This window comes from Zootoca vivipara, chromosome 5 (assembly GCF_963506605.1).
Source record: "Zootoca vivipara chromosome 5, rZooViv1.1, whole genome shotgun sequence".
Taxonomy (NCBI): Eukaryota; Metazoa; Chordata; class Lepidosauria; order Squamata; family Lacertidae; genus Zootoca; species Zootoca vivipara.
The window spans coordinates 67314211-68467643 of record NC_083280.1 but is presented as its reverse complement, the minus strand read 5'-3'; the positions used below and the strand labels follow the sequence as shown (position 1 = coordinate 68467643).

The 1153433-nt window shown below is 41.3% G+C and overlaps 1 protein-coding gene across 9 annotated transcripts; it reads left to right on the top strand.

Annotated features, from left to right (window-relative positions):
* The first annotated feature begins 501917 nt into the window (after positions 1 to 501917).
* On the top strand, positions 501918 to 1110030 carry PCDH15 (protocadherin related 15). 9 transcript variants are annotated; one of them, XM_035137542.2, is made up of 40 exons: positions 501918 to 502053; positions 658098 to 658176; positions 679880 to 680016; positions 703755 to 703788; positions 714293 to 714357; positions 801642 to 801760; positions 833752 to 833817; positions 856125 to 856285; positions 859609 to 859764; positions 877549 to 877668; positions 882069 to 882179; positions 887283 to 887453; positions 907792 to 907900; positions 919362 to 919474; positions 929346 to 929552; positions 937427 to 937561; positions 939102 to 939251; positions 954944 to 955137; positions 957878 to 958010; positions 960644 to 960723; positions 966641 to 966734; positions 971108 to 971236; positions 982208 to 982513; positions 984825 to 985049; positions 999058 to 999174; positions 1012201 to 1012341; positions 1014748 to 1014860; positions 1025198 to 1025307; positions 1025418 to 1025558; positions 1040609 to 1040736; positions 1056368 to 1056583; positions 1060095 to 1060183; positions 1069976 to 1070152; positions 1076152 to 1076370; positions 1080764 to 1080874; positions 1095950 to 1095971; positions 1097734 to 1097772; positions 1100965 to 1101038; positions 1103528 to 1103639; positions 1108644 to 1110030. In XM_035137542.2, exons 6-40 carry the CDS (start codon positions 801670 to 801672, stop codon positions 1109193 to 1109195), a joined length of 5112 nt encoding a protein of 1703 aa, XP_034993433.1. In that variant the 5' UTR covers positions 501918 to 502053; positions 658098 to 658176; positions 679880 to 680016; positions 703755 to 703788; positions 714293 to 714357; positions 801642 to 801669; the 3' UTR covers positions 1109196 to 1110030. The 9 variants fall into 9 exon arrangements, with proteins under 9 accessions (XP_034993433.1, XP_034993423.1, XP_034993437.1 ...); XM_035137532.2 differs by having other exon boundaries at positions 1103504 to 1103639; XM_035137546.2 differs by lacking the exon at positions 1108644 to 1110030 and adding an exon at positions 1105254 to 1106598 and having other exon boundaries at positions 1103504 to 1103639.
* The last annotated feature ends 43403 nt before the right edge of the window (positions 1110031 to 1153433 follow it).

The window sequence follows — 1153433 nt, the reverse complement described above, 5'->3', positions numbered from 1 at the left end:
ATTATCCCATGAGCGATGATCTCAGGGGTAATTTACTTAAGGCTAAGTCCCGTTGTGTGACTACTACTTTCTAGGAATGGATTACTAGGGGCAGACTTACCACCGGAGAGCGAGCATATCAATCATTAGCTTGTGTTAATGAGCATCTCTGCTAGTTGCTGTGCTCTTATTGACTACAACTGCTACAGGAAAGTCATTTATCAGGACAGGAAACATACCCTTTCAGAAAATAATGTATGCAGGCTTGTTGTATGTTTTGCCACGGTGAGAAACCAAAGTGTAATTATTGGTACGAGATCTATCACATCCCGTAATTAAGTTCTGGAGAACTGTTTTCCCATTAATATACAGCTATGAATGAGGACCTTCATTACTTAGGGAAACTGCAGGTCAGATTAATCACTAATCATAAGTGCACTGGAAATGAATTTGACAATGCAGCCTGTTCATTTTTGTGATATAATTTATCGTTTTAAATTCAACAAAAATTAGCCATTGCTATTCTGTTTCTCCCACAAAAAGAATTAAACTTTTCCAGAAGATCACTAAAAAACACTCACAAAACAAATGAAATATCTGTGTTGGCAAGTGGCTCTCAAAGGGTTGCCAAGAAGCAATGTGGCCCTTGGGCCAGAAAAGGTTTATGGCCCCGGTCTACCCAGGCTGCTGGTGGTTCTCTATGGTTTTTGGCAATACCTTTTTCTAGCCCTACCTAGACATGCCAAGGGTTGAACAGAAGACCTTCTGCATGGAAAACCTATACTCTGCCATTGAGTTACATCCCTTGCCTAACTCAAGCATGATACAGGTAGGTAGCTGTGTCGGTCTGACGTAGTAAAAAAATAATAATAATAAAATTCCATCTAGTAGCACCTTAGAGACCAACTAAGTTTGTCATTGGTATGAGCTTTCGTGTGCATGCACACTGAAGCTCATACCAATGACAAACTTAGTTGGTCTCTAAGGTGCTACTGGAAGGATTTTTTAAATTATATTTTGTTTCAAGCATGATAGAGGATATAGGTTTTTTTTTGGGGGGGGGTTCAAAATTTTATTGCAACAAATTCCACCCCCTTCAAATATTATGATGAGCTGGTAGGAAAGCCTTGTCTCTCCAAGAGAAGATTTCAAGTGCCCCCCAAGTCCCACTATTTAAGCAGGATGGTCATGGTTTTCCTACTGCTGCCATGCTTTATGTTTTGCTCCTGGGGCACCTCAATTTCTCCCTGCCAGAAAATGGGGCCACGGAAACAGCCACTGGTGCATCTGGTTTAAGTATGATGGTACAGGTAACAGGCAGTTCTGTAGCAGCCATACCGTTTAAAGGATATACTTTTTCTTCAGATTTTCATTCTGGCAATACGCCCATAGCTAGATGAAGATGAAAGTATCTAAAAATACATATCAGTGGCTATACAAATGCAGCAGTGGTTTTCATATATAGTAAAGCTATATATGAGATGACCTTTGAAGAAAGCAATTCTGATTGCTGAGGACTTTTTGTCATGGGTACTGAAAGAAGCAAAGCAGCGACCCAAACTGCATGATGATCGGTCACTGAAGACAATGGAAGAGGAAGTTGAATCAATATGAAATGGGAATGACCTGCTCATTTGTTAGCAGGAAGAGGTGGGAAGGAATTTACATTCTTAATCAGTATGTGGGGAGGTAAGGGCAGCAAGGAGCTCTCTGAAAATTAATGACTTTTTTTTTTAAAGCAACAATTGCTCAGTTAGCAGTGCAATAACAAAACTGGCTGGAAACTTCCTTATCTTGAAGGTTTGGTTTGCGACAGTGTGCTGAAAATAGCAACGAGGGCAACAAGGAAAAGTGCAGCTTTTACAAAAGAGAGGAATGAAAACAAGGGATCAATGAGTACTTTGTGGAGCTTAACACAGGAGCACTTCATTAAGGTTAGCTAAGCAATCCAGATTGAAAGCAGATAGCTTTGGCCTATGGCTAGGAAGGCAGGCGGGCATAGAAATTTAAGTACACTCTGCTTTCTGCATGATAATTATTTTTTGTACCTTACTCTGGGGATATGGGCAATGGTTAATTCTCCCCTTCAGTTCTTCGTACTATGGAAAACGTTCCTTTCTTCACTTGATTAGCAAAGCAGCAGCAGCAGCAGGCACTAAATGTCACCTAAACTGAAACTTCAAAGTGAATTTGAAGATTCCTGCTTGGGGAGAAATGGAAAGGGGAGGTTTTATACTTTTAATAAAACTAAGGGGTTCCACACATCTCTTACCTAGGGATGTTGCATGTGATTTGGAGGTTCACAACCCATTTTAGCAACTCCCTGTCTCTTGGCATCAGGCAAGTACTCTTTGTAAAAAATGCTTGCTAAAACCATTTTTGTTTAGGCAAGCCTACCAAGACATTTTTTTAAAATCCGCCATTTAGCCCATCATTGATTTTAATTTTTAAAACGTTTGTAATGCTTGTTTTAAACGGCTTTTTATTGGTAATTTTCTTGTTTTAATCTTTTTGGGAAAGCTCCCATGAGATTTTATTGTAACCAAGCAGTATATAAATATGAAATAATTTTTTAAAAAATAAACCCCGGGAGCATGGTGTTGCTGCAAACTTATGGTTCTGATTGAGACTGGCAGTATTACTGCAATAGGGCCTCAAGTCCATGGAGATATTCATTTTAAGTGGCAGTCAACTAAGAGCAAGCTTTTTCATTTCCTAGCTTCAATCCAATTGTTGGGTGATGATGTGACAAAGGACACCACAATTTATCATCTGATCATAGTTACAAGTGATGATGACATTTTGTCAATTCAAATTATTAAACGATAAGGGATGTTATCACTATGATTAATGTAATGTCCCTCTTATGATGCATTAAACCTCCCAGACATCTGTGTAAAATTGTAGGCTTTCCATAGCAACTGTTGATGTGCTCGTCATTATGATGGCATGTGTTCATTTTATCCAGAGATATAGTCATATCTATAAGAGAAATGTATGACCCGGAAACTGCAATTAATCCAGAATGCGGCAGCTAGACTGGTGACTGGGAGCGGCCGCCGGGACATCATAACACCCATCCTGAGAGATCTACATTGGCTCCCAGTACATTTCCGAGCACAATTCAAAGTGTTGATGCTGACCTTTAAAGCCCTAAATGGCCTTGGTCCTGTATACCTGAAGGAGCGTCTCCACCCCCATTGTTCAGCCCGGACACTGAGGTCCAGCGCCGAGGGCCTTCTGGCAGTTCCCTCACTGTGAGAAGCAAAGCTACAGGGAACCAGGCAGAGGGCCTTCTCGGTAGTGGCACCCGCCCTGTGAAACGCCCTCCCATCAGAGGTCAGAGAGATAAACAACTACCTGACATTTAGAAAATACCTAAAGGCAGCCCTGTTTAGGGAAGTTTTTAATCTGTGATATTTTAATGTATTTTAATGTGTGTTGGAAGCCACCCAGAGTGGCGGGGGGACCCGGCCAGATGGGCGGGGTATAAATAATAAATTATTATTATTATGCAAGTATTTATTTTTTGAAAATAGACCATTTCCCCTTGTTTAACCCCAGAGTGATTTCTATACAGTAAGCAAAGCAATTCCAATAAAATATGTGAGATTCCATTAACATCAAAGATAACAACAATCTATACAATTGTTATGTACTGAGCTGAATCCTAGAACAATAGGATTCAGAATCAGCGGGAGCTACCCAATCCAACTCCAGGTGGAAGTGAATCCGCAACCTGATTGGCCTGCTGGAGCAGCCAATCAGGCGGCTGGCAGAAGTGAATCTGCTACCTGATTGGCCTGTAGGAGCAGCCAATCAGGCTGCAGGCAGAAGTCAATCCACAATATAATTGGCCCACAGGTGTAGCCCTGAAGTAGCCAATCACGCAAGGCCCATTGTGTAAATAATGTATATAAGCAGATGGTTTTGGGAAAAGAGCCATTCGTCTTCTCTTCTTCTCCTTGATGAATATGAGCTGAATAAAGAGCATGAAATTCACTCTCGACTCCGAGTATATTTCAACAATACAATACAAATACAGAGTAAAGGTAAAGGTAAAGGGCCCCCTGACCATCAGGTCCAGTTGTGTCCGACTCTGGGGTTGCGGCACTCATCTCGCTCTATAGGCCGAGGGAGCCGGCGTTTGTCCACAGATAGCTTCCAGGTCATGTGGCCAGCATGACAAAGCTGCTTCTGGTGAATCAGAGCAGCAGCGCACGGAAACACTGTTTACCTTCCCGCCAGAGTGGTCCCTATTTATCTACTTGCACTTTGATGTGCTTTCGAACTGCTAGGTGGGCAGGAGCTGTGACCAAGCAATGGGAGCTCACCCCGTTGCAGGGATTCGAACCGCCGACCTTCTGATCAGCAAGCCCTAGGCTCTGTGGTTTAACCCACAGCGCCACCTGGGTCCCACAAATACAGAGTAGGAATGCCTAATAGTGATCTAACATGGCTCTCATGGGCCAATGGCACCACTGCAGATGAAGACACCATTGAGATGGGGCAAAGCCTGCTTCCATCCCTGACACCAAGGTAGCCAATGACTGGAGTCCACTGGAGTCTATTACAGAAATGAAGGATGCCTTTCACTTCTATGGGAGATCATTGCATTTGATGGTTGGGTTTCTTAAAATGTAAGGTATTCATCTATTTAGATCAATAAATTAGCATAGCTGTTCACAACAACAACAACAACAACAACGAATGAAAGGAGAGAAAAACAATACAGGCAGTTTTGGCCTTACAGTGATCACTTAATTGATCTGATATCACTTTAGCCAGCATTTTAATAAAATTCATATTGGGGTGGGGAAACTGTGAACTTCAACACCTGAATGAAATCCAGCTCCCAGTATTCCTTCCATTGGGCACTGCCAGAGCTGATGGGAGTTGAAGTCCAACAACATCTGGAAGGCTACAGGTTCCCCATTTCTGCTTTAGATATTCAGTTTTAACCTAGGAAATAAAACATATGGTTGGATATTTTCCTGATATTTCTTATTTTAAAAATGATCAAACATGGACCATTTCTCTATACATTTATCATTTTGAGGATGATATTGATATTGTTGAGAAATAGGTCCATTTTGTAAGCAATGCTATATCCCATACATTGTAACTCATTCTGCAATGTTTATATTGAATTTATTGATTTCCAATGTTGAGCAATGGACATTCTAGCTGCAATTAGGTTGACAATAAGCTGTAGGTTTAGTCATTAGATGTCTTCTTATTTACTGTGCACATTTTCCTATCATCATCATCACTATTTATATTAAAAAAAATTATACCACCCTTCATCTGAAGATCACAGGACATCTTATAATATAAAAACACAAAAAATACATACCACAATATCAAACAAATACAATAACCCCCCTGTCACAGTTAAAAGGCCATAGATTGTTTAATTAGCCAAAGGCTAATTTAAGCCAAAGATCCTGATCTGTAGCTCAGTCTACAGTGATGATAGATAACCTGTGCTAAAAGGTTATCATTTTCACCTGCTGCCCTGTCTGGTCTCACAGGCTCAAAGCATAGGCACTGTTTATGGGCACAAATGGCAACAGGGTAAAGAAAAGGAGCAAGCATGTGGCTGCTGGAACAGCATTGAACCATACTCTAAAAGATCACTGCAGTAAATTTACACAGTGCAATATGGCATATGTCTTCTTAGAAGAACTCAAGTAAAATTCAAGAGCACTCACTCCCAAGTGTGCACAGACCTGTAGCTTCAGACGTTTTCAACACATTATCAAAATAAAATTAGCTACACATCCAATGAAACTGAAAGGGTTATTGAGTGGAAGGGGAGAGCCGCAGTGAGTTAAAGAACATATATGTATGCAGCCCCAGAAGTCCCATCCAGGCACAAGAAGAAGATAGGCTGAGATTTTCCAGAAGTTCAAAGATCTTGAAAGAAACACTAAGCAGGGGGTGGGGGAAAACTCAAAAACAAATTACTACTACTACTATTACTACTACTACTATGTTATTTATACCCCACCCATATGGCTGGGTTTCCCCAGCCACTCTGGGCAGCTTCCAACAAAATATTAAAATACAATAGTCCTTCAGATATTAAAAGCTTCCCTGAACAGGGTTGCCTTCAGATGTCTTCTAAAATGGACATCTGGTGGGAGGGTGTTCCACAGGGCGGGCGCCACTACCAAGAAGGTCCTCTGCCTGGTTCCCTGTAACTTCACTTCTTGCAGTGAGGGAACCGCCAGACGGAACTCAGCGCTGGACCTCAGTGTCCAGGCAGAATGATAGGGGTGGAGATGCTCCTTCAGGTATACTGGACCGAGGCTGTTTAGGCCTTTAAAAGTCAGCACCAACACTTTCAATTGTGCTCAGAAACATACTGGGAACCAATGTAGGTCTTTCAAGACCGATGTTATGTGGTCTCGGCAGCCGCTCCCAGTCACCAGTCTAGCTGCCACTCTGGATTAGTTGTAGTTTCCGGGTCACCTTCAAAGGTAGCCCCATGTAGAGCCTATTATAGTAGTCCAAGCGGGAGATAACTAGAGCATGCACCACTCTGGCGAGACAGTCTGTGGGCAGGTAGGGTCTCAGCCTGCGTACCAGATGGAGCTGATAAACAGCTGCCCTGGACACAGAATTGACCTGTGCCCCCATGGATAGATGTGAGTCCAAAATGACTCCCAGGCTGCGCACCTGGTCCTTCAGGGGCACAGTTACCTCATTCAGGACCAGGGAGTCCTCTACACCTGCCTGCTTCCTGTCCCCCCAAAACAGTACTTCTGTTTTGTCAGGATTCAACCTCAATCTGTTAGCCGCCATCTATCCTCCAACCGCTTCCAGACACTCACACAGGACCTTCACCGCTTTCACTGGTTCTGATTTGAAAGAGAGGTAGAGCTGGGTATCATCCGCATACTGATGAACACCCAGCCCAAACCCCCTGATGATCTCTCCCAGCGGCTGCATGTAGATGTTAAAGAGCATGGGGGAGAGGACAGAACCCTGAGGCACCCCACAAGTGAGAGCCCAGGGGTCTGAACACTCACCCCCCCCCCACTTTCTGAACATGGCCCAGGAGGAAGAAGAGGAACCACTGTATGACAGTGCCCCCAGCTCCCAACCCCTCTAGACGGTCCAGAAGGATGTTATGGTTGATGGTGTCAAAAGTCGCTGAGAGATCCAGCAGAACTAGGAAACAACTCTCACTTTTGTCCCTAGTCCGCCAGAGATCATCGACCAGTGCGACCAAAGCAGTTTCAGTCCCATGATGAGGCCTGAAGGGATCCAAACGGTCTGCTTCTTCCAGATGTGCCTAGAGTTGTTCTGCAACCACCCGCTCAATCACCTTGCCCAAGAATGGAAGATTTGAGGACTGAACATCTTTAGTGGACATGGAATGCTGACTGTTGGAGGGGGAAATAGAAATAGAAAACTAGGATGAGAAGAAATCATAGAATCATAGAACTGTAGAGTGGGAAGGGACCACAAGGCTCATTCTGCAATGCAGGAATCATTTGCCTGACTGAGCTATCTGGAATGGAGTTTCCTGTAACAGGACATGGCTGGTTAGCACTCTGCACAGGAATAGTCCACACTGCAACATTTTGTTTCATGTTCCAGTATACCCATAAAAAATTCAGTTGAATAAAGAAGGAAGCATGGTATCTTACTAAGAACAGTCCTACTGCAAGCAAAGGGTCTTGACTTCTGTAAACTGTGTTGATTTCAATGGGGATTAGTTGTGACTATTTTTAGCTGGATGGAGGCCAGTTCCATTGATAGGAAAACAACACAGTCCCTTGATCTCTGTAAAACAGCTGGCAGGTTGAAGGAGCACTAATACGTACAAAAGGTTCTGTTGACTTGCTGTTATTTAGAAAATGCACCTGTATTCACTTCTGCATTTCTCCTTTTCAAAGAAGCTAATCCTCACCGAACACATAACACATTTGCGGAATAAACAATGGCATGGCTCATGAAAATCCAGACACAAAGAAGTTTTGTTTATGCAACAGGGAAAATAAGCTTCAACAAGGATACCTTTCTCCCGGCTCTGTATGGTGTTTTATAGAGGGGTCTTGTTGTGGGTCCAGCAGCAGTGAAGCTGCGGGCACTGGGGCCAGGCAGGGTGAAGTTGCCATGGACACAGTCCAACCATTTTTTAGGATAAAACAGGCCACAACTTTGCACCGGTTTTTGCGCAGGCATTGGGTGCGCATCCAGTATCAACTATCCCACAGCTTGTGACCTGCTGTAGATGCTGCAGCTGCCCTGTGGACCCCAATTCCTCCCCAGTGAGGTTGATGGCACCGAAAAGTGCCTTTGTTTCAACTCTTGGCACCGAAAAGTGCCTTTGGTTTAGCACTACAGCAAAAGGGGGAGGGAGGAGGGGCAAATCCAGACCCCCAGTACTTGGATGCACCACCACTTCGGTGGTCATCAGACTTCCACTGTCACGTCTTATGAACATTTCAGCCACCTGCAATGCCCAGCACACCACTGCTGCCACCACTGCTAATCTCCAGCTGCTTCAGAGGCTCTACACACCTCCGCCACCATCTCTGTTGCCATCATGCTCCTTGGATGATTCAAGGCCCAAGACTCCATCTTCCATCTTCGCCATATCAGAGGCCTCTTCTGGGTTGCCTTCATTCTACCAAATCCAGGCATAAGCAAACTTGGTCCTCCAGATGTTTTGGGACTACAACTCCCATCATCCCTGACCACTGGTCCTGTTAGCTAGGGGTGATGGGAGTTGTAGTCCCAAAACATCTGGAGTTTGCCTATGCCTGACCAAATCTAACACTGACTGCTGGCTTATTTAGGCCACACACACACCCCAGCTCACCCACAAATGGCTGAAAATATGGGTGAGCCTTGGCAGCCTAGCACAGCTGGTGCAAGGGGGGGGGGTGGTGTTGATGCCCTCCTCTGGCCTGCGCCAAAACCAGACGTCTGCCCGTCATGTTTGTGCCGGGCCGCAATTGCTGCTTCTCCGCAGCAGCCAGTAAGCAGTCCCTCTTTTATGGTCATAAATGGGAAGCTCCTTGCCAATGCTTCTGTGCTTTGTACATTTCATTCATTTGCCGTGTTCTTTGGAATGCGTTCCCATGGCTCTTACAAATGTCAAGGAGAGTTTAGGATAAAGTTCAGGCAATTTAGGAGGGATTATGCTCACAGATCAGAAGTTGCTCTTTTTTTGTTGAGAGTTGCAAAATGGCTCAGCCACTTGTGAGCACAATTGAAAATAACCCTAAGTTTATCCAGTCTAAGATGTGGCTGGTTAGTGGAAACTATTACATGAAGAGTCTTCCTCGCTTCATAGGAAGTGGTTCTCTACTGAGTCACACCATTGCTCCATTGACCTCAGTATTGCCTACATGGACTGCCAACAACTCTCCGGGATTTTAGAGAGGAATCTCTCCAAGCCTTACCTGGTGATGTTGGGATAGAACCCGAGACCTTTTGCTTGCAAAGCAAATGTTCTGTCACTGAGCAACACAACCCACCCCCTGCAGTGGCCTATGATTGCACCTCTTTGCTCATTTTATCCCAGCTGTACATCCTCTGTGAGATCAGACCCCAACCTTATTTCATTTCATAAGATTGATATACCACTTGATTGTAATAAAAACTCAAAGTGGTTTACAAAAAGAATAAAAGAATTAAATTATCAGGAGGAAAAACAGTCAGTCTCGACAACTATTTAAAACATTCAAAAATAATTGAAATAAATGATAAACTAAAGACCAATTTAAAACATGTATCAATAGTATATACGTTCCAATTGGCTTGCCTAAACAAATATGCTGTTAACAGGTGCAAAAAAGGATACATTGAAGGCCTGATGTCAATAAGCTGAGAGTTCCAAAGTTTGTGTGCTGCTACACTAAAAGATCATCTCTTACAAATGCAGAATCAGTATTACACAGCACCTGTAATAGTGCCACTCCTGCAGATTGAAGGGGTCACATTGGGTAAGGCAATATCGCAAGTAAACTGACCCCAGGCTATTAAAGGTATTATAAACTAATAGTAACATCTTGAACTTGTAGCAGATTGGCAATTGGTGCAGGTGTCTGAGCAGAAGTGTTATGTGCTAATAGGGTCTCACTCCACCAGCAACAGCAGCTTCTGGATCAAGAGGAAGGGAAGCTCCACATATAGCATAGACTCACAGAACCATAAAATCATAGACTTGTGGAGTTGGAAGAGACCCTGAGGATCATCAAGTCCCACCCCCTACAATGCAGAAATATGCAACTGTCCCATATGGGGATCGAACGTGCAACCTTGGTGTTATCAACACCATGCTCTATCCAACTAAGCTAATCTATCATTGAAGTAACCAGTGCATGAACTACTATGGCCCAGCTTTTCTGGTCCAGCTTTTTCCTGGCCCGCCCCTCTTCAAAGGTGATCCATCAAAGCGATCAAGGCCAATTCAGTTCCACGGCCAGATCTGAAATGAAATCATTCATGTCATCTAAGAATGCTTGCAGCAATTTCCCCTAATATAAGGCATTTCTGTACATTCGTTCCACTAATATAAGCAGTACTGTGCACTCCCTCCTAATATGCAGCTTTATTGCACAAGATTTTGGACTGGAGAACTATGTCAAAGGATCTGGAGTTGTGCAGATTTCAAAGGTTAGCCCAATTTGCTTAATATATTGGTTTGGGAAATACAAATTAGGTAAGTTTGTATTAAAATGTGACTCAAACACATCCCTTTCCCAGCCTTAATAGAAATTGGCTGTAAAGCAAGATGAGCGCTGCAACCCCAGAGCCGTCTGCGACTGGACTTAACTGTCAGGGGTCCTTTACCTTTTTAAGCTCCACATGTTTAAAAACTGCATTAATTGAGTCAGTCCAACCTAGTAATTCCTCCCCAGTCTGCATCGCTTTCTGCCCACATTCTAATACAGAGGGTAGCCAGCATGAATGAAGGCGGCTGCGTTCAGAAATGCTGCCTTAATTGAAATGCATAGTGAAGACTCTTTGTAGTTGGAGCACACACAGGGCAGGGTGGATACAGCCATTGGGTTTCTTTTCCATTGCTAGAATACACCCCCACCAAAAAAAAAATAATTATTGAAAGCTGTAAGTTTTAATTTTTCAATTAGAAAAAGCATTCTCACTTCAATCAATATCTGTCAGGATTGGCCATTAAGAGAATCTTATGTCTTGCTTGGGGCGGTGGTGGGATGCTCTTACAGATCAGGTCAGAAGATGAGCATTAACACCCTGCCTAAATGCGCTGCCTGGTTTTTAATCTGCAGGCTTCTTCTTTTCAGAGGCACAGCTGCTGATTTACAGTGCTTGAACCCTTCAAGCAAAAGCTGGAATCATGGCAGTCCATCACAGCATTGTAGCCCTGTGCCCTTGACCGCCCTCGGGTGTGCCTCCCCCTTTGCAGTTCAGAAGAGAGGGAAAGTGGGGGCCCACGTTGATTTAATGGCCCTTGAATTACTTAACGACAAAATCGAAAGTGAAGGTAAGATCATTGCTTTAGTACTTGAGGGAAAGACCCACCAAACTTTGCAATTTAAGCAGGTGGGGATAAATTTTGGCCCTCCAGATGCTGCTGAAATGCAGCTCTGCACAGGGCCGGCCCTACAACAAGTCTGGGTGGCGCAGGGCCACCAGGGGGGGCGCCACGCTGCTGCGCCTGCAGCAGCCGCGCAATGAGCGCTGGGAAACGGGACGGGGGAGCGCCGGAGGGATCTTCGCACCACTGCGCCAGGGCGCCAGATATGCTTAAGACGGCCCTGGCTCTGCAACTGCAGGCGTTGGGCATGCTTGCTGGGGTGATGGCAGTTGCAGTTCAGCAACATCTGAAAGGCCAAACATTCCCCACCCCAGTTGATGGAACCAATGGGGAGGCTTTATAACAGGAAGGTCTATCCTATCAGTCAAGCCAGCAGCTCACAAGCCCCTCTCTCCCTGAAGCCAGACTTCTGAAGCTGATATTCTGAAGTTTGGTGGGAGTCATAAAACCTGAAATGAATAAAGATAGAGCAGAAAGATGCTGTCCAGGACTGAAGAGCTCTTGGCAAAGTATCCTCCACCCCAAATTCCCTGCTATACCAATTCATCAAGTTATGGGCTTACCTGGCAGCCACAGTGGGCAGCTATAAGGCACTCATTAACATTTCCTGGGGTCCCCTAGAGTGCATGATCTCCCACAATTTAAACAGTAGAACACATATAGGATTGCACTATAAATGAATTAACTGTTGGTGGAACACCAAAGGAAACCGTACTTAAATTTGTTTGCAGACAATCCATAGCTGAGGAAAGTGGTGTAGTTCACTGTAATTCTAGTTGACATTCCAAAGCCACAGTCCTTGGACATTAAGCCCATTGAAATTACTTCTGAATAAACATGGTTTAGATCGGTCTGTGAAAAGACCCATGTAAATTAGCCTGAAATCAAAAGAGCAATAACCTAAGGCAGCAATCTAACATTTACTGAGGTGAATGGTAAAACTTTCATTGATTGTAATGGAGCTGTTTTGCACACCAAGAACGGATATTGATTGCTTCAAAGCCCGTGAACCCTTTGTTAATTTTCAAAATGCCTGGAATTGTGTTCTTAGGTCTGAAATCATAGGTACCCACTGAAGAAACCATGACCCAATTCCATGATTGCTACTTATTACTCCAGACACTGTATGTTTCCTTCTATATCCCCAACGGAAGCAGAATATAAGGCAGCCTTAGCTCCTTCATGGCTTCTCCTGCTTATTTTCCCAGTTCTCATATTGTCCAGTCCTCTGTCACATCTACTGGTCTACAGTCAGTTGTCCAAATAGGAAAGGGTCATGACTCGGTGGTACAGTAACTGTTTTGCCTGCAGAAGGTCCCAGGTTCAATCTCTGACATCTCCAAAGCTTTATATAATAATCATAGTAATAATTTATACACTAAAAGCAAGACCTTAGACTTAAAATAGAATGTATTCTGTAAATCCCAGGATCATTTGGGAGAGCCATGACAGTTAACCTGCAAATCCCAGGGTTTTTGGGGAGAGCCATGTCACTTAAGCTGATAAAAAGAGAAATAAGTTTGTAATGCAGGTACGTCCTCAGTGTCTGGCTTTGGGCTTTTGTTGGGATCTTTGGAAATGTGCAGCTCTGTCTATCCAGTTCTGTTTTCCCTTGCTCTTACATGCTCTGCTGTGATAATTCAAGGCAAACTTGCTTAGTGTATGAGATATGACCAGAACTGTATTTGCGAATGCAGAGAAATATACTAATGAGTTATGGCATTCTCCCCCCGCCCCCCGGTGACTTTTTTTCCATGACCTTGTCCTGTAGTTTGCTTTGTGACCAATTTATTAGGCAAGCCAGGAAAATAGAACAAAATTTAATTCAAGCAGCAATGTTGGGTCGGCTCTCTGTGCTGATAGCAGAAATGGCCTGTTTTATGTTATTGTTGCAAGAATTTCTTGAGCTGTTTTCAGCATCTCATAGATTATTTGCCGAGAAGCATCTGGGTAATTTTCCATCTGCTATAAATGGCTCTGCAAAGATCCAGCAGCCCAGGTCCTCCAGTTTCCTTAATTTATTTCCGTTTTGTGTCTGTGAATCTGTGTATGCAATTCAGTTGTCTGGATCTGCTTAATTTGCTCCCTCCTTAGGAAAATAATATCTGACTGAACATTTCCCTTTCAGGGTCATACATTAGATTAAGGAGTTGTATCTGGTGGAAATAAAACAGGATGCAAACTTAGGGTTCAACTAGAAGCTTCCCATTTTCAGGTCCCTTGAATGCACTGGGGTACCAAATGCAATAGATTTGTTAAGCAGTATTGATGTGATTAGTGCTCAGCTGAGAGATCACTGGGAGCCATGTGCTCTTGAGCTTTCTAAAGGAAGAGTGGGGTATCATGATAACAATTATAGAATTTCTTTGGACAGTCAAGGTTCTGCCATAGCTATTTTGGAAGAGGAAAATATCTCGGGCAACAATGTTTAGCTACCACCTGAAATTTGACACCTGCAAATGTCTGGCTACCCCTAGGCAAATTTTGCTATAAAGACCTCTTGTAAAGAATGGGATGCACAAATCCATGACACACTCTCTCTCTCTCTCTCTCTCTCTCTCTCTCTCTCTCTCTCTCTCTCTCTCTCTCTCACACACACACACACACACACACACACACACACACAATGGAAAAGGGAGGGAGGGAGGGAGGGAGGCATGGAGGGAGAGAGGGAGAGAGGGAGAGAGGGAGAGAGAGAGAGAGAGAGAGAGAGAGAGAGAGACTGTGTGGAATTCAATCTCACACCCTTCCAGTAGTTTTATCTGTACAAGATTTGCAGCTTGCCAGATGAAACAATTCCCCCTCCCTCCCCGCCTCTTCCCTGTGCTGTTCTGAGGTTTTCCTGACCGCCCCCACCCGAGCCTTTTTCAGGGGCTGCAGAGGGCATGCAGTGTAAGAGAGAGGAAAAGGTCCCATTGCCTTGCACAGGGTTTCTGCTGATGGGAAATGAATTCTGCCCACGGCATGTGCTTACATACACCTGTATATTTACTTATTTATTGGTACCATGGCCACTGGCTGAAATGAATGAGAGCCAAATCAAACATTTCGGTGTCAGCTGCTGCATTCAAGGATGACACAACTTTTCACATAAGGAAAAGCAAACTGGTTGGATGTCTCATTCTATAGGGACTGTTCCATGCATGCATTTTAAGGGCAGCTCATGAACCTATTTGAATATCCCATTGGGACATGGCCCCGTGCTTTAGATGTCCTCCTGACAGTATTAATTAGCTGCTCAAAGCCTTCCATGGGCACAACTTCACAGAAATGAATGGCGCTTGTACCAAAGTGTGCCAGCTGGAGATTCATGATGTTCCATTGCTTTCATTGTCAGATTAGTAGAGAGAAGCTTAAAATATATATTTTTTCCTGGTTACAAGTTTGACAAAGGCTGTGACCTTAAACACCCCGACTTGGAAGAAAGTTCCTTTAAGATTAAAAAGACTTAGAAACAAAAAAAAAAGCATCGATAATGAGTGTCTTCCTTTATAAATAAAAATGTAACAGAAAAGGATGGTGGCTCCAAAACTGGCTGGAAGGTGAACAGGTGAGCAGTGTGTGGGAGGAGGAAGATGCAGGAGGTTACCGTGGGGGTGGTTTGTGTGCAAGGGGGGGGGTTACACAAAGGGAGGTGGGAGAACCTATGGGCATGGGCTGAAGGTGAAAAGTGGGGCTGCAGAATAAAAGAGAGAAGTGAGTTGGGAGGGTGAAAACCAGGCTTAGTAGTCCTATGAGGTGGGAAGGGGAAACTCTAGGGCAGGCACGTCCAACAGGTAGATTGTGATCTACCAGTAGATCACTGGATGTCTGTGGTAGATCACTGCTAGATCACTGGCACCCCTAAAAAAAAGCTCACCCAAAATCTACCTCCTCCCTAAAAAAAGCTGAACTATGACCTGAAGCCCTAAACAAAAATGGGCCTCCCTCCCTCCTAAAAGAAGCTCAACAAGTTTGACCTAAACCCCCCAAAACAGGGCTTCCCTTCCTAAAAAAAATTCAACAGCTTTGACCTGAACCCCCCAAAAGGGGGTAGATCACTCCCAGTTTTTAACTCTGTGAGTAGATCAGAGTCTCTTGGGAGTTGACCACCCCTGCTCTAGGGTGTCAGTGTGGGAGAATGACTGAGGGTGGAGGTTGGCAAAGAGGCTGAGCAGGAACACAGCCCCTCATCATACTTTCTTTTTCTGTGACCTCCCAGCCAAGGCCTGGAAGCAAATATTCCATCTTTGCTCAGAAAGCCCTGGGTATGTGAAACTGACAAGCACACCCCTGACTCCGCTCTCCAGCATCCACCAAGGTGCTCATGCCAAGTCTTTTCATACTTCTGCTGAATAGGTTTCTGTTTATTCTTCCTTGTGTTATTTTTCACACCAGTGTATCATAATATGGAATATAAAACAGGAGGGAATCAATAAAACTCTTCCCCCCCCTTCAATGCCTCTCCACAAGGAAAAGTAGCATTTCATAAAGTGATGCTTCGTTTGATGGAACCTGGAAAGACTAAGGCATGCATTCTACTGTGAAAAAAGGGGAAACACATTGGTTAAAACAACCTAAATCCAGATGGGTGGGGTATAAATAATAAATTATTATTATTATTATTATTATTATTATTATTATTATTATTATTATCTAAATGACATTACCTTAGGGATTTTGATGTAGGATGCAGAAAATCTTACTCTTCTTGTATCTTTTAAACATATCAAAGTGCCATTGCCTCTTGGGCATGATTCATATAGGATATTAATGATATTGACAATAATCTGTTATTGAAATAAGCCAGCTATTTCAAAATGACCACACACACACACATTTTTAAATCACATATTCCTCTTCTTGGCTTTAAGACAGTGTGTAAGGCTCTCTGGTGTCCCAGAGAATAGGTCTGAATAAACACCCACACATTTGATTGATTAGGTGGCAGGTGGCAGGAGCAAGGAGGCTTATAGTGCAAGGATCACAATTTTCAGGGAAGGCAGCAATTATGATGATGATAATAATAATAATAATAATAATAATAATAATAATAATAATAATAATAAATTATTTATACCCCGCCCATCTGGCTGGGTTTCCCCAGCCACTCTGGGCGGCTTCCAACAGAAACATTAAAATACACTAATGAGCAAGGATAGGGACCACAAAATAGGAAGGGTATTTTCAGGGGTAAACCAAGGCCTCTCTGCAGGGGAGGGAAAGTGTCCTCTTTTCCTAAGACAGAAGGGGTAATGAAGAGATGCATGTGTGTTGCTGTTTCCACAACCAGACCACATACATATCTGCACAGCGTCATTTTCGGATGGGATGGAAGACCATACATTGTTACATATTGTGGTCACTTGATATTCATTCGGAATGACAAGCTTGATGAAAGGTCAACAGGTTTACGGGTGGAGGGGAGAAATAGCAACAATGCAGTTTCATTTTTCTTCCTCTGCAAACAAACTTGCGTCGCCGTGGTCTTTTTTTTTTTATAAATCCGACACAGCAAGAACTGTTGTTAAAAGTTTCCTATTGCTCCAGAGCCAGATTTCCAGCAAAGTAAGCACAGGTTGTAAGCAACAGGGCTATTTTATTTGGCAACTGTGTAAAGGTTATTAAAAAGTAGAGAGTAAATTTTTAAAAAGTTGATCTCTTTAGTCCTGGCTTAGGAGCATTAACAGCACCCCTATAGCTAATCTTTGGTCACGCGATTAGTCTATAACAACAGAAGCTGTGAATCTTCTGCACTGCTGTTCACCTGGTTTACCTTTCTCCTCAAGTAGCTGGGCTGCCACGTCCTTTTCTGCAGGGGTGCTTGACTAGGCCAATAGTCATTTCTTTATCTATATAAACATTTCTCTCCTGACCTTCTAAGTACACCGTTCACTATTCAGCACAGCTTTTGACAACTTGAAATTGCTATGTCATATTAAAACAATACATCCAATTAAAATACAATGGATTGGAACCATGCAATCCTAACCACATCTACTCAGAAGTTTAAAAGGTAAAGGTAAAGGACCCCTGACAGTTAAGTTCAGTCATGAACAACTCTGGGGTCATGCCTTTACTGGCCGAGAGAGCCAACATTTGTCTGCAGACAGTTTTTCCGGTTCATGTGGCCAGCAAGACTAAGCCGTTTCAGGCGAAACCAGAGCAGCGCACAGAAACGCTGTTTACCTTCCTGCCGGAGTGGTACCTATTTATCTACTTGCACTTTGACGTACTTCCGAACTGCTAGGTTGGCAGGAGCTGGGACTGATCAATGGGAGCTCACCCCGTTGCAGGGATTCAAACTGCTGACCTTCCGATCGGCAAGCCCTAGGCTCTGTGGTTTAGACCACAGCGCCACCCACATCCCTACTCAGACATTAGCCCTGTTGAATTCACCAGGGCTTATGCCCAGGTAAGTAGGGTAAATACTATTGACTTTCATGGATCCAACGTTTGCCTTTTGTAGGAAGACACCTACAATATCTGACCAAGAATTCTGCTTCTTGTGATTTTCAGCAGCCAACGTAACCTGCCCTACACTGAATCTTTGTCTGACTGTAGCCTTGTTCATTTGCAGGCCTGTACAATGGACATGTTATCCCTTGAAATCTTGAAGCTTAAGATCTTAAATATTAGGCTCTGTCACTTGTCTTTTTGGTGCCTATTGAAGGCCCTGCTCTTTCAACAGGTTGTAAAAAAAGTTATAACCCTAGCGTACATTTCACAGAGACCCTTTTCTGTGTCCCATGTATTATGCTTCTATAAAGATGGGTATACCCTATGCAACCTTATGTGGCAGTTTTGAGCTTAGAAAGTTTTTTGGGGAAAACAGCAATTACATCAAGTAATTTGAAGGAAAAGAAGGCCATGGAGAAGAAACAGAAACATTTGGCTCTTCTCTCCCTTACATGCCGTATATCACTGAAGCCAAAATGTTCATTTGGGACACTCTAGTTAAAAACGTCAAAATCTGATCTGATGTCAGCAAGTCACTTGACAGCAGATGTTATAACTAATTTAAAGGCATCTACCTAAATGAGGGTGCAGTAAGGTTGCATCAATTTTTCATGCTAATGCACTTCAATGCCTTTAAATAGGCTTCACTCCCATTCATCTCCTGATATATGTGTGGGATGGGTAAAGGCTAAACAAAACTAGTAGTTAATATAAAAGTTAAAGAAGATACCACTAAAAAGACACAAATAGAAATAAACTCAGTAGACAAATCATTTGACATTTGAAAGGAGTGTTCATGCTCCCCGTTTTCAAGTTCCAATTTTCTGGTTCCCAGCACAGAGGGTTCAGTCTTATTGAATTTGCTTAGAGGTGGACAGATCTATCAATGTTGGTTTCTTCTCGGTTTCTCAGTTTCCCAGTCTTAAATTTCATTCTCCAAATTTCCACATCAGTTTGAGAAACAAGTCCTCATGAAAATTCAGCAACATTTTCTGCATATTTTTTGTGCATATTACATACACATCCTTGTGTGTACTTTCCCCTAATAGACACAATTTTACCATGCATAACGCAAAACAAATTTACCTAGCATAATGCAGTTTTATATTTTCACTGATGTATGCATTTTTATGCACACTTTAGTACAGTAGCTCCTCGGCTTACATTACCCTCAGGTAATGTAAACTTTGGGTTGCGAAAGAGGCAAACCGGAAGTGTTTCGCCGTGCGCACGTGTGCAGAAGTGGTCCCTCCGGTTGCGGAAACCTTGGGATCTGACCAGAGCTCCAGAAAGGATCCTATCTGCAACCGGAGGCACCACTGTATGTGCATTTTTTTTTATACATTACATGGTTGGAGAAAGGCATTGCCAAATTCAGATAAGTGCACATTAGAGATGATGGCTGTTTTTTATTGGTTCCTGTATTGTTTCAGAAAGTGCAAATTCCCTTTAAATGGGAACTGAATCAAATTTCTCCCCGACCCATACATTTCCAGGGTTACACTCCTTTTGCAAGTAGACTACTCATGTGATCAGTTACTTGTGAAAGTGATGGTTGATTTGATTGCTAGAACCAATGCCGGCCTAGAAGATAAGTGTGTCATATTTGTGCCTGGCGATTTGACCACCATGAAGTCATATGTATCCAGTGGTATTTTTCCTCTTCCCTTCCCTACTGGTGCCTTTAACATATATTTATGGGTAACATCGGAAGCTGCCTTATACCAAAACGGATAGAATCATAGAACTGTAGAATTTGAAGGGACCATGAGAGTCACCTAGTCCAAACTCCTGCAATACAGGAATCTTTTGCCCAATGTGGGGTTCAAACTCACAATCTTGAACCCTTGGTCCATCTTGCTTAGTATTATGTACACTGACTGACAGAGGCTCTCCAGGATTCCTGACCGGGTTCTTTCCTAGCCCTGCCTAAAGTTGCGAGGAAACGAAGCTGGGACCTTTTGCATGCAAAGGATGTGTCTGATCACTGAGCTATGGCTTCCCCCTCATCAAAGTACAGTGGTACCTCTGGTTAAGAACTTAATTCGTTCCGGAGGTCCGTTCTTAACCTGAAACTGTTCTTAACCTGAAGCACCACTTTAGCTAATGGGGCCTCCTGCTGCCGCCGCGCCGCCGGAGCACGATTTCTGTTCTCATCCTGAAGCAAAGTTCTTAACCTGAGGTACTATTTCTGGGTTAGCGGAGTCTGTAACCTGAAGTGTTTGTAACCCGAGATACCACTGTATTGTCACATGTAGACCTCAGACATCTATGGGGTTTTTTTTAGTAACAAACATCCCCTTAATCAAAAAATGTGCTTGTTAATGTGCTAGTTGTGCCTGTTTTATCACAGCCTGCACGGACATAAACTATATGTTACTGTTCCTCGAACGCTGCTTAGAGCAAAAAGGCCACTCAGCATGACAAGTTTCATACATCAAATGGCAAAGGAATGACAAATCTACTTCATGTTGAAATTAAATGTCACATAGGATTGGATCCAAAGGTTCTCTTCTTCATGCAGAATGTGCTTTCCACTCATGCATGAGCTGTTTCACACCTCTGACATCAGAGCGTGCAGGAGAAAATTAAAACTTTGCCCAAAGATGTTTCTCTGCAGAAGCATAGCAATTGCTGCAGAACTCGCCTATTATATCCCTGTGCAAGCTCTTTCCCCCACATTCTGGAATGTCAGCACCCAGTAAATGGGTTGAAATATTAACTGTGAACTCCAGCATCCTGTCCTCACCGTGGCCATCTAAATGCCTGTGGTAGCCAAACACGAGACCACTTGCCCCTCCTGCAGTTTCCAGCAACTGGTATTCATAAGAATTATTTCTTCTGACCATGAAGGCAGAATATAGCCATTGAAACATGTATCCTCCATGATATGCCTAGTCCTTTTCTGAAGCCATCGAAGTTGGTGGCCATCACTGCCTCTTGTGGAAGTGAGTTCCATAGTTTAACTATGCACTGGGTGAAGAAGTCCTTTCTTTTGTCTTCCAACATTCAGCTTCATTGAATGTCCATGAATTCTAGTATTACAAGAGAGGGAGGAAAACTTTTTATATATCCATTTCCTCCATGCCTTGCATAATTTTTCAACCATGTCTTCTCTTTCTCACCTTTTCCCTGAACTAAAAAAGTCCCAGATACTGTGAACTTTCCTCGTACGGGACTAGCTGAATCCCCTTGAGCCATTTGGTTGCCCCTTTCTGGATGTTTCTCAATGCTACAAGATGCTTTTTGAGGTCAGGTGTCAGGGACTGGACTGAAGAGGAGAATGGTGGAACCTCTCCCCACACCCCCTCATTCTCCTGTAGCTTCCAGAGAAGAGGAAGGCAGTCTTGAATTACAGGAGGGCTTTGAGGAAGATAACGGCTCAGAGACAGGCAAACAGCAGAGTTATGAGGTGTTAGGAGAAGGAGGAGGAGAGGCAGAGCAGCTAGCTGACCCATCACTGGACAGAATAACTGACCCCCCCTTCTCCCCAAACGTGGTGTTTGTTAAGGCTGCAAAAATAAAGGGCACAGAGGCAGTTGTCCACAGGTGGATGCCATAGAGGTGGGTTTTGTTGTTAGAAGGGAAGGGCAGAGGAGCTCAGTGTGAGCAATGCCATCATTGAGGAATGATCGTACTTCTTTGTCTTCCACCGTGATGACTGAATAAATCATAAGCAAGAACTTTCTTGTTTCCTCCCTGATTCTTGGTGCCATCGGGAGAGGAAAAGAATTCCGCAAACCTGACATCAGGTGACCAGAACTGTACATAGTATTCCAAATGCTGTTGCACCATCATTTGTACAGCACCATTATGATGTCAGCAGTTTTATATCCAAGGATTAGTGTTAGACCCATATTTGAATTTGACTTCAAGACCCCCATGCTTAAGGACATTTCAGTATTTTGCTAGGGAAACTCAGCATGCTTCTTAATAATAATAATAATAATAATAATAATAATAATAATAATAATAATTCATGGGGATGTTTACAGTGTTAATTATATATGGAATGTTTGAGGCATCTGTTACCAAACCAATATCAGGAGGTTGTTAAGAATGGCTGATGAAGCAAATGTAAGGCTAAGGAGAAGCCAGACCTTGAATGAGAACTGGCTGGCTTATACCTTCTTCCATGCTGCAAATAGATGCTTATCACGGCATGAGAAACTTTAATGAGGAAGCCAAGAGGCCTGACCTTGGACTCCACCATGATTATCAAGATTCTGCAAAGTCTTTGGGTTTTATTAGCTGCATTATTGTCCTTTGATTCTGATTAGAGTAAAAGTTCGTCACAGCCTAGACGAAAGGTAGCACCTATTATTCTTTGCCTGAGAGATGCTCACTGTGACGCATATGGTTGAAGTCCTGAGACAAGGCAGGTTTAATTCTCTTTCATCGCAGCTGGATTTCATGCTGATTAGCTATAAGATTTGCATGTATCATTTTTTCTTTTTTAAAAAATCAAGCATATCTTCTGTGGTTGAGGTATTTCCATGAAAAGCAGGACTTCAGTCAAATCTTCACTGGGTAGAACAAATCTCAGGGAAAAGGTTTGAACAAATCTCAGGGAAAAGGTTTGATTGGTATGAGCTTTCGTGTGCATGCACACTTCTTCAGATACACTGAAACAGAAGTCACCAGATCCCCACATATAGTGAGAGGGTGGGGAGGGTCTGGACTGTTTATGGCTGCATTTGGTATTACAGGAAGAATTTGGAACTGTTTACGATTGGTCCCACAGGAAAAGCAAGGGGTGAGATGGTTAAAGATAGCTTTATCATGTACAATGAGATAAGAATCCAATGTCTTTATTTAGAGGAGGTTTCTCCATCATTTTTAGTTTGGTGATAAATTGCAGTTCAGCAACTTCTCTTTCCAGTCTATTTCTGAAATTCTTTTGTAATAAGACAGCTACTTTGAGATCTTGTATAGAATGTCCTGGGAGATTGAAGTGTTCTCCTACTGGTTTTTCTGTCTTCCGGTCCCTGATGTCAGATTTATGTCCATTTATCCTTTGGCGTAGGGTTTGGCCTGTTTTTCCAATATAGAGAGCTGAAGGGCACTGTTGGCATTTGATGGCATACACAATGTTAGAAGATGAGCAATTAAATAGTCCTGAGATGGTATGTTGGATGTTGTTGGGGCCAGTAATGGTGTTGTCTGAGTGTATGTGGCAGCAAAGTTGGCATCTGGGTTTATTGCTGGTACTATATATATATATATATATATATATATATATATATATATATATATATTCAAGACTGTAGAGGCTTGTTCATAAACTAAGCTGTTCTTGATCCAAGGGATTTGAACTAGGGATAGTATTTGAACTAGGGATAGAATCATCTGATAAATAAAACATTGATCTAATGTAAGTGGATCTCTCCAACCCCCTTTATCCCTGTCTTGCTCACAATTATACATGTTATTGTACATATAATTATACATGTTATTCTACATATAATACTATATTAGAAATGCGCACACATTCCTGTACTTATAAAATTATTCAACAACCCTGAAATAAATATTTGTGACCTCAGCTTGAAGCTGTCTGGATGAATAAATGGGTTTTGACTTTTGAATTCAGCAGAGCACTATTGTCTATGGTAAATAGATCATCCAGATTTGAATTTGTTTAACTCTTCTATTTTATCTTTTTTCCCAGAGCAGATTTTTGTTTCTGTGGTCTTCTTTGCAGAGATCACCTCATTTTCATGTCTGTCTTTGTTATTGCATTAGTGCTTGGGATGCCAATATAAAATGTGCTGCAGTTTTAATGCCATGAATCAATTGCCTTGAAACACATATTTAAATTTCTCTGTCCTTTGCAACAGATCACAACGGAATATGTATGACCAAATCAGAATTAGCAGGGAATCATTCCAGACTCTGTGAATTGCCATACCAGTGCAAAACAATTCATGCTTGTTTCCTTCAAATACCTCAAATAAGATGTTTCTTTTTTCTTTTTGTCAATGCATTTTGTTTTAGCTTAAGCTCATGCATCTTTTTAGAATTTACAATTCAGTCCACTGTGTTTTAATTGTTTAAACAATTCTTTTGCAAAAACACCCTTATCTTGAAACCACTTGGCTCAAGCAACTCACATGAAATAGGACTAATTGCAACATGACCAGATGGTTTTCTTTATGCAAGATAATATTGGACACTAGCTGAAGAAAGAAATCCGCTAAATGTTTTGCAGATGGATCACTGCAGCCAATGAATAGGGTCACATATGCAATGGAAAGCTAATTGGGGGGAACAACCATGTGCGACTATGCAGCAAACAACTTTAATTAATAGCAGTCATGGAGCCCAAGCACTGTGAGTGGAAGGAAAATATATATGAGTGCTGCTGGTCCATGAACTCTTACACAAGTGATGGAAGAAGACTGTGCGTGCCACAATGTTTCAGTATTAGAAACACAAGGTTGTATCCAGACCATCAGGGGAATTATTACCACTCTGATTTGTGGCACAGAGTTTGGATTCACCAAAGTCTGAATTGCATGCAAAGTTTTGTCCATCAAGGTGGAACGTGTTGAGCAGTTTTCTTTTCTGGATGGATCCAAAGTCCTTAGTGCCCAAATAACCCATTTTATGGTTTTCCATTGCTGGAATCACCACTGGTGGTAGCTCAAGGCTTCTGCTGCAGTAGAGTCCCCTTCACCAGCAGTGCTTCTCAAGGAAGAGTTATGTTTCAGTGGTGGAGCATTTGCTTTGCATGCAGAAGACCCCAGCTTCAATATCAAGCTAAGGCTAGGAGAGGCGCCTGCCTGAAATTCTGGAGAGTCGCTGCCAGTCCGAATGTAGACAGCACTGGGCTAGATTGACCAATGGTCTGACTCACTATGAGACAGCTCCCAATGTGCTAAACTCTGCCCTCTGTGACTATGCTCCATCTCAATCTTCCATCCATCAACATTGGGAGTTAGGACTTCCCTCTCAGTTGCATCAGGTCCCATTGAATGCAATTGGCCATATTTATCATGGCCTTAATTCCCATTGATTTCAGTTTTGGCCCATGGAAGAAGCAGGTTAATCCTACCCTTTCCCTGACCCTTCCACATGTTCCTTAAACCAGATAAAAAAACACCTTTCCAAGAACCCCTTCCATTTGCTTCAAATCACCAACCCCACAAGCATCATATGCAACCTAAAGCATCTTATCTCTGAACTCAAGCCAACTCTGAATGCTTTTCAGTGGAGACTGGTCCATTACTGAACACCAACCAGCCCTCACCTGCCTGCCTTCTTACTTCCAACCAATCCAGGGGATGAAACTCATTGTCAGCTTCCTTCTCATGAATGCCAGTGTTGACCTTGTAGCAGACAGAAGGATGGAGACAAAACTGGAATAAGTTGGCTCTGCCTGACATTGACTCTGGCTTTGCCAGTTTTTTTTATAATTAAAATTTATCAAGACTTTCCATAATGTAATAAAAAAACAAACTAATCTAAACCAATAATAATAAACGAACTCTACTAGTTTTGGATGTTTTGCTGTGCTTGATGTTTTAATTTGTTGAAAGTCACCCAGAGTGGATGGGGCAACCCAGTCAGGTGGGGAGCATATAAATACATCATCATCATCATCATCATCATCATCATCATCATTACCTACTGTTGGGCTCCCTGCCTTTTGCCCCACCACTTTCGATGACCACCAGTTTCTGTGACTTAGGATTAAGTCTTCTGGTGTCCTTTGTCCTACGGTTTCATTTGTTTGTCTCGGAAGTTTAAACTTTTTTGGGGATGGTAGTAGTGGATCGGTAATGGCTAGTTATTATAAAATAGGAGTGGAATTGGTATTCACAAGCCAGTGCAGATGCAGGCATGTTAATTTTTTTAGTAATTAAAGCAAAACAGATGGTTTGTTTGCGGCATTTTATAATATTGCTCATTTTTATTTTGATTCATTAATGGTGGCCATAAAATGCTACAATGAAGCGCAGAAATCAAAAAGGCAAACACGGAAAGTCAATGATAAACAGTGCTTATATTACCCAACCCCATAAAAATTAACTAGTAAACATAGAAAACATAACTGTCAAATTATTTATAGAGCTTCCCTTTGCATAAATATTTTGGAACATTGGCGGTATATAACAGGTGCAGCTGTCAATAAGCCTCTGTGAATCAAGGCACTTAGAGATAAAAGGAAATCACTCAAGCTCAGAATGGTTAGCGGTAGAAAAATTGCGAAGGAAAGAAAGTGAGGGGCGAGCTCCTGAATGCATTTTCATTCCGGGTTGTGGTGTTTTGATCTCCTTTAAAGAGATGTGCTCTTTGCGCCCCCATTAAATAAATTACAAGATTACTTATCAACTTTATCTGCAATCCAGTTAAACTGAAGTTCAAGCATCTAAGATAGTGGAGTCCCATGGACTTCAGTGAACAACTAAGTCTCATCATCATATGGAGCCCAAGCACCTTGTAGTAGTCAAATATTGACCAAGTGAACCACTGTCAAAAACATCTTTCCCCAACCTACCTTACAGATGTTTTGGACTCCTATCAGCCTCAGTTAGCAGGTGGTCCAAAACATATGGAGAACACCAGGTTGGCTTAGTTAATTAATTAAATTTGTATACCACTTTTCATCCATATTTGTCAGGGCAGCTCACAATATCAAAATAAAAAAATTAAAAAACACAAAATATATAATAAAAACAAGAATGAAAACAAACAACCCCCCCTCCCACAACACAATTAAAAGGTTATTGGATATTAACCAGCTCAAGGCCTGGTTGAAGAGGAATGTTTTCACCTGGCACCAGTCAAACCACCCTAGGGAGAGCATACCACAAATGGGAGCCACTGCAGAAAAGGCCCATTCTCATGTTGCCACCCTCTAGACCTCTTGTGGGGGAGGCACACGAAGAAGGGCTTCAGGTGATGATCTCAGGGTCTAGGTAATTTCATATGGAGAGAGTCAGTCTTTGAGGTATTGCGGTCCTGAGTTGTTTAAGGCTTTGTAGTTATCTTAATAAATGTAACATTTATTAAGGTATCTTGTTATTAATAATAAGGTATCTTAATAAATGTGAACGTTTCTAGAGGCAAATGGAGAAGAGTCAATATATCCTAGTAGGGCTGCATTGTTTAATTGACTACATTAATTGGCAGTGGAATCGTATATAGCAGGGTGTGGGTGTGTGATCTATACAGTGGTACCTTGGTTCTCTTAATTTAAGAAATTAAAAGACGCCTGATTCTTGGGAGGAAAGCAATGACAAACCTAGACAGCATCTTAAAAGGCAGAGACATCACCTTGCCGACAAAGCTCCGTATAGTTAAAACTATGTTTTTCCCAGTAGTGGTGTATGGAAGTGAGAGGTGGACCATGAAGAAGGCTAATTGCATCAAGAATTGATGCTTTTGAATTATGGTGCTGGAGGAGACTCTTGAGAGTCCCATGGACTGCAAGAAGATCAAACTTATCCATTCTGAAGGAAACCAGCCCTGAGTGCTCACTGGAAGGACAAATCCTGAAGCTGAGGCTCCAATACTTTGGCCACCTCATGAGAAGAGAAGACTCCCTGGAAAAGACCCTGGTGTTGGGAAAGATGGAGGGCACAAGGAGAAGGGGACGACAGAGGATGAGATGGTTGGACAGTGTTCTCGAAGCTATGAACATGAGTTTGACCAAACTGTGGGAGGCAGTGCAAGACAGGAGTGCCTGGTGTGCTCTGGTCCATGGGGTCACGAAGAGTCGGACACAACTAAATGACTAAACAACAACACCTTGGTTCTCAAACTGAATCCATTCCGCAAGTCTGTTCCAAAACCAAAGCATTTCAAAACCAAGGCATACTTTCCCATAGAAAGTAATGTAAAATAGATTAATATATTCCAGACTTTTAAAAACAACCCCTAAGACAGCAATTTTACATGAATTTTACTATCTAACGAGACCATTGATCCATAAAATGAAAGCTGTAAACAATGTACTGCAGTCACACAACCAATTAATCAGTAGCTGAAGTGGGTTCCACACAGTCACAAAAACAAAACAAAAAGCCGTGAAAACAAAAATGCAAAATAAATAGCAAAAACAGACAGTCCTCAACGTAACACTCAAAATTTAAGTGTGGCACTCAAGATGGAAGTGTGGCACTCAAATCGGAAGCGTAACACTAAAAATGGAGCACATTTGGCTTCCAAAAAGGTTTGCAAACCGGAACACTTACATTGGGTTCCAAGTTGTTTGAGTATCAAGGCATTTGAGAACCAAGGTACCACTGGGCATGTAATTTAGCTGCAGACAGCTCATGGGGCTGTCCCATTCATCTGGCAATTTGATTTGAATTGCTACAGCATATTGGGAAAAGAATAAGACTTTTTGCAGTTAAAAAAGGCGATGGGAAAATGCAATGAAAAGTGTGGGGTGAATGACTAACAGGAAGATGTGTTAAAACCCTCCAAGAAAATATGTATAATTTGGAACAATTGATATGATATGATTGGTTTGTAAGTGAAAATTTAATAAAAATTGATTTTAAAAAACCCCTCCAAACAAATCAGGATGGATCTCCTTGTGATATATCCACCCCACAACAGATCAGGAGGAATGTTCAACGAAGACCAAATATAATCTCATTTGTACAAGAAAATAAGGAGGAATGCTGAGTAAATAGGTCACCTGGAGGATCCCTAAAATGGCTGGACTTGTTGACTCCTGTTGACTCTGCTCTGGGAAGCAGAGTGAAGTCTTGAAATATAATATATCTCCTCCACAACTTCTTTTTTCCCTGAGTTCAACTCGAGTGTATTCTGGGACAATTTGCATAGCTATATCTCAATGATGCTTCAGGACCTAGTCTATGCTATTTTATTACCACAGTTATGCAAAAAAAAGGGGGGGAGTATGATTTATTGAGCACTTCATCTGTAATTGTTATGGTGTAAATAGAGGGTTTATAATTGATTAGCTTTATCTTTGTGAGTTAAGGAATGATGCCATAACACACAAGGAGCTGTATCCTTTAACAAGGGAAGATGAATGCCTTGTATAAACTATACTATGTGATCTTCATACAACAGCAGAATTTAAAATGTTAAAAAAAGTGCTAGTCAAAATGCTGACGATGTATAATGTTCTGTGGCGAACTGAAGCAACAGGCTTAGGCTACAAATGCATTTATGTCTGCTCTTTGCTTCAAGGATAAATGCGCTATCCAGTGCTAAGAAAATGATCTGTTTTAACAAATGTTTTCCTAGATTTTTCATTCATACAGGACCTTTACCATCACTGATACTGTGAGGTCTAAGCAGCAAGCATTTCTTTGCATTTATTGATCAGTAGGTGATGGGGGAGTGGGATGCAGGTGGCGCTGTGGTCTAAACCACTGAGCCTAGGGTTTGTCGATCAGAAGGTCGGCGGTTCGAATCCCCACGACAGGGTGAGCTCCCGTTGCTCGGTCCCAGCTCCTGCCCACCTAGCAGTTCGAAAGCATGTCAAAGTGAAAGTAGATAAACAGGTACTGCTCCGGTGGGAATGTAAACGGCATTTCCGTGCGCTACTCAGGTTTTGCCAGAAGCATGACCCAGAAGCTGTACACCGGCTCCCTCGGCCAGTAAAGCGAGATGAGAGCCGCAACCTCAGAGTCATCTGCGACTGGATCTAATAGTAAGGGGTCCCTTTACCTTTTCTTAGGTGATGGGGGGGGAAAAATAATTCTCAATTTCTAAACCAAAATGTGAACTGAAACACAGCTGTCCTTTGAAATTTGCATTTCTTTGAGTTTTGTGGTGTAGTTCTCTAGCAAAAAAGCAGCATAAGCTTGGGGAAAAGTTCATGCAAATATGCATATATTTATGGAAATAACATACAAAATGTATTATGATATGGAAAACTGCTTGTAAAATGGATATATTAAGCAAAAGTGCACGCAAAATGGAGTATGTAAAAATAAATGTACACTAATTTTGGTACAGACTTTTAAAATAAAAAATCACCAGCTTATGCAGAAATTATGTGATCTGGATTTAAGACTGAAGTACTACGGGAAATCAAAATGGACAGATTTGTGCATCCCTGTTTGTGAACTTCAAATCCTTGGTGAGCAGCCGACTTCCTCTGAATACAAAGCCAGGCTCTGATGGATTGGGTGGACAAGACCAAGAGTGGGTCCAATGGTCAAGAAGATGATTTCTGCATGTGCTGTATAGGGAGGTGAGGGGCAGGTGGGGCTTGTCAGCCAGGGAAGGTAGCCCATCTAGGAGAGAGGAAATGTTAAAACGTGTGTGTGTGTGTGTGTGTGTGTAGGGCCAGTGAGAGGAGGGAGAGGGAGAGAAAGTTCTATTGCCCAAGCTTGCACAATGACTTAACTTCTTTTCAATCCATTGTATTTGCTTTCTTCTCCTAATACTGGATCTTTCTCTAGACTGAAATCAGATGCAACCTTAAATTAAACCAAGTTAATGGTCCTTCAACAAAAGTACTCTTCTCTTTTCTCTCAGGAAGCTCATGCTTAATTAACGCTTTCTAAACACGTTTTCCTAAGCCTTGAATTAATGCTGCAAATGGCTATTCCGTTCATTTTTGTGTTTCCCATTTCTCCCTGCTTTTGCTTATTTTCTTCCTGATGTACTCTTGACCTTAAGATGCGTTTGGGATTGCACCATCTCAACAACTCTGCTACCTCATTCTGCTGCACCTGTAAATCTAGTTTGACTGGTGAGTCCTACAGGAACAGAAATGTGTATCAGTGCAATCTTGTTTAGGTCTACAATTATAAGGTTAAGATAATAAGAATTGGGGAGTTAAAGTTCTCCCCTATTATTGTTATGTGTATATTTGTTTAAGCATGTTTATGAAAGAGCTGGGGGAAACCAATCCTCAGAGCTCCTCCATTCCTGTCCCTTCAGTGGCAGGGGGGGAAGAGGGGGGAGGAGGGAGGGGGGAGGTCAAACCCAACTTACAATGGACCCCCTTTGATTCTCAAAGCGCACGGGTTTCACTGGTGGCAGAGGTGGACCAGTGGGTGGAGGGAAAACGAAGGGACAGTGTTGTATTGTATGTTTGTGTAGTTGTGTAGTTTGTTTAGTTTTGCTTGAAAATTAATAAAAATTATTATAAAAAAAAAGAAATGTGTATCAGTGCAATCTTGTTTAGGTCTACTGAGCTCAATGGGATTACTCCCAGGCTTGTGTGCATGGGATTGCAGCTTTAGTCAATAATCCTGTCCTGAATATTCACTATCTACCAAATGGTGAAATGTATTGTGGTTTGTTGGAGGAATGGCCTTTCTGACATTGTTAGACTTCAGCTCCCAAGAGCCCTCCTCATGTTCAGGAATGATGGGAGTTGTGGCTCTCTAGATATTGTTGGACTACAAGTTCAAGGAGGGTTTTTATAGGGTTATATCCTTTGCTCTGCAAACGGAAGGCAATCTCACACCATAGATTTCCCCCTTCCCTTCTGTAGCCCCTTTTGGAATAGTAGAGTCTGGGTCACACTGAGCAGAGATAAACATCTGAAATTGGGCAAAAGAATTTGGTGCAAGATTCCCCCACCCAATGTTGGATGATTCTACATAACACAACTATAAGGCTTGGTAGCTCTACCTGACCCTCTGGGATCTGCAAGGGGAACGAGGGGAAGGAAAAGGTCTGCTGTGTGAGCTGCTTTCCAGTTGCACAACAGTGAGTGCCACCTGCAGTCTTCTACGCTAATGTTTATGCAGCTGTTAATGAAGTAAAGCAATATTAACAGCTTCTGAGTATTAAGCTCCAGCGCTACCATTTGCTTAAATGCATCAGTTGAGCAACTGTCCCCCAGAAGTTTGTGTTTGTCCATGCTGCAAAGCAACAATGAGCATTATGCCTTGGTGCATGATTAATAGAAGACAACAGAACATTATTTTATTTAGCCATGAAAAATGGTATTCCAGGTGTTGCCGTCTATTAATAGCAGACCACAGTGGAGATTAATAATACATAGTAGCAGAAGGAGAAGGAAATTCAGAGTCGTTGCAGGACAACAGGAAATGGTAAATTAAGAGTATTTATTTAGCCAGGGATGTGATCTGGTTCTATATCTTGGATTTAACTTACAAGGCAACTTTGCAAAATGGAACTAAGAATGTACATCACCCAGATGCCTTGGATCCCCAGTCATAACAACATGTCAGAGAGTTTTACATCTCTGTAGCCAAAACTATTATTTTTCTGTCAAGCATGGCTTCTTGCCACAAACAGGGGCTGGAAAATACAGACCACGGAGATGAAGTGTTTTGTTTTTAAGATGAATTTCAGGCGCAGGCCCTGAGTATTTACAGCCCTTTGCTTTGTGCCTACAAACTTCCTTTTGCTGCTGTGCTACATTAGCAAGCTTGCATTGTTTTGGAGGCTGTTTGTCATGAGAAGTTCAGCTCTCCTCCATCTTTTCCACGCAGGCACATACACCCTTGGCTTGTTCGTTGTTAAGCTTATGGTTTTTAAATATATTTTTCTACTTATGACAGCATGACCTTAACTTTAACTAAATGGAATGTTTTCGTCCATAGTAATAAGTGCCAACATTAATAAAAACACAATTCTGAATGGGAACTTAATTAACCTAGACAGACAGACCTGCATTTTATGGGAATATTAATTTTTCAGTTGGTGTTTTGTTTCAGGGATATCCTTAGTATTTTAGTGGAAATGACTGGAAATGTTTGAGTTGTTAATTTAATTTAATTTAATTTTGAAAAAACTGTTATTTTTTTCTATTATTTTAAAAGTTTCTGTTCTAATTTTCAAAATGTCCAACCTGCATTATCATTCAAGCATGAACTCCAGGGCAATGTACAATATATATATATTTGATATATATATATATATATATATATATATATATATATATATATATATATATATCAAACTAGTTGGCTTCTGTCTGTCTCAGGAAACAATGGATGCTGCTGCCTTTGAAACTCATCGAAGAGCTGGACTGTCAGGTCTGCAGGCAGGCACTGAAGATCCGATAAGAATTAATGAGTCTCTGGCAGATTAATAACCATTTATTTGCAATAACACATGGAGAGCGGCATGGTGCCAACCCCTCTCAAGGAACCAGTTGTTCACTCTGAGTCTCCTCCCCCCCTGCAACAGGAAGTGTGCCAATTCTCTGTGCTCCCTCCCCTGTGCTTCCATTGCTCCTTAACCCTTTCATACCTCCTAGTCCAAGAAGAGGGGGGCACACACACACCCCCGCTCTAAAAAAAAGAGCCCTCCAAACGCCTCCCCCTCCTGGTTGCTCAGCAACTATCTCAGACCTGTCTATTTTCTCCTCCAACTGAGAGTCTCCTGAATTTACTGCTTTCCCTGGTGGGACCGTGGAAGGAAGGAGGGGCAACTAGCTTCTTCCTCCTCTGACAAAGGCTGTTCTGTCTGTGCCTGCCTTCCCCCTTCTGCAGAGTCAGGGTAGCCTTCTGCATCCGATTCAGCCAAGCCCCTGACATGGACAGGGTAGGATGGGCCTATTACATTCTGCTCGCCTTTTCTGCCCTGCATGATCTCTAGCTGAACATAGCAAGCTGCCTTAGATGACCCACATCAGAGTATTGGATCTAATTCAGTATTGTCGACACTGACTGGCAACAGGTCTTTAGAATTCCTGAAAGGAGTCTTTTCCAGCCCATCTGAAGCTGCCAGAGGTTGAACCTGCAACACATGTGCCTTACCACTGAGTTACAGCTTTATACTCTCCTCTCAAAACAGGGCCTAATATTGTTGTCATCCAATAACATATTGACCTTTTGGTCAGCGTCTGATAGCTACCTGGCCAGACTCTGCAGATTTTGTAGAGTTTCCTGCTTCAGCCAGAAACTGGAGGTAGACATATATCAATCAATCAATCAATTAATTAATTAAAAAAGAATGTGTGCCATCTCCACAATGCTGCCCCCCGGTCTCTCCTGTACCAACCCACTTCAATCTCATCTGGCGGCAGAGATACTGTTTCCTTAGGCCTGGTTAAAAACAAAGCCTGCATTAAGACAAAGACTGAAGTTATTCAGAGTGCAATGAGCAAGAAAAAGATGAGTGCTGAATTATACGAAGTACTGTAAGCACAATCTCTCGCCACCCCCCCCCCCCCCGGCTGACTTTGAGAATTAGAAGGACTACTTCAGTTGTTGTTCGTATTGTTGGAGGGTTTTTTTTTGGCATATAAAAGGTGAAAGCTCTCCTTGAGTGTGGAGAAACATCGAAAGTGATGTGGAAGAGCAGACTGCTATTTCCTGAATCTTAAAGGCAGAACTTTAATTTCAGAGGCTGAATACAAGCCCTCTGGCTTTGAACAGAGCAATAACTGAAACTGCAGAGCAGCCATCCTACCTGGGCTACAGAACCGTTAAAGCACCGGGGAGATAAAGTATCTTCCCCTTGGAGCAACTGAAACCCCAATGCACATGGGGGGTGAAAAGCTTTCTGCTACTCCCCACCCCTCCTCTCAAACTGAAGTACTTAAGCAGCAATAAGAACATCTTGCATGAAAGCCAGAGTCAGTTTATGGAATTTCCCCTCTTTTGATCTGAAATTACAACCAAAGAAGGCCGCTTCCTTCAGCAGCTCCTTTCCGCTTATCACCAGTGAACTTGCATTACTGAGCAAGTGCTTCTCTTGCCTTCCCCCATCCCCTAAGCTCTGTGTCAGGTTTTTCCTTTCTTCCTCAAGAATAGCATGAAGCTATAGCATGGGAGTAGGGAACCTATCCCAACATGAGAGCCACATTCCTTTCTGGGCAAGCTTCCAGGGGCCACATGCCATCATTAGGTGGGGAATCCAAGGCCAAAGTGGGTAGAGCAATGAAGATGGATGTTTATCTTTGTACAGTAGGAATTTCTTCACACACTCTCACACCCTTCTCTGTCAGCCATCCAGGGAAGGAAGAGGCACCTCAGGGTTCAAGGACACATTCCAGTCAAGGAGAGGGTGAAGCAAGACCAATAGGGTGTGTGGCTTGGGATGGGATGTGGTCTGGGGAGAGGGGCGGAAAGAGAGTGCCAAATTTTGACTTCTGGGCCTGAGGTTATGCACTCCTGCTATAGCAAAACAGGCACTGAAATGCGACTCAAAATAAGGTTTGGCATTCTTAGAACATAAGAGCTTTTTTGGATGAGGCCAATGGCCCATCTAGTCCAACAGTCTCACAGTGGCCAACCTGATGCATTGAAAATTGTGAGAAAGCAAATCTGGCCACGGAGTGAACACTCAAAAGGGAGCTGTCACCCCAAAGGATCTCTGAAGAATGTACCCGTATTTCCATGTTAGCCTCACATGTAAAGTGTGGATTTGCCCATATTTTAAAACCAGTGTTGTTGCTGTTTAAAAATTGGATGCTATCATTTACCAATTGTTTTGGCACATGCTGATTCTACTAGTGTCAAGTTTGAGCAGGAAATAAGAGTAATTTCTGAGATGCTTTCCTGGGAATACGAGCTCCGCAGTAACTGCAGGCGTGATTGTGGTTCCATATCCGCCTACCTACCCCTGAACAGATTCACTTAGGATTCATGAAACTTCACCTTATCTTCTCCTCCTGGGAAGCCTAAGCAATACCCACGAACTGCTTCTTCCATCTGTGTCCTTGGAAAACAGAAAAGGGCTCCTCAAACATCATGCTTTCCTTAGTTACTTGTCAGAGGTGAGGCAGTTTAAAACAGAAGATTACATCATTGCAATGGTTTCAGGATTTTCTACCTATGTTGAAACAAACATAAAATGTGGCACAGAATACTTTTGTGATAATCGCACTCTCAGTGAGAGCTGATTCTCTATTCATTCTTCGTCATACTGATGCTTTCACTGTATTCTGTGAACATTCCTTTATACAGAGATGCTGAGATCTGAAGAGACTTTTGAGTCCTCCCTTTCTATCTACTGAATATTGAGGACCAACACAACATTTGATGTGACATGAGGAGCTATAGCTGGGCAGAAAGTCATGCTTGCTAACCAAGAGTATGCACAAAGTGCTTTGTGGATGCTTATGGACTTCTTTGAATCCAAACCATTAGTTCCTTCCTGAAGAGGCCTCAGATGTTGGTTTGAACTTGGGCCTAATTGAAAATAGGAAGCCACTTTATAATGAGTCAGTCCATTGACCCTACCCAGTTCAATATTTGTCATGGACTGGCTAGATGCAGCGGAGTGGTGGGAGACACAAGGCGGGGAACTCCCCAGGGAACCCCCAAGGGAAAATGCTCAGAGCCAGTGGATTGGTGGTGGGATGCCAATGAGTGGTCAGAGGGAGAAGGAATAGACTGGGTGGAGGAGGTGTTAGGAGCAGAAGAAGCAACAGGGCTTAGCAAGCAGGAAGAGGCTGGGGTGGAGAGCAGTGCAAACTCAGAGCCTGGTGAGGAGGAGGATCGAGAGGCTGAGTGGAAGAAGGCAGGAACTCTCCCCCCCCCTTCTGTGACTAGCTGTCCTCCCCCGGATCTCCCAAAACACATAGAGAGATGGAGAGGGTGGAGCAATGAGAGGCAAGCAGGTGAAGCCTTAGGCTGCCGGGGAAGTAACGTGTGTGTGTGTATGCGTGTGTGTGTGTGTGTGTGTGTGTGTGTGTGTGTGTGTGTAGCCTCAGAGAGCGAAGGAAAGGTGGGGGCCTCCAGTCCTCACAATTGGTTCATTGGGGCATGACCTCCTGGAAAGAGTTGCTGATTAATTGTTTAATTGCTGACCTGTCCCTGACTCCAGCTCTGGAAATATTGTCTACACTGGCTGGCAGTGGCTGTACAGGTGTCCAGGTAGGAAACTCACCCAGCCCTACCTGGAGAGGCCAGGGATTGGAGTTGGGATCTTCTGCAAGCAAAGCAGATACTCCACCCCTGAGCTACGGTCCTTCACAGTGCTAAGCTCATTGCAGGGCACAAATGGGATCTGTTCTACTAATTGCAGAACAGGAAGTGTGGTTTCTATCAGAATCATAGCTGAGGTAAGAATCAGTTTGAATAGGACATGTCTCCAGCCATATCTAGAATTCATTATTATGCACTGTGGTGTAGCTAAGCCCTGCCACAGATATAAAGAAGTGGAAAAATAAGATCAAAGCCCTCTTCTGCCATGTTCGCTGCTGTGATGGGATGCAATGCCTTAAACTATGATTCCATCAAACTTCTGCCGGTTGATTTGTGGCTGTGTTCCCTGAAAATTTGTCCTTTGCAAGCATTTTTCCCCTCTCTCTTTTTTGGAATACAATAAATAAAAAAAGAGATAAGAACAAAGAGCCACAAGCCACTTTTCAAGTGATATGACAAAAGAAATGAAAGGCATACAAGCAGCATCTGGTGTGAACTGTTTTCAAAGTAAAACATTATTAACAAAGTTTCCCTCCCCTCACATAACTTCAATGATACAATTTGTTCATTGCTCCAGGAATGGTGCGTTCCCAGCAGAGTCTGGGTTAGAAATACAGTGTTACAAATAATGTGCAAAACCTGATTAAAATAACAAAAGGAAAGTAGCAAGAGCATGAAGCTTTTGGAAAGAAGGTCAGAGAATTCTCAAAGTGATCTCCATTATTATGGTCCAATACATAAGCAATGGAACTTGTTTGAGACTTTAAAAAAACACCTCACCAAAATGGCATTTTTGGCCAGGAGGGTGGTAGTTGTCTGCATCAAAAAGAATAACCAACATTATGTGCAATGTCCCTCAAATTCTTCTTGTAGGGTTCTTTAATAGGGTTCAATCACCTAATTAAGAGACCATAGTCAAACTACAAACTTTCTGATGGTATTAGGGGGAATTCTTTGTTCCCCAACATCCCAGAAACCATAGTTCTCAGCTACCCTGTAAGTACTATGTGTGAGTACATATGCAGCAGCATTCATGGCTTCGGTTTTTCCTCTGCCCTTTCTAAGGAATATTTTAATTCAGTGGAAAAGAAAGCACTGCTGTGTCTCAGGTAAGTGAAAGGATATGGAAAAGGTCCCACTGGTCCTATTGATGCCTATAATAGCAACTGAAGCTCCCAGGCTCTGGCACACACGCAGCTCAGGGGTAGAGCATCTGCCTTGTATGCAGAAGGTCCCAAGTTCAATCCTTCCCATCACCAGGTTCGACTGGGAGAGACTCCCGACTTGGATCCCTGGAGAACCTCTGCCAGTCAGTGTAAACAATACTGAGGTAGATGGTCTGCCACAGCATAAAGTAGCTTTTTTGCTGCTCCTACCTGTTCGGCATGGGACCCAGGTGGTGCTGTGGGTTAAACCACTGAGCCTAGGGCTTGCTGATCAGAAGGTCGGCGGTTCAAATCCCTGTGATGGGGTGAGCTCCCGTTGCTTGGTCCCAGCTCCTGCCAACCTAGCAGTTCGAAAGCATGTCAAAATGCAAGTAGATAAATAGGAACCGCTAGAGCGGGAAGGTAAACGGCGTTTCCATGTGCTGCTCTGGTTTGCCAGAAGCGGCTTTGTCATGCTGGCCACATGACCTGGAAGCTATACGCCGGCTCCCTCGGCTAATAATGCGAGATGAGCGCGCAACCCCAGAGTCTGTCACGACTGGACCTAATGGTCAGGGGTCCCTTTACCTTTACCTTACCTGTTCGGCATCAAAGGAATCGGTGTAGATCCATTTTTTATTGAAATGAGACCCAGTGTAGCCTAACCCAGTATGGTCGGAAATGGATCAGCATGTGGCAGTCAACCCAAACCTGGTTTGAAAATCCAATCCCTGTGGAATTTGCCGCCACCTCTGATTCACGTTTAAGCCCCAAAGGGTTGAGCATAAGATCATGCTGCGAGTTATCCAGCACCAGAAGACCTGGGCTGTGGTCCAAAATGTCAAGAAGGCAACACACAGTGTAACGGCATCATTAACTTCTGACGCACGGTGTTGTTGATTGATGAGTGATCAGCCAGACTCTAAACTCTATTACTGTATATGCTCTTTCCGATGCTTGTTGTCCTCCATGTCCTGTGGACTGTCACGAAACATGCAATTTATGAAACTAAGAGGATGTGATAATGATTTTGGAATCCCCATTAAATTGCAAATCTCTGAGCCTCCAGGATTCTGCCAATACACATTTGAGGCAGCGTCCTTCAAAAGGCTGAGGAGGATTGACTTGTAGATCGGAGCTATTTTCTAAAACCCAGGCAAAAGACTTCTGACAAGCCCTTTGAGTAAAATGCTACTCTAAACCATTGCCTTACATTGTAAAGCCGTCCTCTTTGAATGGTCCCCTACAACCCTCTAATCCTCCTATTTATTGCACCTGTATAAGGTTGACAGGGTTACTTCCTAAGGGGGATAAGCCATTTTTCCTGCATTGAATGCTATCAGTCTTTATGAATGGAATCTAGCAGCATGCTATTTGATTCAGAGCCATGAACCTTGCTTGGCTGGAGGAAGAAAATGTTGCTAAAGCCCAGGGCATTCATAAAAGATATGTGGTGTAGACTACACTTGCAAGCATCCTAGCCTTTTCTCTCTCACCTAGAATAAATGCCTTTGTGGATATGGGAAATGCAACTGATAACATATTTGGCCAGCTGCTAGACCCTGCAGGACCTGTTGGGATGCTTGGTGGTTGGAGACACTGTAGGCAGATGCAACATCTGTGGAAAGGTTAGCTCTAGAAATGCTGAATCAGGATCGAGATATGTCTTATGATTTGCATGATATGCAAATGCAGCTGACCAGATGGCCGATGCGGAAACCATATTAACCACTCTGAACCTCAGTCTTTTTAAAAAAATTGTTTTATTTTTTTCATGCTTATTTCCATGCTTATTACATACATACATACATACATACATACATACATACATACATACATACATACAAAAAAATACCGAAAAGGGGCACAACTTAAGAGAGGAGGGAAAAGGAAAGAAAATAAAATTTACACCATCTTTTAATAGGATAAAAATTATGACATAAATTTGTGATGGCAATTTCATGTTACAATAAAAATAAAAACCTCATTATCTTTTATACCCGCACCTCCCATTTATTCCTTAATTCTTTTTACATGAATTTACTGCCATATCAAAATACTATTTTTTATATTAATATTTCCACAATTTATAAATGTTTATATTTATATAAGCAATTAATAAAAACTGCTGGGATCACTCAAAAGCTGCCACTCACCACCTGGCCCAGGGCGGGACCAAGGCCTATAAGAACTGCTGCTGCTGCTACCGGCCAGGAGGACTCCCCTGCTCAGCTCCTGATGGCCCCAGTCCTGCCACTCACCACCTGGCCCAGGGCGGGGCCTGATGGGCTTTATAAAGGACTGTTGCCACCGCTGCTGCTGGGCAGAGAGGGCTCCATTTTGTTTTGTTTTGTTTTTGTTTAAATTCTTGTTATTTTTTACCTATGTTATTTTAAACTGTATTAAGGATGTATTCTTAGTTTTAGATTTTGATTTATGTGGAAATTGTTTTCCACTCGGTTGTGTATTTTTTGATGTGGTTTATGTATTGTTTGTGATTTTTGTAATTGTGCTATTGCTGTATTGTTTTGATATTCGATTGGAAGCCGCCCAGAGTGGCTGGGGAGACTCAGCCAGATGGGCAGGGTACAAATAAATTATTATTATTATTATTATTATTATTATTATTATTATTATTATTACAGATTTTAACATGGTATAATTTTGTTTAAGATATGTTATCCCATTTTGATACAAATTCAATTCTCGGTTTATTTTTTTATTTTTTCAGATAGACTATCTAATTCAGCATATTCAGTCAATTTTTATATCCACTCTTGTCTAGAAGGAATTATGTCGCTCTTCCACCTTGTAGCTATTTTTTTTTAAAGGAATATCTGAATCAGTAATGCCCAACAGATATGCCTCTGGTTTCCTAATGAATGAAATTCTTAACATTGTTTTCTAGTTCAAAGTGGATTTTCTCCCAGAATTTCTTTATTTTGCTACATTGCCACCATATATGCTACAGTGAGCCTGTTTGGTCTCCACATCTCCAACAATTACTTTTGGCTCCTTTGTACATTTTGGCTAATTTCCATGGAGTTAAATACCACCAGTGTTGCATTTTTAACACGTTTTCCTTTATGGCACGGCACAAAGTAAATTTCCAACTATTCTTCCACAGGTTTTCCCATTGGGACATTGTTATAGCATACCCAAAGACTTGAGACCACTTTATCATAGCTGATGTAACTTCCTCCTCCCCGACTTCCCAGTCGAGGAGGAGGCGGTAAGCTTTAGAAAGGGTTTTACTTTTTGAATTCATTACGTCGGATTCAAATCTTGAGGTTTCCTTGGCGAACCCTTTTTGTTTAATTTAAATCTTTCGAATATTTGATAATATTGGAACCAATCTGTAATGATATTTCTTAATTCCTCAAAACTCTTAAGTTTCCATTGGTTCTCTTCTTCTTTTAAAAGTGTTTTGTAGGTAGGCCAATTTTCCAACATATTCCCCCCCCCCCACTCTGAACCTCAGTCCTGAATGAGTATTCTATTGTAGGTTTTCTCCCTTTTTAGGGATACTTCCTCCATATGGCAGACAAGACTTCAGTTTTTTTCTGTCACGAAGATACAGTGAGGGGAGTTTGGTGCACGCTGAATTTCTTCTGCTCATCAGCCAGCTAATGAAAGGGACATCCCCTCTGCCCATAAAGAAGATGGCAACCCGACCTGCTGGTGACCAAAACACAAGGGCTATTCCACTTCTCTCTGCTCCACCTGTCTTGCTCAACACTGTCTCACTTCCTCTTGCTTCTCCTTTTCAATGCAGGCAAAATGTGGAGGAAAACTGCCCTACTTGCAAGAAGAGTTGGTAAAGTAAGTTGCCCTGGGAACTTACTAAGGGCTGGATTCAAGTAACTAGTTGCAGTAGCAGGAGCCTGTGGGACTTCCCCCCTTCCCTCCCCCAATTGTCTTGGGTGTGTGTGTCATGAGGGAAGGGGAGATGTTTGCCATGACAAAGCAATCAAATTAGTGTGGGGTTGAATTCCTCCATACATAAGAATGGGTTGGATATAGATATTGCTTGTGGAACCTTGATAGCACTAAGATTTGATGACTCTTGAGATGCTACCCAGTTGTTCAAAAGTAGTTTGTGGCATGTCATGGCAGTTGGCTTAACAAAAACATCATCATCATCATCATCAACAACAACAACAACCATCCCACCAGGTATGCCTAAAGTAGCAATTGGAAAATCTGTCTTTTTCCCATTAGTCTTTTCAGTTCACCCTATTTCTACATCTGTTTGCCATTTTTAAAAGAACGGTTTTAAGAGGATTTGCATGCATTTCACACACATTTCTCCTAATAGTTATATGCAATTTGCTTGTTACACGCATTTTTGGTCAGAGAAGGACATCACAAAGTTCAGAGAAGTGCAAATTGAGAAGGGCTGGCAACATTTCAGTTCATGGAACGGACCTAGAAGCATGAATTGGGTCAGTTTGCATTACAATGTAAACTTCTCCTCATCCTTAGAACTTTGGTTATCGTTTAAGTAGATCTTTGGGAACTTTACCTAATTTCAAACCGCAACCTTCAAACTGCTCACATCAATCTGATGGCAATGATTTTATGGTTCCTGGCCAGGATTCCTGGTGTGCGTTTCTTGTCTGGTGGAAGTTCTTGTCAGATTAGAATATGTGACCCTGGTTCAATTGTTGCCATCTCACCCAGAGTAACCAAGAGCTCCCCACTTGAGGCTGAGTTATCAATGGTTCAAGTTACCACATCCATGAACCCAAGCTGGATCTGCACCTCTTAGAATCAAAGGCAAGCGTCAGAGCACTGATCTCTGCTAATGGAGTGACTCTGCTCCCCCCCATACATTCTCCTTCAAAACAGCCAGCAAAGTATACTTCACAATAAAAAGAAGCCAGTTGGCTACTGTCTCTACATTTGTATTTTTAAAAGTTCCACAGGCAGCATAACTTTTTCACGATGGGCGAGGTAGAGCTCTTCACGGGCAGGTAGGCGGGTGGGATCAAAGAGAGATGCAACAGATACCATTAAAAGAAATCCATGGGCACAGAAACATAAAAGTTCGGTATTACATGATAATAAATGAAGCAAAGAAAGGAAGCCTTTGAAAATCAAAGTGGAACTGTCTTCATGTCATCACATAAAAGAGCTTGTACACTTTCCCTTTAGATTCTCCCCCTCCTGCCCCCACTGAAGAGCAGCATCGCACAGACAAGTTTACTGATTTTCAAATGCGGTTTGAAGTTCAGCTGCTGAAAGTCGGCATTGCTTTATAAGGTGGCCTCTTTGCCCTTCTCACTGGCCCTGAGGCAAGAGAGATGTTCTCCACGGGGTGTTGCTCTACACTGAAATGGCATTCCGGTATTGTGTACTCTTTTGACCACCCCGGGGCATCCTTGAATCCCAGTCAACAAGAGGCCTCCACATGGAGCAAAGATAGGAGGCTAGATTGCGGCACAAATCTAGTCATCCACTGAAGTGTGTGAGGTTATTTCTTTTAATAATAATAATAATAATAATAATAATAATAATAATAATAATAATAATAATAAATTAAAACAAGCATGTAAACAATGCAATAGATGGTTGCTGGACCCATTGGGGAATCAGAACTCTTGTTCTAAGAGTTAACAAGAGTTTGATATTTGCTATGCCTGCTTGGAAATGGTGGCATTCTTATCTTGTCACGACACAGCGTTTGATAAGAACCCATTAAATCTAAAGTGGTCTGAATTCAGGGCCTGTTTTCTTCCTAGGAATCAACCTCCACAAACACTTCAGTCTCTGGCCTAAGGCTCGGCTTCAGATCTGTTGAGGCCACCACAATCCTAAGCATAGGATCCTAGTGCATGCATGTCTAATTGAAAGCTCTTTCGATAGAATAGAATAAAAATAAAATAAATAAATGACAGTTTAAAGTGGTATCACAATGTTTTAATATAGGGTGTGAACGTGACTCTCCATTTTCTGGCCACACACACCCTTAATAACTAAGAAAGTAATGTCAGACTTTGAAAACCATATTTAACTAAGGGTACCTGAGAAAAAATGTTCACCTTAAATGTCACGTTCCTTTCTGAGAATGGGGACAAGGGGGGGGGGAGTATAAATTAGTCAATGTGCCTCAGTTTTCAACAACTTTTACTTTAAAGAATATTTATGTGGGTTGTGTTTTTTGTTTTGTTTTTTTAAATGCCAGACTGAAGAATTAGATAATTTCATTTCCTTTGAATTACTTTTTCGGGATTGCCAAGTTAGCTTGCCTGCAGACTTTATCACAGCTTGTTAGCAAAGTTCATAAACTCAGTCAGCATTTGAAGTATATATCTAAATGACCTCAGTGCTGCAAATTTAATGGAAAATCATTTATTCCCCACTCTTCTTTTTAAAAATCACCATGTATTTTAGTGGCCATAAAAGAATAAACAGTGCACAAATTGGTCTGGAACTACAGAAAATTCTTCATAAAACATGGTCTACGTTACCTTCTGGCTGTGCTGGAACTGCCAATATGCATTTCTCCAGGAAAAGGAAGATAATTTTCTGAAATTGTTTTTTTTTATGGAGAGAAACAATAAAGGTTACTATTATGCTAATTATACTTCATGTTCAGGCTCAGCTGAATGTGCAGCCCTATTCATTTGCTTAAATTGTATGATTTTAAATATGATCCTGTCCTCCAATTTTTAAAAAAGATGGAATAAAACAGTCCAGTTTTATGTAAAGTCAAATGCCTTTATCAAGGAAGGGTTTATACACTGTGGAAAGAACCTTTGACAGATGCATCTCAGCCGTATGACAGAATTGCGTGCCTGATTGTAACAGCCAGCATGGCACTAATATAGCTGTATTTTTAAAGCTGAAATCCTGTGGCTCTGGGAGGGGGATCGGGGTCCTAGCTTGATTCTAGCTTGCCTTTGATTCTAGCTTCATTGAATGGGTTTTTCCCAACTCTTCCTTACCCATGAAGCTCCCATCCCCCCGCCCCAATTCTTTCCTAAGTGTTGAGTGCTACACGACAAAAGTGGGACTGGGAAATAAATGTCCCCCATCTCTACACCCAGGGCAAAGGGACCCCTGACCATTAGGTCCAGTCATAACCGTCTCTGGGGGTTGCGGCACTCATCTCGCGTTATTGGTCGAGGGAGCCGGTGTACAGCTTCCAGGTCATGTGGCCAGCATGACAAAGCCGCTTCTGGCAAACCAGAGCAGTGCACGGAAACACCGTTTACCTTCCCGTTTGGAGCGGTACCTATTTATCTACTTGCAGTTTGACGTGCTTTTGAACTGCTAGGTTGGCAGGAGCTGGGACCGAGCAACGGGAGCTCACCCCATCGCAGGGATTCAAACCGCCGACCTTCTGATCGGCAAGCCCTAGGCTCTGTGGTTTAACTTACAGCACCACCCGCGTCCCCAGGGAGTAGGTCTCAATTTCTCACTTTTCCCAACCTTAAATTCAGTTCTCCATATTTCCATACCACTTTGTAATTGTTGCTTTTTAAGAAAAGAAGTGCTTGTGAAATTTCATCAGCACTATAGCATGAATTTTCCCTAATATGCACATTTTTGTATGCAATTTTCTCTCATATACACTTTTTTGAAAAGCAATTTCCTGTAAGATGGTGTGTGTTAAGAAGGATGTTGACTGGTTAGAACATACACAGAGGAGGGGGACCAAGGTGATCAAGGGTTTGGAAACCAAGCCTTATGAGGAACGGTTGAAGGAGCTGGGTATGTTTAGCCTCGAAAAGAGGAGACTGAAAGGAGACATGATAGCCATCTCCAAATATCTTAAGGGCTGTCACATGGTAGATGGAGCATGCTTGTTTTCTCCTGCTCTGGAGGGTAGGACTCGAACCAATGGCTTCAAGTTACAAGAAAGGAGATTCCGACTAAACATTCGGAAAAACTTTCTGACAGTAAGAGCTGTTCAGCAGTGGAACAGACTCCCACTAGAGGTGGTGGGCTCTCCTTTCTTCGACGTTTGTAAACTTAGGTTGGATGGCCACCTGTCATGCATGCTTTAGCCGAGATTCCTGCATTGCAGGGGGTTGGACTGGATGTTATTACATTTCAAATCCATATAGAACTGTATTCCATTTGCAAGATTTTATGTCTTTCATTCTCAGCTTTCAACCCCTTCCCCTGTATATCAGTGTTTCATCTCACAAAAACATGTATTTATTCCATATTGATTGTACTTTTATATTCTGTTCTAAATATTCAGCCTTCTACTTCTCTGCTTCCAAGAAATTTAATACCTTGTACTTGCTGTATTTTAGTGTTTGGATTAGATTATATTCAATTTAATCCAGGTACTTGAATTTTGGATTACTGGTAGATTATATTCAATCTAATCCAAGTACTTGAATTTTGCTCCATTGCATGCACGATATTGTAAGCTATTATCGAGGAAATAATCGCTTCTGTGTTTACTTGTGCTACCAAAAACTAGTTAATAATCTTGCAAGCATTTTAACATTTTAGGATACTGTGAATATTAATAGCCTAAAACTAAAGTCTGCTTTCTGCTCTGAGATTTTGCTATAACTCTTCACGCAGAGAAACTGCATCATCAAACTTTAAAGGACAAAAGCCCATAAAACAATCTGTTAAAAGACAAGGAGCTGAGGCAGGAAAACCAGCTCTTTCACTTCATTATAAAAACCAGATCAAATGGTTATTTGAATTGACACTTGCCATGCAATCTACAAAGAGCTGCGTTCCTTTTAACTCCTGACTTGTCACACTGCATAGGGCATGTCATGTCCAATTCGAATTTCAAGCCATATAGTCTTTCACACACACTGCTTTCTTGTTCTGTCTCTTATTGACTTTCATATACTTTTTACAGACAACGGGAGGAAAAGTAAAACTCTGCTCTGCTTGTCCTTTGCTTATTTGTTTGCTTGCACATTTAGAGAGTATTTGCTTTGTGAAATGAGGAATGAAAGGGATCACTGCAAAATTATTCATTTCCAGCAGTTGATTACTGCGTATATATATCCCGTTTAGCAGACCAGAACATTGTGGAAAAGGAGATCTGGTGAAATGTTTGCCCACAAAACATTTTTGCTCTTTTAACAGAAGGACACACAAGAGGAGAAAATGTTTCTGAGTATTTCTGTACAGTGGTACCTTGGTTTATGAACACAGTTGGTTCCGGAAGTCTGTTCATAAACTGAAGCGTTCATAAACTGAAGCGAACTTTCCCATTGAAAGTAATGGAAAGTAGATTAATCTGTTCCAGATGGGTCCGCGGAGTACTCAACCTGAAATGTACTTAACCCGAAGCATGGGTGTAATTGGTTCCAGAAGTCTGTTCATAAACTGAAGCGTTCATAAACTGAAGCGAACTTTCCCATTGAAGGGAGAGGTTCCACTGTATGTGTGTTTTGTCATAAATGTATTCTCCAGTATTCAAAATAATATGGGTTATATCCAGTGAAGTCTGCCTGGTTGTGCAGCAGAAATCCACTTCCTCAATAAGACTTCAAGTTTCTCTTCTTCCCTTGGCAACCCCAAACTCTGTTGCAGAGAGACCCTAAACCCTTCAGAACAGATTTTGCGATTATACCTCGTCCCCTGCAAACAAAGTTTGCTACATAAGCAGTATGTAAATGTGCACATTTGTGGTGCCTTTGCACTCTAAGAGTGAAGCTCCTACTGCTAGATAGTGCCACCTTTAATATGGAGTGTCTCTTGAGACTGCAGAGGGTGGCCATTTCTTGTTTTCTGTCTTTGGTGTACATGTTGCAGGGGGGAAATTATTGCAGTCATGCAGGGACCAAACTTTTTTCAAAGCTCTGGCACAATTGTTGCCCCATGACAGTTACGTATTCCCAGGTTCCAGAGTGACTCCACTAGTCCAGATTGCCCATTGGTTCTCCTGTATCTGGAATAACTAGGTCAGGCTGGGACATTTTCTGGGCAACATACTATGATAGGCTCTGCCTTCTGGCTCATATTTCTGGAATTACAGATGACCAACATTCTCCCAGGACCAACATTCAACGTCAACAGAGGCTGTTTATAGTGCGAACAAATCAAATTTACATACATAATCTCTCGCATATGTAACCTGAAGTCATTGTTGTTATTACAGGTTGTGTGTGTCTTTAACAAAAACAACATGTTTATTTTTCTTGATAGGCTAGCTACATTTGAATTTCTCTCTCTCTCCCAAGTTTCATTTTGTGAGCTGTTCCTCAGCTCTGGCACCAGGGAGTCTTGTGGAATATTAATAACGAGAAGTGTATTCATGGCATAAGCTTTTCGAGGACTTGAGTCCACTTCATCAGCTAGTGTTTAAGGCCCCACAAAACTCTCAGGTTTGTGCAGCACAAACAACAATCCGGGCTAGCCTTCTGGAAGTTGTCTGACTATAAATTTGCTGCAAAAGCACATTTCTCCTTTCTGACTCTTCTGGATTTAATGTTGATAATTAACCTGAATGTTTTAATGGCTGCATTGTTTATCAAAGGAGAGATGTGCTTTTGTAGCAGGGCAGGGAATAAGAGAGGCTGAGTCAGCAGCCTCACAGGGGAAGCCTAAGCACTGGCAGCCTCCCAGCCACTGGCTGGAATTGCTGAATCAGGAGCCCTGATCTATTTGTCCCTTGAAGTCAGAGCAGCAAGAGAGCTACTGACCTTGTGCTGACCTTTCATCATCAACTTTCACAACAGAATTTCAAATCTAGAGATGGCAAGTATGAAGGTCATTCAGCTTGATGTCCACATAATCTGAGAAAAGTGGTTGTTGTGTTTTTGCAACGACCTCACACTGTGATACTCAACTAAGTGCTGTCATCTGAGTAGAGAATTTTAAATGAATTAATCATGTGTGTTTTAACTGATTGTATGTAATCAATTGCAGTGTTGTCTGAGCAATTGTACGCATCCAAATTCTGTAATCTAATTGAGCCCAGGGCCTGCTGATTAGAAGGTCGGCAGTTCGAATCCCCGTGACGGGGTGAGCTCCCGTTGCTCGGTCCCAGTTCCTGCCAACCTAGCAGTTCAAAAGCACATCAAAGTGCAAGTAGATAAATAGGTATAGCTCCAGCGGGAAGGTAAGCGGCATTTCTGTGTGCTGCTCTGGTTCGTCAGAAGCAGCTTTGTCATGCTGGTCACATGACCTGGAAGCTGTATGCCGGCTCCCTTGGCCAATAATGTGAGATGAACACCGCAACCCCAGAGTCGGTCACGACTGGACCTAATGGTCAGGGGTCCCTTTACCTAATATCAGATGCTACTACGGTAGCAACAATTACTACAAACTGAGCTTGACAATGGCTATGAATAACTATGACAGTTTGCTTTTCTGTAAGTTGCTTTAGAAACACACACACAAAAAAACTTCAGGCAAAGTTGAGGCATCTTTAATATCCACAAATGACTGAACCTTGACTGTATTTTTTAAATAAACAAATTACAAGATGCAATTACTCAGCATGAACAAATATAATATACTACTACAGCTAATTAGCCAAGTTTTAGGGTTTTAAAAATATATTGCAGAGAAATTATATTGTTCTAAAAAATATATTCTTTGATATACTTTAAACCATTTTCTGAAGCAGATAAGAGGCTTGAGAGACTTTCGTCCCATCCAGCTTTTAACAGTAAAAACTTTCATGGATGTGCAGTAAAAATGACATTAGACCAGAACGAAAGAAAAAAGTAATAATTCATTCAAATAAGATGAGATTTTATAGGATGATTATTGCAACGATGTGGCCAATCTCACTTTTGAGATTGGAAAGGAACAGATGAAATTTTAATGTTGTATTGTGCTGACTGTGGGAAATGTTTGTGCCTCGTTCCCATTTATATTTATAATGCCTTAAATTATGGTGGCAATTCTGTGTTGATAAGAAAATGCTTCAGCCACAAAATTATGCCCCCACCATCATATCAAAAGGAAATGAAAGTTAAATGGCAAAAAGCACTGCATTTCATAAAATGTAAAATAATTGTCAATAGAAACTACCTACCATTCAGCATGCCTAAAACTCATTGCCTTCAATGAGCTGTTGACCTATTGATGTGAATGGGAAGTATCATTTGGTTTTTCTTTCTGAAATGGTACCTTCCCATACGAACTCTCATACTATGGGATTTTGATATGGCATTAAAAAAAATGTATTATTAGCTTTATTTTCATGCTGTTTGGATTGATCGTTGTTAGTTGTCCTGAAGTCTTTTGGAGGAAAGGTGGAATAAAACTACTTCACATAGAATAAGTTGTTTGCTCAGCACTAGGGAAGTCTTAGAATTCCAACAGAAACAGGAACAGGAGTGGAAATTGCCAGTGTCTGCTTATTTGCCCCATGTCCAGAGTTGAAATCAATCCAGTAACTAAAATCGGTATCTCCTATCGCTCTTGCTTTTAGTCTGCTGCCTGTCTGGTTACCCAACTGTTCCTTTCAGTTCAGCTTGCACATTTGTTAATTAACAGATGCTACAAAGTCACAGCTATCTAAGGAAACTCACTACTCTGCAAATGACTGGCATGGAATTTTGCACCCATGGAAACATGAAAGGAGCTGCCACTGTCTATAGGCTTTTGTATAAGGCAATGGCTTCGGTCTGATCCATGGTTCCTTGTGCACGAGGAGCAGACTGCATGTACAGTATTGCATGGATATTGCTGTGGGCAAGGATCTTCCTATCAAAGAGATCAAAAAGCAATGTCAGCTTTGAGAGCCAGTGTGGTGTAGTGCAGTGTTTCTCAACCTTTTTTGGGTCACGGCACACTTGTTCCATGAAAAAAATCACGAGGCACACCACCATTAAAAAAGTTAAAAAATTTAACTCTGTGCCTATATTGACTATATATAAAGTAATTCTCTTTATATATAGGCCATTTGTTAATGCCCTTTGTTGACTTTAAGCCTGGGTGGCTCTTTTTAATTTTTTTCCCTTGCCACACAGTACAAACATTCTCAGGCGTTAGGGGGGAACATAGGGGGGAGGAGACTCCGGCATTAGGGTCGTTGCTGCCATTGCTCAAGTGCCCGAAACGCCCTTCATGCCCAAAGGCCTCAGGGCCACTTACAGCGCTGCTAAAAGGCAGAATGAAAAGCCCTCGCAGGGGCCCCGACTCCGCGACCCAAGAGGGAACGAGGGTGCCACGCGGGGCTCACAGGAGACCCCTCCCCTCGAGAGGAAAGAGGCGCGTCCTGGGTTTTTCTCTCCCCCTGCCAGACCTTCCTCCCTCCCTCCCCTCAGAGGCACCACTTTTCGGGCGCAGCGCAGGCCCGTTCCTCCCTGCGCACACCAACCGCCGCCGGAGGGCCATGGCCAACGTCGCCTCCGCGCCCGCTCGGCCTGATCCCGGGCCGCCTCTCCTGCCCGCCTCGCGCCTCGCTTACTGCATGGTCCCTTCCAACTCTGGCGGCGGTTGGGGTGCGCAGGGAGGAACGGGCCTGCTCTCTGCCTTCTCGTGCTCTAGCCTGGCCGGCCAAGGAGCGCTGTGCTGCGCTCGCCACTCGCGGGACTAGACTGGAAGCGAGTGCGAACGTCGGAGCGCGCCCTCCCAGATTTTGCGCCCGGTGCAGCGGCCCCTCGCCCCGTGCCGTGACCCGGCCGGCTTCCTTTCCGGCGGGTGAGTGGTATGTAATGGCGGCCGCCAGGCACGTGACAAGGCAACAAATCACCCTTCTCGTCGCCGCACGTTGCGGCACACCAGCCAGCGTCGTCGTCGTCGTCGTCGTCGTCGTCGTCGTCGTCGTCGTCTTCTTCTTCTTCTTCTTCTTCTTCTTCTTCTTCTTCTTCTTCTTCTTCTTCTTCTTCTTCTTCTTCTTCTTCTTCTTCTTCTTCTTCTTCTTCTTCTTCTTCTTCTTCTTCTTCTTCTTCTTCTTCTTCTTCTTCTTCTTCTTCTTCTTCTTCTTCTTCTTCTTCTTCTTCTTCTTCTATACTGCTGTTGTCTGCAGTGGGAGAGAGGGAAGTAGATTCAGTTTCTTCTTGCTGCTGGTATTTGGTCCTGTTAAAACTGATGATGCTGACGTCTCTTTGGTTGGTGGGCTCCCACTTCTGTCCTAGCAAGGGAAAATATACCCATAGTCCTGGATATAGCATTTAAGAGATACTTCGGAGTATCTATGTCCAGTTCAAATTGATTGTTTCTTTCTGCCTGTAATATAAAAAGCAAGGGCATTAATTTCAATCTTGTTCCTTTTTCTCCATCACGATTTTATAGATTCAAGAACAGAAGGCAGAACATTTGTTCTTTCAATATGCTTCCACCATACTGATTTTTTCTTAAAAAGAAAATTAAACCATAGGAATAATTCATTAATGCTACCCATCGTTTTCATTCCAGCAGCAGGAAATATTTGCAGTCTCTGAGTACAAAAACCTGGCGCAGAACATAGCAGCTTAGCCATACGTTGTGTTTTGAAGTTAGGAGAGATTTTGATCGATTTGTCTGAAGTTATTTTCTTTTGCTCTCCAGCTCTGTCAAGAACTTTTGCAGTACATAACAAATGTTGTCAGTGTTGAATTGGGTTAGTTTTGTCATATATCCTTGGGCTGTTAGAGCTATTTGCATAAAATGTGATAAGTACTCAAAATAGAAAGCCAAAGCAAACTACTTTAAAAACACCACATGCTGTGTGCAAATTTTTCTTCCCTGCAGGACCCTCATCTTTTAAGGAGTTTCTTTTTTTGGGGGGGGGAGGTGGGAGAAGGAAACTTTATTGTTTCTTCTGGAAAGAACTCTTTTCTCTCTCCTTTGCACCAGCTTTATAAAACAAAACAGAAACCCACCTCTGTTATCCAGAAGCCATGTGGCCAAGAGTTATCCTGACAACTTTTAAGAAACACCAGAGAATGTATTACATTTTACATTTATATCCTACCAATTCTCCAAGGGGTCAGGAAAGGACATATGGGACACTCACATAAAAAGCAAGCAAGCAAGCAAGCAAGCAAACAAACAGAGATCCCGTGCGGTAGTGTTGGACTAGGACTATGGAGACCAAGGATGGATCTACACACAGGAAAAAGTGCTATAAATAAGTCAGAAATTAAATCATTATAACAAAAAGGGGGGAACCTATGCAAAAATGCTATAGAAAAGTTTTGTGCTTTCTGGTGCCATCTGGGGTTGCATGTTAATAATGCATTCAAATAACTGTATTTTGACTAATGTAGCTGAGTCCCAGGCCAGGGCTCAAATCTTCACTGAGTCACAAAACTCACTGGGTGACCTCGGATCAGGTACAGTGGTACCTTGGTTTACGAACTTAATCCGTTCCGCAAGTCTGTTCTTAAACCAAAGCTGTTCTTAAACCAAGGCATGCTTTCCCAATGAGGCCTCCTGCCGCTGGCGCCCTTCCACTGTTTGGCTTCCATTCTTAGACCGAGGTAAAGTTCGCAAACTGGGACACTACTTCCGGTTTTGCGGAACTCGTAAACCGAATCGTTCGTAAACAGGACTGTTCTTAAAATGAGGTACTGCTGTACTGTCTCTGAAGCTAACCTACCACACACTGTTCTTTTGAGTATAAAACACAGAGGGGTGGGTGTGGGTGTGGGTGTGGGTGCATTTAGGGCACAATTTGAATTAAGGTGTTGTGTTGCATTTAGGCTGTGGGTGATGTGCAGTGCAGTAATTGCTATGTGTGCCTCTTTCAATGCCACTGCTTCCTGTTACTTAGTTGTTCAAAATCCAGAACAAATTAAAATGCACTTAGCAACTCCATTGGATTCAGATTCAAAATAAGGATATCGTAAGATTTAAGTAAGCCCATGCTAAAGCAACTAAATTAGGCACCCCCAAACTCGGCCCTCCAGCTGTTTTGGGTCTGCAATTCCCATCATCCCTGACTACTGGTCCTGTTAGCTAGGGATGATGGGAGTTGTAGTCCAAAAACAGCTGGAGGGCTGAGTTTGCCTATGCCTGAACTAAATCTTCCATTCTAGGATCCCTTTGCACTGTGCGGCTACTGAGATGCACTCCCTAATAAATACAATAAACATTTGTTATTTTTTCTTGTAAATCTTTTGTCAGGCATATAACTAAGTGTGGAAAATGGCCTGACACATGTGCTCTAGGAATGCATGCCAAAAAAAGGGGCACATGTTTCAACCATTTCCACTCGTTTGGGATTTAAAGAAGCATAATACTTTGGCCACCTCATGAGAAGAGAAGACTCCCTGGAAAAGACCCTAATGTTGGGAAAGATGGAGGGGACAAGGAGAAGGGGACGACAGAGGATGAGATGGTTGGACAGTGTTCTCGAAGCTACGAACATGAGTTTGACCAAACTGCGGGAGGCAGTGGAAGATAGGAGTGCCTGGCGTGCTCTGGTCCATGGGGTCATGAAGAGTCAGACACGACTAAACGACTAAACAACAACAAGTTCTTGGAATTATATATTCCTCTTTGCACATAATTCGAGTGGCATCGGGGAGGCAGCTGTGCAGCAGCAACTGAGAAGCAACAGCCATGCCAAAAGTCTGCAGATTCTTCTGGGATCATTACTGTACATATAAAGCACACATTGGTAATGCCTGTTCCTACCTACGTAGTGGAATCCTATGTTGGCTGATGGTACGTGTAAAGGTGCGGAATCCAGTCCACATTTATGTTTTACCCCCAACTCACCAGGGTTATTTCCAGTTCAAGTTTTACACAGCGTTCTAGAGCAGTGGTTCCCAAATGTTTTCTCCACCAACCACTTGAAAATTGCTGATTTTTCTGTCTCTTGAGGACTTTATCACATACTGTGCTGGATGATTTCTAATTGCATTTTTATTGTTGCTTTTATTTCTTGCATATTGTATATTGCTTTTTTTGTTTCTTGCATATTGTATTTTATTGAATTACAATTTGAATTCAATCACAAGCAAGAAGATTCCACCTAAACATTAGGAAGAACTTCCTGACAGTAAGAGCTGTTTGACAGTGGAATTTGCTGCCAAGGAGTGTGGTGGAGTCTCCTTCTTTGGAGGTCTTTAAGCAGAGGCTTGACAGGCATATGTTAGGAATGCTTTGATGGTGTTTCCTGCTTGGCAGGGGGTTGGATTGGATGGCCCTTGTGGTCTCTTCCAACTCTGTGATTCTATGACACACTTGGGACCACCTGAATGAAACTCATGAATCACATTTTGGGAACTCTTGCTCAAGAGACCAGACCCTGAGGATGTAGATTTCTGGTGGACGTTTCTCATGCCTAATGTTTGTTTGTTCTGAGTAAAGTATCTTTTGGTCATCATCTTTCATGCTAAGGGTACATCTTGCACTAATATAGGGAAATTCCAGGGCACATTGCCTCCTAACTTAATCATAGCTTTGTTAGCAATCTTTTACAGTATTTTTTAGTGGGATATCCTATTTTTTATTTTTAAATAGCAACAGCAACATTGTTTTGATATTCTGCTGACATTAGCTTGTGAGGGAATTTGTTCGATATCCAGGGACACCTATTTTCTCACACTGATCATTTGACACCTGAAAGGAAGGTAATCAACATTTGAAGCTGTAAGTGGTGTAATTGTTAATATATTTTCTGACCTTGGCAATGATTGCTTGCACTTCAAAGTAGACAAATTAGGTATTAATTTGAAAGGTTATTTGTGCATCAAACTTCACAGAGTCTTGATGACATGAATTTAGTGTTAAAAGAAATGGAAAGGTTACAACCAATTAGAGCCATACAAGCTGACCTGAACTTCAAATCATCTCATTATTCATTTTGTGTGAGATTAATTTATCCGGTTCGGTATGGGCTGAGCCAGTTTGGATGATTCAAGATGTGTAACACAGTTCTTGGTGATCCACATAAGAGAATTACCATCAAAACTACAGCAAATAGAGGGCTGAAGTAAAGGGTTGTTGAAGGCTTGTTGAAGGCTGCACTATAGTTCCCAGGAGTATAGTTCAGTTCCGCTGAAACCTCTTACACAGAAAGGACTGTGATGACAATTATTAGGGTACTTATTTAAATATTTTGCAAATCAGTTTCATTTGTTAAGACACTAAGATGAAAGAGGGAAAATGAGGTACTTATTTAGAGCATTTGTATTCTGCTCTTCAGCCACAATGGTTCCCCAAAGAGCTTTTATTAAATAAATTAAAATGAGGCAGCCCCTGCCTTACGATCTAAAAACAAAACACACAAGGAAAAAGGACTTGGGGGGGGAGGAATAAAGCAAAGCCAGGCACCAATTCTTAAAATATTAGCTCTAAGTTGGCTTAGAAACAGTTCAGGGGCAGGAGGAGCCTGGAGGAGATGGACTTTTAGAAAAGCTGAGGGAATTAAGAGTAGGGTGACTACATACTGAGAGGATATGTGGATAGAATACAGACTTGTATAAGATTTGCAGATGCTGATTCACATGCATAGCTGCAAATTTAGAAAGAGCGATGAATTAAATGGAACTACAAGACAACCATAGTAGTGAAGACTGTGACCAGGGACCAGGGCTGCATATACCATACATTTAAAACACATTTCACACACATGAGTTCCTCCAGTAGTTTGTAAAGGGTGCTGCCAATTATAGCCCACTGATGGGTACACTCCCAGGAGTCTTTGGGGAAAGTCATGTGCTTTAAATGTGTGGTATGGGGGCAGCCTAGGCGGTCAGTGTGCCTGATCAGTCCGCTGTCCAGACTGGCAACTTCATCTTCCTGTCTTTAAACTGGCCTTGTATTCCATCTTTAAACTGGCCTTGGACAGGACAACCAGTTCAAACAGAGGACTCGTTCTAATACAGAACAGCTTTTCAGTCAGAGGACTGTACTCTGTAAGGCAGGAGAGAAGGGCACCCTTAATTAAAGGGTAGCCAGTTTGGTGCACCTATCCAAAAGGTGCTGTCCATTTAACGTGGTTATTAAGGAAGGACTTGGCACAGTTGGAAAGCATGTATTTCCCAAGCAAAAGGCTCTATAATGTGCCAAGTGGCCTTGGTGAACTGGGCAGTATAAAATACATTTAGTAAGCACAAAATATGTCTCTGCTAGAAGCTGTGAACCATGGCAAGCCCTCTACGAAGCACCTGTAAGTTGCCTCCATTCTATGGCTCCCAGCTGGATCACAACGTAGAAAAGACAGTGATACCATTCAAAAAACATCAAGGCCTACTCTAATCTCCTTTCCTCTGACCTCGTCAAAGTGGAGACCATGTGCAGAAAATAGTGAGAACTAAGAATCTCACAGCAGGCATTATGTATAAAAGCACTCAGAGTTTTGGCATCACCTGCTCACGGCTACTTGAAGAAGGCGGCAGAGGGCTGAGAGACATTTCAGATCCTGTGGATGAGCTCAGGCAGGAGAGAGAGAAGAAGGAAGCAAGGGAGAGAGGGTGGGAGAGAGAGGGGCTCATACTGAGATTATGGACTGACACGATAAAAAATAGAAATTCTCTTTAGACTGGCTCAGAATGTTTCACTCACAAACTTTCAGTTTCTGTGCAGCATTTGCTACCTGCTCAAGTAATTGTGCTGGCTTTTAGCTTCGCCAGCCATCATCCACAATGGGTGAAGTTGGATACCTAATAACATGATACTGAAACAAATCCTGCTCCCCCCCAACCAATTTTTAGGGGAAATGATCTATTATGTAGAGAAAGAAGCTGAGATAAACAACAGACTAGTCAAGGGTTCTCCCTGCCACCTAGCCAACAGCTGAGATTTCCCCCCTCTTTTTTCTTGGCCTGCAGAATTCTGAGGCAGACCTGGAATGGTCTTGCTTCATATGTTTTAACTCTGAAATTGCCTTGTATTGCATACCCTCCAACATTTCTCCGATGATAATAGGGACATTTGAAGGGTCTGCTATTGGTGTACCACAGTATTTTGTGCTTTAGAACAATGCAACATGAACTTTATAGTCAGTTGTTTGGATCACTGTCCATCTCATGCTGATTTTATTCTTTTCAAGGCACAGTTGTGGCACAACACACACACACACACACACACACACACACACACACACTCCATCTCAAGAACTCTTTTCAATTGCTACTATTTTGCATGGTGCTGTGGCTTCTGAAAAGTCAGACTTCCTGTCCCACCCCCCACCCCCCAAGAAACGTGCTTGTCAAAATGGTGACTATACTGGACAAAACAGGAAAAAGTTAATTCAAATTACATCCTGTAGCACTGATGAAAGAGGAACATTAGAGATTTTGCGGAGGCTTTTTGTATTTTTATTGTTCTTGTTTTAAATGCTACTTTCATGTTTCATATGAGTGGACTCTGCAGTGAGATAAAAACATATTCCAATTACTTGTAATAGGAAACTGAAATTACGTTCCTTAAAGAGAAAATCCTTTCAATGTAAAAAATGCAGAAGAATGAAAAACAGTTCATTATTCAATACTACAGAAACATTATACAATGTAAAATAAAAAAAATCCTTCAGTAGCACCTTAAAGACCAACTAAGTTTTTATTTTGGTATGAGCTTTCGTGTGCATGCACACTTCTTCAGATACACTGAAATAGGAGTCCCCAGGCGCTTATGTGGAGAAGGGATGGGGAGGGGGTGGGGTGGGGAGGGGGTATCTCTCAGAAGGGTGGTGGAAGTGGGTGATTGACTGACTGATAGCTGTTGATGACGATCCAGACCAACACGGCTACCTACCTGTAACCAGAATTATACAATGTTATATCTTGATTTTCTTAACAGTAATTGACTGTATCCCATTGTCCTTCTAAAACCATCTTGCCAAATGGAAGACCACAAAACCAGTGAAGGATAATATGAAGGATGGAGTACCCTTTGTTTAGCCCATGTGTAGGAAACCTGTTGCTTGCCCAAAGTCACTGGATTCCAACTGCCATCAACACAAGTCAACATAGCCAATGGGCACCCGTAGTCCAAAGATATCTGGGTAGCCACAGGCTCTTCACCCATGATTGAGCCATTCTAGTCGCGCCAGCAGAAATGTACTTCTTCTCATGATCAAAGGGCTTTTCTAATTGGCATGACACCTCAATTTCTCATGTTGAGCACCAGCTCAATCCACCTTCTGCCTCTGTATTTTGGCTGTACAGTTCTTGGGTGTCTAGCAGTGAGGAGGGATGTTTCCAAAATTCTCTTCCTCTGAACTTCTCCCAGAATATTGGAGTGCTAAATTACTTGATTATATTTCCAAAGTAGAACCAATGCATTAAGAATCCTCCAATATTCAGTTTACATTACATTTTATTCCAAATTTTGCACAGACTGCTGTTTGCTGCAGCTTTCAATTCCATCTGCTTATTTGTGCCTCTCCTCTCTTTACATTACTGATGCACACTGGAAAAAGCATCCTTAATGTGATCGTGTTTGAAGTGCATTAATAAAATGTTGCAAAAAAAGCTGTATACAGTGGTACCTCGGTTTACAAACACAATTGGTTCCGGAAGTCTGTACTTAACCTGAAGCGTACTTAACCTGAAGCGACCTTTCCCATTGAAAGTAATGGAAACTGGATTAATCCTTTCCAGACAAGTTGGCATAGTACTTAAACTGAAAATACTCAAGGCCACAACTTTATTGATTACGGATGTAGAGAGGTATTGGCTTAGGCATTGGATCTACCCGTCTATATCCGACTCCAGCCCACTCTGCTGGCAGTCAGTGAAGGGTTAACCACCGTTGGGTGAGCCCTGCGATGCAGATCAACTAGCATCTCACCCTGGGGCCACCGCTAGGGGTCGTGCCTTAGGCCCTCACCTACCACGGCTTCGGACATGGCCATGCCCCGGACTCCTTAAGGGAGTACCCTTCAGCATTTTGGGGGGAGGTGATGGCAGCAACCTCCCCCCCCACCTGTAACCTTCCATAGATAATCCAATGCCTACCGCCAAAACCAAAGTTGTGATGAGTTGCTATGAGGTAGGTGAAAACCACCAGGCCAGAGCCAATTTGCCAAGTGGGAAAATTCCTACCAGGCCCCTCAACGGTGACCAACAGATGTCCATAACAATGTCAAGAGAGCCTTGCCTAAGGGGAGGGAGGGCGGGAAAACGTCGTGGCTGGTGGTCATAAAAAGAGAGGCTGTTTCCCAGCCATGGGCTTGTTTAAATCTGCAAGCCGCACCCCCCTGGAACGTCCTGATTGGACATGCCAAGCGAGCGCCATGTCCGGAAGTCAGCTGATGGGCTGGGGGGGGGGGAATGGCATCCATTCCCCCATCACGAGGAGTGTACGAGGTGCCCACAATCTCCCCTCCTCCTACGGCGGAAGGGACTTTCTGGAGAAATAATTGATAACTGTGGATGCACATGCAGTCTCCAATTATATCCCTGAGGTGTGGGAACTAACAGATCGACAACAAAAATAGATTCTATGAGCTCTAATGGTGGCTAAGAAACATACTGTATATGATAAGGCTGGAAGGACAAATATCCACCACCTAAAGCTCAGTGATCTGAAGATCTCACTATCCATTCTGCATTTGAACATGGCTTACGGTCATCAATCTGAATCAGTCTGCTTGTTGGGCTGACTGCCCATATCCATTCAAAGGTACTATTTTGGCAGCAGGTGAAGTTAAATAAATCATAAGCATACATTTCAATTGGGATTGATGGCGTTTTCTTATAGCTAACGTCAGCTGGGTTTGTTAAAAAAATCTCCCCCTTTCTTTATGTTATAAAATAATATATATATAAAGAAACTAGAAACAAAACTACATTTGTATGAGTTTATCTGAGGACTACTTTACACAGTCACAGCTGCTGCCCACTGGACTTGATAGGGCTACTAGGAGGTACCGGGAGCGTGGCCAAATTGTCCTGGTTTTCTTGCCATCTTCCTCCCTTGCAGACATACTGTGGACACTTAACTATTGTAGTTGTACAAACATAGTTAGCAACTAACTACACTGAAAAGTGTCTTCCTTTGGTTCAGAAGGGGTCCCTTGCTGTCACAATTCCAGATGTTAATCTGTGCCACCATAAGTGTACCTTACTCAGAAGCAAGCCCCACTGAATTACAGTCATATCTCGGTTTAAGTACGCTTCGGTTTGAGTACTTTCAGTTTAAGTACTCTGCGGACCCGTCTGGAACAGATTAATCCACTTTCCATTACTTTCAATGGGAAAGTTCGCTTCAGGTTAAGAACGCTTCAGTTTAAGTACAGACTTCCAGAACCAATTGTGTACTTAAACCGAGGTACCACTGCACATGGAGATTGCTCCCTTATAAGTAGGTGCAGGAATTAAGCCTGAACTGATTAGTCTTAAAGGTGGAACACAAGACAGTTAATGAGGGACCCCATAAATTTCCAGAACCCGAGAGAAACAATTATTCCCCTTCTCTGTCTTCTTTACTTGTACATCTTTTTTCCAGAATGAGGAATAAGATGGAAGGCTATTAAGTGAACTGGGTGACTGACTCTGTGACCTTGGGCCAGTCATTGCCTCTCAGGCTAACCTACCTCATAGGGTTATTTTGAGGATAACATGGGGGAAATGAGACTCATTAATGCCACCTTGAGCTCCTTGAAGGATAGGTGGAATGGTTATGAACAGTGCCAGTTTGGGCAAAAGCAATGTTTGATTTGTCTTTGGTCAGGTACTGTATAATAGGTGAAGGGGAACCAGAAATGAAAGGCTTGTATGCAGCTCTACCCAGAATTTTTCTACTTTCTTTCATGCTCCCCTGAAGGTACATTAACTGGTTGTGGGTGTGTTAAAATCCAGCAATATATTTTCTTTATTATCTTCTTTCTTATTAACATATCAATTCTAAATATGTTTATATCTGTATCCAAAGCTTCTCAGTATATATATTAATAGCTCTTATTTTCCTTCAGTGGCCTTGACACTCCTCTGCTTGAAAACTCACGTTGCTGATTCAGGGATATTGTGATTACAGCATTTAGAAGTTTGTGCAATTGGACAGCATTATAAATAAGAAAATGAAGGGAAACAATATGCTAGGAAGCCTATTTTGCTTCAGGCTAAGTGACACTATTTAAAAGGTGAAATGTAAGGGCCGTATTGTATAAATATTCTTAAATATTCTTTAACATTCTTTTTTTAAAAAAAAAACTTCTTGCAGAAAAACTCCTGTTGAACTGAGTCAGCTTTATAATAAGAAGGACAATGAGAAAATGTGCCCTAGCCAAGGAGAAATGTTTAATAGCCATTTGTCCTCATCTCGGAATATTTGCTGACTTGGTCAGTTCATACATGAGAGCAATGGTGAGTTCTGAGAGAGCGCTGTTTTAAGCAAAATATCTTGCCTCCTTTTTGTCGATTACATCTGGAAGTAACCATGCTCACCTTTCAGGGTATATTGCTCAATATGCTCTGTCAGCATATAAAGAGAACATTTCACACTATGTTGTGACACCCACCCAACACCCTGCACTTGCCGAGTGTTGGAATCGATATAGAACTGAGTTGTGCTAAGCAGGGATCAAGCCCAGGTCCAGATATTGCAAAGAGATTCACCTAGGAAAACTGAGACCAAATTGTAAATGATACTCGCAAGTGTTTATGCAAACTTATTTTGCAGTATCAACAAGGGCTGTTTAGATTTTATAAGATCTTGTGAAATTTGCAAGAGCCAACTGTTCTGAACAGCCCAAGTAATCTCCAAAGGGAGTGAGGGTCTTTCAGTTTTGGCTCCCTATTTGTGGCATGCTCTCCTCAATGAGGTCTGCCTGACGCCATTACTAATATCTTGTAACCTTTCCCCAAGGCATTTGAAGGCCTATTATGATGTTTGTTTTTGGCTGTTATTCAACTGATGTGTTGCAGCCAAAGCTTTTGTAGCTGCTTTATTGCAGGTTGTTTGTGAATTCTTGGCATAGCTGTCAAGTTTTCCCTTTTCTTGCGAGGAAGCCTATTCAGCATAAGGGAGTTTCCCTTAGAAAAAGGGAGACTTGACAGCTATGATTCTTGGATTCTTTATGAGCTTTAAAAACAAAAACAAAGTTACAATGTGTTCTTTTATATTCATGCTTTATGCTCTTTAAAATGTTATGGGAGACCTCTCTTGTGTAGCAAGTGACTATTAGTGCAAGAAATAATAATAATATGAGTGATGGAGAGCTCGTACAGGAAAGTCTAGGCCTTGTCATTTTAAAGACAGAGGTGTTCGCTTCCTTCTGTGACATGTGCTCTTAAGAATGATAAGTTTCACAGTTCCTTCCTCCTGCCATTTCCTGTGCACAGGCAGGAGAGTTGACGGGGCATTAGCAGCCAGCTAGCAGGAGAAGAGAAATAGAAGCACCCCAATAACTTGGTCATTGCAATGCCAAAGATAGTGGGAGTCATTGCTACTGATGGCCCCCAAACATAGGTGAGTTCGATCTCCAGAGTGCATAGAAGAACCGAGATACAGGATGGTGTCCGAGGGCTTTTGCCACACAGATAGAATTGCTATACCTCTGTGTCATTCATCCATGCCTAGGTATAAATACAAATCAAGGGAAGGGCTGTAGATCAGTGGTAAAAGATCTAACTCAAATTCTGGAAAGCTACTCAAAGTCAAATAGACATAAGTCAACTTCCTAAGATTCTATGATCTGGGAATGTAATGAGTTTAACAATGGTACGTAGATAAAGAGCAGCAATCCTCTCTTATAATTTTTTATTCCAAAGCAAAACAGAAATGCGGGGGGGGGAGATGTCTTACAAGTTTGTATGAGTTTACACATGCACACATCATGTGTCTGTGGAGAAGTTACCAGCGTTCAGGTTTGTCGATAGAACTTTCCTCATCACAAGGGCTTTCAACAGAGCTGGTTCCCAGAACGAGCTGCCTGCCATCTTACATTGAATCATTAAGTGATGGACATGGAATGCGTGCCAGAAGCCACCAAGGCAGGAAGAGGGATACCTCGGCTCTGTGCCCAGCCCTCTCATGTGGTGGGCCCCCCAGAACTACAGGAAAATGGTTCTGCCCACTGAGCCTGATCCTCAACAGGCAGTACTCTTCTAGCTAATCCTGAGCAGAGTTGGGGGTGTGGGTGACGCAACACCAGCTTTGGAAGACACATGTAATTCATCATTTCTTCCCCCATTAGCAGCACTTTTCAGAAAGAAATGTCAACAACTGAAGCTTTTGCTTTTAGGGATATCTTTGCTTTCCCTTCCCTTCCCCATCCCAATTATTAGTTCAGCTTCTCAATTCAGGAAAGCCCCAGAAGTTGGTATCTGTAATGCCTCCATATGGTACAACACTTTGGATCAAGTGGAGATTATATTCTAAACTGGCTCTTACAGCCTGAGATCTAAATTGCAGATCGCAAGGCAATTCTACAGTTGATTTACCTGTCACAGGTTCTTGGATTCTGAGTTGCACCGACCCAGGCACCTTAATACTCTGCCATCCATACCACAATGTTAGAGATCAGTTCCCATTCATTTTTGATACGGACTATTTGAAGTAAATCATATAAAAAAGGACACTTTGCCTGGAAGTAAATGTGTGTGAAAACCTCTATAACTTTCTAATCTTAGTGATAGCCTTCAGCATATTCTCTCCCCCCACCCTCCTCCTTCTTCATGGAACACTTCCCATTTCTGTATACTGTGATATCTTCTGCGTTTGGCAATATTACTCAGTTTCTTGCTCAGCTGCACATGCATTTTTTCTCTCTAAAAACCCATTACCCTCTTTTCCCCCAACAATGGCCTAATTATGAACTGGACTCTCTCTATATATACACATCTATATCTACACACACACACACACACACACACACACACACACACACCCAAACAAACAGTCATAAAATGTATTTGTAGCATGATGTGAAATTCTGCCAGGTTCCTGGCAGAATTACAAAGATGGAAGTGTGTTATTTTAAAACATTTCTAACTCATAATTTCCATATTGCTCAACACAGCCTACTAAAAACAACAGTGGTGTCTGGAAGCCCCTGACCAGGTGGGACAGCCTGTGGCCAATAAGGTCACATGGGTGGGACCAGGGAGGTCATTTGGGTGGTAACAAATTGTTCTAGTTTTCTTCCCATCCTCCCTTGCAAAGGCTTAGACACAAAAGGATTGCTGTTGTATAAGTACTTCGTGCCTAACTAAACTGAAAAGTGTATTTGGTTTAGAAGGGAGCCCTGCTGTCAAAATTTCTAGTGTAGGTTAATACCGCAATAACTACATTACTCAGAAGTATGGCAAGTCCCACTAAATTCCATAGTGATTGCTCCGAGATAGGACTTAAACCTGAATTGATTATTCTTCAAGGTGCAACACAAAACTGTTAACAAGCCCCACCCCCAACTTTCAGCCCTATGGAAAAAAAATATTCCCCCACCCCAAATTATTTACTTCAATGCCTTCTTTCTAGAATTTCTAGAATTTAGTGGGATTTTAATGGACTAGGGTGTAGGAGAACAGGGTGAAAATCACTCATCTATGAACAGGGCCAGCCAAAAACATTTTGGTACCTCAGATGAACCACAAAAGGTGTCTCCCCTTTTCCTGGTCAGGGAAGAAGGGGTAAGTGAAGATGTACATCACGCTCTATATTTCCAGATAGTCTTCTTTGCATACAGATGGTATTCCCACATTTTCTCAAGCAACCCTTGCCATCACTGTATCAGTGCAAGTCACACCATTCACTGCAAACTGTCGTCAGATTGATATTATTTATGGTCCAAGAGACTCCCGATAGTCACACTTCTGTGTCTTATTTAGTTTTTCTGCTTATTTATCTTATGACAAAAATGATGTTTTCAACTTCCACAGGTGCCAAGAACTTCCTTCATTGCTGTTAAAGATAATGACTTTAAAGACCTGCTTTCTCTGACCAAGATTTGTTGGCTTTCAGAAAGCCACTTAGGATACCGGGCCTTTTTATACTGAACACTAATATTTGATTGTTGCCTAAGACTTGGAAGCACTGGATGACGACAAGCTTTAAATTGAAGCGCCATAAGTCTGCAGTGGCGTGATAAGAAGCTCAACAGCTGAGAACCTTGCTAAGGTTCGTAAAACTGAAACACTGGAGAATAACAAATCCGTTCGTTCCCACTTACAACACTTCATTTCTGAGCAAAGGCTATACCATACTTATAGGATTACAGAAAGGCTCTAGATGCCATTTAAATTCCATGAAGATATTTCTTGCTGACCAAAAGTAGCATTTTAAAATGACTTTTGGGGGTTTGTGAATTGAATATATGTAGCACCCTGCCTAGGCATTTTGTGTGTGTATGTGCGGCAAACAACCAGTTCTCCCGATGATTAAATCAAGTGATATGTTTTCCTGCTCACTGCCATTTGAATGACAAGCCCACCTTTATGTAAAAATTTTGTCTGAGGTGTAGATTATTACCAGCAAATAGATGCGTTTGATCTTTTCTCTGATTCAACTGATGAGGGACTGTGACAGAAGTGTCTAATGCTTGCTTTTCAAGTGTGACACGTTTTCGCATGTGATAATAAAAGTTATATTTATATCACTCACATCTTTTTGTTCCAGAGAGAGCCTATTTCTCTCAAGCATAATATCCTCATAGGAAGGGGGTGGTTAGACAATTTGTACTTGATCTAAAAATACAAATGTAGCTATCAGGATAGAAGTGGTGAAAATGTATAATCGTAGCAAGATGCCCAGTAACTTACTTGTGCAATAATAATATTCAGTTTTCATATCACAGTTAAGTGTGCTGAAAGGGCTTCATATTCATTACATCCCTGTAAGGTGGGCCAGCAGTATTATTCTGATATTGCAAGTGTGGCTGAGAGTCTACTGGTGAGCTCATTATAGAGTCTACTGAGAGTCTACTGGTGAGCTCATTATAGAGCAAAATTTGAATGGGGACTTCCTGGTCCATAACTTAGAAACAATGCTAAAAGCAAGACAATGTCAAGTATCACCAGCTTATAAAAAGTCATAACACATCTGCTGCTGTCACTGCCACAGAGTTTCCTCTGAAATGAAATGAAGCTTGTTTGATACATCACATTTTTTTTTAAAAAAAAATCACCATTGCTTTAGCTGTTATCAAAGCTCTTTCATTATGCTCTTGCCTAGTTTTTAACACCAGATTGTGTTGTCACAGATGCCATGAATTCCTGAACGAAGCCCCAAAAGGGGTCCTCAGACCCCTTGGTCCCTAGGAACCATAAACCTGAGAATCTTCAACACCACCACCACTGAATGAATGAATGAATGAATCTTTATTTGCGTCAGCCATCGGCCATAGCATTAAAACAACAATAAGATATACAAAGAATAGAAATAAAAAGTCAATTATATAAAATACATTTTAGGGCTTTGAATCAATAGTCAAATAGTGGATCTTATTCTAATTGCCCCAGCTAAAAACATTGCAGCCTTTGCTGTCACCTGCTCATCTTGATCTGCCAAGAGAAAGGACACTGTGTAGTGGTTGGGCGACCCAGAATGGACAATAAAAGAGGCGTGATAACCTCATTCTTCAAGCCTTCATAAATAGTGCAACCCTGAAGGGCATGCGCCACCAATTCGGTACTGCCAACTCCACAGGGACATAAGTGTTTTTCATGTGGAATCTGTTGGAATCGTCCCTCAAGTACAGGCAAGGGCAATACATTCAATCTGGCAAGAGCAAAAGTGCACCTATATTTTAGAATTGCCAGGTTATGCAGATAGGGTGCCAGAGAGTAGACACTCAAGAGATTGCTCAGTTACAAGATGTTTTGACAGTGAAGTGGGTGGTATACCAATGCCTATTCTGTCTCAAGATCTAACACAATCTACATGCACTAAAAAGGGAAGCACCTTACCTTTTTTGAAGATGGACTGGGACTTGCCAAACGAAAGAACGGCTTGTAGTAACATGGAAACAAGCTTTTCCACTGGTGCCACCCATGCTGTGGAATGTTCTCCTTGCTCAAAGGTGAAGAGCCCTATTGGTATGGACATTCCATCGGTTCTTGAAGGGACTCTTGCTGAGACAAGCACTCCCCCCCCCCTGATTTGAGCCTCCTGTTTTTACTGTTGTTTCAGCTGTTATGTTGTTTTAACGGGCTTGTTTAATTATGGATGTCCTAATGTTTTGATGAAATTGTTTTCCTATGTACTTTAATTATGGGTAGCTATATTTTTTATATTTGATCTACTTTTTATTTTGCTTTTCGTTTTTACTTGTTTGTTATTTCTTCTCAAAAAGTAAAGTGGCATATAAACAACAACAACAACCACCACCCTGGGCTCACTAAAATATAATCACTTTTGATGTGTTCAGGTTCTGTTTGTGGGCTTGCCACAAGCATCTTGTTGGGCGCTGTGAGAATGAGATACTGGACTAGATGGGTTATTGGCCTCATCTTCTTACATTAATGGGGTAATTCACTTGAGTATATTTTTCACTTCACTTATTTTTAGATAACAGTACAGAGTTGTGACGCTCAGTGTTTGAACACTGATTTTCTCTTACTGGGGAATCCAGATGGTTAGGTACAGTTTGCCATATTACTGAGAAGGCTTCCATTCCCAAAAAGCAACCAAACTGCATGTGCTGTATAGCTCTGCTATTTTAATCCACAGTGTACTTCTAGGGCATGTAGAGTAGCTGAAACAAATGAGACAATTAAGTTGATCTGTTCCCAACAGCACATGCACTACCTATTTGTGTGTCGTATCACACAAATACATAATTCTAGGTGAGAGTTGGAAGGATAAGTTTAGCGAAGGATTAAAATGTGTTGAAATGATTGGTAGATGCAAGCATGCTGATCAGAAGACGTGGCACAGCACTGGAATTATTAAACAACCTTCGGTATATAAGAGGATAACGTGCTTACATTGCATTGGGAGTTGGATATCTGCTTGCAGAGATTAAGGCGGGGTGGGGTGGGGTGGGGTGAGAAACAGAAAGATGCTACTTCTTTATATACAAGAAGAATTTCAGTTTATTTTCTAACAATATGTCCCTTCTGTCGCATGGACAGGTGACTCACATAGACAGTGCCACCAGATCTGGTCTCACCTTGGCATGATACCTGAATGATCAGTCACACGCATTATATGCAGGACAACTCCCCATGTTGTTTTCCAGGGACTGGTTCTGAGAGGCAGCATGCCTCCAGGGGTATATCCTAGAAGTAGCAGAGATTCATCATGACTAGTAATCATACATCTTGCCCTCTGATACATTACATCAATTTAGTACAGTATAATGCTGTCCCATTTTAAATCAACATTAGGAAATTGTCAGGTCAATAAACTATTACCTTTATTAGCACCAACCATCGCTGCAGCAGTGTCACAGGCAAGCTGCAAGGATTAAAGGATATTTGTTTATTTATTTTAATGTATTGGTACTCTGCCATTCCTCCAGATTGGAACACCTGGCAACTTAATTCACAACATACAAACCAAAGAGTAATATAGAACACAGAATAGAAGCAACACAAAGCCTAAGCTCCAACCAGCATCAACACCATCAGGTTCCAAAGGCATGCACAAAACAAAAAGGTATTTATTCATCTGTCACTATTTATAGCTAATGCTGAAGATTGCCCTATCTAAATCAGGAGAGGATTCCGTAATAAGGTGCGACCCCCAAGAATTCCCTGTCTGGTGTCATTGTCTTGTCCTCCACACTGGTCAACAGGAACATGAGCAGGGATTCTCCAGGAAGATCTTAAGGGCTGGAGGGATAGTTATCAGGAAATGTATTCTGTTAAATTAGGACTGCCCAGTAAAGCAGTAGTCCAATAGTTTCCTACTGACTCATCACACTGCAGCCAAATTTAAAGTAGGCGATTTGAAAGGGGACACTGAAGTATCTAACGTTGTAAAGGCGACTCTCAACTTACCCTGGGGTTACATTCCGAGGATAGTGCGTGAAGTCGGCTCCACTTCTGAGTGGGGAGAGGTTGCAGGCAGAGCACGTGGTCACCCACTCCTCTCCTGGAGGTGGGACGGCTTCCCGCATCACCAGGAGCATCCCAGCCGTATCATACCTCTGGCCGACCAATCCATTTGGGTAGGGGGTGTTCTGTAAACAATAAAGTTGTGGCCTAAATTTGCCCAATAACCATTAACGTAATATACTGTGTCCTAGTGTCAATATTCTTCTGAGGAGGTGGCGGCCTCGGGGTCTTGACACACAGGACAAAATGGCGTACAATCAAAACACATTGGATTCAATGGCGATTGGGATTGCCAAGGTCTTTTTTCCCTGATGCCCACCCACTTTCCGCCTCCTCTTTGTTTAATTTGTTCATTTACTTTGGCCAAGCATGTAAACTGAATGTTAAATGTCCATAAATTGCCAGTTATCTGTACCAAAAAATTATTTTGTAGAAGTAAATCTGAATGATTTCAGTGGAACTCATGGTTGCAGCTTGAGTTTGTTAGACTGCATCTAACTTTAAGCAAGTAGCTTCCCTTTTGTGCATGGGAGTGCAAATTGGAATCCACAAGCATGCTATCAAGTAATCTGCAATAAAAGTGGACCGAACTGAAAGAAAATGCAGCAGTTCAAAGACATTGCAGAAGACTGGGATAGCAAATGGAGGCAGGTGGTTTTCTAGCTCAGTTCCAGTTTCACTACTCTGATCTCTCATGCAGGCTCTGATAGAAGAGGCAAAAATTCTACTGAAAGGCTGCAGAGTGCCAGGGAAGCATAAGCTTTAAAAACAGGATAGATTTCTAATAGAGCTTCTAAAATTAAACATAGACTATTCTGTTCATGCACAAAGTCATTTAGGTGACAAGTGGAAACACAGAAAGGGCGAAACACAGAAAATATTCCATGTTCATAAATAATTGAAACACCTGAAGGCAAAATCGTCTTGTTTGCGGTAGATGACATCTAATGAAAGCAGAAGGAATTAAAAACAGAAGAGGATGGAATGGGTGAAAAGAAGACAGAATACCCTGAATAATGTGACCTAGATGCATTTCATTTTTACCTGGTCAGTTGGTTAGTATTTCTACACATTATTTTTGTAATTTACAGGATGCATGCAAAGCACGGCAGCAACCTTTATCAGAATTGCTGCAGAGAAGCTGCCACATATATTCAGATAGAACCACTTTGTCAAAGCACTAAAAGCCAGTTTGCATGTTTGCAAAAGTGGGCAAAGTGGAGGTCTGATCAGACTGCACATCATGCTTTAAGCATCTCTGTTCTGCACCTTACATAGGTCACAGTCATATCAGACATATAAAGCTCTTTGGTGCCACTTTAAATAGTCATGTCTTCCCCAAATAAATAAATAAATAAATAAATAAATAAATAATAATTTATTTATACCCCGCCCATCTGGCTGGGTTCCCCCAGCCACTCTGGGCAGCTTCCACAGAAAAATAAAATAAAATAATTAAAAGCCTCCCTAAACCGGGCTGCCTTCAGATGTCTTCTAAAAATCTGGTACTGTAGCTGTTTTTCTCTTTGACATCTGATCGGAGGGCATTCCCTCGCCGCCACCGAGAAGGCCCTCTGCCTGGTTCCCTGCAACTTCTTCTTGCAACGAGGGAACTGCCAGAAGGCCCTCGGTACTGGACCTCAGTGTCCGGGCAGAACGATGGGGGTGGAGATGCTCCTTCAGGTATACTGGACCGAGGCCATTTAGGGCTTTAAAGGTCAGCACGAACACTTTGAATTGTGCTCCGAAACGTACTGGGAGTCAATGTAGAACTTTCAAGACCAGTGTTATGTGGTCTTGGCGGCCGCTCCCAGTCACCAGTCTAGCTGCCGCATTCTGGATTAGTTGTACTTTCTAGGTCACCTTCAAAGGTGTAGAGCGCATTGCAGTAGTCCAAGTGGGAGATAACCAGAGCATGCACCACTCTGGCGAGACAGTCTGCAGGCAAGTAGGGTCTCAGCCTGCGTACCAGATGGAGCTGATAGACAGCTGCCCTGGACACAGAATTGACCTGCGCCTCCATGGACAGCTGTGAGTCCAGAATGACTCCCAGGCTGCGCACCTGGTCCTTCAGGGGCACAGTTACCCCATTCAGGACCAGGGAGTCCTCCACACCTGCCTGCCTCCTGTCCCCCACAAACAGTACTTCTGTCTTGTCAGGATTCAACTTCAATCTGTTAACCACCATCCATCCTCCAACCACCTCCAGGCACTCACACAGGACCTTCACCGCCTTCACTGGTTCTGATTTGAAAGAGAGGTAGAGCTGGGTATCATCCGGATACTGATGAACACCCAGCCCAAACCCCCTGATGATCTCTCCCAGAGGCTGCATGTAGATGTTAAAAAGCATGGGGGAGAGGACAGAGCCCTGAGGCACCCCACAAGTGAGAGCCCAGGGGTCCGAACCTGGAACCTGGAATTATGGAAGCTGTAGTTCATTAAGGGCACTCGTAGTTTGCCTGGAGCTATTCTCCTCCAGGCAAACTACAATTCCCAAAGTTCTCTGGAAGAGGGATTGGTCATTAAACTACTGTGAGAGGAATAGGCGTTTCCCAACAGGTTTGCAAACCAGGCCATTGAGAGACATCACCCAATAGGGATTTGAAAGTGGATCTCTGTGGTTTAAGCACAGCACTTTAACCTGCTATGCTACACCTACTGCACTTATTCTTTGTTATATGGTAGTGGTTTTCTCAAAAATCAGTTCCAGAGTGTCCTGGCACCCAGTTTGGGAATTACTGCTGTAAGCAATTGCCACAATTGGCCCAATAACGTATTGCCAATGCACTCTTATGATTTAAGCAGTGCATGACTCTTCAGGGGAATTATTTCAGTTTACCCCGGCCAAAAATCTGGTTCAATCTGTATTTCTTTAGGTTGTAATTTCCTTCTGAGAAAGGGTGAGTCACTTAGATTGCAAAATCAATCTGTTCTCCATTTTACAATTGAGAATTAACTGCCTGCAGGGGTGCTGGTGAATGTTGTTCTGTTCCTCGCCACCTTTGGCAATTTCAGACTTCATGAGCCTTAGTAATGTGGACTAGTAAAAAAGAAAGAAAGAAAAGCATGGGACATTAACCTCTAATAATATGCTTAAATGCTTAGTTGCAAAGGGTAAATAATGCTGCCATGATAATTATACTATTATGATGGGGTCAGGTAGGGGAGAACTCAGCCTTTCATCTCTTTATTTCTTCATCTGAAAGCTGTATTTCCTTCTGTTCTTTTCCAAATGAAATAGCAGAAAGTAGCATTTTTGAACTTTTAATGTAGATAAGAATATGCTTGGGATGAAAGATAATGTTGTGGAATGTCTGGGAGGCTTTAGAGTGTCAATAACCATGACATATAATTAAAATAATTGAAAATGCCTTGTGTGTGTTCTGACGGAAAAGCAGTAAAAGATCTTTCAGAACCAAGGTCCCATTGCTGCATCCCGGAAAACACTCAAGATATTTTAAAATCAATCTGTTTTATTTGTAAACCTTCTCATGGTCTAAATCACCATAAAGCCAATCCTGTATCAGTACCTTTGGCGGTTCCTTTTGGGAGGAACTATCTAGGACAGTTTTCTGTGTGATCCTAGTTGTTCTGCCAAACACAATTGAAAGGCCATGCTCTATGAATGGTTAGAGTGTGGCTGGCTGGCACATATTCGCAAGGGGTCACTCTTGTCTTCTAAACGAAATCCTGTACTAAATTGAATTCTTTCCAAATGCATCTGCGTTTGCATCTTCTCAAATGGCGATCTTGATCTGATTTGAATTTAACTGGAAAGAGTAGAGTTGGCCCATTAGTTGGGATGACAAATCATCCAAGTTTTAATCACAGGATGCATTTTGCTATGTTATTAAATTGGAGGAGCTGACAATCCTAGCCAGCTACCTGGGAGTAAGTGCCACTTGATTCAGTGGGACTTACTTATGAGTAAACATGATTAGGCTTGCAGCCGAAATATGTGGAATTGTTGTCTCCAAAAAGAGGCTGCCCCTGTGTTGCGCACATACAAATATTGTCACCTGCCCTCCTCTTTCAGCTGATTTTGATGAAATAAGAAGTGCTGGATGGATGCTATCCTATACACACTTACCCGAGAGTAAGCTCTGTTTAACTCAATGGGACTGCCTACTGGCCTCTGTGGGAAGCAAGTTGTCAGACCAGATAGGCCTTTGGATTTGATCTACCAGGCCTCTTCTGCCTATCACACTACTCAGGACTTTATGAACTTCAGCCAGAGTTTGATTTGCTGTTCCGCTTGTCTGACACTTCTGTCTTAAAAATGGACTTGAAGAATACTGTGACCCCCTCTTTTTAATATCACATTTGTCATCCTTTCCTTAGCCAAATGCTAAGACTGGAGGGATGTCATCAATGTTTTCCCATGCTCCTAGATGCTTATGTATTCAGATGCAGAGAAGTGATTATAAGACGCCCATACCCCATCAGTTATGAAGGGTACACATATTTTCAAAGCACAGTTTCCCCTTTAAAGTACTCGTAAGTAGGAATGGTGCCCTGGTTTGCTAGTATTTTGAAGGTTTAATGACCATGACAGAAAATGTAATTTGGGTATGTGAGGTCCCAGATTTGGCAGCCAGCTTGATAAAAAAGATATCAAGTAGAATTTTGGGAAATAACTCTGCTGGATACCCTAGACAAGCAATCGGAGTGAACTGTACTAAGCTAGATCGGGGTGGGAAACCTGTGGTCCTCCATATGTTGTTGAAGTACAACCCACCTCATCTTTGATCACTGGTTGTGTTGGCTAGGGTTGATAAGAGTTGGAGTTCAACAACATCTGGAAGGTCTGAGGCTTCCCAAATTGTCAAAAGCTGTGTCTATACCATACATTTAAAGCACATTGTCACAGAATCCTGGGATCTGTTGTTTATCCTTCCCAAAACTGCAATTTCCAATATTTTAACAAACTACAGTCTCGGAATTCTTTGGAGGGTTTTTTTTTATAAAAAAAAATATGTGGTGTACACATAGCAGTCTGAAAAACCACGATTTATACAAATGGGTGCCGTCCGTATTTGATTTAATCTATAAGCACTGTGTATATGTATCTTAGTACAAGCTGTCATACGATGTGTCTACAGAACAGTTTGGGGGAATTGAGGTGGGTTTCCTAATTTGGCATATCTGTTTTTTAAAATATCATACTGTGAAATGCCCCAACTCATCTAAAAATATCTTGCAGCCTTTCGCAAGTTTACTGACATCGATATCAGCAGCTCAATATTATGAATAACATAGCTAATTGTGCTCTGATACGTGCTTAGATACGTACCAAAAAACAAGTCGAAAACAAAACTCATAATTGTGTATTTCTCGAGGCAAGAAACTAAATGCCAGTGAGATGGAGAGAGGAGATAAGGCAGAGGGTGGTTTAAACATTTGTGTTGGGGTTTTCTTTGTGTGTGTGTGTTTTTTGTATCGGTGTTTTCATTTTTCAATTACAAACATTAACTCAATACATAGCTCAGCCAGGAGGCAAAGATAATAATACAACTGATATAATACTTGCTGGAGGACCTGCAGAAGTGCTGTAAAATACCAAGTTCGTCATCTGCAACCAAAATGTAACAACTAAAGATTAAAATCATTAGAACGCTTTCCCAAGTAACTTGTAAACGGTTACATTGAAAAACATGGATTTTCTGGTTTCTGAGAGTGCATTAGCTGTTGTTCTGCCTTATTCACTTTGTCTGTGGCAAATTCTGTCTTCATATATGTAGTGGCAGTTGCTACAGACATGAATTTGCAAGGTGTGGAGGACCTTTATTCATTTACATTTCTTCCTAGGCTGACCTGCCCCACAATAGTACCGGCCTGAAGAAAGGGTTGTGATCTTGGAAAAGTCCCAAGGGCTATAGAGAGAGGCCTGGGACGTGAGATTCACCATCCCTGTTGTAGACCAACTCTGAAGTGCCATTGTAATTCTGAACAGAGGTGCAAACAAGAGAGCAGGGATAACGGGTGGGAAAAGCACCATTGCCTTAGGAAAGAAGAAGATCTGTTCTATTATTCTTTAATAATAATAATAATAATAATAATAATAATTTATTTATACCCCGCCCATCTGGCTGGGTTTCCCCAGCCACTCTGGGCGGCTTACAATAGAAAAATGAAATAAAATAATTAAACATTAAAAGCCTCCCTAAACAGGGCTGCCTTCAGATGTCTTCTAAAAATCTGGTAGCTGTTTTTTTCTTTGACATCTGATGGGAGGGCGTTCCACAGGGCAGGTGCCACCACCGAGAAGGCCCTCTGCCTGATTCCCTGCAACTTGGCTTCTCACAACGAGGGAACCGTCAGAAGGCCCTCGGTACTGGACCTCAGTGTCCGGGCAGAATGATGGGGGTGGAGACGCTCCTTCAGGTATACTGGACCGAGGCCATTTCTTAGTCACTTTATCTTGCCCAACACAACCCAAAGTGACTTACAACTATTACTGGGCGTTCCTTTGAGTTATGCCACAAGCTTTGCATCATAAATCCAATCCTTTTCTACTTGTGGTGGCAAAGCCCTGGATTATTATGCAAGGACAATGCATTTCATCTGGCTTTTTCAGCCCTATAACTGGAATCATTAGTTTTTGACCCCGCACATCATGGCTCCAGGGCTGCTGCATGCCTACCCGGTGCAGGCTTATGGCTATGACAACCTACAGATGTTTGAGACAAGATTCCCTTTGGACTACTACAGCATCCCATTCCACAGCCAGACCTGCTTATTGGAAGAGGGACTTCGTTAGTCAGATTAGCTAAAGAGAACTTTACTGCAAATATTTATCTCAGTTTCATAACTAACACGCATACAGACTCTCTTATCGGTCTGCATTTTATTCCCTGATAGTATAGTGACCAGGATCTTTCACTTTTACTGGTAAATAAAATATATTGGGGCAAGAACTATAGCTGAATGACAGAGCACTTGCTTTGAATGCAGAAAATCCTTATAATTTCCATTTGAAATGATCAGGTATCGGGGGTCTTATCTGCCTGAAATCTTTCAGCGTTTGCTTCTAGTCAGAACATAGAGTACTATACTTGATGCCCCAGTAATCTGACATAAGATGCAGCTTCAGAAGTATTTTAGCTGCTTCTGTACTGTCAGTCTATAAAACACCCATTTTCAGTGTACTATCTGCTGTGCAATTTAGATTATCATTATCATCATTATTATTACTACTACTACAAAATTTTAGGCTCTGGCCCAACAGCATAGTTTCATGTGAAAATTCACTACCTCTATGAATGTGGTACATAACATTCCCAGCCCAACAAATAAAACAGAAATTGGAAGGAGGGAGAAAAGAAGAAAGGCTATCTGAAGCAATTTTACAAGTGAATTCAATGTTGACACATTTCCTTTCAAAGGAATATTATGATGGATTCCAGATAAAGCGGCAAAAGTGAAAAACAACAACAAGGCATTTGGATGAATTTGCTTTTTTTGCCCAGATATAAACCTCCCAATGACAGTTGGGGTCTAGAAATCAGAAAGCAGATGACAGTCCGTGAATGAACTAGTGGGGAAACCTGAATGTTTGCCAAAACTGTAGCTGTTTGGCATCAAACTCAGCTGGCGTGACATATGAAGGCTTCGCACACTGAGATTGCCTATTTAATGGGCTGAGATATAATAGGTTGGGCCAGAATTCCTAGTGTCTCCTTTGATGGTGAAGCAGTTAACATCTTAAAGTATAAAGTAAGCATTCCCCGTCCCCCACGACATATCAAGCTTTCCTTGAGCTGCTTCTAGCATTTTGCCCGAAGACGAGCTTGAAGATAGAGTGGTGTTAATGTTCCATCTGGATTGGTGTAACAGCCTTGATGAGTGGGTAGAGATGGGAATTCTCTTTTCAAGGGAATAGATGAGTTGGATACAAGAAAGTTGCTGTAAGGTATGTCAAAAGGCCTGCATATGCCTAAAATGGGACCTTTTGATTTTCCTTTTTCCATTTCGAAACCCCAGGTCATCCTTCCTACATCAGAAACTGCTTTTGAATGTCCCCTCAGTAGCAAAGAGTTTACCATCTGGCATGAGAGGATGCTGTCTGGCAAATATAGCATTAGTTTTACAGTTTAGGGTCTGTATTCCAGAATCCTGCATTACAAATCTACACACACAAGAACAAAAATGTGCAATAGCAATAAGAAAACTAATACAGCAGATTTATCATGAAAAGCACACACACCAGTTAAACACATATAGACTGATAGCGGTAGTACCCTGATATTCTGCTACACCATGCAATAAAGAAGGAAACATTTGTTATTCAACCAGGAGTTGGGTTTGTGAAAAAACCTTGTTGAATTTTTGCTGCTCCTACTTGTTTTAAATTAACATTGATTTTCATTTGTTTAACCTTGTTTCCCATAGGCTGCAAAAAAACTCCATATTTTTTTGTGTGTACAAATTGTTAGCTATAGACTAGGTAAATCTTTCAAAAGTTGGCCAGTTTTGCATTGGAGCAAGAAATGTTCCAGAATTATCTCTTCTGTATGGCAATAAGGTACTGTGAAGCACCTCTTTGTGCGCCATTTCATTGTATAAAAGTACAATAAATAAGGCTAGTTTATACATACAGTGCAAGCTGGAGCTCTCAGGCAATATAACTAGTTAGATCCATTTTCACAATAAAGCCACAGTATGTATATAGAACAGGGTTTATAGTATTTCGGCTAGGCTGAGATTGGGGCTGTTTGCTGAATTGTAAAGCACCTTTAGCAACATCTATGATATTTTACAGAGCTCCACAGTTGGCCTACAATAGGGATTAATCTTCCCACTACAAGAAGGAAGACACTTATAAGATTATATAATTTGTAAGCAATGCTGCCTGAAAACCATAGAGGTTGCAGCAACATGACCAGAACTGCAAAAATCAGATATGCTTCTAGATGAGAGAAGATGGCAGTTAAAAGTTAGTAATGAGATTCTGGAGCCAATCCGTATGGCTTTGAAGTTGTATTGTCAACATTTTCCTGGTGGCTGTGTGAAGAGCTACATGCTAAGTAAGGGCACAATTCAGCTGGTGAATAAGCTTTTCCCATTACTGCATCTGCATGCCAGAAAAATGTGTATCTGTTGCATTTATGTGTCTCGTAGCCAGTGGTGCTGTCAGGGCAAGACTTGGGGAAAGACATCCAGGGCTCCAGTCAGCAGAATGATCAGGGAAGCCCCCCAATGCAGCAGAGGTGGCTTACCACATTTAGAAGATCTAAAGAGCAAGCAAGCCTGCATAAGACCATCAAGTGTATAGAGTTTAAAATTGCTTAAGTGCACCAATGCTTGTACTGCCACAAGCTGCCTCCACTGTTGTGGAGCATCTGACTACCATATGTTTCACTTCACTGAAGTACACATTGTTGTTGTTGTTTAGTTGTTTAGTCGTGTCCGACTCTTCGTGTCCCCATGGACCAGAGCATGCCAGGCACTCCTGTCTTGCACTGCCTCCTGCAGTTTGGTCAAACTCATGTTCGTAGCTTCGAGAACACTGTCCAACCATCTCGTCCTCTGTCGTCCCCTTCTCCTTGTGCCCTCAATCTTTCCCAACATCAGGGTCTTTTCCAAGGATTATTCTCTTCTCATGAGGTGGCCAAAGTATTGGAGCCTCAGCTTCATGATCTGTCCTTCCAGTGAGCACTCAGGGCTGATTTCCTTAAGAATGGATAGGTTTGATCTTCTTGCAGTCCATGGGACTCTCAAGAGTCTCCTCCAGCACCATAATTCAAAAGCATCAATTCTTCGGCGATCAGCCTTCTTTATGGTCCAGCTCTCACTTCCATACATCACTACTGGGAAAACCATAGCTTTAACTATACAAAGTACACATAGAACCATCCTACTTTGGATCCACTCTTATATTCATGCCCTGCCCTGCCTCCCACCTGTGGGTGGTGTTCATTGGGACTGGCAGGGTGGCTAACACTAGGTGAAGGCAGAGTCAGTAAGAGGCAGAGACAACTAATTCTACTTTGATCTCCATCCTCTCCTTTCTGAGTTCTACAAGGGCAACACTGAGATGAAGGAAGAATAAGCTGGCCGGCGGGAATTAAGGTTGCAGGCAGATGGGAGCTGGCTGAGGGCAGGCTGAGGCTCGAGGGGTAGCACCCCATTTGCCCCAGTGGACCAGCCACTGCTACCTTTTACAGTACTGGAAGTATTCTAAAGTTGTTTGGATGCCCAGAATGTCAATACCCAAAATTCACCACAGGATCACTGCTGCCACCACTTCAGCATTGCCACCTCCACATAATGGATCAGCCACCATTTTGAAAAAATGCTGTTAGTTTATTTTTTAGTTTAAAAATGCTCATTGCTTGTAGGAGGATATTGGACAATGAAGGCAAATAATCTTGCACAACACAGGCAAAGATGACATTAACATCCATGAAGAAATCACATCCCCTAGTCTGTAGGACTTGAACTGATGAATTCAAGTTACAAAAAAACAACAACATTCTGATTAAACATCAGGAAGAGCTTTCTTCTGGTAAGAGCTGTTTGACAGCAGAACGGGCTCCCTTGAGAGGTTCTGGACTCTCCTTCATTAGAGGTTTTAAAGCAGAGGTTAGATGCCCATCTGTCATGGATGCTTCAGTTGAGTTTCCTGCATTGCAGAGCATTGGACTAGATGAGCTGCCGGGATCCTTTCCAACTCTACAACACTATGATTCTATGATTCAAATAAACTTGGCTTGTTTCCTCTATTATAGGTGACACAGATAACCTCTTAGCATATATTGTTATGGTACTTCAGTAAATATTGTCAAAACCAGCAATTGCTCCATCATGCATTTAAAATTATGTCTTTACAATATTTTAAATGAGACATTTATAAGGATATAAAGAATTGCTGATCATCAAAGACTGAAATAAGCAAAATGATGAGAGGCAATAAAGGTAAAGGGACCCCTGACCATTAGGTCCAGTCGTGACCGACTCTGGGGTTGCGCGCTCATCTCGCATTATTGGCTGAGGGAGCCGGCGTATAGCTTCCAGGTCATGTGGCCAGCATGACATAGCCGCTTCTGGCAAACTAGAGCAGCACATGGAAACGCCGTTTACCTTCCCGTCGGAGCGGTCCCTATTTATCTACTTGCATTTTGACGTGCTTTCTTGGCAGGAGCTGGGACCAAGCAACGGGAGCTCACCCCGTCACAGGGATTCGAACCGCCGACCTTCTGATCAGCAAGCCCTAGGCTCAGTGGTTTAACCCACAGCGCCACCTGGGTCCCCCAAGAGGCAGTAACATGATTGCTTAAAAAATAATCATGCTCCTATTGGAAGCGACTTTATTATAACTGATGCACTCAGTTAAACATCCTGTGGAAATGGAGACCACACCCAAACAAAGATGCCACACTCTAAAGAACCACAAAACTACCTCCACACAGCCATGAGAAAGTTTTGAGTTTGTGTTTCTTCAGTCACCGATATTACAGGCCACATAATATTGCAAAGTCCTTGGGTGTTCTTTAATTTGTTGTTTGGATCCCAGCCATAGTTTTAAAAGCAAGAACAAAAGTCTGATGCAATGTGGGTGACACACCACAGTCACTTTTGCTGAGATATTTACGAATCACATTTCTCTAAAAGAGTGAGACCCAAGCTGCTTAAGGAATACTGGTTTATCAGTGATTTGTTACTATGTTGGTTGTTGTTGTTGGGGGGGGGGAGAGAGAAGTGAACACCTAGAGTGTGTACGAGCTTCGGTGCTCTAACAAGCATGAGTGCATGTTCAGCCACATTATAACAAATGCATCTATTTGGTTCTTGTCTCATTTCCTTTGTTCCTGATGAAGGCTGATAGATCTTGTGGAGTGTTAACATCTATAATGAGCTTGTCTAATATGATAATAATAGCTTCAGAGGAACCAGTAGTGAGATCATTAGCAGCTCATTGTTTGTGGGGAATGTTAATGCGACTGTTGTATGTCTCTTGTTGGGGGAAAATATGACAATCAGCAGTTTTTGACGTCCCCAACTTTAACAACTGTAACTTGACTGTCTTATTTAATTCATATTCGCATAATGTTTAGACTGGTGAATCTTCTATTGCTGTTCCACTGCTGCAGCTCATTCTAAATGGGGATCCTTTTGCTCGTGGGCCTAATGGGTTCCTTTAAGAAAGGATTCCAGAAAAAAGTTTTTCAGTGGCAAGACTGCATAGCAGCATAGTTTGGGTTATATTTCTTCCAAGGTGCATCACTTTGTAATTATCAACGCTAAATTTAATTCCTCCATTTGTTGCCAGTGAACCAAGTGCTGTGACGTCCTTCTATAAATCTTTGCGATCTGCTTTAGGCTCAGCAATTTTCAATATTTTTTAACAGCTGCAAAAGTTGCTACTGTACTATTTGCAGCCTTTCAGAGACAAAAAAAAATGCTTAAAGAGAGAACAGGACACAAAAAATATATAACATGTCTCCAAAAGATATTTAGATTGCCTCCCTCAATGGTAAATGCTAGGAAGAGAAGTGATCCCTACAAAATGTTTTTTGCCAGGAATACGTCAATATAGATAAGGGATGGAGGACTGCTTTAGGTTTCATCAGAGGAAGCAAAGAAACTGGAGGAGGAAAGGTTAATCCAGGCATTACCCTGCTTTTTGGCACTTTCATGGCTGAATTTCAAACCAACAACAACATTTTAAAGAAGTATTTTAAGGCTATTTGTTAATTTGCCCTTCAGTTAGTGACCAACTTAATTTTATCACCATAGATGAAACAGCTTTTTCTGTGTGTGTGTGTGTGTGTGTGTGTGTGTGTGTGTGTACACGCAGACACAGACACACAAATGTATTTGCACCTTCGGCGCACTATGTAGTGCATAAGGCCATTTTGTTATTTATAAGAGATATAGGGGGACGGTGGTCCTTCAGTAATGATGTGAGTTATAGTGGGTCACAGGTTCCTCTGTCCTGATTTATAACAATAGCCATTCAGTGTGTAGGATCAGTAAGCAGTTCAGAGATATAGGTGGAGTTTGGGGAGACAGCCCCCAGCTGTCCCCAGTGCTGTCGTGGATGAGAGATATTGTCAAAGGCTGATTTCAGGTGCATTGCTAGGGACAAACTAAATGTGTTGTCTGTTGAGGTTAGACCAGGCACCCCCAAACTGTGGCCCTCCAGATGTTTTGGCCTACAACTCCCATGATCCCTAGCTAACAGCACCAGTGGTCAGGGATGATGGGAATTGTAGTCCAAAACATCTGGAGGGCTGAAGTTTGGGGATGCCTGGGTTAGACCATTAAGGCACATGGGGGCACTGCCCAAAAAACCCTCAATTTATCCAACCCCATCTGATTTCTTATTTTCAATCACTCCAGAGGGTGCTTTCTCCTTCTTGGTCTAAGTTTTGCCATAGTACAACTCATCAGGGATGAAGATGGTGACTAAAGTAGAATTAATTGGCTTACTCTGTCATTGGCTCCATCTGTACTGTTGGCCTCTGTGATTTCTACTCTACCAGACTAAATAGGCAACAGACACCACTGTGTGCTGTTAAAGGTTTTCTACTGTGGTTTTGTTTGTATTACCTGTCTTCAAATGCTGAAGTACCAATTCTGATAATGTTTACATACCAGAGTCGATAGTTGAGCATACCTATGTTTTGAACTCCTTCAGGCCTTTGGTCCATGGCTGATTTTACAAGGCTTACTGATATCATATCTATGTTTGATTTTAGATTTGCTGGGTATCTCCTATGTTTGGACCTTAGTCATGCCCATGTCCACAGTGTGGACTCTCTTAGCTATATTTTGTAGATCTAGGACTTGTGACAGGGCCTTCTTGATGGTGGCACCCTGTTGTGGAATATCCACTCCCTCCCACCACAAGGTGACACTAGCACTGAGTAATTTCCCATCCACACCACCTGAAAACATTCCCCTTTCTCCAGGCCATTGGTGATAGAGGATAATGTATGGAGCCACCATGTTTGCCTTGGGAAGGAACAGGATACTGCCATTTACACAAGGCCTTAAAAGAGCCATGTCACTTCAGATCTCCTGTGTTTTTGCTGAATTAGTCCTTGTTTTCGAGAATTAAATTTGTAGAGGATCATTGGAAGTTGCCTTATACCAAGTCAGACTACTGCTCTGTTGATTGTAAAAAAAATAACTGGCAGTGGCTCTTTAGGGTTTCAGACGGTTGGCATTTCCAGCCCTACCTGGAAATGCTGGGGATTGAACTTGAGACCTTCTGCGTGCAAATCAGATGCTCTGCCAGTGATCTATGCTCCTTTTCCCGAAGAAATGTATTTCTTCAGCCAAAGTACCTGTAGCTTCCAGAGTATCTCGTTCCAAAGTCATCTGGGTGAGGTCAGGTCAGCCAAACTAAGCAGCAATAAATCTAAAGCCTATTTCACCAATACTGTATTGCCAGGAAATAGGGATGGTATGAATTCTAGTTTCAAATAGTACTTCTTGTTTTTCTTGGGGTCTACTCTGAACGAAGGCCAGAGGCTCATAGTACCTTCTTCTGCAACAGGGCATAAAGAGGCATCTGGCAGTGAATGTAAATCCACAGCCCATGTAACTGCTAAAAATAAGTGTAAGCTAAAATATAGTAATTTTTCCATCAGTTACAAAGCAGGGCCATATTTCATAAACCTATCAAAGTTCTGCCCTCATCTCTCCACTGGAACCATTTCCATTTTGCTTCTAAGGCCAGGGTCACAACTCTCTTCCAGTATCAAATACAGCTACTATATAAGACTCCTGGATTACTTCTGAACCTTTGCAGCAAAATGACAGGATTTCACCTCAGTGCTGTCAAAATCGGCCAGGGAGCTTCCTGGAGCTTCCAGGTTTGAAAACTGGTGACCCATGTGGCCAGCCACTCAAGGCTACAGAATATGTATTTTATTGCTTTCAAAAAGAAATGAAGTTATTGGGTAGATTCCAATGGAATCTGGAGCACCTGAAGACAATCAGTCAGGTTGTGTATTCACAGCAGGGACCAAAGACCGCTGGGAGGACTGCAGGAAAAAGCACCATGGTACACCTGGATGCCTGGACACATCAGCACAACTGGATGCCTTCATTTGCCCCAGCTGCAACAAACCATGTCTTCTCTGTATTGGTCTACACAGCCATAACAAGTGCTGGAACTGTCCAACAGTTTGACTTTAAAGGCACACTCTTCCATTGCGTCCCAAGACAGATGGATGCCAACCAACCAATGTGGTGGGACTTAAAGGTCTTGAGTGTGGGTTGGGCCTCTGGAGTTCATGGGACTATTTAGGTTTGGGCTAAAAGGCATCTAGAGTTCAGGAACACAGAACTGCAGAGATGGTAAAACTGAAGGGATTTGCCTTTGTATCAAACTTATTTTATGTTAGCTTTTAATAAGCTGTGACAGGGCTTTGGGAAGAAAGCATGACTAATAAAGGGGAAGGTAGAACACAAAGCTTGAAATAAATTGTATGCATCTATGGTTCCCACTGGGCTCCTCGTTATGTGGGTTGCGAATTATCTTGAAGGGGGAAAAATAGATGATTCAGTGTAGATCTGATTGCTTTACTGTCAGCCATAGAATGGTTATTGGCAGGAAAACCGAAGACGGCTAGGAAAGCATTAATAAACCTGACATCCATAAACAACATCTGAAAATGCTAATGAAGATATTACACCCTTGACTGAAATATAGACAGATTGAGCTGTTCAGGCCTTTCCTATATGCTCATTTGTGCATGCTTTGCTTTTAGCTTGAATATTTTCCCTATTAGTTCTAACAGATGAATAATGCGTGGAATCCTGTGAATGTTGTAACATCAGCAGCATGTATATTTTAATCAGTTCGGCGATCAGGTTAAAGGAAAGCATGCATGCTTCTATTATGTTTATATTTTTGATGCATTTTGGCAACCAACACCTGCTTTTATTCTGCAGAATTAGAAAACTACTTTTATAACCTTTTTGTGGAGATGAATAAGAGAACACTTTAAGAATAAAGAGATATGACTTTGTGGCTTTCTCCCCCAAACCTAACTGTGGAGCTTGGGGCATTTTTAGCAGCGATGGAAGGAGGGGAGGGTCACAGCGTATAGGGAATAATTTTCTTTTTACCCCACCGATGCCAACAAGCCATCTTTCAAGCCTAGTTGGAGTTCAGGGGACATTTTTAGTGGTGGGTAACTGCACTTGGGAAGAATTAACCATTTCCTCTCCAACCACACCCTTGAAAATGGCAGCCTGTGTTGCAGTCAGCCTCAAAAAAAGTCTTATATTGGCTTCAAAAAGAAGGGTGCCCCCCCCCAAGGTAAAATTGCAGTGTATTGGGGATGAGTCAGGGGGAGGTGGTGATGATGCTGCATTGACCAAATTGGGGGTGGGGCCTCCAAGAACTGCATCCAATCATATAGCCACTACCTCATGCCTTCTCTCTCCTAAAACTTGTGATGTCATCTCACATAGTATTTCCCACCCCACCCTCCATGGGGCAGCCAGTGGACTGATACTGGCATGTGGAAACACATAGCAAAACACCACACCATCATGTAACTGCTTTTAAGTTTCCAGAGACGTATGGAGAAAATGTGCCTTGAGAACGGCCACACGTCTGTGTACTTTGGGCCTCTGCCTAGGGAAATCACTCGCCTTTCCTTGCGCATCTGAGGGATTTGCTGCCTGCCTAAAGATCTGACAGCTGTCCTTCTGCTTTAACTATCAGTCATTTCTCAAGCCATGTGGGTCTGGACCTCTGCTATCTCTCAGTTACAGGAGGCCTCTATTATCTCTCACTTGAATATGGCATTTGGCAGTAGGGCGCAGAGACCATGAATTTGGGTAGTAAAGGCCGGGATAGAGTTTGGACTGTAATTACTTGACTATCAGTAAGAAGATGCCTTTGTATGAGTGGATGGGGCCTACACGGTTCATGTCAGTGACCTGGTGCCATCATTCTACATTCAGCTTGTAGATTAGTATCAGCTCAGACACCTTCAGAGTCTACCATGCACTCTTTCTTCCATATAGCATGAATTCTGGCTTTAAAGCCTTCCGCTAAGAGTTCGTCGCACTTTGCATGGCTTGGGTTTCCAGACTTGGACCACAGGGCAGTTCTGGCCTCGGGAATCTTTTCTGCATCTCTTGGTAGCACAGAAAAAAACACCACGTCGTTAAGTATAATACATATTGTTAGAAATGTGCATAGAATGATGGATTTTATTGCTCTGCCAATCCAGCCATGTTATAGCGGCAGTGTTTAATGTATTATTGATGTTCCGACCCATTATTTTTAATCCCACTGTAGACGGCGCACATGCAAAAGTGGGATGGTTGCAGAGCTTGAGCTTATTACCTAATTGATATAATCTCTAAGAAGTCAATCTTGTCAGAGTGCCTACATGGCTAGGGTGGGTGCCCTTTGTTTCACATTGATCATTAAATATACATAAGACACTTGGTTCTCTACATGGGAGATAATGGAGGGAGTTTTAATTAGTTCTCAGCTCCATTCCCTGAGCTGTATTTTGTGCTTTTCCTCAGACCACCTCACAGTGGTAGCCATGGTAGCAGACATGTTAAGTCTTGGGGCATTTTTCAATTGGCTAGGTGATATTGCCGTTACAGCTTTAGGGGAGAAATTAATTACCAAGGCAGCATCACACTTTAATAAAACAAAGATGGGACAATGTGCCTAATTAAGTCTCTATCCGACTACTGTACAATGGCTTGCATTTTTCTGAAGAATATCTGAAGAAGTGTGCATGCACACGAAAGCTCATACCAAAATAAAAACTTAGTTGGTCTTTAAGGTGCTACTGAAGGAATTTTTTTATTTTGCATTTTTATTATTATTGAAAAATCTCAATCATTTCTTACTTATAAGTGGCAAAATATTTGCCTGATCTGGTTTCCACGTTAGGAAGGCTAAGTTGCTTGATCCTCAATGTCGTAGGAGTAATGGGCCCCTCCTTTACTTGCCTAAATAAAGAACAGGATAAATTGGCTGCGCAGCTTGAATTAGATTCCAGTAAGAAATCTGGTTGGTTTGCAGCTGATTTGCACATTCATTGCACTACTTTCTATCTGGCCCTGGTTAAAACATGAATGTACTGTACATAAGTTGATTACTGTGTACTTGGTGACAGGGTTGTTGAGTTTGTGACTTGACACTCTTAGATGGCCTTGAGCTTGAGACCTGTCTGTTATGGCACATTTGGACAGTTAAGTCATCTTGATAATAATCAGCTGCTGGACATGCATGTGTGAACCAGCTCTCAACAACTGATGGCTGGAAAACTTTGCACTGGCAAGAAGCACATCGAAAGGAAGATTCTAAAATTCAGTGATTAAAAACCTGCCATTTCAAGACCACGATTCACAAAGAAGACAACAAGCGGCTAGGAACAATAGCACCTCATTTACTGAAGTCACAAGACAATGCCACACAGATAGCTTATATTTCCAATTAACTCATGTCCTTTATAAGAAGTCCTGGGAAGGTTGAATTCAAACCACTTTAAAAGGAAAATAAAGAGCCGGCCAGTGATCAAACACTGCATGGCAATAAGAGAAGCCATGAGGAAGGGAAGAAAAAACTTCACATGGTTACATCAGCATCATGGAATCACTGAATTGTAGAGCTGGAAGGGACCATAATGGTCATCTAGTCCAACAACATGCCACGCAGGAATCACAGCTAAAGGAAAATCAAGACCTTTTTGTTTCATTTTCCAACCAGACACTGGAAACCTTGCCACTCTCTGTATGTGTTTCATTTCTCCCAATTTAACAAAAGGGAAAGCTTTCTTGTACCAGCTAAATGATCACAGGCAAATAACCTGAAGGCTCACAAAGAAACACCCTCATTAAAACTAAACCAGCCTGGGTCCCATTGTCTCCCACATAGGAGACTGCCTGAGAACTCTGCCTACGCAGCCTTGCATTCTGACATGGACGAAAGGCAGCATATAAATGTAGCAAATAAATAAACTAATTTAGGGTATCATTGCTTCCCCCCTCCTCTTCCAGCTGCAAATACTGTTCCTTTTAAAAAAATGTTATGGTTAACAAGAAACCTTCCATCTGCATAACAAGTGACATAGAAGAAGAATGCTTTGTTTCTTGACAGGTTTGCAATGGCTTTTTTAGGGGATTCCAGGACTGGTCTTTGGTGCATAGCCCCGAAGGGCATAAATGAAGAAACTGATTCTAATTGGTCAAGTGGGAGAGTTGCTGTATGTATACCTGAGTCAGACTTCATCCTGTATTGAACTAGCTGCACAAGCAAGAAAACATCAAAGTGGAAGCTAGCCCTTTAAATTTATTCTTGAATTTTATCATAAAGGAGTGACCTGAAAGAGCTTGGACAGAGATTCTAAGCTGTGCGGCTTATGAAGCCAGGGGAAGGCTCCAGAGGCCATGACAAATATGTTCATCTCTGATCTACTGCTGCTCTCCTGGGCTGAAATACAATACAAAATATTAATTAATCCTAAGAGATGAAGTTTGCCATGCTCATTAAAAACATGCACATCAGGCAATATTGTGCCAGAATTAAGCACGTCTTAGACCAGTTCATTTCAACGGGAGAATTAACGAGTTTGGGCAGATATGCAAGTGCCACTTTGAGAGTCATATTTGGTTGTGTGCTTTTGTAACATGACAGTCAGTGAAGCTAATACAGAGATGGGGGAAATGGTTCTCCATGAAAATGAGGTTCAGTGGATTCCAATTTTTTGATGAGGAAGGTCATCTACATTTCATCCCATTCCAGATTTGAGTCACTAAAGTTTTACCTTAGCATACCCCTCACCCCCACCTCCCCTGTGATAATTTTCTTTGACACCACAGGGGTGTTTTTGTTTATTTTTGGGGGGTGGGGGAAGGAAAATGTGCAGGACATGCAACACAAAATGGATTTTTCTGTGGAGAAAGAAAAAAAGTCAGAGTTCTGCACTTGATTTCCAGCTTACTCTGCTGAGAAGCTATATTGTACACAATTTATTTGATCGGCTCAGGCATTCACTTGGAAAAATCATTATCTTTATTTTTGGTTTACCTTGCAGGAGGATTCCTAACCACTGGAACAATTGTCACCTGCATCACAATTGTTCCAATTGGAAAGAGGTTAGTAACAGAGAAAAGAAGTAAGAAACCTTGTGTTTTGTTTTCACTTTGGAGAGGGACATCCATGTAACATTTCCAACCCTGATTTTGAAATAATGATAATAATAATAATTTATTATTTATACCCTGTCCATCTGACTGGGTTTCCCCAGCCACTCTGTGGGGCTTCCAACCAAATATTAAAAACAATACAGCATCAAACATTAAAAACGTCCCTAAACAGGGCCGCCTTCAGGTGTCTTTTAAAAGTAAGATACAGTCATACCTCGGTTTAAGTACGCCTCGGTTTGAGTATTTTCAGTTTAAGTACTCCGTGGACCCGTCTGGAACGGATTAATCCACTTTCTATTACTTTCAATGGGAAAGTTCACTTTAGGTTAAGTATGCTTCAGTTTAAGTACTCCGTGGACGTCTGGATTGGATTAATCTACTTTCCATTCCTTTCAATGGGAAAGTTCATTGCAGGTTAAGTACGCTTCAGGTTAAGTACAGACTTCCGGAACCAATTGTGTTTGTAAACCAAGGTACCATTGTAGTTGCTTATTGCCTTGACATCTGCTGGGAGGGCGTTCCACAGGGCAGGAGTCACTACTGAGAAGGCCCTCTGCCTGGTTCCCTGTAACCTCACTTCTCTCAATGAGGGAACCACCAGAAGGCCCTTAGTGCTGGACCTCAGTGTCTGGGTTGAACGATGGGGGTGGAAACGCTCCTTCAGATATACTGGACCGAGGCCATTTAGGGCTTTAAAGTTCAGCACCAACACTTGAATTGTGCTCGGAAATGCACTTGGAGGTATGTACACACCAGCTGCATACCTCCAACAAGAATGCATTAACAGAGGGTAGGATAGGATGTTGTAATAATTCCCCATGCTGAGAGGGTCTCTCCCTTCCAGCAATCTAGTACTTTGAGTGTAATCCTATGTATGTCTTCTCTGAAGTAAGTCCTATGAAGTTCAGTGAGGCTTACTTCCAGGTAAACATGACTAAGACTTCAGCCTTCATTGTTCATCAGCCAACATTGCTGTTGTTTCTTCATTGGAGTTCCATATTTGCTAACCGAAAAGTGGTGGGGGGTGGAGAGCTGATTATAAATAATCACATTGACATGGGCTGTATACACTGTGAATTTGAACAGGCTGTTCAGATAACGTCTCCTCATTCACATCCTGGCATTCTGGTAGAAGACATCAATACTCCCGGCCTAAAAAAATGGCGCCTGGAGCTACACTAGAGTTGTCCTCCAGTGCATCACTTCTTGAAGAAAGTTTAAACACGTTACTGGTCTAAATTGACCAATGGCCTGAAAGGCAGCTTCCAATATAACTCTTTTTTTCCTCTAAGCAGTTTGAGTTGTTTACATGAGTGGTACCCCAGTGGTCTCCTATTCATGTAGCATACTGGCCTGGTCTGCTTAGTTTCAGTGGTAGAACTGTTCTATTTGCCCTTGTAGTTTTCTCTGGGTTATGCACAGCATGGAGTCTCAGAAATCTCGTCTTCTCTAGTAGCAGGTGGGTAGATTATTGTTCAAGTCAACAAATGGGCCATATGTTGTTGTTTAGTCGTTTAGTCATGTCCGACTCTTCGTGACCCCATGGACCATAGCACGCCAGGCACTCCTGCCTTCCACTGCCTCCCGCAGTTTGGTCAAACTCATGTTCGTAGCTTCGAGAACACTGTCCAACCATCTTGTCCTATGTCGTCCCCTTCTCCTAGTGCCCTCCATCTTTCCCAACATCAAGGTCTTTTCCAAGGATTCTTCTCTTCTCATGAGGTGGCCAAAGTATTGGAGCCTCAGCTTCACGATCTGTCCTTCCAGGGAGCACTCCTTCCAGTGGGCCACATAACGTATGTTTTTTTGCGGAAAATAGCCCACCTGACACATTGCTTCATCTTAGTCTGTGCCGCTAGACTTAATATCTGTTTTATGAAGAACTTCTCATGTCCCTTGAAATTTCATATACTGCTGCCTATAAATCATAATAAAATGTTAAGCAATTAAAATATAATTAAAATCTACTGAAACGGTTTTGATGGAAAGTGTGAGGCTTTTTGTATTGTAACAAAAGGCAATGGCTAGTAAAACATTGGGCTGAGAAGATAAATATCTGTATCCCCTGACAGAACCATATTCTCATTATGTTTCCATCATTAATCATATGTGAAGAAATCTTTTCTGAGTTAATAAAATTGTTCAGGAGATACTTTGTCTGGAAATTGTAATAAATGTTTTGCAATGGTAGAGCTAATTTCATATGATATTCAGGCATTATGATAAACATCTTTTTAAAGCGTATTGCTAATTGCACAGCCTAAAACGTGTACAGTATGGTCCAAAGTGTATTTACTTAGAAGTAAATACTTAGAAGTTTTGCGTGTTCAGATCCAGAGACCTCCCCCCTAATAAATTCACACTTGACTCAAATTTTAGTTTGGTGGTTTTTGGCAGAATTTAGGCCACAACTTTATTGATTACAGAAAGTGAGTGGTTGCATAGGCTCTGTTTCGACTAGCTCACTGCACCCTTGCAGGTAGCGCTGACCCAGGGCACCAGCATAGGTCAGCCAAGGGTGAACACCTGGATAGGCAGAAAACCGGGAACAGGCTATGTCTGCCACCCAGATGCCCCCTTGGACTCAGGCACAGCACAACCCCCTCACAGGGGTTGACCAAACCATTGAATCCCTGGATTCGTTTAATGGAATACCCTTTACATAGGGATGGCGAGAGCGTTCTCCCATCCCTATCACCTGAACCAGTGCCTATCCACAACCTTACAAGTTGTGACGATTTGCTACGTGGCAGGCAAAACTCAAATGGCAACAGCCAATCAGCCAAGTGGGGAAAATTCCTGCCATGCCCCTGTCCCAACGACAGATGACACACAACAGCATAGCAAGGTCAAGTGCAAAAAAGCCCTAAAAGTAGGGAGAGGTGGGCGGGTGTTCGGATGCATGCACCGAAAGAGGAAGCTCTGGGTCACGTGCAAGCTCTGGGTCACGTCCATTTGGACTTCTCCCCATTAGCCATATTGAACCCAACATCGATGGACCTACCAATCGGGTGTTGTGGCTGACCAATCTTACCCACCCACAACACAGGAGGTTGGTCTTCAGGTCTCACCACAACACATGCCCTCTTTGAGGAAGGACACGATTTGCGTGTTCAGACCCAGAGACCTCCCCCTAAATAAATTCACACTTGACTCAAATTTTAGTTTGGTTTTTGGCAGCTGCGACCAAAATATTTTGAGTCCAGGAAGAGCTGCTTTCAACTCTTCCATATCCACCTGCATGTGGGTCCGCAGGCTTAAACCGGGAGCTTCCGGCAAATCATTCTCGCCCAGCTGCACCACCATCGCCACAGGCGTGCCTTCTGCGTGCCTGCCTCCTTCGCCCGCACCATTGGGAGAAGCTCCTCCCAATGCATTCCTCGTCTGGACACCCAGGAGACGCTCACGTGGTCGGGAAGTTCGAGCCTGCGTCTGAATCCAGACTCCGCTGCCCTCCTGCTGGCCCACTGGCCCAGTGGACAATGCTGTGCCCAACTATCCAGATGGGCAGGGTAGGCGGACTTAGGAATGAACAAAACAACATTAGCAACTGCACCTCAGCACCACATCTGAACATAACCCTTGTATGCTTCAGATTTCCAGTGGCCCAGATCCTTAATCCTGTCTACGGACAGACCCCAATGTGCTGTGGTAGTAGCTGCCCCAAAAGGAAGGAATTATCCCCCGGTTCTTCCTCTACTGGCACTGCATCTGTGGCCCCGATCCCTGGGCCCATGTGTATGTACTGGAATGGATAAATGAGGGAAATAACTCTGGATAAAGTGATGGGAAGGCCATGAAGACTGCTCAAAAGAAGGCAAGGATTTTTTAAAAGTGTTCTTGTAAGGGTGACTCCCTACAGGGAGCCATAGCTGCCAAGTTATCCCTTTTTAAAAGGGATTTTCCCTTATGCTGAATAGGCTTCCTCGCGAGAAAAGGGAAAACTTGGCAGCTATGCAGGGAGCCAGCCCCCATCATCCTGACATCCACCTTGTCAAGTACAGAGAGCACCAGTGGTTCTGAAGCAGCCAGAGGGGGAGGGGGAGACTTGGAGGAGGAGAGAAATCAGAGGGAGGAATAATGGGAAAGCTCGGGGGCGGAGGGATGCAGGCAGATGCTCAGGGATGTTGCAGAGCCACGGCACCGACCACTGAGGGAGGAAGCTGAAAGGGCATCACTCCTTCCAGCGCCAGAAGTAAGGAGAGCGCCGCAATGCAGGTCAAGGGGGCGGCGTTTTGGGGTACCCAGACTACTTTGCTGGCGTAGGAACAGACGTACGGCGTTGCCGGATTCTGATTCGGGATGAGAGGTCATGTTTTAAGCTGTCTCTACACTGTAAATAAATAGCACAATGAACATCTTTGAAGACAAACTGGACTCAGGCGGAGTTACTCTAGAGTAGCCACGACGACCCTCTGACAGTTCTGAACAAATTCATATCACAAACCACTTGTGCAACTCCATTTTAATTTTAAAATCCTTTTGCCTTTCAGGGATGCTTGATATAGAGCTAATCCTCTTGCTCGAGAAATACAAGTCCAAGTACACTTAGGCATACAGAACCAGTTCCATTAATTTTTGGATGCTGGCCTTTTTTGTGGATTAATCAATTTCCTGGATTATTCAACAACAACAACATCTTCTTCTGATAAAGGTTAGTATAGTATAGTATAGCACTTATTTCTGTGTAAGATGTGAGTCTTTCACAACTGCATCATCGTTCCTGTGTTCTAGTACCTGTGTCAACAGGTACAGTTTCCCCATCTCTTGGCTTACATGCCTGGAAAGAGCTGACACTATTAAATCACTCTCTGCACTGTAACTTTAAAGGCACACGGCAACCCTAGGGCCATTGGAAGGAGAGCATTTATAGGTTTTTAAAGGCTTGTCCGAGCAGAATGATAATAAGGAGGCTCAGTATTAGAGGTCAAATCTGGATCTAGTTCAGACAAGGGATTCCGGACCAATTTCCACAAAACATTACTGTAAGGGAAATTATCCAGACCCTCTGCAAAAAGAAAGGAGAGAAGAAGCGAGCGCTGTTTGGAGAGGTATGGATTTTGAAGGATGGTTGTGTGTTGTTGCACGTACAGTTTCATAAAGTGCAAACTAGGTTGCGTCACCTTCAAATGTGAACTGAACTGTCTTTCTCCTCCATTCTTACCCCATGCACACTGTTAACATACCCAGCATTTCATGCCTCTGTGGACTGCAGGACATGATGAGTAGTTGTGAGCTTGGCAGCTTTCATGAGAAATTATCCAGCATTAATGATGTGTTGATTGAGGACCTGCTGATAAGCTTCTGCGGACTCCCTTAATTCAGTGAAACACAATTTAAATATAAATGCCCTGGAAGAAGAGAGAGAGAGAGAGATCAGGCCAGGTTTTGAGTAGTAAAATGATCAATCAACGTATATTTTGATGTATGAGACGGACAGTATAATCTTATACATATTTATTTGGAAGTAAGCCACACTGTATTCAGTGTGGTTTACTCCCAGGTAGGGATGGGGAAGAAATTGCTTAAGCTCACGTTGAATCTGGTACAGTATTCTCTAGATACTGTTGGAAAACAACTTCCACCAGTCCCAGCCAGTGGTGGAGCTCAATGCTCTGGCACCGGGGACGGAAAGCAGGCGGGGGTGTGGATGGCGTGTGTCCTGGGGGACGTGGTGTGCATCCCCGGGGCATAGCGCGCCGCCCACAAGGGCGTGGCATGCAGCCTGGGGGCGTGGCACCCGGAGCAGGGCAGCAGCCGCGATGGCACCTCACCAGGATTGTGGTGCCAGGGGCAGTGTGCTCCCCCTGCCCCCTCTTCCTCTGCCAGTGGTCCCAGCAAGCATAATCAAGAGCCATAGAAAGTGCTTTTCTTTTAGAAAAAAAGGTGCCGGTACTATGTATCCTTGATTACCCCCAGAAAAAAAGCACTGGTCATAAATGATGAGCACTGTAGTCCAACAGGATCTGGAATATGGTGCTATAGTGTATGAGAGCTTCTTATATATTTCTTCCTTAATGTATAATCATTTTTGCAAAAGATTGATGTGATAGTGCTGTATTTTGCCGTCCCCCCCCCCAATATCCAGATAGATTTAAGTTGTTCTCCATTAACACTTGAGTATTCTTGTGTGTGCAGAATGGTAGATCATCTTGGATTTCTGTGATGGAAGTGATTGTGGGTTTGGAAGAGCACAATTGGATCTCTCCTATCACGTCCTCTTGAAGTACAAAGAGGTATTACATTCCTGTAAAGTATATGCTTGTAATACTTGTAAAGTGAAATTACCTGTAGAGAATTAATCTCTTGAACTGCAGACCTTCCGTGATAGCTTTCCACAGTTTTAACATTTTATTACGGTTGTAATCCTTGTATGCTGCTAATGTATCTGTTCATTTCTTAATCTTCCCACAACACTAATAAAGATATTACGATTTCTAATGTCCCATAAGGACAAAAAAAATGTCCTAACCCATCTGACATTCTAAGCTGATTTTTATACTTCAAAGGAACATGAAACTCAGAGCTCTGGAAGGTCATGTACATGCTGAAATGATACATGAATACATGGGACTTAAATATCAGCTCATATCACTGTTCCTCTTTGTAGCATAGATTTTTGGGGTGCATGAGGGCAGGAAAGGGGAAAAGTTCCATGGTGAACACAAATCCTTGTATTAATGCAACGAACAAATGAATGGAACCCACTTCTTCTGGGGAACATGTGGCGTGTGCATTACAAACCAGAGGCAAGGAGTATTATTTAAGTAATAACGAACAATATGGGCTGGTGGGTTTTAGGATGACTTTCCTACAAATAAACATTTATTGTATTTCAGACTTCATAGGAAAAGCAACAGAAGAATCATTTGGAGAACAATGCAATTCCTTTCATGGATTTAAGGAGAAACAACAATACTTCTGGCACAAAATTCTCAATAAATTTTGTTAGACATTATGAAATTAGTGTGGATGGAATAAGTCTTCTGTTGCCAAGGTGATAAGAGTAGACCTGAATAAAAATATCTTGTTTGGTATGCTTTTGCTAATACATTCTTAAGTATACTACTTGTTACTAGATGTTGCTAATGCTTTTCTGACTATTCTCTCTCCCCCCCCCCCAATATGTACCTTGAAGGCAGTATCCAAGCTTTGCTTACTTGCTTTAGTGTCTTCAGCCTAACTGGATCTAAAATACTGAGTTGATAATCTGGGTTTATTGTCCAGGAATGGACACTTCCTTCCCAGGAACTATCCTCAGTTATGATATTATGACAAAGATAGGAGGAGGCAGTAATAAAGCCATTTCTCAAGAAACCCTCCCTGATTCAGAAAATCTTAGGGACTTACCAGTCAGTTGTCAATCTACCCTCCTTAAGCAAGGTTTTGGAGTGGGTGGTCACGGACCAGATTCAGGCCCTGTTGGAGAAAAGTGATTTTTCTAGATTCATTTCAATTGAGGTTTAAGCCTGGTTTTTGCACAGAAACTGCTTTGGTTGCCCTGCATGATGGTCTCTGTCAGGTGAGAGGCAGTGGAAAGGTGTCCCTGTTAATTCTCCTCAAACTCTCAGTGGCTTTCATACCATCAATCATAGTGTCCTTCTGGAACAGCTGTTTGAGTTAGGGATGGGTGGCACCGATTTGTTGTGGTTCCAGACCTACTTTGATGGTCCTTTCCAGAGGGTGATGGTTGGGATGTGCTCTTTGACCACATGGAGCCATCAATGTGGAACCCCACTCAGGGTTCAATTTTATCCTCCATGCTGTTTAATATTTACATGAAACCACTGAGCGGGGTCATTGGGAGTTTTGGAGTATGTTGTCAACAATATGCTGATGGCACACAGCTCTCGTTCTCCTTTACACCTGAAGGGTGTGGGAGTGGATCTGCTGGACCGATGTCTTGCCTTAGTAATGGACTGAATGAGAGCCAACAAACTGAAACTGAATCCAGATAAGTCCAAGGCACTGTTAGTGGATGGTTTCCTAGACCAGATGGATAGAGATACATTCCCTCTGAAGGAGCAGGTATGTAGCTGAGGGGTAATTCTGGATCCACTGCTGTTGCTTGAGGCTCAGGTGGCCTCGTGGGACTGAGTGCCTTCCATCAGCTTGGGCTGGTGGCCCAGCTATACCCTCATCTGAACAAGGATAAGCTAACTTCTGTTGTCTATGCTCTGGTAACCTCTGGGTTAGAATACTGAAACGTGTTGTGTGTGGAGCTGCCTCTGAAAGCAGTTCAGAAACTTCAGCTGGTGCAGAATTCAGTGGCTGGGATGCTCACCGGAGCAAGATGATTTGAGCATATAATGCCAATCAGGGTCTGACTGCACTGGTTGCCAATTAGACACACAGCTCTACTTCTTTATATCAGCAGGGGTGGCAACAGATGTGCTGGACCATTGTCTTGCCTTAGTAATGGACTGAACAAGTAATGGATTGGTTGCCAATTACTGCCTATGGAGTTAGGTCGGCGACAGCAGCTTTCAGACAATTAATGTAAACTATCCATAAGTAAGACTGTGCATAGAAGTGAGTTCTGTAGGACTTCAGCTTGTTAATTGCTGAGAAATCAAAGCAAGAATAGGAAAGAAGCAGTTGATAAAGCAAAAGGAAGGGAACATAGAGGGATCATTTGGAAACACTGGCTGGAAAAATAATGCAGGTGGAAGACAGTTAATTCTTAAGAAAATCAATTTTATTTCATTTTGTTTTCCTTTAGAGATAATTGTAAGAGCAACTTAGGTTCAGGATCTCTCTATTACATGACCTAATAAAACAACAGATCGAATAATATTAATGGAAGTTCAATATAATTATGCAGCAGAACAAGCAATTTAATTTTTAATAAAAAACATTAAGAGGTTCACTAGCAACAGAACAGAGGTTCTCTTATCTTTAATCTCTAATTAATATTAATTTGAGGGTGAAGTTTCAATCCAACCATTATCAAATAAGAATGTGCACATTCTTGAGACTTTTCATCTTCATTTCATCAGTAGCTTATCACTACAGGTGTATTAAAAACATGAAACGTTTCTTTCAGCTTGTCTTTTTCATAACCTCCTCGCTAATAAATAATCTCTGGAAGAGGTTCAGTATCTGATCAGAACCATCAGATACTGTGCACTGAGAGGTGCATTAAGCCACAAAGTTAGACATTGTGTGTGCGTATTGAATGAGAAAAACACATTAAACAAAAAAACACATTTTAGCTTCAAGCTTAGCTGCCAAGTATCCCGTTTTTCGCGGGAAACCCCCGGATTTTAATCCGTTTCCCGCTGTTCTCCCAAATGGAGAAAAATCCCGGAAATCCCCTGGATTTCCTACCTGCCAGGGAGCCTCCATTTTGGGTGCTGCTTTGCCCATGTGCAGGCAGCAGAAATAGTGCAGAGTGGCACCGGAAGTCACTTCTACGCATGCCCGGTGGCCATCTTGGTGGTGGCTGCATGGCGGCGGCCATCTTGGTGGTGGCTGCATGGCGGCGGCCACCAAGATGCCTGCCGGGCATGTGTAGAAGCGACTTCTGGTGCCGCTCTGCCTTATTTCTGGTGCCCACACATGGTCAGAGTGACCCCAGAAGTTGCTTCTACGCAACTCCCGGTGCCGCGTTGCCGCTGATCCCGCATTTTTCAGTGTGAGACTTGGCAGGTATGGCTTGAAGTACTGTACTGAAAACAGTGGAATATTTGGATTATGTGCTTGTCAATGATTATGCCAATCACTGGATTGGCTTACCCACATGCATGTTAATCAATTGATTTCTCATTGGATGAGGTTGCCTAGAAATTTGGGATCCAGTAGCATCCATATACTGATGGCACCTAGCTCTACCACTGCTGTGGATTAGATTCCAGGAAGGCTGTGGAGGTCCAAAACCAGTGTCTGACACCAGCAATGATGGAAGTGGGCTGTCCTAATGAACCTTAATCCAATCAAGATGTTTGATGGCAAAGGTAGTCTAGGAAAAGGTATACCCCCTGCTTTGGATGACACTCCACTTTCTGTTTTTTAATTTTTTTATTTTAAACAGGTTTGCTGCTTGGGAAATTTCCTGGAGCTGGTGCTTTTGTCCATCTTAGGTTGATATAGCAGCTTCCCTGGGAGAGGAAGAGCTAGGCAACATCACACAACCCATTGGTTACATCCATTAGAGTACTGCATTGTGCTTTTTGTGGAGCTGCCTTTGAAGAATGTTCAAAAACATCTTCTAAGCTGAACCCAAATGTAGCTTCTAGAGGGCAGAAAATTGCAAACTTTCAAATCATGCATCTCTAGAATCATAGAATTGTAGAGTTGGAAGAGACCACAAGGATCATCTAGTCTAGCACCCAGCAATGAAGGAATCTTTCACCCAATGTGGGGCTCAAACCCACCACTCTGAGATTAAGAGTCTCATGCTCTAGCTCAGGCATCCCCAAACTGCGGCCCTCCAGATGTTTTGGCCTACAACTCCCATGATCCCTAGCTAACAGGACCAGTGGTCGGGGAAGATGGGAATTGTAGTCCAAAGCATCTGGAGGGCCGAAGTTTGGGGGTGCCTGCTCTAGCTTGTCTTCGTTGGCTTCCAGTGTTTTCCTCATCTGAGATTCAGTGCTTTACAGAAGTAATTTCTCTTAAAAATAAAATTCCTGAGATTTTTTATTTTCTTGCACCCAACTCTCCTCCCGAAAAAGAAGGCAATTTTCTGAAGTTTTCTCTGAATGTTCTCCACCATTTTTGTGGCGGTTGCTATTTACCCTACACAGAATGATACTAGACCTTGTGCCATTTATAAAATGGTGGACAGGCTGCCACAGAATTGCCCCTGTTGCCCAGATTAAAAATAAATAAAATGCACTGTAATATGTAAACAGGATGAAGTGGATTTATGAGGAACACAAGTTAAAGTGACACAGACTGGAAACATGGCACAAAGTAGAAATCCAACCCTCCTTCCAACAAGCAGAAATCCCAATATGATGACCCTAGAAAAACTTCATTCATCAAATCTGAAGTAAATAAAGTAATTGAAGAATCAAAAGTTCTGTAAAGGCAAAGGTTAAAAGGATGCCCTGAGAACTGATAATTTTGTGGAAGCTCTGGCTCTTAACTCATAATCAACACCTGCCCTTTTTCATGTCTTGCAATTAAGCTTTTGTTTGAAACTAAAATGCAACAATGTGTTGCCATAGGAACCACTGGTTCCATCTTAAAGGCCTTTGTTTTCCTCGGACCCTTTGCCCTGTCTGAACTAATGTGGTGGCTTACACATGAACACCTCTTGAATAATTTCACTTTGACAATAACTGATCCTATGAACTATAGAGAATCACAGGAAATAATTTTACAATATTGATGTGTTACTGGTCTCAAAATCCGTAAAAAAACAGAAAATAGATAGTTGCTGAATGAGGTAATGCAGAAAATTGAATGAGAATTGAGTTTCTACGAGTGCATTTACAATAATGGGGGGGGGGGGGGGAATAGAGAATTTAAATCCACTAAACCTTTTCTTTTAGAGCAGCCATAAAAATGAGAAGGCACCCAATCTGATTTGGGGCCCAATCCAGTGCTTCGGAGTGACCCTGATCTTATATTGGATGACCTGGGACTGAACTGACCCAGTTCTAGCCCTGGAACCTATTTTGGGGCTGCTTCAGTATTTGAGGTTAAATCTGAATTAAACATCCAGCTGGGAGAGGGGAAAGATGGAACATGCATCTCCTCCTCCCCTTTTCCTTGCCACCAATCTACCAGCACCCCTTTTGACAGTTTCACAGAGCTCCAAGTGGACCTAATCTGACCCAGGATGATCTGAGACTGCCTCAATCTGCTTCAACTAAGAGTTCACCCAGATTTCCTTTAGTGCCACACTTCTAGCCACAAGTCCAGGTTTAAAGCTCTGTATTAGAGCTGTTGTTCCCCCCCACCCCACCCCATGCGCTTTGTCCAGGAAAACCCACGTTTTACTACTGAATCAGAGCACTTGGGTTTTCCTGTGCCTGGAAAGTGCAGTGTAAAAGGAAGTCTGGATGAGCCCTAAACCTCCGGGGCAAACCAACTCAGCCTGATGCGTTTCAGGATTTCAGATTTGGGTGGAGGCCAATGCACAACGCTCCTTCCAACAAGTTAGTATGAATCTCAACTGAGAAACTGATTGAAATTAATAAAGTAATGCATACGGATCACAAAAGAAGTTATAATACAAGCTAGAGAATGACCGCTCCACACATCAATGGGGGGCGTTTTTTGCGTGGACGCGCGCAGCCCCCTAATCCCTGAGGGCGCTCCCTGGAAGTCTGGCACCGCCTTCCCAGGTAGGATGCCAGGGGTCTCCGCCTACCCAAGCCTGGCATCCAGTCCTGCCTGGGGAGGTGTTGCCAGGGGATGGCCAGGTAAGGGGAGGGACAAACCGGCTCGGACAATAGCATTTGAATCTTACCTCCAAGCACCAGTTGGTTCCAGAACTTCTCCCACCCTCCACACCCTTCATTCATGTTCTTTTGCAGGTTAACCTTTTCTCTACAGGTTCTCAGGTGCTGCTACGTCAAGGCCGCTGTTGAAGGGTCGGAAAGGAATTTCCCTGCATTGGCAGGTTTCGCCTTTCCCGTAGCAATACGTCACAACTTGGCGGTGTCAGGCCTTGGGAGGAATTCTTTGGCGATTTTCCTAGAGGAGGGGCGTGAGGCGGAGACCTCACCCCCTTGCGGTGACAAGATCGGGGTATTGGGGGAAGCCTTGACCATGCCAATAGGTGTCATCACTTCCCCCTACCAGCAGTGGCGAACAGCGAGCGGGCTCTCTCTGTTTGAACATATGTTCTCCAGAGCCAGCCCCAATCCCCATACATGTGGATGTCCCCGAAGTCTCCCAGAACCCCGGCTGGTGACTGGGAAGGATAACGCCCAATGCCTGAAGCCAAGGTCTTCCTACATTTGAATTTGAATAAAGTTGTGGCTAATTTGAATCCCATAGTACGTTGTCTTGTGTATTTATTCCGCTCGGGGGGGGGGGTTGCCTGTGGGTTTGGGGGACTCCACCTGTCCACACAAAATGAAGCTAAGGGTTTCTTGCCACACCAATATTATTAACTGGATGCATAGTCTAAAGAAAATCAGCACTGAAAATGGGAAAGCAAAATGTCCATTTAAACTTACAGGCTCGATAAATTGGAAGCCAGCATTTGAACAAAGAAAACAGCATCTTATCATTGGCAATCTGGTAAGTCAAAAAGAAATAGACAAATTTAAAGTTAGTTCAGCTGAGTTGCCAATAGCAGCATTTATTTATTTAGATTTCAGTCCTAATGATCAATGCATGTGTGTGAGAAAGCACAATCTATGCATATTGATTGACTGAATAGGTAATAGCAGTTAAACACATATGAAGAAATTAGAGACAAAGTGGATGATTAGGAACTTTATTGGTGCAAGTATCTGGAGCAAGGCAATTACAGAAGCAATCTTTTCTGTCAAAGACATTCACGAAAATATCAGCTAATAAAAAGTATGTGGTGTTTAAAATCTGCAATTTGCTATGAAACTGAATAGGTGGAAAATGTCATAATTAGCTGGGTGCAAGATTTGGGTCATCCTATAAATGTCAGGGTTGGGTAAAATATATTCCTGTATGGTAATAATTTCTTGTTGTATATTAATGTAAGCAGAAATGGATACAAAACATGTCCAGGTGCTATATCAAATCTGCAAAAAAATTGTTTTAAAAAGTGGCATTTGTTATTTTTATTCTAAAAATACTGGCAGGCTATTAGTTTAACAATTTACAGAATTACTGGTATATTTTAAATCTAGAACTCTCAGGAGTCGCCACATGACAGAATCATGCCACATGACAGAAGCGGTTTAGTCATGCCACGTGACCTGGACAGCTGTCTGTGGACAAACACCTCAGCCTGAAGCAAGATGAGTGTTGCCTTTGACTGGACTTAACTGAACAGGGGTTATTTGCCTTTACGTTTACTGGACTGCAACGCCCATTATCCATGGCCATTGGCCATGCTTGCTAGAGCTGATGGGAGTTGTAGTTCAGCAGCATCTGGGGGAGCCAAAGATTCCACACACATGTTCTGCATGGTTGCAGCTTAGTCACACTTCTTCCTGTCATTCCCAATACAGCACAACACAACAATATTGAAGCAATGTTGAAGGCAGCCGACGGATCAGCTGGTGGGTCCTGAGATGCCCCTCCCTAGATGAGTTTTTATTCTAGAAGAGACAAATCAGACAATGAAGACAATGAAGAAAAAAGCTACAGCACCTCAGCAAATGTGGAATCTGTTGTTAATTCCATACAGTGTATGAAAACAAATGTATATTGTTTATAATTTGCAAAGCATTTGCAAAGTATAAACGATAGGTCTGCCACACTGCACAAAACAGAAGTTTGTATTCATATTTTTAAAATGTTTCATCTCTATACTTCCCTTTCTGCTAGTTATAAGAAAATCCTCAAACAGAGAAATCTTAGAGGGTTGGGGAGGGAACCGACCACTTCTGAAACCTATTTACAGTACAACATTATGGAAATGGGGCACTGAAGTGCAAGTTTTTCAGGAGCAAACATGGCTCTTAAATTGAATACTGAAAATTGGATATTTTTTTGTGATTAATGTATGCCTAGGAAAAGTAAGAAAGGGCAAGTATAAGAAAAAAGCTGTTTGTACAAATCTGCATGCAAGAGAAAGACATTTGATTGTACAAACAAGAAAGAATGGAAGGAGGAATGTTAATATGCAATGAATACATTTAGAAAACAATAACTACTACTGTACTCATGAAGCCCAAGGCTTGAGTGCAACAATTCCTACTACGAGTGGAACCCCCATTCATTGAATAGAGGCTATGAACCAGAGGGTTCTAAATCTAAATCTTCTAAATCTTCTCTGATTTAGAATTTGAAGACTCTCAGCATGCTCTTTGTCATGCTAAGAGTAATGTGTAGCCCAGCTCACAAAGGAACTCTGAAACTCCATGGAGATGATCCTGGTCGACGCACTTCTGTCTGCAAGTCATACACTACATTTCACCTGTGAATTAACAAGGTGTTCATTTCTTAACTCTTTAAAATATTTATATTCTTGCCCTGGTATTAGAATAGTAAAATTTACAAGTCAGCTACAAAAGAAAAGAGAGATGTGGAGGGAGGGAGGAAGAGAGAAAGAAGATAATTGTGTGTACCTTTTCCCTGGCAGTAAAACAATGAGCAGTACTGAAAACTTTACCCCTGACTGTTGTAATAAATAATGCACAGCGGCCCTATCTGTTCAGAAAACTGCCAGGAAAGACTCCATAGCAATAAAGATAAATCTAATAAGTCCTAATTAAATTGCACAATTTAATGAGGATGAGAATAAGGGATTCTTAAAAGTCACTTCCCTATATGTCAGAAAGCATTCTAATCAAAATAAAGATGGAGAAAATGGCGAGTCAGCATAATAGAAGCTATAAGCTGATGATCAAGATAATGTTTAAATGAGGCAGATACAAAATATTAACTTGCTAAATATGGAATTAAGCAAAACATACTGGGGTGGATAGTTACTTAGCAGATCTCTTTGCATTTCCACCCCATTAAATACTGTTATAGTTGCTTAAAAGAAGGATAGGAAAAGAGAGGTATCATTAGCAATTCCCCCAGTTAGCCACTTTTACTGCTTCTGTGGCAGGAAAAAGTAGCATGTCAATTTAAACACAAGTAAATAAACAAAATGTAACCACAACAGCCTGACCTGTTACAAAAAGAACATGCAGTCCTTTTTCTCCCTCTATCCATTTGAGTCAGTTCACACCTTCAGCTGCTGGTCATCAAGTGTTTCACATGCTGTCCATGCATGTGTGAATCACCTCCAAGTGAAGGGGGTTGGAAAAATACCTTAGGGGCAGTGCTTCCCCCCTAAAAATAATAATGTTTAGGGGTACTCTCATTTTCCTACACATATTGAAATACTGCCCCTCAATAAGGCCAAACTTAGATTCACAAAATATTTAGGGGTATGCGTCCCCCTGCGTCCCCTCAAGAGGGGGGGGGAAGCACTGCTTAGGGGAGAAGGTGTTTTGCTGTGTGAAGCAGCGTTGAGGAACTTCAGGTCAGGGGGTGAGATGGGGTCCTCTAAGCCCCTCTTCTTTCTGGCTCTCCCCAGACCACATGCCTCATTCAGGTGCTTTTGTCTGACTTACATGTGTCCTTGACTGTGGGAATGCCTTTTGCTTTTTTTTGGTGTGTGTGTGTGCATCTGACTTTTGCACGACTGGAACGGAGTCTTCTGCACAGTGGTCAATTGCTCCACTCACTTGTGCCTCTGCCCTTGCTTACTACTGGCATGTGAACCCCTAGAAAACTGGCCACAAACGAAGGGGTCCCTTGGATTGGAAAATGATCCCTGGTATAAAGTACAGTGGTACCTCTACTTACGAATTTAATGCGTTCCGAACACACATTTGCAAGTCGAATAAATTTGTAAGTCGAATCCCATAGGAATCCATTCGGGGAAAAAATTCGTAAGTCGAAGCAACCCTATCTAAAAATTCAAAAGTAGAAAAAAATCCTATCTAAACAGCATCCAAGATGGCGGACAGAGCTCTGTTCGTAAGTAGAAACATTCGTAAGTAGAGTTATTCGTAAGTAGAGGTACCACTGTAATGTTACTTTCTAAGCTCAAATCTCCAAGACTTCAGCAGCAGCAGCAGCAGCAGCAGCAGCAGCAGCAGCAGCAGCAGCAGCAGCAGCAGCGCTGTTGGCACTAACTGGGACTTAGAAAAGACCTTGGAAGGAAGTTCAAAAACACTCAGGACGGTATTGATCTCCCTACCCGCATTGCTAATAATTGTTTGCTTAGTGTTTCTGAAGCTTCTGAAAACTGAGACATGCACACATACCCTTTTGTTGCTGCCCCAGTTAAAACTGGAGGGATCCTTGACACTTTCATCTGAAAAGCTTTACTTTTACAATACATGAGCATAAAATGGAGCTTCTGTCTCAGGAGTCCCCTGCTTGTATTTCTTGCAGGAGTTACTTGATCAGGTTGTACCTCCTGCTGTCAAAGTAGTGAGTCATGTAGAAGGCATCTGAGGCCTTCTAACATCTCTTACTGTTTTTACTTTGGCTGTGACTAGAGTTGTCCAGTCACAAGAGATTCAGATGCTATTTGTTATATTTCTATCCTGCAAGGAGCCCAAAGTAGCAGACGAGGTCCTGTAACACAGGTAACTCCAGATTCGCGAGGATCTTTAATCACTGAATGCATTTATTTCTCAGAGTCGACATGAGCAGTTTTTCCTCACGCATAGTTCTGGCATCCTGTTGTTAGTTCCTTTAAACTTTGAATCTGTGTTAGGTCCTTCTGAATTCAATATAAAGTACAAGCAAACCTGGCCTGTAGTTTCTTAAGCAACCAGCCAGAAAATCACTTAGAGCGCTCCCAGCAACATTGAATTACTGTTTAAGGAGAGCAAATGAGATCGGAGCCCTGATCTCTCATCAGCTCCCCTCATGTGACATCATCATTCTGGGATTGGCTTAATCATTGCTATTTCAATAATACTCCCGTGTTCAGCAATTGAGACTCTTCTTTTCATTTGAGCCTTGGGTTTATTTAGAAATTGTTCTATTTAAATAGCAGTTCAGGGCTATTGGCAAGGCTGCACCCTGAGGAAAGCGGCTTTGGCTGAAACACATCAGCTCTGCTGATGAATGAAATGGGCTTGCTGAAGCAGTGAAATAAATGAGGCCGAAATAAAAGTGCATTGAATTTTGCACACACCCTGGAAACGTGCTAATATTAGCAGTAGGAAAGGGAGATGCTTGTATAGAGTTATAAAGTCCCGCAGTGGCAAGTGCCCTAGTATAGCAGTCACTGGGAATACCACTGATACTAGCAGAAATGGAACAACACAGAGCAAGATAAATGGCAGGCATTATTTATAACTCACCCTTCCTCCAAGGCAGTGAAGGCAGAAGTGTGCAGCGTAACATTCTGTTTACTCAGATGTAAGTCACATTGAGTTCAATTGAGATTACCCTATGGGGTTGTAGCCATGCAGTGCAGGCCAATACATGTTAACTCAGAAGAAAGTTCCATTATGCGTAATGGGTTGTATCCAAAGTAGCACTATGGACATTGCATCAATGCCAGGATTTCTCCTTGTGCAATGGAACATTCTCCCCCCCCCCCTGCACCCAGCTAAGAGCCATTTAAATATGATGGAATAAGTTGTAGCTCAATTACCCGCTCTAGTACCATGCTCAACTTCAGTTTTGTTGTCCATTCTCTTTTCTCCCATTAACTGGAAACCTGAACTCTTATCCGATGCCACTTTTGAAGAGTAATTCAGAATGACACATTTCCATGGCTACATTATTGACATTACTCCAATTGCTTACGGGTCCCTTGGTTATGTGCTGTGCAACCGAGTGAAACATTGTTATCACCACCACTAATGATGTTGTGGTTTTATTCAGTCTAGTAATGCTGCATTGAATAGACATCTCTGTTGAAATGAAATATTAGTTAATGTGCTCACTGCAGAAACCAGGGCCAAAGAGGGCATTTAGGTAGACACTACCTAACTCAATAGTTATATGCATTTAAAGCAAAAAGTCCCATGCTCAATCTTGGGATCTTCAGGAAGGGCTGAGAAAGGTACCATCTGAAATCTGGATAGACATTGCCAGATTAGGCTCTTGAGCTTAATTTTGCTCAGCTCTTGGCTGAATTACATGAGTGGGGCAAGGAGGAAAAAAATGGGGTTGACAGAAAGAGGAGAAGAGGAGGAGTACGAGGAGGAGGAGGAGTAGTTTGGATTTGATATCCCGCTTTATCACTACCCGAAGGAGTCTCAAAGCGGCTAACAATCTCCTTTCCCTTCCTCCCCCACAACAGACACCCTGTGAGGTGGGTGGGGCTGAGAGACTTCAGAGAAGTGTGACTAGGCCAAGGTCACCCAGCAGCTGCATGTGGAGGAGCGGAGACGCAAACCCGGTTCCCCAGATTACAAGACTGCCACTCTTAACCACTACACCACACTGGGGAATGAGTGTGACAGACAGTAATGAGAGAAAGAAAGGGGGAACTACTGCTGTTGTCTCTGGCCCTATCCACAGGCCTCACCTACTACCAGATTGTGGCTTCTAACAGATTACCTACAAGGGAACACAGCCCCTGAGAACCGCCCCCCCAAAAAAACTGTTGTCAATGCTTGTTGTAAACCAGGTGTGAGGAATATTTGGGCCTCCAGGTGCTGCTGAACAATAGTCCCCATCATTCCAGGCCATTGGCCATGCTTGCCTAGGGAGCTGGTAATAGCAACATCTGGAGGGCCAAAGATTCTCCACACCTGTCATAGACAATACTGGGCTAGATGAACTAAAGGTCTAACTTTGCATAAGAAGACTCACTATGTTCCCATGCCATGTAAATAAAATATAATTCAAGAAACTGAAGATTTCAAACATATTTATCTTTAGTGCTTTTGGTGATGGCTCCTCACCCTGGCACTGTACACTAGGACCCCCCCCCAATAAAATGTCTGGCTAAAAGTCTGCCAGTTCAGTGGATAGAATCGTTAGTTCAATGGCTTATCTCCCATCAAACCAGCTCCTCTAGATCAGTGTTTCCCAACCTTGTGCCTCCAGCTGTTTTCGGACTACAATTCCCATCATTCCTGACCACTGGTCTTGCTAGCTAGGGATGATGGGAACTGTAGTCTCAAAACATCTGGAGGCACAAGGTTGGGAAACACTGCTCTAGATGACTTACTCCACTTTGCTGCTGTTGCCTAGTAGCAGGGCAAGCTCAATGCATTTCGCTGCCTGAGGCGAAGGTCAAGACGGCGCTATACAGAAGTTGGATTGGTGGTCGAATCTTACTCCAATATTGGTGAAAGGAAAGTATCTTCCACTGCACTGGAAGGCAGCCAGCTAGTGCAGAGGGTACAGGGCAGGCCAGCCGCATGGCACTCGCAACTCTGTCCCCTCCCCATCTCTCAGCATCTGTCGTCTGAGGCAGATGCCCCCCTCTGCCTCACCCTAGGGCCAGCCCTGCCTAGAGTTCACACCCTGTTTAATTTAGCCATTCTTCAAGTTGGTGAGTTTTGAGGTTCTGAATGATGTGCAAGATGATTTGAGGAGGAAGAAGTAGGATCAGTGAGACAGAATGACAAAAATAGTAAAAGCTGAAGAATTAGCTGACATATGATGTTTGATGTATTATACCAATAATGAATACACTATGTAGCGATGCCATAGGCAGCAGCCTACAATTTCACAGTCAGATACCAAAAGCGCAGAAACAGAAACATGACATTTATTTGGGGCTCTTTCAGCAGCTACAGCTGGAAAGGCTGAATCACGCTTGCTGATATGTAAATAAACTTCCTTTGATCATTGGGCTTTCCTGTTCTTTTTTCCTGCCATTACCCCCTACTGCTCCATTTCTACTGGTGGGTAATTGCCAATTTTGATGCAACCCCCATGGCTAGTATCTGTCATGCAAGTACTTTATTTACTGTACTTGAAATGCCTTTTGCTTATATATGTATATATGTATATAAATCAACATCTAGAAGAACTTGCAAAGCCAAATAATATTTGATGTGGTTTGAACAAGATTTGACTTGAAAGAAAATCACCCAGTCTGAAACTCTTGCTTCAGGAGCCTATCCTGTTAATGCAAAACCTTCTTGGTCAAAACTTTACTTACTGTTACTGGTGTATCAGTTAACAATATAACCCTACATCAAGGATGGGGAAATTGTGGTCCTCCAAATGTTGTCGGTCAGCTGCCTTTTTAGCACCATGTTGGGGGAAGGTAAATCACACAGGCACATAATAAGCACATGAGCTTGCAATAAACTGAGTTCAAAAAGTAAGCAGAAGTTCATTTTCAGGGGCAAGAGAGTTTGCGTCAAAATGATTTTTGCATTGGAAATTGGGTATACTTGCATCGCAGGCCCAATATTTGCAAATCCTCACCATTCAGAAGAGAGACCATTAAAAAGAAAAGAAAAATAGTGGCAAAGAGAAGAGAAAACAATACAGCCTGCAAAGCAAATCTTTGCTCAGCCCCGGTATGAAGGATACCTCATGGAAAAGAGTATGGCTAATAAATTTAGTGCAACAGTGTGTTTTTGTCAGTGTACCTTTTAATTGATTTTATCCTTCATGTTGTTGCACTCAAGAGGTGAAGAAAGGCTATAAAGCTAGCTGCTGAAATGTATCAAACTATTTATACTGTATATAAAAGGGGCATTAGCATTAATATTTATTTTGCATCAGGTCTTCTCTTCCTCCTGTACTGTCACCAAACAGCTTCCATTTGTTACTTCCGTTAATTAATTTCAGTTGCAAAAGTGTCTTAGAAGTGTGACAGCTGGATTGTGGATGCTGAATTTTCTACTTTTCCTTTTCCTTTCCTGTCTCCCCACTGTGTTCATTACCTACGATTGCTGCTGTGGCAGGAATTCACTTTGCTTTTCTTGTACCTGGAGTCTGACTGAGTCACTTAAAGGTTAGCTGAGATACCACTCAGTGGCAGATAGTAAAAGAAGGCCTATGCAAACTGAGAGAATCAATAAACCAGCCCTCACAAACCAGAATCATTATTTGGCAAAACGCAAGCAAACAAAAAACCACCCACAGACCTTTAATATGTTTCTTCAGAAAATTCATTTTATTTTGGGGGGCTCTGTGAAGTCAAGGTCCATACTCTGAGCCCTTGCAGTAAGATTGTTCAGGTCACCAAAGTCTCCATCGCAATGTGCAGTGACATTCAGATGTGCGAGACAACAAAGGTCTAAAAGCAATTAAAGGGGACAAAGGAATGGGATTGCCACTTACAATTGCATTTGGATGATTATCTGAGCAAAGCTCCCTTTCCTTCTTTCCAAATATCCCACTGACACATCATGGATTCCCCCTCCCTTTTTTACCTCAGGTAGTGCTGTGTATTAAAATGACTGAGAAAGCAACCTTATATGTTTTTATTTTCCTTCCCAGTAATGAAAAGAAGGAATAATCTGTTCTTGATGAAAAAGATAGTGCTCATTCCCTTGCTTATTGAATTTGGGGCAATCTCATGGTATGCTTGAAGTAGATTCTGAAGCCTGTGATGCTCAAGCCAATATAACTTTAAAATATTGACTAACAGTGTGGTCTTAACCATGTCTACTCAGAAGTAGGGATGGATGATTCTGTCAGTTTCAGTTCCCTCAATTTCTCATTTTTGCAACCCGAAATTCAGTCCTTCAGTTTGCATATTTACTTTTAATTTGTTAACATTTTAGCATGAGATTCTCTTAATAAAGGCACTTCTGTATACAGTTGTGACACATTTGCAAGAATGTATACAGTTGTGACACATTTGCAAGAAATTTTAGCCAGTGTAAGACATTTTTACATGTTCTTTTCAATTGTGTGCATTCCCCTAATACTTGGTTGGAAAAATGTAGTGCAAAATTCAGAGAATCCTCATGTTTCAGTTGACGTTTGTTTGAGAAGTGAGAACTAGGTAATTTCTCATTAAAATGCTGACTGAATCTCTCTTCAGAAATAAGTTCTACTTAACTCAATGTGGCTTCCTCTTAGGTAAGTGGAGTTATGATTGCAGTCATAGTTAGGAAGACCATTCCCACTGTTTCCTCATTGTACACCAGTCCCCATTTCAATACTCATCAGAGTTCTATTGAACTGACTAGATGTGTCTTTTGATGTATGTTACCCTTTATCTGTCATTTACAGTTGTTATGTGTAACTTGTTGGACATATCTGCAGTTGGGTGAGAGTACCAATGCTTGATGAATTCGATATTCATGGATTCAGATACAAACTGACCTAAACTTCACCTTCCAATCCAGTGTGAGGATCTTTGTTCTTCCACCAGTTTTCATACTTCCCAAATGATCTGATGCAGTTGTCCGCTGCAAAAATGTATCAAAATGCATTCATAAAACTCTATTTTATTACAAGGTTTTAGTTTCTTTTCTTCTCAAATGCAGATCATTGAGACTCATGGATGGTGCAGTCATGCAGGCGATCACATTAGCATTGCTTGTTTACATCTATTAATGCACAAACACTTTGGTAATGGAACCCCTGAGTGGCGACTTTGGGGTTGCGGCATTCATCTTGCTTTCAGGCCGAGGGAACCGGCGTTTGTCCACAGACAACTTTCCGGGTCATGTGGTCAGCATGAGTAAACTGCTTCTGGCCCACAACGGAACACTGACAGAAACCAGAGTGCATGGAAATGCCTTTTACCTTTCCGCTGCAGCGGTACCTATTTATCTACTTGCACTGGTGCTTTCAAACTGCTAGGTTGGCAGGAGCTGGGACAGGGCAACGGGAGCTCACCCTTTCATGTGGATTCAAACCTCCGACCTTCCAATCAGCAACCCCAGAAGCTCAGTGGTTTAGACCACAGTGCAACTCGCATAAACAAAGAGCTTGTCAGACTGCACACACGCACACACGTACAACCTTCAGAAAAGAGGTGAATTCCCATTGTTAATTTATATTTATATTAAGGATTGTGTTCAATGCCATCATTCAGCTGCCAATAAGACTGCCATCTGTGGAAACCATTTCCAGCAACTTCCCCTCTTCTCTCGAGCCTCCTCTGAAGTCTGCTTCAGAGGGCTGAGCACCCCAAAAAAATGGGGGTGGGGAGGTGGCTGCAGTGGGTAGAGACACTGAAAACAATTCCCTTCCTGTTCCACTCATGGAAGCTTTACCAACAGGGAATGACACCACTGAATGTAACCCTACAACTTCATTTAATAAAAGGTGTATACGATTTGATTGGAGGGAAAAAGAGCATTGTTTATTCTGCTCTTCCTTCAAGGAACGCATGACAGTGTACAGTCCATTGTATCCTTACAGCAACCCTGTGACTTAAGTCAGGCAGAGATATAGTGACTAGTCCAAATGAACGTCACATGGGTTGGACTTCAGTTATAGTCCAGCATAGCCCACACTAAACCACACTGGTTGGCTTTTCATCAGTTCAACTTTCAAAACAAAGGCTGATAACCAAGAACTACAAAATCCAGAGAGATATTTTGATGCAGTGAATTTTGTAGACATCTTTGGGTACAGATAGACCTTTTTCAATGTCAACTATACACATGTGTGGCATTCTAGTCACATAAGTGCATCTCCTTCCTTTTACAAAACAGGACAATATATGTAATGAAACCTAAGTAGACATCAGCTCTTGTTGTCTTCAGTTGGGATGTTAATACTACTCACAAACCTTGTTGCTTTGGATTTTTCTTTCTTCTACGAATGGCTCTGACTTAGAAAAGCGAGTCCAAATGCAAAAAGGCAGGATGGATCCCTTCCTGGAGTGCTCTTGGGAGAGAAAGAAGGACAGCGATATTAATGCAGTGTTCTGTGCCTGTCTAACCAAATTTTGTGCTTAGTTACATGCCTGCCACTGAAATAAAAATCTAGCTCAGAGGATCGAAATAGGTTGGAATGGTTCCCAATACGTTTTTTAAAAAGCCCCAAATTATTTCTCTCTGCCTTGGCAAGGAATGTTGGAAGACTAACTTGAATTCAAAAGGGTTAGCAATATGACTGAAGTGTCTGAACAATCCTTGAATTAACTGATCCCACAGGTTCAGAATACCCTTTGCCAAGCATTATGCTCTGGGCTTTTATCTTTGGAATAGAAATGGGGAAGCTGTGGTCTCCAGATGTTGTTGGATGTCAACACCCATCAGCCCCAGCCAATGATCAGGGGTGATGGGCCTGGAGTCTGCCAACATCTAGAGGGCCACAGCTTATTTGCCAGCAAAAGTTGGAGCTAAACTGCAAGAAGTAGCTCATGGTAGGCAATTGATGCCATTACCCATTTACAACTCTTTAAGGACACTTCCATATGGCCGTTTAGGACCAGACTGGCATTATTACAGGTGTATACAGCAACTTGACACAGTGATAGTGCATTAGTGGGGGATATATTCTGCTTTGATTTGTTCTACAATACCTCCCCAATGCTACCACAGCATGATGTCTGGAGGGGCTATAGAGTAACAAAACTGCAGACAAAATAAACCAGAGCATTTGAAGTTTTAAAAATTGTGGATTTCAGCAGGCAATGCAGTGTAACTCCCCCCAAAATTCTTGCAGGCCTGAACAGTATTGGAGGCAGGATTGCTTGTGACTGTGATAGTATTAGGAGCACAAATAATCATGAATCCACAATTTAAAAAGATTATGGAGTGTTCTGCAGTGCTATGAGATGCATTCCTCATCAAAATGCCATTTGATATTCCTCTCCCTGTTGAATCTGAATTTACCATTTTTATTTTATTTTACTTGTTGTGTTTTCTGTGGAAATTGTAAACCCTGGTTCAGTGGGAATGTGGATGCTGCACAAAACTTGCAACAATGAAAAACACTGAGTCCAGTACCAGAAAAGACAACAATTACTTTTCTCACTCCCCCACCCCTACCGAACTATCCTTCTGAGATTTAAATCCATCAGTTTCAATTGATATATATATATAAAACCACCATCTCCATCAGAGTAATTTCTTTTTTTTTTTTTTTAAATTTTAAAAAAACTTTATTTCTTATTTTTTTAAAAAAATTACATACATACAAACCATATAGTCAACCAAATCAACACAAAAAAGTAAACACAAATATAGCTGCAAATAATATATACACCAGATTATACACCAAAACTCTGAAGAACAGAACCACAACAAAAAAGAAGAAAAGAAGAAGAGGAAGAAAAGAGAAAAAGAGGAAAGGAAGCAAGAAAGAAAGAAAAGAAAAGAAAAAAAAAGAAGAGGGGGGAAAAAAGATGGATATATGTATATATACATATAAGAATTTTTTTAAAAAAAAAAGAAAAAAAAGAAAAGGGAAAAAAAATTAAAAATTAAAAAAGCTTCCGATTGTTGATATACCGTTTCTCACCATTTTCAATTTTCCCTGTCTTCCTCTTCTTTATTTTCCCACCCTTTGTGGGTAATTATTCTCCCATTACTTCCCCTATTTTCTCTTTGAGCAATCCTTAAATTAAATTAGACAAACTACCAATTCACAATTCAAACCCTCTTTCTTTAGGTGATCTTCCACTGGTTTCCATTCCTTTTGTACTCTCTGCTTTGCTACATTCCTTACGGCCGCTGTCATTTTATCCAAATTCATGTATTCTATCACTTTAATTAACCAATCCTGGATTGAAGGTACCTCTTCCCCTTTCCATTTTTGTGCTATTGTTATCCTTGCTGCAGCTCCTGCATACAATATTACATTCCTCTTCTCTTTAGGGATGTTCTCTGGTAACATGCTCAACAAAAATAGTTCCGGTTTCTTTTCAAATGTTATTTTTAAAATACTTTTTAATTTCTCATAGATCCCATTCCAAAATTCTTGTATTTTTTTGCAATGCCACCAGCAATGCATGAATGTACCTATCTTTTCTTGGCATTTCCAACATTTGTTGGATCCTGTCTTATATATTTTATGTAGTTTTTCTGGGGTTAAATGCCATCTGTAAGTCATTTTTTGCATATTTTCCTTTATTGCCGTACAGGCTGTAAATCTCATGCTTTCATTCCAGAGTCCCTCCCATTGTGTACAATATATAGTTCTGCCAATGTCTTGCGCCCATTTCACCATTACGTTCTTAACTACCTCATCCTTTAGATTCCATTCTAACAAAAATTGGTATAATTTAGTAATTTGTTTATCACCATTTTCAATCACTAATTCTTGTAGTTTTGATTTCCCCTCTTGGAATCCCACTTTCTTATGACATTGGAAGAGACTCTGGACCTGGTTGTAATGAAGCCAGCTTGTACATTCCTTTTTAATCTCCTCGTGTGATTCCAATACATAATTTCCCTCTTCTTTTCTAACTATCTCTTGGTATGTTTTCCACTTCCCTTCTTTTCTCCCTCTATTAATGGCTGTCATCTCAAATGGAGAGGCCCACCAGGGTGTTTTTGGTTCTAAGATTTTTCTATTATCCTCCCAAACTCTCAGTAATGACCTTTTTATAATGTGATCTGTAAACTCTTTATAGTTTCTCTCTCTCTCCTTCACCAGGTAGGTGTGCCAGCTCAACACATTCTTAAAACCTTCTAACTCCAATAAATCTTTATCTTCCTGTATGATCCATTCTTTTATCCAACATAGGCTTGTTGCTGCATAATAGGTTTTGAGATCTGGCACTCCCCAGCCTCCTCTTTCTTTGGCATCGGTTAGGAGCCGGTATTGTATCCTCGGTTTTTTGTTTCCCCAGATAAATTTGCTTAATTCCTTCCTCCATTGTTCAAAAATTTCAATTTTCCCAATTATAGGCAGCATTTGGAAGAGGAAAAGTAATTTCGGTAAGATTACCATTTTTATGGAGGCTATTCTTCCTGACATTGATAAATTTAGATTCCTCCATTTTTCTAAATCTTTTTTAACTTGCTTCCAAACCTTCCCATAATTTTCTTCATATAAATTTACATTATTAGATGTTAGATTTATACCCAGATATTTTACTTTTTCAACTATTCCCCATTTTAATATCTTTTTCATATCCTCTAATTCTTTTCCTTTTATATTTTTGGTAATTATTTTTGTCTTTTCTTTGTTGATTTTTAATCCTGCAATTTCTCCATATTTTTCCAGTTTTTCCTCTAAGAGCGGGATTGAATTTGCCGGATCTTCCAATATGATCACAATGTCATCAGCGAACGCTCTGATTTTAAATATGCTATTTTTAACTGTTAACCCTTTTATATTATTATCTTCTTTTATGTCTTTGATAAGACACTCTATCGCCAATACAAAAAGTAAGGGCGATAGTGGGCATCCTTGTCGGGTCCCTTTACTAATTTTTAGATCTTCCAATATCTCCCCGTTAATTATTAATTTCGCTGACTGTTCATTGTAAATTGTTCTAATTCCGTTTAGAAAATTCCCCTCGATGCCAATTTTCTTCAATACCCTTTCCATAAACACCCAAGTTAAGTTGTCAAAAGCCTTTTCGGCGTCCAAAAAGATGAACGCCGCTTTTTGGCTTGGGTGCCAATCTAGGTATTCTATCGCATTTAATATAATCCTCATATTACTTGCCATTCTTCTCTTAGGCAGAAACCCCTGTTGTTCTTTATCAATCAATCTGCTTAATATTTTTTTAAGACGTTCTGCCAAGATAGATGCAAATATTTTATAATCTAAATTTAATAATGAAATCGGCCTAAAATTTCCTACACTTTCATCTTTCTCTTCTCCCTTTGGAATTAATGTAATAAACGCCTGCTGCCAGGATTTGGGAAAGATCCCTTTTTCCAAAATTTCATTCACAAGTTTTTTATATATTTCTTTTAGTTCATTTTTGAATATCTTATAGTGCTGTGTCGACAGCCCATCTGTCCCTGGGGATTTTCCTTGTTTTAATTTCCCAATTGCTTCCATTATCTCCTGATCAGTTATTGGTTTATTTAACATTATTCTTTCTTCTTCTTTTATTTGCTCCATATTCCTCTTTTCAAAATATTGCTCTAATTTCTTTTTATTTATTTCTTCTTTCTTATATAATTTTCTATAATAATTGTTGAAGCAATTGTGTATATCCTCTCTCTTTGTCCAATACTTTCCCCCTTCCTTCACCGCCGTAATTATCCTCTTGCTTTGTTCCTTTCTTAATTTCCACGCTAATAATTTTCCTACTTTCCCTCCCATTTCGAATGTCTTTTGTTTTGCCCACTTTATTTTCCTCTCTATTTCATTCCCCACCAACATCGACAATTCACTCTGTAGTATCTTGATTTGCAATGCTATTTTATTATCTTTAGGATTTTTAGCCAATTCCTTTTCCTTTCCTTTTATTGCCTCTTCTATTTTACCTACTTTTTCTCTTCTTTCTTTGTTGATTTTACTTTTCTGTTGGATGTAGATGCCTCTAATAAAAGCTTTACTGGCCTCCCAAATTGTTGTGATTTCCATTTCTCCTGTATTGTTTATTTTAAAGAATTCTTCCAGCAATTTCTTAACTTTTTCTATAAAGATCTCATCATTTAATATATTCTCATCTAATCTCCACCTCCCTGGTTTCCTCTCTTTATCTCTTAATCTAATCATCATTGGATTGTGATCCGTTATAGATTTCGTTAATATTTCACATTTTGACACTTTTGCTAATAATTTCGCTGAGAGCCAGATCATATCTATCCTTCCCGCGGATTTATTTGAGCCTGAGTAATATGTAAATTTCTTCTCTTTATCATTATATACCCTCCAACTATCTTTTAATTCAAAATTTTCGACCAGATATTTAAATGTTTTTGGTAATTCTCCTTTATTTCTTCTTCCCTTATCTGTTCTATCTTTATTTGCATCTACCACCCCGTTAAAATCTCCTACTAAAATTATTTCTTCTCTTTCAATATTTTTTCCCATTTGGTCTCCTAATTTTTGAAAAAAGTTCATCTTACATCCGTTCGGCGCGTAGATATTTACTATGATCACATTACCTCCTGGTATTTCCAGCCTTACACCCACTACCCGACCTTCTCCATCTTGAAATAACTTTTCAGCCTTAATACTTTTTTTTACGTACGTTACTACGCCTCTTTTCTTTCTTTTATCTGATGAGACGTAATCTTCTCCTAATCTTTTATTTCTCAAAATTCTTTCATGTTTTTTTGAAACATGAGCTTCCTGGAGACAGATTATGTCCCACGCTCCCTTCTTTAATATGTGTTCTATCTTATTTCTTTTCACCTTGTTATTCAAGCCATTCACATTCCATGAAACGATATTTAAATTCATCCTTTAATAGCTTAATACCAAATCAATAAAAATACACTTAATTCTTAGAAATAGCTAGGAAACAAGAGGGTTAAACTTGCAGCTTTTGTGATATTTGTTTATCTCACACCCCTCTTTCCAGAGGTGATGGTTTCTATAATAGAAAATTTTTCGAGCAAAACAGAGAGAAGATCCCACCACCTAGATATAAAGAGAGGGGAATGAAGGGGGAGGGGAAAAAAAAAAGAAAAAAAAGAAAAAAAAGAAAATTTAGAGCAGTTAGTTTTTATCATATACGTAACCTTTTCAGTCTCTCTTCCTCCCTGCTTTCCCGTTTACTTCTCTTCTTGGTTGTTATCCTCCTCCTCCTCCCCTGTTATCTCCTTCCTAAGCCTCCTTCCAAACCTTTCACCCTCCTCAACTGATTTAATTATTTTTCTTCTTTCTTTGTAAAAGAAGGACAGGCCCCGTGGGTACTCCCAAGTATACCAAATACCTTTCTTTCTCAGGACATCAGTCAGTTCTTTATAATTCTGCCTTTTCATTCTAAATCTTTTGGGAATTTCCTTGTAAATTGCCACTGTTCTTCCCTCTATCACCAATTCCTCTTTCTTCTTTTTCTGCAGAATTCTATCCTTTAACAAATGCGAATTAAGGAAGAGCATGCAATCTCCCAACATGTTCTTTTTCTTATCTATTTTAACTCTATACACCTTGTCTACATCCATCCACAGTTCTTCCTCTTTCACCTTTAACCAACCCGCCAGCTCCCTCACCACCTTCTCTTCAATCTGTTCATTTTGTGACTCCGGAACGCCTCTTAGGCGGAGAGTCAGGGCATTCTGCTTCATTTCTAGTAAGGCTAGCTGATCTTCCAGTTCCTCACACTTTTTCTTCCATTCCTCTTTGCTGTCTTCTCTTGTGTTCTGTATTCTCCTCAGCTCTTTATTTTCCATAACTACTTTCTTGATCGCTTCCTCCTGTTTATTAACTTTTGTATTGATTTCTTTTATTGCCTGATCCAATTCCTTATTTTTTATGCTCAAGTCTTTTATCTGCCCTGATATCTCCGTGATGACTTTGGAGTTCTGCTCTATTTTTGTTTCTACTGAGTCCAACTTGTCGCTTAAAGATTTATTTGCTTTCTCAACTGAGTCTAGTTTTTCACCTAGAGTCTTATTCATTTCGAAAATCAGTTCCTTAATATCCATTAATGGGTCGTTCTCTTGGGATGATGATTCTCTTCTCTTGTTGTTTGATGCCATCACTTGATTCTGTCCTTTTTTCATTTTACCCTCTTTTCACTCTTCTCTTCTCTTCTCTTTCTAGCGATGTCCTTCTATTCTTTCACACTTGGGAGTTCCCTTGTGGCCTTTCACGATCTTATCAGTCCCATCACTCTGATCTGCTCTTTAAAACCAGTGAAGAGGTACTTGTTGTTTCCCTTCTGGCCTCTAGATGTCACTCGCGGTCTCTTCTTCTTTCCTCTTGCGTTCCCTCCTCTCTCCCCTTTCGTCGTTCTCACTTCCTTAGAGAAGGGGGAAGTCTGTCCGTTTGTAAGATTCCACTTAGAACAATTCCGCCATTTTCAGCCTTTTCTTATTAACGTTTTTTATTCTTACCCCCTTCTCCAATTTCCTTTAAAAGTGGTTTCACCCCTTAGCGCCAAGTTGTTATTTTCCTTCCCTTTCCCTCTTCGTTAATCTCCCCTCTGCTTTTCGCCCGCGTCCTCCACTTTCCGTGCCGGATCGGGTTACTTCTAAATGTTACTTAGTATCTTTCTCTTTGGCGCTTTTAAGGAGCTTGTCCTCCTCCCCTTTCTTCTCCCCTGATCGCTCAAAGTAACTTTGTAACAGGTTTTCTTACGGTATATTCTTGCAATCCTCCAGCGCTCCTTTTCAACTCTGCTCTGCCTGTTTGTTTCACCTCTTAGTCCGTTTGCTCTTTGTTCGCTGTTTCCAGCTTTCTCTGCTTTTTATCTCCGCCGGAGAGTCTTTGGTGCTGTCTGGCTGAGATTCGGCGTCTGCCCGATAAGTAACTAGCCCAGTTCTGCGCCTGGCTCCTCTCCGTCCCTCTCACTCTGTGTTCGGTGCCGGAACGGAGTTCCGCCTTTTGGCGCCGCTTTTTTTTCTTCTGGCGGTATCTCCGTGTTACCGCTGTTTCTAGTGGGGTTTTAAGACGCTTGCCCCCCTAGTTTTATTTACTTTCGGGCTTCTGAGTCTCCGTTGTAGCGGAGCTCTTCAGAATGGCGTCTCGAGCTCAGCGCACCAAGACCGGAAGTCCATCAGAGTAATTTCTTGGGACTCAAAGTTTTTTCTTTCTCAATAAGTTATACTGCAACATTTCTCAATTTGCAAACCAGAGATAATTTATTATGTGTGCACGCACGCACACACACACACACACACACACACACACACTTTTCATTATCAAAAAGATAAATGGTTTTATTTCTTATTTTGCACAATGGTAAGCAGAAATGATTTAGACTGGTGAGAAAAATGATGTCTGGAGGAGATTTAAACAAAATAACTTACAGTGCAATCCTTTACATGCCTTTTCCAAAGTCCCATTTAGTTCAGTCAGGCTTGATCCCAGGTAACAGGGTATGGGATTGCAGGCTTAAGAGTGTTAAGAAAGGATCACAATCATTAAAAGGTTAACAGTTTGCCAGCAACACATCACCGGAACAATCGATCAAATTTCTACAAACTAGCATTAATGTGCTATCCAGAAGTGCTAAAGAGCATGTTAACCTTGGGAAGTGAACACTTCTAATAGAAAAAAATGTATGCGGTGATGTGATGGTTTTATGAATTGCAAGGAATATTCTCAGGAAAGCATCTTTTATGATGTTCAGTTAAATTATTCACTATGGGTAACTGTTATTTTGCATTGCATAAACCAACCACTCAGGCATGAGATTGAAATCATGTTTGCAATAATTAAAAATATGTACATGGATTTGTGCTCGAGTATCCAAGATTAAACTGTACATTATAAGGACATAGTTATTTACCTGTTCTAGTAAGCTATGCCTAGGAGATAAGTAGATGCTTCCTACCACTCTGTATGCTTGTAACTTCCTTGTTTGCTTATGAAAATTGTGGGAAACACACAGTTCAATGGCACCTGCTTTGCATGCCAAGTCCTGGTTTCCATTGCTGGCACTGCCCATTAAAGGGAGCTCCTCTACATAAGAAATACCTCTGCTTGGAACCTTTGAGAGCTACTGCCTGGATAAATGAATACACTGTTTCTGACTCTGTAGAGGAAGTTGCATATATTCACATATTTTTCTTTCATTCATTGCTTGATTATGTATGAAAATGTACACGGATCCGATAAATTTTCCTAAACCTCAACTTTCTGAAATTCTAAATTACTATAGTTCCACTTAAGGCTGTGTATAGTCCCCCACCCCATCCCGATCTGGGCTCTTGAACAGGGGCCACACAACCCAAGACAACACGACCCATTCCTGAAAAAAATTGGGAGTTGGGCTAATCTTTAATAAGGGTTTTTAAACATACGGATGAGAGGAGGCAGGGGAAGGAGGGACACCATCTACTTCCCTGCCTCTCAAATGAAAACAAGGAAGTTCAATCCTGCAAGGGAAGCAGCATCCTGCAGCCCAGAGAGGATTCAGTCCTGTGGAAGCAGAACTTCTCAAGAGCTTTCCCTCTTGCAAAGCAGCATTGGACCCCCTGCTCTTGATCAGGAGGAAGAACGAAAGGAGCATCCTATAGCCTGCAGGATTTAATTCTCCACTGAGCAGCTGTTGGACAGAGGGTGCTGCATCCTCCAACTCACAGAACATAAAGCTCTGCTCAACAGCTGGTGATAGCCATCTCTTCCCCCCACATCACTACTTGCACTACAAATCTACTTAGATCCAGAGTAGACAACATGCTCCCTTCCAGGTGTTTGGAATTCCAAATCCTATCATCTCCAACCAGCATGGCCAATGGCTAGGAATGATGGGAGTTGTAGTGCAAACATCTGGAGGACTACCCCTAACCTAGATGGCACTTTGTTTAGAATAGAAACACAGGATTATCAAATAATAATGAAACCGCAATCGGTTTGTTATATATCACAACTATGGCAAATAGCCTAATCCATGTAGATGGTGCACTTGCAGGCAGGGATGGGTAAGGAATTTCATCGGGCAAATTCCTTCTTGAAATGGATCTGATCCACATCTCAAGGACCAACGTGCAGATCAGAACACAGTTTCCCACCAGATTCCACACACCAGTGAATTTTGTGGTGGAGTTCTTGACTTAAAGAAAGAGAGCAGAAGTAAAATGCATATGAAATTGGTATTTTAAGATTGGATGCATTTAGAAATGAGTACTTAGAGAGAAAATTTGCATATGTATTTAAATTAAAATTGTGTGAATTAAACAAAAATGCAGATTAATGTGGAAATTGTACAGAAAAGACTTAATGAATACATCTGCCCATCCCTATGGGTAGCACGCAAGGACAATTTTGAAAGACTAGTTGGTATCAATTAGGCAATTCCAGAGAAAGTAATTTGAAAACCTCAGCCTAACTCTCTAGTTTTACTCCCATCTGGGGACATATACCCCAATTACTTCCTTGACACGCTGGATTTTATCCTTACGTCCATACTTTAATTATACAGATGGAAGCTTGATGAAGTAGAACAGCGATGTGCCAAAGGTCACTGCAGGAGAAGCCGAACAGAAGTTCCCCAAATGACAAAGTGAAATTCTCTTCACGCTGTAACATTATTCACTGATTAATTATCGATCTCTTTTAAGTCACCTCTAGAACTTTAAAGTCTCAATCAAGATCCTTATGTTGCATCTTGAGCACATTCATTCCTCTCCCTTCCTCTGACTTTGCAAGAGTGATGCAAAGAACCTTTCTGTTGCCTCCATACTCAGCATCTCAAACGGAATAATGAAACAATCCTACGGAGGTTGTAAGGGAAGCGAGATTCCCTAGAGGAGAAACTGCCAATTTCTAAGCCCTGCCAGGGTGGAAAGTGTAGCCTAATCCCACCATTCTCCCACAGATGGGCGTTTCCTAATTTTCCTCCGATTGACTGTAGTGTTGGGGTGGTAAAAGGTAAAGGGAAATTCACTTTGCCAGCTCCAGAGCTGCTGAAGGCATTTTTTTTTCTGCCAAGTTTAGGTGCTTGTATGTATGGGCGATAAATTCAATTCAATTTGCATTCAAGCTTTCTGAAACAACGTGCAAGCTGAGACACAAGCCATCCTTCAAAATTTACACTTTCACAACGATGTTCTGCAGCCAGGAAGTGTTTACAAAAATACTTATAGTAGGGTGAAGTGTACATACAGATGCATGAATTGGTGGGAATACAAAGAAAGAAAGAAAAGAAAGTACCATATTGCAGAAAAGGGCTTTGCAAAAGTGTGTATATTGCATGCAAAATGTGTCTACATTTGAAGACATCTACACTGAAATATTGATGAGGACATTTAAAAGAATAAGGATAACCACAAGCAGATGTGGAAATGTGGGAAACTTAGTTTGAAACTGGAAAAATGAGAAAGTGAGAGAAACCAAAATGGACTGAGTCACCCATTCCCAGATAATGGTCAGGGGATTGAAAGGACTTTGTATAAATTCTGATCGGCCCTGGCATGCCCCTTTTCAGCTGTACTGTCCTCAGAACGCTGATGGAGGAGGAGAAACATGGGTGGGGTCACTTTCTGCCGCCACAATTTTAAAAAAGTATCTGGCTGTGTAGCTTCTCCTCCTGACCATGGACTACCTCTCTTATGCCCTCTCCCAGGGAACTAAGGATTGGTTTGGTTTTCTTTCAACTGGTTTGATAAAACGGCTTGTATATTTCTGCATGATCTCTTTGAAACCATCTGTGAAGGAGCATAATGTTGTCTTCGTTTGCGCATGAATGTAAATTAGAAGTAAAAGCCTCTCAATTTTTATTTCATTGAACTTGACTGAGTACGGCACTTACATTTTCTGAATGGCCCCTTGCTGCTGCTTTTAAAAATGTCTGTCGGTTCGTTGTACAGCATCGTAATTTCTGTTGCATGGGGAGCATTTTACGACGGCTGCGGTGTTCACAGTGGTACAAGCATGGCTTCTGGCAATGCACATCCTACCCAAGTCACCATTAGGAGGATTCTAAAGATAAGGAGGGAAGAGGAAAGAGAAAAAAACATTGCACACAAACATTTTAGCTTCACAGCTGGGGTATATCAGTTCTAAACTATTTAAAAAAACCAGATACACAGAGGGAGTGAGGGAGGGAGGGAGGGAGGGAGGGAGAAAGAGAGAGAGAGAGAGAGAGAGAGAGAGAGAGAGAGAGAGAGAGAGAGAGAGAGTATATCTGTTTTTAAGTCATCACATTATGTACCAACTAAATCCCTTTCCTAATAACAAAACCCAGCAAAACAAATTGGTGAAAAAATAAGTTTGATCACCCTTGGTAATTTAATAAACCTTTGCGCAATTGATTTTAAACAGGACTCCCCGCTGACCAAGTTCTGTCTAAAAAAAATCAATGCTGAGATATAGTGTTTTGTTATTAAGACCACAGAGATCTCTTAAACTGTTGTTTGTAGGTTTTGAGTGTTGACTTCATAGAACGGCTTAATAGTATTTTTGAGGCTTAGTATTTAATACTGAAAATTATAGCATTCACATCAATCATTTACCTGATTCCCTTGCAGCCATCTTTAAATTATAGTTTGCTTTGATGGGCGCTGTGACTTCAGGAACACCATGGTGAATTCCATATATTTTGACAACTTGAAACTGTGCTGACTAAAAAGCTAACCACCATTTCAAAAGTGCAGTTTCATTTTCACTGCTGTACACTATCATAAATGGGTGATACAGTAGTCAACTAGGTTGGTGTCTTCATTATACATCTTTAGGTGCCAGGCAAAAACGTTCCTCTTCAATCTTGGGCTGATTAACATTCCATATCATTTTACATGTGTTTATGGGGGTGGTGGTTATCGGTATTTTGTATTTTTATCCTGTATTTTTATGCTTTGAATCGCCCTGAGATCTTCAGAAGAAGGGTGGTATAAAACTGTAATACATAAAATAATAATAATAATGTCACAGAATGAATTCTTATTTACGTTCTTGATTCACACACACATAGCCATAAGAAAAGCCTGTCTTCCCAGTCCCCTGCCCCCCGGTGGCTCCTTGTTGTGGAGACTTATTAGGCGTCCAATGACAGTGATGGCTCTAGGAGTAGTTCCAGATTACATACCTTTTTCTTCAGAGGAAGTGTAAACCCACCCAGAGCAACTAAACTGCCAAATCTTCATCTGGGAGCCACTCACCAACAAAGCCTGTGATTAAATCTCATATTATTGACTCCCACCTTTCTTTCATCAAGACAACATAACCAGGTGATCTTCCATTCAGATACTGGTCAGACTCAGACCTTCGTTTCAGCATGGTTACTTCTTCCTGAAAGCAAAGTCTGGATCAGTTTCACCCATATGAACTAAACAAAGCTGAGCCTCCTATGTCAACATTCAAATTTGGTAATAAAACCACTGGTAATAAAAGAGACAAACATGAATGAAATGGCAGAAGGTCCTGAGCACTCAGGGGCAGATGGGGCTCATCAACCTGGGAAGGTAGCCCATCTAGGAGAAGGAAAACTCTGATCCTAAATCCTTGTGGTATTGTGGGATATCTTCAGGAGAAGAAAAGGTGAGTCCTCCTCCTCCTCCTCCTCCTCCTCCTCCTCCTCCTCCTCCTCCTCCTCCTCCTTCTCCTCCTCCTCCTCTTCCTCCTGTGATCACTCATAGCCAAGTAAGATTGTCTTTCATAAATATGGTCTTAACAGTGAGTCTGTAAGTGACTGTGGAGGCCAATTCTGGATCCACACGTCCTTCCACAGTGGGGACATAGGTTTCTGGGCAGGAGTTGATCATGGTGAGGGTTTGCCAAATGTGCCTTTCTCTTAGCACATTTCTACCTTTTGTCCTGAGTTCGAGTGTCTTCAAGTCCATGACACCTTTGGTAAAGGCTGTTCTCCAACTGGAGAGCTCGCAGGCCAGTGTTTCCCAATTGTTGGTGTTTATACTACATTTTCTTTAGATTTGCCTTGAGAGAGTCTTTAAACCTCTTTTGTTAACCACCAGCATTACACTTTCCATTGTTAAGTTTGGATAGAGTAGTTGCTTTGATAGACAATACTCAGGCATTTGCACAATATGACCAGTCCAATTAAGTTGATGTTGAAGAATCATTACTTCAACACTGGTGATCTTTGCTTCTTCCAGTATACTGGCAATAGTTCGCCTGTCTTCCCAAGTGATGTGTAAAATTTTCCGGAGACACCGTTGATGGAATCTTTCGAGGAGTTGGAGATGGCGTTTATAAGTGGTCCATGTTTCACAAGCATATAGTAAGGTTGGTAGTACAATAGCTTTGTAAACAAGCATTTTGGTTTCCCTGCGAATGCCCTCAAACACTCTGCACTTCAATCGGGAGAAAGCTGCACTCACAGAGCAAGAGTGGAGTCCCCAAAATGGCTAAATGGCACCTAGTACACCTGCTTCTGGCAACTCCTGCAGCCAAGCTGGTGCCAGACATATTGCTCTGATTTCCTTAGGACCACATCAGCGAGGCTGAGAGTGGGGTCTTGTTGTCTGGCAACCCAGAACATCCATGCATACTGCCAAGGCTTGCACCCCAGAGAGATTACTTCAGCACTGTTAACACAGACTTCACCCCCAGAGTCACACTCCATTGTCTCTTGAGACAGATGGATGTCAACAACTAAGCACATGATCTTCCAGTATGCTTCATGTTCATGTTACACGCCTCTTTACCCAGTTGTGGGAGCAATGGCATTTTCCACTGGAAAAAAATAGAGCAGGCCTATACATAAAGCCAAAGGCAGTGTATGTGTGGCTGGTGTCGTATGGAGCATTCAGCTCGGTGGGTCACAAGTTATGCAGGCTGACACGGAGAAAACAAGTAGGTGGATGCATACAATATTATCATATCAGCTTATCTTAGATGCCACTCCACATAATGGTATGATACACACTGTGCTCCTCTGGGTTAGTCACCTGTAGGCAAAAGAAATGATGACAGCAAATTGCTGCCAGCTCTTTTGAACCACATTGTAGTGTTCAGTTTATGATGTGATGTGCCCTTCTTGGAACCAAAGCCCGCAGAGTTCACACAGCTCTAGTTATGGCTTTAGGCAGAAATCATGCTAGCAGATCAAAGAGGGGCAATGTGGTAATGTACCTTCAATGGCTATGATTTTGAGCTACAGATAATACTCTATCTATCTTGAATCCCAATCTCATCCTGTGCATCATGAATCTGTGTTTGCTCTTCTTCTTTTTTAAGTTTGTGTTGCATAACTACGGAGGATTGAATAATGTGCCGTTCAGAGGTATTTGTCAGTCTTTAACATCTTGTTCATGGTTCAGGTTCTCCTTTCCCCACACGAAGTAAATACAATTTTTTGGGGGGGGGGAGGAGGAACAAATGTATCTGCTGGGTTTGATAAATAGTTCATCTTATGCTTGATGTATGCAGCTTGCCTGACTACGCCGCATTTGATTTCGGTGACTGATTCCCCACTAGCAGTCTCATTTGCCACATTTCCCTTTGCTCTTTATAAAACTAACTTTACAATAGTCTTCATTAATATGTTTTTGAAGATCTTTTTCTCAGCGGGGGGATAATTCTCCTCCCATTTTCCTTCTAATGCAAAAATATATCATGCTTTCTTATAAATAATATACTTTCCCCTTGATGTTTTGTCAACTGCTTGCATGCAGTCATTTTAAAACCTCATCTAGAGAACTGCCTGAGATACCGATAACTGCTCATAGTCAAGTACAGTCATACCTCGGTTTAAGTACACTTCGGTTTTAGTACTTTCAGTTTAAGTACTCCGTGGACCCGTCTGGAACGGATTAATCCACTTTCCATTACTTTCAATGGGAAAGTTCGCTTCAGGTTACGGACGCTTCAGGTTAAGTACAGACTTCCAGAACCAATTGTGCTTAAACCGAGGTACCACTGTAATGTCATGTACTTATACCACTGACAACACCTTTCTTCTTTGGTCTTTCATAGATGTCAGAGAGACATTCGCTTTTCTTGAGTTTACAACCATAGTCACCTTATTTGAAGAATGGGGAATTGTTTTGCTTCCCTTCTGGAGTGAGGGGTTTCCAAAGCTGCCTGCAGTAAGAAAAAAAGACCAAAGTTCTCAATGGATATGTGAGGTTATTTCCCTTTGGTATAGAACCCCAAGGCAACTTTCTCATGTCAAAAGGAGAGGCTGCCATGTAAGGTAAGGAAAAGGTAAAGGACCCCTGGACAGAGAAGTCCAGTCAAAGGTGACTATGGGGTTGCAGCACTCATCTCACTTTCAGGCCAAGGGAGTTGGTGTTTGTCCACAGACAGCTTTCTGGGTCACATGGCCAGCATGACTAAACTGCTTCTGGTGCAATGGAACACCGTGACGGAAACCAGAGAGCACGGAAACACCGTTTACCTTCCCACCTCAGCAGTACCTATTTATCTACTTGCACTGGTGTTTTTGAACTGCTAGGTTGGCAGGAGCTGGGACAGAACAACAGGAGCTCACCCCATCGTGCGCAGGGATTCGAACTGCCAAGCTTCCGACTGGCAAGTAAGAGGCTCAGTTAGGGACACTTGAGGAATTCAGTCTTTGTGAAATCATATATGAAATGACCTGTTCTCCTCAGTACAAATATAACAAAGCAACCGGTGATGCATGTTTTGAATGGACCTGCACGTTTAAATACTTATTTGGAGAGGATTTGTAGCTTAATGCAGAACCACGATCAGCAGTGAATGCCGTGGTGGGGCTGCACCATTCACCTGATGTGCATCTGGCCGAATCACTACAGCATCCTGGGGTGCAGAGGGAAAGGGGCATGACACACCTTGCAAATGGAGCCATAAAAGACCACAGGAGGACAGGACAGGACATGTCACACCTCCTTTTAACTATGTATGGAAAATAAGGAGGTCTGCCCTTATGTGCTCATGGCAGCTGCCACCTTTCCCCCCACCCTATGATGGCTGTAGCCATGGGTACATGGGGGCACCCATCAGTTCCCCCCCAGCAGTATTCAGGGGTTCTGCAAGTGACTATATACAGGCATACAATGTGTGCAAAATGAATGTGTACATTCTCTCTTAATCTCATTCAAAGCTACAGTTCACCTTGGAAAAATCTCACATCCACAAAAAGTGTACTATGCTATGGCTGAGATCGAAAGAGTGACTTGAAGCTAGCTCAAGGGCTTGTGATCACCCTGTGATGTTTCCCACTTTCTTTCCTTTGAATTAAAGACCCCCCATGATGCATCACAAATGGTTTTTCGAGACTGTCCTTAGTTTCAAAAGCTGTTTGCCAGCACAGGTGTCTGGTATTTGAAGGAAAACTGACAGCCCTCTCGGCTTACAGAATGCAGAATGCTTGGGACCTTTCATTCTCTAATTATTATTAGTGGAAATGAAACAAAATGTTGCAGTATAGCTTTGCCCCTAACAGATCTGAGTGCTCCTGTTCAGGATTCCAGCCAGCCTCCTCCTCCTCCACAACACTATAGGTCATAAAGAACTGAAGCAGAATACCTCCCAGACCCTCCAAGTGTCTCTATTTTCCAGGGACGTCCCTGGTTTAGGGAAGCCATCCCGGTTTCTGATTTGATCCTGGGATGCCCACTTTCCCTTAGGATGTCCTTATTTTCATTGGAGAAATGTTGAAAGGTATGGAGTTACCTGACCCCTAAACCGACTGAAGGTAATCTGGTATAGGGATTTTTTTTTAATGTTTAATGTTTTATTATGTTATTTATATATGTTGGAAGCTGCCTAGAGTGGCTGGGGCAACCCAGTAAGATGTGTGGGGTATAAGCAGTAAAATTATCACTATGGAATGGGACATCCCTATTTTTATCGGAGAAATGTTGGAGGGTATGACCTCCCCTTCAGAGATATTGTTTTCTAATTGATATGCAGCTACTGAGCATGTTCAGTCGTCACTGAGTTGTGCTCCCCCCCCTTGAGTTTTGCCTCTTTTGGTCTCAATAATAATAATAATAATAATAATAATAATAATAATAATAATTTTTGTTTCTGTCTGCATATCTCATATTTCACCCAAACGTGCTGATACCACCCTCTTGTTTCTCAGCAGCCCTGTTTTGACTCCATGCCTGTTGGCAACCACCCACTTCAGTTTGGAATGAGTTACAGGTAGGCAGCCGTGTTGGTCTGACGTAGTCGAAACAAAATAAAAAAATTCCTTCCAGCAGCACCTTAGAGACCAACTAAGTTTGTCATTGGTATGAGCTTTCGTGTGTATCTGAAGAAGTGTACATGCACACGAAAGCTCATACCAATGACAAACTTAGTTGGTCTCTAAGGTGCTGCTGGAAGGAATTTTTTAGTTTGGAGTGATATATTGCAAAGTCATAATTCCATTGCCCTCCAAGTAAAATAGCTATGCATTGCCCTGATTTTGGGACAAAACAGCAACAGTTGCACAAACGCTGCATCTGTAACTATTCAGCATTTGTGCAACTGTAGAGATGCACCCCAACAACTTCCACTTGCAACAAATTTCAGCAGTCTTATCATAACATTCATTCATTCATTCATTCATTGGTGCTTCTCTCAAAATATGCCAGATGCTTGCAATAATATATATATCCAAATTTCACTTTACATAAAATGGGATGGCAACTTGGCATTTCTCTCTCCTGTCCTCCTGTCTGTTTATTACTGGTGCTACTGGGAGCTCCAAGCCTCTGCCCTGATTTCTGTGTTGTTGCAACACATCCAGAGCCGGATTTACATATAAGCTAAACAAGCTATAGCTTAGGGCCCCACTCTCTTGGGAGCCCCCCAAAATATACTTCTTCTTAATTGTATTTCAGTTCAACAATTACTTTGATAAAATGCATATTTTGTTATGCGCAAATGGCTTTAGATACCTGTTAGGTCCATCAATTACCATATAGCATATATTCAACACAAAAAAACAGCGACAATTTGTTGTTGACATAGGACCGCTGGACATATAAAGGGCCCCATTACCTCCAGTAGCTTAGGTAAAGGTAAAGGGACCCCTGACCATTAGGTCCAGTCGTGACCGACTCTGGGGTTGCGCACTCATCTCGCATTATTGGCCGAGGGAGCCGGCATACAGCTTCCAGGTCATGTGGCCAGCATGACAGAGCCACTTCTGGCAAACCAGAGCAGCACATGGAAATGCTGTTTACCTCCCCGCTGTAGCGGTTCCTATTTATCTACTTGCATTAGGGCTTAGGGCCTCATCAAACATAAATCTAGCCCTGAACACATCCCCTTTGAGCCAGTGCTGTGGGAGCAACACACACTGGGTTCCCTGTGCCTCACCTCTCCCTCTCAGTAAGCAGCAGGAATAACTGACAGGAGGAAACCAGGTGTTCAGTGCCTCTCCCCCCCCCTCACCTGTGCCACTCCACCAACCACTGCTGGTAGGCTCTTTTGCTTGTTAATAGTTTTTTTAAAAGTTAGAAAAGTTGGGAGCCATGTTGACACTTCTGCTCATGGTGAGCCTCCCAGAAACATCTGCAGAATTAGGGCTTCCTGAAAAAAAGCAGCTGCCTGAATTTAATTTGTTAGGGCCAAAAGCTGTAATTTCTGTATTGCTGGGAGTTGGGCTAGCAATAGAACTCTTCAATTCTATGAAATGTAGCATGAAAGTAATAAATGCACAAGTCGGGGAATCCACCCTGCTCCCCGCTGAGCACCCATTCCCACACCCAAGTAGTTCTAATCCAGTCGCTAAAAGAAACCCATGTACGCATGGAAGTGATCTAATTGTTCCGCCAAATCAATCGGACTGCATAGCTTTGCCTCTCTTTCATCATGTTATGTTTGTCATCACACACTTTGTTTCAAGCTGTCAACAGCTATGGAAAAAACTGCATCTCCTTCCCACCAGCCTCCCCATCGATGAACAGAGCATTATTGTTTCCAGCAAGTATTACCATGGACTAGCACATGCACTGAGTTCTTCCGTCATCAGTATAGCAGCTACAACTGAAATATAATGGTATTCATGATTTTGCATAAACCCTAGGAGGCAATAACTTTGCCATGTGACACCTGTCACCAGCGTACACACAGCACTAGTGTGGATCAATCTTTCCGTACCTCAGAGTCTTCACATTTATTTGCAAACTGTATAACATGGGCTAAACAAGGATTTCTCAGAAAGGGTTGGATATCATTCTTCTTTCCTACCTTTTTTTTTTAATTCGGCAGCATTACATTTCACTGCTGGTGACATTAAGATTTTACGTGAATGAGGCCTAATTCATTATGGAACCACTTTTTACAACCTCATTGAAATGCAGATTTCTTGCAATAAAATAAACAATGCTGTGGGGAAATGTACATGTTTGAAATTGCATAATGTATAAAAGGAGGCTGTGCCAAGTAGTTGACTCTTGCCAGGATCCAAAGAGCTCCAGGTATGCATGCCTAGTGCCTAACCAAGCACTTTCTTAGGTACACTGATGTTTCCACGGCCTTCTTTCTCCATTCCAGCCTCTGTAAGGATGCTTGGTATTTTATTTATTTATATTTTTAAACATTTAGATATCACGTTTGCAAGTGATGTTCTTTCCAAGATGGCTTTCATCTTGAAATTCAAAATACAATACCAAAATTAGATGTCTAAAATCCACACCCTACCCCTTCATAAAAGCTCACAGCTAGCAGCTGGGGCTTGGAATACACATGCACCTCCAAGTTTAACTTTGTATCTGTGGATTATTATTATTATTATTATTATTATTATTATTATTATTATTAAAAACCTGGATCTGTTTTTGAGTCACTCTCATTTTTTTGAGTTCTGAGCCATACAGCATAAAGCAAAACTCATGGTTCTGCATTCATTATAGTGGCCATTCAAAAATAACTATAACTGTTCCATTTTGACCAAAGTGGACGAAATTTATCGGCACAGGAGCTTCTCCAGAGTGGATTATGTATGCCAAATTGCCGACAAATAGATCCAAGGGCTTTTCGTGGGAGAATAAAAGGGATTCATTTTCTTCCATAATGTCTTATGGGCCAGGGGAAGCAGGGTTTTGTCAATTTCTTACCATAAAATAATTAAAAGGTAGTTGAGTAGGGAAAGGACTCACATGTATCCCCCTCCCCCTTTTAATGCAGCTTCATATAGGCCTTTCTTTCTGGTGATTGTTTGTGTCCTCCAGGAGGCCTTCACAAGCTTCCAGTTATTTCACAGAATAAGGTCTATCTTGAAGATTTCCTGCTGATCTCTGAAGAGTTCTGGTTTGTAGTTGTTTTATTTTTGTTTTGTTCTCTTTGTGTGTATTTTAAAAAGACATTTAAATGAATGTTTTAACTTTTTTTAAAAAAAGAATATCCTCTGCTTAACGACAACAACAACAACAACAACAGGCAACATTTCGGACAATCTCACCTCTTGCAAAGCCCATAGACCTAGAGACCACAGGATACATAGGAAAATGTAGAACTACACAAGGCAGAAAAGCACAATTGCAGAGTAACATGAGGCTTCAGAATATTCATTACTCATGAGTGATGAGCCAAGACATTAAATCAGAGGCTATTGCTGATCTGTTTGAGTTTAAGGTTATATGATAAGGAAGAAATTTGACAGCATTAGGTTCTTTCCATTAGGATCTCCTTGAATTTGGTCAAGCAAGCTTCTTCTCTACTGGGACAGCTCAGAGCATTATTGTGTAGGAAGGTTTTTTTTTTGTTTTTAAAGAAAAAGCCTTACTCTTTAGAATCTCACATTCTGGTTAACACAAGCAGCCCAGAATTTGCTTAACTACTGAGCTGTGAGAGCTTATCTAAATGAAGCATGTGCAATAGTACTTGCCACAGAAACACTGCCAAAAATAGGCCCCCTACTGTAAGGACATACCTCTTGTCATGAAGTCTAATCTGCCTCTGACTCCGCAGAAGACAAAGAGGAAAGATGTGAATTTGTAAAGATTCAGCAGGATTCTGAGGAACTGCCTTTTTAGTCAGTTTATCTGAATTTCTCTCCTTTCACTCTCATTCTTTGGAAGTTGGTAAATCCTCTCTGTTTCCACATGATGAATTTGGTTGGGCATAGGAGCCAACTCCTAGGGGCTGAGGGGGCTTCACCTCCCTCAATAAAATATTTGAGGGGGGCCCAAGTCCCGCCCCCAGGTTGGCGGGCATTGCCATTCAAATGGTGTGTGTGCACTTCATCATGTGATCAATTATGTGGGATTACCTGGGCCCCCCAATATTTTATTCAGGTAGGCACCGCTGTGGTTGGGCATGGATTTTGTTCTTCATGGGGTTATTTTCAGACCAAGGAACCCTGAGGGTACATTCTAACACTGAATACCAATTTAGATGTCTTTAAAAACAAACAAGCATTAACAAAAGAAGCAGCGAGTTAAGGAAAGTAGCTATATGATTGTCAGAGTCTCCTTTATCTAGAATATTAGCAGCTCTGGTAGAGGCAACCAGCAGTCTGGGAGCTCCATTTTATCGTCTGTTGTGCAAATAGAGAGAGCTGCCTCCATTATGTTCACTTCTTTCAAATTGTTTTCGCCTTCCAGCAGAAATGCCTTGCGCTCTGGCCCCCTGAGCACACCCCCTCCCCTCAGCGTGGGTGGGATTGCATCCCGCGTCCTGCTGGGGGAATGTCCTGGCCATGCCACTGCCAGAGCCACCAATCTGGTGGCTCTTGGGGGGCGTGGCTAGGAAGATTTAAACTTCGGTGGGAGGCTAGCTCAGACCCTTTTGCCTTGTGTCGCAATTCTCCCACCCTCCTTCCCTTCCTTTAGGCTGACCCATTGGCCTTGCTTTGGACTTCGTTTGGTCGCCTGTTTCGAAATGGGGGCCAGGTAGGAATTTTTCCATTTGGCAGATTGGATTGACCACTTGGTTTTCACCTACCTCTCAGCAATCGTCACAACTTTGTAAGGTTACGCATTGGCATAGCGGTGTGTGGGGGAGGGGAGGTACGGCCATCACCTGTGCTCCATGCTTTAGGGTATTCTGCTAAAGGAATCAATGGGTCTGGGTCCTGTCTGAAGCCTGCAGAGGGGCTAGGGCCATACCACGACCTGGGGAACCCTGAGGTGCTTGAGTCGGTTCACGGCAGCCGGGCTACCTCTTCAGTAGTTTACCCTAGCCAGACTTCCAGCAAAGTGGGCAGGAAGTCAGTTATAGTCTCGCTAGCCAGTGCCTAAGCCAATACCATTCACATTCTGTAATCAATAAAGTTGTGGCCTAAATCTTGCCCACCAACATTAATTTTAATCTCTGTGTCCTTGTGTCTTTATTTCTCGGGAGTGGGCTTGGGGGGCCTCGAAGCACAAGTGGGCTACAACAGTTCGTATATTAATGTTAAAGCTATCCACACAGTTCCATTGAATCCTTTACCTTTGCAGGTCTTTAAGATGATTTTTCTTGAAATAGAAACATTCTGATTTGCAGATTAGTATGTTTGCTTTGTACTACCAGTGGCTGCCTCAACTTTCCATTTCCCACCCTTTCTGTAAGAGTTCTCCCTGATGGCTAACCTTATTTCCAGCATGTTGCAAAGCATCTTATGGTACAGTTGTGTGTTAGAGCCCTCAATGCTTCCTTCAGCTGTCCGTAATGGCCCAGTAATTTCCCCTTTCAAGATGGTATGAAAGATACAAGTAGTGATGCGGATCTTAATCGGAGCTGCATTTGCAGTTGGCTTATTTGCACAACAGCATGCAATGGGTTTGTTGCTCCCTTTTCTGTTGTTTGTCTAACAATTTCAAACCTGCTTCCTGTCCAGATATGTGGTTATCTGTGGATATGTAGTTTTTGTACTGATATGGAAACTCTCAGATATTAGTGGCATCACTTGTCATTGCTTTAGTTGGTTTGCTCTGTGTTGCTTTGGGTTCTGCCACTCTTCCCAGTATGACCAACTGGTATGCACAAATTAGATGTCCCAGCGTTGTTCCAGTCTGTGTGTGACAGAAGGCAGCCTTACACTGCATTTGCTTTTCTTCTCCTTTTGTATTAGATCATGAAATTTTTTAAATGCAGCTTTTAATTGAAACATTACAGCACTGCAGATAGTGTCACTATACAATGCAGTTAATAACTTCCTCCAGGCAGTTCTGGGCACAGTCATTACCTGACCTGGAATTCAAAGTGGGGGGAAAGTGACATTATTGGACAGGTGTGACGATATCTCCCTTCCGAGAACCTACTTTTACATTTTAGTATGGAGCAGAGCTAGCCTTAATATTTCATTGCTCACCACTGGGGAGGACTGTGCTGCATTCTTAACATCATTTGCTGGACACAGCTTGGCACAAATTGGATTTTAAGGAATGGCTGATGTCCATGAAATATTGAACAGAATTTAAGGGAACAAATATATATGGGCCCTCTCTCCTGAAATTCATGGCTTGATAGACTGATGACTACGCATCAAGTTATAGATGCTAAGGGGTGATCCCAGGGCCACCCCTAAGTAGGGTGGCATTGTTGCTGAAGGCAACAAAAGTTAGAGGGGGTTGGGTGGGCAAGGGGCAGCTGCAAGTTCCTAGAGAGGATATACCTGTGTGCACCATACATACTGCCCTGAGTCAGTGTTGATGTGTGATTCAACTGCTTGCTTGGTCCGTTTCGGTCCCTGAAATGGTGGGAGGGACCGAAAGTGGGACCAGCTGGCGATCAGGCCCATATGTGAGAAAGCACGTGGGTTGGCAGACTGGGAGAAGCAACCTAGCACTCCTGCCAGTGCTCTCACAGCATTCAGACCTTGCCATTGCCTCGCCCGTCCTCTTCTCACTAAGCAGCAGCAGCAGCAACACTGCCAGGAGGTCCATGTGACCACTAAGCGGCTACTCTTGGTGCTGACCTACAGCTGCCACCCTGAACCCAGTCTCCTGTTGTATTGAGAGCTGGAAGAATCAACAGGAGGTCCATGATGGGCAGTAACAGGAACTGACCACACTGAGGGAGCCTCCAGCTAGACTAGTAGCAGGCTAGTCCTAGGAATGATGCCCATTCAACACTGCTTGGCCACGCTACACCTTATTTTAAACAAGCTGATCTGAAATCAACTTGAAAAGCTTCTCCACCTGCAAAAAACTGGTGGTTTAATTCTCAGGAGATATTGAGGTATTTTTACACCACCATACTTGGCATCCAGGCAGTACTAGCCTCTTGTCAGCCTCTTCACAGTCCCCCATTCGCCCTTCTTCTTCTTCTTCTTCTTCTTCTTCTTCTTCTTCTTCAGCCATAGTGACATTGTCACAGAGCACCAACCAGATTTGCCTTTGCAGTGACCATGCTGAGGGCAAACATAGCTAATTCAGAGCGACAGCAGCATTCATGATTAGGCATGTTCCTCACTCTGAATCACCTTAGTTTGTCCTCAGTGAGGTCACCACACCCCCAAATTACAGCTAGAAGGAAAAGAGTAATTTAATAAAATAAAAAAATGGAAATGAAAAAGCAGCTGAATAGTGTGAAAAAGATAAGCTTTGAGATGTCTTTTGAAGAAACATGACTGGTTTCCCAAAAGCTCATTTTTGTGTCAGAAAGGTTCAATGGAAATCTTTTTAAGCATTTCTGTTTAAAATGAGGATTTCATTTATTTCAGTAGGAAAGTATAATGTCCAGGGTTGGCATGAGTCATTTATGGATATGGTGCAGCAAAGAGAAAAAGGGAAATTGGGCTCCTAGCCTAGCTGAATGAATCCACCCTCAAACATGCTATTTCCCTAAGCTGATATCCAAGGGTGACTAAAAAGAATCATGGAGTGATTACTCTATTACAGGGGAGAAAGTCAATTTTATTGGATATGTGTACTGCTCAGCCCACTGTGCTTAGAAATTCAAGCACAGAAAGACAGCCTCTGAAGACAAGTCCTCTGAGACGATCATCAGAGAGCTGACAAAGCAATTTTATTTTCAGATAAACTACAAGTGATGTGAAATGAGTAAAGATGTATCATCTGTGGGGTGATGACTGATGAAGACAGACACATTTAAATATACCATTCTCAGTGGGAAAAGGGAAGTTGGGTGTGTGTGACTTCGGTGAAGCGTGTGCCGGGAATTTCGTCCATTCAGAATTTCAATGGGAGTGTTGGTAGTGCTTAATTTCTAGAGAAAGCGATGATAGGGCTCACATTTATCTGGAAACAATCATTCGGTGATCTGAAAGCCCTTCCCTAATATTTGATGAGTGGGGAAACTGTAGTTACTAAGTGATAGCGGAGTTGTACTCTCTGTGTGGTCATAGACAAATACATCCATTCAAAGCTTCTGTGTTCTGAGATTGAGTCTTGACACGGGGAAAAAAAAAAAGTCAGGACCAAGCTCCAGTGATCCCTGACATAAACCTAGTCCCAAGTGAGAAGCGAGTGATTAAATTGGTTTCAATACTGGATTGTTAATATCACCAACAACACTGGTCCATGTCTAATTGGAAAACATATTGCATCAATTTGCATACTTGATACACATAAGTTGTTTTTAGTCATTAGGAGGAATCTTGCATAACATGTATATATTTACAATCTATGAAATTTAGGAAGCGAAAACTCATTTTGCTAGGCAACATTATACTGGTGTTTTGTCAGCTATTACCCTGTGTGAGAAAGTTGTTCATCATGTGAGTAATATGGGAATGGTTGTGTGTGTGGTATGATCATAAGAGGGGTTTTTTTTTGTGTGTGTATGTTGCAGGAAGGGCCATAGTTTAATGGCAGGGCATCTGCTTTGCATGCAGAAGGTTCCAGATTCAATCCCCACCAACTCCAGGTGGGACTGTGAGAGGTGCCCTACCTGAACCCCTGAAGAGCCACCGCCAGTCAGTGTAGACAATACTGAGGTAAAGGACACAATGGTCTGACTTGGTAGGAGGCAGCTTCATATGTTCCTGCTGTGAATGGGGGAGTTTAGGGGCAGCAGAATGGACACAATGAAAGTATTGCACAAGGCATTCCCTGGGCGAGGCAACAGACAAAATAGTGCCTACTCACACCACTCTGCTCACAGAATGACTGGAGTTAAATTTCACTCTGGTGAAATTATGAGGAAAATGTATTCTCTTATTATTTGGCTGCACTACTAGTATCCTGACCTAGAACATTTACACCAGAAAAGGCGCCACAACTCTGAAATAATGCCATGTTTCCTAAGGCTACCCTGATGTAACTGTTGCCTCTCCCCAGTCTCAAACCCACAGGCACTGCCATTCAAATAGCAAGCACCAAACTGAATGGATGTCTATTGTAATGATATGAGCCATGGAGTCCCAGTCCAGCGTAGGTCCACTGTGAATGCAACTCAGTGGTAGAACACACACTTTGCATGTAAAGATCCCAAGTTCAGCCCCTGACCACTCCTGGTGGTGCTGGGAAAACTGTCTTATCTTGGAGACCTTGGTGTAGCTAATACTAAATTAGACAGATCAGTGATTGTGATCCAGTGTAAGACTCCGCTGCCCCTAACTTTACTCTGATTACTTTTGGTGAGACTCAGCCATGATTAACTTTAGCTGGATCAGAATCCTTTAAAACTGACCAGTCCAAAGCATGAAAATACTTATAGATGAGTAAAATAAAGAGGTTGCCCCTATGTATAGGTTTCCTGGATATTCCAGGAAATTATATACAACAGTAAAATAAGTGCTGAATGTCAGGGACTGGACTGAGGAGAAATGGTGGGAGCCAACCCCTCCCCCTCCCCGCATCTTCCCGATAAGAGGAGGACAGTATAGATTTAGAATAGTGGTTTGCAGAAGGGCATAGTTCAGACACTGCCAAGACAAAAAGCTGGGACCAAGACAAAAAGCTGGGAAATATTGGAAGAGCAGCAGCAGGAAGGAGAAGTACTGGGGGAGAGACAGATAACAGACTCAGTGTCTCTTGAAAGCATTCCTGATCCCCCCTCTCCCGAAACCAGGCAGACCGTGAGAGTAGCAGAACAGAAATCTGAGAGGCAGAAACAGTGGCGTAGCAAGGGGGGCGATGGGGGCAGTCCGACCCAGGTGCCACCCGGGGGCAGTCCGACCCAGGTGCCACCCTGGAGGGGGGTGACACTCGGCGCCCCTCCACTGGGGAACAATTTTTTTAAATTTTCTGTTGCATGAGATTTTTCAACTGTTCTTATATGTTCTTTCAATGCTGATTCCATATCTGAAGTTGGTTTTGTTCTGTAAGCTCTAGGTTCCCCCCCCCCCAATTCATGTTTTTCACTTTTCACCAGAGCCAGAGCCAGAGCCGTGTGGGTGGGTGGGTGGGGTTTGACAAATAAAAATCTGCACTGGGTACCACCTGGGCTTGCTACACTTCTGGGCAGAAAGCACTGACCAGCCCGCAGGGGTAACGTAGATTAGGAGGGACCAAAGGGGTGGGACTTTACTTGGAGCAACGCCATTATCTAAGAGAGACAGTGTTCCTTTGTCTCTCTGTGGGAATTCTGATTAAGTTATGTGGTAAGAACTCTTTTTGGTTATCTGCTTTTTGACTGCCACGGGGGGGGGGGGATTGTAATTCCCTGTACCCAGAGTGAAGACACTCTGCTACATGGATGGCTATTCTCCATATACTTTGGGAAGAAGAAGAAAAAATGAGTTCCATTTTGATTAATGGGATTTGCATTTGCATTTTATATATTTGAAAAGCATTTGCATTTATTTGTTATTGTTATTTACATGAGGATTATATTTAAATGCTTCCTTTGAATTTGGAAGCTGCTCTTGAAGCTCATTGATGAAAAATACTCTAATACACTCCCAGAAGGGTCTCTTTTTTGCAAGCTTTTTATTTATTTATTTACCATCACCCTCTCAACTGAAGGGCGCTCTTTATATGTAGAGGAGTTTAAAAGTTAAAACAATAGGGCACCTCTGTTGAGGGCTAAATATGAAAACGCTCAATAAAAGATATGTATCTTGCTAATGATGGATTTTGTACTATGGAAGGAAGGAAGAGTTTAAAAATTGTTAACAAATATGATGAAAAATGACTTTAAAAAAAATTAAGGGGAAGAGGAATACCAGCTTCCAATAATGCTCCTCATAAAGAAAACAGTGACAGGTTTTTAATGTGATAGACATCCTTTTCTGCTGCCTGGTAATAATGACTTCTAGGAACAATGCTTCATGCTTTCATCTCTGGAAGCTAGTTCCATTATTAATGGCCTGAGCTTCACATTTAACCTTTTTTAAGCTATGGAAACTGCAGTAAGAATATATATTTCCATAGTTGTTTGGAGTGTTGTTATTTGGAGGCCTAGAAAAGTGATACATGGTCTCTTATATGAAAGCTGGCATTTGTGGCTCTAATTAATGGTCTACTCTTATCTCTATGTCATTTTAAATGCCAGTCATATTCAGGTATTTTTGGATGCCCTTTCTCCCTAAATATTTAGACAAATATTGTCAGCTAATAATATCTACACAGGGACAGCGAGGTAAAATATTGAGACACTGAGTAATAGAGAACGGGGAGGAATTCAATTCAGTTTGCATTTAAAAGCAAATCTATTTGCACTTACTAAAAAAATATATATGTTAGTCCTTCTCACTCTGGGGAATGGACACAGTTTGGCATAGAAAGGTAGCTTGAAGATAATGATGGCTGGTTATGACAAGAGTAAAACACCATGAAAATATAGACAGGGCCGGTCCTATGATATTGCATTGGGCAGAATGTGCCTCAGGTGGTGGATCACAAGGTGTGGTTCATTTCACCTCCATCCGTCACCCATGGGCCTGCTTGCCACTATATTTCACTTCCACCTGCATGCATTTTTATACACATTACTGGGCTGCAGAGCTGCGTTGCAAAATTCAGAGAAGTGAAAATTTTGAAGGATTGCATGTTTCATTTGGGCATCTTGTATTGAAAAGTGCAAGTTAGCTCAGTATGTTTTTAAATGCTAGCTGAATCCCCAGCCAACACCATGGTGTGATTCCATATACCCAGTTGAATGTTATCACCGAAATATTTTTTCTGATATTAGAAATGCTATGAGTTCCAGTTTCACTGCAAATTGCATAGGGAATTGGAACTAATGCGGCAAATTTGCATGCATCTTGACCTCAGCGCAAATCCAAAAGAAAATTTAAAAGTGACATTGAATAGCTCTAAAATAAAGAATAACTATGGGAATAACTCTACTATTTCCTCTTCATAACATTCTTTGCCAAAGGAGGCCTTCCTTGCTGGCTAATCCCAGCCCTGCCTCTTCCCTCCATCGCCGCAGGCCAAGTTCATCTTCACTCCAACACAACCACCCCCCTATGCAGCATCCACTAAGGAGACAGCTGGCATTCTTATCAATACGTTTTTCACTGAAGGGTGACTCAAAGCAAGTGGTATGAAAGAAGTTTCTGCTACAAGAGGGGAAAATGTAAGTAGAACCACTGGTAGGGAAGATTCATGTCATTTGAATGTCAGTGAATGGATACAGCAGTAGGCAGGCAGAGATTTTTCTTTTTAATCATTAAGATGCCATGAGCATTCGAGGGAAAGCAATATAGCAAAAGACAGCAGCAGGTTAGAGAAGTAGCTTATTGCTTCAATACAGTTTCTAAAAGTGAGGGGTATCGGGGGAGTTGGCTATGGCTGCATGGGAGTAAAAAGAGGCTCTCTTCACAGAACCTCCTTTTTATTACAATTGTTTTTCTTATTACATCCATGCATGACCATTTAGAAACTTTGGGATTTGGGGACTCAGACCCTCCTTCCATTTGGATGGGTGTTTCTAGACAAAGTCAGAGGACGTATATAATAGATGCCACATAGATCTGGAAATGTATTGATTGTTTTAGTACTGTTTAGTTTTTGAATTTTTTAAAATATATTTTGAATTTTTTAAATATAATGTTCAAAGTTACTTCACATATTCCAAAATACCATTGACACAAAAATCAAGGACTGAAACTAAACATTTCTGAGCCCTTGCTCAAAAAATATTAAGGTCTATTTGGTGAGAAAAATGGAAACTCTTATATTTCATACTGTTTTAGGTTTCATAGCTGACAAAAGTGCCTCTTGCTGTTGTTGAAAATATATCAATCTGTTATGTTAGATTCTCTATTCACAGAAAATTAAGAAAATATACCCCTGGGATTAAAAACAAAATGCTAAAGTGAGGGATTTTTGTTGAAAATGTAAGGAATGATGATTAGTTAGAGTGATGATTAGTTAAAACAAAAAAATCCATTAAATACAGTGAAAGTATTTCTCTAGGCAAGTGTGATGATGCAGTTTTGGTGTCTTGTGCATTGCTATGGCAACAGAAAAATGGAAGAAAGAGGGGAACTGCCACCGGATCTGTTGCAGCTGCAATTTTCATCTGAAAGGATAGGTGGTGGTGGTGCAGAATATTCACAACATATTTTTTGTCTGACAGGAACAACTCTCTTTACAGCAAAATACCATAAAGGTGTCTCAGAATATTGTAAAATTAGCTCACCTTTTAGCCTGTCTGTCACAAGAGAAGCACAAAGACATAATTTCACCCTGTCATTCGCGTATCAAAGCGTTGGCTTTTCTGTTCATCTTCTTGACTTCTTCAGCATCTCATCTACCCCAATTATTATACTCAGCACAAACTTCCTGCTAATCAGTACTTGTGAAAAACAATAGGGAGGAGGATAAGAAGGCTTTCACCCTGGAAACTGAAGAGGAAGACGACACAAGTAGATATTATAAATTGAAAAGGAGGCATTTCAAACTATTTAAATCAGTGCATCCATGTGTCTGAAAGTACATTCAAGACACTTCAGAGTGCCAGGAGAGGGACTTTGAAAGAAGCCAGATTTAAATGGCTATTGTAAGAGACAAAAGAGTTGAAAGACTGAACACCACAGTCCTAAAGATAAACATAGGTGATGTGGAGCACTGATAAGTGGGTACCAGCATCCCAACAACAGAATCATTGTGTGAGGCAAAAGAGAGAAGGCTAGCCCATCTTCAGGTCTGGTCAGTACAAAAGTCATATTGGATGCATATGTTTCATAGGCATCCTTGCAGGAGAACTTTGATCTTCACAACCTGGCCCCAGGCTGAAATTAAATGGTGCAGTAATCATGTGACAAGCGCCAATGCAGCAACCATCTTGTTACCTCCTTCTCTCTCTCTCCCCGCAACACCTAATAACAATTGACTTTACATTATTTGTTGTTAGTTTTCCATCTCTGTTCCACTTTATTGGCTGCTTTTTGGAGGCCTGGACAGGCTATCAATGTAATGATTGCACGCAGATGATGTCATGCCACATTGTGGAAGGGAGGAGGGGGAAGTGCTAGGCTGTTCCATCCATACAATCTTTACAGCATCTAATTTCAACCTTTTCTGTTGTGGAAGCCAAGCTCAACTCATCTGCTAGAGTTTCAACCACTATCTTTAATCTGCTCATTGTGCCAGTCAGCCAAAAAAGGGGGGGGGCTGTTGGTTTTTGCCTTCTGAAACGGCAATAAATGAAAATGTACCACGGAACCATTAAACTCACAAAACATACAATCAATCAAACATCATCAGAGGATAGTGAAGAGTCCCAATTTACCTCAGAAAAGCTATTTGATTTATGATGCACTATTCGTTGCAATCCACTTAGAGTGTCTATTAGAAAAGCAGGGCACCACCATTCATTCATTCATTCATTCTACTTTTTATGATTTCCATTTATAGGCTAACTGGTTATCTGAAGAGTGGTTCCCATTCAGAACTGTATTGCTGTGTACCGGTAACTAGCCAGGTCTACATTCCCATTCATGTAAAATCCACAGTGTACAACCAGAGCACAAAAAGAAGAGCAATGGGAGCTGAAATCCTATAATCATTTACCTGGGAGTAATCCCAGTGAGACTTTTTTCCATGTAAATATGCATAGGATTTTGAAGTAAAATACATAGGATTTTGAAGTAAAACACTAAGAAACAATGAAGTAAGCATTTCAGCAATGTAACCTTAACTCTGTGCTAAACTTTATCCACTGTGAGCTCAGAAATAATCAAAACTTTATGCAGCATAAAAGGAACCTGAAATAAATAGGCCAATGCCACAAATCTGTAATGATTAAAGCAAAGCTACATTGTTCAAATTTGGTTTACGTTGGTTCTTTTTCCATGAGAGTTAGCACATTCTTCTGAATATTTCACCATTTTCCTCCCTTCAGAATCTGTAAAAATAATCATTGATTTTAAAGGTGTCTGTCCTGCTCAATTTTTATCTTCCATCCTGTTTCTAGTAGGAACTGAACTGAATCTAACTATAAAAGACAGTCAATTTTCTTTGCAGTAATCTTTAATATTTTTCATCAGCGCCTTGCTCCCCAGACAAGGTGCTAGTTTTGCAATCCGAACCCACTCATCAGTGAACAGCTAATGAGATTAAAGTGTTGACTTTCAAAAGTAATCACAAATAATAGAATGTATCATACCACCAATAAAGCTGATATTAAGATGGACTGCAATCTGAAGTATCATTGTGCTAATGCACAAAATATTTGCTCCCCAGCCAATAAAATGGTTTGGAAATGCTTCCTAAGATTCAGAATAAACCTCTCCACTGAAACAGATACTATGGGTTGTAGCCCATATTAATTCTATTCAGATAGACCTACTATCAAAATAAGAACAGGACTACTATAGGTCATTAATGTCAATGTGTTAGTTTTGCGTAGCTCAATACAATGCTATGTACGGTGTAAGTAGAGAAATAATTACAAATGATATATCATAAATTAAATAAATATTAAAATTTGAGAAGTTGTTCAATCTAGATAGGCATTTTTTAAAAAATACAAGGCCTCACGTTTATATAAAGATGCACTGGTATTCACTGGGTATCAGCCTCAGGAGTGGGTATTGAAATTGTTCACCATTATCTAAAATTTTAACCCATCCCAACATTTGAATTGGAAATACTTGGTGTTTATTAATGGATTTTCCATGGAACAAAATTAGTTTTCTCTTAATAAGACAAAAGGAGCAGAAATGTCAATTACTATGGCTTCATTTTCACTATTATTTTCCAATTACTTGAAGAAGCCTATTCATAGCTTAGAATGGTAAGAAGTGCAGAAGCCTTTCTTTGCAAACATTTAGAAGAATGCCCAGGGCACTATGTGTAAAGCTTCACTAGCTGTTCCTAAAATTTGAATCCCGTAAAATGTAGCAGCGCTAAACAATTTATGAAGCACAAATTGCAGTGGTTATTGGCTTTTTCTCATTATGTTTTCAGTTGCTGTATGTTACTGGAAGTAAAATATTGATGCTTCCCTTTAAGCCTTAAATACCTTTTCCTGAATGATGGGGCTGTAGACTGCAATCAAAAATGCCATGGTGGTCAAAAATGACTTGTGGCTCAACTTGAACATCCTGAACACCTGCTTACCCTTTAACATGCCATAAGTAAGAGAATGATGTTATTTTGGTGGGCTCATCCCCAACTCACACTGAAGCATTAGCAGTGCAATCTTATACTCAAAAAGACATTTCAATGAGTTCAATAAGGCTTTCGCCAAAGAAAGTTAGGCTTGCAGCCTCAGTGATCTGACTTTTTCCAGGCCCTGCTGCATACACTCCAACATGTCCCAGTGGAAGACCAAGACTTCTGGGGCCATGCTCCTGTGCAAGTCATGTGACCTGTGTGAGTGTATGTTACATAGAAGGTGTGGGGGATATTTAGCCCTCCAGTTGTTGCTGAATTACAAATCCCATCACCCCAACCATCATGGCCAATACGGTGGTACCTCGCAAGATGAATGCCCTGCAAGACGAACTTTTCACAAGACGAATGCGTCTTGCGATCTGATGGTGACTCGCAAGACGAATTTGTTTTGTGAAAAATTCGTCTTGTGAATCGCGGTTTCCCATAGGAATGCACTGAAATTTAATTAATGCGTTCCTATGGGCAAAAAAAAAAAAAGAAATTTCAATGCATTCCTATGGGAAACCACGATTCGCAAGATGATTTTTTCGCAAAATGAATCGACTCGCGGAACGAATTAAATTCGTCTTGCGAGGCACCACTGTAGTTTGATGAGAGTTGCAATCCAACAACATCTAGAGCAGGCATCCCCAAACTGCGGTCCTCCAGATGTTTTGGCCTACAACTCCCATGATCCCTAGCTAACAGGACCAGTGGTCGGGGAAGATGGGAATTGTAGTCCAAAACATCTGGAGGGCCGAAGTTTGGGGATGCCTGATCTAGAGGTTCTCCTCTCCTCATGTGGAGAGGAACAGTGGCCCAGAATCAAGGCAACTGAGGGAAGGGAGAAACGAAGTTGTGCTGGTTCTTGACAGAACATCTCTACCCCCTGATATCTATACTATATATACAAGAAGGAAAGGGAATGGTGAGCTGGAACAGGAATTTGACCCCTGTGCCCATCAGTCTTCTTTTCATATCACCAAGGCCCTTCTAAACACTCAGCAACAGTTTGCATTTGTGTGTGAAAGAAGGGAAGGGAGCTGACTAAAACCAGAAGCTTCCTCAGAAATGAGCTTCACCACATCAATAAATGACGAGCACAAGTCTGCTCTGCTGCTTTGAACTAGCTTTTTGAATGAGGGCATTTTGTTGCAAAGGTTCATGGTGGTTTCAGGATGAACGTTTGTGTTGAGGACTCAGGGTGGGCATGCCATATTTGAAAGCAGCTTTTGGTTTGGAGGTACCAAGGCTCTTGGGCTACAATAGAGGATAATGTACAGTAGTACTTAAAATGCCTAATATGTGCTTTATTAGCTCTTTGTACAGTTATGCTTGCCACTGCCTGCAGACTGGAAAATGGAATGGGAGTATGTACTTCAGAAAATTTTGAAAGCTCAAATTTTGGCTAGTAGGTTTCTTTATTAGGGATGGTATCAGAATCTGCATTGCTCAGACGAGCTCACTTGAATGGTCTTCCCCAAGTAGCACCCACATTTCTAGAGGAGTAGATGCTCCCATTCACAGAATCACCTATTATGGCCAAGATACAAGCTGTAGTGAGGCATTTTAATTTTTTTCCCTCCATGCAAGTAGCATTGTCTGGAGAGATAGTGGGACTTGCCTCTCTGTTGTGTCCATTGCCAGCTTCTCTCCCACCCCTGCACTGTCCATGGGGAAAATCTGCTAATCCTGTGATCAGGATTGCACCTCACAGGGTTCTTCCTTGTGGCAATTAAATGAGGGGGAGAACCATGTACACCAAGATAGTCAGTGCGGCCTAGTGGTTACCGTGTCAGGCTAGGACCTGGGAGACCAGGGTTCTAATCTCCGCTTGGCCATGAAGCTCTCTGGGTGACCTTGGGCTGATCACTGTCTCTCAGTCTGACCCACCTTACAGGATTTAATGAGGAGGAGGACAACCATGTAAGTCACCTTAAGCTCCTTAGAGAAAAAGGTGAGCTATACTGTAAATGCAGTAAATAAATTATAATAATTGGTTACTGGGGTGAACACAGCTGTGCCCCCAAATTCAAGCAGGTGAGATGGATATTTAGTTGATATGGCACTAATCATTTCCTTATTCACTCTTCCTGTCACTACCCTACTCTCTTCAGAGCCAGACTCACACCACAGTTTACTTCCTGGGTTGCACCTTCAATACTAACTAGGTGAAATGCTGCAGACCACATAACACCAGTCCTGAAAGACCTACATTGGCTCCCAGTACATTTCTGAGCACAATTCAAAGTGTTGGTGCTGACCTTTAAAGCCCTAAACAGCCTCGGTCCAGCATACCTGAAGGAGCGTCTCCACCCCCATCGTTCTGCCCGGACACTGAGGTCCAGTGCTGAGGGCCTTCTGGCGGTTCCCTCGCTGCGAGAAGCCAAGTTACAGGGAACCAGGCAGAGGACCTTCTCGGTAGTGGCACCCACCCTGTGGAATGCCCTCCCACCAGAGGTCAAAAAGAACAACTACCAGACCTTTAGAAGGCATCTCAAGGCAGTCCTGTTTAGGGAAGCTTTTAATGTTTGGTGGATTTCTGTATTTTAATATTTTGTTGGAAGCCACCCAGAGTGGCTGGGGGAACCCGGCCAGATGGGTGGGGTATAAATAATAAATCATTATTATAATAATAAGCATTTCTGGCCCCTGATCCAGCAGGTATGTAAGCTTGGTGCTGTTTTGGCTACCCTTGACTGACACTGGGTTTATCCATAACAATTCAAAACCAGCGTATTCAGAATCAGATCCAGAGGGTTGAGCTCCATGGCGCTTCCAAGCTACTGTTTTTCACAAGCTGCCCCTATAACATTTGAAAAAGATTTTAATCTTGCTTATTGCCTTTTCTCTTGTTTTAACAATGTTGTGGCTGCCAGTTTGTGTGCATGCGTGTGTTTGGTATTTGCATTTTAATTGCTTTATTCTTTTCATAAACTGCCCTGGGAATATGACTGTATAAAAATACTTCAGCTAAATCGATAAATAATAAACTCTTCCCTCAAAATGGGGAGGGGGGAATTATAGTCTTCAAGAGCAGCCTACGACAGAACAGGAGGCTTGTGTGTATCTTTAGACTGCGGCTTTAATCTTTTTAAAACTGGCATCTTTCCTATGACTTCATTTACTACATAAATCTGCAGCTGTTGCACTGGTTGTTCAGGCTCCCCCCCCCCTGCCCTCCTTCGTCTAATCCTTGCTTTATTATACTAACCTTGTGCTCTTTTTCTTTACTGGGATATTGAACTCTTCATTCATTGACTCATGTCTATTTTCAATTACAGCCTTGCTGTGATATGACTCGAAAATAAAGGCACGTAGGGTCTGAATCCATAAGGTCTTGGAAATGCAACTTCTATCACAGACTGACTTTTCTAAATATGGCACTCGCAGGATGGGAATTTTCCCAAGGAGATAATCTGAAGCATGTGAGCTGACTGCCTTTGTGCTGCCTTCTCTTTTGAGTCCTGATTGAATATAGTGACACTTGCATTCTGACATTCAGAAGAAAAGGCTGTGCAATTCTATAAAGGGTATGGTTTGTGCATGCTCGTGTCATTTATTTCTGGGCTCATAATTCTTAATCGTGATTGCACATCTTCCTTCTCAGTAAACCAATTGGCAAGAGTCTTGCCTTTACACTCCCCCCCCCCCGAAAAAGCCAGCCCACCAGAAGATTGAGGGATCTAATTTAACATTCCTCCTCTCTGCCATAGGGTCATTTGATGGCATTGGGTGCATTACTCCAGTACTCTGGACAGGAGTGAAATAATAGTCTAGTAGTACTTTAAAGGCTAACAAATGTATTACTACCTAAACTTGCATAGATTGCCAACAATGAGCATCTGACTGTAGCCCAGGAAAACCTACACCAGATTTTCCTCCTGTTCCTGCTATGTCTCCAAGGTTCTAAAACAGTTCCATTTGTTGCACTAAAACCCACTTTACAAAGTTGTTGTAAGGATGGAAGATTATAAAACACAGTGGAATATTTAAAATGCTATTATAAAAAGTTGGATGGTTCAAATAAGAACTCAATATGCATAGCATGGGAGCATGGGCTGCATCCTGCCTGCACATCCCACCCAGCTAAGTCTGTTACAGCAGGCGACCAATAATAATAATAATAATATATTATTTCTACCCCGCCCATCTGGCTGGGTTTCCCCAGCCACTCTGGGCAGCTTCCAACAGAAAAAATAAAATAATCGATTAAACATTAAAAGCCTCCCTAAACAGGGCTGCCTTCAGATGTCTTCTAAAAATCTGGTAGCTGTTTTTCTCTTTGACATCTGATGCGAGGGCGTTCCACAGGGCGGGTGCCACTACCAAGAAGGCCCTCTGCCTGGTTCCCTGCAACTTGGCTTCTCGCAACGAGGGAACCGCCAGAAGGCCCTCGGTACTGGACCTCCGTGTCCGAGCAGAACGATGGAGATGAAGACGCTCCTTCAGGTATACTGGACCGAGGCCATTTGAGGTCAGTACCAACACTTTGTATTGTGTTCAGAAACGTACTGGGAGCCAATGTAGATCTTTCAAGACTGGCGTTATGTGGTCTTGGCGGCCACTCCCAGTCACCAGTCTAGCTGCCGCATCCTGGATTAGTTGTAGTTTCCGGGTCACCTTCAAAGGTAGCCCCACGTAGAGTGAATTGCAGTAGTCCAAGTGGGAGATAACTAGAGCATGCACTACTCTGGCAAGAGAGTCCGCAGGCAGGTAGGGTCTCAGCCTGCGTACCAGATGGAGCTGATAGACAGCTGCCCTGGACACAGAATTGACCTGTGCCTCCAAAATGACTCCCAGGCTGTGCACCTGGCCCTTGAGGGGCACAGTCACCCCTTTCAGGACCAGGGAGTCCTCTACACCAGCCCACCCCCTGTCCCCCAGGAACAGTACTTCTGTCTTGTCAGGATTCACCCTCAATCTGTTAGCCACCATCCATCCTCCAACTGCCTCCAGACACTCACACAGGACCTTCACCACCTTCACTGGTTCTGATTTGAAAGAGAGGTAGAGCTGGGTATCATCCGTATACTGATGAACACCCAGCCCAAACCCCCTGATGATCTCTCCCAGCGGCTGCATGTAATGTTAAAGAGCATGTTAAAGACCACACATTAGATGTGCTGAGGGACCATTTGAAAAGTCTGTTTGTAGGCCTGAATATGCTGGTTGTGTCCCAGATTCTATTTTCTTTTATTTTAGTGTGCTTCCCCTCCCCATCGTGATTCCATGACCTCATAGATCACACCCCAGGACCTCCTAGCAGCTCCACCAGGTCAAATGAGTACCAACCACCTTTGGAAGTAAATGTGTTCCGGTTTACAACTGGGCAGCATAATCCTATGCAAATTTACTCACGATGTTCAATGGGACCTTGTAAGTGTGTTCCCCTGTAAGTGTGTTTAGTAAGGCAGTCGTACAATGCAATCCTATGGGCATCTACTATGAAGTAAGTCCCCTTTGCGTTCAGTGAGACTTACTTTCAGGAAAGGCTATTTTGAATTGCAGGCTCTGTCTAGCTAATTTTCAGTGCTGAACTTTTGATCCTCTTTGAAAATGAGTATTTCTGGAAGAGGCCAAATTTAGCTGTATCATTGGATGTCTTCCTGCATCAAGTGTGTGAAGATATATAGCACCATGACTTTACAGACCAACAGATTAGGAGCTTCTACTCAAATGTTAATTACTTTTATAGATGGACAACCATTAAGGAAGACCAGCTCTTTGATATCAAAGGACTAACTTTGAATATATGTGTGGCTGACCACTCACAAAAACTAAACCACTTTCACACACTTGAGCCTCAATATATTGGAACATCTTCAGTGCCTTTGATGTGGTAGATTAAATGAGCTCCCTCAAGTACTGTATCATTTCAAAATGAGTTTAATTTTAAGTTGTATTTTAAAATGCAGGATCAGCACCCCTAGCCTACGGCACTGAAGCTACAGACCTTTTTCTACCTCTCTTGTGTCACACATTTCATAAATGTTCAAAGTAATTTTTTCTTATTATTAAGTGAAAAATGTCGCCCCAAATCTTGCTATGTTGGGAGGACCAATACATAAGAAATGTGGGGTGACGATGGACTTATTAGACATCCTAGAAAACATATTTTCAGCCCTAGGGCAGCAATCTTCCAGGACCAGCATGCCAGTTGGTGTGTTTGTTTTTGTACAGAGGCAAAAGTGGGCATCACAACAGGCATGTCTCTTAATTTTTGTACAATTGGCAACATTCTAGCCATTCAAAAGTGAGAGCTTTCACAAGCATCTGGGCATGCCAGAGTCATCTTCACATTGCTGGATAACAGATTTGTTTAGTTTAAAAGACTGGAGCAAATTACTCATTTGTTTTTATTTCAAGGTATATTTCATAACTTATTTTCAGACATGATCTTGAATGTAATGACTCTTGAAAATGTCTGACTATGAAAAAGAAGGTTATCGAAAAATGATGTACATATGCACAAAGCCAATTTAAAAAAATGGGGGGGGGGAGAGCCTGGGGGACTAGCCTACTCTCTTAAATGTTCCCTTGGCACCTCCTTCCCAAAACCCGGGAAGCTTCTGGCCAGCTTAGGGAGTGAGGCATGATACTCATGTGTGTGACGACACCACGTACGTTGGCCCCGCCCCCACCAAACACCCTCACAAGCTGGTGCCTCTGACCCTAACTGTTCCCCTACACAAAATTTCACTGCACACCACTGGAGGAGAGTGATTCCCCCCCCCCACACCTTTCAGCCCAAATGGTACAGTGTATGAAACGTTTCCTACATGATTCTGCTGAATGTGTAGATGGACCATAAAGAAGGCTGATCGCCGAAGAATTGATGCTTTTGAATTATGGTGCTGGAGGAGACTCTTGAGAGTCCCATGGACTGCAAGAAGATCAAACCTATCCATTCTAAAGGGAATCAGCCCCGAGTGCTCACTAGAAGGACAGATCGTGAAGCTGAGGCTCCAATACTTTGGCCACCTCATGAGAAGAGAAGACTCCCTGGAAAAGACCCTGATGTTGGGAAAGATGGAGGGCACAAGGAGAAGGGGACAACAGAGGATGAGATGGTTGGACAGTGTTCTCGAAGCTACAAACATGAGTTTGACTAAACTGCGGGAGGCAGTGGAAGACAGGAGTGCCTGGCGTGCTATGGTCCATGGAGTCACGAAGAGTCGGACATGACTAAACGACTAAACAACAATATATATACGTAGCTGGACTTTAGGAAGAAAACACTGTATTGCCAATCTCATAACAACCAGTTGATGAATTGGCCTTGACTCTGTGACAACACTGCACATCAAGGGTAGAAGTATAACAGGAATCTGAGAAGAAGCACGCACAGGAACTATTGATGCAAGTAATAAAAGACATGCCCCCTTCTCTTGCCCTGATCCCTCAGTATAGTCTTCTTGTACATTTTGGTCTGCTGTGTATAGGAGCTGTCAGATGGAAATCCTTCAGTCCTAAGACCTTTGTGTTGGCAGCAATAAATATAAGTGATGCCGATGCTGTGGCTGCAGGTAAATTATGGAAGCAGACAGGTGACAGCTTGTTCGGATGAGTCATTTGTCCTCATTCATCCTGCATCATCTGACGGCAAGGTGTATACAGAATGTCAATATGATTTGGCATTTGGGAATGGAAACATTTCCAGGAAGGGAACAGCAATCCTGTGCTCACATATACCAGGTCCAGAAACACGTTGCTTCTATGCTGAGGCAGCAGCTGCCAAATCCAATGCCAACTTATTGGTGGAGAGGGGAGAGGAAAGAAACATGCAACCAGAAATGGCAGGAAAATAACAGATACAGCATCCCTCTGTTACTTACCAATCAGGGACTGTGCTGCTAGCAATGTCCACTTGTCATTCACAGAGTTAGCCAATAAGCTCACAACGATGGGGACATGCCTGAGAAACACACCACTGAATGATAATAAATAATAATAATAATAATAATAATAATAATAATAATAATAATAATAATATTTATACCCCGCCCATCTGGCCGGGCTTCCCCAGCCATTCTGGGCGGCTTCCAACAGAAAAATAAAACACAATAATCTATTAAACATTAAAAGCCTCCCTGAACAAAGCTGCCTTCAGATGTCTTCTAAAAGTCTGGTAGTTGTTTTCCTCTTTGACATATGTTGGGAGGGCGTTCCACAGGGCAGGCGCCACCACCGAGAAGGCCCTCTGCCTAGTTCCCTGCAACTTGGCTTCTCACAACGAGGGAACCGCCAGAAGGCCCTCGGTGCTGGACCTCAGTGTCCGGGCAGAATGATGGAGGTGGAGACACTCCTTCAGGTATACTGGACTGAGGCCATTTAGGGCTTTAAAGGTCAGCACCAACACTTTGAATTGTGCTCGAAAATGTACTGGGAGCCAATGTAGATCTTCCAACACCGGTGTTATGTGCACAACGAAGTGTCAAATCAATACAACTCCCACTCCAGCAGCCCCAGTGCTGCAGCCAGCAATTCCCAGGCACCCTTCCAGACATGGGTTCAAATCTCTTTCTCCTCACCACCACTGACTTGGAACTCCACACAAACAAAGGGGAGGGAGATCAGGACACACATCCCCGTGTCCTGGCAGAGGACCAGCAGGAAGCACTCAAAGCCTTCTTGGGACAGAGGTTCAAGACCCTTTTGTCAAAGAGAGGGGCTATGGCGCACACTGATAGCATCCTCCAGTGGCTCACTCTATAGGGAAGCAGGAGTTTGAGCCCCATCAAGACAAAAGGAAGAAAATGCATGCCACCGCCTTTTGCATGCTGGAAAACATATATACCAGGGCAAAAAACTACAGCTGTCATCAGCCCAGCCAACATTATGATCAGGAATTATGGGAGTTTGCCCAGTGACATCTGAAAGGCTGGGCACCACACTGGCTACTCCTTAATTGAGTCACTCCCATGAAGCTATTATCTAAGCACCTATCAAAGTATGTAGTGCTTCAGGACATAAACAGAGAGATAGGTCCCTGTCTCAAAGAAGCTTAACCATGGGGAGAAAACAGAGGGAGAGAAGATCCCAAGACTGCTGAATTTCTTTTCCCCCATGTCCAGATTGCTCTAAGATGTAGGCCTAGCAAAGACCCTTAAAAGGAATCTTAACCTCAGCCCTCATCCAGTTAATGATCTTGCCAGCTATTAAGCGGGACTAACTCTTCAAAATCTTCATCTGCCTGATGCTGCAGAAGGAGGGCAGGGGAGAGTGAAAGCCGAATAAGAAAAGGATTTAGTCCATTTCCCTTTCACCACCTGTAAAAATATCAAAATCCCAGGCCCACCCACCTCCACACCTGGCGTTCTGCAGCCGATATTATATTGCACAGATGACTTTCCTTAATCTCAGCTCATTAGACACTGCATGATGCATCTCTTCAGCATCCCATCGAACATCTCTCTTGCAGTCCCCAATTTGTCAGCAATCCCATAATAAAAGAGACCACAATGGAAATCTCTCTGAAAAACCCAGCTAAGCCTTTCCTCTGTGGTGCTGCCATCTGTGAACTTGAATGGGAAAAATTGGCTTTCCAGTAACTTCGTTGTTTCCCACTGAATCTGTCTATGCAGTAAGATGGTATTAGAATTCTCTGTGGATGATGGGTGGAAGGAAGTTCAGTACAGTGTAATTTAACAAAACCTTTCTGAGCTCTGGCTGCCAACTATAAGGTTAATAATGTTTTTCCTGTGCTTTTCTACTTGCATGCAAACTGACTGTCATCTTTGTATGGAATCTGCTACAATGATCCTGGATTTCTGTATGTGGGACTCATCTTGTTTTGCATTCAGTTACTGTGTGTGTGTGTGTGTGTGTGTCTTCTGAATGCCATCCATTTTCCCATACACAATATTAAGGTCATCCTCATCCAGCAGTCTCGGAACAATGTGTTTGAAAAAGCAGTTCTATTCAAAGAGCTACTTGGGTGGAAATTTTTATAGTGGGCATGTTTGCAAGTCCTAGCCATAAACAGAGATTGAAATATAGCATCTAGGAGCAGCTCCCCTTTTCACCTATTCGTGTTAAAACAAAAACAAACAAACAAAAGCCACCAATGTGATTTGTGCTATATAGTAGCCTACCCAATCACATTTTTTAGTTGTCACAAATTCTCCCCTGCGTTTCCTAGCTGTGTTATTAATACATTCTCTACTTTCTACAAAAAAGTTGTTCTTGCATACACCTTCAAGACTTAACTAATTTATTATGGTTTCACAGACCAGAGTCTACTTCATCAGATACGTAAAGGTGACAGGTACATAATGGGTGTAAGAGCAGACATGATCACATCCGAAATGGACCATGAGTAGAATCCGTCAAACAGAGAGGAATGAGACCTGTGCTGGTGAAGAAAATGGATGGATAACCAACACCTGGAGGGAAGAGTAGGATAGCACCATGAATTCCTTATGCTCACATTGTAGCCATCTGCACAGGGGTATGATGAAAACAAAGCCTAGCTGTGCTTGCTGCAACCAAACATCTGTTAGTCAAGCAATGACATGGTTTTGACAGGGAGTAAACATAAGTGCTTACCTTTCTGTGTTTGGAGGACCTGGCTTCACTGAGTTCTTTTCTTCTCAAGTTCATTGAAGTGATGTGAAGCAAAGGCTGTACCAGGGGGAGCAACTGAATGACCCTAGGAAACCGCAGTTTGGTGCCCATGAGACCATAGGTCACAAACAATATAAGATGAAGTTCTAAATGTCCTTATAGTAAAGAAAGTTAAGAATGCTAGATGCATGTTTTAAAGATTGTGAATTGCTGTGGACTGGGACTTCTGCTCAGAAAGTTGGGACACATGTTAAGGGTGTCTCATTTGGAAAGGCTTGGAGTCCAGTTGGTATTTATTTATGACATCTGTATGCCTCCCCATAACACAAAGTTCTCTGGGCAGCTTACAACATATAAGAAAAAAAAATGTAAACACAAATAAGACACCAAACTATAAAATCAAAGATAACATAAATACAACATAAACCAAGTCCAGTTGCACCTCCAAAGTTAAAATCCGGACATCATCGTTTATTTAAAATAACTGAGTGAACAGAGAGGTCTAAAGACCTCTGGCACCAACCCAACAAAGATGGCACCAAGGAAACATTTTTGGGTTTGCTGTTCTAGGGAGCATCGTCACTGAAAAGGCCCTCTTCTTTGTGGTTAATTGGTGAGATCACTTGGTTACAGATCCAAAAACTACCATGACTTTTCTTATGGCATCCTTCAGAAGAAGAGGCAGCTCTTTCTGTTAAATTAAATAAATAAAAAACTAAGCCAAATCATTTTTTTTTTAAAAAAAGTCCATCCACTTAAAATCCACTAATGAGAAGATCATATGTAGCCCCTGGGTGAGGGAGTTCTAAAGATGTGGGGCCACTGAAAATGCCCTTCATCTGGTGCCCTCCAATCTGGTGGTTTTTGATGGCAGATGAGGACGTAGGGATCCAGGATCTGGGCAGATTGATATGGGTGCAGATAATCCTTCCAATAACCTCCTCACAAACCATTGAGGGCTTTAAAGGCAAAAAAAATGGCACTTTAAATTGACTCCAGAAAGAAATAGCTAAGGCCCACAAAGAGTAGTTTGGATGAAAAAGCTTACAGATTTTTTTTTATTAAAAAAAATGTCACGTTTTTTTTAATTATAAAGATAAGTGATATTTAAAGAGAGGTTACTCTATAAAAGAGAGATGGTTCCAGTTAGCCCCCCATCAATTAAAAATAAATGTTAGATTAATTAAGGACATTTCTCAAACCTATCACACTGGAATTGAAACAACAACCTGCATTAAAATTATGCTTTCTCCGCCTGCTTAGTTAATATAAAGGCACTCCTCAGACATCCTCTGTGAAAATGAAGGCTACAAAAAACATAATTCCTGGAATTCAGACAGAGTTGTAAGATTAAAACAACTCTGGCTCAAATCCATTCTCTTACCACAGCTGAAATCAATATTGCAGGACAAATAGTTCCTGCTATTAATAAAACGTTGGGCCACTTTTCAAACAATGCCACACAGCCCAACCTTATTCATATATTCTCAGGCATAAGCCCTTCTACACTCATTGAGGATTGCTCCCAGTTGACTATGAACAGGATTGCTGGCTTCATTAATATTCTCAAGAATTCTGCAAAAGAGACTAGGCCAATGATGGGCAGTGAATCACCCCACATTTCTTCCAGCCAACCATGCTAAACATGCAAGTTGCAGGGAGGCAAGGCATATATAGAAGGCCCCGGCCATCTCAGGTTCTATCTGTGCTTCTGACTGACTGGATTTCAGAGGGAATCCAGAAGTTCCTTCTGGGTGAGGTTTTTCTGGTGGTTTTTCTTTTTCCTCTTGGTTTTAATGTATCAGTGTGAGGGGTTTTTTTTTTTGTCCATTTGTTTGATTGGTTGTAGGTTGCTTTGGGTTGCCCTGAGCAACATAAAGCAATGAACAAATTCAATATTGTTGACCTCTGATCTGTCTCAGGAGACAATGGAGGAGTGTGCTTTGGGACAATGGAGAAGTCAAATTGTTGGAAGGTTACAGCGCCTGCTGTGGCTGTAGGGACTGATATGAGAGAGACATGTTTAGTTGCAAATTCAATATATAAATTAACAACAACAACTATGTGCATTTACCTGCAAGGTGATGGCTGTCAATGGATGGGGGGGGCAGAACTCAGAAGCTAAAGTGAATTTAGAAGGAAGTTCTAGTTTGCAAAGTTTATTAGAAATTGGACTGTGGAATCTGCTGACAATATGCAATTTACCTCTCTTTTTTTTGTTACCCTGGGACTCTATTATAAATCCTGTTCTCCTCAGGTCACTATATAAACAATTTCAGTAACTTAGTGGGTGGGTGGGAGCCTGAAAAGCTGACAAGCCTCACTATCACAAGGATAGTTATATAATCAAATGTCTCAGGAGAGTTTTGTGTACAAAATGTAATAACGTCATACTGCTTTATATAAACTGAGGGCAGAAGTCAAGGAAGCAGAGAACAAAGTCATTACCACTCTTTCATTGTGGGACTCATAATTCAATTACCCTTATTCCCACCTTGTACTCCAAAAGATAGCAATTTCTTTAGATGAAACTGGTAAATGGAAAGTCTGGTGTAGTCTTCTATATATTAGCAAGTACTCCTTTTTCACCTTTCATTCCACATTGCCTTTCCACTTTTTTTGGTCTTCTTTCTTTGTTATCCAGTTTTTAAAAATGTACATAACAAATAACCCCCCCCCCCCCGAAACATTCCCATGCATATACAGTGGAGTCAAACATTAAGTAGGTTTATAAAGAGTTTAGAATTGATTGCATCAGTTATATGTTTTTTGTACTCTCTGTTGCCTTTCCACTTTTCAAACAATGAAAAATGACACTCTTGAAAGTTTCAGAACATGAGTGAATTATTAGGGTTCTTAATTTTGATGAGTTTTAGATCCTGTTCCTCAGTTTTGCAGCAATTGCAGTGTAGAGCTTTGGGTCGTAGTGGTGTCCAGGGATAGACAAATCTGTCAATTTTGCTTTTTCTTGGGTTCTCATTTTTCCAATTCTACACATTTTCACATTAATTTGATTTTTTTTTAAAAAAAGAATCATTTATGGAAATTCTCCAGCATTTTTGTTTGAATTTTTCCTGGCCTACATATTTTTGCATTTTGGTGTCACAAGTATCCTAGCATGAAGAAGCAGGGATGTGCTAGTGAGCCACCACTAACACCTCTGTCTTCCTCTCAATGATTCCCCCTGTCATCTGCAGTCCCCCACTCATAAATCTGCTCTAGAAAGTTGAGGGGCATTCCAGAGCTTAATTTAGAGGGGTGAGGGAATCCCTGAAAACTGCTTCCTTCCTCAAAGGAAGACTTATTGCCAACTGAGCGACACCGTTGGATACAGCTCAATATCTTTTGCTAAAGATCAAGATGTAGGTGGGGAAGGGAAACCACTGCATGTCCTAACAGCCCCGTTCTGCAGAGGATATTACGACCCCTCCTGCTTGGCTCATTTCACAAATATTAAAAAGATGCAATTCAGATGCAACACCTCTGACAGGGCAGTAACTGTTTCACTGTATTATTTTGGGATAACTTCTATGTTTTGGTTTTAACATCTTACGTAAAGCACTTTGGGATCATGTATCTTAAGTAGCATAAAAATGTAATTAACAGACAAGCACCTCACAATCTCCAAACAGCGGCCAGCTTTTTCACCCCAAAATGGCTTGTGGAACATGATGGAGAATGCAGAACTTAGCCAAATAACAACACCACTTTGTTCTGCTTAGAAAGGCTCCATGTCAACAGTCTATCACTTGAACTTTAGCAACATCCCTACTAAGTATGACTTATTGTCCTCACCAGTGCTTTTTTTCTAGAAAAATAGGCACTGATACTCCCCGTGAAGTTGTTACAGTAAGTGCTACACTTTTTAACAACAAAAAAGAGGTGCTAGTACGACATACCCTTAAGTACCGCCTGAAAAAAGCACTGGTCCTCACCCTGGTTAAGTTTCTGTAGATATGGATAAATCTTGGTTCAGCTTGCCTTCAGAAGGTGTGTCTAGAACAGGGGTGGTTATCTCTTGCTCTCCAAAAACCACTGGATTATCCTCTTGGACCATTGGCCATGCAAGCTGGTGTTGATGGGTGCTGAAGTCTAAAAGCATCTGGGGGGACCACAGGTTAGGCAGCTCAGGTATAAAGAGATATAGCTGCAGGATCTGCTTTTCATCTTGCTGTGTAGCAAGGTTAAAGAGGGAGGGATACTGGCTCATTGGATTGACAAGAGTTTTTACTGATTAAAAAGTAAGTGTTTGTTTATTAGCAGATTGCATATTTATTAATAAAGTTCCTGCCCCCGCTTCAGAAATGAACTCATTAGATAGCTTTGACAAGCCATTATCTCATTGGCTCTGTGCCTCTTGTCTACAATATGTGGGTAATAATCTACTTCATCAAGTTGTGAGGGTCACTGAGCTAATGCTGATGGACATCCAAATAGCACTATATGATTGCTAATTATTATTTGTTAACTGCATCTGCAGTTCCCATCCATTTTACTCCAGAGTAGTACTAGTAAAGACAGCAGGATAGCAGAGGATTGGACTAGATGGCCCCCAGGGTCCCTTCCAATTCTATGATTCTATGGCATTCCAAAATAAGAGTGACAATGTGCCAGAAGATCAATTTTATCTACACATATATGGAAATCAAAATTGGCTTCTTTAACTGTAGGAGATTTGATATGAATCATTAAATGTAACTGGCTCAAAATCTTTTATACTTTGCACTTAAGGGAAAAAACACACCTAAGGATTACTTTCTCATTCCCATTTCTAGGCTCTCTTTCAAATATCACCCTACTGGAATAATATTTGCAATTCCACCAAGTTGGAGACGGAATTATTAGAGCCAAAGACAAAAAAATCTCTCCAGAATGTATAATTTATTGCTGCAGTGGCACACAAAAGATGAACAGACAAAAAAGGTGATGATAGACTGGGCAAAGGATGTGGGACATAATATTATGATGGAGGATTGGGAAAGGTTATGGAAGAACATGAAATTTACTGCATGTACTGTTTTAAGAGAAAATATGATGAAAATGATGTATAGATGGTATTTAACACCAGTAAAACTTACTAAGATTTATCACAATCAAGACAATAAGTGTTGGAAATGTAAAAAGGTGGAAGGAACATTCTATCACATGTGGTGGACTTGCGCATTAGTTAAAGAATTCTGGGGAAAAGATTTATAATGAACTGAAAAAAGTGTTGAAAAACACTTTTATTAAGAAACCAGAATCGTTTCTATTGGGCATAGTAGGAAAAGAACTGCCTATGAAAGATGTAAATTTGTTCTTATATGCCACAACTGCAGCCAGGATACTATTAGCAAATTATTGGAAGACACAGAAGATACAGTGGAAGAATGGCAAATAAAGATGTTTGACTATATGGAACTTGCTGATCTGACCGGAAGACTACGCGACCGGGGAGAGGAGAAGGTGGAAGAGGAATGGAAGAAATTTAGAGTTTATTATAAAAAATATTGTAGAATTGATGTATGAGTAGAATTATAAGCGATTGTGAAGTTGCAGGTTAAGAAAATAAGTAAGATACAATGGAAAAAAGGCTAGAATATGATAATGAGTTGTAAAATTTGAGGAATAGAATTTGCCAAGAATGCTATGCAATAAACCGCTAGAAGGGGGACTCGAGGAAATCCCCTACTAAAATGAGAAGAAAATGGAACTTATATGTTGTTGCAGTTTTTAAATTTTTCTTTCTATTTTTTCCATTTTTGTCTTTTTTAATATGGATGTTATAACAATGTATAATTATATGGATGTTATTTTTATTTTTATAAAATTTAATAAAAATTATTATTATTATTATTATTATTATTATTATTATTATTATTATTTTAAAAAGAATAATATTTGCAATTCCAAGATCTCTCTCTTTCTGATTGGTACAAGTAAGATCTCCCTGTATGCAAATGTTCAATTTTTCTTTTAGAAAAGATAGTGACTCTTTCAAGCTCTAATGTTCAGATAAGCTCAGTATTAAAATGGACTCTATTAGTCACATGTATTTAAGGAGAAATAAATGAATGCTCTGCTATATATATATATATATATATATATATATATATATATATATATTTCCCCAGTTTCCTCCACAAGTTCTCTTTCTAGCCTTCCATTGCTATACAGACTAGGCTTCTTCATTTCTTGAAGGCACTCTTATTTACTGAAGTATTTACTAAAGGTAAAAGGTAGAGGACCCCTGGGTGGTTAAGTCCAGTCAAAAGGCGACTATGGGGTTGCAGTGCTCATCTCACTTTCAGGCCAAGGGAGATGGCGTTTGTCCACAGACAGCTTTCTGGTTCATGTGGCCATCATGACTAAATCGCTTGTGGTGCAATAGAATTTACTACCCCACTCTTCTTTCTATGGTTTTAGCCATAGAAAGAGAGATGGCTTATCAGGAAGGAGAGGAGCAAGGTCAGTACAGTGCACATTCTCCAGGGGTACCAATTTGGCATTCCTATCAGTATGTTTACAGTATGTCCGCCTTGCTCCCCTTCCCTCTCCTGATAAGCCACAGCGATGCTAGTGAGGAGAGATGGTCAGGTAAGTGCTGTTACGCCAGTGACAGTTACTGCCAAAGTGGATACTTTCATACACCTCTGTCATGTCCCCATTATTTGCCTGTTTTCTAAACTAAGAGCTCATCCACACTTCCACTTGTTCCATACCTAGGAAGCATAGGTCCAGGCAGTTTTCCCCTTGTCCCATTCCTTCCCTAAGGAAAACTTGCTGTTTAGTTTTAAATTGGGGCAAATGTAAATGGCCATTAGCTCCGAATGAGTGCTAGAGATCAGGTTTCCCTGGGAGAATGCGAAAAGTCAAGCAGAAGTCTGGATGAGCCCGAAGAAGATCCAAATTGTTGATCCAGACACTGCAAAACCTGCAGAACTATCACGTTCAGCAAACAGATGGACTAAAATAGGTGACAAGAATGGGGGGGTGGGGGGGTTACACAGCTCTGTACTCCTTTGGCGCAGGCTGCTTGGAATATTTTGGGGACTTAGTGTCAAACTTGTGGGACCGTGGGATCATGGATGATGGTAACTTTATAGACACCATCATAACACCAGCATAAATAGGGTAACATTTGCCTTTAGAAAAGAAGCATATCAGTCGTCAAGAACCCTGGATTAAGGATAGCACCCATGGCTTGGAACTGTTTTGAAATGGATACTTCATTATCCCCTGGACCTTAAAGGTGTTTTTATATGGGCTCCTGTTCTTTTATGATGGTCGGGAAGTGGGACAAAGGACAGTGAGCTTTTCTGAAATGGAATTAGGTTGTCTTGTGGAAAGGGGATAGTGTCATATTGAACCAGTCAAACTCAGCTGCCACAGGTTTTTCCTCCACCCTCCCAGTCTCCTGCCTCCCAAGTCTGCCAGTCTAGTGCTTCTCCACCATGCCACACTACCGCTGATGCTTGTTGCCCATATCTGCCTGATAGGTGCTTGTCTACCATATTATTCCCCCCCCCAATTTTTTTTTGCCTGAGAGCTTTTTTTAATTGCTCATAAAATGGGGGTCCTTCTCCCTCCCCATCTGAAATCTGGCAGCTCTGATTATTTGGAAGAGTAGCAGAATGCTAGAACAATTTATGCCAATAAGATGGAAGATACCAAAGTTGCAGGCAGCAGAAGAGCTGTTGGGTCTTTAGCACAGAAATTAGGAGGCAACGAAAATGAATGAGAATAACGAAAATGTGACACCCCCACCCCCTGCTTTTTATGACACTAAAATGATCCTAACGCAGGAATAATAGGACAAATGAAGGTTTTAACAATGACAATGACTCGAGTAACAAAGCCATGTTTTCTCCCATTGCACACCCCTAATTCTGAGGCTGAGTCTTATTTGATATGCTAATCTTGAGTGAATAAATAAGGAGTCCCTTGGAGCTTGCTTCACAATTGCTATTCAGAATGCAGATTTCCACTTCTGTGCTGAAATGTCATTCTTCTAGCTAGAAGTCCTTTAGGAAAGTAATAACTCTCCCAATAAAAGGAGAAAAAAAGATTGGCAATTGAAGATAATAGAACGATAAAGCACGCAAGGTTATGAGAAATAAAGTCTTTAAACTCAGATATGCAAAATGAGATGGCATCTGCCTCTGACAGCTTACACTGTCTTAACTGACACTGCTCCCCCCCCCCCGCCTTGCCATGAATCTTCTCCATCCAGTTCTTATTTCTGGTTTGAGCAAAAAGATTCAAAGGGAAACTCCAGCATGACGTTGCTGAGCAACTCATTAGCAAATGTGGTGCTGCTGCATTTGGTCTTAATGAGAATAGCATTTGCACACAAAAAAAAGCAATAGGTGACTTAAGGTGTCAAGGTTATTTACCTTACAGTGCAGATTTACCACTAATGACTGGTTTATTTCTAGGTACCACTGGCAACTAAATGGATGTTGAAATCATCTCTGTTTTGCCGGTCTCATTCTGTCACTTGTGGTTTCATTGCCTTTAGAGATCCACTGTGCACAGGTAGTTTGTTTTCTCATATGCACCCTTGTCAATCACCTAAAACACATAAGCATCTGATGAAGCAGGTTTGAGCCAGCATGGTGTGAGATTGAGTGTAATGTAATGTTAGAGTTGTTAGCATCACTCTGTCTCAAAAGGCAATGGAGTGCACCTCTGCAGGTGAAGTCAAACTTCTGAAGAATCACAGTACATTTTGCGGCTGCAGAGAGCCGTAACTTTGTAACTGTTGGCTCCTGGGTTGTTTTTGCTGTATTAGCAGCACTGAAATGACATCTCCGGGCACAAGCCTGGGGAGTGTGTATGGAGGTCCTAGGCTGCCCAGATGACAAGACCCCCATCTTGGCCCCACTGATGTGGTTCAAAGGAAAGCAGAGCAATGCATTTGGCACCAACTTGGCTGGAGGAGTTGCCAGAAGGAGGCGTACAAAGCGCCATACAACTGTCTTAGAGACTCCACTCCACATTTGTTTACTCCTTAGCCTTTTCTTTCTTCTCTCACGTAGTTTAGCCACCAGTTGAAGTTGTTCCCAGGGGGTGGCCACTATCACATGTTGACAGCTTCTAGGAGCCACCGGCGAGAGCTGACTGCAGGGTGGGAACCAAAGGTGGACAAACTACCCCAGAAGAAGCACAACATGTCCTCTACCAAAGGTACTATCCCTCCCCCAACACCCCCTACACCCTAATGGTTAGAGCGATGGACTAGGAACTAGAAGACCCAAGTTCAAATCCCCACTCAGCCATAAAGCTCACCAGCTGACCCTGGGCAAGTCATTCTCTCTCAGTTTAAACTACACCACCTTGAGTGCCTAACAATAACAATAACAATAACAAAAGCAATAACATTAATTTATTATTTATTATTTATACCCTGCCCATCTGGCTGGGCTTCCCCAGCCACTCTTGACAGCTTCCAACAAATATTAAAATACAGTATTCCATCAAACATTAAAGGCTTCCCTAAACAGGGCTGCCTTCAGATGTCTTCTAAAAGTCTCGTAGTTGTTGTTCTCTTTGACATCTGGTGAGAGGGCATTCCACAGGGCCGGCCCTCTGCTGGTTCCCTGTACCTTGGCTTTATGCAGTGAGGGAACTGCCAGAAGGCCCTCGGAGCTGGACCTCAGTGTCCGGGCTGGACGATGGGGGTGGAGACGCTCCTTCAGATATACTGGGCCGAGGCCGTTTAGGGCTTTAAAGGTCAGCACCAACACTTTGAATTGTGCTCGGAAACATACTGGGAGCCAATGTAGGTCTTTCAGGACCGGTGTTATATGGTCTTGGCAGCCACTCCCAGGCACCAGTCTAGCTGCCGCATTCTGGATTAGTTGTAGTTTCCGGGTCACCTTCAAAGGTAGCCCCACACAGAGCGCATTGCAGTAGTCCAAGCGAGAGATAACCAGAGCATGCACCACTCTGGTGAGGCAGTCTGCAGGCAGGTAGGGTCTCAGCCTGTGTACCAGCCTGCGCCTTGGTGGAAAGGGAGGATTTAAATGTAATAAAAAATCATTTATGTATTAACACTTGTGCTATACCCCCAAAAGAAAAGCCAGAGGATTTTTGTTTTTGTTTCTGTCTTACTGTGTCATTGTAAATGATTGATACGTGACATTTTTTGTTCCTGTCTATCAGACCTTGTGGCCCCTTAGGCCATGATTATCCTGTCACAGATGAAAACATCCTTAGATTTTAAAACTCAGTTTAAATGAGCGGCATTAAAATGCTGCTCATCCAGATTTGTAAAGGCTGCCCAGGGGAGTGTTCCCCTGAGGTCTTGGGCAGGAGAAATCAGATGTGTCTGCCTGGTTTCAGATGTTGTCAGCTTCCTCACTTTAGGAATGCATGGGAAGTTGGAAGCCAAAGGGGTTCTGATTCCCATTAGGATCCTCATTTGCAAGACCTTTGATATCTTTGAGTGTCAGATAGAAATTGCAAACTTTTTTTTTTAAAAAAAGGAGAGAAAAGCCTTCTCCCATCCTACCATGTGGAAAGGTAAACTAAGTGTGCCTTCCTTTTACATAAGAGAGAAAAATGCATATGCTGGTACTTTCTCTGTTGCTGACTTTTACTTGCCAGCAAACAAAGTAGCTCACTCTTCATTACTGAATGTCACCAAGTTTATCCAGTGTGACGAACCCAGTATAATTTCTGGATTACATGAGCATTCACCGAACAGAAGAGTTCTTATTAACTGAAGCCAGCTACTGCTGAGGAATGCAACATAGTTACTAGGCACAGAAGGGTGTCATCCTTAGCTGCAACTACCGTGTTTCTCCGAAAATAAGCCATACCCCGAAAATAAGCCATACCCCGAAAATAAGCCATACTCCGAAAATAAGCCATAGTGATAGGCATACTTAATAATAAAAAAGTCATCCCCTGAAAATAAGCCACCAGGTGTTTTTTTGAGGAAAAATAAATATAAAACGGTGTCTTATTTTTGGAGAAACACGATAACAATCAGAATGAGATTTTTATTATTAATCCAAAAAGAAAAGAGGGTGGTGTTTGCACATTGATCTATCCTCTACCAAGCATTTATTTTCACACCACGGCCTGTCCTGTGGCAAATTGTCCTCTTTGTTGGAAAATTGAAGGGTTCATTGCTGTAAAAAATAATCCTTTAAATCAGGATCCACATGTATATCTACCTGGGAGTGAGCCTACGAATCACAGTGGAACTTATTTCTAAGGAAGCATGCATAGCATTGCACTGTTAAGCAGTTGAAATTATTTCTTTTTCATGGGATGCATGACTGACAGGGCAATTTCTAGCTGAAAAGGAGCCTACTTTCCCATTACGTTTTGGGCATGTTCAAGGAGCACGTACACAGTCTTTGGCATTTCTCTTTTGACAGTTGCGTTGAATGTGAGCAAAAACTATTTAGAGTGCGGACTCACTGTGCCTTCTGAATCGGTGCTATGCTGCCTTCAGTGATGCTCCCCAGCAGCCAAGCATGATTAGCTACATGGCATAAGGACATTTGTGCTTCCTGAATAGTCTTGGGTTGCCCATTGGCACTGTCTCATTAAGGAACATGGGAAGAAGACTTATTTCAGTCCATATTATTTGTCCACCTTGTGCAGGGGTAGTCAGTGTGGTGGCCCCTAGATGCTGTTGGACTACAACTTCTGTCAGCCCATGCCAGTATAGTGAAATGTTAGGGGTGGTAGGAGTTGGAGTCTAACAACCTCTGGAGGGCATTGCTTTGGCTGCCTCTGGCCAAGCCCATCTTTGCCAACTTCAGTGCTTTTTTTTCTGGGGGGACGCAGGAGCACGCATACCCCTAAACATTTTGTGAATCTAATGGGAGAAGAAACTATTTTTTAAAAAAAGAAATAGTTTCTTCTCTAGCACGGTGAATCATCAGTTCCATTGAATAGCATGGTGAATGGTCAGTTCTATTGCTACCCCTGATGATGGCCTCATTTCCTGTCATGGTGTTTCCTGAGTCTCAGACGGAAGCGAGCATTTAATGTGTGAAGTTACTGTGAGCTGTCAGCTGTGTAATATGACGTAATGCATGTTCTTTGTACTTTTGTCCATTTACTGTATTTATTTTCCCCAATCTGAACTATAAAACGGTGATTTTCTTAAGTCTAATTGAGAGTGCCCCTAAACATTTTTTTAAGGGGAAAAAGCACTGGCCAACTTGACTAGCAGCAGCTTTCTAGGGCCTATTGCATCATGTCCTACCTGTTTCCCATTAAAAAGAAAAACAAAGCAAAATAGCTGACCCATTAGGACCAATGGGACACGGGTGCACCAACCTCAGCCACCACTCAATCTTCTTGCTTATAGCCAGTCCGAGGGGTAGCCCAGCCCTGCCTGCTGGCTTCCTCCTTCTCTGTAGTCTCAGTGTTGCCCTTGTAGAACTCACTAGGGAGGAAAATGGGGGCAAAAATGTCAGTCATTATCTCTGTCTCCACCTTCTGTTGGGGCTCCTTGCCTTCCACCCCAACGGGCACCAGCTGCCACAGCAAAACAGGAGTTGTCAGGAATTAAACCGGGGACTTCTATGGGCAAGGCAGCTGCTCTGCTAATGGGCTCTGGTTGCCCCAAAGGAAGAAGACGTCCTTGCAGTCATTAAAAGATTGGTGCAGCAGAGAGAGGAAACAATAGCAGCAAACAGAAATGGATAATGGCAAACATTCTCACAAGGAAAGTGGTCCTGTCTCCCGTGCACTATTTTCCACATGAAAATTGAAACAAGAGAGCACTTGGCACAGCCCTAGTAATTTTCCAAGGCTGCCAATTGTTGAGTGAGTGAATCCATTGATTTCTGATTAGAGAGCCCTTCGTATAGAAATCTGTGGGAGACTAACCCAACTCCCCGGGATGCTGGAATGTCTATGAAGGCACTTTTTGGGGAGAATAATCACACATTAAATATAAAAGGAACTTTGGCTTCTGCGTTATAATTAATACATAAATCAAAACACTGCTCTTCCTACCTTGGTGCTCAGCAACCAGCAGCAGTTAATAACTTATACATAGATGTAAATTAATAGCACTGTTCAAATTAAATTATATCTCTTTCATTTTTAATATGCAATGTCACGTAATGGAAAAAGATCACATCACATTTTGTACAACATAAACGGTAGATATGTCAGGGCTGAGCTGGCTATAAAATAACATGAAACTAAGTAGTCTCATTAAATGTAGCAGTAGGGAACCGATTTAGAGAAAACCTGCAACTTCCAAGCTGATACTTCAAAAACACACCATGTGTAAAGGGTAAGAACTCGCATGCTTGAGGCACATCACAAAGCTTGAGGTTGCTCCTATTATGATGAAACAAACACATACTTTATTTGTTAGGCATTACATCTACAGGTACAAAGGTATGTGGACATTGCCAAATTAAGAGAAGTGCAGGGTGGCTGGGATTTGGTTTGCATATGGTTTTGGAAAGCATGAATCAGGCAGGCTGGCCTTTAAACACACCAAGTGCTTTGGCTTTTATTGACTGTTTCTGGAGTCTGTTCTTGTGTGGGTGGAGGCGGGTATTCTGTGTTCCAGGTGATTTTGGATGAACACTTCTTTTATATTTGTATTTGTGCTGTATATTTGTATTGTGTTTGTGGATGCTATTATTATTATTATTATTATTATTATTATTATTATTATTATTATTTGCTTTACTCTCTTGTAAATGGCTTTGAGACACCTTTCGGTTGTGTGAAGCAATCCCTAAATTTAATAAACTAAACTGAAAAGAATCAGTATTGATCCTTCACACTTACAAACCTGAAAATAGCCCCCTTGACTGAGAGCTCCCCAAGCACTGCATTGCAAATATGGAGTTCCTGCATAAATGGACTTCCCTCTTCACTGTAATGGAGGATGTAGTGCGACTCACTCAAAGAAAACTGGGAAACCCCTGTAAGGTAGAAGATGCTCATTAGAGAAGCCACAGTGCTCCCGAAACTGAAATAAATTACGTTCACAGTAAGCCATGCTGCACTTTCACGAAGCCCCAAACTGACAAATACAACTGACATGAGTCACACAATACCTAGACCTCTAATTAGTAGCCAGGCTTGCTTCAAGTCTCTTTTAAAAACAACAACACACAATTGTTTGGGGGAGAGAAGCTCTTCCCCATACCCCATTCCCTCAGCTTAGAAAACACCACTCCACCGGTGGTAGCCCTATTAATTAAAGCTTGACAGGGCAATTGGGCTTTGTAAATGTGAACATTGGTAATTTTGTGCAAAACTTTCTGGGAATACAAGCTGGGATTTTTGATCTGGGTATATGGCATCCCCTTTGTCAAAGAGAAAGCTGACCTGCTCTGATTAGGGTAAGAGGAGACTTTCCCTGTTTTCCCTTCCTTTGTTCCATGTTTTGTCGTGCTGATTTTACAACCCAGGTGACAGGCTGAAAAATTCAAAGCCCACTTTTCTGAATGATGTGATGGATTCATAGGGGCAAAAGTTAGTTGATGCCATATTTGCCTAACGCTCTCTGACAAGTTTGTCACTTTCATTCCAGCTGTTTTCTTTGGTTGCAATCCAAAATGCTCTTAGGCAAACTTAGTTGACTACGTTCAGGGGGACTTTAACCTCATGGAGCACATTCCAGATCGCATTGTTTGCACATGGATCTTCTCCAATTACAAATCTTTTCTAACAAGGCATAATAAATGTCCTTCGCTAGAGAGTCATTTTCTATGTGTTGGCCACACGGAGTGCTACATCGCACTGCCAAATCGGAATCCCTTAACAGATAAGAGAGATTGAAGAAATGTTCAAATACTTTGCCAGAGTTAATAGAATGGCATGTCCAGATTTTTTTTATTTTTAATGTGTCTAAAACAGAAGCTTTTAAGGCTCAACCCTGATTGGAAGTGACTTCCTTTGTTCTGTAAGCCTTTGTTCCTTGTGCAATTATAAATCTTGTGGCTTGATTACAGCTGCTCCTGGTCATCCTATTTTTTGGAAAGAAAAAAAATCCAAGAGCTTCCGTGCACACTCTAAGACCTGTAGCGGTCTCTTTCACAAGTTGCTAAGTAAAGTACCACTAGTTTGGGCAACATAGGAGAAGTTTTGAGCGCGGCCAGTTAAATCTTAAGCAAGAATGTGAAGCTATGTTGCATGCTCACAGAGAGATGACTGCTCTGACTGCTTCCTGTAATGATAGGTGCTAGTCTGGACTTTTTACATGGTTTAGTTTTATGAATCGTGGCATCAGTAAAGCTGGCATAACATAAAAGGTATCCCCTCATGAACTATCTGTGATTCTGGGACACCTGCTATCTCATATGTGAGCTAAAAGAAAAAGCGAACATCCTCACCCTAATGGCTACAGAAAAGATCAGGGCACAAGTCCTGTGAGCAGAAACTGGATTTCAAACAGAGAAGACAATGCCTTTTTTTAAGGATAAATTCAGGATAAAGATAAGATGTAGTCTTCCACAAATTAGGAGTGAGTCCTTCTTATTGCAAACATAACTCACAGGAACGCAAACTAGGAAGAACAAACGTACATTGTGTCATGTTGTTCACTCACTAAGCAAGCCCCCCGTTACATAGAAGTTAAATTCAAAGTATAAAAACTGGAGCTCACAGCTGCTATGGGAGCACAGCAGTTCCACTGTGCCTGGTAAGCCACTTCTGGTTGCTTCCAAAGCTTTCCTCGATGTCAAAATTCTGTTGGTCCTGGCCTAACCATTCAGCTAACCAGAGAAGCAATGGGACTTTGTATTAGCAAGTGCCTTGCCATTTGGCACAAATGGAATATTTTCTGCGGCTTTATTTTTCCTTTTTATCTTTGTTTCTTTTTTCCTGGTGTCCCCCCCCCCCAAGCATCATTGGATTGATAGCAGGAAGACTGGAGGGTTGCTTTCTTATTCTTCCAGAAATATCAAACAATAGCTATTGATATTGGTTTGTTTTTGGCTTTTTCCTGCTGTATTTTGTGTTCTCATTTTGAATTTCTATGCTGTAAGCTGCCCTATGATCTTTGGCTGAGGGGCAGTATACAAATTAATTATATTATATTATATTATATTAATTATATTATGAATCAATCTTCCCCCATGGATGTTCTGCTTAATAATGGAAGACAACAAAAATAATTAGAGTTTAAGATGATTGAAAAATGCTTTGCCTAGGGGGGAAATGCTGACAATATTTTTTTTTCTGCCTCTGATGTAATCAAGACCATCAGAGTCCAAGATCTTTGTCATAATATATTTATACTTGTGGAGAGGCCTGCTCTTGGTTGGAGGGGAGGTTGTAGCCTCTGCCTGCCCCTTCATGGATAAGGGTATCCTGTTAAAAGGATCCAGGAGGAGTGGCTTCTGTCCGATGCCCAGACAGGGGCTAGGGCCATAACACTCCTCTAATGGGGACCACTTTGGGGGCACCCCAATTTGACGTAGGTCATAGGGCACTCTCCCCACTGGCTTCACCCTTGGAAACATTCCCAGCAGACAGGCAGGATAGAATGACAAGCACCATTGCTTACCACAATGCCTATGGCCAAACCTCACATCTGTAGCCAATAAAGTTGTGGCCTTATTTGATCCCAAAACTAATATGCTGTGCGTTGTATAATTTTCACTTGAGGGGGACAGGGTGGTCACGGGGCCTCGATACGCAAACAAGCATGCGTAATCTATGCATGCTTATCCTTTCCTGGATGATCATCTTCCCAAGAGCCATTTTGAGGCACAAATATTTAAAACAGCTGGCTTAACATTCTGGACTCTAAGCCATTATTCACGATGCACCATGATATAAAACAATGTTGAGGAAGAAAAGAGCAACATAATGTGTCTTGTTTATATCTCATTAGAAAATAGCTCATTAATCCTAAAGGCCACTATGTTGTGTTCATTTATTACATGTTGTTTACTACAATATGCATTCCCCCCCATTATGACCTTATGAAGGAATCAACTTTGGCAGGACGGTTCCAAGTATTTTGTTCATTTCAATAAGGGTGTACATAATTCCTCCTTTAACTGTATACTGCCTTTCCAGTCAATAAGTTATCCAAGCAATATGGTATCCAAAGTAGTAGGATTCCACTCCTTGTTTTCATATACAAGAAAAAAAATATACTGGAATGAATGCTTATGGAAAGGACTTTTTTTTTTAATAGAGGGGCAGCTCTGATCCCGAAAAGATATGCCTGCAGATGGAAAGGAGAAATAAAGCTGTGTGACATCAGCATACTGCTGATAACACACTTGAAAACTCTGGATGTCTCCACTCAGTAGTGTCATATACTCTGGAAGCTGCCCAGATGGGTGGGGTAATAATAATAGATAGATAGATAGATAGATAGATAGATAGATAGATAGATGATAGATAGATAGATAGATAGATAGATAGATAGATAGATGGATAGATAGATAGATTATTTATAGATGATAGATAGATAGATAGATAGATAGATAGATAGATAGATAGATAGATATTATAGATAGCAAATAATATGGGGATAGAATTGAGCACTAAGGGGCCCCACATTGAAGGTTCCATGGTGCTGAAAAACTCCAAGCATTACCTAATGAAGATGACCATCCAAGCAGGAAAGGAACATCTGCAAAGCAGTACTGCTCAACCCCTCAGATAGCCTCACCAGAAGGATTTCAGTGTTATTGAAAGATACCAAGAGGTCAAGGGGGATTAATAGGCATAGCTGCCTAGTTATCCCTTTTTTTTAAGGGAAATTCCATTATGCTGAATAGGCTTCCTCGCGAGAAAAGGGAAAACTTGGCAGCTATGTTAATAGGGCCACATTGCATCTGTCATCATATAAGGCAAGGGTGTCAAGCACAAGGCCCGGGGGCCTAATCCGGCCCGCCAGACCTCGTCATGTGGCCCATGTAGCCGCCGCTGACAATAACCGCTGACAGTAGTTCTGGAGCCTGCAATTGGCCGAGGGCCAAAACCGGGGGCGGGGCTGCAGGCGGAGGCCGGGGCGCTGGAGCCGCGCTGACGGCCTTGGCCAGGGAATTTCAATTTCGAATGAGGCTGAGGGAGGCGGTGGCACAGCGGCCAGATGGGGAAGTGAGATGCAGGAGGAGGAGGAGGAAGCCCGCCGAGGAGGTAGGAAAGCCCTACAGGCGCCGCCGGCAAAGTTGGTGCCGGGACGGAGCAGCGCTGGATTTTTTTTGGCGGGCTTTGCTGTTGTCTCTGAGAGCGATTGAGGCGGCACTGGGGAGCCGCCGCCCACCGCTTCCCTTCCTCTCCTCGGCTGCATCAGGGAGGTGGGCGAGTGAGCGGGCGAAAGGGACGCGGAGTGAGCCTGAGGGGGAAGTAGGCAAAGCGCAACAGCCGCTCTCTTGATGGAGCCGGGTTTCTCTTCCCTCTTCCCCCGTTTTCTCCTCATAGACACTCGGGAGGGTGCCTGGCTTTTGCTCTGCCCCCCAACCCCGAGCCGCCCTTTGGCTTCTCAGTTCCGGCGGAGCTGCTCCCCGGGGGGCGGCCGGGAGGGAGGCGGCGACGATAGCACGGGTTCCTGCTCTTCCCGCTCTGCCGCCGCCTCCTCTCAAACCCTCGTGATGTAGGGCTCCAGATGGAGTCGCCTCGCGGTTTGAGTAGGTGGGAGGGGAATTTTTTTTGGGGGGGAGGTTTTCAAGCCTCCTCTGCCTGCAGTCCCAATAGGGAGAGGCGGCGGCGAAGACGACAACAGCGCGGGTGGGGGGAAGAGCAGCTCTGAGGCGAAGATGCACATCCGCTGGGGCTGCCGCCGCCTTCCTCCTCGGGAAATCCGCTGCCCTACCTCAGCGCGAGGGGAAGGGACTCTGGCGCTGAGGAGGGAGGATGCAAAAGCAAAGCAGGGAGTTGGCGCTGCTCCGCATGTTCCTGCTCCTCTCCAAAGCATGGGGTGGGTTGCAGCGTGTAGCATCCTGCCTAGCGGGGTTTGGGTGTGCGCAGGGCGGGAGAGGGAAGCCCTCTTTCCATCTGCAGGTTTTTAATCCCAGCAGTGGCTTTCTCCTTCCTGCCGAAGGTTTAGTTGAGTCCCCCCCCCCCGGAAGCCGTCAATCCCCACCTTTTGTTCAAATTTCCCTCGTTTACATCCCCTCCCACACACGCGCCACGACGCAGGAATGTGATCCGCGTGGGGGCGGGAATGAGCTTACATTATTACAAAAAACAGTAATAATTGAATGCAGTGACAATAATTTATGATAATAAAGAGTGGACACATAGTCCTACAGACACAACCGGCCCTTTGAGGGTGACCAAACTGCTGATGCGGCCCCCGATGAATTTGAGTTTGACACCCCTGATATAAGGCAACTAGCAGCATCATATAAGGCAACTTTAGCATATGTGCCACCGGGGTGCAAAGATCCCCCCAGGGCCCCCGGATTTAGTTTAGCCCCCGATTAACTTTGATTATGCTTATGTCAGCCTTATCTCTTGTTTATGAAAGAAGGGAGGGAAAAAGAAACAAACTTTTTTATTGACTCATTTATTTACAACACACTTATACTTAGGTATACACCACCACCACACTTAAACTTATAAATATTGTTTAGGCACCTACTTAGGAGAAACATCAGTCGTGTCAAAGGTGCCGCTGACCCCACTGCCGCATAGCAGCTCAATACAATACGTAACATAATATTTTGATGTAAAAGTTAATTCCGCTTGCACGGTGCCATTGAGAAGGACAAGCACCGTCGTTGAGTCTGACGAGCGCCGCCGTTGTGAATGACAAGCACCGCCGTTGGCACAGCCCATCGTGGGTAAATGAGCGCATAAAGTAGAAAGTCCTTTAGTGAATCAGTAGGTATACATTTTGGTAACACCTAGGTATATATGTATTTTGTTTTTCTAGCTTGATCAAAATTATTTATTAATTCATAACAGGTAGATAGTTAAGAGCTTAGGCAGCTTCATCGGGAGCACCTGGTGCCCCCCAGAATTTACCTTGCACCGCCGGGTAAAGACGGTCCTGGCAACTAGGTCAGTTTTTGGGCCAAAGCCAGGCTGAAACCTCTATTGAAATCCATCTAGAAAATCAATCTTAGGTTCTCAAATGACAAGGATCATAAATCAAATCTACATTGGCACATGGATTTTTTTTTTAAGTCTTCATGAAAATTTGGAATGTTTTTAGTGTGTTCTCCTAATATACACATTTTGTATGCAAATTTGTCCATTTTTTTCATTTTTGAAAACAATTTCCCCAAATACAACACATTTTTTTGTTTAATTCATGATTATATGCATTTTTACACATTTTGTTTGGTTGGAAAACTGCATCACAAAATTTGGACAACTGCAAATCTGGAAAAGTTTGGTTTCTCTCTCTGTGTGTGGGGGCAGTGAGAATTAATTAAGTTTGCATTAAAATGTGAATTAAATCAACTTAGTCTCCCATTCGTAAGACATGCACGCACACATGTAAACACACAAATGTAGCCAGATCCCTGCTAAACACTCTGCCTGCCCCAATTTCAGCCTAACTTTGTAAACAGCGATTGTGTCACGTCTATGTTTACTGAAATAATTTATATGTCTCTCGAACCAATTGAATAAATGAGATGGTACAGTGTGTAAAATTGAAGCAATCAATTAAGTTTGGCCCACAATCTGCATAACTAATGCAAAACTTCTTCACCTAATTAATTTTTCTCATCCCTAGTTACTCTACCTTATTTGTCTTTAAAATAAAATTGTTTGCTATCATTAATCACACAGAGAATGAAGGTCATACCTGCTGTTTTTTTTTTTTTTTAAGTCCAGGATAGCACATAAAGCAGCCATGGAGAGATGTGACAGGTTGTGTGGAAGTTTTATGGCACACACAGGGATGGAATCCCAAAGTGAACTTTTACTTAAGGATGCAGTTTACATTTGAGTCTCACTGTGGCCAGCAGCCACCTGATGTCTATAGAAGTTACTAGTGGCAATTATAGAAGTCAGTTGCGATTGCAGCCGGGGAACAAGGGCGACTCTCTCCAAACAGAGGAAATGCCAATACAGTGGAAGATTCCAACTCCCGGGACACACTTGCAGCCTTGATAAAAACAGATGAAAACTCAAGAAGAGCCCTGCTTAATCAGTCCTAGGGGTTACCTAGGTAATCAGGGGATACCTAGTTTAGCATCTTGTTTCCCAAAGCGGCCAATGAGATGTCTCCAAGAAGCCTATAAACAGGGAGCAAAGGCAACAGCCCTCTCTTTATACCTTAATGCAGAGATTTGGTCTGCTAATGGGGAGGGGTGGGGTTAGAGCAGACATCCCCAAACTTTGGTCCTCCAGATGTTTTGGACTACAATTCCCATCATCCCTGACCACTGGGCCTGTTAGCTAGGGATCATGGGAGTTGTAGGCCAAAACATCTGGAGGGCCGCAGTTTGGGGATGCCTGGGTTAGAGAGACAGAGAGACAGACAGACAGACAGACAGACAGACAGACAGACAGACAGACAGTGTTTGCTGCTCAGCATGCCACATGCTCCTGCTCTATGGGGCCTTCATAGGGGTGGCAATTTGACATTTGGGGAAGGTTCCTGATTAACGCCATCAATGTGGGGGCTACTTTAGGATACTGTTAATTGGCCTGTTGGTAAGCTTCATGCTCACTTCGTTTGCTTTTGATAGTGTGTAAAATGAATTTATTTGATGAATCCTGAGTGTTATGTTGTAGTGAGATTTACACACACACACACACACACACACACACAATCGCAAACACACACACACACATTTATTTATTTATTTTTAACAATTATTGTACCTCTCTATTGGACTGTTGGTTTCTGTAGACCTCTTTGAGCACAAATGTGTCTGTGGATAATTTGGCATATAAATAAACTGACAATGGCTACAAAGCTAATGATACAGAGTGAAGAAATTCCTCGCCTTGCAATCCCACGACCTCCTGCTGATCAATTTATTTTCATGACCTTGAAGTTCTTAATGAAAAAGGAGAATATATATCTGCTTAATAAAAAATCAACATTTTATACAAGTCTCTATATTAATGTTTCCTCGCTTCTAAATGAAACATTCCCAAAGATTTCAGACAGCCAGACTAAGGGATGGTGTTCTGATACCTTGATAACTTTGGGGACTCTTTCCTAATCTTTTTCTAGATGGTGGGGTCACCAAGGCAGACTTTGGGGCAGAGGTTCCAGGCCCTGTTCAGCCTGCCCCACGCATAGTGGGACTAGGCTGTCACATGTGAAGCAAGGGAGGTAATACATATTACCATCTGAAGGGAGGAGTCCCCTTAAGACCATTAAGCTATATGTTTAAAATTACATAACTGACTGTTGTCCCATGTTTAGAAATACCCCTTTTGAGAGTGGACAGCCAGGAGCATACACAGCATTCCAAACGTGATTGCAACATAGATTTGTATAAAGATTTCACAATACAAAACATTTTAATTCTGATCCCCAGTCATTCCCAACATGCCAGGGAAACTCCATGCCAGGGAGCTCAGCACCTATAATGTGCATTGCCAAAAAAGGATATAGAAACAAATAGAACAGTTACCTGGCAAATTAAAGGGTGAGTGTGCTGTGTAAAAGTAAAAAAGGTAAAGGACACCTGGACGGTTAAGTCCAGTCAAAGGCGACTTCGGGGTTGCGGCACTCATGTCGCTTTCAGGCTGAGGGAACCAGCGTTTGTCCACAGACAGCTTTCTGGGTCATGTGGTCAGCATGACTAAACTGCTTCTGGTGCAATGGAACGATGTGATGGAAACCAGAGCGCACGGAAACACCGTTTACCTTCCCGCCACAGTGGTACGTATTTATCTACTTGCACTGGTGTGCTCCCTAGTGATGGGGTATATCTGTGCACGGTAGGGTTGTGTCTTTATGATTGTGTTTGTAGGTTAAGGGATTGTGATTTTGTCTGCCTCCCCCACTTTGGTTCTGGCTCAGGTAAGTACTTTGGGTTTTCCATTCTTCTCAAAGAATGTTACTTGCACCGAAGAGAATTAGTTCTGTGTATATACAGCAGATCTCCCACATGCACCATGAGGCAGATGCCTCCCATGAGACAAATGTGTTAAAATATAAGAGACTTCTCTAGCAGGCATGCCTGAGTGAATAGGAACAGATTTACAGACAGTACATTGCAAAGTAGGCATGGAGCCACATGAGCAAAATGATCATCAGAAGAGTTTATCTATGTGAGAGGGTAGTTTTGTCACTCCCCTGCCTTCCTGAGTTTTTGGTGTTGCTCATATGGCTGCATTCACTAGAGTAAACTAGAACCAGGTAAATGGTGCTGCCTAGATTCACCTTAAATATGCATTGTTGGGATTTGGGTGAAGTGATCATTGATCAAATGACAATGGAAAAATGAATGAAATGGTAAATACATAAGGAGGATTTGATTGTTTTAAGAGTGGAAATATTGAATGAATGAATGAATGAATGAATAATTTATTACAGTCAGAGACCAGCTTTTAGAACACATTTGAGGGAACGCTCCCAAAGGACAAAACATACATATAAAACTTTATACAATGATAAAAAAATAATGTTTTAAAATACAGTGAACGTAAAGGTACTAAAACTTTAAAATAAGCTGCCACAGAGATCTGGCCCTGGGTCACTCGGGGAGCCGGGTTTACGGACTTTCTGAAGAACTAGTTTGGCTCAGGAGAAGGTCTATGTCTGCAGATCTGAACACAGAATCTGGCGACCATCCAGGTTGTCTTCTGATCTTTGCCTAACAGGAGCAGGATGTATATTTGCTTCTCTGTGAGGTCAGCTAGCCTAACCAGCGTGGAATCAAGGATCTCCTTACGGCCCTCTTCAAAGAAGGGACATCTAAAAAATAGATGCTCTGGGCTTCCTATTTCCCCCAATGAACAGGCACAGAGTCTTTGGGCGTATGGAACTTTTTTGTAGGATCCTTCCAGGACCGGCGAGGGCAGGGCAGAGCTTCTGGTGAGTGTGAAAGCCCTTCTTACGTTTTTGGCTAAGAGAAAGGAGAGGTAAGCTGCCGGAACGGCTATGTATCTCTCTGGTTCTCCTATATTATAGTCGAGGCATCTTGAGCAGTCCTGTTGTCATTCAATATCTGTGATTCTTTGTTTGACCATGGCTTTTGCTTGGCCCAACCCCAGTCTTAAGAGGGCTTGGGGAGCAAAACCTATTTTCTGGAGGGTGTTCAGGACTGCTGTCAGCCAGCCTGACTGGAACTGGTTGCAGAGGCTCAACGGAGCTAATCCTCGTAATCCTGGTAAATACATAAGGAGGATTTGATTGTTTTAAAAGTGGAAATATTAAAATACTGTAGCCTTAACATAAAATACAGAGAAACCACTTTTAGGCTGCAATCCTATGACTGCTTACCTGGGAGTAAGCCCCATTAAATACAGTTGGTTTTCTTCTGAGTCACTGTGTACAGGATTTCACAAGACTGTTTCTTTTACAAGCAACACTGCAAGCTTTTTGTAGTGAGGATAATTAAAGATAATCTATGCATCACTCCTGCATTGCAGCAAAACAGAAATTTTGAAGATGGTGATAATGCCAAGACATATTCTGAAGCAAAACAATTAGATAATAACGCCTGTAAGGGGGGTCTAAATACTAAGCATTCTCTGAATTTACGGACTTTAGCAAACAGTGAGGTGCTGTGCCACGCTCATCCCAAACAACTGAGTGCTGTGGCACTTGAAAAGGCACCTTTATTGCAGCATGATCCTTTATAGACTAGAGCCAATTTAAGTAGCTTTGTGATCACCTCGGAGTGCCCCCAAACAGATACAGTTAATCATTAAAAGTCACATTCTGTTCAGTTGTTTTGTTTCAGTATGTTACAGGTCTGATCCTAACTGGTATTGACTCCACAGTGGCTCTGCCTCATTTTTTAGAGCCTGCAGGCTAAAAGTTTACATTAAAGACATATATTCCTCTGTGCAGCAAATACTGCAGATCCAAAGTCAACTGGCTTATGGAGCATCACTCTTGCAGCCAAGTTGGGTTTTCCAGGCCTTTGTCCAGAGGTGGCTTCTATCTCTTGTTTCGCACTGAAGTAGTGGCAACTAACCCCTCCTGCCAGTTGCCCTGCTTCTCAACCAGTCCTTTGTATGGCTTGCCCATTCTCTTAGGTGGCAAACTACAGCCCTGGATGCTACAAGAAGAAAGGGATGGGCATATGAGCCTGGATTTGTGGGTGGGAAGTCAAATGACTACTTAACCTCTTAGTTCTGTGAAGCATTTAAAGAGATCAGTACTAATTCAGAGGGAAGACCCAAAACCGTATGTACGGGGTTGGGTACCTCAGACCTGGGGACCAAATATGTCTTTCTCTTTGGCCATTATATCTCTCCCCCATGCCTCACCACACTGTGTCCCTCCTTTGCACTCTGAATGCTTTTGCCTTGATTGAATGTGTTTGCCTCGATGGATTGAACTCTGACGATGCCTCTTGTATGTATGGATAGAGGCTAGAGAGGTGTGTGTGTGTGCGTGCGCAAGCAGTGGCGGAGCTTCATGCTCCGGCACCGGGGGCGGGGCTTGCACCCGTTCTGGGGGCGGGACATGCATTCCAGGGCTGTGGCGTGCCTCCCGGAAGGGCGTGGCGCGGGTTCCGGGGGTGGGGCGCCCCTCCCAGAGGGGTGTGACACACGTTCTGGGGGCGGGGCACACTTTTGAGGGTGGGACGGGCACCCGCGATGGTGCCCCTTGGAGCCCGCCGCTTGGGGCGGCCCACCCCTACTGCCCCTATTTTCCTACCCCCCTGGAAACAAGCCTCCTATACAAATCTAATGCATAGCCAGGGCTCCACCTACTTTTGCCTCTGCATCTCACTTGCATATGGCCCCCAGAATGCTACACTGAAGGGAATTTGGCCCTCGGCCTGAAGAGGGATCCCCAGTCCTGATATAAACAAAACAGGAGCTAAAACCGCAAGAAGGAAGGATTCAAACTATCATTACAACCATAAAATTGTTTCTAAACTAGTTTTTCTACAGAAGTAAGAAGATTTATTAGGCTGCCAGATAGCCATTTTAGATGTGATGTTGTGGTGGTGAGGAAAAGGAAGTCTGAAATAAATCTTGTGTTATCCCCACAAGCGCACGGACACCTTGCTGTGAGAGATGCACAGATATAATTTCATATCTGTTCCAGGGAACAGGAAGCACAAATTAACTGCATGTCCTGTTCCCCCACATCACCATCATCATCACCACCACCACCGGTGAAATGGCCCTGAGTTTGTTTTACTCTTGGTATTAAATGTATTCCTTGTCCTGTCTGATAGTAGAACATTTCTACAGGCACCTCTGCGATCCCCCAGCTGGTTCTTCAGCCCTCTGCTTCTTGCTTTCCAATATCCACTGACTTGCACTACATACAGTTTAAGAGCAGAAAATGGCCCCAAGGCAGCTTTGTGCTATCTGAGGAATCGTGTTAGCTTCTGCGGAATATCAACTTTCTTTCTTTCTAAAGTAAGTTTATCACCTCTCTCTTCTAAACACTTGGGCTGTAAACTTCATAGAATGAACATTTCATAAGTCTGTTTCTCCCCCCTGTAGTCACAGTCTGTTCTTTTGTACAATGTTTTATAGTTTGTAAACACACACACACCTCCAACCCAATAGCTTGACATATCCCTTCAGCTGCTGTGATACAGTATAGGCACAGAGTTGTGAGATTGCCGAGCCGATGTCACATGCTAGATGGAGGCAAAACCATTCATTTCTGTCCTTGAATCATTTAACACTTCCATTTTCTAGGGTCTCCCACTACTTCGTAGTTAAATGTAGGTAGAGGTCAGCAAGCACACACTGCAACTTTCTTGGGTTGTGATTCTATGCTTTTGTTTTCTATACTTCCAGTAAGAAACTGGAGGTGTCAAAGTATTAGGGGAATACTGTATTAAAAGAAAAATAAGGCTGAGCTCCTCAGTAATGACATAGATAAGATTGCACAGTTGGGCAGCAATTCTAGAGACAAGGTATGTCTATGGCCCTCCAGATTTTGCTTAACTACAACTCGCATCAGGCTAGACCAGGGGTAGTCAACCTTTTTATACCTACCGCCCACTAATGCATCTTTCTTGATGGTAAAATTTCAACCAGTGCTTGATGGAAGGAGGATTCAGCTTGTGCCATAGAACCCCCTACCGCCCACCTAGAATCCTGAAATGCCCAGTAGTGGGTGGTAGGGACCAGGTTGACAACTCCTGGGCTAGACATTGTGCATGTTCACTGGGGCTGTTGGGAGTTGGAGCCAACCATACTTGGAGATTCACGGGTTTCCCATCTCTGTTAACCATGCATAGCTTGTAATAAGCTCCACTGAGCTCAGTGGGGCTTGCATTTGAGAAATGTACTTATATGACATGTACTGTTATTTTTTTATTTTATTTTATGCCTTATTACAGTTTTATCCCACTATTCCTCCAAGGTGTTCAAGGGGCCGCATAGCTTCCCCCTCTCTATTTTATCCTCACAACAACCCTGTGAGGTAGATTGGGCCAAGAGACAGTGAATGGGCAAGGGTCACCAAGTGAGCTTCATGACTAAGTCAGGATTGGACCCCAGGTTTCCCAGGTCCTAGTCCAACACTCTAACCACTACACTGTTAGTAGCCTTGACCATTCTGAGATAGCTCCCAGAATGGTTCTGTTGTTGCATAAGTATGAATATTATTGCAACTTTTACATCACTTTGTGGTTTTTAAATATTACATGTGAAAAACAGAGTTGTTCCTTTTAAATTTTTGAGACCTGATGCTCCTAATCAACAGGTCAGATAAATTAGGATGACTAAAGTTAACTAGAATTACCATTTGCACTTTATGGTGGGAAATCTTGAAAGTGTGCGTGGACTGGAAACTGATAAAACACAATATTAAAAGAACTAAAAATAAAGATAAAACCAGGCAGACATTTGAAATCTTTCACAGCAGTATTTTTTTATGAAAGGGGAAATAAAGTAGGTAGATTAGCTTTCAGGCGGATAATAAAACAAGAAAACAGATGGCTGGAATGAGAAAGGATAAAGCAGGGGTTATGGTATAGCTCATTAACCACAGTTTGTAATTTGTTTGCAAATTTTTATGAGAATCCCTGTAACAAATAAAAGTCTGAATTAGGAAAAAAAATAGCGAAAATTTAAGGACACTAGAACCAGTCCTATTAGAACAAATATAATACCCAAGGGGGTCAGAAAATATTTTAGATTTTCAGAACCAGAGCATGTGTTTACACATTTCTTGCAGGTTCCATAAGTAGTTGAGGTGGTTGCATTAGACTTGTCAAACCTAACAGCCTAATTGTGATTGATGCTCACAGTCCCTGTAAAGAACTGCACTAGTGCGTCAAGAAACAGCAGCCCCTCTCCAATCTGGTGGAAAATAACAACATTCATGGAATCTGATACATCACCTCAGCAGCAGCATAGCTGCACATAGAATAAAAGTAGGCATGTTGGCCTATAAGGGAAAAAAATTAAGTCCATATTACAGCAATACCATCACTTAGGCCAACCTAATGGATTAAATTGCTGGGAATCGCAAAGGGGGGAAGCTTAGTCAAACAATGGAATGCCTTCTGTTCACATGAGTATCTTGAGAATAGTGGGATACATGCTGCTGTATATTAAAACCAAGCCATGCTTCCAAGGAAGATGAAGCCTTTTTTGTGCCTTCTGCAAGGCTAAATGAAAAGCTTGGCATCAGCTTTTTTGTTTTATTTACGCAGACATTGACAATGGAGCCAATACCGCTTTGTTGATCAGTTCCCACATTGGCTGTGCCAAGCTGCTATGTGCACATTAATTTCCATGTGCTGGAGTGCTGTGTATTTTCTAGGAAATTGGCCCTGTCCTTGGTAACTACTATCATTAGTCACAAAATGACCAGTCAGCTAAGAGTGTTGTTCTCCGTGCAAGGCCATTGCCCCTATCCTGGAAATCAAATTGGGAGGTGATAAGCTTATCATGAGCTGGCTATTGATGGATATTTGATACATGGGCATTCGTTACGAGAGAGAGAGAGAGAGGGGGGGGGAAGTCTATTCCTTTTCATTTTATAATGTTAACTTTAAGGTGGAACTAGACCTTCAACAGACTTGTGTGTTTCTTTACCCTGTTTAAAAAAGAAAATGGGATTGCCAAGATTGCATGGGGCAGAGAAAACTGGGCTACTTAAGGTCTTACCTCTGCACACTTTCACGGCGCAAAATTAATGACCCAAATCTCCTTTCCTCTCTATGTACAGTTTAAAGGTAAAGGGACCCCTGACCATTAGGTCCAGTCGTGACCGACTCTGGGGTTGCGCGCTCATCTCGCATTATTGGCCGAGGGAGCCGGCGTATAGCTTCCAGGTCATGTGGCCAGCATGACAAAGCCACTTCTGGCAAACCAGAGCAGCACACGGAAACGCTGTTTACCTTCCCGCTGTAGCGGTTCTTATTTATCTACTTGCAATTGACATGCTTTCGAACTGCTAGGTTGGCAGGAGCTGGGACTAAGCAATGGGAGCTCACCCCGTCACAGGGATTCGAACCACCGACCTTCTGATCAGCAAGCCCTAGGCTCAGTGGTTTAACCCACAGCACCACCTGGGTCCCTTCAGGTTTACCTGTGTACATTTCCTTTAAGGCAGTTCTTTCAATCAGCTTGCAATCCTGCATAGTCACTTACCTTTAAGTTAGCCCCACTGTGCATGATGGGGCTGACTTCTACGGACAGGATTCCACTGCAAAGCAGTTTTCCTGGGCATCCAGCTGAGCAGGCAGACATGTCACCTTGTCACATTCTTCCTCACTACGGCGAGATGCATTCTATTTCTATTTTGATCCTAGCAATTGTTTCCAAATTAGCATTTTGTCCTCTTTTCGGGTGATGCACTTCCTCTTAGTTGCCCTAGTCTTTCCTTACCCCACACCTACAAGTAAAGTATGTAACTGTCCATATTCATTTTGGTTGGTTCAGAAATATCCAGACACTTGAATGAATTTAGGTATCTGTCAGCTACATAAAGAGAGTTGGGATTCTTTTTTTACATGCATAAATTACTGTAGCAAATTTCTTACCGTAAATGTAATTGACTTGCTGAATATCATTCCAGTACTGGATCTGGGACTTCTTTGCGCTTTCATTTCTTTTAAAGATAGTCTCATAAATTAACTGGGGAGGGGGGAATAATGAAATTTATCAACATTTCATATTAAGTATTACCAGAAATAGATAAAGGCAATAACAAGATGGAGCAATTGGGGAGCATAAGGGAAATGACAACTCGACATCTGGATTGGCTCTCAGTCTATTTTAAAACTCCATTATAACTCATCCATTGACATCAGAACTATCTACCCATCTGTCTTCTGTTCATAATGGGTTTTTCAAAACTAGATGGGACTAGAATTAAGGCTGACCCAAAATCCTTCCACAAGTTTCCAGAACATATTCTTCCCTTGTGAAAAAAGCAGGGAGGTCAATTTATTTCTGCTTTCTCAAGGTGGGAGAAAATTATCCATGCATTTGTATGGATTGCAACCTACCTTCCTGAGGATTCCTAGGAAGTGTGGGCACATCTGGAAGCTGTGGGGAGAGCCTGCTGGATTTCCCAGAATGCCTTGGGGGTGGTGCAATGCAAAATGAATTGATATTGCTCCCAAGGCATTCCAGGAAGTACAGGTGGCTGGAAGCTGTGGCAGGAGCCGTTCTCCCAAAAAGTTATGGAGGAATTCCTCCACCCCAAAAAACCAAATCCAAAACTGTTTCAGGAGGGCTTCAGTTTGCCCTTCCTCCAAATAATAAGATACTCAAAAAATAAAAATAAAAATGGCACGATTCTAACTTGAATACTCTCGATGATACATCATCAGTTGCTCTTGTTCATACAATGGGCAATCTCTAGCCACTGGCTTCTATAATGAAGTACATTTAGTGATGAAATATTTTCTAATCAATGATTTCTCCTTCTATTCTGTTCATATTAAGGTGGAGTCTGTACAGTGAGAATTAAAACAACTGAAAGTGCCCAGATAATTGGCCATTAGCAACAATCTAAGTCCTCAGTTTACTTAATGACACTTACAGCAACTAGGAAAAATTGCACACATAGTAAAGCTACTGCAGTTTGTACTTTCCTTATCTTGATACAGTGGTACCTCGGTTTACAAACACAATTGGTTCTGGAAGTCTGTGCTTAACCTGAAGCGTACTTAACCTGAAGCAAACTTTCCCATTGAAAGTAATGGTAAGTGGATTAATCTGTTCCAGATGGGTCCGCGGAATACTCAGCCTGAAGTGTACTTAACCCGAGGTATGAGTGTAATTGGTTCCGGAAGTCCATACTTAACCTGAAGCGTACTTAACCCGGAGTGAACTTTCCCATTGAAAGTAATGGAAAGTGGATTAATCCGTTCCAGACAGGTCCGCATACTTAAACTGAAAATACTCAAGCTGAGGCATACTTAAACCGAGGTAGTAAAAGAACTCTATTGCAAGCTTACAGGATCCAGAAATGAAATGAGAAATTCCTAGGAACATTGACGTTACCAAAGCATATTGCAGTTCTGGAGAGAAGCCTGTACCAGATGCTTCAAAGAACAACAAAATGCTCCTAGACAATTGCACAATGATATATCAGGGGAAATCCCTCCTGCTCTCCAACGACTTGTACACATCTAACAAGCATTTTGTGTTGTAAAATGCATGTGTTTTATCTAACAGAGTTTCAGCTTCTTATACTGTGATTCAGTAAGACTTCTCCCTCCCCTTCAGCAGCACTTAATTTTCCCTGGGAATTGAGGTACATGTAGCTGTGCTTGGATTTAGAATCTTAGTAAGATTGTTTAGATGCTCGGTACGATTATTTATCTTAGAATTCAATGTGAGCATTACTTCTGGGGAGAAAGCATTGATCAGTCAATTGGTACAATCACTTAATTCATTTAGAATGGTTTAAATGTGGATTTTTTTCATTGGCTTTTAAACAACACCATCCAGGGAAGTAGCACTCAGTGTTGATGACAATCATTTAAACCAGGAGGCGGCATTTTTAGAGATTCTCAGCTTTCTTGGAAGCTTAACAGTTCACAAAGGGGAATCTTCTCTGGAAGGCAATTTGGCCCAGTTCAAACATAATGATCCAGGTTTCATAAAACCATAGTTTATAAAGCTGGGAATGAATGCTAGACTCACAGAATTGTAGAGTTGGAAGGGACCATAAGGGTAATCCATTCCAATCCCCTGCAATGCAGGAATCTCAACTAAAGCACCAATGACAGATGGCTATTCAACCTCTGCTTAAAAACCCCCAAGGAAGGAGAGGCCACCACCTTCTGAGAGACTCTGTTCCACTGTCAAACAGCTTTTACCATCAGATATCCCCCCTTCCTGATATTTAGTCAGAATCTCCTTTCTTGTAACTTGAATCCATTGGTTTGGTTCCTACCCTCTGGAGTAGAAGAAACAAGCTTGCTTTATCCTCCATGTGACAGCACAGCCCTATAGATATTTGAAGATAGCTATCATATCTCCTCAGATCATATCATCTCCTTCTTTTTTCCAAGCTAAACATACCCAACTCCCTCAACTGATCCTCATAAGGCTTGGTTTCCAGGCCCTCTATCATCCTGGTTGCTCTCCTCTGCACACATTGCAACTTGTCAATATCCTTCTTAAATTGTGGCACACCACCCCAGGTGTGGTCTAACCAAGGTAGAATAGAGCAGTACTATTACTTCACTTTATTGGGATGCTATACTTCTGTTGATACAGCCTAAAACAGGCATAGGCAAACTCGGCCCTCCAGATATTTCGGGACTGCAACTCCCATCATCCCTAGCTAACAGGACCAGTGGTCAGGGATGATGGGAATTGTAGTCTCAAAACATCTGGAGGGCTGAGTTTGCCTATGCCTGGCTTAAATAGCATTAGTCTCCCCCCCCCGCTGCTGCTGCTGCATTACACTCACGTTAAGCTAAGACCCCTATCCTTTTCACATGTACTACAGTGGTACCTTGGGTTACAAACACCTTGGGTTACAGATGCTTCAGGTTACAGACTCCACTAACCCGGAAGTAGTACCTCGGGTTAAGAACTTTACCTCAGGATGATAACAGAAATCACATGGTAGCAGCCAGAGGCCCCATTAGCTAAAGTGGTACCTCAGGTTAGGAACGGTTTCAGGTTAAGAATAGACCTCCAGAACGAATTAAGTTCATAACCAGAGGTACCACTGTACTGGCAAGCCACGTGTTCCCCATCTTATATTTGTGCAGCAAGTTCTTCCTGCCTTGGTCTAGAACCTGACGTTTGCGTGTGGAGACCCTGTAACCTAGGCCTAGAAATAAATTCAGACATGACTCAGATTTTTGGTTTGGTTTTTGGCAGAATTTAGGCCACAACTTTATTGATTACAAATCAAGTGAGTGGTTGCATAGGCTCTGGTTCCAAAGCTATCTAGGGTAGCGCTGACTCAGGACACACCTTGAGTCAGCCGGCAGCCAGATACACACCTGGGACAGGGGTCCTGACTGACGCCTGCCAGCCAGGCCCTGATTCCCCCATGTGTGCCAAGAACTCTGGAAGAGGGCACACCCCGCTTGGGGGAAGACCAACCAGTAGTCCAATGGATTCCTTTAAGAGAAATACGCGTGGATAGGGTGGTAAGGGCTCATTCCACCCCTATCAACATGAACCAGAGCCTATCTGCCAACCTTAGAAGTTGTGACGAATTGCTACGTGGCAGGCGAAACACAAGTGGCAACAGCCAATCAGCCAAGTGGGGAAAATTCCTGCCGTGCCCCTGTCCCAATGACAGGTGACACACGACAGCACAGCAAGGTCAAGCGCAAGCCCTAAATTAGGGAGAGGTGCTCAATGCCGGAAAAGGAAGCTCTCTACGGAACAAGCACGGGTTATATAGGGGTCCATCTGACTCCTTTGATTGACATGCCCTCACCCAATTGCACCTCAACAGATGCACCACCAATAGGGTATTGTGTCTGCTCGATTGTCCCCGCCCCAACACCTAGACCTGGTTGTTGGGCCCAGCGCAACGCGTGCCCTCTCTTGCAGGGAGGTCCCAATTGAGATTAATTCTACATTCAAGTCATGAGTTTCACCCCACCAGGCCCCAGTAATGCCTATTAGGTTGTATTTGCTTTCCTGTTTTAAGAGCTCAAATCCTGTTACATGCAGCCTCCTTTGCTCTTCACTCATCATGTACTGTTTTTGGGTTGCTGTTGCTTTTTAATCCTGGTTAAAGAAAACCATGCAATTTCAGTTTGAAACTTGAATCCCTTACAGTGGAATCCTAGGCATGTCAACTTTGAAGGAAGCCCCATTGAAGTCAATGGGATTTATGCCCAGGTAGGCATGCTTAGGATTTTCTAGTCTTAAGGAAAGAAGGAAAGATTGGCATATAGGTATGGGAGATTAAATGCTTGGAGTACATTAATAGGCATTTCTTCCAAGCAGCACCTGTTCTGTTAATGGGCTCCCGCAGAAGCACTATTCAGATTCTTCCTATTGACATGATTGTGAGAGACTACCTTGAGAAGCTCAGCTAATGTTCGCCTAATCATGTGAAGCTATATTTTTAGTTACTGGATAGCTTGCATTGTTGACAAGTTTCATTAGGAGTACAACTCTGATAATGCAACAGCAAAATCACCATTCAGTATTATTGCCTCTTGTTATACAATGTATTTAAAATTGCTACTAACTGGAGAGTTCCATAAACATTTCTCCTTTGAAATAGAAAGATAATATGTTGAAAATGTTCTGTTGCAGTGGCAGGTATCAGCTGATGAGCCTCTCACTTAACGTGGTTTTATACAACAGACAAAGTCTCCCCCCCCCAAATAATGAGATGGATTTCTCTCTCTACAATTGCAAACTTGTGACAGTTTTTCCCACTGGGGTTGTGGATAGATCTAGAATATTAGCAAGCTGAGTGCTGAGCAAATGTCTGTCCCTTTCTATTTAGTGGGTTTTATTTATTTTTATTTAAAGCATTGCTATGCCTCCCTTTATCCAATGCATTCTGGGGTAGCAATCATGCATAAATAATTTTATTTATTTATTTCAACAGTGCTGCTTAATCACAAGACTAAAGATGTTTTTAAAATATAGAATCAGAATTCAGTTTAAAAGCCTGCTGGAATATTAACACAGCGGTACCTCGGTTTACGAACTTAATCTGTTCCGGAAGTCCGATCTTAAACCAAAACTGTTCTTAAACCGAGGTGCACTTTCCCTAATGAGGCCTCCCGCCGCTGGTGCCATTCCACCATTCGGATTAAATTCTTAGACGAAGGTAAAGTTCTCAAACTGGGGCACTACTTCCAGTTTTGCGGAGTTTGTAAACCAAATCGTTCTTAAAGCGGACTGTTCTTAAACCGAGGTACCACTGTAAAGGTATTCAGTAAGTGCTGGGACCCAGGTAGCGCTGTGGTTAAACCACTGAGCCTAGGGCTTGCTGATCAGAAGGTCGGCGGTTTGAATCCCTGTGACGGGATGAGCTCCCGTTGCTTGGTCCCAGCTCCTGCCAACCTAGCAGTTCAAAAGTACTGTAGATAAATAGGAACCGCTCCAGCAGGAAGGTAAACAGTGTTTCCATGTGCTGCTCTGGTTTGCCAGAAGCGGCTTTGTCATGCTGGCCACATGACCTGGAAGCTATACGCCGGCTCCCTCGGCCAATAATGCGAGATGAGTGTGCAACCCCAGAGTCGTTCATGACTGGACCTAATGGTCAGGGGTCCCCTTTACCTTTACCCTTTAAGTGCTGGTAGTTCAACAGAGAAGGGGCTGTATGACCTCAGGCAGAAAAGAGTTCCATAAAACTGAGCCCACAATATTAGAGCCATGTATCCAAGCCATGAAATGCAGTATGTTTGGATACAAGATTGGATAAAATTGGAAAAAGACGAAGAGTTAGAAGTAGAAGGACACGAAAATAGATTTGGCTGGCACTCATATTTATGGTAGGGGAGGGGGGAAATACACAAAGGCTTTTCAAACCATATAATAAGAAAGTCATTAATAAGAGTGTGGGGAAAATATAAAGACCTGTTAGAGTGGGAAACATCATGGTGGCTGTGACCCACTGAAGCATTTTCACTTAAGTCGACCAAAAAAGTAAGCTGGTTGACATACAGAGAGTTGTTAACAGAAGAAGGAGGTAAACTCAAACTAAAAGAGTATGATGAGCTGAAAGACTATTTACAAAGTTGGTTACACCATAGGCAATTAAATGAATTTTTTAAGGAAGATAATGGTTCAGTTATACAATCTCTAGATTTCAAAAAGAGTGGGAAACCAAAGATGAAGAGATTAAATCAGTTGTGATTAAATGGGCTCAGGATGTGGGACACAACATCCAATTTGAAAGTTGGGAAAAATTATGGAAAGTTGATATAAAATTCACAGATTGCATACTATTAAGAGAGAATTACATGAAAATGATGTATAGATTGTATATTACACCAGTGAAAATCACAAAGATGTTTAGGAAAGAAAATAATAGATGTTGGAGATGTAAGGAAAAGGAAGGAACATTTTATCATATGTGGTGGGAATGCAAATGCATTAAAACAGGGGTGTCAAACTCAAATTCATCGGGGGCCGCATCAGCAGTTTGGTCACCCTCAAAGGGCCGGTTGTGTCTGTAGGACTATGTGTCCACTCTTTATTATCATAAATTATTGTCACTGCATTCAATTATTACTGTTTTTTGTAATAATGTAAGCTCATTCCCGCCCCCACGCGGATCACATTCCTGCGTCGTGGCGCGTGTGTGGGAGGGGATGTAAACGAGGGAAATTTGAACAAAAGGTGGGGATTGACGGCTTCCGGGGGGGGGGGGACTCAACTAAACCTTCGGCAGGAAGGAGAAAGCCACTGCTGGGATTAAAAACCTGCAGATGGAAAGAGGGCTTCCCTCTCCCGCCCTGCGCACACCCAAACCCCGCTAGGCAGGATGCTACACGCTGCAACCCACCCCATGCTTTGGAGAGGAGCAGGAACATGCGGAGCAGCGCCAACTCCCTGCTTTGCTTTTGCATCCTCCCTCCTCAGCGCCAGAGTCCCTTCCCCTCGCGCTGAGGTAGGGCAGCGGATTTCCCGAGGAGGAAGGCGGCGGCAGCCCCAGCGGATGTGCATCTTCGCCTCAGAGCTGCTCTTCCCCCCACCCGCGCTGTTGTCGTCTTCGCCGCCGCCTCTCCCTATTGGGACTGCAGGCAGAGGAGGCTTGAAAACCTCCCCCCCCAAAAAAAATTCCCCTCCCACCTACTCAAACCGCGAGGCGACTCCATCTGGAGCCCTACATCACGAGGGTTTGAGAGGAGGCGGCGGCAGAGCGGGAAGAGCAGGAACTCGTGCTATCGTCGCCGCCTCCCTCCCGGCCGCCCCCCGGGGAGCAGCTCCGCCGGAACTGAGAAGCCAAAGGGCGGCTCGGGGTTGGGGGGCAGAGCAAAAGCCAGGCACCCTCCCGAGTGTCTATGAGGAGAAAACGGGGGAAGAGGGAAGAGAAACCCGGCTCCATCAAGAGAGCGGCTGTTGCGCTTTGCCTACTTCCCCCTCAGGCTCACTCCGCGTCCCTTTCGCCCGCTCACTCGCCCACCTCCCTGATGCAGCCGAGGAGAGGAAGGGAAGCGGTGGGCGGCGGCTCCCCAGTGCCGCCTCAATCGCTCTCAGAGACAACAGCAAAGCCCGCCAAAAAAAATCCAGCGCTGCTCCGTCCCGGCACCAACTTTGCCGGCGGCGCCTGTAGGGCTTTCCTACCTCCTCGGCGGGCTTCCTCCTCCTCCTCCTGCATCTCACTTCCCCATCTGGCCGCTGTGCCACCGCCTCCCTCAGCCTCATTCGAAATTGAAATTCCCTGGCCAAGGCCGTCAGCGCGGCTCCAGCGCCCCGGCCTCCGCCTGCAGCCCCGCCCCCGGTTTTGGCCCTCGGCCAATTGCAGGCTCCAGAACTACTGTCAGCGGTTATTGTCAGCGGCGGCTACATGGGCCACATGACGAGGTCTGGCGGGCCGGATTAGGCCCCCGGGCCTTGTGCTTGACACCCTTGCATTAAAAATATAGAGGTACCTCAGGTTAATAACTTAATTTGTTCCGGAGGTCTGTTCTTAACCTGAAACTGTTCTTAACCCGAGGTACCACTTTAGCTAATGGGGCCTCCCGCTGCCGCCGCACCGCCAGCGCACAATTTCTGTTCTCATCCTGAAGCAAAGTTCTTAACCCGAGGTACTATTTCCGGGTTAGCGGAGTCTGTAACCTGAATCGTCTAAAACCTGAAGCGTCTGTAACCCGAGGTATCACTGTATTGGGAAATGATATACATTGAATTGGGGGAAAAATTGAAATGAATTTTGTTAAATACCCTGAAGCCTTTTTGTTAGGTATCTCAAATCAAGAGCTACCAAAAGAAAAATGGACATTATTTATGTATGCTACAACAGCGGCAAGAATCTTGATTGCACAATATTGGAAGACAGAAGAAATACCACCAAAGGAACAATGGCAAGAAAAGCTGATGAACTATGCAGAATTGGCTAAGCTAACAGACAAACTACCAGAGAAGGGCAAAAAGGACTTCAAAGGAGTCTGGGAACCATTCACAGCTTATTTGCAGAAACAAAAGAATGGATTCATTGGCAGGATTTGAATAAACTTTCACAATTTCATTTGCGTAACAGGTATTTCAGAGAAATGATAAGGGATTTTATTTTTGTGTAGGAAAAGCAGGATGTGATAAATAAAACTAAATAACTCAGCAAAGGGGGAGTTGAGGGAAGTCCAGAGGAGGGGAGGGAGAATCATTGTAAATAACATGATGAATGAGATTTGTATCATTATTTGTTATAACATTCAATAAATATTAAAGGGGGGGGACAGATGGGAAGATGGTGTCTAATGAAATGCAGTATGTTTAAGGAGGCATGTAGGAAAACCCAAGCCAGGAGAGACAGGAGTTAAGCAGGTAATAGCAAAAAGTGCATTGCGGACTTTTAGGGGATATTTACTGATACCTTTTCCATTATCATAGGAGCTATTGGAAGGCACATTGGAACCCACAAGCTCTCTATTGGCAACCCCTGAGTTAAAGTAAGTCCTCCTTTAGTCACAAATCGCAAACAATATCTGCTGTTTTAGTAGATTAATAGCAGCAGAAAACTGCCCCCCTCCAATTGCAATATCTCTTCTATAGTCCTTTCTCTTTTCTGCGTTTGCTTCTTCTATGAAGTCCCCTAATTAGCCCAGAGTCTGCATCTTGAAGATACATTAAAGCTCAAAGATAGACCTTCCTCTAATTTTGCATTGTTCTTTAAACATCCCTTGATAAATCATTGCCCATCAGAGCTGTCTGTTTTAATTGCACTAATTGATTGCACCTGTAATATGTCCCTTCTCAGTCTGCACTCAGATGATGTTGTTGATTTTTATAGTAGTGAAGTATTTCAAAAGGAAGGGCAGAAAATGGGAATGGTAGTTTAGCAACATCTGGAGGGCCAAAGGTTTCCAAAACTTGGCTGATGCTGTCAAAACACTACCAACCATGCATAAAAGCAGAGTATCAGCATGCTTGGGAAACACCAAGGTTTGTGGAAGTGCAAAACATTGGGTGGGAGGGGAATCTAACACAGGAAAGACCTCCAAAATATCCCAGTGGCTACTGAACATATTCAGTGGCCATGGAATGATGGCTAAAGATGGGGGCAAGAGGAAGCTAGATTGCAGGTGGAATGGAAAAGAATATCATGGAGGGAGGCATGGCTGGTTGAAACACTGTACCATAGCACTCCATATTCCAATATTTTGTTGCAGGTAATGCTTTCTTTTCTACCTTGCTTGTTTCTGAAGTTCAAGGATATTTATTTTCATCATTACTTGGCTTTTTTGTAGCCTTTTAGTACTGACAAAGTGGAGGTCATTTGAATCTTTTAAAATAATTTTCCAGAAAGCCAATCATTACTCCTTTCATGCCCAACAGTGAATCTAGAAGTTGTTTAGCAGCAAATAATACCTGTGCCCTTTGCAATACGTTCCTTGAGTCTTTAAATACTTCCACCCCCACACAGTGCATATTAATATGTGGAGATACGCTTTCCTCTCCATAACTATATACTGCAAGGTGATGTATACGGGGAATCTTGGAATGGAGTGCTTTACAAAGTACATTTTCTTTCAACAGAATTTGTTTTGAATAATACTTTTCTCCACTCTGCCATCTGTTTTCCATTTGTCAGGTCTCATTGGAAGCAAGCTATTCTCACAGCTTTGCTTACAGCTGTTTTGCACAGACATATTTATCAGAGTTTTTTTTTATTAGGTTTCAAAAAAGAAATGTTTGTACAAGATGGGATTAGCTGTCATATTTTAAAATGTGTTATAATAAAAAGTAATCCATTAAACAAAATATCCCCAAACCTTTTGCTTGGAATCTGATTCCCCACTGTGATCATAAAAATGGAATTATTTACTGGCACATTGGCATTTTTTATCGTGCCTTATCTGTTCATAATTATTTAAGTACCCACTGATTTTTATCAAATTAAGCAATTGCAGAATTTTTGCAATGTAGTGCTTTGCATATTTACTTAGCAGGAAGTTTCATCATCATCATCATCATCATCATCATATTTAGGGCTTTTTTTCAGCTGGAACTCGCCAGAACTGAGTTCAAGCATCTCTCGGGTGGGTGCCATTGCCATTATAAGAGAACAAGGGAGGCATTCATAGTGAGTTCTGGCACCTCTTTTTCTAGCAAAATTGCACTGATTCATATTTATTTATACCTTGCCTTTTCCCCTGAGAGGTCCTAATATGACCACAGTGGCTCACTCCATATTGGAGAAATTAAATTCAGATTGGATTCAAAGGAGAATTCACCAAATTCACACTTTCTGAAACCAAAGGCAAACCAAAACACAGCCAGTTTTCCAAGCAGTCCTCCAGCCAAGTAAACTGTACAAAACTGCATATACCTGTACAAAGTGTATATAAAAATGCACATATTATTGAAAACAATGTAGAAAAACACCTTGGTTTCAGTTTTCTTGCTTTGCAAAAAGAAGTATTTGTTTGTCTGTCTGTCCTGCCCTTCCTCTCAAAGGAGAGTAGGGCATCAAGGGCCAATGTAGTAAAAACATATTCAAAATATTTTAAAGCAAAAACATCTTAAAAAATTAAGAACATTATTATTACTACTACTAGTAGTACTACTATTACAAAAAGGTTCTCCCTGCCCACTTGGAAATCATCAGGGATGTGCAGCTAGTCTACTTTTATTAGGGTGATCACTGTTTTTGCAATATTCGATTAATTTACAAATATACAAAAAGAACATAAGCAAGCAGCACAGGCTGTCCTAGCAAACGGCAACCCTGACACCTTGCATCAGAAATGCAAACAGAGGTGCCCTTGCATCCCCAAATACTTTCACCCAGATCAGCCCCTCCCACCTCCCCCTCCCACCTCACTGTCTGTCCCAACAATCCCTAGTTTGTTCATTTTTCACACACACCAGCCCTTAGGCTGCTGGTGGAGTGCTGGTTGGTTGGTTTGTAGCACTCGGGTGGCTTACAGTCCTTTGTCAAATCCCAGACTTTCACGATGTCTTGCCTGAGGGCAAAAGCAAAGTGATCAGTAGGCGCAGTAATCAGACAGCAGTGCCACAACACATAGGGATAGAATCGGCCTGCTACACAGATTGGTATTTTTCCAGATTAAAGCTCAGTGTGTCCTCTAGATCTACAAATGTTTCAGAATTAACATACATTCACGTCGTTCAAAATTAATGCTAGGTAAGATGAAGTGAAAACTAGTTTGGAGCCGTTTCCCATACTTCCTGCATACCTGTGAACCTATTGGATGAATACACACATTGCATCATGCCAGTCATTACCTGTACATATGTGGTCTCATCTGTAGACCCATTTACTAGTATATTTAGTAGATCTTATGCAATGATGAGCAGGGATAGATACTACTCACATGGCGTGCTGTCCAATGCCTTACTGATACAAGGCAAGATTCATCCTCCTATGTGTGCAGCTCGTAGGAGAATGAGGCTGCAATCCTATGCACATTTACTTGGGAACATGTGTCCCATAGAATGTAAGGGGGCTTAGTACTCTTAGCACAATCCCGTGCATGTCTACTCAGTAGCAAGAACTATTAAATTTCATGAGACTTGTGCTTGCAACATGATGCTAGTAAACCACATAGTTGAAGGGAATAAGGTAAAGAACCTGTTACAGTGGTACCTTTGGTTAAGAACTTAATTCGTTCCGGAGGTCTGTTCTTAACCTGAAACTGTTCTTAACCTGAGGCACCACTTTAGCTCCCACTGCCGCTGTGCCGCCTCCGTGCGGTTTCTGTTCTCATCCTGAAGCAAAGTTCTTAACCCAAGGTACTATTTCTGGGTTAGCAGAGTTTGTAACCTGAAGCGTCTGTAACCTGAAGCACCTGTAACCCAAGGTACCACTGTATTTCCATTTTACTTTAGCCTGGAATTTTCCTTTTGCAAAAGGAACAATGGGAAAATGGTTGCACGCACGCACACACACTCCAGCCCAGTGCCTCTAATGGCCTCTAAAGTTGTGCTGCTGGGTGTTGTTCAATTGAAAAACAATTAAAAATGAAATAAAATTTGCAATTTTATTGCAAATCTGCCTGGTGCCTCTAAGATACATTTGGCAAGGCACACTGGAAACCATGTAAAATTCCAGTTGCTTCCGAGTGGCTACAACAACTTTGGGACATAGTTTCTCCAGAAAAACTGTGGCGATTTCAATAGCCTTAGTGGTATTTGTAGTGAAATGATTGGGCTTCCTGGCTTATTAGAATTAGAAATGCAAATATTATTCATTTCTTTAGCATTATAAATAAAAATGCAATGACAAAATGAAGCTTGCACAAGAAGGAAGCTTGAATTCCTTCGACCATCTTACCATATACACACCCCAGTGCCTTGGTGTGGGAGAGGAGCTTAGTTCACATTTTAATGCAAACCTTGTTGTTGTTGTTTAGTCGTTTAGTCGTTTAGTCATGTCCGACTCTTCGTGACCCCACGGACCATAGCACGCCAGGCACTCCTGTCTTGCACTGCCTCCCGCAGTTTGGTCAAACTCATGTTCGTAGCTTCGAGAACACTGTCCAACCATCTTGTCCTCTGTCGTCCCCTTCTCCTAGTGCCCTCAATCTTTCCCAACATCAGGGTCTTTTCCAAGGATTCTTCTCTTCTCATGAGGTGGCCAAAGTATTGGAGCCTCAGCTTCATGATCTGTCCTTCCAGAGATCACTCAGGGCTGATTTCCTTAAGAATGGATAGGTTTGATCTTCTTGCAGTCCATGGGACTCTCAAGAGTCTCCTCCAGCACCATAATTCAAAAGCATCAATTCTTTGGCGATCAGCCTTCTTGATGGTCCAGCTCTCACTTCCATACATCACTACTGGGAAAACCATAGCTTTAACTATACGGACCTTTGTCGGCAAGGTGATGTCTCTGCTTTTTAAGATGCTGTCTAGGTTTGTCATTGCTTTTCTCCCAAGAAGCAGGCGTCTTTTAATTTCATGACTGCTGTCACCATCTGCAGTGATCAAGGAGCCCAAGAAAGTAAAATCTCTCACTGCCTCCATTTCTTCCCCTTCTATTTGCCAGGAGGTGATGGGACCAGTGGCCATGATCTTGGTTTTTTTGATGTTGAGCTTCAGACCATATTTTGCGCTCTCCTCTTTCACCCTCATTAAAAGGTTCTTTAATTCCTCTTCGCTTTCTGCCATCAAGGTTGTGTCATCTGAATTACTCAAGGTAGCATCCATTGTATGTTCACATATGTGAGTTATAACAAGCTTGAAAATGTTCTTTTCAGTTCTTAACAAAAACAAGGCCCGGCTCTATCATTAGGTAGAGTGATACGATTCTTCAGGCAATATATGTTGAAATGTTGAGGGAGTGGGCAGTAGCCTATTGCCATTCCTTCAAAGAAGTCTCTTAGCCATTCCTTTCCGTTGGAAGTACAGAGTTGTGTGCACCACACTGTCTGTTCTGCACCCCCTGTGCTAGCTTGTGGTGCAGGGCTCCTTCCCCAGTATTTAAGAGCCAACCTCCAGTCTTGTCAGCTACTATGTGTGGAATGGAGGGAGACCGCCATCTTGTCCTCTGCCTGATGCAGCAAACTGATTTGGTTCAGCGCAGCCCTGACAATTACTTCCGGTCAATGTCACTTCGTTTGTGCCTCTCGTGCAGTATTCCCCATAACCTGGGACTTTCTAAATTTATCCTTTTCCGGAGGAGGTGATTTCCCGGCAAGCCTGCCTTTCTCTCTGGCTTTAATGAGCAGTCTCTAACCTTCCTATACTTACCAGCTGGATTCATTTTCTTTCAGCCCCTAGGTAAACTGAAATATGTCTCTGTGTTGCCCAGCCACACACAGCTGTTTCCAATTAAATGTTTAAAGCCACTCAGACAATTAGGGGGAAAGAGGGCCTCTAAAGCAGATGCAGAAATATAGCATTTTATGGACCCATTCGCCCTGATGAGTCCTATTACCCAGTCAAACCTATATTTTAATAACTATCATTACATTTCTACTCAAAAATGATGAAACCAAGGGGGGGATGAATAATTTCTATAAATTTAAATTATTTGGGCACTATCCAGTGAAAGTTAGGCACAGGAAATCCTACTGTTCTTAATGACAGAAATTTGCACACATCCTTAACTTTCTAATTGACATCAATGGGACTTAAATTTGGTTGGATAGTGCCCCAAATGTTTTTAGTTTGAAGTAGGCCTTTGGGCATCCTGTTGCCACTTGCCGCCAAATTCAGTTATGGCTCTGTTTTCAGAAGACCTGCTTGGTCATCGGTGGGGAAGACACAGGGTGGCATTCAACTAAGTTTTATGACATTGCTATCATGTTTCATGGCAAGGGACACCTATCTGTCTGTCTATGATTCCTCTTTGTTTCTGAGTAGGGGAAGTGGGAGATAGATCTAGCCTAGTGGCAGCTGACTGCTGTTCCCTACTGTGGACTCCGCTCATAGTTTCTGCCAAAGCTGTTAAGTTAGTCATCGTCTTGGAGATCCATCATTGTGGTCCTTTAGGTGTGTGTGTGTGTGTGTAGGCAGTTCTTCGTGATCAGGGCAACATACAGGATTATATTAATATAAAACACAGTTTAGTGATCTCATGTGAAGATTGGAAGGTTGTGTTCTGGTTGTTTATTATTATTATTATTATTATTATTATTATTATTATTATTATTATTATTTATATACCACCCTATACCCAGAGTTCTCAGGGCAGTTCACAGAATAATTGATCATGGCTTCTGCATCTGCAATGTTTTAAGAATCCTGCAAACTGGGATTAACCATGTGGCTAACCTCAGTTTGGCCCTGTGCTTGGATTCTTTCCCCCATTGACAGAGCATTTTATTATGTAAGCCACTACTTGCAGACTGAAATGGTACAATCACCTCAATGGTAACTGGTCTCAGCCAGTTTTCTTTTCTTGCTGATAAAAAAAATATTTTTCAGTCCAATCAAGACACCTTTCTTCCCCAAATGATCCAAGTCCCCATGTCCTCTGGAACTGTTCATAAAACGTAAGGATGATGAGCTTTACTCATCACTGGGAAGCCAGGGAGCTGTCCCCCTAAGAGTGCTGAAAACTAGTCAGCATATTATGTTTTAAGTTCTTGGCCCCTCTGCTTTTCTACGAGATCCTATGCATTCTGGGTGGTTCTTGTTTCAAAAGAATAATCCAAATTACCCATACCAGTGCAAATCCACTGTTAATCTTCTATAGGAGTCAATGCTGGGAAAATCTCTGAAGAACTTGCAATACAAGAGTGAAGATAATAGATCTCTCAGTGGAAACTAAATCCCTCTGATTTAACCCTTGGCTCTTTTGTGCTTTCTCTAATCTACCCCTAATTTTATATAAACCCTGCTATTAGATATAGGATGGAAGATGCAGGCTCTCCCCCCCACCCCACCTTCAGATCACTGCATGAGGCTGTCAAACTGAAACAGCAGGAGATATTAGCTATGGATCTTCACCATTGCATATACTTTGTTCTCAAACTGAAAAGCTTTAAAAAGGCAAGTCCATGCTGCTTTGGAGTAAGTGCACTTTAAAAATTTAACATGGATTTTAAAGTCATTTCTAATCTTTGGGGGTGATTTTTGGGAAGTATCACTGTGTGACCCAGAGAATTAGAACTGTACGCTGCGTGGTCTCCAGGAGCCCCTGATATAAATGTGAGTTAAAGTGACTTATTTCCCAGGATTTGTTGCAAGCCAAGGAGCTGTCCCCCTAACAGTGCTGAAAACTTAGAAATTAGTCAGTATATTATGTTTTAAGTCCTTGGCCCCTCTGCTTTTCTGTGAGATCCTATGCATTCTGGGTGGTTCTTGTTTCAAAAGAATAGTCCAAATTATCCATACAGTTGCACTGGTAAAGCATTGTGTAAGTTAATGAAATTGCTTTCCTGGTAGCAAAAGAAACTTTAGGATCTGAAAACCTATCCCAAGTTCCTCATGTGTAAATACTATTAAAGTAAATAGGACTAATTTATGCATAACTGATGGCAGGATTTCACCTTTTATCTACATTAAGTAGATACATTGGTGTGTGTGTGTGTGTGTGTGTGTGTGTGTGTGTGTGTGTGTGTTTTAACAAGGGAGAATTGCAGTGTTGGAAAAGAGTTTAGAGAGTCATGTGCAGAAGCAATATTTTAGTCAGTCATGGCTGGTGCATGAAGCTAGGTCAAAACTGATCTTAAGACCTTTGCCTTGTACAACTGATATCAATATTGGCAGCTAACAAAGTTATTTCTTTAAATGGCTATAATTCAAAACTGGTGCTTAAATGCTTGCTTGACTTCACAGCACAGGAAATAAACAGTTGTGCATTTCATAGGCATCCCAAATCATTGTTGTTACGACAGCTATTGATGTAGTTTGTTTATTTGCAAATCCCACTTATTGCCAACCCCTCTGGGCTCTTGAATTGCCTTATATTCCAGTTCAGCTGCACTTTATTTTACAACTCCCATCATCCTTCACTATTGGCCACACTGATTGAGTCTGATGGGTGTTGGACTCCAGCAACAACTGGAGGGTTCCACGTTGCCTACTTTTGATCTAGCGATTTACCTCCAAAGTGATTTGCCAGCAGCTACCTGGACATGAATTCTGCACTCAGCCATCCCTTTGTACATCTGCCAAGGGGGTAATGCCCAATTTGCACACTGCATGAACAATTGGGCTAGATGATCCAAAGCACTGATTATATAATCTTACTATCAATTTGTGCACATATAAAACCACACAGGGAATTATAATGTGAATAAAGTGAAAGTGTTGCTACCATTTCTGTGACTTTGGCTCCACCTTTTCCAGCTGCCGTGATTATAAATTTGAGGGGAATCATAAATTTGAGGGGAATCAGCATAGTTCAGAGCTAGAGATATGCAAAAGGTCCCAACTGTGACCCCCAACTGTGATCCCCATCATTTTCAAGTAGGCTTGGAAAAGAGTTCCATCTGAAACTCTGGAAAATATCAGTCAAGTGGTTTGGATCGGAAGGTAAGTCAGCTTAAGGAAATTCATGGTTTCCCATCTCAGCCTTCTCCCTGTTCACCACCCAAAGCCCCTCTGGTGGGTGGGTGCCCTTTCTGAAAAAAAAGTGCTGTGAGAGGCAGGAGTAGAATCACCTGAAAGGTAAGTCAACTAGAGGAAGGTTATGGAAGAAATGTACCCTCCCTCCTGCAGCCACACACAACCCATCTCACATTGGTCAGGGGGGTCCAGTGGACCTCCAGAGAGGCTTTGCAGGGGTGCAGAGGGCTTCAGGGGAAAGAGGGACCAAGGAAGACCCTTCCATGAATATCCTCAAGTTAACTTAAATTTGGATTCAAGCTAGTGTAGACAATGCTGAGTGAGATGGACCAATGGTCCATAGGCAAATGCCTATATTTGTAGAAGGCTGAAGCAAGACCAGATACTTCTAAAGATACCAGCTGGGATGGGGGGGTATAATTTAGCCTTTGCCAGCCTGCTGCCCTCCAAATATTTTGGACTACGACTCCCATCAGCTCTGCTGGTTGGGTCTGATGAGAGTTGTAGACTAAGCATCTGGAGTGGACCACGTTGGCAAAGCCTGGTGTAATAATTCCTTAAGAAAATTCTAAGTGATGTGATGTGTGTGGAGACTGAACCAACTTTTTATGCTGCTTTTCTATCAAGCTTATAATAAAATTCAGTTTAATGGAGGTTTTTTTTTGGGGGGGGTAGTTAATGCCTGATTATATTCTCATTGGGAAATGACTAGAACAATTGGAGCTGGGAGTGTTATTAAAACACAATGGCTTTTCTTTCTGTCTCTTTTGCCCCCACCCCATCATGTTTTCACAATTCAGTTACTCTTAAACGATCTTCTACTGACTTTCTAAATAATTAAAGTTCTTTAGCTGTCACTTTCCGCCACATAATGTGTTTTAAACTGGGTTGCTATGGCTCCTTTGTTGCCTCTTAGTATCTTGAGAGCTGTTTCTTCCCTATTTTGCCTCAATATCTGCAACCAATGACTTATCAAAAGCAATTTGTATACTACTAAGGAGTTCTGAGGTTGTCTGTGGATGTGTTGTTAGGTCACTTGCCATTGTCATAGAGAAATTACTAAGGATGCAAATTAAAGCAGGCTTGCCATCTTAGCAGAAAATGTGACATAAATGGTGAAAGGGAGCCAAAGTGGATAGAAATGGACAAAAGGCTATGCTGCTGTGTTCTCTCATTTCTTCCCCAGGTAAATAATTATTCCTGTCTTGTCCCTATTTTGCATTATTAAAATGTTGCTAGTGTGAATTCTATTTCTCTCCCCTTCAGGATTTTGCTTCCTCTTAAGGATCATGAGTTGTTTACAATGCAATGTATCCTACACATATCTTTTCAGAAGCAAAGCCAAATGAATTCAGTGTGAGAGACTCCCAGGTAGGTAGGTACAGGATTGCAGGTTCAGTCTGGGGAGTTTTGACCCACCCCATTTACTGAAAGAATAAATTATGGGAGTAATTGGGCTACCTCGGTCCTGTATACCTGAAGGAGCATCTCCACCCCCATCATTCAGCCCGGACACTGAGATCCAGCACCGAGGGCCTTCTGGTGGTTCCCTCATTGCGAGAAGTGAGGTTATAGGGAACCAGACAGAGGGCCTTCTCGGTAGTGGCACCCGCTCTGTGGAACGCCCTCCCAGCAGATGTCAAGGCAATAAGCAACTATTTTACTTTTAGAAGACAACTGAAGGCGGCCCTGTTTAGGGACATTTTAAATGTTTGATGCTGTAATGTTTTTAATAATCGGTTGGAAGCTGCCCAGAGTGGCTGGGGAAGCTCAGCCAGATGGGCGGGGTATAAATAATAAATTATTATTATTATTATTATTATTATTATTATTATTATTATTTTATACTGCCCTTCATCCGTAAATAGAAAATTATAATATTAAAAAACACAAAATACATAATAAAAGTAAGAACAAAAACAAACCAAAAAATCTCCTCCCACAACACATAGGAAAGGGTATTGGATGTCAATCACCCAAAGGCCTGGTTGAAGAGGAACATCTTCTCCTGGCGCCTAAAAGTGATACTTCGCAGAATAGAAATTCTTCCTCACTGTCCACATGGTTGGCCGGAGTGAGAAAAAGATCACTGTGCATAACAATGGTTTTGTCCCTTCAGGACCAATCAGGGATTCTATCCAAATTAAGGCGTTTCATGTGGATACATCATTTATATCTTGCCTTTCACTATGTGTCTCAAAGTGGCTTACAGACAAAGCAAAACATACAATAACAAAAAAATAAAAATAAACTTAGATTAAAACTTCAAAAATAGAAACATTAGAATGGCATTCATAGTGCAAAGGCCTCCTGAAATAAAACTATTTTAACCTGGTGTAAAATTAGCAGTGGCATTGCCTGCCTGATTTCTAAAGGCAGGGAGTTCCATAGATGTGAGCACGCTATACTGAAAGCATGGCTCTGAATCACACATAAACAAGATGAATTTTAACAAGGAGAAATGTAAGGTACTACACTTGGGCAGAAAAAATGAAAGGCACAAATACAGGATGGGTGACACCTGGCTTGAGAGCAGTACATGTGAAAAGGATCTAGGAGTCTTGGTAGACCACCAACTTGACCTGAGTCAGCAGTGTGATGCAGCAGCTAAAAAAGCCAATGCAATTCTGGGCTGCATCAATAGGAGTATAGCATCCAGATCTAGGGAACTAATAGTACCACTGTATTCTGCTCTGGTCAGACCTCACCTGGAGTACTGTGTCCAGTTCTGGGCACCACAGTTCAAGAAGGATACTGACAAGCTGGAATGTGTCCAGAAGAGGGCAACCAAAATGGTCAAAGCCCTGGAAACGATGCCTTATGAGGAATGGCTTAGGGAGCTGGGTATGTTTAGCCTGGAGAAGAGAAGGTTAAGGGGTGATATGATAGCCATGTTCAAATATATGAAAGGATGTCATATGGAGGAGGGAGAAAGATTGTTTTCTGCTGCTCTAGAGAAGCGGGCACGGAGCAATGGATTCAAACTTCAAGAAAGAAGATTCCACCTAAACATTAGGAAGAACTTTCTGACAGTAAGAGCTGTTCGGCAGTGGAATTTGCTACCAAGGAGTGTGGTGGAGTCTCCTTCTTTGGAGGTCTTTAAGCAGAGGCTTGACAGCCATATGTCAAGAATGCTTTGATGGTGTTTCCTGCTTGGCAGGGGGTTGGACTGGATGGCCCTAGTGGTCTCTTCCAACTCTGTGATTCTATGATTCTATAGGGAATGGTTTGCAACATAAGGGGTAAGGCTGTTGGACAGCAGCCTTCTGCAATTTCACCAAGCATCTCTTAACTGGAGATGGTTGGATTGAACCCTGGACTTTGTGCCTTCAGGACAAGTTGTCTTCCACGAGCTAATACCAAATACTCCTGTTGCTGATATGTATCTCATTGTATGGTTTGGTGTTTTTAAGAAGCTGAGATCAGTGACAGTGAAGGATAGGAAGGGCTAAAAGTTGAATGAATGAATGAATTAATTAATTATTGTGAACCAACAGGGCAAGGCTCTCACCTTCATCCCCTAATAGTTCTCCCCCCATAACACCCCCCTCAAGAGGTAGTTGGTTGGCTAAAGGTGGAAACATAAAGTTGAACTAGAAAAAGAAAAAAATCACATCATAATTAAATGATTTTAAATATCTATTACAACAATGTCGAAAACACCAACAATAAAAATATTCTTATATAATTTGCTGCTGAATGTACACTAATATCAGGAAATAGGAAATAGGGATATGGGGACTCGGGAACTCGCTTCATCTTTCGATGTACTGGCATTGCATGTTCAGGATACATCCCTGCCAAATCTGACATGTTGTTCTGAATCATGGGTTTGAACCATATGCATGTTGTTAGCGACAATTAGCTTAACTGTGCGTCATGTTTCCTATTGTAAAGCACAGACATCTACCCTTCCCACAGTTTTAATGCTGATCTGAATAATTGTTTGTATTATTATCTGCAATTATCTCAATTGTGCATCCAGCGCCATGGTTTTTTTTTTAATTGCTCCAACAATTATAATCTAAAACTTGTCCCCGTTTAGAACACTTATCAAATATAAACAATGCTTTTTTGCATCCAGCAGAATAGGAAAATCACACATATTCAAACCATCCCAACCATGGAGTGAACTTCACATGCTCACTCAGCCAGGGGGAAGTGACACAGAATGCTACTTTCCCATTTTGAATTTTCCGGGGTCTAGTAAAAGGGATAAATTTTTCATTTTTCTTAGGCTGCTTTGTGCTACCTGCCATGTCAAGAAGAGGCTCTCTATTGAAACTGATCACCACTCACGGGCACTGGGCCTTAAACCCCGGATGGGGAATTGGAAGATTCCAACTTCCATCACCCCCAACGAAGATGGCCAAATGCCATGGTATCTTGTGTGTCATGTGCTGTTTTAAGTAGACACACATACAGACAGACAGAATATCCTTCCTTACTCAGTATAGCAGAAGGTGAATAGCCGGTGAAAACAGCAACAACTTTCTCTCCACTGATTGAATGCAACAAAATCCCCATAAGAATTAACCAATCATATTAACCCCCTTGATTTGCACATCTCACCTATTTACTACAGGAACATTCCTTCACATTAGATCTTATTGGCTTTTTAAAAAACAAAACAAAACAAAAACCCCACTATATTTTGCACACTAACAGAGAACACAGGTATCTGTGCACCTATTTAGTGCTATGTCACCGAAACAACTAATTTGCTCCAAGCTGAGAAGGGAGGTCTGAAGGGGAACTCTGAGTGTGTTTGTGTGACTGCACTGGTCACGAAAGATGGTAAGTGCATGCTTAGAATAGTCCTTCCATCTTTTCGTCTCAATGTTAGAGGGTTTGAAGTAAGGCTGGCACAAGTGTGGATGTTGAGGGTGGGTTTTCATAGGACTCCTATGTTTATGCCTGCCTATGAACATCAGAGTAACTTTCTGCCACTGTTAGTTACAGTACCATAACTGTTGACAAGTTTGCCACAGTGATAAGTACTTCTGTTTGAGCTGAAGAGTCACAACCCATGTGCTAAATACTTCATGCAAATGTAGTTTGTTTTCTCATAGCGTATAGCTTGAACCTTGCACACAACATGATGAGTTGTAAATTGGTTTGGAGCTCTTGTCATAGTTGAAAGTTCGCTGAAAGCATCAGCTCAGTGTTCAGAGTGAACACTGTTTGAAGGTGTTTGAAAATAAATGCACAATTATAATGGAATGATATGGTCACATATTGTATATAGTTTTGGAAGCCCCATCTCAAAAAAAAGAAAAAGAAAAAAAGGTGTAGTATACGGGTTGGGGTAGAAAAGAGCAACTAAAATTACCAAGCTGTTTCCTTTGATGAAAGGCAAAAAGAGATTGGTATCTTTCACCTCAGAAAAAAGGCAGTTACAGGTCTATAAAATTATGAATAGTGTAAAGTGAGTGAAAGGATCCTTCCCCACTGCTCCACTCTTTAGCAATGCTAGATCTTGAGGTAATTTGGTGAAACTGATTGGCAGTAGCTTCAGGACTGAGAAGAAAATGTACGGCATCACACAATGTACATGAAACAGGTGGAACCGCTATAACAGATGGCTTCTAGTTAAGTGGCTTTGAAAAAGAATTAGAACTGGGCTCCATCAATGTGTCTACTAAGAGTTAATAGCCAGAGCAGCTAAATGTTCAGTGGTCATATGCCTCTCTCAGGCATCTGAATGTTGGTATAGATAGCCTCTGATCTGATCTATCAGGGTTATTCTTGCATTCTCCATTTAATACTGTATGCTGTCTGCATCCTCCAGAATGAAGACATAGGCCATAGTAAATATGTTAAAATATAGGTCACAACTATATTATATTCCATATTTGATTTGTGAGGTGTGACTTCCTAGCCTTCATTTTGGTAACAGTTGCTCCTACTTAAGTAGACTAAGTATGTTAGAAAAAGAAGAATAAGTGTGAAATAGATTTACGGGCCTAATTAGTTGATTGCCAGGACTTGCATAGTGATAACAACCCATGTGGGTTGGGAAGATAAGGATCATGCCCATTGGACAGATCCAGTTGCCCGTCCCTGAGTTTAAGCACTTGTGCCTTATTTGCACAGTGAAAAAGCCATGGCTGAGTTAAACTAAAATATTTAATCTATGCAAAGTGACATAGCTAGATAAGCCCTACTCCACTGCCAATTTAGGAATGGAAGCAAAGGATTTGTAGGGGCACAATCATTGAGCACACTGACACACACACACCCCAACAGCATGCATACATACACAAAGTGTGTTGGAGAGTGCCAGTATATCTAAATGGCTCAGCTTATGAGCTTTCCGATGGCATGTGATTGGCTCTTTGGGGATGCTCAGAGCTGGACTAGATTGACTTTTCGTTTGATGCAGCAAGATAAATCTTCAGTTATTTAAAGTTCATTCCAGAATTCCTTCTGTCAAACAGGGTGTTTTTTTTTTAAAAAAAAAACTTAAACTTGCCCTTATAGGAAGCCCTATAAACCCAAAGCCACATTTGAGAATCCCCTCATCTGCAGCCCAGATCCTTGGAACAGAGTGTTTTGGTCTTGTTTTGAAATGACCAGCATTGCCTCAATTATAGTTCAAACACACGTTCTGGTCAGAATTCAACTAAGTCATGCTCAGAGTAGGCCCACTGAGATCAATGAACATGACTAACTTAAGTCCATTGACTTCAATGAGTTGACTCTGCATATTACTTAGTTGAATGCAACCCTCTATGGTTGGCGTTTATGTTCTTTAATAAACATCTGCATTCTGAATCTTTTCTTGTTTTCTTGATAGAAAATGTCCTTATCAGTGCCTAGCACATGGCAGCAAATAAGCAATGAACACCCTTAATTAAAGCACTGTCACTGCCAATGTTTTATGACATTCTGGGTCATCTTTATGTCTCCTGTTATTGAAATGGCAAGTGTTTAAAATCTCGTTTCCTTCATACTATCTTTAGAAAGCCAGTTTAACTTACTATGCTGAATGCCTATGACTGCTGAGAAAATAACCTTTCCAAAGGAATTAATATTGTCTAATCGTTTTATTGAAATTTCTCTTGAAATTTTTTAGCATTTAGCCTTCAATTTAGAATTATTGCAAACAAGGGGGGGAAATAAAGACCTAATTTATAAATAATGAAATAAACATACACAGCAAGACTAGTCTCACATAGTCACAGCTACAACAGATTTTGCCACACCTAATGAAAATGAAGGTCATTTTTTGAGGATGCTGATATAATGGGAATGATGTCAGTGCAATCGGTGCAATCTCAATGCAATCCTAAGAAGGTTGAGTTAAGTTCCGTAAGTTAAGTTCCATTTAGCCCCATAAGTATGTGTGCCCAGAATTGCAACCTTAGTGATGTGTGAGCTCAGTAAAGTATTTTCTTAGATTTCTTGGGGATTTCTTAGAAAAAGCTCATGTCTTTTCCTTAAGAAAACAAAATTAAGCTTTTTTTGGGGGGTTGTCCCCCCCCCACCATTCTGTTCCCAAATAAATATATCTTTGTGAAAGGAGGAAGAACAGGCTGCTGAGAAAGTTCACTGGAGACAAAGAGCTTCCTATAGATTCCGTCTTTAAGGCACTGATTCTCCCGAACATGCACTGAAATATTGTTTCCTACCAGTCTGTGTGGGACTTGTATTTGCCAGTGGCTTCTCACCTAGTTAATTGAACCAGGAAACAAGTACCGGTATTTATTATTATTTATTGAATTCATATCCTTCAAACCCGCCCCCCAGAACTGTACTAAGCACTACAGCAGAAATTTATTTTTCTCAACTTGATCAAGAAACAGCACCTCTTCTGTTTCCAGAAATATTTCCAATAAGCAGTTTCCATTCATTACAAGGGTGCCTGAGGAATGCAGTGACTGGCAGGGAGAGCGGATTGGCAGCATTAGCTGAGCCCAGCTGCAAAGGTGGGGTGGAGCTTGGGCTCCATTCAAAATGGACCCCAAGCCCCACCCCATTTTGACTCCCCCTTGCAACACACAATTTGCAAGGGGGAAATTTTTTTAAAAAAAATGAGTAACAAAGTAAACTATACACTGGTTCTTCTGGATAGGCGTTATCCTTAAAATTACAGTGGTACCTCTAGTTATGAACTTAATTTGTTCTGGAGGTCCGTTCTTAACCTGAAACTGTTCTTAACCAGAGGTGTGCTTTCGCTAATGGGGCCTCTTGCTGCCGCTGTGCCGCTAGCACACAATTTCTGTTCTCATCCTGGGGCAAAGTTCTCAACTCGAGGTAACTCTTCCAGGTTAGCAGAGTTTGTAACCTGAAGAGTTTGTAACCCGAGGTACCGCTGTATCTTAATCATTAGCATTTGAAGCTTTGCAGAAATTACATTAATCTCATTTTCCTACTAATTTCGATTGTGCTCCAGTGTTCTGTTAAAATGTTTCAAGTTTTAACGGTGTACAAGCACAGTTAAAAACTGCAACATGGTGTTTCAGAGAGCTTGCAGTAATGGCTGATTATCTTTTAGCCTCAATGTATATGAATAATAAACAGTATTCCCACACAGCATCAAAGGTGACAGAACCTCAGCAGGTATCAGAAAATTGAGTGCTAGTGGACTCTTGTTGACTAAGCTTCAGATAATTAGAGCTGTGTGATATTCAGCTATACCCACATGACTCACATTCTTTCTTCCTTCCTGAAGCAGGCAAAAACCCAACAACCTTTTTGGAGTGCATGATTCTCATTTGAGCAATCCATCAGTAATGATCCAAATACTGAGTGGTTGAAAACATCATTGTTGTGCAATGTTCATGAAGCAACTTGAGGCAATTGTATTGGGTGGCAGACACAGGGGAGTGGCAAACTGACCCCTCTCTGGCCCACTGTTTGCTTGCCTTATTGTCTACCCAGTCTAGTGCTGACCACCCACCCAGTGAAGTTCTCTACTGTGTCCACCACTTCATTCCTGCTTCACTATAGGAAGGATCAAGGGGGTCCTTATTCAGAATGTGGTATTCTGAGTGAGGAGGCTAGGTCACTGCCTGTGGTTACTGCCACAGTGGCTATAAATGTTGTTTAAACTTAAATAAAATATTTAAAGTACCTAATAACTTTATACTCCCCACCCCCCAAGTTTAAAGAGCCTTTCTAGCTGTCATGGTAAACCACAGGGCCTTGGTTTTTGTTTTTTTTACAAAGAAACCCTTTTGCCCTTCCAAGAACAAGGCAGGAAGGAGGAGGTGGCGGCAGAGGAGAGCTGGCACCGCTAATGTGGTGGCAGAAGACAAAAAGTGGGCAATGAGGTAGAGCCAGAGGAGGACGAAGAGGATGTGTAGAGTTGGTGGTGATTCAGGTGGTGCCATCTCCTGTGCTGGCGCTGATGCTAACTCCCTCCCAGTTTAAGAAGTTCACCATTACAAAATGCCAGTATTTTGGGGACATGGATTGGAATTAGTTGGTTGGCAATTAGCAAGCACTCCCTTCCTGCATCTCTGCTGCAAAACATGGAGTGAGGGTGTGCAATGCTCAGCACAGAAAAGCTTCTGTTTTCTCTGGCAAGACTTGTTGCATTATGCAGTAGGGGAGCATATTTTTGCAGTTGGGAGGTGCAAGAGAGTGGAGGCTTAACAGCCTACTTGTTGTTTACCCACTACAAACTGATGGGCCCATTGCATTGCTTTGCATCTGGCATTTTGCAGGAGTTCCAATTGTATGAAGTTGTTGGTTGGACATATAATTCATGCCTGCTTCAGACATTTTATATCGGGCAGGTCACAATTGGATTTAACATCCTCAAAGGATGTCTGAAAAATTATCCAAATTAGCATTCATTCACAAACAAAGGGCGGCATTCTAGTACCCTGAAGTTGGCCTTGAAACTAGCTTCCCATCTTACATGTGCCACAACTCATGGTGAATTAATGAGTGAATTTGGCTCTTCAAAAAATGAATGTTTTATTCGTAATTTGAAACATAGTGTACATTTTTTCTGACCTTCCTGCTAGCAAATATCATATTTGACCATTAGCTAGTATAGATAGTTGGCATGGCCAACTCCTTAGTTATTCAAAGTACCAATCTCTCAACAAAAGAATGGGACTTTGCAAAAATTCCCTCCTTAATAAGAGAAGCTGGTTTGATCATGTTTTTCCATGGACCAGCTAAATCCTACTTTTGCATTAAGCACAAGACAAAGGGGATAAATATTTGGACTACATGTTGGACAGTGAGTATACCCCAACTGTTTCAGATCAATAAAGTACTTCTTTTTTTAAAAAAACAAACAAACAACACCATCCTTTTCATTAATAGAATCATGAGGATCTGTACATAATTCTGTACAGAATCTCATTGAGGGCCATCAAACAAACTCTGTTCTTCAGAGGAAACACTTCCCATCACCCTTTGAGCTGTTGTTTACATGGATATTTATGCATATCCAAGATAAGATGTGAGTAATGAACTCCTGCTTTCACTGGAGATGTGAGTGTTTTCAGTTTGAAGTATAAATGTGACTATTAACTCTGGCCTTGAGTTTATTTCCCTGGTCTTCTTTGTGTTTCCAGGCTCCTTGGCTGTTTGAGCCATGTGCCCGCTTGCTCGCTGATCCATTCCTTATGCCCTCAGGTAGTCTTGCACTTGGCTTCCATAATAACAATCGGTCGGAACCATTTCCTTCTCTCGATGTAAGAAGTAACAAATGAATCTGGGCACTCCATGTCTGCCGCCCGCCCGCCCCACTACTGCAAGCTGAGGAAATAAGTAGCTCATGCAGTAAATTTGAAAATATTTGCAATGTTCAGTTAGCATAGTTTCAGAGAAAGCATTTATGCTTGGAGAGCTTTTATGGAAACAAATAATCCTCGGCAGTCTTTGCTGCTGTTTGACTTGGATAAAAGTCCATGTTCTGTTTCTTTTGGTTTTTAAAATATTTTCTAATATGTACATAGGATTTTAAAAGCCTTTCCTTGTCAGTCTTATGGTATCTTTCAAGTTTAATCTATAGGTTATCTCCCATTTTGATGCATTCTCTTCTAGCCACTTTTGGGTAAAAAGTAGTCTACCTAAAATGTTGGTGGGCCTTCATGTCAAATTTATTGTTTACCTCAGAATACAGTCTCTACATAGGCTGAAAACGTGACACCTATAGGTAGTAAGTACAGCCTCCTTTCTTAGCATTTTTCTCTGTACGGTCAATATTACCCATATTGACTTCCAGGAATTCTCTTCTTCCCTCCTCCGTCCCAATTGTTCTTTATTTATCATCTCTGATTCATTAGGTACATCAAATCCACCTTCTCCTCCCTCCCTCCCTCTCTCTCTGATTCTTTGATGCTCGCATTCTCAGCAGGTACCCATCTGAATGGTTTTCAGACCAGTAGTTTGTATCATTATCTTGCGCAGAATGGGATTTTAGCTGTGTACAAGAATAGATGTTCTCCCTCAGCTGCCAGGTTTAAGCTAGTGAGGCATAAGGCTCAGCACTTCCTCCTGAGCTCAGCCAGTAGGCCTAACAGACAGCACAGCAACAGCTTTGAATGCATAACCCCAAAGGGCCTTGCCCTCTGCATTCCCTTTCAAGTGCAGCAATCTTTTGTAACACAAATTATAAGGTCACACCAGCTTTACCTCTAATGTTGTCATTTCAGGCTAGCTTTGCTGGGATTTATTTCTTCTTCTTCAGCGCCGTACGCTTGTTCCAGCCTAGAAGTGGTTAACAAATAAGCCATTTGTACCTGAAGCAGAAAAACAGGCACAATGCCAGGCATTCATTTGACTTTGGAGGCATATTTTTCTCTTGCAAGCGGTGCAACAGTTTCAAAGGCAGCTCAGAACCCTTCTAGGTGGAAAGCAGGGGGTCAGCTAGTTCAGCGCCATGCAATAACATGGCTGATGACTGGCCAACAGCATGCAGTGCAGGCTGTGATGTCAGTGGGCATAGTGGCCAATCAGGAGCTGTGTCTTTGCATCAGGCTGACCTAGCAACCCCTGCATCCTTGCTTCCACTTCAGAATACCTACCAGAAAATGTTGTGATTCTTCCTCAGTTGATGCTCAGGGGTGGCAGCCTCACAGTTCTCAGTTCACCACCTCACTGCCCACTGGCAAGCAGTCAGTGCTAATCACTTACAAGCAAATGAGAAGAGGCGACATGTTAGAACGGTATAAAATGAAGCATGGCATGGAGAAAGTGCAGAGAGGAAAGTTTTGTAACTCTAAAACTCATGGACCTCCAGTGAAGCTGAATGTTGGAGAATTTAGGACAGACAGAAGAAAGTACTCCTTCATGAAGTGCATAGTTCGGCTATGGGATTCCCTCCTACATGAGACAGTGCTGGCCATCAACTGGGGTGGTTTTGAAAGAGGATTAGACAAATTCATGGAGCTAAATGCTACTAGTCACAGTGACAAAGCTCTGTCTCCCTGACCAGAGGGAATATGTGTCTGCATATCAATTGATGGAAACCATAAGAGGGGATAGTGCTCTTGTGCTTGGGTCTTGCTTGCAGATTTCCCATGTAGTTGCCCATTGTGCAAATAGGATGCAGGACTGAATGGACCAAATATATTTGCGCAGTGCTGTTTTTCTAGAAAAAGAGGAGCCGGAACTCACCATGAACACCTCCTTTGTTCTCTTATAATGGCAATGGTGACCACCTGAGAGGTGCCAGAGTTCCGGAGAGCTCCGGCTGGGGGGGAAAAAGCCCCGTATTTCCACTGGAAAATACAGAATGAGAATAAATTGAGGGAAAATCCTGTTTACCTTTAATCCTAACATTTATTTCTGTTCCTTATTTGTCCGTTCCTTATTTATGCTCTTTTTAAACAGTGGTTTATGCTGTGAATCATTTTAATTACTTCTTTTTGGTCATTTTACTATTTTAAATTATATTTGTATGTTACCTCGGAAGCTATTTCTTAGCAGAAACATGGCACAGAAGTATTTCAAATAAATAAATGCCTTGCATTTTTTTAAAAAAAAGAAAAGAGACTTCCTACACATTTTTAAAAAATAGCATGCCAGGAAGAACATTTTGCTGAAACATTCTCTATGGCATGGCAAGTTTCCTAGCAGTCGGAACCATTCACTGTGGGCAAAAATTCAATTATAAAGTTCCCTACCCAAAGTCTAAAATGGTCTGAACTCTGTCTCATGAATTGTCTTCAATGAAGCCAATGTATAACTGGAATGAGTTTTGTTCATGCAATGGCACTTCCCCTCCCTCTCATCCCCCCAGGCCCTGCTCAAATCTGCTTTTTGGGGGGGAGGGAGTCCCCCCAAGTCTCCAGAGTAGATTGGGGTTGTGTGGGGTGCGTAGGGAGAAGGAGTAGGGAAAGTCGATTTGCATGAATTGGAAGTTGTTTCACTCACATAGTGAATTCATTGGAATCCGCTCCATGTGATTTAACTGGATGTGTAAATTGGCTTCTGGTCTCAATTTGTGTATTTAACTACACCATGCTGACTCAATTCCCAGCTCAATTTCAGGATCAAGTGAAATGTCTATGGAACATGGAATGAATATATCATACCATCCTCCTCCTCCTCCTCCTCCTCCTCCTCCTCCTCCTCCTCCTCCTCCTCCTCCTCCTCCTTCTTCTGGCACTTCTCCACTCTGTAATGAATTGGCAATAATGTGTAGTAGGTTTCGAAGATGCGAAGGTTAATGTAGTTCACATGTTGGGAGAAAACATCTGAAGCATATTTTCCTCCTGGCAAACTGCGGGATCATTTAGGGGATAGTTCGTATTTGAGGCCGTGGACTTTCAGAATCATGCTCCTTAAGCTCTGTCCTCTGCGAGAGACAGGATAGGCAGCTAAAGCTGTCGGGGCTTTCTCAGCTGCTCACTGAAAAGCTCCAGAGCTTGACAAACATATTCTTCAACTAATTTATTGAACACCTTGGGACATAGATATGTACTTTATTGGCTTGGCAGAAATGTATTCCTGAACTCTTTGATTAGGTACAAAATTGCAGGTTGGTTTCTAAAATAAACAGGATGCTGGAAGGTTGAGGACAGTTGTTTTTTTTCTGTGCACGGTGGAATTCTTCATTAGTCAGGAACTTGGATGGTGTAGCTATAGCTGGCCACTTGCTGTGTTAATGAGAAGGTTTGGATATTGTATATATTCCTGTGTGCAACTGCTCTCTTTCCAACTTCCTCTTCGAAACAGAACAATGAGTCTGCTTAACTTTTGAGAAATCAAAAGGCATTAATAAAGGCAGTTTATTGAAGTATAGTGCATAGCTGCCAAGTTATCCCTTTTTTACAGGGATTTTCCCTTATGCTGAATAGGCTTCCTCGCAAGAAAAGGGAAAACTTGGCAGCTATGGTATAGTGATACACTGCCCCCCTCAACCCCAACCCCCCAAACTGGCTATTTTGAAAGGGAATTCTGTAGATGGAAGACAGGCAGAAGGGATCTGCTACCTGAACTTGGGGTCATTTGCAATAGATTGGCAAGGTATCTGACTCAAGGTAACAGCTTGCGATTGGTAAATAAACTGCAAAGACACACACACACACACACACACACACACACACACACCTTGGGTGGCCTTGTGCTAATTACTAATATCTCAGTTTGAACTTCCCACACCTGTAAACTATGAGTATTAATTGGTTGCCTCTGGTTGCCCCTACACCTTTGTGTGGATCAGTGATCACATAGCATTTAACTCTGTACACAGATTGTCAAATATTTGACGTAATGCCCAAAATAGCTTTGCATAAATCAGGGGCATTGCTAGGTACATAAAGGCTTGGAGGACAGGCTCATGACACAGATATGAGAAAACTTGCATATGCTAATTTATATGTACAGATGCAGACTTGGGACTCTGAACAAATTAAGGTGGTGGGTAGCTAGAACCTCACTGGCAACTGTGATTTGCAGCATGTTCAGCAGTCATGTAAGCAAAGTACTAATTTATTTTTTAATTAAAATGGGGGGAATGGGAGGAGGCTTGGACTACCCCCTAACAATGTCCTAGTGTACATTTTTGGTTGTGTCATTGTGGTTTTTAATAAACAACTTCAACAGTTGTTAGAAGCAGAACTGAAGGATACTGGTTGAATGTCATTAAAAAAGCATGTCATGTGTGAGAATGCCTCTTCTTCTTCTTCTTCTTCTTCTTCTTCTTCTTCTTCTTCTTCTTCTTCTTCTTCTTCTTCTTCTTCTTCTTCTTCTTCTCCTTCTTCTTCTTCTTCTTCTCCTCCTCCTAATTCTCCTTCTCCTTCTCCTTCTCCTTCTATTATTATTATTATTATTATTATTATTATTATTACACTTTTGCAAGCAGTTCCTCCTAATGTAAGTACAAATTTCAAAAGATGGCTTCGTTTCAGTTCACATATTGTTTGGGGAAGGGCAAATTAGGTAGGTTTGTGAACTAAACTGAATTCATCTCTCATCCCTAATAACAATACTATCTATGGCCTACCTGTACATGTCATAGTGAGATGGCATAACCCTGGAGGGTGGATTGTTGTCTTGAGAGGCAATGGCGTGTTAGAACAACTAGAGACAATGGAGTGTTATGACAGTGTTAGAAAAGCCATGCATATTATTCCACTCATGGGAAATAGTTCTGCCTTATCATGGGACAGGGAAAAGAAGGAACTTCTGTTGCAGCAAGAAATATTAGTTTCAGGACAAGATACATTTTAGAGCAATCTTTCTTTGGGGAAACATTTTGCATAGCTGTTTCTTTCAAGTGCCTGAACTTATTTAGTAAGTCCTATGGCTCTCCTTCTTCCCCCCACCAGTTGTGCTTTCCCTTGCTTTGAGGTATTTTTCTTGCTCATCGTGGGAGAAGAAAAAGAGGTGACAGGGTTGCGGTTGTGGCTTGAAGCCACCTGTCAGTGGATGAGAAGTACTTAATGATAAACAATCAGCACAAGGGATTTAGATCACAGCCACAGCATCTGAGTGCCTCCTGTTACAAATGTTCCCTTCCCATCTAGTTTGGCAAAGCCTTCTGGTGATTCCTGCCAGCAGAGTGTCTTTGAGTGGAATGTAACAAAATATTTCTTTCAGCCCAAGGACAGCACCAATGCCGTGGAGTGCAATTCAAAGCAAATATGTAAAATGCAACCCAAACCCTGCAGGAAATAACCAAATAGACAAAATAAATCCCAAGAAAGAACAAAGATTCTCTCCACCCCACCCCTGCGTGGTACACAGGGTTACTTAGTTTGCTTCTTCAAGTGGGTATTTGAAGCAGTGGGCCTTATCCAATTTCCTACATTTGGCACAACAGGTAAGAAATAAACATCGAGGGCTATTAACACCATAGGCAATTTCCATTAGGATAGATGGGGAATTAGCCATATAACTCTCATTAATTTGAAAATGGAGTTGCACTGATGATCTTCGTGTATTTAGCACAGGTGTTTATGTAATTGTCTTCTGCTCAAAGACAAAATTAGGCTGCTACATGCAGGAGGGGTGAATGGGAGAAGCCAGCAGTAAGGGCACTCCGCGCAAACTTTAGGAAGTTCATCTCAGGTTTGCTAGTAACAAAACAAATACCAAGGTTTTAGGCGGGGCTGATTTCTTTCAGCTGTGAAAGATAAGCTAAAGCGGACCTTAAGCTTAGGCTTTTCATGAATATTATAGTCCTGTTCAAAAGACTCGGGGCACAACACAAATTCCCTTTGCAATGGGGTGCTTGAATTGGGCAAAGGTGGTCCTTCAGCTTCTGCCAGCCTCTACTTACACAGGGATATCAGCAACACTCCACTTGGAGCTCCCATTTCCACTGACCAAGCGTGTGGGTAGAAATGGGGAGACCTGCCAGTCACAGCTAATGAAAAGTTTTGGAACAGGGTGTTCTGTGGGCGGGGAGGGGCTGAGCTGGCTATGGGTCCTTTTGGTTTTGATTCAGTCCCACTTCCATTACATTATCAGCACCAGGCCCCAATGTCTACCTTGACTGGCATGTGCAGCAAGGCTGTGGATGTAGCTGTACCCCTTCCACTTCATTAAACCCTACAAGGCAGTAGCCAGAATTTGGACTGTGGCCATATCCACTTTCAGCAACACGTAGTGTCAGAAGGCTCAGCCTCCACAAGTTCAGAGAAGCCTGCATACGTACATCATATTAATGTGTGTTGGCTCCATCCATGCATGTGTGGGATCTCCAAGGCCCAGAACACATAAAGAGAGCCTCACCAGTCACCATGCAATTCATATTAGGCTCTGCATTCAGATTCAATTAACCAAGTGGAAGCAGAAGAACAAGCACATAGGTCATGTGTAAGTTCACTGACTGTAAAAATATCTTCTGAGCAGGGCTTTCGCTATTACATTTAATGGTGTAATTTTCACTTAGGTCATCAGAAAAAAAATGTTTCCTCTTAGAAAATGCTCCTTTGTATGCAATTTGTAATTTTTATTTTGTTAACATTTTAAATAGAAGATATTTACTAATATAAACATACAAAATATGTAAAATGCCCATTCTTTAAGAACGTTGTCTTAAATACAGATGAGTATAATATACAGCTACACAAATAAACTTATGTATAGAGAAGTAATTCCAATAGGATGCTTCCCTTATAACAAGGGAGATTATTCATTTCAAATGAGCAACCCTGAACTATATTTCTCTGTTGCAATACTTTTTAAGGGGCCCCCTTTCTTGCTGAAACCTGCTAATTCAGTGCCTCCCTTGTTTCACCACAAAATCCAGGTTATTTTAATGTTGCCAAATCCTGAAGTTTCACAGACTTTTGCCTAAGTGAAGGAATTGTCTTTTGCTTCCAATATTTAGGATATTTTGTTTTTAGGCAACCATACATTTTAGATAGGTTGAAAAACATTTTTTTTTATTGAGGGCTATTCTAATTTGCAATCTTTCATTGACTCATTCAGCAATTAAATTCCAATAATACTTAGCTTTAAGGCAAACTGTACATAGTTTTCTAAAGAAGATGGGGTGTGAAGGGGAGAGAATTAAGCCTGAACTGATTATCTGTTTTTGCATATTTCAATGCCAGAAAATCAGCTTTGGGACCTGTAATGTTTTGCCTCTAAATCTACTCCGATGAAGCTCTGTTGAGCTATTTCTTTTCATTGCTTACTGAAGTTTGGTGTTATTGGACTCCCATCAGCCACAACCAACAAGGCTAGCATTCAGGGATGATAGGGCCTGGAGTCAAACAACATCCGGAGGGCCACAGTCTCCCCACTCATGGGCTAGAGGCACAGTGTTAAATGCTTCCACTTATCTGAAGAATGAGAAGTCATGAGGCATAACCAAATGAATACTTGAGACTTAAATACATATTTGTAATATTTTATCTACACATATGGAGGCAGATTTTATTGGAATCAAGCAAATGTCTTTAAAAAGGCAGCAAACCTGCTGATCTTATATCAGATTCCAGAGTGTTACTGTTTTGGTCTCCCAAGCTCCAGCCTAGCTTTCCTTAAGTTCAACCCTCTGCCAGCTAAATCTAGATTGCACCATAGGCTGCACACTTGGCCCTTTTGATATACAGTGGTACCTTGGGTTAAGAACTTGATTCATTCTGGAGGTCCGTTCTTAACCTGAAACTGTTCTTAACCTGAGGTACCACTCTAGCTAATGGGGCCTCCCACTTCCACCGTGCCGCCATGCTATTTCTGTTCTCATCCTGAAGCAAAGTTCTTAACCCGAGGTAATATTTCTGGGTTAGCGGAGTCTGTAACCTGAAGCGTCGGTAACCCGAGGTACCACTGTAATGCTACACCGTGATTTGGCATTGTGTGAATGAGCTTGCACAACCTTTGGGCTCCCTCTTTTCCCCTGCTCTCTTCATGTCTGGCACAGCTGTAAGAAGGAAGCATCCACTCCCACTTTTTCACTAGGCCTAAACTTAAGTTAACTCTGGTAAGTTCTTTAGTTCAGCTGTTTTGTTGTCCTGGTTTGTTCGCTATCCATAGTTTAAAATAGTCACAGTTTACTGATTTTTAAATGGTAGTGCTTCTTTGTAACATTGATCGCATTCCTAATTAAAAGCTAAAAATAGATTTGTGTGTTAAGGGTATGCATTGGCCGTGTGTACTTTCCAAGTTAATGTTTTCGTACACATATAATGAATACAGAGAAGTATGGAAAATTATGCCTTCTTACTTCCCTACTTACTGGATACCCATTCATAGTATTCAAGTATTCTCATGACAAGTGTTATTTCAAGGAGTTGAAGGCAGCCTTACAGAGCTATTCTTGCCCATTGTGTGCAAACTCCTCTCATTATCATCTCAGAACTAAGAGCCCTGGCAGTTCTTTGCAGTGCTTCATAAAGCTACTTCACCAGAGATGGTAGAGAAGAATGTGTACATCACAGGCGACAATGCCTCTATCACCAACTTTAAAAGGTAAAGGGACCCCTGACCATTAGGTCCAGTCGTGACCGACTCTGGGGTTGCACGCTCATCTCGCATTATTGGCCGAGGGAGCCGGCGTATAGCTTCCAGGTCATGTGGCCAGCATGACAAAGCCGCTTCTGGCAAACCAGAGCAGCACATGGAAACGCCGTTTACCTTCCCGCTGTAGCGGTTCCTATTTATCTACTTGCATTTTGACGTGCTTTCGAACTGCTAGGTTGGCAGGAGCTGGGACCAAGCAACGGGAGCTCACCCCGTCACAGGGATTCGAACCGCCGACCTTCTGGTCAGCAAGCCCTAGGCTCAGTGGTTTAACCCACAGAGCCACCTGGGTCACCAACTTTACATTTCTTTAAAATGGTGTTCGGCACAAGTAAAAAAAGCTTTTAGTGAAATACTGGCATGCACACATATGCACACAAACAGTTGTGGTGCTTTCTAACGGAGATTTGGGGTCTGGATGTAAAATATTGTGTAGTATTACTATTTTTCCTGGAAGATCTTCTCCCATGCTAGTTGAAGCAAATGGTGTAGTTATCTACCTCCTTACTAAAGAGGCACCCCTTCCCCCAAAGTACCCAAATCTATTGATCCATGAATACTTTTTACGTACTAATTATACAAGATAATTTCTTGGCTGGTGCATAGATTAACCATGTTAAATTCATCTACAGTTTATGTTCAGCACAGATAAATTGCAATAAAAGCCAGTGCATGTGGGACCTCTATACACTATTCGGATAAATTAGAAACAAAATTGTTCATATCCACCTACAGAGATTTGCGTTTATAGTTTATAGTTTATATCCAAGCTGAACTGAGCAAATGGAAGTTTGCTAGCACACGATGCTATTGGCTGCCTGAGATATGCAAAATGAAACGTAAAATATAAAAATTCAAACCTACCCCATTTTATTTTGTTGTCAAAACAGAGGAAACTGACCGGCATGTCATTAAATTGCAAAACAACTGCGTAGCACATTGCCCACAGCTTTAAATCTGCTCAACAGAAGTAATGGCCAAATAAAAACCTTTATACTGCCTTGCGCCATACAGGGCATTTGGCATTACTCGGTAATAAAGTTCTGGAAAAGTAGCGTAAACTGCCTAATAGGTGACAGCTGGTAACACCCATTGGGATTAAGAGAACAGCCATAATTGAAACAGATCTAACAGGCAACGGAAATGAAGGCATGCCTTATATAGCCCTCTCATAACAATAGATTGCTACTGATAAGGTGGTTTCTGGTCCAAGTGAGTTTCTAGAGTCAAAAAAGTGGGCAGCACTCAAAACCCATTAAGTCCAACCTCCTGTCTCGGTGTGGGGCCATATATGTATTAGCCCCTCCATGATCTGCCCCCTGCAGTCAGTGATGCTGTGGCGGTCAGGATTGAGCCAGCTCCAAGTGAAGGTTTGCAGCAAACTGCAGAAAGCAGCCTCTCTGTTCTGAGCTGCTCTAGTCTTAGACAGAGGAAAGCTGGCAGCTGCATAGTTTGGCTCTTCCTGACCTTGAAGTACAAGCTGATAAGATAGTAGCGGAGTGCAGGCTAGAATGCAGTCTAAGCTCACTGGAAGCACAAACGGGCAGGAAAGAGTTAAGAGACAGCCTCTCTGAGAATGGGGAAGAGGTGGGAGCTGACCCCCTCAGTCTGAGGCATCGGTGAATGGGAGGGCTTAAGGATAGGAAGGAAACCCAACGACGTAAGGTTCAAATGTTCAATTGCTTCTGGTTACACTGGAAGCAGGCTTCAGAAAAGTTATGTTGACTAATGGAGCTGGAGTCTGTGTTAGGGCCGTCAGGAGCTAATTGTTTGTTTTTGCAATAAATTCAGCTTTTTAATTAGCTACGCTTACTGTGTTATCAAGCTGGGAACCTGGACTCCTGATAGTGGCCCACAAAGCAGATGCAGAGAGCAGGGCACCTTCTGTAAGAAAACTTCAAGAGTTTCAAGTGATTAAGGTAAAAACAAGCCACCAGTTGCAGACAAAAGTAATGCAGAATAAATTATCCATTGGTATCAATTAAAACGTAGCAGCTGCTCAGAGCCATAATAGGGCCACATCAATTGCCACAATTGGGAAATTTCTTAGTTTCCCTCACTTTCAGGGTTTGACTATGTACATGCTGAAATCTGAAATGAACTCCCCATCCTCAGCTCATTTTGGACAATAGTATAACCAACTGATTTATTGTACAATTTATTTATTATACATAATGGGTGCAGGTGTATTCAAACAGGTTTAAATACAATGGAATATAATTGTTATTGTTAAAAAGCAGTGCTTCTACAGAATTCTTGACTGAAGACAAACAAAATATTCCTAAACGGAGAGCAAAAGAGAGCAGCCCAACTTTAGCATTGCCTCCTCGGGAGGGTCTCTATTTTCATTCTTCACGCATTCTTTCCCCCTTTTCCTTGTGGACTTGTTTATCATTCTAGATCATAAATTTGTGGGGGGTGAGGTTAAGTACATTCTATGTTTTAGTTTCCTGAGGGGTTTTTTTTTTTTTTGGTGCTTAAGAAATAATCAATATTGTTATTTATGCCCTTAAATTGCAGGCTCTTAATATATTTTCCTGCACTTGCTGCATTTGTACTAACAGAGAATTCACATTAATCTTTTAACAAAGACCTCAGTTAAGACCCATTTGGGATTGCAGTACCTTCTGCCTAATAGCAACCTGTGCAAGTCAGATCCATCTGTGGGGATTACCAGACCGATGCACTTGGGAAATATTCTAAAAATGCCTTCATTGTGCACACAGTTTTGATCACAAATCTTAAGAGTTGTGCATTTTTTTAAAAAAGAATTTGGTTTTACAGAAATGTTTGAGAGGGTCAAACATTTGGACTGAATTGGACTGAACATGCAATTTGAACTAGGCTCTCTGAGATTCCCCAAATGAGTCTGCAGACAGAGGGCTGTACTTTTATCCAAAGATGTCTCTCCAATCCATCAGCGTGTAGGAGATTGTTTTTGACAATTTCCCTTCTCTCTGAAGCCCCCCCCCCCCAAATGCCTACTTCTCATGTTGTTATGAAGGGTTCCAAAACCATCTGAAGCAGATTTGTGGTGGTGTGAAGTAAAATGGATGAAAATCGGCCTCCTTCCCTTTCTTCTGATTAAAGCCTCTGGCGATCAAAGTGCTCTGGAATCAATGGAGGGGCACCACTGTATATTTGATCATTGTTTAGGACTGACCAGGTCAGTCTTCCTTTTCTTTTTTTAGGAAGACCTGCCTTAGATCCAGGACAAAACGCCATTGAAATCCTGGAAAACCCAGGCGTATGGGAGCCCTAGAGGTAGTGAAAGATCAGGAGCAATAGCTGTTTCCTCCATTTTCATTTGTTTGCCTGGGAGTTTTGATTCTCACTCCGATCGACCTTGACGGTTCTGCTTAATGCTTAATTTCTGAGCAAGAGCTTTGCTTGTCTCCTGGTTTTGCCCCATTGTCCTGTCCTTTGCTCATTGATTCTCCATCTCGCTTTCCCCATTGCTATTTGCCTTCTCCTCCCCCTGTTCTGACTTTATAAATTCTGCTGCCTGTTGTAAACCTCTTTTATTCATCTGCGAGTGACATGCCAGTGGAAAATCCACCCACGTGGGCTGTTTTACCCATCTCCTTCTCCCTTTACCTTGAATGGGAGTTTCTCTACTAAACCAGAAACTGAATATTGCAAAATGTATCTGTACACTTGTTGGATTAGAATAGTTTTGACTGCCGCATAGGTTTTATTCAGTAGCAACCACTGCTAAGCACTTTCCGCTGCTTTGCCGTGACATATCCTCTATTTTCATAATGTGGCGGCCAAACTGAGCCTATGAAATCGAGTGAGGATACATCAACAAATATAAAATGACATTTTCCCAGACATATTGAATTTTCTGTGTTTCGGCTCTCCACTTGTTTGTATTCTCCACTGAGGGTTCACATTTCTTGTGAATGTTTTGTTTTTTACTTCAGCAGATGCCCCCTGGAAATGTTTAATCTAAAAAGAGCAAGCGGGTGTCCCATTTAATTTCCCTTTAATTAAAAATTATGTAAAATTAGTTTGGCCTACAGAATCCTTTGTGCCTAAGGAATGCTTTAATGATTTGCCCCAATAGTGAAGCTAACATGGACTATGGGAATGTTTTCGCTTTAGAGCCCCTAGCCACTGTAATTACAGTTAACACCACTTAATAACCTCACAGTGCAATCATCTACATCACTACATAGCAGAAAGTTCTATGGGGGCTTTTCCCCAGCTAAGCGGATATAAAATAGCTCTGTGTGTGTTTATGTGTAATATTGTTATCATATATCTCATGAACACTCATTCTGCCTCTTATCTTGTCAGGCAGTTCTACAACTACTGAAGTGTACCTGGAAAAGTGATAAGCCTTGGCAATCACAAAACTGTTTGATTGCAAGGGGCTTTCAAAGGGCCCTGCACCCTGTACTGAAGTCCTGACATCTGGGGCTTCAAAGCACAGCATCACCTGCCATGACTATGTCAGGTTGAGATTCCTGCATTGTAGGGGATTGAATTTTATTACCCTTGGGGGTCTCTTCCAACTCTACAATTCCATTATTCTATTACTATTGCACCAAGTGATTGACAGGTGAGCGGCACCACTAACCTATCACATTTGGTCTACCAGGGGTGGAAAAGATAAAGATTTGGCCCTCCAGTCAGAAAATGTTCCCCACCCATGATTAAACATTTTGTAGCTGACTTGATTACATGAACTAATTTGCATAGATTTTGGTAAAATGGGGTAGAAACACTTTCTGAAATCCCCTTCCCCTCAGTACGTTGTTCCTCATTGTGAATTGCATTCCATATCTGATAGGTTTTTTCTTTAAAAAGAAAAAAGAAAATAAACTTGCTCTGAATCTCTTCACTGGCTTTGTAAAGTTCTACCGCCTTGTATTTCTTGTTGCTGAGGGCTGATTCAGACATGCATAATCATCATTCAGATAGTTCATCTTCAAGTGATGATTTGCATGCAAATTTGCTGCAGCTTCTACTTTTCTGACACCACACAATGCTTTGCAATGGAAATATTTCACACATTCGGGGCTGGTCTGCAAAGTACATTGTTTGCACCCTGGTCACTTAGTTGTGAGAATGACTGTCCACTTCTCCTTCTGTTATGTCTAGTAACAGTCACCATGTGATGAGTCTCCATCATGTGGACATTTTCTGCCACTGGAATTTTCCAACACTAGATACCCAAGGGATACCTAAGGGAAGGAGTGGAGCTGGTGAGAAACATCTCCTTGCAATAGCAAAATGTTATATATTTAGTGATAGAGCAAAGGTCACAATAAGGGGAAAAAAACCAGGCCTATTTAAAGGAACCCAGATGTCAAACAAATCAGGTAGGCAGCCATGGACTGCTACAGCTGAAATATGATAGCCCTGGCTGCCAGGGGTACGGGGCATCTAGAAGCTAGGAGAGTCAGGGATCAGGTGGTAAACCCCATGTTTCTTTAATTAGGAAACATCCTAATTAAGCATGAGCCCTGCCCCTTGAACTAATTCAAGACTGGTTCCAGGGCAGAGGGAGTAGTCCTTAGGTTGGCTAAGAGTGGTTCAACCTGATTGGGGACTTCTGGATTGGAGCCACAAGGCAGCCCTAACCACAATTCACCATAATGATGTGGTCTGAGAATGGAAAAATGGAACATGCCACCCAGCTGTTGGCAATGTATCATGATGTGACAAGCGAAACATCCATGTTTGAACAGGGGTAGTCAACACAGTGTCCTCCAGATGTTATGTACTAGAACTCCCATCCACCCCAGCCAGCATGACCAATGACAGGGGACAGTGAGAGTTACAGTCCATAACATCTGAAGTGTATTTTGTTGGCTATGCCTCCCTTTTTGTAGAATATGTAGATTGGTCTATAGTTTATATCCCTTAAACGGCAAGATGCAGTTTAATGTTTTTTTTTTCTAGAAAGGGGAGATGCAACCAAAGTTCAGAAGGGAATGCTCATAATAACAAACTCAAGGTCTTGTCTCCTGCGGTGTTTTTGTTTTGTTTTGTTTTGTTTTTTGTATGTAATAAGCATGGAAATAAGCATGAATTTCTTTTTTTTAAAAAAGGTCTTGTCTCCTGATCATTATGAAGCAAGCTATCATCGTTGCAAGAGATCTTCTGTTAAGTGTTTTGCCTTTTGACGCTGGATTGGGCTTTCCCTACCATTGGACTTAAATGTCTGGGGAAACAGTTGAAATTTTCAACTCTTGTTCATGATCAACAGAGAAAGCATAGCCAATGAAAAGAAAGTAATCCATTCTTGACCAGAGGCTGCCCTTCTGATTGTGTCCTCATGTTTCATTGCCCTCAACTCATCTGATGTAATTTATATTACAATACAGATAGTTTGAAATTAGATGATGTGAAGGTTTCAAAGGTGGTGACAAGTTTGTTATGCCATTCTGAATACTGCAACAAGTCCTTTAAAACCTGCATTCAGAGCCAATGTAGTGCTTGCTACAATGAATAGCAAGTGGATTATTTCCATTGTTGGTTTTTCCTACTCTCAATTTACCTTTATTATGGAGTTCTTCTCTTCAGTAGGATACTGACCCAGGTCAAATCCTGATAGGTGCATGCCCTCTGTGCATTTAGACAGCCTACAATATATATATATATATATATATATATATATATATATATATATATATAGTTGTTGTTGTTTAGTCGTTTAGTCGTGTCCGACTCTTCGTGACCCCATGGACCAGAGCACGCCAGGCACTCCTGTCTATATATATATATATACTTTCCATATGTAATAATTTTGTCCTGCAGCCACTAACTGCTATTTTACTGATATGGAAATAAGCAACTTCCTATTAAACAAAGAATATTAACTCTTCTGTTAGATGTTTTTGATATAGGACAGTCTTCTAATATAAAATCAGGGACAGTGATGTCTCATGGCAATCAGCCTCTCATAAATATGTATAATATTTAGCATTTTGGGGGAGGAAGGTTGCGAGTTGATTCCAACAGGAAACATCCAAGAGTCACCTGTATACTTTGTGCCTTTAAGTTCACACAGCTTTGTCTATTTTACACTTAGCAGACTCTCAGTTGTATAATTTGCATAATGATAGTTTATTCAGAAAACAAATACCAAAAGCATAATGCCACTAAGTATTGAAGGCACTTCCTGAAAACATCTGGCCCTACAATTACAAGTACAACTAATGAGAGATCCAACATCACTGCAGGAAAATTATTGATGTATAATTATGAGAAGGCACTCATGGTACCAGATGGCATTACTTAGAAGGTGTTCTCTTAGTGGCATGGAGCTACAGACAGAAGCCATTAAATGTGATTAAATGCATATAGGTGTCAGCAAGCTTTGCAGAGTGGCATGGGTCTTTTGGCTGGTGGCTTTACTTAACAGGGTCCCTTGCATTTGTGATAGAAGCTAGCAAGTCAAAGGCACAATGGACAAGGTGCAGTAGAAGTCCAGGCAATAAGGTGGTGGTGTTTTTCTGCCAACGGGAATTGAGATGGTTTTGAGGTCAAGGACATTTAGGAAGTACATATGAAGTACATCCATGTGCAGATTCCACCCAGCTCTGTCTTTCTGATTCATTTGCATTGGGAGAGGTTGCTGAGGTGTAAGATCAATGCTTAGCAGCGGTGATAGGCTGGATGTGGGCCAATAAATTGAAGATGAATTCTGAAATGACAGAGGTATTATGTGCCCTGAGTTCTCAAGTCCAGGAAATGGGGTGGCATCCTGTCCTGGATGGGGTGAATACACTCCCCTGAGGATGTCCGTAGCTTGGAGGTGCTCCTTGATGTAAAACTGTCACTGGAGAGTCATGGCCATGGTGACTAGGACTCCCTTTTTCTAGCTCCAGCCAGTTCACCAACTAAAGTTCATCTAAAGTTCTGATCTGGCCACAGTGATCCATGCGACGATCACCTCCAGGCTTGACTATTGTAACTCGCTCTACGCAGGGTTGCCCTTAAAGCTTACCCAGAAACTCCAGCGGGTGCAGAATGCCGCGGCGAGGCTCCTTACAGGGTCCCGGCCGCGGGATCACATTCATCCAGTGCTTTTCCAGCTGCACTGGCTCCCGGTGGAGTACAGGATCAGGTTTAAGGTGCTGGTTTTGACCTTTAAAGCCCTATGCGACTTGGGACCCTCGTACCTACAGGACCGCCTCTCCTGGTATGCCCCACGGAGGACCTTAAGGTCCACAAATAATAATATTCTGGAGATCCCGAGTCATAAGATGGCTAGATTGGCCTCTACTAGAGCCAGGGCCTTTTCAGTACTGGCCCCAACCTGGTGGAACGCTCTTTCCCAGGAGACCAGGGCCCTGCGGGATTTGTCATCTTTCTGCAGGGCCTGCAAGACAGAGCTGTTCCACCTGGCCTTTGGGTTAGACTCAGCCTGATCCCTGTGTTTTCCTCCCTCATGGCTTGGATTTATGGCCTACTTGAAATGAGGCTGCATTTTAAATTTTAATACTGTATTTTAATCTGTATTTTAATTAATTGTTTTTATGTTTTATTGTAATTATGTTGGTGTCAGCCGCCCTGAGCCCGTTTTTTGACTGGGGAGGGCGGGGTATAAATAAAAATTTATTATTATTATTATTATTATTATTATTATTATTATTATTATTATATACCTGGAATGTATTTCTAAGGAAGGTGCCTACAGTCAGGTGATCTTGTGAGCACACCATTCTGAAGCGGTACAGTTTAGAAAGAGGACTGTCTCCTCAATGAGAATTTGTCAAGATTGTCATAATCAACTGTACCACAGCTTCTCCCAGGAATGCAATGTGAAAATAAGAAGTAGGAGAACAGTACTGGGAGAAAAATGTGGACTGGGCGCGCACCATACCTTTAAACGGTGCTTTTTCTGGGGGTACGCAGGGGTACGCATACCCCTAAACAATTTTTGGATCTCAGTTTGGCCTCATTGAGGGGCAGTATTTAAATATGAGTAGGAAAATGAGAGTACCCCTAAACATTTTTTAGAAAAATCACTGTGTTTTAGACACATTCAAAGCACACACACACACACACAGAGAGAGAGAGAGAGAGAGAGAGAGAGAGAATCTTGAGATCTGTGGTTTGCTAAGGGTGCTGGGAATTGTAGTTCTGTGAGGCATAAGTTACAGTTCTTGGTGGGTGTGCTTTGTAGGTGCTTTAAACAGCTGTGGTTGATAACTGGGCCATTCACATTGATGGTGCCTGTACTTCTTGGCTTGTTGTTTAGATCCCCAAAGAACATAAGAAGACCCTGCTGCATCAGGATCAGGCCAATGGACCATCCAGTCCAATATCCTGTTCTCACAGTGGCTACATAGATGCCCGTGGGAGACCAACATCCAGGACCCCCAAGCACAAGAGCATTCTCCTCTCCTGTTTCCTCCCCAGCAACTGGTAGCACTTCTGAAGAATCAGCCCGGAGATTAGCATAATCTCTCTGTGTTAGACACTCTGCCCAACATCCCAGAAACTCTGTCACAAAGCCTGTAAAGTCAAACTACATTAATGATGCTTCAGGAAGTTGATTTTTGTGAATTCCGATGTGAAGCTACTTGAGCTGCACCTCCCAGAGCAATGTACAGATCAGTTCTCCACTGACGCCTGCACTTTCAAAATGTTCCAGTGCTGTTCTCAGCTGGAAAATGTATCAGAATCTATTTGAACAGGCATATTTTGAGAGAACATATATTTAAGGTGGTATCCAATTAGTATCGCTCCACCAGTGGTAGGTATCTGTCAGTAGGACAGGGTGGGAGGTGTTTCTCATTGACTGCTTTCCTTCCTCTGCTTCTCAACCCCAAAACTCTGATCTTGAGGATACCCATATCCTGCGAAGCAGATTTCAGAGGGCAGGGCTGCAAGGGGAGATGAAATTGCTGGAAGCAGCCTCCTTCCTTGTTCCACTGATGCATCCTTTCCACCAACAGAGGGACACTAATGGGCTCTATGTATACATACATGTTTTTTGAGAGAAAATAAATGTGTGTTTTCAGAGAAAACCATTTAACAAAGACATATTTAGATGTGAATTTTAATTATGTCTTTTAAAATAATGATTTAAGATTAATGTGGAGGTGGAACAGAACAGGCTTAAGAGTGAACACATGCAAAAGTGAGTTAGACTCCAAATGGGGTGAGTTTTGCATCTCCAAGCTGCAACACAGCCAACACATAAGCTATGAACTACAGTTGCAGCTGCATCTTAGAATTTGTTCAGTTGAAATGGACTGCCTTGATCTGTTCCATGAATGAAGCAAATATAAGTTCTACCAGAGTCACCAGTGCACTTCTTTTCTAGGTGCACCTGAAACAGTAATTCTTCACATATCCCTTTAGATAGACTTTTAAATATCCTGTGGTTCCAGCAGCTTTGTATATGAACAGCAGCCCCCAGGGATAAGCTCTGTCAGTTCAGAGGCTGGACTGATCAAGAGACTGATACAACATGCATTAGTTTCTGGGTGGGCTTGACCTGTGGAACAAAAAACGACAGCTTGAATTCGCCACGGCATCAAACACTGCCCCATGTTTAGAACATTTGGACGTATAATTTATCATATTGATTATGGCTGTTCTAATGTAGAAGAGCGTAAATAACTGAAAAGTCAAGAGAGGAGTGTTGAGCAATTTCTCATGTGTTTCACAGAGCGGCGACAGCTGAATTTGGAATGAAGTGTTGGCAGCTTATTATACTGATAGATATGGAGATAACCTCTGTTGGTGGCTCAGAAAAAGGAGCTTTAGACATGCATCCTTTTCTGCATCATGGGAAAATCCCTTGGAGGATATGTACAATAGTACACCCCCACAACAGGGTGAGCTCCCGTTGTTCAGTTCAGGTTCCTGCCCACCTAGCAATTCGATAGCACGTCAAAGTGCAAGTAGATAAATAGGTACCGCCACAATAGGTAAACGGTGTTTCCGTGTGCTGCTCTGGTTCTCCAGAAGCGGCTTAGTCATGCTGGTCACATGACCTGGAAGCTGTACACTGGCTCCCTTGGCCAATAACGCGAGATGAGTGCCGCAACCCCAGAGTCGGTCACGACTGGACCTAACAATCAGGGGTACCTTTACCTTTACAGTCCCTTCTGGTGAGGCAGAAACGTGAACTATATGAACTGTATTGCAGCAGAATACGACTGTCTCGTGTCACTTCAGAGCTGTTAATTTGGGCTTTTTCAGTTTCTTCCTTTGCTATTCTTGAATCTAGCTCTCCACTTTTCTTCAGCAATTTGCATTCTACAAAAAAATTTCCTCAGGAAAATTCATCAGCATTTTATTTCTCTTAATAAATGTATCTTTGCTTGCAGTTTTGACAAATATACTTGGGGATTTTTTTTGCAAGCCATTTTCTCTAATACAATGCATGTTCCTTTCACTAGTATATGCACTTGTATGTTTACATTACCTAAATACTTGTATCTTGTACACATTACCTAGCTGGAGAATGACACTAGAGAATCTGTTTTCTGTGTTGGATAAATAATTTTATTCTCCCGCTCAATGTTACTAGATGCCAGAATTGCAATATGAACAGCTCACCAACTTGTTGCTGTTTGCTTTATCTGCTCCTTTTAAAAATGCAGTTGAATGAATCTTTCCCTTCTGATTTGGAAGACATGGTGCGATTGTTAAAAATTCTGAGCCCATCAAAGTTTTAAAATCCCACAATTAAAATGAAAAGGTTCAAATCCAAAGTAAAATATGTAAGCTTGGGTGCATATTGCTGTGTGCGTGTGTCCCTTCATGTTAAAGTGGCAAAATCCATTATACGTACTTGGGTTTTTAGAGCTTAAAGGTCTTAATATAGACTACAGAAGAAAGAGCTTAGTGAAAATCCTCTCTAAGTTTATGAGCATAGCGAGAACGTAATTAAAGTTAACCATGAGAATAAAAGGTAGGAGAAACCAGTACAGGAATACTGTACAATCTACCAGTGAATTATCTTGAGATAAATCCAAATGAAGATTGGCTTTTAACATTCTTTTATGTAAATGAGCTGCATCTGCATCATATTATTAAACATCACCAAACTTCCTTCCAAAACTTCAATTGTTTTTAATGTTAACCCCATAAAATATTTAAATGGTGAGCAACTTCCAGCATGAGTTGCCCCCCAAGTTTGAACCCGCGGTGCTCATCAGTAATGCCTCAGTAATTCCAACCAGTTTTATCATACACAATCTGATACTCTTTAAAGAAACATCAGAAGCTGCCTTATATTGAGCCAGACCCTTAGTCAGTCCCGGTAAAGGTAAAGGAACCCTGGACAGTTAAGTCCTGTCAAAGGCGACTATGGGGGGCACTCATCTCGCTTTCAGGCCGAGGGAGCCGGCGTTTGTCCACAAACAGCTTTCCTGTGGCCAGCATAACTAAACTGCTTCTGGTGCAATGGAACACCATGACAGAAGGCAGAACTCCGTTTACCTTCCCACCGGAGCAGTACCTATTTATCTGCTTGCAGTGGCATGCTTTCGATCTTCTAGGTTGGCAGGAGCTGGGACGGAGCAACAGGAGCTCACTCCGTCGTGGAGATTCGGAACCACCGACCTTCTGATCTGCAAGGTCAAGAGGCTCAGTGGTTTAGACCACAACGCCACCCTAGCTCAATGTTGGCCACACTGACTGGAAGAAACTCTCCAGGATTTCTTCCTTTATTTATCTGTCTTTCTAGGGGAGCCAGGCCACAGGAGTCGTGAAGACACCTGCAAGTAATGTCTAGTTTGGACCCAAGAAGCTAACCTTAGGCTTATAGATAGGACAACCATCTCTATTACAATCAAGTCAAATGACAACTATTATTTGCCACACTCCCACCTTAAGACTCCTCTTTTACACTATATTTTATAGTTCATTACATTTGGTTATATAGCTAGGTTTAGTAATATGCTCATTTATTGGTGGCATTAAGACCCATGTTCAACAACTAACCCCCCCCCCATTTTAAAATAATTTGAGAGAACCACAAACTCCATATGCTAATAGCAGCCAAAGGAAGGATTTTCCTTGCTGGAGTTGCCTTGTAAAGTTTGCAAGTGATATTAGCACTGCTCCTGAGTTCCTTTGATGCTAAAAATGACTAGGTAATTTACTTTTCCTGTTGTCAACTCTGAAGAAATTAGATTAGGCATTCCCGGAATGAATGATGTACATTTAAGACTTGCACAGCCAAGTCTTGGTGGCGTATAATATGCTATGCCCAATATCTTTCTTAAAAAGCTTCCCAAACCTCAAGATTTCACATTGCACATCTGCACTCAGTAATGTAGTGAAGCTAAAGACCATGCATAATGTATCAATCTCATGGGGCTAGATGAGCAATGATATCTATTTGAACAAGTGTATGTACTGCAGAAGCATCCTTCAACACATTGGCTGGGTATGAGGAGATCTGAAAGTTATTGTGGGGGAATGTCTCATTGCCTGGAGGCTAATATTTATCTGGATTGAAAAAAGAAGAGGAATGCTCCAGTGTTCTATCAGAGGAATAGAATATTAGAAGGAAGCAACAGTGTGTCGGCACAGTGGAGAATTCAGCCACCAGAAGCAAACCGAATGGGGAGGCAGTGTTGTTGTTTTAAGAAGCTGAAGCTGTCTGATACTTTTCTTTGTGTCTAATGCAATTCTAAAATAAAACCCAGAGTTAATATGAAACCCAGAGTTAATATGAAACCCAGAGTTAGTACCGGTATGTGGCAGAAGAGGCTTAGACTCTGATGGGGGGCGGGATAAGAAAAGGCATTCATTACATTACATTTCATTACATTACATTAGAAACAAAACAACATCTAAGCAGATGTCATTATCATTACCATCATTGCCATTTCATTCATTTATTAATCACATCCTACAAAGTACCTCAAAGTGATTTCACAACAGAGTACAATCATACAGTGGGTTTGCTTGCTTGCTTGCTTGTTTTTGTGGTTAAAAATTAGGTAGCAAAAAGGGAGTGAGGTGACAGTACACACACACACACACACACACATGCATAGAATTGTAGAGTTGGAAGGGACCACGTGGGTCATCTAGTCCAACCTCCTGAAATGCAGGAATCGTTTTGCCCAAAATGGGGCTCGAATCCACAACCCTGAGATTAAGGGTCTCATGCTCTGCCAACTGAGCTATTCCTTATAAGTAATCTCATGAGCTATGTACATTGGTACACATCGACTTCAGTGGAATTTGCATTAAAATACTGTATCCATTTACCTGGAAGCATGTTCTGTTTCACTCAATGGAACTAACTTCTTTGAGTAGACATGTCTAGGGATTGCATTCTCAGGCTCCCTGTGTTCAGGACTGTAGTCTTTGCAACTCTTTTGCAATTGCATTGATTGGTCTAGAGCAGGCATGTCCAGCTTTCAAGAGACTGAGATCTACTCCCACTATAAAAAAAAAACTGGCAGTGATCTACCACAGTTGTTGAGCTTTTTTTTAGGAAGCCAAAGTTTTGTGTTGGGGGGGGGTTCATGAAATCTACCACAATCTACCATGGACACACACACACACACACACACACACACACACACACTGCGATCTACCAGTAGATCACGATCTACCTGTTGGACATCCCTGGTCTAGAGAAGGTAGTTACTCATGATCCCACTTTTAGTACTGTTTGTGCCTGCAAAGGTTTTGAGGTGACAGTCGTGCTTGGTTTTCCATTGGTGCATGCCCCATTGTTTCCTGCTGAAATCTTGTGATTTTTCATATCACAGATGTTCTGGATGGGTATCACACTTGCTATCCCTTATTTATTATATGAGAAATATGGAGCTTGAGATACTTAACCTGCTACATGTCCTCGCCTGCTGCTTTTACCATGAACAACAAAGGTGATGCTGTTGCTTTACCAGCTTAATTTATCATGTATTCTTCACTTTGTCTAAAAATCACAAGGGGGTTGTTTCTGTGCCAGCTTGGACTTTGCCTTTCCCTGTCTCAGGGACAATATTTGGCAAGGCTCAGTCTGAAACATCTGGACCATTCAGCTGACCAGAATTTATCCTTCTTTGGGGTATATTGAAAAGATCATTATATATGCATGCACTCTTAATTTTGTCAATGTTCATGTTGCAACAAAGCTATCCTTTGGCTTTCCAGCACCTACTAAAGACTTATTATTCTTCCAACAGGCATTTTAACTGGATTATATTTTTCTTATAGTTTTAACTGATTTTCATCTTTATTTCATTTATTTACTGTACACAGGTGTGATTAAGTTGTATCTAAGTTCTCAAAATAAATACAATAAAATTCACACGTTAAATTTTTGCAATGCACTTTGTGCATCAAAATGTACCCAAAATATGTCTAAAAATACATATAGAAATGTGTACTTTCTGAGAAAATGGTTGATAGCCAATGTAAGTCATTATCAGGGTACACTTTCAGCAGATGTTCTCTGAGTATTATTTGGCTGTATATCACTCAATATAGGTTTTTTTAAATGTATTTAAAGGCATATGTAAATATTTTGTGGCAGTTTTTTTTTAAAAAAAAGAACACATGCAAAACCAACATGGACCAGAAATAAACAGATCCTTACATCTCTACGCAGATTCTTTTAATGTGTTGGAGGCAGCATTGCACCAGCAACTGGAGTCACTATGAGGTTTTTCCAATGCTAGTACTACTCAAAGTAGACCTGTTGAGGTTAATATACACAACTAAATTAAGTTCATTAATTTCAGTGGGTTTACTTTGCACAGAGTTCAGCTGGATTCAACTTTAATGGGAATTTACACTTTTTTTCTTCTAGAAGGAATATGGAAAACATTAGTTCATTTGGCAACTTCTCTGGGTTAAAGTTGTTCTTTATGTGCCAAATTAGCAGACCTTAAAATACTGTCATTTAAAAAATGATTGAATGTGTCATTCAGATAATGTATTATTCAGCTTTTCCTCCCCACACAATATATATATATATATATATATATATATATATATATATATATATATATATATACACAATACACACACACACACACACACACACACACTTTATAAAGTTGAACATGTTTAAAGAAGGATTTTGGTTTTGTTTGTGATTCTGCCAGGCTAGACCATCTGCCACTCTTCTCAGCTATCTCTCCATAGGGATAAGCAGATTTTAAAAGGTTTGTCCATTTCCAAACAAATTGATAGGGCTGGGTGGTGCAAATACATTCTAACACCATTAACATATTACATTTTTCTTCTTTAATGTGTAAGAGATCAGTGGAGATTGGATATGCATCCACCTTAAAATTGTTTATTTACCTAAAAATCCTGCTTTTTGACAAGCTCCGGAGAATACTAGGAGAATTGCCTAGAAGTATAGTATAGTCCCTGAGCCTAGACCAGGCTTCCTCAACCTCGGCCCTCCAGATGTTTTTGGCCTACAGCTCCCATGATCCCTAGCTAGCAGGACCAGTGGTCAGGGATGATGGGAATTGTAGTCTCAAAACATCTGGAGGGCCGAGGTTGAGGAAGTCTGGCCTAGACTAACTAGTCAAGAGAGGGTGGACATTAAGAAGCAATACTTATGGTAGTCTTCCTCGGATACTCCTTCAGATGCCTGATTGGCCTCGGTCCAGTATACCTGAAGGAGCGTCTCCACCCCCATCGTTCTGCCCGGACACTGAGGTCCAGTGCCGAGGGCCTTCTGGCGGTTCCCTCATTGTGAGAAGCCAAGTTACAGGGAACCAGGCAGAGGGCCTTCTCAGTAGTGGCACCCACTCTGTGGAACGCCCTCCCATCAGAGGTCAAAGAGAAAAACAGCTACCAGATTTTTAGAAGACATCTGAAGGAAGCCCTGTTTAGGGAGGCTTTTAATGTTTTTTAAAATTATTATTATTTGAAATAATTTTTATTGATTTTAACAAAGTAAAGAAAAAATGAAAAGAAATAGAAATAATTTAAAGTAAAAACAGAACAAAAAACATTTAAATCTAATACATTGACTCGTAAGATCATAAATGCCATCATACTTTCAATTACATAACAATGGTTAAATCAGTGGTTAAACCACTGAGCCTAGGGCTTGCTGATCAGAAGGTTGGCGGTTCGAATCCCTGTGGCGGGGTGAGCTCCCGTTGCTTGGTCCCAGCTCCTGCCAACCTAGCAGTTTGAAAGCACGTCAAAATGCAAGTAGATAAATAGGAACCGCTACAGCGGGAAGGTAAACGGCCTTTCCATGTGCTGCTCTGGTTTGCCAGAAGTGGCTTTGTCATGCTGGCCACATGACCTGGAAGCTATACACCGGCTCCCTCGGCCAATAATGCGAGATGAGCGTGCAACCCCAGAGTCGGTCACGACTGGACCTAAAGGTCAGGGGTCGCTTTACCTTTACCTTTATATTGCTTACTCGTCAATTCTTAACACCTTCGACTTCCTCCCTCCCCTCTCCGTTTCTTATTATAACTAAATCAGCACTTCTAATTCTTGATACCATTCTTTCTTATATTACACATTGTATACCATTATTCTAGTTCCAATTTCATTTCTAAATTCCATTATTTCCACCTATCTTTAGATCTAGAAAACATATTAACTAATTTTTCATATAATCTTACCCCCTTCTCCTCATAACCAATTGCTTCTACAGCCTCCTTAAACTTCTGCCTCCTTTATTTAAATATTTTTTAACTTTATAATTCTTCTCCAAATAAATTTTGAATTTCTTTCAATCTTCTTCCACCGATTCCTCACTCCGATCCCGGATTCTCCCAGTCAATTCAGACAGTTCCATGAATTCTATCAGCTTCATCTGCCAGTCGTCCACCATTGGTATATCTTCTGATTTCCAATTCCTTGCTAACACAATTCTAGCTGCTGTTGTGGCATACAGAAAAAAAAGTAATATCTTTCTTGGACAATTCCTTTCTTGTAATACCAAGTAATAAAGCTTCTGGGTTTTTAGCAAATGTGTTTTTAAACACTTTCTTCAACTCATTATAAATCTTGTCCCAGAAGCTCTTTCCTCGGGGGCAAGTCCACCACATATGGTAAAAGGTTCCTTCCGCTTCTTTGCATTTCCAACATTTATTATCTTTTTTATGATGAATCTTAGCCAATTTCACTGGGGTATGGTACCACCTATACATCATCTTTAACATATTCTCTTTTAACACATTACATGCAGTAAACTTCATATTACACTTCCATAACCTTTCCCAATCTTCCATCATAATGTTATGTCCTATATCTTTTGCCCACTCAATCATAACCGATTTTGTTTGCTCATCTTTCGTATGCCACTCTAACAATAAATAATACATCCTTGAAAGATTTTTAACTTTAGGCTCTAACAATTCTGTTTCCAATCTAGATTTATCCCTCTGAAAACCAATTTTCTTATCCATTTTGTACATTTCATTCATTTGATAATATTGTAAACAATCACTCAATTGACCTTTTAACTGATCATATGACTTTAATTTCACCTGATCATCTTCTTCCAATAATATATCTTTATATGTCAGCCACTTGGCCTCCATATTTAACTTTTTATTTACTTTAGCCTCTAATGGTGAGATCCACCTGGGTGTTTTCCTTTCTAGAAGATCCTTATATCTGGCTCAAACATTCAGCAATGATTTCCTTATAATGTGGCACTTAAAACCTTTATGTATCTTAACCTTATCATACCATAAATAAGCATGCCACCCAAATGCATTGTCAAAACCTTCTAAGTCCAAAACATCAGTATTATCAAGCATAAACCATTCTTTCATCCAACAAAATGCTGCAGCTTCAAAATAGAGTTTTAAATCTGGCAGAGAAAAGCCTCCTCTTTCTTTAATGTCCATTAGTATCTTATATTTAATTCGAGGTTTCTTCCCCTGCCAGATAAACCTTGATAACACTTTTTGCCAATCTTTAAAACATCCTTGTTTCTCCACAATAGGTAATGCTTGAAATAAAAATAACATTTTTGGCAATACATTCATTTTTACCACTGAAATGCGGCCTAGCAATGACAATTTCAAATTTGTCCATATATCTAAATCTCTTTTAATTTCATTCCATAATTTTTCATAATTGTTTTTAAATAAATCTATATTTTTACCAGTCATATTGACACCCAAATATTTCACCTTTTTAACAAACATTAGCCCAGTGGCCTCTTGTAATCTATTTGTTTCTTCTAATGACAAATTTTTACTTACTGTAACACCTTGGTTTTCACTTTATTCAATTTAAACCCTGCCAGCTGTCCAAACTCCTGTATAACTTCTAACGCTTTAGGTATACTAGTTGCAAGATCTTGAACTGTCAAAACTAAATCATCCGCAAAGGCTTTAAGTTTATATTGTTTCTTACCCACTTTTATCCCTGTGATCTCTTCTTATTTTTTTTTTTTTTCAGCAAAACTTCCAGGACTGTTATAAATAACAGAGGGGAAAGTGGGCACCCTTGTCTGGTTCCTTTTTCTATTCTAATATCGTCTGATACCACACCAGTCACTAAAATCTTAGCTTTTTGCTCTGTATATATAGCCTTCAAACCATTAACAAACCCTTTCCCCACCGCCATCTGCTCTAAATTTCTTATCATAAAACTCCAAGAAATATTATCAAATGCTTTTTCGGCATCTATAAAAATCAAGGCCACACTTGTATTCTTCTTAACTTCTAACATTTCTAAAATATCTACAATATTTCTAATATCATCTTTCAATTGTCTATTGGGTAAAAACCCAACCTGATTTTTATGAATTTGATCTTTTAAAACTCTTTTTAATCTTGATGCCAAAATACTAGCAAAAATTTTGTAATCCACATTCAAAAGGGAGATTGGGCGATAATTCTTCATCTGTGTTCTATCTGTATCCGGTTTTGGTATCAGAGTTACATAAGCTTTTTTCCAGGTTTCGGATGCCTTGCCCCCTCCAAGAATCTTGTAGTGTTTTGCTGGCAATCCATCTGGTCCTGGTGCTTTGCCCAATGTCATTTGTCTTATTGAATCTTCCACTTCTTGCTTGGTTACTTTGTAATTAAGTAGGGATCTCTTATCAATTGGAATTTTTTGCAGTCCATATTTTTCAAGAAAATATTCAATTTTATCCTGTTGTTCTTTGTCTTTCTTATATAATTGCTTATAATATTTTTGAAAACACTTCTTCCTTATTTCTATTGGGTTCTCCACAATTTTATCCTCCATCTTGATGTTAATGATAGTATTCTGCTTTTGTCTTTTCTTCAATTGCCATGCCAGTAGTTTCCCACATTTATTTGCAGACTCGAAGCTTCTTTGCTTTAACATTTTTATTTTCCATTCAATCTCCAAATTTATTAATTCAGTTTATTAATTCAGTCAATTGTACTTGTAGCGGCTTGATTTCTTTTTGTATCTGTTTATCCTTAGGTTTTTCTCTCAATTTCTTTTCTTTATTCTTCAATTTTAACTTTTAATGTTTAATCGATTATTTTATTTTTCTGTTGGAAGCTGCCCAGAGTGGATGGGGAAACCCAGCCAGATGGGAGGGGTATAAATAATAAATTATTGTTATTGTTATTGTTGTTGTTGTTCCTATTATTATTATTATTATTATTATCCTGGGAAAAGATACAAAGACATAGGTGCATATATCAGAATAGAATGAATTGTGCCTCTAAGTAAAAAATAAAATTGAGTCATGGGTACCAAGGTCTGGGAAATACAGGCTGAGAATATTTTAATCATCGTTAAAACAACTAGGACACTGTACGTGCCAAATAAATATTAAAGAGCAAAAGAGAGCCTAGTCTGACTATTAGATGCTGCAAAATCACTCAGAGTTATCCAACCTTTACCTGACAGCACATAAGCCTCATGGCTTAGTACGTTTATGGAACTGGGTTGATTAATGCATTAATGCAGGGATGTCATAGAACATTTAGGAAACTTCTCCTCCCCCTCTGTAAACTGTGAGTATCAATGTTTTCAGACTCACTATGGTGCCTGAAAATATAATAATGAAACAAAAATTGTTCAACACTCAGAGGCCGTGAAAGTTGGAAACACATATTGTACAAAGTGACATAATTTTCAATATTTTTTCAATCTTCAGAAAGTAATTTTATTAGGATTAAAGAACAGAATTGCTCGCTGATGAATGCTAAGTACCATCTTTTCCTCCTCTTTTTCTCCCTGCTTTTTCCTTATAATCTCCCCATGCAGTCTGAACTATCAATTCAAACGGCACTTTAAAAGACATTACAACCCAGATGTAAACACAGAAATAAATTAGTTGTGGGGCTGTGCTTTGGTTAGTCATTTATTCACAAAGTTGTACCTAGAGTGATTGACGGGCAAGGTATGCATTATAAATTTATCTGGAGGAGACTTAGGGGGAAAGTGCCCATTTTCTGTGACCTCAAAACTCATTTGCAACTGTAAATCCTTAATTTATAATTTCTTCTGAAGCAAATGAAAATCCATCTGTTTTTCCCTTCTGCCTGCCAACACTGATGGGCAGTTCAGGTGTTACCTGGTGCGACTTTGAGCAGATGCAGCAGGTGCAAAGCTTCATTCCTGCCAGAGTTTACCATAGTTTCATCTGGGAATGTATGATCAATAGAAGGCTGATCCCTGGAATTAAAGAATGTATGGTTTTTAATAGCCTCCGGATAAAAGATAATGCCATTCCCACATATTTAGTGAAGAAATTCCAGGCATACCATCCAAACAGTCTCTCCTTGGAAAATAAGGCTCAGCCCTCTGCAATATCCCTGTAGTACCTCTATCCCTTTGGGAAAGTCGGAGGTCAGAGGAATTACCATGGCAAAGCTATAGTTAACATGTTAGACGTGGCAGCCCAAAATATTTGGAGGAGTGAGAAAGGACAGAGCAGGTTGGGGAGGCAAGCTCTGAGTTGCATGAAGAAAATAATACAAAAAATAAAGAAGAACACTCCTTCGTTGGTTAATGAACTCCTGGTTCTCAAACGGTATTCACAGTATGTGAACATTCTTTACAACCAGCCTTTTTCTCCTCTGAAACAGAATGACGTGGCTTAAGGCACAGAATGGATATAGCAGGGAGTTATCAGATATGCAGCAAACACTGCAGTTCCTTTATGCTCCTGCACATGACATGTATTAGCTGAAAACCACTTGCAGCAGTCCAGATCAGAAGATCACTCGGGAATAATGAAGCAGGAGCAGTATTGCAAGCTTCAGTGCTGTATCCAATTAAGATGAATGCAATAGGATTTACTTCTGAGTAGACATCAAAGGGGTTTGCACAGGCTCTAGAGATGGACAAATTTGTCAGTTTGGTTGCTCTTGATTTCTCATTTTTCCAGCCGTAAGTGCATTTCTCCACATTTCTGCAGCAGTTTGCATTTAAAAAAGAGAGACTTCATGAAAATTCATCAGTATTTTCGTGCAAATATTTCCTAATATTCACATACTTGTGTGCAATTTTAATTAATGTGTACATTTTTGCAAGCAAGCATCCTTAACATGAAGTATTGTGCATATTATTTCCACAAATGGATGCATTTTTATGCACGCTTTCCTCCAATATACCATTTTCTGTAAACATTGTTTGATTGGGAAACTGCATAACAACATTCAGATATGTGCAAATTTCCAAAGAGAGTGGTGAAATCAGTGAACTCAAATTACTTAGAATCCTAGAATTGTAGAGTTACTTGAGTAAATGGATTTCAGTGGGTCTACGCCGAGTATGTCTTAGCTGGCTATCACCTTTCATCAATTAATCTGCCATTCTAATCGCACCTACCAGAGGTTGTAAGCTCCATTGAATACAATATCACACACATCTGAGCACACATGACTGGGCTTGTGTTGTGAGACACCCATAATACGTTCTGTGGCAGGTGTCATTGAGATTGGGATTGGGGTTGGGAGATTGAAGGATTGGGGTTGGGATGCCGCCATATGCAATGGTTGAGTCAGCATTTTTTGATACTATAAAACCCAGCAGTTATATAGACATCTCCATCGTTAAGCAAAACAAACAGGTTCCTTGTGGTAGAGAAGAGCAAGTTTAAGTCTGCCCTGTCTGAAAGTGACTTATCCCCCTCCCCACTGTCTGACCAACATTTAAAATCTCCAGAGAATCCCCTGGCATCCTGAATGCCTTTACTGCCATGTGCTGCCAGGCTACCTTTGTATTAGCACTGCTTGACTGAGGGGATGCAGCTTCAAATGTTTTTAGAGTGTCTGTCATGTTGAGAGGAAGGGTGTAGCAGAAGTGGATGCTAAACCCTTCAAAGACTTCTCATTTCCAAGTACCACATGCAGAGCCTTTGTCCTTCAAGGATGAAAACGGCACCCCTGGGGACCGAAAAGCTGCTAGCGTGTGAGAAAAGAAAAAGTGTGCAACCAAGGTGAGAGGATACCAGAAAGATGACGATATATGAAAAGAGAAAGGGAAACAAGTCACATTTAGAAGAAGGGAAAATGCCACAGGTTGGCGGGAAGGTATGTGGAAATGTTCTCTGTCTTCAAATGCTGAAAAGTAAAGAGGCTATTCGAGTTGTGCTTCTGAGCAGAATATATCCCAAGATGAGATTAGTTCAGCTTGCCTGGTTCCTCATGGTTTTCTCACCCCCACTCCACTTCAGAACGAAGGGGATTTGTTGAACAGGAAGGTCCTCCTTATGGTTGAACATGGTTTCAACCCTGTTGATTTGAACTGTCCACTTCCCTCAGGGAGCAGAGACTGTCATTCAAATACAGCCTTTTATCCCTTTAAGGCAAGGCAGTAGTACCAGGCAACCTTCATTGTTAACATAGGGAACATGCGAGAAATGTCTCATCTCTCACACATGCTGTAAGGTTGTCTTCCTACCCATGTCTTCTCAGAAGTAAGTCCTGCTAAATTCAGTGTGACTTACACTCATGTAGGGATGGAGGGTTGTTATTAGGTTGTTCTTGTTTTTATTTAGATTATGTATTCTGTGTTTTTATATTGTGATTTTATCATGTGAACTGCCCTGAGACCTGCAGGTATAGGGCGGTATACAAATTTAATTAATTTAATAATAATAATAATAATAGGCAAATCTGTAATGAATTCCTCCCCAATGCCTACTCCCAGGTAAGTGGGTTAGGATTGCAGTTTAGCATGCTTTTAGTGATATTGTCCAATTGAACCAGCCAGGTGTATTTCTAAGCTAGGGCTTTGATAACTGTAAAAGTTCCCTCACGCACATAGGAAAGGATGGCTGTGCTTTGCTCATTTATTTATTAAAAGAGAACTCTTTGAGTTGAGGACACTGCTGCTTTTTAGCTGATAAGTTTGGACCTATGGGAGATGGGGTGTTTGTAAGCTGCCCTCCAGCATGAGCAAAGGGAGCAAACTCTGCTGGAATAAAATAGGTATCAAACATTGAAATTTAGCCCAGGAGACTCACAGGTGCGACATACACAGGCACCTTCCTCAATATATTGGGGTAACTTCAAAGACAAATTCTCTGGTGGCTAAAGTGTGGCTTGTATTGTCAAAATCCCTGTGAAATATGATTAGATTATCCACCAAGTACTTCAGCCTGAACTTTGTTCCTTCTTTGAGAAAGCCCTTTGGCAACAGAAGGAACCTCTGTTTCGAGGGAAAATGTAAACATTTACGAGCTTTTTGTTAAAAAAAAGAATGCTAAATAGAAATTGTTAACTGCCTGGAGAGAATCACAACACATTAAGGCGTGCCTGTAGCCTGTGCATGTATATGTGCCTGAAGATATATTTACAGGAACAATAACAACATCCTCCATTTCCTTGGTCGCACTCATGTGAATTGTGTTTTTCTAATTTGTTCCTGCTACCACAGAGATGGCATGAGCTATACATCAGAGAGGGGTGGACTATTTGCAGATGGTTTACCCCAATACATCATCCCAGCGATGGCATGTTGATAATACAGGACGTGATCTCTCACATCAGCAGAGCACTCTGGCACTAAAGAGATGCCACCTTTAATTATTTATTGCCCCTGTTTATCATCCCTGTGTGTCGTCACCTGATTTGTGCAAACACGCTTGGACACAAAGCAATGCACAGTACTTTGTACAGAACAGCTATGTGGACCTGCATGCTCATTATATATCTGGTGGCATGACACTCCACAGCTCCACAGTCCAATCTCTCTTCTGGTGGTGAGCATGCAGGCTGTTAGGGATTAATGAGGATATATTGCCCTTACTCCGTACTTACTCCATACTGGGGGTGCTGGCCTTTGACCTTCCAGGTGTTGCTGAACTACAACTCCCTTCATCCCTGATGGTCAGGGACTCTGAGCCTTGGCTGTACTGCCTGGGACTGATGAGAGATAGAGTTCAACAGCATCTGGAGGGCTGCAGGTTGAACATCCCTGCTTTATAGAATATAGCTGTGGCTGTTAATACTATGGTCTATAGCTGTCATTTCCAACTTCCAAGAGACTGAGATCTACTCCCACTAAAAATAATCTGGCAGTGATCTAACCATTGGATTGACCAGAGTTGTTGACCTTTTTGGGGGGAGGATGAGCCAAGGTTGTTCAGCTTTCTTTTGTTTTTCAGGATACTGCAATAAACCATGATCGACCACAGACACCCCGCGATCAACCAGTTGGACATGCCTGGTCTATAGGAATACATTCTTCCTTTGTATCGTCTCTTAGGCACTTGGGACAGGTTGGGATTTTTACCACCCACATCAGTGTCTATCCATTTTCCCTGCTGAGCTGATGAAGATAGACTCACGTTTGCTGTTGATGACTCTCAGGATTATTGCCCAAGGCTAGTTATGATGTCCTTATTCAATGGCTCAGGACTGTAATAGACTGCATGAGGACCAATAAACCCCAACAAGATGAAGGTACTGTAAACTGGTGGTTCTTTTGCCTAGCTGAATGGTGTCCAGTCTATTATGGAAGGGTTGTGTTTGCTTTAAGGGTTCATAGTGTGGGTGGGCAATGGTTTTGGAGCTAGCATTGTCACTGGTACCAACTCAGAGCACCGTTTACCATTTATACATATGCCCCTACCAGGACAGAGATAGTCTACCTACCATTATCCAGACTCTTACAACCTCCCATCTAGATTGCTGCAGTGCATTCTATATAGGGCTGCCTTTGAAAATGCTCCAGACACTTTGTTGTTGTTGTTTAGTGGTTTAGTCGTGTCCGACTCTTCGTGACCCCATGGACCAGACCACACCAGGCACTCCTGTCTTCTACTGCCTCCCGCAGTTTGGTCAGACTCATGTTCGTAGCTTCGAGAACACTGTGCAACCATCTCATCCTCTGTCATCCCCTTCTCCTTGTGCCCTCCATCTTTCCCAACATCAGGGTCTTTTCCAGGGAGTCTTCTCTTCTCATGAGGTGGCCAAAGTATTGGGGCCTCAGCTTCAGGATCTGTCCTTCCAGTGAGCACTCGGGGCTGATTTCCTTCAGAATGGATAGGTTTGATCTTCTTGCAGTCCACGAGACTCTCAAGAGTCTCCTCCAGCACCATAATTCAAAAGCATCAATTCTTCGGCGATCAGCCTTCTTTATGGTCTAGCTCTCACTTCCATACATCACTACTGGGAAAACCATAGCTTTAACTATACGGACCTTTGTCGGCAAGGTGACGTCTCTGCTTTTTAAGATGCTGTCTAGACACTTTATCTCAGGCATCCCCAAACTGCGGCCCTCCAGATGTTTTGGCGTACAACTCCCATGATCCCTAGCTAACAGGACCAGTGATCGGGGAAGATGGGAATTGTAGTCCAAAACATCTGGAGGGCCAAAGTTTGGGGGTGTCTGCTTTATCTGATCCCAAAATAGAGCACCAAGACTGCTAACTCAATTGGCCAATATGACAATATTACAACATAACTTTGCCATCTGTACTACCTGCCAGCCCATGTATTTAAAATCCTAAATTTCTTTCACGTGTATGGGTTATTTTATATTTGTGATTTTAGAATGTTTATTGTACACTGCCTAGAAGACTTACACTATTAAGTAATATAGAAATGCAAGGAATATACACACACAGTTACTAATATGCAACTAAAATATGGCTATAGCCTTCTGTCTCTAAATATCTAGATGTGATGGTCTCTGCACATACAAGGTATACAGAGTCAGATCATTTGTTCATCTAGGCTAGTACTAGGCAATTGGCAGAAAGGCAGAGGCCTTACCTAGCCTTGGTAACTGAGCAAGATATCACGGAATGACCCTACTTTGTACCTCTAATGCTATATATTTCAGAGAATACATCCCTGGCCAATGCTATTCAGTATCTCTGAACATTAATATTATTTATTTAGGTTGTGAAACATCCCCCTCATTATATGCAAGCAGCACAGAACACAGTGCTGCACTGGAGGTCTCTGTTCAAACAGTGATCTACTCTAGCGTCTTTGATAAAGTGACAAATTGTGATCTATTTGCATTTGTATTTCTCTCTGAATTTATTTCCATTTCAGTCTTCATAAATCTGAACAATGCCTTCTAAAGTCTTGTTTCTCAGCAGGCATGATTGACACTTATTTAGTGCAGACTTCTAAAACAAGCATGACTCAGAGCCCCTGGGCGCATAGCGCATGGAGACATTGTTCTTTGCACAGTTGAAATACAGAAGGAGGAGGATGGTGCAGAATAAACAAAGCCATTTCTCAATTTGTTTGGGTTAAGCCTAATGGATTGGTTTAAAGTACATTCAAATGCAGTGAGGCACAGTCAAAAGAAAAGAAAAACCCACCAGAAGCCAATTAGAGCTGTTTCATGCCATCACTGGAAATGTGCTACCAGAAGTAAATTCTAGTTAAAGAGCTGCCACCCACATTTTCACTAAAGTGATACTCAGTGCCAAATTTGAGGTTCTCCCTTTGAGGAAAGCTCCAAGAATTTTAATAAGACTGGTGGAAATCCTGGCTATAAGTACGATATTTTGGCCCATGCAGAATTCAAAACCAAGGTGGAGGTTCTCTTTTGCTTCTTCAATGCTGTCTAACAAATGAGATTAGTACATGCAGAAACCCAGAAGTGAACTCAAGAAGCAGCAAACTGCATGTGTGTGACATTGCAGTTAAGTGCAACCCTCATGTCTTCAGAATTTCAAGGGCGAAATGAGGTTTTTGCTTTTCTAATAACACTAGCATATTTTCTGGGGAAGGAGGTCATCAGATAGGGTCATCATCCACACAACCCTATTTGTAGACATAAATGTAGACCCACTGAATCAGGGATGGATAGACCCATTGATTCAGGTCCATCCCATTTCCAGGCTGATTTCTCCGAGAAAGGTCCATAGACCTGCTATCTAATCCTCACAGTCTATGTCCCTATCTGAGCCATTAGTTGTGAGATATTCTCCAAGCTGTAAACTAAAACCCTCACCCCTTCCCAATGTAGCAGTAGCAATGGCTCTGTATCAATTGCATATCTAAAAGATTCCGTAGGCAGGAATATTCACACTTCTCATTATTTTATTCCCCTTTCAAAAGTAATATCCCTAGAAAGAGTTTTCCCCAGGCCTGGCGTCCACCAAATGTTTTTGACTACCACCCCAGCATCTCTCACAATTGGCCATGCTGACCGGGACTGATGGATAGAATAGTTCAAAACATGCAAGTCCCCTACAGTGGACAAATTCAAAGAGTCCAAAAGACTTGCAAAACAAACAAATACAAAATAAAACAGCTTGGATGTCACCATGGGAGTTAGCAGTAGTTCTGCTTGTCATTTTTAAAACTCTTAACTCTCAACCCCCCCCCCCCCAAGCAGAGTAATCTGGTTGCCTGTGTGAGCCAAACTAGAGTTGTGCAGCAAGAGAAACAAACTCACAAAGTAGGCAACCATCCTTAAAAACACACACCAGAAAAGCAAACTAAACCAAGCTCAGCCCACGAAATCAAACACAACCAGCTCTACGTCCAGACTTACACGTGAAAATTATTGTGCCCCACCAAATTGAGGACAATGGGTCACATGACAAGTAGTTCCAACAAGTCAAAGCTCTTCCAGTTGCAGCAAGCAGGTTCTTTGAAATAGTAAAGTTCCCCAAAAGCCAGCTACCTTAGGACATTGAATAGATTAACTGGAAAATGGATATGAATTGTGTAATGCAGTTCTGGTGAGATATTATACATATTTATACCATAACAGAATGCACTCTCCTGGCTGATTTGAAGATGATGTGACCTCCATTCTGTTTTGTTGTGTTCCCTTTTAAACATTTCTCTACTGAGATTTTTTCAGCGCTCATGACACTGAATTGCTTGCCAGGTGTGGATAATTACTGGCACCCTGAGGAGATGAGGGAGCACCAGCTGTTCAGTGTTAAGAGCTCCAGCATCTTCTTGGAGAACAGTGGCTGAGCCCTCTAATAGTTTCCAGTGTTTACTCATCTTTCAGTTTCTTAAGACAGAGAGCCAACAATTGATTAACTCAGTTGCTGATACTGTTGTAGAGACACCAGGCAATGTTTGCTTGACTAAGTAATGTACAACAGCAAGAGCAAAAACACTTCCTAGTCTGTCTTTGACCTTGTAATTTCCATTCGATGGCTGCAGTGACACAGCAGTTTGTTCCATTTCCCTGATGTTTCCCCTAACTGTTAATTTCTGCATTGTATTTGACACACAATGTAAAAGACACTAATGGACTATAGTGCATGTTTAGCACCCCTTTCCCTGTTATTTGATTCCAGAAAAAAATCCATTTGCAGCCCCCATAACCTGGAAAATTGTGGTACTAAAGTGACAAAATATGGGGCAGTATTCTGGCCAGAGACACCATCTTCAGAAGCACATTGAGGGGGCCCAACAAAACATCCTGATGTTGCTCCATGTTGAGCTCCAACAATAAGGGGGTGGCTCCCTCAAAAATTGAAACTTACAGATTCATCCATCCTTACTCTCTACTCATAATAGAGCAGGCATCCCCAAACTGTGGCCCTCCAGATGTTTTGGCCTACAACTCCCATGATCCCTAGCTAACAGGACCAGTGGTCAGGGAAGATGGGAGTTGTAGTCCAACACATCTGGAGGGCCGAAGTCTGGGGATGCCTGTAATAGAGTCTCCAACTCTTACCCCGAAAGCCCTTTCATTGTTCTAGAAATTATTACAGCGTCATAGTGCACAAGGCAGATTTAGGCCATCGTGATTGGTTCCGCTGCACTGGGCACCTCGAGGATGCCAAGGTGTCACAACTATGACATAGTGAATTGAGCAGAATGGAAGGCAAGAGGGAAGGGGCAATGAATTTTGGCCTTGCACAAGGTGCTGCTGAAATTTGAAATACCGAAGTCCACCCCAGTTGTGCATGTGTGGGGGATGTAAGAGCAATGCACAGCCACCTGGGACTTGCTTCTACCATGGAACTAGGGTCCTACCCTATTCTACATAGTGGGTGGCACAATGTACCCCACCCCATGTTAATCAATTAAATTTATGCAGCATCAACCCTCAGTCCCTATGGATTTGTACATCTAATTGCTTGCTGGTCCATTAGGGTAAATGGTCCAGTAGGGTCCCCCACCCACCTTGATTCCTCCAAGCGACCTGCTTTCTTACTTCTGACCAGTCCACGGGGTGGCCCTGGCTTTCAGCTTCCTTCTTCTTAAGCTCAGCTTTGTCACTAGAGAACTCAGCAGGCAGGAGGACGAGGACCGAAAGCAGAACCAAATGGTTCCACTTGTCATTGGCTGAAGCTCCATCTATTGTTGGTCTGCCCACCTGGTGCCTTAATGAACACTAAACACCACTCATTTCTTATATTTGGGCACAGGGCTGAACAGAAGCGTATTTAGAGGAGCACAACCAGTTCAGTTGCACTGGATGCGGAACCTCAGGGCACTGCAGGGGGCATCACAACTATGAAGTAGACTAGAAGGTGAGATGTGGTAGGGCATGTAATTTAAGGACGGAAAATCTTCTTTTGCGAATTTGTTCAATGAGGGGTTCTAAAAATATGTTATTGCACATGAGGAATCCAAATCTGCAATTATTTTTATGATTGGTTGATTATTAGCTTGGCAAATTGAGATTTGTTTGAAATACACTTTTTAAAAAGCCAAAAATTCGCATTTTGAAGCGAAGTTAGTTTTTAATCATTTTATACAAGCGAAAATATAAAGAAATTTTGTTTCCAGCTGTAACAACATATTACTTTATCTTATAACATCCTATTATAGTAAAAAAGAAAGAAAGAATAAAATTAATTAGAATTAATAACAAGTTTCGTCAAGTCCTGTTTTGATTCATTTCTTGACGAAAGCCGATGACCTGCTTCTTGGCCTCTGATGTAGCCCTCCCATTTTTCCTGTGTATACACTTTTCCTGCAGCCTCCATGACTTGTTTCACACATCTTTCAATCCCTTGACCATAACAAGGCCACAGGGTGATGAATGTTGGCATCACACAGAGAGTCACTGAAATTTGAGACCCCAAGGTCTGCCACTGACTTCAGCCCTTAAGCCAACACACATGCAAAGACCTCAATGGCTACACTCGATTCATAGCCATTACTTCCTCTCTTTAAATAAAGAATGGAATGTCCGAAAGCAGGGTGGGGTGTCTAATGCATTTCGCATTTTCACAATCCAACAGCTGCCCAGCTATTTGAGTTCATCTTCACCTGCCCCCAGAGTTAAATAGCTTTTGTTAAATTATTAGCTCTACAAAGTAACAAAGCCCCAGGTGTATTTATGCTAGAGGTAAGGTGTTAAAGCTGATTTTTTTAAAAAAAATCACATTGCCCATGTGGCGTTCCTCTCCCCAGAACTTTATAGAACAAATACAGCATTTGTCACAATTCATTTGTAATATCTTTATTGCATTGTACAGGGGTTTGTTTCCCCCCTTCAAATACCTATTACTGTCACTCCATGGCTGTTGATGGTTCCGTTTTACATCTTGCTGCTTGGTTAATGGTGATGATTGGAGAACATTTGCAGCCCTTTATATTTCATTGCATTGTTAATCGATTCTGCTCAGATGGTTAACAGCTCTGTCACAGTAAAATGATGATATTCCTGAAATCCGATCTGGGACTAAATAGGATTGATCACAGACATGACAAAATGTAAATGCCTATTTGCATTCTGTAACAGGGGTGCTGGGCTTGACCACAATGAATGGAACTAAGGCTTCCTTTAAAAACTTTCCTATTTTTAGGCAGAGTACCTCAAATTAACCTCTTCTAAACATGGACATGCCAGCTGTCCTAAAACCATTCTGGTACAGGCTGGGATAGGCAGCTTTTGTTTTCTTTGTTAAATATACAACAAGCAAAAGATCAAGTGGCTAAGTTTTGTTGTTGTCGTTGTTGTTTTTGCAGCATTGTGCTGTGGGGAGAAGCATCCTTTGTTGAGTTTCTGTTTGTGGTAAAAACTTTGGCTCATCTAGCTATTTTCCTGACCATCTCTAGATGACGATTTAGGCTGTAGTCCTTTACATGGAAGTGATTCTAAACAGGCATACACAGGATTTCACAGTTCAAAGAGGCTGTAATCCTAGGCGTCTGCTCACAAAATCTCTGTATAAAAATAGAAGAAGTAGGAGCAGCCCAGGTTTTACAGAGACTGGCAGCTGTAGCTGTGTAAAGACCTGCTTCTGCTTTCAGTGTTCACTGCAAGTATGTGTGGATGTGGAAAACATTAGATATGGTGTCATATTTTCTCTCTCAAAGCTATTGTCCTTTTATTTGTTATTCAGAGGGAGGTTGCCTGTTATTTTAGAAAAGTTGGCCTTTTTATTCTTTACAGTGGGAATTTCTGCAGCTTTATTCTTACCAAGGAGCCTAAAGAAACCTCCTTATATTTCCTGCTTGGCAGGGGGTTGGACTCGATGGCCCTTGTGGTCTCTTCCAACTCTATGATTCTATCCCCAGTGGAGCACATAGATTGTGGGCTTCAAGGTATCTTTATAAGCAAGTCTCTCCCCCCCCCCTTTATATTTTTGGGGCACTTTCCTACTCACAACATATGGTTAAAAGCCCTCTTCCCCTCAAGCCTACTTCAGATGCTTTGAAGAAGGTGGAATTGGATTTGACTTAAGCAGCTAATGCTGTGTTTAATAAGCAGTGACAGTCAATTGACCCTGAGCCAGGAATTGTGAGAGAGCTTATTATTTTGGTAATTTTCCAATAATGCAGGAGGAACATTAGGCGTGACTTGCTGATCAGTATTTCCAATGAGAACCTTTCAGTGGTGTAGTGCTATAATTTTTCTTTTTATCCTAACAGAGTGTGAGGAGTGGATTAATCTCCTCCACCAAGGTCTTCACTTAGTGAGCAGGTATGTGGCCACAATTTCTTCTGGGTGAAGCAACAAGATGATTGTGAAAATCTGGCTTCTTGCCTCTTAATAATGATCCTGTGCAAGATGTGCTAATTGTTTTGAGATTAATTCTGGTCACCCAGATATGGAAACATTTTAATTTAAAAAACACATTGTGGAAGAGATGCTCTGTTGGGGGATGCATAAGGTGCTTGGGGAGAAATTACTTATTTAAGAGTTGGTTGGGGACTAGGAGAACCGGCTGATTATAGTGACTGTAGCTGAAATCCTATCCTCACTACTTGGGTTAAGTTTCATTGTACTTAATGGAACTTACATCTTGAATAGGATTGTGTTATAAATCAGGAATGGGGAACCTGTGGCCCTCCAGATGTTGTTGGGTTCCAACTCTCATCAGCTCCAGCTAGCCTGGTCAGTGGTTAAGGATGAAGGATGCTGAAGGACAGCCATGACTGTAAGGCCACAGGTCACGTCCCCCTCCATGGTAAGCCCTAAATACACCTACTCATGAGGAGGGATAGACAAAGCTGTTAATCACTCAGTTTTGCATTTTGCCTTCAGTTTGTCACATTTCTGCTGCAATATGTGGATTTTTGAATAAAAGCACCTTACGAAAATTCACCAGCATTTTAGCATTTAGTGCTGCAAAAAGAACCAGGGAAAGTTTACTGAATGGCTGGGTCAATAGTTTGATCCCATTTATTTCCAGGATAGATGAATCTGCCCATTTCTGACCTGCATCACGTCTACTCATCTTCACCAACATGTGTGTTCTGCACCATTTATGAAGTAGTAGTAGCAGCAGCAGCTGTTGCTTGTTGTTGTTTTAAAGAAAAACCTACCCCCCCAAATCACAATCATATACAATCTTTAAATAAGTATTTGAAACATATTTCTATCCCACCTTTCATTACCAAACAGGAATCCGACTCTGAGAGCCCCTTACAGTCATAAAACATTCAGACTTGGTAAAAACCAAACAAAATAAGCATCCAGAAGAACAATAAAACTTTTCAAAGGACAAGATGGGGAGCCTGTGCATCACCCATCACCCCTGGTCTTTGGAGGTAACTACACAGAATACTCTTTAGAACAATACACCAATCAGATCAGGTGGTATTACCTGGCCTGTTCACTGGTCTGAGCAACCTGAAAACCTGTTCTTGCTCACCTCAGATCACTTTTGTTTCCCTCCCTCTCAACTCCGATTCATTACCTTCCACTGCAGAGAAGCCATGTTTTGTAGTTGTCCATGCTTCACATCCTCCTCTGTAAGTCTTCATTTGTATCTGACATCTAGTTTCCATAGAATCACAAGGAGAGGGTGTACATGTGGAAACAAACAGCTGCACAATGCCACTAAGACTGTTTCCAAGATCATGTGACTTCATCATCCTGCTCCCCAATGTTTAAGACGCAGACGTCTACACAGATGGAACCCTGCACAATCAGGGGTATAGCTCCAAAGGAAGCCTTTACTCATATAGGCCTATGTGCACAGACTTCTGCCTCTCAGGTGTTCAAGCTTATTGTGTGGATGTCGGGAACATTAGTAGGAGCGCAAGTCCACTGACTACGCATGGGCCCCCATTCATGTGACGAATGCATGAAGAAGGCTGATATCTCAGTTCCATAGCAAGCCTTCATTCTGAGATACCTTAAGACGATGTGCAGCTATGGCCATCTGCTCAGAATCACCCCAACCATATTCAAGAAGAAGAAGAGGAGGAGTTTGGATTTGATATCCCACATTATCACTACCCGAAGGAGTCCTCAAAGCGGCTAACATTCTGCTTTCCCTTCCTCCCCCACAACAAACACTCTGTGAGGTGAGTGAGGGAGAGAGTTCAGAGAAGTGTGACTAGCCCAAGGTCACCCAGCAGCTGCATTTGGAGGAGCGGAGACATGAACCTGGTTCCCCAGTCTACCGCTCTTAACCACTACACCACACTGGCTCTCGGTGTGTTTTTCAAGAGTTGCTACAGTATTATGTAGACGAATGTACAGGATCACATACTGAACATAGTTCACTCTATACAGGCAGTTCAGTTCAGGTGCTGCTTATCACTATTGCCTGTAGAGGGAAACCAAACCCTATGGTCAATTTCTCTGGAAAAAATACTTTGCTAATGTGGTTTAAAATATTTAGACAGGTTAAGCCCATGCTAGGTATTAGTATACAATGATAGATCCCAAGGGCTTGTGGAGATTAAAGGTTTGTTTCATGTAGAAGAGTTAGAATACTAATGCAACACAATGAAAACACACTCAGCTCTCCAAAGGATTACAGAGACTTTCAAAAGATTTCAATCTGCAATGGGTTCCTAATTATTATTATAATGACTTTCTAGAAATATATCTTTCAAGTTCAGTGAGCTCCCCCCCCCCTTTAAAGCAAATATCTTTTGTTCAGAAAAATAAGATAAAGTGTCAAGAACTGTATCTTAAGATAATAATTTTAATTAACCTATGACTGATCTCATGGCCTGTAATTCACCTGAGGCACAATAGGGGTGGCATTAGCTACATTAGTGATTGTTGTAAAAGCAGTTTTGTGCGTTGGTAAGCAGGCAGGGGGCGGGTATCACTTTGCTTGCGATGGAAAGATTGTAAGCAAAGGGGGGACTTTTAGTTACCCCACTCCACATTGCTGTGCTTGTTTTTGCTCCTCTTCAGTAGAGGACACCTGAAGTTTAACTATGGTGCACCCCTACTGATTATGCTAATTGCAACCAAAAAGTGACATTTGAGGAAACACAAATGTCCCTTGAAACTCACCAAAAAGTGACATTTGAGGAAACACAAAACCCATTTTGCTTTCACTTAAAATCCAATATAATGTAACTATACCCAAAGAAAGAGATTTCAGTACAGTCTAGTGAAAACAGAAATAAACAACACTCTCACTTTTTAGCATCTTTGATGCAGAGGAACCCTCATGCATGGCACTTGGAGAGCTTATGCATGATCATAAAGTAAGCCTTGTTTCTTTTCTTTTAGTTCTTTCTTTAAAGTCATTTTGGTTATAGGTCTGGGCAGGCTGGGACTTTAGAAGTATCCCTGAATTACTTGAACCCCAGATATTTATAATCTGAAGGAGAAATTCCTAAACCCTCACCCCATGTGACAGGGGGAAAATGTAATTAGTTGCTCTGAGGTACATTTTCTTATTTTGCTGTCCCTTCATAGCAGATACATCTTAGAACACTCTTGTATGTTTCTGCAGCATTGGACAATTAATTATCTGCTTATTATGCTGCCTGGCAAACTTTTGTTTGGCCACAAATGAAATCTGAGTATGTAAAGATCATGAGATGGTTTGTACCTTTGTTCATCCTTCTGATGTAAATTTAAAAACAAATAATTGTACATTTGCTTTCTTAGAATCTTCCTAAAGTCTGAGATAGATTTTAAGTATGTATTGGATGTGGGTGGCGGGTGGCGTTAAACCACAGAGCCTACTGTAGTGCAGAAGGCTTGCTGATCAGAAGGTCGGCGGTTCAAATCCCCGCAGTGGGGTGAACTCCCGTTGCTCGGTCCCAGCTCCTGCCCACCTAGCAGTTCGAAAGCACATCAAAGTGCAAGTAGATAAATAGGGACCGCTACAGTGGGAAGATAAACAATGTTTCCGTGTGCTGCTCTGGTTCACCAGAAGCGGCTTTGTAATGCTGGCCACATGACCTGGAAGCTGTACGCCAGCTCCCTCGGCCAATAACGCGAGATGAGCACCACAACCCCAGTTGGTCATGACAGGACCTAATGGTCAGGGATCCCTTTACCTTTACATTTCTATTTATATTGTTTTGGGGAGCATTGGATTTATTGTTACTGCTTCTTTGCCTGCTTTTATATATACTGGGTGCTCTTTTGGAAAATGCTGAGCGTTCCAAATGTTTTCCCAGCGTGGTTGGTGGAAGTTGTCTAGGAACATCTGGAGGGAAGCAGGTTGGAGGGAAGCCTGTCCAACTACTTCTGTCCCTTGAAACTCACTTCTTTGCACCAAGAAGCCATATTCTGAATTCGTATATGAAGTGGAACCTGAAGCATAGAATTTGTTTCATAGATCACGGAGAAAGGTTGTGCATGTGCAGTTCAGCTTCATGTATCCTCTAAATCAAGTATGTGTAATAATCAGGGTGGTTTTTTTGTAGCCGGAATTCTCCAGAATTAATTCCGGCACCTTTCAGGTGGGTTCCAGAACCTCTTTTTCTAGAACAATAGCACTGGTAATAATAGCAGCAGGGACACAGGTGGCCCTGTGGGTTAAACCACAGAGCCTAGAGCTGGCCGATCAGAAGGTCAGCGGTTCGAATCCCTGCAACGGGGTGAGCTCCCGTTGCTCGGTCCCGTTGCTCGGTCCCAGCTCCTGCCAACCTAGCAGTTTGAAAGCACGTCAAACTGGTGGGCGGTCGCAGCGTGCAGCACAGCTTCTGTGCAACTTCGCCACGCAGCGCCCTCCTGCAGGCCCGGCACCCTGGCGCCCCGCGCCACTAAGACTACCCCTAGGGCCAGGCTTGATTCTGCATATGATTTGTTTCTGAAGAAGTGTGCATGCACACGAAAGCTCATACCAAAATATAAACTTAGTTGGTCTTTAAGGTGCTACTGAAGGAATTTTTTTATTATGATTTGTTTGTAAGTGGTTATCCATTCTGCAGAGATCCAGACTTATTGATTCTGATGCTTTGTTCACAGGTATGGAAATCATTAAAAAAACAAAAATGCACAGTAAAAGCTCTAGCACAAACTTATGGCCTTGCCATAAGTAAACGCTTTTCAATTTGAAACATGCTTTTTTGGAAAGACTCTAATGTACTTTATTAATTTGCATGTCATTAACAGCCTTGTTTTTCCGTTTGGAAATTAGTGCTGCTTATTCAGAATTACAATATGTCATTATTGCTATATTTTAAGCACACACAGTGAGCTTCTCTAACAACTTCCAGCAGAACAGGCCATAATATCCGGTAAGTGGCAACTGCCGCGAATGCAAAGAATGCACAAGTGTTAATGGCTTGTTAATGTCAAGGCTAAAACATATCAGGAGCAATTATGATGCAAATTTTTATGTGCAGCTGAAACCCATTTTGCGCATCTTTTAAAAGACAAGCTCGTCATTTGATCTCTTAGCGTATCTCTTCACAACCTGCTCAGACAAATCAGTGATTTCAAATACACTTTTGTAACACTACTATTAATGATTCAGCAGTAGCTGGTGCTTTATGCAGATGTAGTTAAGCAAAATACTGAACACTTGGCTGATAATGCTTAGTCCTAGAAACTCACAACCCACAAAAGGGAAGGAATTAGGAGTGCCATCATCCTGAATACTTCAATGTGTACACTTTGATTTTAATGACACTTTCCTTGTGCTTTTGAAATATTTCCCCCTGCCTTGTGCTTTGAGCTCTTAGCTCTGCCTGTGCTGTGAAGAGTTTACAACTTATTAACTCCTGTTATCGACATTTTAAGTATTCTTAAGGTATACGAAACTTCCTGTTCTGCAGCTCTCAGACAAATGTGTGAATTGGAAGCCCCGTTCCATGCCCAATAAACACGGGGCGACTTTGTCCGGCGGCGCTGTAGCGCATAGATTGCCGCAAAATACTGGGCAAGGTTTTGCCCAGCATCTTCTCTGTGTGATGGGCTCATGGGAAAACGCTGTCCCATGAGCCCTTGCTGAGGAGGGGAGAGAAAAACTTATATAGTAGAGCTCATAGCCATTTTGCTTTGAGAGTTTCCCACCTACGCACCCACCCTCCCTCAGGTTAGAGCCTTCACTGAGCAATTTTTGGGGTGCTGGTTGACAGGGCTGGAAAGGAATTTTTCTCTCTGAGAAAATCCCAACCTGATTGGCATTTGGTTGGGATTTTTTCGCCTTTCCCTCAGTGAAAGTATGGTTTTCCTTTGTTCGGGGGAAGAACATTGCTTATATGAAGGTGGAAATGGCATTGGGCAGCATCAACATAGTATAAGGGGCCCCCATAAGGGGCCTGATGGGAGGACTGGCCACGGCAAACCCAAACGGGGGTTCGATATCTGCCCAGTTGGAATCTGCACCCTGGTCTCCCAGTGAGACTTGGCTTGCACCACAGCACGGTTCGAAACTGGCCAACTCCTGCTGTTCAGGTTTGGAGCGATCCAATCCCAGCGAATCCATTCCATCAACATGAGGCTTTTGGAATGCTGAACTGATTTTAAGACCCAATGCCATGCCAATCCTTGCCCCGCCTGCTGCTGTCAATAAATATTTGGCCTGATTTTATCCCGTCGCCATTGTACAGTCTGGTTATTTTGCTGCTATAATGGGTCACATAATTGCCTGCCTGGGCAGCTTCCAAGATTTTGCGCTTTGATTTAAGTTATTTACCTAACAGGATTTATATACCATTTACAGGCACGGTAACTCCCCATCAGTTTGACTTCAGCCCCAAAGGCACAGTCTTCCATTGTTTCCCAAGAAAGACTGTTGCCAACCAATGTATATGGATTAAATAAAATAATATGCTGTAAAATTATTTTAAAAAAATAAGTGTGAAGAAGTCAGGCAAAAACACAAACCAATAACCCCCTCCCATCAATGTCCCCCCTTTTGTTCTTGTTTTTATTATGTATATTGTGTTTTTATCTTGTATTTCTTTGTTGTGAACTGCCCTGAGATTTACAGATGAAGGGAAGGGTGATATATAAATTTAATAAATAATAATAGTAATGATAAATAATAAAGTTACATATTAAAACAAACAAACAAACAAGAACATTTCTAGCAGTACAGAGATGGTGCCTGTCTAAAATCAATGGTCAGGGAGTTCCAAAGTGTATGTTCCTTGCAAGGGCAGAAAGAACGATATGTGGGGGGGGGCATTGTGTATAAAAGTGTCAGTTCTGCAGATTGAAGAGGTCGAATGGGCATGTATGTCATAAAGTGGCATATGTTTCAGCACAGCTCCTGGCAGCTTAAAACATGTCAAAGCACACATTAAAATGTTTATATTTTTTAAAAACAAGTGCATTCAGATACATATGGCAAAGCAGCCCCATGGGACTAGAAGAGGAAGAAGCTGTCATGGTAGACTCTGCCTCATCTTGAGCCCTGTTGGGGGTAAGGTGGTGTGTGGCTCATCAGGTGAGCAGGAGTTGGGTCACTACTGTGTATCAAGCGAGCTAAAATAGTCTTTACAAAGCCTAAGATGACAGACAGAAAATAAAATCCAAAACAAAGCCGGTGTGTGTGTGTGTGTGTGTGTGTGTGTGTGTGTGTGTGTGTGTGTAAGCAAGCTTCTTGTAAGATCCCACCTCATTTGCAAACATGTATGAGTAAAGGGGAAATGCCTTTGTCATTTTGATGACATTTTATGTTACTCTAATGCTTCTTCTTTTTTTAAAGGTGCACAATTAATTGAGGATGATGCTTTAGTCAATGCAGCTAATAAACTGATCAAATGCTGCAGGCAGCCCTAGAAACAATATGCCCAATTTACTATCCTGTTCTTTCTCATTCCTTGCCACCTATAAAAGCCCATGGTTGAGAGAGGGAAGTTTTACGCTGCTTCTGTGAGACTCTCAGGCCCCACCTGTGGCATATCTCTTAGGGGTTCCAAAGTTGCAGGACAATTGTGTTCTGCTTGCCCTGGCAACCTCAACTTGGTGTGTCCACCTCAGGGCTTCACAAGATCTCAGAGAAAGAGGAGACTCTGTTGTTGTCCCTAGCAGTTTTGTCCAGGGCTAATAAACCCTCAGAGACTTCTGCACAGGAAGAGGCCTTATTTTCAAGGAGCTGAAGTGTGGAAGAATGGTTACATCCTGGCAGGTCTCATTTCCCTGTTTCAGACTCACCAAGCTCACCCCCAGGACGAGAGGCTAAATGGAAATGCAGAAGCTGGCAGACATCCTGAAGAAAACACTCCCTGAGCCCCAGTCATGAGGAATCTTCTCTATTCTGCAAGTGTGCTCAAATTCAACCACAACATGTGGCTAGTAAGTATTATTAATGTATTATTGATGATTAGATCATAATACAAAATTTACAAATCATAAACATCCACATATAATGTATGTATGTATCTATGTAAAGTCCATAAACAAGAAATAGCAAACATAATAAATTGCTATCAGGGAACACCATGACAAAGGCAGGATGCCTTTCAATAGATAGTGTCCAACAATGTTGTAGTGGTGGGTGCTCTATTCTGCAAGTGGTCTGGGCTGAGGGCCTGGACGATAAGCCAGAGAGAGATGGAGCAGCAACACTAACTTTGAAGCTCCTCAACTGAAGCCTGCCCAGTGCCAAAACAACATCTAATCTAACAGTGCTCCCTGCTGGATGGCTTCCCCGCTATCCCACGCTCCTGGTTTTTACTTGGGAGATAGCTCCTGGTAAGGCCCGGTTATGTTGAGCTGCATGGCAGCAACACAGCGATGAGACACAGACACTTGAGGAGATGCACTCACATTAGCAACGTGATGTGTGACTTGGCGTATCCATAGATACTGCTGCAGCCCCCTAGCAGTGAATCCAGCAATTGTGTCAGCATATTTTGCAACCACTGTGATCACTGGAATTGCCTCCAGGTAGCTGTGGTTGTATCCATGGATACATTGAGTTGCACATTATTTTTCTCCATGGGAATGTGTCCTAGGGATAGCCATGAGTGTCATATGGAGAAGATATTTAGCCCCAAGATACTGACAGTAGCTGTGAAAGTATGTTATTAAAGGATGGCTGGATGAATAAATCACTCAAATAAATGAATGTGGGGGAATGCCTTCTTTTGTCCAGTCACAGGGCATCTGTGCTCTGCTTTACTCATTCATCTAAAGTGTATGTCAAGTTTGTTTGTTTTTTGTTTTTACAATAATCTTATTCTCTTCTGTATTAGCATTTTTTTCTTTTTTAAAACTTAAAGGCCTCACCATTTTAATGAAAAGACTCCCAGCAGAATTCTCTCATGCCTTAAATTCATTGTTTTGCAAAGATTTTACCATGCAGTTGACAAGCCAATTAAACCCAATAAATTTCCAAAGTCTTCCACGGTTGCTGAAATCCATGATGTTTTTTTTCTTATCCTGCAGAGCTTCAGAATTGTATTGCAGATCATGCTCCCTGGCAGTTATGAGTCGGCATTCTATTGTATTGTCATTTCAGAATCACCACTTTATTCTCCTGCACATCATTTCTTCAATTCCCTACATACTTCAATAGGCTGACTCACTTCCAGTTGTCACTTACGTGACGTCTCGACTGGCATTTCACTAAGCCCCTAATAAACTCTCCAGATTCCTGCTGCTGCCAAAGCCACATTCTCCCTTTGCAGTAAGACTCTGCTTGGACAGTTATTAAATTTGCTCCTTTGTGTTATTTTATACTCCTCCTCTAGCTTTTTGCTCTTGGCTGTTCTTCAAGAATTGGCTAGCAAAATATTCTTGATGATGTTTCTTAAAAGGTAAAGGTAAAGGACCCCTGACAGTTAAGTCCAGTCGCGAATGACTCTGGGGTTGCGGTGCTCATCTCGCTTTACTGGCCAAGGGAGTCGACATTTGTAAAAGTAGATCTAGGAACGTCGCTTTGATAAGCCTGGTAATTCATGTTGTTCGTGGCTTTGAGATTTTAATACTGCACTCACATTCTAACATTTATTTTAACAGTTGTATCATCAGCTGCCTGGAGAGCTACTAGTTATGCAGCAGCACATAACTGTAGGAAATGAATAAAACAAAATGGTGTGGCTTGACAATGGAGGGCAGCACAGTGCAAGAACACGGCAGGAGAACTAGATTGGCTCTGCTGATACATTGCACCACACTGCCACCTAGCCCCTCTATCTCTCGGTAGGCAATAGTGATCTACTTGCCTGGAAGCTAGCATAGTGGCTTCACCCTAGACAGTGACCCACTTATGGGCCAACAGCCAAAGATGTTGGGAGTTGTGGTCCAATCAACATCTGGAAGATGCCACGTTGCAACAGGCTGACACAGGGGTAGCCAATCTGCAGTTTTCTGAGTAAAACTCCATTATATTCCAAGATCTGAGATGCGGCAAAAAATAAAGCTATAATCAAACTAGTTGGGGAAGCTGGGGTTAATTCTGCCCCCTGCCCGAGAGAGGGGAGGATAGAATGCTGTGCCGGGTTATGACTGCTCCTATTTTACATATTTGTTAAGGAAAGCTGTTTCCCACACAGTTTACTCATCTCAAGCAATCACGGTGCTCAGAAAGACTTACAGGAAGCTAAAAACCACTACAAAAAAGTAGTATAGTTTATTGTATGTACTGTAGAATAAAATAACAGACAACTGCAGCAGATGAAAAAAAAACTTTTAGGAACATGGACCAGTTCACTAAAACCCCCCAAAAAACAAACAAAAGGCCTCATCAGTCCAGAGGTCAAATGCCTCCTGAAACAAAAATGTCTTAGCCAGGCGACAGACAGGCCATTACAGAGGGGAACAAATGAACTTCTCTTGGCAGGGAGCACAAGCCACAGAGAAGATTTTTCTCCCCTGCATCCCAATGAATTGTGCCTCTTCTACTGCTGAGATGTGACGAAGATCCTCCAGTCCAAATCTTAAAAGAGCTGACAGGCATCTATGGAGGGAGATGGTCCTTTACGTTCAACTGAACCTGTGCCTTCTGCATTCATTTGTTTCTGTATGGACCTGCCCCATTCCTCTCATGCATGTTGAAGTCCCTCCACAAAATAGCATTGAATGTCTTCAGTGCAGTCATTCAAGAGCAGCATCAGCACCTGAATCCCAATTCTCAGGCGCCTGCCCTGAGCCTGCCTATTCTGACTTGGCACAGGGATGGGGACCTTCAGGACTGGGGACTAAATAAAGCATTCCAGGCCTCTTTGTCTGGCCTTTGGGGACTCTACGTAGGCCACACCCTGGACAGGTGCATTGCCTGCATGGAATGTCTTTCAGTTGTGACAGTGACACTCACTTGCCAGGAGAAAGGGTGGAGAGATGGGCTCTTGTGCAGAAACCTTTCACTTTGTGTGACCAGAATGTAACCTACTGTACAGATGCAAGTGGCACACCTGTTGCTCCACCCACGTTTCTTGCTGCTCCTAGCTATCGCTGGCATGTGGACCCTACAAGGCTCTCCATGAGGGATTGTGGCCTTCAGCCTGAGAAAATTCCCTACTTCAACTCAGGTGTATTGTGGGAAAGTAAGATAGTGGCTAGACTGAGCTGCCCGTTGCCCCTATGCTGCTGCTATTGTTCCCTGTCACTGCCAGGTGTGATGAAGGCTGGCATTAAACCTATCTATACCTAAAGAATGGTCAATCCTGGGTTGGTTTAAGACAGGCATGGCCAAACTTGGCCCTCCAGATGTTTTGGGACTACAACTCCCATCATCCCTAGCTAACAGGACCAGTGGTCAGGGATGATGGGAATTGGAGTCCCAAAACATCTGGAGGGACAAGTTTAGCCTTGCCTAGCTTAAGACCTCTTCCCTCTCCTCCTTTCTATTTTTGAGCATTCTTTTTCTAGGTAACATTACAAAAAGTTTGCTTGCCCTTCTGCCACGTATTAGCTCTTCTGATTTAAGAAGTTTGCTTTAAACAATTCAAGCCCCTTTCAACAATTTCGCAGGTTAAAGTAAGTGAATCTAAGAGTATCCGATTAATTACTTTGAGTGTAAGTTAATCTTTAAGAACAGTTTATGCAAATTGTTTCTACAACTTTCATTATATAACGGCAGATCGTTGAAGCAAAAGTCATTTTATTCACAAGTTACATTTACATAAGCGTCCAATCCCTTGGCTGTTAATGCTTGGCTTGCAATCAATATGTTGAAATTCTTTCTACATGTAATCCATTAATTTTTAACTTCACCACCTCAGGCTACCATTGCCGTGAGGTGCCATTGCTACTTTGCCTATAATTGCAAAAACTTTTCTTTTCTTTTCTTGGTGGTAAATCCTAAAGCTGCAGCATGCCTAGATCTGCTACAGCAAACTTCCGATAATGAAATAGAGTGAAATATTAATGATTTTTTTTATTCATCCCCACTGCATCAAATGAAAACATAATAAATTTTAATTGTTCAATAAACAATCCTGTTAAGCACATAAAAACCACAAAACAAACAATACCTTTTGGCATATTTGCTAAATTTTTGCATCTGGATATCATCTCATGTATTAATTACACATCTCACTATGAAATGTGTGATCGTTATTACCAGTACTGCTATTAATTGTTAACTATACTTCCAGGGCTCGCTTGATGCTGCATGATTTCATTCTTCCATTTCTAATCAGGTTTGTCCTGTAGCACAGTTTTGATTTTGACACAGCAATCCATGCAGCTTCTCCTGACCTGCCTGTTCCTCTTTTCTTTCGTTGCTAAGCTACATCTCTGGTCCCCAAATGAGTCATAACTCACCAGAGGAACATAAGAGTCAAGGGTGGTTTAAGAGATGACATCAGTCAACACTGGAGTGCAGCCAGGGCAGCATGAAAGGCTAACCAGATACATAAGAGTAAAATAAGGCAGGCACCTAATAGTTTTGCACAGCACTGGATTTTATTCATTGACTACAGGACCGGCGCAGGAAGGGGTAAGGGGCAACCAAGTGGCACACTGTCCCATGGCCCAAATTCTCGGAGGCACTCAATGGCCACCCTCTTCTCCATTACCACAACCAACTGCTTTGGGCAGACAAACAAGTGTTGCTGCTGCAGTGGCAAAGCCCAGCAATTCAGAAGGAAGTGATACAGCTGTCTGGTTGACTGCTTAGGTGCACTTAGGATAAGGGCCTCTTCACCCTTCTCTGTGATGGAGCAGTGGTGAGGTGACTGTTCTCTCTTCACTGAAGCAATAAAAGGGGAGCTTCACAGTTCAGCTGAGAAAATCTGGTGGAATCTGCTCTTCTCTCCCCCACTCCATGGTGGGTTCAACTTCTCCCATCCTAAGACAGTCCCCCCCCCCCCTCTCTCACACACTATATAATGATGCTAATTGGAAGAAAGTGTGATTCCTGGCTGTTCTCTCAAAGGATGAACCAACATTTTAGATTTTAAAAATCCAAAATGTTCCTGTTATAAAAATACTTTCTGTCTCATCCAAAGTTGTGCACCTAACCTTTATATGGTGATTTAGCCTTTTCAGACACAATCCAGTTTTGTCTCTTCTCATCTTTCTCTCCCCCACCCCAGAACTTTATTCTGGGTTTTTTTTATTAAAAAAACTATTTAGTACTGTTCCAGTTATAAAAATACTTGCTGTCTCATCGAAAGTGGTTCACCTAACCTTTATATGATGATTTAGCCTTTTCAGACACAATCCAGTTTTGTCTCTTCCCATCTTCCCCCCTGCCAGCGCTACCCGAGAATCGTAAAATGTTCACTGGAGCGTACCTTTCTTTTCTGTTCAGTCAATGAATGAACTTTACAAATTCCACAAAGACCCTTCTAATGATACCAAGTGCTTGGAAAACTGCAGTACGTGGTTTCTGTTGTTGCTCTCGCAATCAACACAATGTGCGGTGTCACTGCGCAAATCTCTGGAACTGAAAAGAATGCAACATTTTACATGGCCTTTTCCTTTTCCCATGACCTTTAAAGGATTTACTGTCCTTTAACCTTATGAAAGTGTGAGGATACCAGGCAGTTAAAATGCTTGTGTTGCCGTATATGTTTAAAGGGCTTATGTCTTCTTCTTTTTCAGCATTTGAGACGGATAAAGTGCTTAGGCTGCCTTCAGGCATTTGATTTTAACAAATAGAGGCTTCGGTCTTGAAAGGAAGCTCAACATCGCCACAGGGGGCTGCCTGTTTACAGTTTATTACAGGATCACAGGGTAGGAATTGAAATGCAAAGCCCATGTTAATGCAGTATTAAAAAATGAAACCATAAGGAACTGCCAACAATTTCATTCAGGAAACGCAAAAGAAAAAAGGTATTGTAGCTACCGTCCTAATTTTGTAAGATTGCCCATTGCTAAGACATTGGGAAGATTTTATATTCACCGTTAAAACATCTAAAAATGTGAATCCATAATTGAATGCCGTGCAGAAAATGGAGCTTGCTGTAGAAAGTGAACTTCAGTTGTACTTTAAGTCATCCCAGAGGACTCAGCAGTTAGTTTTGCTTCCTCGTATATTCTTTTCTTACTAAGGGTTCTGAGAATTAAGCATAGATGGGGTTAAGGGATGAAGAGTTAGAAGTATAGGGCCTGCTTCAACTATTGAGTTCTGAAGAAGAAGGAGAAGTGCCTGGCACTCACTAAAGAGATCTCATTTCCTCCCTGGCAGTTTTCTTATAAGGAAAGCTTAGGGAGAAATGTTTCCATCCCCCCCCCCCCCCGACACTGTCTGCAGCATTTCTTCAACGCCTGAACCTCCAGGGGCCCAAAGCCCTTTGGAGGTTTCCACATTAATTTGGAGTGCAAATGTTGAATTTATCCAAAACAACTTTGGGGTTATTGATGTAGAATCCATGAAAATATTTGCTTTTCCCTGGCCATAAATAATTGAAAAACATATTAGTTGTCCTTCATTGACCCTCATGATGACTGTCCAGACACGCTGAGGGGCATGCCTTTAAAGCTTCAGAGCCTGCAATTACATATAGCTGTTTTTAAATCTAGCTGGGAGGGAATGAATTCACTTTTCAATGGACAACCTAGAGCCTCTTTCTGAAAGTACATGTACATCCTAGTCCAATGCATGTTTATCATCTCTCTATCTATCTATATCTATCTATCTTTCTATCTAATCTATCTATCTATCTAATCTATCTATCTATCTATCTATCTATCTATCTATCTATCTATTTACTGCTATTCATTACAACCCCAAAGCAGTTTACAATCATACATATATACAATGCAATCATTTAAAAATTAAAATCAGAGCCTATCTACTAACTATTACAGAATGATATGTGTAAGCTTGGCAGTATAGAAAAGTTTTCAACAGACATTTAAAGGATTTTTAAAAAAGGTACCACTTGAATTTCTATTGGCACAACATTCTGCACTACTGAGCTGATGGCTTGGTTTCTTGTTTCTGTCCAAGGGGCCTTGCCAAGTTGGAGGATGACCAGTGATTTTCCTGCAGATGATCTCAGTGACGGAGCTAGGATATACAGGTTCAGGTGGACCACTGAGAAAGTAAATCCTGTTAGATTCAATACGAGTCATTCTCAGATAGGTCTGATTAGGACTGAAGTGTTTGGTACTTGTGTCCAGGTGACTGCAGATCCAGCTTGCCAATGCCGGCACTGGATTACAGTAACTGAGGGCATTCATTTGTAACCAGGAGTCCTAGCTGGACATTTGAACTAGCATACTTGACTCTCATTGTTCCTCTGTGATCTGTGCATATGGTTCCACAAACCTGACAAAAGCATCCAGAGACAAACTGAAGCAAAGGAAAAAGGAATGAACTTTGTTGAACAATGCTGAATGGGCTGGTGGAAAATCATTCTGCACTAACAAAATGAGTCCAGGTTACAGGTAGGTAGCCGTGTTGGTCTGGATCGAAGTAAAATAAAAAAATTCCTTCAGTAGCACCTTAAAGACCAACTAAGTTTTTATTTTGGTATGAGCTTTCGTGTGCATGCACGAAAGCTCATACCAAAATAAAAACTTAGTTGGTCTTTAAGGTGCTACTGAAGGAATTTTTTTATTTTACTTCGATCCAGACCAACACGGCTACCTACCTGTAACCAGAACTATGGAAGGCACCACATTGAGCCGCATGAAATGGAAGTCCATCAACCTCACCAAGAAACTTAGGTATCTGAAGAAGTGTGCATGCACACGAAAGCTCATACCAAAATAAAAACTTAGTTGGTCTTTAAGGTGCTACTGAAGGAATTTTTTTATTTTAAAATGAGTCCAGATTTGGGTCTATCAAAGAGCAACTAATGAGCCCAACACAAGCTATCTATACCAAGAATTTGAAAAGAATACAAAGGCCTGCTGCTGAAGTGTCGCCAGGAGTTTTGTTTTTTACAGACACCGTGTTTTGCAGACAGATGTGCAAACAGTTTAGATTACATTAACATGGTGCTCTGCTAGGTTTCTGCATTTGATTTATGACATTCAGGCCTTTGGGCTAGATTGGAGTTGCTCTGTGCATTCGCAGGGCCCAAAGTAATCTTAAAACAGATTGCCCTCTGGGAAATGTAAAGGATCCAGTAAGAAGGAATCCCAGAAAATCTGTGGGAAGGTTCAGGTCACATGCTATTCTTACAGCTGATTCAGCAACACATCGCAAAGCATCACAATGAAGAAGAGAATCAATACACAAAGCTTTGAATATAACATATGGAAATGTAGTTAAGCACCGTAAATAAATCAATAATGCAACTAATCTGAATACAGTGATTGTTTCAGACAGAGTCATTGATATAGCTGATCACATGCTGCTGTGTGTATAAGTTAATGGGGCAAATGGTTGAATAGCGTGCCTTATGTTGGTTGGGATTTGGCATTGTGCTGCCTTGTAATGCCCTCTGGATTTATATTGATACTATGTTTACAGATATGGATAGTGTGTTTATGTATTTGTGGGTTGTTTGTTCTGCATGCCGATCATTTCACATTGTTTTTATTGCACTTATTGTGTTTCTGTATTTATGCATTTTTATGTATCACAGGCTGCTTTGAGATCTCCAGATAGTAAGTAACCTGTAAATGAAATCTATAAAGTTCAATGGGGCTTACTTTCAGGTAAATGGGTAAAGGACTGCAGACTTAGTACGGATTAAGAATTTAAGAACATAAAGCCAGTGCTGGATGGATCAGGCCAAGGGCTCTTCTAGTCTAGCATCCTGTTCTCACAGTGGCTGTGGGAAGCCTGAAAAAGGGACTTTTTCGCACATCATCATTCTCCCTACTTGTGATTCCCAGCAACTGGCATTATGAGGGATAATGCCTCTGATTCATCTGGATGTGTTCGGAAAGGGTTGTTGTTGTTTAGTCGTTTAGTCGTGTCCGACTCTTTGTGACCCCATGGACCAGAGCACGCCAGGCACTCCTGTCTTCCACTGCCTCCCGCAGTTTGGTCAGACTCATGTTCGTAGCTTCGAGAACACTGTCCAACCATCTCATCCTCTGTTGTCCCCTTCTTCTTGTGCCCTCAATCTTTCCCAACATCAGGGTCTTTTCCAGGGAGTCTTCTCTTCTCATGAGGTGGCCAAAGTAATGGAGCCTCAGCTTCAGGATCTGTCCTTCCAGTGAGCACTCGGGGCTGATTTCCTACAGAATGGATAGGTTTGATCTTCTTGCAGTCCATGGGACTCTCAAGAGTCTCTTCCAGCACCATAATTCAAAAGCATCAATTCTTCGGCGATCAGCCTTCTTTATGATCCAGCTCTCACTTCCATACATCACTACTGGGAAAACCATAGCATTAAAAATGTGTTTCTCAACCAGTGTGCCTCCAGGTGTTTTGGGACTACAACTCCCATCATCCCTAGCTAGCAAGACCAGTGGTCAGGAATGATGGGAGTTGTAGTCCCAAAACACCTGGAGGCACACTGGTTGAGAAACACTGAACTATACGGACCTTTGTCGGCAAGGTGATGTCTCTGCTTTCTAAGATGCTGTCTAGGTTTGTCATTTGTCATTGGAAAGGGTGGAATGTAGTAAAGAAACTCTTCCCTCCAAATGGTTGGAAACAATTGTTTTCCCTCTTTGCATGGATGACTACTGTTTCACATTTTACAGAATGGTTACATGTGACCATTGTTACTGTTGTTTTGTGGTTTGTATTCTGTTTCCTGGCTTTTGCTATGTGCTACAGCTTTTGTTTTTCAAATGTCAGTAAACCGTTGGGTGCATTGCCAGTGATACAAAACAAGGACATGGTTTTAGAGTGTATGAGCCTTTCCCCCTCCCCAGTTCCTTACTGTTTTTTGTGGCTGCAGCCACCTGGCCTGGAGGTTCTATTCCCAGTGCTGTGTTGTTGATGCTGTGTTGTTGACGCTGGAATCAAGTAAAGAAGTGGAGGAGGAGGAGGAGGAGGAGGAGGAGGAGGAGGAGGAGGAGGAAGAGGAGTAGTAGTTTGGATTTGATATCCTGCTTTATCACTACCCAAAGCGGCTAACAATCTCCTTTCTCTTCCTCCCCCACAACAAACACTCTGTGAGGTGAGTAAGGCTGAGAGACTTCAGAGAAGTGTGACTAGCCCAAGGTCACCCAGCAGCTGCATGTGGAGGAGCGGAGACGCGAACCCGGTTCCCCAGATTATGAGTCTACCGCTCTTAACCACTACACCACACTGGCTCTCTGGAACACATGGAATCCTGCATTTCCTCCTCTAGGCTTACATGGGCCCTGTGTTAACAGAAAGGTGATCCTGACAATATGGTGGAATGTGTCCCGTCCCTTGGTTGACTGAAAATACAAAGATTCTTCTGCATTATAAGCTGATAATTGAGAATTAACTTATTTGGCTAAGAAGATAAACAAATGAAAAATCTCAGCAATCACATTCATGGATCCAGGAGAGAGAAAAGTGTTAAAATATTCAAATCAGTGTTCACGGAAACCATTTTTGAAACTGTATGTTGCTTTGTTTGCATTCCCTCAAGTAGATGCTTATTGCGCAAATTACATTTTCCTCTCCCCGCTATGTTTGTACCAAATAACAATTCAGCATCTTCCTACTGTGAAAAATCAGGTTGATTTAATACAAAACAATAGCATGTCTTTGTACATTAAGGCCTGTGGTTTCATTTCTGAAGATATAATTATCAGGCACCTTTTTTGGACATACTGTTGCTTGTGGGGGGGGGACCCTCTTTCAAGTAGGCATTTGTCAAATCAAACAGTTACCACTGACAAAACAAGACTCAGTCCTTTAGGTGCAGAATCCAGGATTTGTCTTTCATTAACACATTCATAGTACATTTGTTACTTTGTTGAGCAAATCAATTGCATGACATGGAAATTTGATCCTGTGGGTCTCTATCAACTCCAGCAGCCTAAGGAAGAGGTTACACAATATTTAAAGACAGTGCAAGTAAAACTGCATTATAAACTCATTAGCACAAAAAGTCAATCGCCCCACAACATGTGCAATTCATTGAAAAGTACACAAAGCACTCCACACTCAAAGTAGCAGCAGAAAAATTAGGCAGAGAGCACCATTGCGGTCCATCAAAAACCTAGGGGGAAAGGTAGGCTTTTACCTAACACTGAAAAGTTAATCGCAAAAAATCTGTTTCCCAGTTCCAGAATTCCAGAAATCATTTTGTCCTCGATATGGCACTTAGTAACACCAGTTATGTTAAGGCTAGGTCTTTACACTATCAAGGCTTATTGTTTACCAAGGTGCTGCTGATGGTGCTGCTGCTGATTTAAAGTTTTTGGACTTTTCCTGAATGTTCACTGTGATCAACTAAACATAATACAAAATCCCAAGGTAATAGTAGAGGAGGTGGCACCTTTCATATGCTGTTGGACTACATCTCTTATCATCAGCTATGCACAAGATTTTGGTCCCACTGCTCATTCATTTAAAAAGCAACAACCCAGCTGGAATGTAAACATAGTTAGGCAGTTCCAAGGGTGGTGGTGCTGGCATTTCAAAATTCAACATTTGAATTCAATTGTTTGACATATTGGTCAGAGTTATGTTGTAGCCTCAATCCTGTTGGCCAAGTTAGACTGAGGCCAAGAGTGATTTCCCAATGGGAGCTCTGATGTGATGAAAGAAATCCACAATGAAGAGATTACTTCCAAGATACTAAAAATGCTGTGTGATATCCAACTTTACTCATACCCATTGAAATCAATGGACTTTGGTAAATTGTCTGATTTCAAATGGAGCTATTCTGATGTGACTTTGTTGAACATCATTACTTACTTTTGAGGAATTGTTAGTATTAGGCTAAATAAAAACATATGCTTAGTAGCTTTTTGTTTATTAGATTAAGAAGGTTATAATTCTTCCCATTCAATTTACCCAATAGCAGTTCTGGTGTATTTCTAAAAGTCTAAAAATAATAATTGCTGAATGTATCCCCCCCCACCCCCCGGTCATTTTTCCTGTTTCATTTACACTATTCTGTATTTGCCCAAATATCTTACAATTACGAGTTGGTTCATGTACAGAAAGTAACTAATGGCCTGTTCCTACCACTAAAATATACTGCCACTTATGTGGCCACACAATTAAAATAAAAGCTATAGCTCAGGCTTAAAATCTATGCAAATCTTTATGAACCTATTAAAGGAGAGCTACATCATGGGACAAGCCAGTAGACTTAATAGGGAACAGTTTTTGGATGATAAAGCAGTTCAACATCCTTTAAAAATTACACTGGGTCCTTAAAGGGGAAGGGAAAGAGACGCTTCCACTAGTGTGGCGTATGATAATAGGGAGAAGCATGGGGGTTTGTTGTTGTTCTGTTTTTCATTTATTTTAAAAATGCATAGACTACTTAATCAGCAAAATAGCTAAGTGGTGTACTTATTAAAATAATTATCAATAAAACACAGAATAAATCAGCAACTTATTAGAAATAAATACGCACAAAATAAATTGAAACATCAATTCAGCAAAACGTTTAAAATTTATCAATATAGCACAGATACAATCAGCAAAATGTTTTAAATGAATATACAGAATCTGTTGAGGCCTGCTGAAATAAATAAAAAAGATTTGTGTGTGAGAGAGTTCTCAGAAACAAGTGCTATTTTCAGCAAACATGTTATGTTTATTCCACTTTTTCAGGCTGTATCTCTATTTGCATATAATTTAATAGAACTCTTGTTAAAATACACACACAGCCCATGAATGGATAAGGGATTTCTTTGCACAGAGGAGGATAAACTCGTGAAGGAGCCGTCCTTCTCCAGCCAAGAACTACCATTTTGATAAATGGACAACATTAATTCAATGTTTGCCCTTTATTTGTACTAGCACATTGCAACTTCCAGAATTAATTGTGGCCTCTCCACCAAGTAGCAGCGACCAGACCATTACTGCAGTTCCTTGGACTACAAGGAGTGGAGGAAGGAGTCACACAAACAGCTCTTACCACCTGCTTTGGTGTTTTTGAGCATTGCCATCACAAGATAGCAAGAGGCCATGGTGAAGCAGTGGTGGTAATGGTCTGTGAGAGCAGCTTTTAGCTGGGATATGATATTGACCTCTGTGAATTCCCCAAACAAGCTGAGCAGAAGTTAAGCTACTCAGGGGCAAGCAACAAGCTAAGTGTTACCCTGAAGAAGATAGCTGAGGAAAAATTTGCATTATGATATATTCCGCATCGGATGTCTTGTTTGTTTACAATGCTTGCAAAAATTGATGTTACAAAATCAACAGAGGGAAAGCGTGCCAAACTGCCTGTAAATAATTCAAGCAGCTGGCAGAGTGCAGTTACATGGGGACTGTGAGCACTTAACATTTTGTTCCATTTTCTGTCATCTGCTTTAATATGGTTGTAGAGTCTCGCCGCCTTTTAAAATATGGATCTCCCAGGGTTGCCAATTCATATTCTTCTTTATCACACATTTTATTTATCCTACAGTGAGGGAAGAGCTGGAGGGTCATTTCAAAGCAGGTTCTCATGTAGGACAAATAACGGTAGGGGTGTGGGTGTAGAATTGTGCAGCCAAACTTTATCCATGTTTTCAGTGGGAACTAGCATCCACAGGCTTTCTGCCAATTTGGCTTGCAGGCCTAAAGGCACATATGGGATAAAAAGAAAGAAAGGCACATGAGGTCATTATCCAAGAAGTCCACAAGGGACCAATGTGTCCTGTAGAACATCTGGCTGCTCTTGGCTATTTCCATCATATGGGTTGGGCAGAGGCGATATGAGCTCAGTGACAAATTGTTTTAGCTGGTTTCACTTGGCTTCTTCTCAGGTGGCTTCAGGATGCTCATCAAATCGTCCAGACAGTTCCAGTTCTGGAAACAGGACATCTGACTCAAGTTGTGCTCCAAGCAACACTTCCATTAATGAAAGGAAGCCAAAACTTGAAGTTGTGCCCATAAATCAATGGCTGAATTTGCTGCCGTTGCTTCTGCTGCTGCTCAGGATAATTTACCGAATTGATAGATAAAGTGATCAGGTGTGTTGTGCTACCCCATTCATTTTACAACATTTCATTTCTCTTGCTGAAGTTTTCAAAGTCCAGGTTCTGTGCCATGGTAGCTTAGGCATCCCAAAGCAGTTGAGGACAAGTGATTGTGCCCAAACTCAAGCAGATTCATTAGATGAAACATTGGGATAAGGGTTATATTTCTTAATATAACCAACTTAGAGGATCTGCAAACCTAACTAACCAAATTGACCAAATTCAAAAATCATGGGTAGGTAAGGATTTTGACTAATCCTGCTAGGGAGGAACCCCTCCAGACCCCTGGGCATATGATACAGTTTTGTTTTAATCAGAACAGCAGAGGACTCAAAATAGTGAAGTAGAAAGAAAACAGAGCAACTCAGAAACAGAATCTTAAAAGGCACACAGATGCAAGTATAAGGCAAATACTGTGTGCCATGCACACCCCTATATGTACACAAACATGCACACATATCTATATCTAGTATATATCTTATCAATGTAATCTATTTCACATGTAACTTGATCTATTTCTCCACATTAATGATATTGATGATATGATTCATGGCATCAAAGGAAGACTTAAGAAAATAACACTTCCTTTAAAAAGCAACATTTGCTTACAATCACTTTGCTCCTTTACAGCTTTAATGTTTAATTATAAACCCTTAAACACAGAATCTTCATTTTTATGTGTATTTCCATTAGTAGACTCAAAATCAGAAAGACTCACGAAGGTCAAATTCCAAAAATGCAGTAGACACACACATCAAGAAGTTTTATCCAGCCACAGTTTCTTGGGGCAAGTTCCCACATTTTAGAATTAGTTTGCCCTTAACACTTGTACATTTTAATTGAGAGAACCACTGGTGTAAAAGCAGCAAATGTGAAAGGGCTGAAGTTTAGTGTTGGAGCACATGCTTTGTATGCAGAAGTTCCAAGGCACCTCCAGCAAGAGCTGGGGAAGATTCCTGTCTGAGATCCCCTACCAGTCAGTGTGTCCCAGGCATGGAGAATCAGTTGTCCTCCAATGTCAGACACCAGATCCCATCAGCCTCATCCAACATGTCCACAGATCAGATTCCTCATCCTTCATGTAGGAACTTGCTGAGAAAGATGGGCCAAAAGTTTAATTCATTATACAGCAGTTTCATATGCTCAACTGCAGTATAAAGTGTGACAAAGCTATTAGGACAACCCCACATTTCATGCAATAATCGTGTTTGGTGTCAGTACTGGTACACCAGGAAATACTGGTCTAACAATGGCATACCTGCGACAGCCAAGTAGCTAAATTACCACGGCAGTGGCAGGATAACGGCATTTCCATGTGCTCTGGCTTCTGTCATAGTGTTCCGTTGCGCCAGAAGCAGTTTAGTCATGCTGGCCACATGACCCGGAAAGTTGTCTGTGGACAAACGCCGTCTCCCTCGGCCTGAAAGTGAGATGAGCGCCGCAACCCCATAATCGTCTTTGACTGGACTTAACCGTCCAGGGGTCCTTTACATATTTTTTTTTACATTACACCTGCAGCAGCCACAATTGTCACAGAGTGGAGCCACTCTGAGTTGAGAACATAACATCTTGAGTTACGTTCAGTGTGCGTAAGAGAGTTTCCAACCTGAGATCAAACTCCCTTGATGTGCTAAGGGCTTGTTGACAACACATTATCTACCTGACGTGATGGAAACATTTGCCTTGTAAATGAACCTGTCTGCCATGTAAGCTTAGCTTTAAGCTACTTTAATGCACTGAACCTTTCATTTCCTCCCCACCTTATTTCTGCCTGAAGAAAAGACCAAGAGCTTTGCATTCTATTTCATCAGCTGGCAGTTCCAGTCTTCCAAGGTAGTTATTATTATAAGCTTACTAATGACAAAATGAGGGATTTGCAAACATATTGACAGATCTGTGGAAAACAGAAGCGGTGGCAAGCAGCACCATGTGGTGGAGATAGCACAGGTGAATGTTTACCAGATAGATATTCATATGGCAGGGACTTGCAAAAGGGCCTTCTATTTATTGCTGCTGTTGCATTTCATTCATACCCATTTCAAGTTTTTTGGTTTTTTTTGTAGAAAGACAGCTTATAGAGACAAGAATGTTATCTTCATCGTGGAGATGCAGAGCCATCTAGCAACACATTTTTCATCATTGCAAGAGCTCTGTGAACGGTTGAGGCTTTTCACAAAACATTTCTTTCTTGGGAAGGGAAACACAATTTCCACATGGAGGATCCACAAATATACCCAAGCTTTAATTTCTCTTCCTCTTGCACCTCTCTTCTCCCATAAATCTCTTCAGATGTTTTTTGTCATCTTGTCCTTTTCCTTCTGAAACCTTGACATAAGTTTGGGGGGGGGGCAAAGTCTGCAACAATCAAAGCAGGATGTTTATAGATTCCATGTTTTCTTTATAGTACAAATCAATCATATTGATATGTTTGCATATACAGCTTCCACCTTGAAGAAATTAATCCACATACCCTACAATAAGAAGCAACAACATGCAAATGTGCAATGCGATTCATATTTTCATGAGAAAATTGTTACCATGGCAAATGCTTTGTGTGTGAAATGCTGCAAATTCAACAGAGATGCCCAGAGAAGCATAATGTTGTTGACTGTCTGATTCTCAAATACAGGGGTTCCTATTGAATTTATTACTATAGCTTTCAGGATGAAATGTAAATGACATTTAAATTCTGAAAAGAATTATTATGCAAGCAGTCACTTCAAAAAAAAGAATAAGTTTCCCATCATTCTAGGCTTAGGCTGAAAAAAGTGAGATTTTTGTCATGTTAAAATGAGCGATTTTATGGTGTGTAAATATTAAAAAGTAATAAGATTGGTTTTAATTCTGAGGGTTTTGGTTGTTGATTTGTTTAAATGAGGCCTATTCATTCTTTCCCACTCAGCTTTTCCAGTTCATGTCACAACTTAGGCCCATCTCCATATCTGACCTTACAAGTATACAGATTGTCATACTTAAAGTAGACCCATTGAAATTAAGTTAATCGTGTCCACTTATTTCAATGGGTCTACATGAGTATGAATCATATTAGATATACCGTAACCCAGAGACTCTGGCATGACACTCTTCATCTCAGGGGTGTGGATTTGAGCCTCATGTTGCATGAAAGATTCCTGCATTGCAGAGAGTTAGGCTAGGTGACCCTCATAAGGTAAAGGCCCATTAGGTCCAGTCGTGACCGACTCTGGGGTTGCGCGTTCATCTCGCATTATTGACTGAGGGAGCCGGTGTATAGCTTCCAGGTCATGTGGCCAGCATGACAAAGCCGCTTCTGGCAAACCAGAGCAGCACATGGAAACGCCGTTTACCTTCCCGCTGTAGCGGTTCCTATTTATCTACTTGCATTTTGACGTGCTTTCGAACTGCTAGGTTGGCAGGAGCTGGGACCAAGCAACGGGAGCTCACCCTGTCACAGGGATTCGAACCGCCGACCTTCTGATCGGCAAGCCCTAGGCTCAGTGGTTTAACCCACAGAGCCACCTGGGTCCCAGGTGACCCTCATAGTCCCTTCCAACTCTACAGTTCTATTATTCTCTGATTTTATGTGTTTCCATGCAATTCTATATAGATGATCATGCATGGTGATGAATGCAAATGTGTATCTTCTCCAAACACTTGCCCCTAAATCCACTTGAATAGCTTTGCTGTACCTAATCTTAGAAGTGAAAAGTCCACGGACTGATTGCTTCCTTGCACTTCAATGCTATGAACTCACACAATTCAGACCAAACTTGATTAAAAATCCACACACTTACTTTGCATAATCATGGCTTTTTTGGACTTCACCAGCCAAAACCTCTGGGAATGGGAAATTGCTGATCCTCCAAGATACATTGAAGTTGCATCTTGTCTTTTAACTAGGAGAGAGAAAGCAGAGGAAGAAACTACAAACAAAGATCAAAAGGTTGATATCAGCATTTTTTTAATGACCTAGTTCCTATACCATAGCCAGTAGTTTTATATGAGGAATGATCAGCTGAAAGAGTTCCACTGGAAACAAAAATGGTTTCCATCATTTAATTCTGCCTGAAGCATTATGGATACAAGTGTTGGATACTGAGTTGCACAACAGGAGTTGTGTAAACTGGTGTATAGTCCTTTGGCCTAGTCATTTGTTCATAAATGTAGTTTGGGGGTATATTTTTAAAAATGAAGTTACCTGTAGATATTTTCTTCATTTTCTAAAACTTTACATTGACCAGGGTGTGTGTGTGTGTGTGTGTGTGTGTGTGTGTGTGAACAAATTTCAGATTTTAATCCAATATGTGTTATTATTTTTGCCTTCAGATCTGATTTGAATTATTTTTTTAAAAAATACAGTGGTACCTCTGGTTACAAACTTAATTCATTCTGGAGGTCCGTTCTTAACCTGAAACCATTCTTAACCTGAGGTACCACTTGAGCTAATGGGGCCTCTTGCTGCCGCCGCGCCTCCAGCGCACGATTTCTGTTCTCTTCCTGAGGTAAAGTTCTTAATCTGAGGTACTACGTCCGGGTTAGTGGAGTCTGTAACCTGAAGAGTTTGTAACCCAATTGTTAAAAAACAAAAGAACTCCATCAGATTAAGTCCACACCCCTTTTAATCCTTTGTGGATGTGGGGTGGGTTACACTATTAAAATTCACTGATTGTAAACAAAGGATTGTCCCCCCCACCCCCGATCTTCTGTTTGCAATCAGATTGTGACAGACCCATTCTTGCTTATGCACATTTTGTTTTGCAGCATGTGTACAAACATAAATGAGTTGCTACGTGAGGTATGTTTAATTGGATCTGTAGCAGTCATTACGCAGAAAAGTGTCTGGGAGAATGTGTGATGCAAAAGGGTTAAACTATCACAAGAATGTAGATATGAGAAGAGAATGAGAAAACAGAACATCTGTTGATTACAGAACATCAATTGATGTAAAGCATGAAAACATTTTCCTCATTTCTTTGTGGATAAATATTAGGCAAATTTACAAAAAGTTTAGTGGCTTCAGTAAACTTTCCAGATTTATTTCTGGCCAATATTGGAAAGTAGCGGATGGTAACATTCAAATCAGAATTGTGCTTTTGGCCAATTTCCATCAAAGAGCTAATACAATTCATTTTACAGATAATCTCATAATCTTATAGTAAATGTGTGGGGTTTTTTAACACCAAGTGCTCTCAGATACTCACTCAAGTGAGCTGCAGCCCAGCACGGCAAAGTGCAAAGAGGGTGTCAGGTAGACATCTAATGTATTGGACTGTGTATATACCATACCGTTAAATCATTTTTAAAGCACATTGCTGCCCCCAAGGAATCATGAGAACTGCCATTTATTAAATGTGCTGGGAACTGGCGCTCTGTGATGGGTAAACTACAGTTCCCAGGATTCTTTGGGGGTGGGGAGTGATGTGCTCAGAATGTATTTGGTGTGTAGAGCCTTACTCTATTTTATCCTATTGGTCATAGTTGACATAGATTTTTTCCCCCCGAAGGAATAGCTAGAAAGACAGTATGATTCTCCATATTTTCAGAGTCTTTTTTTGGTCTTCAGAGAAGCGAGGATTTCACTGAAGGGCTAAGTCTTTGAGCTAGGAGTTTCTGACAGCCAATATCTGAGCAGTGAATTAGAGTGATGCATGGCAAAACAGCATTATCATAGCTGCATTTTCAAAAATAGCAAGTCACTTAGCATTCCATCTAGGTGGATGGCTTTGGGTTCTCCCTCCCCCAACTGCAGCTTTCTATATCACCCAGGCTGTCTTCTTGACATTATCTGGGAGCATCAGATTACAAACAAGGTCTTTATTTTTCTGAAGGTATCATTGGCTGACATCTGTCTGAAAGGCAAATTAGGCACAGGCTTGTGACAGAGGGAGACTCATTAATTGTAGCAGCCATTTTAGCCATGATTCATGACTTTAATGAGGGAGTGATAGTGGCTGCTCTAGAAAAGTTTATGGAGGGGTTGTGTCCCCCTTCATCTTCCTATCAATAGGGGCTTTCCTCCCCACATTCATTAACTTCAGTTAACACATACATAATGGGGAGAAAATGCAGGAGGGCTCCTAGAGACAAATGTTATTTTTAGAGCTTAGCACTAAAGGGGGAGAATCAAACTGAAGAGCAAATCAGTCTACATTATGCAAAGCTTTGAACTATTCATTTTAGAGCCAGCAGCCTTCTCCTCCATTACAATAATTCAACATGTAAACAAATCTAGCACACTTTTAAAAATCTTTTTTTAACCCAATATCTTTTTTACATATGGTGCACTAAGTAGCTGTTAATTAATCTTGAACGTTATTGGCAAGTAGTTTACATTCGTTTTCAACCAACTTGTATTATTATTATTAACCCAACAAGAAGAAGAGCTTGAATGTCCAAATTTGCATTTTATACCATACCATCATTTAGGATCCTGTTCATTATGTCTGAAGCAAGGCAACTGATGAAAGTGTGTGGAAAGGGGAATATACATGTGAGGGGCTAGCCAGCTTCTGTTTTATTTCTGTTTTGATCAAGAAATGGTGGCATGCAATAAACACAAGTTGCCTAATGTGTACACCAGGCATCCCCAAACTTTGGCCATCCAGATGTTTTGGACTACAATTCCCATCTTCCCTGACCACTGGTCCTGTTAGCTAGGGATCATGGGAGTTGTAGGCCAAAACATCTGGAGGGCCGCAGTTTGGGGATGCCTGGTGTACACATTAAATGGTAACCCCTCTGCCTGTTCACCAAAGTACAACATTGTTGATTCCTCCAATGTTAGTTGACTAGATTGATTACTAAACCAGACCAACCTGTCAAACATCAATGCATAAAAATTTCTTCACAGCTGACCTAGTTGTCTTTTTCAATAAATGCTAAATGTTCTGTATAGCAGACAAGATTCCACATTCTCCCCACCTCAAAAAGTTAAGGAAGACAGTTAATGGGTTAATTCCATTCGTGAGGAAAGAGCTGCCTCATTCCTGAGCTGCATCTGTCTGAATCTGGTGACTTCCTCCATCAGGTTACTGGGGAGATTACTAGGTATGCAACTTTGTGTTATAAAAGGGCTCAGATTACATGGGCCATGAGTTGTGATCAGGAAGGAGTGGATTGTTGCCAGACTGTGGCGTTATCAGAACACTTTGAGAGGAGCTCATCTGAAAAGAAGAATTGGAGAACGGAGAGAACTCTAAGCAGCTGCAGCGCTCTGTGTGAATTGACTTAGAAGTTGTGTGTGGCCTTTGTTCAGCAAGGTCTTGGAATACAGAAACCCCCTCTGGGACCAGAGGGAGAAAAGCCTTTGTGTGACCAGTATATGGTGTGTAGATATAGTGTTTGTCTTGTGTGTGCTAAGTAAAACAACTCTGCTAGAAACAACAACTGTTTCTTATTGAATGGCTGGGGGGACTTGGCCAGATGGGCGGGGTACAAATAAAAAAATAATATTCTTGTTGGTGAGCTTAACTGCTTTCCTAAAGCTTCCACGTTGCACACATAGAGATGAAGATTTATAGGTTGAGGATAAACACAAACCCCAACAAATAATAACAATTTTAAGGCTACAATCCTATACATGCTTGCTTGAGAGTATGTCCAATTGAACTCTGTGGAGCTTACTTCTGATTGGACATGTATCAGATTGCTCTATAAGAGCCCAATTCTAACCAAACCCATTTACCTCCAATAAAGTATCCTTAGAAATACAGTCTGTTCTTATTTACTGGTTCCTGTTAACAGGTCTCCTATTTCTTAAGATCAAAATATGAATATAATGAAAAATTCCAAGTGACAGCACATTTCCAAATACATTTATATATTAACTTATTGCCAAAGATGTGATGCCAGCGTATGATAACTGGAGCTGTCGTTATTTGCTAATCCTCCCAAACAACCTTCATATTTTATAGGCTTTAAAAGGCCTTTATTGCAGTCGTACAATTTAAAAATAATAATAATCGGCAATGTTTGTTTCCTGGACCATTGGTTTTGTTTCCTGGACTGTTGACTGTTGGTTTAGTTCATGGTATATAATAGAGTCTGCACGCAAACTGGTACAGTGCTTATTTTCCCTCAGTATTTTCTAGACATGTCTGTGTTTACATTTATCATTACCCCCTTTCTGTATTGCTAAGGCTTTAAGTGGCTTTGTAGCAGTTTCCCTGGCATCATTTTCTTTTCATATAACTGTCATGTCCATCATTTGTTATCTCTGTGAAAAACCTCTGCACTCCTCGAGGAAAGGGAATGGACAGTAGCTAAAGAGGGACTCGAAGGACAATGTGAACCATTTGCCCTGTCAGAAATTTTGAGTCTTGAGCATAAGCTATTCATTGTCACTTCCATATCTACTCCTCCCTAATCTTTCTGTCTTAGAAATCCTCTTGCTCTCTCCATAATTTGTAAGCATCACCAGTCCCAAATGCCCTGCGGCAAACTCTTTGCCCTCACCCATTTCTTAAGTTTGAAGAGTGTGCCCCCAAGAAGCAGGCAAGAGTTGAGCTAACAAGTGCAACTTCTCAACATGCCATTGTCCTTCCTAATCAACTGTATTACATGTATAGCCTAGATTTGACAGAATCATTTAACTTCCTGGGAGCTGGCCTGATTCCATGCGGATGTCCTGCTGCTCTCCCTCAAGCGAGAATCAATATGAGAAAGACACATTAATAATGAAAAATATTATTGGCATAGTGTTGTTTTGAGAAACTAACCTCCGGGCTGAACTCAGGTCATATATTAGTTAGAATATGCAAGCAATGTCTGAAACTCAAAGGGGCAGGAGGAAGAAATTGGGATTGTTGACGGTTTCTTTCAGACATGGAGGTCATCCTGCACACATGTCACAAGTTAATTGAAATTTCTTGCTGAAGCGACGAATGCTCGCTTCTGTATGGTTGCATGCATGAGTTTCAGTCAGGAAAGAAAGACTGCACAATTTTGGTGTAATGAAAGGTTCTGGTGAGGTAGAAGAGTCCAGATATTGGCTCCCTGGAGATAAAACCCTATTAAGAGGAGCCTTAGCAGACCGTGGTGCCTTTGACTCCCCCTTCAGCTATTGCCCTTAAGTCCTGCTTTGTGAATCAAATGAGCAAACCGGGCAAGGAAAATTCACTTCATCTGCCTCTCTCACTCACTCACCCTTCAGTACTCATGTATTCTTTCCTGCAATATATTCTCTTTTAAAAATTTTGTTGGACAACAGAACAAAAATAAAAATAAAACATTGAACAACAAAACTGTATTGAACAACAGAAACAGACAATACGTACAAAGAGAAAAAACAAACAATAACTGCCAGATAATACAAGCTCAGCACAAGGCGTTATCTCTTGCACTGTACAAGCTGTCTTTTCATACCCCATTTGTAATTTTATAATTGCATTCATTGCACTCACTCTTAATTCTTGATTTTCCTTTTGACCTCATTATCAAAAGCTCCAACATATATTCTGACTGTTAATCATTGCTGCTATCCTAATTGGATTGCTTCTCTAGAGTTTTCTAGCTGCTACACCAGTGTTTTATTCCCTCCACCCTTTCACCTGCCTCCACCCTGCCCCAACCTGCAGATATGCAATGGATGGAATTAAACCATCATTGTAGACCCAATCAGATCATTGACAAGTACCAAGTTAGGGTCATTCATTCCAATAGGTCTACTCTGAGTAAAACTTAGTTAACTACCACCCTAAATGTAGCAGCCTTCATTCCTTTTAGAATTATCCTTCCTTTCTTCTGATCAATTTTTATGATCCCCTCCCCCCGTTCTTCCCTATAAACTATTATAGATCATATTTAAGGGGACAACCATACTATGTCCCAGGAAACACTATTACAGTACATGATATCCTAGCAGCATATTCAGGGACATCCTTCTCGTTCCCCATCTTTAGGATGGGTTTCACACACACACACACACACACACACACACACACACACACACACAAGTTTGGAAAACACCAAACATTCCACAGGAGGGATGTTTGGATGAGCCCTAGTTCTAATATTGTCCAAATATCCTAGCCATCATGTCCATTGCTTTGCATGTCCTCATATTTTCCTTTCTCTTTTCCCAATACTGTCAACCTCATCTATCCCAGAGTGCAGTCAAACTTTATCTACAGTGGTACCTCTACTTACGAATTTAATGCATTCCGAACTCATATTCGTAAGTCGAAAAAATTTGTAAGTCAAATCCCATAGGAATGCATTGGGAGAAAAAATTGTAAGTCAAAGCAACCCTATCTAAAAATTCGTAAGTAGAAAAAATCTTATCTAAACCACATCCAAGATGGCGGACGGAGCTCCATTCGTAAGTAGAAACATTCATAAGTAGAGTTATTCGTAAGTAGAGGTACCACTGTATTGCATGTTTTATTCTTGTAAGCTGCTTTGAGACCTACATGGTAAAAAAACAAAACAAAGTTATATTAAAGCAAAAAAGAAAAAGAAAAAGAAAAACAGAAAAACAAAATAGCAAGCAAGGATAAGGAATAACCGTTCTGGGAGGTATGGTTTGACATTTCCTATTCATATTCTGCAGTACTTTCTCAGTTCTTCTCTCCCCACTTCTCCACTCTCCCTCTGCTGCTTTCCTTGTGTCAAAACCAAATATGGTTTTTAATAGACATTTGGGGATTAAAGCTTGAAACTTCAGAAACATCTTTTCCTACATGTTGCCATAGCTGTCAAGTTCTCCCTTTTTTTAATGGAAATTCCCTTATGCTGAATAGGCTTCCTCGTGAGAAAAGGGAAAACTTGACAGCTATGCACGTCACCCCACTGGGACAGTGTTCCAGGTAACCAGGATGTTGTACCCCAGGCATCCCCAAACTGCGGCCCCCCAGATGTTTTGGCCTACAATTCCCATGATCCCTAGCTAACAGGACCAGTGGTTGGTGAAGATGGGAATTGTAGTCCAAAACATCTGGAGGGCCAAAGTTTGTTGGTGCCTGTTCTACCCAGAGCTTCAGAACTTAACATTTGACTGTAAGGGTAGTTTTATGTAGTGTAAAGAAGAGGATTAAGACATGGTTTCGAATAACCACTGTGCATGTCTCTGGCTACAGACATTCTTTTAGGGTAGTACCCTCATGCTTGGGTCACCTCAGGAAACCATTTTGTCACATTTCTCCACTTCATGAGTGGTGAAGTCCTTTCCTTCAAGTTGACAGACCAGGCTACGTTGACTCTATGTTGATTGCTGAAGCTTATTGGATGTGTGGATTCATTCTGATTTATTTCATTGGTTGGACATAAGTAGGGCCTAACAAATCCAGCATTCTGTTCTTACATGACTAACCAGATAAATACCTCTAGGAAGCTAGGAAGCAAGATCTGCACCATCTTGCTTGGGATTCTTAGCAACTTTAGTATTCAGATGTTGCCTCAGAAGTAATACAACCATCAGTGAAATTTAGTAGCATTTAACTCTCAATAGTATTGGTTTTTTTTAATGTGAGTAAAGCTTTTGTCCTGAAAATGAGTGCAAATGTCGGTAAATGGCTTTAAGCTTGTATTATATTTCTGTAATTGGTCTCAGTTTAAATGCTTGTTTTCTCCCAGAAACGTGTTCATTGTTCTCATAATGATGTGGTCATCTCCATTTTATTCAATATAAGCAGGCTATTCCCCAGCCCCATCTTCCCACTGATTGTAAATCCACTGGTAAAGACAGCTAATTCCCAGGAGAAGGGAAAGCCCTGGTGGTAGCAATGAAATGCTTATCATGTTCATTACTACCTGTGGTTTCACTGCTTAGACAAGAAAATATATCTAATCCTAAAGGGATCTGGTTAAATTCCCATCCAGCTGCCACATCTGAAAGCGTGAAAATGCCTTTGCTGGCGGAAAAAAAATAACAGCAGGAAGACTAAGAATTCATCTTCCTAGACATACAGAAATATTGCCAGTTTTCTGATTGGTCAAATGGGTTTTCTATTTATGGAGAGTAAATTATATTATTTCTTGATTAAACATTGCATTTATTCTCCATTTATTCCCTCTTTGTAAGGCCTGAAGACTGCAGTGAGTCCAGAAGCTGGGATTTCAGAGAAGTTGGGCAGGAAACCGTACAGATCAGGAAGTCTGTTAATAACATTTGGCCTGATGGGTCAAGTGGCATTCTGGGAAGTGTGGTGGGACTGCTCTGTTTTAACGCTGTGATGTGAGTTAGGCAGAGAAGTATAGGTTGCCTGCAGTTATTCCAACTAGGCATGGTTCAAATGCTTTCATATTGCTTTGTGATTTTTTTTATCATACTTAACTGGCAAAGTTCTACATTAGACTATCTGTTCCAGGGGTGTGGAACCTGTAGCCCTTCAGGTGTTACTGGTCTCTGGCTTCCACCATCCCTGTCCATTGGCCATGCTTGCTGGGACTGATGGGAATCTGAATCTAACAACATCCGGAGGGCCACAAGTTCCCTACTGTCATGTGCTGCCTGGAGGGCAAACTCTGTGGTGACCATAGCTGCCAAGTTTTCCCTTTTCTCGCGAGGAAGCCTATTCAGCATAAGGGAAAATCCCTTAAAAAAAGGGATAACTTGGCAGCTATGGTGGTGACCCCTAAGTTGTAGAATTGCCTTTTCAAAGAAGTGAGTCTAGACACTTCATTGTACTACAGCTTTTAGTGAACGCTGAAGACACACTTATTTTTTTGACACAGTTTCATGACCCACCTTATTTCTCTAATTTTAAGTTGTATAATAATAATAATAATAATAATAATAATAATAATAATAATAATAATTTATTTATACCCCGCCCATCTGGCTGGGTTTCCCCAGCCACTCTGGGCGGCTTACAACAGAAAGTTGAAATAAAACAATCTATTAAACATTAAAAGCCTCCCTAAACAGGCTTCTAAAAATCTGGTAGCTGTTTTTTTCTTTGACATCTGATGGGAGGGCGTTCCACAGGGCAGGTGCCACCACCGAGAAGGCCCTCTGCCTGGTTCCCTGCAACTTGGCTTCTTGCAACAAGGGAACCGCCAGAAGGCCCTTCGTTCTGGACCTCAGTGTCCAGGCAGAATGATGGGGGTGGAGACGCTCCTTCAGGTATTTAAACTGTTTTAAAATAGGTTTTAAACTGTTTTTAATATTGTGCTTTAATTTTGTAACTGGGCCTTGGACCCTGAGGTAAATATACCTTGGGGTAATCTGCAAGGATTCCTACTTGAACAAAAATATTGTGGGGACCCAGGTAAGCCCCCCCCAATGCATAATTGATCACATGACACAGTGCACACACAGTATTTGAATGGGAATGCCCATCAACTTTGTGGGGGCCCGACCCCCTCAAATACTTATTGTGGGGGTCAAAGCCCCCATGGCCCCTAGGAGTTGGCTCCTATGGTAAATAGTAAGAATAGTAGTAAGAATAACAGTGATGTTGGTGGTCAATCATCCTGTAATAAATAAACTAGCACACACAAGACTTTTTCTTTTTGTTATGGAAATACCAATAAGACATGAAAAATGATCAGGTTTTTCTTTGAACTAAGCTGGGGGAATCAATTTCATGTTCCTCCTTCTTGAATGTGCCACACTGAGCTTCTCGGTTGTTTGCATGAGGAAAGGGAGGAATTGATTTGATTTTGAAGAAACCTTGACATTCCTTTCATACTGAGATGAATGTCTAAGGGACTCATCTTGCCTCACAAAACTTACCCAGCTAGGTGCATATAGAATGTTACAGTTCAAGTGCAAATTGAGAAGCATTTTGTGGATTTTATGGAAACAGGAACTGCATCATTGCTAGTGACCATTGTAATGGAAAAGCTGCCTTGCTGCTTGAGTGAGACTTTCGTGTGTTTAATTTTCTCTGATTTTCAAAGGTGATCATATTGTTAATTCCAACGCAATATAGAAAGTCACATTGAATCTTAGACAGGAAAGCATTCTGCCCAGTTTAAGAAATCATATTTGGTACCACTTCAATTTCTGGAGGGAAGCTAGAAGGTGACATCAAGATTGCAGGATATCACAAAATGGGAGAGGGCGATTGTGGAATACTCTCCCTCTGGAGTGCCATTCTGCAATTTGACTGCATTCCACACAGAGAGAATGTATGATAAGGGGAATGTAAATTGAACATTTAATATGCATCAGAACTGACCATTGTGCATATTCAACAGGCCTCATGGAGAATGTGCAAATAATCCTTCAATGTAGAGAAATCTGAACACATTTCCCAGTCAATATACATAACCTCAAACAGGCCTTGGGGAATGTGTATACATCAACTGAATTTTGTATATTTTCCAGCCATTATACTATGCATAATCTCCAACAGTCTTTCAGGAATGTGTGTGAATTTTGGTTGAATTTTGTACATTCTCTGGCTATTACAGTTCCCAACAGATCTTGGGGAATGTGCATATCCTGACAGCATTTTGTACGTACAACCTTTGCACATATGCACATTCCCTGGTCAGTATGCACGGTATCTATGAAATATATTCCCTTTTTAAAAAAATACTGTTCCGAAGTGTGCAATCTCCACTACCTAGATTGGTATTGGTGCTTAGCATACGTTTCCAAGCAGCAGGAAGTTGGGGTGCTTCAGATAAAGGCTATGCAGTCCCCTTTTCACCAGTCTTAGTCATTGCCTGTGCTGAGCAGCACAGAGGGGATTGCAGGGAAAAGACCATTGTAAACCTTTACTCTTTCTCCCACAGTTATGATGGAAATTGGCCCTCATGGTGCTATGATGCTTATGGAAAGGCTAAATAACAGCATGGAGTCAGCCATCATGGGAACTGCAGGGGAGGTTTAACCAGCTGGAAATGTGTTGCGCAGCAGGGAAAGGAGAACTGATAGATAAAGAGTGAAATGTACCTCTGATGGTACCCACCACCATTCCTGGTGCAGTCAATAGCCAGCTGGAGCCTGAAAGAGGAAAACAACAATACTCACTTTAGGCCACCAAGAGCCAAACAAAGCCAAACTTTGTTTCTGGAATGAACTTCAGGCTGAGGGGCGTGTGTTAGTTACACATTTGAATGTTTCACAACAACAACAACAACAAGGAAAAATTCCCCCAGCCCACATAAACAGGATGTATTCAGGCAGAAAGCTAGGCTCTCCCAAGATTTTATTTTTCTGTGTTTTGCTTTTTCCCCAGGAGGGTACATTCAGACACTCAAGCTTCTCACTTATATTCCAGATATCCCCTTGATTCTGCTGATTTGTAAAACTGGTCCTCAGCACTACTGAGTGGTGGTAGAGAAGTCATTGAAGTGGGACAACAGGCCTTCAACAAATTCGTATATATCCAGAAAGGGGATATTTGGCTAAGAATTTCATTGAAAATTGAGGTTGGATGTCTCCCAGGCCCCAACCTCAGCCAGCTTGGTTTATCAGCCCTTGCATGGAGGCAGTCATCCAAACGTATACAAAGAAAGATATCCATTGTGAGAGAATAGCCACAGGGAAACAGGTGTGGGCTTTCATTCCAAGGTGATTGACTTGCCTTTTTATGTTTAAGACAAGTTTCAGCTGCTTTATCTTTTAACAGCCTTGCCTGCCTCATACACAACAGCAGATTCCCTATTTTGTTTTCATCACACTCTCTGACAACAGACAAGTTTCTTTAGGGTCACTAGATAAAAGCTTCCAATCTCCCGCTGTTTCTTGGAAATAGAAGTGCCTCCCCCATACCTGATCATTGAAGCAGCTCTGCAGGAGCAACTCTGGGCAAAATATACCAGGCCTCTCTTTCAGTTTACCACTGTAACCTTGAGGAGACAACTTAACAATGAAGTACTCAAATAAGGGCTGAGTCCTACAGCCTCCACTGATAGGTTAACTGCTGGACACATGTGGCAGGAGCTGATGCAGTTGTGTGCCTGTCAGTGCCATTGATGGTGAATGGAGATGGCTGCACAGATTGCCCTTCTGTTTCTGTCAACAACTGCAAGGGCTTAGAAAGCTATTCATGACTGTCAAAGCGAAGAATTTGGATACAATATTTCTTGCAATGTAGAACACATTCCTCTTATGCTGTGATAACTGTGTGCACTTTTGTTGAAAGTGTTTCACGTATATAATCTCAGTAACCCTTCAAAACAATCTATTCAACATGTGGATGAGTGTTACTGCATAGCAGGGTTGGGGGATGAGGAGGTCGAAAAGACTCAGAAGATGCAGATTGATATAAAATATGCATGTGCTGATTTATAGGTATTGATGCAAATTTAGGGGGAAACGACTATAATTTAAATAAAAATACAATACAGCTCTGCATAGTGTGGAAGACAGTGATGTTTTCTAGATACTGTAATAATAGTTTTATTTATTATATAAAACAAGGGCCTTGAAGTTGCCCACCAACAGTTAGCACCTGGATGGAAGACAGACCAGGCACACAGATTATGAAGCCCAGTTTTCAAATTGCACCAGAGGGAGTTCACTCCTAAATAATTTTAGGAGGCTGTTGTGGTGCTAAGTTAAGATGGGCACCAACACAGATATTGTCACATTACATTGCACATGTTTTCGTTCCACAAATCTGCACCAGTTTCCATGTAGGAAAAAGGTAATGACCATTGGCTTGGAGTGCAAGGCTAGTCTAAGGACATCTCCATCATTCCTGCATTTGCTTACACATGGAAATATTCAGGATTGCTTCAGCTGACACATTTCACTTGCATCTCGGATAATAATTGGAGAAAAACCTATTGACAAGCTGGGCAAGTTCTCAGATCCAAACAAGAACAAATTGGGTTGAACTTGACTGGTTACCAGTCAAAAAATGGAATATTTCCAAACTTGGTTGAATTTTGCTACCAAACATGCACACACACACACACACACACACACACACACACTTGTGCCTGCACAAGTTGAACACGAACAGGTTGATGGAAAATTAATTGTATGATTTTACCTTATGAAAGGCATTAATTGCAAGCAAGATGTTCAAACAACATTGGCCAAACATCTGCAATTTTTTTTATCTAGTTTAAAAATACACAGAACAATAACTTGGTAAAATCCTGTCACTTAAAGTTTCCCCGTCAAACTTAGGAATTTGCATTAGATCAATGAATCTTTGAAAAAAGAGATATGCCATCTGGTACATTTGCTAAAAAGAGAGGATAATTAAAACTCATCATTACCAAATGTGACATGGGCCCCTAAACTCCTTTTTTTCATACAAATTTGCAAAACAGATGAGGAAAAACGTTGAGTCTTTTGATACATAGGTGCTGCTGCATGCAACTTCAAAGCAAGTTTGTCTGACAAGAAGGTGTTTGGGAAAAAATCATACACAGAAAATGGCTCTAAGTTTATTCTCCTTGTAGAATAAACCAAAGGCTCATTATCTTACAAACTCTTGTACATACAATGTTCCAATCTGAAATATGGTAATTAGATCAAAACCATTTTGAAAAGGACTAGCACCAATTAGTTTTATTACTGGTATCAGAGAATCAGAACATAGCCCTATTCTCTCTGACAGCTCAGTAGAGTTGTCTGGGGATGCATAATAGGGAAAGCTCTTCCACAAAGGATTTTCAGCATCCAACTATTATGACCATACCTGCAGTTTATATTTAACTTGGTATCATACTAGTTTAAATAGCTAAAAGTACAAAATTGCCCAGCTTTACTTTGTTGTGGTCCCCTTCAGGACAGACATGTGCATCTGTCACCGACTCTGATATAGTCCATGAGATGGAGAAAGCCAATAATAATAATAATAATAATAATAATAATAATAATAATAATAATAGGACTGCAGCATATGCTGCTAAATTCAGATCTAAGTAGCCCAATCTGCAGCACAGAAAACCCAAATTTTTGAAATAAGTTGTAAAGGTATTATATATTAATATGCTTCAACTAGAAATGTATTCATTTCTTGAATGTATTTATTCAAGAAATATATTTAGTTAAGAAAAGCAATGGGGGATGTAGTAGAACAATCAAAGTTTCAGCTAAGCAACATGATAAACACAGAAATGTACTACATATTTATTTTGGCTTCAAAGGCTTGATGTGGGTAACAGCAGATACAGGCCTGGAGATCTGCTTCCATTGAGTGCAAACAATGCTCAGCGAGATGAAGCAGTGGTCTGATTCGGTAGATGGCAGCTTTCCATATTTCTTCTTCTCTCACTTTCTCATTAAATCCAGTTCTCCACATTTCTGCAGCAATTTGTGATCTTTTAAAAAAATCCTCATGAAAACACTCCAGCATTTTAGTGTGCATTTTTGCACGATATACACAGTTTTGCAAGCAATTTATATTTTTATGCTATTTTCACTATTGTATTTGTTTTTTGCACAGTTCCCCCCCCCCCCCGTACATGCAATTTTGGAAAACTGAATGGCAAAATTCAGATAAATGTGAATTGCAAAGGATGGATATGTTTCATTTCTTACACTGTTTCAGAAAGTGGAAATTTGATAGATTTGCTTTTAAATGCGAACTGAATCGAATTTATCTTCCATTCCTACTTGCAGGTACAATACAGGTAGTCCCTTGTTCCTGAAAAGCTTGATGTCTATTTTCTAATTGGATAATTTCTAGTGGAAAACTGGGTCAATCAATTCAGATTGCAGATGGAGGTTTACACCTGTGGGGCCAGTCCAACCATTAGGCAAAGTGATGCAGCCAGTTGAGACAAGTGACTCCAAGGGACAGGGAACAGCAGTGATGCGGAGTAGAGGAACAAAGCTGTATGTTCATTGTGGTCTGCCCTCTCCTAAACTAGCCTGATGACCTCAGGTACAACAGAGTATGCTTTCCCATCCTCAGTGTTTAAGTAAGATTCCAGCCTGGTTGGCTTTTGTACATGGAAAGGAAAGAGGGACCATGTTGCCCTTTGCTTGGACAGCAACATGTCTTTGAACAGCCTTGCTCCTTGCAAATAGAAAGAAAACATGCCAGGGAGAAGGGTGGTATTATAACTTTTCCCTGACCTCTAGCTTTCTGTGCAAGCACTTTGTGTGTGGAATGAGAAATATAATTTACCATAGATTTCCCTCACAAGGTGGAAGAAATCTACTCTCACCGGGTGAAGATGCATTCAAACATATTATTCAGCTCATGAAATTAACATAGTGGGAAAATTGCTTCCATACATCATCTTGAAAATCAGTCCATAGCAAGCATATGTATGTGTTTGTGTGTGTGTGGAAGTGAGAAGAGTTATTCTATTTTTATTTTATTTTATTTTATTTTAAAAAACCAGCCAATCATATTGATTCACTATTTCAAAAAGTATTCAACTGCACAATTTAGAACACATTACTTTACTTCCATGCACCAGATGCAGAGAATTCTGGTGCCAAATAAGGTGTCATTTTCTTAAAGAAATATAGAAAATTAATAGGGAGAACTGTTCTAAATACTGTCTAAAGAACATTAATTTGACACAATGGAGAAGAAAACAAAACACAAATCCCCCCCCCCCCGAGCAGATGGCATTTAAGAAGTGGGTATAGGGTCAGGAAGAGTATTTAAAAATGTGTGCAATGTTGGGAAGCTAATATATTGTTCATCCCAAGTATATCTCCCTAATTTTTAATCTATTGACTTTTATGTGAAATACAGTACTATTGAAGGAAATCAGTCCCACTTCCCAAGCCTCCCCACCAAAAGAGCTAATGGGCAGGATTTAAATGGTGGGGATTTAAATCTTCCCCAAACCCTTTCTGTTTTGTGTGAAGTCTTGCCTGAAGAAGGGTTCTGGAGCACTCAAAAGCTTGCCACTCTTTTGTGTCATTTTGGTTGGTCCGTACAAAGTTATTGCCCAATTGCAAATTTGCCCCCTCCCCCTTTATGGACCAACACAGCTATCTTTGTTTTGTAACATCCTAATATTGCTTCAGATATCCCAGACAATTTTCTTTCTCCATTTCTCAGCTTAATTGTTAGTTTAGTTACTAAAAGCTTACTTAAGGGGAAAAAACCTTTCAGTACTTTTCAAAGATATTTAGGTTTTGATGTGTCTTTGAGGGAGAGAATTCTGTAGGAGCATCTCCTGAAAATGCTACATGTCATTTAGAGTGGTCGCACATTATTGGTAAGAGGCATTCTCTGGCAATTTTCACGGGTACAATAGTTCAGAGAGAAGGAAATGAACTCTTGTCAACCAACAGTCAGAGGTGAAACTGTCTGACTATCAATTTACTGTGGAGTATAGGAAAGGCACAACAAAAGGCTTGTGGGATTGTGAAGTTGACTTGTACTGAAACATGCTATTGGCCCATTTAGCCTAGTACTGTCTCCTCTGAGTGACAACAATTTTCTACATTCTCTCACAGAGTTCTTTACCAGCTCTGCTTACCCAATTCAGGGATGGGAAATCTCAGGCCAGTGGGGAGACTGTATACTCCTCAACCATCCCATTTTAAGCGGGACATCCCAGAATTACAGAAGCCATCCTGGCTTCTGATTGGATCCTGAAATCTCTCTCTCTCTCTCTCTCTCTCTCTCTCTCTCTCTCTCTCTCTCTCTCTCTCTCTCTCTCTCTCTCTTTGTTCCTGCATTCTGACACATGTCAGCTGGCTCGCACCAGAGCACCAGACACACTTTTTTTGATCTTGTGAATCAACTGGGTCACACGAGAGCTCGGGACCAAAAATTAGCATCCTGGTTTTGATCCATGGGATGTTGGAGGGTATGAGAATGAAGGGCTCTAGGTCTCTCTGCCAGGCCCTCAAGATTTTCCCCAGGTCACAATCCCTCCCCATGTCACTCCCTTTATAGAACTTCTTCACACCCTACTTGAGTATTTTTGCCTTGAACTGTAAGAGTGCCTCTTGACTGCCTGGCCAGAGGACAGAGTGGTGGTGGTGGTGGTGGTGGTGGGTCTGTAGAAATTAGCCAGCTAGACAAAGATAAAGCTTATAATATACATTGCCCCCACCAACTTCTTTCTCTGGCCTCTCCTATTCGCAGTATTAGTATTCCACAACAGGAATACAGGTAATTGGCTGAGAAAGGTTCCCTAGCCTTGTTTTAACTGGGTGTGTCAGGAACTGAAATACACACTTTCTTCATGCAAAGCCTATGTCCTAATGGTTCACCACCACCTGTATTTTTAAAGCTCTATTGAATGTAGAATATCATGACATAACAGCTGAATTGCTCAGCTGTACCAAGTACATATTGAGACATTTCTTGCCAATTCCCTAATTTTTATTTGAATTACTCTGTGCAATTATCTGAGCAATTGTCTAATTTTTCTTTGAATTGCATCTGAACTTTCCTCTATTGGTGACATCATTTAACTAGATTATCTGGATTTCTAAAATGCAATTTCTCTTTATGAATCTGTGATTACATATTTGATTATTTTCCATTGTTCATTTAAACTTCAACATCAGCAGTAGAAGGATTCTGTGATGCATTCCCATTCTCCTTCAAAGGTATTCTTCCACTGAGTTTTGCCTTAATTCTGACTGACTCATTTTCCTGTACTCAGGCTACTGATACTTTGTCTGGATAAGAGTAGGAGTTAATTGTACTTTGTGTTACCAAAGTCACTTAAATATATCAAATGAAGTCCAGTGAGAAAAAGTTCTAATAACTGAAGAAAAACAGTGTATCATTTGAAGGGAATGGAACACAGAACTTATGTCATTCATAGTTCAATATATGACAGGGAGACACTTATCCAAACATACAAAGGAAAGTTCTCACAAAACAATAGAGCCAATCAGAGCACATGTGCAGCTCATACCACTTTTCCTGGTTGCCAAGCAACACCTCCCCCTGCCCCGCTCTTGGCTTCTTGTCTTTAACACTAACAGAATTAACCCTTAACTTAAAAACGGAATGATCCTTGCTTGTTGCAATTCCAGCACTTTGTACTCTAGACTTACTCCAAGGAATTCGGTACAGTCACTTGTAGACTGCAGAATCATCCTAAACATGCTTACTCAAGAGTGGAACTCTCTAATTCAGTGGGACTAGCTCCCTAATAAGTGTTGCAACCTTACCCTTACAACAACTACAGGAGTTGGTTCAAACAGAATAATTTGTCTATGACTGAGCTTCATGGGAATTTGAACCAGGGTTTCCAACATATAAACTTAAAATCACCACTATCCAATAATCAGAGCCCTAACCTGAGACTGGGGAAGAAACTTTGACTGTGGCTGTTTGGCCTCAGTCCAAAGCTCTTACCATCCCCATAGTCTTATTCTTGAAATGTATTGATAAAATGAAGAGTAAGAGGTGCAGGAGGTTGAAAAATCACCCAGATTAAATATGAGCCTTTGTTTATTACTGCCCCAGTTCTCAGAATTTTATGGAACTTCAGGATCCCTAACCTGTATGAGAGTTAAGAAATGACATAATGACAACTAGAATTGTTGAGGACCAGAATTAAATATGTGATTATCCAAGTCTGCATCATAAATGCTAATATGTCCCTTGAAAGCAGTGTTGACAGCAAGACACATTCAGAGTATTCTGTAGCCTATGATACTTCCCAATGTAGCACAGAGGTCTTCTACCTGCCCTGACTCCAATTACACATTTCAGAAGCAATAAAGGATGTCTCTGTGTTTCTAGGCAACCATCCACCAGGTTCTCCACATTTCCTCCTGTCCCTTTCATGTGGCAAGCTTCATGGTCACATAAAGCCAATTGTAATGTTACAACAGCAATGGTAGAATCAGCAGGAGTTCAAGGAAATAGCTTGGGCTTTGACGCAACCAAATTTCAAGTTCACCAAGGCATGTGACATTCCTAAGAGCTATGGAGAGAACACGTGGAAATGGGGAACAAAGACCTCCTCGTCCTCCCTCATTTATGTCTCTGCAGAGAATATAAAACCTGAAAAATAAATGTGGAGAAGGCTGAAATAAAACACTATATGTTTCCTTTAGGGACAAACATGGATGGTAATATGTCCAATCATTGTAAAATGCATTATATAGCTTCTGCAGCATGCAGAAGCAGCTATGTAAATATGCTCCCCTTGATCTGGATTCAGGGGCAAGAGTAAAGATTGTTGCCCCTTGTTTTGCAGCATGTTTATAATAGGTACTAATACCAGGATCTGAAGCTGGAGCTTTTGGGACACTTGGCCAGTTGTATATTTGGCTTTCTTTGATGAACATGTAGCTGGATAATTGAACAGTGATCCTTCAGCATAAGAATACTTCCTGCCCCCAAGCCCAGCAAGTGAGGTTGTTGGAGCAATTCCAGCCATTCCTGGATAGAGTAAAAACTGCACAGTAATGTGTATGTGATGCTGATTGGTGGGGACAGAGCTAGCAGGACTGAATAAGCCTGAGTTGCTGGCCGGTTCTTGTCTCAGCCCGACTGCTCCTGAAGGACAATGAGTGGCGGTATAACTAAATAAATCAGCCTCACAAGTGCAGAACAGTGCAGTGAGGCACCTTTACAAGGAAGAGAGATTCCTGAATGGACTGTGAGACCCAGGAGTGGGGAAAGGATCCATTTTGAGGCCCACCTGGAACACACATCCTAAGTCATAGGGCTTGGGTGGGGAAAGTGAATTGGAATGACCTCCGTTGTCAATGGTCTCTTTTCTGGAGCTGGCCAGGTCAAGAACTGACAATAGTTTATTTCCCTCCAGCTGTTCCCAACAAGAAGGAAGCTGTTCAACTACCCTGTTCTAATTTCTGCCTTGCCAGTGAGAGTCTGGTCAGGCGTTGGATGTGACAGACCAACTTCCTTCAGTTCTCTTCTCTCACCACACCTTATAATATCAGCATCTCTTAAACACTGCTTGTTTGGGCCATTACATCTATAAAGCTGGAGTCCAGTTGAAGCACTATAGAGGGATATTACTACTACTACTACTACTACTACTACAGAACAGAATCAGAAGAATTCATTTTTGTCTTTCCTGAATCCAGGTGTGCTCCTACACTCCTACTCAATCCTTGCCATGTTCTTCAGAAGGCCAAGGCGGTTGCTTTATTTTTCAAGCAGTGTGTGCAATACTTGAAATGCGAACATCATTCTAAGCTGTTCTGATAGATTCTTGGCAAGCAGATGTGTGGGGAGAAAAAGATCAAAACAGAATTCATAATGTGTTAAATTAACAGCATTGTTTGCTCCATTGTTTAGCACTGGTGGGGAACTTGGGAGGCCCTGGGATGAACACCACAAGTCAATCATGCAGATTAGCTCCCCCCCCTACCACCCTCTCCTCTCCTTGTAGCAGACTTTCCCAATTTGCTGCTTTCCAGATGATTTGGACTATATCTCCCATCAGACCTAGCAAGCAGAGGTGGCAATGCCTGAGACTGGTGGGAATTATAGTCCAAAACATTTGGAGGGTACCAAGTAAGAGAAAGTTGCCACATGGAATGATTTTTCATTCTGGGTCCTAGCTTTGCTGAATGCAGTTACACATATGAGGGCTCTCTCTCTCTCTCTCTCTCTCTCTCTCTCTCTCTCTCTCTCTCTCTCTCTCTCTCTCTCTCTATATATATATATATATATATATATATATATATATATATATACAAATGTTATATATATAGTGTGATATATATATATATATATATATATATATATATATATATATATATATAAACACTATATATATAACATTTGTTATGATAACATTCAAAATGTCATGGGACTCCATTTCCCATCACCCCCAACAAGCATGGCCATTGGCCAATGGTTGGGGATGATGTGAGGAAAAGCTAAAGGACATCACATTCCCTATCCCTGCCATACGATATGAACAAACCTTCCAAAATAACACTCATATGCCTGTAGTTCAGTCACTTGGAGACCTCTTTGTACAAATGCAATACAAATAAATGGTGTGGGGTTTATAAATATATAGAGAATTATTTCTAAATTTGTATCTGTACATATCAGTCAGGATATGCCATTTAAAAAACAAAACAAAAACCAGCCGTTTTGATTATGCATTTTCTCTCTTTGGGGGATGTGTGTGCATAAGTAGCCACCCTACAAAGCCTCCATTTCCTCGCTTACTAACTTTGCTTACTAGCTGAACCGAACTATAAAGAAGAGATGAGCAGGGCCTGACTTAATGATACAGATGAGGCAAGAAACAGAGGTGAGTTTTCCAAGGATTTTGAGAGGGAAAGCAAAGTAGAGCAAAGCAAGTTGGGAAGGGATTTGCACATGTATCCCCTTGATATTTGCCACTAGCAGCTCATGGCTGCTTAGGGACCTCAATCTAAAATATTTGGACTCGATTGATTGAAAGATCTACCCAACTATAAACCCCTCAAGTTTCAACTAGATATTTATATGTATGGGAAGATGTTGACTTTGGATGCTTTATTCCCCAAATGTCTTTTCGTTGCTGCTGCTGAAAGAGATTCAGTTGCTAGATGGAAACAAAATAAAATAGACCTCATGGAGTTTCTGTTGAGGAAAAGTTACTAGAAGATTTTAGCCTCCTGCTGCTTCTAAGGAGTCATAGCTTCCTTCCCATATGTGGCCACTGATTGAGGATGCTCTTGCAGAATGCAGAACTTTAAAAGCAGCTTATGGTCTTTGAAAGGAGCTTTCTTTAGGCTCATTACATATCCTTTAAATCAGGCATGTCAAACCTGCGGCCCTCCAGATGTTTTGGCCTACAACTCCCATGATCCCTAGCTAGCAGGACCAGTGGTTGGGGAAGATGGGAATTGTAGTCCAAAACATCTGGAGGGCTGCAGGTTTGACATGCCTGCTTTAAATGAATGCATAACCAGTGAATGTGGCAAAGAAGCACACGGATAAGGTTACGTCGACTTAAGAAACAAAACTCCTGGACTTTCCTTATGTTCTTGTTTCTTGCTTCCCTTCCTGTTGCAAGCCACCAGATCACTTCAGTGGCGCTTTGCTGAATAGCTACTTTCATCTGTAATTTAGCTCAAAGTAAAATTACCTGTGAATATGTTCCCCCATTGAAATCAATGCAGCACAAGCAGCAGCACAATCCAATTTGTTCAAACTGAGATGTAAACCCCACTGAACTCAATGGGATTTACTCCCAGATAAGTGTGTGTATAGGATTGCACTCTGTGTTTAGCCATAGTCACTATCAAAGGAGAATATATACCACCAAGAGCAGGTATATCTTTAATAAGGACAGTAGTTAAGTTTGTGTCAAGCAGCCCTTTTACTCAGAGATGAATTAATTAAATGTCTTAGAGGCCTATCCTGAATCATATTCTAGAGCCTCAATTCCTTCCTGTCTATAAACCGCTTTTTCTTCTCTGCCACTTCTCTTTTCCTAAGATGCATTACTCATCGCATCTTCCTCCATCATGCAAGGCCAAAGCACCTTTCACACTTCCATCTCCCTCATTCCATTTTATCTTTGAGATACTCTGCTGCCATCAGCATTTAATTCACCAATGTATCCATTAAATTAGACACCAAATTTCTCATCCCCGGGGCTTACTCTGTATTTTAAAATGCATCACAGTAATACCAGTTAAAATTCCTAATAAAGAAATTAAATCTAATTACTGATTAAATTGTGTCCTATCTGCTTTAACCTAGCCAAATAAAAAATAATAATGGTATTGCAGTGTTTCCGAAAACATACCAGCTCAAAGGCTAGTTTTTGGATCAACTGACCAGTTAAAATAATGCAATCTGGTCATTTATCAAGGGCACTTGGTTAATCTTGAATGTTACCAGTAAATGTCAGAATCCTTAGAATTGAGAGAAATAGCAAAATCCACTGCCAGTCATTTACTATATTATCTCTCTTGCTATGACTAGTTGCTAATGCAAACAAAGTGTGTGTGTGTGTGTGTGTGTGTGTGTGTGTGTGTGAGAGAGAGAGAGAGAGAGAGAGAGAGAGAGAGAGAGAGAGAGAATGCATGTATTATATCTCTGTGTACATACTTCTCAGCATTCTTAAGCCAGAGAAGACAGTAAGTTAGTCACAAGACAGCTGTGAGATTTTTTTAGGTAACAAGGTTCTTGTTGCTTTCAGTGAGAGCTTCCCCCTCAAGAAACATCAAGAAACCTGCAAAGCTTTCCTTTGCATAAACTCATCCAAGTTCACCTGGAATGGTTCCCTCCTGCAAAGCATGTGAGGGTTTTATATATATATATATGGAAAGGAAGAGAAAAATAGTATTTTCTCTACAGTGTGAAAATGCAGAGGAAAATCTTCATAAACCGAAATACTGAAATCCTCCACTATCCTGTATTTCCAGTCTATATCCCTTCCAAATATAGAACACATAATCAAGCACCTCAGTGTTTTCTCACATGTGTGTCTAAATTTCCTATCTTAAACACACCAACTATTTTTTTAAAAATAAAAAATAGATAGAAGGAGCCATAAATTTAATTCAGTGTTGAGAGTCAGAGGGAGTCTGAATGCGATGGCTTGCTGTGTAGGGTAGACCACTCATTTTTTCAACAATTCAGTATCCTGCCATCAGAAGGGGCCTTTTTTTAAAAAACAAAAAACAAATCTCATATTTTTGTCCATGTGTACCAGTATGTCTTACTCTTCAAATGAACAGCATCTTCCCTGTCAAGAAAGAGTGCACTTACAACATGGGTATTTTAGAGTTTGATGCCACTTCTGTGGACCAGTAGGGGGAGATCACAGTCTGCTGTTACATTTAATTGCTCCCAACTCTGGTGGGCTAATTTTCTATCACTGGTGGTAGCATGGTGGCTATAAAATCTAAATATACACTTAATATATCTCTTAACCAATCTACAGTTTGTCTCAGTGCCAGAATTATTGTATTAAAGATCACTTAAAATGGATTTATCTATCTCGCTTGGAAGGAAGGTTATATGTTGTCCAACCCAATTTTCTCACTTGGCACAGATCGTTTTTGGCTATGCTGCTCTCAGGGAATAAGAGATACATTGACTATCCCCTTCTGTTGAAGAAAAATGTGCACCAGCTTTGTAGAACTAGAGCAAACCTTTGGCATATTCAGGCTATAAAACCCATACGGTTCCAAGCCATCCACAAACAGTATTTCTCTACATCACAAGGAAAAGTGTGATATGTAGGCCTGTGACATCAAGACCTCCTGGGCAGCATGACTTCACAAGTATACAGGTTCTCAGTATTAAGAAGGATATGTTCTCATTGGTAAAGTGCACAGACATCTCAGGGTTTTTGTGGGCCCTGGACAACAGGTTTATCAGCAAACCCACTTTGATACCATCCTTTTAGCAACTACCCCTTCTTCCCTAAACCATGGGTAGGCAAACTAAGGCTCAGGGGCCTGGGCCGGCCCAATCGCCTTCTAAATCCAGCCCGCGGACGGTCTGGGAATCAGTGTGCTTTTACATGAGTAGAATGTGTCCTTTTATCTAAGATGAATCTCTGGGTTATTTGTGGGGTATAAGAATTCCTTCATTATTATTTTTTCCCCAAAATATAGTCCAGCTACCCCCCCCCCAAGGTCTGAGGGACAGTGAACCGGCCCCCTGCTGAAAAAGTTTGCTGGCCCCTGTAGTCTAAACACACCACATCCTTCTTTGATTCTACCATTTGACAACTCCTCTTTATAGAACCACAGTCCTTCCCTCTTTAGCCCCGCCCATTTGGCCTTTCTCCCCTTCGGAAACAAATCTTGTATGACCCTGCTATAAAAATTAAAATGATACAAACTTTTGAACTTCACTGGTTTACAATTCTTTCATAAAAGCAACAACCCCAAAACTTAGATATCATTTACATATAAGCAGAAAACATAACATCAATAACACACAGCCAGAATACAGTGGTGCCTCAGGTTAAGAACTTAATTTGTTCTAGAGGTCCGTTCTTAACCTGAAACTGTTCTTAACCTGAGGTGCCACTTTAGCTAATGGGGCCTCCCACTTCCACCGCACCGCCATGCGATTTCTGTTCTCATCCTGAAGCAAAGTTCTTAACCCGAGGTACTATTTCTGGGTTAGCAGAGTCTGTAACCTGAAGCGTCTGTAACCTGAAGCATCTGTAACCTGAGGTACAACTGACAACTGTAAAAAAAAATTCTCTCTCTCTCTCTCTCTCTCTCTCTCTCTCTCTCTCTCTCTCTCTCACACACACACACACACACACACACACAAATACAGTTAGAACTCTGCAATTCTATGCTCACTTTTGTAGGAGTATGCACAACTGAACACAACAGTATTTGCTTCTAAGTAAAAATGCATAAGGTTACATTGTCAGGATTCCATAACAACATTTCTCCAATGAAAATAGGGACGTACCATTCCATAACAATAATTTTACTGTTTATGTTGTTGTTTAGTCGTTTAGTCGTGTCCGACTCTTCGTGACCCCATGGACCATAGCACGCCAGGCACTCCTGCCTTGCACTGCCTCCCGCAGTTTGGTCAAACTCATGTTCGTAGCTTCGAGAACACTGTCCAACCCCACAGATTTTACTAGGTTGCCCCAGCCATGCTGGGCAGCTTCCAACATATATAAAAACATAATAAAACATTAAACATTTTTTTAAAAAAAACCCTTCCTTATACAGGATTGCCTCCAGACAGCTCAGGAGTCGAATAACTCGACACACGCCAATATTTTTCCAATGAAAATAGGGACATCCTAAGGAAAAGCGGGACATTGCAGGATCAAATCAGAAATCGAGATGGCTTCTCTAAATCAGGAACATCCCTGGAAAATAAGGACACTTGAGGGATCTGGGATTCAGCCAGGCCTTCTTTCTGACATGCTATACTTCTAAGTGTGGGAAAGTTGCTCCTTTTTATTTGTATTGGAACTTCAAGGCAATGTTGGAGTAGAGACTTTTGGAAAGCAGGTTGGTAATAATAAAGGTGTTTTCTGTGAGCCCCAAACAACACCCCACCTCTTGGTAACTTTAAACTGTCTACAAAGCTGGGTTGATGTGATCAAAAGTCATCAAACTTTCACAAAAATGAAAGATCACAGCAGCTGGATAATTTTCATGAGAAAAGACATATGAGCATAATCTTCATCTTATTGCCACTCCAAAACTTTCAAATTATAGCTATTTTTTAAATGTTCCACTGGAGCCAGACTTTAAATTTTATTCTTACTATTGTATGATGAAGGAATCAATACAACCATGGAAGAACAAACTATATTTCATTCAGCTTTCTACATCATTAAAACAACTGGTAGTTATAATGTCTTGTTCAATAAATTGTAATGATGTGGTGGACGATGGTTTTTGAGATAATAGTGGCTTACCTGGAAGTGAGTGCCACAGAACAAAGTGGGACATCCTTCTGAATAAATAGGCATAGGATTCTGCTACATGTTTAATTTTTTGTGCCATTCATTTTAATCATCATCGTCATCATTATCATCATCATCAAATTAGAGTCACAAGGATAGAGTGGGTAAACACTCTTATTAGTCAGCAAACAGGAAAAGGTAGTTCATACTGATTAAGTATAACATGATTTCTCAATGTATGCAACCCCTGTATGCTAAGCTTCTTAAAATACAACACTTTACTACAACGTAAAGCTACAACAGTGACCATGATATTGCTGATCAGGTGTCAAAAGGAGGTCAAAGGCTAAGAAAGGCCACATTCACGCCACACATTTAAAGCAGTATCATACCATTTTCAACAGCCATAGCTTCACCCGGAGAATTCTGGGAGCTGTGGTCTGTTAAGGGTGCTCAGAGCTGTTAACAGACTCCTATTTCCCTTGCCAGAGCTATCATTCTCAGAGCAGTTCAACAATCAATCCTTCTTCACATGAAACTTTGGGAATTGCAGCTATGCGGGAGAAAGGGGGGGGCTCTTCTAACAGCTCTCAACACCCTTAAGAAACTGCAGCCTTGCCAGGACTGTTTGAAATGGTGTCATAGTGCTTTAAACAAATTGTGTGAATGCGGCTTGAGAGATAAAACATTGAGAGCAGAAAAGCAACACAGGCCTTCGTTGTTGTTTTTCACCAGATGTTTGCAACTTAGCGACAGAGAGAGGGAACTGGGTGTTTTTTTTATTACTGCTATTTAAAGTGGTCTCTGTTGCCTTTTCAAGCGCAAGAAGTGTTGTGGCAGTGGAATACAAAGAGCTTCTTCGACACCCAAAAGTTATGGCTTACCAAATATTAATATTCCCTTAACTGCTCCTATGGCTTGCCATCTTCAGAGTTTTCAGGAATAAGCCAGGGAAAAGCAATGGGGAAACACATGGTTGTTTTGTTGCATTGGGACACAATGCTAAAAGTATGCACAGCTGGCCCACTGGCTTGAACAGACATAGCTGCAGCAGTCGAAAACTTCCATGAGGTTCAGAGCTAACAGCTGGAAGTGCATAAAAATGGATAACTGAACTTAAGGTGGGGATGGGGTGAGAAACTAACAACAACAACAACAACAACACATATTGCACCTGGCTTTTACCATAAGGTCCCAGAGGAAGTTAAAACAATGAAGTACAATACTAAATTTGTTTAAAACAATTTTTGGTCAGAAGAATAGGATTAGTCCTAAAATGTCTGTCTGTCTGTCTGTCTGTCTGTCTGTCTGTCTGTCTGTCTCTCTCTCTCTCTCTCTCTCTCTCTCTCTCTCTCTGTGTGTGTGTGTGTGTGTGTGTGTGTGTGTGTGTGTGTAACACACATACATATATCAGATAAGGGTAAAGAGGTGCATCTTCAATTTCAACTTTGTGTAGCTTCTACCTCTTTTGGAGGGGAAATTCCACAGCTTAAGGACTGTCACAGAGAATGCCCTCTCTCCAAGGTCACCATCCCCTGAACATCCAAAGGCAGTAAATCTAACAACTGAGGCCCACCCCACCACAGATTTTAAAACCCAAGAGGGTCTTTAGGAAACGAAGTAGTGTTCCAGACATTTTGGGTGGAAGTATTTTACAGAAGGGATGCAGGTTGCGCTGTGGGTTAAACTACAGAGCCCCTGGGCTTGCCGATCAGCAGGTCGGTGGTTTGAATCCCTGCGACGGCGTGAGCTCCCATTGCTTGGTCCCTGCTCCTGCCAACCTAGCAGTTCAAAAGCACATCAAAGTGCAAGTAGATAAAAAGGTACTGCTCCAGCGGAAAGATAAATGGCATTTCTGTGTGCTGCTCTGGTTCGCCAGAGGCGGCTTTGTCATGCTGGCCACATGACCTGGAAGCTGTATGCCAACTCCCTTGGCCAATAATGCGAGATGAGTGCTGCAACCCCAGAGTCAGTCACCACTGGACCTAATGGTCAGGGGTCTCTTTACCATTTACCTTTATTTTACAGTTTGGACAGAACTGACAGATCCATTCCTAGATTGCGTTAGAGAAATGCACAGGGAAGAGAAAGCTCAAGTGCCTCAAATTTCCTGCTTCTGCAAATCTCCACAACATCTAAATATGGAACTTCAATTAGGACTGAATAATTATCCATATGTTTCAGATGAAGAACTGAGAGAATAATGCCTAAGGCTGCCTACTAGGTTTATGGACAGAGTGGCATTTGAAACATGGTCTTTCTTGGCTCATAGCTCACAGCCTTAGCCACTCCTCAAGTTCTTTGTCAAATAACGAAAGAGGGGAAATGGTGAGGTTTTGCAGAAGAGGTCTGATATTTCTGGTCCTTCTCTGTGTGTTTTTCAACCTCAGTGAATAGTGTGAAGGTGTGAAAATGGTGAGAGAACTTTGGTTTACATCCAACAAAATCATTGCAGCTGTGGCACTCCTTTTGCTCATGCAATGGAACTTCCTCTGTGCTCCACCCCTCCATGCCACAAAATGTTCTGGAACATTTGAGAAACCACCACCCACCACAAACCCAAGCAGATTTAGGAGGCTGCGGAAATTGGGGAAGTTGCATTGTGTGAGTGGAAGTCATTCCGCAAGCACAATGACTTTATTGGATGGGACACATATTTTTAAAAAAAGTTGAAAGAGCTTACACTAGGAGGGGAGTGGGTACAAAACAATAAAATAAAAGTCAATAGAAAAATATAAGGCATTACACATAGGCAAGCACAAGCAAGAACTAGACGAGATAGTGTTTTTTAAAGAATCTATTGCAAAAGGATAAATAGCTTTAGTGCCAATATTTTTGTGTGAGGCAAACACGGGGAAACTGCAAGTTCTACTTCTAAGCTAATAAAGACAGGATTTTGCTAGTCTCAGAGGCAGCTAGGCAGGAGATTGCAAACAAATACAGAAAGAAAGAAGCCTGCCAGAGTCAGACTTAAGACATCTGTCTTTTAAAATGCTGTTGTTAAAGCATTTAACTACAGTTCATTTTATGTGCTAGCTGAGCATAACTGTCGAAAACTCTGGTTCTCTCCGCCTGCTGCTTTCCCTTTCAAAAGGCCAGGAGAATGTTTGAAACACTAACTCTTCAAAGCAACCTTGGTAGCTACTGTTACAGCAAAATCCTGCTTATTCTGTTGATTTGTAACAAACAATGAAAAGTACAGGGCAGGATTTGCCTAACAAACCCTGGCAGTGGAAGTCCTGCACAAGGGCTTCTGCTTGTGCGCAACACAGCTTTCCCCCCTTTTTCCTCTGCACCCTGAAATTGGTTCAGGGGGAATCAAGAGAACTTCAAGAACAGTGTGCATGGGAGGCCAGGAGGGGGGAGGTAGTTCAAGCTGATAGGACTCTACATTCACCCAAATGTTGAATCAAAGGTCCAAACATACATCCAACTATCTCTGTGTGTGTGTGTGTGTGTGTGTGTGTGTGTGTGTGTGTAGGGGGACAGTTCTGGGAATTACAGCACAGAGGAAGGAGAGCTTTATTCCTTCTCTTCCCAACCATGCAAGAGGTTTAAAGTGGGAGCAGGGAGGGAGGGGGCACTCCCATTGGAATCAGCAGGGGCCCTTTTGAAATCTTCTGCAGACTGTTTGAAAATTTCATGTATTAAGTGACCTGTAAGTAAGTCACATAAATAATAAACACACTCTTTTAGCTGTGCACAAGAAGGGGGTAATTTCCATGGGGAACCTGGAGAGAGAAGGGATACATCTCCCCTTTCTGTGTGCTGGGATCCTAATAAAGATCTGCCCCCCACTCTGCGCTGCACCTGAAATCAAAGAAAGCTTGCAATAAGCATAACTTGGTTATGTTTTGTTCTTCAGATTCCACAGACAAATAGGCCTTGGTTTAATCTAGCAAGGCAGTTCTTGTGCTCTTATGAAAAGCTATGGTGTGATGGCTGCTGGCCCCATGATTACATAGCTGCCAAGTTATCCCTTTTTTTAAGGGATTTTCCCTTATGCTGAATAGGCTTCCTCGCGAGAAAAGGGAAAACTTGGCAGCTATGATGATTAGGTAAAGTGAATCCCTTGCATTAGGCCACACCTGCCATCCCAGCTTCATCTGTGAGCCCTAGTTATTCACCATCTCCTGAGAAAATCTCTGTTTTTCTCTTGCTGCTGGAGATGTCTGGCAAGAGAAATCATGGGAGCTTTTGCATATAAAAGAAATGCTTCTTGCCTAAGGGCTTCTCAGTCTCATTGGATTGGGTAGAGAGAGTGCCGGAGCTCTGTGTTTGAACAGGCTATTGGACTAGCATAAAGCCTGTCATTTAATGGTATATGGTTGGCTATGAAATGCTAATGGTCAGCCACCCTGAGACTATGAATACGCATTCGAACTTTCCAAGGTTATTTGCACTGATCAACCATTGGAGAAGAAAAAGCAGAGCAAAGGCTGCTTGCTGCTGCTGGTAGCTCTCTTTCTCTTTCTCCTCCTCTCTTTTGCCACAGTCACACCATACACTGAAACTACTACAATACCATTTTAAGCACTCCTGGCATCCCACAAAGGATTCTGGGAGCTGTAGAGTTAGGAAACCTTTATCCCCCCCCACGGAGCTACAGTTTCCAGAGCTCCCTGTGAAAAGGTATTGACTGTTAAACCACTCTGAGAATGGTAACTCTGTGAAGTTGCCTCCCTGTCCCCCCCCGCCCCTACCCCCTGCCAGCTGTGGTATTCAAGAAAGATTTAAAAACCCACTTTATTCCAATGTCTTTTGGTGAAGTTTTTTTTTTACTAGACATGTCATTATTTGGTTATTGTTTCATAATGATGGCTTTGGAAATGGCTTTCTACCTGTACATTTATAAATGTCATTGGGTTGGGGTTCTTTCTTTCTTTCCTTTTGAATTTGCACAGTTTTTATTATAATGCTGCATTGTTGTATTTATGTTGTTTGCTTCTAAATATTTGAAAAAGACAAAGAAATATTTCGAGGTGAAACACATAGGGCAAAGCTCATTCAGATCTTATTGAACCTAACTGATGTGTCTCTTGATGAGGTCAGAAGTGCACATCTCTGCCTTGAAGCACTAATCCTTTTTAACAGGCAAGACCAAAACTGGATATGGGCTAGAGACATTAACTTTGTTTACTTTAACCTTTTCTTATCTTATTTCATAATTTTGAACTTGTGGTTCATCATAAATCAGTGAGCCCTGAAACTTTATACTCCTTGATAAGAATGCTATGTCGAACCTCGCTGGTTTCTTAGTAGGATCTGTTATCATGGATTGCAATGGAGAAGTGAGTACAATACTGTTATGCATTTGTGAAGTGGGGAGTCGATCCCCCTAAATATGTCATGGGTTTGTGCCAGATCATCCCCATAACTCTTGGATTTAGTAAAAGTTAGAATTATGCAAAGTTTAAACTTTGCCAAACACAGAAACCCCTAGACTTAGTTGTGCTAATGAGCCAAGTCAGCCCGGCAGAACTAACTGACTGGGCCATTGGCAGGAGACAAAGGCTGTCTTTTGAATCCAATGCGGTCCTTAAGCGGGAAGCCAGACCCTCATAGGATGTGAATGCTCTACAATCCCTGCATCTAAGTTGTATATGTGTGTAAATAAAAGCAGATATCATAAAGACAGCACAGTCTCTTTTGAGCCCCATTTTCCCAAAAGGCAACGTGTGCCTGTGGCCCCTGGAATCTTGAACTACTCATGGAGATTGGGGTGGCACAAACCACTACATCAGTAGAAGGTAATGTGCTCCTGTTATTTGCTACCTTGCTAATCTGCTCTGGAGGAACAGCCAGCACTTCCCCCTGCCTCGATGGCTCCAAAACTCAGAGCCTTCTCCCACAACCAGTTCTATGATTAAGCAGGAATGGCTCACCCAGTGGTGTGCTGCCGCCGCCATGGAATCTTGACAGTAGAGTGCCTGCCACTTACAGAGAGAGAGAGAGAGAGAGAGAGAGAGAGAGAGAGAGAGAGAGAGAGAGAGAGAGAAGGGATGGGGTGGGACAAGGTGGCAGTGAGGTCGAGGCTGCATGGATGCACCTTCAGAGCCAATTTGGCACTCCCATCGGCTCTCTCCTCACTCCTCCCCACTCTCTCCCAGTAAGCAACAGTGAAGTTGCAACCAAGGGGCTATTGCTATGACTGCACTGCTCTTGGCAAGCCAATATAATGAGTATGAGGCATACACCTCAGGTGGTAGATGCTGGGGGTGGGGGTGATGAGCAGCAGCAGGAAGTTGGAAGGATAGAGTTGTGTGGAACACACAGCCAGCCATTGGGTGTCGTAAGCCAGCCTGTTGCCTTCAAATGCAGTAGAAGTCGCTGTCCCTCTTCCAGTGCTGAAAAACAATTGAGTCTGGTTAGTTCCTATAGATCAGGAATGTCCAACAGGTCGATCACGTTCGACTGGTCAATCCCCGGGAGGTTCCAGTCGATCGTGGTCGATCGCTGGCTCCTTTTCCTTTGCGGTGGCATAATAGCATCCGTCCCCGTCCCCACGCCCCGTCCTCCATTTTTGCATGAATTGCTGAGACTGAGTTTTCGTTGTGAAGCAGAAACTTTCCCATTTCCTCAATTTTGACATTTTCCTCTCCATAGCAGGACATTCCTCCCTAAAAAAGCTCCACAACTTTGGCCCGAACCCCCCCCCCCATGGGGGTAAATCACTGCTAGTTTTTTATCCTGGGAGTAAATTGCAGTCTCTTGGGAGTTAGATGTCCCTGCTATAGATAATGTGGAATGGAGGGGGCACTACTTTAACCTGCACCAATGTCTTGGATATGATGCGGGAAGAATCTGTTTCCCACAAGGGTTTATGGAACATAGGAACCTGCCTTATCCTGAATCAGTTCATTGATCCATCTTGCCCAGTATTGTTGATTTTGACTTGCTGTGGATCTCCAGAGTTTCAGACAGAGATCTTTCCCTGCCCAATCTGCAGATGCTGGCAACTGAACTTGGGATCTTTTTTATGTCAGGCAGACGCTCTACCCTGAGCTGATCTCCATCCCATTCTTAGACTCTGTCAGGGACTGGATGTCTGGATATTTACCACTTCAATAAGTTGGCGGGGGGAAGCAAAACCTCAATATAAGCACTAATGCTGACAGATCTAAGAACTGGAAAGCAGAGTTGTGGGGAAGTGTGGCATGCAAAGAAAGTGATTTGCACAATTTAAGAGAAATGGCCAGTAGCACAGCTAAGATTGCCAAGCACAGATGGCTTGCCTGAGACACACCACACACTCAGTGTGCAAGTTGTATCAGCATTTAACACTGAGAACTGCCCCCTTCTCCCAGATAGAAAAGGTCATTGACTACATTGCATATATTAGTTCATTACAAATTTGAAAATGTTAATTGTCCCACTCATTAAGGAAAAGTGTAAGGATAGAAATCCAAATGTCAATGAAAAAGCATCCGGGCCCATTCTAAATCTAGTGGAAATTCTCAATTCTATGAAAACTCTCTGACTCTCTCTTTTCCCCACTCCAGGACACATTTCACTTTCCAACTTCCCCCAAGCTTTTGTTCTTGGACAAATGTTGGAAACACAATGGAGAGTGTACAAAAGGTTATAGCACTCACCAATCAACCAGATACTGTCCATTTAGCTGGACACCCACAGAAGCCATTTTCCCTTTCATTCCTTTCAGATGTCATAAAAAAAATATCCACAATACCCCATTTGCCACTAAAGTGCACTTTACTGTTGTTTTGAATTAGCCACGTTAGCAGCAAAGTAGGGAGTGAGGAGAGAGAGATTGAAAAGTGATGTTCAGAAGCAGCACCTCTGGATAATTGGCCAAGGCACTTAAGGGACACTTGTGAAATTGGAGTCCTAAAGAGCTTGTTAAACTACTTTCTACCAATAAGTCAGAGCAATGTCAGAATATTCATTGCCATTGTGTCACCCTGTTGTTTTCATCCAGCAAACTAAATAGCCCCACAGCTTTGCCCGGGCTTTATTTGCCAAGGTACATGGGGAGCATCACATTTCAGGCAACTGGTCCTGTAAAGGACAAGTTCCTTTGCTTAGATGGAGTGGGTACCCCAGTCCTGAATTCACATGTACCTTGTATACGTGCAAGACTAAATGTATCAGGCTTCCTCCACTACAGCCAACTGAGCACTTTGCAGGATCTTTTCCATGTATCAGAAGCTGAGGACAGATTCTTTGTGGCTCAATAATTTGAGTGCATATCACCCTGACTAGAGTGTTATCTTGTCTCCCTAGCTTTGCTCATGGAAGAGATCAGAGACAGCCAGCTCTACAGTACTACAGTCCCTCCATGGATTAGCTTCAGACTGACCCAGGAAACTGTTCATACTTCCTATAGAGACCCAGCTGTAAGTCATAAGCAGGACTTATTTTCATCCAGAACTCACTGGAACTCAGTTCCAGTACCTCTCAGGTGGGAGCCATTGTCATTATAAGAGAACAAAGGAGGTGTTCATGGTGAGTTCTGGCACCTCTTCTTCTAGATAAATAGAGAAGAAGAAGAAGAAGAAGAAGAAGAAGAAGAAGAAGAAGAAGAAGAAGAAGAAGAAAAAGAAGAAGAAGAAGAAGCAGCAGCTATAAGTGTGGACTCAATAAGGGTGCAATCAAAATAGCTCAGTCAGTAGAGCATGAGAGACATAATCTCAGGGTCATGGGTTTGAGTCCCATGCTGGGCAAAAGATTCTTGCATTGCAGGGGATTGCACTAGATGACCCTCATGGACCCTTCCAACTCTACATTCTATGCTTCTATGAAAACACACACACACCCTAAATCAATGATTCAATTAGGCCATCCCTAGACTTAACAGTTTTTGTAACGGGGTGATCTCTCTAGATCAGGCATCCCCAAACTCCCCCCCCATATGTTTTGGGACTACGATTCCCATCATTCCTGACCACTGGTCCTGTTAGCTAGGGATGATGGGAGTTGTAGTCCCAAAACAGCTGGAGGGTGGGGTTTGGAGATGCCTGCTCTAGATGGTGCATATTGCTTCAAAATGTGCAAGTCTGAACTGCTGTACTGCTGCACTTGTGAGCCCTCTTGCCTCTTCTGCTGAGTTGGGGCCCTGAATTTCTTTTCCCAAAGTCCTGCCTGATGGTACCATTCCATTATGATGCTGATGCGAACACACTCTTTAAATATTTCAAACTGTGAATGATTTTTAACAAAAAAGGATTTTTGCTTGTCCAAATCAAACCTATGAAATATAAATTTCTATCTATCTATCTATCTATCTATCTATCTATCTATCTATCTATCTAAGAATCTACTTCCTTCTGTTTGTATAAGAGGAGAGATGCTTTCGAGAGGCAGCTCATCCCGAATGTCATTACAATACATACTGCCTTGCTGCAATGCATCAAAAACTGAGAAACATCTGTAACAAAAATTGCTACTTTTGGACAGCAGGATGAAGAACATCTGGGGGGTTGTTTATTCTTTGAATCTGTGTTCATGAAACATGAAAGAAGAGGTTGATTAACAAAACAGAATTTCAGATGAAGTAATTAACACCTTCCTTTGCAAAGTCTAAATAAGAATAGCGGGGGAGGGGGGAGCTCCTCAAGGACTACAATATGAAGAACAGGAAAATAAGTTAAGGGAGTACAATGAGTACAAGTACCAACTGCAATCCTCATCAAATAAATGTTTGATCAATTTCAGGATCAAAGCTTATGTTAGGGCCTCATTAAAATAAAAGAAAATAATAATATTGTCCTATTTTTTTATAAAAAAAATGATTGACATGCTTAAGAATCCAGCCTTTTTGTTGTTGTTTAATGTCATTTTACCTCGGGGAAGGATTTTTACCTCTGAGAACAAATTGATGTACCTTTTCCCTTTAATGCTGCTGTATTTATTTGCTGCATATAAACTATTTTAGCGAAGTGCTATGTCAATGAAAAATGTGTCTACGTGATCACAAACTAGGTTCAGAAGCTAGACCCTGCGTTTGCTTTGGAATATCCTGCAGTATACGAACTCTGCACCTGGTTCTGCTGTACCAGGTTCTGAATGCTTATTACAAATGCTTTGGAGGGGGGGGGGAGAAAAACTGCATTGATTTCAGTGGATATAGGACCCTCAAAAATATATGCTGTCTAACTGTACTTATTTGGCATGGCACATTAGTGTCCCTTGCGTGAGACTAGTGGCACAGCAAAAGTGACATAGAGTTGCCATTATCAGCACCTGCTGCCCTCCAGATATTTTGGATTACAACTCATTATTATTATTATTATTATTATTATTATTATTATTATTATTATTTATCACTTATACCCCACCCATCTGAGCAGTTTCCAACAGAATGTAAGAAACAAAATAAACCATCAGACATAAAAATTCCCTAAACTGCCTTCAGATGTCTTATAAAAGTAAGAAGGTTCTTGGATGGAGGCTGAACAATGAGGGTGGAGACACTCCTTCAGGTATACACTTCAGGTATACAGGACCGAAGCCATTTAGGGCTATAAAGGTCAGCACCACTAGTCACTGATCATGCAAGACATCTGGGGGACACCATGATAGGAAAGCCTGGTTTACATTATTTCCTAATTCATTCGCTTAAATATTTATATGCCACCTATCTTTGGTCCAATGCAAAGCAGCTCACAAGCACAAGCAATATATAAAAAACACAACATTGGAAGAAATGTTCGTGAAAGCCTGCCTACTCATAAAATCAAAACGAACAGCAGAAGCTGGTAGTAGCTTTAACATGAAGAAAAACAACTCAGACAGCTGGCATCAATGTGACACGCTATCCATTAACAGTCCTGGGGAATAAAAAGGCTTACACTTGTCACCTAAATGAAGCAAATACTGACACCTCCCTACTTATCAGAGATGTGATCACAGGTGGCTCTTTCTCAAGCTGTTGCAATCAGTGATAACTCAAATTGCGGTGGCTGCATCAACAGCCCCTGTGTTGCAGTGCCATTTCCTCACAAACAGTCCCTTTCCAGAACTGTAGCAAATCGGAACTCAGCCGAAGTCTGCGCCATCAGAATTCTTAACCTTACCTGTCTTTTTGACAGCCTCTCACAGCTTAAGGGCCCATACATTATGTGCATATTGATGGCCTAGTTCCTATTATTAAAATACTCTGTGCAGAAAGCCCCTATGGACACAGCCACAGAGAGGAAGCAACATCTGTTTTGGCATGATCAGAATTATGATCAGCATCCCCCCCCCCACTTCCACACATGCAAACCACTGCTAGGAAGCTCCAGTGGTCAACATGTTTGCACTGATTTGCATGTTACTTCCCCCATGTGGCTGTGTTCATAGACACCCTGTGTGCAGAGTTGCAGAGCTTCTTAACTGGTTCAGTCTCTCTTAGGTACCTAATTCTGCACACACTAAAAGTCATTTTTTCACCTTTATACATTATACTTTTACAGACCCTCCAAATGTCCCTATTTTCCAGGGACGTCCCTGATTTAGAGAAGCCGTCCCAGTTTCTGATTTGATCCTGTATATTTGAACTTGTATACCAGTTTATAGGGAAGGGAAGTTGATGCAATTTTCCATGCTGCTAAAGAGAACAATGATGGAACCTGCTTGATGAAAAGTCAGTCCTTGAACATAAAAATTTGAGATCAGGTTCTCACCTTACTCTGTTGGAAGATGGAAGGAAGGAAGCCAAGATCCATGTTTGGGGCAAGTACTGTTCAGTGAGACAACACCAGCAGGGATTTAAACTCACAAAATATGCTGTAAAGTGTGTAAATATAGGCTGTTAGACAGTTAAAATATGCCCTCCAAGTAAGGTCCAAAATGTGCCCTTTGAAAGTTTCTTTCCAAAGTTTCACTTTCCCCCTAGCATAGAAAAAGACCACATGTTGGGTAAGTTAAAAAAATTGTTTACTTACATACTTTCAACAGGTCAGGTTTGTGAGCTTCAGAATTAAGCACGGCTTAGTTACAAAGTGGTGAAAGTTCCTAGAATATTAGTATAGGAACTCAAGAGAGGCTGGTGAAAGCCATGTGGTCTGAGCTGGAGCCTGAGATTCTCAGGTGAAGAAGAACAAGGTCTTGGTTACCTAGTTCTTCCCAAAGTGAGAGGAAGTGGACTAAAATAAGCCTGGCAAGACAGATTACTCTATGGCAGGCACCCCCAACTGCGGCCCTCCAGATGTTTTGGCCTACAACTCCCATGATCCCTAGCTAACAAGACCAGTGGTCGGGGAAGATGGGAATTGTAGTCCAAAACATCTGGAGGGCCAAAGTTTGGGGATGCCTGCTCTATGGTAATATCTTTGGTAATCATGTATTAATTAGACTTAAGCATGTTGGTTATATGAGGCTGCTTATCCCATATATGCTACTTTACAAGTTGGAACTGTGTTCTCCTCTCTCCACCTTAGTTACACATAGCGCTTGCATCAGCTTTCCTGCTATCAACTGCCAATCGAGCAGCCGCAATACTCTCTATTGAGACATGTGGGGATAAATAAATGAATGGAGATCATTCCAACTCCAGCATGATTAACACAGCATAGCTTGGTTTTTCTGTGTCTAAGGGAATGAGTCATGTTTTTAAGACAGGGATGGCAAACTACTAAATATCTGAAATCCATTCTCTTCTCCAGGCAAAGTATATTTTACCAAACAATCTGACCCCCCTCAGAATAAAGAGATGAGGCACTTGGCATTGGAGTAACTAGGCCACAGCCTTAGTCATGGCTGGAGTTTCTGAGGTAAAACATCACTGGATTATGAGGAGAATCCAAAGGAAAGATGCAAGAAGACTAGTGTAATTTCTCAAATGTGGCAGGTAGAAAGGAACCCTAATTTTAATACTTTGTCTGCCCTTTTCTAAGCGTTAACTCTCCACATTCATGTGCCCTGAATTCTCGCACTCTACAAATAGCCTGGCATTCAACACATTCGAGTCATTTTTTTGTTGCTTAAATCGGCTCTTTGTTACATCTCTCTAATACTGAATAATGCAGCAGTCTCATGAGAAGAGCTCAGTGCACAGGTAGTTTTCTTGAAAACGCTGTACTTCCTAGTTTTGAAATACACAATACCTCTGTTACCATAGTTATTTCATGCTGACTGTCTCTCAGTCAAGTTGCTCCAGGTACATGACATTGCAGGAGTTCATCCTGGAAATGAAATCATTAGGTGTTCCGGTTTCTCTCCCCAACTATCCATAGGCCATCCATTTTCATCACTGTTTTTTTTTACTGAGAACTGATTGATTCACACTGTGCCATACTCTGTTCTTGTTAAAATCCTTGGAACAAGAGCGACACCCAAGCAGGCACTCTCACACACAAACATCCATCTGTGCTTTGTATAGTGGGAGAGAGACAATAGTCAGGTAGATCATTTTTGAATTGTAACCATCCATATATTCTTTTTGCTGGCCATTCCTATCTTTCTTCCCTATGCTGCCGAGATTACAAAAGGAAGAATAAAAATGACCATTCTGTGAAATTATAGAACATTGAAAAGATTAAAGTAGCGCAGTTTACTGTTATCTTTCAAAGAATATAGGAGGCTATAAAATCCTGCAACTTCATTCTGGCAAGAAAGATTGGAACAAGGACAGAAAAATAGCACAGCATAAATCCAATCTCGCAGCTATGATTGTAACAAGAGCGAGATATGGACGGGACAAATGTAATCCACTTTTGTGGCAGTTTGGAGATTGTAATCGTATGGTTAACATCTATAAAATTTTGGGTGGGATTTGTTTTTACCAAGTCCATACACAGGGCATAAACATGGAGGTGTGGAATAGAGGGGCTTATACTGCATGATTGAAGGCAACAGTGCAAGAGCACTGAATTCGTTTTCAGGTGTCTATGCCTTGTTTTTGCAGCAGTGGAGTCTGATAGGTGAGTCGGAAATTCTAGGTAGTCTCAGGCACCACTGTTTCAGCCTCCTATCTGCAAAATGGGGATAATGACATTCAATTGATATGCCTTCCATTTATTTATAATACTTACATGCTACCCTTAATCCAAATAGATTGCAGCACACTTTGCAAAGCTTTTATAAAATATAAAAACAAGAAGTAAATAAGTCACAAGTATAAGATGAGCCAGCAAAAAAGAAAAGAACGGTTCAACAAAACAAGTACATAAAGAGATCTGGAGCACAGGCAGGCTGATATTTTCTACCAGGACTGTCATAGGCAGTATGCCTCAGAATACCAGTTGCAAAGTGCTGTTACACCCCTGTCCAGCTTGCAGGCTTGCCACAAGCATCTTGTTAGCCACTGTGAAGCATATCTGGGTCCCAAGCCATTTTGGGCTTTGATGGTAAACACTAGTCCTTTGAATTGGCATACTGATGCTTAGTATTGTTGTCTGCCAGTACCTGTGTCCCCCCCATTCCCTTTCTCATTCTTTGTTCTTATATTAATTGTACAAAGTCTTGCAAGTTCAACAGTCCTAAATCTGGAGAACACCACATTGGCTACCCGTAGTCTACTGCAATAGTCAATTATATGCATGCCCACCAATTCTTGGTTAAAGACTCTTAATACCGCTGGTCATGAAGGAGGATAGGAGGAGGAGAAGATTCCAAACAGTTGATCAATGTTCTGTAATTGGAGCTACATATGTACAGCCCTACGTGGTAGATCAGGTTAGAGAACTTCCCTCTAAGAAGATGTTTGCATGCAAAATTCCTTATCACTTATCATCAAGGAAAACATGTATGGGATTTGCTTCCATGCATCTACAGTATTGCCTCCGGTTGGATAAAAATGAACAGATCTTCTGCCCAAGCATTTTGATAACCTGTTGAGATTTAGGCTGGTCATGTGCATAGCTGCCAAGTTCTCCCTTTTTTTAAGGGAAATTCCCTTATGCTGAATAGGCTTCCTCGCAAGAAATGGGAAAACTTGGCAGCTATGGTCATGTGTCCTACCTTACAGAGGGCAGTCCTTTATTTGAGGGCCATTAGAGGGAAGTTCTCTATCTGAACGTCTCCATTATTCAAAGTGCTGTTTGGTCCAAGTCTGGTTTAATGATAAATAACCATAAGAAGTGAGAGCAAAGGCTTTGAAGGCACCTGTCAACAGTAAGCACCTGCATAGCAGGCTGAGCAGGCACACATCACCTGATCACAAGCTTCTCTATTGTGGTCAGACGTGTGCTCATGCAACTTTCATGCAGAGCTGTGTGCAAGATTATTCACTGCCTTCCCTCTAGTACAAGAGTTTTGTTTAGGCTCAGCATTCCCTCAGAGCCCCCGAAACCTCTGTCTTTCATTGAGGGGTACCGTAGGTACAAGACTCTTCTCGTCATAGGGCACCCACATGTAGCAAGTGCTGTGTTTGTCTGTCCCGTTCTCATTACAGAACCCTTCTCAGAATTCTGCCTTGTATTTATGATGTTAACTTCACACCTCTTATTGGTAACTTTCCCACCTATATTGTCATCAGTTCTCTATTCGAAGTTAATTTATGGGTCTGGTATTCTACAGCATCCCCCTGCCTTTTGCCTTCAAAGTCAGTTGCTCTCAGTCCTAGGTTGAGCCTAGGTTTCTCCTTCCTTCCCCCCCAGCCTCACCCTTCCCTTATATATTGGCAGGTGATTACAGGGCATGTGCACATAATCTGTCCGTTTCTTCTTCTTTTCTTTTTGAAATGCCTCAACAGCCACACTCAATAGCCATTAAAGCCACAATCCAGAAAATGAACATGAATGAGAACTTTTTGAGATTTACTTCTGGGAGATTATGTAAAGGAGACAATATTAAAATAGGCTATTCACTCAGTCAGTCTTTGCTGAATCGGTCCTATTAAAATGGAATAATATGTAAGTAAAGCTTACAGGATTTTAACATATAACTTTATTAAAATAATACTATCTTTTGGGAAAAAAATGTATGTAGACAATAATCCAGGAAAATATTTATACTGTTGCAATACAAAAATAGTTTCTTTCTCTCATTTATAATTTGTTTTCAGAAATAAAACTATATTAGGTTAGATTCAGAATATAATAAAGGATACTTTGCCTTATGCTTAGCTGTGTATAATTATATTAGCAACTTCACTCTGTATGCTTGATTCAACAGTTTTCAAGAGCTTGTTAACCTTTCTGATTAGATTTGTGCTATCAATTATACTTAACAAGGAACTTTTTATCCCTCCTTTTTATTTTCCTTTCATTAACTCTATAATTTATTTTAGGTGCACTTGTAATGTTATGACCCTGGGCATGTATATAACACCCTGGAGGGATTTCAACATGGCTTGTTTTGTTCTTGAAAAGAAAGCATTTTGGTTCTTCTATCACAACAATGAATTTCATGGACAATGCTACCATTTGTGATGTTCACGTTTAAATAATTCCTTTGTTTTTAAAATTACAATACATTGGATAGTATCCAGCTAAGTCATACTCAGAACAGACCCATGGAAACGAACAAATTTCAAGGGGTCTACTCTCAGCATACTGGGACGTGGGTGGCGCTGTGGGTTAAACCACAGAGGCTAGGGCTTGCCGATCAGAAGGTTGGTGGTTTGAATCCCCGCAATGGGGTGAGCTCCCGTTGCTCAGTTCCTGCTCCTGCCAACCTAGCAGTTCAAAAGCACGTCAAAGTTCAAGTAGATAAATAGGTACCGCTCTGGCGGGAAGATAAACAGCATTTCCCAAGTGGCTTAGTCATGCTGGCCACATGACCTGGAAGCTGTACGCCGACTCCCTCAGCCAGTAAAGCGAGATGAGCACCACAACCCCAGAGTCGTCCGCGACTGGACCTAACTGTCAGGGGTCCCTTTACCTTTGCCTTACTCTCAGCATAACTATCACCCATTGTTATAATGGGTAAGTGTGTGTGGAAGGAAGGCTTTTTAAATTGCAAAGTTTGCTGAGAAAGGGCTTTGATCACCTCTCTGCGCGATCCCTGTAGGTGACCATCATTACAGTTTATTTTTTGAAAACAAAAAGCAAATCAGCAATTGTTGTTGTTTAGTCATTTAGCCGTGTCTGACTCTTTGTGACCCCCATGGACCAGAGCACGCCAGGCACTCCTGTCTGCAATCAGCAATAAGTTTGTGGGGTTTTTTTTTTGACCAAGAGCAGGTTTTGCATGAACTACAATGGTGCTGAAGTGCAGCAATGTTAACAAAACTTCTGCAGAGCTTTTTCAAGTGTTCACGTGAAATGATTTGTTGTAAATCTTATAACAGCCCGTTAAGGTAAGTCAGTGACATTATCCCCCATATTGTAGGGGGAGGGCAGTGATGAGAGATCATGGCATGCCTAAAGCCTGGGTACATCTCAATCACTGTTCGCTGTGCCTTTTACTGTAACAGTGCTTGCAATATGATATCTCAGTAAACAGCAATACAACTGTATCATTTTAATTTCACACGCATGTGTGAATTTTACATCTTAGGTCTGATCTTAACTGAACTCCCTGCAGCTATAAGCTAATAAACTGGAACAAAGCTTGTTTTCAAATATTCCTGGAGTAAGAAATCCAGATATGCACTACATAATCTGTAGCACAAAAAGAGCTGCATTATCCAGTATGAGTACAAACAGATTTCCTCTGCCATTGTTAGATAGCCAGTCAAAGGAGAGATTGGAAGAAGATTTCTATGCTGCCGGCAGGCTGCTCTTTAGCAACAGCTGCTGCTTAGAAATTTGTGCAAAGAACTGCCCCACAGCAACTCTGAGCAAACTGACAGAGGTACTCAGAGCAATTCTGAGTAAATGTGGTACACAGGGTGGTTTAAAAGGCTGATGGTTGTATTACTTCTGAGGCAACATCTGAATACTAAAGTTGCTAAGAATCCCAAGCAAGATGGTGCAGATCTTGCTTCCCAGCTTCCTACAGGCATCTATCTGGTAAGTCATGTAAGAACAGAATGCTGGATTTGTTAGGCCCTACTTATGTCCAACCAATGAAATAAATCAGAATGAATCCGCACATCCAATAAGCTTCAGCAATCAACATAGAGTCAACGTAGCCTGGTCTGTCAACCAAGGTAACTTGAAGGAAAGGACTTCACCACTCCCAAAGTGGAGAAATGTGACAAAATGATTTCCTGAGGTGACCCAAGCATGAGGGTATGGCCTATCCCAGGCATCCCCAAACTGCGGCCCTCCAGATGTTTTGGCCTACAACTCCCATGATCCCTAGCTAACAGGACCAGTGATCAGGGATGATGGGAATTGTAGTCCAAAACATCTGGAGGGCCAAAGTTTGGGGATGCCTGTTCTAGTGCTTGTGAAAAGTGTTAGGGACAGGACAAGCATTAACTGTGCACGATGTGCTATAATAATACTTTGCAAAGATTCCCCCGTCCCCCTAATCCAACAAAACTTCTACTATGGATAAAGTCTCACGTATGCAGTAGCTCTGATACAAAATTATAGGATAGACACATAGTTCTGATTAGAGCTAGGTATGGCAAGGCAGATGCCATCTAGGGATCGTCCGCTGGGTTTGGATTACTTCTGGACTCCCTTGCTCACCTCCCCCAGCCATAGTTCATTGACCCCAATTCAAGGCCCAGACCACCAATATTTGCTGATAAATGAGATCATCAACCCACATCAGTGCACCCAGCAAGGAATGGGACTGCTAAGTTTTACTGCTAAGCTCCTGATCAAAAATGATTACGAGTTTTGAACCTGACGGCAGATCCTCACCTGTGCTCCATCCTGGTATACTGGATGCCTGACTGACACCACCACAATGGGGCATAAATTCACAGAGTCTCCTCCTGTCAGCAGCAGCGGTTTGCATCAGCTTCTCCATTCTGGCCGCCTCAAGGAAGGACTTTGGGGAAGAAGTCTTTGCCTGCTTGGTGGATGAGCTACTGTTTAACAATCCCCATGATTTCTCCCCTTTATTTTTCTTAGACATGCACATTGCTATTGGATATAGGATTTGAGAATGAGTGAATATGAAAAAATAGATGAAAAAAAAGCCCAGATATCTCCCAAGTTCAGTCCTTTGTCCAACCTAAGTTCAGATCAAATATCTTTTAAAACAAGTCTTCAGATCATGGAGTCTTTCCCTCCCCCAAGTCTTCTGCTTGCCTCCAGAATTATTGACTTTATGTTAGGAACTATGACTCATTTCTCCCTTATCTGCTCCTTCTCTGGCCAAGGCCAACTGCTCTCATGGAAGCGGATCATGAAAATGAATAGTGGGATCCAAATGAAGGACATAAAGGTAAAGGTAAAGGGACCCCTGACCATTAGGTCCAGTCGTGACCGACTCTGGGGTTGCGCGCTCATCTCGCATTATTGGCCGAGGGAGCCGGCGTATAGCTTCCGGTCATGTGGCCAGCATGACAAAGCTGCTTCTGGCAAACCAGAGCAGCACATGGAAACGCCGTTTACCTTCCCGCTGTAGCGGTTCCTATTTATCTACTTGCATTTTGACATGCTTTCGAACTGCTAGGTTGGCAGGAGCTGGGACCAAGCAATGGGAGCTCACCCCGTCACAGGGATTCGAACCGCCGACCTTCTGATCAGCAAGCCCTAGGCTCAGTGATTTAACCACAGCGCCACCTGGGTCCCATTTAGATAAATGTGCAAATTAGATAAAAGCTTTTAAAATGGGCTTTAACCGTTGCAAAATTAAACTACTATTATTCACTTCTAGCACTATCCCACCATAAACCTTTAAACCCTTTGCCTAAGCCTGGAATGAAATCTGCATTTTGTGATGAAGAGGCCCCAATGCAAAAATCAACGGCTTAGCCATTGATTATGTTCTTTTCTGAGCTGAAGTTCGTTTCCCAGCATCTATTTCTAGAAAAGTCATGGATCTTTCCTTTTGCCAGTCAGCTATCTTGATATTCCAGTAAACCTCTTCAGACATTCTGATTTATCTCCTGAATATATTATTTTTTGTTAATTAAGTGCCAGCTCCTCTAGGAAATCATGCCCCCTTTGCAGTACATGCTCTTTTCACGAGCAATTATTTTGGACAGAAATATATTAAAAAGAATCAAAAGAACACTGGTATTAATAATAACAAAATTAGATTTGTGTGTGTGTGTATCTCCTAAGGATGGCACAGATGCAAATCAGTTCACATTTAAAGATGAACCAAACTACCAATTTTGGAACAATATGCTATGTAAAGCACAAGCACTCTTCCGAATTCACACTTTTTGCAGTGCTGTTTTCCAACCAAGTAAATACACAACAGTGCATATACTAGGGTAAAGTGTGCTAATAAAGACTCATATTAGTGAAAATAACATTAAAATGCATTATATTTGCTTTGCAAACATGTGTATATTGTGCTAAGTTGCATACAAAAATGTCTATATTAAAAGGGATTTTAATGATTAGGGTTTTTTCTTTTGTTTTTAAGGGCAAATGTGGAGAACTGAACATAAGACTGGAAGAACAAGAAATGGAGACAATCCAAAAATGACCTTTTTACCCATTCCTCATATCTTTACAGTAGCATAATCAATGGGGTTTTCCTGCCCCCTCATCCTCATTTCAGTCCTTTGAGTCTCCCAAAAATACCTTTCTTGAGATCAGGATAGTAAGGCTATGTGCACATTATTGGCTTAAAATGCAGTTTGTTCCTCTCCAGTGTGGTGTAGTGGTTAAGAGCAGTAGACTTGTAATCTGGGGAACCGGGTTCGCGTCTCCGCTCCTCCACATGCAGCTGCTGGGTGACCTTGGGCTAGTCACACTTCTCTGAAGTCTCTCAGCCTTACTCACCTCACAGAGTGTTTGTTGTGGGGGAGGAAGGGAAAGGAGAATGTAAGCCACTTTGAGACTCCTTCGGGTAGTGATAAAGCGGGATATCAAATCCAAACTCCTCCTCCTCCTCTTCTTCTCCTCCTCCTCCTCCTCCTCCTCCTCCTCCTCCTCCTCCTCCTCCTCCTCCTCTGTGTTTCAGTTCAGTCATTCATTTTATTTGAAGGCAACTTTTCCACATACAAAAATCATGCTCAAAGTTGCTCCCAACAAAGAAACAGGAATGCAGTTCAAACACTACAAAGGCAATTTCATAATAACATAGCCAAATATAAATACAAAAAACCCACATTTCATTACTAAAAATATATCAAGATTGCTTAAGCAACATGCAGCATCCAATTGCAAAAATAACAAGGGAGCTTCACAGTTGTACTTTAGTCCTCGAAACTCCCCTCCCATGATGGTGATCACCTGAAGGGGGGAAGTCTTCACAACAAAAGCCCTCATTTTAAACACAAATGCCCCCTTTGGTCCTAAACCATAGCCAACAATCCCTTTTCCCCTCATAAACCTGCCTCAGCTGTCGAATTCTCTGAACCAGCTTCCCCCACAACAGGACTCCAAAAGGAGTTTTTCTCACTTAAGGCAAAGGTACCCCAAAATTCCCCTGTCAACCATGCAAGATTCAGAATGACCTCAAACACCACATCAGTAGAGTCAATCATACCACAATGCACAATCCCACAACACTCACATCATCTACATAACAGTAATATAATACTGCCTCCCAATATACAAATTTAAAATCCAATCCCATATAATTTTGCCACAATACTGAACCAAGCAATTATAAGCTTCAGTGGCATAACTAATATGGTGTCTGATAGCAATGCTTAAACAGCGTGGTTTGAATTTTCAGCTGGGCTGTCAAAAAGGGATGAGTGGTTTCCTGGCAAACAGAAATATCACAACCCCCATATAGTTGGATATCTTACCCTCTTTCATTAAAAATGAAACAAATAAATAATAGTGGCTAGAACTGGGGGGGGGGGTACTTATCATTTGAATCATTCACTTTTACTCAGTCTAAACTAACCATACATGACAGTGGCCACAAAATGAATAAGGAAAAAAGGCTGGTGACATTCCATGAGCAACCTCCTTTATTATTAATGGTTGTGATTGTAGGATTTATCAAGAGATAATTGACCTTGTCAGTGTTAAGTCATTTCTGTTTTGCTTCAGGATGCTCTGACTCCTAAGATGATCAATTATTTCCCAGCTAAGCCAAAAAGACAGGCTTTTGGCTCAGTCACAGAATGCTAAACACAAATAATCAAAACTCTGTGTGTGTCTCAGGTGGAAAGTCATTTTGAATAGCAAGTTGACTCTGGCAATGTAACTTCTGGATCTTTGACATAATCTTTTGTGTCACAGTAGCCGGCAACAGCAGCTTCAAAATAGCTGTGTTGTAAGCAACCTCAACAGCTCTTAAATTCTTAGTTGGTGTGGGGGAAGAGGGATTGTTCTTTAGGATTTGGAATCTCACTGCAAAACATTGCCAGGCTTTCTCAGAATGCCTTCTGCTTCTTTTGAATTTTCTCAGCTATTTCTTCTAAGCATTTCTTCTTGAAATTTCAACAAAAGTGAACTTTGTCAGCAACTCCAGCCCTGAGGTTTCAGCAACTTTGTTGAAATAATGAAAGGAAAAGATAGGTTGACCAACCATAATGAAGCCTACAAGCTCCACTTCTCTCTCTCTCTCTCTCTCTCTCTCTCTCTCTCTCTCTCTCTCTCTCTCTCTCTCTCTCTCTCTCTCTCTCACACACACACACACACACACACACACCGACTGGGAAGTCTTTCAGGTAACTTGGTCCTAAGTTGTTCAGGGCTCTATATGTTCGCAACAGTACCTTGAACATGGCCCAGTAGCTGGTCGACAGCCAATCCAGTTCCCCCAGGACAGGTGTAATATATGCTCCACTCAACAACCTGGCTGCAGCATTCTGCACCAGCTGCAGTTTATGGACCAATCCCAAGGGATGCCTCACAGGGAACACATTGCAGTAGTCCAGCTGCAAGGTTACCATTGCATTAATCGCAGTGCCCAAGCAATGGGGGAGGGAGGTAAGCCCAGGTTCCTATGAAATATAAATGCAATTAACAACTTACTCTCCAGTCCTGAATTCCAAACCCAACATCCAGTTCTGCTGAGGGGCAATGACAGCAGAGCTTGACCAGCAATCTGCATTAATATTTTCTGTGGGTCCTGGTATGGATGGCTATGCTTTGGATTTTCTTTTTCTTTTACTGCAATCCATATTAAACAAGCAGGTTTATATCCATGCATCCATTACCAGATCAGAAATTGCATAGGCTAAGCAAAAGTGTGTTCTGCATGCGGCTTTAATGGCTGATTCATTGCACCAGACACTCAGAGATGCACAGTTCCAAAACTGAACTGTGTTTCCTTTCGCTTCACTACGAGAAGAATCTGGAGTTTTCTAGCCTCCAAGCATGTGATCAGTGTTGGCAATGCTGACAGTGCCATCTGTTGGATGGCTAGACAGTTATAGATGCATGTACTCAGCAGTGCATAGGAAGCACATTGCCACTTACATGTATCTCAGGATTTGGGTCTCTACATTCTCATTGCTGAAAACCAAGCACTGCTCTGACAGCAAACATATACCACATAAAATACGCCTTAAATTATGCACAGATGCCAGATCCAGCTAGGACGAGTGTAGGCTGGAGAGAGAGAGAGAGAGAGGATAATATCCAGGTTTACAGATGTATAAAATGTACTAGGGATTAAAATGCTCATCATGTGTTCCTGCAACCAGTGTTGTTTTAAGCACTGGGTGTTGTTGTTGTTGTTGTTGTTGTTGATGTTGTTTTTAAAAAAATCACTTTTGGACACTGCTATGAAAGAACTACCATCTTTTCAGTGATCGGAATGCAAACATGTGCCCTCCCTCCCCTCCATGTGACAGAGCATGGATTTTTCATTTTGACTGAGCTCTAGCAGATATGCAGAAGTTTCAGAGCTGGGTGGGAGAATTATATCAAGTGACAAATGCCAGTGTCAAAAAAAAATCTAACAAGCTGAGCCATGAAATAGACATTGATTGAATCTTTATCCTCTTTTTCCTAATATAAAAACGTAACATAAACACAGATTACAATTCCGAATCCTTTACAGATTAGAGCAATTTGGGTGGTATGTTCTGCAATATCCAACATCCTGAATGTGAAATCAGAGGAGCTGGTGAGATTTACATTCTAAAGACACCATCAACTTGAGGGAACCTGATTTCAAATATGCATGAGCCAGTGACAAGAGACCATGATAAAAATATTGTTTTCCCAGTTAGGATAGTGATAATCGATGACACAGACCATGAAAGCTGTAAGGAAGAGAGAGAACATGCACAAAGTACTTTTCCTTGGCTCTTCCCTTCTTTTAATCTGTAAAATGTCGACGTGCAGAACTTAACCTATTTAAAATGAAAATTTATACGACCCATGTTAGAATAATAGGTAGGATTTGTATAGTGTTTAAAGTAATTCACATACTATATTTTTTTATAATCTTCACAACAGAACTGTAAGATAGGTCAGTGTTATGATTACCATCGTGTTGGACATGCAGAGATGCTGCTGAGGGAGAGTGTTTTGCCCCTCTTGAGCTCATAAACTGATATCCTGGTTTGTTTCTGATTCATAGGTTGCTCTCTTAGCTGCTACAGCACACCAGCTCTCAGCATATCTATCCTGAATTAACCTGGATTTCTGTGCTACTTAACGCTGTGATATTTTGCCAGAAGGACATAAGGGTGTTAAAACTCTAATTAATGTTCTCTGCTATTGCTCTCCCTAATGAAGCTTCCCTCTTAACTAAAATATGTAATATATCATGATAGTTGCATATTCTGTGTTTGTTTAGGAGTATCAAAGCACAAATCAGTTCACTGCTGGATTAGAAGAAGGATCCACACGGATTTAATTTCAGACAAGAGGAAGAAAAACTAGGCAGGTATAATGAGGGGCAGAGATCAGAGATGCTAATAGTTTCCCAGGGGAAAATTACGAGTTGGCAACTTCCCAGTTAAGTAGGCTTATGTATCAGTGGTTGAGTGTGCCCATGCAGGCCATTCATAGGATTCTGCAGGACCAGGAATAAATTTAAGAAGCCTTATTGTGGCAGTTGAATCTTTTTTGAGCAACAAGGGCTTCCAGGTGTGCTTCTGTATCCTTGATAGTGGTGTGGTCCCAACTACTAGTTCGCTCCTCACTCCTGTCCCCTGGTTTGTATTTAAGTTATTTCCAGAGCAAAATGTACCAAATAGTACAAACCCCCCCCCCCGGCTTCATCATGAAGCCAACTAGAAAAAGTGGTGTTTCCTGTCTTCTCTTTCAGAACCATAAGAAAATAGTGTCTTTCTCTAATCCATTGTTTTCCGTTCCATTCTGTGATCATCACATACAGCACTGTTTCTCTTCCACCACAGTTCGTCTTCTGGCAAAACTGATGTTATTTGTCCCACTGTAGGCTGTGGCAAAATTATGTAACTTAACATAATTTACACAATTAATTAAATAAATTACATTGCCATAGCAATTCCACCTGATTCATTACAGTACAAAGAAAACACGGTGGTGGTAGTGGGGACATACCGGTAAGCAATCATGTATCATTGCGGACTGAAAACAACAGCAGCAGCAAATACTGATCAAGTTCACTAGATTGGTTTACATGGGATGAATAAGCAAAGAGGGACAATTTCCACTCCCATTTCCATTTTTGTCTGGATTCTCTGACATCCCTACCTGCCAGCTATGGGGACTTCCACTCATTCCATGATTGACAGTTGTATCCTCACACCTACCCTGCATCTGCACCAAAACACCACCCTCAACTTCAGAGCATCTGGAAAGGGCAGGAAAACTGAAGACGACAACTTGAGTCAGCCCCATGCTAGACATTGAATAAATTCAGATTCAGCCCAGCTTGCATTCTGGGTTATCCCCTCCATCCCACACAACTCTTATCTGAATGTAGAGGTGGACATAAATTCAATAGCTCTCCATTGTGTTTTCAGGAGTCCATTCAATAACTGTGTTTTAAACATGCAGAGATTGATGCTCTGTTGACTGCAACCTATGGTGTGTGGTGACACAAACATGTATGGGCTCTGTACTCAAGGATGACTGTTCAACAAACGAGCTTTAGGTCATGATCAGTGAATGCATTGTTTAGCCCAAAGCTTAACAAAAAGTTCCCTACAAGCCTTTCAGTGCTTTGTGGCCCTTCTGACAGCTGATCCTCTTGGTCCTCACATTTTGCCACCACATGACATAATTTCTCCTGCAACCCAGCCTGCCATGATGTAACTGATTAAAGGGAATCGGACTTCCCTAACAAGCAGTGAAGAATCTTCACATTTTAGAGTTATTTCTGCAATGACTAATTGCTAGGTTTTGCCAAAAGAAGGAAAAGAAAACATGTATACCTAGCATTTATTAGTAGCAGGTTAAGAGTTAGCTGTGACCACAATGCATCAGCTTCCAAGGGCAGCGCTTCCTCCACCACCCAGTAAACACATGACATTTTGCCAGGGTTTCTGTGCAGAGGAAAGGGTTAACCTCCCCTTTCCGCATGCCACAATTGTGCCCCATTGAGACCCACTTTTTCACCATGTGAACCACCCTGTTCACTGAGATCTACCTCAGAGGCCTTTAGTGAAGCTAGATCTTTTTTCTAGGCTTTGGAACTTCCTCCCAACATCACTTGAACCATTTTATTTCAAAAAATGGTATTTGGAGGCTTCTGAGATATTGCTTTCAGATCTTGAGATTTTCTAAACTGGTCTGGATCCTGTGATGTGTATTTATTTATTCATTTAATGTCTTAAACATTTTTGCTACCTGACTGTGAACACGATGAGGTGTTTCAATCTGAGATGGTAGGATTGGGAGGGCTTACACAAAGGAATCCATGGGAAGGTTAGTACCATAAAAGAAATCATCACAAACTCTACAGTGAATAATTCTGAAGAAAACATGTACACACAAGGGTGCTAGGAAGGTGGATTAATTCAAATATAGCATGCAGTAAGGTGCTGAATAACATGATTGAATACAACGGCCATTCCTTAAAAGGAAAGGCCTCCTTTTAAAATAAAAATAAAAAGCTCTGCTAAATACACGTGCACAAGTTGTTTTTCTATTTTATCTTTATTTTGAAAGCAAGCCAAGTCAGAAAGCACCACATTTCTCAAAGATTCAGGTTTCAGGCAGTCTTAATTTTTGCATTTTCCAGAGTAGTAGAGCATGTCATAAAGGTGAGCCAGTAGGATTTTGAGTGGCGCACCTCAATTCTGGTTTCTGCTGGCTTCACCAATCTGCCGACTGCCAACTTCAGAGATGCCCATATGCCTTGATGCCTCAGCAAGATAGTTTATCAGGGCGTCAGAGAGAAGCACAAGCAAACTGATATAAGAGATGGCATGGCAGAGGAACAGTAGAAACGAAACATTCAACGTGGAAAGCAAATATTAAATAAGGGTGTTTTATTCTTTGTTCATTTAATGAATTTGTACCCCTCTCTTCTGACGTGGGTGGCACTGTAGGTTAAACCACAGAGCCTAGGGCTTTCCGATCAGAAGGTCGGCGGTTCGAATCCCTGCGACAGGGTGAGTTCCCGTTGCTTGGTCCCTGCTTCTGCCAACCTAGCAGTTCGAAAGCATGTCAACGTGTAAGTAGATAAATAGGTATTGCTACAGCGGGAAGGTAAACGGCGTTTCCGTGTGCTGCTCTGGTTCACCAGAAGCGGCTTTGTCATGCTGGCCACATGACCTGGAAGCTGTATGCCGGCTCCCTTGGCCAATAATGCAAGATGAGCGCCGCAACCCCAGAGTCAGTCATGACTGGACCTAATGATCAGGGGTCCCTTTACCCTTTACCTTCTGGCAAAAATAAATCCCAGAGCAGCTTACAGAGTAGACTGGGGTGAGGGGAAGGAGCAACTACCTGGCTTCAGGGTTACAATCTAAAAAGACAAGACACATCAGGGAAATGGATTGGGGGGCAGGAGGGGAATCAACAACCCCAGGTGCAATTTCTTAGTTACAAGTTCTTACAATTTCCTTCTTGTGGGCTTCCTAGAGGCAACTGATTTGCCACTGTGGTAAACGGGACTAGATTGGCCTTTGGTGTGATCCAGTAATAAGGCTTTCCTTACAAATGTATGTACGTTTGGAGAAATTTGCACTGATGCTAATGAATTTCCACAAACATGTTGAAATGGAGAAAAGACATTGTAGACTTTCTGGATCTTCTGTGGAACCTGTTGCCCCGCCACTGTGAAAACAAACTAGAAGTAATCTATTTCTTTGAAGGTGAAAAGGTAGTCAAGACTAAAAAAATATGCAAGAACTTACTGCCTGGGAGTGTGATGCTGTGCGGGGTGAAGAAGCCGTTTCACAAAGACAATATGTAAATTGGCACTAGGCTGGTGCTCAGCAGCCAGGTATTTTGAATCACTGTGAGTTTGTACTCAGTTTGTTATTTCATACATTAGCCTTATTTATTTGCTATTGTGTTTGTTATATGATTACAAGGATTGTAATGTCTGCTAAGATTTTTCAGGTATTATTATTTGGAGCTGCTTTGAGCTCAGTGTTGTCCGAAAAGCAGAGTACTATTACATGAGAATATATATAAAAATGAGAGAAACCAATGTATAGTGCAGATGTGGCCTTGGTTATGGTAAATGCTGTTTCAGAGTCCTCTTTCCCATTTTAATGTTGTTGTTGTTGATGATGAATATATTGTAAAACAACAACAATGGTCTGCTGGTCAAAAATTACAATTTCTGTTTAATTTTTCACTTAGAACTTCCTCCTTGACAAACCTGCTTCTTAATTTGCAAGTTTCCCCACCTAAAATAATAAGCTTTGTACTGTGTGTTTTCTTCTCTATAATTGATTCATTGTCCATAGTTACATCAATATAAAGAACAAGGGTGGCATTTACTCAAGTTCAGGTTTGCTTTTTGAAAGTAGTGGTGGCACTGAGAATCTTATCTCATAGAGAAACATCCTCCAGCATTCATGTACAGTGTACAGAGGTCACGGCTAAGTATGGAGAGAATTAGATGCTGAACTACTTAATTGAGGTGCTACACAGAAGGTCAACTTACCGTATTTTTACAGGTAGCAATTACTCCTTTTCTTTACAACGCAAGGAAACTGTAATTGCCAATTCCTTTCGTAGATGCGTGGTAACGAAAGCTGAAATCCTACAAATTCTGCCGGTTTGTAAGTTTCCTTGAACCCAGTGGGACTTACTTCTGAGTAGACATACATAGGATTGTCCTGTGAAACAGCTTTCTTTTCAAGCACATGCTTAGAATTAAACTGTGGTTTCAAATTTCATAAAATAAACTGGCCTTCTTGCTTCAGTCCAGAGTTCAGTAGATCGACTTCATGAGCTGACTTCCTTTAATAATAACTAGCTGGCCAAGCCACGCGTTGCTGTGGCTCATCCCTGTGATTCCCCCCACCCTGACCTGATCCATGACCTATCCCATCCCCTCCTGCCCCCAATCCACACCCAGGCGAGTCCCCACCTCCATTCGGCCTAGTCCATAAAGGTGAGCCGTGCTTGGTTCCCTGAGGAGCGGCTCGGTCTCGGGGCGGTTTGCTCTCTGTTGGAGGCGTGGTCTCCGGGGCGTGAGGGATTGTGGGAGTATGTTTGTCCATTGTTCATTGAATGTCCACTGGAGGGTGCAATTTTTTGACCACAAATCCAGGTTTTTACCTGTGTTAGGTGTGTCAGCTGGCCAGTGTAAGTGCACGATTACCTGCTCTCATGTGACTCTGAGGTTGTGGCCAAATTTCAGGACGATCGGGTAAGTGCTTGTGGGAGAAAAGTGGGGAATAACACACATGCACCTTCACCATCCCTAGCTAGCAGGACCAGTGGTCAGGGATGATGGGTGTTGTAGTCTCAAAACATCTGTAGGGCCAAATTGGCCTATGCCTGCACTAGTTCATACTTGAGACTTAACAGTAAAGTGTGTTTTTTTCTATAAAAAAATGTTTACGGGTACTCTCATTTTGATTCAATAAAATCATCATTTTATAGTTCAAATTGGGGAAAATAAATACAGTAAATAGACAAAAGTATAAAGATTCACTAAATGTTTAGGGGTATGCATACCCCTGTGTAACCCCCCCCCCCCCCCGAAAAAGCACTGCTTAACATACCTTAAAATGTTCAGCAAACTTTCACAAGGGCTGGAAACTTATAAAATAAAATAGATTATCATCCTTATATATACTGATATGCAGGACCTTATGTCCTCCTTAGCACTTCTTTTTCATTATCTTATCTACCTCCAGAGAAAGGAGCACATACATTAGCCTTTAATATTCTCCTCCACAATGCATGTGTAAGAAGCGTCATTCATGCTGTCACATTCAGTGGCCCAGCGTAAAGATTTTTCAATGACCTGACACTAATGTATCAGCCTGCAGTTGCCCACAGTAAAGAGAAGTCGTGTTTACCCTAGAGCATATTTCCAAAGGTTTGACTCGGTGAATGTATTTAAATCTGTAATAGGAACAGAATGTCCTCCAGTGAGCTCCCTTGTCTTTCTTGGCATTGTGTGTGTGTGTGTGTGTGCGCGCGCGCGCACAACACAAATGATGGCTGTCTACAAAATATTTCTTTTCTTCTTGAAAGTAGACTCCCCTAGGATGTGAAAATAGTGACAAAGCACAGCTATGACTTTAGGATGCTTCTTATTGTATGTATAATAATCAGCCTAAACCAGGCATCCCCAAACTCGGCCCTCCAGATATTTTGGGACTACAACTCCCATCATCCCTAGCTAACAGACCAGTGGTCAAGGATGATGGGAATTGTAATCCCAAAACATCTGGAGGGCTGAGTTTGGGGATGCCTGGCCTAAACAAATAACTTTAAAATACTCCTTTTAAATTACATATGATGTTTACATTTTACGGGGGTTTTATATGATCCACCCTGTTATCAGATGGTGATAGACAGCTATTGCCTCGGGACCAGATGGTCAAGAGCAGATTTCACCAAATGTATTTGCCAAAACAAGTGTTCATTCCCCCAGGGCGGGGAGGGGGTTCAAGTTCAGAGCTGCATTTTAACATAGACGATCCCCAGCATGCTGGGCACTTATTTTGTGTGTGTGTGTGTGTGACAAATGTTTTGTCTGATCTGTTGGGTTGCTAGAGCAAACAAAAGAACTGTATATGTGATAAATTAATCCATTTCAACCAGTAAATAACAGATTTTCCTTTTACTATTTAAAAAAGGAAACTGTCTAAAGAATCTTTTTCAAAAACCTATCCCTAGGGGAATTATAGAAGAATAGAATAAGCAATGAACAATATCTTCCGCCTCTCTCTGGCCACAGATGCATAAACAGCAATTTACAGGTATTCCATCATTTCTCCCTTCTACATACTCTGTGGGTATAAGTTTGGGAGTTTGGGATCTCAGGCAGTTAATGCTTTCTTCATCATACCAACAGATAATTCAAAAACATAATCTGGAAGACCATGGTAAGATTTAACATGATAATGAAATGATGAAAACAACATAGTTTGAAGATGTCATCTAATTAACAAAAGGCTTATTCCTGAATTTTGTTTTCAATGCACTGTTCTGAATCTATGCAAGTAGCAACCTCAAGGATGTCAGGCTTCTATTCATACCGAACTATGAGAGTTTCACATTTCTTCACCCAGCTTTGTACAGGTCTATTAGAAATTTGCTCCAATAGTATTTTTGGAGCAACCTTGTACCTGGCAGATGCTGTAATTCAAGCAAGTACAAAAGCAAGACAGTATGGACTCTGAACAATATTGAAGAAAACCCAACCTCAAATGTCAATATGGCATGAGTGCCATGTGGTAGGCCCAAGAACATAGGAGCCAACTCCCAGACTGAAAAATCCAGGATCGGCGCGGCGCAGCACCGAAAGTCGCGCTGTGGCCATTTTGGAACTGGGCAGAGCAGCACCGGAAGTTGCTTCTACGCATGCTCTGCCCATTTCCAAAATGGCTGCAGCGCCAGAATTCGCTTCTGGGCATGTCCAGAGACTCCAGACATGCACAGAAGGAGCCTCCCCGGGCCGGTAAGAATCCAGGGGATTTACGGGTTTTTTAAAAATCTGGGCTGCCAGTGGGAAACAGCTGGAAAAATGGGGGTTTCCCAGGAATTCGGGAGACTTGGCAGCTATGCTCAAGAATGATCTCAGAAAGTTTCCAATTTGGCAACATTTGCCCAGCCCAGCACTTCTGCACCACATACCACTTGATGGGTTTATTTTCCAAAAAAAGATACTAAATGCAGAGGGAACTAAATTATGCCCTTAGTTAACTTACAGTTCCACATCTTACAGATTCCAAATATTTTTTAACTGAAATCCCACATACTTAAAATCATTAACTTGTTCTATATCAGTACAGTGGTACCTCTGGTTAAGAACTCAATTTGTTCCGGAGGTCCGTTCTTAACCTGAAACTGTTCTTAACCTGAAGCACCACTTTAGCTAATGGGGCCTCCTGCTGCTGCTGCGCCCCCAGAGCACGATTTCTGTTCTCATCCTGAAGCAAAGTTCTTAACCCAAGGTACTATTTCTGTGTTAGCGGAGTCTGTAACCTGAAGCGTTTGTAACCTGAAGCGTTTGTAACCCGAGGTACCATTGTATTATTTATTTGTGCATTTATGTGGCCTGGCAAACTGAGTTTTGGCATAGTTCAAAGTAAGAAGTTCCTTTTTACAAAGTGATCCAAGGTCTCTAAGAATATGCTTCATACCTATAACAGTACAGGATACAAGGACCATGTCATCTGTATGAATCAGTGCTCACATGTCTCTCTTTATTCACCCACATGCAGGCATGCTACCATTGTCCCTTCAGTGTCAGAATTAAGACACGACAGTAAATGACTTGAATGATAGGACCTTACCTTCCAAGTCCCGGACTGCAGAATCCGGGACCGGCAGCCGTGTGACACTGGAAGTTGCGTCGACGTAACTTCCGGTGTTGCTTTGGCCTTCTATGGGCACCAAAAATGCCCGCCGCCGGCTTCGAAAGTCGCTTGTACGCATGTCAGGAAGTGTGTTGACGCAACTTCCGGTGTCGCTCCGCCCATCTATGGGCACCAAAAATGGCCGCCGCCGACACTGGAAGTTGCGTCTATGCACTTCCGGACATGCGTAGATGCATGGAAGTCGCGTCTATGCACTTCCAGACATGCGTAGATGCCACTTTTGAAGCCGGCGGCCATTTTTGTGCCCATAGAAGGGCAAATCAGAAAGAAAAAAAATGGTCGCCGGCAGGAGAAAATAACGGAGAAAAACGGGAGACGAAGTGATACGGGGGACCACCGGGAAAAGGTAAGTAAAATCGGGGTTTTCCCGGAGAAAACGGGGTACTTGGCAGCTATGGATGGGACACAACTTTATTAATAATTTACATATGGTATGCAACATTCTGAACTAACTTAGGTCAACCTCTCCAAGCAGATCTGTTAACCTGAGAACATATACACCTGATAACAAGGTGAGAGCTGAAAGTATCTCATTCCTGTGTGTGGCTTGTTTTTTTATTGGAAGGAAAACCCTCAGGACAAATGAAACCAGTTCGTCAGCCCAACCCATGTCACAGTGCAAGATGAGAGGAGAGAAAAGTCACATATCAGCAGAGAATTTAGGAATTGGTACTAAAAAAAAAGCCCTTACTGTTTCGGCCAGAATAAGAATAGCAGGTTTACAGAGTGATCCTATGTATGTCACCTCAGAAGGAAGTCCCACTGAGTTCAAGGGGGCTTGCCCCACACACGTTTGTATGCAATTGAAGCCTAAGAATAGCAAAATATCTGCAGCTGGCTGGGCTGAAATTCTTTGGAGAGGAGGTGAGGCGCATTGACTGAGGCTTTGCCTTTTAAGGGATGCACATGTTGTTGAGATTTGGAAACCGTATCTTATAGACTGGGAAGAAAAGAGATTACAAAGACTTTAATGGCCTTAAAAAAAAAGTTGGGTAAACACCATATGCAATTACTCTGTAGGGAAATGCAGCTTAATTAAAATAGAAAGTAATTCTATTAGCATATACACCTGCTGCTCATATGGTTCATTTCTTCCAAAAATAACTGAATTACTGAATAGAAATTGTTCTGTAGTTCACCTACTTAGAACGGCTGCTTCAGCATTTTGTCCTCTCCTCCCAGAGGTGATTCATTGTTCGCTTAAAAAATAGTTATACAACATGCAGATAGAGATCTGTTGGGACTTGGCCATCAACTGAAAGAGCACAGTTTATCTTTACTGTTTAAGACCAAAGCCCCAAATCCACAGCTTCATTGGTGGAAAAAAGCAATGCATACAAATTGCACTTTATATTCAGCACTGAAGCTAAACCACTAGACTCATAGGCTCTTCCATCAGCAGATTCACAATGTGTGTGGTGCGGGAAGGGTCTGGGATCACAGCATCCTGGGAGTAGTTATCGAAAGGAACCTCTCTAAAGGTTATTAAAAGCCTTTTAAGAGACTGAGCTAAATTAATGGCTGACTACCCATAAACACTCTCAGCTCTTTGCCTACAGGGATTGGCATATACTTCTAAGACTTTCCTATTGAATGCTACACCATGGATTCTCATGGAGGACTGGTCCACAGCAGCCTCTCCAACCTGCTGCTCTCCAGATGTCTGGGGCTACAACTGCCATCAGTCCTAACTAGCATGGCCAGGGTTCAACATTAATGGGAGATGTAGTCTAGCAACATCTGGAAGCACCAGTTTGAGGAAGGCTACAATTCATGTTTCCAGATCTATGTAAAAAGAACATGCTTCCACAGGGTGCCTCTTCTTGCTTTGTTTCAATGTGTTGTTTGGGCTGCTCTTCCCACCAAGGTAAGGAATTTCAACATCAAGTGAAAGTTACCTCTGATAATATCTAGTGCAGATATGATATGTGATTGAGAGGATCCACATGGCACAATGTGATAGATTACAGCTTGTTTATCTGTTGATGGATGGTGTTTATTACATGCCCTTCACTTGTTGGTTCCAAAGCAGGTCACAAAAGCCAACTCATAACTTTGGTTATTTATGTTTTAATGTTTTAATGGGAATCTTGATGTGTGTTTTAGTTACTGTGCATTTTAACAATGTGTAATTAGTTTTTATATTGCATAAGCTACTTAAAATCCTATTTTGGCATTTAGAGGTTAAAACATCATCATCATCATAGTTTGAAGCACCCGACTCATCAATCCAGTAGAAGGAAGTGTCATCACTTCTATCTAAACATCATCTTCCAAAGGCCTACGAAAAAGGTCACGTCTCGACCTGCTGACAAAGGGCACACAATGTTAGGGAGAAGATCATAGCAAAGGTCCACTCACTTACCCCCACCACCCTGGAAAACACTGGATGGTGACACAATGATCAGGACCAACCTGGAAGGAAGCAGCCCTTCAGATATTTGGAGCCCAAATCCCTCAGGACTTTATACATCAGCGAAAGCACCTTAAATTGGGCCTGGGTGAAATTAGCAACCGGTGCAGATTGACCCCACCAGGTGGGAACAGTGGAAGTCCATGGAAGTGGCCTCCTGCATAGACAGCAGATAAACGAATTCTAAATTACATCAAAACTATAAGGATTGCTTTGCCTCTTGCAAAGTGAACTCAGTATTTATGCTGTGCAGTAATCAATTTCTAAAGATTGATGTCCTAAAGAAAAGTGGCACATTCCAGGATCAAATCAGAAACCAGGACAGCGTCTGTAAATCTGGTACTGTCACTGGAAAATAGGGACCCTCTGGAGAGTCAAACTACAATAAACATAGAACTTGTTACAGGTAGGCAGCTGCATTGGTCTGATGCAGTCGAAACAAAAAATAAAAAAAATTCCTTCCAGTAGCACCTTAGAGACCAACTAAGTTTGTCATAGGTTTCAGTGTATCTGAAGAAGTGTGTATGGACATGAAAGCTCATACCTATGACAAACTTAGTTGGTCTCTAAGGTGCTACTGGAAGGATTTTTCTTTCTTTTTTTACAATAAACATATATCATCTACTGGGTTGCATCTGTGTGGCAATCTGAAGTTTCTTTTTCTTTTTCTGAGGAGTGGCCTAAATATTGTTTAAATAATTATGTATATAAATGAGGGCTAGAAAACAGGATGCTACACTTCCATGCAGTCACAAAATACTTTCAGCTTCACACATAACTAGCACACAAAGCATCAAATTACGGTTAATCAAACCAAGACAGCTACATAGATACTGTGTGCAGCCAAGGCATTGTATTCCAACAGCCTTTGCCAACCATGCTGGCTGGAGATGATGGGAATTGTAGTCCAAAAACGTCTGGAGGTTACCCAAGGCTATATATTGCAGGAATACATAACAAGACTGCATTTGAAAACCGGAATATGGACACTGGGGAAGAAGAAGAAGAAGAAGAAGAAGAAGAAGAAGAAGAAGAAGAAGAAGAAGAAGAGGGGAAGGAGGAGGTGTTTGGATTTGATATCCCACTTTAATCACTACCCTAAGGAGTCTCAAAGCGGCTAACATTCTCCTTTCCCTTCCTCCCCCACAACAAACACTCTGTGAGGTGAGTGGGGCTGAGAGACTTCAGAGAAGTGTGACTAGCCCAAGGTCACCCAGCAGCTGCATGTGGAGGAGTGGAGACACGAACCTGGTTCCCCAGATTATGAGTCTACCGCTCTTAACCACTTCACCACACTGGTTGGTGTACTATAAAGAAGCTGTTGAGTCTGCCCTTTCTTCCTACGGATTGTAATTTAGGCCACATCTGGTGGCCTGATTAGTGGCACAGCATTGAAAGCACCCGGGATGTATCTACACTGTGCTCTCACATTATTGATGAGTCTCATCACAAACTCGGAGGCCTCCTGTTGTTCAGCAAGAGTGAAGAACAGATGTACGTAAGTGTCTCTTTCCCTTGCTAACATCTCATTGTCGAAGCCGCCACGTGTAGATAATGCTGGCATTAAACACATTGGCATGCTGCCCACTGCTGCCAACAAATCTGAACATGTCTGGATTGCAGTCATTGTGGCATCTGTGCAATTGCTAAGTAGCCCAGATCGCTGTTTTTGCAGTCGTGGGGGAGGGGCAGAGGAATCGAGTATTTAAAATGTTGAATACTGTACATATCTTTTTTTTCCTTTTCATAATACAATAGGGAGATTCTTTTTACATATTCCCTAGAATCATACAATTCCCACAAGCAAGGTCCTTGTCATCAGGTGAAAATGCTTGGTTTGTCATGGGTGACCTCCAAACAGCAGACAGAATGTTATGGTGCTTTATACTGTGTAATAACAAATAATATCACAAATATATTTTTCCCCTCATCCTCGAACCCCACATTCTAAAACTCCATTCATCCATCAGTTAGGTATATCACTACCTGGTTGCACTGAGATCTTTCACACAGTGCCATCACAGCCACTGCTTGTTCCAGCAGTGAGTTCAACTTAGAATGTAAAAAGCACAGGGATTGTAATGTGATTTCTTCATATTCCACAGGAGGCTCCGCGTATTTGTGTGTCTGTGTTGAAGATCATATATTATATTAAGTATCCTGACAAGATACTTGCATGCCTGTAAAGGTGCGCTGTGCCTTTTGGTTGTAATTTGGGAAGCGGCTCTGGCTTTTACAAGCATGCAAACCTAACCTGCAGATCTACAACATGCTTTTGTAAACTGGGCTGAGACTTTTTTTGCGGTACTTTACCATTTACAAAGCAATCAAAAAGTAATCACAACTCTCTTCCACCCCCATAAAGAATTATGAGCAACATGTGCTGGATGCAGAAATAAGGGGTATGAGAGAGGGACTGGGGAGAAATTCACAAAGAATATAGGAGCCAAATGTAGCTATCTTTGAAAATTGCACTTCTCTCGATTCTGTGATGCAACATTCCAACCTCTCCAAACAAAAAAAGGGGGAAAAACTGCATAGAAAAATGTTTATATTAGGTGAAAGTGTGCATATATGAGTGAAAATAATGTAAAAATGCATTCATGGTGATAAATTTCTTGCAAAAATACATGTACATAATAATAATAATAATAATAATAATAATAATAATAATAATAATAATAATTTATTATTTATACCCCGCCCATCTGGCCGGGTTCCCCCAGCCACTCTGGGCGGCTTCCAACAAAACAGAAATTCTAAAATACAAAAATCCATCAAACATTAAAATACAGAAATCCATCAAACATTAAAAGCTTCCCTAAACAGGGCTGCCTTGAGATGCCTTCTAAAGGTCTGGTAATTGTTGTTCTCTTTGACCTCTAGTGGGAGGGCATTCCACAGGGTGGGTGCCACTACCGAGAAGGCCCTCTGCCTGGTTCCCTGTAACTTGGCTTCTCGTAGTGAGGGAACCGCCAGAAGGCCCTCGGAGCTGGACCTCAGTGTCCGGGCAGTACGATGGGGGTGGAGACGCTCCTTCAGGTATACCGGACCGAGGCCGTTTAGGGTTTTAAAGGTCAACACCAACACTTTGAATTGTGCTCGGAAACGTACTGGGAGCCAATGTAGGTCTTTCAGGACCGGTGTTATGTGGTCTCGGCGGCCGCTCCCAGTCACCAGTCTAGCTGCCGCATTCTGGATTAGTTGTAGTTTCCGGGTCACCTTCAAAGGTAGCCCCACGTAGAGCGCATTGCAGTAGTCCAAGCGAGAGATAACTAGAGCATGCACCACTCTGGAGAGACAGTCAGCGGGCAGGTAGGGACTCAGCCTGCGTACCAGATGGAGCTGATAAACAGCTGCCTTGGACACAGAGTTGACCTGTGCCTCCATGGACAGCTGTGTGTCTAAAATGACTCCCAGGCTGCGCACCTGGTCTTTCAGGGGCACAGTTACCCCATTCAGGACCAGGGAGTCCTCCACACCCACCCGCCTCCTGTCCCCCACAAACAGTACTTCTGTCTTGTCAGGATTCAATCTCAATCTGTTAGCCGCCATCCATCCTCCAACCGCCTCCAAGCACTCACACAGGACCTTCACCGCCTTCACTGGTTCTGATTTAAAAGAGAGGTAGAGCTGGGTATCATCAGCATACTGATGGACACCCAGCCCAAACCCCCTGATGATCTCTCCCAGCGGCTGCATATAGATGTTAAAAAGCATGGGGGAGAGGACAGAACCCTGAGGCACCCCACAAGTGAGAGCCCAGGGGTCTGAACACTCATCCCCCACCACCACTTTCTGAACACGGCCCAGGAGGAAGGAGCGGAACCACTGCATGACAGTGCCCCCAGCTCCCAAGCCCTCTAGACGGTCCAGAAGGATGTTATGGTCGATGGTGTCAAAAGCCGCTGAGAGATCCAGCAGAACAAGGAAACAGCTGTTACCTTTGTCCCTAGCCCGCCGGAGATCATCGACCAGTGCGACCAAGGCAGTTTCAGTCCCATGATGAGGCCTGAATCCTGACTGGAAGGGATCCAAATGGTCCGCTTCTTCCAGGCGTGCCTGAAGTTGTTCGGCAACCACTCGCTCAATCACCTTGCCCAAGAATGGAAGATTTGAGACTGGGCGATAGTTGGCCATATTGGCCGGATCTAAAGATGGTTCTTTAAGAAGCGGTTTAATAACCGCCTCTTTCAGCGGGTCTGGGAAGGCTCCTTCATGGAGAGAAGCATTTACCAACCCGCGAAGCCCATCGCCCAGCCCTTCCCGGCTAGCTTTTATAAGCCAGGATGGGCAAGGATCAAGGAGACAGGTGGTTGGTTTCACTCGTCGAAGCAGCCTGTCCACATCCTCGGAGGTAACAGATTGAAATTGATCCCACAAAACTTGACTAGACAGGACTCTAGCACTCCCCCGCCCCGGCCCTGCTCCCACGGTGGAGTCTACCTCTTCCCGAATCTGAGCGACTTTATCTGCAAAAAACTTTGCAAAATCATTGCAGGAGATCATGTGGCCCGTACTGGGCCCGGATGGAGCAGGTGGTTCCGCCAAATTGCGAACCACCTGGAAGAGTCTCCTGCTGCTGTTTTCTGCAGATGCGATGGAGACGGCGAAGAAGGTCCTCTTCGCCGTCGCCATTGCCACTTGGTAGGCTCGAAGTTGAGCTCTAGCCCGTGTCCGGTCTGATTCAAAATGAGTTTTCCGCCACCGGCGCTCTAGCCGTCTCAATGACTGTTTCATCGCCCTCAGCGCCGGGGAGAACCACGGGGCTGTCCGGGCTCCATGCAATCTGAGAGGGCGCTTCGGAGCCAGACAGTCAATAGCGCTGGTTAACTCCGCATTCCAGCGGGCCACCAGGGAATCAGCTGAAAGGCCATCGACATGGGATAAAACATCCCCTACCACTCTCTGGAAGCCAATTGGATCCATTAAGTAGCGGGGGCGGACCATCCGAATCGGTCCCACCTCCCTGCAGAGGGGAAGGGTTGCGGAGAAGTCCAGTTGCACCAGAAAGTGATCTGACCATGGCACTTCTTTTGTTTCGCTTTTACTTAATGTCAGATCACCAACATCCATAGAGGTAAACACCAAGTCCAAGGCATGTCCGCGGCTATGAGTTGGGCCAGACTTATTCAGGGACAGCCCCATGGTGGCCATGCTTTCCACGAAGTCCCGAGCGGCTCCTTGTAAGGTCGTGTCGGCATGGATGTTAAAATCCCCTAAGACAACCAAGCTAGGTGTCTCCAGGAGCACATCCGACACGACCTGAAGCAGCTCGGGCAGGGAATCCTTGGTGCAGCGGGGAGGTCGGTACACCAAAAGGAATCCTGTACTGCCCCTATTGCCCAACTTCCAGAACATGCACTCAGAAAACTCCGTCTTACCAATAGGACGCCTGGTGCAAACTAATGACTTCCTAAAAATCACTGCAACCCCCCCTCCCCGCCCAGATGGCCTGGGTTGCTGTGCATAAGAGAAACCTGGTGGACAAGCAGCACCAAGAACGGGCCCATCGGCTTCATCCAACCAGGTCTCTGTCACACATGCCAGGTCAAATCCTCCATCCACAATCAGGTCGTGAATGGCAGTGGTCTTATTCATCATCGACCTGGCATTGCACAGCAGCACCTTCAGGTCATGTGGGTATCCCTTGCTGATTCCAATATCCGTCCGGTCAGGACCAGACCCGGAGGCAGGGATAGTCCTCAGACAACGACTAAGTCTGCCTCCTCGGTAATGACATGGTCTGGTCTTAGCGTAACTCCTCCTCCTACCCGTGACCACTGAGATCGGTTGTCCCAGTGCATCACCCCCTGTGGAATCTGCCCCAGCCATTTTGCTTGCTGGGACCCCCTCCTGGGCAGCCCTGATCCCTCCCCTTAAAAACAAAATAAAACCTCTGTAAAAAACAGCAAAGAACAGAACAAAAGAAAAACACAATAAAACACTAAAACCAAAACAATAAAAATTACAAATACACTAAAATTTAACAGATTCCCACACCCAACTAAAAATCCCTCCCTAAAACCTATGTAAATCAAAAAATACAGTAAAACAATACAAAGACAGAAAATTACAAACTAAAATTGACCCCTCCCCTTAAAATCAAATTTAAAACCAAAACAGAAAACACTAATACCGTACAATAAAACAATACAAAGACAGAAAATTACAAACTAAAATTAGCCCCTCCCCTTAAAATCGAATTTAAAACCAATACAGAAAACAAACTAACAAACTAAACGATAAACAAAAACCAAAAACAATAAAAGTTACAAACACATCAGAATTACAAGAAAAGCAGCAGCGGCACTGTTCCAGGCCTCCTAGGAGCCTTAAAGCTGTGGTAGAGTATGGGTCCCACCCCCGGGCCCCAGGTGGAAGTGGGCTTCAGGGGGAGCAGTCCTCCCAAACACTCCCTGGCAGAGCAGCAGCAGCAGCAGCAATGTTCCAGGCCTCCCAGGAGCCTTAAAAGCTGTGGTGGAGTGGGGGACCCGCCCCAAGCCCCAGGTGGAAGTGGGCCTCAGGGGGAGCAGTCCTTCCAGTACTCACAGCAGCACTGATGTTCCAGGCCTCCCAGGAGCCTCAAAAGCTGTGGAGGAGTGGGGGACCTGCCCCAAGCCCCAGGTGGAAGTGGGCTTCAGGGGGAGCAGTCCTCCCAAACACTCCCTGGCAGAGCAGCAGCAGCAGCAATGTTCCAGGCCTCCCAGGAGCCTTAAAAGCTGTGGTGGAGTGGGGGACCCGCCCCAAGCCCCAGGTGGAAGTGGGCCTCAGGGGGAGCAGTCCTTCCAGTACTCACAGCAGCACTGATGTTCCAGGCCTCCCAGGAGCCTCAAAAGCTGTGGAGGAGTGGGGGACCTGCCCCAAGCCCCAGGTGGAAGTGGGCCTCAGGGGGAGCAGTCCTTCCAGTACTCACAGCAGCACTGATGTTCCAGGCCTCCCAGGAGCCTCAAAAGCTGTGGAGGAGTGGGGGACCTGCCCCAAGCCCCAGGTGGAAGTGGGCTTCAGGGGGAGCAGTCCTCCCAAACACTCCCTGGCAGAGCAGCAGCAGCAGTGGAACCTCGGTTTATGAACACCTCGGTTTATGAATTTTCGGTTTACGAACGCTGCGGACCCATTTGGAACGGATTAATTCGCTTTCCATTACTTTCAATGGGAAAGTTCGCTTCAGTTTATGAACACTTCAGTTTATGAACAGACTTCCGGAACCAATTACACCCATGCTTCGGGTTAAGTACGCTTCAGGTTGAGTACTCCGCGGACCCGTCTGGAACGGATTAATTCACTTTCCATTACTTTCAATGGGAAAGTTCGCTTCAGTTTATGAACGCTTCAGTTTATGAACAGACTTCCGGAACCAATTGTGTTCATAAACCGAGGTACCACTGTATAATGCAAACGTGTATACAAAAAGTGGCATTATTTGGACAAATGCCCCCCCGCCCAACACAAGTTTTAGTGTGGACTTTTTGTGTATTTATCTACTAGATATTAGAGACTGATGTAGAAATGGTGTGAACTGAACTTAAAAATAATAAACTAATATGGACATATTCAGACAATCTAGGAGAACTATCTTCACCAAAACCAGGATGTGTACGATTCAGTACAAACAGTTCTAAGGAGCTCTGTACTGGGGTGCCATTTGAATGGTGGTTCCTTCAGCTCCTCAGGTGATTATTTATCAACCACGTGATTATTTATCCTGATATTTTTGACCAGTGTGACAAACATTTAAAATGCCCGTCTTCTGCATGTTCCCTCAGAAGTAAATCACATGGTAAGTATGCATACAATTAAAGGTAAAGGTAAAGGAACCCCTGACCGTTAGGTCCAGTCACGGATGACTCTGGGGTTGCGCGCTCATCTCACTCTATAGGCCAAGGGAGCCGGTGTTTGTCCGCAAACACGTTCTGGGTCATGTGGCCAGCATGACTAAGCCGCTTCTGGCGAACCAGAGCAGCACGCGGAAACGCCTTTTACCTTCCTGCCGGAGAGGTACCTATTTATCTACTTGCACTTGACATGCTTTCGAACTGCTAGGTGGGCAGGAGCTGGGACTGAACAATGGGAGCTCACCCTGTCGCAGGGAATCGAACTGCCGACCTTCTGATCGACAAGCCCTAGGCTTTGTGGTTTTAGACCACAGTGCCACCCATGTCCCTTATGCATACAATTAGAGGCTTATTATATACTAGATATGGATGACAAGCACACCAGTAAGAAGAACAAATGTTCTTAATATGTCCTTTGTTTGTTTGTTTACTATTTATTCTTGAGCTGGCCTTTAAATCTTACCAATAATTTTCCACACTCCTGAAATCTGTATTAGCATAATAGCACTCTGTGGTGGCTGCAGGGCAGAAGGTGTGGTTTTTATATATCCTTTGTTTCAGGGCTATACTTAAGGTTACTAATACTTTTTAAGAGATTATTTTACTTGGAAATGACAAATAACAGGTATAGAACAAATAATACAGCCTTAAGGAAACAGCAAAAAATAGTGTCAGATAATTTTCATATAACCTAGATGTGCACAAGCCGTGTCCTATTGAACACCTTCTAGAACATTCTTCTGTTTTGCATAACTGTTAGTTATACAGTTTGTATAACCAACAAGCAAGCCACAAATTGCTTATGTGAGAAAGAACATAGGCCAGTGTTTTTCTTTTTCATTCCCACCTCTTGTACATGCAAAGGTTAATTATATCTTTAGTTGTAATGCAGTTGTTTTGCACAAAGGCAGTCCTGCACAAAACAGCTGTTAAAATAAAAATAAAGGTACTGTGAACATCCCTTCAGCAATAACTGGTGGAAAAGGGAATGCTACAACTTTTCCTTTGAGCTGTTGGAAACAAAAGGTCCCTTAGCTGTGCTCAGGCGATGATGAGATGGAAGTGGAGCAATGGATGGCACCCAGGAAAACATCACACACACACCCCCCAAAAAAACACCTGCTACTGCAAAAAAAAAAAACACCACTTCGAGAACACTGTCCAACCATCTCGTCCTCTGTCATGTTATATTACAGTATTTCTTTTTGCTGCATTAACCATGGCTCAAAGACATCTGGATTAAACTGTGGCAGGTAATTGTTTCCTATTGTCCTGGCATTCTGGAACAGAGAAGCAGGCAGAAAAGGTCCCTAAGCATCATTGACAGAGGGGTGGCAATATGAGAATAGACTATATTGCCATCCCTCGTAGCACTCCCAAGTGAGAACTACAAGACCAGAAAAGTTTATCTTGGTGGGACAGGCAGACCCGTTTGAAATATGTGTTGCCCATCCAAGTCCCATTGAAATAAATGAAACTTGCACCAGCGGAGTGCTTGACAATATCATCTGCCGGAATCTTTGTCTCTTTCACAGATTACAGGCACCTGTCTATCGATATTCCTTCTCATATGCTGTTATGTGTACTCTTGGCAATATAAATGATGCACGGAGCTCAGACTAGTGAGACAGATTACCACCCTGAGCTGGATAGCTCCAGTCTGAATGCTTCTGGAAAGCAGGAGAGCATCCCAGCGAGTCTTTGCTTCCAAAAATGCTCATCCAGATTTTTTAATACTTTTTGTTGCTGTTGCCAGACATGAAGCAGGTGGTACATTATAATCCTTTATGTACAGAACAGAATACACACACACACACACACACACACACACACACACACCCCACATAGAAATACTTGCTGTATTTTTAGTGTACAATGGTGGCAAACTGCTCTTACTGTATTTGGATTTAATTCCTGGTGGCACAAAAAGAAAGAAGTGAATTCCACTCTAGCTTTGGCATTCTGACAGCTGGGAGATACTATGCCAGCATGTCCCCTTGTGGTTTCCCATGTAGAAAGAAGTTTTGCATTGAAGAAGAGGGATGGCATTGGTTGCATTCAACAATGGCAACAAAGCTCACCTGGAAGAATTGTTTTAGCAGCAGAGGCAATTTTTGTTTTATTTATTTTGCCAAAGGAATAAACGAGTGGGAGTTTTGTTAGTTTGTTGTAATTTATTTTTATCGGCTAGGCATTATTTTGTACTATTTTTAGTACAAAGGGTTCTTGCACTAGCCGACAGGGGAATTTTAATGTTGCACAACAGAGGAATCCAATGCAAGAGGGTTTTTAAAAGTTTTTTTAAATTATTTATTAAATTTATGTACTGCACTTCATCAAAGGATCACAGGGCAGCTTACAATAGAAAAGCACAAAAACACATACCATAGTAACACACGAAAACGGTGACCCACCCACCGAATTAATATTTGGGAATTGTGCAACGTATGGTGCTACAATGATATTCCAGCTGAACTATTTAAAATTAGTGATGATATTCCAGTGATGATATTCCAGCTGAACTATTGATGATATTCCAGCTGAACTATTTAAAATTGAACTGAACTAGTGATGATATTCCAGCTGAACTATTTAAAATTTTAAAAGATGATGCTGTTAAGGTGCTACACCCAATATGCCAGCAAGTTTGGAAAACTCAGCAATGGCCAGAGGATTGGAGAAGATCAGTCTACATCCCAATTCCAAAGAAGGGCAGTGCCAAAGAATGCTCCAACTACCGCACAATTGCGCTCATTTCACACGCTAGCAAGGTTATGCTTAAAATTCTACAAGGCAGGCTTAGGCAGTATGTGGACCGAGAACTCCCAGAAGTGCAAGCTGGATTTCGAAAGGGCAGAGGAACCAGAGACCAAATAGCAAACATGCGCTGGATTATGGAGAAAGCTAGAGAGTTCCAGAAAAACGTCTACTTCTGCTTCATTGACTATGCAAAAGCCTTTGACTGTGTCGACCACAGCAAACTATGGCAAGTTCTTAAAGAAATGGGAGTGCCTGATCACCTCATCTGTCTCCTGAGAAATCTCTATGTGGGACAAGAAGCTACAGTTAGAACTGGATATGGAACAACTGATTGGTTCAAAATTGGGAAAGGATTACGACAAGGTTGTATATTGTCTCCCTGCTTATTTAACTTATATGCAGAATTCATCATGCGAAAGGCTGGACTAGATGAATCCCAAGCAGGAATTAAGATTGCCGGAAGAAATATCAACAACCTCAGATATGCAGATGACACAACCTTGATGGCAGAAAGTGAGGAGGAATTAAAGAACCTTTTAATGAGGGTGAAAGAGGAGAGCGCAAAATATGGTCTGAAGCTCAACATCAAAAAAACCAATATCATGGCCACTGGTCCCATCACCTCCTGGCAAATAGAAGGGGAAGAAATGGAGGCAGTGAGAGATTTTACTTTCTTGGGCTCCTTGATCACTGCAGATGGTGACAGCAGTCACGAAATTAAAAGACGCCTGCTTCTTGGGAGAAAAGCAATGACAAACCTAGACAGCATCTTAAAAAGCAGAGACATCACCTTGCCGACAAAGGTCCGTATAGTTAAAGCTATGGTTTTCCCAGTAGTGATGTATGGAAGTGAGAGCTGGACCATAAAGAAGGCTGATTGCCGAAGAATTGATGCTTTTGAATTATGGTGCTGGAGGAGACTCTTGAGAGTCCCATGGACTGCTAGAAGATCAAACCTATCAATTCTTAAGGAAATCAGCCCTGAGTGCTCCCTGGAAGGACAGATCGTGAAGCTGAGGCTCCAATACTTTGGCCACCTCATGAGAAGAGAAGAATCCTTGGAAAAGACCCTGATGTTGGGAAAGATTGAGGGCACTAGGAGAAGGGGACGACAGAGGACAAGATGGTTGGACAGTGTTCTCGAAGCTACGAACATAAGTTTGACCAAACTACGGGAGGCAGTGCAAGACAGGAGTGCCTGGCGTGCTATGGTCCATGGGGTCACGAAGAGTCAGACACGACTAAACGACTAAACAACAACAACATGGTGCTACAAAGTTACCAGCAAACTACATATGCATTCTCTTGCTTAACACATTCTGCTGAAGCAAAACATTTCACCAGCAGAACAATTAAATGATGTTAGCTTAGTGCTATATTGGATACAACCTTGTAATTATTATTATTATTATTATTATTATTATTATTATTATTATTATTATTATCATCATCATCATCATCTTCTACTATTGGAAGAGATGAGACAGCTCATTCATTTATATGTTAGGTTCTTTGTACAACTAGCCTTTAATTGGTGGATGGTCTCAGGCAACAGGGTCCCAATTCCCACCATGTTTCTTGGTGCTGTTGCCATATCATGTATGATTGCCCAAACTCAACTAAGGGATGCTTGAGGAATGTAGTCTTTGCAAATCCTGATATAAACTGGCCTTTCAGACTAATATGTGGACCAGAGCCTACCGATCCGTAGGATTTCACACTTCCCAAATGTTGTGGCACAGTTCTTGGTTCAAAGAAACATACCGAAGATGGAAATTTTGAGAAGAAATATATTTTGAAACCACGTATGAAGACGATGTATTTAAATATGAATTTAAATGCAACGTTTCATGTAGATTTTAAATTGCAGTTTGATGCAGAAAGAGGATGGAATAGATTTAAGTGTAGGCACATGAAAATGGCATGGAATGAGCACAAATAGACTCATTTGTCCGTTCCTACCAAGCTGTGGTTATGCCTTCAGGCTTATGCTTTTCTTCTGGGCTTATAGACTAGTCTAGGCATCCCCAAACTTCGGCCCTCCAGATGTTTTGGACTACAATTCCCATCATTCCTGACCACTGGTCCTGTTAGCTAGGGATCATGGGAGTTGTAGGCCAAAACATCTGGAGGGCCGCAGTTTGGGGATGCCTGGACTAGTCATAGCAAACCTGTGACTGGACTACATCACCCATCATGCCCTGCCATTGGTTATGCTGGTTGAGGCTGATGGGAGCTGGAAACCAACAACACCTCAAAGGGCACAGGTCTCCCACTCCTGCTGTAGTCCATTTTCTTACAAGAATCCTCCTCACAAGAACTCCAAGTGTAGCAGGCAAACACCCACAAAAACTAAAACCAGATTTCTTGCTTCCTTCATACTCTTTCATGGAATATATATTTTAAAAGCAATCATTTCACAGAATAATAAGCAATTACTCTGTCATACCCTGATTATAATTTGTTATGATGTCCAGAGGTCACATAAAATTGTTTAAGAGGCTGGGTTTAGTCCTGACAACAGGCCGCCACCACTTAGCTGTCTACAATATAAGTGAAATTAACCTCATTGCCTCAGTGCAATAGTACTTAGAAATGAAAAAAATGAAATGTGAGGTCGCCAAAATGGCACTTTAAATTATATCCTGTTATGGTCACCTCTGTGCACTGGGCCATATATCTGCAATTACTCTGTCTGTAGGTAAAAACACACACTCCCTCCTTGACACCAAAAGCTTACTGTTGTTGAAACTTTAGGGATTTGGTGCTGATTTGTAATCAAGGGAACAAATTAGCAGCTACACACAATGAGGGGAAAGCGTAGGGATTGGGGAGAGATGAAATACATCTTGCTTTAGCACACAATACAAAGTAGAAGGGTTATTGTCCTCTCTTTTTTGATCAGCTGTTTATTATCGTTGGGCTATTGCAGGTGGAAAAAATAGCTGCAAAATGCTAATTTGTATTTAAAGAAGTCAAACATCCTAAAGGCTTGATTTTTAGTAGCTTCGTGAAGCTGCATTACTGGCTGTCACTAACCAGTGTGCTGACAGGATGTTTCTCTGTCAGGCAACCACAACAGGGGGCCATCAAATGTGGCCTTCAGGTCATGCCTGAGTTTTGTGTCTTGGCCCACAGTTTATGCTTTGCTATTTTCCGGTCAACACACAGTTGTCTCAACGAAGTTACATTATCAACTCAAACTATCCTTAATTGGTCATGACAGTCTAAATAGTGTGAGTTCTGCTACTGGTGTGTTATCCCATGCACCCAAGCATTTCCTATGGTCTCTTCAATTTAAAAGGAACCCCTCCCAATAATAAAATATTTTGCAATTTTAATGTTTTTTTATTGTGCAAATTGGTGCATGCACAAATTCTCTTTCTCTGTGTATCGTCGTCATCATCATCATCATCATCATCACACAAAAGCAAACAATGCCTGTCTCCGCTAAACATCTGATCAAGGCCTGATCCCATCAAACCTTCAGCTTGTACTGCAAAGAGTCTGATCAGACTGTGGCCCTGGGCTTACTGGCTCTAAAGTAATTTTAAAGTTTTAAAGTTATAGAATGTGAGGAAACTTTTTCAGCCTGACAGCCACATTGTGTTCTGAGCAACCCTCTGTGGACCATATGTTAGTAGAGCCAGAAGTAAAAGTTGCTAGAACAATTAATGTAAAATTTACTTTTGCCCAACAGGCTACCTTTATTGCACCCTCTCTATCCTTCATTCAGGGAAGCAAGAGGTTTTATCAGTGTTCAAGGGCATACTCCAGCCCAGCAAAAACTCTCAAGGAGGATGGGAAACAAGATGTGACTCTGGGGGAACTTGAAGGTGGGCAGGTTTGGCTCCCAGGCTTGAGGTTTCCCACCCCTGTTTTAAATGCTGCGATATATATTTAACGATAAAATAGTTTATTTTATTCATCCTTCTTTATGTGACATACTATTATTCTAATGTATGATGGATCAAATTCCTTAGCCATGGTTTCAAAAAAGAACACAAAAACACCCCACTAAATGTTGATGTTCATTAGAAGATTACCTTGTAAATTTCTTTCTTGGAAGCACCTGCACGTTCTGAAATGCAATTTTGCATATGCTAACAAAGGGCTTAACGGTGCAGATGCTGCAGCTGTAACAGCGAACCAAATGTCATTGATCTACCTTTCTGGTAGCACCATAGGTTATGCATAACCCTCGGTGTCTGCTAATAGACGTCCATTTTTGACAGCACAAACCTTAAAAGCAGATGTTATCATACAAGCTGCCAACTTCCTGCATTATGCGAAGCACAGCCTGACATAATATAAATAACATTGTGTGATGACCCTATGATAAAAATAACATTTGTAAAGGAAGAGGCAAGCATTCAGCCCCTGAATTTTAGCAGCAACAAAATGTTGCAACGCCCTTAGCTTTCTTCCTGGCAGAATATAATACAGACCACAGTGGATCCTTTCCGTGTGGCAAATTAAATGCAGCATGGTATAAATTATTTACATTTAAATCAGATTTTAAATATTAAACGTAACAAGACTCATAATATTTTCTCTGGAGAGCTAACAGTTTTCAGAGCTTGACAGAGACAAATAGTCCCAAACAACTGCCAATCTAAAATTCTTGCATTTAAGCTGATTTTAATACTGAGTTCAGGACCAGTTTAGCTTCCATTCAGGTAATCTTAGGGCTTTTCTTATTCACCACCATCATCGTTGTGAAATAGACCTTTCAAGCCCTGCTTCAAAGGAAATAGCCCAATCATCCACAATCCATACATTAAAGGAGGAAGTCATATTCTTCCTCTGCTTTTAAGCAATCTGCCTTTAAATCTAGAAGCATCTCCAACTACGTATGTTCCTTCCAGATGAGAATGTAAAAAGCAGTTATTTTCATTCTGAACTGTCTTTATCACAATCAGGACTGTTTCTGACCTGCTGCAGCTCAGTTTTCATCAAATACTGGGTTTGGGGTTTTTTGTCTCACTGTCAGCTATTTAATGTAGGTTACATAACTTCAGTGATTATTTACATAACTCACATAACTTAGACCAGGCATCCCCAAACTTCGGCCCTCCAGATGTTTTGGACTACAATTCCCATCATCCCTGACCACTGGTCCTCTTAGCTAGGGGGTCATGGGAGTTGTAGGCCAAAACATCTGGAGGGCCGAAGTTTGGGGATGCCTGACTTAGACTCATTTCAAGGCAAAACAAATGCTATAACACTATTTTAAGGAGTCATCAGTTACATGTAATTTGTGGACTTAAAATAACAAAAATTGATAGTATTCAATTGACTGGTTTCCATTCCTGAGTGCAGACAACCATGTGAAGTGCAGCAATTTTACAGATTCCCTCTATTTTTCCAGGGAAGCGTATCCTCAACCAGAACAGGTTGCCTTCCCACCTCTTGGACCTGAGACCTCAGAATGCACAACACCACTGTGTTTTCAATATCAGCTTCAGCTTCAATTTATTGATCAATATGCAGCCCATTACCACCTGCCACCTCTCCTGATTCAGAAGGAAGAGAGAGATGGAGTTAGGTCATGTCTGCACTCCATATCTCCTTACGACAGTTCCTAGAAATTTCCGATGGATGCTTAATAGCAAGGGGTATCAGATGGAAACCTGCAAGATGCCACAGGACAAGTATCTAACCCTGAAGACTACACATCACAACTACTTTCCTCAGATGGCCCCAAAGGCCATTGAAATATCCCCAACCTCCACCTTCCTGAGTCACTGAGGATACCATGGTCAACACTATCGAAAGCCATGAAGAGTTCAATCAGAATGAACAGGTTGACACTTACTCCATCTCTGTTCCTAAAAAAAAGAAGTCGTATAACCGGTTTTATTGCCATCAGCAGGCCTGAAGACTGTCATGAAGGATGATGGGGAGGAGGAAGAGGATCCCAACAAGGGGTGTAGCCAGGACTGGGACACACCAGGGCAAGCAGGGGATGGGGAAGGAAGTACTCACAGGGTGACGGAGGTTGGTGAGGGGATGGAGATCAACACACAGGAACCAGAGCATCAGGACCCATCAGCAGAATCAGAGGGGCCCCTGCCCCCACAAACAAGGTGAGCTCTGCTGCATAGGGAGCAGTGGGAGAGGGATTTTAGGAGGCTGAGGCAGGCAAGGGCCCACAGCCTAGCTCATTAGCTGGCCAGGTGGGTCTTGCTAGCTCTGGCAGCAGGTGAGAGATTTCTCAGTAGGAGTAGGCTTGGAACAGGTGAGGGTCATCAAGCCTCGTCAATCCCAGATACAAAGTGCAAAGGGAAGCAGAGCTGAGGCGCTGTGTCTGCTCCACTGCCCATGTTGCAGGACTTTGGCTTAGATGCTCTTAGACTTCAACAGGACTGTTCTTCAGCCTTGACTCTGACTGCTGGGCTTCAGACTTGTCTATTTGGATTAACCCTGGACTACGTTTCCTGTCCTTTGGCCTTTGGACTTTGTTTGTGTGGCTTAACCCTGGACTTCAGACTTTGGATTTGGCATACTGACTCGCTGCAAGGTAGGCCAGAGGTTCAGGAGAAAGCCTGACCGAAGTCGCATGTTGGTCTCTATCCTTTCAAATCACTTTCCCATACTACATGGGGAAGCTGCGACCCTCTTGGTGTGTTGTTGCACTGCAACTCCCATCAGCCCCAGCCAGCACAGCTTATCACTAGGGCTGACCAGAGATGTACTTCAAAGACATCTGGAGGCCAGGGGTTCCCCATGCCTTTCTTATACAGTCTGCTGGAGAAGATACCACCTTTTGTTTGCATAGGTTGTAATATGAAGCGGAAACTGATGTTAGAGGGACAAAAGTCTATCCACCTGCAGTAGACCTTCCTACCTCATGGTTTAGCTCTGGAGGGTGGAGTGTTAAGCTTAGCCATAGTTTTCCCACCAGCCTGCCTTCACAACTCTGGAAACTGATGCTGATAGAGGCCATGCCCATCTTGGTACTCCTCTCAACCATTCTTGCTGCGTCCTGACTTGCACATTGACATGGAACCTGACATTTATCTGTACAGTACGTGGTTCTGGGATGGATGGACTATTTGATCAAGAAAATATAGTATCCCTTTTATTCCCTAGCAGCAAGAAACTGAACCATATATTTTTAACAATCTGAGCCATAATCCCTTTCCCTCAGCAATGTTTTTTTGTATATAAATATTTAATAATTGCAATGTATATTACTCTAAACATTACACCACTGGAAGGGTAAGCTTGCAATACCAAAACATCTTATTTGCCTGTAACAAGCCATTTATTTATCTTGGCTTTGCTGTTTTGCTTTTCTCCAACTCTCTTCTCAGTCTTAGGCAAAATCTTGTGATTACTGTTTGACAGTGAGAAATATCAGGAGCTCCAACTGAGCAGCTCTTGGTTTTTTCCCAGGCAGATAGAAAATCCCTGCATTATGCAAAATGTCTGCGGCAGGTAAGCTTACAATTACACAAGAATTCATGAGGTAAACTCTAGCCTTCCCAAGAGAAACTAATAGCTTTCCCAAGAACCACCAGCAGCAGTAGAAACTATCCTATTAAAGGGTCACTTCACTTGCTGAGTTCAATCCAGAAAAAGTTCGTTGTGCATTAAGTCACACCAAGGAAAACCTCAGCAATGGGAATGGGAGAAATCCTAACCCACACACACAGCCCAGCTGGGTTTACCACAGCCCTACTGGGAGTGGGGGTGGGGCTAGATGGAGAGACAGGCGGATGGCTGCACCACCAGCCTCGAGCTCGTTCAGCGGGCCTGGTACTATCACACAGTGGCAGCAGGACCAGAGCAGGATCCATTGGGTTGCAGGCCAGCTCTCTCTTTCATATACACTACCCAGAAAGCCCCACTTGTTTTCTGTCGGCCTCGATCAGGGATCTCACCAATGATACAATAGTAGAGGCCAGCTGGATTGGTCAGATTGGTCTCTGCCAACCAGCTCAGCACAAAAGGGGGTTGTATTGCTCTACCCAGCAGTACATTCAGTTTAGAGCAGGCATCCCCAAACTTGACCCTCCAGATGTTTTGGACTACAATTCCCACCATCCTTGACCACTGGTCCTGTTAGCTAGGGATCATGGGAGTTGTAGGCCAAAACATCTGGAGGGCCGCAGTTTGGGGATGCCTGGTTTAGATGGTTTAGAGAATCAGGTTTTTTATTGTTTGTAGCCAGTGGCAATTGCGGTGATTTGATTTAGTTTGTGGCCATTGCAGTTGTTGGGTAGCAGTCTAGAAATGTAAAATGTGAATGTGACAAACATGTTTGTGGATCTGTTTCTAAGCTCGCCTGTTGGGGAACTGCGATTGGCCACAGCAGCCCCTTGTGCTATGTGATGGCATGCAGCACCAGAGGCGGTAGACATGATTCATCACATGATGCAGGGCAGCATTTCTGCTCAGTGGTACAGCTGTACCCTGCTATATGCATATAAAGTTGCCCTCATCTCCTTTATCCAGGGAAGGCTTCCGACTCCTCTTAAAAATATGTGAGCCTCCCACAAGGAGGAACATCTAAAAGTAAATTATTAGAAAACCAAAGTTATGGGTTTTGGCAAGAGGACATAGATCAAGTCCACAGTTTCTAATATTCAAAGACCCATTTAAATAAATGTCTGTGTGGGAAAGGGCACAAATTAGCAATAAAACGTGCTAGTTTTCAGTTAGTCCAGGTTGTTCCAACTTTCTCTAAGGGCAGGGGAGAAAGCTACAAAACTTTAATATTCTGATCTGTGTTGGCAAGCTTGTGTGGAGTTTGGATGATGTTAACACTTTGGAGATAATGCCACATCAGTTGCTTAAGGTTCTTCTGGGACTTCCAAATGGTTTGCCAGCATGGGCATCTGGAGACAGCAGCAACCAGAAAGTAATGCCACTCCAGGTCTGTGGCACCACCTCGCCTTGTATCTGCAAGGTCACAGGTTGCCCAGCTCTGCTCTAACCTTCTTTTTATCTACTGTTAGTTCTGCTTCCCTAAATGTTGCTCTTTGCTATGCCTTCATGTGTTGCCTTTAAAACACTGAAAGGTGTAAGGAGGATAGTATCACATAAAACAAATGAGCAGAATTGTGTCTGCCCATTTTGCCTCATTTCATGGGTTCTGCAAAGGCCAGAGCTCTAATTAAAAAGGAAAAAATAAAAACTCTATGGATAAAAGATCTGAGCTTATTATGGTTTATCTGGGGAACACAACTGCCTCCCCCACCCCCATAGGCATCTATATATGCTGGCAGCTGCATTGTTATAGACAACAGTAGAAGTGGACCTTTCTTCCACCACGGCATAAAGAGTTCATTCTGCATTGGTCTAGGCCACAAACAAATGGGGCAAACTACTACCTCCTTCTTGTTTGTTTTGTAGCACAATTTTTTTTTAATAAAAACTAACAAATAAGCAAGGAAAAGTACATATAGGATCTCCATTTTCAAGTCAGAGTGTTTTTCACAGTTTGCTTCCCTTTGGTATGAGACGTTATTGTTATAGACGTTGGCGGGGGGAGAGGAGAGGGGAGAGAGATGATGATCTTTTCTTTGTGCAGATATTTTTTGTGTCAGTTTCATGTGGGTGGGTCCTTTATTTATATGGGTTTTTATTTATTTATTTTGATTGGCAATGTGAGAGACTGGAGAGTCCAGAGCTTGATTGGTTACAGTATGGTTTGTTTATATGTAGGGAGAGGGGCAGATTGTTGGGTCAGATTAGCCATATTGATTCATATGCTGTTGGGAGGCGTGGTGAAGTCTACGGTAATCCTTTTGGATATCAGTACTGCCGGAAATCTCCGAAATATCAAAACAGGTAGTAGAAGCAACTCCAGAACTAGCCCTATTAAATATCTTTTAGGGCAGCAATGGAGCAATGCCAAAGAATTTATAAATCACTTACCGTTAATCTTAGCAGCTATTAATATCATAACTAGACACTGGAAGGATTTATCAGGAGTGTACATAGACCACTAGTACCAATATGTATGGGAAACAGCCCTACTAGAAAAATTAACAAAGCTAAACTAGCACAGGGACAAATAGCTAGTGAAACAGGTTTTTGCCATGAAGAACCCAGCTCAACTGTGTAAAAGCCTGGTGCTAAAATAGTCTATCTGCAAATGTGTCAGACTCCAGGATAGCAAAAGGGTGTACAGTACTCTGAAAGAGAGTATATGGTAGACCCCATAAATGGAATGATAGAAATCATTCAACATATTGCTGCGTCTTGTGCTGGCACTGCTTTATCAAGATGGAGCATGTACAACAAAGGTTCTTTCAGGAATTTATTTACACCTTGCCTATTGAGGAAAGCTTCTTATGCTTGATGAAATGAATCTGCTAGAGCCAGCTGTTGAAAGGAATAGACCGCTGTGCAAATGTTTCATTTGCCATAGCCTTTGAAGTGTAATTTGTTACAGTTTTTAATAAAAAATAATTTTTGCAAATGCCAGCGTTAGCCATACAAATGATAAATGGGAAGCTGTTTTCTTTCCCCTATATAGAAACCTTTTAGAAATTTTGTTAGGTCTGTGCCCTTGTTCTCTGCATTCCAATTAATAAAAAGAGAAATGTCTCTTATTACGCTCCATGCCCCATCCTTTAGGACTTGGGGCGTTCTAATTCCCTAGGAAAAGTATGAGAAATATTGTTTCAGATGGTATCAGGTGCACTAGCAAATGAGACACTTTAGATTCAACCTGGCTAGCGTTTCCAGCACTCATATATACACTTGCTGCAAGTCAAAGGTACTCAGCCATGTCTTTTATTAGGAATGTGGTGAATTTATCAGCAGTCAGCACACTATTCTTCACAGGGTTCCCCCCGCCCTCCCCCAGTAATAAGTACAGCAGTTAGGGAAGGAAAAGCACAATGAAAGCCCAACCAGATAGAAAGGCACTATTAGATAATGCTCCACAATTGTACCTAGGCGTGCAGACTGTTCAGTCTGTGGAATTGTACAAATATAATAACCAAGGACCTTTATCATTATATAACTGTCATAAATATAAAATACACCCGGGAAATTGATGCCGGTCACTCAAGGGCCAATCAAATGATTGGACTGAGGTTATAAATCAATTGTACTGTCTCATAGCTACAAACACATGGATGGTACAAACAGATGCTGTTAAGAACCATCTCGCCCTATTCTGCCCATCCTCTGCAGTCTGTTGGAAAGAAGCCTCTGTGTTTCCTACTTCCTGCTCATGTCTAGATAGTGGAAACCATCTGGGTTCTCTGAAATGTAATCAAGCTTGTGGAATTCTGTGTCCCATGTAATTTGCCTTAGTTTCCACAGCTGATTGCATACTTTTTGTTTGCCTTGCCTTATTTTTGGTATCTTCCAGTTATACTAGTTTTGCTCCATTGTGCTTTCATTTTATTAATATTTGATAATGAGATGGTGTTGTTATTAGTACAGCCCTGATTCTGCTGCAAGTGGTAAGGCGAGTAAACCACTGTAATTATTATTACTATTAATATTGACGGATAATGACCCCCCCAAAAAATATCTTAAATCCAAACTGAGTCACTCTTTGAATTTATCTGATCTGCGGATGTAAGCGAGTTGGATTCATAAGTGAGTGCCTCCCTCCAGTTTATTGAGAGGCTAGAAAACCCGGGAGGTGGGGGGAGATAGGCATATATAAAAAGAGAACTCACAGTGGAACCATCAGCCACGGTGATTGCTGGGAGTTGCCATCCCTCCTGGCCTTGCAATTAATAGGACATATGTGCATATCAGGAACCTGAATGCTAGTTCAGCCAGCCTTAGAAAAGCCCAGCTAGAGCCAAAACCCCATGTAGTTCAGTATGCTCTTTGCACAGTGACTAACCAGATGCCTTTGGGAAGCCTGCAAGCAAGACCTGAGGGTAACTACTCAAATGTAATACCAAGCAACTGGTTAGCAGAAGAATACAGTCTCTGGTGGTGGAGACTGAACACAGGCATCATTGCTAGTAGCTACTTACACTTTCTCTTCCATGACTTTGTCTCATCCTTCTTTAAATCCATTCAAGTTTGTGCCCATCATGACACCTTGGGGGAACTGTTTTATCCATTTCCCAATGCTTTTTTTTTTAAGTAAACACTAGAAATATTTGAGTTAATACTATACAATGGGAGTAGGTCCCATTAACTTCATTGAGGCTTACTTCTGAGTACATATGCTTAGGATTGTGCTGCAGGGGTGTCGCAGCAATAAAAAAAAAAAGGCCAAAATATGAAGAGATGCAAGCATAATGTAAAGGCAATCGATAGGATGAATTATACGGGAGCTGGGCAGAATGGCACTCTAGTTAGAATGCAGTTCCTGAAGTACTATAAAACATGTATCACTCTAAGATCATTGGACATGTTCCAGCCAAAGTTATTCCCTTTAAAGTGCCATTGACTTCAAATTGGAGAGTTTTACACATTAGTTTAAGGAAACTGCTTAACTTTGGCCATGCCATGCCAATTATTTAGAAAAGTTGTGATGTTTCAGAACTCATTAATATCCGTTCTTAAGCCTCTTCAACGAGGCATACCACTGAGTTCAGTGGATCCTCAGTTTGCAGAGGGACTCCGTCTTAGTAATTTAATATCATTTGCATTTAAAGGAAATCAAAAGAAAATGGCAAATGTCATAAAAGTCTGATCCGATCAAAAATGACCCAGACACTAAAATAGCCCAGTGAAATGGATCTATATTGCCCACATGGGTTTTGTTTTGTTTTGTTTTAATGACATCCTTTATTTGGTGTTTAAGTTTACGGTACTTTGCAATGCCTAGCACAGTACAAGGATACAGACACAATCACAGCTATTCTGTGTATCTCCCTCCACCCTAGTGTCTAAGATGCAGTGGACATAACGGGACCTTATCTGTAATGGAACTCCCTAACAGCATAAGAAATGTCATGCTGGATTAGTCCAAAGGCCTATCTAATCTAGTATTGTCTTCTCATAGAGGCCAGTCAAATGTCTATGGCAGGCATCCCCAAACTTCGGCCCTCCAGATGTTTTGGACTACAATTCCCATCATCCCTGACCACTGGTCCTGTTAGCTAGGGATCATGGGAGTTGTAGGCCAAAACATCTGGAGGGCCGCAGTTTGGGGGTGCCTGGTCTATGGGAAGTCTACATTCAGGACCTGAGTGCTACAGCACTCAATGGCCTCCTAAGGCCGACTTCATAGAATCATAGAATTGTAGAGTTGGGAGGGAGCCCAAGGGTCATCTAGCCCAACCCCATGCAATGCAGTAATTTCAGCTACAGCTCTATTATTGCTCTCTTTACTTCCCAATGCTCCAGCACTGTTCAGGAAAGAGCTGTTGCTCAGTGGCAGAGCATCTGCCGTGCATTCAGAAGATCCCAGTTTCAATCCCCAGCATCTCCAAGTAGAACAGGGACTGTCCCCTGTCTAAAACCACTAAGAGCCTCTACCAGCCAGTGTAAACAAAACTGAGCTAGATGAATCAGTGCTCTGGTTCAGAATAATGCAGCTGCCTATATTCTTCAACTTATGGCAGGCAGCAAAATCTTGATTACTTCAGAAGACTTTTGATGAAAACACTGGCTGAGTGATTTATTGTTGCCCATGCAACTCTGTTCTGCAATTCATTTGTTTTACTTTGTTGTTGTTGTTGTTGTTGTTGTTGTTGTTGTTTTGCAGCTGCTTTTTGAGGGTTTAAAGTAGGATATGTCCATGTATATAAAACTGAATATTAAAACCTTGTGATTTCAGCTCCTAATTAGGTTTGTCGTTTATAATTTACTTTTGTTATTTACAATGTCCACCAATCCATGCCTTGGTCCTGCATTTGCTTTGTTGACATTGATATTGTCTGTGTTGTAGATTTTGTTTCCTTCTCATTTTAAGTATAGGCATACTTCCTTTTACTGATACTACTGTCCACATTTATGCTCTGTTGTTTGTCCAGTGGTGGGAATTGTTTTCAAAAATTATTTACAAATGAAAAGCAATGTTGACTAAAAACACTGTAGCAGACATTTTTAGTGACTTAGAGGTTGCATGCCAGTGGGATGACTAAAGCTGCCCCCCCCTCTCTCTTATCTATAAGCTTGGGAGGGGAATTAAAATCAGTTCAAATTTAAAAGTAAACTTACTTAATTCACAGTTTCTGAAACTGAAACAAATTTTGCAATGCAGTTCTCCAGCCAGGTAGTGTGTTCAAAAATGCACATACTGGGGCAAAGTGTGCACGTCAATGAATATATTAGTGGAATTAGCATACAAAAATCTTTATATTAGAGGTAATTATTTTGCAAAATATGTATACGGGGGGAATTGCATGCAAAAATGTGTACAGTAGGAGAAATTTTAACAAAGATGCCGATGAACACACCAACACACCCTGATCAAGAAATGTGAATAATGCAAGATTGGGAAAATGAACAAATGAAAGAAGCCAAAATGGGCATACTTGCCCATCCTGTTCGTGTGTAATTTAAATGGGGAGGGTGACACATGAGAGTATACCTCCCTGTGTGACACCTTCCATATCACAATCACCCATGTGTGGCCAATTTTGCCACCCTTACGTCATCTTTTGTGTTTAAGGTGGATATATAATATTAATTCAGATTCATGTATGACATGTACTTCCAGTTCATTCAGAAATGTGCACACGATTCCATGGACTGGAAATAGATATGAGAAGCTGATTACATGAATAAAGAATTTGCTTGGTGTGACCCTAGATACAGCCATGTCCTACAAATTATTCACTTGAGTACAATGACACATTTTTCATCCACCACATTTACATTAATCACAGCTGTTAAATGCTGCTGGTATCGAGGGATACAGCACATCAGATGTTGCTTCCTCCACATCGGTTCAACCTTGGAGATGGCTGGGCCTCTCAGCATGGAGCAATTTGTAAATGTCTAAGCTAGCTGCATGTTTCCAAACAGTTACAGTGTGTGTGTGTGTGTGTGTGTGTGTGTGTGTGTGTGTTCTTTGGTTAGTGGAGATGGATTGCTAAATCAGAACTCCAGCAAGCACACAGGAATTTCTTGAATTAAGACATAAACAGCCACAGTTTTGAAATACAGATAAATGCACCCATCTCATTCTTTGAATAATTTCCCTCAAGGTTACCAGCTAGCACTCTGCAATTTTCATGATTCTGGTTTGCAAGCTGTTCATGTGGATGATTTATTTGTGGGTTGTGGTTTGTTGGTTTTTTAAAGTTTAATCTTTGAGACTTGCCCCCCAGGAACTAGGAGTTGAATAAACACAGACACAGAGAATATTAGAGCAAATATATATATATCCAAATCTGTGAAGTTCCCTGTGGTCTGTTTGATCTAAAGTTTGGTTACAATCTCAATAGTTAGGATTTCCCTTGTGAAAGAACCAGAAACCTCACTACACCATAACCCAGGGCCTGTTGTATTAAGGGTTGGCTAGACAATAGGATGGAGAGATAAAAATAAATGAGATGTAAAGTCATCTTGGAGATGTCTAACAGAAACACCTAACTTAGAAGTACTTGAAAGTAAATCACTAGAAATTATATTACTAGATAGTAAGAATGGTCTTATTCAATGGATTAAGGTCCATCTACCCCAGCTTTCTATTTGACTGTCAGGCCAGTGTGGAACCTTTGGTACTCCAGATGTTGTTGAACCACTTGCATCAGCCCCAGCAAGCATGGCCAATGACCAGAGATGATGGGAGTTGTAGTTCAGCAACATTTGGAGAGCCAAAGGTTCCCCCCCCTACTCTTGGACCAAACATATTAGGCATGAAAGTGCCATTCAATGTTACTTACTCAAGGGATTAAGGAGGGATGTCTTCTTCTGTAGCACACAGATTGGTTGACCTGCTTGAGAAATCTGGAGCTGTTTCCATTGTGATCATCTTCCCACAATCTACAGAAAGTGTACCTTAAAATGTGAGCAGCAGATGAATGGATTGTCTTCCCTTTTTGATAGATGATGGGGCCTTTCCATTATTTCTAGATCTCTGCCCATGGGAAACACAAGGGAACATATTTCTTAGTATAGGTGTATAGGACTGGAATATTCCTCCCTCTGTTTCACGCATAATGTACGGGTGAAGCTGGGTTTTCAACTGAGTGCATTCTCAAAAAGGAACTGGAGCCAAAAGCTGTTGTAATGCTATGCCAAAGACTTAGCTCCAAAGGCTGCTTCCTAGCAAATACTGTATATTCCTGCATATAAGACTACTTTTTAACCCAGGAAAATCTTCTCAAAAGTCGGGGGTCGTCTTATATGCCAGGTCGTATTTCTTATACAGTGAGTATATGCCAAACTCTATATTTTAACTGGAGAAGTTGGGGGTTGTCTTATACGCCCAGTCGTCTTATACGCCGGAATATATGGTATGTTATATGTATTTAAACTGACATCCTAGAAGGCCTCTCAAGAAACATCTGAGTTTAGGCCTGTGTGTGTCCTTAAGTTGATCTTGATATGGTTCACCTCAAAAGTTTATGGTTTCAAATTTCAAATTACCCAAAGTGACTGTGTGGTCCATGAAGCGCTGCCTGCAAAAGCTTTAATATGCATTCACTGTTTGTAAATTGAAAACCCTTGAAGTTGATCTTTTCGCCATCAAATGTAGGGAATGAAGCATTCAGTGAAACAATGGCAATTTTAAAATGTGCAACCCTTTGAAGGTTTAAACCTGATAATATTTACATAAATAGCTATGCAAATACAACACTGCAGAGATTGCAGCTCTTACATTATTCAGATTATCAGCTCTCAAAAGGCATTATCTCTGCAAATCCCTGCAATCAGAAAGAATACAAATGACATCCCAAGCAAAGTGCCTGAGAGTGGTCAGGGGATCGCGGCATAGGATTGTAATGTTTACAAGATTTTTCCCACAAACATTAAGATATTATCCCAAGTACTGGGTTGCTAATGAAAACAGTGGACCCATGTCTACTTTCTCCATTGTCTTCCATACTGTGCAGTATTGTCATGTGTGACATATCAAGGCCTTGTTGTGCATTTTTTCCATCTCTGCCACCTATATATGAGGCCAGCGAAACACAAAGTGGGTGGTGTAATATCCTGCTTGCTTGGAATATGTCTCTCTATACATTCAATATTACTTTTCCATGTTCATGAAATAAGCCCTTCCAGAGCATGAATAGTTTGTGGGAGGGGCAGAGATTTAGGTTGAATGTGCCAGAGAAATTATTTCCTACCATGACCCTGGTTCTGTTATTCTCCTTTGGAGGACAGGCTGCTGCCTCTCTGGTAGAGCTGACCCAGAAATGAGCTCATTCATGAAAATACAAAGAGGTGTGGCATGTGTAACTTCAGATTCTTTATTCAAGGCAGCAGAGTACCCTTGTAAGATATTTGGGAAGCCACAGAGGTGTGAACAGAGGTTTTCCAGGAATTGAGCTTAATCAAGAAAATATAGCAAAAGGGCAACCTAGCAATTAGCTACTTAAGACTGGCCCAGAAATGAGAGGGTGAAGGGTTAGGATTGCCAAGGAAGCTGTAAGGTGATTGCTTTGGCTTCTAGGGGGAAAGGCAAAGGCTGACAAAATAGATATAGGGTGATAGCTTTCTTTCATTATGGTCTGTCCTGGGGTAAAAACAACAACAACTTGGGGATGGGGCTAAATGTAGTCCTCCAAGCTTCTCTGTCTGATCCCCTGGTCTTTCTTCAGATGACAACCTCTCCGCAGCCACACCCAAACTCCCCAGGCTATGCTTTGCATCTTCCTTGAGTGTTTTTGCCTGGCTGGAATGTGTCCTTAAAATCTCACAATGTATCTCACCTGCCTGGATGTTTATCACAGAGAATGTATAAGCAAGTGCATGCCACATTTGTTGCTCTACCCACTTTCACCTCTGGCCCCACCCACTGCTGACACATGGGCCACATTCAGAAAGGAAGGTGTATGTGGAATGTGGCTTTAAAAAAATAAATGCTCATCACCCCTGCTCAGCCCGATACACAACCCCCCCCCCACCACCTAAGGACAAAAAAGTATTTCCTCTGGTTGCAGAAAGGCTGTATGGGGCAGCATCCAGTGGAAGTGCAAATGTGGAGCACTCGGAGCAAGGATTTCACACTAAGCCAGACTGTTTTTCTTGAATCGCTTGGCATCCTGCAGCTCAAAGATGCAAGGATGAGTACCCAGCCAGGAACTCCGAAAGCAGAATGTCTTCTGGCATCACATTCAGAGCAACAGACTAACTCTACCCAAGGATCCAAAGCCATTTATAAATTTGGCTGAAAAAGAACACACACAAAAGTAGAGTGATACAAAGTATGGGATGCAAAGGATAAGATACCCCCCCCCCCACACACCTTTCTGCATACAAAACCCAATCAGATTGGCATTCAACTCTTACTTCAGCACTGACAAAAGGACAGCATCCTCCAATACATTGAAGGTAAGCAGGGAAGTGCAGGGGAAACAGTGGAGTGTTTGCTTCCACCCCACATTCACTGCCTGATACAGCTGCCTCACTCTCCCTATTGGTAGCGCTGACCTGAAAAAGAGAGAGAGAAAATTAATGAGAAGCACTTGAAAGTCCTATAGAAATGTTGCAGATGATGTATAAACACATGAAATGGACTGGATGGAAAGAGAGCAGAGGTGAGGAACAGCCATGAATTCTCCAAAACAAGCATATTTTGAATAAATCAGCCATGGCCCTAGTAGTCTTGGAGACATAAAGCTTTAGCACTGGTGTATCAATGCTGTTGTATGTGATAAACTAGATTAAGACAAACATCCTTTATGATGAACAGTGAGTCATTGGCCCAGTGGTCCATTGCTCTCAAGTGGGGAGAACTATATTGAGCTTTGAGCCTCAGCAATTTAATGTAATGGAAATACTTGCTCAGCCTCTTGCGATCGTAGCTCCCTTGGCATTTTAAGACTCGTAACTACTTCATTTGTGCACTCCAACACTGTTTGCAAAGCTGAGGTTTGGATAGTTCGGCCTTAAATTCTTCAGTTAGTAAAACCCACAGAGGACTGCAGAAGGCACTAGTTGAATTTTAAAATTTTGGCAGCTGCAATTCAACTGGCATCAATTTAACGGTCATGCAGATTGGCAAGAACAATCTAAATCTCTCATGTGCCGCAGGGCTTTGAACTTGAATGATACTTTAAGGGGGAAAATGTTCAACCAAGCTTAGGAGTAACTCAAAGCACAGAACAGGTTGGGGTTTTTTTGTTTGTTTGTTTTAAAAGCAAATCAGCTGTGTGTTTTTTTGTGTTAGAGAAAATGCAAGATCAAAGCACAGATGTTGTGCCAAATGCACTGCAGAACCCATATGATATTTGTAATGCTTGCTCATGACTGGTCACCTTGCTATAAGAAAAGGGTGGTATTAGAAGCTGTATTGCAGTTTACATATAAATTGAGCAGGTCGGTGGAACCTGTGGCCCTCCAAATATTCTTGCATGATGACTCCCATCATCCCTGACAATTGACCATGCCGTCTGGGGATGATGAGAGTGGAACTCCAACCATATCTGGAATGCCCAGGTCACCTATCCCTAACAAGGTAGGGAGCTACAACAAATTGAGAATTCCAAAGAAAAGTTCAGTATCAAGAAAGGCATTTGTAAGCAGAACACTCTTGAACTGCCATTTTATGTGTCATCTCAAAAGGCTAAGTTTTCTCGGGGAAGGTGAGCTGGTAAAGATCTATCAGACTAGGGTCCTAAAATGTACAAGGAGCCTCTATGAATAAATACGATTCAAATCTCTGCTCTCAAATTTGTGTTGAGCTGTAAACTGGATTAAAATGATGCACCAGAAGGGGAAGGGCTTGCCAGCACACCTCTGATTCCTCTAACTTGTTTGCTTTCATGTGAATATTGTGTGCACCCAAATAGGTAGTATACTTCTGAATTTGGATTCTGGGAATCGCGAGCAAGGAGGGTGCTTTTGCCCTTGGGTCCTGCATGCGGACTTTCCATATGTATTTGGTTGGCTACTGCAAGAACAAGATGCTGGACAAGATGGGCCTTGGGCTGGTTACATTAGGACTCATTATAAAGACATGAAAACCACGCTTCCAGGACTACCCTATTCTTTTTTGAGTCTTTGTAATTAAAGGCTATGAGTGCCTTGGAATCCAACTGGATGAGTCACACGAGTTCTTCACCAACCTCTTTGTACTTCATGAGTTTTTCTGCCAGACACGTCTGCCTTGAGGATGGCCTCCTGCTGTTAACCTCTAAATTTCCATTTCTGCTTCCTCTCTTAATAAAATTTTGTTGATGGAAATTGTGTGATTTCATCTCTGGATTGTATTAGGACAATTCAGTACCGTGACTAAACAAACTGAAGTTTCTCATGCTGTACTTCTTTGTATTTCAGTAAGCATGCTAGTAAAAGGGACCCAGGTGGCGCTGTGGGTTAAACCACAGAGCCTAGGGCTTGCTGATCAGAAGGTCGGCGGTTCGAATCCCTGCAACGGGGTGAGCTCCCGTTGCTCGGTCCCAGCTCCTGCCCACCTAGCAGTTCGAAAGCACATCAAAGTGCAAGTAGATAAATAGGGACCGCTCCGGTGGGAAGGTAAACGGCGTTTCTGTGCGCTGCTCTGGTTCGCCAGAAGCAGCTTTGTCATGCTGGCCACATGACCCGGAAGCTGTCTGCGGACAAACGCCAGCTCCCTCGGCTTATAGAGTGAGATGAGCGCTGCAACCCCAGAGTTGGACACGACTGGACCTGATGGTCAGGGGCCACTTTACCTTTACCTTAAGCATGCTAGTAAATGGCCCTCTCTGCTAGGGAGATACCTACCTGCCCACTTGAAGAACAGTTCCAGGGTCCCAAAGGGAAATGTTTCCCTAGCACACAAGCTAAATCTCACCTTCACCAGTAATTTATTCCTTGTCTGTGCAGATGTGTATAGAGACACATGTCCTAAGCAATTGTGATGACACACACGATAGGATCTAAAAAATGATTTCTACTTATATTGGGTCTGGCTATTCAACTTGAACTTAACGTACATTTATATAAAAATACAGGAGTGAAATTTAATTAAATATTGTAGCTTTGATTGCTCTTTGAAACATGTTTCTCATGAGGTTCTCTACATTTCTGATATGTAATACAATTTATTAATATATTTCATTGTGTTTCATTAGGGTCTAAATTGTATGAAGCCATAACTATTATGCAAATGCACATTTTAAAACTTTGTTCTCTTTGTATGATTTTCCCTTGGAAAGGATGTATTATCTTTATAGTGGCAATAAATTCAGCAAACCATTACATACTACATTACGTACTACAAAGAAATATGTCCTTTTGTTTAACTAAATGTCAGTTTCTTACTAGAAATCTTTTAAAGAGGAGACTGAGCAATATATAAAGAAATGGCAACATGGAAAAGGGATAGTTGGAGTTCTAATGTTGTAATGTTCTGAGAAAGTAAATTAAGCATCATATTTTCAGTTCATAAAAGAATTCTATGCACCTTAGCTATTCAAGTACATTGAGCATTAATGGACCATTAATTTGCTCTAAAGAGTTTCCATCAAAACATATGGAGTAAATTTTCATTCACCTTAACTTCCAGCATCCATACCTCTTGGTATACTCCATATTTCAAACTCCTTGCTTTTTTAAAACAATATTGCTTGTGTCTGCCCTATGGGATTGGATTGGGAACAGATGTTGAATGGCTTTAAAAGAGCCTGTATAAAAACAAATGTATGAGGAGTACGGATTAATAGATCTATTAGATAAAAAGACAGAGATGTCTGATTACTGTTTATAGAATCATGGAGTTGGAAGAGACCACAAGGGCCATCCAGTCCAACCCCTGCTGAGCAGGAAACACCATCAATGCCTGTCAAGCCTCTGCTTAAAGAGGCAGTTTAGAGACTGACGATTCTCTTTCTGAAAGTATAGGTCTGCTTTCCATGCTTTAATGTATTTATCTGTACTTTCCAGCTACTTCACTTGGACTGTGTATCTTATGAGTAAGAATTGGGAAGAAATTTCATTCATTTCTCATTGAAAGGTGAACTTACCTAATTTGCTGTTCCTCCAAACTATAGGTGTCCTTCAAAATCCACACATCTCTGAATCAATGTGTACAAAAAAATGTATACATGAAGGGTTGTTTTTTTAAAAACAAACAAACAAACAAACCAAACTAATATGGTGAACTTAAGATTGGGGAAATGAGAAACTGAGTGAAACCCAATCCATCCCTGTTTATGAGGAGTATTGTGACTCTGAGCCCTATTTTACACTCAATTTCACAAATATTTTTAGCTTGCAGCAGCACTAACAATCCTTAATCATCTAGGTCACATTTACCTGACAAGTTCAGCAAGAGATTCATTACAAAATGCATCAGTTTTGATTGTCTGGCTTTCAGAAGCTGTAGGCTATGTCACCTTCTATGTTGAGCTAACTTTTTGCAGCATCAGTAAAGAGTCAAATCAGCTCTTCCACATGCTTGCATATTGTGCATTCATTGTGAGCTTTCAGAGTTCAGAATTTGCTAATTTTTCTATAGCCCAATTCTTTCCAACACATGCAACAATTTTCATGTTAGAATAAGTCTCAAACCAGCAGCTCTCTGTGGTTCAGTTGCATAAGGATGGTGGTGTGTGTGCACCCTGGGCTTTCCCACACAATCGGCAGCCTTATACCCACCTAGTCCAGCATCCTGTTTGCATTGTGGTCCACCAGATCCTGTGGGAAACCCACAAACAGCACTAAAGCTCAAGAGCATTCTTCCCTCCTGTGGTTTCCAGGAACTCATATTCAGAAGTATTACTGTTTCCAGATGTAGAGGTTTCCAGATGCCTCTGGCCCAACCACCAATGACTTGTGGGTTCCAGAAAGTTGCTCAGAAGAAAATGTGGCCCTCAGGTTCAAAAATGTTGTCCAATCTTGCATTAGAATATGTGCTATAATGAGAGCTCTTCCCCCAGCCTTTACAGTGGTACCTCTACTTACAAATAACTCTACTTACGAATGTTTCTACTTACGAATGGAGCTCCGTCCACCATCTTGGATGCAGTTTAGATAGGATTTTTTTCTACTTACGAATTTTTAGATTGGGTTGCTTCGACTTACGAATTTTTTTCTCCCAATGCATTCCTATGGGATTCTACTTACAAATTTTTTCGACTTACGAATGTGCATTCAGAACGCATTAAATTCTTAAGTAGAGGTACCACTGTATTTATTTTGCGTATTGTATTTTCGATGCAAATCTACTCCAGACTTTATTAAGGACACAGGAAATGTAGATTTCCCACACCCATAAGATTGAATGGTAATGTGGTCATTTAAAGACTTTGGACAAGCGTTTCCATCACAGTTGGGCAGGATGAGATGGCTCGGCGTACTTAAGAAGCCACATGTGAGTGACAGAATGCCATTAAAATAAAATGATATATTTTTCACTACCACCATTTCCGATCAAGAGCTCTATATTCTGTTTATGGATTCGTATAAAAGGATGATGAAAGAAATGTGGAAAAATCACTTGGCATCTGCCATAGATGCTGTGCTGTTTCGGCCCACTAAGCGTTAGGAGCATTTAACAATCTGGTGACTGCAGTATACCTGTACTCTGAGGTGCAGCAATCTGTCAAATTGTGCAGGAAATTTTAGGGGGGGGGGTGACACAGCTGTGTTTGGGATCCATGCCACAATTGCCGTCAACATCGAGACAACATAAGGTTAAAGCCTCATTTCCTATAGATAAAATTGTCAATCACAATTTGTTTCTGTGCTCAACTTTGTACTCCACAGCTCTGCTTTAGAAAGAGAAAAAGAGCACAGCTTTATTTACATCCGGGGAACCATACCAATAGCTCATTTACTCATTTACACATAGATATAATCTGATCACAGTCACTCCGAGGAAGAACATTTATGTCCACAGCTTGTTGGGAAATGTGGGCATGGTCCTGTCAGTACCTAGAACCGTTGCTTTTGCTTTCTTTTCATTTCCATGACAAATTGGTCATTATCCTCTCAGTTGTGGGGATGCCTGGCAGTCTGCCTGAGCCATCCTTTCTACACCATGGCAGAATTCAGGCAGAGCATTAGTAGCCCATGTGTTTAATGTTGAATATTTGCCTAAGTATTTGGCATAAATAGCTGTGCAGCTCCTGTAATGTGATTCCGTCCACAGCTGCCTAGGCAAAGCTGATCTCCCTTATTCTCCCTTGACTTTCTAACATCATTCATAGGGAGCTGTTCCAATAGTAATATTTAACATTTCCATTCATAAAGGATGCTTACATGGTCGAATATTCTTTTCTTACCAAGGATATCCTTGCTCCTCATCTAACAAGATTGCCTTAATTTTAGCCTTGTAAATGTGTACTGTCAGAATGCATTTCATCTCCCTGGGATGCTGCTGCTAGCTCCGTTTCTATCTTCTCCTGCACCTGCATAAATCCTCCTCCTCCTTTGATCTGTGCCCTCCTAAGTAAAAATTGCTCAGAGGCCAGCTCGCAAAATCTGGTGTCAGATTAAATGTTAAGGTCACAGCATTCTATTTGAAAGCCATTTGTGTTGATTTTATTGTTCTGTTGCTCAGTTTTAAGACACCGCATGACCTTTCCTCCTGTCGCCTTGGCTTCTATCTGTGTGAGCCCCATATCCATGCCATCCCATTTGATAAAAATGATACCTGCTGTTAGGATGCCATTCCTTTCAGCTCCCTTTATTTATTTATTTTAAAAAATGAAATTGCTCTCTTTAATATATCTGTATTTCCCAATGGTTGTTGTATTATATTCTCCCAGTGGATTCACATGGATTGATCACAATTATCACTTTAGAACAGGGCAGGGAACCTCTTCCAGCCCAAAGTTGAATTCCATCGTTGACAGCATGCTAGGCTGGGTTGCATCATATACAAAAGTATAGTAGGTGGCATTCTAGCTGTGCTATATATAAAAATATGCACATGAATGAGCACACACACAAACCCAGGCATAGGCAAACTCGGCCCGCCAGATGTTTTGGGATTACAATTCCTATCATTCCTGACCACTGGTCCTGTTAGCTAGGGATGATGGGAGTTGTAGTCCCAAAACATCTGGAGGGCAGAGTTTGCCTATCACAAACCCAACAACAACAGGGAGGAATTCATCTTACTGCTAAGATGATCATTCTATCAGGGAATGCAAGATGGAACCATTTCCCATCTCCTCCCATGTTGCCATTCTACATCTCCAACACATGCAGTCCTTCCTGCCACAGAAGAAAGAGGTCTTTCAAGTTTAGAATTCATCACCCTATAGGCACATGGGGCATGAACTGGAGCGAGACGTGTATGTGAAAGTGTGATGCGCACAGCTAGTAGGGCATGGCAGGGAAGCTCATACAATGGTCAGCAAGGCGCAGACACCAAATTCAAATTCACATTGTCATGCACGCATGCTTCTAGAGCGGCTAGAAAGCTGCTCTTTCCAAAGCCACCCTAAAGCCTTCACACATGGCTACTTTTCCAGTGAAAAATACTTATCCCAGGAAATGAGAAAATAACGAGGAAAGAAATCTAAACTGACAAATGTTCAGCTCAGATCTAATTTATTCTAATTTATATTCTATGGTGGGAGTTAACAGCATTTTTTTAAAAAAAACCAGCACATAAAAATATACCATACAAAGCAGATGCAAACTAAGTCATGGTTGCTTATCTCAACTAACAATTTTCTCAGAAATGCATTGATTCTTGTTCTATTACTTCCATCGCTTTATCTGTTCTTCCTTCCATATATGCATGTGGACTTGGGAGGCATACATGTAAAGTACTGGGAGCTTTAGCCAGGAACTCTGTCAGTGTGACCCAGGCACCTTATATTCTGTGCCACAGGACTAGTTTGCTGAAGAGAGGCAGTTGCTGACCTAGTCTCTGCTCTGTCTAAGCATCAGAGCAGACCAGAGGTTGGTACTGTATCTACCAGATTGACCGAGGGAAGGACCCAAAGCATCAATAGTGCTCCTCCCAGCAGAGGTGGATTTAAGGGAGCATGACTGGTTTGCCCACACTGGGCGCCAAACCGAGAGGATGCCACAGAGGGCACTGCAACAATGACAAAGATGAGAGGCGGGGGGGGGGGCACTCAATGTTGGCATCACATAAGGCACCACTGAAACTTGAGAGCCCAGAGTCCGATACTGCACCCAGTCCTATGAGACCTATGGCTCTGACCCAGCTTTGCAGTCTGAGCTGATTTCAGACTCTCTGTCCCTTCCCAACTCAACAACTTGCCAAGAAGGTACTTGCTGGCCAACAGATTGCTGAACCAGGCGATCTCAGAAAGAGCCACAGCAGCCAGAACTGGGTTTCTCATAGTCCCTAGGTACACAGGGGTCTGGGGGAAGGAGCCAGTACTGGTATTGCAAGCCATCAAAAATGGTCCTATTCTGTTAGGGATGGGCAAATCTGTCAATTTTGATTTCTTTCCATTTCTCATTTGTTCCTTCAATTCACCACATTTCTGCATCCCCCCCCCTTAGAGGTCTGATGAAAAATTGGCAACATTTTAGTGTGTAGCTCTAATATACACATGTTGGTATGCAATTATATTTAATTTACTTTTTAAAAAAACAACTCTCCCTAATATAATGTAGTTCCCTATGACATTTTCACCAATATATGCAATTGTGTGCACATTTTTGCTGTGCAAAATTTGGAAAAGTGTGAATTTCAAAGGATAGGTATAAGTTTCTTATTACTAATAATAATTAGTTTGCTTATTGTTTCAGGAAGTGTGAATCAGGTCGGTTTACAGTAAAATGTGAACTAAACTGAACTTCTGTCACATCATATCCTATCATATCTCATAGTAAATATTCTGATAATAACAAAGGATTTATTTCTGCAGTGTGGCCATTATTTTATTGCTCAGTACAATCCACCATCAAACTAATTAAGTCCCCCACCCTCTTGTTGGCTTTCTGTGAGTACTTATCATAATAAGTTGCCTAAACTTCACTTCTTATTTTCTATTAATGCATATATTTAGAAGGACCAAAAATAAAATAAAGGTCAATGACTGATGTCAGATTCTGGAATAAAAATAATACTGCACCACCCATTATCATGGGAACTATTGAGGACTTTGTAATTCATGGAGCAAAATCAAAGGCAAATTAATCAGACCCATTCATAATGAAGTAGTAATTAGAGCTTGAGACATTTCATACTGATACAATGAATAAAGAAAGAACAAGATGCATTCTTTTCTGTGTTCAGAACAGTGCTTGTTTAAGGGTGCCAGAACTCTGGCAGCAAGACCCAGGGGGTAGAGATGGGTGAGCAGCAGACTTCTTTTCTGCAAAACCAGCTTGGCACCCTGAGCAGGCACTTTTAAGCCCTTGGAAAAACCCTGAGAGATTTCCAAGCATTGAAAGTACCCACTCAAAAGTGCCTGATTCCCTATGCTGACTTCTTAGTTGACGCTCACTTCTGTGAGAATAAATGCAACAAAAAGCAGAGGGCTTCTTCAAAGAGGGAGTATTTAACCTTCTGTAAAAGATGTTTCCTGCATCATTTTTGACTGGGCTTAATCCCCATGATCCCCAGCAGAAAACAACAACTGGAGGTGCTGTTATGCAGGCAGCATCTTCACAACTTTCAAGAGGGGAGGTCCAGGAGGTCTCTCCTGTCACCAAGGGAGCCTTCAAGAAGTGGCTCACCAGGGTGGGACTATGATATTAGCTTCTTGGCATATGGGTCCCTGTTGCTTACTGAAAAGGAGACTGGGAGGGGTGAAGCCATGGGAGGTCATCATGGTGCAAACGCGTCAAAGGAGCCAATCTGGCCCTCCTGCCAGTGCATTTGCACTGCACCAACTTCCCTGCCTTGTGGGGAGCGGTTAATGTCCCAGTAACAATATACTGTGATTGATCAGAACTGAGATGTCTGCTGAAGGTGGAATTTGTTTACCTAGATTATGCCCAATAACATTTGAACAATGGTGCTCACCTAGTCAGATGTCCCCACTTTAAACGTTTGCCCCATCCCTGATGCCGTTCTATCTCTCTCTCCTGAAAAATGGGAGAGCTCATCAGAAGTAAACAGTATAGTCATCATCATAGGTAGATAGTATTGCAGCTACCAATTCATTATGGAATCAGGTACAAAAGAGCTTTTGCCTTACCCTACCAAGCTGTTGATTCTGTCTTGGCTTCTAAGTGTGAGTTTTAAGATAGTTCCTGATGGCCACTCAGCTTGCTGCTGCACTTCTAGCCTTACAGTTTGTAACATAAACACTTGGTTTTTATGTATATAGGTCAGTCTCCAACTAGCTTAAGGGTATCCTGGATTTTTAAAAAATAAAAATAAAAAACAGACGCCTTGGCTTTAAAAATGGAATCTAACACTTTCACAATACTCATGCTCAAATTAATTTCCTCCCCCCACCACCCCTGCCTCCATCTTCCAGCCTATTAGAGCTGCTGAGGAAAATCAGTATTAACTGCATTTAAAATGTTGACAATTAAATCACTTCTCATTCATAAAAAGCACATCTTAACCCAGAAACATTTTTTTTTTACAGTCTTTCCCTATCATACCAATATAACTCATTATGCATTTCATCTTTCCCAGAGAGGATAAAACATTCTTATGGGCAGTATTGTTTATATTGCGAAATAAAAATTTCAAATATATCTTTTATCAAAGGTAGTGTCAGCAATGAGAAAAATATCTCTCTCACTCACACACGAAGACTTATTTTGAATCTATGGTGTTTGTTTTAATGGAGTCTTTTGCTGCGGCTCTCTGGTTTTATGTATACTTCAGGGCCTGTTTTCTGTAGAGAGGATTTACCATTTTCTCAGACAGCAGATGTGACGTACTTTAAGGCTGATCTATTCAGTCCTAGGAATTGTATGATGCAGCCTTACTGGGGCAGCACCACTTAGAATAAAACTGGGAAATTATGTGTTTGAACATTTCCCTTTGTAAACATCTTATAGCTTGTGAAGAAGGCTATGAACAAACCCTTTTCCCAGATACTATTTTCTTTCATGTTGTAAGTTTTCTAGAGAGGGGAGCACTCAGATATTTGTTGTTGTTTAGTCGTGTCCGACTCTTCGTGACCCCATGGACCAGAGCACGCCAGGCACGCCTGTCTTCCACTGCCTCCCACAGTTTGGTCAAACTCAGGTTGGTAGCTTCGAGAACACTGTCCAACCATCTCATCCTCCGTTGTTCCCTTCTCCTTGTGCCCTCAATCTTTCCCAACATCAGGGTCTTTTCCAGGGAGTCTTCTCTTCTCATGAGGTGGCCAAAGTATTGGAGCCTCAGCTTCAGGATCTGTCCTTCCAGTGAGCACTCAGGGCCAATTTCCTACAGAATTGATAGGTTTGATCTTCTTGCAGTCCATGGGACTCTCAAGAGTCTCCTCCAGCACCATAATTCAAAAGCATCAATTCTTCGGCGATCAGCCTTCTTTATGGTCCAGCTCTCACTTCCATACATCACTACTGGGAAAACCTATACGGACCTTTGTAGGCAAGGTGATGTCTCTGCTTTTTAAGATGCTGTCTAGGTTTGTCATTGCTTTTCTCCCAAAGAAGCAGACGTCTTTTAATTTTGTGACTGCTGTCACCATCTGCAATGATCATGGAACCCAAGAAAGTAAAATCTCTCACTGCCTCCATTTCTTCCCCTTCTATTTGCCAGGATGTGATGGGGCCAGTGGCCATGATCTTAGTTTTTTTGGTGTTGCTGTCTGAAAGTACTATGTGGTTGCATTAAATGCATTAATTCATCTCTATTGTGAATATATGACAATAATTACTTTTACAGGGCATATATGATCCCAAATAGAAGCTGCAATCAGCAACACAGAAAGGGCAGCTAGTGTAGGGGTACTTAGGCCTTTCTCTCCCAGCCATTTCCCCCTATCAAAATCCTCTGTCCAATTAAATTTTCTCCCTGCAAGGGAAAAGATACAGGGACATGATTCTCTCAGCCCAGAAATCAAGAAACATGCAAACAGCTGTGATCTCATAGGGTGCATAACAGGAGCACTCTGAAGAATGCTCTGTAGCCACAGCTTTGGACTTGAGACAGAGAGACCGAATAGTAACATGACAACACATCTTGCTTTTTCCTGAAATATGCGGGTGAATCTGTTGTTGCATTGAATCTGTTGGCAGGGTGAATGTGGCTACCAGATCAAGGCTCACAAGATTCATAATATCACCCCTATTTAAAATGAGTTGCTTACTATGGAAATATTCATGGAAATATTTTCATAATGTCACTCTTTTGAAGATAAATATTATAGTTAAAAGGTGATGCTTTCAATTCAACTTTACTGCAATTATAAGGGCTAAAATAGATGTTACACCAAGCAAGATCCAGCCTGCTGGGCTTTTTATGAAATGAAGCCATGGAAAGCTCTTCACAGAGTTGTAGAATGACAGAGGCTGCTTGATCCTTTCCCTTCTGGTTATTTTCCTACTCCCCATATCTTTTTTTCATATTTTCTACCCTGTTCTTCCATCAGACATAGTCTTCTGTGATTCAGGTACAATCCTAAATCAATGGCTTACGCGTGCATAAGTATTCACACAATCACCAGGTTTGTCCCTCTTGCTTTTGAGCCAACAAGGCCATAACATTGCATCTAATAATGCTTGCTTTGGAGTGCCAAGTGCCAAGCATCTAAATGGCTTTTTAAGCAAATTTGCATCACATTTTATATTATTATTAAGGGAAGATAACTGGATTTACCCTTTCCATTTATCTATCCTCCCATTCTTGGGTTTTAATTTTTTTATTTATTTACAACAGAGGGAACAGAAATGGAAATGCATTGTGAAACTTTCAAAAGAGAAGACATTTGTATGCGGTATGCCTAATACAATTTCACGTAATGACCTTCACAAAGAAAAGGAAACTGACGGGAGCCAGTAAACATGGAAATTCAGTGTTGCAGAAGCTCTTTGATCAGTAGAATAAACTGACTTCCTCCCCCCCCCCTTTAAGCTCCCCAGAATAATTTTAGGAATATACTATAAATAGGGTGTTGCATAGCATAATGGCAAAGTTTGTAATTTGTTGACACTTCCTTGGTGTTAAGGTCTTGGCAATATGAGGACTTGCCATGGAATCACATGACCTGGACAGCTCCTTAAGCAGGCATAGGCAAACTCGGCCCTCCAGCCGTTTTGGGACTACAACTCCCATCATCCCTAGCTAACAGGACCAGTGGTCAGGAATGATAGGCATTGTAATCCCAAAACATCTGGAGGGGCGAGTTTGCCTATGCATGTCCTTAAGCCTTTAGTTTCAGTTCCAGCAGAAGGTCTTAGGGGCTCCTGTGACTAAAGGTCTTTCTCTTAAACTATTCCTCATTTCTCCAGAGTTGCCTGCATGTCCATAGGGGATAATTTGCCAATTGTCTCCTGTAAAGTATGCCACCCTCCTCCCAACTAAGAGGTTGTCCGCCCATCACAAAAAAGGATAATGATACAATCCCTTCTCGCTGTTACGAAGAAAATAAGATCACGTTTGACTGTAGCCACGACATGATGTTTGAGTTTCATCAGAACAAATATTATGGTGGATTATTATATTTGACCTTTTAACTTCTCATTCAACTTCCTCCTCTTTTGTAACCAATGAAAATTCAAAGCTGACAAATTACTGCTCAGTTTTAATAAAAAGTGACTTAAATGCCTATCACCCCTTCTATGCTGGCTTTCAAGGGGGAAATATATAATTTGTGTGCACTGCCATGAATTTAGAATGTAGAAGTGTGAATGTTCAGAAAGCAAATATTTAAGTGCTTGTGCAAGTGAGCTGTTTCCAGTGGAAAAAGTGAGACAAATTTAGCTGCTCCGGTACATGACCCTCTAATTAATTATACTTTCCTTATACAAGGATCTGTTTCCCAGAATTCAGGTGAGGTTTCGAGCTGAATATTTGATTTTAATTCCAAGGGTGTGCATACAGCAGAGTGAAGGATTGCTCTTCCTTCAGAAGGACTAATATCCTGGGGAATATATAGCCTGTGCAATGGAGAGGTGAAAAATGACTCTTTCCTTTCTTAGAAGAATTCAATAGCTAGAATTCAGTGGTGGGTTCTGCTGCCCAAGGAGACACTTTCAGCTTATGCTTATTGAGCAGCAGCTGAACCTCACTGAAACCCAGGGTCAAAGGTCAAATCCCCCTTTTTTTTAAGTGTTGCCAGGATTCTCCTGGAACCTTTGTCCATTTATTTGGGGTCCAATATTGCTGCCATGGTACCTCCTGCATCACTTTCCTGGGTCCTATTTCTCATCTCTGTTGATGAAAGAAGCTGTTTCGTTCGGCCTTTCAGCAGATGGTGAAGAAGAAGCCAAGGACCAGAAAAAATGGGATGGAGGATGCAATTGTGGTCAACTGTCCCATTCTATATGCATTGTGGAAGGTAAAGATGAGGTCTCTGGGTTGCAACCTGACAATTTGTTGGTATATGAATATCAGGTTTTTACTGAGATAGGGAGATTCAATGTTGAGGAATTCTTTTTGTAAAACTACATTTTAAAAACGCCATCCATTCTTATTAGGACCAAAATAGCAGCTGAGGAGCGAACCATGCCAATCTGTATACATGCATGTTTAATTTCTATTTGTGAATCTGAGTATAGCAGGAGATAGATGAAGCCTCCCTCCTCTAGAAAAGAGTATTTACAACCTGCTAAATTAGAGTAGTCCTGCTGCCTTTATCTTTAAGGAATCACACTAAAGGAATTTCTCTGTCTGTAATTGCTATGCCTCTTGCAATTATTCCATGGATTTGCATGAATTATGAAACCCCTGTTAGCAGAAACTTCCCATCATTGGTTTTCACATCCCCTGCCTCTTTGCAATATTGAATAGTACTGCACCCTGGGTTCAATAAAAATCCTTTGTCAATTGTGATACTTTTCACTATTAAACGGTGGCTGTTGTTCCAGGAAGTTCTTTGTTCTCACTTCCTAATGGCTACCAAAAGGGCATTTGTGGCTACAGCTGTATCCCTGCAGAGATAGCCATCCAAAGAAATACGTGCTCAGTAATATAGGATTCAGTGAACAGGTGTGCCTAGTTTTCAAAGTGTTTTCAAAAATATTTTGGTTGAAGATGAAGGCCAGATTATAAATTTATAAAATAGGTTTAATCCCCCCTAGTTTCTTGACTGTAGGTTCTGTATAACCTAATGAAGCTATTTGCCACTTATTTCTTTTAAGGAATTCTTCTAAAACATCTTAGAATTAGGCCTATTGGTCAAATGGTATCCTTTCAATGCACCTCATGGGTGAACTGGGCATTGAATCTGGGTATCTCATGCACAAACTCTAACCCTAATCACTCTACCACGCTACGCCTCCACCGCTATTGGCATAACCTTTCTTTACCTCTTTTTTCCCTTATGGTTAAGCTACATTATTAATTGTTGTGTTGTAAAGTTCATAAAGTCGGTTCCCTTCTTGCTGCATTCGCGTCCTGTTTAGCTTGCTTGGAAAAAGTCTCAGTAAATGGTCAATTAATGATCCATCGCTTTCCTGAAAGAATGGATTGAAGGATGCTCAATATTGCAATCTCTGTAGACTAACTATTGCTGCTGCATTATACACTCCATCAGAACCTTGTCTTCAATCCCTTGGTCTTAAACCATGGAAATGGGCAGAAAAGTACTATATATTCACATATTTTGAATTGTCTCAGACTTGAAATTGAGGTCCGTAGATGGCAGGGGGGGGAGCCTTGTTTTGGGAGATGATGATGATATTATTATTATTATTATTATTATTATTATTATTATTATTATTACCATTATTACCCCGCCCCTTTGACTGGGTTTCCCCAGACACTCTGGGCAGCTCCCAACAGAATATTAAAAACATGATAAAACATCAAACATTAAAAACTTCCCTAAATAGGATTGCCTTCAGGTGTCTTCTAAAAGTCAGATAGTTGTTTATTTCCTTGACATCTGATGGGAGGGCATTCCACGCCCGGTAGAGGGTGCCACTACCGAGAAGGCCCTATTCTCAAGGTACATCATGTGGAGAACTAGACTGGGCAAATGGCCAGAGTTCAGTGGGTGGGTAGAGTCAATGGAGGCTGGGCCATTAGGGCAAGTGTGCCACTGTCAGGCTATTTTTGGTCCACCCCTACAACCAAGGGGTGGTACTGCCAGTCAATTTATTTCCCCCTAGTCTCAGCATTGCCTTGTAGACCTCAACAGGGAGGAGGGTGGGCATAAAACTATAATTAATTGTCTGTGTCTATTATTGGTTCTGTCTCTGCCTATCTGGCTCTGCTTATTGCCTGGTTCCCTGCCTTGTATCTATCCTTCTGCACATGATTGCATGCAGAACGTCCCTCTTGCAATCTAGAAAATGCTTCATTATGAGACATCTCACATTTAGAATGTCATATACCAAGCAAGCCTGTCTTTCTTGTTAAAAACTAAGAGTTGATCCAAGGGCAACAGGACCCTTAGTTGCAGAGAGTGCCAATTAGCAGCCTTAAATACCATGCTGGTCTGCCCCCTCTCCTTGGACCCTCAGACCCTCATGGCTCCAGACCCCCTTTGAGAGGAAGAGATTGCCTTGAGCCTCTTCCTGTGGAAGGAGGGCTTTTGAGGCAAATCAGCCCCTGCCGAAAGCAGGGATGTAATTTTTTAGAACAAGCATTTTTCTTTTTCAAAATTAAGTGCAGACTTATTTGAAATAAAATCAATAAGAAGAGGTGAACAATAGATTTTTAAGTGAGTTAAATAAAGTAAAGATACAACCTTTGAAGACAATGCATAAGAGTGATTGGAAGGGGAAAGCATGCAGCATTGTGGCTGTGCTGGTATTTTTTCAACTCTCTAAAGAGCTGCTGCTATTCTTACACTTGGTTTTTTCCTATGTCTAGAAACTCTAACACTGCGGCTGAACAGTCCAGTGTTAATGTAGAGCAGCCTTCTCCAACATGGTACTTTCCAGATGTTTCAGAGTATGACTCCCATTATTCCTGACCATTGCCCATGCTGCCTAGGACTGATGGGAGTTGCAGTCCAAAACATCAGGGCATCAGGTTGGGGAAAGGCGATGTACAGGATAGCTGACTTATAGCCCAAAAGCTTTGCTTTAACTCACAGCTGGGAATCTCTGCTTTCATTTCAAGCCGGCAAGCTTACAGCAAGAACTACGTTGGCCACAAACCTATGTACACTTTCTTGGGAGTAAGTCACATTAAACGCAGTGGGGCTATGCGTAGACATGCATAGGATTGCACTACTAACGTACATTGTTTTTAAAATGAGGCTCCATTAATTCATTTGAGTCTGCCTGGGATTACCTGGTTGTTTGAGACACTTGCCACAGGGCCTAGCCAGAAACTCTGATTGTGTCTAACAATACATGTAAGCTTGCAGTTCATCATACATCCATTCAGACAACAAGTTCTCTCTGTGTAAAGTCACACTCTTTTGATAGAAAAATGCAGCTCCATATTTCTAAATTCCTTTTTATTTCACACAATACTTTTTCATAATTGTCTTTATACACATTTCTATTCCTTGTTGTTAACAATATCCCTAAATATTTTACTTTTTTATGGATTTCTATCTCAGTGCTTTGCACCAATTCCTTTTTCTCCTCTTCTTTTAGATTTTTAACTAATAATTTGGTTTTGTTTCTATTTAATTTAAATCCTGCCACTTCCCCAAATTCTTGAATTTTTTCCATTTCTCTAGGGAGAGTTTTTTTGGCTCTTCTACTGTAATTAGTAAATCATCAGCAAAGACTTTTAATTTAAATTCATTTTCCCTAGTTTTTATTCCCATAATATTTTTATCTGCTCTTATATTTCTTACAGGTACTTCCAGGACCAAGATGAACAGGAATGGTGATAACGGACATCCTTGTCTAGTTCCTTTTTGTATTTTACATTCTTTCGTTATCACCTGATTTACAATTAGCTTCGCATTTTATTCTGAATATATTGCTTGTATTCCTTTAAAAAATTATATCCACAATTGATTTCTTCAAGCAATTTCTTCATGAAATCCCAGGCAGGAAAGGTTGTCAAAAGCTTTTTCAGCGTCTATAAACATCATTGCTGCTTTTTTTTTCCTTTCATTTTTTACTTCCAGGTATTCTATCACATTCAGAATATTTCTTATATTCCAATCGATCTCCAGCTGTTCCAGGTTCTCTTTTCTTTCTGGGGATTTCTCTCCCAGTGCAAATAGAGAGTTCTCCTGCTTAGCCTCGGTTGGTGCCTCCAAGTTCCAGGGTTTAGAGTTTTAGAGCCTGTATATCCAGTCTCTTCATGTAAAAGTCTTTTGACCTTCTACTCTGCCAAATATCAGTCCGTCAAATTGTATCTCCACCAGCTGTCCACTTATATCCAAAAGTCTCTTAAAACTTCCAATTGCTAGAAAGTCTCCATTAGCTGCTGTTATACTCCTCTCCCATTCACAAAAAGCTCCTTGCAGAGCCTGTCCACAGAAATTGGAAGCTGACTTCCTTTTTGGCTTCTGTTTTTGCCAAATCAATAAACTTACACCTAATTTCTTCTTTAGATTTTTTTTTTTTTTTTTTTTTGCTTTACCTCTGATCGGAAGATCCACTGCTTTCGGCGACGTTATGTGGCTTTGGCTGTAGGGTGTGATGGAGCCGTGAGTAGACTCAAGCCCCTTCCCCTCCCCCTTTGCAGCAATTGCGAAGGGGGGATTGGGTTGGAGTGAGTTCTCCACGCTCTGCTGGACCCCAGGAGTACCCAATAATCCATGGGGTGTTCTTTGGGGAGGGGTGCCAGCCCTGGCTTTCACTCCCGGTGCCCTATCAGCCAGGGCCGTGTCGTCTTTAGTCAGATGACACAGAGCGCACCCCCATTGCACTCCGCAGCAGACCAGAAGTCTGAATTGGCTGAAGTTTCTAACATTATTACAGGGGAATGATCAGTAATGGAATTAAAACATAAGGGGTAGTACAGGCACCCCCAAACTTCGGCTCTCCAGATGTTTTAGACTACAATTCCCATCATCCCTGACCACTGGTGCTGTTAGCTAGGGATCATGGGAGTTGTAGGCCAAAACATCTGGAGGGCCGCAGTTTGGGGATGCCTGGGGTAGTATTTGACTTTGTTTTACTGAGAGAAGACCTAATGATGATCCTGATTTAGTCATGTCCACTAATTTCAATGGGTCTACTCTGCATAAAGCTTTGTTGGATACCACCTCATGATTAGTGTGAGAGACTAATCACCAGAAGCAGGTCAGTAATAACTTACACTGTGTCAGTGAAGTCAACTTTTTATTCAAAAAACAAACAACAAACAGCTCAGGTAGATTTTGCCCCAATGAGGCAGTTGTTAGGACTGAAGGTCTCTGCCTTCCCACAGTTGCCTCAGCTTCCTCCTCCCCCAAGTCCTTCCCAAGCAACCTTAGACTACATTGTCTTGTCTTTCTTTGCTCTGCATTCTTCTGGTCCTGGGAGACCGGGGCGGAGGGGAGCTGGTCACAACAAGAGAGGGAGAACACCACCACCCGGCTTCTTCAGCTGCCTGCCTGAGCTCTGCCTCTTGGATACCTCCTCTCCAGTCTCTGAGTCTGGACTGCCCTCTGCCAAATGCCTCTTCCTGCTCACTAAACCCTGTTACCTCTTCAGCTTCTGACACCGCCTCCTCCCAGTCTGCTCCCTCTGACCACATCATCATCCCATGACCAATCCCCTGGCTGTGAGCGTTCTTTGCATGGGGGTCCCCCAGCTGGTGCCTCACACTGCTCCTTTGCACCCAGCCAGTGCATGACAACCAGCAGTAAAGAGACCTGTAAAAAGAAGGTCACGTTCATAATATGCCTGGTTTCCAAGACTAGACATATCATTTTGTTACCAGGACTAAATCACAATCTCCTCAACATTTGAAAGATAGGCATCTTCTCTTCACAATGAATATGTCTGTACATCAATGAGTACCATAGTACATGTTGAGAAATTTTTCTCGAGCTGTTCACATCTGAAGCTCTTTTGCAATTTCAGCACAAGGAATTTGTACCATTCTGCTCTGTAGCTTGGAACCTGCTGCATCCAGTTAAAACACTATGGAAATGCTGTTTGCAGAACAGGAATGTTAGTCTGGAAAAAAGGCTTACTGGCAGCAGATAGCCCATTTAAAAATAAAGAAACAGTTTCACACAACAGGGAAGACAAGATGTTCTCTCTAGTATAGCGTGGGAAACGGTGGAAGAGAGAGTGCATACATTAGTGGGAATCTATGAAATTAAATAAGACACTGAAGTAATGGTGTCAACAGTCAGGTCAGCTGTGGCGCATAATTTCTGAAAGACGGTGCTTGGGGATGAAAGGTCTTCCCACAATAGTATTACAAAACATACTTCAGTGCATGCATTTGTCTACAAGAACTGCAAGTCAAGAGACAACCAAGGCTTTACTGCTGTGTGATAGTTAACTTACACAATATATACAGACATGGGGCTCTTTTAAGTACCACACAAAGTAAGAGATGCTTATATCCATCAAAATATATAAACTCTCTCCAAGAAACTGATACGGCCTATGTCGAGATAGAGGTTAAAAGTGTTGCTTTTCATGCTTTCCCAGCTCATTTACAAGAGAAGGTTAAAAGGAACGGAGAGAGTTGTCAATGCAACGAACCACCTTATCAGGGAAAATGTGTGTAGCTAAAGACTGAATTATCGGAGTAAAAGATCTGGCCATTGTGACACATACCTTTGTTACCTCTTGGTTAGATTACCATAACATGCTCTACATGGGGCTCCGTTTGAAAAATGTTACAAAACCACAGCTGATTCACAATGCTTCAGCAGGGCTGCAGAGCAGGGCTAGGTCTTCGGACAATCCGCAACTCCCTTATTACAACGACTCAGCTACATTAGTAAAAATAAAACTTTATAAATGTGTTATAACACTGTTACACCAGATGGCGCTGTAGAGCTGAATTGGAACTCTGTGAAATTTTTCATTGCAAGCTTTAAAACGGGGGTTTTTCAGGGCATTTTCAGAGTGTTTTTATAACTGTGTAGAAGCTGCCCAGCTTCACTGACTTCCCCTGCTGGGCACAAATCGAAGTGGTGGTTATCACCTTTAAAGCCCTAGATAGCTTGGGACTAGGTTATTTGAAGGATCATTTTCTCTGCTATAAACCTGCTTGGGCATTGAGGTATTTGGGCAATCAGCTTCAATATCACAAATATATCAGAGGTACATCACAGATACTTCTCTGGCTGCACCCAGGCTCTGGAAATTCCTTCCTAGGGAGGCCCCTCTTGATCCAACTTCGATGCTCTTCCACTAGCATCGGAAAATGTTTTTCTGCTGTGGCTGATAGTTTTGTTGGTTTTAGGTTAGCCATATTTATCCATTCATGTCTTTATCTGCTCATCTGACATGTTCTGATGTGCTATGCAGAAAGGTGGGCCATAACTTTAAACGAACATCATTTACAGTTTCAGTTCCATGCAGTTAGTGGGATGTAAACCCCACTGAACAAAGTAGGACTTGCTTCAAAATAAGCACACATTGGGTTGGGCTCCACAGCTCACAGAGAATAGATGATAGATTGAACAAAAGTGTATTATCAAGTAAGACGGGAAAGCTCTGTAGACCAAACAGACTGGAAAAAGCAGCTGACACTGAAAAGTGTTGTCCATTACATTTTTAGTGCTGTAACTTAGAGGACACTTTCGTATTTTTACAAAAAGGCTGTGTCCTACACCAAGGATTTTATAATCTCCCAAAGGAAGGATGCCCTTGCCTGCTGAGGTTAGGTGAGTGTCTAACAAAGAAGGAACTTTTCCCGTGGTTGTACTGTAACTCCTTCTTGGGGGAGATCTGCCTGGCATCTTCTTTCCTAACTTCTAGACCCAAGGATTTTAGAGCAGAATTGCCTGGGTTTTGTTCCTCACTATGGTTGACAGCTTGCCATAGTGCATCAGCAGCTGGACTTATTTAGTAGCATATTTTATCTGAAATATTTATTTGAAACTAGTTGACCCTCCCACACGTTGCTGTGAGTTAACCCTGTGGCTACCCCCACCCTGTGACGATCCATGATGCGTTGCTGTGCCTGACTCAGGGTCATAGTTGTCAAGTTCTCCCCTTTTTAAAGGGAAATTCCCTTATGCTGAATAGGCTTCCTCATGAGAAAAGGGAAACCTTGACAGCTATGCTCAGGGTCAATGTTTCCCAGGAAAGGGGGAGGATGTGTCCGTTTTCCCCTGGACTATGTGCCCCCCCCATGGTTGTGTCTCATCCCTGTGTTTACTCCCATCCTGTAGCGACCCCTGAGGTATCCCGTCCCCCCTCCCCACACCCAATGGCTCCCCCCACCCTACATCAGCCCATGACCTATTCGGGCCCCTCCTCCCCCACCCCCCACCCAGGGCTCCATTCGGGATAGTATTTAAAGGGCTGTAGAGCTGAGGCCTAGTCTGTAAAGTGGAGCCGAGGCCAAGTCTTTAGGCTGTAAAGTAGAGTCGAGGCCTAGTCTGTGAAGTAGAGTCGAGGCCTAGTCTGTAGGCTGTAAATTGGTGTTGAGGCGCAGTCTGTGGGCTGTAAAGTAGAGCCAAGGACTAGTGTGTAAAGTAGAGCAGAGCCCTAGTTTGTAGGCTTTAAAGTAGAGGCGAGACCTAGTCTGTCAGCCTTGGCTTGGGCTAGTATTTAAATGCGAGCTGAGGCCTCCGCCCTGTATCTTCATTCCTTGGCCTGACTCTGTGGGTTGTCTGGTAATGACCGCCTTGGTGGTTTCAGTTGCTCGGTTGATGATGTCATTATTTGGTGCTGCCCTTCAGAGCTTTTGCTGGTGACAGTGCATGATCTGCCTTTCTATTGGGTGCTGCTGGAGTCTTCAGAGCTTCTGCTGGTGATTTATCATTTGCGTGCCACTTTTTTGTGTTTAATAGGTATTTTAGGTGTGAAAGGTGTGGTTTTTTTTTGGGGGGGGGGGAATTCACGCCAGATCCCTCCCTGATGGGTAAGGTATGCTTTGCCCTAATTTGATGCAATTCAGTTCAGCCATTACGGTGCAAGGGTGTTACGGTGCAAGGGTGTTAGTCTCTCTCTCTCTCTCTCTCTCTCTCTCTCTCTATATATATATATATATATTCGGTCTCCTTTTATATATCTTTTTATTATGTTTTATTAGAATCATGGGGGACATGTAGGTCATCATCTGCTTGATGTGGGATAGATAGATGTCCAATGTCTGCTTGAAGACCTGTGTTGTCCACCATCCCTTTAGGCAACTAGGTCCAGTCTTGTTATAAACAGACATTGTGTTCATAAGGGCTGAGAAGCCTGTGGTCCTGGATGTACTGTTAGGCTCTGACACCCATCAGTCTCAACCAGAATTGCCAATAGTCAGGAATTATAGAATTATAGTCCAGAAACATCCAGCCTTAGTATACATAGTGTTCCCTCGCTTACTATTCAGAAAACCTGCTGTGCATGAAGCAAACCATCAAATTCAATATTCCATATCTGTGATCGTCATATTTCCCGCTTGTTACCTAACCATACTCAAATTCATAAGCATTCCTAAATGCAACCACAGTGGTGCCTTGGTTTAAGTACACAATTGGTTCCGGAAGTCTGTACTTAACCTGAAGTGAACTTTCCCATTGAAAGTAATGGAAAGTGGATTAATCTGTTCCAGACGGGTCCACAGAGTACTTAAACTAAAAGTACTCAAACCGAAGCGTACTTAAACCGAGGTATGACTGTAGTTTCAGACAGCGATATTTGACATTTGGTCATTTCATTGCTTGAGGGCACGATGACCAAACACCTTGAAGATCCTCTGGATGTTTTCATTAGTGCCACTTGTAGCAAGTGCATTGGCACCAAGGCTTGCTGCTTTTGTTGGTTGCCTGTTTCATTTTCTTTGCCGTTTGTGAATAATGCTGATTCAGGAGAGAATTCAGAAGAAAGAAAATTAAACATTCACTGCTCAAGCCAGTGCATATGTTATATTTGCATTTGGAACATAGCTGCCAAGTTATCCCTTTTTTAAAGGGATTTTCCCTTATGCTGAATAGGCTTCCTCGCGAGAAAAGGGAAAACTTGGCAGCTATGATTTGGAACCCACCGGCAGCAGAGTAGATGTAAACTTCTGAATCCTGACAACAGTCCATTAGCACAAGTGAAGAAGGTTAAGGCCAATCTCAGTGGAGGTGCCATAGGCCCACAATGCTATCAAAAAACCTCATACCCCAGCCTGAAGAGACATCTGCTGTGAGATGTGTGAATCAGGGGTTTAACAGCATAATGTCAATGTGCGAGCTGAGTGCATTTTCCCTTCTGGGCACTCTAAAGTGGGTGAACTGGCCACAGTTTCCTGAATATATTTACAAAGCTCCAACCCCTTAGCCTCAAAGAATGCCTCTAGGCACTCCCCACAAAAAAGCACAGAAAGTGGAGATAAGTGACATGTGTGTCTGCTCCTCTTGTTTGCGCAAAGTGAGATTCACAGATCTCACCCTGCCGGGGTCCTCTGTAGCTTGCAGTTTTTGCCATGGGTAAGAAGCATGAACCTCATTCTGAACATTTAGAGCACAACTGGAAGAGCAAGTCAACAGGTGAATTGCTGCTGACTCTGCCACAACTGTAGAAGCAAAGACTAATAGTGATTATGCACTCTGCATGATTCCTGGGAATTCCTCTAAGAGGGTGCCGGGAAAGGAGGGAGGAGATGACCAGGTAGGAATGTTTGTCTTCTGTTATTAGATGCCTATTCTGGACATAAAAATTAATCCTGTTACAGCAGATCAGCCCCTTTGAGGAGGACATGTTCATGCTGACTGTTCTCTCCAGTGAAAACAGATGGCTCCTTCACAAATAGATTTTTTTGTTTTATTTAAGTCAATTGCTGTATAATTTGTGTAGCTTATTAGCATTTTCCCACACACAGTGGGAATTCTCCCCGCCTAGAATTTGCTACACAACGAGTACAATTCATTGTTCCTCATTTGTTACACATTGTCCTCAGCTATTTCCTCAGTGTTTCATTTACACCACATGGGTATCAAATTAGCCGAGCTCCAAATATATATATGGCACAATGCATCCCCAGTGCAACATGCTGAAGTCACATTGATTTCTCTTGAGAGATTTAAGTGCTGTAATGGTCTCCCATTGAAATCAATGTAGGCATAAACATGCTTAAGCTTTGCTGGAACCTGTTCGGAATGGTCTATGTCATCTAAAAGGTGACACTTTCTCATAAAGAGCATCCACTGGCATTGTAACTTTAGAAACAAACAAACAAACAAAAATTCCTTCCAGTAGCACCTTAGAGACCAACTAAGTGTGTCATAGGTATGAGCTTTCGTGTGCATGCACACTTCTTTTTGTTTCTTTCTTTGTTTGTTTGTTTTGACTACCTCAGACCAACACGGCTACCTACCTGTAACTTTAGAAAGTTATAGGTATTGGTTATTCGTACTTATTGATTGTTTTTTTGTTTTGTTTTTTTAAAAAGGAAAACAAAACAACATCCTTCCCCCCCCCAACAATTTTCTGAGTCTGCTTCATTTTGTATATTTTAGTTATTAATTTAGAAACTGGGCTCTGACACATTTTACAACTAATGCCAAGAACAATAATCTGTCGCTTTATTACAAAAAGCACAACAAGAAAACTTAAGCAAAATGTAAGGATTTAGGAGTTTCACTGATTTCAAAGGCAACTTCCATTGAGGTCAATGAGGTTTTAAATTGCTGGATTTCAGCTGGATCCAGGAGTTTTTGCTTCATTTTTCTTGTTCCAAGTTTGGTACAAGCTGATAAGCATCCAGATTTCTCTCTCTCTCTTTTTAATGGGAGGGGATTCAGAATATTACACCAATGCTCCTCAAACTCTGGGCCCAATTTCTAGCTAACTATGCCAGGCATAGGCAACCTTGGCTCTCCAGATGTTTTGGAACTACAACTCCCATGATCCCTAGCTAACAGGGCCAGTGGTCAGGGATCATGGGAGTTGTAGTTCCAAAACATCTGGAGAGCCAAGGTTGCCTATGCCTGAACTATGCCCTCTGAGTTCCTCCCACAAGCATCACCAACTATTTCTTTTTGGTGGGGATAACAGATGGAAACATATGATAACTCTTATGTGCAGTGATATCCCCACATTGCAATTTACCTACAAAGACACACAGCCCTCAGCCTCTCTCCTGTTCTCCCACAACCCCAGCTAAGGATTGAACTACAAACAGCATTTAATGTGGACATGTGTTTCACATTGTTGTTTCTTAACTGACTGTGGAAAAAGTAAGGGGAATGGGGAACACTATGCGTGGGGAAACTGCTTTCCCCCCCATGCACCATAGTCCTGCCAACAATCACTCCGTCTATGAAATGGCTTTTGATCCCAGGAGGGACACTCAAGGAGGGGGAAAGAGCACCATTCAACTAAAGGCATAATTACCTGCTGGCTGTAGATTACGATCCTGATCATGTTCAACCCTTCCCCTCTGGCTGCTATGGAAGGGACAAAAACTGTTCTTCTTATAATCTCACACCATTTAACATGGCAGACTTGATGCAACATGTATGTACGACCAGAAGCAACAGCCGTGTGTGTGTGTGTGTGTGTGTGTGTGTGTGTGTGTGTGTATACACAAATATCTGCCAGTGTTTAAGGGTGTGCACATGATAACTGCAGGAAGCATAGCTGTACCCACAGCATACACAAATGCCATGCAAAGTGTGGAGCTGCACTTATTCATTGCTGAAGTGATGCATTTTGCAGCAATTTATTGAATCTGCGGCAAGACCTGTGCGACTAGGAGCAGCGGCAAGTGGGATGTAATTGATTCTCTAAACTCTTGACTCTCACAGCTGATCCATCAGAGTCAAGAATTACAGTAAGATTAAGTGTTTGGTGGGAGAACAAGACTCCATCCTGAGATAACCAAAGCTCATTAAATATTATAGCAAACAGATGTGGAGTCGTTGATTTCACAGAGAGTTAAGAAAAGAGATAATCATTTTTATGTTCTTGAGTATTCCTCAGGAGTGTTTTGCCTCTCATAATTTAGGAAACTATCTGGTGTGGTTTGCTGATTTCCTTCCATTCCTGCTCCTTTTATCGCTCTGACAACTTAAATGAAACTAACTAGGTCAAATCTAGCCTCATCTCTTTTAGCCTCACTTTTCCAGCATTTAATTGGCCAGCAAGTATTATTTTCAGTGTGTTGGGGAAAGTAGAATCTACTGTCTGCAGAAGATTCTGCTTCTCTCCACTTCACACAGCTTTAAAAGCATAGAAGTTGATGCGCTTTTAACTGTCAACATTTGCTTTTCACGCAGTCCATAATGTGTTCTGCTACCACCCCAATTCTTGGCATAGGGCCTCTGAAACTGTTATTTTAAGAATCTCTCCGTGGACTTGGAATTAAATAATTGAGACATGAGGCTGAGTTACTCAATGGACTCAATGTTCAAAGAGCATAAAATCTGGCTTTGCAAAATTATCTAGCTTAACCTAGAAAAGAAGATGCAAGATTCGTCAGTTTTACTTAGCACTTTTTAGTGTGCATGCCACATTTTCGTTCAGATTTATTTTTAGTCACTGGAAGAAATATAAACCAGCAAGGGCAAAAATATGCTCAGAAACCCAACTCCTTATGAAAATTTTGTCAAACATAACACATTAACAACATAGGTCAGAGGTCAGCAACCTCCGGCCCATGGGCCGGATACAGCCCATGGAGGCCATTTATCTGGCCCATGGGCCGTCCGTGAACCGAGCCACCCACTCAGCGAGTCCCCCACGCACTGCGCTAAACCAGGGGACTCGCCAAGCAGCGCCAGAAATGGTGCCTGCGCCAACACTGGAAATCACGTCTGTGCATGCCGAGACGCCGAAAATCGCTTCTGCAACAGGACAGTGTGGCAGTGTGGTGCCAGAAATCGCTTCTGTGCATGTCTGCCCCATGTCCGGTTCACAGACGATAGTCCGTGGGAATGCTCCAGCCCACGGCCGGAAAACGTTGTCGACGCCTGACATAGGTGAATACACATCAGTTCTGGTTTCGTCTTGACTCTCTAGCATAACATCACAATTACATTTAGAACATAGAATTGGGATAGATTAGATCCAAACAACATGTTACATTAGTCACACTTATTTTAGAAGCTTTGTCAAAGCTGGCTTCTTTTGTTTTGAAGGAAAAGAAGCTGCATGGGCCTTCCAACTGGAATGTGCTTCAGTCTGGATCAGGGCCCTGAGCCTGCTTCCCACTGAGAAGCACTCCTGGTCCTGCCCACAGCTATTATTTGCCCCCTGCAAGAGCTGCTTACTGCAAATAGCAACAACTCTGCCAATCAAATTCCAAACATCCTTTTTTCTCATGCACACCTATTATTATTAAAGTTTGAAAGAAAATATAATAAGGTTAATATCCAATATCTTTTCATCAAAGATGCTTTTTAAAAAACTAATCTAAATAAAAACAGAAACCAAAAGGGCAGGGGGAAAAATAGAGTAGAGAGAAAGGAAGAAAAAAAGAGAGAACTTCTGATTCTTCATCTGTCCGCTATATATAGAAAATTATTCAAAACACGCCCTGGTATTATTATCAAAGGACACCATATAGGTTTTTTTAAAAGAAATGCATAAAGACATTTTGAATATTACTTTTCCCCAGTGTGTGATTTCTTTACAGAATAACTTACTAGGATTTCTCAATCTCGGTGGCTTTCAAAAGCTCCAAGCTCCACACATGTATTATTTCCTAGCAATGCAATAGCGTGGCTACAGGAGTCATGCTGAGATTGCTCTGATTCTGAACAGTTCACATTGCTTGAAGCTAGGAAAGAAGACTTTGGCTCTGCCTTTTTCACACTTCCCATGAGTTTCTTAACTGGCTCTTTATGCCTGATTCCTGGCCAGACAGAAAGGGCTGGAGCTTTAGCTACGATCACAGAGGCAATGTTGCCTTTGTTCCTTCTAACAAAGTATTTTCAGGTCCTTATAGGAGCCTTTGTTTCTCGCTTGTTATTTTAAGCACTGGGGCTATCTCCCTTTCTGTATTCAAAAGGAGAAAAATACAATTGACATAATGTCAGTGAAGGTACTGTGTATGCACATTTAGAGTGTGACAGCTCATCTATTCAAACTCAAATTAGATTTCTCCTCTGATTGTTTCAGTAAAGGCAAAATGTAAAGCAATTCTGCTGGTTAAAATGGAAAGTGCTATTTTTAAAAGGTCAGATTAACTTTATTTTAGTGTTTGGAGCAGCCAAAAGCATTTCTTATTCCACGCACAGTAAAATCATATTCAAAAGTCCTTTTTAAGGGGAATAGTTCATAAGTGAATTATGGTTAGAAAAGGGTAATTTACAACTTCAGGAAATCTTGTTTAGAGGTCAGCGTTTCGAAAGAGTGATTGTGTGAACTTACTATGTTGTCATGAGGTTTATGCCATGAATATTTAAATGCAGAACTCAAAAAATGTTAGAAAAATTGAGTTCTGGGTTCTGACTGTATTGTGCTTACACAAGCAATGGCGTAAATAGAAACATGACATTATTTTCCTTCTTGATACTATAGAATTGGGTTCAAAGATTCTGATACTGAATAGGTAAAAACAGAAACTTGATAGGGGCTAGGGATGGGAGGGAAAGTTGATTCAGTTTGCATTTAAACAGGAATTTGCCAAAATCACACTTTTAAAAAACAATATGTGAACTAAAATATAGCCTTATGAAAAAAAATCGTACTTCTCTGAATTTTGCAATGCAGTTCTCCAGCTAAATATTGTGTACAGAAGCATGTGTACTTGGGTAAATACATGCATAAAATACATAGTAAACTTAATGTACAAATTGCATTATATTACAGAAAATTGCTTACAAAATATGCATCTTAGTGAAAATTGCATACAAAAATATGTTTATTAGCAGGCCCGTCTTACCCATAAAGGCTAGTGGTGTGGGGCGCCGGGGCGCCAAGTTCTAGAGGGCAGCAGGCGAGAGTCCGGGGAACACCGAACAAGAGCACTGAGTGAACAAGGGCACGTGCACCGCTCCCGGCGAGTGGCAGCTCAGTTTTTACCCTTTTAGCCTGCAGGTGCCGAATTCTGCAGGGCACCAGAAGGCTAAAAGGGGAAAAGCCGTGGCCACTGTGGCACAAAGCGGCCAGCTGAGCCAGGAGGCGCTGCATCCAGCCTCTACCTCTTCCCCACTGGAGGAGCCGCCCCCAGCTGGTGCCTGCCTCCTCCAGCCCTAAGAAAAGGTTGACAACTCTGGGAAAGGGGGGGGGTGCCGGAGGGATCTTTGCACCACGGCACCGGATATGCTTAAGACAGCCCTGTTTATTAGGAGAAATTCATACTGTACTGCTGATGAATTTCTAGAGAATTGAAAAATAAGAAATTTGTAGAACCAAAATGAAGAGATTTGTCCATCCCAAGTTGAAAATGACTACTTAGCACCATTTGTGCAGCATTAGTAAGGTTTCTGAATACCTCTCATGATGTGGTGATATTTTGGAAGAAGCAGGATTTGAGGTGGCCTAAGTTGGAGGAGTCACTGAAATTATTTTACTGGTTGAGGGGGTATGGAGAAGTGGTATTGCTTTAAAATAAACAAAGAAACCTGTATATCATTTGGTTTGGCAATTATGTGGTTAATTTGCTTCCTGGAGCCAACCTTGTCTGGCAGGTAAACACTTCAGGAGATGAAGGTAAAATATGGATTCAGGGCGGTCTGGTCAGCAGAGTGGATTAAGGCAAAAGTGAACCATTTGTTGTCTGGTATGTTTATGGATTGAAGGGTAGTTCAGGGAGATAGATAGGGAGCTGCTTGCAGGAGATCAGAAGGACACACAGGAAGATCAGAAGAACTCAAGCTTGGTGCAGGAGGAAGGGAAGCGGGCTGCTAACTGACATAATATCCTAAGAACTCTTAACTGAGAGAATCTTGCTTAGCAGAATTTCACCAAGTAAGAAACAGTTTAGACAGGAAGAACTGAATGTGTTTAACTTGCATTTTCCCATTAGTTTTTGCTCTTGGGGATTGATTGATTGGTGGGCAGGTAACAATTTAGATGTTAAACCCATTTTCCAAGGAATAATCTCTCCCTCCCTCTCTCTCTCTCTCTCCCTCTCTCTCTCTCTCTCTCTCTCTCTCTCTCTCTCTCTCTCATAAACTTTTAAATTAGGTTCATAAAGCCTGTAGTCTCTTTTCTGGTGGTTTTGCCCATCTTGTGCTTAAGAGCCAAACTTCAATGAGGTCTTGAGGAGAGCTAGAGGAGATCTTAGGTTGTTTGGAGGAGCCAGCCAGGGAGAATAAAAAATAAAGAGGTCAAGGGGAAGAGAAGCACAAATGAGAGTGGGCAACCATAGCAAGGAGAAAGAAGGGGATTCAATTGTGTTAATTGCACTTAGGATAGGGTGCAAAATGGAAGAATGAAGAAGATAAGATATTCTAGTTTACTTAAAGCTCTGGTTTTCCTGATTAAGGAGGAACCCCACCCAGGAAGAGATGGAAGGTGAGCTCAGAACATTTTATACCTACTTGAAAGTCTGACAGTTACTAGAACAGCTCTCTGACTTTTAATGTGCCGTTGAAAAGCAAATGCAAAAAAGCATTGGGAATACAAATGTCAAAATGTCAATGAAAATTTTGTTCTCTATCAGTTCCCTTGCCCTGAGAACAAGGGAAGTTTATATCAAAGCATTCTGTGTTAGGAAAATCTTCCACGAAGGCCTTTCATTAAGAGATCTGATGAAGTGTGCATGCACACGAAAGCTCATACCAAAATAAAAACTTAGTTGGTCTTTAAGGTGCTACTGAAGGAATTTTTTTATTAAGATATCTGTTATGGAAGATAGGTTTGAAGCCTTTGCAAAATTTCTCGTAGTTGTCATATCCTCACAGAACACAAGGTTCCCCACAGAGTGTGATTCAGCCCCAATGGGGATTGCCCTGGAAAATGTGGCTTTGTTGCTTCTGAAGCTACACAGATCCTTCAGTGTTATCAACCTATCACATCATTTATGATGTTTTCTGCTGAGATTAATCAAAATAACTAGTGGGGAGTCTCACTCTGTTTGCAAGAGTTTGTGTTGAAACTGTCTCGATCTGTAGTAGTTCGCGGGAAGAAGGGAGAATGGCAAGTAATATCTTAGTGGATGATTACTCACAGAAGAAAAAACTAATTATAAGAAATGCTGAGTGGCTGAACTCTTAACTGCATCACACAATCAGGCCACCATCCTTCACTAGGGGCTTGTCTCCAAAAGAATTCAGTGGGACACCTTTCCAAGTAAATATATATGAGATCAGAATGTAAAAATTCCAAAATCACCATCATCATTAGCATGTGTGCACATATGACTTGTTTGATGTATCTTCTATTTATACAACTTGGTTTAAATAGCTTCTCTCTCTCTCTCTCTCTCTCTCTCTCTCTCTCTCTCTCTGTGTGTGTGTGTGTGTGTGTGTGTGTGTGTGTGTGTTTAACACTATTATTTTCCTATGTTTTCAACTTCTCTTTTTAATCTGTAAGCCACTTTGAAGGGGGAAAGGGGGGCATAAATAAAAATATAATAAAAATAATTATGATTCTGACTATTATCTTCTGAGGAAGCATAATTTGGAGAGTATATACTTCTGATGAAATACTATTTCACTTATTAGATACTCTAGTTTTAGATATATTAATTTTAAAGTGCTAATCACACTATTTGTCTGGAAGCAGTAAGGAATATTATTTGAGAAGATTAATCAACCACACAGAGTACTTGTTGGTTAGCAAAATACGTCTAGACAGCATATTGTTCAGCATGGGGACTTAGGTTTTGCTTTAGGGTATGGGTAGCCCAGTTCCCATGATCAGCAGGAGCTTCAGGGAAAACCACAAACAACTTACATCCCATTACCACAGCTGCAGAGTACAAGCACCCCAGAGGAATGTTCTCATTGCCAGGATGTCCTCACCTCTCATGAATGAATGAGGATAGCCCTCCAGCGGTAAAAGTAAAGGGACCCCTGACCATTAGGTCCAGTCGTGACCAACTCTGGGGTTGCAGCGTTATTGGCCGAGGGAGGCAGCGTAAAGCTTCCAGGTCATGTGGCCAGCATGACAAAGCCGCTTCTGGCAAACTAGAGCAGCACATAGAAACGCTGTTTACCTTCCTGCTGTAACGGTACCCATTTATCTACTTGCATTTTGACGTGCTTTTGAACTGCTAGGTTGGCAGGAGCTGGGACTGAGCAACGGGAGCTCACCCCGTCTCAGGGATTCGAACCACCGACCTTCTGATCGGCAAGCCCTAGGCTCTGTGGTTTAACCCACAGCACCACCCGCATCCCCGCCCTCCAGAGGTATTGGACACCAATTCACATCATTCCCAGCCAGGGCAGCCAGTAGTCAGGGATGTTGGGAGCAATAGCCTAAAATATCTGGAGAGCACCAGAAGGAAGCTGAGCTACCATATCTCATGGTTCAAGAGGCCTTGCTTCAGAAAAGCACAGCTGAATATCTGCCCCAACTCAGTCTCACAACTCCAGGATGCTGCCATCTATTTACAATATTCATTTATTTTACTAATATCACCTTTTACCCTTCCTTGTTCAAAAAATTATATAGTCCTGTGCAAAAATTACATAAATAGAAGTCATGTGAGATGAGAACTTGGATGGCTCTACCTCCTCTGTTGCCCAATCCCATTGTGCACTGCATGTTGGAGGGCAAAGGTCTACAGTGACACATGGGGGGGCACTTTCCCGTACCCATAGTGGCTCACCACACAATTTAGAACTCTGTGGAGGGTCCTGAATTTTGGGCACCTCCACAAGTACAGCAGGACTACTATAGACATTTCTCCTCCAAAATGTGGCCAGTCTAACAGACTAACTAACATGTCCTTGCCTGCAAGCATAATGCATGAGGAGGAGGAGAACTGCCTAGAGCTTTTTCCACACAGCACAAAGTTAAAATGTGGAATTTGCTCTCAGAAGAAGTAGTGATAACGCTGTCAGGTGCTATGAACTCTGGTGGCTGTGTGTTCTCCCTCCACTGTTGGAGGCAGCATGCTTCTGAATAGCAACCACTGGAAACTGCAGGAAAGGCAAGTGTTGCTTGTACTCAGGTCCTGCTTGCAGAGTTTGCCACAGGCAGCTTGTTGGCATTGCAAGAACAGCATGCTGGACCAGAAGGGACACTGGCAGTGTCGGAGGAACCCTCTCTGGCACCCGGGGCAGTGCAGCCCGTACGGACTGCGCATGTGTGGCATCCCGCGAAGCCCACAGGGACTGCAGGCGCCCTCGGCTGCTCTACAGCTGGGGGGGGGAGGCAGGGGCCATCTTGTCACCCCTCTCAGAGTGGCACCCGGGGCGACCCACCCTCTCCACCCCCCTTCCTACACCTCTGGCCACTGGCCTGAACCAGCAAGCTCACTTTATGTTCTTACATGCTCCTGAAAGCTGCATAAGATGGCACTCAAGGAAGTCAGAATGACAAGTCTACTTTTCCCTGCAGGAAATGCAGGTGGTGGCTACTGACTGTTCTGTTATCAGCATGAGGATTTGAAGTGGGAAGGTAAGAGGAGGGTTATATTTAGAATTAATGTTTTCTTTCTTCTCCCCATTGTTTCTTTTAAAGGCAAAAGTAGGAAATGGCTGACTAGACTATTTAAAAGTTCATATATATATATATATATATATATATATATATATATACACATACATACAGAAGAGTGTGTTTTTAAAAAACTAGGTATGTCTTAAGTAAAGTTCTTTTTTCAAATATTGATAAAACAGCTTCTCTCAGCACAGCTTTTCAGTCAGTTGACAGGCCTCTGCCAGGCGCCTGAGATTTCCAGAATATCCATAATGAGATAACAGAAAAGGAAGAAATATCTACAAACTAGGTCTTCTTAGAACAGGCAGCCACTTGTATTGGCAAACTGACAGGCAACTCTATTCAGTTTACCATTCAAGTTTCTGTTTTTTTTTTAAACTCCTGCTATTTTCTTTTCAATGTGAAATCTCTGGTATTTTCAGGGTATGTAACAGGGTTGTGTGTTTCCATTTGCACTAGGCCCGAATAGTTCTTAAAAGGAGCCATATAAACTTCACACGCCAAGATTAAATCCTGAAATACCCAAATTGGGCTATATATTTTTTGTTTTTTGTTTTTTTTAAAAAAAACCTTTCCCCTTTTTTGTAGTTTTTTACATCTTTAAATAAAAACAAAAAAATAAAATAAATAAATCATGGCATACCAAATATTTTGAATACCCGGAACTGGGTTGGGCACTTTTTCTCAATAAGCTGCTCAATCTGTTATTTCAGCTGTAGCCATACTATAGGGCCTCGTTCCAATCTTCAGTCCTCCAGCTGTTGGACTCCATCAGGGGGTTGTGGTCACACAATATCTAAAAGGCCACAGGTTTGCTCCCCCTGTGTTACAGCTATCAAACACATTCTATTTCTGTATGCCATGGAATGAGGTTTCTCATAACATGAGACTGATGGCAACATTCTTTCTGTGGTAGACACACTGAAAATGGTGCTTGATCCATGTATTGCGATTCTTGGTCATATTATGCTCCTTACTCTCATACTTGTAGAACTCTTCTTCCCCTAGTCCTAAGAGAGTAAGTTTAATAAGTAGTATAGTGGCCCTCCTAGCTTCCCATATCAGGAACTACCTGAGTACACACTATAACTTTAAAGCACATTTCAGCCTCAAATAATTCTGGACACTCTGGTTTCCCCCTCATGGAGCACAATTCCCAGCAGTCCTTAACAAACTACAGTGCCCAGAATTCTTTGATGGTGGCAGGGTGTGTGTGCTTTGAATGTGCGTTACGAGTACACAGCCACATGTGTTTTTCACTTCAGTTCTGCATTTTTCAAGTACAGTGGAACCTCATTTTACACCTACCTCTGTTTATTAACACCTCCTTTTACGAACGCCGCGGACCCGGAAGTGTTTACAGATGCACAGATCGCTTCTGCGCAGCTCGCACATGCGCAGAAGTGCTCTATCGGTGCTTCGTGCATGGGCAGAAGCATGCCTTCGGGGAGCGAATGCCTCCGTTTACGAATGCCTCCGTGGAACGGATTGCGTTTGTAAACCGAGGTTCCACTGTAGCAGCCTTGATTCTATAAATATAAATGATATATAAATGGTTGAAATGAAATATTGAAATAAAATATCAGAGAGCTGATTCTGATAAACTGCACAGGTGTACTTTTCCTTGGGGAAGTGGAAGCCAGAGAGAAGTTTTTTTTAAAAAACACCATACCTGAGGTGTGAACTAAAAGACAAGTACTATTCTCAGTATGCAGAAGACCATACAGTTATAGTGTGTGCATGGGTGGATGGATGGAGAGATGGAGAGATACAGATACAGAGCAAAGCATCATTTGGAAAACAATTACACAGCTGAAAGCAAAAAATAAAAAATGTTAGTTTTAGAACACTTAAATCCAATCCGTTCACCTTCACTATATCTCAACGTTTAAAAGGACTGTATCATTCTTTTTATAACAGCCTTTTATTTTTTTGTGAAAGTAAGGCCCAAATTACTTTGTGAGTATTGATCTTATAGTACATAGAAGGGAGCATTTAATTTGATATTTAATTTGTTTCTTCATTGTAACCAACACAGTCTACTTCCATTGGATGATTGATTTAAACACTCAGGCTAAGAGGCTGTGTTCCATAATACTACTTATTTTATTGTAAAGAAAACGTGTCTTTAGCTGTGTATTGTCGTAGTATAACATGTCTCTTTCGATGTATTTAGGAACAGCTTTGCACACACACAAAAGTGCAGAGAAACATGCTTAAAAACAGACTTGTGCTCTAATGACACGACCCAAGGCATGCTTCATTAAAAGTAATTCCCATTGGTTTCAGTGACCTTACTTCTCGCAAAGTGTGCATAGAATTGCAGTCTAGCAGTACATTCATTCTATACACGTTGACTCAGAAGGATGTTTCACTGCATTCAGTGGAATTAACTCTCTACCACAACCCCAGAGTCATTCGCAACTGGACCTAACGGTCAGGGGTCCCTTTACCTTTAAGAATGTTTAAGGTTACAGCCTAGGTGTGGGGAAAGTCTTTTTATTAATCAGAAGCCAGTGCACGACAAGTGGTTGTCGGCTGACGAGAGCATTCAGCAGCAAGAAAGTTTGAAAAGGGCGACAGGCAGGGCTGTCTTAAGCATATGCAGCGCTGGGGTGCAAAGATCTGCCCAGCGTAACCCCCCCCCCCCAGATTGCCCAGTCCCAGGTGTGCAGGAAGGCAGAGCCAGCTGGACGCCTCAGCATCTTGCTGGCTCAGCCACCTCCGAACTCACGGCACAGAGCAGGCCACAGCAGAAGAGTCTGCCACAGTGCTCCGATTGATGGGTGGGCTCTTCCCCAAACTCAACTTTCAGGCCCCGAACTCTCGGCCTGGCGCCCCTGAGAGCCTGGTGTCCGTGTGCCCCGCACACCTAGTGCCTATGGGTAAGACGGCCCTGGGGACTGGCATGGTTCTGAGGAAGAGAACTGGCATTCACAAGTACCCAAAACTGCCCCCCTTTCACCTAAAATGTTAGATGGCATGTGTATAATTTGTGTTGCTGTCCAGGTCTACAACGCTATTTTCAAATCTTAGAAATCTGAAACATTTTTATTTTCTTGGGGTGTAGAAAGTAGGAAGAACAGGCTGTACTATGGTAGAAGAAGAAGAAGAGTTTGGATTTGATATCCCGCTTCATCACTACCCGAAGGAGTCTCAAAGCGGCTAACAATCTCCTTTCCCCCACAACAGACACCCTGTGAGGTGGGTGGGGCTGAGAGACTTCAGAGAAGTGTGACTAGCCCAAGGTCACCCAGCAGCTGCATGTGGAGGAGCGGAGACACGAACCCGCTTCCCCAGATTATGAGTCTGCCACTCTTAACCACTACACCACACTGGCAGGTGTAGTATGAAGAAGCTGTTGAGTCTGCCGTTTCTGGTAGATCCCATCAGGAAAGAATCTGGAATTTTGCTGAACACATATCTCATTAATTTGGAAGTTTAAGACCTGGGCAACATCCTCATTCTCCTTGCCTGGTTCAAATCTAGGTCTGGTGTTCCACATGGTTCAGGACTATCATTGATCTGCATTGCTGTGCTATGCTTCAGAGGCGTAGGTGCTCTGAGGCCTGTTACCACCACTGCTTCCACACAAGGAAGATAGTAAAGCAAATCCTTTCCTCCTCTATTTGATCTGGGGTAAGCAGTGATCAGGGCCAGTGCAGCCATTAGATGGGGTGAGGCCTCTGCCTCGGGCGGCGGAAGCCCCTAAGGGGGCACCTCTGTGGGTTCCTCGCCTGCCCTGAGGCACCAGCATCGGTGCCAATTTCAGGTGAGCTCTTGCTGAAATTGCTCAGAATCCTTGGAGAGCATTTGGGATATCACCTGAAATCAGCACTGATGCCGGCAGTGGAGGCAGTGGGACAGGTGGTGCAGATGGTGGCAGTAGTGGCAGGACAAGGCAGCATTTCCCGTTTTGCCTCAAGCGGCAAAATAGGATGTGTCGCCCCTTGGTGGTGATAGCAACAGGAGCACTGTGTCTTACCAAGCCTGGTGAAGTCCTGCTTGTCAATAAGTCGCATTGCTGTACTAAACCCAAGCTTAGCAAGAAACATCTGTTGACACCATAGCCACTCTGAGGTAGGGCTGCCATACATCCAGAGTTTCCCGGATATTACCAGGATTTCAAAGGTGGAAGCAACATCTGGAGGGGATTTCCAAAAGGTGGTGCTCAACAACTAGCAGGGTATGGCAGCCCTACTCTGAGGAGAGGAATAGTCATAGGTGCCAACTTCCAGACTGAAAAATCCAGGATCGGCAGCTGCCTGGAACCGGAAGTCATGCTGCGGACATTTTGGGACTGGTCAGAGCGACACCGGAAGTTGCTTCTGTGCATGCTCTGCCCATTTCCAAAATGGCCGCAGCGCCAGAAATCGCTTCTGCGCGTGTTCAGAGACTCCAGACATGCGCAGAAGGAGCCTCCCCGGGCCAGTAAGAATCCGGGGGATTTACGGGTTTTTTAAAATTCGGGATGCCAGCGGGAAATGGCTGGAAAAACGGGGGTTTCCCGGGGAATACGGGAGACTTGGCAGCTATGGGAATAGTGCAGCAGGAGTGATAGCACAACAGCTCTTGTTAGGTAGAGGCCCACACCTGGAATGCAGATGCAGTTTGACTATTATCACTATTAGCTATGTGTGCCAGACCTCAGTGCAAGTATATAGTAAAGAGCAATTGTGAAATAGGACCCTCTGAAAAATTCCGTAAATAAGACAGGGCAAGTGCAAACAAAAGTATTGCCCAGTATTGTGTGTATATTACTGAGCAGTTCTTTAAAAAAGAAAAGAAAAAGACCCACAGCATATTCAAGTGAGCTCTTTCCAGTCCCCAAATCTAGGTTCTTCTAGAACCCACTAAAACTAGCTGAGATGGCAAATGCAAATTTTGGTTTCCTTTGCTCTTCCTGCAGCATCACTAGTGCTGGGGAGTAGGCCTGTATTTTGGAAAAAAAGAACAGCTTGCTGGTAGGAAGCTGGCTTGGCACCAGAAGACTCTCTTCCTGATTCTTTTCTCTCAGAAAATATTATTGAAAGGGGAGAAATCAATGAGAGTGTTAAGGAAAAATAAAGTGTTGTTTTCTCAAGCTTAAAGCAAAAAAATATATATCAATCTTTCTTATATTTTTCCCAGTTTCCCCTGTAAAACAGTTACTGCCATTTGCTGTGGGCTCTATTAAATTGGGGAAAGACCCTCTACTATGGTATTTTTCTCTGTTCTGCCCCAATTTTTGCCTTCTGCAGACAGTAGGGTTGCCATGTTTCAAAAGGTAACATCCCTGAGTTGTTGAGCTTTCTTTAGGTACACCCCAAAATTGTTGAGCTTTCTTATTGAAACCTCCCCCCAAAATAGTGATTTTAAGCTTTTGGAGCTGTTTCCGCTGCTTTTTCCAGCGCGCTGACATACACCCAACACCATTTTTTCACCCGAAAACCAGGACACCTAGAGGCCTACGTTAGGTCTCTAAAAGTTAAAGCTGCAATCCTAGATCTATTTACATGGGGGTTAACTTCTGAGTAGGCATTATTAGACTGCACTTTAAATATTTGGTTTCAGAGCAGTCCACATAGATATACATGCAGACACATGCCATTGCTCTGCTGCTTTTCTAACCACCCCAGCACAATTCACTGTTTTGACTAATCCTGTCCCAGCAGTTAATGAATATGTATGGCAGAAGCAGGGAGATGATCAGAGTTGCACCCTCCCCGCCCCCAGCTTCCATGCACACTCAGCAGCCTTAAACACATGGAGGTCAGTGATAGGGCCAGCAGGAGTTATCTACATGTTCTTAAGGGACTAGATGAATGAATAGGGCTGTGGGAAATAGGATAGCTCTGCCAATGTGATATATACTACACCACCCCAAAAATCCCTAGCATGCAGCAGCAGCCGAATGCGTGGACACAGAATTGCATGCAAGATCTTTGCACACTGCAGAAGAGTGGCACTGAACTGAGGAGCCCCAGAAGGCACCATAAATTTATAAAGGGGGGATTCAAAAGATTGGAACTGTCACTTTAACAAACAGGGGGAACCCTCGAGGAAACAAAGAGCAACTGCTGCAGGGAAACAGAGTAAAAACCCAATCTTTTGGATGAGATTTCCAGGGTAATCCTATTCATGTTTACTCAGAAGCAGGTTTAACAAGGCTCAGTTTCACAAGGCATCCAAGATATATGCAGCTTTGAACTTCGGTGCCTACCACTGTCACTTGCCCTCCCAATTTGGTACTGATGCAAGCAACAACAATCTTGACTATCACTTCCTGTGCTGCTAATCTAGATCCTTGCATATTTTAACTGGGGAATTTATCTGGCCCATCCTGGAGATAATCCAAGTATAGGTGGCCAGCCTCTCTTGATTTGGAAGGCTACCTTGTTCTTTACACTAGTCTGTGGCCTAGCTGGGGGTCAGCTTTGTAGTACGTTTGGCACCATTGGAGATCAGAAAGAGATTCAATATTTGCACTCAGGCATGCCATGACATATGGTGGACTGGGCAGGAAACTACAAAGCACATCTGCCTGGTGAGCACTTCCCTTTGGTGCCATTGAGGAGGAATAGAGCCAAGAGCCATAGCAATTGGACATTAGCCCAGGTTTATCTGACACCATGGACTGCACCTGACATTCAGATGATAGATAGCTTAGAGAAGAGGCTTGCTTCTCTTGCCTGAGGAATACTCTCAGACCAAAATGATAACATTATTCAGAAATACTTTCCCCTGTGCCAGGTTGTTCTTTACAGGATCTGCCAGTGTGAGGCCCATATCATCAACCTATAAATCTGATTTATTTGTTTATTATGAGCCACTTTGAGAACAATTATGGTTGAGAAGAGGTATATAAATTTTGTCATAAATATAAATATGCACATTGACATTTACATTCACTCACAGAGAGCTTCCCTGGATCCCACCCCTCCTCCTGCCGAAATTACACTGGAAACAAGTCATTCTGTCATAGTCAGTGTAATAGTTTGTGGAGTATGCTTGGTTGTGGTGAGTGTGTGGTGTCCGTGACAGTTTGCCCAGTTAGCAAACATGCCCATGCACTAAAAAAAACCACGTTAGAGGGTGCCTGATTTGCATACTAGTTTCAAGTCGAAAACACAGGTGCAGCATTCTAGGATGGGATATATGTTTCTTAAATCATGGACAATCCAGGAGAAGAAAAATGTGCATAGGGACATCTGGCTAATGATCTTCCAGTTGCTTATCCTTAGGAGTTTAATTCTTTCCCTGCCCCCACCCAATGCAGATAATCTTGATAAAGAATTCATTCCTTACGGGAATGAACTATTCTTTATTTTTATTTAGTTTATTTGGCAAGCATTCACAGAAACAGCTCTGTCTTCTGTTGCGTGTGTTGTTCCATCTCTTCAGTGATATTCATTGAAATCTCATTTCAACAGACCCACCAGTGTTCTGTAAAGTGATGGTGGGTGGGTGTTGTAAAGAACCAAGTCCTTAAAAAAGCAAAAAAGGAAAGCACAACTTTCTCTGTGGCTAGCAAAATGGTACATACAGAGTTTAAATCAAGCAATTTATTGTTCTCTTCCTAACACCAGCCACATTTTTAACAATGACAACAATTTCCTGGATGGCCAGGAGGGAATGATCAAAGGTTCAGCAGCTCTTTTAAAAGTATCAAACCCACAGTTGCTGAAGCAGTTGCACACCCAGCCCCCAATTTGGGTTACCAGCATGGACCAATGCCAGGAATGAACCATGGAGAAAGCAGCGGGTGGCCTTAAGTAAGTCACTCTTTCTCAAACTGACCTACCTAAAAATGAGATAAAATGGGAAGCACAGCCCTATTGGACTCTAAGCTGTTGCCTGTTCTTTCCAAACCACTTAATTGAAAGGGGAAAACTGCAGCTCAGCAATGACTTAGAAGTGATGGTGCCCTTTGAAAAGTGTTTCCTTTTGTTTAGTTTCCAATCTGAGTCCTGTGCAACACACAAGCCTGGAGTTGGCACCACATGGTGAATCTCAGTTGGTTTCTAATAAAGGTAAAAAGCTTCAAAAGCAATCACTCAGTTCTTATCTATCTTTCCCCACAAACCATTTTGAACTTCTGCAATGTACAGCTATGGACCTTAACCTTTCCCAGGGACCAATCTGTTATATAGTCTTGAACACACCTAATGATACTTGGAATATTTCATCAGATTACTCACATGCTATTTTCCCCTGCACAATTTATCATGTTTACTATGAAATGTGTATTGTGCCAGATACACCATTACACAATCTCTCTGGTGTAATATACACACTATTCCAGTCAACATCACTCATGAAAAGGGGTTTTGTTTTATTTTTTATTTTTTCCCTCTGGTAGCTCTTAACAGCTTTAGGAACAGAGAAACTTAAAGCAGCTTCTCAGCAGGGATGTCTATATGAATGAAGAAGAAAAAAATCTCCAGGGAAATGAAGGTGGAAGTTTCATTGACTGAATAATGTAATACTAGGCAAAACACCAGAAAATATGCTGCACAAATTGGAAACTACCCCAGGTAATCAAATGATAAGAGGAAAGCCTGCATCCCAGCATTCATTCTGGTTTATAAGATATATTCCCTGCCCCCTGCACAAGATGATGGCATTTAAAATCCAGCTTAAAAATAGAACTTCCAGAGCAATTATGTCATTAGTTTAATGAAATTACTGTAGCGATTTCTCACTGTTGAGCAACCACAAGCAGAGCAGGTTAGCATTGTAAAGTCCTGATTAGTCTGTTTTTTCATCTTTGGAGAGAACTCCATTGATTTCCATGGGCAACTCTCACTTCCATCCCTGGTGGCCTTTAAAAATAGCTTCTCAGCATGAACCGCAGAAGTGACCTAACCAGAAAGTAAGATGGCTGAACTGTTTTACACGTTTTTAGATGTCCTCAATGCTTTTAAACACCTGTAGAGGTTTTTACTTGTTTCTCAAATGTTAAAAATCAGCTTTGTTTTTCATAGTGTGGCTTTGCTTTTAATAGTTTTGTCATCACTTTAGTGCTTGCCACTCTGAGATAGAAATTTAATAAACATATAAAATAAAATTATATCCTGCTGCTCCAGTCCCTCTATTCTATTCCCCCCCCCACCCAATTGTCAGAATACTGTCTCAGTATTCCATTTCTCCCTCCCACCGAGTTAACAAAGACTCCACCCTGTGGTTTAACACCACTGAGATGATGATGCCATTTTGTGTGTTCCCCGTTAGTGTGCCCCCCCAAAGGTTTTTTATTGTTTCCATTTGTGCATACCTTGGAGTTAGCTCCCGGTCTAGCAATACATGCCTCTTGTTTAGTTTTGGCTTCACAAAATTGTATGGCTATATAGATTATGGTGGGGATGAATCTAAAACAGCACTTCTTAAAGTGTAGGGCACAGCATTGCACCAGATGAGCTGTTCCATCCCTGGCCACCTTTATGTCCCTCGCTTCGCAGTGTCTTAACACATGCTGGCTGGTTTCTCCTCACTTTTCATGGCATTGGGGGGGGGTGGAGAGAAAACAATGAGACTGAGCTTTAAGGGGAGGAACAAACATAGGAAGTTGCCTTATATCAAATCAGATCACTGGTCCATCTAGCTCAGTAATCTCGATACTGAGTTGTGGTGTTTGTTCAGGATTTCAGGCAGGGGCCATTTCAAGTTCTACCTAGAGATGCTGGGGGTTGAATCTGGGACCTTTCTGCTTGCAATACAGCCACCCTGCCACTCAGCCACCCTGTTTCCTGCCATTTTATACTTGTATTCATCTCACCTAGACAGCATCTTAAAAAGCAGAGACATCACCTTCCCAACAAAGGTCCATATAGTTAAAGCTATGGTTTTCCCAGTAGTGATGTATGGAAGTGAGAGCTGGACCATAAAGAAGGCTGATCGCTGAAGAATTGATGCTTTTGAATTATGGTGCTGGAGGAGACTCTTGAGAGTCCCGTGGACTGCAAGAAGATCAAACCTATCCATTCTGAAGGAAATCAGCCCTGAGTGCTCCCTGGAAGGACAGATCGTGAAGCTCAGGCTCCAATACTTTGGCCATCTCATGAGAAGAGAAGAATCCTTGGAAAAGACCCTGATGTTGGGAAAGATTGAGGGCACTAGGAGAAGGGGACGACAGAGGACGAGATGGTTGGACAATGTTCTCGAAGCTACGAACATGAGTTTGACCAAACTGCGGGAGGCAGTGCAAGACAGGAGTGCCTGGCGTGCTCTGGTCCATGGGGTCACAAAGAGTCGGACACGATTAAACGAGTAAACAACAACATTCATCTCACACAACTTGTTTGTGGCTGTCTTTGCCGGTCCTGGTGCCATCGCAACTTTGTGACTGGTTCTACCCCTGTGCCACCGCCATTTTTGTGACCCGCTCTGCCCCTTGCCTCTGTTGTCAGTCATTTTTAGCCCTGTCAGTAAGGCTGCTTGAGAACCTCTGGTCTAAAAGCTTACCACAAAGCAATTCTGCACAGCAGGGATTGATGTAGGTCTGCCACTGGTTTCTTGACAGAGGGTCTTATCATGGAAAAGCTGCACAACAGGCAAATAATTCAACATTTGTTTAAAATAAGGACTTGTTACATTTCTGTGAACCATCTGGATTTTTTTGGAGCAGGCCATCTTTGTCAGGAAAAATGTTGGCAATGCTAACCATAAAGAAGAGAGTCATAGTCTCGTGCAACATCTCTTAAATGCACTTCAAAGTGTAATATATATTATGGTCTGCATGCCTTGTTTGAGTTAATTCAAAGTTGACCCAAGAGAACTTATGTTCCCCTCAGGCAGTAGGGAGAAACACACACACACACACACACACACACACACACACAAAATCATGTACCCCTCATAAAAATTCACATTATATAAACTCATACTTTTATTTAACTTGTTTTCCTCTGGTTTTTGCTCATCTGAGATTAATTTTCCCACATACCCAGGGGCTATACAGTTTTGGGTTGTTGTTTTGAAAGCCTTCAGATAATCTTTTCTTTCCCCCTCAAAGTATTCTGAACTGCATGCTTCTCTCCAGGCCTTCTCGCCATTACTTGGTGATTTGAGGACAGGTTTTTGTATAAACAGTGGGGCTGGTTGGTGTCCAGTGATTCCATTTCTAAGTTTTCACTGCGAAGTAGATGTAGACATAAGCAGGTAAACATCCAATTCCTTACTTATATTGCCATTTATATTGCCATTTACCGTCTCCTCATGACTGAATGTTGCCTTACACAAATGGAACTGGATAAATCTTTATTTCAAAGAGCCAGTGTGGTGTAGTGGTTAAGAGCAGTGGACTCGTAATCTGGGGAACCGGGTTCGCGTCTCCGCTCCTCCACATGCAGCTGCTGGGTGACCTTGGGCTAGTCACACTTCTCTGAAGTCTCTCAGCCCCACTCAGCTCACAGAGTGTTTGTTGTGGGGGAGGAAGGGAAAGGAGAATGTAAGCCACTTTGAGACTCCTTAGGGTAGTGATAAAGTGGGATATCAAATCCAAACTCTTCTTCTTCAAACTGAATGACCTGTTCTCATCAGGGTGACCCATTTGTATCTGTATCACCACTAATATTGGCTAGCATTGGTAAGTTGTCAGACATCATGTCTGGCTCAGCCCAAGCCAAACAGAATACAATTAAACAAAGCAACAACTGTGATTGAGGATAAAATTGCATAGAAATCCCTGTGTACTTTTCTTGTACAGATTTCTAATTGTATGGAATCTGTTCAGATACATATCAATTGAAAGAAAGGTATTTAAATTAACAAATCCCAGGTCCTCAAATACCACAGACAAATTTTTGTACCCTAGGGCAACGCTCATAGACATACATGTATTATTTAAGAGTGGCCCTGATTTGTGAAACAGACTAACCAATTGGGCCAGTTAATCTTCTAGGTGTTCTATCTTGGACAATGGAGTCCTACATCCACACCTACATTTAAAACACTATTATACAACTTTTGACAGTCATGGAGAATCCTGGGAATTGCAGTTTGTTAAGAGTGCTGGGAATCATAGTTCTGTGGGGAACCTTAACAAACTACTGTATGGTTTCCAGGACCCTTTAGTGAAAGCCATGGCTACTGAAGTGGTATAAGAGTGCTTTAAATGTATGATGTGGATGTGCCCTCAGAATTCATCATCTGGTTAGAGTATTTGAATAACATTTTTTGTAGAGATGGTGTGGGGAAGGACTATTGTTGGATTATTCATATTAAATCAGTCAATTAATCAGTCATTCAAGTGCTTGTTGAAATGTGAGTGTGGAGGTGAATCCAGGAATGTTACAGAATTTTAATTACATTACAAACTACCATAGTCAGACCAGTTGAGTTTCAGTGTTCAGAAAGGAAGGGAGGGAGGGAGGAAAAGGATCCTGGACTGCACCATCACTCCTTCTAATAGTGAACTCAGACAATGAGTGCCAATGGCTGTGTTGGCAATGCAGGTCCATTGGAAAGTAATGAAGAGGACGAGGAACTTGAAGAATTGCAAAATAGCAGCAAACATTTAAAAACAATCCTAAGTGGGGTGACCTTTCAGAATGATCATGCACAGTATCTATGGGATATTGACTATCAACAGGGAAATGGAGAATAGGGAGTTGGCTGGTCTTCTTGGAGGAACAGTTGATTAGAACCCTGTATAGGAGGCAGGGCATATTGCAACATTGTGCTGCAGGTCCCACTTGCTCAGTGATACAAGAGCAAATGGAAACTCTTAGCCGCACTTACGTCACCAGAAAGCTTTCACCATTCCTTTAGCTACACTGAAGAAGATCCCGCTACAGCCCCATAGCTCACACTATGCTGCTTAAGTGAATTGCAAATATTGTAGTGAGACTCTATCTTTCCATATGTCTGTTGAAGGTTCATAGCACTACACAAAGACAAAGAAGATAAACGGGCTCTGAATGAATGCACACCTAGAGTTTCATCAAAAATCAGTTAATTACTATGCATTATGAGAATGGAGATAAAGAGGTGTAAATTAAATTGAAATAAAGAAGTCTCGCTTGAGATCTCGCCTAATACGCAAAGCTTGCAGAACCTCTGGCCTACTTTTCCAGTTCTTTTTCAACTAGCCATCTTAATACTCTGTGCTTTGGTTGCTAGCGTGTATCTGTGTTTATAATACTGGAATTATTTTTCCGCAATATTGGTTTGAGTGGCACCAAGACTGTTCTGGCAACTCTTATCTCAACGTTTTCATAGCACAGTACATTATATATATATGTATGTGTGTGTATATATATGTGCAGATGTGTGACACCTAAATGTGAAAAGTACTTTCCAAGAGATAGGAAAATATATATTGCGACTTTAAGGATTTCAGAAATCATTTGATCATTTGATCATAATAATTGGAGGCCAGATTAACCCTGCACTGACCAGAAAGCAAAGAAAGTATCCGTTTCCTGTGCAACCAGAAGTTCTTGGCATTACTTTTGAACGTTAGCAAATCACAGGCTGGGCTATATGGCACAGGGGCAAGGACAATAATATAGGCTATTTCCACCCCTCTGAGGTCAGAAAAGGCCAGGATTCACCAGTCCCCTTCCTTTCACATCCAAAACATCTCTCCACCTAGGACCAAGGAACTGTCAATGACACAGGGGTAGGCACAATTTTTACTCTGGCATCTCAGGAGAAAAAGATGGAGTGAAAGAGTCCAATCCTTTCAATATAAGCAAATTGACTGCCAGCTGTATTGGGGGGGGGAGAGTAGCCCACAGTTCCAGCCATGGCTTCCCTTTTTTCTCTGCCCAATTGGTCATCACCCCCACACAGCCAGACTGCTCACTGTAACTCACAAAGTGCATCTTTTGCTAGATGCAAAAGAGGATGGGGCCTCCTACACCTTTAATAACTTTTGCAAAATAGAGAATGTCCAAGATGTAGCTTGCCGTGCAACTTTTCAAGGTGCAGAGCCCTGACTTCCTTTGCATCTGACCATCCTGCATCTCACATGCCTTTAAAAGCCCATCTGCAAAAGCCCATATTTAACATAAAATATAGCCTATTTCCTACGGAACTTACCAGTGCTGGCAGGTGGCTAAATTTCTCTTAATATTTTATTTAGCAGTTCAAACTTTTTCAACACATGCTCTTTAAATAGGTGGAGGTAAGGACTCCGCTGCATATACAAAAATGCTTTAATTCCACTGTGTTTTCTATAAGCAGGCCAACTGGTCTGAGGCTTGTATATCATCAACCACCTGGTATGAACCATGTATCTGATTTCTTTAATTGCACTGAAATCATTTATACCAACTAATGCCACATTATAGCAGTGTAATTTAATTTGGAGCTGTTCATTATCCTTCTATTACCTTTCAGAATTGGGCCTCTTCCAGAGAGTGACCCAGGAGTAGCTGTTTACACATTTCCTGGGGTGATAAATATGCACCTCCACACAGTGCAATGCCAGCTTTTTTGAAGAAGAGACCTCTGGCATAATTATATTTCTTGGCTACTGCCTGTGTTGGGTTCAAAATAATAATTGTTTCTTCTTGGGCTTTTCAACCCTAGATCCTAACTTCTGCTTTAATCTTAATTAATAACACAGCACTGATTATGTTATGTTCTTCCAACAGGAAGAATATTTAAGTGGAAGCCCATCCAAATTTGTAAAGTACAAATACTACAAGCAAAAAGCAAAAGGAAAGTCAAGGTGATTTATAAACACTTCCCTGTGACAGTAATTTTTTTTAAAAAAAACCAACAACAAACAAACAGCACAGTCCTTTAGTTTTGCAAAACGGCATGCTCCCCCCCCACAAACAATCTTTTGTTTGTTCTTGCAAAAATCCATTCTGTCATTGCCCTAGAACTATTTATTGCAAGGTTTTGCAATTAATCAACAGTAGGCATTGTAAAAAAATAAATAAAAGTATTTATAGCTGAAATTATAAATGTCAAGCATTCTGTTATGCAAACTTTGTCTAGGCTTCTTTCCCAGGAACATTAAAGTGATTAGGGTAAAGGATGTTTATTAAAAACTCAGCAGGTTGTCTTTGCCTTTTAATGTTATTTATAGAAGTCATTAGGTCATGTATGATGCCAGGAGGTGCAGACAACATAATTAGGAACAAGGAATGGCCACAATCCAGTGAACATCCAGCACTTCAAAGTCAATAGGAGAACATTAAGCACATACAAAAATTTTCTACTGAAAGCAGCGTGTGTGACTTAAAACTGCATCACTTTGGCAAGATCATGCCCACTTCCTATAGAATCCATCTTGGTAGTCCTCAACCTTTTATTACTTTATTTATAACATTTTTAGCCCACCTCATATAATGCAGTTTTATGGGGAGCTTATGGTAATATATCTGTAGAGTGGGAATTATGCTTCTGCTTGGCTCCTTTTCAACCTGCCTCTGTTGAATGAGCAACTTACTGGAAAATTCCACTTGTTCATTTATGCACAGTACCTTGTTATTAAGGCAGAAGGGTGGGGCAATTTTGGTCATTTTGGCAACCCTAGGCTTTTAATTTTCGAACACACATCAGTATTTCTACCTATCACCACTGCCTCTCATGAGAAGATGCAAATGAGGGGACATATCCTGCACATCTAATAATTTTGCAGAAGTACAGTTGGTTGTGCAGGCTTGAGATAAGCTTAAATTCCTGGGAGTCTCTGTTCGACACACAGCCCATGAAGAAAAAGAGCTCCATCCTCCTTTATTAGTAGATCACCGTCTGCCTTGGTTCAGCCATGACTTGGTACTACAGTGGTACCTTGGTTTAAGAACAGCTTAGTTTATGAACAACTTGGATTAGGAATGCTGCAAACCCAAAAGTAGGTGTTTTGGTTTGTGAACTTTGCCTTGGAAGAAGAACATGTTCCACTTCCTGTTGAGATGCTTTTTTTTTTAAAAAAAGTATCTATTTATTACATTTATTTTGCATCTGATGAACTAGAATTTGCCTATCAGAGATCACCCCACCGCAAATTCTAAGATACCATACCTGCTAGAGCAGGCATCCCCAACCTGTGGCCCTCTAGATGTTTTGGCCTACAACTCCCATGACCCCTAGCTAACAGGACCAATGGTCAGGGATGATGGGAATTGTAGTCTAAAACATCTGGAGGGCCGAAGGTTGGGGATGCCTGTGCTAGAGCCTTACTTGCCTACCCTTTTGGAATATGTCTCATTTGAAAAGGGGATAAGATAGTTGGGTGCTAGGCACTCTTGAGATAGAGTGCCTAAAGTTGTCCAGGTAGTTTGAAAATGTGGAACTATAATTTACAGATTTCTTTACAGTTAGTTAGCTCCTACAATCTGTTCTCAGTTTCCAGGAAGTTGCCTAGACTTCACCCTTCCTAGCCTTTCTACCGTATTCTAGTCAACTGACGCACGCAGTTGGTTGCCGCTGTTGGAAGCAGGATAGAGACCAAGGGTGAGCTCTCTCAATATGTTTATGGTAACTGGGGGTGATGGAAGCTGATGCTCTATCATTAAATGACTCAGCAGTCCTTACAAGTGCCTTAGCAGGATGTGGCAAAAATAATAATAAACTGCAAAAAAGCAGTACCCTACCGAAAGCACTCGGCATGCACTAACAATTTCAGTCATTGAGATCTGAATGCCATTTATGTTACTCTTTCACCATAATCTGTGATAGCCACTCAAGCATATGCAATCATATCCTGTGCTGCCAAAAAATTAGATAACTCCTCCCAAGTGCCCACTATTATCTAAATTGCTCCAGAGTGCTCTAGGAGGAATCTGTATTCACAGAAGGGGGCAACTGAAGTGTTGATAAGCACTCTGTAGGATGAATGTTTTCACACCTTCTGCTGTGTGAAGCTGCACCAACAAGAGTAACATTTTTACCAGGTTCAGTTTCTGGTTCTTGGAGGCTGTACTTTAGACCTATGCACACACCAACGTAGCAATAAGACCCACAGAACTCAGTGGTCATAGGACAGGACTGCACAGAAGGAAAATCGTTTCTGTCTGTCTCAAACTGGTCAAATTATTTTCACTGCACTTTTTGCATGTTTTTTTAGAAGGTGCAACATCCACATTGCCCGGTAGGAATACAGGGCATTACAAGACAAGATCTATGACATTTCTTGTGAAAAGAGGTTTTGCACATTTTTATAAGGCAAATGATGCAGTGACTTGAATGTGTGCCAGGAGGAAAAGCCACTTTTAAAAGCTAGTGAAAAGCGATGTTAACAAATGCATTTGGGTGGCCTATTCAACTTTTGGTTTTTCAAGAGTCTCAGGTTCTTGAGTCTTTATACAAGGTTTCTTCTAAGGGAAGTGATATCATGTCTTCTTACAACATTCACATTATATGGGTTAAAAGGTAACCATGCTACAGAGATTCCTTGCTACTTTGAAACCATCAAAAACAACTACTGTATTTGATTGCCAGAAGACTATCTACTGTACCGGTACATGTGATTTACTTTGTTTCAGCTGAAGATCACAGTACAGTAGTTTATTCACACACAAATAATAATAATAATTTTATTATTATTTGTACCCCAGCCACACTCTGGGTGGCTTCCAACATATATAAAAACATAATAAAGCATTATACATTAAAAAGGTTCCCTAAATAATAATAGTAATTTTATTATTATAGCATATTTAACTCTGTGGGTGGTATTTAACCAACTCAAGAATTTTTATTGATTGAAAAAGTAATGAGTACTGTAGCTTCCTGAAAATAAATCTTGAAAGCTTCTCTGATTACATGCTTCCTACTTCAATTGCTTTTATCTCTGAAGCTAAGAATACTGTAAGTTAAATATGCTGAAACTTATTGACCAACCAAGTCCCCAAAAAAGCTATCAATTAGGTGACCTGTTTCATTTACGTAATGCTAATCTCTGGTTACATTTCAAATATGACTTATTCTGACAATGCCCGTAAGGATTCTAACATGCTGAAAATCAATCAATATTCACAGGATTAACAATGCAATGAACCATAATGGGCAATTTAAAATTGGCCATAACTTTTTTCCTTATCACATTCAGGTAAAGTAACCCCTTCATGGTGGCTTAAATCTGCCAACGTTCAGGCAGAGCCATATATAGGTTTTTTGTCTTCAGAACCTTTAATGTAATGCAACTATGGCTGCTATATTTCCTGCCAGAACTGTATACAAACTGCAGGCCTAGTCACTCTTTCAGAGGGGAGGAAGCCTGCAAAATTTCAGAATGATAGTTGCAGTGATTCTACCTTAAGGACAGACTTTACTATTTGGGGTTTGGGAAAATAGGAATAATGTTCCCTCCCCTAGTTTTTTGTGGTTCAGAAATGGAAAAGGGGCCCCTGAGTAATAAACAAATAGGTTGGGTGGCTATCACGCTAGGCGATTTTAACTTTGTTATAAAAACTGGGGAAATCACAGCTTTTCCTGCTGCCCCCCACACTTTGTGGAAGTCTCTTCCATGAAGGAGAGAGAAAGAGAGCTATGATTTTTAATTGTTTGTCAAGGGCAGGAGATCAATTACAAAAGAAGCAGGCCACCCCCAATAGTCTATCTCCACCTTTTTCAGGCTTTCACAGCCAAAACCTGGGGAATGTGAAGAACAGCTCTATTTATTTATGTCAGCATCACTGCCACACATCATTCTGATTGAAGTGGCCTCTAAAAATAATTCACTGTGTTTAAGAGTAATCACTGTGATTGGAGTGGCCCCAGGAAATAATTCCCCTGTTCACCATCCCACCACCTCCCCTTTTGAGCTGAGGGTGTTTCTCTCAGTCAACTAAGTTTTGTTTCTCAGAAAATGAAAGGGGAAGAAGGATTAAACATTTTGGAAAAAGTGAAGCCACAGAGTGGCTCAGGTGCAAAGGAGGTCCTTGATATACAACAGGGTGCTTTGTTTAGCAGTGAGTCGGGAACATGAGTTTATGAATTACTCCAATTCACCTTGTTATTTGGAGTATACATAGTGCTGATGCATACCCATAGCCTATAAACCACCACAAATATCTAGGAATTCCTGCCAATGCACTCTTCATTTGCTATTTGCATGAAAGGGCATCATGCAATTATTGGAGATCTGGGCCACACTCCTGCCCCTTGCATCAAGCATGTTGTCTGCCTTTGCTTCTAGCTAGCTACACAATTCTAGTTCTCCCTCCTAATTATATGAGGGACACAGCACACATTTTAAAGGCAAATTTGCATATTTCCATAGCAAGTTTACCTTTAATAAAACAGCTAATTAATTCAATTTTTCAGTTATCACTAATGACAATAGACTGACATGAATTGTTGGTTTAGACAAGGTTGCAAAAAATTAACTACAAGAATCTTGGTTAGTCGTGTATCCACGGGTTACAGTGAGAAGTTAATAAGTGCAGAGATATATAATTAATTCTTACTTTTTAATCATCATAAAATGTTTAAAAATGTGAAATATTACCTAGTCTAAAGCCTTCCTAATGAGACTTTGCAATCAACAGTGGATTAACAGAATGCTTTGATGGTGTTTCCTGCTTGGCAGGGGGTTGGACTGGATGGCCCTTGTGGCCTCTTCCAACTCTGATTCTATGATTCTATGAACAGTGGCCTGATGTATGAGATCTTCCATAACTCGTGTTATCTCTCTTGAATCCCTAGTTAAAACTTCTCAGCTTAGTACAGCAAGGAAGAAGGACATCTGTTGGAGAGCTTTGAGAGAAGTTTAGACTGATGGCATCAGTTGAATCCAAAACTGAATCCTAACCTTCACAGGGATGCAGAGAAGTTAGGTTAACACAGAGACCCTATAAGTCAGGCAACCCCAAACTTCGGCCCTCCAGGTGTTTTAGACTACAATTCCCATCACCCCTGACCACTGGTCCTCTTAACTAGGGATCATGGGAGTCGTAGACCAAAACATCTGGAGGGCCGCAGTTTGGGGATGCCTGCTATAAGTCAAGGCTGTTCAGATTTTTCTTTTCATGAAATTTATGGGACTCTTACTTTCTTCACATGTGTTTTCGCCCCATTATTATTAAAGGAACTCACACTGAGCCTCTCACATTTTATTTATTGATCCTGATGTCTAATGCATAAAGTAAGTCACCTCTGGGCACACGCTGCCTTTTTCATCAATTAAAAATGCCACGTGTGTTGCCCAAAGCTGCCAAACCATCTCTGCTGAGAGCACCCACTCTATTATTCTATGAAGACAGAGATTTCCATCTCTTTAGAATTAGGCCATCCATATTATAATTTCAATTCATCTAAATTTGTTTTTAGGTTTCCAAGCCACATTTTTCTGATAGTTTAATTCTTTTACCTTGCCATCATCATCAGGTGCAGTTTATGCAGGGAAATATCTCTGAACTATGAAAAAAACATTTAGGAACCAATTTACATGGTCTCCCCCACATTGTTTGTTCTATATGTAGAAGAGTGTGTCTAAAACTAGTGTCACACTACATGTTTGTACAATTAGTTGTTAAATGTGCCTGTTTTTGCACTAAGGAGTATTTGTAGTAGTAGCAGCAGCAGCAGCAGCAGCAGCAGCAACAACAACAACAACACATGCCCAATTTATAGGTCACCCACTCCTGTAATACATGGCCCAATGGCCCATTCATAGCAGAAGGTATGATAATGATTCAGAAAGCAATTTATTCAAGTCACTTTTAAAACACATTTCTGCAGGACAGCTAGATTAGCCAAAAATAGCTAATTGTGCTAGCCAATTAGGTTGGATTTGTCTGATATTCTTACTTTTTCTTTGTATATTTGGGGAGTATGTGTGTTTATCATAACAGAATAGGTGGAACAGAAACTGAAATACCTTTATTTTAAAAATATATGAATTCATTCTGATCATTCGGTGATCCTTGCCACATCTCTGATGCCTAAGGGCACCTGGACTAATTCTTGCCTTCTTCTGTTGCTGAGCTTTCCCTGTCATTCTGCTGGAATGAAGCTTGGCTTCTTAACTCACAAGAAAGAGCCCCTGTCATACTTCCTGGGTAGGAGCAGCACAAAAATCCTGTCCATCGTGCTGCTCATGGCCACCAACATAGGGCAGACCACCCGCCTCCATCCCTACCCCTACAAATGCATAGAGGGACCATTGACCCAGCAGGAGATGAAATCCACCTTGTGCCATTTTCTTTTCTCTCTGGCTCTCTCTCTATTTTTCCTGCTGCTTGGCTCGCCCTGCCTGTTCACTTTGACAGTATGCAATCACCAGTTGAAGCACAGCAGGGGCTAAACTCCACTGAATGAATCACTCAGGGATCAGAGGCTTTCAGCAGCAGCACCATCCTACTTTGAGATCTCTCTCTCTCTCTCTCTTCATCACTTCCTGAGTTTTTAGTGGGAAATGATAGGGTGGAGAAGCTGAGACTGTTGGTATGTCAGGAGAAAGAACAGCAAAAGAGGGTGAGAGGGACAGAGCAGACGACCCAGTTGCTGAGGTCAACTTTCTACAAAGAGCACTGATTGGCCGTTGTCACGCAGTTCAGGTTTTAATTACTGCAACAAACCTTGTTTGGGGCTGCTCAGAAACTGCAGCTTGTGCAGAATGCTGCAGCAAAAGTACTGGTCCAAGCTTGCATTTTGAGGGCTTTCAACCAGCCAGTTTTCAACTGTGTAAGGTTGAAATCACACAAGTTGATTGTGTGCAAGATGCAATCCTACTGTTCAACACTTCCCTATTGTGCCTCTGACTGCCTCCATGCTGCACACACTTCTCTTTGTGAGATGTTAAATCAGAGATGTGTGCATCCCAGTATACCTGTAATTTCCTTGTTTCTTGGCATTATTTTCCTACCGGGGCTGCCCCTTCTGTAAAATCCTGCTCCTGTTGTATCCAAGATTCCTGGAGCTTTTGTCTTGACTAATGGTATCAATGGAAACATTTGCCATTTTTCTAAGACTTTTACTTCTAGCCTCTGTTGCAGCAGCAGCTTATGCAGTCCCGACAGCCCTTTCTAGACTAAGATCACAGTCTTCCAGGAGCCTTTTTAAAAGTCTACCATGAACCATCTCTAACACCCAGCACTATCTGATCTCTAATTAATTACCCCAGAGGTGCATGTCTGATTTGCCAGTTTAAGGTCAGTAAGGAATTCTTCTGCTGATTTCACTTCACTCTGAGGTGAAACTAATAACTTTCATGTCATTGCTCTTGGGCATGCAATACTCTTCAAATAACTGCTGTTCTTGTATGGCATGGAAGATGTCTACTGCCTCATGCTATATGCAAAGAGGACCTTTTGAGGATCTTCTTTTTCATCCATTCCTGTCAAAGATGAAGTCTTGTTTAAACCTTTTCCAAGATTCTGCTGCATTGCCACTGAATTTCGAATCCCTTGAGGCCTTGAGCTATTCCATCTTTTAGTCTTGATTTTCTGCCCCTTACTTTTGTTGTTGACCCCTCTCCTGGTACCATGTGATGTTCTCTGTTTGATGTTGAGCAGATCAAAGGAACAGAACAAGAAATGGTTTTATTAAAGAGCTAGGTATAGCAAGTCTTCTCTTCTTCAACTACTTTCCAGCTCTACCTCCAGTTTGGGAATAACCTCCTAATCTAGTTATGGTAGGTGCCCTTAAAGCTGTAGTCACATTTATCCTAGCACACCCTTTTTGAGTAGAAAAATGGCATGTAAATTTTAATATGAATATAAATAAAAAGTGGGTACAAGAATAGACTCACATACATATCTTCCTGATCAAAGGAAACAAAAACCATGAATGGTGGCTGAATAAAATGACAGATAGAATAAAGCCTAGTAACCTTAGGCTTGTTCACACATTACACTAAAGACTGATTAAAGCCCATTCTGCACATGTACAAGTGTTTGTCTGAAAGAACATACACTTGTTGATTTGTTCAGCTCAACTGTTGTGTACATAGGTATACAGACTGCATGCCTGTTGAACATTGCAGCTCAACTACTTGTATTTATTAATTAAATTTGCATACTGCCCTCCATCCGAAGATCACAGGGTGGCTTACAAAATACATAACAAAAAATGTGCAAACCAGTAACTCACAAACTCATTTAAAAGGCCATAGTGTTATATCTTTATTAAATTTGTTTACAGACTGTACACTCATTGAAAGTAACATGTGAACACGCTTCTTGTTGGATTAGTTAGAATCTTCTTTAATGAGTGGGACAAGATATATGAAACTCCTTGATTTCTGACTACCATGGTGAGGTTGAACCTCTAATTGTTAATATTAGGTGAATGGAGGGAAGCTTGGGGAAGCTTCACCATCACAAACCTGTACATGCTTAAGTCCCATTGAGTACAATGGAATTTACTTCTGAGTAAAAACCCATAGGATTGTGCTGCAAGGTTGTTTCTTTAAGCATGCGGCTGCTTTGTAACTGAGTCTGACACACCACTGCACAGATTTGCATTTTATGTGTATTTTATCCAAACGCTTGTACCGAAACATGTCGTAAGCCATTTTGCAGTCTTTTCCGATGGATTCTGAGAATGCATTTTTTTCATATTCCTGCTGTTATGAATAAGCTTTCAACACCATGGTCTGAACATGTCACTAGGTCTACAGAATGAGTGTGGATTAAATTAGGTAGCGTTGCACTTGCATGTCTCTTCACTTTTGATATTGTGATAAAGTACGATGATCAAGCTGAGAGATCGTATTGGCCCAGAGGGAAAAAGCGAGTGCGTTGGTTTTCATTTCGTAAATAATTTGTATTTGGAAGGCTCTGTTTGTTTGTACATCAATATGTTAATGTTGGCTAAATTATCATTTTTATGATATTTCCTCTGCCAATTAGTCTTAAGGAGGGGAGCTTAATTGTGTAAAAGTTATATAATTATTCACGTATGGGTTATGGTTGCCATATATTAGGAAAAGTGATTTGTATATATTAACTGGAACGTTATCTAAATAGAGAAAATACTGTTGCTTTTTTTTGGAAATATCATTGTTTATGCTTCAAGTTCTATTGTGCCGGCCTGCATCAGCACCTGGGAAGCTGCATCAGGCAGCTGAATCTAGCCTCTATATTAATTTCCCACAGTGTTGAAGGGGTAGAGAACCTTTCAAAACGTCAGTGCTGAACATATTGGGGGTGGCAGGGAGAGAAAGAAGTCATCGCCACTAATCCTGACCTCCACAGCTACTATGCATTCGCAGAATTGTTGGGCTCTGTTGAGGCTACCTGCTGAATGTGCAAATATTCAAGTGGGGACAACGGGCCCAATCCACCGGTCCCTCGACACACTCCAAAGCCTAGGCATTGGAGTGCAGGGAACATGTGTCCAAACTATTTCCACCTACTTTAGAAAAGCAGATCAGTATTCACTAAACCCAAGTCCCTTCCTCAGGCAAGCTGCATCACTTCCCATAGATATAAGAGCGGTAATGACTGAGGGGCTACTTAGCTCAGTGGGTTAGTGCACACAACTTAACCCTTCCTCAAAAGGATTAATTCCTGCTAAGTGATGCCATATGTATCTAAGGCTGTCTGCCAGGGTTTTTCCAGAAACTTCATGAATATTGTAGAAGCGCCTTTAACCTCTGTGATTAAAGGCCAAAACAGGGAGGGGTGGGTACCGAGTTATAGCAAAGGCAGTGCAAATGGAGGCTGAAAAGAGCATGGATCCAGTACTGCATGCTAATCTTCCCAAGAGAGAAGCTTCTTGTTCCTCCATCATTTTCTTCAAGTTTCTTCTCAAATGTTTAACATTATTTAATTAGTGTTTTTCTTCCCCTTTCCACTGGGTCATGCTAATATCAAGAACGTGTTATAACATCGCTTTTGTGTTTTGTACAGTACTACTATATTTTCTCAGCTTTATTAGGTTACTCCTATTTCATCTTCAATCTTGCACATGTTAATTAACTCTCAGCCCAGTCTCAAGCTGAAGTGTAAGGATATACTTCAAATCCTGTAGCTAGGAAATGCTTGAATCAGTAGGTTAATCAACTAACACTTTAGCTGCTCAATTGGCGGGGCCAATTCTTTTTTCTTTCTGTATAAAGTTGTTATTGTACTCCATCAGATCTTAACCTATTACAGTATTTGTAGGAATGGATTCCAAATATCATTGAATTTGTCCATGGCAAGTCTGCCTCTATATGCAAGTTGTTCATATGTTGCGAGTTTGTATAAGTCTTCAATCCAATCGTAGAAGGGAGTCACATTTTTATTTTTCCAATTCATCAGTATCAGTCTTTTTGCCGTGGTAAGGGCACGAAGAGTCCACTCATATTGTCCTTTGGAAGGTTCCATGAACTGGGCATATAATTCAAAAGGATAAGTTCCTCCATACAGTTATGTTGGTCATTTCAGTTACCTTCTGGCAAAAATCTTTCAATATGGGACAATGGAAAAACATATGTTTTAGATAATAATAATAATAATAATAATAACAATAATAATAATAATAATAATAATAATTTATTATTTATACCCCGCCCATCTGGCTGGGTTTCCCCAGCCATTCTGGGCGGCTTCCAACAGAAAAATAAAACACAGTAATCTATTAAACATTAAAAGCCTCCCTGAACAGGGCTGCCTTCAGATGTCTTCTAAAAGTCTGGTAGTTGTTTTCCTCTTTGACATCTGTTGGGAGGGTGTTCCACAGGGCAGGCGCCACCACCGAGAAGGCCCTCTGCCTAGTTCCCTGCAACTTGGCTTCTCGCAACGAGGGAACCGCCAGAAGGCCCTGGGTGCTTGACCTCAGAATGATGGAGGTGGAGACACTCCTTCAGGTATACTGGACTGAGAAGCATTATCCCTATTGCATCTCCAACAGTTAGATACCTTAGAAAGCCCTTTTTAAACAAATGCAATGGGGGCCAGTTTATATTCTATATATAATATCTTTAGTTTATATTCTAAACATTATTTTTTGTTGTATGAGCCTAAAATTAAGGTCCAGAGACACCCTTGCTATAGCAATTAAAACAGCTTCCCACTCTGTGGTCAAAACGGAGATATCCAATTCTTTATTCCAATCCTCCTTCAGTACCTGTATATAAAATTGGTTTGCTAGTAACAAAGATTTATATATGCTGATGGCCGGGTTTTTTGTTGCATAAGAATTAATCAACTGCTTCAATATCTCTGGGGTCTCTACGGCTATAAAAGCTACTGGTCCGTAGATGGTGGTTAGCAAGTGTTCTATCTGGAGATATTACCACCGAGCATTTGTAGGTAATCTGTAGTTGTCTCTTAAAATGGAATATGTATAAAATTCATCCTCTTCATTTATCAGCTGTTCTAATGTTAATATACTCAAAATGGCAATTCTAATAAGTTAGTTCAGTTAGGTAACTTACTTGCTTCTTTCTTCAGGGTGCATAGAAGTACTGTGCAATTTTTGTGTTGGTAGTTTCAACAGTCATGATTCGAGGCAAAGAATCATAGAAGGGCCTCTATGTTGACTGAATAAGATTAATATAATCATAATCATTTTTTATTATACCCCACCCATCTGGCTGAATTTCCCCAGCCACTCTGGGCGGCTTCCAACAAAGCATTAAAATACAATACTTCATCAGATAGTAGAAGCTTCCCTAAACAGGGCTCCCTTCAGATGTCTTTTAAAAGTAGGATAGTTGCTTATTTCCTTGACATCTGATGGGAGGGCGTTCCACAGGGCAGGTGCCACTACCAAGAAGGCCCTCTGCCTGGTTCCCTGTAACCTCACTTCTCGCAGTGAGGGAACTCCCAGAAGGCCCTCGGAGCTGGACCTCAGTGTCCGGGCTGAACGATGGGGTGGAGACGCTCCTTCAGGTATATGAAAACCTTCTTATGGATCAAAACATGACATATAAATTAGGGGTTAGGAATGAATGCCTACCGCCGAAGGAGAGCAGCTGTTGCAGTCTGGCACGGCTGCAGGAGTGGTGTGGTCTTTGGTGCAGTGGGGGGAGGGGATCACTTCCTCCTCCACTGGCCACACAGCTGCTGAGGCTCACCTGCAGTTGCAGCTAATTGTGGGCGAACTAGGGAGCACGGTTTAGCAAGTAGACCAGAAAAGAAACGCCTTCCCTCTGGTCTGCTCCCTGGCTATAAAAGTGACCCGCCCTGGGTGACATCTGTAATCAAGAAAGTTGTGGCCTGTTTATATCCCAAGTGGTTGTCCTGTGTTTACTGCAACTTCACCATGCCTTGGCCCACTACCCATGGCTTCACTGCTTCTGCATCTGCAAACTCCCACTCCCATAATCTCTCACCATTGGCCATGTTTACTGGGTTGGTGCTGTTGGTTGGTGCAGCATGTGGCAATCCAAAGGTTCCCCACGCCTGATAGTGAACTTTAGCCAGCTGACTTTGCTGTCTGAGATGAAGCAGCAAATGTTCATCACTGTAAGTCAAAATGTATACTTAAGGACCAGTCAAATTGTTTTGGCATAGAATCATAGAGTTGAAAGAGACCACAAGGGCCATCCAGTCCAACCCCCTGCCAAGCAGGAAAAACCATCAAATCATTCTTGACATATGCCTGTCAAGCCTCTGCTTAAAGACCTCCAAAGAAGGAGACTCCACCACTCTCCTTGGCAGCAAATTCCACTGCCGAACAGCTCTTACTGTCAGGAAGTTCTTTTTAATGTTTAGGTGGAATCTTCTTTCTTGTAGTTTGACTCCATTGCTCCGTGTCCGCTTCTCTGGAGCAGCAGAAAACAACCTTTCTGCACATAAGGCGAAAATCCCACAAGCGTCTCCCTCCGTCCCTGTCAGTAAAACTACAATAATAATACATTAAATAACGAACAATTTGCCACCCTTTTATTACACCCCATATCAGTTGCCTTAGGCAGCCAAATCACTCTGACTAACGCTAGAGGAGGCTCTGTAAAAGGTTTTAATAATCTCCCTTTATCACCTACAGATAACACCAAGTTTGTTGTACTTTTGCAGGGGAGTGGACTTTACAAAACTCTTCCTTTTGAAGCAATTGCACAAGGAGGAGGAGAACAGAGTGAGAGCTGGTTAAGACATATAAAATATTATAAATCCAGCGAATGGCAAAGTAACTTTGCTAACCCATAACCTCATTTCCTTTCTGTTGGGCATAAAAATAAGGAAGAGTTCTCATCTCATTTTCGGTTGTCTGAAAGTGAAACAAATTCTCTGTTTCTCCCCCCCTCCACCTCCCCTCCAGTCAGATTTAGCTCTGCATTTCTATAATATATTTCCATGGTAGTCCCTGAGGTTTATTTTATTAAATAGAATTTCCCCAATGTTTGACCTTGAATTCAGGACTTGCATTTTCAAAATAGCATTGGTCTGGTAATCCTATCCCATACAAAATGCAGTCTAAATAAATCCAGAATCTCTCTGAATAACAAAGTAAAGGAAGAAATGCACACTGCAGGAGGCATAACTTAAGAACCAAAATACACTTTAGACATTTTGCATGCATAACACGATGTAGTGTCCAAATCAAGCTGCTAGCTGTCAAATTATTATTAATCCATTATACACAGACAGCATGTTTGATTCTATGTGAAAAAGAAAGGAAAGGAAAGTCTCCATCCCAAGGAGTTTACAAGTTAAGTCTGTCAATGGAAGTCTATTTAGGGTTCTGTGCTGCCATACCACTTAGCCTAGGGGAACACTGCTTACATGCCTCCTAAGGGCAAGGAGGATATTGCATTTATATCAATGCAAGTTGAATTTTCAAGAAAATATTGGTATGTATCCTAACCTGCTTATAGGAGTGCTCCTGTTTATGATTCTTCAAGCAAGACATTCTACTGCTCTCCCCGCTCACAGTTTTCTGTTTTTCTTTTCCAATTGACACCTATTATTTCATTGCTACTGAACATGTTCAGTCCTCATTGGGCTATATTTTCAGGGGATTACTATTACTATTATTGCTGTTGCTATTATTCCTTCTGCATTCCTTGAGGTTCCCCTCCACATACTGGTAAATCCCCATTGTGTCTCAGTGTGTCTGTCCTGCTGGCACTCACAACCTTATAGAGGGAAGAGGTTAAAGATTGATTGACTAGAGAGAGACCCCAGGACTAGTTAAATCATCTCTGTGGAGTACTCTTCCCAATGGAACTATGGCCCTGTTAAAGATATCCAAGCTATTTTTCTGAGAGGTATTATTCCATCATTAGACTCACCGCTTGTGAGTTGTTTGGAGGCTTCAAGCAGTGAAAGCACGGGATTATTGCAAGCATCCTTTGGATGTGCCAAATTACCTTTACTCTGGACTTTCACATGGAACATTAGATGAAGCTGCTGTCCAAATAGCTTTTGAAGTAGCTACTCACTACTTACACCTCGCCTGTATACATAGAGGTGGATGAAAAGAGGTTGGTGGTTCTGAACGTGGCCAGCAACAGCAGAGAGATGTTTTGTACCAGGGTGAAAATAAAAGACCTTAGGTGGAGAGGAGGGATTAATGGTGCCCTGAAAAGTAGGGATGATTGAGAAATTTGATACCTGTGTATTCTGACGCAAGCAAAAAGATATACAACTCCTACCCTGATGTGCAGATTAAAATGTATTATCATTTGGATTTTGTACTTCTCTGAATTTTATGATACAGTTCTCAGCATTGAATATATATAAAATGCATTGAATACATATTTTAGGATCAAACACATTATTTAATATTGGGTTATTAATTTTATTTTTTTACCCATCCTTCACCAGAAGATACCGTAGATCCCAAGACAAACTGCAACAATATAAAAATACAATATTAAAATCTCTCAAAAGCACAGAGAGGGAGGGACACTGCAGTCCTTCTCTCTCTCCCTACCCTATTTATATGTATTTAAATGTGAATTCTCATGCATTTTTTAAATTTAAAAAAATATCAGATTTTTGTGGACATAGGACAGAAAGGACATATGAATGAGTACATGTAGACATGCATCAGAAATAGATGGGTTAGTTAATCCATAGTTTTAATCTTGGTGATTGGTTCCCCTCACCCCCACATTTATAAACCATAACAGAGCAATCCTTACTACAGGAAGCCAGCATAACTTGCACTGGCATAATGTAGGTTGGTGTAATTTATTTTCTGTTCCAGACCCCATTTAGGCGCCTCTCGGCGGGGCTTTCAATGGCTGAGTCAGCAGGTGAATATAGGCCTGAGTTCCTTAAAACTCAGGCCCTAGGTCAGATGATCAAGCTAACAGGTTTTAGAATAGATGTAAGTTTCTCCTTGTCCCATCCTACCCCACCACTGCCTCAGAACAAAAAAAAATTTTTTAAGATAGCTTAAGGTCTTCCAGGCTGAGCCAAAACAAATTCAGTCTGACAGATCGTGGGTTGGATTGTGCTGCAAGTCTTTCCTTAAAATTTACTCCCTCTTGTGAATGGCTGACCTTCTGGAAATGTCTGGAAGCAAGAAACAATATCCTTAGTCAGGGATTCCAGAGGAGAGAAGATTTTGTCTAGAGACTGCTGCAACTCTGGTTATGACTTTTTGACCTCCATGAAGCCAGCTACACAAGTTCTCTCCTTGGTATTAAATAGCAGCCTGTTTTTAAATTCAAATGACAGAGTTACATATCAGACCTACCTTCCCTTCATGCACTTAATGGCATTGTACAAATTTATAACATCAGGGGAAAGAATGGTATGCACACTTTTTGTGAACATATTTGTTTATAGTTAATTTTTCATTAGTGTACGTGTGTGTGTGTGTGTAAGTGTACATACATCATCAGAGAGGCAAGAGTTGAAATGAAAAATCCACCCTAAAGTTCTCCTGCACATGGGCCACTGAAATAGGTTTAAAGTAGGTAGTGTGTACACAGGTCTCCATAGTGGAAGAATTTTGATACAGATAAACCTCAAGCATCAATCAAAACTTTCTATCTTACATACACAGGCCGCATTGGCCTCTTGTTCTCCCTCCCAGGATGATGCAGAACCCAGCCAGTTGAAGTGAGAAAAGCTCCATCCATCTGTCTCTATGGCCACAGGGCACCTCTTTGGACAAGTACATAGCAGTACTTAACTGGCCAGCTAAGGTGATTATCTTCCAATGAAAGTGGTCTGACAGATCTCCTCATACATACTCCAACTTCACATACAATGGGTCTGAAGGGGACCCATTGGAATCATCCAGATTGACTCCCAAAGCTATAGTAAATCAGGTCATTTGAGGTCATCCGACAAGCCTAATAGTTTTGTCTGCTTTTGGTAGATTACATCCATTCTAGACTGGAGCTCTTTCTTAGTGCTCTACCTAAGAAAGTCCTCTTTCTTAGGTAGGTCCACCAGAATTTAAAAAAAAACAAGGGAACTTGCATTTTAACAGCCATTATCTGTGATCCCAGTTGGTTGGCAAGATGTCGCCAGAGTGAATTTAACCTTAGGGGCTCTCTTCATACACTGCCAATTTTATATTACAGTGATATTATAATTTTATATTTACTATGGCTATTGTGCTGCTGATGTACCAAAACTTTTTATTTTTCTGTTAACTGCTTTGAGTGCAGTCCTTTTGTGGTATATAAATAAACTGACTATGACTAAGTAAAGGTGCCAAGCAGAAAGCTACCAATCCTTGGTTATCTGAATGAAATACATTTTACATTCCAAGGACTAAGAGCATCATAGGGCAGGTGTTCTCAAACCGAGGTCTGTGAGCTTGACTCAGCTGGTGTGTCTTCGAAGACCAGTGGGAGTAGTGGCTGTGAATTTTCCACCATTCTAGCCCACCATGGAGGGGAGCTCAGGGAAGAAAGGAGTGGAGAGGATAAGGAGTCAGAAAGACGTACACAGAGAGGCACTTTCATTGCATTAAACATTTGTATTGATTTCTAATTGTTACTGCTCCTTTTGCTTCATAGATATGGTACCTATGGAATTCAAATTGCAATACCATAAAATACATACAAGGTGTAAGAAATAAAAGATGCAATAAAGATACAATTTAAAAGCATACAGTATCTAGCACAGCACATTTCAATTGCTACAACAGACAGAAAAATCATTAAGTCGTCCACAAAGACCTTCAGCAAGTTTCAAGTGGTTGGGGGAAGGGGATGTAGGAACCATTGGCATATAGAGCATTTTTTGTTGGTTGTGTCCTCACAGGATATATGTTTTCTTTTGTGTGTGTTTGTGTATAGGCAGGGGGGTTACACACAGAGAAGAAGATGTACAGGGAGAAAGAGTATTTAGAGCAATGTCTTAATCACAGCAATACCTGGAATTGACTTCTGGACATTTGAAATCCCAATATAATAAAAATGTATTCCAAAGGTCATGTCCTGTGGGCATTTAAATTAATCTGTTTTCTTCAATTTCTATCTTAAACATTAATGGCCATTGCATTTTTGTTTCGATGATGTCATCATTATACAGTAGCTAGCAAGTGTCCCATGCACTTCCCGTTCAGTATCTCAGCTCCCTTACAGTTTAAGCCAGAATGGTCATCCCCATATTGCAGATGGGAAACTGAGGCTGTGAAGAATCTTGCTAGGGAATTCAAAGCACCCATGCTTAGCCTGTGTTCTGTCCTAGCTCTACATATCCATCTTGCAAAAGCATGTTGTAGCTTGGTATGTGAAGAATATGGGGCCTGTGTTCCTTTTAAGATCAAATATAATATTATGATACTAGTATTCCTTAATAAGCTGTCCAAATATGAGCCCAGAAATTAATCTCAAGAGAGCAAAACAAAAGAAACAACCCTGGCTTCTGCTTCCATGTCAAAGTAGTTACTGCTGTGTGCTTTGCAGTTCTTTAATTCCCACAAAAGATGACAAAACTACAGACTTGTTAACATGTAACATTCTGGAGGTGACAGCAGCTCCCGACCCCCTCAAACAGAATCACAGCTTGCCCTAGGCTTAGGAATGGCAGAAAATCCAACCTGTCTTGCCGTAATGGACTCTTGGGACTGGCTAGAGAGCTATGAAGTTTCTCATTTTGGAGGAGAAATCTGTTATATAATATCACTTTCATTACATCTGGCCAATGGTGCTAAGTTCTGACTGAGTTGTTTATATCTAAGGGCTACTCACAAGACAAAGCTGAGATGTGGACTCAGTGGCTCGGCAGAGCGCTGAAGCTCTTTTATTTTACAATGTGGTCACATGCCCTCTTCCTTGAAGCCTATCCCATAAGAACTTTCAAGACTGGTGAGCATTGGGTGAAGCGCAAGTTCAGTTTTGAGTCCAACACAGGCCAAAACAGTTGTGCAACTGCTCAAGCATATATGCTATAAAAACATACACAAATTTTGCCCTCTGACATTGGTCAGTTGGTTTCCTAATTTTCTCTCTCTGCTAGAGCTTATACTACAGTTGTCAGTTTTTAGGGTTTCATAAACAGCATCAGAAGTTCAGTACTCTTGCCAGGGTCCAAAGGAATAAATAACATCTCAGCATGCGGAGACAGAATCATGGCAAAAACTATTGTTTCCTTTACTTGAGAGTGTTTCTTATGTGCTCAACTCTTAGCATGTTTAGCATGCTCCAGAATTTAAGTACTGTAGAAAACCTACTTCTTCCACTGATCTGCCACACTCCGAGCCTTAGAAAACCTGGCAAATGAATGCTTGAACAGGCTATGAGTATATATCCCAAATGTCTGTTGATCATAGGGCTGCTTTTGTTGTGTGAATGGGCTATACATGTGTGAATACAGTGGATTTCTATTGGAACCCACTTGAAAATAATATTTCAATGTTGGCAACAGCAGTTACCTTTCCACAAGGGCCAACATTGATGCCAAAATCCAGCATCGCCTGAGCTCTGCGAGTGCGCCTTTCTCCCGATTGAAGTGCAGTGTTTGAGGACCAGGACATTCGCAGGGAAACCAAAATGCTTATTTACAAAGCTATTGTACTACCAACCTTACTATATGCTTGTGAAACATGGACCACTTATAAACGCCAACTCCTCAAAAGATTCCATCAACGGTGTCTCACTTGGGAAGACAGGTGAACTAATATCAATGTACTTGAAGAAGCAAAGGTTACCAGTGTTGAAGCAATGATTCTTCAACATCAACTTCATTGGACTGTTCATGTCGTGAGGATGCCTGATGATCGTCTTCCAAAGCAACTACTCTATTCCGAACTTAAAAATGGAAAGCGTAATGCTGGTGGTCAACAAAAGAGGTTTAAAGACTGTCTCAAGGCAAATCTTTAAAAACACTGACAACTGGGAAACACTGGCCTGCGAGCACTCCCGTTAGAGAACAGCCTTTACCAAAGGTGTCATGGACTTTGAAGACACTCGAACTCAGAACACAAGGGAGAAACGTGCTAAGAGGAAGGCACGCTTGGCAAATCAACACCGTGATCAACTCCCACCTGGAAACCAATGTCCCCACTGTGGAAGGACGTGTGGATCCAGAATTGGCCTCCACAGTCACTTACGGACCCATTGTTAAAACCGTGTTCATGGAAGACAATCTTACTCGGCTACGAGTGATAGAAGAAGAAGAAGAGCTACATTTAGCAGTTTCAAAACGATCACACCATATGATCCACATTATCTTTGTAGGTACTGAAAGCTGGCAATGTACATGTCTCTCTACACAGGACTGCTGCTACCAACACATGGCACCAGCCTCTTCCTTTCACATACAACTGAATTTCTCACTTGACCATTAGTATTGGCTAGCACTGGTACTTAAAAAAAAACAACCCACCTTAAAATAAAACTCATTATCCATCAATTTATGATAAAAGGCATTTGAAAAATTATGTATGCAGTAAATGGGGTCCAGGATTTTGTTGTACATACCTGACTTTGAAGATAACCAGAGGAGTGTTTTTGAGTGCTTTCTTTCATTCTATAAATCATCTCTCAAATCGTCTGCACTCTGAAGCCTTCCTAGGTGCTTATTTCCTGAAACCCCCACAGTGTCCCCAACTGACTTTTCCAGTGAGGATGGGAAGATGGCAGGCCTACCTACTGCAACTTGACAACTATTTATTGGCTTTTTTAGAGTAAAAAAGGGCTATACTTCTTTTAAAAAACCAGTATAATTTTTTTCTTAAGATATAAATAAGAACTTATCTTTGAAACAGAATTAGTAACTGCAACTGATCTCATACTCGTACGTTTCCGAGCACAGTTCAAAGTGTTGGTGCTGATCTTTAAAGCCCTAAATGGCCTTGGTCCAGTATACCTGAAGGAGTGTCTCCACCCCCATCATTCTGCCCAGACACTGAAATCCAGTACCGAGGGCTTTCTGACGGTTCCCTCGTTGCAAGAAGCCAAGTTGCAGAGAACCAGGCAGAGGGCCTTCTCGGTGGTGACGCCTGCCCTGTGGAACGCCCTCCCATCAGATGTCAAAGAGAAAAACAGCTACCAGATTTTTAGAAGACATCTGAATGCAGCCCTGTTTAGGGAGGCTTTTAATGTTTGATAGATTATTTTATTTCATTTTTCTGTTGTAAGCTGCCCAGAGTGGCTGAGGAAACCCAGCCAGATGGGCGGGGTATAAATAATAAATTATTATTATTATTATTATTATTATTATTATTATTATTATTATTATTATTATTATTATTATTATCATCCATTCAGTAGCCTGACTCTCTAGCTTCCCATGTTTCAATTAAAAGTTCAGGCAAGGATATCATGACGCAACTACTTCATAAGGCTTTCTCAGGACAGAAAGTGCAGGCATCTGAGGAGACTACAGAACACTGGAGAAAAGGTTAATGAGGGGGTGAAACCATACACAACACCCACAGCCACCTCACAATGATAAAGTATGTGTTAACAATCTCCACCCACCAACATTATAAAGAAATTCTTAAGTACTCTGAAAAAGAAACAGAAAAAAAAAGGAAGCCCCTTTCACAGGGAAAGTAAACATTTAAGATGGGAGGAGAGTTTTTGGCACAGCACTTAACAGCACACATTTTTGAATAACCGATGAGAAAAGGTGATATTTCTATCACTTTTGTTGCAACTGACTCACCACCATTTCATGGCAAGTCTTACATTGTGGCACTCAGGAGGAGCAATCTGATCCATCCAATGGGCATCATTGTCATGCCAGAGCTTGATCTAGCTTGTGTCCTAAGAGCCAATCAGTGGGCTTGGCAGTCTCCAAGGGGGTGGGCTTCCCCGTAGCAAGAGCGTAGGCTTGATTCAAGTTAGGTTTTAGAACAGACACAACATCTTGGTTGGACAAGATCCATGGCTTGTGAGAGGACTTTCATAAGAGTGGTGGCAGTTGAAGGCTTCAGACCTAGCTTGGGGGTGCAGGACCAGTCACTATGATCCTAGGTTTCAGGCTGGAACCACAGAAGGAGCTGGGATCCATTCCTGGTTGCCCAACATGTGGACTGGAGCAGGGCACCAGAAAACAGACAGGCTTCCCCATCACTGGATCCTTGCACTATGCCAGTGGCTTCACTGCTCCCAGAGGACATGCTTGGTTGTGCTGAGACACCATGTTGAGAGAGTGGCTATTAGATACGGTACATACCACTTGCAGAAAGCCTGTCTTTCTGCAATGGACTTGGCGTCAGAAGCACTTGCACTAACTGCGGCTGGTTCCTGTGCTGTAAAACTGAAAATAAAGTACCAATGTGAGAGTCTAGTGAAAGCTCATTGTTCCTGCTGGGGCATGTGGGGGGTTTCCACTTTGTCAAGGATGACCTCCAGGAATTAATTTAAAGGTCTAATGCTTCACAGTTAACTCACTGCCAGGGATGGAGTTGGGGACTGACTCATTATTCAGATGAAGAAGGGGTTTAAGTAGAATAATTCTGAAATAAAATATCCTCATAAGCCCCAAACTGTGATGCTCTCATTATTAAGAATTTTGGAGGGGGCGGGGGTCTACAGTCAACAAATTGGATTAAGGCTATGTAGTCCTTGCTTGCATAGGTGAGGCAAATGGGGGGGGAAATCAAAGCAGCAGACTATAAATTTCTGGAGTGATAGTAATAAGAGTTCTTCAGACATCAGAGGGATCCTGGAAGAGTGCACTTAAAGAGGAATTAAGCACTTCAGGAAGTGAGCAGATACATAAGCATTTTTTAAGAGGAAGCATTCCCCCCCCCCCGCCCTCCAAGACTTGCTGCTCTCATGTCACATAGAAGCCCCGTATAAGTGGGCTGCACTCTGTCTAGAATAAACTTTTGAATTTTCCATAGGTGTGTGTTACAGTAGGTTTCGGAGTTTATTATGGGAGAAATCTAGAGTTCCTCTGAATCTGACAAGAGACTCTTCAGTGAGAAGATCGGTGCTAAAGGACATGCTTTCCTAATCTGAAAGACAGACGAGTAGGCCTGCACTGTGTAACCAGGGGTGAATGTTGAATGTGTTGTGTGCAGCACATCCTTGGTACACACAGAGATTTGTTAAGGCAGGTCAGGCCTATGTGACATGGTGTATCATAGAATATGAACCCAGCAGACACTTTAGCTTGGGAAAGTGAGTCGTCAAATTGGAAAAATCTGCAAAACATTGATCTCATATGTGTGGTTGGATGGCACCTCCTTCTGGCAAGTGCTGCACCAAGCTGGACCAAACTCTGCTTTCCTTTGGACCATGTTAACAAGGCTGGGGGAAATGGCTTGCAGTCTGGGCAACCCAGTATCTTCATATAAACATCCCAGGCTTGCACCCCAGCAAGGTCATTTTGGTGCTACTAGCCTAGTGGTTTGACTTCACCCCAGAGGGGCACTCAATTGACAGATGCAACAATACAGTATTCTATGCCTAAGAATATCATATTCTCACAGTTGACGCCACATTAGTGACTTGGTGGGAATATATAAGATTTTCCTTTTAAAGTGTTCCTGCATTGGAATTTTGGCCCACCATGCTGTTGTTGTTGTGTCTCTCTGTACAGAAAGATCACCCAGTTTAAGATCAGAAAATGAGGTTGGCTTAATGTACTGCCAGCTAGACCCTAAGTCAGGGTGGTCCAATGTGCGGCCCTCGAATGTCCTTGTTGAAGTTTTGAAAAACATCTAGCAGGGGTTCAAATATTTAAAAGGAGCGCTAGAAGACTTGCACTCTGCTGTGGTCCTAACATTCCCCCTTCCACACGACCAACCACCCCACCTCACCTTGCGATAGGAGGGTGCCCTTAGGGAAGTGATGCTGACTGTCCTTCCTAGGTGTAAATATACCATAACTTGACATCATTTCTTGACTGTTTTTGCTCATTCACTGCTTGTGCTGTAAATGTCACGCCTGAGCAGTTGTAGCTTTTTAAAGAGAAAATTAACACATATCAAGTCCCATCAAGCTCTCCAAACATTCATTCTGATAATGTCTTATCAAAATAATCATAATTAGAATAGGAATTTTGTTACAGAACCCCCTTAAACTCCTGCTGTGCTTCAGCGCTTGCTATTTCTGCACTATTACAAATGCAAGAAAGAATATGAAGACACACACACACACATACAACCTGATGAAGGAGTTCACAGCATTAACATTCTAAGAAGGCTTTGCTTCTCCCATAGCCACAGCCTTGGATCACATCAGAGATCAGGCATGGTTCTGCTTCCTACATAGCTGCCCAGCCTGCTTCTTTTCATCTCTCTTCCATCTCCCTTAATGCCACTCTCAACTCTGGCCTTTTATTTTTGCCTTTCCAACAGACAGTTGAGGGAGGAAGGCCACCCATTTGCCCTTTGGCACAAAGCCGCTCCTTTTGTTACCTTAACAACCCATATTTAGTGGCCCATTACCAGCCTGGCTATTCCAAGCATTTGAATGGGAACATACAGCCTCTCTTCCCACCCACCCCCAAACTCATAACAATATCATGGTTGCTGCTGCTATTGTTGTTGTTGTCATTCCTTTGCAATACAATATACTTTTGATTAATAGACCATGGTGTGGCAAACTGTATAGAAAGTCAAAATGAAAAATCAGAATTTGGAAGATCGGAGCTATTACAAATCTGCACAGTGAATGACTTGGAACTATTTTCTGAATTGGCAATGAGATTGCATTATCATTCCCTCTCCAGTGTGTTACAATCAAGAAGAAAACATTCTTGTTTCACCAGCCCAGTCCTCAGAATTTGTTCATGTGAGAAGACGATTCTTCCTTTCTGACCACTTGGAAGCACCTCTTATGGAAATGTTCACTTATTTTGTGGTTTTAGTTATATTTTAAAGTTATGTAGTTTATTTATTAGTGTTGCCGTTCACTACTCTGTGCTCCAGATTGGATAATAGACAGGATATAAAATTATGAGAGAGAGAGAGAGAGATTAAATTGCTCTTTCCTTCCCTCAGAAAGTAGTGTGTGCATAGTGTTATGAATTGGGGGGAGGGGTAAGCTGTATGCCTGAGACCTTTCCAATTCCTGGATCCAAGACAGATTCAATTCCTGGAATAGCCAGGCTAGCATGCTGGTGAGGTAATGTCCCTATAAATGTGGGCCATTATGGTAACCAAGGAAGTGGCTCTGTGCCAGATGCCAAGTGGGTGGGCCCCTTTCCCTCAACTCACTGACAAAGACAAAGGCCAGAGTTGAGAGTTGAGCTTGTGAGGTAGAAGCAAGGATGAAAGCTGGGCAGCTGGGAGACAGAACTGTGTCAGTTTTCTGCTGGAATCCAAGGCTGTGGCTATGGGAGAAGCAAGATGATCTTGGAGTGCTGATGCTGTGAGTTGCTCCATTGTAGGCTCAGGTTGTATATACAGTATGTGTATATAAACCATATATCCTAGAGACACCATAGTCTCCGCTGCCCCTCATAACAAGGAAACACAAATCCTGGGTAAGTGCCTGGATCCCCTGGAATCTGACCCTGCTTAGAGATTGGGATGACATGCAACTCTCTCTCTCTCTCTATAGCACTTCTGCTGAGAGTATAGTTCCCTTTTAACTAGCCTTTCAACAAAGGAGTTTAGGGCAGGGTGCAGGACTTAGGAAATACAGTCTCTCTCTCTCTCTCTCTCTCTCTCTCTCTCTCTCTCTCTCTCTCTCTCTCTCTCTCTGTGTGTGTGTGTGTGTGTGTGTGTCATGCCCAACACATTTTGATGAAGACTTTCCTTAGGGGCAGAAAAATTCCATTTCATCACTTTGCATCGCTATTGTGTCCTCTTTTTTTTACTTGTTCAAAGAGTTACTCCCTTCATTGTTAAAATTGTATACAACTTTGCAAACTGCTGGCAACTGATGTCGAACAAGTGAGGGCAATCCTCATTCCTGCCAGTACTGTGGTGGCCGATGTTCTATTCTGTTCCTTCTGTGAATATAGCAGAAATTGTGGTGGTATCATTCTTTAAAACAAGGAAAGTGACATAACATTGTTTAGAACTAAGAGCTACATTGCCGGATATTGGTGTGATTGACGTAGAAAAGCTTTGCCACTCATGAATTAGATCCAATACTTATTAATACTTCATTGTAATTAAGACAGCAGACTGCAGCCGCTAATATAACTGAAGCAAAAGACTAAGAGCATTTCGATCTTCTAAAGTAGCATTACAACTGACATTGTGGATTTTCAAGATTTATACAGTGGATGAAAAAGTCACATACATGAGAATGCACATTTGAATTAAAAATGTTCTGTTCTGCTATCTACAATCTAGAGGCGTGTCGACACTATGAACCTGAATCAGTTTAACTTTTAAATATCCTGGGAATTTTAGTTCAGTGAGGGCACAGAGAATGATTCCTATGGCCACAGTGAGTTTTTCCTCACGGAGATATGCAGGGGGGAAATGGGTTTAAATGTTCTTCCAATCCCCTTAACAGTGCCTTTTTTTCTGATTCTGATCAAAGATATCAGCTTGACCTCAGAATCTTTTTTCTGCATGCACCAGGATAAATAAGCCACTGTCTTAGTCTAAATAGGGATTCCTCCACCTCCCTAACAGTCAAATTTCAATATCGGACGCATGATTACATTCAATAACATGCTTAACAGTGAAACAAGAAGCATTGCTTTAACAGCTATGCTCAAAAGGCACTGCTGTTTTGAAGTTTGATCTTGGATACATCCAATCCAACTGTACTATGTGCATCTAGCTTCTCATCCCCTCTCTCCTAATACTGAAATGTGCAAATGGCAACCCTCCAATCTTTCTGTCCATACACAGGTTGGAAAACTGTGAGGTGTCTTGTTTTGCATGTGGCTCTAATAAAATGTTCACATGTTGATGATATGTCTATCATCTGATAAAAATAAGTTAATAAAATGATTGATGTACTTGTTTAGGAATTAATTGTTGATGTGGCTGTAATAGGGATATTGGAGAATTCCAACAAAAACAGCTACGGGATTGGATATAGCTACTGTTTGCATATTCATCCCATGTCCAGAATTGAAATCAATCCAGCAAATACAATTGATTATTTGCTGCTGCTGCTGCTGCTGTTGTTGTCACTTAAAAAAATGATACATATTATCCACCTCACTCCCATTTGCATTGCAATGCATAGAATAATGGAATGACAATGCAATTTCCATAATTTAAGAAATGTACGTAATTGATCACAAAAATTACATACGTTACATGGTTTCTCTACAGTGGATAGCAAAACAAATAGGTTTTTTTGGTGGAAGATTAACTGCAGCTGAACAGAAACACTGCTGCGTTCAATAAATACAGGGTACAATGGGAAATTAAACAGGAATCACCTTTTAATTCCTTAGAATGTTTCATAGAACAGCTGCATGAAACAATCATTCCAATCAGTGGCATGTATAATCCATGGGCATTTCTACCTTGGCTTCACATATGCTTTTGATTGCTACTGATGTTACTGTTCTGCCATTGGGCATAATTATGTGGAAAAACCTGAATCTACTTAAAACCACTTAAATAATCAGAGCTGCACAATGCATTTGTGCCTTGACTTATTAAACAGACTCTCTTACTTGCTTATTGCAATTCTTCAAAAGCTCTATATTGAAAATTCCTCTCAGAAAAGCACTTTGTTCTCATGAAGCATCACAAGTGGACAGAGACTGAATTAATCAGTTACAGAATGCATATATTTATTTTAGGTAAATAACCATTATTAATGTTACACATTTGCTCTTATCCATGATTTATTTTCTTATGTTGCAGGCTCCCTTTGGCTCAGAATAGCTAGATATGACGGCCACAGTACTATTATTATTATTTATTTCTGACACTTTTCTGACTTAGTACAGGATTAATGAATGCAGTACAGGTAAATTGAACACAGACAGGATAATGCATATATTGTAATTTAGTAAAGAAAATCTGTGCAGTTAGTGGGAAGAGATATATACTGCATACTGTCAGTATAGATTGCCCAAATGTGAAATAGCAACAAGCTACATGATGATTTTTTATTTATTTTAAAGAAAGCATTTCAGTTTGTAACAGATGTCAAGCTTCTAGGGCCACACTTCGTATTCCTTAGCCATTCTGGAAACCATTTTTTCCTAATCATAGGATTTATTTTTCCCCTTTAAGATTAGCAATGCCTCACTCTTGCAGAAACACATGATGATGATGATAGTTTATAACTCTTCTTTTTTCCACTGGACTCAGAGTGGATAAAGGCACCTAAAAACATTGCGAAGACAAAACAAAATTTGCTGCTCAAACTCTATTCCTCTTTCCTAATGACAGGCATTTCATATTCTGAAATATTGCTTATTATTTCATTTGAAATCTTGGAAACAAGGAACTCATCCATATGGTGACCTAAAATATTAATAGTGAAGAAGATCTGTAAGCCTGCCAATTCTCTCTCTGAGTATCAATTTTCCTCTTGACATGTGAAGGCTGCAGGTCTTCTGTAGCTGTCTAATATTGCTACAAAAACTTTCTGTCTTACATATCAATAAATTAGTATTTCCTCTATCTTTTTGGACAAACCACAAGTCATGTGACCTACATGAGACCACAGAATCCCAAAAGAAGAGTTTTTTTGGGGGGGTGATCTTGACACAAAATTGTGCAAGATCACAGCACCCAAAATGGCCTACGTGCTCTTATTTTTTGGGGGGGGGGGAATGGGATGTCCCAGTTTTTCCAGGACACTTGCATGGTATGTTATCCTAATCCTAATCAGGAAATTAATTTGCTATGATTATTTGGATGAGGGTCTGTCTTCTTTCTCATGGTTTGCCTTTGACTTAAATAGCAGAATATATTTGCTAGTTGCTTCTCCAGTCAACTTGCTCTTTGACCTGACCCAGCCACATGTGCTTTGTATGTTCTTACCTTGTGCCTCTAGACGAGACTATCTTGAAATGAAATGTTAATGAATCCCATTGTGCATCACCATGTGGTTTAGGCCCTGCGTTCTAGGAGTCATCTTGACACTTTTCTCACCACACTGGGTGCAGAAATAGCCATACAAAGGACAGCGGATAAATTATGGTGGTTTGGAGCCTTTGCGCGATTTCAGGTGCTGCCTGCTTCTGAAAATGCATTCTTGACACTTTCAACTTTCAGTGACAGGTTTATCAAAATGATGTTATGGGAGATTAGAGAGAATCCATTTTGTGGGTAGTAAATTAATGAAAAAGACTCTCTGGTAGCCTTTTCTTTTTGTATTTAGCAGTACAAAAGCATTGCATGCCTTTAATAAATGCTTTCCTTAACAGATGTTCTTAGTACCACAATAGCTTGCTTAAATATTCTCTGTCATCAAGCAAATAACTTTTGTATAGATGTCTTCCATTAACAGCTGCATTAGCATATCAAACACTTACTTTCTGGAATTTGTTGTAAATGAGTCTACACTAAACAACTCATTAGTTACACAGAAGCTTAATTGTGCTGGGTATTTAAAAGAAAAAAGAAATAGAAAGGAAGTATAAGTTTACAATCTTTCATGAGTGGGTGGGGCAAACGGACACTAAGAGCATCTAATTAGACTGTGAGTATGAGGAGAGAGATTGTGTAATTTTATACAAATATACAGTCTCATCTTGTCATGGAAATTTTGGAGAACACACTGGTCAGGAAGCTAGAAAAGAACTTTATTGTGCCAGTTAAGAGAAGATCAGAGCAGCAACATCAAACTCCCATCTCTTTTGGCTTTACACGCTATCCCTGAAATGTGATCCCCTCTTAAACTGAGAGCTACCTATATAATATTATCCACAGATGCCACAGTCTAGCAAGAGAGATCTGTGTATGGGTGAAAGGCTCCAGACATGTTGCTGACATGGATGGAGAAGTTCATCTTGATACAAATCACACACCCATTGTTCATCCAGACCCAGCTGGTTAGATACAACTTTTGAAGCAGGTAGGGCTGTGTTTCCACAGCTTTGTTGTTGTTGGCACCTGTCTGTTTCAAGAGACAACGGAGTGCACCTCTAGGGGTGAATTCAAACCACTGCATTAGCAGCACTGAAGTGAACTCCCCACCTCAGGGTGCAAACCTGGGCAGTGTGTGTACTGTATGGGGGTCCTGGGCTGCCCAGATGACAACCCCCCCCCCTGGCTCAGTGATATGGTTGAAAGAAAAGCAGGGCAATATGCTGGGCACCAGTTTGGCTGCAGGAGTTGCTGGAAGGAGGCATACAATTTGCCATCCAACCATATTAGAGACTCCACTCCAGATTTATGTAGGGCTTACTTAGCTTTTCTTCTCCCAAATATATTTTGCAAGGCAGGAGAGATTTAGGACCAGAGTTCTCCTAGATAGGCTACCTTCCCAGGTTGACAAGCCCCATCTGACCCTTGCTTCCCTCTGCAAAGTGTTCTTGTTGTTCTTTCTGAAGTACAAGTTCTTAAATGAATTGTTTTTCCTGAATGAGAGTGGAAGGGGAGGATGTTTTCCCCATTCACATTTTCCACTGCTGCCACTGCGTGTTCAGTTCTCACTGCCACTGCTGCCTGTCATATGTTCTTTCCATTCCTTCCTCAATAGACAAGAAGCATTTCTTCTAACCCTCACTTCTGATGGTGTATGTCCTGATGTCAAGTCAGAGTGGGGGCATGAGTGGAAATAAATGCTTTCCACCCTTACATTCAGCCTCTGGATGGATCCCATTGGAGCAGGGGTAGAAGAAGGGAGGGACATTTTCAGTCTGCTGATGAATGAAAGACAGTTGGGGTGGGAGGGGGAACAGTGTTCAGCATTAGTGGAAAGAGTGAATGATGCTGGAACAATCTTCACCTCTGTTCATCCTTTCACCCTCCCCCCATAAAACACTAAAATAGCTCCCCAGCTTCACAGTCTGCATAATAGGTGGCAAACCTGGGGAGGGGGATTGCGGTGGACTGTCACCTAAGGTCTATATTATATAACTTTGTTTTCAGGGGGGGGAGTATTAAGGATGTTTAGCACTACACAATGCACTGATCTTCTCATTCTTCTGCTAGAGAACCATGTCCACCTTGAAGTGTTTAAAATTTATAGCAAACAGAGCATTGATCTGCAAAAGCCAATTACAGTTCCTGAATTAGCAAAAGCGCACATATCAAAGGAGTGCATATTCTGTTTAGTGACTTTCCATTGTTTATCTGTGGACCTTGCTCTTACTTCCGTTACAGGCTGTTAGTACCAAACATTCATTACAGTCGCAGAGCCCTTTGGCGGCTAATTCCTAGCTCAGTCGAAAGGCACTAAGTTCACATCAGTTCTGCTTCTGTATACCTCAGTGAAGCAGAGAATGAACTCAAAATTAATTGCTACCCGAGCCATCAAATTTTATGATATCTGTACTTGAACACAGAGGTTAGACTGCTTCAGGCTCCAAAGCTCTATTTTAGGCCATTACAGAAATTGAGATTGTATACACATATAATTTTAAAAATGGCTCTATGAAAGGTTTATTTCTTTATAAACATATGATTCTTATACATCACAAAGGACTTAAGGTAACTGGGTGCTTCATAAGCAGAAAGCAATTGAAGTGATCCCCGGACCACATTTTTTAAGAATTCTAAATTAAAACATTGTGCAAGCCCATTCAAAGACTTCTGATTTCTGCCTTTTTTTGCCCCTTCCATATCTAGGAGTCAGAAGTCTTTGAATGCACTCACATCACAGCATTTTAATTTAGAATTCCAATAAATTCATTTAGGATTTGGGCCAGGGATCTCCACGAATTCTTTCATTCTATTAAGAATCCAGTTCTTAATTTGCAGCATGTTTGGGCTGCATTTAGGCTCTGAGAAGATGAGGGAATCCTTCGTTGCAGTTTGAGAGCAGTTTCAATATAAGACCGCATCATAGGGAAAATAATTCTTTGCCTTTAGGAATAAATCTTGGAAACTGCTTTCTGCAAGTTTCATTAATTTCTCTGCTTGGGATGCAGGGGAAAGCATGTATTTAGGCTGCTTGCCTCTTCCATTTGACTCATTCGCCTTGTGTCAAATTTGTATTGACTTTTTCTGTATTGACTGTTTCGCGGTGGTGGTGGTGGGAAGCTAACACAATCCAAATTGCTGCATCGTTATCATCAGAGAAGAGACCTGAACTGAAATGTTATTAGCAAGGTAACCAATCCTGTCTGGGTAAAATGCCCCCTTTGACACCTATCCAATAATAAACATTGTCTAATAGCTGCAGTTGCAAGAGATATAGACCCTGTGTACACAGAAGAAAAGGTGCAGCAGAATGTCATTCTACATGGTGCAGAAAACAGTTTCATAAGAAATAACCCATAGATCCGAATATCTCAAAGCAATTTCACAATAATAAAAGCAAAAATAAAAATGATTCAAAACAATTTCTTTCATACAAACAGTTAAAAATCTGGAGCAGGAACAATTCCAGAAGATGGCTGACCCGCCTCTGCTTGAAGACCTCCAAAAAAGGAGAGACCATCACTTCCTCAGGAAATTGGCTTTGTTATCAAACTGCTCACACTGTCAAAACATTTCACCTAATGCTCAACTGAAATGATGCCTTCTTGTAACTTAAACCCATCTGTTCTAGTCCCGTCCACTGTGGCAGCTGGCCATAAAGGTGCTTCCAGATGTAGGTCGAGCGCTCTTCAGGTGTGCAAGGCATCTACATGACTTTGCTGTCATATTCCCCAACCAATTTAATCTAGATGGGACACTGAGGATCATCTCGTCCAGCCCCCTGCAATGCAGGAATATGCAGCTGTCCCATATGGGGATCGAACGTGCAAACTTGGCGATATCGGCACCAGACTCCAACCAACTGAGCTATCGAGGAGGAAGAGTGCTATCACGTCCCATCCCAACCCCCTTCTCTAAACATACCCTGTTCTTTCAACCTTTCCTCATGGAACTGAGACCTGCGGATATACCGTAGGGAGGTATATAAATTTATATAAATATATCATTTCTAATTATTATTATTATTATTATTATTATTATTATTATTATTATTTCCTCAGCACTGGCCACCTTTATCATCCCCTATACACACACACACACACACACACACACACACACACACACACACACACACACACACACCAGGCTGTATTTCCTAAGTCCTGCACCCTGCCCTAAACTCCTTGGTTGAAAGGCTAGTTAAAAGGGAACTATACTCTCAGCAGAAGTGCTATATATCTTCAGATCTACCGATATATGTGTGAAGAGCTGCATTTTAAAAAGCAGCATTTGCCCTAATCAGCTTTGGCCAGCAAGAGGGGGGGGGCTGCATTTCTTCTTTTCTCCATACAACTGTTTGGTCTCCAATTGACAGGGAAGAAGCATGCATTATCTTTTTTCCTTTTGAACACAAACTGCAAGTGCTCGTTTCCCGGGATCAGTTCTTAAAAGACTATTTGCATTTTTAGAATCAACTGAAAATATTCTGGTCCTAGATAATGCTTCATTTGATCTATACATATTACAGAATTAGTTTGGATTCGGGGGGCAGATATTCTGAATTGTACATTTTCGAGGGGAAACTGCACTAAAAATTCACCAGTAGCAGCAGAGAGAGAAAAGAGAAGTCAGCGCTCTGTGCAATGGCTTTTCTCCTGTCATAATCCTTTGAAAAGCTCAACAATAATTAGTAGTTTGTCCAATTGCAGCTGCCTTGGAACCTTCTCTTGGTTTGTCAGATCTGTTATTTGGGCACCATCCAAACTGCTGGGTTGTGGGGATTGCTTGACAGACGAATTTTTCCCCCTGCCAAAGAATAGCATGCAAGCCAAGTCTTGAAACAAAAACAAAAGGGGAAAAAAAACCCGACACCCAACAGTTGACAAGAAAATAATCATTGTGTGCAGATATTGTGATTGCAAAGACTTGTCACTCTGGATAACCTATTCTGGTTAAGGAAGCCTTAGGAGAGGTACAACAAGGGCAAAACCTTTGGAATTCAAATAATAACACTATGGGGTTGTTGTCATTTTTGCTTGAGGCTTCTGAAATTTCTCATATAAATTCTACATCCTGTGTTTAGCACAATTTGGAAAGTTTGTGCAGCTGCCGCATGCCACTTAAGCAGTCTAATGTTACACAGCGAAGTTCAGAGATGGTTAGGCAGGACCAGAATGCAATGCAATTCCTTGAGTACATGGTTGCATCCTTAAATCCCACTGATTACACAGGGGCTTATGTTTCATTTTGCCATTTTGTTGCTAAAGGAATTGTATGGAGAGTGATCTTGTTAGACTGTCCTTATTCGTAATTTCCTGTCTGTTGGGAATAGGTTAATTACCTGTTTATCGTACATACCTCCAGCTAGTGAACACTGCGAGAAGCGAAGTTATACAGGGTACCAGGCAGAGGGCCTTCTGGGTGGTGGCGCCCGCCCTGTGGAACCCACTCCCATCAGATGTCAAGGAAATAAACAACTATCTGACTTTTAGAAGACATCTGAAGGCAGCCCTGTTTAGGCAAGTTTTTAATGTTTGAGGTTCTATCGTGTTTTTAATAATCCACTGGAAGCCGCCCAGCCAGATGGCAGGGTATAAATTATTATTATTATTATTATTATTATTATTATTATTATTATTATTATTATTATTATTACTGACCCACTAACAAGCAGAGGAGGGCAGGGAAAAACCAAGCGCAACCCAGTCCCAAGGCCAGTTTGTGATAAAGATTAACATTCTTACTCGGTCCTGAAGCTCCTCTGCAGAATGGAGGCTATGATTTTCGGCTTCTGGTCCTAGCTATCATAGCCTACTTTCTCTCTGACCAGGCAGCAATGTAATGTCCTCATTACAAGCATGACCTATGAAAATGCAAACCAGCAAAAATAAGGTGGAGGCATTACCTTGCAGGACCAGAGGGGTGTCATATTAACAATGCAATTCTATGCATGTCTATTCAGAAGGAAATCTGATTGAATAAGGTGTGCATAGTAACAACAACAGTTTTGTTAATGTGTGGTTCTTTTAATTACAAAAACATGTCAGTCATGCGCAAGGCCACAAAGCGTATTGAAAAATGTCTATTAGCAGAAATGCCAGATTGTAAAAGAAAGAAAGACATGCTTGAAATAGGTATTATTGCTGTGGGTTAAACCACAGAGTCTAGGGCTTGCTGATCAGAAGGTCGGTGGTTCGAATCCCTGCGACAGGGTGAGCTCCCATTGCTCGGTCCCAGCTCCTGCCAACCTAGCAGTTCGAAAGCATGTCAAAGTGCAAGTAGATAAATAGGGACTGCTCCGGCGGGAAGGTAAACGGCATTTCCGTGTGCTGCTCTGGTTTGCCAGAAGCGGCTTTGTCATGCTGGCCACATGACCCGGAAGCTGTCTGCGGACAAACGCTGGCTCCCTCAGCCTATAGAGCAAGATGAGCAACACAACCCCAGAGTTGGACATGACTGGACCTGATGGTCAGGGGCCCCTTTACCTTTACCTATATTAGTACTAATATTATTTATATTAGCATTAATTAATCTGCTTCCACGTGTATGTCTCAAGGCAATATGCAATCAGCTAAAAACACAGTTTAGAACAACACAGAAAACAGCAGATATATTGGAAGAACAATACTATGTGGATACCCATGGCAGTGACCCATCAGAACACGAATGCCTTCCATTGTTTCCAGTTTGTGGGCACCTGCCATCACTTAGTAGGAATGCTATGCTGAAAGCCCAGCTCTGAGTTACTGTGGAGCAGGATGTTGAGATTTTTGGAACTTGCTAGAGAAACTGTCCCATAGACTGCAGTGACCTACTGGTTATATAAGGGATAAAGCAGTTGCTCGAGTAAGGTATGGCTGAGTTTTAAATCTCCTCCAAGAAACATAGCTGCAGAATTCAAGCCAGCTGTGATTAAGAGTTTAAGAATGCAAACTGCTGTGAGTGTGAAAAACAGCTGTGACTAAATGTCAAAAGATCTTAGTCTAATCCTGATGTGAAGACAGCCCATCTATCCATTTTGGCTTTCCCGTAATCATGGGAAAACTCATCTCCAGTGGTTACCAGCTGAACAGCCAAATGATAAAATATAGTCTGCATAATTAGCTGACATACATCATCAACTGAGTGGCAATGATAAAACATGTTTCGTTTTAAAGTGATCCTTATGTCAGCCACACAGTTTGAGTACCATGTAGATATGGCAAAATTATTATTTTAAAAATGGTGCAAATTGGCAATAAATGTACCTTTTAAATTTAATTCATACCATTTTTTTATTTTGTTTAATAAAATATTGTTTTAGGAAAATCAAAATCCTTGGTATGTTTAATTCCATGTGGTTAGTTTGCACATAGTGACTGGGTTAATGTGCCCATTTCATTTTTTTAAATGCTGTATGCAATCTTATTTATTTTCAATAATGAGCACTCTTGCTGAGTTTCGTAGACCTCCAAACATGAGGGATGGTGTTAGAGAAACATAAATATCCTCCGTGCCATTTCCTGCCATGCTGTGCATTCCTAACAGCCACTCTTTCTCTCAGTACTTTTCAGAAATAAGTTAAATGTGGGAAAGATTTATATTCACCACAGCTGACATCTGGAAAGTACAATTTGGGAATATCTAGTCAAATATGATATGTTGCTATTGACATTATACTAGCACTCCAAAGTTCTAATTAGGGCTAAGCTCCAAAAAAGCTTATTCTTGCCTGGAAGCTTTCGTTTTAACAATAGGTGAAATCCAACTGAGGTGGTCCCAATTGGGCAGCAGACTTCCACTTCTGCAAATGGGACTTGCCCTTCCTTCTCTCTATTCATACGCCCAAAATCTTCTATAGAGGGTTGCGAGACCCTCAAGAGCAGATTGAGGGGCATGGGGAAGGGGAGAGACTGCTGGAGGAAGGGGAATCCTGCAACAACTGCAGGCAGGATGTTAGCTCTTGCCAAAATAAATATATATACTTTGAATAAAATGATGGGGTTTTTTAAAAGAGTGTGCCATTATTTCATATAGTACACAGTTGGGGAGAGGGGGGAAACTAATGGATGTTTTGTCATTTTCTTTTCAAAAAAGTAAAGCAAACCTCCTTGAAATTTTTGCTAGCCTTTGTGTGCCATTCAGGAGGAAACTGGAAATGTTTCCTTTTGTTACACCATCCAAGTGGAACCATTAGATTACAATCCAAAAATTCTAAGACAATGTTGTTTTCTCTTTATTGACTTTTCCTGAACGAATTCACTTGCCTGCCACTTACAATTCTTTCTTTTTTCAGCATCTGTAGGCTTATTATTAAAACATTTCTGTCATGGTACACCCCCTCTCCCACAAATATATTGTTTCTAGCTATTTCTGTTTTGGGACATTTACCCCTCCACCCATGAAATATATTGTTTCCAGCTATTTTAATATTATCTGCTTCAACTGGACAGTCTAAGGCACACCCCCAGCTCACTGAGGCTGCAAATGGGAAAGCCAAGTCCATTACTAGGAGGGTGAGGCCTTCCAAATGCAAAGTATCTGAAAAGGTCAGAATAATTCTATGCATCACTGTAATTCAGCAAGCACTGGGGACATTAGTATTCTACCACCTTACACCAAGGTAAAATTCAAAGGGAGTTAGAATGCAGTGCTACTTTCTCAAACTTTAAAATAGAATAAAGAATATGGGGGGGGAGCAGTAATTTTATCTTATCTATAGCTAGCAGAAGAACACGGGAATTTGAGCTTTACTTGACAGAGTATTATGTCAGTAAGTAAATGTATTTGTTTGATGTATTGGGCATAAAGTAAAGATCAGAGTCAAATGACCAACACTGAACAAAAGCACGGGGGGGGGGGGAATACAAATTGGGTCCTCCCTAACAAGGGGGCATGTGTTGCGGTGGGACCTGGCAACACCCTGTTGTGGGTGGGAACATTGGAGCGGCCACAACACCCTGTTGGTGGTCCCTCAATCTTGGGAGCAATTGGGCATGAGGAACGCCAGTCAAAGCAACCGAGGGACCACTATTTAAGCTGATGCATGTGTCCCTGAGCTTCCTCTTTTGGGCTCAGTGCATCGGAACACCCGCCCACCTCTCCCTATATTTAGGGCTTGTGCTTGACCTTGCTATGCCATCATGTGTTGTCTGTCTTTGGGACAGGGGCACAGTAGGAAATTTCCCCACTTGGCTGGTTGGCTGGTGCCACTTGGGTTTCGCCTGCCGCATAGCAAATTGTCACAACTTGTTAGGTTGTGGATAGGCTCTGGTTCAGGTGGATAGTGGTGGCAGGATGCCTAGCCATCCCTATGCATTGGTTATTCCTTTAAGAAGGCATCCACAGACTCATGGTTGGTCTTCCCTGTGCGGGGTTGTGTCCGGAGCCTGAGTCCAGGGCTCATCTGGGTGGAGGCCTAGCAGACCCCCCTGCTTGCCACTGTCCCAGGTGTTCACCCAAGGCTGACTTATGGTTGGTGTCCAGAGTCAACGCTGCCTGCAAGGGTGCAGGGAGCTAGTCGAACCAGAGCCTATGCAACCACTCACTTGATTGTAATCAATAAAGTTGTGGCCTAAATTCTGCCAAAAACCAAACCAAAAATCTGAGTCATGTCTGAATTTATTTCGTGGGGGTGGTTAAAAGGTCTACACACGCAATTACAATTCCAGGGCAAGATGTGTCGTCACATGAGATGCACCACCTTTGGGCAGAGGGATCTCCATAAGGCAAAACGACACCCTGTTTTACCTTCTCCTACCTTGGCAAGTGCAGAGGTAGCATGTGGAATCGTAGGGCATCATAGGGAATATGAGGTGTCTGCATGCCTCACGTAAGTCCTTCCCCCCACCATCTTCCTGCATTAAGTTACATGAATTCCAGAATGGACAAACGGAAACCAGGCATAAATCTTTTTCTTGTAATCATGTACAAGATGATGTACACTGAAGTGTGGAGAGAGAGAGAAATATGCCCACATTGACCCCTCTGTAGATCCTTCCACACAGAGCCACTGCAACCTCATATGGGGAAAGATTATGCCGTCCTGTTTAAAAGTACTGAAAGTAAAACAAACTAATACAACCATTTTGATTTGAAAATATTAGCTGTTGCTATAGCTGCCAGGTCAGGAGCATTCCAGACCCTGAAATTCCAGGCTTCCCCTTGGGGAGTGGGGGCCAGGAATGGCATTAAGCAAGACACATTAAGCATTAGCCACAGCCTCCGAGAGCATGCCATTCAAATGAAAAACACAAACATCTTAGATCATCCCATTCAGGAATAAATAAATAAAATTGATAATAACTAAAGACAGATTGAGGTGACAGGACCAGTGCCCAGGCCAGGCATCGGCAAACTCTGGCCCTCCATATGTTTGGGACTACAATTCCCATCATCCCTAGCTTACAGGACCAGTGGTCAGGGATGATGGGAATTGAAGTCCCAAACGTCTTGAGGGCCGGAATTTGCCTATGCCTGGCCTACATCAATGGGAAAGTATTAATGTGAAAACGTAACCACCACCACTGAAAATTCTTTCACCGTTGGATATATATGGCCTACTTCCACTAAGGAAGGGACTTAGGAAAGAGCCTTGATCAAAGATCTTAAGATTGTTAGGGAAAGACTTCAGAGGTGAGGATGAAAAACAATGGAAAGGAAAAACAAATTATTCCTTATAATATAGGAATGATAATTTAATACAAGAGTTCAAGCATTGCTCACAAAGCTTTTCCTTAACAAATTAGAGGCACCGCAGTAGACTTTGGAAAGTACCTCTTTCAGTTGGCTGCTGCTATAATTATCAGCAGGGCAGGGCACTTATGCTCAAAAGATAAGACTCTAGCGAGGAGGGTTTGAAAAGCAAGGCTGTTTATTGGTCCCATTCAATTCCAATTTCTACATTAATAGTACTGTAGAACAATTAAGTGATCCAGTTTTATTCCATCCTGAAGCATAAAACATCTGTTCTTTTAGAGAGGAGGTTGATCTTTTTGGTTGCCAGAGAGGGGCATGCTAGCCTAGGTTTGAAACTTTAGGCATTTGTTTAATTGACTACTATGCTTGAAAAATCATATCTTGAATGTAAAGTTAATAGATGCCTGAGTGACATAGACTATTCTGAAGTTATCCCTACAGGAAGGGACTAATTTAGTTATCCTGACTATTAAGGTTCTGTGGAGACTGTCTTAAAGCAGCAAAGTATGGCCCAAGGACTAGAGGTTCTTGACCTCTGATCTACACTGACTGGCAGTAGCTCTCCAAATTTTCAGAGAAGGGTATTTCCTTGTCTTACCTGAAGATGCCAGGGATTGAACCTGGGACCTTCTGAATACCACTGAGTTACACCTATTTCCATTCTAATTTTTCACATCCCTTGAGATCTTACCAAACCAATTTCTTAAAACTTTGGTTTGTCTCCTGTATTGTACACCAGTTGGAATATATGAAGTACATGTTCCTTCATTGAAGGAAAGAATTAAAAATGTTAATTCTTTATGGTGACAACTGCAAAATCATCTGGGGAATCAATATAATGTACCTTTTTTTCCCCCAGAACAGCTACTCATGACTGGGCCTTGTAGTCCAAGAAGTTAATGCTGCAGTGTAATTTATCACCAGGTCTTGCTAGATCAATAGACAAGAGCCAGAGCAAAAAAAGAGAATCAAAGATAAGATCTTTAAATTTGCTGCCATTTAGATCTGGCAAAAATTCAAAATACAGGTTTCTTGTGATGGTACTATCATTACAAGATTGATCATTTCCCCACAATGGTATTAATTTGAACTCACTCATGCATCCATCCTTAAGAAAATCTTTCACCAGATTAAGTTTCCAAACTCTGCCCTCAGCATTCTTAAATTGGATATATAGGAACATAGCCAATGAGTTTATTTGTATCTGTAGCGAAAATGATGTAGTAGAGCTTGCTCACCGTCCATTTCATTGCCCACTGTACCGATAACAGAGAGGAAGAAGTGTTTGATTTCACTACCAAATTAGAAGAGTCAGACAACAGTCTCGTTGTTTCTCAAGCACAGAGGGGCTAGGCAAAATGCAGATTTTGTGTATCATAGCTGCCAGTTGCCATGAGACTGCAGAGCTGAAGGACAGAACACTCTGGTCCTTGCCATCAACCACGGGACCTAGGGCTACTGGGAAGCTCCTCTCAGTGTTGCCTAGAATGAACCTGATGGCAAGGGGGTATGGGCGGATCAAGGCATGTGGAAGCCCAAAGCAGTGCTAAGCTTTAGAGGCCCCTGTAGCATTACCAAAATACGTGTCTTTTTCTAGCAGAAAAGACAGTGAAAATAGAAAAGCTAAAGTTTCACATAGGGGAAGATGAAACTAAAATCCACCAATCTAACCGAAGCATGTACCTTGCAGTAAGCCTATTTGTTTATTGTTAACCAATTATGTAAAACTTGTAATTTGTTTTGTTGTTGCTGCTGTTGTTCAGGGCCCCCTCACAATCTGAGGCCCCAAACTGTAGCTTACTTAGCTCGTGCATGAATTCAGCACTGCAAGGGGGAGACCAATCTGGCTCCAGTCATTGTCTAAAGAAGGAGCAGCTGAAGGGCAAGTTATTCCCCACCTTGCTAGAAAGAACACTCTGTTCCAGTTGCCAGAAGCAAGGGAACGTGATTCTCTGGCTCATTCCATCAGCGAAAGCAAGGAACAAGAGCTACCAACTGACATTCAAGCAAGAACACCAGCAAGAGAAGATCAGCAAGGACCAATTGGAATATAAATGCTTATTGTTCAGCACTTTGTTTTGGCTTTAAAGAGCTGATCTCCCTTCTCTCTCTCTTCCTTCCACTCTCATTCCCTTCTTTTGTGTTTTCCTGCCTTTTTAGTTGTAAGCTCAATGGCATAGATGATGATTGTGAGAAGTAACTGTCTGTAAAGCAAGATAAAATTACAGTAAACAACCAATTACCAGGTAAAGGGACCCCTGACCATTAGGTCCAGTCGTGACCGACTCTGGGGTTGCAGCGCTCATCTCATGTTATTGGCCGAGGGAGCCAGCGTACAGCTTCCAGGTCATGTGGCCAGCATGACAAAGCCGCTTCTGGCGAACCAGAGCAGCGCACGGAAATGCCGTTTACCTTCCCGCTGTAGTGGTACCTATTTATCTACTTGCACTTTGATGTGCTTTTGAACTGCTAGGTTGGCAGGAGCTGGGACTGAGCAACAGGAGCTCACCCCGCTGCGGGGATTTGAACCGCTGACCTTCTGGTCGGCAAGCCCTAGGTTCTGTGGTTTAACCCACAGCGCCACCTGCGTCCCGCACCTGGTCTTCTATGACTTACTTATTTTGCACTATCTGTTCATGGAAGGAAACATGTATGTCATTTGCAGGAGGGTGCCTAAGGCAGCTGAGAATCTTAGAACCAAAATGGCAGGAGAGATGGTTGTTTCCTGCTTTGGTGATAAACGCAAATAACTGGTAGTTTAAAAAGTATTTTACTTCTGTGCATAAGGATCGCATCCCAGAATGAATTGTGATGCAATAAAACACTTGACTGGGAAAACATCTTTGTATCCGTTTTCAACAGATCAGAGAGCTGTAAGTGACATGAGTGCTTAGAACAGATTCTTTGGTCTTGACAGCAACAAGAGTTCCCAGTGGATAGTAAGCAGTGTATTTAAGTTGGATGATTTAAATTGTTTATTTTTAATATATTGTATGAGAGGCTTGGGAAAGAGGAATTAGGAAGACGCCTGGCAGATGTAAAGAAGAAAAAAGATGACTGCCTTCTCTTATATCTGCTTCAATATTTTAATCTGAGAAGCTAATTCCTGTAAACCAGAGTCAGAAATGGCTAGTTATGGTATGTAACTGTTTGTGGCATGCATAGTAGGTTTCTGAAGCATTTGCACAGGCGGGTCTCTTCTGTGGCATGCCAAATTTCTTTGACAAGACAGGTCTCGGCTCACACGTTTTGTCTACTGAGATTGGAAAGGTATTTTCATAGCACTCATGCAATTCTAAGTGCAAGGGTCTTCTGCTACCATTTTCTGAACATTGCTGTAACGTTATTATTGTATCATTCCCCAGAGCTGAAGCATATAGTAGTCTATTTTTGAAAGAGCAGCCAGTGGAATCCCCCTGCAACAAAGCTATCCCTCCCCCTTCAAGTAAGGACTATAGGTAAAGGTAAAGGGACCCCTGACCATTAGGTCCAGTCGTGACCGACTCTGGGGTTGCGCGCTCATCTCGCATTATTGGCCGAGGGAGCCGGCGTTTGTCCGCAGACAGCTTCCAGGTCATGTGGCCAGCATGACAAAGCCGCTTCTGGCAAACCAGAGCAGCACATGGAAACGCCGTTTACCTTCCCGCTGTAGCGGTTCCTATTTATCTACTTGCATTTTGACATGCTTTCGAACTGCTAGGTTGGCAGGAGCTGGGACCAAGCAACGGGAGCTCACCCCGTCACAGGGATTCGAACCGCCGACCTTTTGATCAGCAAGCCCTAGGCTGAGTGGTTTAACCACAGCGCCACCTGGGTCCCCTATAGCTCACTGGCAAAGCATCGACTCTACATGCAGACGGTTACTCTGGCATCTCCATAGGGATAGGACAGGGAATGCCAGTTTCTGGGAATCACAAATGGGAAGATTGCTATTGCTAAGGTTCTGTTTTTAGGCTTGCCACAGGTGCCTTGTTGGCCACTGTGAGAACAGGATGCTGGACTGGATAGGCCATTAGCCTGATCCAGCAGATACTTTCTTTTGTTCCTCCCTCTACAACCTTGGAGCTGCTGTCAGTAAGTGCAGACAATACTGAGCTAGATGGACCAATGGTCTACCTTGGTATAAGGCACTTTCCTTTGTTTTGGAATACAATTACCTCACTCCTTCCCTGTTACTTGCAGACAAGTATAGTGCTGTTCTTTATGGGACTCTGAAGAGTTATCTCACAAAGGTGCAAATAGGGTTGGTTCATGCTTCTAGGTTAGACTCATGGAGGGCTATACTTTAATTTTGCCATTAAAACTTTTCTATCTCTACTCATTGAAACAATACAGGAACTCTCAGTTGATTGTACGGGACTGATAGCATGAAATATATTACTGACTGTGGGTTGTTTTAATTAAAGATTTAGTATGGTGGTAGCTCACAATTTTCACAATATAGGACATAACTAGTATGAATGAAATTTTATTTTTGTCTTGTCTTGTTAACATGAAAATGCTATTTTAGAAAATGCAGACCCTCCAAGTGTCTCTATTTTCCAGGGATTTCCCTGATTTAGAGAAGCTGTCCTGGTTTCTGATTTGATCCCAGAATGCCCCACCTTTCCTTAGGATGTCCTCTATTTTCATTAGGGAAATGTTGGGGGGTATGGAGTTAACCAACCCCCAAGCTATCTGAAGGCAATCCTGTATAGGGATTTTAAAAAAAAATGTTTACTGCTTTATTATGTTATTATATATGTTGGAAGCTGCCCAGAGTGGCTGGGGCAACCCAGTAAGATGTGTGAGGTATAAATAGTAAAATTATCATTATGGAATGGGACATCCCTATTTTCATCGGAGAAATGTTGGAGGGTATGAAAATGTTATTAAAGTTCTTTCTTTTTTAGATAATTGAAAAATAAATGCTTTCATTTAATGGCAACAAAATGCTCCTTTCACTAGAATTCCTCAATATTTCCATAGTAATAGAGAATGTTTAAACAATTTAATTCTTAGCTGACTCACTGCACTGATACATGATGAGGAGCAGTTAAGGTGGCTTATCCAAAGGAACAGAGTTAACCGGATTTGTCCTACAAATTGCATCGTGTTTTTAGTTCAAAGAGACAAGTCACATATATTTACTTCGATAATGTTTCTAGGAAGGTTTAAACAACATTAACTTCATAGGAAATCTATAAAAGTCAGTCATTTGTTTTTATTTATTTATTGCATGGGCCTCCCAGGTCATCTTCCATCCAAGCTGTGAGCCAGGTAAAAACCTGCTTAGCTTTAACAAGGTCATAACATTACATCCTCAAAGATGCTGGGTTCATCTGGCTATTTTCTGGAGCCAAAGCAAACAAAACATAGCTGATGTTTTGGACAGAATGGATTCCGTCTATGGCAATGCCCTGTGAGACCTGCATTTCCCCAGTCTGAAAAGGCTTATCAAGGAAGCTGGCATGTGAAGCCACATTCATACTGACAGCAACTGTGTTGGTAACTTGTACAGGAGAGGGAACATTTGCCTGTACATGAGTGGGAAGTGAAGGGTGGATTTACATATCCCTTACTTGAGGGGACCGGATGTTAACCAGGTGTGTAAGCTTTCAATCAGTAGCATAGATATGATAAAAGCAGTTCTCAGAACCTAAGCATTCTTGTGATAATGCATTTAAAAGGAACAAGTCTCACCCACCGCACATAAAGGATAAGCACACCAAATGCCACTGACATATCTAATTACCCTCCCAATTAAAATCCATAAGCCTGGGTGAAAAGGAATGTTTTTGCCTGGTGCCTAAAATTAGACAGTGGTGACACCAAAACATGTAAAAACCCCAAAATTCGGCCCTCCAGCTGTTTTGGGACTACAACTCCCATCATCCCTAGCTAACAGGACCAAGTGGTCAGGGATGATGGGAATTGTAGTCCAAAAACAATTGGAGGGCCGAGTTTGGGGGTGCTTGATGTAAAAGCTCCATTCTTTTCCCCCTTACCCAGCAAAATTTCACACCAATGCTTTCTTTACAGTGTTTCTTTAGGAATGGTACGTAAGGTTCTAAATTTATCACATTGATACTGATTACCTTGTTCCTGCCTTTGATTTCTAAGGAGTGAAATGTGTGAAAAACTGGATTAGCCAGGTTATCCTCCCTCCTTTCTTTGAAAATTGGTTCATTTTGCCTCTTCATCTGCAACTGCATCAAGATGAAAAGTTCATTTCCTTAAATGGGACATAGTCTCAGAACACAAAATTTTGAGATCATTCAGTCAATAGACATGTTCCCATTCACAATTTTCTTCTTGTGTGCTGAAGCAATTTATTTTCCTTTCATAATTTTTAGCTGTTTCATACATTATGCGGCACTGCAGATGGGCATGGCTTGAAAAGACTTCATTATTTTATGCAAATACAATTGTCATAATGGCTTGACACTAAACAACATACAAAAGAAAAGTTAAAACTCTAACGATTTGTGCTCTTTGAGACATTCTTTTATCAGTGACATTTGTTGTATTGGAGATGATCTTAGAAGCAGGGGTGGAAGCTACCTTATTATTCAAGCAAAGTACTCTAGGAAGGAACAGTCTAAACAAAACACTTGAAGGAAGTTCACCGGCAATCATTAAAATGTGTTTCTGCATTAATGCAAATAAAAGACATTATTATTAAAAGAAGTTTTATCATGGTCTCCAGACAAAGGCTTACAGAGCAGCTTACAGATCATTAAAAGGGAGGGAAGGAGACAATTTCCAAGTTCAAGCTTAAAGCCGAAAAAGACATGACACAAAAGACAAATGGATTGAGAGGGAAGAGGAAAAAAGCAAACTCAGGTATAAGTCTTTAGTTCCCTTGTTCTTATACTTCATCACTGTGTATCTTGGATTTTGGTTTTGGGTTTTTTGGATAGTGGCATTTTTTTCTATCATAAGTTCTATGCCTATTAAGTTCTATGCACATTTGTCAGAGAAAGCAGCAGCAAAGGGGTTAAAAATGAAAAAAAAAGCAGATCGGATATGAATGCTGATTCTCACTCAGACACAGGAGAAGGTGAACTGGGAGTAGGAAATACTGGGCTTTTTTCTGGCAGTGTTTTTTTTTTACATGATGTGTGTGCCTGTGTGAACATAATATTTTTACTACTGTGTCTGCATTGTTCCAAACATTTATGTAGAAAAACATATTTACTTTGCTAACTCCCCACTGCAATCTCATTAACAACACACACACAAACACCACATAAAAAGCTTCTAATTGTCTTCTGGGGCGTTTCCTCTTGTGCCACTTCAAACCTGCCGTTTCTGCTAAAGGGGGAAAAATTGAGCTGGGATCAGCATTTATGATGGAAATTGGACCAAACGGCTGTATGTTGTCTCTCTGGCCCAGCTCTGCCTGAAGCTACTGTTCTTCACATCCACTGTTCACTAATTGCATAACACCTGGGCCTTGTTAATAATATTAAGAAGTTGATTCTATAGACTCTTCACAGAGATTACAGAGTATAGGACTCCGCATTACCATTGCTAACATCGTCTCAGGAGTCAACGGAATAGCACACCATCGGGGATAAAGTCAAACCACTGGAGAGTTGCCTGCTGTGGCTGTAGAGGCCAATAGGGGAGAGACATGTGTTATTGCAGGTAGGGCAGTTGAAGGCATCCAGTTTTGATGCTACAGGTGCATCATGGTGTTTCTTCTCTCAGTGCTCTTCCCAGCGGTCATTTCTCCCGTGGTCACTGCCATGGATACAAGACCTGACTGTCTGTCTCCAGGCACTGCGATAGTCTGCAAGAGATCTTGCCATCCTTCATGTCACATTTGCAGACATCTTCATGACGCTGAGTTGGTTTGCCAACAGGCCTAGTGCCTAAAGCCAGTTCCCTATAGAGCACGTCCTTGGAGATCCTGCCATCTTCCATTCTGTGGACATGGATAAACCAGTGTAGATGCCAAAATTATCCCTGTGCCATGAAAAGAGGGTGTTGCAGTTGTTTGGCACAGCTGCGATAAACTTTTTTTAAAAAAGGTGGGGAGAAGAGGACAAGCTTCTGAAACACAAGTCCCTTGAGCCTGACATACATGATTATTTTTCTCCTGCCCTTGAAAACTATTCTTTTTCTTCCCCTCCAGCTCCCAAATGTTTCCCAAAAAAGTTTCGAATTGGGGTTTTCAGCACAGCACTAAGTCATACCTTCCAAAATAAAAGTGACAGTTCTCCCAGAAAAGGGGACTGCTTTTAAAATTCTCAGAGACTTCCTTCCAAAGCAGCAAATTCTGTGGGTCAATACACTTCCAAACAGTAGTTACTGTAGTTGTTCGGCTCTCCTGCTTATACATTTTAACAAGATTAGCAGTGGAAGCAAATTCTTTTGAAAGAGATGAAAGATAGCAGATAGACAAAGTATCTGGGAGAAGTCACCTACCATATGAAATCGGTGTTCACACAGCTTTTACTAGCTGATCAAAGGCTTGATTTCCATTATGACCTACAGCTCATCTCAGCCTCAAGGGTATTTCAGACTTCATCTGCCTTTAAGGCAAAACCCAAAACGTCAGAGATTTGGTGGCCTGATTCGTACCTGCCAGCAGATACATGTTTAGCAGAGAGCTGCTCTACATTTTCCCCACTTGAGCACTGCAGACAAATGCTTTGAAATCCCTGAAAAGTGCAACATTTTCATTGTCAAATATTTATGAAGAGATTAAGGTTTACATGTACGTTTCTTATTAACATAACATCCAGTTTCTTTCAGCTAACCAGAAGCTGCTGTTCTTGTACATTTACACTCTAGCAGTCCAAATGTTGTTCTTAGATCCGTTTCACTCTCAGACACCATCAAGTGTAGAAAGTCGAAGTCAGGTTCGAAGGTCTTCTCCATTCTTTCCTGGGATCTAAATCTTGCCGAATATGGATTTGCTAATCACAATACATGTGTTTCAGTTCTCGGATCTCAGCGCTCTTAAACCCTCATAAAACACAGCAAAGCTATCATAAAACAAAAGATTTCAAATGCTTTCAGACTACAAGTTGTTTTATATCTGAGATGCTGGGGGGGGGGGGTCATTTTTGCCCTCGTACACAATAGCCTTAACTCTTAAACATAACCCTGTTTTCCTCTGTCAATTAAATTTCAATTTGTGAGTGTTTTGGAGTGGGTAGCCACAGCCGTTGTCATGCAAGCTCAAGTGTTTGGTTGCTACTCTTTTTGTTTGGGGCTTGCAACTGTTGTTGTGGGAATTAGAAATGGGACAAAGGATAATTCTGGCAAAAAGGTGGAGCTTTTGGCATGCAAGAGGCAGATGCAGCCCCCAGAACATGTTGTGTTGTTGTTGTTTTTTTAAAAAATCACACTCAAAGAGCTTTATTTTTCTCCTCCCCTCAAAAAAAGGTTTTGTCACCCCTAGCCCCCCCCATCTGTCATTTCCAAAAATATTTTTTAAAAGAAATCTTTTCTTTTTTTCTTTTTTGAAAGATCACTTCAGGGAGTACCCCACAATGATCCCATATTGCTGAAAGTCTTTTAGCTGTCCCCCAAGCAACATCCCATTTTTTCTCTTATTTAAATTAACAGTCTGCTCCTGTATGGGATTTTGTGCCCTCACTCCACACAAGACAGAAGAGGCCTTATATATATATCATATTTTAAAAATGAAATTACAGGGCCCACTTTTTGCACTTTGGCCACACACCAGCCAATAAATTCTTGGTTCAAAAAATGTTATCCATCCCAGTTTATGGATGGATTAAGCCATATTCTACACATACATCTGAAAGTAGGGTTTTTTAGGGGGGTTGGTGGTTGATGGAGATAGCTTACTATTAAGTGTTTTGATATGAGGACACAATATTCTGATCAAAGAGAAAAAGAATATTTCCAATGTTTGGGTAACTCAGCTGGTCATTAGAAACATTCACTGATTGGTCTCTTGGGAAACAAGGTGGGTCTAGCTGTTGATTTTTGATCCACTAAGCATAGGAACTTGAGTAATAGTCAATCAACTTTTACTCTGAATAGACCCACTGAAATTAATAGATCTAAATTAGTCATGGTCATAAATTTCAATGTGTCTGCTCCAAGTAAAAGTTAGTTGAATACAACCTATGGATGTAGAATCCAACTTGACAAGAACTATCAATACCAAATTTCAAAGCATGAAATGATCAGCAAGGACTTGATTGCTGAGGCCGCTGAATGTTTGTTTCTCAAGGATGGGATAACTGGGCTGGAAATGAGGTTCAGTTGTATATTGTATGTGGTTGTGAGACCCTACAAGTTAGATTGGGCTGCAAGGAAAATGAATCAAGCCATCAGCAGGGTTATTGTTAATCAGCTAGGAACAGGAAGAGCTTCTATGAAGTGCTATCTAGAGCAGCTTTCCAAACTGTGTGTCACGACATGCTAGTGTGTAGGAGTGTCATGCAAACATTCCCTGTGCTCCTCCTGGGGCTGGAAATGGGTTAGTTTAACCTCTGGTTTGCTAGTAAAACTGAATTACTGTGTCATGAAATGATGCATGTCTAAAAAGTGTGTCACTGAAAAGAAAAGTTTAGAAAGCTTCTATCTATGAAGCACTATTTGTTTAGGTGTAAATATATTTCTTTATGCAAGGAATATGGTAGCTGGGATGTGGTTAGGAAGAATTCAGTCAAGCTATAGCAGAAGGACCGATGTGGGCATGAAAAAAAAAACACCTAGTTGTTAAATATATTGGAATCTCAAATAGGCAAGGCACCTCACACTTCCAAGATGCCTTTATCAGGTTTACTTTCAAAATTTGCTAAATTATACCAGTAAAACATTGCAGCTGACTGGCCATGCTAATCTTCCTAATCATCTCAGTATGAAAGCCTACAACCAGCCTCATCCACACAGGCATTAAGAACTAGCATCTTCTGCTGTGTTCCTTTAATGAAGTCCTGGCCTGTTTTAATCCCAGCTATTAGGGACTGTCTCTAATAGAGTTCCTTTTCTTTGAGAAGGTTACATTTACACTTCTAAGAACATGAGAGGAGCCCTGCTAGATCAAACCTAAGGCCTATTTAATCCAGCTTTCTGTTCCCACTGTGGCCAACCAGAAGCCTATGCAAAACTTGCAAGCAAGTTACAGCCCTCTCTCACTCATGCCTCTAGGAACTGGAATTCAGAGGCTTGCTGCCTGTGATATTGGAGTTCTGTTTTTAATAATGGTATTGGCTTTTGTAGACAGACAAGAGCTTGAAAATTCAGATGTATATCTTCACTTACCAGTATGCAACATCATTGGGGGGGGGGGTAAAAAGGCCCTTTTGACAATATTTTGATAACTGCCTGTCAAGTTAAGGGTCTTTGGAGAGAAAGGACTCAGAAAAGCAACAGAGAGCAAGCTGTGTTTTCAAATAAAAGATGCAAGCACTTTGCAGCCTTATCTGTGGGAGGCCTGGAAAGACCTCAGGGTTGTTATACAAAAGTGTGGTTGTTTTGTTTTCATTTATTTATATGCCGCCCTTTTGGGGTTATTCCCCCAAACATAATAATATAATAAAAACCACAATAAATGCAGTTTGAAAACAATCCTAAATTAGCAAAGGTGGTAGCAGTCATAGCTAGAAAGGTCATGCAAAGACTAACAAAACCATGAAAGAAGATCTATATTTTGCAACATAGCTCTTTAGCAGAAGAGTTAAAGGAGAGCTGAATTTTGCAACATAGTTCTTTATTTAAAATCTGCATTACAGAGGTCATGCACATCTCTGAGGAGAGAAAGTTCCCCTGTCAGGCTGCTCAGTGAATAGCTATATCATAAAGGGCTGCTTGTCTCTTTTGACTTCATACTTAGTATTTTATTAAACTTAGCAGAACTAATGCCGTAACCATAATCATAACTCAGTCCTAGGGCAGGATACTGATGGAGACAGGGAAGAGGAGAGAGAGAACTATGAAAAGACTCCAATCTCGGGAGAAAATTCCACATCTTAACTTAAATGAATACAATGGTCTCGGAGCAATTATGCATAAGATGAAGTTGTGGGACAAAAAGGTATTTATTTGTCCACTACCAAGCTAAGTATTGAGTCAGAGATAACTAAGTTCCATGGTCTACCGCAAAACATATTTTTTTAAGTGTAAGCCTGAACAATATGCTAAAATCCCTCTGGGGATTTTAAAGTATTTGACAGGAATGTTCAAATTGCCCCCTTATTTCCAGGGAAGGAGAAGTAACTCTCCTGAATACCCATTACTGGGAACTGTAGGAGAGGGGGGAGTGTTCTTTTGCTTGGGTCCTGCTTGTGGTTGGCCACTGCGAGAACAGGTTGTTGGATTAGATGGGCGATTAACTTGCTTCAGCAACGCTCTTCTTATGTAGCTGGAAGGACCTCCCACACCAGCGTGAAAATAAATTATTACTCAAGTCTTTCGTTTATTAGTGAAAATACACAACTCTAAAGACTAGGAAATGACATGAAATCCAACGAGCTACTTTAGGCACACTTAATGGCCTGGATGTGATATATATTACTTTTTTTATTATTTCAGTGGCCTTGCTATAAGACACATGAAGAAGTGAGATGCTTTGCTTTGTTCTGTCGTGTGTGGGGGCGGGGGGAGACCTCTTTGACCCTGTGGAACTGGCTGCACAGTTTTTTGGAACCCAGTCAATGTTCTAGACTGGAAATCGACCAGCTCAATTATATTAGCCCTAACATTTTTACCACCTGCACCTTTTTAAAAAAAGGCATTTAAAATGTTAAGCTCCATAGCTGCCAAGTTATCCCTTTTTTAAAGGGATTTCCCCTTATGCTGAATAGGCTTCCTCGCGAGAAAAGGGAAAACTTGGCAGCTATGTTAAGCTCATGACAATTAAAATTAGATACAGCAATAAAAAAGACCCAAAGAACATAAACACATGCCTCCTTGTGGTTTAAATCAAACTGGATTGTGCCTTCCATTTTGCAAACACATAACTGCAGCCCCCATTTTGACAGAAAACATTGCCACATATGCACACACGACTATGGAGCTTGGTTTTCTGCATAGCATTTTAAAGGGAGCTAGAATGTAACAATCAGCTGTTTGAGGTTAAGGGTTTATTAAGGCACTCTTCATACCATGCAAAAGAAAGATGTGTTTCTCATTGTTAGGGTTATGCATATGCAGCCCTAGATGCTGCAATTGTGCATTGTTGGATCAGGGCTGTGTGTGTGTGTGTGTGTGTGTGTGTGTGTGTGTGTGTGTGTGTTGGGAGGACAATCAACATACAGCTGGACAGGAAACAGCAAACACATATTTGGTATAAGGAAAAGTGCAGGGCTGGTCTCAGGGAAATTCTATCCAGGCATTTCACATTTTTTAAATCAAGGCATGGTAAAGGTTTACCAGAAATTCCATTCCTATGGGCAGGGGGCAGTTTCCAAGCTGTAAAAAATAGAGACATCCCATACTTCAATATAACATCTCTATTATTAATTTTAATCCCATTGTGGGTTACTATATAAAGCATCTCAAAGTCAGATGCTTGCTGCCTGCTAGATTCAGAACTTGGATTCAGCTCAAGCTGTCAGGCTTCTAGTGATCATGAGAGTGTGTGTGATGGAGAGAGGCTGCCAAATTCTTATGTGTGCGCCCCCCCCCCCATTAGCTGTGCATCTTCCAATTTTTTTATACCCCACTCCTAAGCAAATTGATCTGGACCTTTTTATTTATTTTATATTATAAAAACAGCATTGAAATCAGTAGAATTACTTCCAGGTAAACCTGTGTGGGATGTTCATAAGGCTAGAACAAAAAATAAAAATAAAAAGGTCCTTTCAGTGATGTGCTAGATATGCATGCCAAAAGCTTCATTAAAAAAAACAACAACAACAATCCTATACAGGTCTGCTCAGTAATAAGCTCCATTTTGTACCTATTCCCCAAATAAATGGGTTTAGGGTTGCAGCATCATTTATTCACATTGGGTGGTATTCAGCTAGGTTTTCTAAAGATTAGACTCACTGAAATTAATGGATTTATAATAAAAAAATAACATTTGGAGAAAAAGTGAATTCTTAAGTTTTATAGTAGTGCCACATCCACAGCTAAGGAAAAGTTCCTAAATTTGGCAAAATGTTTAATTGATATTTTTGCACGACTAGTTAAACTGGGTCCCCTCATTACCAACTTCAAATAAGTACTGCAAAAATAAACATTCCATCTCTTTCCAACTCTTCAATATCTCAGAATGTATTCAATATATTGACTCTGGATAAATTGCATTCCCAAAGCATACTTCACATCATATCAACTTTTTGCAAAAAAAAAGAAAGAAAAGAAAAAGAAAAGGGAGAGAAAAGATAGTTAAAACATCTGTGCTACTTGAAACCAGAAAGCCTGGCATGCATTTGGATTGCCATTATGAGAGGCACGCCACTTTCCCCAAGGTCTTCCTTTATAGTCAAGTTCAGCTCAGCTCCATGTGAGCCAAATGATTTCATTTGGGCTTTCAGCACCCAGTTCAACTATCCTCACATCCAAATAAGAAAAAAAATGAGAGGAACAGTGTAGTGTACATAAGGCTTTTATATGATTACTGTTGCTAAGGAAACTCTAGTCCCTTGTCATCCATGTGGTAAATGCAGCTATCATTTTAGCATGAAAAAAGACGGAGAAGCAGTGTTACTGGTGACAACTATAACAATGTTGAAAAATATATTTGAGCAGATCATTAAACTCATCAGCAGATGAGCTCTCTTTTTACTTTGGATCATACACAGTCTCGGCTTACTCTGAAAAGTGTTTCTCTAGAACCATTAAAAACCCAATTAAAATGTTTCAAGAAGGCATGTGTGGCACTTTATACAGGAATGTATGGTACCACCTAGGGACAGATGTAGGGAATAACATATTTGAAGGGGAAACCTTGGCTAGACCAGAGGTTACATCTGAATAGAAAAGCATAGGATTGTGCTGGTAATGTATAGGCCTATCACCTTCATCAACCAACCACCTGTCTCCTTGATCCATGCCCATCCTGGCTTATAAAAGCTAGCCGGGAAGGGCTGGGTGATGGGGCTTCGCGGGTTGGTGAATGCTTCTCTCTGTGAGGGAGCCTTCCCAGACCTGCTGAAAGAAACGGTTATTAAACCACTTCTTAAAAAACCATCTTTAGATGCAGCCAATATGGCCAACTATCGCCCAGTCTCAAATCTTCCATTCTTGTGCAAGGTGATTGAGCGAGTGGTTGCTGAACAACTCCAGACACGCCTGGAAGAAACGGACCATTTGGATCCCTTCCAGTTGGGATTCAGGCCTCATGATGGGACTGAAACTGTCTTGGTCGCACTGGTTGATGATCTTCGGCGGGCTAGGGACAAAGGTGAGAGCTGTTTCCTAGTTCTGCTGGATCTCTCAGCGGCTTTCGACACCATCGACCATAACATCCTTCTGGACCGTCTAGAGAGGTTGGGAGCTGGGGGCACCGTCATACAGTGGTTCCGCTCCTTCCTCCTGGGCCACGTTCAGAAAGTGGTGGTGGGGGATGAGTGTTCGGACCTCTGGGCTCTCACTTGTGGGGTGCCTCAGGGTTCTGTCCTCTCCCCCATGCTTTTTAACATCTACATGCAGCCGCTGGGAGAGATCATCAGGGAGTTTGGGCTGGGTGTTCATCAGTATGCAGATGATAGCCAGCTCTACCTCTCTTTCAAATCAGAACCAGTGAAGGCGGTGAAGGTCCTGTGTGAGTGCCTGGAGGCAGTTGGAGGATGGATGGCAGCTAACAGATTGAGGTTGAATCCTGACAAGACAGAAGTACTGTTTGTGGGGGACAGGAGGCGGGCAGGTGTGGAGGACTCCCTGGTCCTGAATGGGGTAACTGTGCCCCTGAAGGACCAGGTGCGCAGCCTGGGAGTCATTCTGGACTCACAGCTGTCCATGGAGGCACAGGTCAATTCTGTGTCCAGGGCAGCTGTCTATCAGCTACATCTGGTACGCAGGCTGAGACCCTACCTGCCTGCAGACTGTCTCGCCAGAGTGGTGCATGCTCTGGTTATCTCCCGCTTGGACTACTGCAATGCGCTCTACATGGGGCTAACTTTGAAGGTGACCCGGAAACTACAACTAATCCAGAATGCGGCAGCTAGACTGGAGACTGGGAGCGGCCGCCGAGACCACATAACACTGGTCTTGAAAGATCTACATTGGCTCCCAGTACGTTTCCGAGCACAGTTCAAAGTGTTGGTACTGATCTTTAAAGCCCTAAATGGCCTCGGTCCAGTATACCTGAAGGAGCGTCTCCACCTCCATCGTTCTGCACGGACACTGAGGTCCAGTACCGAGGGCCTTCTGACGGTTCCCTCATTGCGAGAAGCCAAGTTGCAGGGAACCAGGCAGAGGGCCTTCTCGGTGGTGGCGCCTGCCCTGTGGAACGCCCTCCCGTCAGATGTCAAAGAGAAAAACAGCTACCAGATTTTTAGAAGACATCTGAAGGCAGCCCTGTTTAGGGAGGCTTTTAATGTTTAATTATTTTATTTCATTTTTCTGTTGTAAGCCACCCAGAGTGGCTGGGGAAACCCAGCCAAATGGGTGGGGTATAAATAATAAATTATTATTATTATTATTATTATTATTATTATTATTATTATATTATTATTATTATTATTATTCATATCCTATTCTCCTTTCAAAAAGCTCAAGAAACATGCATTGACTATAATACCATGAAGCTTGAAGTGGAATGTGATTCAAAATTTGGTCTAGGTTAATTTTTTGTGCTTTTGAATATATATAAATATGCCCTAAGAAGGGTCTTTCAAATATTTGCCTTATTTGGGGTGTTACAGTTCTCAAATACGTACATTCAGGTTTCAGTAGATATCTTTGAATGCAATGAAGAGGTTGTTGTTTTTTGGTAGGTTCTTTCCCATTTCCCCGTGTGAGATAAAAGACCTACATTAAGAATTCTCGAACAATATACTGTTCCTGTATCTATAGACAGTAAAAACTTTGAAAGAAGCGGATGATTGTTTCTGTAGTGATACCCTGGATCTTTTTATAGATGGTTTTATCTGCCTCTTTGGAAACACAGTGAAAACTAATTTTGAAAGGCATTATCTTCTAGTTCAAAAGTCTAAGAGTTATGACATTATGTTTTCTGGTGGTAGAAGCTAAGCCCTTGGCTCTTAACCTTCTTTTAAAATATAGCCCATGCATTATTTATTCATTGCTATTTCTGTTTTCCTGATGGTAACTTCAAAAAATTCTTTTTTTCTGCCTTATATAGATGTTCCATATGGACTGATCAGACGCTAAAGAAATAACACAATGCCATTTTTTTAAAAAAATCTAAGATTAAATTGCCCCTTTAGCATGCAGTGTGTTGAACTGTTTGCATCCATAATGGGTTAATTTTTCTTTCTCAGTCAATGCATTGTTTTGGCTCCAACTACCTCTTGAAGCTCTCTTTTCAGAGATACCTGTGTCTATCACTTGGGACTGACATCACTCTCATGGATTGACATTTCAGTGCTTTTTCCTTTCAGTAGTGTTCTGCTAGCATTTGTCTTGAGAGAACCTAAAATATGCCATGGGCTACTTACTACATCACGTAGTAAGAAAATAGCAGCCTCCTGGGTCATACCACTGAGACACCTAGCCTACCATCCTGTTTCTCACACTGACCAACCCTCCAGCGTTTTCTGGCAGGATGTGCAAAGCAATGCTGTGTCTGACCTAACAGAATGAGAGGAAATTAGAAGACAAATTAGAGCCCTTCTGTAGCCTGTCTTATAGCTAGTTCATGTTGGAAATAAAATATGAAATATGTGTTTGCTGCTTCTTTCTACAACCCATTGAATATCTTCATCAATTAGTTGCAAGACAAAGAATTGTGATGTGACACAAGAATCTGAATGATACAATAATTTATGTTAGGGCTTTGGACAGTTACTCTATTTCAGGCATCCCCAAACTTTGGCCCTCCAGATGCTTTGGACTACAATTACCATCATCCCTGACCACTGGTCCTGTTAGCTAGGGATCATGGGAGTTGTAGGCCAAAACATCTGGAGGGCCACAGTTTGGGGATGCCTGCTCTATTTACTGGAGAACTTGGAGGAGGTGGACTCAGATCTCACCTATTCTGTAAGTGCACTCCCTCTGCACATGCCCTCTTGTGAGATGGCCAAGATGAGATGGATTTTGCTCTAATTTCACTTGCTGCGTGGCCATTCAAGAGAGACGAAAGAATAAATAAAGTCAAGGCACTAAATGAGCATTGATTTGACAGTATACACTGTCTGTTTTTCAGTGGAGGTCACATATGACAATTTGGTTATTATTGTATATTCTATAGGCAACAAATTAAACTTTGTAAAGTTTTAAAACACTTTCATATCTATGCTCTAAAAGTACGTGTTCATTTAGTACTTTGACTTTGTTTTTTGTCATTTGCTGAGTGCAGCTTAATCTGCAATAAATGTATTAGTTGAAGCTGCCACAAGATTCTTGGTTTTTTTCTAGTTATTTAGCTGGTTGCTTCTTTAGTCTATAGAATTATGAATTAAAAAATTCCCTTTCTGAAATCTCTCTGGATTAACTACATGGTTCTTAGGTTCCTTTCAGCATGGACCTTTATTATTTATTAAAGGTTGCCGAGATGAACACCAGCACAAAGTTTAAGCTAGCAACAGTTGAGGGATAAGTTGTTAAAGAATAATTATAAATAATTTATTGCAGATCAAAATAGAAACACAATTTGCTAAACTGCACATCCTTCAGTTCTAGAGAGGTTAGTGAGTGGAATTCATCTAAAGCAGAGAGATGCTAACATTACCAGTACAGAAACACACACACTTAAATAGTTTTGAAACCAGTACCAGAGCTAATGTGACTTTTCAAAAGTCTCCCATGGTGAGATAGGTGTAAATATAACAATGGAATGTTCCTGAATGCACTTAAAATTGAACTCCTGCTAGTGACCTGCCATTCTTGATTTGTCAAAGGGAAAAGAGGGGAGTGGAAAGATATATTTTTCTGTGTCAATCTGCTCTGAAAGTTCTTATAGTTGAAACAGCTGCTAAATATGTACTGTCATCTTAAAAGACACCTTCACATCAAAGCCCAGTGAAGCCACACTACATGGCATACAGACTGGCCTGGAGTTCTCAAGATTGAAGAAAACCTGATAAATGTTCCAGAAATGATAGGCACATCCACCACTCTAAAACGCACAACCTTAACAAAAGGAATTGGAATTTTACGGGGCACAATCTGCCATGGCCTTTTTCTGTGTGAGGACTTTTTAAAGGAATTGAGAAAGTGTCAGGTGGGTTGTTTACCACCCTAGATCTTAGTAACTGTCAGCTGTAAAATCCTCGAGCCTTGCTGGCAGTTTTCTCCACCTTACCCTCAACCTTTCAGAACATCTAATAGTATGTATGAAAATCTTCATTCTCCTCAAAGCAGCAAGGAAGGAATAGGTGGTTTATGCCTTTAGAAGGCTTCTACAGAGGGTAATTTGAGGGACAGCTAGTGCTTATGGCAAGATGCTCAGTAATATCATGGCAGATGAGGAGTTCCAAGAACCGTATTGACATATGGTAATAACAAGATTGTGGGATTAAGCCCCAAGACGTCAAAGGGCCATAGCTCATCGGCAGGGTGTAAGCTTTGTAGAAGTTACAAAGTTCTATCCCAGACATCTCAGATAACAGAACTGGGGAAACACTTCTGCTGATAACCTTGGAGAGATACTGCGAGTTAGAACAGACAGTGCCAAGCAAGACACGGAATAAGCCTGCTTCATAATTCTGACAAAGAACAAACCTGCTTCATATGCTTATCATAGGACCATACTCCTCAAAGCATCAACACAGCCTTTTATCAAGAATTAGCCTGCCATCCTAAGGTTCAACGACCTTAATCTATGCCCTGCCAGGCTCTGACCAGAAGTTTGGAAGGGAGTGTTCTTGCATTCCTCTGGTCTTTTGGAGTGGGGAATCCCTTGTTGAAAATAAGGGGGAAGTGATACAAGGAAGAGGTCTGCACCAGATTTGGAACTAACATAAACTTCTCCCAGGTTTAGGGGCATGTAAGAGATGAAGAAAGCATGGATCCTTCAGATCCAAGCCCTCACCCATTCCATCCCAGCATGACACCAACATTTCTCCTTTTTGCCCAACCAGGGCCAGATCTCTCTCAGATGCTTTTGTAGTGCAGAGAAGGCATCCAACATCTGGTCCTTCTGTCAAGAGTGCTCTCTTTGAGCTTGGAGGGGAAAATCTGATTAATCCCATGGCCCTTGGGATACCTTTCCCAGGACTTTTTTTCCAGTTAGCATATTATTTTTCCAAAAACAAAACTTTCTATACATGTAAAGGTAAAGGTAAAGGGACCCCTGACCATTAGGTCCAGTCGTGACCGACTCTGGGGTTGCGGCTCTCATCTTGCATTGTTGGCCAAGGGAGCCAGCGTATAGCTTCCAGGTCATGTGGCCAACATGACAAAGCCACTTCTGGCGAACCAGAGCAGCACACGGAAATGCCGTTTACCTTCCCGCCGGAGTGGTACCTATTTATCTACTTGCACTTTGATGTGCTTTTGAACTGCTAGGTTGGCATGTAGTTGCTTTAAATAAACTTTGTGTTGGTCCTTGCGCGCGCGCGCACACACACACACACACACAGGGAGAGGGAGAGGGAGAGGGAGGGAGGGAGAGAGAGAGAGAGAGAGAGAGAGAGAGAGAGAGAGAGAGAACTGGGCTTTTATTTATTTTGTTTAAGTGTTGTGTTTTCCCACAGCTAATATGTAACACATGCCATGGTAAAGCTGCAATCCACAAACTACCTTGTAATTATTTGTAACAAACATGCTTATTAGGGAAATAAAACTGCATGTCAAATACTATGGTGACTGTTTTAAATACTGGAGATGTGGGGGAAAATATCCACTTAAAATATATCATAGTTAGGAAGAAATGCTGCTATATTATGCTAAGTTAAGTCACGTATCCAAATCAGATAAAAACTAGCTTGAATATATAATTGGCAAGTGCTAGAGAGAACATGAATTAAAGTACAGCAATCTAAATTCCCATCTAAAATGATAACAGTTTGTGATTAATATCTTGTTTCCTTAAGGTCAAACAGAGAATAAATATCTGTTCTATGGATAAAACATGTACCACTTACAAAAGAAGTCTAAATCCATAGTTCTCTTTAATCTGATTTATTAGGTAAAGCTGAGCTCTTTAATGAACTTTTAAAACAGTAATTTAACAAAGTGCTTATGGACGAGGTTAAAGTGGCATGTTGTTTTATGAATACAAGCTTCCCATATTTGGATTTTACTGATGTTTACTTAAACAGATCTTTCAGTTTTTAAAATATATTTTTCAAAAATCACCCAGCTCAAAGGTCTAAACAAACAGTGCAGCATTTAGCACATCAGAGTATTTGGTCTCAGAAAATGAAAGAAATATAAGGGATGGGATCTAAAAGCTATCCAAGTGGAAAGCAACCCACAAAACCAATATCCCATTTACATCCCTCTGTTCCCTCAAAAAGTGACTCTGATGTGTCAGGATGCCCGACTGAACAGCATGAGCTATGGCTTGAGAGGTTTTGGTGAGAGGGGGACTCACCCAAAATCAGGCAGAGCGACTTTGCACCAGTAGAACCCCAGATTCATTTCAGCTCCACATCAAATCCCCCACCACACAATCATCATATCACCGCAACCCCATTAAGAACACTCACATACACAACCTAGTGAGTGGTGGCCATTTCATATTTTCACCTAGCAAGTCTTTCTCAAAAATTTAGGAGAATTGCCATGGCCTAACAATGATAGCAAAACAGATGCCAGACTTTTGTCCCTCAAAACATTTTGATTCAATCCTGTTACTTTGCCTCTACTCATGGCTTGCCTAAGGATATCTAGCAGGGAGGAGGAGTGTTGCAGAATAACTGCCCCCCCCAAGCACTAGTTTGCTGCTACTTACCAATAAGTTGTAGAGGTGAGGCAGTGGAGGTGCTTGAGTTGGAGCACTGTATTGGCTCTGCCAGCGCACCTGCACCATCCTGACCTTGCTGCTGCCTTGCCCTGCCCTGCCCCATCCCAGTATGCAACAGTGGCAGTGACCTCTCCTTGATGGTCACTCCTGCTATCTAGTGAGCTTGTGGCTGACAACTGAGGACTTTCCTGCATATACCTGTTGCTACAACTGCAAGGATAAAGAACCCCAGGACCTCCAGGTGTTGTTAGACTACAGATCCCATCAACTTAGTATTGCCAATGGTTAGGGATAATTAGAAATTTAGTCCAACAACAACTGGAAGGCCACTTGTTTCCCGTCCCTCTAACCATACTCTCCATAAAAAAGTTCAGACATGTTCTTTGAAAGATAACATCTTTATTTCACATAACAGCAGCTTTCGTTTTGCTACATCTGTTTTTTCTTTCTTTTTTAATCTTAGAAGACCTCTTTAAAATCCAAATGGAAGTGGAGAATGGAACAGGCCTTACTTAAATGTTATGTGCAACTAATTTCTAAATGGGTTTGTGCCCATGAGCTTAAAAGCTTTACAGTCTGTAACTAAATCAACACTGCTGATTCACAATCTAGATGTTGATAACACATTTTTTCCTAATGTGGATTGCTAGCAACATGTGACTCTACCAATCTGTTAGAGATTCTTGTAACATACAAAAGCTTATGGGATTTTCAAAGCAATCAGTCAGTCCAATATCAGGTGTTGTTTCTTCTGTGCTTAACATGAATCCATAAAACATCCTTCTCACTCTATGGGTTTCAGTGTTTGGGAAGTGATGTAGCTTCTCTGCCTGCTCTGCAAAAGTCTCCTGAACTCTGACATTTTGGCTGTATTCTCATAAAACATTCTCAAAGCCATGATTGACCTGCAGCTGCAAATGCGAAAAACAATATTCTGTAAAAGCTGCTGCCCTGGCACATTTTTGCGGCCATCTCTTAAAATCAGGCACCAATAAATGTAGGCTGGAGTTTACAGGCTCATTAAGGAGTCAGCAATTGAGCGAGTGCTTTTATACCAACCTATATTTTTATGCCTGAAGCCATGGTATAATTGTGAAGGTTTCCTTTTGGCTACAAGAAATTTTCATGAGAACACATCCCTTAGAATTCACCAGGGGTCATCAAACACCAGGCAAAAGTACTCTCAGAATACTGCAGCCTACTCTTATTAACATAGGATTGCCAAAATGTGACCTTTATTTCATTGTACTCATTCATTAGCATGGCATTTGACACCATTACATTATTGTACAGAGCTTATATTCAAATATTTGTATTGGTTTTTTTTTCTTGTCAGCAGTATTTCTAGTGTGTCTACTCAGAGTTTTGTTTTTTACAAAAAAAAAAATGTTCAGGTGAACTATAGGTTTTTTGGGTGGGTACAAATAGACCTCTTCTATGCTTTAATTAACAACTGTAGTAAGTGCCCTAAATGGCTTCTGTGTACAATTAACTGAGTTTGGAAGGAGAATATAGAATGCCTGTCTTCAAATCATGGTATGTTCCCCTTGGTTTTCTACTATCCATGGTGCTGAAGCTTTAATTATGAAAACTCCCAATTACTCTGTATTACAGAATATTAATGGAAGACACAGAATACAATTTGATATTGTGAAATACAGCAGCATATAGGAATTAGCTTTGTTATTTTCAGAATAATAACAGTATTTTGTGAAGTTTTTGTGTATTTTCAGAATAATAAAATGCATTTTATAAAAGTCAAACGAGATTCCACCTCTAATAGAAGCAAGTCTACAGTAACTACATTCTTCATCCAAGTTCCAAATAACTTTTTTAGCAATGAAATTATATATTATTATTTTACACATAGGTGATACAGCAGTTAGGAACTAGAGCTATTTCATTATGATGTTTCGGTTTCAATGGCTTTCACTACCATTGACCATGGTATCCTTCTGGAGCAGCTGTACTCTTGTAACCTCTAGGTTAGATTACTGCAACACATTATACATAGGACTGCCTCTGAAGACAGTTTGGAAACTTCAGCTAGCGCAGAAATCAGTGGCCAGGTTGCTCACTGGGGCGAAACAGTTTAACTGTTACATTGCATTGATTCTGATCTGACTGCACTGGCTTCCAATTAGTTTCGAGGCCCAATTCAAAATGCTGGTTTTGATCTATAAGCCTTAAACAGCTCAGGACCATAATACTTCAAGAACTGGCTCCCTACGTTTGAACCCACTCAGACCCTGAGATCATCCTCTGAGGCCCTTCTTTGTGTGCTTCCTCCACAAGAGGTTTGGAGTGTGTCAACATGAGAACGGGTCTTTTCTGCAGTGGCTCCCTGTTTGCGAAATGATTCTTCAACATCAACATTGATGGACTGGTCATGTTGTGCGGATGCCTGGTGATCGTCTTCCAAAGCAACTACTCTATTCCAAACTTAAAAATGGAAAGCGTAATGTTGGTGGTCAATAATAGAGGTTTAAAGACTGTCTCAAGGCAAATCTTTAAAAATGTAGTATAAACACTGACAACTGGGAAACACTGGCCTGTGAGTACTCCAGTTGGAGAACAGCCTTTACCAAAGGTGTCATGGGCTTTGAAGAAACTCAATCTCAGGACGCAAGGGAGAAACGTGCTAAGAGGAAGGCATGCTTGGCAAATCCACACAGTGATCAACTCCCGCCTGGAAACCAATGTCCCCACTGTGGAAGGACGTGTGGATCCAGAATTGGCCTCCACAGTCATTTACGGACCCATTGTTAAAACCATGTTTATGGAAGACAATCTTACTCAGCTACAAGTGATCGCCAAAGAAGAAGAAAGTTGTTTTTATTATGTATTTTGTAATTTCATGTTGTGAACCACCCTGAGATCTATGGGTGTAGGGCAGTATATCAACAACAACAACAACAACAACAACAACAACAAATCCAGTCTTCTTCTTCTTCTTATTATTATTATTATTATTACGCCCCTTATCATTTCATTGAAATCCATTGGAACATTTTATGTGAACTTGTGTTTGAGTCTCACATTGATGTGTGGGGTGGGGGTTTGACACAGATTAGCTGAGCAGGTGTGACAGCTCAGAATGTTCAGTGGCTCAGAGAACATTGCAGTTTGCATTCAAGCTTCTGTGAGGGAAGGAAAAGTTGCCAGCTGGCTGAGATTAAATGTTGATACACACAGGGATTGGTGGAAGACTAGCAAGTAGTGTAAGGCAGATGGGAAAATAATGGAGGACACCAGAGGATGAAAGCTGAAGGAAAGGTGAGGGTATGCAGTGCTCTAAGAAAGAAGAATCTGAAGGAAAGATCAGTAGATCTTGGGGGTGGGAGGAAAAATGAGACAGGCAAAGTTACAATCAGAGAAATTTAGAGTGCTTAAGCTGAGAGGGCTATAGATGGGGAAGTAGAAGCAAAATAAAAAAAGTCCAGGGAAAAGTTAAAGGCAGTGGAAGGAATCAAGTTGTGGCCTGTTTATACCAAAGAGATGTTACCCAAAGGGGGTCTGGAAATATGTCAGTCCTCTTTAGCCAAATGAAGACAGCAACGTCATGGAAAGAGTTCACATTTATTGCAGACTGTACCATGGCAACAGATATAGTTCTGAAGAAAGTTTATAAATTCACTATTCTTCTATCTCGTGCAAAATGTTGTGTTTTTGGTTGTCTGTTACATGAAGCAGTCAGTTTGGAGCTTCTAGTCTCTTCAAGGCCACTTCGCCTTTCTGGTATGTGAAGCTGATAAACAAGGCCCTGCTTTGTTAGCAAAAAAGACAGGTTGAGGTACATGAAAAATCTCTGCTTAGCTAGTTATATACTTTTATGCAGGACAATGGCACAGATAGATTGTGGTTGTGACTGAGAACATGTTTATGCAGGCTCAACACTTAGCAGGCTGTATGCTCAGAAATGCCTGCCTGCTGTGTTGTCCCCAGTGGCTCTCAGGTCATGAGATTCACCTAGGTCCCAGGTAATGACACTCAGGTATCAGATATGGGAAGGGAAAAGGCAGTTTGCAAACACACAGGGAAATAAGGAGGCAAGACACAAGGTTGGGTGAACTGGGCCACATTTATTTTAACACCAGAACATCTGCTTCGCCCTGTCCTGGGACCCCACAACTCTGGGAGAGTGTTACAGGTTGTCCCCAAAGGAGCTGAAGGCAAGTCTTGGGACTATACCCTTCACCCTTAAAGGGACCTAAAAGTGCTGATGACTCTCTGCACTTACCCACCACTGTAGCCAGTTAACCTACTTAACAGCTATCCATGCTAATTACATCCACCACCAAATCAGTAGAGTAGGTGAAATGACCTTGCAACCCCCCCCCAAAAAAAAAACCGAAAAACAAACTGCCTACCTGGCCCCAAGCAGTGACCAGCAAAGTCTGCAATGAAAAACAGGTAGGGGGGTGGATAATGAATGAAGAGGCAGCAAGAGGGGCAGACCAGACTTAAATAGGCCACAAAGGCTCCACATTCCCTTGTTAGTGTGGCGTGTGTTCACATGCTGAAGCCAAGCCTCTGTGTTCCCTTCATTGTCAAGAAAGCTGTACACCACCACTGCTGCTTTTAGGGCATAGTTAGAGGAACTGGGCATCTCTCATTCTTAATAGTACAGTGGTACCTCGGTTTTCAAACAGCTTAGTTCCCAAACAACTTGGAAATCGAACGCTGCAGTGTTTGCGAACTTTACTTCAGAAGCCGAACGTGCTCCTGAGCTTCCATTTGTACTGTTGTGCTGCTTATTTGCGTCCCCCCGCCCCCTTCGTAATTCAAGCCCTCTGTTTCTGATTGCAGTGTTCTGAGGTGATATTTGGTGCTTTTGTTTTTGCTTTTAAAAAATGCATTTTTGTTTGTGTGGCTTTTTCATTTTTGTGACTGTGGCTTGCTCTTCTTTTTATGGGACTCTGACTTGTGACTGGAACCCAGTTCAGCTACTGATTAATTGATTGTGTGACTGTGGAAATGAATAAAAGCCCCCCATCCAAACAATGACTATCATCAGTGCAGGTAAGGGAAAAAAATAATTTTAATTTTTATCATCTACAATATTGTATTATTTATTTTATAGTACAGTTCATTGATTATTGCTTTCCTTTTATGGCTCAATAGCCTTGTTAGATAGTAAAATTCATGTTAAATTGCTGTTTTAGGGGTTGTTTTTAAAAGCCTGGAACGGATTAATCCGTTTTGCATTACTTTCTATGGGAAAATGCGCCTTGGTTTTGGAACACTTTGGTTTTGGAATAGACTTCTAGATCGGATTAAGTTTGGGAGCCAAGGTACCACTGTATTGCAATAATCCTCTTTAAATCATGTGAAATTCCATTTCTGCAAGTTGCAAACTGTTTTCTGTATTATTATTTAATTCTTTACAAGATGAGATCCCATTCACATGGGATCCTGCAGTGCCGGTCCTTAAAATATATGTGGCTTTGACCTTGAAATTACACATCCATTTTCAAAGGTTTCTGCTTCCAGCCATTTATTTGTCAATTATTTTAATGTTCTCAGGTTTCTGTAACACTTCTGAGAGCTTCCTTCCCATAGAACAGGGGTTCCCAGACTACGGCCCACGGGCCAGATGCGGCCCAATTGGCCTCCCAATCCGGCCCGCGACGAACCCCGCTGCCCGCTGCTGCCGCCCGCTCTTGCAGCACGCTGTGTGGCGGCGCGCTTCCGGCCCAAAGGCGGGTAAGTCTGGGGACCCCTGCCATAGAAGGTAAGCCCAGTATTGAAATATTTCCAGTGCAGGCTTTCACTTTAGTTTTTTTGTTATACACTATAAATCACCATTATGGAAAGTGCATGCGATCATTTTCCCACAGGTAAGGGGTGGGGTTTGTTGGAATGCAAGCAATAGGTGTGAGTTTGGTGTGAGTTTGGTTTGTTGTAGGGCAGTTGGGGGGTGGGGGCGAAACAAAATTTTGTGCAGAAGGTTTTGGGATAACCTAGCAGGCTATTGTGTGGTATACTGCAAAGTGATCTTTTATGCATGGTCTTTGAAGCTGAAAACACAGGCTTTCATTGAGCAATGTTGCTGCATTGCCACAGTCTGTTCAATGTGTGTCAACCAAAAGAATGGGGTTTTTATTGATACTACACCTTTGCTAAGCATGCTCACAATACAATAATTTACTATTGCCATGTGCACTTTGGTTGTCATTGTTGTTGCTGTATTCATGCCAGGACACCTGTACTTGAATAAATGCATAAAAGATATTCCAATAGGCAATATGATAGTATCGCCCTTTACATATCTGGTGTGTACATATAAAAACAAGTTTTCTAACAGAAGACATGTCATGAAGTGCTCTGGTTATCTGATGATATTGTAATTAGTTCCACCATTTAATAATAAAATACTAAACAGAGCTTTAAGACATTAACTAAATAAATTGCAGCATTTCAAAAACCAAAAGTAATGATTTACCCTAAATTTTATGACATAAGACAGTAATTTAAATATTTCAGTGCATTCAAATGTTCAATTAATAATGCTCTTAAGCTTTATTTTGCAGTTCTACTTGCTGAGCTGATTTAATATCACCAAACAATCTGTTGCAGGAGGAAATTAATATTTGAGCAATTAAACCATTACCTTTCAAATAGCAATGAGTGCTAAAATAATAATAATTCTATGTTAGTGGTGAGGTTTTCTGAATTCTTAATACATGAAGAGCTATGATAAGTCATTCTAATGGTTCACAGAAACTCAACAAACTCCAGTTTTGGGTGTTTTTTTTTTAGAATGAGGTCTACTTGGGATAGTCTTCAAACATAGCTGAGTCACAGCCACATGAGAGCCATTTTGTGTGTGTGATGTGATCCCACATACCAAGCAGTGTATTGGACAACTAGCACTGTCCTTTAAAGCAGGTAACACCAAGTGCAAGAACAGTCTTCTTTTCTGTGATTTCCGGCAACTGGTATTCAGATGCATACAGCCTCTGACCACAGAGAAAGAGTATCAAGGCCAGTAATTACCAATAGCCTTTACCAACCCAGCCACATCACAGATTGCAATAAGAAAGCCGTCTGCTTAATTGATTTTGAAGTTTACAAACACAATTTTTCAAGAAACCCATGATCATGGTTTATGATTTATTAAGTTCCCATATCACCCTTCATCCAAAGATCACAGGGCAGTTTACAAAATCAAAATACAAAAATACATACAATAATAACAAGCAAAACCAATATCCCACCCCCCACCTCAGGTTAAAAGGCCATAGATTGTTTAATGAGCCAAATACCTGAAAGAAGAAGAATGTTTCTGCTTGGTGCCTGAAGATATGTAACAAAGGTGCCAAGCAAGCCTCCCTATTGAACTATGTGCAAAAGGTTCATACAACTCATTACTGGACCACCAGCTATCTAGGTCCATCTTAACCCACTGATTTTTTCTTTATCCTCTTGCAGTGTCTCACATCCATCATTGGATTCACACCTCTTCAGCTTCTCTCCATCACTCTCCCTTGTTTACTCCTTACGTCCACATAAGCCCTACTGTTAGTTTTAGATTGTCTACCCATCACATAGGGGGTCGTCCCCTTGGTCTTTTAAAAATAAAGCATACTAACATTGCTTTGTTTCATTGCCCTGAATCCCCTCTTGCCACATGTCCTGCATGTGTCCATTTTAACTTCATGGCCCTATCCACTGCATCCATAACTTTCAATCTCTGTCATATTCAGTTATTAGTTTTTCTATATCTTAATGATATTCCCAACATTGTGCATTCCATGACTTCTTGTTATTCTTAAGCTGCTCGTGTTTTTCTGTGTCATGTTTATTTTTCATTATAAAGTTGAGCTTTCCAAAGGCTGCCCATAGTTGTTTTATTCTCTTCTCCATTTCCGCTCTTTGATTTTCTATTCCTAGCATGTTTTTTTATCATAAATATTTGTCTACTTGTTGTATTGCTTTATTTTCTAATTGTATTTTATTCTTTTCTTTAAAAACTACCTTTGTCTTGGCTAGATTCATCTTCAGTCCTACCAACATTTCTTGTAGTTCTTACTGACTTTTGACTTTTGCTATATCATCTGCATTTCATTGATGATCTAGATATCTTCTATTGACATTGATTCCTTTTTCTGACCATTCCAGCTTTTTATACACATCTTCCAAGGTGAGTATAAATAGCTTAGGTGATAAGCAATCTCCTTGTTGTATGCCTCTTTTTAAGGGTTTTGGAATTGTCTTTACATGGAGATTCGTGGCTGTTGCCCCATCTGCCATTCTTGCAGTAGATGGTTGTATCAGCTGTCAATTCTACAGTTTTGTAACGCTCATTGTACAGCCCAAGTTTCAATACTGTCCAAGGTTTCTTTCATAATTGAGTAATCCAATGTATATAGGAATTTTATGTTCATTACATTTTTCTATCAGTATTGTCATAGGTAATAGATCTCCTGTGGAATATCCTTTTCTAAACCCTGCCTGTTCACTAGCTTGATATTCTATCCAGTTTCTTAGTTAAGCACTTAGTAATTATTTTGGTTAGGAGTTTGTACAAATGCAACAAGAGGTTTATCGGTCATTAATTCTCAAGTTTTTTCTTATCCCCTTCTTTGAATAATAGTACCATCCATTGGTTTACTGACTGCAAATTCAGGTGTTTGGGGTGGAGTGTAGGGTAGGATGAATACTTGGGGAAAGATGGTCAGAGCTGCCTCTGTGTCATTGGTAAGGTTGAAGGGCAATTCCAACAAGCCCTTGTTGTGAGGACTCTCTAAGTTCAAGTCAACAGTGTGGTGGAGGAGATGTGATCTTCTGACCTAAATCGTTAGCTACTCTGATCTGGATCAGTCTGTGCAGGGGGCAGGGGGTGCTGACTGCCCTGCTGTTGATCCCAAGAGAGCAAGAACCTGAGCAGACATAAATTATGGAGTGACAGAATCTGTTCCTTTTTTCAAAGTAAAAAATTATAACATAAGAGGAATCAGATCAAAGGCCCACCTAGCCCAGCATCCTACTCTCATAGGTGCCTATGGGAAGCTGTGCTAGCAAGGAATGAGTGTACTGGTCTCACTTCTTAGACTGTGTTGTTATGCCTTTAAAATATTGTTCCAAAAGTAGTTACAATGACACTTGAAAAGAACAGGCAGAGATCCAAAGAGATGTTCTAAAAGTGGTCAAGGGCTTGTACATGCCTTGTGGGACTTTAGAACTCCCCCCCCCCTTTAACTACAGATCCCCTGTGCCCATTCACAAACTGCTTCTGAAACTCATCCCATTTTCAAAAACAGACCACCATATGGCATATAGCACCACTGTTTGGGAAACAAACCCCAAGCCTGCTGGGTTTTGGATCTTGGCCACAATGTCTATTAGATTTTGATGAGTGCTACATAGGTTCATTTTTATTTGTAGGACAGGGTTGTCAACTTTAATCAGCTCCTGATTTATTAAAAGTTGAGCAGTAGTTTGATCTGCAGGTTCTAACAGGTGAAATTGTTTATCTCTATAACATGAATAAGCTTAATTTTCTGATTTCTGTAGATCAAAGTGTTGCTAACACCAGAGCACACTTCTTTTTTCTGGTCAGTTGTCAACACGATTTGTAAATATTCATCTTAAGCTTTACCAAAACATTCAAACTATAGAAGCACCTTGAATCTCATAGGAAATAATTACAGCAGGATATATACAATGTTATTGATGTATTCAATATGTTTTCCCCCACTGCTGCATAATATATTCTACAGCACAGGATTTCTTCATGTTTCCCAAATAAAAAAACCAAAACCCACCAATTTATTTCAAATAAATCACAGAGCATGTGCAGAGTAATTTCAGTGTATTGGTTTCTATCAATTAAACTTAATGCTTAAATCTAGTACAGTATAGATTGTGTTAAGAATTCTCATTACTGCACTGAATCTGATAGAAATTAAACAATTCGCTCATTACCTTGACAGTGGCTTATGATATAATTACTGCATTAAGGAGAAAATTGTGAATAATTCAACAAAGAAAGAGCAGGTAATTTATTTGCTAGGAAAACTTTTTATGCTTCTTGTCTTGTGAGCTTGGCCCCCAAGGAACATCTGCTTAACTCAATTCATGTCTGCAGCAATTGGGAGAATAGCATTTAGTCATGCAGATAAAGCGGCTACCAAGAGCGGAAGAAGAGACCTATCAGAATTGGCAACTGTTTTGTAAATACACTTTCATACACCACAATCACAATGATCCTGGCCCAAACACCCAATCTATGCACTACCCATGTATAAGATGATGCCAACTTTTTAGCATAACTTTAAAGGGATAAAACATAGTCTTATACATGGAAAAGTATGGTAGTGTTTTTGGGTGTTTTTTTTAAAGCCAAGATTATGGGCAGCTCCTCTGGAGTTCAATGGCACTATCTCCAAGCTAAGTAGGATTTTTGTTGCCGACAAGCCTGCTATTTCAGTGTAATATATTTTAGCATATTAATGCATAGGTAAGCATGCATTTGATAAGCAAGTTACTTAATTGAATATTACATATATATAGCAGTAACACTTCTAAGTACCAGTTGGGCTCTACCTTTTGCTATTTAAAATCCTGGATCTTTAAGAAAAGTACATTAGGACCAGAAATCTATTTGCGGGGGGAACCTCCCCGGGTAATTGTAGGTGTGCAAATGCTCGACCAGTTGGATTCCACCCTATTTTGCAGCTGCTAGTGAGGGGGGGGGGGAGGACTGCCAGAAAAAAGACTGTACCTAAAATACAATATTATATACCAGGTACTGAAGGAATGTATGAAAATATACATGCACACTTTTGACTTTCAACATTGAAGCAAACAGCTGAGATAACTTAGCACAGCAGAGAGGCAGAAACCACCCAGGATAGTGATTTTAATGAAAGCAGCAACAAAAAGTCTTATCAAGGTGTTAAAAGTGCAGGTTGGTTTTTGTTGGCTGGTTTGTTTGGCTAAAGGTGAAGGCTAATACATAAAACTGAGGTATCACTTTCTCCATGTGGTCTTTTGAAAAGCTTCATTCTGTTAATGGCTTTTATAAGTGGGAATTAGAGCTGGAAGCAGACTCTCCGGTTTCAGCTGCAGTACAACAAAGATCCAAACAGAGAAGGGGGCACAATCTCCCTGCATTTGACAACATAGATTTTATTTCATATAGCTGGCAGCTGCAAACCAAAAGGAACTAGGCAAGGACTGTAAAATCCTCTATCCCACCTTCCATTCTCTCCTTTCCAAATTTGTAATTGGGTGTGGAATAGTGAACTACTGGATATTACAGTAGTAGAATATGTTGTGAAAGGGCAATTAATGTAAAAGACAAGTGGCTATAGGAATTGGGCAAGTTCCTGCATTTTGTTATTGAGCACATTCTTTGTGATTATGTACAAGTTGAATGGATATGTGGAGGCAGCTCCTGTGTGATCAGGTACATATAAAGTGTTGAAGAAGAAACAGAGTTTTTTAAAACAACAACAACAACAACAACAACAACAAAGAAACCAAGAGAACTTGATAGACATATACTTAACACTGCAGATGTTGTTCCTTTGCCTTCAGCTGCAGCCTGAAACATAACAATTTAGGAGGCTGGAATTTCCCTTTCCCCTATCTTTATTTATTTAAAAGCCTGCCCTTCACCACTGCGTTATAAAGTGCAATATACAAATGTGACACTAGATGGCAACAGTGAGCTATGCAAAATTCAATGTATTTTTCAAAACTTTTTTTTTTTAAAAAGGGTTTTCATAGTGTTTTTAATGTGTGTGTGTAGATTCCACCCTAGTTAACAATGAAGTATAAATTGAATAACTAATGCTACTCATTGTAGGGGACATACCCAAATATTTATGTTACCTGTTCCAGAAATATTAAGGCTATACCCTCTGCTCTTTCATTTGGAAGTAACTCTGACTGGATGTAGGAGAACTTAATTCTGAATAAATATATTTATTGTCAGGTTGTATAGATAAAATGGGTATTGGAGCCATAGCTTCCAAGGCTGATTAGTAACTCATCCAAGTAAATCTCAGGACTGGTTCAGAAGCTGGCAACCAGAAACAATGATACAATCCTGCAAACCTACATGAGAGTAAAGCTGCTGCCTGTTGGCCTTTCAAATGTGTGTGAGGGGTTATTGCTTTTTATTATTAGGTTATACATGTTGTGTTTTTGTTGTTGTAAACTACCCTGTGATCTTCAGATAAAGGATGGTTCAAAAATTTAATAAATAATATTAACTTGGTGATAAAGATTTTCATATGCCTATGTTTACTTTTTATGCAAATATGCATAGGAACAAGATACACAGAAAGTAAGTTACAACCATCTAGAAATAATATGAAGGCAAGGAGAAAATATGCATGTCTAACAGCCACTACGCCATCTCCAGGATCACTTTGTAATTGTTGGACAAACTACTGCCATGAAGAAGACTTACCCACAGAATTATTTATGAAGGCAACTCCTAACAGAAACTTAGCCAAGAGAGAAGACTCATGCAGACAAACTGGAGGTAAGCCAGACATCATCAGTTGTTCAGTTTCATTATCTACATAATATGCACTTCTACACTCCTGCTTGACCTCTTAGTGTTCTGCTGAACAATTTTGTATTCTGTTGCTTTTTGGAATGTAACAGCTTACTGCTGCTTTGGAATAAATGTAGATATATTTTAGTTTTACTGTATGTGACCATGTTGATTAATAGTGGAACATGGGGATTCAATATGATACTTTCTGGATGCAAAACAGGTGCCTTTCCATTCTGCTGTAGGTCTTTCCTCGGTATTGCTGTATTGTTTGTTTGTTTGTTTTTTAAGGAAGTATTGTATATAAAATAAATAAACAAACTGCAGCTGGCTGAAACTTAGTCTCTAATTCCCAAGATAACCTAACAGGATATGATGTTAGAAATACATTCATGAGAAAGACAGATTGATGTGTAAAAATAAAATAATCAAAGGTGGTTGTTTTGTTGTTGTTTAGTCGTTTAGTCGTGTCCAACTCTTCGTGACCCCATGGACCATAGCACGCCAGGCACTCCTGTCTGGTGGTAGTGCATGCCAATACAAATGGAAAAAATGAACCCAGAAAGACAAGTATGGGGGCGGGGGGGGGGGTTAGAGAGAAAGAGAGAGAAGTGTCCTTGGGGGAGAACAAATCTAATCAAGGGAGATGGTGAAAGAATTCAAAAACAGGGAACAAAGTGATCCATCACACTGACATGCAGGGAAGCTGACTTTAAGTGACTCAAAGAAATATATTTAAAAATAAAGCTAATGTTTGTAAGCAATTCCATTGGGCATGCATTTTAATAGCATTCCTTCAAAACAGAGTCTTTTGAGATTGGCATGTACCCAGGATATGCTATCCTTTCCAATGCCAAGCTTGGATTCTAGTGGTAAGTGACAGCAACCCAGATGGTAGTAAGTCATGCAAACTTTTCACAGTAAATCTATTTCTAATGTCTGGCCAGTGGCTATGATAGATGGTGGGGTTTTTTTTTTGCTAAGTGCTTTCCCATCAGAAACTCCACCTTGTATTTTACAATAAAACAAGGGCAGGGGTAGGGGACCTGCCCCCCTCCAGATGTTGTGGCTACAACTCCCATCATCTCTGACAATAGGCCATGCTGTTGGGAATTGGAAGGATCACAGGTTGCCCACCCCTGGACAAATGTGACCATGTGCAAAGAAGAACAGAGTTCCTATATATGTATATGTTGTGTCAAGGGGAAATGTTGGCAGGTACCTCACACCTCCTTCTATTAAAAAAAATTCTATAAAAATGTGTCCCTATCCTCCTTTGCATGTGGTTAGCCTAAATACAGCTGTATAAAACAGGTGAAGAAGAGGTGGGATGGAAGGGCTAGACCTGATATTCATTTTATTTCATAAAAAAGTATACACCACTTGACTGTACAAAAACAAACCCAGGGTGGTTTAAAAGCCTCAAAGCAGTTTTGGAGCAAATGGGCATGGGTTTAGTGCAATTCCATGTTTATTCATTGATGCTATTTCACTCTATAACAGACATTTTCTGGGTAAGCAGATAGGTTAGCAGGTTAAGAACTCTACCCTTTTTGTGTAAAATGTTTACTGTACTTCTCCAGTATCTTCAGTTTAGCAGGTGAACTTTTCCCCGGAACCTGGCATAGAGAGATGATTCTTCCAGGTTAATTCTGTGCTCCAGGTACATGCATTGCAACCTTTTTTCATAGACACTATTGAAGACACACATTGGTGCCATAATGGCAAACATGAGATGAAGTTCTCCAATCCAAGATTTTCAATATAAGCCCAGGGTGCTTGAAAGGTACTGCTAACCAATACACTATGTGTATTATATAATGCATCTAAAGCTAAAATGTGTGGGACAACTTGCAATGTGACAAACTTAGGTTTAATCCTACTGGCTGCTTAACCTGTATAGCAAATTGTACTATCTATCTATCTATATGTAAAACTTCTGAGTACCAGTTGTCAAAAACCACAGGAGGGAAAAGTGCTCTTGTGCTTGAATCCTGCTTGTGGGTTTCCCACAGGTCTTTGGTTGGCCATTGTGGTAGCAGAATGCCAGACCAGATTGGCCATGGCCTGATCCAGCAGGCTCTTATTATGTCACTATGTTCCAAATAATCTAAATTTGAAGTGAGGTAGAAAGGTAACAGTCAGAGTAAAGGAAAGGGTAGCAGAAGGAGATGTTCAAAATGCAGAAAGGGAATCTAGAGATGTAATCCTTTCTCAGTTCTGGGCAAGCATCCACTAATAGGATGGAGACTAAATTGAAAGTGGTGTGATAGTGTTCTTTAGCAAGGACATTCATCCCACTGTCATATCTGGACATGCGGGCTTTTTACAAATTGGAAGGGCTTAAAGCAAAACAAAACAAAACAAGAGACAACTGTGGACAAAAATAAATGAACATCATCCTTCACAACCTAGTGTTCTTCAGCTATTTTGGATTACAACTCCCATCAGTCCCAACCAGTATGGCTAAAGGTCAAGGATGATGGGTGTTGCAGCCCAAAACATCTGGAAGGCACCAGGTTGGGGAAGACAGATGCACAACATGGGAAATGATGGGTCTATCATGCTACCTCCAGATCTTAAACTATATGTAGTCCCTATAAGTACCTGTCTGCCTAGCTGGGACAATTCCTTTCACAAGCAAGGACCTGAAGGGTGCTATGACCCTTCTGACAGTTTGGCTGTGAAATATCTTTGGTATTTTAGCTTTTCAGTCTCCTGCCCTTTGGGCTTTCCATTTGGAAGGATGAAAAAGTGAGGAGTACTGGAAAGAAGTATCAGTTCGTTGTCCACTCCATGTGAAGCCAGAGTTTCCAAGATGGAGGAAAGGCGAAGCCTGGGCCCAACCACTTCACCCCAGAGCACTCTTCTCTGGACTACTCATCTTCCTCTAGAAACTGCGGGTGATGCTGCAAACTCTGAAACACTCTTGGAATGACTGGCATCATTCCAGGAGCAGCACCCTTCCTATAGCACCTGCCAGTAGGTTCACTTCCCTGAGCAGCCATTCTTTGGAAACTTCCTGATTTCTGGCTGGGGTCCATTGCATGGAGCCATCGCCTGGGACGAGAATCTCCGAAGAGGATATCATATGAGCCGATGACAGCTCTCCCCCCCCCCCCCCCGCTGTTCTTGGCATGAGGTTGGTGGACTCGCGAGCCAGTTTTTTTTTTTAAGTGCATCAACAGCCGACCCCGAACAAGAGCCCCATACCAAGCGATCCCTCCGAGGCACCCCTGCGCCCTTGCATCAGAGCACGTGGGCGAGGCGTACGCGTGCGAGAGAAACTGAAAAGGAGCCCGCCTTGCTGCTCGAGGCCACACTGCCGCTTTGCCAAGGCTTCGCCTCTCCTTCCGAGGCAGCGCCGGCGACGTCCGTCTCACTCCGGGGAGCGTGAAACAGCCGAGGAGGAGGACGGCGTGTCCAAACCCCTCTTGACAGCGCGCCATGAATCTTCTCCGAGCTTCCCTGCCCACCTGATCTGAAGCCGAACGGCCATCCCTCACTCCCGAGGAACGGCGCGGACGTCGTCTTGCCGCCTTCCTCCTCTTCCTCCTCCGCCTGCGCCAGCGAGAGGGAACGAGCCCTGAGCTCCGCCGCCGCCCGCTCGGCTAAGAAGGGCTGCTGCAACCTGCTGCCTCCTCGCGGCTTCCTCGAGTTCTCCCTCCCTCAGCGCTCTTCTCTTTTCTCTGCTGCTGCTGCTGTTGCTGCAGGAGGAGAGCGAAAACTGGCCGGTCTCCCTGACCCCCTAGATTTACCGTGTCGAGGCGACACCGCGCTTCCCCCCGGATTTGGCAGGCGCCTCCTTCTTCGCTTGTCCTTGCTCCTCGCTCAGCGAAGCTCCCTTTGCCCTGGATGGTGGGAGTGGACACCTTTCCCCTCGCGGAGAGGCTCCGCCAAGAAGCGCCTCTTCGCGCGGAGCACTCACGGCGCGTGCTCAGTCTCTCCCCCGACATCCCGCCCTCTCTGCCTTAAACGTAACGTTCGCCGCCCCCCTTTTTTTAACCTCAAAGTTTTTTATTATTATTATCTCCCGCTACTCTTCTTCCACCACCTCGCTCTCCCTTCTCAAGACTCCTGTTTCCGGGCAGAAGAAGAGCGAGCCTGCAGCCCGGGCGAAGCGTCGTCGTCGTCGCCGCCCTCTTCTTATGGGACTGGAGAGATGCCCGCGGACTGACTGAGGGAAGGAAGGAGCGCGGGGGGCAAAGCGGCTTCCCTCAGCCCAGGTGGCACCCAAGCGAGGCGGGCCGGCGAGCGGGCGGAGGGAGGGAGGGAGGGAGAAGCGCGAGGACGGAGGGCGTCGCGGAAGAAGACGTCGCTTCGCCTCGCCTTGGCAGCGAGAGGAGCAGCTTCTGCGGGGAAGAGCCGCCGGCCGCCCGCGCGGGCAGGGAATTATCCGCCGGCTGTGCTGAGGTGGCTTCTTCTGCTAAGGTAAGAACAACCAGGTGGAGGCAGAAGGCGTCCGCGTCTCATTGAAGAGCTCTTTTTGGGCTGCTCGTCCAATTTCTCTCTCGCTCCTCGCCTTGCTGCAGTGTCCGTTGGCGATGCCGGAAAGTTGCCGTCGGTGGGCTTCGGTGAGGATGGGCTGGGGGGGATTTGTATCCAAGTTGCGTTTCCCTCTCGCTTTCCTCGCGTGCCGAAGAAGCCGAGCCAGGCCCTGCGCTGCCAAGGCAACTGTTGTCACTGAGCCGAGAAGGGGGGGACCTGAAGGTCATCCAGCCCAACCCCTTGACGAAGCCACGCAGGCAGAAATCGCCCCGTGTCGTGCAAGAAAATAACGACGGCATTCTTCTGGATGGATAGTGTGTGACGTGAGGCGCAGGGTGCCAGATATGGGTGCGAAAGGGTTGGGAGCTGAAATGCTCTCCCTCCCCCTCCCCCCATTTCAAGCTGTTGCAATAGCACCTTCTGCTAGTAAAAGTTTTTCCTTCCTTTCTGCATGTAGCACGGCTGCGTGTCTCGTTCCGCGAGAAGATGGGAGCTTTGCCCGTGGTGAGATCTATTTGCCCACCATGTCTTCCATTCCTCATTTAACCTTTTAACATGTAAGATCTGAGATAGCTCACTCGGTAGGGCGTGAGACTCTTAATCTCAGGGTGGTGGGCTGGAGAGATTCCTGCATTGCAGGGGGTTGGGCTAGATGATCCTAGTGGTCCCCCTCCAGCTCAGTAATTCTATGATTCCATGATTCCTTAGTGGAGGAAGGAGCAAAAGGCTCTGGAGTGTAATGAAAGGCAAATCTCACTCCCCCCTCCCCAGTTTATTCTGAGGCAGTCGTCCTCAAATAAAAACCCTGAAAGTTACTCAAGATGCTTACTAGGCATCTTCAGTGGAGTGGAGTAAGTTCTGAGTAAAGAAGCAAAGAGCCACGATGAAATTAGAGAAAGGCGTGACTTTCCCTATTTCTGGGGTTGATGGGCACTGAGAGTTGAGGGAGAGCGAGCACCGTTCTCGCGCTGTTCTTCCTGAATCTGTGACGAAACACCATTTCTGCTAAAGCAAATACTACCGTAGGGGAGAGGATCATTGCCCTGTGTGGTGATCGTCGCCTGTTTCCCAAGCAAAAAGTTGCGCCGGGTAGGATGTGAAGGCGAAGGGAGCTGCTGCTGCTGCGCCTGTGTGCTTTGCTTATCTGCATATGGTAATAACTGGTCAGAGAGAGAGAAATGAACCCGTTAGTATTCTGTTCTTGTAAGACTTGGCGCGGGAGAGATAGGCTGCTGTTACATTTCATTTCCGATCTCGTTGGTGGGAGTGGAATAATGCTGACTGCCTTCTCTGCTGTCTCGCACGTGCCGTCTTCCCCCTCAGATTCGGTGTAAAGGCAGAGAGACAGAAAGAAAGAAAGAGGAGGCGAGCACCCCACCCCGTTTTGGCTCCGCTCCTGTTTGCCTATGGACCAGTAAGCAGTGAGTGGAAGCAAGCCTTTCTCGGGGTTGGGAGGCAGCATGTATTCTGCCAGAACTACAGCAGCACCAGCAGCCTGCTTGTTCTGTAGCTGGAAGTCCCGGCAGATGACCCCACACTCTCCAGGATATTTGCAGAACGTACACTGTTTACTCAACCCCCCCCCCCCCATCCCTGTTACAATTGTGTGGTTTTGGCACTACAGGTGATGTTTCTAGCCGGCGAGATCCATCATTTAGATTTTCCCAGAGCAGCAGAGCTTTTTTTGTCCTGGTGGATGTTTAATAGCAAAACCGATGGAGAGAGCACAGCACTTTAAAGATGGGGTGGATCAGCACATAATATATCAGTAAAGCAATTTTGCTCTGAAATGGGAGATGGTTCCTCAGCTGGGTCAGAAGTTTAATGAGATCTGTTGCCTTAACTATAGCAAAGAGTTTCATATTTATGCAGCCCAACCATGTGCATGTTTACTCAGAAGTAAGTCCCAATGAAATCTATGGGACTAGAACCCAAATAAGTGTGCCTAAGGCTACTGCTAGTGTTTGAATGGTGGAGATTCATTATTTGTTTCATTTTGTAACATTTCCACTCCACTCTTCTACTAGGAAGCTCAGTGTGATGTTGCTAACGAGCAAAGTTTATTGATTTTTAAAGTGCAAAACTCAGGCCAGGAACTCAAATAGATGTTGATTTATTAAAAATGTCATTTAATAATTGGAGGTATATGAAGAAATCCATTCCTTATTATTCTGCTGAGGTGCTCATTTCCACTTAGAATAAAAACATAATCTGACAGTTTTTATTCTGCATTTTGATATTTCCATGGAGGATATGCCATGTTGAATAACAACTTTGACAAAAACATGGCCAGTCTGATGGGACAGATGATTAATTTTTCTTTTAAGTCAGACAAGAAGTTGTAGCAAAATTATGATGTTATAAAAAATCTAGTATCAAATTTTGTATTGGTTAATCAAGCAACTTGATTAAGATATTTAGTTAACTAAGCCTCTTCTGCCAACAACTGTACTCAAAGAGGAAAATGCTGTGAGAATGGTTCTCTTCAATTTGCATACTGTGTAGCTCTTCTAGCTGCAGTAATGGCTTGCAGTATATTGGAAAGAAGAATCACTGGCAACAGCAGAGTAAAATATGATGGAATGGCAAGTCTCCCAACAATGCTTGGTTGGTGTTCACAATGTCAGGGTCTGTGATTTGTGCATGTAATTCCACATGTTGAATGCAGTTTTAAAACTTTCTTTATATTTTCAACTTCTAGATAACATTCTCCACAATGTGAGATTCAACAATAGAAACAAACAAACAAACAAACAAACAAAAATGAATGGGGGAGAATGTGGTTTAAAAGATTGCATGGTGTATTACCGGTATATAAATAGGGAAAGTGGACTTTTGTTAGCAGATATTATCACTTTTATATTGTGTTTGTGTTGGAAGCCCCACTTATGCCACCCTCTGGAAGACATGGTGACTAACTCCCAATTTATTTGAATAAAGTACCTAACCTTGCAAGTACTTAAAATTTTGAAATGGCATGATATCTGAAGTGGTTCCTGCAAATGTGATTTATTTATTTTTTGCATAGCATAAATTACTTCTCTCTCTTTGCTTAGGGTTATGCCATTGTCAGTAAGGTTTTCCGTTCTACTTTAATGTACTTTCAAGTGGCACATCTTTCCTAGTAGCAACAGTATTCAAGGAGGGTGGGGAGTCTCTTGACAGTGCAAATCATTATATGTGCTATGAGATTCAAGAGCATGTTTGGAGCTGTTTGTAGTATATGAGTACATACACGAAATGCATTTGCTTTCTTTAATAGAAATACCTCCTCAGAGCTTTTTATCTTCTCATGCTCTTACTTTCCCTTTCCCAACATTGTTAACTGCTATAAAAAGAAATGGAGTTGTGTCACTTAAAGCATTATTGATATGGAAAGTTAACAGGTACACCATGGCAGCACAACACAATCTAGTGCTCCACTTGTCTCTTTTGCTGATAGCGCTGCTTTAGTTCTGTTCTACTGCCTGTGTGGATCAAGGGAAAGCATCTTGCTAGTTTCTCTGAGTGTAGTAGGAAGGATGCCTGTCTGTGGAGAGAGAAGGGATGTGTGCTAACAGTGGTGCCTATTGGTTTTCAGCAGCAGTAGATGGCCTTGTTTCTTCCCTGCCTGTGCTCCCACTGAGTGTTTGCTTGCCATATTATTCTCCTTAAGTTGTTTATTTTCAGGACTGTCTTGATGGAAGATGTCATGGTTACAGAAATACTATACGCTTCCAAGGGAGATGGTTGTTTTTGAATCTGTCTTCATTCCATGTTTGATCTTGCGCTCTAGCTGTGTCCCTGCACAGAAATGAGAACTGAACCAACAATGCTAATGACTGACCAAAGGTACTTGTACCTGTGCTTCTCATTCTTTACGCCAATGCTTGACTGCACTGAGTATGTACTTACAAGTTAGCTCCTTGTTGAAGCCTTTGTCACCCTACTGAAATGGCAGTAAGTTTATGGGCTGCCAGGTTAGAAGCATTTATTGGATGAAGAAATGGCTAGTGGTAACTCTGGGGTATGAGCTTCTCCTTCTCTAGACTTTCATTGATGGTCCCTTAGTCCATTGTGCCAGAGCAGTGAGCACAATATAACAAGGTTATGAAAGACTACACTGATAATGCCAAGGTTGCAGGTTCGATCCCTGTATGCGACAGGTGCATATTCCTGCTTTGCATGGGTTTGGACTAGATGATCCTCAGGGTCCCTTCCAACCCTGAAATTCTATGGGTCTTTGCAGGATCATAGTCTATTTAGGCTGAGAGACTTAGTCTGAATTTTTTTTGATAATGGCATGTATGTGCTTATTCCGCACTTTTTTCATGCAGATAAATTTGCTTGCCAGGTGTTAAGGGCACCTGGACCTCTAGCCAGCAGGGTGTTTCATCATATGCAGGCCCTTTTGCTTAAGTTCTCTTTTACATTGAAATACATGTCTGCCAAAGAACTTGGAGTGAGCAGCATATTATCTAATTTTCCCTGGGATACGACATCTCTCCAAAGCATTTTCCACATGCCAGATGACTTGGGGAACTGCAGTAGGTTGGCAGGCAACAACAAATTAAGGGGTGGCTAATGCAGCACTTTGGGAGAGCTAAAACAGCACTTAGAACGTGGCAGTTGAAACATCTGAATGAAGACTTGTTGGGGTGGGGCAAATGAACACTCTTGCTCGCTGGTGCCTCTTGTTATTGCCACCAGAGGTTGAGAAAGAAGATCAGCTACAGCCCAGTAAGGAGCTCCTAGTTCATGAGGGACATACATCTGTGTGCATATTTCCAGTCTGGGATTTATTTCCTCTGGGATCCACCATGGTCCAGTGATCCAGCAGTTCAAACAATTGAAAACAGCGGAAACCGGTATACATTTTTGCTCTTCCCAAGTAACTCCCGTCTGTTTTATTGTATTATATAACTATTATAAGGCTGCCTTGAGAACTTGTGTTAGTAGCCAGTGTTTAAATACCCTTGTTGACAAACAAACAAGTGGATCCCTACATTCACATTTCTGTTTTGGGTGTCTTGATAAGCTTGCCTACTTCTTAAATGCTTATTATTCAAAGACTTGTAATCAAAATTTCCTAATCATATGCTCAAAAGCCAATTTAAAACCATTCCTCAAAGGTGTACATAACTTGCTAGCATTGCAGTTTTATATGTGATATGTTAATATGCCGGGGGGGGGGGGAGGAGAGAGAGAGCCCTGAATGGTACAGACAGTGACACAGTTGAGTTTAGAGAAATTTCTTTCTGTATTTCAGATAAGGGTAAATGAATAATGTAGTGCATTTTCCTTGTCACATTGTAGTCTGTGCTGTTGCATTGGTGTGTAGCAGCTGCTGGGTGTCATTGGAAGCACATGCTGGCACAACTAGTAAAATAGGTCTAAAAGACTACAATCTTCTAATCCAAGTACCCTGTTGAATGTTAATATGTATTCATGAACTCTTTACTATAGTAGCAATAAGTTGGTGGCGATATAATTAAAAGTTTGTCAAACTGGAACAGGAATGTGATGTGCAGGTTTGTTTGAAGCTGTTTATCGCAGACTGACCATTCATATATTTTAATGATGCGTTAAAATTCTTCTCCTTACTTGGCAGTAAGCCAATATGATGGACAAATCTATAATATGCTTTGGCAATGGCATGAGAACTAGTCCTGCAAAACCATAAAATCCAACACATAGAATGATGTGAATCAGCCCTAATTGAAACTTGGGAAAGCATATAAAATGCTTTCTCAGCAAGAAAATAGGTGGGCTCTCTACTGATACTGCATCAATCATGTTGCTATATTGATATATTGATCTTTAAAAGAAAAACAACAACACACTGAGCAGTTTATTGTTTGTGAGGAAGCTCATGGTTATAGATGAAGGAAGGTGACTATCAAGCTTGGAATGTTGAAGCTTGGAATGAAGAGGATTTCTCAAACTTCCCTTCACCATCAGTATGACACACACCTGGAATTTAGAGGCAGGGCTTCCTACTGAGAAGGTACAGTCTTAACATGAAGGCATTGCCTCTATTTTATTCAGAGCCAGGCTATATGGTAGAATTACTGTCACCTTGAAAAAGCTGTTGAGCATTCTGGTGGCTGTACTGACTGAGTTGTGGTCCAGAGGGCACTAAGTTGAGGGATGCTGCTGCAAGCAGAAGCTACTACAGAACATGTTCCATAGCTCCTATGGAAAATTAGCTAGAGAGAGAAAAGCAGAGATAAACAACAGGTGCAGAAAGGCAGTTTGTTCCCTTCATGCATGATCCCCTTCAGTTTCCTCTGGCACTAGGGGCTATAATTGTCAACACAGAGAGCCATGTTGCATTTGCATCTTGGATGTAATGTAACTTGGTCTCCGGAGAGCATTGATGATGGGCGAGCAGTGTTGGAATAATAGAGTCTTTCCCTAACATAATATGAAGATGCACAGATCTTTTACTGTAACTTTATAGTTGGCTAGCTTTTTCTCAAGCAACAAAGGTATGGTTTGTATTTGGTAAAGCATGAAAGCATTTCAGAATGCAGTGACTCAAGAAGGAATAAAGAAGGAATAAGGGCCTTTCAAAGATCAGGTCATATCTCACCTATCTTTAGATATCCAAAAGGAAGGCCATCAAAATTCACAAATAAAAACATTCAGTAAAAAGGGATGTTATACATAAATCATACTCTCCCCTCATTAGTTGTGGTGTATCTGTGTCAAGAGAGGGTAATTTTTTTTATTAACAGACAAAAATTAATTGCATAGCATAAGTTTTTATTTTTTAATAAAAGCCCTGAACTCATCAGATGTTTCATTACTGAGTTTTAATGGGAAAGAAAGTCCATAATGAGTTTGTTATTTCTCTGAACACTGAGACCTTTAGAAATAAGACACTATGGCTTGAAGCATTACAGTGTGAAATTTACACATCTTCTAGCCATAAGGCATTTTTTTTTAAAAGTGATGCTCAAAAACTGTAGCTTTTGCATTTTCCACATCTATAATTTAGATTGCTGTTGTCTAGAATACACATCTGGTTTGAGAGTGTCTATCTTCCTCTTTCTATTATGCATTGGCATGCACGTATAACAGGTGTCAGATCCCAGAGTAAAGGGAATTTTTAGTGCTACTTGAAAATGACCCAAGTCATTGGAAACATCTTGCATGCATGTACACACTCAGTCACCTGAGTTAAATGCAAGTATTCATTCTATTTGCCTCAAGCAGATAACATTTCAGTATCTCTTGCTGCCACCTCAGAAAATGCTTTCAGATTAACATGTTTTGGGGGTTGGTGGGAAGTCTATTCTACTGCAGTAGTTTGAACTGCAGGTACTACACAGACAATACAGTGCTGCAGTGGCACATGATCCAATTGGATGGATAGGAAATAGTCTGAGAAAACTCAGAAAACTTCAGAAGTTGCTGCCCACTTGCACTTGGTTGCCAGTACCATTCGACTCTGAGGGCAGATGAGTGCATTTAGTGAATGTTCTCCAAGTGATTCCATAGGAGACGCCTGGGAGACACAGCACTAGTTGAGCTCTTAAACTTGTGACAAAAGCCCCAACATTCTATATTTTATGGGAATTAAAGTCAGATGTACCAGAATCTTATAAATATACTGTAACAAACCCTTCTTCTGGGCACCGCTTGTGTTCATATTCCATTTTATCTCTCTGCAGTTGGGAAGCATGTTGTAGCAGAAGATACATGTTTAAGAAAAGAACCACCTACTAATAATAAAGCCAACAAATAAATGTAATTGAATATATCTGACTCAGGTTTATTTACTGACACTTCTAAAAATGTGAATAAACATACTATGCTAGGCATCAAACCTAAGTACAGGAAAATTATATTATGACAGCTTAAGTGTCATCTGCCTGACAAGGAGAAGCAAAATGCTTTACTGTGTTCATTGTGCACAAGGAGAGAAAAGCACAGTGTTTATAAACTAAAATTTTAAAAATCAAATACAGTATTTTTTCTAGAAGAGTTTGCAGTTGTGTTGAAGACGGTGTGTTCTAAAAGTAATACACCATGGATTTGCAAATGTAGACGTCTGTCTGTCTGTCTTTCTTTCTCTTTCTCTAACACCCATGCACACCAACCTGAGTACATTAAATGCATGGTGATTAGTACTCTTCTTGCCTTGCTCCCCCACAAATTCATCACAATAGTGATATGTTACGATTTATTGATGCACACATGGGTTTCATCGTATCTAAAATGTGTGAGCTTTAGCTTTCAAGATCAAATAGTAAAGGTTGCAAGTGAAAAAAAAGTTTGTATGTTAGCATTTACACATACTTTTGTAACATGTAGGTTTTGTGATAACAAAACCATTACAGTGGCATGATTTTTGCAAGAAAAGATACGTGGATGACCCAAGGCTGCATAAATTAGCAAAGCTTCATTATTCTACATCAATATATGAATAGAAAAGTTGCACAGGTTAGTAATTTACTTGGGAGGGATATTTTTCATTGTGTATGGGCAAATCTGAGTTCCCCGCTAACATTGCAATCATCAGCTCCCTGACAACTATCTATATATGATGCATGTTGCTGCATCCTAGCTGAAGTTAAGCAGATCAGTGCCTGAATAGAATACAACCTGGAAACAATATATCTTTCAGTATATCATTCTTCTACAGTTGATAAAGTGATACAAATGAGCAAATAAACAGATGCTACTGTGTGGCTTTCTAAAATATTTAAACATTTATTTCCCTTTTTTGGTACAGTATACTGTTTTGCTCTATTGTGACACCATAGCAGTAGCAATTAAATGTGGAGCATTTTAAACTAGAACAAGAAGTTATACAACAGCTCAAACTCAATAGCCTGTGCAAATGCATTATGACTTCCGTACAGATCAAAATTGGTATGGCAAACTTCTTGTGCATCAATAAACAAGAATTGTGTTCAGTCCACTTCTATAGAAGCTTAATTTTCTTTTCTTTCAGTATAGGTGCTTTGAGGGAAAGAGGTAGAAGCAAGAATGGAATCATAGAATTGTAGAGCTGGGATTTAAGAAACCACTTCTAGTTCTAAGCACTACCAAGTATCCTTGGGGCCCCATTCTTTTCCCCCAAGTTGTTTAACATCTACATAAAATGTACATCTACATAAAATGGGAGGGATGTTCTTGGATTTGGAGTACAATTCCACCAGTATGTAAAAAAAAAACACCCCACATTGTATTTATTTTCTGTCGTATTTTGGGAAAGCTGTTGAAGTTCTAACCCTGTGCTTGAGGTTAGTAATGGATTAACATTTAATCTTGACAAGACAGGAGTCCATGTTGGATGTAATAGCACATCCATTCATCATTCAGGTTGGCAGTCTGGGTGTGCTTCCTGTGGCAAGGAACTGTTTTGTCCAGCTTAGGTGGGTATGCCAGCTGTTTCCATTCCTAAAGAAGTCAGATTTGGCTGTTGTGTCACATGCCTTTAGTTACATTATGATTAGACTACTGCAGTGCTCTCAACACTTTTCAAAAATATCTGGAAGTTCCAGCTTGCCCAGGATTCTGTCAGTGGTCAGATAGATGACTGGTGCTGATGATCAGGTGTATATAACTCTTATATCAACAGCTTTACTGGTTTCAGATTCATTTTCAGGACCAATTCATAGTTCTTGCTATGATCTTTAAAGCCCTAAATGGTTTGGGGTGAGGTTTCCTTAAGAACCATCCTGTCTGCTCACCTGAGATACCACCCACCGCATTCCTCCAACATCCAAGTTGTTTTGGCTTGGAATATACGAGGGCCTTCTCTGTTTCTGTGTCTTGGATTTATAATCCCATATCTAGGGAGGAATGTGTCATCCCTCTTTGATACTCTTCTGCTGCTGTTCAAGAAATCTGAACAGCTGGTCTTCAGTTTTTATTCTCCCTGGCATATTATTCTGAATCAAGTTTATTTAGCATTTTAATCTTTGCTGGTATTTTTTTTAATCTCACGTTGATGTTGTAAGATATATTGATTATTTATAATATGAACACATACTAAAATACACCCAGGAATGTGATTTATGTTGCTGCAAGATTATGATTAAATGTTTCCAGTAGAAAACTTGCATACAGAAAGCTTTGCGCTTGTCTCTAAAACTGCTATACTGGAATTGCAGAAAAACATTGAGAGAAGCGCAAAGGACTAGGTTCTTTCTAGATTTTAATTCCCTACTGCTACCTCTCAGTGAGGAGCCCAGTTGCTTTGGTCTAATGAGGACTAAAACCTAATTCTCTGTGCTATAATATTTAATTATTTATTGCCTTAATGTTGCTTTCATTACACTGCCGTTAACCTCTTGTTTCAACTGGTGTGTTTACTGCCAATGCATCAAAATGGACTAAATAAGAGATACTGGAAACGTAATTGGGTATCCTCTTAGGAGCTATTATTCAAGATCATGTACTTCCCCCTTGGTTTCCCTCTTGTATATCAAATCTTGGTCCCATGCGTCTTCAGAGAGCTGCTACACTCATCCCGACAACAAGCATATTTGAGGCAAGTTCCTTACCCCACAACTCAAAGATGTACAAGCTCGTCCCATGTCATACAGAGATTGAGAATTAATTATGTTATTAATCTTGCACACATGTATTATAACACACACACACACACACACACACACACACACACACACACTGCAGTAGGAAAAAATAGATGGTTTTAAGCACTGATTAACAATATGAATTTCAAAATATGTATATATCTATGTAAGTGAAAGAGTGACTGTCTACCCCCTTGTGCTCAGACTGAGTATTTGATAGCCCCCCCACCTTTTATTGCTTCTACCAAATGTGTATTTGCACTTGATACTCTCTATGTTGCATTTTAGAGACCCAGGTGGCACTGTGGGTTAAATCACAGAGTCTAGGGCTTGCTGATCAGAAGGTCGGCGGTTCGAATCCCTGCAACGGGGTGAGCTCCCGTTGCTCGGTCCCAGCTCCTGCCAACCTAGCAGTTCGAAAGCACGTCAAAATGCAAGTAGATAAATAGGAACCACTACAGCGGGAAGGTAAACGGCGTTTCTGTGTGCTGCTCTGGTTCGCCAGAAGCAGCTTTGTCATGCTGGCCACATGACCCGGAAGCTGTCTGAGGACAACCGCCGGCTCCCTCGGCCTATAGAGCGAGATGAGCGCCGCAACCCCAGAGTTGGACACAACTGGACCTGATGGTCAGGGGCCCCTTTACCTTTATGTTGCATTTTATATTTATGCAGGTAGAATTCCCTATGTGAAGAGTCCTCTTGGGCCAGCTAGTTTCATTTAGGAGTTTGTAGTATTGCCATTCAGTTGTTAAACTCCAGATGATGTTGGACTACAACATTGTGCATTTGTCAGGGTTGATGGTAATTGTAGTCCAAAAATATCTGGAGGGCACTAGATTGATAAAGGCCATGATATATTATCAATAGACTTTATTGGCTGCTTTGAATGTATCATTGTTGCCTAACATGCATATATATTCTGTGCTTATTGTATTCTAATAATATATACATTGCTTTGCATATATATTATTCTTAATTAAAAAGTCAAAGAGGGAGTGATATTCTGAAGGCAGAAGTACCAGAAAAGAATTCAGATCAGAAAAATGCAGCACAGTGACAAAGAAATTAAGCACAGTTTCAAGAAGTCAAATATCTTGTTAGGTCTGGCTGATAATCAATAAGCACTTTCAGAAATGGTGCTGTAGACTGCTCTCTTTCAAGAAATTTGCTGTCTTAAAAATAAATTACTCTCACAGAGTGGAAATTAATTTTATACCGACTCTTCAAGGTATACAAAGTAGAAGTCAAATTTGCCTTTTTAACTTTCTCATTAACTGCAATGGGGCTTGCTTGGGGGGATTGGCCCTTAGAGAGCATCCATGGCTGACCGTAGATTACAGAAGCTGCCACTGTAATTGATCTGTGCTTAGGTTACGTTTGATAAGTGCTTGCTTCTGAAGTGCTCAATCAGGTAACTAGAGACTTAAAAAACACACAACTTTTTAGAACAGGAACGTCAGCAAATAGTGCAGGCTACTTTTTGGTAACCTGCTGTTCTTCTGCTGAAATATGTCTGGTTCCAGTAGCATTAACAGTCTTTCCCTTGGATGTATTAATTGCTTTTCTATTATGCGTAGTCTTGCTGATTTCACAGGGCTGTAATATAGAAGCATTATTACCTAAATGAGGTGGAAACTTGAAGACTTGATGCTTACTGGATTTCAGGACTGTCATAGACTCACATGAATCCAGAAATGATTAGGAGGCCCCCTCATCTACAGATACTGGCATTCCCTTGTCACTCAGGTCTCATCCTATTAGTGACCAGAGGACATGGGGTTGCCTGGCACATAAAATGCATTCAACAGGGGACCTCAGCAATTCAGAACTTATTGCCTGTGCTTATAACTACAAACCAAGGTGTGCCCCAACCATGTGATATTATCTTCATTTCCTTGAGTTTGGTGTCCTATGAGGAGGAGTTGTTGTTGTTGTTTAGTCGTTCAGTCGTGTCCGACTCTTTGTGACCCCATGGACCAGAGCACACCAGGCACTCCTGTCTTCCACTGCCTCCCGCAGTTTGGTCAGACTCATGTTTGGTCAGCCTCATGTTGGTACGTTTCCGAGCACAATTCAAAGTGTTGGTACTGACCTTTAAAGCCCTAAACGGCCTCAGTCCAGTATACCTGAAGGAGCGTCTCCACCTCCATCGCTCGGCCCGGACACTGAGGTCCAGTGCCGAGGGCCTTCTAGCGGTTCCCTCGCTGCGAGAAGAACACAGGGAACCAGGCGGAGGGCCTTCTCGGTAGTGGCACCTGCCCTGTGGAATGCCCTCCCACCAGATGTCAAAAAGAAAAACAACTACTAGACTTTTAGAGGACATCTGAAGGCAGCCCTGTTTAGGGAAGCTTTTAATCTTTAAGAAATTAGTGTATTTTAATATTTCTGTTGGAAGCCGCCCAGAGTGGCTGGGGAAACCCAGCCAGATGGGCCGGGTATAAATAAATTATTATTATTATTATTATTATTATTATTATTATTATTATTTATTAGTGGCTTCGAGAACACTGTCCAACTATCTCGTCCTCTGTCGTCCCCTTCTCCTTGTGCCCTCCATCTTTCCCAACATCAGGCTCTTTTCCAGGGAGTCTTCTCTTCTCATGAGGTGGCCAAAGTATTGGAGCCTCAGCTTCAGGATCTGTCTTTCCAGTGAGTACTCAGGGCTGATTTCCTTCAGAATGGATAGGTTTGATCTTCTTGCAGTCCATGGGACTCTCAAGAGTCTCCTCCAGCACCATAATTCAAAAGCATCAATTCTTTGGCGATCAGCCTTCTTTATGGTCCAGCTCTCACTTCCATACATCACAAATGGGAAAACCATAGCTTTAACTATACGGACCTTTGTCGGCAAGGTGATGCCTCTGCTTTTTAAGATGCTGTCTAGGTTTGTCATTGCTTTTCTCCTAAAGAAGCAGACGTCTTTTAATTTTGTCACTGCTTTCACCATCTGCAGTGATCATGGAGCCCAAGAAAGTAAAAACTCTTACTGCCTCCATTTCTTCTCCTTCTATTTGCCAGGAGGTGGTGTGACCAGTGGCCATGATCTTAGTTTTTTTGATGTTGAGCTTCAGACCATATTTTGTGCTCTCCTCTTTCACCCTCATTAAAATGTTCTTTAATTCCTCCTCACTTTCTGCCATCAAGGTTGTGTCATCAGCATACCTGAGGTTGTTGATATTTCTTCTGGCAATCTAATTCCAGTTTGGGATTCATCTAGTCCAGCCTTTCGCATGATGAATTCTGCATATAAGTTAAATAAGCAGGGAGACAATATACAACCTTGTTGTACTCCTTTCCCAATTTTGAACCACTCAGTTGTTCCATATCCAGTTCTAACTGTAGCTTCTTGTCCCACATAGAGATTTCTCAGGAGACAGATGAGGTGATCAGGCACTCCCATTTCTTTAAGAGCTTGCCATAGTTTGCTGTGGTCAACACAGTCAAAGGTTTTTGCATAGTCAATGAAGCAGAAGTAGATGTTTATCTGGAACTCTCTAGCTTTCTCCATAATCCAGCACATGTTTGCAATTTGGTCTCTGGTTCTTCTGCCCCTTCGAAATCCAGCTTGCACTTCTGGGAGTTCTTGGTCCACATACTGCTTAAGCCTGCCTTGTAGAATTTTAAGCATAACCTTGCTAGCATGTGAAATGAGCACAATTGTTGGAGCATTCTTTGGCACTGCCCTACTTTGGGATTGGGATGTAGACTGATCTTCTCCAATCCTCTGGCCACTGCTGAGTTCTCCAAACTTGCTGGCATATTGAGTGTAGCACCTTAACACCTATGAGTTACTACCTATGAGTTACCGTTCATTAATTTTAATTTTTAAAAGATTTTGTATTAAATTGTATCATATTCTTGTGAGAACAAGATGCTGGACAAGAAAGATGTTCCTTTCCCTTATATTCTGAGTTTCAGGGTAGATGTGTGGTAGCTGAGATTTTTTTTCCTCCTCAGAGCACTTCTCTGCAACAATGGAAAAGCCTTCCATTGTGGGAATGCTACATGCTTTCACCCCTATGTGAGCCCACCCCACATATGATCCCCAGTACATTTTTTCAATGAGTAATGAAACATTTTACATGGAGACAAGTGCATGCTGTTCTAAGTGTACACCTAAGCTGTACACTCAAGAAACACTCTCACAAATATTCTACAAGAAATGTTGGTTTATTACAAGGAAAGAGGAAACAATGCAACCTTAATGGCTTCGCCCCAACGCAACTCGGAGGCTATCTTTTGCCTATGCCCCAGCTCAGTCTCTTTACAATTGACTAAAGGCTTCAATTTATCCATGATGCTATTGTAACAAGTGGGTGTAAAAAGAGGTTTCTGTAGTTGCAGCTTCCATAAACAGCTGGCAGGGCAGAATGTTTTCCCACTGCTTTGTCCCCTGTCCCCCTGTCCCCCATTCCCCACTCAGTTACCAGCAGCAACTTGTTGGGAAGTCAAGTAAGCAATGTCACTTCACTCCACTCTGCTGGCCACTACTGGCTGCTGCTTTTTAGGATCTGTCATCTGTTGGAGAGAAGTGGGTTGAAATGTGGAAGAGAATATGTAAATAAATAAAAAGTTTTTTAAACTCTTCTGCTAATGAGAATATGCTGCAGTTCAACACATCATGGACAGTTATTTTCCCAGTACCATTCTCAGATTTTTCAGTCCTCGCTTTCACAAAGGCCCAGGTTGTGCTTAGAACTTTGCAGCATTGGAAATGAATATATTTTGAATTGTTTGGGGATTGTGTGAAACATCCTTAGTAATGTGGCTGAGGTTACTTTGTGCCATTATTCAATATCCTTAGAACACAGAAAAGAGAATATTTGTCACAAGAATTATGGAGGTTAATAAAATAAACAAGGGTATTAATTATGTAGTCATGCATTGAAGATTTGTGCTACAAATCTACATAAAATCGGATATGAGAAAGGGAGACATGAGTTAAAAATACACTTGATTTTCTGTCTCCAGAGTTATTGCAATGGAAATCATGTACTGCAAGGCTGCTTTAGTGCTGCTGACATGATCTTCATTTGGATAGATTTGTCTCCCATTTAAGTGTTTTTCTCATGGGAAATGGTGATCTAAAATGTCAAGAGTTTGTTTGAGCAGTATGTTTTTATAGTGTGTTGAGTACCGGTATGTCTTCTGCATATATTCCAGAGGTATCAGGCAATCCATATTGAGGTTAGTAACAAGACAGGCTGTTTCCTTAGAATATTACTGCTATCAGGGAAGTATGTTAATTGTCCTAATTTGTAATTATCTTCCTTAAAATATATAAGCTCCATCTGGTACGCAGGCTGAGACCCTACCTGCCCGCGGACTGTCTTGCCAGAGTGGTGCATGCTCTGGTTATCTCCCGCTTGGACTACTGCAATGCGCTCTACGTGGGGCTACCTTTGAAGGTGACCCGGAAACTGCAATTAATCCAGAATGCGGCAGCTAGACTAGTGACTGGGAGTGGCCGCCGGGACCACATAACACCGGTCCTGAGACACTGGCTCCCAGTACGTTTCCGAGCACAATTCAAAGTGTTGGTACTGACCTTTAAAGCCCTAAACGGCCTCGGTCCTGTATACCTGAAGGAGCGTCTCCACCCCCACCATTCAGCCCGGACACTGAGATCCAGCACCGATGGCCTTCTGGCGGTTCCCTCATTGCGAGAAGTGAAGTTACAGGGAACCAGACAGAGGGCCTTCTCGGTAGTGGCACCCGTCCTGTGGAACGCCCTCCCAGCAGATGTCAAGGCAATAAGTAACTATTTTACTTTTAGAAGACAACTGAAAGTGGCCCTGTTTAGGGAAGTTTTTAATGTTTAATGCTGTACTGTTTTAATATTCGGTTGGAAGCCGCCCAGAGTGGCTGGGGAAACCCAGCCAGATGGGCGGGGTATAAATAATAAATTATTATTATATATTATTATTATAATGTTTCCACTGAACTGAATTGTAGTTTGATTAAGAAAATATTATAATGGTGTTGTAGTTCTGGTTTAATAAAGTTGGTTAAAATTGAAGGCAGATTGTATAAAAGTCTGCAAGTAAAAGTTGTGAATGATAGCCTGCAGATACACAAATGGCCTTTGCACAGGTTCATGTTGGTAAGGTTCATGTTAGTTAGGTAAATATTAATGTTTTACAGTTTGAAAGCCTAGCCCAAAGCACCTTTAATTTCCAACCTCAGTTTAGACCAGCTCAGACCTGTAAATATGCATTTACCTGATCACCTGTGGTGACTAAATAAATATTCCATGCAACTGGGCACAGAATCTTAGTAAACTTGTCTCTTTCGGGGCACTGCTAATGTGACACATCTAATGAACACTGGTACGTGTTGGCTTTCAGCCATTTATGTTGAGTTTTTGGTTGTAAAACTGTAGCTTTTTGTTTTAAAGGCTTTCAGGCATAGGCAGATCAAAAGTTCACAGGAAGGTTAAAAGTACAAGGGGATGTTTTGTCCAGGACATCGTGTGCAGAACAGACAAACATACATCCTGGGAACTAGCAATTGAAGGGAAATGGAAACTTAACCAACTCTCCTTTCCACCTGACTGGCTTAAAAGTTGGGAGGAGAAGTGAAAATATTGAATATGAGTCCAGCTAGAAAATGGGTTAGGTCATTAGAAATTTGTGAGGTCAAGAAACATGAAGAGCTGTGTGTAGAATTGCCTCCCCTTATATGTGGATAATCAGCTTCCATTTACCACTGCTGATTCACCAAGTGTATGTGGGTGTTCCTGTTTAACTTCCATTCCCACCATCATACTAATAATTCAAAATATTCTAACTGATGGGATCATATATCTATACGATGTTGTTTACCAACACTTTAAATGCTATCCTAGTTGCTGTGGTAATTTAGATGTGATATAGAGCCAGTCTCAAACAGTTTATAAATTTATTAAATATAAAGCTTTGTTTATATGCAATGTACTCGTCTTATTTTTATGATGTATCTTGCTGTATATATGTGTGTGTGTATACATATACATGTGTGTGTGTGAGTGTGTGTGTATACTGTAACTGTAATTAAAGGTTCTCCCCCAAGACACACCAAACTAATACATATTGCATTATGTAACTGTTCTTGTGATTCTGAAAACTCTATATTTATTGCATGCAAAAAAGGGTACAATTTAAAGTTGAGTTGAAAGCATTCCCTCAAATAGCCACATGTAATATATTGAGCCAAAGGCATCTTTGCAGAAATATTATGGAAAACTGCAGCACATTTTTGTAGGAAAACAGTTCTACAGGGCTCACTCCTATGCAGTCCCAAGATGCTGGTTTTCTTGTTCCCACCACTATTTGTTTTAAGCTGCTTTTATTAAAATGTGCGAATATGTGTAGGGAGACAGTCCAAAAGCATTTTACAAAATCTTAAGAACCTTGGAATGCTAGTTTGCCTAATTGGACTGAAATGTAATGAGAATTCATTGGGGAATTTTGGTTAATTCCATGACAGGAATACCTCTTGATACTTCGTAGTTTTTAATTAGGGCAACAGGGGATTTCAAAAATAATGTTTTGAACTTCACATACAGGGTAAAAATATTGTGTGTCAAATGTAAAATAATTCTGAAAGCAAGATACTTCATTGAGTTTATTGTTTCTGTTCATTGATGTTTTACTCTTTAAAAAAAGAGTGCCAGTTAATATTATATGCAGGGTTACAATAAGTAAGTCAATAAGAAAACAGATTTGGATACATCTGTTTCCCTACATTTTTAACGTCTTACTAAAGCCAATTTACAAAACAGTACAGTATTGCTGTTTTTCATTTGTAATGTTACAAAGTATCCATTTGTTTATGGAAGTTTCCTAGGCAATTATATTTTCAAATAGAGTAAAAGGGTTCTGAAATGTTACCTGTTCCAAAAGCAGAGCTGTTTGGAAAATCTCTTATCCTTGGCAGCAAAGAATTCACATAAATTAAACAGTTTTTTAGTTATTTTTTTTTTGAAAATTGCAACTTGTTAGAACTTGCACAGAGAGCAGAACAAAAGGGTTTTTATAACTTTAAGGCAAAATGTCTATTCATTTTTAAAAAACAAAACTTCTAACACACAGGAACATGATCTGATTGTACCAACTTTTTAAACTTGACCTAGTTTGTGGGAGCAACTCTCAGAGTGTGTCAGGGTGTGGAGACTCTTCCCCTTCCTGCATTTTGTAACATTTCCAGATATAACTATCCGGCTCACTGTTGGGAAGCCTATTAACTAGTGCAGGCATAGGCAAACTCGGCTCTCCAGATGTTTTGGGACTACAGCTCCCATGATCCCTAGCTAACAGGACCAGTAGTCAGGGATGATGGGAACTGTAGTCCCAAAACATCTGGAAGGCCGAGTTTGCCTATGCCTGAACTAGTGTAATTGTTGATTGTTTCGTTGGGTGAAGGCTAGCAAAAAACAATTGATGTGTGCTTGTACTGTAGGGTGGATACCTGCCAGCTACTTAAAATCAAAATCAAAAAGACTTGCATTCCTTTTCCTGACCTAGCTTTAAAGCCTCTGTTACTACTTTTTGACCTCTTGTGAAAGCAGCAGGGTGGATTGATTTAGATCTCATTTCCCTCTTGTATTTCTTAAACAGTGGTGCAAATTGGAACATGAACCATGTCACTTCCAGCAAAACAGAGTATTATTTACATGGTAGGGAACCTGCAGCCCGCCTGGTGTTTTTGGCCTTCAACTCCCATCAGGTACCAGCATGGACATTGGTCAGGATTTATGAGAGTTGTAGTCCAGGGATGTGGGTGGCGCTGTGGGTTAAACCACAGAGCCTAGGGCTTGCCAATCAGAAGGTCAGTGGTTCGAATCCCCGCGACAGGGTGAGCTCCCGTTGTTCGGTCCCAGCTCCTGCCAAACTAGCAGTTCGAAAGCATGTCAAAGTGCAAGTAGATAAATAGGTACCGCTACAGCGGGAAGGTAAACGGCGTTTCCGTGTGCTGCTCTGGTTTGCCAGAAGCAGCTTTGTCATGCTGGCCACATGACCTGGAAGCTGTACGCCGGCTCCCTTGGCCAATAACGAGATGAGCGCCACAACCCCAGAGTCAGTCATGATTGGACCTAATGGTCAGGGGTCCCTTTACCTTTACCTTTTAGTCCATTATACGTGGAAGGACTGCAGGTTCACCATCCGTGATGTACACACACAAACATGCACACAACCCTTTAAAACACATTCAGAACACATTCTTTCTCTTAAAGAAGTCTCTGGCACTGCAGTTCACCCCTCACAGAATTATAATTCCCAGGAACTCTTAACAAACTACAGAGCCCAGAATTCTTTGAGAGAAAGAATGTGTTTTGAATGTGCTTTAAAGCTATAGTGCATACAACAACCTTTGTTTCATTCTTGCAGCAGCCTGGACACTGAGGTCCAGCGCTGAGGGCCTTCTGGTGGTTCCCTCACAGTGAGGTTACAGGGAACCAGGCAGAGGGCCTTCTCGGTAGTGGCACCCACCCTGTGTTACGCCCTCCCATCAGATGTTAAGGAAATAAACAGCTGTCTGACTTTTAGAAGACATTTAAAGGCAGCCCTGTTTAGGGTAGTTTTCAATGTTTGATGTTTTATCATGTTTTTAATATTCTGTTGGGAGCCACTCAGAGTAGCTGGGGAATCCCAGCAAGATGGACAGGGTAATAATAATAATAATAATAATAATAATAATAATAATAATAATAATAAATAATTGTCTTGAATCTGCATTTCTTTCCCTTTTATTTAACCTACAAGGGGAACGTATTTAAAATATTTCCAAATAGGTTCTTTATTAGGACTAAGCACCCATAACAATTTGTTAGGTCAACATCTCAATTGGTTTCTAGTTAGAAGACTCCTATTGTCTTCTATGCAGCTTACTCCCTGTCAAGTGGGTGTAGGATTTCAGCCCAGAAAAGGGAACATTGGAATAGGCATAATGGACAACTGTTGCATTTTCTTCTTCCTAGGGTTGCTTCTTCATGCTTCACACTTTCCCTGAACCAGTCCTACCCACACAAAAACAGCAAACAAATGTGGAAAGTCTGTGGTTTAAAGTTTTTTTTAATCCTTTTTAAAACCAAAATATCTGGGTGCATTGTTTTTGTAAGAAATAATCATTTTTTATCTATTCTGAAAAGTGGGTACCAAAAAAAGCAAGCAAAACAGATGTCTGACTATTAGTCTTAGTTCAAGTTTGATTTTGATTGATGGAGCAGAAGCATTTAAGGGGTTTCATATTGCTTTAAAGAGTGGATTGGATAGGAATCATACAGTACTGGTTACAGGTAGGTAGTCGTGTTGGTCTGCCATAGTTGAAACAAAATTAAAAAATTCATTCCAGTAGCCCCTTAGAGACCAACTAAGTTTGTCATTGGTATGAGCTTTCATGTGCATTCCTGGAAGGAATCTTTTTACAGTATTTTGTTTTGAATACAGTACTGGTTGTTGTTTAGTCGTTTAGTCGTGTCCGACTCTTTGTGACCCCATGGTCACAGTACTGGTTAACTGTTGTTTATTCAACTGTTAAGTAGCAAATTGAAAAGTTTAAACCAAGGGGGTTTAAAATTCTGCTTGTGAGACCTTAGAAAAGCGCTGTCTATCACCTTGTGTGTGTTTCTTTTTTAATTTGCAGGCCAGCTGTGAAACTTACAGAAATTGCAGTGTAGCTGAGCAAAAAAAAAAAAAACAACAACAACAACACATTGTGCAATATACCTTAAGTTACACATACAGTCTCTGTTTTCACCAATGTGGGTGCCTTATAGATGTATGATTGGTGATAGTTCTGAGTTCTGAGCAGACTAGTGACTGTTGCAGTACCATTGAATTCCCTGGGTATGATATATTTTTGTTTGTTTCTGCCATTGTTGCTAGGTACAGATTTGACATTAGTCTATGTATACTGCTTTGAATTAGACTTGACTATTATGCATTCACTTGATGTTTTACTTTCTGCCATTAAATGGATGGATTTATAAAGGTAAAGTTAGAATGAAATAGTATTTTCTTCTTCAAGACCTTAGCATTAGAGAGCGGGCAATCCCAGTGAAAGACAATCTGTTTCTCAGTCGAGGCACCTATCTCCCCTCCCTCCCTCTTTTTATGCCTTTTTGTAATTCAGCTCTGGTTTTGCTGCTTTGCTATGCTCAAGGAGGAAAAAAACAGAGACAAGAGGAAATGTGCATCGGTCAGGAACCGAAATTAGGTTTGGTAGAATGGATGAGGATAAAAGAGGTTTCAAATCTACAGTTAGAGGGCAGAATGTAAAAAAACTACCAGTTGTGATAACAGGCAGGTTGCACGTCTATAAATCTTAATAGTCTTATTTTATTATTAGTTGTAGCTATAAATTATTTATACAACTATTTTTTCTGATTAAGAAATCAAGATGATATTTTAAAATATTAGTCTACCTAAGCAACTTAAGGTAGCAAGAAGGAATAAAATCCTAAAATCATATAGCCATAGCAACAATTTATATTTATTGCTCTTTAATAAATATTGAGTTTTCAATCAATTATGATACTCATTTTTAAAGTGAATATCTTGTTTAAATACATTTTTTGGGGGGAAAGATGCATGATTCCCAGAGTTCACTTAATACAAACAATAGTTTACAACAGGCATAGGCAACCTTGGCTCTCCAGATGTTTTGGAACTACAACTCCCATGATCCCTGACCACTGGCCCTGTTAGCTAGGGACCATGGGAGTTGTAGTTCCAAAACATCTGGAGAGCCAAGGTTGCCTATGCCTGGCTTACAATGTAAAGAACTTTCACTTCTATTCCATCCCCTTCTTTTTCCTTTATTTAGTGTCAAATCCAACCCCCCCTTCTTTTTTGACCTCTACTGCGTAACAATTAAAGTGTACTGGAAACCCTAAAATAAACCTGAATGTAGAATGTGATTAATCAAGTAAATTCAACAGAGCAGTCTTGTCAGCTGCTGTAGGATCATGTATTTTCAGACTCCCTCTTTTGGATATGATCAGAAACAAAGCTCTATTAGATTTCTCATGTCCACATGTCACCTTCCTGTGCAAAAAGTACCATATCTACATAGGGTGCATTGTATCTTATTTTGCAGGAACCTCTAGTAGAAGACATGCCATGATCTCCCAGATTTAGTTTTTAAGTGTGCGAGGAACATTACATAGTTTCTAAAAAAAAAGAGGTGCTGGGACTAAAGATTCCCAGTAACATTTTTCTGGTCAGAATATCCCATTTTGCCAATCAAACATGTGTAGGAGCAGCTTCTAATTACAAAGTAGTGAGGAAGATGCACTCTGTGCGTGCTTCTCTAATTTAATAAATGACTCGCATTTAGGGGTGCATTGGTGTGGAAAACCAATCTGAGCCCTGATGAGCCTTTGTTCATATTGATGAGTGGGAAGAAGCAAGCAGAAAGGACTCAAAAGTGTAAACATCTGGGTTACCCTTGCCAGGGGAACTAGGCAAGGGTTAGAGTTGGCTTGGGTTAGAACTCCTTGACCACTGTAATTATATGTGGAGAGAGCAACTAGGAATGCAAAAATGCCAATTCTTCTTTTTATGTGTATTAGGTCTGGGTAACCTTTGGTCTTCCAGATGTTACTGAACTATAACTCCCATCAGCCCCAGCAAGCACAGCCAATGGCTAGGAAGGATGAGAGCTGTAGTTCACCAGCATATGGTGGGCGGAAGGATCCCCACACCAGGTAGACATGCATTGTTTTGCATCAAATAATAATGTAAGGTTTATTGATTGGCCTATTTCAACTGTGAAAGTATGAGGTATGCTGGGAAACCACAATTCAATGCTGACAATTCAAGATATGAAAGGAGGAAAATCAATTTATATTTTTTCCATTTCCTGAGCACCGCTAAGTGCAGACATATAGGTGTTCATGTGTTTTGGTGTGTTTGGACTTTCATAATATTTGAATGAGATCTGCAGCATTGGCATGCGACCGCTGAAGTAAATTGCAGGCGTTCACTGTTACATGCTCACTTAGTGGGTTTCTATTTAATCGGGGGATAGTAATTGAAATGGTAGGGGAATAAAGCACCCACTATCTTAAGGGTAGTGTACTTCGTTTTTTCTATCCTTTGTACATGTTGTGAATTCTAACTGAACGTTTATTGATTTCTGTTTTGTTTAGGGTACTTGCTGCAATGAAAATAACTTCTGTCGGTATAGCTAACTGTTCTGCAGGATTCTGAATGTTGGAAGAATTGTGTTTTCTTCACATTCTGTAAGTTTGGTGCTTCACCCCCTTCTTCTTTGAACAGTAATGTACAATCACCTTTCACAATAGGAATCAAAACAATCTACAAACATCACAATCATCATCATTAGTTGAAAGTCTCGACACTTTCAACTGAAATAATAATAATAAGGAAGTTTGCAGGTTATTTTGATTCCTGTTGTGCAAGGTGATTGTGCATTACTGTTCAATTTGTTTAAAGCTGTTTTTTTATAACTGTTCCATTACACAGGCTCAAAGTGCCCTGCTTATTTGTCACTATAGCTTCAAATGAATTGGACTGCTTTTGACTGCTTATAAAGTGACTATGAGAAAATTTAATAGGGTGGATGATTGAATTCTGAAATACGTGAATTAGGTTATAATAATCTACAACACTTAGTCTAGATTAGTTACAGAGAATCTTGTCGAAATGACTGGGGAAAAATGTGCAGTAGCTCTGTGAGATAGTCAATTTTAAAGAGTCTTAATAAAACAACACCAAACAGGTTTTTAATGCTATTTTTCTAATTCAAAATATTTTGCGGTTTAACATTCCATTTCAGATTTTACATCTCAATATGTTGTTTCTCTTGTATCCATTCTTCCGCAGATTTTTTTGAGGTGCGTTTTTTGCTTACATTTCAATCTTTGGGGCTACTTTTATTCCAGTCTCTATGGTATTTATGTTTATGGCAACATCAATTGTTTGCATGATGATCAGAGCCAGGGGTGAGGAAAAACACAGTTGATGATTGCTCCAAAGTGTTTACAAATCTAAAATTCAAAATGGGAGGAGGGAGGCAATGGATGACGATGAAGCCAGTGTAGGTTTTAAGTAGTGTGACACATCATTTGAATGTTGAGAGTGACAAGCAATTTTGCTTGAAGAATTGTAGGCAGAGCTGAGAGGATTGAAGCCAGGGAGGGGAAGGCTGTAATAGTCCAAGTGGGGCATGACCAAACTATGAGAGGAAAGGGCATATTTTTACAGTGTTTTACTAGAAGACACAACAGTGTCTTAGTTACGAGCTGATTATGTGGTGTAAAAGAGAGAGAGAAAACTAATTCAAAGCCAGGGTTTCTTACCTGATCCTAGCGGGGATAGTGACCTGTCAATGGATATGAAGAGAGTACAAGTGAGCGGAAGACTTGGAGTGAAATGTAAGAAGTTCCATTTTGAACAAGAGAACATTGGAAATGGCAATGACAATGACACTTCTTAACAGTAGTATCTGATAGGGCGGCAGTTGGAGACCAGTGCTTGCACAAGGAGAAACAGAGCTTCATGCTATCAGCATATAGGTGGTTCTGAAAATGATTGGATTTTATGTCACCTAGGACCAGCATAGAGTGAGTATGGCAGAGGACCGGGTACAGATTCCTTGGGACACCTCAACAAAGAAAAGGAAAGTAGGGGAAGAGCTTCCCATTGGAAAATGTTAAATTAGTTATTTCAACAGCGAAAGTCCCAAAAGATTGTATCACGCAGTAGATATACCCAGTTGATCACTGAGCTCTGCAAGTGAGGGCATTCTGCAGAGACTACCTTATCAGAAGGTCCATTCTGTACAATATAGGAAACGGGCCTTTAGTGTTGTGGCACCTACCCTTTGAAATTCCTTCCCCTTATATATTAGGCAGGTGCCATCTTACTTGTCTTTTCAGGACGTACTGAAGACTTTCCTCTTCCAACAAGCCTTTTGGAATTGTAATGGCATTTTAAAAATAGTTTTTTTTTTTTAAAGATACTTAAAATATATTTTATTGTTTTATCACTTGACATCAGCTGCTCTGGGCTCCTTTAGGAGGGTAGGTGTGGTATAGCATAAATAGATAAATAATAAGCAGTGGCAAGTCACAAGATATTGATGATGGCGCTAAGTACAATCACTCTGAGGGAAATTTATCTTGTTTACTTGCATGGACACTGTTCAGGTCCTATATCAGTAATGTAAAATACACCAATATCATCAGTGGAATTTTAAACCTTTTGGAGATGATCCTCAAGTCACACAGGATGCCTTCATGTGAGAATTAAAATACCTGTGGTTTACTCAATGTCATCTTTACTGGAAAGGATATTTGCTTTAGGTGTATCTTCTTCTTCTTCTTCTTCTTCTTCTTCTTCTTCTTCTTCTTCTTCTTCTTCTTCTTCTTCTTCTTCTTCTTCTTCTTCTTCTTCCTTCTCTCTCTCTCTCTCTCTCTCTTTTGTATCTCTGGTTCAAAAAGAGCATTGAAGATTAATTCCTTCTGCTACTTCATAAGAATATATTAAGAGTATTATTGATAGCATCTTTGATTTATAAAGCATAGTGAGAAGGCTCATCTTATACACATGGAGAGAAGATACAAATTAATAAATAGATGGCATACACACATATATCAGCATGTAATGGCACTTCGGATTAATTTCAGCCTGAATTAATATTTCAGATTTATCTCCAGTTCTTTGATGGCATTGCCTAAGTTTATTGGACACTAACATGCTGCATTCATTGGTAACAAAAATAAGAGGCATGTATCACTTATTTAATGTAATGTATTTAACATGGCACAGAATGGGGGATCTATTCTTCCTATGGTAGTATCCCAGGCAATAGGGGTGCTGGGAAATGTCATATATCTAGAGTACCCCTAGTACTAAGGAGTGAGATTTCAAAGAGGAGGAGGACTTTTTCTTCTAGAGTAGCAGTAGATATTACAGAAGATATATGGACCTTGTCCCAATTATTTTGTGTTCCACCCAGTGGTGTTGGATATTCATGGAAACGCTGTGGAGTGTTTCAGATACAGAGTTTCCAAGTTCCTTATACTCCACACCAGGCTTCCTCAAACTCAGCCCTCCAGATGTTTTTGGCCTACAGCTCTCATGATCCCTACCTAGCAGGACCAGTGGTCAGGGATGATGGGAATTGTAGTCTCAAAACATCTGGAGGGGCGAGTTTGAGGAAGCCTGCTCCACACCATGCACTCTTCCCACATTTTTATGTTCTCTTTTTATTACTTATTCCCAGCTAAATCGGGGGCATCCTACTAGTGTAGCTCAACATAATGCGAAATAATGTGTTGTACATAGAATACCTGCATGTACATTTCAGCATACGTGAAGGGTTTTGGGGGGGAAATAGATTTTATTTTATGGTTTAGATTGCTTAAAATAAAACATAGGGGGGACACCAAAATCTTTTCAGTGCTTAGACCTCTAAATGTCTTAATCTGGCCCTTTGTGAAATGGATATGATGGAACAAATGGCACATCAACTGAGTGATAAACACATTGAGTAATGCATATACATGTAGTATTTTGCTAATGGTCAATTGACTAACTTTTGTAACTACTCTTTGGTTTACTTTTTTAGTTCATGTCTTCATTTGCCTGAGACTGGCTGTTTTTGGAAGCCAAACCTATCACAACCTATAGTACTTGAACACTAGATTTTATTTCTCTTGTAGGCTCTGTCAATTTCTACTGGTGCTGAGTTGTTCTATTTCATGAAGTGCACTGCTTGGCTTTCAGCTTAATTCTGTGACTTGCAATGCAGGAATTATTGTTTTTCAATGTACAAACAAAACCGCAAAGCATTCTAAATAGCCTGCTGCTGCTCAGACTTTATAGTAGACATTTGCTTGTGGTTTAGAGATGGGCTGTAAAAAGTGGACGGGATGTGCAGGTTTTTGTCCAATGGGATCCTGATGCTTGGATTTCTGGTGCCAGTTTTGATTGTTTTTGGTATATCGTCTTTAAAACTTGTGGCTTGTTAGTTGCCACAGATTGACTTTTACAGAAATGGTGTGGAATACACTGTTTAAAATAACAGCTTTTTTTCCAGAAAAAAATACCCCCAAATCTAAGACATAGAAATCTGTTCAAAACTTCTCCAAGTCACACTTGTTCTTTTTTTCCGACATGCTTGATGGTTAGTTGACATTTGTGTTTTTTCCTCTCCCTATTGTTTGGCTTATTTTCAACAACTACTTCTCAGTTATACAGTCAAACACACCAAGCCTTGGGTCCCAACTAACTGGGAATTCCCATTTGTACCATTGCTTGGAAGCACACAGAGGGTGGGAGCCCAGTCTTGTACAGCACACAGTTTGTGGCTTTCTGGGCCCAGGTGCTGTTCAGCTCTGCTGGGGTCAGATTTTATACTGTGAGCCAAGCAGTTGCAGTTGGGACTAGAGAATAAACTCAAGAAAGAAATTTCTACAGTGGTTCCTCGGTTTACAACCACAATTGGTTCCGGAAGTCTGTACTTAACCTGAAGCGTAATTAACCTGAAGCAAACTTTCCCTTTGAAAGTAATGGAAAGTGGATTAACCCGTTCCAGACGGTCCGCGGAGTACTTAACCTGAAGCGTACTTAACCTGAAGTGAACTTTCCCATTGAAAGTAATGGAAAGTGGATTAATCCGTTCCAGACGGGTCCGTGGAGTACTCAACCTGAAGCGTACTTAACCCGAAGTATGAGTGTAATTGGTTCTGGAAGTCTGTACTTAAACTGAAGCGTACTTAACCTGAAGTGAACTTTCCCATTGAAAGTAATGGAAAGTGAATTAATCCGTTACAGATGGGTCAGCGATGTTTGTAAACCGAGGTGGTTGTAAACCGAGGTATGACTGTACTTCTAGTCTGCACCTGGATTGTTGGAAGCTGGAGTCAAGAGTAGGTCAGCAATAAAAATATATATACTGATGTCAGTGAAGTTAACTCTTTATTCAAAGAAACAAAAACAGTGCAGGCCTAGTGATCACAGCAACTCTTTCCAATAGTTCTTGCCCCAGTGAGGCAGTTGTGAGGACTCCTTGGATTCTTCAGCAGCATTCCTCATCTTTGTCTCCTGCCGACTGCTCTCTGCCCCAGCCTTTTCCTGCTCACTAAACTCTGTTGCCTCTTCAGCTTCTGACACTTCCTCCCAGTCTGCTGCTTCTTCTTCCTCTGACGACTCATCGCTATCCCATCACCAATCCCCAGGCTCTGAGCCTTCTTCCCTTGGGGTTCCCCAGCAGGGTGTTTTCCACCACTCCTATGTGTCTAAGCCAGTACTGTGAATGGGAGGACCTACCTGTGGCTTCAGCACTGCTGCTACTGACTTCATCACACACCCTCCCTTGTTTATTGTGTGGTAACATTGCCATGGACAAAGGATACTGTGTTTCTCCAAAAGTAAGACACCGTCTTATATTTATTTTTCCTCAAAAAAAACCCACTATGGCTTATTTTCAGGGGATGTTTTATATTTTTCCTCCTCCTCCTGCCGCGGCCGGTATTGTTGCTGTGCCTATCACTATGTCTTATTTTTGGGGTATGGCTTATATTCCTTGAAAGCTTAAAAATCCTGCTATGGCTTATTTTATGGGTATGTCTTAAAATATGAGAAACAGGGTAGCTGCTGGTTGACAGGGCTGTGGAATTCACTCCCCTGGAAGTCAGATTACTACAATGCTTGCGAGTTTCTGTTGCCTCATCAAAACATATCTGTTCTTCCATGCCTTTGGATGAGCTGGTTTTGCTTTAGTTTTAGCGGGTAGGCTTTGCTGTCATTTATTGCTCTTTTTTTTTAGCTGAGAATGTTTAACTTTGTTTTATTATATTAGTATTTTATTTATGACATGCATACTGTATTTGTATTTAGATATTATTTGGGGAAATGCCCTGGAATTGCAAAAAAGATCCTAGTAGGCTATTTTCCCCACTCAACCCAGCCTCACCCAAAAAACCCCATATAGCTGAAGTTTCACACTTTGGTTTGTGTGTCCATTCTGGTCTCAATAATTAAAAATTGCGAAAGAGGCCAACAGGCTTAGTCTTCCCTTACATATTACTGTCCATATTATTGAATGGGAATTGCTTTAAAAATAAGTAGTATACTGTAGGAAGGATCAAAGAAGTGTTTTCGCTTTGTGCTTATAAAGAGATTACTTCTGACAAGCTAAATGACACATTCTCATCTTCCTATGCTGCTGAGTAAAATCTAAAGATATCCTCAAGTGTGCTGGAGAGTTCTTTTAAAGTGAAAAAATAAAGAATTGCAATTTTGCCTACCCCTGAATCCTTGTTTCCCTGTAAAAGGTAATGTTACTGTCAGCTTGTTAGACTCCCTGGATTCCAGACAAATGTGCTCCACAGTTTGTGTATGTCAGCATGTTGTCAGCCAGCAGCTGTGAATTGGATTTACACAGCCTCGCTTGCATATCACCTTTCAGTGTGAATTCATGCAAGAATAGACATTTAAAAGTCCTTCTTTCATTGCAACGTTATGGCTTTCCTTTGTCAGGAGAGCCAGCTTGCTTAGAGTTTGGCAGGTATCACAATGCTTTTGTGTGCTTTGTTTTGTTGGTGTTGTGAAGCAAGATGCTGCTGATAAAGCACACTAACAAGATCAGAAGAAATTTTCAGATGTTACTGTTAACTTTAATAAACACTTTCCCCCTCCAGCTGTGATTTCTGTACTGTAGATAACTCTCTGATCAAATTAATCTATCAACTTCACGAATAGCTTGGAGAAAGGGACTGAGGAACTTTGTGTGGTTCACGTAAACCTTACATGATGCCTAACACGTTTGAAACAAATATGCAAACACATTCTTAAAGAACATTGTCTATATAGGTCCACATCAAGCATTTCCAATAATGAGTAGTTTAAGAGTTTGTAACATTATGCACAGCATGGGAAAAGTGGATAAATAAACATTTTGCTCCCTCTCTCATAACACTAGTACTAGTGGATGCCCAATGAAGCTGAATGCTGAAGGATTTAGATGAAAGAAAGTACTTCTTCATGCAGTGCCCAGTCAAACTATGGAACTTGCGCCCGCAGGAGGCCATGGTGACCATCAACCTAAATGGCTTTAAAAGAGGATTGGACAAATTCATGGCAGAGAGGGCTGTCAATAGCTATTGGTGGCTACTAGCCATGATAGCTACACTCTGCCTTCTGAATACCAGTTGCTGGAAACCAAAGGATGGGAGAGGGCTCTTGTACGTGAATCCTACTTGTGGGTTTTCCACAGGCATCTGGTTGGCCACTGTGAGAATAGGGTGCTGGACTAGTTATGCTATTGGCCTCATCCAGCAGGATCTTCTCTTATTCTGTACTCCCCCCCTTAAAAACAACACAGATTGATGAAAAAGGCAAAAGTTTTTCTGTTTCATTTTCTCCCCAAGATATTCACATCCTCTCCCAAATTGCTCTCTTTTCTTTGTTTTCAGAACATGAAGTGTACAGAGGGAGAGTACTAGCATGAATGAATTGTTTGTTACACTCTCAGACCAATAGTAGTGGCAATTTTCAACTTCCAGTGGTACTGGTTAGAAAAGTGAAAAACAGCAGCTTTCGAAAAATGGATAAACCAGAGTAGCTAAAGCATGTGTTTATTTTACAAGATTGTTTAAACTCAGCAGAGCAGGTATCCAGTTGTTTTGTTTAGCATCATTCTCCATGAACAAAGCAAAGTTACATTTGTCTCAGGTGTTGGAATCATTCAGCAGCCTCCTTTGACATGGCAATAGTCCTTTCTCCCCAAAAGGTGGGGGCAGCAGACACAATGATTATTTTGGTTATTCATATGTAGCTGTACTTACTGGGTTTTTTTTTAAAGAGGTCATCCACACTTCCACTTGTCCTGTGCCTAAAAAGCATGGGTCGGAGTGGTTTTCCATTTGCAGCACTGCTTTTCCCAGGAAGACCTGCTCTTTACTGGAGCAAACATCAATCCAAACCCCAACTGGTGTTTGCTCTGATTCAGTGGTAAATATCGGGTTTCCCCAGGGAGAAGCAGCAAGACAAGCTGAAGTGTGGATGAACCTGAAGTCTGTAAAATGACTACAGTTTTCAAGAAAATTGTGGTTAACAGTTACAGTAGTTTAAATGCAGAAACAAAGTATCAGATTTCACAGTGACACACACTACAGACTTTCTCTTGGATTTTGGTTGGGGAGAAGTAAATAATGAGAGCAACTTTGCTTCTTCCTGGTCTAACAAATGGAGGAGTGTGGTATGTGGTAGCATCCTGCTCATTAGTGGCAAGCCATAGATTCCACCCTCCCTAACTATGGCTTACTGTGATGTGCTAACCAGGTTGCTATATGATACAGTGATATCATGTCAAATGTTGCATCTTTAGCTATTTTTAATATTTAATATGGTCAATTGGATTATTTTATTTTATTTTTTAAAAAGCCACCTACAGGCTTTTGTCAAGTATAAAATCCTATTTCTTATGCACCACATAAATGTATCATTGGCTGTTTGATCTGAAACTACTTACATTCTAATCCTGAATTCATTATGTAGAGCAATGTTTTGTTAGTAAATGGGTGTTACTTCCTAGCCTCCATATGAACATGGTGTCAGTGCCTTAATAACTGAGCTATTTTTATTCTGTAATAATCAGTCGTTGATAATGAAGAGCCAAGCAGTTCTCACATTTGAATAATTAACTTTTAATGAAATTATGTGATAAGCTTTTAAAATAAAACTGTTGGTCTTAGACTTTGATAGAGAATTAATCAGCTGACAAAATAAATCCCTCAATTAATTTTTTTTTAAATGCTGGCCATTAGTTAGCCTGAAACATTACCTAATTTGTACTACTGATAAAGTAGTGTTGTTACACCATTTCCTTGTTCTTGCTTAGGCAGCCTTAGTCTTGCTCATCTCTTTGGTAGGGAAGTAGAATATTGTGAAGAAACTAAATAGCTAACAAAAGATGAATCCAAATTGCAATTACATATCAGCATACCATTTTCTTCCCTATCAGTCTAAGAATGGCATATCTATGGTGCAAATTTAAATCTGTTTGGTACTGCATTAAGAAGTTTAATTCATTTTCTTATCAAGTTCTGAGCCAATTTCGTGCCAAAGCACAAATTTAGAGTTTAACCTCAGTGGTGCCTGGAGTTCTCTTGATAAGAGTACTGATTTCAGTGTTTGGCTCTTAACTAGTGAGTGTGAGATAAAGCCGCCTTACCCAGTGAGCCTTAGGTTAATTAGCATCTCAAAGTTCAGCTCATAGGATAGAACATACAGTAGTGCGCACACTAGCATGGGTATCAAAGTGACTTAAATGGTTTTGTCTTATAGTAGCTTCTGGGTAGCAGCAGATAGCTCAACCCAACCTGTATGGTATTTTGTTTATAATAAGCTATCAATGGTTTGGGTCCAGATTTTAAAACATTGATTAACTGGTTTGAGCTGTGGAAAGGCAGCTTAGAATACCCATTAAAACAGATTCAAAATCAACTATTCACCTTCTTCCAGGCCAATGTTGCTTCCAGGCACTGATTCAGAAGTTAAATGGCCTCCTTGGTATGAGAAGATGGAACAGAGAGATAGAGCTGAGTATACAGTTATACCTCAGGTTGCGAACGTGATCTGTGTGGGAGGCACGTTCGCAACCTGTAGTGCTGTGTCTACGCACGCGCGTGACATCATTTTGTGCTTCTGTGCATGCAGCGTTCGCAACCCAAGGTATGACTGTATTCCACATGCAATACTTATGATACTTCAACACAAACCTCTGGGTTATTTCTGCCAGTGGTTTAATGAATATATTAAGAAGAACAGAACCCTTTTGAAACACATAGGCCAGGCATAGGCAAATTCGGCCCTCCAGATGTTTTGGGACTACAAGACCCATCATCCCTGACCACTGGTCCTGTTATCTAGGGATGATGGGAATTGTTGTCCCAAAACATCTGGAGGGCCGAGTTTGCCTGTACCTGACATAGGCCATTCACCAAGATGCTCAGAACATTTTGAGACCAATTATCAAGGAAATGGAGCCATTGCCATTCCATGCCACTTAAGCTCAGTCCACACAAGAATCCCATATGTACTTGATATGATATTCTTATATTCTTCCTTGAGCTGCATTGTAGAAGATGTTAAAAGAGATCAAGATGCAGACATAACTTTTTTTAAGCAACTTTGGGACTGCCTCAAACCCTACAGAAGTTACCTGAGTTCTGTTTGTGTTTCATCTTTTTTCCATAATTTGATAATGGCTCTTGCCAGTACCATCACATAAACACATTTTACAGATGATCTATGACTGTTTGCTATGAAGTTTATCTTAGCTAAATGATTGCTGGCATATACTGACGACTAATCCTTTTAAATTTTGGTAGCTTCCTGAACCCATCTCAGCTTAATTAGGTAGCTTGACTCAACTGTGCTTCAAAAACATCTATGATAACTTCAATAACATTGAAGTGCTTGTTCAAAATATGTCTTGTAATGAATGTTCTGTTATGTATCTAAGTATACAAGAGAAGCAATTTGTTGCCTTGATTTCCTTCACTGCGCATGTTATGAGCATTTGCTTTGTTTTTAGTTAGGGCAAGGTTTAAGTGAGGAGTTCTATTTGAATCAATTTCAGATATTGCAGATTATCATAAACACTTGAAGTTGCCTTAGTATATTAACAATGATAAATACCTCACAAAAATACAGCTACAGACCATCTTGGTAACTCTAATTGCCACAGCCCAGTTTAATGTCTTCGTTTATTTACACATAACTGTGATTGGGTAGGAGGATTCTTAGTATGACTTATATAAGATTTAAAGCAAATGTAAAAGCTGTTGTCTGCATCATATATGATGGTTATATTTGGCAGTTCCTTCATGTTGATACATGAGGCTCCGGGAGCTTAATGACTTTGTTATATGTTGATAGTGGATCTGCACACAGGAAAAAAGCACCATAAATAAGTCAGAAATTAAAACGTTATAACAAAAGAAAAAAAGCACTATGGAAAATTGCTTAGATTTTTTAAAAAACTCTCTGGTATTGTATTGCATGTTTATAACACATTCAAAATGATGTTTCCTTACTAACGTTACTGAGTCCATGTTCTGGCATAGCTGCCAAGTCTCCCGTTTTTCGTGGGAAACCCCTGTATTTTAAACCGTTTCCCACTGGCAGCCCGGATTGGGAAAAAACCCGTAAATCCCCCGGATTTCTTACCTGCCAGGGAGGCTCCATTTTGGGTCCTGGCGCCGCCCGATTTCCGGTGCCCAGACATGGGTAGCGTGGCACTGGAAGTCGCTTCTACGCATGCGTAGAAGGGACTTTCGGTGCCGCTCCGCCCATGCCTGGGCACCAAAAATTGAGTAGAGCGGCACTGGAAGTCGCTTCTACGCATGTCCGGACATGTGTAGAAGCGACTTCCGCTGCCGCGCTGCTGCTGATCCCGCATTTTTCAGCGGGAGACTTGACAGCTATGTGGTCTGGATTACCATCTAAGCACCTTTACTGAGTGTTAAACTTACCTTAAAGTTAGGCTTGGTTTCCAGTGGCTTCTTAAAAAAAAGAAACATAGATATTTTCAGTATCAGTTACACATACTCCTAAGGGAGGGGGGGAGTCAAATTCAGTTAATTCATTTAAGATTCTAGAATTGTTTATTTCTTTGACATCTGATGGGAGGGTGTTCCACAGGGCAGGTGCCACTACCGAGAAGGCCCTCTGCCTGGTTTCCTGTAACCTTACTTCTCACAGTGAGGGAACTGTGAGACCCTCACAGTTCATTAGACCCTCGGAGCTGGACCTCAGTGTCCGGGCAGAATGATGGGGGAGGAGACCCTCCTTCAGGTATACTGGACCGATATTGCCATTACCACTGAAAAGGCTTTATGTGGGATAGACTTTAGACCTTTTGGGGAAATGCCTAGAATCTGAAGTATTGGGGTTTGAGGAATAGTTTGCTTAGTCAATAATGTTACTTTTTGAAAAGATGTTGCTTTCGTAGAGGCATTTTGAGATAACAACCATGAAATATATGCCCAATGCAACATTTATTTGAGGCTGTATTGAAAACCTTTTCTGACTTGACTAGAGTTAAGTGCCAGTACAAAAGAACTATAAGTTAGAATCCATCATTTTCTCATGGAATTAGGGGAAAAAACACCCACTTATCCCAAAGGAACTTATCCATTAACATTCCTAACTCCACTTATTTCATTACACTTTGTTTCATTTATGAATCTCCTTCTGTGAAACATCTTGAAGTGATTAACAACAAAAACAGAAATCCAGTACAGATAAGGTTCCCTACTAAAAGGGCTAGCTGAAAAAGAAATGTCTTTGGAAGGTTCTGAAATGATAATGGAAATTGTGCTTTTGGCAGTTCCGGGGGTATGTGCCTTCACACTAAAGACTTGATTCCTACATCATATGGAATGGACCTCCTCATGAGATTGCATCTACAGGAGATCCTCTGTTGAACAGCTCAGTGATTTGTTGGCTATACAGTGGGTAAGGTTATCTTTTAGGGGTCATCTAAGAGAAACCGGGGGGGGGGCATTAGACCCCAGGTCTGAGGCTTCCTGTTTGTGCAGTAGATGTATAAAATTATTTTCTTGGGTGGCTGAACTTTACAAAACACAAGAAATCTATACCCACCTCAGTTCAGGAATGTTCTGGAATTCTATGAATGGCCTATGTATATGATAGAAACTTGTTCACATATGCTACATATAACATATATAACCAGTCACGTACTTTCATTGTCCAAAGTAAAGTATTGATCACCTTATCTGGTTATTGTGATGTGAAACTTGCAACTATCTTGCCAAAATAACTGAGCAAATGTATCATTTGAAGCCTTTCTATAAAGTAATTTGTTCCATACTATTAATTGGAATAGAAAGGCATGCCATGTGCAGAAAAACAGATTGTGATTTTCCAATGCTAGTTTGAGTGGCAGGTTTTACTCTTCTCATTCTGCAAGCAATGCAAACCCAGGTTTCAGAAAACTGGTTCAAGAGAGGGTAAAAAATTAATATTACCCTTGACTGGATTTTAGTGTGTCAAACCTTTGTTATGCATATGATTTATAGTATGTGGATTTACACAGAATGCAAGAGGAAAAAAATATGTTGCCTATCTACTACTTTCATATTAATAAGTTTCTAGTAAGATATTTGAGAAGGACAATGTGACATTTTCATTCAGAAATCTGAATAAATTACTTCCTTTTTTATTTCCTTTGTAGGCACTGTCCAGTGCCATAAATGGATATTTTTCAAGGTAGTTTTATTGATGTTTCATTATGTGGCTTGCATAATCCTCTGGAAAGGGTTCTGATTTATTTTAATATTTTTATTGAAGAAAAAGAACTTAAACAATACAAATTACCAATCACATAACCAATTACCATTCCCCCCTTTACCCCTCCCCCCACCCTCTCCCACCCTCTAAGGACTTCCCTCAGCTCCCCTCTCTGGTTTGTTTGTACATATTATTTTCTGCATGTTATAAAATTGTACATATCGTTCCCTTATCTATCATATGTTCTAGTAATGAATTGTGGATGTTTATTCAAAACATGCCAAGGAGTCCAAATCCTTTTGTTGTCTTTTTAAATCATTTGTAAAAAGTTCCCATTCTTCTTTAAAGTCACGGTTGTCCTTCTCATGTAGTTCATATGCCAACTTTGCAAACTCTGTATAGCTCATCAGTTTTTCTTGCCACTGTTCTTTCGATGGGATTTCCTCAGTCTTCCATCTTTGTGCTAACAAGACTCTTTCCGCTGTTGTAGCATACATGAATAAGTTCTTTATTTTCCTTGGCAGGTCTTGTCCTAGAATCCCTAACAAAAATTCTTCTGGGTGTTTTTTTTACAAATGTCATTTTAAACATCTTTTTTCAATTCATTATATATCATCTCCCTTTAAAAAAAAACCTTCTCTATATTCCCACCACATATGATACAAAGTACCTTCTTTTTCTCTACATTTCCACCAAGGTGTTTTTTGATCTATTAGATTCTTATACCTTTCCCACACTCTCATTAATGATTTCCTAATTATATGGTTATAAAATCCTTTATGTACTTTCCCTTTCCCATACCATAAGTATGCATGCCATCCATATCTATTGTCATTTCCTTCCAAATCTAATGCTTCTTCCTTTTCCAGTTTTATCCAGTCCCTAATCCAAACCAAACATGTAGCCTCGTAATATAATTTAAGGTCTGGGAGGGCAAAGCATCCTCTTTCTTTTGTGTCTGTAAGTATCTTATGTTTAAGCCTTGGCCTTTTGCCCCCCCCCCCCGGACAAATTTAAAAAGAAAGAGCACATTCATTTTTATTACAGCAATTTTTCCTAATAGGGAAAGGTTCATTGTACTCCAAAATTTCTAGGTTCCTTTTTATCTCACACCATATTTTTTTCATAATTATCTTTATACACATTTATATTTCTTGATGTTAACCATATCCCTAAATATTTTACTTTTTATGAATTTTTATCTCAATACTTTGCACCATTTTTTTCTCTTCTTCTTTTAGATTTTTAACTAATAATTTAGTTTTATTTCTATTTAATTTAAATCCTGCCACTTCCCCAAATTCTTGAATTTTCTCTATCACCTTAGGGAGAGAGTTTTTTGGATCTTCTACCATAATTACTAAATCATCAGCAAAGGCTTTCAATTTAAATTCATTCTTCCCAGTTTTTATCCTTATAATCTCTTTTTCTGCTCTTATATATAAATCAAATAAATAAATGAAAGTTAGAAACAATTCCCACTCTAAACCCAGTAATAAAATTCGCAAATACAGGGGGGGGGGACAAAGACCCAAAATAATCATTCTAAGGACTTTTTGAGAATGGGCACATACAGTAAACTAATTCTCTAAGTTTGTTCAGAAACTTGTATGCAAAACAGAATATATTAGAACTTGTCAGGATAACTGCTTTGGAAAGCATTCATTTTTAAAAGTACTGGTATGTATGTGGGTAGGGTGAGTGGTGGCAAATTAAACTAGTTGTTCTTCTGGTTGTTCATTTTTCTTTAATCTGTTGAAGGGTCCTTTTTAAAAGAAGCATTCAGGATTCTTTACCATATGAAAGTATTAATAAATATGCAGCATATAAAAATAAAAGAATGCTAACTTGCAATAATTTCCCAGAGGCATATTCTGGAATCCATGCAAACATTTAATGAATATAATAAAGATTTAGCATCCTTCTGCATACTTCAGCATCTTTAAAGCTACATAAAGCCAATACTAATCCAATCTACTTCATCATCTCCATCCTAGAAATGTGATATTCCCTGAGTCAAAGTCTTGAAATAGTAATTTGTCCTGTGACATCTGAAGTATGAAATAAGAAATCCTGAACAAGATAGACCACAGAACCATGTGGAGGATTTTAGAGCTGCATGCATAGTCATTGGCATATTTGCATATAATCTTTTTCACATTCACCAGCTAATTACTGAATTTGTGCACTGACATACAGATAATGGTTCCAATTCACACAGATCCAGCCCAGCCTGGCTCAATGTCTCACTGTCAATCTCTGGAGCTCCATGGCTCTGTGGGTGCTCTCTTACCTGCCCTCTCAGAGCATGTGAGCAGGAACAAGAATTTGGGCAGAGAGGGTAAATCACTTGGGCAATGGTGAGGAATGAGGAAGAGGCAGAACAAGTCATTATGTGGATCAGGGGTGCATCCCTCTGAAGATGTCTTGCCCAGCTTCCCCCCTCCCCCATGAAACCACCACTAAATGATGGTATTGCATGCTCAGGAACAGATGACTCCTCACACTCTTGCAGCTCAGTTGTAAGAATGCCATTTTAACAGTCAGAAAACACAGGATAATCCATGCCTCCAGTGAGCAATTCAGTTACTGTATAATTTTGCTAAATAGGATAAAGCATTTAATTTTTTAAGAAAATTCAGTGTCAGTAACTGCAGCTTCTAATAAAATTGTTATTATCTATAGCTTTACTGCAACAAAGGCTGGGATATGCAGCTAAATCCCAGTTCAGTGTAATACAGATTAATGGGTTAGATTTGAGGGTGACATTTTATAAAGCAAAGAAATCAAGGGACAATTCTAGTTCATAAAATAGTCTTCTATGCTCTTCTATGAAGGCCTAATCCTATGGGCATTTGTGTGTGTGTGTGTGTGTGTGTGTGTGTGTGTGTGTGTGTGTGTGTGAATGCAGTTGCTCCAAGTAGATATTTTGTAATTTAAATAGTCATGAAGGTTATTTCAATAAGGTTGACAAGCCACTAATTAGTAATATTAAACAAATAACTGTAGGGTTTTTTTTAAAAAAGTATCATATTTCACTATTGATCATAGTCCATAGCATTTGTCATTTTAAACTCATTTACAATAGTGCAGAGATAAATACCACATAATAACCTTTTTTAAATCACACATATTTAATGTATGGCCTTTCAGTAATGTCAAGAGATGGCAGCTTATAGTTTCCTGCATTATGTGGAAACCCTAGAGGTGACTGATATTACTTAGAGCAATGGGCAAATTCAGGACACAGCTACATTAGTAAACAAGCAATGATTTGAATGCACTATAAACATGCAACTCCAGAGGGCACCAGAGAGCAGGAAAATTTTCAGCCCATATGATTAAGACATCATGCTTTTCCTTCCACAGCTACTACTGACATGGGCTCCATCTTTTTCATTTTATACAGTCCCATTTGTAGAGCCCCTGGAAGTACCAGGAGGGTGGGCGTCGAATGATGGCAGGGAACAATATCTAAGAACTACTAGATATGACAAAAGGAGATAACATAGTACCCCCTGCCTGATGATACCTCTCCACAGTTTTTAAACAGATCAATTGCTCTATTCCAAGTTCCCATCTTCTTTGTTCCCAAACCCAGAGGGTCCACCCCATGCATCTCACACAATGACCGAGACATCAGAGTACATACCTTCAGTGGCGCTTCAGCTACAGTGCTCCTTGCAACACACATGTTTTTGTAGCATGGGTGACCCATGCAGAAAGTCTATCTATTCTTATCAATTGATGGTGACTTCAAGCCTGCTGGGATCTGCTACAGGGCTTAAAGTAAGCACTGATCAGCTAAGCCAATGGCCTTCCAGTACAAATCCTGCTCTACATTTACTGTGCAAACTATAATGATGATCATTTTGCTAGAGTAATAAAAGTGAGCAGGCTTATCTGGAATACTGTGCATTGTGTTGGGAAGACAAATATTATCCACGAGGCTTGAAGGTGCATGGATACAAAAAAAGGAACCTTTAGTTTTTGTGTCAGTGAAGACAATAGTGGAAAGTGGCAATAGATCCCATTCTGTTACAGAGCATAATGATTTGCCAGGTTCCTGAAGTTTTCCCTTGTCACTAATGGAACAAAAAATGCTGAACCTGTTGAAAGGAATAATTCTCATACCATCTCTGGAACATCTGAGCTGTGTGGGATAAAAAGATGAGAAGGGATGACTGCCTGCTAACCTGAGCATCTTCTGTTGCCTATGAAAACTGTTGCCAGCACAAACACGAACAAAGCATTTTGGCTGGCAATGCACATGGAGACTGATTTTATTTTTCTGCCAGATGCCAGTGACTGAGACAGTGTGAACGATGCTTTGATTCCCACAGTGAATAGTAGGATGTATTTGCGGTTGGCAAGTACAAATCTGAGGGAAATCTGCCCAAAAGAGAAAGCAATTGCACTTGGAACCATGAATTTTGTAAAAGAAAACATGAAGGAAAGAAAAAAAATTAGGTGACAGTCATGCGAAGTTTGTAGACAGTTGATGCTTAATTTTGCCCAACCCTTTATCCTAAAAAGCACTGCAAATGCATGCTATATTTAGGACAAGCCTAAATTCCTTCAACAGGATGGCGCTGAAAATGCCCATTGGGTAGTACCGGTATATAATCCCCTCCAGTTCACCACCTCAAATTGATACTTAGTCAGCGGTGACCCATCTGCATGAAAAATTCCCCCGGCCAGAACCCCTAAGTGCCACATATGCTCTTAATCAGGGGTAGGCAACCTCAGGCCCGTGAGCCGGATACGGCCCAATCACCATTTCAATACGGCCCACGGACGGTCTGGGGATCAGCATGTTTTTACATGAGTAGAATGTGTCCTTTTATTTAAAATGCATCTCTGGGTTATTTGTGGGGCATAGGAATTCATTCACCCCCCCCAAAAAAATATATAGTCCGGCCCACCACATAGTCTGAGGGGACGGTGGACCGGCCCACGGCTGAAAAAGGTTGCTGTCCCCTGCTCTTAATGAAGGAACTGGGCATATTTCAGAAGAAACCCTTCACCTAACCACCTTTCCTTTCCTTCTCTGATCTGTATTGGACCAACAAAATAGTAATAACCACCCTTCTTCCATAAAAGAAAGGTCCTCCTTGCTCCTCCATCTTCAAGCAGAAGTGGCTTTTTCACCCACTTTCGCTTCCTCTGCAAATGTGCTTTTGCCTGGACCGCTTTGGTTGCAGGATGGTAGGAGGAATATTTTGCTCAGAGACCTCTCAAACCTGGAACTAGCTCTTGCCATTAAATGGCTTGACTCTGTACATCTTCATATTATACAATTTGCTTTTAATTTGGTTATTTTAACATGCATTATCTCTTGCTGAAGTCTAAGTATTTAAGAAATACTGAAATGAGCAGCTATTTAGTAACAACAACAACAACAACAGCAACAACAACAATAATATCCCTTATGATTTTGGCAGTATGTATATTGTGTTATAATTTCACTAATTTAAATAGTAATGATGAAATCATGTTTCATTAGCTTGAGGTTTTACCTCCCTCTACTGGTTAATATCAGTAGCTCTAGACAGTGTTAGGTAAAATAAATAAAGATGGCATATGCATAAAAAGGAGATATCTAGGTATGCAGTTACTTTTAGACAATCTCAGTTCACCCACCCACACAATCACAATTCAATTAAATTCATAAACTTTATTGCGCTAGCCAAAGGCCATGGCATCGTTCACAGAGGGAACAAAAGGAAAAACAACAATAACCATAAAGACATTTTTTAAAAAAATGTTTAGCACTACCGGTGCAATAAACCACATCAAGTCTCCTAGAGATTATTAGTTGCATAAAATAGAATAGCAGGGAAATCTCAGGTAAAATATGCCATCTTAAATGTCTGAATCCCCTTTGCAGTTGACCGGTATTTTATCTAGCTCGTTTCTTCTGATCTTCTTAGCTCCAACACATATAATGCTACTTTATAAGTTACAAAGTCATCAGTATCGCTCAGCAGCCATTTCAACCTTTCCACCCTGTTAGAGTGTATTCCATTCGTAAGCAGGGGTTTTATAAATCGGTTTCTTGGATCTATGTATAGCGGGCATTGCAATAAATAATGGTACGGATCCTCTACACAGGGTTGTCCACATATACAAAGTCTCTCCTCGTACTGTACTTTGCCTTACCGACCATCCAACACCATCGAGGGCATCGACTGGAATCACAATTCTGTAAAAGCGATTCTTAGTATGGCAAGTGGGAGCTTTGTCAGATATCTAGCTCAGGTCACACACACACAAAGATGGGATGGAAGGAGGAACCTCTTAATCTATTCAGAAAGTGCCCTTTAACATTCACAATTGGTCCATAGGATACCAATTGTGAAAGATAAGAGAAAAAGTATACATTTGCATGTACATGGCATAAGTATGTGCTGTTGAATTGTACCACCAGGCACTGCCAGCTACCAAAATATTCAATACTCAGAACTGTGCATTTAGATGCTTTTAAAACTACATAAATAAAACCATCTCATTCCTGATCTTACATTGATTTTAGTTCAAAGAAAAGTGTAAAGAGATAAAAATCACTTTATATTGACCAGTCACCTTGTCAAGCTTGTATTTACACCCACAACAGCTACACATCCTTCAAGCTGAAATTACCATACAATTATCATCTGTCCTGAGGCCAATCACAATTGCCTCAAGGCTTAAGTATGTTGCACATTTTGTCTAGCAGCTGAACTGATCTTCATGCAGCCTTTCAAAATTGCACAGTTCTCACTGCGACAGCAGATATCCTAGCACAGATATTTGTATGCAGGCAAAGCAATACAGATCAGCTCACGTTCTTTACAAGTGCTTTAAATTGGCACTAATCTATGGTAAAAGCCTAATGCATATAAGCCAAGGACTCGCTGTTATGCTTCAGAAAATACAGTTGTACCTCTTTTTAGCAATATCTCTCCCCATATAGAGTAAATATTGTTGGCTAAAAGCATACTCTGGACATTTAGCTTGAAAGTACAATTTCTTATGTTTTAGCTGGAAGTGATTACATTTCAAGTGAATGAAAAATTCTTAACTGGAGTCCTACAGAAAGGAATTGGAAAGACGGAATGTGAAATAACTTGGCTACTGTCGCTTTCTCTTATTTACAGGTATTTATATCAGACACAGGGTAGTAATTAGCCTTAGATTGAAATCCTAGGCATGTCTACTCAGAAGTAAGGCCTTTGGCTTACTCCCAAGTAACTGGGTATTAGATTATAGCCTTATGTTTTAAAAGTAAATTGTTACTTGGGGGACAGATATTTGTTTCAAAATTTTTGTTGGCATTTTAACATCCCTTCTGCCTCATAATTGCCATATACTTAATTCTTCACTGATGAGAAAACCCACCTGCTTACTGTCGATGGCAATTAAAAAAAATTGGAACAATTGGAGGGGAAAATAATTTTTAGAAGCCACTGATGAGCAGAAATAATGTCAAAGCCTTTTACAATTTAAATCAGGCTTCCTCAACCTCAGCCCTCCAGATGTTTTGGGACTACAGTTCCCATCATCCCTGACCACTGGTCCTGCTAGCTGGACATCTGGAGGGCCGAGGTTGAGGAAGCCTGAATTAAATAGTCCTTTCTAAAAACTCAAGAGTAGGTGCAAAAATCAAACAATACAAGGCAATAGCAACAAAAAATCAAATGAACACCACATTTCACTAAGACTTCAAGATAATTTAACTATGTTCTAGTTTAAGTCTGGGAAATCTGTGGCCCCTCAGATGCTATTGGGGTCCAGCTCTTATCAGGCCCATCTAGCTAATGGTCCATGTGTTGCGATTTGTGTAGTCCAGAAACTTCTGGAGGGTAACAGGTTTCCTACCCCTACTATAGTATGTCTAAAGGTCTGCAGGTATGATTTAGTTGGTTATTTCAAAGCATCACTGGTGATCTTAGGGAATTTTAAAATTTCTAGACTTCATAGTTTTTTGCATCACATTTATTACTTATTTCAGAATGTGGTAAGCACCAGCAGTGCAAATCACTTCAGCCTTCCATGCAAGTGTACCTCCTGACTATGTGTATCACCTCTCTCAGCAAATTATCTCCTGAGTTTTTCTTTCCCTACAAGTTACGTCCCTCTGGATGGCTTTTCATCACCTGCTTTCTCCTCCTCCATTCCATTTGCCCTGTTCTCCTTTTCCCAAGCCCAGCTTTTTAAAAATTATTTGTTGGCATCGATCTCTGTTGGGAGACGATGGAGGAGTGTGCCTTTGGGGATGAGGTCAAATAGTTGGAACGTTGCAGCACCTGCTGTGGCTGTAGAGACTGATGTGGGAGAGATATGTTTTGTTGCAGCTAGGGCAGATGAAGGTGCTGCTGCAGATGCACTGTGGCGTTTCTTCTCTCTGTGCTCCTCTCTGTGCTATGGGTACATGACATGACTGTATCCAGGCAATGCAGTCATCCGTAGATGCCAGGGTCGTTAACAGCATAAAAATACAAGATAAAAAACATAATAAAAACAAACCAAACCAATAACCCCCCTGCCCACAAACAAATGTTTTCAGAATGATTTCATCATCATGAGCCCCGCCCCCCGTTTGCTCCATAAAATGCAAGCAATAGTAAATAGATTATTCACATTGAAATGATGTGGATCATGCACAAGCTTCTGAGAAAAGAGGAAGCTTTCAACCACTTCTCAACTGAAAGTTGGATTGACAATTGGAGTCAGTGACTCATGCGTGCGCTTCAAATTCTTACCAATCAGTGCACAATTAACCTGGGGCCAGAGCTCGAATTAAAGGACACCTGGATTCCTTCCAAGAAATCATGACCCATTTCTTCCATACTATTCTTAAGAGGGGCTCATCACTCTCCCCCTCTCCATAATTCACAAACCCTCTGTGTCTACCTCTCTGGCAGAAAGAGCTTTCCAGAGAGTGGTATGTCATTCTATAGGAAGCAGATACTAGGTTTCTTTGATGAGTATTTAGTGCAAAGCAGCAGTAATATATGTTACAAATTCTACTCTGCCGCAACCAGGCAGCATTAATTTTATGAAATCTGGTGGTTTCAATCTTACAGCCTTTAGTTCTGTCCACAGGTATTGTTGCTATGTAACTTTCCCTGGAATTATTTGGGACTCTGGAGAACTAGAATTCTGTATCCATTTACAGTTGAATAATAACTCCTGTCTATATATTATCTTTTAACTTTACAACTGGAATGGGAGACCAGGAGCTGCAAGCTTGAAAAGTGTATTGCCCAAATCTTGTTTACTTCTGAGAGAGAAGGAACCATAGAAGCAACTTCTGAAACTTCTGATCAGATTAAAATTATGCCACTGTTCACACTAGCTGGATAAAAATAGATGCAACCTGTTTTTTATATATATTATTATTATTTCGTTATTGCACTTATATTGGATCTGGAGTTTCAATGTGTCAGCCCCTGAGCCTTTTCAAACCTCAGAAAAAGATTTATGTGACATTTCTTTCCACCTGCTGTGCACAACTACTTGGTTTTTAATCTGATTGCTTAAAAAAGAAAAGAAAAGAAAAATTTCCTCCCTGCCTTTAAAGGGGAACGAGAACTTTCACTGCAGTTTTTATTCCGATATAATACCTGACATAACAATGATAACAACTTCATTCAGTTTAAATATCTTTGAAGAGGGTCAAAGATACTCTTGGTGAAATGTAATACTTGCCAACCTTCTTAAGAGCAGGTTCTAAACCGGAAAGAAATACAGGGCTGAATATTCCTCCTCCAACTTTTGCACTATATATAAAGGTAAAGGGACCCCTGACCATTAGGTCCAGTCGTGACCGACTCTGGGGTTGCGCGCTCATCCCGCATTATTGGCTGAGGGAGCCGGCGTATAGCTTCCAGGTCATGTGGCCAGCATGACAAAGCCGCTTCTGGCAAACCAGAGCAGCACATGGAAACGCCGTTTACCTTCCCGCTGTGTTGTTGTTTAGTCGTTTAGTCGTGTCCGACTCTTCGTGACCCCATGGACCATAGCACGCCAGGCACTCCTGTCTTGCACTGCCTCCCGCAGTTTGGTCAATCTCATGTTCGTAGCTTCGAGAACACTGTCCAACCATCTCGTCCTCTGTCGTCCCCTTCTCCTAGTGCCCTCAATCTTTCCCAACATCAGGGTCTTTTCCAAGGATTCTTCTCTTCTCATGAGGTGGCCAAAGTATTGGAGCCTCAGCTTCACGATCTGTCCTTCCAGGGAGCACTCAGGGCTGATTTCCTTAAGAATGGATAGGTTTGATCTTCTTGCAGTCCATGGGACTCTCAAGAGTCTCCTCCAGCACCATAATTCAAAAGCATCAATTCTTCAGCGATCAGCCTTCTTTATGGTCCAGCTCTCACTTCCATACATCACTACTGGGAAAACCATAGCTTTAACTATACGGACCTTTGTTGGCAAGGTGATGTCTCTGCTTTTTAAGATGCTGTCTAGGTTTGTCATTGCTTTTCTCCCAAGAAACAGGCGTCTTTTAATTTCGTGACTGCTGTCACCATCTGCAGTGATCAAGGAGCCCAAGAAAGTAAAATCTCTCACTGCCTCCATTTCTTCCCCTTCTATTTGCCAGGAGGTGATGGGACCAGTGGCCATGATCTTGTTTTTTTTATGTTGAGCTTCAGACCATATTTTGCGCTCTCCTCTTTCACCCTCATTAAAAGGTTCTTTAATTCCTCCTCGCTTTCTGCCATCAAGGTTGTGTCATCTGCATATCTGAGGTTGTTGATATTTCTTCCGGCAATCTTAATTCCAGCTTGGGATTCATCTAGTCCAGCCTTTCACATGATGAATTCTGCATATAAGTTAAATAAGCAGGGAGACAATATACAACCTTGTCGTACTCCTTTCCCAATTTTGAACCAATCAGTTGTTCCATATCCAGTTCTAACTGTAGCTTCTTGTCCCACATAGAGATTTCTCAGGAGACAGATGAGGTGATCAGGCACTCCCATTTCTTTAAGAACTTGCCAAAGTTTGCTGTGGTCGACACAGTCAAAGGCTTTTGCATAGTCAATGAAGCAGAAGTAGACGTTTCTCTGGAACTCTCTAGCTTTCTAGCTGTAGCTAGATCCTATTTATCTACTTGCATTTATACGTGCTTTCGAACTGCTAGGTTGGCAGGATATATAATCTCACACAAAATATTATTCCACTCACTTTTCTCAATAGGGATGCCTACACTGCCTCAGCGTGTTCGACTCTCTATAGTGGACTGAATAGCCAACAATGAACTGAATCTCAATTCATATAAATATGAATTCTATTAGTTAGCCACTCTTCAGTATAGATGATGAGCTGCATCCTGTTCTAGTGAATTCCCCCCTCCCCCCACCAATATTTGTTATTTGGTGTCAGTATAATACAAAAAGTAGGGTAGTATTAAGGTTGCCTCTTATAACTTCTGCTTGTGAACCATGACATGACTCTATTGGTTTCCTTGTTTCCCCTGAAATCCATGGCTCTTATTTGTGTTGATAAAATGCCCCTGCTGTGAACAAAGCTGGTGATAGCATTTCATGATCTTTTGTCTCTACAGCAGCTTCCTGCACTTCAAACACTGAAAACAAACAGTAGAATTATTGCTACCTAGTGTCCCATGGTTTTGTTTATGACAACCTGTTGTTCCTTGTGAATAGAACCTACAATATTACCACAGGATCTCTTTGCGGTGGTTGGGGGTAGTTCAATATTTTCTTGCACTGTGTATTTTAAGTTTTTTAAAAACAACATCTAGAGCTCTTGCCCAAAATAAATAGTTGGGTACTAGCTACAAATTGATCTCTTCTATATCTATCTGTATATATTTAAAAAGCAGAACAATTGCCTGGGAAGGATTCTTTAAACCCACATCTTTGATCAATTCATACTTTTGGTGTTTACAGCTTTGCTGGCTAAGAGAATAACTTTATAAGGCCATGGAATGTGATTAATTACTGTGTACACACACACACACACACACACACACACACACACACACACACGAGGCTGAAATAGAAAATGCTGCCAAGTAAAAATAGGTATCAAAAGCTACAATCCTGACCCCCGTGTTTGGGAGTAAGCCCCATTGAATTCAATAGGACTATTGAGTAGACATTCACACTTCCACTTGTACCATGCCTAGAAAGCACAATTTTCCACTTGACCCGATCTTTCCTTCACTCCTTTCCCAGGGAAAACACATTCTTTAGGTTTAAATTGGAACAAATAGTAATCCACAGAAAACTTGAATGTGCTCCAATTGAGCGATAAAAAATGTTTTTGTTTTTTTTCTGGGGGAAAGCAGCAGTAAAAGAGGAAGTGTGGGTAAGCCCATGATTAGTGTATCCTTAATGTATCATTATGTATCATTTTGGGGACCCAGGTGGCACTGTGGTTAAACCACTGAGCCTAGGGCTTGCTGATCAGAAGGTTGGCGGTTCGAATCCCTGTGATGGGGTGAGCTCCCTTTGCTTGGTCCCAGCTCCTGCCAACCTAGCAGTTCGAAAGCACGTCAAAAATGCAAGTAGATAAATAGGGACCGCTACAGCGGGAAGGTAAACGGCATTTCCATGTGCTGCTCTGGTTCACCAGAAGCGGCTTTGTCATGCTGGCCACATGACCTGGAAGCTATACGCCGGCTCCCTTGGCCAATAATGCGAGATGAGCGCGCAACCCCAGAGTCGGTCATGACTGGACCTAATGGTCAAGGGTCCCTTTACCTTTAATGTATCATTTAGGGACTCTGTTGGCACTGTGGGTTAAACCTAGGGCTTGCCGATCAGAAGATCAAATCCCTGCGATGGGGTGAGCTCCCATTGCTCGGTCCCAGCTCCTGCCAAACTTGCAGTTCGAAAGCACGTCAAAGTGCAAGTAGATAAATAGTTACCGCTCCGGTGGGAAGGTAAACACCGTTTCTGTGCACTGCTCTGGTTCGCCAGAAGCGGCTTAGTCATGCTGGCCACATGACCCGGAAGCTGTACGCCGGCTCCCTCGGCCAGTAAAGTGAGATGAGCGCCGCAACCCCAGAGTCATCCGCGACTGGACCTAACAGTCAGGGGTCCCTTTACCTTTTTTATGTATCATTTAGTGTCTCCTTTAAATATGCAACCTGGGTAGAAGACCTATTGCTGTGTGGCCCTTGCCCTGGGGTTGAAGCACACAAGCACTTGTCATACATCACTACTTTGAGAGTTATAGTTGCAACTAGGCTCTATGGTGTACTGAGCTGAGAGAATCATGCCCTCACAGCTGCTCAGATAACTGAAAAAGAGTGGGGTGTGTATTAATGTTGGTAATGATGAAAAGCTGCTACCATTTATAGCATTTATATTATCTCCCTTTTCTTCCAAGTAATTTAACACAAGATATTATCTGATTTTTATCTCTCTTCTGTCCCTAGAGGGATTGCACTGTTGACTGATGGTGACATTTACCCCCTTTAACATATCAAGATCCTTAGTTATTGAGTGCAAGAGACTGCCTGTGTAGGAAAAAAACCAAACTTGTTGATACGAGAAATAGTTTTTTGTGCTTGATACTGCTGCATTCAACTTAGTTCCTCTTTTCTTCTGCATCACCTGTTCCTTTCAGGGGCAGGCAGATCTGTCAATTTTGATTTCTCATATATTTCTAAACTTAAATTCATTTCTCCACATTTCTACATCCGTTTGAATTTTTTTTTTTTTTAAGTTTCCCTGTTTCAGCCCAGGTATGTGTACTGAGACTCTTGACTCCTGATCAAAACGGTGAAGCAAAAACAGCAAGCTTGTATCCTCTGTAACAATTGGGATCTTCTCTGTCATGTGGAAGGTTTCAGTGGTTGTAACGCGGGTGAGAATATAAACTCAGCTCAACTCTCATTGTGCAGTGACCAAGTTTGCCAATTGGTGGTATGTGGAAAAGAACTAAATATACTGCAAGGACAACATTTCCCAGTGTTTAGTCCACTGACTCCCCCTCCCCACCTGCTTTCTGTGCAATCATTTTTTCACAAGCAGTTGACTACCAGGAAAGCACTTGCTGAATCTGACCCGTCTCTCCCATATGCTACTTCCACTTTTGGAAGGGAAGGGAATCTGGACCCTTGAGCCTACGAGAAAGAGGGGCATGCTTCTTTTGCTGAACTATTTTGGACTTTCCTTTCCATTTTGCCCTCCATGTGTTACAAATAAAAAAACATTATAGATGAGAGGGCAAGCGGTGATACGACCTTTTAGTAAAGGCTCCATGTTTCCTATAAAATCTAGCTCTGTCATTTGGGTCTAAAAAGTTGGGTGAAGTGACCTTAGGAATTGATTTTAAATATCAAAATTCTATTATGTGAAATCAGATCTGTTTTTCTTCTTTTTGTAAGTGAACAAGTGTGAGTAATTTAAAAACCAATCTGCTCAGTACAGTACATGCTGTTTAATAGTCTTTCCTTCTTGTCAGCTGTTTTTGTATTAATGATTCACATCTGTTCTTCGTAAATTAGTTATTATGTGAATGCCTCAGTGTCTGCCTTGGTTATTTTAACAGAGTAAAATGCATAGATTAAAGTGATGGGGCAGATTTATTAAAATTTTAACAGACCAAACTGGTGTGTCTTATGAAAATCAAGTAATGGTATTGGCACCTTAATTCCTGTAGGCTAAAAAATAACCTCTAAGTTAGATTACCGGAATGCATTATATCTGGCACTGCCTTTGAGGACAGTTTGGAAACTGCAGTTGATGTAGCAGTGGCAATATGATCAGAACACATCCAATTTTGGCACCGTTGCGTTGGCTACTGATTAGGGTTGCTATACGTCCAGACATTACCAGGATGTCAGGGGGAAACTTCCAAAAGGCAGCGTCTTATCCTGGATCTTAGGCAAGTCAATTGAAAAATTGTTGGCTTTTTAGCATTTTTGTAAAAAGTGCTCAACTACTTTGGTTTATACTTTTTGAAATATGGCAACCCTACTACTGGGACCACATCAATGTGCTGGTTTTGACCTATAAAGCCTTAATGTGGCTTAAGACACAATTCCTCAAGGGCCGTCTCTTTCACATGAAGCAACCTGGACACCAGCTGAGGCCCTTCTCTGCATCTCTAAGGGAGATGAGGAAGGTGGTGACACAAGAACTGGCCTTCACAGTGGTGGCTCCCCATTTGTGGAATTCTCTCCATAAGCAGTGGTGGACTTTGGGCTCTCAAATTTCAGTGGCACCCTGTGCGATGACAAAATTCAGCTACCCCCTCCTTTTGCGCTCTATTTTACAGCATTATTGTGGCACCCCCTGCAGCCCAGGGCCCAGTGCGGCCACCCTGGTCTTGCTGCCCCCAAACCACCTGTGCCTTAGGAAGCCACAGCTGATGCCATCACTATGTGTTTTGGGGACCAGTTAAAAACATTTCTGTTCAGCCAGGCCTTTGGAGTTTAGCTGTCGGCGTATTTTTGGTGATGTGGGGTCCAGTTGGACTTGCTGCTTTATGTGTATTATTGTATTTTAGGTTGTTTTCTTAGCCTTGTTTTTATATCTGTTTTTAGTGTTCATAAGTTGCTTTGAGTTCTTTCTTTTCTTTTCTTTTTTTGCTAGGGTGGTTAGCGAATAATAATAATAATAATAACTGAATAGTAAATAAAGAGAAGCGCCATGTATAATATTGTTCTGAATTATTTTTCATAAAGGGCATATGTTCTGTAACTGGAAAAAGACAATTTTCTTGCTCTGATGCTCAATCCTTAGATACCTTTTGTCTAGGTCTGATGATTTATGAAGAATACTAGGGCCAAGCTAAAGCCTCTCTATGGGTAATTTCCTTAAATGTCTCCTTATTGCTACTACAGTTCTTCTTCATTTTGATCCACATAGGATTGAGTTTTCTCATTAGCTGTTTTTAGCTATTTCCATTTCTGAGTCTTCCATCATGCCATACTGCCGAGTCTTTCCCAGGCTAACTTCAATATATCATTGCACAATTGCCTTCATGAAAACAACCCATGCATACTCTTGGTGTGTGTGTGTGTGTGTGTGGCCTTAATTATGTCCCATGAAATAGAATAGTGTTTTGTTTTGTTTTTTAAAAAAAGTTTTATGCTTATATTCTAACAAGCAACACGATCAGTGTTTTTCTGTTCTGGGTTTTCTTTTAACCTGACCTGACATTAGGATTTGAAAAATCCAGTTGCTGTTTCTCATTTTCCTTTGAGACCAATCCCCGGGATCCCATTTGAAGCATAGTGATGTTTTCCACAAGAATAGCAGATATTTTAAACCCACTGGATGTCTTGTGGGTTTTTTTTAGTAATTTTTTTTTGCAAATGGAGACTTCAGCAACATGCTGTCAGTTATTTGCATGTTGAGACCCCAAGACCACCCCCTCGTTGATGAATAAGACACAAGGACACAGATATTAGGTTAATGTTATTGGGCAAATTTAGGCCACAACTTTATTGGTTACAGAATGTGAGTGGTATTGGCTTAGGCATTGGAATTGACCTGACTATATCTGGCTCCTGCCCATCACGCAGGGAGTCCAGTAGAAGAAGAAGAAGAGTTTGGATTTGATATCCCGCTTTACTACCTGAAGGAGTCTCAAAGCGGCTAACATTCTCCTTTCCCTTCCTCCCCCACAACAAACACTCTGTGAGGTGAGTGGGGCTGAGAGACTTCAGAGAAGTGTGACTAGCCCAAGATCACCCAGCAGCTGCATGTGGAGGAGCGGAGATGCGAACCCGGTTCACCAGATTACGAGTCTACTGCTCTTAACCACTACACCACACTGGCTCTCCAGTAAGGGTCAACCACCAGTAGGGGGAGCTCGGTCGATGCAAACCAACTTGAGTTCCCTGCCCCAGGAGAGGAGTGGGTGGCCACGTGGTCCACCGCAATTCTTCCCCATTGGGAAGTGGAGCGGATTTCTTTATAGAAACTGTACAAAGCCTGATGTTTGTTTGTTTTCTTTTACTGTTTTTGATAAACTAAGATTATTTATGGCACTTTGGTATTTGTACTTTAATACGATTGCACTCTGCACCAGTGTAGGGGTTCCCCAAACAATGTGTGTATTTTCAGCAGCCAAGTAATGTATATAAGCCAATTATCTGCCATACCATTTATAGAAATATTTTTGAGTTTATTCACAGTATAAGATCTTTGGAGACAGAGAAACATTTAAGTGTCATCTGGTAGTTACTAAAGTTGGAGGGGGAGATGGTGTTTCTTAGTGTGTTTTCTGGTGAGGTCAGGGAAGGTATACAGAGGTTACACATTAACCAATGTTCCTGCTTCATACCAATCAAGTTCTTTTTTATAAAAGTATGACTGCTAAATCACATACCAATCTCTAACAGAAACAATACAGAAGGAAAGGAGGATATTGATGAAGGAGGAAAACAAGGAACTGCATCAGGTGCCTATTCCTACATAAGTTGCATAATGGTTATAACGGCCAAGTGGGTTGTACAGACAGGGTGAGAGTCTTAGGGGGAAAGAAGCCCGGCGGTACTTGGTCTAATCTGTGCCAATGCTGTATCAGCTTTCAACATTGTCCCATCATTAAAAAAGTATGTAATATGGGAAAGGAAAATGTAAAGGTGCAGATGGCGCTGTGGGTTAAACCACAGAGTCTAGGGCTTGCTGATCAGAAGGTCGGCGGTTCGAATCCCTGCAGCGGGGTGAACTCCCGTTGCTCGGTCCCAGCTCCTGCCCACCTAGCAGTTCGAAAGCACATCAAAGTGCAAGTAGATAAATAGGGACCGCTCCGGCGGGAAGGTAAACGGTGTTTCCGTGTGCTGCTCTGGTTCGCCAGAAGTGGCTTTGTCATGCTGGCCACATGACCCGGAAGCTGTCTGCGGACAAATGCCGGCTCCCTCGGCCTATAGAGCGAGATGAGCGCCGCAACCCCAGAGTCGGACACGACTGGACCTGATGGTCAGGGGCCCCTTTACCTTTTAAACAACCATTAATATCAAGTATATGGAATTGTTTGAGTTATAGTTATGTGGTTCAGTAGAAGCCTTGGAGTTACATGTGTGTTGGGGAAATGTTTCATTTTGAAAACAGGTGTTCATATATTGGCACAATGTACACATGTAGGCTAGAAAGTGCGGAGCGGGTATGTTGTCAAGAAAGAGAAGGATAAGTGATGTTGTCGACATTAGTTTCAAGCTGCTGTGTCAAGCTTAACGGTCAGATGGGATGTTCTTGCAAGGCTCAGCTGATTTTGGTATCTCAACCATGTCCAGCTTAGTTGTTTCCCTTTTCTCTTTTTGGCAGCCCCACTCTATTTTGCTAATGCTTGTGTTACAAACATAGAATACAGTATTGGGAGCAAAGTCAGGGAAAATATTTTAAATCCTTGTCTTGATTTTTCGCTTTCATTTTTCGAAGCCAATTATTATTGACCAATATAGAAGGGCATTCCTTAATGCCCTTATATATATATACATCTTTGCATTTTGCCGTTGCTGGTAGCAGGAGAGGTTACCAGATGGTCCGTGCCCTTTAAAAATTGGGGAATTGTGACATGAGTATACTTTGCCAATATTGTTCTTAACCCTCTATAAACCCAGGGCCGGCTCCAGGTAGAGTCCCGGTGGCGCGGGGCACCAGGGCCCCGGGCCGGTAGGCAGGGCACTCGGAAGCCATGCTGCGCACTGCGAGGGCGGGGGCGCTGGAGCGATCTCCGCCCCTCAGCATCAGGGCGCCCGACCTGCTCGAGACTGCCCTGTATGAACCATTTGTGATTGGCAATAAGGAGAAGAACAATGTTCCTACATAATGGAGACATATTTATTTAAATCTACAGATGGTACTAACTTGGCTTTCCATGCCAAAATTGCCCTCTGGTCACCAGCTCATTTGTGAGCACCCTGACTAATAAAAAGCTATGTGCAAGTCCCCATGATTCTCCAAAGGCAGGCCCTAACCTTGTAGTTGCTCCAGTTTTGCTGGGTGAACCCAGCCCAGGTGACGCTGTTTTCAACTGCCTCCTCTTCTTTGGGTAGACCCTGCCCTAATGCCCCAGGTTATGCACCGTAGGACAGGCACTTCCTTTCATCCAGTATGGATGGTAACATTTCCACCTCCCACACAATTCTACCTGCCATATAATTGCAGCAAGTTATCTGTGCAGAGCATAGGTGACCACTTTATCCTACTAAGACTGATACAACACACCCAGGTCCCTCCCAAACTAATCTGGATGATACAAAAGATATCATTCCTGGACCTCAAAGAGCAACCCATTGTATCCTTGAGTGACCCTAAATAGAAGGGATTGGTGAGTTGCACTGTCCATCTGGCCGAACAGAACTGAAGCCAATCATTGTGTTCAGGACATTATATAGGGCCCTCCAAAACCTCACCACCAAATTCCGTGAGATCTAGAAATCCCGGATCTCACCCGATTTTGGCCCAGTGGGCTCTCACAATGTTGCAGAGCCCTCCAACCATTTTGAGGGACCTTTTGGGTGCATCATCTATGGGCAGCACATAACCCTATTATATGAAATCAAGGCTTGAAAGCTGCAGACTTAAGAACCTTGCCTGGTGTGACAAATCGAAGCACTTCTTTTATAATGTTTATTCCTACCCGGCGGACAAAGAGTTAACCCACCTCCAGCCTGACTGGCATAGAACTCTGATGGGGGCGGGACTGTGCCCGGTTTGAAAGGAGGGAGTGTCGGTTTGGTCAGTTAGGAGGGAGAGGGAGGAAGGTGTGGTGTGGTGTTATGTGGTGGCTTGTATGAAGACAGTGAAGAGGCTAGGAAAACTTAAAGTTAAATGTTTGACTGAGTTTATTTTGCACAACTGGAACAAAGCTAATTAATAAATGACACGTTAAAGAATCACCTATGTTTTTAACACAATAAAACTTCATCTCTGTTTTGCCAAAAAGGTCCGTCTTTATTTTTCCAGCGAGGTACCAGGACTCACAGCCGTGGTGACTCAAGAGAGGGCAAAACTCACCTCAGGCAGGGAGGTGGCGGTTTGTGTCCTGAAGTTACACGGAGGAGGCTTAGAAGGGTAACCTGAGGTGCCAAGGAGTTGCCAGAGTGCATAGGGCAAACTTTTACAGTGGGGAAATCCAACTGAGGGAGACCCTTTACTGGAGGCAAGAGGTTATTCCGTGGGAAAGCCTAGGGTTCTTTAAGGTACCAGGTCACGCAGGCTGGAAGGCTCTCCTTACTTAGATACCCATTAGTAAAAGGGGTTTATTTTTGAGGAGGCAGGAGAAGAGGGTGGGTGTTTTCCCCTCTGGATTCCTGTGTCGCAGTGATAGTAAGAGAGAGTGGGACACGGGTCGTCACATTTTTGGTGGCAGCGTCGTGATCGAAATTCAAAGCTCACGCGCCTAGTTTGGTTTGAGTCTGTCAGGATTTTCCTGTGAGGAAAATGACTCACGTAAGAAAACCCAGAGAGGCAAAAGGAGATGAAAGAACGGAAGGGGCTGAGGGAAGCCCAGGTTCTGAGGTAGAACTGATGAAACTACGAATTGAGATGGCCCGAATTGAAGCTGAGAGGGAAAAGATAGCATCTGAAAGTGAGAGAGAAAAAGCTAGAATTGAAGCTGAGGAGAGAATGCAGTCCGAGAGGTTAAGGGTTCAATTAGAACAGGACAGAATGAAGCTTGAAGAGATACGTTTGCGATCAGAATTAACTAGTAGCCCAGTTAATAATGATAGTATCGCAATTTATTTAAAAAGGTTCCCCAAATTTGGAAAAGACGATAATGTCGAATCGTTTCTATTTACCTTCGAACGCGTTTGTGTGGAATTTCAAATACCTGAGGAGAACTGGATGCTTTATTTAAGACCTCAAATTTGTGGGATACTAAGTGAAATTTATGCTGACCTGAGGGAAGAAGAGCTGTCAAGTTACCAAGTATTTAAGCAAAGGGTCAGGGTTCGATGTGGGCTCACGGCTGAACAAAGCAGAAAGGCTTTTCGTGAAGCAAAAAAGGAACATAAAGAGACTTATGCCCAACTAGCTAGCCGCTTAGATAAATTACTTGACAGATGGATTCAAGGGAGTGGAGTGAAGGACTTTGATGAGTTAAAACAATTAATTTGTTTAGAACAATTTTTTAAGCAAATCCCTAGCAATTTACGTTGGTTCTTGAGGGATAAAAAACTGAAAACTGTGGCAGAGGTTGCTGAGGTCTTAGATGAACTACAAGGAGATTTCAATGAAATAGCATTCCCAAAACACTCACAGAAGGGTAATCCATGGAGAAACAGAGAAAATAAAGACAGGCAAGAAAATTTTCCTGTCAGGGAATCAGTTTCTGACAAGACAGGGTCTAAGAAAATCACTTGTTTTTTCTGTAATCGTGAGGGCCATGTACGTGCCAGGTGCCCCCTGCTGGTTAAATCGCAAACTACACCTACTGCAGCTAAACAAATAAAACTGGTAATGCAGTCACAGGAAAATAGCTCGCCTCAGACAGAAGGCTCAGAGAAAGCAGACAGTCCAGCTGAGACTACTTCTAAGGTCTTGCAGGTCTGGAGGCCTGAGCAGGAGTGCAACCAAGATTACATGGAGCCAATTGAATTAAATGGTCAGTCTTTTTTAGGTTTGAGGGACACAGGAGCAGAAGTCTCACTTGTCAAATCACAATTTGTTCCAAAGGAGCAGTACCTCAAGGGTCAGTCCTATAGTTTAAAAGGCATATGGGGCCCACATTTTGAAGTACCATTAGCTGAAGTTGATATTACCTACAAAGGATTTTGTGGCAAATGGAGAGTAGGAATCCTAAATGAATTGGAGGTGCCCTTTTTAATAGGGAATGACCTAGCTAGTCAGAAGCTCCGTATTCAAGTGATAACTAGGTCACAGTCTCAAGTCACTGAGAGTAATCCTCCTGCAGTTATAGAGTCACCCATAGAGCCTGGTGAGGATGAAGGGCTGATTAGCGTGCCAGTGGTCCAGGAGCACGGTGCCCAATTCTTGAGTGATCAAAAAGAGGATGAAACTATAAAAGAGCTGTGGGGTAAAGCACAAAGTCCTACTGCAGAAGTAACTGTGGAGAACCCCTGCTTATTTACCACCATTGAGGGAAGACTGTATAGAATTTCTAGGAGGAGGAAAACTGCTGCTGTTTGGGAAAGGAAGAAACAGTTAGTGTTGCCGAGAACTTACCGGTTGCAAGTGCTACAAATGGCACACGACGCACCCTCAGCAGCGCATCTAGGCATTAGGAAGACTAGTGATAGAATCCAAGCAAGATTTTACTGGCCTGGGATGGGCAAAGACATCAAAGAGTATTGCAAGTCCTGTGTGATCTGCCAAAAAGCAGGCAAAAGAGCGGACAAAACGCGAGGCTTGTTACAGTCTATTCCTGTAATTACCGAGCCCTTTTCCAGAGTAGGAGTGGACATCCTCGGGCCTATCTCCAGAGTTACAAAAAGGGGGAATAAATTTATTTTATGCCTCGTGGATTATGCTACGCGCTATCCAGAAGCAATACCTCTAAAGGACATTGACTCAAAGACTGTAGCAAAAGCCCTCATGTCGGTATTCTTAAGGCTGGGATTCCCCAAAGAAATTATAACAGATTTAGGGACATCCTTCACGTCCAAGACCATGGAAGAGCTTTTAACTCTTTGTGGAATTAAGCATGTTAAAACTACGGCTTATCATCCGCAGTCGAATGGCTTGACGGAGAAATTTAACTCAACCCTGAGCCGGATGCTAAAAACCTATTCCATCAATCATCCTAACGACTGGGATGAGAGGCTGCAACACTTCCTATTTGGTTATCGCGAAGTGCCGCAGGAGAGCACAGGGTTCAGTCCTTTTGAACTCCTATTTGGACGACAGCCACGAGGACCCCTAGACTTGATGAAAGCAGCGTGGTCAGGGGAGGAGCAGATCGACAGCCCTGATGTTGTGACGTATCTACAGGAGCTGCAGAGCGACCTTCAAGAGCTACGGGAGCAAGCTGCTCACAACTTGCAGCAGGCACAGCGTCGACAGAAGCAGTGGTATGATGCACACGCAAGAGACAGATCTTTCCAGCCTGGTGACAGTGTGCTCGTGTTAAGAACAAGACGTCGAAAGAAGTTGGAGATGTCGTGGGACGGTCCCTTCAAAGTGGTCGAGAGGATATCAGCGGTGAACTATTTGGTAGAGTTAGATGGGGAAGGGAACCGATGTATAAACTTTCATGTAAATTTACTTAAGCCTTATTTTGACAGAAATAAGTTGGTGTTACAAGTAAAGGGGAAGATGTCACAAGGAATTCATTTAACTGGGTGGGGAGAGCTGAGTAAGGGCACAACTCTAGCAGAGGTGTCATTCGATGAAGGTCTGACCCCAGAGCAAAAGGAGCAGTTAAAAATAGTCCTTGCTCAGTTTGCTCAGATCTTCTCAAACATCCCAGGGAGGACCAGCCTAGCAACTCATATAATAGACACAGGGTAAGCACATAGGTGGGAAGGAAAACATCATAGCGGACGCTTTATCCAGGTATTTTTGAGAGGTATAGAATGGTGCAAATGATTATATGAAACGGTGATAACCCTAGCAAAACATTTGTGCTAAGGCGTTATAATCTAACACATGCCACACAAGGTCTATCTGTGTACAAGTTTATGAGATGTTAATTTAGTTGACTTTGTAATATGAATGTTATAGAATGCATTGAAGTATTTTGGACCCCAAGCCCATTGCTTTGGCATTGCTCTAGTTAATTAAGAGCAAGCCGACGCAATGTCTTTGTGGTGGGGGGAGATATGTGACAAATCGAAGCACTTCTTTTATAATGTTTATTCCTACCCGGCGGACAAAGAGTTAACCCACCTCCAGCCTGACTGGCATAGAACTCTGATGGGGGCGGGACTGTGCCCGGTTTGAAAGGAGGGAGTGTCGGTTTGGTCAGTTAGGAGGGAGAGGGAGGAAGGTGTGGTGTGGTGTTATGTGGTGGCTTGTATGAAGACAGTGAAGAGGCTAGGAAAACTTAAAGTTAAATGTTTGACTGAGTTTATTTTGCACAACTGGAACAAAGCTAATTAATAAATGACACGTTAAAGAATCACCTATGTTTTTAACACAATAAAACTTCATCTCTGTTTTGCCAAAAAGGTCCGTCTTTATTTTTCCAGCGAGGTACCAGGACTCACAGCCGTGGTGACTCAAGAGAGGGCAAAACTCACCTCAGGCAGGGAGGTGGCGGTTTGTGTCCTGAAGTTACACGGAGGAGGCTTAGAAGGGTAACCTGAGGTGCCAAGGAGTTGCCAGAGTGCATAGGGCAAACTTTTACAGTGGGGAAATCCAACTGAGGGAGACCCTTTACTGGAGGCAAGAGGTTATTCCGTGGGAAAGCCTAGGGTTCTTTAAGGTACCAGGTCACGCAGGCTGGAAGGCTCTCCTTACTTAGATACCCATTAGTAAAAGGGGTTTATTTTTGAGGAGGCAGGAGAAGAGGGTGGGTGTTTTCCCCTCTGGATTCCTGTGTCGCAGTGATAGTAAGAGAGAGTGGGACACGGGTCGTCACACCTGGCTTGTGTAAAAGCCAGGCTTTTGTCCCACAGTTGTAAATGTAACTTCATCTCCAAACAAGTAACACTAGGTTTTTGCTTGACTTGCTTAATGTTCTGAATTGTTATGCAAGCTGCTGTGACTATAATTATATGTTTGCAGTGTTGCTCTGCAGCTTGGGTGCTGTGGTACTGGTGTATTTATTCATTATAATAATTATTTATTATAATTATGCATGCATATATGTGCAAATGTGAGGAGGGCATTTCTTTTGTATGTTGTGATGATTATTCAGGTTTGAGAAACAGAGGCAATTTTAAGAGGCAAATAACCCCCAAGTTGCAGTTGTTTAAACAGTATTTTCCTCATAACTGTGTTCACTTGCTACACTGAGATTTGCCATCTTGACAAGGCTGCTTTTGGAAGAAATCATAGAAGGAAAATACACAAATGCTGCTCATTTTACACATGCAAATCTGAGGGGAAAAAATGGCAAAATGCTAAGTTACAGATCCCAAACATTTACAACTGTTCTTTCAGTTACTAGGAGTTTTCAGTTTGTTCTATAGCCTGGTCGTGACAATTATTTTTGCTGATTTATAATAGACGCTTCAGGTTTAAGTTGTATATACAGTGGTACCTCGGTTTATGAACACAATTGGTTCCAGAAGTCTGTTCATAAACTGAAGCGTTCATAAACTGAAGTGAACTTTCCCATTGAAAGTAATGGAAAGTGGATTAATCCGTTCCAGACGGTCCGCGGAGTAACCGTTCATAAACTGAAGCGAACTTTTCCATTGAAAGTAATGGAAAGTGGATTAATCCGTTCCAGACGGGTCCGCGAAGTACTTAAACTGAAGCGTTCATAAACTGAAACATGGGTGTAATTGGTTCCGGAAGTCTGTTCATAAACTGAAGCGTTCATAAACTGAAGTGAACTTTCCCATTAAAAGTAATGGAAAGTGAATTAATCCGTTCCAGATGGGTCCGCGGCGTTCATAAACCGAAAATTCATAAACCGAGGTGTTCATAAACCGAGGTTCCACTGTATTGAATTCCTAGTCAGCTACTGTGTCAGGTTGCCTATTGGAACCTCTAGATATCAAAATCCTGGCATCTATACAATGCTACATCTTTGATTGTTGTGACAACTGTCTGGGACTGGGTGAGGCAAGGCTTCCTGGTGTGTGTACACATGTACTGGTGGCTGCTTCTTACAGGACCTGGTTCCACGTGTTTCAGTGTGTTCCGCTGATGAAGGCTGGTGTGGTAAGGCAGCTACAACTTATAAAACAGCTATCAGGGTGCTTTCCTTATTCACCCTAACAACAATGCTTCTGTCAAGAGGTTTATCAACCTGTCCATGCTCTGCCAGAATAGCACTGCTATCTGTCGTACATTCTTAAAGTGGAAATGGTTCAATAGCTGAACCTGCTGCCTCTTTGGGATGACTTTTCACTGCTCAGGTAATTGGATTCACTTAGAAACATTTTGATGTTCAGCTTATATGTTCTTCTGATCAATTTTAGACCATAATCGGAGGGACACATCTTTCGACAGCACTAATAATTCCCGGTGCTCAGTTTTTCTAGCTAGTTTTTAAAATTATCATTATATCTTAAGAGTGGAGTTCTAATGTACAAGCACATTGCAGATATACTTGAAACATACTGGGTGTGCCAGCTATTAGTGGGGTTGCTTATTGGTTAATCTTAAATTTGTTTACATAGGCACTATACTTATTTCTTTAATCATGTTTTAGGACTGTGCTATCCTGTATGACATCCAAGCAATTCAGTATGTCTGGCTGTGCACACTTTGAGTGTACTCTATAAGAAACATTATTATTATTATTATTATTATTATTATTATTATTATTATTATTCCTATTTTTATTATGCCTATCTAAACATGTGTAAGTTGCACATCCTTTGCTTTTCCTTGGGGTTGTTGGTATAAAGTTGGAAACACCTGAATAAAAACCACAGTCAAAGTAAAGCTTACAAACATCAGAAAAGCATGGATCCAAGATATATGAGTCCTCACACATTGTTTTTAAACAGGATGACCATAAAAATCAACCAACATATCACGTAACATGTCTGTGGGCATAAATGTTAACTGCCCTGTAGTTTTCAGGGGGTTCTCCCTGAATTTTTTTGAGAATGTGTGTCTTGGATCCATGTTTCTGCACTATGGCAGCACTGAAAAGTACCAGATGGTGATGGTGTCAGTAAATATGTGTGAAGTGGTGGGAGACTTAGAGATGTCATGGGCACTGGAAGAGCTTTCAAGGGTAGTGTTGCACTTATAAAGTTCTGAACTCTGGGAGAAGTTTTCAGTATAGTTTCAGTATAGTTCTTTAGCCTTGCTGGTCAAACACACACACACCCCCCATGGTTTACACAATTTTAAATGTGGAAGTTTTCAGACATCTGTTTTGTCTCATAATTTGAGAGCAGCAGTGATTTTGATGAATTATTTGCATCTTGTTGCCCTCATTTTTTCCTTTTTCTTGTTAGAGGACCACTTGGAAAGGCAGTCCAGCAACTCATCTGTGTTAGGAGATAAAGTCAATGATTACTCTTTTTCATTTATTTAATAGATAATACTTTCTTCCTTGTATAGCCTCTCTTTTTTACACTATGATGTAACTGTAATAGTTATTCTTGTTCACCCTTGCCTTTCTTGGTCATATTTATGGAATGGTGCCAGAGTACTTGGAGGAAAGTTATTTCAATGGCAATGTAGCTAGGAGTTAGTTTGTAAAACATTTTTATAGTTTTAAAAGCTTTTTTTAAAATAGCTTTAGACTTTCCTTTTTGCCACTGCTATATCTGTAAGATCTCTGAAGGATGTGTGTAATCACAGTCCATTTTGTTTCCACTTATCTCTCATTTGCAATACAGCTTTTCCAACACTTAACTATGTGGACCATCCTAGGTAATGCGAATGTTCTGATTACACTGTTTTATACACATGTACTTTCTTTCAAATATTTATCACCATGTACTTGTTAACAGAAAGCCTGGGAATGTGCTTCACAAGAATGGCATTTTTTAAAAAACAAACAAACGATGAATTGCATGCATTTAGGGGTGTAATACACACACACACACACACACACACACACAAACACCCCAAAAGGCAAATGCAATACATACAAATAAATGAATAAATAAATAAAGCCACAAAGTAGCACAGGACTTAGTTGTATCTGGATGGAGTCAGAAAATTCTTGCAACTGTCTTGTTTAAGACACCCAATTTTTGGACACAAACACACACACACACAGAGAGAAGACCATCCAATATTTTGTAGTGTGGTGTAATTACCACATCTGAGTGATGTATGAAAATTGTGTGATGTGCCAAGGAAGACTGTGGATGTCTATTGGAGGTGGATCTCCTAAATGAACCAAAACCTCCAGATTCCCAACTTTGAGAGGGGGGGGATTGGTCTACTGCAATTGTAGAATCTGAAATAGGAGGCAAAATGTGCAGGTACCTATTCTTTTCTTTGTGTGAGAGAAACTAGCCTGCTCCACTATTTCAGTGTTCTATTTTCCCCTCTCTCCCGCCCCCCCTCCCAAGCTCCATGTAAAGAATCTTGCAGACAACTATGGTTATAGTACTGGCCCAAATTAGGCGTCTTCCTGACTTGAAGCAAACACCAGCTGATATGCTGCTTAAAACCTTGCATTAGTAGAGCAATCTCGTCTTATGCATTGAGGTTTCCTTTATGCTATTGCTTTTTGGCTGAAATTGATTCTTCTTTTCACAGGCACTATCCTTTGTTGGTTTGCTCTAAATGTGTTTGCTGCTGTCAAGTGACAGGAGATATGCTATGAAGAAGGGACTCTAAGAAGCAAGCAGAAGTCTTTTTAGTAGTTCACATATATGAAGGTGATGAAATAAAGAATTAGCAACCCAGGATATAATGTCTTTTCCTCATAGGAAACTATTGTACAAAGAAGGAAATATCGCTGTCACCACCTAAGAGTAAAACGTGAGTTTTTGGGGTTTTAGTTGCCTTTTAAGCATCAATTAATTGCATTTTTATATGTATGAAATATCTATGGGGGTTTCTACTTGCTGAAATTTTAATGAATGTGTGAATCTTCTTTACCTTCCTACTTTTGCCAAATCTATTTCTCTTTCTCTCTTTCTCTTTTGGTACAATAACATAAGGTTATTTGTAATGCTCTACAATTGGGGTTCACAATTCTTGGCTGGTCTGGCTGCAGGAATGGGGGTTGGCAGGGCAGCCCAAGACTTTTTGCACTTTAGGCAAACCACAAAATGGTGCAGGCCTCCCCACCAGGGAAGAAGCGGTGTGTGGAAAACTACACCAAGAACACGATTGGGAAGACAAAAGCAGTGCCTCCTAATGGCCAAGAGGCCACTGTAGAGGCAGCATTGGGGGCGGGCAGATCAGGTCTCCAAGGAATGCATCAGAGCTGATGCTTCCGACTCTGCAGTGGGCGCTGCATTCCATAGAAGCCAGGTTTGCTGCCTCTGTGTATCCTGCTGCCTGAGGAAGTTGCTTCAGCTTGCCTCATGGATGGGCCAGCCCTTGGGGTTGTGGTATTTGCTGATTTAGCCACTCAATAGCTAAGGTGTTCTGGGTACTTCTCAATGCAGTGGCTATGTGTATCTGCTTGGACAATCCCTTCCCACCTTTGTGGTTCCAAACTTGGGTGAAAGGCTAACGTCTTGTCACTTTTGGCAAAGAGGATGCTAGGATGCCTGTCTTAAAACTCATGTAACTCCCATGTGCATATCTGTAGAGTTGCAAACTGAAGCACTCATTGGTGTGTGAAAAATAGACACTGTACATCAAACCCTTATAGAAATGATAATAATTTCATATTGGTTTGCACGTTCAGCTGCAAATTTTTGAGCACTGGATGATCAGCTTTTGGGACAATGGGCTGAAACAAGGGTGGGCAGAATTCCCTTCTGGATAATCTGGGGTTACATTGTCAGTGGTGGTGGTGGGTGCAAAATTAGGCAGAGAAGTCATGTGACTCTTAAAAAGGTAAAGGTAGCCCTGACCATTAGGTCCAGTCACGAATGACTCTGGGGTTGCGGCGCTCATCTCGCTTTACTGGCCGAGGGAGCCGGGGTTTGTCTGCAGACAGCTTCCGGGTCAGGTGGCCAGCATGACTAAGCCGCTTCTGACGAACCAGAGCAGAGCACAGAAAATGCCGTTTACCTTCCCGTCAAAGTGGTATCTATTTATCTACTTGAACTTTGATGTGCTTTCAAACTGCTAGGTGGGTAGGAGCTGGGACCGAACAACGGGAGCTCACCCTGTCACAGGGATTTGAACCGCTGACTTTCTGATCGGCAAGCCCTAGGCTCTGTGGTTTAGATTATAGCGCCACCCATGTCCCGTCATGTGACTCTTACCATTGTACAAAAGGCTACATTCCAGCCATGCAAAAGTCAGACTGGTATGCAAGAGGCTTGGTCACAGCTCCTTGAGCAAAGCGAAATGCAAAAGCATTCTGGGAGGGCGTGGAGCAGAGCCAGTCAGGGGTTTGTCATCTGGAGGCAGTCCGGAGAGATGGATAGAGAGTCCTGAGGTTCTCCACCTCAGACAAGCAGCAAATGATGAGGAGCATCCATCTCAAATATGTTTCCAGTGCTTGTTAAATGATAACATGGAAATAATGAGCTTTGAGGTGTATTGCTGTGATAATATATGCCCTGGTGCAAGGCAAATGAGAGTAGATTTGTTTCCAGCTCCATTCAGCTACAAACAGCTTTATTCCTCAGTACCTAGAAATTTGCTCAATTGTAATCAAATGTAAGACAGGGCATGTGGAATACTTCCAGGAAAGCAGGAGAAATATGCAGAATCTGAAGAATAAATAATTGAGGTATGAATATTGTTTACTAGCTTCTAGCTTTAAGAATAATAGTAAAAAGAGTGGAGCATATAAAAAGCACAGATTGGAGAGAAATGAGTGGTCCAACACAGGATCTCTGCCAAAAGGAATTCTTAATTATATTTCTTCCTCACTTCTCATCCACACAATACTTTCTTACTCTTCGAAACACTATATGTGTATTAATGGATTAATTGCAGAGAGCAAACTTGGGTGAAATCTACACACATATAAAAACCGTTCTGAAAATGCTTTTTAAAAAATACATTGAATTTTCCATAAGGTTCACCATCTCCATCTAGTGTCACATTGTAAAGGTAAAGGTAAAGGGACCCCTGACCATTAGGTCCAGTCGTGACCAACTCTGGGGTTGCGCGCTCATCTCGCGTTATTGGCCGAGGGAGCCGGCGTATAGCTTCCAAGTCATGTGGCCAGCATGACAAAGCCGCTTCTGGCAAACCAGAGCAGCACATGGAAAAGCCGTTTACCTTCCCGCTGTAGCGGTTCCTATTTATCTACTTGCATTTTGACGTGCTTTCGAACTGCTAGGTTGGCAGGAGCTGGGACCAAGCAACGGGAGCTCACCCCGTCACAGGGATTCGAACCGCCGACCTTCTGATCAGCAAGCCCTAGGCTCAGTGGTTTAACCACAGTGCCACCTGGGTCCCTGTGTCACATTGTATATTGCACTTAAAACACACTTAAAATATTTTATTTGCTGAATCCTAGCTTCCTGTGGATTAAATACGGTATGAACTAGCAGATAGTCATAAAAGCTTTCCAAAATCTGAGAGTTTGATATAGATGTATGAATTTTAATTTGGTAAAAGAATTAAATTAAGTAATTTGTCCCCTTGGTTTTCTCAGTAGTACCTAGTATTGAACTTTTAATGCTACCATGAAACTTATTATTTTTAACACAGCAGATTGCCATATTGACATGAATTTTCCTTTTCATTCTGACCTCATGTACATTCTGACCTGTCTGCTTTTTCACCATCTTTGGCAAGAGCTAATATGTAATGGAGAGCATAAAAATAATTCAGATTGGCAATTTCTTGTCACAGAATGAATTGATAAAATTAATTTTAAGAAAGCCATTTTTGGAATATATTTCTTATTCTAGTTAGTTTTTGCAGTTGCGTCTTCTCTCTGTCATAGAAAGAAGCATGAGGAGATTAGAGAATGGGCAAAGCGCTTTTTTAATGTGCTGCATACTTTAATAATTCTAGCTTTAATAAAGTCATAGCAAACTGAATGCTGACTTTAACGACAATGGTATGGTAGCACTCTATCGCTGCTCCCCTTGCCCTTGGTATTTACAATGAGTAGTTTGATCATGAATTTGATTAGTATTATTCAGCTACAGACTGTTGAGAAAACGTAAGTATGCTTATGATAGTATTCAACACAGGCATGTCTCTGCTATATCAGCCCACGGTTCTGTGAACAACAGATCTGAAATTATGAAGCCCAATTAGTTCTAATCACTAGTATGTAGACAAGAAGTTCATCACTGCCCTTGGTGTTGTGAATTGATGGGTTTGTGGCATGCTTTCAAATTAAGGATGAAAAATAATAATAGAGAATGAGTCACCTCTCTGAAGTGAGTACAAAGGGACGTTTCTCATCTCTAGATACTACTTTTACTTTAGTGTTTTCAAATGAATGTTGGTTTCATTTGGAGTCTAGAGAAAAAGACAAAAACCTCACAACTGAATTTTAACTGAATTGTTTCTTTTATATTTGTGTTGATATTATTTGTTGTTAGCCGCCCTGAGCCCGGTCTTGACTGGGAAGGGCGGGGTATAAATAAAAGTTATTATTATTATTATTAACCACAAACTATTAAGTCATTGAGAGTAAAACTTATGGCCCTAAAAAACAGAAGCCTCTTAAAGCCTAAACTGAGGAAGGATGGGGTGAGGAAGCTGGATGGGGAAAAGTCTGGTTTTGGCACATGGCAAAGGCTTTCAAAAGGCTTTTGCTCCCCCCTCCCCCCCGATCTTGCAAAGCCTCATGAGAGCAGGCGAGGTATTGCAAGATTCAAGGGAAGATAGGGTCTCCCTCCTTGTTGTAGCGCCTCAACACAAATTGGTACCTGGTATGCAGGAGTGCACAGAACCATGAGTTGTTGGGATGTTTCTGCCTTCAATCTGTTAAAACATAGATTTGCTTTTAGTATTATTGGATAGAGCACTTTTGATAGTTGATTAAAAGGAATTACTTGCCATTTATGTGAGTGGCAGGACTATCTTGGCTGACCATTCAATATAATGTGGGCCTTCCCTGGCAGACTGTCATTGGACAACTATTATTTTTAGGTTGTGACAAATATAAGAAGCGACAACTGTGGTGTACATGCAAACAGAAGAAATGTAATAAAGTTGAATCTTACATATTTCTATTATATGAATATTTCAGATGTTTCATAAGATCATGTGACTTATTAAGGTCATTCTTCATTGGATAGGAATATATATATGTTGTATTTTCTATGGGCATATTAGCACTCACGAACTAGTAATTATGAAATAAAAGTAGTTATTTTTATTTTTGTTTAGAGATTCATATCCATGTTGGTAGTAGCACCAGAAAGGACTAGAGTAATCTTATAAAACAATATTAGATCCAAGAAGAATTTGGGGGGTTATTTATTTATTTGTTCCCCAACACCTGCCTGATGAAGGGATCTGGGCAACTTGGAAGAATGTCACAATTTTCTCTTTTTTTAATTGGTCCTAAATAGGGCATATCTATTTGGATAGGAAACAGAGTTTGAATTGTTTTTTATTTTATTTTAAATCCTATTCTTCTCATAAGAAAAGGAATAACAATGTCTTCTCACAACGATCATTTTATATTATTTATTGGTAAAATCAGTTTATCTGGAAATTGAATAATACTTCCTTGCTGTCTGTTATTTCCTCTCTCTGCTGAGAAGTAAGCTGTTATACCTTTCCTCTATGGAAGTTTACTGTATGTGGGACAAGATGTCAGGCATAATTAGACAACATGACATTGTGCAGCCCAGTAGAGAATATCCATCTTTCAGAAACTTCAGAACTGGTCTTCTCTTTTAGACAGCTCAACATTATCACTTGTTCTCCAGACCACAGCTGACAGACTTTGCTCATATCAAAGAAAGTTCAGCCCTCATTGGCTCGTTGTCTTTGTGCTACAAGAACGAGAGTTTTATATCACATGAGAGACATCATTTTGGCTTCTGTGAATTTTTCTCTCCCACCCACTTGTTTTTAATATATCTTTTTATTGTAAGCATATGAATGAGTCAATCTGATAGCAATCTCATCTCGTCCAAGTAAATTTATCATAATCAAAAGGGAATATTTTAAATCTTTATGTGGTTATTTTAATAATGAATTTAATTGCCACATTGCATATAAATTTTTGAATTTAGAACACTCTAAATTAATCTCTATTGCATAAATCATCAAATGTAATTTTTAATTGTTACAGTAATGCTCTTGCATTAATTTTTTTCCCTTGCATTGAAAACATTATGTGGTTCTCCTAGCACTGAGAAATAAGGATGGTGTTCAGTATGCCGGTTGTGATAACTTTTTCTTTCTTGTGACAATCACTGTTATGCGGATTGTAAGTAGGTTTCCTCCTTCACAGGAAACACAGTAATCAAAGAAGGAAAGATGGGGAATGTAAAAGCATCAGGAGCAGGGTTTTTTTTCCCCCAGCCGGAACTCACTGAAACTCAGTTCTGGCTCCTCTTTTTTCTAGAAAAACAGTATAAAAATCAGTGAAAACAAACAGTAAATAAAAACACACATAACACAAATACTTTCTTTCCCCCACTTTCTAATTATTTCCTCTTACTGCAGTGATGGCTCTCCAAGTATTGTTCAACTCCCAACTCCAATCAGCCCCAGCCAACATGGTCAGTGACTGGGGATGATGGGGGTTGTAGTGCAGCAACAGCTCTTTCCTTTTAGCAGTTAACCATGGCTTTATATTATGTGTGCAGTGGCACAGACACTGGTGAATTAAAACCAGGGTTCCTTTTCAATCAGAAATATTATAATGGAGGGATTGGAGGGGGGGGGGAGTCAATATGGCATGCATTATTTCACAGAGGTGTCACATGAGGTTAAGAGTCAAGCATTAGCTCAGGCATCCCCAAACTGCGGCCCTCCAGATGTTTTGGCCTACAACTCCCATGATCCCTAGCTAACAGGACCAGTGGTTGGGGAAGATGGGAATTGTAGTCCAAAACATCTGGAGGGCCGAAGTTTGGGGATGCCTGCATTAGCTTGATTACACAGCACACATTCTGATGTTTGAGGGGGGGGGAAGGGTTGGGTGTTATTTTTAAAGTCTCAGTGCGAATCTCACGCTTCTACTTCTATGGAACCCATCGGTGTTACTTTATACGCAAGATGCCTGCATTGTGCCGCCGTTATTTTTAACATTTTTGTCTGAAGAGATTTAACAGGTACCAGAGTGTGGGACTGACTGAGAAATAAGCAAACAAATAACTTTTAATTTAATTTAATTTAATTTTTTTGTCAAATGCATTCATAATCCATCTTTTAGGATAAAACTTTCCAAGGTGGCTTTGAACACTATATGGATAATATATAATACATACTAGACTGTAAACCAGCAATGAACATTAAAACACTCTTATCAGTAATTAATTGTGCTCAGTTGCTATTGTAAGACACCCATGCAGGTAAGTGGTGATTAAGCTGTTTTGAAACCACAAACAAAGGGTGATATAGAGAGAACCACACAGGACGTGCTGTTGCTTACCTTCAAGTTATGTTCTGCCTCTTCTGTTACTTATATCTCTTATACAAGAAGGTGCTATTAGTGCTGTCATGTGGATCGTACTGGAGAGGATATCTTACCTGTTTTTCCCTCTGCTGATAGTCTTGCATACACCCATTACTGAGAAAATCATGTTGTAATTCAAACAGCAAACAAATCTTAAATTTGTTCTCTATTTTGTTTTTTCCTTGGCATTGTTGTTATCCACCATTATCCATCAACATACCTACTTTTCTGTTATGTCAGTTATACTTCTTATACAAGGAAGTGCCATTAGCTCTGCTGCATGCATCATCTGGTATACAATGTGTCTCAGTCTTTCCGACTCTCTGTATTGCACGAGCCTATTACCAAGGAAGGTAAGATATACTTCAAAGGAGCAAAGTAGTCTTAGCAATGTCAGGGAAAATGAGATACACAGCTTATTTTATTATCTGTCATCAAGAGGGCTGCAAGATATCTCCGTACACCATAACCATAGCGTTGTCCCCCCTCTCGGAAACAAAACAAAACCGTAGTTTAGTACACATATCACTCAGTTGTGGGAATTCATTTACAATTCCTTTGCATTGATTCTTGCCTTAGTATTGACATTGGACTCTTAAGTTTATGGTGTTATTCTCTGTGGGCCACATATAACTCTGACGGCTCAAACACACACAGAGAGAGATATAGCTAGGGTTGGCTGGAAGCTATTCAGTGTCTGTTGTATATTCTTACATATGTGTGTGTGTGTGTGTCTGTTTAGTAACTTTTGGTTTGAGTTCTTTGATTTCCTTCTTCTGTAGACATGTCCGCAAAGACGGAATGAACTGTTTTATAAAGACTTGAAAAGCGTATTACTGTACCAGCTATTATTTGCCTTTCCATGCATTACTTCTGTCTAGAACCAGACAGAAAGCATTCATTATCAGGAAGAGAAACCCAAAAAGTAGAAAATTAAACCTTTAAAGGAAGGGGTTGTAGCTTAAGCTCAAATGTAAGTTATGCTGAGAAGCAAAATGATGCACGTGTGTGTGTGTGTGTTTGTGTTTAGTGTGTTCACATACACTTGCCTATCTTTCCCGAGCTATTGCCAGAGTTCAAACTCATACATTTCAGATACCTACATTGCTATGTAGTACATTAAATCCTCAAGATTATTCTCACTCACTCTTCCTTTCTCCTACAAAGCAATATTCATTCAGTGGGTTAAATTTGTGATTTGTAGTTACTGAAAACCCTAGTTAATGAAAAGTGTTCACAACATCGGGGTTTGGAGTGCTGAGGATAATGTGTCCCCTGGAAGGCAGCTTTTTAAAGCCTTTCAGTAAAAATTAAAATATGGCCAATGGTACAGTATGGGGAAGCGAACACCACGACATATTGGCCAAGCTGTTTGAATGGGAAACTATAAGGGAATGGGAAAACCTGAACATGTGGGGCAGTCATCTATGTTAAGCGTGTATTTGCATCAGTTACATGTACAAAGGCTGTACAAAGGATCGTATTGACCGACCTTTCCTTGCTTGGTTGCCTTTAAGCTGTGGTAGAAACAAACTGCTATAGAATGCAGCTAGGTTTCAGGTGAAGGGAGCAAGTTTCCCTTCCCCCCAAAACACACAAAACCATGCACTTTTTTGTTATGTTCAGAGAGTAAAGGTAAAGAGACCCCTGACTGTTAGGTCCAGTCACAGACAACTCTGGGGTTGCGGTGCTCATCTCGCTTTACTGGCTGAGGGAGCCGGTGTACAGTCATGTGGCCAGCATGACTAAGCTGCTTCTTACTTCTAGCGAACCAGAGCAGCGCATGGAATTGCCGTTTATCTTCCCGCCAGAGCGGTACCTATTTATCTACTTGCACTTTTTTTTGGCGTGCTTTCAAACTGCTAGGTGGGCAGGAGCAGGGACCGAGCAACGGGAACTCACCCTGTCATGGGGATTCGAACCTCCGACCTTCTGATCGGCAAGCCCTAGGCTCTGTGGTTTAACCCACAGCACCACCCGCCTCCCTGTTCAGAGAGTACAGCCCATTATTGCATTATATGTGGACCGGACAAACTTATAGCATGTATTAAACACCATTCACCATTTAGATCAGTATTCTTCCTGGCTGGGACTCTAAATTGGCCAACCACCCTGCGATAGGTTACCTTGTCTCAGGTGACCTTGCCCCTTTCCTGTGGGAAATTCCTATCAGAGTCTCTTTCAGGTCATGGAGGGTTGGAGCAAGCTCACCCCTGCTAATGGCAGAAGTGCTACTTGACATATCCACACCCCAGTAAATTTCCCTGATAGAAACTTTGACATAGGCAATGTGAAGTTTTCATTTTTCCATGCTCTGCTTAGTAGGTTCCTTTGCATGCTCTCTTCAGCTGATTTGGTTTCATTATCCTGTTCTTAGGTAATCAAATTTTTATATCCATTCTGATGATTGTATCTTCTGAAGTGATTTTCCAGATTTTCTCATCAGGATGAAGTAGTGTCTGTCCTGCCTTATGACAGCCTTTGCAGCTTGTCAAGTGTTCTACAAGGCATGCTAGTGGAGATGTGCATATGTACTGGTGATGGTATGCATGACTATGCAAGCCAGTAGTTGAAGTCAAACCATTGCATTGGGTTGTTATGCATCTTGCACCATGTGATAAAAAACTAAATTAATCAAATCTGTTGCAAATCTTACTTTTTTTTAAAAAAAGGATCCACAGTGATTAGGGCACAGGTGATAGACAGCTTTTAATCCCTCTCTGAAACTGTAGTTGGAGGAAAGCTGGAAAGTTAAGCCATCTGATGATAACTTTAAGTGCTGATGTCAGGGGATTGTTGCAGCTACTCTCGAGTAAAGACGCTCCAGTCTTCCCTGTCTTTAAGAGTGTTATTGTGCATACTATTTACAGTGCAGAGATAGCAGAAAACATGACCACCTAGTCAGAATCTGGCAATGGCTTCCGTCTGCTTCGGGGCCAGCATAAAAGCCTGGGCACCCCAAAACACCACCCCTTAGCCATACGTGTGGGCGCACGCTTCCATTTGGGCGTCGGAAGGTGAGGTCTCCCCTCTTGCTGGCTGGGGCGGCGCCTGGGCTCCGGCATCTCGCTGAGCCCCTCATCCGCTGTCCCTCGACCAGAGCGTTGCCAAGGCTCTGACGCATCTCTGAGCCCTTCCTGCCTGCTCTGTTCCCCAGAGCGTAGCCAGGGCTTGGGCGCCTCACTGAGCCCTCCCTCCATTCCACTCCATTCCTCATTCCCTCCTCCTGACTCGCTGCTCATGCTATCGCTGGGCAAAGTGTTGGTCAGGATGACGGGGGGGGGGGGAAGGCTCCCCGTAGGGAGTCCCCCTGACAGCTGAATTATTGTATTATTTGTTACAAAGCATTAATTACTGTAGTATGTTTGTAGATCCAATGGCCAAGATCTGAAGCACTATTAAAGGCCCAACAAAGCTATTACTTTATTTTATTTTTGTTTATTTGAAGAGGTGGCACAATTCCAGATCACAATCCATTTTTGAAACTTGCCAAAGAGTGTTTTGACATATGGCATATGTCTATAGTAAATTGAAGTTGTGCAGTTCATTGGATCCTAATGAATGGATTAATTGCTGCAGCATGTTCTCTGTATATTCAATTGGAAGTTCCATTGTTATTTTGTAGGGAGGGCTTTCTTGTAATCTGCTTTATTGTAATTTGAATCCATTGGTTTGTCTCCGGGGCATCAGAAAACAGGCTTGCTCTGCCTTCTGTGTGACAATGCTTCAGATATTTGAAGATAGCTATCATACCACCTTTCAGTCTTCTCTTTGCCAGGCTAAAATACCCAATTCCCAGCTTATATTATATTAGTAATATTTGTTCATGTTTGTGATTCTTATGATAATCTTGTAATATTATGTGTTTCTGATGTGGAGTTTTCTTTTTGCAGTGTTCTTCTTAACATTAGTGTTATAGACCATGAGGTGATAATGAAAAACCTATAGTCATCAATTATATTGGGATAATTTTTTGTAAAGAAAGTAAGTTCCATAAGCTTGGATCTGAATATCTACAGGTACTTGAATGATCAGGACGCGGGTGGCGCTGTGGGTTAAACCACAGAGCCTAGGGCTTGCCGATCAGAAGGTCGGCGGTTCGAATCCCTGCGATGGGGTGAGCTCCCGTTGCTCGGTCCCAGCTCCTGCCAACCTAGCAGTTCGAAAGCACGTCAAAGTGCAAGAAGATAAATAGGTACCGCTACAGCGGGAAGGTAAATGGTGTTTCCGTGCACTGCTCTGGTTCGGCAGAAGCAGCTTAGTCATGCTGGCCACATGACCTGGAAGCTATACGCCGGCTCCCTCGGCCAATAATGTGAGATGAGCACTGCAACCCCAGAGTCGGTCATGACTGGACCTAATGGTCAGGGGTCCCTTTACCTTTTCCTTTTACTTGAATGATCAGAAGCACTTTTACTTGTGCACAGGATAGTCTAGCACCAATTTGCTTCTTGACTACTTTCCCTCATGCTACCTGAAAAGCACAGGAGATGCAGCCTGTGGAGAATTGGTGATGATCGCCCTGCAGAAGGGCTGTCTCTTCTATGGGGTTTGTTAATAGGTGAATAACTTACTGATAATGTTGATTCACACTTCTCTCCACCTCCCCACCCCACCCCCAAAATGCTGCAAGTAGGTCTCCTAAAGCAAATAATTTGTGGGAGCTTGTGGAAATAAAACACGTTCTGAATAATAATTTCAAAATACTGTACACAAGCATCAACATGATGCATTTCCTGCCTCAAAGCTCCACCCGCAAGAGCTCCTACATTTGTAATAACATCTCTAAAGGAGCTTGAAATGTAAGTTGCCTAGCGACAGATTTCAGAAAAGAACAGTTTGTAGTTCTGTTTGTAAGGAAAAACAGTAAACAAGTCTTCAATATGAGACATCATATTTTATTTCTCCTAAAGCTGTCCTGCTTCAGCTGGATCAATAGCCATTATTTTCAAGGCCCTAGCATCCAGCCCTCCTGGTTTTAAAATTTAAAATTTGTTATTGTTTCTTGCATTCTATGTAGGTGCATTGGTAGGTGACTCGTCCCAAATTAGACCATTGAGCATTTAGCTCAGTATTCACTACCCTTTCTGGTAGTGATTCTCTAAAGGTTTAGACTTCCAGTCATGCCTAGAGAAGCTGGGATTGAACCGGAGGTCTTAAGCATCCAAAACATGTGCTCTGTCACTGAGCTGTGGCTCTCTGGTTATGCCAGCTGAAGCTCAAGTCCAGAGTGCAGATATCAGGAAGGAATACCAAAGATTTACAATATTACCATTCATATTTTATAGGGTTGCCATAAGTTTTTTTAAAAAAATAGGGTTTTCTCAAAGTTGTTGTTCAGCTATTTTTAAGGAAATTTGCTAAAATCTACTCTTTTCACATAGGTTGCCATTACCCCAGACATTTCAGCAATTTCCACCAGGACACTGTTTGCAACAGCCCAATCTCAGCTATGTCCAGGAAATTCCGGACGTATGGCAACCCTAATATACTTTATCTTACGGCGATTCCAAAATTTGCCTTAGTTTATCACATAAGGCAAACACAGAAATGGGCATAGTTTATTCTTTCAGGTATAGTAACGACATGAAGGCAATACTCAATTTAATTAGATACAAGATGCTTAACGAGTCTGAGATTCTTACCTATGTGGATCATTTCATGTTTCAGCCCTAGTAATAGATAAAGAAGTTAAAAGAGTCACCGTGGTGACAACCTCTCTGTTAACCAATTGCATGATAAATCTCTAGAATGGCTATGTAGCTTTACAGGTACAGACAATTCCTCATTTATGTAGGGATTGTGTTTGGAGGCACCATGCGCAGCAGCCCGCCCCACCCCCTTCCATAGCCAAAAATGGGGTGACACCAGTAGTTGCATGGCACTCAAACATGTGTAAACGGGGAGTCGCATGTACATAACGGACTCAACAAATGTTGAAGTCATTTGCAGGCAGATGAGATGAAGGAGCTGTCATCTGTGAGGTTCAGTGGTAAATGTAACGTTCGGTCTGGCTAAGGCCCGCCCAGTGACAAGTCTATTATGGGGTTGCAGAGCAACTATTCACAGAGAAATTGGATGTTGAGCTATACAGACACTTCAGAAAAGCTGAGAGTTACCATTCAGAACATTGTATGCAGCCTATAAAAGCTCTCAGATTTAACTAGCTCTAATGGCTTTAATGATGAACAGCCTTTTTTCAACAAGCCATGATGTTGGCCAAAAAGATCAAGTGAAGATGTACTCAGATGAAGCTGTTGCTGCTGCTTAAATGTACTCTAATGAACATCTTATGAGGTGGAAGCTCATCAGTAAACCAGACCTGGAGACTACTATGACATCTGTGACCTTACCCAATTATGATTTTAATGCTGCAAGTTAATCTCAATGGAATTTATATGTAAAGGCTAATATAGGGAGAAATAATTACAGTTCTTAAGCTGTGGCTATTAAAGTGAACAACTGTAAAGAATGCACCCCAGATAGCAGGGCATTTATGTTTTAACCTGCTTTTGAAGTTTATAGTATTTTGTAAATTCTTTTTTTAAAAAAAATTCTTTATATATCTATAAAGCAGAGAGATAAAATTATGGCACATTATTTCCATTCAGTAATTTTCACATGAATTGCTGCACAGGGTATGGGAGATCTGTTAAGCTATTTTCCAGTGCGGAATAAAACAAAAAGAAATGATTGCACTCAGTGGCGGACCTTCATGCTCCAGCACCAAGGGGGCAGAGAGCAGGTGGGGACTGGGCTGGCGTGTGTCCCGGGGGCGTGGCACCCATTCTGGGGGCATGATGCGCCGGCTGCGGGGGCGTGGCACCCAGTGCGGGCGGGGGAGCAGCTACGATGGCACCCCACTGGAATCGCGCTGCTGGGGGCGGTGCACTCCCCCCCCCTCTGCCAGTGACTGCACTTAGGTCCTGTCCTACCCTACCCTACCCGGTATCTTATTTATTATAAGAAACATTAGATAGCAATCCCAGTCAGGATAGAGACAATGACAATTGGCGGTGGCTGGGGTAGAGGGAGATTTTAGCTTTTTATCTCTAAGCTGTGATCCCATTGAAATCCATTCTGCAAAGCATCCACTTGTGTTGACAGAGGGATATCTGGACCATAGTGGGGGGGGGAGGAGTTTACCTCCTTCACCACAGTCCCATTTCTGCCCCAAGTCCACAATGCTTTTTTTTTAAAAAAAAGTGAAGAACCAAACTACAAATTTAACATGATGTGTAGCTTGACCTTAGTTGCTTCAGCTAAGTGCTATATTGCAAAACTCTGATAAAATATCAATTTGCTTCACCTTATAGTAAGAGTACTATGCTTTGAAAATCAACCTAATGCTGTAAAATCTGCTGTTGCGTTCCTTTACAAAGCGTTTGCATAAAGTATCAGTACATAATTTTAATGGCTTCAAGCTGTAAGTTGAAATACATATTTTCCCTATAATCACCACTCCCCACATCAAATGGGGGGCATACTTTGCACCGACGCGTGCAGCTCCCCTTATCCTACACGGTTCCTAGCAGTATTGCCTGGCATGCCCCCCCCCCCCGGCTGGATACCTGGAGGTTCCCGCCCAACCTCGGAAAGTCAACCAATTCCAGTGGGGGAGGCGATGCCAGGGGAGTTGGCCAGGTAGGGGGTGGGACTTCCCTACCCACAGAATAGAGGGTGGAACTTACCTGGGGGCACTTGCTTCAGTTTTTTGTGTTCATGTGAAAAGATGTGGGGGTGGGATTCTATACAGCATAGTGCTGTGAAGTGCAAAAACAGATATGGTGGCGGCAGCAGGGGAATTAGCCTTGGCATCTCTTGGTACATCACTTTCTTCTTTGAATCTTCACCAAGAATGCTTAAAGTCACCAAGCACCTTTGACAATTAAAAGAGCAAATTAAGAAACTGTGTAAAAGCCAAAAATCTAACTACATCTCTATTCTGTCCCCAGACCTCTCTAGAAAATGATCTTTGAGTACTAAGTACCTAATCAAAACACTCTGAATGCAAGATGCCACCATGTACAGAATATTCTCAGACTGAGCTTTGATAGTTAGTGAACTGAGCATATCTCATCTAAATATTTGATTCAGGCAGTGAAATTGCATCCATGGTCACTTTTTAAATTGTTGTAATCATTAGCTTAGTTTCATTGTGCTTGTGGGCTTGATTCCATCATTCTGTTTCACAGCTGCACTGCATTACTCCGGTGTGTTATTTCCATCTCAGCAACGGCGCTTTTTGGGTGGTGTCCTTGAGGAGCTACTTGATTTCCACGGAGGATAAGTTGTGGTGTGTGCTGAATAAATATCCCAGATTAAATTTGGAATGTTTGTGATTTTGTTCCACATCTGAGCCATATTGTGCTATTTTGGGAGTTAGTGCACTGTTTAGATTCCCTATGGCAATGTGCTTGGTTGGGATTCAAATGACCATGCATCGGACACCACAGGTGCACGGTGGCTTTTCCTGCTGACTTACTGCTGCAGTCTCCATCACCCTCCCCACAAAGAAACCCCAGACCCACTTCTGAAGGTAAGAGTACTCTTTAGCGTGGTGTGGAATGCAGCTGGGGGTTCCATAAAGTGCCTTCTACTTGTAGACTGGGCTGTTTTGATCCTGGCCAATAATCTTTTAAGGTACTTTTTGCTTTGTTTTAATAGCTACCATTTCTAAAGCTTGTTCAACAATCAGACATTTTACTTATTGAAGTTTAGTTTTAAATACATTTTTCTCAACCAAAGCAGTAACTGAAATGTGTTTGGGAAATCTCTTGCTTCAAAAATCGGAACAGCATGAGAACTAATATATCAGTGGATTTAAAATTATTTTAAAGGCATATTTCACTAATAATCTGGCCATCAACTATGTTGAATCATGCCTAGTACACAGTTAAGGATGTTGATCAGTTTGTAGTATGTAACTGATATATTTCTGCAGAACTGTGGTATTACAGACCTACTTTTCTTGTCTGCCGAATTTTTTAATATGAATTTGAAAGTAGTCTTGAATCCTTGACTCTGTTGGGCATCGCACTATAAAATTCTGCATGGATATGCTCTTTTTTAGCTGAAGCATAAAATTCAGAAGTACAGTTGTTTTCCCCCCAAAACTAAAGTTTAAGGTCTCTTTCTGCAAGAGTTTGATCAAGTACTGGCATAATAGTTTGAGACATTTTATGATGGGCTAGAATCTAATTTTAGATCTTTTGTGTATAACAATTTCAGTCCCTGTCTTGTGTGCTTCAAGGCTCATTCTGGCTAAACTAGCTGAGAAAAAACTGCAAAAATCCAGTTATTGTAGGGTATTTTCTAGTCTATATAAAACAACAATACTGCAGGAATAGCCCTCTGCACTGTGAAACTAATCTTGCTTCATTATTCAGCATAAAGTGCAGGACCAGGGGCATAAGCCAGAGGGGCAATGCCCCAAATATTTTCTGCACTTTGCTAGATGTCTGATGGATGCCTCCTGCTGCTCTCACCCATCAACTGCTGTCTAGCCTGCTGCTGAACCCGTGAGAGTGGCAAGTGATGCACTGTCATAGTCAGCTGCTGGGTAGAGCCAGGCAAAGTTCTTAAAGCCACTTATCAGCTGTGCAGTGACTGGGAAGGCAGGAAGCTTGGAGCCACCTGCCAGCCCAGCATGTTGTACTAATGTCTATTCTATGGGCAGCCATTTCTTCTTCTACATCATCCATGCCCCTTGAAACAGAAGTTTGTTTTCAAGGGGTGGAGCATTTGATGTTTCAATTTGCAGCATGCATTAGCTTGTGTCACCTATAAAGAAGAAAGTGGCCACCACTTGCCAGTCACCTTGTTTCATAGTAAGGATGTGCAGTGGCATACATTTCATTTGCCAGTATGATTCTGGGGTGCATATTTCTCTGTATCTCATTCAGTGTCCCTGCATTAGTTAGGTGTGTGTATTGTTGTGAGTTTGGGGGATTGACTCCCTTCCAATTCTTGGGGTCCTTTAACCAATAAGGGTTGAAAGTTGATAAGAGTCTCTTACTGAACTATGCATGGCTTTCACTGGGCACCTTCATTAGCATAACCAAAGAAGTTGCCCTGTGCCATAGAGCAAATGGATGGGCTCTTTCCAGGCTCTCTCCATCTCTTCCACACTGCCCAGTCCTTCTTCCAAACATCCCCTCCCTCCTGATTTCCAGCCCCAAAACCTATGTCTTCCCCCATTCCCTTTCGCCCCTCCCCCTTCCCAATCTTCCTCTACTTAACCTTCTTCCTTGTCCCCTTTCCCTCTACCTCCTCTATTACACTCTCAGCCCTCCCATTTCCTGCCCAGCACTTTGACACTCCTCCCAAACAGAATTAAGCACCATTTTTAAAATGTAATTTATGACGTGTGGTTGATGGGTGTAATTACTGTAACTGAATAGCAGCTGATTCAGTTTTGGAGCAAAATCCTGGTGGGAATTTAATTGAGGGTTGTTTCCTGAGACAATACTGGCTTCCTTTTAGATTAGTGTCCTTTCCATTTTTTGAAACTCCATTTTTGTGCAGAATTTGCTATTGTTGTGCATTTTTCACACCTCTTCACAGCTATAGTAAATTAATTCTAACGGAAGTGGAACTATTGGTCTTGGGTTACCCAAGGGTGGGAGGCAAATTCATTGACAAATTTTATTTGGGATAAATTAGATGGAGAAAATTAGATGGCTAGCCTTGCCATGTGCAAAATGGGTGTGATTTTTAAAGTAACTATTAATGCTCCTGGGAAGTACTGTGCATGAGAAGACTCTAAGCCAGCATACTTTGTGGTATGTCCCAAGGAACTGTAGATTAGAACAATGTGCATTGGAGCTAAAAACTGCATCTTAATTGATTCCAGAAGAGTAGCTTTGTGTTTAGTCTACTGCAAGGAGAACAACAAATAGTCCTGTAACAATGAACTTCAAAACATTTATTGTAACGCGAGCTTTTGTAGGAAATGCAATATTTGCAAGTTGACCTGGTTCATCTAGGACACATGGCCCTGTTATACCTCAACAATATTTCTGTTGAGAGTTATGTTCCCTCAGGGCTAAAAAGGCACAGGGTACTTGATGGAATTGGGTGAAGCCCTTCAACATTTCTCCATTGAAAACAGGGATGTCCTATTTCATCATCATCATCAACAACATCAACATTGTTATTATTAATACTCCACCCATCTGACTGGGTTGCCCCAGCCACTCTAGGCAGCTTCCAACATATATAAAAACACAATAAAACATTACAATTTTTTTTTTTAAAAAAAGTTGCCTTGAGATGTCTTCTAAAGGTTGCATAGTTACTACTCTCCTTGGCTCAGGGGATTGCATAACTCCATACCCTCCAACATTTCTCCGATGAAGATAGGAATGTCCTACCATACCCTCCAACATTTCTCTGATGAAAATAGGGACATCCTACAGAAAAGTGGGGTCAAATCAGAAACCGGAATGTTTTCTGTAAATCCAGAACTGTTGCTGGAAAATAGGGACACTTGGAGGATCTGAGCTTACTGTATGGTAAACAGAATCAAAGACCATCCTAATTCAGTTCTTAGCTGGCTACCTAGGTTTAAGCAGGTCTGCTAAAAAAAAAGCTGCACTAGGTTTATTTGGTTTATTTATATGCTGCTTTTCCAGACAAAGACTGTACAAAGTGGCTTACAAACAATAAAAACTACAAGTATAAGGAAATAAATATTGTTAAAAACAAAAATAAAACAGAATCATAAAATTAAAAACAAAACTGAAATGCCAATAGCATAATAGAATTCCAGCTTCCATTCACCAAAATGGACAAAAAATTACTCTGGGGAACGGCATTAAAAACTAGTAAGATACTTGGGCCTTTGGAAAAGCTTGGAGTGGACACATCAAGAGGGTTGAGATCTCAGTGTGCAGGCAAGATTGTATGAGTTCAGGCAGTCTAGATTTGATGGAGTTAGTCTAATAAGTATTATTGTGGGCAATAGTATGCAGAAGTTTATTTATTCTTAGTACAATAGACCAATACAGGTGCTATTCTGGAAAGCAAGAGGAAGTAATTCCTTTCTGACTTTAAGTGTGCTGTATACACATAGGAGAAGCCTACCAATTTGTTCTGTGTTGCGCTGTGGAGAAAAATACCCAGGATAAACTTGCTGTTTTTTAAAAAATTATTTTTTATCAAGTAAAGTGTTGTCACTTCTGCTTGTTTTGAAACTGCATAGAAAGAGGGAGGGGAAGCACCTTCAAAAGCAAGACAGAAAATAAGGAGGAATGAACAGAAAGAAATCCTGACAGGATTGGAAAATCGGGTAGCTTCAGCAAGCATTGCTGTGAGTGCACAGAATAAGGTTGGAGATCATAAGATGGTACACACCTGCAGACTTTTGCTTGTGGCACATTTTTAATCTGGATTGTGTTGCCAGTACCTTCTGACCACTGGGTTATGTCCTCTCAGTTTCTGGACCCCGCCCCCCACCCAGCCAGTAGCAGTTTTGCAGCAGAGCCCCTATTCTTATCTGTTAAAATGTTGGGCAACATGTTATTCTAATATATTCATAATATTTTGTATGCATTGGGTCGTGTCCCCCCCCTTCACTCCAACAAAGGCTTTAGCTTTTTGTTTGTCTTCTATCTATTGTGATCACTGGGGGAAATAAGAGTTTTCATTTTGTATTGGGGTTAATGAAGGGTGTTGTGATGAAATATGCATTCTTTTGTACTTCGGTTTATTTACATTTGTTCTGTGGTCATTACACTATTTATGATCATCTTCATTATAGACTTCCTTCCTCCAGGTTTTTGTGAAATGGCTTGATAGGGAAGAACATTGTTAGCATCCCTTTAGTCATTTCCCCCCTGCTTTGCTTGCTTTTGGAATATCTAATGCAGTATGAAAAACATACTTATAGGGAAGATAAATGAGTTAAAGGAAGAGGAGGTGAGATAGCCAAAGGTTCATAATAAATTCATTTATCATACATCTGTCATCTCTGTGTAATGGCATAGCCAAAGGATGTCAATGTTCTGTTCTCTTTGGGGGCAACTCTGTTTTCCAGATAGTTTGAATGCCAGAACGGTGTGTTGCCACACGCAAAATTTGCCTCCTCACAAGTTGTCAGTCATAATCTTACAATAAAAGCTTCACATTTATGGAACATGTTTCTTCAGGCATAGCCTTAAACCCACATACAAAATAAATAGCAGAGATCATAGAATCATAGAGTTGGAAAAGACCACAAGGGCCATCCAGTCCAACGCCCTGCCAAGCAGGAAACACCATCAAAGCATTCCTGAGATATGGCTGTCAAGCCTCTGCTTAAAGACCTCCAAAGAAGGAGACTCCACCACACTCCTTGGCAGCAAATTCCACTGCCGAACAGCTCTTACTGTCAGGAAGTTCTTCCTAATGTTTAGATGGAATTTTCTTTCTTGTAGTTTGAATCCATTGCTCCATGTCCGCTTCTCTGGAGCAGCAGAAAACAAACTTTCTCCCTCCTCTATATGACATCCTTTTATATATTTGAACATGGCTATCATATCACCCCTTAACCTTCTCTTCTCCAGGCTAAACATACCCAGCTCCTTAAGCCGTTCCTCATAAGGCATCGTTTCCAGGCCTTTGACCATTTTGGTTGCCCTCTTCTGGACACGTTCCAGCTTGTCAGTATCCTTCTTGAACTGTGGTGCCCAGATGTAACATTCAATATCTGGAATATATATGAAAACATGTATTATTAATTTATTTCAAGTATTTATAACGCTGGCAGGTAGTAGTGACAGAGCTTTTTCAGTGGTGGCTCCACATCATCATATGTACAGATCCATCCTAGGGCAGGGCATTAAGAATAAGGACCCAGATTATGAACTGTGTTGTTGGAAATGGGGAATCAGCCAGTGGATTTGTTATGCGCTGTGCCAAGTATTGGTATGGCTGGACTACTCACACGTGAAAACACTTAATCTTACCTTTGTATAAATGAACAGCTGTGGGCAAGCCCCGAATGAGAGGTCAACATTTTTGAACATTTGCCAGGGTCCACTGCTAACTGAAAGCACCTAAACCAGGTGTGAACAAATCAGTGCTTCTCTTCTCACATTTTCTGTGAGGCTATGAACTGCAGAGTGCTTTCTCGCAAAGCAAAGTTCCATAGTCATGAATAAGAATAAGAATGTGGCTAAACACAAAAGGGTCAATCACCATCACCTTTTGTAAGTTGAGACATAAAATAAGCTATTTTATAAACACACTGTAAGAGACTTTCCTATTCTCTATGATTGGAGTATAGTTTTGAACATCTTCTTTGTGCTTCTTTCTATAAGTGAACTCATTTTCAAGGACTCCTGCAGCCCTATTAGATGTTTAGAACAGATGATCCACAAGTTGAAAAGCGATAGGGAAGTCCCTGATACAAGTAACTGAATTGACCAAAACTCAATAGGCAGCCTTCGCCAAGCCACTATTATTTAATTTTGACCACTGCGGGCAACTGCACACATGAACACACGGTAGTAATAGTGCTAATCCACTTTACAGGTCTATTTTAATGTTCCTGAACACATAGATGTGAAGAAATTTAATAACATTTTTAATGTGCCATTTGAAACTCTACGTTTTTCTTTTTCATTTACTAATGCAGTTCTCTAAAGTGTGTTTATTTGAATAATCCAGTGAATACTCATCCATAACTTTGCACATCAAAACATATTGCCTTGTCAACAGATATATAATTATAACATAAAATAATAATAATAATAATAATAATAATAATAATATAACAAAACAACAACAACAACAACAACAACAACGCCTTTGAGCTAGGGGTCTACAGTAGTGTTTTCGGGGTGGAGGGGCGATTAGTATCTTGAAAACTGCTAAATTGTATGAAGAAGAAGAGGAGGAGGAGCAGCAGCAGGAGGAGAAGGAGGAGGAGTTGTTGTTTGGATTTGATATCCTGCTTTATCACTACTCTAAGGAGTCTCAAAGTGGCTAACATTCTCTTTTCCCTTCCTCCCCCACAACAAACACTCTGTGAGGTGATTGAGGGAGAGAGTTCAGAGAAGTGTGACTAGCCCAAGGTCACCCAGCAGCTGCATGTGGAGGAGCGGGGAAGCGAACCCGGTTCACCAGATTACGAGTTCACCGCTCTTAACCACTACACCACGCTGGCATGATACTGTTTGCTGCCATTGTTTTCTGATGCTGTTGCTTCAGCCATTTCCCCCCTTATAATTACTGCCACCTCTTTTTCTTATGAAAGGGTTATGTTGAGTGATCCCAGCCAAGTGAACTAGGATACATATCACAACACTATGTCACTAAGCAGGTCTGGTCACATGACAGTATCACATGACAGTACTTAAAGTTCCTCAAGGCAATTCAGAATGAGGGCAATGGTTTCTGGAGTAGTTAACCCTTTTACAGCAACCTTAAGAGTGGGGGGGGGGAAACAACAAGAGAAGTGTTTTTCAACAGCATTGAAATTGCTCACTAATGCCACCCCAGATTTAGCTCAGCTCTGCTTTAACATTGCTTTAAATTCTTTGCTGCTGAAACATCAGGTGTTGTCTGAAGATGGTTTATCCCCTTATATTTCAGTATATACAGCTTGGAAAGCTTTGTTGGGGGGGGGAAGTTTGCCATCTCACATTGCTTTTTGAATTATGTCTCATAAAAGCCATTACTGCCAGAGATAAAATGAAAGGAATATGTTGGGGAGGTGGGGTGTGTGTGTGGGGGGGGGCAGCCTGCAGCATACCAGAGGCATGAGGAAGATGACTGAACACCTATTATTAAGTGTCTCCACCCGAGACAGGCATTACAAACGTTGTTAAAATAGGGTTGCAATATTTCAAAAACTGAAATTCCAGACAGAAAGTTACCACATTTCAAAACATTCTCTTGGTCCAGGATATTTTATTATAGCTTCATCACTACCCTCCACCCAATTTTTTGTTCATATCAATGCTTTCTAACCCAAATGGAATGGCAGGAAGAGGCTAAACGATAAGGCTCTTTAATCAGCACCTTATGCCTGTATTATACCTCAAATAGTGATTGAGAACAACATACTGATCTAAGCTGCTAAAATTGGGAAATTAATTTCAATGAAATAACTGAAACAACCCAGCCATATAAAAGTTTTGCGAGTTTATCTTTAATACGGAAAAACAGCAACATTGTTTTATTGACTTTGGAAGCACAAAGTGAATGTACTAGTTGTGAACACAGATTTCTCTATCTGAAGATCCTGGTAAAGTAGGTCTTTTTTTGTATACAACTCCATTGAGTCTCATAAAATCCTATGCTTTGTTTCTTTTCCCATCTCATCAGCTGTAACCCTGAAAGAGGTTGTAATAGACTATAAAGTTATTCTTTCTCCAGAGGCATGGGTAAAATAATCCTGTATGACAAAACTAAATGCATGTTTATAGTATGTTTAATGAAACAGAGTTGCCTTAAGTAGAACTTTGGGCCTAAATCATAAATGCACGCTTATTTTCTTATAAATATAAAGCTAGCCATGCAGAGCACTGCTGAGAAAATTCACCTTGCAGTGATTTCTCTCTCTTTTTGCTACTTTTAACTCTATGTATTAAAGGAATTTATTAGGTGCTTCAGAGGGATATCTCAAGGCAATATTTTTGTTTACATGGCAGAAACTGGGAACAAATAGAAATAAACTTTGTACAAGTCTAGGAAATATGGCTATTACCCAAAGGGGACAAATGTCAAGGCAGGTAGTTGTTTATACTTGTTCAAAATTGTAAACATGCTTGGCTAACACTTACCGTAAGTTGGTATGACCTAAAATAACAAATGCATACTTGATGTAGAGCAGGCGTAGCAGGGTGGGCGGCACTGCAACTAGGCCCACAACAACATTTTAATATTGGCCAAAGGCTTTGAGGAACTGTATCCTATTAGGAGAAGCTCAAAGGCTTCCCTTCAGAGATCACTTGCAGGCTGAAATTTGTAAGAAACCAGAGTTTGAAAAAGTTCTTGCTGCAAAAGTATCAAAAGCCACTTAGCAAACAAAGATGTAAAGTGTGCTGGCTCATAAAGTTGAGACGTGTGCATGTGTTCATGCCATCAGGTGACACTTTCATGCAGTTTCACTGCCCACTGTTGGAGACAGTATGCCTCTGAATGCCAGTTGCTCAGAGAGCTGTTGCACTCTGAGGCCTTGCTTTTGGGCTTCCCATAGACATCTGGTTGGCTACTGTGAGAACAGGAAGCTGGAACTGATGGGCAATTGGCCTGATCCAGCAGGTTCTTCTTACGTTTTTACGTATCATGGACGGTGTAGATCAGGCTTCCTCACCCTCAGCCCTCCAGATGTTTTGAGACTACAATTCCCAGCATCCCTGACCACTGGTCCTGCTAGCTGGGGATCATGGGAGTTGTAGGCCTGGTGTAGATTTACTACCATGTGTATGAACTAAGTAATAATACTTAGAAAACAAATCACATCGCTTTTTGAAGTTTCATAATAATATCCACAATATCCATTGGCCCACTCCATCTTAGGAACACTACCCCAAACTTGGATTGGAAACCATATCTGCAAAAAAGAAGTGTGCAACAGAATGCTGCATGCACGGTTCCCTCAATTGCATACTTTGTAAAAAAAAAAATAATAATAATAATATTTTAGTGATCTGTCTTCCAGGAAGGAAAATGGTGGGTTGAACTACCCCTTTCCCAGCGTGGCAGCTAATTGGTGGGGTTTTAGATATTAAGTAACACACACACACTATGCACACTCCATTGGACTGCACTGTAATTTGTCTTGAATGTGGCATTATCTTTTTAAAATAAAAACCAGCCACAGCATCCCACAGAAAATAATAAAACCATTTCAATTTTCTCTAGCAGATGCAATGAATTCAGAAACAGAGGTGCACATTGAAATCTTGCCTTTTTTATCTACTTCTTAATTTAACACACTCAAATGATCTTAAAGAGACTTGCTTCTAAAATTGAATGCATTATAGCATCCATCCCTACCTTAATTAAGGTTAGGGTGAGCTGGTTTCATAATACCTTGGTTGCAACTCTTTTATTTTTCACTAGTGGAGTAGTTAATAGAGCTATTCAGGGTCCATAGCCTTACAGACATAACAGAGTAATATCTCTGAGAAATTCTAGAATCTTGGTGCAGTGTGAGCAAGCTTACACACAGGAACACCTCATAAAAACCATGTACTTAATTGTAAGTTCAAATATATACTGTGACTTTATACATTCAGAAAAGCTGTCTTAAAAAAATAATTGCAGTCTTTTTAAAATGAAGAAAGATTAAAAAACTTTAGGATTAAAATAAAACAGGGGTTCATTTTTTCATTTTCAGGCAGCAGGCAAAAAAACCCTATGATTTCTTTCTATATAATGGATTTTCTGTGTAAAACTCTGTTATGCAGATGATATGCTGCCAAATTTTCATAAAGCAAAGATAATTGGGTTTGGATGGGTAGTTTCAAGATTAATTTAATTCCTTTGTAGTAGGATGTGAGGACTGTGTGGCCAGCACGATGACATGAGATGTAAAGGCTTAGTTTTGCTCCCCAAATAAAGGAAACTCGTTTTGATAACTTCTTCATCTATTAATCCAAAATGGAAATAGGTAGTTTATAACTAAATTATTATAAAGTTTAAGTGAAGAATTGCCATTGACTTCCTTTATGTTTTATATTTAATACTGGTGCTTTTAAAAACAGGATTTGCTTTAGCAGGAAATTTGGCACATTCAGCATGTTTGTCTACTGATTGCTCTGCTAATAAATGCAAATTCCTTTAATCAAACTATATTTAGCTAAAAAAATTCCATGTATTTTTAAAGAGGTGTAAATTATTTTTAACAACTTTTTAAACAACTCAGATCATTATAAATATGAACCTATACAGTGGTACCTCTGGTTAAGAACTTAATTCATTCCGGAGGTCCGTTCTTAACCTGAAATTGTTCTTAACCTGAGGTACCACTTTAGCTACTGGGGCCTCCCACTGCCGCCGCGGCGCCGGAGCACAATTTCTGTTCTCATCCTGAGGCAAAGTTCTTAACCCAAGTACTATTTCTGGGTTAGTGGGGTTTGTAACGTGAAACGTTTGTAACCTGAACCATTTGTAACCCGAGGTACCACTGTATATAGGAAACATTTCACTTCTATATCAACAAAATATTGTTATGAAATATACTAACATCAGTACACTTAAACTATTTAAAATAAACAAACAAACCACCCCCTGTTTGGAATGTAGAAGAAACGAGATGTATCTCATGACCTTGCAAGCAGAAATGTGTTGGAGGAAGGTAGGAGTTTGCTCTCAAGGAAGGTGAATCTTACAGAACACTAATAGACAATTCACAGGAGAGTCTCTCACCCCATGGGCCATCCCCATTGTGTAAGATACAATTAAGCTTCTTACAGTATAAGAAACAGCAAAGGTCTCTGAGTGGGTGGAAGTGTTTCAAGCACCTCTCTTTGAAAGCAGGAAAATGTAAAGTTCCAGTTAAAGTCACCTAGAGAATAGCCTTGTTCAGAGAATGAGTCCCAGCAAGTCATGGGCTCTCAAGTGCCATGGGAAGAAGAATTCTGAAAGCTTTCACTTTTTAGATGAATCACAAGCTTCTTGTGTTGTCCAAACCAAGAAAGCTCTGGTTAATTTGCAGTGCAGTGTGTTGAAACACGTCAGTTTCAAATAGGGACATTGGAGAATTCTGCCAAAAACGGAAATAGGAGCAGGTTTCATTCTGCCCCATGCCAGAATGAAAATCAATCCAGCAAATACTATCAGTGTTGTTTTCAGCCTGCAAATGATATGTAAGGTGAGGGTAAAGGAGCCCTGGATGGTTAAGTCCAGTCAAAGGCGACTATGGGGTGTGGCACTCCTCTCACTTTTCTGGCCAAGGGAGCCGGCATTTGTCCACTGAAAGCTTTCCGGGTCATGTGGCCAGCATGACTAAACCACTTCTGGTGCAACGGGACACCGTGATGAGTACCAGAGCGCATGGAAATGCCATTTACCTTCCCATCACAGCAGTACCTATTATCTACTTGCTCTGGTATGCTTTCAAACTGCTAGGCAGAAGCTGGGACACAGCAACGGGAGCTCACCCCATCGCAAGGATTCGAACCTCCAACCTTCCAGTTGGCAAGCCCAAGAGACTCAGTGGTTTAGACCACAGTGCCACCCACTGTGATATATAACAATGAACAACTGGTGTTGATGATGCTTTGAGCAGAAATCAAGAGCAGACCATCAGTGTTCATGTTCTAATAATGAACATCATAATTTGTAGTTATATGATGGACATCAGACAACATATAGCAGACAGTTTGTTCTTACAAAGTGACAATCATGCAGTTCTAAAGCTGCGACCAGATGGCAGCTTCTTCTTGCTGTAGTCTTAAATTAGAAGCAAGGGAGAAGGTTTACCTCAAGGAGATGCCCCAACTACTGATGATATTTTGTGCTGCAGTCATTTTCCAGGATTGCATCATCAAGAAGCAAATGGGCACAATCCATGTATGGTATGTGAGTGTATTCAGTTTTATTGACACCCACAAAACTCTTAAAATATTTTGCAGATAATAATATCTACAACGGTAAAAAGGTAAAGGACCCCTGGACAGTTAAGTCCAGTCAAAGGTGACTAAGGGGTTGCGGCGCTTATCTCGCTTTCAGGCCGAGGTAGCCAGTGTTTGTCCGCAGACAGCTTTCCGGGTCATGTGGCCAGCATGACTAAACTGCTTTTGGCACAATGGAACACCGTGACAGAAACCAGAGCGCAAAAAAACACTGATTACCTTCCCTTCTACTTATCTACTTGCACTGCCGTGCTTTCGAACTGCTAGGGTGGCGAGAGCTAGGACAGAGCAACTGGAGCTCACCCTGTTGCGGGGATTCGAACCGCTGACCTTCCGATTAGCAAGCGCAAGAGGCTCAGTAGCTTGGACTACTGCAATGACTACTCAGTAGCTTGGACTACTGCAATGCGCTCTGCGTGGGGCTACCTTTGAAGGTGACCCGGAAACTACAACTAATCCAGAATGCGGCACCTAGACTGGTGACTGGGAGCGGCCGCCGAGACCATGTAACACCGGTCTTGAAAGATCTACATTGGCTCCCAGTACGTTTCCAAGCACAGTTCAAAGTGTTGGTGCTGACCTTTAAAGTCCTAAACGGCCTCAGTCCAGTATACCTGAAGGAGTGTCTCCACCCCCATCGTTCTGCCCGGACACTGAGGTCCAGTACTGAGGTCAAGCCAAGTTGCAGGGAACCAGGCAGAGGGCCTTCTTGGTAGTGGCGCCCGCCCTGTGGAATGCCCTCCCATCAGATGTCAAAGAGAAAAACAGCTACCAGATGGGTATAAATAATAAAATATTATTATTATTATTATTATTATTATTATTATTATTATTAGTCATACCATATTAGCAGAACTTGAATGATACTTGTAAGTAAAAACATGTAACAAATATCTTTTTTGACTTGATGGAAATGATATAAAAGAATATAAAACTGTGCGGAAAAAATAACAACAGTACAAAGAGTATAATGAGAATGATTGGAAGTTTTCCATCCAAAATTTCTATTTAAGTGTTATTTAAGAAGATAATGTTTATTTTTGTACATAGCTTTTTCCTCCCCCCCTCTCTTTTCTTCACTCTTTTATTTCTTTTTCTTTCTTCTTCTTCTTTGGTTCTTTCTTTACTTTCCCTTATCTCTATTGTAATGATTTTGTATATTCTTGCATATGTTTGTATTTTAAATCAATAAAGAACATTTTCAAAAAGAATTACAGTAACTAATGAAGAAAATGTGATTCATCATCTCCATCCTTTATTTAATGGCATCTCATGATGTATTTGCTAGCAAAATCACCCAAGAGGTCATCTAGAATGATAACCAAAAATCCAGATGCTGATCATCTGCTCATTGCAGCTGCTAGTGTGTGATATAGTTTGTGGGCACAGCAATTTTCTATGAATACTTAAAATCTAGGAGGAAAGCAGTGAAGGCAGTTTCATTAACCATGACTATGGAGTGAAAATCTGATGCCAAACTTGCTGTCAAAATGATGTAAATGAGCCAATTTATTTTTCATTACCTAACTACAGTACTGTGGCCAAAGAAAAAGGAGAGATTTGGAGTTAAAGTATAATGAGGAAGAAGGGAATGATGTTTTTGTTTAGTTTCTTACCATGCAGTAAGTGTTGGTTGATGTATAATCTATAATTTCAAAATATGTGGTTTTCAGCTACTAGATTGGGTTCTTGGACAAAGTACTACAATGCTCTTGCTAATTATAAAAACAGCAACAGGTGTTCTCTTTTTTTGTGAGGCACTAGTGAGTCCCCCCATTAATATGAGACTTCAACATGTAATGCAAATTATATATTTCACTGTTGTGCTTTAAGGTTAGTTGAAGCAGCTCAAATGCTGTTGTCCCTTTGCCAACATACAGATTATTGTTTCAGCTGAACTGTCGCAAATCATACTTAACTGCAGTACTCACTAAATACAAATTAAGTACTAGTGGGTGGAGGGCAGTAGAAAAGCTGCCATTAGTCACAGCGCATATTTTGAAACATTATGCCTAGTGTAATCATTCACTTTTCTCCTCAAAGTGTGCCTTGAATTGCTACACAATTTGGAAATCAGAGATGGAGCAAGGCATTCTGGGGCCTGAGGCAGAAAGCCAAATTGCCCCCTCATGTTGTTTCTCTGTGTCACAAACGCATGAATACAGCACATACTGTATAATTGATAAAATGCTGCTCTTTCAAGGTACCCTAGACGTCCTCATTTTTCTGTCGGCAGGGACAGGGCTGATGGAAATTACTAAGTGGATGTCATAGGACGTACACCGGGCAGAGCAACAAATGGTTCATTCGTCTCTGGGAAACAATCGGAAGACATCACCCAGGGCAAAGAGGCAAAATCTTGCTATCTTAATTAAACTTTTGGCAGTTGCTGGACTGCTTTGCCAGGCTACCCAAAAAGATAGCTTCAGGCAATTGTGGGAAGCACTAGTGTGCTAAAGCTCAGGCATATAAAGGTACAAATATTCTGGAAAACAGTACCCCATTTTTTTATTGTACAAAATGTAATTTAAGCTGATGTAAAAATGTGGCAAATTGCAGAGCAGCTCTAGTTTTAATACAGCAAATTACTTTTGGCATGCAATGCTTTTGTGGTTTATTTTGAGTTCCCATAATGCTGCAGCTATTTTTGGTGCATATTGTTTGTCCAGAATTTGTTAACAACAAATGTCAAGAGAAGAGTATCCGTTGCAGGAGGTGGGACAATATAAAACACTTCTGAATAGTTTTCCTTAAATAATTGATGGTTTGTTTCTATCTATTTTGATAAAATTGACCTGGATATATGAAATAATCAGGAATTTTTAAAATGTTGAATGTGCTATAAAGAGTGCAAGTCCCTTCCCTCTGTAAAACAAACGAGCAAACAAACAAAAAAACCAACCAATACAAAGAAAACAACTGCAGTTTTCTTGGTACGTATTAAAAGTTGTTTTTCCTGTTTCAGAAACTTTAATCACCTACTAATAGCAAATATGTGATTGAATGTCTAGCAATTAGAATCCGAAAAAGGGCCATAAAAATAATGTACTGGTTTCTACATATTCGCAGGAGTGTGTGTGTATACACAAATAGACTGACATGTGCCTGTAAACCTCCAAGATCTGTGGAATGTTGATGTCAATTTAGCACCATGGAGACATAAAATTGTCACCACATTGGATATGGAATTTCTAAGCTCACATTAAACACGGGAACGCCTGTCATTACTGCTATTTTTGCTTACCAAGTCATGGCTACACTAAGATTCCTCCATGCTAAGTATGGATACTACACACCATGACTCCTGAAGAGGAGCATTCTTCAAGCATCTCAGCTCTTCTGACCATAATTGAGGCAGCACACTGTCTCTCAAGCAGCCCCCCGCCCACCTTGGTTCCTTAACGCAGGATGAAGACTGTATGTGGGATAAAAGGATGGAAAGGGCTCCAGATGATGGGAAGAGCATCTTTTCTCACTGTTGCAAGCTGGATTGAAATGGATCCCGATGATCTGCTCCCTTCAAGTGTGCCAGAAATTAGACCACCAGCACTCTCTCAAGCACCTTGCTCAAAAGGAGGGTATTGGTGCCTTGCCAATAGTTCATCACTTCATCCTCTTGAGAAAGAGATGCACTTTCCTTAAGTGCCAGTAGCAACTCCTCCCCCTCAACAATGCAGCCACCCGATCCATGACTCAATGTGGTATAGGGTGCAGGGAACTGCTGGGAGTGGGGAGAGAGAGGTTGTGAAGCTTTCTTTCCAAAATCTTTCTTAAATTATTTCGGTCTGTTTCAATGCAGCTGTAGTGTTATGCTGGCTTTGGCAGACTATGTTACTTAACTCTTCCACATTAGATATTCAGGGAAGGTATGTGTATCTTTTGAAGTACCACCCTGAGCATAGGGAACATGGAGACGAAGGGACAGCCCTTGGCAAGTCTGTGTGCAATGCTCTCCAGCCTAGAGCAAGCTGCCCACATGCACCTTTAACATGAATTAGCATACTAGGAAGTACTGGGCACAATCCAGTGTGCATTAAAATGAATCTTGCTGCCCATGCTGGCAGCCAGTGATCAGCTTTTAATTGAGTGGGAGATGCCATGCCATTTCCCCTGTGGTTGCCACATAATTGGGAGTCTGTGTAACTAGGTCCAAATGCTTCAGGTGCTGAATAGTTCTTAAAATGAGCCCTATCATATTTGTGTGTGTGCCTTTTATTTTGAATTACATTTATTCCTTTGCTGCTGTGCTTAAAGTTTAAACTCTTCTATAATCCAGGATGTTTGTTGGAGGACTGACAATTTCTTTTCTTTTTAAACTGTGTCAAACTATTGAGCTCTTCCCTTCCTTTCTCATCCTTCTGCCAATTACTGGAGAAATTATGCATTAAGTTAACAAAAGAAGAAGAAGAAGAAGAAGAAGAAGAAGAAGAAGAAGAAGAAGAAGAAGAAGAAGAAGAAGAAGAAGAAGAAGAAGAAGAAGAAGAAATTAAGACAGTAGAATTGGACAGAAAATCCATCAGAATATATGCAGCATACCAAATTAGGGTCTGAAATAGTTTTGGGTTTTTTTTAAAAAAAAATTGGGAAATATTGTTGCAATTTTCTCTGTAAAATCTCTATGTAGTGCTTTAGTCAGTGTAGCTATATTCTACTGTTGTGAGTTTTCAAGGGAGATATATGTGCAAGGAACTGGGAGCAATGCTTGTGGACACGTTTGTGGACGTGTATACATAGATGTATGTAGAACTGCATGTACAACTAGGTTCTGCTCATACAATTCTCTCTGATGTTTCACCCTACAACCCAGGCTGCATTCACAAGCCCATTCCGCCAAAAAGCAAAACAGCCCTGCCGTTGTCTGCTTGGTTCTAGAACCAAGGGCCTGAAGGAATAGTTCTGAATCATGCATTTACTTTTTATGAAGACACTCCCATCCCTACTAGGACATTTTAGACATATTCTAAGTATAAAGTACTTGCTTTCAAGAAAGCGTGATTTCTGTAGTTTTCCTGTCATCTGTGTCTTTGCAAACAGATAGCATGGATGTACTTTGGTCTTGAGAAGTGCCAGAATTACTGTAAGATTCATTTGAGCACCTGTCCACTTATTTCCCCAGGTGCCTTTGCCATTAAAAATGCCATTTTTTTTAATCAATAGGTACTAAATATATTAGTTGTGAATAACCTTTTTTTTAAAAAAAAAAAAACCCTGAAAGATCCATCCTCCATTATCATTTGGGACTTCAATTTATGGCATTATTAGTCTAAACTTGAATTAAATTTCCTCATCTACTTCTGGAAAAAAAATTAGTGCAGGTCAGAGCAATTCCCTTGAAAGACACACTGTGATTAAGCACCCATATTTTAACAAGTTTCCTAGTTAGCTTGATGCTTTACATCTAAAAATTCACAAAATATATGCTTTTGAAATCATTAACACTAAACTCTAAATATTTTAAACAAGACATAACACTTTGCTCTAGTAATTACAATGTGCTTCATGAAGAAATATATAGTCAAATTGATGATGACAATCTACCACATTTCAACTTCCTTCAATAACTGCATTGAAAAATTCCCTGTGTTCAGGTAGCAGTATTAAAGGGATCCTAAGAGACATTTGATTGATGTTTCAGGGTCAAGCAATAATAAGCAGGGATGTTGCCCAGTTTTGTGAGTACCTGCTTTAGAATATGGATTTCTGTAACTTTCAATATAAACTGCTGTTTTCCCCAGAAGTCACTGTGCTGCTCAGAAAGTAAAACTTAAGTGTTGCAAAGGTGCAGAGTGTACATTGACTCCTGGACACTAAGTGCAGTTCAGACAGAGCTAATTAAATGCAGATTTGCATCTGACAATATGGAGGGTCTTGAGAGAAAGAGTGTCTCTTGGTCACACCATAATCAGAAATAGTTAATAAAATATACACTAGAGATAATGCATAAGGAACCTTGTAGGGGGAACTATACACAATGTGTAGCCCTTGTAGTGCCACCCAGACGTTGTTGGATTCTAGCTCCCATCAGCCCCAGCCAGAATGGCCAGTAGTCAGAGATGTTGGGTGCTGTAGTATCTGGAAAATACCACATTGGCTATCCTTGCATAGGTTGTTTTTAGGTTGGAACATTTCCAAACGTTTAGGCAAGCAAGTGAAGAAACCAAACAGTTTCTTTGTCACAAGGTATTATTGCTTCTTGGTTGTTCTCACAGTTCCCTGGAGTCTTTTAAAGTTCCCTTTGTAGCTCAGCTCTCTCTGAGCTGTAATTAGCGTCCATGTCTTGAACAACAACAACAACAACAGCAAAAAGTATATTAAAGTTTAAGGCACTATGCTACACTGAAACCAGGCATTAGAATTGGTGCAGAACACTGCATGTGGTGGGGATTATTATTCAACAAAAGGTGTAAGAACGTAAGAAAAAAGCCTGCTGGATCAGTCCAGTGACTGATCTAGTCCAGCATCCTGTTCTCACAATCAGATGCCAGTGGAAAATCCACATGCAGGATCAGAGCACAAGAGCACTCACCCCTGTGGTTTTCATCTGCTTACCGCTTCCAGCTGTTGCCACTCCTCTATCAATTAACCCTCTTTTAATTCTCTTTAAATCATTAGCTATCACTGCCTCCTGTGGGAGCAAGTTCACAAGTACTTTCTTTTATCTATCCTGAATGGCTGCTTACCCTTTTCCGGGTTGGTGGTGGTGATGCCTTGTGAGACTGCCGCCATCCCCAGGAGCCCAGGTCTCATGAGGTCAGCTGGCTGCTAAAATCCATCCTGGCTGGCCACATTGGAAGGTGGGATTGTCCACCAAAAGCACCAGCCAATCAAGAGTGCCCCTAGCAGGCAGAGCCTTGCTGGCAGACCTTGAGCCAGAGGTTTCCAACCCACCCACCCCCATTATGCTATATTTTCTCCATGGCTCCAAATGCCCCAACTGCAACAATGTCTCTCCTGCATCAGTCTCTACAGCCACAGCAGGTGCTGCAACCTTCCAGGAGTTTGACCTCACCCCCAAAGGTGTACTCATCCATTGTCTCCCAAGACAGACAGATGCCGACACACAAAGCCATTGAGAAGAGTCATTGGGTATTTGGAGTAAAGTGTATTTAATATGCTGATGACACACAGCTTTGTAACATCTGAATCAGGAGTGTTTCTTGAGCAGTGTCTGGGTGAGGGCCAATAAATTGAATTTAAACCCTGGCAAGATGGAGGCCCTGTGGGTGAGTGGTTCCTGTGCACATGAGATAAACCATTTACCTTTTCTGGATGGGGTTGTACTCCCTCTGAAGGAAGAGGTACATGATCCATGGATCCTCATAGATCCAGGTTTGTCACTTTGTCAGTGGCTAGGAGTGCCTTTTGCCTGCTTGCATTGGTGTGACCATTCCTGTACCGAAACAGCTTGGCCACTGTGGTCCTGGCATTGATTACTGCAATGGACTCTATGTGGGTTTCCCTTGGGCTTAACCTAGAAACTTCAGCTAGTGTAGGTTGCAGCAGCTAGATTGTGGACAGAGGGATTTCAGTGGCATCATGTAATACTTCTGCTGAGGAAGCTACACTGGCCATGCATATGCTACTGGAAGCAATTCAAAGTTTTCCTTTTAGCATTAAAAGTCCTAAGCAACTTTGGAACAGGTTGCCCAAGGAACTGCCTTGCCAAATATACCCCTACCCAGCAACTGCGTTCCTCAGATGGGTACCGCATTCCACAGAGGTGCATTTAGTTTGCAGTAGAAACCAAGATTTCAGTGTTGCTGAAATCAGTTGGCACTGAAATTAGATAGGAGCCTAGCATCTTGATGTTTAGAGTGCTAATGAAGACATTGTTGTGGCTTTCCCTGAGGTATGTATGACCCAGGCATTTCATACATTATTAAACGCACAATTGTTTCCAGAATTTGAATTTTATCTTGCTGCTAACCTCTTCAATAGCTTTGTTGTGGAGCACTTTATAAATCTGTAAAATAAACAGACATAACAAACAGCAGTGGGAAACAGACTTGTGTGTTGACAGGTTGGAAGAATTTATTCCAGCCAATAGCAACAAAACCTCTGGCATCCATAGCAAGCCAAACAGGTTTATTAGGACAGAAAAGAACAGTTGGTTAGGATAATGGTATACAGCAAAGTAGCACAACAAATTAAATATAATTGCAGTTTCTTGCCAAACTGTATTTTAAGGATCTGGTGATTACTTGCGAGTATTCCTAATTCCTTATTGTGTTACTATTAATTTTAAAAGACTAAATTATTGTTTCTTCTGCCTTTCATAAACTGGTTTCTAGCCTAACTGGACTGGTGGGACAGCTTACCAGCCAGGAAAAAATCTAATCTAGTCATCTGAGAAATAGATTAATTCCTGGTTTATTGATTAGTGGACATAATTTGAGAGCCTAAATGACAACAGAAACCACACAGCATATATATCAATGTATATCATCATTATATTTCTACCAGTAACACAGGGACATACGTGGGTGACCTCTTTCAGATTCTCTTGCATTCAGTCTTTAAAAAGAGGTAAAGGTAAAGGGATCCCTGACCATTAGGTCCAGTCGTGACCGATTCTGTGGTTGCGGCGCTCATCTCGCGTTATTGGCTGAGGGAGTCGGTGTACAGCTTCCAGGTCATGTGGCCAGCATGACAAAGCTGCTTCTGGTGTACCAGAGCAGCGCACAGATGCTTTCGAACTGCTAGGTTGGCAGGAGCTGGGACCGAGCAGCGGGAGCTCACTCTGTCGCAGGGATTCAAACCGCCGACCTTCTGATCAGCAAGCCCTAGGCTCTGTGGTTTAACCTACAGTGCCACCTGGGCCCCTCTTTCGCTCTTAAAAAAGAGGAGCTAATGGTTAATTTTGATGAAACTGTTCTCATGAATAAGTGAAAATAATCAAAGAGTAAAGGTTGTAGGATAGGCTACAGTAGAGTAACTATAGATTGTTATGTACAAGATTGAACTGGAGTAGATTGTGATGATACTGGGGCATTCTGGGGCCAGGGGAAGCAAGTTTTTAAAACTATTAAAAACCTAAAAGGTAAAGGGACCCCTGACCATTAGGTCCAGTCGTGACCGACTCTGGGGTTGCGCGCTCATCTCACATTATTGGCCGAGGGAGCCAGCGTATAGCTTCCAGGTCATGTGGCCAGCATGACAAAGCCGCTTCTGGCAAACCAGAGCAGCACATGGAAACGCTGTTTACCTTCCCGCTGTAACGGTTCCTATTTATCTACTTGCATTTTGACATGCTTTCGAACTGCTAGGTTGGCAGGAGCTGGGACCAAGCAACGGAAGCTCACCCCGTCACAGGGATTCGAACCACCGACCTTCTGATCAGCAAGCCCTAGGCTCAGTGGTTTAACCACAGCGCCACCTGGGTCCCTATTAAAAACCTAGAGCCAACTAAAAACCTAACATTTGTTCCTCCATGTTATGATGTCCACATCAACACAGCAGTTTTCTATAAATTTTTACTGTTTAGAAGTACTGCCTTGATAGAAACAGCAAAGCAGATTGATCAGTAATCTTTCCTCTGTGTTGGTTGCAATTTTTCCTGATACTCTCCCCCTGCAACAAGATACAGTAAGGGACAAATGTCATGTGAATGGAATGGATAAAGCAACCTTGTTTGGTAACATACATTTCACCAAACCATTAAGTAAGAAACTGGTTCATTCTTCTGGTATACTGTTTATCTTAAGACTCAACAATACAATCTGTGTATGAATTGTAAGTGACTCACAGGAATCAGCTGTAAAATCAGCATGGAAACCGAATCGTGAACTCTGCCCAAAGGTCTTTGGAATAAAAAGGTCAATTTTAGCTAGCCTCTTAAATGATAAGATCAGACAGGCTTAGTGGATTTCTATAATTTTTATTATTAAAGTTGCTTCAAGTATTTCAGTGTGTCTAAAGTAGCCTATATTTTAGCCTATCTTGTCTTTGACAGTGGCTTCAGTTTAACATAGCAAAAATAACCCTGTGAGTTTGTTCTGAACATTTCCCTCTCTTAGTCAATCTGTCTTCTCCACTACTGCATAAAAATAGTCAAGTACTTAGAATATTTGCTCCAGAGTCATAGAAAACACCATCTATGTGTGTACGGTAGCCACATTTCAACCTAGAAATTTGCTTTCCTTCTAAAACCGCAAAGACAGTGGGAGATGAAGCAGTTCCAGCTTTGCCTGCCTTTTCCTTCTCCAGTCCTTTTGACTGTCCCATTCCCTGGCTGTTTTTCAAGGCACCTGGGGATATATGGGACATAATGAACAGAGAAATCATTGCTTTCCACTTCTGCAGTTTTCAAAGGGAAGGGTGGATGATAGGTAACGGAATGGTAGAGCTGGAAAGGACCACAAGAGTCACCCAGTCCCAACCCTCTGCAATGCAAGAATTTTTGGCCCAATGTGGGGTTCAAACCCACAACTCTAAGATTAAGAGTCTCATGCTCTACCACAGCTATTCATGCAGGTTACAATCTGCTAATGCTGTGTGAAGCCATGTTTATTCTTACTGGAAGCTGAAGAAGACTTTTGACTCTCTCTCTTTCTCTCTCTTTTACAAATAGCAGCCATCTTTATTTTTCATTTTTTTAATGCTATGTAATCATAACACTGTAGTGATCAAAAAGAATACTTGTTTCTCTCTCCTAAATGTGGAGTTTTGTGTAGTTCGTGTATTGTGAAGTCAAGTTTCTGTAAAATTAGAGGAAATTCAGATAATTCTAAAACATATAAAGAGAATGCTTTTATCTTTTCATTTCAGCAATAAATATAACGTGGAAAATTTTATTCAACATAGGAGACATATTAACTGAAGGTTGTTCAGTCATAATCAGGAAATTAAAAGATCCCTTGTAAAGATTTGACATCCCCTTTCACTTGTTCTTATTTTTATAAAGAGAAACTGATACATGAAGGATGAGGGGGGAAACGTAATATCAAATATGAATCTTATCTCAGCAACAGCTATTTACGTATCCAAATTGTGCTTGAATAAAGTTTTGTGGCTTGTAGTAATTTTGTTGCTATGATATTTCTTTTTGAAGTCCACACTGAGTAATACAACTGAATAAAATTTAAATTATTTCTTTCTAAAGTTTTCTGCTCTGCACACTTTTGCTTGGGTGTGTGTTTGTGTAAATGAACAATGAAACAACATGGTAAATTATGTTTCAAATGGGGCTAAAGAGTTGGAAGTAAATTACAAGCTCAGTTGGTTAGACCATGGTGCTGATAACGCCAAGGTTGCAGGTTCAATCCCTGCATGGGAGAGCTGCATATTCCTGCATTGCAGGGGGTTGGACTAGATGATCCTCAGGGTCCCTTCCAACTCTACAATTCTATGGTTCTATGTAACTTAGAAGTAGAAAGAATTTTACAAATTTTAAATAACATTTAAAGAGACAAATACAAAATAGATGAGTGTACTTTAAAAATAATAATGAAACGTAATTTTTAATTGCAATAGAAAAAGAAGCCAGCCAAATATTTAAAGAAACAAATAGCTGCATGGGAGACATGAAACGGCAAAAAGAGTGTGTTTGCTGAACGAAGAGACCCATAAAGAGAGGAGGGGGATCTTGATGCAATAAAGATTTCAGATAACTTTAGAGACCTGGATAGATAGTGCAGAGCAGTATAGTTGGAAGTTGAGTGGGTGCCCAAAGTTAAAAAACTCTGAGATATGTTTATGTGGCTGTCACATATTGGCCCAATGTCTAAAGCGGTTCTTGATGGGAGAAAAGTTGCAGCTGATCATGCTCAAGGTCTGTGTGCTTTGGCAATGGTCCAAGATAGATGTCAGACTAAAGAGTTGTGTACCAGACACCAACAAACAAACAACCTGTTGTTGTTCATCTTACTTGTGTAGCATTGTTTTGTTGTTGTTTAGTCGTCTTAGTCATGTTCGACTCTCCATAACCCCATGAATCAGAGCATGCCTCGGAAACTCTCACTTTCTTCTCAAAGTTTCTCCTGTTTTATGTCCATAGAGTTTTCTTGGCAAAATACTGTAGTGGTTTGACAGTTCCTTCTCCAGGTGGATCACATTTAGTCTAAACTCTTGGCTAGGACCTGTCCGTCTTGGGTGGCCCTGCACGGCATAGCTCATAACTTCTTGGAGTTATTCAAGCCCCTTCGCCACAACAAGGCAGTGATCCATGAAGGGGTTGTGTAGCATACATACCTTATAAAAACAACATATCCAGAAGAGGAAATCTAACACTACCTTCTGTAAATATTCCAGAAGTGTTATACAGAATTTCATACTGTGCAAGTCTTTGAAGAATTGGGAGTGGGATGTAGAACACAGTTTAAACAATTGCATCTGTGATGGCTGTGCCTGCATGAAGTGGTACTTTGAAAATGCCTGCTCTTGAATAATGCTCAATGCGATTTGATGAAGCTATCATTATGTGCCTTCATAGGGAATGTTCAGCAGCCAGCTTCTACAATGACTTATGAGAAGAACTTGTTCAAACAAAATTCATCTACCCCCTCTCTTTTCACACAGTGTCAAATTACATGAAATAATACTTCTGAATATAAATATTAATGTACAATTGCTACTACAGAATTATTATATCTTCAAATCTATGTGCCCGTGATGATATTCTGATTGATTGTTTGCTTATGCTTTGTTTAATACATGCGCTTAGGCACATCCTAAGGAAAAATGGGGCACCTTGTGGGACTTTGTACATATATTTGCAGTGATTTAGTGCTCCTGCTTTTTTATCATGTCCCTGTGGTTTACATCCTTCTTGTTTCTTCCACCCACAGTCCTTTGGTTCCGGAGCAGACAGGCCCAGTCCTATCTCTAGCTCCTAAATGAGTTTTCTTTAGCTTTCTTTTGTAGATCGCCAAACTTAGTCCTGTGCCTTTGTATCTGTAGTGTGGCTGACAGCTCATCCCAAGGTGCTAAGGCTTTTGCTGCTGTCTGCCTCTCTCCCTCTCTTGTCAGTTTAAAACTGGGTTTTTTTTAAAGCACATTCCTTACAGGGAGAAAAAAAATGTCCCATTTCTACATTCTTCAGTTCATCTTCATGTTGATTACAGTAAGCTGCTGTTTCCCCTCTCTTCCAGGACCTCTGAGAACTCTCTGTTCAGCTTTGTCTTCTGCAAGAGTTTGCTCTGCATTCTGCTGTCTGTGGAGCAAGAACAGTCTTTGATCCTGTCTCTAGGATTGAACAGGACAGTGGCATTCTATGCAGGGGTTAACTAGGGAGTTTCTTATGTATTTAGTGTTCATTTATGCTATTAAGGTTGTTTTTTCATGTGTGCTCAGGAAAAACTGCAGCTGCTATTCTTTGTAGCTCTTATGCTGTTTGTCATGGAAATAGGACAACAGAGTAGAAACTTTGGTTCATGAACCGTGGGGTATTGTGGGAAAAGAGTAATTCCATGTTTTAGGAATGCAAGCTGGTCACTTTAAAACGACCTCTCCTCTCTGCCCCCTTCATCCTGTCTGGAAAAGGGTGATTTATTTGCGAGGCTGTAAAAAAGGCCAGAGCTGTTATCCGATTACCACTGATTTACACACAAAGGGAGAGACCTGGGGTAACTAAGGAGGATGTGGAATGGGTTATAAAAGATCTCCACCTTGGGTGCCTGGGTACATGTCCATTGGACAGGAGGGAAAATAGGAGTTCCCCTCCAGGGGCGGCTCACCCATTGGCCCTAGTGGCGCAGGGCGCCAGGGCGCCGGGGTGCTGAGGGGCGCGCCAGCAAGTGGGGGAGCTGCGCAGCGGCCTCCCTTTCCCTCCTCCTGGATGCCCGCCAGCCACGCCGCTCGGGGGAGAGAGGTAAACGAGTGGAGCAGGGGCACTAGGACCCTGTTCCGCTCTGCAGTGCTGGGGTCATCCCTCACCCCGGTGCTGTGTTTCATTGGTAGAGGTGACGCCACATGGCAGCAGCTCTACCAATGAAACGCAGCATAGAGGCTATGGCGGGGCGGTCCCTGGTGTTGTTGTTGTTGTTTTTATAGAGTGGGGCGGGCGCCCGAGGGATCCCTGCACCAGGGCGCCCGATGAGCTTAAGACGCTACTGTTCCCCTCAATCATGTCAAGGCCTGGCCTTGGAGTCAAAACACAGACATCTGTGTATAGACTCTGAGTTATGGTTCACCCATAATATTATTGGTGACATTAAATTAGAGCAATAATGGGATTTTTTGATTCTCGGACCCCCCCCCCCTCCCCGTGATAACAATTAGTATAAGAATAGCTGCCTTGCTAATGGAACTTCGCACTTTGCAATCAGCAACTTGCCAAGGACACAACTCATCATGTTATCTGCCAAGGGAAAGGGCCTGCGGGCACCTGGCCATTTGAAACCAACTTCTGACTTCTTGTGATCCCTGCTGTGCTTCTGAAATGTTAATGGTTCGTATGTACCTAGATAGAAATACTAAATACCTTCTTTATTTTTATGTTTGTAACTTGTTAAAGAAATGTGCACTGTTTTAAGCTGTCTTGTTTTATTTTAAAATAAATTCTGGAAGAGCAATTTTGCCTTTCTGTTTTCTGGGCTTTGCTGATGGGGGGGAGGGATAAACCCAGTTCCTAAGCCACTTTGTCACCTACCCTTTTGATTGATCTTCTGTTGGTGTCACAGTAAAGTGAGCCAGAGTTTGGTAACTGAATAAACCCTGTTGTTTGAATTTCTATCTGTGCCATGGTAGAGTGAGCCAGAGTTTTGCAATTGAAAAACCTTACCTGTTGAATTTCTGCCTGTGGTATGATAAAGTACGCAGTGCTAAGTGCACCTGGTAAAGGTGGGAGTGGATGTCCTTGGCTCCCACCCTAGGGTCTCTTAGGGCATAAGGACGTGGTGGCAGAACTACCTTCTTGATTTGTGTGTTTTGTATGCGGATCTGCATTCCCATCCCCCTCACACAGTTCCTGTCTGGATAGAGAGGGACAAGGTGCGAGGGACACTGTTAATCATACATTGTGGGTTATGTGTCCTTTTCTGCATGCTGAGTATCCTCACAGAGCAAAGCCACCATAGCTTTAATCTATTGCTAAAACGTCTTGCGATTCTTCAAAGACTGAAGGCCTTTCCAGTTTGGACCTATTTGTATAGAGCCAACCTTGATTCAGCAAATGCTTTCAATACAGTGCAGCTCCTATAATGCATAACATTTTGTTATGGGAGATTGCTATACACAGCAGCAATGTGATGCCAGTTGACTGGATTTCCTGCGTAATAAGGCATGATAGACATGGGGAAACAGGTTTGCTAATAAAGTCTTTTTAAAAAAACACACCAAAAACCAAAAAGCCAGGATTGAAAAGACAACAAAGATAAAATCCCCTGAGTGGGAAATAATACTTGTTTATCATCTTCCCAGGGGTAACTGTTCATTACAGGCTAATGGGATTAAATGTCACAAGTACTGCTGCATTTGTCATCTGCCGCATAAGATGTTCTTTGGCATATTTGACAGAGACATAGCAGGTTTTAGGGCGCCCTAGCACTGGTGGGCTTCTATTGCTGCCATAAAGAGACTTTCAGGAGCAGAAGCATAAACAGATGAGGACATATTTCCTAAGCTCACCATAGTGATTTCAGTTCGTGTGGCTTTTATCGACACCAGCCAACAATGGCTAGAGCAGATGGTGCTATTTCGGTTTCTATAGTCCTTTTAAGTTGGATGGTTATGTTTCAAATTGTCTTGGACATTTGGTAAATGAAAAGGTGAGGTAAAATGATTGGTACAGCTCCCCCCCCCCCAGTTTAAATGTATAGTGGGATTATATGTATATATGTGTCACATTTTGAATGATATAATAATAATAATAATAATAATAATAATAATAATAATAATACAATATGGTTTTTCCTGTCGGCTTCATATTGTCAGTGTTAGCTGCTTTCACCCAGACCTTGGTAGGACTGTCAAAGTATGTGGCTTCAGATAAAGCACAGGGCAAGCTATTTTGGCAAAACATGGACATATTGGTAGTGGTCCAAGAATAATAATAATAATAAAGAACTGGACAAGCCAGGAAGCAGATGGTGTAAGGAGGCAAGCAGGGCAGCCTAGTAGACAGGGCCAGCTCTACGGCCAGGCTGGGTGGCGCAGGGCGCCACGGTGCCGGCCCGCCAGAGGGGTGCCACATAGCCGTGCCCGCCCGCCCACCCGCCCGTCGCGCTGGAAAACGGGGCGGCGCGGGGCGGCGGAGGGATCCGTCACACCACGACGCCAAGGCGCCAAAGGTGCTTAAGATGGCCCTGCTAGTAGATGAAGATAAATCAATAATGAACAGCAGCAGACTGAAAATTCTTTTAATTCTAAGTGTGCCTCTTTTGCAATGGATTCCATTTGTTGGATCTCAGGGTTCTGGTTCCTTCCCCTGATCTACTCTGATTTAGAAGACATCGGAAGGCAGCCCTATTTAGGGAAGTTTCTAATGTTTGATGTTTTATCATGTTTTTAATATTCTGTTGGGAGCTGCCCAGAGTGGCTGGGGAAATCCAGCCAGATGAGCAGGGTATAAATAATAAATTGTGGTGGTGGTGACTCTTCAGGATATCAGAGAGTGTTCTTTCCCATTACCCCTAGAGATGCTGTGTACTTAAGCTTCATGCAAACGATGTGCTCTACCATTAAACAATGGACAGGTAAGCTTGCCATGACATCATCAAAGCAAATCAGCTACTTTAGCTCAGGCCCAGTTCCAATGGGGACATGTTGCCTTTATACTGACTGCCCATTGCCAAATGTACCTTAAAGGTAAAGGTAAAGGAACCCCTGACCATTAGGTCCAGTCGTGACCAACTCTGGCGGCGCTCATCTTGCGTTATTGGCCGAGGAAGCCAGCGTACAGCTTCCGGGTCATGTGGCCAGCATGACAAAGCCGCTTCTGGCGAACCAGAGCAGCGCACGGAAACACTGTTTACCTTCCCGCTGTAGCGGTACCTATTTATCTACTTGCACTTTGATGTGCTTTCGAACTGCTAGGTTGGTAGGAGCTGGGACCGAGCAACGGGAGCTCACCCGTCACGGGGATTTGAACCGCCGACCTTCCGATCGGCAAGCCCTAGGCTCTGTGGTTTAACCCACAGCACCACCCATATCCCAAAAGCTTGTACCTTAGCAAGAGGGAATTATTTGGGGAGATTGATAATCACTTTAGGATTCAGCACTGAGGCTTTTCAACTCCTGTGGTCATGTGCAATACTGTTCATTGGGGGAGAGAAACATGGCATTTCATTGGTTAAATGCAACCCTTTGTATGTAAGTGAAAGGAAAATAGGTCTCCTGGTGGAATTATACAGTGGTTTTTTCAGGGGGTTCTCAATGGTATGCAGTACCAACACCTCTTTTTTGTTGTTGTTGTCACTTCATGGTGAGTACCAGCACCTACCATATTTTTCTAGAAGAATTAAAAGGCACAGTTTATACATACAGTATGTTTCAATGTATTCCTGAAATTGCCATCCATCTGAAACATCAAACACTCATTTGTTTTATTGGGTTATAACAAACATTAAATGTGCTTTCTGTTTGCATACTAAACTATATTTCAAATGTCTTATTTGTGTGGAATTTGCAAGTTTGCTATTGGTAATATAAGCAAATGATACAATCCAGGATTGTGTTTGGAGTTCTCCCACCTGCTGGTTTACGAACATGGAGGCTGTTGCATGAAGTGTATATGGTGTGAATTGTTAGCTATAAATCACCTCAGTACTCCTTGTGAATTGCTCCAGTGAATGAATGTAAGTTTTACCCTTCCAGGCTGACTATAATTAATCTCAAATATGGGTTTGTTCTGAAAGAAAATTAAACGCATCCACACTCCACTTGAAGCAAGGACCTTGATATAGTGTTAATCAATAACAGTGCCTCTTCCATGACGATGGGGGCGTAATTCACCAGATGATAGCTACAGTAGAAATAGCTTGTCACTTTAGTGACTGACAAAGAGAAGTCGATAAATAGGGTAAGTTTCACTGGTTGGAAGAATGGCTCTTGTGAAGAATCCCCAGTTTATGCTCCCTTTTAAGTTTTACAAATAATTATTTATTTTGAGGTTACTTACAAAAAATGGGTAGTGTCTTGCATGGACACTAGATCCTAACGTGGTGGCTAAATTTTAAGAGAAGCCATGTCTTCAACTGAATAATTATTGCTGAGGGGGCAATAATAATTGGGCACAGCCACAAGCCAAGATGTAGGGAATTTTTCACTGGCTGCATTGCCTGAGAAGCTTTGGGTGGGAGAGCTCTGTCTTTCAACACCACACAGTTGCTTACTAACGTTTCACTGTACTTGGTGTGTGTGTGTGTGTGTGTGTGTGTGTGTGTGTGCAGAGTGAGAAGCTGAAGAGAAAGTAGCTAAGTACAAGATCAGGAAATGGAGGATAAATAAGCCTGTATCTCAGCTTGGGAGAAAGTGACTAAGAAGCATAATAAAGTATGTCATAAAGCTCACCCTTTGATTTGAGTGTGTGTGTGTGTGTGTGTGTGTGTGTGTGAAGTCACATGTGGATGTGGGTGATTTGGCACCTGGACTCCCAGTTGCCTATCCAAGTGCCTTTATATGGAACCTGCAGTTCAGGGTATGTCATGCATGACAGAAGAAAAATAAGAGAGTGAAATAATGTAGTATTGGGTTTTTAAAAATAGATGTCAATCTCCCAGAGATGAAAAATGCCAACAGTGTTCCTCCTCTCATACATTTACAACTATCCATGGTTCTTCTCTCCAGGTAAGATTTATTATTCTTCATTGATTGCCTCATTCTGTTGAAGGACATTTCTGGCAATAAAGTAGTAGATCTGCTGCACCTATCATGATGTGTCAAAAGATCTGTCAGGTTGATGACTTTTTGAACTTTGCTGTTTCAGAAAACCTTTCTGACCATTACAAGCAGAATTCAACATTTTCAAGATGAAAATCAATCTTTATAACATGAAGTTTCAGAATCCAGTCTTTTATAGTGATTTCAAAAAACACACATATAGAGTGAAATTTGGGAAGGGATGTGAAATGAAAACCTTATGACTATTTTCTTGTGTTTTTAATTTTAGAAAATTATAGTATACAAATAGTATTCTTATCCCTGTATTGTCTGAAAAAACTAGTACATTTTTATACTGTACTATCTCCAGCATAATTTTAGAGTTGCATTTCTGCGCCTCCTTTTCAGCATACTTTTAAGACAAATAGCACTGTGTTAATGTTTAAGATGGGAAGTCTGAAGGACTGAGTTCTCCTGTTTTCAACCTGACCTTATGCTGTGCTTGTCATGGAAGTCTTTGTCAATGGAGATACCAGTGTGGGTTACTAAGTAAAGGTAAAAAGGTAAAGGGACCCCTGACCATTAGGTCCAGTCGTGATCCCGACTCTGGGGTTACGACGCTCATCTCGCGTTATTAGCCGAGGGAGCCAACGTACAGCTTCCAGGTCATGTGGCCAGCATGACAAAGCTGCTTCTGGAGAACCAGAGCAGCACATGGAAACGCTGTTTACCTTCCTGCTGTAGCAGTACCTATTTATCTACTTGCACTTTGACGTGCTTTCGAACTGCTAGGTTGGCAGGAGCTGGGACCGAGCAACAGGAGCTCACCCCGTCACAGGGATTTGAACCGCTGACCTTCTGATCAGCAAGCCCTAGGCTCAGTGGTTTAACCTACAGCGCCACCTGGGTCCCGGGTTACTAAGTGCCTAAGATCAAGTCCACATCTGAAGGAAAATACGTATTTCAGAACTTAATGAACTTAAGGAAAGGTATCAGAGACTGCATTTGTACTGAAGGTACAAAAGATCTGAATGAAGCCTAAAATAAATATCCAGATAGAGCTTTGTTTCTTAACTTCAATGTCAAGTTGTGAACAATGATGACCCTTAGTAAGCATTAACTCTAATGGCAAATTCTACATATTCTTTAAAAGATTTTTTTTAAAAAAAGCATTTTCACAGTGTTAGTTTATATTTGTGTAGATTCCACCTATATTGATAAAGCCCCACATAGCCTGAGCCCAAAATTGTATAGGGTGTGTGTTATTTTATAGTAATGTTGCTCCCATGCTGATACAGATTCCATTTCACCCAATAGCAAATCAGCAACCAGTATACAGTGGGACCACGACTTACGAGCTATTCAACATCTGACATTTTCAAGCGGAAAAAGTGGCCGTGTGCTTACGATTTTTCCGACATCTGAACGGAAAACCTGTTCGCGGCTAGATGCAGTTTCCTCGACTTAAGAATTTTTCCGTTTCCAATGCATTCCTATGGGGAACCACTTTTCCTATGGGAAACTCGACTTACGAAGTTTTTGATCTACGAGTGTGCATTCGGAACGCATTAAATTCATAAGTCGAGGTCCCACTGTAGGTCTTTGAGCACAGGTGTTGGATTTCGGCTGTAGTTCTAAGCTGTTTGGAAAAGGCTGATCTCGAGTATACCAATGGGCTTACCCACACTGGAATAAAACGTTAGTATCATTCTGTGGGTGTCAGTTAAACCTATCTTCTGTGGTTCTTAAAAAAGAAGGAGGAGATAAAATTACTTTGAAGTGCAGTCTCCGTGTATGCCACAACCTCGGCAAGGACTTTATTAGCCCAAAAATGGAAATTATAGGAGATACCGACGATTGAGGAGTGGCAGACGAAAATGATTGACTATGTAGAATTAGCAAAGTTGACCTGCGGGATCCATAACCAGGGAGAGACAAAGTTCCAAAAGGAATGGAGTAAATTTGTGGACTATATGGAGAAGAACTGTAGAAGTTTAAAGACACTTGCAGGACTGAAATAAATCCTAAGAATTGGTTTTAATTAGATGGACTAAGAGGAACTGTGAGATAAGAGTGGGAAAGAAAACCGAAGGATGGGGGGAAGGAAGTCAAAGCTCGGCAGAGCAAAATGAACTGAAATAGGTGAATAGATGATAAAATGCAAAAAAAAAAATTGTTTATCTTTGTTGTTGTTATTTGTTTTTGTTGTTGTGTGTTGTTGTTTATTTGAAAATTTAATAAAAATTATATTTTTTGAAGTGTTGCCTCCAGTCTATCTTTTGGAGTTGAAGGGAAGATGTTTTGATGAAGTAAAGAATTTAGGAACTCTTCCGCCCGCCAAACATTCGTTGTATTGTTTTAACGTGTGATAGAGAAAAGTAAGTAAAGAGCAGTCTATTTGCACATTTGTTGTTTACACTTGTCTCAGCATGTAGTGGCATTACTAATGTTCGCAATACAAAGAAACCATCTGAAGCTGCAAGAACAAAGGTCTTAACAGAGAAACGGTTCCACGTAAAGATCAGCATTTTCTGCATGATGGGACAAACAAAATTAAGACGAAGGATAATATTCTTTTGCCTCAGAAAATATGGTGTTCAAATAGAACTCATTTTATAATTCCACTCCAGTTTTCAAGCACATCTTTTAAAAACAAATATTTGTTTTGGAATGTCACAGAGGCACTGCTTAATGGGCTGAACACAATATGTGTTAATGGAGTGTACCTTGAAATGGATTTCTTGATTGAGGTGTCTTGAGAATGGAAGGAGATAGGCTGCATTTGCTGCGGCATGCTTTATTTTATTGTGGCAAAGGAAGTTGTCGGTCCCACTTAAATGGAAATGTAGGGCTTTTAGCAAAGGGTAGGGACAGGACAGTTCTTTGTTTTGTTCAAATCTTTATGATGGCACAATTAGTTTATGGCTGATTTCTTTCAAATTTCATAAATGGAAAGCTGCTACATTTCGTTCCATTCTCCCAGGTCAGAACTGCAGCATATATATTTGGCACACTGGCAAATGGTAGCTGTCATGAATCCCATGAGTGTATCTCTCTTTCCCATTTTCTTCTGAACTCCAAGCACTGGGAAAGGTGGAAGGAAAAACAAAGAGAGATGATTTCCAGTTTTTGATGTACTAAAAATGATAGAGAGGAACTTTCTTCTTCCCCTGTCACTGTTGCCACAGAAGAGTCCTTTCCCTTGCTCCTGTTGCAATAGCAGCAAATAGGTGGGAGCGAGAGTGAGAGGTTTTCCAAGCTGAAGGCAAAGTTTGCCTTGGGAGTGGGGGAGAAACTCAATTCAGTTCACATTTAAAGGCGAACCTACATAATTTGCACTTTCAGAAACCTCTTGTCAACAAAAACACAACCATCAATAAAAAATACAATGCTTTTCCAAATTTTGCAATTCATATACACCATATTAATAAACATAACATACCAAAATGCATTACATTATTATTCAGTAAAAAAAAATTGGGGGGGGGAAATATGTATGGTATTAATCGCTCACACATCTAACTGTGGGCGCCATTTGTGGACTGGCGCGCCGCAACCCCGTTGCCCCTTGAGACACGCCGGATTGGCTAGAGCTGGCCAGCCTTCCTGGCACCACGGACCGTTGGGGAACACGTATTCAAACATGCAAATCTGTGGCGTCGCTTTGGGCAGGGCCAGCTGAGCGGACCGAGAAGGAGTAGAAAACATTCACACTAAAATGCTGATGAATTATCCAAATCACCTCCTTCTTAGGAGGAGTGGCCATAGAAGGTATGGGACATTGCATTGTCAGAACACTTGACATATAAATAGAGATTCCTTAATGGTTCATTGAAAATGGACCCTTTTTACTTGATATGGTATAATTTTCTCTCCTATGCTAACTCAACTGAATAGCCCACCAAACCCCTTGATCTACAGACAAGTATGTGGAGAGGTTTTATTGAGAACTGAATCGACCCATATTTTTACTCTCACATGCAACAATTGAATGTGGCACTATATTTTCAGTCATAGCTGCCAAGTCTCCCGTTTTTTGTGGGAAACCCCCGGATTTTAATCCGTTTCCTGCTGTTATCCCGAATAGAAAAAAAAAATCCCGGAAATCCCCAGGATTTCCTACCTGCCAGGGAGGCTCCATTTCGGGTGCCGCTCTGCCCATGTCGGGACACAGGAAATCGGACAGAGCGGCACCGGAAGTCACTTCTATGCATGGCATGTGTAGAAGCGACTTCCGGTGCCGCTCTGCCCATGCCTAGGCAGTGGAAATCGGGCAGCGCTGGCACTGGAAGTTGCTTCTACGCATGTCCAGACATGCATAGAAGCGACTTCCGGTGCCGCACCGCTGCTGATCCCGCATTTTTCAGCGGGAGACTTGGCAGCTATGTTTTCAGTAGTTTGCTGGGGGTTTTTAACCCCTCCTCTGTATCTGTTTTACTTTTCTACTTTTACATCTATTATTATTATTATTATTATTATTATTATTATTATTATTATTATTTAAAAAACTGTCACTGTGGCAAACGCTGTGTTAAGAGAGAGAAGGGAATAATCCGCTATCCGCTTTCACGACAATGGGGCTTCTAATAATTCAGACGACTGCAGTGACAGTTTTAATCTCTTATTATTTTGTCTGTGAGTTTGTTTGATGCCAATAAAGGTTTTACTTACTACTTATTTTATTACAGAAACAAAAATACATCTATTTTTATTCACCATATCCATCATTTTTATTGTATTCTGTATGTGTTTATGCCAATAAGCTTTTAATTAATTTTAAAAAGGAATTATCCTAAGAACTTTTTTTAAAAAAGAAAGAAACTGGTGTGAAGAACTGAACCTAAGACTCGAAAAATGAGAATCTGTGAAATCCAAACTGACAGATTTACCTATCCCTCGCTTGCTCCATATTTAAGGTGAAAATGTCAAGTGGCCAAGGCTTATTCTCTTTAGAACCAAGGAATTATGAGCTTTGGCAAGATGACTCAGAATTCATTATTGCTGTTATACTAAAAACCAAGCATGCCCTAGGGCATAAAACCATCCAGGGTGGGGACCCGCATACATATATCCCCATCAAGAGGCAAGTGAAACTATCAGCTTTTGCTTTACAGCAGCCCTTGATTTATGACTTGCAGAATTAAAGTCGCTACAGTGCCCACTCTAAATGGAAGCACAGCTAATAACCCTAAGGATAATTGCATACTTTTGTAACAGTCAAAAATACTGCTTTGAAAGAATGAGCGGTAACATGTAGGCTAAAAGAAACACCACAATCTCGAAAAGCACAAGGAAAATTGCAAAAAATGTTCTTGGTGACTGCATTTTCAATGAAGGAAATAATCCATTTCATTACTATGTATTATGCCTATTGAAATAAAAGAATAAAGACACCTGCAAGCAAATGCAACTCTTTTTACTACCCCCCCCCCAAGGGCAAGGGAAATTGGGGAATGGTCAACTAAATAATGTTAATGGGAGGAAAGTTTTCCACTAGCTTCACCCTCCAAAGCCTCTATAGAAGGTTAAGGATCGTCCTGCATCTTGAACAATGTGGGGTGGCACACAGGTGACTGCTGAGTGTCATGGTGGGAATCACCCCAAATTGGGCATGGATCCTAAGCTGTTATCTTAAGAAAGTTCCAGGCCATGTGGCCCGCATGACAAAGCCGCTTCTGGCAAAACCAGAGCACCGCACGGAAGCGCTGTTTACCTTTCCGCTGGAGCGGTACCTATTTATCTACTTGCACTTTGACATGCTTTCGAACTGCTAGGTTGGCAGGAGCTGGGACCGAGCAATGGGAGCTCATTCTGTCGCAAGGATTCGAACCGCCGACCTTCTGATTGGCAAGCCCTAGGCTCTGTGGTTTAACCCGCAGCGCCACCTGCATCCCCCAGGTTAAGGGGTAGTTCTAAATGAATCAGTTGGGTTTATGTATATTAGTGCTATACAGGCTTTTTACTTCCGTATAGAGCATATGCTTGGGGTTGCTCTTCCTTTCACAATGAAAAGCACATTCTCCTGGTGTTTGTACATACTACCTAAACATCTTCAGGGAGCAGTCTTCATGCATACAGTTATACAGTGGTATCTTGATTTACGGATTTAATCCATTTCGGAAGTCCATTCTTAAACCAAGGCGTGCTTTTCCATAGCAGCAGGGGTTAGGGACCCAATTTACAAATGGAACACACTCAACAGGAAGCGGAACATGTTCTGCTTCCAAGGCAAAGTTCACAAACCAAAACACCTACTTCTGGGTTTGCAATTTTCTTAATCCAAGTTGTTCATAAACTAAGCGGTTCTTAAACCAGGGTTTTTGTTTAACCGTCTTAGTCGTGTTTGACTCTCCATAAACCAGAGCATGCCTTGGAAACTCTCACTTTCTTCTCAAAGCTTCTCCTTTTTTACGTCTATGGAGTTTTCTTGGCAAAATACTGGAGTGGTTTGCCAGTTCCTTTTCCAGGTGGCTCACATTTAGTCTAAACTCTCAGCAATGACCTGTCCATCTTGGGTGGCCCTGCACGGCATAGCTCATAACTTCTTGGAGTTATTCAAGCCCCTTTACCACGACAAGGCAGTGATCCATGAAGGGGTAAACCAAGGTACCACTGTACATAAAAAGGCTTCCACAAGACTTGGAAGCCTGCAAGATTGGGGGACCCATGGAAGTCTTTGATACAGCTGTATGTCTGAAGGACCCTTCCAACAGATGTGTGCATGAATGCTAGTAGAGGGGACTTAGATTGTGTGGGGTTACTAAGCATGATTTTGCTCTCATATGGCTCTGCCCAGGAACTAAAGTGCTCAGTTAGTGCTCTAGCTATTTATGAATGATTGTTTCAATCTGTGGAGATATTCTAACTGGTTTCTCTAAGGCAGATAATTCATATAATGTTTAGTTTATCTTTGTGTCTGTATCTGTGTTCAGGGCCGTCTTACGCATGGGTGCTAGGGGTGCAGGGCACCTGGGTGTCGGGCTCTCATGGGCACCAGGCCAAGAGTCTGGGGCCAAGATTTGGAGTCCGAAAATTGGGAAGAGCTGACAGCCGCTGCCGAGCAGAGCAGAGCCAATTGGAGTGCTGCAGCTCTTCCCTGAGGGCGAGCGAGGCGCTGAAGCAGCCGGCCGGCTCTGCCCTCCTGCGCTCCTGGGATTGGTGGGCCGTCGAGAGGCCTGCCCAGCACACACTGCTCACATGAGCCTTGGGGCTCTGCTGCCCCCCCCCCCCAGTACCTGGCTCTGACCTTCCTCTACTGCCGCCGCCACCGCCTCAGGTTCATCTGTCGCTGTTGAGGCGGCCGGCCAGGCCAGCTCTGCCATGCGCACCTCACCGGCCCTCCCTAAAAAAGGGTCAACAACTTTGGGGTCCCTCCATAAGAAAAGGTTGACAACTCTGGGCAACCTGGGGGAATCTTTGCACCCCGGCACCGCATATGCTTAAGATGGCCCTGTCTGTGTTTTTTTGTTATATATACATTTCTTGTTATTGGTAGTGAGGGCCAAACTGCGGCCCTCCAGATGTTTTGGCCTACAACTCCCATGATCCCTACCTACCAGGACCAGTGGTCGGGGAAGATGGGAATTGTAGTCCAAAACATCTGGAGGGCCGAAGTTTGGGGGTGCCTGGTCTTGACTATCTGTAATAAAACCATCTGTTTTTTTTAAATTTGTGCTTCTAAGTTGACCTGCTTTTAGCTATTTTACTGATAAGGCTACACCCACATTCCTTCTGCAAAGTCTTTCTTCATTTTCCCCATGTAGGGTTTTGGATTTCCATCTTTCAGTTATTTCTTTTATCCGTGCTGAGACTGGTTGGCATAATTCTTCACTGATCCGCCTTGATCACTGCTTGGAGAACTGGATGGTCCATTGTTCTGAAGTAGTTTCAGCATTCTGCTAGCAGATTTTTGCAGAGTTCACATATGCATGTGTATTGTCTACTTCCTTCAGAGCTTTAGGTGTATAGCCCTTCTAATATGGCATTTGGATGATGCATTCTGAACTTCATCATGATTGTGCAGGTTAATCCATCAAGCACATTGAAACCAGCATCAGACCCCTTAATTAAATCCACTGAGTAAGACAGATCCAGGACTGCCTAGGTGTAAAATGCATTAATTTTATTCTTGGCTGTAAGCTCAGCTTTCAGTACTGTAAGGAGTCTCTCGCTGTGTATACTTGGCATTTTATTCTAAAATCAGTGGAGACTGAGTACTTGTTCTTTTCTCAGTTGTCCATGCAGGGGGTGAGATTCACCTAAGGAGTCATGTCAGCTGAGCTCCATGCAAGAATTTCCACTTCCACAATGGGGCTTTCCTCACCTCTCCCCACCAGACACACATGGTTGACTTTAATGAGCAGAGGCATATATAGGACCCCTTGCACTCACAGCAAGCAGTTGTATCAGCATCCCCTCCTAGGAAAAAAAGCACTTTACCACATGTCTTTGGTCCAAAGTGCAGGAAGAATGATAAATGTTTTGGATACTGAAGAATACTGGTAGGTTTTGGGTGTACTTTAAAAAATGTTTCTACAGTACTAGCAATACTGAATTTTATCCCTTCCATCTGCTTTCTTATTTCGTGCCTTTTGATTGACGTACTGACGTCTCCTGATATATCTTTTATTACAATTTCATTGATACTATTACTTCTAGTGGCTATGATAGAAAGCTTTGCAGTATTTTCATTAAGCCTTTAGACCAGATCTCTCTTTAGTAGGGTTTTATTTCTTCTTCTTCTTCTGTGGATTTTTTGGTTGTATATTTGCTTCTTTCTTCACATTTACCGGTATACAAGTTATCACCTTTATGTTAGCAAACTTGTATTCATCACCATGACAATACTAAGGGATTACAGCAATCATAAATGATTTTCTGGAATATTCAGAAATGTTGGGGACTGGGGGACAGGATGTTGTTGACACATTTGAGTAAAACTCTCCATGGTTTCACTTTTATTTGCTGGATTTCCATTCCAGAGTGGCCAGTCACATTTGTAGGGAATCATATTCACAATTGATGCCATAACAGACACACAAGAGGTCCAAACAGTAATCTCCCAAAGCTATCTTCTGGTACCAACCCTCTATATAGGAGTGAAACTATGATTGTGCTCCTGACACACAGTTTGAATCAACTTTATCAAAGGCTATAGATACAAACACTGCAAACTTTATGTTATGCCAAAATGTAGTCCCATCTTCTTCTTTCTAAGAAAACAAATAGTTTTATTCGTTTCCCCCCAGTATTCCCAACTGTTATATTTCCAGTGGTGCACTTTTTCTGCTCTGCCTTTTGTAGCTACTTTCTTAATGATTGCAAAAATTTCAGTCTATTAAAATCTCATAGCATTTACCTAACAATGATAAAAATGCATAGATATATATTTAAAACATTGCTGCAAGCTTGATGGCAGCATCTATTCCACTTTCACATCCATGTGATACACAAAACCATCTGCTGGGATTGTCCAGGTCAATATTTACTTTTTTAGAAGGTGACTTGTAGTCCAGGAAATCTTTTGTGCAGCCATGCAATCCTTCACATTATTGCCAGCAGAGTTAAAAAGTGTAAAAATGTCAATGTTACACTTCATTTGAGGCTTCTGAAACTAGATTTATTTATTTATTAACAGTATTTGTATACTCCACACTAACTGATGTTCTCTGAAATTCTAAATGCTGGTTTTTGTACTCCCAACCCAGTGGGTGTCACTAAATTATTAAATGTAATTTAGTATGAGGAAAAGCAAATAGCTGTTTTACAGTCTGGGTCTTTAATGTGTAATTCATATTTTTAAATTCCTACTTTTAATCAGGTGCTCACTTAAGAAAAAATATCTCTGAAATTTGGAAAGTCTGTACACTTGCAGTCAACTGAGCAATCTGCAAATCTTTACATATATGTTCATCTTGCAATTTGAATTTTGATTAGTTCCATGATTAGTTTCATGACTTCAATCAACTTCATGCACATTAAAATGAAAATTGTACCTTACCGGACTATTAAGTCTTTTGCGTAACATTTTGTTTATATAAATGCTGAGTTCTCTTTTAATACCACATAATCAAAATTCAGTTTTTAAATCTGTTACGAATTCACTGTGTGTAAGTTTTCATTAATTCATGATGGCGAGAAAACCCTAAATTACTCTCATAGAAACTGTTTAAAGGACAAAATTATATTTGAATATTTTTTCATGCATCTGATTAAGGTTATGATTCTAATTTTGTAATATTATAAGGTTAAAGAAAAACTTTTACAGGTCATTGCTTCTCTGGCATTGTTATCATGGAATGCAAAAACCTATTTCCTCATGCGGTGCTGAAATAGATAGTGTTTATAATATTTCTAATGAAATAAAATGGTTAGCCAATTTAATCCTTGGTTTCCCTCCCTCGCCACCCCCAACACCATTGATTGAAAATGCTATTACTCCATTATGGAAATCTAGCTCAGCATCCTCAAAATAGCATTTCAGTGTGTGGATAAACTTGTAAATTATTCATACTCTTTCTTTAGGCCAGATTCCATGGCCTTTAATTGATTAAAATGTACTCTGCCTTCAAATAAATAAATAAGAAATACCCAATGCTATTCAAATTTCACAAAACAATTTGCATTTGTGTGACTTATTGATTCATCATTTTATAAATTGCAAGCATCATTGATTCTACCCTTGGGCTTAATGGAGAGCAATGTGAAAGGGAAATAGCTCCTCTCTACAACTTTGTTCAGCATTTGAGGTATCTGGTCTCATACCACAAGATTTTTTAACTTCCTGTTCTTGGATCACCATTGGTTTGTTTGTTGTTGTTTTTTGCTGGAATGTACTTTAATTGACCAGGCATATAGTGCTAGCAATGATACAGAGACAATCAAAGGCAGGTCACATACCTTACATGAACATGAGAAAAATTTACACCTAACTCACACCAGAGCATTGGGGAATTTGTGGGAACTGTAGCATCATCACCAGTAAAATCAATGGGAGTTTAGAATACGCACAGCTACCTGATGTTAAAATATGGAGTTTATTCCCATACAAATTAATTGGAAGGGAGGAAAGTCTGTTACCTGCAGTATGAACCCTGGTTATATTATTTATAATTTAATTGTATGTTCTTAAAACAGCAGTAGACTAGATTTAATCTTCAACCGATTTTGTAAGGACATTTCAGGAGGTTTATTAATGCCAACAGTAAACTAATGCATTTTGTTTGATCCAGTCCCTAATTAGGTTTTGTTTCTACCTGAGCAGTTCAGATTATATTTTTAAGCTAAGTGTCAAACAGAATGGCACTTAATTTTATTTTGTAATGCTATGTTTACATTCAGTTACTTCTATACAATACGATTCAAACACAGTTATTCTTTCAAAAAAGAAATAACAAAATGTTTTGCCCTTATATATAATTTCCAAATGAGTGCAATTGAGCAAACATCCCAGTAAGAATCTACTTTCCATTCAATTACTTAAAACAAGAAAGAAAGAAAGAAAGAAAGAAAGAAAGAAAGAAAGAAAGAAAGAAAGTTATTCTAGTCTTAGACAGAGTTACTACAGAACATTTTTACTCTACTTTTCACAGCATGGACAACTGAGACTAGACTATCCTGGTTCAGTAATGGCTATAGCTAGCCTAAACAGGGCAAACACCACCTGAGTTGTAAGGAAGCAGTCTGAGGATTCACTTTTAACCTTTTTTTAACACAGTGCAGACTTGCATACGAAGAAGAAGAAGAAGAAGAAGAAGAAGAAGAAGAAGAAGAAGAAGAAGAAGAAGAAGAAGAAGAGGAGGAGGAGTTTGGATTTGATATCCCGCTTTATCACTACCTGAAGGAGTCTCAAAGCGGATAACAATCTCCTTTCTCCTCCTCCCCCACAACAGACACCCTGTGAGGTGGGTGGGGCTGAGAGACTTCAGAGAAGTGTGACTAGCCCAAGGTCACCCAGCAGCTGCATGTGGAGGAGCGGAGACGCGAACCCGGTTCCCCAGATTACGTGTCTACTGCTTTTAACCACTACACCACACTGGCTCCAACTTCATCATTGCCCTGAATACTGACTGGCAAGTTGCAGTATATGAAATTAATCCCGTTCTATACCTAACAGCAAGCTTTTTTAGCCTCCATTAAAATGCAGATCTCAAAAACCATACTTAATAATAATAGCAAAGAGGCACTTATCAATACATACTTGTAAAATCATAGACAGTGTGAACGTAATAGTACAAGACATTTTCAGAACGTAGAAATACAAACCTATAATGTTAGAATGGATCTATCATGAAAGGTTTGGCTCTGCAATAATTTAATTTAAAGCGAGTATTGGTTTATTAACTTGTGCCTAAAAACCAAGGACAAAATAGTAAATATTCCCTAAGTAATAATGAGAGTTCCGTAGCTTTAACATTTTTTTTTTTTTGACATACTTTTTATTAATTTTACAAAATACAAAAAAACAAAAAAACGGTACATACTTACACCCCTTTTCCACCTCCTTCCTACCCACCCACATGGGTCCTCCCCTGCCACAGAAGTATCCCATGTTTGTGAACAGTCAGAAATGGTCCATTTTATGCTTGGATTTCTGTCCTCCTCCCCCTCCCCTGACCCCAAAGCCCCCCCCTGCCACCAGGGAGCTCCAGCAAACCAGGGCAGTACGCAGGAGGACATCCATCCAACCATCTATTGTTATACCAAAAAAAGAGAAAAATAGAAATAGGAAAAAAAGGGGAAAAAGAAAGGGCGAAGAAAAAAAAGAAAAAGAAAAAAACAATACAAAACAGAAAAATTTTTCTTGCATTCATAGTTGAAAAACCATATTTTATGGGCTTCCCCTCCCCCCCTTCCCCGGTTTTCATCCCTTTTTTATCATCTGCAACAGTTTCTTACTTTATAAAAATACACCTTTGTATCTTATACAACTTATAAATCAATTGTTAACCTTTTCATCTAATATTCAAATCACTGAAAATTCAAACTCCCATTTTCTCTTCCCGTGCCTAATTTTTTTTTTTCTCCCTCTATAAGCCTCCATATTTTCACATTTTCCAAAATCCATTCACTTTTAAAACTATAACTATTCTCAATTTAACCTTACATCCCCGATTACCGGCTCCACCCCCCCCAATCCAGCAAATTCCAAAATCAGCAGACCAGTTATAAACCTGTTAATCCATCCTTATAATCACAACATCACTTTCCCTTCACCCCACCCCCTGTTTACAGTCTCTTGCCATCCAGGTCACCATACAGGACCCCTGAATTTCTTCTCTTCTCTGCATATTTTTTCCTTCTTCCCTGTGGGCGTTCTGGAGTTCCAATAATACCAATCGTGCCCCCCTCAAAGGCAGGGCACTCCATCCAACTTTTTGTAGAGTAGAGTCATCATTTTTTTCATGGTGTGTTTCATTTTGTGTTGAATCATCACAGTCCTCATCTTCATCTTTTCCTTCCCCATCATTGTCATTCTCACATTGCTCTTTTTCAGTGTCAAAAGCTTCATCTCCTAGAAAATCATATTCCGCCATCACCTCCTGAAATTTCTGCTGTAACTCCTGTCGTCGTGTCTCCTCTTGACATAACTCTATTCTTGTTTCCCACATTAAGGTCAAAACAGACCGCTGGAACTCAGGGGAACACTTTTTTGTTGACATATTTCAGTCCTGCCAAGGTCAAAACTTATCACGTGGGGTGGAATATGATCACAGTTTATTTTCTCGACTCCATTTTAACAAGCTGGCTGCATTCTTCAAGTCTTGTTAACAATAAAGTTCGAACTCACATTTCACAAGCACTTAAGCCAAAAAAGAAATTCCACAAAGTCCAGAAATACAAAGTGAAGTAAAAATTGACTTATAAATCCTGATCAACTCACTGAATTGCCTAGGCTGCCGGCTCCCGAGGGAAAGAAAGGTTTTTCTTAGGCTTTACCTCATTGCTGCAGGGCAGTCATAAACCACAGTCTCTCTCCCCTTTTCACCCTGCATCAAAGGGGATATTCTCTTTGATGCCTTTGAGGGATCCTTTTGAATTACAAATCTTCTGTTTATGGCTTCGGGTTTCTATTTACTGTCTCTTTGTTGCCGTGGGGGGGGGTGGCTTCCTCTTTTCTCCCCTCTCTCCCAGACCAAATTGTTTTATAATCCAAATCGTGAGGTTACTTACAGTCTTTTCCAATCGTTTTATTTTCGGAAGAATCCAGCGCTCTCCGCCTTCGGCTTGAAGCTTCTCCCTGCTAGAATAACGTTGCCGCTCAAAATGGCCCCCGCGACTTCTACCCTCCTCGCTCCGGAGCTCTTATTAGAGCTAACCGAAGAGTTGGGGAGTCCGGATTGGGTCTGTGCCGAGCAAATTGCCCTCGGGACGCCCTTCCCGAGGTTCTAAGGGGCGCAGCGTTGCTCTCGCTGCCCTCCCCACTCCTAGCAGAGACGGGCCGTCTCGGAGACGAGACGAAACCCCGCCGATCGACGCTGGCGCTGAACCCGGAAGCCCGCTTTAACATTTTGAAGGTTGTACCCCAGCATGTTATCAATCAAGACCTCTGCTAAAAAGCCAGCACTTTTCACAGAAAGGGTGAAGCGTGTGTGAAAAAGCAGCAAATAGAGAAAATTTACTGTTCCTACTCTTCTTAGAGTGGTGGAGAGATCAAGATAGCAACAGTGGCATGGGTCAAGTAAAACAGCATATACCAGAGTCATCTTACCAAACTGCCACAATTTTGTCAACTTTTCTCGTCTCCAAGTAATCATTATCTTGAGGCTTCCAGTTCTTTTACTCTTGGATGAAGGGAGAGGAAATAAGTAGCAAGGAGAGGAGATATCTTCTATTAATATAACCAAATGCCTAAAAAGTGTGGCAGTACAAAGACAGGGTGAAAGGTCAGTGTGTGCCGGCAGGATCAAAGAGTGCAGTGGAACTGGAAACTCAGCATCTGAAAGGGATCCCTCCCACTGCCATCTCTATCTCAGCTGTGCCATCTCCATCCTTGGTTCTTGTTAATCCTTCCACCCAGCACAAGCACATCTCTTTTTTGAAAAGTTATGACAGAAAAAAAGATTTGTGCATGGACTTTTCTTGTTATAGTTTTTGTCAATAATGGGGAATTGGTGTACTCCTTGCAAACCTGATGGCATTCTAGAACTACTAAAACACAAGTTGGCTTCAGTTTATTGTACATTGTACCACAAAGCAGAATGCACCCTAAATATCTATCATCTGAACACATTTTGCCCTCCAAAGTAAACTCATTTTAATGCCCCTACACTGAATGACCTTTTTTGTAGCATAAATGAAGTCATAAAAGTAATGTGACCTTTTGGAAGTTATTAGATTATAATGAAGCACTTGCGTTATAGAAATGTCTCTGGGCTGCTGCTTCATTTTGCAATAAAAATATGGTATAGAAGTAATATAATCTGCATTCCTAGTGCACTTCAATTTGTTGCGGTTTTTTTACAGCATTGTTTATTTTATTAGACAATAAACAGCCCATTTTCTGTTGTGAGGTTAAAAACTTTGGGTGCGATTTTATGGATATATTCATTTAGTCATTTACCATTAGAGGTCAATTTGGCAACAGTTCCAACTCTATAAAAAACTCTTGTGTTTTTTTTTTTGTTTTTTTTTTACAAATCAGCGCATTCATTTTTGAGGGCAGAAATCGGGAAGAAGCTTAGTTGTTTGTGCACAAGTTGAAGATAAGATCAGTTATATATGCATAGTAAGTGGTCATTTGTACAGACAATTCTTTATAGATGGTCTTCTAAATAGTTGCTCATCTGTGACAAGTAAGAATTGCTTCCATGTTACCAAATAAATAAACTTTTTATGGAGAAAGCTAGATTCCTCCCCAAACACACACATTACTCATTTAAGGCCATCAGTATGGAACTGACATAAATACTGTACTAGTGAGCAATTAGACTGAGCTTTGTGTATGGGGTGTTTAAATCTATTTGCACAGATTTAGACACATACAACAGAAGAGGTGACATACATGGTGCAGATTAAAAATATAAGAACACAACAAAAGTCTGCTGGAACTGACCAGTGTCCCATATAGTCCAGTACCTTGCTCTTGTAGTGGGCAACCAGATGTCAGTGGGAAACCTGCAAGCAGGATTTGAACAAAAGAGACTCTCACCTCCTGTGATTTCCAGGAACTGGTATTCAGAAACATTACTGCTTCCGACCTCCTTTGACATTCTAAAAAAAAGTAACACTATGAAAGCCTCTGCAGCCAGATTCTGATGGCTGGTCCAGAAGCTCCTATTAGAGTTAAGATTAGGAGAACACTGAGGAGGAAGTGTTTACCATTGGGAGTTCTGTTGCCATGAAGGAGCCCTTTTAACTGGCCAGGAGGCAGACCTCAGGAAGTGGGACCTCCAGTGGTTACCCAGCAGTTGTTCCAAGACCTCAGCAGCTATCTATGGTATTAAACCCACACCTGGGTTTTCCTCCAAGGTGCCTTGACTGGGAAACTAGGAACTTCTATACTTCCCTTGCTTGAGCCATCTCTTCTCCTCACTGGCAAGAATTCGCATGGAACATGACATAATCCCTGCGCTTCTTCTAAATATTGGGAGGAAAGCATGAAGGATGAGTTAAGTTTTGCACTGGATCTGGGGGTCGCTTCAGCAGTTCCTTCACATGCTATCTGGGGTCTTTGGCTATTGTCTGATCTTTCCATGTGGCAAAGTCTTCCCTAGCCACTACTAAAGTGGAACAATGACTTCACTGACTTTCTGGAGAAATTATTGGATTATGAAATAGAGCTCATTTGGTCAGTTTTCTCCCCCCCCCTCCAAACTTAACTTTAATTTTCATGTATTGATTGCTTTCAGTTTTGTTAATAGTTAGCAATGCTAAAACTTAAAAAAAATGTTAAATAAAACTTATTCAATGAAAAATAAAAATGGAAAAAGCCCCATGTGGATTGTTAGTTAATAGTAACACTTTTAAGTGTTTTTCCATCTTACGCAAATGTTTCTGAGCTGAAGACAAAATGATGTTTTTGTTTGTTATTGTTGCAATATCAGAACCACTAAGGAAAATAAAAACTCGTGAGGAATGTAAATATTTCACCCTTTCTAAATGACACTGCATTATAGATACATAATTGTCAAACATAATCAAATATCTTCATGGTGTAGTTTTAGAAGCTGATTATGCGCCCACACACACACACATACACACTGTATATTATATAGACAAGTCAGAAAAACTAGGACAGAATTTTATCTCAGCTGAGACAAGGAAGAAAAAAGGGACACTTAAATCATCGTTGTCAATTATTTGAAAAGTGAGATGAAGCAGATTGGGTAATGGAAAATGTCTTAAGACATAAGAGACATTCAATCTCTAGTGGCTAATTTCTTATAAACTGTGATTTTTATAAGGTGATTTTCCAAAGTATGAGTATCTTTGAGAAAACTGAATGTTAATCATTTTAGCTTTGAATTCTACTGTGCTCTCACTCACAGGGTTTCAAGACATCCATATTAAAGTGCTTGACATTCAGCAAAGCTTTTCGACGCAAAGGTCTAAACTGTGTTTGTGTTCAGTGTTGCAAGAGCTTGCTGAATTAAAGAATGCAGAAGTTAAAAGAATTCATTCTTTCACCTTCATTGGCAGGGAGTCCTTCTTCTAAATTCAAGATAGGAAAGGATGTTGGGCTGAAATCTATCTTGCCCCCCAGTTTCCCAAAAATACTATTGCTCTGAAACCCAGCACACTGTTTTTTGTGACTTTCTTAGAGGTGGGAGAGAATGTTGTTGCAATTTTTTTAGAGGAGTTTGCCACTTATGTTAGTGGGTTACACCAAGAAGTGTGGCAGTGTGAAGTTGTTCAAAGAGCAACATTTCACTTTTACTGGCAACACTATCCAGAATGCCTTGGGGCCAATGTGATATATAGCATAGCATGGCTTTGCTCCCATTCCATTCCAAGAAGTGTGAATGATAGGAAGTGTTGGGGAGAGTCTTGCACCATGGTGTACAATGTGAGGTTTTTCTTTTTAAAAAAACAACAACCTTATAATGCATGTGAAAACCCTCTTCTGTTTTTATTTTTGGATAATTTTATTTCCTTCCCTCAAAATCTTCTAGGAGGGTTTTGTTTTGCTGACTTCAGGCAGGAGTTCTTTTGGCAGACACCATCTCTGTGTTACAAAGATGTCTGCAAATGTGACGTGAAGGTTGGCAACATCAGCCCCTCCATGTGAAAATCCCTTGCTGATGGCCGCAGTGCATGGAGGCAGGCAGTCAGGTCATACATGCATAGCAGTAACCAGAGGAGGAAAGACCTCAGCTTGGAGGAGCTCAGACAGAATAAATGCCACCGTGCATATGCATCAGCACAACATGATGCCTTCATCAGCCCCAGCTGCAACAAAACATGTCTCTCCTGTATTGGTCTCCACAGCCACAGCAGGTGCTGTAACCTTCCAACAGTTTGATTTCACCCCCCAAATGCTCATTCCTCCATTGTTTCCTGAAACAGATGGATGCCAACAACATTTGTGTTGCACCCACCCAATGAATAGCTGAAATAATGGGGGGGGGCATAGTTGGAGTCATGATTACCATTTAATGTAAGTTATGTGACCTTCCTGCCCAAATCAGTATTTCTTTCATCACCACATATTAAATTCCATGGCTGAGAGCTGCTCACAAGCCATGCTGCGATGACCGCATTTCAGCTAGCTGTGGGAGTCCTTCCAACCTCTTTAACCAGACATACCTGTCCCAGGAGACACCACCTAACCTGCTTGATGGGTTCCAAACACTAGGGAGGAAGAGCAAAAACGTAATCAGAACTCTAGAGTCTGTGGCACAATCAGTTTTGAGTTAAATGACTGTAAAAGTTCACATATTCTTTAATGCTTGAGAGAGCTGCTTAGATGTTATTATTAAAACACAAAGCAGTTTCCTCAAGAGGTCAGGCTTGTCAGCCCTTGCTGTTTACTCACATGACTAGCAATGGCTAGCGAGTAAATAAATGTCTCATGAGTCAAGCCCTTAATCACTGGAGAAACTGAAAGAGCAGATTATTTATTCACTGAAGTGCTTTCATTTTAATGGAGTATTAGAGTTATTTGTGGATTTGTTTGTCCTAAATTACTAGATGCCAATTTTAGATGGGGGGGGGGTGAAGGTTATTTTTGGTGGTTTTGCAATGAATCTAGGCAGTGGTGTTTTGGTAGAAAATATTGTGCCAGTTCTCATATCTTTATAAAATTGCCATGTGTGGTAGTACAAAATGGCTGCCATGGCCAGCAAAGAATACACACACACACACACACACACACACACACACACACACAGAGAGAGAGAGAGAGAGAGAGAGAGAGAGAGAGAGAGAGAGAGAGAGATGGCTTTTCTTGTGCTGGATGGCTTTTCTTGTGCTGGATGAGCAGCACTTCCAACCACAATAGCTCTATTCACTATATGCCACACATATAGTCCCACTACACCCAATTGAGAACTCCAGTCTGTGGCTGTTGGGAATTGTAGTTCAAAACATATGTAGGATCATGCCCGGCTCTAGGGGTAGTCTCGGGGGTGCCAGGGCGCTGGGCCGGCAGGAGGGCGCTGCGCGGCAAAGCCACATGGAAGCCGTGCTGCGTGCTGCGCCCGCCCACTAGGGCGGGGGTGCCGGAGCGATCTCCATGCCAGGGTGCCAGGGCGCCCGACCGGCTTGAGACGGCCCTGTGTTGGATACCAAGTTGGGGAAGGGGGATATAGAGAAACAAGAAGATAACCATTTGAATCTGTTCTCTGAACCAAAAGTTAGAGAGAGAGAGAGAGAGAGAGAGAGAGAATACATATATCCATGTGTGTGTGTGTGTGTGTGTGTGCACGCACGCACGCACGCACGCACGCACAGATGCAAAGCCCTGTGCCCTGCTACTTTTCTGTTTCAATTGTTAAGAACAGCCGAGTAAAAACAAAATGAGAGAACAATTTAGCATACTACAGAATTGCTAGCCTCAGTTTAGAAGAAATTATTTTCTTGAAGCGATATGAGTTAAACCAGACATCCCCAAACTTTGGCCCTCCAGATGTTTTGGACTACAATTCCCATCATCCCTGACCATTGGTCCTGTTAGCTAGGGATCATGGGAGTTGTAGGCCAAAACATCTGGAGGGCCGCAGTTTGGGGATGCCTGAGTTAAACTATAGTACAAAGTTCTCATTCTTATCTAATGGGATTTTGCACTGTTGCTTCTCTAATATAACTTTTCACCTATGCATCTTAGTACAAAATATAGAAGTCCGTGTTTTAAGCAGCATATTTAGAAGCAAGGGGGTGGAAATTAATCAATTGTTATATAGCACACAAATGTTACATAAGAATATACAATATCAGGAATAGCTTTCACTTTTTGTAGGATTCAAAAGTGTTTCAAGAATCTTCCAGCCTAATGTGAAAATTTGAACCTCAGCTTTAATGATAGCTCTCATGATTAGGAGACACTTGCTAGAGCTGTGATAAGGATATTCCCAAATTAAAGAGGTTATTTGAAAATTGTGGTGTCACTGTGATGAGACAGTCTCTCTGTGTAGCTATATGAGCTACATCTTTATCTGTTTTAAGGACTGAAGACAACACCACAAGTCTGTATTTCTCCTATCCTGATACTTTCTGTATTGCAGCAGAGCACATCTACCTCCCAAAGATAAATATTTTCTGTTATATTTTCTTTTTATTTCTCCTGATGATTTGTGAATGCAAGGCATGTGTCCTGAAATGCTGGTTTGGTCTGTTTAAGATGTCACAATATCTCAGCACAGTTAGTGGTAGCTTTTAGAACTGCTCCATATGCATCTGTACTGAATATTCTCCAGTTTTGAATTTGGGATAGACACTCTTATTTTGGTGAGGTAGATCTTTCTTTCTTTCTTTCTTTCTTTCTTTCTTTCTTTCTTTCTTTCTTTCTTTCTTTCTTTTCTTTTCTTTTCTTTTCTTTTCTTTTCTTTTCTTTTCATTTCTTTCTTTCTTTCTTTCTTTCTTTCTTTCTTTCTTTCTTTCTTTCTTTCTTTCTTTCCTGCCCACCTTTTAAAAGAGAGCTTGGTTTTATTCTCTCCCTGCCCCAGCCACTGCCTTTCACCTGCTCCTCCCATACCTGCCCACCTCACCTGCTGCTTCCACCCTCCTGCATGGATAAAATGCCTTGTGTGGTCTTTGGGGCGAAGTAGTGATCTCTTTATACCTGCCTGGTGTTTCTAAAAGAAGATGAAGAGGTTCCTCTTAGTGGCAAAGCGGAGCACAGCCCTGCCAAGATTCTGAACCTCCCCAAACCTCCCAAGCTATGATCCAGTCTTTGCCCTGAAACCCACAATAATATCAATTTCCAGTGACTAGGAGGCTTCTGTCTAGCTCTATGTTGTACTTAAATCACAACATATTTAACTATCTGTGCCCAAAATACATGGAACATGGGCCAAGTAGTCTGATAATATTCCACCGTGTAAGAGGTTGGGGAGTTGCACATTTGTTGAAAATACCCTCTTCCTTATTTATTCAGCCCTGGTAACTAATGAACCATGCAGCCCTGCTTCCTTGTTAATGTTCTGCATCCTCCTTCTACTGCAGTTTAAAATTATGAATGATAATATAATAAAGTCAATACCCATAGTTTTTTTCTTTACTCAGGGTGATAATTGATCAATTTCTCAGGTAGGCTCTATGCAATTGAAGTTTTGATTTTCTGTAGTTTCTGTAAGTGATTACAGACTCAGATAGTAAAAACTGGGCTTGTGGCCAGATTTTTAAAAGTTCTCATTAAGTGTTAACTGCTTCCTGTTTGTTTATGTCTGAGAAGTACAAAGAGGGAATTTACCTTTGTACTTTCAGTAGAAGCTTTTGGTTGAAAAGAGCAGTGGCTTCCTTCTCTTTTTTCAACAGCCATGTGAAATTTCATTTTGAATTTCTGTTTATAGACATTTATCAAGTGTTGACTATACAAATACATATCACGGAAATTTTTTATTTTTTTATTTTTTGTTACATAATTACACCTGCTTAGACAAAAGAGAGTATTGTGAAATTTGTGGGTTACTGTTGTACAAGGACACTGGAAATAGATTCACCCCCCCTGTATTTTTATTCATTTTACACATTTAGTATGCAATGTTTTGATTCCAGAATGGTTTACAACAAATTAAAGAAGAAAAACAATGCAATAGTACTAAGACCAGAGCAGAGAATGATCACAGCATTAAAACTGCCAATATTATAATGTCATTGTGGGCTTAGTCGCAGTGCTGCCCGCTCTGAGTCAGTGTCTATGTGTAATATATGATTAATTAACTCAGGCAGACATCGATCTGGATTTAAAATGGCCACAACTTTATTCATTACAGATGTAGGTGAAATTTTGGCTCAGGCATATCCATTCCAGCCTCCAGCTGGAGGACTGGAATCGCTGCGGGAATTTGCCAGGATTATGACCTCCCCAAAACATCAGCCCACTGAGTTGGCTGTCGTAAGGCTGACTGCACTGAGGCAGGACAGTGCCATCAGCTTTTATGCCTCACTGGCTGCAAGGGCATGCATGCAGCCAATGCCCTTTTAGCCTGTGAGGCACACCCTGCAGGGGTGACTACTGATTGGCCCATTTGAGATGCAGCAGGTGGCAGGAACTCGAGCCAGATGTCCAGGCAGCCAGGGGGAATTCCACCAACGGCTGCTTGGCCATGTGCACTTTGTTCTCACTTCCCGGGATGGCAGCCAAGCATGAGAGGCTACAACAGGTGCCCACCCAGGAAGGGGAAAGTGTCCATTATACAACTCTATGGTGTGACCACACCTAGAATATTGTGCACAGTTCTGGTCTTAAAAACAGGCATTGTAGAGTTGGGAAAGGTTCGGAAAAGGGCAACTAAAATAATCAAGGGGATGGAGGCTTTTTAGTTAGAAAAGGTGGCCTGATAAAAGTGTATACATTTATGCATAGCATGGAGAAAGTGCATAGAGAAAGGTTTTCTCTCACACATTAACAGTAAAACTTGTGGACAGCCAATGAAGTTGGATGTTGTGGGATTAAGGACAAACAAAAGAAAGCATTTCTTCACATGGCATAGTTCCACCAAAGGCATTGATGGCTGCCAACTTGGATGGCTTTAAAAGAGGATTACACAGATTCACTGAGGTAAAAGCTATTAATGGCTACTCACCATGACGGCTGTTGCTCTTCTTTCATGGTCTTTGGCTGTATTCTTCAGGATGCTGGTGGCTGGAAGCTGCAGGGCGGGCAAATGCTTGGGCTCTGCATGCAGGCTTCCCATATTCATATGCTTGGCCAGTGTGACAAACAGATGTTGGATTAGATGGGCCATTGGCCTGACATAGCATGCTTTTACTAGGAACATTGTTTGCATTACTTTTCATAGATATGACGTTTTGCGGTGTGTGCATAATCAGGTGTCTTCAGTAATGGAGGTTCAAATAATGAGTTATGAAGATGATATAGGAAGTAGATACTGCTGTTCCATTGTTGATAGTAATCCACTAGGTCATCAAAATAAGTGCATTAGTAAAATCCACCACTCTGTGAGTTGAATCAATGAAACAGCATGAACATTCTGTTCCGGTTAAGCATGAGTTATAAATCATTTTCCATTATGTATGTGGAAATAACCTAGAATAACTGTTGGGTTACATGATCAACATGTTCATATGGCATATCGGGTGTGACGATTTAATGTTCAAATGCACTACTCAGTTTTTTAATGAAACAACTACAAAAATAGAGAGAAGGTTCTAGCCTAACTTACTTCTGATATACAAAGAAATTATATATTTCCATGTTTATTTCATAGGGGAGCATTCAAATATTCAATACTACTTGTACCAAATTACCAAACGCATCCAGAAATTCAGCAATGTTGCTAAAAGTGGAACTCATTTAGCAATTATTAGCAAAAGATGAAGTCTCTTGCTATGAGGCACTGCTTTCCATAAAAAAAAAAAAATCAAAAAGCATCAGACAACTCCACTGGGATGCTTACACATTTCTCTTTAAAGAACCCGACATTTTAAAAATAAGAAATATTTTTTTGTCTTTCTGTTGCTATTTTTTTATTAGTACTATTGGGTCCTTTCAACACTTTGAGAGAAATGAAACAAAATACAATTGAATGGCAATTTTTAACAGATTTCCTAAGAGACCCACACAATAAGCGTACTGGCTGTAGTCAAATTATTTGTAATTAGGTTACCCTAGGGAAGGAGACAATTGTAGCTTTCTTACAGCTCCCTGAGCAACTTGAAAAGATATTGAAACATTTAATGGTTTATTAGTCATAAAGAAAGGAAACTTGTTTTACTTTTGACTATTGAGTGTTTTTTTCTATAAAGGTTATTAAAGTTGTCTTAATCCATTATGGCAAAAAGAAGCAAGGACGAAATCCAGTTGGAACACTAGAATAAGAATGGCTTTATGAATGACTGAATTGCAGGCGCTGATCTTTCACATTTTTCAATAATGCTGTCTCTGGACACTACTGTCATTAAGCCTGCTATAAAAGGAGCTGGTAAACAAGTTGTGCTTGTTAACTTCGAGTTGATGAGATTTCTATTGCCAAGTGCCCCAGACTCATGCCCATTAAAAAGTGCAAGAGGTGTGTCTTTGACCACATGCCCTTTTCTACCCTGAATATAGCCACTACTTAGATATCCGCAAGCAGCTTGGGTTAATTAGAAGTGCTAACTACAAAAGCCATCAGATTGAGAACTGACCTCTGTCCCTCTCTGCTTCTCTCCTTTTCATTTTATCTTTACATTGTGTTTTTCTTATTTCTCTGTTTCTATTTCTCCAGGCTTTCTCCTTTACTTCCTGTTAATTTTTCCACTCAGCTTTACTTCCTATTAATTTTTTCCACTCAGTAAGTCCAGTTGAACTCAGTGGGACTTGTATCTGAGTAGACACCCACAGAATTCTGTTGTCAGTCAACCAAACACATTGGACAAGAAATTGGGAGAGAGATGTAATAAAAAAAAAAGGTGGCTGTATTACGAAAGCTTAGGCACGCAGCTACTTTCAAAAGAAATCATTAAAAATATGTTACTGATTTATATGAAAATTTACAAATGTTGAGCTACAGTTTAAAATTCAGTGTTGAAAAAGAAGTGCCAAATTCTGTGCATCATGATGTTGACAAATCGACATAATAATTTCTACTCTCCTGTAATAATGGAAAACATACATCAAAGTGATTTGTATTTCAGTGCCAGGTAGTAGGTGTCTTGTATTTATTTATTTATGTAGAGTTGTCTGTGGTTGTTGTTACTTTTTTTTCAAACAGCTTGATTTACATCAAGATACTAAAAGAATACAGTGCAGATGTTGAATATAATGTGCTTCTGGGACTCATCAGAAGGCACTTTACTGCCTTTGTTATGTGAGACCCACCTCTTTTGTGGAATTCATTCTGTTCTGTCCATTTTGAATGATTTTACCTGTTTTGAAATTCGATGGTTTCATAATTGTATATCATTGTAACCCACACTTATGAATGAATGAATACTGCATTTTGAAGGTTCCAGTCTTCAATGACAGCCCCTTACAGCTGTCTTGCCATGATTCAGATGTGTACAGCAAGGATCCTGTCTGCTTGAGTGAGACAGCACCAGTAATGGGGACACTGGACTCGGCCCTCAGTAGGAAGCTTGAACCTGACAGCCAGCCCGCAGATCACATAACTACTGAACTGGGGGACTCCTTGAGCCAGGACTTCCCCACCAGGGATTTCACATTTCCAAGTTCCTTCTCATCAATGCAGGCAGTGCACCAGGTGGGTGTGTAGAAGGAGAAGTGACAGAGAGCTTGCCGTCAGGATGATGTTCTGATATCAATCTTTCTCAAACTTGGGTCTCTAGCTGTTGTTGGACTACAACTCTCACCATCCCTGACTAATGGTCCTGCTTGCTAGGGAAGATGGGAGCTGTAGTCCAACAACAACTGGAGATGCAAGTTTGAGAAACACTGCCTTCTCCTTTAAGGCTCTTGGCTCCTCAGCTGGTGAGCATGTGTAGTCAGAATCAGGAGGTATAGTGGAGCTGAACAAGTGATCAACATCAGCTGACCTCTCCAGGGTCTTGAAAGCTCTGCATCTGACTGCTCTTGCTTATTAATTATTTTCTGGCCTTTCTGACTCTGGCATTTTGTGCTTTAATGCACTGCATCTTGGATCTGTATCACACATTGGAGCTTACCAGTTCCTGCTTGACTCATCTGCTGAAGAGTGCTAGCTTTACCATCTGTATGTTCCAGTATCTTGGAACATAGCAGCTTGGGCTTGTTTGGAAGAAAACATGACTCACTTGAAGTTTTGTGCAGGCAATAAATGTAAGTATGACAAAGTGCATCTATGGCATTCCATCAGTAAAACAATAGCAACACATATGTATATTTCTGGATTAAGATTCTTTGCATTGATAGTTATTTTGATAGTTTTTTTTTTCTTAGAAGCAGGACTTTTGCAGTTTTTTCATCTTTGCTTTCTGTAATATAGTCCCTTTTCTCACGAGGAAGCCTATTCAGCATAATGGAAAATCCCTTAAAAAAAGGGATAACTTGGCAGCTATGACCCCTATGAGGAATGCATGGCTCTGATTTGCTTAGGATGGGTGATCATAGTGATTTTTATGACTGGCAAAGGAGATGAGATGGAAAGAAGTGTCTTAGTCACTGGAAATGTATCAATATGGCTATGGGTTACAGGACAAAGACTGGACCATGGCTTTCGAGGTTTTAAGGACACGTGTCAGAATCTTGGCAGGGCTATGCCGCACTTTCTCCATAAGAGGAGTCTCCCTTGCCACACTATAGTTCAACTGTGTGTTGTATGAAGAAGTCTGTCTTTTTGTCTGTCCTGAATGTTTCAACATTCAGCTTCTTTGGATGGCCCTCACTTCTAGCGCTTTGAGAAGGGGAGATAATCTACTCACTTACATTTTCAACTTGTACCAGCCAGTGTTAGCTGAATTTGGAAAAGAAAAGTGAAGACAAGTTGCCTTGAATTTTCTCACTGCATAGCACAGTAGCTAGCAGCCTAATCTTTTCATCTGTCAAGTGTAAAGCAACAAATTGGAGATAAGCTTTATACAGAACAGAAAAAAACATGGCTAAGTTTATACAAATATTTGACAAGTCATTTTGCACTCTCTCTATAGGGTTATATTCTGGAAATCTTTTAAATTGGTAAGAATCAGAAAATTGTTTACTGGTGCTGATATTTTGTGGCTGTCAGAATTTGGAAAGCATGAGCCCAATAAAATATAATAAAAAAGCCCCAAGAAAATATATTATGAAAGCATGCCAGGCATTCCTTAGCTTCTTCTCTTGTATCTTCTTTGAGCCTTTTGGGGCACTGTGCTTGTGCTGTTCTTCAGGAATAGAATTAATTTCAGTATTGGCAGAGATTATTCAATTTTCGAGTGTAATTTTATTCTAACTTAAATTTGTGGGCAACAGTTTAAGCATACTTCAGTGCTTCCTAAATTCAGTTTCATATCATTGGTCTGGACAAACAGGGCATTTTCATTTTGAGATTTCAGGAATCTTGTAATCAGGAGGCAAATGAGTTTATGTAGTAAACAAGTGTATAGTATTTTAGTGTGTATGCCTATCAAAACCTTAAGACCTTCTTCTGGTGCCTGGGTATGAGTGTCCCTGCCAAATGAAGTGATGTGGGTGGATACTAGGGAGAGGGTGTTCTTGGAAGTGCAACATTCGCTTCTCCAGAGGGAATAGCTTCTGTGGAGAAGCTCATTTGGCACCTTCTCTGATTTCTGGATTTTTAAAAAATGCTGTTATTGACCCCACCTGAAGAGTTTTTTAAATTCACCTAGGCTTTTTCATTATAATTTAATTATGCTATTTTCTCTCTCTACACCAAATATATTTTGGGTTTTGTGGGTGGGTGGGTGTGGGTGTGTTGTATTGTTCTTTGTGTATTTTAATTACATTTTGTAGAAATGTTTATTGGTTTGTAAACCACCCAGGGAATAATTATCTGTTGGTAGCTATATAAATATGTTATTGTGGTCAGTTACCTGTGTCCCTGTTTGGATATTAGTTCCCCCCACCACTTTAGGATTCTCCCCGCAAATTACTAGGAGCTAGCCTGTGATTCATGTGCTCTCTCCCCCCCCCCCAATATTTCTCTCTTTAAAAAAAGGTAAAAAGGTAAAGGACCCCTGACAGTTAAGTCCGGTCACGAACGACTCTGGGGTTGTGGCGCTCATCTTGCTTTAATGGCTGAGGGAGCCAACGTTTGCCTGCAGACAGTTTTTCTGGGTCGTGTGGCCAGCATGACTAAGCCGCTTCTGGCGAAACCAGAGCAGTGCACAGAAACACTTTTTACCTTCCTGCCGTAGTGGTACCTATTTATCTGCTTGCACTTTGACGTGCTTTTGAACTGCTAGGTTGGCAGGAGCTGGGACCAAGCAATAGGAACTCACCCCATTGTGGGGATTCGAACTGCCAACTTTCCAATCGGCAAGCCCTAGGCTCAGTGGTTTAGACCACAGCACCACCTGCGTCAAATCATAGCTCAACAATTCACCTCTGTGTTAGCCTGGAGAGCAAAGGAAGGTGTATGTGAGCTGGTGCAACCCCTCCCCCCAAATGCTACTGATCTCTGCTTGGTACTAATCCTGAAGTAGGAAGAACAGAAGGAGAAGCAGTAGCAATAAGAAGCCATTAACATTTTGTCACAGTGAACTTTCCTGTTACTAAAACAAAATGAAGATTCTCAGTTTATAAAAGAGAGAGAGAACGCATGTCACAAAGGAAGAGGCAAAAGGGGAGGATATAAATAGATTGGCAGAAGGTATTCTATGTTGCACTGTAATTAGAATAATAAAATCGTAGAGTTTGAAGGGACCACGAGGGTAATCTGGTCCAACTCCCTGCAATGCATGGATCTTTTGCCCAAAATGGGCAACATCTGTAAATCTGCCACCTGATATAATCAAGGAATATGCAAGATGGATGTGCAAGAAGTATATGATTAGAGAGAGAACATATGCCATTGTAGAACCTGCAAATTGCACAGCAAAATAGGATTGATGGAGTATAATTATTATGCCGTCCTGTTTACAATACCATCACCGAATGACTAGGATCACGAAGCAACTGTCCTCAGTCTCAGATGCCTTAATTTGCCCTCAATTACACTGATCATAGCAAAACATGGTAACATAGCACCATGATATCATCTTATTCACTATGTGATTTTATTGAGGGCAATTAAAGCAAAGCATTGACCTTACTCTATATGGCCAAGGGCTCTTGATTCTTTTTAAAGCAATAAGTGAAAAAGGAGTATTGCTTTTTACTGTGAATGCCTTTTCACTTTGGCTGTAGCATTGGGGTATATTTGACCTAGTTTTCTGTGTGTGGTTTTAACATGTTGCAGACTATAAAACATAAAGCACCTGCTGTGACAAGCACTTCCAAACCTATTGCAGTAGAGTTGAAGGTTTGTCAGGTTTCAAGTGCCAATGGGGGAAACTTGTGTCATGTACTGTAGGTATAGTACCACTGATCGTCATTTCAAGGTATTTAGAACATGGTTTGAAATGCCAGAATTGGGTCTAGGTAAAAGGGATTCATTGATTCTTTGAGTTACAGTTGCCAACATGCATGATTATAATTGCTTGATTATAACTTTATTTGAGGGCCATTACTATTAGGTATGCCAGTTTGGAAGGGCAGTTTATTCACACTGCAATACATTATCCCATTATAGCCTGCTTCTTTGGTGGATAACGGGTTGCCGTTATCAAGCTGAACAGGGTAATTTGCTTCCAAACTTTCTTAACAGTGTATATACCTTACCAGAAGTAGCTCCCGTTAAGTTCAATGAGACTTACTGTCTGGTAAGAAAGTATAAGATTGCCACTTAAGTGTTCAGAAACTGCAGTTCTCCATAACAGAATGCCAGGGAGCAGTCCTTTTTCTGAGAGGAAAGCAATAATTTGGCCTTTGGAGTTAAAGTCCTGCCGTAAATGGGGGAGGGGGAGTGATGTCTCATAGTTGAAAGCAAAATGAACTCTTAGGTGTGGAGAACAATGCACAGGACCAAAGAACAGGAGAGACTGTGTGCTATAGGCACAAAGCAGAGATGGAGTCGGGAGACAAGGGCCAGTTGGCCAAGAGTCGGGTGGTACAGAATCGGACGGCAGAGAGATGCAAAGCAAGAGGTTGAGAAACAATGGGTGGTATGGGGAAGGAAATGATAAAAGAAGGGACCAAGGAGAAAGAGGCTGTTTATTTTATTTCTATTTCACTTAGCAAAATGTGTATATTGCTTATGTGTAAACAAAACCCATAACAAATAATATAAAGCGTACAAAAAATTGTCAATAGAATGAATGTTAAAAGCAAGTTTTTTCCTGTAAGTATTCCATAAGAATAAAGCAAACGGTTGCAATTATAATATTCTAAGCTAAAATTACAGATTAAAATATGCATCAGCTTTACATGGCTGGGTAGGCTTTCCTAAACAGAAAATATTTATGCATCTTCCAAAAATAATACAGCAAAGCTGCCTTCCTAATGAGAAGGGAGTTCCAGAGTGAAAGTCTTACAAGTGAGAAATGAACATTATGTGGCACTTGTATAAGGGCCAATATCACAGACCAAAGTCGTTGAATGAGTATACAGTCATACCTTGGTTTAAGTACTCTTCGGTTTGTGTACTTTCAGTTTAAGTACTCCGCGGACCCATCTGGAATGGATTAATCCACTTTCCATTACTTTCAATGGGGAAGTTCGCTTCAGGTTAAGTACGCTTCAGGTTAAGTACAGACTTCCGGAACCAATTGTGTACTTAAACTGAGGTACCACTGTATATGGTCCTTCCATTGCTAAGGAGAGCAGAGACTGTAAGACTGTGTGATGGGGATGCAAGGAGGTATAGGTTTGTCAAGTTTATGCCCCCAAAGGGGTTTTGTGCCTTTAAGAGTCTAATAAAAGGAAGAGCTATTCCAGGTGCCAGCAAGGAGACCCACTAATCCTAAATTGGTAGTAAAGACCAATATATGCAGCCAGGGCATATATTGACCTGAAGTAGCCAGGGAATATTTGGCTGCAAGCTTCTAGTTCATATTCTAAAGCTATAAAAGATGCATATTTAAAGCTAACCCACTTAGCATCATGAATCTGTTGCACTTGGACACCCAGGGGGATGAAAATCCTGTGGCTTAAATCTTCCAATTGATGTTGGCTCTTCTTTTCACATTATGCATTGCTTATGTTTGGGGTTTGCACAGAAAGAGCTTCCCAGCAGCAAATGCTGAGAATAACAATAGAATTATTAAATATCAATATGTTGCTCTTCCTCTGCAGGACAGTATTGAAACCACACATTGAGAAGGAGGAAGTAACTGGATGAAGTCAAAATCCTTTGATACTTAAAAAAAAAAATCCATAGATGCTGAGCGAGTTTCTGTCCACTGACTGTTCAGAGTGGACATGATCATTATCAGATATTGCTCTTAACAAATAACAAGCACTGAGCCTGCAGAATGAAGTTTTAACTTTAATGAAATCTGGCATCTCATTCTAGAGCATATAGAATCAGCAAAAAAAGTGTTAATTAAGAATAGATGTGAATAACCTAGTGCCCTCCAAATGTTGATCTACAACACCCATCAGCCCCAACCAGCAGGACCAACAGTGAGAGGGTGATGGGAGCTGTAGTCCATAACATCTGGAGGATGACAGATTCCCCATCCCTAATTTAGAAGGGATGCATACATGGGAAGTATGCATGGAATCCTGTATACATGAAAAGGTCCTGCTAGGTTATCGTCTCTGCCTGTTTCATTTCCTACCTTATTGTAAAAATGTAAATGTGAAAATCTCTGGAGTTTTGTTCCCCCCTCCCCAATCATAGCTGCCAAGTTTTCCCTTTTCTCGCGAGGAAGCCTATTCAGCATAAGGGAAAATCCCTTTAAAAAAGGGATAACTTGGCAGCTATGTCCCCAATGGATTTTTAACTATAATAGATAAACACAAGCAAAAATACAACCACAAGTACAAAAAAGAAATAAATAATAAAAATGGCAGTTTTAAGTAAAATGATTATATTTTTCAGTGTAACTTATTAGTACTACTACTATATTAGTATCCTGCCTTCTTCTCAGACTAGAACTCAATGGAGTTCATGCAGATTCAACATGAAGCATACAATACGGAAGGCTAAAAGCATATAATATTTTTAAAAGTAATTAAGCTTTGCCAGACATTTCTTCCCAAGCAAGCAAGCAAGCAAGCGAAACAAAAACCTTCTTGCCCCTTGAACCATGAGAGGCGAGAGGGTATAACTAGTGGTGGTGACATGCTCACTAGGGCTTTGTTTCCAGTAACAGCCTGAAAGCAAGTCTTTTCACTATCTAGTAAATCCTCCTCATCCATAAAGGTAAAGCGACCCCTGACCATTAGGTCCATTTGTGACCGACTCTGGGGTTGCAGCGCTCATCTCACGTTATTGGCCGAGGGAGCCGGCGTACAGCTTCCAGGTCATGTGGCCAGCATGACAAAGCCACTTCTGGCGAACCAGAGCAGCACACGGAAACGCCATTTACCTGCCCCAAAGCCCCCCCCCTGCCACCAGAGAGCTCCAGGAAATCAGGGCAGTACGCAGGAAGGCATCCATCCAACCATCTATTCTCATACCAAAAAGAATAAAAAAGAAAAAGAAAAAAAAGAAAAAAAGGAAAAACAAAACAAAACAAAAACAATCTTTTTTCCACTCATAATTAATAAACCATATTTTGTGGGCTTCCCCGACCTCCCCCCTTCCCCGGTTTTCGTCCCGGGGGAGGAGGACAGAAACCCAACCATAAAATGGACCACCTCTGACTGCTCACCTGCGTGGGATGCTTCTGTGGCAGGGGAGGACCCATGGAGGGGGGTGTGAAGAAGGTGGAAAAGGTGTTCATGTATGTACCATTTTTTGTAATTTGTAAAATCAATAAAAATTATGTTAAAAAAAAATAAAAAAATAAACGCCATTTACCTTCCCACTGTAGCAGTACCTATTTATCTACTTGCACTTTGACATGCTTTCAAACTGCTAGGTTGGCAGGAGCTGGGACCAAGCAACGGGAGCTCACTCCGTCGCGGGGACTCCAACCACTGACCTTCTGATCAGCAAGCCCTAGGCTCTGTGGTTTAACCCACAGCATCACTTCCTATTGTTCTAAAACTATATAAGGGGGACGGGGACACAAAAGAAGTGGACCAGGAGGAAGGCGCTCTGATGGGATGTGGAAATGGGGGGAGTTTTGGGAAATATTGGTGACCACATAAAATGAGGTTGTAGCCCATGGACTGCAGGATGCCCACCTGTGCATTTTAAGTTCGTTCCAGAACCAGGGTAGTGACAGATCATCTTAGTGTACAATATGCCTAGCTGTATGGTGCCTCCCTGAAGCAGTTTCAAGTTGCCTCCATATGGTTAAGTATCATGAAAATATCCCTTGGTGTCCCTTAGCAAGATTTCTAGTCTCAGTTTCTTCGAAAGGCTGAACACTACATACATTCTTTGTCTGTGTTGCTGCTGCTGTTCCTGCCGCTGCTGGTACTGTTTAGTAGTATATTTTGCCTGCACGTATCTGGAGTGAAGATTCACAAGGCATGTATTTTGTGTAAAGTCCACAACTTTAATAAAGAAGGTTTAGGATCTGCATAAAGTCATAACAAATGACTGTGACTTTGGAATTTGCACAGATAATTCTATATGCATTTACAATTTATAAATAGCATGTCACACTTATGCAGCGCTGCAAATGTATGCAACCCAAATGTGTTCTGTGGTGCAAAATGCTATAGTTTGCTAGTTTACACACTGTATTAGGTGAGAGAATTTAACAGGAGATGCTGCAGTGAAAATGTAGTGTCCCCTAGTGGACAAGCACTGCATCTGTACTGTAGTAATCCTGTTCTCTTGCAACATTTCTGTGTCAAAATTAGTGCCCCATCTGTAAGCGAAACTGATTTCAGAATAACTATGTTCTGTAATTAAAAATACGTATATCTAAAAAAAAATGCATTCCAGTATTAGATCTTGACATTTTGCTTTATGAAAACTAAAGCCATTTATATACATAAATAGCAGAAATAAAATAGTTTTTTTTCTTTTGAATATGAAGTCTAACTTCAAGTATGTATGTTATTTAATCGTTTAAGCTCTGCAAAGCTTGAACTATGCAGAATAATAAAGGCTTAACTTCACAAGATTAGATTCTTTAGCAAACATAAGCCACAGAACATTGCTCTAAATTGTGTTAACTTCCATCTTTCTCATTGAACTGAAAACCCACTGCAGTGTGATTTTTTTATCCACAGAGGGCCAACTTAATGAACTGAAGAATGCATATGGTTAAAAAAAGAGAAAAAGAATCACGAGTGTTTCCAGACAGGAGTTTATTGTGGATTCAGTGCTGTTAATGCACACATTTCTTTCTTTTTTTGCAGCATCCATAATGTTGTCATCACCATGTCAGCCTGGACCTTTTTCCATTTCCCCTTTAATCTGAATTTCCCCTTATTAAGGAAAATTGAATAAGTACAAAGAACTTGTTCTACATCTCCCTGAATTGCTCTAAATGTGCATCTAAGCCTCGGCTCTCATTTTTCTGAGGCAGGATTCCTCAAACTCTGCCCTCCAGATGTTTTTGGCCTTCAACTCCCATGATTCCTAGCTAGCAGGACCAGTGATCAGGGATGATGGGAATTGTAGTCTCAAAACACCCGAAGGGCTGAGTTTGGGGGTGCCTGGTCTGAGGCTTCATTTGTCTGTTTAAGAACTATATATCCTTGGTAAGGATTCTGCTGAGCACAGAATATATTAATAGCTGCTACAACCCCTTGAAGAGCTCCTTAAGACATCAAACTGGGCTATTTGTAAAAGTGGTGTTTTCTTTCTGCTTTGCTAGAATCATTTTTTCTGTGAATAAGATGACAATCCTTTTTTAAAAAAACAACTGAAGAGAAATACTACATCCCAACACCATGTGGGACACCCTCATGGCTGCATCTAAAATATGGCTTTTAGAGCATTTGACCTTTCTTAATCTCAGGGTAATACTTCACATTACTGAAGACATGCTGTGCCTACCAGAAATGCCCTCCTTGTCAAGGTCTCCAAACTCTCATTCAGTAGCAGTGACAGATTCACAGAACATTATCCTATTGTGCACACCTCACCAGTGGTAGCTAGTGATCTGAAGCTTAGGACGAAGGAGGCACATGATGGTACCCTGTCACAGAGTTAAATGGTTCACTACACCATGGAGATAAAAGGGAGAATCAACAGAGAAGTGCTTTTTTGATGACCGCTGTCTCTTGCGGTGGGCAATGCCTGCTTCAGTAGATTTCAGACTCTTGTTTGTGCAATGTCACCAACAAGATGATTCAGTTTGCTCATTGGCTTTACTTGTTGCTTACGATCCCTTTTATGTTCCATTCATAGTTAGATTATAATAATACTTGAAATGGGGGGTGGAATCAGGAGAAGGATACCAAAGTAATGTGCAGCAGTAATTGGAATATTAGTTTGTAAGTAACCTCAGGAAATCATGTGGAATCTGAATTAAGTGTGCTGTTGAGCAGGATAATCCTTTCTTAATCAGCACTCAAGAGGAATACATAGTTTCTAAACCTGTAAAATAAATTCCAGCGAGAACTTTTATTTTATTTTAAAAAAAACATGATTCTGGCTGAAGGCAGCCTATGGGATGAAATGAGTTATGGTGAATACTAAATCAAAGTAACATAAGGAAAATGTTAGGTGTCTTTCTCACCCCTGTCCATTGCCCATGCAAACTTGGGGTGCCATCCAGTGATGGTCACCCATTTATGCAATGGCACATTAGGTTTATCTTCCTCCTCCTCCAGCCTCTGTATGCACCCAAAATTTGTTCTGGCAGGGTTGGATTACCAGACTGGTAGCAAAAGAAGCAGGAAGTCGTGGGAAGAGGAAATGGTGCAGATAAAAAGGCTGTGTCCTCAGGAAACCACTATGGTAGTGGTGGAAACATTCACCCCTTAGAAGACAGCCTTGCCTTATTGGTATTCTGCAAGGAAATATTTTACCACCACCAGGTTTTTTTTTTGCAGAACAGACTCTACATGGTGCCCTTGCAGCCATAATTGGGATTTTAAAAGAAGGGAAAGGGGGTTGGGGTTGGAAGCCATTTGGGGGCAATAGAATGGCTCACTCAGATCTGGCTGAAGAAGATGAATCCTTTGAATTCATGCCAAAAACACAAAGCTACAAAACCAATCTTAGGTTTTTGAAATCTCCATTGGTCCTGGCCAATCTCAGCAACAAGAAAACAATACAGAAAATTAGAGTGATATGAGTAGAAAATGCATACTTGTACATGTAAATAGCTTTGCCTTGCTGTGATAGCGGACTGTAATGTCCCTTTTTATTTCTGCACTGTGTTAAAAAATATATTTGTATGTGTTCAGAATTCTGCGCGGTGGGCCTCTGCTTGCAGATTTGATCTGCTGCTCTTTATTCACCTTCAGGCATGCCTCAAGGGTTCTTGTGCCATATGTATGTATTAAAACAATCACACTTTAATGGCTGACAAAATCTGGGTTGTTGAAATGTTGTCAGGTCATGTTTTAAACCCAAGCCCTTTCAAGGTCTCCCGGGGAAATAGGCATCATTTGCTCTCCCTCTCTCTCGTTCTTTCTCTCTCTCTTTAAACTGCTTTGGCTTCCCTCCCAGCCACTGTCAGTGGAAGAACCAACCAAATCAGCTTCATGCCTGCATGCTTCAGTAAAGTCAGATTAATGTTCTACTTGGTACCATGGTCAAACCAACTGACCTTTGCCAGCTTGTTTGCATCAAGGTGAATTATTAATTACAAAGCTCGTTGAGGGACTTTCTATATGAACCCTTTGCTGTTGTTTGAGACAATCTATTCAGGGGGATAAATAGGCTGGCATGAAAATATTGAAATGAAGGGATGGCATGGAAATAGGTATCGTCATCATTTTCTATTTCAAACAGATGCAAAACTTAAGTTGTCACAACTGTAATATTTTTGTGGGTTGCTTGCCCTTCCATTCACTTCAACTTCCGGCCATTGCTGTGGCATTTTCATGTTTGTGTGTCTATCTTAGCAAGTCCTCAAGGCTCTCAGTTTCTACCATTCTGTAACAGACTATAAACTGTTCTGCAGTAGTTTGCTGCTGAAACTCATTGGCACAGTTTAGCAATTTTAGATTCTGCACTATCTTTAGATAGTAGTGGACATTATTTGCCGTACTTGGAAATGTGGAAAGTCAGCCATACTACCTTGGTGGTCTTTGTACTCACTCTGCTGAGTGGGACTGGACAGAAGTCCAGTCCCATAGTGTTGCCCTGACAGCATCATTGCTAAAACTGTGAGAGATTTGCATTCAAGCCTAAGAATGCTAGTTAGTATATGAAGGGGTTAAGGGCAACAGAGTTCTAATTAGTAGAGTAGGGTCAGTGAGGTCATGTTCTCTCTTCTGATAGGAGGGAGGAAGTAACATTTGTTTCCTGTTCCTCTCTTTCTCTCTCTTTCTATGTTTCTCATGCTACACGCAAAGGAGCTGGGCATGCCTCAATTTAGCTCCCAATCTCAGACATTTGTCTGAGATTGCCTTTGCTGAACTTCAGCTAAGTTTTTTACTTGCATTATCTTATTGCTGTTGCCATAAAGAAAATGCAGGATCATGAACTCAATTAAGTAAGTAAATCATTTTTTAAACTTACTTCAGAGTGTGGTCTGCTTCACTGCATGAGGCGTTGAAGGGGGGATGGGTTCAGCTGCTCCATGCAGCTGAATGGAAATAAAAGAAGGTTTAATACCCTATTCCTATGCTTCATTAATCTGCCTCATGATGAGACTCAATGATCTTCTACTGGGGCTCTTTGTGTGCTAGCCACATGACTTTTTTTATTAAAAACAAAAAACAAACAGGTATCAGCCATTTTTTTCTTTGTTCATTAACCCACACACGTAGGTCGGTGGAGGATTAAATATAATTAATATATATTCCTACTAATTCACATCAAAAACTATAACTGGCTATTGTACCACTATATGCATTTTTTAAGTTACCTAGAAGACAATGTGTCAGTTTTCTTCTGTCGTTCCTATGAATCTGAAAAGAAAGGGACTCCTAAGCAGTATGAGTTATTATCCCCTCTTGCAGAAAAAAGACCCTTTTGAAAGAAAGGGAGGATCTGTTTCTGTTTCAATATTAAGAAAAATTATGGCAGAAACCTATATGCTCACTTGCTTCTCATATGGGGTTATGGCATATCCACAACATCTTATGTCCATGCACAAATACTGTGGGTTTGCTGCTGGAGAAGGACTAACCACTCAGTTTAATGATTAGATAGAAGGTTCTGCCTCCCCTATATTGTTTATTAATAATTTTATATTATTTCACAAATGAATGAATGGCAAAATATGGAAGAAAGTAAATGGGTGCATTTGAGGACAAAAGTTCATTATCCGCCCATTTTTCTCCCCTCTCTTCTCCGCCAGCTGCATAATGTCTATGAAAACAGGGTCTCATACCAAATGCAAATGAACTATGAAAAAGACTAGGAATTGAAGGTGGGGATCAGCATTTACTGTCACAAAGTCTAATCAGAATCTACCTTCCTGTTATCTGAACCCAATGGTTTTGGTCCTACCCTCTGAAGAAGCAAAAAACAAAAACAAAAAACAAAAAAACCCAAGCTTGTTCCATCTTCCATGTGATAGCCTTTTAGATATTTGAAGATGACTATCACACCACCTTTCAGTCTTTTCTTTTCCAGGCTAAACATACTCAACTCCCTCAATTGTTCCTTGTAAACCTGGTTTCCAGACATCTTGGTCACCCTAATATGAACACCTTCCAGCTTTTCAATATCCTTCATAAACTGTGGCACCCAGAACTGGACCAAGTGGTCTGACCAAGGCAGAACAGAGTGGTAATATTATTTCCCTTGATTGGGAAACTATACTTTTGTTAATGCAGCCTAGAACGCCATTAGCCTTTTTTTGCTGCTGCATCACATCGTTGACTCATGTTCAGCTTGGTCTACTAACATCCCCTAGATTTTACATAACTTTTTCTATGGCCAACTACTGGTATAAGTGAAGTGAAAAATGTGTCACTTCAATCATTGCAATAGAAATTAAGGGGAATTCTGTCATGGAATAATCATGTGCTCAGCCTAATATCAGTTTTATGGAGCTGAACTATAAGCAATAAAGAATGTTCATCAAAAGGAAAGGAGAATGGTTGCAGTCCTGCACCTACTGACTTGGGGCTATGTCCCATTGAATTCAGTGAAACTTGCTTCTGAATAGATATGTGTAGGATTGTACTGTTAATTGCCTTAGGAGTGACAACTGTTGAGAAGTATTAAATATATTCAAAGAAGACAAGTTGACAAGTTAAGGCTATCCCTTGCCTATTCAATTCCTGAATGCATTTTTCAACCTTTGTGAAGTGAGCCATCTTTTAGCAAAATTATTTTTTCATCTGCTATATAAAATAGCAAAGACTTCTAATGCAAAGTGGGAAAGGTGATAGCTGTAGAATTACTGAAAAAAATCTTCCATTTTAAGCATTTGAAAATGACTACATTTTTTATTGTCAGGTAGAGGCCTTGATATGGAAAGGGATTTCAGTGAATTAAGTACTGTAGAGGTTTTTAATCTGTTACAGTGAAATGTCACTTTTGCATAGCATGTACAGTGGATGCTTGGGTTGCGAATGTGATCCGTGCGGGAGGCACGTTCGCAATCGCAGCATTTGCAACCCACAGCGCTGTGTCTGCGCACGCGTGGGTCACAATTTGGTGTTTTTGCGCATGCGCGAGCGCCGAAACCTGGAAGTAACCCATTCGGGTACTTCTGGGTTTGCGCGGTGTGCAACCAAAAAGATACAACCTGAAGCGTCTGTAACCTGAGGTATGACTGTATCCTGCCTTTTATTATTATTATTATTATTATTACAGTAATACCTCGGGTTACGAACGCGATCCGTTCCGGATCGCAGTTCGTAACCCGAATAGTTCGCAAACCGAACGCGATGGGCGCCACCATTTTGCGCATGCGCAAAGCGCGCGATTGCGCGCGCGCGGCGAAAACACTTCCGGGTTTGCGCAGTTCGTAACCCGAACTGTTCGCAAACCGAGGTGGTCGTAACCCGAGGTACGACTGTATTATTATTATTTAAAAATTCCTTTCGTACTATATCATGATCACCTATACAAGTTCCAATCTGAAGAAACTTGGATTAATAGGATAGTTTGTATGAGGGGCTCATTTGTTTTGCTGTAGATAGTAATCAATAATGAGAACCCTGGAGTATTTCTGGAATCATTTTATTGTAAGTGAAGCTGTGTTGAAAAATAATTAATGTAGTTACAAAGTAATTTTGTTACTTTGGAATGCCCTGTTAAACTGGCCTTGCAACCAATTGCTTACTAAGTCATGTTATTAACTCGTATAATTCCAGTTAAAACTGAGTTTTGTTGCATTTTGATTTTCTAAAGGATAAAAAAGAAAATCTTCTTCATAAAAATTATATTTACAAGTGGAGAATTGTATTTGTATATTATATTGTAAAAATTCCCTTCCCTCTTCCCTCACCCAACCTCCTATGTTTCCCCATGCAACGATCTGTCTATATCACATATGCATACTCTCAGATATACCGTCTCTGCCTGATTTCCAGTGACCACACATGAGAAGAGCGGCACCCAAAATGTAGGCTCCTTGGCAGGTAGGAAATCCGTGGGATTTCCAGGATTTTTCTCCATTCGGGAGAACAGCGGGAAACGGTTTTAAATCCAGGGATTTCCCGCAAAAAATGGGATACTTGGCAGCTAAGTCTGGGTCCTAAAGTGCCTCTTGAGATCCCCCTCAATGACGGGTGACCCAGTGCCCCACTAGCCGAGCCCCTCCAGGAGAGGCTCAAAGCCAAATCTGAACAAGGTGGGGCCAGGGCATGGCGGGGAAAAGGGGCGGTGGTGGGAGAGGGCGAGTAGCTGAGTGGATCTGGGAGGCGGCATGGCCAAAACACGAAGGGGAGGAGAAAATCCAAGAAAGGGGATTCCCGTGAAAGAGCAGAGAGAAGGAAAGGGCAATCGTGGAGGGGACTCTTCCAGGCGGCTGTTTAACTTGAGCGTGCAGTGTTTCATTATCCAGTACAGTACAGTACTGTTTGCACACTTCACTTCTGCTGCTGTTTCCAGTGGTTTCCAATTTTCACCCTTTAAAATAATCGAACAAGAAAGCCACGCAAAGCTGCCGGCAGCAAAGCTGGGGAGGGGGAGGCAGGGCGCTGGAGGAGGCTTAAGACAACCCTGGCCTTGAGTCCCGTCCTTCAACTATTTCTCCCACAGATTGGGGGGGGGAGTATGCATTCAGCCATCTCGGCTTGTCTGCTTATCATTTCTGCAAAAAGCCTTCCACGGCATCTTGTGTGGATGAAGGCACCGCAGACACAAAAGTGAGGCAACAGGTCTGGCGCCTTGCGAGGCGCAGCTGCTTGAACGAAGTGTGTGTGTGTGCGCGTCCCCAACGCAGTGCATGGCTCCGGCTTTCCTGCTGGGAAAGGGGGGGGCAGGGCGCCGGCGGGATCTCTGAACCACGGCGCTGGATAGGCTTAAGACAGCCCTGACAGGAGAGGGCTTGGCTGGCTCCAGAAAAAAATACTTTGGATGTTTTTTGGGCAAGTATTTGGGTGATGGCAGCTAACAATTGCAGATAGCCTTTCTGTTCTGTCTCTCTGAGTTTGGCGTAGTAGGTGTCCACAAAACCTGCTTTCTACAGTCATACATCCGAACGCTTCGACTTCTGAAGGTTTTGACTTACAAAGTCGGCAACCCCCTGGAAGTCCTTTCGCCGCATGTGCCCATTCTGCGCCTGCGCAGAGCGGCACTTCGACATCCGAAATCCTCAACTTACGAAGATGGCTGAGGAACGGATCGTCTTCGTAAGTCGAGGTACCACTGTATGTCTCTTCAAGGCTTAATGTAGGACAGATAAACCTTTGGAGTGATTCACTGACCACTACTGCTGATGATGCTTCGTTGTACAGTATTCTGACTGTGCTGTGAGTTCCCTGCTCACTTTAATCCTCTAACTTGAACAGCTGTGGATTTTTTCATTTTTATTTTAGATTTGTGGTGTTATTGTTGTTTTTTAATGGAGATGAAATCTGCAACACTGCTTTTTGCCTCAAGGCACTTCCTTGAAACTTACATAGCTGTATACCTGTAGCGATTTGTCTATTTGTCCACCTAAGGGCCTTAAAAATATTTCCTTTTCTATTATTCCTCTGTTCTTTTGCCCAACTATGGAAAAGTCCATGGGAAAGACTAATTCTGTTTTGCTGGAGTTGGTACACCCTCTCTTTAACTTGGTTAGAGTGCATCCAGATTTTTCAGCAAGTGCCTTTTCCTTCTTCTGCATGAATGATGCACAAGTACACCCTACTACTAACAAACCTCTGTGAAGAAACCAACCTTGGAGACCGTATGCCCATACATAAAGTTAACCTTTTAATGTCATGCAGGGTGGGGTACAGAAGCAAAAACTACATAGACAGAAGTGAGTTAAAATGTTTCAGTTCACAGGATTTGACCCGGCATAGAGCAAAGATCTAGACACCAGACAGCTAAGTTGTATTGCCACCCAGCCTGCATGTGGGAAGAACATTACAGGCAGATTGAGGAGCCCCTCGTACTGGGGTGGGGACATGGAGTTTACGAATCACATTTCGCTAGTGATATAGACAGACAGACAGACAGACAGGAATAGCTAATGGGGTGATTCACAGAGAGGTTTTTCAAGAGGATATTGCTCAGTAATTGCCCATTCTGAGTCAATAAGAACAAATGTCATGGGCTGAACCTGTAGGTAATAACCTTTCATTTTAAGTTGCCAAGGACATCTGTTGATCTTTATTTGTGAATCAACATAATAGAATGAATCTTGGGCATTGGAAAAAACACTGCTTGTTAATACATCACTAAATTCCACAATGAACTGATTTCAGAGATGCAGCTCCTCAGGGTTATGTTGTTGTGTTGTGTTGTGTTGTGATGTGGTGTTATAATTTCATTCTTAGTAATTAATTATGTCCTACTTTTCAAATATTTTTTTTCCCAGAGCATGTGGAAAGTGGTACATTTTACAGACCCATTTCCTTCTCTTTTTTCATTAATCTTCATCAGGTCTTAATATATTAACTGACATTAAGGCTGGATGAATGCAGCATTTTCTTATAGGATTGTGGAGACTGAGCCTGTATTTTTGTCCCTAAAAAGCACTTCTTGAGAAAGTGGTTTCATTCTGAAAATAAACACTCATTGCAGATATAACCTTAGTATTTGTGAGCTGCTTGGGTCTTCATTGGATAAATTTATTCAATAGCTGGTGGCACTGAATTTTAAGGAGAGCTCCTTAGAAGCACAAGTGCTCTTACCACACAAAAAGGAAAGTGTATTTGGCACTTTTCACAGCTGATTAGCAGATTCTGTAGCAGACCTTGTTGCATGGTCTGAACAGCAGGTACACATAATCACTCACATTTCTCTTTTTTTGTGGGGACATTTGACTTTAGGTTCTTATATTGCTGAAATTATTGTCTGTAAAACTAAAAAAAAATGGTTTCAAGCAAATAATATTTTAGATACTGTGACCTGGTGTTTGGGTCTACTAAACACTGAGCACACGTGCAGAATCTTGATTTACTTCTGGGGGAAATGATGAATGATTTGTGAAACATAGGGTATGAGCTCCATGTGTCTGTGGATTGTGGCAACATCACTGCTTGCAATATATAATGAAACAGGTCCTTTTATATTGGTTAATAAAGAGCTCTTCCTTGAGAGGCAACCACGCACGGGCATGTTGCCACCCACTCAATAAGGTAGTATGTGCAATTGGGCTATACACTGGCTAATGTGCGTGGACCCTAATAGACAAAATATGAATGACATTTGTAAAACACCAGGGTATTTAGGGCATATATCAAGTATTCCTATTTTACAAGTGCAAGAATCTGGACTTTACAGGGATTTGTACAATATTCATGTAAATATTAACATTAAATATTAAATATTACTATAGTTTTATAAATAGCTTGGGGAGGGAAATAAATCCACTTTTGGTTAGTCACTGAGGAATACTTAGCTGCTTCACATTTATCTTGGTGATCTTTTTTATTATATATTTTTTAAAGAACTAGAATAAAATACTGTTCCTACAGCTTCTTGGTTCAGGGTCTTACTTGAATAAAAAACCCAGAAAGGCTCCTTTCAAAATTTTATTGTAATGACTTTAAATACTGGACACACAGACACATATGTTGTGGATAAAAGCACCAAATTGTAACAGTAAAGTGAAATAAAGATATTAAATAACTCATCCATAAGAGAGAAGTGCTGTTGCTTTTGCGCCAGTCTTCAGTATGTAGACTTGGATTAAAAGGCGACCCTCTTTTTATTACAGTTGGCAGGTGCCACAAAAATGATATACAATCAAATAAATTATCATGAAGACTGTTTTGTTTTAAATGCATGCAGTAGCAAACACAGAACACCATTTTGCTATCGTGGTTTTTTTAATTTAAAAAATGATTATTTTTTTATCCACAGGTTTGCGACAATGGCAGACAAACTACAGAATGCCATATTGCAGTGAAGCTCAACCCAACATCATGACTCCAGAGTCTTGGTGAGAAAATGCTTCAGAAACTTGATCTTTTTGTTTATTTAACATCAGTGAACTTGTGTCAATTTTTCACAAAGAATTAAATGAATATGTTTTTATTTATATTCATAATCCTTGCACTTTGTTGTTGTTTAGTTGTTTATACCCCAAACCAGTGTTTGTGGCTGGAGACAGGATCGTTTATTTGGTCCATGAAGATTTCTCAGCAGATATCTAATTATTCTTTAAAATGTAAAAGTGCCAGAGCTTCGCTTGACAAAATTATGTTATCAGGAACAATGAACATTAGTCCATTGACGGATAAATCCTGGTATCAAAATATGACATATTTATTTCAGAAATTTGACAACCTATGCAATTATTTTTCCCCCAAGGGGATATAGCTTTAGCCAAGAAAGATTTTAAATGGTGTAGAAATGATGTGTTTATGCAGGAAAATTTTGCATCTCTTTATACCTCTGGTATAAATATAAACCAGACCCAGGGGATTGCTTATTTAAAATTAGTACACTTTGTTTGATGAAGGAACTCACTCTTGCTTGGTTGCAATTAATGCCTTCTACATTTCTTCATATTAGCAAAGATACCATACAATCTAAGTTTCTACCACTGGTGAATAGGTCAGAAAATAGGTTTCCTGCAAGGATATTAATACAAGCATCCCCACACTTACATATTTTTGGATACAGTATTTTTTGTATGGCTTGAAGAGAGAGCGGCAGAGAGGGTTTTTGCTTCCACTTTACACAATGTTTACAGGGTGCTCCCCACTTTATGCATTTAGGGGCCTGGAACATAACCCTCCATAAGTGGGAGCCCCTGTATACTGGAGCACAAGCCAAGACACAAGCCAAAATTTACATTGCAAATGTGAAATATCACAGAATGGATTGTCTCTATTACCTCCATTTTATTTTTGTATATTGAATTATGGTCAGCAGTTACCTACAAAACTACAGCTAGAAACCAGTATGATGGAAATTTAAATCTAGGTAAATCACTGGTAGAACTAATTATTACATTTGAAGGGTCATCTACCAGGTTTTAATTGTTTGTTTTTATTTATGCTTCATTTATTTATTTAAGCTTTGTTTTTCATGCTATTTGCTGCATTGTGTCTATCCGTCTGTTTTATTGTTTTATATTGGGATTGTTTTGGTTTTATGCAATGCATAAGAATTATTTATTATTTTTCTTCCTCTTTTTTTTTAAAAAAAAGACGATTATGCATTGTAGCCCTAGCTTATATTTTAAAAACGAGCTTTTTAGTTACACATAAGATCTGTTTTGTACATTTTTTGGAAGAAAAATGTCACAAGTTAGAGAAAGGAATGTTTTGTTTGTTGTTAAGAAGGCTGCCGGAGGGCAATCTGGCAGTCCTATAGGCACAACTGACAAGTGTGCTCAGTTGCTGGGAATTTGCACGTGAAGTTTTCTTATTTGCCTAAATTACATTTTAGAGGGCAATTTATTACGTCTAGACCACTTGAATGCCTATTGATAAGTTCTGCATAATATTACACACTTGAGAGCCTTGCTCTAATGGTAAAATGCGGGTCTTTGTCATAAGTTACTGTATTTCCTGCTGTTACACTTAGCATAAGTCAAAGCTTTACTAAAGGATGAGGGTGGGGTGGCTGTTAGATTATCTTGCTTTTAATGGCAGCTGACTATCATTTGAAACAACAACTCTATCCTTCATAGCTGATCTGTGCTAGATGTTTTACCCACCAAGTTGGCAAGTAATGGTTATAGTTTTTTTCTCTATCTAGAGACCATTTCCACCAGTTCATCCCACACTCATTTCATTGCACCCTGAGGTGGCCAAAAAGCCACAGCAAGCCCTGGTTGGAGTATTTTTGAATTTTGCTGAATTTCTTAGGGGGCAAATTAAATGGATTAACTGTGACAGGACGCAGAAGGCTTAGCCCCTACCTTAATGGTGTCCCTAAATACATACAGTATTTGGCTTTTCCCCACACAAGTGAATAATTGCCATTCATTCCTATAGGGGACATAGTGTTGCAGTTGGGGACATAGAGAGTAATTTAGTCCAACCCTCTACGATGCAGGAATCTTTTGCACAACGTAGGGCTTGAACCCAGGACCCAGAGACTAAGAGTCTCACACTGCACTGAGCTATCCGCAATGCATATCCAGTGCTTCCCTCTGTGTGTGTGTTCATTCATTTGTGTGCTTGTGCACATGCACGCACACGTGCACACAGACAAACATGGCACATCAAAGCAGGTTGAATTAAGCACAATTGCAACAAACATTTCAGGGAGGGGAAGGAGTGTTTATTTCTACCTCTCTAGGGGCCATTATTTGCTTCGGAGGAATGTTGGGTTAATGATAGGTTTGGCTCCTTCCTAAACTGATGATGGATGGCAGGAGAAATAGGTAAACACAATGGACCAAGGTTTTGCCCAGTTATCTTCTCGGTGTGATGGACTCATGGGAAAAAGCTGTCCCATGAGCCTTTGCTGCAAAGAGTAGGGGGAAGCCTATATAAGGCTGCTTTCCCTGGAGCTCACAGCCATTTTGCTTTGAGAGTTTATCAGGTTAGAGCCTTCACTGAGCAATTTTGGGTCGCTGGGTGACAGGGCCAGCAAGGATTTTTTCCTCTCTCAACCTGATTGGCACTTGGTTGGGTTTTTTCCACCTTTCCCTCAGTAAAATTATGGTTTTCCTTTGTTTGGTGGAAGAACATCGTATGAGGGTGGAAATGGCAGGATCAACATAGTATACTATTAGGATAGGGAGCCGCTATAAGGGGCCTGAGGAGAGGATTGATGACCATGGCAAACCCAAGCATGGGTTTGGTTGGAATCTGCACCCTGGTCCCCCAGTGTGACCTTGCTTGCTTGGCTTGCATCACAGTCGACACTGGCCAACTCCTGCTGTTCAGGTGTGGAGAGATCCAATCCAAGCGAATCCATTCCATCAACATGGGGCTTGTGGAAAGCTGAACTGATTTTGAGACCCAATGCCATGCCAATCCTTGCCCCGCCTGTTGCTGTCAATAAAGATTTGGCCAGATTTTATCCCATCACTGTTGTACAGTCTGGTTATTTTGCTGTTCTCATGGTCACATAATGTGCTTGCCTGGGCAAGTGAATTCTTATTATAGCTGTATACTTAGTGATACTAAATGAGTGACCTTCAAATATTAACACCAAAATAAATCTGTTTCATAAATATCTGTAACAATGAACAGTTGCCACTCTTTTCAAAAGCAGATAGTAGCATCCCAGCATTTTGTTACATGGGTTTACTTCGTCAGGAGTCAACATAGCTCTGTTGAACTTTTAACACCTTAAAGTCAGGAAGAGTGTTCTTAATACTGGCAGTTTGTTTGATCAATGCCATGATATATAATGGGAGTTCTGTTTTTGTCACTTTAACAGAAAAATGTTTTAGGAGCTCCATCACTGGGTGCCAATTTAACACCAGGTTTCAGCAGTGCTCTAAAAGTGCCAATGTAATTTATAAGGTGACCTGCCTGTGTGGAAAGCAGTACTTAGACAAAGCTTCAAGCAGTTTGAGAAAATGTTTTAATCTTGCGCTTGTTCAACTGGAACAAAAGAAGTTTGAATGCCTGCCTGTTCCTGCACTGTATCTAACAACCTGGTCCTGTAGATTGGCTTTAGCTGAAATGATGCAAATAGTAGCTTGCTCTGTTGCAGCTGAAGTGCAATCCCATGTACGGAATATCCGGATATTTTCTGATATTATCTGATATTTTCTTGATTAAAGGTGAGCAGATTCACACTGCCTTCTGTGGCTCCTATGGGTCACAGAAGACCTACAGATAGAGCGGAATGAGGTGATGGTGATGATGATGGAAAGGGAAAAGGAGACAGAAGGAACTCCCAAAAGAACTAAAACAGTCATGGTTGCTTGTGAAACAGAATCAGAAAAAGCACATGATTTTACATTAGCAGTGCTTCTGAGGTTAGATTCTAGCAGCAAGCCAAGCTGTCGGTTGTACTTCAGCAGGTTTTCAAACGAAATAATATTCTTGTGCCCCCAAGGAAGATTTCATCTGCACTTTATTGGGCAATTGACATGTTTATTAGCATTCCTTATTCCTGGCACTGTTTGTGTGACTAGTCTCTGTTTTTTGTTACTGCACTGGTTGTGGTGCTTGCCTCTTCTTTCTCCTGCTTCAACAAACCATAGTTTGCTAGGCTGGGGATGTTATATCTGAAACCCCTATTGATTCCCCCACCTCCGCCCAGTGTTAGAGTCATGATACCGTTAGTATTTAGTTGCTTGGTCCCAGCTCCTGCCAACCTAGCAGTTCGAAAGCACGTCAAAATGCAAGTAGATAAATAGGAACCGCTACAGCGGGAAGGTAAACGGCGTTTCCATGTGCTGCTCTGGTTTGTCAGAAGCGGCTTTGTCATGCTGGCCACATGATCTGGAAGCTATACGCCGGCTCCCTCGGCCAATAATGTGAGATGAGCGCGCAACCCCAGAGTCGGTCACGACTGGACCTAATGGTCAGGGGTCCCTTTACATTTACTTTACCTTTAGTATTAACAAAGACATTACAATGGTACCTCCGGTTGTGGATGGGATCCATTCCAGAGCTCCAGTTGGATCCCGAGGTTTCCGCAACCGGAGGGACTGCTTCTGCACATGCGCGTGGTGCGGTAGAGCACTTCTACGCATGCACACATGGCGAAACATTTCCAGGGTTGCCGCTTTCGCAACCCGAAGTTTACATTACCAGGGGGTAACGTAAGCCGAGGTGCTACTGTAGTTTCAATCTGCCTTGTTACTGATTTTAAAGAAATAAGTACTTCCATACAGCTTAAGTTAAATTTCACACTTGAAAATTTCGACACAGAAGCACAAATGTTAAGCCAACAAATTGCTCATAAAATCAGTAGTGAATCTTCCCAAACAGGGTTTTATTAACATCAGGCAATAAAATTAGTACCAGCAGTAGGGATTTGGGAGAATTCTGGTGAAAATGGGAGCAGAAATTGCTGGTATTCACAGCTTCACTGGATGTCAGAAAAATCCAGTGCATATGATTGGCATTAATTATGTAAATTATGTAACCTACATAATTATGTAACTTACATAATTTTGGCACTGTGCACAGTGAGACAAATAAAGCTTTGAGGATGAACTGCTATGGAATGGAAACCATGCTGCGTGAAACAAATATAGGATGGAATGGGAAGCAGTGTTTTCTTACATCCCTAATCAGCATTCCTGGGACTGACACATCCATCGGATCTAGGGATGTGTTGCACAACCAGAAAAGTACATCCACTTGCACAACATACCCCACTGAATTCATCTGTTTTTCCTGCCCTGCTGTAGTACCCTGTAGCCATAACCCATGCTTGTTCCAAAGGATCTGTTGATCCTTAATTATAATCTCAGATAAGCATGACCTGTAAAGTCTATCTCTGTGGCACAGGGCTATAGATTCCACAGGCAGTAACAACACTCTCCGACATGCTGCAGAGGAAAATCGGGATTCATGTCTTTTGATGCCATGCTCCCATGGAAACTAGGTGACTCACAAGAGAGTACAGCCACCCAAAATTGGATGTATTTTGAGGTCGCACTCTTGTGGGAGCCAGAACAGCATATCCTGGGATCCAATCAGAAACCAGGTTGGCTTCTGTAATTCTGGGGTGTCCTACTCAATTTGGGGCAGTTGATGGGTATGCAGTAAGTGGCTGTGGCACACTTGACCAGGGAAGGAAGTGTTCATGGGCATGACAGTGGCAGGGTCATTCCCATTGGGAATGGAGACTCAAAGTTCCATAATGAAAAATGATTGAGGCAATTTCTGCTGGGAGAGGTTTGGACTTGTGGTCCCATGACTTTCTTACAGGGATGGATTATCAGATAGGGGGTCTTCATGGCCTTCCCTGCCACCACAGGTTAGTGGCAGATTCCTCTGCAAGGGAAGGAGGCAGCAGAATAGACACTATGGCGGGAGTTTATCGAGACTGTTCAGTGGACCCACAGAGTGTTGAACAGAGTAGCCTGTAAAAGCAAACCTAAAGTTTCTTGCAGCATTCCTAAAACTTGCATCAATTGGCCATAGTGCTAATTTTCATTGTAAAAGTCCACCTCCTTGCTTTCTCTTCTGCATTAACATTCAAATAAATGATGCAAGAGAGGTTCAAAAGACAATTTAAAGCTCACTATGAAAATATCATTATTAAGTAGTTTCTGCCTAGTCAATTAAATACACATCTGTTAATGTGAATATGGTCTGGGACACAATTGTCAGGATCAGCTTCTGGAAGGTTTTGCTCAAGCGTGCCTTGAAATTAAACAGCCGTCAGTTTACAGATCTGCACATTTTTCAAGTTATTTGAAAGAAAGTAGTGTGAGAATCAATTTTTGCTGTGCTCACTCTCTCGAAGAATTTCCTCCTTCATTTTTCAGTACATTTCACAGGTACAAATATATATGCTTCCCTAAATTGCTTCCTTACATTGGTTCAGGCAGTACACCCAGTAAGGTATCTTTGAAAACACAGAACACCTCCCCTCCCACCCCAAATTATGGAATTCAGGAGTGGTTCTACATTTCAGCCTTGCAAAAGTAACTCTTCAACATCCTAAAATGATATATTTCCATGGGATGGAGTAGTCTACCCAGTTTATTGTGTACGGTGACAGCATTGTAACCATATATTTGAAACTGCTGTGCGGTTTCGATTTTTCAAGGAAACAAATATCAGTCCTCTGACATGTTTTCATTGGAAAGCTGAGTCAGTTACTTCTTAAGATTTGCCCTATCTGTCTTACTACTGATAATGTTGTATCATGTTACATTGAGTTTACTCAAGATATTACACACAGACAAAAAAAAATCAAACAGGAGAAACAGGTTGTCCTTGAAAGATGATTTCTAACTGTTTAAGAACTCTCATTTGAAAAGCCTGAAAAGTTGTATCATCCAGTTAAGGATAAGGTACAGGCCCTTTGCTTCTTCCTTAAGATGTTTTATAGAATATTGTAACTGTACACGATTCAAACTTTATTGCTAAGCTAAGCATTAGCAACACACCAGAAATAAATAGCAATGAAATAATGTGATTTGAAAAACCTAGGTTTTCTAGGTATTTGGTGGTTTTGCTTTTTAAAGAAGCAACCATGGTTCGTTTTTGGTTTTGACAGCTGATAGTCTTAACTGTTGCTGTTTCAGCCACTTTGGCAAATGTTGCATTAATACCTGGCAACATGGATATTACCTGTTTCCTGGCACTGAAGCTCAAAAGTTGACATCTTAGCTGTGTGGCAAGCACATGTTTTGCATATCTAGTCCCAAATGTTCACATTATACTGCTTGATCTTATTATTTATGCAAAAGATGTATATAAGTTATTCATTACTTGAATAGATACAAGTGGGACCTGCAGCATGAAAAGTTCAAGTTCAGCGATTGAGCCACCCATTCCCTTTCCTAGGATAGTCTATTTTATTTCTTCTTTCCCGCCTCCAGCTTTCAACACCTCCCCTGCAAAAGAAAACAGTCAGTCATCCATGCTGGACCTTAGCCTCATCTTCTGAAGATTTTTAGATTTCTGCAAACTTGGTGTTTCCCTCAGACTTTCCTAATACCTCCATCTTGTCTTTGTAGATGGTGCTGTTTTGACTACACAATAGTACACACTTGGATAATAAGTTCACTTTTCATATATATGTGGGAGAACTTAATATAGTCAGAAAAATAGCTTGATTCGCTATTTTAGCCCCAAATAGAATTATTTCACTCCACATTCTCCTGTGGGCCCCGAGAATCCTCTAATGGTGGTTGGCTTTGAATGTGGAGCTGGAGTTGGAAGTGGGAGGATTCAAAAGGGGAAAAATTGGTGCAGGCATATTGCACCAGTGGCTATGGGGCTCTCACGCTACAGTTCTCCATCCCACTTCCCAGGTTGACCCTCAGGTCCTATCTATTAATACTGATGTTGGCTTGGAATGACCTTCAAGCACATTCAACACATTTGCATAAACTTAATTTAACATATATATTTTTTGATGTGGGGGATGCTTGTCGTTTCAATGAACAAGTAAGTTTAGATACTTGTCACCATTTTCACCTGCCCATCTTCTAGCAAGCTCTGGCTGCCGAGCACTTGTTTCCCTGTTCTCTTCCTTTCACAGAGATAATGACTTCTACACTTCTGCTCCTTTCCACCACCTCTTCTCTTGTTCATCAGCCTGTTTGCTTTCAGGATAAGCAATTAGGCAGTAGCAACAGGAATGGTTATAGACTCACTCCAGGGAAGGCCCAATAAGAGCTCCTTGTCCAAGCCCATTCTCCCCAAACAGTGAATCAGTCTGAAAATAAGCAAACCTGCAATCTATTGTGTAGCCTACTTCATTTCAAGACATAGATAGCCTCTTGTTTTCTAATCAGACATGGCTGATGTTATTTTTTTCACCCTTTTCTTTTAGGATTTAGTTTACATCAATGAGATTTCCATTTGATCTTAATTTTTTTCTTCTGTGCCAGAAGCTAATCAGTTAATATTTTATTGTGACTCAGTCCACTCAGAATAAATTTAGCTGTCCTTTGCTGCACTTCTAAGAATTGTTGTAACATTGTTTTGATCTTTGCAGTTTTATCCAGTAGACAATTTCATTATTTAACTGATCACATTCTCATCTGAAAGAAGACATCAGCAGTTCAGATGGTTTGGGAAATCTTGAGTACTATGCATCTTAAATATGGAATAGGTATTTTTTTAAAGTTTTTTTAGTTTTTCCTCTACTTTCTCTAGGAAAAAAAAATAGTTTACTTTCCAGATGCCTGTGAGCAGCAGTAACACAGACTCTTATTAGTTTTGAAGAAAAGATTAAAATTAGACCAAGCTAAGATGTCAGCTGTTTGGCTTCCCTGTTACTTTATGCCAAGAGGTGGGCATTTCAATGACTAGGGAATATTTTTTTGAAGGGGTGAATTTATCTTTTTTGTTTCCCCAAATGTCCCAGAATTATGTTGTGTTCTAATATGAGAAATGGTCATTTCCCACCTACATGGCTTGCCTAAAACATCCTGGAGGGCAAATAGGGAGGACTGATGGGACAGATTAGGCCACTGGCCAGACCGTTCCCACCAATTCTTTGGAGCAATACAACACCTGGGGCACTCTGGGAAGAAAAGGGTGGCTGTCAGCCACTGGCATCAAAGAGTTCTGCCACCCTGACAGTTAAAGAGGCAGCAAGGGCAACAGAGAGGGAGAGAGAAGCAGTTTCCTGGCACCTATCAGGAAGTCCTCTTGACTTTGTCTCAGTTTTGCCCCATGTTCTAGTTTTGTCTTCTTCAACTAGGACATGTCTGAAACCCTTCAGAGCATCTGTCAGTCATGATACACAGTATTGAGCTAAGTGGACCAATGGCTTGCCTCAGTATAAGGTAACTTCATAGTGATTCACATTACACAAAGTTCATCGCAAAGGTGGCTTTTTCTTTTTCTTTAGCCTCTTGGAATTGAAATTATATTGTTCTGACAAATCCATCCAAGCCACTCTGAGCCCCTATCTATCAGAGAGTCTTGGCTATTTAAAACTGCACAACTGTCTATTTATGTTTTGATTGTGTTAATAAAACCGATAGCTCTAGTAGCATTAATATACAATGAAAACATTTAAAAATCCAAGAAAATTATTTCAGCCTCAAGGATCAGGACAATTTATGTCGAACTTGTCAGGCTACTGGAGCAAACTAAATGAGTCATCAGGAAATAATTTAGATTTGTTTCATATAGCACTGAAATATTTTTATGAACATTTAATCATGTATTCCAAGAGGCAGCTGCAAAGGACTTTCCTTTATAATAATTAATTGAGGGTGGTGTAACACACATATCCAAATGATCTGTTGTGTATTCATTCTGGACTAGGTAGGGTAAGTTGATATATCTTCCAATAGATCAGAGGAGGGAAACTTCTGACCCAAGGGACATATTAGACCCGTGAGGGATCCTAATTTGACACTCAAGGCCATTCCCTCCAGAACATGCTCACTAGCCCCTCACATGATATTATATGTGAAAACAGATGTGGGGCAGTTAAATTAATAGCTAGAAAGCAACAATAAAGAGCATTAACAGTGCACTCCCAATTGCATTTCCTCCAATGTGACATGATCCAAATCCAAGACACCATTTTCCAGGTTCGAAATCCTATGCAAGATCACAGACCTGGGGAAAGTGGTTTTTCAGACATGGCACCCAAAAACTTGGAGCCCCAAAAGCACTTTTGGGGGATGAGATCTTGGCACAAAACTTCGTGAGAACAAATAGTCACCATGCTTTCACGGGAAAAAAACCAACAGGATATCCTCCTTCTTCTTTTCAAAGCAGCTGACAGGTATGCAATTGCTCCTTCTCAAGTGAGGCTTGCTGTCGGTGCTGCTAAACTGATCGACAGCAAGCATTGATGATAACAAGCCTTGCAAAGGAATGGCTGCCCTACAGAGTTCCCAATTTAGAACAGTGCAGCCAATTCCTTCCCGATGAAGGGCTTGCTGTAAGTTCAAATCAGCAGCCCAGTGTTTACAACAGGCCACATGAGGAAATGTTTGGGCCAGCATAGGTAACAGCATTTGCATTTCTTTTCAAAATGAAATATGATATATACATTCTTTTCATTCAATCATAATAAAAAAATGCCACCTCATTACATGGGGTGGGCAGATGGCAGCACCTAAGCTATTACACAATAACCTTGTTGTTCATCTCCCAGGAGTCCCAGTACTAGAATAGGAAGGCACAATCATGTTTTCCACAATATTGAATACAGCCATCTGATTCGCAATATCGCAGGCAGCTGCCACTGCATTTAGTTAGTTGGTCACCTGGGGAGCAGTTGTTGGAATCTGGATATTGGCCTATGTGGACCCTTCATTTGATCTTGTATTCATATGAGCCTTGAAGCTAAAACCTATTTTCAGAAAATAAACCGTCATATGACATTTGATCAAAACATTGATCAAAGATTGGTGTGTGTGTGTGTGTGTGTGTGTGTGTGTGTCACTTTATCATTGTCAGGTTTGAATAAACTATTTCTGTTCTTTTAAGAAAATAGTAAACTAAGATTACAATCTTTTGAATACAAAAGGTTTGATCCAGTCAAGCTTAGGTACGTTCAAGGCTTATTGAATTCAATAGGTTAGTGTGCCCTAAAGTTGTTCCCAGTAAAGATAATTCTAAAATTATATTTGAAATGGCATTTGAAATTGCTTAACTTTGGGTGCATTTTGCGGAAAGGATCCAGCTATTGGTTGAGACTATCCAAATAAAGACTGATAGGAAACCATGCATCATGTGTGGTCTTAACAATCATGCTCATTTAGGAGCTACTAATGATATATGTTTTTATGTACATGTTTAAAATATTAAAATGTAAAGGACAATATATTATGTGGGCAAATAAAGTAGTTTGTTAACACAACTGGATTTATCAATACTAGATTCTGCAACAGGAAAGAAATTATTTCTCAGTTAAAATGATATATAGCCACCTGCCACCTTTCAGAGGATTTACTCTTTGGTTATGAACAAAACTGTTTTATGTGACTGGGAAAGTCCTATTGCTAAATATATTTTCTCTCTTTGCAAACGAGTAGTTAAGAAAATAGTATCAGTCTGAGTCTAAAGTTTTAAAGCCTGTTAATCGATATATGTGGCAAACTGGAGATCCAAGAAAAGCCCTGGGCCTAAATAAATCCATCCTATATTGTGGGAGATTATATTTTAGTGTACACGCATATACTGTGTCCTGGAATATCCAGACTGACCAAGAAAAAAACACGCTTTGGATGGGTTAGTCAGTCACATCTTGATTTATTGGGCAACAAAATTGGCCATAAAACTACCTTTTACAGTGCTCAGGAGACCAAAGCATATAGATGTCATATTGAGTAATAACATCAGGATAATACCAAGGTCTTCAGTTGGTTTGGAGTTTTCCTATGGATAAAACCAGATACAAGACACTTAATACCAAAAAAAAGGACATATTCTTCAACTATTAAACCACCTTGAAAGATTAATGATCTTCCAAAAAAAGGCCCCAGTTACATGATACAGGGGATTTGAGAGCAACCAAAATACCATTTATTTTCTCTGTTCCAATGCAGCAGTGTGTGTATTCATTTAATCATGCAAATATTGTCAGGAAACTTAATTCAGGAGTATTTCTATCATGCCCCTGTTTGTATGATGGATGATACCTAACAATTCCCAAGAAGGAAATCCTATTGTTAACTCTCACGTGTGCCGGAAACCCTGGGCTGCCCATCTGACAACTGCAGAGAGGGCTACAAGTTTCAGAAGAAGCGAGATTCTTAAACTGGTTGTAAACCATGAGCTACTTTCACCTACCTTGCACTACCCTCCTGATCTAGGCCTAATTCACATGCCATGGCAAACCAGAGTATGGTTTACCAGCATCCTGGATGACAGCTGTCAGGTTTGGCTCAGCATGTCCTCCAAACACAGGATCAAAGTTAAGGTCTCTTCTCAACCATGATCTGTAGCCATGGGATAAAGCTTCACTAGCAACCCTGGTTCAGGTAGAAAACCCTATCCTAGGTTCAGGCATGCTGAGCCAAAACATTAGCTTAGTGTTGCGGCTTGGTCCTGCCCCCTTCATGATCTGTCGCTGGGGTGGGAGACCTAGCCATCATAGTGTGCCCTGTGGAGTCACACACTGGCCAGGACTCACAATTGTCACCTGCCTGCACATTGGCCAGTCGCAGGCAGGCTACTGTGCAGTGCCAAAGCTTTCACATTTCGAATCAACACAGTTGTGGCCTAATTGACTATTTGTCCTGTCTGATTATTTCATTGTAATGAAGTCACAGGGCCATGACATGCAATGGGATGTTCTACGGCAGTGGTCCTCAACCTTGGGCCTCCAGATGTTTTTGGCCTACAACTCCCATGATCCCTAGCTAGCAGGACCAGTGGTCAGGGATGATGGGAATTTTAGTCTCAAAACATCTGGAGGCCCAAGGTTGAGGACCATTGTTCTACGGTATATATGAAGGGTTGCATGCATAGCCTGCTTGATATGGCTTTCTCTTGAGAATGGGAGTTTTGTTAATAGCGCCAAAAGCCGTGCTAGCAGAATCAGTAAGTAAAATCCTCCTTCAGATAAATAAATATAATACTGAATCAGGTATTATTCCTGGTTACCACTAGCAAAAACAATCCATCCTATTTAATTGACTTTGCACTGTTGTATAAATAATATACCACAACAGTTTTAGGAAAGCTTTGGGGCATTTTGTGGTGCTTTCTGTTGATGATGTGTATAGCTGTAAATCGAGGTACTCTTCCGAAGCCAGAAACTCATTTGCAAATATTTAGTGTTTATTTTTCTACTGCTTAGTTGAATAGTAATTACTTGCAACTTGTATAATAGAAACATTTAATTTGTATGCTCTGACTTATGGCACATCCTTATTAAGGTGAGAGACAGCTTGGAGGATAACATCTTGTGACTTGGCTCTTATATTTCATATTCAATTGACAGTTCTTCCCACGTTTACGTGTCTGCAATAAATAAATCATAACAATTTTTTCCTCAGTGGAATCTTGGTGCAAAGTCAATCATCCAAAGAGAAGTGGAAAAACAAGTGCATCATCCACAGAGACCACCATCAATGGAAGCGCTAATAGAATTGCATGGCTTTTGATAGAATTCCAGCCTGATATTGACAGGTGATCCCGTACATGGGGGCATATATAGCTCCAGGCTTCTGTTATCATTATGTAAAGTTCTTGTTCTTTACACTCTTTGTGCTATTTCCTTGGAGACATGGTTTCAGATACAAAGTATTTTGTCAGAGTCTTATAATTATGAATTGAGCAGACTGCATCTCCCAGCTGTTGCAACTAACAGCAGCATTTAATTTGACAGTGAAGTCGGGGGTATTTTCTCCGTCTTGATTCTCAGCCAGCATTCATTATTAATTAGCATGAAATTTGAGAAGCATGGTCTTAACACACTCCTGCAACCGGTACAGTTTTAAGGGTACAGTGTAGGTGTGACACTGACTTGTTTGAGTAGTTTAAGTACTGTACTTCATCATTCTGTGTCCCTGAAAGGTCACTTGCACAGGGTTCTCTGGTCCAATGTTCTGCAGATCCTCCTGTTCCACTGCAGCCCTGTGCACCACATCCCACATTGTTTAAACCCTCTGATTTTTATTTTTATTTTGGGGGAAGGGGTGTAGGAGGTTAAGTGGATGGAGTTTAGCAATTGCCAAGAACTGATAGAACAATATATATCCCCAAAAACTTTAATATATTTATATTCCTTAGTAATACAAATGGATGATGCAAAATTTCTTATTTCAAGACTTTTATTAGTGACTAGCTGACCCATGCGTTGCTGTGGTGTTTTTTTTGGGGGGGGGGTTGTATTGATGTCATTTGTGGTTTGAATGGTAATGGTTGCATAACTTTGTTTTTGGTTAGTGTTTTGATGCAATATGCTTTTCTGGATGTATGAACTTTGTCCTTGGATTTGTTGTTTTAATTATTTTTGTTTTCTTATGATGGTTTGCTGTGCCTGACTCAGGGTCCTTGTTTCCCAGGAAAAGGGTAGGATGTGTCCATTCCCCCCTGGACTATGTGTTTTTTCCTCACCCCCCTTCCTTTGTTGTGTCTCATCCCTGTGATTACTCCCATCCTGTATCGACCCATGAGGTATCCTGTCCCCCCTCCCCCCACCCTGTGGCTCCCCCCACCCTATGTCAGCCCATGACCTATTTTAAGAAAGTTCAGGTGATTGGTAATATTGCTGCATTTCCTGCACATGGGTGTCATTGAGCTTATCCTCATTTCAACCAAAATCAGATTTGTTAACGTTTTCAGCAGTTACTAGGGGTTTGAATTGGCTCTGTGTGTGAGTTGGATAAAGAGGCAAACTGGGGTGATTTGGGGGTCTGCCATCACTAATGTTGAAGCATGATGTCAGTAACACACACCTAAGACAGGGACCTCCATAAAGCCTTGCGTTACTTTGCTTCTATGCTCTTCTGTGCCTTATAGCTCAACCTTACATTTTCAAATATACCGGTATATGTGTGTTTTCCTGTGCTCTAGGTCCAAAGACTTTGCAAGTGAGGCTGTTCAAAATGTCACCTGCAGAGCATTGAAGAAATATGGATGATTCTTTGTTAAGCAATGGATTACTTTTTTAAAAAAGTTTAAAGCTTCAATTGGCTTTTTAAAAATCCCATTTTTCTGCTTTAACCAAAGCAACAACAATCAGAGCACTTCAGAACTCTACAGGCAGCCATTCTAGACAGCTTCACATTGTACACTTGGTTGGATACCTTTAAGGAAGCCTGTAAATGTGTAAATGCCTAGGTCTGTAAGGGCTAGCAGAGGAAACAAACAGCTACCAAAAGGAAACTCCACATCTTACTTAATATTTGCTTTGTTTACAGATATGCAGACAGGAAGAAGGTACTGAACTCTCAAAGTACATATTTTGTAGCCTTTAACCTTTCTGTTTTTGGACTGTTTGACTCTCCCGAAAAAACAGACAAAGAAACATTGTAGAGCACCAATCTAATATGTTCCCTTGGCAGGCAATTGCCTTTCATTAAGTAGCCACAACTGTTAAGCGATCTACAGATCTCCTGATCTCTAGATCCAATTGTGTGCCACAGGCAAAACCACAATGATACACCTACAGTAATAAGATGGTTAAACTTTCAACAGTATTATCGGCCACAGGCTGTCTTCTCTTATGTTAAGATTTAATTAAATATGTCTGTAATATGAATGAAACTGAAATTGGAAACCAGGAAAAGTGTAGTTTCTTATTACTTGTTCCTTTTCACCCTGCACTTCGCTTTCCTGGTGTTGCCTGGCAGGGTATCATATTTACACTCACTTTCCCCTTCTGAATGGGATTTATTCTCCTTACCTTTGTATAAGGCATCTCATAAATACACAGAACTGTTAAATCTACCTCTTTTTATTATTAAGAGAATGTTGTTTAGAGGGCAGAGCACAATGACCAGTTGGGTATGTAAGAAGTAAGACAATTTTTTAGGCGTCCTGACCCAAGCTGTATAAGGTTTCAGGAACCAGTACCAGCATCTTGACCTTAGCTTAGCTAACTGGAGGCCAGTGCAAGTCTTACCTTTTCTGCACAGACAAAAGTTGGTTTATGCTAGTGGGAACAGAGGAGTAATGAAAAACCTCATAAAGTGAGGTTAAAACAGAGCAAATGGATCTGCACAAGTATATGTGACTGGTAGCTTCAACATCAGCTTCCTCGGGCAAGCACACTGAAATATTTGAATCACTGAAGAAAGGCGAGAGAACAAAATTTAACACAATTATTCCTGTCCATCTTGCCTCCCTGTCCTCCATTATCACTTATCCGATTTCATTGGTTTTGTAATCTAATCCTGGTTCCTGTGCAAAAGAGAGAAAAGGAGAGTGGAAATCGTAAAGAGACTCCCAACTCCTCTGTTGCACCAAGTATAATTTCCCCCCTTATATTGCCCTGTTTGCAACTTGAGAATTCATAAAAGCAGAGTGACTCAACTGAAGAAGAAAGGATTGCAAGAAAATCTAGGAACAGTGTAAAGATACATTAATGCAATAAAATACATTAAGGGCCACCATCTTTGTCATTCTTTGTTCTCATCACAGACATTTTATTCATTTCTGGCTCCCTAGCAGTTTGTCATTTTCATAAGTTATCCATTTAAGCATCATTAAGTGATTATTAGAGATGTCACTGAATTTTGCAATTACTTGGCTTAGAACCCAAACCCCAATAATTCATAATGTTAAGCTTTAAAAAGGAGGCAAACATTAAAGGCACCAAAATTCTTCTCCAGATTAAATTTGGCTCCAAGTTAAAGAATTCTTCCTTTTCTCTCATGCACACACTTAACTCACTGATAAATTGTTAGAAGTGCCTCCTTCCCATCTTTCTCAGGTTTTCTGGCACTTGGCCCAGTAGTGCAGCTATAGTCTAGTAACTAGAGGAGAAAGACATCTCCCTTCCATGCTGTCACCAGAAAAGCAGCAACTGATATGTAAGGGTGCTTGGGAGCTCATGAAGGTTGGAAATTCACAGGGAGCTGCAGGTGCAAGATCACATCTCCATTTTGAATGAGTGACATGCTTCAAAACATCAACTTCAGAAAGCAGAAACAAAGAAATATCTGAAATTAATAAATATTTTGTAACATTAATTGCCCAACACAAAAGGCATCGTAAAAATAAAAAGCCCACAAACGGCAAGCCAGCAAGAAATTCATTTTAACTATAAGACATTTGGAATAGAAGAAGGCCAGAACTGACGAGACCAGCTGCACCTCTTTTGGAAGGGAATTCCATTTAAGGAATTTGGTTTGGATTGTAACTGGGTTCAGTAATTATCAAGCTGTATCCTGACTAAGGAAAATTTTGGATTTACAGAATCTAGTTCAACTCTCTCTCTCTCTCTCTCTCTCTCTCTCTCTCTCTCTCTCTCTCTCTCTCTCTCTCTCTCTCTCTCATCAGTATACCTTATCATACTTGTATGATAATTTGAAATTCATCAGTAGAGTTTTGTTCTTGCACAGTTCCTCTGAGATCCTGTTAACTGGGATCCACTTTGCCAAGTACATACTTGGTATGTTGCTTTGAGAAAATTTGCTTTAAGACATCGCTTCTTTCTGTAGAAATGAAAGTTGAAAATACCATCTGACCATTTGTGTATTTCATTCTAGACGCTAATAACTTTTTTGACAGAAGTTGAAGAGACAATGTGGAATCCTTATGGAATAACTCATTCACTGAATTTCTAAAGATAGCTGTGGCAAGTCCAACTTGTCAGGACTGGCATATTCAGACACTTACAGAGGCATTCCTAAAGGCTTGTGAAGAAATACCCAGTTCACTTAAGCCTGCCGCCTGTGAGAGGAACAACAGCTACCTGCGCGTCTCAGGGACATATAGATAATCACATTAAAGGCATGCTAAGGGAGACTAACAGAGTTTTGTACCATCCCCTTCATGGATGATTAATGATCCTGGCTATTGCAGGATGTGAGCAGGCATGGGATAAAATGAGGTGTTCTGTTGATGTTTTCTTGGTTTAGCCACAGGTTCCATTTTTTATTATTTTTTAGAGGAGGAGGGAGATTGAGCCCTATTTCTATGAGAGCGAAGAGAACTCTCTTTGGCTCTTATTTTGCATATGTGAGGGACATATGTGAGCCCAGAAGAGGGAAGAGTAGTGCCCAGTTTAACTAGAAATGAGAGGAGGCGGTCTCATTTGGTTCCATCCACTTGTACCTTTGTTTCTGATAAGTCTTTAGAGTTTATCATATCAAAAGCTCAGTTGGTTAGAGCATGGCACTGATAACATCAAGGGTTGCAGGTTTGATCTCTGTATGGGACTGCTGCATATTCCTGCACTGTAGGGGGTTGGACCAGACAATCCTCAGGGTCCCTTCTATAGGACCTGTTGTGGACTTTGAGCTCTCAAATTTCAGTGGTGCTAAAATTTGGCACACACTCCTACGTCTCTCTCGCTACATTCTACAGCAGTGATGGGCAACCTTTTGAGCTTGGTGTGTCAAAATTCGCCAAAAAACCGAGCATAACTCGGGTGGTGTGTCACTTCGAGAAAAAAACCATAATTTCGCGATATTTATAGTTTAAATAACAAAAATGTATAAGTGTAATTTATAACTGTATTTCATAAACCAAAAACTAATTATTTAACCAAACCAAACCAAAAAACCCTTATTTATCACAAAGTGCCCAGAGTTGTTGAGCTTTTTGGGGGGAGCTGCTGACCAAAGTTTTGGAGGTTTTTTTGGGGGGTGCAAAAGTTGCTTTGTTTTTTGGGGGGGGATGCCCCAAAGCTGCTGCGCTTTTTTGGGGGGGGGGAGAGAACAGAAATAAATGACGAATAATACCTTCACTGGAACTAACACGCAGCACCGACATAGTCTGCCAAAGCGCCAAAAAACCCCAGCATGGAACGGGTTAAATAACGAACGCTGTTACACCCAATCATCATCTGCCAAAGCGCCAGAAAAACAGCACAGAAAGGGTTTAAAACCAATCTCTGGCTACCAGCAACAACAACAACAAAAAAGGATCCGTGTTTTAACAGCGGAGACAAGCTGTAGCGTGAGGAGGAGCGGGAGAACAAATGGGAGGGGGGGGGACAACAACAACAGCGCAAATGGGCCGATGGGGCGCGTGCCAGCAGTGAGGGCTCTGCGTGTCACGTCTGACACATGTGTCATAGGTTCGCCATCACTGTTCTACAGCATTGTCATGGTGCAGCTGCACCAGCTGGCAACCTTAAAACCTTCTATGTTAGGACATCCATTTATAGAATACTTTATATAGAGGGAGCACTGCATCTGCATAGGTATTTCAAAATAAAGTTTGTAGCACCTACTTTTGTTCTTGCCAATTATAACCACAGGGTATTATGTTTAAAATGGATAAGTTATCTCCTAATTGCACATTATTACCAACATCTTATCCTAAATCATGATAATCTACATCATTAACATTGTTAAATAATAACCCCATTAATGGTCTTAATTGCATCCAGTTGTTGGTGATGATGCCTTTATGTTTAAGTATGAATACTTTTAGATATAAGATACTCATTAGCATTGATTAAACAATGCTGATGCAAATAACTGCCAGAACTATATAAGCCCCAAAGCAGCATTTGTTGTTTTCAAACAGTGTTTAGCAAGACCTAACTAAAATGTTAATGAAAGAAGATTACATATTAAGGGGAAGGGGGAAAACTTGTATGAATGGGTTGTTTTTTCCTTATCATTTCCCAGCATATGGTTTACCTTCTGTACTGGAGAGGTGGTTAAGTTATAAATGGAAGTAAAATGGGTCTGGTGGGCTACTGTTGGACTTGGAAGGTAGTAGTTCTGGGACCCAAATTAATAGAGATGATACAGGAGTTGTACTGGACCATAAAGACATTAATAAATATACATTTTAATTGTCACATCAATTAACATTGTAATTACAAGCCAAATGTCCATATAATTTAGTTTCCCAGCTGGGCATCACATCCTTTTGGTGACATGCTAGCATTGCAAGAGGAATCATTATATTTAGCTGTGATCGTCAACATCTTTGCACATTTCCTGTATGTTGAGAATGCCATATAATTTTGTAAAGATTTGGAGTGGGGACATTTCTCTACAAAATGCGAGGGAAGGTTTCTAAAAGAGACCTTTCCAAATGTTAGCGGAAGAGAAAAGTGTTTTTTTGTTTAGATTCCAAAAGACAACCAACCATCTGACTCAGCCTGGGACTCGAGGCCCAGCAAAATATAGGAAAACATATAGGACTGGCTTGTGACTGCTTTCCTGCCTTTGGAGCAGGAACAACACTGTGATGGCCAGCAAACTCAGGTTGGTGAGCTGCTTGTGTGAAGAGACCAAAGAAAACTGCACCAGGAACACTCATTCTGTATTTTCTGATGGTATATATGAGTCATCATTTGATGCTGTAGTCACTGAATGAGCATACATGTGAAAACCTTTAGTGTGGAATAGTCTAGTATTAAAAGTGTGCAGTTTTTAACTTCAATTAAATGTTTCAGTGAAAGATGCTCTGAAATGTGTGTATGAGAGAGGGAGAAGGAAGGAATAAATCAATGCTAGTGTAAAAAATTACCCCCACCTTTCCTCAAAACAATATTTTTCTTTAATCCAAGCATAGCTATTCTCTGCCTCCATAGTCAGAGGCAGTAATGCTTCTGAATACCAGTTACTCATAACCACAGGTCCTCCTTGTGGAGTTCCCACAAAAATATGGTTGACCACAGAGAGAACAGGATGCTGGACCACGTGCGCCATTAGCTTGATCCAGCAAAGTCTTCTTATGTTCTCAGATTTTTTTTATATCTGCATTTTTCCAATAACTATTTTTTAAGAAACCATATAGCATATTTTTCTTTCAATCCATGTTTTTCACAAGCAGGGCTTTTTTTTCAGCCATAACTCTCCCTAACTCAGTTCTGGCACCTTTCAGTGGGCGCCATCACCATTATAAGAGAACAAGGGAGGCATTCATGGCGAGTTCCGGCACCTCTTTTTTCTATAAAAATAGCACTGTTCATGAGATTTCTGCATTGCAAGAGGTTGAACTATATGGCCCTCAGGGTTCCTGCAACTCTACAGTTTTATGATTCCGTGATAATATTCTGTTCCTCCGTGCGTCCACATGTGCCAGTGATTGCATGCTTACAGGAGAAGCACATGTTTTTTTCTTGAATCAAGAGGACAGCTAGAATGAGAGAGTGGGAAATCCCTCTGGACTTTAGATGTATCTTTTTTTATTTTCCATTTACAGTAGTTCTCTGTAGTGATATTATTTGTTGCTATCTGTATCTGTATGTTCTTCAGCTGTCACCAAACTTATTTCCCCTTCAATTTGCAGTTGTACCCAATCCATGTACTTATCAACTATCTTTTAAAGTCCCTTAAACGATGTTCTTGAAATTTTTAGTTTGTATACCGGGTAGCTTGCAATTTGTTGCCCAAAGGTCTTCTGTTGTTGGAATAGTGAACTTCATGTAGGGCAAGCTCACTACTTTTTCAGACAACACTTTGTGTTATTGTTCCATTACTTTATTCCATCAACCAGTTTCTCTACGAATAATGTGTTTTATCATTCCAGGAACTGTGCCTTCAGAGGAGTAAGCAGCTTTTGGGCCTCTTCGACAGAAATGGACCTAAGGCTTATTCACAAGCTCACCAAGTTATCTTCTTATATTGACAACTGCACCAACATTGAAAAATGGGCGTGAACTAAGGGTAATTTTAATTGTCATTTTTCAATGCCTTAGTTGTAAGGCTGCATGTTATTTCCAAAGTGAACTAATGCAATGACACATGTCACAAATGCAAAAAATAATAATATTTATATGGCCCATAGCTGCCAAGTTTTCCCTTTTCTCGCGAGGAAGCCTATTCAGCATAAGGGAAAATCCCTTAAAAAAGGGATAACTTGGCAGCTATGATATGGCCTTGATGGCCAAGAGTGCCTCTTTCCCAGTATGGTTGGTTCAAATCACCAACTGGGATTGGCCCCAAATGCAACCACCTGATTACTGAGTGGGATTCCATTTAGATTGTACACAACTTTTTCATTTCATTTCACTTTTAATTTGTATACTGCCTTTCTATAATACTATACACAAGGCAGTTTACAGCAACAAAATATACAACAAAGAACACACACCATATCATAATCTGATCCAAGAACTTCAAAATGGAATGACATATCAAATAAAGTAATACTGTGTTTAGTAATCTATTAGAATATAAGAGTACAATACAATTAACACTCAAATAATAATTAAACAAATTCACTCTTCACAATTACAATAAATAATTACTAAACTATGATCCATAAAGATAACTGCAAGTCACAGTGCAAATCACAATGAATAAAATACCACAATACATACAAAAACCTTTAAAAGGATCGAATTGAGAAACAAAGACACACAACTTATATCATTTTTTTAAAATGGAAATCCCTGAACTCCACTTCTCCCTTCTAAATGAACAACAACAAAAAGCACTCCCCACCACCCTGGTGAAGTTTATTCTATTTTCTCATGTCCAGAAATAATTTCATGGAGAATAAGACTATCTGTACCTACTGTTCAATCTCCAATGCCAGAAGTACTGTGCCTCTGAAGAACATTTGCTGTGAATCACAAGTGGGGATTTTACTGTGGCCTTCATGTTCTGGTTGCAGACATGGGGCTGGCCTCTGTGAGAACAGGATGCTAGACTAGATGAGCATATGGTTTGATCCAGCAAAGCCCTTTTTATGATTTTGCAATAATATACAAATACGTTATCTTAAATGTTGTTGTTTGTGGAGGAGAGATGCATGATTCTACATATTCTTTCTTAGAAAGTTGTGAACATAAGATTCTGTTATCTTTCATTCCCCTTTGTGTCCCACCCATTTTTTCTCTAGTCTAAACTTTACAAGAACATTTTCACTTGTCTTCATATATTACTTTAATGATACTTCCCTCTTGATTGCAGAATTTATCAGTGACAAAACATTGCTATTTATTGGCTGACAAATAGTTTTGTATATTTATGCAGACATAGTAAGGCAGTATCTAATAACAGCAAACATCTATACATGTAGTGCTTATCAAAGATGTGATTTAGGATATTGATTGGATGGAAATTTCATTTCCCTGTAATGATTTTGATTTATTAGTTAAATGCATCAGTTTTTTCCTAGCTCTAAAACATTTGCTATTTAAAGAGAAATTGCTCTTTAAGGTTTTGTAAAGCTCTCAAATGGGTTGTGTCCACTGAGTCCAATGGAACAATGAATTTTTTATAGTTACTACTTACTGCCTTAGTGGCTGGCAGGTAATTACATATCATCAAGGAGGAGGTTGCTCAAGGTTCATGTATCCTATAATTCTTCACTATCTTTCCCATGCAGACATTTGCCCTAGAGGATATCAAAAATTTTATGGTGTTTCCTCTGTAAAGATTCAACCACTGCAAGTGAGTTATGTGCTCATTTCTGCAAAGCAGAATGAACAACACTAATGTGATTTTAGACGGCAGATTCATTTTCAGAATGATGATGATGTGTCCTTATCTTTTAGAAGTTCCTTCTGTGCAAATCTGAGGCAGATGAGAAATCATTCAAATTGCATTTCAGAATTTAACTTTGAAACAAATGTCATCTGCATTATATCTGCTTTTTAAAGAAGACTGTAATGGGCATCTCTTACTACAGCTTACCGGTAGTTGTTCCACAGATCCATGGCAAGTGGTGCAGAGTATAGCTTGGGGTGTAGAGATGGCCTCCTTGTAGACCCCACCTAGCTTCAAGGCATGCAGAAATTTAACTTGGCTGAATCAACCTGCATTGCCATTGATGTTCAGGCTGTCTTTGCAACAACCCCAGGGAAACTTATAACTGAGGTTAGTGGAGCCATATTTATGAAGCAAGGGCAAGGTCTTAGATACAGCAAAACTTTTCATCTAGCAGGTCTGGAAAAGGGTACAAGGACAATAATTGAGAAGCTGGATTTGTTTTTCTCATCTGCAGGGGTCCTTCCTTACCCAAATTTTTAGAAAGCTATGAAAATAAGAAACAATAGCCTCCTAGAAGGGTTCATATTAAGAATGGTAGTCACTGTTGGCTCAGCTTGATTTGAAATGTCCTCAATTCTGTCACTGGGAAAGCCACAATATTGTGCAGTTGGCAGGAGCTGACCTGCTCATGTGCTTCCAGTAGGCACCTGTGAGCAGAACACTGGATTAAATGAACCTTTGATCTGATCCTTTTTAATGTTTTCATGTTCTAATCTCCTTGCAGGGGCAGTATTTACCTAGTTCTTGTTGATGAGATAGATGATAGATAGATAGATAGATAGATAGATAGATAGATAGATAGATAGATACTGTAGGTAGGTAGGTAGGTAGGTAGGTAGGTAGGTAGGTAGGTAGAGGAGTCTAGGGCAGCAAACAATAAGTGATGAAACAAGAAAAACGTATTTTCTTCAAAAAAATAATAAAAATTCCAATACACATGCAGATTAAAAAGCTTGTTGAGAGAGGAAGATCTTCAGTAGGTATGAAGTGACAACAGGGACAGTCTTAGTGAGTTCAAACAATTAGGAATACTGTTTGGGTAAGCACAACTGAGACAGTGATTGTCCAACTGGGTGTAAGAGTATTCATATCATTATTTTATGATGATATTTTATTATCATTGTGTGAGTAAAGTTTGCCCAATTTAGACAGAGAAGAGAAGACTCCCTGGAAAAGACCCTCATGTTGGGAAAGATGGAGGGCACAAGGAGAAGGGAATGACAGAGGACGAGATGGTTGGACAGTGTTCTCGAAGCTACCAACATAAGTCTGACCAAAATGCAGGAGGCAGTGGAAGACAGGAGTGCCTGGTGTGCTCTGGTCCATGGGGTCACAAAGAGTTGGACACGACTAATCAACTAAACAACAACAACAACAACAACAACAACAACAACATCAACAAGACTCTCCCAAACATACGAAGGAAGTATTGATAACTGTATCTAGGCTTCTCCACCCTCATCCCTCAGAGCACATGTTGTTCTTTGACAGAATTGTTGATTAGGAAATGCTTACAATACATTGGAATTTAATTACCCATAATTTGATTGACTGGTCTGATGGAAAGTAATTCTGGACACTGGAGACGTGTGACCTCCCAGCTTGCTCCAACTTTCTTTTGCCTTGCTTAGAAGTTGTGGAACTGGGCTTCTCCTGTTGTGCCTCTGGCCCTTTCAAACTCCATCCCGGGCAAATCAGATTGTTCCAATCCTTATACTTCTTTCCATATAACATGACAATTTCATCTGCTGAGGCATTTTATCAGCATGTGATGACTGTGCTAGTCTTTGTGTATATAAACTGATGCATTAAAAAATAAATTGTGAAGACTTTTTGGAAAGCTTTATTTCATTTCATTTTAGGTGTCATCTCAAGGCACCATTTCAAACACTTGGTTAATTAGAAGAGTGACAAAAACAGCATGTAAAGTAATAAAATTAATTAACATTACTCCCCATATTCTTGTGTGAATTTTGACTCCCTATTGCCATAAACTGAGATAAAGCAGAGGTGCCATAGCAGTTCATGTTCCAAAACCACATTCCATTTTACAAAGTTCCCATTGACTTCACTGACTGTGTCATACAGAAAAGATAGATGCTTTTTCCTAAATATATTGCGGGTGTACGATGAGGTCATCAGATTTGACCTCACAATGCCTTTTAAGTTGTAAAAGTTAGCAGAAAAATACATAATTCAGGCATCTACAACTGTCTTATGGTGTTCTACTACATTATTTATATAAAGATCTAATGCCCATTAATCTTTATCGTGCACAATGACTGTACATCTATCTCCTTAGTGCAAAGTTGTGTTCAGCACTTCCACAGTGAAGTAATCGGTTTAGAATGTATATTTACAGGCTGAATATGCCAATTAAGAAGCAGGAAACTTAACATTTATATGCTTTTACATCTCATTCTTCTTGAAGGGCATTCTGATTTAAGCTAATGAAGATAAAGTACTTCCCTCTCTCATCTTCTTCACAATCAGTTTTGTTTGTTAAAGCAGAAATTGGAAGTTAGAAAAAGTGTAAAGGATTAAAGTTTATTGCTTTAGCTTCAATGAGAATGTTATCAGAGCATAAAACAGGCAGATAATATTGTCTTTCCCCCACAGTTTCAATAAAGCAAATTCAGTGTTGTAAGTTAAGAGTTTTTTAACTTCAGAAGATCCTTATTTCACAGAGTTGACCAAAATTAGAGTACCATGTTGACCGATTACAGAAAAAAAAATTACAGGGTTAGTAAAATAATCAGGTCAAATAAGTGTTTCCAGTGCAGGTTTTGAGATTTCAAATTACACAGTAATATCCTATGACTGGATAGTCAAGAATAGTTTTTTAAAGGAAAAAATGTGGGGGTTTTGTGGGGTTTCTTTTGCAGAAGCATAGTACTATGTCACATTTGTCTCTGCAGATTGCTTCAATCGTATGGGAGTGGAGAAAGCAATTGCAAACTTAATTAGGTTCAATCTTTGCTGTATGAAAGTCTATTGAAATACTTAGAGACATGCTAGAACAAAGCAGCAATGGGCTTTATTCCATCTTAACAGATAATGCCTGTGATTTCCAAGAATTTGACCCAGTGCAGACAGAGAACTGGATCCCTAAAACTGAGGTTTATAAAATGGGCTCCAGTTTCCAGAATACCCTTCCCTCCTCATCAGTCCTCCCCCCTCTGCAGAAATTCCCCCTTCCCTTCCTTTCTTAGCCTTAACCATGGTGTCTCATTGTGCTTGGACCAATCCTAATAATGATTAAGGCTAAATAGAATTTCCATCTGAATCAAGGACTGTAAGCCCACACCAAACCCTGGCCTTATTTCCTGACTAAATGGAGGCAATTCTTACTAAGCCCTATCCATCGTTAGCCTTGGTGCACATACACTGGACAATGGCTAATGCACACAAGGCAATGATGGAATTTGCACAAGATTGGATAAGAGAGGGGAGAAGGATCTTTGCTTTATTGAGACAATTTAAAATGACTGGTTTGCAGGGAACCAGGATTATGTTTGCATGGGACACATACTTCCAGTCCCGGCAGTCTTCAGCATCATTGCTCCACTCCAGATACATAATCCGAGACCTGCTCTGTGAGAGGTATCTGAAAAGCTTTGAGCCTTCATTAATTTCATTGTCATTTAAAGATAAGAGTTAGTGATGGGCATGTTCTCAGAAGCTCCTCTTGGATTAATCTGGAAATTACCCAAGATCTTCGCGTCAAAATAATTAAAAAATCAGGTTGGAGAAGCCAAGCAAGCAGCAACAATTGGAGGAGTGCCTTGGCTCCCACTGTATTTGGCAAGAGCTGGGATGTTCCTGTGCACCAGTTCCCCATGGCATGGGGGAAAGCCAATTGGCAACACTTGGAGGAGTACTGGAGCATGGCGGCAGGCGAGGCCAGAAGGCAACAATTCCCCTTTGGACAGGGGTGAAAAAAATGGAACGGGCCTTGCCTGCCTTTTCATAAGTCGGCCTGAGTGGTTGGAGGTCTAACATTAAAATCACTTTGCTTTATATCATTGATATGTCAAAATGATCATGTTTAGTTTGATCAACAACCATTCAGTGTTGTGTTAAATTCTCGGAAAGAACCATATCTCAAACTGTCTCTTGCCAGCCCATGAAAGATAGACCATTGGGGTCTTTCTGTGGTCGGCAATCTCTAAACATGCAGTAGTGAACAGCATGGCAGTTAATCCTTTATGTCTAAATGGAGAGTCTGGATTGGCATCTAGTGAAAGAAGGGCCAGAGCAGGTTCAACAGTTTATCAATAACATTAGAAACTATCAAAAATGCTTTGCCCAAGTCCAGTAAGCTCCCACCATAAATGTATGAGGTCCCCTCCTATTGCCACCAGCATTGGGATAAAGTTGCAGGGGTGGCATAAGAGAGATTGACTGGATTCCAGTGCCAATGAAACATTACCTTCATAGATGTTTCACCCATAATTTAACCAGACGTCTTCATCTGTTTTTATGCCTAGTCATTTCCCCATGCCTGGTGCAAGCCACTTGCATTTCCTACCTTGTAGTCCAAAATCAATTTACACTGATTCTGACCAGTGGCTCTTCAGGATTTCTGAAAGTGGACATTCCTGGTGGGACATTCCTTGCCCTAACTGCAGATGCTGGGGCTTGAACCTGGGACATTCTTCATGCAAAGCAGATGCTATGGTATTGAGCTACAGCTTGGGGTTGTTGGTTTTCCTTGCTGAGGACCAATAAGGGATAAGCTCATCTCCTACCTACACCTTGAATTCAGCCCTCGAATGGGGCTAAAGATGCTTCCATAGGGAGAGAAAAAATGCAAGGGTTCAATCTAAGGAAACTTTTCTTCTATGCAGTGTAAGAATGCTCTGTCCCTCCATTTCATTGCATAGGAAAAATAGGCAATTGATCACCCACTATGATTTTAATATGAGCTGGAAAATAATGCAGGTGTCTCTTCGGAAGCAGGCTTTAATGAGTTCCCAAAGTTCTCTTCCAAATGTGGCTCAGGAGAACTTCTCGGTAAGAATATTTGGGGCCTAAGGATATTTTCTGCATAGTCTGTTTTTTTTAGGCTGGCCTGACATTACAGCAAACCATTTACCTCAAAAGCATTTGCAGAGGGCAAGGTGCCATACTTGGTTTTAAAATTGCACTTTAGTTTGTTCCAGCCAAGCTAAGTACACCTTCACCATAACATTATGGGCAAGATGTGCATTTCAAGTAGGGAAACAAGTATATTGTAGATTATTATTTTTTTCCATGTAATGGCCATTTATTTTTTCCATTATTCTTTCCACAACTGTCCTACCTCTTATATCCAATGGCAGTCAGAATCTGAAAAATACCAAGATGAATATATGATGACACAAGAAATATGCATTATTCCAGGAGCGAATTTATGGCAGTGCCAGTTCACCTCACAGGCACCAAACAGAGGGGAGAAGAGGGGAGTGGTGAGATTGGTTCCCTCACACAGTAGGAGGACTGAGAGGCAGGACTACCCCTATCCCATGTCCCTCTTTTATGCATGGCAACAGTAAGGCAGGTAGTGAGACTGGAAGCCAATGGTGAATGGTTTATGTTAGGAGTCAACAGCTCTCTCTCTTTTTTGGAGAAAAGAGGGGGAAATTTCTAAGTTTTGAATTTTTGTTTCTGCTTGAGAAAGATGGCTAGAAAATTTCAAAAAGCTCCCTCCGACTTTCTTTGTGAGATTTTTTTTCCTGGGAGGGAAAATCAAGCTGGGGAAATGGAGAGGATAGGGTAGGATAGGAGAGGGCATGGGGAGAAGAAGGGAGTACCAGCCTCCTGCTGCACCATCTGGGGGAGGGGTATAAAATTTTGGCCTCACACAGGATGCCATCTCACCAAATTCCACCCCTGCTTATTATTCCTGCGACTAAATATAAATAATGTTGACCAGATCATAGCTCTCAGATTCTTAAGGAAGAATTTGTTCTATACAGAATTTGTTGGTTTTGTGCAATTTAAAAGATTAAGAAGTAAAAACGTATTGTTACAGCAAAATGTTCTCCCTAAGGGTCATATAGCAGATTATTTCTGAGTACCAACACTATAGATTTCAGCTACAAAAGCCATCAAAACACAACTGTAAAAACCTGCCCGAAGGGCAGCTTTCTATAGTTACCACAGGGGGAAAAGAATTGCTTTACATAGATCAATTTAGTGTCTTCTAAACACTGTATGTTGAATGTTGGGTCTCTTCTGATTACAGTTACAGAGTCTAGAGTATAATTGTGCCTGAGGTCTAGTCATCATTGAGATGGTAGTCCATTTTTTTGGCCTCCTGAGAATGCTGGTGGATACCCATGTGATTGAATGCTAGTCTGTACAAAAATTACCTCTAGAATTCTCCCTCACATTTGGTTTTCTGTCTGCAGGGATTTAGATGAACCAATTGGCTGTCTCCATTTAAGGCAGCTTCCTGTATTGGTTCTAATTAGTAGATCTGGCAAGAGTAAGAAGAAGAAGAAGAAATTGACTTGGGATAGATGGGATCGGGTCATATGACAATTGGAAAAAACTTTGCGGTGCTATATCATAGGATCAGGCTTTACTAATACAGATTATATCAGCTGGCACAGCAGGATCTTTCATTTTGTTTCTTTGTCTGTTTGAACATCTGGCAGACTCAAGTTCTTGCAACCAGCAATTTATACATAGTTTGTTCAAAATAGGTTAAATACATAATACATTTACAGATTTTTTTTTCTTCTTCAGAGACTCTAGAATTTCATGAAATATAGTAACATTATTTCGCTGGCACATTGTGGCTGTGACATATTTGAGAAATTCCTCATAATAATTCATCAGGAAGTGGTGAAAAATTACTGAGATCCTGAAGAAACAAAGTTGCATGTTCAGACCCAGAGACCTCCCCCCTAAATAAATTCACACTTGACTCAAATTTTAGTTTGGTTTTTGGCAGAATTTAGGCCACCCCTTTATTGATTACAGAAAGTGAGTGGTTGCATAGGCTCTGGTTCGACTAGCTCCCTGCCATGCAGGTAGTGCTGACCCAGGGCACCAGAATAGGTCAGCCAAGAGTGAACACCTGGATAGGTGAAAAGTCGGGAACAGACTATGTCCGCCACCCAGATGTCCCCCTGGACTCAGGCATGGGCACAACCCCCTCTCAGGGGGTGACCAAACCAGTTGAGTCCCTGGATTCCTTTAACGGAATGCCCTTCACATAGGGATGGCGAGTGCGTTCTCCCATCCCTATCACCTGAACCAGTGCCTATCCACAACCTTACAAGTTGTGACGATTTGCTACATGGCAGGCAAAACCCAAATGGCAACAGCCAATCAGCCAAGTGGGGAAAATTCCTGCCGTGGCCCTGTCCCAATGTCAGATGACACACGACAGCATAGCAAGGTCAAGCGCAAAAGCCCTAAAAGTAGGACGAGGTGGGCGGGTGTTCCGAATGCACACGCCGAAAGAGGAAGCTCTGGGTCATGTGCATGGGTATATATAGGTCCCTCGATCCATTTAGACTGTGCCCCCATTGGCCAGATTGAAGCCAACATCAAGGGACCTACCAATTGGGTGTTGAGGTTGACCAATCTTACCCACCCACAACACAGGAGGTCAGTCTCCAGGTCTCAACAAAACACGTGCCCTCTTTTAGGGAGGACACGATTAAAGAAACTAAGTCAGCATGCTTGCTTGAGAATATGTCCCAATGCACAAACATCCATTGGATTTGGCTGTACAAATGTTATGCCAGAGCAAGCCTTATTTAAATCATTTATTTAAAGCAAGACTGGACAGTTTGGAGTCAATGAAAATGGTATTGTTGAATAACTAGAAAACATAATATGGTTATAATTAAAATAGTCTTTCAAAGAAAGTTTGTGAAAACGCTAGCTGATGATTGCCTTTTTGTGCATATTATCTACAACAAGTATGCAGGGAAATAGAAGGGTGTTACAATCAAGGACAGACATAAGACCAATCAGCAAAACCTGTTCCATTTCAAACAGTGGAATAAAGAATTAGAGATGCGGAACAAATCTGACAGTACAGGATGATATATGAGATAATGCTCCGTGGAAAACTTAATTTGTTTTATCTCTCTGTATCCTTTCTGACTTTTTTTTGCATAATGTAAATATTGTAAAAAATAATAATGAAATTTTAGTCTTACTAATGAGTTTTTTCCTGACCACTTCACAGGTAGATTATCCAGAGTGATGAGCAGCACATGAAATACAGAGCTATAACAATATATTCCAAGATCAAATAACTTTTGGCTTAAGAAAAGGCCCTTAGAAACACATTCATACACCAAAGAGCATGAAATTTGTACATTAAGGACCCTGTCTTAACTTCTAGGCTATATAATATGCATAGATATTATATAGCTTCATATATTATGATCATTCACAACTTAGATTCCATGTATTAGGAAACATTTTGCCATCCTCTTCCAATCCCTGTGTGTTCCTGTTAAATAGTGAGCTATAATGCAGTGAAATCAAGCATGTCTCTGTCTCTCTAGTTGCTGCCTGCTTCTAGCCCAGCTCTCTCACATAACTCTGGCTCTTGCCCTTCTCACTACCAGCCATGTGATGAAGGGGGCCTGCCCATTTGCCCTCTGGCACAGAGAAACCTTCTTTAATATACTAATGACTATACTTGTGCTGGTACTTAGGTGGCAAGTAGGCCCTTCCCTGGCTAATTCAACAATGGGATCCTCCATTAGATTTTAACACTTGCTGTTTCCAGGGAATTAGAAGGAACCTCAGGCATCATACAGACTGACCCCCCGTTCCCAAACTCAGAACAATATATTCTTTTTCTTCCAGATGGATGACTGTAAAAGTAGTGCCATCTTCTCCTTAATATCCTACCTACTCTTTTAAAATTAACAGGTGAGGCTTTTCTCTGCATCCTGACAGTGGTGAAGGTGTGACTGGCTGGAATGCAGAATCACATCTTCTCTGTGGCCATGGCTAAATTTAAAACTCTCTGCCTCGTGCTTTCAACTGCCTAGTCAATACAAGTTCTGGCAAGCATATGGCACGCAGCGCTGGTGCATCTTTAGCAGACTGACCTCTTGTTTTAGGTTGTTTTTATATATTGCTCCTGCCTCTAGCAATTAATGGTTTGCTGTCTTGCTAATGTTTTCTGAATGGATTTCTGTAGTTGTCTTTTGCGTTGTTTGCTGCCCTGAGAATCGTGAGAAGGGCAGGATATAAATCTGCTGAAATATATTGATAAACAACCATTGCATTTCCTAGGCAGGCTTGAGGGGTTAGTAGAAATGGGAATTCCATCCCCTGAATCTAATACTATAAACACATTTACTGGTTTAAAGCAGAGCAAGGTTGTTCTTCTTCTCAATTCAGATAAAAGCTGATTTGGGATAAATGTATCAAAATGCAGTATTTTGTAAGATAGGCAGGATAGGTCCAGGATAGATGTGAGTTGTGGCTAATGTGGGTGGATCATTTCCCAAGTCAGTGGTGGGAGTTCACTGGATGCAGAGTGAACAGGAATCTGCACACAGCCCAAGACACTGTCAGTCAACTTAAGTTTTGCCTCCTGTCCTGCTAATGAAAAGCGCCACTCTGTTTTGAATTATTCAGCTGAGAGAGCGATAGATTTGTCGGCTTTTAGTATACCAGATAAGCTGGTTTGGATCTTGAAGTCATCTTCTGATGCCCTTCTCCATATGTCTACATCAAATGAGGTATGGTGAGTAGTTGTAAGAAAGAAGAACTTGTGGAAAGTCTCCCTAGAGAATGACAGATGACACACGACAGCATAACAAGGTCATGCGTGCAAGCCCTTAATATAGGGAGAGGTGGGCGGGTGTTCCAATGCACTGGCTCAGGGAAACGTGCATGGGCTTAAATAGAGGTCTCTCGATAGACTTTAGCTGGCATCCCATTGGTATGATTGCCCCCAGCATTGAGGGATCTCCAATAGGGTGTTGTGGCCATCCAAACGTTCCCACCTACAACACAGGGTTTGGCTGCCAGGCCACACTGCAACACATGCTCTCTTGTTAGTGGGCCCGATTAAGCAAAAGTTGGAGACCTTGGCATTGCTCAGAGGTTTCAATATTAAACCCTTTGGGTAGTTTTCATATCCTTTGGATATTCATAGAATCATAGAGTTGGAAGAGACCACAAGGGCCATCCAGTCCAACCCCCTGCCAAGCAGGAAACATTCTTGTACTATTCTTGTACTCTTAAAATCCATGACAATTAGGTGCTGCTCTGAGCTCTGTTAAATTGGTTTTATTTTCTGCTACTAGTTTTCTGCTGTATTAGTTTTGATGGCTTTATAGCCTTGTTTTAATTTTTATTGGGTTGGTATTTGAACTTTTATGAAACACATTCTGATAGGTTTCACAACTTTTTCCTTGAGTAGCTCCATTACATAAGCCCCCCCCCCCTTGAATGGCCATGAAGTTGCATTACTGATCTGATTTCATTCTACCATGTAATTGTTTTACTGAGTTATGTTCTGGGGTTACTTTAGAGTTCAGTTACTAAATTAAATCCATTTAGTTATTAATTACCATTATAATAGAATAGAATTAATATCAAAATAAATGTTTTAAACTGTTACTACAATGAAGAACTACAAAATTTAATGGAGTAATATTAAGTCACAGAATAATGAGAACCAGCACTAATGGGAATGATTACAAATGTGAAGAACAATTATGTCTAAACTAATCACAGAAGCTGGAATATATGATATTCTTTTGCAGAGTTTCTTTTGCAGAGTCTTGAATACTCAAAATTCCCATAAATTACATAATTGATTATGATTCCCCCACCCCATTTGCATTTTGTTTCCTTTGCAATGAAGTGAATGTGGTAGAACAACATAATGACAATGTAATTTATGTAATTAATTATGTAAGTTACGTAAATTATGTAATTTAGCTACAGAAAGATAAATAGTGTAGTTGTTGGCAGAAGAGAGACTTGCTGCATGTAACAAACACAGGGTGAAATGCAAAAAATGCTTTCTTACATCCCTAAAAGTAACATATATAATTCTAAAACTATCAGCTCTGTTGTTGTAAGATCAATTATCTATGTAACAAAAATATAAAATAACATTTTCTCTCTTTTAGGAGGTGGCATACTTTTAAGTGAAATACACAAAACTCAATTTAAATACATCCCAAAATCCTGTGAACAAAAATGCAGTATGGACACTTTCAGAATGTGCTACTGTTAAGCAGAGTGACACAACTGTGATTGGATGCGTATTGAACCTAGAAAGTAGGAGAGTCTCTAAGGTAATAGATCTTTAGGCACATGCAAAACTAGGGAACCCGTCAAAATTCACCCATACAGCCAAGACTGAATATTGCACAGGCACAGACAGAATGAATTATGCCAGGGGTTGAGCAGCAGTTAGGTGTAAATAATGGCTTTTCAGACTGGAGATTAGCTGATTCAGCCCTTGGCAATAGCCGGGAAGCTGCAGTATAGTTTTTATTTATCATGTTCCTTAGTGGATAATAAATTGGCATGGAGGTGAGAATTGTTTTGGTGATTATTGTGATCAAATAATTATCTAATACTTTTGGACCTTTGGTCACGAAGCTTATCTTCCTCACCCATCATTCCATTGTAGTTTTTACACTCAGCTATTGTGTTATGTAAAAATATATCCATGTAATATTGCTACTAGGGAAACTTTATTATTATTATTTATTCATAAGGTTTATAGATGGATAAACATTAGAAAATATCATTGCAATATACAACAATAAAAATGAAATTATAAAGACAGATGAAAACTGTTTCCAAAAGAAATATACTTCTGCCCATGAATCAACTCATCCTTTAGGGAAAGCCTGTATGTTTGTTTGTTTGTTTGTTTGTTTGTATCTAATGAAATGTGTTTTATGTTGGAGCCTGGAACTTCAGTGGATAGTGTGATCCCCAAGGCAGGTGCCATGAAATGCTCAAAGAACACATGTCACAAAGCTAGACAAGAAGTTCATTATATAACACAAGAAACTTCTGGCTCCACCCAAATACAATGAGATCCATTGCCACCTAGTGACTAAACCAGATGTCACTGTCTCTGCAGTAGAGTTCCAATCAGCCACATTGATGGATTAAAAACCTTTGATTAACTAATAAGTTGGGTTTTTGTTGAGCATTCACCAAATGTATTATTTTTATTTATTCATTTCTTACAATTCATATCTCGCCTTTTACTTCACGAGCTAAATCAACCCAGCTTCGAGCTTTTGTAACAATGCATAAAACATATCCACGAGTAGAATAGAATAAAATAAAAAGTCACAGTATATGGGTCAGGAAGGAACAGCACCAAAATAAGAAAGCCAAGAAAGCAATCAGCTAAAAACCTTATGAAATAGCTTTGTTTTGGCCAGATGCCTTCACTGAAACATCAGCATCCAACTGGACTTTAATTCTGAATAGAGAGATGTGAGACAAAAAAAGGGGGGCCTAATCCACAGCTCAAACCTTATCTGAATATTTTGGCAGTGGACTGTTCTTCCTGTGAAACAAAGAGGAAGACATAGTGCACAAGTTCCAGGATATCTCTGGTGTACACTCACTTCCTCAATTGGAGCATAAATGTTGGATTCAGGTATGGGGAGTGGGCCACGCCTCTGGTACAAATTAACGCAAGAGCCATAAATTACACACACCGTCTTAAAAAACATGTTTCCATTCTTTTGCATCCTTTAAAACTATGTGGGGAGGCTATTGTTTTGTTTGTGAGTATGTTTCTTGTGTTTTTATATAGCTAACTGCCCTGTGATGCCCAGATGAGGGGCGGTATAGAAATTTAAATAATAATAATAATACAAGAAAGACTGCTTCTAAAAACAAAAGAAAGTGTGCAATTTTCTCTAGAATTGTTTTTTTACCCAAATGCATTTTTGAAACATTTAATCAAATTTTAAATTGATAAATAAAACTCATATGATTACTCACCAAACATTATTTAACTGGATTACAGCTCAAACAAAATGAAATAGTAAAAGGGCTTTGTTTTAGGATTTTGGAACTTATTTTTGGCCACAGTTTTATGGTTACAGAAATATATTTCAGTGGAGAGGGAGAAAGAACATTTGGTTTATTCTTAATCCTTCCTTTGAGCATGTATTATCTGCTGCTGTTCAGAAACTTTACAGCATAGGGAAAGAAATGGTTAATTTCCTGTCCTAAAGCAAAATACAGTGTCAGTTCATTCAAAATAGTTGTTTCTGTTTTTAAAGCAGAAAATTAGTATGTCAATTTAACAAGCTGCAATCAGTTTTAACCTAGCAAAATCAAAGGCACAATCAAGAAAATTTACGCACTAATCTAGGGCAAAACACTTTTGGCTGGGAAGTCATTGTTTACTTCAGTAGAAAATAATGTATAAATAAATATTTTGATGACTTAGACATTTTCAAAACTATCAAAAATCTAGAATATTTGTTAATGTTGAAATAGCTGTATTTGCTTGGCTGAATATATCCAGACATCTATATCTACAAACACTTAAGTAAAGGTTTAGAAGAATGCTAAACTCATATATGGTGTGTATAATTTCAGATTAGTCTATAAAATCCAAATGTAGAAATATATCCAATAAGCAGTAAATTTTAATGTGCTTTGACAGTTCCTATTTTGTAATTTAATATTGATTGGTCATTAAATGAATGCTTAGACAAAAAAATTAATAGGCATGTAAGATATTAATGTACTTGTCAGCTACCATGGTTAATTCAATATTTCTTCAGTGATATATACATCATCTAGAGTCATAATGAGACATCAGTTTTGTTAGAGGTTTTTGGTCAGTTGCTACTTAACAGTTTTACAGTATAACAGCTGAGACATTTGCTGCATTAAATGTATTATGCATTGCTATCTAACAAAGCTCCTTTTTACTGACATGGTGAGGTAGATTGGGTGGAAGAATCCCCCTGTCCAGATCTGATCGACCACCAGCTGCAGAGTGATACCCATGTCACTCCAGTAGTGTAGAGCTCTCTAGTGTACAGCGGTTGGAAGATGAATGGTGGCTAATGGATTGAGGTTGAATCCTGACAAGACAGAAGTACTGTTCGTGGGGGATAGGGGGCTGGTGTGGAGGACTCCCTGGTCCTGAATGGGGTAACTGTGCCCCTGAAGGACCAGGAGCGCAACCTGGGAGTCATTTTGGACTCACAGCTGTCCATGGAGGCACAGGTCAATTCTGTGTCCAAGGCAGCTGTCTACCAGCTCCATCTGGTACGCAGGCTGAGACCCTACCTGCCTGCGGACTGTCTCACCAGAGTAGTGCATGCTCTAGTTATCTCCCGCTTGGACTACTGCAATGCTCTCTACGTGGGGCTACCTTTGAAGGTGACCCAGAAACTACAATTAATCCAGAATGCGGCAGCTAGACTGGTGACTGGGAGCGGCCACCGAGACCATATAACACCAGTCCTGAAAGACCTACATTGGCTCCCAGTACGTTTCTGAGCACAATTCAGAGTGTTGGTGCTGACCTTTAAAGCCCTAAATGGCCCCAGTCCTGTATACCTGAAAGAACGTCTCCACCCCCATCATTCTGCCCAGACACTGAGGTCCAGCGCTGAAGGCCTTCTCGGTAGTGGCACCCGCCCTGTGGAATGCCCTCCCATCAGAGGTCAAAGAGATAAACAACTACCTGACATTTAGAAAACATCTGAAGGCAGCCCTGTTTAGGGAAGTTTTTAATCTATGACATTTTATTGTATTTTAATCTTTGCTGGAAGCCGCCCAGAGTGGCTGGGGAGACCCGGTCGGATGGGCGGGGTACAAGTAATAAATTATTATTATTATTATTATTATTATTATTATTATTATTATTATTATTATTATTATATTCCACCTGCTGAAAATCTAGGTGGTGGTGCCATGAATGAGATCACCATCACTAGGAGCCAGCAGAAATTGACTTTTCTAGGGCTGATTGTATCAGGGTTAGTAGCGCAGATGACTGCATTGGACTCCAAAAGAAACTGATCACTGTTCCAGTTTCAGTCTTGCACAGCAATCTGCCTGCCTCCATCTTCCATTTCAGTTGCCATGCACTCCATTAAACCCCACTGGGTTTGCAGGTGGGGGGAGAGTAGGATTGCTCCCTAAAATTCCTACCCTTTGATAATGCCCTACTCTCTTTTTCACATGACATAATACGATACTCTATAATAATCTGATATATGTAACTTGACCAGTTATTCACTCATTTAGATGTTTTCTGCTTGACCTGCAAGGCAAAGTCCTTGGATAAAACTTGAATCAAGGGAGCGCAACGAGAGCAGAGGTGGACTTTGGGCTCTCAAATTTTGGCAGTACCCTGTGTGACGCTAAAAGTCAGCATCCCCTGTCTCTCGCACTCTCTTCTACAGCATTGTTGTGGCACCCAGTGTAGCCAAACCAGTCACACTTCTCTAAAGCCACCTCTGACACAGGGTTCAGCTTGCAGCTTGCATCTACTAAGAGAGCAAAATGCTCTATCATGGGAAGAACAATCTGCAACCATCACCCATGCTTGCTATTCTAAACGTAATCAAAATCTTCCACTTTGGTGGGCTTGTGGGTTGGGGCTCTGTGACTAAACTCTGCATCGTGTACTTTCAGACATTAAGAGCCTCCACTGTGCCCTGCTGCCCAGGCTTGATAAAGCTCCTTAGAAATGAAGAATGTGCAGCAAGCTACATGGTTTTACAAGTTTTACATGCACAAATATTCAGTTTAAAAAGTTTAAACCTAGCCACACTTAAAAAACCACAGGCTTTTCACAGGCTTTCCCATCGTTCAAAACAAAAGCATCTCAGAGGCATTGATGTTAAATTTCTTTAATAAAAGCAGGTTACATGCTGTCTTCAAAATTAAAACAAAGGCAAAAATACTGCCACATTTTTCCACTTTCTTTGGTCTCTTTTATATTTCCTTGTCTTTGTCTCCTGAAACATGGTATGCTTCACTTATGTGAATACATTTTATAGCTGGAGAGAGACCTTATATTACAGGGTTGTCAGTTCAAATTCTGACAACTATATCAGGGGCAACAAATATAAGCATGCATGACTTTAGGGAAGAGAGTTTTCCCACACTTTCCTTTTTCCATAGGGTGCCTTTCATTATAATGAAACTAATATTTTTATTACATCTCCTGTCTCTAGTATTGATGATACTGGAGTTAAACCTAAAAGGACTCTGAAGATGAATAGCTTGCTCCTGTGATATTGCACTCTACAACTGGAGCACATGGCATAGAGCTTCAGTCTTCCAAACTCTATAGATCAATGCTTAAAAATAGGAAAGCAATGCACACTAGAGACTTTGAGACTAGAGTGGAGAGGGCTCCCAGTATGAGGTTACCAGATTTTTTCCAATTAATTTGGGGAGACTTTAATTAATTAATTAATTAATTAAACACTACACAATTGGGATGTTGATGCTGCAGCTATGGCGGTGGCAGAGGGGCAGCTACCGCCTTGACCTCAACCGCCACGTTTCCCCTTCCTTCAAGGCTTCTATCTACTTTCTCCATTAGCCCGGGCAGCTCCTGTTGTTGGTTCTTTGGTGGTGGTGGTGGTGGTAGGGAAGTGGTGTGCAGTGGGTCAGGCATGGAAGGCGGAGAAGGAGGGCCGAGAGCAGCAGCAGCAGTGAGGCTCGGGCAGTGCAGTGCCTCCTTTCCCATCAGAGCAGGCCCAATCCCATTCCTAGTTGCATGCAAGCAGGAGGGGGTGGGGATCCCTCAGCTGGGAAGCGAGGCTTCACACTGCCTTTTGGAGCAGCCCCCTCCCAATTCCTACTTGTGTGCAAGCAGGAGGGGGCAGGGATCTCTCAGGCAGCACAATGCCTCCCTTCCCGTCGGAGCAGCCCCAATCCCATTCTTATGTGCAAGCAGGAGGTGGCGGGGATCCCTCAGCTGGGAAGGGAGGCTTCCCGTTGCCTAGCTGAGAAATCCCTGCCCCCTCCTGTGAAGCCTTTCACAGCTGAGAGATCCCTGCCCCGCTCCTGCTTGCACGCAAGTAGGAGTTGGGAGGCTGCTCCAATAGGCAGCATGAAGCCTCCCTTCACAGCTTAGTTGCTGTGGGGTCAGGGAAGGTGGAGGCAGCCCGGAAGCTGCATCTTAGAGCCCCTGCACCACCATCATATGGGGACTTCAGAGCAGCTCCTGAAGCCAGCCAGAGCCAACTGCTCTGGGCTGCTGAGACTGCTGCTGCTGTGTTTCCTGGGGACATTAGATGAAATCCAGGGACATTCCAGGGATGGAATTTGTCCGGGGACTTATTCATAAATATGGGATCTGTCCCCGGGAAACAGGGACATCTGGTAGCCCTATCCCAGTAGCCAGTTGGAGAGCTATTTAAACCTGCTATAGCTTACTCTCCGTTCCCATGGATCCTTGCCCTGTGCCTAGCATGAAAGCCATATTCATAAGAGTCCTTCTGGATAGGAACAAAGGCCCATTTAGGCCAGCAATTGTGCTCCCTCTGAAACTGGAGGTGGTACACAGCCACCCCTTTCCTCTGAACGGAGCATCATATTACAATTGGGATAATTACCCAGTTATCTCTAATAGTACTGCCCTACGGATTGTTTAGTATTAGATTAAGCAACAACTTTTGCCTAATTTAGGGATATAATACAATTGGACCCTTTCACTCACAAAGGGCTATTCATCCAACTGGAGAGTAGGAGATGATTTTTTTTTACTGATGTCACCTCCCACTCCATTTTGTAGGGAGTCTCAAGTCTCTGGTGCTGATATTCAGGGTGTGCTGGGGAGACAGAGAACTGGCAAAAATGGCATCCTCTTCTCTGATCTGCTGGATCAGAAGCCCTCCTGTGAGGACAAGGGCACCAATTGCATGTCAACCAATATTTATAACGTATCTTGTGCTTTTCAAGGTATTAAGTGTTTGGCAGCTTTAGGTGTCCTGGAAGAAAGAGGATACTGCGGATTATCATTGCTAACTGGTTAAATTTCAAGACCCACACCATCAGAAATGCACGCTCAGAAATTGACATTTACTTCAATTGTCTTGTTTTGACAATGCTGAAATTTGCTTAATTAGATTGACTTCACTTAATTCATTTAGCTAGTTTTCTGGAGTCAATGCAGCCTAAACAAATTAAGCAAAGTCTAATTAAACTATCTGAACCTAGATTCTTTTTTGTTCAATGTCTTCGGTATGTTTGTTGTTTTTGTTTGCTTCTGTTTTGTATTTTGCTGATTGCAGCATGTTGTCGCACATGGCAGCAACGAGAACCTGGCAACGTACCAAATATAAGAATATGCACAAATTGTTTGAGAAATCAAAACATACTGACTAGAAATAGCATATATTCAATGCAAACTGTCAAAATAATGAGAACATGTTCAAGAACAATTTGCCAAAATTAAGAAGTACTCCTTCATGTGTCTAGTGAAAAATTCATAATTTTTGGGTTTGGGCATTCTGGTTTGGGGAAATATAATGTTTGTTTACTTATTCATATTCCACTGGCAGTAAATATGGCCTGCTCTGAAATAGAAATTTTCCTCTCGTCTCTGGGTGTGTTTTCCTCCATAGTTTGCTGAGAACAAGCTGGAACCTTAGTTTTGTTTGTGTAACAAGTCCTAGCTGCTCGGCTGAGTTGTTGTTCTGTGTTTCACCAACAAATACAACTGTTGAAGTTATTCTGACTCCTGCTGCTTCCTGGTATTAGAGCAGGCTTTCCCCACACAGTGAGTACTCTTTCCAAACCCATGGTTTACCGCACCACCCTTCCCTAAAGGAGCTCAGTGCAGTGTGCAAAGTTCTCTCTGCACCCTATTTTATATTCACAGAAAAACCCCTGAGGTAAATTATGCTGAGTTTCACAGCAGAGTGGGGATTTTGACCTGGGCTAAACATACCAAGTATTAAGGACTCTTGCTTGCTATGTTAAGAATGAAGATACATTTTATATATTTTTATTTTCTACTGTGGTATAAAATATCTGGGAGAAAAATGTAAGTGAAATATTCAGTAAAACCAAAGCTAGGATGAAGTCTTATATAGTCCATATTAGTAAAACTGAATTAACAACTGCTTCCAAAAGAGTGTTATATGCAGCTGTTCTGGTGTGTGTGTGTGTGTGTGTGTGTGTGTGTGTGTGTGTGTGTGTGTGTACCCTTCAATATATATCAGCATTTAAGAAAAAGAAATTCATTTTTCCTTGGTGCCTGTAATGGCTGAGTTGTTTGCTTGGGATTTTTGATCTTTCAAACTGATTACCAGAAATGTCAACATCCTTCAGGAATGAAAACAGTTATTTCCCACAATTCAGTTTCTGGGAGCTGGTCTACCATTTGGGAAGAGTCATGCAAGTAATCATACATTAATAAGCCTGATCACTTTGTTAGTCTATTTTGTTCTATATCTGTGTTTTGTTCATTTTTTTGTTTGTTTGTTTTTTAAAAAAACACAGCTTATTTTGTTGGTGTGGGCTTGTTGCATCATTCTAGGTGAACAATCTGACAATGGGGGGCATAGGTTAAACCTATTCACAATGTCCTCCAGCTTACTCATTTCATGATGTCAATAAGATATTGTATTTACTAATTTTAAGTAATTCTAAATCACCCTTAATTCAGGCTTGTGAACCACCCTGTAATCTAAAAAATTCAAAAATTAAGTACAGTGCCTGCAAATATAGCTCATTTGAAAATGAATTTATACCTGAGCACAAAACCCCACTGAATACAGTGAAATTTATTCCATTTCAAACACCCACAGGGTTGGGCTGTAAACAGAAAATCTGGAGTCTCCTGAGTGTCAAAGTTGACACTGCCATAAAAAGTAGTTTTAGTTGAAATGGCTGGTTAACCAATTATCACTAAGTGATTCTGGAGAGCAGTTTCTTTTTTTTTCCAATCGATGTGAAAGAATCTATATGATATTGTACCTGTAGCTTAATGACAGTAATGTTTGACTGAATGGATTGCATAATGCAATAAATGACTCCAGTGACTCCAATTAAAAGCCACGACTGTGACGGCCTTGTCATTTTGTTGGCAAGATAGGAGTAACAAATCAATTCATACCCACCTCAGATGATCATCAGAATTATTCCATTAATTTCATTGAGCAAGCACTGAAAAGAATTGTGCAAATTCAGTCCAATCAGGACAGAACATTTTCAAAATAAAGTCTCTGTTTCAATAACCTTCAAACTTCCCAGACCTGGGAAGCACTAGGGAACCGAAACAAGCACTAGGGACCCATTTCTTACATTATTTTAATCAAATGTTTGTATGGTGGTAGTTGAAGCCCACGCTAGATCAGACCATGACCCATTAGTGGGTTGTGACCCACCAGGTGAAGACCAATGAGCTACCTCCTAAACAGCAAGAGGGGTACTTAGGTGGTATCTTGACATAATCGAATATCTCTATTAAGTGTTGTTCACTCTCATGTGACACCAAAACAAGAGGCAGAAACTTGGACTGTCTCTCAGCTTCTACACAGTCAGAATTAAGTGTGTCTGGAACTCTGTATGGTAGCATATATATGCACATAGACTTCCTGTGCGCTAAACACAATTCTTAATTGTGTGTACATTTGTTCTGTTCAGATCTTCTGCAAATGTGTGGCAGGAGAGCTGCATTCAATGAGCACATGTTGCAAGTGGGAATGTCTTTAGTCTTTAAGAGTCATTTGAAAATGCTGCAGTGGTTCTATCCTTACAGCATGACAAGACTTTGCCAATTATGTAAATACTGTTAATTTGTTTGGAGTGATTGTAATGTTTCTAATCATATTCTGTGGTAGTGTAAGAAGACCCCTGCTGGATCAGGCCAAAGGCCCATCTAGTACAATGACACCTCTACTTACGTTCAGCTCCGGTTATGTGCAGCAAACCCGGAAGTATTTTCCAGGTTTTGCCGCGCACGCATGCGCAGATGCGCGCTACACACTGCACACATACGCAGAAGCACTAAACTGCGCCACACGCATGCGCAGAAGCGGCACCTCCAAATACGCACACCTCAGGATCCGACTGGAGCTCCGGAACGGATCCTGTGGCAACCGGAGGTACCACTGTATAGCATTTGTTCGGTCAAGGATTGTCTTACCACATTTTGAAGTTAGTGATCATATAAAAGGCCACCCTTCTCATACGGTCCAGAGTCTAAAATACCCAACGTAAACACTCTGGCCTTTGCGATGTCCTGGTTGAAGGATGAAAACAGCTATTGCAGAGTACACATTAAGCAGAACTCTTGCATCACTTCAGACACAATACTTTTCAGCGGAGATATTTCATACATGTGCATGCAAATGTGAATTGGACTTGAATGCTATCAGGAATTAGCTGTATTATTGGCATACTCCAGGGTGTTTTTTGTAATGGGATGAAGGAAGAGACAAATTCAATCTGGATGTAAATTCTCTTTTTTAATACGACTAAACAATATTGAAGAAATGCAAATGTATGAACTGCAGATGTGAATACATTTTGTCCTAAGAGATTTGTAAGGAAGTAAAAGCCCCGAAGGCCTGAAACTGCTTCTGAGTTTTATGCATGTTGTGTATTATCTTTTTGTCTGATACATTAATCTTGCATTAGTTGTCTGGATCCTTAATTGACAAATGCTTGCTTAGAATATGCAGACTGTCTGAAGGAATGCCTCAAGCATCATCTCCATATTATTTATCTTATTAAAGCATCCACTATGTGGGTCTAAAATATCTTCCAAGACATTTTATTTATTTATTTTGCAACCAATTCTGCCCCTGGGAGACAGAGTAAAACTTTACTGTAATAAACTGTAAACAGCGGTAGTAATAAGCAGATTTATATATATATATTAGCTAGTACATAAAAATGTAAACAAAAGACTTTAAAACACATGTATTTCTTGTTTTCAGGCCATCGGAGCTCTGGTGAAGAAATGCAAATAAGGTACTGTTTATTTTCTTTTAATATAGAAATGCTATAAGCAAATTTAAATTTTACAATATGCTTTCCCAATTCCCCAAATTTACAGTAATCATGTTAGGGTTTTTTTAATGGCACAGTATAAAAATAAATATTGCATGCTCATTGTACCTCATTTTCTTGGCAGATTCCTGCACTGTCCCTAATGGTCTGTTTTCTATACATGTTTGATCTTTATATGTCACCTTTTTATTTAAGTGGCATGTATGTAGATTTGAGGGATTTGTAAGGATTGTGGTACAAATGAATGCTGAATATGAATCTTTAGATGAGTGATAAAACCTACATTATTTAAACACACAGCTTTTCGGTGCGGTGGAGTGCAGGGAAGTTCAGGTCCTGAAAGGTTTTTTAAAAAATTCAGTGAGTGAAGTGGATATGGACACCTCAAGGGGAACTTCAGTTCAGTGTTCTTAATTCTACCTGTTTGGTTACTTTGGCTGTGTCTACACTCAGCCAAACCATGACTTAGTATGAATGTTACAGGTAGGTAGCCGTGTTGGTCTGATGCAAACTTAGTTGGTCTCTAAGGTGCTACTGGAAGGATTTTTTTTATTTTGTTTTAGTATGAATGTGTGTACCCCCAGGGAGGAGATCCCAGCTTTTTTTGCTCCTCTCTGTTCCCACAGGCAGATCTAAGGGAGCTTGACCAGTTCGGTCGTACTGGACACAGAGCCTTGGGGGTGCTGCAACTATGATTTAGAATGGAGCACGAGAAGCAGTGGGGGCAAATTTTGCCATTGCACAGGGCGCCACTGAATTTTGAGACCCCAAGGTCTGCCACTGCAGCTCCTCTTACTGTGGAACAGTAGCTGAGCCATTAGTGGTTAAACTCTCTCTTCCTTAATCATGAGCTATACCCAAAGTTTGGCTTAGCTGCCACACTGCATTGAGAAAAATGAGTGCTAGCTCTTCAGGGAGCCAACACATTTAAGTGTTCCCAATAAGCTATAGTTTGTGTTACTGTGTAAAGCAGCCACCAAAGGCTGTTTTTCAATGGGAATGGATTTTGCAGCTATCTGAAATGACAAAAGTTGTATGAATAAAGCACCTGCAATGGTAAATAAGTGGTCTAAGCACAGAATAACTCCTACTTGCTCCAGTTAATAAGGTTTAAGCCTCTCTAGTCACCCTGTGAGTAGGCTAGGCTAAGAGAAAGTGACTGGCCCAAGGCTATCCAGAGCATTGGCTAAGAATGCATTTTTGTGAAAGAGTATTTTTCTATAATACTAGTTTAGTTAGTTAGTTAGTTTTACTGCCCTTCATCCAAAGATATCAGAGTGGTTCACAGCATAAAAATACAAGATAAAACACAAAATACATAATAAAACAAGAACAAACAAAACCAATAATCCCCTCTCCCATAATTTATGTTGATGAGCAAGAAAGCAAATATGTGAGAGAACTTAGACATTTTGCACCACACAAATGTCAGTGTTAGACACAGTTTACACTAAAGAAAAGCAGTGCCTTTTACTAGCCTTGTCAGATTTGTCACTGCAGCCTACGCTTTGACAATTCCAAGGCTGGATTATTGCAGTGTGAGACTGCCTTTGGGCCTGGTTTGGAAACTCCAGCCGATGCAGAATGTGGCAGCCAGACTGCTGATCGCCGGCAATATTTGACACCATTGTTAAAACATCTGTACAGTACTGGCTTTCCATTTACTACTGAGCCGTGTTCAAGATTCTATTTTAATTTACAAAGCCCTGAAGAAGTTAGGTACAGGGTGTCTTAGGTTCCCTAAAGCCTTGTATCCCAGCTTGATCACTGAGATTGTCTGCAGGAGTGCTGTTAGTCATTTTCTGAGTTGGTTAGGCTCATTTATCTGCAACAAGACAACAAGCCTTTAGTGATATTGGCATGTCTTGTGGAATTCTTTGCCAATAAAGAATCAGCAGGTGCCTCCTGTTTCAACTTTTAAACACCCGCTGAAAATGTTTCCAATCCATCAGATTTATACAAGCAATTAAGAATACACCAAATTAAGAATACATGTTTTTAACTGAGCTCTGATTTTAAATACTGTGTTTGTATGGGGTTTTTTTGTATGGACTCAGGTGGCGCTGTGGGTTAAACCACAGAGCTTAGGGCTTGCCGATCAGAAGGTCGGCAGTTTGAATCCCCGCAACGGGGTGAGCTCCCGTTGTTCAGTCCCTGCTCCTGCCAACCTAGCAGTTCGAAAGCACGTCAATGTGCAAGTAGATAAATAGGTACTGCTACACCAGGAAGGTAAACAGCGTTTCCGTGTGCTGCTCTGGTTCGCCAGAAGCGGCTTTGTCATGCTGGCCACATGACCTGGAAGCTGTATGCCGGCTCCCTCGGCCAATAAAGCGAAATGAGCGCAACCCCAGAGTCGGTCACAACTGGACCTAATGGTCAGGGGTCCCTTTACCTTTATGGGATTTTTAATCATATGGCTTTATGTACAACTGTTCTAAACCACTCTTTCCTTTGGATGAAGTGATTGCTAGATACTTTGTAATATTTGAGTTTATTTACGAACATACAAATTGGCCACAGATTGAAGCAGACAGCTTAACTAAGACAGTCAAACTTTTCATACTAAGTGGGCCGCAAGAATACTTTGACATGGAACCTGCAGGCCACATACTTGTGGGGGGGGGGGGGAAGAAGGCAAAAATTTGATGCTCCTTACCCCCTGTCCTTGTGCTGCCTTCCATAGCTAGCCAAGTGAAGCACCAGGCTTTGGGAAGGAGGCATGAAGCTCTGGCAGGGTTCTAGAGTCATCCCACCTCCTTCCCTAAGCTGGGAAAGCGCCAACTAGGCTTTCGGAATGAGGCCTCTAGGACCCTGTCAGAGCCCTCACGCTTCCTTCCCAAAGCCCAGTGCCACATTTGGGGACGGCAGCACAAAGGCTGCTGTGGGTGATCAAATGTTGCTGAGGGCCGCCAAAAAGGCATCAAGGGCCGCATGTGGCCCTCGGGTTGTGTGCTGAAGTGCCCTGGCTTAAACACACCAACAGCAAAATCCACTACCCCAGATCTGATTTCCAGCTGCAAAAATACAAGGTGTATGTCCTTCTTCCAACAGAAGAATGACACAGTTAAGATTGTGCTGTCTTGCCTTTTGCCCAATCAGTCAGTTATATTATCCTTTCCCCATTCAGTCAGAAAGCTTGTGCTTTCTGGGCAATGGTAACATTAGGATTCTCTGAGCCTCTCTCTTGTTGTAAAGGCTGCATAAAGGAATCACACTGTTTGCTTCCTCCCTTAAGATGGGATCACTGCTCATACCATGGCAAGGGGGGCAGTGTATATGCTACAAGTGGTCTCTGTACAGAGTGATGGATGTACTCAGCATGGTTATTTAATTTCTCAAGTATGCCTGCCCCATTATTTGGAAATCACTGTTTGGAATGGGCTTGGATGTAGGAAATCTAAGCTCACTTCTCCACTTCACTAGAAAGCATATTGGATGGCCTTGTGCTAGTCACTATCCCTTAGCCTAACCAGCTCACAGAATGGGACTTAAGATGTAACTCTGACTTCACTGAAGGATGAATGGACTTTGAATGCAAGATATAAAAAAAGGTTGAAGGAAGAGATAAAAAGAGGCAGCTAAAGCCAATACCAAATGCTGTGTCCTTTAAAGATTAGCACTTTTAAACAACACTTTCTAAAAATCAATTTAACAACAACACAGACAATGCATTATTCAAACCCATAAACAAACACACTTATAAGTCCATTGCATTTGGCAGGGAAGCCTTTATGTAAACTTTACTAAATGGGAATTAAAGTAATCCAGTCTGTGGGGTATTTAAAAGTTTAGTGCCATAGCTTCAGAAAAACCCTTTGGTTCTCATACCTCTTTAAGAAATGACTTGTTCTATTCTGCTTTAATTTGAACAATTGTTTCCTTCCCCATTTTTAATTTTATTCTCACTGTAGAATGCAGAGGATGCCAAAGACTTATCTCTCCTTCATAAATGGCCATAGCTCAAACTATTAGTGCAGGAGAAAAGTGTGAAATTATTTTAAAAATCCACTTTAAGACAAAAAAAATTAATCCCATAAGCTGTTCAATCAAGTATTAATGAAATATTTCCATTATTTCCAAATGAATTCATTTTAACCAGAGGTTCTTGGCAATCTCTTGCCTTGCTCTGTTGGTTTAATGCCAACATTGCTGACATAGGGATGCCAGAAAGAAGGCAGAAAAACCAGATGTGATGCTGACATAATGCACCCTTCCCTGACATAGAATAATAGAATTGTAGAGTGGGAAGAGACCATGAGGGTCATCTAGTCCCTTGCAGTACAGGAATCTTTTTGCTCAATGTGGGGCTCGAACCCCTGACCCTGTGATTAAGAGTCTCATGCTCTATCAACTGAGCTATCAGTCCTAGATGTTGTCTGCTCAACATATGAAATGTACCAATATTCACATACTTCACTATTATTTCACCGGAAGGATCTAATTTGCAAACACCTTTATTGACTGCTCCCATATGTAAAAAATACTGTGTTTGCTTAAATACCAACAAGCATACAAAACACTTGTGCATCAAGGGCTAGGCTAGGCTAGATCCCACTGAGGTAAAGAAAGAGGTGAAACAACACAGCCTATCAAACAACCTATCAGAAGAACAATTTATTTTGCAATCACTTTTTTTAAATAAAATAAAAAAATATACCGTATGTACTAATAGAAAACTCAAATGCTATATAGTAAAAGGGAGGTACCAGCATGTACCACAAAAAAATATCCAATGTGGACTTTACATTCTCAGTAGTCACAAAATGAAGGATTCCTTAGATAAATTGAACCTGCACAGATTGTGCATTGCTTATATTACCAATCTTCATGAACCCTCTGTCTGCCATTACTTTCTGCCATTGTTTTCACTCATCCTTAGATTACTTCTAGATTCTTTTGACTTCATAGAAAGAGTGGTTTGTTCCTACACGTTACATTGCTTTGATGCCGACTTTTAATTTAGCAGACTTCAAATTTCATTTAGGAAAATGTAGAAGAGGCAGTGACACACTGCTTTGCAAACGTGTTAGGAGGATATAATGTTTTAGAACGATCAGAGCAATGTTTATTTAGAGACCTCTTTGCTCTCTTAAACAGGTTGTTTAAGGAATGTTACTGTGCATTTGTATGTGTTACTCCAGGGACAAGGAAGATATAATAGGTGTTAAGATGAAGCTGATATGCTGTATTAAAAAACACACACAGAGAGAAATCAGCTCACATCTGGGCAGTGTGAAATTATTTGCTGCTTTGGCTTTCTTTTACAGAGTCATAGAATTGTAGAGTTAGAAGGGACTGTCAGAATGGACACTTCCCATCAGAAAGTTCTTAATGATATTTAGTTGGAATCTCCTTTCATGTAACTTGAATCCATTGATTCTGGTCTTAGCCTCAGGAGCAGGAGAAAGCAAGCTTGCTCCATTTTCCATGTGACAGCCTTTTAGATATTCAAAGATGGCTATCAAATCTCCTTTCAATTTTCTCTTTACCATTTCCCTCAACCATTCCTCATACATCCTGGTTTCCAAAACCTTGATCATCTTGTTTGTCTTCCTGTGCACACATTCCAGCTTGTTAATATCCTTCTTAAATTGTGGTGCCCAGAAGTGGGCACAGTACTCCAGGTCTGAACTGACCAAGGTAGAATAAAGTATTTCTTCCCTTGAGCTGAACACCACCTCTATTGATGCAGCCTAGAATAGCATTAGCTTTGTTGTTGTTGTTGTTGTTGTTGTTGTTGTTGTTGTTGTTGTTGTTGTTGTTGTTGTTAAACTGCTGCACCACACTGTTGACTCATGTGAAGCTTGTGGTCTATTAAGACTCCTAGATCCTTTTCACATCTACCATTGGCAAGTGTTTTTCTTTACCTCTATCACATTTTTAGTCCAAATAGCATTTTTATATTAACATCAATCAGGCTAATGTGCAGTCGTACCTTGGATCCTAAACGCCTTGATACTCAGACATTTGGCTCCAGAATGCTGCAAACACGGAAGTAAGTGTTTCCGAACATTCTTTAGAACCTGAACGTCCAATGGGGGTTCCGTGGCTTCCAATTGGCTGCAGGAGCTTCCTGCAGCCAATCAGAAGTCACACTTTGGTTTCTGAATGTTTTGGAAGTCGAACGGACTTCCGGAATGGATTCCAAGGTATGACTGTACATCCATTAATATCATCTCAGGATAGACAAAACTGATGCAACTGTATACAACCAAGAGCATTCCTGTATTGGGGCAAGGAATGGGAAAATATTGTTCTGGGAACTATTGTGGAGCTTGTTTAGGGGAGAAATAATGGTGTAGAAGGCAGTCCTATTATTTGAGTCCTTTCATCAAATCATGTTTTCCAAATGCCAACCTTCCTTAAAATGGCATATTATCCAGATAATTATATTGATTCTGGGAACAGAATGAACAACTGAGATCATTACATGCTCTGAGGTTTTGCGGATTTACATCAAGGAAGAATAATGTCAGAATAGGAATTTGTTTTGATCATTTTGTTTTAAAGTGAGAATAATTAAAAAGCAAGTCATGCTCTAATTCCCTTGTCTTAAATTGCACTCTCTGAAATTGTTTAATTTTTTTTATATGAGCATAGCTGCTCCTTGTCTATTCTTGATCACCGTTGTTAATGAGAATAAAAGATCAAGAGCATGAACTGTGTATTGCTTCACGTGAGCATTTTCTCAAACAAGCTGGCTTAAATATGTTTGAGTGTTCTCATTAGCTTCCTGATAATGATGGTAGCCTTATGGATACTTCCAGAGTGCTGGTGATTGCACATCATTTTTTAAAACTCTATGTTGATCTTGTGACTTTCACCCAGCATGGGGAAAACAAAATAAAAATTCAACTGCTGGAGCCGTTCTTCCTGCTGTGATTATTTTAGGAGGAAGAACTGAATCTACATTGAACTTTACATTTTCATGGCTCTAATATTACTTCATCTGAATGCTGCAACCTCAACCTCTTTGAGTATGTTGGCTATTCAAGTGGTTCAATGTGCTATTTGAATATAAACAAACTTGATGATAATGATGATGGGAAGCACTTACAATTTATTTCAGTGGGGTTTGCTTCCAACTTAAAAAATAAATAACCGTGTAATATATGGAGAATAGCTCCAGTTTCAAAATGTAGCATGCAAGGTGTTCACATTAACCATCACCTAGCACCTTTGCCGATGCCTTAGGTTTTGTTCTGTGTGGAATGCCATGTGACAACAGGGAATATTTGACAATGAAGAATTTCACATTATACAAATCAGTTTAATAATACTGCTTTCTGGGATTTCATACCAGAGTACTTCCCAGCCCTACCTGGAGATTCCAGGGATTGAACCTAAGATCCTTTGACCCAGGAGGCCTCGGGGCAGAACATTATACAGTTGGGGTGCCATGATAATGAATGCCATATGTCCCACCCACTTTATCACTAAGGTGGAGAAGGAACTCTGATGAAGATTTTTATTAATGCATGAAAAGATTCATAATGGAACAGGTGGTAGAGTAGCATCCTTTAGCGACTGGGTAGATCACCACAAACTTCTGCTCCAGTTTCTCTTTTTGATATAGCCCCAGAATCCTTTGCTTTCATAACTCTGCAGGCAACAAAGATGCATTTAACATGCAACGAGTGCAAGGTGGGGAAGAGCTCTTCACACTCTGCACAATTAGCCTGTAAAAATTATTTTCACAGAGTAGCATCTTATGTGCCAGGTCCCTGGGACTGGATTCCTTTTTGTTCAGGGGGTGAGAATAAGGACTCTGAATAAGAAAGGACATTGCATGTAGCTCCACACCCAGAAGTGTGTCCCCAAGAGAAGCCCAATAGTTACTAGGGTACCTCAGCCCCAAATATGTTGCATTGTCATCTTATGACTTGGAATGCAACAAGGGGCTCCCTTGCTGCGTTGGAGTAAAAGATTGCTGGAGCAGCTACACTTTATAAGTAATTGGAGACACCTTTTAATAATAAAGGCAGACCTTACAACTGAGCGAGAACTACTGATTCCAAATGAGGCTCACTCTAAAGCTGACTGTTGCTGAAGCGGTATTAGGGCATTTTCCTGCTGAGCCCTACATGAGGACTTGCCTCATAAGGACCAGCCCTGAGGCCAGATTGGTGGGGTGGTGAATTGTGCCCCCTCGCCACCTGATCACTGCTGCCTCCAGTGGATATTTGCCCTGATGCCATTTGCCACTTGTGTTCAACCCCTGGCTACTTACCTACACAATACTGCAGGCTGCCCTAGCTACAAGGATGCTGGCTCCCTATGGAACATAGTGAACAAAACCTGTGTTATCCAGGTACACATGAAAGGATTGGTGTTGTCATCTTAGGAGTTGCCCTGGGCATCTGGTTAGTCATAGTTAGATTAAAAAACAGGTTGAGCTCCATGTACTATTGGTCTAATGTGGCATGACATTACTCATGTTCCCTTTAAGACATTTAAAAAGCCTAAGGGTTTAGGATTAAAAAAGTGGATTCCCCCCCCCACTGCCACCCACCTTGAAAATTTTGAAACTCCTCACAGTTTCAGAATATAATTGTTGTGGTGTCTTGGAAGCTGTTGTATGATAAATACAAGACCTTGTGGAGTTAGATAGTTGTTTTTTAAGATCTAGGCCATGGTAGATAAAATCATTTGTTAGCACTTTGCAGCCTCCCTATATAATTTGCATTCATTATGGTCCCTAAAGAATTGCAGATCCTCAAAAAAGGATACCATTCAAAAGTAATGTGTTGATGTTTACATAGGCCATGTATATAACATTTCACAAAGTAACATAAATACAGAAGACAGCCTCCCCCTCCCTGCAAGAGATGGAAGCCTGCAATATAATAATGATGGGGGGGCATTTATGTGCAAATGCAGTTAGATGCCCTCAGGCTTTGTTTTGTTGGGGGGGGGGGGTATTTCAGATTTCCAAAGAGGAAAATAATTTATATGTCATTGAGTGTCTTCAATAATTTCCATACAGATGCTTCTTTTAAAATTGGTTTCTGCGTCCATAAGAGTATGGAACATATGATATTGATGTGGTGCAAGAAAAGATTGGGCAGAAATCAAATTAGAACTGATACACATACCATTGGGAAATATGCAATCAATAAGGCTTTGCACGTAAAACTATGATGTAATATTTTATTTGCATCTGCACTCAAAATGAATGAAAGTTTCTTTTTATGTTCTATTCTGTCTTAAAGAATAAAAAAGAACTTTTTTGCACTAGTTCCAGGATGATTTGCCTCAGAGTATGTGAAATGACTCCCAAAGAAGAAAAATTAAAGCAGCACACACACATTTGTTTTCTTCATTTTATAATAAATTTTGTGTTTTTTTCCAGTGAAAAATAATGGGTGATATTCTTTGTAATCAAATTATCCTTTCTCTGAAATACAGCCCAATTCTATTTATGCCTACTCAGAAAAAGATAACAGTAATGTTCTCTTGAGTGAGCCTTGACAGGAACTTTGAGGACTCATTAAAGCCTACCGCAAAAAAGAAAGACAGACAAGTTTCAAATGCCCTCTCATTTTTCTCCAACATAGACTGAAACCTTATCTAGAGAGGAATCCAGAGTTTTGCACCTGTAGAATTTCCCCTATAACCTATACAAGTTTAATGTAGTCCAGTAGCTCTATTAGTCTGCCCTCAGTAGGGATAGTCAAAGCCACCCTGTAGGTCTTCATGGGGGAAGATGACCTCCTTCCCACTCTAGGCTTTTGGCTTTAAAGCATCTTTTTCAAAGGGATGAAGCCTCAGATTGGTTGGGGAATGTTATCTAAACTTTTCCAATTCTTTTTTGGGGGGAAGAACTCAAGTTATTTCCAGGTCAAGATGAGGGTTCCTTTTGAAGCTTAACCATCTGTACTCAGAAGTGATGCTCCTTTAATTTAATAGGTTTATTTATTCCTCAGTAATTGATGGTGGTGTTGGGGAAGATTGAGGGCACAAGAAGGGGATGACAGGACGAGATGGTTGGACAGTGTTCTTGAAGCTACCAACATGAGTCTGACCAAACTGCGGGAGGTAGTGGAAGACAGAAGTGTCTGGAGTGGGGTCTATGGGGTCATGAAGAGTTGGACACAAGTAAATGACTAAACAACAACAACAACAACAACAACAACAACAACAGTGCATAGTATTGCAGCCTTAATCTACCCAAAAGGGACATGTTGTTGCTCATATGGAAGCCTTCATTTACTTAGTCTACAGCATGTATTGTTATTAGATAATGAACTTTTCTTATTACTGCAAGTAGAAAGTATGTTCCTAAGTAATACTGTAACCAGTTCAGACTAGGATTTAATGATTAGCAAAGATCCTATATAGGCTACACATTAACTTGGAGGGGGGTGGAATGCAGCTTAATCCTTTGCAGAAATATTTCACTATCTGTTGAAGGGAATAATTTTTGTTTAGTTTCATTTATCTCTTTTTGCTTTTGTTCCTCCAGAATGCATCCAATTGCAATGAAACAACATACTCTTCTGGGAAATGAAGTGACCCTAAAGAGTTCAGGTACATTTCTTTTCTTAACAAAACCACATAATTCAGAAACAAAACCAATGTTTGCTACATAAAACATAATCTGAAATGCAGGTATCATACAATTTGTTTGTTTGTTTATTTTTAAATATTTATATTTTGTTGAAAATTTTCAGTATCGAAATGCAGTGAAGGGAATGAAAAGGAAATCCAAAAACAAAATCAATGCTTAAAACTATAATACAATATATATTATTATAATACAATATATGTATATTGGGTACATAGTAATACAGATATTTTGATGAGAGTACTCTGATTTCTCTTCATATTGTATACATCTTTCACATTTTATGATTTACTTATTTTTTTAAAAGAAAACTGGAGAAATAAAAAGCCAGTTTGAATATTTGAATAAAATGAAATATTTCACATGCTAGAGCTGGAATCCTGTGCACACTCCCAGTGGTGTGAACGCAGTGAGACTTGTGAGCAAACATTCACAATATTGCATTGCATTAATCAAGAGCAGTATCCATCCTATAGAAGCAGTAAAAATGTGTGTGTACCTATAAGTAAGTTCATGATGTAATTGATTGCGTGCCCAGGCACCATGAGCCCACCACCCCACACTGTGTATGAGATTGAATGACCGCTTGTGACAAAATCCCTTTGTGTTCAAATTAGGCCACAACTTTATTGATTAGAGATCTAAGGGGTTTGGCTTAGGCATTGGATATAACCCGTATCAGCCCTTCTCCTGCTGGTTGATTCACTGAAAGGTTGGGCCAGTGGTGGCACATCAAATAGGTACCACCCCACCAAGATCACCTTTTGGAGAAGTGCTATGGCCCTAGTCCCCATGTGTGTGTTTCCTCCAGGATCTCTTTAACAGAATGCCCTTGTGAACTTGAGGAATGTTTCCAAAATAATAAAACATGTAAAGATGAAGCTTATTACCACTATTTGTCTGGCAAAAAGCAGACATGGATCCCTAGCATTAACACTATGGTGTAGTGCAGGCTTCCTCAACCTCGGCCCTCCAGATGTTTTGAGACTACAATTCCCATCATCCCTGACCACTGGTCCTGCTAGCTAGGGATCATGGGAGTTGTAAGCTAAAAACATCTGGAGGGCCGAGGCTGAGAAAGCCTGGTGTAGTGGTTAAGAGTGGTGGACTCATAATCTGGTGAACCGGGTTCACTTCCTGCTCCTCCACATGCAGCTGCTGGGTGACCTTGGGCTAGTCACACTTTTCTGAAGTCTCTCAGCCCCACTCACCTCACAGAGTGTTTGTTGTGGGGGAGGACGGGAAAGGAGAATGTTAGCCACTTTGAGACTCCTTAGGGATATCAAATCCAAACTCTTCTTCTTCTTCTTATATGGAAATGTGAGGAATCTTTAATTTAAAAATGAAGCTATCAACAAACACTCTTGGTCTGAAGAACGGTTATTCACTCTTGGTCAGTGCAGTACCTGAGGTTCATTTTGCTAATGCCAGTTTGGTGAATGCATACTTGCTCACTGTATCTTTTATTCAGGATTTTCTGTTATATCTCAGTGTCCTTTCTGATATCCACAGCATGGAGTTAGTCTTGTGTGACTATTTCTGAAATAGTGAAATGGCTATTTCTAGTATTAAATTAGGGGCTAACCATACATTACTGTAAACGTGTCGCTTAAAGCAACAGCCGTTTTTTTAAAAAAAAAATTATTAAAAAGAAGTTTAGGAAGCAACTGGGTTTTGTTTTCAAATTTCAATTTTCCATACAGAAAAGCTCCCCCCTCCCCTTTTTCAGGATTGCAGTGGAAAGGGTTAAATCCCCTCTTCCTGCCCCTCTTCAGGAGACCTGAACTTGGTTGACTCTAATCACACATTTAAAGTATGGTTAAGTTACACCCTTAGGGGATTTTTGGCATGTGACACTTAAAACATCACATGGAAGCATGCTTGTATTTGTTTAATTCATAGCCAATGTAGGGCTGATATTTAAATTACAGTTTAAATATCCTATGGATGTTTTAAACAACACATGTTGCTGCTAAATAAAATAAAATAGCCTTTTCCTGTTCTCAGACAAATCTGCCAGTCCATCTTCCTTCCTTTCACTAAGCTTTTAGTTTTCCCTCCCCCCGAAAAAAATGCATACGAGGAATATCTCATTCTAACTTAAATGTTCAAATAAGCTGTAATAAGCTTATTCATTATTAGCACTGACAACCTTCAGCTGGTTTCAAACAGGATAAAATACTATTTAAATGCAGCCCGTCAATCACCAACATCATTTTGCATAAGGTTTGCTGACAGGTCCCTGTGTTATAGTTCAGATTTAGTCGGGAGGAAACAGGTTGAAGGAAAGCAAAGCTAAAGATACTATGATGAGTAATCTGCTGTAGTTTCATATATATAGTAGTCTTAATTTCCTTTGGGACAAGGACAAAAGGGGCTATAGGGTGAATAAGCAAAATAATAAAACATGTTAACATGAGAAATGCAGGCTAGCTTTGGGATGTGAGGTTGTTCACTGTGTATCAAAACTGCACTGTGATTTGTGTGCCATGGCTGGCTTCTTGGTGTTCTGTTTTCTTTTATTCACTGCCCTCTAGAGGTACTAACAATATAACGACGACTCCCGTTTCCTGTTTGCTATTATTTAACAGGTAGATCTTTGCTCTATGTACCTCCCCCCCCACACACACACACACAAAATGAACTTTTCAGTCATTTTAATCCCTCTCCCTCCTTTCAAATAAATTCACAATTCCCGGATAAAATGGATATCATCCATTTTAAACAGCAGTGTGCACTAAAGTGCTTATTCCTATAACTGTGTGTTCATAAGCAATTTATGTGCTGGCTTTGCTGAAAAAGGTCCATTACTCATCACACTTGAGGGATGTAAAAATGTTGGAGTTATCAGCTTCTCTCAGCCCCACTCCCCACTCCCCCTTGCCATTTAAACCCAGCTATTATGTCCACATACCATTGTGATTTGACTCATTTGCAGAGTGTAGAAAAAGAGGTCAAACTCTCAGTGTCGTCTTTCTAGAGAGAACTGAGTAGGAAGCAGCATGCAGTTTCCCCCCACTCTTTTTCTTTAATTTCCTTCTGTGCTTCAGTTACCAGCAACTCTCAGCTTCATCTAACTCTGCCAGATAATGCTGTAGAACTATCAGCCTCTCAGCTTCTCTGCTGCTCCTTTCTCTGACCCCAGACCTGGAAAATAGTAGTATCAAAGGATGGGGGTTCACCCCCTGAATTCTGGCTCTGGTTTCCAGCACTTGCTGAAAGCATGTGTATGTGGAGCCTTCCAGCTTTCCTTACCTGACACAACCTGAAAAAAAAGCTTCTCTGATTGCATTTCCCCGGAAATAAGCAGCCTGGTGTTGAAACTACAATCTATGCTCTGCTTACTGATTAGGGGATTCCAGTGTTTTCCCCCTCACCTACATGTGCAGCATGAAGTGTGTATTATCCTTCGATGAGATAGCAATTTAAAATAAATAAATAAATAAAGAAGAAGAATTCAATAAGCCTTTTCTTTGTCAGAAGGTGTGCCATATTTTCTAGTCAAACCTAAACGGTGCAAACAATTCTGCTTGAACAGTAAATTTCTCAGTGGTAATCACGTAATGTTTCATATCAGTATATTTTATCTACAGCATACTCCTTGAAATGTTGCTTTATAGCTTTCGACATCATTTTTCGTTTTGGCCATGGCTGTTAACACAAGATGGTTCATTGCATGCTGCTGCTGCTGCTACCCAAGCAGTGTAAAAATCTGGGCAATCGTCACAGAATGGGTTTCTATCATAGGTATGGACATTGGGGCTTTGTGTTATCTTTGCAACTATCTGTTAATTTAGCACAGCCCAAGCTGATCTTATGGGGCCAGAGGAGAGATTGTAGTACCAGTAAACGGTGTTTCCTTGCGCTCTGGCTTCTGTCATGGTGTCCTGTTGCGCCAGAAGCGGTTTAGTCATGCTGGCCACATGACCCAGAAAGCTGTCCGTGGACAAACGCCTGAAAGCGAGATGAGTACCTCAACCCCATAGTTGCCTTTGACTGGACTTAACCATCCGGGGTCCTTTACCTTTTTTTTTTTACCTGTAGTACCAGACTCACAGCTATCAAAGTTCAGTCCCTTCAGAACCTAAACTGTTTTCTGTCACCCAGCTCCAAACTCTGGTTGCTCAGCAATCCTTTAGCATATTCAGAGCCTGTTTAGTATTTCAGAGATTAAACTTCATCACTTTAAGACTGTGGCAGGGTGGAAGGGGGGGTAGTTTTTAACATGTTGGTACTTCACATAGTATTAATACTTGTGAAAAGTCTGACATCAGATTGCCAAGTAGGTGTGGTGGACTGGTGAAATGCAGAGGAATGGTAGGAGGCACCAGCTGGGAAACCCCCATAGGAACCCCCAGGGGGAGAAGGCTCGGAGCCAGGGGATTGGTAGTGGGACAACAATGAGTGACCAGAAGGAGAAGACAGGGGGGAGGAGGTGTCAGAATCTGGAGGGGCAACAGAGTTTAGTGAGCAGGAAGAGTCTATGGCAGAGTGCAGAGTTGCAAGCAGCTCACCTCCCCCTCTTGGTCTCTGAGAAGAATAAAAAGAGCAGAACAGAGATTAGTTTTGCACTGACGCACATTAGTTGTTCCCAGAAGCAGTTTGAGACTACGTAGGAAAAAATAAAATTGGATTCAAAACTGAGCCCAAAATTAATGGGTGGCAATATGGGGGGGGGGGGTGCAATATTGCTAATTATTCTCTGGGAAAAGACTGAAATTCTGAGATATTATAAATGAACTCAGAAAGAAAGAGAAAAGCTTCAAACATTTGTCAGTAAATTATTTTCTGTGAAATTTCAACTTAGCCCTATTTTGTTGTCAAGTTATTTGGGTATGATCCTTATTTGACATCTGAATACTGTTTCTAGGAAATGACCACCCACTATGTTTGTAGGAAAAGTGATAATCCCCAAGAAATGATAAGGCTTTAGATACTTAAATACCAATGAACTGGTATCTCCTGGGTCAATTGATTCTTTCTTGTCAAGAACAAAAGTGAATAGTACTGAAATAGACATACTACTCAAGATCAGTTAGAGAACCCCTTCTCTACAGGAACAGATGTTACACACACATAAGTAGAAATTATCGGTAAATTGTTGGCCCTTATGGGAGAGATCAGCAAATCCACTTGCATGTCTTTCCTAGCAGCCATACTGACCTTGTGGCCCTCAGGACTGGGAAGGGAAGGGAAATACCAGCTATGGCTTATTGCCACCCACTTTTTCTGTTGTGTATGTATTTTGCTCTGTTGCTAGTGTGGTAGTCTTTGTTCCCTTCTCTGGAATTGAACACATTCAATGAAGAGCAGGCTATAAATACTTCTTCTACTACTGTTGTTGTTGCTACTACTACTGTACTACTTATTATTTCTATTTCTAAAATGGAATAAGCCTTTGATTTTCAGAACAAGTCACATGTGAAAATTACTATTTGTAATTTGTTGCTGTGTTAGTTCTGTGAAGGAGATGGTGTGTAATGATCAGTTCATGCAGAAAATTTTGAGGAGCTCAGTATTTTGCACCTGTAAAACACAAAATAACAGGTGAAAGCAAAGGTTCCCCAGACACTTTTACTGGAAAACATTTCCTCTGGTGACTCTGGGGGCAGTCTGCAAGGTCATCCAGTTTTTATGTTGTTGTTTTCAGCTCTGTTTCAGTAGATTTTATTTCTTCATTCTGGGGAGAAAGATATTTCACAGAATGCTTTGCACCTAATGATAATCTGTGCAGGCAAATCTATATAACATATCATCCGCTTTTATTACTGAGCTCTGCATGCTTTCCCAGGATATGTCAAAGAAAGTTTAGGTCAAGAGGTATCATTTTAAAAACTGCCAAATCCATTAAACATTGCTGTGCATTTTTATCTGTTGAGTGAGACTGCTTAGTGACTTCAAATACTTACATGGCTTTTGCAATATTGTTTTGATATACCATTTTGGAAAGGGGGGGAAAATCAAGCAATTGTCATGGGCACTCTTTTTGCTTTATTGGTTTAAACACAGCCCACCTGGCTCACTTTTAATGCAAACAAACTAAGTAATGTAGTAATGTTCTGTGGTGAAAATATGTACCATGAGGGGTAGCTACCACCTTTTTTCCACCGTTTTCATGACAACTGAAGCTAATATCTAAATGTTTAAGGGCAAGGTGAAGAAATCCATTGGTTGGAAGATGCAAGAGGTCTTCAACTGAGTATTCGGAATCTGTCTAACCAAGAAGCTTTTTTCTCTGAAACAATTGTGTGGATACAATTTCCAAAGGCCTCTCCAACTGTTCACATGTCCAGAACCAGTAGGCATTCATCCAACATGGGATTGTTCTCAATGTGGAGACATCATTTAGATATCATGAATAGTTGATGTTGGTGAAGATACTCTTGGTGAATTTGTCTAGTAACCCCTTTAAAGCCATCTGTGCTAGTAGCTAGGGCAGGCATCCCCAAACTGCGGCCCTCCAGATGTTTTGGCCTACAACTCCCATGATCCCTAGCTAACAGGACCAGTGGTTGGAGAAGATGGGGATTGTAGTCCAAAACATCTGGAGGGCCGAAGTTTGGGGATGCCTGAGCTAGGGGTTTATTTGGGCATCCTGGCTTCCATAAGGTTTGCAGAGTGTAATAAAATACTTAGAAATCAATGCCCATTTTTGTTGTTGCTAGGGTCAGGAACTTAAATCCACTTACAATGTGCCATAGACTGCTATGGCAGTAAAGTCTGGCTGCATGGCCATCCCCAAGACCATTATACTGGACCCTACTAGCTGCTGTGATTCCTAAAGACCCATCAGACTTCCCAGTAATCAAAGTCATAATGCTTATGTTTGACTAGGCAGTCTACACCAAATTAAAGAGATACTTCAAATTACTGTGCAGGGGGGGCTGAATGTGTAAAGGGCTCATTAAAAATATTTCTTTTCCCATTGGAAATAATCTTTACAGAAAATTTGCAGTTGCAAGGACAGTGCTGGAGTGGAAGGCAGTGAAGATGGAGGTTACACAATGAAATGGGGACAGAAAATACGCAGAGATTATAAGACTAAAGTTACTGGCTGATAAATATTTACTCAGATTAATAACATGTAAATTTAAAAGGAGGCATTTAAAGAGAACAAGAGCATAGCAGCCGTGACATGCACATTTTTATTGTTTGAATTTTTTATCACCTGCGGTTTCATGAAAATATATCAAGGTGGTATGCAACATAAGCATCAATAGAAACATCAGCAAATACTGATTGGTTAAAAAAAGGGGGGAATGTCTTAAAGGCCTGTCTCAATGGTTCAGTTTTCAGAAGATGTCTGAATGAAGGCATAGGTGGTTCCTGCCAAACCTTTACTGGTAAGGGTCAATTGAACTTGATTGGTGTGTGGGACCACCACTCATCACAGGACCTCAATGATGAAGGTGGAGGAAAACGAACCAGGCAGTCCCTAGGTCCAAGTTGTTTTTGACTTTGTGAAACAGCACAAACTTGTCCCAGTAGCAGGCATGCAACCAGTGAAGCTTTATCAACAATGGGGTAACATGTTGCCAGTAACTTGGTGCTATGAGGTATCTGGCTGCTGCATTCTGCAATAGATGCAGCCAGTTATAGCTTTTACTAAACTAGTGCACCAGAAGGTTTGCAGTAGAATTTTTATAAAAGCGAAATGAATAAACGAGACCCTCACACATAAGTGCACCCTTTTCCTCTATCCTCTGGCACTGCCACAAGGAGGAAATTCTCAACTTTTACTTCCATTTTCTTCCCAAAGGTAACTTTAAACAGCTTTGAGATCAAAACTCTGTCTCTCCTCCATCGCAGCCTCCATTGCAGCCTGAGGCTGTGTGCTCCTGGAAAGTTTCGTGTAAATCCTTACTCCCACAAAGCCCAGGAGCAAAGACTAAAGGCAGCTTCCTTTCTAAATCGAGATTTGTAACCAAATACCTTTGTCGCCTGATCTAAGGTTAAACACACGTGTGTTAGCTAGCAGAAAACAACAATAGTTACTTATCAACCCACCGAGTTCAGCGACCACTTTAGGACTGCCATATTTTGAAGAGCAAAAAATAGGACGCATTTGCCGACTTTTACTTTTAACTATGGATCACTATTTTGCATACCCATGAAAAAGAGGACATGTTCTGGAAAAAAGAGACATATGGCAGCTCTACTCTGGTGGAATTACTCCATGCTAAAGCCTGCAGTATTACACATTTCAGCATTCCCCATTTCAGTGTCAATTAAACAATTATACCTAACAAGCTGGAATAGCTAGACTTCTAAGTAAGATGTGGGGAGTCTGTCTTGCTTACAATGGAGGCTTGACCCTCACTCCCCTGCCAGAGACTGTCTTTAGGCTGCTCTCCTAAATCCCAATGGGTGGGGTCAAAGAGAAAATACCTACATTCTAGGTTTTACCCAGCCATCTTCCTCCAAAGTAAAGCATAGGTATCCTGGATTTAAGCCTGTCAATACTAATAACATAGAAGCCAGGCTTCCAAGCCTGTCTTAAGCATATGCAGCACTGGGGTGCAAAGATCCACCCAACGCCCCCCCCCCCAGGTTTCCCAGTCCCAGGTGTGCAGAAGGGTGGAGCTGGCCGCCCGCCTCAGCATCTCACTGGTTTGGTTGCCCCCGGACTCACGACGCAGAGCCACTTGCAGCAGAAGAGCCTGCCATGGTGCTCCGGCCGACGGGCAGGCTCTTCCCAGGATTCAACTCTCAGGCCCCGGACTCTTGACCTGGCGCCTCTGAGAGCCTCGCATCCGGGTGCCCCACACCCCTAGCGCATGTGGGTAAGACAGCCCTGCAGGCTTCCCAGAAGAGGAGGCCTACTGAAGAACTGTGCTTACTGGTGAAGATTATCTGGGAGGAATCTTTCCTGTAACTCAGCTGAGCTGAAAAAAAGCCACACTTGCTGCAGACCAGGTATAAGTCAGTGACTTCTTCAACCCTTTACTCAGACATGGGCCCATGGAAGATATGAAACACCCCTCTTTTGATGTGCTCCTTCCCCTGGGCATTCCAGGTGGTCACTACAGAAACTTCGTAACTAACAACTGGTGCCAGGTGCACTTTGATGCAGCTCCAGCATGCTGCCACTGCTGGTTTTTAAGCCGGGTTCACATGGCATTAGCCACAATCCGCCTGTATCCTGTAGAGAAATATTCCTCTTCAATGCTCTTTTTCTCAAGCCAGCTTCCGTGCTAAGCTATGGTTCCATTGTGGTGTGAACAATTCCGGTGGCTTTTGCTCATGCATATAGATGGCACATGTGCACACAGATGAGAGCTTAACTGAATCAGAGTTTTGATGCAGGGAAAGAAATTATTGGATGAAGACATCCCTGCCCCTGCTTTGATGTGAACAGAAGGGGAAGAAAGTGCCTTTGAAAGATAGTTGGGGGAAACAACCTCGCAACTTTTCAAGCTGCCAATCTGGACATAACTGAAAAGGATTTCAGCTTCAGTTTGTATGAACACTTTCCAAAAGTGATATTTAATCTATTTGTGGTGTTGTGGTGTGGTAATGAACTATTGAATTGGTATTGGACAGCAAATAAGTTTTTTTGTAACAGTTGTTAGTTTCACGCGTAGCTTTTTATTGTTTTTTATTTCTTTACTCAAGATTAAATTCAGAGGAAATGTGGCAAGAATTCATCTCCCAAGTAGAAAGATTGACAACCAGTGCATCCTTGGATATACTGTCAGATCTATTTGCTCTGCGGTCGGAGTGGAATAATAAAAATGCAAGGGATTCAGCATTCATTTAAAATCTAATTCAGACATATGTAGAAATGTAATTTTTCTAGTGTTAACAGACTTATTTTTGTGGTTTGCAGCATTTTTAAATGACAAAATTATTCACTTCACTGATCTGGGTTTCCTCTTTCTTTGAAATCCCTGCAACAGTAAATCAGGTAGATTAACTAGGGATAAAGCACAAAGAACATCATTCCAATATATAGGTGCATACAATGTTTGAAGAAGCCTGAAAAGATGCTCAGAAATCTTTAATCAACCTCAGAAAGTTTACTGTAGCAACAACGAAAAACAAAACAATGCTTTTCCTTCCTTTAGTGCTCAGTAATTGTGTGATAAAATAGACTTGAAAATGATTGAAATGTTACTGGCGGAATTAGCATTTTAAAAATGCTTTACTGTGTTCTTGTGGATATGCTCAATGAGGAAGCAACTGCAAAAGAATCAATAAGCAAAGTAATAAAACACACACCTGCTAATTCTCAATTATCAATATGACTTCTGTATACAGACAGGGATCTTTCCATTCATTAAAGGTTTCTGGTGCCTTCCATTTCTAAGGCCAACACATTAAAAAGCATTGCTGCATCATTGCAAAAGGAATTCCCACCTTCATTTGTCCCCATTCATGGTTTACCTAAAGCAAGAACCAAGTACTAACCACCACCACCACCGGTTGGGTGGCATTCAGTAGATCCATTGAAATTAATGAATGTTACTCAGGTCCATTAATTTCAGTGGTTCTACTCTGAATACTGGGTTGAATAGCAACTCATGTCTCTTGTTTTCCTTCCCTCTAACATGTGTGATGCTGTGCTGGTTTTGGAATTTCTCACTGTTTAAGGAAGAGGGGAGCACACAACAACACTACACATTTATAACCCACAGACTCTAAGCACCTAGCACTTACCAAGGAAACTCACAGCAGCATATATTAGATTACGAAGCAGTTTCATTCCCATCCATTTTGTAGCTCAGCCCAGACCTTCTTAGCTACAGACTGCCATCAGACACTGCCTTCTCTGGATCTAATCTCATTCTTTTAGTCTTCACAAAACACAAATCAAATATTCTCACCGCATTGTGGGCTGTGGAAACATCAGTCCAATGTATTTCAGTTCTGTCCTCTCCAGTTTTTGCCCTCGCGAACATTTGCAGGGGACCTGAAAAGGGGAAGCTAGTATCAGTGGCAGAGATGAAGGGTGATTATCAATCCCATGTGAAGTAAAAGCAGACTTTTTGCCAGGGAGGGGCAGAAGGCACGGTCTGTTTTATTAGCAAAGCCATGCTAAATGTGCAGATTGTGAAAGCATGTACCTTGTTATTGGCTCACTAAGTATGTTATCTGCTTCTCTTTCCCACTGCCTGTTTTCAAGCACCTCTGACCCTGGCACTGCCAGGCCCCATCAAAAATAATGAAGCCTGACAAATGCAGCTTTAAATCTTATGGCTTTTCTCCTCCAGCATAATATGCTGCTCCTGCTCACCTGTTGTTGTCATTATTAGGCATCTGATACAAACTAAGTAAAAGTGGTGGTTAGATTTGATTTATAAAATGGAGAAAAAATCAGTTTAATTACCAGTATATTAATTTGTAATATGGCATTGAGGCTTCTCCCCCCTCCCCCCAAAGAACACAACCCAACACATTAACTGGCTGGGGATGGAGTTGTGCCCTTATCTAGAAGAAATGACAGACATAATACAAAAAAGAAAAAGAGCAGAGATGTGAATACACTTTCTTTTTTATGCTATGCTTGCCATCAATGGGAATGTCAAATATTTATCCAGCTATATGCATGACTGGTGCCAGAAATATTGATGCTAACTCACAATTCATTTACCGGTTATTTATGTGATGCTGCTTGTTTGTTTGAATTGTTTTTCAAGCTCTAAACAAGAGATTCCTTAGTAGATGCTCTCTGGGAGCTGGATATGTATTTTAAGGCAGTATCAAGGTTCACACTATTCAAAATGTGTTTTTTTATATCCTAAAGAAAAAATAATTGGCAAATTGCTAAGTGAACTACCTACTCTTGTCCTACTGAGAAAGGACTCCGGAGTAGAATCAAACACTCATTACATCTGAAAGATCTCCTTTTGCATCTGAATGTGAGACAACAGGACACTTTCTGTTCAGTCTTACTGTGTCTGAAAAAGAAACTATCTGCTTATCATAGAATTAAAGGTGTTGAGATAAGCAAATGTTGTGTGCTAAGGGAAATAAATGAAGTTTTATTTGGGTCACTATAGATTAAAGTAAGGTGAACATTTGCTTTAAGCTCTTTCTAAGTTTACGGGACTATTTAAGACCTGGCGGAATAAGATTATCCACTGTTCAGGTAAGCATTCATCACACCCCATAATCCTTTTAATTAGTGCCTTAAACTTTCAGACCTCTAAACAAAATGCAGCTGTTCTTTTTCCTATGTTTAAGCTTTGTTTGTTTTAAAAGCCTTATTTTTACAACTAAACAACCAGGGATACTGCAGTAATCCACCAGTTCTCATTTCTGACATTGGTATTGTAGATCCACTGAGTGGGCAAGTATCTGTTTAGTTTTCATTAAGGGAATAAAAACAATTATTTGGAAGTTTTCTGGATGCTTAAACTGATGTCCACACTCCTCAGAGAAACCAGTTATTTGTGCCTGGATGCTTTGCACAAATAGGCAGATTTGTGCGCAAAGGACACTAAGAGCAGCTATCACTGATGCTGAGAATCTGTAGTATGATTAGAAAAGTTACCATATTTCACCATGGAAATGGATTCCGCCTCAAGTTTGTCAGTTTCTTTGGTGTTGTTTGCAGCTTTTGCAACATTTCTTGATAGTACAGTGGTACCTCGGTTTACAAACACGATTGGTTCCGGAAGTCTGTACTTAACCTGAAGCGTACTTAACCTGAATCGAACTTTCCCATTGAAAGTAATGGAAAGTGGATTAATCTGTTCCAGACGGGTCCGCGAAGTACTTAAACTGAAAATACTCAAACGAGGCGTACTTAAACCGAGGTATGACTGTACATAGTGTGTTCTGTGTTGCATCTTGCATTTCTTTGGAGAGTTGTACAAGAAGGGGGCAGAGAGCACAGTGAGCACCAACATTGTTCCTCCCTCACCTCTCCACCAGGACTATATATATATTTCTTCAGAGAAGAACTTAATTAAATAGAGGTTCCAAGCTTTGGAGTGGAGGCAGTTTGTCCATTTCACCGTTTCTTGAAGCCTTTCACGGGGGCTTGAGTAAATACGGTACACCAATAACAATGGGCTTTCCGGGACATGGATGAAGAGACATAAAAAATAATAATTGAGAAAATGCATTTCCTTTGTTTTGGAGGGGAAATAAATGCATGTGTAAAACTTGTTCGGAAACCTCAAAATTTTGTTGTGTTTCCTGGAATATCTGACACTTAGTGGAATTTCAAGCATCACACCATAAGTTCAGCTGGGAGACCAGCTCCTTTAGACTTGTCCTTCCTCAGATCTGTTTTCATCACAAATGATCTTTGTACCTTTAAGAACTGGTGTCTGTTTGCTTCCCACCTACCCCTATCCTTTTGATTTTATGTTAAAGGTGGGTTGTTGTTGTTTTTTAGATTGTAGGTATAAGGGCCTCCACCCTTGGAGTCTTCTAAGCTGAAGAGGGAGTAGAATGTTTTAAATGAATAAATGAGTTTCTGTAAAGATCTGATACTATGGCTGGAATGACAAAGGCAGCCTGCTGCACAGTGACCTTGAAGGGGAGACACCACAAGGAATTACCCCTCCCATGCCTCGCTTCTAATACACCATTGGGAGAAGGACTGAAAATCCTTAACCCATATGAAAGTGGCCGATTGATGATATCAGAATCCTCAGTGAGAGGCAGGGAAGAGCTCACTGAATGAAAAACTGGGAGAGGAAAGGCAAGCTCCCAGGTGAGAGCTAGGAGGCTCTGTCATTTTGTGTGTGTGGCTTGGATTAAAAGCTACTTTCAGTAGAGAGAAGATTCAGTAATGGTGCAACTGGGTTGTTGTTTTTTGTATTTGAGGACCCTGGTGCTGATTTTTCTCCTCCCTTATTTCCTATGCTGTTGCTCTTACAATAATATGTGTTTTCTGAGAACCTGTATTCAATTATATCTTTCTTATTATTATAATTGTGTTTCTATAACTGTTTCCCCCCCATAAGCAGTTATGGAAGTTTTTTCCTTAATGCAATAAGATAAAAGAAACAAATCTAAATAAAACCAAAATCAGAAAAAGGGAGCTCTTAACTCTTGTCACCCTCAGAAAGTGTGGACCCTCCGAGCTCTCACATGGGAGATTTCCTTTCTTCTCCCAGCCTCTCACCTTAGGAGATCTTCCATTCCCTGCTTCTCACTCGACATAGTGCTTATATATAACTTGTTTTTATTTTTATATTGTATAGATATTATGTCATTTATTGACATTTGTGTTCTGGGTCGCAAACTGCCCTGTGGTTTTTTGATGAATGGTGGCATATATTTTTTTTAAAAAAAAAGTATCAATAATAATAATAAAATAATTATAATTAATAAAATAAAACAAGTTTTACACACAACAGCTCTCAATTAGAAAATCTAGACATGGATTTACACACTTCATATCACTGGCTTTACAGACATTTTAATGGATAGTGACCATTGCACAAGTTTGGCAATTCACTTGCATTTAAATTAGCATGTGGAATCGAGATCATGAAGAAAAATTCTGTGTCACACAAATAACAACAACAAAAAGTGAAGAGGCAATTGAACTCCTTCCTAAAATGATTGGAAGGTTGGTTGGGCCAGTTAAGAACTAAGAGAAGAATAGATATTCAGCTCTTGCCCATGTTAGGAAATGCATCATTGATATCAGTTTCACCATTGTGTCAATAAGAGTTCTGCTATGAAAATAAACACCAGTGACTTCTGCATATGATGAAATACATTTGCAAGAGTTTATCCATTGCATCCCTTTTAGTAGTCTACGAAAACATTCCCAAGAGATTACCATTCATTTCTTACTGCACTTAAATGTGGTACTGAGTCATATTGTTGGAAATGGAAAAGTCATTTGCTCACATGAACATCTTTTTTCATGGGCTCTCTAGATCTGGAAGCCTTCAGAAATGTTTGGATGGGTTATTCATAAGCCTCCCCTGTTTCCTCAGTGGGAGTCTTCCTTCCGCTATATCACAGAGCCTGTTAACCACCCCTTTTTTTCTGTGGGGTGAAATGAAATGAAGTAGAGAATACCTTAGAGCAGAACTCCAAAAACTGATGGTAGCATCAGGGGTCCGTCCAAGACGGATCACAAATTTAATGAAAAGCTTAATAAAACATGTGAACAGAAAAGACAGTAGGAAAAAGTTTGTCAGCATAGTCTATACATATTAAGTGGCCTATAACATTGAAATAAACTGTAGGAAGGAAGGCAGACCTGAAAGATGCTTAAGTTAGGTTTCAAGGGACTTCAGCAAGTTACATCAAGTGAACAAAAATGATGAGAAGGACAAAACTAAAAAGGGCTGTGTTGATTGTAATGGAAATTAGATATTACAAGTTTGATTTGGAATTTATGAATATTAACACAGAAGAAAATAAGAGATAGATGAGAGTTATTAAATAGTAGTTAAATGGAAAGAGTTAAAAAAAATATCCACAGTATCATTATGGGTATACCTTGAGGAAGAGGCATAGCTCAGTGGGACAACATATGCCCCCAAGTCTGTCCCTGGAATCTTGAGGTGGGACTGGGGAAAACTCCTGTAAGAAACCCTAGAGAGTCATTGGCAGTGGACAATTCTGAACTAGATGGACCAAAGGGCTGGCTTAGGATAAGGCACCTTTCTATGGAAAGATAAATTATACCCCTAGAACTTGAGGTGGTTATCAGGGCCGTCTTAAGCATATCTGGCGCCCTGGCACCTTGGTGCGAAGATCCCTCCGGCGCCCGCCCCCCCCCCCCCCGTATCCCAGCGCGGCTGTCTGGCAGGCGCAGTGCGGCTGTCACAGGTGCAGCAGCGTGGCAACCCCCTGGCAACCCGGCGCCTTGCGCCACCCAGCCTTGCCTTAGAGCCGGCCCTGGTGGTTATCTTTATAAACTGAACTATGGAACCATAAGTCATATCAGTACATAATGAGTACTTGGTGATGTGACACATGCAAATATAGGCTGAGCAGAATATCACACAGCTTGATAGAGTCAGGTTCGACCTGTGTTTATTCTAGGAAAATGGGTTCAGCAGTAAAATATTCTGTAAACATTCAGAATAAAACTGTATCATCACCCCACGCATCATCAACATGCAATTTTTGGTGCTCTATTGTGAAAAATGATCATATTGGACTGGACTAAGGCTGGGCCTACCCAAATTGTGAGCCAGCAAGAGAAATGCAACCCACCAGCAATCTCCAGGCTAGGCTAGATGCCAATGTAAAATTACCCTTCGTATAGGTATCAACTGTACTTTCTTCTTTCCTTCATATCACAAAGACAGCACTGAAAGTTGTCAAATGCTTTAGTGGGAGATGAATGTTCCTGCTGTGGGTGTGAGTGTGTTATGTAGCCTAGCTTTTGCCTCCACATCAACCTGCTGGTTCACCACTGTCATCTTTGGAGTTCTCCTCCAGGTGCCTTTGCCGTCTGAACTGTAGTAGATGGCAATCAGAGAGAGAAGGGCTTTTCGCTGTTTTTAGCTATTCTTATTTTTTTTATCTGTAAGCCACCTTGAGTAAGGGAATAAGTTGGGTATAAATAAATACATAACGTAAAGGGTGTTTCCTCTGCTTCTTTTCCCAGGGTTTTAGTCTGAATCCAGTGTTGATGTTGTATAGGCACCAGGTGTATTTACTATCTGGTCTAAACCACTGAGTCTCTTGGGCTTGCTAACTGGAAGGTCGGCGGTTCGAATCCCCGCAATAGGGTTAGCTCCCATTGCTCTGTCCCAGCTCCTGCCAACCTACCGGTAGCAGTTTGAAAGCACACCAGTGTGAATAGATACATAGGTACTGCTGTGGCAGTAAGCTAAAAGGTGTTTCCGTGCACTCTGGTTTCCATCATGGTGTTACGTTGCACCAGAAGCAGCGCATGACCCGGAAAGCTGTCTGTGGACAAACACCAGCTCCCTCGGCCTGAAAGCAAGATGAGCACCGTAACCCCATAGTCTCCTTTGGACTTTACCGTCCAGGATTTCTTTAGCTCTTACCTTTACTATCTGGTGGGTTTTCACTTTGTGTTGCAATCCTTTTTAGCATTAAAAGTTGTTTTTTATTAACTGTAGTTCCTCTATGGTATGTTAAGATCTGGTTGTAAATGTTGTGGATCTTTTTAAAAAAATAATGAAGAAATAAGTTTTAAACAAACATATGCTCAAAAAGAATTCTTACAGAACATAGATTGGGATAAATAGCAAAAGTGCTGAGTGATATCATGAAGACTGCATGGAGTGAGCAGTATTTTTGGCATGCTGATCAGTAGTTCAACATATGCTCTGGCATATCGCAAACATGTGGTGAGGGTTTAACTCTCTGTCTTGTAGCCTAATCCAGATTTCATAGGTTTAAGCTCAAATGCAGTAAAGTGCAAGCTCCTGGCATGCATACTACACATTCACATGACACTTTACAGTAAAAAGAAAAATAATAATTCTGCAATGGTTTCAGCATCCAAGATTGGGTGCTTCATTGCACCATTCTCAGCTCTTCATCTAAATCTATCCAAAATCAAACCACTTCGATTTTGCCTTGTTTTGATATCTATTTGAAGCCAAATGGGTGCCTTTTTATTTCCTCTGGTGTTTTTAATTTGTTGCTAGTTTTAGTCTAATTGATCTTTGTTACATGTTCTGTGTTATTGTTTTGTTGCATGGAACTATGAATCTCTTTTTAAAGTATTTTGTAAATCGCTCTGAGAATTCCATTACAATAACTGGAAATGCAATTAAATGAGCAATTAGATATTATAGGTATTCTACAGTCATGCAATTTTTGAAATAAGTGGAAACAATTCTTTCAGTGGGCTTTTGTTTCATATGAGCCCCAAAGATGGGGGAGGTTAGAAATTGAAATAAATGAACATTACTCATCTAAAGCATATCAGATCAATTTGAACCGTCAAGCATAAAACTTAGTGGTAAGTGAAAATCATTTCCTCCTACACCACCCTTAAGTAATAATGCACCCATTTTGCCACAATAAACACAGCAGTTGGCATTCAGCACCAAATGCTTATGTTTGAAAATAAATGGTAATAGTCTGGCCTGCAGGTCTGATGGCAACAGATTGATTTGATTGTTAGACTTATTCATTAATATATGCTGCACTAGTGTTTGTCACACAATCCGTGTACCTTAAAGTCTGATGCCAATTATTTTCACTGCCAAGTTGTCAGTTGGCAGCCTGCTTTTACTTGTGCAATTTTCCCTGAAGACTATGAAACCAAATGATGCACAACGAACGGAAGACATGTTTTATTTAGAATGATTATTTCAGGTGTTTCTCTCTGAAAATGATTCTCCGTGAAGCTGTACTGTGGGCATGACAGTTGCATATATGTGAATGGAAGTTGGTTCTCTTGTTTCGTTCTGATAAAATGTTCTGTTCTCGAGTCAGTTGGTGTATTTGTCACATAACATTTCTCCCCAGAATGCTGTTGTTCTAGAGAGGATCTTTTCCCTTTCTCCAGAAATTGCCTGCCACTGATCAGGCCTTGCAATGGAAAACAATCGCAACTCCATTGATCACTTGTTTTCGCATTAATATTTATTTAATTTGAATTTCCTCTCTTCAACGTTCAAGTCTACTTCCAATAAAGAAAAAAATAAAGGACGATTTCATCCCCACCCTAACAAAATCATAGAGAGTAATCAGATATAAATGTTGCACCCCCAGCAGCTGTAGACTTTACATCTTCCCTGTAGAGCAGTGTTTCTCAACCACTGTTCCGTGGCACACTAGTGTGCCGCGAGACGCTGGCTGGTGTGCCGCGACGTGCGGCGACGAGAAGGGCGATTTGCATTGTCACATGCCTGGCGGCCGCCAATACTCGCGACTGACCCACCGGGAAGCAATATTTCTCCTCCTCTTTCCCAAAGCTCAGTACAAACGAGCCTGGCGGCCGCCAATACACAACGCTGACCCGCCGGAAAGCAATATTTGGCAAGTGTTTCTTACAGTCATAATTATAATATAGGGCGGCACAGAGTTAAATTTTTTAACTTTTTAAATGGTGGTGTGCCTCGTGATTTTTTTCACGGAACAAGTGTGCCATGGCCCAAAAAAGGTTGAGAAACACTGCTGTAGAGCAATACAGGTTTGAATTCATTTGAGGAGACTGTTTGATAACTTTGAAGCAGTTCTGGGAACACCCTGCACTTTGCCGCTGATGTCCACCTCTTACATAGTGTAGACACATAAAGCAGGTCCTGTTGTTGTTAATATTATTACCGTCGTACCTTGGAATTTGAACAGAATTCATTCCGGAAGTCCATTCAACTTCCAAAACGTTCATAAATCAAAGTGTGACTTCAGATTGGCTGCGGAAGCACACACACACACACACACACACACACCCCGGACGATCAGCTTCCAAAAATAGTTCTCAAACTGGAACAGTCACTTCCGGGTTTGTGGCATTCGGGAGCCAAAACGTTTGAGAACTAAGCTGTTCTAAAACCAAGGTACGACTGTATTTATTAAATTTGTATATCGTCCTCCTCCCATAGATCTCAGAGCAGTTCACAATGTAAAATTCAATATAAAAACACAAAATGCATGATAAAAATGGGAACAAAAACACACACACGAATAAACCTCCCAATCCCCTCCCATAAACACATTTAAATGGGGTATAAGATATTAATCAGCCAAAGGACAGACAGACAGCTTACAGCAAAAGTAATAAAAGGTCTTTCCAGCAACATTTCCTTCTTGCATTATTCCAACACAGATTAGGTTCTAGCCAAGGAATAGAGACCAAGGCAAACTTGCTACAAACACCAGCGTATTTAAACTTTATATTGTGTTGTGTCACTCTCTGACTCACTCACAAATTTGCTGACTCACTCTTAACCAACTGCCAGTGTAAGACAAGCACACCTATGTTAAACCTTTCTTGTCCTTTTTGTCTGCATGCCTAAACCCACATGCAGTCCTCTTATTTTCCCCATATTGTTGTTGCCCTAAATTCATTGTCTCATTGGATACAGAGAGTGTAAGCACTTGCAATAACAATGCCAAGTCTTATAATTTATTGAATTGAACAGCATGCATTTGTTTATGGAGAGAAAGAACCAAGTTTTCTGCCAATAATAAAATGGTGTTATGTTGAAACTATAGCCCTCTGCTGAACTATAGGAATTGTTTATGTAAAAGTTCCTGATCTCCATATAATTAATTATTTTATTGATTTCTATGGTTCTCCTTAATTTACTTCAGAGAGGATACTAACTGTATTACCCTAATCAACATCAGCAAGAAATCAAAAGTTAAGAGCAGTTTCATTTGTGATCATGTTACAGGAGGAGAATTGAACCAAATGAATTTATTTCAAAAGCTGCTTTTTTCATGGGAGCAGTCATAAAATTCAAACTAATTTGTATTTTTTGTATGCAGTATATTCTTTTAAAAAAAAACTTACAAAGGAATAAAAAGAATTGATGAAATTAATATAGCACACTATATTAGGACTTATATAAGCCACAGTATATAACATGGTACAATGAATATATTTTTATTCTGAGTCATTTGTAATGGAACATAAATACTGAAATACTAATCAAATTTGTTCTGTAACTTGTGTGAATAACTAAAAGAATGAATTTGTAGTTTCTGTTGACTATGTCTGGACCAATTTCATAAGCTGATGGCACAAATGAAAAAGACAAATATCACTCCTGTCATACTGCATGAGCTGTATACTTCACAGCACAGCACAGCACAATTTAACCTATTCTTTTGGCAAATAACCTGACCAAAAGGTTTACTTTTCACACTGCAAAAACTGAAACTCCTGAATGTCACCGGCAAAGGACAGGAAGCTTCATAAATAGGAGCAAATAGAAAGAATGGCTGGTTTCAAGAGAGTTCCTCTGTGCAAAAAAACTCACTCCCATCCCTCATACATATCAATATTCATTTCCCTCTCTCTCATCTCTTTTTCAGAGAATTGCTGGAAAAAATCCCTTGCAAAGAAAGGTGACTTTCCCCTCTTTAATATACCCTGCTACTAACATTCACCCAAGCAGGTTGTTATCTTCCATAGCAAAATATAAAGTGCAAACCAGCCCTATATCAGTGTTTTGTCGACAACTGTAGGCAGCAGTGTGCATGGAAATCTCCATTAACATGTATGGGAAAAGGAGAAAACATAGTTATAGGTAAAGCATAGAAATTATCAAGTAGGGAAATCACTCTTCCCTACAAATTCAATCTGTTCTGCAACTATTGATAATACCAAAGTAATGTCTCCTTTCTTTCTGGTCATCCTAGTCAGAGTGCACTAAAGCAAACCAATAGTCATGTCCATGTAGATTTGTAACTCTCTTCTAGTTACCAACCTATCTGAACATGCAGTTAGCTGACACCATTGATGATTATCTAGTCTAATTTCACGTTTTCCAAAGTGACAGACAGATGCTTCCAGGGAGCCCACCATCAGAATGTGAAAACATCAGTGCTCTCCAACTGTAGCTATACGACAGTGGTGATTAATATGGTGCACTCCAGATGTTGTTTGATGTAAGTTCTGGAAGACCTGCTGGGTTTTAATTTTTTTGGTGTCTTTATTTTAGAACTTCTTGTGATTTATATGGAAATTGTTCAGTTTGGTTGTGTATTTTTTTAATGCTTTATTGATTGTTTATGACTACTTTTGTTATGTTGTAGTTGTGTATTCTTTCCATGTTGTAAGCCGCCTTGAGCATGGCTTGAGCTATGGAAAGGTGGCATCCAAAAAAATTATGCATCAACCCCAACCGGTATGGCCTATAACCAGGGCTGATGGAAGCTCAAGTCCAGAACAACTGGAAGACATAAGAGTTGTGGAAAGCTGCTCTAACATATGTGGTTGAAAGTGCTGCTCCCTATTAGTGCCCCAGTTGTGGAATGCCTACCCTTGTGAGGAACATCTGATGCCAAATTTATTTTTTATTTCAGTGCCAGACTAAGACCTGGTTGCTCTCTCAGGCATTTATTACGTAGCTGAATATTTCATTCTGAGAGAACAATTCACTCTATTGTTGTAAGGGGTTTGTGTGTGTATGCACGCACGCACGCACACGTTTTCATCTCTTCTGATTGCTAATGAAATCATTGTTACTAATTGATTTTTTGTGTACTGTGCCCTGAGTTCAATATGATATAGATAGATAGATAGATAGATAGATGACAGACAGACAGACAGACAGACAGACAGACAGACAGACAGACAGACAGATAGATACTGTATATTCCTGTGTTTAAGACTACTTTTTAACCTAGGAAAATCTTCTCAAAAGTCGGGGGTCGTCTTATACGTTGGGTCATATTTCTTATACAGCGAGTATATCCCAAATTCTATATTTTAACTGGAAAAGTTGGGGGTCATCTTATATGCCCAGTCGTCTTATATGCCGGAATATATGGTAGATAGATAGATAGATAGATAGATAGACAGATGAGTACCCAGCACATTTTGGGGGGTCATATGCATGATCTCTTGCTATGTCTGACTTTATTGCATATTGGCTTTGGTAGATTTATTTTTCCATCATCATCATTGTACTTCATAGAAAAGAAACTGTCATATCCTCAAAGGGGAGAGAAAAGCCCAACAAGAAACCTATTTTCCAATAGGAGGAAGTCAATGTTCATTCTTTCTACATCACCATTGAATCTTTGATTTGTGTACACAGTCGTCCATAAAATAGCATTATAGAAGGAAATGCGATGGGTTCCAAGAAGTGAATAGCAAAGCTATATGCAAAGGTAATCAGCAGTAAGTAATATATTTTTTGCCATCAAAACACCAGTCACAGAAGCTTCTGCTTATGCAAGCAGGATCTTATCTCTGTGATGGCAATGGTGATTGCCTTCCCAAAGGAAGGTGCAAGTTATTACAGAATGAAAGTTAACATATTTTATGGATAGTAAGCATTGCAAGATGAGTTCAATTGAGCAGTTACCCTTCAGACTTAGGAAAACAAAGATTATTAAAACATTTCAGTGTTAAATTGTGATTCCAAAATGAAGTTATTAGAGAGCAAATGGGCTGTATTTGTGGCATGTGGATTTTGATTAAAATTCTTAAACTATATTAATTAAATACTGGGATGTCATAACAGAAAAGCCTTGCCTTGGCAGAAAAGACACTGGGCCCCAATGCAGCAAAACTAGTCATTACAGGATTAAAAATAGCTCTTGACGTTGGTAAAATCAAATCAGTTTTCTGTTATAGTACCAAACCAGCATGATGTAAATGAAAAATCAATTGAAAACATTAAATCTTTTTTTTTCTTCAAATTTTACTCGCATTGTATTTACTTTATTTTTTAAAGCCCCAGTCAGCTATTTGTGATTTGTAGAAATAAGACATCCAATTCAATAATTTAAGGATTTCCTTAAATCTAACATCAATTTTGATCTAATTTCTACATGACAGACTCTGCACAATAAGACATGTGTGACAGACTCAACTTCCCTAGTCTCACAAGGATTGAAAGGGTTACCATTGAATACAGAAGATAAAACCTTGAACCTCTGTAATAACATTAAAGCATTTTTATAAAGGCTTGCCCAAACTTTCCTTTTGCCCTGCATCTTCTAGGCACAGGTTTGCACTTTTCCGGTCTGTGTCCGAGTGCTTCCCACCCCCACTCAACCGCCACTTTCTCCAGGAATATCTGATCTTTATCATCATATGACAATTTAGATTTGCAGGAGATTTTCATTTGTTCTGATTCAGTTGTAAAGAGTGGGTTTTCGTGGGGAAAGCGGCAGAGCAAAAGAAAAAAGAAAAACTGCTCAAACAGGAAGCTTTAAAATATAGACCTGTGGCTTGAAATATGAAGCAAAGGTAATCACTGATGAATCCTAACAAGAAATATCTCAATCTCAAACCTTTATTGGCATATAGACAAAATTCTGAAAGGTTCAGTACAATAAAATCACTCAGCAAAATATGCAGCAAGGAATATTTCATTTTCATTTCTTAATTGGTATTCATATCTATAAAGATATTTCTTCCTAAAGACTGCATGCTTTAAAGTCTACATCCATAACTCTCTGAACCTTTTTTTCTGTTTAGACCTCATCATTAGGACCGGGGGTGGGGAGGCAGATCTAGTATCTAAACAATTTCATCCATGCAAAAACATAAAATATTTTTTTACATAGGTGACCCTGTGACCTGAAAACAATATAGCCAAATCCAAAAGTTCAAGGCACTCAGACAGAATCTTTCTATAAATTACTTTGTTACTTTTGTGAAAACAAATAATAATATTTAGAACTACTGTATAATGAATAGAGTGACCAAGGTCACTACAAAATGAATAAAAGCAAAGGTTTTTCATATCCTTTACACACTACTCTCGTGGTTAAAATTGAATCACAAAACTGTCGCCCTTGTCTGCCTGCATTTCAGCTTGGCTATAAAAATTCCAGATTGAAAATAGAAGTCTGCTATCAATGACCAATGTCTCCAGCCCTGCCCATAACATATTCATTTCAAAAAACCCTTTGGATTTGAGTGTTTTCTGCAAGATGGGACAAGTGGAAACCATGATCTATGGCTGATTGGCCTGATCTAATGCCAATTTGTTCATCTTCCAGAATTTTTACATCATCCATTCCAAAACTTGATTCCATAAAAGCCTAGCATAAATTTTGCCAGTTACAAAAATAAAGTTATTCATTCATTCATTACAGAAATAAGACTAATTGAACATAACAGGATATGCTGACCCATTGGATCAGATTGATCACTGAAAATCTTGTTACTGTCAATATCATGGCACCAAAGGAATTGGCATCTCCATAGTGAGTTCTACACAGAGACACATATGCAGACACACCTTATTTATTGTTTAAATGTGGGGTTGGGTACTCGTGGACATCCAGATATTGTTGGCTTTTAACTCCAGTAAGCCCCAGTGGCTAATGGTAAGGGATTATGGGAACTGTAGTCCAGCATTGTAATGTCAAAGGTTTTCCATCATTGCTTCAGAATGACTCCCAGTATAAGTTGGATAGAAGTTGGTGCCATTGTATCTTAAGTTTCTGTGTCATTGATTTAAGTTGTAGGTAGACACAATCTTTATTAGTTGTCCTTCATATACAGCTTGTGTATGTGTATCAGACATAACATCTAGACTCGTTGTAAAGTAAGGTAGAGTTAGAAGGTACCAAACTGCAAATTTGAAACACATTAGAGAAATAGTCCCGCTCTATTCTGCCTTGGCTAGTCCACACCTGGAATACTGTGTCCAGTTCTGGGCACCACAATTTAAGAAGGATATTGACAAGCTGGAATGTGTTCAGGTGAGTGAGACCAAGATGATAAAGGGTGTGGAAGCCATGTCTTATGAGGAATGGTGAAGGGAGTTGGGTATGTTTAGCATGGTAAAGAGAAGACTGAGAGGAGATGCCCCTCAGAATCCCTTTCAACTCTGCAATTCTGAAAACAAGTGTTCTACCACTGAACTAGAGTCCCTCCCCTAACTTCTGAATGCCTGGCAGTATTTTTCTGGCATGCCAGGGGTGTTCATGGCCCCCTAAATCCACCTTGTATCCATAGCTGTCCTTTTTGAAAAATGTCCTCAGTCTACTTTACTTTGTGATTCGGGTAACAAGCTGTGCTCTATAAAACTAAGCTCTGTTTTCCCCTTTCACTCTTAAGGGAAATCTAAAATCTAAAAAATGCTGTAACCTTTTCCCCTTAAAGCAGAAGCTGGTGAAATTTGCAGGTACGTGAGAGCTATAATGCACAGGAAAAAATGGAAAGTAGAGAATATAAGACAGACAGTGAAACATAAGCCTTTGTGTATGTCTTCATCTGATTTGTGGCACTTAGTTGACATCTCAACTCCTGACAACAAGGGATTTGTTCCCAGTACAAAGCAATTGAAAACTTCTAGTTAAAAATAGCCATGTCTTATGAGAGCTCTTATCACACAAACAGCTTCTCCAGATAGATGTTTTGTAATAAAATATTATTAATTACTGCATCAGAGAAATATTTCCTTTGCATCTTGTTAATAAATTACTATCCAATTTGAACTGATAGAGGATGTGGAAATATCTTAAATAAACCTCAATAATTCCCAATCTATAAGTTTCATATCACATTTTTGTAGAGTACTATAAGTTAAGTATACATCATGTAAATTGCATATTGCTCAGCTGATGTTTTGGGGAGCCTGCTTTTTCAGGTTCCTATTGTTATTCATTTTGATGTGCAATATCAGCGGCCTTGATTTCATTGCATTTTGCTGATTTTGTTTATCTGTAGATTAATAAGACTAAAGACATCAGCTCATTGTACATTTCATCAACTGAGGGCTTCATTGGCAAGAGTGTCTAATAAACATTTGACTCCAGATTCCACACCCTCCCAGTCACTGCTTTCCTGATGATAGACATTCCACTTCAGCAGGCATTTTTTTATGTCCATGGCATTAACTTATTAATACTTATAAACATTTTAATTTATGTAGTGGACAACTTTCAGCCAAAGATGTTAAAGTAGTTTTACTAAAGCAGAATTTTAGCTATCTTCCACAACTCAGTGAAGAGAGAAACTGAGACCTATTGAGACTCAAATAGATCAGCTGTTTATAGGTGTAATTAAATGAGAGTTTATTTTCCCTACATTCATTCTTCAATTCGTCAAGGGCAGTTTGAAGAATTGGCCTATTTATTATTTTTATACCATCTAGGATCTTAGAGTGGCATACATTATCCCATTTTATTAGAGTGGCATACATTATCCCAATCGGTTGCAAGAAGTGACTAGCCCAAGGTCACACAGTGAGCTTCTTAGTGGATGAGTGCAGATATGTATGTGTTCAAAGCACAATATGCACGGTACCTTACTGTCTCCCTCCTGTATATCTAAGTTTTGATTAAAAAGGTTGGCAGAAAATGTCCCTAAGAATGACTCATTAGTCTTGCCTAAATTCCCTTTCCTTCCCTCAGAATTGCTTAGGTCGGACATGACTAAACGACTAAACAACAACAACAAAATCTCCCATGTAGGAATGTCCAAATTCACCATGAATAGTCAACTTTTATGAAAATTCAGTAGCAACTCTAGTTCCAGATTATAGCAGCTTTGCCCAGTGCACAGTGGGTTTGTTCATGTAGTGTTGACAATAGTCAGCTGCCACACACAGAATAGTCCTGCACTGGTATCTTTGTGGGTCCTATTAGGAATGCATGAGATTTTGCTCATCTTATATTTTCACTTCTCCCCAAACTTCCAGGATATTTTCCTTATCCAGGAGTCTTCAAATGCACTTTGAAGCAGATGACTCTTACAGGATATGTTTTATTTCAGTCCAATGGCCTATTTGTCCTAAGCATTATATATGCCTCTCTTTTTACCTCCAACAGTTCGTTTCAGTGCATTTGTGCACCTCAAGAGAGAGGTAAAAGGAATGTAGGATAAAAGAGTATCTGATTAACATACACTCTTCAGGGAAATATTGGACCATCCTAACACAGCTCTCATGCCTAACTTATCTGTATGACATAAAAGGCAGCGTAATGGAGGGGACTCCTTCCTCTCTCTGCTTCTTTTTTTTTAATGAATCATTTTTGTTTTAATTTTAGTACCCACCGGACTTGAATTGACATGCAAAAAATGAAATTGGGGGAACTTAAAAGTCTTCAAAGAGGGTTTTTGTGTATATTTTTGGTTTCCATTAACTTTCAGTCTATCTTCCTACATTGTTTCTCCTGAGGCATGACAGCTTCTTGACTCTTTACCAAACTTTTATGTAACATTGCATTGCCATAGAAATGTTTTTTCCAGTGTTTTGTTATCTTTTTTTAAAAAAAGAAAAAGTGTTTAGTTTATCAAGAGAATAAGCAAAATTATTAAGCAAAATACAAGAAAATTCACAACTTATGCTTATTTAACATATGCGCTTTCATGTTTAGGCACGCTGCCCCCCCAATAAATAAATAAAAATTATGCAGAAATGACAGACACGCGGAGGGGGGGATAAGGAAATGGTGTGAAAATAGCATGCATGGGAGAAAATGGGGAAAAGGCAGTTCGAGAGAGTGATTGGAAAAGGCCAAAGGGATTTGGAGAGCCAACAGATGGGGGTTGGACTGCAGAGGAGGTGGTTGACAGAGCTTCAGACTGCAGAATGACCCCAGAATTCAGGACCTCAGCAGCAGCAGCAGCTGAGAAACCAAAAAAGTGGAGGGTAATTACCACGCTGGAAGTTGACTGTACTTCTTGAAATGTGGCATGTCTATGTGTGCTGTGGCATACAGATTTGGCTGGAACAAGTCCAACATCTGTGTCATCAAGGTGTTTGAGAAGGAGAACTGTGGGGCTGTGGCAAATGTGACCAGCCAGGAGTGGGATAAGGCTTTGCTGGAGACAGAGAAGGCAATGAACTTGTGTCAAGGAGACATGAACTGGTATCTGAAGAAGTGTGCATGCACACGAAAGCTCATACCAATGACAAACTTAGTTGGTCTCTAAGGTGCTACTGGAAGGAATTTTTTTTATTTTGTTTTGACTACGGCAGACCAACACGGCTACCTACCTGTAACTATGAACTGGAAGTGTGTTCCTGTGGGTGGCAGCATCTTGAACCAAAAGGCTCTGAGCCTCTATGACCACTTCAGGCCTTCAAACACAGATGAGGAGCAGCCTGCCAAGGAATTTAAAACCAGCACAGCTTGGCGTAACAGCTTTATGACCTGCTTTAACCTGAAGAACGTCTGGACAACAGGGGAGGCTGTATCTGCCGACAAAGAGACTGCAAATAATGTATCCTGTGCAACTAAAGTGTCTGCTGGATGACAAGGCATATCTTCCTGAACAAATCTCCAGTGCAGACGAGACATGGTTTTTCTGGAAGAAAATGCCTAAGCAGGCTTAAATTGACACAGATGAAAATCAAGCCCCTGGCTTCAAAGCTGCAAAGGACTGAGTGACTGTGCTGCTCTGCGGCAATGTGGCTTTACAAGATTTTGCTTATATGTGTGATGACCAGGATCACAACCCCTGTGTAAGTGAGCTGCATGCACACAGTCAAGATTTATTTATTTTAAGCACATTTCACATAAAACATTAAGGAATATATCTATCACCCAATGCACAAGGCGTCACATTTACAAGCTGTGTAACCACAACCCCTCACCCCAACAAAATATTTTTATCATTGTTTGCGTTGTCATATTTGTTTGTCTTGTCAGTGAACATGGTACAGGGAATAAAAAAGTTTTTTGTGTTTTTTTTTAATAAGAGTGTTGCTTAAGGCGCTTGGAGTGGGAATTCAAGCCTCTTTGCTGACTTGCAAGCTAAGGTGTGAGTGAGCAGAATAATGCAGTGTGCCTTTTTTAACCTCATGGTAATCTTCTTCAGTCACATGCAGATTTAAACCCTTCAGGGATAGGAAGATTTGTACTGCTTCAAGCACAGATATTTTCCTGATGGGGGAAAAATGCTAAAAGTCATTTGCAGTTGTGAAGTGAGGTCTTTTTTTTTAGCTGCCCCATATGATAAAACTGTAATTACAATATTTTCAAAGGTACAAATTCTCAGGCCCGGAAGACTGCTCCCCCACAAACAAAAAAAGCCAAAGAACAATCATTGCATGGGCACAAATTTACAAATATGGTATACCCCCCACCCAAAAAAGAGGAAACACATCAAAGAAGAGGACACCAGATTTGTATAAAACATGCCCATGCTAACATATGCATAGATGGAAAGTTAGAAATTATCACAGTAATTTAAATAGCAATTTAATACATCTCACCATGGAGGGGAAGTTTTGCCTTCTGTCAGGTGCTAACTGCTGATGGACAGATTCAAGGCCCTGATCTTCCTTCTTATGACCGTTTATCTGTCCTATCCTCTGTAAATTAGGACTTATGCCCACCATAAATTTATGCCAAGCACCCAGATAAAAAAGTCTGGAAAGTATCCCCAAAAACTGTTCAGTCATTTTAGGCCTCCTTTGCCAAATATTTGACTCAAACTGCATTATGTGATTGGCTGTGTACTCTCCGGTAAAATGATAGAACATTAAAATAAGGTTTCTACCATGCCATAGCCTGAAAGTGATTTCCAAGGAATTTAAGGCATCTTTTTGATTTTTCATATTTTGAATGTTAATGGACGTTAATCTAGAAGCGTACCCAGGAATGGGAGCCACTCGGCCATCCACAAAGCTGCTATCCGCCACTATTAAAATCTATAGCAGTTTTATCATCAACATATAGTGGAGATGATATGTTCTATACATGTAGTGTCTAAGACTACATGCTTAGGCTTTTGTGGGATGTTAGTGATAGTGTCCAGCTGCGTGCATTTAAAGAGGTGGGCGTGACTCCGTAGTTTTCACTTCCGTAATTTTTACAGATGTGCTATGATTCTTAACTGCTCTTTTAATTGACTTGGAATTGATTGCTTTTTAATTGCATTGTGCCCAGCTCTAAAATAATATGATAAGCGGTGGGTCAAAATAGGCTTATTAATTAAGTAATGTGCAGGCTTGTAGCTGCATGAGATCCATACTTGGTAACACAGATTGTTTCAACGCCCAGATTCTGTCTTTTATGTAATACATAATCCTAAACGCTGAAAGCTTCGAGGAGTGTTCGCTTTATCTAATTATGATGATGATAATAATAATAATAATAATAATAATAATAATAATAATAATAATAGAAATGCTTTGCTTAGGCAATGATAGAATGAAACGTACATAATTGCCCAACCCGGTGAGATATACAGTTACTCCAACATCATCTGGTTTTGCTTTGCTTTCTAATTGTATTAAATAGCACAGCGAGTGCTTCTTGAAGCTGTTGGGCTTTAGGACCCAGCACTGCTTAGAGAGTTCCTCTTTTAATCTTGTGTGATTTGCCTTTGAAGAGGGAAGTGGCTAAGAGACAGTGGGCTTTAAGTTCTTCTTACCATACCTATGTGTGAACAACAGGACTATCAAATTCATGCCTTCTTTATCCAGAGTGGAGTTCATGTGAGGATCCACTCAGTGCCAATGCTTCAGCCAAGACTGCCATTGTTTCACCTGTGGAAATTAATCCAGGTTAGAAATAACTTCAGTTGAGTTTTCTTTTATATGTTTGAGATCTCAGCTTATTGTTTTTTCTTCTTCTCATATTAGTCCAGCAAAAGTAGAATGAATTAAAACTTTATTTGACTTTTGGATTAATTTTACTCCTGGCTGTAATAATTTCAATAGTACTTTTTCTGCTCTGTATATAATTTGCCATATTAAACTTGAGGATAGTATTGACGTCGGCTTCTCAGAAGTTCATTTCTAATGGTTCAAAACCTTCCAAGAAAATAAAAATCATTATAGTTCAGTAGTGTATTATGCAAACCTCTGGAATATATTTGAAAGTCAAACTGTTAATTTATGAATAATAATCAGGCATCTAAAATAGTGGGTAAACATAAGGATTATTTTAAAAACAGTTTAAGCATATTATCCATTTCTCCGCTTTCTACCCATTGCTTCCTTTTACCTATAAATACTCAATAGGGTCTTTCTTCATAAGAGTTTTTTTAAAAGAGGCTCAGGATTCAAGGGTCTTGAAACAGCATATGCATGTAGGCTTTTGCAATTTGACCTCAAGTTCAAATTCAGATTAAGGATGAGAGGAATAAAAGCTTACTTTTAAAAATGTGCTTTCATTCCAGGTGGATGTTTACTATGGTATAACTACCATAAACTCAGTTGCTGTTGGTGTTCATAATAATAATAATATTAATATGGCAACAGCAGTGTGTGACATTTTACAGAATACAAGAGGGCAGGTCCCTGCCCCAAGAAGCTTACAATCTAAAATTCAACACAGAAGAAGCAACAAAGGAAGAGAAAAAGTGGAGGCAAGAATCTCTGATTGTTTCTGGGGGTTGTGCCAAAAACTTAATAAAAGCAGGTGAGTTTTGAGGAGGGATCCAAAAGAAGTAAAAATGGATAGAATTTCAACACACGTTCTGGAAGGTAGTTCCAAACATGCATGGCAACAAGCGTGAAAATGAAGGGTCATTTAAGGAAGCAGTAGATCTTTGGAAGATGGTGGAACTGGAGGAGTAAAGGTCATAGAAGGGGATGTGTCAGGAGATAAGCTGGGCAGGGAAGTAAAGGGCTTTGAAGGTAAGGCCAAGGAAAGCTCCTGGATCCAGAATTCAGAGCAGATTGACAGGAGCAGTGAATGATGTTGGTATCCGATGGTTCATCCAGATTTCCCTTTGTGCCACACTTTACAGGCACAGGTCTGTATGCAAGCATTTATGTTTCTGTTTTGTCCCTCTGCTTTCCCCAGGAAAACCTGCAGAATTGTAACTTGGTTCTTGGGTTTTCTGCAGACTGCTGTTTGTTCCCATTCAGCAGTAAACATTGGGTTTTCCTGGGGAAAGTGGTGGGACAAAAAAGAAAAAGAAAAGCCCTGCTCAGACATGGGCCTGAAAAGCGTGGGAAGCGTGGTGCAACAGGAAGTCTGGATGAGCCCATAAAGGGTCCAGTCTGAGACAATGGAAGGAAACAGAAGAGGCAATGCCAATAGCCTAGGACGGTGATAGTTTCCGGTAAAGGAGGAGACATGTCAGCATCTTGCTTGAGATTGTGTGTTCTCCTGGCCTTTAAAACTTCTTGCATACATTGTTGCCTTTCCGTTTCCGAACTTGCCCAGAACTGAACTGATCTAGCCTTGTCTCTTGTCCAGCTTTTGCAACGCCTTCTACTCAGAACAGATCCTGAAAAGGCGCTGGGCCAGATTCCAGAAGTGCACTATAATCAAATAGCGCAGGGTGCAACAGCTTTCAATTTTCCATATCTAAAGCAGCTCCAAGAGACTCACAGAATCTCTTGGAGTAAAGATAGCAAACATACTGTATGTCTGTGTAAACGTATGTCCCTTAATACTGCATCTCTGTAAATATTGAGTGGTGATCTGAGATCAGTCCATTATTTCCCCATATTTCCATTCCTACTATAGATCAGTTTCCTATACCACTCATAGGCTTTACTGCCTAGCATAATTAAATGTCTTGTAGTAGGGCTAGGGTACAGTATCATAGTGATCATGATCAGTGGTGTCTTTATCACATACTGAAATAAGCATTGTAATGGGAATTATACTTATTATTATTATTTTATAGAAATGAACCCATCAGCTCAGGAGCACCAAAAATGTTGCTGACACTTTAGTAGCCCAAACTAGAGCCAGGGCCAGATAAACTGGAACAGAAACAACCCACCAATAGCAGCACCAATTACAGAAAACTAATGATTTGGCATTTGACCAAACTGCTGTTTACTGTTAGTATAAGACATAAGGTTTAGATTATATGGAATGCCTCCATGCATGTTTCCACAGGCAGTAGCTTATTCCAAAAACAGACCAGGAAGTCTCTGGCCAGAGTTTCTCACTCAAATGATCCCAGCAGAAATGAATTGGGTTGAACGTAAACAGCTTTTATAACCTTCTTCACAGCTGTATGTAAAATGTAGATGATTGTTCATATCAATTTAGAGCACTATAACTTTATAAGGCATGGAAGCGATGTGTTCTATGAAAAGCAATTTGTCCATACCAATGCAATTAGTTGTCCTTGTATTTCAGCAACAAAGGTGTATTCTAATAAAATGCTAGTATTCAAAGCACCAGTTTAACAAAACAGTGTTTTTCTCCTGTAGGTATACTAAAACCCTTAAAAGCACTGAAAGGGGGGGTATTTATGTTGGGGAAACCAACCTGTGCTGGCAAGATGCTAACATGAAATTGCAAATGCAACAGAAACTTCCATTTGTTTAATAGTCAATTACTACTGTCCCTGGATTTGTGAATATGGGATTTAGATTAAGACCTCATGGTGAACAGATGGACTGATTGCAGGGCTCTGAACAATATGTCCTACTGCTTCCCCGCTCCTTGTGTTCTGAGTTATAATCAAGTTTCCTTACACCCTGCCACTCAGCAACAATAACAGTGGAAGTAATGCCAGCAGAGTCCCTTCAGATATGCATCTTTTCTGAAATACCCTTATGTAGATAGAGCTTATTTTTCCAATCTCCCACCCCATGCTGTTCTTAAAATCATACCACATGGAGCTGATTGTAACAGGGATTTTGTGGTTCCTGGTATCTGTATACCCACTGGAATGTTGTAGCCTTTTTGCGAATCCCCAGAGATTACCGTAATAATTGTGTCAGCATTTTCTAACACATCCCACTTTCGGAGATTTATAACTGCATCTCAGGCTCAATGCACCTTAACTCCATGAACATAATATGAACTTCTAACCAATTTAAACCAACCTAAAATAAAACTCAGCACAAACTAAACCCTAAATAAGTAGCAACAGCAATTAAATGTTCACAGTACTGCAGGAAAAGGCAGGAAAGGCAGGAAACAGTATTTAACAATACTCCATGGAAAAGTATCTCCCCCCCCCCAATACATTTCTATCCCCAGCAGTGCTTATATCAACATGGGGGGATTATTCATGGGTGTAATTATTCAGATCTGGTGGTTGTCAGTTTTTAAAGCAAGAACAAATGGGATTTCAATTAACAGGTGAATTTATAGAAGTAGGAGGCTGTTGTTGTTAGGAGGAATTCAGCATTGCACAAAGGCATCAGTAGCCCATTTAACTCACCCCTGGCTTGGAGGCCACTTTCCAACTCTCATCCATCTTCCCAATATGGGAGTAGCTGGCAGCCAGCCAGTGTGAGACACCTTCTCTCTCCTGACTAGCAATTATTCCAACTTCCCAGGTAGAATGATCCCCCCCTCCTCTCCTGTATCCTGTTCTGAAGGTTCTCCCAAGTTCCCTAAGCTCCCCAAGTGGGGAGCGCACAGTGGGGGGGGGAGTCCCATTGTGCAAGTGGAAGACATGCTGGCATGACGTAATAATTGAATCCTGCCCATGATGATGATGATGATTGCTGTTAGTATATTGAGGGACACAGACTCCATAGTTGCACTAAATATATTTTGAAAACTTCCAACTCCCTACATCATCCTTTGGTAAAGGCGTTGTTAGATCAGCCACAGATGACTCAGTCACAACTTTACAGAGAAAAATAGCTCGCCGTGAGAATGGTGGTTTTGGTAACCTTGCTTTTTCTCTAATATTTCTCCAACCTTCCTTTGTGCTTTTAACTCCAGACAGTGTTTTTTAAACAATAAGGGGGGATTAAAGGTAAAGGTAAAGGGACCCCTGACCATTAGGTCCAGTCGTGACCGACTCTGGGGTTGCGCGCTCATCTCGCATTATTGGCCAAGGGAACCGGCGTATAGCTTCCAGGTCATGTGGCCAGCATGACAAAGCCGCTTCTGGCAAACCAGAGCAGCACATGGAAACGCCGTTTACCTTCCCGCTGTAGCGGTTCCTATTTATCTACTTGCATTTTGACGTGCTTTCGAACTGCTAGGTTGGCAGGAGCTGGGACCAAGCAACGGGAGCTCACCCCATCACAGGGATTCGAACCGTGACCTTCTGATCAGCAAGCCCTAGGCTCAGTGGTTTAACCACAGCGCCACCTGGGTCCCTAGAGACTCTTTAATATAGCCCTATCTGACAACTTTATTGTAGCAATTTTATAAACTCTTTGCAGATACCAGTTTTAGATTTAGGACTGACATATACAATTTATGATTCTGTGAGCCTGTTCAGAAAAAAAATGATTTAAAACTAATATACAAAGTGGCCTTAAGTTTGGAAAAAAATTATATGATTTGATACATGTTTGGGGAGTAAACATCAAACACCTAAACAGAATAGCTACAAAGTTCACAAAAGTAAATTCACTTGCATTCGCAAATATATTTAGAACTGTGGCTATAAATATGGGGCTTATGTAGATACTCATCAGAAGCAGGTCTAGCAGAAGAGTAAGTCAACCGTGCTTTTGCAAGCCTGGTCTCTTGTAACATGCAAATTGACTTAAGATGGCAGGGGTGAATGCTTCTGTTGTGCCACCAATTTTGCTCTACAGTACAACCACTTTTTGTTATCTACTCTAATGTCCTTCATCATATGTCAGGGGTCTGCAACCTTTAAGACAAAAAGAGCCACTTGGACCCGTTTCCAAAGAAAAAAAATAAACTGGGAGCCGCAAAACAGGGACGTAATTAGAAATCAGAGGGCCCCATAGCAAAATTTGCTATGCCCAATAATAAATGCCCCCAAATGCCATAGAAAATTATTCAGGGCCCCAGTGTACCATAAATCCTAATCAGTGCCTGATGTAAATAATAATTAATAATGAGGGCCCAATGTCATCCTCGTCATTATAAAAATAACTTTGAGTTTGGGCTGCCTTGATTACTGGGAATGGGCACCAGCAACCACTGCCTTATGAGTTTGGGCTGCCTTGATTACTGGGAATGGGCAAAACTCTGACTCCCTTATTAGGACACCTGTATGGTTTCATGTGTGTTGCTCCCATCAAGTGAACTTATAAAATTTCCTCATATTGAATCAACCCATTGATTAATACATCTACCTCTATCTCCTGACCAGTCCGGCAGGAGGCCACAGGCAGGCCGCAGGCAGGAGCAGCAGCAGCAAACACGCGCTCCGAGCCCGCAAGCCTTTTCTGCTGCTGGGCGGAAAGAAGCGCGCCCGTTTAAAAAAATAAATAACTCCGCCCCCGTGAGCCTATTGGCTGCAGAAATGCGGCAGGGAGGGGCTGATGCAGGGAGGGGGCCGACCACGCTCCCCGGGCTGCTAACGTCACCTTGTGTCCTTTTTGCACAGCGCACGCGCACAGCGGAGTTGTGGACTCCGGCGGGCGCCATGCGGGGCGCAGGCGCACAGCGCGCCGCCGCAGCAGTGTGCTCTGGCGGCGGTGGGCACCGCGCGAGTGTCTGGCGGGCGTGGCGGGCGCCGCCGCATGGCTCGGACGCCTCCTCCCCTCGTATCCGCTCCGGAGCCGCAGCAAAGGTGTAAAAGAGCCACATGCGGCTCCAGAGCCGCAGGTTGCAGACCCCTGTCATATGTGATGTTCTCCTTTAGGATTCTGTCACAGGTTTGTTTCATTACATTGTTTGTGGGAGACTTAAACAAATAACGGGCCAACCCAGTTTGTATTCTCTCCACTATGAACAGATTGTTGTTGGAGCCAGTGTGCTTCCAGACACTCAATATTTTGTGGGATAAATTCAAGTGCATACCAGAAATTTAGGCAACCCAAGTGGTGGGGTGGGGAACTTACAGCTCATGGGCCAATCTTGAGCCAAAATACCATTAAGAAAAATTAAACTTGCCAAATGGAAGGAGGTGACATCAACTGATAGGCACAGTGTCAGAGTTTGGTTCTGCTTTAGCTGCATTATCTCATCAGCTGATGACCAGGGGTTAAATCCTGCTCAGTTTGGCTGTTCCCTGCTGAGAACAGGGACATGTAGCCAAAGCTCAGTGCTTTGTCTTAATATCCTGCTGCAAACAGCCCCATGCTGCTCTTGAAACCTGCCATTTTGGATGTTAAAAGAGCAACTTGGTGCTGCTCACAAAAGGGTTTTAAAACAGCCATGCACTGCTTTTTAAGCCCTTGAAAGCAGTCCAGTGATGCACTTTGAAGTCCTGACACCAGGTCTGCTAGCCAGAAAAAGCTACCTTAGTTTGAAAAATACTAAATACAAATATGTATTATAACAAATCCACTTAAAACAACAACATACCTTTAGCAGTTAGGAAAGGGATGGGCAAATGCACTGAAAAGTGTGGGATGAAGGAATGATTGGGGAGTCTATCCTTTGTATAAGCAAGTCAGAATGAATTATTAATTCCAGTGCTTTATTAAAGAAAGGTGTAAACTTACAACACAGCCTTCAGAGCCCTGCTGCCTTCATAGTCTTGGGACTGATACTGAAGCAGCAAGCAGTTGTCATAACTTGTCCGAACCCAGTAAAGCAAATAGCAATTACTTATATGGATGCTGGCATCAGTAGCCCATTTCATTCACCCCTGGCTTGGAGGCCACTTTCCAGCTCTCATCCATCACCCCAATAAGGAAGTAGCTGACAGCCAACCAGTGTGAGACACCTTCTCTCTCCTGACTAGCTGAGCCTCCCAAGCCCACAGATAAACATAGCATCGAAACAAGCCAATTAATATATATCAAAGCAGGTGAATAAACATTCTTGCAGTAGTTAAGTTATATTGACTGCCAAGATACAGGCCTTCCGGAACATTTTCACCATTTGGTTCTACACAATTATGTTAAGATGTTAAGATGTGCACTAAGACTTGTATGTTAAGATGTGCACTAAGACTTGTGGGGTTCCAAATTATACAGTATATCATTCCTATCTACTTTTCCAATAAAATAAGACACTGCTATATGTGGGGAGAAGAGACGGTGGAAGAAGACTGGAAGAAATTTAAGATTTATCTAGAGAAATATAAAATTAAAAATGGACAATAAGGGAAGTGGATACTCAAAGATGCTGAAGAAGCATTAAGCGTTTGTGAGAAGGAAATAAGTCTTAAATGTAAAATAATTATTGAAAACATTTATTATAGCTATATTAGAAGAAGAAATAGATTAAGAATTAGAGAGTGTCGCAATAGACAGGAATAGAAACGTGGAAGGGGGGGGGAAGGAGGAAGTCGGCAGGGTAAGATATATATTGGATTAAATGTTAAAGAATTGTTTTTCTGTTTTTTCTTGGTTTTTGCTCTTTAATTTTGTCTTCTTTTCTTTAAGCTGTTTGTATTTTTGTATTTTTTGTATTTTGTTCTTTTTCTATTTGTTACAAAATCAATAAAAAATATTTATTAAAAAAAATAAGACACTGCTATATGCTCCAAGGACTAGAGGCAGATCACAGTTGTTTCAGAGAGTTGAAGGAGGATGTTATAGAAAGTCCCTTCCGTCGTAGAAGGAGGGGAGATTGTGGGCAGCCACGAGTCCGTGCACGTGCTAGGAGAATAGCTTTATTGTGCTGAAAATGAATGTGAGGGCATGGCAGAAACGTAGGATCACTGTGAGGTGGTGTTAGTATTGTATCTGTATGTTTTAAGTCAGTTGTCCAAACTTAGCTTCAATAATGATCTGACAAAGTGGCATTAGGCAAATTGCTGTTTGAAACCAAGGTGCTCCTAAGATTCCATTAATATCAAAGATACAGTAACATAGATCAGCATGAGGTGACTGCAGAATAGGAGAGAGAAGAAGGCATGGAAATGGGGGTGATCTGTGCGCAAGGTAGAGTTGAGAAAAGTAAGGAGGAAGGTGGAGGCGGAAAGGGAGTGAAGGTGAAAATGGACATGGCCAAGGGGAAATTGGGAATGGGGTTGAAGATTAAAGCAGAGGCATGAAAAGGTCTAAATAATGGGAGAGGAGAGTGGCTCCATAACTGGGCAGAAGGTGAAAGGGGTGCTGCTTGGTTGTGAAATAAGCAAAAATCTGCTCTTATTCCCTTATTGGGTTCTCCATCGGTCGGAGAATGTAACAGAGGCCAACCAGAGAATTTTGAGAAGCAAAGCCTTTATTTTTGCTGTTGCAACAGGGTCCTTCCCCTCATGCAGGAGAGCAAGGAAGAAACCCAGAACAAAAGAGAACCTCCACTTTTATCAGTTTTCCCATCACCAAGAAACACCCCCAAAATACATCATTCCTACATCACAGCTACGTAATCAATACCTCACAAAAAGGGAGGGTTCAAGGTAGAAATCCGAGCACCTTTGACACCTCTCCTAGTCCTCTCACCCCTCCCAGGTGTGAATTCCTAAACACAAAGAGGAATTAACAGTTTCCTAAAAGTTGATCACTATATTTTGTTCGGAGGAGTCTTCCATTGTGAAAGAGATGGCTAGCAGTCTGGCACCATTGATGGGGAAATGTCCAGTTGGCAGAGCCTCTGGCTTACAGGATTATGGCTCCCAAGTTGATAGTCATGTGGAAATGTGTGTGTGATTCTGGTCAGAGAGAGTCAAAATGGTGTCAGTCAGGCCTGTCTTCCTGTGCTGCTTCAGACATGTGCCTGTACATTCATGTACATGTTTAGGAAAAGGGACCCAGGTGGTGCTGTGGTTAAACCACTGAGCCTAGGGCTTGCTGATCAGAAGGTCGGCGGTTCGAATCCCTGTGACAGGGTGAGTTCTCTCAAATAGGCATAGGGAAGCAATTAGGGAATGTGTAATCTAGTCTGGCCATTGTACAATCTTTTAACCACACAATGCTGAAGAGTATTACAGGAAGGCTCCTTAAATTGAAAGTGGATGTGCATTCTGGATGCATATATATAAAATGCATTGATGAAAATTACTAATTAAGATTTTTAGGCAAAAATATTTTCACTGCTAGTTTAGAAAAAGCAAAAAGGGCAATATCTTTTACTCCTCTTTATTTGTTTACCTAATAGATTAAACATAAAGTGGACTTAAGTATCCACTCCTCTAGTGCTGAGAGGCTTTAAACAGATTATTCCTTTCTGGTCAAATGATACATTGTAAATGAACGTAAGCTGCTGTACTCCTTTGTTACTAATGAAGTGGGAAAAGCAAACAAAGAGCCCCTGGCAAATGTTGATTGGACACACAGTACATTCAAGGAGCTAGCCCTGATTATCAGTGGGATATCAATTTGTCTTAGGGCTGCAGCACCTGCTACTAATTGCTGGTGAGAGCTCAGTGGTCACTGTATAGTTTACCCCACTCAGCTCCCTCCCTCTCTCTCTCTCTCTCCCTCTCCCTCTCCCTCTCTCTCTCTCTCTCTCTCTCTCTCTCTGTGTGTGTGTGTGTGTCTGTCTGTCTGTCTGTCTCTCCAGTAGCTGCTGAGAGCAGGACAGCTAATTGCTATTGCTTTAATGCCAGTGAATCAGTGTGCTGAGCTAATAGCTGCAGATAGAGGGCACACAAATTCCTGCTTGGAGTGTATGGCTAGTTACTTGTGATGACTAAAGCGGCTGGAGTGCATAGCAGAACGTGGAAAATGTTTTTTTGTGGCTTTCTGATATGAGAAGGTTTTTTTCGTCTTCCAAAAAATGTTCGCTGTTGTTCAGGCTATGATTGGGATGGCTGTTTCTCATGCAAAGAGATTGCTGCGATTCTGCACTTCACCTTGTTTACCTTGAAAAGAGAAAAAGGAAAACTCATTCACTGTAAACAGGCTTAGCAGGAAAAAAACTTAATGCATAACCCAGCGTTGGCTAAGCATGAAACTTTCAGCTATTCAGTAAGTTGTTTTCCCCCACTTTAAACTGGCATTGATGGTAAACTACCTGAAGATTGGAGATTCTCTAAAAGAGCAAAGTAATGTATCTAGCTTATGAATCATCTGCTTTGAGGTTTATAGCTGTAAGCCGGCAGTAATGAAGTGGTACTACTAACCATTTATTTTAGATGTTCAGTAGCTTCTCTCACCCTAGAAACTGTCTTCTGCATATTAACTTCTGTAGCATGCCTGCTTTTACTTGTTGTGTTTTGCTTCTTAAAATTCTTGTCTGTTCACAATTGCAGTGTAAGCCAGTATATGCTTGCAATTCTCTAGTGTGGTGTTGAAAGCAAGTTACCTTAATTATGGATTTGACTGTTCTGTGTTTTGTTTTTTTGTCTGATGAAAATAGTTGAGAGGGCTGTTATCCAGAAAGAAGGGGCTGCATTTTACTTGTTGTCTAATGAGGCACCATTTGATCCATATATTAAGTTAATTGGAAAGCTGTTCAGAGAAAATATATGAGGTTGGTTTATTCATTGCAACAATAAGCCCTTTGCATGAATACAAAATAGCTGAAGTAGTAACTTATTTGCAGAGTTAGTATGTTTTACTTGTGGAACATCAGCATACAATTTCCTAAACATGTGCACAGTTTTACTTTATATACACACAAAAACGTGTCCAGCTATGGTGTGAAATTCAGTGTGCTTAACAGATATCCACATTATTCTGACAATCACTGTTGCTATTTTTGTTTGTTATTATTAAAAGATATAACACTCGACTAATTGTTTCATTCTTATAAGATCTTGCAAGTTTAAGTCTGTGCCCATACTTTTCTGATTCTCACAGACAGCTAATTGTTAGAGCTGGTAGGCGAATTTGGCAGGAGGTGAAGTTGATGCTTCTTCTGATAACAAAAGAACAATTAATTTACACACTAGGATGCATTTTCAACATTAACTGTGCTGTGGCTAGCTTAACTGTTATAGGGGAAAACCCCAACTGTCTATATTACTTTTAGTTACTCAGGTCCTATTATGGGATCTCTCTCCCTTATGTTTGAAAGGGTTGTCTAATAGCTGATAAAATGTTATTTGATGCTTCTATCCGGTTGTGGTGTTACTCTTGTTTCAGCAATATAATCTACCTAGGTTGGAGTCAGAGCCCTATGAAATAAGAGTGCAGTTTAGACAGCATACTGTTAGGCTTAAAGACAAAGCACCTCTCTTTTTGCTGATGCAGTGATGTGCTTAGGCTGGAATGTTAGTTTCAATCACTTTGCCTCACCAGTTATCCTTGAATGGTAAGCGTGCAGGCTGTGGCAAACTCTGGAATTTCCTCTGTGCTTTATAGTTATATACTTGTCTTAAATCACTGGTTGGAATAATTGCATTGTCATCTCATGTCATCTTAGCTCAGGTGCAATAGCTTTGCCAGGGGAGCAGTCGCCTGTAAAAATAGTGGCACTGAAGTTCTTAATAATCTTTGAAAAGTGTTTTTTATATTGGATTATTGATTTACCCATGTGTATCTCTGGTATGTTTGTTGAAAATATTAGGTAGTGTTCAGTGCTGAATTAGTAGTCAGGATAAAGCAATAAATTTGTGAACTATACAATAAAGGATATCTTGATCTGTCAGTTAGAAGTGTTAGAGCCAAGTGCCAACAGGTGAGCAGATCCTACAATGTGAGAAGAGTTTAGGAGCAAACTCAGATGGATAGCCATGTTAGTTTGCTGCAGCAAAAGTTACAAAGATTCCTGTGGTAGCTTAGAAACAATTTAATTGTGAAACAAATGTATCCATAGTTTAGGAAGGAATATGTGTGAGTACTTAAAGTTTAGTATGTTACCAGTAGTCCAATGCATTTATGATTTCACACTTTCTGCAGTATCATAATACAGATTCAAGCTATCCTAGACCTAATTTGCCCACCTGTGCCTAAAGAGGCAGTTGCGGTTGCAGAATTAGCAGTTTTTATTCACAATTAACTAATCGTGGATAAATGCTACCTCTTGATTCTGTAACCCAAATCACCAATAGATTAGAATCACCTTACAATATTTAAAGACACATTCTCAAGATCCTATAACAAAGGCTAGTGTATACACTTTAACCTAGCTCTCACTCCTTCCACTTCTATAACAAAACAGATTCAAACTCAGCGAAACATTATTTTTCTAATCATTTCACTGCACATTTATATCCTCAACATATTACACTAAACTTTGATCCAGTTTAAATTTAAGTGTTTAATGCATTATTACATTTGTATCCCACTTTTCAACCAATGGTTTTTGCAACTAAAACTTCATTATAATTATTTAAAAACCTATAACTAAAAGTTATCACAATCTGCTCCAATTATCCTTCTGCTTCCCAAATCTGTCTTTCTTGTGTCCTATACTCCAGTTTCACTACCAAGATACTGTGAGAAAATTATTTTCCATGAATGCTCTTTGCTTTCTAACCCTTGTGAAGGGATCTTGTGATTTCAAGTAGAAAAAGGAGAGCAACACTGGAATTGAGGTCTCCACCATGCAAGATGAGACCTCACATCCTGTATTGCTAAAATAAGATATTCACACTTCACTGAATTATTTCTGCCAATGCTGTATCAATGCATAACAATGAAGGGGTGGTGAAGAATGCATTTGCTTTGGTGCATTCTTGTGTTCGTTTTGTGCTAGTTTCTTCTTGCCATCCAAATTCTGATCAAAAGTCAGGATACATTATGCCTCCCTGTGGAAATCAAGTTCACTATACAGAAGTTAGGTTGCATTTTTAAGTAATCCCCTTGTATCATCCTGTTCAAATGGTAGGAACTTCCATGACTCTTCTGTTCCTCCAGGGGCAAATATAAGTTCAGAGATTAGCCAAGGACGAGAAACTTATGTACTATGAACTAGTTCAAGGCATACCCCCCAGGGCTTGCTTTTTTTAAAAAAAAAATAAGGCAGGCTGTGTGGGGAGGGGACTTTCTATACTTCCTTTCCATTGTTAGGATTTAAATACCACAAAATTTTAAGGGCAACTATCCAAAGCATATAAAAAATGGAAATGCTTTGGGGCATTAAAAAAATTGGAAATGCTTTTCCATAATTATTAACCCAGTGTATATACTGTGATTAGTTTCCCAAGCAATCTCTACATGTATGGTGTGAAGGTCTGAAGAGAACAGCTGCTCCTAACTTGCTTGTTGAAATTTCAGCATGTGGCAATTGATGAAAATCAGGATGCTCATCTGATTTGGACTGCGAGAAATAAAATGGCTATGTTGTACTCAGGTACTGCAAAAAGGGAATTCAGGGTGTGACATTAGGGCAGGCATCCCCAAACTTCAGCCCTCCAGATGTTTTGGACTACAATTCCCATCATCCCTGACCACTGGTCCTGTTAGCTAGGGATCATGGGAGTTGTAGGCCAAAACATCTGGAGGGCCGCAGTTTGGGGATGCCTGCATTAGAGGCCACAACTGAAATTTCACCATACATGTTACAAATTGTCAACAAAAATGGCAGCATGCTAGCAAGCTTTCATATTTGCTAGTGACTGCAGATGTATAATGGATTGTTTTTACTTATGGAATTTTCTGCAGCAATTATATGTTCTTTTTTTTCAAAGTGTAGGCTGACATTTTGATAAGGTGAGGTTGTGTGGACACTATATATTTTTTAAAAATCTTCAATGCATGAGCAATGCTAGTTCCACAATAAAATCCAGACTTTGAGAATCCTAAAAATAGATTTTCACTGTGATGTGAATTCTGCTACACAATGATCCTTTGAGCTGAAAATTTCAGGAAGTTTGCAGTAATTCCCCTCTGAGGAGTCGATTCATGTGTTAAATGTTGCTAACCTTTTTATACATTTATCTTCTCAATGAGTGGATCTACTTGCAAGTGTTGTGTAATATCAGACAAAGGAACCTATCTACTGTACTTCTGTGTGCCCAGAGTGCTCCTTACTGAGAAATCTTTTTTGAGGAAGTTGAATTGTAAGATTCTTACACTGCTCAGCTAAGTAGCACAACTTAATGTGCAACAGAGTAGTGAAGTTAATATATGAACTGGCTCTTTAAAAGTTACAAAAACTCCACTGTGAATTGGTTTATTGTGTTTAGCAAGCTGTAGAAATTCTTCATGTGTCAAAATTCTATAAAACTAAACTTTAATCTTAAAATAACTTGATGTATGAACATTTGCTTTTAAAAGACCTCATTATCTAATAATATTATCTAGAGAAAACTAATGCCTTGGTGTCTACAGGCAGTATCATTTATCGATTTCCATCTGTTCATAGTTATTCAAGTATATGATTGTTCCAGCGGGTTTTAAATTAACATAAATCATTTAGCCAGTGCTGTAACAACTTTACTAGCTTGGCTGATCTAATTATTTTATTATCCATTTGCATTGTGGTTGTGTTTAGTAACTTCAGAAATAAATTGTTCCCTATTTGAAGTTTACTCCAGTTCGTAACTTGTATATTGTTAATCTTGGCTACTGATTGCACAAGATAATGGTCTTTTTAATTATCTTAACCTTCTGTGGGCAAATGATCCCTTGGCCACAATCCAGAGCCCTGTTCGGTGTTCACATAATGCTCAGCACAAGCACAGACTGCCCTCCTCACCAGATTCCCTGACTTTGAAATGAATGGAGCACCCTTTGCTAGTACAGAGGTCCAAGAAGTTTGACCTGCTGAAGTTGCATTTAGCGGTAGAGCCAGTGCCAGGTTAAGGAGAGCTGCTTTCAAATCCCTACTCTATAATGAAGCTCACTAGCTGATCTTGCACTAGTCACTGTCTGTCAACCTAGCTCTACATCACATAGTTGTTTTAAGAGCAGGGAAGAACTATGTATGGCACTCTCAGCTCCTTGGTGGAAGGCCAGGATTGAAAAGACTACACAAATAAATAAGATAGTGTGAATGTAAGCAGTCCACAATGAATGGCATACTTGCATTTATAAGAGGGCTTTAGCCTGTGATGCTTAGGAGGGCTTCAAGCAGCTTCATTGTGAGTTATTTGTATGTGTTTGGTGGTTAGTGGAAGATTATTATTATTATTATTACGCATGGCACATTGAATGGTGCTTTTGAGCATTTGCGGGTGGCACTGTGGTCTAAACCACAGAGCCTAGGGCTTGCTGATCTTAAGGTCGGCAGTTCAAATCATCGCGCACGACGGGGTGAGCTCCGTTACTCGGTCTCAGCTCCTGCCCACCTAGCAGTTCAAAAGCACATCAAAGTGCAAGTGGATAAATGGGTACTGCTCTGGCAGGAAGGTAAACAACGTTTCTGTGTGCTGCTCTAAGTTCGCCAGAAGCGGCTTAGTCATGCTGCCCACATGACTCGGAAAAACTGTCTGTGGATAAATGCCGGCTCCCTCGGCCAGTAAAGTGAGATGAGCGCCGCAACTCCAGAGTCATTCACAACTGGACTTAACTGTCAGGGGTCCTTTATAGTGACAACCCAAAACCCAAATTCTGTCTGGATGTTGCCATCCAGTGTTGAAAAGGGCAGCATGCACAGACCTTTTATATGGCTACCCACAATTAAAGAAGTTGTATGACTTGACCTCAGTAGTATATAAACCCTTTGTTGTATACTCTGTTTGTTATTGAAACTGCATTTACCTGAGTTCCATTTTCTTCACTAACACCAATGTATCATGTAGGAAACATAATCATTCAGCAAATATAGTAAGAAAAGCCACCTAGAGATAAATTCAATGGGAAACGCACTGCAATGGTCTTTTGCTGATGACTGCAGTTCATTTGAACATTATGGCTTCCATGTTCTTCCTTCATGGGATGAAAAATACATCCTATAAGTTGCCACTCTAGTACATTCTAAAATTAATTTGCTTCTTGTCTTCTGAACGAATCCTTCTGGCAGTCTTTTGAGTTGTTGAAAGGATTATCTTTTAAGTTAAGGTGGTGAGTAGGGTTAGGCAGAATAGTGTTTGCTCAGGATGAAAGAAACATACTCAGAATTGAACTGTCAATTAGAAGTGACTTCCCACTGGATATGAATGTTCCATTGCTGAGAGATGTGTGATTTCTATTATTTAGAAGTTTCTTTCATTTCTGTATTCAGTGAAAGGAAAGCTTGAGCATGGCCAGTAGAATTAATAACAGCTTCCTGTGTAAAGGAAGACAGCCATGTACTTAATGAAGTGCATCATTCTAATAGCAAGTCCTCCTAATGAATGCTTTCCCTGTTGTTTTAGAAAGGAGCCAGAGTGACACTTCTCTGATTCTGGATCACTGACTCCGTATGGAAGCACAATTTGTTTGTCTGAGAAGAATCTCCTTTAATTTTATTTTAACATTCAGGATGCAAGTCTATTACTTACTTTACATTTCACATTTGCTGTTCTAGTGTGGGGTGTTACATTTTTAGCCATATAATTATTTGCTATTACAGTCAAAACTTGATGAGATCATATCAACTAAGAGCTCAATGGAAGAAAAACATAACCCTCACTAAAGATGCCTGGAATAATGATAAAAGCATCAAGATCTGATACATTTGTTTTTCATTGGTTTATTTCCTGTGTATTTTTTTAACAAAAAACATTTATGATAACAACTGATATAAGTATGTTAATGGCTACAGAATAATATCTCCTTGAAATACGAACAGATGAGTTTCAAATTAAGTGCAAAATGATATGCACTCACATAGTCCACATGTTGTACTCTGAAGTGGCTGAAATTGCCAGGAAAAGAAATCTTGGGGTTGGTAGTAGAAAAGGTAAATCCACTCTTAGGAAAGGTTTTGTAAATAATACATGGGTAAATTAACTGCAATATTATTTTATGACTTTAAAAAATTCAAGCTTTTTCATAAGATAACAAAATCTAATCTAAATAAAACACAAAAACAGAGAAAGAAAAAATACAGATTCCTCTCTCAAAGGTAGCTCTTAACTCTTGTCTCACATAGAAGGTGGTGGACCCTCCCAGCTCTCACCTGGGACCTTTCCTTTCTTCTCCCTGTCTCTCACCCTGGGAGGTCTTTCCTTCCCTGTGTCTCACTCAAGGTCCTTCCACCCACTATCAACCACCTTCATGTGTTTGTAATCCTTGGACCCCAAAATGGACCAGAGCAGAGGACTCAAAGGAAGACAACAGATATATAGAAAAAAAGCAGAATATCCGTCTGTTAGTTACATAGAGAAATAATTCTAAACATTTACTGTAGAATGACATTCCAGATGATCTACTTTCCGTTAGGCAATATTTCACCAATCTTGCAACCCGAATGTTTCAGATTAATTCATTTTTCTTTTCAGTCCAAAAGGGGTTCTCTAATTATCGTTATTAGCTCAACCTTTTCACCCTCCTATTCTGGCAATCATTTATCTATATTATTCTCCGAAGTCTCTGCATCCTCTTTGATTCCACTTTCCGTTTCTCCATTTCATCAATCTTAGATCTAATCAGTTTTATTTGCTCATCAAACATTTGCCGAAGGGTGCCAACAGTCACTGGAATGCCCAGCAATATACTTGTCTTTTTAAATGCTCTTTATCTTATTCACAATTCAGTCTCATTTTATCTCCCATCTCCACCTTAAGATCTTCTCATCATTCTCTTTTCAAATCACATTCCTTTCCCATGGAGGAAAAATGAAGTGGCAAAGTTACTTTTGATTTCCAAGCAACGCTTTCATTGAGAAAATAAATGAAGAAAATCTAAATTATTAGCACTCAGAACTCCCATCAGGGCTCTTACATGGCTTTTGGGCAAAATGTTGATGCTTCTGCTCATGTGTCATTCACCCACATCAGCTTCTCAGTCTTCTGATGTAGAAAATGGCTTTCTCAGAGCATCAGAGGTTAATTCTCTGTTCACTCTTATCTCTAGAGTGATTTCGATAGCCAATATCAGGCATAGGCAAACTCGGCCCTCCAAGTGTTTGGGGATTACAACTCCCATCAACCCTAGCTAACAGGACCGGTGGTCAGGGATGGTGGGAGTTGTGGTCGCAAAACATCTGCAGGGCTGAGTTTGCCTATGCCTGGCCAAGATTTCTGCCTGGGTGTCATCAGTCTCCACATCATTATCTCCATCAGCAGCCTGATGACAAAAGACATTCAGTCCACCATATTCCTCCCCTGAAAGCCTGTGATTTTATTTTAAGACTTAAAGGGTGGGATGTGCTGGGTTTTTACAGTGTTCTTTGTTCTTGAGTTTGTGATGTTAAATAACCCCCACATATTTTGTCTCATGAAGATTGTAAAAAAGGGGAACAAAGTGTAAGTCACATGGTGTTGATCAGATGAAATTACACAAATCAGTCCTGTATTGAATTTGAATGCTCACTTATATTTACATTTACTTAGTGACCTATTGTTTTAGCTTTTAGTAGACTTTGCTAATAACACATTTATTTATTTTTAGTATCTTTTGAAGTTGAAGAAGTGCTGAAGATTATAATCCCCTTTGGGGCTTTTATTCAGACAGTCAGCTAGCTGTTGCACTTACTAAGATTATTCTTAGTGGCCTTCTAAGTTAAACACTTTTATTCACTTACTAATTGGATGAATGGCATCTAATCAAAGAGACAAAACCATCTAAAGGCTGAAAAAGAAGCATAGTAGCTTCAGCTTACCCATTGGTTAGGGCCTGTTAAGTTTATACTGGGAAATACACTCAGAAATCGATACCTACACTGATTTCCACATATTGAACTAGAAGGAAATGGGCATCCATTTCCCGCCTTACACATTCTGGTCCTACATTTCCCTATACAAAGAAGCCAATGTATAGCAAACATAAGTCTGGGAATCCCTGCCACCATTTCACCACTGTAAAGTGATGAATGATGGAGAGAGGCAGTTTGGAGGAGAGAAGAGGCAAGGTATGATATGCTTAACCCTTTCTGCACCACTATATTACTGAAAGGCTACTGATAGTCATACACACAGGCACACACACACCATATGTCATAGACATTAATCTATTGGGTTTTAATTGGATTTTCTCCCTAAAGTCTGATCTCATCATCTTCACAACGGGGAGGTTGTACTTTTCGCATTTATAAAAACCTACTCCACTGTGACTTGTATGGCTTACTTGTGGCAAGATTATTTTAAAAATGATTGTGCTCAGTAGTCACTTGCTTTAAGCCAAGCTTCTCCTTATTAGTGGCAGTTTTTGTCCTTCCCTCGCAAGTTTTAAAGTCCACTGTGAGCATTTAAACAGCTCACTTGATGTCATTCTATGAGAGGTGGTGCTCTTCAAATGGATTTGCGATTCTTCTGTACATGTACATGGTATATGGAGGGAAATGTGAGGACAACAATCCCCTGCATGGCATACCATCACTGCCACTCTGGTCATCTGCCAACCTGCCGGCTGCTACTGGTGTCTGATTAGCTGGAAGGAAGCCAGGCAGCACTTTTGAGCTGCCGCTGTGGGTGAGACTGGCACTGCGTGGAGGTGTTGTTCCTAGCGCTGTTTGGACAGGGTGAGACAGGCAGGCAGACAAACCCTCGAAGTATTTTAATTTAAACACATACCCACATCCTACGTACATAGTCATGCATATTCACTGCTCCTTCCCACTTCTACTCCTTTTCTCCGTAGGGAGAAGGGAGGGCATTCTTCAACGTTCTCTCTCCTTCCTCCACCAGCCTTTTCATCAGGGGTCTCTGTTGCCTTCTTCACCAACCTCTCCAGGTGCCTCTGTCCCATATCTTCCATATGACAGAAGAACAGGGCTGAGAGTATGGTCTTTATTCACTTTCCCTTTTCATGGGAGAAACACATAGTGGGCTTTAGTTGCATCTCATTTCAGCTACTGTAACATGCTCTACAAAAGGCTGCATTTTGTACATCAAAAGTTTGTACAGCACATGGACGTGCTTTCTCATAGCTATACCCTGGTTAGCAGTCTGGCTGCAGAATTCTGAGCCAGTGAAGTTTCCATACCCCCTTTGAGGAGCATCATGGCCCTGGTTATGGCCTATAAAGCCCTAAACATCTTGGGGCCGGACTACCTAAAATATAGCCGCCTTCCATACAAGTCTGCCTGGGCTTTTATGTCTGTGGGAGAGGGTCTTTGTTGTGTCCAACAAACATCAAAGGAACATTTGATGGGATCTGGAGATCTGGAACTCCTTGCCAGGGGAAGCTTGATTTGCCCCTTTTCTGGTGACCTTTTGTTGACAACAGAACACCTGCCCTGTATGCAGAATGTTCCATGTTCAATCCCTGGCATCTCCAGGCAGGGCTGGGAGAGATTCCCACCTGATGCCTTGGAGACCCACTCTGAGTCAATGTAGACAGTACTGAGCCTGATGGACCTACGGTGTGTTTAGGTAGAAGACAACTTCCTATGTTACTGAGACAGGTGTTTGGCCTTCCAGGTGACTTGTTTTATTGCCACAGTGAGTGTAGTAATCTATTTTAATTGACCGGTATTTTATTGGATGTGTCTTATGTGCTTTATTTTTATGATGTTGGTTATTGTTTTGTATTGATCACTGTTAGCTGCCTTGGACAACATCCAGTGGAAAGGTGGTGTTAAAATAAAATAAAATAAAATAAAATAAAATAAATAGAACTATATATTAAATTCAATGAAATAAAAGGCTGTAACTCAGTGTTTACTTGATTTACATGACTGTTGACATATTTTTTGGTGCTTGAGGCAGAAGAGAAAATGGTGTCCACCACCACTCCAGTCAAAGTGCCCTGTACACAAAACTGGCCAACTGCAGACAGAAACTCCCACGAGCGCTTCTCCCTGGGAGTAGAAATACAATCAATGTAAATAAGATAGCAATCTGTTGTCGTTTCATGAAGCTGCCTAAATCCCAGGTCTTGAAATTCTATATGGAATGAATAATACCGCAATGTAAATAGCATTTTCCTTGTGTTAATTAAGTCTCTTAATACATTAAGTTTATGTATAGCATGAGTCACTGGCACATTATGTTGCAATTAATATATTCTCTCCTGCCCTTAAACACACATATGAAAGCTAAACAGGCCACAGTGATCAGGAAAAAAAGATATTTGGAAGATTGTGCAACTGTTCAATTTATAAGGGGTTAGTCAAAACACAGCTCACTCGAGGACAGCCTCAGATGGGCTTCTTCCTTGGTTGGTAGGCCCACCTGTTAGGAAGAAGCAAAAGGGCAACAGTGATTTTCCAAGCATTGGGAAAATACAGTACTGTACCTGGATTTTTTTGGGGGAGTCTCGCCCCCCCCATCTTGGGAATGTTAACTAATCTGTCTCTTTTCTTTCTAATTTGTAAGCCCTTGTGTCAAAAAAACCTTTCACTGATGGTCAGAGATGTGTGTGGAGAAATGACTAGTAAGGATAAGTTGCTGCCTCTGTTCATTTACAACATTTTAACCATTTTCTGTATGAATGTGGTTGAAACTCCTGTCCTCCCTTTCAATGATACATTGAATGCATCCATTCTTCTTTATCCTCTTTGACTTGATGCGGCTATTAGAGTTAGGCTGACCGATTCTACTGAGGTTCAAAGGTCTGGCTCAATCTTGCTTTTCAAGCAGTAGAAGTGGGGAAGCTTAGATTAGATCAAGGTTAGCATGGCTGAGTGACACTTGGATTTTAAAGAAAAAACTTTTGACTGTTACAGAAAGCTTAAAAACCAAAGACTGTTTCAGATATTCCTGGGAAAAAAAGTAATTTATTTTGAGTTTGTGGCATTTCAAAGATCACAGATTTGTTATTCATTGGCACATCCAGCTGAAGCTACACAAGAGGAGCAAGAAAAGAGCTCTTTGATCTCATAGTACTCTGAGTTTATTTGGCTTGCTTGTTTTTATAGTTTATTGGGCAGAACTGCCTCTTCTTTTTCGCCCTGAAGAACCATGGTTTCTTCTCCAAATCTGTCTTGAATCAATTGCTCATTAATTACAGAACTCAGTATTTTTAGGAGGACAGAATAATTATTGTGTTTCATTGTGAAAGAACACAAAAGATAATATAATGCACTTTCATCATGGTTCCTAGGTGAGAAGGCAGGTACATTTCCATTTTCAGGACATTTCCACTCTCGGTTCCAATAACAACCATCATGATAAATTAAGGCTGGTTTAGAAGACCACCCATGAAAGTGCCCTGTGGTTAGGTTCCATACAGATGTTTACCCACCAGGCTTCCTGGCTGCTTGCCACCCCCCCCTGTAATTTCCCTGCAGCGCTCTAGAATTTCCGGATGTTCTGGGGCATTGTGAAAAAAATCAAAATGATGAGTGACTTCTTAGCTGCTGCCACCATAATCCCACAGCCAAGAGACCAAGCGGGTGGGAGAGCCAAACAGCAGCACTGGTGGGCCCTGCCTGAACGTGTGGTCTTTGGCAGCTGGATGAGGGTGCTGGATGCTGCTGCCAGCCCTCTAAGAAACTTTGGTGACTGAATAGAATAGATTATGGAGATGTTTGAGAAGAGACTCTGCTCTTCATGATATTGGACAAATATATTTATCCCATCTGCTGTCTGCAGCTACTCCTACACTCAAGCTTCTGACTGTGGTTCTACTTTTGAGAAATCACAAACAAGCTTCTGAATTCACAGCTGGACACAATCCAGTGGGCAAAGAGCTACCCAGCAGTCCAGATCTCTGGAAGGAGCTTAATTGGATTAGGACATGGAAATATTTGATCAGAATTGTCGTCTCTTTGGAAATCTGTTTCTCTGCCTGTCCCTTTCTCCGTCTCTGCCTTGCACTGTGGTTACAACCTTGTTTCTATCCCTCTTATTGTGGTGCATTTAGAATTGTTTTTGAGCAGGCAATAGGAAGTCAACAAGCTGTAATCCATCATAAGAAGTTAACATTAATTGAGATAAATATAAGAATGTATTTGCTTTTGAGTCACTGGAGTTGTAGAATGGTATATGATGAGTGGTTATACAGTTGTTCCCTGTGTGTGTTTGTTGATCTAATGAGAATATTAAGACACTCACTTTGTCAACCTGAACTTTGAAGGTGAGACTTTGTTTATGTGTGTTGTGTACACTCCCAGTTTGTTCAGGATGAATTTGTGAGACGAGGAAAGACATTTTCCAGAAGTGCCGTCATGTTTCTCTCTTGTAGGAAGCACAACAAAGAGCCTTTGCAGCATGCTGAAGGCACCAGCTTTTGTGGACCACAATCCACTGCATAAAAGGCATGAATTCTAATCCTAAATGACAAGCATGTGCACTCAGGGGGGATGTAGAGGAGTGAGGTCAGAGGGAAATGAAATGCAAACTGAGCAGAAAGTGACAATTACCTGAAACCAATTAACAAGGCAGTGACCAACTGACAAGACAGTTATTTAAAGGGTAAACAAAACCTAGTTTCTGTTTTATCTACAGGTAATTGAAATACATGAACATAAAATTTGTCCACAAGCATTTGTGCACATGCTTAATTCTTTGAATGGGGAAGTTGCCTGTTTCTGAGTCCCCAGAGGGTAGGAAGATATGCAAATGTTGGCACTTGCACTGGGGTTGTGACAAGGAATTTCCAAACAGACCCTATGGAAGTTCTTGCACCAGTCAGATTAAAACCAAGAGCTAATACTACAGCTGGCTACTGCACTCCTTCCTGGCTAGTTCCATGTGCTGGTGCTGGTTTTCCCCTCCTCCCAAAGTCAATTCATCGTGCTAGTAATGACCTTTGTAGTACTATGTGTTTTGCAGCCAGATTATCTGACTGTCTACAGTACACCCATGTAAACCCACCCAGCCTTTGAGATTGGCACTGGAGGGTAGATCACTGGTCTGCCAGTGACAGTTGTTAGATTAATAATAATAATAATAATAATAATAATAATAATAATAATAATTTTATTATTTGTACCTCACCCATCCGGCTGGGTTTCCCCAGCCACTCTGGGCGGCTTCCAACAAAAATTTAAAATACATTAAGGATATTGTCTGTGGTGACCCTCATTTTTGGAATACCTTCCCTGGGAAAATATGTGTGTATGTTGGTCTTCCTTTGTTGGCCTAAAGTCAATAATGCCTTAGGTAATGTCAATAATTTGTTTCGGCTCTGTATAAGTAACTTTTAATCTGCTGCAATTTTTCATGTTTTATTCTAGGTTTTTTAATTCATATACAGTGGTACCTCGGTTTATGAAGACAATTGGTTCCGGAAGTCTGTTCATAAACTGAAGCGTTCATAAACTGAAGTGAACTTTCCCATTGAAAGTAATGGAAAGTGGATTAATCTATTCCAGATGGGTCCGCAGAATACTTAAACTGAAGCATTCATAAACTGAAGCGAACTTTCCCATTGAAAGTAATGGAAAGTGGATTAATCCGTTCCAGACGGGTCCGTGGAGTACTCAACCTGAAGCGTACTTAACTGAAGCATGGGTGTAATTGGTTCCAGAAGTCTGTTCATAAACTGAAGCGTTCATAAACTGAAGCGAACTTTCCCATTGAAAGTAATGGAAAGTGAATTAATCCGTTCCAGATGGGTCCGCGGCGTCCGTAAACAGAGGTGTTCATAAACCAAGGTTCCACTGTATATGGAAATTTATGTGTTAAATGGTTCATCACTAGAAAAAAAAATCAAAATTGTTATAACACTGGCTGTGTTTGGACGCCATACTAAACTATGGTTTAGTGAGGCATAAACAAACCTAGTCCCCCTCCCTGATTTACAAGCTCCCCTCCCTCCCTCCCCTTCTCCAGTTTAAGCACAATGGTTTGATTTGCCAGTTTGCCATATTATCCAAACTGTGGTAAATATTCACTATGACCAACCAACTTCAAACTGTAGCAAGCTCATTTAAACTAACTATACCTCATTTAAACTAACTACATCCTGAGCTGGCAGAGGTAGTGCTGAGAGAGAAAGGACTCTGTGTACAACTTGGAGTGAATTCAGAAGAAAAAGCTATCAAACCTTTGGTGCTTTTCATGGAAGAAGCATAAATGTAAGGGCTATTTCTTAAAATCAGGTTGGAAAACAATGGCAAATACAACAGGAAATGGGGGTGGAAGAATGGAACTGGATACAAATTACAGTGGTACCTCAGTTTAAGTACACAATTGGTTCCGGAAGTCTGTACTTAACCTGAAGCGTACTTAACCTGAAGCAAACTTTCCCATTGAAAGTAATGGAAAGTGGATTAATCCGTTCCAGACGGTCCGCAGAGTACTTAAACTGAAAGTACTCAAACCGAAGCATACTTAAACCGAGGTATGACTGTAATAAATACATAACAAGAAAAGAACTATGAAATATTATTTTAATATATGGTCACAGCAGAGATTCTCTTGTATGGACAAAGATGGAAAGATTCATTATTTTTTAATATGGAGGAAAGTTTGTTGAAGTTGTTGGAGAGAAAGTTGATTCATTTGATTAGAGAAAAACCATTGCTGACATTTTTTAATAACAATAATTAGAGAATCCCTTTTGGACTTTTTGTGGAAAAAGGAAAAAAAAGGATTAATCTGAGACATTTGAGTGGAGAGATTGGGAAAATATTGCCTCACAGAAAATAGAGCAGATGGATGTCATTCTAGAGTGAGTGTTTGGAATAATTTCTTTATGTAACTGTGAGGTGGAAATCAGAAGTCCTTTGAATTTTCTTTCTTTCTTTCTTTCTTTCTTTCTTTCTTTCTTTCTTTCTTTCTTTCTTTCTTTCTTTCTTTTGTGTCTGCTCTTGGCTGGTTTTGGGGTCCAAGGATTACACGCATGTAGGTAGTGGTTGGTTGATTGAAGAACCCTGAGTGAGAGGCAGGGAAAGAAAGACCTCCCAAGGTGAGAGACTGGGAGAAGAAAGGAGAGCTTCCATTTGAGAGCTGGGAGGGTCAACCTGGGGAAGTAATTATAAAAACTGAACCATGAAAGGTGGTTTAATACAGCCCAGATATTTACACATAAATGTTGAGGTTTACCAAGTGGTGCCGAACTCTATGCTATGGAGAATCAAACAGTTAAGATGTAATATTCCTTCCTGAAGAGCACAAAGCTGAATATAATAAATTGGCAGATGCTTTTTCAGACCTTTTCATGGGTGGGTAGGGGAATTTCTTATGTGTGGGCTGCATTTTAAACGACAAAGTTAAGGACCTGCAGATTCCATGGACAACTTTATCATGTCTTTAGACACACTAGCAAAGTCTTGCAAGTATGTTATCCTCAAAGATGACCTTCTCAGGGTCTGTCTTGTAGTAGGTCTTTATTATGATAAGCTGTCACAGAGATTACAAGTGCTTCAGAAAGCTATTACACACACTTGTCATTCTGAGTTGGTCAAGCATCAGCACAGTGAAGCTATAAGAGTTCTCAAGTATACTTGGAGATAACTGATTTATATGCTATATGCATATTGCAGAGAGAAGACGACAGAAAGCAAATGACAGCCTGTATATAATAAAGAGCAAGTGGTCTTAACAACATTACTTTCAACAGAGTAAATTTAAAATCCGTTTAGGAGATATCCTAAAAATACAGGATATTAACAGGCTGCCTGCCTTGCCAGAGAAACAGTGTGCCAAAAATATAAAAAATTGATTGAGGAGTGGCAGACGAAAATGATTGACTACGCAGAGTTAGCAAAGTTGACCTGCGGGATCCTCAACCAGGGAGAGACAAAGTTCCAAAGGGAATGGAGTAAATTCATTGACTATATAGAGAAGAACTGTAGAAGTTTAAAGACACTTGCAGCACTGAAATAAATCCTATGAACTGATTTAAAATGTGGGTAAAAAGGAACTGCGAGATAAGAGTGAGAAATAAAGCCGAATGACGGGAGGGAGGGAAGTCACAGCTCGGCAGAGTGAAATAAACTGAGACGGGTGAATATAAGATGAATTGTATTAAAAAATTGTTTTTGTTTTGTTTGTTTATTTGGAAAAAGTTAATTAAAAATATTTTAAATAAAATATATTTAAAAAATGAACATCAAGGCTGAGTCCTAGGAAGTTGTCAGAATATGACTCGGGAAACAGCAGTGGTCACTAGAGGGTCAAGATATAAAGAACAAATTAGAATTGATGAACGAGTGCAACCTGGAACTAAAGTTTTGAACCTGGACTCAGTTTTCCCGACAATTTCCCATGAATAAATATGAAAAGAAATTGCACTCAAAAATTATAAAAGCGGAGTGATAATTATGGTGAAATTCTCATAGGCCAGGTGGATGGATTTAGTTGTGTACACCTTATTTTGAGGCAGCTGAGGAATGTTTGGGAATGCCCTTCCTTTCATTCTGCATTTCATCTGAGCAGTGGTGAACTCTGCAGTCTTGTTGGGTGCCGACATTTCAATTAAAGCCTTGGAGGAGGGAGTCATAAGCAGTGGCGAACGGTGCCGCTTGGCTGCCCAGGGCAGCACCCCCTGGGGTGGGGTGGGGTGTTGCTCCGCAGGGCACGCATGTGTCGTGACACATGCGTCGTGATGTCACGACACACGACGTGCACGCCAGGATGAAATGCACATGTCCGCACATGCACAGTCCGTCCGGGTTGGCGCTGCTGAGCGTGCTACAGAGCGGTTCGCTGGCACTGGCGCTGCCCGGCAGCAACCTGCTCCATAGCGCACACTGCTTCTTCCTGCTCGGGTGGAGCGGAGGAGGTGAGGGGTGGGCCAGAGGCCAGGAGCGCTGCCCCCGCCAGAGTGGAGCTAGTGTAGAGCTAGGGGCGACCCACCCCCTATGCCCCTCCCTTGCTATGTGCCTGGTCATAAGGAAATAGAAAATACCAGAGTAACTAGGAGGGCTAATCCCTAGTGCAGGCAAAGTTCAGCCAGCCTAAACCTGAAGGCTTTATAGCTGTTACTACCCAGAGGAGGTTTATGGCCATCTTGGCTGAGTGGGGCCAGCCCAGGGCCTAATAATACTTTATTGCTCAGGAAGGTGCTCCAAAAGACACTTCTAACGTGCTACCATATGGGGCAGCTGACTACAGATCTGAGGAATGTTACCTGTAGTCCCAGTGGCTCCTGGCAGTAGATTACTTATAAGTTGGTGGAGAAGTTGAATTGGTAGAACAAGCCATAGCATCCTCCTTACCTAATCAACAGATGCTCAATTACTTTTTTTTAAAAAAAGCAGTCTGGGAACAGCAGCTACAGCTGTTTTGATTGCTTTGTTACCTTTTATCAGTTTCTCTCTCCAGATATGCACTGCAAGTGACATAGAAGTCAGATTCCTCGAGTGAAAAGGCTGTGCAGCCAGGTGACCATGCTCTCAAGATTTTGCAACCTTTTAAAGCATTGTGCCCATCAAATTGTTGAATCTGTAGTTGTGGGCGAAAGGGAGGCCAGTTGGTGGTATGGTTTTTTTTTCACTGTGCTGTTGTCTTGTGAGGGCAATAGTGTTTTTATGAGGTATGTTTTTCTTTACATTGCAATGTAGTTGAAGCAAAATTCCAAGTATGGTTGATACTTGGCCAATAAATTATTCTATTCTATTCAAAAATTACTTTCAGCTTCTCACAAGCAATCTCGCACAGTCCTTGAGTATGGGTAAAATCCAACAGAACTGCTGTCAGTGGATTGTTGCAGCATTGGATACTGTTGCTGCTAATTTGACACTAAAACTTCTTGACAAACAATAATTTTGCTGGAGAGAGAAACTGATAAAAGGTAACCAAGCAATCAAGACAAGCAAGCATTCCAGATGCCAAAGTACAAAGAACTGTTTAAGCTTGTGCAGAACCCACTTGCTCGAATGCAGCAAGAACATCTATGTCATATTCCTCTACAGACACCTCCACTTTTGCAGGAAGGATTCAAGTGCATACCATAACTTTAGGTTTTTGCAGTTAAAGTACTCTTGTTGCCCTGCCACACCAAATCCACAAGACGTGTTGCAGTTAATAAAGAGATGGGGAAATGCATTGAAAGTGTGGGATGGAGGGATGACTAACAGAAAAACAGGTAAAGGTAAAGGTAAAGGGACCCCTGACCATTAGGTCCAGTCGTGACCGACTCTGGGGTTGCGGCGCTCATCTCGCATTATTGGCCGAGGGAGGCGGCGTACAGCTTCCAGGTCATGTGGCCAGCATGACAAAGCCGCTTCTGGCGAACCAGAGCAGTGCATGGAAATGCCATTTACCTTCCTGCTGTAGCAGTACCTATTTATCTACTTGCACTTTGACGTGCTTTCGAACTGCTAGGTTGGCAGGAGCTGGGACTGAGCAACAGGAGCTCACCCTGTCGCAGGGATTCGAACTGCTGACCTTCTGATCGGCAAGCTCTAGGCTCTGTGGTTTAACCCACAGCGCCACCTGCATCCCGCATAAAAACACGTAAACACCATTTAAGCAAATCAGGATGAAAGCAGGAGAAGTGCTTGTTGTTTTGTAACCCCTCTGTAAACAAATCAGAACACATGCTCAATAAAAATAGGATGTAATCTAGCATCCCTGGAAACTTTCTGCAAGCAAACCAGGATGAATGCTCAATAAACAGGTGGTCTGGAGATGTCCTTCTTTATCATACTACATTGGGACATGCTTCAATTTATCCAGAGATATTTGATTGGATACCATCATCCAAGGGGGGAAACATTTCTTTTTGCCACACAGAATAATCTCCCCTCTCCTCCTGTGTAATGTAAGGAGAAGAGGGAAAGTCTTATTTCACAAGCAGAAGTCATGCTCAGGGCTTCAGCTCACAGAGTTCATTTGTTGAATCGTTCCCATTATGTTTATTATATCCCACCTTTCCGCTAATGAGTGTGATAGGGCTAACGATCAGGGAGAGCACAGATGGGTCTGATGGAGGGGAATTCTGTTCCAGATTGGATTATATATTTAGAGTTGGAGAGGAATTTGGGTCCATAATCATTGCTTCTTATCTGAGATGAGCATTATAAGCCCTGGGACTTCAACTTCCTACCTTGGAAATATGAGTCTCGTTGACATCACTACTTAATAGAGCCAGACCTGTCTCAGCTCAGTTAATAATACCATAAGTAAAGCAAGAATGGAATGCTCTTCTGTGCCAGCTCTGAAATACTAGCTCTCAGCCTTTTGCTCTGGAACTACAGCAGATTAAGCTGTTAGATGTAAGTATAGTTTGACAATAATAAGTTCATACCCCTCCTCACTCTCCGTTTCAGGTTGTTTTGCTTCCCTGCCTTTCTCTCTTAAGACCTCTGTCCTGGTTTGCTTCTAGCTTGCAATCAGAAAATTGGTCTTCGTTTTGATATCTGGAGTTCAGAGCAAAAAATTGGCAGGATCTTTTTGAATATAGACTTTGAAGCTTCCCCTTTTGATCAAGTAATACTTGGTTTGTGTTGATTTTTAGCAGGTCCGTTATAGAAATATTGCTGTAAATGATGCAAGGAGAAGTAAGCCTAAGAAGAAAGAAAGAAGGAAAAATAGTAATGAAGAGGGACAGGAAATAAAATGGTCTGACAGCCATGTGTGCACAAACACATACACACAGAGAATACACACACAGAGAGATGCCTCAGGGCATATAGGAAGAAGAAAAGATGAGGAAGGAAACCAGCGGGAGACTAGAAAATTATAGAGAAGAAAACATAAAAGAAAACACAGTCAAGGTTCTGTAAGGATAAATGTGACACACAGACAAAATATTTTATTTGGAAACTTCTACAGATCTACGGATGCCAGAAGTAGCATGGTTGCTGTATTAAAGATATGCAAAGACTTTTGATCTTTGAAATCTTCTGATATAAAATCAGAAGTTATAGAAATTATTTATATGACTTAGTTATGTGAATACAGAAGGAATACTTGGCATTTATTATTGTTCACTCCCTCCCCCCTCTCTTTCTCTTTTATTTCCAAGTGCTTCTACAACAACCCTGTGAAGCAGTCCAGTATTCTCCTCCTCCTCCATACATTGTTGGGAAGGGGCTGAGTGTATCCAGGAATTCTCATCACACAGCTTTACTCTCTTAGTCAACAACCCCAGCTCTTCATAATCTTGTTCCTTCTAGAGCTCTCTGCTATAAATAAATGCCTTATCCAATGATACGGGAAATCAGAAGCTGAGCAAAGGTGTGGGCTACATCCTTTCCAAGGGTGGCCACATGCATTGCCTCAAAAGAGAAAACATATCACCAAAAAGGAGAGCAAAACTGGAAATAGATTTACATAAAATTTGCATGTGCTGATGTATAGATGCAAAATTTAAAACAATTACTATAATTTAAATAGAAATACAGTGGTACCTCGGTTTACAAACACAATTGGTTCCAGAATTCTGTACTTAACCTGAAGCGTACTTAACCTGAAGCAAACTTTCCCATTGAAAGTAATGGAAGGTGGATTAATCTGTTCCAGACGGGTTCACGGAGTACTCAACCTGAAGCGTACTTAACCCGAGGTATGAGTGTAATTGGTTCTGGAAGTCCGTACTCAACCTGAAGCGTACTTAACCTGAAGCAAACTTTCCCATTGAAAGTAATGGAAAGTGGATTAATCCGTTCCAGACAGGTCCACGGAGTACTTAAACTGAAAATACTCAAACCGAGGCGTACTTAAACCGAGGTATGACTGTACAACAAATCTCAGCATAGTGGGGAAGGCCATGGCCAAGTGACCTGAGTATGCTATCCATCTGCTAATTGATAATGGGCAATTTCAGTGTTTTTCCCTCCTTAGGGTTCTTTATTTTTAAAGTGTACTTAGACCAGATACTCTTTCAAACAGAGTATTGTCTATGTTAGCTAGAACACGTGACTGCCTCATATTGGTGCTTTGTAGCTATAATTCACTGGGGTCCTATATGCTTCTAAGCTGACTTTAGAAAGCATTTCCATTGGAATCACTCAACTATTATTTTTGTTTCACACTTTAAAATCTCTCATTATTTCTAGTGTTTTACAGTTACTGGGGTAATCTTGATACATCCCAAGAAGCTTTCCACTTTCTCATTCATTTCTACAAGCAGAATTCATGGCGAATTGAAGATAACAGGGCCAATGAATGGGAATAATATCCACTGTGTTGCAATAGAGGCCTAACACAAGAATTATTCACAGGCAATTTTGTTAGTACACCCATTAGTTTGATTAAAAAGAACAAAATAATTCTGGTTAGTCATGTAGGCTTGACTCTTCTCTCTTGGGCTACATAATATGGCTATTGAGCCAACTTATATAGTGTACTTATTTTTTCATCTTGCTTATGATGCATTGGGGTATCACACTTTACAGTGGCCCTGTTGATACTTCCTCATTATGGATTCCACTATCCCCCTTCACTAATCATGTTAATGAAGTAAACACCTTCCAGGAAAAGAAATCAATATAATTCAATGAAGAAATTATTTAGATTTCCTGTTACTTAGGCCTCCATTTGTCTTTTATATTATTGCTTTGAATCACTTGACGCCTAAGAAAATACACTTGGCTCTTTAGCTGAGAGTTTCTTATTGCCTATGCCAGTATACTTAATAAAACTCAGTGTTTTTTATTGATCAAAAGTGTAAATAGGTTATTCTTTGTTGAAAAGAGATGGCCGGTGTGACTGCACTGCAAACCTATTAACTTGCTGCACATTTGTGAGTTTTTGTTTTGTTTTTGCTCAGTTGGTTAGAGCATGGTGCTGATAATGCCAAGGTTGCTCGTTCGATCCCCATATGGGACAGCTGAATATTCCTGCATTGCAGGGGGTTGTACTAGATGATCCTCAGGGTCCCTTCCAACTCTATAACTTTGACACAGCCTGTGGAATGCCCTCCCTCCAGATGTCAAAGAAATAAACAACTATATGACTTTTAGAAGACATCTCAAGGCATCCCTGTTTAGGGAAGCTTTTAATATTTGATCAATTATTGTATTTTAATATTTTGCTAGAAGCCGGGGTATAAATAAATTATTATTATTATTATTATTATTATTATTGATTCTTTGACTCTCTTGCTCTTCAGAAAGGAAGCAGCTCAGTTTGGACAGAGGGTAAGATTTTGGGCTGAGGAGATCAGGGTTCATGCTTGACCATGAAGCTCAATGAGTGTCTCTCAGTCTAACACTCTAGTGCTATTGCGAAGATAAAATGAAATCTCCCTATGTACTCTACGCCAACCTAGAACTAAGTTATATCAAACCACAATAAGCAGTTTCAAGATGTTCGAGCAGATGTTGCCCCTGTTCCACAGAGGGGAAAGATTATATTCACTACATCCCTCTCACTTATTCTCAGTTTCATCTACTTTCTCTAACCACAAACAGCTGAAATAGTGGCACTTTTTTGTTCTTGATATGGTGACTCTTTCTTTGAATGCTCTGAGACTTATATGTTACATTGCAGGCAACCATCTATTGAAAAATAAAATCCAGGCTGGGTTGAACCAGCTGGGTGGTGAGTAATGATTCTGCCATGTGCCAGAACATTTTAATGTTAGCCAACACACCATGGCTTTACCATCTTGGCTTAATATCTAAACATACCTTATGTTGCTCTGTGTGCTGCTGCCCCTGAGCTACTGGGTGGAGTATATTGTAGGATAGTGGGCTCTGTACTAACCCTGTCCAGTTAACTGGCCACAGTACTATACTAGGCTCACAGTTATCTCAACATTTCTCACGCACGCACGCACACACGCATACACACGCACACACACACACACACAAACACCATGTACACACTGCTTAAAATCCCTGTTAGTGAATACTGGGTTGCCCAGGGGTACATTTGAAACTGCATTTCTAAATGCAGCCCTTTGTTTCCATCTATAGTGAATTGCAATCTGAATTTGAGCATCAAATCATTATTCTTTAAGCTGCATAGCTTATGTTTCTTGGTTATATCACAATGTGATGTAATTTGGAGTGTGATGTATTATAAAAGGCTTTTTTTTGCTTTTGCAAGTTCACAATTGTCTATGTACACTACTAATTTGGATATAATGCGATTTTTGTTGTTGTTTAAAAAGTGTGTTCCAATCACATCCTTGTATGAGTTTGTAAACATAAGTTCTTGAAAGCTAAACTTTCTGTTTGTGTATTTCCCACCCACTCCTGGCATTGGTCCAAAAGCCTAATTAGTTTGTGTGAGGAATTACATAATTGGCCCGCAGGCATCTTTAAATACTTTGTTACTTCATTTAGTGATTTCTCAGCATCAGAGGGATAGATTAGGACACCCACTTAATATGTAGCATTAAACTATTGCAGAATAACTACCTGAATCTTATATCTGGGACCTCACCAAAGATTCAGGTTGCTGTTGTTGTAAAAAGCAATAAGAGAGTTATGAATGAATGTATTCATTATGATGGTATTGGGACAATGATTGAACACACATTAAAAAACATATATCTAGTAAAAATTATATATATATATATATATATATATATATATATATATATATATATATATTTCATGTCCAAGAAAAGGTTAACAGAGTTATGTAGCACACTATATACCACTGTTACACAAAATTAATTATTCCTAGCCTTTTCTCTTAACGTGACTTTTCATTTTAGGAAATATGCAATGAAGGCTAAGGCTAGGAAAGAAAAGGATGGAGGCTTTGGGGTCTGATGGGACCAGAAAATGAACTATTTATATATTTTCTTGGAACAACTCAGTTCATTGCTGGGTCATTCCAACACACATCCAGGGAATTTCATCAAAGAATGCTTTGATGGTGTTTCCTGCTTGTCAGGGGGTTGGACTGGATGGCCCTTGTGGTCTCTTCCAACTCTATGATTCTATGATTTATAGATTGATCTGATATGTGATAGTGGATTTTCTGCCATTTAGGAGTGCCTGTTGGTTTCCACTGGACTCTGTTTTCTGTTGGCTCTGCTTATATATTTGTTTATAAGGTAGATATTACAAAGGCACCTTGAGCCACTGGAGCTCTCTCATCTAAAGGAAGCAAAAGACAGTGCGGCTGCCACATGAACATTTCAACACTTGGGGGAAATTCCCAAGCGGTTCAATATGATCTTGAAAGAGAAAATTTATTATGAAATTGTTTTCCTGGAAATTTCATTCTAGCTCCAAATGAGGCAGGATACTTTGATTTTGATTTGCCGTGTGTTTGTTTATAGGCTGCTCAATGGCAAAATAAGCAGTTTACTAGTAAAAAAGGAAACACACAAGCATTAAAATACAAATGCCCACAATTAAAATGCACAATAAAGCAATCCCATTAAACTATAAAGGTCCATAATAAAACAATCCCATTAATTAAAACTGAGTTGGGTGAAGAGGCCAATGACATGCCTGCAGAACCAGGTGCCTCTTCAGAGTTAATTGACATATCAGGGTACCTCAAAAATAAGTAAGCCCTTTGTTGAATATTAGTGAAGTAATAAGCTGTCATTTAGTTTTCCTTGCAAAGTAATACATTTTATCAATCAATAAAATAGCCCCACTTTCCCATTAAACTAACTACAAAAGTGGTTTAGGCATTTATTATTGTGACCAAGTTGGACAGTTACACAGTATTAATAAGAAATAATGTGTTCATTAGTTCATTATCCTGCCAACCTAGCAGTTCGAAAGCACGTCAAAATGCAAGTAGATAAATAGGAACCGCTACAGCGGGAAGGTAAACGGCGTTTCCGTGTGCTGCTCTGGTTTGCCAGAAGCGGCTTTGTCATGCTGGCCACATGACTTGGAAGCTATACGCCGGCTCCCTCGGCCAATAATGCGAGATGAGCGCGCAACCCCAGAGTCGGTCACGACTGGACCTAATGGTCAGGGGTCCCTTTACCTTTACCTTTTTATTCTTTGTGTTCAGAGGCTGACGTTGCGATATTCCCTTTCTTTATGCTACCATATAGTACGGATGTTTTCCTACAACATCAAACAGTTACATATGCCTGATGATGAAAGTGTTGAGTGGCAATTAAAGCAGAAACCTGTAAGTTTGAATTTATCAGTTCTTGCATTGACTCTTGATGTTTTGCCACCAGATCTTTGGCAAATCATTTTCTGGTTTCCTTTTTTAGAAAAATGTACACATAATTAGCTGTCTGATGAAGAAACAGGTGGTGTTATGAAAATGAACCACCTTGATAGGAGGAATTTATATTAGTCAAAGATACTGATCTCTTGAAATGAAATAGGCCATAAAATAACAAAGAACAAATAAGGTTGGCACTATGCTTTCTATAGTATTTTTGAAGTTTTCAGTGCCCAAAACAAATCAGTTTCTTGATATGAAAACAAATTTGAACAAGTGTCTATTCAGCATAGCTGTTTGGGTGGGGAGAAAGAAAAGAGAGGTGGGGAACCAGATGGCAGTAACAAATGAAGAGAGTAGTTTGCAGTAAACAGGTGTGAACATCTGCTGAGATCTTTTAATGTTTATCTCTGTTAGTCTTGAAGACTGAAAATCTGAATTAAAAGCATTTTAAAATATTTTTGTCAGCTATCATCTACCTCTGATCACCCCAACATCTGTTTTCCTTTAAAGGATGTGCTTGCCTACTGTTCCATGTGGCTGACAGGCAGCAGAACAAAACAAATAGCTCCTTGGGTGGAACCTTCACATCTTCCTCTACCCCATTCCTAAAACTCATCTATTCCTAAAACTCATCTATTGCCAGAGCAACTGCCCAGTGTTTGCTTCATGAGGCCTAGAGGTCAGGAAAGTAAAGAAGAGACAGATGGACTCTCGCACTTCTTTCCCCTGATTTTCCAAAACGCTTCCATCAGAAAAAACCCTTCTGCCCTCCCCACTCCCCCATTTTCAAAAAATACACCCTTCCATGGCTAGCAAAGGCAAGCAGGGCACAACACTTCTTAATTTCTCCCCCACCCCCACATTTTCAAAAAAATATTCCATGGGCAGCCAAAGTACAGGACCATGAAAGTCATCCAAAAATCCAAAGGGGTGGCAACTATCCTGCCTCTCCACTCCATCTTTGTCCCACAGCAACTGCCCTGGCCAATACTTGCCTCCAGAAGGGGAGGAGGTAACACCATAGCCAATTGGAGTTGAAAGTGGGTGAGCCCTTCCAACTAAAGCAAATGACCTGCACTACAGAGCCAGAAGCAGCATTATACCAGTTTATTTGCTTGTGTTCGGGTTGCAACCCCCAGTTTAAAAGGTTGCCTGCACATTATGTTTTATAACTTTCTTCTTTTACAAAATGAAAGCCATGGGCCTCTGCTAGCATGGGCCGTGGTGCAGTTACTCCAGCTGCACCATTATGAATTTGTTCCTGTTATGACCCTAGGCCTGGCATAGGCAAACTCCAGCCCTCCAGATGTTTTGGAACTACAATTCCCATCATCCCTAGCTAACGGGACCAGTGGTCAGGGATTATGGGAATTGTAGTCCCAAAACATCTGGAGGGCCAGAGTTTGCCTAGGCCTGCCCTAGTCCTAGGGATTCCTATTCCTGGTGCTAAAATAACTATCTTATTAATCACAGGTGTGACTTCACTCAATGGCCAAAAAGACTGACAGGTGGGAGGAACCAGACTGGCTCATTTAGCAGAAAATGCTTAAAAGGGTACCTGCATACGATGCTTCATAACTTTCTTTCTAGAAGCACTAGAGAGTTTCTTTTAAAAGAAAAAAAGAAAAAGAAGTAACAGAGTCTGGTGCCCCTGTTTAGATTTACAAATGAAGGTGACTCCCAACTTAGTGGACCAGCTTCCATTGACTTTCACTGGGGATTAGGAGTAATGAAGAGTGGGAACAATACAACAAACTAAAATACTAAAATTCAACAATGGCAACTCATTCTTTGTAGACCTATTTCAAATATATCCTCTCAGTTAACAAAGTATATTATTAACCTGGGATCCCTTGGCCACAGGAGGTCATAATTCTGCACACACTACACATACACCCCCCCCCTTGAATCCAGGCAGAGTCATGTCTCTCAGAGCTTTCTACTTGTCCTTTTCTGTGAGGTGAAGTAGGTTAGGCTGAGAAATGGTGACTGGACTGAGATCATGCAGAGAGCTTCATGGGTGAGTGAGGATTTGAATCTGGATATTCCCAGGGGTAGTCTGACATGCTAACTCAATCTTCACCAAGCTGGTATCCTCCAAACATTTTGGACTACAACTCCTATCAGTCTCAGTCTGTATGGCCAGTAGCTGGAGATGATGGGAATTGTATTCCAAAACCTTTGAAGGATACCAGGAAGGTGATGGCAGCTCTAACCCCCTACGCTGCTCGGACCGATTTTAAGGTGATTTCTTAGCATACAGCATTAAAATACTGAAAAGCTTACAACAGTTTATACTGTTTTTAAGGGCTTTTATCAATGAATTCAACTTTGCTCCTAAATAAAAATCAGACTGGCAAAGGGCTGTTTGGGGATTTACTCGAGCTTTGCCATTTTTATTATTCTAACTTATTAGTTTTGGGGCTGGTTGAAGACACTTTTGTACCTGAGGCAAAAAAATCCAAATTATATTCCCACCCCCACCCCAGCAATAAAGGCATTAAATAATTGACATTTTAAAAACAAAAACTTCATTTCTAACCAAGCCAGAAATCTGCAACCTGAGGTGGCGCCTCATGTAGAGACATCTCTGTATGTTTATTGATTGCCTAAGAAATATATCATCTTGGACAGTATTTGCATATTTTCTCAAGTCTTGAGGCTGTCATATATGACAGACTATAGCTGTGCAACCATTTGTTTCCCTGCTGCCTTCATTAAAAATAAATGTTTTCTTTGTTCAAGTTTACAATGAATATAACATGTCAGTTCTGATCTGGGCAGGTGGGGTGTGGGGAGCTCATCTTATGAGCATGGCTAATCGGGACCTTTTGCATTGCTCTTTGGTGATCACTTACTGTGGTATTATTGCAGTCTTAAAAGTGCCCAGGGCAGAAAGAGCTTTGGAGCTACCATGCTAAGTAAACTGCCTCATTTCTTCTCCTTTTTATTGCTATCTTTTGATTCAAAGGATTTGCTTAATTCATTTATTCATACAGATATTTTTTATGCCGCGTACTACCTTACTCTTGAGGCAGTGTACAATAATTTAAATAGCAACAATATTAAAATCACCACACAGAATAAAATACTGCACTGCTGATAACTCGGGTACAGTTTAAGTAAGAAAAAAAAAATAACCTGGAATTTAGCACCAGCAAAGTCCTGGAACATAGTAGGCATCAATATGTGAGCTTGCCTAAGCTGAGAAGGGAGATGTTGTTCCACAATATGGGTGCCATCTCATAGAGAGCTCTCCCTCTGGTTGCCACCAACTGAGCTTCCAGATATTGCAATGCAACCAAGGGGTCATCATCAGTTGATTATAACCATCATTCAGAGCAGTAAGGGAAAAGTTGCTACTTTGAGCACCCTGGTCCCAAATTGTTTATGGCTTTATAGGTGAATTCCAAAAATGTTAAACCTAGACCTTTAAGAATGGTAGAATACACATACAATAGGACCACCCTATAAAGTGGTCCAGCTGCTGCGTTTTGCACTTCCTTCAGATTCTGGACCAACCACACATAGAGCACATCAAACGCATTGGGTGGTATTCAGCTCTGTTTTTTACTCAAAGTAGTCCCATTAAAATGAATGAACCTAATTTGGCATGTACTCTAGTTTCAGTGAGTCTGCTCTAAATAAAACCTAGTTGAACGCTGCTCAACACAGTAGCCCAGTCTTGAAGTTGCAATGTATAAGGCACAGTAGCATGGCTATTTTTGTTCAGAATAGGGCACAGTTGATTTACTCACCAAAGCTGGTAAAAGGCACTCTTAGTCACTGCAGCTGTTTGACCTTCTTCGGACAATGGTTGCTTACCCAGTCTCTGGGTGGGAGTGGTTGTGGCCTCTTGCAGAAGGGCTCAGCTCCACAGAGTAAAAGGCTTCTATTGTGAGCTGGTCTGTTGGGGAATTTTGCAGCTGGCTGCAAAGGAGGGCAGGACAGCCTGCCATTCACAAGCTTCAAATTAGCCAATCGTTGGCCAGAGGGGGTTGTGCTTTGGTTACCCCAGTTAGGCATTTGGTGGAATCCTTTAGTCTAGTATACACATGCAGTGATGTATTGGGGGATAATGAAGAAGTGCAGGTCCAGATTTGTTTTTACATATCATGCCAGGATAATTGATGGGCTCTCCTTGTTCTGGCAAGTTCCTTTGAGATAGATTAGCATAGAGGAAATAAGAAAATGTGGAAAAAAACAGTGGTACCTCAGGTTACAAATGCTTCAGGTTACAAACCCCACTAACCCAGAAATAGTACCTCAGGTTAAGAACTTTGCTTCAGGGTGAGAACAGAAATCGTGCTCTGGCGGCCCGGTGACAGCAGGAGGCCCCATTAGCTAAAGTGGTGCTTCAGGTTAAGAACAGTTTCAAGTTAAGAACGAACCTCCAGAACGAATTAAGTTCTTAACTAGAGGTACCACTGTAATAAAGCAAGGGCTAAATACTACTTTCCTTTTCTTTGGTAGTGTTCCCATTTCACACTGGCTGTTTGAACAGTAGCACTTCATCACAGTCTACTTTGCATTTCTAATAAAAAGTTAAATGTTTCCTTTTAGCTGACTGAACATGCTTGTTTTAGCAAACATCCATGTGTGCTGAATGCAGATGCAGACATGTTTAGCTTGGTTAAAAGGGTGAGGGTGCATCTAAGCAAGAAGCATTGTAAAAGGCTTTCCCTATGAATTTTTCAGGACCTGTGCCTCCCTCCCTCTCTTTTCTCTGGGGGTGTGGGTGGCAGTGCAGACTTTTGTCACCTATTACAAAATTTGTTGATCTGGCGCTGGAGGGCAACGCAGGAGGCAATAGAAATTGGTCAATTTGGAAATCTAGGTTGTGGAGGTGGAATTGCTCAAGAGCATATTTTGATTCAATTATTTATAAAGCAACTCATGTACATAACATGCTGGACTAGGTTAATTTTCTGAAGTGAAAATATGTTTGTGCAGTTTTCAAAAAGCTCTGCATTTTACAGAAATAACTAGTGGACTGTTCTGAGATATTGTGCAATAAGCATTTGGAATTCAAACTATCCACAATAAAATCTGCATGAAAAGAACTGTTATTCTATACACAAACCATTAAAGTGTGTTCATTTGTTTTCCACATGTAATGTTAGTTTTATACAGTATATTCAAATCAATTGGAATTGCACACTTTTCCAGGAGCTATATGCCGCATTTAATCTCATCTCACCACAGAAAATGTTATCATGTGCTGCTCTTGGAAAAACTAGGCTCACTTGGTAGTCAGGCCCAATAGCAGCTATTGATGACAGTCATTGCTATCATAGGCCTTGACCATTTGTATCGCTAAACATAATGTTTTTTAGGAAATGGGCAGGCCAAGGTGATGTTTGGTCTTGTCTATTATGTTGCCTCAGGCTCATGTTTGAACCAGAAAGGAACGTTGAAATATTTACATTGAATGCAAGGTGTTTATTTTTGCTTTCCTTACTCTTCTCGACTAGAATAAATTCATTTATTTATTTCAGCACATGAAAGTGGGAGGGGGGATGTGGTCCTAGGCAAACTAGATTGGGCATAGGAAAAACCTTAATGTTGGCATTTGTTGGTGGCCCTTGGCCCCTCTCCTGATCAACTCTGTTTGGTGCCTGGTGTGACCTAATCAAGGTGCAATCTAAAAATGTGCAATTTTGGTTATTAGTAAAGGTGACAATGAGTACAGAAGAGATATCCCAGAAAGCATCTGGTTGTTCACTATGAACAGCATTGTGCTGAGATAGAGGGACCTTTGGTTTGTCCAAATGGGCTCTTCTATAGGAGCCAGTTCCTAGGGGCCGAGGGATCTTCTGCACACACACACACACACACACACACACCAATATTTTTTGGTCTGAAGGGTGGAAACATGAGAATGAGCCTTCTCTGCAGTGGCTCCCCATCTGTGGAATGCTCTCCCCAGGGAGGTTTGCCTGCTGCCTTCATTATATACCTTTAGGCACCAGGTAATAATGTTCCTTTTTAACCAGGCCTTTGTTTTGTTTTGATTGACATCCTATGCCCTTTTAAAATGTGGGGTATTTTTTGGTGTGTGTGTGTGGGGGGGGAGTTATTGGGATGTTGTTTTTATTTTGATATGTTTTTATTTTATTCTGTGAACTGCCCTGAGACCTCCAGATATAGGGCGGTACAGTGGAACCTCGGTTTATGAACACCTCGGTTTACGAATTTTCGGTTTATGAACGCCGCAGACCCATCTGGAACAGATTAATTCACTTTCCATTACTTTCAATGGGAAAATTCGCTTCAGTTTATGAACGCTTCAGTTTATGAACAGACTTCCGGAACCAATTGTGTTCATAAACCGAGGTACCACTGTATATAAATTCAATAAATTGTTATTGTTGTTATTGTTAGAGGGGCCGGGCCCCCCCCCCCAAAGTTGAATGACATTGCCATTCAAATAATGTATGTGTGTTGCATCATGTGACCGATTATGCAGGGTGGGGCTTACCTGCCCCCCCCCATATTTTTTCAAGTTGGCACCCCATTGGGGCTCTTCATATGTTCTTGCCTGACTCGTGTGTGTAGCTGGGGTTTATTTTTCAAGATCTGCTGCGTCACATGAGTTGCCGTAGACTTCTGGACATTAGTACAAGGAACAGGAAATGTATGGTTCAGGATCGTAAATATCGTATTGGTGCACCTGTTATCTTAAACCTCTCCTTAACATGGTTTCAGATTCACACAGTTGAGAGGAATGGGGAAAGGGAGAAAAATATAGGTGTGGAAAAGCTGGTATGCAGAATTAAGTTTTTAAGTAAATGTTTTTCCTTAATGCTGGTATATTAGAACGCTGGTATATCACTCTGTGTCTTCTACAACTACCACTTGGGAAATTCCTCCCCCCCCCCTGTCTTGAACCGCAAACAGCTTTTTTCAGCTTGCATTAAAGTCCAAGCTCTTCAGACTTGCCTTAAGTTGCTGAAAATTGACAACGTTAATCAATAATTATTAATTAATTGTACCAGTGATGAGCAAGGCGTGCACTCCCTCAGTTCTCTATGAAACCGTAGAAGCAAATCACAACATTTTTGTGAAGGACACAAAACCTAGCGTTGTTTTAATGCCTAGGCTTTTATGTAATAGAGGATGCTGGGCTCCATCAGACTTCTTGCTTTATGCCCAGCAGCAAGTTGGGTAATGAAGCACTAATAACATTGTAATGTATCATTGAAGAGCCACACAACTGTGGACAGAGAGGAATTCCTCCCCTACCACTTTTACACATTCATAAAGTGAAATCATACTTTTTGTTATTAAATTAAACCAGATCATTAAGCCTCTAATTAAGGTATCAATTGCACCATCATTTTCTTGCCCACATTTATTGATTTTCCCTCCTGTGAAATTCCAGGCTCCAATGGTTATGCTGGATATTACCAATGTAACAGATGTTTAATTTTCGCTTTAAAAAAACCAGCCTCCAGTATTGAGGGTGTAAAATGTAGTGGCCCAAGCAATTGACCAGAAATTGAAATTCCAAGGCAGAAACCATTAGCAGCAACTAAGGATTTGGTTAAACTGTGTTGCAGCCATGGTACAATGTTTCAGTAGCACTGTAGTTTTCTCTTTATGTGCCATATGTCTTGCTTTGCAAATGTGGCTCTGTTTAAAATGCAGTTGCGAAGAACACCTGGGGGGTGGGATGTGTTTCTGTCATATGTTCATACACAGAAATCTAGATGAGTGAAAGAACGATATAATTCAAGGACCACATGTTGTCCTAGGAATACTTTTCATAGCCTTCAGCTGGAATACCAGGAATTAGGTGCAGGAGAATCCAAACCATTCATGAAAAATGACCACATAATGTAAATTGCATACAGCCAAAGTATACACATTAGCTCAGCTCTGGTTAATGATATATTAACAGGGTGCTCCACTGTACTAAATGAATTGCTACTTCTGCATGGATAATTACGAACAAATTAATGATTCTTCTTCAGACGTATCAGAAATAGTTCTCACAAGAACCCTAAAAATGCTCCCATGTGGTCAGAAGCCTCTGGCTAGTTATACCAGCTATTGGCGCTTGTAATTAAAAGTGTTACAGTTGACCAGAGAGACACTCATTACACCTTCCTCGCTGTGATGATGCTCGTCTGCTGTCTCCCTCACCTTCTGGTGGCATGGAGATTTTTATATCATCAAAAGGCATAAAAAAGAGCACTGCTTCTACTGGTGCTGTAAGAAAAACCCTCTGGGCGCGAGGTGCATGTGGGAGGTTTTCTCTTTTCTAGGCATTCTGTACGAACTAGCCGGACCACAATCCCCTCTGTTCTTCTTGACTTCTTGATTTGTTGTTTCCTCTGTAATTGTTAGAGTTAATTACACTAATTACACTTTTCAGGAGTTAGGAAGCTCCTGAATTAAGCCGCTTAGTCTCCCATGTGCTCTGTTCAACCAGCACCTAAGGCTGCTTCATGTGCTGAGCTTCATAATGCATGGCTGTAAATCAAGTTGATGTAGGACAGGCATCCCCAAACTGCGGCCCTCCAGATGTTTTGGCCTACAACTCCCATGATCCCTAGCCAACAGGAACAGTGGTCAGGGAAGATGGGAATTGTAGTCCAAAACATCTGGAGGGCCAAAGTTTGGGGATGCCTGATGCAGGAGAATTCTCTGCTGCTGAATCCAAATTATCTCCCCCTTTTACTGGTAGAAGGTTTTTGAACCAGGGGGGATGCCGTCAGTGGAATGGAGAGAGGGGCTTTTTTTTTTTTTGCTTATTCTTCTCCCCCTGCAGTTTCCTCCACCCATATGTCCACAGTCTTCTGAAATGTCCCCCAACCCTCTGGAGCAGAGGGTTTTTTGTGGGGGGGGGATGATGTTGTTCTACAGTAAAGTTTATGAATTTCCAAAATAATAATTAATAATTAATAAGCCTTCCGGTTTCCACTGACAGAAGCCTCTGCTGGATCACAGTCTTTCTTCATCTGAGGAATGCCACTGGATACAACTCACTGCATCTGAAATAATTTAAGCGGTTTTTGTTACTTAGTTTGTGATAGTTGTGTGTAGATGATTTCAGGACCACCAGGTTTTCCATTTGGATCATGTGGGGCCTGTATGGGTTTGAAGGACTAGGTGAGTGAGTACATTCAAAGTAAGGGTACTTGATGTTCTGCAAGTGCAACTTACTGGCCTGTTTTAAAAGGCACATGTCTGTATCCTTAGGCTACAGTGTTATGTGTATTTCGGAGTCACCATCAATACACAGTGGGTTTTCCTTCTGATTGAACATGTTTAGGAATGGGCCATTTATTCTGGTGCAGAACTGACCCATTTCGGCTCTTAAAAGAGATGCAGGAGTATTGTGTGGTGATACCCCGACACCTCCCCGAGAAATAAAAACACTAGACACATTGCATAAGGTTAATGGGCATAGAAGGCCACAACTTTATTGATTACGGATGTAGAGGGGTATTGGCCTAGGCATTGGATCTAACCGACTGTATCCGACTCCAGCCCGCTCTGCTGGCAGTCTGTGAAAGGTTAACAACCGTTGGGTGAGTCCTGCGATGCACATCAACTAGGAACTCATCCTGGGGCCACCGCTAGGGGTGTGCCCTCTGGCCCTCACATACCACGGCTTCGGATTAGGGGAAAGATAGAGAATTCCTGTTAGAGCATGACTTGTGGATCACATGTGACATGTTCAACCGTTTACCTACCTGATGGAAACAAAGATCACTTAACTCCACATCAAGGTTAAGATATTTTACAGGTGACTTAAAAGAAGCTGTGGTATTCATATCATGACTGCTATTGATTGATATCCTGTTTGACTAAAGCATTGAGCATGAGGAGGTGGTGATTCTTCTTGAGATAAACTTTTCATCATATGCTGGTAAGGTAACATAAACAGTCATCCTAATGGTTCCTAGTGAATCCATTTATGGACAAGCATAATGTGGTGCATTGGTAGCTGAGGCAGCTGTGAATATGTTGTTTTTCTGATAGACGGTGGAAATGTATCCAAGTCTGTCTAACAAGAAAACACATATAGAGACACATTTGCATGATAGCATAGAGCACTTTTGTTTTCACTCGAAAGGAACTGTCCATTCTTATTTCCATCTTTATACATGACCTGGCAACTTACAGATGTTAGTAGCTTTGATGTTCTCCAAATCATATTTCAGAGTGTAAAAGCTCAATGAAATGGCTGTGTTACATGCAATGTTCAGAATGCCTTAAAACATCCTTATGCTATTTGTAGTTAATTTAGGCGAAGAAGAAGAAGTATATGTTATTGCATATGTATCACACCTGGAAGAAATGCAGGCACACAATCTTATGCATGTTTACTCAGAAATAAGTTCAGTGGGGCTTCTTCCCAGGAATTTATGCATAGGATTGCAGCCTTAAGCATAGTTTTGAAACTAATATAAGTCATAAATAATTCTAGTTCATACTTTATGTTCTCCAAGTTCCTGTTACTGGCAAAAGCTTCTCCAACATATTAAACATATCAATTCTAAATGCATATGGGATTTATTGCGACTGCTTTTTTTCATCTCTGTTTTTTTTTAATATGCTATTTTTTAATTCTTAAGACCTCATGTAACTTTTAAAATGTGCTCCATAATGTGGGTTTTCATTTAGGCTTGCAATTTAAATAAATAAATATAGAGAAGCAATAGAATTCCAAAGTGTGCCCTACCTTAGCAAATCACAACGTGGGTGTTCTTGACAAGTTTGTCTGGATCTTTATCAGCAAACACACACACACACACACACACACACACACACACACACACAAATATAATTTGCTTATGTCCTATCAAAGCTGCTGGCAAAAGATATCATATGCTGGTTTTTTAATGGTGTTTGTTCCCCTAAAATAGATTAAACCTGGAGTGGTGTTAGCACAATGGCAACAGGAAATTAATGAAACTCCTAATCTGCTTTATGCACCTTAAATATCCCCTTCCCGTTCATCATAACTATATAAGGTGCTTGCTGTGGGCATACTGCTGCCTTGTTTCCCCTGCAGCATAGAATGGATTGCACAGTAACAAATTGGGAGATTAGGTTTTTATATATATAAAGACTTTTGCTGTTTCTTGATAAGAACTGTGTGCAAGAAAATCCTTCCAAGACATGCATCTTATCAACACTGATCTCATTAGCTTGGAAGCAAACTTGATTCCTGTCATCTAGGATTCTGCTTCTCCCCGCCCCATGGAGGCAAGCATGTTTATTGAATTAGTAACTGCAACAGGCTGCTCTATAGGCTTCGGTGGTGGGATCAGCAAAAATAGAGCTTAAAACAAGACACTTTTATTGAACTCACCACCTTCCCTTTCTACACACGTATCGATATCAAGAGAATAAAAATACTGACTTCATAAATCGGCATACAGTACTGTAGTATGAACAGGTTTTTTTGAGATTATTTACAAGCAGCAACAAGGTCTAATGTATCTTTCCTTTTAAATGGGGCACTTGTCTATTGGTTAGTTAGTACTAGCCCAAACTGAAGCTAGTTTAGTAGTCAGAACACCTGGCAACAATTGCATTTGCATGGAGAAATGTTTTGTTTTCAGTTTGGGGAAGTAAGCTGTAGGCCAAGACCCTCCTAATGCCCAAGCCCCCCCCCCCTCTAATTCCTGGATCAAGCACAAATTCAATTGCTGGAATAGCCACTAAGCATAGGCTGAACTTGATAATGGCCCACTAAGCATGGGCTGAAGGTGAGAAGGGGCATGGCTCTGGGCTGGAGAACACCCCTCAGCAGTTGGTTAGAAAGAAAGAAAGCCTAGAATAGAGAGTTGAGTGATGTGAGCCAGAAGCTTCAGTCTGGAAAGGCAGAGAGAGTGCCATGTTTGATTTCTGTTTTAATCCAGTGCTGCAGCTATGGGGGAAGGAATACCCTTTTTGGTGTGTTAATGCTGTGAACCCCTCTATCACAGGCTCAGGTTGTATGTAAGTGTAAACAAACCATATACAGTGGTACCTCGGGTTACAAACGCTTTGGGTTACACACACTTTGGGTTACAAACTCTTCAAAATATAGTCCGCTGTCCACCCCCAGGTCTGAGGGACAGTGGACTGGCCCCCTGCTGAAAAAGTTTGCTGACCCCTGATCCATAGCTGCCAAGTTATCCCTTTTTAAAAGGGATTTTCCCTTATGCTGAATAGGCTTCCTCGCGAGAAAAGGGAAAACTTGGCAGCTATGCCCTGATCCATGGTGTCACCCACTACCTTTCCCCCCAGTTTACTTGCATACAAAGGATGGGAGGAGAGTAAGCATTTAGGTGGGTTTCCATAGACCAGATTATGCTGCAGCTCCTCTCTGAAAGCTTATCCTAAAGTCTGTTTAGCAATTTGGGGGAAGCATTCCTACTAAGATGTTGTCAGCGATTAGGTTTTGGTCTGGAGGCTAGGGCAGAATTGAGACTGGTGCTACTCAAGCCCTAAAGGCATCCATGCCTTTGAGAGATGGATGGTAGTAGACAAAGAGAGACTTACAGGATGTTGCTCCTTTTAGAAAGAGAACTGTATGAGAGCAATTCTTTTTTATATAATAGGAACAAAACCACCCTGAAGAATAAGGACAGGTGGGAACTTCATCAGTTTAGTACAGTATGTGTCCTCAGGATAGGGTGACATTGTGCTCCATATGGATGAGAGAAACTACACAGTGTGAAGCCTGAACTACTCCCCTAGAGGAAGATATACTTCACTGCCTTCAGAAGACTTGTGCCTGCAAGGCAGCTCTTTCCCAGTGCTTGTGTCTCAGGCCTTGCTTCTCTGTAATTTCCCATTATCCTTTGATAATAGAACTAGCTTTTTTCTAGCTACGTTACTCTGCCAATTGCATGGATGTAACCCAAAGAGTCACCCCGATTCTCACATTTAGCACTGCTGTAACTTTCAATTAAAATGTGCGCTATTAAGCTCTTAAGGTTCATTAAGGAGAAACTGAATTAAATTTTACATCTTATTGACACTACTGCTGCTATCACCTTGAATTGAAAGGACTAGCAAAATGGCAGCCTTCTGTTCATTTTGCCTGCAAAATGGAAAATTACAATGAGTATGCTGAACTTGGCAATTAATATAGAAGATTTTGATTTATCATCCAGTACATTATCTTGAGGAAATGAGGTCAGATATTGTAGGCCTCCACTTCTATCCACTTATAACTTATGAAAATGAATTTTAAGGCTGCAAGTCTTTCTCCAACTTTCTTGTGAGTAAACCCCATTAAACACAATAAAACTTAACGGTAATCCTATACATGTCTCCTCAGAAGTAAGTCCAGTGGGGCTTACTCCTAGGTAAGTTGATAGGGGATTGCACCCACAAGTTTGAATAGACATCTATAGGATTGAGCAGTTAAGATGGTTTTACAGAATGATAGAGGGTGATCATAGCCAAATAAATGTGGGGGGTGGACGGACACTGAAGCTACTTTTATAAAAACTATTCAAATTATCTCTCTTTTAGGTAAAGAGTAAAGGGACCCTGACCATTAGGTCCAGTCGCGGATAACTCTGGGGTCACTCTATAGGCTGAGGGAGCATGTGGCCAGCATGACAAAGCCACTTCTGGCGAACCAGAGCAGCGCACAGAAACGTCGTTTACCTTCCCACCGGAGTGGTACCTATTTATCTACTTGCACTTTGATGTGCTTTCAACCTGCTAGGTTGGCAGATCTCCTTTTTAGTATACCTCATTTGTATGGTACTAAAGATTACCAAGTGGGAGTATTAATAGAGCTAATATGGAGTCATTAGTATCTTGTAGGGCAGATGATTCTTGTCAGCCTGGGAAGTTAGCCTGGGAGAAAGAAAACTCTGATCCTAAGCTTCTGCTGCCTTGTGACTATACTCATTTACGAGAAAGCCTTTGGGAGTAAACCCACTGCCTTGTGGGCCATCTTCAGGAGATGCTTATTACACTTTACATCCATGTAGCACTAAACCATGGTTTAGTTTTACAAATGAACACAGCCATTGTAATCAAAAGGCAGTGTTTAACAGCACTGTTGCAAATGGGCTTAGCTTGATACATTCAGGATAAAGCCCTGAATTGTTACTGCAGAGCATCGTTCTCAAACCATAAAGTGAACCACCCTAGAAAGGTGCCCTCGATTACTTGAAGAAGCTACAATATTTTCCTTACCAATTCCAGCGTGTGTCTTGCTTGATTTAAGAGATAAAGTGAAATCCCATTCCTTTCCAATCAGTACAATATAGAAGAAAATGCATCTTACAGTTTGGGTTCACTTTCAGTGTGGAAAGGAAAGCAGATAACTATTCAGTCTGCAATGCCAAATACACTTACTAGGGGACTTGCTTCTAAGTAAATGTGCACAGGATTGTGTGCCAATCACTTGCTAAAAGTAAGATTTTCTGTACAAACAAGTATGTATTTGGGAAGCACTTTTTGAGTGGAAGAATTAGCTGCATGTGGAAATTGCATGTATCTGGTTTTATTTGTTAATGTGTGAGAGGAAAAGTTGAATTTCATATAGAAGAATACACCCGGTTTAATTGTTCACTTGCCCACATTCAAGGGTATTTGGAAGTTTAAATCTCATCAGTTGTTCACATAGCTAACTTCTGAGAAAGTTTACTGTTTGCAGTTGGGTGTGTTAGTTTTGAGAGTGTTAATGGAAGGAAGGGAAAGAACAGCACCAGAATGCAATCTGATCCTTCTGTTAGCCTAAAATGGCATATCTTCTTTTACAGCTGACCTTTGTTATCATATCATTATAGGGCTAGAAGGTACACCAAGGGTTATCTAGTCCATCCCCTTGCAGTGCAGGAATCACAGCTAAATACGGTAATCGCAGGCAAATGGCAACCCAACATCTGTTTAAAAACCTCCAGTGAAGGAGAGTTCACCACCTTCCAAGGGAGTCCTTTGCATTGCCAAACAGCTCTTGCTGTGAGCTGTCATCTTTAAGTTGGTTCTGAAATTATTTCCCATTCCTTTGTGTGTGCAAAATGGGTGGAGTAGAAATTGGAGTTCTTTTTATTTGTTAAAACTTTATATCTAAAGAGTTGAATAATTTCTCATTACAAAGATTTATGTTAACTTTTACATTCCAGCTGATGAAGAATCATCGAAACAGGGCCTTGTCCTGATGTTGATGTTCACTGGAAGTTATCCTGAATAAAACTTTGTGAAGTTTTTTTGAAATTATCCTTTCTGGCCCGAGTTCTTGTAATTTTTCGTTTACTTCCAAAATGGGTGGAGGGCTTGATTACAAAGATCCAGCTCCAGGATCAATAAATCTTGGCTACAAGTCAAACCAATAATTTACTTGCATGGATAATCATTTGTCTAGTTCTCACTAAGGTGGCAAAACATAGGCTGCGACATTTCAAAAATCAGGTAGAAATTAACACATGACTGAATACTTCCACAGGTTAGAACAAAAATTTAAAAACTGAAGAACTTTTCAAATAGGAAACTAGTATGTCACCAAGACTACAAGGCTAGAACATTCACCTGACATCTAGTTTTCTATATGCAGGGAGCTGCTGCATTTGTATGGAGTAGGATGTGATAATGTAATTTAGTCTCTGCAGCTTGTCTTCAGGTGTAGTCTGAAGTGAGAAAGTCCATGCATAAGTTCTCACCTTAGTGAGAACTTGTAATAATTACAGCTGCAATAATGAAAAATGCATCTGGGGAACTGTGGTTATATCTATGGATCCTCTAATACACACACATATTCTTAAACACCATGTAGAAATTTGAATGTGATCAGCAGCACATAGTATAAATATATTGATGTAGAATTCTGAAACCATTTCAAATTCTTTGTATTCCTTAAAAATGAAATTTCAAAATAAAACAGGAGAGGAAAACAAATCACTACATTTATTGTATTATGCAAAAAAAAAGTGTTCTCATAATGGATTAGAGAGAATAAGTATATAACAGTTGGGAAGTGAAATGGGGAGGTTCCTATTTGAAAACATATTACCAAGGAGAAGGTGAAACCAACAGAAAAGCCCTATTTTTAATTAGCAACATCTTGCATTGTCCTAATTGCCCTGCTATATGTCTTCTCTTGGGCGACAAGTTTTTATCAGCCCTTGAATAACTGCTTTCAGCTTTTAAAACATTTGGGAATATGTACAACAGGTGATCATTTTTAGAATGTGAGCTGAGTGTGAGGATGTTTTGTTTTATTCATGGACTCAAAAGTAATCAGAATGCATCATAGAACACAGATCCAAACATACTTAAGCATATTTATGATTCATCGCTACTTTCAATTAAAATGCCATGAATTAATTGTTCTAAAAATCATGTCTTTTACAAGCCTTGTGGGGGGTGAAATCAACCATTCCAAATTAATTTTATCAACTCAACAAAGCACAATTGACTTTTAAAACTTTACTTAAATATAGACCCTTGTTCAAAATAAACAATTCAGACTAAGGCTGGAATCCTATACCCACTGCTTTGGATTATACCCCATTAACCTTAATGGGACTTACTTCTGAGTAAACATGCATAGGATTGCATTGTTAATCTCTAAAAATAGGGTATGCATGTGTATGTAAAATGATTTGCTACTGCATTTTAAATGGCATAAGCCTTGAGTCATACCTTCCGAGAAAGTATATGGTATAGTCATTACTATATATTACATTTATCAGTTGTTTTCTATGAAAGAAAACATCTCAAAACAATTTAACAAGTACAGGCAGGCTGGTTTCAACCCTTCCTTCTTGATGAGATATGGTTCGGTCTTGAAGAGGACTAAACCATGCCCTTTGAATCTACTCCTAAATGGCCAACCTTTCCTAGCAAAATTCATTCATTCATTCATTTACTTACATCGATAATGAGAGTTCTCTGGGTGGCTCACAAAGCAAAACACCGTTCCCAACTATTCCTATGGAATTAGGATTTCTCTGGTTCAGATCAGGTTCAGATCCTTTTTGTAATGCTGACAGCAACAAATACGCAGGCACACATTCTGAAAATCACTTCAACAAACTACTGTGATCCTTTGGGGAATCAATTTATTCCTAGGCTTGTGAAATTGTTGACCCATTTCTAGAGGCATCAGAGGGAATATGGGATATTGCATACTGTCTCATCTGCTGAACCTGTTCGCAACATAGCCAATTAATCTCCCTTCTGCTGAAATAAATAAATTAAAATGCCTTATTGTTAGAAGTAGCTGTTTCTCTACCCAGCCCCAAGCATATTTGGCCTTTAATGCTGTAGTTTATCTGAGAACATGACAGGATGGTCAAACTGTGTCTCAAGGTCAAGAAACCGAGAATAGGAAGAGAAATAAATGAAGCATGCATGCCAAGGGGAAACACACTTGGACTCAAGGAGAGGAAGGTGGCAATAATGCAGTCCGTGGTGTCCAAAACATAGATTCCCCAGCACATAGCTGCCAAGTTATCCATTTTTTTAAGGGAAATTCCCTTATGCTGAATAGGCTTCCTCGTGAGAAAAGGGAAAACTTGGCAGCTATGCCCCAGCATCTTCACCTGGGCTGAAGGATGGAAAGGTGAATTGAAAGTGGAATTGTGAAAGCAGCGAGAAGACACTTACAGATAGAGGGAAACTAAATTGTGAGTAGATATGTAAGGAGGGTGGAGATTGGTGTTTTGGGGGTGCATAGGACTGGTCTGCATATTTGGCAGCAGACATGGATCTGGGAACCCCAGCTGCTACTTCACTGCAAAGTGGTGGAAATGATGGGAAGATTCGTTTGAGATAATCTGTGTCTGTGCACACGTGTTTAACACGTCACCTACAACTCCCCCCACCATCAGATTTTCTCCATTTGATGTAGCACATTACTTTCATTGAGAACTGAGCACCCTAAATCCCTTCTGGGAGTACTCCCCAACCCTCTGGTGCAGGTTTGGGAAATGTGAGGATCACCCAGTCTTGGGGGAGGGGGGGAGTGGAGATGGGATAAAAGTTTCATAGCGCAAGCATAAATCCTTGCTCTAAAGAATAAACCCATTGAATACCTCCCATAGAATTGAAGGAGGACTTGTAAGCCACCAAGTCCATCCCCTATTCATTGTATGAAAACTAGGGCTAAAGCATCTCTAACTGATGGCTGACCTGACTCTGCTCCAAGAGTTTCAAGGAGGGAGAACCCACCAGTTTAGATAATTGATTATACAAGCTGCTTTTACTGCAAGAGGTTTCCCCAAATGTTTCCCCAAATTCTGCTCTCCTGTCATTTTCACCCATTCCATCTATTCCCTTGTCCCTCTGGAACAGCAGCACAGCATATATTTTCTCTTTTCTATGTCAAAGTCCTTCGGGTATTTGTAGAGCGTTATCATATTAAACCCCCTGTCTTCTCTTCTCCAGGCTCAGTATACCCAATTCCTTCAACCTTTCATCACAGATTTTTTTTTTATCTGTATACTTTTTCTAAGGTGTTTTTCTTCTTCAAAGCTTTCCATTTTTGCATTGAAATGTTTTCTCCTTGAAACAATGTTGTGTTACCATCTTGCCCACTTTTCAACCTCCTTGCATTATCTTTTGTCTCACCCTGCTCTGTGTGTCCTCCTCTCTCTCTCTCTCTCTCTCTCTCTCTCTCTCTCTCTCTCTCTCTCTCACACACACACACACACACACACACACACACACACACACACCCCACCCCCAAGCATTTGATGTGCCACCTTAGGAGCTCTTGTTATTAATTTCCTTGCACACACTTCTCAGGACGATGTACAGAAAGTAATAAAAGCAACTAAATAACAGCTTAAAGCAACACAAAAAATAGCAGCAGATAAAAACCAATGCCAAGTAGACACCCATGGCAAAGACCTATCCATTCATTGTAACAAGTGTTATGGCATTCAAAAGCCCCTTGATTTATTTATTTATTTTGAAAGGTAGTTGGTTATATGTGTGTTAAAAGAACAAGAATAGTTGGTACATTTTGTATTCGTGAAAGAGGGTGGACTGGTTTTCTATACAATAAAGTGACTTATCAGGGTATCGGTTCCTACAACCAGTTTTGTCAGCCCTTTATTCATTATTCTGCAACTATCTTTGAAAAGAATTCTAGCTTTTACTTCAAATATATCATATTTGTTGGCTTCCCTTCTAACTGATGCCATATATCTATTTGCTGAATTTGCTGAAAACATATATCCAATTGAAACAACTGCTTTCTCTCCCCAAATACCATAAAAATCGTAAGTTGGGAAATCAAGAGCAATTCCTCAGTGCCTCAAGTTTTGATAGATGTGCTTTCCTGTTCCTACTTTTCATGAAAATGCCACCTTACCCCCATTAAAGGCAAGCCTATTTTCTCTTGACTGCAATGAATATAAAGAGGTGATGAAAGATCCAGAGAGGAGCTTTAATGTCTTGACATGATACCATTGTTTGTGATGTAAATAACTGCCAGAGACGACACTGCAAATGCACAGATAAGAAAAGTTGACTTCTGGAAGTAAAATGATAGCAGTGACTTTAATGATTTAAGAATGAAGGCAGAACAGATTGTTTTGATGTTGAGCTGAGGGTAGGAAAGGGGGAATCTGACTCAGAAAGTGGTGTGTTTTTGTGTGTGTGTGTGTGTGTGCGCGGGGGGGGGGGGAATGTTGCTTATGTGACCATAATACAAAAATATAATCATGGAACAGTGACAGTGAGTAAGTACGCTAGATTTGGCAGTTTACAGAGTTAACCCTGTATTGTTTCACACTGTACTTCTATAAATAATGCATCAAACTTTTTTTAAATGGGCCTTTATCATGTTATTCATTTTGGTCCTTGCTACTGTTTTATTCCTGCATGCTTAAAAAAGAGACTCTTGTCAGCATCCTTCGGCATTTTCTTCTGGTTCCAATAATTAAGTTTCTCATTGGTATGAGCTTTTGTGTGCATGCACACTTCTTCAGAATGCATGCATGCACACGAAAGCTCATACCAATGACAAACTTAGTTGGTCTCTAAGGTGCTACTGGAAATATTTTTTAAAAATTTTTGTTTCGACTACGGCAGACCAACACGACTACCTATCTATAACTAGAATCATTCATTTCCTTATTCACATGCATTGCAAAAACAAACCACTCAGATCTAACACTATCCCTCTTTTTTACTCCTCCTAGCCTATTTTATTTTGTCTACTTTTGAGGCAAAGCACTATCCCAAAACATAGAAGATATATGATGGTGTTCATGTGAATCTTTCAAACAAGCAGGTTTTTTTCCAGCTGAATTTACACAAACAGGTTTTAAAATCGATTTTTCTTCTTCTTTTACTTCCTTCCAGATCTGCCTTGATTGAAGTGTGACATAAAATGTTACAGCAGCTTTGCTTCTCAAAATGGTTAGCGATAGGGATTGCAGTTTCTGCTGTCTTCATGGATTCTTTGGCCCAGAATGATGATGGTAAGTGTTTTTCTGTATGCTGCATAATTCTGGGGGGGGGGACCTATACTTGATTTCATAATTATATAATTCATAAAGCAAGTTCTCCCACATCTTCAAAGGACCACCCTATGTATGCTTTGGCTAAAGTGCTGGGTATAAGGTAGAGCCCACAAATTCATCTGTGAATATATGATCATCTCAGACCTTCTAGAATTACAGCTGCAGACTGTAGAATCATTACAGAGCAATTAACAAACCCTCAGCTTTGTACAGCCCATAGTTTTTGGTTGGAATGGTCACCAGTGTAGAGAGAAGGATGAATTAAGTTTGCATGTTTTGGCATAGGATGGACATATGGTTTGAAAGTTTTGATTTTCAATAGCAATTGTGATGCTAAGTTGGAATGAACCTATACAGTTACGGACAATTCTGCATGCGACTCTTCATGCTATTCAAGACTGCTATTTCTTCCCCTTGGCTGGACATTTATTTGTTACTGGATTTGCCTACTTACATCCAAAATGGATGGTGTTATATCAAGGTGGTTCTAGGAAAGTCTAGTGAAACTGCAATAGCAACCACATTACCTATTTCATATTATAAATTTTCCTGGGGGTTTTCGTCACCCTGTTACATGGTTACAGAATATTTGCATCTCCCCCATTTCAGGATTGATATGGAAATAAACATATATTGTGGGATATGGGTCATTTTCTGCTCATAAGGTTGTGCTGGAAGCATTTCATGTGATACCTAAGTTTTGATGAGTTGTTCATTGTCATAGTATTTGGAATAGGTTATGTAATGAGTTGAATGAGTCCTTCAAAGATTCTTGCTTTCTATTTGATTGTGAAAGACCAAGTACTGATAAATTCACTCATAATGGAACTGTTTGTGAACAAATAGAAATATCAGAAGATTAATTTTAAAAGTATTCTACATTTAATAATAATAATAATAATAATAATAATAATAATAATAATAATTTTATTTATACCCCACCCTTCCCAGTCAAGACCGGGCTCTGGGTGGCTAACAACAAGAATATCAAAGCAAGCATAAAAGAAACAATTTAATTAAAATGCAGATTAAATACAATGTTAAAATTCAATTTTAAAATTAGGAATCTACAAGTGCAACCTCATTTAAATATCTGTAGGATAAAGCCTTAGGGACTGGGTCAATCCAAAGGCCAAGCAGAACAGCTCCGTCTTGCAGGCCCTATGAAAAGATGACAACTCCCGCTGGGCCCTAGTCTCCTGAGATAGATGCCACTTAGAAACTGAATGCTGGTTAATATTAACCAATTAATTTGATTTGCTAACTTGCAGATGTTTCAGTTTCTGTCTAGTAGTCTAGAACATTAAGTTATACAGGAATCTATAGCCTGGTATTATTGAGATCTTGAGCAAATGTCTAAATATTCAGAGCCAACAGTATTCAGAAGGAACACACTCAAAACTTCAAATTTCTTCAGCCTGCCTTCCATAGCCAGAAGGCACCAATATAACCCAGGAATTAAGTTCCTCTCCAAGACAAACTGACAAGTAGTTGTGGCTCACAGAATATATCCCCCAGCACATAGTAAACTTCGCTGCTGCTTTTGCCTAAATCACTAGGAGGTAGAAAAAGTTGGTTTTAGGAGGCTCCTCTTTAGTCAGCAGTGCTGTAACTGTTTCAAGAGCCCCAGATTCAGATTTTTTAGATTCTTTCCTCTTTCATTACCCTCTCTTCTGAGGTACAAGTTCCATATCAACACCAAGAAATCAGCTAGCACCCCCCCTCCAACCATCCCACCTATATTTCTACCTTGTAAGAGCCTTATAAGCATCTTGTACTAATAAACATTGCTCCTGAAGAGAGAAATCCTGCAGGAAATTTCTGTAGAGATCTACTTACTAGGAAAGGATTTAGCATGTTGCTTTGCATTGTATCACTTTGCTATGGGAAAGTGTGTTTTTTTGTTTTGTTTTTTTAAATTATTTTAGCTGGGTTGGTAGTGGGAGGGAGCTATGCTGTTATATTTGCTATGGATCATTATTACTTTGTTATATGCAATGATGGTTTGAAAAGTAACCACTATTAGTTGTGCTTTCCACAGCACCCTTGTATGTTTATACAACTATATTTAGACCAGCCCTTCCTTATAAGCAGCAACTGTCATCTGTCTTGTCTGTTTTCATCGACAGAGCTGAAAAGCTCAGAAGCTGCTGAACCAATTTGTTTTCAACCAGTATGGTGGGAGGTACTTAGGGTATTTAGCTCTAAAACAGTTCCTCAAGATCCATGGAAATCTCATTCCTGACCCTACTGTTTGATCTGCCCTGATGTCACAGACCATCTTAACTATCACCTGCCTGGCGTAATACTGATAGTCAGCTGCTGAGGCTATCTGTGTCATCAGAACAGCTAGTTTCAGTGGAGCCAAAAGGGACATACATAAAGTAGAGCCAGCCAACCACTGATTGGGTGACAGCACCTGAAACATGACACTTGCGAAAAGTCATGGGGAAGTGAGAAATTTATCTGGATTTTTCAGGGTGGCGTTGCTGCTTACCTTACTAAACTAAGGGTTTTGCTTTCTTTTCTTGCTTTCTTAACTAAAAATGGTCCATGCCTCCCAAAGTAGTACAAGGCTTTTTCTTCAACTTCCTGCTGCTGGCCACAAGTCCAGGGATGCCTTGGGAGCAACACCACACCACATCACGTCATTCCCAATGTATTATCAGCAGCGTGGTCAGTGTGTAACAGTAGGAGCTTCCTGCTGGCTGCACTTCTTGGCAGTAATGTAAGCGGCATAAACATCCTGGAAATTGCTCCGTCCACCCTCCAAGAAAGCCACAGAAAACTGGCTGCCATTTTAGGAGGGGGAATATACTTGTCAGAAATGGCGTACGTGTGATTTCAACTCAGGCTTATGGTAAGACCTCCTTTAGCATCAAAATGGGCAGATGGGCAGAAAAAAGAAACGTGAAGGAGAACATCTTTTGAGAGAACAAACATACAGTCAATCATATTGAAACTAGGACGGATGGGATTGCTTCACTCACTGAAATTGTTAAGATACTTTGGAAATAGATACAATGCTGAGTTGGAGCCAGGCATTTCTTTCCATTGATGGAAAAGATCCTTCTGTTTGATCCAGTGGAGAGGGAATTTTTTGCTGATTCTCCTCTCACCCTGTAGCCTGATACACTACCCCCCCTTCAAATGTGTTGCCAACCAACTGGAACAGCATGAAAGTTGGTGCTGGGCATTGAAGAGGAGGGAGGAAACAGCAAAAAGTCATTCCAGCAGCAGCAGTGTCCCCTGAATAGAACTCAAGAGTGTCCCTTTGAAAGAACACTGCTCTGGGGATTCTCAAACAGTGGATGGTGTAATCCATCAAGCTGGGTTGTAAGGGCTCAGGTGGCCCTTAAGGTATCTTGGAACAAAAGTTGTTCAGGAGTTTGTATGCACAAGAGCCTTGAAACTGACCCTGAACCATATGGACAGCCAGTACATATGATTTAGCAGAGATCCTCCGTGCTTTCTGCCATCACCCCCTTTCATCAGTGAGCAATTCAGTCACTGCATTCTGCACTAGCTGAAGCTTCTAAATCAGGACCAAGGACAGCCCTACACCGTGTATTGCAGTCTTGAGGGTTCCAATGCATGGACTGCAGTGACTAGGCTATCCAAATGTGATCATAGATGACAAAAGAGGCTACAAGGATATGTCCAGGAAGCTCTGCAAACCTGCACCTTTCCAGAACAGGTGGTTGTCTTATCTTCCAGACACAAGAACCACCTACTAACAAAGGTCTCTTACCTTCCCAAGAGTCAACCTCAATTTATTGGACCTCTTCCGATCCACCATTGCATTCAAGCGCTGATCAGCCATTACAGAGAAACTGAACTGTTGTCATCAATGTACTGATGACACCAAGCTCCAAAACTAATGACTAATGTCAGGAGCTTAATATACATGTTGAATAGTGCCAGGTCAAAAGAACGTTCCCCCAGTGCTACTCTCTGGACTTGCCCACACAAGTAGAAATGGAGTCACTGTAGTACAGTGCCTCTGAATCTCATGCCATGGTATCCAGGATAATACCATGATCAATGGTATCAAAGGCCACTGAGAGATTAAGAGTAACAGAGTTGCACTCCCCCTGTTTCTCTGTCAATAAAGGTAATCCTTTATTGCAACTGAATCCACATCCAATTTGAAAATGAATTTCAGTGACTGTTTATCTGCATTTGGAGAATGCAAGATGTATTTATTAGTCTAATGTATACTAAAAGATACTCAATTCATTCATCTTTTAAATGGTAACTAATTATTCTTAGCAATATGATCTCTGAATTGCTTTCTCTCCCCTCCATCCCCCCAGCCTGTGGGCAGGATGACATCTGTTGCAAGAGATAATATCTCAGTTTAAATTGTCTGTCTTGCAATTTGGAGAGGCTTTGTGGTCTGCTATGTTTGCAATTGGATTTCCTTGTGGGCAAAAGTTATTTTAATCTGAAAAGTCATTGGTAGGAGTTTCACAAAGGAACAATTACTGTATTCTAGTCTGCAATGAGTGCTCTGCTTTTATCTGTTTTAGTATAGAAGTTCTGAAACTTTGTTATGGATATTTCCACCTCTGTTTTGTTTAAATATAAGCCTTGTCCAGTACAAATGAGAAAATGCATTTTCTGAGATCCATATTAATTGTTTTCTGAGATCTACATCAATCTGAATAGTCAATGCACATAATCTTCACAATGCAAAAATCCCCCAAACTGGCCAGTTAAATTATGACTTTTTAAGGTCAGCAAAATCTTCTGCTTCTAGTCTAGAAAACCATGTGAGCTTTTGGAACTCAAGAGAATAGCAAAGGTTTGCTGTTCAGAATACAAGGTTTGATGTGCACACTGCACAAACTGCTGACCTGGAAGAATCTCTGGACCACAGTTTAAAAGCCTAAATGGTGGAAGTCTGCATGTAGAATGGGCTTCTAGATGCCTTCTGTTTTCTGGAAGCATCCTTCTCACTAGACATGCAGTAGCCCAGCTCCAGTGCATTGTTCTTATAATTGACTCTAAGGGCATTTTCACCCAAGTGTTATTGAGCCTCCCTTTTACTATTTGGTTACATGTGTGAATGTTACTAATGGTGGATTAAAAATTGAAGGGAACTTTTTTTTAATTAATGTTCTTTCCAGCAAATGTAGGTTTTATGTTTGTATCACAGATGCAAGAGTACAAAAAGCAATGTTAGTGTGGTGTGTAAAAAAGTAAAATTCCTCTGTCTTTTGTCTTTTATTGGAGTAGTTTGATGCCTTAGTGTCCAATGGCCGTTGGCTAAATCACATGAAATGTTGGAATGGTTACATTTGTGTATTTCCTTAGCTTCCTTCCTGTCACAGTTTCTGAAAACAAAGGTCTCAGCTTGTTACTTTTAAAAGCCTAATTAGAACCCCCCTTTTTGTTGTACATTATTGTTGTTTGCATTTCCTTGCATAGCCTTCTCTCTGTTGATTAAAAACAGTAGATCTGACTAGCACTATTGATCTAATCAGGTTGGCAGGCTTTGAATTTCACAAAGCTCCCTTATTTGCAAACCAAAACTTGTTTCTGTACTTTTACCTACGCAGCTGGTCTAATAAAATCTCTCATCTGCTTTTCATTGGGACCATCAAAACAACCCCTCTTGTAACTTCTTTCTCTGTACCAGCAGAGGAATTAAACAAATGGCCAGCTCTGTTGTTCAGCTGGTTATATGCACAAGAAGGCACTAAAGATCAAAAGAGAAACACACAAAATTACAGTTTTGCTACAGGCATAAAATCAGGGTAAGCTCCATACAAAGTAACAGATGGCCAAGGTTTATATGTTTGACACATCCAATTGCCATATGCTACTCTTGTTTAATCAGGGGTATTTAGGACCAGCATTGAAGGCACTGGAAAGTGTAGTTTGCCATGTCTAGAAGTGTAATAGCACTGCTGTTTTGCTTGCTGTGTATCCTTTACAAGGTCATATTTTCTGTCGGTCAGTATAACAAGCCAGTCCGTTAAACTCTTCATTACTGAAATAAAAGAGAGAAAAGAAATCCCTTTAGCAGATACTAAAAACAGCCATACCAGCCAGCCAGCAGCAAGATCATACAAATATTATGAGGAAAAATATCAGACAGAACAGAGTTATTTAAGGCAGGCTTCTTTGTCATATTCAAAAGTCCAATTCAGATAACATATGGTTAGTGAGAATCCTATAATTATGCTGGGGGTCAAGGAACCCCTTAAAATTCTGGGTGCCAGGTTCTCCCCATTATTTTTGAAATTGAGCAATGGATTTATGAAGCCCTAAAAATTAAGTCAAGCCAGCTTCTTCAGGAGATTGACTGAGAAAGGTGACATCAAATAACAAAACAGGTGATGACAGACAGTACTCTGACATTCAGTGTCAGACAAGAAGGGGAGTGGGGTGTGTGTTAGTTAGGTAAAGGTAAAGGGACCCCTGACCATTAGGTCCAGTCATGACCGACTCTGGGGTTGCGGCGCTCATCTCGCGTTATTGGCCGAGGGAGCTGGCGTACAGCTTCCAGGTCATGTGGCCAGCATGACAAAGCCGCTTCTGGTGAACCAGAGCAGCACACAGAAACGCCGTTTACCTTCCCGCCAGAGCAGTACCTATTTATCTACTTGCACTTTGAGGTGCCTTTGAACTGCTAGGTGGGCAGGAGCTGGGACCAAGCAACAGGAGCTCACCCCGTAGCAGGGATTCGAACTGCCGACCTTCTGATCAGCAAGCCCTGGGCTCTGTGGTTTAACCCACAGCGCCAGACAATAGAGTTGGGAGGCTGGGTTACAGGGGGTGTGATGTCACTGCAGGAAAACAAGTCTCCTTTTTCTGTGAGAGTCTTGGGTTGTGGTTAAGCAAGGGTTTGGGGGAAGAAGGGTGGAGCCAGATGCCATGCAGACTGAGAGATAGACAAGTTGTGTGGAGGAGACACAGAGGTGGCCTTTGAATGCTATACTGTGCTGCTGTGGGGAGCAAACCCCTCTTGAGATGTGATGCTCAGAACCCTCTCTCCACCCTGACTCAGTTGTAAATATATTTAAATAAGCCATATTTCACAAAGACACAACCACCTCCACTTTGCTTCATTTGCCGCAAAGTAAACACAAACCTTGGTTAAGTGCCAAGGCCCCTGGAATCTTGCACCATTTAGAAGAGATTGGGGGCAAAGCATGGAAAGCAGAAACAAGCAAACTATCCCCAACCCCATCCCCACTAATTCCCCTGGCTTACCACCCATTATTCCACCATGCAGCACAAAACCTCCAGATAAAAACCTGGCAAATAGACTTCTATAAAAACAACAAACCTTTGTCAACACAAGAAATACAGGACAAACTAGAAGACATCCTAATGCCCTGGTTAGCACAACATCAATTATATGCCTTTCTAAACAACCCAACAGTAAAATCAGCAGCAACTAGACCCCTTCGTCAACCTCCTCCTAATGACAAAAGGACACGGCAAAGGAATGGTATCTGCAATATACAAAATAGTACTCCAAACTCCCACAAACCCCCTAGATACAATAAAAAGACAATAGGATGATGACATAGGATATGTGGTCCAAACCCCCCTTTAAATCCATATCAATGAAAAGAAAAGAACTCACGCTAAAACTTACCTACAGGTGGTACCTAACACCAAGAAAGCTAGCGCTAATATGCCCAGGAACCTCACCAAAATGCTGGAGAGGGTGCACCTCCACAGGTACCATAGCTGCCAAGTTATCCCTTTTTTACAGGGATTTTCCCTTATGCTGAATAGGCTTCCTCGCGAGAAAAGCGAAAACTTGGCAGCTATGACAGGTACATACCTCCACATGTGGTGGAAATGCCTCAGAATCCAATTATTCTGGGCAACAACCATACGAGAAATATGTAAAATAACCGAACAAGTAATAGAAATTACCCCAGAATTGGCCCTACTAAACATCTTCCAAGATAATCATGCCCATTTATACCACAAAGACCTCATAACCCACCTACTTTCAGCAACCAGAAACATCATAACCAGACATTGGAGAGACCTGTCAGGATTAAGCCTGGACCAATGGTACCAAGTAGGGACCCAGGTGACGCTGTGGTTAAACCACTGAGCCTAGGGCTTGCTGATCAGAAGGTCGGCGGTTCGAATCCCTGTGGCGGGGTGAGCTCCCGTTGCTTGGTCCCAGCTCCTGCCAGCCTAGCAGTTCGAAAGCACATCAAAATGCAAGTAGATAAATAGGAACCGCTACAGCGGGAAGGTAAACGGTGTTTCCATCCATGTGCTGCTCTGGTTTGCCAGAAGCGGCTTTGTCATGCTGGCCACATGACCTGGAAGCTATACGCCGGCTCCCTCGGCCAATAATGCGAGATGAGCGCGCAACCCCAGAGTCGGTCACGACTGGACCTAATGGTCAGGGGTCCCTTTACCTTTACCTTTTAATGGTACCAAATAGTATGGGAAACAACCTTACTAGAAAAACTAACCAACAAGCTGAAACTGACACGGGGACAAATAGAAGAGGATGCCTTCACCCCGGTATGGTTCCCCTTTATCACACACACAGCCCAACAAGATAACGACAAAAATTTACCACTAGCATACAAATCAGTATGGCTAACCTGACTCAAAACACCCACCCACCCCACTCACACATGAAAATAAAGACCATCATAGCCAATCACAAATGAACAACCACACCCTTGGCCAACCCCAATCTCTCTCACCACCAAAAGAACACAAGTGAATAAAGGAGAACCTACACAAACAAAGCTGACATCAAGCCCTACATATATTAAGCAAAACAGAAACTTCGTCACCTAATCCCACCCCCACCCACCATCCCACTCCTATCTACTTCGTTTTCCCTCTTTCTTCTTAGTATCTTAACAAATGAAACTGATTTGCAAAAATGATACATGTAAAAATATGAGAGAGACTGCACACACCTTTGTAATTCAAGAAATCTTTAATAAAAAATACTTTAAAAAAAGAGATTGGGGGCCAGTAACCATATTGTCCCTTGTGGAATAGTGGATGGTGGTTCAGGAGCTGCCGGCAGACAGTGTGTGGAGCCACCAGGTAGAGGACATGGGTGGGACATGGGTTACCCCCACCCCCACAGCTCTCTTACACACACTTTCTCCAATGCAGAGACTCATTCCCCCCCCCAATTCTCCATGTTAGAATGGGGAGATCTCATTGCACACCTCCCCACTCCCAGTTGCCCAGCTGATTCGAACCAAAAACAACTGAGGAGAGCTAGAACTCTCATTTGCTATTCCTAGTCAAAATAAACAGGGGAGTCTGAGATCATATTACCATTCATATTCTGTGCTTCCCCCTTTGCCTAGTTAATTAGTGGTGGGAAGAGTTAAGGAGTTTCTCAGTTGTTGCTATAATCAGCTGCCTGGGCAGCAAATTAGTAAGAATCAACTGGTATTGGGGCTATGGCAAACATTGAATTTAACTAAGGGCTGCATGTAGGGTTGCCAGTCTCAATAGAGGACAGGACTTCTGTGCCTTTAATTGCCCTGCTCTCTTTTGAGTCTGGAAACCTTAAAGAGAAACCAGCAGACCCTTTGTTTAATTTCCAAGCAAAGGGTCTGCTCGTTTCTCTTTAAGGTTTCCAGACTCAAAAGAGAGCAGGGCAATTAAAGGCACAGAAGTCCTGTCCTCTATTGAGTCTGGCAACCCTAGCTGCATGTGGTCCATGAGCCATGGTTTGTGGCATGAGAAAACATTAAAAATGATTGCTATGATAGGGACCAGGGGACTACAGTTTAGGAGGGGGAACTTGTCAAAACTGTGCTTATATATGATTTTTTTTATGAAAGCCATTGGTGTCCCAGAGAATGTAGTTTGGTTTTATGTTGTTGCGGGGTGTGGGGTGGGCATCTTGTGACAACTTCTGCTATTTCCAAGTTCATTCATTTGAATTTGGTTTGAATTTGGACATAAGGTTATCTAGGTTGAAATATCTGCTTGGCTGCTATTTATTTATTTTACTTTCATGTGGTAGATTTTTATCTCACTTCTCAGACGTACATATCCCAAAGCAGTTCACATCAATCAAAAATTCAGAATGGTGCTGCTGGTATGCAGTGCCCATAAATGAATATGAGAACAGGCCCTGCTTTCAGGCTTACAGGCTAAAAAGACAAAACATACAAAGGAAGTGGAATGAACAGGAAAAGATTTAGGGGACGGACAGCACCAGATTGGAGTGTTGGATTGTAAACAGGCATTTATACTTTTTTATTTATGATTTATTTATCCAAAGGGGGCCCGTCGGATGCCGTTCATCTCTCAAGTCCAGCTGATTTGATTAAACATTCTTCCACCTGGTTTGCAAGATAATGAATGGAGCTGTAGCAGTCATATAAAGCAAATACTGCTGCCCTGCATTCACTAAGAGGTCACATTTTTGCATGTTAACAGGTGGCTAATTCTTTGAAAAATACAGAGACCAAGAATTAAAGAGGTCGTTTGTAATGCATTTTCCTTTGAGGTGGACATATCAGCATATGGTTCCATGCCACCCCACTGAAACTGTGAGATTACAGCAGTTCCAGGTGCTTACCCGGGGCTTATGTCAAACCCTCCAAGTGTCTCTATTTTCCAGGGATGTCCCTGATTTAGAGAAGCCATCCCAGTTTCTGATTTGATCCTGGAATGCCCCACTTTTCCTTAGGATGCCCATATTTTCATTGGAGAAGTGTTGGAGGGTATGGAGTTATTCAATCCCTGAGCCATCTGAAGGTAATGCTGTATAGGGAAGGTTTCTAAATGTTTTACTAAGTTTTAATATACTGGTATGTTGGAAATTGCCCAGAGTGGCTGTGGCAATCCAGTAAGATGTGTGAGGTATAAATAGTAAAATTATCATTATGGAGTGGGATGTCCCTGTTTTCATCGGAGAAATGTTGGAGGGTACATGTTTCCTTTTCAAAATGAGGATCAACGGAGATTGGAGGGTCTTTAGGATATAGAGGCTATGGGTTGCTTACACAAGCATACAACCTGAGCCTCCAATGGAGAATGTTTATTGTCCCAATGGGTATTCTTTTCCAAAATGTCATGGTGTAACAGCTTAAAGGTAAAGGTAAAGGTAAAGGGACCCCTGACCATTAGGTCCAGTCGTGACTGACTCTGGGGTTGCGCGCTCATCTCGCATTATTGGCCGAGGGAGCCGGCATATAGCTTCCAGGTCATGTGGCCAGCATGACAAAGCCCCTTCTGGTGAACCAGAGCGGCACACGGAAACGCCGTTTACCTTCCTGCTGTAGCAGTCCCTATTTATCTACTTGCATTTTGACGTGCTTTCGAACTGCTAGGTTGGCAGGAGCTGGGACCGAGCAACGGGAGCTCACCCCGTCACAGGGATTCGAACCGCTGACCTTCTGATCAGCAAGCCCTAGGCTCAGTGGTTTAACCCACAGCGCCACCTGGGTCCCGGGTGTAACAGCTTAGCTTATGTAAAGTTAAAGAAAGCGGGTGGGGGGGGATAGGAAACACACTTGCCAGCTTAAAGAATTGTAAGTAGTCCAAGTGAAAGGCCTGCAATTTTTGCCCCACCCCAAAGTCCCCAATATTCTCCCACCCCGAGAGGTGCTGCAGAACTACCCACCCCATTTGCCATGGAGAGCAAACATCATGTGAGCTTGGCAGAAGGGAGATTTATACAGTATACCCATGGTTTTGCACTTATGGCTCTCAAAAGTGGGTTCGTGAAACAGACACAGATACAATATCCCAGAGCAAACAAGTTGATAATAAAAATAAGTAAATAATCCAAACTAGGAATCACAGAACAAACCATTTCAAATAATAAATGGAATTTTCAAGCCCTAACAATTCATTATATGAGAATAAACACTGTAACACATTAAATAAGATGACACAATTCAGAGATGGGCTGCTGGCAGGCTGATCAACAGCCCTTGCTTAGGATGCCTTGAACCTCGTTGGTGATTTGTTTTGCTCCACTTTGCCTTTTTATATCTGCTTTCTCTCCTGGATCCTTCCCTCTCTATTTGCCCTTATTTGGTTTTTCACTGACCAATTATGCTACCCATGTTCCTCAGATAGAATGTTAGAATTCCTATCTTCCAAATATGACATTCTCTATCTATACCTCCTCTTTTGTGTTTGATCAGCCAGAAAGCCATAAACAAACATCCCCATGATATGTTAGAAAAACGTGCTCAAGCAAAATAACAGCTCCCCCCTTTGTTTAAGTCTTAAGCATTTTTTTAAAAATTAAAAATATGCTGGGCCCCTGGAGGTGTACAATTACTGCTCTGTGCCTCTATGCACACTGGTGCCATTAGCTTAACAGATAAAATTGTAGAGTGAAGAAGCAGTTTAGTTCTGCAGCATCCCTAAGGCAAGCTCCCATATCTCACTGATTAGCTTCATTCAATTATGTTTTCTTAATTGTTCATGTGCTAAAGCTCATTAAATGGGGGGAAATATTGCTTACATGCAGGTTGTGCTCTTGATCGCAGCAATAAAATAAAATAAAATAAAACCCCCAAACCTATGGACTTAGGACTGCTGGAGGATATTTGTTACTGCATGATTGATTGATTGATTATTGATTGATTGCAAATTTCTCCACATACCTGATCTACAAGTTTCAGACTAGTATGAGGATTGGAACATTGTTGTCGTCCAGAACTCACATTTTTTATAATGCTTGTAGCACAGCTCTCAGCAGTTTGAATGTATCAAAATATGCATTGAAAACATGAATTAGGGGGACAGGACACACACACATTTAAATATGGGTTAAAACATATTTGGGTTGGGTTTTTTTTAAAAAAAGGCAGATGTATGTCAAAATGTTTGGTCTATTAATGTTTGTTTAATGTTTGGTCTATTCATTTTGAACAGGTTATTTCATAATTAGTATGAAATACTCACACAGGATTGAGATAGAAAAGTAGTCCCAAGCACAGCATGGGCAATGGCTTAAGACAGTGGTTTTCGATGACTTCCTTGACCAACCACATTCTTTATGCAGCTCCCCAGACAATTGTTAAGCAGACAATTCCTTAGCAGTAAAGGTCTGGATGTGACCTCATTTCCTTAGCAGTGCAATCTTTGCTTTCGGAGCCTTCCTTAAAAATCATATAATTTGTAAGCTTTGGCAGTTCAATGAAGAATAATATGTAAACAAAATCTCCCATCTATCAACAAAACCCATTAAAGATAATAAAATAAACCATCTTTGACTGATTAATGTCCATTACTGGTGGTGGTGGGGAATCAAGCTATTAAGATACAAGGAATATATAGCCATCTTGGTTACATTTGCTATATAAATCATTTGTTTGCTGCTAGCTAAAGATTGCATGCAAATTTCATTTAATATTTAAGTGGAAGAAGAGTTAACCTCAGGGAGATAATGAGTTAAGCATCTTAGCAATTAAACAATATATTGTTGCATGCCTCCCCAATCTCTGAGTAGTGTGAGACTCCACAGGTTCCAGCTGCCTTTGGTTTCCTTGGAATAAGGGAGAGCGGAGACTGTGGTGTCTTTATGATACATGGTTCACCTACACGTATATACAACCTGAGCCTATGATGGAGGGACTCACAGAATCAGAACTCCAGAAGATCTTGTTTCTCCTGTAACCACAGCCTTGCATTCAAACATAAATCAAGCATGTCTCTTATTCTGGCTTCTGCCAGCGGCCTGCTTGTAGCCCAGCTTGTGGGCCCCCTCCCTACCAGGAAGTACATTTTAGCTTCCAAAAAAAACCCTCCCATTGTATTGGTCTCAGAAGCTCAACGGGCAATCTCCTAGTCTGCTTGCACTTAATGAAAGATCTGGGGAGAATGTCAGAGCATGAGCAGGATGGGGCTAGGGCCAGGCCTGAGGAGCACCTGAGTCCAGTGCATGGTTGGGGATCTTGTTGAAGCTATACAGGACCAGAGCTGGATTGTTTTAAATAACACCCTTTAAGCAAACCATACTCCTTTGTCCTCTTCATAGCATTATGAAGCCTTAAGGCAGGAGTCCCCAAACTTACCCAGCTTCAGGCCGGAGGGCGGGGGAGCGTGCATGAGCACACGCCCATACGCACACACGCACACTATTTTTGACGCACTTCCGGATTGGAGGAGCACCGGGAATAGCTTGTGCGCATGCACATGAGCATCCTCTGACCTGGAAGTGAGCCGGAAATGACACTAGCGCATGCACACAAGCTATTTCCAGCACACATCTGACCCAGAAGTGGGCAGCCATGCCGCTAAGAGCGGGTGGCGGGGGTTGTCACGGGCCAGATAAAAGAGGCCTTTGGCCCGTATCTGGGGACCCCTGCCTTAAGGTAAGAGTCCCCTGATTCCCACCGGAGCGGTACCTTCCCACCGCAGCGGTACCTATTTATCTACTTGCACTTTGATGTGCTTTTGAACTGCTAGGTTGGCAGGAGCTGGGAACGAGCAACAGGAGCTCACCCCGTCATGGGGATTCAAACCGCTGACCTTCAGATCAGCAAGCCCTAGACTCTGTGGTTTAACCCACAGTGCCACCCGCGTCCCTACACCTCCATATATACCTCCATTATTCTTTGTGCCTATATTAAGGACAAGAGTCCATTCACATCATGCCAGTTACACTTAAGTTAGTATGCTGTAGAAGAGTGGGGGCTTTGAGTTTCCAAAAAGTGAAGAGAAGCAAATAAAGTAATACATAGAAACCACCAATACACTGAAATAATATGTGGTACTTTTATGTGAAAAAACGGCTCCTGATATCCCACTGGCTTACTATTCCAGGATAAGATAGCACGTGAGGTTCTTCCACTGCAACATGTATTGATGGATACAAAATTCATAAGCACCTTTACTCATGCCAGATGGGAATGTGTGCTGTATCTGATGGATTATCTCTGTGTCAGGTGTTCTGCATATTAACTAGCTAATGGAATAAATTAAGAGGACGGGGCACCATAGCAATGCAGCATTTGGTGAAAATGATAACTAATTAACAAAATTTGCATGGTGAATGCACAAAAGTAGAGTTGCAAGTAATTGCTTTGTAAAGAAGGTCACAGTCCAAAATGCTCTATTGGCAAGAAAATAGTAAAATTTGCTACACTTTCTTTCTTGTTTGTTTATTTTGTATAATGGCACTAGCTCATTTTATGTGTTTGCCTGAGCAAAGTTTTTAAAAGATTTTTTTTATAAAAAAACAGTTTTATAAATGTAAAGGTAAAGTAAGGGGACACCTGACCATTAGGTCCAGTCACAGACAACTCTGGGGTTGTGGTGCTCATCTCGCTTTACTGGCCAAGGGACCTGGCATACAGCTTCCAGGTCATGTGGCCAGCATGACTAAACTGCTTCTGGCGAACCAGAGCAGCACACGGAAATGCTGTTTACCTTCCCGCAGGAGCGGTACCTATTTATCTACTTGCACTTTGCCGTGCTTTCGAACTGCTAGGTTGGCAGGAGCTGGGACCGAGCGATGGGAGCTCACCCCATCATGGGGATTCGAACCGCCGACCTTCTGGTCAGCAAGCCCTAGGCTCTGTGGTTTAGACCAGTGGTCCTCAACCCCCGGGCCATGGACCGGTACCGGTCCGTGGATCAATTGGTACCGGGCCGCCCAAGGAACATTTAAATACAATTTAATTAAAATTATTAAATCAAAACAATCTAAATAAAATATAAACAATCAACATCCCCCCCCTCAGCGGGCCGCGGGAAAATTATCAAATGTTGACTGGTCCGCGGCGATAAAAAGGTTGGGGAGCACTGGTTTAGACCACAGCGCCACCCGCGTCCCCTTTTATAAATGTAGGTTCAGGTAATTATTGCCCATTGTCTTGCTCCACTCACCCCTGAGTTCCCATTATGTTGTCCCACTCCCCATTCTTTTGGAGCTGAACTTCTCCCCATGATGCTTTTCACTGTTCACGCCATGTGCCTTCTCCTCATTTTACTACCAAACTGCTCATCCAACACCCTGTGGTACCAGAAGAAAGCAAAATATGGGACAAACACAGCCATAATTAGCACTGTGCTGTGTCACATTGCTGGAGACTGTGTGGGGATATTTCTTCCTGCCTGCCTTAGAGCTCATAGCTGCAATTCCTGTATTTTGTAAATCAGCAGATAGAAATTTCTGATGTCTCCTCCACAGTTGTAGTGCCGTACATCTCTTTTTGAATGACCTCCCTTACTTATATGAGGTGGTTGGGGTGTGTGGATGTTTATGAACACTTACCCTGTCCTCATTTGCAGAGTTCAACCAGTAATGTTATTAGATAGCATCACAGTTTCTTGTAAGGGGGGTGGGGAGAACCACTATTTGTAATTAACTCAGGAAAATAATTGTCCAGAATGACTTGTGTCCATTTGCTTGTGTGTGATGGACTGAAAAACCCTAAGTCTATGCCAGATACTAAAGCAAACACCCCAGAAAAGCTTCAGGGAGAAGAAGCTTTGTGTGTTGACTCTGTAGGATTGTTTTTCGTGCCCCTTCCTTCCTCAGGCAAAGTGTGTGCTGAATGGTAGAGAGCACTGCAAATTTACTTGCAAATATGCTCAGAACACCAAAGAGACAGCAATCAATAGCAGATTTTTTAAAAGTAGAATTTGCCACCACAGTAGAGTGATGGGGTGGAGTGTTCATTAAATTCAGATGCAGTTTGTGATGGAAAAAAATTCTGAACAGGTTGATTTGCAAAGGTTTTGTCAACTGATGAAGAAGCAATGTGAATTTAAACTGACATTATTGTTGTTTTCAGTTAAACTTTTGTTTCTCATCTACTCATGGCTGAACATTAAATATTCTTCCTAAAGACAAGGAATCTGCACCCCATGTCCCAGAGGGCCAACAACAAATGCTTTACTGCCTGCATTCCTGTCACTAGAAATGTCTAATACTGCTACTCCCAGTGAGCCTGATCCTATTAATCAGCAGGGAAGCTGTATCTATTCTTTTGAATCTTTCCAAATGCAGTTTGGGGACATAATCATTGCAAGCTGCATATACCCCTCATTTAAGGGGCTTCAAAGGGCTGCATCCCTGCCATCCTTTGGGGTCATCATCTTTGCACAAGGATGCTCTGCAGATCTGGGCTATTTTTGAAATTAAAGCATCACTACTAGTGTATGGTGGGTTTTCCTCTCAGTTTTTGCAAGACAACGTAATTTTGTAGGAGTGTTCTCACATGTGAAATGTTATCAATACCAGACCATATTGTCAGTTGTGGTTTAATGTGAGATCTCTTTCTCCAGACTACTTTGCCACATAATATTGAGAAGGGTAGAAAGGTTTTGTTATAAACATTGCCACTATTAATTGATTAATCGAATCAAGGCAGTGTACAATAAAAGCAGCAGAGCAGCACTCATCGCAGCTGGGAAAACCTGTCAGAACAAAAATGTCTTCGATTGCTTTCAGACACCACAGATCATGCACATCTGTCATAGGAATGTTATTCCACGGAACAATGGCAGTCACACTAAAAGCCCTACTCTGAGTTACTGTGGAGTAGGCTTCTGAGGTCCTTGGAACCTGCAAGCAAAACATTTCCACGAACTAAATAATAATAATAATAATAATAATAATAATAATAATAATAATAATAATTTTTTATTTATACCCTGCCCATCTGGCTGGGTTTCCCCAGCCACTCTGGGAGGCTTCCAACAGAAAAATGAAATAAAATAATCTATTAAACATTAAAAGCCTCCCTAAACAGGGCTGCCTTCAGATGTCTTCTAAAAATCTGGTAGCTGTTTTTCTGTTTGACATCTGATGGGAGGACGTTCCACAGGGTGGGCGCCACTACCAAGAAGGCCCTCTGCCTGGTTCCCTGCAACTTGGCTTCTCACAACGAGGGAACCGCCAGAAGGTCCTCGGTACTGGACCTCAGTGTCTGGGCAGAATGATGGGGGTGGAGACGCTCCTTCAGGGATACTGGACCGAGGCCATTTAGGGCTTTAAAGGTCAGCACCAACACTTTGAACTGTGCTCGTAAACGTACTGGGAGCCAATGTAGATCTCTCAGGACCGATGTTATGTGGTCTCGTCGGCCGCTCCCAGTCACCAGTCTAGCTGCCGCATTCTGGATTAGTTGTAGTTTCCGGGTCACCTTCAAAGGTAGCCCCACGTAGAGCACATTGCAGTAGTCCAAGTGGGAGATAACTAGAGCATGCACCACTCTGGCGAGACAGTCTGCAGGCAGGAGGGTCTCAGCCTGCGTATCAGATGGAGCTGATAGACAGCTGCCCTGGACACAGAATTGACCTGCGCCTCCATGGACAGCTGTGAGTCCAAAAATGACTCACAGGCTGCGCACCTGGTCCTTCAGGGGCACAGTTACCCCATTCAGGACCAGGGAATCCTCCACACCTGCCCGCCTCCTGTCCCCCACAACCAGTACTTCTGTCTTGTCGGCAGGGCTGGCTCATCGTAGACCCCCGGTGGCGCAGGGCACCATGGCGCCGGCCCGCCAGGAGGGCGCCGCGAGCTGCGCCCGCTGGCTGGCCGGTCCGCCGGTCCGCCGGTCCGCTGCGCAGCTGCGCGCGGCGCCCACCTGTCCACCGCGCTGGGAAATGGGGCGGGAGGGCGCCGGAGAGATCGCGCCACGCCCACCCGCCCACCGCGTTGGGAAATGGGGCGGAAGGGCGCCGGAGAGATCCAGCGCACCATGGTGACAGGGGCGCTTAAGACTGCGCTGCTTGTCGGGATTCAATCTCAATCTGTTAGCTGCCATCCATCCTCCAACCGCCTCCAGGTACTCACACAGGACCTTCACTGGTTCTGATTTGAAAGAGAGGTAGAGCAATCTACTGGCAGACAAGGCAGTCTCTCAAGTAACCTAGTACTGAGCTATATCGAGCCTTATATATTGGTACCAAAACCTTGAATTTGGCCTGGTAGCATATTGGCAGCCATTGCAAATATCAGGTGAAGGGTATTACATGCCAGAGGAAATTTGTCCCCATAAGCAGCCTAGCCACCATGTTCTGCACCAGCTGTGGCCTCACATAGAGCACATTGCAGTCACCCAACCAATACACGGATAAGTGTGGTCAGGCTATCCAAACCAGTTGGTAATTGTCTTACCAACCAAAGTTGAATCACTGCTTCCTTAAGGCTGCAGTCCTGCATACATTTGGTATAGAACTCAGTGAGGCTTTCTTCTGGAATGACATGCATAGAATCTCTTGACGTGCATAGAATTTCAATGTGGGTTATAACCAGTAAGATAATGTTTATAAGACAAATGAAGAAGTTGTTTATTATAAGAAGCATTTGCTATTAACCTCTTGTGTCTTAAAAATTACAGTACTTGTGGATCCCTAATGAGAGTACTTAATTTCACTTACTTTAAGGGTAACTGTCATTTAAAAATGAGCCCCTTCTGCAAATTATACTTAATTTAATTGGGGAATACAGTAGCTCTTAGTTTATGAGGCTATTCTCACATTAAATTTTTAAATGCCTGTCAAGGTAACATGATGGCATATACCAATAAAACTTCCTTGAATAAATTACTTGAAAAAATAAGCATTTTATTTCCTTTAAATTTAATGTGGAAGATATGCCCTTTGGGCTGTGTTCAGTAATTACTGTTACACAGATTTTCAAATTACATTTTAGTATTATACAATGTTTATATTGGTAAACAAGCGAACATTTCTTCTTGAAATGAGTGATAATTTCAAGGTTTCTTTAATCCCATTGCTGTGAATGGCAGCTATTCACTTACGTTGGAGAAAAAAATAAAGATGGTGATCAAGATTTCTGTTGGGGAAGGGAATAATCCTGCCCCTGGCACCCAAAATACCTTGTGTGTGAGCTTTGCTTCTTGACAACATCCAGTTGCAGATAAGAATCCATTGCCATTTGTAGAGCCGTGTCCCTCTAGCAACAGAGCCGTATTCTGCATCCCGCTTCCTGGTTATGTTGGATTGCAACACAGATGTAGGACATTTAAGATGATTCATCATGAGTGCTGAAAGTGAATGGGGACAGCCCCAGCATCTGCATGCTTGGATGTCACACAGAGCTCCTTCAAATGAGAATGGACCCCAGTCGAAACAAGGTTTCCCTTCCACTGTGAGTAGCTCTGCCTGCATACATAGCTACACATATGAATCTTGTTCACCTGCTGGCTGAACATGTGGATATCCATTAGAAAGACTAGCATGTTCCCAGACACCCCCTTTACATGTTCTTTTAACACATTGATAGGGGCATTTGATGTCCCATTCCTGGATATCACAGATAAGAATCTATATTTTTCCTATTTATCATAGTTTCAACGGTAATATAAAACACACACACACACACAGAGAGAGAGAGAGAGAGAGAGAGAGAGAGAGAGAGAGATGTTTTTTACCAGTTAAATGAAAAAGAGATATTCAATGACAATGAATACTTTTAGGAGGTGATTTACTGGCCTTTTACCACCCAAAGGAACCCGGTATAAGTATGGAATAATTCCTCCCTCCTTGGTACTTAGCTTGTTCAAACCACTTAAAGAGAATTGTAATTCTTTACAACAAAACTGTTTTGCTTGAGAGTGAGAAAATGCTTCATTCAGATGATTCTCAAGGAATGAGCTTCCATTTGCTAATGGTTACTGAAAGACGAGGTCACACACTTCACATTTGTTTCCTTTATTTGTTTTTCTAGAACACAGCAAGCCGAGGGTTTCGCCTTTGCTTTGTTAAGAAAGAAAAGCAACATTGTCGTCAGAGTCAACAATTAGCATTTGGCCAACTTTTTGCAAGAACCTTTTATTCTGTGCCATCTCTCCTTTTGAATCTTTGAGCTACAGTTTTCCGAATGCTGCTTAATTAACCGCCTAATTTACAGTCTGAACCATAGCCCAGAAACCAAGTGTAGTTTACAAGTATGCTATAAGGGTGCTGGATGAATACAGTTTAAAGTTCACTGTCGTTCCTCCCAGGGACTTTACAATTGAATCTCTCTGCAGGAAGAGCTGGAAATAGACTGAAAGCCCCTCTTATGCTATTTTCAAGACAGATGAATTTATACTACAATTTAGCTAATGTAAAGAGCTATGGCAGGCTTATCCTAATTTGCACAGCTGTAGTTCTGAATTCACTTACACAGGAAACGAAACAGGGCAATTTCCCCTTAACACTGGGTTGCTTAGATACTCAAATGACTTAGATGTATGGCTCTTTGCAGCCCTTTATTAGGAACTTGTACTGCAGCTTGTCAGGTTTTTAAAAAAGCGTTTTAAAGGGGATTGGGGTGAAATGTTTAACCTAGTTTTATTTCAGACAATTTGGAATTATGTTCTGCCCTAGAGGTTATATAATCCATTGTAAAGCCATTTATTTGCTTTTTTAAAAAATAAAGAAGAAGAAAAATTATGGGTTTTTTCCTCTTTCTTTTTCTGTTTCCATGTACTGAATTTATTATTATTATTATTATTATTATTATTATTATTATTATTATTATATTTAAATTGTATACCACCCTTAATCTGTAGATCTCAGTGCAGCTAATAGCATAAAAATACAATATAAAAACACAAAACGCATAATAAAAAAATAATATGACATTGACATAATTATTGTGCAACTGGTTCAATGGGGGAACAAATTCATAATAACTGACATTTAAGTCTCTTCCAGTGTAAACCCAGTGCAAGGTTTTTTAGTCTCACATGAGATACGATACTCGCATAGTTTTCTGTTCCCAAACAAGATTTTTCCATGTTAACATGGAGGGAAAACATATCAGCCACAGGATGATACACTTTCTATTAGTGCTAAATATTGTGTGATACTGCACACCTGAAACCGTTAGAGCAATAGAACCCAAAACCCAGAAGAGCTTACCATAGAGACATTTCTCTTTCTTCCAGTTATGAAGGAGAAAGATCATGTTACTCTAACTGGGAAGGGCTTGGCCCTATGAGATCTGTGGTACATCATTTGGAATGAAACACTCTATGCTTGCAGAATGCCTCTGGCCTCCTTACCTTATTTCTGGTTTCACTGCAGTGGCTATAGTTCCATCTGCCAGCTATAAGAGCAAACATCAGTCATTGCCAAGAATTGATTCAACTATAGTCTCTCTTCCTAGCTTTCCTTGGAGTTGTGTTCCTAAGAGCCAGTAAGCTATAATATTTTTGGAATGCTTGTTTATTGACACATGATTTTCAGTTTGATTAATGCTGGGGGAAATGGCATGAGATCACTATGCCACAGAGAACTGTAGCCCAGGTTTTCATTTTTAAGAATGATGTTCATTGTGTTTCTGCTATACGTATAAGACAATTGATCACAAGGGATAATTAGGACAATAAAATGTGTGTGTGTGTGTGTGTGTGTTTAAAAATGCAACATATGTCTAACATTTTATTCATTGTCCGCAATTTAAATTGCAGGAATACCTTTAAAGGAAATGAAATGTCGTCGTCCCCCCGCTCCAAAAATGCTTTTTGTATTGTACACAGGGTCGTTTCCTTTATTACTTCTACAGCATATGGCAAAATGTTTTGCTTTATCTGCATTGTCACCCGGTGGCTATAAAATCTAGAATCGCAATGGATTTGGCATATTTTACTTATCAGTAAACTAGAAAAATAAACTGTGTGTCCTGTCATACACATCACACATCAAGGAAAATGAGTATTGCTTTAACCATAGCTGTCAAGTTTTCCCCTTTCTCATGGGGAGGCCTATTCAACATAAGGGAATTTCCCTTAAAAAAAGGGAGAACTTGACAGCTATGCTTTAACGTGTGTGTGTGTGTGTGTGTGTGTGTGTGTACCTGTCTACCTATTTATATAAGACTCTACTTCAACATTCCCCAACTTGGTGACCTTCGGATGTTTTAAACTACAACTGCCTTCTTCTCTGTTCCATTGGCCATGGTGCCAGGAACTGATAGGAGTTTTAGTCCAACAACATCTGGAGGGCACCAGCTTGGGGGAAAGCTGGTCTGTTTCGATGTTGGGTGTTCTCTGCTAGTTTCTGTCTTCCCAAGCTCATGAGTTTTTAATTGGCTGAAATTTCAAATGATGTTCTGATGTTGTCTTCACACTTGCATACACTTGCCATTGTAGAACATTTACTTAAAGTGTTAACAGCAACTAAAAATATAGTCATGGGTTATTTCATTTAATTAATACCATTTGTTTTCAAAGAGTGAGAATTTTTGAATGTTGATGACAGGCACACATTTCAGTGTTATTTGTTGCTGATTACGTCAACAAGTTCAAATGCCTTTTATTTGTTAGTTTATATTATCCCCTAACTTGTAGTTTCCTATGTGCTTTTTGCGAGCATGTCATTGCACCTTGTTTTAAGGATCATTCATTCTTCATAAAGCACAATTTACCATTGTGGGGCTGCGGCTAATGTACAAAGATAATTATTTCACAGAATTAGGAAGCAATCCTGTGCACAAGACCTTTAAAATAGTATACTCTGCTGAGTTGCCAGGTCCCAGGACTGAGCTCTAGGGACTTAGAATCATAGAATCATAGAGTTGGAAGAGACCACAAGGGCCATCCAGTCCAACCCCCTGCCATGCAGGAAACACCATCAAAGCATTATTGACATATGCCTGTCAAGCCTCTGCTTAAATACCTCCAAAGAAGGAGACCCCACCACACTCCTTGGCAGCAAATTCCACTGCCGAACAGCTCTTACTGTCAGGAAGTTCTTCCTAATGTTTAGGTGGAAGCTTCTTTCTTGTAGTTTGAATCCATTGCTCTGTGTCCGCTTCTCTGGAGCAGCAGAAAACAACCTTTCTCCCTCCTCTATATGACATCCTTTTATATATTTGAACATGGCTATCATATCACCCCTTAACCTTCTCTTCTCCAGGCTAAACATACCCAGCTCCCTAAACCGTTCCTCATAAGGCATCGTTTCCAGGCCTTTGACCATTTTGGTTGCCCTCTTCTGGACATGTTCCAGCTTGTCAGTATCCTTCTTGAACTGTGGTGCCCAGAACTGGACACAGTACTCCAGGTGAGGTCTGACCAGAGCAGAATACAATGGTACTATTACTTCCCTTGATCTAGATGCTATACTCCTATTGATGCAGCCCAGAAATGCATTGGCTTTTTTAGCTGCTGCATCACACTGTTGACTCATGTCAAGTTTGTGGTCTACCTAGACTCCTAGATCCTTTTCACATGTACTGCTCTCAAGCCAGGTGTCTCCCATCCTGTATTTGTGCCTTTCATTCCCCCCCCCCAAGTGTAGTACTTTACATTTCTCCCTGTTAAAATTCATCTTGTTTGCTTTGGCTCAGTTGTCTAATCTGTTGAGGTCATTTTGAAGTGTGATCCTGTCCTCTGGTAGCATTGTCTAGCCCGCATTTTACCAGCTTCTTTACAAGAATATCATGGGGCACCTTGTCAAATGCCTTGCTGAAATCAAGATAGGCTACATCCACAGTGTTCCCTTCATCTACCAGGCTTGTAATTCTGTCAAAAAATGAGATCAGATTAGTCTGACATGACTTATTTTTCAGAAACCCATGCTGACTTTTAGTGATCACAGCGTTTTTCTAGGTGCTCACAGACCGTTTGCTTAATGATCTGCTCTAGAATCTTGCAAATTTGCTTAATGATCTGCTCTAGAATCTTTCCTGGTATTTACTGGGCAGTAATTGTTTGGGTCCTCTCTTTTCCCCTTTTTGAAAATCGGGACAACATTTGCCCTCCTCCAGCCTGCTGGAACTTCGCCTGTTCTCCAGGAATATTTAAAGATTATTGCCAGTGGTTCTGAAATCACCTCTGCCAGTTCTTTTAATACTCTTGGACATAGTTCATCTGGCCCTGGAGACTTGAATACATCTAAACCAGCCAAGTATTCTTGTACTACCTCCTTACTTATTAATTGCTTATTCCTTACTTATTATTTACTTACTTATTTTGGGCTGTGTTTCCCCTGCTGAATCATCTGCTCCATATTCTTCAGGTCGGGCATTGTTATCTTTTTTGGAGAAGATCCAGCCTAAATTGCTTTAGGGTCCAGCCTAAATTGCCCTTCTCTGGTCCTGCCCCCAGAATGTCCTTCAAGTGAACCAGGTTGAGCAAGTTACGCCAGTGTATCTCTGGCTGAGCTGGGGTTGTGGAATTAACACTGGCTGACTGAGTTATCTGTTGCATCCTAAGATTGCAATCTAGGAAAGTGCAAAGTGAAGGGGAGGTCCGTATAACTTCTAGTGTTAGAGAATTCTTGATTCATCTGAGGCATCAGTGTGCCATGAGCTGGCAGGACACCAAGGAAGGGGAAGGGGATCCCAGAAAGGGATGTAGCCATGATTGTTACACAGTGGGGCAAGCTGAAGGTGGTGAAGGGGAGGTTGGGGACATAGGATGCATTCAATGGACATCGGAGGATGTTGAAGGAGCAGCCGGAAGTACATGGGAGCCAGGGGAAGTGGGCACATCACCAGAAATGGAAATGCCCCCTTCTCCAGGAACACAACAGGCTCTGAGGTGTTGTGAACAGTGGGAAGTGCACTTTAAGAGACTGAGACAGGCAGGAGAACACAGTCCAGCTTACTAGTTGATCAGGTGAAGATAATGGAACTCGTTAGGTCCAGGAAGAGGTTTGTTTTCATTCAGCTTGATTGAGCTCAGGGCAGCTGATGATCACATGCTTCATTAAGGGTCCTGGAACCTGGCAACTCATCAGAGCAACAGCCATACAGCTGAAGCAAGCTTTGGTTTGTCAAATAAGATGGGGGGGGGGGAAGAGAAGCAATGCAGGGTCTCTTTGTCTGCTCGACCCCCTATCAAAAGGTGGAGGTAAGCAAACTGGCTATTCTTCGATTCTTTTATACAAGGGGAGGCCATTATGTTCTATCAGCCATTAGGGTATTTAATACAAAATCTGTCTCTCAACTCCTCTACGCCTCAAATGTCTGTTTCAATGGCTCATTTCCCATGTTTGATGGGTTCCAGGCAAAGTTTCTGCGGTCCCCTTTACAGGTTCCAAATGCAATTCTATTTTTAGAAACAGGTGAATGCCCTCTCTCAGCAAAAGCATGATGGGCTGCCCCGAGATACTGGTTTAAGATTTAAGTCTTTAACCTTAGGGCGGGTGCCTAGGGAAGGGGTTACTTCCACACCTAAACAACGAGGAGTTTATCAGCTTATGGGTGAACTTTGTCTGCTCAACCTTCACTGTTGATGGATCACGGCTTGACTGTTTTTGGGATGCCACCAAACTGTTTTGGGAATGCAATATTGGGAGCAACCCTAGGACTCCAAGCCTGGATCTTTGTCAGAGATGGGAACCTGGTTTTACCAGTTTGACTTTGAACCTTTCTCATTGCATTGGCCCTGAATCTGTATTTGATCATAGGATTGCCTGGCTCTTCTCTAACATTGCCTTTGAGATTGTGGTCAGTACAACTTTCAGCTTAGACTACGCCGCTTGCCGCTTGCCGCTTGCCATGTACACTATCAATATTCAGGTTCAGGACATAGTGGTTCATTATACTAATCCGCTAAACCCCTGTCTTTAGTGCAAAAGGGTAAATAAAGAAATTTATGAATTTTTCGTGCTTAAGATGGCTTTTCAGAATTGGCGTTGATTTTGAAGTACATATCCAAGATGGAGATGGCATTTCATGCCAAATCAGGAGGCACAAAAGAAATGGAGGTATTGCTGACTTTCCTTCCTAGGGCCACCCTACTTAGAAGCTAGAGTAACAAGTTGGCATTTGCTGGGCTGCAGTATTGAGAAGTGGGATAGCTGGCATATTGAGTAGATTAGATAGTAGCAGCTTAATTTTTGCTGTCTGAGGATCAAGCTACAAACAAGATCAGACTGTATTGAAGGAAAACGCAACTGGCACAAATGCATTGAGGGAGGATTGGCATTTGGAAATAATAGAGAAAAGTTAATGTTTGGAAGAACTTGTTTTTGAGAGTATAGGAACATATTTTGTTCTACTGAGTCAGACTCCTGGTCTATTTCATTATTGTTATGCTAGAATGATAGAATCATAGAGTTGGAGTGGACCCCATGAATCATCTAGTCCAATTTCCTGCAAGGCAGGAATGGGCACCCATATGGGGATCAAACCAATGACCTTGGTGTTATCAGCGCTGCGCTGTAACCAACTCAGTGTGTCTTTGTGTGTTCATGGATAGGATGTCACTTTAACATACATATACATGAGTGTTAAACTAGGATTTGACAGGCATGTTTATGGTGAATATTTTACACCTCTGATGAGATATATTTGAGGATGTGTTCGAGCATAATCGCAATCTGCTGTCTTTCTTGGGTCAAGTTAGAGCAGTATGCCAATTACTTTATTTTAGTTGTGCTACTTCTTTGACACTTAAAATTGACACTTTCTGTTGAGCCACAGTTCACTTTTTATTAACAACATAAAAATGGAAACAAACAGTGAGGAACAATAAGAAAATGTATACATTCCCAAGTGTACAGTTCTTTGTTACAGCATGCATAATTACTGAAAATCCAATCGAATGAGTTGAAGTCCCCTACAGACCATTCCTGCACAACATGAGGAAGGTTGGCGGGGCGTGTTCCCTGCCCCTCTCTATTAATAGAGCATTTGCATGTTCTGGCGAACATCTGAACACGCATATATACTGTTCTAGGAATGTGTCTCTTTTTAAAACCATACAATTCAGTGCCTCTTGTCAATTTCAATAAGATCTCCTAGGAGAATGGAATGGAAATAATGGTAACAAATGGGGGGGGGTTTCATTCACTTCTCCCATTCATTTATATATTTTCATTTGTTTCACATATAAATTAATTAGAAACTAACAGCCTTTGCTTAATTTCCCTTTAGTTTCAGAAATGAATAGGTACGCAGTGGAGATTACAGTGAAATAAATATAGTAAGCAGAATAGACATCTAGGCAACGTCCAACATCAGTGCTCAGAAACCTCAAGTTGTTATCAAGACCCACTGGTACTGATGCCTGTTGTGGATTTGGCCCATACATATATCCCAGCTCATTTTTTTTAATTACTTTCTGTAGGGCCACCACTTTAAGTACCCCCCCCCATTGCTCTGCAACAATGCTGCAGCAGAGCATTATTGCAGGAAAATTACATGATTGGTGGCTACAGCTGCCTACTGCAGACTGTGGTTCTGCTACCACTACCAGTCTGTCCCCTGTGACTGCACAGACTTTTCTATTATCATTCACTTGTAGGGGTGTGGGTTTTTTGTTTGTTTGTTTGTTTGTTTGTTGCATCATGGTCCTCCATTCTAGAAAATTCAACATCAACATGCTGTGAGGAAGATCTAGGCTGGTGTCACTGAACACACGTTGGGTTTAGATATGGAAACCTCAGGTTGTAATTCTTACTTGACCACACAGGTAGGCATAGTCACATTACTCTTTCTCAGATGGTGAAAGTGAAGTTAAAACAAGATAACATGCACTTCACTTTGAGGTCCTTGGTGATGGGATAGAGATTTCTTTTTTAAAAAAATAGCATTTATTCATCTTTGTTTTTATTTCTTAAACAGCAAATGAAATTATAGAGTGGGAAGAAAATATGCATCTTTTTCACATAGAGGCATCACAAGAGTAAGGTGGTAGCTGTGCTTTCAAAATGTGTGTGGTTTTTTATTATTATTCCTGACACTCTCTTGACACAAGCAGAGAAGGCGTGTGTGTAAGAGAGATACTATATCAGTATATATGTTCAGTGTTCACTGACTTGAAAAAAAATCTAATTTTTAAAAAGCCCAGTTCTTGAACAGGGAGTGCATCTTGTTGAACTAAAGGATGTAGCAACAAATATATATCAAAAACTGCTTTGTAAATAGATATCCTTGAATTCTCCAAGGTGTGAGAATAAAAGCTGTGGTATGCAAGCAGCAGAAGTGCAAGGCATGAGCTGAATTGTTTCAGTATTTTAAGCAGCATCGCAGATATAAAGATAGAAATGCTTCTTGAGGTTTGCTACTGTTCATGTATGATGTGCATTTTAATTAAGAAGATGCCTGTCACCTGCCATTTGTCAACTATGTTGATTTCAGCACAGGTTTCTTTCCTCCTGCCTGGCAATATTTGCAAGCTGGTATAAATTCAACATTCCCTCATCATTGTTTTGTTACTCCCTTCTTGCACTCCTTTTACCGCCTTCTTGTCCAAGGTTTTCAACTTGAGCAAAGAATCTCATTAGTAACAAAGATTTAATGCTGGTGATAGTAAAAATCTAATGGTTGTGCAGAATCCTTCTCTGTGTTGGTCTCAGTGTAATCATGCCCCTAGTGACATGTAATTGTAAAAGAGAACTATAGCCTGGATATCTGGGGTTTGTAATATTAGCAGACAGGGACATCTATTTCCATTTGGCGTCACTTTTGCATGAATTGATCCATAAGTCCATTCATTCCCATTTCCATGTCATTCTGCAGTAGATGAAAACCTGCAATCCTGATTATATTTTTTCACCAAAATATGCATTTCTGTATGCATTTGAAACTAAAATATACATTTTTGTGTACATTCTGGTTTGATTTGCTTGTCTTTTAAAGCCAATTACTGTATATTCAAAGATGTGTGAAAATCAAAGAATGTTTATATTAACCTTGGAAGGGCAAATCGGGTTGGTTGCTTTATAACATGGACTGAAAGAAATCCTCAGAGGTCCCTAATACTAAATCTATGATGGAAGAGTCAAATAGAAGAGAATTTTACTTCTGCAAATTATGTGGTTAGAAAAATAGGTTTGGTGTGTAAGAAAGTTAGCAGACTTACATTCATGGAACAGGGCTTTTCTGTTTCCTTCTTCCTGTGACTTTGAAGAGTCTGCTAGTCCTGCCTTTCACTCAGCTAATCTTGTCCAACCTGTTGTCCTCTGGATGCTTCTGACTACAACTCCCATTAGCTCAAGCCAGTATAAGCTGGCTGTGTCTGATGGGACTTGTTTAAACAGCTGGCGGGCACCAGTTGGGATAGTCAATAGAGTCAATAGAGACTTGACCAAGCAGTGTCAAGATGGACAGACTTCCTCCTGTCATTTGTAGTATTATTTTATCCTTTCATCAAATGGAAATTAAACAGGCATTTCCATTTTGTCAGTTTCGAAATAATGTAGAGTTCAGATATTAAAGTCTGGATAAACCTTAATAGATGATGTGATGTTTCATATTCTTCATTAACTTGGTTAATGCTTGCATAGTTTTAATTCTGTTGATGTTTAATTGTTTTTTTTAATGATTCCCCCTATCTTTATAGCTGTTCTTATTTTATCTGTAAGCTGTGCTGAACCCTGTACAGGAAAAAAATGTGGGGTATAAATTTACAATAACTATATATCTTCACTTCCTTACAATTCCATGACTCTTTAAAGCTGTAAGGGTCCTTGAGGGTCACCTACTCCAGTCTCTTGCAATGCAGGAATCTCAGCTAAATCATACAGATCGTGAGATGGTCACCCACCCCCTCTATTTAAAAGAACAAATTAGATTTTTTCCTTCTGCTGTCCATTGCTCTTAAAACACACAACACTTTTACTTGTTCTTTTATAAATACCAGGTTATAGATAGCTCTCACCCTCCTCAGTGTAGAGGTTTGCAGATTCTCTCACACAGAGCCTCGACCTCAGTAAATACTATTCACTTCAGTTGGGAGGGAGACTCCACAGCAGTTGCCTCTCCACAGAATTGAATGGAGAAGGCTTTGCATGAATGCAAGAAGCTGCTGAATCAGAATGAATTATTATTTCATCTAATGTAGGCTGTGGATGGTTTCTGTATGAAATATTATACACTGCAATTACCGTGTTTGTTAAGATTGTCCTGGGCTCTTGACAGCAACTTCTCTGCTGCACTGTGGTGAATAATATACATACGTATATTTCCTCAAATCTCTTGTACTGATTTATGTGTCTTTAAAACTTTCTCTACAAACCACAGCAAAATCTTACTTATTTTCTTTCATTATTCTGCTCTGCTTCCACTGATGACTCTTAACTTCCTTCCAGACTGGCAATATGAGGGTAAGATGGCAAACAGTAACTTCCTGAAAATTGCTTGTCTGTTTTTACTTTGTTTAGAACTTTATTGAAATTCTGTTCAGTCACTCTAATTAGAGACTTGTGTTGCAATTAAATTTCAATTATGTTTGTTTCTGTTGTGAAGCTTTAATTATAATTTATTCCTTTTAATCATTCTTTTGTGTTATTATTTTGGGTTAAATTGCCATCACATTATCTCTGTCCTGATTTCTGTTTAGCACAAGGACTTCTGTTTAGCACAACACACAATTAAAAAAGTAGCAAGTGAATGGTACTGTTTTGTGATGTGACAAAGACTTGGTGTTTGTGTACATGAAATAATTTTTTTAGCAAGTAGATGCTAGTATCCTAGTAAAACAATACAGATGATGGCCTGGTTTGCATGTAAGGTGAAGCCATGGTTTATAAACTATGGATTGTATGCAACAAAGTCATTATTTGAGTGGAACAACTTATTCTTGTGCAACAGAACTTCTACTCCCTCTCCCCTGGAAACCCCCCCCCCCCATATCTACTCTGGGGTTCCTTGCAGCCTCTGGAGATTTGGGTTTTGGGGGGGGGGACAGGAGAGGGAGGGAAAGTTCTGTTGGTCTGCTTATGCAATGACTCCATGGATTTATTTGGTCATCTGAACCCAGCCCAGCACATTAACCTTGAACAAACCACTAAAAACCACAATCCATTGTTGTTTTGCAAATCTTGGTTTATGTTAACCATTGCATAGTGTTACATGTAAACCCAGTCCTCGTCTGAAAGCTGTTAAAGTCAGATACCAGAGCCTATGCTAAAATCTTGCTAAGAAAAACCCTTATGTCACAAGGAGTTCACTTAATTAAGAGCTAGGTAAAATCTGGGTAAGTACTTTGGAAACTGGTCGCGCCTATTGCAAATTAATGACAAAGATTTTTCCACCACCGTCATACTCTGCGATTTGATGTAACTTTTTATTTTCATATTTGTAGACTGCAAGTTGGCCAGGGCAGGTCCTCCAGCAACAATAGTTCCAATTGATGAAGAGAGTCGGAATGGTGAGTACGCATCAGATGCTAATAATGGGTGGAAATCAATGTAATGCAAATATGATCGTTCCCCTCTTCCCTCAAATGCTGTTGTGGGAGTTCCCTGAACCCTCCAGAGTAGATGTGAAGGAGGCACAGTGGGGAGTAGAGGGGCTTTCCATTAGTGCACAAGGTTAGTTGAATCCAGCCTCATGCAGTTCATTTTATTTTTCAGTCTTCAGTGAGCACTATTTAAAAAGTTGGTGATAATGATTCACATTGACTTTTCACTGCAAAAAGCTTGTTTCTTTTCTGGTTCAAATAATTAATATCTTTCTCCAATATAAATTATTTTTCTGGTGCATCCAGTAAGTTTCCAGGGTTCAGTTCTGACCAGAAATTGATCTCTCCCTTAGAGAATCCAGGGTAAAAAGTAAAAAATCTCAGGGGTAAGGGGCCAGAATCAATTGAAAAGCTATTTTGTGAATACCTTGAGAGGTTTTGCCATTTGCTCCATTGTCCCACCAGCACAACCATCAGATTTCTTCCTAGGATACTATAGACAGGTATGCCTTTACTTGACTGACCAAGGCATATCTCTACATAGTCAGTTCTCACAAGGCTCCATCCGTGATCTATCTGGCATTACCTCCTAACTCCAAGGCTATATATCAGGCTTCCTCAACCTTGGCCCTCCAGATGTTTTTGGCCTACAACTCCCATGATCCCTAGCTAGCAGGACCAGTGGTCAGGGATGATGGGAATTGTAGTCTCAAAACATATGGAGGGCCGAGGTTGAAGAAGCCTGCTATATATCCTATGGTCTGAAGGGAGAGGAGGAGGATGATGATGATGATGATTACCGTCATTTCCCACACCTGGAAATTTGTTTTTTGAAGAAGGTATGAAGCCTAATTCTTCCTGAAACAAATATTCAAATTTTTCCACCCTTGCAAATTAACTGAAGTGGCCTTTCCCATCAACTTTCCTCTGAAGGGTAGTGAAACAAGCAGCATACGCCACTGCCATTTAAACAATATTCTGAACTCCGTTACCTTGTAGAACATGAGTAGTGAGGAGTGGGGACTACTGAAAGATTTATTGTGATGCTTAGTAAGTTGTGGGTCTATGTGTATGCTAATATTTACGATTAACTCAACTCCTTGTGGTGGCATCCTGGAAGTGATACAACATGATGCAGTGTGTTCATTTGTACTAAACTTTGAAAGCCAATTATTCAGCTTCAGATTGCCTGGCCATGCTATGAAGTCCCTAATAGCTAAAAGAGCTGGACGTTTAATCTCATTTTGCCCCAAGGAGTTTAAGATCCAGTTATGTTTGATGCTTCTGTGTGGTGTGAACTATTGTTGAAGCCTCTAGCGGCATGGCTTTTAACAATACACCTTTCTTCCTGTCTCGATCTCCTTGTGCACTTGTCCACGAAAGTCATGAAAGGCTAGATGAGAAGGAAATGAAATTGCACAGATATCTTTGCCTTGACTGACAACAGCTGCACCAGAAAGCCACAGCTCTCTCTCACACACATATAACTGTACACTTTTTTTAAAAAAAGCATATTGTACTGCAAAATGAGAGTTGGCACAAAAAGCAACAAGAGTGCATCTGTTATTAAATAAGCACCATTGTGTTTGCTAACCAAAGTAAAATATAATTTGCTGCTGCTTGCTTCAAGTCAAATTTATGATTTCATCTCTCATATTCATTAATTCTGTAGTAAAGGTATTTGCCATAAGCATTTTCCATCTGGTAAATGCAAATATACTAAATGTTAATGAAGATATTTCTGTCTGAATGGCGTTCCTTTTACCCAGAGTGTAGTTGATTTTTTCTTTCCTTATTGCTGCCAAAAAGTAGTCATTTATTGCAATTATCTCTTTTTGCTTAAGGATCATGCCAGTGTGTTGTCAGTTACTGGCACATAAGAAGGGCTGTGTAGGTTTGTAATGCTGCTTTTTTATTTTTTAAAAAAAGGTTCCCATGTTTCATTTAAAGAAGATGCAAAAGAAAATAGACATTTGCAAATACTTCGGATGTAAAATAAATGCTGAAATGTACTTGCGTTTCTTATCTGAATGAATCACAGCCGTCTGCTTCCCTAGTGAGATAGAATGCTGTTTTAAAAGTGCTAGGTAGATATGTCTCAGAAACAAACTCCAGGGGAAGCACACATACCTGCAGTGTGCCACTTGAGACTGCATCCATGGTTATTATGTGAGAGTCCCATTTATTCTAATGGAAGTTTTTCCATATGCTTTGTTAGTACAGATACTGATGGGTGAGCTCTCCCAGCTCACCTTATGATAAATTCTGTTTTTCAAAGCCTCCATGGCCAGTCAGTTCTAAAAAAGAAAGCAAGAAAGCTCAGGTTTCAGGTATAATTTCTATGCCTATATGTCCAGTTTGTTAAATTGCTAGGCATAGGAAATGAGAAGTCCCATGCACCCCATCAAATGCATTCATGGCTTAAGAATAAGGTCTGAATGCCCTCCACTATATTCAGTAGTTGTCCTCTCTCCCAGTGTGCCCCATTCACAACAGTACATTGGTTTGGGAAGGAGAGGAGGCAAGAGAGCTGTCAAGGAGAACTGACTGGCAGAAAGCCCATTAAGAACTGAGCCCAAATTTGGAGCATAAATTGGAACTATGCTCATTGCAAGGCACAGATTTCCTCCCCACCCACCCCTGCCTACCAGTTCCCTAAATTTACCACCATCTCTAGTTTACTAAAGCAGCTAAAAAGGTAAAGGTAAAGGACCCCTGACAGTTAAGTCCAGGCGCAGATGACTCTGGGGTTGGGGCACTTATCTCGCTTTACAGGCCGAGGGAGCCGGCATTTGTCTGCAGTTTTTCAGGGTCATGTGGCCAGCATGACTAAGCCGCTTCTGGCGCAATGGAACACCAAAACCAGAGCAGCGCACGGAAGCCCTATTTACCTTCCCACCAGGGCAGTATCTATTTATCTACTTGCACTTTTTGGCGTGCTTTCGAACTGCTAGGTTGGCAGGAGCTGGGACCCAGCAATGGGAGCTCACCCCGTCGTGGGGATTTGAACTGCCAACCTTCTGATCAGCAAGCCCTAGGCTCTATGGTTTAAACCACAGCACCATCTGCATCCCTTTTGCCTTTTGCAGTACCTTGTTGTAATTCACTTTGCTGTGCTTGTTGTTCATTAATTCATTCAGTCACTTGGGCTGCAAGTCTGGGAGCAAGGAAGCCTAATAGGAATGAGATGGAATGGGATACCTAATTGGAATGATTGCTAATTGGCTATTTGATATTCATCAAAAATGTTCTAGCCTCAATTATCACAACTTAAGTCTCAGGAGCAATGCCTCAACTGGCTGAAGGCTAAATTTGGAAGGTTCTCTTAAAGCGTCATTTTCTTACTACAAACATTAGGGGAGTGGAGAGGATTAGCTAAGTTAAGTAGTAGGGTGATATGACGTGATCTAGTGAACTAGCAGCTCATATGAATAAGATTACTCATACAATTCTGCCAAGCCCTTAAGTATCTAGTGTAAAAAATAAAATAAAAACTTTGTCCCCTTATGGTTTAAGGGTTGAATGGCATAACACTGGAGCAGCTTTCAAGCATGCCTTTAAAATATTGGAACAGAATCCAAACAACCTGAACATCTTAACTGTAAACTCATACAAGCTACTTCTTGTTTTGCATTAGAAAGCATTTATGAGCTTCAAAGAATGTTCCTTACTTTCCCTTGAAGGCAATAGACACAAATGCATTATTCATAAATAAGTCAGTAAAGACTTCAACTATTTATATGATAATTGATGGTAGCCGTAAGAATATGAGAATATAAATAGTCCTCAGCACAAATAAATGCCTTTTCTGCAGGTGTGCTAGCAGACTTATTGTTTATGTCAGAGATATTTCAGGATTGTGATACTTTTGGGAAGGAGGAGGTAGCGTGATATTTCAACTTTACATGTTCTAGTCAGTCAAAGTAGGTCAAATGAAATGTAATACATTGAGATATATCCCTTTACAGATTTATAAATATATCACTTTTTGAAGCAGGTGTTTTTATACACATACTTCTGAAGTTTTGTCATCTACTAGGGAAATTAATTCTCTTTGTCTTTACAAACTTTTTCCTTTAGCAAGATCGTACATTAGGCAGCATTTAGGATACCTTTGTTTTAGTAGATGAGTGTGCAAAGTAGATTTATGCAATTGTTTTCTGTAGTAAGGTTCCAGATGTCCAGACCATTTCCTCTTAAACTGCTTTGCTGACTTTAAGGAAGAGCAATTGCCAGGAAACTATGAGGGATGGGAAGATAATTGAGTCTGTCTGGGGAACCTATGTCCTTTCATCTGAAAGAGAGACGTCAAATTGCCAACTGCCCTTAGAAACAACAGTAAGAAAATGGCTGCCTAAAAGATATTGAAACAGCCACAGCAAGTAGAGCAACCAGCCAATCAGCTCCTCTGTCCATTCACTTGTCTGAATGCTGAGAGGTTCCTAGCTCTATATACTAATTGAGAAGGGCAGTGGAAGGATTAGCAGCGCTTACAGTTTTGACTGACAGGAAGCTTAAAATACAGAGATTCTGCCCACCCAAAAAAAGAAGGAAGAGAAAGTGTATGCAAAGGGAAAGAGTGGTAATACTGTAAATAATTTTTGGTTGGCATTAATACATACCATCACTGGCAGCACTTCCTGATGGATATATTCCACAACATAGTCCCAGCATTTGGTTGACATCATCCTAAGATGTCCATGGTAACGGGATATACAGTAGTTGAACATGTGGAATGAGAAGATGGGGACACAGGGCTGAGGTAAGGGAGGAGAAGTGGCCAAGTGAAAGAAAGAGGGTGCCATCTGGAAAAGGAAGCTAGAAGGACTAACTCATCCATTAATCTATGGCCCCTCTTTATAATCATAGTAGCATACATATTCCCACCATTTGGTGGACATCTGCCAGTGTTTATACAATGTCAGACTTTACTTAATTTTTAGTTGGATTATACTATTGACCCAATTAACAGAAAACTGTTACATATTAAAAATTGCAATCATTGTATATATATATGCTATTATATTGTAAATAGTTTTAGGATGCTTTATGGGAAGCAATTCACAAATGAAAAAAGAAAAAGAAAACAGCAACAAGCAGGGCGCAAGGAAGCAGTAGAACTAATTCCCTTGACACCAATATGACTATTTTCCAGCAATGTATAATTGGCAGCGGTACTGCTGTTTCAAAACTGGTACAATCTGTGAAACTGGATGCCAGATGCCAGATACTTACTAAATTAATGTAGTATACATACTCCCGATACATACTCACCCACAATATTTCCCAACCCTACAACCATCATCATACCACCCAGCCAAGAGAATTAGCTGGCTCTCCTTGGACATGCAGTGTGTCAAGCTTGTATATCTGTATATATATCTTATGCTGAATAGCAAGATGTAATTTTGCATTGCTTGTGTGTATTGCAAATCCTTTGTTATAACTTCAGAAATCCCCATAATAATTCAGAATATAAAATGTTTTGCTGTTTGCACTACCAGAGGTTAACTTGATTTCCCTTTAATAGCCTTGATACAAAATAATAGAAGAATTTACAAACTCTAAATAAATTGTTTCCTTTTATCTATCTTTTGCTCCCTCTACACACACAACCACCTGCTAGTCATTAGCTGTAACTAACATAAGACTCTAGCTTTTGGCAGGCATCCTTGAGTTCTTTTAGTTATGATGAAGAAGTGAACTGTCTGTTGGCTAAAAAGAACAACCCTTTGATTTTATTAGGAATGTTGGGTAACAGGCACAGCTGCCTTTGGTGTCTATAACTTGAATGGAAAATAGGCAAAGGGGTGCCAGTAACCATTTAATATGTGCTGCTTCTTTAGAATATTATATCTTCTAAAATAAGGGCTCTGTTCTTAACCAACAGTTCATCAGTTTGCTTTATTAACTCCATATCTCTTTTACACTTCTTTGAAATATCTAGATAATACAACTGTTTCCTCCTGCTGTAATTGGTGCCTCTGATGGTTTCACTATATTTTAAAATAAGAAAGGTGCCCACTATCTTTCATCAAATCCTCTTTAACTCCTAATAATTTTTTCCTGCTTTGTATCACCACATGCACTGGATATGTATTTACACAAAAGACCAGAAGAAACAGAAGAAATTATCTACCAGGCAGACAATAGCTTGCTTTTTCTTTCCAATTATTTTACTCCCCCCTCCTCAAGATATGTCAAACTCAGTATTCTCAATTGTGCACTGATTTATTCTCCCAAGTATTCCTCTTCTTAATTTCTCTCACATATAACATTAGCTTCCACCCTGTTGAACAAACAGGAATCCTCAGCTTTAATCTTTCATGCTTTCCTCTTCTTTGTTCCCCAGTCATCAAGCTGTCCCCCTGTCTCCATCCCATCAACTTTTAACTCAGGATCTTGCTCTAGGGATCTCTTGTCTTAACTGCTATAACCTTTTGACTTCTTTCACCTTCTCTCAGTAATCTCAGCTCTGTCTAGAACTTGGCTACCAAACCCATTCACCAATTCCTTCTAGGGATAGGGGAGAAAATCAATTTCAGTTCACATTTAAAGGCAAACCTACTTAATACTCTTTCTCTCTCTCCAAAACAATGTGCAAATTGAAATAAAGCCACCCTTCGAAATCCACACTTCTCTGAATTTTGTAATGTGTTGAGTAATATGTACAGAAATTAATATACTATGGTAAGAATGTGCATATAAAAGGAAGGATATATTAATGCAAATAACATGAAAACCCATGCAAAACAGATATTACAAATGTGTGTTTTAAGAGAAATTTGCACTAACCACTGGTGAATTTTCATGTGAACTTTTAAATTATTATTTAAATCACAAACTGATGTGGAAATGTGGAGAAACTCAATTTAAGTGTGGGGGAGAAATGAGAAAAACAGTAACTAAAATTGACAGATTGCCCTATCTTCAATCCATACACAAATGAAGGAATTTCCATTCTTGCACAAATGTAGAATCAGAAGGGATCCAAGCAGCCATAGATGTCCTTCCCATCTCATCCTGCTGTTATCACAATGTACCTCTGTCCATAACCTTTACCCTCCAGTTCTGTGACTCTGAATCAAATGAAGGTCTCTGTCTTAGAATGGCATCGTTTCTTCCTCGATGTCTCTAATGGTAGAAGAACATCTATGTTGTGCCACATCACCCTTCTAGCAAACCCTTTTCTAGTAAACCATCTCTCTCGGGGTTTTTTGGCTTAAACCAGGCATCCCCAAACTGCGGCCCTCCAGATGTTTTGGCCTACAACTCCCATGATCCCCAACATTACAGGACCAGTGGTCGGGGAAGGTGGGAATTGTTGTCCAAAACATCTGGAGGGCCGAAGTTTGGGGATGCCTGGCTTAAACCCTAAGTCTCCATCCTTACCTCAAATGAAGCCTAAGCACATTTAACTGCTTCTTTCTAGGTTCATTTCTGGTTGCCCTGGTCTCTCCTGAGGGAAGCAATGTGCTCCCCAGGCATCAATGCATATGTGGAGGAGAAGTGGGATCTTGGTGGCACACCTGATTTGTATACAAATAGGCTCTGTATAAAGGTGTCAGGAATGAGCCAGCTCAAAGTGAAGGTTTGCGGCCAACTGCAGAAAGCAGCCAAGAACAGGGAGGCTTTGATGTTAGTCAGACAGGAGAGAGCCAGCAGCTGCAGTCTTTGGCTCTTCCTGACCTTGACGAGCCAGTTGATAAGGCAGTAGCTGGGAGCAGGCTGGAACACAGCCAAAGTTTTCCGGAAACACAATCAGGCATGAACAAACCCCTCTCAGACCCGGAAGAGGTTGGAGCTGATCCAATAAGTCCGCGGAGTGGCCAAATGGGGGTGTTGTTAGATCGGAAGCAAAACAAGAGATGTCAGGGTCGTAAGTTCAATATCTGCGGAGACGCCAGAAGAACTGTTCAGAAGGGTCAGCTTGAGTAATGGTGCCGAAGGCTTCGTTAGAGCCACCTGGAGCTATCTGTTTGTTTGTTTTTGCAATAAATCGCCATTTTTAATTATCTATGCTTACTGTGTTATCAAGCTGGGAACCTGACAAAAGGTCCCCCTCTTCCCCTCACAACCTTCTGTTCTCTTTCTTTCTTTCTTTCTTTCTTTCTTTCTTTCACACATGTTGCAAAGCCTCACTGTGTATGTGTATGATATTTGTAACAGAAGGGCTATGGGAGGAGACAAGTATTTAATTCTTCCTCTGCTAGTCATTTTCCTCTGAAAACTCCTTCCGCAGAGGCCCGGTATCACTTGAGGTTTTATGACATGCATTTGTAGCACGTAATGTTGCTCACAGGGCCAGCTTTACTGTGAGGTAATCTCCTCAGCTGTGGTATGCTGTCAGTGCTACCTGACTGACAATGCACCGCAGCACTCCTCTGTTGTCCTGAGGTATGGTGAATGTATGGTGGAGGATTTAACTGGCAGTCCAGTCAGCTTCTGGACATGGAACCAGGGAGGGCAGCATCTTGTTCTTTGCCTCAGGCAGCAAAATGTCTTGGGCTGACCCTGGTTGTTTGTGCCTGGCAGTCACTGAGAATAGATAAGCAGCTGTGCAGCCACACATTTCTGTCCATGTCATGCATTATACATGAACAAGTAAGTGGAGAGTGTTATTTTTGCCTGGCATGAAATATATTGTGTGTTAAAATATACTAGTCAGATCAAAGAGATTGCAGTTGCAGACACCAAAGGGAAACTCGGATTTGCGGTCTCTGTGATGGCTCCGCCACTCCAAAGGAAAAGAAAATTCTAAAAAACACAAAATAACGCTCATATAACTCTAAAGGAAAGGCAATTATTCCGGGATAACTTTTTATATTTCATTTTAACTGATTTACAAAGAGATAACAAGAATTCTTAAATTTAAAACAACAAAATGTCACAAAATATCTATATATCAAATAAGCTTTAAAGATAAAAAAGAATATAGAAATTTTTTTAAAAAAATGAAATGGGAAAAAATAAGAGATTTTGAATAGGGCCAAATGTTCAACACCATTTTAGGATTTAGCAATAATATGGAAGTGTTTACTCAAGTAATTGGGAGAATGGGGGAGGTTGTCTAGTTCCATATTAATGTGATAATTATCATAGCAGCTGTCAGGAAATATAGAATGAACATTTTATTTGGACAGTAATAATTTTTGTAATCTATTAAATTCAGCATCAGAGACCCACCAGTGCTGGATGGAGTCTTCCTGTTCAGTGTTTCAGCCAGTCAGCTAGCCATTCCTTTGAGGATACTTTACATATAGACCCTGAGCATGTTTAGATCTTACTGGGTTGGTTTTGGGGGGGGGAGCAGCTAACTCCCTTAGGGGCCCTTCCGGGGTGGGTGGGTGGGTCTGAATCTACTGCTGCAGAGCTAATACTTCCACCATGTTTATCAGGAACCCTGCTTTGGCTACATAGCTGTCATAACTCAGCACCTAAGTTTGCTATTATCATAGCAATAATGTGGAGTGTTTCTTTGTAGCCAGCCATGCTCTTCTTCCATGAGATTCCATTTCCTTTCCAGTCATTTGGCATTTCATGGCTGCTGAGCATGCTCATTGCAGGGGGTTGGATTAGATGACCCTCGGGGTCCCTTCCAACTTTACAGTTCTATGTTTCTCTGATTTGTTGGGTTCACCTAGTGTGTGCTGAAAAATTTATCCTGATTTTTTTTTGTTTAACCACTCTCCAATTAATAAAATAAATGACACTTGAAAATTATGAAAGGGAAGAGAAAATTTTGATGAAATTCTCATGGTTGTGGTGCAGAGCTTCATTGTGCTCATCCTACTTTGAAAGAGGTGTCCTTTCTTTAACTCTACGAATCATCTTTTTCCATGGTCTGCACTCTGCAGACAGCCATGCATAATCTCTAGGACTGAGAAGCATTCATATGAAATTGTCTGCATGTTAAAACAGTGCTCATTGCTAAAAGATTCCCAGCAGTCAGATTTAATGCTGAGAATCAAAGATTATGAAATGATGCACCAAGAAACAGATATGCCATTAGATGTTAAATTAATTCCTAAGAGGAGAGTAGCGCACTAATGAGCTAGATTCAAAAGCAAATCAGTTCTTCATATTAAAGTTCAATTCATTAATTAATATTTCTGTGTGTAAATAAAAATACCACTCATATTAGAGCTTAAAGGTAATGTATTAATGTGCCAATTTTTTTAGTTGACTTGCTCATAATGAAAACCGTTGTATTAATTTTCATGGTCTTAATGCCTGCTGTGTAGTTATTGATGCCCTGTGATCCATGATTAGATTTAGCTGCTGCATCCATTATTTTTATTGGTTTATAATCTCTGTTTACAATTTTCATAAATTTGGCTGTTGCTGCTTGATTGTTGTGCCTACAAATGGACTAAATATGAATTCAATTGAAAAAGAGAATATTGTTGACCTTTTTTTATTATTTCTTTACCCATTTTATTACCTATGTATGTTTTCCTTTTCCCAAGGAAAGAAAGCCTTTGGAAATATGAAAGTCATCAGTCATAAACCCATGTACATTTGTAGGAATGCCCCACTGTTTTCAGTTAGATCATCACACAAAGGTGTCTGTGGAGAGGGAAATTAAACATCTTGAGATGCAGAGTGCTGTTCCTGTGTCACATACACAACTGCCCAACAACAGATCAGCAAAATGACTCTTTGACCGCGTACACACCATACATTTAAAGTACATGACTCCCCTCAGAAAATCCTGGGAACTGTAGTTCATTAAGGGTGCTGGAAATTGTAACACCGTAGGGGAAACTACAGCTTCCATTATTCTTGGGGGGGGGGGAGCCATGTGCTTTAAATGTATGGCGTATATGCAGCAGAGGATACCAGAACACAGAGATCCAGAGCAAGGACCCAACCTGACCCAGGCTGCAACTTCATTACCAGGAGGGGGGAAATGACCTAAATTCTAGATCAAAGCAAACAAAAAAAGAGTTGTTTTATATTCCATTTTCTGTGCTAAGATATCTAACAGAAGAGCCTGGGGAGCTGGAAGACAGTTCTAAAAGTTTCCTGCAGGTCTTTTGGGCAATTTTCCTTGTGAAATATTCTATCTACAAAAACATACTCGAGTATACTTGCGGAGAGAACTCCGCTCACTTATCTTTCTAAATAGTAGCACCTGCAACCAATTTTCAGTGATGTGTGCACACACCTTCAGATTTCATATACAGTACCAATAACTCTGGCAGCAGCTGAAATAAGTTTCAGCAAATTAGCACTCATCAGAACTTAAATGGGGGGGGGCAGCAACTAGTTAAGCCAGTTGGTATTTTGAGTGTTGCATTACAACACTGTGGTATTTTGAGTGCTGCATTACAAGAGATATTGACTTGAAGGCTGTACGAGTTGAAGCTGGTCTGTGACCGTTTTAATAAATTTGATTTGATTTGACTTGGGGGAGATAATGCATAATTCTGCAATGAAAAAGGTTAGGAGAAAAAAATAAAGGTTGAAAGGTAACTACAAAATGTTTGCATACAAGAATGTGGCAACACGAGGTCAGGGATTTGGGGGATGGCTCTCCAATTGTGGAATGCTCTCCCCAGGCCTCCATCACAATATATATTTGGGTACCGGGGGGGGGGGAGTATTTTCACCCAGGGGTTTAGCCCTTAGTTTGGATAGTATTATGTTGCTTACTTTTTACTGGGGTTTGATTGTACAAATGTTATGGAGTTTTTAGGCTCTTTATTGTTTGGGTTCTTAAATTTGCTTTGACGTTTGGGTTATTTCATAAATCGCTTGGGATTATTTTGTAAAAGAAAGTGAGTAATAAATTATGTTAATAATGAAAATGTCAAAACTTTAACTTAGATACCTTGATCAGGACAAAAAACTCATTTTGCAGGCTAGATGTTATATTAGGAAAATAGCAAAGAAAAGGTGGATGTTTGGAGAAATTGTAGAGAAACCCCAATGTAGAAAATGTAATTTCAGAATTCTTTTGTCACTCATGTTTGTGTGGAATCAGGTAGTGGGATTATTTGGGAGGGAATTCTGATCCCTCTCAGACAAATTCAGAGAATGGCGACAAGGAAGAGAGAGCCTTTTAGGTTGAAGAGCCCTGTTTATGGAATTTTATGCCCACCTGGCATTAAGATTGCTATCTTTTTGGTGCCAGGATAAGACTTCCATCTGCTTACTGGCATTTACTGATATGTGATGGGCTTTGTATAATTATCAATTTCCAACAGGCTTTAGTTATTGTATGTATATTATGCTAACACTTATTGTGTTAACAGGATGTGTTTTTCTATTATATGTATAAATTTTAGATGTTTTGTTTTAAATTTGGTATAATTATATTTTTGTAAAGATATACTGAGTCTGAGAGATGATGAAGATAATAGCAATACTTGACAATATTCATAGCATTGGGCCCTGCTTTTAGCTGAAAAATTGTGTATTTATTTAATCTTCAGTTCTTTGCCTACTTGTTTCCTTTTATTTTTATGTTTTTTAAAATAATTAAAGTACCGTATTTTACAAATATTGAAGCAGTGTACAACAATAAAAGCAAGCATATTAAAAATTCATAAAAATACAATAAAACAATAAAGGGTGAATCACTGGGTAAATAACTATATAGAAATCACTAATGAATTATAAATATAAATAACTTTGGAAAGCATGGAATGGGCTCCTTTAAGATTTTAAGAAATAATCATTACATTTTGGCCTGACGTTTCTGTTTTGTGTAATTGGCAAAGAGCCATATGAATGTTCCTAATTAACTTGGGGAAAATGAGATTAACACCACCATTTTAGCCATTTCTTTTCAGGAGTTAATCCTATTGAATTCAGTGGGGCCTAATGCCACAAAATGGGGTTAGGATGGCAGCTGGGGTTACATTTTTTACAAAATCAGGATGAGACTTAGAGATGAAGCTCATTTGGCCCCATTTTGTTCATTATTACTCATCCCATACTTGCTTGAAATCCAATAGCTAGTCTTCTGAATAAGAGAACCAAAAGGTACAGATGTTCACTTATCTGGATAATGAAAGAAGAAATGGGAAAGCAATCATGATTTTCCAAGGGCATATTTTAAACTGAGTTGCAGTCTGAAATACAAGGTGGATCAGTTTAGTAATCTCTTTCTAAATTACCTATATAAACTATGTTCCTTGGTGAAACAGAACGAAGAGGAGGCTGTGGTCATTCTGACAAGCTACATAAAATATCCACTTATAAAATGTTATGTGCTTGTAGTCTGCTTTCCAAAACAGTTTGTTCAGATACTGATTGTTCTCTGCCCACATCTTATTCTAGTTGCATTGAGCTGTTGTCTGTTTTGAAGGACTTGGATTTGTCTTTGAACTAATTTGTCTTACATTAAAGAGGACATGAGAAGATAAGGCCCCTTGAGATAAGGATTGCAAATCTGACTTTTATAGAGTGTTACCTTGGAAAAGAATGTTTTGGGGATGCATGGGGGAAATGTTAATTCTTTTCAGGACGAAGTTACTTTTCTCACAATATTCTTCTAAGGCTGTCTCAGATTTTCATCACTACTAAAATATTTACAAAACGAAACAAAAATAATTACAATTTTTTTTGTTTTGAAAATAAAAATCAACGAAGTTGAATTCCAGATGCCTTTTTGATGGATTCAGCAAATGGATTTGCAGATGATAGTTACTTTTACCAAAAATAAAAATAAATAAATAAATAAATGATGCATACATTGGACAGAGCAATACCCTGCACAGGACTGTTTCTCATTTCCAGAATTTGCTATAGCAAAAACTAACTAACTAAAATAAACAAATTACAGTGGTACCTCGGGTTAAGAACTTAATTCATTCTGGAGGTCCGTTCTTAACCTGAAACTGTTCTCAACCTGAGGTACCACTTTAGCTAATGGGGCCTCCTGCTGTTGCCGCGCCACCACTGCACGATTTCTGTTCTCATCCTGAAGCAAAGTTCTTAACCCGAGGTACTATTTATGGGTTAGCAGAGTCTGTAACCTGAAGCGTCTGTAACCTGAGGTACCACTGTAAAGGGGGGGGGGAAATAGAATGATGGAAAAATAAGTAGGAAATTTGAAAGTGTATCATATTAGCTTGCATCTAGGCAGGCTGCAATCTTAACCACACTTAGAATTGCATTGCTATGCATGCTTAGAGTAGAAAGATTCACATCAACAGCCCTATTGATTTCAATGGGTCTACACTAAGCAAGACCAAGTCTGGATCCAATCCCATATATTCAGTGATGATTGACGATTTCAGTACAATATGGTCACTAATCACCCTGTAAAATATTTGAGTATTATATGTCATACCATAAGAAAAAGTAAATACAGTACATCAAATACAGTAAACTTTCTTGAAGCTGGTTTTCTCTCTCCCTCTCCCTCTCTCTCTCTCCCTCTTCATGACCTTCGTGAAGAGAATTCTGATAGGAATTATAAACCTGAACAGTACCAAAGTTCACTACAAACTGTTTACTATTACTATTCAAATAGAGCAAATTCCTATATCTTCCTGAACATCAGCTGCAGCCCAAACAAGCCCCAAACATTCATATATTTACACCAGAAACTAGTGACCAAATTCAAAAGCACAACTACAGTGACAGAAACTATTTGCCTTTCCTACTTGAGGAGAGAGTTGGAGGGTGAAATCAAAGGGAAATCTTTCAGGCAGAATACAAGATGCTACTCAGCTTCATGAATAAAACTGAGTTGGACTTTCACGGCAAAAGGACTGCAGTGTGCTGACGGCTGAGCATAAAAAGTTATTTGTACGATAGCTGAGCCAGTTTATTATTATCTCTCCCTCCAACCCAGTAAGATTTCGGATTGATCAAACTCCTTTCTTCTTCTTTTTTCTTCCATATTGATATTGTTATATCATTTGGGTTTCAATGGTTGTGTTCTTCACTGAGAGGGAGGAGATTGGAATGGGAGCTTCTAGAGAAAGCAGAGGAACCATGGACAGTGTGTGTGTGTGTGTGTGTGTGTGTGTGTGTGTGTGTGTGTGTGTTTGAGTATTTGAGCAGGCAGTGATGAAGGACTTAGGCCTGTTCTACTGTGGCAGGACCAAGGTAGTAGAATTGAATTCAATCAATTCAAGTTACAGATCACATTTGCCGGTGTTGCCCTGTTTTGAAGCTTACTACAAGTAGAAACGCGGGTGGGACACGGGTGGCGCTGTGGGTTAAACCACAGAGCCTAGGACTTGCCGATCTGAAGGTCGGCAGTTCGAATCCCTGCAACGGGGACCGTTGCTTGGTCCCAGCTCCTGCCAACCTAGCAGTTCAAAAGCACGTCAAAGTGCAAGTAGATAAATAGGAACCGCTACAGCGGGAAGGTAAATGGCATTTCCATGTGCTGCTCTGGTTCACCAGAAGCGGCTTTGTCATGCTGGCCACATGACCTGGAAGCTGTATGCCGGCTCCCTCGGCCAATAACGCGAGATGAGTGCCGCAACCCCAGAGTCGGTCACAACTGGACCTAATGGTCAGGGGTCCCTTTACCTTTACTTACAAGTAGAAAACCAGCACAGCAAGGAACATGCCAGATCAGTTCATTTCCATTCATTGTGCTAGTGTGTGTTTCTTAAAACAGATTTCCGTTCAGGTGTGTGTTTTTATGTGAGGGAACATTAAAGAGGCACAATCTTATGCAGAAAATCGTATTGTGTGGAATGTTAGGAAACAAGTGTTCTCATTTCCCAGAGAATGTTCTGTGAGTGAGATCTGTACTCTAATAATGATGTATTTGGCTTTTTGTTGCATATTCAAATATAAGCTAACAGTCAAAGAAAGCTGCAGTTTAATTTTTTTTACTTTGAATTTGAACCACTTTTGTAAACCTACAATCAAATAACAAGGTGCTTTCACAAAAATGAGATAGGCACTTTTCTAACCTTTTCTCCATATGACTGTATTCTAGCTGACAATCAAATCTGGCTGATGGAAGCAGCTGTCAAATAAGTGATTCTATGGGTGGGGGATGTTGTACCAGCTTATGCACCAGCAGGGTGACACAGTCTGTTACTTTGCAGCTACTACAGAAATAAAAAAGTAGCAATAGCTCTGCATGCTATGCTATTTCTGTTATGCATCAGATACATGAGAACTGGGACATTTGCAGTTCATCCTTTCCTAGGAGTTATATGGGTTATGAAGAGCTTTGGGAGGGGGATATAATCACATGAAATTTTGACAGCATCTGTCACTTTCCTTCTGTATGATGTAGACAGGGAATTCTTCTGAATTCTTCCCCCATGTTTAGGATCAATCTGAGCCAAACTGATGGTTATATGCAATGCTTTTTTCCTGGGGGGACACATTTTGTGAGTCTAAGTTTGTCCTCATTGAGGGGCAGTATTTCAATATGAGTAGGAAAATGAGAGTACCCCTAAACATATTTTTTAAAGAAAAAAGCACTGGTTATAAGAGAGAGAGAGTGTGTGTAGCATCTGATGGTTTCAGGCAATCAGAATCAGTGAATAGGGCCCAGATAAGAGTCAGTAAACTCAAATATTATTTCTGGAACATTTAGAGGCTTGATTTTTCCTGATCTTACAGCTGAAGAATCATTACAAGACTTTCCCCCTATGCTGCTGCTACCTTGGAGACTTCTTCTGACTGTAACGAATACAATTGTATTCTGTGTCTGTTTTTGGTATGAAAGAAAGAGCTGTCCATATATGTTACTCTTATCTTTAAAATGTCACTTGACATCACAATGGCAAGGTCCATCAGCAGGCACAAAATTGGGCCTTAAAGCTTGGGGAATTGTCTAAGGACAGGTGAAAATCTTAAGTCTTCACACCGTTTAAAGACACTTCCTCTCCTCCTCTCCCCATTCAAATGCTTTGTACACTGCATAGCAAATGTGTGCAGACTCCCTTGACACATCTCACTATCTTACAGAAATAATTCAGTTGTTTGAATCAAGGAGGAATCACCAAGTTTGAAATGTTGCTTTAGGGATAGAGTATCTGGAGGCAGTGGCTGTATTTGGACATCAAGATAAACTTTGTAGAGTACAAGAGACACAGGCTTTCCTAGACTCATTCCCATCATAATCTACCAACTAATCTAAAAATAGAAATGAAAGCTTCAGAGCTCCTCCTTGTATCTGAGCTAGAAGAATAGATGGAACACTGAGGGCCCATATTTTGCTTAGGCTCATTCCTAACATGATAAAGTCATGATTTATCATGACTTCCATATGCAATGCACATTAGTGTGAAGCTCTGCCGGGCAATTTGTTTCTCTTTCTGCTGTCTCGTTAGGATGCTACAATAGTGCTAAATCAGGAGCCCATTTGTTGAATCCTGTCCTTTGCACTTATTGTCGAGGGAGTGTAGCTGGATGTCACTGGGGCTGATACGAGTTCCAACAACATCTGAAGGCCAACAGGCTGCTCAGCCCTGTTCTAGATTCCTGGAACAGCCTTCACAGGAACATCAAACCCATGTCACCTTGAAAAATCCAAACAAGCTTAATTAACTTAGCCATTTCTTCATTTAATAATTCCTATATAGATTTGCAGCTATAGCAGGCTAAATGTACAGGCCTCCAGTGTCAAAAGCTGTTTGTGATTAAGTACCACATTTTATAGCAAGTAACAATACAGGAACCATAACACTGGACTGAAAACCTATTCTTCCTATCACACCTATTTTTCCACCATTCCCCAAAGGTCTGACATTTCTTGTGATGCTCATAAATCAGTTTGTCTAAAAAAAATTTTCCCCTTTGCCCTTTATATGAAAATAGAGACTTTGGGTAAAAAGGCAGAGAAGCTGTATTCTATGTGAAAATGTTGACTGAAAAACTCAGCAGTTGGGGTGGGAAACCAATGAGAAGAGTTCTCCAATATTATTTAACCACAAATGCAGTGCTTGAGAGAGTATGGCATTCTCCTCTCATGGCAATCCAGAACCACAAAAAGCATAAACGGAACATGTATTAAAATGAATGTTTCCTGATTTGAAATTTAGAAATGATTGGTAAATAGCTTTCAGAGCCATGCACAAATTTAATCATATGGTACTAAGGAGATGCTTTAATTTCACTCAATTTCATCAGATCAGATTGCACAAAAATAACCTATTTGTGAAGTTAACCCCAGCCACATCCAGCTTAATCTCCTTAAAATATGACAAAGAAAATCCATATGATTGAATTAAATGAACAGTATTCAGAAACCAAGAATCTGATTTCGCATTTGTTACAGTTGTTTGCTTTAGTAGGTAAAATCTGGATGCAATGAAAGAAGGGAAGATGTAAAATGATCACTCTATGAAGGAAAACTATCAAATCCCATAGTCCCCCTGACAAAGTTTTTATCAAATCTGGTTTCCTAAAATTCTCCTTTAAAGAACAAACCATTCTCCTTAGTCTCAGTTTGAGATTTCCTCGTTATTCAAGAATAGCTCCATAAAAAATAATAAAAGAAGTAAGAAGGAAGGTCATGGCAATGTTGTGAAATTGGAGTTCACATTTCTTTGAGTCTTTCAGGTAACCCCAAATCCTGTCTTACCATACAATGTCAAACCAAGGTTGGAACCCCTCCTCCTCCTTCCTCCATCATGAGTGTCATTTCTTCCAGTTCATCAGAACCACAGTTTGTCATTGCATCTAAACCAGCAAACCATGGTTGTACTATTCTTCCAAATCAAAGCACATTCAGCAAAGTGCATTGACTAAATCATATACAGTGGTACCTCGGTTTAAGTACATAATTGGTTCGGGAAATCTGTACTTAACCTGAAGTGTACTTTCCCATTGAAAGTAATGGAAAGTGGATTAAGCCGTTCCAGACGGGTCCGCAGAGTACTTAAACTGAAAGTACTCAAACAGAAGCATACTTAAACCGAGGTACGACTGTACTTTATATGTAGAGATTGCAGACCCTCCCACTTTTTCCTGGGGGTGGAAAATAGAAAATATATATATTTTTTAATCCAGGCCTTCTGACTCTTCCATCCAACTCTCCTGCAGAGTGGAGAGCCTCAGCATTAGTATAGAGAGGCTGACTAGGGATAATATTTCTTGCTTGACTTTTGTTTCTGCATGTATGTGAAGGGGGGGGAAAGAGTTTTTCATGTCACACTGAAGCTCTGAACAGCAGGCTGTTTTGTGGCTTTTGGGATCTGAAACAACAACTCTAAAACACTCTCAAGCTCGCTTTGCAGCCATTCCATGCTGAATAGCGCAGCCAGGTGTAGAAACCATATATGCAACCTTTGTACTTTGTTCTCTACAGAAGGCAGTTGACCTTTTACACTAAGTGGGAAATCATTTGTGAAATCCCAATTACTTGGTTCTAAGCTATTTCAGCAGGTGAATGTCACGTGTTAACCCTGCTTTAGAAAGGGAGCACATTACATGTATAGGGAGAAGTCGCTGCCCTTTTTTGTACAAGAATCTTATCCCCCAAAGTAGGTAATTACAAAAGCAACTGGTGCAACACAGGTAAAATGAGGGATACAGCTTACTTTATCATAGCAGATCTTCAAAATGTTTGCTTTTTAAAACTGCTGTAAAGTTTTGGGGGATTTTGTTCAAGCATAAAGGACAATGGGCAAGTGACCCTCCCATAATCATATCAGAGAGCTCTGAATTGTGTGTGTGTGTGCGCGCGCGCATATGTGCTACTGTCTGAATGCAAAGTTGCCAAGATTGAAGGGAGAATTCAAGTGTCTTGCAGGATTTTTGTTTTGCAAAATCAGGCTGGTTTGATTAAGTCTCTTTTCAATCGTCGTCATTTGTTGAAATGGGAAGACAAGATCCCCAAAGCTTATCCTTTAGTTTCCTATGGTTTGGTATAAAAACAGCTACTCCTTCTAAACCATTCCTGCAGTACTTTGGTGAGACAGCCCCAGCAGGGATTTAAAATTACAAAACATGCATCAAAACAAAGTGTGGAAATAAAGGATGTTAGACCTTTAAATTATCCCCTTATGTGCTGCTTCCAACCCCCCCCTTCTCTGAGCATAGAAAGAGACCACACTTTTGTTAAGTTAAAAATGTTTTATTTACAAATTATTCAAAGAGTAGATTCATGTGCTTTTCTATACAGCAGCAAGAAAAGACAGGCAGCATAATTTGGGTACCAAAATAGTAAGATGTTTCTAAATTATTTGTACAGAAACACAAAGATGGCTTGCTTAAACCTTGCGGTCTAAGCTTGGAGCATCCAGCCTAGATCACTTTATTGGAAGGGCTCACATGGCAGGACAGCTTACTCTATGGCCTTAACCCCTTTGTTAGAGTTAATTAGAGTTAAGTATGTTGGTTATATGAGGCTGATTTATTCCACATAAAGAGCCCTCTGCTTGTTTCCTGGCCTGTGTAGAATTGAATCAATAGGTGAATCCAATGCTGTTGCCTTTCACCTCTTGACTGGTTCCAAGGAGGGCTTCTACTAGAAATGAGTTGCCAACTAGGGATTCAGATGTATTGTAAGGAAGAATGCACACTGTGTATCTGAGAATATGTATCCTTCCACACAAGTGCACAGGCTGAAGTCAGTGTAGAAAATGTCATTCCATGCTGCATCAAAATCTTATCTGCTCCTTTCAGATGTATTGCCAGTAGGTTATCGAGTTGGCATTTTTGCCTAAGGACAAAAGCAGGCTCTAAGCACCTAAAAAGGAGGATCAGCATTCTGAAGAAATAAAATAGGGCATTTAGCAAAAGCCAATATATGGACTTAAGTTCATAAGTGTGATAAAACAAAGTCATTTGGATCAAGGACTGTTTCTAAAATGTATAATTAAGCAAGAAGAGTATAATATGATTAACTCCTGTGTATAAATAATAATAATAAATGAAACTTACTATAATGAAAGACATCAAAGATTATAATCCTGCATGATAGTGCTAGAAGTCAGAACCAAATAGATGTGCTCTTGCTTTCTAAATAAGTAAGTAAATCCTGATATGGTTTATAATAATGTATTGAATGTCACATCTATTTTGATCCTCAGTGGTTAAGTTTGTACTTCAGCTGTAAATCATTTGCTCCACTAGATTAATAAGCTGCCTAGATGTTACTTGAATGAAGAGAAAAGGTAGGGGACTTAATGAAATCCAAAAGCCCTGTAATGGGACTCCTTTCAATTTTAGCCCAATGGTGTCCCCTATTAGTCTTCTAAAAGCAAGTTTAAAGGTTTGTTGTCACAACAGATAAGAGAACCAAACACTTCCTTCTTCCCCTCCTCCTGTAATTCAAGCACTCCAAATACTAGGCTTTCTGGTACAGTGCTCTGTGTGTGTCTTATCAAAGCTCCTCCTGAGCTCTACTGAATCATCAATGGTTATAAAGTATTTATATCTGAGGTTTAATGGTTTGGAAACATCATTTCATGATTTAGTGTGTTTTATATTGTTGTTTTATTTGGCCATTCATTATAAACTGCCCCAGGGTCCTAAGGACTGGAAAATAGTTTAGAAATGAAGGTTTCGGTAGAAATAATGGACATGCTTCACTTGTTAAAAGCAATGGCAAACATGTGCAAGCCAAGAGACCAGATTTCATGGCTAGTGCTGCATAGTATTCATGACTTTGGACCTATGTCTCAAAGCGATACCTCAACGTATAGTGTGGGTGAGGACATAGCAGCAATCTTGCTGATGTTAAGTTGGTCTGAGTCTGGTCAGTGCCTGGATAGGTGATGACATGGGAACCACATATCAGAGGTGCCAAGTTGCGTGTAGGATTGAGGGGGCCTGTCATGCATGTCACTTCATCAGGAGGAGGCTGAGTGAGGAATCTGGCACAGCTTCAATGGCCAGTGGGTCCTCTCTCATGCTCTGGAAGAGCCAGCCACTGAAGTCACACCATGCTCTGCTCTACCCTTGGCCTCCTCTGATCTTCCAACATTGAGGGGGTCTGGCCCCCTGCCAACAGATATAGAGGGGGCAAAGATAGCTCGGCCCCATAGAATTGGCACTCCTGTATGGCATATAAATGTAGGAAAATAAAAAGAAATAAATCTTATTCAGCCTAATTCCATAGTCATGAAACAAATAGTTCCCTCCCTCCCACCCTTCCATTCCTATCCAGTAAGAAAACTTAATTCTGATCAATACGTTGTGGTGGTTCTTTTTCTCCCTTTGTGTGCTCATAGCTTTACATAATGCATCTCACTTGTCAATATTTTGAACAGCTGTAGTCATAATTTGTGAATGTGGTGCATAGCATATGAGGAAACTCGTTATTGCCTTTTGAAAACCTGCATTGCATTTATGTAACGCAAAACCTGTCATCTCTGTTTGTGTTTCAGGCACAATATTGGTAGACAATATGTTGATCAAAGGTACAGCAAGAGGACCTGATCCCACCATTGAACTAACATTAAAGGACAACGTAGACTACTGGGTTATCTTAGATCCTATCAACCAGAGGCTTTATCTAAACAGTACTGGACGAATTCTCGACCGAGATGTAAGTTGGTGTCTCTTCCTCCCCCTCGCTCCAGTTTTCCTTTTTGTATTAAAAACTGCTGGTTTCGGTGGGGAATGTGCAGCACAGAGCTGAAGTGTTTGTTTACTCAGTGTAAGTCTCATTCAGCCCAGCTCTGTATGCTTCAGAATGCAGCCTAAGGATGCTTGTCCAAAAGTGAAGATGACTTAAGGAAAAAAAATGTTATTAGTATATTTTATAGTTCTTGAATGTTCTGTCCAAAATAGTGGCAGGGTTTGTTTGTTTTTTTAGGACATTTTGTATCTGTATGTTGATCTCTTTTCATACTGATGCAAGGCTGTGTGTATTTTTTGTTCAAGCTTACAAACCAGAGCAGTTTGAAAACAGCCCACTACCCTTGGCCCTCCATGTTGCTGAACCACAGCTCCTGTCATCCCTGTTGATTGGCTATGCTGGTAGGGGCTGATGGGAGTTGGAGTCCACAAACATCTGGAGAGCCACAGGCAGGTCATCCCTGATCTAAAGGCTGCACCTGGTAAACCAGAAGTGATGGGATTTCAAACAATAAACATGATATATGGTTAATACTCTATAATCCAGACCTACTGTGAGCCCCAAACTCAGCACAACCCATTAGACATATATTGAAGACCACTAGGAGTTTGATATGCCTCCTAGTCTTGCTCTCTACTGCAGACTTAGAAAAGGGAACACTTTCTTGACAACCTGGGTGGTAGCTATGTTTGTCTTGCCCAAAATAAAATAAAATGATCTTGGTAGAATTAGCACAGCTGTGTTGGACTCCTAGAGCAGCAGTCAAACCCAATTTGTTTGCATGATGTATAACCCATGATGTGCAATGTTTGCTGCTTGTTTCTGGGAGGTTTCTGCAAAAATCTTTAATGCAACACCTTTTGCTATTTGAACATAGGATTACATTAAAATGTGTTCCACTTCAATAATAACCTGGAAAAGACCCAGTTTCTTCCTGACAAATAGAACCAGTGTTAACTGCAGTAGATATGTGTCTTGGTGTTCTAGGAATGGGTATACAGGATGGATAGATAGATAGATAGATAGATAGATAGATAGATAGATAGATGATAGATGATAGATAGATATGGATAATGTGTGCATATCAGCTTACCTATATGCACATTGATGCTGCCTAGAAATAAATAAAACTAGGCACTTATCCACAGCAATGCTCTACCTCTTCAAGAAATGTATCTTATTTTGTGTGTATGTGTTAAGGTTCCTTTAGCAGTAAAGGGATAAAAGAGAATCTGCTGGCAGTTCAGCCTATGGTAGTTGATTTCAGCACTCTACCATCTTGTTAGGGAAAATGGCTATAAATTAGAAGCTGGAGTGGGCATGCATTTTTCCCTACCAGCAGGCCATCCTGCCCTCACCAATTATGATGTAAAATGAAGCCTCACACATTTTCTTGCTTCCTTCCTCTCCCCATCCACGCGATTCACAAAAGACACCATCTTCCTGAATTATATAAAGCAATTGTGAGATGAATATTTGTGAACTCCTCATTTCTTTAGGCAAAAGAACTTATTTGGATTCAGAATGTATCCTTTTTAGTCTGCTGTGTGCTAGTAAGTGGGCAGATATATTCAGTTGATTTAGCCAGCTGACAACATAGTCCATACAATTTGCTTTTCTGCAGAAGCAGCCATGATTTGAATGTGCACACCGTAGGCGGAGTGCCTACTGAGTAAGCCAAGAGGATTTCTTCCCTCTGGCCAAGCCTGCAGCCTCTTTCTGCTGCCAATCACTTTCTTCATTTCTTTACACTTTCTTCAGATTTTGGGGCTCCAGGGCATACACCATATTCTTGGCTGCATCTGATCTGGTGAAGCCCTGAAGCAACTAAGTTTTGAAGTTAACAGCCAAACACCTGGTCCTTTCTTTTATTAACTTACTTTCAAAAGATGGTTTTTAAAAGACAGGTTTATAAGGATTCCACTGTTCATTTTCAATTCAGGAGCGAATTTGTGCATTTCTGTTTGATTTCAACAGATTGAGCTCCTTATTCAGAGCCAGAGAGCGCAAACATCTTCAGTGTGTTTAAAGAAGCATTTGGGCAGGATTAAATGAAGTGGAATTAAGTGATCATACAAGAAGGAAATCTTCAGTCAATATGTAATGTTTTGCTTTAAAGTGTGTAATATAATAGGACGGGCCCTCTTACAAATTTGGTAACTGGTTAAATAATAGGAAGGTGAAAACAGGTGTGAATTTGTGGTTTTCACAGAACAGGAAAATATGAAGCAGGGTCCCCCAAGATGCTATTGGGACCTGCACTATTTAATTTTCATAAATGTTTTGAGTCAAGGAAGAGAGGTAAGAGAGCCAATTTATGGATTACACCAAATTATTTTGGGTGGTGCCCAAGCTGCAAAGGAGTTCCAAAAGGCGTGTCAGATTGGGATAATGGGCAAAAGTGGCTAATGAGATTCTGTGTAATCAATTATAGTGATCCACCAGCCCCTAACCCCAACCTCACTTCTCCGCTTGTGGAATCTGAATTGACTGTGCCTAAAGCCTTAGGAATGCTGGGCTCACATGTTTCACAATGATGTATTCAATGGGGAATGGGACTCTGCTCTTCACCCCACCAATGACACCTCATCAGCTTTCTTCAACAACTCTGGCTTGCAAGAAGCTGCTTGTAAAGGAATTGTAGTGCATGGGATCCTGTCCACATTGAAGAGCTCTGTGTGATCAGGTGTCCTGACTGCATGGAACCCTTACATGTGAGCAGGAGTTCCAAGCTGGTGTGCTGTCTGGGCAGGGCTCAAAAGACTGAAAACAGGAGCAGAGGAAACTGCCTTGTACCAATTTGAACCATTGGTCCATCTAACTCACTATTATCTATGCCAGGGTTTCCCAAACGCGGGTCTCTAGCTGCTTTTGGACTACCATTCCCATCATCCCTGATCACAGGTGCTGCTAGCTTAGGAATGATGGGAGTTGTAGTACAACAACAGCTGGAGACCAAATTTTGGGAAACTCTGATCTACACCATGGTAAGCCAATATGATGCCCTCAAGTTGTCATGGAACTGTAACTCTCAGGAGCTCCAGTCATTGTGGCCAGTAGGTGAAGTCCAATAACATGTGAACAACCCCCAGGTTCTTTTTCCCTGACTTAGACTTCAATTCTTACCCCAGTTTCTTGGAGTTGAGTCCCGCTGAACTCAATAGGACTTAACTTCTGAGTAGATTTGGTTAGGGTTGCACTTTTATTTTATATTAAACAGAAATAATACTCCACATATCCAGGTGCTTTGTAGAAGTAACTATGCATTTATTTTTCTCCCTTCTTTACAGCCACCAATGTCCATTCAATCTATTGTGGTTCAAGTCCAGTGCGTTAACCGAAAAGTAGGAACTGTTATCTATCACGAAGTTCGGATTGTAGTGAGGGACAGAAATGATAACTCTCCCCAGTTTCAGCAGCAGCAGTACTATGTAGCAGTCAACGAGGTCAGTTTTAGTATTGGTATTGTTATCATTTTTTTTCTAACTACTCATGTACTTTTTTGGTATCTTCTCATCAATGCTAGCTACAGTACTAAAGCACTTAATGTTAATTTCCTTTTGGGTTTTCCAGTTGATTTTGAGCCTTTTGTGCGTTTATATAAAGAACTTGCCTTGAACTGAATCACTTGAGAGAAAATCATACTTTTATTACGGTAATTAAACAAACCCAACCCATTCAGAGTGGTATTACAAACAGGGGCTGGGTGCATATGAGTAAGCAAAGGTCTCCGAACATTATTCTTCCATAATAGAAATGGTATAATACTATGCAAAGGAACAACTAAGCACAACCTTAATTTTCAGCTTTAAAGAGTTGTGTCTTTACAATATTCCTCACCCCTGGTGGTTCTTTATTCCTCACTTCAATGGCAATTTTAGCACAACGATCTACTTTCTTGCTGGATCTTCCTGGTATACCATTTAGCCATGTCAGATAGGTCAACAATGATGGCAATTCTCGAAAATATGATCTAGTACAACAGAATAGTTCAATAATTTAGACCAATTTTATGCCAAATGTATTGATTTCCTCCTTTAATAAGTTTCAAAAAATGAGCTGAATCTTCCCCTTTAACTGCTCTATTAATTTCCTCCTGCACCTGTCTGATATATATCACTCCCTTTCTGTATAGATTTCTTTTCATTCCTACGTTGCTGAGCCCAAATCCAAAAAAGTCAGAACATTTTTGAGCACTGCTTGATTTTTAAGAGCTGTTATTTCAAAGCATTTAATGTCCATTATTCTGTACATAGGTTTTTTGCCTTTTAAGTGGCACAAATTATTGTAAATACCATTATGGTTGTTCCAAATTTCTTCTTAATGTAAGAGTTTATTGGCTGTTTTTGCGTCTTGAAGCTTTATAATTATTTGCTATTGTTTCAAGTTGAAATATTTTTGAGCTGTTTAGAGCACTGGGGTGGGTAGGTTTAAAATTCAAACAACTGCACAAACATTTCCCCCTATAATTGATTTTGTTAAGTGCATATAAGTTCAATATAATTATAGAATACATTAGTTGTGGTTTATTTACAGCAATTTTAATCCACAGTCCTCAGAATTTTTCATTTAACAATGCTTTAAATTAATACCAGGCATGATAAGTTATCGTGTGTGTGTGTGTGTGTGTGTGTGTGTGTGTGTGTGTGTGTGTGTGTTACCCTGGTGACTTTCTTTAGTGTGAGAAAGCCTGCATCCACAAGATGAATGTACATGCTTTAATTTTTAATTTTTATAAAGGACCACCTTACACTGGGCTGTGTGGGTATGGGCTGAGTGGAAGCATCCGTCCCTCTACTCAATTCTGCCAGCTTAGCCAACCTCCTGCAGGCTGCCACCAACCAAGTGATGCAAGAAAGAGATTCACCTCCATCAACACAGAGCTTCCTCTTTCACTCTCTTAATGGCAGGCAGAAGGCCCTTCAGTGGTATCCCCAATTGCAGAGCCCAGTGGAAATTGCCCCAAACAGGGTGTACTGAGGACAGAGTGGGGCTGAGCTGACCCAGGATCTGCTAGATCACAAGCTTCTCTCGGAGCTGGCACTGCTATTTGTATGGACTGTGGAAGCTCTTCAGGGTAACAGCTGGATTTTTGCACTGTTATGTGATGTGATAGAACCCAGTTCTTTCACATAGACAACCCTCATGCCTTTGTATTCCTCCTTCAATTGGCCAAATGGTGATTAGCCTCCTCTGTCGACTTCTCTGCAGGCATGTGTGGCTTGTGGCTGGTTCAGTATAAATCTTTCATAAGTTCTGTTACTTGATCAGGTGCGGCTATTAAGAGTGTCTTTGAATTGCTGTTGAAAAGTCACACGAAATGGCAAGCAGCCTTGTGATAAATCAGTAGCATAATTAATTGTGTGGTTTAATTAGCTGAAATTAAGGATTGTAAAAACTAGCTTATGGTCTGCAGCAGTAAAAACTTTCAAACTGTCTCCTTCTGCTTGCTTGCTTGCTTGCACACCCAACCATCCCTCTTTTTGTATAGCCGTCAGTTGAAAGAAAAGATCTCTCAATAACATGCTCCATAGATTTGAGGAACACTTTATAGCCTTGGAGGAAATTAGGACAAGAAAAGAAATTGGTGATTTCAGTAAATGACCCTTTTCCTTGCTAATCAAGGTGCAGCTCTCACAAACTTTGGAGGTTTCAAATGTTACTGAATTCCACAACTGCTGCTGTTTGACTTGTACAGGGGTAGCTGCTGAGCTTAGGAGTTCAGTGTCTTAATCAGAGCTCTAGTGTTTTGGATGGGTTTAATTATAAGGCAGGGATGTGAAACTTGTGGTCCTCCATCTATCACCATTCTTAGCCATTGACCATTACATGAGTTGAATTCAATTTGCACAGCAATGCTGTCCTGTCACCTCTTCTCCACTGCAGCCCCTTGTACCTTCAGTAGGCCTCTTGTGTGCATCGGGGGCCTGCAGGAAAGGATGGGGACATGACATGCTGAGAGACTGCAGTGAGGGGAGGGGAGAGGTCAGACGCAGCCAGGTTCTGCAAATCAGAACTACGCTAGCACAAGCTGTCTCTGCCTTATTTTCGCTTATTTCTTCGTCCCTCAGGCTTTCTGTGAGTGCAGGAGGCTACAGTGGGGAGGAAGGAGCCAGACAACTGATTTTGCCTCTAGCCCCAACCACTATTAGCATGTGGCCTCTGGAATGTTACCCAGAAGAGGATGCAGTCCTTGGGTTGAAGAAATTTCCCCACTCCTCAGCAATGATGCCATTGGCATAAACAGCCCAACAATATACAGTAGCCTTCCCTGTCTGATCATTGACATTCCCAATGAGCAGTGTTGGGGAATATAATTTTAACTAAAAGCCTGTGATAGCCACGATACCTGAAATTATATCAGGCTACATACACACCGAATATGAGCAAAAGTGTCTCTTCTTTTCGTATACTTCCAACCCATGGTTGCATCTTTATATTTTAACTGGCGTATTGCCATATGCATATTATATTACAGCATATGTTGTGTATTTTACATTGTTTTAACCTACACAGATACATTTTATTTCCAATGTTAATATTAAACTCTTTCCTGTTCCTGTTTTGCTGAATTCCTTCTACTATTGCTTAGAAGAGCTATTAGATCTTTATTTAAGACAACGGAACCTTCTGTTTTCCAGACCCTATTTTTTCCTCACATGGTGTGATATTCCTTACTTCTGCTCCTCTTACAAGAGTTTGAGTATTTGCAAATACTGAAAAAGGCAAGTGAAGACTAGAATTTTTATTTATTTGCTTTTTTTTAGCATATGAAATTATAACCCCCTGAGAGATGAAGTTTTAAAACCCTACTCTAGCTCATATAGAATACTCTCTCCCATTTGTTTTGCTCTTTGAAATTATGTGCTATTGCGCAGTGGAGCCAAGAGGGATATTTTAGGTGCTAAAGGTTACATGTGCTTTAGGATTTGAAGGCACATGAGAGCACCATCATGCTGAAACTAAGTAGCTCTGGCCAGTGCCTGGATAAGTGACAGCCTGGTAGCAACAAGTATCCTGCCTTGGGTTCCATGATGAAAAAAAGGTGGGATATAAAAGTATAAAAAACCCTAGGGCTACCACATCTGCTCTTCCTGCTGCCAACCCCGTCATATACCCATCTTCCTGAATACCTGACCAACTGCTCCTCCCTTTACACCTCACTTACTCCCTTGCATATCCCATCACAGCTCAGCTCACCCACTCCCCTAATGGCTCACCTCAATCCACTCCCCTCATAGGAGGGGAAGGTGCTTCAGAAAGTTTCTGAAGTGCTTCCTCCCACCTTTAAACCTCACTGCACCTGTATGTAATGGAAGGAGAGATGCTTCACCACTCTCCCCTTCTTTTAAGCTGTTCGTCTGGGCTGTGTGCCACCCTGTTGTCATGCTTCAGGTCACGTGGCCTCCTATTGGTAGCCATGTGAACTACAGTATGATAACAACCTTACATTTCAATGTATATAGGAAGAAATACTGGTTTCATTTTGCTGCACTTTCTCTTGCTCTTGTTTTCTAAGGCATATCAATTGCGTTGGTGAATAATCAGTCCCTGTTTGCTTCCCCACCCATGGTAGGGCACTTCTGAATGGTTGAAACCACAGCAACCTAATACTGTTGTTGCCTGGTAATAGTTAATAATATTAAAGCCTGATAATCTATCTCTACATTTGTCTTATTGTATTGCTTATGACTTTACCCTTTACAATATGGGCATTTCTTGTGAGCTTTATAATTCCATATAAACTTGATAATTTCTGACTGAGCTTTGTTCAGCAACTGTGATACCAGGTAGTGTAAGGGAAATAAATGGTATCGTATGCAGTACCTTCATATTATCATTGTAGCCATTCCCAGGCAGTGTGTGTGTGTGTGTGTGTGTGTGTGTGTGTGTGTGTGTGTGTGTGTAATGGAATCAAAATGCACATCACTCAACACTAGCAACTGAAATAAAACTAAACTGCAAACTTTCTGGGGACACAGAACAGTCACACCCAGTCTGAATGGGAAAGAGTTGAAGGAAAGCAATGGAAATGATAAATAGTTCATAAGCATGCCACATGAGGAAAAGTCAAAGGCACTTGGTTTGTTTAGCTAAGAGAAAAGAAGATTAAGGTGAGAGTGGATAGCAATAGCTTACATTGATATGCTTTAAATAGTCCATTGGTTCATTGGTTCTTTTGTAGTTGCAAGAATTTTATTATGATGAGGTAGCTCTGAAGGTCAATGAATCCATTACTGGCCTGTACAGTCATAAATCTTAGTATGCCTCAATGCCAACCTTAACAGACCATGGTGTGTTTGGGGGTAATAACTACTGGGAGAAATTACTGCAAAATTTACTGATCTTCCATTTTGAGAGAAACCATTCTGTTGATGTAGTATTTAGCTCTTATTCTAAGGGCAAGATTGCAGTCTTGTTTAAGAATATTCAGATCCAGTTATTCTGTTAGTTACAAGAGTTTAATGTGTTGGGTTTTTTGCCTTTATTTGAGGATAGTAAGAAGATAGTAGCTGTCCTTTAGTTGTTCTTTTGGAGAACATTTCCTCCCTATTTTTGGATGGTAATTCTTAGATATAGTTTGATCCCCTTTGTTGGAAGTATAGTCTGTAGTAAGATGTGAACTTGGAAATTATAGTTCAAAGTGAGTTTCTTCCACTTCCAGTGTAATTATTCTCCCCACCCCACCTTGGTGTTCAAATCACTAATCTCAGTTGGTATGTACAGCATCAGAAGCATATTGGTGTGTGATAACTACCTGTAAATTGTATTTTGATTCGCTATGGAGGTCCTCAGTAACTACTACTATTATTATTATTATTATTATTATTATTATTATTATTATTATTATTTATTGCCTTAATAAGGCTTAATAGGCCATGAAAGTAATGGATGCATCTCATAGAAATTAGATTAATTTAATACATAAATTACTGAAGTGGATTTCTAAAGCTTAAGTGTTCCATATGTAGATAAGGTTCTCTTTTATTTATAATGCTTCCACTTTTTCCAGGGATGTAAGAATGTCTTGTTGTTAATTGGCAGCAATAAACTTTTGTAGTTTGTCTTCTAAAAAGAGCCACTTAGACAGTTTGCAGTAGTTTCTCTGGTTGTCCTCCCCCTTTTATTTGGGAACCTTCAGCTAACATATATGAGCAACAATGTAGATGTTTTTTATTGCAGGCTGTCATATTAAAAAGATGTCATGATAAAAAGATACCTGAAACTTACATACAGATTATTCTTATTATAAAGCTATACAAGGAACTTTCCTCTTACGACATCCTGAGATCTGGCAAGTGGATACAATCTGATGCTTGAATGATGAAGAACTGGTGACATGTTAAAGGAATGTTAGGCTGTTTTATAGGGATGAAGGCAGGGCCGCCTTAAGCATGTCAGGCGCCCTGGCGCCGTGGTGCAGAGATCGCTCCGGCGCCCCCGCCGTGCCCCGTTTCTTGCCGCTGCTGGTGGGCGGGCGTGGCGCCCCCCTGGCAGCCTGGTGCCCTGTGCCACCCAGCCTTCCCCTAGAGCCGGCCCTGGATGAATGACTTCGATGTTCCAATAAAAAATCAAAATAATATGGGGAAGTGGCTCAAGACATGATGAAATCAAGGGTGTATCAGAAGCAGACAGAATGATTTACACTAGGGAAACCGCTTTCAGTCAGTGTAGAGCAGGCATCCCCAAACTGCGGCCCTCCAGATGTTTTGGCCTACAACTCCCATGATCCCTAGCTAACAGGACCAGTGGTCAGGGATGATGGGAATTGTAGTCCAAAACATCTGGAGGGCCAAAGTTTGGGGATGCCTGGTGTAGACAATACTGAGCTCAACCGATGGTCTGATGTAGTCTAAGGCAGCTTCTTCTGTTCCTATGTTCACTATATTAAGTCAAAGAAATATTGGTTACAGTGAATATTGCAATTAGTAAGCATAATTACCGGTAAACCACATCATATTGTTATAAATGAGTGCAATATATAATCCAATCTTCCCCGTAAGGGAGTTCTCCACTTCACCACTTGGTTTCTCTGTGGATTCCAGTAAATTTGGATTGGAGCTTTTCAAACAAAAAGTTCCAGGTTCAATCCCAGGAATCTCCAGGCAAGTCTGAGAATGATTCCTGTCTAAAACCCTGGAGAGGAGTGGTTGTCAGTCAGTGGCAGTACTGAACTAGATAGACTAACTCGGTATAAGACATCACCATGTGTTTCTATTTTAAATGTGTACTACCAAAATTTTCCAAGGTGTTCTAAATTTAAAATATCTCAGATATAATGATGGGAAGTCCCTGAGGTCTCTGAAGTGACAGATATTCTTCATATATTATTGAGCACAATTAAAACAAATGCACCCAATATTAAACACTCAGGCACCTGATGTAATGACATGGTGGAAGGTATCTCATTTTACTCTGCCAAGTTTGTTGAAGTTCCATTTCCCCTCTTTCTAGATAATAGGAAAGTTTTTATTGTTTCGAATGCTGGAATCTGTCCCTCGATGTGTTAATTTGGCTGGCAAGTTTTGTTTGACCTTTTTAAAATATTTGACTGAGTTGCAAAGCGTTCCTTCCTATTCACATTTCTTATTTTACTCTAGGTTCTCTCTCTCTCTCTCTCTCTCTCTCTCACACACACACACACACACACACACACACACACACAGAGGTGGATTTTGTTTTGTTATTTTGTTTTTACATAGCTTTGCTTAATATTCTTTACCCTGGGCAAGGGGCAATAGTTCACAAGGTATTTCGCAGTATACTGTCAGAAGGAAATTGGCAGGAAGGCAATTTGGTGTGACAAAGGATGTCATAAGAACATTCCGTATATCTATAGCAGTATGTCAGTTATGCCATCTCAGAACTGATTACCTAATCATGGCATTTGTTTATTATAGAGCCAGTGTGGTGTAGTGGATAAGAGCGGTAGACTCATAATCTGGGGGACCGGGTTCATGTCTCTGCTCCTCCACATGCTGCTGCTGGGTGACCTTGGACGAGCCACACTTTCTGAAGTCTCTGTTAGCCGCTTTGAGACTCCTTAAGGGAGTGAAAGGTGGGATATTAAATCCAAACTCCTCCGCCTCCTCCTCTTCTTCTCCTTCTCATAACCACCTACAGCTGAATCAGTTTGCTCTTCTATTCCCAAGCTGCACCACTGCTCAGAAGTAAATTTTGCTTTCAGTGGGACTTTCTTCCACATAAGTGTTCCTAGGATTGCCTCCCAAAGCACTGAGCTGTGTTTTTAAGTTGCTTTAACACAGGCATTTCCAAACTGCAGTCCTCCATATGTGTTGGCCTACAACTCCCATGATCCCTAGCTAACAGGACCAGTGGTCGGGGAAGATGGGAATTGTAGTCCAAAACATCTGGAGGGCCGAAGTTTGGGGATGCCTGCTTTAACATCTTAGCTGTGCTTCATTTTCCCTTGCACTGAACCTAAGGGTTCACAATTCTAATAATGAACTGTGTCTTGCTTCTGCATCTGCATACAGACATTGCACAAGCTTGGTTGCATCAGTAATGAGGATTCTACATGCCTTATGTTGTATTTCAGGCATCCCCAAACTTCAGCCCTCCAGATGTTTTGGACTACAATTCCCGTCTTCCCCGACCACTGGTCCTGTTAGCTAGGGGTCATGGGAGCTGTAGGCCAAAACATCTGGAGGGCCACAGTTTGGAGATGCCTGTTGTATTTGGATGTGGTCTCCCAGCCCATGCATTAGTCTTCTGCACACTTGACTGGGAAGACTCAGCAACTGAAACCTGTTTCTCAAGACAGATTGTATTTGCTAAATCAGGGTGGTAGTGTTGGCATTTTAAAAAAAGATCAGCACGTAATGCAGCTTTGAGTATGAATATAATTTATCCCCACCTTTCCGCTGAAATAACTCAAGGTAGTAAAAACACATGAATAAAAATAATTACAGCTCCAGGAGGTTAAGACAAAACACTAAAGAGGCAAAATGGAAGCTAGTTAAAACATCAAAGTAGTATAAAATTACATGAGATTTTTCCTTTTTTAAAGGGCCCGCCTAAACAAAGCTGTCTTAACCAGCTAATAACATCTAAAAAATGAAGGTTCCAGATGAAGCCCCCGTGGTCAGCGGTGGCCAAAAAAAGTCCCTCTAGCACTTTGCAGCCACTCTTGCTTCATCCCATTTTGTCACACAGAGAAGGGCCTCTTCACTGGGTCTTGGGAAGCAGGTATTCTTTAAGATTTCCAGGATTTGGACCATGCAGGGCTTTATGGGTGGTGATCAGCCCTTTGAATCGGTCTCAGAAATGTATTGCTAACCAAGAGCACCTGCAATATGCTTTCACCAGCAAATGGGATGATCCGGTGAGCATCTTTGCTGTCACATTTTAGACCCATGCAAGGTTCTGAAGGTTATTCAAAGGCAGCCCGTATAGAGCCTGATGAAGCGAATGTGGCAGGATTTGCCCTTTCCAGCTTCATATATGACGTCCAGCTCTCCCAAGTTTCAGACAGGAATGAACTTGGGAACTCTTGAAAGCAGTTGCTCAACCATGGAGTTATGTCCCTTTCCCATTTTCATGTGGGCAGTCACACCAGCAACTGCTGGCATGATTTGGGCCATAGAGCTGTAAGAGATCTTTATTTGGTTCTATATTTGGTTTCACAGAAGGGCAATTTAATTTCATGTGGGTTTTAGAAAAAGTCTAAGAAAACAGCTTAGCCTAAATGAAACAGCTACGGGGTAATAGGCTTAAGGAATGTAGCCTTGATGCATATTTTCAGTCCCTGAAAACTGTACTACCGAAAATGAGGGGCATATGGGCTGAACTCTTAAAAAAAATTGTCTGACTAATAAATCATTAGCTTAGAGAAGGCAGCGCTAGCAATCATACCAGCACACCAGTGTTATACTAGCATTTCAGGAAGGCACATTGGCATACCCTTCAACGTTTCTCTGATGAAAATAGGACACCCCATTCCATAATGAAAATATTACTATTTATATCCCATGCATCTTACTGGGTTGCCCCGGTAGCTTCCAATATATATAAAAACATGATAAAACATTAAACATTCAAAAAAAAAAACCAAACCCTTCTCTGTATAGGATTCCCTTCAGACAGCTCAGGATAACTCCATACCCTCCAACATTTCTCCAATGAAAATAGAGACACCCTAAGGAAAAGTGAGACATTCTGGAATCTAATCATTAACGAGGACAGCTTCTCTAAATCAGGGATGTCCCTGGAAAATAAGGACACTTGGGTGGTCTGCATTGGTACTAAGGTTTTGTTTTAACTGATATCATTCAGTAATTTTAACCAGGGGTCCCCAAACTTACGTCGCCGAGGGCCGGTGCCACCAGCGCCGATTGCACTGCGGGCCGGAGCACGTGGGAGTGCAAGCCCATACACATGCGCACACGCGATTTGCAGCACACTTTCGGGTTCCCGGAACACCGGAAATAGCTTGTGCGCATGCACATGGGCCTCCTCCGGCCCGGAAGTGTGCCGGAAATGATGCTTGCGCATGCGCACAAGCTATTTCTGACGCTCTGGCGACCTAGAAGTGGGCAGCTGCGCCGTTAAGAGCAGGGGGAGGGGGTTGCTGGGGGCCGCATAAAGGGCCTTAGTTTGGGGAAGCCTGATTTTAACTAACAAGGTAACTGGGTTTCAGAAGAGCTGGCATATTACAGTGTTTCTCAACCAGTGTGCCTCCAGACGTTTTGAGACTACAACTCCCATCATTCCTGACCACTGGTCTTGCTAGCTAGGGATGATGGGAGTTGTAGTCCCAAAACATCTGGAGGCACACTGGTTGAGAAACACTGGCATATTATATGGAAGATTCCAACAGACAGAATTTTGCTAACCTATAGCTGATGAGCAGTCTCTTCCTTTGATGCCTCTGGTGTAATTCCCCCCTCCTCTCATACTGATGATGTGATATTCTAACATGCACTTAAAGAGAGTGCTATTGTACAACTGTAGTTTGTCCACCTAGCAATTTTCTTTTTCCCTTGGTGGCAGGTTTGCAGTTAAAGGCCTTCTCTGGTCCCTCAGAATATTATAGATGGGACTGGTAAATTACTTACTACTATCACACCTGACAGTTCCTGAAAGAATATTTAACCTTTCCAGTTCTGTCATCTTGATGGCACTAACTATATAACTCATTGCTGCCATGCCTTTCTTGTGTATTTGTTCCAGAGAAAGAGGGAGGTGGCTTTTCTCGTGTCCTAAAAAGCCATAAGAGGAAATGCCTACTTAATGCACACATAGGATGTGCTTTGGAAATGCAAACTTCCTACCCTTGACTGCAGCCTCTAAATTATTACTTGAAGTGTCTTTATCTACAGTTTGGGTCTCAACGTTAATCCCTTGGCTATGTGTTCCACAGGCTGGCTAAATGCACATTATCCATTTAAAGCACATGACTTTGCCCAAAGAATCCTAGGAACTGTGGTTTGTTGAGTATGCTGGGAATTGTAGCTCTGTGAGGGGGCAAATATGGGATTCTTTGGGGGAAGCAATGTGATTTAAATTATTTTATTTCTCAGGGAGTTTCACAGGACTCAATAAAGCACATAGATTCACAGAATATAGATGTGCAGAATGTATATTTTAATTGAACTTGCCCATGTGAAATGGAGGTGGGGGTTCAAAGCTATTCATGCTGTACATTCCTGATTCAGACAATCAGACTTCTACAAAGATTGGCTGTGCTTGGCAGCCCACACTCTTCTAGTAACCAGCAGGGCTTTGCTTTCTTGCTTCCTGAACCGCAGAAGTCTTTAAAACAAGCATTGCCTGAAACACATTGGACTGCTTTGAGAATAAAATCTATATTTTTTCAGCATCTTGACATACGTTCTCTCTTGTTTTGGGGTTCATTTTGGATGCTTTCCATTCATTGCATATCCTTTGCTGCTGGTTGCCATGATTAAATTTCTGATTGCACCGACACTCGTATTTTTATAACCTTGAGGAGAGGTTTTGTTTTTTTTAAAAAAGTGTTTTAAACATTTTGAATTAAGTAAGGGAAGACTGCTACCTCAAATCAGCATTCTGAAAATGCCACCTGTTATTGAGACATACTGTGATGACTTACCTTACACACCATTCCTCATTGATCAAGCAATGACCTTCATGAATAAATGCACAATTGTTATAGCACCACCACAAACAGAATATTCATTATCACCGGATGTACTGTTAAGTCAAACACTATACTTTTCAATGGAGTGCTTTCATGGCATTTGGTAGAAGGTCAGCATATGCTGGTAACTGAATGACGAAAGATCACAAGTATGGGCATGAATGAACTTACTGAATGTTTAAAACAACAATTGTAGGAAAGCCATTTCATTGCATCTGCATCACATTCTTCAACAAAACCACAGTTCTATGAAGAGCTTTTTAAATGACTGGAATGAAAACAATAGACTGTAGGTTATATATTGTTGGAGGTGATAGACATAGGAGTGACATGTGTAAAACTGTGATTTCCAAGAATAACCAAATATTTTGCTTTGAGTGCTGGAAATCGAACTTGCCCTGCAACTTGGAAGTGCATCTTTGCGGGGGGAATTAGTTGGGTGCCCCCATAACTACTGAAACAGGTTCGTTCTTACTTTATTTTTGCAAGCATCACATCTGTGCTCTGCTGGTTTTATCTGTCCATTTTCATCTGAGACATCCTAACTTTGCCATCTGTGCTTCTTTGGGACTTTTCTGAGGACTTATCACCTCCAGAGTAGAAAGAGGCTGCTCCTCTTTAGAATGTCAGCCTTTTACATTTATAGTTTCCTTCCAGAGGGCATTACTTTTTTCAGTCCCTAGTGGAGGGACTGTATGCCAGCAATGGGTGAGCAAGAGCCAAAGTGGATGGATGAAATGGTCTTGATCAGGCATGGGTCCCTTGAACACAAGTAGACTGGTGAGTCTATTCCATCCCATGTCTAGGTGGATATTTTTAAAGACAAAATCCTTTAAAACACTTTTGAAATCTACATGTTTTCAACAGGTTTGAAATGCTTTTGAATGAACATATAAGAGAGGTCCAAAAGAGGTTACATCATACTTCTTTTCTTTTACATAAAAGTGCTTTCTGTACCTGTTGAAAATGTCTGAGTAAATACGCCCTGGAAGTGGCAGCCCATTGTTGCATGTCTCCTCCCTTCCCTTCCCTGTACAGTATATGACTACCAGGGATTTTGTGGGTGGAGTTGAAAACTTAGAGCAAAAAGCCCCTGGACACATTGGTACGTTATGATATACTACACCTTCTCAGATAATCGTACAGAGAAAAAGACATTGCAAGCAGCTAGAAGGCAGGAAAGAAAGAAAGAAAGAAAAAGACCACTTCATACAAAATTACTAGCTGCAGTCTGGAAAGGTCTGTAGACACATGATCCAATCCACATGTCTACTTTCTGTTCTGAGCATGATTTGCGTGCCGAGGTTCCAAGACATCCCCCCAATAACTCACACTTCACACAATATTTTAAGTTTAAGGTTTTTGGCATTAATTTTGGCCACAACTTTATTTAAATACAACTGATTGTGAGTGGTTGCTTAGGCATTGGTTCTTGCCATCTGTCCCCCGCCTGGGACAGATATGACTCCCACTAGCCTAGTAGGGGAGCCAGTAGGTAAGCACCCTCTGGGAGAGATCGGGGCAGGGGTCCACGCCCTTGACCTCATCCCTCAGATGCTCCCCGAGGCTCATGTGCGGCCCTGGCCCCTAACGGGGATGAACGGACAAACATGTAGAGCCCCAGGATTCCTTTAGAGGAATACCCCTAAAGGCAGCAGCAACCATGAGGGGCAGGCCCAACCAAAATCTGTACCCCTCCACCATCCAATTTGAACCAATGCCTAACCGCCAACCTTACAAGTTGTGACTTATTGCAGCGTAGTAGGCAAAAACCACCTGGCACCAGCCAATCAGCCAAGTGGCAAAATTCCTACCAGGCCCCTGATCCAAAACAGGCGACCCCATGAGAGGCGCAGCAAGGTCAATGCAAGGACGCCTAAAATTAGAGGAGGGCGGGCGGGAGATTCGTTGTGAGCAGCAAAAGTGGAACTGAAAGCTGCTTGCTAAGCATATATATAGGGTAAGGATGTCAATCAGTCATTTGCTACATGTACTAAAATCCTCCCCTGTCTCCAGATATGTCTACCATATTTGCATAGTTCAAGAACCCAAAAAGCTAGGGTTGCCACATTTCAAAAAGTGAAAATCTGAACCTAGAAGTTGTTGAGCTTCTTTTACAAGATCTCTTTTTAAAAAATGCATTTTTGATCTATTCTTAAGGGAATTCGCCAAAATCTACACTTCCAGCATGGGTTGCCATATGTCTGGATTTTCCCAGACGCTTCCACAAATTCCGCCTGGACACACTTTGTAGCGACTGAATCCTGGCTAATTCCAGGTGCATGGCAACCCTACAAAACCACCTAACCGATGTAGGTGATTTAAAGCTATTGACAAACCTACCTAATGTTTGATTGTATTATTTGCATTGTACATACATGGAATGCTTATTGGAGTAGCAGTATAATGGCAATTGTTTGCTATATGTATTTTTAGAAACTGAAAAATAAAGTTAAGGAGGAAATGCAAACACACACACACACATGCACACAACCAGGCAAAAGAACTTCAGGTGTGTATGGAGTAGGGCAAATGAGGGGTGTGACCTGTGGGAGAATGGGTGTGGCATAGCGAGAGTCCCAAAAGCCAAATAGAGAAGCCTGCAGGGCCATATTTTCCCCCTGAATTTCAGATTCTCTAATCCCTGATCTACTCTTAGCAGCAAGTTGTCCAAGGAACAATATCAGCTTTCAAAATCATAGCAGTATAGCATCCTCCATAAACATGGGAGGGTTTTCAGTGATTTTTGTGTGGGTGTTTTTAAGCTCAGAGTGTGACTGAGTTAAGTAATCCAATAAACTTCATGGCCCAAACAAGCCAGCATTTGAATCCAGGTCTTCCAAGTGCAAACCGCCTAACAGCTCTGCCACCCTGGCTCTCATATACAGGCAATTATTTCATAATTGTATCTGCCAGGTACATTTTTTTGGGGGGGGGGCTTTCCTTAATCCCCTTTGAAACAAAATCAGTAAAAATACAAACTGCTTAAAAAAAAATCCAAGAAGTGTGATAAATGGAAAAAAGCATTTGAAAAATAAGTGTACATGTTGCTGTGGGTTGTGTTCATCAGTTGTGGCAATCAGTTATGTTTTTATAGTCTTCAGTGAGCCATTTATAATTTAAATAAAAATAAATCTAAGCCATGTATCTTTTCTCTCTACCCACGAATTTGATTAATTGCTGTATTGGCACACAACATGCTTTCCATATGGTACAGTAATTTGCTGTTTTTAACTAATACCATATTAATTAAAATTATTAACCCGGGTCACCCTGAAGTCCATGGCAACAGAAGAGATGCAATATAACTAAAATCTCTTGATTAACAGAGAGGCCATCCAGGAAAAAAACACCATGGTGCTCTTGTGCAGTCCCCATTCATTTCATTGACACACAGGCAGGTCAGCATTTTGGTGAGTTGTGACCATTGGCGCTTCCTTTCCCCTCGGCCAGATCCAAGTGCCAACCCCTCCCTCCACCACCTGGGGGAAGCTCCCATTGTTGCCAATGGGAACAGGATGTCGGCGAGGTCTAAAGAGCTAAATCCCTCTCTGCCCACTTTGGACCTGGTTCTATTCATGTTCGTGGTGTTAATTTTTATAAGGGCATTTATTGTTTAAATGCAAACATGTATAGTCTGACCCTTGGGGAGAACTATACCCCAATGGTTAAAAAACCCCACTATCTGAAATCCTGGAGAGCTGCTGTCAGGTAGTATTAGTGGTGGTGGTGGTGGTAATAATAATAATAATAATAATAATAATAATAATAATAATAATAATAATTATATAGACAGTAGTAAGCTGGATGGCCAATGATCTGAATCAGTACAATGCATCTTCCTATATTCCAGTGTTCTTTGGACTTCTTCACCAAATAGTTCTAATTGATACTGAGCTTTGCCATTCATTTTCTGAAGAACATATTTCTAGAATATCACGAGTTGTGCCGTAATGCTCTAGATAACTCCTGCAGTGCTACACTAGTGAAGTAAGAACCAGCAGTTCTTCCCATCAGAAGACAGGGTGTCATGTTTTGCTTCTGGGAGTTGTACAAACTATTCTCACAAGTGTAGTGTGACAGAGATGAAACAGATTTTTGATGTAGGAATGGCACTAACATTTAAGTGTGGGCATGATGTTTCAAGAAGTTTGAAAAATTGCAGATTTTGAAAAATTGGAGTGAGAGAGCGTATGGGCAGCTGAATGGCAGTGATAGAACTTTGAAATCAATTTTAGAATGTTTATATCTGGCAAATGCATACAGAATGATGAAGTCTTGTTAACGGTCTAATGACCATAGTTTTGAAGCATAAAACAGACTGCCCACCTTGTGTTCTTGCCTATCTTCCCCAGCTTGCAAAAGTGACACTTACTTCCTGTTTGCTCACCTCATCATCTGTGGCCTTCTTAATGGGTTAATGGGTGAGCCATTCCAGTGGTTACCTCTTGATAGTTCTTTTGCCAGGAGGTTTCCTGGACATGGAAAAACTGGTTTAAACTCCAACCCCTACTAGACACAGAGGTTTCCTTATATTCTAATCCTTTACTGAATCCAGATATTTTAGGGGAGCCTTCCCCTCCCCCCAATTTATAATTCTATATCCACATGGGAGCTGATTGAATACTTGTGACTTGGTGGTTAAGCGATAAATCAAGACAGTACTTGTAAAAGAAGGAGAAAAAGAAGATTGGCATAATCTTCTGTGGAATCGCATTGCTCCACGAGGTTGTGAAACCCATACACGTGTAGTTTGAACAGCACAGGGATCAGCATGAGTACCATTTACATGTGGATTCTGAGTCTTAGAAGTGCCTAATAATTCTTCCCCTCATCCTTGAAACTTGCAGTAACTTCGATGTGGAAGCAACTAAAATTTGGGTAGGAAGTAGAGCTCCACAGTGCTAAAAATTGTTCAGACAAACACTATAACATCATATATTTCTCTCAAAATGATATCTGGCATGTGAACAAGAGAAGTTGAAGGTGACAATGAGACTGCCCTTACAATCCTGTATGCACTTACCAGGGGGAGTGATCCCCATTGAACACGGGGGTAGTTACTTTGATGTACGTGTGGATGTGATTGTGTTGTGAAAGCCTGCAGTGTCATTTTTGCATTTCACTGTTCCCTGAAATGGTATAAAGTGCCATGGTGTGCAACTTCCTCTTGCTCATCTGAGCCAGTATAGTTCACACTGGACGGTGCTGCTTGCCTCTACTCCTCTCAACCAGTCAATAGCGTTCTGCAGCCTTATAATTGCCTCTCCTCATTTGTAACTAGCTTCACTCTCTCACATACCTGTATTTCTTTAATTTTAGAGTGCAAACCATTCATGGACTGCAGTGTGTGATTAAGCATATTGACACTTCCAGACAGCCTGTCTATTGAGCATTCATCCTTATTTGTTTGCAGGGAGATGAGATGGTGTTGGCTATTTAACAAACATCCCATTTTGTTTGTTTGTGGGGAGGTCAGATGATGTTGCATCAATTAAGACTTACCTTTCAGTTTCCAGTGCATTTTCCTGTCACTTAATTGCAAAAAAGTCAAAACTTTTGAGGAAGTGGGTTTGTTCCACAAGAGCTCTCAGTCATTTAATTGCACAATGTGAATTTGCCAGTATGAGATTGATACCTAAAGATATCAGCACTCGAAGTGCCCTTAGTCTTCCTATTTTCTCTTTAGGGTTTTTTTTTATTTTAAAAAAGGAACATTGAACTGGGAGTGGGGATAATGGGTGGGATTAGCCGAATGAGCCCCATCAGTGAAAGTTCTGCGCAAGGACTTCCGCTTGCACAGTGCAGCTTTCTCCTCCTCTCCTCCCTTCTGTGTCCCCACTCCCCCAAAATTGGCTCTGTGGGGCCAGGAGAACCTCCAGAACATCATGGAGGAAAGGAGAGGGAGATTGTTCCATCTGGCAAGCTGAAATGCTTGCGTGCACAATACATTCATCCAGTAACATTGTCCGTCAGGGTAGCATTGCCAGCACATCATGAACTACATTTTTACTTGAAACCATTACTTGGATTTCTTCTTCTGTCTTTCAAGGGTTCCTAAGTGTGCACATCATTTTTGTTGTTACAGTTGACACCAGTTGGAACTACCATCTTTACAGGATTCTCTGGAAACAATGGTGCCACAGACATAGATGATGGTCCCAATGGACAGATAGAGTACGTCATCCAGTACAATCCCAGCGACCCAGTATGTGAAATTCTTCTTTTCAGTAAACATGTGTTGTTGGAAGAACGAAAATAGGATACAAAAGCCCACTCAGTTTATCTTTAACAGAATTTGCCCTTGTTAAGTTTTCTTAAATCTTTGAACATTTTTTTTGGTAATATTTTCTCATAAGGCACTTTGAACCCAGGATTGATTTGATGTGCGTGGTGCTGGGCACAGGTATATTCATCATGGTGGAGATAGCATCCTGGGGAGGGTGGACTGGACTTTCCTTTGCATGTGGGATTTGGGAAAGGGATCGCACATAGATTTATGAGCCCAAAAGCATTTCTTCAAGAAACTTGGCATTGTTAATTTTTAAGCTATTTGAGAGCTGTTCCTTTTGGCGAGGGCAGAGGGAGATGTTTTAACCATACACATGTAGAACACATTATGCATACAAGTAAAACCTGACAAAAATGCATGGATGTTTTTTAGAGGGAACAAGCCATTGGGGGGGGGAACCTTCCTTGATTCTGGTGGTGGAGTTCTAGAACAGTGTTTCTCAACCAGTGTGCCTCCAGATGTTTTGGGACTACAACTCCCATCATTCCTGACCACTGGTCTTGCTAGCTAGGGATGATGGGAGTTGTAGTCCCAAAACATCTGGAGGCACACTGGTTGAGAAACGCTGTTCTAGAATCCCATGTCCTGCTTCTTCCCACACTTATGCCCCTGCTGGATGTCCAAGAACCAGTCCTGAAGGTGTAAATACAACTGAATGCATAATGCTCAGCTCATATCAATTCCCTGGAAAAATAGGTCATGGCAACTGGAACTACTTGTGTAGGCAATTATGTGTGTGGACCCAAGAAGGGCATATGAGTATGAAACTTAATCCTCCATTATGCCACACGTATAATGTACTTTTAGGACGACATGGGAGGGCACCACATGTAGAATGCTTAGTGTGAACTAGAGTCATGAATGTTGGCCACTCATATGATCCATCCACTGTGAACAAGGGGTGGGATTCAGTGAGTAGGGCTCACTGATGTAGGCATTTTACATACTCAGGTCCCAACTCACTAAATGATTTACTTGTGTAGGGGAGGACTGTGTGATCTCCCCAGTTCCACTGGTGATGATTGAACTTTTAACATGATCTGTGTGAATTGGTCCTAAATGAGCCAAAGGTCAAGTATAGCATAGAGTTATGGTATTAATAAATGGCACTTACATTTGCAGCATTAAACATAGTAGTACATAACATAGTAGTACATCTACTTATCAGTGCATTTTCTGTCATTCTTAAAACTGGGCTTTGCATTCTGTTCCTTTTTAACTTATGGAAATTTTATACCAGCGAGTTTATGCAAGTTTAATTCAGGTGCATATAGTTGATGGGATTTTTAAAAAGGTTTCCTAGTGGGCAGGTCGAAATAGTGTCATGATATTTTAGGCTGCCCATTTCTGGAGGGAATATTTTACTGCAGAATTAAACACAATTTTATACACAGAAAACTTTTTTTTTACCAGTTGTAGGTTTTCTGCACCTGTGATATGTATCTAAAATACTTCATTTTAGACACCATGAACTTTTTTAAAAAAGAAGTTTGGATTATTATTGCTATGCAAATGCTCTAAGTTATCAGTGGCAGTAACACTATAATAACTCAGGTTAAAATAAGTACATTTTTTTGAGAAGAGGAGGAATGATTGCTATAATTTGTAGGTTGCTTATTATTCCAAGGTAATAGTGGAGACTGCATTGTGATTGAAATCATACAAAAAGCTGAGATGTGAATGGTTTGTATTCTAGAAAGTTATAGAAGCAGTGTTTTAAGAAAATTGATCAGGAGAATGATTGGCACACCTTTTGTTGAATTAAAATAATTACACTCACTGTTACTGCACTATTAGGCAAAAGCATGGGAAAACAATGTGCTGTGTTGCTCCATGAAACTTTGCCAAGGGTATTGTAGGAGATGGAGAAAATACTGATATGCAAGACTTAATATTCAACAAGAACTGTGCCTAGTTCTCACAAGCTGCAGGTGATGTTGATAAGCCCGTGTCTTGCTAAAAAGACTGCCCATGTGGGCTCATGAGATGGAATGTTCTCCTTGCTACGTTCAAAAAGAGGTTATTATATGTAGAATATTAGTATGTCAAAGTGAAGGCTATGTGCATAGAATATATTTTAAAATGAAAGAGAATTCAGTCAGCTGCAGGCTAAAGTGGATCTGCCCAAACAGGTTTACAAGTTGGCTTTTTGCTTTAAAAAATCCTTGCTTTTCAATATTTCTTCTATCTCCTGAACATCTTTAGTCTTTAGGGGGGTAAATGACATTCACTTCAGATGTTTATTCATTGTTATAGGCTTGATATGGTGAAGAAGTGATACGGTCACATCTCCACAACAGGCAAATTATGGCACCGGCACTCTTTTTTGTCTTAGCTATGAAGGAAGTAGCTTCGAACAGAGTGGCTTCCATATCTGTAGGTGGAGTGTCCACAACATACATTAGATCTGTAGCATTCTGTGCCCCCACACACTTATGTTCCATCGTGTAAAGTCTCCCATCACTTGCAGATATCTGAATCAGTACATAGCAGTTCGAGGAATACTTGGCTATAGAAATGATTTATTCCGGTTTAAATTTAACAGGTACCAGTGCTCAAAAGTAACTTGATCACAATTACCATACCTTGTAATGATTTTAGGTTGCACAACCTTTTAGGCAAATTACAAACTAAAGTGCTGAGCTCCTGGTGAGCACTTTCAGCAGGGCAATGTGGTCATTTCATGGCTTCACCGAAAGTCGATTGGGCTTAAACACTTGTCTGGTGTTTTTTTAAAAAAAACAACACCATAGAAATGTCACAGTGGGGTGAGAAATCATTCCTAAGATCCTTCCAGGGTTACCTCTTTGTATAAATGCACCCCCATGAAGAAGAATAAAGATAAAACCATGGGAGAAGGCCTGTTGATTTGCCTAAAAGCTTGTGTTGATTCTTCAAACAGAGGAAAGTCCAGGATTTTACCTCTACTTCATCAGACTGCAGTTCTGTGCAAATTATGTACACGTATGTGTGACAGAGTGTTGTTACACATGCTGACCCCTCATTCAAGGACCCATCTGCATGGGGAGAACTCCCCTCCCTGGGTTCATTTATGCAAGCTTCCAACCACAGGTGGTTGTGGTTGTGAGGGCCACATAACCACAGGAAATTTACAGCAAGAATACTGCTGATTTTACAGTATTCAATTCAATTCAACACCTTTATTGGCATATATATAGCAATAAAATCATATAAACCATCTATACAAAATATAATTCGGAGACCTACAATGAAAAGGGGAGAGAGGAAAGGGATAATGAGTCCTCGGCAGTCACTATTGTGTAGGCCCAACTGCCCCAGATTTAACTTCAAAAATTCTAGTCAAGAATTGCACCATAACTCTAGTAAGTGCAGGAGAGTCATCACTCAGCAGAAACTGGGTCATGTGTTGTTTATTGGAGGGGGCCCAGAGCCACAAAGAGGACATCGAGGGATCATCACGTAAGATGTTTAAAAGAGGGCATTCCAGAATCATGTGGTCCATAGAGTCAGATACATTCTGGCTACAGGTGCAGAGTCTGTTCTGATAAGGGATGCCTCTGACCCTTCCAGATAACACGGAGGATGGAAAGGCATTGAAGCGGGCCAACATAAATACTCCATGGTGTGATGGGGTGACCAAATAGGCAGGGGAGCATACAGAGGGCTGAAAGGGATAAAGTTTTTGGAATTCATTATCTAGCAGCCTCGATTTTACAGTATTTATGGGCCCATTAAGAAATCAGGCAACCCATTTGCCTTGGTTTCAACAGTCACCAGAAGCACACAAATGCAGCCTGGTCACGTGAACAGGTTCCAAATCTCCAAGAACCTCATGGTTGGTTGTGTCAGTTTTATGTCCCATTTGCCATCACATCACTTGCTCTCCTTTGCTTCAACCAGAAACTGGGAGATAATACAATGTCAGTTATACTCAGAGTAGACCCACCAGAATGAATGGACTTGTAGTTACTAATTTCAGTGGGTCTACTCTTTGCATCATCTAGTTGGATATCATCGTCTGTTCCTATCTAGCCTGAAATGTTTTAATTAGCTTTTTTGTTGTTGAAAGATATGCTTTTTTTTTCTTGGTGGCATTTTTTCTTTCTTTAATTGGAATAAATGTGACTCCACACTGTCATTATGCCAAGGGTCTTTCTTCTGTGGAAATTCATTAGGCTTATGGGGAAGGATGTGAGGGCAAAGTGAATAGATTGCTCACTGGTTGAAGACAAGGAAGTGTTGTTGTCAGTTGCCACTGATGGATCTTCCTAATTTGATTACATCATTTTTTCCCTGTGACCTATATTTCTCTTTTCCTCATTTAATTTTGGCAGACTTCAAATCGAACTTTTGATATTCCTCTCACACTGTCTGGAGCAGTAGTTTTGCGTGAGAGGCTAAATTATGAAGAAAAAACACGCTATTTTGTCATTGTCCAAGCCAATGTGAGTATGACTAACTTGTGATTTTTGGTGTCCATTGTGAATATAACTGTTTTTAAGGGAGAAGAGAAACTGTATCTTCATATTGTATATGATGGGCATTTAAATTGTCATGATCAGCACATGACTTTTTTTAATTAAAGAGGGAATTCACCCATGAATATCCATCATTTGATTCCTGCAGCATTGTATTTGAATGAACTATTGCAGATTAGAGGCTGCAAGCAGACCTTACATTTTACTGTAAGTCAGCAAATTATTTTGCAATCCTCAAGTGATCACCATCTGTTGATGAGATATCAAATGACTTGAATACATGAGAATCAGCCCTATGTCTCTGCTGCCATGTAACACAATCTTTCACATATTTACTGGTTATAAAGGTGTTAGTGTTCAGTTGTGAAAGAGCCTTTTTATTCTAGGAAGGTATAGAATGATGCATTGTAGTGTCAATGAGTTTTACTGTTCTGTTGCAGCTAGCAATACTAATTTGGTATGAAATTAATTTAATGGCTGCAGTTTAACTGCACCCTTCAGCTTTGAAATGCAACCATTTGAAGATGCTTTTTCTTTCACCTCCAGTTGTGTATATCAAATAGGTATATGTGTGAAGCATTTTCCTGACATGTTATGTAACAGATATTTCAAGCTGAGAAATAAAGTGAGGCCAACATTGTACAGAGTATACCAGTTGGAGAGCTTTACTTGGAATCAGATTTACTGTTGATGTTGTCTTTGCAACCAGAGCTGGGAAAGTTTCCATTCATTGCAGAATTCTGCAAGTTACTTGCATAATTATAAATCCGCTTCAAATGAGTCATGAATTCCAGCCATTCTTGTGCCATATTTAATTAAGGCTGCTTCCAGACAACTTGTTTATTGAGCAGTCCTCCTAATAGGTTTGCTGGGAGGTTAGAATGACATTTTGTCAAAGCAAGTGTGCCAGCTGGATGCAGAGGGGTCGTGGGAGGTAGTAGCCAGGTGACTTCCAAGGGAAGAAGACTCAGAGTCTGGGGATTGATGGTGGTACAACAATGAATGGTCAGAGGTAAAGGGAGCAGACTGGGAGGAGGAGGTGTCAGAAGCAGAATAGGTGACGGGGTTTCATGAACAGAAAGAGGCTGCAGCACAGCACAGTACAGACTCCAAGGCAGAAGCAGGGATACTTCTGAACCACTTCTGAGTTCTTGCCTAAACATCAGGGTAACTGCCCTTGTTGTTATTGTTTCTTAATGTGTTCAACATTCAAGGGGTGCAAGCTAGGTAATTTTAGATCCTGGACTCCATAGCCTTTTGGGGGACCTTACTTTAGACTCCCATGTCTGTTCCTTCAGTTGTTTCTCTTCTTTCTGCCAACACTACTACTACTACTAATAATAATAATAATTTATAATTTCCCCAGCAACTGTGGGCAGCTTCCATAAGAATATTAAAATACAATAATTTATTAAACATTAAAAGCTTCCCTAAGATTGCCAGAAGAAATATCAACAACCTTAGGTATGCAGATGACACAACCTTGATGGCAGAAAGTAAGGAGGAATTAAAGAACCTTTTAATGAGGGTGAAAGAGGAGAGCGCAAAATATGGTCTGAAGCTCAACATCAAAAAAACCAAGATCATGGCCACTGGTCCCATCACCTCCTGGCAAATAGAAGGGGAAGAAATGGAGGCAGTGAGAGATTTTACTTTCTTGGGCTCCTTGATCACTGCAGATGGTGACAGCAGTCACGAAATTAAAAGACGCCTGCTTCTTGGGAGAAAAGCAATGACAAACCTAGACAGCATCTTAAAAAGCAGAGACATCACCTTGCCTACAAAGGTCCATATAGTTAAAGCTATGGTTTTCCCAGTAGTGATGTATGGAAGTGAGAGCTGGACCATAAAGAAGGCTGATCGCCGAAGAATTGATGCTTTTGAATTATGGTGCTGGAGGAGACTCTTGAGAGTCCCATGGACTGCAAGAAGATCAAGCCTATCCATTCTTAAGGAAATCAGCCCTGAGTGCTCCCTGGAAGGACAGATCCTGAAGCTGAGGCTCCAATACTTTGGCCACCTCATGAGAAGAGAAGACTCCCTGGAAAAGACCCTGATGTTGTGAAAGACTGAGGGCACTAGGAGAAGGGGACGACAGAGGACGAGATGGTTGGACAATGTTCTCGAAGCTACGAACATGAGTTTGACCAAACTGCGGGAGGCAGTGCAAGACAGGAGTGCCTGGCGTGCTCTGGTCCATGGGGTCACGAAGAGTCGGACACGACTAAATGACTAAACAACAAAAGCTTCCCTAAACAGGGCTGCCTTCAAATGTCTTCTAAAAGTCTGTTGTTTTTCTCTTTGACATCTGGTGGGAGGGTGGGAGGGATTCCCAGTTTCCCACCCCTCACTGCTTTGACAACAGAGGCTCTCCCTGTGCTTCAATACAAACGGGAGTAAACCTCCAGTGCCCAAATTGGACTTGTCTCCTATTGCCACCAGTGGGGTCTCCCTCCCATGGATCCCTACTGCTACAATGTGCCTCTCCCTTAAGCAACTATGTGGCTCCTTTGGCTTCACTAACCAGCCCTTTGTATGACAGGAGAAAAAGCAAACAGTTTCCTCTTCCACAGGAAAGCTTTGTTCTCGCCTCTTAGTCACACCTCTGAAGGTACTGAGACACTGCCAAGTCAGTGAACGTTTAGGCACATTTAACTTGATTATTTAAATTGAAAACATGGATTTCTCTGGTTCTTAAAAGTGCATATCTTCTTTTAATATAACACAGACTTGTTAATACATCTCCTGCATCTTGATAATAACGATTATAACCTTTCTTCCCATCCACCCAAGCCTAACCTCCTGCTCCCTCTCTGTCCACTCCCAACTGCCAACCCCCAACTGCCTTTCAACGGTTGTTCCCCCTCCATTTAGAACGCTGTCTAGCTCCGCCTCCCAGGGAACACCTGCCTTTCATGGGAGTGATAGGTTAACCCATGATGAACCGGAATCATCACCAGGCACTATTCCACCACAGAGGGCGTTCCACAGGGCAGGTGCCACTACCGAGAAGGCCCTCTGCCTGGTTCCCTGTAACTTGGCTTCTTGCAGTGAGGGAACTGCCAGAAGGCCCTCAGCACTGGACCTCAGTGTCCGGGCAGAATGATGGGGGTGGAGACACTGCCTTTCTGCACTTTCTAATTGCTTCTACATTCCTGATACAGTAGGACAAAACAAAGAAACAAAAAAGTTTCCATCCCTGGTTTTTAAAAATGCACCCCTCTGAGTATGTGAAAAAAAATTTTAAACCTCCTTAAATCATAATGCCATAATGATTATTATAGGACTAAAATGATGTTTGCTTCTACTATCCTGATGCAAAACACATTCATTTGCAAATACAGTAAGCATGATTCCGTTGTAGAAAACAGTAATATACTTTTAAAGTAAAGACTACAACAAAATGAGCACCTGTAACTATGTATATTCCCTGATGGCTACCCACTGTCTTTTGAAAGTTTTCTCAAAAGATGAAGGCAAAGAAAAGAAGATGCTGGAGTGATCAAAGTGATGCTTCAGTGAGTCCAAGCATCCCTAGGCCAGCCTAGGTGCTGAAGCTGGACCTGTTTGCTGCTTTCTCCATTATCAGTTACTTTCTGGGTAGCCATTTCAAGACTCCCTGAGAAGCGTGCCCATGGACTTCAGTCTCAAGTTCCAGTCTTAGCTGCATATTGCCCTTGTTGCAAAGCTTCCTTTCTTCTTTACTTGCTTCCACCTGATTTCCTTCCTTCCTTTCAGATCTTGACACAACCTTGCCTCTTCTGGGTGCAACGTAATCCTGCTACCATTTTCTCCCCCTTCTTGCACAGTATCAGCCTTCTCTTTCCACAAAGCTCCTGGGTCTATCATCTAAGATTGCAAGTTCAAACTTTCCCCAATACCAGATCTCCAATACCAGTTTTTAATTTATTTTCCTGGAGACATTACACTTTCTATTTAGTTGACTAGCTCAACAAATGTACATATAACAGTGGGTTGTATCCTGCTAAGCAGATTGCCTTGTCCTGAACAGTTTGATCACCAAAGGCAAGGCATTAGCAATGTTCTACCCCAGACCCTCCACCATGAAATGGCTGAAAAGCGGAAATGGCATGTGAATACCAAATTAAAAATCTTTGTGATGTGATAATGTTGCTACCGTTTTGAATAAGAATAGTCTGGCTTAATTCTTTTTCTGCAGACTACTTTATTCCTACTAGAAAAGCAACAAAGAGAATTTATGAATTCTTCTGTCAGTAAGCAGAATATATAGAACACATACTGGTGTGCTGTGCTGATAAGTGATTCTATAATTAAAACCATACAACTTTCTCATTGGAGATATAGGGGATTAAAATCCTTTGTTGTGGTGTGTGGGGAAACAATGCTTATCAGTTCCAAATTTGCCAGAGAGAAGATTTTATCACATAATCTGTTTCCCCCAAATATTGCTAGATAGGAGGGGGGGGGCTTCCATTTGAATGTTTTCTCCCTCACACACATGACTAATAACAGATTTCTTTGCTAATATTGGATAACTTGCTTTACTTCTGAGACAAGCCCCCTGACTTACAAAACAGCACAAAAGAAGTGTGATGATTTGGAGTCCAAGGAAAGAGGAAGGGTTTGAGGAGAATAATTTCTATAGAAAAGAAAGATGTGTCATGGGATAAAGGTATAAAGGAAGGTCAAAAAAGGGATTGTTGGGAGGAAGGGAAGAAGATACATAGGAAAGGACAGAGCAAGGAAAGAGAGGGTGGTAGGCTACAAAATATGATACTACTCAGATAGTGAAAATAGTGAAATCATGGAAGTGGGAACAAGGCTACACGAAGCATATTTGCCTCTTGAGATAAAAAAAGGCTGATAAGCGCTCTCATTCACACATGCACTCTCACTCACACACACACCCTCTTAGTTCTAGTAGTGGTCCCAGGTTGGAGCTTTGTGTGGTCAGGGCGTGCCATGTTCACTTCCACCTGTCTTTGCAACATGTTTATGGCTTGCAGTTTCAAATTACACATTATTATATGCAGTGATATCAAGACAAACAACTTTTATTGTCTGGTTAAATCCTTATTTTCTCCACAGGACCGAGCTCAAAACCTTATGGAACGAAGAACAAGTACAACCACCCTTACTGTTGATGTCCTTGATGGGGATGACCTTGGACCAATGTTCCTTCCATGTGTATTAGTTTTTAACACTCGGGATTGCCGGCCGCTCACTTACCAGGCTAGCTTGCCGGAGCTCACGGACCCTGTAAGTACAAGAAGGGACTTCTTCCCTCCCCCCGCCCTTCCTTTTATTTTCATTCATTCATTCTCTACCTATGTTCAGGTCAATCACTCTCTTGTGTAGCATGATTCTGTGCCCAGCAAGCCAAACACAATCCAGCAACCATATATTGTGGCCTGTCAGGTGCTTGAACATCCTTTTGTTCTTGCAGGTCCATGAAGATTGCAAAAACTGACACCCCATCCAAAAGTGCTATGGCACACTGCAGTTGGTCTTGAAAAAAGTCTCCTATTCAAGTTAACAGAATGGTTTATTTTCAAGTCTAACTTCAGCATGGGAACATTTTCAGTATTTTGTTAACACATAGGGAATGGAAGATTAACCTGGCTCTAATAGAAGGCTTTTTTGAACCCTAATTGCAGGCCAAATGTGGAGACACAGGGGACTACATTTGGCTAATGTGCTGGCAATTCTCCACCCCTGCTGTGGCAGAACATTGCTGGCAGAGTAGCAGAATCACTATTTTGTACCAGAGTTCAAGCAGAACAAGCACCTGTGCCACACCAAATGAGGGCTTGTTTTCATTTTACTTTTTGTACTTTGTGTGTATGTGTGTGTATCTGTATCTCACAGAGACACGTACTTGAGCACAACATGTACCATATTTTTCCATGTATAAGACGCCCCCATGTATAAGACGCCCCCCCCTATTTTTTTGGGGGGGGATTCCAAATTAAGAAAACACCCCTCAGCATTACCCATGTATAAGACGAGCCCCAATTTTAAACCTATTTTTTTGGTTAAAAAACCTAGTCTTAAACACAGAAAAATATGGTATTTATTCCCCATCAAGTATTTCAAACGGATGCAAGTACCATTCCTCTCTTTCAGATTAATCTCTGAAATGGCATTCCTTTCTTGACTTTCAAGGGTATTTCTTCTTCTTAAGAGATGTCTGATTCCACATGTGCCTTCCCCCTAGACTCAGCAAACTATGGATGTGGTTTGTGATGAGATATGCATGCTCAAGTCCAAAAAGAAACAAAGAATTGGTCATGAGTCACTGGATACCTCTGGACTTGTCAACATATATCCAGTATTATCTTCATCATGAACAATGAATCCTGGTCTTTGGCTGATGCTTTTGGTTTAGGGGCCATTGCTGCTTCATCTAGGCGCAAGACTAGTCGCCTTACCATCAGGGCCGGTGCCTCCATTTAGGTGAACTAGGCCGCTGCCATGAGTGAGGTGAACAGGAGGGGCGCGGGGAGCATGAGCCTGGGGCCGCCGCGCCTCTCAGCTGTTCATCAGAGGTGCGCCAGGCTCCCGCTCGCAGCACGAAGCCAAAAGCCGGCCGCACCCACCCAGCGGCTCTCAGCCAATGAAAGGGCTGTTTCTGCCACTCACCACGCTTTTTCTTGGGAGCCTCGCCGAAGTGCCGCCCCTGGCCGAGAGGTCCTGACTGCGGGCAGGTGGTGCAGGAGGGAGTGGGCGCTGGGACGTGCAGCTCCTGCCGGGGAAGGGGAAGGGAGGCCCTGCGGAGGAAGGGAGGGAAGAAACCTCATTTTGCAGGGTAGGCCGCCTGCAAGTCCCTCCTTCGCCTTCCCTCGTCCCGCTCGCCGCCTTCCTCTAGCCTCCCTCGCCGGTGGTTCTAGCCGTCATAGCTCCTGGGTCAGGGGCTGGGGAAGGAGCTGCAGTCCAGCGACGCCGGGAGGGATGCGAGTCCGACGCCCCCCCGACCCCGGCTTCTCCTGTCCCCGTTCCTTAAAGGTCAGATAATGGTGGGAAAGCTTGTGTAAGTTAAATGCAAGGCTCTCTTGGTGCACCAGTTCTGGGATGCTTTTGCAAGTCCATCCAAGTTCTCTCTTACCCACCCCTCCCTCCCTCCCTCCCTTCCCTCCCTCCCTTCCCTCCCTCTCTCTTCCCCCCTCTCGCTATTTCCCTCTCACCCCCTCCTCCCTCCCTCCCTTCTCCCTCTCTTCTCCCTCCCTCTCTCTTTCATCCCCTTCCTTCCTTCCTTCCTTCCTTCTCTCCCTTCTCTCCCTTCTCTCCCTTCTCCCTCTCTTCCCCCTCCCTCCCCACCCTGCACTAATCACTTAAGGAATGTGAGTTGCTGTATTGCTTCCAAACAAATTATAATTATTATCAGTGCTATTTTTCTAGAAAAAGAGGTGCTGGAACTCCCCTTGTTTTCTTATAATGGTAATGGTTCCCACTTGAGAGTTACAGCGATTTCTCGCTGAAAAAAGCCCTGATCTTCCTTCCTTCCTTCCTTCCTTCCTTCCTTCCTTCCTTCCTTCCTTCCTTCCTGCCTGCCTGCCTGCCTGCCTGCCTTCCTGCCTGCCTGCCTTTCCTGCCTTTCCTGCCTTTCATCTGCCCTTCATCCCTATTTTAGGTGGTTAGAGTGAGATGGAACACAAAATTATGTTGTAATCATTCACAATGTGAATACTGTATTGGTTCACTTTCCTGCAATACTTTCCCTTTTGGTTCTTACTTTCTTCTGCCTAGCAAAAGGGTGGTGGTGGAGTTCAATATTCCAAATGTCACATATTTATATTGTCACCTATACAGTAGCATTTCCATTTATGGATGTTGGCAATTTTTAAACACAGGATGTCACACTGAATTAAGCAGAATATGGCATTTCTAAGTTATAAATGTAGCATCTAAGGAGGTTTTTTTGTCTGTGTCTGTAGCACCCTTATTTTCAGTCGTTTTTGTTGTTACAGCAGCCTGTGATGTAAAAAATAGAGAGAAAGAGATTTACATCTGTAATGCAATTATTTCTTCTGGTAGCATTAAGCAGCGTGATACATTGGAAACATACAAAGTATCAACAAAGGAACTTTTTTATTTTACATGTGACTGAGGAGATTAAGGTAGCTGGCATACTTTAATGGACTCTGTTGAGGAGAGCACTATTTGTTTAAACATGTGCTTTATTCATGACTTCCAGAAGCCAACTGTTAATAATGCCTCTGTGAGAAACCATTGTCTTCTGAACATTAGTTTTAGGCCTATGCAATGTTTTGCTTTGATTTGTAATATTCCTCGGAGCAGCTTTTGGGATTTGGCTAGGCTTTTTCATGGTCTAAATTGCCCCCAAACTGCCAGTTTCGTAAAGGAAGTTTTCCCAAGGGTGTTGAAGGAGCTATATTATTTGCTCCTTGTCAAGAATACAGATGTTAACACAAGCATTTATAACAGAAATAGCCACCCTGCGAGGCGAAAGGCTGGGTGGTTAACAACTGGTTTTGGGATGCACAGGGGGCTAAAGGTGAAGCAAGTACTTCAGGAAGTTGTAATGGATGTTGCAGACTCTGTCATTTCGGCAACACCAATATTTTTGCCTCCCTACCCTGCTATAACACTGATGGTATAATGTGTACTTAAGGTTGTAAGAACATCAATATTAATGGCGTCGAGCAGCTGTGATGTATTGTGACAGCTCGGTAATAGAACAGAAATCGGAGTGTTGCCTGCTTTCAGCCAACAAATGTGTAGTTTAAAGGGAAATTTCTAAGCATCTGAGCCAGCGTTTGATACAAGGCTGTTATCCATCAAATCAATGTGCCCCTAAATGACAAGCTTAAAACACAATTACATAGTTTTAAAACCGGAAGGGCGATTTATAGGTGTCTCGGAGACAGTAATTAAGATTTTCAGTTAATCGGTAAAGAAAGAGCACTTTCCCAGTGGACAGCAAAAAGTTTCATTTGTACCCCTCCTTTCATCCTTTCTCAAGGGAGTGTACATGAGAAAGGGCTGTAGATCCATAGTAAAGTTCATTCTTTGGATGCAAAAGGTCCCAGGTTCTTTTATGTCACTCTGACACTTGCATATCTGCATTTTATTTTGTTTGTTTGTGATTTATCCCCCACTTGACTACATGTACATGTTGAACTTAGTAAGTGATACAGTTTCCCTAATGTAATTGTAAACTGAAAAGATTTCGGGACGTACTTCTTGGACGTGTCTGGAAACAAGACCAGAAGTGTGAGTTGTATGTGGTGTGGGTAACTCTACACCATTTGTAAACAGCTGCCTATATGAAGCAGGGTTAATTGTGTTTCTTTTTGCTTTGCCCAAGCCTCCCTCCAGTCTTTATGTAATTTCTTATTCCTTGTGTTTGATCTTAAAAGAGAATATTTTCATAGCAATTTCTATTCTGCATTACAGAAACAAATGACTGGTGTCCTTTTAATATATATATATATATATATATATATATATATATATATATATATATTAAATTTTGTATTTATTTATTTATCTATTTACCGTATCTATCTTTCCTTGAATAATGTGGTTCCATATATGTACGTAGACGTATGCTGTAGTGAGCAGGAAATGGGTGTTTGGGTGGGTCTGGAGATGTATGGTGTTTTGACAGATATTCAATCATTCTCTTTTCTGACCAACTACCCAGCATTTCAAGCTTATCAAAAGCTTATCAACAGCCCTTTAGGAGTGAGCTCCCACCCCACCCCACCCCACCCCACCCCACCCCAACACACACACACACACACACACACACAGAGAGAGAGAGAGAGAGAGAGAGAGAGAGAGAGAGAGAGAGAGAGAATTAACAGCAGACCTAAAACACAGGATAAAATTCCATCCTATGCCATAGTCATAAAGTGTGTTCAGGCATGCCCCCACCCCCCGTCTCTCTCTCTCACACACACACACTTGCTAGGATGTGACCAACTTAGCCCAGAATGACAGAATGCACCCCATATTAATATGGCTGTCTGTTTTTGAATCATTGCCAAGTTCAAAGAGTTACTGTCATGCTAAAGTTCATTGGTTCCACTTAGCGGCATTGCTGCTGCTTTGTCCTTTACCATTCTTCATTTTGACTGCATGATTTGTTTTCAAAATGTTTTTAATCAGACATTTTCTGCAAGAAAAACGTCACAACCAACATTGTAGACAATGCCTTTTAGGGCAATCTGTGATATCTGTGTATGGCAGAACGGATGTGTTCTTTGTATCAATCTCCCCCTTCTCACCAAACTGAAGGTCATGAAGCCGACTCGTACACAAGGGCTTGCCAGCAACTCATTGTTTGTTTTGGCACTTAGTATAAAGCGGGGTTTTTCCAAATGACTTCTGCAAATATTATCTTAGAGAAAACACAATTCATCAAGGTTCTGCATGAACAAAGGAAAAGCTCTTTTGTCTTGAAGTTCTAATGTCCTTCATGTGGCACATTTGATAAACCTGAGAACCACCACACAGAAGACTGCATTTTGTAGCTAAGGAATATGATGAATGACAATATGATCAATGCCACCCAGGACAGGAAACACTGGCTTGGGATTTTTAAAAAGTAATATTTCAAGGCTTTTTTTCTCTTCAACTTAATGTTCTTCAGAGATGACTATGGAATTTCCACATGCTAAAACCAATGCATGCTACTGTGAATAATAAAACATACCTTGGCTAATACTCAGGAGACAAATTTTAAGACTTAATTTCTTTCACATTTCTGTGTTTCTTGGACAGATTCAACACTTCTTGCTTCTCACAGCCAATCCTCTTTTTGGTGGCACCAGCATTACCCTCCTAATCTTTTCTGCCATCACCTATTCTTCTTCCTGCTTCTCTCTCCAGTTCTTAATGTATCCCATGTGCCTTTTGTACTACAGAATATTATGTCTATGTCTATTATGTCTATAGATGGAGCTGGTAGCTGTGAAAAGAATGGTTATACAGTCCTGTTTCCGTCTCTTTCACCACTCTCTCTCTCTCTGTGTACACACACACACACACACACACACACACACACACACACACATCCAAGGGCACCTGAGGCCTAAATCAACCCTTCTGAACCCTAATTGTGACAATCCCAATGCCTATAATTACTTGCTTACTTCTGGTTCCTATTGCATAAGCCTAAAACTGTAATGGAGGAGACAGGGACAGGGTATACATTGTCACAAAGAGACTAGGTAGTATCCAACTAAGTTATACTCAGAGTAGACCCATTGAAATCAATGAACATAAAAGAGTCATAGATCTACACTACACTCCAGGTGTGGAGAACCTTGGATCTCCAGCTGTTGCTAAACTACAGCTCCCATCATCCTGGGCCATTGGTCATGCTTGCTGGGGCTGATGTGAATTATAATTCAGCATCATTTGGAGGGCCAGAGGTTCAACACTCCTGAATTAATCAGATACAACCCACTATTTCTTTGATAAGGTTTTTAGACTTCTGTTCCACCCCCACCCCCAATCTTTCTTGAAACCACTGGGCAGAAAGTATTTCTTAATGTTATTCTTGTGTGACAAATTCCATCCTTTCTCAATCATCTCCTAAAGTATTTTTCACATTGATGCTGCTTTGCTCTTGGAAACAAAACACATTAACACTTATTTGGGGGGGGGGATAAAAACTTTTCTAAAACTGTACACTATGCTGAAAGCAAAATAACTCCCTGGAAAATAACGTCTCCCCTGTGAAATCTCAGAAGTGACACTAACAATTTCAAGAGCACAAGGTCAAATAAAACCTTTGTTTTTGTGACAGCGGTGGTGAAATTGAAGTATTTGTTTTCATGATATAACTAGTTGACTGTGCAGCTATAGAAAAGGCCTTCCCTTAACTATATAGAGAATTCTCTATAGCCTAGAACAGAAAAGAAACCCCAAACTGTGCAAGGAACTTCAAAGAAAGCTTCAAAGTCACCTCTGTGTTCTCTAGTTATAGGTCTAGACCTCCACATCTTATAAAGCCTTTCACTATTCCTTTGTAGCAGCAGTTCAAACTTCTTGTAGTCCTTTCCCATTTATGAAGGCCTCTCTGGCTCTTCTTATATAAGAGAGCATTATCATCATGAGGCCTAAAATATATTCTATCTCCAATACCTGGCAGAGCAAACAATAATTTATCCTCATTTCAAGATTGTATGGCAAGGCTGGTTCCAGTTTAGAAACATTTAGACACCTTAGTTCAGGATGATCATGTTCCTCCCTCAGACTGGCATCATTGGGCACCTGCTGAAGCCCACACCATGAGGAGGCCCTTTGCTGACCTCTGGAGGCTCCCAGCGGAAGACTTGGGCAAAAATAAATAAAATGAAAAGCACAAATACAGGATGGGAGACACCTGGCTTGAGAGCAGTACATGTGAAAAGGATCTAGGAGTCTTGGTAGACCACAAACTTGACATGAGTCAACAGTGTGATGCAGCAGCTAAAAAAGCCAATGCAATTCTGGGCTGCATCCATAGGAGTAAAGCATCTAGATCAAGGGAAGTAATAGTACCATTGTATTCTGCTCTGGTCAGACTTCACCTGTAATACTGTGTCCAGTTCTGGGCACCACAGTTCAAGAAGGATATTGACAAGCTGGAACGTGTCCAGAGGAGGGCAACCAAAATGGTTATGAAGAACGGCTTAGGGAGCTGGGTATGTTTAGCCTGGAGAAGAGAAGGTTAAGGGGTGATATGATAGCCATGTTCAAATATATAAAAGGATGTCATATAGAAGAGAGTGAAAGGTTGTTTTCCGGTGCTCCAGAGAAGCAGACATGGAGCAATGGATTCAAGCTACAAGAAAGAAGATACCACCTAAACATTAGGAAGAACTTCCTGACAGTAAGAGCTGTTCGACAGTGGAATTTGCTGCCAAGGAGTGTGGTGGAGTCTCCTTCTTTGCAGGTCTTTAAGCGGAGGCTTGACAGCTACCGTGTTTCTCATATTTTAAGGCGTCCCTATAAAATAAGCCATGGCACGATTTTCATGCTTTGAAAAAATATAAGACATACCCCGAAAATAAGCCGTAGTGCTACCGTAAGTGCAGTTCTGGAGGGCCTCGCCAAAATACCCAGCAGCGCGCGCCGTGTGGAGCCCCGAGCCAGCGGGACCCAGCTGAAGCGCCGACAAAGCCTCAATCATCCTGTGCTGGGAAACGTTGTGGCTGTGGGGTTGTGGAGGTTACTCTGGGTACCCGGCGCTGCTCCTTTCACCCTCCACTGTTTGTGGCGTGCAGCAGCAGCAAACTGGAAGGGCCAAGCAGCGCCTCGTGGTCTGCAGAAACGCTCACACAGTGCAGGATTGTTTTCCAATTATCTCGGGACAGTCGCTCCACCTGGAGCCACAACTTGCCTTTCTCTTTCGCCATGTAGCGTCAGCGATTATTCCCCTCCTCCCTTTCTGCCCGCTCTCTCTCCCCTCCTCCCTTCCTTTCCCCTTGGCACGGGACCCACTGAAGTGCCGACAAAGCTCCCGGCAGCGCTGCGCAGAGCGCCCCGAGCCGCAGCAGGAGTGGGTGAGGGTAACGGAAGTCGGAAGTGGTGTGTCTGCCGCGCGCCTTTCCTCTATGGTCTCTACGGGTGCCGCGGAGGAACCTCCTGGTGGAATTGCGCTCGCCCCTGGCTTTGCATGGAGCACTGCCGAGCGGGCGAAGCCTGGGACGCCCCGGGAGGGAGCAGGAGGCGGCGGTGCCTGCGGCGGAAACAGGAACGGGACGGCGGAGAGGCCGAGAGCCACGGTGCTCCTCCTGCGGCTCAGGGCGCTCTGCGCAGCGCTGCCGGGAGCTTTGTCGGCGCTTCAGCGGGTCCCGCTGGCTCGGGGCTCCATGCGGCGCACGCTGCTGGGCGCTTTGTCGGTGCTTGAGCAGCAGCAGCAACTTACCGGTTAGTAAAAGAAATAAAATAAGACACCCCCCGAAAATAAGCCATAGGCTTATTTTCTTGAGTAAAAATAAATATAAGACATGTCTTAAAATGTGAGAAACACGGTATTTGTCAGGAATGCTTTGATGGTGTTTCCTGCTTGGCAGGGTGTTGGACTGGATGGCCCTTGTGGTCTCTTCCAACTCTATGATTTTATGATTCTAAGATTCTATGACTTGTGCTTGCTACCATGCCTATGTACCAGTTGTAATGAACAATAGGGAAATTCCTGGAATCTAAACCAGGTGCCTCCCTGGAGTACGGTGGGGTTAGTGAGTTGTTTGTTGTTGTTGTTGTTTAGTCATTTAGTCGTGTCCGACTCTTCGTGACCCCATGGACCATAGCACGCCAGGCACTCCTGTCTTCCACTGCCTCCCGCAGTTTGGTCAAACTCATGTTCGTAGGTTCGAGAACACTGTCCAACCATCTTGTCCTCTGTCGTCCCCTTCTCCTAGTGCCCTCAATCTTTCCCAACATCAGGGTCTTTTCCAAGGATTCTTCTCTTCTCATGAGGTGGCCAAAGTATTGGAGCCTCAGCTTCACGATCTGTCCTTCCAGGGAGCACTCAGGGCTGATTTCCTTAAGAATGGATAGGTTTGATCTTCTAGCAGTCCATGGGACTCTCAAGAGTCTCCTCCAGCACCATAATTCAAAAGCATCAATTCTTCGGCGATCAGCCTTCTTTATGGTCCAGCTCTCACTTCCATACATCACTACTGGGAAAACCATAGCTTTAACTATACGGACCTTTGTCGGCAAGGTGATGTCTCTGCTTTTTAAGATGCTGTCTAGGTTTGTCATTGCTTTTCTCCCAAGAAGCAGGCGTCTTTTAATTTCGTGACTGCTGTCACCATCTGCAGTGATCAAGGAGCCCAAGAAAGTAAAATCTCTCACTGCCTCCATTTCTTCCCCTTCTATTTGCCAGGAGGTGATGGGACCAGTGGCCATGATCTTGGTTTTTTTGATGTTGAGCTTCAGACCATATTTTGCGCTCTCCTCTTTCACCCTCATTAAAAGGTTCTTTAATTCCTCCATGCCTATGTACCAGTTGTAATGAACAATAGGGAAATTCCTGGAATCTAAACCAGGTGCCTCCCTGGAGTACGGTGGGGTTAGTGAGTTGTTTAGCACAGTGAAAGTATAAGAAAAAAATAGCAGCAAATGCTTCAAAATTAGCAATGTATGCAATATTTCAGAATACGGGCTTTAATCTTGCATTGGCAGTACAATCTTGTTCACAGCAAGGAACAGGATTACATAGCCTAGGCAGGCTATGTTATCTCCATTCATCCAACTGATGAGCAGAAATTAAAGATGGCAGTGAGATTGGCATGAGATTGGGTACTTAAACGGGAAGAAAGGGAAACTTTGTAAGTCTCCTCCCTCTTCCTTCCTCAGATTCCACTCTGAAGCAAAGTCAGAGTTGTGTTTGGTTTGCCATGTGACAGAGAAGGTAGAACGAGAGGAGGTTGTTTGCCCCCCCCCCCCGCAAAGACAGAGCACTGTCAAGCAAAGGCAATTAAATACAAATGCTTGGCAAAAGCACTCTCAGAAACAGCTTTCACTTCTTCCAAGGGTTGCTTTGCAAGTCTCCGCACGTTCCTTTTTAAAACCCACATTGGGTTTAAAAGGGGATCACAGGAAGATCAGCAAAGCAGGTGGAGCAATCTTGACAGCTGGATGACCCTGCCTACCTGTCAATTGATGTCATGCAGTTGACAAGACAGTGCCCCCCATCTATGAAGTTCAGCTTGAGAGGCTGGCCCTAAGAAGTATCCTGGACCCTGAACCAAAATGTTTCCCCACCCCTGCTTTACCAAATTTACTTTATCAAAAGGGATGGAAGAAAAATTGTATGTTTATGAGGCCAGAATGCAATTGTTTGAAAGGCATTTTAAAGGTAAATAGCAGGTTCAGCGGATCTCATCCACATAAGAAACCTGGCTTAGGAAGGTATTGAGGGGGTGGAGGTAATAATCATTAACCCCTTGTCCTCTTCTGTTATTCTCATCCAAATTGGTGGGTTACACTCTTATTACATGCACTTGAAGAAAAGCTTCCATTTATGCCACGATATATGAAATCAAAGAAAATACTCCTTTGCTTTCTCCAAAAACCTTGACACTTTGAGACTGCCCCTGAATTGATGGTGTTAATTAGATTATAATCTCTCATCCTAAACAAGTTCTTGTTGGATAATAAATTAAATGCTAATGGAGTTGATGCATGTGTGCTTACCATCTTTAAAAGACATTTGGTAGGTGGTGAAATATTAGATACAGTTTAGTCCTGTCACCTCATCTCAGCCACAATCAGAACTTTAGAGATGGAATTAGACTTAATATTATTATTCATGTTTGCTCACTTGCGGCCATTTAGAAACAGTCTATCTTCCCAGGTTGTAACTGTTTTATTGTCATTGGGCTGATTATGAACAATTTGTGAATTTTGTGAGAGCCACTGATTTGATTTTTTTTACAATTTGTGGGCAAAAACTGAAATCATTAGATGGGGTAGAGAAGAAGGCAGATTGCAGTTTTAGGCACTTACTGCTAATGGTTTTATTTTGATTTGCTTAATTGCAACTGGGGATTTATTAGCTGTGGCATGTTTACGATATAGTGCTATGGATGTTTTCTCAGAAATTGTCCCACTCAACTAAGTGTTGCATCTTTAGTAGCTTTAGATATGTGACAAACTGACATTCACCTTTTGGGTGGAAACTTCAACAGTTGTAAGAAGCTATTTCACTGAGATATAAAGCCATCCTTGTAATTTAAATATTTTCTTATTTATTTTTCTTGATTTCCCCCCCCCCCGATATTTTAAAGATGGTTTCAGTTTACCACAACATGGGAACACAGAGTCATCAGCAATATAAATACAAAGTGATTTATATACAAAGTGAAGGGGAATGTTAAATCTTCAACAGATTTACAGCAAGACTTGCCAGGTACTAGATATTACAACTTAATGAAAACTGCCATTTCATATTAATGGCATTTAAATGAGATGCCTCTTTCAGTAGCATCAAAACAGAAAGGTTTGATGAGCTCCTGATTATGTGGTAGTTTAGGCTTCATGCACTGTTTCAGAATGATTTCCCCCCTCTCTCATCCTTTTTAATTTTTTATATTTTTATTTTTTACCTTTTGATGAATTGTCTGTCCTCCATGTGCAATCTCCTGATAAGTGGTGTTTTTCAGTAAATGTCACTGAAAACAAGTGAAGCGAAGGTTAAAAATCATGAAGATGTGAATTTACAGATAATTAATTTTTATCTGCATAGGGCTGCACAAAGAATGACAAGGCTAATTAAAAGAAATTGGCACTAATTTTAATATGGAAATACACGAAGCTTAGGAGCGGAGGGGTTTGCGATTCCCTCCTGGCAGATGTGCAAGCATTTATTTTACCTGCACATCTTTCCGGCTGTGGAAGGGTATGTTTTATAAGTGTGCTTCGCAAACGGCTAAGTTTTTAACCTGGAATTACATTAAAATGGCTATTTTACATAATGAAGCCTAAGTGTATCTTCTAACATTTAAAATGTGATGGAGGTTAAATAACTTGAGACTTTCAAAAGCAATCATCTTTCTTTCAAAATTTCTTTCAAAGAAGAAAAAGTTGTATACTTCACAAAAAAGTTTATACCTTAACACTTAAAACTTGGAAAATTTGTTGTATTAGTCCTCTGTTCTGGGGGAGCGGTGAGAGGGGGGAAAAACCAATTGTTAATGTTACATTAACATTATGTTTACATCCAGTTTTGTTTGTTTGTTTAAAAAACCACTTAAAACTTATATGGCAGTCATAGAGGTAGCATCATTGTCAGTGGTGAGGATGGCCAGGGATTGAAGCTCACATAGGTAAGACATTTGGGGGCAGTAATGTAGGAAGGGGCAAGACAAAGAGGGAGGGCAAGTAGGCCAAGGGTGCAAGGGTGCTAGTTGCACGCGGTGTCTGCTTTACTATCATGTTCTGTGCAGAGAACATACTGACTAGGCAGCCTACAACAGTACTGAACCTTCCTGCTCTCTACACTGGGGGAGGGGAGCAACATAGCATTTCCTTCCCCTGTCCCCCTCCTGATCATATGGGGTTTTAAAAACTCTTAAGTCACATTATCCCATCCCAGAAATTGATTTGGTGCTGCATCCTGATTGGGTATTCCCCAGGTCAGCTATGGCAGAGTACAGTGGGCTATGCACAGCCCTAGAAACTAACAAATATATTCTCCAGTTATAAATCTCAGTATGTAAATAGGCCTCCTTTCTCCCACATCTTGCTGCTCTTCCAGCCGAAATGATAGCTCTCCAGCATTTATCCATATAAGGACTCTGTACAATTTCCAGTATTGATTAAGCCCCTGTAGGTACCACTGATGCTTGCTGCAATGGAATTCCTCTGCAAAATATTTTCTGTGACAGATTTAGGCTTGCTAAAAAGTTGGCATCAAATTTCCTTTTTTTGCAAAAATCAAACTTATTAAGAAATCAGAAGAAGAGGGAATTATTGTGTTTAATTATTTTGATCTAATGATATGCATTCATATACTTTCATCATTAAATGTCATTTTTCACCACTGAGATTCTGAAATGACATTTAGATAAGGTAGTTTACGATGCCTTATCAGCATGCTTCACTTCTAAAAGATTTCTCATCTTTGTCACAGTGCTGCCACTTGTGGAGATAATCATAATTCTACTTGCCAAGCTATCCTGTTAGACTGCAAACTGATTGTTCATTAAAGGTTCAGGAAAGATGCTGTCTCACTGTATTATTTTCACAACATTAAGTGCTTGGTGTATGTTGGGGGTACAATTAACCATCCCCAAATCTGACCAATGTTCCCTTTGCCTGAAGTAAGTGATAAACACAAATGTATGGATCACTCCAAAAGAAATTGCCCCATTGGGACTATAAAACAGAAAACACAGAAATGGGGGAAAGCATGGGTGTAGATTTCCATGTCATTACTAGCAGATATGAATAGATTAGCAGAAATATACATCTTTCCAACCAAGTGATATCCCACTTCTTCCAGTTTGAAACAAAGGGAGGAAATCACATGTGCATTGTCTTCTACCATGAACTCAACAGATCCAATTGAAGAATTTTATAGGTTTTCTTCCAGCCACCAGGGAAAGACGGGGCTCTGAGACGGAGCACCAGGAACCTAGCAAGGATCTATAACTTAAAGACTTCAGTTCTGTAAAGGAGATAGAAGATACAATCTATACTGCTGAATATAGTAACCCATTACCCTCAGTTTACAGTGGTACATCGGTTTACAAACACAATTGGTTCTGGAAGTCTGTACTTAACCTGAAGCGCACTTGACCTGAAGTGAACTTTCCCATTGAAAGTAATGGAAAGTGGATTAATCCGTTCCAGACGGGTCCGCGGAGTACTTAAACTCAAAATACTCAAACCAAGGCGTACTTAAAGTGAGGTATGACTGCATAATGGTAGTAACTCATTACCCTCAGTTTATACCAAGCCTAAACTAAAGATTTTAGACTGTCCCGAGAAAGTACATTGTAGCTTATTAGAGGGAGCTGTAACTTTGAAATAAAATAATGTGCACAGTTATTTTTTTTTTATTGTAAATGCCTCCTGCAGTGGCCTCTGAGCAGGATCTGGACTGCATCAGTCAGGGAGGGGAATATGACCCCCCCTCCCCGAGATCCCTCTGGAAATTCCCCCCAATTGCCATTTGCATTGGGAAGGAAACTCCCATTGGCATGAATGGAAACATCCTTCCTGATACAAATAACAGATTTGGCAGGGGACAAGTGATTGATTTTTGCTGGGACCATTTCAAGAGAAAAGGCGGTAAATCCTCCCCATGCAACATAATTCTAATGCCACCATAGCTATTTAAAATGTATAAACATCAACATAAGAATAGCCCTGCTAGATCAAGCCAATGACCCATCTAGCCCCACGTTAGGGGTTGGGCTTGATGGTCTTTGTGGTCCCTTCCAACTCTACAATTATTTGATCCTGTGATTCTGGTCCAGCACCCTATTTTCACTGTGCTGGCCAGCCATATGCATAGGCAAAGCCCGCAAGCAGGAGCTGAGTGTAATAGTGTTCTGCCCAATGGGGAGGCCTCAACCAGCAGTCAGAGGCATAGTGTCTCTGACCATAGGCATAGTGACTAATAGGCATTGTAAGCCATGATGGCTGTGTTTTCCTTCCACTGTCAGAGGCACCATGCCTCTGAATGCACATTAATTGCTTTTACATAATGGACGTCACATGTAATTTGGCTCTCCTAATTTCTCTCTGTGTGATGTGGATAAGTTCAAAGCAATGGCATGTTTATTATCCTGTAGGATCATGGTGCTGTGTGTGGATCAAAGGCCCTAAGCATTTGGAGTGTGATGGGGAAGAAAAAGAGGATTTGAGGGTAAAGCTCGTCCGGTTTCAAGAGAGCAATATGCCATGCCTCACAAGCTTTAGTAGTAGCCTGTCAAGTAAATTATTTTGCATCCACCTCAGAATTCCCTATTTACTTCCATCTTCAGAGAAGCCTATGTATGGCACTGCTATACCATGCACAGTTCTTGCGAAGGGCAGGAAGAACGTCAGGCAGGGGCAGATGTGCTTTTGCCACTTTGCACGACAGGCTAAAGGTAACCTGGGAAGCGCTGCCCACTGAGCCAAGCCAAACATTGCAACAAGAAATGGGCGGTAAGGGCTGCCTAAGGCAAAACAAACGAAGGTGCCATGGCTTTCATAGGCTTCACAATGCCTGCCTCAGCTGGTACGACCTAAGCGTAGGTGATGTAAAATCTCTTTCTTTTCTCATTTATTTATAGGCATTTGAACTCCTAATCATTAGCATAAATAATTAAAGTAAATCAGTTTCTTATAACCTACTTTATAATGTCAATGGCATTTCATGAGGTGAATTTTGAGCAAAGAACTTGTCTGCATGCCTGCATTATTTATTGTTAGCTGAGGAGTTAGCCTGCTGTCAGTTACAATGACAAGGGCATTACTGGGTATGGAAGTTTCTTTAGAATTCAACATTTGATCCATATACTGGGGTTCCCTCCCTCCCTGTTAAGCACATAGTCTATAGTATTATCAGCATCCAAAAGAAGTTATAGCTTCCTGGCAACTAAATCTCACTGAGAGGGGCATCCAAGGGGTGAATGTGTACCAGGTCTCATGTCATCAGGAACCCAGACTCTTCAGCTCTTCAGAAAGTTATAAAATAAATTCTGAAGGCTACTCCAAAGGCTTTGGCACTTCACAGACAGCCCCATTGCTAGTGAATCTTAATCACTTAAGCAACCAGAAGAAGGAATGTTGACCACCCCCTCCTGAGACTTGGGAGCAGAAAAATCAGGTGAACTTGGGTGCAGAAAGATACTGAGCTATGTTTGTTTAAACTCCTCATGTTCACATTATTTCGTTCACTCCCCAAGAGGGCTGCTTCTACGGAATAAAATACCACTGGGCAGCTTTGGTAGGTTTTCCAAATTGGTGGGCATTGCTGCCTCAAATGGGAGTGTATTGCATAGTTTACCTATGTGGTATATATTTATATCTTGCTTTCCCAGGCAAGAGCACAAGGTTGTATACATGTTTCTCCTCGCTCGGTTTTTATATTTGCAACTACTGTAGGTAAACTGGGGACACGGGTGGCACTATGGTCTAAACCACTGAAACTTGGGCTTGCCGATGAAAAGGTCGGCGGTTTGAATCCCTGCGACAGAGTGACCTCCCGTTGCTCAGTCCCAGCTCCTGCCAATCTAGCAGTTCGAAAGCACGCCAAAAAGTGCAAGTAGATTAATAGATACCGCTCCGGCGGGAAGGTGAATGGCGTTTTCATGTGCTACTCTGGTGTCAGTGTTCCGTTGTGCCAGTTACAGGTAGGTAGCCGTGTTGGTCTGGATCGAAGTAAAATAAAAAAATTCCTTCAGTAGCACCTTAAAGACCAAGCTGTGCCAGAACAGCTTAATCTAGCTGGCCACATGACCCAGGAAAACTAGACGCCGGCTCCCTCGGCCTATAAAATGAGATGAGCATTGCAACCCCAGAGTCGTTTGCGACTGGACTTGACTGTCAGGGGTACCTTTACCTTTTAAACTTGGCTTGGTTAATATGTGTACATAAGCAGTAGTAAAAGATAGAGGGGGTGGGGCAGTGTTAGCGGGATGGAGAGGGTCCCAATCCACATACTGTACAGGTGAAACTTGGAAAATTAGAATATCGTCAAAAAGTACATGTAGTTCAGTAACGCAACCTATTATTATTTATTTTTCTTTTAATTTTTACAAATGCTTTTTACAAATATTATTGTAACAAATAGTTACAATAATACAAAAATAAACATCGCTATTACATTTCATTAATTACATTCCATTTATAATTGACCTGCCTAACGACAAATAATTACAATTACAACAAATAAAGGCTTGACATATCTTGCTTTGCAAGTCATGCATCTGTCTCATATATTGGTTTCACCTTTTAAGTTGCGTTATTGAAATAAATGCACTTTTCGATGATATTCTAATTTCCGAGTTTCACCTATACAGTGTACTGGGCTAAGGAAATTCTCTTGGCATCTATGTCCTTGAATAACGATCCTGCACCTAAACACAACTGGACCTATTGGTCAGGGGTCCCTTTACCTTTACCTTTACCTAAACATAGCAATAGCATTTTAGACAGAGGTCAATAGGAATACTTAAAAAGAAGAAAAAGAAAGAACAAGAAAAGGTAACATTGACTAACAGCAGTATCGTGATTCCTTTTGTAGTAGTGCAGCCTGTGCTTGTTTATTGGTGCAAAAACTATCTGATGTTAATTAACATACTTTCTTATGTTGAAACTTTTTGGACACAATCCAACCAATGTTAAGCAATTCTATATGTCATCAATTTCACTTGCTTAGCTCTCTCATGCCGCTACCAATGCATTTTTCACTGGTAGGACTTGGAATTATATCTCCAGCACACAGGAAACTCACCCATCTTGACAGCTGCAACAGACTCCTTATGCACCAGAGTCCCTTGAAGCTGCTGCAGTTGAGATCCGTCTTATACACTGCATTATTCATACAAATGCAGATATCTGGGAGACTACCATAAATGTGCAAAAAGCAGCTTAATGCCATATATAAACAGGGCCAAACTGGAAAGCCTAGAGAACAAATTTTTACTGCACAGTTGTTACTTGACAAAATGCAATGTTACGAAGTGTGTAAAAACACAAAGTGGTGTAACAACACCAGCAGCGTATTGTCTTTAGTAGCTCCGTTCAGTGTTCCTATTTGGTTAACCAAAGAGGTATTAACTAGTTGTGGGCACAGGTTTTGTTTCGTTCTGTTTTCCCTATGCGAGTCGTTGGAGACAGCACTGGGGTGTGTGTGTGCTAGAATTGCCTAGGGGCTACATGCCCATAGCAGGGGGTACTTTGGAGGCCACATGGAGCCTTTGATAACTGCCCCAATAAATCTCATGAACACATTCAAACCAATGAAGACAAGTGACTAGATTTTTAATTCTTTATTGGTGAAGCACTCGGTTACATCAGCTCCTAACATTCAAATGACAGACAACACTTCTTGCTAACTAGCTGCCCAAGGAACTTATGACTGCAGATGTGTCCCCCATCTCGGATAGTTGGAGCAACACTATAGCCCTGCCCCCCGGCCTTCTTAAACCCCCTTGTCTGACATGGTCCTCTCAAGCAGCCAACAGCTCCAGCTATTCCCATCACTTCAAGCGCCTCCTTAAGCAAGGAGACAGCAGAGGACTCCAAATACTCTTTCTTGGAGCACCACAGGCTCTCCAAACCCAGAGACTTCCTGCAGCTCTTCTCCTGCCTCCTCCTCCGCTACCTCTAGCTGCCTGGTCTCTTCCTGCTGACTCCCCACTTCCACCACCAGTAGCAGCATAGAACCCCCACAAATCACTGGTCCCTTGCCCTGAATCATTCTCCTCCCCACCTGCCTCTGTTGCCCACAAATCCCCCCACTCCTTGGGCTCCTGCCCATCCCTGGCATCAAAGCTCAGAAGCAGGTTCAAAGCTTCTAGAACACCCGCTTCAGTTTGGGCCACTTTGTGGAAGCCGCAGTTGGTTTGGGAGGAGGTCTTTGTCAAAAGCGGGTGAATGCCGCTACTGTTCTGTTTTAGATTCCTGCTAAATACCACATTTAAGGGGAAATCGTGAATGATCTTTAATAAAAAGATATCAAATCCTCCACTAAAATTTAAATCTAACATTGTTGTGATAGGAGGTTGAAGTCTGCGAAGTTATAGCATATGTGCTCCAAAGTGGCACCTCTAAATAAGCACTTCGCTGTTTATCTTCCTGTCATATTATGTGACAAGTATATAATGCAAGACTCAGAAACCTGCTATTTAAAATGGTTTGGTTTCCCCACATTCCATTTCTGAAATTTATGACTCATTTTCCATACATGCTTTGAATCACACCAAGCTATTCTTGAAGGGGTGCATGTGCGCGCATAAAACCCATGGGTTTTAAATCTTTTTTAAGGCAGTCCCTTTATGCGGCTGTACTGCTGCATTTTGACAGTAGCCTATATGTATTGCAACAGTGGGATTATAGTTAAAATGACTTCAGATTTAAAGCCTCTTTTTTTAAAATCTCTCCAATGTACCACCTGTTAAAGTAGAATGGGAGAAGTTTAGCCATAAATCAATCACATGCATAAAGAAAAGTCCTATCTGTCGGTGGCTCATGCCCCAGGCTATTTTTAATGTAGATTTAAGAACTGATGAAATATGTACAAGCAAATGATGGTGATGATCTGTATTCATACAATTTTTTTAAGGTTGTCACTCAATGAAATCTGTTCTTATCTGTGCCGCCGTTCAGTGCAGTATTAAAACTGTTGTGGATACATTGAAGTTGGTTGAATACTAGAACATGGCATCAGTCTCTTTGATAGAATTGGAAGATTAGCCAATTTCTGACAGTATAAAATACCTGCAGTCTAAAAACGGGCAAAACTTTCAAAGTGGAGGACAATGAAGAATGCAATGCTCCAGAGCTGTGGCACTAATCAGTTTTCTCAAATCAAATGTCTCTTAATGGAAACCAATAGCCACGAAATTGCAGAAACTTCCCAGGAATGTGAAGCCCATCAGAGCACTGGGGTGGAGGAGTAGATGGCATACCTTTGCTCTCTCAGCTGATGTAAGCAAGATCTGTGTCCTTATTCCAAACTTCAGGTGCCTCAAACACAGATCTTCCTTGCATCTGGGAAGCTACTATAGTCTCTCTTTCAAGAACTGATGTTGGGGCAACAGACTTGCTTTGTGAGAGTATTGAACTGCCTCCTCCTATACTCAATTTGCACGTTTGTATATAATCTCGAACATTACAGGAACACCTTAAGTCTCTTTACCAAAGTGAACAAAACCCAGATAAGTGCTGACTGCATATGCGTATCCAATTGTGAACCAATAGCACATTTCCTGTTGGTTTCAATGGTTCTAGATTGTGCCTAAAATGTAGGTTTAAAAGTATTGCAAAATTATATGCTTGTGCCAACTATATTCCATCTGTCTACCATAGGGCATTATTTATTCGATACACAAGCTAACTTGAGTTGCTGTTAAGTAGAACCCACTTTGTAAATTTTCTGTTATAATGTGTTTAACTTTCATTCCAGGCACGTGTGAACCCAATCAATGTCACACCAACTATACAAGCTATAGATCAGGACCGAAACATCCAGCCTCCTTCAGATCGGCCAGGGATCCTCTATTCCATCTTAGTTGGTTGGTATTTGATTACCTCACTATCTTTTACAAACAAACACTGTATTATCAGCAGGCAGGCAAAGATTAAGTGGGGCGCAGAAACCCAATAACAGATTCATGCTGAGTCTGGTGTGATAGCTGCTATTGTTCTAGGCAAGTGTTTTATTGTGCAGTTTCTTCTTGTGGTTGTTTATTCCAAATTGGATTGCTGCTGTTTGAAGATTTAGCTTTCTTTTGGAAGGGTTTTGTTTTTGCCTCAGAATAATGAAGCAATTACATTAGATGAATCCAATGAAATGCTTGTCCATATACATAGATTTTGCTGCTAGACTATGTTGGACTGATAAAATAAAAAATAAGAGGCATAATAACAACAAAAATCCCTTATGTTAGATTCTTTGGTTGCCATGATTTTTTTCTGAGCATAGGAAAAGTAGTTCATGAATAGTTCATATGGTTAAGGGAGTGATAGTAGCTCAGCCATAAAGCTCATTCTCAGGAGTCCCAAGTTTACTCCCTGGAATTTCCAGTGAAAGGGATTAGTTAGAGATGATGGAAAAAACTTCAACATGAGCCCCTGTAGAGCTGCTGTCAGTCACAATAAGCAATATTGGGCTGGATCAGACATGGGGAACTGGTCACTCTTCAAATGCTGTTGGACTCCAACTACCATCAGCCACAGCCAATATGAGCAGTCTTGAGGACTTATAGCTCAAAAGCATCTGGAGAGCCAAACATTCCCCAGCCCTCTAAATGAACAAGTAGCCTATGCCCTTACTCCATTTTAATCTTTCCCCCGTTACTGTGGATAGCCAGTTATTGCTGTTTCTCCATTGGTGCACTGCTGGAGGTACCACAATTTCAGTAAGCTACCTCAGATGTTCCATTGCAATGGAATAATTAGAGAAGCATCAACATTTGCACCGATGCAAATTTAGCTGCTCAGCACATGCTCAATGGCATAAGTTGGTTGTTCACAAGACCACCTGTAGCATTGGGCATCATGTCATGTGTGGATGTGATGTTGCCCCAAAGACTTGATACAGTAAGGAGAGATGGGAGGGCTAAGTTAAAGAGAGCTGCTTCAGCTTCTGTGGCAGAAGCCTCTGCAGCAGTGTAAAACTGGGCTGGCAGGTAAGTTTGAAACAAAGATAAACTAGTAAATTGCATAGAGTTTATTCATGCTTGAACTGTCCAGTAACTGGGACATAGTGATTAACCTGAGGTATAATAGGATTCTGGTATGTGTGTAGGAGCTGAGACTATCACATATAAAGATATTCCATTTGGAATTAAAGGTGGGTCATTTAATTATAGCAAAGCAAGGATTCTAAAGCAGGGTGGAATAATTTGAATGAAGGCGGTTTAAATGAATAATAGAAATCAAGACTTAAATAACTGGGATGGCGGTGGGGAACTGATTTGAATAATTGATTTAAATCAGGTTTTCCATGTTATACACTGTCTGTTTTCTGACCAAACTGTCTATTTTCTGGACAAACATGAGCAGTAATTAGTTCCAATTAAAGCATATTGGTTTGCAATTAAATAAAGGATTTATCATACTGACGAGTGTGAGATATTGATCATGCTATCCTATGTCTTTTGTACTATCTTTTGAGTGCATATGTGTTTGTGAGAGAGAGAGCCTTTATGCACATACCGGTAATTGCATGATGTCTTTTGGATGTTCTCTGTTCACATCAAAGGACATTAAGCAAGACCAATTGCCTGAAGTGCCAACCATTCTAGACTGGACATATGCTGTTTGATCAGAAGAGTCATGAATCTTCATAATTTAGAAACTGAGCAGATGAACCGTGGACCTCCAGGTATTGCTCCCAACATTGGCTGTATTTGCTGGGACTCATGGAAGCTAGTGTCCAAAAACATATGGAGGGTCACAGGTCCCCCATGTGTGGAATAAATATTACTCAAGTGGGTTCAGTAGTTGCTCCTAATGAGGTACAGAACAGAGTATCCTGGAACTTAAGGCCTATGGTGTTTTTGCAGTTCCTTGCTTCCGGTAGGAAATCCATACTGATAAACACAAAAGTACCTTATGTATTCCATCTCATTTATAATCCTTGATCTCAAAAATGATATATATTTCCCCAATGACCATGCAGGCACAAAACCAGTCTATTTGATAATTTAAAAAAAATCACAGATTCAGTTTTTAAAATTAAGTTTGTATCAGATTAGTTTTTTATATATATAAAATGAGACTGTATCGTGAATACAATTCAAATTTTTAAAAAATCAAATTCAAAACTCTTGCTGTAGAGATTTTTGCTTTTGCTTTGACTTTTCTTCTTTTTTCCTCTCTGTAAGATTGGATGCTACCGTCTACAATATAATAAACAGTACATCGAGACACATAAATACAGTTCACCCAAATATTTAATTCTTATTGGTTGTATTGTTCAAAGTTTTCAAAACAGCATTTCCAAAATTCTACAGTAAAACTAGTATTATTAGGCCATCTGCTATATTAAGGCTGCAATCCTATGCAGGGCCTCTGCTGTTGGGGCTCTTTAGGTCAGGCATCCCCAAACTTCGGCCCTCCAGATGTTTTGGACTACAATTCCCATCTTCCCCGACCACTGGTCCTGTTAGCTAGGGATTATGGGAGTTGTAGGCCAAAACATCTGGAGGGCCGCAGTTTGGGGATGCCTGCTTTAGGTGAATCTCATCCATAGGGCTGATTCCTATTCAAAAGCAGCAGCAACAGATTTTCACTTCTGCAGCACCACCTGTTTCCTCTCCCTCACTCCTCCAAATCTTCCCCATAGGGTTCCCCCAACTCAACAGGGAGCTGTAGGGGAGAGGAGAGGAAGGGAAATCTCCATCCTGCTAGTTCAAGTCTCTCGTGCTAATGGAACAGGTGTATACTGCCGCCCTATACCTACTAAAGAGCCAGTGGGAGTCATGGTCTTGATCCTTTGATGTCCTCAGAGAACCAGTCCATTCTAGTGCAAGTCAAAAGGCAGCAATACTAGTAAAGAAGTGGAAGCAATAAACAGCGTATTTTATGTTGTGAAAGATAACTGAATGAAGGTAACCAAGGGTAATCAAGCACCATTTCACTGGTGACTTGGAAGAAACGTTTTATTAGGTTTAAATTCCTCACCAGGTTGTGTGTCTGGTGAGGTAGGTTTAATATCTACATGGCTGAAGCAGGGTGCTTTGTTAAGTACTGTATATGAAAATGGCTGCTCCTCTCAACATCTTGCCAACCTGGTGACTTCGGGATGTTGTTGGACTCTAATTTCCATCAGCCTAACCTAGCATGGCCAATGGTGAGGAATGATGGGAGATGTAGTCCAACCATATTGGCATTGCCTGATCTAGCACTTTGTTTTGCTACTTTCAAGAACTGGTCAAGTGTTGATTCCTGAATAGGGACTCATTGTGAGCTTAGGAGAAGCCCAGAAATCCCAGCTTGAAGAATACTTTGGTTGTGAAAGTCTTTGGAAAGACATGGTTGTCTTGAATTGTTCAGAGGCCATGTCCCAATACTATGGTCTCCAACTGAATATAATGCCAGCCAGTAACTGTTAGGCAGCTCCCACAGTGTGCTCTCTTCCAAGGCAAAAGAAAAAGTGGATGCTGGTTAAAAAAAAATGTTGTTCTGTCAATGTGCTACAAACCTTACAGTAAGCCTTCCGAGATTTGCTAGTAGGTGCTAATGTCGTCATCCCAAACTACTGAGTTATGTTTTTATCAGAGAGTTCTGACATTTCAGCAGCACTTCCTTTTATCAGAGTATTCCAATAGGTGTCTGAGCCCTAGGAGATGATCATTTAAAATGTGGAGGAGATTACAACCCCTCTTATCCTTACTGAGCAATTTACGTAATTGCACGCCTAAGCGATTCAAGTACATTTTTGGGATCTCTTTCATCTTCCTTGCCACATATCCAGTTGCTTTGTAAAAACTTAATTCTTTCTTTCTTTCTTTCTTTCTTTCTTTCTCTCTCTCTCTCTCTCTCTCTCTCTCTCTCTCTCTCTCTCTCTCTCTCTCTCTCTCTCCTTTCTTTCCTCATACATTTCTGCTTATTAGTTAAGCCCCTGTTGTTGTTCGGCTGTCTCATATCCTGATTGCTATAATATCATAGTCTGTCATATTTTGCTAAGAATAACAAGAAAATTGAGATGAGCAGACAGTTCATTATGCCACAGCTACATTTGTAGAGCAGGAACATTTCGGGCTTCTCAGTCCATTTGATGTACTAATTATGGTTGGCTTGGTGCATGTTCGCATTTCATCTAGCGTACGGCTGGTTCAGAAGCTGGAAAATCCCCCGCGCGGAGAAGCCCCATGGAGGAAATAGCATCTGTGCCCAGCTGTGTCCATTGTTACAACTGCCACTTCTCCAGAGCAATTTGCATGGGTGCAGCAGCAAACGTTTCCGGCCATCACTCTTTTCTGTGTTGCCATTGGGAAATGGCACCAGTTGAGTTTGTGGTGTGTGTGTCTGTGTGTCTGTGTGCGTGTGCGCGCGCGCGTGTTTAAAGGATTTTTTTAACATGTATAAATTATGGATGGAGCATGACAAAGCATTAAAGAAGATAATGAAAAACAATTGTTTGTGGTGGAGGGAGAGAAGGATCAATGCTTTTCAAAAATATCAATAACAGGTTCAAATAATTATGATTAACATTATTATTATTATTATTATTATTATTATTATTAATTTATACCCTGGCTTTTCCAGTGACAGGGCAGCTTGCAGATTAAAAATCAGAACAGCTAAAATATAGGGCAAAAACAATGATTGAAACACATTTAAATATTGATAGAATTAAAAGTGTAGATATAAATCTATGAAAACCATACGAATAATTAAAATAAAAACAGCACGGCACCAGCCCTTTCACTAAAAGCAGTCCATTCCCCAAAGGCTGTTGGAACAAGAAAGTCTTCTCCTGCTGGTGGAAACACAACAAGGGGATAACTTCTCTAGGGAGGAAGTTCCAAAGTCTGGGGCAGATAGAAAGATACAAAGAACATAGGAAGCGACCTTATCTGTCTATTTGTTCATCAGATGCCTGAGGGTAGGTGGGGTCAGGACAGAGTTGCAGAACCTTGGCCAACTCGGCCCTCCAGATGTTTTGGGACTACAACTCCCGTCATCCCTGACCACTGGTCCTGTTAGCTAGGGATGATGGGAGCTGTAGTCCCAAAACATCTGGAGGGCCGAGTTTGCCTATGCCTGCTCTAACCACTATTCCACACTGGCTGCAACTACTAGCAGGCACCTTTTCCTTATGAAAAGAAAGATGCTCTCTTTAGGGCCCAAATTTGGGAATCTTTGTCTCAAGGGACTCTTGACTGACAGACTCAGGCTTGGACACAGGGACTGAGTACAGGTTCGGCATCTCCACAGCTTACATGTTCTTCCCGATATAGTTGGTTCTTCCCCTATGTTTCAGAGTCCTTGGCTGCTCTTATTTTTATTTTTTTTAAATATTTTTTTATTAAAACAAATTTACCAAAACAATTTAACAATCAATATATCCAATCACATTTTCCTCCTCCCACCCCTCTCCCACCCTCCAAGGACTGGTTTGTTTATACATATTGTTTTCTGCATGTTGTAAATTTCTACATATCATTACCTTATCTATCATCTATTTTACTAATAAAGTTGTGGGTGTTTATTCAAAACCTGCCAAGGAGTCGAAATCTTTCTGTTGTCTTTTTAGATAATTTGTAAAAAGTTCCTTGAAGTCACAGTTGTCCTTCTTCCATAGTTTGTATGTTAACTTTGTCAGTTCTGCATAACCCATCAGTCTTTCTTGCCATTGTTCTTTCATTGGGATTTCGTCAGTCTTCCATCTTTGTGCTAACAAGACTCTTGCCACTGTTGTAGCATACATAAATAAGTTATTTGTTTTCCTTGGCAGGTCTTCTCCTAACATCCCTTTAAAAAATGCTTCTGGGTGTTTTTTTTTATACAAATGTAGTTTTAAACATTTTTTTTCAATTCATTGTAGATCATCTCCCAAACCTTTTTGACTTCTCTACATTCCCACCACATAAGATACAAAGTCCTTTCTTTTTCATTCTATTAGCTAAAATGTTTGCAAATAATTTATAATTATTATTTAATAATGAAATAGGCCTGTAATTTTTTATTTGCATTAAATCCGATTCTTGTTTTGGGATCACTGTTACATAAGCTTCCTTCCATGTTCCTGGGATTTCAACTGTTTTTAGAATCTCATTCATCACATCTTCCAATGGATTTACTAATCGCTCACTTAGCTTTTTATAATATTTTGCCGTTAGCCCATCTGGTCCCGGAGACTTGCCACTTTTTGTCCAATTTATTGCCTCTAATATTTCTTGAACTGTTATTTGGGTATTTAGAATCACTGGATGTTCCTTTTATTTTTTGCAGATTACTTTTTTATATATATTCCTCTATCTTAAAAACTTTTTCATTTCATTTCTTATACAATTCTGAGAAGTATTTCACAAATGCTTCTTTTATTTCCTTCATTTTATCTGCAATTTCCCCATTTATATTGATTTTATTTATAAAATTTCTTTGTTCACTTTTTTCAATTGCCACGCTAGCAATTTTCCTGATTTATTGGCATGTTCAAAATATTTCTGCTTCATTCTTTTTATTTACCAACTAATTTCTTCCTTGAATATTATAGAATATCGGGTTTGTAATATTCTAATTGCCTGCTTTACTGACTCTTTATTAGCTTTCTTGCAATTCCCTCTCCTTTTTCATAATTTCATCTTTTTTTCTTTCAATTTCCTTTTAATAGAATTTTGTTGTATAAACAGTCCCCTCATTACTGCCTTACTTGCATCCCAGACCATTTGTATTTTAATCTGTCCCTGGAGGTTTTTTTTTCAAAATAATCCCCCAAGGTGTCGTCTTTAATCGGATGACACGGAGCGCACTGCCATTCCGCTCTGCAGCAGACCGGAAGTCCAGAGTCCTTGGCTGCTCTTGAATAATGGAAGAGTGGGCAAAACCGAGCAAAGGGAGGTTGCATGAGTAGAAATCCCAGTTACCTCCTATAACTCTGTATGCAGTCTATTATATGTTTCTGATTTAAATCTGTCTATCTCTCTCTCTATCTGTAAATACTGGTGGAAATACTGGTACTCATAGAATGTTTACAACGTACAGCTTCATCATTTATAAACTAATGTTTTCTAATGATCAATCCCTTCTCTGTGCCATAACTTAACATTGCCAAGGTGACAAGCTTGATTGAAACTGTAGGGGGATATAGAATGAGTATTTTTCAAAACACAATTTTATAGTGAATAGTCAGTAATTAAATTAACCTTTATTTTAATTTTAAATTGTTATACTTATCCATACAAAATTGAATAATTCAATCCTACCTTATCTAAGAAGTTAACTGTGCCCAGAAATAGCCAGTACTTATGAAGGATTATTTCAGATGCTATTTCCTTCCCATGCTTGTATCCATGGAACTGCTCTGCATAACAGATTTTTCTAGCATTGCAACAGACGGCCTTATTCTTGTCTGAATTTTAGCCACCAGATATACAGAACAATTAACTTACTGCTTTCGAGTATGCAATAGAATACAGCTGCTCTATTTCCTTTTCCATTTATTTAATTTTTACAATAGCTTGATAGTTTCCATTCACAGAAAGGCATGGCTTTCATGCCATCTTCTGACAAAGACAATCAGGACTCGTTTTAGCATACAATGTGAATTTCTCTAGGCTCTTTTCAAGGTTAGTCATCTCCACTGTCGGCTGTTATGCAAAAAGAGGGGGGAGGGGGGAGGTTGAGAGAAGATTGAGTGGCAAATCTCCTACAGGATGAGATTTTCCTAACAGAGCCCACACTTCCTGTAAGCTTTGGTGGATACAGTAGTGTTTTGCAGCTGAAAACACACAATTTACAATAACATCCATTTATTTCACTTCTCATTATAATAGCACTAACAAAGGCCAGCAGTACCAATCATTGTACAGTGGTGCCTCACTAGACGAATTTAATTCATTCCACGGGTCTATTCTTATAACGAAAAATTTGTCTAGCGAATCCCATAGGAATGCATTGAATATTTTTTTTTTAAAAAAAAATTGCCCATAGGAACGCATTATTTGAATTTCAATGCATTCCTATGGGAAACCGCGATTCGCTAGACGAATTTTTCGTAAAATGAATTTATCTAGCGAGGCAACCTTTGCTAGAAAAATCCTTTCTTTAAGTGAAAATTTTGTCTTACGGGGCATTTGTTAAGCGAGGCACCACTGTATTATTAATATTTTCAGTATATACATCCACTTCAGTATATACATCCACTCCATTCTGTGCTAGCTTTGCAATCAGCTACAACCATGAGTTACTGGTTTATTAACATACCACATCATGCACTTTTTCATAGGCTTTTGTTCCCTATGTGCATAGTAAAAAGCACAATTCCAAAAGAAGTTTGAATGTACTGATGCTGCACAGAGACACTGGCGTATATCTTTTCTGCCCATTTTTTCCCACGTGTTCAGACCAGAGCCCACAATAGGTCTTCAATGTGTGATGTGAGGGTTTCAGGCAAGGAGTTAACCTCTGACTACTACTCAGCTTTTGCCCAAGAAATAAATTGCAGAGAAATCAGCTATACCAGCCAAGGAATTCAGTTAACAATTATAGGCCCACTAGTGTTGTTCAGCCCGTTTAGAAAACGGGCGCTAGAGGATATGTGAGAGCGTGCGCACGCGGCTGCTGGTTGGGAGGTTGGGGGAAGAGTGAGAGCGGAGGGAATCTGCGCGTTTCCGCGCAGGCGCGCACGCTGCTCCGTAACCCATCTCACTGAATCCTTACTTGAAATCTCGGAGCAGGACACGGGAGCGTGCGCGCGCGGGTGCTGGTTGGGAGGTTGAAATCAAGAGAGGGTTGGGCGGGGCAGAGGGCAGGGGAGAAGCGGGCAGGGTCCTGCCTGCTCCTAGGCGGGGCTTCCAAACCTCGTCAGTGCGTGAGGCTTGAGACAAATACTGTAAGGTACTACCATAATGAGTGGCGATAACAATTACAAAGGCAAACAGGGGCTTTCTGGGACGGTGGCAACGGAGCGGGTATCTTTTCTGCACTTGAGGGGAGCCGCGCTCATGGGAGAAAGGTGTCTCTCTTCCCCCACCTCCAGTACGACGGCGAAGTTTGTTTTGTCTTGGGGGGATGAGCCTCCCTCCCTCCTTCACACCCTGAGACGCTGACTTTCCCAGGAGCAGTCACCCGCTTTCGCCCCATTGTGAACCCGGCGGGCGGCGGCACCATCCCGACTACATCCACGGCGACCCTCCCTGCCTTCAAGACGGCTTTGTCAGAGGCACAGCAATCTGCGTCCCAAGGAGCGCATAGTGTTGGGCGGCTGGGCTGGCTGAGTGGGTGGGTGGGGGCACCGTCCCTTGACGGAGGCAGTTCCGCCAACGAAATGGTAGGCAGAGGGGTGGGGGGACTTGCTGCTAGTCGCCGGTGGCCGGGGAGGGTAGGAGGGGGGGAAAGCAGCCTTCTCCTCCTCACGCTTTAGCGCAACTGCAGTGAGGTGCTTGTCCCGCCGGGAGCAGCGGTTGGCAGAGGGGTGGGGGGTGGGGAGAGCGCGCGCGTCCAATCCCTGTGTCCCTGGTTGTCTCTGCTGTCCAATCCCTGTGTCCCTGGGGGACATGCGCAGTGACCCAGGGACACACGGGACAGCTTGGACGCAGGGACAACTTGGACATTATTATATAGGATGACATTATAGGCCAACAGTGATTGTCACTGTTCCCTATAAGAGCTTCTACATAAGGCCTGCTGCAGCTGTGAACTACTAGGAGACCTGCTCTTCCTGACTACAGCAGGCATCCCCAAACTTCGGCCCTCCAGATGTTTTGGACTACAATTCCCATCTTCCCCGACCACTGGTCCTGTTAGCTAGGGATCATGGGAGTTGTAGGCCAAAACATCTGGAGGGCCGAAGTTTGGGGATGCCTGGACTACAGAATCAAGAGCTGGAACTGACATGATAGGTATATCATGTCAGAAATACTGCTTTAGTATTCTTCCTTCTGGGGAGATCTAAAAGTTCATCTGGATAGAGCCTGTGCCTCTTCCAGGGGTGTTGGGAAGGAACAGAATGTATGTATAGCTGAGTTCAGGAGGGCTATTTGGTGTCCCTAAAACTAAGTGCACCCAAAAGCATTTATCAGAATAGTGTTTCACTTACCAACCCTAGGAAATGTTTTGAAGTTTGATGCAGCCTGGAATACGTTTCATTACTGATCAAATCTCAGCAATCTATACTATCATTTCGCAACTAGAAAAGAATATCCTCTTTCTGAAATGGTACCACTCTGTATGGAAGACCCTAAAGACAGCTATGAAGATAACTCACTCTTTATTTTTGTGTGCAATGGATAGAGACATTCATCTGCTCTGTGCATTGGTGAGCTCTATACACAGATCTCCAGCACAGCGAGGGGTATAATTGTTAAAACGCCTAAGTGTGGATGTGCTGGGAGAGATGGGGTGTGCTGCTGTAAAGTAATGCTTCTAAGAAATTGTTCTAGAAAATTGTTTCCTGCAGGAAAGAAGTAAGATTGTGTGAAAGTTCTCTCTCTTGTTACATTGCAAATAGATGTCATCTTTATTCTTGTTTGCATTCAGAGTTGTTATTCCATCCCTCCCCTTGAACAAAAAAAAGTGTGTATGCATGGAGTAATAACATTTTTCTGCACTTTTCTTGTGTACAATTTTACAGCTTTTGGAAATGCCATACCTATTCTATGTTGTAAGAAGTAAGAATGTTTCAGGAATGTTGGGAGGAATTACAGGGGAGAGGACTGTAGTTCAGTAAAGGAGCACATGTTTTGCATTCAGAAGTTCCCCAGATTAAGGCCCAGAATCTCCAAGTAGGACTGGGATAGAATGCTGCCCTGAAACCCTGGAAAGCCACTGCCATTTGCTGTAGACCAGGCACCCCCAAACTGCGGCCCTCCAGATGTTTTGGCCTACAACTCCCATGATCCCTAGCTAACAGGACCAGTGGTCAGGGATGATGGGAATTGTAGTCCAAAACATCTGGAGGGCTGAAGTTTGGGGATGCCTGCTGTAGACCTTACTAGTTGATGTGGAACAATGGTTTGATTCCATATAATGGAGCTTCTGATGGCTTGATATAAAAGCTGCTGATCAAGTGTTCTCCACTTCAAATATTAGCATCCTGGCATTTCTACTCATCTCTCTTTTATGAAAAAATAAAGTCTCTTGAGGCATCCCAAACCTATTAAACATGGTGATCAAGGTCAAAAAGAAAGAAGGGTTTCTTATATGCAGCTCTACTGAATATTCACACTTTGGTATTTGTTTTTGTTTTTAATTAATTCTTTATTGATTATTCAAGTTAATATATATTTAAAATAAAGTTGTGATTTTCCATGCTGATCCTTCTTCTCAATTATCTATTCAAACCTCGCTGTCTTTTTGCAGGGACTCCTGAGGATTATTCACAGTATTTCAGTATGAATGCGACAACTGCTGTACTCAGCCTCCTAAAGCCAATAAACAGGGATTTGCACCAGAAATTTGATTTGGTTATTAAGGTAATTTCAACTGAATTCTCATTTCCATGTGTTTGTACATTACTAAGTAGCAGTGTCCATGGAGAATGTGAGGGTTCCTTACACAAAAATGGGAACCGTCAACTTATAAACAAAGATTCTTCTAGCAGTAAGGTGTAAGTTTAATTCAATGCCATATTAGAAGTAACTGATCTATATCATTGTAATTGCTTTGACAATAATGTTGCATGGGAGAAAACACACTGAACTTGGCATCCAGCAACCATTAGCTGGCATTTAGTTTCACTTCATTACATTCAGTGAACCTTCTGTCCCAAGTTGGTCTTCTCCACTATGATGCTTTGTATTAAAATTCTCATCATTCTTGACCATTGGCCATGCTGGCTGGGGCTGATGGGAGTTGCAGTCCAAAATATTTGGATGGCACCAGGTTAGGAAAGGCTGCCCGACGTTTATGCATGTTAACTCAGAAGTAAGTCCCTCTGAGATCAATTTTACTTGTAGCCCAAGTAAATATGTGCAGAATTACAACCAAAATCAAAATTAACTTTTGCTGGTTTGTGCCTGAAATATTTGTTACAAAATGTAATTTTTACAACTCCCTTTATATATTGCAATAAATTTTACTGACCATAATTCAATACAAAGTTGGGTATTACTAAGCCACTCAAAGGACTTCCCCACACCTAACGTTAGTCTCTTGTGGCTACCATGTTTTGATTTTCTGTCTTGAGGAGCTGTGTTTTTCAGAGAAAATACGAACCACAAGCTTTGTCTGAGACATGCCTGAATATATTTTTTCTTTGACATTTATAGATTTGATTTCATATGGAAGACTGTGTGGGATTTAAAAACTCAATATTTTAAGTAACAAGCTAGAAGTGAAAATTGCTTCATTCATTCCGTAGAGAGGCTTAGCTTGGAATTCTGTATATTCTTAGTTGGAAGTTAGTTACTCTGAATTCAATAAGACTTATTTTGAGTAGACATGCATATGATTGCAGCTTCAGGCAGCCATTTCCCCCAGTAGATAGCACTTTTCCTGTTGCCATCTCACCATGGGCTCTGAGTGCTTGTCAGAGAATCCAGCCTACCATAGATATACATGCTTTATGAAAAAGACCCTGAAATCAAGGTTGCTGACAAAATGGAAGTTCACTGTAACTTGGGATTTCCCCCTGCAGACAACCATGAAGAATCTCATTCTGAATGTAGTGGGAACGGTTCTTACCTGTGTCCACTCTGAGGCTGCAGTCCTATGGTTCCTGGGAGGATATCCTAGAGGCCATGGGGTGTTTTTATCTCCCTCTCCAACAAGAGGGAGAGGAGGGGGTACACCCTCTAAGAGGGATCTCCAACCTTGTGTGTGGTGGGATGGAGTGGGAGAAAGCTTGGCTCCAAATTATTCATAGCATTCCTAGTCTCCCAACATGATCCCCAAATGAGGCAATGGTCCTGAAGTTGCCACATGTATTCCCGCTGTCAATAGTAAAGGCAAGAAAGAGGGAAGGCACTTTTCCTCTCTGCTTTATACACTGCCACTACACAACCAGCCGCATTTTGCTTTCATTGCCCCCTCCCCATAGATCCTACAGTGGGATTGTTTTGTTCTTTTATCAGGTAGCTGTTCATCAGTATATTCTGTCAAACCCATATAAGCTTTAAGAGACACAGAGTATATACTGTCTGTATCAGTGGTTTTTATGCTGTCTAAGGTGATAGTTATCATTTGAGTATGGTAAATATATACACACTCCACCCACCCACCCCCCACTCTTCATGTGTATATACATACACAACTACTGTATACTGTACAGCAAAGATATCAGGTAGCCTGACATCTGACTGGTTGATAGGGGATCAAATACTTATTTCACTCATTATAATGCGTACCAATCTCTGACTTTTGTCTTCTGGGTTTCTGGGGTTTTTCCTGTTGTTATTCTGTCTCTCACAGCTACAATAAACCTACCATTAAAATTATGGACAGGTCATTTCTTCGTCAGAGGGCAAATGGGCAAATTTAGCAGGGGATCAAATACTCCCCCCCCCACTGTATGCTGTACTAGTTTGCTTCCATGTGAATATTTGTTAAGGAATGTGCCAAATATTGATGCCACTAATTATAGGGAATTTATTAAATAATTCATTTTCATGCCTAATTGTTAGACGACTTCTCTTATTTGAATGCTTCAGATGTGCATAGATCAGGCTTCCTCAACCTTGGCCCTCCAGATGTTTTGAGACTACAGTTCCCAGCATCCCTGACCACTGGTCTTGCTAGCTAGGGACCATGGGAGTTGTAGGCCAAAAACATCTGGAAGGCCGAGGTTGAGGAAGCCTGGCATAGATGTTAGTTAAGACAAATGCTTTCACACATTTGAGTGCTCGGACCCACATTCACAAATACCTGTTAGTTTTTACTGGGAAAAACAACTGGGGATTGGTGCTAAGTAACTCTACAACAATCTTAAAAATAAATTTTAAAAACCCACCAATTTCCCATGGCCAAATTGTAGTACCTTAATAACTGGCTATATCATTAATGGAATTTTTTACCGGCATTATTAGATTCGAATTACCATGGTTGGTGAGCAGTTGAGTGGATAATAAGCAAGGGTATCAGTCTATAAGACTAATAATATGCCACATGCTTGAATAGTATCATTTAGCACTACAGTGTCGAAAGTTCCATTATGCTGGCAAGATGTGGCAAATTTGCTTATCTGGGCTTGTGTTTTGTAGTGTGTAACTCAACAAAATATCTCTGTTTATATCTGAAGGCAAACCTATTCAGAAAGCCAAGTAGCATTAGCATTAATAAGTTTTCCATACAAATTTTAATGATACTGCCAAAAAAAAATCATCCCTTTTCATCTTAAAGTCTCTGTCCTTAACTTGGGGGAAGCTTCTTCCCTACTTCCATTTCCAGTTGTTCCCTTGAATTTATACTTCATGTGATAAATTATTTTGGATGAATTTGCTGTTACATTTTTGTGAACCTCTGCTGTAGTATTCAGTGAATGAATGGTGCTATACTTGTGTTGAAAAGCAGATGTGTAAGCTCACTTTTCAATACTTCCTATGTTGGAAATTATACATACTAACAGATATCTCAATTAACTGAGTGCCAATCCTTATATAGGACAGATAGTACCATAAGTTGGTGGAAGACCAAAGGTTTGCAGAAGTAAGTGTGTGTGTGTGTGTGTGTGTTTGTGTGTGTGTGTGTGTGTGTGTGTGTGAGAGAGAGAGAGAGAGAGAGAGAGAGAGAGAGAGAGAGAGAGAGAGATGGTCAGACAAAGTCTGAGCATACCAAGAGGCCATGGAATGCTGACTGGACGGGGCGGAGGTAAGGAACAATGGCGTGGAGTATCCTGAAAGGAAGAAGGTGTCAACCAGCTAGTAATGACAGGAGTACACTGCAACATTTTGTTGCAGATACCACTTGTATTATTCTTAAAATAGTATAGAATCATTCTGAGCCTTCTGTGAAGGGTCAATCGACCATAAGTCAATGCTCTATGAATTTTTTGAGAATTATTCTCTGTGGAAAACTACAAAACTCGGTGTCTCTAAGTAGTGTGACTGGTTCCTTGCCTTGTCAGGTTAGTGAAGGGTTAAATGTCACCTGAACCCCCTATGCACTTTTCTCTTCTAAAACCTCTTTCCTGAAATATATCTGCTTTTTAAAAATGTGGTAAAGGGGTGACACTGCACAGGACCAGCCCTGCCATTAGGCAAAGTGAGGTTGCCTAACAGGCAGTTGATCTATTCTAGGGTATCATAAAAGGTTAGAAAATTGTTATCTCCTTATTTTAGTTTATTTTTGACTCTTGGAGTAGTGCCTGTATGCTTCTCTGTCATGTATACCAAAATAACCTGGCCAGCTTTGGGGACTGTGCACCTTGACTTGTTCTATCCCAGACAGGATAATGCCTTGGGCCAGCCTGGGATGATGGATAGCCTGTGTAGAACGCAGAGTGAAAGCTGCTCTATCACTGCAGCCCTGAGCCTAAGTAGGAGAAACATGTTACCTCAACTGAATCAGCCCATGAATGCATGATGTCATTCATGTACTAACACATCAATGTGGGAGCATGACAAACTCTCAGGCTATTGTAAAGGTAAAGGGACCCCTGACCGTTAGGTTCAGTTGCGAACGACTCTGGGATTGCGGCGCTCATCTCGCTTTACTGGCTGAGGGAGCCAGCGTACAGCTCATGTGGCCAGCATGTGGTCATGTGGCCAGCATGACTAAGCCGCTTCTGGTGAACCAGAACAGCACCCAGACACGCCGTTTACCTTCCCGCCAGAGCAGTACCTATTTATCTACTTGCACTTTGACGTGCTTTTGAACTGCTAGGTTGGCAGGAGCAGGGACCGAGCAACGGGAGCTCACCCCGTCGCGGGGATTCGAACTGCCGACCTTTTGATCGGCAAGCCCTAGGCTCTGTGGTTTAGACCACAGCACTACCCATGTTGTTATTAGCTATTAGCATAGAGCAGAAACCACAACAAAGAATTAAAAAGCCATACTGAACTAGCATCTTGTTTTATAATAAGGGCTTGCATAGATTGGTGAAAATTTTGCTACTGTGTTGCAGCCAACAAATTGCAAAACATGATAAGAGTTTCCATTACAATTCTGATCAACAATGTGTGTGTGAACTGTGCTTTGCTTTGATAATCCATGATTATGTGGTGGGGCTGGGAAGGGAAAAGGCAGTGAATTGTTTTCAGCTCCTTTTCCGTTGCAGCTTTAGGTCTGTGAGGGATTCCTGAACTTGGTTAGTACAATGACCCCTACTTAATTGCACTGCCTACCTAATTAAGGTTGGTTTTGGTTGAGTGGTGAGTGAGGTAAACTGAAAGAACAGGTGCAAAGGACTGCTTTGCAAAGGAGGGCATCCTGCCTGCTTATTGTGAAAGATATAAAGACAGACTCACTAGACTGGAAATGATACTTTGCTTTACATTGTCTCTATTGCTTGTATTTAAAGGCTACCAAATTTCTTTAATCAGATTGATTAATCTGACCTCTGATTATTATTGTTAATTTGTGCAGAGCCATCACTGTGCACAGTCCAAGAGAACAACTCGTTGCCCAAAGGAGCTTACAGTCTAGAATTCAACATAGGGAAAATAACACAGGGAGGGTAAAGAAGCGGAGGCAGCGATAAACTAGGCAAAAAAATATATGCATTTGACATATGCTCTTGCTTGATTACAGGCTTAGTTTCAGTAAGACATGAGAACTGGGGGGGGGGGGTGTTGCCTAAAGGCTTGACAGAAAAGTTAGGTTTTGAAGACGGATTTGATGGAAGTAGAAGAGGTGACCTCATTCATAAGTTCTGGGAGACACTTCTGAGCATGTTAGGCATCAAGAGAAAAAGAGATGATTTGAGCACATGCTAGCTTTTATATATCTGCAGTGAATTTGATAATAATAATAATAATAATAATAATAATAATAATAATAATAATAATAATACTTATACCCACTCACCTGGCTGGCTTTCCCCAGCCACTCTGGGCGGCTTCCAACAACAGATTAAAAATACATTAAAACATCAGCCATTAAAAACTTCCCTAAACAGGGTTCCCTTCAGATGTCTTCTAAACGTCAGATAGTTGTTTATTTCTTTGACATCTGATGGGAGGGCATTCCACAGGGCGGGCACCACTACCGAGAAGGCCCTCTGCCTTGTTCCCTTTAACTTTGCTTCTCACAGTGAGGGAACCACCGGAAGGCCCTTGGGGCTGGACCTCAGTGTCTGGGCAGAACGATGGGGGTGGAGATGCTCCTTCAGGTATACTGGACCAAGGCCATTTAGGGCTTTAAAGGTAAGCTCAGAAACGTACTGGGAGCCAATGTAGGTCTTTCAAGACCAGTGTTATGTGGTCTTGGCAGCCACTCGGTGGCTGCTCTCTACAACATACCTATTTAGTTGAATGTACTGTGAGGTCCAGAAGGACCTCCTATGATTGAGTGATGGCTGGGCATCTTGCTGTGCACCTTGGTGGCAGGGGTGGATTGTGTCATGGTTACTATCTTTGAGAAAGTAGCTGAAGGGAACTGTTGTTGCTGTTCCATTAGGTAGATTAGCACTGTGGGTAAAAATATATGCTAGGTACTTAGAATACTCAGAAATTAGCATAATAGAACTGTTGGCATATCGGCTGGCTTTAGAGAAGAAAGGCCCGCTAATGAACAGTTCTTACATCTTGTCACCCTTAAATATGCTCTGGATATATATATATAGATATATTATATTCAGCTTTTGTTGACCCTTCTGTCAGCATTTGATCTTATTAGTATAGGCAGAAAGGTATAAATTCAGCCAGATGAATATTGATTGGAGACTTTTTGTTTCTTATCAAAGCACAAAACTTCCTTCAAGGTCAGGCTTGAAGAGCGATAAAAACATTCCACCCTGATCTCAGGAGGCATTTGGCAAGGATAACTTTTGGCCCAAATTTTAATTCAAATTCTTAATAAATATCATATAGCTTCTGATTTGTTGAATAATCAGTTATTTCCTTTCACTCTCCTAGACAAGAAAATGTATCTTTTTGATATGTGCAGTTGTGTGTCGATCTCCAATAGGTCTGGTCATTGAAACCAAGCACACATTTCTCTACTGTAGTGTCCTCCATTAGCAACCTGGGTATTTACTGAGCGGCAGATTGATAGGCAATATTCAGTTAGCCAACACATCAGAAATGAAATGGGTGGGTATTTCCAAACAAAACAATAAATAAATGCAGAATTATCAGTACACCTGATGCAGTGCCTTCGTTTTTGGAGAAGCAAAAGTAGATGTGGTTCCCTCTGCTCTCACTAACCTCAAAGCAAAGACCAAACTCAGCTTCTTTAGACTGGCCATGTCTCTTTCCTTACCAAAAGCAGCCATGGGCAGTCTCAGTCTCAGTCAGAGCAACACCATGGTGGGATCCCAAACAGGATTAGGACCACTGCTTTCCCTCTGGAAATTGACAGCCCCATCTCACATCTGCTACTTGTCCCCCTGAAATGTGCACCATCTCTCCTCCACTGCAGTTTTGGTGATATATTATTCAACAACTATTAACCCTATGTTTTGGACTCTAAATGTCCTTCTTGCTTTATAATTACTTGACACAGTTAACTGTTCCTTGTGGACATCCTGGCGTTTAAAATGTTGGACAAATAAGGAGAGGTATAGAAGCACATTATTGTGTGTATTGGATCATTTCTCATCTTTGCTGATATTGTACCTCTGTTGGCCAAAAACAAAATCTGTTGGACTCGCTCCCATCTGCCCCAGACAGCACTGGCAAAATTGAGGATGACAGGGCCGTCTTAAACGCCCCTGCCGCTGTGGTGCGTTGGATCTCTCCGGCGCCCTCCCACCCCGTTTCCCAGCGCGGTGGGCGGGTGGGCACAGCGGCGTGCGTGCGGGCAGGCACAGCGCGATCTCTCTGGCGCCCTCCCACCCCGTTTCCCAGTGCGGTGGGCGGGTGGGCGCAGCGCGCAGTGCGGCTCCCACAGGCGCAGCTGCGCGGCCGGCCAGTGGATCGGCCGGCCAGCGGGCGGGCGCAGCTCGCGGCGCCTTTCTGGCGGGCCGGCGCCATGGTGCCCTGCGCCACCGGGGGTCTACCTAGAGCCGGGCCTGGAGGATGATTAGATTTGCAGTCCAATTCCACCTGGAGTTGCCACAGCTTCTCTATCCCTGATTTAACTGCTTCTTTTCTTTGTGAGGTAATTACAGGGAAGCTTGAAGGCAAATATAACTAAAATGCTATACACTTTCCTATTCCATGCACTTTTATTGAAGAAGATCTCAGCTGTCTAAAAAAAGCAACAACAACAAAACCCAACCCGTAAGCCTTTGCTGCTGTTGATGCTCCATGTGGAAGGAGAACAGCATGATAATGTCATACCTGCCCATAGTATTAGATCAGGGTTCCCCAAACTAAGGCCTGGGGGGCCGGATGCGGCCCAATCGCCTTTTAAATCCGGCCCGTGGACGGTCCAGGAATCAGCATGCTTTTACATGAGTAGAATGTGTCCTTTAATTTAAAATGCATCTCTGGGTTATTTGTGGGTCCTGCCTGGTGTTTTTACATGAGTAGAATGTGTCCTTTTATTTAAAATGCATCTCTGGGTTATTTGTGGGGCATAGGAATTCGTTCATATATTTTTTTCAAAATATAGTCCGGCCCCCCCACAAGGTCTGAAGGACAGTGGACTGGCCCCCTGCTGAAAAAGTTTGCTGACCCCTGTATTAGATCCAGATAATTTTGCCCTCCTATGGCACAAGGATAGGGAGATGTTTGGATCAGCACTGAATTTGGGCTGCAAGAAAAGAATATATATATATTTAACATAGGTGTCTCTCTGTGTGTGTGTGTGTGTCTGTGTGTGTGTGCACATGCACGCGCACACACACTATATTAAATACTTGCACAATTTCATCTCATGAAAGTGACAGATTCATTACACTGATTATTTGTGGTTAAATGATCTCTATTAGTGGAGGATCTGAGTGCAATCAATAGATTCATTTTCCTCTAAGTATGTTTCTGATTGACACAGATTTTTAAAAACCTGGCCATCCTCTCTGCCTCCCCACCCCCACCCTCCTGCTCTCTGTGTGTGCATAGATGTAGTGATGAGGAAGTAGGAAGAGTTCAAAAATACCATATCAGCATTTTCTACCTATTTGTGACACAGCTGGTGTTTAATTGGAGTAGACTTTGATATTTAGAATTAATGGTTATCCTTTAAAATGAACGAGGTGGTGTTTTTTACTACATAATTTAGAATGTGCAGCAGCGATGCAGTCAGTAATTTTTTCCTTACTCGCCAAGGAGATATTTATTATTTTGATGGGTGATGCTGAGATTTATAGTGATGGGATGGAATCCTAAACAGGCTATGAAGTTCCTGGCATCGATCCCAGCCCCCAAGATCCAATTAGGGCTGGTCTCAATCTTTAATTGGACTCATTTTGACTTGCCCCTTCGACAGCGCTCGACACAGACCCTCAGTGTTGCTGCCCTCTATTCTCCTAACGCACTAAGATAGGACAATAGTGACCAAGGTTCAACTCAGGTGCTGCGTTTAAGGTCTCCATTAGGCCCCAGATCCTGCCATGAGCTGGTGTAGAAGCTAGAACTGAAGAGAAGCCGAGTGGTTCAATCAAGAAATCGTGAAATGAACACAGTATTTCCAAGAGAAAAGTTTTCATGAAATGGAAATGTGGCAATGTGTGTAAATTTTACCTTTGTACAGTAGGTTGGTTTCTGCACACACTCGCACACTCCTTTTTCTCTGTAGACTTTTCCACTCGCTTCCATGTCCAGGGCAGTATGTCCTTAGCTCTTAAACTTAGTATTGGAGTGATAAATCGGTCTGGTCCAGCCATACTGTAAGGACTCTCAGGATGCTTTCTCAAGAGTAACGATGCGCAATTGCCTTGGATGGATTTTACAAGGCTTTATTTACATCTGGTAGAGGGTAAAGAAGCCCTTTTCCACAAGCACATACCTGATCACACTACATGGGATCTTTCTTGGGGCTTCAAAATGACAATGACCTCTGGAATGTGGTGTCTTACGCACAGTTCTTCTTTGAGTGCAATGCTTAATATTATTTGGCCATTTATTTATAAGAATAAATGCTTTTGCCAGTTATGGTTATTTAACAATTTATTACTGTCTGTGTGTGGTGGTTGGTTGGTTTTTAACATTTATAATAACGTTTTTGGAAGCTGGCTTGCATGGGCCTCCTAAAAGGCATCTTACAAATGTTTTTTAATGAATAAATAAGTTCTGTTGGAGTTAATAGCCCTATTTGGATGGGGGCTAACTTTACCAGTAACAAACACACTTTTTGCTTTTGTAGGCAGAACAAGACAATGGCCATCCTCTTCCAGCATTTGCCAACCTACATATTGAAGTTCTAGATGAAAACAATCAGAAGCCTTACTTCACAGAAGCAGCGTACGAGGGCTTTATTTTAGAGTCCTCCCCTGTGGGTACAACGATCTCAGATAACCAGAACTTGACGTCTCCACTGCAGATCATAGCTTTGGATAACGATGTAGAAGAGGTTTGTGTTTTGCATTGTTAAAATAATTAAGTGTGCTCTGTGATGCCATATTTGTCCATAAACGCTGGATGATTTCATAAATAGATTTTTAATAACCTGATTGCACCAAGGTTTACCAGTGTAACACACACAAAAATGTAACACACTGTAACACACACACAAAATGGATTAAAATTAATATCAGAATTTTTTGAAACAGTCCTCAACAGATTACTTTCCCACAGTACAAAGACTGTTTCAGGCTAATCTATTGTTTCTATGATCCATTAAAAAGTAGTGAAATGTTTTCTCTAGTAGCTTTTGCAACTGAAGTGATTCAATTCCAGGCTAGAATGACAATAATGTACTTATAGGGGCTCTTATTCAGGTTTTTTTCTGATTAGTTCAGGCCACTAGACAAATTCAGGCAGGAATGTCGAACAAAGTTTAACAATAAGGCTTGATTAACCATTAGGACGGTTAGCTAAGGAAGTTTTGAAACTCCATCCATAGTAGTAAAAAGATAATTTTTTGCCAATTAGAAGGAAATAAAACATTGTGTAGAACGCAGATCATAATATTCTTCATGATAAAGTCTTAAGTGTTACTGTGGATGAACCTGGGTGCTTTTTGACAGATACTGTGGATGCAGCCTCACAGATTGTCAGCACCTAATCATAGCATAGGCAGAATGGCTAGATGCAAAGAAGGACAGGACCCCGGTACTTTCAGGAGTTCTACAGAGGGCATACACCTTATGATGTAGTAGTGAGAACAGCTCTCTTCTCATGTTTTACCCCAGGCACAGGCAGAATCGGCCCTGCAGATGTTTTGGGACTACAGCTCCCATCTTCCATGACCACTGGTCCTGTTAGCTAGGGATGATGGGAGTTGTAGTCCCAAAACATCTGCAGGGCCGAGTTTGCCTGTGCCTGTTTTGCCCCATAGATTGGTCTCCTCCAAGCCTCCACCCTTCTCCATCTTGTTCAAGCCTCTTGAGGTCAGCATATGTCTTCTCCCCTTTCTCATATTTGGTTTATTTTATGCAGCCATAGCTAGATGCCTTCCTGTTCTGCCATTTCCCCTTCAATCATATCTTTGACTAGTTCCCCGTTTATTTATTTATTTATTTATTTATTTATAGAATGTGCTCTATTGTACTAGATTGCCTGCCTCTTAGTAGTGAAAAGCCATGCCTGCTGGATTCCCCTCTGTCCTCCTTTACTAGGCCAATCTAACACGAAGTAGCATACATAAGGTTTAATTCTGAAAATGTATGAAAGAACAGGTGGTTTATGAGTGACTTTTTTATATAAGCAAATTGCATAACCCATGCTGAAATGAAGCCTTGGGAATTTTTGAAGGAGTGAAGAAAATGAGATGGTTATGATTGGAGTTTCATTTAGGATAAATGCAGGATGAGATGTGTTTCAAAAGCAGCGTGTGGTGCTTGTTAAGGAATGGGTTGCTATCCGGAAAGGCAAGAGAGATCATAGCACAAGCAGATCTTCCATGACTTACTGAAAGGTTTTAATGTAAAAATGTGATGGCCATGTTCCAGCCAAAAGTGGGCACTTTCAAGTCCAATAAATTTGAATGAGAGAATTAAAGATGTGTTTAAATTTCGCCCACTGACACGGGAATTTCTAGATACTTAAAAGATTCAGGGCACAAGTTCATGACACAAATTCACACATAGTATATGCACACAGAGCAAATCATATTTATGATGCAAATTTAGACAGACTTTCAGACAGGGCCGGCCCTAAGGCAAGGCTGGGTGGCGCAATGCGCCAGGCCGCCAGGGGGGGCACCGTGCTGCACCTGCCAGACAGCCGTGCTGGGAAGGGGCGGGCACCGGAGGGATCTTCGCACCACGGCACCAGATATGCTTAAGACGGCCCTGCTTTCAGAGGGGAAAACAAAAATCTAGCTTTAGTTTACTCTGAGCTGCAGGATGAAACAGAATATTCTGGACCTGATACATTAATTTCCCAGTAGGCAAATTAAAAGGGTAGGTGGGTGGAATCTTACTGACACTGTTCTTTTGCAGCATCCCCTAGTGAGTAAATTGTTTTTCAAGTTTAAAAAACAGAGTAGGGACAGGATCCACTGCAGGAGGCTTGGGGTTTAAGCCTCTGTGCCACCTTCTAACAGTGCTGTTCCTCACCAAAATCTATAGAACCAGGATCATGCCTCGCTTTTTTATGGTGTTTTTCTTCATACCATCACAATCTTCCAGAACCTTGAAAGTTGTTGCTTCAGTACCTATAAGTGTCTGGTGCATGATCTTCAAATACACATGCACACAGACGGTTCAGCATGTGGAACAACTCTCTTGGATGCGTTATTTACTAGCAGGTGGCATCTGATGAGCCTGCCATACAATGTGGTCCTAAGGCAGGCACCCCCAAACTGCGGCCCTCCATATGTGTTGGCCTACAACTCCCATGATCCCTAGCTAACAGGACCAGTGGTCGGGGAAGATGGGAACTGTAGTCCAAAACATCTGGAGGGCCGAAGTTTGGGGATGCCTGCCCTAAGGTAAAGACATGTGGGAATAGGCAGTTGGGATGACTTCCAAAATGCCTTGTTTCCTCTTGTCTGATTTTACCCATGTATCCGGCCTACTGTTTGTTTTGGAACTGGAAGAAGGTTTTGTAGTTCAACATAGCCTGTCAGCATGTTGAATCTAGATAGTACTGAAGACACCAAATTCGGTGACCCATGTTGCCAGGATAAGTGGGTGGGGAGGAAGAGAGAGAGAAAATGTGTTTCACTGATGGAATTAGATGCCTAAGAACATAGGAAGCTGCCTAATACTGAGTCAGTATTATCTAATCTTTAATGTTCTGTTCGAATGTTGTAACTTGCCCTGGGACCATAGAGTAAAGGGCAGGATGGTGGTGATAATGTTAATACATTGACTGGTTTTCAGAGCCTCTCCCAGTCCCACCTGAATATGCCAGGAATTGAACTTGTGGCCTTCTGCATGCAAAGTTCTATAGAATCATAGAGTTGGAAGAGACCACAAGGGCCACCCAGTCCAACCCCCTGCCAAGCAGGAAACACCATCAAAGCATTCCTGAGATATGGCTGTCAAGCCTCCGCTTAAATACCTCCAAAGAAGGAGACTCCGCCACACTCCTTGGCAGCAAATTCCACTGTTGAACAGCTCTTACTATCAGGAAGTTCTTCCTAATGTTTAGGTGGAATCTTCTTTCTTGTAGCTTGAATCCATTGCTCCGTGTCCGCTTCTCTGGAGCAGCAGAAAACAACCTTTCACCCTCTTCCATGTGACATCCTTTTATATATTTTAACATGGCTATCATATCACCCCTTAACCTTTTCTTCTCCAGGCTAAACATACCCAGCTCCCTAAGCCGTTCCTCATAAGGCATCATTTCCAGGCCTTTGACCATTTTGGTTGCCCTCCTCTGGACACGTTCCAGCTTGTCAGTATCCTTCTTGAACTGTCAGTATCCTTCTATCACTGAGCTACAGCACTTCCTCCTGGTTGCTCAGGTCTGGGATGTTGATAAATTTATCATCATTCCTGGAATTTTAGGTAGGGACCACTTCAGGAGTAAAAAGAGGCAGTGACCAAGTTCTGTTACAGCAGCTACATCATCCCTGGAAAGAGAAGAAACCTCCTTCCCAACCTCACCAGCAGTTCAGATGGCTGTCACTAGCTCCAGTATTTTAAGAGCCTGAGGCTATTGGATTCCTAGATTTTGCATCCCTGACTACCAGTTTCCAGAAGCAATACAGGAGCATTAGGACTCTGCAGAACTTGCATTAGCTTGTTAGACTTTTAGAAGGATTAAAAGAAAGTGGGGCTTTGGGGGCCATGAAGCTTTTAAATAGAGCATTAGACTATATAAATAAATGCTCATATGCCAAAACAGGTATCTCTGTGACTAAATAGACTCAGTGGCAGCACTGGGAAAAGGAAGGGGGAATAGAATTAGCTGCTTAAGTAATTTTTCAAGATTATTTTTAGTCTTTTAAAGAGTCAACTTTGTCAACTAACATCACTGTAATTTCATTTACATATTATAAAAAATATTTAATTCAAAATTAAAACATGGTAAAATTGTTTTCCTGCATTAAATCAAAAACAGAAATAAAGATTCAATGCTAATTTAACTCCCTGTAGGCAAACCCCTGGGGTGTAACAATTTGATTTCTGCATGTGAGAACATGAGCATCTGAAGATTTGGTAAAATTAATGAACATGCATTTTCCCTCTTGAATCGAAAGACAGAAGTTAGTGTTAATAATTGTGTGGAATTCACAAGCTCAGACATGGAATTAGTGTACAACATTAAGTATTCATTTTAGCATGAGACTTCTGCGTTAGCTTCAAGCTCAACATTAACTCTGTAGCAGAATGTCTAGATAAGGCCTGTGAAACTTGTGGTCCACAAAGTGATTTATGCTCTTGAGCTATCTATGTTACCCTACCCAGAAGGCTGATCTACAATAGAAGGAAATTATAAATGCAAACAACAACAGCTGGCATAATGCAGGCTCCAAAGTCAGTAAAGCAACATGACATATTATGGTTTAAGACAGTGTGAAAGGGATTGTAAACCTTGTTGTGTGACTCAGGGAAACTAACATAGACAGCTAGTCAGTATGGTCCCTCTGGCACAGTTCAACTGGCCCTGAAAAAATGCTCTGTCCCTTTCACTGGGAGAGAGAGATTTCCCATGGAAACCAATTATAACCTCTAATACCATAGCTTGTAATCCCATGTGTGTGGCAAAGATGGTCCTTCTGGGCCATCATTTGCAACATTTTTCACAGTTGCCAATTGAACTGGGAAACAATTCTGGATTTGAAGTTTCTCAGCAGAAATTCGTGATGGAGATGTTGAAATCCATTTCCAAGGTGATTTAGGAAATAATCTTTTGAACTTCTGTTCACTAAACTGAAACTTATTGTTGAGTTTACATCCATTTAGTTCCCTGGAGGTTTGGTTGGTTCACATACAGCTCAGAGTAGAATACTACAACTTAGGCTATATTCCGTCCCTTATGTACCTGTATTCTCAAAGGTTACTGCAGACCTTAGAGCTCACCTCAACCCCTTTATTTGAGTTTGCATCCACATCTAACTCGATGATATTCTAAGAAGGCATTTCTGTCCCACCCATAATTACTCCAAGATATGCACTATATGGATTTCCACAGCCCCCTTGTCATTGGGCATTAAACAAACTTCAGGGCAGAAGCTACAACCTCCTCAAACACCACAAAGCCAAGTGCTGTTTCTGCATACCCTGTAGTGTCGTTATAAAGGGAAAGTGTTTTGAGTGTTAGGTTCAGTCTAAATTTGTACTCTTTACAAAGGAAAGAAGATCCCGATAGTGCTTTTGTTTGGTGGTCCATTGCTTTTACATGTCTTATTTCAATAGCTTTTTAAAGGGGTTCCAGGCATTATATAAGTTTACTGCTTACACTTATTTTATTTTCTATTTGCTTCATTTTGTTTTTTAGGTCCCACCAGGTGCCATTCCTGTAGGTATTTTTAGATGTTTGTGTTGGTGTGTTAACTCCTTCCTACTCATCGACTTTACTTTTTCTCACCTTCCTTCCTGTCTTAAAAAAAACAAAAAAATGAACTGTCTTTTGCTTAATATAATTTTTCAAAACACTAATTTTGAAACAAACAAAAACCTGCTTAATAGCAGCTTTCCTTTCCCTGTTTCCACCCCTCATCTGAAGACCAGAGCTGTGATTATCTCTTCTGAAGAAGCGGCCGCCACATCATGTTCAAAGCTACCATCTCTCTTCCTTACCCCCTTTTCACCCGTTGCACACTGTCCTCCTACTTCTTGTCTGCACATAGCAGTGCTACTGACATATGGCAAAATGTGGAGCATGGGGGAAAGAAGAGATGCATCACGTGTGAAAAAGATCCTTAGTACTTTCCCTGTTTCTCTGTCCCTTTTCCTGTCAGTTGCAGTGATGCTGTTGGAACACGAGCGACCACCTGTAGACACTTCCTTTTGAAATATCTTACAAGCCTTCGATATTTCAATTAGCTGGTAAAAAGAAAGTGTGTCACATTAATGGGTGCTTATAAGGTTTTTATAATACTTATTTGCTTAGCAAATAAATGTTATTGCAGTACTTGCAGAAAAAATATATGGAAACGTTTGAAAATGGGAAGTCCTGATGTTGTTCTGTCTGAAAAATTGTGTGTGGAATGAGACCTTTATTACTCTTCTTAGCTGGCTTGCTGCCTAGGAGTCTGATGACTTTCAGTTATCACAGCATACTCCACAATAGCATCTCACAAATACTGTTCACAACAGCGTTGGAAAAATACAGTTTCACGGGATTTGACCTGGGGAGCACATTCTTTGGCTGCCATTGTGGCACATGGTGCTGCCTTGTTTATTCAGAAATGTAACATTTTCACTAATCCCAAAACTGTAACAAATTAGACAAAGGGAGAAAGACTAAAAAAAATATTAGGGGAAAAAAACACTGCCTCCTCATAGCTCGGGCCATGCTTATTTTTTAAAATATTTTTTCATCTTCTGGAGTCTTTGGTCACGGTGTTCAAATATGTACAGTATTGCAAAGTACACTTTGCAGAGGGAAGTAGTCTAGGTTCAGAGTATTTGTGCTAGGTTGGATCCATGCTTAGAGTTGACCCAGTAAGTTACTTATAACTCACTTGCGTCTCATTGATTTCAGTGGATCTCACTCTAAGCCTGGATCCAACCTAGCATTTTAAAACAGTTCTATAGAGGGGGGCAGCTTCTGGAAGTTGAGCAGTTTGGGGGCCCCTCAATATATTTTTTGAGGCGGCTAGGGCTCCTCAATATTGAGGAGGTGGAGGAGGCTGAGTGCAGAACAGCTCCAGCAGCTAGCTCCTTCTGCTGCTGCTGCTGCTGCTGCAGAGGGGAAGGAGGGAGGAAGCAGGTGGAGGAGGAGCCGCCAGCCATTGAAGCCACCTAGCCACTGCATTCCGCTCTGCCACCAGCTTCTCTCGACATCCTGATACTACACGTGTGATTTTGACCCTGCAATCGCCCTTGCAAGCTGGCGCCTCTGGTTCTATATGAATTAAAGTGAAGAGCTCCATCACATGAAAATTTGGCCATTTTAATGCCTTCTACCATTTTTCAAACCAAGGGAATTTTCTTATTCCCCAGTGATGGGTGGCCCTTTTTCTAAAACAGAAAAAAAAGACCCTTCACTCTGATTCTTTCTAAATGGCTCGCTTTGTGCACAAATGGAGATCTTCAGCCCTTTGTTCTATGACACACAAGCAACAGCCTCACACCAGTTGCCAACATGTCAAAGCTATTGTGCTTCCCAATTACGTTAAGTATACTGGCAGCTTTCTCAAGACCTTCAATGGAAGCAGATGCTTTGAATCATAAATTATCGTCTTCCCATTGGCCTGTTGAAATCTGCATAGTAAGAATGGCTGTTTTTAGCAAATATGTTATCAGCGAATGGTATAATGCTTTCGCTATGGACTGCGGTTTTGTTCATCTGGCAGGTGGCTGGAGTCTTTACCCTCCCCCTGCTTTATAAAAGTTTGATCCTGAAATAATTGCTAAAATGCCCAATTGCCAAAAGACGGTTATGATCAGAGCTCAAATTATTCAGGAGAAGGCTGATGGCTTTTCAATGCCACTTCTGGTTAAAAGGAAAACAGTGCAGTGGGGATAAGGACTGCCTCCCCAGTACCTCCCTCCAATTCAAGAAGAGACTGTAATTCCAGCAATTTAGGTAAACTGTATTGCATTTCCTCCCAAATGTCATTGTCTGTCTAGATACATAGTACTATAAATAAAACAGCCTGCATGCATATTGTTACAAGACCTTTGAGAATGCAATAACCATTCTCTTCATTTCTCTTTCAAGACAAAGGACCCCCTGCTCCATATTTTTCTAAACGACTACAACACATTTTTCACTGTGACTCAGACTGGCATAACTCGCTACCTCACCTTGCTTCAACCAGTTGACAGGGAGCTCCAACAGCTGTACACCTTTTCGGTAAGCAAAGTTCAGTTGCTGGTTTATTGTCACAGTTGGAGAACAAGTAGGATATTTTTGCCGGATATGTCAAATCAGCATAAATTTTAAGAAAGCTCTTTCACAAAATCATAGAGTTGGAAGAAGTCTTGTAGGCAGTGACGTCGAACCCTCCTGTTGAGTGCAAGAAATCCATAACAAAAGCCTCTACTTTAAGACCTGCAGCAATGGGGAGCCCACCCACTCAACCAACATAATTCAGTTCATTATTAAATTGCTTTTACAGTTACAAAGGCTGTTGGGCAGCAGTGATCGAGTCTTTGCCCTCTTGAGTAGGATAGGCTTTCAAGTATTTGAGAGAGTCATCATGTGTCTCCCTCAGTCTCGTCCTTTCCAGGATAAGCATGCCAAGTTCTTTCAACCTTTCCTCTTTGGACTTGGTTTTCCATATTGCTGACCATCTTTGTTGCATTCCTTGTTAAGCATATAGATACAAAGGTATCTCTGGTGCCTTATGCTTTCACAGGAGGTAGGGTCTTTTTGTAGACTTCAAATCTTCTGTGAGACATGCTACCTTCATGTACATTAGTGTACAGTGTGGTGGTAGTGTGGGCACTGTGGATGCGGGTGGCACTGTGGGTTAAACCACAGAGCCTAGGGCTTGCCGATCAGAAGGTCAGCAGTTTGAATCCCCACGGCGGGGTGAGCTCCCGTTGCTCGGTCCCAGCTCCTGCCAACCTAGCAGTTCGAAAGCACATCAAAGTGTGAGTAGATAAATAGGGACCGCTACAGCGGGAAGGTAAACGGCGTTTCCGTGGTTCACCAGAAGCGGCTTTGTCATGCTGGCCACATGACCTGGAAGCTGTATGCCGGCTCCCTCGGCCAATAATGCAAGATGAGCGCCACAACCCCAGAGTCGGTCACGACTGGACCTAATGGTCAGGGGTCCCTTTACCTTTACCTAGTGTAGACATTACCCGACTCCCGACAGCTGAGTCACTGCTTTGAGGAGATCAGGTGAGCACCACTGTCCCATCACACATCTTCTATGACTCTAGACTCTGCTGATTGGTTCTGCCTATAATGAGATCATTTGTTATAAGCAAATGAACAACGACTGTTACTGGAGGTGTTACAGGCTTGCAAGTCATAATTTGGAGCATGAAACCCAGATGGTAGTTAATAATTTTAATAGCTTACTTCTTCCTTTTGCTTCATCTATACATTATCAGGAGCAATTTCACACACATTATGCAGGGCAAACCAAGTTTGCAAGTGAGTATTTGCTGACAGGGATCGGCAGCCATTCCTAGCTCACCAATTAAAATAAAACATTTTCCCCATGATTCTCTTGGATATAATTCTTTACCTGGAAAATGATTTGAAATGGGATTTTAAAGGGATTGTTTTCAGGAACTGCTCCAAACAGTATACTGAGGTTGTGTGCATGGTGTGCTAAAGCTCATTTTCACTTATATTTGAATTATTATGTTCATTTAATTGTATTTTTTCTCAAAGTTTTTCTCATGTTGTTTGTTTGTTTGTTTGTTTGTTTATGAAGATGATAGCTTCTGATGGTGTTCAAGAAAGCCCCCCAGTCACAGTCAATATTGTTGTGATTGATGCAAATGATAACTCTCCAACCTTCTCCAACATATCATATAATGTCAAGATTTACACAGACATGAGGCCTGGAGAAAGCGTTATCAAGGTACATTTGTTTTTTTCAGAATGTTCTTCAACAAAGCCTGTAAGTGGAACATATTAAAATAAAAATGTTCAGGAGGATGGATCCTGATCCTCACCCACAGATCTACTGGTATAGGGCAGTATACAAAATAGATAGATAGATAGATAGATAGATAGATAGATAGATAGATAGATAGATAGATAGATAGGAAGGGTTGACTTCTTAAAAGCAGAGCAGCTGTTGGGTGGCCAGGAAGGCTGGTTAGCTGACTGATAGATAAGCATCCCAGATAAATGAATGCTTCCTTCACTGTCTTCCATAAAACCAGTAAATTCAACACATCCATATTCTTCTGATCAGATATCAGAAGAACATGATCTCAATAACTGTGAGCTGATTATGCAAAACTCTTCCTCCATTTGCCATAAATGTTTTGACTGGCTCTGCCCCTGTATCACCCTTTTGCAACTGGTGGTCCTCAGATCCATCCCGTCATCTCAAGTAATTGCTGTGTGTGTGTGTGTGTGTGTGTGTGAGAGAGAGAGAGAGAGAGAGAGAGAGAGAGAGAGAGAGAGAGAGAGAGAGAGAGAGAGAGAGATTTCTGGGTTTTTTTTCTGGGGATCCCTGCTCTTTTTTCACTGCCCACTTTGATGTTCAATGTCTCCCCTTCATTAAAAAAAACTGCTGCCATCCTTTTTAAATTTGGTGACCTTCATTCCCTCAGAAGGAGTGGTCGTTCCTACAATTTGCATCTAATTCTGACAGAAAAGAAAAACATTATAGACTTCATTTGTTTAAAAATGTAGCTTTAAGGGTGTCCTGCATGAGAAATTCTGGATGTATCTGTTTGTAATATGGCAGAATTACTCTATTCTGAATGGCTAGCTATGCCTGCAAATTTCCCCCACTCTTTAAAAAAGGAAAACAGTTATAGTCATTTTTAGATTCCCCAATGCAGTGAATTGGGGAGAAAGGGGCATTCAGAGCCTTGTTTTTATCAGATCTAATTCAGCCCTGAAAAATGAGGCAAATTGGGAAGATACAGAGTGTCTCTAAGCAGATTGTGCTGCATCCCAAAACTATAGATACAAGTAAAAACCTTTGATTGATACAAACTCCTAGTAGGGGGTGAGGGGAAACGTTTATAAGTTTTGTACATTTTCCAAAGTTATTTCTCTAAAGTAAGCATGAGACAGAAATCCAGACAGTCTTTAATTTCAATCATTTCAACTCTTGCCTTGTGAAAGATGTGTTGGAATGGAAAATCGGAAGAGTCAAAAATGTAAAGAATGCATTCTCATTTTTCAGTGTGAAAATAAGTAATACTCATTTTCCACAGAATCCGTAGTGGGAGGAAATATTTTCTTGCTATTGTTTCTGACACCACTGGTGGCTTCTGTAGGGGGGAAATCGGTGCATAACACCTTTCAGAGGCTTGTATTGAATACTGTTTTAGACAACTGAGGACTTATTTGTTTGGGGGGGGGGTGTTTTTGTTTTGGCTTTGTGAGACTTTACCTTGAGATTTGGGCTTTGTATATAGCTTTAGTGCTATTCTTCAATTTGGCTCTTGCAGAAGTTGATCCTTAATACATTTTCTCCTGAGCTGTAGATTTTTTAAATCACTGCTTACTACAATTATATATTCATGTGAGTAAAGAGATTCAGACTGGCAATTTTGTTGCATTGTAATTGGACAGCTAACGTAATTGTTTTAAGATACCAGTTCTGGTTTCTTCTTGTGTGAATGTCATTATCTTCCATAGATTAGCTCTCTAATCCTGTTGATTATTTTCTTATTGCTGCCATTCAAATAAATGAAAATTAGCCATTGCTTCCAAATGAGTTTAATCCCAAAACCACCACATTTGCTTTGGGATGACAATTAGATTGGCTAATAGGGTCACTGTAGTTGAAGCAATATACAGGATCCCCCCCCCCCAAAAAAAAAAAATTCCTAGAAAAGGTACAGAATGTGGCATGCAAAATGATAAGTTACAATGCTTGGGGCAGTTTAGGAATAACAGTATCAGATAAGACATGATAGAGGTGTGTATCTTATTGTGTGATATGGAGAAATAATGCTAAAACTCCGGCTTCTCTAATGCAGCTGAATCGAACAGACAAAAATGAAAGACTACTTCACACGTCATGTACTTAAAAGTATGAAATTCACTGCCATGAGATGTGGTGGTGACCACATATTTAGAAGGCTTTAAAAGGTGAATAGACAAATTAATGGAGTGTGAGGCTATCAGTGATGGCTGTGTTCCAGCTCCTGTATCTAAGGTAAAGGTAAAGGTAAAGGGACCCCTGACCATTAGGTCCAGTCATGACCGACTCTGGGGTTGCATACAGCTTCCGGGTCATGTGGCCAGCATGACAAAGCCGCTTCTGGCGAACCAGAGCAACACACGGAAATGCTGTTTACCTTCCCGCTTCTACTTGCACTTTGACGTGCTTTTGAACTGCTAGGTTGGCAGGAGCTGGGACCGAGCAATGGGAGCTCACCCCATCACGGGGATTCAAACCGCTGACCTTCTGATCGGCAAGCGCTAGACTCTGTGGCTCTAAATACCAGTTGTTAAAGGAGAGTGAAATTGCTCTCACCCTGTTTACAGGCTTCCTATAGCATCTGACTAGGCAATGTGAGAACAGTATGCTGGACTAGATAGGCCTTTGGTTTGATCCAGCAAAGCTCTTCTTATGTTCCAATGTTTATATGCACACACATGTTCCAAACAGGACTCTTAAATTCTATCTGCTCCCTCTCTACTTTATTCTGTACTACTGTTTCTTTAACTTCAGGTTGCATGCTTCAGGAGCAACAGTATTAACTTCACCACCAGCGTTTTGTCAGCAGGATTCAGAAACCTTAGGCTGTGGACAGACAAAAACTTATTGGAATGATTAATAATGGTGTTATATATTAACAACTTTTCAGAGTGGAGAGCTAGTGTGGTGTTGTTGGGTTAGAGGGTTGGACTAGGCCTGTGGAGAAGCATGTGCAAATCCCTACTCTGCCATGGGTAAACTTGACCCAATTACTCTCTATCAGTCTAACACAACTCAGTGAGGTTGTGAGGATAAAATGGGCAAGAACTGTGTGTGCTGCCTTGAGATCCTTTGAGGAAAGACAGGATATAAATGTAATGTATTGCAATTAGTTCACTGCAGCAACAGAACTTGGCTGGAAATGGTATTATGAAGCCATCTTAGCCAATTACGTACACATTCATTGTTGCTGTTCCACCATCGTCCCTTGCCAAAACTGATTTTGCAAGATTTTTTTTAGCATGTCAGCAATACCTGGGGAAAGCAGAAACTAACTCTTATTGATCAGCACTGCTGCAATATATGTATGCATATTTATCTATCATATGCAGCTTATTTCCCACAACACAGAAGGTGACGGATAAAGCACAACATGCCCATAGCAGTTTTTAAAATATAGCAAATTACATTTGCATATTGATTGTTTATATCAATATCAGTGTAGCCTCTTGAAAAGACAAACATACATAGGGCTTACTTCTCAATAATCCCGCAACTTTTTCAAGAATGTATTACTGTTTTTTAAAACTCATTTTTCTTTGAATGGTGTGCACTCCCTATATCTACCACCTATGTGTACCTTAAATATGACAGCAACCAAAATTGCTCCCTTGACAGAAGCTATGGGCTCCCTTGATGTTGGCATGGGGAGTACCCACATGATCTGGATGACTCACAATATCAGAAGGGCGTTGTCAGAGGTTCTTGCGGCTACTCTTGAGTAACGACGCTCCACACCTTTAAGGTGTTTTTTTATTGTGCATTCTATTTACAGTGCAAAGTGTCTGGAAAACATGTCTGCTTAGTCTGAGTCAGAACCGCACAATGGCTTATTTCTGTTTTGTGCCCAACATAATATGTTGGGAACCCCAAAGCGCCTCCCTCTTTTCCTACGGGGTGCCGTGCGCCTCAATTCATGTGTCGGGGGGGGGAGAAGGGCCGTCTTTCTGAGTGCTCTACCATCATTTCCTCCCCAGCTGCCTCCCTCTCTACTCTGTGTTGAGGCTCTTGGATGCTGCTAGAGCCTTGTCCCTCCCTCTCTGCTTCCTGACTCCTGTAATCTGATCTGCTACTGGATTTACTGCTCTGAGAGGAATTCGACCTGGGAGGGGGGCCTGTTCCCTATAAGCCCTCCCCCTTACAGGCGTGTTCAACTTTAAAAATGCATGAGTGGAACAACTTCCCCTGGAGCGTATACCACAGATCAGGAGGTACCTTGGGGGTCAAGAGGACCCCAGCATGGTTAACAAGTAGACTCAAAGCAGCTATTAGAGGTGAGAAGGTTTCCTTTAAAGATGGTGGTGACAGTCCAAAAAGAAGTTCTTGGGGTCATAGTAGATGGCTTGGTGAAAATGTCAACCCAGTGTGCAGTAGCTGTGAAAAGAAGCAAATTCAATTCTAGCGATCCTTAGGACAGGAATGAAAAATAAAATTACCAATATCATAAAGCTGTTATACAAGTCGATGGTGTGACCGCATTTGGAATACTATGTGCAGCATAGCTGCCAAGTTATCCCTTTTTTAAAGGGATTTTCCCTTATGCTGAATAGGCTTCCTCGCGAGAAAGGGGAAAACTTGGCAGCTATGATGTGCAGTGCTTATCGTCTCACCACAAAAATAATATTTTAGAGTTGGAAAAGCTCAATCTAGATAAGAATGATGAATCATTGAGGCATTGTTAGTGGGTAATTCCCTAGACTAGGTGGCTGGGAGGTTACACTCTCTCTGAAGAAACAGGCAAACAGCTTGAAGGTACTTCTGGATCCATTGCTGTCGCTTTAGGGTCAGGTGGCCTCGGTGGCACGGAGTGTTTGTGGTAAGTTTCTAGCCAAGAACTTTCCAATTCATAGTTCAGTTGCTTAGCTACTCGTTTTACATCTAGAGGGTGTCCAACTGAATAGTTTCCTTACCTTAATTCATTTATAAATATATACACTTTCGGCTCATATAAAACATCAAGGTGATATGGAACAATATCTACAAGTACAACAAAACATGAAATACACAAAAAGTATGTTGTGGCTTGATGCACTATGCACTTTTTATGAAGAGTCACAATTGGCCATAGAGGGCATATCAGGAGTTGCCTAGCAACTACTCATGATTCTTTGCTATTCTGTCCCTTTTCATGATGAATATACCCGACTTTTGCCAGCATGAAACCACTTATAATGTAACGATAGAGACCGTAGCTTTTGCTTCAGATTAAAGGGCATGGCAGAATAGCAGCTTCTCCCCCACAACTCTGATCCCCTAGTGAGCCAACTTGCAACACCAGAATTCACTCAAAGAAGCACCTGGAAACCAGGAGGAAGGCAAGGGAGGCTTCCTGGAGTAAGGAGTCAGCTGGGGATCTTCCACAGGCCGGGTAACACAACAATACATATTTTATTACACTTTGGATTAAAAGAATTTGTGTAAGGCACACATACGCAAATGCCACTGTGTATGTACCGGAGTGAACAAATCAAAAAGTGAAATCGTTCTGAGTACCCACTGTGATCTCATATCAAGCACGTACATTGTGCAACAATTGATTTATTCTGTTCATGGGGTATTTGATCTCATAAATGAGGAGAGACCAAATCATTCCCTCATCAGGATGTATCACCTTTGGAGATTTTCATTATTAGCAGCTGAAAATTGTGGTTGACTTTTATTAGAGTACTGTGAACGTGTCTGAGATAGAGTCAAGGGCCTCTATGTCTTTTTAGTTTCCTCCTCTTAAACTGAAGAGGGAGAGGCCATGTGTCAGTAAGGTGGAGTTAAGTACCTCCTCTACAGAAATAATTTTCAGTTTTCTGAGCTGATCAGCTGTCAAGAGGTCAGAAGTGCAGGTTGTTCAGCTGACTGACCCAATGGAAGAGAAATAGGTGACTTTGCCATGAGAATATTGAGGAAAGGGACTCACTTGTGAGGTCTGACTGTGAATGAAAAACGAAGGCTTTTGTATAAAATGCAAATACAGTGGTGCCTCGAGTTACAAACACCTCAGGTTGCAAACGCTTCAGGTTACAAACTCCGCTAACCTGGAAGAGTTACCTCGAGTTGAGAACTTTGCCCCAGGGTGAGAACGGAAATCGTGTGCCGGCGGAGCAGCGGCAGCGAGAGGCCCCATTAGCGAAAGCACGCCTCTAGTTAAGAACAGTTACAGGTTAAGAACGGACCTCCGGAATGAATTAAGTTCATAAATAGAGGTACCACTGTAGAGCTATACTGCCAGCAAAAACAGTAATCTGAGGAAAAGGGTGTGTGTTCATAGCTGGCACTGAAATGAAGGGATAGTTCTGACTTTACCATTTGGTTTTGACCATGAAACTTGTCATAGGTAGATAGATAGAAGGGCTGGTGTCAGTGTCCTCTGTTACTGATGATGACACAGGCTGAAAGGTGGAAGGGCCATAGCTCTGTAGTAGATCATGTGCCTTGCATGCAGAAGGTGTCAGGTTCAACCCCTGGCATCTCCAGGTAAAAATGGGAGTGACTGTTCTCTGAAACCCTAGAGAACCACTGTCAATCTGTGTAGATGATACTGAGCTAGATGGACCAGTAGACTGACTCAATGTAAGAAGGCAGCTTCCTATGTTCCTAGGTGATTTGCCTAAGGCTATGTTCATGGAGTCCTCAGCTGAGCTGAGAATTAAACCACATGTTCTTTACTGCTTAACTATATCTCGTCTCACCTCTTTCCACCTTATAACCATCCTATACAGGTGATGACAATCCCCTTCCTTTCTCCTTTAGATTTTAGCTTTCTCATTTGCCATACCATTACCTTCCTTCCTTCCTTCCTTCCTTCCTTCCTTCCTTCCTTCCTTCCTTCCTTCTTTCAAACTGAGCATGTTTGCACATACTCTCTGCTGCCAAACCCATTAGAGTCTCCAAGGGATCTGAGTGGACCACTTGGAAAAGTGATGAAACTGTCCTGGAAGTGAATGCTGGGCTCAGGGTGTGGTAGCAGACTCTTAGAGAAAAGAGCTGCATGTTCACCCCCGAAAATAGCCTATTGAATGACCTCATGAGTGAAGGAGGATGCTGTCCCACTGTCAGAAATGCCGTAAGATTAAAGTGTTATATGTGGAATAGGGGTGCAAAAGTGGAGGATTTGAAGTGGCGGTCCTGCCAGTGTAACTTTATGGCCACAGCTTCACTGCTATAGCCACTGCCGCTGCCACCACCCAAAGCCCTATCCAGGAAGGCAGCTCTGCCCTACCACATGCATCACTTACTTCTGAGTAAAATATATCTGGCCAACCCTGAAAATGTACTTATGGCAATGATGACTGCAGTGAGCTTAAATATCCTGTTTTTTATATTTTCAAAAGTTTGTAGTTCTTCTATCTGGATTGAATTTCAAAATATGCATTCCCATTACAGTTAGGGTATAGATCTGCTTTGGGCTTTTGGACTGCTATAAAGAGTAGCTGAATCAGGTAAGAAATTATTTATTTAATATGTGTTAAACACACTTGCTTTGGCAGATCTCCATTTACCTCAAATTAAAACATTCTTCAAGGACAAATGACATTTAGGATTGCAATGCTTATAACATACCTGGCAAGATAACACACATGAAACCTTTAATCTAGGCTATATTCACACCATTTGTCTAAAGCACACATTAACAGAATCTGGGGAGCTATAGTTTGTTAATGGTCCTGCGAATTGTAGCTCTGAGGTCTGAGGTCTTAACTACAGTTCCCAGGATTCTTAGGGGGAAACCATGGCTGTTAAAGTGGCACAAGAGTACTTTAAATGTATGGTGTGGGTGTCATCCTAGTATTTAAATACTAATTCCTTTTAAACTGTTGGTCTCCTGAGTCTAGGAGGCTTGATGGTGGAAGGATTTTGGATCAGATGAGATGTCCGATTTTACTGTATATGAAATTGTAAGCTTTAGGAATTTGGCTACTATCCCGAAACACTGACTCCAAGCCCAGAGGAACATACCTCCAAATAAACACGTAAAGCATTGGGCTTCACATCTCTTAATTAAGAAGCATATAATTTTAATCGGAGTGTCATAATCACACAGATCTTAATATACATCCTTGGAAATTGTGCAGTCCTACTCTGTTGATTTGCCTCCTAATTACTGTATAATCTTATAAGGACCCTTGCCTCCTTCGCGTGATAATCAGCTGTGATAGCTTCAAAAGGAAAATGGCCCAGGTCAGTCACAATTAGACTGTGAAACCAGATACTCCAATGAAAAGAAGTAGGTTAGAAAAAGAGCCCTGACCTCAGTGCGTTTGTGCAGTTAGACAATAATTCATGATGAAAGGCTCCTTCTATTTGCTAATTGAGCTGCATTACTGAGATAGTAAAACATTTAATTTGAGTGGCATATAGTTGTGTTGCAAAAATGACAGTTCTTATTCCAGTACGCTATCTGGCGTGTGTATAATTTGTCAGATGCATTGGCCTTAAAGCTTTTTTTAAGATAAATGTTTGGAAAACATTAGGGTTGGATTAATCAATGGCATTTGCCATGTGCAGGGCTGGCTACAGGATTTTAAAGATCATTGGGCAATGCACCAGTGTCCTACTTTATCTGGAAGAAGTGGTATGTGCAAACTGAATTTTCTTTTACACTTCCTCTGTCCATCTTTGGTGCTCCCTGGAAAGTCAGAGGGTTGGGACTGTTGGTGTAGTGGGCCTTTTGCCTGTCTTGAAGCTGTCCTTTTCCCCAAATGACTACTCATTGAGGTATATCCTCAGCATCTCTATTTGTTTACATTTTGAATAACTTATTCAATTTGGACCCATTTCATGAGTTTGTCATTTAGGATTATTTTGCACCCATGGCTTTGCTCACAATCCCACACACGGCTTGTTGACTGATCACGGATGCAAATCTTTCTGCAAATAATAGCTATAAAAAGATAACACACCACTGGCCACACAGAGCCAGCTTTATATGCAAAGGTGAACTTTTTGCACTGTTTGGTTTATCTGTGAAGTGGATTTCTGAGTAAACAGCCTTCTGAACCTAGTGCCCCAAGCAGTCTCCGGGTCTGCGAATCTCAGCCCTGCCTGACCTCAAACCCCCAATCACTGGCTTTCCATATTTGAAATTGTTGACTGTTTCCCATGTGGAATGGAAGAACGAGTGCACACAATCAAGGACAGAGTTCAGGGAAGAAGTAGGTGGGTTTGATTTATTCATTGATTGGTTACAGCCAATTGAATTCTGGGTTCTTCCCTCTCTCGCTCTTATCTTAACAGTAACCTTTGGAACTGCAATTTTGAGACTTGTGCGGTTCAGTGCTTTCACAGCCTTCAGAATATGGAGATAATTATTTTCCCCTTATCCATCCCCTGTACCTGACCTCTGTCTGGAGAAGGAGTTAAAAAGGATTCATCTTTCTTGAAGTGAGAATGGATCCTGAGATCATGCGTATTATAAGTACTTCCCTGCCACCTCATATGTCCCTGGATGTATCTGATTTGCTGCCACAACTCTTCTGACTTTTCTACCCTTCTACCGCCTCACTTTGCTTCAGACCACTTCCTTCTTTACTTCCAATAAAAAAAATTAAGCATCAAGTAATATTGCCTTAAAGTGTGTGTGTGTGTGTGTGTGTGTGTGTAAAAATCCTAGCTAAAGTTTCACTATACTATAGACCAGGCTTCCTCAACCTCGGTCCTCCAGATGCTTTGAGACTATAATTCCCAGCATCCCTGACCACTGGTCCTGCTAGCTAGGGATCATGGGAGTTGTAGGCCAAAAACAGCTGGTGGGCCGAGGTTGAGGAAGCATACTATAGGCAGATTATTCACTAAGGCTTCAAATCCTATACACATTTAGGTCCTATTCCATTGAATTCAATGGGATTTACTTCTGATGTACAGTAGTACCTCGGTTTACAAACTTAATCCATTCCGGAAGTCCATTCTTAAACTGAAACCATTCTTAAACTGAGGCGTGCTTTCCGTAATGAGGCCTCTCGCTGCTGGTGCCCTTCCAACGTTCAGATTCTGTTCTTAGACTGAGGTGAAGTTCGCAAACCGGTACACTACTTCCGGTTTTGCGGAGTTCGTAAACCGAATGGTTCGTAAACAGGACTGTTCTTAAACCAAGGTACCACTGTAATTTAAGGCTTCAGGCCTATGGTCAGCATGTAGTTGGAAATAAAATGAAATGGAAGACACGAAAACAATGTCAGGTAGAATTTGACTTTCTCTTATGTACTGTACTTACATTTTCCGAAAGCAAATCTCTGAAGGAGATATGCAACAGTCATGCTAGAAGTTCTTTTCCAAGTGTGGGGAAAGAGTTTGCATCTGTGTATAACATTCATTCAGGAATGGTTTTTGTGCTTAAAGATCTCAGTGCTTGTTTTTTTTTAAAAAAAATATGCTTGTGGCTAAGGATGATTTTATATGAATCAAAGTTAGAAATGACTAGCTAGGAGGGAGCAGGCTAAATGCTGAATTATTATGCACAAATGTAGCTTTCTTTCAAGATTTGGTTATAATCACTTGATGTGACTGTCTGGTGACACACCTCCATGGAACTTTCAGTGTCATTTCCCCAAAGTTTCATGTCCAGCTTTTTAAACTGTAGCTCTTGGTGGATGAGTTGCATTGCTGAGGCCAAGAACAAACAAAGCTCCCATATTCAATGGGCTGGCTGAGTCTTGCTTATTAATCCAGAGGTGTCAGCTGCAGTGCCACATGGTAATTTTCATAACACTGTAGGAGTAGCTAGAATAAATTTATGCTAATTGCGTGTGACTTTGGGGAAGTGGGTTTGTTTGCCTGGAACACTATTTCCATGTGTGGAGGTGGTTGGAAGGCAAAGCCTTTTGGAACACGACAACTGCAAGTTTCAGTTTAATCACATTAGGCATTTGGGAATCAGACCAATTTGCCTGAACTTTTAGTTCATGACAGACTGGAGTCAGAGTGTCTTACTAGCTTTTCCAAATATTGGTGGGAAACATCACTGGTTGAAAAGGGTTTTGTCCCACTAAACTAATCCTTGTTCAAAATGATTGCAACAGATCAGGACTGGCATCCCAATAAAGCAATGTGGCATTGTTAAGGCACAATGCTGTAAAGGTTTCTTATAGCTTCCTATTTGCATAATGAAAACCACGTCTTTGCCTCAGCATTAACAGAACATATTTATCATTGGCAGCTTGTGAGCATTGCACATTTTAAATGGAACAAAATTGCTGCTACTGCATGAAGAAGATACATAGAAAGAGCAGAATGGATCCCTTTTTCGGTCTCTTTTAGATGTTAATACCCCCCCCCCATCCCAAATCACCTAAACTATGGAGTCTATCAGCCAAAACCACCTGCAATTTGAATTTCCAAAATCATAGAGTGCTGTGACAGTTCTTTGACTTTAATTCTCCCTTTCAGGCATGTTTTTGCCCCCAAAATGTTATTCAGATGACTTAGCATTTCAAAGCACCTTCATTTGTAAATTTAATTAACCTTGTTAATTTATGTATTTGTGTATTCTACCAGTTTCCCTTTTCGTGTTGTCGCACTAAAACTTGGCTGGGCTCCAAGTATGTAATTAAATGGTTAGGACTTGCATTTTGTGTGAAGCTCTTATTTATCTTTTCCCCAACCCCTTTACTGCTGATCTAGAGAAGGTTATTATAACACTTTTTAAAGCTGTCATCAACCTTTATTAGGGACATTCATTTATGAGGTCAATGACTATGAGCAGTTTCAGAGGGAAATTTCTAAATGATTAAAGGAATACTGTATATGAATTGAGAGATTTCCTTTTCAGCAATAAAAATGAAGCAAATAGTTGACTTCAGTGCTTTAACACTCTGTGGATCTATTCAAATGATAGAAATCCGTTCTAATTGTGCCATGCAATTCTATACTTAAGCTATGGGATTTTCTCCCACAATATGTGATGTCCATCAACTTGGATTCCTTTAGAGCAGCCAGTGTGGTGTTGTGTTTTAGAGTGCTGTATTAGGACCTGTGAGACCAGGCTTCAAATCACCATTAATCCATGAAGCCAACTGGGCGACTCTGAACCAGTCAACCAAACCTACCTCACAGGGTTGCTGTGGGGATAAAAAGGAGAGTAAGGAAATGTGTACACCACCTTCAGCTCCTAGAAGAAAAGGTGGGGTATAAATGTAAAAATAAATGGGCATTAGACAATCTAATGGAGGATAAACAAATTCCTTCCAGTAGCACCTTAGAGACCAATTAAGTTTGTTATTGGTATCAGCTTTCGTGTGCATGCACAGTTCTTTGTCAGAATGCATGCATGCACACAGAAGCTCATGCCTATGACAAACTTAGTTGGTCTCTCAGGTGCTACTGGAAGGATTTATTTATTTTGTCATGTAGGATAAGGCTATCAGTGGCTACTAGCCATGATTTCTATGTACTACCTCCAGTTTTGGAGGTGGCATGACTATGACTCTTGGTTACTGGGAATCACAAGTGGGGCAAGTGCTTCTGCACTCAAGTTTGCTTATGGGGTTCCCATAGGCAGCTGGTTGGCCACTTTGAGTACAGGATGCCAAACTCAGTGGGTATTTGGTTTACCAGTAATTCAACAGAGCTCCTCTTACAGCCTCACATTATGCATTACTACGAGGTAAGTAGGGCTTCCTAATCAGTGGGTTTAAGGATTGCAGCTTTAATCAATTGTCACTTGGCAGAAAAGACTGCCTGCCTGTCAAGGTTACTGGTTCACACATGGTCTACAGGCAAAGGCTGAAAGAAAAATTCTGCCTTTCCCAATGAGTGTACACACAACTGCCTCCAGGTGATGAAAGTACTCGTGGAGGTGGCTACAGGGTCATAGGAGCTAGTCCTGTCCACTGCCATCACGCTGCCACTACTATAACTGATTGGCATTGTCAGAAAGAGTTCTGCTAGATATAGATGTCCACTCAAAGGCCTCCTGCATGTGGGGAGGGAGTTCAGCCAGCAGGATCCCTCCTTGCATGCATTAGCCATCAGCATGTGCCTCTGAATTTGGGAATAACTCCTTCCAGCATACTTCAAGAGGACATTTCTCAGGGAAGGGGAAAGCCATGTGGCACCATAGCCTTGCTTACATTCAGTGCACGAAGGGAGCTGTGTGTCTCTCCCTGTGTTATCTGCAAGAAAAGGGCTGCTGCTGCTGCTGCTCACTCAATGTCGGGCTCACTAAACCTTGTACACTTGGCCAGTATGTAGAAATACCTATCTGAGATCTAAGTAAATGGGATTATGTAATAGTTTTTCAAGAAGCTGGTTATGGTAGGAACAAACAGACAGACAAACGTGAACTGAAGAGCCCAGTTTGGAACCAAACTCAACACGTCGTGTCATACATACAGTCTTCTTACTCAGAGTGGGCTTAGGAGAAAGCCATCTTTATTATTTATAAAGGAGGATTTGTTGGCCAGCTCCTGTGCCAGTCATGAAGCCACCTATCCTTCTCACCAGGCCTGTGAATAATGCTAACAATCTTTGTATTAGTTATGGGGCCACCTCCTTCCCCCATGCTTTGTTGAAGGAGTGTGTGTGTTTTAAAGGGGGGGCTGTCTTTTTTTTAAAAAAAAAGTGCCTTCCAAGCACACCTGTAATCTGATAATTATACCAGTAGCTTTGAAAATACTGAAATACTGTAAAAAGCAGACATCCTGCATGAAGCATGAGTTAAGGAGCGTTCAGAAAGAAGCTGTCAGGAATAGATTGATATGCTGTATATATGTGTCAATTCAGGAATAAAGGCAGGTGAAAGCAGAGCTCGCTGTCAGCAAACAGCCTTTCTATTTTCAAGTACATCAGTATGCAGCCTGATAAATCAGTATTTTTGTAGGTGTCATCACAGCTGCCAAGTTATCCCTTTTTTAAAGGGAAATTCCCTTATGCTGAATAGGCTTCCTCGTGAGAAAAGGGAAAACTTGGCAGCTATGGGTGTCATGTCTCTGTCTGGTTCAGAACTGAAATTAGGGAGGCTCAAAAGTGGAAGAGAAGGGTGAAACTGACACCCTTCTGCACAATTTTAGAGATAGGTGTACAACAGTAGTGGACTGTGTGGTGGGATGGAGGTTCCTACGTGACCTCCCAGTAGATGACCTCCCAGCTGTTTACCGGGAGGGGAAAGGTCAGTGTGGTGCAAATCACCCGTGGAGCTAATTTGGCCCTCCTGCTCCTGTGTTTGCACCCCTCTACCCTCCCTGCTGCCTCACCCCCCCCCCCTGTTGCTCTCACTAAGTAGCAGCAACTTTCCTGCCAGGAGGTCAGGGAAGTGTCTCAGGCCCACCACACTGGCATCAAAAGAGGCTCTGGAACATCTTGGGTTAAGTCAGGGGTGTCAAACTCAAATTCATCGGGGGCCGCATCAGCAGTTTGGTCACCCTCAAAGGGCCGGTTGTATCTGTAGGACTATGTGTCCACTCTTTATTATCATAAATTATTGTCACTGCATTCAATTATTACTGTTTTTTGTAATAATGTAAGTAATAACTAGCTCTGAAAGCAGAAACATAGTCAGAATAATGGCAAGTAGATATTCAAATGTACAATTATTGTACAATTTATTGAAAAATGATTTTTGGTAACTGCACTGGGTGGTGGAGGCTCGCTAGGGTTTCATGCAGGACCTTTGCAGAGCTACTAGTACCTGGAGATGCTGGGGTCCTTCTGCATGCAGGACAGATGTTCTGCCAGTGAGCCACCACCCTTCACCAAAGGGACTGGCTGAGGTTGACTCACTGGAGCTGCTCTCCTGGTTCCAGGGTTTAAGGGCCAGAAGTATAAAGCAGCATCCTATGTTTCTGAGGAGAGGGAGAGGGAGGGGAGGGAGGAAGGGAGGGAGGGAGGAAGAAAAGAGGGAGTGGGAGGGAGGGAGGGAGGAAGGAAAGAGGGGAGAGAAAGAAGAGTAGGAAATAAGGAAGGGAATAAAGAAGGAAAGAAAAAGAAAGAGGGAGAGAAGAGGGAAAGGGAGAAAGAAGGAAGGAAGTAGAGGGAAAGAAAGAATAAGAATGAGGGAGAGGAAGAAAGATGGGAAGGACGGAAGGACGGAAGGAAGGAAGGAAGGAAGAAAGAAAGAAAGAAAGAGGGAGCAGGAGGGAGAGAGGAAGGAAAGAGGTGAGAGAAAGAAGAGTAGGAAAGAAGGAATAAAGAAGGAAAGAAAAAGAAAGAGGGAGAGAAGACAGAGATAAAGAAGGAAGGAAGGAGAGGGAAAGAAAGAATAAGAACGAGAGAGAGGAAGAAAGAAAGGGAAGGGGGGGTCGCCGCCTTGATTCAGGGCCAGAAAAGAGTGCGAAGGGACCCCCCCCCCGGCCCCAGCTGTTTGTCGGCGCTTTGTCGGCGTGGCACTTCAGCAGCAAGGTCCCGCTGCTGGGTCCCGCTGGCTGGGGCGCTCGGCGGGCCACATGACGAGGTCTGGCGGGCCGGATTTGGCCCCCGGGCCTTGTGTTTGACACCCATGGGTTAAGTGATCTGCTGCTGCTGTTCATGCATTCTATAATGTAGTTTCTGCTTCATCCTATATCACAGGGTGTCCATATTTGATTCATGATTGTTTGATGCCTGATTTCAAAGGTTACACACACACACACACAAAATAATCTCTTTATTTTGACATCAATTGAAATTGGGTTTCCTGTCATTCAAGCAGCAACCCTAAGGGGAAACAAAAATTAAATTCCAATTTTCAATTGCAGCTCACTGCCATGGATGCCGATGAAGGTTCAAATGGGCGGATCACATATGAAATCCTGGCCGGAGATCCGGGAGACTTTGTGATCAATGATCAAACAGGCCTTATCACTATTGCTCCAGGAATTGAATTGGTGGTAGGACGCTCCTACGCCCTCACTGTCAAAGCATCTGACAGTGCTCCTCTTGCACAGAGAAGGTAATTAATATTATAATTAAATATTTTTCCTCCATAGCTGAGAAATTAACCTTTCCACACTATAATGAGTAGAAGGTGTAAAGGGTCAGTCATCAAAGAAACACGACACCCGTGATTTGGTTTCATTAGAAAAGGCACTTCATTCGGTTGTTTGCTAAGCATCCTATTCAAAAGAAGCCTTTATATCTGAACTGTTGTGACTCATTCATGAAATTAGTATATATCCAGCACACAGATATATGGTTAGTTCAGTGCACCATAATATGTTGATTGGGCAATGGGCATTATTATTATTATTAGTAGTAATAGTAGCATTAGTAGTAGTATTAGCATTATTATAGTAAATTCTAATACGTTATGTTTGCTCGATCCATATTTGTAGTGTGTGCTTGTTTAAGAAACTGAGAATGAGAGAAAGGAGAGAAAGCAAAGCAATGAAGGCAAAGGTAGTTGTCTGTTCTGTAAATTGCCAACTATCATGCAAAGGTAGTATCTCCAAATGTCCTGGAATGAAAGGATCGCTGAGCTGGAGGTAACCTTTTATCCAGATGATACAATCTTATAGTGTGCCTCAGCTCAATTTGGAGCACAAATTGCAAGCTGTGCAAACACTGGACAAGCAATGAAATACACTCCATGGAAACCTACATTTGCACTAGCAAAGTCATTCAGTTTCTAATCTCCTACTTGTTAGATCTGGGAAGCGTAGAGTAGAAAGAGACGGTTTTCTCATACCAACTTGGCAAAAGCAAAACAAAACAAAGGGTGATTTTAACTCACAGAACACTTCAGGTTTGAATAGAATAGCTGAGAGGCTGTAAGCCTGATTTGCATGTCATAATTTGCAGGTGTTTCCCAACCTTAAATGTGACAATGTATGTACCTGAGGGGAGACATTATACATAACAGGGCAATGTATGTATTTTAAGTGAGGTCAGATCCATTTTGAAATTAAATGACAGATTTCATTATCTGCCCAATCCATTCTGGAATGTGTATTACATGTTTCCGGGCATGTAGATGCCAAGGTTACCACTATGTTGGCAAAAAGATATAAATTGGCCACATCTTAGCACCGCAAAAGTTCAGAAAAGCAAAGCTGGAGAAACAAATAGAGACCAGTTATGGAAGTTTGGCCACTCAGTTGTAAGACAAATAAAAAGAAAATACAACAGATTAAAACAGATACTCCTAAACCTTTCCATGCCCTGTTTGGGTGACACTTTGCCCCCGCCCTTCACCTCTCCATTCTGTACGAGAGGCAGGAAAAGGACTTTCTCTCCTCCTGGTTTGAATGTTACCTTTCATATTTAGGGAGAAGGATGGTGAAGAACCAGTTGAGACAAAGAACCATTCTAAATATCATCAGGCATAGAAGTGAAATATCACCAAAATAGCCCCTAAGTGGACAAAACCTGAAAGTCCAAACTATTCACGCTAAGGAGAATGTCTACACTCTAATTGCAACTGTAGGGGTGTTTGGTCTTTAGTCCTCCACATGTATGGCGTATGTATGGACTGTGGATGTCACCACCTTCAACAGCCATAAGAAAGGAGAGCCAAGATACATAAGCCGTTGACCTGATTGGGTGGAGAACTGAGGCATGTACAAGTATATACACAGGCTATCCTTTCTGATGGTCCACTGAATGTGTTAACGTTGGTGGCAGTGCTGGTGGACATAGGGAATGGGACCCACAAGTGCAGGCCTAGTTCCCCCTCCATGTGTTTAGTATACAGTATTTATTAAAAGCTATCATCTGATCAGACCTACAGTTGCATTTAAATGTGAAGAACTCTGCAATATCATTGAAAAATTGTGGTATATAGGCTCAAAAGCCACAGGCATTTAAACTTTTAACTCTTAGCTTATTTTGATGTCATTTAATATTGTTGCCATCACATTTTCTAATATATAATTGCAAATGCAAGGGCCAGGAGATTTAAATGAAAGTCATTGCCCTCCGGGTTCTATAATAAATTCATAGACTATGACAAATTCACTGAGTGTGGTACACACGTCCATCAGGCTTTACTTTTTCCATCCCTGCATTTAAAAGACTATACATTATCTGTTTTGTTTTTTGCCGATACCATTTAAGAGGCAACTTTCAATATTCAGCACAGCACTCTAAGGCATTGTGTCACCCATACTATTCTTTTCTAGGTTTAAAAAAAGGTTCATGATTTTCTTTTCTTTTTTTAAAAAAAAGTGTTTCCACCAAGTTGGTCAGATGAAAGGAATTTTCAAGTCACCTCTTTCTCCCTGTCACCCCAGAGATCTAAATACTGTAGCTTATTTATGCATAATAAATAGCTTCTTAATCCTTTAGATCAGTTAGATGTTTATTCACCCCACCCAAAAGAAAAGAAAAATCATGAAAAGTGAAATCAACTAATGTGACCAGTATAAAAAGGAAATAATTTTTGAATATTTTAAATAATGTTTATGATTAAAATTATTTTTATCCTTCTTTTTTCCTGGTCCAGGACTCAAGGTAGCTTACACAGATAAAGCAGAGCAAATTAAAAACATAGAAAATACAATAATTGAAATGTAATTAAGCACTAATCTTTCTGCCCTGTTAACGCATTGTGTCAGATGCATCAGATGCAAAGAACGGCCCAGAAGAAATGTTGAGTGCTTATTACCAAAGTGTTGCAGTGTGATGTAATTTTTTTTTTCAATTTAAAAAAAAAAGGTTTTGACTGGGTTTTGTTTGTTCCATTGTCATTGCAGGAGCTCCATCACTACTGTTTACATTGAAGTTCTTCCTCCAAATAATCAGAGCCCACCCCGCTTTCCACAGCAGATGTACAGTCTTGAACTTAGTGAGGCCATGAGAATTGGTGCCATTTTGCTAAATTTGCAGGTACAGAATGCTTCAATGTAAGCATTTACAGAACTCTTTCTGCTTATGGATGTGATGGTCTTGATCCTAGCTACTTTTGCTGTTTTCGGGGTCTGTTCTGGACAAATATTGCTTTATAGGGGGGTGTAGTGAATCTGTGGCCCTACAAGTGATGGTCTTCAACTCCCATCAGCCCCAGATAATGCAGCTAATGGTTAGGGTTGATGGGAGTTGTATTCCAACAATGGCTGCAGGGTCACAAGTTCCCCATCATTGCTCTATAGCAGGCATCCCCAAACTGCGGCCCTCCAGATGTTTTGGCCTACAACTCCCATGATCCCTAGCTAAGAAGACCAGTGGTCAGGGATGATGGGAATTGTAGTCCAAAACATCTGAAGTTTAGGGATGCCTGCTCTATAGCATGGGTTTCCCAAACTTGGGTCTCCAGTTGTTTTTGAACTACGATTCCCATCATCCCTATCTAGCAGGATCAGTGGTTAGGAATGATGGGAAACTGGAGACCCAGTTTTTCTGGGTTTTCTGCTGCCATTTAACCCTTTCCTTATTGATTTGCCTGCGGAAAAAACCTCTGTATGTACATCTCAGACACTTCTGAGGTGCATGTTCACTTCACGTAAAGTGTTGGTTGGGCCTCTTGGATCTCATTGTTGCCCATCATGGATTTGAAAGTGCCTCCTCGAACACAGCCAGCAGTCTCCATTGGCTCCATTTTGTAGCGGACAAAAGTGATGGACTGGTGGACTTTTAGAGTAGCTTGCCCATCATTATAGATTTTTTTTCTCTTTGAGGAATCCTTGCTAAACTTCTGAAAATTGTTGCTCTAATTTGTCTTAAATGAAATTCATTCATTCAACATAACAGCTTTTGTCATACAGATGTTTAGGATCTTCACTTGCAGCTGTTTAAAGGCATGAAATGTTAATACATATGCAACAGTAGATAATGTTACACAGTGTTTTTAAGCTTCCTGCTTAAAAGTAATACTTATGAGGTGTACTTTTATAGTTTTACAGAGATTTGACACCTGAAATTAAAAAATAAGTTTGGAAGTTTGCGGGGGGGAGGGGGGACCACTGTGTTCTTATTTGTTGTTGTTTTTAAACAACTATGGAACCAAAACATTTCTTTTTTATACTTAGAAATACAGCCAAAGTTAAGCACTGCTGTATCCCATTGATTTAAATGGGTGGTAGTTAAATCAGATACAACTGCCTCTGCCCTGAGGAATGTAGTGCTGAAAAACAGTCCCCAAACATCACCTGCTGAAAATGACCATCCAAATAAGACTGGAACCACTTCAAAGCAGTGCTCCCCCCCCCGTTGCCCCATTTCAGATAGCCTCTCCAGGAGGGTATAGTGGTTGATGGTATTGAAAGATGCCGAGAGGTCAGGGAGGATTAACAGGGGCGTATTGCCCCATCTGGGACAGCGGGTGGCGCTGTGGGTTAAACCACTGAGCCTAGGGCTTGCCGATCAGAAGGTCGGCGGTTCGAATCCCCACGACGGGGTGAGCTCCCGTTGCTTGGTCCCAGCTCCTGCCAACCTAGCAGTTTGAAAGCACGTCAAAGTGTGAGTAGATAAATAGGTACCGCTCCAGCGGGAAGGAAAACGGCATTTCCGTGTGCTGCTCTGGTTCGCCAGAAGCGGCTTTGTCATGCCGGCCACATGACCTGGAAGCTGTATGCCAGCTCCCTTGGCCAATAATGCGAGATGAGCGCCACAGCCCCAGAGTCGGTCACAACTGGACCTAATGGTCAGGGGTCCCTTTACCTTTATTGCCCTATCTCTCTCCCAGCAGAGGTAATTACCGTATATTCCGGCGTATAAGACGACTGGGCGTATAAGACGACCCCCAACTTTTCCAGTTAAAATATAGAGTTTGGGATATACTCACTGTATAAGAAATACGACCCGGCGTATAAGACGACCCCTGACTTTTGAGAAGATTTTCCTGGGTTAAAAAGTAGTCTTATACGCAGGAATATACTGTATATAAGGCAACCAGGGCAGTTTCTGTGCCAAAGACAGGCCAAAACCCTAATTGAAATGGCTCTAGAAGTCTTCATTACCACCTGGATCTGTTTTATTAATGTTGTTGTCTAATAATCTCTTCATTCTTTTCAAACTGATTATTGTCCAGTATAATTTTTAATACTGCATATTTTAATAAGGGCCCAAATTGGTGCAATATTTAAATGGAGCTATCATGTTTATTTTAAGGAATGCAGTAATAAATAATCCCTACTTAGTTATTTTGAAAATTAGCTGGAGAATTTACTGCCCGCCGAAAACCTCTTTATTACCTCTAGTTCTGTCAGTCATTGTTGATTAAAGCTTAAGTATGCAAATACTCTAATTTCCTGAAATTCCAATAAGCAATTATCATGCTTATGAGAGCACACTCTCCATGAAGCCATAATGCAGGCGTTCTCTAGAGGGGACAAACACATACAATCAGTTGATCTAGAGTTAAAGCTGTCAAATGTTTAATTGTTATGAATGAGTTGATTAGCATTTAAAATGTGTTGCCCATCACTACTAAGGATTTGTTCTTTGTTTTTAAAATATCCTAATAAAAAAAGAAGCCATTGCAATCTGTAACATGTCACTTTTTTTCTGTTGTTCTTCTGAAGGCAACTGATCGAGAGGGTGACCCCATAACATACGTCATACAGAATGGAGATCCTCAGCACGTATTTAACCTTTCTCGAACGTAAGTAGAATAACCCTTACGGCTGAATTTTCAACTTCCCAGCCCAAATGAATATGCAGATTGTGTGCAAATAACACGGCTTCTAATCGGAGGTCTTCAGCTGTTTGAAGTTGAGCTCTCAGACACTAATGGGAGCTCTGTGAATGGTACTGAACTTTGAAATTGTACACCCGAGACCATTTATTTATTTGAAATGTTTGACTAGGTAAAACCCACTGAGATGGAAACTTCCATTATATGAGTGACCTGGGATTAATTAGAAGCCTTTAGACTTGCCAGGTTTCTCCTAATGACAGTGACTTTTTTTTTTTTTACTTACCATTTCTTGTCTGGAAAAATGAAATGTACTGTAATGAAAAGGAAGACCTTTTGGGCCCATTGTCTGAATTCAGCACCAGACATTCCAGGCATTACTAACTGAGAAAGCTTTTAGCATTCCTCCTAAATGGATGCCACCTTAATTAGTGAAAAGAAAAGCCCTGGAACACTGAAAGCACATGTACCAGAAATAGTGAAAACCTTTCCTTTAAGGGCCTGTCATTTGCAAAGCTATTATTTGCTTGAATATTAATTGCAGTAAATGGAGAAAGAAGGATATATTGTGGGAAGGTTCCCCCCCCCTCAGAAATTAGGAAAAGAGCAAGCAGAGTCATATCATTATGTTCTCAAAGCTTATGTACATTTGTTCACCAGTGTGAATGTGGGTATAAGCAACATACTGTACTAAAAACAGAGGACGCTGCAATAATCTAAGAATTTTTCCACTCTTCAGGTTGATGGTATGCTTCTGCCACTGCAGATTATTACCTTGAACCCATTTTCTGTTATTTCTACTTTCCATTGTAGGGGAAGATTTATATACATATTGGGGTCTGGGTGTGGAAACTGTTGCACCAGGTAGCTGGAGGTCTGCAAATGCATAAACCAGGCATGTCCAAAGTCCGTTTTGGGGGCCTAATACGGCCCACCAGTTGATTTAATCCGGCCCCCATGGCAGTACTATATGTCCTGGGGTAAAAACCTAAAAAAAGGTCAGTCCTAAAAAAAATCTCAAAAAAACCCTCGCACATGTTCACTTCATCAAATCCAGCCCTCTTTGAAAAAAGTTTGGACACCCCAGCATAAACCATCGAAAGTCGAGGGCACCATCTAATTTTGAATAATACTGGGCTGAAAATGCCTCTCACTTAACTGGCAAAAAAAGATTTCTCCGAGAGAGAAAGGAGCTGCACTAAGCGGTAGCATCCTGACAGCATTTCTCATTGATAAAATAGTCCAGTGGGAATGACCCAGGGGCATCTTGTTTTTGACTTCCTTTTAAAAAAGGAAAGATGTCTGTCTCCACGGCCAGTGACTGTAGCTTTCTGTCTCATATCCATCATGGGAAACTCTTTCTCTGAAAATGCTAGCAATTTCTCTCTCTGCAACTTCAGAAAATTTACCAAAATGCCATCCCCTCTCCACCCCTCCAGCCCCCCCCCCCAAATCTGGGCCAACTAATTTCCAGCTAGTATTACTTTTTCATATGCTTTTGTGTGTGCACTCATTAAAAGTTACAAAAGGCATTCATCTTTCCAGGTTATTCCAATTAAAGTAATGGACAATATTTGCATTTGAATACATACAGTATTTATTCATGCAGTCCCTAGAAGCAAGTATAGCAGAGACGCTCTGCAGAGGATCCATGTTCAGAACATGCAGTATAATATTATGACAGGTTCTCTCTGGTGAGCTGTAAAAAAACAGAAGTACTCAATTTGTGATATGAACCAACGTAACTACTTAATCCATTTTATTTATTTAACAAAATCTATAAACAGCCTGATTGTAATGAAACATCTAACTGTTTTGTTTATATTTTACATGGAATAATTTTAATGCCAATCAAAACAAGTCATTAAAACTTTAAAGAAACCAAGTCAGCAGTAAGGCACGAATGGGCTGGACTGAATAAAAATGTTTGAAGCAGGTGCTAAAAAGCTACCAGAGAAGTGGCAGGGCTAAAATCAGGAACAGGAGCCAAACATCTAGGTCTTCCCTGATATCATGTTCAGCCCCTCCAACCTAGCTGCACCTTCCCCTGCCCGCTACCACTGACATTGGGGACACATCTTCACAACTTCCTGCTTCCTTGCCTACCTAGGCACATTGTAGGACCACCATATGGCATCACTACATGCAACTGGGAGATTAAGTTCACGGATGATATACTAAGGCCTAGTAGTAGGAGCATCGTGCACTGTCAGGCCGAAGGTAATAACCACTACAACACTCTGTTCCCTCTGTCTCCCTCAGGAGAAACCCTACCAAACCAAACTTTTCCTCTCACAATCTTTCTCCCTGGATAAGGGTCACAGGCCTGTCTGTCACCCACAGTACCTGTCCTATGGGGTGGGGTGAGGGAAACCGCCAGTTAATATATGGGACCCCCTTGATGTGGCCATTTCAAGGGTGACCTATGGCAGAGTCTATTATACTGAGGCAGGCTCTGGAAGCACACTCACACCCCAGCTCTATCTACTCAGCCAGGAATCAAACAGTACCCCACACTGCTACCAGCCCCTTACCTGTAGGCAGGTATCTTACAGGACAAACAAACTGCTGCAGTACAACAACAACAACAACAACAACCCACTGTTATTGGCTAGCTGCTAGGAGAATCAGACCAGGCAGGGGTAGGATAGTACCAAGCAGCCATTCCTTGATTAGTCCTCCTGTAGGTCTAATATCTCAAGAAGAGGTGGCAAGAATACACAGAGGAATTATACCAGAAAGATATGGAGGTCTCGTACACCTCAGGTAGTGTGGTTGCTGACCTTGAGCCAGACATCTTGGAGAGTGAAGTCAAATGGGCCTTAGAAAGCATTGCTAATAACAAGGCCAGTGGAAGTGATGATATTCCAGCTGAACTATTTAAAATTTTAAAAGATGATGCTGTTAAGGTGCTACACCCAATATGCCAGCAAGTTTGGAAAACTCAGCAATGGCCAGAGGATTGGAGAAGATCAGTCTACATCCCAATTCCAAAGAAGGGCAGTGCCAAAGAATGCTCCAACTACCGCACAATTGCGCTCATTTCACACGCTAGCAAGGTTGTGCTTAAAATTCTACAAGGCAGGCTTAGGCAGTATGTGGACCAAGAACTCCCAGAAGTGCAAGCTGGATTTCGAAGGGGCAGAGGAACCAGAGACCAAATAGCAAACATGCGCTGGATTATGGAGAAAGCTAGAGAGTTCCAGAAAAACGTCTACTTCTGCTTCATTGACTATGCAAAAGCCTTTGACTGTGTCGACCACAGCAAACTATGGCAAGTTCTTAAAGAAATGGGAGTGCCTGATCACCTCATCTGTCTCCTGAGAAATCTCTATGTGGGACAAGAAGCTACAGTTAGAACTGGATATGGAACAACTGATTGGTTCAAAATTGGGAAAGGAGTACGACAAGGTTGTATATTGTCTCCCTGCTTATTTAACTTATATGCAGAATTCATCATGCGAAAGGCTGGACTAGATGAATCCCAAGCCGGAATTAAGATTGCCGGAAGAAATATCAACAACCTCAGATATGCAGATGACACAACCTTGATGGCAGAAAGTGAGGAGGAATTAAAGAACCTTTTAATGAGGGTGAAAGAGGAGAGCGCAAAATATGAAGCTCAACATCAAAAAAAAACCAAGATCATGGCCACTGGTCCCATCACCTCCTGGCAAATAGAAGGGGAAGAAATGGAGGCAGTGAGAGATTTTACTTTCTTGGGCTCCTTGATCACTGCAGATGGAGACAGCAGTCACGAAATTAAAAGACGCCTGCTTCTTGGGAGAAAAGCAATGACAAACCTAGACAGCATCTTAAAAAGCAGAGACATCACCTTGCCTACAAAGGTCCGTATAGTTAAAGCTATGGTTTTCCCAGTAGTGATGTATGGAAGTGAGAGCTGGACCATAAAGAAGGATGATCGCCAAAGAATTGATGCTTTTGAATTATGGTGCTGGAGGAGACTCTTGAGAGTCCCATGGACTGCTAGAAGATCAAACCTATCCATTCTTAAGGAAATCAGCTCTGAGTGCTCACTGGAAGGACAGATCGTGAAGCTGAGGCTCCAATACTTTGGCCACCTCATGAGAAGAGAAGAATCCTTGGAAAAGACCTTGATGTTGGGAAAGATGGAGGGCACTAGGAGAAGAGGACGAGATGGTTGGACAGTGTTCTTGAAGCTACGAACATGAGTTTGACCAAACTGCGGGAGGCAGTGGAAGACAGGAGTGCCTGGCGTGCTATGGTCCATGGGGTCACGAAGAGTCGGACATGACTAAACGACTAAACAAGGTCTAATATTGTAACTCTGGTACAGTGGTACCTCGGTTTACAAACTGTTCCAGAAATCCTTTCTTAAACCAAAACTGTTCTTAAACCGAGGCACGCTTTCCCTAATGAGGCCTCCCGCCGCCGGTGCCCTTCTACCGTCCAGATTCTGTTCTTAGACCGAGGAAAAGTTCTCTAATCAAGGCACTATTTCCGGTTTGGCGGAGTTTGTAAACCGAATCATTCTTAAACCGGATTGTTCTTAAACTGAGGTACCACTGTATTACTGATTAATTAACTAGCACCTAATTAACAATACACAAAAAAACAGAAATAAAATATAAACACAGCACTGCTCTTCTCATTTCGATTGTTTCTTCTGATTTCAGAATAAGAGAGTTTTATAATGCCCTGTTGGTAATCTAGGGCCAGTGCTCCCTTTAGGAGACAGGAGCTGTTGAGTGGTAATGTCAGAAGAGCCAGGTCATGTTGTAGGAACCCACATTGCATCTCCGTAGCACTTCGATGTCCTGGGACAGAAGGGCAGGTCTATGTTATGTATGCAAGCTTTTAGAATTAGAAGAAATTTGGTGGTGAAATGATGCTGCAGCATATACATGCCTTAGAACTGACTGATGTAGAGTAGTTTGTCTCTGCTTCCAGATGACCCTAGGATAATGGGAGCCATTGAATACAGAACAAGAATGGAGAGAAACAAAATACTTAATTCTAGTATTTGGATGCCACAACCGATCACTTCTCGAATGATCAAGCAGATCAGAGAGGCTTGAAATACAATCCTGTGTCCAGGGGCGTCCTTTAAAAGCTAAAATGAAGTTGGAAGGAACTGGACATGGTCTCCACCTCCAAAGGCCATTGTGGCATGGCACATCAGTGTCAGAGAGCTCTTAAAGAACCAATTACAGTTTCCCATGCTGTGCCAGTTTCTCATATCTTCTGCAGAAAGGGGTTGAGCAAAATGGAAACATGGGAATTGGGAAACCCTTTCCCCACATATAGCACCATGTGGAAATGTTTGCTAGCCAGTAATACAAATAACTCAGTATTTAGCTGCGCAGAGAAAGTGGATTGTTCGCATCCGTTGTCTGCTGTGAACCTGTTGCCTGAAGAGTTGGTCATGAATACTGATTTCTATTGTGACTGGTTGTGTGTGAAAGCCACAATTGTTTTGCTGCTTATATTGCCAAATTAGGTAAGCTATAAGGAAAGTATATAGTTTAATCACAATGGTGTAATAAAGATGTCCCTGAATTGAGAGTTCTGATCTTCTGCATCAGCAGAAGTTAATGAAAAAAACATACTTGCCTTGTAACTTCCTCCGTGAGAATAGTTTTGGTCTATTCCTAGCACTTAGTGGTTTGTGGTTTGTTTTGTTTTTTAATGTGCAAACAAACTAGAAAGCACTTATCTGTAGTTTTTACAGAGGAAAACTTGGATGGTTTTTTTTTAAGAAAATCACTTTTTGCTTTGCTTTGGATCACAAGAAGAAGTATTCACTAATGCAACCAACCCAGCAGCATATAAATATATACAGTACTTGTCAATTTTTAGGATCCATATTTTGATGTAACATACATGTTTGTTTTATTGCTAGATCCGGACTTCTAGCCTTAGGAAAGCCTTTAGACAGAGAAAGCACTGATCGCTACATTTTGATTGTTACAGCCTCAGATGGCCGACCAGATGGGGTAAGTTTCTTGTAGAAATATAAAAACAAATTTCTGGGACGAAAACAACAGGGCACTGAGAGCAGCGCAGCCAAAACAGGGCAAGTCTTTGTTAAACTGTCTATAACCCTCAGTAATTCCCCTTTATGCTGGGAGGTTCTGTGCGAATGACTCCAATGTGCTGTTCTGGAAATAGAGCTGCAACTGAAATGATTTGTGTCGCATCCTCTGACCTCCCATTGTTTTTTTATGGCCAGTACAGACACTGCACACTGCGAGGGACATCCCATGGGGGACATCTTATGGCTGTTCCAGCTCCCTGGGGCCAGGACACTGCCCAAGTCTCTAACATTTCTTTTTTGAACATTTTCCTTTGCACTGTGTGAAACCGTAACCTGAGATGCTTGTTGTGCCATATAAAAGCATTTTACCAGAATCTCTACAGAGACTTTGCACATGGCAAATATAGTTGGTTCAATTTCCCCCCTAGCACTGGGGAAATCATTTTGAAAATGTTGTGTGACAAATCATAAGGAAAACTGTATCAAATGTTTTCTTCCACTAGCTATGGTATAGAGAATTAGGTTAGCTCTTGAGATGTTAGGAGGTTTTGCTTTGTTACGTTATTTGTTATCAATGATGATGTAATTGACTGCCAGTGACAAGTGATCTTTCTTAATACTAAAAGGTAATCTTCCATTTACTGCCTAATACTACATTTCTCTTAAATGCTGTCAACATATCCTGGATAGTAGTCTTTCTTTGGATCATGGATCCACTTCTTCCACCTGAAATGTGCTAGTAGTTCATACTTGCTACTGTAAATGAAGCATCATTTTGGGGAATTGAACTGTTGCTTATAATGTAAGATTTCAGTAGTGTTTATAGTGCTAAAATTAAATAATGAAAGCATTTATGAGCAATGAGTTGCTAGTAAACCGATACTATTCTCTTAACAGTGAAATTCATATGCTGTGTTTAGATACAAGTCTCCATAAGGAGGCAAGCTTAGAGAGGAATTAAAAATGCCATTAAAAATGGCAATGTTGTGTCTTGTTCTCCTCTTGAAAATCAAGGGATACTCAATACATGATATCATGTTTCCCTATCTCACAAAGCTGCAGTCAGTGGAGTGGGCCCAGCGAGGATTACAACATGATAATGTCACACAGTGCTGCTGTTTTGATAGTACGCTTGTGTCTGCCATAACATTTCATTCTGCACTTTGGAGACTACAGGCTGGCTCACATGCGTAATATTGCAAAGGTTCTATGCCACCCCCAATCTCTGCTGAGAAGTAGCAAGATTCCAGGGGGGTTCTAGGCACTCACCCAGGGTCATGCTTCTGTAGGGAATCAAGATGTGGCAGAGACTGTCTTTGAGACATATGGTTTATATTACACATATTTACACCAGAAGCTTTCAAGGGAGGGAATGAAGAGTTTACAGCATTCACAACTCAAGGGGGGGTTGTTTCCCCAGCAGTGCAGCACTGGCTTTCCAAGGCACCCTGAACTTAATCTCTGTGCCTCTGTCCTAGCCTGCCAAGATGGTTTTCTGACCTTCAGCCCCCACATGGAGTTCTACCTATTCCCTATTACTCCTTCTACCTATACCCTGTTACTGAATGCATTTGTGAGAAAATGTGAAAGCTCTTTCCATGCTGTAAGATCTGTGATGTCTTATTCACACATTGAATTCATCACTTGGTAAAGGATGCCTGGGCAAACCAGCCTCGGGCAAAGCTTCCTGGCTGACAAATGGCACAATCCTTTACCTAAACCTTTCATCCTTAGCTTTGAAATATTATTTTTTGTCTCCACTGGCTCTATGATGTAGACTTGGGGTTCCAATCTACCAAATCCCTGTTCTGTGCCTGTCTGTGGAAGATTATTTTGATCTCCCCCCCCCCCGTCTTTGGGAAGATACTCCCCAGGGTGGGAGTGGGGATTGGAATACCAAACAACTCAAGTAAGGATTTTGTCAAGTAAGCCATGAGCAACAGGCTAGATTCTGTCCTGTTGTTCATTGAACTTTCCTGTGAAGTCCATGTAGATTTCACTTTTTTATTTGATTATTTTCTTGTGGGTATTCTTGTGGAAAGGAAAATGCTACATGAGAAAAACAAAAATAAACATATCATATATGCATCTTCCATCTAGGGACTTTGCATGCCTTCTCTGCACAAATAGTTTTCTCTAATGAAGATATAACTCAAGGGGTGGGGGTGGGGGTCAGTCCAAGGTGCAACCTTCCATATATTAGCACTTGGATTTTAGTACTTTTACCTTTATTTCATTTTAAACAGAATGTTTGGTGAGCAGAAAATAATATGCAAATTTCTAAGACTTGCAGTTGCATTTATAGGAGCATCAGCAAGACTGTAATGAGGTACAGAATGGGAGCTCCTGCTTCAGTTGCTTCATCCTGGCTAGTTAACTGTCACTGTGGTTACACCTTTTCATGGGAAAGGTCACATTTGCATCTTTGCTTCTAATTACTGCACTCTATTTTCAGCCTGTATCTCCAATACATAAAATAAAAAAGGAACATCAGTAGGATGTAGCATCCAAGTGTGCAAGTTCAGGATATTCCCTTTCTTGAACCCCCTGGAATCTCATATTGCTTGGAGATTGGGGTGGCGTGTAATGGTATAGTAGGACAGTCTGTTGTTGTTGTTTAGTCGTGTCCAGCTCTTCATGACCCCATGGACCAGAGCATGCCAGGCACTCCTGTCTTCCACTGCCTCCCACAGCTTGGTCAAACTCATGTTTGTAGCTTCGAGAACACTGTCCAACCATCTCATCCTCTGTCATCCCCTTCTCCTTGTGCCCTCCATCTTTCCAAACATCAGGGTCTTTTCCAGGGAGTCTTCTCTTCTCATGAGGTGACCAAAGTACTGGATCTTCAGGATCTGTCCTTCCAGTGAGCACTCAGGGCTGATTTCCTTCAGAATGGATAGGTTTGATCTTCTTGCAGTCCACGGGACTCTCAAGAGTCTCCTCCAGCACCATAATTCAAAAGCATCCATTCTTTGGTGATCAGCCTTCTTTATGGTCCAGCTCTCACTTCCACACATCACTACTGGGAAAACCATAGTTTTAACTATACAGACCTTTGTCGACAAGTTAAGTCTCTGCTTTTTAAGATAATGTCTAGGTTTGTCATTTCTCCCAAGAAGCAGGCGTCTTTTAATTAGCTAGTGGCTCTGAAAGGGAATGCAGATCCCCATCTTTATTTCAAAAGAGGATCCAGTTCATTCAGTGGGGTCCAAATGAGCACTGTGGTGCAGGTGTAGATACACATCCAAATGTGCATGTTTAGAAATCTTATGCATGGTAGATCTCTGTTGCTTGATCAGGGTATCATTTATACAAGGCTATCAGTGTATGTTTTGTAGACAAAGGTGCTATATATCCATAGCCTCTTTTATACTCTCATAGCTGAACATTTTAGGCTTTGCCTGAAATTTCCCCTCCCACTTTTCAGGTAATTTCTTTTCTGTGACTCAGACTCTATTTAAATCCATACATTTGCTTAATATTCATTTTAATGGCACGTAATTCTGTCATTTTACATTTCAATACAGTAGCACATTGCTGTTTATTGTCTTCTTCCCTTGGAAGAAAAAAACACCTCATGTTCATCCAGTTGCTCTGTTACTGGGATATTTTACTTGCACATGCACAATTACAGCCTTTGTTGAACTTTTATATGATGACATAATTTATCCACAAAACAATTTCTGAGTCTTGTCTTCTGCTACTGTAGTTGGGTAGGAGAGCTGGAGTTGGGTAGGAGAGCTGGCAACCAACACACCCCTTTGGTTTCAGATAGTACACGGGTAGACAAGTCTAAAAAGCCAGGGACACATCTGACAACCAATGCACCCCTTTGGTCCCAGATTACTTTTGATACTGTCCAAAATAATCTACAGTGCACACTTTGTATGTGTGTGTGTATATATATATATATAAATGTATCAGCTCTCGTACCCCACTACCACAGTACCTTCTAAGTATAACCAGGTACAATGCAATTGTGACCTTCCAACTCTGTAGCTTTCATTTGTATACAGTGGAACCTCGGTTTATGAATTTTCGGTTTACGAACACCACGGACCCATCTGGAACGGATTAATTCACTTTCCATTACTTTCAATGGGAAAGTTCGCTTCAGTTTATGAACGCTTCAGTATATGAACAGACTTCCGGAACCAATTGTGTTCATACACTGAGGTACCACTGTAATGGTCTTAGATAGTTTAGTGTTTTGTCTGGTTTCTAATTTGCTTTTATTCTTATGGATGTTGCCCTCATGGTGAATGGTGGAATACAAATTTCAATAATAAGCACCAAGTATCTTCATGTAATTTTATTTCCTTTTTCCTGCAGACATCAACTGCTACAGTGAATGTGGTTGTAACAGATGTAAATGACAATGGGCCAGTCTTTGATCCTTTTCTGCCTAAGAACCTTACAGTACTAGAAGAGGAAGCCAATGCATTTGTTGGTCAAGTGAGGGTAAGTCTGTTGCTAGCGGAGGTGAACCTACTGATTTGAATATGTCTCTAAATGAATTAAAGCTGCCAGGTTCTTCAGTGGATGACGCCAATTCATGAAGTTGGTTTTAACTACATTTTCGGTTTAAAAAAATGAACTTAAACATATCTCAGTAGATATAATTTGAAAATGACTCCTCCCTTCCTCCCAACCCACCATGAGGCAAAATCCATGCATGAACTGTTGGGAATGTGAAATGCAGTGTTGCAAAAGGGACACATGGATACTAAACCCTTCCTGTCCACAGCTGTCCTTGGGATCTGGGCAACTGTTCTCCATGAAACCAACTTCAAACCTCTCCTGTATTGCTCTCATAGTACTTGAGTGGGAATGAAATATGTTACCCATATTTACAAACTTCCCTCTAAAATTCTTTTCTGGCCCACATTGTGATTAAAGCTGCAGTCCTAAACACTAAAGTGTAAGCCCTATTCAATCTAGTGGGATTTCCTTTGGAGTAAATATGTGATAGAACCGCTTCCCTTTTTGCAGAAAAATAGGAGGTACCAGTTTGATGGTGTCTAAAATTGAGCCTTCGTCTCTCATCTGTGGAAAGATGCCTTCCACAAATGTGCAAATCCAGTTTGGGAATATTAAATAAGAAATGTGAAAACTGTGTTCATAAAATATTCTAGAACAAAACTTGAAGTGAGCCTACACTGTTTGAAACTGGGATAAAATTGTCTTCACTGTCTTCGCTGAAGCCAGAATTGTCATTTAGTAGTAAATCTGGAAATAACAAGGAAAGTGTTGGCAAAACTTAACCTTTTCCTTTCCCTTTCCCTTTCCCTTTCCTTTCAAGAAGTTTTAGAGTGATTTGTTTCCCAGCCAGTTTAATTGAGCCATACACTTAGCTGTGCACAAAGAAAAGATAAATAACAATGCAAATAAAAAACTGCCTTAATTTGAAAATGTTGGTTGCAATTTGAGTTCAACTCCTTCAATTGCTTTGTAGATTTAACAAGCAGGGAGTATGCATCATGATTTGTAACTCATGTAACATGAAAAGCTTTAACATTGTCAAAAGGAACTGAAGTCTATAGTCTTACTGAGAATCGGGGTCCCACCCACTGGTCCCACCCACCCCAACCTCCACATGTCCAAGTTTCTGTTGCAGACAGCTGAATATGCATAGGGTCCCCAGTGCATGATGTGTCTCTTCCATGAAGAGATCTGTCCATACAGAAGACTATGCATGTTTGGATTTACATCCACAGGTTCTGTGCAAACGACACTTGAAGGTAGGGTAGTGATGAATTCCCATTTAATTAGTATTCAGTTCTCTGCAGGGCACGAGACTTTAATGACTGGTTCTATTAAAGAAAATTAAGAAAAAGGAACAAAAAGAATGCAGTAATTTAAACCAGCATGACTGGGGGCATAAATAATTCCCCACTAATTGTTCAAATGAACTGAGCAGTTAAATGGAAATACATCATTTATCCACTACTCATGCCATAGCTGCCAAGTTTTCCCTTTTCTCGCGAGGAAGCCTATTCAGCATAAGGGAAAATCCCTGTAAAAAAGGGATAACTTGGCAGCTATGACTCATGCTGAACAGGAAACAATAAAGGGAATGGCGAGGAGGAAGCTTTTAATTAAAGGCACAGTAGTCTTTTGTTCTGGAGCAGGCATCCCCAAACTGCGGCCCTCCAGATGTTTTGGCCTACAACTCCCATGATCCCTAGCTAACAGGACCAGTGGTCGGGAGAGATGAGAATTGTAGTCCAAAACATCTGGAGGGCCACAGTTTGGGGATGCCTCTTCTGGAGCCTCAGCAGAACTTTGCAGTGCACACCTGACAGTTTTTTTATAAAAACAATGCACCACAAATCAGCCTGAAGACAACTCAGAAAACTAGAATGGAACTATTGTTAGCAGAGTGTTAAGCAGATCTTTCCCACCTGAATGTAGATATCCTTGTTTGAGTTTTCTTTTGAACATGCTGCTGAAACCGAAACAAGAGAATTTCCGACTGCATAGTTCCTTGGAAACTCCAAGCTACATCTATAAACCTCATTGCATATTCAGAGCCAATAGAAAGTGTTAATATCCTATCAAGTAAAAGAGCTCACAGCTGGTATCCTTGTAGGTGGTGGCATAGGAAAAAACCCTGCTGGGAATGGGGGAATGCAAAGAAGATTAAAAGAAGAAAACTAAAAAGGACAAGTGTCAAAGTGTTGTGGATGCATTTCATATCCTTTAAACTCCACACAGTACTTACTTGACTGTGGAAATTGGAGTTGTACCAGATTCCCCACTGTTCTTTTAATTTTATCATTGGGATCCCCCAAAGTCAATTTTTGAATGCAATTCCTTTTCTTCTTTTTAGAAGGCCACTGTGAAGCATAAAGATTTGAGAGTTCAAATGCATGAAACTGACAGTGAAGTTCAACCATATCAAACCACTTTTCTTATAGCTATTGACTTTTCTTCTGTAGAACATTAAAATATTTTGATCAAAAATTATATCCGAGATGTCTTACGATATCATATTTTAATATTTACAACTAATCCATTTTTAAGAAACATGAGTGTGGATCACACAATTCCCTGGGATCTAATTGCTGGTGGGAAAGGGGACATATTGATGCTGGAGAGGCCCACTACATTTCAAAACTAGGTTGAATTTGAGATTCTTGGGACTGGAAATAAGAAATAATATTATTTCAAGTTCAGTTCCAGTTTACAGAGCTCTGTATTCTTAATCACGTTAACAATTTGTCCTAAATCCATTCAGTAACAGCAGTGACTAGGCTGTGACCCACAAGACTCTGCTCTCAGTCTTGATAAGACCTTCTCTGAAGACAGGAGGGGAGGATCCTGGGGTGGGCATTTGTGTGGGACCTGATACCCCTGTGTCAAAACCAGAGCTCCTTCCCCAGAAAATGCCTTGCCCAAAGGAAGGGGCCGCAATACTGGGCTTCCTTACTTCCTGGTGGTAGTTTCCCATCTCAGCTCTTGACCATTCCCATCATCAAAGAGACGACGTAATGTGGCAATGGCTGGTCTGGGCTGATGCATCATCTCCTCCTTCTTGGTCCTATTATTTATTCTTTGGATATGCATGATCTATTTTATGCTAACATTGTGTGGCTCTGTCTGTCTTCTTTGGCCATATCTCACTGGGTAGCATTTCATCTTCAGCTTAAATAATCTAAAACTAACGCTACTGGTCCACCGCCCTCCTTTGAGTCAAAGAACTCCTATATTTAAAGCCAGATTTCTTTTTGTTTCTGATTGTGACCGTGTCTACATCAGTACAGGCAAGAACAGAAAGAAAAGAGAGTCGCCAACAGAATGATACAAGAAAATCTGTGGCTCATAATGTCAAAAATTAAATTGATTGGAAATTGACCAGGCTCCTCTATCTTCTTCTGGCGTGTGATCCTTTGTTATTGTGATGTGAGAGAAATGACCACAGTCCTCCTCCACTCTTTATTCTGTATTGGGAGGGGAGAACCTTTGCCCAAATGCCAGATCCCCTTGTGGCTCACCTTCTGGAAACCACATGCCAGGAATAATGGGACTAACACAAAGCAGATAGGACTGTGCACTTCTCTCACACATGCATATACACAAACCTTTTCATACATTCCCTCTCTCTTTTCAAGTCTAATTGCTAGATATGGGTATGATCTTCATGGAGATCACGGTGCATGGGAAAGGGAGAACTAACTCTTCTGTTTCCAGCTGCAATCCACAAAGATCCCCTCCATTATAACAATTAGGCTTAAAAACAGTGCACTATTGAGGCTGGTAGGAGCTTTCCTTTCCCCAAGACTAAGTACTGCATGGGGGGGGGGTGATTTTTGGTGGTGGCACCTGCAGTGCATGGGAGACTCAACCTTTCTCTTTTCAGCTGTGATCCCTTCCAGGAAAATGACACCCCACAGTTAATGGGAGCTTCCAATTACAGCCAATTGAAGGCTCCCCTCACCAGCTTGATTGCTACCTGGGGAAATTTGGAATGGGTGTGTTGTGGATGGCTAACCACTATGGCAATTAAGCTTTAGAAACTTCCACTGGCACCAATGTAAGCTGCTTCAATTTTATTTTTAATCAATCCTATTTGCTGTGTGGAGTGGGGGGGGGGGGGGAGATGCTGTGGCCAACATTCAGCCCATTGGCTGAGAATTCCCAACTACGGTATTTTCCATACAGTAACCTTGGGAAATCTACCAGGCTTGTCTCCTTACACTCTCATTCCACACACTGCTTCCTAAGTTCTTTGGTTCTTTTATTATCCTGCAACAGTTTATCACACCATAAGGGCTGGATAATAAATATATAATTGTAACCTGCAGGTAACCTTTCTATTTATGCCTTAATTCAATAATACTCTTTGACCACCTTTGGAGAAAGAAGCCTTAATTTCTGAACTGGGCATCAAACTCGCAGAGGGATTAGTTGGGGGGGGGATGATATTGTGCAAAGGGGGGGGGGGGAAATAAAATAGCAGTGTAGAGTACACTCTCTTGCTTTGAAATGTTGACCAAATAAACTGAATTTATAAGAAAATTACAGCATATTCCCTAATGTTCTATGAAATTGAACTATTACTTCCTAGGCAGGGATCATCCCGTTCCTTGGTTATTTTTCTTAATGTCACAGTGGGAGTCCTTGAAGGGGGAAGAGAGGAGAATAGATTATGTCGGAATTAACTTCCTGAATTATTCATAATTACAAAGTTTGAAATATTTTCCATTTTTAAGAAGCTACTTCACACAATGGGGCACGGCATGTTACATATTCTGCTCTGACATGTGAAATGTAAAAATGCCTACATCCCTTTGCACTGAATCTCTTTCTCAATTAAGAACCCATTGGCAAGTTTAATCTTTGGGAAATAAATAGAAATGGCTAAGAGCTAAGTGCTCCCTTTTGGTATGTGTGTAACATTCCTAATCCTTCCCTAGCAGAGGGTTTTCAGAAAGGCACTCCAGAAAGAGCTACTGTAGGTGTCATGTAGACAAAGGCAGCAATACCAAGTTAAAATGCATTTAAATCCCAGTGAAACTATTAGGACTTAAAAGCACAATAAAGTTCTTACACTCTTATGCTTAGGTACGTTAATGTGAAGGTTCTAAGAATTGGAATATACACCTTTGCATGGATTATGGAGGGTTCTTATGTTATTATAGGTGGTACAGTAACGTTTATCAAGCTACACCTTAAAATAAGGTGATATCTTTTCAAAACTAATTTATCTGAGTAGATACTTTGCTGGGAAGTGCATATTTTTCTAGTGCCAATTTCCCTTGGGTGATGGAGGGGGAAAATGTTTCTGTAGTGGAATATCTAAGTTTCCCTCCACCCCCCCCCAAAACCCCATTATTTCTAAGATAATTTTCACTTTGCTGAGGTTAGTTATGCGGCCTAGGGGTTAGAGTGTTGGACTTGGACCTGGGAGACCAAGGTTCAAATCCCCATTTGGCCAAAAAGCTCACTAGGTGACCTTGGGCCAGTCACTCACTCTCAGACTAACCTATCACACAGGGTTGTTGTAGGGGATAAAACGGGGAGGAGGAGAACCATGTACGCCTTAGAGGAATGGTGAGATATAAATATAATAAATAATAATTAAATTATTATCTTCCCATTAAGTTGTGTTTTTTCCCACTAGCTGAAAGGTTTCATTGAATATTTAATTCCACATCACTATTTAAAAATCTGCAGCATTGATCAAATGGCTTTAAAATAAAAGCTAATTAAACAGAAAACTGGATAAGTGCCTGATTCATTGAGTTCTCCTGTTGACACAGGGATTTCTTCAAGGAAAGTCCAGTTTAAGAAAACATCACCGGCGCTTTAGAGAACATGATTTCTGTACTACCCACTAGTTTGCAGTTGCTCTGGATCCAGTAATTTTTACAGCACCATGCCTCATCAGAATTTTGTGGGTGATTTATGTTAGCATGATGGAAATTGCCTGGTCCTTGCTACATGAGCTACATTTCAAAAAGATAAGTGCAACAGTGGATGTGTAGCTTTCTGCACCTGCAGTTCTCTGGACTGGGCTTCTTGGTTTAACTGAGGCCTGCATATAGTTCCCCTGTTAACAAATGCAAGTGTTATTCTTGTAATTCCTGTGAATAGGTTTCAGTTCTATATTTTAAACTTTGTGGAAGAACTAAATGTCATTCCATTACCCTTTAGGGCAAAACAGATATGTTTAGAATGAAGTCAGTTATTCCAATTAGGATAATGGAAAAGGGGCAGACTGTAGGACAGTGGCAATTTAATGTTAGTATTTGGTTATCAGCATCATGGAAATGACTAGTTGGCACACATTCAGGTTCCTGTTAAAATATGTGGTCACACACATTTCTGGTTTACAAGTATACAGTTGTACCTTGGAAGTCGAACGGAATCCATTCCAGAAGTCCATTCAACTTCCAAAACATTCAGAAACCAAAATGCGGCTTCTGATTGCCTGCAGGAAGCTCCTGCAGCCAATCAGAAGCCACAGAAGCCCCATCAGATGTTCGGGTTCGGAATAACGTTCACAAACCGGAGCACTCACTTCCGGGTTTGCGGCATTCAGGAGCCAAAACGTCCAAGCACCAAGGTGTTCAGGATCCAAGGTACGACTGTATAGAGATAGCAGACTTCAATCTATAATTCTAATTATATATTATTACTATTTATAAAATTTCTATCCCACCCTTCATCCAAGGATCCTGGCAGTTTACAAGATAAAAACACAAAAATATATCATAATAAAAAATAAAAACTATACCCCATGCACCCACCCACAGTTTAAAAGTCTATAGATCATTAAATTAGTCAAAGGTGTGGGAGAAAAGGAATGTTTTTTTCTGCATTCAAACTTCCTGGCACATTTTTGCTCAAAATGTTAGATTCCAGAGCTTTAAGAAAGGGTAACTTCAGTAAATTTTCAGAATCATACTGCTTCATCTCTTTAAGTATCTCTGTTTGCTTAGTATCTGCTTAGTGTAAGGTCATTTTATTTTAAATTTTTGTGCTTTGCTGCAGTTTGTTTTTCATGCTGTGAAAATTCCACATGCCTTGCCTCTGAATCCAAGGTATTACACTATGTACATTACAAAGAATGGTAGTCAAATAGATCAGGCAGTAGCAAATACTGTAGAAACTTCAAAAGAACTGGCTTGTTACAATTCTGATTGTGTAAAATGAAAGTGCAGCCCCAACAGCACATATCATCACACTCTTCCTTTGTTACAATCATTGACAAGATGCAGCTGTTGGCAGAGAATAAATTTAAGATTTGCTTCTAGAAAAGAAAGGGGGAGAACCCTAATTCATATTTATGCAGAGTTTCATTCTAAACAGACAATGCATTGATTCAGCATTGAATATAAACAAGCCTGCCTCCAGATAGGTGTAGACAAATATTAGCAGCATTTATCTGTTCTCTTATGTGAGAATTCTATGAATAGATATTAACTTAATGATACTGATCTGTAGCCATTATGGACAGTGGCCTGCAAATTCTGCCTGCATTGATGGTGTATGATCTCAGTCTGTCTTTCATTCTCAATGTCATGGATCTCTTCTCATCTTTTACATACAATGCTACTCCTCCTCCCTTCCTGTTTAATCTACTCCTTTTGAATAGTTTATACCCCTCAATTTTTACATTCTATTCATGAGTCACATCCCACCAGGTTTCATTAATGTTTGTTAGGTCATATTTGTCTTCCTGTATTAAGAACTCAAATTCTTCTTGCTTGATTCCCATACACTGTGCATTAATATAGAGACAAATTAAACCCTAAGTTAGGCATCCCCAAACTGCGGCCCTCCAGATGTTTTGGCCTACAACTCCCATGATCCCTGGCTAACAGGACCAGTGGTCAGGGATGATGGGGATTGTAGTCCAAAACATCGGGAGGGCCGAAGTTTGGGGATGCCTGCCCTAAGTTATCCTTCCACACACAGCTGCCTCCGTCCCTCTCCAAAGGGAGTCACATGCCACTTCCAGATGTCCCTTCCTTTTCTTGAGAGTGGCAGGAATTGTTCTGTGCACTGTATCTTCCTTCTATTGCCACCCCAGTGTGTTCTGAGGTCTGAAACTACTGTTTCTTCTCTGGCCGAGAATCAGTGTCCAAGTTGATGGCATGGAATCAATTTTGCAGCAGCCTGTTTTTTCCCCCTGACAGCCTGCTTTTTTATGTCACGTTCTTCTGGGGATTCATCTCCTGCACTGGCAATCTCCCTTCCCCTTAGGGGCACCCCACCTGCATTCTGTTCCAGGAGAATCCACTCTGGTCTACCAAGAATTTCCTCATCTTGTCCAATAGCGCCAAGTGTGGTTAGGTTGGCCTCAAGTTGCTGTACCTTCTCTTCTCTTCCATCAAGGCAAACAGTGAGCCAGACTTGATGGGTCCAGCAAGGCAATTGGGAATATAGGAAACTGACTTATATGAAGTCAGTCAATTGGTCCATTTAGTTCAGTATTGTCTACACTGACTGATGGTGGCACTCCAGGGTTTCAGACAGGGGTCTCTCCCAGTCCTACCTAGAGATGCCAAGGATTCAGCCTGGGAGCTTCTGCAGGTAAAACAGATGCTCTACCACTATGGCATTTCCCAGCTCTTATGTTCCTGTATTTTTTATCTCCTCCCTTGAGCATGAGTCTTGATTTTTTTCCTTTCAGCTAATTTGGGATATGTAGTGTAGTATTAGGCTCATATGCTTTTTTGAAACCTTCATTTATTTTTATAGGCTTTTCACGAAGGCTTATTGGAGCAAAAATTGCTCTGAACTTTTCAAGTGAAGAAAATGGCAATAATAATAATACTTTTGGTGTGTGGTGGTGGTGTTCTTTTAACAAATAAAAATTCTCTTGTTACTTGGGGGCATTCCCGCTTTCTGCTCCCCTGATAAATTAAGAGCTACATGTTTATGCAACTTAACTTGGCTGTTGAATTTTAGACAGCGATAAATCTTTTTTAATTTACTATTGTCTTAATGGGTGTTGGTTGTAATCCAGTTAGCAGCTGTTTAATTGCTTTCATGTGGCCCTTGTTTAAAGCAAAACTATCTGAGCACACACATTGGCTCCATGGATTAAGGCTTTGAAGATATAGTGTTCTGCCACTACTCAGTTAAAATCCCCACAATGCATTCTGTCTTTAAAAAAAAAAATGCAACAAGGTTGTTTTTTTAAAAAAAATGTTTTTAATTTGTACTCTCTACAACTAGCTACAGTTAGCAACTTTTATTGCAAAACTCCAGTACAGCCAGTCTTGGGAGGCCTGGCCTAGATTTCCAAACAAACTGTGCATCACAAACATATTTACCCAGTAGCAGTTGGCAGGGCTGCATGGTTGGGACTGTGTTGCTGTCCCAGCATCGCAACACCACACCTTGCTGCTGGTTATCAAGAGGGAGAAGCACAAGGAAGGGCGCTCGACATGGGCAGCCACAGTGCTGACATCATGAAATTCTCTCTGGCCCTGCACTGAGCCAAATGGCCTCCCCCCACCCTCCTTCCCTGTCTCCCCCTTCAGAAATGGCAACAGCATGTGGTGTTTTGAAGCCAAGAGAACTCATTTCCCCATCTATGAAATGAGAATAACAGAGATCCGCCATATTATATACACTTTTGTGGCAAGGCCCTGCTTATATGTGTTGCTACCATATCCAAATACCTACTAGGATTGCTATTTTTTTGCCCCTGGTGACAGGTTACTCTTAAGGCGGGCAGAAATCTAACAGATGTTGGGTGGAGAAGCAGACAGACTAGTAGTAAATGTTGCACCTGCTGAATGTGTGCCTAACATGGTAATCTTGGGGCACAGATCCTATTCCTCTAGCAGCAGCCTATCAGGCAGAAATGTAACCTGTGCAGCATATGCTACTATTGTACCTGAGCCCCCCATCCCAGTGAAAGCAGCACCTTTCAGCTCTCTAAACATTAACACTTATATTGCAGAAGCCACAGAAGGCACCACATAGGCAACTTTGATAAGGCGTTGTTGTTTGCAAGGATGTGTTAACCTGAGACACAAATAAAGCTGAAACCACCAATGTTTATTGTGTTGATGTAGTACAAAAGAGAAACAAGTGTGTGATTTTTATTAACCATTTTAATTAACTTTTAATTGATTTCCATGAAGATAAATGGTTTCATTATTATGCCTCCCACTGAGCACCATGGCAGGATATTAAATGTCTTTGGAAACTTCCTGACAGTTGTGGTGATAGCCAGGGACTTTTATGTTATGTAACAACTTGTGGGGTGTTATCTGCAGGCTCTTAGAAATGTGCACAAATGAAAATGCCTTACTCAAGCAGGCATTCCCTTCTCTTATGCAGCCAAGTTTCTTATGCCTTGATTTATTTAAGGTAAAGAGAAGAGGAGGTGTGGTGTCACATCTGCCGATATTCTGAGTTCTGTTCCTCTTCTATGGTTCTAATGGAGTAATGGAGCAGGACTGGCTGTGGGTCCAAGTAGGACTGGCAGCAAGTGACCAAAGGAACAGAGTTGAGGATTTCATTTCCCCCTGGCAACTGGTAACACCCAGCAGAAAGTGGAAGCAAGCAGAGTTTCTTTCTTTGCATTATAGATATAATTCAAGAGATTTGGGGAAAAGTGTAGACTTTAGGAAATGGGTCTGTAGGGAATATTGTACCAGCTACTTCTTAATTCCTGGTCCCTACTTGAATTTAGCATTCCTGCATCCAGTTTTAGAGCAACCCCAGGAAGCTATGCAGGCTTATTTTTGCACCTTCCCACAACCTTCAGGGACCTTGCTTTTTGGAAGCTGGATTTCTGTCAAGGAGATTTGGATTAGTGGCGCTGGATGCCCATGCTTTCTTAGGGTTGTGGGGCTATAAATCTGATATCAACGAATCTGAATTCCTTCCATTAGCCCGAAAAGGGTCTATTTGTGCTACAAGCTCCTGATTTCATGTTTCTTCCCCTCCCTTATCTTTTAGGCTACTGACCCAGATGCTGGAGTAAATGGTCAAGTCCGTTACAGTTTGGCAAACTTCAACAATCTTTTCCGCATAACATCCAATGGCAGTATTTACACTTCAGTGAAGCTAAATAGAGAAAACAGGGACTATTATGAACTCATTGTTGAAGCAACAGATGGAGCTGTGGATGCCCGCCGTACAACATTAACTCTGGGAATCAAAGTTCTGGATATTGATGACAACAGCCCTGTGTTCACGAATGCTTCCTATACAGTGACTATTCCTGAAAACCTGCCCCCAGGCAGCGTCTTCCTACGTTTAGAGGTAAGAGAGCCATGAGTTCCCTGAATATTCTCTGTGAAGAAGAATATATATTAATCGTATTGCATCAAAACCAGTCTACCTAGTTGGCTTTCTCTTAAAAAAAAATTAAAATTAGTTGAGAGAGTAGGGGAAAATAAAATAAAACTTCTAATCATTTATTTCTGGGATTTATATTAAGTTTTTAACCTACAAAAGGCAATCTATAACACTGGCAGTCTTCATAATAAATTAATTAAAAGAAAGATCATCAATATTTGAAATTAGATTAATACTAAAATATCTTGAGGCACCATTAGATCTTCATCCCCCACCCCAAAATGGTACTTTAAAAAATTGAATTCCTGAATTATGACTCCTTATTAATCTCAGCATCTCTTTGAATTGAATAAAGTCTCCTTAATAGAATCTAACTCCTTTCTTATGGTACAGATACAGTAAACTATTACTGTATTACAGGAAAGTGGAACCTGTGACCCTCCAAACGCTGTTGAATTTCAGCTTACCGACAGCCCCCAACAGCATGTCTAATTGCGTAACAAGGCCCCAAGAAATCCCAACAACTCACAACAGACACAATAATTATGGTTTGGTTTTGGGGCATTATTTTGGCCACAACTTTATTTAAAATACAATTTAATTCTGAGTGTTGGCTTAGGCTTTGGTTAATCCTTCTGTCCACCCTAAGGGACAGGACCATTTCCATCTGACCATTGGGTCAGGACCATACCATCTGTCCAGTTGAGCAGGACCAATTCCATCTGACCATTTGAGTCAGGACCAGCTCCGACTTACCTAGTGGTTGGTAAGTCAAGTGAACACCCCAAGGGATTGGAGGTACGGTTTCACTATACTCTCCTTCCCCCAAGGAGTGTTCCCCAAGGCTCGGCTCTGTAATGGACACACCATCCTTGCTTAAGGCCGGATGATGGACTAGAGTCCCTGAGCCCCAGGATTCCTTTAACGGAATACTTCTATGAGGAGCAAATAATTGGGGGGTAGGCATTTAAGCCATGCCCCTCCAATACCATTTAACCAAAGCCTAACAGCCAACCTAACAAGTTGTGACAGATTGCTTGACAGTAGGCGAAAACCAAATGGCAACAGCCAATCAGCCAAGGGGAAAAATTCCTACTGGACCCCTGAATACAGGCGACCCCCGCTAGTCGGGCAAGCAGTGTCGACTAAAACCTAAAATCAGCGGCGGGTGAGCGGGGATTCGGAAGCCTTCCAAAAGACTGGGGAGAAGCGAAACCAACGCAATCATTAAGTTAGATGTGCCTGTCAATCAAACTCAAGGCACGCCCCGTGACTCAGCCTCACATTTAGCCCACCCCCTCCCAGATTTCTCTCAGGCCTGTCCGCAAATGCCACTACACTCTATGAGTGTAATGGTCTTTGTTAGAATGACACAGTCCAGAAACAGCTGGAGGTTCCCTACCCCTGCTTGAACCTTAAAGACTTCTTGAAATTCAGCAACTTGTTTTAGCTTACTTACTATTTTCATGATTGTAAAGCAAAACTTTTATACCAGCAAGAGAAAGCATATGCATTATAATTTGGGGGGTCTGAAAGTACTTCTGGATTTGTACAATTGGTGCGCAAACCCATTTGTCCAAAGAAGAAAGATGATCTTGGTGTGCAAAGAAAGATGAGGAAGCTATTGCAGCTAGTAGAGAACTAAATGCATCTTCAGACTCTTGCAGTACAAACAGGTTGCCTGTAATCCAGTGCAAGATGCTTCCTCCCTACCTCCTATCCCATTTTTCATGCCAAGTCACAAAACTGAAAAGGGGTGTGTGTGCAGTGGCCTTATAAGCACAGGACAAAATAGCTGACCCCCTCCTATATAGCTGCACAGTGAACAATTGCAATATGGTTCAGTAGCATAGGAGTAATTTAATTATCAGGATCATGGGGAGGGAAGAAAGCACTAGATATGTAGGCATATCAGCCTCCTATTCCAGGTAAAGGACAATGCACACCAAGGTATGTGGGGTAGAGGGAAGAGCGCCTTTTGTCTCCGTGTCTGTCTCTGTGGGGCTTTTTTTCATGGAGGTATTGTGCCTACAGCCTGGAGTTCAGAAGGACAGGAGCGCCTGTGTTAGGATTTATTGGATTCAATATATTGTGTTAGCAGATTTTTTAAAATAATTTTTTAGGAAAAAAACAATTTGAGGAAACGTAATTACTCAGATTAAATTAAGCAATAATAATTTTTGGCCTCCAAAGTGGTGGTGGTGGTGTTTTTTAAATGAAATCTGTGTATACTGCCTTTGCTGGAAGCCAAAATAATGTTCTTTATGTCTTCTAGGCTAAGGATATTGACCTTGGAGCCAATATTACCTATGGAATACGAACCCGGGAAGCGTTGCAGTATTTTTCATTGAACAAATTTAACGGGGACCTGTCACTTATAAAGTCCTTGGATTTTGAGTCATTTCCTGACCCAGATGCAGCATTCACTTTTTTAGTGGAAGCCTTCGATATTGGGGGAACAATGCCTCCAGGCCTTGCTACTGTCACTGTGAGAATAAGGGTAAGAGTTAAAAAATTCCTATCTTCTAACTTAATTGGATGGTTGGTACCATTAAACAGAGACCCAAATGTATTTTTGCAGAAGCAGAGGCACCCAAGAGAAAACTTCTTCTTTTCCCTACAGTTTTATAATGTTCATTCTCTTTCATTTGCATACATCTGCAAACGTTATAGCAGGAACTTGTTCACATTTAAAATGTACAGTACTAACAAATATAATTGCTTTGCAAATGTACATAATTACAGAGCTATGCCTTGGCTCCTAGATTTGTGAGTTACAAAATTAGATTGGTGAATCCTTTAAATTCCCCCAAAGACTGAAATAAACACTCAACAGAATTGTTTGCCAAAGTAGCAACATCTATATTTCAGTTTAAGTTCGCATAAACCCATAGTTTTATGAGCCTCGCTTATGGATCAACCGCTTGTACATGCTGCATTAGAATTTCAATTTCTGCTGTCAGAAGTGCCAACTATCCCAAAAGAAATGGCCATGTGAAAGCTGCTTTCTCATTATGAATATTTCTTTGTTCATAATTTAGTGTGGGATCTTGTTACTTTATTCTTCCTGCTTTTTAAAGGCTTTAAATTATTAAGTGTACAATCAATACATTTTAAGTGTAATGGTAGCAATGTAAATTGTGAACATGACACAAACATGTGCTTGAAGTGTATGCTCTTCAAGGGATTGTGATTGGCTGCTGTTCGTTGCTAAATGCACATTGGTGGCCCATTCCACATTTTCTTGGAATGGGGAATGACCCAGTAGTGGCACACAGAGGGCAACTGCAGAGCAGTGAAGATGTGCTTATCTGAAAGGAGCAGTGTTTTAGCATCTTTCATCTCTGCAGAAGATACAAGCTTGATTTATTTCTTTTTCCTTTGTTCAGTGGTTTTAATCAGGGAAACATAGAGAAACTATTGGTAGCTGGGTTCAGTTTGTCAATCTTGCTACGGAATGTTTCAACTAAATGGTGGTAAACGTCCTGAAGTCACCACAGAAGAGTGAATATTATCTCAGCCAAAATATTAACCTAGTCCGATCCCAGAGTATTTTACATACTCTGTACAATGGAAACATTAAACTGTTCCACGTGTGAATAGTACCAGACATATCTCTCTCTTTAACACACGCACCCTGTTTTCAGACATCAAAAGAAAGTGTAATGGCTCAAACTGTGTATGGCGTTTCAGGGGCACACACCAGCCCTACCCCCCCTCCCCGCCCAATATCACTATCTGTTCTTTTTTGTACAGTGAGCAGAAAGCTCTGCAGCAAGATTCTAACTGCTGTCAGCTGAACACAGTTAGAATTGTCCCTTCAGTTGGGAACCCTGATTGTGTAGGATTCCTGAATTCAGGGAGGATTCTGGCCACATTCAATGTGCCTTGGTGGTGAACATACAGAGGAAGTAGAGCCAGGGTATTGAGGCAGGGCAGGGCTTGTTTGAACAAGGCTCACACCTTATTTTTATGCTTCTTATTTTTCATCATTTAGCACAGTTTATCCTGTGACATCTTACTCTTCCTTTCCCGTATGTTCTGTTCACTGATCACACTTTACCTCCTTTCCCATCTTCATTTTGGGCCATTTAATGGTCCTCTGAGCAGTGAGCTTTCCCCCCTATATCTTCTGTTGTACATGAGACACTGTTGCTGTTGGTTAGGGTTATGTTGCTATTAGTGATTCATATCCTATTAGGTATCCAACTCAGAGTAGACTCGTTGAAATCAACATGGCATGCCTATTCATTTCTCTGGTTGTACTCTGACATAGTTATATACAGTGCAAAAAAATACTCTCTAGTATCTGAACTGAGAAGGTTTGTATTTTCATTTGTGGGTTTTTTAATTCTCTCTTTAAAAAAATTATTTTTGAGCATCATTTGAATGCATACTATTGCTCTCACATACTTTCATGTGATCTCTATTAATGTACATATTGGTGTGTGCAAAGACCCATCTCTCAGAACCAGTAAGTGATTGAATTGTCTTAAAAAGAGTCCTTAACAATACACCCATTTTGGACGTACATATCTCGGCTTATTAAGCCAAGACATGCACTAGCTTTGTGCAAGCAAGTTCTGCCTTCATGCCACCCCTTCTTGGTGTGCCATGATTGAAAATTTCCTGAGTTAAATAACCATGGTTTCCTGTGATATCTGAACAAAGAAACTATAGATAGCAGGTTCAGGACAAACCAGGAATACAAACTACAGTACCTTGTAACCATAGTATTCTGGTTACATAGTAACAGAAAACTATGCTTAGTTAACTAAGTAGTCTACAATTGTGCTGCACAAGGAGGAATGAGATAGGCTAGTGCAGGGGTAAGCAACCTAAGGCCCATGGGCCGGATGCGGCCCAATCACCTTCTCAATCCAGCCCACGGACGGTCTGGGAATCAGCATGTTTTTACATGAGTAGAATGTGTCCTTTTATTTAAAATGCATCTATGGGCTATTTGTAGGGCATAGGAATTCATTCATCCCCCCCCCCAAAAAAATAGTCTGGCCCACCACATGGTCTGAGGGACGGTGGACCGACCCACAGCTGAAAAAGGTTGCTGACCCCTGTGCTAATGGAACAAGGCTTGTGCATGCAAACAAAGCCAATGGTTTTGTCAAATGAAAACATTGATTGTTAGCACCTTAGAGACACTGTAGATAAAAATGTTTCCCCCAAAAAGCTTAAAGTAAAATATTGCTGGCTATTAAACTAAAACATTGCTTGCTATTAAAGTAATATATTGCTTGCTATTAGCAGTTGTATTTAGTGTTTGTGGTCATAATTTGTCTTTGTAGTTGTACTAAGACAACAGGATCTGGTTGTTGGGAAAAGTTATCATGTAGCTTTCTTTAGAAATTATTGTTCTGACATTTGTGTACATGCCAGATCACTCTTGTCTGATTTTTACTTTGTAACATTGTAAAAATGAACATGAAAAAAAAAGTCTCACTGCCACATGTACAGCAAAGGGAAAAGTATGTCAGAATGCTCACATCCTTGTGCATGTATGAATTTGCATATTGACAATGTGGAAGGTGTTCAGAGAAAGGCAACCAGGATGATCAAGGGCCTGGAAACAAAGCCCTATGAGCAACGGTTGAAGTAGTTGGGTATGTTTAGCCTAGATATGAGGAAACTAAGAGGAGGTATGGTAGCCATCTTCAAATATCTCAAGGGATATTACATGGAAGATGAGCAAGCTTGTTTTCTCCTGGTCCAGAAGGTATGACCCAAACCAATGGAATCAAGTTACAAGTAAGGAGTTTCTGACTAAATATCAGGAAGAACTGTTTGACAGTGGAGTGGATTCCCTCAGAAGGCGGGAGTCTTCTTCCTTGGAGGTTTTAAAGCAGAGGTTGACTGGCCACCTGTCATGTATGATTTAGTTGAGATTCCTGCATTGCAGGAGGATGAACTAGATGACTCTGGGGATCTCTTCCAACTCTACAATTCTATGTTTCTATAAAAGTCATTTTCGGGCATCTTTGCAGTAGTCAGAGTCTTGACATCAACTCAAACTAGAATCTAGTGCATATAGCATAACTGAACAGCTGAAAGCCATGTGGGGATGTTGTCATTTGATGAACCACATGTAAGTTCATCTCAAGGCATCGATTAAATTGCCCCCCCCCAAAAAAAAACAAATGTCACTACAGATCTGGATTAGAAAAAGCTTCCTAGTCTGGACGATGATCCACTGCACATGGACTTCTCATCACATGGTGGCAAAAGCTATGTAGATTGACTTAAAGTAGTGGTATGGCAGTTGTGACGTGGGCCCTAAACAATATTTGTCAAGGCATGGCTTGCTAAACTTGTGGGGGATATAGAAAATATTATCTCATTGCTTCACCATGAGCACAGATCCTCTGCTACCTTGACTTTGTGCCAGCTCCTGAGGTACATGAGGCTACTTTTAGATTGTTCTCTTAAAGCTGGATGGTGGATGCAGAAATATAACATGGTACAACCCTCTTGGAGAGGGTGCACTTCAGACTAAAGTGGGGGGGGGTATCTATTTTTGACTGCTCCCACAAGGGAGAATGCTTTCAATGGATGTATTATTTATATCCCAAAGACATCCTAATATACAGTTCACAAAATCAGTAACAAAACACTGACTCATATTTTATGTGCATGCTTTCCTGTTCATTTATTCATTAATTATCTTCCTTGTACCTTTCAAAATGTATCTTCTCCCAAGCTCATTAATGACATTGCTTCCTGGTGTGTGTGTGTGTGTGTGTGTGTGTGTGTGTGTATTCTTCTGTTCTTCTGTTTTTATTTGGAGAAAAGGAATGCACTGGCACACTGGACAGTTTGTGCAATAAGAAGCTTGAGCAGATACCAGACTCCTGAACTTAACTTCGGTGTTTAATTGTCTGCCTAAGCCTTTTATTGCCTCATATACTTCATTGTGAACATTATCCCTTAATTTAAATAATTAGCTTCTTTAGGCTTGCAGAACATTAAATATGAAAAAGAGGCCGTTGTGCCATGTTAACAACATTACTGCAATTAGTTTAAGGTCTGTTTAGTTTAAAGAGAGAGAATAAGAGAAAGTGGCCATTTTCGACTTTCATAAGAAAAGTAGCCAAGACTTGCGAGGAGAATCCAAAAAAGTTTACATAAAAGGACAAGGCAAAGTCATCCACCCTCACAATACTCAGTCACTAACTTGCTATATGTTTTCTGATTGTACTTAATACTCAGACCGATGTACCTCTGCTATTTAGACTGGAAATACTGGATGAAAATATTGGGGAAGGGCCATAACTCAGTAATAGAGCACATACTCTGCGTGCAGAAGTTCAGTCCCCAGCATCTCTAGATTTGGACTGGGAAAATCTGATGTTTGAAACCCTGGAGAGCCAGGGCCGTCTAGTCAATGCAAAGCTAGATGGACCAAAGGTCTGACGTGACATGGCAGCTGCTTCAGTTCAGCCCAGCAGACACTGTGTTGTGGTGGCAGTGAAAAGGTTACTGGAAGTTTCAAAATGGAGGGAGGGGACACCTGAACAGATGTGAGAGTAATTTGTCAGGCTGCAGGCATGCAGGGAAAGGAATAGGTTTGGACTCAGGCCACTGCAAACAGTTGCGAGGGAGTGGAGAATGACAGTGAGTCAGACAGACTGATAATATGTAATAGAATTATATGGTCATCTGCCCATCAGCCGTTACTCTAACAAAAAACAGGGCCGAGGTTAAAAAATATATCGTTTTCCTAATGATGCCATTTGAAGAAAAACTGAGTTTCTCCTAGTAGTAGCATTGTTACAGTTCTCCTAGCAAATCTTGGCGCTCACTGCAGTGGTCACTTGGCATTGTATTAGTGAATCCTGCCATGCTGACTTTAATCACTTTGCAATCAGTTCTTTGATTCACTGTAAACTCCTCACTGCTTAATCTCCTTTATTGCTAATAAGATTCTGCTGTAGATTCAGTATTACCAATAATTGTTGCAGACAGTTCCACTGACAACAAAATGATAAGTGGCGTTAACTGAAATGACTTAGCAGCAGCAGTGGCCCATGTTGCAGGGCAGAGACACTCTCCAAACACTGGCTGCACTTTCCTGGGATGGGGAAGGGCAGGAAGGCAGCATGGTTTGGCTTCCTACCCCAAGACGCCAGAGCTATGCGCAGGTAAGTTGTAGTGACACCAGTGTTGAGACAGTGGCTCCATTACACAATGGCGTATCTATATTCTGATTATCTTCTGTGCGAAAAATAAATTCTCCATTGCTGTACTTTGTCCTGAACGTTTGGATCATTAGAAAAGTATGCAATACCTGAATCTTTGAAGCTGAATGTATGCACTGTTCTCCGTTTGTAGAATAAACATTCAGCAATGCAGCTAAAATGTTTGATGCAGCAGAAGTAATGTTTAGAATCTGACTTGACCAGGGCAATGTGGGCTGGAAAATTACTCATTTCTTCTTTGTTTTCCAATGCCAGCTCCATGTGGGCATGGCTGAGGACATTGAAAACTGTCCCTTTGGAAGATCTGTGGAGTTTGGATCCCAAAGAGCCAAAACTACTGACCCCGTCCTTCACTAAACACATCCTTTCAGCTACTACCAGCAATAGCCTTCTTCTCAGGCTCTGCCATGACAGAGCCTGCCTCCTTCATACTACAGTGTTACCTCGGGTTACAAACGCTTCAGGTTACAAACTCCTCTAACCCAGAAATAGTACCTCAGGTTAAGAACTTTGCTTCAGGATGAGAACAGAAATCATGCTGTGGTGGCGCGGCAGCAGCAGGAGCGTCATTAGCTAAAGGGGTGCTTCAGGTTAAGAACAGTTTCAGGTTAAGAACGGACCTCCGGAACGAATTAAGTTCTTAACCAGAGGTACCACTGTAATGGAAAGGCCAATGGAAAAGTACTATTGCTGTATCCTTACTCCCTCCAGGCATCTATAGTGTAGGGTCAAGATCACACTTTTATTTATTTAAGGAATATTTGTGAAACATTTGTTGCCGTTTTTCATGGCCCATTATACAATAAAGTGTATATATTCCGATTATCTCATGCATATATATGTGTCTGTATTTTGTATGAGAAGCTTGTATTTTTAAGGACATCCAAGAGAACTGAATCATTTAAGCTGAAGGTATACGCTGTTCTCCTTTTGTATAATAAAAACTTAGTACTACCACTAAAATATTCAATACACCAGATGTCATGTTTTGAATCTGAATTGACAGGGACAATGTTGGCTGAGAAATAACTCCCAAATATTTGAAATGATTTCCCCGTTCAATTGCTTAGTGATCTGAAACACACCATTTGTAAAGATAAATACTTTGGCTTTATCATAGTTGATTGCCAACCATTCTGCCTTACTTCCCTTCCTTTATTTCCGACGCCCCGGTAATCTTTCTTTGACATCTATAGGCTTGTTATTTTCACTGCTCTTTCTCAACTGCTTCTCACAGTGACATTTCGGTGAATAGCACACAGCATCCTGGCCCATGTGATCAATGCAAAACACTGCCTTCAGTGCAAAGCAGTTAAAACAAGTTTTATTCATTCACATGCTTATTCGTTTGTATGTGCTTTAGAAATGATTAACCAAATGGCGGCTCATTTAATTTTTCATTCATTTCTAAAACAAATGCAAACTAGAAATGTAAGCGTAACAGGTAAAATGGGCTGTGTTTTCATAATCGACTTGATTTACAGGTTGATTTGTACATAATAATCTAATTCATCTCCATCTTGTATAACAGGACTCTTGCTTTCAGTGAGCATCTTATTTGCCATTATTGGCTAATGATTTTGTTATCTCTTCTAGTTGCTTGCAGCCCCTCCTAACACTATTTCCCTGCAGACCTCACTAAAAAGAATGGAGGAAACAAGAGACCAGGCTAAGAAGGCAGTAAAAAGTTGGCCAGTTTTCAGTACCCTCGCATTCTTTCTCCTTGTCTCTAGAATGCATGTCCCACTATGTCCTTCACTGACCTTGTGTTTGCTTGTTTACTATATTTGTCTCCTCTTTTGCAAAGTCAGTGTCAACTTCTTAGCCTCTTAAATATAATAGAGCTGATTTGTCAGTTCACCTCTTGATGGAAGGGTGTTGGCAGATCTTGCCAGAGCCAAGATGACAGGGATGGCTTCCGGAAATCTTGTCTATCAGTCTTTATTTTTACTGTGGCATAATTCCAAGGCTAGCAAGACAGAGTTCATAATGTGCAGTCAGAATTCATGGACATTCCTCCTATATGGCAATCTTCACATATACTTAAGCATGGAATCTCGGCAGAAAAGCATGCATTTTGTCTTCTGCTTTCAGGTTGTATCTACTGCAATGTGAAACAAGAAATAAGTAATATAACTAATAATTATAATGTAGAAATGTCACACATTTGGATTTTAATCAACAGAAACAATATTAGGATAGCAATTAATATTTTGCGTGGTGATATTTGATTTTGTATTATGAACTAGCATTGATCTGTTTAAATGATAGGGAAGTACAGTAGTAACCCCCTGGGAATGTTTACAACAGGTTCTTGTGTGGGTAGTCATCCTAGTCAATGAAAAAGACAACTGAAAGAGATTATATTTACCTTAGGATAATACAGTGGCAAAACGTGTGAAGAGAGGTTCCTACTCAAGCGCTAGCTGACAACTCAAAGATCGCAATATTTGATGCCTGGCAAAGATGTGCAACTTTTATTCCACAGAATTGTGGGTGATAAGTGACATCTGAAGTGTAAATTGTGGGAAACTTGAGAGAGGTCCAAATAGATATGAGGTAGTATCTATTCCAGTTTCTCTTCCATCAGGCTGATAATGTCAAATGACATTTGCCACCACCGTTTTGCCTGTACAGTTTCAGTAAGCAGAAGTTGTATGGGGTCTCTCACATCTCAATACTCAATGCAAAATCCTACAATATTGTTTCCCATGCTGTTTAACATATACATAAATCCCCTGAGTGAAATAATCTGGGGATTTGTGATGTGGTATAATTCTGTGCTGTCTTCATAACTCTAAATCCTAATACTTTAATCCTAATAATTAATTGAAACAAAGGCCTGTATGATTAGGATACTGCATTAAACTGAATGTCATTTCTCTATTTTCTACATTTTAGTCACATTTACAATAATGATATGTTGAATCGATGAGTGACACATAAACAGAGTATTATTAAATATCTAAGATGAAATAATAAGGGAAATGACAATCATCTGAAATACGTAGTTTACACTCAAATGAAATTATTTCTGTCAGTGTTCTTGTAAGTCTAGTTGTTGTTTGCATCTGTTTGTTTTGGGGGGCAATGGAAGAGTGTGCTTTCAGGGGTGAAGTCAAACTGTCGGAGAGTTACAGCATCTGCTGTGGCTGTAGAAACCAATAAGGGAGAGGCATGTTTTGTTGCAGCAGGACACATGAAGGCATTCAGTTGTGCTGATGCAGATGTACCGTGGTGTTTATTCTTTCTGTGCTCCTCCCTGTGGTCATATCTCCTCTGGTCACTGCTGTGGATACACAACCTGACAGTTTCCAGACACTACAGTCTGCAAGGGATTCCCACATGGCAGGGTTGATTTGGCCAGCCTTTATGTCACGTTTCTAGACAACTTTGTAACACAGAGTTGGTGTGCCAATGGGCCCGGTGCCTGAAGCCAGCTCCTCATAGAGCAAGTCCTTGGGGATCGTACCAGCTTCCATTCTGTGGACATGACCAAGCCAGCATAGACATCACTGAGACAGGAGTGTGAGCATGTTGGGAATGTGGGCTTGAGAGAGCACTTATTTGTTTGAGACTCAAACAAGTCCTACCACCTGATGCTCAAAAACTTCCTGATGCAGCACATATAGAAGGCATTGAGGTGTTGCTCCTGGTGAGTTTAAGTTGCCCACAATTCACTACCATAAAGCAGAGTCCTCAGTGCACAAGCCTGGAAGACCTTCATCTTGGTATTGGTCATTAGCACCACATTCTCCCGTACCCTTTTGGAGAAGCAAGTCTTTGCTATAGCTGCCTTAAAAAGGTAAAGGGACCCCTGACCATTAGGTCCAGTCGTGACCGACTCTGGGGTTGCGCGCTCATCTCGCATTATTGGCTGAGGGAGCCGGCGTATAGCTTCCAGGTCATGTGGCCAGCGTGACAAAGCCGCTTCTGGCAAACCAGAGCAGCACATGGAAACGCCGTTTACCTTCCCGCTTTAGCGGTTCCTATTTATCTACTTGCATTTTGACGTGCTTTCGAACTGCTAGGTTGGCAGGAGCTGGGACCGAGCAACGGGAGCTCACCCCGTCACAGGGATTCGAACCGCCAACCTTCTGATCAGCAAGCCCTAGGCTCAGTGGTTTAACCACAGCGCCACCTGGGTCCGTATAGCTGCCTTACCAATATGCTTATTCAGCTCAATTGAGAGGTTGCTGGTTATAGTGGAGCCCAAGGAGACAAAATCATCTACTACCTCAAGCATGTGGCCATCAAAGCTGATTCGTGGAGTGCTGGCAATGTCCTCACCCAGCATGTTGATCTTCGTCAGGCTGATGGTGAGGCTGAACTCCCTGCAGGCTTGGGCAAAACGTTTGATGAATCTCTATAGAGCTTCCCCAGAGTGTGCTGTCAAGGCCGCGTCATCTGCAAATGGCATCTCTCGGATTAGGACCCACCACACCTTTGTCTTGGTGCGGAGACATGCCAGGTTGAACAGACCCCGTCAAGTTGAAGGCAAATGAGATTTAAAAAAGGCCCCCATTCCTAGTAATGGCAGATATTCTCCAGCCATAATGCATTCTTCTCCATGCAATTGTGCATGAGTAACTTTACTTGAGGACATAAAAGCTGTGTATTACCAAATCTCCCTGCTAATTTTAAAATGTTGTAATTCTTTACAATGTATTTATATTGATTGATTCATCTGACATATTGATTCATCTGACATATGCAGGCTAGAGATATTTTTCTCTCTCTTTCCTTTTGTGGGATAACAAAGCCTTCCTTTTTTAAAAAAATGGCAGGCTGGACACTCATAACCTTTCCTTCATAGAAAATAGCTGCTCTTTTAAAACTATCATTTTACCTAATTTTGATTGTTCACATATACTTTCAAAGGAAGTGTGCCCTTTCCCTCTAGCTAAATTACTATCATATCCAACTTGTCCACTCCCTTAATAGATTTCTCCAAATATTATTTCAGTAACATTTTTACAAATAGTGAACTTTGTGAGGGATTAAGAACAAAGCTTGTATATCAGCAAAATCATGGGGTAGAGTTCTCCTTGAACTTTACTACTTAAAGCTAAAGTAGTAAAGACATCGGATTCTTATCTCATTATGCATGATCAAGCTTTCTTTGGCGCCTCAGCCCTTGCTTCCCTCCCCCCCCCGGACTAATTGCAGTCATCAGCAGTCGTTAACAGCCATCTACAGGTTTACCACTCCCATCAGCCCATCACCCATTCCCACCCACCCACACCACCCTCTGTATATATATAAGGGTCTGACACTTCTGTTTCAAGTGTATCTGAAGAAGTGTGCATGCACACGAAAGCTCATACCAAAATAAAAACTTAGTTGGTCTTTAAGGTGCTACTGAAGGATTTTTTTTTCTATTTTGCTTCAACTCAGACCAACATGGCTACCTACCTGTAACTAAAGCTAAAGGTTTAGGGTTGAATTTTTGAATGTCTATTGAATAGCATTCTGTGTTGCTGTGTTGCTAATTGTACAACTGTCACCACACTAAATACTCATGTGTTGACTGACTCAGTAGAAAAAGGTGGCTCAAAAACTTCTCATCTTTCAGCATTTTAGCTAGGGCTGCCATAAGTCCTGGTTTTCCTGGAATCAGCCTTTGAAAATTGCGTCCTGGATAATTTTTCAGAAATAGGCAACGGGGGTTAAATCATGTTGAAAATGCCTTTAAAAATAATTGTAGCTTTACTAAAAAAAAATCTCAAAAACTTTGGTTCCCCTAAAAAGAAAACATGAACAACTGTGTCCTGATTTTCACTTTTTGAGATATGGTGACCCTAATTTTAGGCAACTTTGCATTCTTACTTTTATTTGCTCCTGATTTGTTTACCTTAGAAATATAAATAAGGCCTTCCAGTCATTTCCTATAGAAGGGTATGTTCTGAAGCATTCTTATCAGAGGATGTTCTACATCATTTCTCTTTTTGGCATTTCTATTTATAGTTGCTGATTTCCTAACACAAAGGACATAAGGACATGCAGAAGATGAACACAAATGTTTAGGCGTTCTGAATTTGTCATCTATTATCGGGAAACAGTACAGACACAACAAAGGGACATAGCAAAGGCCTGAATATGATGTTTGCTTGAAATAATCCCTTGTTTTACATGTTCTTGAACAAATAGGAAAAAACCCCACAACATTTTATTTAGAGGGGGGAGGGGCTGATCAGTGTACTGAAAAATATTAGCACTATATTTCATACATTACAGTTAAGCAAGTATTTCCTACACAGATTATATCCATATAGAGAAATGTTTGGTATGAAATAACTGCAATTTAAGCAATAGCCTTCACACCATCTCCATCTTTTTTTCTTCAGTTCCTCCTAGTTCTACTTCTTGGGCTATTCAGATTGCACCTTTGTAGTGTAGAGGTAGGTTTCCCAAATTGTGGTCCATGGACGATTCAGGTGGTCTACAACATGGCTGTAAAAAGACAATTGAAAAATAATTCAGCAACTAACACAGTATATTACAATTGCTACAAAGGGCAGAAAACTTCTTAGGTGGTCCACCAAGACCCTCAGCATTTCCCATGTGATCTGTCAAGGGCAGGGGGAATCTGGGGCCACTGGTGTAGAGGCCATCATGTGGATAAACATGTGAACCTTACTTGACCTGCAGAATATGTTTGTCTGCTGGAAAAAAGCTTTTTCCCCAGACAACATCCAAACATGCATGTAGTCTTTCCTTCACTTAGCATGTTGAACCTGACAAAAAAAAATATGTTCTCCCCCATCTACTTAATTTTCTACGCTAGACCAGATTCAAACTTCACCAATGATAAATGGGAGAAACTGGGCGAGAGGCAAAACAAAAAGGGGGGGAAATGCATGGAGCTCTATCCGCCTCCCCCCCCCCAACACACATGAACTAGAAATGCAGACACAGAACACACACACACACAGAGAGAGAGAGAGAGAGAGTGAGTGTGTGTTTGGTGGCATTGGTGATCACTTGGACTGGTTGTTGCACTGATGGCTTTTCTTGTGCTGGATGAGCAGCACTTCCAACCACAATAGCTCTATTCACTATATGCCACACATATAGTCCCACTACACCCAATTGAGAACTCCGGCCAATATGGATTACAAATCCAGTGCAGGCAGATTCCCTTAAACTGAGTTGGTCGTTTTTTAATGGTTGATTGCTGCCTCTTCCTGCATGTGTGGGAGAGTGGTAACGTTTGTTTCAACATGTGAGTGGAACTTACAAAAAACTGGCTTCATGGGAGCATGGTTAAAGTCATCCCCCCCCCCATAGGATATATAGGTCATGCAGTAATGATAGGATATATAGGTCATGCAGTAATGATGATCCTGAAAGTTAAGGTATTTCATATCTGAGCTTGTTATTGCAAGCGTATTTGATTGATCACAGTTTCTACAAAACCCTGGATTTGATCCAATTTATTTTGCATCACATTTTGTTAAAAGGAAAAAGAGTCCCTCTCTCAAAACCTGTTGGGTCATTCAAAAGCTCTGAAACTAATTTCATAAGAGATCACATGATGAAAGCTACCTATCGGTAAAGGTAAAGGGACCCCTGACCATTAGGTCCAGTCGTGACCAACTCTAGGGTTGAGGCGCTCATCTCACGTTATTTTCCGAAAGAGCCGACATACAGCTTCCAGGTCATGTGGCCAGCATGACAAAGCTGCTTCTGGAGAACCAGAGCAGCGCACGGAAACACCGTTTTCCTTCCCGCTGTAGTGGTACCTATTTATCTACTTGCACTTTGATGTGTTTTCGAACTGCTAGGTTGCCAGGAGCTGGGACCAAGCAACAGGAGCTCACCGCGTCGCGGGGATTCGAACCGCCAACCTTCTGATCGGCAAGCCCTAGGCTCTGTGGTTTAACCCACAGCGCCACCTGTGTCCCAGTGACCTATCAGTAGTTATGTTTAAAATAAAAAAGTGATATGTTTGCTTCTCAAGACTCTACTCTAGAGTTTGCATTTTCACAGCCTACAAGAATTTGCTCAGTCCCTTGAAATCTCGTTTATTGAAATGACAATCGTTTTGATGAAGCAGATCTACTCTTTGTCAATTCTTTACACATTTACATTGCATGGGAAATTTTGCATCCTCCTCTTTAGTACCAGTCTTGTGCGCAGATAAGTAACACAATTGAGGAGCCAGAAGGCTTGACAATAGTAAATGAATTGGATAACGGGAAGAGGCTGAGCAGAGCCTTGTTTGAAAGAACTATTGTGAATGTGTCCATAATTTCATTTCAGCTTCAGCAGTAAATTCTTAATTATGTTTTGCAGGATATGAACGATTTCTCCCCAGTATTTAGCAAACCTCTGTACAGGGGCATGGTTGCTCCTGATGCAATCAAGGGCACGGTTATAACAACGGTTGAAGCTGAGGATCTGGACCCTCCGGTAAGGGAAGAAAAAATCTTTTTCTTAATACCCTGCACCCAGGAGAGATTTCTTTAAAAGCCAAATAAGTGGCCTTAATCCTCTGAACAACATAAGTGATTACTATGATTTATTTTTATTTATTTAACCCAGCAGTAGCTCCTATGCATTTTTATGCCAGCCTATCCTCTGGCTTGAGCACTTCAATTATTGTTCTCAAGATGGATAAAATCACAACGCAGAGTTCTTTTTACTCTCCCCAGCTCCCCAATGCCTCCTCCCTCCCCACTCCACTTTCTTTTCTTATGGAACAATTTATATGTGAAATCCTTATCAGGGTTTAGTGTGTTGATGATAAACAGGAAAAAGCAAGGGGTGGGCCTGCATTTGCAACAGCTTTGTGGCTCCTACAGAAAACAAAGCAAAACTTTTGAAGGGCTGTTCAAAAGTCTTCAAGCATGAAAAGTGTTGTGTGAGAGTGAAGAAATAAAAAACCACATTAAAAAATCCTTTTGTTAATATATTGTAAGAATATAGCAGCACAGATTTGTTGGAATCAGCTTTCCCAGCAGCATCTGGGTTTCAGTCTGGCATTTGATTGACATAGTTGTATTATATCCTATGGGTAAACTCTGATTTGTTTGTCAAAGCACCGATCTTAGAATCATAGAATTGCAGAGCCAGAAGGGGTCATGAGGGTTATCTGCAATGCAGGAATTTTTTTGCCCAGTGTAGGACTCAAACCAATGACCATGAGATCAAGAGTCTCATGCTCTACTGACTCAGCTATCTCACATTCTAGGGAGCCTAAAGGGAAAAGCTCAATAGTTATCAGACTGGTCAACATTCCCAGGGAATATGCATGTTTTCCCAGTCTGTTGCTAGTGGGAACATGACAGTCCCATACAGTGCGACTCTTCATGGACCAGAGCACACCAGGCACTGCTGTCTTCCACTGCCTCCCGCAGCTTGGTCAAACTCATGTTCCTACTCATATTGAAATACTGCCCCTCAATGAGGCCAAACTTAGACTCACAAAATGTTTGGGGGTATGTGTACCTCTGCATCCCCCCAGAAAAAAACAGCACTGGTCCCATGTTCTTGGTTCAAAACAGTAAATTTTCCCTACTGGTCAGAATCTAGTAGCTTTCTGCTAGTTGATCGTATCTCTTCAGTCTTCAAACTATGGATAGTGACCACAACATTATTCCAGTTTTCAGAAGGTACAGACAAAGAGATTTCAGGTGGGGGATAAGGTTCATGGAAAGAGTCAAGGCCCTGTTCTTGAATATATTCAATACGTACTACATTTGTGGTTGCTCTCTCTCTCTCTCTCTCTCTCTCCCTCCCTCCCTCCCTCCCTCCCTCCCTCCCTCCCTCCCACACACCCACACCAAATGGTTGAAAATGTTGGCAGAGGGTGGGAAAGAGAGACTCCCCTCTAATTTCCCTAAACATTTTGTTACTAAAGCCAGCAGATAATGCTGTTTTTAAAAGGGATGAGTGTTTTGGGGTTTTGTAGCACTAGCTTTTTCTTTTCTTTTCTTTTCTTTCCTTTCCTTTCCTTTCCTTTTCTTTCTTTCTTTCTTTCTTTCTTTCTTTCTTTCTTTCTTTCTTTCTTCTTCTTCCTTTTTTTTGGATTCAAGGGATTTTCTGAGATCTAATCCATAGAGGAATGGAACTTTATCCCATCACAGGAGCCTGTTTGTAGAAGGGCTCTGTGTGATCAACACCATGTTTAATGTAGGTATTAGGATACAGCAGTGATTTACCGTATCTTGACTGGCATTTCTGTATTTCTCTTGACTAGCATTTCTGTACAGGGACCGCGAGAAGGGCTACTGTGGCAGTAAGGTAAAAGAAGCCACAAAACAGTTGTGAAAATGTTAATTTTCCTCTTTGCTGAAATCCTAGCTTTTGGCAGAGGGTTGTGGACATCTTCAGCATTCCATTGAAGACTAAATCGAACCTCTCTTTAAATGGGCTTTAGAGCTGGCAGTTGGAAGAAGCCATTTATGCTATCTAGTAATTTTTCGTTGGCAGAGTGCCTTGAGCTGATATTTGTCCCATCAGTTTGAGAATAAGTGAACTTGCCCATTATTATTGTGCTTGTCCCTCCTGTATCTTCTCTACCTCCCTTCACATTAAATTCTAGCATAGCCAGAGTGGCATTTTTTATTGTCTTTAGAGGAAGACTGTGTGGGGTTTTTTTTGGGGGGGGGAGTGCTTATTTACTGCAGAGAGCATAATGCCACTGAAGGACACCAAGTAATTGTAGGCAATCTTATCAAAACCTGCTAAGCTTCAAAATAGTCATTCAATAGCAGTCTATTAGCAGGGGGTGAAATAGGGCCATTAGGACAACCAGGGAGAGCATATATAATTTTCTAGCTTTATTTATAAGTAAATAAGCCTGGAAATGAGGTGTTAAGAGAGCCTCCTAGATACTTTATTTACACATTCCTGCTGGCAAAGCAGCAAAAATACTTTCCCTTTTCACTTTTTCATACCATATTGATGAGTACGATTTTGGAGACTGCAATGAAACACAAATGATAAAGATCAGATAGTTTCCTCAATTATAGCTATAGAGCAAGGGTTAGGAACTTCTAGCCCATGAGCCTGGGATAGGTCCCAGGAAGGCCCATAACTACTTCTCATGTTCCAGATATCAGGTGTGGGGCAGGTAATGATGTAACTACAAAGGAAGAATTGGGAACTTAAAGTGGGCATCTAATTGTTCCTTTCCTTGCTGTTAGCAGTAACAGCACCGGGAAAATATTTGGCAGGTACCACAGAAGGAGCAAATCATATTTATAGGTGGTTGAGAAACTAACAGCTCAAAATCCAGTATTACAATATAAGCCACGCTAAAAATTAAAAGTTAATGATCTTGTAAAAACTGCAATAAGAAGTGCAAAAGCCAAGTAGTCAGAAACAAGCTTAAAAAGGACGCTGATCAAATTCATTTATAATCTAGATAATTAAAACCAAAGTAGCAGGCAAAGTACATTTAATATGTAGGAATAAACTTTCGTAAGTGCTTGGTCATCTAGTGAGGCAATTAGGAACATCTCAAGGCAAAAAGTTTCCAAACCTACACCACTCACCAAAAACAAATTTCATACTCATTCCCAGTAAGAGAGAGAGACCACCCCGTCTGAGGTCTAAAGGAGAGTCTGAAGTTATTCCCACATGTTTAAAATACCCTGGCCCTTGCTTTTGCTGTCCACCTAAAGCAGTGACACCCAAATGAAACTGAGACATTCACACGTCAGAAAGAAAGAAAGAAAGAAAGAAAGAAAGAAAGAAAGAAAGAAAGAAAGAAAGAAGCATGCATTTCTGATGTGGATTTCCAGTTTTCAGTTGTGATTTGCAGGGAGTCTTCATCAGGAAGGCTCCTTCCCCAACATCCTATTCTCTCATGCATGGGTCTACCCCTCTCTTACATTGTTGCTGTCAACCATGGTTTAGCAATACATTTGCACTGACACTAGACCCCTGAACCAATATTTGTGAACCCGCTTCAAACCCTTATTGTGAACTCCATTTTTTTTTAAAGTGTTGCTTAGATTTGACAAGGTGCAGATGTAATGCTAATCTATGGTTTAAGTCTGACTAGTTAAGGGAAAGGGCATTTGTGCAGCGTAGCGTAGGTTCTTTGGGTCAATTCCTCATTTACAAACCAGTGCTTTGAACTGAGCTACCATTATGTCTGTGCTGGGCTGCTCACTGTTCCATAGACACTATAGTTTGGGGTGGGGGTGGGGGGAGTGTATGGATACAATTCTTTTTGTGAGACAGTAACCACACATTTTTATTGTAATGCTTGTGGCATTTCCATTTTTAATGCTTTGGGAATTGAAGCTTTGAAGCCCCAATCCTTTGTGTTTATGCAAGGAAGTAAATCCTATGGAGTTCAATGGAGGCAATTGCCATTTAAGAACACATAACACATAATATAAAGATTCTTAATCTGGCAGCACTCCCCCCTTCAAAGCATTTGTGGAGGATGATAGTGGTAGCCTTTTTTATGTGCTACAACACATCAAGTCAATGCATAGCTTATGTCTTTTCCTTAGCATAGGATATAACACTTCTCCCAGTATAAATGTGCTCCAACCCAGGGTTTCAAAATGTTTGATGTTCACAACAGAAGCAAGCATGCTTTCTGAATGACTTGAAGCAACCTAAGCAGATGATGAATGTGACAGATAATGAAAGCAAGTTTATTAAAATAAAATAAAAAACCCATGTTTAATCTTCCTTTGATGATCTTTGTCAATCAGTTGCAACTTTGCCAATAACTATAATATCCTGGTGTTGTTGTTTTCTAAAATGATGGGGGGAAAGTAGCTTTCTCAGAAATAATGATCTCATGCCAGCTTTATGAATTCAATAACTAATTACCTAATGTGCTGATGCTTAATGATAATTGTAGGTTTTAGTCATTGGAACAGAGTGTGATTGTTGCTATTCTGAACCACATTATCTGGGTTTGAGTAATTTCTTGCTAATTATATTTTGTAAAAACATTATTAAATCAGGTTTCCGCCTGACATTAAGAGTATAACTATCTTAGTGCCTTCTGATCTCATTGGAATACCTTATGTTTGAAATGATCTAAAAATTACCTATTTTTATATATGATTTCTTGAATTATGGTACATTAGAAGCCCTTTTTAGGTGTTCACAAAATGTCCATGTGCTCACCCTACCCTCAGTGTGCCTGTGTATTCTGGTTCCACCCCATCTCTCCTGACATGCAAAAGTATGCAGTAAAATTTTAACTACTAAGGAATAGCCAGTGGTTGAGCACCCAGCATGCATGCAGTGGGTCCGAGGTTCAGTCCCTGATATATCCAGGCAAAGCTGGGAGAGACCACTTCCTGAAACCCTGGTTAGCTGCTGCCATTCAGTGTAGACAATTCTGAACTAGATGGGCCAGTGGTCCGACTCCTAAGGCAGCTTCCTAAGTTTTCTCTGACCTTCATATTCAATGCACAAAGACAAGAAGTAGCAGCAGTAGAGAACAGATGTCCTCTTTGGAATGCCCTGTAGGAAGCCATCATGTGCCTTCTATCGAAATGTTGTATCATTTCTGCATCCTGAGCTAGAGCCTGCAAAATGTCAATCAGACCCGTCTTCCAAATACTTTTGTGGGTTGCAATTCACCACAAGGAACTGATTAGAGTTCTGAAGGCTCATCACATTAACTCTGGAGTAGTTAGAAAAGAGAATTATGAGACACTGCATTACCTTTGTAAACCAAGAAAATCCTCAATAAAAAAATTAAAAAAGAAAAGAGAACAAGTTGCTTTCCATGTCTCCTAATCTGTCTCTTTTCTCTTCTACATATGCGGCAGAATTTCAATATATGGAATTACTGCCATTGCCTTTCTCAATATGCGGAATGGAAAGTCATATATAGTTTGATTTCAGAGCCTCCTGTTAAGCAGCATTGGATGGTAGTTCTCTTTCCCCTTCCTGGAAATGGCATGTTCAGGATGTAATTTATTTTCTTCTGAGGCTGCAGTATCACCGACAAGGTTTGATATAGTGAACTTTAGCATGTAAGTCTAGAAGAAAACATAGTGCAGTGATTTAGTTTACCTTGTCTGTGATGCAGAATTCAGGCAGCCAATTTGCAGAAGGCTTATATGAATCAGCCCTATAATAAGCCAACTTGCAGAAGCCAAGTCAAGTGGGAAGACTTTGTGAATAGTCATCATACCTCATTATGGCATATAGGAGCCATCTCATTTTTATTTCATTTTTTACTAAATATTTTCTTGATTTACAAAGATATGTGCAATGTATCTCGTAACATTTTTACAAATCAGTTTCATTTGGGAAGAAAAGGGGGAAAGAGGTAAAGGGGGGAGAGATGGATGGGGTCGGGTGATGATGTTTCTATTTTACTTAATATATGTAGGGTTTGTTGTCAGCATTGCTTGTCTAGGTTCTCTGTTGTTTATTTGTGTTCCTTTGGTGGCGAGAGGAGCCATCTCATGAAGCAGAATCTCTTCTCCATGAAATAGAACAGCACAGCTAAATTTGTACTCTCTGTGGCCAGTGTTCTTTTGATGTTTTTGTTATATATATATATATAAAGCTCAACAACAATAAACAAGGTCTCCATAACAGAAGGAAATTGCTCAAGTAAAATTTACATTAATTGATCTGCCTAGTATTGCCTCTGTCCACTACTGGCATAAGGTCCTCAGAACGTTGCCCAGAAGGTAAATTGAAACCACTGAAAAGCAAATGGTACAACCACGCACAAAGACAGCACATATGTGTTGCATAGCTTGCATATATAGTTGCTTCAGCAGCTTCTGTCTCTAGGACATGTTTATGAACTTACAGTAATTAACATCCACACCTAAAAATGCATGTAATCAGTTTGGTATTCTGATTTACAGGAGATGGCATGGGGGGACTCTGCAAAATAGTTAAACATTTGTCTTTCAATTAGCTCCTCTTGCTACTAATAATTTTAGTACCGTATGTGTGAGGGACGAGGGATACAGGGAAGTCCCTCCCATCTTAAGTTCCAGCCCATCCCCAAGCGCGGGAGAGAGTAAGGAGAGCTCTGCCTCCAGCGGAGAGTCAGGAAGTGGTGTCCGAGGCTCAGGCAAGGTTGTGGAGCCCAGGCTGCAGGTGGGACAGGAAGTAGGACGCACAGGGGGGAGGCCAATTCCCCCAACTCCCGAATTGCGACGCAAACGTAGGGGGAAGAGGTTGGGTCTGCCAAAGCTGTGGTGCTGGAAGAAAACGCGCCAATCGCCATTCGGGAGTTCAGACACCTCACCTTAAGGATGCATTTTTACTGCTCTGAACACTGTAAATAATCAGCACTTAATAAAAACCTTAAAAGACCATGCTGGAGTCGTTACTCTAGAGTAGCCATACCAGGCCCTCTGACAGCAACTCCCGAATCTTTTTTTTGGCTACTTTGGAGTGCAGCGATGAGCGCTCAAGAGGCTGAGCATTGGAGGCTGGAGGCCGAAGCAGCGAAGCAGGAGCTGCAGAACCTCACAGCGCACGCACAGCAGCAATTGCATGCCGCTCAGGAGGAAGCGTGAGGGGCGCAGGAGGAGCTGAACAAGCTGGTGGACCAGGTGAGGACAAAAGAGGAGACTGAGAAACAGCTAAGGGTGATGGTTTTGGACCTACAGAAGAAGTTGGAAGAGGAGAAAGCCGCTAGAGGTGGGGGGGGGGGTGCCCCAGCCGCAGCTAGTCCAAGTGAGAAGGGGACAGAGCCTAGTCACCAAGTTTAGCGGCGACCCTAGGGAGTACCTAGGATTCGAGACAGAAATAAATTATGCGCTGGAATTGCATGCAGCAGAATTCCCAGATGACGCGCACAGAGTCTCCTTTATCATAGAGCATTTGACGGAGGCCGCCCGAGAATGGGTAAGACCGCTCATCGCGCAAAAAAATCCTTGCATGAAGAACGCAAAATTATTTCTAGAAGCTTTAAAAATAATGTACGCTAGTGACAGTGAAATGGAGGCCACTAAAGAGGAGCTTCATAACTTAACACAAGGAAAATCGACAGTTAGGGACTACTGGGCGAGATTCACCATGCTGGTGCACAAACTGGGGTGGGATCTGCAAAGTGAGCCAGTGAAATCAGCCTTCTACATGGGTTTGCACGCAGACGTTAAGGATGAGCTGGCAAGAGGTCCCAAACCGCGAACTATGGATGAGTTAAGCAAAGCGGCGCTAGCGGTGGGGGGTGAGACAGGAATCCAGATGGAATGACAAACAAGCGACGCGCGCAGCTAAACCTTGGTTCCCACGCTCCCAGGACAGACCACATCACCAAACCCCACCCCAGGACCCGCCCCCACACCCGCCCAGGCCAAGCCCAGAGCCGGAACCGATGGAGATCGGAGGAGCGCGCGCGCGCGGGCTTTTCAAACCCCGGCGGCGCCAAGACGCAAGGAGGGAAGAGGCGGGAATTGCTTTCTCTGCAACTCCCCCAGGCATCGCGTCAGAGACTGCCCTCATCGCAGAGAGTGGCAAGGAAAGGCGGGAACGGTTGTACCTTCCCCAGCTGACGCAGCACCACAGCAGGGAAACGAGACAGCCTGGCTGCAGGAGACAAGGGGGAGCGGCCAGGCACAGTCAGCAGACAACAGCCCCCGCCCGCCCACCCGCACAGAGAGGAGCACAGCCAGCCCACCCCTCCCAGAGCAGGAGTGGTTCTAGAAGTCACGCTCACGCTCCCAAATGGCTATCCCCTGACAGTCCTCGCCTTAATTGACAGTGGTGCCTCAGCCAACTTCTTCTCGAGAAACTTTGCGGAAGAGCACCAGATCCAACTTCTGCAGCTGGATTTTCCCCTGCACGTGGCCACCATTGACGGCAGAGAGCTGCTGGGAGGGGCCATCACGCATCAACCCCCCCCCATGAGAATGACGGTGGGAAGGCACTCAGAGACACTGGCTTTCAACGTCACAACCATCTCAGACCCCCCCATCGTCTTGGGCATGAGCTGGCTGACGCGCCACGACCCCTCCATAAGTTGGCACCAGAGATGCATCACTTTTGGATCGGACTTTTGTCTGGAACATTGCATGCAGCACCAACCAGGGGAGGGGCCTCCGATAGCCACGGTGGCCACCATGCACGTCAAGGGGGGTGAGGCAATACCCAAGCCGTACTGGGACCTGCAGGAGGTCTTCAGCGAAGCGGAGTCCGACCACCTACCCCCACACAGGCCTTTTGACTGCCAGATCAACCTGGTGCCAGGGGCAACTATACCCCCAGCCAAGCTATACGCCATGTCAGATCAGGAACTGGAGGATCTGCGCGCTTTCATCGACAAGAACCTCAAGCGGGGGTTCATCAGAGAAAGCAAGGCAGCAGGGGGCAGCCCGGTCTTCTGGGTGGACAAGAAAGACACGCAACAGCGCCGTCTGGTGGTGGATTTTAGACGGCTGAATTCGGTGACAGAGCCAATGGCTTTCCCCATGCCCAGAGTGGATGATCTCCTGACAGCGGCACGCAGGGGCAAGATCTTCACCAAGCTCGACCTAAGAGGGGCGTACAACTTGATTAGGATCCGGGAGGGTGATGAATGGAAAACCACGATGTTCACGCCTCTGGGCTCTTTTGAATATCTGGTGATGCCCTTCGGGTTGCAAGGGGGCTCAGCATGCTTCCAGGCCTTCATGCACCACGTCCTGGGGTCCCTCCTCTTCAAGAACTGCTTGGTCTTTCTGGATGACATCCTTATCTACTCCAATGACCCAGTGCAGCATGTGAAGGATGTCAGGGAGGTGTTGCAGCGCCTGAAGGACAACCACCTGTATGTGAAGCTGGAGAAGTGCAAGTTTCACACCAAAGAAGTGGACTTCCTAGGCTACAAGCTGTCAGACAAGGGGCTGGCGATGGACAAGGACAAGGTTTGGTTATCCTCGGAAGGTCTTCCCACCAGGGGGCGATGCAAGAAGTTAGCACCCAGGAGGCTGGGCCCCTTCACGGTCACGCAACAGGTCAACCCGGTAGCCTTCAGGCTAGCACTGCCGGAGGACATGAGAGTGCACCCAGTGTTTCATAGATCGCTGCTGTCGCCGTACAGGGAAAGTACCAGGTTCAGGGACAGCGATCAGCCTCCAGAGGGAGGGGGGGAGACGGGAGACGCCCGACAGCTCAATGAGGCAACTGAGATTTTAGACTCAAGGAGAGGGGTGAGAGGACTGGAGTACCTGATAGCATGGGAGGACACTCCGCCGTCCCACAATGAGTGGATACCGGCCACAGAAGTACCTGAGGAATTTTTAGTGGAAGAGTTCCACGCCCTGTTCCCCCACAGGCCCAAGCCCTGGCACATGGAAAGGGAGGGAGAGGGGGAGGGGCAGGAGGAAGGGATAGCAGGCAGCAGCTCTCCATGGAGATGGGAAGCGGAATTTGAGGACACGGAAGAAGAGGTGTGGGTTTCACCGAGGTCAACGACGTCAGAGGCAGGAGAGGACTGGCAGAACATTTTTACTCCCACCAGCTCTGACGCCACTGACTTCTTGGGATTCCCGTCTTCTCAGGGGGAAGGAGAAAGATCGCAGGATTGGGGGGAAATTTTTACACCCACAGGCTCGGATGCCACAGACTTCTTGGGGTTTCACTCGTCCCCAGCAAGCGGAGAGCCACTAGGAAGGGGGGGAGAGGAGCCTGGGAGGGGGATGGATGTGAGGGACGAGGGATACAGGGAAGTCCCTCCCATCTTAAGTTCCAGCCCATCCCCAAGCGCGGGAGAGAGTAAGGAGAGCTCTGCCTCCAGCGGAGAGTCAGGAAGTGGTGTCCGAGGCTCAGGCAAGGTTGTGGAGCCCAGGCTGCAGGTGGGACAGGAAGTAGGATGCACAGGGGGGAGGCCAATTCCCCCAACTCCCGAATTGCGACGCAAACGTAGGGGGAAGAGGTTGGGTCTGCCAAAGCTGTGGTGCTGGAAGAAAACGCGCCAATCGCCATTCGGGAGTTCAGACACCTCACCTTAAGGATGCATTTTTACTGCTCTGAACACTGTAAATAATCAGCACTTAATAAAAACCTTAAAAGACCATGCTGGAGTCGTTACTCTAGAGTAGCCATACCAGGCCCTCTGACAGTATGTTTTTGACGGTGTGTGCAGAATTAATCAAATCCCGGGGCTTTACGCTTCTGATGGGACACTAATTCCAATCTGCTTCTCTGGAGATTTTTTGATGACAGCAAAAAAATTCCCTGGTGGCTGCAGTTTCTGACTGACCTCGAAGCATCTGGCATCTCACATGGTGACAAGAGAATGTGATGTCAGGAATGGCGTGTTACGTTTTCGTGAGGACAGGATATGACAGTGATGAGGTAGCACATGCTATAATAGCTATTCCTGTGAGGATTTTGTAAATAATAAGATGAAAAGGGATACAAAAAAAACCACCCTCTCAACACTAATTTTCCATATGGAATGTAAGAAGCATGTCTGGGGCCCATAAGCACCAGTGCTGCTAAATAAACAACTCTAAAACTGAAGCATTTGTATAAAAATCCGGTTCTAGATGTGACTGAGGACAAAATACCACCTTTCACAGAACCATTCATCCGCCATGAACTTGTGGGGCTTCCAGGGAGACAGAGAGAAATTTCCTAAAATTTGCCAGGGGAGTGCGGTTTGCGATGTACCGTGTAGGTCAGGGGTTCCCAAACTGTGATCTGCGAGTCTCATAGACCACCTCTGTGAGCTTCATACAGGTGGTCTACAAGGTGTCTCTAAAAATGCAATTAAGAATCATACAGTATCTCTAGCGTCTACAATGGCTACAACAGGCCAAAAAAAATCATTAAGTGGTCCACCCAGAACCTAAAGCACTTTTCAAGTGATCCGTGGGTTGGTGGGGGAGTTTGGGAACGACTGGTGGAGATATAATGCAAGAGAGGGTTCCTGTCATTCTTTGAAAAAGGGTTTCTGCCATGCACCAGTGAACTGCTATAAGCAGGAGCAACCTGGTGGCTTTCCACACTGAGGATAACCCAGTGGGAACAACACTGTACCATGGCATAGCATTAATAAAAAAAAAGTTTTGTGTCCCAACTCACCTGTGATTGTTCTACAAATATTGGATCTGCATATGACTTAAAACTTTTTCCAGGCCCTTCCAGTTTGCCAGCTTTATGGTACCCATTCCCTATAGATCCCATATCTGGCTAAATGGTTGTGTATTCTCCAAATGTGTACTTCAGCATTCTCTGTTATGGCACAAAGGGGGCACATTCCCCTGATTGCTTGCTGAAAAATGGCTTGGACTTGTCCCTCCCAATCCCCTTTCTCTGTTTCACCTCCAGGGTGTGAATTAATGCCTGTGTTGTATTGGGAGGTCGGATATAAAGCACCCTGAAATCAAAACAGGGATGAAGAGTCTGTGACCTTGTTGGACTACAACCCCCATAATCCCTGGTCATGGGCTGTGCTGGCTTTGGCTGATGGAAGTCCAGCAGCATCTTGAGAGCTATAGGTTCTCTGTCCCTTAAATGAAGCAATAAATAAATCAGTGAATTGGCTGGTTGGTTGGTGGTCATGCTCTCATGATTCACTTCCAAAATTCATGATCAGTTTTGCAAAAGAAACAAAAGGTTGTCTTATTACCTAAATGCAACCAGATTCCATTTAAATGTCTACATCTTTCTTAATAACACAAAACATCAAATACCAATTTTCACTGACGTTTTCATTAACATGATTGGTTGCCACAAGCTGCGTTTACTAATATGATGCAAAATAGTTTTGTTGTTATTGATCACATATTCATTGATGCTTGCCATCTCATAACCATCAATAAGTATAACAATGAATTTACTCACAGGGAAAACAGCACAGGGATAATAAAGATTGAAAACAACTAAACCAGTTGCTTACTCACAAAGGGAAAAGTAGAAAATTGCATCAGTAAAGATTTTGCTTCACGATCCAACTGACACCTCAGCTGAATAACACAAACACTGGCCCCACAAGAGACCAGGGCCCTGCGGGATTTGACATCTTTCCGCAGGGCCTGCAAGATGGAGCTGTTCCGCACCAGGCCTTTGGTCAGGTTTCAATCTGACTCCCCTTTCCCCCATAAATGGTACATTCAAGTTAAGAATTATGAATATAATGAGATACATTAACTACAGGTGTAGCATAATTTCAGACTTAAAAAGCTCTTTTGTTAGGAGCGGAATATTCCAAAATGAATGCAGGACTGAAAGTGTCATTCAGTTCTAGTACCTGAAGCCTTGATAATTTTTGACAAGGTGACTTTCCCCCATGATTTTTTAGTTGGAAATGGGTCTCCAAAGTAACATCCCTTTGTTGTGAGATCAATAACCAATGTGTTAAATGCCTTTTTCCCCGCTGTGGTCCTGGCTCTTTCCTGTCAGTGGGCAGGTTGCTGTCGATCCCGTAGTTTTGACTCTTTGTTTTTTAAAAATGTCAACATAATCATATTGGGTTGTATTTTAACATTTAAGTCTTCTTTTCCAGCCCATGCTGTATACAATAACAACTGTGTGTTTTTCTTATAGGGGACACCAGCAAGTTGGGTGAGGTATAAAGTGGATGTAGTCCAGTTCCCTTACAGTGCAAGTATCTTTGACGTCGAAGAAGATTCTGGACGTGTGGTTACTCGTGTGAACCTTAATGAAGAGCCCAGTACATTATTTAAGGTAATAACATCCACATATGCACTGTAATATGTTTTTGCACTGGAGTGGCTATCCCCCAGCCTGAGGGCTCCATCATACTACCTAGCTTTTTTTTTTCCTGGTCCTCCACAACCCCACAGAATAACTGCAAAAAGAAAGAAAAATTAAATCACTAGGGATGAGCAAGCACAGATTCTGCTGCAGTGTCTCCAAGCTGCTCAGTTTGAAACAATCTCCAATTAAATCAGAGGAATCTACACTCAGGCAAATATGTATAAAATGGGGGAGGGGTGCCTCCAGTTCTTCTTCTTCTTTTTTTTTTACTTTTCCTTGTTTTTGGAGCTTTGTACTGACAGTTGCTGGTTGAGGAGATCCATTAAGTTAATTAATGTTTGCAACTCAGTTTGTATTTGTCTGTTAGGATTTCAGTTGACGCTGCAGCTTTAAAAGCTCAGATTATAATGCATCATTTTACAGAAAATCGAATTCAGTGTAATTTGGGGGATGAGTGTTCTCATATATATATTTTTCCCCTGAAAAAAGTACTGGTTCAAGTTATGATAATTAATTATTCTTCTCTGATATATTGGTTTAAAACAGTTCCTTTTTAATCACACGTTTTCTTAATTGAAAAACATGCCAGCGAGCCCCCAAAAGGTATCTCAATGAGTTTGTGTACTTTAACCCACTCATCTGTCTTCTTGAAAAACACCATCTGCTTGCCATGGTTTTCTAGTTCATTTGCTTGTGTGTGTGTGTGTGTGTGTGAAACTATGACAGAAAGTGAAGTCGCTTCACTTTTTATAAGTGGAAGGAATGGGTTTAATGGGTTTTAGGCATCTTGATACCTCTGCTTCAGGAAAATGTTGCCATGAATAATCCATTAAATTTTTCTGGGACCATCAAAGATTGCAGACGTGTACCATTCAATAATTTAAGTTCCAATCCTAAATATGCTTACTAGGTGGTAAATATCCGCAGGATTGTATGCTTACTAGGGAGTAATAGGCATAGGATTATACTGCACGTTAGTTATAAAATAACATTTTGAGAAGACAGACTAATGTTAAATCTCTTTGTCATTTGCATCTATGTAAAAAACACTAGAAACCAAGTTTTGAGATACAATAATGCCAGTATAATTTACACACATTATCTTGTTATCCTAGTATATTCTGTCTGCAGTGATTCAAATAATTGTGCTCAGGAAGTACTGAATGTAAAATTGAATGCTTTGTTTCAAAAATGTAATAGACTACAACAGATTTTGCATTAGCTTTTTTACACAGAGCTTCCTTGCCCACAAGAGCTTCTCATTCCATGCCAATGAAGACTGCAGATCTGCTGCCTCCATTACAATGAATTGGGTAGCCTATATCCACTATAGTGTATACATGTATATTGTATATGCCATGGTTTTATTCTGTATTTTATGCTGCAAAACACTCTGAGATCTTTGGATGAAGGGCAGTATACAAATTCAGTGAATGAATGAATGAATAATATGCAACCAAGCACACATCTGGAATGGAGCAAAAGCTGTTCATTTCTGGATTCTCCATTTGGAAATTTATGAACTAATATTTTTAAATTTATTTTTCACCCTGAGCTTTCTAGAGTTGTTTTGAGGTTCATACACCTGAGGTGAAAGATCCAACTAACTTTTAGGGAATTGAAAATGTTTTCAGTAAGACTAGTGAAACTTCCCAGGGGACTCCAGCACACCCCTAATTAAACTCCTTCCACTTTTTCTTTTCTTTGTTGCATAATATACTTTAATCTTTCACTGTAGTTCGGAATATTTATAGGATTAAGCTTTAGGATTAAAGAGTTAGAATTGCACTTTGGGTTCCAAACAGGCTTTTAAAAAAAGTTTGGCTTTTCTTTTTTTTGCTACTCGTTTTTTATTTCAATGTTATTTTTGCCTTTAAACAAAAGTAAAATAAAAAAAATTCCTTCAGTAGCACCTTAAAGACCAACTAAGTTTTTATTTTGGTATGAGCTTTCGTGTGCATGCACACTTCTTCAGATGTGAAGATCTGAAGAAGTGTGCATGCACACGAAAGCTCATACCAAAATAAAAACTTAGTTGGTCTTTAAGGTGCTACTGAAGGAATTTTTTTATTTTACTTCGACCCAGACCAACACGGCTACCTACCTGTAACCAAAACAAAAGTAAGTTCATTAAAAAAAATCAAGTGCTGCAGATCTGACAGCAAAAGGAATTCAGAGTGCTGTGCAGTGAGGCAGTCAGCTGAGCACATCATCATCACACCTAAAGTTGGCTAGTCCGTGATGAAGGAATTAAGAGTTTTCTGGAGATCTGCAAAGTTTGTAGCTGGCTACTTTTACCAGAAGCCAAATGGCATGTAATATCACTATGTGTAAGACTGAAATTGATCTTCACTATGTTTGTGTGCTTGATAGCTCGTGGTCATCGCCTATGATGATGGGGATCCTGTGAAGTTCAATACCACCACTGTAGAAATTTCAGTACTGCAACCCTCAGTAATTCCAAGGTTTACCCAGGATGAATACAGGTATAGTATGTGTTCCATTTCTACCATTACGTGTGGGATAATGGTTAGAGTGTTGGACTATGACCTGGGAGATGATGAAGCTCACTGGGCGACCTTGGGCCAGGCACCATCTCATAGCCTAACCACAGGGTTGCTGTGACAGTGAAATGGGGAGGAGGAAAACCATGCATATCACCTTGAAATCCTTGGAAGATAAAGGTGGTATGTAAATGTAAGGAATAAACATTTAAAATATCATTAATATTAGTTAAGGGAAATGTGAGGGGAGGAGAAAGAAACTATTATTTGAACTCTGTCGTTATGTAGACTGTGAAAAGTATAATGTAATCAGGAAGCAAAGTTAGCACCAATAAATAAACAGTGATTTCCTTGTCAGGCTTGTGGATTGTATCCAACTTAAGTCATACAGCAGACTCATTGAAACAAATGAATTTAGCTAACTTAAGCCCACTGGGTTGGCTCTGCATATGGGTCTTGTGCAGTTAGATGTTATACGTTAATGACAACTACCTGAGTCTCGTTCATCTGGCTGGTTTTATTAAATTCAGGCTTCCTCAACCTCAGCTCTCCAGATGTTTTGAGACTACAATTCCCATCATGCCTGACCACTGGTCCTGCTAGCTAGGGATCATGGGAGTTGTAGGCCAAAAACATCTGGAGGGTCGAGGTTGAGGAAGCCTGATTTAATTGGTTGCATTCATTCTTCAGTTCACTGATGGGCAGTTACACAGATATGAAGGTCTTATAATTAGATTATGTACCCTTTTATAAAACATATCTTAATGTATATTTACATACCTGTCTTGAGATACCAGGAATATGGCTCCCCTTAACATATAGAAAGGATAATAGAATCATAGGATTGTAGAGTTGGGAGGGACCTTGAGGATCATATTGTCCAAACCCCTGCAATGCAGGAATATGTAGCTCTCCCATATGGCGATCAAACCTGCAAACTTGGTGTTATTAGCACCATGCTGTAACCAGCTGAGCTATCCAGACATTCCATGACATCAAAGGTCCAACATCTGCTTATGTTGAGACTCCAGGTCCACCTCAGATCTCTTACCACAAAACGAGAGCTGCTGAACTAAAGTGATTGCATTATTCTCTTATTTACCATGAAACCATTCAAAAATGTAATGGCGTTATTTTCATAGCCACTTCATTTATATACCACTTTGCAATGTATGTTATGCTCAAAACATCCAGGATAATTATGCAACAAGAGGGGCAGAATTCTGGGATACTTAATAGGATGTGGATACTTAATAGGATACTTAATAGGATGCAAGCAGAGAAATAAAATGATTTGTTTGTTGATTGAAGCTAAAGCATGTGAGGAGCAGAGTTATGCTAGGTTGCAGGGAATTATAAGAAAGATCCCTACTGTGCTGTATTGTTAATTCTGGATATAGCTACTTTTCCATTGATCCATTTTTCATATACCTGCATGGCTTGTATGGCATTGGACACTTATTTGCCTGTGATTCTAGCTATGTGAATCACAGGCAAATAAGTTGCACAATTTACACAGGGACTGGTAGGCATGGTCACCTCAGCAGGCTATGTACAGCATTTGGATAATTGGGTGCTTTAACAAAGAGGATGAGTTCATTAAATGATGTGCTCTGCTGCTTATGGATTCATTCAGAATTTGACAATGGCATGTTTTTAGCATCGCTGTCACTGTAATATGTACGTGTGCAAAATTAATTTGAAGTTAAGAAAAAGGAATCTTTCTGGAAAAAGGGAGCGCAGAAGTCCTAACTCTTTCTAGCATTATAAAATGTGTAAAGGCCAAATGTGAAATTAAACCTAAAGCAGAAATGGTTAAATTAATATCTGGGGTGTGTGTGGGTGGGTGTTGAGAAATGGCATCCTCTTGTGATTAATTACCCTTTTTTTTAAAAAAAAGAGATCAAAGGTACCTTGGATTTTTGTTAATTAATGCATATCTTGTCCTCTTACACAACTAGAAAGTCATAGTTAATAGCCATGGACTCCAATTGTAGGCAATAAATTGCTAGCAAAGGAGTGCAATCAATAGCTATTAAGTATTGCCTGTGGGCACATTTAACAGGTGTTCAAGCATTTTATATCAAGTAAAGGAAAATAGTCACATCTTTCAAATGCATTGAAACAGCAAAGTAAACCCTAGGCTCCATTTTGAGAAATTGGTCTGTTGTTAAGGAACACTAACTTTCTGTTAAGGGATTTATTTCTTGCAGAAAAAGTGAAATACCAAAGGTCACAGTGTTCAGTTGATGTTGTTGCAACATGACCTTTGTTTCTATAAGCATGATCCAGTGCACAGATTTCTAATTCACAAGAATGATCTTGACTGACCAGAATGTTCACCTCTCTGCTCTGTTCCTATTTCCAGGCACGTGCCACATAGGATAAGAGAAAACTGTGACTGAGAAATTAGTTGTACATAACAGTTAAGGAGACAGTTTGAGTGAAGGCAGATGTTAACCTTTCAAAGGGAGAGAAGCACTTTGCTTTTACTATCCTTAAAGTGTGTGTGTGTGTGTGTGTGTGTGTGTGTGTGTGTGTGTGTGTGTTCTGCTGTGAGTTCTGTCTGTGTAGTTTTGTAAACAGTTTGAAATCTTACTAAATTTCCTTCTGTAATGTGAAGTGTGAGTGTTTATACACATAAACGTGTATGTGCCTATTTAAACAATATTTTTAAAGCTAGTCAACCTTCTTGGCACACAATGGGATGGACAAGATTGACTTCCTTAGCATGGAAAGCAAATCATTATTCCACCATTCATCTTGCCTGCGGTGTACATCTGTAGTATAAACTACGAAGCTGTGTCCACACCACAGCTAAAAAAAAATGCAGTAAACATTGTCAGCCTTGACTTTACATGGTGGCCAAAATATGAAAAGTAATGGCTGAGAACTATTTTTCTGTAGCAGCCAGACCAATCCATGCTTTCTAAAGAAGATGGTTTTGTTAATACTAGACCCTTGTCTTGCCTATGTATAAAGGTAGCCTTGATGTCAGTATCCCAAGAGAGCTCATGTATTTTTCTCTTGCTGGTTAAGGTTTCCTCTGGACAAGCACCACAATGGTTCAAGAAAAGCTAGTGATCTGTTTTGCACTAAACACTAATGTTATCTATTAACCTAACAGCTTAACTATACTTTCTTGATTATTACCAAGAAACCATGATCCTTGTTTAACTGTGGATTGTATTACATTTGAACCCAGCACCCTTACTTAATAATCATTTGTTTGGCTACCCCACCACAGACACAACTGGGAAACAAACCAAAGTTTTGAGAAACAAACCATGGTTTGCTTGATTTATCTGTGATACAACTCATGGTTAACTCATAGTTCAACAAACCATGGCTTAGCACTTTGTGCGAACCAAGCCAATATCTTTCCAGCCATTTCATCTATTTCCTGTTCATTTTCTGTATGGGCCCCACTTGAGTATAATGATCCCAAGAACATCTTTTGCTCTCACAATCCAAAGCATTTTCACTAGCAGGACTTTCTCTTTAGAATGCTGGAAAAGGCACAACAAATCAAAGTATTCTTCCTTAGAGGATTCTGTACAATAATACTTCTTTTCTCCTCCTTCTTTCAAAGTCAAATAACTGAATCTCAGGACACCTCCCTAAGGGAGTTTAATACAGAAGACATGAGGCATGTAATCATAGCAAGATTCTGCATCAACTGCTACAGTAAAGGAAGACTTTCTTCTGACCTTCACAAAGAAGTTTAAAAAAAGTTTTTTTCAGCTCTTACTATTATCAAAAGAAAGGAAGGGGCTGCTGAACAAATCCTTAATGGCAAACATCCCCCAGCAAAATCATTTTTAACAAATAGTATAAATCTATATATTAAAATGTAGGCATTGCGCGCGGAGGTCACAGACTTTCTCCGTAACTGCTGAACCGTAATGTAACAAATTTGGCCACAACGTTCCATGCCCATCAGGGAGGGATCTGGCATTAAAAAAATTCCAAAAAACCCCCACACCTTTCACACCTAAAATAATGATTAAACACAAAAAATGGTGTCCAAATTAGACATCACCACCAGAAGCTCTAAAGACTCCAGCAGCATCCAATAGAAAGGCAGATCGCACGCTGCCGCCTCCAAAGCTGCGCCGCCAGATGACAAGGCCCAGCTTTTTCAATTGGCCGCAGCATTGCCAAGCAGGGAAAACTGAGTAGGCCGCACCATTCAGTAGGCCACAGGCAAAAACAAACATAATAGGTCCTTTCACAACGGGGGGGGGGCACAGGGATGAGGCACAACAAAGGGAGGGGGGAACACATAGCCATGGGGGGGGGAGACCCTGAGTCAGCCAAAGCAGTGGGGGGTGGGGGGACAGGGAAAACTGGGTAGGCCGCAGCATTGCCCAGCAGGGAAAAATAAGTAGGCCTCACCATTGCCCAGTAGGCCACAGGCAAAAACAAAAAGAATATGGGGCTTTCACAATGGGGGGGTCACAGGGATGAGGCACAACAAAGGGAGGGGAAAACACATAGCCATGGGGGGGGTAGGACCCTGAGTCAGCCAAAGCAGTGGGGGTGGGGACATTTCCAGGAACATGCGTGGGTGGGGGAGTCTTATTTTTGAAACTTACAGTAGGGGAGTCAGGGTTGGGACACGGCAGGTGAGGGGACTCTAAAGGGAGACTCTGCAGGTCCATTTAACAGAAAAAGGTCCATTTAACACAAAAACCCACAGCAACGCGTGGCCAGGCCAGCTAGTTTATCATAAGAATTTAACAATTCTTACACCTTCATTTTCCTTTCTTTCTTTCCTTATTCATTTATTTAGCAAAACATCCCACCTTTTCACTGTCTTTCGGCATACAGAATAACCTTTCCATATCTGATTCATCTTGGCAACTATGCTGTAATAATTGATTGCTAAATAACTATGCTGTAATAATTGATTGCTAAAGAGCTATTTAAAGAGTACAGTTTGATTCTGAAGAATTCCTGACAGAAAAACTGACTTCTAGCTTTTATTTTGAATCCTTGCAAGGACTACACAAGGATGCATTGCACCTGATGACATTAAGTCCATCAGAATGAAGTTTGACATTTATCTTTAAGGATAATAGGCCATGTCAGTGGTTCATTGTAATAATACCTAAACTCCCTTGTCATCTTTTTTTTGAGGTAAATATCACCGAAAAGGTCAAAACTTCATGAACCAATATGACAAATGTAAGGAGGGGGCATAGGAAAAGACACACAATCCCATTGAACATACCTTGCAAATAATATTGCAGAGAAGAAAAAGAAACAATTTAAATTGGCCTTCTGGAAGCAGTGAATGTTGGCAGCTCAGCCTATTGCAGATGTTTTACTGACGTGGTACAGCACACATAAGCACAAAGGCATGCAAAGGTGAAATGCTATAAATTAAAATATGTCAGCTAAACTTTACAGAGCTCTAAAACAGAATGATTTTATTCTCTGGTGCTCAATGGAACAGAGAGCGAACATTAGGATCACTTTTCTTCTTGGATTCATGAATGGAAGTCACTGCAGTGTGGCTCTTTTCCACACTAGGAAAGGAATATCCAAAGCCCCAGACTGCAGGAGAGAAGTCTCTTCCTCCTCTGTGCTGGTGTGTCCCCAATTTACAATCATCTGATAAGTGGGAAAAGCTTGAAGTGACACATATCCTGTCTCCATACCTGTGACCAGCAGATCACATGCATTCATTGCCAAATGCAACATCCAGCTGTAAGTAGCACCCACCTCAGAGGAGTACACATTTGCACTTCTGACATTCCCACAAAGTCTGTTATTTAAGAGCTTGATGGGCAGGGCGTGGAAACTGTTGGGATAACTTCGTTGTTTCCATCCAGTTCTGAGCGTCTTGGCTGATGCCTGAATTTCCGAATTGTGACTCCTGAACTGTGTCCGTTGCCAAGCCTATATATGCCTGGATAAAGATCTTTTGTTACACATAAGAGCCTCTGTTGACATATGTTGGGCATGAGACATGACGGTGTGTTATAATGTACACATTCTTCATACTTAGGGGGGTTGGAAGGGGACTGTGACTGAAGGAGACAGATTACTACTACCACTTTCTTTTTAAAAGCTAATATATTCTTAAGAAGGCCAAGACATGTTTGTGAGTCGAGGCCCAGTCCCCCGCTTTATGATGAAACAAGACACATGGACACCTGTATTTTAGGTTTGTGGGCTAAAAATGGCCACAACTTTATTGGTTACAGAATGTGAGTGGTATTGGCTTGGGGCCTAGGCCAGGCTTCCTCAAACTCAACCCTCCAGACATTTTTGGCCTACAACTCCCATGATCCCTTGCTAATAGGACCAGTGGTCGGGGATGATGGGAATTGTAGTCTCAAAACATCTGGCCGAGTTTGAGGAAGCCTGGCCTAGGCACTGGATCCGAACAGACTTTCCTTGACTCCTGCCCACCCTGCAGGAAGTCACACAAGGGTTAACGACCTGTAGGGGGAACCTGTTGTTGGAAATCAACTGGAAACTCTCCCCTAGAGTCACTGGAGGGTCGTGCCATGGCCCTAGCCACCACCTGGGCTTCGGACAGGAACCATGACCACCAGATTCTTTTAATGGAATACTGGTACCTTTCAAGGGGAGGGGTAGGTGATGGCCACAACCTCCCCTCCAACACAATGCATTTTCCAATGCCTAACCGCCAAACCTTACAAAGTTGTGATGATTTGCTACGAGGTAGGCGAAAAACCAAGTGGCTGGTGCCAATCTGCCAAGTGGACCTTGGCGACCAACCAAGGTCCATAGCAAGGTCAGGTGTTGAATGCATGAGAATAGAGGGAGGGAGGGTGATCCATGTGTGCAGGAAACAAACAGGCTGAGCCACGGTCTCACGTTTGCTTAAGAGCGGCAAACCACGCCCCCCCCCAGCCAGCCGGATTGGTTGGCGGGAAGCGAGACCCGCTCACAACCCCTCCCCTCGGCGAAGAAGAGAGGCTATGCAGAACTAGACCCATCATAGTGATGCTGAGGAGTTGTGCAACCTTAGGAGCAGGGCTGCCTGCACTGTCCCTTTGTAGAAATGGATCGCCTCTGTGCAATTAATGCAAGATTCTAGCTTAATAATTGACCTTTACAGAAACAGGAAAAGCACTTGAGCTAAAATACTCAGGACAAACATAGCCACATATTAGCTGGTGAGTCCTTTTATCCTTTTTACCCATTCAGTTCCATATGTTTCGACAAAAGTTTCTTAAGGGACTAACAGTATGTTTTCATTGAAGTGATGTATTGTTCTTTGAACCCGATTGCATTAGTTAAGTCAAGGAAGTTAAATCGATAAGGCACAATTACTATAAGGTTACAAAGAACATGAATTTTGGTGTTTCTCTATTCACTTCCTTCAAATTCTCCATATTGAATGCAAAAGCACCTTCCTAATTGATATTGATTTCTCAATCCATAGAATTCAGCAATGTCAGAACGGGAGTTACAGAGATGTTACTAAAAAAAGAAAGTGCTAAAAACAGGTTAGGATCAAAAGAAGGGTTTTTACACACACCCAAAAATCCATTTTGAATTTTTAAAGACTTCATCTTAGAAAAGTGGACATAGAAGGAATCTAGCCTGCATGTCTTTAAAATAACAAGGTAGCAAATTGTTTACATTTGAGATTACATCAATAATGTATTGTTATCATTACTTGAATTTTGGTGTCATGCAGACCAATGCAGAAGCCAGATAAATGAGAAAAGTTTAATTGAAAAGCAGTTCAATCTGTTGGATTACAAACAAATTCATGATTTTTATCCTGTCATCCATAATTTCACTACAGTATAGTGTCTGCTATCAGATTTCAGGCTGCACCCAACGCCAGCCCAATGAGAAAATCTGTCACAAAATAATTGTGTGGCTCTGCATTTCCAAATATCTTACTAAGCATTAAGTACCAAACATTTCTGCTGTTCTTTAATGAAAAGTGTGTCACTCTAACCTGGAATTCAAATGTGAAAATTTCACTTTTTAAATACCTTTTTTAGGTGTACTACTAGCAAAGGCTGTAGCTCTTTTCACACATTTGTGTGCACGGCAAGCAAGGATACAAAAGATAGAAAAGGGCAACCCTGTCAGTCAATGGGGATAGAGCAAATACCCTATGAAAAAAAGTTGCAATGCAGGGTACTCACTTGACCTCTGCTTGCTTTGCTTGGCTCCTGCTTACCAGGAGGTAGAGGGGGATAAGGTAGAGGCTAGCAAGGTGCAAACACACCAGCAGAAGCACAATATTCAGAGGAAGGGTGACTGTGTTGGTGTTAACATGGTTACGGAAGCAGAATGGATCCCTGGATCCCTGTTGGAGGAGCACACTTTATCCTGGATATAATCACACAGAGACACTGCTCTTAAGAAAATAAAGGGCTGTGTTTATTGCAGGAAGCACATACTTGAAAGGAAAGATCCTAGTTCTAACTAAGGTAGAGATGTGAAGAGCCATGCATGCTCTTTCATCTCAGCAGGAGACACATACAAAGTTGTCTCCTCTCCCAAGGAAAGGATGAAGAAGAAAATGAGACCCACAACTCTCAGAGTATTGGTCTAAGGCAGGCATCCCCAAACTGCGGCCCTCCAGATGTTTTGGCCTACAACAGGGGTCCCCAAACTAAGGCCCGGGGGCCGGATGTGGCCCAATCGCCTTCTAAATCCAGCCCGCGGACAGTCCGGGAATCAGCATGTTTTTACATGAGTAGAATGTGTCCTTTTATTTACAATGCATCTCTGGGTTATTTGTGGGTCCTGCCTGGTGTTTTTACATGAGTAGAATGTGTCCTTTTATTTAAAATGCATCTCTGGGTTATTTGTGGGGCATAGGAATTTGTTCATATTTATTTTCAAAATATAGTCCGGCCCCCCGCAAGGTCTGAGGGACAGTGGACCGGCCCCCGGCTGCAAAAGTTTGCTGACCCCTGGCCTACAACTTCCATGATCCCTAGCTAACAGGACCAGTGGCCGGGGAAGATGGGAATTGTAGTCCAAAACATCTGGAGGGCCGAAGTTTGGGGATGCCTGGTCTACGGGAAGATCAATAGGTTAAGTCTAGAAAGACAGTCTAGGAAGGTTCCTGTCTATCTATCCTTCCTGTGCAAGTATATCAGTGTACGGTGAAATTTCATCCCAACATACTGAAGTTGAGTTAGAGTACTGGAGTTATCTTAGAGCCAATTCTCTCTTTATATTTTGTATTTTGGTATGAATAGATAACTAAATAGAGAAGATGTGGGTTTCCCTGCATATAGCCTGCATAGACGCATACATGCAGAATTAGGTGTGTGTCTATTTTTAAAAATCCAGTCTTTCCCATAATTGTTTCTAATTTTATATTTGCATGCACACACCCTAAGTTCTGGATATGCATACATATTGTCATCAGATGTACGATCTGAGTATAAAAAGTAAAATGAAAATCGGTCCTAAGATGCATCGAACAAGAGCAGTGGGACAATCCATCCATGCTTGCCATGGACATTTACAGAATGATCAAGGCTCATATTTGACCTGATTTGAAAAGATTCATATAGCCCTTAGGCCTATGATGTCCTGCAAAATGGTGGAGAAGGGTAAATTGATTTCAGCATTTTCCTCCCCTTTCAAACTGATCTAACTGAGTAATGGCTTCATGTTCAAAGGTGCAGGGAACAGCATTTTATTGCCAGGCACATTTATTTGTGACTGCTTCTTGACAGCAGAAACAGTTTAGAGAGAAGCTTCTCAGGGCGTGCGTCTCCATTGCATGGTCCTTTTTGTTCAGCAAAGACAATAACTAGCAACTACATTATTCTTTCTAGCTCAGCCTTAGTCTTGAGCTTACTTCTTTCGGCAAGTTTATCCAGCCTCATTTGTGCAGAAATATTTTGTGCAGAGGACAGGAGTAATCATAGATGTGCTTAAAGCATTTAATCAATGGCATAGATTGCCCACCAACATTTCCTGCAATAAGGCTGGGCGTAGGGATCTTATATGGCTGTGAGAATACTGGAATTCCTTCCACAAGCTATCAGGCAGACCCATGTGGGAAAGGGATTAAAATGTTTACATATTCACTTGTAGCAGCAAATTTAGGTAGCAATCGCGCCACTGTTCTAATGTTTGATTCAAGCCATTATTGTTGCTTTATTCTGTATGCTTATTTTTTTCCTAATTTCATGTCAGGCAACCGCTGGAATTACATGATCCTAGTCACACATAGCTTCCAGTTTCTTCTTGCCCCCCAGACAAGGAGAAAAATTTTGTATATATTATTTCAGTAGAGCACTGAGGACATGACAATAAGAAAGAGCAATCTGTTTTGCCCAATTTTGCAGGCCCCCTCCTGTGAGTGAAGGTGCACCCAAAGGAACTCACGTTGTTGTTGTAACTGCTGCTGCTTTGAATCAGACGATTATCTATTCCATTGTTTCAGGAAATGAAGACGGTAAGTAATACTGTCCCAGGTGGTCTAATACGATACATGAATAAAATGTACTTTTAAGGGAGAGAGGAGGGGGGAATGTCACTAATTCTTTTTTCTTTGTTGCATTCCAGATGTGTTTGCTATTAATAACAGAACAGGTGTCATCTACGTCAAAAACCCACTGGATTATGAAACTGTGAAAAGCTATTTACTTCGCGTGCAAGCAGACTCGCTACAAGTGGTCCGCTCCAATTTACCTGTGCCATCCAAAAGCAAGTTACTTTCACCTTTTTTTATTATTTCTTTGTGCATTTGGATATTTGAGCAAAAAGGTCATCTTGCTTTCCCCCTCACCGCCTACCCCCCACCAATGTTGCACACATTACCTTAAGAATTATTCTGCCACTTTATTACATTGTTAGTTAATTCCTTCATGTGCTAAATTTGCCTAGCAGTTTCAGATATATATCTGACAGCCTCAAGCCACTGCAACTTAATTCTACTATAAGAATACAGTGTCTTGCTTATTTGGCTCTTGCTGTGTGCTAACAATAAGTTGTGTGTTGTTTTAAAATGTAATGACTGAATACTGCTGTCCTGGTGCATCGCCAACAGCTCTCTGGATAGCTTGCTGGTTGTAGGATGTAGGGTGGCTTCTGCACTGCCAAACATTTCATCCCTTCCCAGCCTCCTCCACATGTCAGTCATTCTGAAGGTTCAACACAGTTTGCCAAGACCATCACTACTACCACCATCAGGGTGACACAGAATGCCTCTCTTCCATGGAGTTGTAGTAGCATATGGCCAATATGCTACTGTATATGCAGCTGTATACAAAAGCAGTGGTGGCTGGTACCCATTGTGGTTGGTAGGTTGGAAGGCAGGGAGACCAACAGTAGGTGGAGCCAGAGCCCCTTTGCCCTCGTCCTCCTCCCTCCTGAGTTCTACAAGGCTAATGCTGAGACTGAAGGGGCTGACAGCTTCATCCTCTTGTCTGGTTGTAATTAAGAAGGTGGATGAGGTGTGGCCAAGAGCTGTAGTTGGTGGGACAGTGTCCCATCCATACTAATGGACCAGCCTCCACTGCACATAAGGGATGGGTTGTGCTTACTTTAAAAAAAAAAATGTAATATTGTGTTTTTTTCTGGAGAAAATCCTGCACAGTATAAATGACCAGTGTGTGTGTGTGTGTGTGTGTGTGTGTGTGTGTGCGCGCGCGCACACGCACACACACACACACACACACACACACACACACACAATATTCTGTTTCCTAGCTTTAATTTTAAAGGAAACATATAAGAGTTTCATACATTCTCCAGTACCAATTTACACTCAGCTTCTGAAACCAGAAGCAATCTTGAGTTAGCAACTTTTCTCAAAGTTTCTTAGTACAAGAAACAAGTATTTAAATGAAAAGTGTGAATCATAATTAGAACTGGAAGATTTGGTCAAATAATATAGCAATAAGTTCTCCATGAATACTTTATGAAAGAGTGTCTCCTGGTATGCAGTCAGCAAAGAATGGAAGTCTTTTAAACTTTTCAATAAGCATAATTAAATGTTCATGAAGCTAAATAAGAACAATACATTAATTGGTATCTTAAATTGATTAAAATTTATGGCCATTTAATTTATGAATATCTACTTGCTTCATCCCAATTAATTAAACTTAATGGATTTAAGTAATAGAACAAGGAGCTCATCTTCAAGTTTTAATTTGGTTGGATGGGCTTACTCTGTTCTTCTACAGCAGTGGGGTGGAATGCGTAGCCCTCAATATATTGCTGGACTCTAAACTCCAGTCGGCTACAATCAGCATCACCACTGGTTAGAGATGATGGGTGTTTTAGTCCAGCAGCATCTGAAGGGTCACAGGTTAGCCATCCCTTTAGACAGAGGGGGGAAATGCCCATTTCTGCTTTTCTGAAGACATTTACCTCTCTGCAGTCATGGTTTTCTGTGTGGTTTTTCTTCTTCTTTTGGTGTATTTTATATACAAGTCTAAGTTGTGATATGAAATGTTTTGTAATGCCACATCTGCCTTCCAAACTACAGAAGTGAACTGTAATCAAATCTTGGAATTATACATTTACTATGGCAGAATGGGGTAGCTACTATTGCTCCATTGAAAGTATATCATGCAATTAACTGAAGGGGCCACAGTTCAATAGGAGAGGATACCTTTCCCATGCAAAAGGTCCCAGGTTCAATCCCTGACATCTTTAAGAAGAGCTAAGAAGACCTTTGGCTGAAGCTCTGGACAGTTGCTGCCAGTAGATAATGCTGAGGCAGTTTCTTAGGTCCCTGGAAAGTGGCAAAAAAGATTGCTCCGTTTCAGAGCAATGATGTTTCCATCATAAGATATGCTGCTAGTTGGATAAGAATGATGGGGAAAACTCTAAGGGGCACAGCATGTCTCATAAGCAATTGTTTGAATTAACCCACCCTTCCCATTTGTCTCTGAGCCATCATAACCATGAACCAAAATATTGGGAGTCACAGAAACATGTCTTCTGAGAACATCAAAACACTTGGCTAATCAGCCTTCCAAATAATAATGGATTGCAGGGCAATTAAAATAAATTTTGTGATGAAGACAACTTGAATGTTATTGATTCCATTTTATGTTTTTGCTTCAGGGCATATCCTTGTAATGTTTCTCATTTTCATAGGCAGTATGCCAGAAATGATCCCAAAGGCTGATGTGAATGAGTGCACCTCTTATTAAAATTAGCATTCACAGAAAATATCACTCATTGCACACAGCTGCTAGCTCTTCCATAGCAAAGAAAGTCTGTGTTATTTCCTTGGGTGTCCCTGAAAGGCCCAGTGGTTAAATAGCTTATGATGCTTTTATCCCACAGAGCTGAGTGTATGGTTTAGAAAATGGAAGGCCATTAAAAAAATCTCTATTATTAGAAGGATATTTTAATTAAGTAAAACACTATTTTGAAATATTTTTTCCTTATTCAGCCAGTTTTAGAAAGTAAAATAATAATAGTTTTCTTTCAGTCAGTGGCTGTCTGCCACAACAGCCTCAGCTCTGCACTTTTAAGGAGGGAAAAATCTCTCAGCTTCAATATTTCTTTTCCTTTTCCATTTTAATGCCAATACCTCTTTATCAGTAGAATGATAACAGCACCATCTATATGCATTTTATGGTTCTTCTTTTTTTAAATCGTTTCCATTGTTCTGCTACCTTTTGTTTTCCAGTACTGTTTCAGATTGTGAACATGGCTTTTTGAGGCTATTTATTCCCAGAGGCTCAATGTTAAAAATCAGCACATATCAATTATAAAGTATTGCTCCCTTAAACAAACACTTGTTGAGTCCATGGGGTCTTTATCGCTTTCATTTCTTCATTCACCAGAGTCAAGATGAATGCAGTATTATTGACAACTATGAAGCATGTAAATACTTTAAAGATGATGTGATGTTTGTGAACCGTCCACCAGCCCTGTTTCATTTTCTTGCATTTCCCCACCTATTTTAGAAATTCATATATGGTGTGTGGAATGATCTGCAGAGTTTATCAACATATGAGCCAAGTTCCATTCTTGATGTGTCTTACAGAAGCTGTCAAAAGTGTATGACGCAAGAGTTCTCCTTATCATATATAAATAGCTGCTTCTTTCTTATATATATGATGGATGTACCTAAATGCTAATGATCTTCCAGACAAGATCAGAAGACAAATCTTGACACGCTTATAATTCATCTAGAGCTGGTAATTGAAAGAAGAGAAACAACAACAGCATAAGGCGGAGATGCCACCACTGACAGGCAAAGGAGAAGAACAAACTTTAGGTGCTTGAAACATGGTTCAATCTAGGCCTGCCATGTTTTGGGGTGAAATCCATCTTCAGGGGCATGTTTCTACAAGCAGCTCTCAAATGCAAGGGTTACTGCAGTGACTGTAGAATCCCTCCATTGCATTTGAGAATTCCTGCTGGACACATGCCCCTGAGGAAGAATGTGAAGAAGACTCTTGAAACCTATCACTTCCACAGAAGTTGACCACAAACATCTTACCCCACTTAAAATGTTGAGCCCGCAAATTAAAAGAATTTGAGGCAGAAAGAAGGGGGAAAGTTAGAAGTCCACCTTAAAACAATGGTGATAAGCCACTGTGAGTTGTGGGCAGAGCCAAAGACACCACTCATCATCTCTCCATTTAGTTCCTCACCACCCAGCACTGCTTCCTTCTCTTTTTAATAAGAGAGAAGCTGTGTGGCATGGAGATAGAGTGAAACATCTCTCTCTCACACACACTGCAGATATCCACCCATGCAACATACCAAAAAAGGGGTGCCTTTTGGAAGTGTGGATCCAGTTGGATCTGTGCTTTGAAAGCGCAGTGCTAGATACTGCAACATGTGTGTGTCACTTTAAGAGAATGCACCTGGCACTTGCTCATAATAAATAATATAAGACACACTCACCTGAGGGGAAAGAAAGAACATTGCAGTGAAGTGGAATGGAGAATTTCAGGAAACCAAAGCAATGTGTGAAGGAGAAGCTTGGAAAGCTAAAGAACAGCAGAGATCTAAGAGGATAGAAGAAAAGTGTGACAAGAAAATATATTTTTGTAAGCATGGTACCTTACTAAAGCCATAGCATGTGGGGATTATTATTATCAGTCACAGTCAGGTGTTTTCATTCCGGAGAGGCCTGACAGAGAATCTAGTACCTTATGACATAGTGATGTAATCTCATTCACATCAGTGGGCTGTATCCTACTAGTAGATCACAGTGTTGTCCCATATTCTAGAGCAGGCATCCCCAAACTTCGGCCCTCCAGATGTTTTGGACTACAATTCCCATCTTCCCCAACCACTGGTCCTGTTAGTTAGGGATCATGGGAGTTGTAGGCCAAAATATCTGGAGGGCCTCAGTTTGGGGGTGCCTGTTCTAGAGGGTCAAAACTGAGGGGTTTTATCGCATATTTTCTCAAATTTAATTCTTACAGTATCCAAAAAATAAGGTGACTGTTTATATTTCAACTCAGTTCTCAAGACCCCTTAGGTATAATGCTTGACGGTTGCTTATTGTACAACTGCTGACAGTAGTTGTCACAGTTTATTATCTTTTCTTGAATTATCACTCCTGTTACATATGACACCCAACTTTAGCAATCTTTGGCATATTCAGTGGAAGAAGCCTCCAGGCTGTTCTAGTGTCACTCTGAGAATGGTCATGGATACAAATAGATGGCTGAAAAATAAGTCCTCAAAGATAAAGGTGTTGCCAGTTGGCAGATGATACCTAGTGGAAACTTCATATTCGGTAAATGTTACCTTTGATCACTATCTTCTTTTTGCTGTTCTGTCAACGGTAGACTAGGAGGTTGTTTATAGCTATAGGATGTTTACAGAGAATGCACCTTCTCTTCTGTTTTATCACCTCAAAGAGCAATTGCCACGCTCAAGAACTAAGCAATAGAGGTGATAAATATTTCTCAGGTGGATAATCATATTGCCGGGGGGGGGGGGAGGTGTATTGTTTTCCAACCACAACTTTTAAGTTGAAATGAGGCAGCTTTGCTGTTTAGTGCCTTTTAAGAAATATGTGCTGTTTTAAAGTTTCTGTTTCAGAGAGAGAGAGAGAGAGAGAGAGAGAGAGAGAGAGAGAGAGAGAGAGAGAGAGAGAGAGAGAGATGTTGGGCCTAGGGCTTGCTGATCTGAAGGTTGGCGGTTTGAATCCCTGCGACGGGGTGAGCTCCCATTGTTCAGTCCCAGCTCCTGCCAACATAGCAGTTCGAAAGCAAGTCAAAGTGCAAGTAGATAAATAGGTACCACTGCAAGCGGGAAGGGAAACGGCGTTTCCGTGCGCTGCTCTGGTTCCCCAGAAGCGACTTTGTCATGCTGGCCACATGACCTGGAAGCTGTACGCTGGCTCCCTCGGCCAATAATGTGAGATGAGCGGAGCAACCCCAGAGTCAGTCACGACTGGACCTAATGGTCAGGGGTCCCTTTACCTTTACCTTTACAGGTAAAGGTAAAATATAAAGGACTCCTGGACAGTCAAGTTCAGTTGAATTTGACTCTGGGGTGCGGCACTCATCTCCACTTGGCTGAGGGAGCCGGCATTTGTTGGCAGACAGCTTTCTGGGTCATGTGGCCAGCATGACTAAACCGCTTCTGGTGCAATGGAACACCGTAAGGGAAGCCAGAGTGCATGGAAATGGTGTTTACCTTCCCTGCACAGCAGTACCTGTTTATCTACTCGTGCCAGTGTGCTTTCGAACTGCTATGTTGGCAGGAGATGGGGCAAAGCAATGGGAGCTCACCCCGTTGTGCAGATTCAAACTGCCAATCTTACAATCGGCAAGCCCAAGAGGCTTGGTGGTTTAGACAACAGTGCCACCCATGTCCCCCCTGTTTGATACAAGCAACATGTGATGTGGAACCTGCAGCCCTGCCATCAATGTTGTTAAACTACAGCTCCCATCATCCCTGACTATTGGGCATGCCAATTAGGGCTGATGGGAGTTGTAGTCTAACAAGTTGTAGTCTAGCTTTCCCCACCCAACCCACTTTAAATGATGAGATGTGATGAAAAAGCTATGCTACTTCCTAAGATTATGTGTAGCAGTTTGCATTATTTCCAGGACATCTGGAATACTTGATTCATGTGTATGAGAACTACATACAGTATATCACCCCACGAAGCAACAGCAGGGCTCAATAGCAGGAGTTCACCATACAGCATTAGTGGAAACAAGTTTATAATTCCTTGTTGGTACCTGTTATTCATTAAAAATACCCCACTCACACAAGCATCTTTCTGCCTGCTGCTCTGTGGAGTCAGTGGGCAGCTGGACCTTGTGAGAGAAGTGGAGAGCGAAAAGTAGAAGGCAGTATTCTTCCTTGGGTCCTCCATCTGCTCACAGGCACAGAAAGCCTTGGGGTTAGTTTAAAAGGGGCACAATACAGAGATTAAAGTCAGTTTCTCTACCACACTTGCTTTTAGAGCTGGGGAGCCTTCTCTTATTCAGGGCAGATGCTTCAGGGACAAAACAGCTCAGCTAATAATGAGGTAGAATTCCACTCCACCCTTTGAGTTGTATATCTGCAAGATCCCTGCCAGTCTTTTAACCATGAGCTTAAAAACTTGCTTTTGCTGCAACAGACTGACCTGGCTACCTTTCTGGAAAGCCTCTATCAATTTAACTAAGACCTTAAGTCAAGTTTATTTTATTTTTCTCCAGCTATTTTGGTTCTGTTATGACTGCTGTGCCAAACTTCAGTTGTCTGCAACTTGTAGGAGGCGTGTGACGATATCTTATCATGCGACAGATTTAAGAACAGAAGGAAAGCCCGATCAGGTCAATGGCTCATCTAGTCCAGCATCCTGTTCTCACAGTGGCCAACCAGATGCCTATGGGAAGACAACGAGTAGGACCTTAGCACAACAGCAGTCTCTCCACCTGTGATTCCCAGTAACTGCTATTCAGAGGCTTACTGTCCCCAGCACTGGAGGCAGAACATAGACATAGACAGTTTCCATTAGTAGCCTTAAAGGTAAAGGTAAAGGGACCCCTGACAATTAGGTCTAGTCATGGACAACTCTGGGGTTGCGGCACTCATCTCGCTTTACTAGCCGGGTACAGCTTCCGGGTCATGTGGCCAGAATGACTAAGCCGCTTCTGGCAAACCAGAGCAGCACACGGAAATGCTGTTTACCTTCCCGCCAGAGTGGTACCTTTTTATCTACTTGCACTTTGACGTGCTTTCGAACTGCTAGGTTGGCAGGAGCAGGAACCGAACGATGGAAGCTCAGCCTATCGTGGGGATTCAAACCGCCGACCTTCTGATCGGCAAGCCCTAGGCACTGTGGCTTAACGCACAGTGCCACCTCCATTAATTTGTCTAATCTTCTTTTCAAGCTATCCAAGTTATTGGCCATTGCTGCTTTAACTAAATATCATCAGAAGATGTAGGAATAAGACATAGCTTGGCAGCAGCCACATGTTTTAAGGTAATATGTAGTTTTCCAACAGTATCAGAAGTAAAAATGAAAAGAAGGAGTTGGTGACTTCAAACAGTACCATTCTGCTTGTGCAACACATTTTTGGGGAAACCCTTCAGAGCAGATTTAGGGAGGGGGAATGCAGGGGTTGTAGGGAGGGGGAGAGAAGGTGGCCTGTGTTTTGCTGCTTCTGGCAAGACATTCAATATCACCCATTAACATGTTGTAGCTCTTGTTTATTAAATTGTGCTACATTGTAATTATTTTGCACTCCCTTTATTATGACAAAATGGTCCGTGTATCGAAGTTTAGTTATAGACAAATGTATTTGCATTTACCAGATTAAACTAGTGATTGATTGTTTAAAAGGCAGGCAACTGAAGAACTGAAATAACAGGTAAGATTTGTCATTAAATTATTGTGATCTATGTGGCTGAAGCCAGGTTTTTAAAGCAGAAATTGAGTTAAGCAGTAGATGGGTTTATTTTACCTGCCAATATGCAAGAACATCCTGGCAGATCGTTAAGGGCAGAACTGCATAAATTATTACTGATGCCCATCCAATTATATTGCTCAACCACAGTTTAATTAAAGCGGCCTTTGTAATAGAAATAACTGTCTGCTTTTAGCCTACTGTGGAAACGAACAGGTGCCCCATTCTTTTTCTGCTGAGCATTCCTCTGAGGGTGGAGCCACCAGAAGTAGTGTTCACCTAATGCCATGGAGCTTGGTAAATATTTCAGTTCAACTGCATATAAATGTAAGACTGAGGGGTTGGACAGGACAGGGTTAATGAGCCCACAATGACTGCAAATGCTTTTTAATGGCCAGTGGCCAAGTGGCCAAGTACTTGATTCCTGATGGTGGGCAATTTCTTAATAGCTAGGAAATATCTGGGTGGTCCTGGAAGGGGACATGCTTCCCCTTTCCCCACCTCTAGCTAAGCATGGATTTATTCTACATCTCTCTGTGAAAATAAACAACAGAACTGCAGATTGAGTCATAGAATGAGTCCAACTGGGAGAGATCTGGGGAGAGAGAGCTTTAGAGGCTCTGTAAGCTAGTAGCATTTTGGGGTGCTCACTGCCTCCTTCTGGAGATCTGCTGTTGGGAGTAAATCTGGAGTTTTGGTGTGTATCCACCTATTCTTCACTCAGCTGTTACAGGATACCATAGGCCTCTAGTAGGGATGGAGGAGATAATTTATTCAGTTTGCATTCAAAGATGCATCTACCAAACTCTCAGTTTCCTAAACAATGCCAAGCTGAAACACAGCCACCCTTCAAAACATTTCTCCAGATTTTGCAATGCTGTTCTCCAGCCAAGTAATGTGTGCTTAAATGCATATACTAGGATAAAGAATGCCTAAAATGCACACGTTAGTTAAAAGAACATACCAAGGAAATTTGTTTTGCAAAAATGTGTATATTAGGCAAAATTACCTACAAAAAATGTCTACTTTAGGATAAATTTGCCCTAATATGCTGATCAATTTTCATGAGGATTTTTAAATGTGGAGAACTGAACTTAAGACTGGAAAAAAAGAGAAACTGAAATTGACAGATTTGTCTATCTCCAGTCACCTCCCTTCTCAGGGAAACCAAATATAGGTAGGCACTGCACCCCTGAAATTGATCACCATGAAGAGAAATAAGGTGTGAATAATGAAGTATAAAACTATTCTGGATATATTACAATATTGCCTGTTTAAAACCTATCATTGTCCTTTCCGAGCCTCACCTTTATCTAGTGCAGAATGCCTCTATCTTGGAGGCATTCACATGCTTTTTATTATTATTAAAAAAGATCAGGATCAGATATTATAGTGAAGAAGGAATGAGGTGTGGGTAAAGCAAGTCAAGAGCTAGTGCAGCAGAGTGTCTACGATTCTGAGTTGGGAAATCTCTGGTTGTAATCTCACCTCAGTTGTGAATTACATGACTTCAGGCAAGCTACAATTCTCTCAGCCTCCACTCCTCTGCAGGATAAAGTACCAGCATGATATTTCAAGCTGTTATAGTGAGTTCTGAGGTGAGATAATGTATGTAAAGTACTTTGAATATTTTGAAGTCCCAAATAAAAGTTAAATATTTATTATTGCTTTTGCCATTACATGGGTTGGATCTAAGGAACTGTGAGCAGAAGGAGAAAATATATTACTGCCGTTATGTGAACTCTTGAATAAGTGCTAGTGGAAGTCTTCTCACGGTGATGAGAAATATAGTGGAGAAAGAAAATTCATGTGATAGCAAATAAACTTCAGTGGACCATTAAAAAACACCTCATGAAAAGAGTTTTGTGAGTGGAAGAAATCTAGGTTTGGCCTCACTTTACTCACACAGCAGGTTTCCACTTCATCAGAAATAGCCCTTACTGAAGAGGAAGACACTTTCCACTAGTAAAATAGCACTCTTGGTTTTAAGCCAATGTTTCTAGAGTAGCCGGTAAAATAATGCGGGATTGTAGAGAGCAATAAGGGAAGGTTTGCAGTTTCTTCATTTGTAGGGGTTGCATAGTTTCTGTATTGAAAATAAAGCCCGGTATTGAAAACGTAAATGCCCATTCAGGTGTTCCCCCTCACATGATTAATGATTGCATGTGAGGGTATAAAGATGGGCCTCGCGCACTGATCCCACACAGATCCCAAGCTGTTGTCTATCAGTTTCACCTCTCTGCCATTCATGTGTTGAGAGATGTATCTATAGGGGAGGGACTCCTATTCACAGGTAGACTCCCACCAAGATGTAGAACCCCGAAATGAGTCTCGCATTCTGCTTCCACATAATGATTATATATCTGCTTGTGTGAAGAATGAGATCTGGGATTCTAACATCTGTTAGCCCAGACTGGAAGACAAACCAATGGCTATATTTTGACATATTAATTCTTCCATTATAGTCAGCTGCTGGTTGCTTGGGAGCTTCTTAGCAGGAAAGAGTTAAATAATGAGTGACTCACAGATGTTGTGCTCACAAGCTGCCAAACCAATGAAATATATGCCATGTATAAAAATGAAATGATGAGCTGAAATGAAGGTGTTAATGAAATTAAATGTCATCGAAGTTAAAGCTGGAAGGTAGATTGATTTATGTAGATAAATAACTATATGGACTAAAGGCTTTAATAGTTTAATGTCAGAAATTAAAAGACACAGAAATAACAGAATAATTTTAATTATGCAGAGGAAGGGATTACTTGACATTTGAATAAATATATCGAGCTAAGTAGACTAGTAGTGTTGAAAACACCTCTTGTATGCTCCAGTTTCAGCTTTCTTTCTATGACCTGGAAGTACAGAAAGCTACCAAAACCACACTCTGCCAGTTGCCTTTCAGGGTAACATTTTAGCTAGCTTAGCTTAAAAAGAAGAAGAAGTTGAAAGTGGATTTAATTCTCTCTCAACTTTTAACAGAAAACATAAATAGAAGTTATAATGCGGGATTATTTGCTGTTCAGCGACATGACCTGATCGGCCACTCCTATTTGACTTGGGACGTGTCTGGCTAAATCTTGAAAGTGCTTCTCAGTCTTTTGACTAAGGTGAAGTGCTGCTTCTCAGTCGGTAGAGCATGAGAGTCTTAATCTCAGGGTCATGCATGAAAGATTATTGCATTGCAGGGGGTTGAACTAGATGATCCTTATGGTCCCTTCATTTCAACTTTACAATTCTATGATTCTAGCAGAGCCTCTTTTGTGATAGTACTTACTGGTCCAAAGTACCATCACTTCTGTTTTTTCCTGCCTGTGGGAGCCATTATGTGCTAGCACAGTACGTTTATCAAAAAATGAGTCCTGCCACCTTTTACCAAAAAAAAGGCACTGATTCTAGCAATACATAGTGCACCAGGCAGGGAAGGCAGGGGTGGTCTAAACATTTATTCTGTAATGTGGGTTCTACTCACAGAAATATCACACTTCATTTTCTTTTAAGAAACTCTCTTCCTACTGCCCTTTCCCCCTCATATTCCTTCTAATAAGCCTCTAGAACACAAACCACAGAGTTGTGGTAATACTGCTCTCCCCTGATGGAGTGTTGTAAGGATTACTGAAATAGTATGTGGCAAGTCATTAGAAAACCTCTAAAACTCTCTCTCTCTCTCTCTCTCTCTCTCTCTCTATATATATATATATAGTTTGTTGTTTTTATCGTTAAAATAAAATTGTCCTTTATACCTTGTTTAAAAATTGGAAGCATCTTGGTGATTATGCAAATATCAATGGGGAGCACAACTGCAAATAGGGTTTTTAAAAAATACATTTATTCCATTTTTCTTCAAAGGATCTCAAGGCACCATCTTCAATTTATATTCACAAGAACCTTGTGAGGTAGGTTAGACTGAGTAACAGGCTCAAGGTTACCCAATAAGTTCCATTACACCACATTGGTTCTTGTGAAAGTGCAGAGGTGTGCTCTGTTTGTATGCCACAAAAACAGGTAACCATTTATTATGGGGGTGAACACAGTTCAGAAGAAACTTGGGCATTTATAACTAGTTACACCCTGGTCAGTGTGTTTAATTTACTAGCATGCCTAATAAAAATGTGAATGTTTGGTGTTAATGGCATTTTTTTTATTATTTATTTATTTTATTTTTATTATTTATTTATTTTCTGCTGGTTGTCATTCCTTGAGAGCACAGTAAAATGCACACCTTCACTACACCAACACAAAAGTAAAAATAAAAAATCACATGACCAAAAATGCCTGCTTTTACTGTCAAATCAAGAACAGCAAGCATTATTGAAGAAATCTTTAATTTACATTTTAAATATATTATGCAAATTTCTGCTGCCCAGCAAACACAGAACTTAAATTAATCTTTCCTCCTTGAGTAGTCTGCCAATAACTAGCAATTTACAAGCTCTGCAAATCTGGAACATGTACATAGGTTATAATTGTGCGAAATACTCTTTCACTCAGGAGTTAACTGAAGTAAAGGAACTGCTTAGAACAATTCACTGCCACAGTTCTAAACTAGCAGAGCAATTTTAGCCACTGCTGAAGGCTGGGAGATGGGAGTTCTGATGGAGCCAAGAGATTCCCAGTATGCCCATAGGAAGATTCATAGGTGTAGTATTATGACTGGTAGTAGGAGCTGAACTAGCATGTGTCAGAAGCAGCCTTGGATGCTCTGAACCAAAGTCCATTCATTTCTTTTTTTTCTTTTTTCTTTTTTTGAATTTAAAAAACAAGTTTATTGATCAATTTAAAACTTTACATAAAACAAAAGCACATAAGGTAACGGTACAACTCAAATACTTCGAATCTTACAAGTCATACCCATTTCCTATATCTCTGTAGATAAAAACTCCCTTCCCCCCTCCCACCCTCTCTGCTCCCACCCCTCTCCACCCTTTCTTTCCTACCCTTTTCCTTAACGTCTTCTCTCCCTCCCCCCTGTGACCCTTGTTCCTTTATTCATATTGTACATTATATCTGTCAACTCTAGAGCCTGGAGAAAGAATTCAAAAAAAAGTTATTAACATTAAAAGTATTGGAAAAGAAGACAAAAACAAAGGTTTTGTGTGTGTTTTTTTCCTTTTCCTTTCGTATTCACCTTCCTGCCAATCTCTGATATATTTGTTAAACTCATGCGAACAAGTCCATTCATTTCTACAGTATGCTTACAAAACAGACCCCACCCCCAAACTATACCAGCCTAGAGCTACCAAAGGTATTTTCCATTACAGTATATTGGTGTCAATAGGTAGGGAAACAGTCACAAAGAAATGAATTGCAGGGAAGGAAGGGTGCAACTGTCTGCAACAGAAAATTATAGAAGCATCACATTCTGGTGATTTTAAACAAAACCTGTAGACAAAGAAATTGAATAATTGGATATTCTGCTGAGGTATGGTACCACCAGTTCCTTGTTTATCTTCTCATGCATATAAAGCATGAGATTCCATTTTCTTATGAAGTTATAATTTTCCCAATGGTTGGACTTCAAAAGATGTCATATTGTTGACACCTTGGCCAATACAGGAAGTGGTGTGTTTCTGTTCCAGATACAGCTATGGAACTCTTTTCAATACGGTACTCAAAAAGAAAAGAGACCAAAATAATCAGGGTGACGGATATAAAGAAAACATGCCCCATATATAGCAGTATAAAACAGCCATAACTTGCCGTCATGGAAAAGAATCAACTCTGAAAGGAAATCATTTCTCACTGGCAAATGGGATTTCTTTCAGCAAACTGACTTCACTTTTTTCGACAATGTGTCAACTTCTTTGATTATGGAGTCTGAAAGTGATGTGGGGTTTTTTTTTGTCTGCGTGGTTTTTTTAGATTACTATGTACTTTTCATATTGATGTTCAGGCTTTGTGCTCTTGTGGCCCAAGGTTACCGGAAAGAAAGTTCTTTCAAATCTAAGATCTATTATGTGGCTGCAGTGAGTTTGGTATCCATTTTATTAGTACGATTACTCATATTCAGTTCACGCTGGGAACCAAATTGTAGTTGCAAATAAAAGGCTAGATTTCATTTGATTAGATGCCTCAGTCTTTTCCATTGATGATGTTAGAGTTCATAGCCATATTGTTTAACCTGCTACCTTGATATAATATGAGGTAACATTTCCCAGTCCTAAGAGATGCCTACCAAGACTTCCATATGACATAGAGTCATAAATACATGCTCTGACTAGTCCCACATCAGTCTCTTTGCTTTGTCTCACTAAACGCAAAGCCCACAAATCCTACCTCCTTGTGTCTTCTTCCACTCAATAATGGCTTCACTTTTACCACTTTGCTACCCTGCCCTCACTCCTTGTTGTGAAATGGTCTCTGTATGATTAACAACCCAACCATGTGAAATTCTGGTCTGTTTTCAGAATGAACTGCAGTCACTGCAATATCAGTGCCCTGTCATAACTGCTGGTTCATTTCAGAGAAAAGGTGGTATATACATTTAATAAATAATAATCATGTGCCACATTAGTAAAATATTGTGGCCCTTGAAGTTTGGATCTGTGCAGCAGAAAATAACTACCATGGCCATGCTCATATGCAGGGCAGTGATACCACCCAAAGTAATTTTGGAGCTAAAGAAAAGGACAAAGGAACACTTCACCTAAATGCCTTTGTAGGTATCATAGCAGCTACAACTTCAGAACTCCATGCAGTTGAGGAAACATCATATAATGGAGTTGCACAGGCCAGCCAATGTCGGCAGCAAGCCACTCTATGCAATGTGCACAGTGTACCTCTGCAGGCCTTTAGGATCAGGGCGTTAATGCTACAAATTAATTTCCTTCCATTATGTGTCTCTTTTCAGAAATGCCGATTACTTAAAAGCACTCAGTGTGTAGCCAAATTCTTCTAATTCCTTGTCTTTTACTTTAGGTAATACTGCCAAAGTGTTCATTGAAGTACAGGATGAAAATGACCATGCACCTGTCTTCACAAGGAAGCAATACATAGGAGGCGTGTCTGAAGATGCTAGAATGTTCGCTTCCGTGATGAAAGTGAAGGTGAGAATCACGTTAAACAAGCACATGGCTGAGGTCCAGAGTCCTGTATCTTGGATGTCTAAATATTGTATGTTCATTTGGATGTCCTCGAAAGGTGCAACTATGTAAAGCAAATTTGCCTGCCTATTCTAACACTTAGCTTCGAGTCTTAGCAGGATGCGAAGATGCCATTTGGTATGTATACAGATTTTTTTTGTTATTTATGGGTTTGAAGGTTTGCTTGTGAAAAGAAATTTCAGAACTGATTCAAAATTCACCTTAAAGACCAACTAAGTTTTACCTGAAGAATCTGAAGAAGTGTGCATGCACACGAAAGCTCATACCAAAATAAAAACTTAGTTGGTCTTTAAGGTGCTACTGAAGGAATTTTTTTATTTTACTTCGACCCAGACCAACACGGCTACCTACCTGTAACCAGAACTGATTCATTTACTGTACTCCTAAATACCGGTAATGAATTACAGCTATTCATTTATACTTACTATAATAATACATTATTATAGTATTATTATAGTATAATATAATTAAGACCATAATAATACTTTTTAAAGGCGTGCTTATGTGTCAGTCCTGATAGTCCATGCAGATGCACAGAGAGGAGGTACTAGGATTTTGGTACTGGCATGAGATTCTAACTGGTGGGCATGGGCTAGCCCATGGGAAATTGCAGCTACAATGCAGCAGCGGCTGCCACTACTGTTACATTGACTTGTCCTTTCTTATAGTTCCATATACAGTAGTAGCACTTGCCCTGGTGTCTTTGGTGGTGGCGGTGAGATAGGCACCAGAGGCATGGCAAGGAGCGTGAACGGCTGTCCCCAGTCTAGGAGCTTTTCTTTCCACCATCTTGTGATCCCTGAAGGAAAACCACTTTTCACATACCAATCCTGAATCATAAAATTAAAATTAAAATAAGGCTTTAATCCAAGCATCCTTAGTTGCATGTTAACACCATCAAAATCAGTAAGAGTTGCTTCAGAGAAGATGGCATGGATCCCAAGAACCATGAATGGTTAATTTCATGGAAAGGGATTTTTGTAAGCTTGACTCCCCTCCTTCTCCTGCTACAGCCATCTTTACCCCTTGAAAAGCCTCTCCAGAGAGTTGAAAATATTACAGGGGATATTGGGGAAGGAGGTGGGTCCGAATTGGGCAGAGGTCCTTTCCACTAAGGCTGCTGTCCAAAAATATTTTTGACTATTTTTCTATACATACAAAAGCATACAATTGCCCTAAAATCAGATTCAGTACTTGATGCTTGTATAGTTTTAAAAACTTGTATACCAAGGTGTTGAATTTGAAGGGAGTAGGGGGAAAGATAATGGGAAAAGTACCATATAAGCAAGTATGTTTATGATTACATGTGACTAGAAGTATTTGATCGAATACACTTATGTGTGTCCTTTTCTATCTTCTTCATCTTGCATTTTGTGCAGTCAACATGGGGAAGAATCTAAATTGCTGACAGGTTTATTGAAAAGTGTCCATGGATGCCTGGCCTGCCAAGAATTCTCTTATTTGGACCTGATTTAGGAAGCTAGAAATCTAATGGAGAATGACAGCAGTTTATTAAAGAGGCCCATTATTTCCCCTCAAGGTAGTTCTTCATAATGTTAACTCAGAGGTATTATGGTTAGGTTAGGTTAAGATTTAGAGGAGGGGAAGAAGTAAGCTCTCATCATTCATATTTTCTCACTGTCTCTGACAGTAGCAGCAGGAGAGAGGCCTATTTGGAGGAAAACTACAGAGTCCAGGAAAGCAAACCCTGAAATTAGAAAGGCTAAGCAGGAATCATTATAGTTTAAGAAGTGGGCAGAGGATATTAGGAGTACTTGATTATCCATAAATGTGCTATAGAAATGTACAATCATTGGATTGACTATAGTCAGAAGAATAAAAGTGCTCATACCACAGAGAATTAAACTACTGTTGTAATTTCTATTTACAGTCAATCTGTAATTATAATAAGTTGCCATAAAGAAACCCATCAGTTCCATCCTCTTGCTCACCAATGTAAATAGAATGAAGGCATTTCTTATCCACAGAAATGTGTTCCATTAACAAGAGATGGTTGAGCCAACTTTGGCTGAGTTCAATTGCAGCCCTATACAGGATTCACTTCAGTGGAACTTACATCTGAGTAGATATGCATAGAATTGCACTATTCTTGCGGCTACTCCCGAGTAAAGATGCTCCAGTCCGCTCTGTCTTTAAGAGTTTTATTTTGCATACTATTTAGAGTGCAGAGACATCAGAAAACATGACTGCCTAGTCGCTCTCAGAATCCGGCAATGCCGCCTTCTGGTTTCTGGTCCAACATAAGAGCTTGGGGACCCCAAAACACCTCCCCTTCACCCTACGTCGGGGCGCGGCCTCAAACCGGGTGCCGGAAGGGGCTGCGTCCCATCTCCCCTTCGTTGGCTGTGACGTTGCTGTGACTCTGCTGCGTCGCTGAGCCTTCCTTCCTCTACTGGCTGTCTGAGTCGGTGCAAGGGCTCAGTAGCATCTTGGAGCCCTCCCTCCATACTGCTCCCTCCTGACCTGCTGCTGACGCTATCGCTGAGCGAAGTGCTGGTCAGGATGACTGAGAGAGGCTCCCTGTAAGGAGTCCCCCTGACAATTAGCAAAAGCCCAACTATCATCTCATAAGTCACAAAGGTGGGCAATGGCATCTTACTATAGTGGGTTTTGTTCATTTGTTTGTTTTATTTTAGATTTATGACTGCTTCATTCTGTATCTAACTGTCACCCAACTTTCTTTTTAACCCTAAAATAATGATATTGATTATGAACCATATCATGCCTCTAATGTTGGTCACTGTATTATCTACTGCTTTCTGCCCTTTAATACCAGTTGCTGAGTACCACAAGTGAGGAGAGCACTATTACACACAGGTCCTACTTGTGGGATACCCATAGGCATTTAGTTGGCCATTGTGAGTACAAAATGCTGGATTAGGTGAGCCTCTTAAATTCTGTCTAATTTTTGACCTCTTACATCTGACCTTCCACATTTTACCTTATACATTTACAGAATTTAGCACTCTAATCCTAAATTTGTTTACCAAAGGAATAAACCCTTCTGAGCTCAGTGAGACTCACTTTTGAATAACCATTCTTAAAATTGCACTGAAAGTAAATAATCCAATATATAGGTTGACTTATTCCATCCCAGAAGCCATTAGAGTAAAAAAAGAGAGAGAGATTTTGAATCAACCATTCAAACAGCAATCACAAAACAACCTTAACTGTACATATATTCCATGTTTATACAAAAATCATCATAACTTCGTTTATTTAGGGAAAAGAAGATCAATTTACCTGATCCGTGAAGTGCATTTTCCAAGTGCACTTTCCCCCCTTCCTAACAGTAAGTCTTTAAGAATGAGTCTTACTGTAAAAAGTAACTATTAAATGCAATGTTTATTGTTAAGTTTTATGTAACTAGACTACAAAAATAGTGTTCTCAGAAATGAAAAGGGGCACTTCTGGCTTAAAATTTCTTTAAAGTTCTACATTGTAATTTAGGGTTCTGAATTTCATAATTGTCCTCATTAAATTGGAGAAAGCAGTATGCTTAAAATCAAGTCAAGCTTTTTCAACTAATGTCACTTTGACTCTGAAGTTTAAAAATTGTGTTCCGGTTTCCGCCTGCAGGAATGGCGGACCTGTTTTCCATCTCTCTGACCTTCGTAAGGAATTTGGCGGTTGCTAGGGGAGTAAATGGCAACCCCCTACCCTCTCCGGGGGTTACGGAGAGGGGCCGCTGGCCCGCGATGCCCCCAGACCCACTCCGACTGTTTTTGGAGTGGGGGGAGCTTGGGCTGAGCACTTACGAGGGCCAGGACTCCCGGACGCTAATCTGCATGGCGGGGATTTCCATGGTTAAAGAAGATAATTAGGCTTAAATCTATGGACATACTTCAGAAGGAGGGGAAGAAGCGCTGTTTACTGCTGAGAAATTTATGCTGCTGAAAGGAGAGGAGTCAAAGATTGTACTGCATCTGGAAGAAGGATTGATGGGGACGGAGCGATAAGGGAAGCGAGTTTTTATTTTTTATTTCCTTCATATTGTTGCCTCGTACCTTCCCGGACGCGATGTCCTGGCTTGTTTGGAGTGAAAGAGAAGCAAAAGACTGTGTGAGTTGAACTTTATAACTGTTGTTACTGAGCATATTTTTTTAAAGATGTGGAGTTGCCGATGAGAAAAGCCTCCCCCTAGTCGGGCGGAAGGAGTTCTGGACGCGCTCGGAGGATTTATGAGTTGTGACGCACTTTAAATTGGAGCAGCGACCTGAAGCTAAGTTCAGCTATAGGGCAAGGAGATCCATTAATTTACCAAGAGTTTATGGTATGATGTTTGGGTCTCCTGCCTGAAAAAGCTGTAAATTCTATAATGATCGTGAATCTTCATGGCTATGAGAGAAAGCGAAAGTGATTTGAGCTTTTTGAGATGGCGCTGCTTCGGGCTGCTTCGACGCAACAAGGAGCTCCATTAAGAAGATTTATGGGGAGGCTGGACTGATTAACTCACACAGGAGAAAGAACATCTGTGAAACGTTGTTTGATATTTATCTCAGCGGCTGGGAAACAATCGGATGAAAGTGGAAAACATCTATGTGACTGTAAGGGGAAGATCTGGATTATTATGAACTTGGAGGACGATTTGAACTTTAGAAAAAAGACGGCAGTGGACAGTTGCGAGGAATTCCCAATTTCTTGAAGCATGGGAACCCAAATAAAAAATTCTTTAGATGATTTGGCATAACATTCGGTTTGATTGATATATATATGTGTATAATTTGAAATATTGAATGTGATATAATTGGTTTTAATTGGAAAATTAATAAAAATATTTTTAAAAAAAATGCTTTCATTTGAATGTAAAAGCAAGTCATGGCATTGTAAATTTAACAGCAAAGATCATTAAATGTGCACGCTTTAAAATAAGATGGAAGGGAAAAGGTACTTGATCTTTTAATGTGCAAGAGGGATGCTCCAAAACTTTGCTGACGTATGGATGTTTCCTTCTTATTGCCATTACTATGAGTTTCTCAGCAGTAAAACAGCAGGTCATTGACAATGATAAATCTAGGCAAAAAAATGAATACAACCAATTAGGAAACATAGGCATTGCCGCAAATTTGTGGGGAGTTTTAACTCTTCCAAAGCTTTCATATAGTGCATTCTGAATAGAGCTGTTAACCCTCATTTATCAATTGGGATATGTATTCATTTAGGAAAAAGAAATGATAAAATACAGTTAGTCTGGAAGTCCCTTCTGTTGAATTTCCGCAGATGGTTTTTATTTAATTGATGACAAAGTCACAAATTTTGAAATAATTATTTGTACTGATTAAGATTTGCCTTCCATAATTATTATTTTTTAAATCATACTTCACAACAGGTAAAACATCTCTGCATTCAGACATAGAAACATAGCAAGTAAAAGTATTCACAAATACTACAATCATCACTAGTATTTTATCAGGGTAACTGAGGCACGGGAGTCAGTTTTACAGCATTGTTAGCCTGGGAAATGAGACTGTGTAGCACTGGATATTCAGTCCATGGTTACAGATCTGTAGGAATTTAGCATACTGGGTTAAATGCCTATTTCCAAAATGCCTGTCTCTTGTTGCACAGCTATTTTACTTCAAGTTAAAAAGTTGCAAGAACTTCTTTATTCTTGCAGTAGGCAGTATTATGATGAATGCACAAGGGAGATCTGCTGAGTAAGAAGGTATCATTTTAACATTGTCTGTTTTCTAGTAGATTTGTACTTTGGAGACTAACGAAAGTATATTTTTTTAAAAAAAGCCAAACTGAGATCAAGAAACCCAGAATTAAAGGGGACTGGGAAGAAACAATACAGAGCAAGGTGACACACTGAAGAAGTGAAACCATTTATGATGAAGGGCGGTATGAAAGACAAATGGAGGCTGTAGCTGCCTCACCTGAGAAAAGGAATGAGGGTGCATTGTGTGATTCATGACCCTTGCTGGGAATTTTAGGGGCAAAAGATGGATTGGGTTTAAGAAAAATGTCCAGAGTGGCAACTGGCAAAAAAGCAGGGGAAAAAGAATGCTTGGAGACAAAAAATATTCTGGAAGAAATTGTAGCCGCTTGGAAGAAAAGCAGCTGGGCATGTGGGGCAAGTATTCAGCAAGTGATAGAATTCCTATGCAGACAAGTCAAAGCTCAAACAGGACACTAGCTGAACAGCAATAGAGAGTATTGCTATTGGTAAAAGACAAAAGGTCAGGTTTCTGCCATCCATGAATTAGTCAACCTGGACACTTCTTAATGCCTTCCTGAAAAGCCCCAAGTCACCAGACCAGATACCACCACCAGCTGCATAGTTCCAGCTCCTAACCCCAAATTCCAGAGGGGAAATATCACAAAGACACAAGGCTCCTCCCAACTACCTTTCTGTTGAGCATCTATGATTATTTGTCCTCATGATGCTTTTCAGGTAGCCATATGCAATCCTGCTTTCAAGGGGAGGAAGAAAAAACTGTGTTGCAAGCAGTGCTACAATGTTGGAAACAGCCTTGAGTTCTGAATAAACACACTTAAAAGTGCCCTGTAAGTCATTGAATAAATTTTAATTGAAAAGCACTATAAAATGTTCCGAATCAATTTCTTGCATTTTTATTTTGCATCTAGTGAGCCCTCTTGGAGTAAAAAGTTTGGGCCTTTGGTATGGAATGCATTTCAAGTTTTCAAGTGTGTGATTTATACAAAGTTAGAAAGACATGCTCTTTAGGCTTGTGCACACTTCAAGTCAGTATAAACAATTTTCACTATAATTAGTGTCACTTTAATAGTCCTGGATGATTTAGTTATTGTAGTTATTAAGTTTTCGGGTAGCAATTTATGTGCATCATCTCAAATGTGCCACAGCTGCATCCTTGTAAATTGATCTTCACTTGCCACAGATGTGTGTGTGTCTGTTTTGTCACAAATTCATGAAAAATGACTTCAGTCTGATGAGCAATAATCTAAGTAGAAATTAATCCCTGAAGTTATTAATTCTAAAAATTGTGTTATATAGCCTTAATGTCTGTGCAATAATTGTAGGCTCCTATTTGTCACATATAAATATAATAACAAACCAGAAATACAGCTCTTTATATGGCATTATTTAATCTCTCCTGCTAAATATTATTTGAACTAAGCAAATAAACAAAAATTCTCAACAAGTGCAATTAAATTAAAATGGAACAAAAATAAAATTGGGGGGGGGGTTATGTTGGAGTATAAAATAAAAGCAGATCTGTTGCTGTGTCTTTTAGTGGTGCAGATTTGGCCACAGGTCTAATACTGATTATTCAGTTTATTTTTTGATAAAGAAACCAAAGGGAAGAAGTGAAAACAATGCCTTATGAAAATGTTCTTTGTAAAAAATAAAGATAAAAATGGGAAGGCTCATAGGAACCAACTCCTGGCGGTTGTGGGGGCTGGGCTCCCCCAAAGTTGGTGGACACTCCAATTCAAATTGTGTGTGCGCTAGGGTAAGGCCTTTTTTTACAGTCTCATTTCCCTGTATCATAATTTGATGAGCTTTCATTAAAGATTAGATAAAATCTTACTTTCAACGAGATTTGATAAAAATCAAACACCTCATGCACAAAATGATTTTAAAAAAATTATCAGTTTTTTGACCATTTTTGAAGTCACTGTAAGCAGATATAAAATTGAACCCAAGCTTTAGAGTCACATATATACAACATTATATAGGGTCATCAAACACACAAGGAAGCTTTTTTTAGCTGCAGTAACAGTATAGACGCCGCTAGAGGACGATGTTTTGCTACCTCTCCTGTAGGTTCTTTCCCCAGCATGTCCGGCAGGGTCTGCTGGCTGAGTTTTGAGGTCCCAAAAAGGGGCTTTTACATTGCGCAGGTGTGACATTTGTATGCCCTATGTTGCTAAGAACACTCCCCATTGTGGAATGTGGTGTGTCCAAATTTGATACGAAATATATATAGAATTGTTAATACAATTTTATGAAATGGTAAAACAGCATACAAAAAAACAAAAATAGCCCAAGTGTTATTCTTTGAACCATCAGTTTACAAAAGTTCAAAGATCAGCAATGGCAGGGAGAAATGGTTTCTCTAGATTTTAACATTAATTTCAAATGGAAACTGTTTGTCAGTGCTGGAGCAAAGCATACTTGCACCATTAATCAACACCTTGCTTCAGCAAAGAAACAATTGGGATGTCACCTTAAGCTCCTGATAGTTCCTTTGATGTCCTGTGGTTGCCTGCCTCATACCTGGTACCCTGTAGGATGGCAAATGTAGGACCCATGGGTGATGGGTGTGACTTACCCAGATACAGACTTGCAGGCCTAGTGGGGAGGCCTAGTGGCCAGGGTGCCCCACCCTGATATCGAGATAGAGTTTTGCTATAAAAAGTGAGTCATCAACAGAATGAGTTGCTTTAGAATTGTATCTATCTTTTCTTGACAACCTTTGTTATAATTCCATTTCTTTAGAAATTTCACATTAGAACAGCTGTTCCCTTTTTACTATCATTCTAAGGCCAAATGTTACACTATGCATTTTTGTGGTGAATAAGTAAATTAAATATAAACCAGCAATAATTGCAGCTATTAATCTATGGGATTCGAAGCCTGAGATTTACTTAATATGATATGATTTTAGTGCTTTGCATATCAATTGTGTTTTCACATACCTTTTGTTTCCCCCCACATTATATAGTCCTCTCTCTTCACTCTTCCCAATGCCTTAATTTTGCTCTAAAAGAATAATTAATGCATGTTATCTTGTGGGTGATTAATTAAAGGAGTGAGCTTTCAGTTCAATACTGTTGTCATGTTGCTTCACTGCTTTCCTGAGCATTAACATCTGGTAATGACATGGCATAAAGGTAAAGGTAAAGGGACCCCTGACCATTAGGTCCAGTCGTGACCGACTCTGGGGTTGCGCGCTCATCTCGCATTATTGGCCGAGGGAGCCGGCGTATAGCTTCCAGGTCATGTGGCCAGCATGACAAAGCCGCTGCTGGCAAACCAGAGCAGCACATGGAAACACCGTTTACCTTCCCGCTGTAGCGGTTCCTATTTATCTACTATTTATCTACTCCTATTTATCTGACGTGCTTTCGAACTGCTAGGTTGGCAGGAGCTGGGACCAAGCAACGGGAGCTCACCCCGTCACAGGGATTCGAACCGCCGACTTTCTGATCAGCAAGCCCTAGGCTCAGTGGTTTAACCACAGCGCCACCTGGGTCCCACAATGACATGGCATACTGGCATTGTTTAATTTTTGCCCAGTTTTTTTATATATCATTTCTCCTGACCTCACGAGGCATAACAGGAAACCAAAATATGTTCTTTATATTATTCCATTTTTATTTTGAAAAAAGGCACTAGTTTTCTTAAACCCAGCGTTGCCGTATTTCAAAAAGGGGAAATCTGGACACAAAAGTTATCAAGGTGTTGTTGTTGTTGCTGCTGCTGCTGCTGCTGCTGCTGTTTGTTTGTTTGTTTGCAAAATCTCAACAACAAAAAATGATGTTTTTAAGCTATGTCCAGATTTCCCTAGACATTAAAGAGATTTCCACCTGGGGGCGCTGTTTCCGATGGATGGCAGCCCTAGTCAAACCATATTCCTGGCAACACTAAGGTTGCAATTTGAGACTTATCAGTAGCCTTGGGTTCCTCTTATGCCCTTGCACAGGTGAGGAGCAGGCCTGTTTATACTAGGTACATGGTGGTAGCTTGCAAGTAGTGGTGTGTGGACAGTGGTTCAGTTGCATCATGGCCAGGGATGGCCATGCCCCAGGAGCCAATCAGTGACACCAGTGGAATCTAAGGACAGGGAGCACACCAGAGGGATAAATGTTTCCCTTTGGTTTACTCCTGCACCATAATTGTGGGTCTGATTCCGAGGCTTTGGGATTGCTGTCACCAGTCTCCTTACTCACCCTCCCTATATTAGATGGTTCTAATTATTGCTATGGACAGGTGTTGCCCATATATATTACACACACACACACACACAGGAAGAGATGGGAAGTAAGCCATGGGGCTAGCTGTCCATGAAAATGCAAAAGTATACAGTCTCGCCAATTTGGTATAATAAGCAAATTGCAGCAGAGGAATGGGTAACAGGGCATAGATGAGACCAAATGTAGTCATGTGTATTTCATCATCATGTCAGTTTATTGTGACCATGCCTTTACACAAATATCTACACAACAATAATTTAAAAATATTAAAATTCATTACATACCATTCCAACAAAACCTTCATCCCACAGAACAGGAAGGGGGGGGGGGAACAGCAACAAATTAATCAGACGAAGAAGGGGCCTTTACTTTGTCATCCAGAAATCTTTCCCTGGCTTTCATGGCCTTCGTCACAAAGACTGCAACCACGTGGGTAATCCGTGGGTTAGCATCAATTAACAAAAATTTTAGTCTATCTTCAGGATTAATTATAGAGTTGGGTATGATTTGAAGAATAACATCTCTAAAGCCCAAATAAATGGGACAATAGAGGAGGTAATGTATGAGATCCTCTTTAATTTTCATGGAGCAAGGGCATAACCAGTGCTCTACCAGGGTTTTTGTAAATCTACCGGTCAGGTATGCAGTTGGCAATGTTTGAAACTGGGCCATAGTGAAAGCTCTCTGAAGGGTGGGATCAGTGATATCCACCAAAAAAATGGCACAAATTTTGCTTTTATTTGGGGAAACCAGTAGGAAAACCCAGAATTTCTTATATTCATGGTGTCTAAAAAGGCATCTTTATCATGGATCCATTCCCAAATTTTATCAGGGCTCCACAGTTTAAGAGTATTAAACTCGGGTAGATTGTTTCTGGATAGGATATCTAGAAGGTTTTGACGCCAAGCAGTATTATGTTGTAGAGATACAAAGGCTTGTTTAGCCAATGTTCAAGGCATTCGCGAGGTTGATGAAAAAACACAGTGTATTTCTATTTTGTTATAATTGGGAGTAAGTGGCAGTGGCTGAACAAAAAGTATTGTTTTAAAAGAGAAGAATTCCAGGTTATAGTAGAAATACCGCATTTTGAACTTTGAGCTAGACTTCTAAGACACTCTTAAGAAGCTATAGCTTCATGAAATTCTTTCTGATGTTGCAATAAAAATGATACCAGAAAGTTAAGAGGTGATACAGTTTGTCTATGTCACTTTAGAAATGCATTGCACAATTATTTCGCTTTTATTGAGTCTGTGAGGACTACTGTACTGACCCTTCTCTGTGGACTCAGCAAAACATTGCTCAGGGCCTGAAGACTGCTGGAAATTTATCATTTTATTAGCAGTGACGGCCATCAGTTGCTACCCATTTCTTTTTCTCCTTTTAAGAAAGCGAACTTGAGTCAAACTAGCTACTTAAAGCGAGGAGGGGGACGGATAAACTATCATCAGTCCTTTTGTGCACTGCAGCCTTCCTCATAGGGTCATTCTTAATTTTAGTTCTAATATACTGAAGGGGCTCATGAAACGAATAGGCTTTCCTAGTCAACATTAGCTCCACTAAAGCAGATGGCAAATTCAGATGTTTTCAATCACAGTTTCCGGCAAAATATAATAGCTTTTAAAACATGATCACTTTTCTCCCTGCAGGAACTGACAGCTTGATGTATATTTTCTGTTTTAAAAGCTACATCTGCTGTCCCAGTTTTTTTTAACACTTTGACATTAGTGGCTTGTCTCACACATATATTTGTGAGTAAATTTGTTCCCACATTTAGATATTCTTTATACTCTTCTTTTTGCCTTGCTTTGATCCCAGTTAAAATACCACTTGTTTCCATAATTGTATTGTGACTATCTTGGTTGTCTTAATCGGTGGTTTTCCTGTTATAAATTCCTGATAACTTTTTCTTCTTCTGAGTAATCTTATTGATCCACAAGGATGACTCATCTGCAAGTGTATGTCCTCCAAGAGCAAACACTAAACACATCCCTGTAAGCTTCAATGCTAATACTGTATATGTATTTTACAATAAGTGTCTGGGTGGTATTTAATACTGTACTTTCAAATTCTGAGTTCCACATGCTCACCTTGTTTCAACTCTGTTGAGATTAGGTTTCTCCCACCTCTGCATTATAAAGAGAGCATTGGAACCTGCTGTATTTGCAGGTTGAAAATAAGAGTAGTATTGGAGACATATTTTGTGTTCTTGGATGTTTGCTTCACTGAGACGTGATTCAGGCAGCCACATAAAGGTTCCTGGCCATTTGGATTGGGTAATGGGAACATGGGGCCCTAATGTGGGGTTAAAACATCAGTGGCTTAAAGCCCAAGTGCATAGAGGCAGCTCCACATTATCATGTGTTTTATGTGCATTTATATTAGGGGTGTGCATCTCCAACGTTCAAGAGACTGCGGTCTACTCCCACTATAAAGAAACTGGCAGTAATCTACCACAGTTGTTGAGCTTGGGGGGGGGGTTCAGGTTTCCCGCAATCGACTGTGATTGACCAAGGACCCCCCCCCAAAAAAAAGATTGACCTGTAGATCGTGATCAAACTGTTGGACATCCTAGAAATATAAGATTCAGTTCAGACCCTAATTTGGCACTTCAGAAAACAGTCCAAAGCACTTGGGAGGTTGCCCAGTTCAACTTGAGGTCTAAGTCCTGAGCCACTTTGGCAAAGCAAACAAACAAACAAGGCTTTGTCTCCCCTCCTCACACACTGCAATTTACTATTGGGACATCTTGATAAAACTATAACTTTTCTCCCTTTTGGTAGAAGTAGATGGAAGTTGCAGGTATACTAGTCCCTCAGGAACAGATTAAACCTGCCAAATAAGTCCAGGGCTATTGCAATGGATACCTTGGAAGTTGTTATTTTTAAAAAATGAAATGTCAATAACTTCCCGCTCCCAGCAGAATTGCATAAAATTTCTAGGCATAGTAGCCCTTCCTTGTAAGATGAAGCTGTCAAATTTCAGAAGTATAGTTGCATTGTTTTTTTGACAAGGGCAGTATTTACTGTTTTGTGGTTGATGATTCTTTCCTGATCTAGTGTTTTGTGGGCAATTGGCCCCTCTCCCAGCAATGCTGTTTAATATACCTCTGCTCCACTCCACCTTAGTCTTTCCCTTATACAAAGGCAAGCATCACTAACTTCACTTTTATCAGACACTTGTCTGTAGTCGGGAAAAGGGTCATATTGCTATGTGACGTTGACATTTTTAAGCAGAAACCAAGCCAATACCTATGTAACCTTCCCAATTCCTAAGCATGGCTGAGGAAGTGGGCCACAGGATCACATGCTCCTCTCCTCCGGCCTCTTCCCTTTCTGACATAAATTCACCTCACCTTCTCCCTTGCCACTGAAAACTTTGGATATCAGTTCCCGCCTTAGCCATGCCTAATACTTACCAGGATTTGAAATTAACCAATATAAAAAGATGGGGATCATTTCATCAGCACCAGCCCCTTTCTGTTAGCCTGCACATGGCGTTGTTTGTTTCAGTTGACAACCCACACAGCCTGGTTGCACATATGGATTAGTTTTACAACAGTCTGTATTTTGGAGGACGCATCATCGCAGGGCAAAAAAACAACAGAAACAGAAGCACATTCCATCTCTGCTTCGGCCCACTGCCACTTCTCTTTCATCTTGACAATTCGGTGATTAGGTCCTGATTGATTGCATGTCTATGCAAACAGTGTTAGTAGATCAGTTTTCATTATTTGGAACACTTGGTTAAAGATGCCATATCTTCAAGAGATAATTGCTGATGAATTGCGTTAATCTAACGACAGTGGCTGCAATCCAGAACATCCCATTAGGCCATTTGTCAGCACTTCTGCACATGTGGTAAATGGGCACATTCTCTCCTCCCCCCCCCCCCCCCCCGTTGAAACTCTTCACGCTGTGTCAAAGGCTGTTCCTGAAGTTCATCCAAGTTTTGCAAGCAGTTTATTGAATGATGCGGAGGCTGGAAAGTTATCAAACATGCTTTAAAATGTCTGGATGTTTTTGTTTAATCAGCTGGCCGCTAAAGGTTGATGGAAGGCATACCTCGGGAGGAGGGAGTTCCAACTCCCTGGGGTGTCTCTACTGAAAAAGCCATCTCCTTTGTCATAAGAAACATCACCTGTGATAGAGGTGGTGCTTCAAAAAGGTCATTGGTAAATGATATTTGTATGTGGCAGGCTGATCTGGGAGGAGATGTTCCTTCAACTAATATGCTAGCTGGGACTGATGGTACTTGTGGTCCAAATCTCGGGAAGGTCCCAGGTTGGCGAAAGCTGATTTAAATTCTAGTTTGTGTACAAATTAGAATCTGAAATCCTGATTTGATACCGGTTTGTTCTTGCTAGCTAGAGTTCAAATATACCACAGTTCTCAGAGTTTAGATATAGTGGAGAAATACTGTGTGTTTCAGAAGAAGAAGTGGAAGCTTCCGATTTTTTATTCTCAACTACAAAAGAAGAGGAAAGAGGAGGATTACCAGAGCTCATTCACCTAATGAGAGACCATGGGTTGTACACAGCACCCCTGATCCACCCTATGGCTACAATCCAATGGTCTTCAATCAGGCTAGCCCACCCTGAGAAAACCCAAGGACCACCCAGCCCTCCACAGATACAGTTCCAAATTAATTTGGGGGGGGGGCTAATGTTTAATTAAGGTTTTTTTTAAAAAAAAACCAAGTAAACATACAGCCGGCAGTAGGGCAGAGACATGTCTCCTCCCCATCATGGGGGTGGGGGTCAATTCTGCAGGGTGTTCCATTACAAGAGGCTTCATTCCCACCCCCTTCGCATGCAAGCATTTCCCTTCATAGATGTGAACAAGAAGCCTATGGTGAAGCTTTAGAAGGATTTGGTATTTTTAAGCACCTTTAAAATATGCCTGAGTTTGGCTATAAATTTGCACCCGAAAGATAATGCTGCTCCTTATTTTGACAGTTGAGGTGAAGTCTCATGCACAGAGGATGTAAAATATTTCTCAACATTCATTCATAAAAGAATTGTGAAAACATCTGCGTATTTATGTCTGCCACATAAACAAAAGAAAATATATAGTGCTATTAAGATCAACTGTAGTCCTTTCTCTCTTCTAACAGGCATATCACTACCCTTGAGGCATCATATATCTTCCCTTAATGAAGTGACAAAAATATTTACCTTCAGGACAAATTATAGGGATAACAAGCACCCTTCCCTTGTGTTAAAAAGTTGGGGAACCTCAGGCCTTAAAAGTGTGATGATGCCTCTTCCTTGCCTGCATGGAGGATGAAGTGTGTGTTTGTGTGCTTGAAATATAACCTACTACTCACATCCGTTGCTCTGCCCACTTTTCTCTCTGGCCCCAACCACCACTGAAGTGCATTCTCCAGAATGTTGTTCACAAGGGAATGCAGCTCTTGGACTGAAACAGGTTCTCCACCCCTAGCCTAAATTTCTCTGGAAGCCATGAAGCTACTAAAAATTAATTTCTGATATTACAAATGCAGAAAGCAGTCAAACTGATTATCATAATGCCCACGAGATTAGTTTCTGTATTGATTACAGAGGCCGCAGCAAGTGCTTCTCAGTATACATGATTGTCTCAGTAATTTCTCTGCCTTCTTTCCCCCCCTTCTTTTTTGAACCTATCAGGCGAATGATAAAGATACGGGCAACTACAGTGCTATGCAGTACAGACTCATCATCCCTCCAATCAAGGATGGCAAGGAAGGTTTTGTGATCGAACCTTATACGGGGCTGATCAAAACTGCTATGCTCTTCAAAAACATGCGGCGGTCGTATTTCAAGTTTCAGGTCATTGCTACGGACAACTATGGAAAGGGGCTGAGCAATAAATCAGATGTACTTGTAAGTATGCATTTGGGGGCTTATTTTTGCTGCAAAGTTTATTATAGGCCACATTGTGCTACAGGCATCCACCCTCCTTGTAGTTTTTTTGTTCTGATTGCATATGATGGAGATGCAATAGCTGGTGTTGTCATGCCTTTCTAAGTAGCCCATCAGTGGGTCTTTAAATCTCCTGTTCCTGTTGCCTGCCTGGGGCTGAAGGGGATTGGCTTTCACAAATCTGCTTATCAGGTTGCCAAAGACTAGTGCCCTAGTGAACCTTGTGTACAACACCCACCAGCGTATTAGTTCCCTGTCCTAAGTTTGTTTGCGAATTGCAGAGGATTGCATTCAGCTTTGAAAACACTTGAACTGAGGCCTTCCTCTCCCTGTTTCCCCAATTCTCTGTAAAGCATTGAGAAGTCTTGGGCAGTATAGCAGGGTCTCTGCCCTCAAGCGCAGAGGAAATGTGTGCCCAGTCACTTCTCCTTTCAACTTTCAAAGACAACTCGCCAACATTACCCACAAGGGCTTAGAGGAGAAGCAAGAATCATAGAGTGTGGAGGTCACTGCTTTGCGGTAGTTTCATTGTGCATCCAGCCATGGCAAAAGGGAGCAACTGAGTCATGCAAAGATGTCATTTCACTCATCTTCATTCCACTTGCTGGCAAGCTGCATGCAGCTTTGAGATTTTGAAGCTGATATTTCACTGTCTGAGACGTTGTGTCCAAGGATGAAGTTGGTGGCACAAAGTACTATGTTGGTCAGACTCAAATTGCAGCACTCAGAGGAAGCACTCAAGAAGGAAGGGGAGCCCCTGCTACTTAGTTCAGAACTATTTTGCATCAAATAATCTCATATCACTTGGGCTTTCTGGCAGGCAGAAGCTCCTCTTGTTTTCTCCAAAGCTTCCACTTCTGCCAAAGAACATGAGATAACCAACTTCCTCCCACACCAAGCTTTCTGCATCCCTTTTGCTATTCAAGAGTAGGAAAAGGTGTAGTGGCTGTTGGGAAACACTGTGGCCAACCCCTCTCCCCCAACACAGCGCCGCCCAGGATGATTCATCACTCTTGTGTCCAGTCACGCTGATGTGACCCATATCCAAGAACATGAGTACACAACACTAGCAGAGTCCAAACAGAAGCTGAGCCTTGAGGTGTGGCATCTAAGCCTAATTTATTATGTACAAAATCAAACATAACAGAACAAAGAAAACATGGCTCCTCTCTCTCTTTCTTCCACGGAGAGAAAGGGGCGGGGAACAAAAGCAATAAAGAACGGAACAGTGTATCTGAACTTCCATTCCCCATGACATCCAACACTGTGGAATGTAAACACAGACGCGTATCAACAACAATCACACATCTGCAGAACGGAGGAATGAAATTCCCAACAGTGGCAACCATAAATAATCAAACCTTGTGGACCCCTGTTCATTTATTATTTGCTTTAAAGAACAAATTGAAAGAGAAGGCATGATCATCCAGTGTTAAGAAATGTCTTTAGGATTTATTCTTCAATACAGTAGATGATACTACTTCTATTTACCAAAGCCACTACTATGGTATGGAGAGGTACCTGGCCACTGAATGGAAATGTTGTTTTCTTAAATCTATAAAGACTTAGATAATTCTGTCTGTTAAAAACAAACAAACACAAAGAGTTGTCCTTTTTAAAACACTACATATTGAGAATGACTAATACACCAACACTTAACTGCTTCAGAGTTTCATTTACTGGATTACACTGAAGTTTGCAGTTGAGTTTAATAGCATCCAGATTTGCACATGTATCTGCATATAATTTTCTAGTACCTCTGCTTATCATTTACAGTATCACCTTTTTCTCAAACTCTTGTGCCAGGTATGTGGTATTTATGGAGTTGTTTCAATGTGCAGATGGGGAAGCAACTGATTTTCAAGCAGAAGGGCCATACTGAGTGGTAAAACTCATGATTAGAATGCAGAAGATTCCCGGTTTGATCCCCAGCATCTCCAAGTAGGGCTGTAAAGACATATGCCTGAAATCCTGAAGAGCAACTGTCTGTGTTGAATCATAGAGCTTGAAGAGGCCTTGTAAGCCAATCGGCAGCTCAGTGTAGGGAATCCAGAGCTAGAACATTCTCAACAGTTCTTCTCCCAAGCTCTGAATGGGGATTCCAACCCCAACACTTTGAAGGTTAGAATCCTCCCCACATTCAGAAACACTGCAGGTTCCTTATCCAAGGTGGAATTTCTACTGAATTCAGCTGAAGTCAATTGCCCCTGCATCCCCATCACAGCTGAGCCACTGACTCTCTTTTGAATTTTGAATTTATCTTTTGATTTATCACTGAATGAACATTTGTTGGTAGTACTGTAGGTCCTTTATGATTTGTCTTCTGTGCCATTAATACTGTTTACCCTTAACTACCCTGGCTAGTTTGCGAACACTAGAGAAGAGAATTCTCTCATATTTCTTTTCTCGGTTGAGCAACTTGATTGCCTCCCTTTCACATACAGGCCAGCGGAGAAAAACAAGGCTCTGTGTGAGAGAGGAAGAGAGAAGTTTCCTGTGCTAGTCCATTTGAAAAATCATTCAAGCTGTTTTCCTTCCCTCCTGTCATCTTTGAAACCGACGCTGTACCACTTTTGATAAGGAAAGAAAAAACTACACACAGCTTGATCGCTCTTTCAGTGTACATGTGGCTAAACTCTCACTATGCTTGCTTTGTCTCACATATAGGGGACAAAATATGAGCTGAAATTTCCTATCACTGTTAACAGGTTGCCTTTGCTGTTCTGAGAAATAGAGCTCGAGGGGAGACAGTTACTAGTTTTGTCTCCAAAAAGAAAGAAAAAATCATTATCTTTGATACCTTTGTGCATCAGAACCTGTATGCACTACCCAGTTAGCTTCTCAGGTGTTTTGGGGGGGATTAATTTCCATATACAGTGGTACCTTGTGTTACGTACTTAATCCTTTCCAGAAACCACTTGTAACTTGCACTTTCTGTAATGGCGCCTCCCGCTGCTGCCACGCCGCCGGAGCATGACTTCCGCTCGCATCCCGGGGGAAAGGCTGCAACAAGGGGCATCTACTTCTGGGTTAGCAGAGCACGTAACCCACAGCATTCATAAGGGGGACGGTACCTAACATGAGGTACCACTGTAAGTGGTCACAGTGTTGCAAATAGGATGGCCATGTGCCCTTCTTTATAAATGACAGACCACGTTTTATTGAAAGAGACCTTGTCTAGTCAACAGTCTTTCCCACTGTGGTGAGAGGTGTACTGCATTTCTATTCACATTATGGTAACTAAATTTGCAGCTATATGCATTAATTAGCATATGTATTTTCCTCCCAATTCTGTTTCTTCTGAGCTTTTTCTTTAGTGATGCACTTCCTCTCAATGTTTCTGCATCCCTGCTCCACATCAATGGTGCTTACAGGTGCGGGTGGAGAATCTCACCTTGCTCCTGTTCTCATTCTGAGATAATGATAATGTATGTTTTGCAAGCTCAAGTGTTTCTTTCTTTTCTTTTTCCAGGTCTCTGTAGTCAACCAGTTGGACATGCAAGTCATTGTCTCCAATGTTCCTCCTACTCTTGTGGAACAAAGCAAGGATCAGCTTATAGGGTAATGAAATGTCTTCATTGTCTAAACATCTTATAGAGTCAAACCCTGGAAAGTACCAGTGGTTAAAAAGTTACTGTTCAATCTTTCCTGAAACATCAGTGCAATAGGCAATATAAAGATTAGAAAGAAGGGAGAAACCGAGGGAGAAGAGCTAAGGCACAACATTTTGAGTTTCACTTTTGCTATTTTTGGAAAGCACTTCCATTTTGGTGTGTTCTTCAATGCCTCACTGACATTTCATTTGTTTTGGTCCGTCCATTTCAGCTTGCCGGGTAGAACAATCTCTCCTCTCCCCCCCACCACCACCACTGAGCCAATTTGGAACCCCAGGGAGAACACTATGAACTGCCCTGAAACCCCCAGGTATAGGGTGGTAAAAGGTAAAGGGACCCCTGACCATTAGGTCCAGTCGTGACCGACTCTGGGGTTGCCGTGCTCATCTCGCGTTATTGGCCGAGGGAGCCGGCGGGCCAGCATGACAAAGCCACTTCTGGCGAACCAGAGCAGTACATAGAAACGCCGTTTACCTTCCCACTGTAGCATTACCTATTTATCTACTTGCACTTAGACGTGCTTTGGAACTGCTAGGTTGGCAGGAGCTGGGACCGAGCAACGGGAGCTCACTCCGTTGAGGAGATTCAACCTAGGCTCTGTGGTTTAACCCATAGCACCACCCACGTCCCAGGTATAGGGCGGTATATAAATTCAATTAATAAATAATAAATACATAAAACACCGGGGGAGGAGAGAGGGCAGAAAGCCACCCAGCACTAGCAGAAGACCATTCTATTAGCAGGACTCATGTTGAATCTGACCATTGGTACAGATTTTGTTTTTAAATCATTGCCATTTAATGTGGAAACAGGGTGAAATGGACTTATGAATAAGCACGTGCAAAATTGACATGGATGAGAAATAGATTGAGCATGAAGGGAATCAGAAAAGGTAGCAAGTACACCAGGAAATTCCACATATATCCTCACCTTGCTGACCTTGTGTGAAATAAATCCCACAATCCAGTCTTTTCAGTCAATTAATTCCATTTATATAAATGTGGTTATTATCAAAACCTCGTGATAGATATTTTTGGAGGCACTGAAGGCAATGTAAGATTACTTAGAATTTTCTTCTTTAACAAAAAACAACTCCTTGTTAAAAACCACCTTCCTTTTTTATTCCTTCCCTATTATAGTAGCACATCGGAACAAAATGAACCTCAAACAAATTAAAGAAATGTGCTCTTAACTCTTAACCCATAGTTCCCACGTATTAGAATTGATCCTCAGTGATGAATAAAGTGCAGGTTTTTTTTTATTAATGCGCTGATTAAACGAACAACAACTTGTAGCCCTACTTTAAAGTATTAGGATTTTATGATTTATTTTTATGCCAAGAATTATTTTATTCATTCTTCAACAAAGCAACAATAAATTAGACCACAAGGAGGGCAATTACTTCTGGTTAACATCTCTGATGAAATCAAGGAGACTGCTCTTTAGATTATTTACCATAAAAGCATTGGTGATCATTTCCCATTTCAATGCAGATGTGTTGTTCTGGCTGTGAGATGAAGACCACTTAATTTTAGAAAGCATTCTGGCTATTGTTCTGTTACCATAACAGGATGCACACAATAGTCCTTCCCTTCTTCTCCACAATCCATCTTTTAATAGCTTACTATTTTAAAATGTTTATTCATAAAAAAATTGAGTTGTATGACAGTGCCGGATTACCAAAGAGGCAGAGTAGGGACTGGTCTATGGGCCCCATGCTTTCTAGGGGCCCCACGACAACGGATCAAAATAATATTGTGTAATAAAATGGGCTTATTGAAATTGTTGGTAAAATCAAAAAAGTATTATGAGACAGGCCAGTCTTATGCGGAGATATCTGTGCTGCTTATCACGAACTGTGTCACAAGAGAGCACACCTATTTGGGACAGTCACCTAGCACACCAGGCAACCTAGCACAACAGCAACACAGGCATAGTGTTAACGGCTTTAAGTGCTGTGCTTTCAGTACTCAGGAATTACCATGTCCCTCAGCAACGGAAATGCAAAGGTGACAGATTAAATGAAGACTGTGTGTACAACAAATGAATAACAAAAATTCATTCATTGCTCACAAAACTGAAATGCCAGTGGTCTCAGCACAGTGGGCCTAATCCAAGCATACACAAGTGAAGGAGCAAGTTGTTAGCAGATTGACTCATGCTTAATTTACATGTGCACACATATCTTAACATAAGTGTTCACAGAAGCACAATGATGGGGATCTTTCATATGGAGACAGTGGTTTCATCCTAGTGGTTATTGCACCACATCACTGCTGTTTGAGAAATGTCAATACCTGCCTTGCCTGCTTGGAGGAGTTAGCAAGAGTCCATAAAGATCTAATTACATGTGTTTAAATGCTCGTGTACAAAAAATGGCAGATAATTAATAAAATGGCCTTGTGGCTTGAGATGTCACTACAAAATGTGAAAACATCAAGATGTTATTTTAACTAAGAAAAGGGTACATGTTTATGCACACTTGCTCCTAAACTATTCATTTTTATATGTCACCTAAGTGGTTGCAGAACTGTGTTGGAAAGTTAGGAGAAGTATTTTGCTACACATATTGTTTTGAGAAGTGCAAATTAGGTAACCAAAATGAATTCCTCTCCATCCCCACCAAAGGGGTGAATTAGATTTGTAGCTATGTTTGCAGAAGCCTGTAGATATGTTAGCGTCTTCATCTTGGCTAATGTAAATATTACTGGCAACTCAGAAACCCATTTTTGTGTTTGTGCCTGGGCATTCATAAGCAAGAATCATTTTCCCAGTTATGGACTGACCTTCCTCCCCCCCCCCCTCCCTCTGCATTACTTCTAAAGGTATGTTTATAACAAAAAATGAAAATACACAATTTCAACATTTGGGAGTGAAAATTAGATATTACGGCTGCCTGTGACTTTTACAATGAGCCACAGTGCTGTATCCTATGACATTTCTTAAGACTTTACAATATCTATTTCGGAATGAAGAATTAATATCTTCAAATCCTTTTCTGACATACGTATGCTCAGCCTTTGATCCTCCACTGGGATTCCTGGATTCTAGACAGCATGGTGAAGATCTCGAAGCAAATCTCAATATACAATGTTAGGGCTTTGTTGGGTCTATTATAATAATCTCTCTGTAAATTTCAGTTTTCAGTGCAGTGGGGGGAGGGAATCAGTATAATGAAACATTAATACTTCCACTGGTCTTTTCATTTGGGAGAATGAATTAATAGCTATAGCTCTGTTGTAGGAAGAGTCTGTACTTTTAACTGTATCGTTAAGATCAGGGTTTGTGAACTCCACATTCACATCCAATGGTAGAGCAGAATTCACTGCATGAATTGAAATGACAATGCAGCACATAGGTTCCAACTTTTTAAGGGGCTGGTGTCCCTTAGGCCTCTCCCCCCCCCGGTAATTTTCTTATGGGGGCCCAGTCCCCTTAATATTTTCCCCCACCTGCCTGCCTTTCCACCTCCCTCTATCCCTCCCTCGGTTTGCTGCCCCTGTTTCTGCCTTGTTTCCAGGAGAAGCAAAGGGATGCAGCAGTTGCCGTGGGCTGCCCATCCCTCTTTCCCCTGCTCACATGCTTGCTCCCTACTTGTGGCTTGGCAAGGAGCAGCCCTGCAGGAACGCATGGCCAGGCAGGTGAGCCAGTGGAGGCGGTGTCCTCCAATGGCAGGGCCCCCTTGGGGGCCACCCCCCCCCAAACTACTGCAGTCCAAGCATTGACAAGCACACCTGGCCAGTGAGCAGCAGCAGGCATTGGAGAGGTAGGAGCATGGTTGGGGGAAGGCAGCTGACCGAGGGAGGGAGGGAGGGAGGGAGGGAGGGAGGGAGGGAGGGAGGGAGGCACCACCACCAATCGCCTGTGCTTACTGCACTGAACTGGGTGTGTGTCAACATGACCCCTGGCTGAGAAGTAGTGTAGCACAATGAGGAGGCAGCAGCAGGTGGCAAGACAAGGTAGTGGGGGGCAGGGCAGGGCAAGATGTGCCTGCCCCCCCATCATTTTGTTCAAGAAGGCCAGTGTAGCTGACAGAGCCATTTTTTGCAACCTGTTGCTGCTACTCTGGCATACTGCATGGCCAGCCTCTCCCCACCTGTTAGTTGCAGGAAGAGTTAAAGCTTTTTGTGTTGTTGCTGGCAAATTCCACAAGGAAGAGTAGCAATCAGATGGGGTGTCGAATTAAAGTGGGGAGACGCTGAAGGAAGGAACTCAGTGTGGTGCTGGGGGACCTGTGGTGTGGAGGTAAACGAGAGAGCACTGTGGGGTGTAGAGAGGAAAGGGGGTGGCTAAGAAAATGACCTGCAGGTGAAAGAGAAAAAGAAAAAGAGGTTTAACAGAATACAGGTGTTCAGTGTGGTTTTAAAGAAGGAGGACATAATATGTACTATAGGCAGAAAAAAGTGTTTAATCTATGCAAGTGAGGAGTGAAAAAGGAAGCTTGACAAATGACTGTTGAAAAGAAAGCAACAACTTAAAATGGTAACAGAAATCACCTCCCGTGGACCTCCTGAGGTAATAAAAATCTGAAGATGGCACTCATCGTGATTTCAGTTGTGCACCCCTGCATGCATGAGGAAGAGGATGTTTATGCAGGGTGGAAAGAGGAACATAATACCTGCCTCCCCAGGGAGAGGGAGCCCCCTGAGGTTTGGTTAAGTACAAACGAGAAGGGATGGAGAAAAAAGCAAGCTGAGGGGAGAGAAATGTAGTGGGTGCCTTGCCTCTGAAAGCTTCTCTGCTAGCTGCAGAAAGAAGAGCTGCTGATACAAAAACAGAAGCAAAGGCAGCATGCAGAGCTGATCTCCTGGAAAGCATTGCTGTATAATTGTAATGCAAAAATGGAGGAAACGATAAGTACAACTTTATTCATTTTCCTACAGACGAATGCGGGGCAGGGGGTGGGCATTGAAAATCCATTACATTCCAAACGTTAGGTAAAGAAAAATAACAATAGCTGAGTGCCTGGTTTAGGTAACACAGAGAGTTAATTGGCTTTGCACTATATTCTCCAAAAGTGGATTGGAAAATTGGGTAGAAGACAACAAATCCTTTCTTGTTTTTCAAGCCAGTGTGGCACCTATGAGCAAACATGAACTCATAGAAGTGGCCTTTTAGAAGTAGGTGGGATGCTTTTAATGTATTTCCTTTTTCCTCTTGTTTTTAATATATTTATGTGGGGTTTATTGTATTTTTGTTTGGTTGCCCTGGGCAAGATAAAATGATGATGATGATGATGATGATGATGATGATGATGATGATGATAAAAAATGGCTTCCCCTGTCATTCTCTCTTTTGGAGAAAGAGTCACAGCTGGATAGGGAAGGGTTAACTAGTATGTCTCCAGCTGTGGCCCCTGCGCGTGCGCACGCACGCACACACACACACACACACTCTTAAAATGTTCCCCTTGAGTGAGTTAGGCTTAAGAAAAGCTTACATTGATTGGGTGGATCTCTGTGGGTATTGGAGAAAACCTCTGTGGGTACTTTTGAAAAAGCCTAATAGTTATAGGGATGTGATCTTTCTGGAAATTGCAGCTGGGGCATTAAAATTAACTCTTGCACTCAGATAGATTATTATTCATTCAATTTATATCCTACCCTTCCTCCCAAAGAACCCCAGGGAAGTACCCCTCCCCCCCTATAAAATAGCGTTGGAAAAACCACCCGCAGGAGTGTGTGCATGTATGTGATTGTGATGCCTTGTGTGCGTATGTGTGTTTTCCACATGTGCATGATTGTGGCACATGTAGCAGTTTGTCTATGGTGCCATGTCCAAGTCAGTTTTTCTCATGTGAGATATGCCCACACACACACACCCAAAAGCTGGTGACTCCTGCTTTAGATGTTTTTGCACTACAACAGAACCAATATTGCCTAAACTTGATGGTCCCTAAAATCATTCCGGTTTTTAAAATTTTGGACAAAAATAAGTGCATAGATGCGCTACTCTATACTGGAAACAGTGCAGTTGTGGTTTCATCATATTTCCCATATATATATATGCCATTTTTGAGATTCTGGGGTCCTTCACGTACCTTATCTCTGATCTTTACAATCCACGTAAACCTCTGCTTCTCTGTGTGTGGCCATCATGGCTATGTTCTGCCTCCATTGTTGGATGTCTCTGAATGGCACTTTCTGGGATTTGTAAGTGGGAGATGGTTGTCCTCAGATCCTACTTTCAGGCATCTTGTTTGCCATTGTGAGAACACTGGACTATGGAGAATGCTGATCCAACAGAGCTCTTCTTATTTGTCATCTTTTTTTCTTCTCATCTCTCATTCTTGTTGAGTTCAGCAGCAACAGCCCACAAGCAAGGCTTTCACACTTAAAAAAAACCCAACAATGCATTAGTCTTCATCAAGATGCTCCTTTTCATTCTATGTTTATAGAAAAAACCATACTGGGAGGATTTTGCATTATTTCTAGAGCCATACAATTATGTGTATTTTTCAAACAAACAAAAATGTACAAAATCATTGCCTTAGTTTTCTTAACACTGGGGTACACAGTTAATATTCACCTTCCATCTCTATCACGTTCAGCAACTCCTAAATTGCAGAACAGAATAGCTGTTTGCTACATTATTACAATGTTTGAAGTTCACGCAGCCATTCCTGTAACTCCTGTAAATCCCCTTTTCATTAGATGCAGCATGTAGCAAATGCCCACAGAGATACTATTCTGAAATGTACATATGCCTTTGTCTATAATGAATATGAAAAGCTCTGCTTTTGTTAGTAGTTTCTTTCCGTCAGGTTAAATTTCAGATGAAACAGGACAGAGGCATACTGTTCATTGGATCAGTTTGAAAACAATTCATTGATCTGTATATTGAAATTTTCAGTAGTGAGGTTTGTACCCAAGATGTTTGTATGGTTAGAATAATCAGTGTCAAGCCCTTTTAAAACATAAAATGAAATTCAAAGAATATTGTGAGGAACAGCAAATATTGATCTGAACTGGATGAGTTTTCTGCCATTCCTAGTATTGTGCTGTTGCAGTCTTGCTTATCGTGTCCTTAGAGTAGTTTATATATTTTGTCACAGTAAACATTTCGGAGTACTAAAAGACACCTCTTTCCAGTGCAGAATGGATGCAGGAACCATGAGAAACCACTGAGAAAGGAAAGATGGGCCAGTTGCAATCTTTAAGAGGACCAAGAGAGATTCCTAGTGTTGCTTAAATTGTGGGCAAGGCTCTTATAGGTTCCTTGGACAAGAGAACCTGGGACTCCCATCTTAAAGTGGTTGTTCTTTGAAGTATCCCCAAATATAGTGGTTGTTCTTTGAAGTATCCCCAAGTAGGGATGTACAAAGGTGCCTCAATCTGTTCATTCACACTTCGATCCAGTGTTTTCTGTTACTGGTTTATTTTACACAAGTCTTCTGTTACATCATTTGCTGATGTGGAAATACATTTATTTATTTATTTTTACTAATATCGTAGCACGCAATAGACGTGCATATATCAGTCATCAGCATTTACAAACCAGTTAACTTCCCTATGGGTTCCCTTTCAAAGTTAATAAATCTAAACCTGACCATATCTACTCGGAAATACATCCCATTGAATTCAACTGGGCTTACTCCAAAATGAGGCAAGCTAGGATGGAAGGCTTGTGTTCTTGATTTTATAGTTTGACAGAAATTTACTCCTGTTTTATTTCCCTCGCTCAGATATCAGGGAAGGACTGTTTCACATCCTGTTGATATTTTTTGCTCTTTGTGTTTTGGCTTGCGTGAATTACTGTGGGCATAATAAACATTTACATGACCCGGAAGCTGTCTGCGGACAAACGCCGGCTCCCTCAGCCTATAGAGCAAGATGAGCGCCGCAACCCCAGAGTCGGCCACCACTGGACCTGATGGTCAGGGGCCCCTTTACCTTTACCTAATAAACATTTTACAGGCACGTTCCTTCGGTCATTGTAATGTCACTTGTAAAAGTGTTTGTAATGCAACATTTTATTTCATAAATGAGTACTTTATACAGAAGATGGTTGTGTGTCTGGATTTGTTGAAATAATGCTCAAGTTAGTCTATGTTTTAAATATTTGTAATAAACAGGGTTTTGTGTTTAACAGCTAGAAATCCTCAGATTTTGACTGAGGAGCACACAAAAAATCAACAGGTGACAACAGGTCACTTATTTCCATGTGAAAAGAACAATAATGAATGATGTACTCTATTTTTAAAAGGTTGCAATCATTCAATGACACTTACCGGTACTTCTGAATAGACATGGTTAGAATTGCATCCTTAGTGTCTATAGACTGCCTCTAGCAACAAACAACTTTGTTGCATATAAAATTAGCAGACAACACTTCAGGATAAAGAAAAGCAATGAGGCCCCTGTTAGGACAGCACCAATTATATATCAGTGAATATGTAAATAACATAAATTATAAGGCAATTTAAATATCTCTTTACAGTGCTGCATTATTATTATTTTTAAAACTTTCATTCTTTAAAAAAACAACTCAGGTGAAAAACCTTCATAACAAGAGTCCATGTCATGATTGGGGTTGGGGATTGAATGCGTGAGTGCAAGGAAATCTGCTTTATAGGCCAAAAGATTCCTCTGGCATCTCTATCTCAGATACGGTAATCCAAAGACGAACATAGCAAAACGTTGAATAGTAACAAACCACTCAGCTCCCAGACCTGTTAGTCAACTGTATAAAGGACATAAAATGTCTGTACCCTGCCAAAGTCTTTACCCTCCAGATATTGTTGGACTATAACGGGCATAGGCAAACTCGGCCCTCCACTGGTCCTGTAGCTACGGATCGTGGGAGTTGTAGGCCAAAAAATCTGGAGGGCCGCTGAGCTAAAACCTACTTTTTTCAACAAGTTTTTCAGCTGCTACTTTTCAATAATGACAAAATCCAGTTGTTGCTGTTTTTCTATTGACTTGATTTTTACTATTTTGGTTTAACTTACAGTTATTTTGAATTTGTTATACTGTTTACTGCATTGGTTTTTTATTTGTGTTTTGTTTTTGTTTTTGCTTTGAACCCCCTTTAAGAAGAGCATAGATGTGCATTTAGATATGTATCGGTGCAGAAGCCTATTTCTGTGGATAGATCTCGCCTGCTAGATTCAGGACAATTTCGAACTGTGTTTTCTATGTCCCTGATACAGTATGTATCTGTGCAACTACATTGCTTAAGCTATCTTGCAACAGTTTTGTCAGTTTCTATATAATGCCTGTGGTTTAACTGCAGGCTGGTTTTTGCTTGTTTGTTTTATCATCCTGTGGTAAACCTGTCAGCTCCATATCTGGTTGCAAAGCTTACTATATTTCTTGGGGAATACTAGATACACTGCTACCTGCTATGTTATCTCATCTTGTATGTATCAATGAAATATACTACTGCAACTCATTGTCGGCATAATTGTGTGAGAGAGAATTTATTAGCCTTTCATGAAGAGGTGAAACTGACTCCTATATAATGCTAACAGTTTTATTTGGAAAATACCATTGGAATTTCCACAAAGCCATTTAAAACTCAGATGCTATCATAAATAGACATTAGTAGTGTTATGGCACAATGCTGGTGAGAGCTGCTTCTTTGTTGCTACAGTTTTCCTTAGGAGTTTTGTACTTAAAAATACCTGGGTTTTAGGTGTTTTTTTACCATTGGGCTTCTCTGTGTGTGTGTCTCTGTCTCTCTGCAATGAACATGTCAATTAGTCACAGAAGATGTTTCTATTGTATTCCATTATCAGGATTTTGGAACGCTATATTCAAGACCAGATTCCTGGCGCAAGGGTTGTGGTAGAATCCATTGGTGCTCGCAGATACGGAGATGGCTATTCAGAAGAAGACTATTCGAAATCCGATCTTATGGTCTACGCAATTGACCCTCAAACAAACCGTGCTATAATGAGGAACGAGCTGTTCAAGTATGTATTCCATCATGTCATTGTAGCATTATATCTGTTGTCAGCACTGTGAATATCTGGTTGGCAGAATGGTTATTTTAGTTACTGACTTAACCACATTGATTAGCAAAATTAATACCCCTTTCTCCTTTTGCACCACACTGTGATTTCATGCACACCGTGATGTACCTATAAGCTGTTGATATATGTATATAATACTTATAGCCACATTCCACATAAGGCTCATTGGAAAGTTTTGAGTACCCATGTAATTCTGCTGTCTCATACAACACATTAGGATTTGAAACTAGCTTTATCTTGACTCAGTGTCATTTCAAGGTTGCCCTTCCAGTGCATATGTAGAAATATATATTTCCCATTCGCTACCTAGCTTTTGGGCAGGCGAAAGAAGCATATATCTAGTTTTTCCCACCAGAAACAGGAGACTTGAGTCATGCTTCCTGAACCTACCTTCCTCTCTCATGTCCTCACCACTCAATCTGCACACCTCTGACCTGTTATAAAGATAACTTCTGCAGCAGGAAGCCTACCATAAGAAGATTGGCTCCATATGTAATTTAGGATCCTGGACAATATAAACCTTGAGACAATGGGGGCACAACAGATGGGGAGAGAGAGAAAGGGCAACAGCACTCTCTCCTTTTTCATAACTGTAATTACATGGGAGGGGACACTCAAATAGGACTCTGAAGGCAAGCTGAACCTGTGTCTGGACTGTATCTGGATCACTGGTAGAGGCTCTCATGACAGAATGCTTTTTCATAATACGTGGTACCTTGCTAGACGAATGCCCTGCTAGACTAATTTTTCGCTAGACGAATGGGTTTTGCGATCAGAGGTTGCCTTGCAAGACGAATTCATTTTGTGAAAAATTAATCTAGCGAATCATGGTTTCCCATAGGAATGCATTGAAATTCAATCAATGTGTTCCTATGAGCAAAATAAAATAAAATTCAATGCATTCCTAATGGATTCGCAAGATGAATTTTTCGCAAAACAAATTGACTCACAGAACGAATTTAATTCATCTTGTGAGGCACCACTGTAAAGCATTCTCTGTAACTAGAAAACTAGAAGTCAGGGAGAAAAGCTTAGCCTGGCCAGTGGGAAAGCAATTTTCTATCCTCAATAATATCCTAAATGAAGTACAATATTTTACTAATAAACACATTTCTGCCTGCAGCTTTGATGAACGTATATTTTTTTTCCTAATATAATGCAGTTTGTATGCTATTTTTACTAATATATACTCATTTATTCACGCATTTCTTCTAATATTTGCATTTTTGTAAACATTGGTTGGAGAACTGCATTGCAAAGGACAGAATGAATTTTGTTCTCAATTTGCATACCATTTTGGAAAGTGTAAAATTGGCTTCAAATATGAACTGAATTGAATTTCCCTCCTCTCCACCCCACACACATTCTTATTCACAAACTTTGTCTGGATCTTCAGCAGTTGTATGAATGACACAGTCAGCAAGCTAAGGACATTTGCTGCAATGAGTGTGCATGTGTTGGTTCATTCATTTGTGAAGACTGCTATTTTTCACCTCTATTCCCAAACCTATATCATCTGTTGCCTTGTATTTGTGGAAAGTGGGAGATCATTATTCTTTCTCCAAACCCCCTCTTGTGCCTCCTGCTGCTTTGCATATATTTTATTGTACTTCTTCTCCCCGAAGGAAAGTCAGGTCACAGTGCTCCATGATGGAATGAGGCAATCTGTCAGTCATATGTCCATGAAGCAAATACCTATGGGATGCCTTTTGAATTGTGATTCATTAGAGGAATCTTATTCTCCTGAGTCCCAAACCTTGTGTGGATAAATTATAGCACAAGTGAGATAGAAAAGCATGTGGCTGTTAAGAAGAGGTATAGTGAATAGGATCATCATAGGTTAGAAATAGCTACAGAAAAAGAGAGGAGAAAATTAATTTATGAACTAATATTATATTAACAGGTAGCAAATATACAGCCTGACAGTGGTAAAGGTTTGAACATACAGAACAAAACAAGAAAACATAGGATTTATTCTGTAGTTTCAAACCTTTTGATTGGTTTCCCCTTTCTCTCTCTCTCTCTCTCTCTCTCTCTCTCTCTCTCTCTCTCACACACACACACACACTCAAAAAAGAAGGGATGAATACAGTCATCAGTTGCATTCACACAGCTATCACTTAAGACAAGATAGTTATTTGCACTCATGGTGAGATGTCTTAATCTGCATTTTCTCAGTGCTTTGTTTGTATGCAGGAATATTATCCCTGTGCAAATTTGTCCCATGTTGTAGTATTTCAGTCCCTAGTCATTCTTTTATCCTGCTATGTCCTCTTTTTATATCCTAAAAGTCATAGTTAATCATGCACTCAACAGGATATTTTATTAGAATCGTTCTTTGGTTTCAACTTATTCAATGGAATGAAGACAATTTCTGAAATACAGGGTTTCAGTGATCCTGTGAAGCTTGCCTAGAGATCTGCTAGTTTACAGATCTCACTGCCTTTCTAGTAAGCTATGTAACAAACAGCCACAAAATGGGTGTTTTGTTTTACAATAGTAGAATATCTTTCTTGGGCTTAAGCCCTGGAGCCAGGCTGGTACTCTTCCCTGGCTGAAGACGTTTTCCTTGACACATACACAAAGCCCACTCGCATCATGCTTCTGTAGATGGGTCAGTCAGCTGATAGTCCTTTAGATCAGCTACCTACATGGCTGCAGAGCAGTCCCCTCTAATTCTTCCTCTCATAATATGGAGTCAGGAAAAGACCCTTAGTTTTTGTTTTGTTTTGTTTTTGTTTCTGGATGTTAGTTTGATAACTACTCTGCAAGGATGATCCACAAGATCACAACCACCACACAATTTCTGGTGCTCCAGAAAGCTTCACCAGTGCAGCTGCTCCTGTGACAATCTATACCTGGAAATGGAAACAACTTTGTTGCACACGTTACACAGTTGTTCTTTTAAGCGTCATATGCACAAATTGCATAAATCACTGGTGATACTTCAGCAGTTGGACCAACTCTTTTTTTAACACCTAGCGTCACTGGCTGGCAACTCTACTTTCCTTTTGGACTATGAGAGGTTATTCTGTATGACTTCTGCCAGTCTTCTGTGACTTCCTTTTCTTAGCTGCATAACTAGAACTGAACCACTAAGAATAAACAAGCCAGCAACTAATAAACTGACTATACAGCTACATCTTCTTCTTATTGTGAATAAGAACACCCAAAGAGCTGCAGCACCCAATAGCCGAGATATTTTACTCTCAAGTAAATGTACACAGGATCACAGCACATATTAAAAAAGAACTGTTTCTATACCATCAGCACTAACAGCAGCCTCCAATATGAGCCCGGCTTTGTGTAATTTTTAGAGATTTAGCATCTTGTGTTAATTGGTTGTTCTTTCCAACCCTCAACCCCCACCCCCACCCCAAGACAGGTCTGGGGAATCATCTTGTATCATTTTTCCTTCATTTAATATACAGACTTTGTACTAAAGAAGGTTAACGTGAAAAAAAGTGAAGAAAGTGTGTGGTTTCTTGTTTTGAACAGCTACCGATTAACACTGGCTTAGAAGCAACCTAATTAAACAATTTTCTTATTTTTGCACAGTCAGCCTTTCCCCCCTCTCTTCAAAAGCTTTATAAAATTTTAATCAGCAAAATCCTAGGGAATAGTACCTTGGCTTTGGGGTAGAGGTGAATGAGTGTCAGCTTAGCAAAGTAAAGGGGGGAAATGAAGTGAGAGTTTCAATTTGAAGCATTAACATGTTTTAGCTTGTGGCTAGGAACCTCCAGAGGTTTGGTTCAGATAAGCTCAGATTCTTATCCTAATCTCCAAAGCTACTCCAACTGGTACTTTCCATCACCTAATCCTGCTGTAAGAAGCTTTGAAGAGGATTCTGTGACCTTTCTTACCCAGCAGATCCTGCAGGGGGATCTTAGAGATGGCTTTCCTTGTCCTTTGGAAGAGTAAGCTGGGTTCTTCAGACCCCTGTTTTTTCTTCTTTCCATGGCTCATGACCCGATTCAAGGAATGTCCTTCAGGGAATGGAGAACAGCAGAAAGAATGTGTTTTGGGGGAGAGAGAATGGAGAGATGTAAATAAAGGACACAGGCCCTGTGTTAGAACTCTCTCTCCTCCCTTCATGGGCTCTTATATCCTCCCATATTTCCTGGTTCTCAGCAAAGCTTGGTTTATGCAACCCACTTTTGTCTCCAGACCAGAACTGGAGATCACAATTTTTTAAAAAAATCTTGACTATGCAAACAATAGTTTGCCCACTGTGGACAAAATGTGGCTGTATGACAGTAAAGAGAAACTTAGATGTGACTATGCAGATACCCTGTTCCTATCAAGAGGAACATAAAGTTGGCTATGGTTCCCTATTTCAGTATATCAACAGTCTATAGTCACTGGATATTAAGTGATGGTTTCACGTCTCATTAATTGAAGTGCTCACACAGAATGGAGCCTGCATAATTTTATCTGGTATTCTTGGCTGCAACTCCACATACTTGGAAGGAAGTTCCATTGATTTCAGTGGCATTTTCTTCCACGTAAGTGTGCAAAGTCTTGCGATCAATTATATAATTGCAGTTTTGAACTGAGTGCTGACTTGAGAATATCCTGAAGATGCGTATGAAGTTATTTGCTAAAGTAACTCCAGTTGTGTGCTACTTTGCAATTCCATTACTAATACCAGGAAAAGGTGACTGTCAGGTACCAAATATTAGGTGCCTGCATTATCTTCTACAAACGAGAGAGAGAGAGAGAGAGAGAGAGAGAGAGAGAGAGAGAGAGAGAGAGAGAGAGAGAATTTCTCAAGCAAACTGTCTTCATGAAAATATGTGACATTAAAAAATGAAAAAGGTCCCCTGTCTCATTTTGTACAGTATGCCAGATTTCATCTGGAGTGGAATATGCACAGTTGAGCTATAAAAACCTTAAAATAGAGGTTTGTAGAGAAATTGCTTACAGAATTTTTAGGAGAGGCGGTGTTACATCTCCCAGAAGTATACTGCCGGCCAAGCAAAATTCCTTCATGTTCTTTCTTCATCAGTACAAATGACATCTAGCATACACGAGCATCATCTAGTGTGCAGTGAGAGGCTTTCTTCTTGCATTACACTTGAATGTGCAGCTAGTCTAATGGGGTCATATTCAACTAAGTCCTACTCAGAATACACTCACTGAAATAAATGAACCTAAGTTAGTTATGTCCATTAACTTCAATGGGCCCATGGTATAGTTCAGACAGAATATTGGGAATATTGAGTCTCCTGATGTTCTCCCCATTTGCAGAACAGCATCTACACCTTGCAATGCATTCTTGTTTTTATGTGGTCTTTTGGGCACTCGCTATTATGATCATGTTTGCATTGCGTCGGTGTTGTTCAATACCCTTTGGTTCTTTTCGGGGGTCATTGTGTCTTGGCTCCGTTTTACTCCTCCCCCTTTGCCCCCGATGTTGTTCAGCCCAATTAACAATGACAGTTTAGATTTGCTGTGATCTCATGATGCTATGTCTGGTGCAATGTCATTGCAAATGTCACCCCCCTAAAGAGCAATCCTGTGGGTCACTACAGCCCAGCAGTGAGCCAAGCAAGGCACCATGGCAGTGAAAGGCAAAGAAGGAAGAGGAAACTGTTGTCCCCAAGCACAAAAAGCATTATTGGGAACCAAAAGGGCACTGGGGGGGAATCAGAATGTTCATATTTTCCCCCAATAAATACTTTTCTGTTTTCTTCCCAATAATCATTTATCTGTGTCTAATATGCTGATATTGGAGTAAATATTAAACAATGTCCAGTACAGCCCTAAATAGGAATAGAATAGCCTTCTCAAGCATGGTGCCCTTGAGATGTTTTGGATGAAAACTCCCACTACAAAACATCTGGAGGAGGCACCAGGTTTGGAGAAGAGAGATGGCAGCTTGATCTTGCCTGTTTCACTTGCTATTTTCTTTTCTTTATTTTATTTTAATATTCAAGATTTCTGGATGGCAAGCTCCTTGATATCAATAAAGAATTTCAGCCGTACCTTGGGCAAGGAGGACGCATTTTGGAAATCCGCACTCCAGATGTGGTGGCCAATGTCAAGAAGCAGGCCCAAGCCGTAGGCTACACAGAAGGGGCATTGCTGGCTCTGGCTGTCATCATCATCCTTTGCTGCATGCCTGCTATTTTAATAGTTATGGTCAGCTACAAACAGTAAGTATGCCAGCACTCTGTATAAATCAAAGATGAAGGACTGGGCTGTGCTTGGTGGCATGTTCCATACTTTTGGTCACATTCCCAGCATGCACACTTGAGGAGCCCTTTCCGTTTAGGCTCCAGGTTCCACTGTCTCCCCTCCTCACCAAGAGCATTTACAGAAAAACTCAAGGCTCTGCCTTCTTCGGAAACAGAGGCTCACCATTTGGGGGGCAAGGACCAGAACTCAAAGGTGGAAGATACATGTCACAAATAAGGTTCCAGTTTTGTTCCCATGACTTTAGAAGAACTAATAATTCAGCCAAATGAGCTACGGGTTTCTATTCATACATCAGCTGCCTATAGGTACCAAACATTCTCCTTTTCTCCTCACACAACCTGATCACACTTTCATCATGTTCTGAAAAAGGCCTCTCGCTTTCTGGTATGCTTCAAGGGATCATTAGTGCAGGAATCCAGTTTTTTTCCAGGGGCTGCAACATAGATTTTCTGCACCCCATCATCCATATTTCAGATTACTTCCATCCTGTGAGTTCTAAACTTCTCTGTGTGATCCCTCCAAGGGGGGTGCAGAAGGTAAGAACGAACCATTTCAGTGGTGGTTCCCTGCTTGTAGAACGCTCCTATGCCCTTTTAAAATATGGGGGTTTGGGGGGGAGGTGCTATTGGCTTGTTTTTATTTTGATTATATATTTTGTGCTTTTATATTTTGATTTTGTTCTGTGAAATGCCCTGAGACCTCTGGGTATAGAGTAGTATATAAATTCAGTAAATAATAATAACAATAATATTAGACACCAGGCAAAAAAGGTTTCCTTTTACCCAGGCTTTTGGCCCTTAATTTGGAGGGTTTTAGGTGTTTGTTGTTATTATTATTGTGGTCACTATTATTTATTAAATCTATATACCCCCCCTTCAACGGAGGATCATAGGAAGGTTTACAATATAAAAACACAAGAATACATACCATAGTAACAACCAAAACCAATAAGTCTCCCCCACCAGCAACACATTTAAAAGGCCATAGATCATTTAATTAGCCAAAGGCCTGGGGGGGGGGGATTAGGGATCCAGACATGCTTCCCTGGAGAAAGCATTCCACAAGCAGGGAGCCACCATGGAAATGGCCCATTTTCATACTGCCGCCCTCCAGACCTCTTTAAATGAAGTAGGATGTGTTCAACCTGTCTTTTGCATGTGTGGATGTGTTCTTATGTTTATGATTTATTTTGGCTTTAACGTTTGTATTTTGAACTATTTTGTAGTATTACAAAGTTTGTCAGTTGCTTCTTGCCTCTTTTGTGAAAAAGCAACTAATAAAATTTTAGTAAGATTAATAAGGATAAGCATATGAATACCTTGATGGTTTTTTAAACCATATTCAATAGTACTCCTGTGTACCTGTCACCTGTGATCTGTACTTAAATAATAAGGGAATATGTGTATTTTCCTCTTCTCCTAAGGTTTTGCTAGGCCTTAATCACCAAATATCAAAGCTGGCAAAATAACTTTTCAAGTTAATGCAAGAATTAAAGCCAAATGAACATAACTGTCATCATTGGTGCACATAAAATGGAAACATTAAGAATTGCTTTGTATTAAAATTGCGTGTGTGTCATAGCTACATTTTTCAATACTTTCCAGCCCACTGATCAGCTTAATATTCAATGAATTAATTTTTGCAGATTGTAAAAAAGCACAGTAAAGTTAAATGAATTTTACACTACTTGTTTTCCAGGGTGAATTAACAGTGTTGTAGCACTGCTCAGTGCCTTCTTGTATAGTTTGCAAATAACCAAAAAAAAATATTGCTGCTCATTTCTATTAAGTGGCACCTCTGAAATTTTGGTATCCTGTATTGAAGAAGAAATCAATGGTGAACCACAAATTATGAATTAATCAAAGTAGAGTGGCACATTTTAAATGGACCTCAAAATGGAGAACAGCCTTCTCCAAAATGGAGAGCAAAATGGAGAACACTTCTTCAATTCTGAAGAAGTGTGCGTGCACACGAAAGCTCATAACAATGACAAACTTAGTTGGTCTCTAAGGTGCTACTGGAAGGATTTTTTCTATTTTATTTTTATTTTGTTTCGACGGCAGCCCAACCCGGCTACCTACCTGTAACAATTTACATGTGATTGTTTTAAAGGAAAAAAGCTTGCTGATTTATTTTAAAGAGGGGACGTTTATATGACACATCAGCTGCTGTCTCTGAAGATACTTTAACTCCTATATGAGAATGGTGGTGCTTCTCTTAAGATGGTGTTTTGCCATCTGTGGTTTTCCTGGTTATAGTAAAATGCTTAATTTAATTTGCATTGCCTGATCAGCGATGCCTGTTTAGTTTATTAATTGATTCTTTAAGACTGTAGTACTATACACATTTACTTGGGATAAAATCCCATTGAACTCAACAGGGTCTACTTCTGAGCAGACCTTCATATGATTGCACTGTTAACTGACTAATCCATTAATGTTTTAGTGCTAATGTGATTTGCACAGTTGAATTTAATGCCTTATGAAATTTATTAGATTTCACAATGTGAATTATTTTTACTAAGTGAAACTCACAACTTTTGTTCTCTGTTTTATCACTCTGCATAACAAAACAGATTTAAAGAGTAAGTATTTATTTTTGGCCTTGTTTCAAATGCATTACATAGGATAAATAAATATCACTTGGGATTGTGGCCTGAGGAGAGGGAAGGTGGCCGAGGAAATATCCCAAGTGCCAGTTGGAAAGAACTTGAGAGATACATTCTGCCCCCAGATTCTCCACCCCTTGGCTATTGCATGTTGAAAGCAAAGATCATATTGAAATGGAGGTCTCCATATGCCACTTTTAATATTGGCTGAAGTATTCCTATGGAAAGCAATAAAGTTAAAGTGTGTCCTTCCTAAAAGAGGGCATGTGTTGCAGTGAGACCTGGAGGCTGACCCTTGTGTTGTGGGTGGGTATATTGGACAGCCACAACACCCGACTGGTAGGTCCCTCATTGCTTGGTTTAATCTGGCCAATGGGGTGCTGTCTCAACAGATCGAGGGACCTATAAATATCTATGCATGTGGCGCTTCCTCTTTCGGGCTCAGTGCATCGGAACACCCGCCCACCTCTCCCTATATTTAGGGCATTTTGTGCTTGACCTTGCTGTGTCGTCGTGTGTTGTCTGTTGTTGGGACAGGGACACAGCAGGAATTTTCCCCACTTGGCTGATTAGCTGTTGCATTTGGGTTTTGCCTGCTGCGTAGCGAATCGTCACAACTTGTACAGATGCGGATAGGCACTGGTTCAGGTGATAGGGATGGGAGAACAGTCTCGCCATCCCTATGTGAAGGGTATTCCATTAAAGGAATCCAGGGACTCAACTTGGTTTGGTCAACCCCTGAGAGGGGGTTGTGCCCGTGCCTGGGTCCAGGCGAGCATCTGGGGGAGTGGACATAGCCTGTACCTGGGCTTTCTACCTACCTCAGGTGTTCACCCTTGGCTGACCTATGATAGAGCTCTGGGTCAGCGCTGCCTGCAAGGGTGCAGGGAGCTAGTCCAACCAGAGCCTATGCAACCACTCACTTTCTGTAATCAATAAAGTTGTGGCCTAAATTCTGCCAAAAACCAAAACTAAAATTTTAGTCAAGTGTGTTTTTATTTAGGTGGGAGGTCTCTGGGTCTGAACACGCAAACTGAAAATGACATATACTGTATCAGAGTATGCCTAGGTTTTAAAAGAGACAGGATAATTATATAGCCTGTATAGTGTAAGATAAGAGTTATGGAGATAGATAAATAGATAGATGATAGATGTCGTGTTGTACTGCATGGTGTGTTTGTGTGTGGAAGTACACTTTCTTAAGAACCGCTGAATCTTGAACATGGCTAGGAATGACAGAGGAATGAATAGTATAATCGCCTTAAGAATAAATCCCGGTGTATTTTCCTAACACAGACTAATCAATACATGGATTGTTAGGTCAGCAGTAACACACTGAGATAATCTGGTTTTATCTGCTCTGTAATACAAATGCAGCATCTTTTCTTAAATTTACTTGGAAATAAGCTCCATTGAAAACATCATTCGCTTTCCTGTTTAGGTGTCTCAGGTATCCATTTCCGAGAGTAAGAGGTGATATTTAAAACTCTTTCAGAAGTCTCACTAAAGGATATTTTATCATATCTTGAGTTGCATACAGTATATCAGAAGGAAATAAAATCAAGTCAGGAGCCAGGTTTTATTCTGCCAATGTGGTGCATTCAAATCCTCTTCTTAGTATTGTCACCAATCACGAGGTGAAAAACTGCAACAAATATTCCTTTTGGGGGCTGCCGTGGCGTGTTCTTGGTGGGAAACCATGTGTGACACTCTCCATTTCCTTTCCATGTGGCTCACCAAAGGAGACAAGCAGAATGTGCAAAGACAGCTCGAATCCAGATGGCCTTACCAGCTGGCAAACCAGCAAGCACTCCTGCCCATAATCTCTATGAAGAACTCGGCGACAGCACCATGTAAGTCCTCAATGATGTTTGCGGTTTACAATACTAGCAATCCAAAATATAATTCCGATGCTTCAGAGATTACAGTTGACATTGCTGTGTAAATTCAAGGACAAGGGAAGAATTAACAAGCCATTCATGGTGGCTTAAACATCAAGGTTATGATCTATGATGGGGTAATGTTTTAAGCCTGGGGGCCACATTCCGACATGATCAACCTTCCAGACAGCCAAATATGAGTGGTGGGCAGAGCCAAAGGCAAAAATGCCCAAACCAACAGATGTAACCCTTACCTTTGTACAGTGCTTTTTGTTTCTAGAAAAATAGGTGCCAGTACTCACCATGACATTGTTACTGTAAATGTCACACTTTTTAACAACAACAACAACAACAACAACAACAACAACAACAACGTGATTCTGGTACTGTGTCCCCTTGAGTGTCCCCTGAACCGAAGAAAAAGCACTTCTTTTGTCAATAGGCAACAGGCTAGCCATGTAAAAGACAGGTTTCTGTGTTCTCCACCCAAACAAACAAGAGATGTTATCACAATTTGGTAACGCATCACAGAACAAGATCAATGAAAGACACGATATTATATATGAAAATGTGGTTTATAAATATTTAAACAAGAAATAAATGTGGCCTAGGGAAGGTCCTGAGGGTGCATAGAGATCCACGGAGGGCCACATTCATTCCCTGAACTTGAGGTTGTAAAATGGCTTGGTCATTGGAATGTTGGTCAATTCAGCATTGATCATTTCTGGAACGCATTTGAGGCCCAAGGTTACTCTGATTATACTGTCAACTGTGGTAAGAGATGCTATTACATCAAACAATACAATTTTTTGCCCTTGCACATTTTTGCTCTTGTTATTCTGGTAAGTCTTACAATCTAGTCCATGTAAACATCTTTATAGTGCCTTTTTTTTCATAGTAGGAGTGTTTTCGTTTGCTCGTTTGTTTAAATACAAGGCAATTATGGGAAGGATAAGTTTGCTCAGGGTTACTGATGCCAGTTGCATCCAGGAAAATGTATCTCAAACAGCATCATATAATTTTCTCCAATGCACTTAAAAACAACAACACTTTAACAACATGTTTGACAACAGTGTATCATCTCAGAAATAGTTTACAACTTTTAAATGCTGGGCGTGATCCAGCATTCATTATCATCAATAGAGAGTTGGCTGTAGACGCCTCCATGTGTGGGCATACCTGGGCAGCAAGCCATGCCTTAGCAATATCATTTTTTTGCTACTATACCTTTTTTCATGATCTGTAGCTTATTGGGTCTGGGCTACCTCAGCAAGAGTCAAGGGTTGGTTGTCAAGACCCAGGATAGAAAGAGGGTTGTGTGGTCAGAGCCAGGTCAAGTTCTGGGGAAGGGAGCTCAGGATCTGAGGGAGCAGAGCCAGTGATGTCGTCAGAGTGGAGACAAAACAAGTTAAATCTGGAGGAAGCAAGATCTGGCACAGCCCCAGGATTCTGTACTGCTGCTTTCACTGACAACGCTATTCACACTATGAAGCTGGTTCTGGCACCAGGGTTTTATGGCATAGGGTCAATCCACCATGGAGTCAGCTGTAAATGATGGAAGTGATATTTAAGCAGGCTGGTATTTCAACCAGAATATTGCATTCTTGACATACAAAATTTGGAATGTCTAGCTTGCCCAGGAATTAGTGCACGGGTGATACAGGAGGTAATCTTCCATTATTTAGGATGTGGCTGGATGAGTCCATGGCCCTATAAGGGATGTGATGCCATCCACCTGTACCACAGCATAGGAAGTTGTCTCCTAATGGGTTGTGATTATAGCTATATACATCAGCACTTCCTGACCCACCCCCACACCTCATGCAGAAGTTCTGGATAGGGCTCAACAAAAAATTAAAGGAAAGTGTGTGGTCACCAGGTTTAGGGTCTGTATACAGTTATAAATGGCCCATGTGCATAAATTAATCTGATTGTTGTCCTTTTTGAAGACAGGGTGTGTGTTTTATTAACTTCTGCATTCAAGCGGAAATTGTGAAGAAAGGTTATCATCACTATACTGTCACTTGACCAGAGAACATCATTACTTATGATGTTTCATAACATTTCAGCCTGTTTAGTCATTAAACAATATTGAGTGCAAAATCCCAGTAATGAGAGAGGGAGAGTTTCAAGAGGGAGGACGAGGTTGTCACAGGGGGTGAGGAATATGGTATACACGTACAGAAGGTCCAGATATAGATTGGATAGAGCTCAAAATCCAAAGAGTCCAAAATCCAGCCCAGCACTCTATGCAGCACTGGGAGCCAGTTGTGAAGATGGCAGTGGGATGAGGCTGTTTTTAGAAATGGGACTTACTTCAGAAAACCTGCTGTGCCCAGAGAAGTTACTGAGAGACTTTGTGGATTAAGAACACCTTGCTTTGCTTAATTGTGTTGTATTTAAACCTCATCGGTGAAATTGCTTTTGTGTAAAACAATAACTTGTATCACTTCAATAAGTTATTCAAGACGAAATTGAAGTTCCAGTGCTTCTGTGATCTCTCCAAATTTAAGAGATAGGTGCTCTGAAGAGGACATCTGCTTCTAATTGCTTTTCTGATTTCCCCCGTATCACTCAATCTACTTGTTTTCTCATTGTTGGCTTTGGATTTATTCATAATATACGCAACTATATACATGAACTAACATTTCATTTCATTTCATGTCTCATTTCTCCCTTTTCCTCTCTGTCTTTGGACACATAGGCATCAGTAAGTAAACTCAAACCGTTGCGGGTAATATTGTAGCATATGGGGAAAGTAGTTGATTTTTGTTACTGAGAATTGCAATTATTTCATAGTAATGTAGTACCTGGAAGACATTTATTTCTAAATCATTCAATGTACTACGTTCCAAAGGGAAGTAGGGCTAAGGAACTGAAAGCACTGTTATTGCACTGTGTGTGAAGACCAGTCATTTCTGGTGAGTAGATTCTATCTCCTTCAGCTTGTTGGCACGTCTAAAATTTAGAGGCTGCAACCTGAAAACGTGCGTTTACTGGAAGGCTCATTAACGCCAATGGGACTGATCGCTGTTAAGCAGCTTAAGCTTTGCAATCATCAAATCACCAAAGCGTAGCCTTTTCATTTCACCGTGTCTGCAGTTAGGCTAAGCCAAAATGGATTTGAGTTATAGGGAGTATAGAGCATAGCCTGCCAACCGCTGCTCCTGCAAGCGCCTTGTTAGTGAAGTGAGCAGAGCTTGCACAGGAGTATCGCTTAGTGGGTTGACTCATTTAAATACAATTTCCATTTGCTCTTGCAAGCAGACCACATGGCACAACTGCCATGGGATGCCGCTGAGAAGGTATTCATCCCACACTAACCCCGTAATCTTACAACTACTCACCATATCAATAGAGCAATAGACTCCTGGTCCCACTAGGAATATGGAGCATATGCACAGCATGTTACCATGAATCCATACGGTGAGTACTTACAGATGTTTCCGATAGAACAGGGATTAACAGCTGTTTTGGTGACCATAAGGACTGTTCTAGCCCATTTGGAACACAAACATCCCAATCCATACCCTTACGTTTGCTATAATGTACAACCAAGTTCTTATTCATATAGGTGCCCCTATGGATATCAACTCAAGGGGCAGCTCTCAACATGAAGCTGTCTCCTCCATTCAGATGAATGGTAAAGCCCTTACTGTGGCTGAGTCCATGTGTACTTGAGGTCTCCGGATCCAAAAGAAATCACTAGACTGGGAACTTCCCTCACAATCCACTGTGCTGTCATTTTTATTTCTTTGATCCCCACTTATTATAAGCAAGGACCTAGACACCATGTGCACTCCTTGAAACAGATCTCATACACAATGCCTCTTTGTCATGGCTTTTGAGCTTTCGGGAGAAAATTCAGATTTATACAAAGCATTAGCTTCTGCAAGGCATTTGTTTAAATTAAGAAGATCAAAGTTTACCTTATTTGCCTTCCCTTGGTAAGACAAGTGAACCACTTCCCTTAGTAAATAAATAAATGTCTTGTGTTTGTAGCTTAATTACATATAGATTAATTACTTGTAGCTCTAGATTCTTAGATATCCTTAGGAAGCTTTAGACATCCCAGCTTTTTGTTCACAGCATTCAGATTATATTTTCTCATTCAAATCAATGTCCATGCATGCTTCCTTACCTGTGATTATTTTCTTTCTTTCAAGTCTTTTTCTTCTCTACCATTTTCAACAAAGCAGGGGAAAAAAGTCAGTCTTCGAAGAAGGGGACCGTCAGAGGGCTATAAGCAGCTTTGCCTCTCGTGCTATTGAGGCCCACAAGCAATCTAATATCAATGGAACCCTGAACAATAACTTCCCCAAATCTGCAAGTAACGTTACACTTTTGTCTGATGAGAACCCATTGACAACTCAGAACCCTCTGTACATGGAGGGTGCGATCCAGGGTTCTTCTTATTCTGGGATCCTGCCAGAGAGAAAAGATTTTCTGCCCCCCATTTCTCCCAGAAGGTTAGCCTTGAAAAATTTTCTGTTGGGATGGCCTTTGGGAAGCATTCATCGGGCGTGGACTCTACCAACTCGTCTTCCCAGAAGACACCTTTCTGATGCTTTGAGTAGGGCAGTCATTATGGACCCAGTTCAATGGGAGCAGGAGAGAATCAGGACAGAGAAGGAAAGGGTAGGGATTCAGCACCGCAGAGCCGACGTTGGCAGCCCAGTCTTCAAAAAGATCATTGGCACAAAGATATCAGTCAGAGAGAAAGCAAGGCAGTTTGAACAGCAGGCTCTGCAGGAAATGAAACAAGTGAGATCCCGGGATATGAAAAGTTTGCGTTCACCGACACACAGCAGCTGCACTCAGGATGGAGAGAGCTCACTTGAGTTGTCTACCGAAAGCCTCTTTCCATCTCCTGTCCACCTCTCGCCTTCTTTTTCCTCCCTCAGTCCTCACTCTGAGGTGGTAGAACTCGACACGTCTACTATACCTTCTGTGATCATCACTCACCATGACGCTCCTGAACATTTGTCCCCTCCACCATCTCACAAGCCCATTCCTCCTTCCTTTAGGATCAAAATTCCAGCTCGCCAAAATCTTTTACCCTGTCAACCTACAGTGGAAGCAATGGAAATCATTCCTGATCCACCCAAAACCCCTCCACCACCGCCTCCGTCTCCCCTTCCCCCACCACCAACTCCTCCCCCGTTGCCACTTCCATTTCCTTCCCCTCCTCCCAGCCTTTCCCTATCATCGTCTTCATCTACTCTAAGCACTCAGCTCCTCTCCCCTGCAAAACACGCCAAGTCACCCTCCAAACAAGAAGTGGTGTCACCTCAGGTCTGCATCCCTGACTTACCTGACCCTCCTCGCCGGGAGCTGAAGGGGATTCTTAAAAACATCCAGAACTTAGCAGATATTGAAAAATCTGTGGCCAATATGTATAGTCAAATAGACAAAAACCACATCCTACCTAAGCACATTGCCAAGCTGAGGCCAGTTGCGACGCCAGAACCACCAAGTACACAAACGGTGACTGAGGCTGAGCACAGCCAGCAGAATGGAAACTTGAGCTGCATAGTGGAGGAACTTGAAAAAAGATTCCCATCGCAGTCCACTGCATTATGACAACTCTGTGTATGTTGCCTGGTGTATAGCCTGGTACCATTGCAAACCTGTCGCCCAGGATCCCCCATGTATTCCAGATCCACAGAACTGTTTTGTCATTGTCACTAAGAGTTTCTCTTCTCTTCCCCCCTCCATGATAACACCTTTCTTCAGTTGGTGCAGATGGTTTAATTTTATGATGCTTATTTCCCTATGGGAGTGCTGTCCTTATCTACTTTTTCAAAAAGTACTGCTTTTATTTCGGAGGAGGAGGAGGAGGCATTCCAGAACTAAAATCAGTGGACTGGAAGCACATGTTAGCTCAGATGCAATGCTAAATGGGGATGTTTTTGTTTATCGGGGAGGGGGGCATCCTTCCGTCAAAAGCGTTTGTATCAACAAGAACAGCAACTACCCTGCAGTGCAAAGAGGGGCTATGGTGTCTTAATTGCTTTCACGTTAAAATGTTCGCTAGGGGAGAAGTCTTAACTTTTCACTGTAAGATGTTGGATGTCACTGGAAAGCAAGAGATAGCAAGCAAAACAGACTCAGCAAAAAAAGGGGGGAGGAAAGCTGAAGTTAGTACAATTACGTATCATCTTTTTCTGTAGATTGGAGAGGATGGCAGGCTTATAGTGTTGATAAAGGTTTTCTGATTTGTCATTCAACCTTCTCTTCCTTCTTTCTGTAATCCACAGCATGCCTTTCATTACTTTTTCATATACTGACACTGCATATTCTAAGACTTCACGTTTGTAATTTATTTTGTGTAAAAAGAATTTTATATAAAAAAGAAAGAACATATTCTTATTAAAACACAGAATTTCCCCATTCTGCATGCTACATTGCTCAGCATATTTCTTTCAGAAAGTCGCCCTCCCCCCATTTCATCAAATCTAATAAAGTAATTTGAATTGTTATTACAAAAAGAGGGATTTATAAGTGTGCGGGGTTTTTTTGGTGGGGTAGATTTTGCAGGCATGTGGCTTGAAGTACTCCAAATGAAACCTATTTATTAAATGATAATTTTATTAAATTGGGTAGCTGGCTCTCTGAATACATGACAAGCTAGAAGAAGAAGAAAGGCTAAAGGCCAAAGTAGATGGAGAAGCCGGAGCTATATAAGCAAATATACGCCATTCTGTGGTAAAAAGCGGGGAGGAGGGTATTTGGATCAGGGGAATAGCACTGGGGAGATGGATATTGAACATTTCCCCTCAAAACTGCTTTTAGCCACAGAGTGGGGGGAAGAGAGGTGTTTATACTGCAGCAGACTAGCTTGCAGGGGAAAGTGGACTTCAGAAGCGGTTTTTCATAAAATGCAGAGGTCCGTCAACCTGAGCCAGGTGTAAAATAGTGATTGGGAATGGAAGGGGGCAATGCTCTTAAAACTAAGGAACAAAGTATCTCTGATCATATTCACAGAGCAGGGATTTGTTTTCAGTATCAAGACTGAGCTCACAGGCCTGCCATACACAAAATCCACTTGGTTTCCCCCCTCAGCTTTCTTCATTTCAGTAGCCTAGTGTTTTTTTTAAGAAGAAAGAAGAGGGGGAGCATTTTTATTATTGTTGTTGTTGCAAGTCTTGAACAATCAGTGAGTCAGAAACTCTCCCAATGTCCTACCTTCTGTCCATCTAGGGCGTAGGGAACAAGGTGACTTCCATCAGAGAAAACATTGATTCCCCTGTTCAACACCATAGCAAAAGAGTCTCACACTGGATATTCTTTCCATGAAAGAAAATGACAGTGGGTGATTTGATCACAGAACTTCGCTGTTGTACCCTGGGTAGGATGTGAGTTCAAAAGAAAGCATGTATTTGGAGTGAACTTTAAAAGCCAGTTTGTTGGGCTAATATTATCAGTCATGCACAGACAAGTAATTACAAGGGTACTTTAGTTAAAGGTCTAAAAATATGCTGCTTTTCTTCACCGTCTGGCTTTTTCTCCAGTGGCTCTTGGGACAAGTATGGATGGCTCAATCAAAAATTGCTGAAGGTAGATTCTATTTTGTCCTGGAGCCAAGCGCTGCAAACTTCATCACTTGAGTTGTGCTGACACATTAGAAAATGCTTTGTGCTTAATAAAGTCTCCTATTCAAGGTGGAGTTTATTTCACGTCCAGCGTATGTCATCAGTAGCAGTAATAGCCAGCTATGTAGTGAGTACAGTAATCAATTCATTTTCTTTTCTTGCTACAACAGAAGTTTAACATTTTTGAGCGCTCTTGAGTATAGCACGTCTTCAGGAATGGCAGAAACTCCTGAAATAAGAGGTTTCTAAATCTGTAAGTTTCAATTTGCTTCATTCCGTTATTTCAGAATGGCACTGCAATTGAACGAAATGCTGCAGTGCTGCATAACTAGCTAAATTTTCAAGCCTTATTAACATACTGTAACATGCTGCTGTACAGTGTTAGAGTTCCTTTAGTAATCGAAAGTTCAGGGCAGCTTTTAAAGCAGGTGTGAGAAACTTGTGGCCCCCCAGAAGACACATGGAAGCATAAGAGCCCTGCTGGACCAGACCAAAGGCCCATTTAGTCCAGCATCCCGTTCCCACAAGACGGGGCCCTCTTGCTAGTTCCACCACCCTCCTAAAACTTTTGGTTAGAGAGAGTGGCCCAGGAGAGGGCATTATCTGTGGCATCCCCTAAGTTGTGGGACTCCATCCCCATAGAGATGCGCCTGACAACTTCATTATACAGTGGTACCTCAGTTTTTGAACATAATCCATTCCGGAAGACCGTTTGACTTCCGAAACATTCGAAAACCGAGGCGCAAAGGTCAGACTGCAAATCCAATAGAGAAAATGGGGGGGCGCCTCAGCAGAAGCCGTTTGATTTCTGAGGCGCATTTGAAAATGGAAGCATTTACATCTGGGTTTTTGGCATTTGAAAACCAAAGTGAGATGTTTGAAAACCAAGGTACCACTGTACAGTTTTTGGCAAATGCTGAAGACTCACCTCTTTGCTCTGTCATAACCCACCCTGGGTTATTAAAATAGTGGTGATGATATACTGCAGGAGTTTGCTGTCAGATTCCAGTTCATGTCACCCTCATGCTAGTCAGTAGCCAAGGAGGAACTGTTTCCAGAAGCATCTGTAGAGCTATGGGTTTCCCATTCCTGTTTCTCGTGATCAGTTTGCCTTGATGCGGAGCCCACTGGGAAATTATCATGTTGCTGTATATCAGGGGTAGGGAACCTGGGGCCCTACAGATGTTATTGGACTACAACTCCCATAATTCCTGATCATTGTCCATGACAGCTGGGGCTGATGAGAGTTCGGAGCTCAACATCATTCACAGGTCCCTCACCTTGGCTGTGTACAAATAAACCTGTTATTAAGAGGGTGCAGCAGCAAGCACACAGGCAGAGTTCTTGTGCGTAATTTAAAGCCAAAATCAAAATAATCACCTTTGTTTTTACTTTTCATGTTAGACTAGACGTTTTTTTCAGCCCTTATGAAAATGTGCAGATTACAGGTACCTGTCTGTGAGCAAGTAAGCCTCATGAAGTTCCAGCAGGCTTATTATTGTTGTTTAGTCATTTAGTCGTGTCCGACTCTTCATGACCCCATGGACCAGACCACACCAGGCTTACTCCAAGGCAAATGGATAATTATAGTCATTCAGATTAAACCTGAAGATGGAGCCTTATATCATGTCGAGGTCCTTAAAACAGTTTCCATGTGCTATAACATGTATAGTATGTTCAGATTCCATTACACTTCCTACTTTGAATAAAGCTAGTCATGTGCGTTTGAAGGGCTGATATGGGCAGACCAGAGAGGGCACGTGAAATCTATTACTGAAGAACATATTTTTCAAAGCACTAAATTATTCGGAACCAAATGGCCATTGCCTTTCAAAATTAGTTTCTAGTGGATCTCATCAAGAGGATAATGAATCTCTAATCATGTGTGACCTTCCATATGCAAGTGGGTCAGCCAATACACAAGAAGCCTGTTTACAAAGGTTTCTTTAGTTCAGCCAGACAAAGTTTAGAATAATCTCCCGGGTGAAATGAACGCTGTCATTCTAAAGAACGCTTTTCAGGGCTATATACGGTGTCTTTTTTTCCAACATAAATTATCATTTTGTTTGGGGTGGGATGCCATTTGCCTATGTTTCAGGTAGACCCATAACCACCCCACTTCTTTTCAGGTGGACATAATTAAGGCCACATAGACACCATAAATTTAAAGCAATGTGATCCCATTCACAGTCATGAGTTTCCCCCAAGAATTCTGGGAACAGTCATTTGTTTTGGGTGCTGAGAATTGTTAGGAGACCCCTATTTTCCTCCCAGAATTACAGTTAGAACTCGTAAGCACTCTAAAAAATAATAATAACTGACAGAATTCTTCAGAGGAAGACCTGGTACTTTAAATGTGGATGTGGCTTCTGGCTGGCCTACTTTCCTTTTCCGCTTGTTTTGAAACCATCCTGCTTTTTTCCCTTCCCCATACTTCCTGTTTTAGCATTTTCTGCCATTTGTAAAGGGCAAATCTTTGAACTTTTTCGGTGCCTCCAATGTCTTTTAAAACGGGAGTAAAAGAAATTGCACCACGAGGAGATTTCCTACTGCACATATCTGCAGAATGTAACATAAAGTCTCTGAAGCCATTGAGAAGACCAGTGTCCTCTGTGCTAGATATCTTGTTAGAAGTTGACCATTTTTAGCCTTGAGGGCCATGCACACCTGAAGTTTGGCGTTTTGAGGCCCCTTGAAAATTCAATCCAGTTGACACTGCTCAGAGTGGCAAACCATTTTTGAAGCACTGTTTGATCAGAGACCATAGAGGGACTCTGAAAAACTATATTCTGTTTACAGCAAGGATAGAATGGAACTGATTAAAGAGAAACAAGTGATCCTTCCATGAGCTATTTGAAAAGAGCCTGTGTATTTATCATTTACAGAGATAGGCGGTATCTTTGAAGCTTTAAATAGTAAAACCTTTATCTCAGGAGCCAAAAGTTGCAAGAAAGCATGTTCTAATTCTACATTCTGTTTACTGCCTTTGATTTTGATCTATCTTTTGGGTCTCATACAAGATAATAACTAAAATACTTTTAGAGTAAGGCAAATACACATAGGAATCTATCCATCCAGTAACTGGAGTTGACAAATTGTAACTCCTTTAAATCTGTATCAGCAAAAAAATTGCAGGACAGTATGCAAACAATTCTACAAATTATGTTTCTTGTATCCAGAAGTGGTGTATATGTACAGCAAGTGTTCTGCCATCTGCTGCTGTTTGGACATGATTATATATCATTATTTGTTATTTGAGATTTAAGAGATTTTTGCTCAGCTACTAGTATTAATTGAATAGTAATCCAGAAATGTTGACAGTTTGCAGGAGATAGGTCTATGGTTTTCCTTCAAGCCACTAGAATTACAATGTAGCTTTCACGTTTAGCCAAAACCATTAATGCATTTTCAGTTTTTTTTTTGTCTTCGTAACAATAATGATTAGAAGTGTGCCTTACTTTTAAAAAAGAAAGATTGAAAACCAAAGTTGTCAGGAATTCAAATTATCTAAAAGATCATTGATTGCACATACTGAGTGCAACTTAAGAGACTGGTAAAATATGGTGGCGGGATTTCTAATAACGACTGCATGTGTATAAGAAATATTATGTACTGGTATATTGATTCTTCTCCAGTTTTCCTTTAATGCACAGGGCAATAGCATGGCAACCATTGCTGAAACATTTTGAGATCTGTTTTATAAAAATAAGAGAGAGAGAGAAAAGTATTATTTTGGTTTTATTATGAACAGTTTGCAGGTTATTACATAACTATTGTGTAATGCTTTGTTATGAACAGTTTTATTTGACACTATATCATTCAGTTCATATCAGTTCCCTGGCCCCTGATGTTGCTAAACTCAAACTTCAATCAGGTCCAGCCAGCCTGCTCAGTGATCAGGGATGATGAGAATTGTAGTCCAACCACATCTGGAGGCCTACGGGTTCCTCATCCCTGAATTAAAGTAATAGTGTTGCTTTTCTTGCTTGCAACATGATATTTTATCTTGGATCACAGAAGCGTGTGCTCAGAGACGATTAGCCTTTTCCTTCTAGTGGCAGCTCTTTAAAAAGTCATCTGAAGTTTGAACCATCCAGAACAGGCATGTCAAACCTGCGGCCCTCCAGATGTTTTGGACTACAATTCCCATCTTCCCCAACCACTGGTCCTGCTAGCTAGGGATCATGGGAGTTGTAGGCCAAAACATCTGGAGGGCCGCAGGTTTGACATGCCTGATCCAGAACATGATCATTGTGGCTTGGGAAGCTGCTACCTGGCCAGCAGAAGTATTATTGCCAGCCTCTACGTAAATGTAGAAGTGCTTTTGAGAATTGCCACTTGGGATCTGAGCCATCTTGGTTTTGGAGACTGTGGGTGGAGTTGCACATTCTATTGCTACCTTGTGCCTTAAAACCCTGACCACAACCTCTCTTCTGCAAAGTTGCATTCACAGGGAATAACAATGAGGACAAGGAAGTGGGTGGCAAGGTCTTTTCTGCCCACCCAGTACTACTCACATTTTGGGTTTCAAGTCCATATTGGCATTGTGAGGATATACAGTGGTACCTCTAGTTACGAACGTAATTCGTTCCGGAGGTCCCATCTTAACCTGTAACTGTTCTTAATCAAAGACGTGCTTTTGCTAATGGGGCCTCTTGCTGCCGCTGCGCTGCCGGCACACAATTTCCGTTCTCACCCTGGGGCAAAGTTCTCAATTTGAGGTAACTCTTCCAGGTTAGCGGAGTTTGTAACCTGAGGCATTTGTAACTCAAGGTACCACTGTACCCGAAACCTTAACTGGTGGGTTTTCAGGAGGAAATCAGTAGGTGGGAGAAGGCTTAAACTGCCCTCCTCCTGCCTGCTGCTTCTCCCTATAAATTATGCCCCCCCCAACTTTCAGATCTATGTTTCTGTCAGTCAGGAACGCCAACTGGAGTGGGAGTGGTTGTGTGAAGGTGTGTCTGTGGAACAATAAACAAGGGAAAGTTAAGCTCCCCTGCTGCTCTCTGCCATTTTTGCTCTTCAAGTTTCTTCCTTCCAGTGCCACTTTGCTAAGAAGCAGCAGGCAGCCAGAGTTTTAACCATGAGGCAGCAATGGAACATGCCATACAAAATAATAAAGCAATACTGCATAGGTAGACTTTGAAAAGTCAGTGATAAATCTCCATTTTAGATGTTCATTACTTTCCTATCAAATGGACTACAGCAATAATTTACCTCTGATAATCCAATACACAAGCTGAATGCTAATAGAAAAGCTTTGCAGATGGTAATATTAAAAATTAAATGTGATCCTCCAGACTCTTCTTTATTTTCCCCCTAGGTGTAATTAAATTGTTTCCCTCATCTGCTGTCTCTCTACTAGTTTAGCCTTAATATAATTGTGAGCATGTCTGCTTCAAGATTAAAAAAAAAATGTAAGTCCTAAACAGAACATGAAGAGATCAGTCCAGAGGAACTTAAGTGCTCTTAAAGTTGACTAAAACCAGTTGTCCATAAACATGCAATTAAACGCCTAATCTGGCTATCAATGCACTGGGGGGCTGAGTCCCCTTGAATTTAGTGGGATATAAGTCTTGAGAAAATGTTAAGTCTTCAAAACTGCACCCTGAAAATGTATGATGTCCATCTGGCAGCTAGATCAAGCATACAACACAGGAGCTGGAGAACCTGCCAATTTCACCTTCTGTCCTTTGCCTGCCACGTCCACTCTGCAGCACATTTTCAATCCGGCTTTCTACAATGGGAAGCATGGGGTGGAACAAAGGTATCAGAGGAAATGGGTAGGGCTACTTGCACAGCTACTTCCACCCCAATTGGTAAATCCAACTGTGTTTGTTCCCAAGTAACTGTGTATGGGATCGTCGTCTGCCTACCAAGTCATTTAAAGATTCCGTCTGCGTACACACCAAACATCTAAAGCAGTGTTTCTCAACCAGTGTGCCTCCAGATGTTTTGGGACTACAACTCCCATCATTCCTGACCACTGGTCTTGCTAGCTAGGGATGATGGGAGTTGTAGTCCCAAAACATCTGGAGGCACACTGGTTGAGAAACACTGATCTAAAGCACATCCCCCACACTAAAGAATCCTAGGAAATGTAGTGTGCCCCTCACAGAGTTACAGTTTCCTGGAACCCTTAACAAACTACATTCAGTGGGTTGCAATGTTTCCCTTCTACTGACGGAAGGTGGAATGGGGAAGAAAAGGAATTTCTGATGAAAGACTTCTGTCGACAGAAGCATTGGATGCTAGCCAGTAGCCAGTGAAGCAGCGTGGTACTCTTGCTCTCCTGGCATCTCAACATAGCAGCTGATTGGCACTTCCCGCGAAGGAGAGGGGGGGTGCTTGGTCCATGGTGGCAGAGCCAATCTGCCACTCCTGCCACCACAAGGCCAAGTTCCTTGCACCTCACCCCCTCCATGGTGTCCCACCTGTGCACCTCAGTAGCTACTACTGACCTGTAGCTCCACCATCCAAGCTCCCAAGCTGCTTTGAAATTTCTCCTGGTTGGATCCAGCTTGGAGTAGATCCATTGAGATCAATGGGGCCTAATTTGGTCATGACTAACTTGTAGAGCCATTAATGCGCCTACTCTAAGCAAGCTAATTCTGGGTCCAACCCTTCATTGGCTTTAAGCTATTCAGTACTGTGATACATGAGATGCTACCAGGAAACTTATTTCTGAGGGGCAGATCCTGTTTTTCAGTAGGTTCCATTCCAACCACAGTTCCATCTGAACTACGGATTTGATGGAAGATCTTCCTAGATGTGTCTTGACTTTCTGAAGTGACCCTATGGAAGGTTCCAATGGCAGTAGATACAAGGGGAAGGCTTTTGGATATCTGACATGTGGCCAGCAGCTTTTAACTACAAATAGATGTTCCACCTTTGCTTCTATGCATTCCTAGGAGAGGGAGAGGGGGAGAGCGAGTTACTCATATCTCCTTGGGAGATCTAGGATTAGAATATGGTACCCGACCCATGTCAAATGAACCTTGCCTTTCTTGGTCAATTTTGGGTTCTCATTTTTATTATTCTGTTGGCAGTAATAATCAAAAGAAACCCACAGTAATCCAGAACTTAAGATATTTATGGCCTATTTTTGTACTGTTGCCATCATTATCTGTTTCTTTGTATCTTGATCATTATTTCCAATGCATTTGCCCAAGAGCCACACAGTAGTGTGCCAAATTAAGTCTCAAGGACCTTCTAGATTGGGAACATGAAGCACAGCAAGGAAAAGTCCTCATAAGGATGCAACATAATCTGTATGCCATGTTGTTTGTTTTAGGGTAGTTCTACAGAATTCAGTGGGATGTACAGTGAGGCCCATAATGTTCTATTGCAAAGTCTTTACATTTTGAAGAAAATGAGATTGGTAAAATGCATATTTATATTTACAACTTGAATAGCTGGGTTAATGTCCTGTTTATCTTGTGCTTACTTTCAGGCGTGGATATGCACAGCAAGAGGTAAGACACATGCTATATTTTAGTAAGAAGTTACCATTTACATTTCTTTTCTTCAACATAGCTTGGATAATTTTTGCATTTTATATTATTTAACTCACTGAACACAACATTAAAACTGCATTATCAATGAGAGTTGAGGATCTGCAGAGCTGCAAATGGAGTCCACTCAGGGATTTCCAAATACAGCACACCTGGCCTCTCCTCGGTACCTGTTTTGTGAAATGCCTTTCCAAATTCTGTAATTATATTTCAAAAAAGTAATTTTTGCATGAATGCTTGCCTAGTGTCTGAGCATTAGAAGTTGGAGTGTTTCATGAAAAGAGCCTGCTCAAGGCATTCTGAATAAGAATATATGAAACCCTATCTCTCATTTGTTGTTCAAAACCCAGTTGGACTGGCAGTTGCGAGATAAATGGGCTCAGGGAACTAGAACCAGAACTTGCCAGAATAGTGTGCTGGCACCTCTCAGCTGGGCCCCAGAAGTGGGAGAAGAGACCTGGCCAGCCTCAGCAAAGTCCCCCTGCACCTCTGGCTCGCAAGGAGACCCTCCTGAGAGCACAAAGATGAAATCCCTTACAGACTCCAGAGAGGGTGTCCTCGTGAGCTGGATGTGCAGCGGAGCTTTACTGAGGCTCTTCAGCCCCCCAGCTAACAGCTGGTGTATGGGAAATCCATGCCTCAGTTGAGCAAGCCCCCACGCAGCTCACACAAGTTAGAGAGTTGGGGGGCAGGGGACTCGTTGGCCTCTCTGCGTCTCAGCTGAGCAAGCTCTCATGCTGGAGTGGCATGGGCAGGGGGCTTGTTAAGTTCAGCTGAGGCATGGAAGACACCCTTCGCCTCAGCTGAGCAGCCTCAACAAACCTCTGGCTGGTGAGGAGACCCTCTTTGGGCTCAGGGGTGGGTCTTCTAAGGGAGGTTCATTCTGGCACCTTTTTCACTAGAAAAAAGCACTGGCTAGAACTGCTACAATAAACATTTTGTACTTGAGAACAGATTTCCCAGATCAAAATACGTAAACGGCGTTTCCGTGCGCTGCTCTGGTTCGCCAGAAGCGGCTTAGTCATGCTGGCCACATGACCCGGAAGCTGTACGCCGGCTCCCTCGGCCAGTAAAGCGAGATGAGCGCTGCAATCCCAGAGTCTTCTGCAACTGGACCTAATGGTCATGGGTTCCTTTACCTTTACTGTAATATAGGTATATAGATGACACCAAAGTATGTTAATTGTAACTTTTCCCTCCAGAAATAACTCTTCACTTGAGTTTTGAAGAGGAAATCTGTAAATTATACATGTGGTCCTGTCTGGTCTTTGACCACAATAAAGATTGACTGATTGATTGTTGCATGTGGTCACTCTTCAAAACTAACACAAGACAGGTGTTTCAGACTCAGGAATTTGTTCAGAATAAGTATAAATGTCTTAGAAGAAGATGACAATATTGACAACTGTGGGAACCAGGTCCCTAGAGGCCAAGAACATCTATGGCCTGTTGGGACCTTTGCCAAATCACAGGGCAGTTAAGCTGAATTTAACACATGTGGATCTGAAGTGGCTTTGCCCTTTTGCCTTGAGAAAATCCACCATTAGATTAGAACTAAATTAGCTCTGAGCAACATTTTGGCCATTAGAGTCATAAGCAAAACTACTGTTGTCGTGCTGGTTTAAAGGTTACCTCATAACCCTTCAACCTCAAAATAAATTACTTGCATTTTCTGTTATATCTTTCTCATCAACCTGTTTCTGTTTCCAATTTTCTTTGTCAGCAACAGCAATTGCTGAGGCCGTCCCTTCTCAGACCAGAGGTACAATTTTCTCACTTTCTTCTAGAACTTTGGGAGCACTCGTATAGAATACCTTCTGACACACATTTATACATTTGGCACTTCCTTATCATTAACACTGAAGGAGAAAACAAGTTTTTTAAATTATTTTTCAATGTATTTATGCTGACAAGTTATTTGGCAATACTGTGATATTTTCATGTACCTGAGACTGCCTGTCTTCAGTTGTGTGATTTTAAAGTTGACATATTTCGGTGGCTTCTCTGCTGTTACTAAAACTGTCCCAAGTTCCTTTTTGTCCCAAATAACATAATTAACTGCAGTGTTATAAGCTATACTCAAGGAGCTGAATGATAATTGCAAACACCCTTTATGCTCTAATAATCTTGAGAACTTCCATTAACTTCATTAGCAGCATGAACGATACCCTCAGTTCTTTGTAAAGTATATTGATAAGTGATGGCGCTTTAGTTATGAAATGCAAGACTTGGTTTAGAGGTTCAGGCCATAGTATCATCCTCCACATGAGGAAAGCCAGAATTATAGCTTACATGAGGCAAGTGAAGAACATATAATAGCAGAAGGAAGAAGGCAGCTCTCGCTCTAGTAGTGATTTGCAGAAGATGGGCAAGGATTTTTGACTCTCAATTATTTAACAATAGCAAAAACAAAATGCCTCTCTCACTGCTGGAATAAATATATCCTGGGGATGAACCAGGAGGAAGAATTTTTTGTGTAGAAGGATTCTTAAATTCTAGTACTCAAAAAAAAAAACTTTCTGGCCTCAAATTCTTTAATTTTACATGTATGTCTTTTGCACCAAATTTTGGCTGGTGGATCTTGCGGTTCTAGTTCAGTTCAGTTTTATTACAGCAAAAGCCAGCAATACAAAGTACCATAATTCCAAACAAAAAATCAGCAATAACGTCACCACAAGCAGAACAGTTACACAAAAGGAATTTGCAATGTATTATTCAATAGAAGAGATTTACGTTTCTTAATAGCTAAAGTGCAGAATTTGGCCATATCCTATGATACTGGACTTGAGGAATCTTCCAGAAAGAATTTTCGTAAGATTTCGGAGGAGAATTCCAAATAATATTGTAAGGGTATAAATTTTGATAAAAGGGGTAAAATAAGTCGAGCTCGTTCTTTACTATAAAATTCACAAAATAAAAGGATGTGAGTGACAGATTCTACCTTATTGGACATGCAAGGGCAAAGGCATAAATTTTCCGTACAGCACAGCTGAGGGCATTGCCTCAAAACGGGCTCTAGAAAAGGCCCATCTATAGGCTTCATTAGTGTTGTTAGATAATTAAGGGGCAGCCGCAAAGTTAGGCCACGATTTTAAACATCTGTAATTCTCCAGGAGTGAGGCATCTTCTTGTTGTAATTCAACATTGTGAAGTCTCTGAGTAATAATTATTTTTGCCTTATTCAAAGTTCCATAAAAATGACGACATAGATCCTGCAAGCTTGAAGTTTGCACATCTCAACAACATACGTGCACTAATGATTCTCACATGCTTGATCCTTCTTTGGGTTTCAAAAGGAGGAAGGACCATGTCTTGGAAGCAAATGGTGCAGGCATAATATGTACTTAGGCCAACTCAACAATCCACATGGTGTCAGTTTTGCACATTTTCAAGGCTTGATCCTGGGCTCCCCACCCATGAAAAAGATGTTACTTCAGCTCAGGCCCAGCTGCTTTTAAACAGAATGAACTAGGAGACCAGCCATAGATATTGCCCAGCAGAGCACATTCCAACAACTCATGGCTATTATAGTGGAGCAATATGGATGTGATTCAGGAGATATTAATGTCATGAGCTAGATCAGCCTCTCTATTTTCCCTTTTCGGTATGTCCTTTGGTAATCCATGATGAATGCTTGTTGTTCTTGCTGCAATGTAAGCTGTGCATGATTGACCACAACATCCCTCCAAGGAAGTTTGATAGAGAGTTTTGCTACTGCCTCCCCATATTTAATGTCTCCAACCAACTGTTAAAATTTGTTTCAAAGAAAAACAGTCTACTTTGCTCTACTTTTATAAGTTTGGTTTCCAAGCAACTTGAAATATGTCTGCTTAGCTCAGGAGTGGGGGACTGGTGGCCCCCCCTACCCTTCCAGGTGCTGTTGGACTCGAACCCTCATTAGCCCCAGCCAGCATCATCGATGGTCAGGGAGTTATAGTCCGACAACTTCTGACTGCAGATTCTCTTGCCCCTGCCTTAGATGCATGTAAAATAATTGCAGTGACTATTCATTACTAACTATCAGTGTTAGGCTATTTATCATCATAATTTAAAATAAACACTACAGTGAATAGGCACTGTGTTTTACATAGATCTAAGCTTTAGCATAATTATCACCATTGCATTTCTTGCATTTCATTTCTCTCAAACCTCACTGCTAGCTTTCCCCCTGTCCTCTTTACACTCCTACCACACAGAAGATCACTTCATGCAACTGTAGAAGTGAACTCTGGTTCAGACAAATGCATGTATTCATGACTTACAATGGTTTATTCAAGTACAGTATAGTGAATAAAAATAAAGACATTGCGCAATAATTATTTAACAACTGTATGGTAATTATGTAATTTATATCATAGGAATAAGGGTGCTGAGGATGAATTCTCTCTCCTTTCTCTCTCTTTGGATCAGGAGTATGTTTTAGCAATGATATAAAACAAAGTTGGGGGCAGGAAAGCAAAACTTAACATTTATTTATTTATTTAGAAATATGATACCACATTCAGAACAATCCCATCATGTCAGAGAAAATAGTTTGTAAAGAAGGCACAATAACAAAATATTGTTCTTTCAGCTTTAGTCACCATCTGTCAACTGGATCCTCTTGAAAGCTGAAATAGACGTAGGCATATTCCAAAAATGTATCTGAAGTTCCCATTGCCCCTGCCTCAGCCCCACTGCTGGCTGAGAATTCTGAAGAGCACCAATGAAGAACTTTTTATGTCTCCCACATCTGAGCAGTAGCATTAAAGGGAGAAAAAAACCACCCTGGGATTATTATTTGTATTATTATTCCAGTGCCAGAGGTTGAGGATAAAAAAGGACCCAGCAACTTTTATCTTGTTCTCTGTGCTCATACCCCTCTCACACATGAACTTGGGGCTCTAAGATCTACGGGTTTGTGTATTCCTACTGAGCTTTCTTTTTCTCTTTTTCTTTGTATTGTGACAAACAGGAACTTTCTATGGAATCTGGAATTGATCCTGGCCAAGAGTACTACGGGCAAGATTACTACAGTTATGAACATGGGTATTATTCATTCTGCATTTTCTATACCACTTCACAACTTTACATGCCAACCAGAGCAAGAATCGAAAGGACTGCTTTAGGCACGGCCAAGCAGTTTTTACACTAGATTTCTTTGAACAGCAGAGCCCAGTACCATATCACAAATGGTGAAAGTCCCTTTGAATTAAAAATAAGTTTGCTCGTTCCCTTGGGCAGAGCCGGCCCACCCATGGCGGCCTCAGGCGGTTGAAGTGCAAGAGGAGGTGCTCTGTCTGCCTCACCACTTCCACTGCTGAGAGGGAGGGGCTTCAGTGTGTGGCATTGTCAGGGGACCACCAGGGGTCAGCAGGGAGCCCAACGGATCGGTGGAAGGGCTGCAAGATGCTGCTGCCTCAGAGCATCGGTAGGAAGGTGGTGCTGAGGCTCCCACAGCAGTGGAGCGCCAAGGGGACACTGACAGCTCACAGGAGCAGTGGGGAAGATCGGAAGTGTCGGACCTGAGCGCTGCAGAGGGAGAAGTGTCAGTAACCAGAGAGCCTGCTTAACAGTTTAGCAGTTCTGAGGGGGGGGGAGCTATGTTCCTGCCCCTTCACCCCAGGAGCACAGGGGGGGGACAAACACAGGGAGCAAAAGCAGAAGCTGAGGGCTCCCCAGTTCCTGTCATGTTGGCGCCAATCGAAACGCGCACCACTTCCGGATTCTGTATCGGACTAGAGAAGTCATGGACTTTTTAGCTCTGTCTTGTACATATGTATATAATAAAACTCTGTAAAAACCAGCTACAGAGTTTGAAGCCTCTTACTCGTGAGAAGCTAACAAGCGCCCTTACAGGCATTGCCACCTATATCTTCCTCACTCCTGGGAGGAGAAGCCGAGTGAGGGGCAACGCTTTGAGGAGCATCCCGTCTTCCACTGAGTTTGACGAGAGCTGGGGCACAGCGGCTAAGGAAGTGGGCTGTGGTGCAGTGCACCACAGCAGGCCAGGAGGCAGCAATTCCTGTTTGCTGCAGGCAGCAAGACGGGACAAGCCGTCCCTGCCCTTGGACATGCCACATGTTATATGTTGTGCCTTTCTGTTATGTCTGTTCATCTTGTAAAACTGCACTATTTGTAGCTGCTTCCAAGGACAGGGCCAAGTACAGTGGTACCTTGGTTTATGAACACAATTGGTTCCGGAAGTCTGTTCATAAACTGAAGCATTCATAAACTGAAGCGAACTTTACCATTGAAAGTAATGGAAAGTGGATTAATCCGTTCCAGACGGGTCCGCAGAGTACTTAAACTGAAGCGTTCATAAACTGAAGCATGGGTGTAATTGGTTCCGGAAGTCTGTTCATAAACTGAAGCGTTCATAAACTGAAGCAAACTTTCCCATTGAAAGTAATGGAAAATGAATTAATCCGTTCCAGATAGATCCACAGCGTTCATAAACCGAAAATTCATAAACCGAGGTGTTCATAAACCGAGGTTCCACTGTACAGCATAAAATAGTATTCTAGTCTCCCGTTGTGACAAGAGATGGGGGAGAAATTTGATTCAGTTCACCTTTAAAGTCAAACCAACCTAAGCTGCATTTTCCAAAACAATACACCTGGCTGAAACACAACAATTCTTTGAAATCTGCACTTCTCTGAATTTTGAAATGTCATTCTCTGGCTAATTAGTGTGTTCAGAAATGATATGCAAGGTAAAATGTGCATAAAGATGCAGATATTGGTGCAGATAATATAGAAAAATGCATTATATTAATGGAAATTGCTTTGCAAAATGTATATTAGACAAGATTGCATACGGCTATGTGTTTATTAGGAGAAGTTTGCATTAAAGTTTGCCAGCCTGGGCTCCTTCAAGAGGAAGGGCAAAATATAAATTGAATGGATAGATAGATAGATAGCTGCTTAATTTTCACGAGAACCTCTTTTTTAAAAACAATAATTGCAAACTGATGGTCCATGGGGTCACGAAGAGTCGGACACGACTAAACGACTAAACAACAACAATTGCAAACTAATGTGAAATTGCAATTGCAAACTAATTGTGAGTAGAAAAATAAGAAACCAATAGAAACCAAAATTGACTGATTCACCCATCCCTTGTTGTGACTGACTACAGTAGTGTCAGAGTGATGGTTACATTACCTACACATGTGTATCTTCCGTGGGCTTCATAGCAGGTTTGTTGTGACCCCCCTGACATTCCCCCCCCCAGTTCCTCAAAACAGCTGTACAAGAATAAGTCTGAGGTAGGAAAACAAAAGGGCATTTTTGTATGTGTATATATCCCTCTTTCCTCACTGCCACCAAAACCAAGAAGATACCATATATAAGATATAGTTTGCAGTAAAACTATAGTAACAAGAGTACTCACTTTAAAAAAAAGAAGCAAGCAAGCAAGCTAAGGATGAGTGATCTTGCATGTATTTGTGAGTATGCATAACCAACATGGATACAAACATAAAGGATGTCTGTACCTGGCTTTTCCCCCAGGTACGAATTGCCTCAATATGGAAGTCGTCGCCGATTGCTGTCTCCTTCTGGAATGTATGATGAGTATGGCGAAGTGGTCGTGGAAAGTGATGGCGGCTACTATTATAGTCCACAGGGACCTACAGCAGAAGCAGATGTAGGTTTATTCATTTATTTATTTTTCCAGTTCCAAATATATTGACCTTTTGCAAATATATCAAAGCTCCTAACAGGACATGTGTACATTTGGTAAGCATTTTTTCAGTTCTGACAGGGTCAGCGTCGATTCTGAGTTAAGCGAATGGAAGGACATTTGTGGAAGGAAAGCTTTGCATCCCCTTTTTCATCTCCAAAGCCACTTGCCCTTCTAAAAAACTTACCTGGGGTGACTTCCTTATCACTGTGAGGTGGAAATGAGCCTGCTGAGAGAGGTGGCAGTTTCCCCAAGCCAACCAGATTTCTGTCCAAATGCAGCCAAGCAGTGTTCTCCACCCCAGACCACATTGTGTTACCACCTTCAGCATTTGAATTTCTGTGAATCAAAAAATTGAGTTGTGGGAAAGAGTGATAGCATAGTACAGGGTTTCCCAAACGTGGGTCTCCAGCTGTTTTTGGACTACAACTCCCATCACCCCTAGCTAGCAAGACCAGTGGTCAGGGTAGGTGGGAATTGTAGTCCCAAAACTGCTAGAGACCCAAGTTTGGGAAACCCTGCCATAGTAGATAGTAGATTTTGAAATATAGATTACAATTATACATGGCAGTCCATGCATGCATGCCGGCTCCTTGGGACCAAGGCACTTCCCCCCCCCCATGTTTTTTGTGAGGGTGCTGGGGCCCCTCAATGTTCAGAGGGTGTTCAGCTCCACCCCCTGGCTCCTCGCAACGTTGCATGATGTCACGCTTGTGAGTTCAGGACGTCATGAGAAGTCACGTGTGTGATATCAGGACATCACATTGGCCCCCCATAATAATAATAATAATAATAATAATAATAATAATAATAATAATAATAATTTATTTATACCCCACCCATCTGGCTGGGCTTCCCCAGCCACTCTGGGCGGCTTCCAACAGAAAAATAAGATACAATAATCTATTAAACATTAAAAGCCTCCCTAAACAGGCTGCCTTCAGACGCAAAAGGGTGGCCAGGAAAGAAATAAAATACCTTAGGAAAACAAGGGGGAGTGCCTGTGTCTCTGCCAATAAATAGGATAGAGAAATTCACTTGTTTAGGGCTCTAGATGCGTCTATGTGGCAGGGCAGAGGGGGGAAAAGATAAGAGTTTGAAAACGGTTTCTTTGACATGTATTCATTTTCAGCGCTGCAGCATCCTCTAGCGGCTAAAGTGATAAAGTGCATTTTATTACAATTGTGGTTTTAAATTATCATATAACTAGTGCATATCTAAAAGCCTTTGATACAGGCAACAATCAAAAAGGTCTTGTGTTAACATATGCAGAAGATTCAAGTTACTGTGCCATAGAATTGTCTCCTGCCTCCACTGCAAGCCGTACGAAAATCCACAGCCCCCCCCCCAAAGGCTTAGCCTATGACTTTCACAACTACTTTAGTTTCATTGTTCCTTAGATATTACCAGTGGTGATGTTAAAAACAAGTCTAATCCATATACTTATTTAGCTTCTTCCCCTCCTCCTTGCAATTAACTCTTCATTTCTTCCTGCCGCAAAGTATTCTAGGGCAACCTGTCTTCAAGCCAGCCAGCTTTCTAAAATTATAACTAAGCTCCATTTCTTATGATTTACAGAGGACAAGTCCTGGTGCAGTTGTTCCCAGCAGAGCTGTAAGCCAGAGACCAGGGCCTCCAGTAGCTATTAGTGCAGTAGGTGAAGTGGCGGCTATAAAGGCAGGCCCCAGCCAGGGAAGGAAGAAGCTCAAAGCAGTGATGCAGCTGAGCCGAATAACAGTTAGTGCCCCCAAGCCAGGAACCACCACGGAGGCAACACCCTCTCCTTGGAAGAAGGCAAAGATCTTCCCAATGATGCTGCAGAAAGTGAAAGGGAAAGATGCAGATTATGCAGAGCTGGAGGCAGCAGCTCGCCAAGCGGAAGGAGAAGACAGCATGGTTATCAAGGGAAGCTATTTCCAGAAATCAGCAGGTGACGTGATATCGACAAAGAAGGTTGGCCGTGCCCTGAAGCGCACCTCCAAGAAAATCCGGGAGCGTGGCACGTCAGAGGAAGTGAGCGAATCAGAATCGAAGTCAGGGATTTCAATCAGCGTCACGGCAGAAAGTGAGTCTGAAGTGAGTGACTACGGCAGGAGGAAAAGGAGAAGGACGTCGTCGTCTTCAAGTGAGTCGTCGTCGTCATCTGCAAGTAGCACCTCTGCCTCCGATAAAGACTACTTGAAAGTGACGCTGGACCAAGACGAAACCACTGAAAGCACAGTGGACTCTGATGAAGAGCGTTCAGATTCGTCCGGGTCCAGTTCAAGTAGCAGCAGCTCTGAAGACGAAACCTCCGATTCTCAAAGTAAAGCGTCTGAAGATACAGAGTCCAAGATGTCGTCGTCATTGCAGAGCTCCGTCAGCAGCGAAGTTACTGTCAAGACGAAGAAAAGCAGGAGCTCCAAGTCCAGTCTCAAGAACCGGTCATCTACAGGAGGAAGTGAATTAGATGACACCATAGAAGAACTATCAGAAGAAGAGGAGCCACCATCAGCTATAGAAGAGGAGGAGTCAGATGACATTGAAACCTCTAGTAAACAGAGAGGGGGCAGTGAGGACGAAATTGACCCAGAGGAGGACAGTGAGGCAGAGAGAGGTACTACCAAGAGCTCAGAAACTCCAACAGATTCTGAAGATGTCCCCAAAAGGGAGAGGATTCGGAAGAAAGGGCCCACAAGGATCGCAGATACTGCTGAGTCAGAAAATCCCAGTGACTCTACATCTTTTTAGAACACAGGAGGTGGAACAAGAGGTAGACAGTGTGCAGTGAGGTGTGGTTTTGGTTTGCTGTGCTCTCTGTGTGTTGCTTTTTAAGAGGGGGGGAGCATTATGCAAGTCTCGGGCACAGCTTGGGAACCAGCCAGTAGCCAGCCTGCTACTCTCTTCCATTAAAAGAAATGTTTTGCAGAAGCGTTACGGGCTCCTAGCCGAACAGCTTCATGAACTTGAATACGCACTAATAGGATTGCACAGGGGCTAAAATAATAATAATAATTAAAAACAGGGTGGCTTGTCTAGATTACAACAACTTTGACAACAAAACTTTTATTACTTATTGATTGATTGATCTGGTTGAGTCCAGATGTGATTCTTGATTTCTCAGCGTTTCCTGATCCTTAGTGGAAGGAGAACTCCAGTGAATGGGGTTGTGTTTGAAGTGCTGTGAGCTGCGATGAACATTCTTCCTCCGGTGTTTGCGCTCTGAGATGGTTCATTCACTCAGAAAAGCTGAAGCTGCAGTAATCAAGCAAACAGCTAGCATGTGTGAATTAGCAGTTTCTTTAAATATTGGGAGAGGGGGGTAGATATGTCTATTTCTACCACTGTGTGATTTGCATTTTCTAAAGATGTATCTGTGCCTTAGAAATCAAATTGCTTTATATATATAAAAAATCTTTTCACTGAAGAACTGTTTGCATGAATTCTATGCCTACCCAAATTGCTTATAGCTAGGTTCGTTATTTAGCATGGAAACTACTTATTAACTAGATTGATTATTTTTCATTAAATTTACATGGTTAGTGCTCAAATTGGGAGGCCAATTATGAAGATAATTAATAATTATATTGAATCTGTTGCAATTATATTTGGCTGGTGTGTTCCAAAGTTTTGGTTTGTGTACTGTAATTCGATTAATGTAAACGAGCAAATCCTTACACGCATCGGGATTTCATGCTAGCGAGACATCATGTGGGGATAAGTGTGGTTTCATGTGGTATATTCCCCATCCCCTTTAATTGCAACATCCACATGGTTGCACTTGCTTCAGAAATTAAGACTGTCAAGCTGTAAAATACCATTGCTTTTGTGCAATGATCCCCTTGAAGCAGAAATGTCAAGTGCTCTTCATGAGCTGATATTACAATACGATATTTCAAGTGGTTAATTCTAGAAGGAGGTGATAATGATTTTCCAAATATGTATCCTATTGGCATATTATACATACCCTGTTGATCTCTAAGGCTAGTTCATCTATCTGCCTGTGTTTGTGGTGTGAAAACTTTGGGAGTTTGGTTATGTCTGACAGAGGCCGTTATCATGGATATAACTATATAGTATCTGATCATGGAGGTAAGCATATCGAGAGATAAGATGTCATTCATAATCTACTGCCTCAGGTGAATGTATTTCAGAGGGAACTAAATCTCAGGCTTTCAGAGAGGGTCCCAGGAAAAGTCACCCAGGTTTTCTGCAGCTTGGGCTCACTGGTTGGCTTATGGGGTCAAACAGATCAGCCTGAAGATAACATCACACCTTTTCCTGGTGTGATACCTCAGTGTGTTTCATTTCCCAAGTTTTTCCAATATAGAGAATCCGCTCCTGCAGACACTAATAGAAATGCAAAACCAAGCATGTTAACTTGAAAACATCTTCAGTTCATTATACAAATGGTGTCAGGGAACAGAGATTCTAGAGCAGGCTTCCTCAACTCCTAACCTTGTTGGATTGCAGCTCCCATCAACCCCGCCTAACACAGCCAATATTCAAGCATGATGGGAATTGCAGTCCAGTGATATCTGAGGGGCACTAGACAAAGGCAGTTCAGAAGTGCTTTGTGATCACTGGCCGCCACAGAGATCAAAATCTAGATTCTACTTGCTTCCTCCCTTCCAGGTCATGAATAAAGCGTTTTCCTGCATGTGTCCAGTGAGAGATGAGAGATGTTTATAGGAATTGTTGCTTCACACATCCCCCCCCCCCGTTTTATTACAGATATTAATGTAAATAGCCTCTACTTCATTTCTGAAACAAAAATATCCATATTGAGTCATTCCTCGTTTTAATCTCAATACACAGTGGTTAACAAGTCATTCAGCATATTTTAGTGCAGTTAAATTGATTTTTCTAAAGGAAATTGTTCACTTACCTAATTTTGTTTTCTAGTGGAAACAACAGAGCTGCCAGTGCTATGTATTAAAAAAAACACTATAAAATAATTGATTTCTCTCTTTCTTTGTCATCTCTCAGTGGGCGAGGAAAAAAAGGATCAAGCTGGTCGTTGATCCAGAGTATGAGACCAGCTCCACTGGAGAGGACAGTGCCCCAGAAAGCCAGAGGAATCGTCTCAGCAACCCCAACATTCAAACCAATATCAATGGGAACATCTACATTGCCCAAAATGGCTCAGTCATTCGAACCCGGCGCAGTTGCCTCTCAAACAATTTAAAGGTCACATCCCCTGTGAGGCTGGGGAAACATTTCAAGAAACTTGATAAGTTGGCAGTGACACATGAGGAGAATGTCCCACTCAATACGTTTTCAACGGGGGCATCATCTAGTGACAAACTGAACACAAGACCGTGCAGTGTTTCCTTTGCATCCTCCACTATAGACGCTGATAACACAGGAACAAAGTCAGGGGGCAACAGGTTGAAAAGCACAGAAGAGCAGGAGTCCATTGTTGACAACGAGGATGTCAAGGAGCCTTTGGAATTACCCAGCGATCACACGCAGTCAGACGACGACGAACTGTGGATGGGCCCGTGGAACAACCTTCACATACCAATGACAAAACTGTGACCTCTCTTTTTCATTTTTAGTTTTTACTCCCATTTATAACAAAAAGTAGGCTTTTTATCGTCACCGAGGAAAACCGTATGAACTTTGTTATCGTGCACATAAGTTGTATACTTTGAACAAAATGCTTTAAAGTAAAAAAAGGGGGGTGAGGGTGGGGGGAATCCAGAGAATTTGCACTCACATTTGTACCAATTAATTGTTCTTCCCGACAACTCTTTTTGACAGGCTCCGAATTCACTGAACAAATATCATTAAAATGGACTAGTCTTGTTGGCTCTGGAGTTATTGTTTAATAATCATCAAACCACTACTTAAATGCACAGAAACTGATTGATCAAGTTGATTGTAGCTGAGAAGGCAACCATCACACACTTGTTTGATGTGTCTGTAAAGCACATAGAAGCTTTAACCACCGGCCACTGCTGTTTCAGATTTCACCCTGCTGATAATCCTACACCCCTGTTCTAAATTATTTTCAGGCTGTGAATTGGCTACTCGTGGATTATAAATTCAGTGATTATACACTGCCTAAAGCTGGCCTGTGTTGTGCGACCCCTTCTTGTGAAGGTTGAGCCTTTATTTGAATGAAACAAACTATGAAGAAAATCACTAGCTGCCTTGGGGAACAGGTTTTATTTTTATTTTTTTAAATGTGCCTTATTTCTAATAAGAATGTATCCAACAATGTAGCAATTTGCTCTCGCTATGTCTTCCTCAAAAAAATTAGAAGAGCCATTGACCAGTATGCTCCCTCCCTCCAAATGACTTAAAATCAAATATTGTTTGAAACCTAGCATGTTGACTCTCTGAAGATCCTTTTCATTTCTTAGATAACTTATGCAGCTCATCTCTGTATCCCTTCTGATCTGTAAACATCTTCTACACACTATGGGCAGCAGTATTAGATAATGTACGTGTGCTCAAGTTCTTCCATTCATCATTGCAGGTGCGTTTCTCCACTTATTATCTCTATTGTTGATGCTAAAGTTTGCACAGGAAGCTCCCGTTACAGGTCTCTTCACATGACAGAGTTGGTGTGATGGGAATGAAGGTTGAGATTTGCTTCACACTGTCAGCGCATAGTTCAACCTTACATTTGCAGGAATCCTAAAAGGCTGAGTGGTGCCAAGCTAGCAATCGGTATAGGGAGCCTGAAAGCCGGTGAGCTACAGAACCTTCCAGTCTCTATGCATGACGCCCCATTGGGCAGATCCACACCTTACACTTAAAAGCTCGTCCAACACATGGTTACTGCACACATGTTTCCCCAAAGAATCCTAGGAACTGTAGTTTCCCCCTCATTCCCAGCCAACTTAACAAACTACAGTTCCCAGATTCTTTGGGAAACCATGTGTGCAGTAAATGTATGTTGGGTGTGCTTTAAATGGGTGATGTGGGTCAGTGCTTACCTGTCTGTGTGTCTGACATGTCTTGTCCCTGGTCCCATTTCTTAGCTTCACCGGGGGGCGGGGGTTCAATATTTTTTAAAAAAATAAATAAAAAGTTAACAAGCCTACTGACTGGTGGATGTACTCAATGTGACTTGATTATTTTTTTTAGCCAAGCAGATTCTTGAGCAATTTTATGATTCCATCAGCACATACAAAAAACCATGCACAGATCTATTCAACTTGCATTCTTGAAAGTGCCCGCCCAGTTTAGATCTGTGATGTGACCCTTAAGAAGCTGCTTCTTCCTGAGGTCCTGCTTCTAAATAGACCACTTTGTAAATGGGCATATGGAGATTTTGCCGTATTAGAAGTGGACAAGTGTATCAAACTGATCACCATGATGCACACTCTCATTTAACTGCTTTGGATGCTGCAGCCTGTAGCTAGTTGCCTTAATGGAAAACACTTCTGCTTGCACCTAATTATCACTTATCTCCCTCTACCTACTCCAGAATTCCACATATCCCTTTCTGTTCAAGAGAGTCTCCGCATCTCACACACACACAACACATACACTCATCAGATATCGGTCCTGGCACTTCTCAGGTGGGCACCATTGCCATTATAAGAGAACAAGGGCCATGTTTATGGTGAGTTCCGGCACCTCTTTTTATAGAAAAATAGCACTGAATGACACACTTTAGAAAGGGGGGGGGGGAGTTAGAGAAAGTGGGGGAGACCCATCAGCTCACATTAAAACACACACACCTTTAGCTCAGTCTTTAAGAACAGCTTTTCAGGGAGCAAAAGTAGTTGGAAATTAACTTGCACAAGCAGAAACAAAGCACCCATTGGATACAACCTATCACATTTACAGCACAACATGCTGCACAATACATCTGGTGGACAATTTTAAAAATATATCCCATTCACAAGAGCTGTTAAATATGCAAAGGGAACAATCCAGATCTCATGGCATTATAAATTGGAAACGTTTCTAATTATTTCTAGGTTAAATCAGCATAACTTTGCTGAAGCCAATGGAGCTTTGTAAATTTACAACTGCTGGAGAGCTTCCATAATGGAATTCTTAAGCTATAAAACTGTTCTAAGTGAAACATGAATCAGGCCCCTGGTATCAGCAATATACTCATTATATAATGCAATAACCTTTGTAGATGCATAGAATGGAAGATTAAAGATGATGCAAAATCATTTACAGCAGGGATGTTTGTGATAATTAATCTTGGGGTTGTTGTTTTTTAAAAAATCCATCTTCTCTGGTAAAGCTGTTTCCCCTCTCATGCATCCGTTTTTGTTTGTGTCTACAGCTTTTATGATTAATCAATAATTTCTTTACCTTATGGCAACAGCAGCCAGAATTAAAATGAGAATGACGCAGGCACTTGAGTGATGTCAAGAGATACAAAAGGTAATCAGGCGATGAACTCAGATCCATTTATTTTCAGCTACAGCTTGTCTTTGGGCTAAAGAATGCAAGATAGATTCCAGGCCAAAAGGATTCCACCAACAATTCCATAAGGCCAATGAACACTGAACCTTTAATAAGCTTAGCTTACATAAAAATGGCCTGTCAGGGACAAAAGGTCTGGGCACATCAAAGAAATGTTTGTTTGCATAAAGTTAAACCGTGATATATCACCCCTGGGGGGAAACTGGTTATAATGATATTTTGACATTCCCCTTGCAGCTCTGCCCTGCTTTGTTGGAGCCCAACCAAATGTGACTGCTATACAGAGCCAGTGATCCCCTTTTCACACTTTTAAGAGAGTATATCTGCATACAACCCAAATAATTAGGTTGGCAGAAAAGGTCTGCAGATTCACTTGTGCTTGCATAACATGTTGCACATGTGGAAATGCTTAAACCAGGGCTTAATTTAAAACCAGATCTACTAGAGCTTTGCTTTAAAATCCCCCAGAACAGGTGAAGCACATAGCTGCCAAGTTCTCCCCTTTTTTTAAGGGAAATTCCCTTATGCTGAATATGCTTCCTCGCGAGAAAAGGGAAAACTTGGCAGCTATGGTGAAGCAATAATAAAAGCCTTGCACAGAGTGAGGAGAAGGCGGCATTCAGGTGAGAGGGCATTCAAACAAGGGAAGTACCACCCTTCATTCTTTCAGTTCCACTGCCCACTTCATGGCCAATATTTCATGCAAATTCCAAAACAAAAATAAGACATTTCACTAAACAAACAAACCCAAATACAGGTACTACTTGTTTCCCATTAAATAGACTAGGGAACTGAATCTGCCCACAGCCAGATCTAGAACTGAGCCACCCTCCCTGAGCTACTATTAATAGCAGGGCAGGGACACCCACCTGAACCACTCACCAGGTGATTCAACTTGAATAATTGGGAGCACATTCTAAGTGCACTCCAGCTTTAAGCAAGGGCTGCAAAGGCTCCTGAATTCTAGTGGGACTTGAATCACAGCAGATACCATTTCTTCAGCCTCTTTCACCCTGCACTTCCACTGGTCTTCATCTTCACCCCATGACTCACAGATGTGGTAATGTACTCCTTCTCTGTTGTTTCTTGTCTGGCTTTGAATGTGCCTCCTCCATGATTTAGTTTTCTTTAGCCCAAGGGTCCACAAATACATTTACCAGGTTGCCACTGGTGAGCTGTACCTCCCCACCACCACCACCCTTCGTGTAATAGCAATGAGCAACCAGCCTTTCCATCTGTGGAGGGAAGCAGAGGTTCATCCTCTCCAGCCCAGTTATGCAGTGTCTTGAGCTCAGTGTAAGGTCTCATGATTCTGATGACCTCCCCTGAAGGCAGGACAGGGCCAAGGTGAAAACAGGCTTCAGCCAGTTATGAAGGCCAGACAAGATTGGCTGGCCGCTACCATCACCTTGGATCCATTCTGTCTTCTTCAACTCTTATCAAAAGAGATGTGCTTTTGATGCAGAGATTATGTTCCTATGTTTCCGCAGGGTCTGTGTACCATCTTCTGGATGAGATTGAAAATTGTGGGGAAAGGAAACCATTTACAGCCCCTCCAACTGAGTTTTCTTGGATGTATGAAGTTATAATGAGATCCATCTTAAACCCACTCTTAACAAAGCATTGAGATCACTATTACTGCCTCATTGTACATATTCTGACTGAGTACTGAAATCGGGATAGAAAGAATTATATTTTGTATTCGGAGCATAGAATGGTAAAGGAATATGCACAGAACTGTGTGCCTCGTGTGCATTTAAAAGCACAAAATAATGAAGCAGAAGCTTGTGGAGAGCTTTGGCAAAGATATATGAGGGCTGCGGCCACAAAGCAACAGTCTGTTAATTACTGATCAGTGTGATAAAGTGTGTTTGAGTTCTGTCCTGTGAACAGCACAGCATCCTTCTTTACAGGTGTAAGTTAATCTCATTCCTTAAGTATCATGAATTATGATTTATTGAATTTTTAAAAAACCATTGCTAGTATTAGTGAATCTGAGGCATTATTGTGTTTAAAAACGTGTAGACATTTGGGAATCAGTGTTTCTGAGAGGACATGATTTTAAAATAGGGTCTATGCTTTGTTGGCAGCATAAAGAATAAATGTTATTTGTTTTGGTTGCTGTTTTATATTGAGCAGAGGGCAGAGTTTTGCACATATACACAAAACTTGACTACTGGTAAAGCACACCAGCTTTTTTTTATCAGGAGGTGCCGTACAGAACTCTGGCAGAAAGCGCTTTCCCCACTCTGTTCCAGCTTCTTAACACCATCAGGAATCTTCTTCAGACTGAGGGTAATGATTCCTGCCCTCTCTATGATTTGTCTTTGTGATGCTGTGCTAGTTTCAATTTGTTGGTTGGCTTTTCTAGTATGGCTGTTTCCCATACAGTTTGGTATCTTGTTCACTCCTGACAGGTCCTTCCAGTATCTAGCTATGGTGCTCCTGGCTGAAAAGATGAGCTCTTGGTAGTGTGAATGCGCATTATTGTTTTGGAAAATATTCAATAGGGCCAGTTCTGGGGGTGGCTTCTAATACCTGTTTAGTTCTTTCTTGTAAGACTGGGCATATGAGTGTAATTGGTTCTGGAGGTCCGTACTTAACCTGAAGCATACTTAACCTGAAGCAAACTTTCCCATTGAAAGTAATGGAAAGTGATTTAATCCGTTCCAGACGGGTTCGCAGAGTACTTAAACTGAAAGTACTCAAACCGAAGCGTACTTAAACCGAGGTATGACTGTAGAATTAAATGCTGAAAGCATTTCAGTAGGGGTGTCAATGGCACCACCCACCCATGTGTCTTTGGCAGCATGGGAGCCACTGCAGCTCACCTGTCCCATGTGAGAAGCCCTGGTATGGCTTCTCCCCATTCCAGCATCCCCCATCCTGGATATGGGCCAGTGCTGGCACAATACAGAGTCATGTTGTGGGTTCTCCTTATGTGATTCAAGAGCATAAATATATGCAGGATAGGATTCTGCCAGAGCCATTCCCACCCCACCAACCTTATGTAAAATGGTCTGCAGGTGGCAGCTGTGGTGATGACATAGTAACTGTATTTTACCATAGGAAACAACATCTGAAATGGCAGGAGAGACTTTGATTGCCCTTCCCTCCTGTTCCTACCACACACTGTACAAGCTTTGCTGCCAAAGCCAATTGCGTTCTGCTGGCTGTGCTTGTTTCTGTAGATTGATACATCCAAGACACCTGGACTCTTTTCTTACCTGTTAGTTGCCCTGGGTCCCATGGTAGAGCTCTTGGGTTTAGTTATACAGGAACAACTAATGTCTTGGCAGAGCTTCACTGCATGGGGCTCCCTTGTACATAAATAAATTGGGAGCTTCATAATGGAGAATTACTATGGCTTGCAAGAACCTTTTCTATCCCATTTTCCCAGGAAGCACGACTCATTGTCACTGTGCATTGTTGCTTTGACCCTGGTAGCTTTCCGCGCTTCAGAGAAATCTTTTTCTGCCATTTAAGTTTTAAGAATGAAACGTACTCAGTGGAAATAATAGAATTATGGAGGGTTTGGAAGTGCCAACCTTTTAGGGATGGTGGTTATGAACTCTACCATAGATGAGGAAAGACAGCAGCATCCAATTTTTTGCTCTGCAGAAAAGAGGCCAGATACACAGCTTTTGCAAATGAGCCCATGCATACATTAGTGGAAATAGTCAGTTTTATTGCACATAGCCAAAGGCTGCCGCAATGTACACAGAATCATTCAACAATTAAAAGGAAATATGCTAGATTAATACAAAAAACTAAAAACATTTATATTATCAAAACAGTGCCTATAGAAATACAGTGGTACCTTGGGTTAAGAACTTAATTTGTTTTGGAGGTCTGTTCTTAACCTGAAACTGTTCTTAACCTGAGGTACCACTTTAGCTAATAGGGCCTCCTGCTGCCGCCGCGCCGCCAGAGTACAATTTCTGTTCTCATCCTGAATAATGCTAATTAATACAATGCACAATTTTATTCATGAGGGACGCAGGTGGCGCTGTGGGTTAAACCACAGAGCCTAGGGCTTGCTGATCAGAAGGTCGGCAGTTCGAATCCCTGCGACGGGGTGAGCTCCCATTGCTCGGTCCCAGCTCCTGCCAACCTAGCAGTTCGAAAGCACGTCAAAGTGCAAGTAGATAAATAGGTACCGCTCCAAACGGGAAGGTAAACGGTGTTTCCGTGCACTGCGCTGGTTCGCCAGAAGCGGCTTAGTCATGCTGGCCACATGACCTGGAAGCTGTACCAATAATGCCGGCCAATAATGCGAGCTAAGCGCCACAACCCCAGAGTCGGTCACAACTGGACCTAATGGTCAGGGGTCCCTTTACCTTTACAATTATATTCAGAGTTTGGTGATAAAGATAGAATATAGCTTGATGTAGGTAGGGTCAAATAAATGCATCTCCTTTACAGTTGATGGCTATCTTGACTATATAATTTCTCTAATTTTCCTAGCGTCAGTTGCAAAGAGTGCTACACGCCAGGTCACATACTTACCTGTGTCTGCGAGGAGATATAAAATCATGTCAGAGGGGTTCTGGCCAGGGGACCTTGTCATTATAGGTGCTAAAAATCATTATCTTACTTACTTCATTATATAAGGAGCAGCGCAAGATATAATGCATAAGGTTCTCTACTCCAGGAGATCCCCTAATGCAAACACATTCGTTTGTTGGTATGCCTCTGTGTCTCCCATAAAGCAGAGTTTATTGTATTTAATCGTAACTCTGTAAAAGCTTTCCAAAGTTGTACAAAAGTCAGTTCATTGAAATAAGGTATTTGTTCATGGGCCTCTCTTAGTTTAAAATATAATGGGGCGCATGTGGATGTATACATAGAGTTTAGATCGTTTTTAATTACCGCTGTCCCTATGATTCGTTTAAAAATATTTTTCTGGGAATATAAGGGAAGTTCTTTGATCTCAGTCACTGAAAGGTCATATTTGCCCATCAGTTGAGCAGTGTGATGTACCCAGGTTCTAAGAGGTAATCCATTCAAGAGCTCAATCAGGGATTTTTTTGGTAGCCTAGTGTTGTCGGAAGGTTAGTGGCTGCCTCTTTTCCTCCCCCCAATAGTGTGCTATTTCCCTCCCTAAAAAAAGCTCTCAACAACTTTGAGCTGAACCCCCTAAAAACGGGGGTAGATCACCACCAGATTTTAAATTTGAAAGTAGATCGCAGTGTCTCTAGAGTTGGCCACCCCTGGTCTAGGGAAATCAGCTGTTCCTTTTGGCTCTCCTGGTTATTTTGATGTTGGGCATGATTCTGCAAATTCAACTTGGGCATCTCTGTTTCCTCCCCACCTGTTGATTTTTTTGTGACGTCATTACTTCCATTGGGGATCCAGGCCTTGGTTTTGTGGACCCCTCTGTAGCACCAGTCCTCATCTCATAAGGATGCAACAATAGAATTGCAAAATACCCGGGTTGGAAAAACCCCTCTGCTTGACAATCTGAATTTCAGCTTATGAATCAGTGAGGGCAGTCTAGTACCGGTAGTAGAAAAAGTTAACATAATTATTTGGATTTGATTTGTGGTATTCAAGGGTTCAGTCCCAACTAAGTCAATCTCTGTAAGTCCAATACCAAGTAAGTCTGATAAATGTCGCTTGGAACGCTGGGCACCTTTCCAGTTAGGAGTTTGATCTGGTCTTCCACAAATTGTCATGCAAATCTTTTTTGGTTGGAAGATTAAATAAGAAGAGTTTGTTTTAAAAGCCTCTGTGCATTCTACGTCAAGCATAGGGGTCTGCTCTTGTTGTCGTCATTTCACATTGGTGTTTTGGTGTTCTGTTACTGCCTGCTTGTTATTAACTGATAAACTGTGGACCTCTTTGGATAACTGGATTATTTGAGAGGCAATACCTCTAATTTTTTGAATGATATGCTCAACCGTTCTTGCAATTAGAGTTAATTGGGTGCTCTCCCAACTTGTTATTCCTTCCTCTCTTAGAGGCACAGAGTCAACTTGCCTCATCGTTGGATCCAGTTCTGTGCTCTTACCTTCTCCTCATTTTCACAATCATCTTTAAGGGGAGAAAATCGGTTTTTTGTTGGAACTATAAAAACAGATTTGTTTTAAAAAGACCTCCATTTTAGATTGCTTGGGAGCCAGTGATAGAACTGCTTCCTCTGGACCCCTGTTGTGTTTACTAGCAAGCATAGTATTGCAGTGAGGAGTAAACAAGGAGAGGTTTCCTTAACCGAAGAAAATAATAATAATAATAAAATAGAAAGTGTTGTTTGTTCAATTTAAGAGTTTCTCTGTGGTGACTGCCAGGAGCTCCAAAAACAAAGTACCCGTATATTCCGGCGTATAAGACGACTGGGCGTATAAGACGACCCCCAACTTTTCCAGTTAAAATATAGAGTTTGGGATATACCCGCCATATAAGAAATACAACCTGGTGTATAAGACGACCCCCGACTTTTGAGAAGATTTTCTTGGGTTAAAAAGTAGTCTTATACGCAGGAATAAACAATATAAAAGGGAGCTGGCAGTTAATAGCTAGTAGCTGGCAGCCTGCCCAGGATACTTCACAGAACTTGCCCAAGGTGTTTCTCATAGCATAAATAAGAAGGTGCTGATAGAATCTCCGTAGGTTGGTGAGTTTAAAAGCAGAAAAGGGGAAAAAAAGGAAAATTGACTTCCCTGGGTAGCAATTGACACTAATTACAGCCCTGTTATCTGTGGCGCTCCGAAGCCTGCTTGCTACGCCGTCGCCATATTGGAGCTAATGTCTTGGCAGAGCTTCATGGCATGGGGTTCCCTTGTACATAAATAAATTGGGAGCTTCATAATGGAGAATTACTATGGCTTGCAGAACCTTTTCTATCCCATTTTCCCAGGAAGCGCAACTCATTGTCACTGTGCATTGTTGCTTTGAGCCTGGTAGTTTTCCAAGCTTCAGAGAAATCCTTTTGTGCCATTTTTAAGTTTTAAGAATGAAACGTACTCGGTGGAAATAATAGAATTATGGAGGGTTTGGAAGTTTTAAGAATTTTTAAGTTTTAAGAATGAAACATACTTGGTGGAAATAATAGAATTATGGAGGGTTTGGAAGTGCCAACCTTTTAGGGATGGTGGTTATGAACTCTACCAGAGATGAGAAAAGACAGCAGCATCCATTTATTTGCTCTGCAGAAGAGACGGGCCAGATACACAGCTATTGCAAATGAGCCCATGCATACATTAGTGGAAATAGCACGCTAAATGCATCATATTAGGCAAAGCTGCATGCAAAAACAAGTATATTAGATGTAATTAGATGAATTTTCATGAATTCTTTATTTTTTTAAAAAAATGCAAATTTGTGGAAATGTGAATAACTCAATTCTTTAAATCTTTAAAATGCACATACTAATGTGTATGTGTGGCACTCCCCCCATGTGAGAGGAGGGATCTTGGCTCCATCAGTCCTGGTGTCTATATATAAATATAAGTATCTCTAAGCATGTGTAGAGTGCACCATGATAATAGAAATTTAGAAAGTAATGTTACTTACTGTAACTTTAAGAATTGGTAACTGAACTTGTTTGCTTTCCTCTTCTCTCCTCCTCCATTTTTCCTTTTGTGTTGTGTCTTTTGGATTGAAAACCTGGAGACAGAGGCCACCTTGATTTTGTGAATCTTAATCCACTCTGGGAGTCTTGTTGACCAAAGAGTGAGTACCTTCAGTAGAGGGTAAATAACAACAGGCTTTATTCATGTCACAGTGGCCGGATGGGACTACTTCAGAGTAACGACTCTACACCGCTCTGCATTTTATCTTTTTATTGGTGCTGCGTATTTACAGTGCTAAAGGTAGAGCTATTTACAGAGACACATCTTTTCAGCTTTAATCAGAACCTCCGAATGGCGTTTGGCGCGTCTTGCGCCAGCATAACAACTTGGGGAGCCCCATCCTCTTCCCCCGACGCTTTCTGCGAAGTTCCGGAGTTGGGGGGATGGGTCTGCCCCCCTTTTTTCCTCCCTGTCCCACCTGGGACGCTGGCTCTTCTACCCTGCCAGAGCCTTGGACCCCACTTCCTGTTTCCCCACTTGAGCTGGAGCTTTCCCTGCTCTCAGTCGTGCTCTGGGCTGGGCTGGAACTCAGGAGGGGAGGGGCTTCGCCATACCCCTTGCCCCTCACAATTCACATTGGCAAAATAACTGTAAACTCTGTTACAAAGTTAGAAAACGTTATTTTTATAAGAAATAAGGTTCAAGTTAGAAAGAACATAAAGCTCCATCTTTAATGCTTCCTTTTGTTTCTGGTAGCCATGCAAATGCTCCACAGCTTCACTAAAATCCAGGTTGTTGTTTTTTAATGGAAAGCTATCATCACTTTTGTTCTGAAGGAGAAAGTGATACTTTAATTCATTATAGAGAATTACTGAACAGCAAGCAGAAACCCTTAGCTAAATGGAGCTATTTTAAAAACTGTGGCGTAAAATACCATTATTCTTACATTAAATGTTATAATCAAATTTATTGTTGCAGAAACCATAGACCTGGAACAGCAAATACAATTTCAAGCATGCATTTGGGGGAATCTTATAGAAAAGAGGCAATTCCCTTTTGATAACCCTCCATTTGCTCACCTCCATTTTCAGAGGCTTCCATCAAAGTGTGTGTTTGCGTAAGTAAGGTTACCATACCAGCCATAATTAGCAATCACTCTTAAAGGCTTTAATCATAACTTTTCCATAAAGGTTTATGGCTGTACGTAGAACAAAGCTGTCGTGTTATACATTGACTACATACCCAAATTATAGGTCTAGGAAACCAATACATTTCATAAACACATGGGACTGGGCATTACATTTTGAATAATTCAAAATAGTGAGCAGTCACCACAGATGGAAGATGGGCTTGGCTCGCATTCGTTAGCCACCAACCAATCAAAAGCATCGAGGGCCTTGAGGAGAGGCAGAGTACAGTCAGGTCTAGACCTGTGAGGGAACCTTCCATCAGGCCCTCAGCCAGCGCCCAACCTGACAGACCGCCAACCCTGGGCCTGTGGCCACCTGTGAAAATGTTTACTAATCCCAATGACCCTCTGAAGGTTCGTTGGTTTTGAGGGTAAGTCTCCCTTTGCCCTTAGTGGCTTCTGTTTCACAGCTTCGAATGACACTGAAAAGTCGTCACGAGTGGAGTATTCTAGGCCTGCTTACCTTCACATTAGAAAACAAAAGTGGCGATTCAGCAAAACGGTTCCCGAACTTTCCCATTGCTTGCTAATGAATGATTCACAACCCATTTTTCTTCTCTGTTTATAGCCGACAGCTCTTTAAGGAGATGTGCTCTTCCACAGCCTCGGCACATGACACACACACACACACACACACACAAAAGCTTCCCAGGTGATGCTGATGTTAAAATATAGACTCGGGGTAAAGCCTGATTGCTGGTGCTTGAAGGCTCAAAGAGTCGTTGCAGGGATTGGTACAAACTGTTGCATTGCACTAAAGCTGACGCTCTAAATAGCTTTTCGAATCTCAACTTTTCACAGAGCTGCCTCGGGGGTGCATTCATCTATTACCTTAAAAACATACAGCAAGGAAGAGGGAGCGATTGTGAAACTGAGGGAATTAAGTCCCAAAATCCATATTAGGGCAATGTCTTTATTTAACAATTAGAATTATTGTCACCTGAAACCTCTGTGAATGACAATCCAAAAGCCATTTCATGTTTTGAAAAATGTTTTCATGTGATACAGAGTGGTATTCCAATTGGTCTTTGTATCTGTTGTCCATTCCAGCCGATGAAAGGAACTAGAGACTACATCTGCAATTTTATGTCGCAATCTATTCCCATGTTAAGTTAACCTCCATGAGACCTCTGATTGCATCTAGCAATGAGAACTTTCACAGTTCTTATTCAACATATCTCTCTTGAATTATTGCACATAGTGGATGAATTAATGGAATGGATTGTAAAAAATTAAAATAGATTTTGATGGATATTAATAGATTAAGATACAGCTATCTGGGGATTTGGGGTGGGGGTGTTCATTGATATGGTATGCTGAAAATATTTAGCTCTCGCTCACTTGTTCTCTATTCCATCTGAACCAGGAGAGGCTGGGCAGGTGCTGAGCCAATGCCTGGAGGCAGTGATGGGCTGGATTGAAGCCACATCCTGATAAAACAGAGGTGGTGTGGGTAGGTCTGGGATTCATGTGGGCAAATGTGGGTCCAGGGAGAAGGGAGAATGCCTGTTTTGAATGCAGTTTCATGCCTCCTGGGGAAAAACACCTGCATACCTTGGGGGTTCCCTTTGATTCAAAGGTGTTATTGGAAGTGTAGGTAGTCTAAGTGTTGAAGACTGTTGGTTCAGTGCCTATAGACATGCAGTTTGGATTCCAGTCTGTGCTTTAATAACCTCATGAGTGGATCACTGCAATGCACTCTGTGAAGATGGTCCAGAAGCAGCAGCTAGTGCATGACATGTTTGCAAAGCTGTTAAACAGGGCAGCTATATAAGTCCACGTGACACTGGTCCTCACAGTTCTGCACTGGCTACTGGACCCAGTTCAAGGTGTTGCCACCAGCAGCCAAAGCCCTAAATGGTTTAGGACCAAGTACATAAATGGCTTGTGGATCTGCCATCAAGAAGGTATCTCAGACTAGAGAGAACAACCTTCTTGATGGCAGCACCCCAGTTGCGGAATTCCTGCCCCAGGTAAGTGCAGTTGATCCCCACATGCCACAGTGGGGATTTGAACCCAGGTCTCACAAGTCCTAGTCTGGCATTCTAACCACTGTGGCACAGAGTGAATGAATGAATGTGGCACAGAGGCTGAGTCTCTGAAGGAATCTCCTTAACCCACTCTCTGTTCATCAGATTTCATGTTCTTATTATTTATTCATACTTTTACTTTCTGTTTTATCCTTAGGAGTGAGTGGGATGGTGGGGTAGAGCCAGCTGAGAGAGGGGTGTTTGATGCGGGGGGGGGAGGGAGCAGGTGGGAAATATGTTGCCTCTGTAAAACAAAAACTGATGAAACGTCTATGAGCTCTTTCAAAATTAAAACAAAAATGCCTTCCTAGAGTTGGCTGCAGTACACTTAGTTTCCAGTAGGGGTCACCACAGGACAAGGGACTAATGAAGCCAACGCAAACCAGGGAAAGCTATTTGATAGGAATGCGGTGGACTGAGCTGCTTCTAATTTTAGATTTCTATTTAAGAGACGATATATATTTATTATTAGCAAGCGATTAGACCCATTTTGCCTGCGGTCTAAGAGCTTGCCATAACAATGCAGAGTGTCAGTTGCTGAGGCTGTTTTCATGGGCTGCCTTATAAAAACAAACTGGCCTCTAAAACAGGTTTTATAACTGTTCTATCAAAACAAAATTGAAGGGTAATTGTGTGTGTGTGTGTGTGCAGCCAGCGTGAGAAAGGCATCTCTTTTTTGGCCATAAAAGGCCTTGCCAGCTGGTCATCTGTGAGGACTTCATTCAAAACAAACTTTCTTTCTTTTTTCTTTCTTTCTTTCGCCTTTCCTTGCCAGAACTCCTTTCCTCCCACCCTGTGCTTCCTCCATCCCAGATTATATTTAAATAAGGGTTCACATGTACTAAATGATGAACAGTTGCCTGCTACTTAAATGGATTTTGCGCCGTTGATTTTAATGGTGCTGGTGGAGTATATACCGTAATGGTCCTTGAGCTGTATCTTTAATGAAATGTGTGAAGTGTCTGTATGTGACTGAAAATATACTCTTCCCCCCCCCCCCGTAGCTTACGTGCCTTTTGTACAGTCTCTTTCATATGGTGTGGCCCAGACGCCTGTTCCAAAATTTCTGGTCTACAGTTTCTATTATCATCTGGGCTTCAGTCCAATGCACAGTTATGCAAGCTTTCCCATCAATTCCAGCAGGCCTGGAAACTATTTATAACTGAACTGGACTTTTATTATTGCGCTTTATTTAGATTTATATCCCCACCCTTCATCACTTTCATGATCCCAAAGTGGGTAAGAGCTATTTATTCTGTTTTAGTTGCAAATTTGTAAGCTGTTTCGCAACTCAGTGTCACAGGAGCAATGGGCAGTCAAATATAAATACTGTACGGTAGACCTGCAACTTGAATACATTTAACGTGCTTATTCATCTTTATACACTTAGCCAAAAAAAAAACAATTGAAAGGGGTCAGGTGTCTGGAGAAAGGGAGCTTGGCAATCCTTCCTGCCATTGCACCCAAAATATTTTGACTATACAGTACTTGATTTTGGCTTTATGCACTATCCTCAGAAAGTATACCCCCACATACACACACACGTAAGTTGTGGGTCTGCTGCATAAAAGATTACGAGCTCAGTAAACTAACGGCAATAAAACCACTTCTACAGTTGTGCAATAGGGTGATGACATTTTTACAATCTCATTTCCCTGTATCATAATTTGATGAGCTTTCATTAAAGATTAGATAAAAATCTTACTTTCAAAGAGATTTGATAAAAAAAAACCTCACGCACAAAATGATTTAAAAAAAATTATTTATCAGTTTTTTGACCATTTTTGAAGTCACTGTAAGCAGATATAAAATTGAACCCAAGCTTTAGAGTCACATATGTATATACAACATTATATAGGGTCATCAAACACACAAGGAAGCTTTTTTTAGCTGCAGTAACAGTATAGACACCGCTAGAGGACGATGTTTTGCTACCTCTCCTGTAGGTTCTTTTCCCAGCGTGTCCGGCAGGGTGTGCTGGCTGAGTTTTGAGGTCCCCAAAAGGGGCTTTTACCTTGCGCAGGTGTGACATTTGTATACCCTATGTTGCTAAGAACACTCCCCATTGTGGAATGTGGTGTGTCCAAATTTGATATGAAATATATATAGAATTGTGAATACTGTACAATTTTATGAAATGGTAAAACGGCATACAAAAAAATTAAAAACAGTTTGTGTGTAACCTTTTTTAATATTTCAATGGAATATACCTCATTTTAGTCTTTAATAGGCAAAAGTTCATCCATTTGGGCTACAGGAAATAAGTTTTGAGAAAATAAATGAAAACGTCATCACCCTATTGTGCAATTATAACTCCGTAAAGTGACTGGGTCGAGAGCTTTCTTCTTTAACAAAATTAAAACTATCTACAACAGAAACACAGTATAAAACATCAGCCAACAACAGTCAAGGAATATGCAAACAAACCCAACAACGGTGCTTGAAGCCTGTTTGGCTCAGTCTCTTATTCCACACAAGGACTTGTCTTTAAGATAAGGTCTCACACTTGTTTGGCAACCTGGCAATGAGTTAAGGAGATTGTACGAGGACAGGGAACCTGGCTTAAATACACCACAGGTATGTATGCTGCAGTGTGCTGGGATATGAGCAGGCCCTGGGGCAGCTGTTTGATCTAATGTGAAGATGCGGTTGAAGAAAACTATTCCTAGGAGGAATTTGCCTTATACCATCTTTTTCTTTTGCCAGCTAAGTCCCCCTGGCTTGCTAGATCACGTGACTGAGCTGAAAGGGGTTTGGAATACGTGCAAGTCCCTCCGTATCCCATCATGCCCCTGCCACACCCCCTTTTAAAGACTTAGGCTGGCATAAGTTACACTGGCTTCAGTTCTGCTGGCTGAGCCCCAGTTGAGCTAGGATGAAGGATCTCCTGCCTGTTGGCATATTGCCGTCTGAGCCAAGATGACTAGGAAAGCCCAAGAGATGCCAAACCCCAACTCTCTCATCCCAGAAGATCTTGGGTTTGGATTTCATTGCTGGTGTACTTAACCCTGCTATTATAAAACTAGCTTTTGCCAGGTTTGATAATGTCACACCACTGGGATGAATTTTTGCATTTGCTTCAGTGGTGAATGGGGACCCAGGTGGCGCTGTGGTTAAACCACTGAGCCTAGGGCTTGCTGATCAGAAGGTCGGCGGTTCAAATCCCTGTGACGGGGTGAGCTCCCGTTGCTTGGTCCCAGCTCCTGCCAATCTAGCAGTTCGAAAGCACGTCAAAATGCAAGTAGATAAATAGGGACCGCTACAGCGGGAAGGTAAACGGCGTTTCCATGTGCTGCTCTGGTTTGCCAGAAGCGGCTTTGTCATGCTGGCCACATGACCTGGAAGCTATACGCTGGCTCCCTCGGCCAATAATGCGAGATGAGCGCGCAACCCCAGAGTCGGTCACGACTGGACCTAATGGTCAGGGGTCCCTTTACCTTTACCTTTACAGTGGTGAATGGGGTTCCTCTTCTTCATCTTACTTAGTAGTGTGTGGTTCTCCCTGTGGAAGCCTTCACAGAGCCATGCTAACAAAAGAAGCACCTCGTCCTTAACTTCCAATGAATTGCCAGGTTGCTTGCTGGAGAAATATACAAACTGCAAAAAGCAGTCTTCTACCACTGCAAGTTTATAGCTACGGGCATTAGACAGTAAACAGTGCAGCAATGACACATCAAGCAGCAAATAAACCAGTCAGAATATTTCAAGCTTGGAAGTTAGCAAGGCACAGATACCAAGTCCTGGAACTTGTTTTCTCACCATTGGCAGCTGGATGTTTACTTGCCTGGCTCCCATCTAAAGGCTGTGGCTTCTGTGGAATCTACTTGTGAGTCTGAGATGCCCAGGTATTTTCAGCTAAGCTTCTTCCTCGAATCATACTTTACTCTGGTAGATGAAAATAGAGAGCCATTTACTGGAAATTGTATTTGACAAGAAGCTAGTGAGGTTTTTGTACCTCTTTGTCTGAAACGGAATCGATTTTATTGTTGTGAGGGTTTTTTTTTGGGGGGGGGAGTAGCCTGTACGCCTGGGTCCCTTATAATTCCTGGATCCAATAAGATTTCAGTTGCTGGAATAGCCAGGCAAGGTTTTGGTTTTTCCGGGGGGGGGTTGTTAATGGCTTAAGTACAGTTCAATAAGGTCACAAAGGGAGTGGGTCTGTGCTAGAAAGGTGGGTGGGCCCTCCCTCAACTGACTGTTAGGTAGAAAGACAAAAGCTGGAGTTGAGGGGTGTGAGCTTGAAGCTAGAAGCAGGCTGGGCAGCTGAGAGACACAGCCATGCCTGATTTCTGCTGGAATCCAAGGCTGTGGCCATGGGAGAAGCAAGACCCTCTTGGGGTGTTAATGCTGTGAGCTCCTCCGTCTTAGGTTATATGTGTCAATAAACCATATATCATAAAGACACCACTTGATGAGCCTTTTTGCCCTGATCCAAGAGGACTCTTCTTGTGTTATTCTCTACCGTATAACAATCAAAAATGGTAATTCAATATTTTTAGTCTAACCCCTCCCTCCTCGTGTGTATAATAATAATAATAATAATAATTAATAATAATAATAATTTATACCCCACCTATCTGGCTGGGTTTCCCCAGCCACTCTGGGCAGCTTCCAACAGAAAAATGAAACAAAATAATCTATTAAACATTAAAAGCCTCCCTAAACAGGGCTGCCTTCAGATGTTTTCTTTAAAAAATGGTAGCTGTTTTTCTCTTTGACATCTGATGGGAAGGTGTTCCACAGGGCAGGCGCCACCACCAAGAAGGCCCTCTGCCTGGTTCTCTGCAACTTGGCTTCTCGCAATGAGGGAACCACCAGAAGGCCCTCGGTGCTGGACCTCAGTGTCCGGGCAGAACGATGGAGGTGGAGACGCTCCTTCAGGTATACTGGACCGAGGCCATTTAGGGCTTTAAAGGTCAACACCAACACTTAGAGAATTATTAGAGAATAATTCCAGTAAATTAGCACAAGTTCCCCTCTACTGAATTGTACTGAGTTTTTCAGTGTCATAATTTGGCTGACTATTGTAGATGTATTTGCAGAATCGGCACCTGCTCTCATTTTCTGCCCAATCGACTCATACTGGTGTTAAGCAGCTTCTGTCTTTTCATATTTGTTTACTGTCTTGTGGTTTCTATCATCTGTAGACAGTTGTCTTAAACTCAGTCCTCCTTTGCTTATTTGCATCTGATTTCAATACCTTTTCTTCTGCTTCTTTCCATTGTCTTATAAGGGTTCTTTTGAATTTTTGTTCTTTCCCTAATACTTGATTATCTCCTTCTGATAGTTACTCCTGCTGCATTTTCTTTTACTGATCTTCTCTTTTCCGCTGTTGCATCATCCTGATAAGCATACTGGCAGGATTAGATTTCTTTAACGGTTTCAGGTGTGCCTCCCTTAATTTTTTCCTTTTTAAACTTTTAAAGTTTCCTCCTGTTGATCTTTTCTAACATGTTGATCTTTTTTTGTCCTACTTTCCTTCATTGCCCCGTCTGGATTTACAATGGTATTTTTTTTTTTTTGCTTTAATTCTCCTGCTGAAGCTTTTAGCTGCTGCTTTTGACACTGCTCTGCAGATTTTATGAATTGCATGTGTTTTTACTATAATAAGTTTTTACCTCCTGCTTATGCTCTTAAACATGTTGCAGGTTGTTCGGAACTCTTTTTTGTACAGCAAGCAACTATGTGAAACCACAGAGTTTTGGAGTATGTTGCCAGCAATACGCTGATGACACATAGCTCTGCTTCTCCTTTACATCTATAGGTGCGGCAGTGGATATTCCCACAGGGTCCAGTCTGCCCTCTTCTCCTTTTTTCCTTTTTCCAGTCAACTGTCAATTCCAGTCCCATGCAACTGCCTGGAGTCTCTGGCACAGCCATTTTAATTCTCCCACAATGCAGTGCCAGGCATTCAGTCAGCTAGCGGTGTTGGCAGAAGAGTCCAATCTGTGCAGTTAAACTTCCTGGTTTTGCCATTTTAATTCCCCACCTCCCCAGAAAAATAGTATTATACATTGTTTTAAAAAGCATTTTGCCCCTCCCCCCCCACCAACTTTCCAGCCGTCAATATACCTGGAGCTAGCCCTGCCATTGGATTTTTCACCCCTGGGGCTGTCACACGCTCCTTGTGCTGTGTGGCTGCTTAGGCAACTTTTTCTAAGAAGATTCCTAGGTACTTTGATCCAAAGCCAAGTCTGCTTATGCTAACATTGACTTTATCTCTGAGCCAAAACACCAGCTGATGAAGATCCCATGCACTTACTCCTATCTCGTAGGCATACTTTTCTGTTTAGTGCTTTTTTCCCCTGTCTTGCAGTAATGCCTGGGCGTTCAAGCCCTGTTGCTTCAAAACCTTGTCATCCTGGTTCTGCATCATCATCTTGTTTAGAGGAAATATTCCGAGCGCATGATTTATGACGGCCTGCTTCTGCGGCTGCCAGAATAATAGCGTGTTGCAGAAGAGACTGATGGAGCAGAACATAATGTGGTTTATGAGGAATCACAAGGGTATCCGCTGTGCCATTTTTCTTTCCCCAAGAAACCTCTGTGATGGTAACTTGGTAATTAGCACTGTTGGCTTACATCGCTGCCCTTTCGAAGAGCCCAGTGCCAGAATGATTTTTAAAAACAAAAACAAAAAAAAAACAGCTCAACATCAGGTTTGCCAACTAACACTGAATAAGAACTTTTAATTTTAGCACGGACAAGAATGAAGGAATGGCATGCAAGTGAAACCTCGTTGGAAACTAATCTATTCCACCAAAGCACAGTTGCTTTGGAGATATAAGACATAAGCCCTAATAACGACGCATCAGTCAAGGATAGTGGCCCTGTGGCTTTCCAGGCGTTTTCAGATTCCAGCTCACAGCAGAACCAGTAGTCAGGGTTGATAGGAATGGTGTCATACAACACCTGAAGGGCAAACCCAAAACATTTTGCTGTCTGATCCAAAGGACAAAATTGTTTATTCAATAAAATTTGCATACCATCCTTCGTTTGAAGATCCCAGATCAGTTCACAACATAAAAATACAAAATGAGAGCACAAAATACAGAATAAAACAAAAACAAACCAAGAACCCCCACCTTCCCACAGACACATTTAAGAAGCCACAGAAGTTAAATTCAGCTGAACACCTGGTTGAAGAGAAATGTTTTCGCCCGGTGTCTAAAATATGCAATGAAGGTACCAGGTGAGCTTCCCTGGAGGGGGGGGGGGGAGTATACCACAATCAGGGAGCCACTGCAGGAAAAGGCCTGTTTTCATGTTGCCACCATCGAGACCTCTCGTGGAGGAGGCACATAAAAAAGGGCCTCAGGACAGTCCGTATGGGGAGCGGTGGTTCTTGAGGTATTTGCAGTCTTGAGCCATTTAAGGCTTTTATAGGTCAAAACCAGCACTTTGAATTGGGACCAAAAACTGTCAGCCAGTGCACTTGGGTCAGGATCTGTGTAATATGCTCAAACCGTCTTGCCCCAGTGGCTGCCAAATTCTGCACCGGCCGAAGTTTCCGAACAGTCTTCTGAGGCAGCCCTATGTATAACGCGTTGCAGCAAACTGACCAAGAGTTTACCAGAGCATAGACAACAGAAGTTATGCTATCCCTGTGCAGATAGAAGCGCAGCAGAGCCACCAGCTGAAACCGATGGGAGACATTCTGTGCAACCCAGAAACTATGCCCAAGCTGCCTACACTATCAAAGGGAGTGTAACCCCACCAAGAGCAGAGAAACCCTCAGCCACTTGGTCTAGGGAACTCCCCACTAACTTTGCCTCAGTCTTATCTGGCTCCCATCAAGTTCACTTCCATGGCAAGACAAAATGATGAGTCTCCTGCCTCTCCTCCATTCCATCTGTAGAAACTTCATAGAGTGGCAGTTCAGGCTTACATCTAGATTCTTGATGGGTGTAGGTCAGGGTCTGTGGCACAAAGTCCTACCTTCTTACACTCCTCACTTTCAATAGACAGCCTTTGTTTGAGCTAAAATTTTAAAAGTGACTCTAACATATAAGTATTTAATACAGATAACTGCTCTACTGACTAAATTTTGGAGATGTGCTCATGCCACCATCACTTTGTGCTGTAGGAAAAAAAATAAAATCACCTCTTGCTGTCCTCGCCATCTTAACACTGCTTTCAGTTTTTGATTGCGGGCCAATCAAGACAGAAATGGGAAGGAACTGTTAAAATCATATTGGCATTTATCAGTTCTGAGGGTGCCCACACCTGAGAGAATTTCATGTACTGTTGGGGGGAAAAGGGGGGTTGAAATAGGCATAGCTATCACAGTCAAGTGCTTTCAGGAGTTGATTCAAAAGCTGACACCTAACTAATGTGGGATGCTTATTTGCACAAGGGTGAAAACATCCCAAACAAGAGGGAGAATTGTTCATTTGCCGCCCCAGTGAGATAATCTCTTCAGTGGGTGGTAAAACACTATTTTTCAGCCCTTCCCAGTGTTGACCAGTGTTAATTATCCTAATCTCACTTCGTTTGAACACATGTAATGCTGGATAAAAACTATTTCTTTGGGAGTATTTGTTATCCATATTGTGCCTATTCCAAAACTAGGCAGAAGAGGGCGCTGCCTGCATTTCTGATACGTCTTTCTTTTTTAAAAAACTGCTTTCCAGTAAAGACTCACTTTCATACATTGGAGGGAAGAGTTCTTTTTGGAAGTGTTTTGTTTAATCATTTATGCCCTTTGTTTGTTCTACTTGTGACTTTCTTCAACCACACTTCTTGTGGTATAAGCCATTTAGCCGAACCTGGAAGTTTCATGTCAAAATCTACACAATACAAAGGTCAACGATTTCTTGTAAGAGCTTCCCAGCTGACATCACAACCTTGTTATACAAAAGCTTAAATGAAGTTGTGTGCTCAGGCTTAAACAGACAACTCTTTGAAGCTTATAAGGGGGGGGAATACAGAGGGATCTGGCAAAGGAAGCTTTGAGCAGCTATTGTGCTGCTATAGCTTTATTCAGTGCTTTTTTCTGGGGGACGCAGAGGTACGCATACCCCTAAACATTTTGTGAACCTTTGTACTTTTGTCCATTTGTTGTTGTTGTTTAGTCGTTTAGTCGTGTCCGACTCTTCGTGACCCCATGGACCAGAGCACGCCAGGCACTCCTGTCTTGCACTGCCTCCCGCAGTTTGGTCAAACTCATGTTTGTAGCTTCGAGAACACTGTCCAACCATCTTGTCCTCTGTCGTCCCCTTCTCCTAGTGCCCTCAATCTTTCCCAACATCAGGGTCTTTTCCAGGGAGTCTTTTCTTCTCATGAGGTGGCCAAAGTATTGGCGCCTCAGCTTCACAATCTGTCATTCCAGAGATCACTCAGGGCTGATTTCCTTAAGAATGGATAGGTTTGATCTTCTTGCAGTCCATGGGACTCTCAAGAGTCTCCTCCAGCACCATAATTCAAAAGCATCAATTCTTCGGCGATCAGCCTTCTTTATGGTCCAGCTCTCACTTCCATACATCACTACTGGGAAAACCATAGCTTTAACTATACGGACCTTTGTTGGCAAGGTGATGTCTCTGCTTTTTAAGATGCTGTCTAGGTTTGTCATTGCTTTTCTCCCAAGAAGCAGGCGTCTTTTAATTTCGTGACTGCTGTCACCATCTGCAGTGATCAAGGAGCCCAAGAAAGTAAAATCTCTCACTGCCTCCATTTCTTCCCCTTCTATTTGCCAGGAGGTGATGGGATTGTCCATTTACTGTATTTATTTTCCCAAATATGAGCTATAAAATGGTGATTTTCCTGAGTCAAAATGAGAGTATCTCGAAACATTTTTTTAAAAGAAAAAAGCATTGGCTTTATTACATTGTCGAAGTAATCAGCAAACTGTAATGCAGATGTGCACAACTTGAAGTTGAGGTCCACCAAGCCAAATGGGATACTATTAGCTTATGTATGATAGCCTGCAGAGTGTCTGACACCCCACCTGTTTTTTAAGTTCTTGGCAGGCACAAAAAGAAGAGTCTTTTTGTGCCTACGTGGGCTACATTGCATGACCAGTGAGCTAGAAGAATACATACAATAGTCATAGTATCATGACAGTATAAAAAACAACAGCATAGATGTATTACAAATAAATACATTGAGATTCTGGGGAAACGCCTCTGTATTTACTAATGGGGAATGCCTGGAAATTTGCAGAAACAAAAAAAGAAGTGATTTTTAAATGGATAGTGCAATTTGTGAGAGCCAGTGTGATGTAGTGATTAAGAGAGGTAGACTCATAATCTGGTGAACCGGGTTCGATTCCCTGCTCCTCCACATGCAGCTGCTGGGTGACCTTGGGCTGGTCACACTTCTCTGAAGTCTCTCAGCCCCACTCACCTCGCAGAGTGTTTGTTGTGGGGGAGGAAGGGAAAGGAGAATGTTAGCCGCTTTGAGACTCCTTAGGGTAGTGATAAAGCAGGATATCAAATCCAAACTACTACTACTACTCTTCTTCTTCTTCTTCTTCTTCTTCTTCTTCTTCTTCTTCTTCTTCTTCTTCTTCTTCTCCTCCTCCTCCTCCTCCTCCTCCTCCAGGCTAAAAATTGGGCAAAGTCACACCAAAGCCACACTTTGTTCTATCATCTTGATTCAAAATGGTACCCAACATCCAACCGTCAATAAATACCTCCTCCGTCAGCTTGGTAACCCTTATGCTGAATTTGGAACCAATATCTCAAGTGGCGGCTGAACCCATGGAAGTTAGACGGGCAGGCAAACCATTTCCCAAAACTTATGCTAGAATTATAATACATTTATACTCTTGACAGAGTGGACTGCAGAATTACAATATAGGAAGCACCCTATGCCATATCAGAACAGTGGTCCATCTAGGTTGGCTGGCAGTGGCTCTCCAAGGTTTCAGGCAGGGCTCTCTCCCTTTCCTACATGCAGGCCCACCCATAAGGCAAGATGAGGGGACTGCCTCAGGCAGCAGGATCCATAGGGGCAGCAGCACCCGGATATTCATTTTTATATGTCTCCCCCACACATTTCTGATGTGGATCTTCCCTCGCCCCTTCTGCCCTAGTGAGGAGGGGGCGCCATTTTGTTGTTTGCCTCAGATGCCAAAATGTCCTATGGCCTATGCCAGGCACGTCCAACAGGTAGATCATGATCTACTGGTAGATCACTGGGTGTCTATGGTAGATCACTGCTAGATCACTGGCACCCCAAAAAAGCTCACCCAAAATTTTCCTCCTCCCTAATAAAAGCTGAACAACTATGACCTGAAGCCCTAAACAAAAATTGGCCTTCCTCCCTCCTAAAAGAAGCTCAACAAGTTTGACCTAAAGCCCAAAAAACAGGGCTTCCATTCCTTAAAAAAACTCAACAGCTTTGACCTGAACCCCCCAAAAGGGGGTAGATCACTCCCAGTTTTTAACTGTGAGTAGATCAGTCTCTTGGGAGCTGGCCACCCCTGGCCTATACGAAAATGCTGGGAATAGGAAGCTGGGCCCTTCTGTAGGTGAAGCAGATACTCTACCACAGAGCTATGGCTCTTCCCCATAGGGAAAAGAACCACTCCCTCTTTTTCCAGTGTCTGGGACGTTGGGTGTCAATGTAGCCAAAACAGCACAACCAATAAACAAAAGAGTGGAATCGGTCTATGCAGCAAGTTTTGTCCAAGTACAAAAAAAAAAAACTTTGGGGGGGAAAGCTGTAAAAGAGAGGGATCCCCCAAAGCAGCCAAATTAGGACAAATGAATTTCATTTGTGGAGAAAGCTGGAAACCAGGGTGTGGGTTGAGTGTTGCGCTGTGGCATCAAAGTCCAGCAGACCAGGAGCCCTGTAACTGCATGTGCAACATGATGTTTCACATTAAGCACCTTCCTCTCACCAAGACTGATTGTAGTGAAGTACCAAGTCGGCTACAAAAGTGCATTAATATTTCCTCTCACTGAAACTGCCATGAAACCGTGTTCATTGACAGTGCATGAAGAAGTTGATTCATATCACGGTCAATGACTTTGCTCTCAAGGACCCTCTTGTGGATTGCAATTAACATGATCAACTGAACAACCTTTTGTTTGGAAGCTTCTCTGTTTGAGTTGATTCTGCCCAGCAGCTCTCCTCCATCTGGAGCTAATACATTGTCTCGTTCCCAGATAAGGTTCTTTTGTGGATTGAAACCAAATAATCCAACTACTGCTACCAAACTGTTATGCCCAAGGAATGTTGTTAATCACGTTAGTTGCCCCTCTATTTTGAGTTCCTAATGCCACAGCAATCTCAGTGCTGCTAGGCAGAAAGCCCATCAATACCAAGATAAAAACTCATTAGTAAATCCAAGGACATCTGGTAACTCCCTGATTGGATAGTTTGTTCTGCAAGCTTCTGGTTAGCAGAAGCGGGGCGAAGAGGTCAAAGGACCCTTAGTGACACCCACAAGCCCCACTCAGTGACCCCAACCAATAGTGCCGCAAGTTGGCCAAACTGCCCTTCCACCAGGCTGATGCAAACCCTAGGGGTTAATAAACTTGCACAGTCAATGTGACTGTTTCATCGTATAGGAGCCAAATATGAATGCTGATAACCCCTATTCTATTCACAGAGCTAAAACTCTGAGTTCCTGGGGAAGAGGGATTGACTGTTAAGCTACTATGAGAATTGTGAGGGGAATAGGGGTCTCCTTACAACTCTCAGCACCCTTTTTTTAAAAAAACAAAGAAACTACAGTTCCCAGGATTAGAGGAACCCAGGCCAATTTGAAAAGAGTTATGACACTGCTGTAAATGTATAGTGCAGATGAGACTTCAGTCTGAGCATAAGATAGAAGGGCTCGGAGCATTGACACTGCAATAGACACACCATTAGGTTTCAAGGGGTCTCCCAAATGATGTAACCGGATTCTCACAAAGAGCAACATCAGGCCTATGGATGTTCCCAGCTCTAGCTGCAAAATTAAACTAGCTGCTCTTTTTCTCGCTCAAGGGAGGAGTGTAAGAGCCATGATTTCCATGTGGGTCTCTCCTTTTAAGAAAAGCCCATCCATTGAGAAACACTTCCTTAAAAGAAGAGAGTCATTGACAACTGTCCCAGGGCCATAAAGACCATCTCCAGCGCTCCTGCTTGACTTGTTCCCTTAGCCCGTTCCTGATCAAACCCCAGTCCTGCAGCCAAAGAATCACAGGGCTCCAAGGGACCCTTCAGATGATATCTAGACGAACCCACCCAAACTAACAATGCAATACACTATTTTTGCCGAATCAGTCTCGTCTCTTTAAGACAATGGTGACTGAAGAATAGGGAAGTTTCATCTCAATGAAGTCGTACTAGGCCTTCTGTAAGTATTCTGTTGATAATGCATGTGTATAATCAGCATTTTGAAGAACTGTCAATGCAGCTTCAGATAATCCAGGAGCGGGAAAATTTCACCCTCCTGGCAGTAAGAGCTGTTCGACAGTGGAATTTGCTGCCAAGAAGTGTGGTGGAGTCTCCTTCTTTGGAGGTCTTTAAGCAGAGGCTTGACAGACATATGTCAAGAATGCTTTGGTGGTGTTTCCTGCTTGGCAGGGGGTTGGACTGGATGGCCCTTGTGGTCTCTTCCAATTCTATGATTCTATGAAAAGCAAAACCCTTTTGTATTACCGGTAATAAATTGTGCAGCAGCAGACTGGTCCTGTACAGATTCCACGTAATTATTGCAACTAAGAATGGAAGAACCTCTTGTAACATACTCCCGTATACTTGTTTTTACCATTGTAGCTTAACTTCTTTGCTTTTTTGCTTCATTTCTCACTGAGATTTGTTTCTAAAAATACAACTTCAATATTTGTTGCATGTAGGAAACTGATGGCTCAGATCAAAAGCCTGATCTCCTCAAGCTCAGATCATATTCTGAAGACAACAAAAGCTGCTTCCAACGGGAGTCTACATGATCTTGCTGGCATCAAAATGCCAGTTTGTCTTTTCACCCATTCAATTCAATGTTTTTTAAAAAGCACAAACTCACTTGTGATATTTCAATAGCTTGTTTGCACATAATTTATCCACCTTACGGAAGGTTAAGCCAATCTGAGTCTGAACATTGCCTAAATCTGCTTAGGGATCCTGTGTGCACTGCCTTGAGTTCTGTGATGGAAGAGAGGTGGAATATGAATTTAGTAAATAAATAAAATAGTTATAGTGCTCGGATACATCCCAAATGGCATTCAGCATAATCCTAAGGCTACTCCCTTGTGCACTTTACAGCCACTTCTCCCCTGTACACCATGGCACCAGTAGATCTCAATACTTCCCAGTGTGAATTGCAATAGGGACCATGACAAGGTTATCCTTTTATGCACCTCAATGGCTGACTCCCATGAGAAAGTCAAAACAGAGGCAAATGGGAAGGATCAGCTGAGGCACATAATGGAAGAACCTCTGCTGGAGTGGGGCCCAGTGAGCCTATAAAATGTCTCAAGTGTGAAGGTTCATGTCATCATAGCTTGGAAATTTTACTTAGGATGAGGATGGTGAACCTGTGGCCAACCAGGTGTTGGACTCCAAGTTCCATCAGCTCTAGTCAGCATCAGGGATCAGATATTATGGGAATTGTAGTTCAGCAACATCTGGAGGGCTAAAGGTTCCTCAGTACTGTGCTGGAGAGTCCTGCTCTCCTTCCTGAATTGGTGTCTGGTTCAAGGGCCAACCTTGTGTGGTCTTTCCTAACAGACACATAAAATTGGTACCGATTGCCCAAAATGCTTGGAAATGTATTGATGCTGATCTCCTTTGGGGGCAGCATTCTTCAAAGGTTTCTGACTTATTAAAGGCACTTAAAATGAAAACATGTAGGATCTAAACTGATTGATTAAGAGATGAAAAGGGCAGCTCTAATGGAATCCCAAAAGAAAACAGCTTGTAATACCTTTGTAGTCCACACACATTACTGAGATTCCCTGAAAGCTTCTCTTATCATCATAGTTCTAGGTCAGTGACTCACAGGCAAAGGCATCTGGCTGAAGGGAGGGGAGAGGGCTTCTCTGTAAGGGATTGGTTGAGATATTTTGTAGTTAAGCTACAATATCCACTGATGTCTGGCACTGTAGAATCCAGGACTGGGTTTCATCACACCAAAAAGAGATGCTGTATCACCTGCAGGTTCTTTATTGTTGAATTTGGTCATTTTGGTCTTGTTGGTGTTTAGTTGCAGGCAACTTGTTCCAACTAACCACGAGGAATTAATTTTATTATTTATACATTTTATAAGATTGATTTATCAGTTTAAGCATAGAATATATAAACTGTTTGGGTATGATCCAATGATGTCATTCAACTGATGGTTTCTGGGCTTCTGTCAGTGGAAACACCCTCCCTAACTCTCTAAATCTGGTGACCCTCCAGAGCAGAATTAGGGGGAGTATAGGGAGCTGCCTGTGGAAGTTAGCTAGGTTAGATGATAGAAGCTAACTTCAGGCTACAGTTTATGGAGCTGGTTTGTTTCAGCTAAAAATACTTAAGTTTAACCACAGTTTGTCTAGGTCTGGATGACGTGACTGTGGTCAATCTAAACAGAAGCTTTTGATCTTCTGTCTGCCAAACTGAAGGAGTGGAGAGGAGGAGTATATGAAGGCCTAGTTCTTACCATGGCTCATCCTCAGAATGCTAAACCAGTGTTGAGCAAGCTGGGCAATAGACTCACCCTTTTTTTAATGGATTGAAATGAGACACATTTGTTCAAGAATGACATATTTAATTTATTGAAAGGAACAGTTACATTCCAGTGTGATTATGGGTGCAATTATTTTGCTAAGTGCAAAACTCAGCATTCCCATGGAATGGGAGGTTATTGTTGAGAATGCAACAGATTTGAACACTAAGGATCAAGAAAAGAGATGATTGACGTAAAAGGGAATTTTGCTTATTTAAGGAATGTAGAAATTGACCTTGAGCGTCCATGATAAAAAATTGTAAATATGAGCTTTAAAGGACCAATTAACTTAAAAGTAGGATTTCCTATGGAATGATAAACAGAATTGCAGACGACATTGCACAGGAAATACTTTTTTTAAAACCAGTATACCATCAAAAGAAAAGCAGGATACATAAAGCTGATTTAAATCTGACTGAAACACTCAGAATGTCTACATCATGCCTGCAAAAACAAAACAAAAAGACATACAAATTATATTGTTGAATCATGTCAAGACCCAACTAAGGCTTGTCAGATGCTGGGACAAAGTGTCTGTAACTATGGCAGTCAAGCAGAAGAGCTATTCTACTCAGATATTCCCAAATGTTCCCTCTCTATGACTCATAATCTAAATACAATCATACCTCGGGTTAAGTACGCTTCAGGTTGAGTACATTCAATTTAAGAACTCCGTGGACCCGTCTGAAACGGATTAATCCACTTTCCATTACTTTCAATGGGAAAGTTCGCTTCATGTTAAGTACGGACTTCCGGAACCAGTTAAGTACTTAACCGAGGTACCACTGTACATTATATGGGAGATCTTACATGGGCATCTCAGAGGATTGTTGTGAGGATGAAATGGGGAGGAGGAGAACCATATAAACCACGTTGAGCTCCATGGAGGAATGGATGGTGCAGCAAGGTAATGAATACATGTAGTAAATAAATTAAAATGAATTAAAACTGTGGGTGAATCATAACCACCTGCCACAGATTCACATGCCAATGCAAGCAGCCCTAGTTCAGTGGGGACCCTCAAACCTGGAGCTGACCCAAATGTTGTTCTAACTCTATAGATGAAATCAAATTGAAACCAGCATGTTGTCTAAATGGGGTTTTCCAGGGGTATAGCTGAAAAGCAAGTCACATTTCCTGCTCTTGTGGTTGTTGCAGGAAACAACTTGATTCTGGCATGTCATGTTTTTCTCTTCCTCCTTCATATGATATGGCTTCCCTAGAATCTCTCCAAAAGCGCTCTTGCAGTGGGCAAATGTAACACCAGTAGGGGGTCCTTAAATGCTATCAATCAGGAAGGGTGATGACAGAAATGAGCTATTTTATTAGCATGGAAGAGGATGTGCTTGCCCTAGTAAAACAGAGCTATTAAAGCCAAGCGTTGTGCTTGGTGCCAGCAGCAACAGAGAAAGCATTTGGGCCATGCAGTGTAGCTCACCACAGAGATTCACATTATAGCTTTATCTAACAGATTTGATGCTGTCATCCTCGCTGCTCAGGGCCACCCATCACTGTCCAAGACATGGTTTTGATCTCCCAACCACCTCTACCAAAAGGCAGGCTCCATACTTGGGATGAAGAGAAGAGAGAGAGCATGAGTGATCTGGTGCCTCCTTCAAAAATCATTAACTCAAGGCTAGAGAAACAAAGCTCACGGTGACAGATGTGGTTTGTGACATAAGCAGGCTGTTGTCTCCATGGGTATTAGCACAGACAAACAGCCTGGAGCAGGGCAGAGACGCACTGCTCTGGTGTGGCTCTCTGCAAGGAAACAGGGAGAGCACAGCCGGCTGCGTGTGTTTTGTATTAGTGGAGGGGATGCTTGGCGACAACTTCACCATGGCTAAATGACTGGCAGCAATTTATCACATCAGGAACTGCCTCCCCCCACCCCCAACTTCTGATTGATACAGCAATCAAAAGATTTTGTGTGTGTTCAAATGGTCTTGAATCCAATTTTCCATACCCCCCCCTTTTCTATACAACCCCAAACAATTGATTTTTTTTATTCCTTCGTATACATGTATACTATATGCTCTGTGACATGATAATACTTAGTTTATTTAAGAGGGCAGAAGTATTGACAAGATAAGATTTGTACATTCTCTCACTATGTTTTATTTCATGCAAAGCGAATTATCCATTTCCAGGTTTATGCAGGCCATGCTCTCTAAAAACTTTAGGGATATTCATTTGTTGTGTATGGGTGTTAGAAATAGATCCTCGGTTCCTGGCTTGGGATGCTAAATGTGAGCCAAGCTACACATTATGTTAATAGCTTGTTTAAAAAGTGCTTAAGACTGGTCATGGCTTCTTCCTAACAGAAAGAAGCCATTATGTGGATTGAGAGATTGTTCCTGTTCCAGGAGATTGGCCATCTCTTTGTCCTGCATGGGTTTAATCTCCCCTCTGAAAGAACAAATGTGTGGATTGGAGGTGCTCCTTGACCTATCCTTGTCCCTTGAGGCTCAGGTAGCCTCCGTAGTTAGGAGTGTCTATTACCGTGTTTTCCCTTTTTTTAAAGACACCGTCTTACAACTTTTTTTCCTCAAAAAAAACACAGGGTGGCTTACTTTCGGTGGGATGTCTTAATTTTTTATTACCGGTACAGTTTTTATGGTTCAGGGCGCTGGCTCAGGGCACTGCTGGGCTCTCTTGAGTGCTCAGTGCTGCAGCAGCCACCGGTTCCAGGTGGCGGGGCAGCAGGTGTCCTTGGCCGGGCCAGGTGGAGGCCGCTGGCTCAGGCGCTCCGCCCGCCGCTGCAGGGTGCTCCAAGCTCCTTGGCCGGGCCAGGCAAAGAAGAAGCAGTGAGCCCAGTGGTGGCAGCAAGCACGGAAGTGGCAGGAACGGCGGTGGACGAGAAGGCGGAGTGCAGGGATGCAGCCAGCAAGGCAGGAGTGTGATCAGCTGTTAAGTGGAGCTCTTGGAGCGCCGCTTCACAGCTGATTGCGCTCCTGCAGTGCCGGCCGCATGGAGTGACTCTGTGAGTGGAGGTGCCTGTGGGGGTTGGTTTCCGCGGTGCGGAAGTATGGCTTATTTTGGGGGTATGTCTTATATTTCTCAAATGCTTAAAAACCCTGCCATGGCTTACTTTATGACTACGTCTTAGGGTACTAGCTCTGACTAGTGCACCAAATACAGGCATTCCTGGACAGGGGTAGCCTGGCGGCAGGGATTCATTGTTAAACTCAAAACTTCACCATTGCAATTTGCTCTCTGTGGGGTAGAATCTAGACACCTATTTTTTAAAAAAAACACTGTGAAAATGCTCCTTTTAAAAAAGCATTTTGAAAAATAGATTGAATTTGCCATAAACTCACCATCACCCTCTAGTGTCAAATTTGTATAATGCACTTAAAACACACACTTAAAATGTTATGTTTGCAGCTGTATAGCTGAGTCTTGGGGCTACCCTTCCATCTGGTCAGGAAGCTCCAGCTGCTGCAAAATGCTGTGGCTAGACTGATGATGGGGACAAACTACCAACATGCCCAAACTCCAGTGCTTAAAAGTTTGCATTGGTTGCTGGTATGTTACCAGGCTGAGCTCAGTGTTCTTGTATTAATTCACAAGGCCCTTAACAACATGGGTCCAGGGTATCCTAAGGTGATAGTGGTGCTGCAATAAAACTGCTAGCGCATTTGCAAAGCTAAGCAGGGTCCAATATCGTTTCAAATTGGATGGGAGATCGTGTGTTGGGATGTCTGCATTGCAGGGAGTTGGACTAGTTCACCCTTGCGGTGCCTTCCAATGCTACAATTCTATTAGTCCTTATATACCAGCCTGATCACTGAGATAGTTGGGGAAGTCTCTGTTTGTGGTCCCCTGTGACTCGGATGCATGGTTTTGTAACTGCTAGAAGCTCATACCATCCAACTGGGATACATGTCTTCTAGGACTCGCTGCCAGACAAGTCATGTGACCTGCACATCACTCTTGCCCTGAACAAAGTGATTTTTCCTGGGGCATTTGGCAGGTATGGAAGCTGTGCATCCAGGATAGTGGCCCAAACTCCTTCCTCAGCTGAGATTAGACAGGCACCCTCCTTGCTGAACTGCAGGGAGATGACTAAGGCTTATTGTTGCAGCAGGAATTTTAAGGTAGTGTTTGGGTTTATGATAGGCTTTTATTCTACTATGCAAATGAAGGCTTTTAGAGTAGTGACACCAGTACCTTGGAATGCTGCCCCCATTGAAATCAGGCAAGCCACCGCAATTCTGATATTTTCCCTCCTGCTGAAAACATTTCTGCTTCACCAAGAGCTTTTAGAGAATTAATTTGAATCGGTGTTGGTCATTTCTTTTGCATTTTATGGTTTTAAAATTTTATAGTGTTTTAAAAATGGTACCTCACTTTTGAACAAGTTTGTGGTGTGGAAACACTCAAATAAAATAAGTGGGTGAATTGCTTTTTCCCCACCAGCACTCTTTGTAATATTGCCTGCACAATACACAATTTGGTCGTGTCTCCCAAGTCAAGAAGTACGGCTCTCTCCTCTCCACTTCCCCCTTTGCTCTTTAAACTTGGATGCAATTTGAGAGACTTGGGTCTCATATTAGTTTTAACTGCTAGCATTGTAGACCTACTGGCACCATTAACAAAAGGGGAGGGCTCTGACACTCAGAAAAGATGCTATTATTTCACTAGCCAACAAAGATTAAATAGCAAACCCTATTATTAGTGCTAGTGACACACAGATTTACCATATGATTAATCACTGAAGTCAGAATCAAAATTCTGGCTGGCTACTGAGAGTTTATCCAGAGCTCATTAAACCTGTCTTTTTTAATAGGGCTTATAATTTACTATTTCTATGATATCAGTAAACTTCTTTTGATTTAATATTTTTTTGCCAGCATCTCAGGACATAAAAGTGGGTGGGAGAGCCTGTTGCAATTTATGATGGAACACTATTTCCCAAACCATTTAAGGAAGGTAATGAGAAATGAAACAATTATTTTCAACTCTGTGTGTGCGTGTGCGCATGCGCATGCAAAACTGTACACCAATGAAAGACGGCAACCCCTATTATTATCCTGTTTTACTTCCATATTTTGTGATGTAAAGCTGATGAAAAAGTTCGTTTAAACATTATCTATCCCACCCAAGCTGATATGGAAAAAAAATCTGGTTGAAAAGGTATTGTCTGGTGACAATGAAATCAGTTTTACATATAGATCTTGTGTTTAATCTTGTTACATATCACCATATTGTGCCACTAATTATTCTGGTTTGTTTGTTTAAAAAATGGATAAAACAGAAGCAGATTAGCCAGTTAAAACATGTATTTGTTTGAAAGGTCTGTTTACAAACTTCCAATATTCAGTAAGCCCAGAAGCAGGATCCCTTCCACTCCCCATTAGCAATACAACGGGGTCCGCTGGGATACATCCTGTCCATTTAAGCAGAGACAACACCTCTGGTAAGTTTCTCTTGTAGTGAGGTTAATAAGCAGATAGAGGGATGACATCCCGGTACTTTTGACTTTGATGCTACAAGGGGAGGGACAGCAGGAATGTCTCCTCATTGGCGTCAAACAGTCCCCCTGAAGCATGCATGCAATTTAAATTATTACAAGGCAATGTTACAAGTACGAACTCTGGTACAAAATAAAGTAATTACATTTAATTAGGCAGTCAGAAAGGGGTAGCCAGCCACTCGCTGCCTTAGAGCTCAGCCTTTTGTTGACTTAACACAGGACAGGTATTGAATGAAACTTCAAAGTGCAAGTAGATAAACTGCTGCTTAATTAGTGGAGACAAAGTTAGGAAACACAAGCAAAACAACAACAAAATCCTCAATTTTCCTTTGCCAGAGAGTTCAGATAAAGACTGTTGTGTCTCCTTTGCGGATGACCCCATATTAGGATGGCTGTTCGGCTCAGAGTTTGATGATGCACTTATGTTCAAAAGGAAAGATTTTGGCTTTAATTAGAGTAGCACTTCAGAAAGGTGCTAGATTGACAGGCCTAAAGATGGGGGATTCCTGGCTAGCTCAATGAACATTTTTGTCTGCAAATAAGTGGTTTAGGCATAAACCACTCCTGTCTGCCGCTATGATTAAGTACAAATACTTAACCTATTTTGTGCTAAGTTTTAAAACTAATAGTCCCAGAAGTTACAGAATGAACAAATGAATTTTGCAGGGAACGTGGAAGGACCGGACCAGATCAGACGCATTGAGTTCAGCATCCTTTTTCTAGATAGTCAAATGTCTCTGGGAAGCTGATTACTATGACATGAAGGCAAAAGCCTGGTATACTGTCATTGAACATGAAATATCTCACCTTCTTAAGTTCTTAAAGCCATTTAAGCCACAAGCCACAGGCCATCATCACAGCTTCTGGTAGGGGATTGTGTATAAGAACCTGTCTAAGTCATCCCATTAGCTTCAGAGACCCTTTCATTATCAGGTCAACCTCTGTGGTCATACCAGGTGCAGAGCCTTTTCAGCGATGGCTCCCCAACTTTGAAATGTTGCCAAGGGAGATCCCGCTGCCTTTTAGTGTCATTTTATTGATTATAGTGTTTTCATTAGTTTACTTCTGTTTTTGCTCACAGTTTCTTATGAGCTCTACGAAACAGTTTATAAATTACATGAAATAAATAGTAAATAAAGTTATATGGGCAATGGATTCAAGCATATTCCATGATGTAGGCATCACAATGAATTTCTTTTTTTTAACTGCTGCTGTTGTTGTTCGGTCTTTTCTCCTGTGGCAAGAAAAAAAGCCTTGGTTTGCTAAATTTATTTAAACAAATTCTGCATCAGTTCTTTTATATCTGCTAAAGTTCACTCTGAACAAGCCAGAGCCCCATCGTCTTCAAGGACTCGGTCATGACTAACTTTAGCAGGATTTGGATCATTGGCTTTGATCTCATGCACAACTATTGTAGAATGGAATATCGTACTGATTTTAATGGAATTCACTAACAAGAACAACTGACAGGGTTGGTACCTAAGTTTTATCTGAAGAGAATGTTGAGGTCAGCCTTTCCCAACCTGATGTCTTCCATAGGTTTTGGACTGAAGTTCCCATCACTCCTTGCTGGCTGGGAGTTGTTCTGGTCCAAAAGTTCTAGAGGGCACCAGGTTGCAGAAATCTGATCTATGTCCTCGCTGTCCTCAGACACATTGGGGGAAGCAGGTGATAACATTTGTAAAGATGTAGGGACTTGCAGCGGATATACACCAAGGATCTCTGATTTCCCATGGCTCTCTAGCACATGTTCTTGGTCATCCAGCTCTAATCCCATTTAAACAAGATGTTAATACATGACTAAAAGATAAAGGTACCCCTGACCGTTAGGTCCAATCGCGGACAACTCGGGGGTTCTGCGCTCATCTCGCTCTATAAGCTGAGGGAGCCGGCGTTTGTCTGCAGACAGGTTCTGGGTCATGTGGCCAGCATGACTAAGCCGCTTCTGGAAAACCAGAGCAGCGCACGAAAATGCTGTTTACCTTTCCGCCGGAGCGGTACCTATTTATCTACTTGCACTTTGATGTGCTTTTGAACTGCTATGTGGGTAGGAGCTGGGACCACACAACGTCCGGTTGGAGGATTCAAACCACCAACCTTCTGATTGGCAAGCCCTAGGCTCTGTGATTTAGACCACAGCACCACCCGTGTCATGACTAGGTGCATGACTAGGTGCGTCCAAATGTGGATAGGCACGTGCATTCGACAGCATATTTGGAATGCTTATCCCATTCAAAGCATTACAGTGTCCTCACTCCAGTTCACATTCATATATACATCCAGATTACGCAAAGTTCTCAGTCCAGCAAATGATACTTGCACACAGGTTGTATTTATAAATACATGTCTCTTTAGGTAGGTTGGTACACCATGTTGGTGCAATATTGGGGAACGCCATATCTCAATGGTTCTATGCTAGCATCTCTAGGCAACACACTGGGGAGAGAACTCTGTCTGAAATCCTAGAGAGCTGTTGACAGTCCTTGTAGACAGTACTAGATGGATCAATGGTCTGTCTCACTATAAACCTGCTTCCTATGTTCCCGTGCTAGTGGAAGAGAAGTGGGATCAAAATGTTTCTTAGGTTCCTGATTTTTTTGTTCATGAATTGATAAAGTACTACCTGTACTTGAGAACTGTATCTATTTCCTACCAAAGGCATGGAAATGGAAATGTTGAACTGTGAGCAAGGGAGAGCTGAGAGACGTAAGGAGGAAGGTAAAGTGGGGAAAAGGGAACGAAGGTAAAAGAAAAAATGGGGGTGCAAAGGGGGATGCAGAAAAGGAGGGAGTAGGAGGCACGGGAATTGGGTTGAAGACAAAAGCAGGGGCATGAAAGGGTCTGAATAAAAGGAGGCGGTGGCAGCTTCATAATTAGGCAGAAGGTGAAAAGGGTGTGAGAAGATGAAGATGCAGGAGGATTCCCCAGGGTGGTTTGTGTGCAAGGGGGGGGGATGGATGAATGGATGGGTTGAGCCATCGGCATAAAGGTGAATGTGGAAACAGGTGCAAAGCAGGGCGGCGGAATAGAAGACAGAAGTGGCTTCAGAAATGGGGTTGGGAAGGTAAAAAGGTAGCTTAGTAATTACATAGGGTGGTTAGAGGAAGCTCTAGGGGGTTAATGTGGGGGGAATGACAAGGTGGTAGGCAAGCATAGCGGGCAGGGGCACAGTTCATAGTAATACATACCTGTACCCAGTATACGATGCTACTTTTCTCTATTTTCTATTATTTTTTGTGATTCACATTTTAAAAAAGAAACTTGCGAGCCAGACAATGTTAAATACTGCTGAGTTCTATTGAAATGAATGAAATGTAAGTACACGGTTAGGAAGTTAGATCCCAGGGCCTTTGATCCCAGCATCACAATTTCTACTTGTGCAGCAACCAAATATCCTTTTCATGTTTCCTCCTTTATCTTTCCGTTCTGCAAGTGATAGCAATCTGATTTCTTAATCATCTGCTTTTCACACAGTGGCTATTGAATTTTCCACTGTATTCTTCAACATGAAAGATTTTCAGATTCTATGAAACTGTGACAAATAGACACCAATTTGATCTAAAAGTTCAGTGCAAGCCTGTGTACAAGGCCTCTGCAATTGAACTTCCCCATTGTTCCTTCTGCTCTCCTTGGCTAGTATAATTTTATTAAAGACATAAATAGCTACTTATAAATTTCTATATTTAAAATGCTTCACTGCCTCCATGCTGACTCTGACAATGAGCTTTGATGACAAGTTATGGACAGCATTTTTTCAATTTTATCTTAGCACTAACTTATTCTGGGTTCATGGACTTGAAAGTGATAATTTTAGCAAACAACTTACTTCCTGCCCCCCCCCCCCGGATCATTCCCCCCCCTTCCTGGCAGACATACAGACTCCTCAAAGGTACTTTCATAATCATCCATTCCCTGCTCAGTTACCAACTTCTGCCTATTCCTCACTTTCATTTCACATGGTGCTGATGCTCACGACGCTGGTTCAAAATCTCATTGCATATCACACAATCCATTTGATTAAATATAGGAAAGAGGGTAAAAGGAGCAACCACACACTGTCTAAATCCAACACTTTTCATTCCCTTGTGTGCATACTATAAGCACCAGAGGTTCCAGGTACATGCTTCTACTCATACCATACTGCTCAACTGTCCCGACTTAAGCAGGACATCCTGGAATTATAGAAGCCATCCGGCGGCTGCTGCTTCTTTTTTAAGACACCAAAGTATAAATTTTATTATTTCTGAATCATTAACACATCCATAAGTTACAGGGAAACTAAACCGTTAGCATTTCTCTTATGTACAAGATGGTAACTGAAAGTCTGCAGTTCGTCTACTACGTACCTGGAATGCCACAAAGTCAGAGACCACCGTGAGCAGAAGCAGAAGGGGCAGGGCGCTTCCTGCCCCCTCTCTGCCTCCCCTTGCAAGGAGGCAAACTGTTTGGTCCCAGCCATGGTAGCGCCCAGACCTCCCTCTCCACCTGCAAAAGGCAAAGGCAGGCAGGGAGTTGTGGGTCTGGGAACGAGCTGCCAGGCTCCACCCAGGGCTTTGGTATTCAACAAAGCACAGTGCCAAGCAAGCAGCCCGGGGTGGGGGGTATCTCTAGTGCCATCTTGCTAGCTAACCCACCAAAACACCACTCATGTACAGGCAGGCAGGCAGGCAGGCATCTTCCCCATTTGCTCATTTCTTGTGCATTTGGGTTTAATGGTTTCTTAATTAAATCGTTCCACCTGAGTCAATGGGAAACAGTCAGAGTCCCGCAAAATAAGTGCCACCATCACTAGGAAGCAGCAGCAGCGTGCACTGCATCCTCACATTATGTACCAGGCCACAACTCTAGGGGGAAGTAGAGAGGGGTGAAGGCCGACTGGTCCTTGTGGCGTTCCATCTCCTCCTGCAGGGCAGAGTACGTGAAGTACAGGGCCATGGTGCCCAGCTTGAAAAGCTCCCTCTTAATGCACAAATCCTTGACAAACTGAGTGTTTTCAGCCTGATCATGTGATTCCTTGCTCCCTCCCTTGAGCAGCTCAGACAAGTCTATGGCGCTCACATTGTCATCTTCCTCCAACTCCTCATAGGAGAGATTTTCAGGCTCCTCTAGCGCCTCTGTTACATCAGATGGCATTCTGCAACCTGTGGATCTCGGCTGGGCTGCAGAACACTTTGCTCAATTCTCAATTACCTCAGCCGGCCGCCACTCCTTCTGCTTCCTCCGGGTCTCCTCACGGTATAGAGGCACTTCCGGTCAGCTCCTCCACCGGAAGGAGCCCCGCCCCTCGTGCTTGTCATGCGCACAAAGGGCCACTTCATAGGTGCAGCGGGCGGCCTATCGGCAGGCGAGCTGCGCATTTGTCAGCCATCCTGGCTTCTGATTGGAACCTGGGATGCCCTGTTTTGGCACCCACAATATCACAGCCCTAAAAGACACCCATTTGCAGGGGGTGGGCATGTTCCACGAGAGTTGCTTGGCTGCCATGACAAACTTCATAAGAACTGTCTTATTGCCTCTCAGCAGAGCAACCTTTCTTCACACTGGCAAGTCGGAGGCAAGAGGGGCCTGCTGACTCTCAGCTGGACACATTTCCATATCAAGGTGGCTGCTAGGGGGCATGGGAGAACACTTTTTCCTCTGTCCCCATGGTTGTGATGTGTTCACTGTTGCCAGCTTCCCCACCCATCCTCAACTGCAGTTGTTTTGAATGTAGACAGTGTCAATCTCTGATGAATGGGACCAGGGATATATTTCATTCCTTGCCTTAACTGGCCATATCAGCTATGATGTATGTTTTGCCCCATAGCAAGGCGGCAGTATCTATTTTTTACTTACAATATTTATGTACCACCCTTCCGCAAATATTCCCAGGTGCTTTACAAAAACAATAATAAATACAAAATGAAATATAATAAATTGCAGTATGTTCTTTAAAAAATCATTAACAGTGTTATCTTGTACATGTCTACTCATAAGTAAGTCTCATTTAGTTCAGTGGATCTTACTCCCATGTAAATGGGTATAGGATTGCAAAAGATAGGCAAGTGTTTTTGCTGAATCAAGCTTATTTTTATCTGATTATCTGAACAACACTCGATTATAATTCTTATGGACTTTCCTCTTCCTACAGAAATTAAAGCAACAAATTAGCTAAAGGCAGCAATGTGGAAGAAGACTGGTAGACTGTGGTCAAGACAGATTTATGGGTTTTCCTCTTAAGCTGCTTTCTTGAGGAAGCTTTGATAAAGAACACATGATCTCAATTATCATTAACTCTGTGTGGTTTCTACATTGGGATCTCTCAGACTTTAGAAAAGCAGAGAGTGAGATGTGAGACTATAAAGTCTTTTGAGTATACCTTTTGACAGAGAGGCGTGTAAATGTAATGCAAATTTATAAGCATGCAAATATAAATTAGCACAAAACAAAGTAGTATCTAATAAATATATTGCATACTCATTTTAAAGTGAGTTTTGTTTTCACTAGAGCTGTGTAATAATAAAATAATAATAATAATAATAACTCTGGGCAGCTTCCAACAAAAGATTAAAAACACATTAAAACATCAGTCATTAAAAACTTCCCTAAACAGGGCTGCCTTCAGATGTCTTCTAAACGTCAGATAGTTGTTTACAGTATTTCTTTGACATCTAATGGGAGAGTGTGCCACAGGGCGGGTGGCACTACCGAGAAGGCCCTCTGCCTGGTTCCCTCTGATTTCACTTCTCGCAGTGAGGGAACCACCAGAAGGCCCTCAGGACTGGACCTCAGTGTCCAGGTTGAACAATGCAGGTGGAGACGCTCCTTCAGGTAACCACCCTGCAACCACTCTGCCCATATCACAGATCTCAAACCTAAGTGGACCAACATTGCCTGTGTCTCCTCTCCCTCTCCTCTCCTCTCTCCACCCAACCCATCACATGTTGAATTAGGGTTAGAAAACTAATTACACGCTGTGCAAATATCCCAGGTTTAGGACTTTGATATGGGTTGGGTCAACCCCAGAATATTCCGAGGCCATTCTGAAGTGCTGAATCAGGCCTCAAATTGGACTGGGGTATGTGCACAAACCTAGCTCTAACCCATACATCTGTATTCATAGAAACCTCATGTTCCTCCATACCAAAGAATTCCAGGGCACAGAAAATGTGCATGTTGGTGAGAATTAGGCTTCCACACTTCCTGATATCTAGTCTTCTATATGGGGGATTTTATTTTACAAGCAATGACCATTTCGTGTAGGGGTTCCGTTCCCAGCCCCTGTGCATGTTGGTTGAGTGTGCATAAGCACATCTTGCCCTGTTCTGTTCTGGCCCATTCTTCCCTCTTCCAGTTCCAAAAGAACCCGTGCATCGGCAATTGTGCGTCATTTGGTAGCGACTAAAATGGTCACCACCTTGTATTTTAATGATTGCTATGGGAGAGTATGCAGTCATGTGAGATGCTCCTCCATCTGAACTTGTGCATCTGAGAAACTGATTTGCACCTAGAAATGGGGAATAAATTCAATTTTGTTTGTATTTTATTGAGTAACTACTTAATTTTGACTTTTTAAACCAATATTTTAACGGAAAGACAATTCTCCTTTGAAATTCTTATGTCCCTGAATTTTGCAATGCAGTTCTCCAGCCAAACATTGTATAAAAACACTTATATTAGGGGAAAGTGTTCATAAAAATTGCATATATTAGTAAAACGCAATGCATATAAAATCTGTATTATTAGTCATTTTACATTGCGAAAGGCAGACCAACAACCTGGTACTGTAGTAAAATCAATCTGGGTAACTGGTTTGTAAGTTTCCATAATCACAGCTGAAGAAAAACTCAGCAATCAACATGCAAAATGAAGAAGGAATAATCCACATGAGCTTGCCTTCCGGGCTGAAAAGTCGCCATGCAGAAGAGGTGATTCTCATCTGGACTGCAGCAGGGAGGGAAGAATTAACCTTCCTCCCTGTGAAAACTGTAGAACGGTCACAGTGACTTTTAACCATAAAAAAGACACTATGATTCAGTATACCTGAAGGAGTGTCTCCACCCCTATTGTTTTGCCCAGACACGGAAGTCCAGCTCCGAGGGCCTTCTGGAGGTTCCCTCACTGCAAGAAGCAAAGTTACAGGGAACCAGGCAGAGGGCCTTCTCGGTAGTGGCACCCGCCCTGTGAACGCCCTCCCATCAGATGTCAAGGACTTTTAGAAGACATCTGAAGTTAGCCCTGTTTAGGGAAGTTTTTAATGACTGATGTTTTATTGTGCTTTTAATTCTGTTGGGAGCCACACAGAGTAGCTGGGGAATGCAGCCAAATGGGTGGGGTATGAAGATATTATTATTATTATTATTATTATTATTATTATTTTATTTTATTATCAGGGCCGTCTTAAGGGTATCCAGCTGGGGGGGGGGGCAGTGGTTCCTCGGCCGGTCCACCGGGTTCCCCCCAGCACCCGCGCAATGGCAGCGGTGCTCTCAGTGGCTCTCGGTGGCTTGGGAGCCCCTCAGGCAGCGTGAGCACGCTGCCCGCCCTCAAGAGCTCCGCGGCAGCATGCCCATCGCCATCTTGCCTTGCTGGAAGTCCCACCTCTACCAATGAAACGCAGCGCCGGGATGAGGGATGACCTAGGCGCTGCAGAGCAGAACAGGGTCCTAGTGCCTCCAAAGGGCGCCAGAGGCACCAAACCCCTGCTCCGCCTTGCTTACCTCCCTGCTCTCCCCTGAGCGGCACAGCTGGTGGGCGCGCAGGAGGGAAAGGGGAGGCTGCAGCGCAGCTCCCCCACTTGCTGGGGTGCCCCTGAATGCTCCATGAGCACCCAGCGCCCTGGCGCAATGCACCAGTAAACCCAATGAGAAAGACGGGCCTGATTATTATTATTTATATTTTAAGTGATGGCTTTAACACCATCATGTCTTGTTTGGCCCTACACATATCCTTTTTAAATCAAAAAAGCTAGAATTCTCTAGGACCAGAACTGGGATCCTGTGGCTCTCCAGATATTGGTGGACTGCAACTCCCTTCATTCCTGATCATTAGCTCCACTAGCTCAGGCTGATGGAACTTGGAAGCTAATGATATCCAGAGGGCCAGACATTCCCCTATCTCTGCTCCAGAAAGTAGCAGTGGCCTGTGGGTTGTATCACAGCCCATTTAATATGCCCGTGTTTATTTTTACATTAATATCTCTTCAAGACTATATAATTTATTAATTTAAATCTATAACTAAAGTTGAATCCCACATTTCCATGAATCCATTTGTTTCTCTGCATGACTTCCACCATCAAATGTGCAAAACAAATTTAATAGCCTCTGGATGCCCAAAGCAAATTGCTTGGCTCGAGTCTTGATATTAGTGAGCAGGCATGGTCTAGTGCTTTTACTTAAATTTACATCTATTAACTTGCTGGGTTTCTACCCTTTTAAATCTCAGTTGCACTGTAAATGGGACTCATTTAACTAGAATCCGGTTATCAGAGACCACAGGCTTCTACAGTAGACAGGCACCACTACCTAGAAGTAAT

Coding starts and splice junctions, on each gene's coding strand:
- PCDH15 (XM_035137546.2), top strand. CDS start 801,670: ATGTTACAGCAGCTTTGCTTCTCAAAATGGTTAGCGATAGGGATTGCA. Junction 882,180..887,282: donor TTGTCATTGTCCAAGCCAAT/GTGAGTATGACT, acceptor TTTTCTCCACAG/GACCGAGCTCAAAACCTTAT. Junction 1,103,640..1,105,253: donor GACCTACAGCAGAAGCAGAT/GTAGGTTTATTC, acceptor TATGATTTACAG/AGGACAAGTCCTGGTGCAGT.